This window comes from Gorilla gorilla, chromosome 14 (assembly GCF_029281585.2).
Source record: "Gorilla gorilla gorilla isolate KB3781 chromosome 14, NHGRI_mGorGor1-v2.1_pri, whole genome shotgun sequence".
Lineage (NCBI taxonomy): Eukaryota > Metazoa > Chordata > Mammalia > Primates > Hominidae > Gorilla > Gorilla gorilla.
In genome coordinates this window covers 126,043,607-127,189,347 of record NC_073238.2, presented here as the reverse complement: position 1 = coordinate 127,189,347, position 1,145,741 = coordinate 126,043,607, and the positions used below count along the sequence as shown (strand labels likewise).

Sequence of the window (1,145,741 nt, the reverse complement as noted above, 5' to 3'; positions counted from 1 at the left end):
CACGTGCTCATGTGTGCATGCCTGTCCATCATCACCTTGTCTTGATTGTGAATCCTGCCTTTTGGTTTGTAAGAAAACCAAATTAATTCTCAGGCACAGATCATATCTAACTCCCCTCCCCTCACCTCTCCTCTCCTCCCCTCTCTTCCCCTCTCCTATCCTTCCCTTTCCATTTCTTTCCCCTTTCCTGTCCTTTCCTTCAGTGTCTTGCTCTGTCACCCAGACTGGAGTGCAGTGGCGTGATCTTGGCTCACTGCAACCTCTGCCTCCTGGGTTCAAGTGATTATTGTGGCTCAGCCTCCTGAGTAGCTGGGACTACAGAAGCTGACTACCATGCCTGGCCTAGCTCAGTGTTTTTGATGAATTAAGATCTAAAACATAAATCAGTGGTGTTTCTTTTTTTTGTTTTTTTTTTTTGGAGGGGCTCAGGTTACTTGGGACAAGAACACATTTGCTGGTCCAATGGGTAGAAAGAACAGCCATGTGAGGATTTTGACACAAGTACTGATTGTGTGTGTGAGTGTGCATGTGTGTGTGACAGTGTGCAAGCGTGTGCATGTATTGTGCATGTGGCTGCATGCACATGTATGTGTGTGTGAATGTGTGTATGTGTATGCATGTGTGCAAATGTGTGTGCATGTGCATGAGTGTGTGTATACGGTGTGTGTGTGTCCGTGTGTATGGGAATTGTGTGCGTGTGTGCATTTGTGTGTGTGTATGTGCATTGCATTTGTGTACATGTGTGTGTGTGCATGTGTGTACATGTGCGTGCGTGTGTGTGCATGTGTGTGTGTTGCCTGAGCCTTCGATTGAAAGCAGGCGGGTGGGTGAGTTGAGGCTGGAGGGCCCACATCACCTCTACCCTCTCTGATATGATCTCAGATCTTCACTTTTATTTTGCTACACATTTGTAGGAAAAAAGACCACTTTGGGCCCATGAACATGGAAACACCACAATGTATGTAGAGGCGGCTCCTCAAGACTAGCCTGGACTTTTCAAAGGAATAATGAAATTCCTTTAGATACTTTTTGTTTCTTGAATTTTAATGAAAAGATTGATTTCTAGTCATTATTTATCTATTGTCAAATGTTAACAAACAGCTGTAGTGATAATTGCTGAATCTCTACTCTATGTTTAGAGGAAGCTGTCAATTCACAAACATGGAATTGTGCTATTTCTATGTCTAAGGCATTTTTCTGTAAATATACAGATTTAGTGCTGGTTTTCAATAAATATACAAAGATGCTAATTATCACTAGAACTATTTGTTAACACTCAAAAATACATAAAAATAAATAAAAGAAATGCCATTTTTCCATTAGGAATTCAAAAAATATTTGTCTTGAGGCAGTGTCTTCCATGCTGTTCTAGGAACTGCACTGTCATTATCTTGTGCTCACGTCACCTTTAGTTTTCCAGCCCTGGCTTGCTCACCTCTGCCTCGAGCCCTTACCCGGTGTGTGCTCTCGCTTCCCTGGAGCACTCGGTATGTTGCTTGTGGGCCTTCTTCGAGGCCGCCCACATCGTGGTGGGTTACAGGAGAAGGGAGCCATGTGGGAACCAGGTCTTCAGGTGCCCTTGGATCTGAAGTTCCCCAGGCACCGATGTTGCTGTGGTGTCCGCCTCAGAGCAGCCTTCCCTGCCAAGTTCAGCTCACAGGAACACTGGACTCAGGCTGCACAGGCACATGCCCTGGCAGAAGCTGATGTGGGAGAAGAACTCCAACCACGAAGGGAGGCTGACCAATGGCACCAGCTTCTGAGCTTGGCCCGAAGAGGATTCATGAGCTAAAAAACGTTTTTCTACTAGTTTACAAGTTTTTGATTTTGCCACCATGTTACCAAACCCAGTCAACTGGAGCAAGGGTGCTGTGGGGTTATCTGCATGTTTGATGGCTCCATCTTGAAGGAATGGTCCACGCTTACCTGGCTGCATCCAGGAGAGGGCCATGCTTATCCGACTCCATCCTGAGGAAGTAGTCCATGCTTACTTGGCTCCATCCTGAAGGAATGGTCCATGCTTACTGGACTCCATCCTGAAAAAAAGGTGCATATGTACCTACCTCCATCCAGAAGGAATGGTCCATGCTTACCTGGCTGCATCCTGAAGGAATGGCCCACACTTACCTGGCTGCATTCAGAAGGAATGCTACATGCTTATCTGACTCCATCCTTAAGAAATGACTCATGCTTACCTGGCTGCATCCTGAAGGAATGGTCCATGCTTACCTGGCTCCGTCCTGAAGGAAAGATCCACACCTACCTGGCACTATCATGAAGGAATGGTCTATGTTTACCTGGCTGCATCCTGAAGGAATGGTCCATGCTTGCTTGCTTCTGTACTGAAAGAATGGTTCTTACTTACCTGGCTGCAGCCTGAAGGAATGGTCCATGCTTACCTGGCTCCATCCTGAGGGGATGGTTCATAGTTTCTGACTGCATCCTGAAAAAATGGTCCCTGCTTACCTGGCTCCATTCTTAAGAAATGGTTCACACTTACAGGGCTGCATCCTGATGGAACAGCCCACGTTTACCTGGCTACATCCTGACAGAATGGATCATGCTCACCTGACACCATCTGAAAGAATGGTCCATGCTTACCTGGCTGTATCCTGACAGAATGGTCCACCCTTACCTGGCTGTATCCTGACAGAATGGTTCATGCTTACCTGGCTGCATCCTGATGAAATGGTTCATGCTTACCTGGCTCCATTCTTAAGGAATCGTCCACCCTTACCTGGCTCCATGCTGAGAGAATGGTCCATGCTTACTTGGCTCCATCCTGAGGGAATCGTCCACAGTTACCTGGCTGCATTCTGAAAAAATGGTACATGCTTATCTGACTCCATCCTGAAGAAATGGTTCATGCTTACATGGCTGCATCCTGACAGAATCGTCCATGCTTACCTGGCTCCATCCAGAAGGAATGTTTTGTGCTTACCTGGCTGCATCCTGAATGAGTGATCCATGCTTACCATGCTGCATTAGGAAGGAATGGTTGACACTTACCTGGGTCCATCCTGAAGGAGTGGTCCACTCTTATGAGGCTACACACTAAAAGAAAGGTCCATACTTATCAGGATTCATCCTGAAGGATTGGTTCATGTTTACCTCACTCCATGGTGAAGTAATGGTTCATGCTTACCTGGCTGCATCATGAAGGAATGGTTCATGCCTACCTGGCTCCATCCTGAAGGAATGGTTCATGCTTACCTGACTGCATCCTGAAATAATGGTCCACGCTTACATGGCAGGATCCTGAGGGAATGGTTCATGCTTACCTGACTGCATCCTGAAATAATGGTCCACGCTTACCTGGCAGGATCCTGAAGGAATGGTTCATGCTTACCTGACTGCATTCTGAAAGAATGGCCCATGCTTACCTGGCTCCATCCTAAAGGAATTGCCTATGCTTAACTGGCTTCATCATGGAGGAATGGTTCATGCTTACCTGGCTCCAACCTGAAGGGTTGGTCTCTGCCTACATGGCTGCATTCTGAAGGAATGGTTCATGCTTACCTGGCTTTATCCTGAAAGTATGTATCATATTTATGTGGCTGTATCCTTAAAAAATGGTCCATCCTTTCCTGGCTGTATCCTGAAAGAATGGTCCCTGGTTACCTGGCACCATCCTGAAGAAATGGTCCACACTTACCTGGCTCCATACTGAAGGAATGGTCCACACTTACCTGCCTGCATCCTGAAGTAGTGGTCCATGCCTACCTGCCTCCATCTTGAAGGAATGGTTCATGCTTGCCTGGCTGTATCCAGGAGGAATGGTCCACGCTTACCTGCCTGCATCCTGAAGGAACCGTCCATGCTTACCTCACACCATCCTGAAGGAATGGTCCAGGCTTACCTGGATGAATCCTGAAGGAGTGGTCCATGCTTACCAGGCTCCACCCTAAAGGAAAAGTTCATGCTTACCTGGCCACATTCTGAAAAAATGGTTCATGCTTACCTGGCTCCATCCTGAAGGAAGTGTCCAGACTTACCTGGCTGCATCCCGAGGAATGGTTCATACTTTCCTGCCTGCATCCTGAAAAAAATGGTCCCTGCTTACCTGGCTACATCCTGAAGGAATGCCCACACATACCTGGTTGCATCCTGAAGGAATGATCCATGCTAACCTCACTGCTTTCTGAAGGAATAGTGCATGCTTACCTTGTTCCATCCTGAAAGAATGGTTCCTGCTTACCTGGCTCCTTCCTGAAAGAATGGCCATACTTACCTGGTTGCATCCTGAAGGAATAATTCATACTTACCAGGATGCATCCTGAATGAATGGTCCATTATTACCTAGCTTCATCCTGAAGGAATGGTCCATGCTTACCTGGTTCCATGCTAAAGAATGGTCCATGCTTACCTGGTTCCGTGCTAAAAGAATGGTCCATGCTTACCTGGTTCCATGCTAAAGAATGGTCCATGCTTACCTGGTTCCATGCTAAAAGAATGGTCCATGCTTACCTGGTTCCATGCTAAAAGAATGGTCCATGCTTACCTGGTTCCATGCTAAAAGAATGGTCCATGCTTACCTGGTTCCATGCTAAAAGAATGGTCCATGCTTACCTGGTTCCATGCTAAAAGAATGGTCCATGCTTACCTGGCTACATCCTAAAGGAATGATCCATGCTTAACTGGCTGCATTCTAAAGGAATGGTATGTGCTTACTTGACTCCACTATTAAGAAATGGTTCATGCTTACCCGACTGCATCCTGACAGATTAGTCCATGTTTACCTTGCTGCATCCTGATGGAATGATTCATGCTTATCTGGCTCCATCCTGATGAAATGGTTCGTGCTTACCTGGTGGCATCCTGAAGGAATGGTTCATGCTTACCTGGCTGTATCCTGAGGGTATGTATCATACTTACCTGACTGTATACTTAAAAACTGGTCCATGCTTACCTGGATGCATTCTGAAGGAATGGTTCAGGCTTACCTGACGGCATCCTGAAGGAATGGTCCATGCTTACCTGGCCGCATTATGAAGGAATGGCTGATGCTTACCTGGCAGCATCCTGAAGGAATGGTCCACACTTGGCAGGCTCCATCCTGAAGGAATGGTCCATGCTTACCTGGCTGCATTATGAAGGAATGGCTGATGCTTACCTGGCTGCATCCTGAAGGAATGGTCCACACTTGGCAGGCTCCATCCTGAAGGAATGGTCCATGCTTACCTAGTTGCAACCTGAAGGGATGGTTGACAGTTACCTGGCTCCATCTTGAAGGAATGGGTCATGCTTACCTGGTTGGATCCTGAAGAAATGGTTCCTGATTACCTGGCTGCATCCTCAATAAATGATCTACTCCTACCTGTCTGCATTCTGAAGGAATGGTCCATACTTACCTTGCTGCATCCTTAAAGAATGATTCCTGCTTACCTGGCTTGGTCCTGAAAAAAATGGTCCACGCCTACCTGGCCACATCCTGAAGGAGTGGTCTATGCATACCTGGATACATCCTGAAAAAATGGTTCATGCTTACCTGGCTGCATCCTGAAGGTATGTATCATAATTACCTGGCTGTATCTTTAAAAACTGGTCCTTGCTTTCCTGGCTGCATCCTGAAAGAATAGTCTATGCTTACCTGGCTCCATACTGAAGAAATGGTTCATACTTACTTGGCTGCATCCTGAAGGAAATGTTCATGCTTACCTGGCCACATTTGAAAAATATGGTTCATGCTAACCTGGCTCCATCCTGAAGAAACTGTGCACACTTACCTAGCTGCATCCTGAAGGAATGGTTCATACTTTCTTGCCTGCATCCTGAAAAAATGGTCTCTGCATACCTGGCTGCATTCTGAAGGAATGGTCCACACTTACCTAGCTGCACTCTGAAGGAATGGGGTGTGCTTATCTGACTCCATCCTTAAGAAGTGATTCATGCTTACCAGGCTACATCCTGACAGAATGGTCCAGGCTTACCTGGCTGCATCCTGACAGAATGGTTCACACTTACCTGGCTCCATCCTGAGGGAATAGTCTGCACTTACCTGGCTGCATTCTAAAGGAATGTTACATGCTTATCTGATTCCATCTGAAAGCATGGTCCATGCTTACCTGGCTGCATCCTGAAAGAATGGTCCATGCTTATCTGGCTAGAGTCTGAAAAACATGGTTCATATTTACCTGGCTGCATCCTGAAATAATGGTCCATGCTTACCTGGCTACAGTCTGGAAAACATGGTTCATGCTAACCTGGCTCCATCCTGAAGGAATTGTGCACACTTACCTGGCTGCATCCTAAAGGAATGGTTCATACTTTCCTGCCTGCATCCTGAAAAAAATGGTCCCTGCTTACCTCACTGCATCCTGAAGGAATGGTCCACTCTTACCTGGCTCCATCTTGAAGGAGTGGTCCATGCTTATGTGGCTACATACTGACGGAATGGTCCATGCTTACCTGGCTGCATCCTGAAGAAATGGTCCACGCTTACCTGGCTGCATCATGGAGGAATTTTTCATGCTTACCTGGCTCCATCCTGAAGGAATTGTCCATACTTATCTGGCTGCATCCTGATGGAATGGTCCATGCTTACCACGCTCCATTTGGAAGGAATGGTCCATGCTTACCTGAGTCCATCCTTAAAAAATGGTCCATGCGTTCCTGCCTACACCATGAATGAAAAGTTCATGCTTACCTGGCTGCATCCTGAAGGAATGTTATGTACTCACCTGGCTGCATCCAAAAGCAATGGCTCATGCTTACCTGGTTCCATCCTGAAGGAATGGTCCATGCTTACGAGGCCACATGACGAAAGACAGATCCATACTTACCTGCATTTACCCTGAAAGAATGGTTCATGCTTACCTGACTCCATCCTGAAGGAATGGTCCATGCTTACTTCGCTCCATGGTGAAGAAATGGTTCAGGCTTACCTGGCTGCATTCTGAAGAAATGGTCCATGCTTACATGGTTCCATCATGAAGGAATGGTCCATGCTTACCTGGATTCATCGTGAAGGAATAGTTCTTGTTTACCTGGCTGCAATCTGAAGGAACGGTCCATGCTTTCCAGGCTCCATTCTCAAGAAATGGTCCATGCTTACTTGGCTGCATCCCGAAAGAATGGTTCATACTGACCTGTCTGCATCCTGAAGAAATGGTCTATGCTGACCTGGTTCCATCCTGAAGGAATGGTCCATACTTACCAGGCTCCATCTTGAAGTAATTCTCCATGCTTACCTGCCTTCATCCTGAAGGAACGGTTCATGCTTACCTGGCTCCAACCTGAAGGAATGGTCTCTGCCTACACGGCTGCATCCTGAAGGAATGATTCATGATTACTTGGCTGTATCCTGAAGGCATGTATCATACTTACCTGGCTGTATCCTTGAAAATGGTCCATGCTTTCCTGGCTGCATCCTGAAAGAATGGTCCACGCTTACCTGGCTCCATACTGAAGGAATTGTCCATGCTTACCTTCCTGCATCCTGAAGAAATGGTCCATGCTTACCCGGCTGCATCCTGATAGAATGGTCCATGCTTACCTGAGTCCATCCTGAAGAAATTTTCCCTGCTCACATGGCTGCATCCTGAAAAAATAGCCCCTGCTTACATGGCTGCATCCTGAAGGAACGGCCACGCTTATCTTGCTGCATCCTGAAAAAATGGTCCATGCTTACCTGACTCCATTCTGAAGGAATGGTCCACAATCACACAGCACCATCCGGAAAGAATGGTTCACGCTTACCTAGCTACATCCTGAAGGAATGGTATATGCTTAACTGGATTCATCCTGAGGGAATGGTCTATGCTTACCTGGCTGTATCCTGACAGAATGGTTCATGCTTACCTGGCTGCATCCTGATGAAATGGTTCATGCTTACCTGGCTCCATTCTTAAGGAATCGTCCACGCTTACCTGGCTCCATGCTGAGAGAATGGTCCATGCTTACTTGGCTCCATCCTGAGGGAATCGTCCACAGTTACCTGGCTGCATTCTGAAAAAATGGTACATGCTTATCTGACTCCATCCTGAAGAAATGGTTCATGCTTACATGGCTGCATCCTGACAGAATCGTCCATGCTTACCTGGCTCCATCCAGAAGGAATGTTTTGTGCTTACCTGGCTGCATCCTGAATGAGTGATCCATGCTTACCATGCTGCATTAGGAAGGAATGGTTGACACTTACCTGGGTCCATCCTGAAGGAGTGGTCCACTCTTATGAGGCTACACACTAAAAGAAAGGTCCATACTTATCAGGATTCATCCTGAAGGATTGGTTCATGTTTACCTCACTCCATGGTGAAGTAATGGTTCATGCTTACCTGGCTGCATCATGAAGGAATGGTTCATGCCTACCTGGCTCCATCCTGAAGGAATGGTTCATGCTTACCTGACTGCATCCTGAAATAATGGTCCACGCTTACATGGCAGGATCCTGAGGGAATGGTTCATGCTTACCTGACTGCATCCTGAAATAATGGTCCACGCTTACCTGGCAGGATCCTGAAGGAATGGTTCATGCTTACCTGACTGCATTCTGAAAGAATGGCCCATGCTTACCTGGCTCCATCCTAAAGGAATTGCCTATGCTTAACTGGCTTCATCATGGAGGAATGGTTCATGCTTACCTGGCTCCAACCTGAAGGGTTGGTCTCTGCCTACATGGCTGCATTCTGAAGGAATGGTTCATGCTTACCTGGCTTTATCCTGAAAGTATGTATCATATTTATGTGGCTGTATCCTTAAAAAATGGTCCATCCTTTCCTGGCTGTATCCTGAAAGAATGGTCCCTGGTTACCTGGCACCATCCTGAAGAAATGGTCCACACTTACCTGGCTCCATACTGAAGGAATGGTCCACACTTACCTGCCTGCATCCTGAAGTAGTGGTCCATGCCTACCTGCCTCCATCTTGAAGGAATGGTTCATGCTTGCCTGGCTGTATCCAGGAGGAATGGTCCACGCTTACCTGCCTGCATCCTGAAGGAACCGTCCATGCTTACCTCACACCATCCTGAAGGAATGGTCCAGGCTTACCTGGATGAATCCTGAAGGAGTGGTCCATGCTTACCAGGCTCCACCCTAAAGGAAAAGTTCATGCTTACCTGGCCACATTCTGAAAAAATGGTTCATGCTTACCTGGCTCCATCCTGAAGGAAGTGTCCAGACTTACCTGGCTGCATCCCGAGGAATGGTTCATACTTTCCTGCCTGCATCCTGAAAAAAATGGTCCCTGCTTACCTGGCTACATCCTGAAGGAATGCCCACACATACCTGGTTGCATCCTGAAGGAATGATCCATGCTAACCTCACTGCTTTCTGAAGGAATAGTGCATGCTTACCTTGTTCCATCCTGAAAGAATGGTTCCTGCTTACCTGGCTCCTTCCTGAAAGAATGGCCATACTTACCTGGTTGCATCCTGAAGGAATAATTCATACTTACCAGGATGCATCCTGAATGAATGGTCCATTATTACCTAGCTTCATCCTGAAGGAATGGTCCATGCTTACCTGGTTCCATGCTAAAGAATGGTCCATGCTTACCTGGTTCCGTGCTAAAAGAATGGTCCATGCTTACCTGGTTCCATGCTAAAGAATGGTCCATGCTTACCTGGTTCCATGCTAAAAGAATGGTCCATGCTTACCTGGTTCCATGCTAAAAGAATGGTCCATGCTTACCTGGTTCCATGCTAAAAGAATGGTCCATGCTTACCTGGTTCCATGCTAAAAGAATGGTCCATGCTTACCTGGCTACATCCTAAAGGAATGATCCATGCTTAACTGGCTGCATTCTAAAGGAATGGTATGTGCTTACTTGACTCCACTATTAAGAAATGGTTCATGCTTACCCGACTGCATCCTGACAGATTAGTCCATGTTTACCTTGCTGCATCCTGATGGAATGATTCATGCTTATCTGGCTCCATCCTGATGAAATGGTTCGTGCTTACCTGGTGGCATCCTGAAGGAATGGTTCATGCTTACCTGGCTGTATCCTGAGGGTATGTATCATACTTACCTGACTGTATACTTAAAAACTGGTCCATGCTTACCTGGATGCATTCTGAAGGAATGGTTCAGGCTTACCTGACGGCATCCTGAAGGAATGGTCCATGCTTACCTGGCCGCATTATGAAGGAATGGCTGATGCTTACCTGGCAGCATCCTGAAGGAATGGTCCACACTTGGCAGGCTCCATCCTGAAGGAATGGTCCATGCTTACCTGGCTGCATTATGAAGGAATGGCTGATGCTTACCTGGCTGCATCCTGAAGGAATGGTCCACACTTGGCAGGCTCCATCCTGAAGGAATGGTCCATGCTTACCTAGTTGCAACCTGAAGGGATGGTTGACAGTTACCTGGCTCCATCTTGAAGGAATGGGTCATGCTTACCTGGTTGGATCCTGAAGAAATGGTTCCTGATTACCTGGCTGCATCCTCAATAAATGATCTACTCCTACCTGTCTGCATTCTGAAGGAATGGTCCATACTTACCTTGCTGCATCCTTAAAGAATGATTCCTGCTTACCTGGCTTGGTCCTGAAAAAAATGGTCCACGCCTACCTGGCCACATCCTGAAGGAGTGGTCTATGCATACCTGGATACATCCTGAAAAAATGGTTCATGCTTACCTGGCTGCATCCTGAAGGTATGTATCATAATTACCTGGCTGTATCTTTAAAAACTGGTCCTTGCTTTCCTGGCTGCATCCTGAAAGAATAGTCTATGCTTACCTGGCTCCATACTGAAGAAATGGTTCATACTTACTTGGCTGCATCCTGAAGGAAATGTTCATGCTTACCTGGCCACATTTGAAAAATATGGTTCATGCTAACCTGGCTCCATCCTGAAGAAACTGTGCACACTTACCTAGCTGCATCCTGAAGGAATGGTTCATACTTTCTTGCCTGCATCCTGAAAAAATGGTCTCTGCATACCTGGCTGCATTCTGAAGGAATGGTCCACACTTACCTAGCTGCACTCTGAAGGAATGGGGTGTGCTTATCTGACTCCATCCTTAAGAAGTGATTCATGCTTACCAGGCTACATCCTGACAGAATGGTCCAGGCTTACCTGGCTGCATCCTGACAGAATGGTTCACACTTACCTGGCTCCATCCTGAGGGAATAGTCTGCACTTACCTGGCTGCATTCTAAAGGAATGTTACATGCTTATCTGATTCCATCTGAAAGCATGGTCCATGCTTACCTGGCTGCATCCTGAAAGAATGGTCCATGCTTATCTGGCTAGAGTCTGAAAAACATGGTTCATATTTACCTGGCTGCATCCTGAAATAATGGTCCATGCTTACCTGGCTACAGTCTGGAAAACATGGTTCATGCTAACCTGGCTCCATCCTGAAGGAATTGTGCACACTTACCTGGCTGCATCCTAAAGGAATGGTTCATACTTTCCTGCCTGCATCCTGAAAAAAATGGTCCCTGCTTACCTCACTGCATCCTGAAGGAATGGTCCACTCTTACCTGGCTCCATCTTGAAGGAGTGGTCCATGCTTATGTGGCTACATACTGACGGAATGGTCCATGCTTACCTGGCTGCATCCTGAAGAAATGGTCCACGCTTACCTGGCTGCATCATGGAGGAATTTTTCATGCTTACCTGGCTCCATCCTGAAGGAATTGTCCATACTTATCTGGCTGCATCCTGATGGAATGGTCCATGCTTACCACGCTCCATTTGGAAGGAATGGTCCATGCTTACCTGAGTCCATCCTTAAAAAATGGTCCATGCGTTCCTGCCTACACCATGAATGAAAAGTTCATGCTTACCTGGCTGCATCCTGAAGGAATGTTATGTACTTACCTGGCTGCATCCAAAAGCAATGGCTCATGCTTACCTGGTTCCATCCTGAAGGAATGGTCCATGCTTACGAGGCCACATGACGAAAGACAGATCCATACTTACCTGCATTTACCCTGAAAGAATGGTTCATGCTTACCTGACTCCATCCTGAAGGAATGGTCCATGCTTACTTCGCTCCATGGTGAAGAAATGGTTCAGGCTTACCTGGCTGCATTCTGAAGAAATGGTCCATGCTTACATGGTTCCATCATGAAGGAATGGTCCATGCTTACCTGGATTCATCGTGAAGGAATAGTTCTTGTTTACCTGGCTGCAATCTGAAGGAACGGTCCATGCTTTCCAGGCTCCATTCTCAAGAAATGGTCCATGCTTACTTGGCTGCATCCCGAAAGAATGGTTCATACTGACCTGTCTGCATCCTGAAGAAATGGTCTATGCTGACCTGGTTCCATCCTGAAGGAATGGTCCATACTTACCAGGCTCCATCTTGAAGTAATTCTCCATGCTTACCTGCCTTCATCCTGAAGGAACGGTTCATGCTTACCTGGCTCCAACCTGAAGGAATGGTCTCTGCCTACACGGCTGCATCCTGAAGGAATGATTCATGATTACTTGGCTGTATCCTGAAGGCATGTATCATACTTACCTGGCTGTATCCTTGAAAATGGTCCATGCTTTCCTGGCTGCATCCTGAAAGAATGGTCCACGCTTACCTGGCTCCATACTGAAGGAATTGTCCATGCTTACCTTCCTGCATCCTGAAGAAATGGTCCATGCTTACCCGGCTGCATCCTGATAGAATGGTCCATGCTTACCTGAGTCCATCCTGAAGAAATTTTCCCTGCTCACATGGCTGCATCCTGAAAAAATAGCCCCTGCTTACATGGCTGCATCCTGAAGGAACGGCCACGCTTATCTTGCTGCATCCTGAAAAAATGGTCCATGCTTACCTGACTCCATTCTGAAGGAATGGTCCACAATCACACAGCACCATCCGGAAAGAATGGTTCACGCTTACCTAGCTACATCCTGAAGGAATGGTATATGCTTAACTGGATTCATCCTGAGGGAATGGTCTATGCTTACCTGGCTGTATCCTGAAGATATATATCATACCTACCTGGCCGTATCCTCAAAAAATGGTCCACACATACCTGGCTTCATCCTGAAGGAATCGTTCATGCTTACCTGGCAGCATTCTGAAAAATATTGTTAATGCTTATCTAGCTCCAACCTAAAGGAATTGTTCACAATTACCTGGCTGTATCCTGAAGGAAAAGTCTGTGCTTACCTGGCTGCCTCATGAAGGAATGGTCCATGCTTACCTGGGCCCACCCTGAAGAAACAGTCCATGCTTACCTGACTGTATTCTGAAGGAATGGTCCACACTTACCTGGCTCCATCCTGAAGGAATGGTCCATGCTTACCTGGGCCCATCCTGAAGAAACAGTCCATGCTTACCTGGCTGTATTCTGAAGGAACGGTCCAAACTTACCTGACTCCATCCTGAAGGAATGGTCCATGCTTACCTGGGCCCATCCTGAAGAAAGAGTCCATGCTTACCTCGCTGTATTCTGAAGGAATGGTCCCTGATTACCTGGCTCCATCCTGAAGGAATGGTCCATGCTTACCTGGGCCCATCCTGAAGATACAGTCCATGCTTACCTGGCTGTATTCTGAAGGAACAGTCCAAACTTACCTGACTCCATCCTGAAGGAATGGTCCACGCTTACCTGGGCCCATCCTGAAGAAACAGTCCATGCTTACCTTGCTCCATCCTGAAGGAATGGTCCACACTTACCTGGCTCCATCATGAAGGAATGGTCCATGCTTACCTCGGCCCATCCTGAAGAAACAGTCCATGCTTACCTGGCTGTATTCTGAAGGAATGGTCCAAACTTACCTGACTCCATACTGAAGGAATGGTCCATGCTTACCTGGGCCCATCCTGAAGGAATGGTCCAAACTTACCTGGCTCCATCCTGAAGGAATGGTCCATGCTTACCTGCGCCGATCCTGAAGAAACAGTCCATGCTTACCTGGCTGTATTCTGAAGGAATGGTCCCTGATTAACTGGCTCCATCCTGAAGGAATGGTCCATGCTTACCCTGGGCCCATCCTGAAGAAACAGTCCATGCTTACCTTGCTCCATCCTGAAGGAATGGTCCACACTTACCTGACTCCATCCTGAAGGAATGGTCCACACTTACCTGCCTCCATCCTGAAGGAATGGTCCATGCTTACCTGGGCCCATCCTGAAGAAACAGTCCATGCTTACCTTGCTCCATCCTGAAGGAATGGTCCACACTTACCTGACTCCATCCTGAAGGAATGGTCTATGCTTACCTGGGCCCATCCTGAAGAAACAGTCTAGGCTTACCTGGCTGTATTCTGAAGGAATGGTCCCTGATTACCTGGCTCCATCCTGAAGGAATGGTCCATGCTTACGTGGGCCCATCCTGAAGAAAGAGTCCATGCTTACCTGGCTGTATTCTGAAGGAATGGTCCACACTTACCTGGCTCCATCCTGAAGAATTGGTCCATGCTTACCTGGGCCCATCCTGAAGAAACAGCCCATGCTTACCTGACCGTATTCTGAAGGAATGGTCCACACTTACCTATCTCCATCCTGAAGGCATGGTCCATGCTTACCTGGGCCCATCCTGAAGAAACAGCCCATGCTTACCTGACCGTATTCTAAAGGAATGGTGCACACTTACCTGGCTCCATCCTGAAGGAATGGTAAATGCTTACCTGGGCCCATCCTGAAGAAACAGTCCATGCTTACCTTGCTCCATCCTGAAGGAATGGTCCACACTTACCTGACTCCATCCTGAAGGAATGATCCATGCTTACCTGGGCCCACCCTGAAGAAACAGTCCATGCTTACCTGGCTGTATTCTGAAGCAATGGTCCACACTTACCTGGCTGCATCCAGAAGGAATGGTCCATGCTTACCTAGGCCCATCCTGAAGAAACAGTCCATGCTTACCTGGTTGTATCCTGAAGGAATGGTCCACACTGACCTGGCTCCATCCTGAAGGAATAGTCCATGCTTACCTGGGCCCTTCCTGAAGAAACAGTCCATGCTTACCTGGTTGTATCCTAAAGGGATGGTCCATACTTACCTGGGTCCATCCTGAAGGAATGGTCCATGGATACCTGGGTCCATCCTGAAGAAACAGTCCATGCTTACCTCGCTGTATTCTGAAGGAATGGTCCCTGATTACCTGGCTCCATCCTGAAGGAATGGTCCATGCTTACCTGGGCCCATCCTGAAGAAAGAGTCCATGCTTACCTGGCTGTATTCTGAAGGAATGGTCCACTCTTACCTGGCTCCATCCTGAAGGAATGCTCCATGCTTACCTGGGCCCATCCTGAAGAAAGGGTCCATGCTTACCTGGCTGTATTCTCAAGGAATGGGCCCTGATTACCTGGCTGCATCCTGAGGGAATGACCCACACTGAAGTCACTGAATCTTGAAGGAATGGCCAGTGCTTACCTGGCTCCATTTTGAAGGAATTTTGCATGCGTACATGGCTGCATCCTGAAGGAATGATCCATGCTACCCTGTCAGCATCCTAAAGAAATGGTTTATACTTACCTGCCTGCATCCTGAAGAATGGTCCCTGCTTACCTGGCTGCATCCTGAACAAATGGTCTACACTTACCTGACTCCATTCTGAAGGAATGGTCCACACTTTTATAGCTGCATCCTCAAGGAATGGTTCATGCTTACCTGTCTGCATCCTGAAGAAATGGTCCAGGGTTACCTGGCTCCATCCTGAAAAATTGGTTTATGTTTACCTGGCTGCATCCAGAAGGAATGGTTCATGCTTACCTGACTCTATTCTGAAGGAATGTCCCATGCTTACCTGGCTCCATCCTGAATGAAACATTCACACTTACCTGGCTCCATCCTGAAATAATGGCTCATATTTACCTGTATGTACCCTAAAGGAATGGTCCATGCTTTCCTGGCTCCATGTTGAATGAATGGCCCATACTTATCTCACTCCACCCTGAATGAATGGCCCATGCTTACCTGGCTCCATTTGGAAGGAATGATCCATGCTTACCTGGCTTTATCTTGAAAAAATGGTCCGTGCTTACCTTGCTCCATCTGAAGGAATGTTCCACGCTTACCTGGCCGCATCCTGAAGGATTGATCCGTGCTTACTTGGCTGCATCCTGAAGGAATGTTCCACACTTACCTGGCTGTATCCTGAAAGAATGGTCCTTGGTTACCTGGCTGCATTCTGAGAAAATGGTCCAAGCTTACCTGGCTTTATCCTAAGGGAATGGTCCATGCTTAGCTGGCTCCATCCAGAAGAAATGATCCATTCAGAAGAAAGGTTCATGCTTACCTGGCTGCATCCTGAAGAAATGGTCCACAGTTACCTGGCTGCACCCTAAAGGAAAGGTCTGTGCTTACCTGGCTGCATCCTGAAGGAATTGTCCATGTTTACTTGGCTCCATCCTGAGGGAATGGTCTATGCATACCTGGCTCCATCCTGAAGTAATAATGGCCCTCGCTTCCCTGGCTTTACACTGAAGGAATGGTCCACACTTCTCTGGCTGCATCCTGAAGAAATGATTCACATTTATCCGGCTCCATCCTGAAGAAATGATCCATGTTTACCTAGCTGCATCCTGAAGGAATGTTTCATACTTACCTGGCTGCATCCTGAAGGAATGCTTCCTGCTTACCTGGCTACACCATGGAGGAATGGTTCATACTTACCAGCCTCTATCCTGAAGGAATTGTCCACGCTTACCTGGCTGCATCCTGAAGGAGTGGTCCATGCTTACCTGGAGGCTTCATCTGGGAAAACAACCTGTTCCATCCTCTGGCCATTTCCATCTTGGATTCCTCTGAGCTAATGACCCAGGTGTTAATTTTTTTTGTTGTTTATAGGATTATGATCATGAAAGATAAGGTTTCTGTTCTCCTGGTACTTAGATTCTAATGAGGGATCACAATCTGTGTTCATTGGGGTTCTCCAGAGAAACAGAAACAATAGGATACCAGTTCTTTGTTTTCTTTCTTTCCTCCCTTTTCTTCTTTCTCCTTTTCCATCTATCGATCTATTTATCGTCTATCTTCTATCATTCTTTCTTTTCTGCTTCCTTCTTTCATACATCTATCTATCTAGAGAGAGAGAGAGAGAAAAGAGAAGAGAAAGAGATTTTATTATAAGGCATTGGCTCCTGCAGTTATGGAGGCTGACAAGTTCCGTGATCTGCAGGGTGAATTGGCGAGTGGAGACCTCTGAGAGCTGATGGTGTAGCTCCAGTCCAAAGGCCAGGAGGCTGGAGACCCAGGAAGAGATGCTCCAGTTAGAGTCTGAAGGCAGCAGAAAGCTAATGTCCCAGCTTGAAGGCAGCTGGGCAGGAAGAGCCAGCATTCCAGGTGGGGGCCATCAGCCAGCAGAGTCCCCCGTTTCTCAGAGGAGGGATGGCCCTTTCATTCTATTCCAGGCTTCTCGTGGGTGGATGAGGCCCACCCGCATTAGGGAGGGCAGTCTGCTTTACTCAGTCTGACAATTAAAATGTTAATCTCAACCAGAAACACCCCACAGACACACCCAGAATGTCTGACCAAATATCTGGACACCCTGTGTCCTCATCAAGTTGACACGTAAAATTCACCACCACGTCACCGCTTGTCACCTGGGCACTGATGGGTCTCCTTAAAACCACACTTTATCCTCAAATAAAGAAGATACCAAGGTCACCATTCCACCTAACGTGATACAGCTAATCCCGCATACAACTGAAAACACACAATCTCTTCCCCAGAAAAGGAAATAAAGGCCTTGAGTGAGGTTTACTCTTCTTCTGATATTTTCAACTTAGATTCTATGATGTAAAATTCACAATTCTTGAATACAATCTTATAATCTAAATACATCTTATGTTACATAACAGGATAAGAGAGGGAAGAAAACAAAGATATTTGCTATATAATACGCACACACATTCATAACAAAATTAGGAGGAAATTCTTCTGACTACTGCAGGCCTCACCTCTGTAATTACTCACCTGGAGACAAATGTGGAAGATAATTTGAAGTCGTGATAGGAGCTGTGAAGACACACAGCCAGGCCATACTCACCCAGCAGGGCTGGGCCTCAGGGTGCCCCACAGGTGTCCCCTCAAAGCGTAGAAGCCGGGCTTTTGCCCACCAACTGCCTTCCATAGGGCCGGTATCTCCCCTGCAGGCCCAGCCTCTCAGGCTGCTTCAGGTGTGGGCTGTGCTCATTCTTCTGGCTTGAGAAAATGTCTGGAGGAAAAGTAGTGACTACGAGGTGCACACGTGAGGTGGGATTGTGGCAGCATTCATGGCCATCGTCTCAGCTCTGCAGGCGGAATTCGAGGTGGGATGAGGAGATGTGTATGGGGCAAAAGAGATGATTCCATCCTCATCTCCTGGCAACAGCCAGATTCCATTTCTCTCCCCATTGTACAGGAGGGGCACAGAAGTTCCGTAACTTGCCAGAGGTCACAAAGATCACAATTTGTAGAGGAAGGGTTTGACCCCAGGCAGCCAGCGAAGGATGTATGTGGGGAACTTGACTAAGTCATTAAAGCATATGAGTTTTCTACTTCGTATACTTTAATCATTTGAAAATGTATTAAATAAACATAAAATACCTTAATAATAAAAAATATGTGTATTCAGATATTTTCTTTCAGTGTGGTCTTGGTTGTGATGCACTGATATTTAAATTGATCTATGCTTTTATGTTAAGCATTATTTTCCTTTTCAGTAGAGAATAAACTAACTTCAACTATATTTCAGCAGGAAAAACATGAACTGATATAAGTTCCAATATGTTTTCTCATCGAGAACAAGATGAATACATACACACATATAAAACACATGCACTCTTAAGTAAAAATAGGATTTTTTTTTTCGAGGTTTTGCTCTTGTTGCCCAGGCTGGAGTGCAATGGTGTGATCTCAGCTCACTGCAACCTCCGCCTCCAGGGTGTAGCTGGGATTACAGTTGCCTGCCACCACGTCTGGGTAATTTTTGTATAAAAATAGGACTTTAAAAAAAATCCAAATTTCTGATATTTAGGGACCATGACACAGCAATGTCTCCTGCACTGGACTTTATGTTTTATTAGTAAAGATTTTACCACTTTATTAAAATTATAATTTGGTATAATTATTATAATTTGGATAATATCTGAATGATACCTCTGATATATCTGAGTTATGATCTGGATTGAAGTAGACTTAACAACAGTCAATTTCAGTAAATATAGCCAAGTGACCATGTAGTGTTACAAGTTCCAAAATTTCCACCCCAAGAATGACACGGCCACAGACGTGGGATGTGTGGCCTCTGCTCAGGACAGAGGGGACCCAGTGGGGCGCCGCTGAGAGCTCTGAACTGAGAGAGACAGAAACCGGTTACGACTCATTCAGACCACTGACTTGGGCAGTTGACTGAATCTCTCAGGGCCTGTTTCCCTGTATTGACAATAATAACCTACCATGGAGATGAGGATGAGACTTTACCTACTGCAAACCTCTGTGGAAATACGGGTTGTTAATATTAACCACCATCAGTGAGCCCATGGCTATGGCCACAGCCTAGATAGGCTGTAACGGTTAACTGTGACTAGACACCGGAGGTTGGAGACTTACTTACTTTATGACTGGGTTGACTCATAAATGCCACGTAGACTTGCAAAGGAAGCGGTAAAGAGCTGTACCCCTGCTCTGGGGGGTTTATCATCAGAAGGAGAGAGACCCGAGGGAGCCTCCTGCCCACTCCAGATGAGGTGCTCCGTGGAACACGAGGAGCACACGAAACCCGACCAGCTTTGTGTGACTTCTGCGTGTGGGGTGGCACGCGTGTGCTTGCTATTCACTGTTTCTGCTGGGGGCATTTTTATCTTTTGAAATTCTTTCTTCTGAACCTTTCGTGCCTACCAGAACCAGCCTGTCAGTATGCGCCTGATCTCCACAGCAGCCCCTCCATCCGACTCTGAAGAAGCCGTCAGCTCACAGAAGATTCCTTTTGTTTAATGAGTAACAGCTACTGACTCACTCCATGGCCCACCAGAATGACAGACTCCTGTTCAAAAGCCTGATCTGAAGTTGCTGCCATGACACAAGCAATGCCTGTGAAGTGCCTGCAGCCCACGCCTCTGAGACGGGCCAGGCGTGTGGTGGACACGCAGCTGCAGGCGCTTGCTCTCTGTCATCACGAGAAAAAGTATCCCTGCACCGGACAAGAAAGGACCTGCAGGCACACTCACAATCAACTTCCTGATTTCACAATGATGGTAGGGAGCCCTGTGGGCACTAGAAGCAGCGGGGAGGGGTTCTAGACCTTTGGTGCCCAAGAGACTTCCGTGCATGGAAAATGTTGACTTCTAGCTTCCATCTGCAGCTAACTCTCCATCGGGACGTGGGACCTGGCTGTACGAGTTAATTCAAACTGAGCCACTTTCCATTAGGGTGAGCCACTTTTCATCATCATGCTTATCATAACAATCAGATTTTTTGTGTAAACTGGAGCTTTTTTAAACTTAGCGTCTTTCCCAGATAGAGTGCACTCTTTCTGGTCACAGGATTGCATTCGTGTCCTTATTTTCCTGCTATGAGGAAGTGTTGATCTGGTCCAGGTGTGTTTTGAAGTATACACCCTAGACCATTCCATCATTACAGGGAGCAGAGTGGGGTTATCTGGAGGCCTCATCTGCTAGGAGACGAGGGATGTGTTGGGGGCAACAGGAGGCTGTGCTGTGTCCACACCAACTCCTTTTCAGGAACCGTCCAGAAGCTCAGGGACATGAAACCTAAACTCCGTCCTCCAAGTCTTCTTGCAGCTTATGTACCTGAGGTGGTTTAGGTGACACTAATCTGGGGTCCTGAGGAGGCTCTGACTTTGAAATCCAGTTAAGCGAGAAGGAAGGTGGGGGATGAGGTGCCCATTCTGCTCGTGTCATGAATATTATTTTCACTGCTGTTATCTGATGTTGATTAGCATATATTTTTCATATATATATATATATATCTGTGTGTGTGTATACCATATATGTATTTGTAGAAATACTTTGAGGCCTTATATAATGTTATCTTCCTCCAGAGATAATTTTCTCTTCCTTTTTCCAGGCACCAAACGGAGTTAGCAATCCAAGATTATTTTATTTTCTGGGCTATCCAGATGACTTAAAGCCTCGCTGAAGTTCCCATGAGAAGTGTTTAAACAACCCAAAGAAAGCACGTAAGAGAGGAATAACAACAACAAAACCCAGAAAGAATGGATAGGAAACAAATGCAGTGGTTCCCCTTACCTGTGGCGAAGACGTTCCAAGACCCCCAGTGGATAGTACCAAGACCTAGATATATGATATTTTTTCTGTATACACACACACATATAATGAAGCTTAATTTATAAGTGGGCACAGTAAGAAATTAGCAACAGTAACTAATAATAAAATAGAACACATAACAATATACTATAATAAAAGTGATGTGTGTGTGATTTCTCTCTCTCTCTCAAAATACCTTATTGCAAAATTACTGTATGCACCTATTTTCAGATCATGGTCGACTGCAGGGAACTGAAACTACAGAAATCAACACTTCCAATAAGAGGCAACTACTGTTCTCAAACGGTAGAGTCAAACGTAACCATATTACACCAAATGTTACATCGGTGTTTAACTCACATCATGTTAAACATTGCAATGAAGAGAAGAGATTCTCCAATGAATACAAATGCAACACCCAACTCCATGCTTTTTACAGGAAATCTGACTTTAAATATAAAGTCACAGATGGGTTGATGTGAATAGATTCAAGAAAAGATATACCACACAAGCATAAAGCATAACAGCCTCAAATGGGTATCTTTCTATCAGAAAACAGATATTAAGACAAAAACATTACCAGAGATAAAGAGCACTTTATAGCAAAAGGCTCATTTAGTCAGAAAACACAATAATTATAAATGTGTAGTATCTAATAATAGAGCTTCTAAATACATGAAAAAAAATGGATAGAAATATAGGAGAAATAGAAAATTCCACAATCAGAGTTGGATACTCTAAACCCCATATCAGCAATTTATAGAAGAACTAGACAAAAGATCAGAAAAAAAGAATAACTAAAAAACACTATTGGCCGGGCGCGGTGGCCAGGCGCGGTGGCTCATGCCTGTAATCCCAGCACTTTGGGAGGCCAAGGCAGGTGGATCACATCAGGTCAGGAGTTTGAGACCAGCCTGGCCAACATGGTGAAACCCTGTCCCTACTAAAAATACAAGAACTAACCGGGTGTGGTGGTGCGTGCCTGTAATCCCAGCTACTTGGGTGCCTGAGGCAGGAGAATCGTTTGAACCTGGGAGGCGGAGGTTGCAGTGAGCCGAGATCATGCCGTTGCACTCCAGCCTGGGCAACAAGAGCGAAACTCTATCTCAAAACAAAACAAAACAACCAAAAAAACCCCACTATTGACCTTGAGTTTACTGATATTTGTAGAGCACTATACCTTATGGCAGCAGAATACAAATTCTTTTCACCTGTGTGTGCTACTCCAGCAGGTGCCAGATTCTGTAGCCTAAAACAAGTCTCATCAGATTTAAGAAGATTGATGTCACATAGAGTATGCTCTCGACTACAATAAAGTTAAGAGCTTCACCATAAATATAACTGGGATGCCCCCAGATATTTGGAAATTAAACAACACATTTGTAAATAATCCATGAGTAAAATAAAAAAGAAAATCAGAAAATATTTTTAGCTAAATAATAAAAATACATTTCAATAGTTATGGGATGCAGCTAACATAGTAACTTGAGGGAAATTTGTAGATTTAAATTCACATTTTAGAAAAATAGTCTACATCCAGTAATCTGAGTTACCAACTTAAGATATTAGTAAAAGAAAAGAAAATTAAACAAAAAGTAAGAAGAAAAAAATAATAAAAAGAGGGGTAGAAATTATTAAAATCAAAACTAAAATAAATAAATATCAGTGAAACAAAAACTGGTTCTTTAAGAATTTATGAACCTTCAGTTAGACTAGTCAATGGAGGGGGTAAAAACAGAACAAACTCAAATTACCAATAACAGGAACAAAAGAAAAAACATCTCTATAGATCAGACAGTTAAAAGGCAATAAGCGAATATTATGAGTAACTCTATGCCAATAAATTTTGTAATCTAGATGAAATGAATCACATTTTTCAAAGATACAAATTACCAAAAGTGAAATTGGTAAATTGAATACTTACATATCTCTATGTCAATTATAAATTTGGATTTGTAGTAAGTTATCTCCCCATAGGACCTCTCAATTCTGAAGGAAATGTAGTGTTGATAGTTTTCAAACCAGAATGAGGAAGATGTTGAGATTATCAGGGAAAGAACTGAAAGAACCTACTTTAATCATGTATCCTGAGGTAAAGGCAAACATTCTTGATATGACAGAAAAGCCTCATCAGAGAAATAGAACTATAAAATACAACCAAATGGAAATGTTAGAACTGAAAAATACAATCTCTGAAATTAAAAAAAAAAATCACTGGAGGGGCTCAATAGCACAATGGAGGTCATGGAACTTACAGTCTGTGAACTTGAAGATTAAATCATAGAAATTATTCAATCTAAAAAACAGAGAAAAAAGGATTGAATAGAAAATAAATAGACCTGTGAGGAAATATCAAAAGCTTAACATTTACGACAGTAGAGTCCTAAAGAGACAGAAGAAAGAGATTGGTGTGGAATTTGAAGAAAGTATGGCCAGACATGCTGAACTGAAAGACAGATGAACAGATTGAAGAAGATCAGAGAGCCCCATACAGAATAAACTCAAAGGAAATCACACCAAAGCACATTATAGTCGAAATACTAAAAATAAAAGATAAATAAACATCATGAAAGCAGGCAAAGAAAAGCACTGCATTACATGCAGGAAATAATAATTTGAACAACTTAAATTTCTTATCAGAAACCATGGAACCTGGAAGACAGTGGAACGATATCCTTAAAATGCTGAAAGATGATGGCCAACCAAAAATTCTATACCAGTGAAAATACGCAGAAGAATGGTAGCAAAATAAGGACATTCTCAGATAAATGAAAACTAAAAGAACTCATAAGCAGAACTGCTCTTGAGAAAATAATAAATGAAATTATTGAAGCTGAGGAGAAATGATATCAAAAGTAATCCTGGAACTTCAAAAAGTAAGAAGAGTGAGAGAAGGCAAACATATGAGTAAATATATCAAGCTATTCTTTTTTTCCTCTTAAACATCACTCTGAAAGCAAAAATTGTAATATTTACTCGGTGGTATTCAATAATGATAGATAATATTTATGAAGCTATAAAATAAAAGGGGAGAACAAACAGAGCTACATGTTTGTAAACCTTCCATATTTTGAATAAAGTGGTAAAATATTAAATACAATTAGACTAAAATTTTAGGTAAATGTTAAGTCATGGTGTATTATCATTTTTACATATTGCTAGAGTTGATTTGCTAATGCTTTGTTGAGGACTTTTGCAACTATGTTTATGAGGGATATTTGTCTGTAATCACAAGAGTAAGTAATCACAAGAGCGATTACTAAAAAAACAAAGAAAAACAAACAAAAGACAAACAAGAAGCCATAACAAAAAAGATAACAGAAAAATACAATACTAAAGCAATCCAAATAATTGAGAAGAAAGCAAGAAAATAGGAACAGAGAAATCAAAACTGAGGGAACAAATAAAAAACAAATATTAATATAGTAGACCTAAATACAAACAAATCAATGATTACATGAAATATAAATGGTCTTAACTCGCCTATTAAATAGTGGAGTATGTCAGATTGGGCTAAAAACAAAGACTCAGCTGTATGTTGTTTATAAGAAAACAACTTTAAATATGCTGACATAGGTTAAAAGTAGAAGAATAAAAGTAAATGTACAATGCAAACACTATCGAAAAGAAATTTGATTGCTTGTATTAATATCAGACAATGTAGACTTTAGAACATGGAAAATTACCAGAAATAAAGAGGGGTATTGCATAAAGGTAACAGGGTCAATAACTAGGAGGGCTCCGAAATATATAAAGTGAAAGAAATACAACTGAATACAGAAACAGACAAATTCACAATTATATTTGAAAATGTCATTATTTCTGTCTCTGTAATTGATAGAATGATTCAAGTGAAAATCAGCAAGGAGTTGCTTGTAAATTCTAGATATTAGACCTTTCTCAGATGGGTAGATTGCAAACATTTTCTCCCATTCTGTAGGTTGCCTGTTCACTCTGATAATAGTTTCTTTTGCTGTGCAGAAGCTCTTTATTTTAATCAGATTCCATTTGTCAATTTTGGCTTTTGTTGCCATTGCTTTTGGCTTTTTTGTTATGAAGTCTTTGCCCATGCTATGTCTGAATGGTATTACCTAGGTTTTCTTCTAGGGTTTTCATGGTTTTGGGTTTTACATTTAAGTCTTTAATCCATCTTGAGTTAATATTTGTATAAAGTGTAAGGAAGGGATCCAGTTTCAGTAGTCTGCATATGGCTAGCCAGTTTTCCCAGTGCCATTTGCTGAATAGGAGATCCTTTCCCCATTGCTTGTTTTTGTCAGGTTTGTCGAAGATCAGATGGTTGTAGATGTGTGGTGTATTTTCTGAGGTCTCTGTTCTGCTCCATTGGTCTACATATCTGTTTTGGTAGCAGTACCATGCTGTTTTGGTTACTGTAGCCTTGTATAGTTTGAAATCAGGTAGCGTGATGCCTCCAGCTTTGTTCTTTTTGCTTAAGATTGTCTTGGCTATACGGGGTCTTCTATGATTCCTATGGAATTTAAAATAGTTTTTTTTTCTAATTCTGTGAAGAATGTCAATGGTAGTTTGATGGGAATAGCACTGAATCTATAAATTACTTTGGGCAGTATGGTCATTTTCATGATATTGATTCTTTCTATTCATGAGGGTGTAATATTTTTCCATTTGTTTGTGTCCTCTCTTATTTCCTTGAGCAGTGGTTTGTAGTTCTTCTTGAAGGGGTCTTTCACGTCCCTTGTTAGCTGTATTCCTAGGTATTTTATTCTCTTTGTAGTGATTGGGCATTCATTCATGATTTGGCTCTCTGCTTGTCTATTGTTGGTGTAAAGGAATGCTTGTGATTTTTGCACATTGATTTTGTATCCTGATACTTAGCTGAAGTTGCTTATCGGTTTAAGGAGTTGGGCTAAGATGATGGGGTTTTACTAAATATAAAATCATGTTGTTTGCAGACAGAGACAATTTGACTTCCTCTCTTCCTATTTGAATATGCTTTATTTCTTTCTCTTGCCTGATTGCCCTGGCCAGAACTTCCAATACTATTTTGAATAGGAGTGGAGAAAGAGGGCATCCTTGTCTTGTACTGGTTTTCAAAGGGAATGTTTCCAGCTTTTGCCCATTCATTATGATATTGGCTGTGGATTTGTTATAAATAGCTCTTATTATTTTGAGATATGTTCCATCAATACCTAGTTTATTGAGGTTTTTAACATGAAGGGATGTTGAATTTTATCAAAGTCCTTTTCTGCATCTATTGAGATAATCATGTGGTTTTTATCTTTGGTTCTGTTTATGTGACTGATTACGTTTATTGGTTTGTGTATGTTGAACCTGCCTTGCATCCCAGAGATGAAGCCAATTTGATCATGATGGACAAGTTTTTTGATGTGCTGGTGGATTTGGGTTGCCAGTATTTTATTGAGAATTATTTTCATATCTATGTTCATCAGGGATATTGGCTTGAAGTTTTCTTTTTTTGTTGTGTCTCTTCCTGGTTTTGGTATCAGGATGATGCTGGCTTCATAAAATGAAGGATATAGAAGATGCAAACAACACAAAAAACTTGATCTAATTGTCATATATAGAACTTTCCACCCCAAAAGAGCAAAATACACATTGGTTTTTCAAGTGCACATGGAACATTCTGAAAGATAGGCCATGTTCTGGAGCATAAAGTAAAGCTTAAACTTAAAAAAGAAATCATTCGAAGCATGTTCTCAGTACATAACAAATAAAATAGAAGTCAGTAATGGAATATTATTGGAATGATACACAAATACTTGAAAATTAAACAGCACACTTCTAAAATAACTTATGGATCAACTAATAATTCTCAAGTGAAATTAGTGAAAATATTGTGAACTGAATGAAAATAAAAATTCATCATACTAAACTTTGTAGGATGCAGCTAAAACAGAGCTTAGAAGGAAATTTGTGACATAAAACATTGTGTTAGAAATCTAGAACATGGAATGTTTTATTAGAATATAACAAAACTCCTAAATCAATAATCACATTTTCCCCTATAGAAACTAGTTAAGGAAGAGGAAATTAAACCCAAAGTAAGTAAAAGGAATATAATAATAAAGGTAAGAGACTAAAGCAGTCAAATTAAAAACAGAAAAGCAGTAGAGAAAATCAATGAATCCAAAGGCTGGTTCTCTAACAAGATAATAAAACTGATAAAACTCTAGTGAGAATAACCATGGGAAAAAGAAAGAAGACACAATTTTCCAATGTTAGAAATAAAAGAGTGGGCATCACTGTAGACCCTACAGACATGAAAAGGGTAATAAAGGAACACCACAAATGACTATCTGCCTGTAGGGTTGACAGTTCAGATAAAATGGACTAATTTCTTGATAATCATAAATTACTAATGCCCATTCAAGAAAAACAGGCAACATGAATAGTCCTATACCTACTAAAGAAGTTGACTTTTTAATTACAACCTTCCCAATTAGCAAACTTCAGGCCTTGATTGTTTTACTGGTGAATTCCACCAGCATTTAAGAAAGAAATAATACCAATTCTGCAAAATCTCTTCCAGAAAATAGAAGAAGAGAAAACACTGCTCAATAAATATTACCTTTATACAAAAACTACACAAAGATATTCTAAGAAAAGAGATTCTTACAAATATCCCTCATGAACATAGTTGCAAAAGTTCTCAACAAAGCATTAGCAAATCAACTCTAGCAATTTGTAAAAGTGATCATACACCATGACTTAGTGGGGTTTATCCCAGAAATGCAAGGCTATTTCAACATTAAAAATTAATGTAGAAAAAGCGTGTGACAAGTCTCAATGTCCATTTATAATAAAGATGCTCAAAAACCTTAGAAGACAAGAAAAGTCTCTTATCTCAATAAAGGGCAGCTACAGGAAACTGCACTGGACCCCACACTTGGTGGTGGAAGATAGAGCTTTCTTCCTAAGGTGGGAAGCAAGACAAGAATGTCAGGTTTCACTGCTCCCAGTCCACATGGTGCAGAAAGTCTCAGTGCAATCAGGCAAAAAACAAACAAACAAAAAACCACACACAAATCCCACAAACAAACAAAAAACCCAAAAAACAAAAGGCATATAGGTTGGAAAGAAACACTTGCGACTTACATTATTTTCTATGCAGAATATCTCCAAAGGCACCTCAGTGGCTCCTATAACTAATAAGTGAGTTTGGCAAGTTCACAGGATACATATTTAATATGAAAAAATCAATTGCATTTCTGAATGAACAATTGGAATTGAGATTTTTTAAAGTACTATTTCAATTGCACCAAAAAAGAGAGAAATATTTAGATGTACATACAGCAAAAAATGTGGAAGACATGTGTGCTTAAAACTACGAGATGCTAATGAATGAAACCAATGATAACTTAAAAGAATGGAGAGATATATTGTATTCCTGAATTGGAAGCTTCAATATTACTAAAATAACAGTTCTGCCCAAGTTGAGACAGACGACTAATAGAGAGAACACACATAAAGGGTAGAGAGATAGAGATGGATAGATAGAGATAGATATTGTAGATATTGACAAGTTGGTTCTAAGACTTATATGAAAGGTAGAGGAATGAGAGTATCCAAAACAATTTTGAAAAAGAATAAAGTTGAAGGCTTACACAACCTGGTTTTAATATTTATTATAATACAACAATAATCAAGACAGTATGGTTCTGTGAAAGATCAGACACATAGATCAATTGATTCACACAGTAGGATCAGCTTTTTTTTTTTTAAACAAAGTCATAAAGGCAATTCAGTACAGAAAAGAATAGTTATGTCAAACTGTAGGCTCAAACAATTGAACAAACATGAAAAAAAGAGACAAGAACGCTGACCTACATACCCCATACAAAAATTAACTCAAAATCGATTGTAGAATAGGAATGTCTTAAGGAGCCATCCTATGCTTACCTCACCACTGTATATTGGATGTGGCTGGGGAGTTTAAAGCTGAGCAGATAACTTGTCTCTTTATTAAAGAGCAACACCAGGCCCATCTCCCACAGCCGGACCTAACCTAGGTGCTGAAATTCTGGGCTTTGGGCTGAGCTGCAAAGGGATGAGGCTTACTGGGCTGTGGAAGGGGACACATGTATTCCGTGAGTAGGAAGAACGTGAATCACTAGGGCCTGAGGCCAGACTGTGATGGCTTTCAGGATGGCCCCAGCAATCTTCCCTGACAGTCCTCTTCAGCACTGATAAGACACAGCAGAAGTGATGGTGTGTTACTTCCAAATCTAGGCCCTAAAAGGCACCGAGACTTTCACCTTGTCACGAAGATGCCCAGGGAGCCCATGGAGAGGTCAACATGGCAAGCACTGGAGGTGGAAGGGGTCATGGGGGTCTGGTCCTCCTGCCACAGTCAAGCTTTCAGATGATGCAGCCTGCTGACATTCTGACTGAAGGACATCAAGCTGGAACTACCCATCTAGGCCCCTCTGGACTCTTGGCCCACAGAAGCTAGGTGAGGTAATAGGTGTTTCTTGTCTAAGCTACTGAATTTTGAATTAATTTGTTCTAAACGTTGGATAATGATACCAATTCCACTTGAAAACTCTAATCCTCTTGTTCTACCTTTCTGTCCAGGTCATTTATTTACTATTGTGGTGTGGTTACTGATACAAACAACATGAAGAAAGGACTGTATCAAAGTTCTGAGCCCTCCCTGGGGCCCCAGGACAGCATTGGTAATAAGTGCTGGGATGATTCTGTCTTCATTTCAGGGGTTGTCACAAAGGGAGCTGGGCAGCTAAGGTGCTCACAGCTCCCTGGGTCCTCCCAGACCACCCTTTGATCACTCATTCACTTCTGTTTGCACCTGTGTCCTTCAGCCCTACCCAATCCTTGCATCTCACAGGGAGATGTGGAAGTCTAGGGCTCTGAAGAACCAGAATTTTGACCAAGTGTTAGTGACTCATTTTTCCTCATCTGTTTCTTCTCACCTGGTTTTAGTGTCTTGCACACAGAGTGTCCAATAGATAGATATTGATTAAGTTGATGGCCCAGGAGCCAAGGAGAGCTACCCAAAGGCTATACATTTCCCTTTGAGTCCATTAGAAATCAAATAAGGGGCAAACTTAGAAAAAAGCCAACCCATGTTCTCCCGCCCAGGTGAAGCAGAATCAGAGAAGGCTTGAAGCTCAGCCTCCCCAAGCTACGAATGCATGATTGCACCAGCACAAGACAGGAATCCCCAGTCCCGGCCACAGGGGCCAGGGCAGCTTGGACTCTCCACGGCTCTTCAGCTTGGCTTTCTGGGCATTTCAAGACAGGTAAATACAGGCTGTTTTCATCTGTGCTGACCTCTGTGCTCTGTCCTCATAGGGTCACTTGTTTCTCAGGTGGCCCTCAGGCCTGTGATCTTGTCCTCATGGGGTCCCTTGTTTCCCGGGTGGCCCTCAGGTCATGGAAGGTCCACTGGGAGCTAAGGATGCTGTTCTTGCAGTAAAGGTCTCAGCTTCTGCTATGCCAGTCAATCGGGGTGAAGGAAGTGACTCTTCTTCAGGTAAGACTGACAGCAGACAGGACAGGTGCCAGGCAAGGAAGGAAGCCTCTTGCCTGCACTCTGTGAGTGCTGGTTAAAGCATCGACAATGCATTTCCAATGCAGAGCACTGGGAACCAGGGCAGCAGCTGCAGAATCAGCTCCAGGGACGATGATGGGGTCAAGTCAGTGCCTCCTCAGGGCTGTTTCCAAGCAGGTGCCCATTTAGGGCAGGGTTTGGATTGACTTTAAAAAAATCCAGTCTTCTGGGAGAGCAGTAAGGAAATACAGTGTATTCTAAGAGAAGAGGAGGCAGTCATGAAGATCCTAAGAGAGGTGATATGTGAGTGTTGATTTGCTGGTGTTTGATAGGGGCGGCATGGTGAATCAGCACTCATCTTAATCGCCCATATTGATGGATGAGCAAGGGTGAACAGCAGTGAGAGTCTGCACTCTCTACTCACCTAGGAAAACAGCACAGCTACTGAGCTTGTGCCTGCAGTGCTTCAGTAGTGTCTGCAGTCTGGGGCCATGCTGATTTGCTAATCCTTGATCTCAGCTGGGTGTGATTGCCACCCTGGTCCCTGGCTCATGAGGGGCGGGCACACCACTAATTGGCAGGTGCTGGCCTGCTTTGTAGGGGGCTGGGTGGGGAGCCAGGATGCTCTGCAGTGGAGGCCTGAATGGATGACTCTCTGCACCTGGGGGCTGGGTGGGGAGCCAGGGTGCTCTGCAGTGGAGGGATCTGCATTGATGACTCCCTGGACTTTCTTGCCAGAAAAAAATCTTTATTTTATATTTTGCTGTTTTAAATGTAACGTGCATTTTTCATCACTTGCTATTAAAAATATATTTTTAAAGATTTGAAGCTATAAACACCAGACTTACAAGTACCTGGGGCGTATGGTGAATCACAGTTCTGCCCTCTCATCCAGTGGTTGCAACCTTTGGCCCCATGGGGGAAGAGTCTGGGGTGCTGCTTGCTGAGAGCTCCCAGCCAAGACCTCCCCCGGAGGTGCCTTTGGTTGACAGGTGCTGCTTCACCCAAGTGGCCCTTCCCAGGAGTGGCTTGGAGGACACACAGGCTCGGCTCTCACCCCTCAATTCAGGATGTGCCTACAGGGCCGTCCTGGCATGGGATTCCACATGGTGTTGCCGAAGCCTCTTGCCTTTGCACCCTGGCTTACCTTCCTCTCTTTCAACGCTGCTTCCCTGAATTCTTCCAGATGTTACTCCTGACAGCACTCCCCACTACACCACCTGCACACTCATCTGTCTTGGATCTGCTTTCAAGAACCCACATCTGCTCCACCATCCCACCTGCCGACACTATTTTCAAGTGGGCTTAGACGTGCAGATACGAAGGAGATGAAGTAAGAGCTGCTCCGGCCCTCGGATGATGCAGACTCCACGAGCTCGTGCTTCCCGTGGCTCCTAGGGGAGCCCAGACCACCCTGTGCACCAGCAGTGACGGCTCAGTGCTGGGAGCTGCGCTCTGGAGCCTTTGCTTCTCTGCAGTGTCACGAGTCCCTGTGGCGGGTGGTGGCCGCCTTTTCCTGCAGCAATTCTCTCCCACCTCCTTTCCTCCACCTCAGAGAGATAGCGGGTGTGAAATGGCCCAGAACCGAGGCCCCTGCACTGCTGCAGGCACAGAGGATGGGTAGGATTGTGTGGGAGAGCCCTGGGGGTGAGCCTTTCGCCTACGTCCCTCCTGCCGCCAGCCAGTGCCGGGAGCTTAGTTTTCTTATCTGTAAAATTAGGTCTCATTAGGTTGTGAAAATTAGAGATGATGTATATAAGGTTCCAGTGCAGTGTCCAGCTCATAATGAGATTGGATGAATGCTAACTTCTTTTTAGTGTTATCGTGATTATTGTGATTATTATTATCATCACATGTAGACCTTTGACCAGAAATTAGAGAGGACTCAAAAAGAAAGAGAAAGCTACGGAACCACACAAATGCAGTAGAAGCACGTTCTGTGCTGCAGAATTTATTAGAGGCGAGCAAAGCCTCTTTAGTAATTGATAGAGACGTGGTACTTAATGTGAACTTTGAGTAATTGCAGATGGAGAGGCCAAGAATTTTATGCAGATAGCAACAAGGTCCCTGACACAGGGAAGCAATATCCCTGCACAGACCAGCTTAAGACAAGATTAGTGTGGAGCACAGGAGGATCAAGGGGATCTGCACAGGGTGAGATAAGGAATCTGGACAGACCAGAAAAGAGGCGATTCCCCAGACACCCAGTGAGAAGGTGAGGATGAGGCTGGCGGCTGAAATCTGAGCCTCACAGAGTGGCATTTATAGTTGTCGGTGTATTATTATGCTTGAGTCAACCGGAATGGAAAATATGCATGATTTTTATTACACGGAGTTTGGGTTTTTTGTGGAAAACTCTAGAAAGGGATTTGAACCTCACTTGACTCATTGCAAACGAGGTTTCATGCCCAGAGGAGGACAAACCAAATCCTGCCTTCTCCTGCTTATTCCACCTGCGTGTCCTGGGTGCCCATCCTTTTCACCTGCCTCTCGCCCTGCAGAGGGATGAGCTCTGTGGAGCACCTTCTCTTCCCTCCAGGAGCACCTGCCTCGCCTTCTTCCTTACCACTTGCCTCCATCATAACCATGCTCTCTTCATTCCTTCTTCATCTGTCCCATTTCTAAGTGAGAAATGTTCTTACTGTGGCTAGAAAGCAAAAGATGGCAGGATCATCATGTGTTGAGGAAAAGGGAAACCACAAATTTGGTTGTGATTTTACTTCAAAATGTTCGTAGATTCAACAAACACTTTGGTACCTGTGAGAGTGTATAACTCCTTATGAAAAGCACAGGCTGGCTTCACTCACATATGTGAGTGCATGGCTCAGCAAACGGAACCTAGCAGTCCATCAAATATGTTGGAGAGCCCATCCCAGGTGGGCTGATTTGAAGCTGGTGCAACAGTAGGAAATATCTTAATGTCATTTGCCATCTTTACAGATTAGCGGAGAAGAGCTGTATGATCTGCTCAAAAGAAAGAAATGTGTTTGATAAAATTCAGTATGTATCCTTGATAAAAATCTTAAAATAAGAATGGAAGGAAATTTTTAAAGTCGACAAATCTCTAAGTAACAACAGCAGAAAACCGTAAAAACCAAAGTTACCAAAAAAAAATCACAACAAATTTCACTGTCAATAGTAAGACATATCCAAGTCCAGAATACTAACTACCACTACATCTGTTCAACATTAAATTAGCACAAAAGACAAGTAAATGTGAAAGGTATGAGTATTAAAAAGAAAACATACAAAGCTGTCGTTATTTAGATGACTAGATTATATAAAAAGTACACCCACAAATACTTTAAAACATTTAGGATACATAAGACATGCTTAAATATTGAGTAATATGTACCAATATTTTTTTAATTGCATTTCTGCCTACCAGCAACATTTAGAGAATTTAATTTATAAGAAGACATAGTTGAACTCTACTTCTGGTTAAGACGGAGTAGCAGGGACTGAATTTAGCCTGAACCAACTAAAAAAATCACACAAATTAAATTAAATAACAGTTTTCAGGGCCGGGTACAGTGGCTCACGCCTGTAATCCCAGCACTGTGGGAGACCAAGGCAGGCAGATCACCTGAGATCAGGAGTTCAAGACCAGCTTGGCCAATATGGTTAAAGCCCCTCTCTACTAAAAATACAAAAATTAGCTGGGCGTGATGGTACACACCTATAATCCCAGCTACTCGGGAGGCTGAGGCAGGAGAATCACTTGAATCCAAGAGGCAGAGGTTGCAGTGAGCTGAGATTGTGCCACTGCACTCCAGCCTGGGCAACAGAGCGAGACTCGGTCTCAAAAGAAAAAACAATAAAAGAACAGTTTTCAAAACAATGGGCTTAACCACTGCATTAAGCTTTACAACTGTATCATTAAGCTATTTAGACTTGATTATAAGTTTTACTCTTTATTTAATATCACTTTTTCTATATTTTATGTTAAGTTCTTTATTCTAACTCATTTTTCAGTTGTATGGAGTGTCTCCTTGAGTAATTCTTTCAGAAAAGTTTATTTTTTCTGAGTCCTTGCACTTCCAAATACTCCTTTTATTTGCTCTTACAGTTGAACAATAATTAAATATTCATATAATTCATAATAATTTGACCTTAAAACTCTGTAAAGTTGGCATTATTACTATGTTTCATTTAGTGTTGCAGTTGAAAATCAAATACCAGACCAAATATCTTTCTTTTGTAGATAATTATTAAATTTATAAAATTTTCTTCTTTTTATTTCAGTTTTATGCTTTTTTTTTTTTTCCTTTATCCTGGGAAATTAGCAACTTAACCAGGAAATCTCAGGACATGGCTCTTATCATTGTCATCCCACCCGACTCTCTGGGAGCCACTTTGTCTGAAAACCAAATTTCTTTCCGGAGCCCAGCTTGGGGTCCCCACGGTGAGGCTGGGGGCAAGAGGGGCTGCAGGCAGGCCTTCTCCCCACACCTGCCTCAAGGTGTGGGTGGATTTGGGCTTTGGGTGCTGGGTGTGGTGGGGTTTGGTTTCTCACCCACCCCAGGCCCGGGAGCTGTGTCTGTCTAGGTCTCTCCTTCCTGCGTCCTCTCCGCAAAAATCCACCAGGCAACACACACGTGGTGGGATCTGGTGAGAAAGAACCAGTTTTGATTTGGCCACCACAGTGACATTTGGGAGATGAGGATGGGCCATTTACATACATCTTGAATGGGAATGCCTGTATTGTTCACGTAACTCGCAGGGAAAATGTCAGAAAATTCATCAAAATCTACATTGTACACTTGATGAGGCAGCCGATTGGCTGAGAGGCTTGGGAAAATCAGCCGGGTCTACCCAGAGCTTACATGAGGCTACAAAATCAGCCCTTTAGCAACTTGCGGGTCATCTGTAGCAACTAGGGCGGCTGTCCCCAGGGCCTGGTGTGGGTGCGGGGCATATCCTTCTCTATTAAGTACCTCTTGCTTCCTGACAGGTAGCTCAGATTGCGGGCACATGGCTGTGGGGCACCCTAATTCCTAAGGGTCCCCCCAACATGGGCTGGCAAGGCGGGGATTGCAAAAGTCTCCAGTTACCAGCACCCTGAACACGCACCCTTTGATTAAATCACCCCACACCAAGTAACACCAACCTCTGTGTTGAATTTTTTGAAAATAAACTTAATTTTTATTTATAGAAAGAGAGAGATAATTATTTCAGAATTTCTCTAATCTCTCACTTGTACGAGCCCCAACTCTTTCTCCTGAACACTCCCAGATTTCAAAAGTAATTTGAATTCCCTTAATCAGTCAGGTAACTCCTTCTGTTTTATTCCTTATGATTAGGGTAAAATAATATATTTAGCATGAGATGATCAGGGAAACTACTGTATTTGTTCTTTGGACTAAGCAAAATCATCTCCCCCTGTATTGACACGTTTATGAGAAAGAAAATGGCTCATTTATGGGACAAAGCTTCCACCAGGTCTTTCAGAAGATCTCAAAGTACAGAGGCCCACGCATTCTCTCAGAAAACTCTATTAAGTACATTATAAAGCAATTTTTGATTTTCAACACAATTTTGCTACTGGCTAAACAGCCTGAACCCTATAATTTTTCCGCAGAGGGCGCCCTGTGCTGTTGAGATGACCATCCATTGGTTTGTTTCCAGGCACGGACTGGAGAGAGTTTCCCAAAACAATTTTAATCTTACGGCAGAGGCACCTTTCTCCTTTGCTTTTGAGCAGAGGGTTGTAGGCTGGAGGAGCTGGAATGTCACTTGAGCTCCGGAAACACCGTGTTTCCGGGAAGCAGAGGAAGCGCTGGGATCGCGCATCACAGATGTTCTGCTCCAGGAAGCTCCCAATTTCCCTCGCAGGAAACCTGGAGATGAAAGCCAGTGTTCCAGGGGGCCCTTCCTTCCTGGAGCAGGTGGGCTGTGGACTGGCCCTGGGCGGTGGGTGGGGATGGGTGAGTATGTGGGTCCCGTGGATGGGAACAGGTCATTTGTGGTAGTCCAGCCCGCTAATTCCAGGGACCCTCAGCGTTTTGGCCTCACCTGTGGGCACCTGAGTCCTCTATGGGCACGGGGCTTGTGCTGGGGTGACTCTTCCAGGGTTGGGTGACGGGGACTCAAGGGTGATCAGACGGAGCTGATCCATCCTCCCCCACCTCTGAGCGGTGGGGACAGCTGCCATTTTCCTTCATGATGGAATACCTGTGCCTGTGCGTGGCACTCCGTTCTTTGATCTACTAACATGTGGAAGCACATACGTGGGTTGGTCCTGAGCCTGGAGCCAGAATAAGAGGAGGCTGTGGTCTACACCTCCGACCACAGTCTACACCATGCTGGACGAGAGGTGCCCATTCCTAAATATCACAGACCATTGGTTCAAGGCCACACACCCTGCGGTCACCACCACAGCTCTCGGAGCTGGGCCTCTTCCAGAACTCTGGGCTCACAGAGCTGTCACTCGTGTTCTCTGTGCTTGATGACCAGTAGGCATCTCACTTAATTTGTCCAAAACAGGACCCTTTACTTCCCATCTGTCCATCTGTCCCTGAAACAATCCTCTGCCCCAGCCGTCCTTGCCTCTGCAAATGGCTCCATCGTCATTCTAACTGTTCACGTCCCAAATCTAGAAGTCACCTATGGCAGCGTTCTTTCTTTCTTTCTCCACCACGTTTCACCCAACACATTCAATCAACTCTAGATTCAAGCTGCACCCCAAGCAAGCCCGATGCTCCCCATCTCCCCACCAGTCCCACAGCCCGAGCCTTTGACACTCACTCAGAGTTGGCCTCGGGCTGACCTGCCTCCACCCTTGTGCACGTGCCACTTGTCTGCCACATCAGAACTGTCTCTGTTTTTTTTTTTTTTTTTTTTTTTTTGAGATGGAGTTTTGTTCTTGTTGCCCAGGCTGGAGTACAGTGGCACGATCTCGGCTCACTGTAATCTCTGCCTCCCAGGTTCAAGCGATTCTCCCGCCTCAGCCTCCCGAGTAGCTGGGATTACATGCGGCCACCACCACACCCAGCTAATTTTTATTTTTATTTTTTTTATTTTTAGTAGAGACGGGGTTTCATCATGTTGGCCAGGCTGGTCTTGAACTCCTGACTTCAGGCAATTCGCCTGCCTTGGCCTCTCAAAGTGTTGGGATTACAGGCGTGAGCCACTGCACCCGGCCAGAACCATCTCTTAAATATGGGAATTTTATCATCTGACTCCCCAGCTTAAAACCATTCCGTGCTTCCTGTCTCTCTTGGGCTGAGACCCCACTCGGTGCGAGCTGCTGTGGCGCTCCCACCCGCCCTTCAGCCTGCAAGCTGCAGCCACACCACCGGCTGCGGGTTCCCTTAGCATTCAGCGCCTCCCCTCCGGGGCTGGCCCTGGCTGGAAGGCTCTCAGCTTGAACGTGGTGTTCTCAGGGCACCTGATCTTAAGTAGTCAAGCCAGTACTTTATCCTTCCCCCTTACAACTCTCTGCCAAGTTTTAGCCGTTTTTTTCTTTTTCAGTCTTTATCATCAGACCCTACACTCTGAGCACAGCCACGGGAGACCCCGGGAGGAACTGGCCTGATGAATCCTCCACGCCCCAGTGCCTGAGCCGGTGCCGTGCCCTGGGCTGATCTCCCTCTGTGGAGTGGAGATGGGATGCGTGTGCGTGCATCTCTCAGGCTGGAGGGGCCTTTAGGACGCTCAGAACTGCAGCAGCTTCTTACCCACAGGACCGGGGTGCTGAGGAAATGCCCTCCGGGACGTCTCACAAAATTTCATTCCTTGTGTGTGTATTTCTCTCCCGTCACCTATTTTCAAAAACAAAAAAGCAAATAAACAAAAATTACCAGGATAAGCGTCACTCTCTGGCATCCTTTGCTGTGCTTGGCTGCAGTGGGAGGTCGCCTGGCTGGAGCTGAGCATGTGCTGGGTCTGCGTTTTCACGGCGTCAGTGCAGGCGTGCAGCCTGACCCGACCAGGGCCCCACGGTGCCAGGGTTGCAGAGTCAGACTGTGCGCCTGGCCGTCCTGCCTGCTTCAGCCAGGCCAGTTCTCAGGACGCCTTCACTCTCCCTCATGGGGCCAGTTATATATGATCTGAGTCCAGGGCGTCTCATGTGGCCTGTGGTCGGTTTTGGTATCTACCGAGTGAGTTTAGCTTGAGTCTTCCCGATACTTTCTTTACCTTGGCATGTTTAGAAAGAGACTGTCCAGTTAGAGAAGAACTCCAAGGGACCCAATCACATTCAAAACCCCGACATGGGCTGTGTGTGCCTGAAGGACCTGTCCTGTCCTGTTCAGGAAAGGGCAGTGGACCTGAAGAAAGATCTTGAGACGCTGTTGGTTCCAGAGCTGTAAGACAGGACAATCCCACCAGCTAGCCGTTTCTTTTCCTTTAGACTCTGCCTCTCTGAGACCAGGGACTGGGGTTGGCTCTGCCGATGCTGCAACCACAGGCGCAAGGATTCCATTCACACACCAGGAACACCTGAGGCGCAGCTACAACATGGTTTACGGGGGCAACTTGCACTTGGGAAAAAGTGGAGCACATACCAGGCTGCAGACGCCTGTCAGTCTCCGCAGGAAAGGGACATCAGGGTTCTGCCCCACAGCTGTGCTTCTGCCAAGGGGGGCAACGGCTGGAGCACGCCCACCACGAGAAGTCCTGCCTTCACTGCCGTGCATGCTTATAGATGACTCTAAGAGGGGCTAGGGACCTCCAGTGTCTGAGGAGCAAGAAACATATCAGGATCTTCACGCCAGGAGCACAGGGGCCCTGGGAGGGGCCCTGCCTGCCAGGAATGAGGCCATCAGGCACCGATCTCGCTGTTCTCAATGTCTGGGTGGGAGCACCATGCCGGGTAGTCACAACCCGGGGTCAGCAACAGGGGGCTGCAGGACTCACGACGGGAGGCCAGCCTCGAAGTGGGCAATGAGGGGGCCAGTGGGGACCGGGGACGTGTTGTCGACAAAAGTTCTGGCGGTCAGCACCGAACATGGCTGGCCTGCAGATCTGACTGTATATGGTAAAGCGACTGTGAACCAATGGGGTAATCGACTTTCTAAATGCCGTTTTCTGTGAGAAACATGAACGGGCACTTCACACCTTGTCTTATAGTATTTTCACCTTTTAAACTGTAACTCACAATAAGAAAAGCATTTTTCAGCAGCACCCAGGACCACGCACCCACAGCCCAAACGGAAGATTTCTAAATCAAAACTTCACATGTGATGCACATCAACAGTTTCAACTTTATTCTAATCCTTTCTATTGCATTTTAAAATTATTTTCAATATTTTTAAAGTGAGTTTTTCCTTAAATTCTGCTTGCAACTCACTGGCTGGGTCTGCTCTGCAAAGTGTGGAGAGCCTGGGCCCGTCGCAGCGCCTGTCACTGGAACGAGAGCCCGGGCGGGCCTGGGTCCGTCGCAGCGCCTGTCACTGGAACGAGAGCCCGGGCGGACCTGGGTCCGTCGCAGCGCCTGTCACTGGAACGAGAGCCCGGGCGGACCTGGGTCCGTCGCAGCGCCTGTCACTGGAACGAGAGCCCGGGCGGGCCTGGGTCCGTCGCAGCGCCTGTCACCGGAACGAGAGCCGGGGCAGGCCTGGGTCCGTCGCAGCGCCTGTCACTGGAACGAGAGCAGGGGCGGGCCTGGGTCCGTTGCAGCGCCTGTCACTGGAACGAGAGCCCGGGCGGGCCTGGGTCCGTCGCAGCGCCTGTCACTGGAACGAGAGCCCGGGCCGATGCCCAGCTTGGCAGGCTCCACTTGAGTTAACAGCGAAGTCAGACCCGAAATCCTGGGCTCCTTAATGCCCGGTCTAGTCTCTGTCCACTCTGTGGGTGAGAGTAGCTAACTCACTTCTCTGTGTTGGCTTGCAGAGAGAAAGCAGAAGCTCACTTGATGTTCCATGGTGGCAGGAGCCATGGTGAGGCTCGCACCCGCACGTGCTCCACTGCTCGCACACGCCCCGCCTCCAGCTTGCTGAGTGCACCGACGATGCTAGAGTGTGAAATTCCAAATGCTCTCAGTGTATGCAGGTTTGCAGATCCTGACGCACTGATTGCTTTTTTTCTCCAACGTTGTGGTAGCTCCTTGGGAGCAGTAATGAAGAATGGAAGCTTTTCTGGAAAGTGTTCACTGGGTGCCTATTAGACCTGACACAAAGCTGTGCTTGCTGTGGTTTTGTGTGCAGAGGTCTATAATTTGGTTTTATACTGTATTTTTGCAATATATAGACATTAGAATGCAGAAACTTGGCACCTGAGACCATGTGTCAGGGCGCATGGAGAAGATGCTTCCGACCTCAGGCAGGCAGTGTGGGCCTCTAGTAAGATGCACAGGGCAGCAGCATTCACATTATGAAGCTGTCAGGGGACAGCGCATTTAGTACTCACAGCTTAGCACTGAAATCAGAATCCCACACCCCAGGGTGTGCCATGGAGGATCCTGGAGCTGGTGCAGACGGGGCCATGCAGCGCCTTTCCTACGTAAGTGGGAGGCGAGATCCCCGTTCCACAGGGAAAAGGCACAGTCCACACAGCCCAGTCTGTCTGTAGTCTAACTTTTGAAGAAAGTGCTTTTCGCCAGGCCTTGGCGTATGATTACCTAAATGCGTAAGATGGGACGTACATTTCACTCCCCGTGCAGGCTGGCATGTGTCACCAAAACCGAGAGCTATGTGGGCTGAAGCTCTGGAGCCATCGTATGGGCACAGGAGATAGCATCACGGGCCCCCAAATGCTGCCAGGTGGAGAGGGTTGCACTAGGCGGCTGGCCGAGGGGGCCAGGAAATGGAGGCTGCAGCCCTGTCCCCCAGCGTGGCCTTGGTGGGCTGTGTGTGGGCTGGTGAAGGAGTCAGGGTGAGGGTCGGGAGTAATGATATGTTCTATTTTTGTGGCCCAGTGTGTGCCAGGCACATGGCTGGGGACCTCCCGTGTGAGCACTGATCATCTGCGTCATGTAGATGGGGGAAGCAGGTCAAGCACCTGGCTAAGCCTGCCCAGCGCTGGTGGGAAGTGGCTCGGCTGGGACAAGAAAGCAGAAAGTGGGACTCCTGAGGGACTGGGGAAGCCTCGGGTGCCCCTTCTGTTAGGAGCAGAATGCAACTGAGGGCCGAGCACACAAGTGCACATGCATGTGTGCGTGCACGTTATGTGCAGGCCCTGCATCTGTGTGTGTATATGTGTATGTGTGTAGGTGTGCTCTTGCGTATGCACTGAGCTGACAAGTGTGTGCCTGTATGTATGAGTGTCCACCTATGTGTGTGCCTGTGTTTGTGGGTGTGGGCTGCATGCACGCATACCAGTGTTCATAACTATTAAAAAGTCTCTGACTACAGGGAACTCACGTAAGAATCTCAGGCTCAATGTTCTCAGGTTTAATGAGAGGAAATTGAAATAAGTCATCTCCAGGGTAAATTTCCAGCTTAAAAAGTTCTGTGAGCCGTGCCTGTCCAGAGCCCCATGCCCCTGGGTCCATGCCTTGCTCTTCTCTGTGTTGCTTGGGCGTGCAGAGGAGCTGACCCTTAGGGGCTGGTTTCCAGGTGCCTGACCTTCTGCTTTCTGCCTGGAGGGAGCCTGGGGAGGGAGAAACGAGACGCCAGGTTCCTCTGCACGCTGGGCAGCGTTTTGAGCTGGGCTGCATCTCCTCTGCTGTCCAGATCCCACGCTGGTCCCGCTGCCCCAAATCCAGTCCTGACCGAGCTGCCCGCCGACTCCCCAGCCTCCTGCACCTACCTGAGATGCTCTCTGCGTTAAGGACTTGAAGTGGTTCTGCCTTCCTGCAGGACCATGACAGGACACGACCTTTCATCTGTTGCTCCCTTCACTCACAAGTATCATTCAAGCAAACCTTCCTACGAGCAGACACACGTTCACTGATCAGTGGCCATCCTTGTGTGAGCACGCCCTCTGGTGCAGACACGCTAAGGGCACGACCAGTGCCTCTGACATCACTATTTTGTGCTGGCTCATGTTTGGGAGCAGCAGACCCTCGGATGGAGGTGGGCGATGCAGGCGTCCCCTGGGTGTTGCTGATACGACATCGCCAATAGAGGGCACGAGAATGACGTAAGGACAGCCTTCGTGGCTGGGTCAGGCACTGCTGTGGGCCAGGCACTTTGCATGCATGAGCTCAGTTAACCCCCACAACTCTCTGAGGCAGGCATTCCTGTACCACCAGCTCACAGGTCAAGTAACTGAGTTTCAGCGGGGTGAGTGCAGCGCCCTGAGGTCACATAAGGTAGGATGCAGAACCGGCGAGGCCGGTGACACTCACGGGGCCTCTTGTGCGGGAGCCATGCCCGGACTCCCCAGCACGTTTTCACATCACTTCAGTAGAGCCCGCATTGCAGCATAGTGTGATGTTACACGGTACACGTGAGTGGTGTACACATGTGTGGTGTACGTGTGTGTGTGTGTGTGGTGTACACTTGTGACTCCCACACAGAACAATGAGCTCTGGAGGTGCTGAAGCCAGACCCGAAAGCCAAGCGTTGACGCGGAGCTGTCACTAAATAGGTGCTCAGTAAGTGCCAACTGAATGGGTAAATGAATACATCAACAGACATTTGGCTTGAGTGTGCGTTGTTCACAGATTTCCAAATATAAGTCATTATTCATTTACCCTGGCTGGCCTGACAGATGTGTGCCACCATCCCCATTTTGCAATAAAGAAACAAACACCGCAAAAGTGTGATCCACACAAGGGCTGGCAGACGTGTCCCCACAAAACTGCCATGAGTCTGGGAGCTGCTGCGGCTGGGCCTGCTGTTCAGACCCCTGGTTCCGCCAGCATCCTTCTCCACCAGCAGCCTCTGCGGTAATCAGCGCGATTAGGCAGGAACAAAGGGTCCCATTATGGAGGATTGACATTTTGGGAACATGGACCAAAGCAACAAAAAGTAATATTTCCTAAAACGAGCATTAGCTGCCCCTGACAATCAGCCCAGTGGAACAGTCCAACCAGCAGTTATCGGCGGCACGCTGGCCCCCGGGATGGAAGATTACAGGGTTAGGGACGCCCAACCAATCAAGGCCCCCGATTGGCTGAGCAGCCTTAAGTGCTTTCTAATTGTGCTTCAGAGGACTGCGGTTTAATGCCAGCCAGGGTTCACTGTTTTAAACTGTGTCACACGATTTAAAAGGCCTGCTTTACGTCCTCCTCTTCAACGCTTGCATTATGTAAATTGTTAAGACTGTTATCCTGGGAGTTTGCCTTAGTTGCTGGCTGTTTTAAAATTCCATTTTTCACAAAAAGAAAAAAAAAAGGAGGGGAAGCGAGAAAGAAATGAAAAAGCACTCCTCCTCTCCTACAACAAGCTGGCAACCCCCGGGTTTGTGGAAAGACAGAAGCATGATGGGCGCGCTCGAGAGTGCTCCGCATGGCACATCGTGCTGCTCCTGGTGGAGCCCCTGTCCCTGGCCAGAGAGGGCAGGCCAGTGACCGCCCCGGTGAAGGGCTTGCTCTTGCCTTGTATTTGCATTGGCCCTCAAAAAATCAATATTTGTGGTTGCACTGAAGCCCTAGTGCCCATTCTAGCCTTTTTCTCTAGAGGGGAGATTTGTAGCCAAGTAATTAAGAAACCTGGAACAACCAGCCCTCTATGAAGGCAGAGGGGGCAGCCTCCCTTATTAAGGCCCAGCTCACACCCTCCAGGTGTCCAGATGCAGGCCCGGCTCAGTGCCCTGGGGACTGGGTGGCTGCCCAGCCTGCTGGCTCTGTGTCCAGGCTCCGTTCTGGTGGCTTGTGGGGCCACGTGCTGATCTGGCAGTCCTGACTGTCCCTGGGGGCCTCCTTCCTCCAGTCTTCCTCAGTGAGTTCTGGAGAGGCCGATGCAGCCAGGTGGGAGGGACAGGGCCAGGCAGGGCCTTCCTGGGCAGCTCTGATTGGCCTGGCTACGGTCATGGGACCTCAGGGGCCACTGGAGGTCTTTGCAGCAGCGTCCAGGGGGAAACTCTCTCTTCTCCTGGTGTCCTGGGCAGCCAGACACACAAGCCTGTGCTGCAGGCTCACCTAGACACAGCGAGGGGAGGCTCGATGAATCAGAGGAGACTGAGGGGCGTCCACTCGTGGCTTGGCCACTGGACCCACGCAGCAGTGGCAACGTGTCCCTGGATGGCAACATGCCTCAGCCATCGGGTAGGGCTGCTGTCACCTGCAGCCCAAGTGTTCCTCCCGCTCCCGTGTGGCTCTACGCACGTCCTCCCTGTCAGGGCTGCTGCCACCCCCAGCACCACAGCCCTGCTCTGCCCACCCCCCCAACCCTCGCCTGGGTCAGAAGGAACTAACTTCCTAATTTGCTTTCTAAATACAAAGGAGAACAAAAGAGGGAAATACCAACAGCACCCGGAGAGGTGGTTTGGGAGCTACAGGTGAGTAAAATTTGCAAGTGATGCCAAGGAGCGTCGCGCCTCAGCGTCCACCTCCTCCCCACGCCAAGGCCTGCGGCGAGCGAGCCATGCAGAGGGGGCCGATCCCACCTGGGCCACAGTCCCTGCTGGCCCAGGCTCAGGAGCCGGCTCAGAGCCAGAAGGGAAAAACCCACAACCCTCAGGGACAGAAAGCCGGTGCTTTGAGCCTGCCACGGCACCAAGAGGATGCAGCGGGGTGGGAAATGCGTCCTCAGCCTGGGAAGGCTCTGTCCTCCCTGCCCTCTCCTGCCCCATCGCAGGCCGCTCCTGCTGGCTTTCTCTGCTGAACCAGGCTTCTCCAGGGGAAGCCCCGTGAAAGAGAAAAAGAGGATCCCGTGTGGCCACCGCTGGGACCAGAGCCGTGGGGACACAGCAGAAGGGTCTCGCCGGGAAGGGTGCACCTGCCAAGGCAGGAACACACTGTCTGCAGGTTTTCTGGTCTTATCTCCAGGAGCAGGGCTATCCTCTTCCAGTGCCTCTCCCGTGGATCCCGCTTGTAGCTTTGCAGCCTTCTTTTGGGATTTGCATTCTGCAAATACAGCAGCAACCAGCATTCCATCTTGTATTTGTCTTCCGATATTTAAAATATGTTGGATTTGTTGATGGCTCATAGACTTTCATTCTAATGGCTGCGCAGGGCCCAGACTGTGTGGCTCAAAGCCACGGCATGGGCGGCTCCCACGGGGGTCTCAGGCATCCCCCGCCTGGGTGTCAGTGGGGTTGGAGAGGAGATGTGGGGGTCTCCTGCTGCCCACACTGGCTGTTGCAGATGTGAGGTATGGGAGGGAGGACAGGTGGCTGTGGTCTCCAAGCTGTAGGGGTAGGCCCCGGGCAGGTACCCTGAGGAGCCATGGTCACCCCAGCACAGCCGGCAATGCCCACAGGGCAGACTGCACAGGGGCCCAGGTGAGAAGCTGCTCTTTCTGAGGTTTGGAAGAAGGGCCCAGCCTCAGGTTCTGGCCCCACCCGCCTCAGTCTGGATGATTCTCCAGTTTCCTACCAACGGCACCTGGAACCGTCAAGCCCCGAACAAGGGGAATCTGTAGCTGCTGTCAGCACTGCCCATCTCACCATTTCATCTGCAGTTCCCAATACCCCCAGACACATGCTTTTTAATGCATCCGCAGGCTGGGTGCCGTGGCTCACGCCTGCAATCCCAGCGCTTTGGGAGGCTGAGGCAGGCAGATCACCTGAGGTCAGGAGTTTGAGACCAGCCTGGCCAAGATAGTGAAACCTCGTCTCTACTAAACATACAAAAATTAGCAGGGTGTGGTGGCACATGCCTGTAATCAAAGCTACTTCAGAGGCTGAGGCAGGAGAATCACTTGAACCTGGGAGGCAGAGGTTGCAGTGAACTGAGATTGTGCCACTGTAGTCCAGCCTGGGCAAAAGAGTGAGACTCCATCTCAAAAAAAAAAAAAAAAAAAAATAGCGTCCACTGACTCACATAAGCAGCATTTCCTGAATGCCACGTACCTGGTGCTGTATTTGGGATCTAGAAACGTGTTGTAAAGTATTCCCAGGTCCTAGTCAAAGGTGCATGGCACCTAGTGAACAACAGACCCTGCCCCAGGCCCCTTCGTGTTTGCCTTCTTAACTCTGACAGCTCCATTTTTTAAGGCTTAAGGAAAACTCTACCTTCTTTCACCTTCATGCTCCAGTTATCCCTGGGCTCTGCCTCCACACTCCTCCCTCTCCCCAGCCTCTGTTTCGTGCACTGAGGGAGGGCGTTAAACACACCCCGTCCAGGGTCCTCGGTCTTCAGGATAACATCCTTCCCAGCAGGACTTCACTGAACCGGAGCAGCGGGACTCTGAGGCTGCCACCTGCTCTGTGTCCCTGGGGCTTCCGTACTCTTGAGGCCTCCATGCTCCTGCTCAGGCTGCCGTGTGTTTGCCCCATGTCCTCTCCACCTAGCATCGCTGTTGTGCCGGGGTCCTCACAGGAGGGGCTGCTGATATGTGGCGCCACAGCCCTCTGCCTGTGGAGCAGCTTCCTCCCCATCCTGGGACAGGGTGCAGGACTGGCGAGTTTGCCTCCACAGGCCCCCTCCCCACCCCGGGCAGGAGCGTGTGCCCCAGGGGTGAGACAGGCCTGTCTACCTGGCCCTGTGCCCCTGGTGCCGGGCATGCTCGGGTAGAGCTTTCCCGGTGGGCAGTGTGGCCTCGCTGCAGGGCGCAGTGATCTCACCAGACGCTGGCTGCAGCTGCACAAATGCCATGTAGACATGGCCGACACTGCAGTCATCTCACTTGAGGTGAGCAGGGGACCCCCTCTGGTGTGGATGGGCCTTGTCTGTCAGCTGAAGGCTTTAAGAGCAAAGTGGGGTCCCCAGTGAGGAAGGAATTCTGCCCCATGATGGGAGCACCAGCTCTTGCCTGAGTTTCCAGCCTCCTGCTGCGTGGAAACTGCCAGCCCAACACAATCGCGGGAGCCAATCTCTTTGAACAAACGAAACAACGAATCTCCTACTGGCCTGCTTCTCTGCTTCTCTGGAGAACCTGGCTGATGCTCGATGGAATCTCTCATTTTCCCGTCTGTGGAGTGGTGATAATTTTCCCCTCACGGGGTTGTTCAGTATTAGACGATGCTCCATACACAAAGACCTTGGGGTCTGCGGTCAAAGGAGGGCTGGGGCATAAAATGTGTGGGGTCCCAATGACAGGAGCAAAGAGGGAGCCCGCATGGGCCTGGACACACACACTCCAGGCGCGTCTGGTCCTGTGGCCTCCCGCCGTCAGGTTTACAGTGACATCGTCATGCTCAACAACATCCAATGCAGTCACGTGAGCCACCCACGACAGCAGTGGCCACGCCTGGAGTCCACAGAACCACTAAGACCTGAGAATGGGCTCATGGAGCTCGAGAAACGCATGTGAATTACATAAGATTATAAGTAGTGCTATATAATTTAAATACCTGCAATTGAATAATGCCCTCTAAGCACCTGTGAGCATTCTTATAAAAACGCATTGGAAAATACCACTCATCAGCCTTGATGTTAACTCTCACGCAATGAATTGCAAAATGTAAAAAAAAAAGGAAATTCAAAGACATGTTTTTTTTTTAATCAAGTCTTGAACAAGTACAAAAATATAAAACCAAAGAAAATAAAAATAAGGTATTATCTTTTAAGTTGGCCACACATTGATGTTTAGATGTTTTGATGTCTTTCAATGTGATCGATTGTGGGCCCAATGCTGAGTTGGCCCCACAGGGGATAAAGAGAAATAGGAGCTCTAAGCCTTGTTCTGCATAAACTTAAAATCATCAAAGGGAGATCATAATCACTCCCATGAAGGAAGCCGCAAAGAAGAGATGAGAGCACCTCCAGGGGGCTGACTGGAATGGGATGAGGGTTGCCAGGCAATGCTGGGTCTGAGCTGGCCCCGGAAAAGTGTGTGGGCCCAGACGAGAGGACGTTGGGGATTCCAGAGTGGGGCGAGGGTGTGGGAGGAAGCTGAACGTGGCCGCGGGGTGCACTGAGGGGACTTGAGAGGAGGTGTTGAGGAACAGAGAAGTGACAGCCGCCTGCCAGAGCCCAGCGGGGGGTGGGGGTGGGGGCCATAGGCTGGCCAGGGCGTTGTGTCCTCAGGTCCAGTTGGACGCAGGCCGGGGCTGTCTGTGTCCATGAGCCCAGGTCCATAGCCCTGTTCTCCAGCAGGCACAGCCAACATGCCACCTGTGGTCATCAGAAACACGGGACTATGGATAAATGGAATCCCCAAATGTTCATTCTGAGCACGATTCCCAACTAATTTCCGTTTGGACCTACTATGAATACAGTGCAGACTTAGCTGATGAGTTTCACCTCCTTTCCCTTCCTCTTTCCACTGCCTTGTAGAATTCCTGTTCCATGAAACTGAAGAAATAAGAGGTGGCAGTTGGAGGAGGAAGAAACGTAAAAATTGAGTCTTGCTTCCCTTCCAAACTGTGAACAAAGTGCTCATAATCCTCATCCCGTGTCCAGTACGAGGCCCGGCTGCGTGATCCAGAGCTCACAGGTCCAGGGCAAACGAGGGCTGTGGGAACAGGGAGGCTGCCTGGAGCCGGTGCAAACATAGGCCTTTGTTCCCCAAATGGGCGATGCAGGCTCTGTCCCCACCTTCTGCTTCTCCAGGCAGAACAGTCTTCCTGGGAAATGCCAGTGCCCAGTGCCTGCATGGGTGTGTGCAGCGGTCTCCAGCCCTGCCCAGGGTTTGAGGCCTGTCTGCTCTGTGGTGACCCTTTCCCAAAGGCTCTGGGTCACGGTGGTCGTCGTGGCTGATGTAAGTCACCATCATACTCACGGATCAGTCGTCGTCGTCGTTGTGGCTGATGTAAATCACTATCATACTCACGGATCAGTCAGCGGCCTGGCAGAAGTCTGGACTCCCTCAAATGGTTTGCAAAGAGATTTTAGTGAAAAGATTCCTCCTGACGAGGGCGGGGGTCAGGGGTTGAGCCTATCAAGTATGCCACCTCCTTTACACGCCACTAAAAGGGAGAACATGTGGCAGACCCCAGGTCCAGCGCCTCCTTAGTGCTTAGATGTCCACTCTGCAGCCACAGTGAGCGTCTTGTGCTTACTGAAGCATGGAGGGAAAGAGGCAGGAATGGTTCTGACCAGTGGCCTTGGCAGTCACCGCACGGCTCCTGCCTCTGTCTGCAGTAACTCTGTCATGCCACAGGTTGCAGTGACTTAGTAAAGCCGGTGGAAGACGGCATTTTGAGGGCTATGTCTAAGGACCTTGGGGGACTGGAGGCCAGACCTGGCTGTCCGGTCGGCACTGCTCCCATTGTGGGGAATTGAGTTGTGAATCCCAGCTTGGCCCCCATCTGGCAGCGGTGCTGCTGTCAGGATGTGCCCCACTCCTGGGCTTGTGGAGGAGTCACCTGCATCGTCTACGTGACTGTGGGGAATGGCACCAGGCTCAGCGGATGCCGCCGTGGACATGGCCATAATGACTGATTTTTAATCGATTTCTTCTTCTCTTTTGAATTACCAACTTATTCTATTTGTTCTTTTCCTTCTTTTTTGAAAATAAAAAACTTCTCTTACTCAGTTTCGCTCGAGTGGTCTTACGTTAATTTCCAGAGAAGCAATTAATAGTCTTTAAGAAGGCCAGCAGAAATGCATGTTGGTGGCTGGAAGAGAAATAAATCTTCAGCCCCATCTAGTTGTGCTTCTTCCGCAGAATGAGGAAAGGTGGCGGACCCCGGTCCTGCAAGCCCAGCCCACGCCCGGTGGCCAGCAGGAGACTTCGGTGGGAGAGCTGCGTGCACTGGGTGGTCACTGGCACCCATGGGGTCGAGTTCTTCTCTGACTGAGCACTCTCCTGCTCTGTGACTTCAGCCACAGAGTGTCACTTCCTCGGCCTTCCATGTCAACATCACGGAGCAGGAAATTGCTTTATTATTATGCTAAGCTGCCACCTCGCTTGGATATGAGGAATGGTTAATGAAAATGATTGCACTGTAGCATGCAAAAGATAAAGTGCTAAAAAATGCCGTGATAGTTAACAGCCTACATAATTTGTGCTGTTATTAGGGACAATTTGTGACTTTAAAAGTCTAGTGGGTCCAAATGTCACATGAGGAAAACATCAGTTAAAACATCCAGGAGTAATGAATGATTTAGAGAAAGAAGAAATCCAAATGAGATTTAAACATTTCTGTTTTAATTCCGTTATTTTAAAACATTCATGGTTCTCACCTTGCTCTGAGTGCACAACTTCTGTACCCAGTGGGTGCCTGCCCTGCTCCTTCTCCACAGAAGTAGGAGTCCAGCAACAAGGTATCACACTTTTCACTCCAGCCCTCCACCCAGACCCCGGTTGCCTTTCTGAGCAAAATGGTACTTGAAAACGTTGGGAGGAGTCCCAGAAGAGAAGAAGGTCTCATCTGCAAGTTTAAGACTCAGAAACAAACATTAGGTAGAAGATGAAGGAATATTATCTGAGAACCGTTTATGACATCTTCACGATTTCAACAAAAATGTCAACCGGTGGATTGCAAGGAAGAGCCACGTTACTTCAATGTCTCTAAATTTAAAAGATGGAGGGGGAATCGATGGATGGCTTGACCCCTCCTTCATTAATTCACTGGTTGACTTCACAATGAGCACTTAATATAAGCCAGGCCCTCAGGATTCAAAGACAAAGAAGACTCATTTCTAATCTTTTGGGGTGATGTTAGCAACGCAATAATTTTTTTCATAGTGCTCCAGGCGAAAAGAGGTACTGAAATGTCTGTTTATTAAGTAGTTAGGTCCAAACAATAAGCATACATGAAACTGAAAGACTAAGCCATACTTTGATTTTACTTTCAAATGACCACAGTCACTTAATAGGTGTGTGTCTCCTGGGCACTGACCGGCCTCTTGGGACCTGGGATCAAACCTGGCACTGCCACATTCCCTTCCTGTGCAACCCTGACTTTTGTACAGTACTTGCTTCTTATCACAGCAGTTGCTGAAAGGCCAGCTTTGCAAAACTGTCAGCATTGGGAGGAAGGGAGTCCAATCTGATATCGACAACTGTGAGTACCTCAAGCTGATGCTCAGCCTGTGGCAGAGCAGAGGTAGGCCCGTCTGCGCTTCTCCTGAGCCAGGGAACACCCTGGGCACCCCACACACACTCCACGACTCTCAACTCTAGGCTACACGGCTCGACATGTGGCTTTCAGATGGGTTGGGGCCCGAATTGTTGGTCACTCCACAGCAAGTGCAGAAATTGAGAGAAAGCTTAGACAGCTTTTCAGGGATTTGTCATATTACATTTATTTTGATTAGAGCTTGTATTTTCTGTTTTTCATTTTTCTAGTAATTTATTTTTATTTCATCTTACAATGTAGGGTCGTCAATGGATTGAAGTTAGAAAACAAACTGGCACTTCCCCAGAGATTACTAGAGAAGCATTGTTCTAGGAGGTTCAGTAAAAACAAAAAAACAATCCAAAACCAAAAAATCTAACGCAACAATAGTTGCTTACCTCAAATCTGAAATTAAAAACTATGCAATATTATTTAATTACCACAACTAAACTCAGCAATTTTAAATACTTTAAATGCCCAATTAACAAGAAACTGCTAATTAGTTTTTACAAAGTTATGGGATATTTATGTACTCATAATTGTCTTTTGCAAATATAATAAAAATATTTTTGTTCCATAAAACATCAGTTTTATTGGACAAGATAATTTAAGTTGGTGCTAATCTGCTTTGTAATATCTAATTAGAAAAGTTTCCTTCTCCCTCCCTCCTTCTTCCTCCTTCCCTGTTTTTCCTTCCTTTCCTCCCTCTCCCTTTTTCTTTCCTTCCTTCCCTCTTTCTCTTCCTCTTTCCTTGTTTCTTTCCTTCCTTCCTCCCTCCTTTCCTTCCTCCCTCCTTTCCTTCCTTTCTCTGTCATAGAACCATTGTGGACAGAAGCTCAGTCGTGTCCTTGAGAACACTGAAATTCTGTATTACCACTTTTTGATGCTAAAGGTTTTTCCTTTGGACCCATCTTTAAAAGTCACTTGAATAAGAGATCACTATAATAATTAGTAAGCGATTTTTGTTTGGAACATGGGGAGTGGGCTCTTTTAAATGAGATTTGAAGTGTGTCAAAAGAGAAAGAAAAATTCTGTCTGGATGCTGTAGAACAATTCTTCCTCACTACTTTTGAACAATTCTTCCTCACTACTTTTGCTAATTGGAACATCACAGCTAGAGATACTATTATATGTTAGAAACGGTCACAGCATTTAGAGCTCGCTTTTGCCAAAAGGAATTACACAGAAAGTGTAATTAATTTATCCTCCAGGGTTTTCTGTGACTCATCTCTAATCTTGTCTGGTTAAGTTATCTGGCGACGTGCGGTGGGGCAGAGCGATGCTGAGTAAATACCGCAAGCATCGCGCTGTCGAGTGGTTCTTCTGTGAGATCAGATGCGCCTGGATTGTCACAAAGCCATTTTCTGAAAGTTAAGAGTGTGCTGGGGCCGGGGGTGGTAATCAACGAGCACGCAGGGAATCTTGTGGGTGAGGCCTGGAAGCCTGGGGCTGCTCTGGAGGGAGGTGCTGTTCCCTCGCGCCCCGAGTGCACCTGCAGAGACAGGGACGGTGTGCGCCCGCTTCTCGGCTGCCTACTTCGTTTCTGGGCTGGTTCGCTGAGTTTGATGTTAAAAGTAGATTGGGTAATTTTTGTAATGCCTAAGAACGGACTCTGTCTTCTCGTCAACAGAGCGTTGCGATTTTCAATTTGAAAGTCTCCGGTTAAGAAAGGCTTTCCGGGATGAAGGACAGCACCGGGGCTCTCAGCAGCGGCTTGCGTTGTTGATGGCGCGTGCACGTCCGAGCACGCCCTCGCCGTTTCTGAGCCTTTCAGCTCCAAGCACAGCCCAAATCATGTCCCAAATATTTGATCCATTTTTTAAAAAGAGAACCCAAGTACACGTCAGATAAAATTAAAGGCAGCTCTTCAGTACATCGACTTCATTTACATTCCAGTTTTGGTAAGTACTCCTTGATATTTAGAAAGCTTTCTATCCCCATTTCATAAGCCTCTAAAAATCAGGGCATTGAATCTTGCTGTCAATAGGGAAAATTAAATGTGAAAGATCACGTTCATTTAAAAACAGATTAAAACAATTAGATTCTAAAACTGGCACAATGCATTTTTATACTCAAGATAAACTTTTTTTCTTTTTTTAGATTTGAGAACCTGTATATGTGTGTTTTTCAAATAGCAAAAAAAAAAATGTGCCACAGTGACTCTGTTTTGGAATTGTTTACACAGAGGAGTCAACGTAACGTGCTCAAATTTCAATCCTAAGCACAATATTTTTAAAGTCAGAGGTGATTAATTAAAACTATCATATACAATTTTTCGTACATTAAACATCAGAAAATTAATCCTCTAGTCCAAAACGGAATTATTGTCAATAAAGGTCATTATTATTTATGCAGAAATAATATAATGAACACACTGAGATGTAACTTCCTCATTAAAGAAAAAAATGTAAACATGTACAAGTAGTTTTACGAATCAGAACAGGGGAAAGAAAACTGCTAGGCCTCCTGCCCTTCTAAAAACAAGCAGGCTGGGGCGCTTCACCCATCATAGCCACCCCGTGGAGCGCCCACAGCTAGCCAGTTCCCACACAGGCCCCTTCGTCTGCCGTCCATTGGGTGCCGAGCCTTCAGGATGGAAGGTCCCGTTCCTTAGGAGGCAGACCTCAGAACCCATTCTCCCAGGCTCTTCAGCAACTTTGTTGCCATGGTTTTGGTCTGTGTCCTCACCTGAATCCCATGTTCAATTACAATTCTCAGTGTTGGAGGTGGGGCCTGGTGGTGTTTCCAGAAGTGGTGGGTTCTTGGTCTCACTGACTTAAAGAATGAAGCCGTAAACACTCGTGGTGAGTGTTAACAGTTCTTAAAGATGATGTGTCCAGACCTTGTTCCTTCTGATGTTTGGACGTGTTCGTAGTTTTATTATTCTGGTGGGTTCGTGGTCCTGCTGGCTTCAGCAGTGAAGCTGCAGACCTTCACGATGAGTGTTACAGCTCTTAAGGTGGCGCGTCTGGAGTTGTTCATCCCTCCTGATGGGTTCGTGGTCTCGCCGGCCTCAAAAGTGACGCTGCAAACCTTCTCGGTGAGTATTACAGCTTGTAAAGGTAGTGCAGACCCAAAGAATGATGAACAGCAAGATTAATTTCAAAGAGCAAAACAACAAACCACCCACACCTCCGAAAAGGACCAAGCGGTTTGCAGTTGCTGGCTTGGTCAGCCTGCTTTTATTCCCTTATCTGGCCCCACCCACGTCCTGCTGATTGGTCCATTTTACAGAGAGCTGATTGGTCCATTTTACAGAGAGCTGATTGGTCTGTTTTGACAGGGTGCTGATTGGTGTGTTTACAATCCCTGAGCTAGACACAGACTGCTGATTGGTGCATTTACAATCCTCTAGCTGGACATAAAAATTCTCCAAGTCCCCACTGGATTAGCTAGACACAGAGCACTGATTGGTGCATTTACAAACCTTTAGCTAGACACAGAGTGCTGATGGGTGTGTTTACAATCCCTGAGGTAGACACAGAGAGCTGTTTGGTACATTTAAAATCCTCTAGCTAGACATAAAAGTTCCCCAAGTCCCCACCAGATTAGCTAGATAGAGTGCTTATTGGTGCATCCATGAACCCTGAGCTAGACACAGAGTGCTGATTGGTGCATATACAAGCCTCTAGCTAGACATAAAAGTCCTCCAAGCCCCCACCCCCCTCAGGAGCCCAGCTGGCTTTGCCTGTGCCCCTGCACTTCTCAGCCCTTGGGTGGTCGATGGAACCCTGCGCCACCGGCACCGCAGAGCAGGGGGCGGTGCCTACTGGGGAGGATCGGGCTGCATGGGAGCCCACGGGGGATGGGGGAGTGCAGGGGGGGGCACTGGGGGGGGCGCTGGGGGAGGGTTGTTGGGCATGGTGGGCTGCAGGTCCGGAGCCCTGCCCCACGGGGAGGCGGCTGATGCTCGGTGAGAATTTGAGCACCATGCAGGCGGGCTGGCAGTGCTGGGGGGTGATCCAGTGCACCCTCTGCAGCTGCTGGCCCAGGTGCTAAGCCTGTCACTGCCCTGGGCCGGCGGCGCTGGCCCACGCTCAGAGTGCAGGGCTGCTGAGCCCGCGCCCACGCACCCACCAGGAACTCACACTGCCGCGCGCAGCCCAGGTTCCCACCCGCGCCTCTCCCTCCACACCTCCCCGCAAGCAGAGGGAGCCAGCTCTGGCCTCGGCCAGCCCAGAGAGGGGCTCCCACAGTGCAGCCACAGGCTGAAGGGTTCCTCAAGTGCGGCCAGAGTGGACACCGAGGCCGAGGAGGTGCCGAGAGCAGAGGGAGGGCTGCTAGCACGTTGTCACCTCTCATTACAGTCATTTACAGTGTAGGCTCTGTGGAGAGGATATCTCCTGTCATAGTTGAAGTCTGAATTGACCTTAAGTTCCCTGCCTCCAGACCCTATTTTCCTGCCTCAGTGGGAGGGGATGGCGTCATGGGGGTGGTTTCCCTGGCTTAACACCATCCCCCTTGGTGGTGTCATCATGATAGTGAGCTCTCGTGAGATCTGTTTGTTTAAACTGTGTGGTACCTCCCTTTTCTCACTCTTGCTCCTGCTCTGGCCACGAGAGACACCCCTCCTGCTTTACCTTCTGCCATAATTGGAAGCTTCCTGAGACATCCCCAGACGCTGACACTGCCATGCTTCCTGTACAGCCTGCAGAACCATGAGCCAATTAAACCTCTTTTCTTAGCAATTACCCGGTGTCAGGTATTTCCTTATTTTCTTTTTTCTGAAACGGAGTTTCACTCTTTTTGCCAAGGCTGGAGTGCAGTGGCACAGTCTTGGCTCACTGCAACCTCTGCCTCCTGAATTCAAGCAATTCTCCTACCTCACCCTTCAGAGTAGCTTGGATTACAGGCATCCGCCACCATGACCAGCTAATTTCTTTTTGATAATTTTAGTAGAGTCGGGTTTTCACCATGTTGGCCAGGCTAGTCTCGAACTCCTGACCTCAGGTGATTCACCCACCTCGGCCTCCCAAAGTGCTGGGATTACAGGAATGAGCCATCGCACCTGGCCATCAAGCTGAACAATTTTAAGGTCTGTTTCTTTCCCAATGTAGAGTAAAGGTTGGGACAGGAAAGAGGGCTAGAAACCTGACTTCAGCTCCCTGCCCAGGGCTGAACTCTCCAGTATCCTGATCACTTCTCATTCAACCTTGCTTGTACTCCCCTGTGATCGGTAGCTTATTACCTCAAAACAGAATATTCTAAGTCAACCTTTGACCCTCTTACCAAGTAAGATTTCCCATTTGAACCCCAGCTCCCAGATACTTAAAGGCCTTCTGTGGGCCACGTTCTCAAGGGCCCCTGGCCATCTGCTTGCCTGTTCTAGTTTCTCTCCTCCTCCACCCACATGGTGAAATGTCCCCTCCCACTCCCCAGCAAGGTGGTGTCCTCTGAGACTGAGTAGTCAGCAACTTAACACCAAGGGCCACCAATGATCAAATCCATGAGAGTTGATCTGAGGAGTTATGTATTAGGGATAAGAAACAGTAACCACTCAGTAAATAGTGGCTATTATTATTATATCATCATCATTATTACCCTCATGTTGCTCCAGGAGAACTCCTATTCAACCTCCAAAACCCCATGTGGTTTCACCCATCCTGCAGAGATTGAGCTCAAAATCAGAGAATTGTGATTTTGTGATTATTTGATGAGTTCCCAAACTGGGGTCCTTAGATCAGCTGGGCCATCCCTGAGGTCTCTCAGCATCCAGCTCTGTTCTTTTCCTGGGCATGGGTCTCAGGCCCGGCCAGACCGGATGAGGAGTGTGCAGACGCAGGCAGTGTCAATTCGAATCCATCGCCAGCCCACACGGCCCTGGGCATCAGCGGTCAATGCCCGCACATAGGACTGCTTGGCCTTGCACTCAGATACCCAGTGCCTCCTGTCCACTCCCCGGCAGCCCCGTCCACCTGCCCCCGGGCCACCTTCCTCAGCGTTATCAGCCTTGCAGCGGGTTTCAAAGAAGTACTGGCGGAGGGGACTGCCGCCAGCTGCAGGCACCTTGCCCAACACCTCCACCTCGCGCCCACGCAAGTCCACAGTGGTCCGGCGGTCTGTCACCCAGCCACTGACTGCATCGCACACAGCCAGCTCACCCCGACGACTCGCTGGTGCAGTTTCGCTCACCCCACGCCGGCTGCGGTTGGCCGGGGAACCTGCTGACTCCCGAAAGGCCCCAGCCTCCAGCAGGAAGAGCAGAGGGGGCCCAGCAGGGGCACCCCTAGACAGGACTACTCGGGGGGGAGAGAAGGTCCCACTCAGGGGCCAGAAAAGGGGGCAATGTTGAGGGTGGGGGTTGGGACTCAATTGGCACACTGGGGAGGAGGAAAAGGAGGAGGATGGGGAGGGAGCATGAGGGGAGATGGAGCATCTCTCGGAGCACCTGGAGACAGAGAGAGGGAGGCTGGGATTAGAGAAGGGGGTAAAAACTTCAGTGGGGAAAGAAGTTGGGAACCCCAGGGGAGGCTTGCCTGCCAGGATTGTGGGGAAGCCCTTGTTCTAGAAGTTTGGGGGACCCTATATCTAGGACTTGCATAACACCCAACTTGTAGATTAATAATAAATATTCAACAACTACAGGCCAGGCACTATGCCTCACACCTGTAATCGCAGCACTTTGGGAGGCTGAGGCGGGTGGATGACTTGAGGTCAGGAGTTCGACAGCAGCCTGGCCAACATGGTGAAACAACATCTCTACTGATAATACCAAAATCAGCCAGGCATGGTGCTGCACGCCTGTGATCTCAGCTACTCGGGAGGCTGAGGCAGGAGAATCGCCGGAACCCGGGAGGGCCGAGATTGCAGTGAGCCAAGATCGTCCACTGCACTTCCGCCTGGACAACACAGTGAGACTCTGTCTCAAAAAAAAATAAAAATAAAAATAAAAATAAGGCCGGGCATGGTAGCTCACACTTGTAATCCCAGCATTGTCGGAGGCTGCAGTGGGCGGATCAGCTGAGGTGAGGAGTCCCAGACCAGCCTGACCAACATGGAGAACCCCCATCTCTACTAAAAATACAAAATCTCCTCGGGCATGGTGGTGCATGCCTATAATGCCAGCTACTTGGGAGGCTGAGGCAGGAGAATCGCTTGATCCCAGGAGGTGAAGGTTGCAGTGAGCCAAGATCGTGCCATTGCACTTCAGCTTGGGCAACAAAAACAAAGCTCTATCTTAAAATAATAATAATAATAATAATAATAAAATAAAAATTAAAAATGTTCGGCCGGGCACAGTGGCTCATGCCTGCAATCCCAGCACTTTGGGAGGCCGAGGTGGGTGCATCACGTGAGGTCAGGACTTTGAGACCAGCCTGGCCAACATGGTGAATCCCTGTCTCCACTAAAAAAAATTACAAAAATTAGCTGGGTGTGGTGGTGCACGCCTGTAGTCCCGGCTACTCAGGAGGCTGAGGCAGGAGAATCGCTTGAACCCAGGAAGCAGAGATGCAGTGAGCCAAGGGCGCACCACTGCACTCCAGCCTGGGTGACAGGGCCAGACTCCGTCTCAAAAAAAAAAAATAAAAATAGAAAATAGTCAACTACTATTACTCAATAGCAACAAATGGTAAAATACAGGATCAGAGAAAGTAATGATTTGTGCCCGGTCACACAGCCAACAAATGGCAGAGATGGGACTTCACCTCTGGGCAACTGCACTCTGCCATCCTTCCTGTAGAACTCTGAGGAACCGAGAGTCTTGCATCCTGGAGGATGTTCCAATCAATTTTTTTTTTTGAGGGGGAGTCTCACTTGTTGCACAGGCTGGACTGCAGTGGCTCAATCTCGGCTCACTGCAAGCTCCGCCTCCCCGGTTCACACCACTCTCCTGCCTCAGCGTCCCGAGTAGCTGGGACTACAGGCGCCCGCCACCACGCCTGGCTAATTTGTTGTATTTTTTAGTAGAGATGGGGTTTCCCCGTGTTAGCCAGGATGGTCTTGATCTCCTGACCTTGTGATCTGCCCACCTCGGCCTCCCAAAGTGCTGGGATTACAGGCATGAGCCACTGCACCTGGCCCAATTTTTTTCTTTTTTTTTTTTTTTTGAGATAGAGTCTGAGTCTGTCTGGCCAGGCTGGAGTACAGTGGCACAATCCTGGCTCACTGTAGCGCCTGCCTCCTGGGTTCAAGTGACTCTCCTGCCTCAGCCTTCTGAGTAACTGGAATTACAAGCGCCTGCCACCGTGCCCAGCTAATTTTTGTATTTTTAGAAGAGATGCAGTTTCACGACATTGGCCAGACTGGTCTCAAACTCCCAACCTCCAGTGATACTCCTGCCCTGGCCTCCCAGAGTGCTGGGATTATAGGCGTGAGACACCACGCCTGGCCCCAAACAAATTGCTTTATGACGAGGTCTCCCAATGTTTCCCCACTGCACTTGAACTCCTGGGCTCAAGCAATCCTCCTGCTGTGGCTCCTGAGTAGCTGGGACTACAGACTCAAGCCACCACGCCTGGCCACATTCCACAATTCAGAGAAAGTCCACAAGCTGGAATCCTAGGGAGACCCCGATTCACCTCAAAACTGCCACTAAGGAGGTAAAACGCTGCCCCTCTGAGGCAGGCTTCAGTTTCCCTGTGTGTGAAATTGACCTGGCGCTGGGAGAGGCTGGTGGAGGCGCGGATTTTGCAGTTTCCCTACAACATTCTGGAAGCCTGTGGTTCTGGGAAAGGGTGGCGTGGAGAAGACTGGGAAACAACCAGTGGTCACCAGAGCTGTAGCACCTCCTCCACCTCCGAGCTCTGGGGCTGGGAACCCCAGGCTTCGGGGCCCCTGTGGAGGACGCAGGTGGCCCCTTCTTTCCTGACATCTCAGGAGAGGGAGGGACAACCGGCTAGGGGAAGAAAAGCACAGGAAGGTTATACAGCCAGACGGGGAAGGGGCCAAATCTCTGAACAACCCCTTCCCCGAGTTCCTCTTCAAGTGCAGGGTACCCGAGAGTCAAGGCCCCGCCCCCTTTCCAGAGGCCCCTTTTCTACCCAGGTGACGGGTCCTAGCTGGGATGGGAGGCAGATGGACGGAGGGGAGCGGGGAGGAGGGGAAGGGAGAGGCAGTGGATGAAGGAGGATGGAAGAGATGACATCCCCCTCGGCCCATTCATCCCATTCAGGTCCCCAAGCCGCCCCCCACCCGCACCTGCACTGCCAGTGCCAACGTCAGAGGGAGGAAGAGGGAGCTCGGCTTAGAAGGCTGAGGCCCTGCCCCCTGGGCCACACCGATCATGTGGCCTTCCTTCTCCCCACAGAAGGCCAGACCATGGACACCTCCTGAGCTGGAGGTCATCCTCCATCTCCACCCTGTTTTCTCTTTCTTTCTTTCCTTCCTTCTTTCTTTCTTTCTTTCTTTCTTTCTTTCTTTCTTTCTTTCTTTCTTTCTTTCTTTTTTTTTTGAGATGGAGTCTCGCTCTGTCATGGAGGCTGGCGTGCAGTGGCGCGATCTCTGCTCACTGCAAGCTCCCCCTCCTAGGTTCACTCCATTCTCCTGCCTCAGCCTCCCAAGCAGCTTGGACTACAGGGGCCCGCGAGCAAGCCCAGATAAGTTTTTGTATTTTTAGTAGAGACGGGGTTTCACCGTGTTAGCCAGGAAGGTCTCGATTCCCTGACCACATGATCCACCCGCCTCCGCCTCCCAAAGTGGTGGGATTACAGGAGCGCAGCACCACGCCCAGCTAATTTTGGTATTATCAGTAGAGATGTTATTTCACAGTGTTGGCCAGGCTGCTCTTGAACTCCTGACCTCAAGTCAACCACCCGCCTCAGCCTCCCAAAGTGCTGGGACTACAGGTGTGAGCCATAGTGCCTGACCTGGAGTAGTTGAATATTTATTCTTAATCTACAAGTTGGGTGTGATGCAAGTCCTGTACATGGAGTCGCCCAAACGTCTAGAACAAGGGCTTCCCCATAATCCTGGCAGGCAGGCCTCCCCTGGGGTTCCAAACTTCTGTCCCCACTGAAGTGTTTATCCTCTTCTCTAATCCCAGCCTCCTTTTCCCTGTTTCCATGTCCTCTGAGAGGTGCTCCCGCTCCCCCAGGCTCCCTCTGCATCCCCCTCATTTTCTTCCTCCCCAGTGTGTCATTGGAGTCCTAACCCCCACCCTTGACATTGTCCCCTTTTCCTACTCCAAAGTGGGACCTTCTTTTCCCCCGAGTGGTCCTGTCTAGGGGTGCCGCTGCCGGGCCCCCTCTGGTCTTCCTGCTGGAGACTGGGGCCTTTTGGGAGTCAGCAGGCACCCGGGCCAACCGCAGCCAGTGTGGGGTGAGCGATACTTCACCGGCGAGTCATCAGGGTGAGGCTGGCCGTGTGCGATGCAGTCAGTGTCTGGGTGACAGACCCCCGGACCGCTGTGGACTTGGGTGTGCTCGAGGTGGAGGTGTTGGGCGAGGCGCCTGCAGCTGGCGGCAGTTCCCTCCGCCAGCACTTCTTTGTCACCTGCATCAAGGCCGATAACTCTGAAGAAGGTGGCCCAGGGGTAGGTGGAGGGGCTGCCGCCGGCGTGTGGACCGGGGGGCACTGGGTGTCTGAGTGCAAGGCCAAGCAGTCCTATGTGCGGGCATTGACCGCTGATGCCCAGGGCCGTGTGGACTGGCGATGGATTCAAATTGGCACTGCCTGTGTCTGCACACTCCTCAGCCGGACTGGCCGGGCCTGAGACTTATACCCAGGAACTGGTCAGGCAGAAAAAGAACAGAGCTGGATGCTGAGAGACCTCAGGGTTGGCCCAGCTGCTCTACGGATGGACCCCAGTTGGGGAACTCATCAAATCATTGCAAAATCACAACTCTCTGAATTTGAGCTCAATCTCTGTAGGATGGGTGCAACAACATGGGGTTTTGAAGGTTGAATAGGAGCTCTCCCAGGGAAACTTGAGGGTAATCATGATGATGATGATAATAATAATAATAGCCACTATTTACTGAGTGTTTACTCTTTCTTAGCCCTAATACATAACTCCTCGGATCAACTCTCATGGATTTGATCGTTGGTGACCTTTGGTGTTAAGTTGCTGACTGCTCAGTCACAGAGGACACCACCTTGCTCATCCTGGGGAGTGGGAGGGCACATTTCACGACGTGGATGGGGGAGGAGAGAAACTGGAACATGCAAGCAGATGGCCAGGGGACCTTGAGGACATGGTCTACAGAAGGCCTTTAAGTATCTGGGAGCTGGGGTTCAAATGAGAAATCTTACTTGGTGAGAGCAGGCAGGGGTTGGCTTAGAATATTCTGTTTTGAGATAAAGAGCTACCAATCACGGGGGGAGTATAAGCAAGGTTGAATGAGAAGTGATCAGGATGCTGGAGAGTTCAGCCCTGGGCGGGGAGCTCAAGTCAGGTTTCTAGCCCTCTTCCCTGTGCCAACCTATACCCTACATTGGGAAAGAAACAGACCTTAAAATTGTCCAGCTTGATGGCATCGCGGGAAAGGGACTAAGTCCAGATAATGTTCTCCGAGGCTGCGGCTTCGGGGGCAGGACACACCTCCTGCGGGCCTATTCAATAATCAGTTAAATCACCTGAAGCCCACGCATTTCCGGGGAGCGCTCCGGGCACCCTGGCTTGAGGGTAGAGTGGGCGGAGGTCCCTAAGGGAGAGGTGGGGCTCGGGCTGAATCCCTCGTTGGGGGCACCAGGGTCAAGTGGCTAACCTGGCAGCACAGTCACGGGGAGGCCCTCTCTCATTGGGCAGAAGCTAAGTCCGAAGCCGCGCCCCTCCTGGGCGAGGAGGTTCCACCTCCTAGGTTCCCGTGATTCTCCTGCCTCAGCCCGAGTAGTGGGACATCCCACTTGCTCCCGCCATTCTGTTTACCACAGGTGACAACCGCCATGGCTGAGAGGCAGGGAGGTCCCCCGAGGACCGAGCAAGGCTCGGTCTCCCAAAATAAAAAAAACATACATTGAAGTAATTTAAAAACACGTAGGAAGATGTCATTTCTTCCTATCAAGGCGTCCTCCCTTTATGTATTGTTGTTACATAGGGAACGATAAAAAAAATTTTTTTTTCAACCAATGTGGACCAGGTTGGCCTCGAACTCGTGCACCTCGAACCCTCGCCTCCCTGAGGGCCCGAGGGCAGGCGCAACCGGCCGGAGCCACAATGGCTCCGGGTGTCGGGGCTCTCCTTTATGCCCTTTGAGCTTACGCAGGGTGGTGGAGCCAATCACGAGAGGCTCACCCCTGACGTCACCCAGTCCCCAGGGCCAGTGAGGGCCCTGCGTTCCATGGCGCCCCCTGGAGGGAGGAAGGGGAACTGTATCTGAGAGAGAGCAGCCAATTGGGGCCGCTGACTCGGGCCGGGTTCCCGTGCCGCGTCCAACACCCCTCGCTCCCTGTCTCACTCCCCCACGGAGACTCAATTTACTTTCCATGTCCACATCCCCAGTGCTTGCGGAAGATATCCCGCTAAGAGAGAGACATGTCAAAGGTAGGGTAGATCCACATTTCCAGGCACCAAGGATGGAGATGTTCCAGGTAAGACTGCAGGGCCCCTGGGCACCTTCCACGTCCTTCCAGGCCATCACTGGCATGAGAAGGGGCAGACCCGTGTGAGCTGTGGAAGGAGGCCTCTTTCTGGAGGAGCGTGACCCCCGGTAAGCTTCAGGTGGGGCAGTTCCTGAGGGTGGGGATCTGAAATGTTGGGGTATCTCAGGTCCTCTGGGCTGTGGGGTGGGCTCTGAAAGGCAGGTGTCGGGGTGGTGGGTCCTGAATAGGAGATGCCGGGAAGGGTCTCTGGGTCTTTGTGGGTGGTGTACCACGCGGGATGGGAAGGCCAGGGCTCAGGGCTGTGCTCACAGACCCGGGTGAAGCAGTGTCCTCGCCCCAGGGGCTGCTGCTGAGCATGGGCGGGACATGGGCATCCAGGGAGACGCTTCGGCCACGGTGCCGCCCCATCAATGCCACCTTGGCTGTCGAGAAGGAGGGCTGCCCCGTGTGCATCACCGTCAACACCACCATCTGTGCCGGCTACTGCCCCACCATGGTGAGCTGCCCGGGGCCGGGGCAGGTGCTGCCACCTCAGGGCCAGACCCACAGAGGCAGCCGGGGAGGAAGGGTGGTCTGCCTCTCTGGTCAGGGGCTGCGGAACGGGGTGTGGGAGGGCAGGAACAGAGGGCTTCCTGGACCCCTGAGTCAGACCTGTGGGGGCAGCTGGGGAGCTCAGCCGAGGCGCTGGCCCCAGGCACATGCTCATTCCCCCTCTCACACGGCTTCCAGACCCGCGTGCTGCAGGGGGTCCTGCCGCCCCTGCCCCAGGTGGTGTGCAACTACCGCGATGTGCGCTTCGAGTCCATCCGGCTCCCTGGCTGCCCGCGCGGCGTGAACCCCGTGGTCTCCTACGCCGTGGCTCTCAGCTGTCAATGTGCACTCTGCCGCCGCAGCACCACTGACTGCGGGGGTCCCAAGGACCACCCCTTGACCTGTGATCACCCCCGCTTCCAGGCCTCCTCTTCCTCAAAGGCCCCTCCCCCCAGCCTTCCAAGTCCATCCCGACTCCCGGGGCCCTCAGACACCCCGATCCTCCCACAATAAAGGCTTCTCAATCCGCACTCTGGAGGTGTCTTTCTGTGGGCTCAGGACAACCACACTCACACAGGGTGGGTCCAGCTTCCAAACCATTTTATACAGAGTCACGGTATCAGAACTCTGGTAGAGAACAGGGTGGACGGCTGGGCGCGGTGGCTCACGCCTGTAATCCCACCACTTTGGGAGGCCGAGGCGGGTGGATCATGAGGTCAGGAGATCGAGACCATCCTGGCTAACACGGTGAAACCCCGTCTCTACTAAAAATACGGAAAGTTATCCGGCCTTGGTGGCGGGCGCTTGCAGGGGAATGGAGTGAACCTGGGAGCGGGAGGTTGCGGTGAGCAGAGATCACGCCACTGCACTCCAGCCTGCACGACAGAGCGAGACTCCATCTCAAAAAAAAAAAGAAAGAAAGAAAGAAAAAGAAAAGAGGGTGGAGATGGGGGATGACATCCAGCTCAGGAGGTGTCCATGGTCTGGCCTTCCGTGGGGAGAAGGAAGGCCACACGATTGGTGTGGCCCAGGGGGCAGGGCCTCAGCCTTCTAAGCCGAGCTCCCTCTTCCTCCCTCTGAGGTTGGCACTGGCAGTCCAGGTGGGGGCTTGGGGACCTGAATGGGATGAATGAGCCAAGTGGGATGTCATCTCTTCCATTGTCCTTCATCCACTGCCTCTCCCTTCCCCTCCTCCTCCGCCCCCTCCACCCCCCGGTCCATCTACCTCCCATCCCAGCCAGGAGCCATCACCTAAGTAGAAAAGGGGCCTCTGGAAAGGGGGCGGGGCCTTGACTCTTGGGTACCCTGCGCTTGAAGACGAACTCTGGGAAGGGGTTTTTCAGGGAGTTGGCCCCTTCCCCACCTGGCTGTATAACCTTCCTGTTCTTTTCTTCCCCTAACCGGTTGCCGCTCCCTCTCCTGAGATGTCAGGAAAGAGGGAGCCACCTGCGTCCTCCACAGTGGCCCCGGAAGCCTGGGGTTCCCAGCCCCAGAGCTCAGAGGCGAAGGAGGTGCTACAGCTCTGGTGACCACTGGTTGTTTCCCAGTCTTCTCCATGCCACCCTTTCCCAAAACAACAAAACAAAACAAAACAAACAAAAAAAATTGGGCCTGGCGCAGTGGTTCATGCCTGTAATCCCAGCACTTTGGGAAGCCGAGCGGGCGGATCACAAAGTCAGGAGATCAAGACTATCCTGGCTAACACGGGGAAACCCCGTCTCTACTGAAAAATACAACAAATTAGCCAGGCGTCCTGGTGGGCGCCTGTAGTCCCAGCTACTTGGGAGGCCGAGGCAGGAGAATGGCAGGAACCCGGGAGGCGGATCTTGCAGTGAGCCGAGATCGCGCCACTGCAGTCCAGTCTCAACAACAGAGCGAGACTCCGTCAAAAAAAAAAAAAAAAAAAAAAATTGATTGGAACATCCTCCAACATGCAAGACTCTCAGTTCCTCAGAGTTCTACAGGAAGGATGGCAGAGTGCAGTTGCCCAGAGTTGAAGTCCCATCTCTGCCATTTGTTGGCTGTGTGACCAGGCACAAATCATTAATTTCTCTGAGCCTGTATTTTACCATCTGTTGCTATTGAGTAATAGTAGTGGACTATTTTCTATTTTTATTTTTATTTTATTTTATTTATTTATTTTTTTTGAGACGGAGTCTGGCCCTGTCACCCAGGCTGGAGTGCAGTGGCGTGATCTCGGCTCACTGCACCTATGCTTCCCGGGTTCAAGCGATTCTCCTGCCTCAGCTTCCTGAGTAGCTGGGACTACAGGCGCGCACCACCACACCCAGCTAATTTTTTTTTTTTTTTTTTTTTTAGTAGAGACAGGGTTTCACCATGTTGGCCAGGCTGGTCTCGAAGTCCTGAACTCAGGTGATGCACCCGCCTCGGCCTCCCAAAGTGCTGAGATTGCAGGCATGAGCCACTGCGCCTGGCCGAACATTTTTAATTTTTATTTTATTATTATTATTATTATTATTATTACTTTTTGAGATGGAGCTTTGTTTTTGTTGCCCAGGCTGAAGCACAATGGCGGGATCTTGGCTCACTGCAACCTCCGCCTCCTAGGATCAAGAGATTCTCCTGCCTTAGCCTCCCAAGTACCTGGGAGTATAGGCATGCACCACCACGCCCGACGATATTTTGTATTTTTAGTAGAGATGGGGTTTCTCCATGTTGGTCAGGCTGGTCTGGAACCCCTCACCTCAGCTGATCCACCCACAGCAGCCTCCGACAATTACAGGCGTGAGCCACCGCGCCCAGCCGTCCACCCTGTTCTCTACCAGAGTTCTGATACCGTGACTCTGTATAAAATGGTTTGGAAGCTGGACCCACCCTGTGTGAGTGTGGTTGTCCTGAGCCCACAGAAAGACACCTCCAGAGTGCGGATTGAGAAGCCTTTATTGTGGGAGGATCGGGGTGTCTGAGGGCCCCGGGAGTCGGGATGGACTTGGAAGGCTGGGGGGAGGGGCCTTTGAGGAAGAGGAGGCCTGGAAGCGGGGGTGATCACAGGTCAAGGGGTGGTCCTTGGGACCCCCGCAGTCAGTGGTGCTGCGGCGGCAGAGTGCACATTGACAGCTGAGAGCCACGGCGTAGGAGACCACGGGGTTCACGCCGCGCGGGCAGCCAGGGAGCCGGATGGACTCGAAGCGCACATCGCGGTAGTTGCACACCACCTGGGGCAGGGGCGGCAGGACCCCCTGCAGCACGCGGGTCTGGAAGCCGTGTGAGAGGGGGAATGAGCATGTGCCTGGGGCCAGCGCCTCGGCTGAGCTCCCCAGCTGCCCCCACAGGTCTGACTCAGGGGTCCAGGAAGCCCTCTGTTCCTGCCCTCCCACACCCCATTCCGCAGCCCCTGACCAGAGAGGCAGACCACCCTTCCTCCCCGGCTGCCTCTGTGGGTCTGGCCCTGAGGTGGCAGCACCTGCCCCGGCCCCGGGCAGCTCACCATGGTGGGGCAGTAGCCGGCACAGATGGTGGTGTTGACGGTGATGCACACGGGGCAGCCCTCCTTCTCGACAGCCAAGGTGGCATTGATGGGGCGGCACCGTGGCCGAAGCGTCTCCCTGGATGCCCATGTCCCGCCCATGCTCAGCAGCAGCCCCTGGGGCGAGGACACTGCTTCACCCGGGTCTGTGAGCACAGCCCTGAGCCCTGGCCTTCCCATCCCGCGTGGTACACCACCCACAAAGACCCAGAGACCCTTCCCGGCATCTCCTATTCAGGACCCACCACCCCGACACCTGCCTTTCAGAGCCCACCCCACAGCCCAGAGGACCTGAGATACCCCAACATTTCAGATCCCCACCCTCAGGAACTGCCCCACCTGAAGCTTACCGGGGGTCACGCTCCTCCAGAAAGAGGCCTCCTTCCACAGCTCACACGGGTCTGCCCCTTCTCATGCCAGTGATGGCCTGGAAGGACGTGGAAGGTGCCCAGGGGCCCTGCAGTCTTACCTGGAACATCTCCATCCTTGGTGCCTGGAAATGTGGATCTACCCTACCTTTGACATGTCTCTCTCTTAGCGGGATATCTTCCGCAAGCACTGGGGATGTGGACATGGAAAGTAAATTGAGTCTCCGTGGGGGAGTGAGACAGGGAGCGAGGGGTGTTGGACGCGGCACGGGAACCCGGCCCGAGTCAGCGGCCCCAATTGGCTGCTCTCTCTCAGATACAGTTCCCCTTCCTCCCTCCAGGGGGCGCCATGGAACGCAGGGCCCTCACTGGCCCTGGGGACTGGGTGACGTCAGGGGTGAGCCTCTCGTGATTGGCTCCACCACCCTGCGTAAGCTCAAAGGGCATAAAGGAGAGCCCCGACACCCGGAGCCATTGTGGCTCCGGCCGGTTGCGCCTGCCCTCGGGCCCTCAGGGAGGCGAGGGTTCGAGGTGCACGAGTTCGAGGCCAACCTGGTCCACATTGGTTGAAAAAAAAATTTTTTTTATCGTTCCCTATGTAACAACAATACATAAAGGGAGGACGCCTTGATAGGAAGAAATGACATCTTCCTACGTGTTTTTAAATTACTTCAATGTATGTTTTTTTTATTTTGGGAGACCGAGCCTTGCTCGGTCCTCGGGGGACCTCCCTGCCTCTCAGCCATGGCGGTTGTCACCTGTGGTAAACAGAATGGCGGGAGCAAGTGGGATGTCCCACTACTCGGGCTGAGGCAGGAGAATCACGGGAACCTAGGAGGTGGAACCTCCTCGCCCAGGAGGGGCGCGGCTTCGGACTTAGCTTCTGCCCAATGAGAGAGGGCCTCCCCGTGACTGTGCTGCCAGGTTAGCCACTTGACCCTGGTGCCCCCAACGAGGGATTCAGCCCGAGCCCCACCTCTCCCTTAGGGACCTCCGCCCACTCTACCCTCAAGCCAGGGTGCCCGGAGCGCTCCCCGGAAATGCGTGGGCTTCAGGTGATTTAACTGATTATTGAATAGGCCCGCAGGAGGTGTGTCCTGCCCCCGAAGCCGCAGCCTCGGAGAACATTATCTGGACTTAGTCCCTTTCCCGCGATGCCATCAAGCTGGACAATTTTAAGGTCTGTTTCTTTCCCAATGTAGGGTATAGGTTGGCACAGGGAAGAGGGCTAGAAACCTGACTTGAGCTCCCCGCCCAGGGCTGAACTCTCCAGCATCCTGATCACTTCTCATTCAACCTTGCTTATACTCCCCCCGTGATTGGTAGCTCTTTATCTCAAAACAGAATATTCTAAGCCAACCCCTGCCTGCTCTCACCAAGTAAGATTTCTCATTTGAACCCCAGCTCCCAGATACTTAAAGGCCTTCTGTAGACCATGTCCTCAAGGTCCCCTGGCCATCTGCTTGCATGTTCCAGTTTCTCTCCTCCCCCATCCACGTCGTGAAATGTGCCCTCCCACTCCCCAGGATGAGCAAGGTGGTGTCCTCTGTGACTGAGCAGTCAGCAACTTAACACCAAAGGTCACCAACGATCAAATCCATGAGAGTTGATCCGAGGAGTTATGTATTAGGGCTAAGAAAGAGTAAACACTCAGTAAATAGTGGCTATTATTATTATTATCATCATCATCATGATTACCCTCAAGTTTCCCTGGGAGAGCTCCTATTCAACCTTCAAAACCCCATGTCGTTGCACCCATCCTACAGAGATTGAGCTCAAATTCAGAGAGTTGTGATTTTGCAATGATTTGATGAGTTCCCCAACTGGGGTCCATCCGTAGAGCAGCTGGGCCAACCCTGAGGTCTCTCAGCATCCAGCTCTGTTCTTTTTCTGCCTGACCAGTTCCTGGGTATAAGTCTCAGGCCCGGCCAGTCCGGCTGAGGAGTGTGCAGACACAGGCAGTGCCAATTTGAATCCATCGCCAGTCCACACGGCCCTGGGCATCAGCGGTCAATGCCCGCACATAGGACTGCTTGGCCTTGCACTCAGACACCCAGTGCCCCCCGGTCCACACCCTGGCGGCAGCCCCTCCACCTACCCCTGGGCCACCTTCTTCAGAGTTATCGGCCTCGAAGCGGTGACAAAGAAGTGCTGGCGGAGGGAACTGCCGCCAGCCGCAGGCGCCTCGCCCAACACCTCCACCTCGAGCACACCCAAGTCCACAGCGGTCCGGGGGTCTGTCACCCAGACACTGACTGCATCACACACGGCCAGCCTCACCCTGATGACTCGCCGGTGAAGTATCGCTCACCTCACACTGGCTGCGGTTGGCCCGGGCGCCTGCTGACTCCCAAAAGGCCCCAGTCTCCAGCAGGAAGACCAGAGGGGGCCCGGCAGCGGCACCCCTAGACAGGACCACTCAGGGGGAAAGAAGGTCCTACTTTGGTTCAGGAAAAGGTGACAGTGCCGAGGGTGGGGTTAGGACCCCATTGACACACTGGGGAGGAAGAAAATGAGGGGGATGCAGAGGGAGCCTGGGGGAGCGGGAGCACCTCTCAGAGGACATGGAAACAGGGAAAAGGAGGCTGGGATTAGAGAAGAGGATAAACACTTCGGTGGGGACAGAAGTTTGGAACCCCAGGGGAGGCTTGCCTGCCAGGATTACGGGGAAGCCCTTGCTCTAGAAGTTTGGGGGACTCCATATATAGGACTTGCATCACACCCAACTTGTAGATTAAGAATAAATATTCAACAACTCCAGGTCAGGCACTATGCCTCACACCTGTAATCCCAGCACTTTGGGAGGCTGAGGCGGGTGGATGACTTGAGGTCAGGAGTTCGAGAGCAGCCTGGACAACATTGTGAAACAACATCTCTACTGTTAATACCAAAATCAGCCAGGCGTGGTGCTGCACGCCTGTGATCTCAGCTACTCGGGAGGCTGAGGCAGGAGAATCGCTTGAACCCGGGAGGGCCGAGATTGCAGTGAGCCAAGATCGTGTCACTGCACTTCCGCCTGGACAACACAGTGAGACTCTGTCTCAAAAAAAAAAAAAAAAAAAAAAATAAGGCCGGGCATGGTGGCTCACACTTGTAATCCCAGCATTGTCGGAGGCTGCAGTGGGCGGATCAGCTGAGGTGAGGAGTTCCAGACCAGCCTGACCAACATGGAGAAACCCCATCTCTACTAAAAATACAAAATATCCTCGGGCGTGGTGGTGCATGCTTATAATGCCAGGTACTTGGGAGGCTGAGGCAGGAGAATCGCTTGATCCCAGGAGGCGGAGTTTGCAGTGAGCCAAGATCGCGCCATTGCACTTCAGCTTGGGCAACAAAAACAAAGCTCCATCTTAAAAAAATAATAATAATAATCATAAAAAAGATAAAAATTGTTCGGCCGGGCACAGTGGCTCATGCCTGCAATCCCAGCACTATGGGACGCCGAGGCGGGTGCGTCACCTGAGGTCAGGACTTTGAGACTAGCCTGGCCAACGTGGTGAAACGCTGTGTCTACTAAAAAAATTACAAAAATTAGCTGGGTGTGGTGGTGCACGCCTGTAGTCCCAGCTACTCGGGAGGCTGAGGCAGGTGAATTGCTTGAACCCGGGAAGCATAGGTGCAGTGAGCCAAGATCGCGCCACTGCACTCCAGCCTGGGTGACAGGGTGAGACTCCATCTCAAAAAAAAAAAAAAAAAAAAGATGAAATAAAAATAAAAATAGAAAATAGTCAACTACTATTACTCAATAGCAACAGAGGGTAAAATACAGGCTCAGAGAAATTAATGCTTTGTGCCTGGACACATAGCCAGCAAATGGCAGAGATGGGACTTCACCTCTGGGCAACTGCACTCTGCCATCCTTCCCGTAGAACTCTGAGGAACCGAGAGTCTTGCATCTTGGAGGATGTTCCAACAACTTTTTTTTTTTTTTTTTTTTTTTGAGGTGGGGTCTCACTCTCTCACCCAGACTGGACTGCAGTGGCTCGATCTCGGCTCACTGCAAGCTCTGCCTCCCGGGTTCAAGCCATTCTCCTGCCTCAGCCTCCCGAGTAGCTGGGACTGCAGGCGCCTGCCACCACGCCTGGCTAATTTGTTGTATTTTTTAGTAGAGACGGGGTTTCCCCGTGTTAGCCAGGATGGTATTGATCTGCTGTCCTTGCGATCTGCCCACCTCGGCCACCCAAAGTGCTGGGATTACAGGCATGAGCCACTGCGCCCGGCCCAATTTTTTTTTGTTTGTTTTGTTTTGTTTTGTTTTGTTGTTTTTTTTTTTGAAACAGAGTCTCACTCTGTCTGGCCAGGCTGGAGTACAGTGGCGCAATCCTGGCTCACTGTAACGCCTGTCTCCTGGTTTCAAGCGATTCTCCTGCCTCAGCCTTCTGAGTAACTGGAATTACAAGCGCCTGCCACCGTGCCCAGCTAATTTTTGTATTTTTAGTAGAGATGCAGTTTCACGACATTGGCCAGACTGGTCTCAAACTCCCAACCTCCAGTGATACTCCTGCCCTGGCCTCCCAGAGTGCTGGGATTATAGGCGTGAGACACCACGCCTGGCCCCAAACAAATTGCTTTAAGACGAGGTCTCCCAATGTTTCCCACTGCACTTGAACTCCTGGGCTCAAGCAATCCTCCTGCTGTGGCTCCTGAGTAGCTGGGACTACAGACTCAAGCCACCACGCCTGGCCACATTCCACAATTTAGAGAAAGTCCACAAGCTGGAATCCTAGGGAGACCCCGATTCACCTCAAAACTGCCACTAAGGAGGTAAAACGCTGCCCCTCTGAGGCAGGCTTCAGTTTCCCTGTGTGTGAAATTGACCTGGCGCTGGGAGAGGCTGTTGGAGGCGCGGATTTTGCAGTTTCCCTACAACATTCTGGAAGCCTGTGGTTCTGGGAAAGGGTGGCGTGGAGAAGACTGGGAAACAACCAGTGGTCACCAGAGCTGTAGCACCTCCTCCACCTCCGAGCTCTGGGGCTGGGAACCCCAGGCTTCGGGGCCCCTGTGGAGGACGCAGGTGGCCCCTTCTTTCCTGACATCTCAGGAGAGGGAGGGACAACCGGCTAGGGGAAGAAAAGCACAGGAAGGTTATACAGCCAGACGGGGAAGGGGCCAAATCTCTGAACAACCCCTTCCCCGAGTTCCTCTTCAAGTGCAGGGTACCCGAGAGTCAAGGCCCCGCCCCCTTTCCAGAGGCCCCTTTTCTACCCAGGTGACGGGTCCTAGCTGGGATGGGAGGCAGATGGACGGAGGGGAGCGGGGAGGAGGGGAAGGGAGAGGCAGTGGATGAAGGAGGATGGAAGAGATGACATCCCCCTCGGCCCATTCATCCCATTCAGGTCCCCAAGCCGCCCCCCACCCGCACCTGCACTGCCAGTGCCAACGTCAGAGGGAGGAAGAGGGAGCTCGGCTTAGAAGGCTGAGGCCCTGCCCCCTGGGCCACACCGATCATGTGGCCTTCCTTCTCCCCACAGAAGGCCAGACCATGGACACCTCCTGAGCTGGAGGTCATCCTCCATCTCCACCCTGTTTTCTCTTTCTTTCTTTCCTTCTTTCTTTCTTTCTTTCTTTCTTTCTTTCTTTCTTTCTTTCTTTCTTTTTTTTTTGAGATGGAGTCTCGCTCTGTCATGGAGGCTGGCGTGCAGTGGCGCGATCTCTGCTCACTGCAAGCTCCCCCTCCTAGGTTCACTCCATTCTCCTGCCTCAGCCTCCCAAGCAGCTTGGACTACAGGGGCCCGCGAGCAAGCCCAGATAAGTTTTTGTATTTTTAGTAGAGACGGGGTTTCACCGTGTTAGCCAGGAAGGTCTCGATTCCCTGACCACATGATCCACCCGCCTCCGCCTCCCAAAGTGGTGGGATTACAGGAGCGCAGCACCACGCCCAGCTAATTTTGGTATTATCAGTAGAGATGTTATTTCACAGTGTTGGCCAGGCTGCTCTTGAACTCCTGACCTCAAGTCAACCACCCGCCTCAGCCTCCCAAAGTGCTGGGACTACAGGTGTGAGCCATAGTGCCTGACCTGGAGTTGTTGAATATTTATTCTTAATCTACAAGTTGGGTGTGATGCAAGTCCTGTACATGGAGTCGCCCAAACGTCTAGAACAAGGGCTTCCCCATAATCCTGGCAGGCAGGCCTCCCCTGGGGTTCCAAACTTCTGTCCCCACTGAAGTGTTTATCCTCTTCTCTAATCCCAGCCTCCTTTTCCCTGTTTCCATGTCCTCTGAGAGGTGCTCCCGCTCCCCCAGGCTCCCTCTGCATCCCCCTCATTTTCTTCCTCCCCAGTGTGTCATTGGAGTCCTAACCCCCACCCTTGACATTGTCCCCTTTTCCTACTCCAAAGTGGGACCTTCTTTTCCCCCGAGTGGTCCTGTCTAGGGGTGCCGCTGCCGGGCCCCCTCTGGTCTTCCTGCTGGAGACTGGGGCCTTTTGGGAGTCAGCAGGCACCCGGGCCAACCGCAGCCAGTGTGGGGTGAGCGATACTTCACCGGCGAGTCATCAGGGTGAGGCTGGCCGTGTGCGATGCAGTCAGTGTCTGGGTGACAGACCCCCGGACCGCTGTGGACTTGGGTGTGCTCGAGGTGGAGGTGTTGGGCGAGGCGCCTGCAGCTGGCGGCAGTTCCCTCCGCCAGCACTTCTTTGTCACCTGCATCAAGGCCGATAACTCTGAAGAAGGTGGCCCAGGGGTAGGTGGAGGGGCTGCCGCCGGCGTGTGGACCGGGGGGCACTGGGTGTCTGAGTGCAAGGCCAAGCAGTCCTATGTGCGGGCATTGACCGCTGATGCCCAGGGCCGTGTGGACTGGCGATGGATTCAAATTGGCACTGCCTGTGTCTGCACACTCCTCAGCCGGACTGGCCGGGCCTGAGACTTATACCCAGGAACTGGTCAGGCAGAAAAAGAACAGAGCTGGATGCTGAGAGACCTCAGGGTTGGCCCAGCTGCTCTACGGATGGACCCCAGTTGGGGAACTCATCAAATCATTGCAAAATCACAACTCTCTGAATTTGAGCTCAATCTCTGTAGGATGGGTGCAACAACATGGGGTTTTGAAGGTTGAATAGGAGCTCTCCCAGGGAAACTTGAGGGTAATCATGATGATGATGATAATAATAATAATAGCCACTATTTACTGAGTGTTTACTCTTTCTTAGCCCTAATACATAACTCCTCGGATCAACTCTCATGGATTTGATCGTTGGTGACCTTTGGTGTTAAGTTGCTGACTGCTCAGTCACAGAGGACACCACCTTGCTCATCCTGGGGAGTGGGAGGGCACATTTCACGACGTGGATGGGGGAGGAGAGAAACTGGAACATGCAAGCAGATGGCCAGGGGACCTTGAGGACATGGTCTACAGAAGGCCTTTAAGTATCTGGGAGCTGGGGTTCAAATGAGAAATCTTACTTGGTGAGAGCAGGCAGGGGTTGGCTTAGAATATTCTGTTTTGAGATAAAGAGCTACCAATCACGGGGGGAGTATAAGCAAGGTTGAATGAGAAGTGATCAGGATGCTGGAGAGTTCAGCCCTGGGCGGGGAGCTCAAGTCAGGTTTCTAGCCCTCTTCCCTGTGCCAACCTATACCCTACATTGGGAAAGAAACAGACCTTAAAATTGTCCAGCTTGATGGCATCGCGGGAAAGGGACTAAGTCCAGATAATGTTCTCCGAGGCTGCGGCTTCGGGGGCAGGACACACCTCCTGCGGGCCTATTCAATAATCAGTTAAATCACCTGAAGCCCACGCATTTCCGGGGAGCGCTCCGGGCACCCTGGCTTGAGGGTAGAGTGGGCGGAGGTCCCTAAGGGAGAGGTGGGGCTCGGGCTGAATCCCTCGTTGGGGGCACCAGGGTCAAGTGGCTAACCTGGCAGCACAGTCACGGGGAGGCCCTCTCTCATTGGGCAGAAGCTAAGTCCGAAGCCGCGCCCCTCCTGGGCGAGGAGGTTCCACCTCCTAGGTTCCCGTGATTCTCCTGCCTCAGCCCGAGTAGTGGGACATCCCACTTGCTCCCGCCATTCTGTTTACCACAGGTGACAACCGCCATGGCTGAGAGGCAGGGAGGTCCCCCGAGGACCGAGCAAGGCTCGGTCTCCCAAAATAAAAAAAACATACATTGAAGTAATTTAAAAACACGTAGGAAGATGTCATTTCTTCCTATCAAGGCGTCCTCCCTTTATGTATTGTTGTTACATAGGGAACGATAAAAAAAATTTTTTTTTCAACCAATGTGGACCAGGTTGGCCTCGAACTCGTGCACCTCGAACCCTCGCCTCCCTGAGGGCCCGAGGGCAGGCGCAACCGGCCGGAGCCACAATGGCTCCGGGTGTCGGGGCTCTCCTTTATGCCCTTTGAGCTTACGCAGGGTGGTGGAGCCAATCACGAGAGGCTCACCCCTGACGTCACCCAGTCCCCAGGGCCAGTGAGGGCCCTGCGTTCCATGGCGCCCCCTGGAGGGAGGAAGGGGAACTGTATCTGAGAGAGAGCAGCCAATTGGGGCCGCTGACTCGGGCCGGGTTCCCGTGCCGCGTCCAACACCCCTCGCTCCCTGTCTCACTCCCCCACGGAGACTCAATTTACTTTCCATGTCCACATCCCCAGTGCTTGCGGAAGATATCCCGCTAAGAGAGAGACATGTCAAAGGTAGGGTAGATCCACATTTCCAGGCACCAAGGATGGAGATGTTCCAGGTAAGACTGCAGGGCCCCTGGGCACCTTCCACGTCCTTCCAGGCCATCACTGGCATGAGAAGGGGCAGACCCGTGTGAGCTGTGGAAGGAGGCCTCTTTCTGGAGGAGCGTGACCCCCGGTAAGCTTCAGGTGGGGCAGTTCCTGAGGGTGGGGATCTGAAATGTTGGGGTATCTCAGGTCCTCTGGGCTGTGGGGTGGGCTCTGAAAGGCAGGTGTCGGGGTGGTGGGTCCTGAATAGGAGATGCCGGGAAGGGTCTCTGGGTCTTTGTGGGTGGTGTACCACGCGGGATGGGAAGGCCAGGGCTCAGGGCTGTGCTCACAGACCCGGGTGAAGCAGTGTCCTCGCCCCAGGGGCTGCTGCTGAGCATGGGCGGGACATGGGCATCCAGGGAGACGCTTCGGCCACGGTGCCGCCCCATCAATGCCACCTTGGCTGTCGAGAAGGAGGGCTGCCCCGTGTGCATCACCGTCAACACCACCATCTGTGCCGGCTACTGCCCCACCATGGTGAGCTGCCCGGGGCCGGGGCAGGTGCTGCCACCTCAGGGCCAGACCCACAGAGGCAGCCGGGGAGGAAGGGTGGTCTGCCTCTCTGGTCAGGGGCTGCGGAACGGGGTGTGGGAGGGCAGGAACAGAGGGCTTCCTGGACCCCTGAGTCAGACCTGTGGGGGCAGCTGGGGAGCTCAGCCGAGGCGCTGGCCCCAGGCACATGCTCATTCCCCCTCTCACACGGCTTCCAGACCCGCGTGCTGCAGGGGGTCCTGCCGCCCCTGCCCCAGGTGGTGTGCAACTACCGCGATGTGCGCTTCGAGTCCATCCGGCTCCCTGGCTGCCCGCGCGGCGTGAACCCCGTGGTCTCCTACGCCGTGGCTCTCAGCTGTCAATGTGCACTCTGCCGCCGCAGCACCACTGACTGCGGGGGTCCCAAGGACCACCCCTTGACCTGTGATCACCCCCGCTTCCAGGCCTCCTCTTCCTCAAAGGCCCCTCCCCCCAGCCTTCCAAGTCCATCCCGACTCCCGGGGCCCTCAGACACCCCGATCCTCCCACAATAAAGGCTTCTCAATCCGCACTCTGGAGGTGTCTTTCTGTGGGCTCAGGACAACCACACTCACACAGGGTGGGTCCAGCTTCCAAACCATTTTATACAGAGTCACGGTATCAGAACTCTGGTAGAGAACAGGGTGGACGGCTGGGCGCGGTGGCTCACGCCTGTAATCCCACCACTTTGGGAGGCCGAGGCGGGTGGATCATGAGGTCAGGAGATCGAGACCATCCTGGCTAACACGGTGAAACCCCGTCTCTACTAAAAATACGGAAAGTTATCCGGCCTTGGTGGCGGGCGCTTGCAGGGGAATGGAGTGAACCTGGGAGCGGGAGGTTGCGGTGAGCAGAGATCACGCCACTGCACTCCAGCCTGCACGACAGAGCGAGACTCCATCTCAAAAAAAAAAAAGAAAGAAAGAAAGAAAAAGAAAAGAGGGTGGAGATGGGGGATGACATCCAGCTCAGGAGGTGTCCATGGTCTGGCCTTCCGTGGGGAGAAGGAAGGCCACACGATTGGTGTGGCCCAGGGGGCAGGGCCTCAGCCTTCTAAGCCGAGCTCCCTCTTCCTCCCTCTGAGGTTGGCACTGGCAGTCCAGGTGGGGGCTTGGGGACCTGAATGGGATGAATGAGCCAAGTGGGATGTCATCTCTTCCATTGTCCTTCATCCACTGCCTCTCCCTTCCCCTCCTCCTCCGCCCCCTCCACCCCCCGGTCCATCTACCTCCCATCCCAGCCAGGAGCCATCACCTAAGTAGAAAAGGGGCCTCTGGAAAGGGGGCGGGGCCTTGACTCTTGGGTACCCTGCGCTTGAAGACGAACTCTGGGAAGGGGTTTTTCAGGGAGTTGGCCCCTTCCCCACCTGGCTGTATAACCTTCCTGTTCTTTTCTTCCCCTAACCGGTTGCCGCTCCCTCTCCTGAGATGTCAGGAAAGAGGGAGCCACCTGCGTCCTCCACAGTGGCCCCGGAAGCCTGGGGTTCCCAGCCCCAGAGCTCAGAGGCGAAGGAGGTGCTACAGCTCTGGTGACCACTGGTTGTTTCCCAGTCTTCTCCATGCCACCCTTTCCCAAAACAACAAAACAAAACAAAACAAACAAAAAAAATTGGGCCTGGCGCAGTGGTTCATGCCTGTAATCCCAGCACTTTGGGAAGCCGAGCGGGCGGATCACAAAGTCAGGAGATCAAGACTATCCTGGCTAACACGGGGAAACCCCGTCTCTACTGAAAAATACAACAAATTAGCCAGGCGTCCTGGTGGGCGCCTGTAGTCCCAGCTACTTGGGAGGCCGAGGCAGGAGAATGGCAGGAACCCGGGAGGCGGATCTTGCAGTGAGCCGAGATCGCGCCACTGCAGTCCAGTCTCAACAACAGAGCGAGACTCCGTCAAAAAAAAAAAAAAAAAAAAAATTGATTGGAACATCCTCCAACATGCAAGACTCTCAGTTCCTCAGAGTTCTACAGGAAGGATGGCAGAGTGCAGTTGCCCAGAGTTGAAGTCCCATCTCTGCCATTTGTTGGCTGTGTGACCAGGCACAAATCATTAATTTCTCTGAGCCTGTATTTTACCATCTGTTGCTATTGAGTAATAGTAGTGGACTATTTTCTATTTTTATTTTTATTTTATTTTATTTATTTATTTTTTTTGAGACGGAGTCTGGCCCTGTCACCCAGGCTGGAGTGCAGTGGCGTGATCTCGGCTCACTGCACCTATGCTTCCCGGGTTCAAGCGATTCTCCTGCCTCAGCTTCCTGAGTAGCTGGGACTACAGGCGCGCACCACCACACCCAGCTAATTTTTTTTTTTTTTTTTTTTTTAGTAGAGACAGGGTTTCACCATGTTGGCCAGGCTGGTCTCGAAGTCCTGAACTCAGGTGATGCACCCGCCTCGGCCTCCCAAAGTGCTGAGATTGCAGGCATGAGCCACTGCGCCTGGCCGAACATTTTTAATTTTTATTTTATTATTATTATTATTATTATTATTATTACTTTTTGAGATGGAGCTTTGTTTTTGTTGCCCAGGCTGAAGCACAATGGCGGGATCTTGGCTCACTGCAACCTCCGCCTCCTAGGATCAAGAGATTCTCCTGCCTTAGCCTCCCAAGTACCTGGGAGTATAGGCATGCACCACCACGCCCGACGATATTTTGTATTTTTAGTAGAGATGGGGTTTCTCCATGTTGGTCAGGCTGGTCTGGAACCCCTCACCTCAGCTGATCCACCCACAGCAGCCTCCGACAATTACAGGCGTGAGCCACCGCGCCCAGCCGTCCACCCTGTTCTCTACCAGAGTTCTGATACCGTGACTCTGTATAAAATGGTTTGGAAGCTGGACCCACCCTGTGTGAGTGTGGTTGTCCTGAGCCCACAGAAAGACACCTCCAGAGTGCGGATTGAGAAGCCTTTATTGTGGGAGGATCGGGGTGTCTGAGGGCCCCGGGAGTCGGGATGGACTTGGAAGGCTGGGGGGAGGGGCCTTTGAGGAAGAGGAGGCCTGGAAGCGGGGGTGATCACAGGTCAAGGGGTGGTCCTTGGGACCCCCGCAGTCAGTGGTGCTGCGGCGGCAGAGTGCACATTGACAGCTGAGAGCCACGGCGTAGGAGACCACGGGGTTCACGCCGCGCGGGCAGCCAGGGAGCCGGATGGACTCGAAGCGCACATCGCGGTAGTTGCACACCACCTGGGGCAGGGGCGGCAGGACCCCCTGCAGCACGCGGGTCTGGAAGCCGTGTGAGAGGGGGAATGAGCATGTGCCTGGGGCCAGCGCCTCGGCTGAGCTCCCCAGCTGCCCCCACAGGTCTGACTCAGGGGTCCAGGAAGCCCTCTGTTCCTGCCCTCCCACACCCCATTCCGCAGCCCCTGACCAGAGAGGCAGACCACCCTTCCTCCCCGGCTGCCTCTGTGGGTCTGGCCCTGAGGTGGCAGCACCTGCCCCGGCCCCGGGCAGCTCACCATGGTGGGGCAGTAGCCGGCACAGATGGTGGTGTTGACGGTGATGCACACGGGGCAGCCCTCCTTCTCGACAGCCAAGGTGGCATTGATGGGGCGGCACCGTGGCCGAAGCGTCTCCCTGGATGCCCATGTCCCGCCCATGCTCAGCAGCAGCCCCTGGGGCGAGGACACTGCTTCACCCGGGTCTGTGAGCACAGCCCTGAGCCCTGGCCTTCCCATCCCGCGTGGTACACCACCCACAAAGACCCAGAGACCCTTCCCGGCATCTCCTATTCAGGACCCACCACCCCGACACCTGCCTTTCAGAGCCCACCCCACAGCCCAGAGGACCTGAGATACCCCAACATTTCAGATCCCCACCCTCAGGAACTGCCCCACCTGAAGCTTACCGGGGGTCACGCTCCTCCAGAAAGAGGCCTCCTTCCACAGCTCACACGGGTCTGCCCCTTCTCATGCCAGTGATGGCCTGGAAGGACGTGGAAGGTGCCCAGGGGCCCTGCAGTCTTACCTGGAACATCTCCATCCTTGGTGCCTGGAAATGTGGATCTACCCTACCTTTGACATGTCTCTCTCTTAGCGGGATATCTTCCGCAAGCACTGGGGATGTGGACATGGAAAGTAAATTGAGTCTCCGTGGGGGAGTGAGACAGGGAGCGAGGGGTGTTGGACGCGGCACGGGAACCCGGCCCGAGTCAGCGGCCCCAATTGGCTGCTCTCTCTCAGATACAGTTCCCCTTCCTCCCTCCAGGGGGCGCCATGGAACGCAGGGCCCTCACTGGCCCTGGGGACTGGGTGACGTCAGGGGTGAGCCTCTCGTGATTGGCTCCACCACCCTGCGTAAGCTCAAAGGGCATAAAGGAGAGCCCCGACACCCGGAGCCATTGTGGCTCCGGCCGGTTGCGCCTGCCCTCGGGCCCTCAGGGAGGCGAGGGTTCGAGGTGCACGAGTTCGAGGCCAACCTGGTCCACATTGGTTGAAAAAAAAATTTTTTTTATCGTTCCCTATGTAACAACAATACATAAAGGGAGGACGCCTTGATAGGAAGAAATGACATCTTCCTACGTGTTTTTAAATTACTTCAATGTATGTTTTTTTTATTTTGGGAGACCGAGCCTTGCTCGGTCCTCGGGGGACCTCCCTGCCTCTCAGCCATGGCGGTTGTCACCTGTGGTAAACAGAATGGCGGGAGCAAGTGGGATGTCCCACTACTCGGGCTGAGGCAGGAGAATCACGGGAACCTAGGAGGTGGAACCTCCTCGCCCAGGAGGGGCGCGGCTTCGGACTTAGCTTCTGCCCAATGAGAGAGGGCCTCCCCGTGACTGTGCTGCCAGGTTAGCCACTTGACCCTGGTGCCCCCAACGAGGGATTCAGCCCGAGCCCCACCTCTCCCTTAGGGACCTCCGCCCACTCTACCCTCAAGCCAGGGTGCCCGGAGCGCTCCCCGGAAATGCGTGGGCTTCAGGTGATTTAACTGATTATTGAATAGGCCCGCAGGAGGTGTGTCCTGCCCCCGAAGCCGCAGCCTCGGAGAACATTATCTGGACTTAGTCCCTTTCCCGCGATGCCATCAAGCTGGACAATTTTAAGGTCTGTTTCTTTCCCAATGTAGGGTATAGGTTGGCACAGGGAAGAGGGCTAGAAACCTGACTTGAGCTCCCCGCCCAGGGCTGAACTCTCCAGCATCCTGATCACTTCTCATTCAACCTTGCTTATACTCCCCCCGTGATTGGTAGCTCTTTATCTCAAAACAGAATATTCTAAGCCAACCCCTGCCTGCTCTCACCAAGTAAGATTTCTCATTTGAACCCCAGCTCCCAGATACTTAAAGGCCTTCTGTAGACCATGTCCTCAAGGTCCCCTGGCCATCTGCTTGCATGTTCCAGTTTCTCTCCTCCCCCATCCACGTCGTGAAATGTGCCCTCCCACTCCCCAGGATGAGCAAGGTGGTGTCCTCTGTGACTGAGCAGTCAGCAACTTAACACCAAAGGTCACCAACGATCAAATCCATGAGAGTTGATCCGAGGAGTTATGTATTAGGGCTAAGAAAGAGTAAACACTCAGTAAATAGTGGCTATTATTATTATTATCATCATCATCATGATTACCCTCAAGTTTCCCTGGGAGAGCTCCTATTCAACCTTCAAAACCCCATGTTGTTGCACCCATCCTACAGAGATTGAGCTCAAATTCAGAGAGTTGTGATTTTGCAATGATTTGATGAGTTCCCCAACTGGGGTCCATCCGTAGAGCAGCTGGGCCAACCCTGAGGTCTCTCAGCATCCAGCTCTGTTCTTTTTCTGCCTGACCAGTTCCTGGGTATAAGTCTCAGGCCCGGCCAGTCCGGCTGAGGAGTGTGCAGACACAGGCAGTGCCAATTTGAATCCATCGCCAGTCCACACGGCCCTGGGCATCAGCGGTCAATGCCCGCACATAGGACTGCTTGGCCTTGCACTCAGACACCCAGTGCCCCCCGGTCCACACCCTGGCGGCAGCCCCTCCACCTACCCCTGGGCCACCTTCTTCAGAGTTATCGGCCTCGAAGCGGTGACAAAGAAGTGCTGGCGGAGGGAACTGCCGCCAGCCGCAGGCGCCTCGCCCAACACCTCCACCTCGAGCACACCCAAGTCCACAGCGGTCCGGGGGTCTGTCACCCAGACACTGACTGCATCACACACGGCCAGCCTCACCCTGATGACTCGCCGGTGAAGTATCGCTCACCTCACACTGGCTGCGGTTGGCCCGGGCGCCTGCTGACTCCCAAAAGGCCCCAGTCTCCAGCAGGAAGACCAGAGGGGGCCCGGCAGCGGCACCCCTAGACAGGACCACTCAGGGGGAAAGAAGGTCCTACTTTGGTTCAGGAAAAGGTGACAGTGCCGAGGGTGGGGTTAGGACCCCATTGACACACTGGGGAGGAAGAAAATGAGGGGGATGCAGAGGGAGCCTGGGGGAGCGGGAGCACCTCTCAGAGGACATGGAAACAGGGAAAAGGAGGCTGGGATTAGAGAAGAGGATAAACACTTCGGTGGGGACAGAAGTTTGGAACCCCAGGGGAGGCTTGCCTGCCAGGATTACGGGGAAGCCCTTGCTCTAGAAGTTTGGGGGACTCCATATATAGGACTTGCATCACACCCAACTTGTAGATTAAGAATAAATATTCAACAACTCCAGGTCAGGCACTATGCCTCACACCTGTAATCCCAGCACTTTGGGAGGCTGAGGCGGGTGGATGACTTGAGGTCAGGAGTTCGAGAGCAGCCTGGACAACATTGTGAAACAACATCTCTACTGTTAATACCAAAATCAGCCAGGCGTGGTGCTGCACGCCTGTGATCTCAGCTACTCGGGAGGCTGAGGCAGGAGAATCGCTTGAACCCGGGAGGGCCGAGATTGCAGTGAGCCAAGATCGTGTCACTGCACTTCCGCCTGGACAACACAGTGAGACTCTGTCTCAAAAAAAAAAAAAAAAAAAAAAATAAGGCCGGGCATGGTGGCTCACACTTGTAATCCCAGCATTGTCGGAGGCTGCAGTGGGCGGATCAGCTGAGGTGAGGAGTTCCAGACCAGCCTGACCAACATGGAGAAACCCCATCTCTACTAAAAATACAAAATATCCTCGGGCGTGGTGGTGCATGCTTATAATGCCAGGTACTTGGGAGGCTGAGGCAGGAGAATCGCTTGATCCCAGGAGGCGGAGTTTGCAGTGAGCCAAGATCGCGCCATTGCACTTCAGCTTGGGCAACAAAAACAAAGCTCCATCTTAAAAAAATAATAATAATAATCATAAAAAAGATAAAAATTGTTCGGCCGGGCACAGTGGCTCATGCCTGCAATCCCAGCACTATGGGACGCCGAGGCGGGTGCGTCACCTGAGGTCAGGACTTTGAGACTAGCCTGGCCAACGTGGTGAAACGCTGTGTCTACTAAAAAAATTACAAAAATTAGCTGGGTGTGGTGGTGCACGCCTGTAGTCCCAGCTACTCGGGAGGCTGAGGCAGGTGAATTGCTTGAACCCGGGAAGCATAGGTGCAGTGAGCCAAGATCGCGCCACTGCACTCCAGCCTGGGTGACAGGGTGAGACTCCATCTCAAAAAAAAAAAAAAAAAAAAGATGAAATAAAAATAAAAATAGAAAATAGTCAACTACTATTACTCAATAGCAACAGAGGGTAAAATACAGGCTCAGAGAAATTAATGCTTTGTGCCTGGACACATAGCCAGCAAATGGCAGAGATGGGACTTCACCTCTGGGCAACTGCACTCTGCCATCCTTCCCGTAGAACTCTGAGGAACCGAGAGTCTTGCATCTTGGAGGATGTTCCAACAACTTTTTTTTTTTTTTTTTTTTTTTTGAGGTGGGGTCTCACTCTCTCACCCAGACTGGACTGCAGTGGCTCGATCTCGGCTCACTGCAAGCTCTGCCTCCCGGGTTCAAGCCATTCTCCTGCCTCAGCCTCCCGAGTAGCTGGGACTGCAGGCGCCTGCCACCACGCCTGGCTAATTTGTTGTATTTTTTAGTAGAGACGGGGTTTCCCCGTGTTAGCCAGGATGGTATTGATCTGCTGTCCTTGCGATCTGCCCACCTCGGCCACCCAAAGTGCTGGGATTACAGGCATGAGCCACTGCGCCCGGCCCAATTTTTTTTTGTTTGTTTTGTTTTGTTTTGTTTTGTTGTTTTTTTTTTTGAAACAGAGTCTCACTCTGTCTGGCCAGGCTGGAGTACAGTGGCGCAATCCTGGCTCACTGTAACGCCTGTCTCCTGGTTTCAAGCGATTCTCCTGCCTCAGCCTTCTGAGTAACTGGAATTACAAGCGCCTGCCACCGTGCCCAGCTAATTTTTGTATTTTTAGTAGAGATGCAGTTTCACGACATTGGCCAGACTGGTCTCAAACTCCCAACCTCCAGTGATACTCCTGCCCTGGCCTCCCAGAGTGCTGGGATTATAGGCGTGAGACACCACGCCTGGCCCCAAACAAATTGCTTTAAGACGAGGTCTCCCAATGTTTCCCACTGCACTTGAACTCCTGGGCTCAAGCAATCCTCCTGCTGTGGCTCCTGAGTAGCTGGGACTACAGACTCAAGCCACCACGCCTGGCCACATTCCACAATTTAGAGAAAGTCCACAAGCTGGAATCCTAGGGAGACCCCAATTCACCTCAAAACTGCCACTAAGGAGGTAAAACGCTGCCCCTCTGAGGCAGGCTTCAGTTTCCCTGTGTGTGAAATTGACCTGGCGCTGGGAGAGGCTGTTGGAGGCGCGGATTTTGCAGTTTCCCTACAACATTCTGGAAGCCTGTGGTTCTGGGAAAGGGTGGCGTGGAGAAGACTGGGAAACAACCAGTGGTCACCAGAGCTGTAGCACCTCCTCCACCTCCGAGCTCTGGGGCTGGGAACCCCAGGCTTCGGGGCCCCTGTGGAGGACGCAGGTGGCCCCTTCTTTCCTGACATCTCAGGAGAGGGAGGGACAACCGGCTAGGGGAAGAAAAGCACAGGAAGGTTATACAGCCAGACGGGGAAGGGGCCAAATCTCTGAACAACCCCTTCCCCGAGTTCCTCTTCAAGTGCAGGGTACCCGAGAGTCAAGGCCCCGCCCCCTTTCCAGAGGCCCCTTTTCTACCCAGGTGACGGGTCCTAGCTGGGATGGGAGGCAGATGGACGGAGGGGAGCGGGGAGGAGGGGAAGGGAGAGGCAGTGGATGAAGGAGGATGGAAGAGATGACATCCCCCTCGGCCCATTCATCCCATTCAGGTCCCCAAGCCGCCCCCCACCCGCACCTGCACTGCCAGTGCCAACGTCAGAGGGAGGAAGAGGGAGCTCGGCTTAGAAGGCTGAGGCCCTGCCCCCTGGGCCACACCGATCATGTGGCCTTCCTTCTCCCCACAGAAGGCCAGACCATGGACACCTCCTGAGCTGGAGGTCATCCTCCATCTCCACCCTGTTTTCTCTTTCTTTCTTTCCTTCTTTCTTTCTTTCTTTCTTTCTTTTTTTTTTGAGATGGAGTCTCGCTCTGTCATGGAGGCTGGCGTGCAGTGGCGCGATCTCTGCTCACTGCAAGCTCCCCCTCCTAGGTTCACTCCATTCTCCTGCCTCAGCCTCCCAAGCAGCTTGGACTACAGGGGCCCGCGAGCAAGCCCAGATAAGTTTTTGTATTTTTAGTAGAGACGGGGTTTCACCGTGTTAGCCAGGAAGGTCTCGATTCCCTGACCACATGATCCACCCGCCTCCGCCTCCCAAAGTGGTGGGATTACAGGAGCGCAGCACCACGCCCAGCTAATTTTGGTATTATCAGTAGAGATGTTATTTCACAGTGTTGGCCAGGCTGCTCTTGAACTCCTGACCTCAAGTCAACCACCCGCCTCAGCCTCCCAAAGTGCTGGGACTACAGGTGTGAGCCATAGTGCCTGACCTGGAGTAGTTGAATATTTATTCTTAATCTACAAGTTGGGTGTGATGCAAGTCCTGTACATGGAGTCGCCCAAACGTCTAGAACAAGGGCTTCCCCATAATCCTGGCAGGCAGGCCTCCCCTGGGGTTCCAAACTTCTGTCCCCACTGAAGTGTTTATCCTCTTCTCTAATCCCAGCCTCCTTTTCCCTGTTTCCATGTCCTCTGAGAGGTGCTCCCGCTCCCCCAGGCTCCCTCTGCATCCCCCTCATTTTCTTCCTCCCCAGTGTGTCATTGGAGTCCTAACCCCCACCCTTGACATTGTCCCCTTTTCCTACTCCAAAGTGGGACCTTCTTTTCCCCCGAGTGGTCCTGTCTAGGGGTGCCGCTGCCGGGCCCCCTCTGGTCTTCCTGCTGGAGACTGGGGCCTTTTGGGAGTCAGCAGGCACCCGGGCCAACCGCAGCCAGTGTGGGGTGAGCGATACTTCACCGGCGAGTCATCAGGGTGAGGCTGGCCGTGTGCGATGCAGTCAGTGTCTGGGTGACAGACCCCCGGACCGCTGTGGACTTGGGTGTGCTCGAGGTGGAGGTGTTGGGCGAGGCGCCTGCAGCTGGCGGCAGTTCCCTCCGCCAGCACTTCTTTGTCACCTGCATCAAGGCCGATAACTCTGAAGAAGGTGGCCCAGGGGTAGGTGGAGGGGCTGCCGCCGGCGTGTGGACCGGGGGGCACTGGGTGTCTGAGTGCAAGGCCAAGCAGTCCTATGTGCGGGCATTGACCGCTGATGCCCAGGGCCGTGTGGACTGGCGATGGATTCAAATTGGCACTGCCTGTGTCTGCACACTCCTCAGCCGGACTGGCCGGGCCTGAGACTTATACCCAGGAACTGGTCAGGCAGAAAAAGAACAGAGCTGGATGCTGAGAGACCTCAGGGTTGGCCCAGCTGCTCTACGGATGGACCCCAGTTGGGGAACTCATCAAATCATTGCAAAATCACAACTCTCTGAATTTGAGCTCAATCTCTGTAGGATGGGTGCAACAACATGGGGTTTTGAAGGTTGAATAGGAGCTCTCCCAGGGAAACTTGAGGGTAATCATGATGATGATGATAATAATAATAATAGCCACTATTTACTGAGTGTTTACTCTTTCTTAGCCCTAACACATAACTCCTCGGATCAACTCTCATGGATTTGATCATTGGTGACCTTTGGTGTTAAGTTGCTGACTGCTCAGTCACAGAGGACACCACCTTGCTCATCCTGGGGAGTGGGAGGGCACATTTCACGACGTGGATGGGGGAGGAGAGAAACTGGAACATGCAAGCAGATGGCCAGGGGACCTTGAGGACATGGTCTACAGAAGGCCTTTAAGTATCTGGGAGCTGGGGTTCAAATGAGAAATCTTACTTGGTGAGAGCAGGCAGGGGTTGGCTTAGAATATTCTGTTTTGAGATAAAGAGCTACCAATCACGGGGGGAGTATAAGCAAGGTTGAATGAGAAGTGATCAGGATGCTGGAGAGTTCAGCCCTGGGCGGGGAGCTCAAGTCAGGTTTCTAGCCCTCTTCCCTGTGCCAACCTATACCCTACATTGGGAAAGAAACAGACCTTAAAATTGTCCAGCTTGATGGCATCGCGGGAAAGGGACTAAGTCCAGATAATGTTCTCCGAGGCTGCGGCTTCGGGGGCAGGACACACCTCCTGCGGGCCTATTCAATAATCAGTTAAATCACCTGAAGCCCACGCATTTCCGGGGAGCGCTCCGGGCACCCTGGCTTGAGGGTAGAGTGGGCGGAGGTCCCTAAGGGAGAGGTGGGGCTCGGGCTGAATCCCTCGTTGGGGGCACCAGGGTCAAGTGGCTAACCTGGCAGCACAGTCACGGGGAGGCCCTCTCTCATTGGGCAGAAGCTAAGTCCGAAGCCGCGCCCCTCCTGGGCGAGGAGGTTCCACCTCCTAGGTTCCCGTGATTCTCCTGCCTCAGCCCGAGTAGTGGGACATCCCACTTGCTCCCGCCATTCTGTTTACCACAGGTGACAACCGCCATGGCTGAGAGGCAGGGAGGTCCCCCGAGGACCGAGCAAGGCTCGGTCTCCCAAAATAAAAAAAACATACATTGAAGTAATTTAAAAACACGTAGGAAGATGTCATTTCTTCCTATCAAGGCGTCCTCCCTTTATGTATTGTTGTTACATAGGGAACGATAAAAAAATTTTTTTTTCAACCAATGTGGACCAGGTTGGCCTCGAACTCGTGCACCTCGAACCCTCGCCTCCCTGAGGGCCCGAGGGCAGGCGCAACCGGCCGGAGCCACAATGGCTCCGGGTGTCGGGGCTCTCCTTTATGCCCTTTGAGCTTACGCAGGGTGGTGGAGCCAATCACGAGAGGCTCACCCCTGACGTCACCCAGTCCCCAGGGCCAGTGAGGGCCCTGCGTTCCATGGCGCCCCCTGGAGGGAGGAAGGGGAACTGTATCTGAGAGAGAGCAGCCAATTGGGGCCGCTGACTCGGGCCGGGTTCCCGTGCCGCGTCCAACACCCCTCGCTCCCTGTCTCACTCCCCCACGGAGACTCAATTTACTTTCCATGTCCACATCCCCAGTGCTTGCGGAAGATATCCCGCTAAGAGAGAGACATGTCAAAGGTAGGGTAGATCCACATTTCCAGGCACCAAGGATGGAGATGTTCCAGGTAAGACTGCAGGGCCCCTGGGCACCTTCCACGTCCTTCCAGGCCATCACTGGCATGAGAAGGGGCAGACCCGTGTGAGCTGTGGAAGGAGGCCTCTTTCTGGAGGAGCGTGACCCCCGGTAAGCTTCAGGTGGGGCAGTTCCTGAGGGTGGGGATCTGAAATGTTGGGGTATCTCAGGTCCTCTGGGCTGTGGGGTGGGCTCTGAAAGGCAGGTGTCGGGGTGGTGGGTCCTGAATAGGAGATGCCGGGAAGGGTCTCTGGGTCTTTGTGGGTGGTGTACCACGCGGGATGGGAAGGCCAGGGCTCAGGGCTGTGCTCACAGACCCGGGTGAAGCAGTGTCCTCGCCCCAGGGGCTGCTGCTGAGCATGGGCGGGACATGGGCATCCAGGGAGACGCTTCGGCCACGGTGCCGCCCCATCAATGCCACCTTGGCTGTCGAGAAGGAGGGCTGCCCCGTGTGCATCACCGTCAACACCACCATCTGTGCCGGCTACTGCCCCACCATGGTGAGCTGCCCGGGGCCGGGGCAGGTGCTGCCACCTCAGGGCCAGACCCACAGAGGCAGCCGGGGAGGAAGGGTGGTCTGCCTCTCTGGTCAGGGGCTGCGGAATGGGGTGTGGGAGGGCAGGAACAGAGGGCTTCCTGGACCCCTGAGTCAGACCTGTGGGGGCAGCTGGGGAGCTCAGCCGAGGCGCTGGCCCCAGGCACATGCTCATTCCCCCTCTCACACGGCTTCCAGACCCGCGTGCTGCAGGGGGTCCTGCCGCCCCTGCCCCAGGTGGTGTGCAACTACCGCGATGTGCGCTTCGAGTCCATCCGGCTCCCTGGCTGCCCGCGCGGCGTGAACCCCGTGGTCTCCTACGCCGTGGCTCTCAGCTGTCAATGTGCACTCTGCCGCCGCAGCACCACTGACTGCGGGGGTCCCAAGGACCACCCCTTGACCTGTGATCACCCCCGCTTCCAGGCCTCCTCTTCCTCAAAGGCCCCTCCCCCCAGCCTTCCAAGTCCATCCCGACTCCCGGGGCCCTCAGACACCCCGATCCTCCCACAATAAAGGCTTCTCAATCCGCACTCTGGAGGTGTCTTTCTGTGGGCTCAGGACAACCACACTCACACAGGGTGGGTCCAGCTTCCAAACCATTTTATACAGAGTCACGGTATCAGAACTCTGGTAGAGAACAGGGTGGACGGCTGGGCGCGGTGGCTCACGCCTGTAATTGTCGGAGGCTGCTGTGGGTGGATCAGCTGAGGTGAGGGGTTCCAGACCAGCCTGACCAACATGGAGAAACCCCATCTCTACTAAAAATACAAAATATCGTCGGGCGTGGTGGTGCATGCCTATACTCCCAGGTACTTGGGAGGCTAAGGCAGGAGAATCTCTTGATCCTAGGAGGCGGAGGTTGCAGTGAGCCAAGATCCCGCCATTGTGCTTCAGCCTGGGCAACAAAAACAAAGCTCCATCTCAAAAAGTAATAATAATAATAATAATAATAAAATAAAAATTAAAAATGTTCGGCCAGGCGCAGTGGCTCATGCCTGCAATCTCAGCACTTTGGGAGGCCGAGGCGGGTGCATCACCTGAGTTCAGGACTTCGAGACCAGCCTGGCCAACATGGTGAAACCCTGTCTCTACTAAAAAAAAAAAAAAAAAAAAATTAGCTGGGTGTGGTGGTGCGCGCCTGTAGTCCCAGCTACTCAGGAAGCTGAGGCAGGAGAATCGCTTGAACCCGGGAAGCATAGGTGCAGTGAGCCGAGATCACGCCACTGCACTCCAGCCTGGGTGACAGGGCCAGACTCCGTCTCAAAAAAAATAAATAAATAAAATAAAATAAAAATAAAAATAGAAAATAGTCCACTACTATTACTCAATAGCAACAGATGGTAAAATACAGGCTCAGAGAAATTAATGATTTGTGCCTGGTCACACAGCCAACAAATGGCAGAGATGGGACTTCAACTCTGGGCAACTGCACTCTGCCATCCTTCCTGTAGAACTCTGAGGAACTGAGAGTCTTGCATGTTGGAGGATGTTCCAATCAATTTTTTTTTTTTTTTTTTTTTTGACGGAGTCTCGCTCTGTTGTTGAGACTGGACTGCAGTGGCGCGATCTCGGCTCACTGCAAGATCCGCCTCCCGGGTTCCTGCCATTCTCCTGCCTCGGCCTCCCAAGTAGCTGGGACTACAGGCGCCCACCAGGACGCCTGGCTAATTTGTTGTATTTTTCAGTAGAGACGGGGTTTCCCCGTGTTAGCCAGGATAGTCTTGATCTCCTGACTTTGTGATCCGCCCGCTCGGCTTCCCAAAGTGCTGGGATTACAGGCATGAACCACTGCGCCAGGCCCAATTTTTTTTGTTTGTTTTGTTTTGTTTTGTTGTTTTGGGAAAGGGTGGCATGGAGAAGACTGGGAAACAACCAGTGGTCACCAGAGCTGTAGCACCTCCTTCGCCTCTGAGCTCTGGGGCTGGGAACCCCAGGCTTCCGGGGCCACTGTGGAGGACGCAGGTGGCTCCCTCTTTCCTGACATCTCAGGAGAGGGAGCGGCAACCGGTTAGGGGAAGAAAAGAACAGGAAGGTTATACAGCCAGGTGGGGAAGGGGCCAACTCCCTGAAAAACCCCTTCCCAGAGTTCGTCTTCAAGCGCAGGGTACCCAAGAGTCAAGGCCCCGCCCCCTTTCCAGAGGCCCCTTTTCTACTTAGGTGATGGCTCCTGGCTGGGATGGGAGGTAGATGGACCGGGGGGTGGAGGGGGCGGAGGAGGAGGGGAAGGGAGAGGCAGTGGATGAAGGACAATGGAAGAGATGACATCCCACTTGGCTCATTCATCCCATTCAGGTCCCCAAGCCCCCACCTGGACTGCCAGTGCCAACCTCAGAGGGAGGAAGAGGGAGCTCGGCTTAGAAGGCTGAGGCCCTGCCCCCTGGGCCACACCAATCGTGTGGCCTTCCTTCTCCCCACGGAAGGCCAGACCATGGACACCTCCTGAGCTGGATGTCATCCCCCATCTCCACCCTCTTTTCTTTTTCTTTCTTTCTTTCTTTTTTTTTTTGAGATGGAGTCTCGCTCTGTCGTGCAGGCTGGAGTGCAGTGGCGTGATCTCTGCTCACCGCAACCTCCCGCTCCCAGGTTCACTCCATTCCCCTGCAAGCGCCCGCCACCAAGGCCGGATAACTTTCCGTATTTTTAGTAGAGACGGGGTTTCACCGTGTTAGCCAGGATGGTCTCGATCTCCTGACCTCATGATCCACCCGCCTCGGCCTCCCAAAGTGGTGGGATTACAGGCGTGAGCCACCGCGCCCAGCCGTCCACCCTGTTCTCTACCAGAGTTCTGATACCGTGACTCTGTATAAAATGGTTTGGAAGCTGGACCCACCCTGTGTGAGTGTGGTTGTCCTGAGCCCACAGAAAGACACCTCCAGAGTGCGGATTGAGAAGCCTTTATTGTGGGAGGATCGGGGTGTCTGAGGGCCCCGGGAGTCGGGATGGACTTGGAAGGCTGGGGGGAGGGGCCTTTGAGGAAGAGGAGGCCTGGAAGCGGGGGTGATCACAGGTCAAGGGGTGGTCCTTGGGACCCCCGCAGTCAGTGGTGCTGCGGCGGCAGAGTGCACATTGACAGCTGAGAGCCACGGCGTAGGAGACCACGGGGTTCACGCCGCGCGGGCAGCCAGGGAGCCGGATGGACTCGAAGCGCACATCGCGGTAGTTGCACACCACCTGGGGCAGGGGCGGCAGGACCCCCTGCAGCACGCGGGTCTGGAAGCCGTGTGAGAGGGGGAATGAGCATGTGCCTGGGGCCAGCGCCTCGGCTGAGCTCCCCAGCTGCCCCCACAGGTCTGACTCAGGGGTCCAGGAAGCCCTCTGTTCCTGCCCTCCCACACCCCATTCCGCAGCCCCTGACCAGAGAGGCAGACCACCCTTCCTCCCCGGCTGCCTCTGTGGGTCTGGCCCTGAGGTGGCAGCACCTGCCCCGGCCCCGGGCAGCTCACCATGGTGGGGCAGTAGCCGGCACAGATGGTGGTGTTGACGGTGATGCACACGGGGCAGCCCTCCTTCTCGACAGCCAAGGTGGCATTGATGGGGCGGCACCGTGGCCGAAGCGTCTCCCTGGATGCCCATGTCCCGCCCATGCTCAGCAGCAGCCCCTGGGGCGAGGACACTGCTTCACCCGGGTCTGTGAGCACAGCCCTGAGCCCTGGCCTTCCCATCCCGCGTGGTACACCACCCACAAAGACCCAGAGACCCTTCCCGGCATCTCCTATTCAGGACCCACCACCCCGACACCTGCCTTTCAGAGCCCACCCCACAGCCCAGAGGACCTGAGATACCCCAACATTTCAGATCCCCACCCTCAGGAACTGCCCCACCTGAAGCTTACCGGGGGTCACGCTCCTCCAGAAAGAGGCCTCCTTCCACAGCTCACACGGGTCTGCCCCTTCTCATGCCAGTGATGGCCTGGAAGGACGTGGAAGGTGCCCAGGGGCCCTGCAGTCTTACCTGGAACATCTCCATCCTTGGTGCCTGGAAATGTGGATCTACCCTACCTTTGACATGTCTCTCTCTTAGCGGGATATCTTCCGCAAGCACTGGGGATGTGGACATGGAAAGTAAATTGAGTCTCCGTGGGGGAGTGAGACAGGGAGCGAGGGGTGTTGGACGCGGCACGGGAACCCGGCCCGAGTCAGCGGCCCCAATTGGCTGCTCTCTCTCAGATACAGTTCCCCTTCCTCCCTCCAGGGGGCGCCATGGAACGCAGGGCCCTCACTGGCCCTGGGGACTGGGTGACGTCAGGGGTGAGCCTCTCGTGATTGGCTCCACCACCCTGCGTAAGCTCAAAGGGCATAAAGGAGAGCCCCGACACCCGGAGCCATTGTGGCTCCGGCCGGTTGCGCCTGCCCTCGGGCCCTCAGGGAGGCGAGGGTTCGAGGTGCACGAGTTCGAGGCCAACCTGGTCCACATTGGTTGAAAAAAAAATTTTTTTATCGTTCCCTATGTAACAACAATACATAAAGGGAGGACGCCTTGATAGGAAGAAATGACATCTTCCTACGTGTTTTTAAATTACTTCAATGTATGTTTTTTTTATTTTGGGAGACCGAGCCTTGCTCGGTCCTCGGGGGACCTCCCTGCCTCTCAGCCATGGCGGTTGTCACCTGTGGTAAACAGAATGGCGGGAGCAAGTGGGATGTCCCACTACTCGGGCTGAGGCAGGAGAATCACGGGAACCTAGGAGGTGGAACCTCCTCGCCCAGGAGGGGCGCGGCTTCGGACTTAGCTTCTGCCCAATGAGAGAGGGCCTCCCCGTGACTGTGCTGCCAGGTTAGCCACTTGACCCTGGTGCCCCCAACGAGGGATTCAGCCCGAGCCCCACCTCTCCCTTAGGGACCTCCGCCCACTCTACCCTCAAGCCAGGGTGCCCGGAGCGCTCCCCGGAAATGCGTGGGCTTCAGGTGATTTAACTGATTATTGAATAGGCCCGCAGGAGGTGTGTCCTGCCCCCGAAGCCGCAGCCTCGGAGAACATTATCTGGACTTAGTCCCTTTCCCGCGATGCCATCAAGCTGGACAATTTTAAGGTCTGTTTCTTTCCCAATGTAGGGTATAGGTTGGCACAGGGAAGAGGGCTAGAAACCTGACTTGAGCTCCCCGCCCAGGGCTGAACTCTCCAGCATCCTGATCACTTCTCATTCAACCTTGCTTATACTCCCCCCGTGATTGGTAGCTCTTTATCTCAAAACAGAATATTCTAAGCCAACCCCTGCCTGCTCTCACCAAGTAAGATTTCTCATTTGAACCCCAGCTCCCAGATACTTAAAGGCCTTCTGTAGACCATGTCCTCAAGGTCCCCTGGCCATCTGCTTGCATGTTCCAGTTTCTCTCCTCCCCCATCCACGTCGTGAAATGTGCCCTCCCACTCCCCAGGATGAGCAAGGTGGTGTCCTCTGTGACTGAGCAGTCAGCAACTTAACACCAAAGGTCACCAATGATCAAATCCATGAGAGTTGATCCGAGGAGTTATGTGTTAGGGCTAAGAAAGAGTAAACACTCAGTAAATAGTGGCTATTATTATTATTATCATCATCATCATGATTACCCTCAAGTTTCCCTGGGAGAGCTCCTATTCAACCTTCAAAACCCCATGTTGTTGCACCCATCCTACAGAGATTGAGCTCAAATTCAGAGAGTTGTGATTTTGCAATGATTTGATGAGTTCCCCAACTGGGGTCCATCCGTAGAGCAGCTGGGCCAACCCTGAGGTCTCTCAGCATCCAGCTCTGTTCTTTTTCTGCCTGACCAGTTCCTGGGTATAAGTCTCAGGCCCGGCCAGTCCGGCTGAGGAGTGTGCAGACACAGGCAGTGCCAATTTGAATCCATCGCCAGTCCACACGGCCCTGGGCATCAGCGGTCAATGCCCGCACATAGGACTGCTTGGCCTTGCACTCAGACACCCAGTGCCCCCCGGTCCACACGCCGGCGGCAGCCCCTCCACCTACCCCTGGGCCACCTTCTTCAGAGTTATCGGCCTTGATGCAGGTGACAAAGAAGTGCTGGCGGAGGGAACTGCCGCCAGCTGCAGGCGCCTCGCCCAACACCTCCACCTCGAGCACACCCAAGTCCACAGCGGTCCGGGGGTCTGTCACCCAGACACTGACTGCATCGCACACGGCCAGCCTCACCCTGATGACTCGCCGGTGAAGTATCGCTCACCCCACACTGGCTGCGGTTGGCCCGGGTGCCTGCTGACTCCCAAAAGGCCCCAGTCTCCAGCAGGAAGACCAGAGGGGGCCCGGCAGCGGCACCCCTAGACAGGACCACTCGGGGGAAAAGAAGGTCCCACTTTGGAGTAGGAAAAGGGGACAATGTCAAGGGTGGGGGTTAGGACTCCAATGACACACTGGGGAGGAAGAAAATGAGGGGGATGCAGAGGGAGCCTGGGGGAGCGGGAGCACCTCTCAGAGGACATGGAAACAGGGAAAAGGAGGCTGGGATTAGAGAAGAGGATAAACACTTCAGTGGGGACAGAAGTTTGGAACCCCAGGGGAGGCCTGCCTGCCAGGATTATGGGGAAGCCCTTGTTCTAGACGTTTGGGCGACTCCATGTACAGGACTTGCATCACACCCAACTTGTAGATTAAGAATAAATATTCAACTACTCCAGGTCAGGCACTATGGCTCACACCTGTAGTCCCAGCACTTTGGGAGGCTGAGGCGGGTGGTTGACTTGAGGTCAGGAGTTCAAGAGCAGCCTGGCCAACACTGTGAAATAACATCTCTACTGATAATACCAAAATTAGCTGGGCGTGGTGCTGCGCTCCTGTAATCCCACCACTTTGGGAGGCGGAGGCGGGTGGATCATGTGGTCAGGGAATCGAGACCTTCCTGGCTAACACGGTGAAACCCCGTCTCTACTAAAAATACAAAAACTTATCTGGGCTTGCTCGCGGGCCCCTGTAGTCCAAGCTGCTTGGGAGGCTGAGGCAGGAGAATGGAGTGAACCTAGGAGGGGGAGCTTGCAGTGAGCAGAGATCGCGCCACTGCACGCCAGCCTCCATGACAGAGCGAGACTCCATCTCAAAAAAAAAAGAAAGAAAGAAAGAAAGAAAGAAGGAAAGAAAGAAAGAGAAAACAGGGTGGAGATGGAGGATGACCTCCAGCTCAGGAGGTGTCCATGGTCTGGCCTTCTGTGGGGAGAAGGAAGGCCACATGATCGGTGTGGCCCAGGGGGCAGGGCCTCAGCCTTCTAAGCCGAGCTCCCTCTTCCTCCCTCTGACGTTGGCACTGGCAGTGCAGGTGCGGGTGGGGGGCGGCTTGGGGACCTGAATGGGATGAATGGGCCGAGGGGGATGTCATCTCTTCCATCCTCCTTCATCCACTGCCTCTCCCTTCCCCTCCTCCCCGCTCCCCTCCGTCCATCTGCCTCCCATCCCAGCTAGGACCCGTCACCTGGGTAGAAAAGGGGCCTCTGGAAAGGGGGCGGGGCCTTGACTCTCGGGTACCCTGCACTTGAAGAGGAACTCGGGGAAGGGGTTGTTCAGAGATTTGGCCCCTTCCCCGTCTGGCTGTATAACCTTCCTGTGCTTTTCTTCCCCTAGCCGGTTGTCCCTCCCTCTCCTGAGATGTCAGGAAAGAAGGGGCCACCTGCGTCCTCCACAGGGGCCCCGAAGCCTGGGGTTCCCAGCCCCAGAGCTCGGAGGTGGAGGAGGTGCTACAGCTCTGGTGACCACTGGTTGTTTCCCAGTCTTCTCCACGCCACCCTTTCCCAGAACCACAGGCTTCCAGAATGTTGTAGGGAAACTGCAAAATCCGCGCCTCCAACAGCCTCTCCCAGCGCCAGGTCAATTTCACACACAGGGAAACTGAAGCCTGCCTCAGAGGGGCAGCGTTTTACCTCCTTAGTGGCAGTTTTGAGGTGAATTGGGGTCTCCCTAGGATTCCAGCTTGTGGACTTTCTCTAAATTGTGGAATGTGGCCAGGCGTGGTGGCTTGAGTCTGTAGTCCCAGCTACTCAGGAGCCACAGCAGGAGGATTGCTTGAGCCCAGGAGTTCAAGTGCAGTGGGAAACATTGGGAGACCTCGTCTTAAAGCAATTTGTTTGGGGCCAGGCGTGGTGTCTCACGCCTATAATCCCAGCACTCTGGGAGGCCAGGGCAGGAGTATCACTGGAGGTTGGGAGTTTGAGACCAGTCTGGCCAATGTCGTGAAACTGCATCTCTACTAAAAATACAAAAATTAGCTGGGCACGGTGGCAGGCGCTTGTAATTCCAGTTACTCAGAAGGCTGAGGCAGGAGAATCGCTTGAAACCAGGAGACAGGCGTTACAGTGAGCCAGGATTGCGCCACTGTACTCCAGCCTGGCCAGACAGAGTGAGACTCTGTTTCAAAAAAAAAAACAACAAAACAAAACAAAACAAAACAAACAAAAAAAAATTGGGCCGGGCGCAGTGGCTCATGCCTGTAATCCCAGCACTTTGGGTGGCCGAGGTGGGCAGATCGCAAGGACAGCAGATCAATACCATCCTGGCTAACACGGGGAAACCCCGTCTCTACTAAAAAATACAACAAATTAGCCAGGCGTGGTGGCAGGCGCCTGCAGTCCCAGCTACTCGGGAGGCTGAGGCAGGAGAATGGCTTGAACCCGGGAGGCAGAGCTTGCAGTGAGCCGAGATCGAGCCACTGCAGTCCAGTCTGGGTGAGAGAGTGAGACCCCACCTCAAAAAAAAAAAAAAAAAAAAAAAAGTTGTTGGAACATCCTCCAAGATGCAAGACTCTCGGTTCCTCAGAGTTCTACGGGAAGGATGGCAGAGTGCAGTTGCCCAGAGGTGAAGTCCCATCTCTGCCATTTGCTGGCTATGTGTCCAGGCACAAAGCATTAATTTCTCTGAGCCTGTATTTTACCCTCTGTTGCTATTGAGTAATAGTAGTTGACTATTTTCTATTTTTATTTTTATTTCATCTTTTTTTTTTTTTTTTTTTTGAGATGGAGTCTCACCCTGTCACCCAGGCTGGAGTGCAGTGGCGCGATCTTGGCTCACTGCACCTATGCTTCCCGGGTTCAAGCAATTCACCTGCCTCAGCCTCCCGAGTAGCTGGGACTACAGGCGTGCACCACCACACCCAGCTAATTTTTGTAATTTTTTTAGTAGACACAGCGTTTCACCACGTTGGCCAGGCTAGTCTCAAAGTCCTGACCTCAGGTGACGCACCCGCCTCGGCGTCCCATAGTGCTGGGATTGCAGGCATGAGCCACTGTGCCCGGCCGAACAATTTTTATCTTTTTTATGATTATTATTATTATTTTTTTAAGATGGAGCTTTGTTTTTGTTGCCCAAGCTGAAGTGCAATGGCGCGATCTTGGCTCACTGCAAACTCCGCCTCCTGGGATCAAGCGATTCTCCTGCCTCAGCCTCCCAAGTACCTGGCATTATAAGCATGCACCACCACGCCCGAGGATATTTTGTATTTTTAGTAGAGATGGGGTTTCTCCATGTTGGTCAGGCTGGTCTGGAACTCCTCACCTCAGCTGATCCGCCCACTGCAGCCTCCGACAATGCTGGGATTACAAGTGTGAGCCACCATGCCCGGCCTTATTTTTTTTTTTTTTTTTTTTTTTGAGACAGAGTCTCACTGTGTTGTCCAGGCGGAAGTGCAGTGACACGATCTTGGCTCACTGCAATCTCGGCCCTCCCGGGTTCAAGCGATTCTCCTGCCTCAGCCTCCCGAGTAGCTGAGATCACAGGCGTGCAGCACCACGCCTGGCTGATTTTGGTATTAACAGTAGAGATGTTGTTTCACAATGTTGTCCAGGCTGCTCTCGAACTCCTGACCTCAAGTCATCCACCCGCCTCAGCCTCCCAAAGTGCTGGGATTACAGGTGTGAGGCATAGTGCCTGACCTGGAGTTGTTGAATATTTATTCTTAATCTACAAGTTGGGTGTGATGCAAGTCCTATATATGGAGTCCCCCAAACTTCTAGAGCAAGGGCTTCCCCGTAATCCTGGCAGGCAAGCCTCCCCTGGGGTTCCAAACTTCTGTCCCCACCGAAGTGTTTATCCTCTTCTCTAATCCCAGCCTCCTTTTCCCTGTTTCCATGTCCTCTGAGAGGTGCTCCCGCTCCCCCAGGCTCCCTCTGCATCCCCCTCATTTTCTTCCTCCCCAGTGTGTCAATGGGGTCCTAACCCCACCCTCGGCACTGTCACCTTTTCCTGAACCAAAGTAGGACCTTCTTTCCCCCTGAGTGGTCCTGTCTAGGGGTGCCGCTGCCGGGCCCCCTCTGGTCTTCCTGCTGGAGACTGGGGCCTTTTGGGAGTCAGCAGGCGCCCGGGCCAACCGCAGCCAGTGTGAGGTGAGCGATACTTCACCGGCGAGTCATCAGGGTGAGGCTGGCCGTGTGTGATGCAGTCAGTGTCTGGGTGACAGACCCCCGGACCGCTGTGGACTTGGGTGTGCTCGAGGTGGAGGTGTTGGGCGAGGCGCCTGCGGCTGGCGGCAGTTCCCTCCGCCAGCACTTCTTTGTCACCGCTTCGAGGCCGATAACTCTGAAGAAGGTGGCCCAGGGGTAGGTGGAGGGGCTGCCGCCAGGGTGTGGACCGGGGGGCACTGGGTGTCTGAGTGCAAGGCCAAGCAGTCCTATGTGCGGGCATTGACCGCTGATGCCCAGGGCCGTGTGGACTGGCGATGGATTCAAATTGGCACTGCCTGTGTCTGCACACTCCTCAGCCGGACTGGCCGGGCCTGAGACTTATACCCAGGAACTGGTCAGGCAGAAAAAGAACAGAGCTGGATGCTGAGAGACCTCAGGGTTGGCCCAGCTGCTCTACGGATGGACCCCAGTTGGGGAACTCATCAAATCATTGCAAAATCACAACTCTCTGAATTTGAGCTCAATCTCTGTAGGATGGGTGCAACAACATGGGGTTTTGAAGGTTGAATAGGAGCTCTCCCAGGGAAACTTGAGGGTAATCATGATGATGATGATAATAATAATAATAGCCACTATTTACTGAGTGTTTACTCTTTCTTAGCCCTAATACATAACTCCTCGGATCAACTCTCATGGATTTGATCGTTGGTGACCTTTGGTGTTAAGTTGCTGACTGCTCAGTCACAGAGGACACCACCTTGCTCATCCTGGGGAGTGGGAGGGCACATTTCACGACGTGGATGGGGGAGGAGAGAAACTGGAACATGCAAGCAGATGGCCAGGGGACCTTGAGGACATGGTCTACAGAAGGCCTTTAAGTATCTGGGAGCTGGGGTTCAAATGAGAAATCTTACTTGGTGAGAGCAGGCAGGGGTTGGCTTAGAATATTCTGTTTTGAGATAAAGAGCTACCAATCACGGGGGGAGTATAAGCAAGGTTGAATGAGAAGTGATCAGGATGCTGGAGAGTTCAGCCCTGGGCGGGGAGCTCAAGTCAGGTTTCTAGCCCTCTTCCCTGTGCCAACCTATACCCTACATTGGGAAAGAAACAGACCTTAAAATTGTCCAGCTTGATGGCATCGCGGGAAAGGGACTAAGTCCAGATAATGTTCTCCGAGGCTGCGGCTTCGGGGGCAGGACACACCTCCTGCGGGCCTATTCAATAATCAGTTAAATCACCTGAAGCCCACGCATTTCCGGGGAGCGCTCCGGGCACCCTGGCTTGAGGGTAGAGTGGGCGGAGGTCCCTAAGGGAGAGGTGGGGCTCGGGCTGAATCCCTCGTTGGGGGCACCAGGGTCAAGTGGCTAACCTGGCAGCACAGTCACGGGGAGGCCCTCTCTCATTGGGCAGAAGCTAAGTCCGAAGCCGCGCCCCTCCTGGGCGAGGAGGTTCCACCTCCTAGGTTCCCGTGATTCTCCTGCCTCAGCCCGAGTAGTGGGACATCCCACTTGCTCCCGCCATTCTGTTTACCACAGGTGACAACCGCCATGGCTGAGAGGCAGGGAGGTCCCCCGAGGACCGAGCAAGGCTCGGTCTCCCAAAATAAAAAAAACATACATTGAAGTAATTTAAAAACACGTAGGAAGATGTCATTTCTTCCTATCAAGGCGTCCTCCCTTTATGTATTGTTGTTACATAGGGAACGATAAAAAAAATTTTTTTTTCAACCAATGTGGACCAGGTTGGCCTCGAACTCGTGCACCTCGAACCCTCGCCTCCCTGAGGGCCCGAGGGCAGGCGCAACCGGCCGGAGCCACAATGGCTCCGGGTGTCGGGGCTCTCCTTTATGCCCTTTGAGCTTACGCAGGGTGGTGGAGCCAATCACGAGAGGCTCACCCCTGACGTCACCCAGTCCCCAGGGCCAGTGAGGGCCCTGCGTTCCATGGCGCCCCCTGGAGGGAGGAAGGGGAACTGTATCTGAGAGAGAGCAGCCAATTGGGGCCGCTGACTCGGGCCGGGTTCCCGTGCCGCGTCCAACACCCCTCGCTCCCTGTCTCACTCCCCCACGGAGACTCAATTTACTTTCCATGTCCACATCCCCAGTGCTTGCGGAAGATATCCCGCTAAGAGAGAGACATGTCAAAGGTAGGGTAGATCCACATTTCCAGGCACCAAGGATGGAGATGTTCCAGGTAAGACTGCAGGGCCCCTGGGCACCTTCCACGTCCTTCCAGGCCATCACTGGCATGAGAAGGGGCAGACCCGTGTGAGCTGTGGAAGGAGGCCTCTTTCTGGAGGAGCGTGACCCCCGGTAAGCTTCAGGTGGGGCAGTTCCTGAGGGTGGGGATCTGAAATGTTGGGGTATCTCAGGTCCTCTGGGCTGTGGGGTGGGCTCTGAAAGGCAGGTGTCGGGGTGGTGGGTCCTGAATAGGAGATGCCGGGAAGGGTCTCTGGGTCTTTGTGGGTGGTGTACCACGCGGGATGGGAAGGCCAGGGCTCAGGGCTGTGCTCACAGACCCGGGTGAAGCAGTGTCCTCGCCCCAGGGGCTGCTGCTGAGCATGGGCGGGACATGGGCATCCAGGGAGACGCTTCGGCCACGGTGCCGCCCCATCAATGCCACCTTGGCTGTCGAGAAGGAGGGCTGCCCCGTGTGCATCACCGTCAACACCACCATCTGTGCCGGCTACTGCCCCACCATGGTGAGCTGCCCGGGGCCGGGGCAGGTGCTGCCACCTCAGGGCCAGACCCACAGAGGCAGCCGGGGAGGAAGGGTGGTCTGCCTCTCTGGTCAGGGGCTGCGGAATGGGGTGTGGGAGGGCAGGAACAGAGGGCTTCCTGGACCCCTGAGTCAGACCTGTGGGGGCAGCTGGGGAGCTCAGCCGAGGCGCTGGCCCCAGGCACATGCTCATTCCCCCTCTCACACGGCTTCCAGACCCGCGTGCTGCAGGGGGTCCTGCCGCCCCTGCCCCAGGTGGTGTGCAACTACCGCGATGTGCGCTTCGAGTCCATCCGGCTCCCTGGCTGCCCGCGCGGCGTGAACCCCGTGGTCTCCTACGCCGTGGCTCTCAGCTGTCAATGTGCACTCTGCCGCCGCAGCACCACTGACTGCGGGGGTCCCAAGGACCACCCCTTGACCTGTGATCACCCCCGCTTCCAGGCCTCCTCTTCCTCAAAGGCCCCTCCCCCCAGCCTTCCAAGTCCATCCCGACTCCCGGGGCCCTCAGACACCCCGATCCTCCCACAATAAAGGCTTCTCAATCCGCACTCTGGAGGTGTCTTTCTGTGGGCTCAGGACAACCACACTCACACAGGGTGGGTCCAGCTTCCAAACCATTTTATACAGAGTCACGGTATCAGAACTCTGGTAGAGAACAGGGTGGACGGCTGGGCGCGGTGGCTCACGCCTGTAATTGTCGGAGGCTGCTGTGGGTGGATCAGCTGAGGTGAGGGGTTCCAGACCAGCCTGACCAACATGGAGAAACCCCATCTCTACTAAAAATACAAAATATCGTCGGGCGTGGTGGTGCATGCCTATACTCCCAGGTACTTGGGAGGCTAAGGCAGGAGAATCTCTTGATCCTAGGAGGCGGAGGTTGCAGTGAGCCAAGATCCCGCCATTGTGCTTCAGCCTGGGCAACAAAAACAAAGCTCCATCTCAAAAAGTAATAATAATAATAATAATAATAATAATAAAATAAAAATTAAAAATGTTCGGCCAGGCGCAGTGGCTCATGCCTGCAATCTCAGCACTTTGGGAGGCCGAGGCGGGTGCATCACCTGAGTTCAGGACTTCGAGACCAGCCTGGCCAACATGGTGAAACCCTGTCTCTACTAAAAAAAAAAAAAAAAAAAAAATTAGCTGGGTGTGGTGGTGCGCGCCTGTAGTCCCAGCTACTCAGGAAGCTGAGGCAGGAGAATCGCTTGAACCCGGGAAGCATAGGTGCAGTGAGCCGAGATCACGCCACTGCACTCCAGCCTGGGTGACAGGGCCAGACTCCGTCTCAAAAAAAATAAATAAATAAAATAAAATAAAAATAAAAATAGAAAATAGTCCACTACTATTACTCAATAGCAACAGATGGTAAAATACAGGCTCAGAGAAATTAATGATTTGTGCCTGGTCACACAGCCAACAAATGGCAGAGATGGGACTTCAACTCTGGGCAACTGCACTCTGCCATCCTTCCTGTAGAACTCTGAGGAACTGAGAGTCTTGCATGTTGGAGGATGTTCCAATCAATTTTTTTTTTTTTTTTTTTTTTGACGGAGTCTCGCTCTGTTGTTGAGACTGGACTGCAGTGGCGCGATCTCGGCTCACTGCAAGATCCGCCTCCCGGGTTCCTGCCATTCTCCTGCCTCGGCCTCCCAAGTAGCTGGGACTACAGGCGCCCACCAGGACGCCTGGCTAATTTGTTGTATTTTTCAGTAGAGACGGGGTTTCCCCGTGTTAGCCAGGATAGTCTTGATCTCCTGACTTTGTGATCCGCCCGCTCGGCTTCCCAAAGTGCTGGGATTACAGGCATGAACCACTGCGCCAGGCCCAATTTTTTTTGTTTGTTTTGTTTTGTTTTGTTGTTTTGGGAAAGGGTGGCATGGAGAAGACTGGGAAACAACCAGTGGTCACCAGAGCTGTAGCACCTCCTTCGCCTCTGAGCTCTGGGGCTGGGAACCCCAGGCTTCCGGGGCCACTGTGGAGGACGCAGGTGGCTCCCTCTTTCCTGACATCTCAGGAGAGGGAGCGGCAACCGGTTAGGGGAAGAAAAGAACAGGAAGGTTATACAGCCAGGTGGGGAAGGGGCCAACTCCCTGAAAAACCCCTTCCCAGAGTTCGTCTTCAAGCGCAGGGTACCCAAGAGTCAAGGCCCCGCCCCCTTTCCAGAGGCCCCTTTTCTACTTAGGTGATGGCTCCTGGCTGGGATGGGAGGTAGATGGACCGGGGGGTGGAGGGGGCGGAGGAGGAGGGGAAGGGAGAGGCAGTGGATGAAGGACAATGGAAGAGATGACATCCCACTTGGCTCATTCATCCCATTCAGGTCCCCAAGCCCCCACCTGGACTGCCAGTGCCAACCTCAGAGGGAGGAAGAGGGAGCTCGGCTTAGAAGGCTGAGGCCCTGCCCCCTGGGCCACACCAATCGTGTGGCCTTCCTTCTCCCCACGGAAGGCCAGACCATGGACACCTCCTGAGCTGGATGTCATCCCCCATCTCCACCCTCTTTTCTTTTTCTTTCTTTCTTTCTTTTTTTTTTTGAGATGGAGTCTCGCTCTGTCGTGCAGGCTGGAGTGCAGTGGCGTGATCTCTGCTCACCGCAACCTCCCGCTCCCAGGTTCACTCCATTCCCCTGCAAGCGCCCGCCACCAAGGCCGGATAACTTTCCGTATTTTTAGTAGAGACGGGGTTTCACCGTGTTAGCCAGGATGGTCTCGATCTCCTGACCTCATGATCCACCCGCCTCGGCCTCCCAAAGTGGTGGGATTACAGGCGTGAGCCACCGCGCCCAGCCGTCCACCCTGTTCTCTACCAGAGTTCTGATACCGTGACTCTGTATAAAATGGTTTGGAAGCTGGACCCACCCTGTGTGAGTGTGGTTGTCCTGAGCCCACAGAAAGACACCTCCAGAGTGCGGATTGAGAAGCCTTTATTGTGGGAGGATCGGGGTGTCTGAGGGCCCCGGGAGTCGGGATGGACTTGGAAGGCTGGGGGGAGGGGCCTTTGAGGAAGAGGAGGCCTGGAAGCGGGGGTGATCACAGGTCAAGGGGTGGTCCTTGGGACCCCCGCAGTCAGTGGTGCTGCGGCGGCAGAGTGCACATTGACAGCTGAGAGCCACGGCGTAGGAGACCACGGGGTTCACGCCGCGCGGGCAGCCAGGGAGCCGGATGGACTCGAAGCGCACATCGCGGTAGTTGCACACCACCTGGGGCAGGGGCGGCAGGACCCCCTGCAGCACGCGGGTCTGGAAGCCGTGTGAGAGGGGGAATGAGCATGTGCCTGGGGCCAGCGCCTCGGCTGAGCTCCCCAGCTGCCCCCACAGGTCTGACTCAGGGGTCCAGGAAGCCCTCTGTTCCTGCCCTCCCACACCCCGTTCCGCAGCCCCTGACCAGAGAGGCAGACCACCCTTCCTCCCCGGCTGCCTCTGTGGGTCTGGCCCTGAGGTGGCAGCACCTGCCCCGGCCCCGGGCAGCTCACCATGGTGGGGCAGTAGCCGGCACAGATGGTGGTGTTGACGGTGATGCACACGGGGCAGCCCTCCTTCTCGACAGCCAAGGTGGCATTGATGGGGCGGCACCGTGGCCGAAGCGTCTCCCTGGATGCCCATGTCCCGCCCATGCTCAGCAGCAGCCCCTGGGGCGAGGACACTGCTTCACCCGGGTCTGTGAGCACAGCCCTGAGCCCTGGCCTTCCCATCCCGCGTGGTACACCACCCACAAAGACCCAGAGACCCTTCCCGGCATCTCCTATTCAGGACCCACCACCCCGACACCTGCCTTTCAGAGCCCACCCCACAGCCCAGAGGACCTGAGATACCCCAACATTTCAGATCCCCACCCTCAGGAACTGCCCCACCTGAAGCTTACCGGGGGTCACGCTCCTCCAGAAAGAGGCCTCCTTCCACAGCTCACACGGGTCTGCCCCTTCTCATGCCAGTGATGGCCTGGAAGGACGTGGAAGGTGCCCAGGGGCCCTGCAGTCTTACCTGGAACATCTCCATCCTTGGTGCCTGGAAATGTGGATCTACCCTACCTTTGACATGTCTCTCTCTTAGCGGGATATCTTCCGCAAGCACTGGGGATGTGGACATGGAAAGTAAATTGAGTCTCCGTGGGGGAGTGAGACAGGGAGCGAGGGGTGTTGGACGCGGCACGGGAACCCGGCCCGAGTCAGCGGCCCCAATTGGCTGCTCTCTCTCAGATACAGTTCCCCTTCCTCCCTCCAGGGGGCGCCATGGAACGCAGGGCCCTCACTGGCCCTGGGGACTGGGTGACGTCAGGGGTGAGCCTCTCGTGATTGGCTCCACCACCCTGCGTAAGCTCAAAGGGCATAAAGGAGAGCCCCGACACCCGGAGCCATTGTGGCTCCGGCCGGTTGCGCCTGCCCTCGGGCCCTCAGGGAGGCGAGGGTTCGAGGTGCACGAGTTCGAGGCCAACCTGGTCCACATTGGTTGAAAAAAAAATTTTTTTTATCGTTCCCTATGTAACAACAATACATAAAGGGAGGACGCCTTGATAGGAAGAAATGACATCTTCCTACGTGTTTTTAAATTACTTCAATGTATTTTTTTTTATTTTGGGAGACCGAGCCTTGCTCGGTCCTCGGGGGACCTCCCTGCCTCTCAGCCATGGCGGTTGTCACCTGTGGTAAACAGAATGGCGGGAGCAAGTGGGATGTCCCACTACTCGGGCTGAGGCAGGAGAATCACGGGAACCTAGGAGGTGGAACCTCCTCGCCCAGGAGGGGCGCGGCTTCGGACTTAGCTTCTGCCCAATGAGAGAGGGCCTCCCCGTGACTGTGCTGCCAGGTTAGCCACTTGACCCTGGTGCCCCCAACGAGGGATTCAGCCCGAGCCCCACCTCTCCCTTAGGGACCTCCGCCCACTCTACCCTCAAGCCAGGGTGCCCGGAGCGCTCCCCGGAAATGCGTGGGCTTCAGGTGATTTAACTGATTATTGAATAGGCCCGCAGGAGGTGTGTCCTGCCCCCGAAGCCGCAGCCTCGGAGAACATTATCTGGACTTAGTCCCTTTCCCGCGATGCCATCAAGCTGGACAATTTTAAGGTCTGTTTCTTTCCCAATGTAGGGTATAGGTTGGCACAGGGAAGAGGGCTAGAAACCTGACTTGAGCTCCCCGCCCAGGGCTGAACTCTCCAGCATCCTGATCACTTCTCATTCAACCTTGCTTATACTCCCCCCGTGATTGGTAGCTCTTTATCTCAAAACAGAATATTCTAAGCCAACCCCTGCCTGCTCTCACCAAGTAAGATTTCTCATTTGAACCCCAGCTCCCAGATACTTAAAGGCCTTCTGTAGACCATGTCCTCAAGGTCCCCTGGCCATCTGCTTGCATGTTCCAGTTTCTCTCCTCCCCCATCCACGTCGTGAAATGTGCCCTCCCACTCCCCAGGATGAGCAAGGTGGTGTCCTCTGTGACTGAGCAGTCAGCAACTTAACACCAAAGGTCACCAACGATCAAATCCATGAGAGTTGATCCGAGGAGTTATGTATTAGGGCTAAGAAAGAGTAAACACTCAGTAAATAGTGGCTATTATTATTATTATCATCATCATCATGATTACCCTCAAGTTTCCCTGGGAGAGCTCCTATTCAACCTTCAAAACCCCATGTTGTTGCACCCATCCTACAGAGATTGAGCTCAAATTCAGAGAGTTGTGATTTTGCAATGATTTGATGAGTTCCCCAACTGGGGTCCATCCGTAGAGCAGCTGGGCCAACCCTGAGGTCTCTCAGCATCCAGCTCTGTTCTTTTTCTGCCTGACCAGTTCCTGGGTATAAGTCTCAGGCCCGGCCAGTCCGGCTGAGGAGTGTGCAGACACAGGCAGTGCCAATTTGAATCCATCGCCAGTCCACACGGCCCTGGGCATCAGCGGTCAATGCCCGCACATAGGACTGCTTGGCCTTGCACTCAGACACCCAGTGCCCCCCGGTCCACACGCCGGCGGCAGCCCCTCCACCTACCCCTGGGCCACCTTCTTCAGAGTTATCGGCCTTGATGCAGGTGACAAAGAAGTGCTGGCGGAGGGAACTGCCGCCAGCTGCAGGCGCCTCGCCCAACACCTCCACCTCGAGCACACCCAAGTCCACAGCGGTCCGGGGGTCTGTCACCCAGACACTGACTGCATCGCACACGGCCAGCCTCACCCTGATGACTCGCCGGTGAAGTATCGCTCACCCCACACTGGCTGCGGTTGGCCCGGGTGCCTGCTGACTCCCAAAAGGCCCCAGTCTCCAGCAGGAAGACCAGAGGGGGCCCGGCAGCGGCACCCCTAGACAGGACCACTCGGGGGAAAAGAAGGTCCCACTTTGGAGTAGGAAAAGGGGACAATGTCAAGGGTGGGGGTTAGGACTCCAATGACACACTGGGGAGGAAGAAAATGAGGGGGATGCAGAGGGAGCCTGGGGGAGCGGGAGCACCTCTCAGAGGACATGGAAACAGGGAAAAGGAGGCTGGGATTAGAGAAGAGGATAAACACTTCAGTGGGGACAGAAGTTTGGAACCCCAGGGGAGGCCTGCCTGCCAGGATTATGGGGAAGCCCTTGTTCTAGACGTTTGGGCGACTCCATGTACAGGACTTGCATCACACCCAACTTGTAGATTAAGAATAAATATTCAACAACTCCAGGTCAGGCACTATGGCTCACACCTGTAGTCCCAGCACTTTGGGAGGCTGAGGCGGGTGGTTGACTTGAGGTCAGGAGTTCAAGAGCAGCCTGGCCAACACTGTGAAATAACATCTCTACTGATAATACCAAAATTAGCTGGGCGTGGTGCTGCGCTCCTGTAATCCCACCACTTTGGGAGGCGGAGGCGGGTGGATCATGTGGTCAGGGAATCGAGACCTTCCTGGCTAACACGGTGAAACCCCGTCTCTACTAAAAATACAAAAACTTATCTGGGCTTGCTCGCGGGCCCCTGTAGTCCAAGCTGCTTGGGAGGCTGAGGCAGGAGAATGGAGTGAACCTAGGAGGGGGAGCTTGCAGTGAGCAGAGATCGCGCCACTGCACGCCAGCCTCCATGACAGAGCGAGACTCCATCTCAAAAAAAAAAGAAAGAAAGAAAGAAAGAAAGAAAGAAAGAAAGAAAGAAAGAAAGAAAGAAAGAAAGAAAGAAAGAAGGAAAGAAAGAAAGAGAAAACAGGGTGGAGATGGAGGATGACCTCCAGCTCAGGAGGTGTCCATGGTCTGGCCTTCTGTGGGGAGAAGGAAGGCCACATGATCGGTGTGGCCCAGGGGGCAGGGCCTCAGCCTTCTAAGCCGAGCTCCCTCTTCCTCCCTCTGACGTTGGCACTGGCAGTGCAGGTGCGGGTGGGGGGCGGCTTGGGGACCTGAATGGGATGAATGGGCCGAGGGGGATGTCATCTCTTCCATCCTCCTTCATCCACTGCCTCTCCCTTCCCCTCCTCCCCGCTCCCCTCCGTCCATCTGCCTCCCATCCCAGCTAGGACCCGTCACCTGGGTAGAAAAGGGGCCTCTGGAAAGGGGGCGGGGCCTTGACTCTCGGGTACCCTGCACTTGAAGAGGAACTCGGGGAAGGGGTTGTTCAGAGATTTGGCCCCTTCCCCGTCTGGCTGTATAACCTTCCTGTGCTTTTCTTCCCCTAGCCGGTTGTCCCTCCCTCTCCTGAGATGTCAGGAAAGAAGGGGCCACCTGCGTCCTCCACAGGGGCCCCGAAGCCTGGGGTTCCCAGCCCCAGAGCTCGGAGGTGGAGGAGGTGCTACAGCTCTGGTGACCACTGGTTGTTTCCCAGTCTTCTCCACGCCACCCTTTCCCAGAACCACAGGCTTCCAGAATGTTGTAGGGAAACTGCAAAATCCGCGCCTCCAACAGCCTCTCCCAGCGCCAGGTCAATTTCACACACAGGGAAACTGAAGCCTGCCTCAGAGGGGCAGCGTTTTACCTCCTTAGTGGCAGTTTTGAGGTGAATCGGGGTCTCCCTAGGATTCCAGCTTGTGGACTTTCTCTAAATTGTGGAATGTGGCCAGGCGTGGTGGCTTGAGTCTGTAGTCCCAGCTACTCAGGAGCCACAGCAGGAGGATTGCTTGAGCCCAGGAGTTCAAGTGCAGTGGGAAACATTGGGAGACCTCGTCTTAAAGCAATTTGTTTGGGGCCAGGCGTGGTGTCTCACGCCTATAATCCCAGCACTCTGGGAGGCCAGGGCAGGAGTATCACTGGAGGTTGGGAGTTTGAGACCAGTCTGGCCAATGTCGTGAAACTGCATCTCTACTAAAAATACAAAAATTAGCTGGGCACGGTGGCAGGCGCTTGTAATTCCAGTTACTCAGAAGGCTGAGGCAGGAGAATCGCTTGAAACCAGGAGACAGGCGTTACAGTGAGCCAGGATTGCGCCACTGTACTCCAGCCTGGCCAGACAGAGTGAGACTCTGTTTCAAAAAAAAAAACAACAAAACAAAACAAAACAAAACAAACAAAAAAAAATTGGGCCGGGCGCAGTGGCTCATGCCTGTAATCCCAGCACTTTGGGTGGCCGAGGTGGGCAGATCGCAAGGACAGCAGATCAATACCATCCTGGCTAACACGGGGAAACCCCGTCTCTACTAAAAAATACAACAAATTAGCCAGGCGTGGTGGCAGGCGCCTGCAGTCCCAGCTACTCGGGAGGCTGAGGCAGGAGAATGGCTTGAACCCGGGAGGCAGAGCTTGCAGTGAGCCGAGATCGAGCCACTGCAGTCCAGTCTGGGTGAGAGAGTGAGACCCCACCTCAAAAAAAAAAAAAAAAAAAAAAAGTTGTTGGAACATCCTCCAAGATGCAAGACTCTCGGTTCCTCAGAGTTCTACGGGAAGGATGGCAGAGTGCAGTTGCCCAGAGGTGAAGTCCCATCTCTGCCATTTGCTGGCTATGTGTCCAGGCACAAAGCATTAATTTCTCTGAGCCTGTATTTTACCCTCTGTTGCTATTGAGTAATAGTAGTTGACTATTTTCTATTTTTATTTTTATTTCATCTTTTTTTTTTTTTTTTTTTGAGATGGAGTCTCACCCTGTCACCCAGGCTGGAGTGCAGTGGCGCGATCTTGGCTCACTGCACCTATGCTTCCCGGGTTCAAGCAATTCACCTGCCTCAGCCTCCCGAGTAGCTGGGACTACAGGCGTGCACCACCACACCCAGCTAATTTTTGTAATTTTTTTAGTAGACACAGCGTTTCACCACGTTGGCCAGGCTAGTCTCAAAGTCCTGACCTCAGGTGACGCACCCGCCTCGGCGTCCCATAGTGCTGGGATTGCAGGCATGAGCCACTGTGCCCGGCCGAACAATTTTTATCTTTTTTATGATTATTATTATTATTTTTTTAAGATGGAGCTTTGTTTTTGTTGCCCAAGCTGAAGTGCAATGGCGCGATCTTGGCTCACTGCAAACTCCGCCTCCTGGGATCAAGCGATTCTCCTGCCTCAGCCTCCCAAGTACCTGGCATTATAAGCATGCACCACCACGCCCGAGGATATTTTGTATTTTTAGTAGAGATGGGGTTTCTCCATGTTGGTCAGGCTGGTCTGGAACTCCTCACCTCAGCTGATCCGCCCACTGCAGCCTCCGACAATGCTGGGATTACAAGTGTGAGCCACCATGCCCGGCCTTATTTTTTATTTTTTTTTTTTTTTTGAGACAGAGTCTCACTGTGTTGTCCAGGCGGAAGTGCAGTGACACGATCTTGGCTCACTGCAATCTCGGCCCTCCCGGGTTCAAGCGATTCTCCTGCCTCAGCCTCCCGAGTAGCTGAGATCACAGGCGTGCAGCACCACGCCTGGCTGATTTTGGTATTAACAGTAGAGATGTTGTTTCACAATGTTGTCCAGGCTGCTCTCGAACTCCTGACCTCAAGTCATCCACCCGCCTCAGCCTCCCAAAGTGCTGGGATTACAGGTGTGAGGCATAGTGCCTGACCTGGAGTTGTTGAATATTTATTCTTAATCTACAAGTTGGGTGTGATGCAAGTCCTATATATGGAGTCCCCCAAACTTCTAGAGCAAGGGCTTCCCCGTAATCCTGGCAGGCAAGCCTCCCCTGGGGTTCCAAACTTCTGTCCCCACCGAAGTGTTTATCCTCTTCTCTAATCCCAGCCTCCTTTTCCCTGTTTCCATGTCCTCTGAGAGGTGCTCCCGCTCCCCCAGGCTCCCTCTGCATCCCCCTCATTTTCTTCCTCCCCAGTGTGTCAATGGGGTCCTAACCCCACCCTCGGCACTGTCACCTTTTCCTGAACCAAAGTAGGACCTTCTTTCCCCCTGAGTGGTCCTGTCTAGGGGTGCCGCTGCCGGGCCCCCTCTGGTCTTCCTGCTGGAGACTGGGGCCTTTTGGGAGTCAGCAGGCGCCCGGGCCAACCGCAGCCAGTGTGAGGTGAGCGATACTTCACCGGCGAGTCATCAGGGTGAGGCTGGCCGTGTGTGATGCAGTCAGTGTCTGGGTGACAGACCCCCGGACCGCTGTGGACTTGGGTGTGCTCGAGGTGGAGGTGTTGGGCGAGGCGCCTGCGGCTGGCGGCAGTTCCCTCCGCCAGCACTTCTTTGTCACCGCTTCGAGGCCGATAACTCTGAAGAAGGTGGCCCAGGGGTAGGTGGAGGGGCTGCCGCCAGGGTGTGGACCGGGGGGCACTGGGTGTCTGAGTGCAAGGCCAAGCAGTCCTATGTGCGGGCATTGACCGCTGATGCCCAGGGCCGTGTGGACTGGCGATGGATTCAAATTGGCACTGCCTGTGTCTGCACACTCCTCAGCCGGACTGGCCGGGCCTGAGACTTATACCCAGGAACTGGTCAGGCAGAAAAAGAACAGAGCTGGATGCTGAGAGACCTCAGGGTTGGCCCAGCTGCTCTACGGATGGACCCCAGTTGGGGAACTCATCAAATCATTGCAAAATCACAACTCTCTGAATTTGAGCTCAATCTCTGTAGGATGGGTGCAACGACATGGGGTTTTGAAGGTTGAATAGGAGCTCTCCCAGGGAAACTTGAGGGTAATCATGATGATGATGATAATAATAATAATAGCCACTATTTACTGAGTGTTTACTCTTTCTTAGCCCTAATACATAACTCCTCGGATCAACTCTCATGGATTTGATCGTTGGTGACCTTTGGTGTTAAGTTGCTGACTGCTCAGTCACAGAGGACACCACCTTGCTCATCCTGGGGAGTGGGAGGGCACATTTCACGACGTGGATGGGGGAGGAGAGAAACTGGAACATGCAAGCAGATGGCCAGGGGACCTTGAGGACATGGTCTACAGAAGGCCTTTAAGTATCTGGGAGCTGGGGTTCAAATGAGAAATCTTACTTGGTGAGAGCAGGCAGGGGTTGGCTTAGAATATTCTGTTTTGAGATAAAGAGCTACCAATCACGGGGGGAGTATAAGCAAGGTTGAATGAGAAGTGATCAGGATGCTGGAGAGTTCAGCCCTGGGCGGGGAGCTCAAGTCAGGTTTCTAGCCCTCTTCCCTGTGCCAACCTATACCCTACATTGGGAAAGAAACAGACCTTAAAATTGTCCAGCTTGATGGCATCGCGGGAAAGGGACTAAGTCCAGATAATGTTCTCCGAGGCTGCGGCTTCGGGGGCAGGACACACCTCCTGCGGGCCTATTCAATAATCAGTTAAATCACCTGAAGCCCACGCATTTCCGGGGAGCGCTCCGGGCACCCTGGCTTGAGGGTAGAGTGGGCGGAGGTCCCTAAGGGAGAGGTGGGGCTCGGGCTGAATCCCTCGTTGGGGGCACCAGGGTCAAGTGGCTAACCTGGCAGCACAGTCACGGGGAGGCCCTCTCTCATTGGGCAGAAGCTAAGTCCGAAGCCGCGCCCCTCCTGGGCGAGGAGGTTCCACCTCCTAGGTTCCCGTGATTCTCCTGCCTCAGCCCGAGTAGTGGGACATCCCACTTGCTCCCGCCATTCTGTTTACCACAGGTGACAACCGCCATGGCTGAGAGGCAGGGAGGTCCCCCGAGGACCGAGCAAGGCTCGGTCTCCCAAAATAAAAAAAACATACATTGAAGTAATTTAAAAACACGTAGGAAGATGTCATTTCTTCCTATCAAGGCGTCCTCCCTTTATGTATTGTTGTTACATAGGGAACGATAAAAAAATTTTTTTTTCAACCAATGTGGACCAGGTTGGCCTCGAACTCGTGCACCTCGAACCCTCGCCTCCCTGAGGGCCCGAGGGCAGGCGCAACCGGCCGGAGCCACAATGGCTCCGGGTGTCGGGGCTCTCCTTTATGCCCTTTGAGCTTACGCAGGGTGGTGGAGCCAATCACGAGAGGCTCACCCCTGACGTCACCCAGTCCCCAGGGCCAGTGAGGGCCCTGCGTTCCATGGCGCCCCCTGGAGGGAGGAAGGGGAACTGTATCTGAGAGAGAGCAGCCAATTGGGGCCGCTGACTCGGGCCGGGTTCCCGTGCCGCGTCCAACACCCCTCGCTCCCTGTCTCACTCCCCCACGGAGACTCAATTTACTTTCCATGTCCACATCCCCAGTGCTTGCGGAAGATATCCCGCTAAGAGAGAGACATGTCAAAGGTAGGGTAGATCCACATTTCCAGGCACCAAGGATGGAGATGTTCCAGGTAAGACTGCAGGGCCCCTGGGCACCTTCCACGTCCTTCCAGGCCATCACTGGCATGAGAAGGGGCAGACCCGTGTGAGCTGTGGAAGGAGGCCTCTTTCTGGAGGAGCGTGACCCCCGGTAAGCTTCAGGTGGGGCAGTTCCTGAGGGTGGGGATCTGAAATGTTGGGGTATCTCAGGTCCTCTGGGCTGTGGGGTGGGCTCTGAAAGGCAGGTGTCGGGGTGGTGGGTCCTGAATAGGAGATGCCGGGAAGGGTCTCTGGGTCTTTGTGGGTGGTGTACCACGCGGGATGGGAAGGCCAGGGCTCAGGGCTGTGCTCACAGACCCGGGTGAAGCAGTGTCCTCGCCCCAGGGGCTGCTGCTGAGCATGGGCGGGACATGGGCATCCAGGGAGACGCTTCGGCCACGGTGCCGCCCCATCAATGCCACCTTGGCTGTCGAGAAGGAGGGCTGCCCCGTGTGCATCACCGTCAACACCACCATCTGTGCCGGCTACTGCCCCACCATGGTGAGCTGCCCGGGGCCGGGGCAGGTGCTGCCACCTCAGGGCCAGACCCACAGAGGCAGCCGGGGAGGAAGGGTGGTCTGCCTCTCTGGTCAGGGGCTGCGGAATGGGGTGTGGGAGGGCAGGAACAGAGGGCTTCCTGGACCCCTGAGTCAGACCTGTGGGGGCAGCTGGGGAGCTCAGCCGAGGCGCTGGCCCCAGGCACATGCTCATTCCCCCTCTCACACGGCTTCCAGACCCGCGTGCTGCAGGGGGTCCTGCCGCCCCTGCCCCAGGTGGTGTGCAACTACCGCGATGTGCGCTTCGAGTCCATCCGGCTCCCTGGCTGCCCGCGCGGCGTGAACCCCGTGGTCTCCTACGCCGTGGCTCTCAGCTGTCAATGTGCACTCTGCCGCCGCAGCACCACTGACTGCGGGGGTCCCAAGGACCACCCCTTGACCTGTGATCACCCCCGCTTCCAGGCCTCCTCTTCCTCAAAGGCCCCTCCCCCCAGCCTTCCAAGTCCATCCCGACTCCCGGGGCCCTCAGACACCCCGATCCTCCCACAATAAAGGCTTCTCAATCCGCACTCTGGAGGTGTCTTTCTGTGGGCTCAGGACAACCACACTCACACAGGGTGGGTCCAGCTTCCAAACCATTTTATACAGAGTCACGGTATCAGAACTCTGGTAGAGAACAGGGTGGACGGCTGGGCGCGGTGGCTCACGCCTGTAATTGTCGGAGGCTGCTGTGGGTGGATCAGCTGAGGTGAGGGGTTCCAGACCAGCCTGACCAACATGGAGAAACCCCATCTCTACTAAAAATACAAAATATCGTCGGGCGTGGTGGTGCATGCCTATACTCCCAGGTACTTGGGAGGCTAAGGCAGGAGAATCTCTTGATCCTAGGAGGCGGAGGTTGCAGTGAGCCAAGATCCCGCCATTGTGCTTCAGCCTGGGCAACAAAAACAAAGCTCCATCTCAAAAAGTAATAATAATAATAATAATAATAAAATAAAAATTAAAAATGTTCGGCCAGGCGCAGTGGCTCATGCCTGCAATCTCAGCACTTTGGGAGGCCGAGGCGGGTGCATCACCTGAGTTCAGGACTTCGAGACCAGCCTGGCCAACATGGTGAAACCCTGTCTCTACTAAAAAAAAAAAAAAAAAAAAATTAGCTGGGTGTGGTGGTGCGCGCCTGTAGTCCCAGCTACTCAGGAAGCTGAGGCAGGAGAATCGCTTGAACCCGGGAAGCATAGGTGCAGTGAGCCGAGATCACGCCACTGCACTCCAGCCTGGGTGACAGGGCCAGACTCCGTCTCAAAAAAAATAAATAAATAAAATAAAATAAAAATAAAAATAGAAAATAGTCCACTACTATTACTCAATAGCAACAGATGGTAAAATACAGGCTCAGAGAAATTAATGATTTGTGCCTGGTCACACAGCCAACAAATGGCAGAGATGGGACTTCAACTCTGGGCAACTGCACTCTGCCATCCTTCCTGTAGAACTCTGAGGAACTGAGAGTCTTGCATGTTGGAGGATGTTCCAATCAATTTTTTTTTTTTTTTTTTTTTTGACGGAGTCTCGCTCTGTTGTTGAGACTGGACTGCAGTGGCGCGATCTCGGCTCACTGCAAGATCCGCCTCCCGGGTTCCTGCCATTCTCCTGCCTCGGCCTCCCAAGTAGCTGGGACTACAGGCGCCCACCAGGACGCCTGGCTAATTTGTTGTATTTTTCAGTAGAGACGGGGTTTCCCCGTGTTAGCCAGGATAGTCTTGATCTCCTGACTTTGTGATCCGCCCGCTCGGCTTCCCAAAGTGCTGGGATTACAGGCATGAACCACTGCGCCAGGCCCAATTTTTTTTGTTTGTTTTGTTTTGTTTTGTTGTTTTGGGAAAGGGTGGCATGGAGAAGACTGGGAAACAACCAGTGGTCACCAGAGCTGTAGCACCTCCTTCGCCTCTGAGCTCTGGGGCTGGGAACCCCAGGCTTCCGGGGCCACTGTGGAGGACGCAGGTGGCTCCCTCTTTCCTGACATCTCAGGAGAGGGAGCGGCAACCGGTTAGGGGAAGAAAAGAACAGGAAGGTTATACAGCCAGGTGGGGAAGGGGCCAACTCCCTGAAAAACCCCTTCCCAGAGTTCGTCTTCAAGCGCAGGGTACCCAAGAGTCAAGGCCCCGCCCCCTTTCCAGAGGCCCCTTTTCTACTTAGGTGATGGCTCCTGGCTGGGATGGGAGGTAGATGGACCGGGGGGTGGAGGGGGCGGAGGAGGAGGGGAAGGGAGAGGCAGTGGATGAAGGACAATGGAAGAGATGACATCCCACTTGGCTCATTCATCCCATTCAGGTCCCCAAGCCCCCACCTGGACTGCCAGTGCCAACCTCAGAGGGAGGAAGAGGGAGCTCGGCTTAGAAGGCTGAGGCCCTGCCCCCTGGGCCACACCAATCGTGTGGCCTTCCTTCTCCCCACGGAAGGCCAGACCATGGACACCTCCTGAGCTGGATGTCATCCCCCATCTCCACCCTCTTTTCTTTTTCTTTCTTTCTTTCTTTTTTTTTTTGAGATGGAGTCTCGCTCTGTCGTGCAGGCTGGAGTGCAGTGGCGTGATCTCTGCTCACCGCAACCTCCCGCTCCCAGGTTCACTCCATTCCCCTGCAAGCGCCCGCCACCAAGGCCGGATAACTTTCCGTATTTTTAGTAGAGACGGGGTTTCACCGTGTTAGCCAGGATGGTCTCGATCTCCTGACCTCATGATCCACCCGCCTCGGCCTCCCAAAGTGGTGGGATTACAGGCGTGAGCCACCGCGCCCAGCCGTCCACCCTGTTCTCTACCAGAGTTCTGATACCGTGACTCTGTATAAAATGGTTTGGAAGCTGGACCCACCCTGTGTGAGTGTGGTTGTCCTGAGCCCACAGAAAGACACCTCCAGAGTGCGGATTGAGAAGCCTTTATTGTGGGAGGATCGGGGTGTCTGAGGGCCCCGGGAGTCGGGATGGACTTGGAAGGCTGGGGGGAGGGGCCTTTGAGGAAGAGGAGGCCTGGAAGCGGGGGTGATCACAGGTCAAGGGGTGGTCCTTGGGACCCCCGCAGTCAGTGGTGCTGCGGCGGCAGAGTGCACATTGACAGCTGAGAGCCACGGCGTAGGAGACCACGGGGTTCACGCCGCGCGGGCAGCCAGGGAGCCGGATGGACTCGAAGCGCACATCGCGGTAGTTGCACACCACCTGGGGCAGGGGCGGCAGGACCCCCTGCAGCACGCGGGTCTGGAAGCCGTGTGAGAGGGGGAATGAGCATGTGCCTGGGGCCAGCGCCTCGGCTGAGCTCCCCAGCTGCCCCCACAGGTCTGACTCAGGGGTCCAGGAAGCCCTCTGTTCCTGCCCTCCCACACCCCATTCCGCAGCCCCTGACCAGAGAGGCAGACCACCCTTCCTCCCCGGCTGCCTCTGTGGGTCTGGCCCTGAGGTGGCAGCACCTGCCCCGGCCCCGGGCAGCTCACCATGGTGGGGCAGTAGCCGGCACAGATGGTGGTGTTGACGGTGATGCACACGGGGCAGCCCTCCTTCTCGACAGCCAAGGTGGCATTGATGGGGCGGCACCGTGGCCGAAGCGTCTCCCTGGATGCCCATGTCCCGCCCATGCTCAGCAGCAGCCCCTGGGGCGAGGACACTGCTTCACCCGGGTCTGTGAGCACAGCCCTGAGCCCTGGCCTTCCCATCCCGCGTGGTACACCACCCACAAAGACCCAGAGACCCTTCCCGGCATCTCCTATTCAGGACCCACCACCCCGACACCTGCCTTTCAGAGCCCACCCCACAGCCCAGAGGACCTGAGATACCCCAACATTTCAGATCCCCACCCTCAGGAACTGCCCCACCTGAAGCTTACCGGGGGTCACGCTCCTCCAGAAAGAGGCCTCCTTCCACAGCTCACACGGGTCTGCCCCTTCTCATGCCAGTGATGGCCTGGAAGGACGTGGAAGGTGCCCAGGGGCCCTGCAGTCTTACCTGGAACATCTCCATCCTTGGTGCCTGGAAATGTGGATCTACCCTACCTTTGACATGTCTCTCTCTTAGCGGGATATCTTCCGCAAGCACTGGGGATGTGGACATGGAAAGTAAATTGAGTCTCCGTGGGGGAGTGAGACAGGGAGCGAGGGGTGTTGGACGCGGCACGGGAACCCGGCCCGAGTCAGCGGCCCCAATTGGCTGCTCTCTCTCAGATACAGTTCCCCTTCCTCCCTCCAGGGGGCGCCATGGAACGCAGGGCCCTCACTGGCCCTGGGGACTGGGTGACGTCAGGGGTGAGCCTCTCGTGATTGGCTCCACCACCCTGCGTAAGCTCAAAGGGCATAAAGGAGAGCCCCGACACCCGGAGCCATTGTGGCTCCGGCCGGTTGCGCCTGCCCTCGGGCCCTCAGGGAGGCGAGGGTTCGAGGTGCACGAGTTCGAGGCCAACCTGGTCCACATTGGTTGAAAAAAAAATTTTTTTATCGTTCCCTATGTAACAACAATACATAAAGGGAGGACGCCTTGATAGGAAGAAATGACATCTTCCTACGTGTTTTTAAATTACTTCAATGTATGTTTTTTTTATTTTGGGAGACCGAGCCTTGCTCGGTCCTCGGGGGACCTCCCTGCCTCTCAGCCATGGCGGTTGTCACCTGTGGTAAACAGAATGGCGGGAGCAAGTGGGATGTCCCACTACTCGGGCTGAGGCAGGAGAATCACGGGAACCTAGGAGGTGGAACCTCCTCGCCCAGGAGGGGCGCGGCTTCGGACTTAGCTTCTGCCCAATGAGAGAGGGCCTCCCCGTGACTGTGCTGCCAGGTTAGCCACTTGACCCTGGTGCCCCCAACGAGGGATTCAGCCCGAGCCCCACCTCTCCCTTAGGGACCTCCGCCCACTCTACCCTCAAGCCAGGGTGCCCGGAGCGCTCCCCGGAAATGCGTGGGCTTCAGGTGATTTAACTGATTATTGAATAGGCCCGCAGGAGGTGTGTCCTGCCCCCGAAGCCGCAGCCTCGGAGAACATTATCTGGACTTAGTCCCTTTCCCGCGATGCCATCAAGCTGGACAATTTTAAGGTCTGTTTCTTTCCCAATGTAGGGTATAGGTTGGCACAGGGAAGAGGGCTAGAAACCTGACTTGAGCTCCCCGCCCAGGGCTGAACTCTCCAGCATCCTGATCACTTCTCATTCAACCTTGCTTATACTCCCCCCGTGATTGGTAGCTCTTTATCTCAAAACAGAATATTCTAAGCCAACCCCTGCCTGCTCTCACCAAGTAAGATTTCTCATTTGAACCCCAGCTCCCAGATACTTAAAGGCCTTCTGTAGACCATGTCCTCAAGGTCCCCTGGCCATCTGCTTGCATGTTCCAGTTTCTCTCCTCCCCCATCCACGTCGTGAAATGTGCCCTCCCACTCCCCAGGATGAGCAAGGTGGTGTCCTCTGTGACTGAGCAGTCAGCAACTTAACACCAAAGGTCACCAACGATCAAATCCATGAGAGTTGATCCGAGGAGTTATGTATTAGGGCTAAGAAAGAGTAAACACTCAGTAAATAGTGGCTATTATTATTATTATCATCATCATCATGATTACCCTCAAGTTTCCCTGGGAGAGCTCCTATTCAACCTTCAAAACCCCATGTTGTTGCACCCATCCTACAGAGATTGAGCTCAAATTCAGAGAGTTGTGATTTTGCAATGATTTGATGAGTTCCCCAACTGGGGTCCATCCGTAGAGCAGCTGGGCCAACCCTGAGGTCTCTCAGCATCCAGCTCTGTTCTTTTTCTGCCTGACCAGTTCCTGGGTATAAGTCTCAGGCCCGGCCAGTCCGGCTGAGGAGTGTGCAGACACAGGCAGTGCCAATTTGAATCCATCGCCAGTCCACACGGCCCTGGGCATCAGCGGTCAATGCCCGCACATAGGACTGCTTGGCCTTGCACTCAGACACCCAGTGCCCCCCGGTCCACACCCTGGCGGCAGCCCCTCCACCTACCCCTGGGCCACCTTCTTCAGAGTTATCGGCCTCGAAGCGGTGACAAAGAAGTGCTGGCGGAGGGAACTGCCGCCAGCCGCAGGCGCCTCGCCCAACACCTCCACCTCGAGCACACCCAAGTCCACAGCGGTCCGGGGGTCTGTCACCCAGACACTGACTGCATCACACACGGCCAGCCTCACCCTGATGACTCGCCGGTGAAGTATCGCTCACCTCACACTGGCTGCGGTTGGCCCGGGCGCCTGCTGACTCCCAAAAGGCCCCAGTCTCCAGCAGGAAGACCAGAGGGGGCCCGGCAGCGGCACCCCTAGACAGGACCACTCAGGGGGAAAGAAGGTCCTACTTTGGTTCAGGAAAAGGTGACAGTGCCGAGGGTGGGGTTAGGACCCCATTGACACACTGGGGAGGAAGAAAATGAGGGGGATGCAGAGGGAGCCTGGGGGAGCGGGAGCACCTCTCAGAGGACATGGAAACAGGGAAAAGGAGGCTGGGATTAGAGAAGAGGATAAACACTTCGGTGGGGACAGAAGTTTGGAACCCCAGGGGAGGCTTGCCTGCCAGGATTACGGGGAAGCCCTTGCTCTAGAAGTTTGGGGGACTCCATATATAGGACTTGCATCACACCCAACTTGTAGATTAAGAATAAATATTCAACAACTCCAGGTCAGGCACTATGCCTCACACCTGTAATCCCAGCACTTTGGGAGGCTGAGGCGGGTGGATGACTTGAGGTCAGGAGTTCGAGAGCAGCCTGGACAACATTGTGAAACAACATCTCTACTGTTAATACCAAAATCAGCCAGGCGTGGTGCTGCACGCCTGTGATCTCAGCTACTCGGGAGGCTGAGGCAGGAGAATCGCTTGAACCCGGGAGGGCCGAGATTGCAGTGAGCCAAGATCGTGTCACTGCACTTCCGCCTGGACAACACAGTGAGACTCTGTCTCAAAAAAAAAAAAAAAAAAAAAAATAAGGCCGGGCATGGTGGCTCACACTTGTAATCCCAGCATTGTCGGAGGCTGCAGTGGGCGGATCAGCTGAGGTGAGGAGTTCCAGACCAGCCTGACCAACATGGAGAAACCCCATCTCTACTAAAAATACAAAATATCCTCGGGCGTGGTGGTGCATGCTTATAATGCCAGGTACTTGGGAGGCTGAGGCAGGAGAATCGCTTGATCCCAGGAGGCGGAGTTTGCAGTGAGCCAAGATCGCGCCATTGCACTTCAGCTTGGGCAACAAAAACAAAGCTCCATCTTAAAAAAATAATAATAATAATCATAAAAAAGATAAAAATTGTTCGGCCGGGCACAGTGGCTCATGCCTGCAATCCCAGCACTATGGGACGCCGAGGCGGGTGCGTCACCTGAGGTCAGGACTTTGAGACTAGCCTGGCCAACGTGGTGAAACGCTGTGTCTACTAAAAAAATTACAAAAATTAGCTGGGTGTGGTGGTGCACGCCTGTAGTCCCAGCTACTCGGGAGGCTGAGGCAGGTGAATTGCTTGAACCCGGGAAGCATAGGTGCAGTGAGCCAAGATCGCGCCACTGCACTCCAGCCTGGGTGACAGGGTGAGACTCCATCTCAAAAAAAAAAAAAAAAAAAAGATGAAATAAAAATAAAAATAGAAAATAGTCAACTACTATTACTCAATAGCAACAGAGGGTAAAATACAGGCTCAGAGAAATTAATGCTTTGTGCCTGGACACATAGCCAGCAAATGGCAGAGATGGGACTTCACCTCTGGGCAACTGCACTCTGCCATCCTTCCCGTAGAACTCTGAGGAACCGAGAGTCTTGCATCTTGGAGGATGTTCCAACAACTTTTTTTTTTTTTTTTTTTTTTTTGAGGTGGGGTCTCACTCTCTCACCCAGACTGGACTGCAGTGGCTCGATCTCGGCTCACTGCAAGCTCTGCCTCCCGGGTTCAAGCCATTCTCCTGCCTCAGCCTCCCGAGTAGCTGGGACTGCAGGCGCCTGCCACCACGCCTGGCTAATTTGTTGTATTTTTTAGTAGAGACGGGGTTTCCCCGTGTTAGCCAGGATGGTATTGATCTGCTGTCCTTGCGATCTGCCCACCTCGGCCACCCAAAGTGCTGGGATTACAGGCATGAGCCACTGCGCCCGGCCCAATTTTTGTTTGTTTGTTTTGTTTTGTTTTGTTTTGTTGTTTTTTTTTTTGAAACAGAGTCTCACTCTGTCTGGCCAGGCTGGAGTACAGTGGCGCAATCCTGGCTCACTGTAACGCCTGTCTCCTGGTTTCAAGCGATTCTCCTGCCTCAGCCTTCTGAGTAACTGGAATTACAAGCGCCTGCCACCGTGCCCAGCTAATTTTTGTATTTTTAGTAGAGATGCAGTTTCACGACATTGGCCAGACTGGTCTCAAACTCCCAACCTCCAGTGATACTCCTGCCCTGGCCTCCCAGAGTGCTGGGATTATAGGCGTGAGACACCACGCCTGGCCCCAAACAAATTGCTTTAAGACGAGGTCTCCCAATGTTTCCCACTGCACTTGAACTCCTGGGCTCAAGCAATCCTCCTGCTGTGGCTCCTGAGTAGCTGGGACTACAGACTCAAGCCACCACGCCTGGCCACATTCCACAATTTAGAGAAAGTCCACAAGCTGGAATCCTAGGGAGACCCCAATTCACCTCAAAACTGCCACTAAGGAGGTAAAACGCTGCCCCTCTGAGGCAGGCTTCAGTTTCCCTGTGTGTGAAATTGACCTGGCGCTGGGAGAGGCTGTTGGAGGCGCGGATTTTGCAGTTTCCCTACAACATTCTGGAAGCCTGTGGTTCTGGGAAAGGGTGGCGTGGAGAAGACTGGGAAACAACCAGTGGTCACCAGAGCTGTAGCACCTCCTCCACCTCCGAGCTCTGGGGCTGGGAACCCCAGGCTTCGGGGCCCCTGTGGAGGACGCAGGTGGCCCCTTCTTTCCTGACATCTCAGGAGAGGGAGGGACAACCGGCTAGGGGAAGAAAAGCACAGGAAGGTTATACAGCCAGACGGGGAAGGGGCCAAATCTCTGAACAACCCCTTCCCCGAGTTCCTCTTCAAGTGCAGGGTACCCGAGAGTCAAGGCCCCGCCCCCTTTCCAGAGGCCCCTTTTCTACCCAGGTGACGGGTCCTAGCTGGGATGGGAGGCAGATGGACGGAGGGGAGCGGGGAGGAGGGGAAGGGAGAGGCAGTGGATGAAGGAGGATGGAAGAGATGACATCCCCCTCGGCCCATTCATCCCATTCAGGTCCCCAAGCCGCCCCCCACCCGCACCTGCACTGCCAGTGCCAACGTCAGAGGGAGGAAGAGGGAGCTCGGCTTAGAAGGCTGAGGCCCTGCCCCCTGGGCCACACCGATCATGTGGCCTTCCTTCTCCCCACAGAAGGCCAGACCATGGACACCTCCTGAGCTGGAGGTCATCCTCCATCTCCACCCTGTTTTCTCTTTCTTTCTTTCCTTCTTTCTTTCTTTCTTTCTTTCTTTTTTTTTTGAGATGGAGTCTCGCTCTGTCATGGAGGCTGGCGTGCAGTGGCGCGATCTCTGCTCACTGCAAGCTCCCCCTCCTAGGTTCACTCCATTCTCCTGCCTCAGCCTCCCAAGCAGCTTGGACTACAGGGGCCCGCGAGCAAGCCCAGATAAGTTTTTGTATTTTTAGTAGAGACGGGGTTTCACCGTGTTAGCCAGGAAGGTCTCGATTCCCTGACCACATGATCCACCCGCCTCCGCCTCCCAAAGTGGTGGGATTACAGGAGCGCAGCACCACGCCCAGCTAATTTTGGTATTATCAGTAGAGATGTTATTTCACAGTGTTGGCCAGGCTGCTCTTGAACTCCTGACCTCAAGTCAACCACCCGCCTCAGCCTCCCAAAGTGCTGGGACTACAGGTGTGAGCCATAGTGCCTGACCTGGAGTAGTTGAATATTTATTCTTAATCTACAAGTTGGGTGTGATGCAAGTCCTGTACATGGAGTCGCCCAAACGTCTAGAACAAGGGCTTCCCCATAATCCTGGCAGGCAGGCCTCCCCTGGGGTTCCAAACTTCTGTCCCCACTGAAGTGTTTATCCTCTTCTCTAATCCCAGCCTCCTTTTCCCTGTTTCCATGTCCTCTGAGAGGTGCTCCCGCTCCCCCAGGCTCCCTCTGCATCCCCCTCATTTTCTTCCTCCCCAGTGTGTCATTGGAGTCCTAACCCCCACCCTTGACATTGTCCCCTTTTCCTACTCCAAAGTGGGACCTTCTTTTCCCCCGAGTGGTCCTGTCTAGGGGTGCCGCTGCCGGGCCCCCTCTGGTCTTCCTGCTGGAGACTGGGGCCTTTTGGGAGTCAGCAGGCACCCGGGCCAACCGCAGCCAGTGTGGGGTGAGCGATACTTCACCGGCGAGTCATCAGGGTGAGGCTGGCCGTGTGCGATGCAGTCAGTGTCTGGGTGACAGACCCCCGGACCGCTGTGGACTTGGGTGTGCTCGAGGTGGAGGTGTTGGGCGAGGCGCCTGCAGCTGGCGGCAGTTCCCTCCGCCAGCACTTCTTTGTCACCTGCATCAAGGCCGATAACTCTGAAGAAGGTGGCCCAGGGGTAGGTGGAGGGGCTGCCGCCGGCGTGTGGACCGGGGGGCACTGGGTGTCTGAGTGCAAGGCCAAGCAGTCCTATGTGCGGGCATTGACCGCTGATGCCCAGGGCCGTGTGGACTGGCGATGGATTCAAATTGGCACTGCCTGTGTCTGCACACTCCTCAGCCGGACTGGCCGGGCCTGAGACTTATACCCAGGAACTGGTCAGGCAGAAAAAGAACAGAGCTGGATGCTGAGAGACCTCAGGGTTGGCCCAGCTGCTCTACGGATGGACCCCAGTTGGGGAACTCATCAAATCATTGCAAAATCACAACTCTCTGAATTTGAGCTCAATCTCTGTAGGATGGGTGCAACAACATGGGGTTTTGAAGGTTGAATAGGAGCTCTCCCAGGGAAACTTGAGGGTAATCATGATGATGATGATAATAATAATAATAGCCACTATTTACTGAGTGTTTACTCTTTCTTAGCCCTAACACATAACTCCTCGGATCAACTCTCATGGATTTGATCATTGGTGACCTTTGGTGTTAAGTTGCTGACTGCTCAGTCACAGAGGACACCACCTTGCTCATCCTGGGGAGTGGGAGGGCACATTTCACGACGTGGATGGGGGAGGAGAGAAACTGGAACATGCAAGCAGATGGCCAGGGGACCTTGAGGACATGGTCTACAGAAGGCCTTTAAGTATCTGGGAGCTGGGGTTCAAATGAGAAATCTTACTTGGTGAGAGCAGGCAGGGGTTGGCTTAGAATATTCTGTTTTGAGATAAAGAGCTACCAATCACGGGGGGAGTATAAGCAAGGTTGAATGAGAAGTGATCAGGATGCTGGAGAGTTCAGCCCTGGGCGGGGAGCTCAAGTCAGGTTTCTAGCCCTCTTCCCTGTGCCAACCTATACCCTACATTGGGAAAGAAACAGACCTTAAAATTGTCCAGCTTGATGGCATCGCGGGAAAGGGACTAAGTCCAGATAATGTTCTCCGAGGCTGCGGCTTCGGGGGCAGGACACACCTCCTGCGGGCCTATTCAATAATCAGTTAAATCACCTGAAGCCCACGCATTTCCGGGGAGCGCTCCGGGCACCCTGGCTTGAGGGTAGAGTGGGCGGAGGTCCCTAAGGGAGAGGTGGGGCTCGGGCTGAATCCCTCGTTGGGGGCACCAGGGTCAAGTGGCTAACCTGGCAGCACAGTCACGGGGAGGCCCTCTCTCATTGGGCAGAAGCTAAGTCCGAAGCCGCGCCCCTCCTGGGCGAGGAGGTTCCACCTCCTAGGTTCCCGTGATTCTCCTGCCTCAGCCCGAGTAGTGGGACATCCCACTTGCTCCCGCCATTCTGTTTACCACAGGTGACAACCGCCATGGCTGAGAGGCAGGGAGGTCCCCCGAGGACCGAGCAAGGCTCGGTCTCCCAAAATAAAAAAAACATACATTGAAGTAATTTAAAAACACGTAGGAAGATGTCATTTCTTCCTATCAAGGCGTCCTCCCTTTATGTATTGTTGTTACATAGGGAACGATAAAAAAATTTTTTTTTCAACCAATGTGGACCAGGTTGGCCTCGAACTCGTGCACCTCGAACCCTCGCCTCCCTGAGGGCCCGAGGGCAGGCGCAACCGGCCGGAGCCACAATGGCTCCGGGTGTCGGGGCTCTCCTTTATGCCCTTTGAGCTTACGCAGGGTGGTGGAGCCAATCACGAGAGGCTCACCCCTGACGTCACCCAGTCCCCAGGGCCAGTGAGGGCCCTGCGTTCCATGGCGCCCCCTGGAGGGAGGAAGGGGAACTGTATCTGAGAGAGAGCAGCCAATTGGGGCCGCTGACTCGGGCCGGGTTCCCGTGCCGCGTCCAACACCCCTCGCTCCCTGTCTCACTCCCCCACGGAGACTCAATTTACTTTCCATGTCCACATCCCCAGTGCTTGCGGAAGATATCCCGCTAAGAGAGAGACATGTCAAAGGTAGGGTAGATCCACATTTCCAGGCACCAAGGATGGAGATGTTCCAGGTAAGACTGCAGGGCCCCTGGGCACCTTCCACGTCCTTCCAGGCCATCACTGGCATGAGAAGGGGCAGACCCGTGTGAGCTGTGGAAGGAGGCCTCTTTCTGGAGGAGCGTGACCCCCGGTAAGCTTCAGGTGGGGCAGTTCCTGAGGGTGGGGATCTGAAATGTTGGGGTATCTCAGGTCCTCTGGGCTGTGGGGTGGGCTCTGAAAGGCAGGTGTCGGGGTGGTGGGTCCTGAATAGGAGATGCCGGGAAGGGTCTCTGGGTCTTTGTGGGTGGTGTACCACGCGGGATGGGAAGGCCAGGGCTCAGGGCTGTGCTCACAGACCCGGGTGAAGCAGTGTCCTCGCCCCAGGGGCTGCTGCTGAGCATGGGCGGGACATGGGCATCCAGGGAGACGCTTCGGCCACGGTGCCGCCCCATCAATGCCACCTTGGCTGTCGAGAAGGAGGGCTGCCCCGTGTGCATCACCGTCAACACCACCATCTGTGCCGGCTACTGCCCCACCATGGTGAGCTGCCCGGGGCCGGGGCAGGTGCTGCCACCTCAGGGCCAGACCCACAGAGGCAGCCGGGGAGGAAGGGTGGTCTGCCTCTCTGGTCAGGGGCTGCGGAATGGGGTGTGGGAGGGCAGGAACAGAGGGCTTCCTGGACCCCTGAGTCAGACCTGTGGGGGCAGCTGGGGAGCTCAGCCGAGGCGCTGGCCCCAGGCACATGCTCATTCCCCCTCTCACACGGCTTCCAGACCCGCGTGCTGCAGGGGGTCCTGCCGCCCCTGCCCCAGGTGGTGTGCAACTACCGCGATGTGCGCTTCGAGTCCATCCGGCTCCCTGGCTGCCCGCGCGGCGTGAACCCCGTGGTCTCCTACGCCGTGGCTCTCAGCTGTCAATGTGCACTCTGCCGCCGCAGCACCACTGACTGCGGGGGTCCCAAGGACCACCCCTTGACCTGTGATCACCCCCGCTTCCAGGCCTCCTCTTCCTCAAAGGCCCCTCCCCCCAGCCTTCCAAGTCCATCCCGACTCCCGGGGCCCTCAGACACCCCGATCCTCCCACAATAAAGGCTTCTCAATCCGCACTCTGGAGGTGTCTTTCTGTGGGCTCAGGACAACCACACTCACACAGGGTGGGTCCAGCTTCCAAACCATTTTATACAGAGTCACGGTATCAGAACTCTGGTAGAGAACAGGGTGGACGGCTGGGCGCGGTGGCTCACGCCTGTAATTGTCGGAGGCTGCTGTGGGTGGATCAGCTGAGGTGAGGGGTTCCAGACCAGCCTGACCAACATGGAGAAACCCCATCTCTACTAAAAATACAAAATATCGTCGGGCGTGGTGGTGCATGCCTATACTCCCAGGTACTTGGGAGGCTAAGGCAGGAGAATCTCTTGATCCTAGGAGGCGGAGGTTGCAGTGAGCCAAGATCCCGCCATTGTGCTTCAGCCTGGGCAACAAAAACAAAGCTCCATCTCAAAAAGTAATAATAATAATAATAATAATAAAATAAAAATTAAAAATGTTCGGCCAGGCGCAGTGGCTCATGCCTGCAATCTCAGCACTTTGGGAGGCCGAGGCGGGTGCATCACCTGAGTTCAGGACTTCGAGACCAGCCTGGCCAACATGGTGAAACCCTGTCTCTACTAAAAAAAAAAAAAAAAAAAAATTAGCTGGGTGTGGTGGTGCGCGCCTGTAGTCCCAGCTACTCAGGAAGCTGAGGCAGGAGAATCGCTTGAACCCGGGAAGCATAGGTGCAGTGAGCCGAGATCACGCCACTGCACTCCAGCCTGGGTGACAGGGCCAGACTCCGTCTCAAAAAAAATAAATAAATAAAATAAAATAAAAATAAAAATAGAAAATAGTCCACTACTATTACTCAATAGCAACAGATGGTAAAATACAGGCTCAGAGAAATTAATGATTTGTGCCTGGTCACACAGCCAACAAATGGCAGAGATGGGACTTCAACTCTGGGCAACTGCACTCTGCCATCCTTCCTGTAGAACTCTGAGGAACTGAGAGTCTTGCATGTTGGAGGATGTTCCAATCAATTTTTTTTTTTTTTTTTTTTTTGACGGAGTCTCGCTCTGTTGTTGAGACTGGACTGCAGTGGCGCGATCTCGGCTCACTGCAAGATCCGCCTCCCGGGTTCCTGCCATTCTCCTGCCTCGGCCTCCCAAGTAGCTGGGACTACAGGCGCCCACCAGGACGCCTGGCTAATTTGTTGTATTTTTCAGTAGAGACGGGGTTTCCCCGTGTTAGCCAGGATAGTCTTGATCTCCTGACTTTGTGATCCGCCCGCTCGGCTTCCCAAAGTGCTGGGATTACAGGCATGAACCACTGCGCCAGGCCCAATTTTTTTTGTTTGTTTTGTTTTGTTTTGTTGTTTTGGGAAAGGGTGGCATGGAGAAGACTGGGAAACAACCAGTGGTCACCAGAGCTGTAGCACCTCCTTCGCCTCTGAGCTCTGGGGCTGGGAACCCCAGGCTTCCGGGGCCACTGTGGAGGACGCAGGTGGCTCCCTCTTTCCTGACATCTCAGGAGAGGGAGCGGCAACCGGTTAGGGGAAGAAAAGAACAGGAAGGTTATACAGCCAGGTGGGGAAGGGGCCAACTCCCTGAAAAACCCCTTCCCAGAGTTCGTCTTCAAGCGCAGGGTACCCAAGAGTCAAGGCCCCGCCCCCTTTCCAGAGGCCCCTTTTCTACTTAGGTGATGGCTCCTGGCTGGGATGGGAGGTAGATGGACCGGGGGGTGGAGGGGGCGGAGGAGGAGGGGAAGGGAGAGGCAGTGGATGAAGGACAATGGAAGAGATGACATCCCACTTGGCTCATTCATCCCATTCAGGTCCCCAAGCCCCCACCTGGACTGCCAGTGCCAACCTCAGAGGGAGGAAGAGGGAGCTCGGCTTAGAAGGCTGAGGCCCTGCCCCCTGGGCCACACCAATCGTGTGGCCTTCCTTCTCCCCACGGAAGGCCAGACCATGGACACCTCCTGAGCTGGATGTCATCCCCCATCTCCACCCTCTTTTCTTTTTCTTTCTTTCTTTCTTTTTTTTTTTGAGATGGAGTCTCGCTCTGTCGTGCAGGCTGGAGTGCAGTGGCGTGATCTCTGCTCACCGCAACCTCCCGCTCCCAGGTTCACTCCATTCCCCTGCAAGCGCCCGCCACCAAGGCCGGATAACTTTCCGTATTTTTAGTAGAGACGGGGTTTCACCGTGTTAGCCAGGATGGTCTCGATCTCCTGACCTCATGATCCACCCGCCTCGGCCTCCCAAAGTGGTGGGATTACAGGCGTGAGCCACCGCGCCCAGCCGTCCACCCTGTTCTCTACCAGAGTTCTGATACCGTGACTCTGTATAAAATGGTTTGGAAGCTGGACCCACCCTGTGTGAGTGTGGTTGTCCTGAGCCCACAGAAAGACACCTCCAGAGTGCGGATTGAGAAGCCTTTATTGTGGGAGGATCGGGGTGTCTGAGGGCCCCGGGAGTCGGGATGGACTTGGAAGGCTGGGGGGAGGGGCCTTTGAGGAAGAGGAGGCCTGGAAGCGGGGGTGATCACAGGTCAAGGGGTGGTCCTTGGGACCCCCGCAGTCAGTGGTGCTGCGGCGGCAGAGTGCACATTGACAGCTGAGAGCCACGGCGTAGGAGACCACGGGGTTCACGCCGCGCGGGCAGCCAGGGAGCCGGATGGACTCGAAGCGCACATCGCGGTAGTTGCACACCACCTGGGGCAGGGGCGGCAGGACCCCCTGCAGCACGCGGGTCTGGAAGCCGTGTGAGAGGGGGAATGAGCATGTGCCTGGGGCCAGCGCCTCGGCTGAGCTCCCCAGCTGCCCCCACAGGTCTGACTCAGGGGTCCAGGAAGCCCTCTGTTCCTGCCCTCCCACACCCCATTCCGCAGCCCCTGACCAGAGAGGCAGACCACCCTTCCTCCCCGGCTGCCTCTGTGGGTCTGGCCCTGAGGTGGCAGCACCTGCCCCGGCCCCGGGCAGCTCACCATGGTGGGGCAGTAGCCGGCACAGATGGTGGTGTTGACGGTGATGCACACGGGGCAGCCCTCCTTCTCGACAGCCAAGGTGGCATTGATGGGGCGGCACCGTGGCCGAAGCGTCTCCCTGGATGCCCATGTCCCGCCCATGCTCAGCAGCAGCCCCTGGGGCGAGGACACTGCTTCACCCGGGTCTGTGAGCACAGCCCTGAGCCCTGGCCTTCCCATCCCGCGTGGTACACCACCCACAAAGACCCAGAGACCCTTCCCGGCATCTCCTATTCAGGACCCACCACCCCGACACCTGCCTTTCAGAGCCCACCCCACAGCCCAGAGGACCTGAGATACCCCAACATTTCAGATCCCCACCCTCAGGAACTGCCCCACCTGAAGCTTACCGGGGGTCACGCTCCTCCAGAAAGAGGCCTCCTTCCACAGCTCACACGGGTCTGCCCCTTCTCATGCCAGTGATGGCCTGGAAGGACGTGGAAGGTGCCCAGGGGCCCTGCAGTCTTACCTGGAACATCTCCATCCTTGGTGCCTGGAAATGTGGATCTACCCTACCTTTGACATGTCTCTCTCTTAGCGGGATATCTTCCGCAAGCACTGGGGATGTGGACATGGAAAGTAAATTGAGTCTCCGTGGGGGAGTGAGACAGGGAGCGAGGGGTGTTGGACGCGGCACGGGAACCCGGCCCGAGTCAGCGGCCCCAATTGGCTGCTCTCTCTCAGATACAGTTCCCCTTCCTCCCTCCAGGGGGCGCCATGGAACGCAGGGCCCTCACTGGCCCTGGGGACTGGGTGACGTCAGGGGTGAGCCTCTCGTGATTGGCTCCACCACCCTGCGTAAGCTCAAAGGGCATAAAGGAGAGCCCCGACACCCGGAGCCATTGTGGCTCCGGCCGGTTGCGCCTGCCCTCGGGCCCTCAGGGAGGCGAGGGTTCGAGGTGCACGAGTTCGAGGCCAACCTGGTCCACATTGGTTGAAAAAAAAATTTTTTTTATCGTTCCCTATGTAACAACAATACATAAAGGGAGGACGCCTTGATAGGAAGAAATGACATCTTCCTACGTGTTTTTAAATTACTTCAATGTATGTTTTTTTTATTTTGGGAGACCGAGCCTTGCTCGGTCCTCGGGGGACCTCCCTGCCTCTCAGCCATGGCGGTTGTCACCTGTGGTAAACAGAATGGCGGGAGCAAGTGGGATGTCCCACTACTCGGGCTGAGGCAGGAGAATCACGGGAACCTAGGAGGTGGAACCTCCTCGCCCAGGAGGGGCGCGGCTTCGGACTTAGCTTCTGCCCAATGAGAGAGGGCCTCCCCGTGACTGTGCTGCCAGGTTAGCCACTTGACCCTGGTGCCCCCAACGAGGGATTCAGCCCGAGCCCCACCTCTCCCTTAGGGACCTCCGCCCACTCTACCCTCAAGCCAGGGTGCCCGGAGCGCTCCCCGGAAATGCGTGGGCTTCAGGTGATTTAACTGATTATTGAATAGGCCCGCAGGAGGTGTGTCCTGCCCCCGAAGCCGCAGCCTCGGAGAACATTATCTGGACTTAGTCCCTTTCCCGCGATGCCATCAAGCTGGACAATTTTAAGGTCTGTTTCTTTCCCAATGTAGGGTATAGGTTGGCACAGGGAAGAGGGCTAGAAACCTGACTTGAGCTCCCCGCCCAGGGCTGAACTCTCCAGCATCCTGATCACTTCTCATTCAACCTTGCTTATACTCCCCCCGTGATTGGTAGCTCTTTATCTCAAAACAGAATATTCTAAGCCAACCCCTGCCTGCTCTCACCAAGTAAGATTTCTCATTTGAACCCCAGCTCCCAGATACTTAAAGGCCTTCTGTAGACCATGTCCTCAAGGTCCCCTGGCCATCTGCTTGCATGTTCCAGTTTCTCTCCTCCCCCATCCACGTCGTGAAATGTGCCCTCCCACTCCCCAGGATGAGCAAGGTGGTGTCCTCTGTGACTGAGCAGTCAGCAACTTAACACCAAAGGTCACCAACGATCAAATCCATGAGAGTTGATCCGAGGAGTTATGTATTAGGGCTAAGAAAGAGTAAACACTCAGTAAATAGTGGCTATTATTATTATTATCATCATCATCATGATTACCCTCAAGTTTCCCTGGGAGAGCTCCTATTCAACCTTCAAAACCCCATGTTGTTGCACCCATCCTACAGAGATTGAGCTCAAATTCAGAGAGTTGTGATTTTGCAATGATTTGATGAGTTCCCCAACTGGGGTCCATCCGTAGAGCAGCTGGGCCAACCCTGAGGTCTCTCAGCATCCAGCTCTGTTCTTTTTCTGCCTGACCAGTTCCTGGGTATAAGTCTCAGGCCCGGCCAGTCCGGCTGAGGAGTGTGCAGACACAGGCAGTGCCAATTTGAATCCATCGCCAGTCCACACGGCCCTGGGCATCAGCGGTCAATGCCCGCACATAGGACTGCTTGGCCTTGCACTCAGACACCCAGTGCCCCCCGGTCCACACCCTGGCGGCAGCCCCTCCACCTACCCCTGGGCCACCTTCTTCAGAGTTATCGGCCTCGAAGCGGTGACAAAGAAGTGCTGGCGGAGGGAACTGCCGCCAGCCGCAGGCGCCTCGCCCAACACCTCCACCTCGAGCACACCCAAGTCCACAGCGGTCCGGGGGTCTGTCACCCAGACACTGACTGCATCACACACGGCCAGCCTCACCCTGATGACTCGCCGGTGAAGTATCGCTCACCTCACACTGGCTGCGGTTGGCCCGGGCGCCTGCTGACTCCCAAAAGGCCCCAGTCTCCAGCAGGAAGACCAGAGGGGGCCCGGCAGCGGCACCCCTAGACAGGACCACTCAGGGGGAAAGAAGGTCCTACTTTGGTTCAGGAAAAGGTGACAGTGCCGAGGGTGGGGTTAGGACCCCATTGACACACTGGGGAGGAAGAAAATGAGGGGGATGCAGAGGGAGCCTGGGGGAGCGGGAGCACCTCTCAGAGGACATGGAAACAGGGAAAAGGAGGCTGGGATTAGAGAAGAGGATAAACACTTCGGTGGGGACAGAAGTTTGGAACCCCAGGGGAGGCTTGCCTGCCAGGATTACGGGGAAGCCCTTGCTCTAGAAGTTTGGGGGACTCCATATATAGGACTTGCATCACACCCAACTTGTAGATTAAGAATAAATATTCAACAACTCCAGGTCAGGCACTATGCCTCACACCTGTAATCCCAGCACTTTGGGAGGCTGAGGCGGGTGGATGACTTGAGGTCAGGAGTTCGAGAGCAGCCTGGACAACATTGTGAAACAACATCTCTACTGTTAATACCAAAATCAGCCAGGCGTGGTGCTGCACGCCTGTGATCTCAGCTACTCGGGAGGCTGAGGCAGGAGAATCGCTTGAACCCGGGAGGGCCGAGATTGCAGTGAGCCAAGATCGTGTCACTGCACTTCCGCCTGGACAACACAGTGAGACTCTGTCTCAAAAAAAAAAAAAAAAAAAAAAATAAGGCCGGGCATGGTGGCTCACACTTGTAATCCCAGCATTGTCGGAGGCTGCAGTGGGCGGATCAGCTGAGGTGAGGAGTTCCAGACCAGCCTGACCAACATGGAGAAACCCCATCTCTACTAAAAATACAAAATATCCTCGGGCGTGGTGGTGCATGCTTATAATGCCAGGTACTTGGGAGGCTGAGGCAGGAGAATCGCTTGATCCCAGGAGGCGGAGTTTGCAGTGAGCCAAGATCGCGCCATTGCACTTCAGCTTGGGCAACAAAAACAAAGCTCCATCTTAAAAAAATAATAATAATAATCATAAAAAAGATAAAAATTGTTCGGCCGGGCACAGTGGCTCATGCCTGCAATCCCAGCACTATGGGACGCCGAGGCGGGTGCGTCACCTGAGGTCAGGACTTTGAGACTAGCCTGGCCAACGTGGTGAAACGCTGTGTCTACTAAAAAAATTACAAAAATTAGCTGGGTGTGGTGGTGCACGCCTGTAGTCCCAGCTACTCGGGAGGCTGAGGCAGGTGAATTGCTTGAACCCGGGAAGCATAGGTGCAGTGAGCCAAGATCGCGCCACTGCACTCCAGCCTGGGTGACAGGGTGAGACTCCATCTCAAAAAAAAAAAAAAAAAAAAGATGAAATAAAAATAAAAATAGAAAATAGTCAACTACTATTACTCAATAGCAACAGAGGGTAAAATACAGGCTCAGAGAAATTAATGCTTTGTGCCTGGACACATAGCCAGCAAATGGCAGAGATGGGACTTCACCTCTGGGCAACTGCACTCTGCCATCCTTCCCGTAGAACTCTGAGGAACCGAGAGTCTTGCATCTTGGAGGATGTTCCAACAACTTTTTTTTTTTTTTTTTTTTTTTGAGGTGGGGTCTCACTCTCTCACCCAGACTGGACTGCAGTGGCTCGATCTCGGCTCACTGCAAGCTCTGCCTCCCGGGTTCAAGCCATTCTCCTGCCTCAGCCTCCCGAGTAGCTGGGACTGCAGGCGCCTGCCACCACGCCTGGCTAATTTGTTGTATTTTTTAGTAGAGACGGGGTTTCCCCGTGTTAGCCAGGATGGTATTGATCTGCTGTCCTTGCGATCTGCCCACCTCGGCCACCCAAAGTGCTGGGATTACAGGCATGAGCCACTGCGCCCGGCCCAATTTTTTTTTGTTTGTTTTGTTTTGTTTTGTTTTGTTGTTTTTTTTTTTGAAACAGAGTCTCACTCTGTCTGGCCAGGCTGGAGTACAGTGGCGCAATCCTGGCTCACTGTAACGCCTGTCTCCTGGTTTCAAGCGATTCTCCTGCCTCAGCCTTCTGAGTAACTGGAATTACAAGCGCCTGCCACCGTGCCCAGCTAATTTTTGTATTTTTAGTAGAGATGCAGTTTCACGACATTGGCCAGACTGGTCTCAAACTCCCAACCTCCAGTGATACTCCTGCCCTGGCCTCCCAGAGTGCTGGGATTATAGGCGTGAGACACCACGCCTGGCCCCAAACAAATTGCTTTAAGACGAGGTCTCCCAATGTTTCCCACTGCACTTGAACTCCTGGGCTCAAGCAATCCTCCTGCTGTGGCTCCTGAGTAGCTGGGACTACAGACTCAAGCCACCACGCCTGGCCACATTCCACAATTTAGAGAAAGTCCACAAGCTGGAATCCTAGGGAGACCCCAATTCACCTCAAAACTGCCACTAAGGAGGTAAAACGCTGCCCCTCTGAGGCAGGCTTCAGTTTCCCTGTGTGTGAAATTGACCTGGCGCTGGGAGAGGCTGTTGGAGGCGCGGATTTTGCAGTTTCCCTACAACATTCTGGAAGCCTGTGGTTCTGGGAAAGGGTGGCGTGGAGAAGACTGGGAAACAACCAGTGGTCACCAGAGCTGTAGCACCTCCTCCACCTCCGAGCTCTGGGGCTGGGAACCCCAGGCTTCGGGGCCCCTGTGGAGGACGCAGGTGGCCCCTTCTTTCCTGACATCTCAGGAGAGGGAGGGACAACCGGCTAGGGGAAGAAAAGCACAGGAAGGTTATACAGCCAGACGGGGAAGGGGCCAAATCTCTGAACAACCCCTTCCCCGAGTTCCTCTTCAAGTGCAGGGTACCCGAGAGTCAAGGCCCCGCCCCCTTTCCAGAGGCCCCTTTTCTACCCAGGTGACGGGTCCTAGCTGGGATGGGAGGCAGATGGACGGAGGGGAGCGGGGAGGAGGGGAAGGGAGAGGCAGTGGATGAAGGAGGATGGAAGAGATGACATCCCCCTCGGCCCATTCATCCCATTCAGGTCCCCAAGCCGCCCCCCACCCGCACCTGCACTGCCAGTGCCAACGTCAGAGGGAGGAAGAGGGAGCTCGGCTTAGAAGGCTGAGGCCCTGCCCCCTGGGCCACACCGATCATGTGGCCTTCCTTCTCCCCACAGAAGGCCAGACCATGGACACCTCCTGAGCTGGAGGTCATCCTCCATCTCCACCCTGTTTTCTCTTTCTTTCTTTCCTTCTTTCTTTCTTTCTTTCTTTCTTTCTTTCTTTCTTTCTTTCTTTTTTTTTTGAGATGGAGTCTCGCTCTGTCATGGAGGCTGGCGTGCAGTGGCGCGATCTCTGCTCACTGCAAGCTCCCCCTCCTAGGTTCACTCCATTCTCCTGCCTCAGCCTCCCAAGCAGCTTGGACTACAGGGGCCCGCGAGCAAGCCCAGATAAGTTTTTGTATTTTTAGTAGAGACGGGGTTTCACCGTGTTAGCCAGGAAGGTCTCGATTCCCTGACCACATGATCCACCCGCCTCCGCCTCCCAAAGTGGTGGGATTACAGGAGCGCAGCACCACGCCCAGCTAATTTTGGTATTATCAGTAGAGATGTTATTTCACAGTGTTGGCCAGGCTGCTCTTGAACTCCTGACCTCAAGTCAACCACCCGCCTCAGCCTCCCAAAGTGCTGGGACTACAGGTGTGAGCCATAGTGCCTGACCTGGAGTTGTTGAATATTTATTCTTAATCTACAAGTTGGGTGTGATGCAAGTCCTGTACATGGAGTCGCCCAAACGTCTAGAACAAGGGCTTCCCCATAATCCTGGCAGGCAGGCCTCCCCTGGGGTTCCAAACTTCTGTCCCCACTGAAGTGTTTATCCTCTTCTCTAATCCCAGCCTCCTTTTCCCTGTTTCCATGTCCTCTGAGAGGTGCTCCCGCTCCCCCAGGCTCCCTCTGCATCCCCCTCATTTTCTTCCTCCCCAGTGTGTCATTGGAGTCCTAACCCCCACCCTTGACATTGTCCCCTTTTCCTACTCCAAAGTGGGACCTTCTTTTCCCCCGAGTGGTCCTGTCTAGGGGTGCCGCTGCCGGGCCCCCTCTGGTCTTCCTGCTGGAGACTGGGGCCTTTTGGGAGTCAGCAGGCACCCGGGCCAACCGCAGCCAGTGTGGGGTGAGCGATACTTCACCGGCGAGTCATCAGGGTGAGGCTGGCCGTGTGCGATGCAGTCAGTGTCTGGGTGACAGACCCCCGGACCGCTGTGGACTTGGGTGTGCTCGAGGTGGAGGTGTTGGGCGAGGCGCCTGCAGCTGGCGGCAGTTCCCTCCGCCAGCACTTCTTTGTCACCTGCATCAAGGCCGATAACTCTGAAGAAGGTGGCCCAGGGGTAGGTGGAGGGGCTGCCGCCGGCGTGTGGACCGGGGGGCACTGGGTGTCTGAGTGCAAGGCCAAGCAGTCCTATGTGCGGGCATTGACCGCTGATGCCCAGGGCCGTGTGGACTGGCGATGGATTCAAATTGGCACTGCCTGTGTCTGCACACTCCTCAGCCGGACTGGCCGGGCCTGAGACTTATACCCAGGAACTGGTCAGGCAGAAAAAGAACAGAGCTGGATGCTGAGAGACCTCAGGGTTGGCCCAGCTGCTCTACGGATGGACCCCAGTTGGGGAACTCATCAAATCATTGCAAAATCACAACTCTCTGAATTTGAGCTCAATCTCTGTAGGATGGGTGCAACAACATGGGGTTTTGAAGGTTGAATAGGAGCTCTCCCAGGGAAACTTGAGGGTAATCATGATGATGATGATAATAATAATAATAGCCACTATTTACTGAGTGTTTACTCTTTCTTAGCCCTAATACATAACTCCTCGGATCAACTCTCATGGATTTGATCGTTGGTGACCTTTGGTGTTAAGTTGCTGACTGCTCAGTCACAGAGGACACCACCTTGCTCATCCTGGGGAGTGGGAGGGCACATTTCACGACGTGGATGGGGGAGGAGAGAAACTGGAACATGCAAGCAGATGGCCAGGGGACCTTGAGGACATGGTCTACAGAAGGCCTTTAAGTATCTGGGAGCTGGGGTTCAAATGAGAAATCTTACTTGGTGAGAGCAGGCAGGGGTTGGCTTAGAATATTCTGTTTTGAGATAAAGAGCTACCAATCACGGGGGGAGTATAAGCAAGGTTGAATGAGAAGTGATCAGGATGCTGGAGAGTTCAGCCCTGGGCGGGGAGCTCAAGTCAGGTTTCTAGCCCTCTTCCCTGTGCCAACCTATACCCTACATTGGGAAAGAAACAGACCTTAAAATTGTCCAGCTTGATGGCATCGCGGGAAAGGGACTAAGTCCAGATAATGTTCTCCGAGGCTGCGGCTTCGGGGGCAGGACACACCTCCTGCGGGCCTATTCAATAATCAGTTAAATCACCTGAAGCCCACGCATTTCCGGGGAGCGCTCCGGGCACCCTGGCTTGAGGGTAGAGTGGGCGGAGGTCCCTAAGGGAGAGGTGGGGCTCGGGCTGAATCCCTCGTTGGGGGCACCAGGGTCAAGTGGCTAACCTGGCAGCACAGTCACGGGGAGGCCCTCTCTCATTGGGCAGAAGCTAAGTCCGAAGCCGCGCCCCTCCTGGGCGAGGAGGTTCCACCTCCTAGGTTCCCGTGATTCTCCTGCCTCAGCCCGAGTAGTGGGACATCCCACTTGCTCCCGCCATTCTGTTTACCACAGGTGACAACCGCCATGGCTGAGAGGCAGGGAGGTCCCCCGAGGACCGAGCAAGGCTCGGTCTCCCAAAATAAAAAAAACATACATTGAAGTAATTTAAAAACACGTAGGAAGATGTCATTTCTTCCTATCAAGGCGTCCTCCCTTTATGTATTGTTGTTACATAGGGAACGATAAAAAAAATTTTTTTTTCAACCAATGTGGACCAGGTTGGCCTCGAACTCGTGCACCTCGAACCCTCGCCTCTCTGAGGGCCCGAGGGCAGGCGCAACCGGCCGGAGCCACAATGGCTCCGGGTGTCGGGGCTCTCCTTTATGCCCTTTGAGCTTACGCAGGGTGGTGGAGCCAATCACGAGAGGCTCACCCCTGACGTCACCCAGTCCCCAGGGCCAGTGAGGGCCCTGCGTTCCATGGCGCCCCCTGGAGGGAGGAAGGGGAACTGTATCTGAGAGAGAGCAGCCAATTGGGGCCGCTGACTCGGGCCGGGTTCCCGTGCCGCGTCCAACACCCCTCGCTCCCTGTCTCACTCCCCCACGGAGACTCAATTTACTTTCCATGTCCACATCCCCAGTGCTTGCGGAAGATATCCCGCTAAGAGAGAGACATGTCAAAGGTAGGGTAGATCCACATTTCCAGGCACCAAGGATGGAGATGTTCCAGGTAAGACTGCAGGGCCCCTGGGCACCTTCCACGTCCTTCCAGGCCATCACTGGCATGAGAAGGGGCAGACCCGTGTGAGCTGTGGAAGGAGGCCTCTTTCTGGAGGAGCGTGACCCCCGGTAAGCTTCAGGTGGGGCAGTTCCTGAGGGTGGGGATCTGAAATGTTGGGGTATCTCAGGTCCTCTGGGCTGTGGGGTGGGCTCTGAAAGGCAGGTGTCGGGGTGGTGGGTCCTGAATAGGAGATGCCGGGAAGGGTCTCTGGGTCTTTGTGGGTGGTGTACCACGCGGGATGGGAAGGCCAGGGCTCAGGGCTGTGCTCACAGACCCGGGTGAAGCAGTGTCCTCGCCCCAGGGGCTGCTGCTGAGCATGGGCGGGACATGGGCATCCAGGGAGACGCTTCGGCCACGGTGCCGCCCCATCAATGCCACCTTGGCTGTCGAGAAGGAGGGCTGCCCCGTGTGCATCACCGTCAACACCACCATCTGTGCCGGCTACTGCCCCACCATGGTGAGCTGCCCGGGGCCGGGGCAGGTGCTGCCACCTCAGGGCCAGACCCACAGAGGCAGCCGGGGAGGAAGGGTGGTCTGCCTCTCTGGTCAGGGGCTGCGGAATGGGGTGTGGGAGGGCAGGAACAGAGGGCTTCCTGGACCCCTGAGTCAGACCTGTGGGGGCAGCTGGGGAGCTCAGCCGAGGCGCTGGCCCCAGGCACATGCTCATTCCCCCTCTCACACGGCTTCCAGACCCGCGTGCTGCAGGGGGTCCTGCCGCCCCTGCCCCAGGTGGTGTGCAACTACCGCGATGTGCGCTTCGAGTCCATCCGGCTCCCTGGCTGCCCGCGCGGCGTGAACCCCGTGGTCTCCTACGCCGTGGCTCTCAGCTGTCAATGTGCACTCTGCCGCCGCAGCACCACTGACTGCGGGGGTCCCAAGGACCACCCCTTGACCTGTGATCACCCCCGCTTCCAGGCCTCCTCTTCCTCAAAGGCCCCTCCCCCCAGCCTTCCAAGTCCATCCCGACTCCCGGGGCCCTCAGACACCCCGATCCTCCCACAATAAAGGCTTCTCAATCCGCACTCTGGAGGTGTCTTTCTGTGGGCTCAGGACAACCACACTCACACAGGGTGGGTCCAGCTTCCAAACCATTTTATACAGAGTCACGGTATCAGAACTCTGGTAGAGAACAGGGTGGACGGCTGGGCGCGGTGGCTCACGCCTGTAATTGTCGGAGGCTGCTGTGGGTGGATCAGCTGAGGTGAGGGGTTCCAGACCAGCCTGACCAACATGGAGAAACCCCATCTCTACTAAAAATACAAAATATCGTCGGGCGTGGTGGTGCATGCCTATACTCCCAGGTACTTGGGAGGCTAAGGCAGGAGAATCTCTTGATCCTAGGAGGCGGAGGTTGCAGTGAGCCAAGATCCCGCCATTGTGCTTCAGCCTGGGCAACAAAAACAAAGCTCCATCTCAAAAAGTAATAATAATAATAATAATAATAAAATAAAAATTAAAAATGTTCGGCCAGGCGCAGTGGCTCATGCCTGCAATCTCAGCACTTTGGGAGGCCGAGGCGGGTGCATCACCTGAGTTCAGGACTTCGAGACCAGCCTGGCCAACATGGTGAAACCCTGTCTCTACTAAAAAAAAAAAAAAAAAAAAAATTAGCTGGGTGTGGTGGTGCGCGCCTGTAGTCCCAGCTACTCAGGAAGCTGAGGCAGGAGAATCGCTTGAACCCGGGAAGCATAGGTGCAGTGAGCCGAGATCACGCCACTGCACTCCAGCCTGGGTGACAGGGCCAGACTCCGTCTCAAAAAAAATAAATAAATAAAATAAAATAAAAATAAAAATAGAAAATAGTCCACTACTATTACTCAATAGCAACAGATGGTAAAATACAGGCTCAGAGAAATTAATGATTTGTGCCTGGTCACACAGCCAACAAATGGCAGAGATGGGACTTCAACTCTGGGCAACTGCACTCTGCCATCCTTCCTGTAGAACTCTGAGGAACTGAGAGTCTTGCATGTTGGAGGATGTTCCAATCAATTTTTTTTTTTTTTTTTTTTTTGACGGAGTCTCGCTCTGTTGTTGAGACTGGACTGCAGTGGCGCGATCTCGGCTCACTGCAAGATCCGCCTCCCGGGTTCCTGCCATTCTCCTGCCTCGGCCTCCCAAGTAGCTGGGACTACAGGCGCCCACCAGGACGCCTGGCTAATTTGTTGTATTTTTCAGTAGAGACGGGGTTTCCCCGTGTTAGCCAGGATAGTCTTGATCTCCTGACTTTGTGATCCGCCCGCTCGGCTTCCCAAAGTGCTGGGATTACAGGCATGAACCACTGCGCCAGGCCCAATTTTTTTTGTTTGTTTTGTTTTGTTTTGTTGTTTTGGGAAAGGGTGGCATGGAGAAGACTGGGAAACAACCAGTGGTCACCAGAGCTGTAGCACCTCCTTCGCCTCTGAGCTCTGGGGCTGGGAACCCCAGGCTTCCGGGGCCACTGTGGAGGACGCAGGTGGCTCCCTCTTTCCTGACATCTCAGGAGAGGGAGCGGCAACCGGTTAGGGGAAGAAAAGAACAGGAAGGTTATACAGCCAGGTGGGGAAGGGGCCAACTCCCTGAAAAACCCCTTCCCAGAGTTCGTCTTCAAGCGCAGGGTACCCAAGAGTCAAGGCCCCGCCCCCTTTCCAGAGGCCCCTTTTCTACTTAGGTGATGGCTCCTGGCTGGGATGGGAGGTAGATGGACCGGGGGGTGGAGGGGGCGGAGGAGGAGGGGAAGGGAGAGGCAGTGGATGAAGGACAATGGAAGAGATGACATCCCACTTGGCTCATTCATCCCATTCAGGTCCCCAAGCCCCCACCTGGACTGCCAGTGCCAACCTCAGAGGGAGGAAGAGGGAGCTCGGCTTAGAAGGCTGAGGCCCTGCCCCCTGGGCCACACCAATCGTGTGGCCTTCCTTCTCCCCACGGAAGGCCAGACCATGGACACCTCCTGAGCTGGATGTCATCCCCCATCTCCACCCTCTTTTCTTTTTCTTTCTTTCTTTCTTTTTTTTTTTTGAGATGGAGTCTCGCTCTGTCGTGCAGGCTGGAGTGCAGTGGCGTGATCTCTGCTCACCGCAACCTCCCGCTCCCAGGTTCACTCCATTCCCCTGCAAGCGCCCGCCACCAAGGCCGGATAACTTTCCGTATTTTTAGTAGAGACGGGGTTTCACCGTGTTAGCCAGGATGGTCTCGATCTCCTGACCTCATGATCCACCCGCCTCGGCCTCCCAAAGTGGTGGGATTACAGGCGTGAGCCACCGCGCCCAGCCGTCCACCCTGTTCTCTACCAGAGTTCTGATACCGTGACTCTGTATAAAATGGTTTGGAAGCTGGACCCACCCTGTGTGAGTGTGGTTGTCCTGAGCCCACAGAAAGACACCTCCAGAGTGCGGATTGAGAAGCCTTTATTGTGGGAGGATCGGGGTGTCTGAGGGCCCCGGGAGTCGGGATGGACTTGGAAGGCTGGGGGGAGGGGCCTTTGAGGAAGAGGAGGCCTGGAAGCGGGGGTGATCACAGGTCAAGGGGTGGTCCTTGGGACCCCCGCAGTCAGTGGTGCTGCGGCGGCAGAGTGCACATTGACAGCTGAGAGCCACGGCGTAGGAGACCACGGGGTTCACGCCGCGCGGGCAGCCAGGGAGCCGGATGGACTCGAAGCGCACATCGCGGTAGTTGCACACCACCTGGGGCAGGGGCGGCAGGACCCCCTGCAGCACGCGGGTCTGGAAGCCGTGTGAGAGGGGGAATGAGCATGTGCCTGGGGCCAGCGCCTCGGCTGAGCTCCCCAGCTGCCCCCACAGGTCTGACTCAGGGGTCCAGGAAGCCCTCTGTTCCTGCCCTCCCACACCCCATTCCGCAGCCCCTGACCAGAGAGGCAGACCACCCTTCCTCCCCGGCTGCCTCTGTGGGTCTGGCCCTGAGGTGGCAGCACCTGCCCCGGCCCCGGGCAGCTCACCATGGTGGGGCAGTAGCCGGCACAGATGGTGGTGTTGACGGTGATGCACACGGGGCAGCCCTCCTTCTCGACAGCCAAGGTGGCATTGATGGGGCGGCACCGTGGCCGAAGCGTCTCCCTGGATGCCCATGTCCCGCCCATGCTCAGCAGCAGCCCCTGGGGCGAGGACACTGCTTCACCCGGGTCTGTGAGCACAGCCCTGAGCCCTGGCCTTCCCATCCCGCGTGGTACACCACCCACAAAGACCCAGAGACCCTTCCCGGCATCTCCTATTCAGGACCCACCACCCCGACACCTGCCTTTCAGAGCCCACCCCACAGCCCAGAGGACCTGAGATACCCCAACATTTCAGATCCCCACCCTCAGGAACTGCCCCACCTGAAGCTTACCGGGGGTCACGCTCCTCCAGAAAGAGGCCTCCTTCCACAGCTCACACGGGTCTGCCCCTTCTCATGCCAGTGATGGCCTGGAAGGACGTGGAAGGTGCCCAGGGGCCCTGCAGTCTTACCTGGAACATCTCCATCCTTGGTGCCTGGAAATGTGGATCTACCCTACCTTTGACATGTCTCTCTCTTAGCGGGATATCTTCCGCAAGCACTGGGGATGTGGACATGGAAAGTAAATTGAGTCTCCGTGGGGGAGTGAGACAGGGAGCGAGGGGTGTTGGACGCGGCACGGGAACCCGGCCCGAGTCAGCGGCCCCAATTGGCTGCTCTCTCTCAGATACAGTTCCCCTTCCTCCCTCCAGGGGGCGCCATGGAACGCAGGGCCCTCACTGGCCCTGGGGACTGGGTGACGTCAGGGGTGAGCCTCTCGTGATTGGCTCCACCACCCTGCGTAAGCTCAAAGGGCATAAAGGAGAGCCCCGACACCCGGAGCCATTGTGGCTCCGGCCGGTTGCGCCTGCCCTCGGGCCCTCAGGGAGGCGAGGGTTCGAGGTGCACGAGTTCGAGGCCAACCTGGTCCACATTGGTTGAAAAAAAAATTTTTTTTATCGTTCCCTATGTAACAACAATACATAAAGGGAGGACGCCTTGATAGGAAGAAATGACATCTTCCTACGTGTTTTTAAATTACTTCAATGTATGTTTTTTTTATTTTGGGAGACCGAGCCTTGCTCGGTCCTCGGGGGACCTCCCTGCCTCTCAGCCATGGCGGTTGTCACCTGTGGTAAACAGAATGGCGGGAGCAAGTGGGATGTCCCACTACTCGGGCTGAGGCAGGAGAATCACGGGAACCTAGGAGGTGGAACCTCCTCGCCCAGGAGGGGCGCGGCTTCGGACTTAGCTTCTGCCCAATGAGAGAGGGCCTCCCCGTGACTGTGCTGCCAGGTTAGCCACTTGACCCTGGTGCCCCCAACGAGGGATTCAGCCCGAGCCCCACCTCTCCCTTAGGGACCTCCGCCCACTCTACCCTCAAGCCAGGGTGCCCGGAGCGCTCCCCGGAAATGCGTGGGCTTCAGGTGATTTAACTGATTATTGAATAGGCCCGCAGGAGGTGTGTCCTGCCCCCGAAGCCGCAGCCTCGGAGAACATTATCTGGACTTAGTCCCTTTCCCGCGATGCCATCAAGCTGGACAATTTTAAGGTCTGTTTCTTTCCCAATGTAGGGTATAGGTTGGCACAGGGAAGAGGGCTAGAAACCTGACTTGAGCTCCCCGCCCAGGGCTGAACTCTCCAGCATCCTGATCACTTCTCATTCAACCTTGCTTATACTCCCCCCGTGATTGGTAGCTCTTTATCTCAAAACAGAATATTCTAAGCCAACCCCTGCCTGCTCTCACCAAGTAAGATTTCTCATTTGAACCCCAGCTCCCAGATACTTAAAGGCCTTCTGTAGACCATGTCCTCAAGGTCCCCTGGCCATCTGCTTGCATGTTCCAGTTTCTCTCCTCCCCCATCCACGTCGTGAAATGTGCCCTCCCACTCCCCAGGATGAGCAAGGTGGTGTCCTCTGTGACTGAGCAGTCAGCAACTTAACACCAAAGGTCACCAACGATCAAATCCATGAGAGTTGATCCGAGGAGTTATGTATTAGGGCTAAGAAAGAGTAAACACTCAGTAAATAGTGGCTATTATTATTATTATCATCATCATCATGATTACCCTCAAGTTTCCCTGGGAGAGCTCCTATTCAACCTTCAAAACCCCATGTTGTTGCACCCATCCTACAGAGATTGAGCTCAAATTCAGAGAGTTGTGATTTTGCAATGATTTGATGAGTTCCCCAACTGGGGTCCATCCGTAGAGCAGCTGGGCCAACCCTGAGGTCTCTCAGCATCCAGCTCTGTTCTTTTTCTGCCTGACCAGTTCCTGGGTATAAGTCTCAGGCCCGGCCAGTCCGGCTGAGGAGTGTGCAGACACAGGCAGTGCCAATTTGAATCCATCGCCAGTCCACACGGCCCTGGGCATCAGCGGTCAATGCCCGCACATAGGACTGCTTGGCCTTGCACTCAGACACCCAGTGCCCCCCGGTCCACACCCTGGCGGCAGCCCCTCCACCTACCCCTGGGCCACCTTCTTCAGAGTTATCGGCCTCGAAGCGGTGACAAAGAAGTGCTGGCGGAGGGAACTGCCGCCAGCCGCAGGCGCCTCGCCCAACACCTCCACCTCGAGCACACCCAAGTCCACAGCGGTCCGGGGGTCTGTCACCCAGACACTGACTGCATCACACACGGCCAGCCTCACCCTGATGACTCGCCGGTGAAGTATCGCTCACCTCACACTGGCTGCGGTTGGCCCGGGCGCCTGCTGACTCCCAAAAGGCCCCAGTCTCCAGCAGGAAGACCAGAGGGGGCCCGGCAGCGGCACCCCTAGACAGGACCACTCAGGGGGAAAGAAGGTCCTACTTTGGTTCAGGAAAAGGTGACAGTGCCGAGGGTGGGGTTAGGACCCCATTGACACACTGGGGAGGAAGAAAATGAGGGGGATGCAGAGGGAGCCTGGGGGAGCGGGAGCACCTCTCAGAGGACATGGAAACAGGGAAAAGGAGGCTGGGATTAGAGAAGAGGATAAACACTTCGGTGGGGACAGAAGTTTGGAACCCCAGGGGAGGCTTGCCTGCCAGGATTACGGGGAAGCCCTTGCTCTAGAAGTTTGGGGGACTCCATATATAGGACTTGCATCACACCCAACTTGTAGATTAAGAATAAATATTCAACAACTCCAGGTCAGGCACTATGCCTCACACCTGTAATCCCAGCACTTTGGGAGGCTGAGGCGGGTGGATGACTTGAGGTCAGGAGTTCGAGAGCAGCCTGGACAACATTGTGAAACAACATCTCTACTGTTAATACCAAAATCAGCCAGGCGTGGTGCTGCACGCCTGTGATCTCAGCTACTCGGGAGGCTGAGGCAGGAGAATCGCTTGAACCCGGGAGGGCCGAGATTGCAGTGAGCCAAGATCGTGTCACTGCACTTCCGCCTGGACAACACAGTGAGACTCTGTCTCAAAAAAAAAAAAAAAATAAAAAATAAGGCCGGGCATGGTGGCTCACACTTGTAATCCCAGCATTGTCGGAGGCTGCAGTGGGCGGATCAGCTGAGGTGAGGAGTTCCAGACCAGCCTGACCAACATGGAGAAACCCCATCTCTACTAAAAATACAAAATATCCTCGGGCGTGGTGGTGCATGCTTATAATGCCAGGTACTTGGGAGGCTGAGGCAGGAGAATCGCTTGATCCCAGGAGGCGGAGTTTGCAGTGAGCCAAGATCGCGCCATTGCACTTCAGCTTGGGCAACAAAAACAAAGCTCCATCTTAAAAAAATAATAATAATAATCATAAAAAAGATAAAAATTGTTCGGCCGGGCACAGTGGCTCATGCCTGCAATCCCAGCACTATGGGACGCCGAGGCGGGTGCGTCACCTGAGGTCAGGACTTTGAGACTAGCCTGGCCAACGTGGTGAAACGCTGTGTCTACTAAAAAAATTACAAAAATTAGCTGGGTGTGGTGGTGCACGCCTGTAGTCCCAGCTACTCGGGAGGCTGAGGCAGGTGAATTGCTTGAACCCGGGAAGCATAGGTGCAGTGAGCCAAGATCGCGCCACTGCACTCCAGCCTGGGTGACAGGGTGAGACTCCATCTCAAAAAAAAAAAAAAAAAAAAGATGAAATAAAAATAAAAATAGAAAATAGTCAACTACTATTACTCAATAGCAACAGAGGGTAAAATACAGGCTCAGAGAAATTAATGCTTTGTGCCTGGACACATAGCCAGCAAATGGCAGAGATGGGACTTCACCTCTGGGCAACTGCACTCTGCCATCCTTCCCGTAGAACTCTGAGGAACCGAGAGTCTTGCATCTTGGAGGATGTTCCAACAACTTTTTTTTTTTTTTTTTTTTTTTGAGGTGGGGTCTCACTCTCTCACCCAGACTGGACTGCAGTGGCTCGATCTCGGCTCACTGCAAGCTCTGCCTCCCGGGTTCAAGCCATTCTCCTGCCTCAGCCTCCCGAGTAGCTGGGACTGCAGGCGCCTGCCACCACGCCTGGCTAATTTGTTGTATTTTTTAGTAGAGACGGGGTTTCCCCGTGTTAGCCAGGATGGTATTGATCTGCTGTCCTTGCGATCTGCCCACCTCGGCCACCCAAAGTGCTGGGATTACAGGCATGAGCCACTGCGCCCGGCCCAATTTTTTTTTGTTTGTTTTGTTTTGTTTTGTTTTGTTGTTTTTTTTTTTGAAACAGAGTCTCACTCTGTCTGGCCAGGCTGGAGTACAGTGGCGCAATCCTGGCTCACTGTAACGCCTGTCTCCTGGTTTCAAGCGATTCTCCTGCCTCAGCCTTCTGAGTAACTGGAATTACAAGCGCCTGCCACCGTGCCCAGCTAATTTTTGTATTTTTAGTAGAGATGCAGTTTCACGACATTGGCCAGACTGGTCTCAAACTCCCAACCTCCAGTGATACTCCTGCCCTGGCCTCCCAGAGTGCTGGGATTATAGGCGTGAGACACCACGCCTGGCCCCAAACAAATTGCTTTAAGACGAGGTCTCCCAATGTTTCCCACTGCACTTGAACTCCTGGGCTCAAGCAATCCTCCTGCTGTGGCTCCTGAGTAGCTGGGACTACAGACTCAAGCCACCACGCCTGGCCACATTCCACAATTTAGAGAAAGTCCACAAGCTGGAATCCTAGGGAGACCCCAATTCACCTCAAAACTGCCACTAAGGAGGTAAAACGCTGCCCCTCTGAGGCAGGCTTCAGTTTCCCTGTGTGTGAAATTGACCTGGCGCTGGGAGAGGCTGTTGGAGGCGCGGATTTTGCAGTTTCCCTACAACATTCTGGAAGCCTGTGGTTCTGGGAAAGGGTGGCGTGGAGAAGACTGGGAAACAACCAGTGGTCACCAGAGCTGTAGCACCTCCTCCACCTCCGAGCTCTGGGGCTGGGAACCCCAGGCTTCGGGGCCCCTGTGGAGGACGCAGGTGGCCCCTTCTTTCCTGACATCTCAGGAGAGGGAGGGACAACCGGCTAGGGGAAGAAAAGCACAGGAAGGTTATACAGCCAGACGGGGAAGGGGCCAAATCTCTGAACAACCCCTTCCCCGAGTTCCTCTTCAAGTGCAGGGTACCCGAGAGTCAAGGCCCCGCCCCCTTTCCAGAGGCCCCTTTTCTACCCAGGTGACGGGTCCTAGCTGGGATGGGAGGCAGATGGACGGAGGGGAGCGGGGAGGAGGGGAAGGGAGAGGCAGTGGATGAAGGAGGATGGAAGAGATGACATCCCCCTCGGCCCATTCATCCCATTCAGGTCCCCAAGCCGCCCCCCACCCGCACCTGCACTGCCAGTGCCAACGTCAGAGGGAGGAAGAGGGAGCTCGGCTTAGAAGGCTGAGGCCCTGCCCCCTGGGCCACACCGATCATGTGGCCTTCCTTCTCCCCACAGAAGGCCAGACCATGGACACCTCCTGAGCTGGAGGTCATCCTCCATCTCCACCCTGTTTTCTCTTTCTTTCTTTCCTTCTTTCTTTCTTTCTTTCTTTCTTTCTTTCTTTCTTTCTTTCTTTCTTTTTTTGAGATGGAGTCTCGCTCTGTCATGGAGGCTGGCGTGCAGTGGCGCGATCTCTGCTCACTGCAAGCTCCCCCTCCTAGGTTCACTCCATTCTCCTGCCTCAGCCTCCCAAGCAGCTTGGACTACAGGGGCCCGCGAGCAAGCCCAGATAAGTTTTTGTATTTTTAGTAGAGACGGGGTTTCACCGTGTTAGCCAGGAAGGTCTCGATTCCCTGACCACATGATCCACCCGCCTCCGCCTCCCAAAGTGGTGGGATTACAGGAGCGCAGCACCACGCCCAGCTAATTTTGGTATTATCAGTAGAGATGTTATTTCACAGTGTTGGCCAGGCTGCTCTTGAACTCCTGACCTCAAGTCAACCACCCGCCTCAGCCTCCCAAAGTGCTGGGACTACAGGTGTGAGCCATAGTGCCTGACCTGGAGTTGTTGAATATTTATTCTTAATCTACAAGTTGGGTGTGATGCAAGTCCTGTACATGGAGTCGCCCAAACGTCTAGAACAAGGGCTTCCCCATAATCCTGGCAGGCAGGCCTCCCCTGGGGTTCCAAACTTCTGTCCCCACTGAAGTGTTTATCCTCTTCTCTAATCCCAGCCTCCTTTTCCCTGTTTCCATGTCCTCTGAGAGGTGCTCCCGCTCCCCCAGGCTCCCTCTGCATCCCCCTCATTTTCTTCCTCCCCAGTGTGTCATTGGAGTCCTAACCCCCACCCTTGACATTGTCCCCTTTTCCTACTCCAAAGTGGGACCTTCTTTTCCCCCGAGTGGTCCTGTCTAGGGGTGCCGCTGCCGGGCCCCCTCTGGTCTTCCTGCTGGAGACTGGGGCCTTTTGGGAGTCAGCAGGCACCCGGGCCAACCGCAGCCAGTGTGGGGTGAGCGATACTTCACCGGCGAGTCATCAGGGTGAGGCTGGCCGTGTGCGATGCAGTCAGTGTCTGGGTGACAGACCCCCGGACCGCTGTGGACTTGGGTGTGCTCGAGGTGGAGGTGTTGGGCGAGGCGCCTGCAGCTGGCGGCAGTTCCCTCCGCCAGCACTTCTTTGTCACCTGCATCAAGGCCGATAACTCTGAAGAAGGTGGCCCAGGGGTAGGTGGAGGGGCTGCCGCCGGCGTGTGGACCGGGGGGCACTGGGTGTCTGAGTGCAAGGCCAAGCAGTCCTATGTGCGGGCATTGACCGCTGATGCCCAGGGCCGTGTGGACTGGCGATGGATTCAAATTGGCACTGCCTGTGTCTGCACACTCCTCAGCCGGACTGGCCGGGCCTGAGACTTATACCCAGGAACTGGTCAGGCAGAAAAAGAACAGAGCTGGATGCTGAGAGACCTCAGGGTTGGCCCAGCTGCTCTACGGATGGACCCCAGTTGGGGAACTCATCAAATCATTGCAAAATCACAACTCTCTGAATTTGAGCTCAATCTCTGTAGGATGGGTGCAACAACATGGGGTTTTGAAGGTTGAATAGGAGCTCTCCCAGGGAAACTTGAGGGTAATCATGATGATGATGATAATAATAATAATAGCCACTATTTACTGAGTGTTTACTCTTTCTTAGCCCTAACACATAACTCCTCGGATCAACTCTCATGGATTTGATCATTGGTGACCTTTGGTGTTAAGTTGCTGACTGCTCAGTCACAGAGGACACCACCTTGCTCATCCTGGGGAGTGGGAGGGCACATTTCACGACGTGGATGGGGGAGGAGAGAAACTGGAACATGCAAGCAGATGGCCAGGGGACCTTGAGGACATGGTCTACAGAAGGCCTTTAAGTATCTGGGAGCTGGGGTTCAAATGAGAAATCTTACTTGGTGAGAGCAGGCAGGGGTTGGCTTAGAATATTCTGTTTTGAGATAAAGAGCTACCAATCACGGGGGGAGTATAAGCAAGGTTGAATGAGAAGTGATCAGGATGCTGGAGAGTTCAGCCCTGGGCGGGGAGCTCAAGTCAGGTTTCTAGCCCTCTTCCCTGTGCCAACCTATACCCTACATTGGGAAAGAAACAGACCTTAAAATTGTCCAGCTTGATGGCATCGCGGGAAAGGGACTAAGTCCAGATAATGTTCTCCGAGGCTGCGGCTTCGGGGGCAGGACACACCTCCTGCGGGCCTATTCAATAATCAGTTAAATCACCTGAAGCCCACGCATTTCCGGGGAGCGCTCCGGGCACCCTGGCTTGAGGGTAGAGTGGGCGGAGGTCCCTAAGGGAGAGGTGGGGCTCGGGCTGAATCCCTCGTTGGGGGCACCAGGGTCAAGTGGCTAACCTGGCAGCACAGTCACGGGGAGGCCCTCTCTCATTGGGCAGAAGCTAAGTCCGAAGCCGCGCCCCTCCTGGGCGAGGAGGTTCCACCTCCTAGGTTCCCGTGATTCTCCTGCCTCAGCCCGAGTAGTGGGACATCCCACTTGCTCCCGCCATTCTGTTTACCACAGGTGACAACCGCCATGGCTGAGAGGCAGGGAGGTCCCCCGAGGACCGAGCAAGGCTCGGTCTCCCAAAATAAAAAAAACATACATTGAAGTAATTTAAAAACACGTAGGAAGATGTCATTTCTTCCTATCAAGGCGTCCTCCCTTTATGTATTGTTGTTACATAGGGAACGATAAAAAAAATTTTTTTTTCAACCAATGTGGACCAGGTTGGCCTCGAACTCGTGCACCTCGAACCCTCGCCTCCCTGAGGGCCCGAGGGCAGGCGCAACCGGCCGGAGCCACAATGGCTCCGGGTGCCGGGGCTCTCCTTTATGCCCTTTGAGCTTACGCAGGGTGGTGGAGCCAATCACGAGAGGCTCACCCCTGACGTCACCCAGTCCCCAGGGCCAGTGAGGGCCCTGCGTTCCATGGCGCCCCCTGGAGGGAGGAAGGGGAACTGTATCTGAGAGAGAGCAGCCAATTGGGGCCGCTGACTCGGGCCGGGTTCCCGTGCCGCGTCCAACACCCCTCGCTCCCTGTCTCACTCCCCCACGGAGACTCAATTTACTTTCCATGTCCACATCCCCAGTGCTTGCGGAAGATATCCCGCTAAGAGAGAGACATGTCAAAGGTAGGGTAGATCCACATTTCCAGGCACCAAGGATGGAGATGTTCCAGGTAAGACTGCAGGGCCCCTGGGCACCTTCCACGTCCTTCCAGGCCATCACTGGCATGAGAAGGGGCAGACCCGTGTGAGCTGTGGAAGGAGGCCTCTTTCTGGAGGAGCGTGACCCCCGGTAAGCTTCAGGTGGGGCAGTTCCTGAGGGTGGGGATCTGAAATGTTGGGGTATCTCAGGTCCTCTGGGCTGTGGGGTGGGCTCTGAAAGGCAGGTGTCGGGGTGGTGGGTCCTGAATAGGAGATGCCGGGAAGGGTCTCTGGGTCTTTGTGGGTGGTGTACCACGCGGGATGGGAAGGCCAGGGCTCAGGGCTGTGCTCACAGACCCGGGTGAAGCAGTGTCCTCGCCTCAGGGGCTGCTGCTGAGCATGGGCGGGACATGGGCATCCAGGGAGACGCTTCGGCCACGGTGCCGCCCCATCAATGCCACCTTGGCTGTCGAGAAGGAGGGCTGCCCCGTGTGCATCACCGTCAACACCACCATCTGTGCCGGCTACTGCCCCACCATGGTGAGCTGCCCGGGGCCGGGGCAGGTGCTGCCACCTCAGGGCCAGACCCACAGAGGCAGCCGGGGAGGAAGGGTGGTCTGCCTCTCTGGTCAGGGGCTGCGGAACGGGGTGTGGGAGGGCAGGAACAGAGGGCTTCCTGGACCCCTGAGTCAGACCTGTGGGGGCAGCTGGGGAGCTCAGCCGAGGCGCTGGCCCCAGGCACATGCTCATTCCCCCTCTCACACGGCTTCCAGACCCGCGTGCTGCAGGGGGTCCTGCCGCCCCTGCCCCAGGTGGTGTGCAACTACCGCGATGTGCGCTTCGAGTCCATCCGGCTCCCTGGCTGCCCGCGCGGCGTGAACCCCGTGGTCTCCTACGCCGTGGCTCTCAGCTGTCAATGTGCACTCTGCCGCCGCAGCACCACTGACTGCGGGGGTCCCAAGGACCACCCCTTGACCTGTGATCACCCCCGCTTCCAGGCCTCCTCTTCCTCAAAGGCCCCTCCCCCCAGCCTTCCAAGTCCATCCCGACTCCCGGGGCCCTCAGACACCCCGATCCTCCCACAATAAAGGCTTCTCAATCCGCACTCTGGAGGTGTCTTTCTGTGGGCTCAGGACAACCACACTCACACAGGGTGGGTCCAGCTTCCAAACCATTTTATACAGAGTCACGGTATCAGAACTCTGGTAGAGAACAGGGTGGACGGCTGGGCGCGGTGGCTCACGCCTGTAATCCCACCACTTTGGGAGGCCGAGGCGGGTGGATCATGAGGTCAGGAGATCGAGACCATCCTGGCTAACACGGTGAAACCCCGTCTCTACTAAAAATACGGAAAGTTATCCGGCCTTGGTGGCGGGCGCTTGCAGGGGAATGGAGTGAACCTGGGAGCGGGAGGTTGCGGTGAGCAGAGATCACGCCACTGCACTCCAGCCTGCACGACAGAGCGAGACTCCATCTCAAAAAAAAAAAGAAAGAAAGAAAGAAAAAGAAAAGAGGGTGGAGATGGGGGATGACATCCAGCTCAGGAGGTGTCCATGGTCTGGCCTTCCGTGGGGAGAAGGAAGGCCACACGATTGGTGTGGCCCAGGGGGCAGGGCCTCAGCCTTCTAAGCCGAGCTCCCTCTTCCTCCCTCTGAGGTTGGCACTGGCAGTCCAGGTGGGGGCTTGGGGACCTGAATGGGATGAATGAGCCAAGTGGGATGTCATCTCTTCCATTGTCCTTCATCCACTGCCTCTCCCTTCCCCTCCTCCTCCGCCCCCTCCACCCCCCGGTCCATCTACCTCCCATCCCAGCCAGGAGCCATCACCTAAGTAGAAAAGGGGCCTCTGGAAAGGGGGCGGGGCCTTGACTCTTGGGTACCCTGCGCTTGAAGACGAACTCTGGGAAGGGGTTTTTCAGGGAGTTGGCCCCTTCCCCACCTGGCTGTATAACCTTCCTGTTCTTTTCTTCCCCTAACCGGTTGCCGCTCCCTCTCCTGAGATGTCAGGAAAGAGGGAGCCACCTGCGTCCTCCACAGTGGCCCCGGAAGCCTGGGGTTCCCAGCCCCAGAGCTCAGAGGCGAAGGAGGTGCTACAGCTCTGGTGACCACTGGTTGTTTCCCAGTCTTCTCCATGCCACCCTTTCCCAAAACAACAAAACAAAACAAAACAAACAAAAAAAATTGGGCCTGGCGCAGTGGTTCATGCCTGTAATCCCAGCACTTTGGGAAGCCGAGCGGGCGGATCACAAAGTCAGGAGATCAAGACTATCCTGGCTAACACGGGGAAACCCCGTCTCTACTGAAAAATACAACAAATTAGCCAGGCGTCCTGGTGGGCGCCTGTAGTCCCAGCTACTTGGGAGGCCGAGGCAGGAGAATGGCAGGAACCCGGGAGGCGGATCTTGCAGTGAGCCGAGATCGCGCCACTGCAGTCCAGTCTCAACAACAGAGCGAGACTCCGTCAAAAAAAAAAAAAAAAAAAAAAATTGATTGGAACATCCTCCAACATGCAAGACTCTCAGTTCCTCAGAGTTCTACAGGAAGGATGGCAGAGTGCAGTTGCCCAGAGTTGAAGTCCCATCTCTGCCATTTGTTGGCTGTGTGACCAGGCACAAATCATTAATTTCTCTGAGCCTGTATTTTACCATCTGTTGCTATTGAGTAATAGTAGTGGACTATTTTCTATTTTTATTTTTATTTTATTTTATTTATTTATTTTTTTTGAGACGGAGTCTGGCCCTGTCACCCAGGCTGGAGTGCAGTGGCGTGATCTCGGCTCACTGCACCTATGCTTCCCGGGTTCAAGCGATTCTCCTGCCTCAGCTTCCTGAGTAGCTGGGACTACAGGCGCGCACCACCACACCCAGCTAATTTTTTTTTTTTTTTTTTTTTTAGTAGAGACAGGGTTTCACCATGTTGGCCAGGCTGGTCTCGAAGTCCTGAACTCAGGTGATGCACCCGCCTCGGCCTCCCAAAGTGCTGAGATTGCAGGCATGAGCCACTGCGCCTGGCCGAACATTTTTAATTTTTATTTTATTATTATTATTATTATTATTATTACTTTTTGAGATGGAGCTTTGTTTTTGTTGCCCAGGCTGAAGCACAATGGCGGGATCTTGGCTCACTGCAACCTCCGCCTCCTAGGATCAAGAGATTCTCCTGCCTTAGCCTCCCAAGTACCTGGGAGTATAGGCATGCACCACCACGCCCGACGATATTTTGTATTTTTAGTAGAGATGGGGTTTCTCCATGTTGGTCAGGCTGGTCTGGAACCCCTCACCTCAGCTGATCCACCCACAGCAGCCTCCGACAATTACAGGCGTGAGCCACCGCGCCCAGCCGTCCACCCTGTTCTCTACCAGAGTTCTGATACCGTGACTCTGTATAAAATGGTTTGGAAGCTGGACCCACCCTGTGTGAGTGTGGTTGTCCTGAGCCCACAGAAAGACACCTCCAGAGTGCGGATTGAGAAGCCTTTATTGTGGGAGGATCGGGGTGTCTGAGGGCCCCGGGAGTCGGGATGGACTTGGAAGGCTGGGGGGAGGGGCCTTTGAGGAAGAGGAGGCCTGGAAGCGGGGGTGATCACAGGTCAAGGGGTGGTCCTTGGGACCCCCGCAGTCAGTGGTGCTGCGGCGGCAGAGTGCACATTGACAGCTGAGAGCCACGGCGTAGGAGACCACGGGGTTCACGCCGCGCGGGCAGCCAGGGAGCCGGATGGACTCGAAGCGCACATCGCGGTAGTTGCACACCACCTGGGGCAGGGGCGGCAGGACCCCCTGCAGCACGCGGGTCTGGAAGCCGTGTGAGAGGGGGAATGAGCATGTGCCTGGGGCCAGCGCCTCGGCTGAGCTCCCCAGCTGCCCCCACAGGTCTGACTCAGGGGTCCAGGAAGCCCTCTGTTCCTGCCCTCCCACACCCCATTCCGCAGCCCCTGACCAGAGAGGCAGACCACCCTTCCTCCCCGGCTGCCTCTGTGGGTCTGGCCCTGAGGTGGCAGCACCTGCCCCGGCCCCGGGCAGCTCACCATGGTGGGGCAGTAGCCGGCACAGATGGTGGTGTTGACGGTGATGCACACGGGGCAGCCCTCCTTCTCGACAGCCAAGGTGGCATTGATGGGGCGGCACCGTGGCCGAAGCGTCTCCCTGGATGCCCATGTCCCGCCCATGCTCAGCAGCAGCCCCTGGGGCGAGGACACTGCTTCACCCGGGTCTGTGAGCACAGCCCTGAGCCCTGGCCTTCCCATCCCGCGTGGTACACCACCCACAAAGACCCAGAGACCCTTCCCGGCATCTCCTATTCAGGACCCACCACCCCGACACCTGCCTTTCAGAGCCCACCCCACAGCCCAGAGGACCTGAGATACCCCAACATTTCAGATCCCCACCCTCAGGAACTGCCCCACCTGAAGCTTACCGGGGGTCACGCTCCTCCAGAAAGAGGCCTCCTTCCACAGCTCACACGGGTCTGCCCCTTCTCATGCCAGTGATGGCCTGGAAGGACGTGGAAGGTGCCCAGGGGCCCTGCAGTCTTACCTGGAACATCTCCATCCTTGGTGCCTGGAAATGTGGATCTACCCTACCTTTGACATGTCTCTCTCTTAGCGGGATATCTTCCGCAAGCACTGGGGATGTGGACATGGAAAGTAAATTGAGTCTCCGTGGGGGAGTGAGACAGGGAGCGAGGGGTGTTGGACGCGGCACGGGAACCCGGCCCGAGTCAGCGGCCCCAATTGGCTGCTCTCTCTCAGATACAGTTCCCCTTCCTCCCTCCAGGGGGCGCCATGGAACGCAGGGCCCTCACTGGCCCTGGGGACTGGGTGACGTCAGGGGTGAGCCTCTCGTGATTGGCTCCACCACCCTGCGTAAGCTCAAAGGGCATAAAGGAGAGCCCCGACACCCGGAGCCATTGTGGCTCCGGCCGGTTGCGCCTGCCCTCGGGCCCTCAGGGAGGCGAGGGTTCGAGGTGCACGAGTTCGAGGCCAACCTGGTCCACATTGGTTGAAAAAAAAATTTTTTTTATCGTTCCCTATGTAACAACAATACATAAAGGGAGGACGCCTTGATAGGAAGAAATGACATCTTCCTACGTGTTTTTAAATTACTTCAATGTATGTTTTTTTTATTTTGGGAGACCGAGCCTTGCTCGGTCCTCGGGGGACCTCCCTGCCTCTCAGCCATGGCGGTTGTCACCTGTGGTAAACAGAATGGCGGGAGCAAGTGGGATGTCCCACTACTCGGGCTGAGGCAGGAGAATCACGGGAACCTAGGAGGTGGAACCTCCTCGCCCAGGAGGGGCGCGGCTTCGGACTTAGCTTCTGCCCAATGAGAGAGGGCCTCCCCGTGACTGTGCTGCCAGGTTAGCCACTTGACCCTGGTGCCCCCAACGAGGGATTCAGCCCGAGCCCCACCTCTCCCTTAGGGACCTCCGCCCACTCTACCCTCAAGCCAGGGTGCCCGGAGCGCTCCCCGGAAATGCGTGGGCTTCAGGTGATTTAACTGATTATTGAATAGGCCCGCAGGAGGTGTGTCCTGCCCCCGAAGCCGCAGCCTCGGAGAACATTATCTGGACTTAGTCCCTTTCCCGCGATGCCATCAAGCTGGACAATTTTAAGGTCTGTTTCTTTCCCAATGTAGGGTATAGGTTGGCACAGGGAAGAGGGCTAGAAACCTGACTTGAGCTCCCCGCCCAGGGCTGAACTCTCCAGCATCCTGATCACTTCTCATTCAACCTTGCTTATACTCCCCCCGTGATTGGTAGCTCTTTATCTCAAAACAGAATATTCTAAGCCAACCCCTGCCTGCTCTCACCAAGTAAGATTTCTCATTTGAACCCCAGCTCCCAGATACTTAAAGGCCTTCTGTAGACCATGTCCTCAAGGTCCCCTGGCCATCTGCTTGCATGTTCCAGTTTCTCTCCTCCCCCATCCACGTCGTGAAATGTGCCCTCCCACTCCCCAGGATGAGCAAGGTGGTGTCCTCTGTGACTGAGCAGTCAGCAACTTAACACCAAAGGTCACCAACGATCAAATCCATGAGAGTTGATCCGAGGAGTTATGTATTAGGGCTAAGAAAGAGTAAACACTCAGTAAATAGTGGCTATTATTATTATTATCATCATCATCATGATTACCCTCAAGTTTCCCTGGGAGAGCTCCTATTCAACCTTCAAAACCCCATGTTGTTGCACCCATCCTACAGAGATTGAGCTCAAATTCAGAGAGTTGTGATTTTGCAATGATTTGATGAGTTCCCCAACTGGGGTCCATCCGTAGAGCAGCTGGGCCAACCCTGAGGTCTCTCAGCATCCAGCTCTGTTCTTTTTCTGCCTGACCAGTTCCTGGGTATAAGTCTCAGGCCCGGCCAGTCCGGCTGAGGAGTGTGCAGACACAGGCAGTGCCAATTTGAATCCATCGCCAGTCCACACGGCCCTGGGCATCAGCGGTCAATGCCCGCACATAGGACTGCTTGGCCTTGCACTCAGACACCCAGTGCCCCCCGGTCCACACCCTGGCGGCAGCCCCTCCACCTACCCCTGGGCCACCTTCTTCAGAGTTATCGGCCTCGAAGCGGTGACAAAGAAGTGCTGGCGGAGGGAACTGCCGCCAGCCGCAGGCGCCTCGCCCAACACCTCCACCTCGAGCACACCCAAGTCCACAGCGGTCCGGGGGTCTGTCACCCAGACACTGACTGCATCACACACGGCCAGCCTCACCCTGATGACTCGCCGGTGAAGTATCGCTCACCTCACACTGGCTGCGGTTGGCCCGGGCGCCTGCTGACTCCCAAAAGGCCCCAGTCTCCAGCAGGAAGACCAGAGGGGGCCCGGCAGCGGCACCCCTAGACAGGACCACTCAGGGGGAAAGAAGGTCCTACTTTGGTTCAGGAAAAGGTGACAGTGCCGAGGGTGGGGTTAGGACCCCATTGACACACTGGGGAGGAAGAAAATGAGGGGGATGCAGAGGGAGCCTGGGGGAGCGGGAGCACCTCTCAGAGGACATGGAAACAGGGAAAAGGAGGCTGGGATTAGAGAAGAGGATAAACACTTCGGTGGGGACAGAAGTTTGGAACCCCAGGGGAGGCTTGCCTGCCAGGATTACGGGGAAGCCCTTGCTCTAGAAGTTTGGGGGACTCCATATATAGGACTTGCATCACACCCAACTTGTAGATTAAGAATAAATATTCAACAACTCCAGGTCAGGCACTATGCCTCACACCTGTAATCCCAGCACTTTGGGAGGCTGAGGCGGGTGGATGACTTGAGGTCAGGAGTTCGAGAGCAGCCTGGACAACATTGTGAAACAACATCTCTACTGTTAATACCAAAATCAGCCAGGCGTGGTGCTGCACGCCTGTGATCTCAGCTACTCGGGAGGCTGAGGCAGGAGAATCGCTTGAACCCGGGAGGGCCGAGATTGCAGTGAGCCAAGATCGTGTCACTGCACTTCCGCCTGGACAACACAGTGAGACTCTGTCTCAAAAAAAAAAAAAAAATAAAAAATAAGGCCGGGCATGGTGGCTCACACTTGTAATCCCAGCATTGTCGGAGGCTGCAGTGGGCGGATCAGCTGAGGTGAGGAGTTCCAGACCAGCCTGACCAACATGGAGAAACCCCATCTCTACTAAAAATACAAAATATCCTCGGGCGTGGTGGTGCATGCTTATAATGCCAGGTACTTGGGAGGCTGAGGCAGGAGAATCGCTTGATCCCAGGAGGCGGAGTTTGCAGTGAGCCAAGATCGCGCCATTGCACTTCAGCTTGGGCAACAAAAACAAAGCTCCATCTTAAAAAAATAATAATAATAATCATAAAAAAGATAAAAATTGTTCGGCCGGGCACAGTGGCTCATGCCTGCAATCCCAGCACTATGGGACGCCGAGGCGGGTGCGTCACCTGAGGTCAGGACTTTGAGACTAGCCTGGCCAACGTGGTGAAACGCTGTGTCTACTAAAAAAATTACAAAAATTAGCTGGGTGTGGTGGTGCACGCCTGTAGTCCCAGCTACTCGGGAGGCTGAGGCAGGTGAATTGCTTGAACCCGGGAAGCATAGGTGCAGTGAGCCAAGATCGCGCCACTGCACTCCAGCCTGGGTGACAGGGTGAGACTCCATCTCAAAAAAAAAAAAAAAAAAAAGATGAAATAAAAATAAAAATAGAAAATAGTCAACTACTATTACTCAATAGCAACAGAGGGTAAAATACAGGCTCAGAGAAATTAATGCTTTGTGCCTGGACACATAGCCAGCAAATGGCAGAGATGGGACTTCACCTCTGGGCAACTGCACTCTGCCATCCTTCCCGTAGAACTCTGAGGAACCGAGAGTCTTGCATCTTGGAGGATGTTCCAACAACTTTTTTTTTTTTTTTTTTTTTTTGAGGTGGGGTCTCACTCTCTCACCCAGACTGGACTGCAGTGGCTCGATCTCGGCTCACTGCAAGCTCTGCCTCCCGGGTTCAAGCCATTCTCCTGCCTCAGCCTCCCGAGTAGCTGGGACTGCAGGCGCCTGCCACCACGCCTGGCTAATTTGTTGTATTTTTTAGTAGAGACGGGGTTTCCCCGTGTTAGCCAGGATGGTATTGATCTGCTGTCCTTGCGATCTGCCCACCTCGGCCACCCAAAGTGCTGGGATTACAGGCATGAGCCACTGCGCCCGGCCCAATTTTTTTTTGTTTGTTTTGTTTTGTTTTGTTTTGTTGTTTTTTTTTTTGAAACAGAGTCTCACTCTGTCTGGCCAGGCTGGAGTACAGTGGCGCAATCCTGGCTCACTGTAACGCCTGTCTCCTGGTTTCAAGCGATTCTCCTGCCTCAGCCTTCTGAGTAACTGGAATTACAAGCGCCTGCCACCGTGCCCAGCTAATTTTTGTATTTTTAGTAGAGATGCAGTTTCACGACATTGGCCAGACTGGTCTCAAACTCCCAACCTCCAGTGATACTCCTGCCCTGGCCTCCCAGAGTGCTGGGATTATAGGCGTGAGACACCACGCCTGGCCCCAAACAAATTGCTTTAAGACGAGGTCTCCCAATGTTTCCCACTGCACTTGAACTCCTGGGCTCAAGCAATCCTCCTGCTGTGGCTCCTGAGTAGCTGGGACTACAGACTCAAGCCACCACGCCTGGCCACATTCCACAATTTAGAGAAAGTCCACAAGCTGGAATCCTAGGGAGACCCCAATTCACCTCAAAACTGCCACTAAGGAGGTAAAACGCTGCCCCTCTGAGGCAGGCTTCAGTTTCCCTGTGTGTGAAATTGACCTGGCGCTGGGAGAGGCTGTTGGAGGCGCGGATTTTGCAGTTTCCCTACAACATTCTGGAAGCCTGTGGTTCTGGGAAAGGGTGGCGTGGAGAAGACTGGGAAACAACCAGTGGTCACCAGAGCTGTAGCACCTCCTCCACCTCCGAGCTCTGGGGCTGGGAACCCCAGGCTTCGGGGCCCCTGTGGAGGACGCAGGTGGCCCCTTCTTTCCTGACATCTCAGGAGAGGGAGGGACAACCGGCTAGGGGAAGAAAAGCACAGGAAGGTTATACAGCCAGACGGGGAAGGGGCCAAATCTCTGAACAACCCCTTCCCCGAGTTCCTCTTCAAGTGCAGGGTACCCGAGAGTCAAGGCCCCGCCCCCTTTCCAGAGGCCCCTTTTCTACCCAGGTGACGGGTCCTAGCTGGGATGGGAGGCAGATGGACGGAGGGGAGCGGGGAGGAGGGGAAGGGAGAGGCAGTGGATGAAGGAGGATGGAAGAGATGACATCCCCCTCGGCCCATTCATCCCATTCAGGTCCCCAAGCCGCCCCCCACCCGCACCTGCACTGCCAGTGCCAACGTCAGAGGGAGGAAGAGGGAGCTCGGCTTAGAAGGCTGAGGCCCTGCCCCCTGGGCCACACCGATCATGTGGCCTTCCTTCTCCCCACAGAAGGCCAGACCATGGACACCTCCTGAGCTGGAGGTCATCCTCCATCTCCACCCTGTTTTCTCTTTCTTTCTTTCCTTCTTTCTTTCTTTCTTTCTTTCTTTCTTTCTTTCTTTCTTTCTTTCTTTCTTTCTTTCTTTTTTTGAGATGGAGTCTCGCTCTGTCATGGAGGCTGGCGTGCAGTGGCGCGATCTCTGCTCACTGCAAGCTCCCCCTCCTAGGTTCACTCCATTCTCCTGCCTCAGCCTCCCAAGCAGCTTGGACTACAGGGGCCCGCGAGCAAGCCCAGATAAGTTTTTGTATTTTTAGTAGAGACGGGGTTTCACCGTGTTAGCCAGGAAGGTCTCGATTCCCTGACCACATGATCCACCCGCCTCCGCCTCCCAAAGTGGTGGGATTACAGGAGCGCAGCACCACGCCCAGCTAATTTTGGTATTATCAGTAGAGATGTTATTTCACAGTGTTGGCCAGGCTGCTCTTGAACTCCTGACCTCAAGTCAACCACCCGCCTCAGCCTCCCAAAGTGCTGGGACTACAGGTGTGAGCCATAGTGCCTGACCTGGAGTTGTTGAATATTTATTCTTAATCTACAAGTTGGGTGTGATGCAAGTCCTGTACATGGAGTCGCCCAAACGTCTAGAACAAGGGCTTCCCCATAATCCTGGCAGGCAGGCCTCCCCTGGGGTTCCAAACTTCTGTCCCCACTGAAGTGTTTATCCTCTTCTCTAATCCCAGCCTCCTTTTCCCTGTTTCCATGTCCTCTGAGAGGTGCTCCCGCTCCCCCAGGCTCCCTCTGCATCCCCCTCATTTTCTTCCTCCCCAGTGTGTCATTGGAGTCCTAACCCCCACCCTTGACATTGTCCCCTTTTCCTACTCCAAAGTGGGACCTTCTTTTCCCCCGAGTGGTCCTGTCTAGGGGTGCCGCTGCCGGGCCCCCTCTGGTCTTCCTGCTGGAGACTGGGGCCTTTTGGGAGTCAGCAGGCACCCGGGCCAACCGCAGCCAGTGTGGGGTGAGCGATACTTCACCGGCGAGTCATCAGGGTGAGGCTGGCCGTGTGCGATGCAGTCAGTGTCTGGGTGACAGACCCCCGGACCGCTGTGGACTTGGGTGTGCTCGAGGTGGAGGTGTTGGGCGAGGCGCCTGCAGCTGGCGGCAGTTCCCTCCGCCAGCACTTCTTTGTCACCTGCATCAAGGCCGATAACTCTGAAGAAGGTGGCCCAGGGGTAGGTGGAGGGGCTGCCGCCGGCGTGTGGACCGGGGGGCACTGGGTGTCTGAGTGCAAGGCCAAGCAGTCCTATGTGCGGGCATTGACCGCTGATGCCCAGGGCCGTGTGGACTGGCGATGGATTCAAATTGGCACTGCCTGTGTCTGCACACTCCTCAGCCGGACTGGCCGGGCCTGAGACTTATACCCAGGAACTGGTCAGGCAGAAAAAGAACAGAGCTGGATGCTGAGAGACCTCAGGGTTGGCCCAGCTGCTCTACGGATGGACCCCAGTTGGGGAACTCATCAAATCATTGCAAAATCACAACTCTCTGAATTTGAGCTCAATCTCTGTAGGATGGGTGCAACAACATGGGGTTTTGAAGGTTGAATAGGAGCTCTCCCAGGGAAACTTGAGGGTAATCATGATGATGATGATAATAATAATAATAGCCACTATTTACTGAGTGTTTACTCTTTCTTAGCCCTAACACATAACTCCTCGGATCAACTCTCATGGATTTGATCGTTGGTGACCTTTGGTGTTAAGTTGCTGACTGCTCAGTCACAGAGGACACCACCTTGCTCATCCTGGGGAGTGGGAGGGCACATTTCACGACGTGGATGGGGGAGGAGAGAAACTGGAACATGCAAGCAGATGGCCAGGGGACCTTGAGGACATGGTCTACAGAAGGCCTTTAAGTATCTGGGAGCTGGGGTTCAAATGAGAAATCTTACTTGGTGAGAGCAGGCAGGGGTTGGCTTAGAATATTCTGTTTTGAGATAAAGAGCTACCAATCACGGGGGGAGTATAAGCAAGGTTGAATGAGAAGTGATCAGGATGCTGGAGAGTTCAGCCCTGGGCGGGGAGCTCAAGTCAGGTTTCTAGCCCTCTTCCCTGTGCCAACCTATACCCTACATTGGGAAAGAAACAGACCTTAAAATTGTCCAGCTTGATGGCATCGCGGGAAAGGGACTAAGTCCAGATAATGTTCTCCGAGGCTGCGGCTTCGGGGGCAGGACACACCTCCTGCGGGCCTATTCAATAATCAGTTAAATCACCTGAAGCCCACGCATTTCCGGGGAGCGCTCCGGGCACCCTGGCTTGAGGGTAGAGTGGGCGGAGGTCCCTAAGGGAGAGGTGGGGCTCGGGCTGAATCCCTCGTTGGGGGCACCAGGGTCAAGTGGCTAACCTGGCAGCACAGTCACGGGGAGGCCCTCTCTCATTGGGCAGAAGCTAAGTCCGAAGCCGCGCCCCTCCTGGGCGAGGAGGTTCCACCTCCTAGGTTCCCGTGATTCTCCTGCCTCAGCCCGAGTAGTGGGACATCCCACTTGCTCCCGCCATTCTGTTTACCACAGGTGACAACCGCCATGGCTGAGAGGCAGGGAGGTCCCCCGAGGACCGAGCAAGGCTCGGTCTCCCAAAATAAAAAAAACATACATTGAAGTAATTTAAAAACACGTAGGAAGATGTCATTTCTTCCTATCAAGGCGTCCTCCCTTTATGTATTGTTGTTACATAGGGAACGATAAAAAAAATTTTTTTTTCAACCAATGTGGACCAGGTTGGCCTCGAACTCGTGCACCTCGAACCCTCGCCTCCCTGAGGGCCCGAGGGCAGGCGCAACCGGCCGGAGCCACAATGGCTCCGGGTGCCGGGGCTCTCCTTTATGCCCTTTGAGCTTACGCAGGGTGGTGGAGCCAATCACGAGAGGCTCACCCCTGACGTCACCCAGTCCCCAGGGCCAGTGAGGGCCCTGCGTTCCATGGCGCCCCCTGGAGGGAGGAAGGGGAACTGTATCTGAGAGAGAGCAGCCAATTGGGGCCGCTGACTCGGGCCGGGTTCCCGTGCCGCGTCCAACACCCCTCGCTCCCTGTCTCACTCCCCCACGGAGACTCAATTTACTTTCCATGTCCACATCCCCAGTGCTTGCGGAAGATATCCCGCTAAGAGAGAGACATGTCAAAGGTAGGGTAGATCCACATTTCCAGGCACCAAGGATGGAGATGTTCCAGGTAAGACTGCAGGGCCCCTGGGCACCTTCCACGTCCTTCCAGGCCATCACTGGCATGAGAAGGGGCAGACCCGTGTGAGCTGTGGAAGGAGGCCTCTTTCTGGAGGAGCGTGACCCCCGGTAAGCTTCAGGTGGGGCAGTTCCTGAGGGTGGGGATCTGAAATGTTGGGGTATCTCAGGTCCTCTGGGCTGTGGGGTGGGCTCTGAAAGGCAGGTGTCGGGGTGGTGGGTCCTGAATAGGAGATGCCGGGAAGGGTCTCTGGGTCTTTGTGGGTGGTGTACCACGCGGGATGGGAAGGCCAGGGCTCAGGGCTGTGCTCACAGACCCGGGTGAAGCAGTGTCCTCGCCTCAGGGGCTGCTGCTGAGCATGGGCGGGACATGGGCATCCAGGGAGACGCTTCGGCCACGGTGCCGCCCCATCAATGCCACCTTGGCTGTCGAGAAGGAGGGCTGCCCCGTGTGCATCACCGTCAACACCACCATCTGTGCCGGCTACTGCCCCACCATGGTGAGCTGCCCGGGGCCGGGGCAGGTGCTGCCACCTCAGGGCCAGACCCACAGAGGCAGCCGGGGAGGAAGGGTGGTCTGCCTCTCTGGTCAGGGGCTGCGGAACGGGGTGTGGGAGGGCAGGAACAGAGGGCTTCCTGGACCCCTGAGTCAGACCTGTGGGGGCAGCTGGGGAGCTCAGCCGAGGCGCTGGCCCCAGGCACATGCTCATTCCCCCTCTCACACGGCTTCCAGACCCGCGTGCTGCAGGGGGTCCTGCCGCCCCTGCCCCAGGTGGTGTGCAACTACCGCGATGTGCGCTTCGAGTCCATCCGGCTCCCTGGCTGCCCGCGCGGCGTGAACCCCGTGGTCTCCTACGCCGTGGCTCTCAGCTGTCAATGTGCACTCTGCCGCCGCAGCACCACTGACTGCGGGGGTCCCAAGGACCACCCCTTGACCTGTGATCACCCCCGCTTCCAGGCCTCCTCTTCCTCAAAGGCCCCTCCCCCCAGCCTTCCAAGTCCATCCCGACTCCCGGGGCCCTCAGACACCCCGATCCTCCCACAATAAAGGCTTCTCAATCCGCACTCTGGAGGTGTCTTTCTGTGGGCTCAGGACAACCACACTCACACAGGGTGGGTCCAGCTTCCAAACCATTTTATACAGAGTCACGGTATCAGAACTCTGGTAGAGAACAGGGTGGACGGCTGGGCGCGGTGGCTCACGCCTGTAATCCCACCACTTTGGGAGGCCGAGGCGGGTGGATCATGAGGTCAGGAGATCGAGACCATCCTGGCTAACACGGTGAAACCCCGTCTCTACTAAAAATACGGAAAGTTATCCGGCCTTGGTGGCGGGCGCTTGCAGGGGAATGGAGTGAACCTGGGAGCGGGAGGTTGCGGTGAGCAGAGATCACGCCACTGCACTCCAGCCTGCACGACAGAGCGAGACTCCATCTCAAAAAAAAAAAGAAAGAAAGAAAGAAAAAGAAAAGAGGGTGGAGATGGGGGATGACATCCAGCTCAGGAGGTGTCCATGGTCTGGCCTTCCGTGGGGAGAAGGAAGGCCACACGATTGGTGTGGCCCAGGGGGCAGGGCCTCAGCCTTCTAAGCCGAGCTCCCTCTTCCTCCCTCTGAGGTTGGCACTGGCAGTCCAGGTGGGGGCTTGGGGACCTGAATGGGATGAATGAGCCAAGTGGGATGTCATCTCTTCCATTGTCCTTCATCCACTGCCTCTCCCTTCCCCTCCTCCTCCGCCCCCTCCACCCCCCGGTCCATCTACCTCCCATCCCAGCCAGGAGCCATCACCTAAGTAGAAAAGGGGCCTCTGGAAAGGGGGCGGGGCCTTGACTCTTGGGTACCCTGCGCTTGAAGACGAACTCTGGGAAGGGGTTTTTCAGGGAGTTGGCCCCTTCCCCACCTGGCTGTATAACCTTCCTGTTCTTTTCTTCCCCTAACCGGTTGCCGCTCCCTCTCCTGAGATGTCAGGAAAGAGGGAGCCACCTGCGTCCTCCACAGTGGCCCCGGAAGCCTGGGGTTCCCAGCCCCAGAGCTCAGAGGCGAAGGAGGTGCTACAGCTCTGGTGACCACTGGTTGTTTCCCAGTCTTCTCCATGCCACCCTTTCCCAAAACAACAAAACAAAACAAAACAAACAAAAAAAATTGGGCCTGGCGCAGTGGTTCATGCCTGTAATCCCAGCACTTTGGGAAGCCGAGCGGGCGGATCACAAAGTCAGGAGATCAAGACTATCCTGGCTAACACGGGGAAACCCCGTCTCTACTGAAAAATACAACAAATTAGCCAGGCGTCCTGGTGGGCGCCTGTAGTCCCAGCTACTTGGGAGGCCGAGGCAGGAGAATGGCAGGAACCCGGGAGGCGGATCTTGCAGTGAGCCGAGATCGCGCCACTGCAGTCCAGTCTCAACAACAGAGCGAGACTCCGTCAAAAAAAAAAAAAAAAAAAAAAATTGATTGGAACATCCTCCAACATGCAAGACTCTCAGTTCCTCAGAGTTCTACAGGAAGGATGGCAGAGTGCAGTTGCCCAGAGTTGAAGTCCCATCTCTGCCATTTGTTGGCTGTGTGACCAGGCACAAATCATTAATTTCTCTGAGCCTGTATTTTACCATCTGTTGCTATTGAGTAATAGTAGTGGACTATTTTCTATTTTTATTTTTATTTTATTTTATTTATTTATTTTTTTTGAGACGGAGTCTGGCCCTGTCACCCAGGCTGGAGTGCAGTGGCGTGATCTCGGCTCACTGCACCTATGCTTCCCGGGTTCAAGCGATTCTCCTGCCTCAGCTTCCTGAGTAGCTGGGACTACAGGCGCGCACCACCACACCCAGCTAATTTTTTTTTTTTTTTTTTTTTTAGTAGAGACAGGGTTTCACCATGTTGGCCAGGCTGGTCTCGAAGTCCTGAACTCAGGTGATGCACCCGCCTCGGCCTCCCAAAGTGCTGAGATTGCAGGCATGAGCCACTGCGCCTGGCCGAACATTTTTAATTTTTATTTTATTATTATTATTATTATTATTATTACTTTTTGAGATGGAGCTTTGTTTTTGTTGCCCAGGCTGAAGCACAATGGCGGGATCTTGGCTCACTGCAACCTCCGCCTCCTAGGATCAAGAGATTCTCCTGCCTTAGCCTCCCAAGTACCTGGGAGTATAGGCATGCACCACCACGCCCGACGATATTTTGTATTTTTAGTAGAGATGGGGTTTCTCCATGTTGGTCAGGCTGGTCTGGAACCCCTCACCTCAGCTGATCCACCCACAGCAGCCTCCGACAATTACAGGCGTGAGCCACCGCGCCCAGCCGTCCACCCTGTTCTCTACCAGAGTTCTGATACCGTGACTCTGTATAAAATGGTTTGGAAGCTGGACCCACCCTGTGTGAGTGTGGTTGTCCTGAGCCCACAGAAAGACACCTCCAGAGTGCGGATTGAGAAGCCTTTATTGTGGGAGGATCGGGGTGTCTGAGGGCCCCGGGAGTCGGGATGGACTTGGAAGGCTGGGGGGAGGGGCCTTTGAGGAAGAGGAGGCCTGGAAGCGGGGGTGATCACAGGTCAAGGGGTGGTCCTTGGGACCCCCGCAGTCAGTGGTGCTGCGGCGGCAGAGTGCACATTGACAGCTGAGAGCCACGGCGTAGGAGACCACGGGGTTCACGCCGCGCGGGCAGCCAGGGAGCCGGATGGACTCGAAGCGCACATCGCGGTAGTTGCACACCACCTGGGGCAGGGGCGGCAGGACCCCCTGCAGCACGCGGGTCTGGAAGCCGTGTGAGAGGGGGAATGAGCATGTGCCTGGGGCCAGCGCCTCGGCTGAGCTCCCCAGCTGCCCCCACAGGTCTGACTCAGGGGTCCAGGAAGCCCTCTGTTCCTGCCCTCCCACACCCCATTCCGCAGCCCCTGACCAGAGAGGCAGACCACCCTTCCTCCCCGGCTGCCTCTGTGGGTCTGGCCCTGAGGTGGCAGCACCTGCCCCGGCCCCGGGCAGCTCACCATGGTGGGGCAGTAGCCGGCACAGATGGTGGTGTTGACGGTGATGCACACGGGGCAGCCCTCCTTCTCGACAGCCAAGGTGGCATTGATGGGGCGGCACCGTGGCCGAAGCGTCTCCCTGGATGCCCATGTCCCGCCCATGCTCAGCAGCAGCCCCTGGGGCGAGGACACTGCTTCACCCGGGTCTGTGAGCACAGCCCTGAGCCCTGGCCTTCCCATCCCGCGTGGTACACCACCCACAAAGACCCAGAGACCCTTCCCGGCATCTCCTATTCAGGACCCACCACCCCGACACCTGCCTTTCAGAGCCCACCCCACAGCCCAGAGGACCTGAGATACCCCAACATTTCAGATCCCCACCCTCAGGAACTGCCCCACCTGAAGCTTACCGGGGGTCACGCTCCTCCAGAAAGAGGCCTCCTTCCACAGCTCACACGGGTCTGCCCCTTCTCATGCCAGTGATGGCCTGGAAGGACGTGGAAGGTGCCCAGGGGCCCTGCAGTCTTACCTGGAACATCTCCATCCTTGGTGCCTGGAAATGTGGATCTACCCTACCTTTGACATGTCTCTCTCTTAGCGGGATATCTTCCGCAAGCACTGGGGATGTGGACATGGAAAGTAAATTGAGTCTCCGTGGGGGAGTGAGACAGGGAGCGAGGGGTGTTGGACGCGGCACGGGAACCCGGCCCGAGTCAGCGGCCCCAATTGGCTGCTCTCTCTCAGATACAGTTCCCCTTCCTCCCTCCAGGGGGCGCCATGGAACGCAGGGCCCTCACTGGCCCTGGGGACTGGGTGACGTCAGGGGTGAGCCTCTCGTGATTGGCTCCACCACCCTGCGTAAGCTCAAAGGGCATAAAGGAGAGCCCCGACACCCGGAGCCATTGTGGCTCCGGCCGGTTGCGCCTGCCCTCGGGCCCTCAGGGAGGCGAGGGTTCGAGGTGCACGAGTTCGAGGCCAACCTGGTCCACATTGGTTGAAAAAAAAATTTTTTTTATCGTTCCCTATGTAACAACAATACATAAAGGGAGGACGCCTTGATAGGAAGAAATGACATCTTCCTACGTGTTTTTAAATTACTTCAATGTATGTTTTTTTTATTTTGGGAGACCGAGCCTTGCTCGGTCCTCGGGGGACCTCCCTGCCTCTCAGCCATGGCGGTTGTCACCTGTGGTAAACAGAATGGCGGGAGCAAGTGGGATGTCCCACTACTCGGGCTGAGGCAGGAGAATCACGGGAACCTAGGAGGTGGAACCTCCTCGCCCAGGAGGGGCGCGGCTTCGGACTTAGCTTCTGCCCAATGAGAGAGGGCCTCCCCGTGACTGTGCTGCCAGGTTAGCCACTTGACCCTGGTGCCCCCAACGAGGGATTCAGCCCGAGCCCCACCTCTCCCTTAGGGACCTCCGCCCACTCTACCCTCAAGCCAGGGTGCCCGGAGCGCTCCCCGGAAATGCGTGGGCTTCAGGTGATTTAACTGATTATTGAATAGGCCCGCAGGAGGTGTGTCCTGCCCCCGAAGCCGCAGCCTCGGAGAACATTATCTGGACTTAGTCCCTTTCCCGCGATGCCATCAAGCTGGACAATTTTAAGGTCTGTTTCTTTCCCAATGTAGGGTATAGGTTGGCACAGGGAAGAGGGCTAGAAACCTGACTTGAGCTCCCCGCCCAGGGCTGAACTCTCCAGCATCCTGATCACTTCTCATTCAACCTTGCTTATACTCCCCCCGTGATTGGTAGCTCTTTATCTCAAAACAGAATATTCTAAGCCAACCCCTGCCTGCTCTCACCAAGTAAGATTTCTCATTTGAACCCCAGCTCCCAGATACTTAAAGGCCTTCTGTAGACCATGTCCTCAAGGTCCCCTGGCCATCTGCTTGCATGTTCCAGTTTCTCTCCTCCCCCATCCACGTCGTGAAATGTGCCCTCCCACTCCCCAGGATGAGCAAGGTGGTGTCCTCTGTGACTGAGCAGTCAGCAACTTAACACCAAAGGTCACCAACGATCAAATCCATGAGAGTTGATCCGAGGAGTTATGTATTAGGGCTAAGAAAGAGTAAACACTCAGTAAATAGTGGCTATTATTATTATTATCATCATCATCATGATTACCCTCAAGTTTCCCTGGGAGAGCTCCTATTCAACCTTCAAAACCCCATGTTGTTGCACCCATCCTACAGAGATTGAGCTCAAATTCAGAGAGTTGTGATTTTGCAATGATTTGATGAGTTCCCCAACTGGGGTCCATCCGTAGAGCAGCTGGGCCAACCCTGAGGTCTCTCAGCATCCAGCTCTGTTCTTTTTCTGCCTGACCAGTTCCTGGGTATAAGTCTCAGGCCCGGCCAGTCCGGCTGAGGAGTGTGCAGACACAGGCAGTGCCAATTTGAATCCATCGCCAGTCCACACGGCCCTGGGCATCAGCGGTCAATGCCCGCACATAGGACTGCTTGGCCTTGCACTCAGACACCCAGTGCCCCCCGGTCCACACCCTGGCGGCAGCCCCTCCACCTACCCCTGGGCCACCTTCTTCAGAGTTATCGGCCTCGAAGCGGTGACAAAGAAGTGCTGGCGGAGGGAACTGCCGCCAGCCGCAGGCGCCTCGCCCAACACCTCCACCTCGAGCACACCCAAGTCCACAGCGGTCCGGGGGTCTGTCACCCAGACACTGACTGCATCACACACGGCCAGCCTCACCCTGATGACTCGCCGGTGAAGTATCGCTCACCTCACACTGGCTGCGGTTGGCCCGGGCGCCTGCTGACTCCCAAAAGGCCCCAGTCTCCAGCAGGAAGACCAGAGGGGGCCCGGCAGCGGCACCCCTAGACAGGACCACTCAGGGGGAAAGAAGGTCCTACTTTGGTTCAGGAAAAGGTGACAGTGCCGAGGGTGGGGTTAGGACCCCATTGACACACTGGGGAGGAAGAAAATGAGGGGGATGCAGAGGGAGCCTGGGGGAGCGGGAGCACCTCTCAGAGGACATGGAAACAGGGAAAAGGAGGCTGGGATTAGAGAAGAGGATAAACACTTCGGTGGGGACAGAAGTTTGGAACCCCAGGGGAGGCTTGCCTGCCAGGATTACGGGGAAGCCCTTGCTCTAGAAGTTTGGGGGACTCCATATATAGGACTTGCATCACACCCAACTTGTAGATTAAGAATAAATATTCAACAACTCCAGGTCAGGCACTATGCCTCACACCTGTAATCCCAGCACTTTGGGAGGCTGAGGCGGGTGGATGACTTGAGGTCAGGAGTTCGAGAGCAGCCTGGACAACATTGTGAAACAACATCTCTACTGTTAATACCAAAATCAGCCAGGCGTGGTGCTGCACGCCTGTGATCTCAGCTACTCGGGAGGCTGAGGCAGGAGAATCGCTTGAACCCGGGAGGGCCGAGATTGCAGTGAGCCAAGATCGTGTCACTGCACTTCCGCCTGGACAACACAGTGAGACTCTGTCTCAAAAAAAAAAAATAAATAAAAAATAAGGCCGGGCATGGTGGCTCACACTTGTAATCCCAGCATTGTCGGAGGCTGCAGTGGGCGGATCAGCTGAGGTGAGGAGTTCCAGACCAGCCTGACCAACATGGAGAAACCCCATCTCTACTAAAAATACAAAATATCCTCGGGCGTGGTGGTGCATGCTTATAATGCCAGGTACTTGGGAGGCTGAGGCAGGAGAATCGCTTGATCCCAGGAGGCGGAGTTTGCAGTGAGCCAAGATCGCGCCATTGCACTTCAGCTTGGGCAACAAAAACAAAGCTCCATCTTAAAAAAATAATAATAATAATCATAAAAAAGATAAAAATTGTTCGGCCGGGCACAGTGGCTCATGCCTGCAATCCCAGCACTATGGGACGCCGAGGCGGGTGCGTCACCTGAGGTCAGGACTTTGAGACTAGCCTGGCCAACGTGGTGAAACGCTGTGTCTACTAAAAAAATTACAAAAATTAGCTGGGTGTGGTGGTGCACGCCTGTAGTCCCAGCTACTCGGGAGGCTGAGGCAGGTGAATTGCTTGAACCCGGGAAGCATAGGTGCAGTGAGCCAAGATCGCGCCACTGCACTCCAGCCTGGGTGACAGGGTGAGACTCCATCTCAAAAAAAAAAAAAAAAAAAAGATGAAATAAAAATAAAAATAGAAAATAGTCAACTACTATTACTCAATAGCAACAGAGGGTAAAATACAGGCTCAGAGAAATTAATGCTTTGTGCCTGGACACATAGCCAGCAAATGGCAGAGATGGGACTTCACCTCTGGGCAACTGCACTCTGCCATCCTTCCCGTAGAACTCTGAGGAACCGAGAGTCTTGCATCTTGGAGGATGTTCCAACAACTTTTTTTTTTTTTTTTTTTTTTTGAGGTGGGGTCTCACTCTCTCACCCAGACTGGACTGCAGTGGCTCGATCTCGGCTCACTGCAAGCTCTGCCTCCCGGGTTCAAGCCATTCTCCTGCCTCAGCCTCCCGAGTAGCTGGGACTGCAGGCGCCTGCCACCACGCCTGGCTAATTTTTTGTATTTTTTAGTAGAGACGGGGTTTCCCCGTGTTAGCCAGGATGGTATTGATCTGCTGTCCTTGCGATCTGCCCACCTCGGCCACCCAAAGTGCTGGGATTACAGGCATCAGCCACTGCGCCCGGCCCAATTTTTGTTTGTTTGTTTTGTTTTGTTTTGTTTTGTTGTTTTTTTTTTTGAAACAGAGTCTCACTCTGTCTGGCCAGGCTGGAGTACAGTGGCGCAATCCTGGCTCACTGTAACGCCTGTCTCCTGGTTTCAAGCGATTCTCCTGCCTCAGCCTTCTGAGTAACTGGAATTACAAGCGCCTGCCACCGTGCCCAGCTAATTTTTGTATTTTTAGTAGAGATGCAGTTTCACGACATTGGCCAGACTGGTCTCAAACTCCCAACCTCCAGTGATACTCCTGCCCTGGCCTCCCAGAGTGCTGGGATTATAGGCGTGAGACACCACGCCTGGCCCCAAACAAATTGCTTTAAGACGAGGTCTCCCAATGTTTCCCACTGCACTTGAACTCCTGGGCTCAAGCAATCCTCCTGCTGTGGCTCCTGAGTAGCTGGGACTACAGACTCAAGCCACCACGCCTGGCCACATTCCACAATTTAGAGAAAGTCCACAAGCTGGAATCCTAGGGAGACCCCAATTCACCTCAAAACTGCCACTAAGGAGGTAAAACGCTGCCCCTCTGAGGCAGGCTTCAGTTTCCCTGTGTGTGAAATTGACCTGGCGCTGGGAGAGGCTGTTGGAGGCGCGGATTTTGCAGTTTCCCTACAACATTCTGGAAGCCTGTGGTTCTGGGAAAGGGTGGCGTGGAGAAGACTGGGAAACAACCAGTGGTCACCAGAGCTGTAGCACCTCCTCCACCTCCGAGCTCTGGGGCTGGGAACCCCAGGCTTCGGGGCCCCTGTGGAGGACGCAGGTGGCCCCTTCTTTCCTGACATCTCAGGAGAGGGAGGGACAACCGGCTAGGGGAAGAAAAGCACAGGAAGGTTATACAGCCAGACGGGGAAGGGGCCAAATCTCTGAACAACCCCTTCCCCGAGTTCCTCTTCAAGTGCAGGGTACCCGAGAGTCAAGGCCCCGCCCCCTTTCCAGAGGCCCCTTTTCTACCCAGGTGACGGGTCCTAGCTGGGATGGGAGGCAGATGGACGGAGGGGAGCGGGGAGGAGGGGAAGGGAGAGGCAGTGGATGAAGGAGGATGGAAGAGATGACATCCCCCTCGGCCCATTCATCCCATTCAGGTCCCCAAGCCGCCCCCCACCCGCACCTGCACTGCCAGTGCCAACGTCAGAGGGAGGAAGAGGGAGCTCGGCTTAGAAGGCTGAGGCCCTGCCCCCTGGGCCACACCGATCATGTGGCCTTCCTTCTCCCCACAGAAGGCCAGACCATGGACACCTCCTGAGCTGGAGGTCATCCTCCATCTCCACCCTGTTTTCTCTTTCTTTCTTTCCTTCTTTCTTTCTTTCTTTCTTTCTTTCTTTCTTTCTTTCTTTCTTTCTTTTTTTGAGATGGAGTCTCGCTCTGTCATGGAGGCTGGCGTGCAGTGGCGCGATCTCTGCTCACTGCAAGCTCCCCCTCCTAGGTTCACTCCATTCTCCTGCCTCAGCCTCCCAAGCAGCTTGGACTACAGGGGCCCGCGAGCAAGCCCAGATAAGTTTTTGTATTTTTAGTAGAGACGGGGTTTCACCGTGTTAGCCAGGAAGGTCTCGATTCCCTGACCACATGATCCACCCGCCTCCGCCTCCCAAAGTGGTGGGATTACAGGAGCGCAGCACCACGCCCAGCTAATTTTGGTATTATCAGTAGAGATGTTATTTCACAGTGTTGGCCAGGCTGCTCTTGAACTCCTGACCTCAAGTCAACCACCCGCCTCAGCCTCCCAAAGTGCTGGGACTACAGGTGTGAGCCATAGTGCCTGACCTGGAGTTGTTGAATATTTATTCTTAATCTACAAGTTGGGTGTGATGCAAGTCCTGTACATGGAGTCGCCCAAACGTCTAGAACAAGGGCTTCCCCATAATCCTGGCAGGCAGGCCTCCCCTGGGGTTCCAAACTTCTGTCCCCACTGAAGTGTTTATCCTCTTCTCTAATCCCAGCCTCCTTTTCCCTGTTTCCATGTCCTCTGAGAGGTGCTCCCGCTCCCCCAGGCTCCCTCTGCATCCCCCTCATTTTCTTCCTCCCCAGTGTGTCATTGGAGTCCTAACCCCCACCCTTGACATTGTCCCCTTTTCCTACTCCAAAGTGGGACCTTCTTTTCCCCCGAGTGGTCCTGTCTAGGGGTGCCGCTGCCGGGCCCCCTCTGGTCTTCCTGCTGGAGACTGGGGCCTTTTGGGAGTCAGCAGGCACCCGGGCCAACCGCAGCCAGTGTGGGGTGAGCGATACTTCACCGGCGAGTCATCAGGGTGAGGCTGGCCGTGTGCGATGCAGTCAGTGTCTGGGTGACAGACCCCCGGACCGCTGTGGACTTGGGTGTGCTCGAGGTGGAGGTGTTGGGCGAGGCGCCTGCAGCTGGCGGCAGTTCCCTCCGCCAGCACTTCTTTGTCACCTGCATCAAGGCCGATAACTCTGAAGAAGGTGGCCCAGGGGTAGGTGGAGGGGCTGCCGCCGGCGTGTGGACCGGGGGGCACTGGGTGTCTGAGTGCAAGGCCAAGCAGTCCTATGTGCGGGCATTGACCGCTGATGCCCAGGGCCGTGTGGACTGGCGATGGATTCAAATTGGCACTGCCTGTGTCTGCACACTCCTCAGCCGGACTGGCCGGGCCTGAGACTTATACCCAGGAACTGGTCAGGCAGAAAAAGAACAGAGCTGGATGCTGAGAGACCTCAGGGTTGGCCCAGCTGCTCTACGGATGGACCCCAGTTGGGGAACTCATCAAATCATTGCAAAATCACAACTCTCTGAATTTGAGCTCAATCTCTGTAGGATGGGTGCAACAACATGGGGTTTTGAAGGTTGAATAGGAGCTCTCCCAGGGAAACTTGAGGGTAATCATGATGATGATGATAATAATAATAATAGCCACTATTTACTGAGTGTTTACTCTTTCTTAGCCCTAATACATAACTCCTCGGATCAACTCTCATGGATTTGATCGTTGGTGACCTTTGGTGTTAAGTTGCTGACTGCTCAGTCACAGAGGACACCACCTTGCTCATCCTGGGGAGTGGGAGGGCACATTTCACGACGTGGATGGGGGAGGAGAGAAACTGGAACATGCAAGCAGATGGCCAGGGGACCTTGAGGACATGGTCTACAGAAGGCCTTTAAGTATCTGGGAGCTGGGGTTCAAATGAGAAATCTTACTTGGTGAGAGCAGGCAGGGGTTGGCTTAGAATATTCTGTTTTGAGATAAAGAGCTACCAATCACGGGGGGAGTATAAGCAAGGTTGAATGAGAAGTGATCAGGATGCTGGAGAGTTCAGCCCTGGGCGGGGAGCTCAAGTCAGGTTTCTAGCCCTCTTCCCTGTGCCAACCTATACCCTACATTGGGAAAGAAACAGACCTTAAAATTGTCCAGCTTGATGGCATCGCGGGAAAGGGACTAAGTCCAGATAATGTTCTCCGAGGCTGCGGCTTCGGGGGCAGGACACACCTCCTGCGGGCCTATTCAATAATCAGTTAAATCACCTGAAGCCCACGCATTTCCGGGGAGCGCTCCGGGCACCCTGGCTTGAGGGTAGAGTGGGCGGAGGTCCCTAAGGGAGAGGTGGGGCTCGGGCTGAATCCCTCGTTGGGGGCACCAGGGTCAAGTGGCTAACCTGGCAGCACAGTCACGGGGAGGCCCTCTCTCATTGGGCAGAAGCTAAGTCCGAAGCCGCGCCCCTCCTGGGCGAGGAGGTTCCACCTCCTAGGTTCCCGTGATTCTCCTGCCTCAGCCCGAGTAGTGGGACATCCCACTTGCTCCCGCCATTCTGTTTACCACAGGTGACAACCGCCATGGCTGAGAGGCAGGGAGGTCCCCCGAGGACCGAGCAAGGCTCGGTCTCCCAAAATAAAAAAAACATACATTGAAGTAATTTAAAAACACGTAGGAAGATGTCATTTCTTCCTATCAAGGCGTCCTCCCTTTATGTATTGTTGTTACATAGGGAACGATAAAAAAAATTTTTTTTTCAACCAATGTGGACCAGGTTGGCCTCGAACTCGTGCACCTCGAACCCTCGCCTCCCTGAGGGCCCGAGGGCAGGCGCAACCGGCCGGAGCCACAATGGCTCCGGGTGTCGGGGCTCTCCTTTATGCCCTTTGAGCTTACGCAGGGTGGTGGAGCCAATCACGAGAGGCTCACCCCTGACGTCACCCAGTCCCCAGGGCCAGTGAGGGCCCTGCGTTCCATGGCGCCCCCTGGAGGGAGGAAGGGGAACTGTATCTGAGAGAGAGCAGCCAATTGGGGCCGCTGACTCGGGCCGGGTTCCCGTGCCGCGTCCAACACCCCTCGCTCCCTGTCTCACTCCCCCACGGAGACTCAATTTACTTTCCATGTCCACATCCCCAGTGCTTGCGGAAGATATCCCGCTAAGAGAGAGACATGTCAAAGGTAGGGTAGATCCACATTTCCAGGCACCAAGGATGGAGATGTTCCAGGTAAGACTGCAGGGCCCCTGGGCACCTTCCACGTCCTTCCAGGCCATCACTGGCATGAGAAGGGGCAGACCCGTGTGAGCTGTGGAAGGAGGCCTCTTTCTGGAGGAGCGTGACCCCCGGTAAGCTTCAGGTGGGGCAGTTCCTGAGGGTGGGGATCTGAAATGTTGGGGTATCTCAGGTCCTCTGGGCTGTGGGGTGGGCTCTGAAAGGCAGGTGTCGGGGTGGTGGGTCCTGAATAGGAGATGCCGGGAAGGGTCTCTGGGTCTTTGTGGGTGGTGTACCACGCGGGATGGGAAGGCCAGGGCTCAGGGCTGTGCTCACAGACCCGGGTGAAGCAGTGTCCTCGCCCCAGGGGCTGCTGCTGAGCATGGGCGGGACATGGGCATCCAGGGAGACGCTTCGGCCACGGTGCCGCCCCATCAATGCCACCTTGGCTGTCGAGAAGGAGGGCTGCCCCGTGTGCATCACCGTCAACACCACCATCTGTGCCGGCTACTGCCCCACCATGGTGAGCTGCCCGGGGCCGGGGCAGGTGCTGCCACCTCAGGGCCAGACCCACAGAGGCAGCCGGGGAGGAAGGGTGGTCTGCCTCTCTGGTCAGGGGCTGCGGAATGGGGTGTGGGAGGGCAGGAACAGAGGGCTTCCTGGACCCCTGAGTCAGACCTGTGGGGGCAGCTGGGGAGCTCAGCCGAGGCGCTGGCCCCAGGCACATGCTCATTCCCCCTCTCACACGGCTTCCAGACCCGCGTGCTGCAGGGGGTCCTGCCGCCCCTGCCCCAGGTGGTGTGCAACTACCGCGATGTGCGCTTCGAGTCCATCCGGCTCCCTGGCTGCCCGCGCGGCGTGAACCCCGTGGTCTCCTACGCCGTGGCTCTCAGCTGTCAATGTGCACTCTGCCGCCGCAGCACCACTGACTGCGGGGGTCCCAAGGACCACCCCTTGACCTGTGATCACCCCCGCTTCCAGGCCTCCTCTTCCTCAAAGGCCCCTCCCCCCAGCCTTCCAAGTCCATCCCGACTCCCGGGGCCCTCAGACACCCCGATCCTCCCACAATAAAGGCTTCTCAATCCGCACTCTGGAGGTGTCTTTCTGTGGGCTCAGGACAACCACACTCACACAGGGTGGGTCCAGCTTCCAAACCATTTTATACAGAGTCACGGTATCAGAACTCTGGTAGAGAACAGGGTGGACGGCTGGGCGCGGTGGCTCACGCCTGTAATTGTCGGAGGCTGCTGTGGGTGGATCAGCTGAGGTGAGGGGTTCCAGACCAGCCTGACCAACATGGAGAAACCCCATCTCTACTAAAAATACAAAATATCGTCGGGCGTGGTGGTGCATGCCTATACTCCCAGGTACTTGGGAGGCTAAGGCAGGAGAATCTCTTGATCCTAGGAGGCGGAGGTTGCAGTGAGCCAAGATCCCGCCATTGTGCTTCAGCCTGGGCAACAAAAACAAAGCTCCATCTCAAAAAGTAATAATAATAATAATAATAATAAAATAAAAATTAAAAATGTTCGGCCAGGCGCAGTGGCTCATGCCTGCAATCTCAGCACTTTGGGAGGCCGAGGCGGGTGCATCACCTGAGTTCAGGACTTCGAGACCAGCCTGGCCAACATGGTGAAACCCTGTCTCTACTAAAAAAAAAAAAAAAAAAAAAATTAGCTGGGTGTGGTGGTGCGCGCCTGTAGTCCCAGCTACTCAGGAAGCTGAGGCAGGAGAATCGCTTGAACCCGGGAAGCATAGGTGCAGTGAGCCGAGATCACGCCACTGCACTCCAGCCTGGGTGACAGGGCCAGACTCCGTCTCAAAAAAAATAAATAAATAAAATAAAATAAAAATAAAAATAGAAAATAGTCCACTACTATTACTCAATAGCAACAGATGGTAAAATACAGGCTCAGAGAAATTAATGATTTGTGCCTGGTCACACAGCCAACAAATGGCAGAGATGGGACTTCAACTCTGGGCAACTGCACTCTGCCATCCTTCCTGTAGAACTCTGAGGAACTGAGAGTCTTGCATGTTGGAGGATGTTCCAATCAATTTTTTTTTTTTTTTTTTTTTTGACGGAGTCTCGCTCTGTTGTTGAGACTGGACTGCAGTGGCGCGATCTCGGCTCACTGCAAGATCCGCCTCCCGGGTTCCTGCCATTCTCCTGCCTCGGCCTCCCAAGTAGCTGGGACTACAGGCGCCCACCAGGACGCCTGGCTAATTTGTTGTATTTTTCAGTAGAGACGGGGTTTCCCCGTGTTAGCCAGGATAGTCTTGATCTCCTGACTTTGTGATCCGCCCGCTCGGCTTCCCAAAGTGCTGGGATTACAGGCATGAACCACTGCGCCAGGCCCAATTTTTTTTGTTTGTTTTGTTTTGTTTTGTTGTTTTGGGAAAGGGTGGCATGGAGAAGACTGGGAAACAACCAGTGGTCACCAGAGCTGTAGCACCTCCTTCGCCTCTGAGCTCTGGGGCTGGGAACCCCAGGCTTCCGGGGCCACTGTGGAGGACGCAGGTGGCTCCCTCTTTCCTGACATCTCAGGAGAGGGAGCGGCAACCGGTTAGGGGAAGAAAAGAACAGGAAGGTTATACAGCCAGGTGGGGAAGGGGCCAACTCCCTGAAAAACCCCTTCCCAGAGTTCGTCTTCAAGCGCAGGGTACCCAAGAGTCAAGGCCCCGCCCCCTTTCCAGAGGCCCCTTTTCTACTTAGGTGATGGCTCCTGGCTGGGATGGGAGGTAGATGGACCGGGGGGTGGAGGGGGCGGAGGAGGAGGGGAAGGGAGAGGCAGTGGATGAAGGACAATGGAAGAGATGACATCCCACTTGGCTCATTCATCCCATTCAGGTCCCCAAGCCCCCACCTGGACTGCCAGTGCCAACCTCAGAGGGAGGAAGAGGGAGCTCGGCTTAGAAGGCTGAGGCCCTGCCCCCTGGGCCACACCAATCGTGTGGCCTTCCTTCTCCCCACGGAAGGCCAGACCATGGACACCTCCTGAGCTGGATGTCATCCCCCATCTCCACCCTCTTTTCTTTTTCTTTCTTTCTTTCTTTTTTTTTTTGAGATGGAGTCTCGCTCTGTCGTGCAGGCTGGAGTGCAGTGGCGTGATCTCTGCTCACCGCAACCTCCCGCTCCCAGGTTCACTCCATTCCCCTGCAAGCGCCCGCCACCAAGGCCGGATAACTTTCCGTATTTTTAGTAGAGACGGGGTTTCACCGTGTTAGCCAGGATGGTCTCGATCTCCTGACCTCATGATCCACCCGCCTCGGCCTCCCAAAGTGGTGGGATTACAGGCGTGAGCCACCGCGCCCAGCCGTCCACCCTGTTCTCTACCAGAGTTCTGATACCGTGACTCTGTATAAAATGGTTTGGAAGCTGGACCCACCCTGTGTGAGTGTGGTTGTCCTGAGCCCACAGAAAGACACCTCCAGAGTGCGGATTGAGAAGCCTTTATTGTGGGAGGATCGGGGTGTCTGAGGGCCCCGGGAGTCGGGATGGACTTGGAAGGCTGGGGGGAGGGGCCTTTGAGGAAGAGGAGGCCTGGAAGCGGGGGTGATCACAGGTCAAGGGGTGGTCCTTGGGACCCCCGCAGTCAGTGGTGCTGCGGCGGCAGAGTGCACATTGACAGCTGAGAGCCACGGCGTAGGAGACCACGGGGTTCACGCCGCGCGGGCAGCCAGGGAGCCGGATGGACTCGAAGCGCACATCGCGGTAGTTGCACACCACCTGGGGCAGGGGCGGCAGGACCCCCTGCAGCACGCGGGTCTGGAAGCCGTGTGAGAGGGGGAATGAGCATGTGCCTGGGGCCAGCGCCTCGGCTGAGCTCCCCAGCTGCCCCCACAGGTCTGACTCAGGGGTCCAGGAAGCCCTCTGTTCCTGCCCTCCCACACCCCGTTCCGCAGCCCCTGACCAGAGAGGCAGACCACCCTTCCTCCCCGGCTGCCTCTGTGGGTCTGGCCCTGAGGTGGCAGCACCTGCCCCGGCCCCGGGCAGCTCACCATGGTGGGGCAGTAGCCGGCACAGATGGTGGTGTTGACGGTGATGCACACGGGGCAGCCCTCCTTCTCGACAGCCAAGGTGGCATTGATGGGGCGGCACCGTGGCCGAAGCGTCTCCCTGGATGCCCATGTCCCGCCCATGCTCAGCAGCAGCCCCTGGGGCGAGGACACTGCTTCACCCGGGTCTGTGAGCACAGCCCTGAGCCCTGGCCTTCCCATCCCGCGTGGTACACCACCCACAAAGACCCAGAGACCCTTCCCGGCATCTCCTATTCAGGACCCACCACCCCGACACCTGCCTTTCAGAGCCCACCCCACAGCCCAGAGGACCTGAGATACCCCAACATTTCAGATCCCCACCCTCAGGAACTGCCCCACCTGAAGCTTACCGGGGGTCACGCTCCTCCAGAAAGAGGCCTCCTTCCACAGCTCACACGGGTCTGCCCCTTCTCATGCCAGTGATGGCCTGGAAGGACGTGGAAGGTGCCCAGGTGCCCTGCAGTCTTACCTGGAACATCTCCATCCTTGGTGCCTGGAAATGTGGATCTACCCTACCTTTGACATGTCTCTCTCTTAGCGGGATATCTTCCGCAAGCACTGGGGATGTGGACATGGAAAGTAAATTGAGTCTCCGTGGGGGAGTGAGACAGGGAGCGAGGGGTGTTGGACGCGGCACGGGAACCCGGCCCGAGTCAGCGGCCCCAATTGGCTGCTCTCTCTCAGATACAGTTCCCCTTCCTCCCTCCAGGGGGCGCCATGGAACGCAGGGCCCTCACTGGCCCTGGGGACTGGGTGACGTCAGGGGTGAGCCTCTCGTGATTGGCTCCACCACCCTGCGTAAGCTCAAAGGGCATAAAGGAGAGCCCCGACACCCGGAGCCATTGTGGCTCCGGCCGGTTGCGCCTGCCCTCGGGCCCTCAGGGAGGCGAGGGTTCGAGGTGCACGAGTTCGAGGCCAACCTGGTCCACATTGGTTGAAAAAAGAATTTTTTTTATCGTTCCCTATGTAACAACAATACATAAAGGGAGGACGCCTTGATAGGAAGAAATGACATCTTCCTACGTGTTTTTAAATTACTTCAATGTATGTTTTTTTTATTTTGGGAGACCGAGCCTTGCTCGGTCCTCGGGGGACCTCCCTGCCTCTCAGCCATGGCGGTTGTCACCTGTGGTAAACAGAATGGCGGGAGCAAGTGGGATGTCCCACTACTCGGGCTGAGGCAGGAGAATCACGGGAACCTAGGAGGTGGAACCTCCTCGCCCAGGAGGGGCGCGGCTTCGGACTTAGCTTCTGCCCAATGAGAGAGGGCCTCCCCGTGACTGTGCTGCCAGGTTAGCCACTTGACCCTGGTGCCCCCAACGAGGGATTCAGCCCGAGCCCCACCTCTCCCTTAGGGACCTCCGCCCACTCTACCCTCAAGCCAGGGTGCCCGGAGCGCTCCCCGGAAATGCGTGGGCTTCAGGTGATTTAACTGATTATTGAATAGGCCCGCAGGAGGTGTGTCCTGCCCCCGAAGCCGCAGCCTCGGAGAACATTATCTGGACTTAGTCCCTTTCCCGCGATGCCATCAAGCTGGACAATTTTAAGGTCTGTTTCTTTCCCAATGTAGGGTATAGGTTGGCACAGGGAAGAGGGCTAGAAACCTGACTTGAGCTCCCCGCCCAGGGCTGAACTCTCCAGCATCCTGATCACTTCTCATTCAACCTTGCTTATACTCCCCCCGTGATTGGTAGCTCTTTATCTCAAAACAGAATATTCTAAGCCAACCCCTGCCTGCTCTCACCAAGTAAGATTTCTCATTTGAACCCCAGCTCCCAGATACTTAAAGGCCTTCTGTAGACCATGTCCTCAAGGTCCCCTGGCCATCTGCTTGCATGTTCCAGTTTCTCTCCTCCCCCATCCACGTCGTGAAATGTGCCCTCCCACTCCCCAGGATGAGCAAGGTGGTGTCCTCTGTGACTGAGCAGTCAGCAACTTAACACCAAAGGTCACCAACGATCAAATCCATGAGAGTTGATCCGAGGAGTTATGTATTAGGGCTAAGAAAGAGTAAACACTCAGTAAATAGTGGCTATTATTATTATTATCATCATCATCATGATTACCCTCAAGTTTCCCTGGGAGAGCTCCTATTCAACCTTCAAAACCCCATGTTGTTGCACCCATCCTACAGAGATTGAGCTCAAATTCAGAGAGTTGTGATTTTGCAATGATTTGATGAGTTCCCCAACTGGGGTCCATCCGTAGAGCAGCTGGGCCAACCCTGAGGTCTCTCAGCATCCAGCTCTGTTCTTTTTCTGCCTGACCAGTTCCTGGGTATAAGTCTCAGGCCCGGCCAGTCCGGCTGAGGAGTGTGCAGACACAGGCAGTGCCAATTTGAATCCATCGCCAGTCCACACGGCCCTGGGCATCAGCGGTCAATGCCCGCACATAGGACTGCTTGGCCTTGCACTCAGACACCCAGTGCCCCCCGGTCCACACGCCGGCGGCAGCCCCTCCACCTACCCCTGGGCCACCTTCTTCAGAGTTATCGGCCTTGATGCAGGTGACAAAGAAGTGCTGGCGGAGGGAACTGCCGCCAGCTGCAGGCGCCTCGCCCAACACCTCCACCTCGAGCACACCCAAGTCCACAGCGGTCCGGGGGTCTGTCACCCAGACACTGACTGCATCGCACACGGCCAGCCTCACCCTGATGACTCGCCGGTGAAGTATCGCTCACCCCACACTGGCTGCGGTTGGCCCGGGTGCCTGCTGACTCCCAAAAGGCCCCAGTCTCCAGCAGGAAGACCAGAGGGGGCCCGGCAGCGGCACCCCTAGACAGGACCACTCGGGGGAAAAGAAGGTCCCACTTTGGAGTAGGAAAAGGGGACAATGTCAAGGGTGGGGGTTAGGACTCCAATGACACACTGGGGAGGAAGAAAATGAGGGGGATGCAGAGGGAGCCTGGGGGAGCGGGAGCACCTCTCAGAGGACATGGAAACAGGGAAAAGGAGGCTGGGATTAGAGAAGAGGATAAACACTTCAGTGGGGACAGAAGTTTGGAACCCCAGGGGAGGCCTGCCTGCCAGGATTATGGGGAAGCCCTTGTTCTAGACGTTTGGGCGACTCCATGTACAGGACTTGCATCACACCCAACTTGTAGATTAAGAATAAATATTCAACAACTCCAGGTCAGGCACTATGGCTCACACCTGTAGTCCCAGCACTTTGGGAGGCTGAGGCGGGTGGTTGACTTGAGGTCAGGAGTTCAAGAGCAGCCTGGCCAACACTGTGAAATAACATCTCTACTGATAATACCAAAATTAGCTGGGCGTGGTGCTGCGCTCCTGTAATCCCACCACTTTGGGAGGCGGAGGCGGGTGGATCATGTGGTCAGGGAATCGAGACCTTCCTGGCTAACACGGTGAAACCCCGTCTCTACTAAAAATACAAAAACTTATCTGGGCTTGCTCGCGGGCCCCTGTAGTCCAAGCTGCTTGGGAGGCTGAGGCAGGAGAATGGAGTGAACCTAGGAGGGGGAGCTTGCAGTGAGCAGAGATCGCGCCACTGCACGCCAGCCTCCATGACAGAGCGAGACTCCATCTCAAAAAAAGAAAGAAAGAAAGAAAGAAAGAAAGAAAGAAAGAAAGAAGGAAAGAAAGAAAGAGAAAACAGGGTGGAGATGGAGGATGACCTCCAGCTCAGGAGGTGTCCATGGTCTGGCCTTCTGTGGGGAGAAGGAAGGCCACATGATCGGTGTGGCCCAGGGGGCAGGGCCTCAGCCTTCTAAGCCGAGCTCCCTCTTCCTCCCTCTGACGTTGGCACTGGCAGTGCAGGTGCGGGTGGGGGGCGGCTTGGGGACCTGAATGGGATGAATGGGCCGAGGGGGATGTCATCTCTTCCATCCTCCTTCATCCACTGCCTCTCCCTTCCCCTCCTCCCCGCTCCCCTCCGTCCATCTGCCTCCCATCCCAGCTAGGACCCGTCACCTGGGTAGAAAAGGGGCCTCTGGAAAGGGGGCGGGGCCTTGACTCTCGGGTACCCTGCACTTGAAGAGGAACTCGGGGAAGGGGTTGTTCAGAGATTTGGCCCCTTCCCCGTCTGGCTGTATAACCTTCCTGTGCTTTTCTTCCCCTAGCCGGTTGTCCCTCCCTCTCCTGAGATGTCAGGAAAGAAGGGGCCACCTGCGTCCTCCACAGGGGCCCCGAAGCCTGGGGTTCCCAGCCCCAGAGCTCGGAGGTGGAGGAGGTGCTACAGCTCTGGTGACCACTGGTTGTTTCCCAGTCTTCTCCACGCCACCCTTTCCCAGAACCACAGGCTTCCAGAATGTTGTAGGGAAACTGCAAAATCCGCGCCTCCAACAGCCTCTCCCAGCGCCAGGTCAATTTCACACACAGGGAAACTGAAGCCTGCCTCAGAGGGGCAGCGTTTTACCTCCTTAGTGGCAGTTTTGAGGTGAATTGGGGTCTCCCTAGGATTCCAGCTTGTGGACTTTCTCTAAATTGTGGAATGTGGCCAGGCGTGGTGGCTTGAGTCTGTAGTCCCAGCTACTCAGGAGCCACAGCAGGAGGATTGCTTGAGCCCAGGAGTTCAAGTGCAGTGGGAAACATTGGGAGACCTCGTCTTAAAGCAATTTGTTTGGGGCCAGGCGTGGTGTCTCACGCCTATAATCCCAGCACTCTGGGAGGCCAGGGCAGGAGTATCACTGGAGGTTGGGAGTTTGAGACCAGTCTGGCCAATGTCGTGAAACTGCATCTCTACTAAAAATACAAAAATTAGCTGGGCACGGTGGCAGGCGCTTGTAATTCCAGTTACTCAGAAGGCTGAGGCAGGAGAATCGCTTGAAACCAGGAGACAGGCGTTACAGTGAGCCAGGATTGCGCCACTGTACTCCAGCCTGGCCAGACAGAGTGAGACTCTGTTTCAAAAAAAAAAACAACAAAACAAAACAAAACAAAACAAACAAACAAAAATTGGGCCGGGCGCAGTGGCTCATGCCTGTAATCCCAGCACTTTGGGTGGCCGAGGTGGGCAGATCGCAAGGACAGCAGATCAATACCATCCTGGCTAACACGGGGAAACCCCGTCTCTACTAAAAAATACAAAAAATTAGCCAGGCGTGGTGGCAGGCGCCTGCAGTCCCAGCTACTCGGGAGGCTGAGGCAGGAGAATGGCTTGAACCCGGGAGGCAGAGCTTGCAGTGAGCCGAGATCGAGCCACTGCAGTCCAGTCTGGGTGAGAGAGTGAGACCCCACCTCAAAAAAAAAAAAAAAAAAAAAAGTTGTTGGAACATCCTCCAAGATGCAAGACTCTCGGTTCCTCAGAGTTCTACGGGAAGGATGGCAGAGTGCAGTTGCCCAGAGGTGAAGTCCCATCTCTGCCATTTGCTGGCTATGTGTCCAGGCACAAAGCATTAATTTCTCTGAGCCTGTATTTTACCCTCTGTTGCTATTGAGTAATAGTAGTTGACTATTTTCTATTTTTATTTTTATTTCATCTTTTTTTTTTTTTTTTTTTTGAGATGGAGTCTCACCCTGTCACCCAGGCTGGAGTGCAGTGGCGCGATCTTGGCTCACTGCACCTATGCTTCCCGGGTTCAAGCAATTCACCTGCCTCAGCCTCCCGAGTAGCTGGGACTACAGGCGTGCACCACCACACCCAGCTAATTTTTGTAATTTTTTTAGTAGACACAGCGTTTCACCACGTTGGCCAGGCTAGTCTCAAAGTCCTGACCTCAGGTGACGCACCCGCCTCGGCGTCCCATAGTGCTGGGATTGCAGGCATGAGCCACTGTGCCCGGCCGAACAATTTTTATCTTTTTTATGATTATTATTATTATTTTTTTAAGATGGAGCTTTGTTTTTGTTGCCCAAGCTGAAGTGCAATGGCGCGATCTTGGCTCACTGCAAACTCCGCCTCCTGGGATCAAGCGATTCTCCTGCCTCAGCCTCCCAAGTACCTGGCATTATAAGCATGCACCACCACGCCCGAGGATATTTTGTATTTTTAGTAGAGATGGGGTTTCTCCATGTTGGTCAGGCTGGTCTGGAACTCCTCACCTCAGCTGATCCGCCCACTGCAGCCTCCGACAATGCTGGGATTACAAGTGTGAGCCACCATGCCCGGCCTTATTTTTTATTTATTTTTTTTTTTTGAGACAGAGTCTCACTGTGTTGTCCAGGCGGAAGTGCAGTGACACGATCTTGGCTCACTGCAATCTCGGCCCTCCCGGGTTCAAGCGATTCTCCTGCCTCAGCCTCCCGAGTAGCTGAGATCACAGGCGTGCAGCACCACGCCTGGCTGATTTTGGTATTAACAGTAGAGATGTTGTTTCACAATGTTGTCCAGGCTGCTCTCGAACTCCTGACCTCAAGTCATCCACCCGCCTCAGCCTCCCAAAGTGCTGGGATTACAGGTGTGAGGCATAGTGCCTGACCTGGAGTTGTTGAATATTTATTCTTAATCTACAAGTTGGGTGTGATGCAAGTCCTATATATGGAGTCCCCCAAACTTCTAGAGCAAGGGCTTCCCCGTAATCCTGGCAGGCAAGCCTCCCCTGGGGTTCCAAACTTCTGTCCCCACCGAAGTGTTTATCCTCTTCTCTAATCCCAGCCTCCTTTTCCCTGTTTCCATGTCCTCTGAGAGGTGCTCCCGCTCCCCCAGGCTCCCTCTGCATCCCCCTCATTTTCTTCCTCCCCAGTGTGTCAATGGGGTCCTAACCCCACCCTCGGCACTGTCACCTTTTCCTGAACCAAAGTAGGACCTTCTTTCCCCCTGAGTGGTCCTGTCTAGGGGTGCCGCTGCCGGGCCCCCTCTGGTCTTCCTGCTGGAGACTGGGGCCTTTTGGGAGTCAGCAGGCGCCCGGGCCAACCGCAGCCAGTGTGAGGTGAGCGATACTTCACCGGCGAGTCATCAGGGTGAGGCTGGCCGTGTGTGATGCAGTCAGTGTCTGGGTGACAGACCCCCGGACCGCTGTGGACTTGGGTGTGCTCGAGGTGGAGGTGTTGGGCGAGGCGCCTGCGGCTGGCGGCAGTTCCCTCCGCCAGCACTTCTTTGTCACCGCTTCGAGGCCGATAACTCTGAAGAAGGTGGCCCAGGGGTAGGTGGAGGGGCTGCCGCCAGGGTGTGGACCGGGGGGCACTGGGTGTCTGAGTGCAAGGCCAAGCAGTCCTATGTGCGGGCATTGACCGCTGATGCCCAGGGCCGTGTGGACTGGCGATGGATTCAAATTGGCACTGCCTGTGTCTGCACACTCCTCAGCCGGACTGGCCGGGCCTGAGACTTATACCCAGGAACTGGTCAGGCAGAAAAAGAACAGAGCTGGATGCTGAGAGACCTCAGGGTTGGCCCAGCTGCTCTACGGATGGACCCCAGTTGGGGAACTCATCAAATCATTGCAAAATCACAACTCTCTGAATTTGAGCTCAATCTCTGTAGGATGGGTGCAACAACATGGGGTTTTGAAGGTTGAATAGGAGCTCTCCCAGGGAAACTTGAGGGTAATCATGATGATGATGATAATAATAATAATAGCCACTATTTACTGAGTGTTTACTCTTTCTTAGCCCTAATACATAACTCCTCGGATCAACTCTCATGGATTTGATCGTTGGTGACCTTTGGTGTTAAGTTGCTGACTGCTCAGTCACAGAGGACACCACCTTGCTCATCCTGGGGAGTGGGAGGGCACATTTCACGACGTGGATGGGGGAGGAGAGAAACTGGAACATGCAAGCAGATGGCCAGGGGACCTTGAGGACATGGTCTACAGAAGGCCTTTAAGTATCTGGGAGCTGGGGTTCAAATGAGAAATCTTACTTGGTGAGAGCAGGCAGGGGTTGGCTTAGAATATTCTGTTTTGAGATAAAGAGCTACCAATCACGGGGGGAGTATAAGCAAGGTTGAATGAGAAGTGATCAGGATGCTGGAGAGTTCAGCCCTGGGCGGGGAGCTCAAGTCAGGTTTCTAGCCCTCTTCCCTGTGCCAACCTATACCCTACATTGGGAAAGAAACAGACCTTAAAATTGTCCAGCTTGATGGCATCGCGGGAAAGGGACTAAGTCCAGATAATGTTCTCCGAGGCTGCGGCTTCGGGGGCAGGACACACCTCCTGCGGGCCTATTCAATAATCAGTTAAATCACCTGAAGCCCACGCATTTCCGGGGAGCGCTCCGGGCACCCTGGCTTGAGGGTAGAGTGGGCGGAGGTCCCTAAGGGAGAGGTGGGGCTCGGGCTGAATCCCTCGTTGGGGGCACCAGGGTCAAGTGGCTAACCTGGCAGCACAGTCACGGGGAGGCCCTCTCTCATTGGGCAGAAGCTAAGTCCGAAGCCGCGCCCCTCCTGGGCGAGGAGGTTCCACCTCCTAGGTTCCCGTGATTCTCCTGCCTCAGCCCGAGTAGTGGGACATCCCACTTGCTCCCGCCATTCTGTTTACCACAGGTGACAACCGCCATGGCTGAGAGGCAGGGAGGTCCCCCGAGGACCGAGCAAGGCTCGGTCTCCCAAAATAAAAAAAACATACATTGAAGTAATTTAAAAACACGTAGGAAGATGTCATTTCTTCCTATCAAGGCGTCCTCCCTTTATGTATTGTTGTTACATAGGGAACGATAAAAAAAATTCTTTTTTCAACCAATGTGGACCAGGTTGGCCTCGAACTCGTGCACCTCGAACCCTCGCCTCCCTGAGGGCCCGAGGGCAGGCGCAACCGGCCGGAGCCACAATGGCTCCGGGTGTCGGGGCTCTCCTTTATGCCCTTTGAGCTTACGCAGGGTGGTGGAGCCAATCACGAGAGGCTCACCCCTGACGTCACCCAGTCCCCAGGGCCAGTGAGGGCCCTGCGTTCCATGGCGCCCCCTGGAGGGAGGAAGGGGAACTGTATCTGAGAGAGAGCAGCCAATTGGGGCCGCTGACTCGGGCCGGGTTCCCGTGCCGCGTCCAACACCCCTCGCTCCCTGTCTCACTCCCCCACGGAGACTCAATTTACTTTCCATGTCCACATCCCCAGTGCTTGCGGAAGATATCCCGCTAAGAGAGAGACATGTCAAAGGTAGGGTAGATCCACATTTCCAGGCACCAAGGATGGAGATGTTCCAGGTAAGACTGCAGGGCCCCTGGGCACCTTCCACGTCCTTCCAGGCCATCACTGGCATGAGAAGGGGCAGACCCGTGTGAGCTGTGGAAGGAGGCCTCTTTCTGGAGGAGCGTGACCCCCGGTAAGCTTCAGGTGGGGCAGTTCCTGAGGGTGGGGATCTGAAATGTTGGGGTATCTCAGGTCCTCTGGGCTGTGGGGTGGGCTCTGAAAGGCAGGTGTCGGGGTGGTGGGTCCTGAATAGGAGATGCCGGGAAGGGTCTCTGGGTCTTTGTGGGTGGTGTACCACGCGGGATGGGAAGGCCAGGGCTCAGGGCTGTGCTCACAGACCCGGGTGAAGCAGTGTCCTCGCCCCAGGGGCTGCTGCTGAGCATGGGCGGGACATGGGCATCCAGGGAGACGCTTCGGCCACGGTGCCGCCCCATCAATGCCACCTTGGCTGTCGAGAAGGAGGGCTGCCCCGTGTGCATCACCGTCAACACCACCATCTGTGCCGGCTACTGCCCCACCATGGTGAGCTGCCCGGGGCCGGGGCAGGTGCTGCCACCTCAGGGCCAGACCCACAGAGGCAGCCGGGGAGGAAGGGTGGTCTGCCTCTCTGGTCAGGGGCTGCGGAATGGGGTGTGGGAGGGCAGGAACAGAGGGCTTCCTGGACCCCTGAGTCAGACCTGTGGGGGCAGCTGGGGAGCTCAGCCGAGGCGCTGGCCCCAGGCACATGCTCATTCCCCCTCTCACACGGCTTCCAGACCCGCGTGCTGCAGGGGGTCCTGCCGCCCCTGCCCCAGGTGGTGTGCAACTACCGCGATGTGCGCTTCGAGTCCATCCGGCTCCCTGGCTGCCCGCGCGGCGTGAACCCCGTGGTCTCCTACGCCGTGGCTCTCAGCTGTCAATGTGCACTCTGCCGCCGCAGCACCACTGACTGCGGGGGTCCCAAGGACCACCCCTTGACCTGTGATCACCCCCGCTTCCAGGCCTCCTCTTCCTCAAAGGCCCCTCCCCCCAGCCTTCCAAGTCCATCCCGACTCCCGGGGCCCTCAGACACCCCGATCCTCCCACAATAAAGGCTTCTCAATCCGCACTCTGGAGGTGTCTTTCTGTGGGCTCAGGACAACCACACTCACACAGGGTGGGTCCAGCTTCCAAACCATTTTATACAGAGTCACGGTATCAGAACTCTGGTAGAGAACAGGGTGGACGGCTGGGCGCGGTGGCTCACGCCTGTAATTGTCGGAGGCTGCTGTGGGTGGATCAGCTGAGGTGAGGGGTTCCAGACCAGCCTGACCAACATGGAGAAACCCCATCTCTACTAAAAATACAAAATATCGTCGGGCGTGGTGGTGCATGCCTATACTCCCAGGTACTTGGGAGGCTAAGGCAGGAGAATCTCTTGATCCTAGGAGGCGGAGGTTGCAGTGAGCCAAGATCCCGCCATTGTGCTTCAGCCTGGGCAACAAAAACAAAGCTCCATCTCAAAAAGTAATAATAATAATAATAATAATAAAATAAAAATTAAAAATGTTCGGCCAGGCGCAGTGGCTCATGCCTGCAATCTCAGCACTTTGGGAGGCCGAGGCGGGTGCATCACCTGAGTTCAGGACTTCGAGACCAGCCTGGCCAACATGGTGAAACCCTGTCTCTACTAAAAAAAAAAAAAAAAAAAAAAATTAGCTGGGTGTGGTGGTGCGCGCCTGTAGTCCCAGCTACTCAGGAAGCTGAGGCAGGAGAATCGCTTGAACCCGGGAAGCATAGGTGCAGTGAGCCGAGATCACGCCACTGCACTCCAGCCTGGGTGACAGGGCCAGACTCCGTCTCAAAAAAAATAAATAAATAAAATAAAATAAAAATAAAAATAGAAAATAGTCCACTACTATTACTCAATAGCAACAGATGGTAAAATACAGGCTCAGAGAAATTAATGATTTGTGCCTGGTCACACAGCCAACAAATGGCAGAGATGGGACTTCAACTCTGGGCAACTGCACTCTGCCATCCTTCCTGTAGAACTCTGAGGAACTGAGAGTCTTGCATGTTGGAGGATGTTCCAATCAATTTTTTTTTTTTTTTTTTTTTTGACGGAGTCTCGCTCTGTTGTTGAGACTGGACTGCAGTGGCGCGATCTCGGCTCACTGCAAGATCCGCCTCCCGGGTTCCTGCCATTCTCCTGCCTCGGCCTCCCAAGTAGCTGGGACTACAGGCGCCCACCAGGACGCCTGGCTAATTTGTTGTATTTTTCAGTAGAGACGGGGTTTCCCCGTGTTAGCCAGGATAGTCTTGATCTCCTGACTTTGTGATCCGCCCGCTCGGCTTCCCAAAGTGCTGGGATTACAGGCATGAACCACTGCGCCAGGCCCAATTTTTTTTGTTTGTTTTGTTTTGTTTTGTTGTTTTGGGAAAGGGTGGCATGGAGAAGACTGGGAAACAACCAGTGGTCACCAGAGCTGTAGCACCTCCTTCGCCTCTGAGCTCTGGGGCTGGGAACCCCAGGCTTCCGGGGCCACTGTGGAGGACGCAGGTGGCTCCCTCTTTCCTGACATCTCAGGAGAGGGAGCGGCAACCGGTTAGGGGAAGAAAAGAACAGGAAGGTTATACAGCCAGGTGGGGAAGGGGCCAACTCCCTGAAAAACCCCTTCCCAGAGTTCGTCTTCAAGCGCAGGGTACCCAAGAGTCAAGGCCCCGCCCCCTTTCCAGAGGCCCCTTTTCTACTTAGGTGATGGCTCCTGGCTGGGATGGGAGGTAGATGGACCGGGGGGTGGAGGGGGCGGAGGAGGAGGGGAAGGGAGAGGCAGTGGATGAAGGACAATGGAAGAGATGACATCCCACTTGGCTCATTCATCCCATTCAGGTCCCCAAGCCCCCACCTGGACTGCCAGTGCCAACCTCAGAGGGAGGAAGAGGGAGCTCGGCTTAGAAGGCTGAGGCCCTGCCCCCTGGGCCACACCAATCGTGTGGCCTTCCTTCTCCCCACGGAAGGCCAGACCATGGACACCTCCTGAGCTGGATGTCATCCCCCATCTCCACCCTCTTTTCTTTTTCTTTCTTTCTTTCTTTTTTTTTTTTGAGATGGAGTCTCGCTCTGTCGTGCAGGCTGGAGTGCAGTGGCGTGATCTCTGCTCACCGCAACCTCCCGCTCCCAGGTTCACTCCATTCCCCTGCAAGCGCCCGCCACCAAGGCCGGATAACTTTCCGTATTTTTAGTAGAGACGGGGTTTCACCGTGTTAGCCAGGATGGTCTCGATCTCCTGACCTCATGATCCACCCGCCTCGGCCTCCCAAAGTGGTGGGATTACAGGCGTGAGCCACCGCGCCCAGCCGTCCACCCTGTTCTCTACCAGAGTTCTGATACCGTGACTCTGTATAAAATGGTTTGGAAGCTGGACCCACCCTGTGTGAGTGTGGTTGTCCTGAGCCCACAGAAAGACACCTCCAGAGTGCGGATTGAGAAGCCTTTATTGTGGGAGGATCGGGGTGTCTGAGGGCCCCGGGAGTCGGGATGGACTTGGAAGGCTGGGGGGAGGGGCCTTTGAGGAAGAGGAGGCCTGGAAGCGGGGGTGATCACAGGTCAAGGGGTGGTCCTTGGGACCCCCGCAGTCAGTGGTGCTGCGGCGGCAGAGTGCACATTGACAGCTGAGAGCCACGGCGTAGGAGACCACGGGGTTCACGCCGCGCGGGCAGCCAGGGAGCCGGATGGACTCGAAGCGCACATCGCGGTAGTTGCACACCACCTGGGGCAGGGGCGGCAGGACCCCCTGCAGCACGCGGGTCTGGAAGCCGTGTGAGAGGGGGAATGAGCATGTGCCTGGGGCCAGCGCCTCGGCTGAGCTCCCCAGCTGCCCCCACAGGTCTGACTCAGGGGTCCAGGAAGCCCTCTGTTCCTGCCCTCCCACACCCCATTCCGCAGCCCCTGACCAGAGAGGCAGACCACCCTTCCTCCCCGGCTGCCTCTGTGGGTCTGGCCCTGAGGTGGCAGCACCTGCCCCGGCCCCGGGCAGCTCACCATGGTGGGGCAGTAGCCGGCACAGATGGTGGTGTTGACGGTGATGCACACGGGGCAGCCCTCCTTCTCGACAGCCAAGGTGGCATTGATGGGGCGGCACCGTGGCCGAAGCGTCTCCCTGGATGCCCATGTCCCGCCCATGCTCAGCAGCAGCCCCTGGGGCGAGGACACTGCTTCACCCGGGTCTGTGAGCACAGCCCTGAGCCCTGGCCTTCCCATCCCGCGTGGTACACCACCCACAAAGACCCAGAGACCCTTCCCGGCATCTCCTATTCAGGACCCACCACCCCGACACCTGCCTTTCAGAGCCCACCCCACAGCCCAGAGGACCTGAGATACCCCAACATTTCAGATCCCCACCCTCAGGAACTGCCCCACCTGAAGCTTACCGGGGGTCACGCTCCTCCAGAAAGAGGCCTCCTTCCACAGCTCACACGGGTCTGCCCCTTCTCATGCCAGTGATGGCCTGGAAGGACGTGGAAGGTGCCCAGGGGCCCTGCAGTCTTACCTGGAACATCTCCATCCTTGGTGCCTGGAAATGTGGATCTACCCTACCTTTGACATGTCTCTCTCTTAGCGGGATATCTTCCGCAAGCACTGGGGATGTGGACATGGAAAGTAAATTGAGTCTCCGTGGGGGAGTGAGACAGGGAGCGAGGGGTGTTGGACGCGGCACGGGAACCCGGCCCGAGTCAGCGGCCCCAATTGGCTGCTCTCTCTCAGATACAGTTCCCCTTCCTCCCTCCAGGGGGCGCCATGGAACGCAGGGCCCTCACTGGCCCTGGGGACTGGGTGACGTCAGGGGTGAGCCTCTCGTGATTGGCTCCACCACCCTGCGTAAGCTCAAAGGGCATAAAGGAGAGCCCCGACACCCGGAGCCATTGTGGCTCCGGCCGGTTGCGCCTGCCCTCGGGCCCTCAGGGAGGCGAGGGTTCGAGGTGCACGAGTTCGAGGCCAACCTGGTCCACATTGGTTGAAAAAAGAATTTTTTTTATCGTTCCCTATGTAACAACAATACATAAAGGGAGGACGCCTTGATAGGAAGAAATGACATCTTCCTACGTGTTTTTAAATTACTTCAATGTATGTTTTTTTTATTTTGGGAGACCGAGCCTTGCTCGGTCCTCGGGGGACCTCCCTGCCTCTCAGCCATGGCGGTTGTCACCTGTGGTAAACAGAATGGCGGGAGCAAGTGGGATGTCCCACTACTCGGGCTGAGGCAGGAGAATCACGGGAACCTAGGAGGTGGAACCTCCTCGCCCAGGAGGGGCGCGGCTTCGGACTTAGCTTCTGCCCAATGAGAGAGGGCCTCCCCGTGACTGTGCTGCCAGGTTAGCCACTTGACCCTGGTGCCCCCAACGAGGGATTCAGCCCGAGCCCCACCTCTCCCTTAGGGACCTCCGCCCACTCTACCCTCAAGCCAGGGTGCCCGGAGCGCTCCCCGGAAATGCGTGGGCTTCAGGTGATTTAACTGATTATTGAATAGGCCCGCAGGAGGTGTGTCCTGCCCCCGAAGCCGCAGCCTCGGAGAACATTATCTGGACTTAGTCCCTTTCCCGCGATGCCATCAAGCTGGACAATTTTAAGGTCTGTTTCTTTCCCAATGTAGGGTATAGGTTGGCACAGGGAAGAGGGCTAGAAACCTGACTTGAGCTCCCCGCCCAGGGCTGAACTCTCCAGCATCCTGATCACTTCTCATTCAACCTTGCTTATACTCCCCCCGTGATTGGTAGCTCTTTATCTCAAAACAGAATATTCTAAGCCAACCCCTGCCTGCTCTCACCAAGTAAGATTTCTCATTTGAACCCCAGCTCCCAGATACTTAAAGGCCTTCTGTAGACCATGTCCTCAAGGTCCCCTGGCCATCTGCTTGCATGTTCCAGTTTCTCTCCTCCCCCATCCACGTCGTGAAATGTGCCCTCCCACTCCCCAGGATGAGCAAGGTGGTGTCCTCTGTGACTGAGCAGTCAGCAACTTAACACCAAAGGTCACCAATGATCAAATCCATGAGAGTTGATCCGAGGAGTTATGTATTAGGGCTAAGAAAGAGTAAACACTCAGTAAATAGTGGCTATTATTATTATTATCATCATCATCATGATTACCCTCAAGTTTCCCTGGGAGAGCTCCTATTCAACCTTCAAAACCCCATGTTGTTGCACCCATCCTACAGAGATTGAGCTCAAATTCAGAGAGTTGTGATTTTGCAATGATTTGATGAGTTCCCCAACTGGGGTCCATCCGTAGAGCAGCTGGGCCAACCCTGAGGTCTCTCAGCATCCAGCTCTGTTCTTTTTCTGCCTGACCAGTTCCTGGGTATAAGTCTCAGGCCCGGCCAGTCCGGCTGAGGAGTGTGCAGACACAGGCAGTGCCAATTTGAATCCATCGCCAGTCCACACGGCCCTGGGCATCAGCGGTCAATGCCCGCACATAGGACTGCTTGGCCTTGCACTCAGACACCCAGTGCCCCCCGGTCCACACCCTGGCGGCAGCCCCTCCACCTACCCCTGGGCCACCTTCTTCAGAGTTATCGGCCTCGAAGCGGTGACAAAGAAGTGCTGGCGGAGGGAACTGCCGCCAGCCGCAGGCGCCTCGCCCAACACCTCCACCTCGAGCACACCCAAGTCCACAGCGGTCCGGGGGTCTGTCACCCAGACACTGACTGCATCACACACGGCCAGCCTCACCCTGATGACTCGCCGGTGAAGTATCGCTCACCTCACACTGGCTGCGGTTGGCCCGGGCGCCTGCTGACTCCCAAAAGGCCCCAGTCTCCAGCAGGAAGACCAGAGGGGGCCCGGCAGCGGCACCCCTAGACAGGACCACTCAGGGGGAAAGAAGGTCCTACTTTGGTTCAGGAAAAGGTGACAGTGCCGAGGGTGGGGTTAGGACCCCATTGACACACTGGGGAGGAAGAAAATGAGGGGGATGCAGAGGGAGCCTGGGGGAGCGGGAGCACCTCTCAGAGGACATGGAAACAGGGAAAAGGAGGCTGGGATTAGAGAAGAGGATAAACACTTCGGTGGGGACAGAAGTTTGGAACCCCAGGGGAGGCTTGCCTGCCAGGATTATGGGGAAGCCCTTGCTCTAGAAGTTTGGGGGACTCCATATATAGGACTTGCATCACACCCAACTTGTAGATTAAGAATAAATATTCAACAACTCCAGGTCAGGCACTATGCCTCACACCTGTAATCCCAGCACTTTGGGAGGCTGAGGCGGGTGGATGACTTGAGGTCAGGAGTTCGAGAGCAGCCTGGACAACATTGTGAAACAACATCTCTACTGTTAATACCAAAATCAGCCAGGCGTGGTGCTGCACGCCTGTGATCTCAGCTACTCGGGAGGCTGAGGCAGGAGAATCGCTTGAACCCGGGAGGGCCGAGATTGCAGTGAGCCAAGATCGTGTCACTGCACTTCCGCCTGGACAACACAGTGAGACTCTGTCTCAAAAAAAAAAAAAAAATAAAAAATAAGGCCGGGCATGGTGGCTCACACTTGTAATCCCAGCATTGTCGGAGGCTGCAGTGGGCGGATCAGCTGAGGTGAGGAGTTCCAGACCAGCCTGACCAACATGGAGAAACCCCATCTCTACTAAAAATACAAAATATCCTCGGGCGTGGTGGTGCATGCTTATAATGCCAGGTACTTGGGAGGCTGAGGCAGGAGAATCGCTTGATCCCAGGAGGCGGAGTTTGCAGTGAGCCAAGATCGCACCATTGCACTTCAGCTTGGGCAACAAAAACAAAGCTCCATCTTAAAAAAAAAAAAATAATAATCATAAAAAAGATAAAAATTGTTCGGCCGGGCACAGTGGCTCATGCCTGCAATCCCAGCACTATGGGACGCCGAGGCGGGTGCGTCACCTGAGGTCAGGACTTTGAGACTAGCCTGGCCAACGTGGTGAAACGCTGTGTCTACTAAAAAAATTACAAAAATTAGCTGGGTGTGGTGGTGCACGCCTGTAGTCCCAGCTACTCGGGAGGCTGAGGCAGGTGAATTGCTTGAACCCGGGAAGCATAGGTGCAGTGAGCCAAGATCGCGCCACTGCACTCCAGCCTGGGTGACAGGGTGAGACTCCATCTCAAAAAAAAAAAAAAAAAAAAGATGAAATAAAAATAAAAATAGAAAATAGTCAACTACTATTACTCAATAGCAACAGAGGGTAAAATACAGGCTCAGAGAAATTAATGCTTTGTGCCTGGACACATAGCCAGCAAATGGCAGAGATGGGACTTCACCTCTGGGCAACTGCACTCTGTCATCCTTCCCGTAGAACTCTGAGGAACCGAGAGTCTTGCATCTTGGAGGATGTTCCAACAACTTTTTTTTTTTTTTTTTTTTTTTTTTTGAGGTGGGGTCTCACTCTCTCACCCAGACTGGACTGCAGTGGCTCGATCTCGGCTCACTGCAAGCTCTGCCTCCCGGGTTCAAGCCATTCTCCTGCCTCAGCCTCCCGAGTAGCTGGGACTGCAGGCGCCTGCCACCACGCCTGGCTAATTTTTTGTATTTTTTAGTAGAGACGGGGTTTCCCCGTGTTAGCCAGGATGGTATTGATCTGCTGTCCTTGCGATCTGCCCACCTCGGCCACTCAAAGTGCTGGGATTACAGGCATGAGCCACTGCGCCCGGCCCAATTTTTGTTTGTTTGTTTTGTTTTGTTTTGTTTTGTTGTTTTTTTTTTTGAAACAGAGTCTCACTCTGTCTGGCCAGGCTGGAGTACAGTGGCGCAATCCTGGCTCACTGTAACGCCTGTCTCCTGGTTTCAAGCGATTCTCCTGCCTCAGCCTTCTGAGTAACTGGAATTACAAGCGCCTGCCACCGTGCCCAGCTAATTTTTGTATTTTTAGTAGAGATGCAGTTTCACGACATTGGCCAGACTGGTCTCAAACTCCCAACCTCCAGTGATACTCCTGCCCTGGCCTCCCAGAGTGCTGGGATTATAGGCGTGAGACACCACGCCTGGCCCCAAACAAATTGCTTTAAGACGAGGTCTCCCAATGTTTCCCACTGCACTTGAACTCCTGGGCTCAAGCAATCCTCCTGCTGTGGCTCCTGAGTAGCTGGGACTACAGACTCAAGCCACCACGCCTGGCCACATTCCACAATTTAGAGAAAGTCCACAAGCTGGAATCCTAGGGAGACCCCAATTCACCTCAAAACTGCCACTAAGGAGGTAAAACGCTGCCCCTCTGAGGCAGGCTTCAGTTTCCCTGTGTGTGAAATTGACCTGGCGCTGGGAGAGGCTGTTGGAGGCGCGGATTTTGCAGTTTCCCTACAACATTCTGGAAGCCTGTGGTTCTGGGAAAGGGTGGCGTGGAGAAGACTGGGAAACAACCAGTGGTCACCAGAGCTGTAGCACCTCCTCCACCTCCGAGCTCTGGGGCTGGGAACCCCAGGCTTCGGGGCCCCTGTGGAGGACGCAGGTGGCCCCTTCTTTCCTGACATCTCAGGAGAGGGAGGGACAACCGGCTAGGGGAAGAAAAGCACAGGAAGGTTATACAGCCAGACGGGGAAGGGGCCAAATCTCTGAACAACCCCTTCCCCGAGTTCCTCTTCAAGTGCAGGGTACCCGAGAGTCAAGGCCCCGCCCCCTTTCCAGAGGCCCCTTTTCTACCCAGGTGACGGGTCCTAGCTGGGATGGGAGGCAGATGGACGGAGGGGAGCGGGGAGGAGGGGAAGGGAGAGGCAGTGGATGAAGGAGGATGGAAGAGATGACATCCCCCTCGGCCCATTCATCCCATTCAGGTCCCCAAGCCGCCCCCCACCCGCACCTGCACTGCCAGTGCCAACGTCAGAGGGAGGAAGAGGGAGCTCGGCTTAGAAGGCTGAGGCCCTGCCCCCTGGGCCACACCGATCATGTGGCCTTCCTTCTCCCCACAGAAGGCCAGACCATGGACACCTCCTGAGCTGGAGGTCATCCTCCATCTCCACCCTGTTTTCTCTTTCTTTCTTTCCTTCTTTCTTTCTTTCCTTCTTTCTTTCTTTCTTTCTTTCTTTCTTTCTTTCTTTCTTTCTTTCTTTCTTTTTTTTTTGAGATGGAGTCTCGCTCTGTCATGGAGGCTGGCGTGCAGTGGCGCAATCTCTGCTCACTGCAAGCTCCCCCTCCTAGGTTCACTCCATTCTCCTGCCTCAGCCTCCCAAGCAGCTTGGACTACAGGGGCCCGCGAGCAAGCCCAGATAAGTTTTTGTATTTTTAGTAGAGACGGGGTTTCACCGTGTTAGCCAGGAAGGTCTCGATTCCCTGACCACATGATCCACCCGCCTCCGCCTCCCAAAGTGGTGGGATTACAGGAGCGCAGCACCACGCCCAGCTAATTTTGGTATTATCAGTAGAGATGTTATTTCACAGTGTTGGCCAGGCTGCTCTTGAACTCCTGACCTCAAGTCAACCACCCGCCTCAGCCTCCCAAAGTGCTGGGACTACAGGTGTGAGCCATAGTGCCTGACCTGGAGTTGTTGAATATTTATTCTTAATCTACAAGTTGGGTGTGATGCAAGTCCTGTACATGGAGTCGCCCAAACGTCTAGAACAAGGGCTTCCCCATAATCCTGGCAGGCAGGCCTCCCCTGGGGTTCCAAACTTCTGTCCCCACTGAAGTGTTTATCCTCTTCTCTAATCCCAGCCTCCTTTTCCCTGTTTCCATGTCCTCTGAGAGGTGCTCCCGCTCCCCCAGGCTCCCTCTGCATCCCCCTCATTTTCTTCCTCCCCAGTGTGTCATTGGAGTCCTAACCCCCACCCTTGACATTGTCCCCTTTTCCTACTCCAAAGTGGGACCTTCTTTTCCCCCGAGTGGTCCTGTCTAGGGGTGCCGCTGCCGGGCCCCCTCTGGTCTTCCTGCTGGAGACTGGGGCCTTTTGGGAGTCAGCAGGCACCCGGGCCAACCGCAGCCAGTGTGGGGTGAGTGATACTTCACCGGCGGGTCATCAGGGTGAGGCTGGCCGTGTGCGATGCAGTCAGTGTCTGGGTGACAGACCCCCGGACCGCTGTGGACTTGGTTCTGCTCGAGGTGGAGGTGTTGGGCGAGGTGCCTGCAGCTGGCGGCAGTTCCCTCCGCCAACACTTCTTTGTCACCTGCTTCAAGTTAACACAGAGAAGAACAAAATCGCCTTTATTTTTACCCACAGAAGGAAGAGTGAGGGTTTTAAGTCATATTAGAAGTGCTCTTTGGAGGCCCAGCATGGTGGCTCACGCCTGTATTCCCAGCACTTTGGTAGGCCAAGGTGGGTGGATAACCTGAGGTCAGGAGTTGGAGACCAGCCTGTCCAGCATAGTGAAACCCCATCTCTACTAAAAGTACAAAAATTAGCCGGGCGTAGTGGTGGGAGCCTGTAATTGCAGCTACTTGGGAGGCTGAGACATGAGAAATGCTTGAACCTGGAAGGCAGAGGTTGCAGTGAGCATAGATCACACCACTGTACTGTAGCCTGGGTGACGGAGCAAGACTCCATCTCAAAAAAAAAAGAAAAAAAAAGAAGTGATCTTTGGGTGTAAAACTGATTAGCATGTTAGCATGAGGTGGGCAGAGCCAGACTGAGAGCTGAAGTTTCCATGACTCGAGAGTTCTCTTTAGGAAAAAAAAGCAAAGTGAGACCCAAGTGGGTATGAAAATGGCATTTGTTTAGAGCGAGAAAAGACATCACAGCAATTTATAAATTTTGAAACACTGATAAATACCTCAGACACCATGAAATCAGGGGGATGGTATGAAGTGTCTGGCCCACTCTAACACCCTTTCCCCACTGTTTGGCTGCAGACCCTGATATTTCCTACAGGGAGAAAGAAATACAAATTAGCCTACTCCTTCTGGTGGATCAGAATTTGTGTTTAATGACTGATCCTTTAGAAAACTTTCTTTTAGTTTTACAACCAGCTCTTGGAACATCTCCTAAATTTTTTAAAGATTGTTAGCAAATTTGGGGAGAACCTCTGTCGAGTTTCTTTCCTGTAAAGAGCTGTAAGGTTTCAGGAAAGTTAAGATGTTCCCATTCTGTGAAGAATCCCAATTATTCCTTCAGTTGCCGACTCTCATCACCAATCTGCCATCAATGCATCTCGGAATTTATCGTGGCCCTCACAGAATATCCTACCAATCTAAGTGGTGTGAATCTTCAAAGCCATGTCACCATGGCTGGGCCCCAGATGTGCCAGCAGCCCTGTGGTCCTCACCTGGCACGGGGAAGTGACATGGGGGTGGGGGACTGGGTGGGAACAAACAGACCCTATCCATTGTGGCTGCCACACTTTTGTGCCTTGTGGAATCCCATGGGGCTGTGTGCACACGGCCTCGGCCCGATGGACACGTGGGCTCAAGCTTTCTTAGCTTCCTGCAAATCCGCCCCAGCTTTGGTGACACCAAGCCCACCACGTCCTCTCGGCAGCGTGGCTACTGTGCCCCACTCCCCGGAGCCTCCTGTTGTCTCAGCCCTGATCCTGGCAGTGTTTCCCACGACTTCCTTTGATGTGGGGTCTTTCATTTGGTTCACACATGCAGTCCCATACTGGTAATGTGTCCAGAATTGGTGGGTGCTTGGTCTCACTGACTTCAAGAATGAAGCCACGGACCCTCGCGGTGAGTGTTACAGCTCTTAAGGTGGCGCGTCTGCAGTCTGTCCCTTCTGATGTTCAGATGTGTTCGGAGTTTCTTCCTTCTGGTGGGTTCGTGGTCTCGCTGGCTCAGGAGTGAAGCTGCAGACCTTCGCGGTGAGTGTTACAGCTCTTAAGGCAGCGCGTCTGGAGTTGTTCGTTCCTCCCTGTGGGCTCGTGGTCTCGCTGGGCTCAGGAGTGAAACTGCAGATCTTCGCGGTGAGTCTTACAGCTCATAAAAGAAGCGTGGACCCAAAGAGTGAGCAGTAGCAAGATTTATTGCAAAGAGCGAAAGAACAAAGCTTCCACAGTGTGGAAGGGGACCCGAGCGGGTTGCCAATGCTGGCTCCAGCAGCCTGCTTTTATTCTCGTATCTGGCCCCACCCACATCCTGCTGATTGGTAGAGCCCAGTGGCCTGTTTTGTCAGGGCACTGATTGGTGTGTTTACAATCCCTGAGCTAGACACAAAGGTTCTCTAGTTAGATACAGAGTTTCCACACACAGGTTCTCCAAGGCCCCACCAGAGCAGCTAGATACAGAGTGTCCATAGGTGCACTCACAAACCCTGAGCTAGACACAGGGTGCTGATTGGTGTGTTTACAATCCCTGAGCTAGATATAAAGACTCTCCACGTCCCCACCAGACTCAGGAGCCCAGCTGGCTTCACCTAGTGGATCCTGCACCGGGGCTGCAGGTGGAGCTGCCTGCCAGTCCCGTGCCGTGCACTCGCATTCCTTAGCCCTTGCGTGGTCGATGGGACCGGGCGCCGTGGAGCAGGGGGTGGTGCTTGTCAGGGAGGCTTGGGCCGCACAGGAGCCCATGGAGGGGGTGGGAGGCTCAGGCATGGCGGGCTGCAGGTCCCGAGCCCTGCCCCGCGGGAAGGCAGCTAAGGCTAGGTGAGAAATCGAGCGCAGTGCCGGTGGGCTGGCGCTGCTGGGGGACCCAGTACACCCTCCGCAGCCACTGGCCCGGGTGCTAAGTCCCTCATTGCCCCGGGGCCAGCAGGGCTGGCCGGCTGCTCCGAGTGCGGGGCCCACCAAGCCCACGCCCACCCGGAACTCCAGCTGGCCCGCAAGCGCTGCACGCAGCCCCGGTTCCCGCTTGTGCCTCTCCCTCCACACCTCCCTGCAAGCTGAGGGAGTGGGCTCCAGCCTTGGCCAGCCCAGAAAGGGGCTCCCACAGTGCAGTGGGGGGCTGAAGGGTTCCTCAAATGCCACCAAAGTGGGAGCCCAGGCAGGGCAGGTGCCGAGAGCAAGCGAGGGCTGTGAGGACTGCCAGCACGCTGTCACCTCTCAGTAAGAAGAATGACACAGAAGTTGGAGAACGGAATGTAGGGAAAGGGTTATTTTCCTCTCCCGTGCTCAGTTTAGAAGACGGAGGACAAAGGAGAGAGGAAAGAACACAGGTTGTGGGGTAAAGTGTGCTGTACCCTGTCCCTCTGTCTCTTGTCAGAGAATTTAGGGCTCATAAAATGCCTTGGATTTCAAAGAGCATTGGCTCTAAAGGTAAATTTACCTGTTGCTTTTCTGTAAAATGCCAGGTGGTTTTTCTACTGCTAACTAGTGAACAGGTATAAGGTCATGATCCCTCATGACTGCAAATGCAGCTAAAGGGAACTGCTCCATCAATGAAAAAGACAGGAACATCCACGGAGCGTCATCAGACGGCGTTTTCTAGCGAGACACACGTCACAAGTTCAGAGAGCATCTTCTACCTAGTCCCTGAACCAAGACAGGAACATCCACAGAGCGTCATCAGATGGCGTGCTCTAGCGAGGCACATGTCACAAGTTCAGAGAGCATATTCTACCTAGTCCTTGAACACTGCACAAGGAACATCCACGGAACGTCATCAGATGGCGTGCTCTAGCGAGGCACATGTCACAAGTTCAGAGAGCGTCTTCTACCTAGTCCCTGAACGAAGACAGGAACATCCACGGAGCGTCATCAGACGGCGTGCTCTAGCGAGGCACATGTCACAAGTTCAGAGAGCATCTTCTACCTAGTCCCTGAACGCCGCACAAGGAAGGAAGATTCGTTTTGCAGGAGCTGTGCAAAAGCAAAAAGCAACAAAAGGAAGCCCAATTCTGACGCAGGTTGTTTGATGTGCATGAAGGGGGCAGACGGAAATACAGCAAGTTCTCTTCCACGTTAGCTCCCCTCACATTGGCCCTGGTGCCGTCTTCATGCCTGCTGCAAGCTGAGTGAGGCAGGCCTGCTATCCTCCCTGGGGCGAGCTTCTCCACTGATTTTCCTTATACCTGGGACCCAAAAATAGATTCCAAAACCTACCAGACATTTTATTGGAGCATAAACAGTGCAAAATAACAGAATTCCACGCTATAGAAAACAGCAGCTGGGGGCCTCACAGGCCAGGCATCTACAATGATGGGATTGCTGACCCTACGTATCTGCCACGCTTGCAACTTCTCTGGCCAAGCAAGTCTCGGGAGCTGCGAAACAGATGAGGGCAGGAAGGCCAAACCGTCTGCTGGTTTTCCCGCTGACTTCCAGGGTGGTTTCAATCAACGTGCAGGTGCGGCGTTGAGAATGACAGCTCGTCGGCCTGTACGCCTCTGAATAATAAGATTACATCTCATGACAGTGGTGAATTTGACTTTGACATTATGGAATATGAAGCAACCACTGTAACAGGAATTGTTTTTTTAAAAAGAAAGAGATGCAAAAAGTAATGGTCATTTATATTAATTTCACCACAGAAATGGTGGCTTGGTATAAGAAAAATTGCATCAAAATTATAATTCTAAGCATAAAACAATGATTAGTATTGCAGTCATTGGAGAAGAAGGCATGCAAAAAAAAATACCACGAACATTTCAGGAGACTATTTTCCTCATATGAAGCTTATTCTTATAATATTACTGCATTTCAAAAAATACAATTTTAGAAAAAAAAATGAACTATAGCTCTTTGCAGTGATAGGCGACAGGTCAGAAAAGCATTTCAGAATAATTTTACACCTTTTAACCTTAAAAAATACTTTGCTGACAATTGAGAAAGGGCCTTAAAAGAAGCTCTGATAGGCATTCTCACAGCGGGGTTGCCTGTCCCATCACAGGGCTGGCGTCTGCATAATGCACCCCATAATAAGACGTGCGCTGCAGATCACAAGGCGGAGGAGAGGCTTTAAGAGTCAGCCTTGGCAAGAGCCGCTATTAGTCATGACACTGAAAGTTTGTTGCATAAAACTCTTGGGAAGACATAAAGGAGGTAAACTGTTTAAAATTTTGATTTGAGCTGGGAAAGAACGACTTTGTCACAGGATTTTTGTCTGCATTTAAATATAGATTTAGCATTTCTGGTTTTCATTTCTGCTCATGCTTGGACAGTCTGGTTAAATGGAAACTCCACACTGCTTTGCTAAATGAATGGCACTGTCCTCGGATTCTATTGCTCAAAGCGGTAATTGTTAGAAAACTGTGGTAACAGTTACTGGTGATAATTACGAATGCTAATAACGATGGCTGGTAGTTATATGTTTCCCAGTTGCAAATCCCGGTCAAATTTAGGGGAAACTCAGCAATATTTCATCGTAACAAAAACAAAAAAAAAACATCCATCAAGGAATGATACACCCTGAAGTCATCTTTTAATGCCATTATAAAAGGGATGGATTCTGAGTCAGGTGAAACTTGCCTCCTGGAACTGTAGCGGGAAAAGAGAGGAAAGAGGAAGACAATAGGATTTCTTGTGACTTTCAAGAAAAATCTCACTAAACACAAGGGAGGTGAAAGGAGATGGGAAAGACTTGCTTCTAAGCAAGTTTTCTTTTCCTTACCTAGAGACCAAATTCATGATGTTTTTAGTTGTCCTGGGGATTGCTTTCAGCTGTGCTTTGTTTAAGACGGACACTGTTCCTGTCTCAGGTGAGGTCACTTTAATTAGAACAGCGCTGACCTCGGGACTGGATTTGACTAGCTACTCAAACACAGTGCCTTTTATTGTTTTAGAGATATTCAGAGATGAAAGAAGTAATTGGCTGTCGGGTCTGGATCCTACTTGAATCACGCTTTAGTAGGATGCAGAGAAGTTGCAGCTAATTCTTTCCTTTCTTTCTTTCTTTCTTTCTTTCTTTCTTTCTTTCTTTCTTTCTTTCTCTCTCTCTCTCTCTTTCTTTCTCTTTCTTTCTTCTCTTTCCCTCTCTCCCTCCCTCCCTTCCTTCCTTCCTTCCTTCCTCTCCTCTCCTCTCTCTTTTTTCTTTCTATCATCCTTTATCCTTCTTATTTTTAACTTTTCCAGTTTGGATGACAGTTTCTCTTTCAAGTCATACAAAAGACTTTCCACATTTTCTTATTCTGGCTCCATGTGGCCACTCTCTGAGCAGTCATCCTTGGGAACATGAAGTGAACTTGGTGCCTCTCGGGAAAGGACTTTCTCCTGCTCTGCTGTCTGTGAAGATGATGGAGGTGCCAGGGCCTGGCTGGCAGCATCCATGTCCCATGAGGCGTTTGCTCCAGAACGAGCACTTTGCTTCTCTTTGGCAACTAGTTCAATTAACAGAGGGTTCTGTAAATTTTAAACAGAGAAACAGGGACCCAGCAGGGTGAAAAGGAATCCACTTTTGGTGGGAGAAGACAGTGCTGCTATGGGATTGCCCTGAATGGATTGAGGGGTTTGCCCACGCCACTGGCAGAGGAGGGCCTCTGAACTTTGTGTTGTTTTGCTGCCAAGAGAAGGAAACTGGTGAATAAGATCTGCGATTTTACAAAATGATGGGTTATTGTTCTTTGTTATTTATGTTATATTTAGTAAGTTGTTTTATATGCTGTTCTATAGATTCAGGCAGTTTTCAATGCCTAAAATGGCTCTATCCCACCCCTGAAATATATATTTTGCATATGATTTCATTTTTTATTCTCAAAGTTCAAATTCTACATGTTTTGGTCAAACGTGGAGACGTGAAGTTGACTTGTGGCGTTGACTATTGAGAAATAGTCAACTAAGTGACTGGAACTAGCAATTTTTAACCACATCGTGGAGGCTGTGTGAATGTCACCCTAATCAGATGAAGCGCTGACTGACAAGATTTATGACAATCACAAAAAAGTCCTGGCATCTCAGCTTTCCACAGTGTGCGGACCACGGTGGTTACTGTGGTAATTAGTATTTTCCAGAAAAATTCATCAATTTTCCTCATATTGTCAGGGAGCCCCAGATACCCATGCATATGTGCAAACACACACTAACATGCACGTGCATGCATAGCAACACACACATGCACCACACGTGCACACATGCAAACACACAAATACATATATGCATGCATAGTAACACACACATGCACACACTTGCACACATGCAGACACAAACACATGCATACCAACACACATGCACCCACACGTGCACACATGCAAACACACACAAACACACATGTGCATTCATAGCAACACACATGCACACATTCAGACACAAGTACATGCATACCAACACACACATGCACCCACATGTGCACACATGCAAACATGCACTTGCACACATATCAGCACATGTGTGTACACATGTGTGCACACCTGCAAACACACGTGTGCAAGACACCCTGATAGGCAACCCTCTATGACCTGCCGGGGTCTCCAGCTCAGCTTTCCCTCTTGGAGCAGGTCGGGAGCAGCACACTCACTCACACTTGCTGGAGTGGAGAAACTGCAGCTGCATGCACCAGGTCGTTCTTTGCTAATATCTTTATTTTCCAGAGAAATGAAAATGATGCATTACACTTAGTATCTATTCTCTGAGAATTCGCAGATACTGAACATGCCAGTTTGCTCTGACAGCAGTCTAATCTCGTGAATAGTCTCCGTGTTGTTAGTGAAGACACGAAAGGAAAATCATTGGGGATCAGTCTTTTCTTAGGGCTAAGCTCCGTGCAGGGGCCAATGACCAGAGAAAGAAGGGGCACCTCCAGTTTGCCAGTTCTTCTCCTGTTTGCCCTCCACTTCTAATGTCAAACTCACCCCGTCACTTTCTGACACCTCTCACCATGTCAGAAGTAGACAGAGAATTGGCCGGACTTGTTTCTTAGTAGAAAGTGCAGGATTTGGGGTGCTCATACATGTTTATGAATCATTTTTATTTGCTAACAGCATATAATTTTGACAGAATCACTTGGATGAACAATTAGCTTCAGGAGGCGAAGCTCTGACAAGGGCCCATTGGTCAATGGTTGGTCGTGCGCCCTCATTGTGGGTATTTTCAATGCTCTCCCTGCTCTGTGGCCTCGCCCCTCCTCTTCCCCCTCTAATGCCTGGGGACTTGAGGCAGCTCAAAAGTGACATAAGCATGAGTAACTTTCTTTATGTACTTTTCTGTATTTTTCCTAATATTTTAAAGGATATCCATTACTTTTCTCTCCCAGTAATTTTAATGTAAAAAAATAATAACACAATAAAAAAAAAACAGATTTTTCTCCTACAATCGTTTGTCTCTCCTGCCACTGTGGACCAGACGCTCTCAGTGTGGCCAGCGAGGCCGTGGGTTCAGCAGGAACTTCCCTGCTTGCATTTTCTCTTTCCAGAAATGTCTCCTGCTCCTTTCACGCCGTGTGTTTTCTCAGCCCGTTGCCTCGGCTTGTACCATCCTCTCCCACCTGGAATCCTGTCCTCCACCTGACCAACTCTGCAGAGCCTTCAGGACCCAGCTGAGAAGGGTTCCTCCAGGTCCTGGGGTCCTCCTCTCCCTCATCCCCTGGCCCACAATCCCCTGGGCACCCACACTGGGACGCTGATTCCATCTCGAAGGCACTGTGGTGTCAGCTGTGAAGGCTTGCATTCCCTGACACCTGGGAAGGGGCCTCGTTCTCCCCCAGCAGGGCCCTAGAAATAAGCGGATTCATCACCTTAGCCTCAGCATGAGCTTCGAAGCACACGCTCTGAACAGAACCTCCTGGACACAATGCGTGGGGGAGGCCCATCGCCCGGCCAAGGCGTCCTTGAGACCCCAGGAGGGAGTCAGATTCCTGCTCCGAAGGGCCTGCAGGCCCTGGAGCACCCGGACCTCGGCTCCTGACAGCAAGCAGTGGATGTACCCGTGCAGGGGATCCGCTGCCATTCCAAGGATCCCGCTGGCGTGCCACTCCCGTTTTTCTCTGCAGATAACCTGGAAACTGGGAGATTTGTACAGATTTGAATGTTGACTTCATCAGCCCCGCCTCTCAAAAACTGCATGTACTTGAAATAAGAGTGAAAAACAACGGCACTGGAAGCCAGACTCCAGAAATCAACCAGAACGGACCTGTTAATGGGTTCTGGTGGCGGTGGAGATGAGAACATGCCTTTTTTTCTTCCAACATTGCAATAGGAGAAATGACACATCGGTAAGGAGCTCTTTTTCTCCCGCTCCTGAAAGGAACAAGGCCCACCTGACACTGGTCACTGGTGTTTCCCTATTCACAAAACAGGGATGGAAAAATCAGCCCCACCAGAGAAGAGCTAGGGTGCCTTGAGACTCCAGAGTCAGACACCCAGCAAGGTACAGAGAAGGCAGGAGAGGAGCACAGCTCAGTGCTTCCTGCTCAGCCCTCCCCATCTCCCTCCCCACTCCAGCCCTCACCATCTCCCTCCCTGCCCCCTTCAGCCCTCTCCATTTTCCTCCTCTCCAACCCTGACCATCTCCCTCCCTTCTCCCCTCCAGCCCTCCCCATCTCCCTCCCTCCTCCAGTCCTCCCCACTTCCCTCCTCTCCAGCCCTGACCATCTCCCTTCGCCCCTCCAGCCCTCACCATAACCCACCTCTCCTCCAGCCCTCCCCATCTCCCTCCTCCCCTCCAGGCCTCCCCATCTCCTTCCTCTCTTCATCTCTTCCCATGTCCCTCCTCCCCTCCAGCCCTCACCATCTCTCTCCCCGCCCCCAGTTCTCACCATCTCCCTCCTCCCCTCCAGGTCTCCCCATCTCCCTCCTCCCCTCCAGCCCTCACCATCCCCCTCCTCCCCTCCAGCCCTCACCATCCCCCTCCTCCCCTCCAGCCCTCACCATCTCCCTCCTCTCTTCATCTCTTCCCATGTCCCTCCTCCCCTCCAGCCCTCACCATCTCCCTCCTCCCCTCCAGCCCTCACCATCCCCCTACTCCCCTCCAGCCCTCACCATCTCCCTCCTCTCTTCATCTCTTCCCATGTCCCTCCTCCCCTCCAGCCCTCACCATCTCCCTCCTCCCCTCCAGCCCTCACCATCCCCCTCCTCCCCTCCAGCCCTCACCATCCCCCTCCTCCCCTCCAGCCTTCGCCTTTCCCCTCCTTCCTCTCCTTCAGGATCTGCTGGAACACTGGGCAGGCCAAAAGACAGCTGTATGTAATGGAGAGGTAAGTGCGTATGTCAGGTATCTGAAACCCCCATTGGTAATTGAGTGGAACAGTTCCTTTGAGCTCTGTGCACAGTGCCCTTGGTCCTGTTTCTGGGCTCTCTGATGGCCTCCTACAGGCCTCAGCTCTGCAGAACTTGATTTTATCTTTTCCTTTATTTGTGCAGCTGACTCGGGAACAATGCAATTAAGTTAAACTCTGTGGACACTGGAGAATCTTCGGCACAGAGGGGTTTAAACGGAGTGCTGGTGAAGGTGAGGACTGGGGTTGTATGTCTACATGTTTGGATCAGGTGTGTATTTGGGGAAGGAGCTCAGACCACAGGTGCCTGAGTCAGCCCACCAGGGCTAAGTCCCAGCTCTGCCACTGAGTCCGTGAGCCCATGGGCCCATCTCCCTGTGGAGCTAAGGAAGGCACACCTGTGCCCATCTTTTTATGGGAGCTCAGAAATACCCCCTGGAAGCGCGGAGGTTGCATCCAGAATGTGACAGTGTGGGCGCACGCGGGGCATGAGCCTGGACCCCACCTTGCCCTCATCTGCACGGGGAAAGGAGGCATGGAGAAAGCAATGGCAGGGCCTGCGAGGAGAGCCTGATGGAACCCAGCCCCGCCATCACAGTGGCCCTGAAGCCCCTGGCTGTGGCCAGGCAAGGAAGGCAGGAGCGGCGGTCTTTCGTCCTGCTCTGTGGTCTTTGGGGCCGACTGCAGTCTGTGGCACATGTGGGGCGAGGCGATGGATGATGTGCCATGAGGGAGGCTCCGTCTAGGACATTCCCATCAGACACAGTGGGTGGTGGCAGCCGCAGGGCCCGGCAGGACTGAGGTCATCGTTGGCAGGTGCCCCACACCTGCAGGGGGCAGTGACTGACATGAGGCAGGAGCGCCTTATGTCAACCTTGATGGCGTCATTCATTTGAGATCAAATTCCAGTTAATGCTATTATATTTACACACATCGCACACTGCTGCTGAGGGATGTGTGGGCACCTTTCCCTTGTGCTGTCCAGGAAGGGCTAATGATTGGAAGGAAAATGTCAGCCCTTCTCAAGCAGCAAAATAACAGCACCTTCTGTTTCCCCTGAATCCACATGAGTGTGGTGCTGTGAAAGAGGTCGCTGGCTGGTGTTGAGGGTGCCTCCGTGCCAGGGAGCACTCAAAGCTACAGACATTCACCTGCGAATGGTCATGGACCTGACCGGCTGTTTTCTCTGTATTTCTCTCCTGGCTGAAGATGCATTGCTGGTAAAGTGATTCTCAGACTTGACCTCCTGCTGCCCTGCTCCCACCCTGGAATGGAGCAGGTGCCTGGTGGACACGGCTGCAGGTGCTGTGGGAGGTGAGTCGTGCAGCCACAGGGGAAAACGTTTCAGGATCCAGCGTCCGTCCTTCAAAGTTGCTTCTAACAAGGAAACCGCTGCCTAATCACCGGCACGGGTCAAATTGGAATCTCAGGTATGAAAATTTCCCAAGGACCCACCTAATCCAGGTTCCTTTCCCTAAAGCAAATAGGGGGGCAAATATAGTCAAAGCCTCACACCATTCCCTTAAGTTTTTTAAACCAAGACTCCTCTAATCAGCTCAATATAAAAAGAATGATTTTCAGAAAACTTCCTATTAATTCAAAAGTCAGAGCAGGTAGATCCCCAGTGACTGGCACGAATTAGCTGTCCGTTAACCATTATAGAAATGCAACTGAAAATCATGATTAAAAAGGGGGATTGTGTCACTTAACTCAATGTCCACCAGTTATATCTATGTTGCAAAAAAATAGGATTTCATTCTTTTTTATGGCTGAATACTATTCCACTGGGTATACAGACCACATGTTTTTTGTTCATTCATCTGTTGCATGGTAGGGTGACTATAGTTAATAATATTGTGTTGTACGTTTCAAAATAACTAGAAGAGAGGATTTTGGATATTCACGCCACAAAGATATAATAAATGTTTGAGATGATGCATAAGCTAATTATCCTGATTGATCATTACACAACGTTTGCATGGATTGAAGCATCACACTGTACCCCATAAATAAGTACAATGATTATGTGTCAATTAAAAATAAAATAGAGCTTAAAGAAGAAGAGGGCTGGAGTGCAGTGGTGTGCACAGGTGGTCTGCCCGGGCCACAGTGCTGATGGCATTCCCCGGGCCCTCCCAGACTCTGAGAGTGAATGCCGGCTCATTGGATCTGCAGCCAACACACCGTGGCCCTTACTGATTTTTGTTGCAACACCCATTCAGTCACTGAAGCATTCACTCATTCATTGATTCAAATAGCCATCGTGTATATTAAACTTCCCTTTTTTGTGCAAGTTCAATTTGACTTCTGGCCTCTAGACTAGACCACTGCTCAGCAGCCTGGAGACCCTGTTCCATTCTTTGGAAACGTTTAATGAACGTTTATTTAACAAATATTTGATGAAACCATACCAAGATCTCATTTTTCATCTATCAGATACAAATTTAAACACATGAAACATATTCTGTTTGCTCACACATTGCTTATGGCAAAATGGCACAACCACCGTGGAGTGAATGAGGCAGGTTCTTGGAAAATCCCATGCCCTGTTTCTAAGAATCTGTTCCGAAGATAGACTGGGAAAAACAAAAGTGCCATAGGCATGGCTTATTCGCCACACTGTCTGTAACAGCAAAACACTAAAAGCAGAACAAAAAGCCAAAACAAAGAACCCACACCTGTAAACCACCCTCATATCCATCAGGAGGGGACGTGTGAAGATGCTGTATTTATTCACACATTGGACACAGCGGAGGATGCCCGATCTGCTGCCATTTACACGAGAGGGGAGGCAGCTATGCAGACCGATGCAGATATATTTGTTTTATACTAAAAACCCAGTGAAAAAATTAAACCATAACGTAGAATTTCAAGGTGATTACTTACAGGGGGTGGTGGAAATAGGGTAGAGAGGTCGAAAGCAGAAGCTGGACTTCTCTCAGAACACCCTGCTGTGTAGACAGGGCTGGGAAGGGGCGAGGTTTCCGGAGGCCCCACTCATTCTCAGGCCAGCAGGGACAAAGCCTGTGAGCCCAGCCGCGCCTCCTTAAATCAAAAACCAAATCCATTATTTGACCTTGGAACTATGTAAAGATTTTGCATAATTATCAAACATGATTAAGTTTTAAAAGTCCTAAAAATCAAAAGCAAAATGAAACAGATGAACTTGTGTATGTATTGAGTTAGTCACCACCACACACAGAGAGAAGGCCTTTTCCAGTGACTTTAACAGTCAGTAATTTAACTGTGGCATCCCTACTGGGATACATTCTAAGGACAGAAAGAATTGCAACAGAATCTTAAACAGTGTCTTTAAGTGATCATATTGTTGGTGGTAGTGTAGGTACTACATCTCTGAGGTTCTGTGTGTGTGTGTGTGTGAATGAGTGTTTTACTTTTAGAGATGCGTACCATAACGTTGATGGATGAAACAATACTGTGTGAGGTTTTATTTAAAATAACACAGGAGGCTTTGGAGCAGAATTAGGTAGGAGTAGAGTCGAAGGAGGCGGCTATAAGATGGTAATTATGACGCTGGGTGATGAGTATGCATGAATTTTTTTGTACTTTTCTCTCTACTTTTGGTCATGCCTGCTTTTTCTGTAATAAACATTAAAGACACTTGTTGAGGGTCATCCTGTCCGAGTGCTGGTCTGGGATGCAAGGCTTTTATTTCAACCAGCGTTTCTGACTCTAGACTCTCACACGGCGTAAATGTCTCTGCCTCACACCCATGCCCAGCCGTGCTGTCTGCGTGGTGCCTCTGTGTACACTGGGGGTCCCTGCACTCAACCCCACAGGCTCACGCCCGCCACTGCCCACCTCAGGCACCCAAGAGCCTGCCCAGATCACCCACTGTAAGCAACAGGAACCGAGCTAGTAGCATCACTTTCTTCCTTATCAAGTAACTAGTCACCAGCCGCGGCACTGCTAGGAATTTAGCACAACTTCAAGCCCAGCTGGAGAACTCAGCGAGGCGTGGCCCTGACTGTCTCTGCGTGAGTAAGCAGTGGCCAGGCTCCCAGACCTTCTCCTAGGCCATCCGTGCGCTTCCTTGTAAAATCCAGTTTTACCAAAAATCCCTGCAAAGTCAGTTTAGCAAGGACTCCACCCTCGATGTCTGAGATGTCTCCTGGGCCTCCTCTGCCTCCACCATTCCCGGTGATATCAGCACACCGCCTGCCCCCTGACTGCACCCCAACTGCTCCCCGCCTGCCCCTGACTGCACCCCAACCACCCCCTGCCTGCACCCCGCCTACCCCATGCCTGCACCCCACCTGCCCCCTGCATGCACCCCGCCTGCACCCCGCCTTCCCCCTGCCTGCACCCTGCCTGCCCCCTGCATGCACCCCGCCTGCACCCCACCTTCACCCTGCCTGCCTTCCACAGGAACCCCACTAGGTCTCCTTCATCTCCGACGCTCCCTCTTAGTCATCTTCCAGACACTGCAGGGGCCCCGGCTCTGGGGTCTTCCCACCAATACTGCTTCTCCTCGTGCTGTTCTTTGGAGCCAGCTTAGTGCGTCCCTGTGTTCTCAGACCAGGGCTTCCCGGGTACATCATTCAGCAACTGGCTCAGTTAAAACAAGAAAGGAGAAGCTGCCATGGGCTCCCTCACTCAGGGCCATCCATTCTCATGCACAGACGAGACAGGGGATGCCCCCGGGAGCCCGTGGAAGGTGGCAACACCAGGCCTTGGAGAGGCAGGAGGCCGGACTCGACCCCAGAGGTGGGGACCCGGACTCTGGACTGGACTGAGGTCTGGCTGAAATAGGGAAGAGGCAAGAGCACCTCTCCTCAGGACGTGCCCACCCATCCCATGTCAGTTTACCATCTCCACGGCAACACCAGGACCACTCCCAAGTTACCATTCTTCTTCTAGACATTTCTGCGTAATCTGCCTCTAATTTGCAGTCATTAAAAGCCCCACTTTAGGGTCTGCCTGCCCTGCGCCCCCGCGACCCATATGCACTCTGGACCCTGAAATTTACCCAAAGGTAAATGCTTATGATATCAAAACTGGATGGATCTCCTACACCATGTTCTATATTAGGGGGGACCATAGTGAGTAACCACCACATTTTAGAGGAGAGGAAGCGGAACCTAAATTTAAATAAGTTAAGGAGACGTAGGAGGTGCTGTAACAAACTGAGTGACTTCCACAGCAGCGTTTGATTCTCTCCCAGCTCCGGAGGCCCCCCAAGTGCAAGACCAGGGTGTGGGCACGACCCGCTCCTGTGGGGCCTCCGAGGGTCTGTCCCAGCCTCTCCCAGCTCCTGGCTCCTCCGAGGGTCTGCCCCAGCCTCTCCCAGCTCCCGGCTCCTCCGAGGGTCTGTCCCAGTCTCTCCCAGCTCCCGGCTCCTCCGAGGGTCTGTCCCAGTCTCTCCCAGCTCCCAGCTCCTCCGAGGGTCTGCCCCAGCCTCCCCCAGCTCCCAGCTCCTGTGGGGCCTCCAAGGGTCCACCCCAGCCTCTCCCAGCTCCTGGAGCTGCCTGCTGTCCCTGGTGGTCCCTGGCTCGTAGCTGCACCCCTGCAACCTCTGCCTCCCACATCACATGGTTTTCTCCTCTGTGTCCAATTTCCTCTTTGTATGAATTCACCAGTTATATTGAATTAGGGCCCATCCTACTCCACTATGACCGCATCTCCATGAATCACCTCTGCAGCAATCCTTTGCCCAAATACACTTCCCGCCTTATCCCCAGGTTCTGCATTTGTGGATTCAACCAGCTGCAGATCGAACATACTAACAACAATAAAAACAATACAGATAAAAAATTAACACAACGCAACAACTATTTACACATCATGTACACTGTATTAGGTACTGTAAGTAATCCAGAGCTGATTTAAAGCACACAGGAGGAGGCGCACAGGTTATATGGAAAACCATGCCATTCTGTACAAGGGACTTGGGCATCCATGGGTTTACACCTGAGGAGTTCCTTGAACCAGTCTCCCTCGAGTGCCAGGTAAGAACTGTGAAGCCTCATTCTGAGCTGCCTGGGCTCGGACTTCAACTGTGAATTTTAGAGGGACGCAGTCCAGCCTGGGAAAGGAAGTTACAGATGGAGACACCACCGGGAGGTGGTCGGTGAAGCTGGGATGGGAATTAAGCTGCAGAGTGTAACATTTCTTTGGGTGAGGGCCCCAGACAAGAACCTCTGAATTGGCACGCAGGGCTGTCAGTGTCGGTGAGACTTACACGTTTATAGTGAGAATTCTTCCCAGAAAGGGTGACCAATAACACTGAAAAAAATAACATAACCATGGCTTTCCTTGGAGTATTTAAAAATATTCTTTGTCCATTTACGATGACCCGGAATTTCACACCATCTGCTGGACGTGAAATGAAACCCAGAAAGTGAAAGGGGAAGAGACGACGGTCTGCAGGCTTCAGGGCCCAGCCGCGGGCCCAGGTCCATGTGGCTGCAGCCTTCCCTTTCCGTGCTGTGCGTAGCCTCCTCTTCTCTGACCACTATCCCGCACCCCCCTCTCATTTCCTCCCTACTTTCCATGGGGTCTCACTTTATTTGGATGACTTTCTGGGGAAGTTGGGTGGGTACCCAAAAACAGAGGCATTTTCAGCATGGAAAAAGCCCTTAAAACTAACACTTCAGTTCATTTGAATAAAAAAATCCCCAAAGATATCAAAGGCTCTGAAATGATATCATCTACCTAAATATGATGCTTAGAAAATCTGTGGGGATGATGCCTAGAAGCCCTCTAGAAACGCCGCTGTGGACAAGGGCACCCCAACTGTACTGGTGAAAAGTCAGCACAAAAGTAGATTAACGAGCAAGAGAGTGAGGAATTAATGCCTTTCTTGCTATGTTTCACAGCACACTTAATTGCCCTTCAAATTCTTCCTTCACAGCCATCAGCCTGTAAGCTGGATCTGGGAGGCTTTGTTTCTGGAGACTTCTGCTTTCTTTGGAAGGCAGGCTCAAACCCGATCCTCTATACAACCGTCCCGAGTTAAATCTGGCCAGTCTGAAAAGCCAGCCATGCTGGCGAGTGCATGACAATCCTGCTTCAAAGGCAGAGAGCCGGGCTCCACGCGACATTCCGCACCTTCCTCAGGGCAGCTTCTCCTTCTCCCTGGCCTCGTACCCTAGAACTTAAAGTATAATAAAAAAATAAAAAATAAAAAAGGAAGAAAACATGCATCATCAATGAAAGAAACATCTAGTTTGTCTAATTCTATTGTTTATCTTTTTCTATTTTTCTCTGTCCCTGAATTTTAAAACTTGTTTTCCCGTGTATAGATAGCAGCTCTGAACACTGAAATTCTGAGATTATGTTGAGAAAGATAACCAGTAAAAAAACCAACAAGAAGCTTCAGTAGCAAAATGTTAAGGGTGCATTTTTCGGTTTCATTCAGTATTTCTAGTCTCTTTAACAGTAAGCCTAAGAAATTACCTCCTGCAATAGAAGTAGCATTGATAAAAAAATAATGTTTGCAACTTCTCCTGAGTTTGAAGAAGTACAAGAAAATTTAATGTGGATGAATACAATTCCTGAATCTTTTTTTAAAAAGGAAAACTGTTCATGATGATATATTTGCAAAACCTTCCAAAAATGAGTTTTGTTAGAGAATAATACACTCCTGTACTCTGTATTTTAAGTTTCATAAAACAAGGCATAAACTTTTAAAGATTATTTTAGAGGTTTTCCGGAAAATATGCGAGATAATTGCCTTTCTCCTACGCAAAACTAAGCTCACCGCCTTGTGCTTTTTGTGACAAATTATAAGTAATAGAACAAAGCCTTAAATACTGCCATTGTAGCAGAAGAGCGTTTGGAGCAAGAACATAGACTATGGGTGGGAATAGTGGTTTTAGTTTTAAAACTATTTACACACAGAAATTTTATTAAAACCTGCTTTTTTCTCATACAAAATAAAAGTGTGAACCGGGAATCTGTCAGGTGCGTCCTGCTCCGCCAGCAGTCATCTGGAAGAAATCGCCTCGCCTTTCGTCACTCAGTTTCTCTCTAAATTGTACCTGTAAGCAGACTAGAATTATGCTGTTTATTGGCAACACAAAGAGTGCTCGGCGGAAACAGAACTTGCCCGCAGCAGCAACTTTCCGTAAGGAAGCTCGGCAGATCTTCTAACCACTCCTGGTGCAGAGTGCATGTCGATCACCCATTATCTGTCCCACAGACACGGGAGACATGATTATTCTCCTGAGGAACCCAGGGCCATGGCTGCATTCTTATTTTTAAAGTAAAGTGACTTATAGTTAATTTTTTAAAACACCTTTTTATTTTAAGGGGAGAAAAGGACGTTTTGCTCTCACAACAGTGACCTTTTGTTGTCTTAAAGCTCTGTATTAAATCATCTGAAGCTCCTATTTATTTATTAATTTGGGGATTGTCATTGGTACTGTTCTGCCTTGACAAGGATTTTTTAAAATTAGTATTCCAAATAAATGAACACAAACACACGAATTAGTTATTTGAACTTAAAACATGTGTTCTTATGAAGTAGAAACTTCACAAAATGAATTCACACTGTGTTGCAGTTTCTCTTTTCCAAACCTCAGTGTTACCAAATGTTGTTTTCCTCAGGTTATTTTCGGAAACGCTTTTCATTATTCTAGGAAACTTGATGAGCTTGTGTGTTCCGGCCCTTCCTCGGGGGATGGTGAGGACGGCCTCAAGGTGCTTAGAGGATGAGAGAGACCCCCTTCCCTCTGGGGGTGCCCTTTCTCAGGTTGGACAGATAGTTCATTCATGGCTTTTAATACTTCCTTGAACTTTCTTTATTGCAAATCAGATGAGACTGCTGAACGAATCTCGACTCCCGCTGGAAGGCTTGGTGCCTCATTCCTTTGAAACAACAGGTCACTTCTCAACTATGATTTGGCTTTAACCTGAAATGATCTTTGTGCATTGTGAAGACTTGCTTCCCGCCGGACTTCCAGCTCTGATTTCCCCTCCTCAGAGCAGGGTTCAGCGCATAGCCACTTTCTTCCCACACACACAAGAAAATGAAACACACTTCTGCGCTCAGGAAAAGCACCCTTCCTGCCCTTGTGTGGACGATTCTGGAGCAGAACCTATTGTCTCGGTTTGCAAAGCACAAAGAAGGTCACCGATGGATCGCATCAGGGTGGAGGTGTGCCCCAGATGAGGTCAGAATATTTGCAGCAGAAGAATGGCAGCTATCCCTGGCCAGGAGCGGGCCTGCCGCTTCTGTGCGCCTGACTCCTCCCCACATTCTTCTGGTCCGATTCCCACAGACAGACAGGGCGCGGGAGGTCAGAGTGGACGGAACAAAGGGGACCCCCTGCGGCGAGGCCTTGCTGGGCTGTCAGCACCAGTAATTCATGAGCGCCCCTTTCATCTCCATGAGGATCCATGAGGGGTTAAACAGAGACCCATTTTACAGCTGACAAGATTGAAGGGGCTAAGGAGCGGGAGGGAGGCAAAACACCCTAAAATTTATAGTATTCCAACCACCTGCTAAAAATAGATCCGTGCAGGTTCTCCTTTCATTTCTCCCCACATAATGGGATCTGTGTTTCAGAGGCAGCATAATAAACAGTCAATGCACGGTCCGGGGGTATTTACACATTGTGTGGTTAGAGAAGGAGAGAGGAAGAACCGGTGGAAACAGAAGAAAATGATGCAAAACGGCAGCTCCAGCTCCTGGAGGGCACGGGGCTTTGGACAGCTCATCCACAGCTTGGAGGCCAGCTGCGCATCTGAGCCTCGCCACACCCAAGCAGAAAGGAAGACCTTACAAAGCACGAATGTGGAAATGGAGTGCGCACTGCAACATCTGACAGCGTGCACGTGTGTGCGTGTGTTAGTTGTGTGTGTGCGTGTGCCGTGTCGACAGGAGGAAGAGCAGTACACGGGGAAGGAGCCACATGTGGCTTTTGAGAGATTTCATTTGTAACAGGGCTTCCCCAGCGACTCCTAATGTCTGTTCTGAAACCATCAAATGAATTTAACACACGTTTTAACTGAGGAAGGACATTATATCTCCAAAATAATTCCATCGAATTTTATTTTAATCAAAAGGGCCATCACCTTCTGTGAGGGGGATTTTCTCAGTATTTCTGGGTGGTGTTTTAAAGGAAGTTGAAGAAGGTGGTCTCCCAGTGCAGCAACATTTGTAAAAGAAAGGAAGCCACAGGGCATAGTGTGTGCATGCGTGTTTGTGTGTGCACACATGTGTGCCCATTTGTGCATGTATGTGTATGTGTGCACTAGTGCATGCCCATGTGTGTGCTGTGCATATGCAGGTGTGCACTTATATGTGTGTGTGTTGTGCATGCACATGTATGTTGCCTTATGGGGGCACATGTGATTGTGTGCATACATGCGTGTTTGTGCTTGTGCATATGTGTGTGCACATGTGTATGTCTGTGTGCTTGTGTGTTATGCATGCACATGCATGTTGTATGTATGGGCACACGTGTGTTTGTGTGTATACATGTACATGTGCTTGTGTGTATGTATGCATGTGCATATGTGTGCATGTGCTTATGTACATGTGTCTGTGTTTGTGTGTGTTTTAGCTGTTAGTTTAACCCAGGGCAGGGTGGAGGTCCCCTCACTCACACGTAGATTTGGACTTGCCCTTGGCATGCCCCGCAGGGCTGTGCGGAATCCCAGTCTTTGGTGTGGTGTGTTCAGCAGCTCCGTGGGTGCTGCCTGGGGGCATGGTCCCCTAAGGAAAGTGTGCTCAGGGCCTGACAGCTCTGTTGCTCACGGGGGCGTTTGTCCATCATTGACTCCGAATTTGCTGAGTTTTCAGAGCAGCTGCACAGCCCTGGCAGGCGCTTCCCCAGTACGTCGCGGCTCCCCTGAGCCTTAGGACTTCACTGCACAAAGCCCCTGTTTTCTGCCTGCTACGTCTTCACGTTGGGGACACTGCTGATAAAACGACAGAGGACAAGTATTGGGCTTCCTGTCTTCTTGGCAGAAAGGACCGGACAAGGAGGCCAGCAGGAGGGACCCACTTGCTCTTCCTGCTGGCAGTGATTTCTCTCAAGTGCGCGGATCTTCACCCATTCCGTTCCCAGAGGCCTCTCTGCGATCCCTTCCATGGGAGCCCACTCCTGCTCAGCCTGCATAGATACTTCCATTTCTTCTGGAAGGCCCCACAGCCTTCGCGAAGCGACACTAGGCACACAGTGGGCTTTTTGGTGTGGATACACAGGCATGTGTTAAGGATGCTTGGTCAGCAGGGAAGCTAAGGAAAAAGTTGAGCAGAGATATTTGGGACGGAAGCTCTAGGATGAATGGCGACCCCCACACCCGGCTCTGCCACGGGGTCCTTGGGGCCAGGTGGGCCCGGCTCCAGCAGGGCAGGCTCTTCGGGTCCTTTGTGCTGCAGCAAAGCTCCCGCCTGCAGTGGAGGCTGTGGGAGGTGGCACCTTCTCCACACCGCCCCACCCCTTTGTCATCCATGGAATCCTCGCTGGTTGCTTAGGAGGATTTTTAGGGGTGAGTGCCCAGGGCTCAGATGTGGGAGCTGCGGAGTGAAGATCAAAGGCACCCCTGTGGTCCGCGCGTCCCGTGTGAGTGGCGGCCGGTGGACAGCCAGCCTGTGAGTGGAAGCCCTGCCTCTGCGTCCCTTCGCAGTTCAGAGTCTCGAGGACCGCCCGAGACCCAGGCTAATGCTGCTGAGGCCAGGGAGCTTTGAGGACAGTGTGTTTCCAGCAGCTCAGCTTTCCCTGTGCCAGGTGGGATGGGGGAATGGAGATGTATGGGCTGGGTGGGCGAGGGACAGCAATCCGGACAAGCCCCCACTTCACCCTTCAGTGTCCCCTCCAGGAGCCAAGCCAACTGTCACTAAGACGCCACCACGTCACACGCCCAGCTTGCGGAGGTGCCGCCTAGCTGCGGATTTGAGCAATGTGACGGTCCTCTGGACACTGGAGCATGGCACACCACGGTGGTCTCCGCTTGCCCCTTCCCCTTCATGCCGACGCAAAGAAACGCATCTCTGCACAGACACCCCTCCTTAGAAGCATCCAGAGCTCCTGAGCACCGGCTCACGCTCCCCTGGCCTGGCATCTGTAGCTGATCTCATCCGCCAAGACCCTCAGGGACTCATGGTCTCTTTGGGGCAGCCCCTCCCCAGAAGCCTGCCCTGGGTCTCTTTCATAGCGGCTGTCTGGGACACTTCATTGGTGGCAGAGATTCTCAGGAAGAACATTTGTGACCCAACCACCAAATAAGAGGGGTGCTGGCCACTGCAGACCTGGGAGGAAGGGCTCTGGCTTGCAGAGGTGTCTGTGCCAGTTCACCCCTCAGAGGTGAAGAACTTGGTGCCACCCTGCCTTGGCTGAGAGGGCAGAGAAGGGCCTGAATGATGCCACAGGTCTCCAGTGGGGAGATCATTTCCCTTGCCCCGTGTCCCTCCCGTAGGCCCAAACAAATGACAGGCCCAGCTTCCAATGTGCACACAGGCTGTGGGGTGGCCAACTGCCCCGGGATGGCCTCTGTTTCCCCCTCGGTGTGGTGACAGTGGAGAAGGCCTTTCACTTGCAGGCAGAGCACGGGAGTCAGCAGAGGAGACTGACTTTAAAGGCCCCTTGTGTGTTCCCGGCTGTGTGACTGTGGGCAGTCCCTGAGATGGGGGATTTGTTTGTTCATCTGCACAGTGGGACCCGATTGCCAGTGGAAGCCTGGGCAGGCTGTGGGAAGAGCTCAGTACCTGGTGTTCTGGCATCAATGGACATTGGGTGGCATGAGGTGAACGGACAGGCACTGGATCCTTTCCTGTTAACCTCGTTTCAGAGGGAGGATGAAACGGGACCCGGCATGAAGGCCTTGAAGTCGGAAATGGACATGGAGGGAAACAGCCTGAAGGTAGCCGGAGGCACTTAATAACGCTGCCTGGGACTGGTCCAGCAGCCATCCTGGGTAGGTGGGCCGTTTAAGATGTGGCCAGGGGACAGAATATTAACACCTCATGTTGGTAAGCACTGGGCGCCTTTGTTTTCTGTGTTTTAAAACCCATGACCATTTTGAAACATAGGCTTAGTGGGCAAGTAGCTTGTCCCTGTTTTACAGATGGGGAAACTGAGGCCCCAGGGACCGTGCTTACTGCTACCAGTTAATGGCAGAATAGAATGAGAGCTGGTTTTCTGCTGTGCAACCTTCAGAGCCAGACTCCTCCATCAAACCTAGGGGAAGACACATTCCCCCGGGATAAAAATCAGTACAATAAGTTTTTATTGTATGATATTTAAGGCGAAATAAAGTTGAAATAATGTTGAAGCAAAATTGAGCATGAGTCAATTCTTTTAATTGAAAGACATTTAAAATACATCGCAGTTGTATAGTTCTTTAAGAAACACTGGGATGAATCTTTTGTAAAGTGGCAAACCCTTTTGTCACGCGAACAGTCACTCTTAATGTGTCTCGATGTGTAGATTTCATTTTTTCAAATATCGCGTTGCTTGAAGCAGGTCACGCCTTTACGAAGGGTCTGGAAGGGAGAGGATTTGACCGTGGGGCACCTGCATTTACAGGCTTTGCATCAATTACAAATCTTGCAAATAAAATAAATCTCCTTAAAAAAATAAGAATAACATTTGTAGCAATTTTTCTCTCCAATTTTCTTTCTTGGCATTTCAGTACGTTTATCGCTTGATCTCTATGAATCATAAATCACCCCATAATCACACAAAATGCCCCCAGGATATGTCTCCCTCAGCAGTAACCCTCTCCCTTAATGGCAGCAGCCAATTGTTGATTGTTTATTTGATCCGAGAGACACACCTCACCCAAAGGTTTTCAAAGAGCCAAGACGAAGGGCCAGCCTGGAGGTGGCTTCCTGCCCTGGCTCTGGTGGGCGCCCTGGAGCTGGGGGCTGTGGTGAGGGCGGAGGCATGTGTGGGCCCAGTCAGCCCAGCCTGGCCCCGAAACTGTAGGGTCTCAAGTGCGCTGCGGGCTCCTGCTAACTTAAAACAAATATGGTACTTACTTCCCAGATGACCTTTTACAATGGGATTCGAGAAAGCCAGCGGAGTTTTATTTGAGAATGGTTTTAATCAATTTGGAAATTGATTTTGTTGGTTTGATGTCAAGCTGTCATTTTTCAGAGACCCGAGTCTTATCTATCAGCCTGAGGCTTTGTGGCAAACCCGTTCCACAATAAAAGCAGCATTGGTCACCTGAGGAAGTGGGAGGAAGAATTGTGAGGCTTTATCTTCTCTCTTTTGATGTCGATAAGTAACGCAGGGTCCTAAAGTCCCTCGTGGAGTCTTCGAAACCCAGCTCCTTGTGTTTAAACAAGATCCAGGAGCAGTCCTTAGTGTCCCTCTCCAGTGGTCGCTGCCTCTGCTGCATGAAAGTGACATGATGAGGTCCTAGGATTTCACAGGTAAAGGGAATTCGGGTCAAACATCCCATTTTACAGGTAGAGAAATTGAGGCCTAGATGGGGAATGACATGAATTTCTAAGCTGCTAAATGATGGAGAAAAGGTTAAATGGCCTCAGACTCCTAGAACTACAGTTATGCCCTCTCCTTCCGAGGCATTCCTGCTGGTGACCTTAGACCTTGGGGAGGCTTGACAACAACCAAGCAGCAATGCCGCCCAGTCACCAGCTGCAGACAGCAATGCCACCCTAGTCACCAGCTCCAGACAGCAATGCCACCCTAGTCACCAGCTCCAGACAGCAATGCCACCCAGTCATCAGCTCCAGACAGCAATGCCACCCAGTCACCAGCTCCAGACAGCAATGTCACCCCAGTCACCAGCTCCAGACAGCAATGCCACCCAGTCACCAGCTCCAGACAGCAATGCCACCCAGTCACCAGCTCCAGGCAGCAATGCCACCCTAGTCATCAGTTCTGAGCAGCAATGCCACCCTAGTCATCAGTTCTGAGCAGCAATGCCACCCCAGTCACCAGCTCCAGACAGCAATGCCACCCAGTCATCAGCCCTGAGCAGCAACGCCACCCAGTCATCAGCTCCAGGCAGCAATGCCACCCAGTCATCAGTTCCAGACAGCAATGCCACCCAGTCACCAGCTCCAGACAGCAATGTCACCCAGTCATCAGCTCTGAGCAGCAATGCCACCCAGTCGTCAGCTCTGAGCAGCAATGCCACCCAGTCATCAGCTCCAGGCAGCAATGCCACCCAGTCACCAGCTCCAGGCAGCAATGTCACCCAGTCACCAGCTCCAGGCAGCAATGCCACCCAGTCATCAGCTCTGAGCAGCAATGCCACCCAGTCACCAGCTCCAGACAGCAATGCCACCCAGTCACCAGCTCCAGACAGCAATGCCACCCAGTCACCAGCTCTGAGCAGCAATGCCACCCAGTCATCAGCTCTGAGCAGCAATGCCACCCAGTCACCAGCTCCAGACAGCAATGCCACCCAGTCACCAGCTCCAGACAGCAATGCCACCCAGTCACCAGCTCCAGGCAGCAATACCACCCAGTCACCAGCTCCAGGCAGCAATGTCACCCAGTCACCAGCTCCAGGCAGCAATGTCACCCAGTCATCAGCTCTGAGCAGCAATGCCACCCAGTCACCAGCTCCAGACAGCAATGTCACCCAGTCACCAGCTCCAGGCAGCAATGTCACCCAGTCACCAGCTCCAGGCAGCAATGCCACCCAGTCATCAGCTCTGAGCAGCAATGCCACCCAGTCACCAGCTCCAGACAGCAATGTCACCCAGTCACCAGCTCCAGGCAGCAATGTCACCCAGTCACCAGCTCCAGACAGCAATGTCACCCAGTCATCAGCTCTGAGCAGCAATGCCACCCAGTCATCAGCTCTGAGCAGCAATGCCACCCAGTCACCAGCTCCAGGCAGCAATGCCACCCAGTCACCAGCTCCAGGCAGCAATGCCACCCAGTCATCAGCTCCAGGCAGCAATGTCACCCAGTCACCAGCTCCAGGCAGCAATGTCACCCAGTCACCAGCTCCAGGCAGCAATGTCACCCAGTCATCAGCTCTGAGCAGCAATGCCACCCAGTCACCAGCTCCAGACAGCAATGTCACCCAGTCATCAGCTCTGAGCAGCAATGCCACCCAGTCATCAGCTCTGAGCAGCAATGCCACCCAGTCACCAGCTCCAGACAGCAATGTCACCCAGTCACCAGCTCCAGGCAGCAATGTCACCCAGTCACCAGCTCCAGGCAGCAATGCCACCCAGTCATCAGCTCTGAGCAGCAATGCCACCCAGTCACCAGCTCCAGACAGCAATGCCACCCAGTCACCAGCTCCAGGCAGCAATGTCACCCAGTCACCAGCTCCAGACAGCAATGTCACCCAGTCATCAGCTCTGAGCAGCAATGCCACCCAGTCATCAGCTCTGAGCAGCAATGCCACCCAGTCACCAGCTCCAGGCAGCAATGCCACCCAGTCATCAGCTCCAGGCAGCAATGCCACCCAGTCACCAGCTCCAGGCAGCAATGTCACCCAGTCACCAGCTCCAGGCAGCAATGTCACCCAATCAGCTCTGAGCAGCAATGCCACCCAGTCACCAGCTCCAGACAGCAATGTCACCCAGTCACCAGCTCCAGGCAGCAATGTCACCCAGTCACCAGCTCCAGACAGCAATGTCACCCAGTCATCAGCTCTGAGCAGCAATGCCACCCAGTCATCAGCTCTGAGCAGCAATGCCACCCAGTCACCAGCTCCAGGCAGCAATGCCACCCAGTCACCAGCTCCAGACAGCAATGTCACCCAGTCACCAGCTCCAGGCAGCAATGTCACCCAGTCACCAGCTCCAGGCAGCAATGCCACCCAGTCATCAGCTCTGAAGCAGCAATGCCACCCAGTCACCAGCTCCAGGCAGCAATGCCACCCAGTCACCAGCTCCAGACAGCAATGTCACCCAGTCACCAGCTCCAGGCAGCAATGTCACCCAGTCACCAGCTCCAGGCAGCAATGCCACCCAGTCACCAGCTCTGAAGCAGCAATGCCACCCAGTCACCAGCTCTGAAGCAGCAATGCCACCCAGTCACCAGCTCCAGGCAGCAATGCCACCCAGTCACCAGCTCTGAAGCAGCCCCCCTAGCTACAAACTGTGTCGTTAAACTCTAACTCGTCAGTTCTCTGATGTGACCTGGGTGCCTGGAACTGTAGTATTCATGGTACTATTTACCATATGATACTGGCAGAGGGGTTGACGGACAAGACAGATGGAGCAATGGCTGGGACGGATCGTGGATCTATCACAGTCTCCAACAGGGACACAGTCTCCCAGAGCAGCCATGGGGCGGCTGGGTCTGGGCTGCCCTCCCTGCTTGTTGCCAGTGTGCCCAGGCCCCACACACCTGGCTGACAGGAGCCATCCTGCTGGCGGAACATGGTGGCCGGGGGGCTGCCCCAGCCTCTGGCAGTATGGGAAGCAGTGGGGGGCCAGCCTGTGCTATAGTCTGAATGTAGGTGCCTCTCAAATGCGTACAGTGAAACCTAAGCCCCGTGTGATGTTAACAGGTGGGGCCTCCTGAGAGGAGGCTGAGTGATGCGGGCTCCTCCCTTGTGAACAGGATCCGCGCCTTATAATGGAGGCTGAAGGGCATGCCCAGCCCCTTTTCTTCTCCCACCCCCTCCCCACGTGAGGATGCAGCCCAGAGGTGCCATCTTGGAGGCAGAGGCTGGGTCCTCACCGGCTGGGAACCAGCTGGTGTCTTCATCATGGACTTTCTGGCCTCCAGAATGATAAGAAATAAATTTATATTGTTTATAAATTACCAATTCAAAGGCATTTTGTGATAGAAACATGAATAGACTGGGACACCTGGGCTTCCTTTGTCACACCTGGTCAAAGCTGCCTGGTCAAGCTACGAATGCTGTCTCCAGCTCTCCCTTGAATCTGGAGACTGGCCTGTTTTATGTTTTCATCAGCCTCTGCCTGAATCCCTCATGAGACCTCCATCCAGAACCTTTATGGAGAAAGAATGAGGATGCTTTAAGGATCCTGTGTGACTTCTGGTGAAACAAGTATACTAGTTCACAGTAGGGCTAACAGGTCACTTGATGCTTGGACCTGTGTGGCTTCCTGCTGAAGCAAGTGTACTAGGTCACATCAGAGCTAACAGGCCACTTGCATGCTTGGATGTCTTCCTCAGAACATCCTTGAATGCTCTTTCAAAAGCATCTCCCCCTACCCCTTTGTCTTTCTCTCTGTCTCTGACTTTGCACATGAGTGTCCAAGCTCTCTTGGTGAGTAACAATGCCTGGAGATATTTGAGATCAACCATTTGTGCCTTGACCATGCCTGTAGTCAAGGCGGTGGGGCTGTGTGGGGCTGTGTGTGGCTGCATGACATGAGGGAGCTGGGGCTGGGGCTGGGGCTGGGGCTGGGGCTGGGTCTGAGGGCATTGGGCTGCTGGGATCTTGCCTCTAGATCCTGAGCATGCCAATGTCCATTCTTATTCAGCTCGTGTTAGTCAGGTGAGGACTGGGTAGCATCAAGAAAGTGTAGCCTGGAGTTTGAAACAGAACATGATGAAACTCTTCTCCCTGTTAGGATTTTATTTTATTTTATTTTATTGTACTCGAAGATCTCAAGCCAGGCAGTCACACAGTACATTGTTCGGTTTATTGACGTTTCCTTCATCAGCACCCTGACAGGAAAAAGACGACTTGATTTCCATTTGTTTTCCTTGCCAAAATAATGAAGACTGTGATGAGTGTTTGTTTAATATGCACCCCCCCACTTTTTTTGGAAGAGAAGAGCAAAGAAAGATCAAGGGAGGAGCACCCATTACCTTCATGGAACAGGAGGGGCGCGTGTATAATAGATGCGGCAGCCATGGGAACAGGAACCAGGGCACCAGGGAACCAGGGCACCAGAGAACCAGGGAACCAGGGAACCAAGGAACCAGGGAACCAGGAAACCAGAGAACCAGGGAACCAGGAAACCAGGGAACCAGGAAACCAGGGAACCAGGAAACAGTGAAACAGGAAACCAGGGAACCAGAGAACTAGGGGAACCAGGAAACCAGGGCAACAGGGAACCAGGGCACCAGAGAACCAGGGCACCAGGGTATCAGGGAACCAGAGAACCAGGGGAACCAGGAAACCAGGACACCAGGGAACCAGGGAACCAGAGAACCAGAGAACCAGGGAACCAGGGAACCAGGAAACCAGAAAACCAGGGGAACCAGGAAACCAGGGACCCAGGGAACAAGGGACCCAGAGAACCAGGGAACCAGGGGGACCAGGAAACCGGGAAACAGGGTGCTGAGGAGGCAGGAGCAGGGAGGAGGGAGGGAGAGAAGGAGAGAGGGCGTAAGGGAGGGAGGAGGAAGGATTGAAGAGAGAGAGGAAGGCAGGGAAGAGAGGGAGAGAGGGAGAGAGGGAGACAAGGAAGGAAGAAAGAAAGGAGGGAAGAAAAGTAAAGAAAGAATGAAGGAAGGTAGGGAAAGAGGGAGGGAGGAAGGAAAGAGGGAAAGAAGGAAGGGATGGAGGGAGGGAGGAAGGAAGGAAGGAAAAAAGGAAGGAAGGAAGGGAGGTGAGGGAGGAGGAAGGAATAAAGAGAAAGGAAGCCAGGGAATGAGGGGAGAGGGAGGGAGGGAGAAAGGAAAGAAGAAAGGAAGGAAAAAAGAAGGAAAGGAAAGAGGGAGGGAGAGAGGAAGGAAGGAAGAAAGGAAGGGAGGGATGGAAGGGAGGAGAGAGGAGGAAGGAATGAAGAGAGAGAGGAAGGCAGAGAAGGAGGTGAGAGAGGGAGGGAGGGAGAAAGGAAGAAAGAAGGAAGGGAAAGAGTGAGGGAGAGAGGAAGGAAGGAAGGGAAGAAGGGAAGGAAGGAAGGAAGAGGGGAAGGAGGGGGAGGAGGAAGGAATGAAGAGAGAAAGGAAGGCAGTGAAGGAGGGAGAGAGGGAGGAAGGGAGAAAGGAAAGAAGGAAGGAAGAAGGAAAGAAGAAAGGAAGGAAAAAAGGAAGGGAAAGAGGAAGGGATAGAGGAAGGAAAGAAGGAAGGAAGGAAGGGCAATTGGTACTAAATTCTTGTAGTGCCCAGGCACTCTTCCCCTAGTGGGCAGGACAGAGAGACTGTGAAAGGTGGAGATGAAGGAGAGTCATCATTTCACTCTTGAGAAAGGATGGAGCAGGCTGTGTGGAAGAGATGAGATCTGGGATAAATTGGAAAAGGTATCAAAAAATTAGGAGGGAAGAAATATTTCCAGCAAGTCTGCTACCACACTCCTCAAATTCAACTAAGAGTGGTGATTTAATGTAAGATTTATATTTTTATTAACTGGTGCTTTGTTTTCATGTTGATATTAAAAGTGCCTATCTTCTGAATTACTTTTTATTTTTAGGGAGGATAAATTTATTTTGCATTTTCCAGGCTCTTGGGAGCTGCTTCAGCACTCTAGAGTCTTTATGGATAAGATCCTGGGTCGCTGGCACCTGAGTGAATTAGTAGTGGGTTCCCTGATCTTCCCTCAGGTCAGAAAAGCTCTGCATCCAGCCCTATTAGCAGGGGCAGAAACAGACGCCAGGAGACACTGCCCACCTCCTGGGAATCGGAATCAGCCTTCACAGCACCAGGAGCCTGGGGTGGGCTGCTGTTTCTGTAAGGTTTTAAAAAGTCAGAGAGCACAGAGTTCTTCCGGAGCCTATTCTGACTCCTCCTGAGTTTTGTTCACGTGAGATAATATCCTCCTGGGAAAAAATCTTGATGGAAAGCCAAGGCCCCCCTGCCGGCCGCAAGAAACCAGAATTCGGCCTTTTCGGCGTGCACCCGGACACGGGGCTGGGATGAAGGCGCCCAGTTCATGCCCGGCCAGGGCCTGCAGGGACAATGGGGTGAGCGCAGAAACGCTGGCATGGGTGTGGGCTTGGGGAGGCGGGAGGAGGCTTACTCTGGGGTTCTCTGTATCTGTGCTGGCCACACAGATGCGCTGTGTCCGCTGAGATGTCGTCTCTCGGACAGCGGTCTGGCGCCGCCGAGCACCAACGAGCCAACGAGGAAGGACACGAGTCTCAGGTGCTTCCTTCCGAGTGTGGGTCGCTTTCTTATTTCAGCGAAAACAGAACTTCACGTTGGAAAATAACACTAATTCGGGCTGTATCCAACCGGCACGCGCAGCTAGGAAAGGCTTCCTTCCGCGGGGGCTTCACTGGTTTTCCTGATGTGCAAGCCACCTGCAAATGTGTAGAGCCCGGACTCCGTGCGACGTGTGTGTGGGACTCCACGTGTGCGGCGTGACGTCTCCGTGTAGCTCCTTGTGGCTCGTGGGCTGGCGGGGCACTGCTTATCGCCCCTTCTGTTTCACTCTGGCCATCGTTCCTGTCACGAATCTCCCCCTGCCCTTGCTCACCAGACCCCCCGGGGGACTTTGCCACTGTTCCCCGCCACCGGCCACCTGCAAAGCCTGGGTCGAAGGTGCTATGTCAGCAAGGCTGGGGCTGCGCGTTCAGCTACAAAGCCCTGAACTGGAAACTGGCTGCTCAGGGTGCAGAGGAGGACGGGAAGTGTCCTGCCAGGGACCCAGGGCTCTGGGCTGTGGCTTCCATCCCATCGCTGTGTTCTTTCCTGCTTAACTTTTGTAGGTCTGAGCCTCAGTTAGTTTATCTACAAAATGAGGAAGGTTAGGTCACATTATCTGCTAGGACTTATGGAGCAATGATGGGTGTGTTTACAATTTTAAAGTTCAAGGTGCCTGGACTTTATTTTCAGTAATTCGATGGATTTGCTTTTCAAAAATAACTAGCTTTGGTACACCACACTTAACATGCCAGATAGATGAAAAGAAAAAAAATTCTTTTACTGAATGGCCGAGTTTGAGGAAAAATAACAGAATTTATCAGAGTCAGAAACACGTTGAGAAAATAAAGGTGTGCATTTTAACTGGGACTCTTCCCCGAGGTATCTGCTGGCACCCGTGGTCCTGGTCATCTGACTTTCAGCGGACCTCACTCTCGAAGGAGATGGAGCCTGAGGCCTGTGCGGGGCGGCCAGGGCACAGTACCCGAATCAGTGGAACAGAAACTTCTGCCCACTGATGGTGGCCCCAGCCTTGGCTCTGAGAGCAGTGCAAGTAAAGTCTTCCCTCAGAATTCCCAGCCATAAGCCTGTGCTCACGGGCTTTGAGGTCCAAATGGACACTAAATATATGATTTTTAAGAAAGACAAAAATTTAACTTGAAGCATCTCAGAATTGATAGTACTCCTGAGTTCTTGGAAGAAACAAAATAAAATCCTCCTTGAAGAAACTCACTTTAAGTCCTCAAAGAATTATGAAAGATAAAATACCAAGACACATGGGCTCATAATCAAAACAAAGAAACACACAGGAAATAAGACGTGAGGCAAAAAGTCAACTGCAAAGAACTGAAGATACAGAAAGCATTAGATACAGAACAGAAAAGAAGAATGTTTAACACATTGAAGGAAATACACGAGGATATTAAAAGTCTGAGAAAGCAGCATAAGGTTGTCAAAATTGACCAGGAAGATTTCAAAACCACTCAAAAGCCCTAGAATTTTTTAATATATATATGAAATTAGACTCAACAGAAAGGGTAAGCAGCGCATTTGATACAACTGCAGAGAGAATGAAGGAGCTGGAAGATAAAGTTGAAGAAATTATTCAGAATGCAGTTCTGGAAGAAAAAAGAGAAAAATAGGAAATAAATATTAAGAGGCTTTAAGGATCAAGTGAGGATGATTGCCACATTTATGATGATAATTACAGAATAGTTACAGGAACAAGTGGAGACAGATGGGGAATTTTCCAGAATAGACAAAATATATCCATCCTAAGAGCTGGGAAGCTCCCCAAATTATGGATTTTTTATAGATATAGAGAATCAAATTTTAAAATTTATCTGGAAAGTCAAAGAAAATAGAATGGCCAAATCATGTTTGAAAAAGATGAGTAAAGTTGGAGGAATCACACTACTCAATTTTAAGACATTGTAAAGATGTGGTGATGAAGGAAGTATGCTATCACAGAAAGGATGCCGTCACAGAAAGGATGCCGTCACAGAAAGGATGCCGTCACAGAAAGGATGCCGTCACAGAAAGGATGCCGTCACCGAAAGGATGCCGTCACCGAAAGGATGCCGTCACCGAAAGGATGCCGTCACCGAAAGGATGCCGTCACCGAAAGGATGCCGTCACAGAAAGGATGCCGTCACAGAAAGGATGCCGTCACAGAAAGGATGCCTTCACAGAAAGGATGCCGTCACAGAAAGGATGCTATCACAGAAAGGATATCTATATGTGCCGTCACAGAAAGGATGCCCACCGGAGAGTCTAGAAATAAACTCACACAAACATGACCATTTGGGTTTTTACACTGTTACAAAGGCAATTCAAAGAAGAAAAGATGTCTTTTCGACAAATTGTGTCGGAACAATTGGATAACCATATGCAAAAAGTTAAATTAAAAAGAGCTTTGACTTGACACTCACAGCTTATACAAAATGGAAACAGATCTTAGGACTAAATGTAAAACACAAAACTATAAAATGTTTAGAAAAAAGTGTAGAAGAAATTCTTTGTGACCTGGGATTAGTCAAAGAACTGGTAGATATGACTCCAAAAGCATACTTCATCAATCAAATGAAATAATTATTGGACTTAATCAAAAGTAAAATTTTCTCCTTTGCAAGAGACACTGCTGAGTAGACTTAAAAGGTAACCTATAGACTGAGAGAAAATATTTGCAAGTCACATATCTGATAAAAGACTGTTATCCAGAGTCTATAAAGAACTCTGAAAACTCAACAGTAGGAAATAAGCAACCAGTATAAAAGTAGGCAACAGACGTGTCGCCAAAGAGAATATATGGAAAGCACCTTAGCACGTGAAAAGATATTCAGCATCATTAGTCCTTTTGGAGATGCAACTTAAAGCCACTGCGAGATACAACTGCATGCCTATGAGCAGGCCTGCAATAAAACAGGTTCCAAACACTCAGTGTTGGCAAGGATGGGGAGCATCTGGAGCACTGGTGCGTTACGGATGGAAATAAAAAACGCTACAGATGCCCTGAAGACTGGTCCCTCCTGACAAAGTTAGCCACATGACCTGCAAATCAAAAAGAAATAAACACGATAGAAATGGAAAAAAAACATGAACAAGTGTTTCACAGAAGACATGAATAGAAACATGAATAGCAAAAGGAGAAGAAAAGAAAGAAAGAAAGAAGATAATCTCTTTAGCAATCAGAAAAATATGAATTAACCTTTCTCCTGTTTACAAAGAAAAAAGTGCAGCTTACTGCCAGTGCTCATTTGCTTTTACATAAACACGCTCTTTGAGGCTGAAGCAAATCTGACTGATTTTCAATATGAAAATCAAATAGAAAAACTGTTTTTGGAATTATTTCTAAACAAAACTAACATCAGAATAATCTGAATCATGAGAATCATTTATTTCGGAAGACTTGGATTCATCAAACCAATCTTTGGCCAACAACCGTTTAAGAAGAGTGTTAACATCACATGTAGGAATGCTACATTTTCTAGGATTTGACATTTTCAGCAATCAAGAATTATTATATTTTGCAAAGGGAAATACCACTACTAAAAACATAATGGTGGCAAAAGTGTCTTGGGGTAAATGCTGCAACCGCAAGTACCACCAGCGAGTATTATTGGGGCAAATGGGAAAAGAGAGATAATAATTCATAGGTATCTGATTAACAAAATTAAACAACCTGACAATAAACAATGTGAGGATACAGAGTAAGTGGAATTCTCACAACCTCATGTCATGAGAATTCAGTAGTAAAAGTCGCTTTTGAAAGCCACTTGGTATTATCCACTCTACTGGGTTGAATAATGTCCCTCCAAAAAATACGTGTGTCTTAACCCCTAGTAACTATGAATGTGACCTTATTCACAAAAGATTCACAAAAGGATCTTTGCGGATGAGTCCAGTTAAAGATCTTGAGATGAAATCATCCTGGATTTGGAGTCCTGAATCCAATGACCAGTGCCCTTAGGAGGACAGGACACAGTGACACAAGGGAGAAGCCATGTAAAGATGGAGGCAGAGGTTGCAGTGATGCAGCCACCAGCCAAGGGATGCTTGGAGCCACCAAAAGCTGGAAAAGGCAAGGAAGGATTCTCCTTTGGAGCCTTCAGAGGGAGCACAGCTGCTGACAGCTTAATTTCTGACTCTGTATCTAGAACTGAGAAACAACACATTTCTGTTCTTGGGAGCTACCTACTCTGTGACGATTTGTTATGGCTGCCCCCAGGAAACTACACCTCTACTCACGCTGAAGATTTTTGCATTCCTAATAATACAGTGATTCTACTTTTAGGTAAAGTCCCATTTTGAAGAACACTGACTATTTTTTCTTTTTTTTTTTTTTTAACTGTGTTCCACTGTGTATTGGCTTTGCTATAAAGAACCATCTGAGACTGGGTAATTTATAAAGAAAAGAGGTTTAATTGGCTCATGGCTCTGTGAGCTGTACAGGCTTCGGCTTCTGGGGAGGCCTCAGGAAACTTATAGTCATGGTGGAAGGCAAAGGGGAAGCAGGCATGTCTTCACATGTCTAGCAGCAGAGAGAGAGCAAGCGGGTGGGGAGGTGCTACACCCTTTAAACAAGGAGATCTCGGAAGAACTCACTCACTGTCACAAGAACAGCAAGGGGGACGTCCACCCCATGATCCAGTCACCTCCCACCAGTTCCCTCCTCCAACACTGGGAATTAAATTCAACATGAGATTTGGGTGAGGACACAGATCCAAACCATATCACACCGTAAGAAATCATTTCACATTACAATTCAGTACTGAGATATATACAATGTATTACAAATGCATTGAAGAAAAATTAGAAAACAAATGTCATTCATAATTTTACCATCCAAAGATGACCAGTATTGATGTATTTTCCTATGGTCTTTTGCAGACATGCCCACCTACCCACAGGATGGGTTCCTACATCCCATTCGTGACCTGCCTTTGTCCCCTAATAAATTATCGTAAACATTTTCTTACCAATAACATGTCTATGATTGTATTTCATTGTATGGACATTTTAAAAATTTCTTTCTTCATTTTTGCTCTTAAAAATAACTTTGATAAATATCGCGCCAATATCTTTTTGAGCTTGTCTTTTTATCCTTACCTTTGTTGACAGATGGCCACAGGACGGCTGCCTCAGCTCCAAACAGCAACATCTGAAGGAGAAAGGTAGGAGACAGGTGCAGAAGGAAGCGTTCTCTCTGGGAAGATACTCCTTTTCATCTGGGAAAAAGATTTTCCATAGCATCCCCTGGCCAAGTTTCTCCTGCACTTTATGGCAAGAGTTGGGCACACAGGCACACACGGCCTAACCTACTGGCATGGAAAGGGAGCCCCATGGCTGTTTCTGAGCAACCACGGTTTATCCCCCGGCTTGAGGCAGGAACTGGCCTCCTCTGAGGTTGGGGACTTTTCAGCCAGTATCTGAGCAAAACTGAGGCTGCACTAGCAGAGAAGACCTGAGAGAAATGGCTGCTGGGCAGGCAACAACACTGTCTGGGTAGTGGTGCATGACCTGGCGGCTTGCAAGCTCCTTCCTCCTCACTTAGTGGTCTTCACTCAAAGGAAAACATCTTTCCAAGTTTAAATTGTATTAAAGGTCTCCTTCCTCTCTCCTAGTCAACAGTAATGCTCTTACCCAATCCATTCCAAGTTTAAATTGTATGAAAGGTCTCCTTCCTCTCTCCTAGTCTATAGCAATGCTCTTACCCAATCCATTCCAAGTTTAAATTGTATTAAAGGTCTCCTTCCTCTCTCCTAGGCTACAGTAACGCTCTTACCCAATCCATTCCAAGTTTAAATTGTATGAAAGGTCTCCTTCCTCTCTCCCAGTCTATAGCAACGCTCTTACCCAATCCATTCCAAGTTTAAATTGTATGAAAGGTCTCCTTCCTCTATCCCAGTCTATAGCAACGCTCACACCCAATCCTGAGTCCCAGGTGTTTTACCATTCTCCGGCATGATCAGCCAGTTGCCTGGTAGCCAGCTGGTTACACTGGACCACTTCCATTGTGGACAGGGCAGTGCTTTGTTATTACTGGAATTGACACTTACTCCAGATACGGATTTGCCTTCCCTGCATGCAATGCTTCTGCCAAAACGACTATCCGAGGACTTACAGAATGCCTTTCCCACTGTCATGGTATTCTACACAGCATTGCTTTTGACCAAGGAACTCACCTTGTAGGAAAGAAGGGCTGCAATGGGCCCACGCTCACGGATTCCCCGGTCTTACCATGTTCCCACCGTCCTGGAGTGGCTGGCTTCATGGAACAGAGGAATGGCCTTTTGAAGACTCAGTTACCATGCCAGCCAGGTGGCAGCCCCTTGCAGGGCTGGGGCAAGGTTCTTCCCAAGGTGCTTTAAATCCGCATCGGATTTTATGTGGTGCTCTCCCTCCTGGCCGGGATTCACGGGCCCAGGAATCAACGGGGTGGAAACGAGAGTGGCACCACTCAGTGTTACCCCTAGTGACCCACTGGCAACATTTTTGTTTCCTGTCCCCAAGACCCCTGCTGGCCAACAGGTGTCAGTTCCCAAGGGAGAAATGCTTCCACCAGGAGACACAGCAGTGATTCCATTGAACTGAAAGTGAGGCCTGCCACTTGGCAGCCTTGGACTCCCTGTGCCACAGAACCAGCATGCGAAGATGGGGGTGATTGTACCGGCTGGGGCGACTCTCATGTACAGGCCTCCCTCATTTCTGCTGCAGGACATCCAGGATAAGCCTGGACATCACCCAGACATTCATCTTCTGGGGAAAGGGAGCATGTTTTCAGTTGAGTGCAGCATACTTGTGTTTCGGGCAGCAGTGTGACTTTGCTGCTGTCTTGATCTGGAGACGAGTATAAGACTCAGGCAATGTGGAGGGTGGCAGGTCCAAGAGTAGACTGAGACAGTCAGGCTTGGGAGTCCCCTGGCCAGGCCACCATGCTCGGTTATGCGGTGCTGCCGTGAACGTATTCTGTAAATGAGATGAACACCCCCCATTACCCTGTCGTAGAGGAGATCATCCTGCATAACCTCGTCGGGGTGGGGAGGCTGACTGGTCAGCAGAAAGGTCTGGAGAGGGGAGCCGAGGTCCCCCTGCAGAGGAGGAAACTCCTGGGAAGGGCCTGATCCTGCCTCAGTTTCCAGCTGCCCAGAAAATCAGACTTACCCACTAGGCCCCAAAACTGTGCAGGACGGGTTCTTCACACTCCCCTCCCCTCTCTCTGTCTCCCTTGAGATATATCTGGATATAGACTTGGTTTTATTTCCCTGGGGAAATCTGATCGATACAGGTACTACATTCGGCGTCCAGTCCATGACTCAGGGAGTCAATTCTCCGTCCCTTCTCTCTCCTTCCATCTGAGGCCAAACGCATTCACTTCACGCTCTTGGAATGTTTTCATGTAAAAAGAGTGCCATATCAGGATTAATACTTTTATGTATATAAACTAGTCATATATAGAGAAAATAACACTTCAGGATCAGATACAGCTGCCTGAACTCCGTGGCTAAGTTAAGCCCCACACTGTACGGCATCTGCCATGCCTCACACCACAGGCCACGCTGGACCCCAGGGCTTTGGTATAGGAGGATGTCGTCTGCCTCCACAGTGAGCCGTGGCCCACCCTAGGTTTCAGAGCAGAGAAATCGCCCTGACAACTATGCAGCTTCTGACACCCAATTCTGTGGAAGATCCAATCACAGGGATCCTGCCAATTGAGGAATGATGGGAAGTCTCTGCTCCAGGTTACTCGCGCCTGGTACAAAACAGATGCTCAGTACATGGTGGCCATCACACTAGCAGCAGGTGCTGTAGGGCACCAACACCTCAGAGACAGGGGATGGAAAACATACTATGTATTAAGAGGTCACAGATTTTGCAAGACTCTCCTTATCAAATTTCTGTTGAAACTGTCAGCATGACTGTTTTAGACCATTTGTGCTGCGATAACCAAACACTATAGACTGGGTAATTTATACACAATAGAAACTTATTGTCATAGCTCTGGAGGCTGGGATGTCCAAGATCAAGACACCAGCAGGTTCCAAGTCTGTGAGGACATGGTTTTGTATTTCCAGGATGGCACCTTCAATGCTGTATCCTCACATGACCAAAGGGCTGGATTGGTGGTCCCTCGAAGTTGTCTGTTAAATTTATTTATTTATAGCATCGTGGAGTCACCAAGAGAGTGAGGCTGGAGCTCCACCCTCTCTGTGGGTTTGTTGTCGCGGGGTACAGCTTTCTCACGGACTGGATCAAAGACTCACCACACTTTAAAAAAAAAAGAGGGAAAGGCAAAAATTGGGCAAAAATTCCAGATACGTTGACACCTGGGGGCTGGAGCAGCTCCACCTACATCCTCCACAGCTGGTGGCCTCAGCTTCTCCTGACAAATGCTTCATTCACTCTAGTGGCTGTGGCCCCCCAGGGCTGCCACATGCCTGAAGCTGAGCCATGGAGAGCCCGTCTCTGCAGCAGAACCCGCAGCAGTGGGCGCAGGGGAGCCAGTGACACTCAGACCTGGGGCCACGCAGGAATGGGCCAAGCTAGCTCCCTCCAGCCCTTTTATAAAGTTACTAGTCCCATTCATGAGGGCAGAACCCTCAGGGCCTACCACCTCCTAAAGGCCCCACCTCTTACTACTGCCGCACTGGGGATGAAGTTTCAACGTGAATTTTGGAGGAGACACAAACATTCAAACCATAACAGCAGCTTAGAAAAAAATACTACAACTGGACCTCCGTGCTCAAGAGCCCAAGGCGCTTCTCATAAGTATTGTCATAATAATGTCCAATACTTGTGTATCTCATAATGGTTTACAAAACCTTTTCACATAGTCTCACTTAATTTTCACAAATACCTAAAATAGAAAATTACACTCCAATTGATTATATTTGTTATCCATTTCTGTGGGTCAGGAACAGGGATGGGGTACAGCACAGATGGCTCCACCCTGCTCCCTGAAGTCTGGGCTTCAGCAGGACGACAGGAAGCTTGGGGGCTGGACCCCCCCAAAGGCTCATCCACCCACAGGCCTGGCGGGGGGTGATAGCTGCCAGCTAGGACTGCAGCTGGGGCTGTCACTAGGATGTTACACGTGGCATCCCCCTGTGGTCAAGACTTCCTTACAACATGGTGGCTGAGTTCCAAAGGTGAACGTTGGGAGAGACATGGTGAGACAGAGAGACAGAGACAGAGGGTACGAGGCGGCACTGTGGTCATGGGGAGGGAAAGAGAGAGTGCACGTGCCAGGCAGGGGTCCACACATTTCGTGACCTAGATTGGCAGTCCATTGGTTGGGGCAGTAAGGAGCCCCTCAGTGGGAGGGGAGCCCCTCAGTGGGAGGGGCATTGTGGGAGACCATGTGGTAGCCATCATTGGAAAATGCAACCTGTCACATTCATAAATTAGGAAAATAAAGCTTTTGATGTTAAGTGACTTGCCAGGGTCACGCGGCTGAGACGTGTCAGGATGAGACGGGATTTCCGGCACCAGGACGACCGGTTGTCAGGCTATTCCATGTCCACCGGGCATTGCGCCCTCTGAGAGTGGCTGTTGGCCTCCTTTGGGTGTTTCCCTCCTCTGCCCTTCGACACTACGGCCTGCACCCCATCACCCCATCTCCTTCCTCATCATCAGGGGCTGCCTCTATTGTTGAGTTAAAGGTGCGTGAAAGCCAGGTGGAAGCTGTCACCAGCTGCACAGGCTTCTAATGTGCAGGTCTGAAGCAGGACCTAGGAGCCCACCTGGGTGGAGATCCTGGCTGTCACCTTCCGGTTGGATGACACGGGGCATATTTTTTGAGCCCTCATGGCTCTGGTTCATCACTGAAAACTGGAGAAGATTTCATGAGTTTATTGTGAGAATGAAATGAGTTAATATACGCAGAGTCCTTAGGACAGCGCCTGGTGCGTGGTAAGTGGCATTATTATGATTTTATTACCATTAATTATTACACTCTCTCCTTATACATGTTTCGATCAACTCCCAGGGGCTTCCCTCATGTTCCACAAGCTCTGTGTTGTAACTGCTGAACGAGTTTACAGCCACGGACTTTCAGGGACCTCAACAGCCCAAGCAGGCCTCGTTTACCTCAGTGTTTTCTCTCTCCGGTGAAAGCCCAGGTGGGCAGTGAGTCTGGTGTGGCACAGCAGGGAGAAAAGAAGCCCACCCACTCCTGCAACAGCAAGGCCAGCGCTGGGGTCTCCGGCCTGAGCCTGGGGGCCTGGGCTTCAGTTGTTTCTGTGACCTGAGTGTGCAGGTCACCTGGGCTCTGTGCTCCGTCTCTGCCTGGCGAGGCTGGCGTGGTCCCGGGCCTGAGTGTCACTGGCTCCCCTGTACCCACTGCTGCTGGTTCTGCTGCAGAGATGGGCTCTCCATGCCTCAGTTTCAGGCACGTGGCAGCCCCCGGGGGCACAGCTGCCAGAGTGAATGAAGCATTTTTCAGGAGAAGCCGAGGCCACCAGCTGTGGAGGGCGTCCCGTGGAGCTGCGCCAACCCCCAGGAGTCAACGTATCTGAAATTTTTTGCCCTTCCCCTTCTCCTTCTCCTTCTTCTTCTTCTTTCTTCTTCCTTTTTTTAAGTGTGGTGAGTCTTTGATCCACTCTGTGAGAAAGCTGCGCTCCGTGACGACAAACCTGCAGAGACGGTGGAGCTCCAGCCTCGCTTTCTTGGTGACTCCGCGATGCTAAAAATAAACAAATTTAACAGACGCCTTCGAGGGGCCACCAACCCAGCCGCACACTGAGTCGGCACGAGTGTGTGCCAGGCAACGCGCTCAGCTCTGCGGGGCTGCGTCACCAGCTGCGCTGCGTCTCCCCCACTTTCATATACTGCAGCCCTCATCCCTAGGACCTCCCAATGGGACCGCATTTGGCAGTGGGGTCTTAGAGATCGTTGGGGAAAATGAAGCCCTACGGGCTGGCCCTTATCCGGTAGGACCAGTATCCTTACAGGAAGAAGAGGTCAGGACACAGACACACACAGGGACGGCCGGGCGAGGACACAGGCAGAGGGCAGCGTCCAGAAGCCCAGGAGAGGAGCCTCCGGAGGAACCAGCCCTGCTCACACCTTGGTCTTAGACTTCCGGCCTCCAGAACCACAAGGAAGTAAGCTTCTGTGGTTTAAGCCACCCGGTCGGCAGAATTTTGTTATGGCAGGTTGTAACAAGTCTTTCTGAAAAATACAAGCATTTCAGGCAGAGGCCCTTCACAGCCTGTTACGCAACCACTCAAAGTGCACACCTTGTCTTTTGCAATTTCTTCAGAATTGGCTATGTCACTGGCACTCACGCCTAGGCCGTCCCGAGGGGCCAGCCCCGGGCACGGTCTCCCTTTCCCTGGGTGTGGGAACTGCCGGTGTGGGAACTGGCTGCTGGTGTGGGAACTGGCTGCTGGCGTGGGAAATGGCTGCTGGTGTGGGAATGGCTGCTTGTCCCAGTGGTGCCCACCTGTGGCCACACTTCAAGGCCACCGGGGCCTGGAGATGTCACTAAGGATTGACCCGGAGACGCCGACCTCAGGGACCTGGGAGGCTGCACACTGGCCGTGTTGGAAGTGACCCTCATGTCACCCAGGTCAAGTGCCACGGGCCCCATACATCCTCTTCTTCCCTGTCTCCCAGCTGCAGGCCCAGACTGGACGGCTTTGGCTAAGGAACCAACGCAGGTGGAGAAGGAGGCTGACGATGGAGCCCAGGCACTCCAGCCTTGAAGGAGGAGAACCCGACGCTGAGCCTGCATGGCAGCCGTGCGGGGGGACTTCGGGGGGTTTCCTCTTTGCTTCCATCCAAAGAAAGTGCCCCACGTTTGAAAGCCTCTGTGCTGAATGCTCCCAACGCCCTCTGATTCCATCTAGGTCGTCCCTACCACCAAGGCAGGTGTGTGAATTCACCCGCACAGCTCACCGTCCTGGGAGGGTGACGCTGGAGGAGGGACGTCCCTACCACCAAGGCAGGTGTGTGAATTCACCCGCACGGCTCACCGTCCTGGGAGGGTGACGCTGGAGGAGGGACGTCCCTACCACCAAGGCAGGTGTGTGAATTCACCCGCACAGCTCACCGTCCTGGGAGGGTGACGCTGGAGGAGGGACGTCCCTACCACCAAGGCAGGTGTGTGAATTCACCCGCACAGCTCACCGTCCTGGGAGGGTGACGCTGGAGGAGGGACGTCCCTACCACCAAGGCAGGTGTGTGAATTCACCCGCACAGCTCACCGTCCTGGGAGGGTGACGCTGGAGGAGGGACGTCCCTACCATCAAGGCAGGTGTGTGAATTCACCCGCACAGTTCACCGTCCTGGGAGGGTGACGCTGGAGTAGGGATGTCCCTGCAGGGTCTCTTCAGCATCTGCCCTTCTCCACCACATAAGTTCGTCAGTGAGGGGGAGTCACGCAGCTGGGAGCACGGAGTGCAGGGCGCAGGCCTCTTGCCCGGGGCCAGGCTCCCTCTGCCTCATTGCCACTAAGAGGCTGCCCTTTCTGGCCTGGACATCTCCTGGGACTGTGGGCCCTCCCAGCCCTGGGCAGTCTGGACAGGACGGACTGTGCTTCTCATGGGGCAGCGCTTCCTCCACTGCAGACGCTGCCACCTGCCCCCTCCTTCCCTGCTGGAAGCCTCTGGTCTCCAGGCCTCTCCTGGCTGTCTCTGGCCCTTGCCTCATTCACACCCAGCTGTGAGCATACCTGCTGGCTCAGCCCAGAGCCCCTGTCTTCTCAGCTTTGCACCCCACCTCCTGAATTTGGTTTTCAGCTGGATTTCCTTAGGCTCAGGACTTAGCCAGGACTTGTGGACTCTCCTGCATATTTCTAGTACATGCACCTGCACAGGTTCGGGCCCTCTGCCCACGAAGAGTGAATGAGACCGCGAGGGGTCATTACACGTTGCAAGCAAAGCCATAAACACACACACCAGCCAGGTGCAAAAAGAGTTAAACTAGTTAGCTTATTCCCTTGGGGAGAGTTTAAGCAGAAGTAGGAAAATAACTTAAGTACCAAACTGTCAGACAATGAATGGGTCTGGAATAATGTGAAAATTACTGCAACTGTCTGAGAGGCTGTGTAGTTGGTGTTGTTATTAGTGGGGAGCTTTTTCCTCCACAGAGCAAGATACTAAATGGATGTCATTTCTGGGCACTTACATAATTGGCTAAGGCTGGTCTCAGCAGAAAACAGCCGCTGACCCTGTCCACACACACACGTGGACCCACGGGACCACTTGGAAATCGGACGCTCCTGGCCTGACACTGCATTGTCTCCAGGTGGGACTGTGGAGCCACTTCCCTTGCCTGCCCCCTCTGTGGACAGGTGCTTGCTCATTTCCTGTAGACAGGAGTCTCATTCAGACACTGGGCTCTGCTCCTTACCTCCTCCAAGTGAGCTCAGCCGCTCCACACAGATGGGCAGCACTGTCCTCACCAGAGGGAACAGTTCGAGTCGGGAGGGAGTTCGACACCCACCACACCCCTTGCCCGGGCTTGATGCGAGTGAGGTGGAGAGCCGCCCACTGACCTGGAGTTCACCCCTCTTCTCCCTGAATTTCCTTTTCTTTATTCCCTTCCCAGTTTAACCTCTCCCTCTTGGATTCAGCATCACCTAGGAGAGACTCTGGTGCTCTTTTAAATACCTTTCCTTTCTGCCTTTGCCACTACACAGCAGAACGAGAAACACAGCAGAGAGGGAATGGTCAACCCCAGAGCACCGGCCACTTTGGGAAAATGGACATCTCCTCTCCTCTGGCTGAAGGAAAGGCAAGCAGACTAGCTGCAGTGAGGCTTCCCGGAGGTGCCAGGCAGGTAGGTGTGCCTCTCCAGGGGAGAGACAGAGTGTGGCTCAGCTCTCCCTGAATCAATGATCTCACCCAAGTTCTCCTTCATTTTTCCTGGACACAGTAAGAAGACACGGCGTTGCCCCAGGCTGTGTAGCTCACAACAATTTTCCATCCAAATGCATGAGCCCGGGTTCCCGATGAAGACTTGGCTTCTCCTGAGCCCGGGGGTCCTGGCTGCTCTGGTGCCAACCCCTGGGTGTCTTCGAGCTGCAGAGGGCTTGCCACGTGCATCCTCCTCCCTCTGCCTGAGCCACGAAGACCAGGCTGGACCATGTTCCACAAAGACTGTGTCCCCATCAGGGGCCTCCTCCCAACAACACTTAACCAAGCTTTGTATTCAACAAGGAACACATTCCCCCTCCACCAAACCTCATTGAAAACACAGAGGTGCATGGATAACCATGGCCGAATCATAACTGGTATGCGTGCTCATGGTTTTCTTTGAAAATCTAACTGTCTTTTAAAAATCTTTCCCACATGAAGAGCCACAATAAATGACAAATACAAATTATAAGTTTATAAGGAAAGTATGCTAGTAAGTGTAAGCAAATTAAAAGGATGTCCCATAGGGTGGTAACAACTGATTCAGTGTTGTCAAATGTTTTGGATCCCCGTTGGTGGTAGGAAACATATTTTGTGGCCTGCCTCAGTAGACTCATGCATATGCACAAAGATGAGTGAGGTGAAGCTCACCTTTACTGTGACACGCTTCATTACATCCCGTTCTGTTGAAAAGGAACGGATTGCTGTCAGGATTCTGTCCCGACGCCGACTCATGGCTCGCTCTTCAAACACTGAACCAAGTGGTGGAAAGGGCACGTGGTATGTTTACAACTCACACATGGAGCACAAACACACGCACACCCACATCCACCCACATGCCTGCCGAGCCTCCAGCCACTGGGCTGGATGTTACAGACTCGTGAACAAGCGGCCACTGTTATTCTCCCACTTCATCCTCACTGTCCTCTCAGTTCTGCTCATGGTTCTAGGGGACATGTTCTTTGCTGGTGCTGGCTTTCAGCAGGGCCTCCATGTGGCACCAGGTGCTCCTGCTCTGAGCCAATCAGTGTGTGTCTGGACACGCGGATTCCATCCTGATGGGATCCTTCTGCAAGAGCAGTCCATGCACTAATTCAGACTGAGAAGGGAATACAGGTGATGAAGTAGACAGGCAAGGACTTTTCTACAAATTATCAAACTAGGAGTTCCAGCATCTTTTAAATATATATATAAATTAATAAGAAAATGCCATTCCAGCCTATCAATTCCAGTTACCTATTCACACTGAGGTTCCACCCCATCCTAGGAGGCCATAAGGATACAAAGCGGCCAGTGATGAGTGCGGGAGGAGGCGGATGGGGGATCCCCAGGGCCAGGGCTAGAGGAGGAGGTTGAGGTACCCAGTGGGGACCTCGGAGACCCCGGGTCACCCCCTTCCTTCTGCAGTATCAGCTCCTGTCCTCACACCACCACGTGCAGCTGCACCACAACCAATGCAGCTGCCCAGGATGCAGGGGCACTAGTGACATCGCTCCATGGTGATGGCACAGGCAGCCGTTGTGTGCACGTGAAGTAGACCAGAGCTCTAAATGCTGTGCGGCGAGGCTGGAACCAGGCGGGAAAGAGCAGCAATGCTGTGTTACTGGAAAGACCGTGGAAATCCCCTGTAAGAACCCTGAGCCCCTGTGCCCACTCTGCGGGGCAGAGCACTGGTGTTTTTCCTGAAAAGCTTGTGAGTCCATCTTGCTTTTTAACCATGCTCACTTATAACTGTCACAAAAATGAAACATTTAAAAAAATAAACAAATGCACCCTGAGCAGCCTGTCCCAGGGCGATGGACTCACCCAGTCCCACGAGCAGACCTTTCAGGAGCTTTCCAATGGGGGTGATCAATTACGCAACAAACAGCTACTGAGCACCTACTGTCTACCAGGAACTGGCTCAGATAGGGCCAGGTGCCAGGTGTGAGCAAAAGCACACATGAAACCTGGCCTTGTGATGCCCACAACGCAGCTGGGAAGACAGATGCCAGTTCACGTACACAAATACACGCACAATCTAAGATGCGGGAGCCCACTGCCCCACAGCCTCACAGGGAGGGAGGTCCCTTGGCTGATACCTGGGGAGGAGAGTCCCACCCACCACCCTGATCGTGGTCCTCCTAGGAGGAGGACCTTCTCTGCCCTCCTAGGGAGGAGCCGGTTACTGCTGCCCACGAGGAGGGCAATGATCCCATTACCAGTTGGCCTTAGGGCACTGTGGGCCCAGCCCTGCTCGGGGCAGGTGTGAAAGTGAAGGTCTACCTGATTCTGAACGCTTGGCCACAGCCTCTCCTCAGTGGAGGCCCATAGCCTCCATCCACAAGACAACGTGAGAATGTGAAATCAGGAGAATGGAGAAGTACCTTCTCTCCAGAGGGAATACAGTGAGTGAAATCAGGAGAATGGAGAAGTACCTTCTCTCCAGAGGGAATACAGTGAATGCGTGCATGTGGGGGATCTCCCACTCAGGCTGTGTGACCTCAGGCAAGCACCTTAGCTTCTCTGGGCCTCAGTTTCCTCCTTTATAAAACGAGGACTTAAAAACATCTTGTAGGATAGGATTGTCAAGAGAATTAAATGAGTTTATGTGTGTAAAGTGCTTTAAATAGTGTCTTCCAAAGACGGTCACCCAAATAAACCATGTGAGCCAAGGACACCAGTCACCTGGGGCTGACCCTGCTGAGATGAGATGGACAAGGTGGATGAGCTGGCCAATAACTTGAGACACTTATCCTGATATTCAGCCATAGGATGGTACAGGGGACCCGAGAGCTGTCAGCACCGTGCCCGCTTCCCACCCGTCCCTGCCCGCACTCTACCTGGGAGAGCCTCCTGGGCTGCTTGTCTGCCCCTGCGTCACCAGACCCACACTCTGCAGCCCCACTCTTGAGCCCTTTCATCTATACTCCACGCCTGGTGAACCTCATGGTGACTCTGCTCCTCTTTTTCCCTCTTTCTTCTCTAAAAAAAAATCTCCATCTTGTGGCCAAGGAAGAAATAGTGTGAGTTGCTTGTAGGCAGGAAAAGTGATGAGGACACAGGAAGATCTCCAGTGTTAACACGTGAACGACCATCTCCACACGCCCCCACCTCCTTCCCTGTTGATCGTCTTCCACATTCTCCAGAGCCTGTGCTTTTAATTCTTGTGACTCAATTTGAAATCTATGTATGGAAATTACAATGATCAGTTGTGAGGAAGGCTCATGCCGGACAGTAGAAAGTTCCAGCCACAGCAACTTCATTGTGCAAATCGTTCTGGGCTCTCTCAAGGCAGCTTTCCCTTGGCTGTTGGCCCAGGAAGTTATTTATAATCCAATAAAAATTAAAAGGACTTGTGGGAAGGATTTACTTACAGAGTGGATTGGCTCTTGCATTCAATTCATTGCTAATGTTAATTCCTGTTCATTCTAAAATTTCTGAATATAGAGCCTTTGCCTCTACAGAGAATTTAGCAAGTAAACACCCAAGATGAGAGCCTTACTTTTTATTCAGCACTGGGTGCCCAGCACAGCGTCCAGGACACTTGTAAGGAGCCAGAAAACATTTAACAAATGATAATGATAAAAAATAAAAAGAAACTGGACAGGCACGGCTGTCTCCGCCGCAGGTGACATGTGTCTGTGCCTCCATATGCATGGAATGCACCAAACGCTGAGGCTCCTACAGAAGAAAAACCCAACCAACAATCAGAGTTTCTCGACAGGTGCAATGACCCTAGAGTGTATGGGGCAGCCCTTATGTAAAATATGCTGCCCTCGGTTTCCCCTTTCCCGGCATCCATTTGTTCACTCTTGCTATATTTTCTATCCTAAAGGACTTTAAATGCCCTGTAAAACACATAAAACAAGACTCAGAAAATGGATCCAAGTGGCAACTCAGGTGAGCTGCAAATGGAAGCCTCCAGGTGGCAGGGCGAGTGTTCCTCACAGACACACACAGAGCCATCCATCTGGACAACGCTTCCCGCCTTCTCAGCACCACGGGGCACAGGAGCCGTGAAAGCTGCAGTACATGCTGAGGCTTGTGCAGGCCACTCACAGTCCTCCAAGGGCTCCATCCCCCGAGGTGCTGCCAGTGTCTCGGGCAGGAGGCCACTCAGTCCTCTAAGGGCCCTGTCCCCCCGAGGTGCTGCCGCTGTCCCGGGCAGGAGGCCACTCAGTCCTCCAAGGGCCCCATTCCCCAAGGTGCTGCCACTGTCCTGGGCAGGAGGCCACTCACAGTCCTCCAAGGGCCCTGTCCCCCCGAGGTGCTGCCACTGTCCCGGGCAGGAGGCCACTCAGTCCTCCAAGGGCCCCATACCCCGAGGTGCTGCTGCTATCCCGGGCAGGAGGCCACTCGCGGTCCTCCAAGGGCCCTGTCCCCTCGCGGTGCTGCTGCTGTCCCGGGCAGGAGGCCACTCAGTCCTCCAAGGGCCCTGTCCCCCCGAGGTGCTGCCGCTGTCCTGGGTAGGAGGCCACTCGCGGTCCTCCAAGGGCCCTGTCCCCTCGCGGTGCTGCCGCTGTCCTGGGCAGGAGGCCACTCACGGTCCTCCAAGGGCCCTGTCCCCCCACAGTGCTGCCACTGTCCCGGGCCGTCCAACCCCAAAGATGCAGGGAATCCAGAGCTCAGAACACCTGTGACCCACTCCTGGTGACACATGGGCTGGCAGGAGAGATGAGCGCTTTTCGTGGAACCAGTGTTTACCAATATCCTGTGGTCACTGAGGGATAGAGAGGAATAGGTTCTCAGCTACGTCTCTGGAATGCAAGCATGACTTCCCTATGGCCTGTTTCCCATCATAACCCTCAACGCAGACTGTGTCCATTTCCTAAGGCTGTTGTTATGAGTGTCACAAACTGGGTGGCTTCAAACATCAGAAATTTATTCTCTCACAATCTGGAGGCCAGAATCCAAACGCCCCGTGCTGGCAGGGCTGCTGCTTTCTCTCTGGAGGTTCAGGGGGATCCTTCCTCCTCCTCCAGATTCTGGCCGCATCATTCCAGTCGGCCTCTGTCTTCACGTGACCTCCTTCCTCTGTACCTCTGTCTTCACTTGACCTCCTTCCTCTGTGTCTCTGTCTTCACGTGACCTCCTTCCTCTGTGTCTCTGTCTGCTTATGAGGACCCCTGGCATGTTGGATTAGGGCCCAGCCGACTTCAGGGTGACCTCATCTTAGTCAAATTACATCGTCAATGGCTCCATTTCCAAAGAGGTCACATTCATAGGTACTGGGGGTTAGGACTTCAACATGTATTTTTGAGGGGAGACAATTTAACCCATATCACGGGCCAGTGGAAAATGCAAAGGTAAAACTGAGAAAACCAAGTCTGTGATGACTCAAAATAATGTGGTCCATACACTGAGGCCTCTAATGTGTGGCTTCATCTGAGGACAGCGGCTCCTCTATGACATCGTCACACACACCCAGTCCTTGGTGGGGCCTGGGCAGCTGAGGGCTTGAGGAACATTCTCCATCCATGACTATGGAAGGTCAGTGAAGCAGGGGCAGGAGGAACATCGTTCTGTGAGAATCAGGACTGGTCAGAGGTTCTGCTCTGATCTGTTCCAACTCGTTGACACATGGGCACTTGAGCTCCAACTTCTCTGCCACGGAGCTGGAGCACAAGCGGAAACCACAGAATTGTCCCAGGGATTCCAGTAATTCAGCATCAGAGCTACGCCTCCCACAGAGCATTTAGCTCTGAGAGAGGTTAACAACCACAAAAACCGCAACACACTTCCTTTGTTGGATCATATGTCTGAAATTTAAAAATCAGTCTCCATAGGGCTTGGCTAATCTGCCTCAGTTCCTCACTTTTTATTCCCCCACCCTCATATATATAACTTGGATTACACAGTCACATTTTGTTCAGTTGTATTTTGCATCTACTAGTGTAGCTGCCTTGCCTTGCACACTCTCTGTTCCTTGAGAACAGTCCGTTCTTAGATTCTCGGATCCTCCTCAGTGACTTGTTCATAGAGGCACAAGGATGCCTTACTAGTGCTGTCAAATGAGGATGATTCATAGTAATTCATGGAATACTAGCTCTGAAAATCCTGGCCCATACTAGTCCAGAGTCAGGCCATATAGCTAACTGGGTGCATTTAGATGTCCACATTGTGAAGATTTCCTGAAAATTTTCATCTCAGTTCTTCTGTCCTAGAGATCTAGTTAATATTTTTGGCCATACTTTTCCCAGGACACAAACAGGTTTTGAAATTGTTGGTCAGTATTAAGATGTACATGTGGATTTGTATCTACTTTGTTGAGACCATTTATGCCATTCAATGTAGCAAATAACAGAGTGGGATTTAGTGAGAGTAGAGAGCCATCCGCATTTTCCTAGCCTCCTTGCCATGGTATTCTCATTCCTTCCCATCGCTTCTTCAATCTCAATATCATCATTTCCTTCTGTCTTCAGTTTTTAAATGTGTTTAAGGGGACACATGTTGACATCCCTGCTAGTCTAAATATCCCTGTGAGGGCAATTCCTGTGTTTTCAGAGTCCGTATTGCCAACAGTCACCTTCTGTAGATTCTATGCAGACTCAGGGTTATGGACTTACTTGGGGCGGGTCGGGGGTGGGACAGAGGAAAATGGTTCTTCAGCAGATTTTGTGCCCTTGCTCTGGCAGCCATATTTGTAAGAATGATGCTGGGAAGAATCCTCCCAATTTCAGAAGTCATGGAGCAGATGATTAGAAGTGTTCTTATTTTGTCCTAAATCTGCAGCACAAGGCTCAGTGTGCCTTGTCTTCAGTAAGAAAACTTTCAACACTCTTATAAAATGCAACAATATTAGAAGTACCTCCCCCAAAAGACTAAAATATATTTCCATTTTAAAGAAAATGTATTCCTTGAAACATCCGATTGCTGTGATAGGAGGGTGAAATCCAGCTGTTACCATCAATTCTAAGCCCCTCTTTTCCTCCGAGTTGGTGGAGGCATTTTGTGTAATTATCCTGCTTGTTTTTCTGTGTTTTAACGATTTTCCCGGTAGCTCCTAGGGTATTTTTTCCTGGTTAATTGCTTGCTTTGCATCTCGCTTCACCATGGTTTCAGGCGGTGGTGTGTTCCCAAAAGGACGTGCGGTAGCTGCCCTTCACTTCATCCTGATGCCAAAGACAGTCCTCAGGATGGGAGGAAGGCTGGGGCCGTGCAGCCGCTGACCACAGCTCTGCCTCTGAGTTGTGGGTGGTGGGGTTCTTGGTGGCTTGCTTTCCCCAACACCCTCCCCTGGGTCAGCCCTTGTACATCCACACAAGGACACACTGTTTGCCACCATCACTCAGGCTAAAATACTTCAGCCACCACAGACCTTAAATGAACCCCACGGAGAGGCAACAAAAATAAAGCCAGGCAGCAACGCAGGAGGCAGCTCCGGATTCTTATGTAACCGAGTCAGCTTGCTCTGGAGCTTCTCATTAGCCCAAATTACAGATCTGCGGGGCACTCTTCGGGCTCCATGCCATCTTCTGTCCCATTCCTTTCACCCTTCAGCTATGTTGCCGGGTGAACAGCTTCTCTGGCAGTGTGGGGTGACGGGGTCGAGGGCCATCTGCCTGTGTGGTCCCTGCATTGTCCATCAGCCCGGAACCCTACCCTGCAACTTGAGCCCAGGATGCCCAGCAAAGTCCAGCGCACTGGCTGGCTCGGCTGGCTGAGGAAGAGCGTGCTTTTCACAGAGCCCTACCTGGCCCCCGCAAGGGGACGCAGACGTGGCGGCGCTCTCTCATGGACATCAGGAGCAGGATTTGCAAACCGTGTTCACTCTGAAGTCCTGATGGAAGAAGAATAGAAACTTCATCTTGCTATTAAATAATGTAAAGCTTTAAATCCTAAAAAGCAGTGTTACAGGCTCAATTGTGTTCCCCAAAAAGACATGGTGAAGACCTGACACCCAATACATCAGAATGTGTGTCCTTATTTGGAAATAAGGTCACTGGGTGTCATTAGTTCAGCTCGGAGGTGGTCACCTTGGAGTGGGGTGGGCCTGAATGCTTACGGCCATGTCCTTAGGAAAAGGGGTGATTTGGACACAGACACACACAGGGAGAGGAGCACGTGAAGATGCAGGCAGAGGTCGGGTGGTGCTTCCACACGCTGAGGGGCACCGAGGATGGCCGGCCGCCACCGGAAGCTGGGGAGACGCTGGGACAGAGGCTCCCTTGCAGCCTCGGAAGGAAGCAGTCCTGCCCACCTGGCTCCAGAGCTGGGAGCGAATGTGCTGTGCTGTCTAAGCCACCTGTCTGTGGTCATTTGTCAGGGCAGCATCTGGAGACCAATACGAATAGCATCTGCTGAGCCCACAACCCACCACGTTTCCCTTCCACACCACTCACTCATTTCCTACAAAGCTGCATTGCTGTCCAGACCCCAGGCACTTCCCTGAGCCCTCTCTGCCCTGGCGGTCCTCCCTGGCTCCCGCAAGCTGAGCTCACCCCCACCCGTCTCATTGTGCCATTTCTGCTCTTCTCCCACGCAGAAGCCTCCGAGGGTCCCGTGCTCCCGCCCCTTGCCTCTGATATGGCTCCTTGCACCCAGTCAGTGCTGCTGTCCAGAGCCTGGGCCTGGCCGCCCCTCTTCCTGCCTTGCGTGAGAGAACCCTTTCCCGGGTAAAGCTGCAGCCTCTGGGCCGTCAGGCCTCACCCTCCAGCCTGCATCCACTATCCTCTGTGGCTTCCCCCACCAGCTCACCCCATCCCAGGGTGCACAGCCTTGCAGAGGCTCAGGCTGGTCCTCCCACCTGGCAGAAATGCTCTTCCTGATTTCTCTGCCCGTCCAACTCCCAGCACCCTTCCAGCTCAGCTCAGATGCAACCTGTTCAGAAAGACAGCTTTGACCTCCCTGCAAAGTCAGGATTCACCTGAGCTCTGGATTAGGACTTTCCAGAAGGAAGGGAGCCCACTGGAGGAGCCTCGCCACAGGTAGAGGCCAGTACATGACAGGCCCCAGAGGCTCGGAGTGCCTGCTGCACTGGCTGAGCTGCCACAGACCATGGGTGAGCACAAAGCTGGTGCCCGCTGCTGTGGGGGGAAGCTGTGAGCAGCAAGGAGTTGCATTTTCCCCTCCTTTTTCCCACCCTGGCTCTGGCCTTTCCCCGCCTGCCCTGGCCTGGCCTGGCCTGGCCTGGCCTGATTCCTCCTCACTTAACACCCAGCACCTGGCTTGGGAGGCGGGTGGCCTCCTGCACCTATGTGCTGGGACAGAAAGACCCCTGCACCACTGCAGGAGCTCTAGGCCCTGGCGTTGTCCTCACTGTGGGGTCAGCCAAGCTTCTGAGGGTCCCTCTTCTATTTCTAAAGGTCACCAGTGTCCGTTCCACGCAGGCCACTTCCTTCCTTCTTGTGCACCTGCCAGGGAGAAGTGTGGTGGGCTCCTGGCCAGTGCGCATGGATGAGGAGGGGGCCTGGGCAAGGTGCCGCCAGGGACACGCTGGGCCACCCACCCATGCGCCCAGGCACAGAGGTGCCTGGGAAAAGGCAAAGGAGTTGGACAAGGCAGCCATCAACATAGGAACAGCAGACAAGGAAAGAAAGTCTTCCTCCCTCCCGAGGCCTCCTCTCACCCAGGCTTCCCCTTCTTACAAGGTGTCTCAGTCCTGGGTTGGGGGATGGGGTTGCTGCTGGGACCCCAAGCTCAGGACTGCGGGGACTCCCCAGGCAGTTATGGCTGGGGGAGGGAGGGGTGTGGGGGTCTCAAGGCATGGCTGGAAAAGGGGTCTACAGGGTCCCGGAGCATAGCTGAGTCCGAATGTAGGGGTCCTGGGTGTGGCTGGCGGTTGGATGCTGAGGCTCTGGCAGGGACCTGACCTTGGCTCCAGCTCTGCACTCACCCGTGGGCAAGCCTGGTGCCCCTTGGAGCCTGGCTTCCCCATCTGTGGGGGTGAGGGGTACCCTCCCATGAGGGCCTTGGATGCCCCTGGTCCAGAATTGGGCTCCACGTGGAATCCCAAGGGCGCAGGCTTCTCAGTGGTCCAGGCCTTCGGGTCCCTGCAAGGTGTCCCCACCTCCATCTTCTCGGCCTCTGTGTGTCTCCTTCATCAGGGCCTGTTTTTCAATCCCGGCTGATGAGTCACCAGCGACCACCTTTTCGTGACCTTCCTCTGCCTGTCCCGGTTGTCTGGGCATCTCTTGGGGAAAATCCTGAGCTAAGGGATGTGATGAGCAAGACTCTTTCTAACCCGGCTCAGGTCAGGTGAGGATGTCCTCAAACCCTGCGTCCTGGCAGGGACTGTCGGGGCCACCCTCCCAGAGGGTGCAGGTGGGGTGCTGCCTGGCCCTGGGCCTGCCAGGTCCCTTGTGACGTCAGTCAGCCAAGAAAATTTAAATTTAGTCAACTAAATAAGTAAACCGGCAAATATTATCCAAATTAGCACCTCAGCTTTTAATGGCTGCCCTGTGCATTTGGGGTATTTGCCTCAACTCACACTGCTGGTGCAACTTTCCTCGCGAGTGCGAAGTGCTGAGTGGAGGCCAGCCCTGAGAGGGAGGGAGACGTGAGGGGGCTTTCAACCCAGCCGTCCAGGTTTATGGGTAAATGTGCGGAAGCAATAAACAGAAACCGGGAGGGACTTCATTCCAGTCACGGCTACACTCAGAGATTCTAGCAAAGTCTCTTAAGTGCCAGGCATGCAACAGATACTGGTGAGTTAATTAATTAGTTAATGATTAGCATAACACATCATGAGGAGGGAATAAGAAACAGCGTCAATGAGTGATGCACTCTGGCCTTTTGCTGTTCACATGATTAATGGAGGCCACACACAGAACATGATGGAGGTCACACGCAGCACATGATAGAGGCCACACACAGAACGTGATAGAGGCCACATGCAGCACGTGATAGAGGCCACATGCAGCACGTGATAGAGGCCACACGCAGCACGTGATAGAGGCCACACACAGAACGTGATAGAGGCCACACGCAGCACGTGATAGAGGCCACACGCAGCACGTGATAGAGGCCACACGCAGCACGTGATAGAGGCCACACGCAGCATGTGATAGAGGCCACAGGCAGAACGTGATAGAGGCCACACGCAGCACGTGATAGAGGCCACACGCAGCACGTGATAGAGGCCACACGCAGCACGTGATAGAGGCCACAGGCAGAATGTGATAGAGGCCACAGGCAGCACGTGATAGAGGCCACACGCAGCACGTGATAGAGGCCACACGCAGCACGTGATAGAGGCCACACGCAGAACGTGATAGAGGCCACACGCAGAACGTGATAGAGGCCACACGCAGCACGTGATAGAGGCCACACGCAGCACGTGATAGAGGCCACAGGCAGAATGTGATAGAGGCCACACGCAGCACGTGATAGAGGCCACAGGCAGAACGTGATAGAGGCCACACGCAGCACGTGATAGAGGCCACACGCAGCACGTGATAGAGGCCACACGCAGCATGTGATAGAGGCCACACGCAGAATGTGATAGAGGCCACACACAGCATGTGATAGAGGCCACACGCAGCACGTGATAGAGGCCGCATGCAGAACGTGATAGAGGCCACACGCAGATTGTGATAGAGGCCACACGCAGCACGTGATAGAGGCCACACGCAGAACGTGATAGAGGCCACATGCAGCACGTGATAGAGGCCACATGCAGCACGTGATAGAGGCCACATGCAGCACGTGATAGAGGCCACAGGCAGAATGTGATAGAGGCCACACGCAGCACGTGATAGAGGCCACAGGCAGAACGTGATAGAGGCCACACGCAGCACGTGATAGAGGCCACACGCAGCATGTGATAGAGGCCACACGCAGAATGTGATAGAGGCCACACACAGCATGTGATAGAGGCCACAGGCAGAACGTGATAGAGGCCACACGCAGCACGTGATAGAGGCCGCATGCAGAACGTGATAGAGGCCACACGCAGACTGTGATAGAGGCTACACGCAGAACATGATAGAGGCCGCATGCGGCATGTGATAGAGGCCACACGCAGAGGGTGATAGAGGCCACACGCAGAACGTGATAGAGGCCACACGCAGCACGTGATAGAGGCCACAGGCAGAACGTGATAGAGGCCACATGCAGCACGTGATAGAGGCCACACGCAGCACGTGATAGAGGCCACACGCAGCATGTGATAGAGGCCACACGCAGAATGTGATAGAGGCCACACACAGCATGTGATAGAGGCCACACGCAGCACGTGATAGAGGCCGCATGCAGAACGTGATAGAGGCCACACGCAGATTGTGATAGAGGCCACACGCAGCACGTGATAGAGGCCACAGGCAGAACGTGATAGAGGCCACATGCAGCACGTGATAGAGGCCACATGCAGCACGTGATAGAGGCCACAGGCAGAATGTGATAGAGGCCACACGCAGCACGTGATAGAGGCCACAGGCAGAACGTGATAGAGGCCACATGCAGCACGTGATAGAGGCCACACGCAGCATGTGATAGAGGCCACACGCAGAATGTGATAGAGGCCACACACAGCATGTGATAGAGGCCACAGGCAGAACGTGATAGAGGCCACACGCAGCACGTGATAGAGGCCGCATGCAGAACGTGATAGAGGCCACACGCAGACTGTGATAGAGGCTACACGCAGAACATGATAGAGGCCGCATGCGGCATGTGATAGAGGCCACACGCAGAGGGTGATAGAGGCCACACGCAGAGTGTGATAGAGGCCACGTACAGCACTACTGATAGGTTTTCTGATAGGTTTTGGTGTGGACATTTTAACACCTGTTCACATGGGAGAGCGGAAAGGAAGAAAATGGCGTCTGTCAGTCATAGAGAAAGCCGTGTGACACAGGCTCATGGGGAACGCCTCTTCAGCAGTCAGTGCAACCTCTTAGAGGACTCATTTCAAATAATTATACAAACAGCTCCCGCTTCACCTGGCAACTAAGAGAGATTTGTTCTCTCTCAGTGAACTGTAAATGAACTTTCCACATGTTAGTTATCGAGTAAGATGCATTTGTGTGTTTTCTAGGTCCATGGGGTTTCTGAGAGGATCTTTATCCTTAGGTGGATATTTTTTTTTAAATACCTTATTTCATGTATGGTTCTAATGTTTTGCTGAAATGAATACAGTTGCACATCTTAGGCTGGTTTGGACGATACAAGGCCAGGACCCCAAAGTGACTGGAAGAAACTATTAAGAGACACCTGACAGCTATGGCTCCTCAGTGAGGACCTGAGTCCTCCTCCCAGAACCTCCATTTGCCTATGAGACGGCCTTGCTCAAGGCATCAAATCTCTCCAAGCCTCCGCTTCCTCAGTTATAACATTGGGATACCAGCAGCAGTACCCTCACTGGCCTGACGGTGAGAGGCCTCCCTCTGTCATGTTCTGCATGTGGCCTCTATCACGTGCTTCATGTGGCGTCTATCATGTTCTGTGTGTGGCCTCTATCACATGCTGCATGTGGCCTCTATCACGTGCTTCATGTGGCCTCTATCATGTTCTGTGTGTGGCCTCTATCACATGCTGTGTGTGGCCTCTATCACGTGCTGCGTGTGGCCTCTGTCATGTTCTGCATGTGGCCTCTATCATGTTCTGTGTGTGGCCTCTATCATGTTCTGTGTGTGGCCTCTATCACATGCTGTGTGTGGCCTCTATCACGTGCTGCATGTGGCCTCTATCATGTTCTGCATGTGGCCTCTATCATGTTCTGTGTGTGGCCTCTATCACGTGCTGTGTGTGGCCTCTGTCATGTTCTGCATGTGGCCTCTATCATGTTCTGTGTGTGGCCTCTATCATGTTCTGTGTGTGGCCTCTATCACATGCTGTGTGTGGCCTCTATCACGTGCTGCATGTGGCCTCTATCATGTTCTGCATGTGGCCTCTATCATGTTCTGTGTGTGGCCTCTATCACGTGCTGCGTGTGGCCTCTGTCATGTTCTGCATGTGGCCTCTATCATGTTCTGTGTGTGGCCTCTATCACGTGCTGCGTGTAGCCTCTATCACGTGCTGCATGTGGCCTCTATCATGGTCTGTGTGTGGCCTCTATCACATGCTGCATGTGGCCTCTATCACGTTCTGTGTGTGGCCTCTATCACGTGCTGCGTGTAGCCTCTATCACGTGCTGCATGTGGCCTCTATCATGGTCTGTGTGTGGCCTCTATCACGTGCTTCATGTGGCCTCTATCACATGCTGCATGTGGCCTCTATCATGGTCTGTGTGCGGCCTCTATCACATGCTGCATGTGGCCTCTGTCATGTTCTGCATGTGGCCTCTATCACGTGCTTCATGTGGCCTCTATCATGTTCTGTGTGTGGCCTCTATCATGTTCTGCATGTGGCCTCTATCACATGCTTCATGTGGCCTCTATCATGTTCTGTGTGTGGCCTCTATCACGTGCTGCATGTGGCCTCTATCACGTTCTGTGTGTGGCCTCTATCACGTGCTGCATGTAGCCTCTATCATGTTCTGTGTGTGGCCTCTATCGTGTTCTGCATGTGGCCTCTATCCACTCCAGACCCACGAGAGGTACATATTGGCTGCAGACACTGGTTTTTCTCTGATAGTGCTCACACTGAAGCAGAGACTTTAGAAAGAAAATCCATCTCTACGAATAAAATCTGAGTTATGCTTGGAGAAACGGCTTAATTTTGAGAAAGCCTAAAAGAGAAAGAAACAGAGACCAAAGCTGAGAGACAAAAAGAGAGAGAAGAACAGAGATGATCCTGAAACACCTCAACTCCACACTGATGTCTGCTCTTTCGGCAGATTCTGTAGTCCTGCTTTGTGTCTATACTCATCATTCTCTAAGACCTCTTTCAGCTAAATAAATTAGTGACATATGAAATCAAATTAAAGGGCAATTGATACATTTGCAGCTTTTCACATTATATTTGAATAATGGTCAGTGCACAAGCTGAGTTGTTGGCTGAGGCTTATGTTCCAGCTTCCTGCTTTGGGGTGTGTGGTGTGGTTGCCATCCTCTTCTATCAATGTGCATCCCTGGCTCTTGCTGTCCTGCAGATGTGCTACTTAGCTCCCGGGAAGAAGTTCTGGGCAAAGCAGGGACAAAGACACGCAGTTGTGAGCAAGTTTTGTTTTGTGCGTAAAGGACCCTCAACTTTGGATACCACTCTGTGCATTTGTCCTGAAATTTGCTGTGCAGCTTTTTCCTAGGAAAGATTTCAGAAAACGGTCGCACCTAAGCATGTCCTATAAATAGAATGCTTTGGCTGGATGGAGAAAGTAGGCAAACGAACATTCCCCCTCTGCCTCTCAAAAGCCACTCCATGGCAAAAATACGTGTTTGTTTTCATTTTCTCCATAGGAAGCCTTTTTATTCTCTTGAGCTATTTTAATCTATTTTTTTCTTGTGTGGACATTTTTCATAATAAAAATTGTCACTCATTATACTGTGTGAGGTGCTAAGTGCTATATAGGCATTACCTGAGATATTTTCCATCTATGAGGAAAACACTGTTATTATCCCCATTTTACAGATGATAAAAATGGAGCTAGGTAAAAAACACACAGAGGAAACAAAAAAACCTTTGGTATTTTAACACGATCTGGGTTTCTTGTCAGAATACAGTTATCACTATTTCTTCTCCCCCATTGCACCCCCTGGATAATTCTTCTGAAATTTGGGGGAGGTTTTTCCAGCAGTGAGAGGAGAAAGGGCTCACAGCCCTCCTGTCTTGTTGGGTTTAGCTTGCTGTGTTGTGATGTTGGAAGACCTGGCTCAAAGTTCAGAGTACTGGAAGTCCCAGGGTGGTGAAGCCCCACACTCAGCGACCAGAAAATGCTTCTGAAAATGCTCCTTTCGGTGTGCCGGGGACTAAGGACTTTCTGTGCCCCCCAAATCTCCTGCCCAGCTTTCTAAAGATGCTCTTTCCTGACTGGAAAATGCGGCCCACACTGCCACGGATACTCAGCAGCTCATTTTCCTTAGTGAGTTACAGCCACTCACTTTTGTCTACTCTTAAATCTCAAAATGGCAGGCCGCATCTTGGCACAGTGTAAGTTTCATTATATGTGGATCATACAGTGCAGCCATCAAGGGCTTTCCCCCAGTGGAGGGTTTTCATATAGAGCCCTGCAGACGCCTTAAGAGGCCGTCAGCTGAAACTGCCTTGACCTGTTAACTGGTCAACCCATATGAGGTTGCCCAGAGAAATTGTTCCAGGTAGCATTCTGCATGCAGGGAGTTTGCATCTTGGTTTGGATTTAAAATGCAGTTCTGCCTGTATTGTGTGTATTCGTATCTTCTCGGTGCTGCTTTCTGTAGCTGGCTGTGGATAACCTGCACCCTCCCACCGCCTCCATGATGGGGCTAAGGTCAGACCCTCAGCACCCCAAACCCAAGGGGCAGACCCTCAGTGTGGTGACAGTCCCAGGCACGGAGCTTGGCATACCAAGAGGACTTTGTGACATGATGGAGAGACCGATGAGGCTAAACATCACGTATGCCCTCCTTCATCCTCATGGGGACAGGAGAGGCCCTGCAGTTCAGGAAATCATATGTTTGAAATTTGCCTTAATAGAGTGACAGTCAGAAATAGTGAGGAGCAGGCTTCCAGGAGGAGGCCCCTAAGATTTCACTGGCTGCGGGGCCTGCCTGCGCCCTAGGTGGTGACCCAAGTCATGCTGCTGGGCCACAGGTGCATCCTCGGGGCCCCTCACCACCACCTGGGCAGTGTCCTTTGCTCTGATCTGCAGTGAGGTCCTTCCAGTGGGTGTTCCTTTGCCAACGCACGCTCTGAAGGCGAGAGGTGTGCAAATGGCTGCTGCTGTGAGCACGGGGCAGGGGCACAGAAAGTGCGAGGTGAGGAAGGAGATGGCCAGTCCCACTGGGCTTCACATCAGCTGCTGTGATTGAAGTTTGAGCAAAACAAGAAGGAGGAGGAGGAGGAGAAGGAAGAGGGGGAGGAGGGGGAGGAGGGGGAGGAGGGGGAGGAGGGAGAGGTGGCAGAGGGGAGGGGCAGGTGAGAGGAGCTCCAGGGTGTGCTCAGGAAAAGGACACACGATGAGCTTCCAGTTCCACCTCTGCTCTGTCTCCGGAATCCTGGGCGAGTCTGAGTAGTCTACGCCCTAAAATTCCATGATTTGAACTTCTCAAGACATCAACGAGTTTTAAAATGTCATTGTAGTTCCAAAGTGTTTCCCTTTATAAGATCATAAAAAGGGTTTTCTCATATACAATACAAATTTTTCATAAACGCGTTGTGCCAGCTTGACTGATTTATCTTTTTACTTGAATGAGTTTGAATTGGCAAATGGTTTGGGTGCTATAGACACAATCTGAATTTTCTAAATTAAATCAGGCTCTTGATGTCTGCAGTATTTTTAACAATTACGTGATTTAGCGAAAGCAGTCCTGTCAATTTAGCAATTTACACTGACTAGTTATCCACCGGCCGCCGTCTGACGGCAATAATGATTGTTATTGCCTCCATATTCAAGGAAGAGAGAAGAAAAGTTAAGTGATCAGCCCAAAGCAAGGAGTAACGGGAGAAATAGAATTTAAATCTCAGCCCCAGGCTCCTGGTGCCCAGGCCTGTGTTCAAGGAGAACACTTAGCTGTGAAATCACTTTTGCAAAATTATGACATTAAGAGAAATCTGACATTGTTGGCTCCATCTTGCTCCTAACCTCCAAGCCGTCCTCGGTCACTCCTGGGTGTAGGCTAACCTGACTTCAGGAGGAAGTTAGTTTATAGTTTAACCTTAAAGTAAGGATGATAGTAACCCTTCACAAAACCACCTTTTAAAACTAAATGAAAGGCCACAACGTCAGGATTATGAGAACAGTGGGGTTCTGCTAAGATACCGTTAAATGGCAATCAGCCGTTGTTCCAGAGGCCACAGGATTTGTAACTTCCCCAGGTATGCCGCAGACGACATCACCATGGTAGAGCCCCAGGTTGGCCTTTTGAGATGTCTTTTCAGACTTTGCACTTCTGACCAGCTAACTCCACCTGGACAGGTGAGCCATGATGAGGCTGTCCTGTGGATTCCACTCAGAGGTGGACTCAGAGCAGGAGGAACGTCTTCACTCTCAAAGGTGGACGCAGCGCGGGGGGAACGCCTCCACGCTCGGAGGTGGGCTCAGCGAAGGGGGAACGTCTCCACGCTCGGAGGTGGGCTCAGCGAAGGGGGAACGTCTCCACGCTCGGAGGTGGGCTCAGCGCGGGGGGAACGCCTCCACGCTCGGAGGTGGGCTCAGCGAGGGGGGAACGTCTCCACGCTCGGAGGTGGGCTCAGCGAGGGGGGAACGCCTCCACGCTCGGAGGTGGGCTCAGCGAAGGGGGAACGCCTCCACGCTCGGAGGTGGGCTCAGCGAGGGGGGAACGTCTCCACGCTCGGAGGTGGACTCAGCGCGTGGGGAACGTCTCCAGGCTCCGAGGTGGGCTCAGCGCGGGAGTTACGTTTCCAAGCTCAGAGGTGGGCTCAGCGAGGGGGGAACGTCTCCACGCTCGGAGGTGGGCTCAGCGCGGGAGTTACGTCTCCATGCTCGGAGGTGGGCCCAGCGCGGGGGGGGGGACCGTGTCCACGCTCGGAGGTGGGCTCAGCGCGGGGGGACCCTGTCCACGCTCAGAGGTGGACTCAGCGCGGGGGGAACGTCTCCACCCTGAGAGGTGGGCTCAGCGTGGGGGGACCGTGTCCACGCTCAGAGGTGGGCTCAGCGCGGGGGGAACGTGTCCACCCTGAGAGGTGGGCTCAGCGCGGGGGGAACGTGTCCACGATCAGAGGTGGGCTCAGCGCGGGAGTTACGTCTCCACCCTGAGAGGTGGGCTCAGCGCGGAGGGAACGTCTCCACCCTGAGAGGTGGGCTCAGCGCGGGGGGAACGTGTCCACTCTCAGAGGTGGACTCAGCGCGGGGGGAACGTCTCCACCCTGAGAGGTGGGCTCAGCGTGGGGGGACCGTGTCCACGCTCAGAGGTGGGCTCAGCGCGGGGGGAACGTGTCCACCCTGAGAGGTGGGCTCAGCGCGGGGGGACCGTGTCCACGCTCAGAGGTGGGCTCAGCGCGGGGGAACCGTGTCCACGCTCGGAGGTGGGCTTAGTGCGGGGTGACCGTGTCCACGCTCAGAGGTGGGCTCAGCGCGGGGGGACCGTGTCCACGCTGAGAGGTGGACTCACGTTTTTACGCTCCTACGATTTCATCTGCAACCAATTGGCGGCACCCATTCCCTATCTCCTGACCACGAAACTATCGGCGAAAATCCCTAACCTCCAAGTCTTTGGGAGATGGGTGTGGGTGATAGCTCAGTCTCCTCCGTCAGTTAAACTCTTTCTTTATTGCAATGCCCTGGCCTCAGTGAGTTGGTTTTCTCTGTGCAGTGGACAGCATGAACCCGTCAGATGATTACAGCTTGTTGGAGTAGATGATCATTTTTATTAAGTTGGCTTCAGAAAAGCCAAGAAGGGGCTGGAACATTTATTTTTGAGCACCTTAGAGAGGATAAATGCTCACTTCGCCCTGCACATCTTCTAGTCTTGAAAATAAAAGTTAAAATCTGATGACGATGATCAGCTGGGCAAGTTAGGAAACTCAAGGCGCTCAGAAGCAGCCTGAGGCGAGTCCTCCAGTCCTCCCAGCTGTTTTAACAGTCACACTCCATCCTGCATCTTTTGAGTCTGAGACTCAAAAGTCACATAATCTTCTAACTTGAGAATTTGATATCTCATCTCCTTCCCATTCTTCTATCTTTCGTTGCAAATAATTTAACTTCACATTTGCTCTAATTTTCTTTTGTTATTTGTTTTACTTTGAGCCCTTGTCCCATTCATGTCCCTTACTAATTGGAAGGTCTTTAAAAGAAAAGTCGCTGTCATTTTGTCCCTTGGTTATTTTCTTGTCTTTTTTTTTTTTTTGGAGAAGTTTGGATTCAAATAAAAGTTAAACTTAAAAAAAAAAAAAACCATACCTAAATATGTTGGTATAAAAACTAAATTCTATTAATAATGCTTTTTTAATGCAAAGAATGGCTTTCTGAACAAATAACCTTACTGCTAATTTTAAATGGAAGCACTTTATGATATAAATGCAAAACTCTTCCAAATCATTTTCGGGAAAAAAAATCATGAAAGTCTGAAATTAGCAAATGAAAACATTGTGTCCAGTGATATTGTTTTCTAAATATGCCTGAAATCTGTCATAATCTGTTTTCCTGGAACAATAAGAAAGTGGTTCCAAGCCCCCATCACTATCATTTTCTACACAAAGGTTATCTGTGCATTATATTCAATATAGAATTTTCAAATTTTGAAACATTTTATTATTATAGTAATGGCTATTGCCGTTTCTAACAGACACCCTGTCAGAAGGTTTAAAAAATGTATGCTTCGGTTCATGCAAAAAAAAAAAAACAAAGGTCAAAACTTTTAAAATGTCACTTCTTCTGCGCTTTGCATAGAAATACATTGGATCAGTGGGAGGCTCCCTGCCCACAGAAGGGGCTGCGGGAAGAATGCTGCCTGCTGCTGAGCCTCCACTTTCCTGCAGCTGTGAGCTGAGCAGAAAGGCACTGTGGGAGTCTATTGTTGCCCCAGCTGGGTAATAGTTTTCTTATTTTACAGTCAGCAGCCAAGGGGGGTTGGGGTGTCTCCGTAAAGTGCCTGAAAAAAATACATAACTCCTGCAAATAGATCACTTTCTGCCTCTTCCATGAGAAACAGGAGTCTATAAATTGTGTACTTCGTTTGGACCTACCAGTATAATTAAATATCACAAACAAAAGCCACCCCTAAAACCACAAGAGCTACAGATACGGTGCGTTTTCCCGACAAACCTGGGCTGCGGGGAGCACGGGGAGCGCTGGGGCCTGCAGACTTGGTGACACAATTGTTTCTCCCATCTCCCATCAGCCAATTATTCTTTCCCGTTTACTTTGTTTGAAAGTCACCTGCCATATGCTGAAGGACTAAGGCATGAAACTAAAATTTTAATCTCAAATGTTTTCAGCAAGGCGGGATTGCAGGCGCATGGGTCCTACTGAGCTTCTGAATTCCGCTTTTGTTTACCAGGCAGATCGCTAAGTTTGCATGAACGGTGGTTAGGCTGCCGAGTGTCTTCACGGCTGAAGTTTGAGCAGGGCCCGGACTTCAGGCTTGTTTTGTTTTGTTTTGCACTGTGAATTGTCCATCGTAGTTTTGTTACCATGGAAACTCATTTTTAAAAGGTGAAAAGTCACTGACCTTTTACCATTGCCACTGCAGGAATTAATATTCTAGCAGGTTGGGAGGAAGGAGGCGTCTTGAATGTAGGTGAGGCCGTTTTCTGGTGATGTCCCCACAGAGAACTGTCTGATTTTTAGCCTTAAAGTCACAAGGGGACTAGGCTTACACTTTTTTTTTTTTTTTTTACACAAATCGCCTTCAAATCAGATGTTTCAAAAATAATGAGAATGTTTTGTGCAGAGACTAAAATGAAGCTGTTAGGACTTTGATTTTTCAGAGCAATCGAAAGCGTCAGCTTTCTCATTCCTTAGGAAGCTCCCATGGCTGAGTTTTAAAATGTTCACTCTGATGACCTGACTCTCTGGACACCCAACGAGTGGAATTATTTGTAGAAACTAATAGCACACAGTCCTAGAGTGAGCTGGCGAGTAGAAACCAGCCTGTGACCACATGGAGATTCAGAGAGCTGAAGGAAATGTACTGTGAATGGGTTTTTCTTTTAAGCGCACTGAATAAATGAGATCTAGTGTTTATTCTTTTGATGGATCTGAGGACAATGTAAGTTTCAGGCACTGTTCCTGGAAAGAGAAAGCCACTTCTCGGGGTCACTGAGTGTTGACGCAGCGCCTAGTGTGAGTGGTGATGAGAACGCAGTAACTGCTCAACAAACAGGCGCTGAATGAGTCGCCTGTGATGGTGCTTCCGGAAGCTTCAGCCATATGCTAGTTATGGCAAGTCTGACAGATGGATCGACAGCAGCTGTCTGCCAGGATGCATGTGCTCTGCCTTCCTAGGGGTTGGGCACGTGATCATGGGATGGTGTCAACCCAAGAGAAGGGGTCTTAACATGCAAACCCTTGAATACCAGAAAACGGCAGCTGCAAAGGGAAAAGATAAGAACAAGGGAAAATTTAGTATTTTAACTTTTTGCTTTCTGTATGGGTGAGAACAAAACCCCAAAACAGAGGGCAGGCTAATTGGGTGATCAAAGGCACAGGACAGGGGTTGGAGCACGCCAGGAGCTGACAGTCCTGTTAGCAGAAGCATGTGAGCCGGGGAGCAGCTGTCCCCAGACCCCTGAGGTGCAGGATGTGGGGCATTGCGAACCACACGGGCCCCACCGTCCTCCCCACCCCAGGACGATGACAGTGTGGACTAAGGCTAACATGCTTTTCCTCCATCAATCTTTGAATGAAATGTGGATACTTTGTTCAGAGCCTGTCTTTAAGGCTGGTGTGAGAGCAGGCCTTGGGTGAGATGGCTGGGCAGCGTGCTGCCCGGCAGGCATGTGCTTTTAGGCAGACACTAACTAAAACATCCCAAACAAATGAACATGGAGTGAGGAACATGGCTGAGTCCAGGCCTCAGATCCCAGATATGGCTCTGGGAGAAAGGAGACCCGTTCTGCATCTCAGGAGGGCCAGAGCAAGTTTTGAGCTGCTCTGTGGCCAGGGTGGGCTCATTCATCCCTGCATTCCAACTCCCAGCCCTGTTCAGAAACATCTATTGAATGAGCACATGGATGACAACATGAATGAAATGACAGTATATTGTCCCATTCCTGGGGTATATGAAAAACAGAGGGAAAGGAATTCCAAGATACTCCTTCACCGTTCCAGCCTGCCCTGTTCCACTCCAGGCCTCGCGACTGCACTCGGCCCCGCCCCAGCCCTGCCCCAGCCCTGCCCCCTCTCCAGCAGTTACTAGTATAAAGATGCAAAGTCCAGGCAAAACAACTCTCAGTTCTGAAGGAACAATAAGAAACGGTGATTAAAGGAAATACATGAGTTTGTGGAAAATTACTGTTCTGTCTGTTTCATCTGCCTATTTTATGTAAGTTCCCCTAAAATCAGTGTCTGCATTTCAATTATTCCATTATTTTTATCAGGACAATGGCCTCTTTCAGTGACATTTATTCTTAAAATAGTAACACCCTCAGAGACGATTTTTGGCAAACCAGAAATCCCACTGGTCCTCTCGGGAAACAGCATCTGGAGTGTGGGCTGGGTGCAAATGCACCAAGATGCGATTGTGCTTCAGCTTTCTCATCCATGACCTGGGGCTGGTCCCATCTCCCTTCCTGAATCCACAGGGTCACTGTGAGAAGGATGCATGGACAATGCGTGTGAGTGCTTTGGAAAGACTCAAGTAAAAGGCAGAATGGATTGTTCACCACCCAGGGGAGGGAGGATGGGGAGCTCTCCCCAGGGCAGAGTTCCAATGCTTAGGGCTGGTACGGGTGGGGTCTGAGCTGCGTGGAGAACTTCTTCTACTCTACTGACCAACATGTCCTATCCTGGTTTACCAGGACCTCCCCGGCTTAGCTTCTAAGTCCCATGTGCAGGGAACACCCACCTCCCAGTTGTTTGGACCGTCACAACCCATTCTGCATTTACTGTCCCTCTCCAAGCAATGGCCCACCAAGATGAGATGGTCTCTTCAAGAGGCTTTCCCTGGAAATAGGAGATTGAGGTCAGAAACCCCCAAGGGAAGCTCGGCAGCCTTAGGAGAGACTTCACCCCCGACACATCCTTTCCATGCCCCAAGCTGACATTTCAGGTAAAGTAAATATATATTCAGCAGCTTTTGTATAGGCAAAGCCTGTACTAGGGGTGGCAGAGTTTTCCCCTTAAGAGGTCTATCTCATGGGGTAGGAATTAAAATACCTATGATAGTGTCTTACTAAAATACAGGCAGGATGTGAAAGTATGGCAAGAAAAACACTGAGAAATTGAGAACAAAACTGTAACAGAGTGAGCTAAACAGCCTCCAGTGATCATTTACATAAAGTCCATCTCCACAGCCATTTCCATTTCCCAGATACTCTACTGACCCATGACACATGCGTAAATATGTGCATGCACATTTAGAGCAGTGGGAAGGGGTTTTATAAATGCTCAGAGTAGAATCTGATTAGTAATACAGGGATTAAGATTAAGTTTGAACATAGACTATTAAAAGGTAATTAGTGATCATTATAATTTTTTGTAGTTGGTTAGAGGTAACACAGTGTTGTTTTATTTTGTCTTCATTAATAATGAAATTATACCCATATCTATAGTTAAGAGAATGACAGGGAAAGAACAAACTTGAGTGTCAACATATCTGTTGTCAACTTAAAAACAATCGTATGGTAAATAAGAGAAAAAATACTGGGTAGCCAAGAATTTTGCAGCCTTTAGCATTAATTCCAAATTAATAATAATCAAGATGGAAAATTAGTAGTGAAAGGCTGATTATAGTGCTCAGGGGAAAATTCTAAAAATTTTCTTGAACTAAAAATGCTAAACTATCTTAGCTATAACTAGAAGTTATAAGGAGGGAACAGAGTAAAATAATCCAACTGTTTTATATTATTTACTTTGCCTGAAGTAAAGAGTAATAGAATAGAACACTTTGGTTTCTGGTTTTTATCCAGCAATGAAAAAAAAAAGTATATGAATTATAAGAATGAGGAATGGGAGAATAGTTAGTAGCTGAATAAAAAAGTACAGAAATGCCAAATTAACAGAGGAAAAATGGAAATAAATGGATCAAACTGTCCAAAATGAGGAAAAGAAAAAAAAAGACAGAGCAAAGTATATACGTATCTTAGAAAACATAAAGTAAGATAGAGAATAAAGTCAAGCATATCACTTAGTACACTAAATGTGAATGACATAAACTTCCCTATTAAAGCAGATTGTCAGACTGTGTTTTTAAAAATCCACTACATGTTGTGTAAAAAAAATTTTCCTAACAAAGTGGTAAGAAAAGTTGAAAATAAAGGAATAGGCAAATAGATATTAGGATATAAAAAAGGAAAGAAAAAATAGTGATATTAATGAAAAATAATGAAGATAATGAAGAATTTAGGCCTAATGGCTCTAAATGAGACAAAAGCAGGTATTTTGTAATAGTAAAAGTAACAGTTTATTAAAGTGAGCCATTAGCCCAAATGTGCCCATCAACATAATGACTAAATATAAACAACAACAAAAATAAATAAAATAAGTTAACATGACAACAATTTCTATTATAGTGGAACTAAAATGTCCCAAACAAATGAACATTGACCTATATGATTTGTAAATGTTAAATGAGAACCTTCATATGCATTCAATGGCCAGTAAGTAATAAGAAATTCTGAGTAAAATCCCACCTGCGTCTGGTTTCGATTGTAAGAGTCAATACAAGAACTGATCTCAAGAACTATCTTGGGCTTCTTGGGTATCCCAGAAAGTCTCTAATATTAGCAGGTGCTCCAAACAACTCATCGGCCCTTTGTCAAAGTGGTAGGTTGTAGGTTAGTGGCTGACTTGGTCAAAGTTAAGGGCTGGGGAAGCGCAGTGTTGGAAGCCCTCTAATCACTTACTTAGGGGTAACTAAAACTCGCAGAATGATTTTGCTTGCTTACGAGAACTAGGACCATTCCTAAACATATTTGTAAATAAGTGCAGTTTTCTTTCTCAATAGACACTACTTGGCTTCATGCATAGTCATGTTTGTGAGAAGTTTTATGTAAATCAAATTCTATTTTCCAGTTGACTAACTTACCATTTCAAATTTGTTTTGTTTCTTTCTTGATTGATTCTCCATTGACAGTGACTCTTACATTTCAGCTTTAAGATTTTCTTCCTTCAGTCTTTCCACTGAAGCATTAATGATCACTAAACAAGTGATTAACTGCATTTAGAGACAACTGCTTAAAGAAAGCTTTCAGTGAATCCTCCTCTGAAGTATCCTTTTGTTAAGTGAAGCCTCCCCTGTAATACTAATAGTAACCCCACAATTTGTCTGTTTGGAAAGTGTAGTGGACAACTCTTTTGTTGTGTAGCATCTGCAGCCCTCCTCTGGAGCTACACTATTGGTGGTGGAAGCTCTGTGGAATGGCCCATTCCCAGTCCATGTGGTCCCAGCACAGGGTGCCATTCCCGCCTCCAGGGACATGACACAACCCGGGCCTAGCCAGGGACCCCAGTGCATTCTCCACTGCTCCAGTGGCTCACTCCATGATGGCCACTTGACTCAGCCAGAGCCAAAAAGATGCAATGAGATGTGGTGACTTTTGGAAAAGAGAATCTTGTTTACCATTGGAGCTGAATCCCAAGAGGAGGTTAAAGATCGAATCATTGACTCCATCTCCTTAGCACTCAAATATTAAGACCTAAGCCAACTCAGCAGAAATCAGAGCAAAAATCACCCAGCTCCTGATGACACTGTTTGATATCTGCACTTCTCATGCCAGAAGCTAGTCCTACCACTGAACTTTTCAGCTTAGGTGACCCAATGTATTTGTTTCTCATTTAGCCCAACTTACAATGGGTTTTCTCTCTCACAACCTCAAGCATCCCTTCAGACGTTGAAAGTCTGAATTGTAGTTGCTGGTAGGGGTTAGAAATGACCATTTATCTTGCGTTTTAAAAAGCGCATCCAAAAAATGCTTGGGAAATGTTGGCAAAACAAATTTTTGAAATATGGCTACAGCAAACTATGATCTCTCTGCATAAAGCCTATGTAACCTACGATTGCCAACATGACTTCCTATTTCAAAAAATATCAGTCACAGAAAAACTACATGCTCCTTTTTTGTACTATGGAATTTAATGTAAAAAAATATGCATTTTTGTGGACTGAATTTTCTTATGAAGAACCGTCTACCTTTCTTCCAGGAATAACTGCTGACATCCCTTCAATCACCATTGGCTGCTCCGAGCAGCTTCTCCGAGCTGGTTTTCGATTTTCTTTCACAGTCTTTCTCAGAACTCTGCGATCCCCCGAGGTTACAAATCTGTGTTGGGTGCTTTCTCTGCTAAAGAAGTTTTCTAATGGCACAACTGAGATTTCGAAAAAGTCAGCTTCGAGAATTTTCCTAAGTACTAAATCATGTGCACTGAAAGCATTGGAAAGAAACCACACCTGCACAAGAATTTCAAAGCCAGGGGGCTCTATGACTGGCTGGACGCTAGAGCCCTTCTTTAAAGGATGGAGGCAACTTGGCCAACTGCATATTATTTTCTATGGCAGTGGCCCCCACTGTTCTCAGGCCATGAAACTCGGATTATGGCTGTCACCCAGAATCAAAGAGATGGATTGGCCGTGTTGCTTCAGGACTTAGTCTTCTCAAAGCTTCTGACTCCAGACAGACAGTGCCTCCCCATTCTGCTGGCTGAGACAGGAGGGGTATAAGACCAAAAATCGAAGTGTGTAAGATCCTGAATTCCACTGCCTGCCAAGCAACTGAAAGTGCGTTATCATCAGCTGCTTCTCCCTGATCTATTTTCCCATTAAAAAATAAAGACTTGGATCCTGCAAGAGCTCTGGGATCCCTTCGATGGCAGAGACTCTTGGATGCATATATGTGAGTTGCAAGGTGCCCAGACGAATCCTTCATCTCCAAATATTGCCAGACCTGATGAATGGCCTCTTGGGAGATCCCTGCACCACACCCCCTCCCTCCTGTTGCTGGGCTTCCCCTGGGGGCTCTCCCCACACCCCACACGTTTCTTCCCCAAGTTCCTGTGTCACCCCAGCCCCTTCCCTGCAGCAGCTCTCTCTAGGGGACCACACCCCCTCCCCAGAGCCTGGCAGCGTCCACACCTACATTTCCATTTCCACCCTCTCCTCCTTCCCACTGGTTATTTCAAGATTACGTCTCAGACCCACTTGATTCTACGGGGCTCTTTTTCTGTGCCCTGTGGTGGAGACGCCTTCACTCGTGTAATCTGACTTGGTTTATGCAGCAGCCGTGAGAAGTGAGTGTTCTCTGTATATGACAACGTTGACGCTTAGATGGCCTTTGTGACCTGTGGACACAAGCAGCGGCCAAGCCTGGTGGTGGGCACCTCGCACGGCACGGCACTGCGTGCTGTGGCCCCTCATGGAGAGACCCCTGTAATTCAAGTCAGTGCTGCCTGCACACCCACACCCCATGGCAGTTCCTGTCCTGGTGGCTGGCTCGCTGGTCCTGCCCTGCCAGTGGGGAACACCTCCCTGCTGCTGTCCAGGGGCAGATGCTGCTGTCCTCCTGGCCGGGAGCTGGCAGCAGCCCTTCCTGGAGTCACTCATCTTCGCCTGCCAACTTTAGAGGTTCCCCATCTGGTGGCAGATGAGAAGCCCCTGGCAAACGTTCTTTTATATCAGAAAAAAATCACATCCAGAGGTTCCAGGTGAATTGGTGCGTGGTGGGGCCTAGGCTATCAGTGCTTTCTAGAAGCTCCCAGATGATCCTAAGGACGGCTGTGCTTGGGACCCGCCGGCTGTGTCACGGTTGCATTTGAAACCCTCACTGACCCCCACTGTTTACAGAACACAGCCCTGGCCCCTAGCAGAGCAGCCAAGACCTTCCTTGATTTGGTCCAAATTTACATTGACATCCTCGTCCTTTGTTACACACTTTTCCAGTGTGCGTTTCCCCTGCCCCTTTAATTTACTTGCTCCCAATTGCAGTGTGTGGAGCACCTGTGTCAGGAGTGTGCCCAGGACTTGCTTGGGGCACAGCCCTCCGGGGAAGCACAGAAAGGCCACCAGGCAGAAACACACAGGACACAGAGGAGGGGCGTTGACTCTGTGGGGCAGGGCTGGGTGGCAGGGTTGGAACCCTGAGGCCATGCTTGAGCTGCTTGGAAGGAGGGCAGAAGCTTCTCAGTTGGAGAAAGGGCCCAGCCTCTGGGAAGCAGGGCCAGTGCACAGCTGGAGGGGCTGCTGTGCCTGGACAACCATGAGCAGGTCAGGGTGGATGGAGTGTGAGGTGTGTGTGGGAGGAAACAGGACAGCAGGACAGGCACACAGGGGCCAGCTCGGAAAAGGCCTCCACACTCCACACTCACCCAACCCTCACGCTGCCCTCTAGAGCAGGTGCTGTTGCCCCTGTTTATCTACAAACACACAGAGGCTCAGGAAAGGTAACTCACCTGCCCGAGGTCACTAGCCAAAGACAGCAGAGCCAAGACTTGAACCCATGCTTGTTTGATTCTAAAGCCTCGTAGAAATGTCAGGTGTGAACAGCACTTTTCCTTCTCTTTTCTCCTGGCACAGTGGGCTTCTTCAGCTCTCTCCTCCCCAGGTCTCTGCGCTGCTGCTGGACCCATAGCTGGGAGCTCCTCCACCTGCCCACAGCACACACCCGCACTTTCCCCCTGGACAGGGCCTGCCACTGCTCAGGACTCGGTGTAAGGGTCAGTCCCTCGGAGCAGCCTGCGCTGGGTGACGCCCAGCAGGCTTCAGCCTCCAAGCTGAGGCTCCATCTCTCTTCCTCGCTTTTACTTTTAGGGTTTAAGAAGGCAGAAACTCTGTCTATTCCCCTTATTCCATGCCCCTCGCACCTGCAGGTAGTCTGTCTTTAATAAATGTTAGTGTAACCCATCAATCTACCTCTGAGCTTAACTCAGCGGACCAACCAGTTTATCACCAAACATCTATTGTCTCCCTAGAGAGAGATTGGAAGGAGGATTCCTAGCCCCACCTGGGGCAGACAGAGCATGTACCATGAAGCAGCTTCCAGATTTGAGGGATTCTTCCTGAAATTGGCTTTGGAAGGAACTTCTTCAGCCTTACACTTGGAAGTCTTGATGGACCGTGAGCTCAATAAGCTAAGATGGGCATCCGGGGAAGAAAGCAGGGAGCATGCCTGGAGGCAAACGACGCCCATGGGAAAAGGACAGGTGGTTGGTGTTTCCCTTCATGATTCTAACCCAGCTCCTTAAGAGACAGAAACTGGCTGGGTGCGGTGGCTCATGCCTGTCATCCCAGCACCTTCGGAGGCCGAGGTGGGAGGATTACTTGAGCCCAGGAGGCAGAGGCTGCAGTGAGCTGTGATCATTCCACTGCACCCCAGCCTGGGTGACAAAGTGAAACCCTCTCTCAAAAACAAAAAGAAATTTACCTAGAAACTCTGGGTGTTATGAGTTCAACTGTGTCTCTCAAAAAGACATGCTAAAGTCCTGAAGCACAGCACTAGCGTGCTCTTATCAGGGAGATGAGAGGCCTGAGGCGCAGAGACAGCCTTCCTGCAGATTCATTCGGAATGCAAGTATTACATGTGTGTCTTAAACAGAAGTGGGAGAAAACAGAGTGGCTTTTGCACCAGAGTGGACATTTGGGGTGAATGCTCAGCCCCGGAGCGGACATTTGGGGTGAGTGCTCAGCCCCAGAGCTCACATTTGGGGTGAGTGCTCAGCCCCGGAGCGCACATTTGGGGTGAGTGCTCAGCCCCGGAGCGCACATTTGGGGTGAGTGCTCAGCCCCAGAGCGCACATTTGGGATGAACAGATAGCCCTGCAGTGGACATTTGGCTGGGACATCCCCAGGGCTCCATCGCTTGGTGCCTTAACACGGTGTGGGGGAAAGAGCAGAGCAAGTGAAGTCAAGAAGCCTTAACTTCACAATTTCCTGAAATCCCACCATCCTTTGCATTCCATTTTTTCCTCTTCCTTATCTTCTCATTTAGCGTACAACTGAAAATATGTTAGTGTTGACCCAGAGCATTCCACTGAACTTGTAATTACAGTTATCTTCGGAGGGAGGTATTAGGGAACTGTCCGATTATGCATTATGCAATTGTGAAATGCTTGAATGTTTTTGTAAGTGTGTACAGCTTTCAGAATCAAGGAATAATCGATAAAATATCTAAAAGGAAGTCTAAACAATTTGGGAAGAGCTGGGGCAAGTGTCAGGATCGCCATGTGTTCCCATACCCCAGCAGGGTGGGTGTATCCATCGCCATTATTCATCGAGTTTCTGGTCTTGGTTTCTTCTGGCCCCAACAGGCATGTGTCTAGAAGAAGTCAGGGGTGTGAGGTAAGGGTGCAGCTAAGTGGGGCAGGGGGCGGGGGGTCCTGCAGGATCCTCGGCATCCACTTCAGCTTGCTGTGGGCCTGAGGCAGGCCCCCCTGACTGCACCGCTTAGAAGGGGTGCAGCTTCCAGATCTCCAGGCCAGCAGGGCGTTCGAGGTCACTCTTCTATCAGCCACATGATGACAGAAATCTGAGGCTTGTGCAAAGGCTACTGTCTTTTTGTTCATGCTTCTCTTTAAGATACACATCTAATACTTGCACACTGAATGGATCTGCAGAATGGCTATTTCTGTGCCCTAGGCCTCCCATCTGTCTGATAAGAGCATGCTAGTGCTGTGGCTCAGGACTTTAGTGTATCTTTTTGAAAGACGCAGTTGAAGTCATAACACCCAGAAATTCAAGATGTCGCTGTCAGTAGCATAGCTGGATTCAGCACTCAAGTCTTGGGTGAAATGCATTTGTGTTTGCTTTGAAAGTTTGTTTTCTTGTTACCTTGACCGGAAAGATCATCCTGAGCATGAAATACTGGGCAAATTATTTCACCTGCTCCAGGCCTGGCTGGCTCTTCTCTGTAAACTGGAGTGTTAACACCACCTCCTGCCTGGAGATGCTGTCCAGACAAACCCAGGTGGCAGTGTGCTTGCCGTGGGTGTGTGTGTGTGTGTGCTTGCCGTGGGTGTGTGTGTGTGTGCTTGCTGTGCGTGTGTGTGTGCGCGTGTGTGCATGTGTGCATGCGCGTGTGCGTGTGTGTGTCTGCACGTGTGTGTGCACATGTGTGTGCGTGTGTATCTGTGTGTGTGCTTGCCGTGCGTGTGTGTGGTGTGTGGGTGTTGTGGTGGGTTGGGGCAGGAAGGACTCCATCCCCATCTTCTTAAGGAATGTGAATGTGACCATTGCCTGAAGTAGAAAACGTTTGCAAGTGGTTCCAAGTAATTTTAGACCCAGGAGCACTCAAAGGCGGATGTGGGAGCTGAAGGACTTCACATTTTGTTCTCTAAGTGCCATCGAGCACTCTCTCAGCGGCGGGATGGACACGCAGTGCCGGTGGGGGGAGCCTGACACTGTTCTATTTCTAGTTCTTCCATTACCTTGATGTGTGACCTTGTAAAATCTTCCCTTAAAAAAAGTATCTCTGTGGCTGATTTCTTCTTCATCTTGAAAGTACAGGTGGTAGTCATGAATATTTGTTTCCTGCAGGTTGGTTTTGTAAACCTCTTCTCGAAGGAAAAGTACACACAGCTGTGGAGTATTGTTCTTATTAATAACTTCATCTTGGCATGCACTCGCCGGCTTCTAAGTCTTTATATTAATATTCTACTGCAGAAAATATGCCACAATAGCAACCTGTCTGATTTCTCTGTCTTCTGTTTTAGAAGCTGACCTATACACTAAATAGTTGTCCTAAACAGAACACATTTTTTTTCTTTTTCCACGTCACTGTCTAACCATGGCATCTGGTGGATCCTTGCAGTCCAGCTGTCTGTTGCCAGTTGTGTTGGTCATCTTGGGGCTGCCATGACAAAGGACCATAGACTGTGTGGGTCAACCCACAGGAACTGATTTCTCACTGTTCTGGAGGCTGAAGTCTGGGATCAGGCACCAGCATGGCCACTTCCTGGTGAGGACTCCCTTCCTGGCTTGTAGATAGCTGCTTTCTGATTGTATCCTCACAGGGGGAAGGTGGTGGGGTTGGGGAGACGGAGAGCTGTTGAGTCTTCTTAAGAGGGCACTGGTCCCATGAGGAGGATTCCACCTTATGACCTCTTCTAAATCTAATTATCTCCCAATGGCCCCATCTCCAGATACCATCACACTGGGGGTCAGGGCTTTCAGAGATATCATCAAACCGGAGGCCAGGGCTTCCAAAGATACTGTCACACCAAGGTCAGGGATTCCACAGGTACCATCACACTGGGGGTCAGGGCTTCCACAGGTACCATCACACTGGGGGTCAGGGCTACCACAGATACCATCACACCGGGGCCAGGGCTTCCACAGATACCATCACACCGGGGTCAGGGCTTCCATAGATACCTTCACACCGGGGTCAGGGCTTCCACAGGTACCATCACACTGGGGGCCAGGGCTTCCACAGATACCATCACACAGGGGTCAGGGCTTCCACAGGTACCATCACACAGGGGCCAGGGCTTCCACAGATACCATCACACAGGGGTCAGGGCTTCCACAGATACCTTCACACCGGGGTCAGGGCTTCCACAGGTACCATCACACTGGGGGCCAGGGCTTCCACAGATACCATCACACTGGGGGTCAGGGCTTCCACAGATGCCTTCACACCGGGGCCAGGGCTTCCACAGGTACCATCACACTGGGGGCCAGGGCTTCCACAGATACCATCACACAGGGGTCAGGGCTTCCACAGGTACCATCACACAGGGGTCAGGGCTTCCACAGGTACCATCACACAGGGGTCAGGGCTTCCACAGATACCTTCACACCGGGGTCAGGGTTTCCACAGGTACCATCACACTGGGGGCCAGGGCTTCCACAGGTACCATCACACTGGGGGCCAGGGCTTCCACAGGTACCATCACACTGGGGGCCAGGGCTTCCACAGATACCATCACACAGGGGTCAGGGCTTCCATAGATACCTTCACACCGGGGTCAGGGCTTCCACAAGTAGCATCACACAGGGGTCAGGGCTTCCACAGGTACCATCACACCGGGGCCAGGGCTTCCACAGATACCATCACACCGGGGCCAGGGCTTCCACAGATACCATCACACCGGGGCCAGGGCTTCCACAGATACCATCACACCGGGGCCAGGGCTTCCACAGGTACCATCACACAGGGGTCAGGGCTTCCACAGATACCTTCACACCGGGGTCAGGGTTTCCACAGGTACCATCACACTGGGGGCCAGGGCTTCCACAGGTACCATCACACTGGGGGCCAGGGCTTCCACAGGTACCATCACACTGGGGGCCAGGGCTTCCACAGATACCATCACACAGGGGTCAGGGCTTCCATAGATACCTTCACACCGGGGTCAGGGCTTCCACAAGTAGCATCACACAGGGGTCAGGGCTTCCACAGGTACCATCACACCGGGGCCAGGGCTTCCACAGATACCATCACACCGGGGCCAGGGCTTCCACAGATACCATCACACCGGGGCCAGGGCTTCCACAGATACCATCACACCGGGGCCAGGGCTTCCACAGGTACCATCACACCGGGGCCAGGGCTTCCACAGGTACCATCACACCGGGGCCAGGGCTTCCACAGGTACCATCACACCGGGGCCAGGGCTTCCACAGGTACCATCACACCGGGGTCAGGGCTTCCACAGGTACCATCACACAGGGGCCAGGGCTTCCACAGGTACCATCACACAGGGGTCAGGGCTTCCACAGGTACCATCACACAGGGGTCAGGGCTTCCACAGGTACCATCACACTGGGAGTCAGGGCTTCCACAGATACCATAACACAGGGGTCAGGGCTTCCACAGGTACCATCACACAGGGGCCAGGGCTTCCACAGGTACCATCACACAGGGGTCAGGCCTTCCACAGATACCATCACACAGGGAGTCAGGGCTTCTACAGATACCATCACACAGGGGTCAGGGCTTCCAAAGATACCATCACAGTGGGAGTCAGGGTTTCCACAGGTACCATCACACAGGGGTCAGGGCTTCCACAGATACCATCACACAGGGGTCAGGGTTTCCACAGGTACCATCACACGGGGGCCAGGGCTTCCACAGATACCATCACACAGGGGTCAGGGCTTCCACAGACACCATCACACCGGGGTCAGGGCTACCACAGATACCATCACACCGGCGCCAGGGCTTCCACAGATACCATCACACAGGGGTCAGGGCTTCTATAGATACCATCACACAGGGGTCAGGGCTTCCACAGATACCATCACACCGGGGCCAGGGCTTCCATAGATACCATGACACAGGGGTCAGGGCTTCCACAGGTACCATGACACAGGGTCGGGCTTCCAAAGATACCATCACACTGGGGTCAGGGCTTCCACAGGTACCATCACACAGGGGCCAGGGCTTCCAAAGATACCATCACAGAGGGGTTCAGGGCTTCCACAGGTACCATCACACAGGGGTCAGGGCTTCCACAGATACCATCACACTGGGAGTCAGGGCTTCCACAGATACCATCACACAGTGGTCAGGGTTTCCACAGAAACCATCACACTGGGAGTCAGGGCTTCCACAGGTACCATCACACCGAGGTCAGGGCTTACATAAATATCATCATACAGGGGTCAGGGCTTCCATAAATATCATCACACAGGGGTCAGAGCTTCCACAGGTACCATCACATGGGGGTCGGGGCTTCCACAAATACCATCACACAGGGGTCAGTGCTTCTATAGATACCATCACACAGGGGTCAGGGCTTCCACAGGTACCATCACACTGGGGTCAGGGCTTCCACAGATACCATCACACAGGGGTCAGGGCTTCCACAGGTACCATCACACAGGGGTCAGGGCTTCCACAGATACCATCACACAGGGGGTCAGGGCTTCCACAGGTACCATCACACAGGGGTCAGGGCTTCCACAGATACCATCACACTGGGAGTCAGGGCTTCCACAGATACCATCACACAGTGGTCAGGGTTTCCACAGATACCATCACACTGGGAGTCAGGGCTTCCACAGGTACCATCACACCGAGGTCAGGGCTTCCATAAATATCATCATACAGGGGTCAGGGCGTCCATAAATATCATCACACAGGGGTCAGAGCTTCCACAGGTACCATCACATGGGGGTCGGGGCTTCCACAGATACCATCATACAGGGGTCAGGGCTTCCACAGCTACTGTCACACAGGGGTCAGGACTTCCACAGTTGAACTTTGGGAACCATATTTCAGTCCATAGCACAGTGGTAGACCATTCTCAAATAGGATTGTTTTGTACCCATCTGCTCACAATTGCTGATAGCTCACCCTGTTGGCGTGCCGTGGATCTTTTATGCTGAACTAGGGACATCAGGATGATTGGGTCTTTATGCTCAGACAGGATCGTCTGGGGCTGCCCCAGGACATCCCAGCATGGGTGCAAACCAAGAACTCCTGGACCCTTAGTGCAGGTGCAGGGAAAGGGACCCTACCTGTTGTGGGCACAGCAGGAATTTGGAAGCCTTGAAATTTGTCTAAGTCCAGGTGGCATGACTCACTGAGTGACAGCGTTCTAAACTCATCCAATAGCATAAGATGTCCTGGCCACGTGTACAAAAGGCACTGAGCCCCCGTTCTGGGATCCTCAGAGTTAGAGGGAGGGCATCTCACTGCACCTCAGCTGTCAGGCCCCAGACGTGGTGTGCATCACAGGAAGACATAGAGGAGCCACGCAGAGCTACTCTGCCCACGGGCATGCTTGTCTTACGTTTATCCTCTGTAGGGCTTACTTGTAGCCTTGGGGTAAAGTAAAAGTGATCTCGAATCAAGTCCAAGCTCATGCGCAGCATCCTTGAGCCCAGCCAAAGCCCTCTGTGTTCTCAGAGACAAGTGGACGGTGGTGAGCACAGACAACAGCTCCAGCACTCAGCTCACCTCCCGTTCAAATCAAGGTGGCGCTCCTGTGGGAAGCATCCCGGGGGTCTGGCTATGCACAGCCCTGGCTTTGGTTTCAACGTCAGACCTTTCAGGCAGCACCAACTGTGACGGCACTGCAAGGAAAGCTGTGAAAGCCACGCTTCCCAGGAAATCTTTTTCCCTGGAAAAGGCACTCGTTTCATTAGAAATGAGTCACATTTCTAATAGATGGGTTTTTCCATAACGTGCAATTCATAATTCATCTAGCTTTTGTCAAACTTAACTCTGTTGTCTTTGAACAGAATATAAAATACCCACAAGCATTTGGTGCCATCGTCTTCTAGGTTATGAAAGCAACCGAAAGAACACTTTTAAGAGGCCTGGCTTTGAACGCCTGCCTTTGTGTTGGCTAAAAGGACATAGAACAATTCTAAAAGCCTAGACGCTGAGGAAGAGAGCCGGGGAGGCCTGCTCAGCAGCTCCTGCTCCATCACCACGCTAACAATGATTGAAAAGTAAATTTCTTTTTAATAAGTGTGGTATGCTTGGGGGACGGGGCGAAAGGGTTAATGCGATGCTTGACCCATTAAAACTGTGGGCTCCAGGGAGAACCTTGTCAGCTGATCAGATGATTATTTCTGCAGGAGAAGGGGTTGAAAACTGAGCCTCAGTGGCCAGGTAATCAAGGAAGTCAGCACCAAGGAGGATGCGGCCGAGTAGCGCCAGAGCGGTTACTTGAGATTCTATTACTTGTCATCTTTCAAGCATTATAATGAGATTAGAGTAACCCTAAACTGGCTGAAAACAGAAATCTGGCTGTCTGTCAAGTTTATTGTGTCGGGTTTTACAACAGTGCAGATCTGGTTCCTCTGAACCTGCTGTCATTATGCTGGGAGGGAGGTCCCCGAGAAATCCCTGTAACCTCCAGGCCTGCTCAGACCCCGGCAATTGCACCGTTGTTATTGCTTGAAAAACTTGCTAATGTTTTTGTTTTTTTCTTTTTTTCCACCATGTGATTCAAAAACTGGTAATTCAATGGTGCACAAGTCTTTCCTTCCCCACATCTTTGGCAGGTTTCTTGGGTCCTAAATGGGCACGCAGTGGACCCACAGTCCCCTGGCATGAATCACACCAGGCTCACATACTCACGTGCGTCCATCTTCCGGAACTACCACGTTGACTCTGCCTTTGCGGGAAGAGACAGAAGCCTCCTTTGCTCTTGAGCGAAACCACTGGTTGTGTTGGAAAGTCATCTGGTCTTTTGCTGGGTTACCTGTTTTGATGCTCAGGACACACTTGTTGAAATGCTGCAGCCACACCTTGAGATGTGAGCTGACATTTAGTGAGCACTGAGCACTTGCCGTATGTCAGGCATGGTTCCTGCTGTTTAATATGTAGCATCTCAGTCCTTTTGCAGGTGTGAGCGTTGGCACCTGGTCCAGATCCAGGCAGGGGGTCAAGCAATTTGCCCATTCCTGTAACCAGCAGAAGCAGCAGAACTTGGTCCCGGAGCCCATGTTCCTAGCTCTGTAGGTGTTTGGCCTCCTCAGGAGCAGGGGTGCTGGGCCTTGAAGACTGATTCTTGAGAGACTGATTTGTAAATGCCATGTGTTTTCTTAAGCAGCATAGGATTCCGGAAGAGCAGACAGGAATGATTCACAAATGGCTCATCTTGCAACCACCTTTGCTTTGTAAGAACTGACTCCAGGCAATGTTCTGATCTCTGTTTCTGCAGGTTACTTCTATGAAGGCCGTATTTTATCATTTCAGAGGCTACTGATTAATTAAAACCCAGATGCGTGCCAGCTGGCTGAAGCAGACATGAAGGAGAGCAAAGCCCACTGAATATACCAAAATTCAGCCTAAATCTCCCAGGACGGTAGAGATAATGTGCAGGTCCGAGACTCACTGTCTGCTGAGTCCTGTGGAGCCCACATCCGGGTGATTATTGGTTACCCAATAATGTGAAGCTGATGGCTGAGGCAGCCCAGAACCCAAGGCAGCCTGACGAGGAGGGCTGGGACAGCCTGGGGTTGCGGCAGCCACTTTCCTAGCCTTTTCCCTGGGCTGTAGGCCCGCATGGGGGGCAGGGGTGGCTGGGGACTTGCACTGTGTGAGTAGAGGCTGTGGATTTGCACTGTGGCCAGTGTTCTGGTGCTCTGTGTCTCGTTTTCCCATCAGCAAAGTAGAACCACAGTCCTCACCTCCTCACATCCCATCCCCAGGGCCACAGCCATCTCCCTGCAGTGTCCTGAGCTTTGAATGAGACAGTTTTGGTGAGAGCGCCTTAGGGAGGCCCCATGTGCTCACAGACCCTGGTGATGCTTGGGCATGGGGGACACTCAGGACTCCTGCCCGCCATCCCTGCCGGCTAGGGCTGACTGTGGGACCTGCTTCCCCGCCTGCCACCGGGATGTTGAAGGACTCTCTGAGCACAGGGAAACCCACCACTCCCTGTGTCCCAGCCAGCTCGATGAATGGACCGTAGGCAGGGATGTGGCAATGAACCTAAGTGGGGCCTGGCCTGCTCCGGCTCAGGGGTTCAGTGCAGCCCTTTTGCCCTCGAGGGGCATAACCTTCCCCCATTCCTCACTAAGTGAGGCCACGAGCCAGGGCCACTTAGGGCAGGTTATGCCGGCGTCTCTGTGGCTCCGACCCAATCGTCCTCATCTCCATGTTTGTATTTTCTTCATCCACTTCCAGTTCCCCATCAGCTGACCCCGCAAGGTGTGTGCCTCCCTCAGGGGCTAGCGGAGAGAGCCAGACGCCCTGGACCTGGAGGGGGGTTTCCTCGTCTGCCAGCAGCTCTCCCTCCCTCTCTCTCAGCAGTCTGGGTCACCTCTAGGCCCCCTGGAAACACCTGGTTCTGCGGGGTCAGCCAGTACCCCAGCTAGTGCTCCCCTCCTCCCCTGTGGGTGCAGATGAGTGAGGAGGGGTCCCCATGTACCAGCCCTGAGGCCAGCAGGCCCACTTCCCCACTAGCTGGTGCCCATAATGACCCTGTTGGGACGAATGATGGCCACCACGATGGCAGGAGCCCCTGCTCTGTGTCCTGCCCCAACCCTGCACCTGAATAACCTCCTCTCTAGGAGGAGTAAAGTGGTTCCTCCCGATCCCCCCATGAGGGGCGCAGGACACACCCTAAATGTGTCATCATAACACCGTCGCCACAGCTGCCCAGTGGTAATGCCACAGCTCGCCGAGCATCCCTGTCTCCTTACCTGGCTTGATTTGAATGGCAAGTCTGGGGTTTGTTGGCTGGGTTTTTACTGTTACATATGGATATGTCCAGAGACTCAGAATGGCTACTGCTCCTGCCCAGGGTATTGCTCTTGATTATACTGAGTTAAAATGCAAGTCTCTTTGTCACCCCAAAAAGGCCAGAGAAAAGCCCCATGAGGGCCTCTGTCAGCACTGGGTACAGCTCCGTCCTCCCCAGGGCTAAGGAGAAGCCCCGGGACTCCCCTTTGGAATCTCAACCCATTCCTTCAACCGTGCGTTTCGACGGCCTGCGCAGGGCCATGATGGTGGAGGGTGAAACAGTGACCCCCAGGGGGAAGCGTTTATGAGCCAGCAGCAGAAATCAGGCACCAGCCGATTCCCATGGTGAAAAGTGGAGTCTATCACCGTCGACCTGGGCCATGAGGACTGGACGGAAGGCATGGTCCACTTCTGATTTTCAGGGAAGGGCTTGGAAAGGACATGGGTGGGTGTAGACCAGGAAACCTGGGAAGTATGTTCTGCACAGAGGTAGGAGCGTGAACAGCTGGGCTGTCCGGCGGGGGCTTGGGGGTCCCCTGCATGGAGAATGAAGTAGACAAAGAACATCTGTGAGAGGGAGGCTGGGAGCCTGGGTGGGGACTGTGGCTTGGAGGCTGCAAGACTGGGTGGGAACATGGCTTGGAGGCTGTGAGTCTGAGTGGGGACTGTGGCTTGGAGGCTGGGTGGCTGTGAGGCTGGGTGGGGACTGTGGTTTGGAGGCTGGGTGGCTGGGTGGGGACCATGGCTAGGAGGCCCAGGGGAGCCGTGGCTGGGAGGTTGCATGAGGACTGTGGCTGGGAGGCTGGGTGAGGACCGTGGCTTGGAGAGCATTGAATGCATGAAGAAGATGCTTTGCCTCAAACAGCACCAGGGTTATCAGAGGACTTTCTGTGCCTGAGCCATGAGACCAGAGTGTGCTGGGGCACACGGCTGAGAGCCACAGGACAGCGGGCGTGGCGTGGGTGGCTCCACAGCTTGCTTTCTCTTCTTTCCACCCACTGGTCCTCTTCCCAGAAGTGGCAGATGAAAGCCTGAAATCTTCCCTTCCTGGACAGGGCTTGGCCACCCTGTTGTACTTTCCTTTCAGGGGGCTCTGTTCACCTGGCATGAACATCTTTGTCCCCTAGACCAATTGGTTGAGGTATAACAGAATCCCACACACTTAGAGAAGAAAGGCAAGTGGAGCCCTGAAGTCAGGTACCATTAACCCTTTGAAAAGGCACTGGGAGGCCTCATGTCACCGAAGCCTCGTACTTGGTGTTTTGATGACTACGATTCTGTGACCACGCCTTCATAGTAGACAAGCCTGTGATAGCATCAGATTCAACAGTTTCACCTTCTAACAACCCAATCGCGTTCACCATAGCGTCTGTTTCACGGATTATGAAGAAATCACTCAGATGCTAGAATAAACATTAAGGGACAATTTATGGATGCTGCTTTGTGGTAGCTTTTAATATTAACATGATAGATATTGAGGAAAGGCCAAAGATAGCAAGGTAACTATATACCTGTGTGTGTGTGTGTGTGTGTATGGATGGATGTGCATATATGTATGTATGTATGTAAATCTCAGGGCCAAGACTGTAGTCTCATTTCTCGCTAAAAGGAACCAAAGCTCTCTGGGGAAACAGCTGATCCCAGCCTGGAGTAATACAAGGTGAGCCTGGGATGTTCTGTCCCCGCACATGGTGACAGAGCCAGTGGAAGGAAGCTTCCAATGCCCAAAGATGGGATGCTTGATCATCAAAGTGTAACAACTGCAATAGATTGAGACCCAACACATATGCTCAAATCCATAGGTTCTTCATGAAACTAAAAAAAAAAAATTAATTGGTACCATTGGAGAATGCTAATGAATAATTCATTATTTTGAAAACTCATAAAGGAAAGGTATTAAATATTTATGTCATCTTTCCCATATAAACTACACAACTGGGTAACCAGATATAATATGAGGCAAATGTTCTGTTAATGAAAGTGTTCCAGCTAATAAGTGGAGAAGTGATAGAATTAGAACATGCCCATGGCGCTGCCCTGAGTGTATCGATGTGTCTGGACACGGAGCTGTGATGGCCACTGGCAGTGCAAAGTGAGAGGCATAAGCAGACCCCACGTGCCTCCCGGCAGACACAGCCACCCAGGAAGGAGCTCACCTCTCCCCACCGTGAAACCCAATCTCATCAAATCCCCAGATCTTATTTCAGTTTATGGGAAATTTGGAGGAGCGTGTTAGATTAAACCACTGGAATGCAACCGGGAAAATCCCGCACATGGAAGCCCATTACATCTATGACTGTTTCCTTCAACACTGAAATTGTAAGAAAAGAGGAAAGAAAGAAGAAACGGCAGTGAGACCTATGGGTTGAAAAGGCTCACGAAACCTTTCAACCAGTCACCATTGTAGCACTCTCATTTTCATCTTGGCTCAAACAAATTAAAAAGCAAACAGTACATTTAGGTGTGACATAGATATATGATATTAAATGAGATGCTTGGGAAATTTAAAAACTGACTAGATATTTTATGATGTTAAGGAATTATTGTTAATTTTTTAAGGTGTGACAGTGTATATACTCGTGGCTTTTAAAAAATTCCATATTTTTTAAAGATCTGTGCCTAAATATTTACACATGAAAATATGCAACATTTGGGATTTGTTGGGGGAGGGAAGTGGGAGGTTTGGATTGAACAGGACCTCTGTGAATTGCACAGGGTATGCAGGATTCATTGTACTATTCTCCCCATTTTTATATGTTTTACATAATTTTAAAAAATAAAAGGTATATATGTATGTATAGTCTCAGATTCTTAGAGCATAAAATCATCACTTTTGCTGAGACACTAGAGATCCTCTGCTCCTCTTTGCAGTGTTTACCCATGCACACGCTCATTAACGCACGCATAAGTGCATATTCCTGCTAATGCCCTTAAATATATATTTTCACAGATAACTAGATGTATATTTTAATTGCTTTCCCCAGTGAACAAGATAATGCGTGCTGGAGCCATGGATTAAAAACATGAACTGTAAAATTATGCTGCAAAGTTTAGAAAACTTTCAGAGGTTACATTTTGACATACTAGGATCTTGCCTTTAACAATGACAGGATGCTACACAAAAATACTGCATTTCATCTGGTGTGGGTCTTTATCTCATCTTGACAGATTATTGCTGGTTAAATTGTGGTGCTGACTTAAAGGCAGGACTCTTCAAGGGAGTCAGAAATTAAGGCTTCACCAAATGGTAATAAAGCTATTAAAAATGCAAACAGCAAACAGCTACACTGTACAGGTTAGACAGCTAATCCAAACTAACAGTTTAAAAAGCAGAGCAATTACACTTTTATTTAAATGCAAGGAATATGAGCAAGAATAGAATAAGGAGCCTTGTTTAAATGCATTCTTTTGAATATTTATTAGAAATAATACATGTAGTTAAGCCACTTATCTGATTTCAGTGAATAAGTAAAATGCAAAAGATCAATTTTCATAATTATACCGAAGAAGTCTGTCTTTCATAAAAATCTCATTAATAACACCATTATTACTGAAAAAATATCTCAGTATTATTATTGTTATTCTAATTATCAGCAAAATGCTACTGATAATGTTGTCATAAAATTTCCTTTTAGTATCCTATTAAGAGAGATAGACTAAGTAGTGGTTTAAGTTAAATCTAGACCCTAAGTGGCATTATGAAAATCTTCTTTGTGTATTGGGTAAAATACATTATGTGTATAATTACATAAATTACGATGAGTTTGGCAAACAGGACTCTATGTGCATTTACGTCTGTAGGTTGTATGTAGTCACTGGGCACATATGCAGCCATGCACACCCGTGGTGCAGCTGCCCACGCTATTCAGGCTGTGGGAGGACAGCAGTGGTCATCCTTGGATGTCAGATCACTTGTTATCTTAAAATGAAATGTTCTTGTTATTAACCACCATGAGTTACTGCTTTTTAAAATGTATTCATTTTTACATTCGTTCCTCAGTCATTTACCTGTACTTACTCGCATCCACCTTTAGAAGAAACTGTTTCCTCTGGAAGTCTGACAATTTGCCAAACTCCTGCCTGGGTGGAGGGAAAATTCCTTCAGTTCTCTGGGCCTGGGTTTCCATCTCTGAAAAACTGTGTCCAGAGAAGGAGCCTCCGCAACCATTTCATTCCTGATTGTTTCGCTGAAATAAAACAATGTGTAGCCTGGATCTTTGGCAAATACTGCTGCAACAAAGCAAAACAGAACAGGAAGCATTTTGAGACTTCTCTTTGTGTCATGGGCTCTATTAAGAAAAAAAGAATTTGAAGCAAAATTAACTATGCAATTATTATTGGTACTTTGTTCTTGATTCCAATAAAAAAGCAATTCCACAAACTCCAGTGTCTTTGTTTAGGCAGCGTATCTGCCCCCAGCCCACTCAGCCTGACTCTGGGCACGGGCCTGAGCCGCCCCTGCACGCGGCTGCCTCAGAACCGACGCTGCATTTTCTCCTTCAAACCTGCAGAGAAGGGAGCAACGGTTCCTTTCACCCCTCACTTGGAAATGATAGCGATAACTGAAAAAACAGACAAACAAAAAGCCCATTTAGATTGACTCCTGTTTGTGAGTATCTTTAAAGATCAGTGTGCTCATAGGAATAAAGACATATAAATATCCAAAGCATTTCTTAAATTTTATTTAAGACAGAGTCTTGTTCAGTTGCCCAGGCTGGGGTGCGGTGGTGCAATCTCGGCTCATTTCTACCTCTGCCTCTTGAGTTCAAGTGATTCTCTGCCTCAGCTTCCCAAGTACCTGGGATTATAGGCGCGTGCCACCACACCCGGCTAATTTTTTGTATTTTTAGTAGAGATGGGGTATCATCATGTTGGCCAGGCTGGTCTCAAACTCCTGACCTCAGGTGATCCACCCGCCTTGGCCTCCCAAAGTGCTGGCATTACTGGCCTCAACCACTGCGCCTGGCTTAAAGCATTTTATTTAGTGAGTTAATGCTAAAATATCTCTGAATTGGAAGAAATAATAATTTTTGACAGTGCATATGAATAGAAATCGCCACAAAAAAAGTAAAAGGCTTATTTTTACTTTCAGCTTAAGGCTGAAAACATAAAGACATTTGGGAGTATAAAGTGATGTGGTCACCTCAGGGTCCTACCTTTTTCTTCATTATTCCACACAAGGGGGCTCCAGAAAGAGCCACCCATCCAGGAGGCATGCGCTCTGGGCTCCAGACCTTGAACTATGGCTGTGGCTGCAGAGGCCCCTCCTGTTTGGGGGAGAAGGTCTAGCTGAGCCACCAGAGGGATTCTGGGGCCACCTTCAAGGCAGGAAGCACCTCAGGGTATGGAGCAAAGGTCTCCCACATTTCACAGGAGGTCAGAATTTCAGAGATGGGAGTCCAAACCCCGGAGTGTAACCTTCCACCCAGGCAGCACCTCCCTGCACAACACACAACACAGCTGCGAGGAACCCTCTGCCCTCCAGCGTCTGCTAGGGGAGACCTGCTGACCCACCACTGCTAGACAACTGGACTAGAAAGTTCTCTTTGAAACCAGGCCAGAACTGCATCCAAATCTGTACCTAGTGATCCTAGCTCAGCATGCTGGAGCTGTACAAACTCACCTTGTTTCTATGTCAGAGACCTAAAGCCTCTGAGGATGGTTACTACAATTCTCTAAGCTGTTTCTCTCCTCGCCCAGTTGCAGCTCCCATCCTTCACACGATGTGCACTGTCCTCACCCATGGTCACCACGCGGCTCCTGCAGAGACTCTGCCTGTCACAGTTCCTTTCCGTTCTGTTCCATGAAACTGGGCATCCCCCATGTGCAGGCACCACCTGATGACTGAGGGAAGGGAGGAGGGAGGAAGGGAAGGAAGGAGGGAGGAAGGAAGGCGGGAAGAAGGGAGAGAGGGAGGGAGAGAGAAAGGGAGGGAGGGAAGAAGGAAGGGAGGGAGGGAAGAAAGGGAAGGAAGGAGGAAGGAAAGAATGGAGAGAGGGAGGGAGAGAAGGAAGAAGGAAAGAGGGGGTGGGGGAGGACAGAGAGGAAGAAAGGAAAAAGGGAGGGAGGGAGATGAAAGAAAAAGAAAGAGACAGCAAGTGGGCACAGTAGACCCAGCCCCTGCCAACCTTAGAGCCACAAGAAGGGCTTCACAGTGAGCAGCATTCTGGGTAGAGAAGGATGTCACCCGGAGGAGGGCCCCAGGGGTCAACATGACCCACCTTAGGAGAATTCCCTTGAGCCAAGACCTGGAGGAAGGGTAGGTGGTCACACCTGGGAGGAGGAGCCCTAATGATCCAGGAGCAGGGGGAAAGGTGGGGAGGCTGCCGTTCCAGAACATTCCCTCCTGGTATGTTGGTGAATTTGCCAACTGAGGCAGGGCCAGAGAGAAGGTTGGGCTGGAGTCTGGGGAGCAGGTGCCCTGGAGGTTTTGAGGTGGGGAGCCACGGACTGTGGCCAAGGGCGTGGAGAGTGGATGCGTGGGTGAACCCAGAGGCAGGGGCCTAGGCAGGAGGCTGTGCCCTGGGGATGCAGAGAGACCATCAAGCAGAAGAGGCTTAGAACGTTCCCTAAGTGATTTCTGTACAATGCTGGCTGCGTTACAGGTAGCATGGGTTTGGGTAGGCTTATCTGGGAACCTAATGTCACTTTTTAACATTGTTTCTGTGGGGAATATTCTAAGATCCTATAATTGAACTTGGGTGTGACCTATCTGGAGATGGAGCATGGCGTATACCACAGCTTGGCAGTGCCCAGGGGGAGGCCCAGCTTCCTGGTGGCTCTTAGTGAGAGCTGGGTCTCGGATGCTTCTGGAGGGAGGATCAACTCTTCCAGGGGCTGTGGGTCCCTGGGACCGTCCCCGGCAGGGGCCCTAGGACAGAGTTTTAGGCCATTTGTGAAGGGACCTGAGCCGGCTTCCCTGGTTCCCTCTCAGGTGATAAAAAGAAAGAATAGAAAACCTAACACCTAGAGATATTTCCAAAAAAGTATTTAAAAATAAGCCGTTACATTGAACCCTCTAGGAAGGTAGTTCTTGGCTAATTATTGCTGTGGTTTAATCTTAACAGAGAATTTGTGGGCACTGTCTCTGTGATGAGGTCACCAGCCTGTGGTCAAGGACTAGCATTTTATTTCTAATTCCCAGTCTGTCGTGGAATGATGCTTTTGTAAAATACAGTAAAAAGGAATTATTTTTTAAAAAGTGAAATAAAAGTAATCCATAAAAGTGCCAGGCATGGTGACTCATGCCTGTAATCCCAGCACTTTGGGAGGTCGAGCTAGGTGGATCACCTGAGGTCAGGAGTTCGAGACCAGCCTGGCCAACATGGTGAAACCCCGTCTCTACTAAAAATACAGACATTAGCTGGGCATGGTGGCGGGCACCTGTAGTCCCAGCTACTTGGGAGGCTGAGGTAGGAGACTCGCTTGAACCCAGGAGATGGAGACTGAAATGAGCTGAGATTGCACCACTGCACTCCAGCCTGGGCAACAGAGCAAGACTCCATCTCCAAAAAAAAAATAATCCATCAAAGAAAAGTCAGACTTTTGAAGTGTGAGATTCAATATACATGTGTCAAATTGCTGCAGGAGTTTTAAATTCTCACCGCTCACTTCTGCCCCTACTTCCTCACCTGTGGCGTTCAGTGTGAGGGGTGAGCCGGCCGTGGGCCACATTGGAGTGTGGTGATGGGGTATGTCACTGTTTTCCAGGACAGCTGGCCCGACAGCGCAGCTGTGCTCAGGGCTTAAGGGGCGGTGAGTGTTCAGCCTCCACCCTCCTTGCTGACATGGCATTCCCGGAAATCCAAAGCTGTGTGGTTACTGAGGTCATTTAGATCTTGAATCCAATTCTCTGGTGTTCCTTTTCTTTAGGGGAACATTGTTATTTCTGTGAAAACAGGGACTGGGGCTTTCAGGATAAAGGGGGATGATGATCGTTTCTGAAACTGAAGAAGCGGGAGAGAAATACTAGTGATGGCGGCTGAAGCCTCACGAACCTGGGCTGGTGGCCGTGGAACGCCAGGTCAGCTCCAGCCTAGGAGTGAGTCCTTGAGAGTAAGTCAGGGTCATAATGGTGTCCATACGCAGCAGCAGACTTCCCTGTGTTTCCTAAGGGCCTGACGAAAGAGGCACCATGATGCTCCACCACCCTCCAGTCAGGCCCCATTTCCCTCCTGGGCTCCTCCACAGGCCCCTGCCGTGCCTCCCCTGCATCCAGGCAGAAGCCCTGTAACAGGTCAGCTGATGAAATGACTAAAGCAGAAGCAGTTTCCAGAATGCAGAGGTCATCCGGGCTTCCTCGTGGGACGGAGGTCCGACCGCTCACAGCTCTGCGCATCCATGTCTCTCTCTCGGTGGACAAGGGACAGGGTGTGTTAGTTCGCTGCCACCTCCGGCGGAGAAAGTTCCACGGCAGAATCAGATGGACACGTGGCTGGTTCCCGGTACACACTCGCACCGCTCTCTTCGACGTGATTTTATCTGTGAAGGCATGTGCATAATCAGTGGGGATTCATTTTCAGAGAAAGGACCCGCTAAAAAAAAGTGACCCTAATGAATGTCATTAGGGAGGAAATGCTGCTTTCTCTCTGGCCACTGTTTACACCGGGGCTGTAAACAGTCCAGTGTGTCCATGGTAACCAGCAGCTCCACATTTAACTTTTCAGTCTATAAAGGAGGCAATTACTTTCTTCTTTACATTTGTATGGTTTATAATAGCAATAAGACTGCCCCCGCCCTGGGTCAGACAACTCCTGGTGATTAATGAACAACTGGCCATTTTCATTTAAGTTTTTTTTTCTTAAGGGCTTTCGATTTCACTCCAGGGTCTGAAACTTCCTTGGTCACTTGCTAACTGCCAAAAAATGTCCTCCTTGTGGGTCATGACTGCCCCACACTCTTGGTTCTAAGACAAAGGCAAGCCTGCTGCAGTATCTTCCGCGTGGCCGCGTTAGTCCGTGAGTGGCACTGTTTTACCCTCTTTGTGTATGTACTCATGCAAGTGGCTTCTGTGCATTTGAGGAGGTAGCTGGGAGGATGTTTTGTGATACAGAAGCAATATAATGCATGATGGACAAAGGAACATATTCTGTGTAACGTCACAGCACTAAGGCATTAGAGTTCAGTGCAATTCTCTGCTTTACAAAGTGAAAATGGGAATGCCATCCGGAGGCTTCCTCTACTCATCCAGCTCTGCCTGGAGAAATTCAAGCTTTATTTATCACATGAGAAACACTTATCAGTCACCTCCAGGTGTATGTGCCACATGATGTAGGGTCACAGACATGTATTTGCCCCGTAATCAAAAGATATTGCACATTTATTCTGTATTAACTTCTTGGCTTGACTTGGGCTGTGCACAAGCTGGGATCATAATCTGTGGAAGGGGATGGGTATAGACAGTGAATCCTACCACCCAGCATGCAAATTGGAATCTTCAAGGAGACACTGTGAGCTTGAGGTTGTCGAGATGTTGCTTCATTGTGGTCATCTCCACTGCAGCTGTGGTGGCAGGAAGACGGCACTGCTTCCTGACGTCCACCCATGAAGGACACTTCCTCAGGTGCTCTTTGAACCATTTAAATGGTCAGGGCGATTCACCTGCTCATGGAACCAGCCTGCATGTGGGTTAGAATAGACACCACTTGGCGTATCTATTGAGGATGCAGAGCAGACACACAGGGGACGGCAATTCTCTACGCAGTGTGAATACAGGGTTTGGTGTAGCTGATGGTTTAGCGGTGGAAGATGAATGTCTGACCCTCTGCTGTGGCTCTCGAGAGAAAAGACTTCCTGGATGGCACCAGCTCTGTGCACTGGGGCGATGGGTGCTGAACGTGCTTGGTGGGTCACCTGAGCTTTGGGTGCCTGTGTGGAGCGTTGGCCCAGCACTGGAGGGGCTTGGGTGTCGTGCTCCCTTCTGGAGCTGCTGCTTGGAGATTTTTAACTCAGTCAGTATAAGCCTTTCTTTAGTGGTAATGTTCCTGAGAATCCAAGAGAGTTAAGTTTGGTGAGAACCTAACTGTTATGTGTGTTGCTTTTAGCTTCTAACTTATTCCAGGTATATATCATGAACTATATGTGTAAAGGCAACTTTTAAGTGGCAATCTTAAACATAGATATCCAAATACAACACCAACCTGCGTTTCAAACTGTCTGGGCAGATGTTATTTGGCGTCATTCAGCCCGGAAGACAGTGCAGTCCTACTGTTCAGAACCTCCATGTATATCTGCGGCCGGGCTGGGACGCGCCCGGCTCAGAGTCCACCTTCCTCAGCAGCCGCCGTTGCTACATGGTGGGCAGGTGGCTTCCTGCCCCTCCACTTCATGCTTCCCCAAGTAGCATGGCGGAACATTTTTTAAAAAACAAGGAAGGAGGAGGGAAAAGCTGTTCCACTCTGCAGATTCATTCCCGAGGGAGTGTTATTGCTCTTGGAGTCATCCACGCTGGGCACATGCCTCCGTTTGCCGGGTGCTCTGTGGGCTGCTCCTGCCCATCCTCGGCTTCCTCCGCACCAGGCTCTATCCCTGCCAGCTCCTCACTGCTTGGGTTCGCTGTCATGTCAAGCCCTGCACTTTGCTTGAGGTTAAGTGTTGGGGAATCTCCCTCCTCACCTCCCCGCGTGAGAGCTGCCGGACACCTGTGGGTCTTCCTGTCTCCCTGAGCACAGGACAACCCCCCACGGCCAAACAATCAGCACAGACCCCAACCACAGTCGGACCCCCCTCTGTGGTCTCACAGACAGAGAGGGTCTGTCTGCTTCTTAAGACAATGTGTTTTACTTTTCAACCGTGAACCATTCCCAGCTCCCGGGGAGTGCCAGGCGCGGTGCCAGGTGCTAGATTCCCATGGTGAGTGCCCGAGGCGGCCCCACACCCAGGGCTCAGCCTTCAAGGGCTGCAACAGAGAGCTCAGCCTGCAAGAGCAAAGCCGGGTGCTACGGCTCAGAACACCGAGGGCTCCGGACTAGGTGGCCAGAGAAAGCCTCGGGGAGAGGTGGCCTGGAAGCTGAGTTCTAGTCCTGGGAAGAGTTGGGAAAAGCCTCCCAGGCTGAAGAAAGGGCAAGTCAGAAGCTCTGCTCGGGGCCTGCAGGCCGTGCACAGCCCCAGGGCCTGCCCAGAATCGCTGCGGGCTGGAGCCTGTCCCAGGCAGGCCCTGGAGGCTACGGCGGGATTTGGTTTCCTTCTGTGAAGGGAGCCGCAGAGGAGTTTCCAGCGAGGGAGTCTTGTGATCGGAATGATGGTTTCAGATGTGGTCTCTGACACTGGGGGAGAACAGACGGTACATAGACAAGAGCGGAGGTGAGGAGGCCATGGTCCCTGATGGACCCCGTAGCTGGGGGACCCCGTGGGATCCTCTGGGGAGGCGATACCGTGGGACGGCAGCCTCAGAGCCAGAGCAGCAGCAGTGGGAGAGAAAATCAGATGAACGTGGGGATGTTCGGAGCAGGGGTGAGAGAAAAGGAGAGCTCGAACCAACTCCCAGGCCTCTGGCCTTGGTGATGGGTGAAGATGACACCGCTGGCCCAGCGGGGAAACGCAGCATGGAGACGGCCAGCACCCAGAGAACCCGGGCCCTGTGCTTGACAATAAAGCTCCACTGAGTGCTATTTAACCTGGGTTGTTGGAACGATTCCCTGCGATTGTGAGCGCTCCTGGTTCATTATTATGAATTTCGAGCATTAAGCTGCTACGGAGACACAGGCGTGACAGTTAACGTCGTTGGTGGTGCACCGCAGAAACTGTTTTTTACGCCAATGTTGACCTAACTGGCCAATGCAGACTTTGAAAATGCACGTTGAAGAAACAGTGGTCAGATCTGGGGTCACTGGAACTCAGCAGAGAAGATTCACGCCCCCTCTTCCGAACCCCCTTTCTGCAAAGCTTCAGTGCTCACTCATCAATACTTCTTTGTGAATTTCTAGAAGTCCAAGTTCCAGGAGCCTAATTAATTTAGTTCCTCTGATAGGAGGATGAGCCAAGGGAAAGGAGTGGCTGTTAAAGGAGCTTTTATCTCAGCCCAAATTGCAATCAGCTTTCTAATTAACCGAACAATTTAACTGAAACTAACTATTTTAGTTAGCACCGTCCAGGAATTTCTGATGAGTCTTTGTACCACAGGAACCGGAATGCGTTGGTAGTTTTTACTTGGTTTCTAAATGTTACTTACCTTGTTTCCATCTCTTTTTTATGGATACATAATGATGGTTCACATTTACGGAGTACCTGTGATATTCTGATACATGCAGGCGATGTGCAATGACCACATCAGAGCGTTCAGGGTATCCATCCTCATTCATCATTTCTTTGTGTTGGGAACATTTCAAGTCTCTTTTCTAGCTATGCTGAAATACACGATAATTATTTTGTTTGGTGTTCATCATTGTGCTCCTGCCACGCCAACATCCTCCTGCTGTGTAGTTTTCTGTTGGCTAATAGCCATCATTAACACCTTATTCCCAAAAGCCCTTACCTGTAGCTTAACACCTCATTCACTCCCTTCCCAGATAAAATAAGTGCACTGTGACTTGTATATGCATTCAGGGCATTATTTGTTTAGTTTTTTTTAATCGGCAAATAATAATTGCCTGTATTTCTGGAGTGCAATGTGATGCTTCAATGTGTGGATCTATCGTGAAATGGGCAAATCAGGCTAATTAGCATATCCACCACCTCACATACTCATTGTCCTTTGTGAGGAGGACATTTAAAATCCACTTGTTTAGCAATTTTGAAGTAAACAATGCATCGTTATTAACTATAGTGACCTCACTGTGCATTACACCAGCAGACCTCCTTCCTCTTGTCTGGCTGAAACTTTGCATCTTCTGACCAACGTTTCTCCTTCCCTCGCCCACTCAGCCCCTGGGACCGCCGTTCCATTCTCTGCATCTGAAAGTATGAAATTTCAGACTCCACATAGGAGTGAGATCATGCGGTGTTTGCCTTTCTCTGCCTGGCTTGTTACCTGGTATAATGTCCTCCGTGTTTATCCACGTTGTCACAGATGATAGGCTTTACTTCTTTTCTGTGACTGAACACAATTCCATTGTGTAGATGTACCATGCTTTCTTTTTTTTCTTTTTGTTTTTTTTTTCTTTTTTTTTTGAGATGGGGTCTCACTCTGTCTCCCTGGCTGGAGTGCAATGACGGGATCTTGGCTCACTGCAACCTCCACCTCCCGCGTTCAAGGAATTCTCCTGCCTCAGCCTCTTGAGTAGCTGGGACTACAGGTGCGTGCCACCACGCCCAGCTGGTTTTTTGTATTTTTAGTAGAGATGGGGTTTTGCCATGTTAGCCAGGATGGTCTCGATCTCCTGACCTCGTGATCTGCCTGCCTCGGCCTCCCACTGTGCTGGGATTCCAGGTGTGAGCCGCCGTGCCCAGCCTACCTGCTTTCTTTATCCATTCATCTACTGATGAACATTTAGGTTGATCTGTATGTTGGCTATTGTGATCAGTGCTGTGGTTAACATGGTATTGAATTCAGTATGTGATTTCAATACCTTTGGATGTAGACCCAGAAGTGGGGTTGCTGGATCCTGTGGGACTTCAGTTTTTGATATTTTGAGGGGCCTCCTTACTGTTTTCCATAATGGGTGCGCCAATTCACACTCCCTTTTCTCCATATCTCCGATTCTGCCATGTTGCTAACATCACTCTCTATATCCTGTTTGGTTTTTTAAAGTGTGCTTTTAGGACTTGTAAAATATGTTATTTCATGTAAAAGAAGAAGCCAAAGAGTAACTACACTAAAATAATCTGTATTAGGCAGCTTTGTGACAAAGCAATGGGAAAAAGGAAAGCTTTGGAGAAAAGGAAAAGAGGTGGGGAAAAGGAAGAAAGGAGGGAAGAAGGAAAGAGCAAAGAAGAAAAGACCGAAAGGCAGGAACGCAGAAGGAAAGGATGAAGGGGAAGCTGGGGGCCCAGCTCTGAGGGCGGCTTGACTATGTGTGGAGGCAAACAAGAGCTTCCGGGCAGAGCCCCTCTTCGTCTCAATCCCAGCTGAAGGCCTGGAGGTCTGGCTTAGCACAGCGATTAGTTAGAGGACCACATCCCCATGGGCAGTAAGAGGATTTACCGTTGAGGCTCCTGGAGAAAAACAGGGAAGGAATACATGGATGGAGAGGCTCCTTGCTGTGTGAAGGGTCCCAGCTCCATGTCCTGTTGCCCGGGGCAAGGCTGGAGTGTCGGAGGCCCCTCCTTCCAGGACTGCACTCAGAGAAGGAGCCCGCTGGCCAGCAATCCGGGGGTGCCCTCATCCCTCAGTCCTCTGTCAACACAACACACGCCAGAGACACTCTCAGCGTCACAGCTTCCCGAAGTGCATCTCAGGGAACACACCCAACACTGGAGGACACTTTCCAGGAGGACGGCGAGGTAGGGGCGCCCACGCAGACGCGCTCACAAGGGGCACGGCGAAGGGTGGGCATGTGGGTGATGCTCCCTGTGCTTCTGCAGGGACAAATCGCTGGGAAACCAACAAGACGAGGAGGGCAGGCCAGCCTGGGACCAGAGAACAGGTGGTGTGGCTGCTTCTGAGCGCTGTGATCTCCTACTGATGACAGAGAGAGAGCAGAAGAATCAGAAGGCCTTGCTGGGAGAGGAGAAAAGAGAGAGCTGCTGTGGCCAGCTGGGGTTCTACTAGAGCCAATAAAGAGTCCAGCTCCAAGGACGACCATGGAGACCCACATCCCAGAACACCAATCTGCCTGTCAGCACCACACACCCACGCTCAGAACAAACTTTGCAGCCGTTGTGAACTGACGTGGTGCGGTTCCAGGCATGCAGCTAAGTGAAAAAACAGCACAAAACAGTAAGCAGAGTACATCACCCTCCAAAAAGCAAGAAGTGGGAATGAGAAAGAATACACACACACACACGTGCACACACATGCACACACACACACACACATGCACACACACACACATGCACTTGCACACATACACGCATATGCACACACAAGCACATGAGCACACAGGTACACACATGTGCACACACATGCATGTGCACACATGCACCCATGCACACGTGCACACACAAGTGTCCATATGCACACGCACACACATGTACACACATGAACGCTCATGCACACACACAAGCACATGAGCACACACAAGTACACACATGTGCACACACACACATGCACATTTTGTAAAAAGAAACCCAGGATTATCCAAGCCAACAACAAAAATATTGACCATAGGGCGTGAGTGGAAACTGATGAAAGGGACATGAATGGGCATGAGACTTCTCTGAGAATCTTTGTGTGTGTTTTTAATTTATAAACCATATAAAATAAAAAAACACTTCAAAAAATTCTGAACTTTGCTTCATGGGTTTGTATTGATATAATAATTCTGAATCTATCTTGCACATATTAGAGAGTAGAACGAATAAGTAAATATTTTGACCTTCTTAGGAACCAGGGGCATTGCCATAGGGAAAGGAGAGACCAGTATGTGATAGTGGAAGGTGAGGAAGAAGACATCAGGCCTTGTGTTGTAGGGTTTTAATTGGAGGTATCCGTATAAGCCCGTAATTTCTAATCTTTAACCTGGCCTGCTGGAAGAGTCTAGAAGCACTGCACGCCTCTAGCAATGAGCATACTACCACCCAGATCTGTGCTTCTCAATTATTTGATCAAAGGAAGCAAGACTTCTCGGAGAAAAGGTTGATTTGGGGTGTCGAGCAGGTGAGCTTGGAATAACTTTTTGGGTCAGAAAGCAAGACAAAGCTCAAAATCAAAGAGGGGGGGCATCTGGTGCTGGCTTAGAGGGCATAAGCCCACTGCTGCTTCCAGCTCCCCCTGATTAAACGGAGAACTTGGGTGAAATACAAGCAGTGACCACCTGATGCCACTGAAAGTAAACAGGGGAAGGCAGATCGGGAAAGAGGTCCAAACATGAGGAAAACCAGTATGCCCATGGTAAGTCCTCTGGATTTCTTTCCTCTTTGTATCTGTGAAGTTGCAAGCAAAGGTGAATGTCTTAGTCCACTTTGGACACTACAACAAAATACCATAAACCAGTGTTGTATAAACAACAGGAACTTATTTCTCACAGCTTGGAGGCTGGAAGTCCAGGATTGAGGTGCCGACAGATTCCACGTCCTGTGATGGTTTCCTTGTTCACAGAAGCCACCTTCTGGCTGTGTCCTCACAGGGTGGGACGGCTGGGGGAGCAACTGCGGCTTTTATAAGAATGCTAATCCCACCCTGAGGCTTCACTTTCATGACCTGGTCACTCTCAAAGGCTCCACTCCTCATGCCGTCACGTTTGGAGTTAGGATTTCAACATACGAGTTTTGGGGCCGCAAAAATAGGGTCCATAACAGTGAGCTGACGTGGGACCTCCTCCTCAGGCATGGGCAGCAGAACTTCAAGGGAAGCCCAGCTCTTTTGCCAGAGGCTGGAAAGGCACCCTTGTGAGCCAGAGTACATGGAGATCATCCCTGTTTTTCTTCCCCTCTTTCCTGAAGCCAGCCCCACTTGCATTGCCGCATGAATGGTGCCGTCACCTGAGACCCCGAGAGAAGGCCCATCTCTCTGGTCAGGTGCCATCACCTGAGACCCCAAGAGAAGGCCCATCTCTCTGGTCAGGTGCCGTCACCTGAGACCCCGAGAGAAGGCCCAATCTCTCTGGTCAGAGAACCTGGGAAAGGGCCCTTATGTGTGAAGAATGAAGCCGGTGGCAGGTGTCCTAGTTATTGTTTTCTCTCTTTCTTTTTGTTGAGACGGAGTTTCGCTCTTGTTGCCCAGGCTGGAGTGCAGTGGTGCGATCTCAGCTCAATGCAACCTCCTCCTCCCCAGTTGAAGCGATTCTCCTGCCTCAGCCTCCCAAGTAGCTGGGATTACAGGCATCCACCACCACACCTGGCTAATTTTTTTTTTTTGGTAGAGACAGAGTTTCACTATATTGGCGGGCTAGTCTCAAACTGCTGACCTCAGGTGATCTACCCGCTTTGACCTCCCGAATTGCTGGAATTACAGGCACAAGTCACCACGCTCGTCTTGTTTTCTCTGTTTTTCCTACTGTTCTTGGCTGTGAAGCTGCACAAGAGTGTTGAGGGCAGAACTTCTGAGATAATCCCAATCATCTGGCCACAGACACTGGGAACATGAAACCTTAAATGCTGCAGACTGTGGGGAAATCCAGGAAAGAAGAATATTGGGGAAAGGGATTCCCCAGTTCTGTGTATAAAGCCGTAGATGCATGCGACGAACCGCAGAAGTGTAGTGAAGGCCGTGGAGACCCTATTCCCAGACTAAGCTCCAGGGTACATGTGAGGGCCGGCCCCAGACAGCAAGGCAAAGCCCGTGAGAGCAGCTGGGCCTGGAACCAGCACCCATAGAAGTTTCCATGGCCCTGGAAACCTGCACCCCGAGCCTAGCTGGGCAACCGCCTGTTAACACAAGCCAGTCACAAGCATCAACATCCTCCAGAAGGTTTTCACAAGACCCAGACTTGTCTGGAATCACTCAGCACGACAAACAATCCCTGGCCAAGTTTCAGCACGAAACAGAATCAGAAGATACCAACCCTTATATAGTCCAGTCATCAGTGGACAAAGAGGACAGATAATTACCCATGACAGAGAAGACCGGGCACCACGATGGCCCTGTTGGCCTGATTGGTGTGAAGACGCCACACAGTGAGGGCACCAGAAACACACCCTAGGGTGGACCATGTTGCACACCACTGCGCAAGCCTTTGAACATGCACAAGAACCAAAATTGTATAAACTGTATCGATTAAACATAATGGAATTAAGAAGGAAGTCAATAACAAAAAGATACCCAGAACATCTGCAAACATTTGGAAATTAGATAACATATTTTTAAATAACCCATAAGTCGAGAAAGAAACAAGGGAACTTAGAAAATATTTTTACTTGAATAAATATGAAAACACAGCATATCAAAACTAGAAGGACGCAGCTAGAGCTGTGCTTACACCCAAAATTATAGATTCACATTGTTACATTTGAAAAGAAGTAATGTCTGAAATCAAGAATTTAGCCTTTCACCTTAAGAAGCAAAATAAAAGCAAACTAAATCAGAGCAAACAGAAGGAAGACAATAAAACAGCAGGCAACATTGGAACTGGAGACAGAGCCATGGAGAAAACTAATGGAGGCAAGAGTTGGCTCTTTGAAAATATCAGTAAACTCAATGAGCCTCTATCCAGAATAAGGAAGGAAAAAGACAAGATACAGTTTACCAGCTTATGGAGTAAGAGAGAGGATATCACTACAGGTCTAGAAACATAGAAAAGATAGTAAGGGAATACTATGAACCACACTCTAACCATATTCGATAACAGATTAAATGACCAATTTTTTGAAAGACACAACCAAAACTCACTCAAAAAGAGAGAGATAACTGGAATTACTCCATACTATTGAGGAAATTGAAGCCACACTTAAGAACTTAAAAAAAGAGAAGAAACTCCAAGGCCAGATAGCTTCACTGGAAAATGCTATCAAACATCAGAGCAAGAGATGACAGCTGTGCACACACTCTTCCAGAAAACAGGAGAGGAGGGAACACGTTCCAGTCATTTATGAGATCAACGTTATCCTGATACAAAACACCGACAGACATTACAGGACAACTGCAGAGCCATATCCCTCATGGGCAGAGATACAGAAACCCACAGCCTGATATCAAAACACAGACAGACATTACAGGATGACTACAGAGCCATATACCTCATGGGCAGAGATACAGAAACCCACAGCAAAAAAATAGCAGGAAGAATTTGCCCATGTATAATAAGGATAATATATCATGACCAAGGGGGGTTTATTCCAGGAATGCAAAGTGGGCTCAACATTTGAAAATTAATATGTCATCATATTAAGAAAAGAAGAAAACTCATGTGATCACCTAATTAGACACAGACAAAGAATTTAACAAAAATGTAACATTCATTCTTGATAGAAATTCTCAGCAAACTGAGAATAAAAGGGTATGCCCTTAACTTGTTAAAAGTAATCTACAAAAAACCTATAGCTAACATCATACTTAAGTGGTAAAGACTGACTGCTTATCCCATAAAATTAGGAAAAAGGTAAATTTGTTCAATGTCACTGCTTCTATTTTTTATTCAACGTAATACTGGAAATCTTTGCCAATGAAACTAAGCAAGGAACAAAACAAAGCATACAGGTTGTAAAGGAAGAAATAAAACTGTCTCCATTTACAGATGACATGATCATCTACATGACAAATCCTATGGAATCTACATAGAAAGTCCTGGAACGAACAGTGAAGTCTAGCAGACTCACAGGATACAGTCAATATGCTAAAAAGAAATCAGTTGTGTATCTATATATTAGACATAAACAACTGGAAATCAATTTTTTAAGAACCATTTCCAATGCAGAATAAAAATAAAACATTTAGGTATTCATATGAAAAAATATTGCAGGATATGTATGCTGAAAACTATAAAATGCTGATGAAAGAAATCAAAGAAAATCCATATAAGTGAAAAGATATTTGTGTGCATGAATTGGAAGACTCACTATGGTTGCCATGTACATTCTTCCCAGCTGGATCTATAGGTCCGAGGCCACCCTAACCAAACCTCCCCAGGACTCTTTCAGAATAGCCAAACCCTGATTCTAAAATCTACCCAAAAAGGCAAGTTATTAGAAACACCAGAACAATTTTGAAAAAGAAGAAAATTGAAACTACTTCATTTCAATCCTTATTCTAAAGATACCATAATCAAGACAATGTTATACCAGCAAAAAGATAGACATAGATCAATAGAAGAGAATAGAGTCCAGAGATAGACTTGCACAATTGATTTTCAACAAAAGTACAAAGACAATTCAATGGAGAAGAGACAGTCTTTTTAACAAATGTCACTGAAACCGTTAGACATCTACATGTGAAAATAAAAAGGTCTCCATTAACTAAAAATTGATCACAGACCTAAATGTAAAGCATGAAACTCTAAAAAATTTAGAAGAAAATATAGAAGGAAACCCTTGTGACCTTGGTTTAGCAAAAAATTCTTAGATACACATTGAAAGTAAAAGCCATAAAGGAAAAATTAATAAACTGAACTTCATCAAAATTAAAACCTTTTGCTCTGTCCAGGTCAGTGCTAGAAGAGTAAAAATACAAGATGCAGATTAGAATAAAATATTTTAAAATCATATACGCTGCAAAGGAGTTACATACAGGCCATATATAGAACCCTCAAAACTCAACAATAAGAAACCAAGCAACCCAGGAATGAAATTGGCAAAGCATTTGAACATGTACTTTAACAAAGAAAATACATGAGTGGCAAATAAACACATTTTTTTTTTTTTTTTTTTGAGACGGAGTCTCGCTCTGTCGCCCAGGCTGGAGTGCAGTGGCACGATCTCGGCTCACTGCCAGCTCCGCCTTCCGGGTTCCCGCCATTCTCTTGCCTCAGCCTCCTGGGTAGCTGGGACTACAGGCGCCCGCCACCATGCCTGGCTAATTTTTTGTATTTTTAGTAGAGACGGGGTTTCACCGTGTTAGCCAGGATGGTCTCGATCTCCTGACCTCATGATCTGCCCACCTCGGCTTCCCAAAGTGCTGGGATTGCAGGCATGGGCCACCGCGCCCGGCCATAAACACATTTTTAAAAAGCTCAATATCATTATTCACTGGGGAATGAATGGAAATTAAAAGCATAATGAGATGGCACTGTACTTCATATATTTAGTATGGTTTTTCTTTTTTTTTGAGATGGAGCCTCGCTCTGTTGCCCAGATTGGAGTGCAGTGGCATGGTCTTGGCTCACTGCAACCTCTGCCTCCTGGGTTCAAGCGATTCTCCTGCCTCAGCCTCCCGAGTAGCTGGGGAGTAGCTGGGATTACAGGCACACGCCACCATGCATGGCTTTTTTTTTTTTTTTTTTTTTTTTTTGGTATTTTTAGTAGAGATAAGGTTTCACCATGTTGGCCAGGCTGGTTTCAAAGTCCTGACCTCAGGCGATCCATCTGCCTCGGCCTCCCAAAGTGCTGGGATTACAGGCATGAGCCACCGCGCCTGGCTAGTAAAATCAAACAGATCTTATAAGAGCTCATAAATATGTATTTGTATTTATCCAAATAAAATGAACAAATAAGCCATTTAAATAACCCAAATTGTGGTCATTATCCTCACCTCTCCACGTGCACTGACTGAGCATGACCACATAACAGTTTTATGGGTGTTTCTTTTCAACAACTATTTTCATGAAATTTAAAAATGACTATAATTGGCCAGGTGCAGTGGCCCACGCCTGTAATCCCAGCACTTCGGGAGGCCGAGATGGGCGGATCACCTGAGGTCGGGAGTTCGAGACCAGCCTGACCAAAATGGAGAAACCGTGTCTCTACTAAAAATACAAAGTTAGCTGGGCGTGGTGGCACATGCCTGTAATCCCAGCTACTCGGGAGGTTGAGGCAGGAGAATCGTTTGAACCCGGGAGGCAGAGGTTGCGGTGAGCCGAGATCACGTCATTGCACTCCAGCCTGGGCAACAAGAGTGAAACTCTGTCTCAAAAAAAAAAAAAAAAAAAAAAGAGACTATAATTACTCTTTGCATTTGGGGATTTCTGGAACATGCCTAAGCAGTAGTTTCCTCACTGCTTCTCTTAGAACAGAAGGACGGCTCCGTGTCTGAGTGCAAAAGCGTCTGCAGAAGGAAGCTGATGCAGCTCAACTCCCAGAAAAGGGGCCGTGGGATGAGAGGTATCCCCTCACATTTACCTTGTGAATACCCCATGCCACCCCCACAGAAAGAATCTGCAAGGTTAGAGCTTACATAGCTGTGTACGTTACATCTGTAGTCTTTTGTCAAAGGTAAAATATCTCATTATCCGTGATGGGAAAAGCCGTCTGCACCCAAATTTGGAGCCTCCTAGCTCAAGGCTTTAAACTGAGATTTTATAGCTCTTTGCTTCAGACCACTCCGCTGCAGATGAGCACTGGTGGTTTACACCAGTAAAAAGGCAGAGATCCGTGTGCTCCTTATTAAGGTCAGAGTAAATGTCTTCATCCTTCTAAAAGCATTGGCAGGTCCTGAGACAGGTTGCGACCTTTCCAAGATTGACTAGAAGTACGTCTCACGCTGGTGTCACGCCGCCTGTGTCTATCTGAACGTCACACAATTGTGATGTTTAGAACAGAGCTAGGCCTGTCCTGGAGCAGGCAAGGCCACACTGCATTGTTGGGAGAACCCCTTTTTATCATGTGCCTTCATTTACTTCTACCCCTCCTTAACCTGTCACAAAAGAATGCCTTTTCTTCCTAGATAATGCAAGTAGAGGATGGCAGAAATAAATATAATAAATAAAATACGACTTGTGGCAAGTTGTGCCAGCCGATCGCTAGAACAGACTCCCCCTGTTAGAGCTCGTCTGGGGTCCATTGAGGGCGCCGTGGCATTTGGGGTGGCAGGACCTCAGCTCACCCCTGCTCAGACTCTTGGCTCTCCTGTGCTGTCCCAGAAACACCCCTTTCTTCTTTAGACACCGCAGAAGGAAGGGGATCAGTCCACACTATCTCGAGGGTTTTGGCTTTAATCCTTTCCTGCTCTCTTTGCTTGGCTACACTTCATTCCTTCCTTCCCCGCTCCCTTCGTTCCTCCCCGCCCCTCTTTTTCACCACTTCCTGCTACCCCCCTTCCTCCCTCCCTCCATTCCTCCCACGTTTCCCTCTTCTTTTCTTTCCCTCCTCCCTCCCTGCCTCCCACCCTGCCTCCCACCCTTCCCTCATTCCTCTCTTCCTTCTTTCCGCCCTCCCTTCCTCTCTCCCTCCCTTCCTTCCCTCCTTTTTCCCTTCCTTTCTTCCTCCCTTCCTCTCTCTCTTCATCCTTTACTGCCTCCCTTCCTCTTTTCCTCCCTCCCTTCTTCCCTTCCTGGACAACCGAGTCTAGCAGGTGCCAGGCACTGTCCTAAGAGCTGAGGATCCAAGTCCAATGGAGACAGCCTTCCTTCCTTATAGGAATGACAGGGGCAGGAGAATGGAAGGTGATCACAGGGCATTGTGCCAAGGTGGGGGAGCCTCTCAGTGACACAGGTTGAGGAGGGCAGGGGGGTTTTCGGCAGAGGGGCCTCCTGAACCCAGGAGTGGTCTTCGTGACTTGCAGCAGCCCCATCGGGCAGGTGCCATGAGCAGGGCTGTGTCTCAGCCGTGTGCGTGTCTCAGCCATGTGTGTGTCTCAGCCGTGTGTGTGTCACTGCATGTCTCAGCGCTGTGCGTGTCTCAGACGTGTGCATGTCACTGCATGTCCCAGCCATGCATGTGTCACTGTGTGTCCCAGCCATGCATGTGTTGCTATGTGTCCAAGCCGTGTGCGTGTCAGTGTATCCCAACCATGTGTGTGTTGCTGTGTGTCCCAGCCATGCATGTGTTGCTATGTGTTCCAGCCGTGCATGTGTCACTGTGTATCTCAGGTGTGTGTGTGTCACTGTGTGTCCCAGCCATGCGTGTGTCACTGTGTCCCAGCCATGCGTGTGTCACTGTGTGTCCCAGCCATGTGTGTGTTGCTGTGTGTCCCAGCTGTGTGTCCCAGCTGTGTGTGTGTCACTGTGTGTCCCGGCCGTGCATGTGTCACTGTGTCCCAGCTGTGTGCGTGTCACTGTGTGTCAGCTGTGTGCGTGTCACTGGCACATGCTCCCTAAAGTCACTGATGCCATTTGAGTTTTAATATCCAAATTGCCCGTTTTGAAATGTGTCTACGTGAATCTATTTAAAGTCCTGCCTGCTGCGCAGTGGTGCATTCGATATATGAGGAGTTGTGATTTCATTTCTCATTTATTATTCTTCATATTCAAATTCAGAATGTGTGATTTCTCTCTGAGAGTTCTCAGAGGACTGTAAGTGGAACCGAGACACGCCTCTCGCCTTCTGCAGGTTCCCTGATCCGACTGGTGGCCACATGTCTGAGCCGTCACAGGGCTGGGCTGCTGTGGCTGGCACTGTTGGTGACAACCTCCCAACCTGCCTGTGACGGAGGCCACAGCACACTCAGGGGTCGCCTGCCATGCTCCCCGTGCCTGGGGTTTGCGGTGAAAGCCCCAGGCTGCTGAGCCCATTAGGGGTCCCGAGATGGTCCATCCCCTCCCCAGCCACCTCCAGCAATCTCTTGAAGGGGCAGCCTCGGCGACAGCCCCTTGATTGGGGCTTGGCAGGCCCAGCGGGGATCCGGGGGCTGGAAAACACGCCAGCCCCTCTGCAGCCCGAGAAGCTGGCAGGCTCCCTGAGTGGCAGGGCCTCCGAGACCTAAGTGGCCGTCCTCAGAGCTGCCTCCTTTTAGAATCATCCCAAGGTGGGACCCAGCCACGAAAAGGCCGCTCTGAGTCTAATCTCCTCCAGGACTGATTGGCAATTGCGCTGCCGTGCACAGATGCAATCAGATGGGAAATCACTGCGGCCGACTGTCACGTGCTCAGGCCTCCCTCGTGCACCCCTGATGCAGCATCCACGACGCTCAGGAAGGAGCCATGAGAGCAGGTTCCACACCCAGCCCAAGTCACCCTGAAGGCCCTGGGCCCAGCACAGCAGAGATGACGGAGTGGGAGGGGTGGGACCGAGGACTGACCGCCGGCTCAGTGTGCACGTGGAAAGAAAATGCTAACAGAGACGTCAACCTGAAAATTCAAATTAATTAGAGTGGGACATATTGGGTATTTCTTTATAAACGAAGAGTTTCCCCATCCTCTCTCCTCTACCACACACAGAGTGGGATGTGGCTCAGCCATCGTCCTGTTCCGGTGCAGCGGGACCCAGGATAAGTACTGCATGGAATCCCAGGCCTCAGCGCCTTGCCCCAGCGCCCCTGACACGAGGCTTACAAGCCTGCTTGTGTGGCACCCCCTCCTCCTCGAAGGTAGAGCTGGCTGCACTACTTCTGTTTATGTCCCCCCATCCCCCAGGGCTTCCACCTCGGCACTTGGCTTGGAGGTTCAAGGTTATTGCTGCAGGGACCTCGGTTGCAGGCTTAACCTCTCGCTTCCGGGTAAGGAAGGGGAGACCTTGGAGCCTGCAGATTTTCACCCCTAGGCTGCGTTCTCCCCTGGGCTGTCCCCACCCTCTGCCCTGGAGCTCCATCTGGGTTTGGTGCCAGGACCTCCTGCAGGACTGGAAGCAGGAGAGAGACGGAGGTGGCGGTGGGGTGTCCACTCCTGCTCCTCCCTGGGCCTTGGGCAGGTGGCTTCCTCAGCTGAAGGTTGCTGCTCCCCTCCAGCTGTGGCCCTGAGACACATCTCCCTTCTCCCAGGCTGGGCTGCAGTCTCCTCCATCCCTTTGGGCCTGGGGCTAGAAGACCCCAGGGTACTGCCCCACTGCCCTGGACATTCTAGCTTCCCGGCACACTGCCCCACGGTGGATACCTCCAAGTCCCCTTAGGTATCTTGTTTTAAGTGGGCCACCTGGTCCCAGTGAGCCCCTGGGCTGGTCCAGCGCCCCGGGGACATCTCTCTTTGGTGCAGGCCCAAGAACTGGAAGCTGGGGTGTGTCCATGTGAATCTGTGCCGGGCGTGAAAACCACATGCCCACACTGTTCTGCTCAGGCATTTGGGTGTACAGGGGCCGTGTTTGCTCAGCAAGGCTTGTCTGTCCGTCCCCCGGGGCTGCGGTGACAGAGTGTCCCACACAGGGGAGCTTAAATGTCAGAAATCAGTTTCATCACAGTCCTGGAAGCTGGAAGTCAGAAATCAAGCTGTTTGCAGGGCCGTGCTGTCTCTGAAACTCTAGAGAGGGTCCTTCCTGTCCCTTTCCATCCACCGGAACTTGCCAGCAATTCCTGGTGTTCCCGGCCTTCCAGCTGCATCACTCCCCACTCTGCCTCCATCTTCACGCCCATGTCCCTTTCTTCCCACTGTGTCTCTCCCCGCCTCTAAGGACAAAGTTGTAGCGGACCAGGGCTGGCTCTACTCCGGCTGAAGTAGCCTGTGGACACCTGCAAAGTCTATGAGATGGGCACGCATCTTACCCAGTGTTGACATCTGTAGTGACTCTGTTTCTAATGTGTAGTCCCTTCTCTTCCTTTCTTCCTCTCCCTCTTCATCCTTGGCTCCCTGCTGGCCTCTGTTCCTCCCTCCCTTCTTTCCTTCCTGGACAACCAAGTCCAGCAGGTGCGAGGCACTGTCCTAAGAGCTGATGGTCCAAGTCCAATGGAGACAGCCTTCCTTCCTTACAGGAGGGACAGGGACAGGAGAATGGAAGGTGATCCCAGGGCGCTGTGCTGGGTACATTCTGAGGTGCTGGGGCTTAACACTTCAACCTGTCTCCTGGGGGGCCACAATTCCGCCCACTGCAGGGCTCCATTCAGGTTTCCCCAAGCCCACCCTCCGTCCCTCTACAGCTCTCCCCACATAGCAGGCCTCGGTTTCCCCTGTGTCCTCGCTGTGAGCACAGGACATTCAGGATTGCTGACCCATGTTCCTTCATCGTCTTCCCCTCCACTGGGTTGTCTGCGTATTTGATCATCTGAGCCAGGCATGGTACCTTTCGGTACGAAAGGAGGTGCTAGTGTTTGGGCTGTGCCGACGGGCATGTGCCGGGTGCTGGGCACACAGAGACCATGCCTCATCCCCACCAGCCCACTGCCCACATCGCCTTCCTGGGGCCCTTCCCTCCAGGAGTGAGCTGGAGAGGAAACAAGGACAATAACATTGACTGGGTTTTTTAAATGTGTGAACGTGGATGGCTCACCAGCATCATGCTTTTTTTTCAGATCATCTCTACTCATTTGGGGAGAAGAGGTTCATCTTGTTTAAAAAAAATAGGAAGGTGTCACTATTGTGTTGTTTTGTTAATAATCAGCATTGATGGATGGCAAGCATGTCTCTTTCTGTCTTGTGTTTGTCCTCCAAATGTCTGGGACGCGGCCCAGCAGCATGGCTGAGCCTGAACTCGGGGCCCTGCTGCAGCCGAGATTCCCGCAGTGTCCTCATTATTAAAGTGGTCACAGGGATGCAAACAAAGTTCCTGGGAGGTTGTGTTGAAGGCGGGGTGAGGTGATCCTGTGGGAGACGCAGCATGCATCCTGGTGTGGGGCCGGGGCTGAGGATGGGCTCCGAGCGCTGACCCAGGCCGCCGTGCAGCCGGTGTGTCCGTAGCCGGGCTGCGTGCTGCCTGCAGGGCCTGAGACTGAGATGCCACACAGAGAAGCTGTGCGGAGTGTCTCCACCTCTCTCCAGGCGGGCACATGAACCAGCCCTGCTCTGCCTTCTGTTCTTCCACCAATTAAATCCAAAGAGGAGAAAACATCCTCTGGAAGAAGATACATGGTTTCTGCTTGTACAAATTGGATGTAATAGAATTTTCTCAAGGTATGTGAGCTAACTGCCAAGTCATCAGTATTTCAAAGCTTGTGTTCACAAGGTTTAAAGTGAAAATATTTTTCCAGACCAGAATACAGAATGTACTGAGACGTGTTTTGAAATGCTCTCATTTTATTTTTAATTTCTTTCATTCTTTGAAAAATCAACCAAAAATGTCATCTATAAACACTTAAACATTAAGTATAGATGTATATTTTTATTACGCATCATAATGGGAAAAGGATTTTATATTTGATCAAGATATTAATTTTGGCAATTCAATTTTTTCATCAAAAAAGCTCGGAAAATGATTCTTACCCAATGTAGCAAACCTTCTTCTGTGCATGTGGGCCCCATCTGTGCTTCAGAAAGTGCCTCAGTGAATGGCGTTGTGCTTGGGCTGTCCTACACCCGCCTTTTCCGTCTCTCACCCATGGCCAGCCCTTCCACTCACCTGGCAGGATCCCACAGTGCCAGCTGCCCCAGGACTCACCTGGCAAAACTCACCCCTGACTCACGGCACTCATCAGCCCTCCACTTCCCGCTGCGTGGCTTGAGGAAATCACGCCCTTGCCTCCTTGTTTCACCCGAAAATCATGACCGTCTACTTCCAGGAGGCCAGAGGCTGCTGCCCAAACACGCAGGGTTTCCCCAGGCCATTCACTCCCGGCATCCAAGGACATCGCTCCCTCCGTCTCCAAAGCTGGCCTCCTCCTCATGGCCTTCATCATGTTTCACCCTCAGTCACGTGTTCATTCCTCCTTCCTTCGAAAATATCCAGGACACACCCAGGACACACCCAGCTTGTTCCAGGCACAGAGGCCGAGGATGCAGCATGCGCTGCACAGGCAGGAATCCCTCCCGGGTGAAGCTTGGTTCTGGGTGCAGAGAGCACACAAAGAAAGCCAAGGGGGGATTTGGCTTGGTCCTGGGGTAAGTGCTACAGAGATGAAAGAAGATGAAAAGAGGTTGGGGCCAATTTAAACAGGCGGTCAGGAGGGCCTCACTGACAAGGTGGCCTCTGAGCAAAGGGCCGATGGCAGGAGGTGAGGAGGTGAGGGGCAGAGTCCTCTGGGGAAAGAGAAGCAGCGGTGCCAGAGCCCGTAGTGGGGCAGGAAGCAGTCAAGTGGCTAATGTGGGTTGAGCAGAGGGAAGTGTAAATGGAAAATTCAACCAAAGGCATAACAAGGGGCCAGATAGTGGAGACATTGTGGAGGTTCATACAGGCAGGCCCAGGTGCCATGTGTGCCACACAGGGGCCACTCACCTGTTCCAAGAATCCTGAGTGTGGCCACTCCCCACCTGCTCCAGTGCAGGCATGGATCTCTCTCTCTCCCTGAATGAGTACAGTTGCTAAGACTTTTCTCAAGGGCCGATTCTCGTGGACCAAGAGGTGCTTGAAGACTAGGTTCACAGCGGCTGTCATAGTGAGCTGTCCCCACTTGGACCTTACACTGATACATACACCAAGATGCTGCAGGTCACTCAGTGCAGGAGTACTGCACTGAGCAGTATTCCACTGCTCAGAATCACTCCAGAGGTCCTCACTGCCCAGAGAATCAGGTCAGCATTCATGCACCTGCCATCCAAGGCCCTCCATTGCACAGCCAGATGCTCCTCCTCCAACATGGTTACCCTCTGCTCACATACTCAACAGCGTCTTTGGCTTCAGCCAAGCGAGGCATGCCCACACTGCAAGCATTCAGAAAAGAAGCCAGTGCAGCCTCTCACTTCCTCTGCTGAGGGACTGCTACCTTCCAATCAGGCCCTCCAGGCAGGGGCTTTGCTTGGAGGCCCTGAGCAGATTCCATCTTCCTCTGGGAACTTTCTCTGACTGCCCAGCCCTGAACCATCCTTTCCTCTGCAGAATCATCAAAGCGTCTATTCCTGTAGCTCTGCCCCTTGGTATGGGGCCCACTTTCCCGAAGACGATTTGCTATGTCCTGCCCCGTGCGTCTGTAAATGCTGTTCCCCTGCAAGAAAATCTTTCCCTTCCTCTCCTCTTTCCTCAAGACTGAGATCCTGGGAAGCGTTCTCTCCTCTCCCAGGAGGAGAGTGCCACTCCTTTCTAAGTGCCCCACTGAATTACCTATAATTGCAATTGTCCTGCTGAACAAGTGTTTACTGTCTCTTCGCTACAAGGTTGTAAATTTCATGAGAGCATGATTCATGACCAACATCTTCTTTACTTCCGTATCCTGCACTTTGCAAAGTATCATAAATATGGTAGATACCTGACAAACATCTACTGCATTGAATTCTTACCTTATCATCTTTTCCTGTCTTATCAAAGAATATAAATTACTGTGTTTGCTTATGAATAATCGCCAGTGAAGGTGTCAGTTAATTTTTTTTGGACTAGAAATAAAAGACCACGCCACAGATCTTCAGAAAGATCCTCCCATGAAAGGAGCTTTGAGGGCCCTTCCCACCCTTGCCTCCACCTTTCCTCTTTAACAGAGAAACACATGAAATAGACATTTTTAAAAGCCACAAACCTTAGATTTGCTCCGATCAGAGAGGAACCGGGTGTGATGGGCGTCTCAGATCAGAGAGGAGCCGGGTGTGATGGGCGTCTGACTCATGCTCTGTGGCCTCCATCCAGTCCGTCCTCACAAAATGCACAGCAGGAAAGAAGGAATGGACTTAGTTTTCTTCTGGGGAGAAATGGGCTTCAGTAGAAGCGCTGGAGGGCTTGGAGGAAGGCTCAGTGTGCTGTGTCTGCTTCTGGGATGGTCCTGGGTTTGGTGCATGAGGTGGGCTAGGGTGCTGGCTAGGGTGGTGGGCCAATGTGGTGGGCTAGGGTGGTGGGCCAATGTGGTGGGCTAGGGTAGTGGACTAGGGTGATGGGCTAGGGTGGTGGGCTGGTAAGAGCAGTGAGACGGTGCATGGAAGGCCAAACCAGTGGAGTGCAGTGGGCAGTGAGCCTGCTAACTGAAAGGACAGCTGTGGTGGGTCTTCTGAAGGCTTCTCTGCAACTCCACGTAGGGGTTCATGCTCAAGACCCTGAGGTCAAATCGTGGTGCATCTAGAAGCTTCTAAGAGTCAAGTAAGGAGGGCAAAAGGTCATGGGCCACGTTCAATTCTCGCTGACCCCTCTTTGCACAGATGCAGGTGACCCCATCTCACCTGCCCCAGACAAACACTATAGCAAGGCTGCACTGGCTACAGGACGGAAATGCTGGGTAAGCTAAAGACATGAAGGAGAACACCGACCCCATGGGCATCAGCTCACCCCTGACCTCAACAGGAGACGGGTGAGCAAAGCTCCAACTCTCTTGTTTTTCATGAAGCTTAATGTTTTCCTTTTTTTTTGTTTTAATTCCTCATTCTAGATCTTGGCCTCTGACTTATTTTGCTTTATATAATTCTTGTTTCAGCAGCTGCTTCTCAGAGTCCACACCCACCTGCAGCTGCGGCTCACTGCAGTATTTGAACAACTATGATACTCTCCCTCAAAGTACTCACTTTTGTATTAGAATGCAATCAGAAATTCCAGTTTTAGGCTGTTGGGCTTCCTTCTTCATTTTATTTTGTTAGTTTTTTGCATGCCCAGGCATGCATTAGAAATTTAATTTTGTCCTGAAGATGAAGATGAAGGTTACTGTCATTATTGCCACTCAGAAATATGCTCTAAAGATAGTAATTTTCGAATGGAATGGCATCCTCTGTGGGCAGCAGCCTGCTAGATGTTTCTGTGTCTGTTTCTGAAATATATGTTCTGACAGCCATTCTGTTCATTCTATCAAATTATCAACTTGTTAAATACCTTTTGTGATAATAGATTATAATGGTGACAGGAGCAACAATTCAGTGAACTTTGACTGATAAACGGATGATAATCACAATGATCAAAGAAATCATTTTCTCACCTACAAAATTATTAAAGAGGCTACCCAGTGAAAACAAGCTGAGTTATGCTACTGACTTCAGCAAATGTGGTCTCTGTATGAAAGCCTCAAGGACCTTCTTTTCCAACCCTTGACATTTTAGTTTTGTTATAAGGACTTTGTTATATTAATAGCCGTTTTCGGAAAGAGAGAAACAATGTGTGGAGTAGATGTAAACAATATGTAGATAAGCAGAAAGTAGCCCTCCGACAATGACATTCAGGCGTCCCTCTCTTGGGCTATCTCCATCCTAGAGTGAGCCAAACAGCCCAGCCAGTGTGACCTGAATCTTGATGGTTTTTCTGCCCTTATATGGAATGTATCTTGAGGAAAAGCACAAAGAACCCACCAGCACAGACGATGTGCAAACTCTATAACTGGCTTAGAATTATGGGAACTTTAGGAACGTCTGTTTTCCCGTGCAAGTTGTCTAACTTGCAGAAACATTTGTAATTTGCCTACTGCCATATTAAAATCTAGATAAGGTCCCTCATTTACCAGAAGACTTTGTTGCTTTCTTATCTGCTTTTGAGACATCTTGTAATAAGAGTTGTGTGTGTGTGTGTGTTTTTTTTTTTCCTTTTGGGTCTGTAATGCTTTTTCAATCAATGTAGCTGACGCCAGATAATTTCAGCACAAGGGATATATCACACTGGCCCTGTATGAACATTGACCTAATTTAGTTAATCTTAGATTATTTACCCAGAATATCTCGTCTGTGAATATTTGAAAGTATATAACCATCGTAGTCCTTAGGGGAAAGAAGAAAAACAGAAAGCAAATGAGAGTCTCTCTGGCTTTATAAGGTGATGATGCAAATGAGGCTGTGTAATACATATACTAAATGAACAGACCATCGTACACATCCAAAGTCAGAGTGCTAGAGTTTCCAATGGGATGTTGATGGCTCTTTAACAGGATATGTGCTAATTTTTTAGTTTCTTCTTTGGCAATTTTTTTTAAAAAACAGGTAGTTTGATTAAGGAATAAAGTATTTCTACTAGTTCCTTACTTAAATTTTAACAAGAATGATATTGCCCAAAGAGTTAATACCAAAATTAACCATCTCAATTAGTTTACCTACAAAACTTTGCTCATCCTTCGTATTGCACAACATTTTCTTTTTCCTCTAGTTAAATTTAATTTAGCTAAAAATAGAACAGTAAGTAGACAACATACTAATAATGAGCAACAGGACAGTTCCTTTTATGATAAAAACAAAATTTTAATTGTATTCAAAATTATCTATGAGACACTTCCATTATTGGCAAAGTAGACTTCACGTTTTTGTTGCATTTTTAAAATTAATTATACAACTCTCAAGATAAATGCATAAAATTATAATGTGTGTGTATGAAGCCTGCATGCAGAATTTTTGTGTTGCAGTTATACTGAATTTATTGAAAACATTCTTGGAGCAATCTCTTTTCACTTGCTATCATCAAAAGGCAAAATATAATTTCTAATTTTTATAACTTCTAGAAATCTGTGGCTAATATGTAAAATATTTTTAAATACCTTCTTTAAAATAAAATGTTTGCAGATATGGTTTCTTGCAACTTCCGTGACCAAAGTATGACTTCACAGATTTTTGAAGCTGTGAGTCAATTATAGGAATAAAAAGGAATTCCACTCTTGATGAGTAGAAGCGTTTTCCCAGATGTAAATTCTTGCTCAAGCTTTCTGTTTGTTTGCTTTGGTTTGGGTTGTGGTGATGGTAGGTGGTCGCAGTGAGAGGTGTGTGTGGAAAAATTAAAGCAGAAAAGTTCCAAAATGCTGACCCGAGATTTGAAAGTAACAGGAAAGCGGGCTTTTGAACTGTGCAGACATCACACAGTCGCCTTAGTCCTGCACACCTCCTCATAATCAAACACTTGGAGCAAGAGTCTTCAGAAGTTACTGCAGAGTTCATGCAAGGTTGCTGACTGAGCGCACAGTACAGCAATTAGACGGAATTAAAGTTAAAATGGAAAGAAAATGAATCGAGAAGTAAAATACAAGGTGTAATGCCCCCCCCCCACCCCCAACCTGCCCCATTGAAAGAAAAGGAGCTTTGAGAATAGATTGTGTTACAAAAGCCACTTCAGAACAGCTCTGAGCCGGCCTCCCGCGAGGCCACTTGCTCAGCCTTCTCCACCATTTTTGCTTTTCCTTTGCCATTTCTGAAGGATCTGTGAGAAGGTCTTGCACTGCCCAGCAGGAAGATAACACACAAATAGCCATGTAGGTAATTGCAAAGTTCCTAAGAGCTACACTTTTAGAAAGCAAAAAGAAGGTGAAGTTTCAATAATATATTTTATTTAACCTAAGGTATCTAAAATATAATCATTTCAACCTGTGATCAATATTTTAAGTGATGACTGAGGAGTTTCACGTGCTTTTGAGTACTGCATCTGGAAAATCTCGTGTGTGTTTTACACCGAGCAGCACACCTCACCGCAGAGGGGCCCTGCTCTCCCTGCTCAGTAGCCACTGGGGGCCAGTGGCCACCACCCCGGACAACACAAGTCCAAGGGCAGCCGAGGAAAATGCACTGAGGAAAGCCTGAACCTGGAGGCTGAAAACAGAGAGCACCCAGAACACCTCAGCAGCCTCAGGCAGGAGCCTGTTCCGAAGGTGCAGGAGAAAAGGAACTGTTGACTTTGAGAGATAAAATGTCCTCGTTCTCCATTTTCTGCTATAGTTGTTGAATTTTTATAAGGAGATTATAGTCAATAAGGAAATTATGTCCCTAAGCTAGTAACCTTCCAGCTTTGTGACTTTCCCTCCCATGAGAAGTCCTGCCACCAAGAGCCACCTTGGTGTTCAGCCAGCCTTCGACACTGTGGAGATGCAAGGGGATTGCAGTGCGTGTGTGTGTGTGTGCGTGTGTGTGGGTGCAAGTGTGCAACTGTGTCATATGTAAGCGTGAATGCCTGTGAGTCTGTTGCATCTGTGAATCATGTGAATCTGTGACTCGCATGTAAGAATGAGTGTGTGACTTGGATGTGTGTGTGGGAGATTGATTCTGGGAATTTGTGTGTGTGAGGAGAATTTGTGTGAGTGTGTAGGAATGTGTGTGACACGTGTGCAAGAGAATGCATGTGTGAGAAGGGGAGGAAGGCCAGAACAAGCCAACCGTCACTGGCTCCGGCGCTGGCCAGAACACTGGGCACCCTGGATGGTTCTTTGTGCAGGAAAGAGGTCCAACCTGTGCTCAGAGCTTCCGTGGACCATCAGCTTCACCCCCCCCAATGATGACCTCTGCATCCCCTCAACAGACAGATTTTGAAACCCACAATTAGCCAGGCACTGTCCCCTCGCCCCTGGGGAGACATCAGTGACCCAGACTGGCCATCAGTGACCCAGGCTGGCAAAAACTCCCTCTCTATGCAACTTCCTGGGATTCCCCTCCCACAGCCACATCTCCAAAAAGCCAGCCTCTGGCTTGGAGCCCTGTCCCTAGCCTTTGGCAGCCTTGTCTGCAGGTGGAGTGGCAGGAACGGTGGCAGGAGCTGGGGCCAGAGGATGGGGGCAAGGCTGCCCAGGCCCAGCCAGGGGCTGGCACACATGAAGAACCTCTTGCCGGGTGTGATCTGTGACTTTCCAGAGCCTTCAGGCCACATCATACAATTCTCCAGGAAGAAAACAAAATGGTGTTCCAGTTCAAAATTATCCACATTTACCAAGAGTCCCCCGCTTACCCCGCCCACCCCGTAGCTTTTTCCTGGGTCTAGATGACTCCACTTTCAATCCCGCCCCCCCCCACCAAAAATGACACACCCGATAAATAGATTTCCTCCATGTATTTCCCTGTGGTTCTGTTTACAAAAACATTATTGGTTGCACTAACCCTCCACATCCTACCCCCTCCTTTTGTCAGAAGGAGGGCAGGCATTTCGGGGGCCTGGGCGCTCAAGGAAGGCCTCGCGGGTGCAGCCTTGGGGTGTGCAGGGAAGAACCTGCCCCTCTGCCGTCTTCGACCTTAAAGTTTAGTCCTCGGCTCTGGTCTGGTGGCTTTCTCTTGCCTTCTCCTAGGAAGTTTTTCCAGCCTCAGATGCGGCAGAGAGGGGACAGCAGCTTGGAGTCCTGTGAGGGGGTGGAAGGACACGTTAGTGGAGATCCTGGACCTGAGGAGAACTAGCATTGCTCAGGGGAGGAAAATTGCCTCTGCTGGCGCCTGCGGCCTCCCACGAATCTGAGAAACACTACTCCACCCGCCTCTGGGTCCCTCAGGCCCTAACGGTGGTTTGCGCTCCTGGGTTCTAGCGCCCTTGGGTCTCGTTCGCTGGTGCCCGCCCTGCACCCGGGGCATCAGGAGCACCCCTCCCCACCATCCAGATTCTAGAGGAACGAGACCACTTGGGCAGGTGCGGGTAGGGGACCGGGCGTGGAAAGCGGGAGTGCAAGCAGGTCCTCAAGTCACTGAGACTCTCCTCGCCTTGGGGTGGGGACTGGAAGTTTGTGAGCTGCTTGCAATCCTGCAGTTTGAGGAGCGTGGCCTGATGTTTTAACTGTTTTGCTTTAGGGCGCGCAGCCTCTCTGACATGCATTGTTGTGAGTTCACCCTAAAGGGTATGACTTCAGAAACGATCACTGCCGCGATCATTAAAACAGAAGATGATGTCTATGAAATTCACTCGACTTGGTATCTGGGCCTCTTTCAGTGAATTTAAACTCGCAACATTAAAGCAACACTTGGGAGAAAACGGGAATATGTCCAAATCTCAGGTCATTCGAGTCAGACATCCGCGCTCAGAACCCCAAGGAAGGCTTTTAAAGTTGCGGAATGCACCAGAAGGAGAGCAGGGATCCCCCGAGGCCCCACTTGCGAAAGACCCCCCTCCCTGGGCCCCTCCTCCTCTTCCTACCCCTACGAACGTTGGAGGGGGTCTGGACTTTGAAACTTGTCACGGGGAAAAGAACCTTCGCCGAGAAGGCTGCTAATGAATTCAGACTGCATAGTTCTCAAAATCTGATGTTTTGCAATGATGACATTAGCGTGGCGGCCGAGGGTCCGAGCCCAGAAAGTCTGCGCAGCTGCTCGGCGCTTTGAGCGCCCGGGACAATGGGCGCAGTGTTCGGCCTCGGCCTCTCCAGGCCATTTGCATACCCCGTTCTGCCTGAGTGACCGGCGGAGCTGCGGCAGGGAGCAGCATTGTCCACGGGTCACTTCAAGATGAGCGAGATGACAAGAGCCAGGTGAGCGATGGGGCGGGACATTCCCCAGGTCACGAGAAGAAAACGCGGGGAGAACCTTGGCTAGAGCTTGGGTTTGTTGATTCTCGAGGTGGGATTTGCTCGTTTGCTCTTAAAGCCCTCATCAGATGTTGTAGGGGGAAATTCGAGATTTAAAGATTTTTAACAAGAATTTACAAAGCCTCATTTTGGGAGTAATTTGGGGTCTTCCTTTTTCTGAAAAATCCAGTGATCTTATGGCATTTTATTTCATTGTATTCTTTCACTCTTCGAAGTTTAAGAGTTCCATCGCCAAAGGGAAGCAGTTTCATTCTCTATAGCCAAAAGCTGTCACCAGTTGAGTCTGAATTTGTTATTTTCCAGAAACACCATTTTGAAAAGTTGCAACTGAGGCCCCTTGGCCGGCAAATCTGAGCTGCAGAAGCGCCTGAATTCCGTACGTTAAACCTCCAATCACCAGCCAGGGCAGCTCCGGCTGGGACAGCGCGGGTGCGCGCGGCCCCTCCACCGCCGCCAAACGGAGCGCGCTTGACGCCCCTGTTTTGACTTCAGCTCAGAAAGACAAGTCTTTGTAATGCAAGTTCCTCTTCCCTAGAGAGTTGACGCACCACCTGCCACCATCTCTACCCCTAGCCCTGGAGCGGCCTGCAGAACTGGGACTCTTCTCTTGTGGATTTCAATCGTGGGGCGTGTAACTGTTGCCAATAATTTTCAGAGACCTGGATCCTTAAGGAGGGGATCCTGGGGGAGGGACCTGAGGTGGGAAAGGGTGGGTGGGACGAAGGACGAAGCCAGAAAAACCGAGACAACAGGAGGGAGGCAAGGGACCGAGGGCAACGTTTCTCCCAAGTGAAACACGCTGCGTTCCGGCACCGACGGCTCCTCCGGCGCCTGCGCCCCCCAGGCCCCGCCGCCATGCACCCAGGGCCTCCCGAGGCCGCGCTCCACCCAGGCTGCTCCAGGTCCGCAGCCCCACAGGCCCTCCTCCCCTCAACCCCCCTCCTCCCTCCGTCTCCCGCACCCGCGCACCACCCACTCGAGCGAAAAGCAAGTCAAGCAAGTCCTGGGGAAGGCGCCCCACAGCCCTCGCCCGCGGGCACCAACACATGGGCACACCGCGTCTCAGGCGGTAGCGGAGCTGGCCCACACCGGCCCCGCCAGCGCCCGGGAGGCGTCTCCAGGTCCCTACCCGCGTTCGCTGCGGATTGCAGCGACGCTCATCTCGGGAATATAACGATTAATCCAACCGCAGGTTTCCAGATAAGTGATTGTGATGGAGACTGTTGGCGAGAAAATAGACAATTATCCGCTGTTAGCTTTACATAAAGATCGCATTAACTCAAATTAGTTATCAGACAAAAGAGCGTCGGCGCGCGCGCCCTGCCTGCCCCGCGCCCTGCCCGCGGGGACCCCCCGGCACAACCAGGCCCAGGGCACGGCAGGCAGGGCCGAGGCCTCGGCAGGGCGCGAGGAGAGGGGGCATGCACTAGGGGGCTCCGAGCTCTGGCCCCCGCGGGGACTGCGTGTTGCGCCCTCCTAGACGCAGCGCGGGGCTCCAGACGGGGACAGGGTGGCTGCCCGAGCGCTCCCCGCCCCTCAGCGCTCCCCTCTGCTGCGCCCCTCCCGCCCTCGCGTCCCGCTGCCGCAGTCCCTCTTCCCCCGCGCGCTCCGCGAGGCGCTACCCTTTTCTTTCTGGCGCCCGCAGCACCAAGTTGCTGGTCCCTGAGCACGAGGAGACGAAGTTAATGACTCCGGGAGGGAACTGCCCCTTGACCCCAAACTCGCAGCGAAAGCGTCCTCGGCCATGCGAACACTCTTAGACGACGGTCCTGTGCCCCGCCGTCCCCACTCCACGCGTGCGGTCACTGTCCATCCCGGGGTCGCTCCCTGCGGGGCCGCGCTGCCACTCGGACAGGAGAGGGGACCAATGGGAAAGGTGGGCTGGGGACAAAGGGCGCAGAGCGACCCTGGAGCTGGGTGTCCATGGCCTGGGGGCACCGGCTGAAACGTGGCCGTACAGCCTGGACGCCGACAGAAGTTGCGCACTGCCCACGCGCCGCGTGGCCTACTGGCGTGCTCTTTCTCTCGTGTCCCCACTAGGGTTGACACCGGCCCGCCGGAACACAGATTTGTGCAAACGCACAGCCCAGCGCCCTGAGCCCCGGCCTGGCCGCAGCGCCCAGCGGGGTTCCCCCCGTCGCCGGTGCGCGCTGGCGGCAGTGCTCCCGCCCGGGCTGGCCTCGCTCGGCCCCCAGGGTCCCCGGGCCCCGCTGAATAGGGCGGATAATGACCCCCGGTTCCCAAGGCAGGCTTTCTGCTGCCTGGTGAGCCTTGGATTTGTGTGGTCCAAGCCTTTCCCAGCTTGTCCCATTCTGTCACCGGGATAAGGGGCTCCCTCGGCTCGTTTGCACCTGCGTCGCTTTTGGCTCCTTCAGGAATGCGCTGAAGCTTGTAATCAGCTTTGTGAAGCCATTGAGTGCACGGCTGAGTGAAACTTCCAAAGCTCGAGGAAAACGGGCCGGCTGAATGGGAGCCAGCATGGGGCTTCTCTCCAAGCCTCCGCGCTGCCAAATTCCAGCAGAGCCCCTCACAATCGCTCCGCGCGGGCTTGACTGCTTTCCCCACACTGAGAAAAGTGAGAAAAGAAAAGCGAAAATACCAGTCACCGAGGTTAGCCGCTTGTTCCCAGATTAATGGCAAACGGCCCCCTCCTCCTCCCCGCGCCCCCGCCCCCGCCCCCCTCCTGCATAGCGCACGGATTCAGGAAACACGGCAGAGGGGAGGGGAGGACAGTTATTAATAACTCCCCATCTGATTTCATATTTTCTGTCCCCTGCCCAGGGCGGGGTCTTCGAGCCAAGCGCGCGGTCCCCCTGCCTGCAGGTGCTGAGCTGGGCTGCAAGCCCCAGGTCTGCCGCGGCCCGTGGCCTGGGGAGGTCTAAGCAGGCTTGGCTGCACGCCTTGCTCCAGTAGAGGAGTTAGATGAAGCCAAACCTAAGATTTCCCCAAACTAGCACTGCAAATCCTTCACAGTACTCCTAACAGGAAACAAAAACAACAAACCAGCCCTGGGCCTCCAGTGACCTCCATCCCCACATCCACTCAGCAGGGCTGGCGCCTGAAAACAGGCACCTCTGGATTTCAGGGGCTTGGGAAGGAGGAGGTACAGGGAAGGGAAGACTTCTCTGACACCCAGGGTGTGTGTGTGTGTCCTCTTGCAGATAGTTAGGAGTAGAGGTGCCTGCAGCTGGGAGTACCCCCCACCCCACCCCATTGCACGACTCCCTGTCTGGTTCCGGAAGACAGGCGTTCTTCCAGAGGTTCTTACCAAGGGTCTAGCCCTTCAGACCAGTGCCTCCCAGGGCTGCCTCCCAGGCCTTGGGTCCCTCCCTCCCAATCAAGGTAAATGAGGGTTCCAGGCTGGCTTTCTTTCCAAAAAAGGAGATTCTTGACAGCCAGTAGAAAAGCAACCAGCTTGCAGAAGGCAAGCAGGTGGGCAACAACATCGGGGCGGCTTCCTCCCCATGGTCAGCTCCTCCAGGGCAGGGCTCCTTCCTCCTGCTGTTTCACCCCATGGTCCTGCAACAGTGCCTGGCAGTGTGTGCAGAGGAGATGCTCAATACCTATTCATCAAATGAATGCTGTCCAGTTTTACCTCACAAAATTCAAGGCCTGCAAGCAGGTCTTCTGGAAGGGAAATATGGCAGCTTTTCTCTGGATGGCTCATAGGGCCCTCTCATCAGTGAACCCCCACAGGCATTACTTGTGGGAAAGAAAGTGAAGACAACATTATGATCTACGTGTAAAACTCTTTTTTACAATCGCTGTGCATTTCTTTTGCTAATTAATTCTTGCCACCATGAATTGGACTCCTTTCCTTTTCTGCAAGCACAAATATGAAGCACAAGTTTTAATATGTGAGCTAGATTTCCATTCCTTCTAGTAAACACACGTTCAGGCCTGCCAGGTTTTCTTTCTCCTGCTGTAGAACCTTGCTTTTGTAGGGGCACCACAGTGTCTGACTGCTGCTCTGTGCTATAAATAGTCCCCTGGTGGATCGAAAGGTTTAATGGGCCTCTTTAAATACCTAACTTATTATAAAGCCCTGGGAGAATCACATTAACAGGCAGAGAAGAGCAAGAAGAGAGCTCCCCCTGTAGATGCCCTATTACAGCATTCTTGGAGATCTGGAACAGGCAGGACTTTTCCTATTTATGTACATTAATGTGCATGAGAAGCTGCAGCCCGCTGGTGCCGGGAGGGGCTGTGGCGGGGAAGCGGTGCACCTAAGCTAGGAGGAGGTGGCACTTAAAGAGGTCAAGTGATTTGCGCAGAATTACCCAGAGGCATCGTGACTGTTATCAGTAATAATGAGAAGTCAGAAAAATCAGTGGGTGCTTTGTCCTGTTTTTAAACACATCAGATAGTCCCGTTTAAGAGCAAGGAACACCCCCACCCCCAGCCAGTTCTGAATCCCCAAAGGTGGCACAATGGCAGAATTGGTGAATCTCAAAGAAAAGTTGAATCTCTATGCCAAGACTTTGTGCATCCATTCATCGACGCTAAAATGCTTTAAACATTCCAAATTCATACCGCCCATTTTTGACAGTTAAAGTTTACTTTTTATGATAAAGTTTTACATGTTGTTTTCAGCAATGTTTCTCCTTCCAACCATTCTCAGTAACAAGTCAGGAGGATATGCAGTAATTCAGAAATTAGTGAAATTTCATTCCTGGTGGGGGTGTTGGATTAAGAGGCTGGGAGAGTGTGAAGCAAGTCAACGTGTAATTGCATGATAAGGCTCTCACGAGGAATTTATTGGCCAAGTTGCTATTTCTATTCCTTCCTAATCTCGTTTAGCACATTCATTCTCTGCAATCTGTCTCCATAATCTTCTGTAGCAGAATGGCAGCCAACAGAAGCATGCATGTTTGGAGAGAAGAGAAAATATGCAGAGGCGTGATAAACTGATGCTAATTATCCATATTTAGGACACGGAGTGCAGAAGATCAAGGTTTACAAATCACAAGCCCGAGCCCCTGATGATGGCTTCCGCGTGTGGAATACATTGGAGGAGACCAGATAAGGGTTTCATGGGTAGGAGAGATTTATTGGTCAAAGGGTTCACCTTCCACTTTTCCACTTTTATATAGCAGTAAATTATTTAGGTTAAATTCACCAGAACATTACTCTTTCATCTGGCGCCGTGCCATGGCTTGCTCTTTCTTTGTGTCTTTTCAATGCAAATCCTTGTAGTTTAACATCAGTTGATAAGAAACAAATAATTGAAGTAATAGGTAATTCCCTTTAAATCGTGCATATAGGATGGTCCCAGAAAGAATGAGATGAGGTAGAGAGGAGAGGGCTGAAAGTGAAGAAATATCAACCTCAACCCTTAAATGGCATAGCTGTCAGGAAACAAAATTTAGATATTCACTGCATGTATGTGTGCACATGTCTCTGTAAGCTCCACAGCCAGCATGCTTGTGGTAAGAATAGGTGTTCTAGTGTAGCACTAATATGGCTGATTTTCCTGTCTGGAACCCCGACCATTTAAAATTTAAAGAAATCTAGGCCGGGCACTGTGGCTCACGTCTGTAATCCCAGCACTTTGGGAGGCCGAGGTAGGCAGATCATGAGGTCAGGAGATCGAGACCATCCTGGCTAACACAATGAAACCCTGTATCTACTAAAAATACAAAAAATTAGCTGGGCATGGTGGCAGGCACCTGTAGTCCCAGCTACTCGGGAGGCTGAGGCAGGAGAATGGCATGAACCCAGGAGGCGGAGCTTGCAGTGAGCCGAGATCGCGCCACTGCACTCCAGCCTGGGCGACAGAGGAGACTCCGTCCCCCTCCCCCCCCCAAAAAAAAACACTAAACATAGTTTCTCTTCCCTCCACTATTCCCACATCACCTCCAACTGACTTAATATTTACAATTGCCTCTCAATGCTCTCCAAGACTTCTGGCTCTGAGAAAAGACACAGAAAGAATTCAGACCAGAAATATCTTGTGGCATGGCTGGGAGGTCAGTGGTACAGACTTTTCTGCATTACAGAAATTGCCTTCTAAACTTTCCAGAGAACAAGCACAAATGTAACACAGGATTTTGCTGCAAGTGGGCATGCTTATTTAAAAATTTATAAGATTAGCTAAACCCCATTCAATGGTACTAACTTTGATTTTTTTTTTTTTTTTTGAGGAGTTGAGGGAACTCATTTTTAGCTTTGGTACCAAATGGGAAACTGGTCTCCTAGAGTTTTCATTTGTAGATTTTTTTAGTTGATGGGAGCGGGGGACAAAGCAACAGAAATTCTCTGTCGAATACACACTGCAAACTAGCATGAACCACTCATTATAAGGACAAGAGGTTTTTAGAATAAAAATAGTTATGCAAAAGTTTGGGGTTATAATTTATAATCCCTACATAAAGAAGTATTAGGGAAGAATAGGTGATATTTGACACAAACAATTTTTTTTTACCCCTGAGACCATCTGGACAAGAAATTATCTGTAGGCTACTTCTACACACACACACTTTTTCTATTTCAACAAGCCTAAGATGACATTTATAAGATGCATCTTTATTTTACATGCTGCTATGAAAGAAAAAACCCTGCCAATTGTAATTCTAAGTTGCCACTGATGGTAATGGTGTATTTAGATTCCAGAGATGATAAAAATATTTAAAATGAGTGTCTTAGAACGAAAGAAATACAATATGCATTGTTGAGTTCATTGAATAATGAGTTTGTAACATTTTATCCAAAATATTTTCAAAATTATCCATTGTTCCATAGAAATTAACTTTGTTGTAAATTAATAAATGTGTCAATAATCATATATGAGTAACACATGCAACATGACTCTATAGATATGCAGAGTTTAGAAATGCAGAATTGAAACATTTATCCATTCCAGGCACCTCACCCAAAGGAGAAAGAAAAGTTAGAAACATAAATATTCTCTCATCAGTAATAATCTAGCAATTGAGGCAAAAGATGTAGATTGCTGGTTTTTTTCCAGAAATTATCTAAATTAGAGAAAGAACTCCAATTGTTCACTTTATTTGATACACATATGCATATTTGGTGCCTGCCAAAGTAAAGTGAACAGTTTAGGCTGGTTGGTTTGGTTTTGGTTTTGGCACTGCAGATTGGATATGGTTAATTTGAATAATTTGGTTCCCAGAATCAGCTTCTCCCCCTAAATGACAGGTTTTTCTCTACATGATCTAAACTGTGCCTAAACTCTTTACCTGTAGATGCTCTCATATTCACCTTCGAATACCTCTCCCTCCCCACACTGAGGACCCTATCAATCTAAGAAAACCAACCATAATTTTGAAAATAGGATTAAGTTCAGAGAGAGATCAGCAATTTTCAAGGAACCAGTTAAATCTAATTTAATTAAATTTTAAAATGAAGCTAAAAATTTTACATTAAGTCTAATTTAAAATTTTTAACTTCAATTTAAAATTAAATTTCATGTTTCCTTGTAAGTTAGCTTGTGTTCAGACAGGCAGACACGGAGACTAATTTTTACTGCAATAGAAGTAGGCCTTGGCTGCACGTGGAAAGCATGAGGGGGAAAGGTACCCGCCAGCAGACCCAGGAGTTCTAAACATGCCCCACAGAGGCTGCATGTGCCTGTGCAGGTGTGCGTGTGTGTTCCTGTGTGCTCACACTTGCCCATGCCTCATGAGTGGCATCTGAATCCTAGCAAGTTGCAGCAGGCAGCACTCATGGCTCCTGCCAGAGTTAAGCACTGACCAAGCCCTGGTGCGGGAGAGAGCAGGGAGATGTAGAGAGGCCAGGGAGAGGAGCAAGGGAAGTGGAGAGAAGTACGACTGTGAGTTAATGTCTTTCTGGAAACCAACTTTGCTCTTCCTTACAGTTCATGATGCCAAGCATGTGCGAATGTGAGCCGCGTGCTCAACTCTGCCTGCGGGTCTTTTTCTCACTGAAGGGAATGGTCAGCTGGGCCTGTGTCTGTTCTTTGCTCTTACCCTCCCCTTGGAACCTCTCTCCCAACCCTAGATGAATTAATCCACAAATGTCTACTCAGTGCATGCAAACTGCAGTAAGCATCTCGTTCATAAATACCTAGTATCCACTGAATTTTCAAACCATGCAGAAGATGGTTCTGTGTGTTCGTCTTCCTGGATCACGCTCCTGGGCCACTTGAGTGGAGGCATTTTCACCTCTTCAAAACAATGTCTCAGGTCGTGGTTTCTTAACTGTGGGCAGTGTATACTGAGGTGTCTGAAATAAACACAAAATTCCACTCATCATTCGCCTGTGCACTGGTTAGCAAGATGATTACAAGATACTCTAAATGTGCTCGGCGTGTTGAAACACACTTTCAGCTCCAATGACTTCAAATAGCTTATAAGTAAAACAAATAAACAGAATAATGGTGGGATTTATTTGGATTTATTCATTACGAGACTAACCAAGGCATGACATTTTCAGGCATGTGTTAATTTTTACAGGAGCAGGAAGGGCTTTCCTATCTTGATGTGTTCATCCCCCAAGCCTCAGGCAGTTATCTCTCTGGCCTGTCCCGCGGCTTGAGGAGCCGACAGGGCACCGTGAGGGCTTTCGCAGCTCATGCATGGCTTGCCCCAGCTTCTACACATTAAAAGTGAAATAAATACCCAGGCCGACTCGCCTAGATTATGATCTGTGAGTTGATGTGTTAAATGAGCCCGTCGCCTTAAAGGTTATAAATGACAAGATTTTTACTATTACAAGTAATTTATAGCGATTTCCTGTTTGACGTGACAGATCCTCATGGAGAAGTCCAAATTCGTCTGCTTGACATACGTTTATTTTAACACTTTACCCTTCTCCAAATTCTAGCATGTATTAACTACTGTTTGCCTAGGTGTCAATTTGTACCTGTGGGGTCTCCCTCTTGAGGCCTCAATGGGGTCCCCTGGCCTCTATTCCAGCTGGCTGCCTGCATTTTAGCAGCTAATGTGGGTGATTACTGGCATATTTACTGTAATTTATAAAAATCACAGGAAATGACATTTTTATTAGTCACTGACTCCACCGTCACCAACTGCAGTGGATGTTATGCATACAAATCCATTTTACAAAATTGTTCTTCCAAAATCAGAAGCTCTTTCCAGTCTCTAATTCTGTGGAATGATCACATTTCACTTTCACTTACCATGAACGGGATCGCGGCTGAGCTCAGAACTCGGCTTATTTCTCAGGCCTTGGAACTGTCTGTGTGGGGACTAGAACAGGGTCAGGGAAATGCTCTCAAAGACAGAGAATGATCCGGAAACATCCTGGCCTCAGTCTGAGAGTGAGCACGGCGCCCACGCTTGCTATTGTCTTTACCGTTCTGTATGCCAGGATTTGTGGGACTCGTGCACACTGACACACTCCAGGGCCATGGGCAGAGGTGGCTCCACGCAGGTCAGGTGCGGCTCGGAGAACCTAGTAGAACCCTGCTCTGCCAGTCCCTTGCCGCATGGCTCCAGGAGGCCTTGCTTCTCTGAGAAGGTTGGCAGTGGATTGAGTCTTAAAGGATGAGTAGGAATTTTCTGCTTGAGGGCAGAGAAGGCAGGGAATGTATTATTAGCAAATGCATGGAGTTGTAGGAGAAGATGTTGAGGTTGGGAAATTGCAAGATTTTTTGATATTGCTGGGGAGTAGGGTGCCTATGAAGGAACAGAGAAAATAAGACCAGAACCTTATTTTCCAGGAATCATATCGTGAGCCATGTGAATGCCATGCTAAAGAGTTTAGACGTCATCCTACAGACAGTGAGAAACCATGACAGATGCTAAATGGTTTTGTGTACATTGAGTATAGCTTGCTTGGAGTTACATACCAAGGGAGGAGAGACTTCAAGGAGGAAGAACTATCACTTATCTCAGAGGCCATAGGAAGTCCAGTTGGCGGAAGTTCCCAGCATGTTCATTGTGTGGGGAGAAGTAAAAGGCCTCTGTGAGCCCTCACAGGACGACTCCTGGTGGAGTGGAGAGGCAGGACCGGAAAGGAGGAGGGGCTCGGAGAACGCAGCTCTGCAAGGAGCTCAGCTCGGAGTGGGGAGTGAGGGCAGCTACAGTGCTGTGGGGGCTGCAGGGGTGCAGAGAGGAGGCCGATGGCAGGAGGCACTGAGGACCCAGAGAATGGACAACTGTCGTGACCACAGTGTTTACTAAGAACACAGTGTGCACCAGGAGCCCAGCTGTCTGCACCTTCACAACCTCATCTAATCTTCATAGGAGCCCTGTCTCCTTTTCCTAATTGTAAATCACATAGTAAGTGTCAGCCTTGGGTTTGACCCAAGGAGTGTGACTCCACAGCTGGGCTTTCACCATGGAGCTGTGGGGCACTATTGAGGGTAATGTCAGACCAGGAGGAGTGCCTTCAGACCAAAATAGAGGGAGAGCCTTTCCCTGGACAGAGGAAGAGGGAGGAGGAAAGGGGCTGCTGCCTGTTAAGTTTCTGACGGTTGCTGACACATGCCAGGCATGAGACACTTTAAATCTGTTATTGGCTGGGTGCGGTGGCTCACACCTGTAATCCCAGCAAATTGGGAGGCCAAGGCAGGTGGATCACGAGGTCAGGAGTTTGAGACCAGCCTGGCCAACATGGTGAAACCCCATCTCTACTAAAGATACAAAAAATTAGCTGGATGTGGTGGCGCATGCCTGTAAACCCAGCTACTCAGGAGGCTGAGGCAGGAGAATAGCTTGAACCCAGGAAGCAGAGGTTGCAGTGAGCTGAGATCACGCTATTGTACTCCAGCCTGGGCAACAGGGTGAGATTCCAACTCAAAAAAAAAAAAGAAAAAATCTGTTATTTATCCTTATAACAAGGCTGAGGTGAGTGTTTCTCATGCCCTTGTGACAAATAAGGAAACAGGTTCAGGGAGACACAGGGAATCGGTAGGAACAGGAATATCCAAACCTGCATGGGCACGACTTGGAAGTGTCCCTGGAAGTCCGCCGTCCCACCCTCGGTGTAGCCTGTCCTGAGAGGGGGCTCTGATGATGGAGGGCACACAGGCTGCAGGCTCAGGCCCGGCCTGAGAGCTGCGCTTGCTCGGAAGAAGATGCCAAGCCATCTGGAAGAGAAGAGAATGGCCTGGTGGGTGAATGGCTGGAGGAGGTTGCAGTTCTCAGAAATGGACGTGCGTTCTGACCAGGGAGGGGCACAAAAAAGAATCCTGGGGAGTGCTGAGGACATCACTGGTTTTTCAGACTAACCAAATGGGATGGACCGTGATGGTGTAGGAATGGCTGAGACACAGTACAGAAGCTACTGGATTCGAGGTTAGAGCCCGATGTGGCCATTTCAAGCCAGGGTGGTGAGAAGCCAACTGCATTGAATGTCTTCACTGGGGCAGCGTCGTTGAGCCCAGGGAAGATCAGCCATGCCATGAGTGGAGTGTGACTTGCTCTCAGGAGCATTTCGGAATCACACAGCTCTGACTGTCAGAGCTCAGCCCTGCGCCTCTAGGAGAGAGACACGTATGGGGCGGAGGTAGACAGAGAGACAGAGACACAGAGGAAGAGTCAGAGAGAGAGAAGAAGAAGAACAAGAGAAGGGAAGGGAAGAAGAAGGAAGGAGAGAGAGGAAGGGAGAGAGAGAGTTCGCTGAAATGGATGTGAATGTGTTATCGCTTACAGCCCTAAATCGGAACTATCTCACAGTGCAATAATTTTTTTTTCTTTTACTACGATGGCCAGTACCAAAGATCTAATGAACAAATCCCCTGCATTTGGGAACTGAGAATCAGATTTAACAAATATTTGCTGAGAACCTCTAATGGCTCAATCTTTCAAGAATATTTCCTTCTTTAGTTCTTACAAACAGTCCTTCAAGTTATATATCATTTTTGCCATTTTCCATTTGAAGAAACCAGCTCAAAGACGTGAAGCAATTTGCTTCATGTTTACAAAGCTAGTAAGTAGCATAGTCAACGTTTGAATTAGATCATCTGACTTCAAATCAGTACCCCTACACCACAGCTACCACTGTAGGGTCTACATACGGTGTAGATCACAGTACAACTAAGGTGGAATTTCACCAACCACCAAGATGCAAAGATTGAGTGCTGTGGAGACAAAGGAAGCGATCAGTTGGAATCACTCTGTAGATACACTGGGACTTAGAAGAGAAGAGGTTGAACAGCAGTGGACTCTGGGAGGGTTGACATTGGCAAAAACCCAAGGGCAAATTTGATTTACTTAATCTTAAATCGGGTCATGGCTTAAAATGAACATCTTTGTTGTAAGCCCAAGATGTCAAATTGACCTCTGTGACTCCTGGAATAGTCTAAAATGGGAGTTCCATGGACACTATCAGCCCCTTTGACACTGTGGTGAAGCCTCTGAACCCCTTCTCAGGATAATGTTTCTAAATGCACAAAATACAGTGTATATAAGGAACTGATTCACTATTTTGAAAATGGTAAATAAAGGGAAAGATTGTAGCATGTGCATTCTGGTTTCTGTACTAACTACCACTGGGTAACCTAACAGTCAAGAAGACATATTTTTTCCTTTGTAGAAGTGTTATAGCTAATACATTACAGTAATGATAGAATTTGAAAAAGCATTTCCCATCTCCTAATTAATGAATGGATTCACGCATTAACCCTCAATGGCACCAACTCCCGGAAGTCACGCTGCTTCCCTTTTGCCCTTGAATCAAACCTGAACAGTATCAGGACTCTGAGGCCAACTGTCAGTTCCTAGAAAACTCACGGAAGAGGCAATGATAAAGGATACCACAGATGCAATTGGCAACCCAGACCGTGGGAAACTGTGCACGGTAAATAACCCTCTTTTTTTTTTTTCCAAAGAATTCCAAAAAGAGAGACAGAAGAGTGAGATTGTAATTAAATTCTTTAATAATCATAATTTCTTACTAATGGCATGTGTGTGCCTGCCACTGGAAGGAGATTTTGCAGCTGCCACCTTCGTTTCATGTTCTGCTTTGATTTTTGTGGGGTACTTGCTTTTATACTGCAGCAAATGTCAAAACCCAGATTCACAGAGACAAGGCTGCTGCCATGAGGGTTGTAGCCCTGTCTCATATGGAACCCTGAACCATATTGGGCTACTAGTTTGTGCAGTGTCCACAGACAACAGTTATCACTGTGTTTCCCTTGAACATTGAAAATATCAATGTTGTTGGCACCCCTGTGAGCTCGCTGTGAGGTCCCAGGGTACTTTGGCACATAGGGAGCAAAGTGTCGCCTAAGTTATACAAGCAGGTGCCCTGGATCCAGAAGAACCAATGGTTCTTGCTTTCTAGTCCCATGAACCATATTCATGCAAGGACGAGGTCCTTCTTCTGATTTCATTTATAAATGGACAGTGGACATGTGTCCAGAACTTGATGAAATTATGTAACAAGTTACTGGCCTGTTAAATTCTGAAAACCGTCTCTACTTAAGTATATGTGACTTATCTGGACTGTGTCCTCTTAGGCAAATTTCTTTTAGTGGGAGATGTACTGTTTAAACTGTTTGAAAATTCTCACTGTTCTTTTAGCTGTGACAGTTAATTTCCATGTGCGTTTCTACTTCTGGTCATGATGAAACTGGTATCAAACTAGAACTTCTGCTGTTAAAAATCTATAAAGTTGGACAAAATGTGTGAAACGAGTGTTTTCAGATGCTTGACAATAAGAGTGCAGGCCTGTGCTCCCTGAAAGAAGGGCCATAACAGAGGTGAGCCCCAGGATTGCCCAGTGTCCTGCCACGAGCCTTCCCAAAGCAGGTCCCAGAGGAGCCCGGGCAGGACAAGGCCATCCTGCTAGGTCGAGAAGTGGAGGAGACGCAGTGGAGCTGGAGGGGAGCACAGGCTGAAGGCTCAGAGGAGAAGCTTCAGAAATCCACAGGGAGGCCTGCTGGCATCTTTGAATACTTAGCTCTACCTGCTAAGGCAAGACTCCAAAATAGCAGACAAAGACCAACTACCAGGGAGAGGAGCTGAGTAGAAATTCCAGAACTGGCATGGGGCTGGAAGACAATGAGGACCAACAAACCAGTATGGAGAGACCTCGTTGAACACACCAAGCACTCCAGTTAATATTCAGGAGCAGACGTGATTCAGGAATAAGGTTACTCTAGCCCTAGAGTCAAGACTGCTGCAGGCGTTCACTAACTGAGCTTAAAATCAAGCCTTAAGAGGATCAAGTTGAGCTGCACGTAAATTAACTGCCTGCCACCATTAACTTCAATATTCTTCAAATGAGGACAACGAAACCCAGACATTCAAAAAGGTGGCATCCACTATGTCCAGCATGCAATAAAAACTTGCCAGATATATAAAGAAGCAAGGAAATGTGAGAAAAATGTGAGGAGAAAAATCAGTCAAAAGAAACTGACTGGAAATGACAAAGACGATGGACTTTAACACGACCATTATAAATAGGTTGAAAGATTTAAGTGAAAATGTAAAAATATTGTGGGATCAATAGGAAATATCAATAGAGAAGCAAAAACAGTTGGAAAGAAAACACACGAGAACTCTAGAACTGAAAAATGCAATTGAATATGAACATTTCCGTTTTATCTGTAAACCTTCTGATTACAATGCCTGTCTCGTCCGTAAACACAATGCAGTATACAAAATAGCTTGTCTCGTGTAAATAAAATACAATGTAAGTGAGTAATCCCTCGTTTGACTCAAGCATGTTTCCTGCAAAGAAGCTGAGGGACTTCACACACATATCCAGGCACTCTCAAAATCAGCTGGGCAGCACTGGGCACTGCGGTTTATTGTCTAAGACAAGGCTGTCGATGGGACTTTCTGTGATGATGGAAATGATCAATGTCTGCACTACCTCATAAGCCTGCCACTAGCCCCATGTGGTTATTTACATTTACTTTAATTAAAAACTCAGTTCCTCAATAGCAGTAGCCAAATTTCAAGTGGTCATAACACAGCTCTGAGGTCTTAAAGTCCATTTTGTAAAAATCTTTTTTTTTTTTTTTTGAGATGGATTCTCACTCTGTTGCCCAGGCTGGAGTGCAGTGGTGCAATTTCAGCTCACTGCAACCTCTACCTCTTGGGTTCAAGCGATTCTCCTGTCTCAGCCTCCCGAGTAGCTGGGATTACAGGTGCCTGCCGCCACACCTGGCTAATTTTTTTTTTTTTTTTTTTTTTTTAGTACAGCTGGGTTTTCGCCATGTTGGCCAGTTTGATCTCAAACTCCTGGCCTCAGGTGATCTGTCCACTTTGGCCTCCCAAAGTGCTGGGATTACAGATGGGAGCCACCATGCCTGGCCCAATTTTTTTTTTTTGTATGTTGAAATAATTAACTCAATTTCCAGAGTTTGGAATGACTCAATGACTGCATAAGAAGAAATTTATACACTAGGGAAATTCAGGTGTGAATTTTTTTTTTCATTTCATTAGTTAATATGTTAGGAAAGAAGTGAAGGACTTATCTGAACTCAGTGGTTCTAAAGTTTCATAGGCAAAGCAGTTAGTTGGAGGGTTTGTTATAATAAAGATTTCTGAGATACACCCACCCCCAGATTAAGGGGTATTTAATATGGTTATCTACTACTGGGTGGGACTCAGAAATCCACATTTTTTGGAAACATCCTAGGTAATTCTGATACATGAGTATGCCTTAAGAAAAGCTGAAAAAATATTCAAATATTCAAACCAAATGTTGCCATTTCAATCAGTGTGAGTTTACATGCATGGTGTGGACAATTATCTAATTTTTCTTTTTGTAACTTTTGTTGGTGTTGAACAGCCTGCCTGCCTGCCTGCCTGCCTGCCTTCCTTCCTTCCTTCCTTCCTTCCTTCCTTCCTTCCTTCCTTCCTTCCTTCCTTCTTTCCTTCCTTCCTTCCTTCCTTCCTTCCTTCCTTCCTTCCTTCCTTCCTTCCTTCTTTCCTTCCTTCCTTCCTTCCTTCCTTTCTTCCTTCCTTCTTTTTTTATTTTGAGACAGAGTTTTGCTTAGTCCCCCAGGCTGGAGTGCAGTAGCACAATCTTGGCTCACTGCAACCTCCTCCTCCCGGGTTTAAGCAATTCTCCTGCCTCAGCATCCTGAGTAGCCGGGATTACAGGCGGCTGCCACCATGCCCGGCTAATTTTTGTATTTTAGTAGAGACTGGGTTTCACCATGTTGCCCAGGCTGGTCTCTAACTCCTGAGCTCAGGCAATCTGCCTGCCTCAGTCTCCCAAAGTGCTACCATTACAGGCTTCAGTCATCGTGCCTGGCCTATACTGTTTTTAAATGTAGAAAAAATGTTTTTTATTTTTTCCTTATTCTATTAAAAGCAAACTGCATTTCTCAGATGATTCAAAATGTCATGTTTCTGTGTACTACAGCTTAGGATACAGAGGTCCTATTTACTTGTTGAGTGAGCAAATCCAGGTGAGAGATGTTTTAGGGATGCTGTCTCTGAACACACTTGCTCCACACACATGAGTGAACTGAGTGTGGCCTGAGACCCCTGGTCCAGCTGAGCGCCCTGCTTCTGTGTTGGCAGGACACATTTCACAGGCAAACGTGTGAGTGTGAGCACATTCTGGATCATTCGTCTTTTTCTCTTGGAAATAAATTATAATAAGATTTTCACTCGCAAACTCACCAAAACGTGTGTTCTTCCTTCGAGGTCATGGAAAATTCTCTCACATAATAACATAGGATAAAGACAGATTTGGCTTCCTGAATTCATTTTATGAAAATCAGACTTGGAGGCATTCTAGAAGGAGTCCAAAGAGGAAAATTTGATTTCAGGAACCTTTTGTCATCAACTTTTTCAACGCTGAGTTGGCAAGCTACCTCTTAAGCCTGCCAGAGCCAATGTTTCATCAAATCCATTTCTCATTGAACCACTGGGTTTCTTCTACTTCAAACTAAAAACCCTGCAGGATATTGTGTCTATAAAAATAATTTTAGAAAGATTTTTCCAATCTTATATTTAAAAGGATTTTTTTGTCTGTTTGCTTAATTAAATTCCTCATTTTATTTTAAAAGCCAAACCAAATTGTTTTGTGTTGTAGTGTTTTGTGCTTTTGGTGTAATAGTGGAAGACACATCACACAATGGTGTATTTGTGCCCTATAAATGCTACATCATACACATTTTCCAGATTATATAGGAATCATCTAAATAGTCCCAATACCGGCCATAATTCCATTTTGTCTTTTTTGTATATGTTATGTACCAGTGAGAAGAAGGGCACAGTTATATTTAAGTATAGCTATGTATGTGTATTTTGAGAAGAAAAAAAAATTTCCTTATTATTCTTTATCCAAATTCTGACACTTATACAATGGCCTGCCATAAAATGCCTTTTTTTTTTTTTTTCCAGTATTTGTTTGATTTTTAGGTCCCTGCTCAAAGAACGTCTCTAAGTTTCGGGCCACAACAGTTTCATTGACTTTATTTTGGGGACCTTTGGTTCCAGCAGTAGCCTACTTTTTCTGTGATAGAGAAGAGATTAATGAATTAACCCCTTTATAAATACCACGTGCATTTTCTATTTCTGGACATTTCTGAATAGGGCTCATGAATCACTTAATAATTCTGTGAAAAGCTTTCTGTGGCAATTCTTTGGACATCTCTGGCCACTAGATAAAATTCCATGTTCGTGGACTAGGTGGAATAATCACCCTGTTAGCGCTTATGTAATAGCACTGAGATCATCTCGTCCTCTGTAGGGACTGGCATCCCTCTGTGGCTGTGTTCTCCCTGTCTGCTGGAGTCTGCCTGGTGATTGGCCTCATTGCTGTCTGTAGGGACTGGCATCCCTCTGTGGCTGTGTTCTCCCCGTCTGCTGGAGTCTGCCTGGTGATTGGCCTCATTGCTGTCTGTAGGGACTGGCATCCCTCTGTGGCTGTGTTCTCTCTGTCTGCCGGAGTCTGCCTGGTGATTGGCCTCATTGCTGGGGCTGTAGGTGGTGGTGGTGTTTAGCACTGTGGTTCCTATTTCTAAGAACACCCTTTGCAGAAATGGTTCCACCTCAAGGTTCTACTGCAGCTTCAGTGTGGGGTGGCTCCCGTCACTCCTATGAGAGTTACACTCCTTTCCTTTCCCTATTTCAAATGAAGACAGTCTCTTCAAGATGAAAAGGGAAAGGAGGGGGTCACAGCTAACATTAGACTCTAACACCAAAATCAAAACAATTGCAACTGGCATTGGGGCATTTCATACTTGGACACAGAGCTGCACACCCCACCCCCTGCCAACCAGGCACCTCACAGGGGGTATTCACAGATATCCGAAAGTGCGCATTTAGAGGTGGAGATGTGAGATGGATAGGGATTCAGCAGATACAAACACTATCCATGCCTCAAGGACCTCTAATCGCGTTGTCTTCACACGTCTCCTGAGGAGCCAGGAAAAAGGAGTTTCACCTCCTGTGCTTCGTGTGGAACTCCACTGCAGCCTCTGAACTCTCCTTACTCGTGTCCATGTGACTGTGCAGGACTCAGTGTTCTGTCAGTGGTGGAACTTGGTGTTTAGAGAAGAAAGGCTGAGGAATGGAAGCTGGCTCTGGTTTTCCATAAGGGTCAAGGACACAGGGAGACAAAGGAAAAAAAGGAGAGGATTTTGTGAGACAAAACAGTGAATGTCCAAGACCTAATAAAGGAGAAAATTCCAGTTAGCAATGCAAAACCTTATGATGGACTACAAGCCAGGGAAGCGAGACCTCCTGAGACCTTCTCTAGGTTTCTGGTAAGGGGGCAGCATCGCCAAGGAAAGCCATTTAGGATGATGACTGCAGTGCAGGGGACTCGTGGTTAAACTTGGCGATTTCAACATGTGTTTTATTGATTTTTTCTTTCTTGTAACCCCACTCACATGAAAATTAAATAGTATCAAAAAGGAGAGGAGGCCTTACTGGCTTATGAACAGCAGTAAATTTTTTGGAGATCAGAAATAAAGAGAAAGCAGACCTAAGAAAGCCAACGCAATGCCTAAAGTGAGTGATATGATAAGAACCATGCTAATCTTACTACAGAACCAGAAAGGACCCGGAACCTGAAATTCCAGTGTCTGAAATGATAGAACTAAAAGGAGTCTGAAGTCCACGGGAGAGAGGCCAGACTTGGAAGTCCCCTCCCCTCCCCAGCACACTGGCAGCGACCCCTCCTCCAACGCAGCAGATTCATTTACAGAAAATGGAATGAGAGAGGCAGTAGAGGAGGAGACAGTAAGCGTAGCAGATGGGAGGGGAGAAGGGCTGCCCTGAGAACAGACCTGTTACATGAGAGCTTATGTCCTGAACTGGGGGTCCCTCCGTCCCCTTCTGTGCAGTTGCAAGAATGCCTGTAGGTGATGGCAACATTTTTCTCTAGAGAAACAAAAGGATTCAGGAAGAGGGGAGATCCCCAAAACTACACATAACTGACATCTGGATATTCCTGCAATGAAACATTCAAATTTCAGGCTGCAGTAAACCTACCAGGTATCATACAGCCCCTCCCAAAGCTTCCAATCAGCTTTTTTGTGCCTCATTAAAAAATATTAACAGATAAAAAGAATAAACATACATTAGAGGAAAGCCCCTACATGAAAGGCTGAGTCCAAAATTAACAGGTAAAGGGATTCAGAAGGAGCCAAAGCCATTCGGGACAAGTAGAGGCATTTACATAAAAACTCATAAAGAGGATATTATAATTCATGAAATGAAACCAGCACAGTATTTAAACCAAAAAGATATAAGAAAAACTCAGAGGACAAAATATGTCCTGGAATGTAAAAATATGATTGTTGAACAAAAACAAATCAATGAAATAAGTGAAAGATAAATGTGAGAAACTATCCAAGAAAACAGAGCCAAAAGAGCAAGAGAGAGAGAAAGGAGAGAAACAATATACAAATCAAAAGATGATGCAAAAGATGTGATCTCTAATAGGAATTCCAGAAAGAAAGACCAGAGAAAAATAGAGAAAATTTTAAAGAAACAATTCATGAAATTTCTCAGAATTGAAGGATATGACTTTCAAGATGGAAAAAGTACATCAAATTCCCAGCACAGGAAATCAAAAAAGATATCAATACACACCATCACGCAACTTCAAAAACCAGTAATAAAAAGAGAAAATAAAAACAGACAACAAAATAGTTTGCATAGAAAAACCATAGATCAGATTTTTAAAAAAGCAAACTAAACAAAAAATAGGCTACATATAAAAGGTTAGGAATCAGAAAAGCATAGACTATAGCTAATGCCATTCTTTTTTTTTTTTTTTTTTTTTTGAGACGGAGTCTCCTCTGTCACCCAGCCTGGAGTGCAGTGGTGCGATCTCGGCTCACTGCAAACTCCGCCTCCTGGGTTCACGCCATTCTCCTGCTTCAGCCTCCCAAGTAGCTGGGACTACAGGTGCCCACCACCGCACCTGGCGAATTTTTTTGTATTTTTAGTAGAGACGGGGTTTCACCGTGTTAGCCAGGATGGTCTCGATCTCCTGACCTCGTGATCTGCCCACCTCGGCCTCCCAAAGTGCTGGGATTACAGGTGTGAGCCAGCTAATGCCATTCTTAACATGAAAGACTGAAAGCTTTCCCTAAGATCAAGAATAAGTCAAGAATGCCAGGTCTCACCACTTCACTACAACACTGCACTGGAGGTTCTAGCCCAGGAATCGCAGCTCGCTGCCCAGCCACTGACTGGTACCTGTCCCTGTCTATGGCCTGTTAGGAACAAGGCCACCCAGCAGGAGGTGGGCAGCCAGCGAAGCTTCATCTGTATTTACAGCTGCTCCCCAATGCCCACATCACCGCCTGAGCTCTGCCTCCTGTCAGATCAGTGATGGCATTAGATTCTCATAGGCGTGTGAACCGTGTTGTGAACTGCACACGCGAGGGATCTTGGTTGTGTGCTCCTTATGAGAATCTAATGCCTGATGATCTGTCACTGTCTCCCATCACCCCCAGATGGGACCATCCAGTTGCAGGAAAATGAGCTCAGGGCTCCCACTGATTCTACATTCTGGTGAGTTGTATAATTATTTCATTTATATATTACAATGTACTAATAATAGAAATAAAGTGCACAATAAATGTAATGCACTTGAATCATCCTGAAAGCATCCCCCCGCAACCCCCCATCTGTGGAAAATTTGTCTCCCACGAAACTGGTCCCTGGTGCCAAAACGGTTGGAGACTGCTGTTCTAGCCAGTGCAATAAGATAAGAAAAAAAAAAAAGACATCAGATTAGAAAGGAAGAAATAAAAATGTCTTTATTTGCACATGATGGCATGTCCATGGCAAGAATCCAAAACTAAAATAGTTTGGGATAAATATGACAAAAGATGTATGAGATCTTTGCACTCAAAACTGAAAAACATGACTAAGGGAAACTAAAGAAGATTTAAATAAGTGGAGATTATATAACACGTTGAAGGATTGATGACTCAATGTTGTTAAGATATCGGTTCTCCCAAAATTCATCTATAGATTCCATAAGGCCTCAATTAAAACTGCAGAAGGCTTTTTTTTTTGTAGACGTTGACAAGCTTATTCCAAACTTTATATGGAAGTGCAAAGTACATAAAACAGCCAAAACAACTCTGAAAAAACACTAACAAAGTTGGAGTATTTACACTACCTGTTTTTAGGACTTATACAGTAATTAAGATTGCATGGTATTGACATAAACATAGATCAATAGATCAATGTAAAATAATAAAGAGTCCAGAAGTAAAACCACACATATATGGTCAATTGATTTTTGACAAAGGTGCCACGGCAATTTAATGGGTAAAGAATAATCTTTTCAAAAAATGATACTAGAACAATGAGTAACAATATGCAAAAAAATACTAACACTTACTTCATGTCACGTACAAAAATTAATTCAAAATGCATCACAGACCTAAATGTGAGAGATAAAACTATAGAACGTTAGAGTATTGCTCATTAGAACATTTTGCAGTGATGGCACTACTATTTGTCGTACTGATCAAGATAATTGCCACTAGTCCCCTGTGACGACTCAGCACTGGACATGTGGCTGGTTGACTGAAGGACGTTACTTATGGATAAACAACTGTCTCTCCCTACAGCAGAATACTCACCCATAAAAGGAATCGCCTATGGATGCATGCTATATATGGATTACTCTTAAAATCATTATGCTAAGTGAAAGAAGCCAGACAAGAAAGAGCACACACTATAAAATCCCATGTATACAAAATTCTAATAAATGCAAACCAATCCATACTGACAAAAAGCAGATTCGTGGTTGTTTGCAGGTGGAAAGAGGTAAGAGAGAGGGTTTGCAAAGAAGGGAAGTGAACTTTTGATGGTGATGGATATGTTTGTTATCTTGGTTGTGATGATAATTTCATGGGTATATATATTTGTCAAGCTGTATCAAATTGTATATGGTATATGTGTACAGTTTATTGCATATCAAGTATCCCTCAGTAAGGTGTAAAACACAAATAGTACGGATTGCTCAAAAGCAACATCATGTGTTGGAGATAAAATCACAAGGGAAAATTATTTTTTAATCTAGATTTCTATACCTAGCTAAACTATCACTCTAGGGTTGTACAGCCTATTAGAAGGCATAACTTACCAAAACAAGAAAGGAAATCCAGCAAGAAAAAACATGGGATATGGAAAATGGGAGATCCGTGGCAGAGAGATGACATGAAATGTGACAATAACCACCATGCAGCAAGGGGACAGAGGCCCCCCAGGCCTGGCTGCAAGAAGAAGCTGAGCTGATGAAGTCCCTGATGTATTCAACCTTGCAGGACATACTATTTAAAGGTGTTTACTAATACGGATGCAGAATTTGGAAAGAATTTGTGATAGGACTGTAGAAAACCAAAGGATGAACAACATCAACTCTCACAAAACAAGACCATTAAAAACTTTAGGTAAAAGAACAGTTTCCCAAGAATGGAAATGTCATTGTTTACCACTGGGCTCAGCCATGAACAATACTTCTACATTCAAAATAAGGTAAACACTGGGCATTCACTTAACAAAATCCAATGATGTACCTACTTTGGGAAAGACGGGAGTAGGAAAGAACGTGAAAGAACACCATAGCTTTATAGTCCTGCTAAGGTCTGAATAGATGATGTCTACAATTAATAAATCAAGAATAAGCAATACAAACATATAATCCAGAAATATGGAGGTAAATATGTGAGAAGAATGCCAAAAGAATTCTACGAAGTTGCTGCTGGGGAATGGGTCCAAGGGATGGGCTTGAACAAAGCGTGGGTCTGCTGTTTTCCTTGGAAGCCTATGATACTGTTTGCCTTCTAAAGAAATGTTCACATGGATTATATTATTAGCATTAGAGTCTGTCAGCTCTGGGCTGATCCTGAATCTTCTGTTCATTGATAATATGCCCTTTGGTAGATTACTTAACCCCTGTTAGTCTCCTCACTCTATAAAAAGGGGAATAACTATACATCTCAGAGATGTAGTGGGGATAGTATGAGATTATGTGAACTGCATGGAATTGCATTGCATTCTTCCGAAGGGATGAAGGTGGTTTAGTAAAAATAAAAATAACTCCCAGGTGGCATCTGGGAGTTATTCAGTTTCTTTTCTGCTGTAACGGAGGGACCATGTTGTTTGGAGTAGAATTCACATTAGTGGCCACTATGTGCTGTCTTAACATGGCAACAAGAAGTAAGTCCCCTCTGACCTGCTGTGGCTTCTACAGTGCCATGATGTAGGTGATTAATTCAGGATAGATTCAAGGTCATTGAGAGGGTAACCAGTTGGTAGGAATACGTATTAAAAGCTCCTGTTTGCAAACAGGTCTAGGGGATAGCAAGGGTATTCGAAAGCTCATGAAACACGAAACTACTTCTTTTTTCAGCAGTACCAAGGCCTTTAGAATATGGACTATTTACTAGGCAAGAAAACTCAGTGTCATTATCAATCACCACCCATTATGGCTTGAATGGTGTTTCCCCCAAAAATGTTGAAGTCCTAACCCTAGCACCTTTGAATGTGCCTTTATTTGGAAATAGGGTATTTGCAGATGAACAGGTCAAGACAAGGTCATTAGAGTGGGCCCTAATCCATCGCCTGTTGTCCTTTGAAAGAAGGGGCACTTGAACCAGGCATGCATGCACTCGGGGAGCAAGCCCTGTGAGGGTGAAGGCAGCAATCAGGGTGACGCGTCCCCAAACCAGGGAATGCTGAGGATGCCAGCAACACTGTAAGCTGGAGGGAGCCTGGCACTGACCCCCTCACAACTTCAGAAGGAACCAGCCCTGCCAACACCTTGATTTTGGACTTCTCTACAGAGCTGTGAAAGAATAAATTTCTTTTTTAAAGCCACCTAATTTGTGGTACTATTATGGCAGCCCCCAGAAACTAACACAGTGAGGCCCCATTTAGTACACATGGGAAGGTTAAAGTCTCCTAACTTAATCCTCCTAAAATAATCCTTTGAAAGCATAAGGAGAGGCTGTTAACACTTGCTCTTCATCTTTGATCCACGCTTTCCAGCCCTGATCAACTCTGCGGCAGCATCTCTCTGGATAGGGTGGCCTCATCACCAAAATCTCCTTGTCTTTCTAACATTTGGTCTTTCCAATGTGACCCATCTCTGACCCTGCTTTGGATTCACTTCTAGCTTGTAGGAAATCCCTTGCTCCTAATAACTTCCTTAACGTTCCATGTTTTTCTTGGCCTGAATTATTTATTTCTAATGTCCAGTCATTGTGATGAATACATACAACTAAAATATTTAATCACATCTAATACAAATGCAATTAAATGACTACACTACAGGGTTCTGACTTCAATAGGCATAAGGTTGTCGAAGGTTATTTTTATGCCTTTTCACTGAGCATGGGTAACAACAGGTAAGGAAGCCTGATGTCTTTCATTTTTTGCTCAAATTGGGGTCCAGTGAAATACTGGCTAAAATGTAAATCACCTTCTTGCTCTCGTTCACTTCCTTCTCTCACTGCTGCCCCATATTTTCCTCAGTTTTTCTCAATTTTACTCAACAACAAAAAAATAAGAAAGTAAATTTTAAAATAATAGAATGCCTTTGGCCACGTGCGGTGGTTCACGCCTGTAATCTCAGCACATTTTGAGGCTGAGGTAGCGGGGTCACTTGAGCCCAGGAGTTCAAGACCAGCCTGGGCAACATAGAGAGACATTGTTCTACCAAAAAAAAAAACACAAACAAACAAAAAAACAAACAAACAAAAACAACGAAAAACAGCCACAACAAAAAGAACTTTTTTTTAAAGTTAGCCGGGCATGGTGGTGTGTGCCTGTGGTCCCAGCCACTCAGGACGCTGAGGTGGGAGGACCACTTGGGCCCCAGAGGCTGCAGTGAGCAGTTACGGTGTCACTACACTCCAGCCTGAGCAACAGAGCAACATCCTGTCTCAAAAAAGTAGTTTAACATGCATAACTAAAAGTTATCATTTTCAAAGGGAGCATTTTCCCCAGATAGATATATATTTGATGAACATATAAGATAAAATAATTATTCAAAAAAATAAAAAGGTGAATGAAAAGTTGTGGTTTCAGGGTGCCAGTGATCAATTAGTACTGACCCCTTTACTTTGTAAACTCCTGCCTTTGCACATGGACCGGACTGGTCATTTCTGTCACCGTCATGTACAATTCACAGTCTTGCTGCTGGTGGGACACATCAACTGTCCCTCATAACCGCCCGTGACGTTCGGAACTACAAACACTGTGTAACCTGATGGTTTTCCTAGAGAGAAGAGAACTCTGAACCCAGAAAGAAAGAAAGAATGTACTGGAACAGAATTGTTTCTAGGAGACTTAATGAAATAGAAAGGTAGAATCTAGGGTAACTCTTAGAGCAGTTTTGCTGATGGTCAAAACTATTCGACTAAGCATCTTCTTTAGAAAGTTCGTAGAAATCCCGGCATGGGGAGCATCTGTGACCAAAATAGGCGACAAGCTGATGGACACGGTTTAGAAGTTCCTGAGCACGTGAGTGCACATGCTAGCATTCTGCCGTCTCTAATTCTGTCTGACTTGCATAGATTTAAATTTGGTTATGTTAATCTGAGTAAGATGTTAACGTAAAAGCTTTCTTGCTCATTAAAAAAAAAAACATTTATTTCAGCCTTTAAACTGAGAATACTACTAGAAATGTAGTCTCAATTCTAAAATACCGACTATGAAATATGGATAACAAAGCAAATTATCCACACTAAGAAAAATTATATAAAATTCTTAAAATAATTAAGCCAACACTTTATTATTCAAAAATGAACAAATCACCTGTAGCAACTGTTTGCAAAAAGCTAAAATTGTATTTAAAACCACAGCTTCAATTAAATGGTATAATTGCATAAACACAAAATGTAGGCAAAAATAGATAATTTTACATCAATCTGTTGGCTACAAGTTTGATATCAATTTGAATAGTATAGGTTTTCATAACACCCTTAGCACCCCCAGGGATTTTTTACAGTGCCCCAAGCTGAAATGCCTAACTATTCTGTTTGTTAAATAGTTAACTTCAAACAACTTCATATATATTTCTGTTCTAATAACGTAGCAGCCATTTTTTAAAGTGACACATATAGATTGAAATAAAGAATACTATTTTCACCTCACTTCTTGCACACCAGCCTTGCATACTGGTGGTCTGCACGTGCCTGTCTTGAGCCGCACCGCCTCTCCAGCCTTGCCTCTGGTTCCGCCCAACCCTGCGTTTCCTGGTCTGCATCACTTTTCCCACAGGAATTGCTTTTGACACAGCCACTGCCAAGAGCCCAGTTTCACAAAGATATGATGTCATCCAGGGAGTGTAGCTGCAAGTTCACCCTGGGAGTCTAAAGCTGCCTCCAGCTAGCTGACAGGGCCTGGGAAGAGAAGTCTAAAACTGCCTACAGCTAGCTCACAGGGCCTGGGAAGTGAAGTCTAAAACTGCCTCCAGCTAGCTCACAGGGCCTGGGAAGTGGCCGGCATTGCTGTTTCCCTCAGAATTTAAAGCTAGGCTGAGCTTGTGGGGCTCTGGGGTTCCTTGGCTCACAGTTTGAGAAACCCCAGGCGTCACGGACCAGGTTGAGGTGGGTCCCGAGGCACCACCCTGTCACCAGGGAAGGGTGACATAATTGATATAACATTATCTATTTTTGCTGCTTTTGCACTGTGCTGACACCAATCATTCTGATTATCAAAAATAAATTCCTAGGTTTGTATATTTCAAATATCCAAGCAAGTAACACAGTCAAATCCACACTGCAGCAAGGGTTGGCACAAAGTGGAATCATAACCCGGCCCCGGAGGCAGAGCAGGTGGGACTAGCTGTGGGCCTATTTCTACGTCAAGATTCTGTCCCACGGTGTGCCCCGCAGAGGCCTCCTAATGGCTCCATGACAAAGCCAGAGTGTGGCCCAGCAGGGTCCCTCACAGTTCTGGTTTCAGTCTGGGGCAGGGAGTGGGGCTGCCTGTTCCCTGCCTGGCCTGCTCTTTCTGTGTGCCTGAACTAGCCCTGTGCACCTTATCTTAATATAATAGGACCCAACACAGCACAGCACAGCACAACACAACACAACACACAGTACAACACAACACACAGCACACTACAGCACAATATAACAACACACAACACAGCATAACACAACACACAGTACAACACAACACACAGCACAGCACAACACAAAACAACACCACAACACAGTACAACACAACACACAGCACAACACAGCACAGCACAATATAACACGATGCACAGCACAGCACAATATAACACACAGCACAACACAACACATAGCACACAGCACAACACAGCACAGCACAATATAACACAGCACAACACAACACACAGCACACAGCACAACACAGCACAGCACAATATAACACACAGCACAACACAGCACACATCACAACACACAGCACAACACAATATAACACACAGCACAACACAGCACACATCACAACACAACACAGCACAATATAACACACAGCACAACACAGCACACATCACAACACACAGCACAACACAATATAACACACAGCACAACACAGCACACATCACAACACAACACAGCACAGCACAACACACGGCACAGCACAACACAACACAGTACAACACAACACACAGCACACAGCGCAATACAGCACAACACAACACAACACAACAGAACCAAACAGCATAACACAATACAGCACAGCACAGTACAACGCAACATAGTGTAACAATACAATACAACACAACAGCACAACCTACAAGCATTCCTTGCACCAAACTATGTGGGGAATTATGCAGCAGGTCCCGGGGAATTCAGGGCTGGAAAGCGGGCTCCCTAGCCCGCAGTCCCAGGTCCAGTGTTGACCTCACACAGACCCCCGCCCCGCCCTGTGGCTTCCTCCCGCAGAAGCTCCGGCACCCTCCCCAGCTCTCCTGCACCTGAGCAGGAACCCACGCCCCGCCATGCAGCGGGAGCAGGCTGCTTATCTCCCCCGTTTTTCCAGCCCCTCATCTCTGGGCGCTGGACTGCGCTTTCTGTCTCTTAATAACCACAGCAGCAGCAGCAGCAGCCTCAGCTGGGCAATGACTGATGTTCCTGGTGTTCTGTGACAGAGCCTTTGGGGTCCACGGCCCCCTCATGAGGACGGGCTGGTCCCATGTCCACAGGGACAGAGGGACTCCCTGGGCCGACACGGGCCAGCCTTTCCCTGTGCTGGCTCTGGGATCCCTGCGTCTGCCCTGCTGTACTGAATTAAACTCAGTAAATATTTATTGCCCCTCTGCTATGTGCCCAGGGCTGTGCTGATTCTGGAAATAAAAACTTTAAAAGTCTAGCCAGACACAGTTGCTGTGCCCGGGGAGGCCAGGTGATGAGGGGGGGACCTGCCTCCATGTGCTTCTACCCAGGAGCACCGCTGCCTCAGGACACATTCCACAGGGGGGAAGGCTTCACTCACCCAGCGGAGGACTCGCTGCGGCAGGGGCTGCAGGGGCAGACATGGGGCCTTGGCCCTTCTTTGGTTAAGTTTTGAAAAAAATTCTCAAGTGACGAAATTACCTTAAAATGTTATTGCAAATGTTCTGTTTTTCTCAAACCTAATTTAATATCATCAGAATTGGCTCAAATTAAGTAAAAACATGTTATTCAAATTGGTATTGAGCTTTCAGTTTATAGATTGATTTAAAATGATCCATTTTGCTTTTATTATATCTTAATGCAATTGCATGATTTAATTTGAGCTGTGATTTTAAATATAATTTTATTTTTCTGCAAATAGTTGCTACAGGTGATGTATTCATTTTCAAATAATAAGGTGTTGGTTAAAACATTTCAATAATTTTATATAATTCCCAAGTAAGTCAATAACTTGGTTTGTTATCCAAATTTCACGGTCAGTATTTTCAAATTAAGAACAAATTTAAAGCATTATTCTCAGTTTGAAAAACTAAAATATATCTCTTCTAAATAAACATTTTAAATTTAAAAATATTTGTAAAATTCTTATTTAAAATTTATTTTTCTTACATGCTATTCAAACAGAGAATGAGTTCCTCCACAACCATCCCCTAATCTGTATCTCTATCTAGAAATATAATGAATGCTCTCTTCATTATGAGCAGCAGTATGGTAACATCCATAATGCCAAATTAAATGCTTTGTAGATAAAATACTGTTGATACACAATAATTTATTCTGTTTAGCCCCTTCTATTTGCATAACCCCTTTCTCCCAAAGAAATCTGAAGTACTTATTCTATCAAGCCTCTCTAATAAGATCTTCCCATTTTACAGATGATACTGTCGAGAAATTCAGTAGCTACATACCATATCATCATTATTATTATAGTTATGATCTATTGGACAGAGGCAGTTCAGCCCTGTTGTGGCACTATTACATGGCCCTTCTCTGACATTTCAAAGGTCCTTAAAATAACCCTCCACAACATGAGTGTTTTGGCCTATATTGTATTCATAAGGATTGCACAGAGCCAGTCTACTTACATACAAATTAGTTTGTTACAATTAGAAATTGATAAGACACAATATATGACTGTGTTTAGTCCTTTTAATCAACCTTTCTTTAAATCAAAGATCACATGTGGTTTCTGCTTCCCTTGTTCCACACAGACGGCACTTCAGGAGAGTTAGGATGTATTTACAGGCAGCTAACACAACCCGTAGGAAAATGGAAATAAAATCAGTACATCAGTCTTTTCTATTAGGAAGATTCTAATAATTCAGCTCAAACATTTTTTTTCGTCTTCCACTAATTTAATTTTTTTCAAAAATCATCTCAATTGAACAATTAAGTAAGAGCACTTTATAAATAATAAATAGCTACTCAAATTTAAATGATCTAGTCTTAGTAGCTACTTACCATAAAAAAAAAATAGGCCCATCTCCTAACACAGGTTTCCCAAGTGTCATCCAGGACTGGCCTCAAAATCTCCTCCAAGTGTGTCTAAGAAAGGGCAGATCCTTGAGGCCCGCTGGAGCCCCCGAAGCAGCCTACCAGCGGCACTGGGTCTGAGAACCTGAATTTGGAGCCAGCTCTCCTAGTGATCCCATGCACCTTGATGTTGAAAGACCATTGCCCTTGCAAACCTCTGAGTTTCAATCTTTGACCACCAAGACCAATCTGAAGCAATCATTCAGTAAAAAACAAAGCAACTATCACATACACTCTGTTCAAATTTATATTGCAATCTGTATCTACTGATAAAGAACATCCAACATGCACATCTCATGGGAAGGCCACCTGAGGGAGTATTTATTGGAGCACCAGGAAGTCACAGGCTCCACCGTGGGTGTACCTCCTCTGCAAAACCTTCCTCGGTTCTCACACACTGGGCAAGAGCACCCTACCTGAGCATCTGGCGTGGGCCTGTGTCCCATGTTCATAACCCTCGACATCATACTTGCCTGTGCGATCATCAATCTCACCCACCAGATGGTGAGCCCTGTCGGGTTGATCTTTGCATCCTCAGCACCTGGACACAGGCTGCATACATAGCATGTGTTCATACTCAACTTGAACACGTAACAAACTTGTAATAAATGCTTGTTGAACAGATGAAAGAACGAATGTCGTAACTGTCAAGCAACTTTACAGAGAAATCACTATTAATATGGATACATGGAAAGACTGTGGTTTGTGTCATTTCCATTGTTTCCTGCCGAGGGCAGATCTGGCACTTAATGTCCCAATTGTCCATTGGACATGCCCTGAGCTCACACAGGCTTCCACTCCAGATGATTCTGGAGCGAGTGCTTCCTATTTGCTGGGCACTGCATGCACCTTAGATGATGCATCCCTGGGAAGCTGGTTTTGTAATTTCTGCTTTACATCTGAGGAAATGGACTCAGAGGTAAGGACACTTGCCCAAGGACACAGAGCTAATCTCTGGCTTGCATGACACGGTGAAAACGGCCAGTTTTTACAAGGAAACTTCATTCTTCAGTTCAATTTCTAACATAAAGAGCTGGCTTCTGCTTCTCCATCTACCTGGACACTCTCACCACTGAAGTTCAGGCTTTTCCACTTACTGAAATGTCCCACTAGAGTTTGAATTACCTAAAACATGGGGTTGCTAAATCCTTCCTGAGGTTAAAATATTGCTCACCTGGCTTTCCTTCTATTCTGTTACTTAGAACGAAAATGATATGTTGGCCTCTGCTTTGAATTTTTTCAGGTTGATCTTGACACCACTAGTCTAATGTTTCTAGGTTTTAGGTACCCAGAAGGCACCTCTGCCCTGCAAATTCCAGGGACCCATCCTGACCTGGGAAATCCCAGGTCAGTTCCTTAGCTGCCTGAGACTCGTTTCTGTGTCTTAGGAGTGCATAGGACTAGCGCAGAGTGCTATTGCTGCCATTAAATATCATCTCTCGTTAGCATTTCCGGGGTGCTCAGAGAGAAAACAATGTCTGGGTGATGACTCTTGTCAGTCTCCCCATTGTCAAACCCCATCTCACGTTCCTCCACACTCACAATATTTCCCCATTGGGAACATGCCTGACATTGCAATTTCTCAAAACTGCAGCTCTGCAGTGAATGCCTAATTCCTGAAACTGCAAAATCTAACAAAAGCGGATTTTTTTCCACTGATTTGACTGGCTGACTATTTCAGGGCTTTGCATGTGATGACCTGCTGCTCTCCACAAACAACGTCTTCAATGCACCCACATGGTTGCTCTGAAGTGGCCGAGGGCAATTACAGCCTCGCCAGCTGCCTACTGGGCATTGAGAATTACTTACAAGGTCCAGTGTTTCTGCCGCAGACACGATTTCCCCACAAGTCACACTTAGCAACTTGCCAGGCAGCGTTCTGTGGCTTGATTTTGACCTCAGAACCCATTTTCCATCACAGTGCCCCCATGTCACCCAGGGTAAGCTGTGGACAGGTCATTCACTCAGAGTTGCTTGTTTTGTGTTGTTTTTAAAAACTGCTTTGTCCTTTGTTTTTGTTTGAGTGTTGGTGTTTCATATCGGCAGATGAAAAGTAATTTAGACGAAAATATGTCAATTCTGTTCTTTTTATTTTTACTATCAAAATAGACGATCATTTTCCGTCTTTGGATCTATCACTTGCTCGGGTTCTTCATGTGTTTTTCATGTGAAAACTCTTGCTGTTGTACTTTCAGCACAAATTTCCAGCTTGGCTGCTAGGGAAGATTCATTTATCTGCTTTCTTCCCTTGCCCCCTGACCTCCCTCTCCTCTTCACCCACACTCGGTTTTCACTCCTTTCCCGCGGAGTCGCGGCTTTCCCTCCGTGGTGAAAAACGCCACGCGCAACGCCCGGGAGCCGCAGCTCTGCCCGGGTGGAGAAAGCGGTGTAGTGACAAACAGCATTGATATTTTATACCCCGATTCTGCGTCACACACGCCCCCCAAAAATAGATCCAGGGCTGCGAAGAAGCTCGGATAAGGCGAAGATTCCTGGAGAGCCTGGGGACGCAGTTGTCCGGGAGAGGAACCAGGCCTTCGTTCCTGTGGTTTTTTGTTTCTTATGGAAATTAAGAAACAGTTTCTAAAACAGAGCCTCTGAGGCAGAGAGCGCAGGCAACCTTCTCCCCAGTCTTCCCTCCAGAGGAGCAGCCGAAGCGGCCCCGGGGAATGGAAAAGGCAGGTGTTTATGAAGGAGATGGAGTCCTGGGGGGCAGCCAGTCACGCCCTGCAGGCCCCAGTCCGCACCCGGGTCGCTGGTGCGCGCTCCCCTCGGCGCCCGTCCCCGAGGACGCTGAGGGCCTGGGGCGCTGTGGCCGCGTCCCCTCCCCCTCCCCTCTCTCACGCCGGACCCGGCCGGTACCCGGCCTCCCCTCCCCCTCGCTTCGCGCCCACTTGTTGCCGTCCGGCCCGAGACGTGCTCGTTCCGCCGGCTGAGTGTAAAAGGGTTTGACTTGCGGCTGACCCCGGGTCAGCACTTTCTCTCCACTAATCCTGCTCTCCTTCTACACAAAACCCTCGGCCCCGTCCCTCGCATCACTCATCTTACTCTCCACCCGCCCCCCGCCGGCGGCTGACACCGGCGCGGACCTGAGGGAGATGGGCTCCCAGGGCACCCGGGGACCCCTGCGCCCTCCCGCCCCGAGGCTGCGGGGACGGGGCCGAGGCAATGAGGGGACTAGCAGGGGGAGCGCGGGCCGCCCCGAGACTCCTGCCCCATCCCGCCCCGACCTCCGACTGGGCGCCCAAGGGCCGGAGAGGGACGGAGAGGGGAGCCGCGCGCGGGCCTCGGCGGGGGAGCTTCAAAGACAAAGAGGAGGCCGGGCCGCGCTGAGAGAGGCCGGCGGCGGAGACGCAGCTCGGTGCGGGAGTCAGAGGGCGGTGGAGACGGCACAGGGACTGGAGAGGCGGTGGGAGTGGATGGCGGGGGCGGGGAGGGAACGCAGTGTGCCGGGACCCCAAGGACAGCGGCGCGGTGTGCGGGGCTCAGCCGCGGGCAGAGCCGGAGAAAGGGCGACTTGGAGAGGCGCAGGCACGGGAGGCCCGAGGCCCCGAGGAGGCCCGGCCACCCCCGCCCGGAGGGGACACGTCGGGACCAGCCGCAGACGCCGTTCGGCTCCCGGGGGCGGGAGGAGCGTGGTCCTGGCGGGCGCGCAGCTGGAGAGGAAGGGCCGGGGAGAGAGAGAGGGAGGGAAGAACGGGGGAGGCGGGGAGGAAGAGGGAGGAGGAGAGCTCGCCCTCAGGCAAGGGGAGGTGATCCCGAGGCCTGGCTCGGGCGGGAGCAGAGGACTGGGTGAGGGGCCCCTGCGTCCCCACCTTCCGGCCTGGGCCTCCACGCGAGCCCCCCCGCCGGCCCTCGCTCCGTCCTGACGCCGCCCCACCCCGCCGGATACTGGGGGCCCGCACCCCGCTCACTTCTCCCCATCTGGCCTGGCCTTTCAGTCTCGCCAGATAGTCACGCTGGAAAGAGAGCCGCGCCAAGGCCAAGTCTGCTTTTCACTTGAAGTTTCCAAGGACTCAGACCGGGGGTTAAATTCTGCCGCCGACACCTCTGGAGCCGCTGCCCCCGGGCTCAGGCCGAGCGTGGGTGGGGAGGGGGCGGGAGTCGGCCGGAGCCCGACGGGGTCGAGGGGGCGCTGGAGTCCGGGCTGGCCTGGAGCGAGCCTTGGGGGGGGGGGGGGCACACGTCCCGGGATGGGTTTCTTGAATTAACTGGAATTTTCCGGAGACAGAAATCTGCGGCGCCCAGTCTTTGCCGGGGGGAATGAAACGCGGGAGCATGAGTGCCGTTCTCCCACACGCGTGATTTTAATAGACCTATCAGTCACGCTCCCGACGCGCATCTGGAGATCACGCTGTGCCCGAGTCTTCTTTAAAACTAATCCATCTAGTACTTTACGGGTGGGTTTCTCCGGGGAAGGGGACGTCAAAATCTCAACAACAAAGGGGCGGGTGAGTTGAAAAACAAAACAAGGCAAAAACAGAACAAAACAAAGCAAAAAAACCCTCAAGTAAACCCTCCTACCCTCAGTTTGGAGGGCAGGGCCCGAGCGCAATGGCAGATTTACGAAGTCACACCGTCGCCCCCGCAGAAACTGATGCAAACTTTGCACCAGGCCTCAAAGACTCCTATCCGCCTTCCCTACACGGGTTGCAAACATAATTGGACTAAGCGACAGAAGCACCACCCTGTGATTTGGGAAGTGAATGAAGTCGTCATATAATATAATAACTATCATCATATAGTATTTCACTCCGGGAATACGATGAGTGTTACCTTGGCCAAGCACCGAATTCACAGTCGGCTCAGGGCCTACTGTAATCTTTTCTCCACTAATTTGAATTGGAGCGACACTGCTGGGGGCGGGGAAGGGGGGATAGAATCTCAATCCTGAGATGAATCTCAGCTAATTTCTTTGTCCCCACCCTGTGATATTTTTAAATGGAGTCATTAAAAATTTATATTTGCTTTTTTCCGTGTTGTTCTAATCAACAAAACAAGGAAATAAGGTCGTTGGAGCACCTGGCATTGGCTATTTCAGCTGACTGTGCACGAAGCACCTGCAATAAGATGCCAAACTGTAAAAGCATCCTCCGAGGAGACGACAGGCTGCTTGCCTGGCGTCCCGGGCGCACTAACTCAGCTTTTCATAGTCTGTGCCTCTAAAGTGGGGCCCACATCCTAATCTTGAGCCAAGACCTAGATGCCAACAATTGGACACAGAAACTCCAGGGTACACACAGGGGAGCACAGGGGCCAGACTGAGAGTGGACGTCAGTCAAAGAACCTCAGAGACAGTCCTTTCAGTTTGTATATTTCAGAGAAAACCCTCAAGGTCCCATTGGACCCTCAAGGTCCCGGTGAGTTAACGGAACAAGCATTATAGAATTTCCCAAATCATCTCCCGGAGAGGACTGGGGAGGCCCTTATCCCGGACTAAGTCGTAGTGGTGCTCAGCCATCCATGGGCACACAGACTCTTCCAGAAACAACTGCGTCAGAAAGGATCAAATAGCTAAAAGAAATAAAAATTTAGAAAAAGAAAAGAGGGGGGTTTATTATCTTGTTAGAAAGCAGTGGACATCATTCTTGAACTTTTTTGTAATCACTTTAACGAATGAGTGGTTTAAGCAAAATTATCAAAATGACTTCCCAAAATTACACGTCAATTTGAGTCAGATCAGCATTATACTTAAAGCTATTCTCGAATGCAGGCTGAATTCGGTTCTCATTAAACTTATAGCATAGGCTCACTTTTGGACGGACAGTCCATACTCCAGGACAAGGAAGGGTGTTGAGAAAGCGAGGGGAAACCTAAGGCTGCTGAAATCAACGTATTTCCATCTGGGCTTCAAGTGTTTTTTTTTTTTTTCCAAAAATATAATTTCATCTTAACGTTGTGATTAATTTTTAAATGTATTTGCTCAGTATAATTTTTAAATGCAATATTTAATGCTGTCAGATTACTTGAAGACAAAGTTTTACAGAAAACTTTAAATTTCAAAAAAAAGCTGCAATGTACCAATAAACACCTAGAAAATAATATAATTAAAAAATTTAAAGCATCAAACAACCTCAAGATCTCGTCAGGAATAATGAACAAGGCATTTTGCGTTCACATCGGTTAGCAACTTGCATCCCAGTTCACGCGGGGGAGGGTGATGGTCGATATTTCTGTGTGTGTGTGAGAATCCAGCACAATTATTTTGCCCGTTTTCCCAAGAGAAAGAAGCTAGGGGGAGGGGCAGAGGATGGACGGAGGGGGCTCGGCTGCAGTACGTTTTGGTTCAGCGATTGTGTTTCCTTGAAACACTTTTAGATAAATTCTGCTCGAAATCTTAATTGCTGGGGAATTGGGAAACCCGTGACCTGCCCTGGTCTTTGTCCTTCATCCATGGCCTGGTCCAGGGTCCCACCACTGGGGTCTTCCCTTCCTCCTCCCTCCTCTGGACCAAACTGTGGCGCAGACCCCCAGCCAGGTGGAAGGCGCCCCGCTTGCAGCAAGGTAACGCGCAGCAGCCCCAGCCGTCCGCAGTGAAACAGCCGGAGCAGAAGATACTTTTATTTCTCGGCCCGTATTCACACTCAGCTCTACAAAATAACCTATAGGTTTTAACTTCCTTCTCTTTCATTGAAAAAGGTTCCTTGAAAATCCTGTCCTCCCATTCCCCGGGGTTCCCTTACTTTTCGTTCATGCAGATAATTTCCCTGTCAGATTTCCTCATTGCATTTTGAACTCATAAAACATGCACGTAAAAATAGCATGTTTCAAATTTATGGAGAAAATGGGCTCTGTCTCTTAAATTTGTTGACTCGAAACATTTTGGGTGGGGGGTCTTTTTTCGTTTTTAGAAGAAAGGCTTTTTAGGAAACTATGTACATAATCTGACTTCTCCTCCCCGCATTGCAACGCCGAAAATAAAATTTTCACAATGCATTTACAAGAAATAATACAAAACCAAAAAAAAATGGAAATGCTCAGAGACAGAAAGTTTTACAAAACCCAGAATATAACTCCGCCGTCTGAAGGAGGGGGTGGTGGTGGTAATCTCTTTGTATAAATTAACAAACCAACCCAAAAGAGCGGTAACAACTACAAAAAACTTGTAAGTGCTTGGACCTGCCTTACTACATTTATAACAAATGCGACGAGCTCCGCGTCACTTGGGCTCCGGCGGTCGGCGCCGTCCGGAAGCAACGCGGGGGAAAGTGAGCGCGCCGGCCGGTATACAAAAGTGGGCTTCGCCTCTCGCCTCGTTTTGACTTTTTTGTCCCCTCGAGCAAAGAAAACGCTTTCCGCCTCCTCCGTAGGTGATAAATACTGTACAAAAAGTCTCAAGAAAACACCGAAGTTCAGTCTAAAACCCAAGTCTGGTGTCAGCGCCCGGCGGTCGCCAGGGTCTCCGGGGAAGGTGAGTGGGGGACACCCGTCACCCGGCGTTCGTCTCCAGTATTTTCCTTTTGACAAGAATGTGGGAACGTCTGTACAAAAGCCAGGCCGCGCCGGGGCGGGGTGGGAGCCGGGCGCGGGCCGCGAGCTCGTGGGTCGCCGCCGCAAAGTCCCTGGCGTCCCGAAGGCGCTAGATGTGCGTCAGGGGCACCGTGCCGTTCACGCCCGCGCCCGCGCCCTGGTAGTGCTGCGGCAGCGAGTGCAGCCGGCTCTGCGCCGCGGCCGCTGCTGCCGCCGCCGGGTCGCCCCCCTCGCCGGCGGGCAAGTACATGCTGATCATCTCGCGCAGGTCCCCGGGGCACGGCGCCCGCGAGTGCGCTGGGGCGGGCGGGCTGCCGCTCGGCTCCGACTTCACCAGAGAGCCCAGCGCGCCCAGGGCGCCCGACGACGCGGCCGCCGCCGCCGCCGCCGCCGCCACGGCCGAGTTCTGGTGCGCGCCGCCCGCAGCGGCGGCGGCGGCCGCCGCGGCGCCGTAGGGGAGGCCGCCGTAGCCCGAGGGCGACGCGCTCATGTAGCCCTGCGAGTTGGAGATGGGGCTGTACTGCAGCGCGCCCATGTCGTAGCGGTGCATGGGCTGCGGGTTGTGCGGGTGCGCGTGCGGGTGGTGCGGGTGCGGGTGCGCTGGGTGCGCGTGCGGGTGCGCGCCGCCCGCGCCCGGGTGCTGCCCGTAGGCCAGCTGCGCCTCCTGCATCATGGCCGCGGCCGCCGCCGCCGCCGCCACCGAGCCTGGGTAGGCGCCGTTGGCCCAGCCGTTGACGTGCGCGTAGCCGCCGCCCGCCGCGCCGCCTGGGCTCTCCAGGCGCTGGCCCACGGCCGCCGCGCCCACGCCCACGCCCACGCCCATGGCCACAGCCGCGCCGCCGCCACCCGCGCCGGCCGCCAGGAGCCCGCCGGCCAGCGAGTACTTGTCCTTCTTGAGCAGCGTCTTGGTCTTGCGGCGCGGCCGGTACTTGTAATCCGGGTGCTCCTTCATGTGCAGCGCGCGCAGCCGCTTGGCCTCGTCGATGAACGGCCGCTTCTCGGCCTCGGACATGACCTTCCACTCGGCCCCCAGGCGCTTGCTGATCTCCGAGTTGTGCATCTTGGGGTTCTCCTGGGCCATCTTGCGCCGCTGCCCGCGGGACCACACCATGAAGGCGTTCATGGGCCGCTTGACCCGGTCCTGGTTGGCCTTGGCGCCCCCGCCGCCGCCGCCGCCGCCCCCGCCGCCGCCCCCGCCGCCGCCCGCCCCGGCGGGGCCCGAGAGGTTCGTGGGGGCCTGGGCGCCGCCGGGCGAGTGCAGGTCGGTCTCCATCATCATGCTGTACATCGGGGCGGCTGGCGGGTTCACCGGCACCGCGAGGAGAGGGCCTGGAGCATAGACGGCCGGGGTGGGAGGGAGACGGAGAGGAATTCAGACGGAGTGAGACGAGGGCGGGGGGGTCCTAGCGGAGAGAAGAATGGGGAGGGGTGGAGGCAACGACAACAAAAAGAGGCAGAAACACACGCACTCGGCGCCGGTTCGGCTCGCAGGTGGAAAGTTTCTCCTGATGCACAAACCACTTGCCAAAGAGGCCGACGGTCGGGGTCGCCGTCTTCGCCGCCACCGCAGCCCAGGCGCCCTTGGCGGAGCGGTGCAAACAGGTGCAGTCGTGGCCAAGTTGCAGCTCCGCTTTTGGGGCCGGGAGCGGTGCGCTGGGCCCGGCCCGGGGTGTGCTGTCTCCTCGCCGGCCGCTGCTGCGCGCTGTCTCCTTCCTCCTGCGCTCGGTCCTCAGCGGCCTCCAACTCGGAGGCTGCAACTTCTAGCAGGGCGGCGCGCCGCGTGCGCTGGGCATGTGCTGGTCCCAGGTGCCTGGGGGAAGCCAGGCGCCAGTGGGGGGGGGGAGGCGCAGGGGGGCCTGGAGGGGGCGATTACGGTGCAGCCAGGGAGGGGCCCGGGGACAGCGGGAGGAGCGCGGGCTCGCGGAGAGGGCCGGAGAGCCGGGGCCGCCGAGCCCGGGATGGGCTGCCCGCTGCCTGCCCGGGGCCGTGCGCTCGGAGCGGAGGCGCACGCGGGGCCGGCGGCGCGCGGGGCCCAGCAGCCATACGCCGGGCCCGGGCTGCCATTAAATGAGCGCGCCGCGGCCAATGGGAGCCGGCGGCGGCGGTGATTTGCATGGCGCGCTGGCGAGTGACGTGGGGAGGGAGTAGATACACTGGGCGCGGGCGGCGGAGCGGGGAGGAGGGGAGGAAGGAGGGGGAGCAAAGCAGGAAGGAGGGGGGAGGAGGCCCGGGAGGGGGTGACAGCCACACCGCTTCCTGAGCGCGCGCGCGGCGGCGGCGGCGGCGGCGGCGAACCCCGAGCTCGCCCTCCTCGCCGCTCCCCGCCCGCGCGTTCCGAATGATTAACGATTGGGTTGAAAAGCGAAGACTAAGAAAGGATCGTGGTGGGGTGGGGGGAGGAAACGCAGCCCCTGGCCAGGTTTAAACGGGCGCAGTGGAGACCCAGCTCCTCCTCTGCCCCCGCCGGCCAACTCTATGCCTGCAGGGAAGGGGAAAGTTGAGTGCGGGGCTGGCACGTCGCCCTCAGTTCCCCCGAGTGCTGAAAAGGAGGGGCGCTCCCTTGGACGCAGGGGATACCCTCCGAGGGCCCCTGCAGGTTCTCTGCAAGGATCAGCCGGCTCAGCCATCCCCCGCCCCGCATCCATTCTCGGCCGCGGCGTGCACTGAAGTTCGCCAGTGCCCGCTCTTGCAGCGAAGGCCTTCACAGTCCAGGCCCCACAATTCGGGTAAAGGGGGAGTATTTGTGTGGGCATGGCTCCATAGCTTCGTTTAGTATCAGCCCTAAACTTTTGTGGGGAGGAGTCTTTCAATGAGCCCGGGGCCATGGTCACGCACTCTTCCCAACCCGGATCTTCTTCCTCTGGAAAAGGAATTTCTAGGAAGGCCGAACACAACAAGATCTATCTGGAATCTAGTTCCTGAACAACAGTTGAAAAAGTTTGTTGAATCGCAAAATAATGATGTGGCGCTCGCTTTTCTGGAGTGAATTTCCCACGAGCTGGTTGCCTAAGAACGGAGAAAACTGCGTGAACTGCGCGGGGCCACAAAAACCGAATGAAAGGCGGGGCCTCAGGACCGGGTCTCAGCCGCTGGTCTGCGTCATGCAAAGGAAAGGCCTGGCTCATGGAAAGAGTAAGGCATTCACCTGTGGTTATCATTCTTAAACCTCAAAGTGGCTTTCCTTTGGGAACGTGAAAGAGATTTTCAAACCCAGTTTCAAGTAGCATAGCGCTCACACTACCGTTTCCACCAGACTGATCTGAAAGTGGTCCAAAGACTTCTTTTGAGCCCAAGTATTCCTCCTCTGTCCTCACTGAGGCACCCTGAGATGAGAGTGCTTATGGAGATTTGTGGTGGGTAAAGTAGAACCTTCACCGCATGTCACGTGTCTGCCTGTCTTGTAGTAGGAATATTCAGTAAAGATGATGATAACGGTAATAGGAGTAATAGGATGTTTGAGTCTGTTGGGCAGCGAACACATGACACCTTTTTTTTCTCTTGAAAAAAACTTCTGAGGTTGTGAATTTCTTGACCCTGTTGCTTGTCCAGGGTAAAAGAATAATGCTTTATTTCCTCTCAATTGCTATGATTATTACTGTAGGGTTTGTTTTATTATTGCAGGGTTGCTACAGTGTGAAGAGCAACAGCAAATTGATCTCTCTGCAGATTAAACTGCTTTCATTCCAGGCCGTTCAGCATTTAATAGTAAATCCATCAAGGAATATATAATTATATTAGAAAGGGAACATCATTTTATATTTATTTTTTCACTAAATGTCTAGGTTATAAACTGGGCTTCCAACTACCTTCTTATTTCACCAGTCGAGTTTGTTAAATCTTTTGATTTGTTACATGCACTACCTACAAATATCAGTTACATTGTGAATGAACAAAAAAGGAGCAATAATATTGTTTGGGAATGCTATAGCCCCATTTTTTTCTTTGATAATTTAGGAGGCAATGGGTGTGCAGTGAGATCCAGTGTGTTATGGAAAGTCAGCAAGACTGAAATAAAGGAAATGGTTTACAAATTATAAACTATATTATCCACTTAGCAGTTGAAAGATTTCTTTCCTCTGCTTTTCAATTTAGAGTTTAAACTAAATAGCTTAAGACTCCCTGAAAATGCTTTGTATGAATCAGGCTTGGCACATTATTTTCCATATCAATGGAGCAATTTATTTTATAAACACCCTGCACTCCAGTGTGCTTTGCAGGAATGCTTTATGCTTTGGGGAACTTGGATAGCTGACTTTGAAATGGTCTACTTTTTTTCCACCATAGTCCCGAAAATTGTTTCCAAATGCGACGTTACCCTTGTTTTTCAGAGCATCTAAATAGGAGGAAAATGGTTTAGCATCCTGTGAGCTCACACTAGTGCTCAACGTTCAGGGTGCTCTCCATAAGCCCTCTTCAGTGACGAGATGTTCCCTAGGCCCAAGCGGCTGCACGCACTATGTGTGGCCACCTGCATAAGTATTAAACCAAAGCTGCAGGTGTAACTTGTTGCCAAGCGATAAATGATTGGCAGCAGCAGGCAGTGCCAATTAGGCAGCACAGGGCACTGCATGCTAGACCTCTGTGCCTTCATTCCTGGCATGAGGATTGACGAGCATAATATTAACTCCTGCTGGTGATCGCTGGCTTCTGGAAGCCTCAATTTCTTGCTCCTTCTAAACTCTTTCCTCAGTGACTCTTTAAGAAGAGGGAAGACAGTCCAAAACCAGTTTGAAAAGTACCTCTTTCTCCCTTCTACCTCCAGCCAAGTTGGCAGTTACCTCCTTCAAACCCAGTACTTTCCCAAAGGCTGGACTCCTGGAGATTTGAACACTGACTTCCCTATTCCCAAGTAATGTCATAGGAAGTCTAGACCCCCAGGCACAGGGTTACTGTCACTGTTGATTGACCAAACTTGCTTTTTTGGCAGCTCAGAAACTTCATTGTGCCACTTTGCTCAAAATGCCAAAGCGAAGATCAACTTAGAAATGTGGATAAAGACACTTTCTATTGTTGTATGTAACCTGTGGTCATAATCTTCAAAGCCAATCCAGAACCAAGCCATCCCTAGAAGTTACGCGCACACATATATGCCTGTATGTATGTGATAGGTTAAGCCATTATGCAAGAAACCTCAACTTTCAAGTAAATTGAGTGCTGGACTTTAACACCATTAGCTTAAACTGTCTGTATGGAATAATTAGCACTTTTAGCTTTTGTCCCCCTTCCCCGCTCCCGCCCCCCCCCCCCAACAGCGTGAAAGCGAGCTTTGAGGCATCTAGAGGTGGATTTTCTGTGCCCAGTGTCAGTCCCGAGTCCCAAGCAAGGAGCACGATGGACAAGCTAGGAGTTCTGCAGGACAGTGAAAGACGATAGAAACTCTGCCCTGTCTTTCGTGGTCCTGGTGAAGTCGACCCGTCTTGCTGACACTCTCCAGGGACATGTGGCCGCACCACAACCGGTCGCCCTCCTGGGTTCAGCTCCTACGGCTTCTGGGGCCGGTTGGAGGATTGAGGCCATGTGTAGGTGCCTCCCCGGATCTCCGAGGGGCTCAGGCTTCCGCGCTCTGGTGTCGCCCCAGAGGGTCGAGGCCACAGTTAAAGGAGGCAGATGAAGAGGAAGCCGCCAGTTTCCAGGCGGAGCTTTTGAAAGAGAAAAGAGTAGTCAGAAGGAGAGGAGGAGAAGGCGGAAAAGAAAGCGCGGGAGAGAGAAGAAGAAAGAGCCATTCAAGTTGGAAGAGGCCTTCGAGGCCATCTCTGCCAACAGGAGGCGCGGAGCGAGGGCGAGGAGGGAGGGGAGCGCGACGGGTGGGGACCGCGCGGGGGCGGGGCGGGGGTGCTGGGGACACCGCAGCGAGAGGGCGGGCGGAGAAGGCCCGGTTTCCTCCCGCGCGGAGCCATGAGGGGCAAAGAGGCAGCGGGCCCGGCTGCACCGCTCCGGCCTGAGACCTCGCGGCGCGTCTGCGCTGGCCGTGCCGTGGCGCGCGCCTCGATCGCCGTCTGCTGGCCGCCGCCGCCCTCGCGGAGACTCCGGGGCTCTCCGCTCTCTGCCGCCTCTGCGCCCCTCACTCGCTCTGGCAGCCAGAGGCCTTGTTCGAGGGCCTGGAGCGCGCATTCGGGTGATGGCGCTCCAGGGCGCGCGGGTGATGGCCAGGGGGCTCTTGAGGAGTGCTCCTCTCTCTAGGGTCCCTGGGCGCTCTGAGTCCATCATCTGCGCCCTGGCCCGGGCTAACTTGGTTCCACTGTTCCCAAACAAAACCAGAGAAGCCAGAGTAGCACAGAAGTTTTTGTTGGTGGTGGTTTGGTTTGGTTTGGTTTTGAAGGAGGAAAAAAAAATAATAACAGCCCAGGGAAAGGGGGTATGTGGAAGGAGAACGGAAAGAGAGCCCTGGCCATCAGGGATAGCAGCAGAGCTGTCAGCGTGCCGGCGCACCGCTCTCTCCTTTGCCTGACTAGGCGTCCTAGTTTGGAGGCCGTTCCAGTAGCGTTTGCGGGGAAGGGTCAAGAAACAACTTCTCCTCAAAAGCGACCCAGGCTTTCTTTCGGGCGATTCGTGTGGAGAGCCGCACATTCACAATCGAAGAACAAACAACTGTGTGTGTGTGTATGTGTGTGTGTGCGCGCGCGCGCGCACGCGCGCGTGCTGTGTGCCTCCGAGCTCTCTGGGTGAAAGCATTTGGAGAAGCTCTGGGAGCTTTGGAGTAGGGGCTCACCCTGTGAGCAGTACTCACACATATAATTCAAATTTCACAGCTGACCTGCTCTGAAAACCTCAATCAGCTTCTAATTGAAGGGAAAACAAAATATTGCTTCCCTACAGCAGAGCTAACGATTTAATCATTATATCAGACATTATAGCTTTTAATTAGGCTAATGCTGATACTGTATGGAAAGAGATAATTCAACACAGTTCTTGATGAATTCTGTAATTGGGTTAACGGCAGAGCAGTTGGGGGAGAGACGTCAATATTCAAGCTGCGTCTGTAGCCACCAGGTTTATGAATGAAAGAGGAGACAAGGGGAGGAAAAAGGCTGGAACCAGAGCGGGGCATTGCGCCCTCCGCCCCACGGAGCTACGGGCGGCTCTGGAGAGAGGCGGCGGGAGACCCGAGCAAAGCTGGGAGGCCGCCGGATGCCAGACCTCTCGGGCCTCGCCGCTGAGCACCGGCTTTTCCTGCCGCTCGGCCTGCCCGGCCCTTCTTTTATGGGAAACTTTCCGAGAAGACTCTCGGCTGGGCCTACCTGCCCTGTACGCCCCGGCACGGGAGTATTTCTGCGCTGTTCCCACCCAGCCCAGCTGGCGCAGATGTAGCGCGCAGTTCTGTCGGGTGGCTCTTAAAGACGCGAGCTCTACCTGGGCTTCCACCCCTCGCCAGGTCCGAGTGCCACTCAAACGGGCACAGTGCCCCTGGCCGAGGGCAGCCCTAGTTGGTCCTCAGCGCTGTGGGCGCGGCGGATGCGCCGAGCGCCCGGCGCCTCTGGGCACCACAGGCTGCCCACACTCTCGAGCTCACAGTGATGATTGCGGGATCGGCGGGAAAGGGTGCTTCGAGGGGGCGCCGGGCCTATTGCCTAGAGGCCTGGACCCGGTGGCCTAGGCTGAGCCGCTGCTGGGCCCTGTGGCTGCATCAGGAAATTGGCAATTAAACCGCCGGGCCGCTTCTCTTCCTCTCCTGTTGCTACGGATCCTGGAAAAGAAGGAGGAAGCAAAAGGCCGTTCGCACTCGCCTGCGGGAAGTCTATTGTGCGAGAGAGCAAGAGTGACCCCTCCTCTCACTCCCCAATCTCTTCTTGCCAAGTAGGGCCTGAGCCACAGGCGGTTTCGGGGTCCCCCGGGAGCCGCGCCTGGCCGGCTGCGTCGTCCAACCTCTGGCTTCGCGTGGCGGGTGCACGCCCAGAGCGGCTGCCGGCTGGGAGCGTTCCCCTCCCTCTTCTGCTGCCCAGATTTCTAGGACCCGCAAAAGTTATGCCCAAGTGGATGAAGAGGCAAGAGGCAGAGCTGAGACTGGACCCTGCCAGAGGAGATGGTTCTCGAGCCTCGGATTTTGAGGAGAAAATGCCTGTGCCTTTCAAATTTGGTTGAGTTCTTTAGAGAAGTCGCCTAAGCTAAGTCTTCCGCGGTTTTAACCCAAATGGTTTCAGGGTGTGATTTTTTGCACTTTTTATACTTTTGCACCTCCCTTTTAAATTTTTGCTCTTACTCTTTGGTTTAACCACGTCAGCGCAATATTCTCCTTCAAGATAAATATACCGTATTGTGATTCAGCCTTGTCTTATTTTGTCAGTAATTACGGCAAAATTAAATGGGTCACTGCTAAAGTTTCATTTACACAAACCCCCGTAATTAAGAGCTTGAATACACCTTTTTACGTTGTACAAAAGTTGTAATTTTCTAACGCATGTTGTTTTTTATTGACGGAGAATGCTTGTGTTCGATGCCATCCTGAGCACACAAAGCACCTCCTCTGAGCACTAGGTGTGTTTTGTTTCTGTAATAGTGTAAAGAGCCGGTACGAGATCAGACTTTTCTGAATCTGGGGTAGCTTCATAACCACTCCCGTTAAAAACTGCCGATTATAAACGTCCAAGAGTGCAGGACATCTGACTAAACTGGGAAAGCCGAAATTCTGGGGAGAAACAAACTGGTCTGGCCTGTTACACCCCCACTCCTGCTCCCCGGAGTGTGGAAGAGCAGGTGGGATTTGACATTCTAGGGCTGCTGTAGTGTTCACTCTGCAGGATGAAAAACAGCGTTTTAGGCCAGTGCAGCGACCAGCTTAGTCTCAGCGAGCCAGTGACCAGGGGCTGCCTGCAAGCCAGTGCGGCAGCTATGAGTCAACAGGCCCTTCCTCCATCCTCTCTCATTAGCCCTCAAATGGAAAAGGCATCACTCACAAGAGGAGACAAGTCATAGGGAATTTCTATATGAAAAGAAATAAAGTGAAATCAGAGATGCTTTTTCTTACAGGCCATCCCTGTTATTGCAAATTAGATTAGCTACACAGGCTTCACTATAAACATGACACGAGGTTCACACGAGTGAAAGAACCATCCACTCCAATCTCTGCTTTCATCGAAGCATCTCACATAAATTACATCTTGTCCTTTAATACACTTTCCAGTGAGATTAAAACATCACTTTGACACAATTTCAAGCCCTTTCAGTCGCATGGGTTGCTTACTTCAGAAAACAGCAAATGGGGAAAGTGGTTCTGTTTAAGTCTTCAGGCTGTGGGATGGGGTTTTAATGCAGCGCCAGTGCCCTGCACGCTGAGCTAATAGAGGGCCTCTTGGCCCCATTTGAATGCCATTTATCTTACCTCGAAGAGACAGAAACCAGCTGTCCTGTGAGCAGAAATCAGATTTCCCTCAGGTTGGGTGGAGGCCTGTGACTACCTGGGCACAGGGCCTCTTTGGAAAGCACATTTGTATTAGACAGAGCAGCATCCTTCATACAGGGGGAATGGGAATGGCCTGCGCTGACCCTGAAAGGGTTGGATACCCCACAGGACAGACACTAGCTTTAGGGAGAGAGTGCCACCTAAATGAGATAGGGGAGGTTTGGCAGATCAGGCAGAGAAAGAGCCCTGTTTTGGATGGTGCTTGACCCTAAATCTCAACTTAGAGGCAGTGAGAAGAAGTGGGCAAACATAGGTGAGTTTTCTGCTAAACCAGCTAAAGGGAGATTTGCACCTCTTCTTGCCAGCAGAAACATGCCACTTTGACTCCCCAGGGGCCACCTGTCCCTTCATGGACTGACTCCTTCTGGACCGGCTCCCATGGCTCTGGGGAGTGGAGGAGCCCCACCCAGACAAAGGACCCCATCGGGCAGCAGTGGAGGGGTGTGTGGGTTTCAGGGTAGGGGTTCTATGCATTTTCATTATTTTCAGCTGTTTACAATTATGCTCAGCGCTCAGAACACACAGGCAGATTTGCTTCTGGAGTAGAGGCTGGTTACAGCCCGCCTTCTCAGGTGGTGTATCCTCTGCCATCAGGCAGGTAGGCACAGGAAGGCTCGCCACTTGGAGCCTCTTCCCTCAGACCCAGCACAGCCAAGGCAAGGTTCTCGGGGCCTCCTCTTCCTTGCGGGGAGGGAGACTAGGACCAGCAAGTCCAGCCGCCCAGGTGCCAGCCCCTTCCCTTCCCCAACCCCTTTCCCTCTGCCTCCGTGGCAGCCTCCCCACAGGGCTCCATCCGTTTCCATGACATTGATAACAAGATCCTAGCACTAGGCCATCTGAAGGCTCTCTGTTCATCCTTACAGGTACGCATGCCATCTCCTGTGTGCCTGCCTGCTTCAGCCCTGCCACCTGGCCTGCGTCGCATCCGGGAGAGGCGCTAGCAGGGGAAGAAGCCTGGTAGGGCCCAGGGGATGTGGGTGGCAACGGAATTGCTTTCCTCCTGGATCCGGGTTTAACCACCCTTCCAAACCAAGCGGAGCTCCTCGGGGGACACCTGCCAGTTGTTGGAGACTTCCCCCTCTGCTGCGGGCGCTCTCTGCATGCCAGGCCCTAGGTGCAGGGGAGGAGGCCGGGGTAACAAGACCATTGTCCTGGGTGGGGAACGGAGCAGGACTCCTCTTTCCACCCCAGCGGGAGGGAAAAGCTGCCCTCCCAGCCGCCTGGGCAGCCCCGCTGTCCGCCGCTGCGGTGACAGGGACTTTTGGGGATCTTCTGTGCCAACTGGGGTACCATCAGGGCAATTCCCCCAACCCCGCCTTTCACAAAGGAGCTTCCAGAACGCAGGCCCCACCGCACTCCAGGAAATCGATGTTATAAAGCGAGCTTTTAATGCGTTAGTTGACTGGCGGCCGCTATCGCGTTCAAACACCTGTTTCCTGCAAGGGGAGGCGGCCAGCCGAGTCCCTGCTCGGGTCGATGACTGCCAGGCTTGCCCCGCCCTGCCCATTGACTCCCGCACCAGCCACCGCCGAAAATCCATTTCACCTTTGAAACTTCGTGACCTTTCCTGTCCGCGGGAGGCTCAAACCCGCGGAAAGAGGGGGCGGAAACGGGCGGCTCCGCGGCGCTGGTGGGGGAGACTCCCAGCTGCGCAGACCGAGAACCTAGGCACGCGCGGTGCTGCAAGAGGAGGCAAAGCGGGTGCGATTTCGCTGGAGGAGGGAGGACACGCGCATGGAGCTGTGCGCCCGGGCGGGGTTCACTCCTCCTAGGGCGGCCCGCTCGGATCCCACCTTGGGGCGCCCTCCTTTGGGCGTCGGATCCCACCTTGGGGCGGCGAGACTGAGGCGTGAGCCGCGCAGGTGGGGCTCTCGGACAGGCACCGGGAGCTCTGCGAGTCCAAGGCTTGCGGCTCATTGATTTTTTTTTTTTCGGTAGCAGAATTAATACAGTCAAGCCCGTCGGTCAGTCACAGTTAAATTGATTCTTTGCCCAAAACACCTCTCACTAAATGGCACACGCTTCAACATGTTAATTTTTAAAACGTAATTTCAGCCCGCGGATTTAGTTCTCGGCGCGGCCGGGTGTGCACCGCGGAGAGCGCAGCCTGGCGCTGCCGAACGCGAGGGTGGGGGAGCCGCGAGGGGCGGGGAGGGGGCGCGGAGCTGTGGCGGACACGAACCTCTCCCCCAAATCCACAGACTCGACCTCCCTCCCCCCTCCCCAAAAATGGCGACCCAGAGAGAAACAGTCTGGGTCCATTGGGCGGCGGCCAATCCCAAAAGCCGAGGATGGGGGAGGAGTGAACGCACAGATAAGAAAATGACAAATGTGCCCCGCGGCGAGTCCGCTAGCCGTGGCCACCACATCTACCCACCTGTTCTTTCCTGGGGCCCCAAAGCTGCGGAGACACCCCATCCTCCTTCACGGAAAGTCACCGTGGAGACACCGCGCCCCTCTCCCGAGAGCCTTTACAGCCCAGCTCCGCAGCCCCGGGCGGGCTGAAGCCCCCGCGCAAGTTCGAGACACACTTACAGTTAGTTCCTCCTCCAGCTCCAGCGGGTCCCCAGGGCGGGTCCGGCACGGCCGCGCCCCTAACGCTCTGCCCACGGGCACCTCCCGGAGCCCCGACTCATTCCGGACCGGGTGGCCAGCGTGCCCAGCGCGACGCAGATCTCGGACCCCGGTCCGGCCCGGCTCCGGCAGCGCCAGCCCCGTAGCCGCGGGCGCCGGTGCCACGCGCACGCACACACACGCGCACACTCACACGCGCACCCCCGCTAGCACACTCACTCGCACACGCGCCTCTCTCCTCGCCTCGCGCGCGCGCACACACACTGCAGGCGAGAGAGACAAGAAAATGAAATTTATTATTGATAGAAAAGACTTTAAAGACAATTTCAAGTTATTGTTTCTCTCTGGAAAAAGGAGATCCCTCCACATAATGAAACGCCTTTTGTGTGGCGCGGAACAATACCAAACAAGTATTCTAATAAATAGCCACTTTTTTGTTCCTACTCGACAGTGAATAGAATCGAGCAGTTGGTTTGCGAGCAGCTGGGACGCCGTTTTGAGCTGGGAGGTGGAGCCGCGTCTCCCGTCCTCCTCTCGCCGCTCCCCAGTCCCCTCTCCCCTGCGTCCCCTCCTGCTCCCCGCTCCTCTCCCCATTCGCTCGCTCTCGCCTCCCGCTGCGGGTCCCCCTCCCGCGCCCCCGCCCCCGCGTTCCGGCCTGGCCTGCGGGATTCGGGCCGAGGCAACTGCAGGAACGGGGCACCCCTCCTGCTCCCCTGCGCCTCCGTCCCGAGGGACTCGGAAGTCCAACCCCCGCCCCCCCCAAAAATAGTTGTCAATTCTGTCATCACAGAGGGCTGCCTATTTTCGCCTGGAACTACCACCCGGGCCTTTTCTAACCCCCGGGTGGGAGGATGTCACCCCCCTCCCGTCCCATGTCCACCCGGTCCTTCCCTGGGGTTTTCCGCGCCGCGCCCCCACTCCCACCCGCGCCGGTCCCCGCGCTGGGCTCTCTCCTCCCACGGACAGCGCCTCAGCTTTGTTGGCTCGCAGCAGGGACACCGTGGCCGTGGGCGCCGCCGCGCGAGGCCTCCCCTGGGAGCAGCTCCTGCTTCCCCCCCCCTTTTTAAATATTGCTCTGCGACGGGCTCCTGAATTCGCCCCCTTCCCCACACTAGTGCCCTCACGACTGACGGCAGCTGCTGAACGAAGCAGTGTCTAAGGATTAGTGTTGTGGACACAAAGCTCTCCAGGTAAACGTCCCTCGGCCAGGCGGCCCCGCGTTCCAGGCACGCACTGCGGGAGGGGAGGCCTGCGGGGCTGTGCGGCGCTCCGGGGTGGTGCGGCCACCCCTGCCTGGGTCGCGGACCCTCGCGGCGCGCTGTCACTCCCTCTGCAGGCGGAGCCCCAGCCTCGCCTCGGAGGACCTAGTTGCCTGCCCTCCCTAGCGCGGGGCTAGCCCACGCAGAGCCGAAGGCGGAGGAGGAAATGTGTTCTGTTTCTCGGGGTCTGGGTCTCTGTCTCCACACTCCCTCTCTGCCTCCTCCCCACAGTTGAGTGAGGCTGTCAGCACTTCGGACTTAAGACCACCACCCTTGAGACTCCTTGCAAATGTATCACAAGCAAACTCACTGCTTTTTTGAAAATGACGACCCCACGTTTGCCCAGAGGATTTGTGACCCCCTCACACCCAAGGCAATATGTTTACCAACATAAAAAAAAAAAAAAAAAAAAAGGACGCACAAGTCCAGCACAGTTGAAAGACAGTAAGGGCGTGCCAGCCCTCAGTGTCGGTGCGGGGCGCGCGGACCCACGCACACATCTCCCCCGGACAAACGCAGGGTAATTTTTTTTCCATTGTCGGCAGCTGCAGTTTGCAGGAGATCCTTGTCTGTCTGGCTCTAATCTCGGAGACAAAAACCCCACATGACTTCACTCGATGGATCTTAATCTAGAGAAACACTATGTCATTTGCAAATTATTTCTTAATCGGACTAAGCTATTTAGAAGTGCGAGTGGAGGAGTGAGTGTTTTGGAAGCCGCCAGAGCTCAGATGTTGACTAGGAACACTCTTCCTAGCAGCCTCGCTTTCCCCCAAAGGCACGTTGGTCTAAGTGTCAAAAGCAAAATTAAGCAGGTACGTTTCTTTACTTGGGGATTTTTTTTTTTTTGAATTTACTTTTGAGAAAGTGTATTCCCTTGGAGTTTAAGGCAATTTAGTTCAGTCCTCCAAGATGCTGGTAACAAGAGGAAGTTGGTCCTTGACATCTTTAAAAAACCGGGTTTGTGCAGGAATTTCGTGGCGGGAAACGCGGAGACACGTTGGAATTGGACCCATTCCAGCAGGCTCCTTGAAAGCTGTTTCCTTTTGTATGGAAAATGGAAACATTTTGGAATCCAGATTTAAAACTTTGACTTATATTTTACATGTTAAGTCGCTGAAAGATTGGGTACAACACTGCATAAACCTTCAAAACCTGCAAATATTTGAATGGTTTTTGTAAGCGGAGCAGCTGCCAGTCAGCTGGCTTTGACAGGCTGCCACAATTTTGTCACTTAATAGCGGGTGTTAGGCTAAGTGCAAAACACTCTGGCAAACAGATGTCAAACCCGTATCAATGGGGGTTGTGAAGTGGAGTTTTAACCCGCATCGGGGTCTCGCGCACGGAGCCAGTGTGTACACGGTACACAGCGCAGCGAAGGCGAGCGCTCCTAAACGTAGTGGCCTCGCCCGGGGCGCTGGAGACGCGACCCTGAAATTCTGTAAAACCGAGGCTGCTCCTCTCCCGCCGAGACAGAGGAGAAGCAGGGCCAAGGAGCCTTGCAGGGCATGGGGGTGTGGACCCACGTAGCCGCCTCCAGCCCCGCTGCCGTCCTGCGTCCCGACCCGCTTCGCCCGCAGAAGGTGGCAGCTCTTTGCCCAGGCTGGCGTGCAGCAGCAGGCCCCAAGCGCGGCCCCGCGCCTCCCTCTTTCAGGCTTGCTGTGGGCGCTGCCCCCTTATCCACCGAACTCGGCCCCGGGCAGCGAGGCTGTCCTGCGGCCTCAGTGGTGAGAAGGCGGAGGCGACAAATAAAAAGACTCTCTGTCCGAGCAGAGCCGGCAACCACGGCCGAGGTCACCCAGGTGTCTGCGGCCGCGCCAGACCCCCGCCAGGCCCAGAGCCAAGTGCAGAGCGTGGCGGCACCGGCGCTTTATTCCCTTTGCTCACAGCCGGCCGTCTGGGTGGAAACTGGCTTTTCCTCGTGGTTTGCAAGAGGAAGTGGCCCAGGAGCGCGGGGTCCTTGCGCGGCGAGGCGGGGAGGGCGGACGCTCAGAAGACCGTCTTCTTTGTTTAGGCACTGGAGGCGGCCCCTGGGGCACTGCCCTCCCTCTCCCAGGCAAGGGTCCTCGCCGAAGGCCTGATCTGCCCCTTTCGCCCGAAGGACTGGAACTCTTAAGGGCGGCGGCGTCAAAAAAATGACCCCCACCCCCTGCGGCTCGCGGGATCCTGCGGCCTTTGTGTTTCTCGTGCTGAGAACGATTTACGCCCGCGCGTGGCTGCTGGGTGAGGTCTCAAACATTCTGCTCTGCCGGCAAACCAGTGCCACGGGGGATTATTCTGCACGAAGAATATCTGTTCACTCACTCAGAGCTTCCGTCATCCTTGAAATGTCTTCCCAAATTTTCACCTCTTGATGATGTCTAACTCTGACACCAACCGCACATGGGAACAGGAGGCATCCCATGACTGACCCCACATCACAGCAGATCACTGGTTTTCCGATTTTTACAACGTGGATTGCATTTGACTTCGTGCTTAACTCACACTTCTCCTTTTCTTTGAATAACCATCATACCAACTCTTCATTTTGGGAACTTAAACTTGTGGCTGGAAGGCCAAAATGAAGCTTTGGATTTTACTACAAAATGTGATGAAAGGCAAATTTGTCCTTATGTAGATTAAAAGAATTCTCAGAGCTTTCTCTTGAGGACAGCTATTTCATTCGGCATTGCATATTCCTTCATGATAGGTATTTGGGAACTGATTAGGAATCTTTAGGCTAGTATCTACTTTATAATGAACAAAAGTCAAAACACTAATTTTAATTTGCTTTACTATAAGCTCAGCCTGAGACCATTTCTGTGTCCCATGAATGCACACACAGTTAATAAGTGCTTATTTGTTTCTTATAATAATGTTTGTGTCTTATATTTTCATTGATGGAATACAATCAAAGCATAATTTAATGCCCCCCAAACCCTCTTAAAAATATACAGAACAAATATTCTCCTGCCGAGGGCGGGGGGGGGGGGCGCCGTTGTGAAAATAACTAAAGCTTCTCTGTGCCATTAATTTTAATTATATTTTAATGGAAAATCAGATGTTTAAAAGCAGTTTCCACAGGTCTATAGGATTCATTAATTCTAAATGTACAGAAAAGAATGTATTTTCACCTTCCGGCTAAAGTTCACTATTTTCCCACGTAAAAGTATCTAACCACAGAATTTTGCTTCGTCTCCTACCGAGGTGCATGTGCCGTTCAGGAAGGTGGGGGTTGACTGGAACAGATGTCAACTCCAGCAAGCATCCCTGCCCGGGCGCATGCAGTGCACTGGATGTCTAATTTCAGCTGTGAGGTGGAACTGGGCCTAGGTCTTTTGAGGGAGGGGCAGGGAACAATTGCTCAGGGCAGATGTGCTGTGCGGATGTGGCGGAGGAACCCCGAGATTTCAGTGTGGAATTGTGGGGTGCAGCTGTGCAACCCCGGGAGGGTCGGGCCTCATGGTGGGGGAGCTTGAAGGATAACGAGGATGCAGCTAGAAGGATCATGCTCTCATCACAGGTGATTCCAGGGGTGAGATAACTTTCCGAAATCATCATTTGTGGTGGAGGGTTTTTGTTTTTTGTTTTTGTTTATTTGCTTGAAATCAGCTAAAGCCGAGTATGACCTTCACATTCAGGCATCATTTGCTTATCATCACCCAGGGCAGTGGCTTTCACGTTGTTGGAATTGACTTCATCAAAAAAATTATATAACTTGAGATTCTGCTTACCCATTCTTTATTAGAGGCAGTAATTTCACTAAAGCGGTAATATTTTTCTATGCAGTTTATCCAAGGACTTAAGCTGAACCAACTGATGAGCCATAAAATAATGAATTTCACAGGTTTGTTGAATTTCTGTACTTATGTTTGACTGAACACAAGCTTCCCTCTCATCTTCTCCTGCCCCATTCTTTTTTCTCAACACTCAACCTCTGTAGTAAGCCAGATGCAATTAGAATGGAATGTACAAATTGTTGAATAGGAATACAATTGGTATATCAAAATCTTCTCTGAATCGGAGCTGACGAGGGTCAATATTTCACTTTATTCCAGTCCTTGAATATAGAAGCACAGCTGCAATTATTGAAAGACTTCACCGAAGAGTTAGATATTGTCAATGGGGTGAGTTTGAGTAATTGTCATTCAAAAGAGGAAGAGTCTGCTGATACGTGTGTGTATAATATTGTAATAATATTAGGTGCTATAAAAATAAAAATAACAAATGTTATATAGGAAGAAAGGGCCTTCTCAGTGATTAATTAATTCACAATAAAAACAAATTTCATTTGGAAAGTTAAAACAACTGTAACATTTCTAGTATTTATTGACTATGCTAATTCATAGGTGATATGCACACGAGTAGGTTTAGCCAGACTTTCCAGCCTTTAGTCAGCAGTCTTTGGAGGCAAGTCACAGCTTCGTGACCTGCAGTTGCCTGGAGCACTGGTTGGTGACTTCTCTAATCCTCAATTTTCTAATCCATAAAGTGGAGATATTAAATCCTACATGGTAGGATTATTGTGACAACTGAACGATGTCATGAATGTAAAAGCACCTGGACCTGGCACTCAAGACATCACTGGAAGACTCTCATTTTTTTCACTTGGTCTTCCTGGCAGATCCACTCACATGGATTCCCTGGCTCAAGGGGTGATGGAGAGAGTGAGGTCAGGCCAAGAAACACCTTACTTTCTTACGGAAAACCCCAGAGGTGTGTCCAGTGTGGTGTGTGCTGTGCATCCAGCATCGCCTCCTAGCCAGAGGTCTTTGTCTGCAGCACCTTAGACCCTGACCTACGTTGACATTTCAATGTTCTCTTCCTAGTGCTTCTTTCTCAGAAGTCCTTAAACATCTCCAGTCACTAACTAAACTTCGACACTCTGTCATGTTCTGTCACATGGAACCCAACTGCCCTTTGTGGGAACAGTGGGCATATCTAAAAGTCTTACTGCTTTTGCTCAGAAAGGCTTATTTATGGACCAGAATTAAAGTGCAATTGGAATACACATTTCCTATTTCATAAACTACAGGATTTGGAGGCCTTACCTCTCACTTGCTTGGGGAGTTTTTAAAATTTCGGACCTTCATTCATTTCTTCATTCATTCATTCCTCCCTTCATTCATTCATTCATTTCAGAAACATTTCCCAGTCCCCTCCTATGTGCCAGGCACTGTACTGGGCCTGGGGATGTAAAGGTGATGAAAAGTAGGTTCCGTCTTTGTCCTCACAGAACGTGGGGCAAAGCCTCGCTGGTGGTATTTGGCTGGTTATTTTTCTGGGCTGGCCCCTCTCTGCCTTTCTCTGATGCTCTTTCTTTCCATCTGTCATGCACTTCTTAAAGCTTTTTTTGCTTTTTGTTTTTATTTTTATTTCTGATGAGGACTTTTTCCCCTTCTTTCCTGTTGGGTCTGTGATCCTGGAGCTACAATAAAGATTCCTTGGTAGAAAAAGTTGATGAAGTTTTTTTTTTTTTTTTTTTTTTTTTTCCTGGCTTTGATTCTGCATGATGCTAAAGCCTCTGAATAAGTCAGTCTACATTTCACTACACTGGTGCTTGTTGAGCTTGATGTAGGCAAATGTCTGGGCATGACCCTGGGCAGGTGCTTTGTTCTTCCAGGACCTCAATTTTCCAAGCTTGAATATAAGGCAGCCAAACTCAATGGGTTCTGAATCCACCTTTCGAATCTAATGCTTCATGGTTCTAAAATTAAATAATGGAATATTTCATCATGGTTTAGACCCCCAGGATCTGATTTCTTGATCTGTGAGGTGGGTACAAAAATGTATTAGCCTCCCAGGAACATTAGTCTTCTGAGAGGAATCCAGAAGCTTCTAAACATGTCAAATGCTTATTATTATAGACAAGTTTTATTCTTTCCCATGTCAATGGGGCAATAAGGCACAAGATGAGAGGGAGCCCAGTGATAGTCCTGTTAAGACAAGTGCTTCCTGCTATTTACATTTTGCAGCTCTGGCAGAGTACTGGGTATTAGGAACTCAAAGAGTGATTTCATAAAGAAAAAAAAAGTGTAGTTTATACCAAAATGGAATAAACCCCCTTTTGAGTAACAACAATCTGCATAAATGCTTTAAGAAAGCCTATAATTATGATAAAAATGTTGCTCAAAGTTAAAATTATGAAGCAATCAAGATTTATAAACAGTCTCTCATCGACTTTTAATCATTCTTTCTTTTTTATATACAAACTGTACACAATATATGCTTGTAATATATCATGCTATACATTTTATTTTCAGTAATTTAGCCGAGCAAAATATATATGAGGTGACATTGAGAAACTAGGTTATATATGCACGTGACTATGGGCATGTAGCTGCTTCCAGTGTGCACGCACACACGCACACACACACACACACACACAGTGATAGCTATGCATCTTTTTTGGTATCTTACACAGAAAAGATGCATGCTTTTACTGTATCAGAATCTCTTTAAAACTTTAGTATAGCTCCTTTTGCAATATTTTGGAAAAGTATGACATGCATATGAGTATTAATACCCTTTTGCCAAAAAATTTTAATTACTGGATGACTAAGGGCAAAATTGACCAGATTGATCAATATTTGTCTATATTGGGCAAAAATTGCCTCAGTTGAGTAGCAGGAAATAAACAATATGGTGACCATGTGAAGGGCTGACCTAGAATATGAGTTTGTAAGTGCTGTGTTTGGAACTTTGCGTTGAATGACTTTAAAATGTTTAAGCTTACATTGAAGAGGTTAACATAAGGAGACCCTGATAGCAATAGACACTTGTTAATTGGCAGGTTTATGTCAGGGATCAAAAAACAATTCTAGAAAGTTTCAGTAATTGCATGAGTGTGGTGCCTGGCACCTAGAACTCCTTCCCTGTAGGCCATCCTTTTCTGCTAATGTCAACTTCACGTTTGTTATAATTCCCTCTAGCATACTAGCCCAATCCACCTAATTCTAGCTTCTTCACTCAGTTGGTCCTAGCTACATAAAATGAAACATATTAGAGTGCAAAGAACTAACTCGTAGGTTTAAAATGACTTTTTAGGTAAGATTTTATCATCCGAAGATTTGAAAGAGAAAGATTAACTATTGAAACTCTATTGCCTCAACAAATAGTGAGCTAGGATACATTGATTCTTCCCAGGCAAAGATCCTCAGCTGGCTCTGTGTTCTCTCAAAGGCGTATTATTCCTTCTCTCCTGAAGGCTCACCCATGAGAGCCATATCAGCACCTGCTGGAATTTTGGCTCCTACTTGTAAGAATACATTTCTGAACTTGATCTTGTTGCTGGAAATGTCTCCGTGGAATTCCATTTCACCGCAGGTATAACCTGAGATCTTCCAAGGTCTGCTGGTTTTCCAACCTCATCCTCAGCTTCTGTTTCCAGCCCAAGGACACTCAGTTCGCTCCTGCTTCGGGGCCTCCTCGCCATCTGCTCTTTGTGCAGGTCCCCTCTGCGCACTCACATATCCAAAGTCTCCCCTCAGCCTTTCATCCGGCCCACTCATCTCCCAAGCCATGTGTTTAAAGAGGCTTCCCCCCCCTCCATCTACATTAGGGTGCTCAGTTTTATTTTCTCACTGCACTCTGTACTTTCAGCACACAATATCTATCATAATTTAACTACAAACTTAGATTTGTGGTTATTTGTTTCATGTCTATTTTTTACCATGGACTGTCTACTCCATAAGGGCAGGGCTCATCACATTTGGCCCATACTGTGCCTAGTGCCCAGCACATTGAATATGCTCAATAAATACTTGTTCGATGCACGCAGATCAGCAATGATGGGTGGCTGTCTATGGTGGAGAAACTGGTATTGAAGTAGTGCCCAGCAATAAGCAACTGTAAAACCTGACAAAATATATGAGGTAACTGTTTTCCAGTGGTGGGCAACAGGTGTTCCCTAAGGACCTGTGAATGAAGGAAAATTCTGGAAATGAGCCCCTGCCCTGGTCTCTGCCTGTGAACAATTTCCCGGCCATGGCCAGGGGGGCTGGAACCCAGGGAGAGTATGGTGGTCTCTCTGAGTTGGGAAAGCAGAGGTCAAAGTTTGAAGTACCTGAAGCAGCTGGAATCCATAGGGTCTAAGAGTAGAGAGCAGAGAGCCAAGTAACAAGATGGTCTGTGGCTGAGGGCTGGGCTTCCCATGAACAAGGCAGAAATAACCAAGGCTTATTGATAGAAGCTGGCAGGGGATTGAGAGTTAAGCAGAAAAACGGGAGGTTGAGCAGTGGAGTGCTGCCAGAGTTCCAGTCCTGCCAAGGTGGAGAGATCTTAATGCCACTTTAACACCTGTGGTGTCCAGATGAGATGCCAGATAGACTGCCACAGGTGGTGGGATCAAATGCTAGTGTAAGACCACTCTAGTCCTGCCCTAACAAAACCTAATATCAAGCTCTGCAAAGACACACAAAGGATATAGAGGTTGAAAGGTAAGTCTGGCAAAGTTGGAGGGGCTTGGGAAGCACTTTGGACTTCCAGAGATTTGCTCACATTCACAGAGATCATTCAGTGATTGAACTACCTGCTGTCATAAGAGTCAATAACGGAAAAAGGAAGGTACCAAAATCCAGAGTCTCTACAGCATTTTATCCACAAAGTCAGTATCAGTGGAAAAAAATCACCAGACAACTAAGAAACAGGAAAATGAGATTCATAGTCAAGAGAAAAAGCAGTCAAAAGAAACCAGTCCTGGGATGGCTCAGATGTTGCACTTGGCAAAGATCTTAAAGCAGCTTTTACAACATGGTCAAAGAATTGAAGGAAAATACAGTCTTAACAAGAGAACAGATTGAGAATCTTAGCGACAAAATGTAAATGATAAAGAACCAAATGGAACTTAAGAATCTTAAAAGTATAATAACTGCAATGAAAAATTCACTAGATAGGCTTGACGGCAGGTAAGGAATATCAGGAGGAAGAGTTGTTAATTTGAAGACATCAGCAGATATCATCCAGTAAGAAGAACAGAGAGAAAGCTGGAAGGAAAAGGGGTGGAGCCTCAGGGACCTATGGATAATATTAAACCGCCTAACACACATGGAATTGGAGGCCCAGCGGAGAAGCAAGTGATATTGGGCATCACCTTTTTGGTTTTTTTTTTTTGGCTGGATATGCCAAATAATGACCGGATACTTGCCTAAGTTGATGAAAAACATAACTTTCATATTCAAGAATCTAATCAAACTCCAAGCAGGAGTATGCAGAATAAAAAGACAACCATACCTAGGCACATTGTAGTTAAACAGATTAAAAAAAAGATAAGAGAAAAATCCACACATACAGGGCTCTAAGTGGACCCCTGTACAAAATACAAGGAGGCCAGAAACAACGGAAGGGCATTTTTACAGTGATGAAAGAAAAACCCCACAAACCTGTCAAGCCACAGCAATTCTGTATGAAACAAAAACCTCCTTCAAAGAAAAGCTGAAAAAAGATCTTTTAACATCAGTGAAGGCTGACGGTATTCCTAGCAGAGGCCTGCGTTACCAAAATTCTGAAGGAAGCCCTTCAGGATTATGGGTACTGGGGAAGAAATGAAGAGCAGCAGACGTGGAGGAAGGTTGTTCTTCTTCCTGTAATTTACTTGAAAGAAAATTAAGTGTTTAAAACGTAAGGCTCCCCTTTGGAATTAGTGTCGGCTTATCAGATGCCCGAGGATGTCAAATGCCACCACGTCCTTGGCTTCACTAATTCCAGCAAACTGAATGTTTATTTACAGGCGAAGCAAAAATGAAAGACAGGATGTGAACCAACACAAGGTTGAGAATGATGTTTTATCACAAAGCAAAGGGAAGCTCTGGGAGTCAGTGAACTTTCAGGATACCTTGCCAACCATGAGTTGTTAATCCAATCTTCTCAAATTTCTTGAAGATGAAATGCCTGTTATCTTCCAGTCAGAAACTAGGTTATGTAGAGGAATTATTGAGTTCTTCAAAAATACAATAAACATGCTGACTTCTCTGTATTATTAGGTTGTTTCTGTGCCTATTTCTCAATCTTCCCAAGAGTCCTTGAATGCATTAAAGACAAGGGACAGAAATGTAGAGGGAGGAATCTGGCTCATTTTTAAAATGGAGATTTGTTTGCAACATAACCTGAGTATTATCTTTCATATTGCTGCCCAAGGGCATTTGAAATAATTTCTTCTTAAAAGAGGTTCAGGGGAAAGTCTTTAGAGCTGAAGAGTTACTTGACTCTGGGCCTCTCTGTATAATGATAAAATAAAGATGCATTTCCTTTGAGAATTAGGAAAAATAGTAGCCAGACATTCACTCTAAGACTTATGTGGTTTTTCTTCCTCCCTTCCCCTGTTTTCCCTTCTCTTCTCGAGATAATTTACTATTTGTAGTTATGAGTCCTCCATTTTAAATGAATTACAGTCTGGAATGAAAGAAAGCATGTTTCATCCTGAAATTTAATACTTGAAAAAAAGAAGTACTTATGTCATTCGAATAAATGTAGTATTGCCTGTGAAGACATCTAGTTTCTCTTTCTATATATATATATATATACACACACACACACACACACATTTTTGCTACTTAACATTGGAGCACATTTTTGTTTTACCATCCTCATAGCCTTGGAGGTACAGCACGTGCACACACACACACGTACACACGTGCACACACGAATACACAAGTACACACATGCACACAGGCACACACATGCATGCACAGATGTTCACACGTGCACACACATGAACACACACAAACACGTAATGCATCATGCATGTACACACGCACACATATGTACACACATGCACACATGTACACACACACATACACATGCATACACATACACACCCAGAACTCTTTCATCCTCTTTTAATGAGATCGACACTTACCAAGGTCTTTTACTTGAAGCCGTGTTCTCTACCTTTCTTCCTGCACTCTATAAAATGCTCTCTCAAAAACTGAAATTCTTCGCATCAATAAAAGCATCTGAAAAAACGTGTTTTATGTGCCAGCTGGATAGTAATTTGCAGGGATAGAAAATATTGTTAAAAGGGCAATGCTGAACAAAACGTACATCTTATCTAACTTATGTAGACTTATGTTTGCTTATATTTAAAGAGATGATTGGCATATGGTTGGGCGTTCTTTTTTATTTGCACCATTACTGGATTTTTCTCATGTCTCCTTGATGTTATTCAAGGGCTGTCCATCAGAGCTTTGTATCTTGAAGATGAAATACTCCAAGACCTGTAGTGTGGTCCCCACCAGGAGCTCCTGAGAAACGCTGAATCTTGGGCCCCACCCCATGCCCACGAGTCTGCATTCTAAAGGAATCCTGGGAGGTGCTCCCCCAAAGCATAGGTCGACAGATTTTTCTACTAGGTTGATGTTTACTCAGATAGCTTTAGAGAAAAACAATATTTGTACTTCTTTGTGGCAGGCTTATGCAATGAATCCCCAGAGAAGTGAATAAGGATTTGTAATTATTGTTTTGATACTTTTCTGGAATGTGTGTTTATATGCAGTGTTTCACACAAAAAAGATTGTTTTATATTTTACAGTAACGATAAAAATGCATTATGGTGTTTCTCCAAGTCCACTATCTAAGACAATTCATGAGATATTTTAGGGTCACACTACTTTAAATGCTAGTTTAGCATGTAAGTACTTATTTAATGTCTGGTTACTGATTACCATCCCATGCTGCTTTGTCCTTGCTAAAATATAAGCTAGTTTTACTGATTTTAAAAAATGTAAACTTGCTCTCAATCCTATGTACTTCCTAAAATAATTGGACATTTGGGTTATAACTCTTCTGTCATTTTAACATTGAGGAAAGTGAAGGAGAATTGAAATAAATATCCATGAAATGCTGGTATGGGTTGGGAAGCAGGGACTTGAGGGTACAGCTGAAATTAATTTTACCTCTCTCCTCTCTGGATTTCTTAGGCCATTATTTACAAGCTGTCAAATTTTATGGTTGAAGTAATTTGTATGAACTATGCACTGAAAGCACATTTTATCCATTGATTTCCTGGCAGTTCATGGTTGCCACTCATCTCCTGAAGAACACTTTCTGCTTTCACAAAGCATAGATTAAAATATCAGTCTTCAATCCTGTCTCTAATGCAGAGATAGAGAGAGTAGGTTTTGAGGTTTCGTACTGCTACTCCTCCCAGAGAGCTACAAAAGCAAATAAAAATCTTCCCTACAGGAAGATGATGATATCCCAGGCCTCAAATTATATGTTCAAAAATTTAAAAAATTACTGTGCCAGTAGATAGTGGAAGATGGCCAGACACAAGGAGATCAAACACCATTAAATGAGATGAAACAGAAATAAGAGACTCCAAAAACAGAACTACAGTGACTCCAGACACTGAAGCCAATAGATGAGGTATGCATTATATTTAGTATGCAACAAGAGATTAAGCAAAGCTCTGAAAAAATGGTCAGGGAATTGGAAATCCCAAAAGTAAAGCAGAAATTTTTAAAAACTCTGAAGAAAAAAATAATTAAGAAGTCACTGGATAGATTTAAGATCAGATTAGATACAGCTAAAGAGAGAATTTGTGAACTGGGAGATTGTTCAAGAGTAAACCTAAAAATCATCATGGAGAGATGAAAAAGGAAAACCTCAGAAGTAAAAGTAAGAGACATAGAATATACAGTGCGAAAGTTCAACACATGCTTGAGTCTTAAAAAGAGAAGAGAACAAGAATGGAGAAGGAAACATAGTTGAAAAGATAATGGCTGATAATTTTCTAGAACTAATACAGAAAATTGAAATACAGATTCAAGAAACCTGGTATGTCCCAAGTGGGATAAATGAAAGGAAATTCATAGCTGGGTACATTAGAGTGAAACTGCAGAAACCCAAAGGCAGATGAGACTTATAAGCAGCCAGTGATGGCAGGCAGAGTACCTTTAGGAACAGTGTCTTCCCCAGCTGGCTTTCAAACAAAAGTAGACACAAGAAAATCATGGAGTGATGCTTTCAGGCAGGGCTGGGGCGAGGGCAAGGAGATGAGGAGCCTGCCTCTGGTGCACAATTTAAGGAGATGCCACAACACTGAGTCATCAGGATGAGGAGTAGCTCTCGACTGTGCTGGAAGAGCCTGCAGATGTCGCCTTTACTCCCAGCGTCAGGGGAAGTAGCTGTTTCAGGAGTTTTGAAGCAATAATATGGTTAATCAAATATGAAAGCCCTTTTAGCCTAGGAATTTTGCATGTTTTTTAACCAACCTTAACAAAAATTTGTGAAAGAGCAGAGAAAAGAAAAAAAAACCCAACTCTACCACCTTAAATAATCATTTTTATATGACCCTCCTGATCTTTGTTTGTATGGATGTGGTTTTCCATAGTTGTACAGTTGGGCCTGGAAAGCTCCATCCATGTGTCCCTGTCCAGCTGGGAGGTGGGACAGCTCCTTTCCCTGCTCCTGGGAGGGACTATGACAGCATGGGGTGTCAGTTTCCCAGGGCTGCTATCGCAAAGTCCCACAACTGCTGGCTTCAAACAACAGAAATTTGTTGTCTCACAGTCTGGAGGCCAGACGTCTGAAATAAGGTGTCCATAGGGCTGTGCCTCTCTGGGACTCTGGGCAGGATCCTCCCTTGACCTTCCCAGCCTCTGGCAGCAGCGGTCCAGCCTCTGTGTTTCGTGGCTGCGCTCCGGCCTCAGCCTCTGTCTGCACATGGCATCCCCTTGTGTGTCTCTGTCTTCATCTCCTTTTGGGTCTTCTCTTCTTACAAGGACTCGGGCATATTGGATGTAGGGCCCTTCCTACTCCAGCATGACCTCATTTTAACTAACTCCATCTGCAAAGGCCCTATTCCCAGTAAGCTCTCATTCTGAGGGGCTGGGGGCTAGACTTCCAAATGGCTTTTGGGGGACCCAGTGTGACCCATAGCAGACAGCAAAGCAGAAAAGGCAGCAGTTGACAGCCCTCAGCCTTCTCTAATCCTTGCAGACTCCAAGTGAGACCACTGGGGAGTCTTTCTCTACTCACTTCAATATAACACCTTGTTGGGCTGGAGATTCTTTTTCACTGTTAAGCTGGATTCCAGTGGTTCATCTTCCTAGTAAATAAAAAAGTGTGCTAACTTCACAGAAAACAGTCCCAATCTCACATGTTAATTCAATTCTTTGTTTTTCCAACAGAAAGTATTCTTCCCCCCAGCCCCCGGCATCAGCCTAAATTAACTACTTATGCTGTCTTAAGATATCTAAGGATTCTGGGGACTCTGAGTCCGAGGAGGAGTCTTAACATGTTCTCAAGTAAATACCATAGATCTTTCTGAGAATGCAACTAGGAAAATCAGTGGTTTCACTGGTCTTAAAATAATTTGGTCTTTTAAAAAAGGTTTTAAAGGTGTTAACATAGCCAAACGTCAAGCTTCATTTCAATGAATAGTTGAGCCTCTTAGTGAGACAAAGCATGCTGTATGTTTCCATGCATATGCTATAGTTTGTTTGAGATTTACCTTTTTTTGCATGAAAAAGTGAGCACTTGTCAATTACCCACTAGGAAAGTGTTGTGATAGAGAGGTTATTTTTCAATAATTGCCTGAATAAAAACCATTTATGCAACATGCCATTTCTGCTGCATGTGTGCCAACAGGCAGCACAGCTTGGTGAGGGACCTCCCCTCACTCCTGTCCCACCCGAAAACAGTGCAGTGCAGCATGGATTTGAATTCTCTAGGAAAGAAAATGCTACTAAAGTTACAGTTGCTAACCTTCACCATATTCAGTCTCTACAAGGAATGCGATATTGCTTGCTTTTGCCCTATGAGATTTTAGGTGTATAAAGATGAAAGAATCAATCAATTCTACTTTCAGTTTTCCTCCTCTGGGTAAATGTCACTACTGTGCACTGTGCTGAGACTTCTTTCTCTTCCTGCCCACCTCCCACCCCTCAACAGGACCTGGCAGCTCGATTCCTAGTTGAAGGAGCACAGGGCTGTGGGTGACTGGTGCCGGCCAGAGGCTTAAGCCCAACCTCTGGGCCAGGGCCACAATAAAATATGAGGGTGGGGCCACCAGCAAGTCCTTCTGTCTTGGAAATCACGGAGGTGTGAGAATCATGGAACTGCAGCTTCCCATACATTTTGGAAGGGAAGAAACACATGCACCCAAACCTACTTTTGGTGACTTCGTTCTGCACCATAATTTTGTGATTGCCGTGGGTGCTGACGCAGTTTGTAGCTCCACATTCTCATGCTGATGCTGATACAGTTTCACCACTGCCCACAGCTGGAAAGCAGGGACTTCTGGCACCAAGTGCTGTGGGAATGATTTCACACAAGCACCAAATGTTGATGCCTAAGATTCATCTTGCTCAGTTTTATCCCTGTTTCTCTTCCATGAACACATTCACGTGGAATCCACCCAGATGGCATGAGGGTTTACTGAAAAATTTTTTATGAATCTGCTCATTTTTATCACCATGGAACTGTATTTAAAGAAGATAAATTATTTTTCTTTGCATTCAACAACCCCAGTTTATCCCCCAAGTAATCAGAGAGTAATTCAAGGTGATCGAGGGTTCAGCCCTGAGCTTTCTTGATGAAGGAAATGTTCTGTGTCTGGTCTGTCCCCTGCTGTGGTCACTGGCCACACATGGCTGCAAAGCACTTGAGGTATGGTGAATGCAACAGAGGAAGTGCATTTTTAATTGTATTCAATTTACAGAGCTGCTGCCTTGAACTTCGCAGGTGTAGATGCATTGAGGCTGGTGTGGTTGCTTATCTTCCTAACAGAGCTCCTTAGCAGGGAAAAATATATTTTAGATTTCCTTCAAATCAGTGTTTGAAACACTTGTAATAATTGTCATTCTCATGAAGGAAATTCATCCTATTTTACAGCAGAAACACAGGAAACAAGGAGTTATGGAGACTGGCTTAGGATGTAGGAGGATTAATTTTTTATTTGGTCGATGATTATAGATGTAAAAGTGACTCAGTTTCTTAATTCCCCAGGTAGCTTTTACTGAGACCCTTGCTTGAAGTAGGAGATCCAGGCTCTGGAGATGGAGCCGGGAGAAATTATAGCCTCATGCACACAGAGCTTGCTCCATGCTCCCTCCAACTGGCTCCCGACTCCTGACGCCCACCCCGTCTAGAAAGCTCTTCCCTCTGACACACAACGTGCGTGTGGCTCTTCCCTTTGCTCCTTGCCTGTCTGCTGGAATGCCCCTCATCTCAGAACTGTCCCTGCCTAACCCCCGCTCTCACTCCCTTCACCCGCTGTGATTTTCTACAAAGCACAGATCACCATTGGACATTGGCACGAGGTGGCCTTACTTGCTACTGGTATGTGGGGGTACATTTTGGCCAAGTAAAGCCCAAGACCCCTGCTCTGCAGCCAAGCAGAAGTGTTGAAGAGCTGCTATACGAGACATCTAAGGAAAGGGAGACAAGTGGGAGGTGAAGCTGTCCTGCGGCTGAGAGAGACCACTGGGAGAGTTGAGGGCCGCTGGAGGAGGAGCAGTGAGGGGCACTGCATAGGTGTGCCCAGGATTTGGAGGTCAGGGAAGTGAGGGAGAACCTGCAAAGGAGACTGAGAAGGCAGAGAAGCAAGAGAGGGCAGGATCCTGGAAGCTGGTGAAGAAATAAGGATAACTTTGCCCACTCCTGACAGAGAAGTTGGATGGAGACAGAATTGGCCCTGGACTCAACTGTGTGGAGTCAATTCTGGGGACCTTGGAAAGTGCTGCTCAAGTGAGTGCTGGTATGATCAGCAGAGAGCAGGAGGAGGTGAAGTGGAGACCTGGCACAGGCCAGCCTGGAGGGCTTCGCTTAGATAGGGAGGCGGGAACTCCATTATTTATCAAAGCAGATGGCCAGCATGCGCGACGCCATTTGCAACTGGGATATCCATGATGACAGTGTGATTTACTCACATGTGATAAGAATGTAGTTGACCCAGTGTATGTATGTAGATTCATCCTAAATGATTGGATTAGGAGTTCCAAGATTTTTGCCTTATTTAAAATATATGCTAATCACTGCTCAATATGCATCTTTTCAAATCAATCTATTTGAACATAACAAAAAAACTTAGGACGGGAAAATTGCGTCAATAAGCCCAAATCTGAGTGATGCAGAGTGTGAGGGGGGCTGGAGAGACATTCCCATTTTTTTCTCCCAAAGTTACATTTAGATCCAGAAAGAATTTTGCTTACTAAAAAAAGAAATCCCAGAATCCTCTTTCAGAAAATTTTGAAATATGAGGATTAATTTAATCTTTCTAGAAGACTTCAGGACATTTCAAGATGGACATTTTTGTGCCAGTAGAGAAGTTCCTGCTGTCTCTGATACTAGGAAAGAAAACCTTCTCTGCCTCAAATTTGCCTTAGAAAACGCCAGGCAAGCACTACACTTTGATGCCTAAGATCCGTCTTACTCAGTTATCAGTTTCTCTTCCATGGACATATTCATGTGGAATCCAGCCAGATGGCAACAGGGTTTATTGCAACGATTTTTCAAATTTGAAGTCATTTTATTTTTCAAATTTTTCAAATTCTAAGCCATTGTATTCGAGCCATTCAAAATGGCTTCAAAAATACCAAGGGCTGTTGCTGTAGTCCTGACCACTGAAGACCGTCCATCCACCCAGAAAGGCGTTCTGGAGGTCGGAGACAGAACTGGGCAATGAAGACTCCACAGAGAGATAGGAGCTGTGCTCATCCCTGCCTTCGACTGCTGTAAACAGAATGGCCCCCTTCATCGTTGACCAGCTATTGCTGGGTCTTTCCAAATGGCTCAAGTCATGCACACAGCTCCACGGCTCACGGGTAGCAGCAGTTCCTTTGCCGCGGGTGCCCTGGTAGACGCAGTCAAGCAATGGTTCTCATCCCGTGTTTGCTTGTTTGACCAAACAACATAAGGTGGAAGAAACGATAGGACGCCTTGCCCACAGCCGGAGAGAACACGGTCCGGCCCCTCTCTGTAGAGCAGCCATGGATCCGGGAGACGGAGGTTTCTGAGACACCCTCAACTCATGAAAGAGCCCAGCACGTGTGCCAAGTGATTCCCAGACAGAAACGACGACGGGGAAATAATACCGAGGTATAAACTTACGCATTTTCATTGTAGGTATATTTCAACTTTTGGTTTTCAAAGAGCCTTTTGGATCCCAGCAGAGGCAAAAAGACTTAGAGAAATAGTTTTCAATGCCATGGTTGAAGCCGTTATCAGTAGGTTTGGGAAGAACGCCCTCCTTATATTTGATATGGACTCGCCTGGTCAGACAGGAGCAGAGGCACACTCGCAGGGGGAAGGGAGAAGGGTTTAAATAAAGGAAATATTTACAAATATGTGGGTAGAATTAGGGAGAACCAAGAGCAACTAGGAAGCCTCCTGGGGCTGGTGTCAGCGGGTGGGCACCGTTGTCTCCCCTCAGCAGCAGGGAAGGGGAGCTGACCTGGAGACGCTGAGAGAGCTGCGTCTAAGAGGGCTGTGCACCATGGCCACCGGTGGAGACGCGAAGGGAGCTGGGCCTGAGGAAGGGCTGTGCGCCGTGGCCACCGGTGGAGACGCGGAGGGAGCTGGGCCTGAGGAAGGGCTGTGCGCCGTGGCCACCGGTGGAGACGCGGAGGGTGCTGGGCCTGAGGAAGGGCTGTGCGCCGTGGCCACCGGTGGAGACGCGGAGGGTGCTGGGCCTGAGGAAGGGCTGTGCGCCGTGGCCACCGGTGGAGACGCGGAGGGAGCTGGGCCTGAGGAAGGGCTGTGCGCCGTGGCCACCGGTGGAGACGCGGAGGGAGCTGGGCCTGAGGAAGGGCTGTGCGCCGTGGCCACTGGTGGAGACGCGGAGCTGCTGATATGCAGCCCCAGGAGAGACTAGGGGATACGGGTCCCAACTCCCCACTTTTCCTGCCCTCCAGGCCCCTGCCATCCTTCCCAGTGATCAAATCCACCCACAGGCCAGGGTCCACTGGAAATCAGCTTCCGGGACTCAGAAGAGGGTGGAGGACAGGGGAGGGTGGAGAGGGGGCTGCAGGGCCGAGTGCAGAGTGCTCAGTCCGGCCCTACAAGGGGAGCTGGACTCCCCTTCCCTCCCTTGGCGCTGAGTGGGGTGGGGTTGGGGACATGATGTACACCCTAGGATTCAAGAACACGTGCACACATGGCCTGCGCAGGTGCAACTCTGGGGATGTGACGGCCACACGGAAGCATGTCCGGCTCTCAGGCCTGCTGTCCAGGCAGGCAGGGCTGGAGGCAGGCCTCTGAGTGGGCATCTCCGGGTGGCCCTGGAGAGCACTCTGTGTCGATCTTTCCCTGAGAAGGGTGCGTCGGTGCGGAGCCGTCACGGTGGGCCTGGCCCTGCTGCTGAGGAAGATGCAGGGCTCCAGGCTATGTGTGTGTAGTTGCAGAGCTCAACTCTCATTTGACAAATTTCAGAGAGATCTCGTGCACTCGGAGCCGTTTGCATCACTGGGGCCGTTTCTAAGGCAGGAGAGGCAGTGCGACCCCCACGCAGCCACCTTGGGAAAGGCAGAACTACCTGCCCCATTGGCTCTCAGCAAGGGCCTCAGATCCTCAACACGTGGGCCGAACGCCCCTGCCACTCGGTAACTGGGTGACCCAAGGCAAGCTACTTAACTTCTCAGCTTCAGCTTTTCATCTGAATAAATGGATAATCTTATGGTGAGAATCAGCACTGTCTCTGATCCATGCTAAGCATCAAGAAATAGCCTCTATTTTGCTGTTGGTTCAACAGGAACAAGTCTGTCTTCCAATAATAAATGCAGTGACTGGCACGTTGTTTGAAGACATAAACCTGGTATCATTAATATGCTAGATTTCTGACCTTGGGAAAATCTCTGGTTCTCAGATGGTTTTATCAGTGGAATAAAGTATTTGGACAGGACGAGATAATCTGTAGGCTCCAGTTCTGATATGCTCTGCATTACAGGGAAGGACAATAGGACCACTTGGCCAGAGGACACTGGACAGGTCCCTTTAGGTCTCTAAGACATGAGGGAGAACCACCGGGGTATGAAGGAGATGGGAGATGGGGCAGAAAAGATGAGTCCCAGATAAGAAGCCCAAGGAACAAGAGACCCCTGAAATGGGGACAGGAGGGCAGTGGCTCATCCTCTAGGTTGGGGACAGGAGGGCAGTGGCTCATCCTCTAGGTTGGGGACAGGAGGGCTCTGGGTCACCCTCTGTGTTGGGGACAGGAGGGCTCTGGGTCACCCTCTGTGTTGGGGGCAGGAGGGCTCTGGGTCACCCTTTGGGTTGGGGACAGGAGGGCAGTGGCTCATCCCTCTAGGTTGGGGACAGGAGGGCTCTGGGTCACCCTCTGGGTGGGGGACAGGAGGGCAGTGGCTTATCCTCTAGGTTGGGGACAGGAGGGCAGTGGGTCATCCCTGTAGGTTGGGGACAGGAGGGCAGTGGTTCATCCTCTAGGTTGGGGACAGGAGGGCTCTGGATCACCCTCTGGGTGGGGGACAGGAGGGCAGTGGCTCACCCATTAGATTGGGGAGAACTTTTCTCTTGGTTCTTGTCATGGTGCTGGAAGCAAGTATGTTTCCCTGTTCCTGGGACCCAGACTCTCACACACACACGGGTGAACAGGGCCATGCTCCAATGTGCTTCTGCTCCCCTGCGACCCTGTGACCCTGCGAGGAAGGAAATGTGGAGCCCTCATCAGACAGGCCTTAAGGGTCACTGCTTCCCGCTTCTCCTGGCAGATGCCCTGAGGGTACATGGGTCATTCTGACCGTCTGCAGGTTCCAGGAACTAGGCCTCCTTCCACAGGGAGAAGGACATTCCACCAGCAAGGGTGGGGCCGCCAGGGCAGCAGAGACCCTGGGCCTGTCCTGGAGAGAGCTCCTGTGGCCTTGCTTACCACAGGATCCCAGACCTTCACACACTAGCGGCCAAGGTACAAGTAACTCACTCATCCCTGAAACTTTATGCAATGAGAAGTCAGTCACTGCTCAGATTCCAAACATAACACTAAGGCCTAGATTAAAATAGCCTTATCCAGCTGTTAGATTTCCATCTAAGGCCAACGGACTTCTGTAGGCAATGAGTAGTGACCAAAAAAAAAAAAGGGCAAAAAATTAATATTTACTTTTACAGTCTCAGATTCCATAGGGACATTGTTCAGGGGAAATCCCAGGAGTCTGCTGGAGAGGGTCAATGAGTGAGTTTGGGTCTGGGTCACCTAGGAGTAGTGGAACCTGAAACCAGATGGTGTGCCAGAGGCTGCTTCCAGGCGGAGCAGCACCACAAAGCTGCCCCTAGGTAAGAGCCTGGGATTCCCGTGGGATTTGGAGAGCGCAGGCATGAGGCACGGGCTGAGATTCACCCTGCGAGCCAAGTTATTTCCTCTGCACAGCAGTACTGAATGTGCAAAAGCTGGCCTGTCTCCATTTGGAATCAGAATGTCAGAAATGATTCCTGGTGTTGCTTTTTTATTTTAATGGGTCATGAGGAGAATTCCACAGAAGAGGCTACAGCAGGAGAGCCTGAAGCGGGGGAGAGGTGACGGTCACGGGGGATTCTGGCCATTGTGCCAATGCGCTGTGAGTGACGGGTGACCCTGGGCGGTGAGTGCAGACGGGTGTGGGACTGCTGCTTCCAGACACAAAATAGCTACTCCCGTTGCGGCCCAAACTGGAGTCGGTATCTACTGGGCCTGCGGGAATGAACGCCTTACTAATGACCATGAATTCAGAGTGTGAGGAAGAACCAGGCCTGTTTAGTATTGGGGACATTCCAGATTTAGGGATATGGAGGGCTCTGCTTATTAGGTCATGGGCTTTGTCCGTGTGGACACACATTGGGTTGGAAATGGCCCTTTTCACAAAGCGTGCCTTCTTTGCTCATCTGGTGTGTCTTCCTTGACCGCAGAAGCTGGAGAACTTGCAGGAGCCACGGTTCCTGACCCCTCTGCAGCTCGGATTCTGCACGCCACTTCCATTTCCTCACTAGCTTCTCTTACCTATGGAGATGTCAAAGCAGAGGCTAAGTGGGTGCCATCTCCTTGCTGCAGGTGGCCATCTCCTGCTACCTGGAGAGGCTGCACCGTCGGACACTCCCACAGCACCGCCCCTGCACCAGCTGTCCTGTGTTGAGGAGCGGGTTTGTGTGGAAAGGTGGAACACCCAGCTGAACGGCTGAGTGGCATTTGCAGCTCCCTGATCCTGGTTGTATGTCTTTGACCTGAATCTGGTGGTTTTGGTGCACCTGATTCCCCATTTTCAACTTGTGGCAAAGGCTGTCAGTGGGTCAGGTCTTTGGGGTTCTAAGAGCCAATCCTGGAGGTCCCACCAAAGCCCTGTCTGCCAGCCCTGCTCCAGGGGGCCCTCAGCTTGCCCTGGAGCCCCCGTGGTGGTTTCTGTTTCTTTTGCTGAGCCATCAATGGTACAACTCACTGTTCCCCGAGGAGGTGGAATATCTTTGTTCAATTTATTTATTCCTTCATTTGTTGATTCATTAGTTCTTTTATTTAACTATACTATAGTTATATATATAACTATAGTATATTAGTTTTTATTTAACTATAATATAAAGAGTTAAATAACTATATTATAGTTAAATAAAAGAACTATTTAATAGTAATAACTTTTATTAGTAACGCTGAACACCTATGACTTGTTGATGCTTTCCCAAGCTCTGGAGACATAGAATTAAATAAGACTTAATCGTTGATGAGATGACAACCTAGTGGGGGACCCCAGAAGACAGCCCTTCCATTGAACATATCCCAGGCAGTGGTGGAGCCTGGTCCTGCTGGGCGCAGAAGGTGGCTGCCAGGAAAGGTTTCTGGGAACTATCCCAGGGGGATAATATCAGGACATTTACACAGAAGCACACGGATAAGTGAGAGGCTCTGTTAGGGGCAGAGTGGAATCTTGGAAGGGCAAGGCTGACTTTCAAAGGCTTCATGAAGGTCATGCTTGAGCAGAGAACTGGTGGGAGGAAGAGCTGCAGGTTGGTGGAGAAAAAGGAAATGAGAGCCATGGCCATGACTCACTGTGCTCAAGAGACCTTTTTAACTCTTCCCTCATCATGGGGCTCAAGGGCGAAGCCATCAGAAGCAGCTGATTCTTATGCCAGGCTCTGGTCTTCCCTGCAGCCATCGTCTTCCATCTCCGCAGGCCTCCTGGGTTGCAGCCCGGGATCGGATTCCAGGCCACAGGAGGGGCTGCAGCGGCGCCTCTGAGGTCCTTTCCGCATTTTCCTCCACCTCTCTTCTCTCCACCAAGTTCAAATCCTCTTTCCACTTTCACGAAGCTCCCATGGGCTCTTGTGAACCAGGTCACACCTGGGAATTCCTTTCCAAATTCCTCATGGCAAGCCCAGGCAGACACCTGGCTCTGGGCCCACTGCTGTGGCTGTCATTGCTCTGTGTGTTCTCACTCGGCCCTTGATGGCCAGCCCTGCAGAGAACCCCTGTCTGTCACGATTTCATCCTGCCTGGCACGTCCACACTGTGTGGGATGACCACATACCTGATTACTCAGCATAAGCCACTCACTTCACAGGCATTTGCTGAGGCCCTGCCACGCACCAGCATGGATGTTACATTGAGTAAGAGGGAGGCCCTCTTTTCTGTTCGCGTGGACTTGGGGAATCCAGGTAATTACCCAGGAGGGTGGTCGTCCGGTGCACATAGCAGAAGGGTGAGCAATTTAATCCAGGTGACGAGAGCTGGCATGGGGCTCTTTCCTCAGTGTGATGAGAGACCAAGGGCCTCTGACACCAACAGCAGCAGTAGGTTGCTGGTGTCAAGGAGGCTCTAGGGGCACTGTCTCTGCTGACACTCACGGAGGGTGTCCCTGTATCTCACGGATGAGGAAACAGAGGCACACACAGGCTCAGGAAGTCACTCAGGTGTGCAGGTAGGAAACAGAGGAGCGAGGATTTGACCAAGAGCTCCGTCCAAGTCGCGAGGCAGGAAGAGCTCCCAGGTGGGCTATGGGGAAGGGAGAGGGAAGAGCAGGTGCAAAGTGAGGAGGCATGGGACACAGGAAACCAATGCAAGTTGCAGGAGGATGGCTTCCCATGCCTTGCAGAGTGCAGGGTGCATGGCAGGCACCCAGCAACGCTGATGCCCTGACAGCCACAGTGGCTCCGGGGTGTCTGCCACAGGTTCTGAGAGGAGCCATGGGTGAGAGCAGAAGGCTCGCGGGCTGGGCGTGTCTCACACCTGTCCAGATAATCGTGCTGCCGCTTGTGGTGTTGAAACCTTTGGCAAAACGTAACACCCCAAGCCTCAGTTTCCCCAGCTGCAAATCAGGAGTAATATATGTACTTTGTGGCATTATTTTGTGTGTAGGAGACAGTATGTATGGAGCAGTAGCACGGTGCCAGGTAAACAGTGGGTGCTCAACAAATGTGTACGGTTAACATCCCGCACTCAGCACACAGCTCCCCAGGGCCCAGAGAAGCCCTCTGGTGGGGTGAGAGCCACTCCCGCAGGACCAGTCTCTACCGTAGGCGAGCATCCCCAAGCCGGCGCTGCTGTAAAGGACTCGCACTGTGGATTTCATTATTGGCATCTTACATCTTTCTGGTAAGTGATAATGCTGTTTGTTATAACTCATTAAAGTTAATAATCAGCAAAGATCACAAAACAAGAACAAAATTTACCCACACATGGTTCTCTCTCTATGGGTTCATCTCTCCCTGTGGGAGCCCTAAGGGAATTTACTGAATTGAGTGTTTGTTTCCTGCTTTCTGAGCTCCATAAACCTTGAGTTAACGTGGACCTGCGGGAAGGGCAGGTGGAAAACAGCCCCCATTTCTCGAGGATGCTGGAGTCCATGGCTGCGTGTCTCCAGCAAGCTCATGGGCCTGTGCACAAGCTTCTCATGTGTATTGACGGCTTTTTTTTTTTCCCACATGCAAAGGGGTCCCCTCCTCTTGTACTGACCTCCTGCTCTCTCCAGCCAGGCCTGTGAGCAGAGGAGGAGTTGCAGTTTGCAAGATGCAGACAACAGTCTTCTCAGGGCCCAGCCCAGCATGGCTTTGGGACACATAACCCTTACTCTCCCAGGGAGCAGTAACAACAAAGCGCACACACACAGCCCGGTGAGTCCACCACACGCAGAGCTGTGCTGAAGCTCCCCGTTGATTTTAGCTCGTGGGGTTTGGCAGTTGTGGCATTTTGCTCGGACTTTGACTTCCTTTGAAACTCCATGGTGGGAAAATATGTCAATCAGATTGTTTTCTTGAGAATGAGGCCTTTGCTAACAGGCATAGAAATCTAACCTGCGTGATGAAATAAGGCAGTTTCTGCTGGACAGATGGGGTGAAGTTTGGATCTTTAGAAACTCTGGGAAAATTTGAACAATAGTAAACTCCGAGAATCTGCTGAGAATTCATCTCTGTCGCCTTCTTGCTGGCAGTTCCAGTTTTGGGGGAAAGAGTCAACAATTCTGTGTGTGGCAGTGAGTGTTTTCAGAAGGTAGCCATCCACCTGGACCCTTCTCCCCCAGCCTGTTCCATTCCCCATGGCTCCAGCCACACCCTCAGGTGAGAGCCAGCATTGCTACCATCTGGGCCTATGTAGGGACTGGTGCCCTCTCAGGCACGATTCATGAGTTTGCTTCTTGAAATTCACCTGCTCTTTTAAATGACGTCCAACTCACACCAAGTCTTAATGGAGGTCCTTGTCATTTACCAGATGTTTTGGGCAACCTTGATGCCCAGCACCAGGGTTTCTGGGCTTCTCTCTATGTCGTTATCAGGACAGGCGTCTTCGGTCTCTGTTCCAAATTACTGGCAGTTTTCTAGGGACCTGGTGTGGCAGAGAGAAACTGAACACTGTTGTAGGGCTGACTTAAGTCCTGCAGAACGGGCAGAATACAGAGGCAATGGGTTTGCTGGGTCGGATGTAGACCAAAGGTTTCAAGCGTAGGGGACATTGGTTTTTGGCCCTCGCCCCCCCATCACCACCACTCTGATCCATGCCAATAACTCAGTTTGGGTGCAGAAGCTGTTTTTATTGGGCGGTTCGTATGTAATTTGCTGTCTCATATTTGCATCCACATATTTCCCCCCTAGACAGTTCTAGCCTTCAAAAAAGAGACTCTTCTTGTCCATCTGATAACATCACTTCTTAAAAGCATCAGTTTCTTTGTATGGTTTTGAGGGAGCTGAACTACCTGCTCTGTGAGGCATCCCCCAGTCAGCAGCCTGTGTCGAGGGACGGGTAAGACCCTGTGAATGGCCTTCGCTGGTCATGAAACATCTCGTCATGGTTGATTTACTGGGGGCAGCGTGTGACTTTGGGGTTAAATTTTCCTGGGATATTTGGCCAGCTCTGCTCCAACTGGGAAGTGTCTGCTGGTGCCTGCTAGTCTCTGGTGCACAGGACTTTGTCACCCTCTGAGTTGGCCCCACACAGCTGACCCTCATGGCTTCCAACGCTCTGACCATGCCAGCCCCCGCTTTCCTTCCCAACCATGCTGGTTTCCCTGACGTCTCTCTTCACCCGGTTGGCCCCGACTTCAACAAGGCCCTCTCCTGGACACCACCCCCGCCCCCACTCCAGCCCAGGTCCTGCTCACTGGGCAGCTCGGAAACCGCTGGATGGAATCTCTGAAGAAAAGGACACTTGGGCCAGTGTGAGCACAGCAGAGCTGTGTAGATGAGACCCAAACAACTGGCCATTCATCCATGCGTGAAAATAATGTAGACATGGCCCTTGAGACAGAAAAGGATTAATCCACAAACAAACAAAACCAGTTAATTTTATCCTATAAGCAATGCCAAAAGTTTCAGGAGATCTTAAATCTTGCAGAATAACTTGTAAGGTCAGTTTGTCGTTTCCTTCCTGAGATACTGCTCCTTGTGTTTGAGAACCTACCCATCCTTCCAAATCTTCTGCCAAGCTCCCACCAGGCAGCTGGGTGGAAACGCTTCTGCATACAGAGGCAAAGGTTCCGGTGCCTGTGAAGGATCCACTGAACCCGCAGGTCCCTGACAGTGTCGATGGTGGGGATTCAACACCCAGCGTCCCATGGAGAGACTCCTTCCTTAGGGCCTCTGTAGACACTCACGGCATTTCCTGAGTGTAGCTCAGTTCTCAGGAATTTCTCCCCCCGTTTTCGGGAGAGCACCAGACCCGATGGCGCAGCGGTGCTCCTGCCTCGGCCAGTGGACAATGCTGGCTGCTTTGCTTGCACTGGCCCATGGTGCCTGGGCTGTCCTCCCTCCTGCTGTGCCGTCCTCTCTCCGAGTTGTCCTCCCTCCCTCTGGGCTGTTCTCCTTCCCTCTGGGCTGTCCTCCCTCCCACTGGGCCGTTCTTCCTCCCTCTGGTCCGTCCTTCCTCCTGGTTGGGCTGTCCTCCCTCCCTCTGGGCCATCCTCCCTCCTGGCTGGGCTGTCCTCCCACTCACTGGGCTATCCTCCCTCCTGCTGTGCCGTTCTCCCTCCTTCTGAGTTATCCTCCCTCCCTCTGGGCCATCCTCCCTCCTGGCTGGGCCATCCTCCCTCCTGGCTGGACTGTCCTCTCTCCTGGCTGGACTGTCCTCTCTCCTGGCTGGGCTGTCCTCTCTCCTGGTTGGGCCGTCCACCCTCCCTCCCTTCTGGCTGGGCCGTCCTCTCACCCTCTGTGCCATCCTCTGTTCTGGCTAGGTTGTCCTCCCTCCTGGCTGGGCTGTCCTCCCTCCTGGCGGGGCTGTCCTCCCACCCACTGTACCATCCTCCCTCCTGGCTTGGCTGTCCTCTCTCCTGGCTGGGCTGTCCTCCCTCCTGGCTGGGCCATCCTCCTTCCTGGCGGGGCTGTCCTCCCACCCACCGTACCATCCTCCCTCCTGGCTCAGCTGTTCTCTCTCCTGGTTGGGCTGTCCTCCCTCCTGGCTGGGCTGTCCTCCCACCCACTGTGCCATCCTCCCTTCTGGCTAGGCTGTCCTCCCTCTCTCTGGGTCGTCCTCCCTCCCAGCTGGTTCATCCTCCTGCCTGCTGGGCCATCCTCCCTCCTGGCTGGGTCCATGCCCCTGTGCCTTCAGGAGACACCCCTGTGCCATGGGGCTGGCCCTGTGCACGTTAGAGCCACCTGCACCCCACATCCTCCTGCACGGGTCCCTAACTTCCCACTTAGACTTCAGCTGTGTTTTGGGTGGGCTGCGAGCAGCTTTGATGCCTTTGTGCCACGCATTTCTCGCTGCTGTTCAGGATGGACCCACATGTCCCTGGCATTTCACCTTCTCGCCCTCATCCCCTCTCTCCCAGCTTGGGGTTCTGCAGGCTTTTTTGCAAGAAGGACACAGTGCAAGCCTTCCCATGTCCATTTGCTGTCACCCACCTCTCCTGCCGAGGTCAGTGCTAGGTCCCTCCAGTGCTGGCCACACATCTATGGGGGCCATCTGTCCCTGACACGACTCTTGGGACCCCAGGTCTCGGCCTGCCCTCACCCAACTTCTGGGACCCCGGGTCTCAGCCTGTCCCCATCCTGCTCCTGGGACCCCAGGTCCCCAGCCTGTCCCCACCCGACTCCTGGGATCCTGGGTCTCAGCCTGTGCCCACCCGACTCCTGGGACCGTGGCTCTCAGCCTGTGCCCACCCGACTCCTGGGATCCTGGGTCTCAGCCTGTCCCCACCCGACTCCTGGGATCCTGGGTCTCAGCCTGTCCCCATCCTGCTCCTGGGACCCCAGGTCCCCAGCCTGTCCCCACCCGACTCCTGGGACCGTGGCTCTCAGCCTGTGCCCACCCGACTCCTGGGATCCTGGGTCTCAGCCTGTGCCCACCTGACTCCTGGGATCCTGGGTCTCAGCCTGTCCCCACCCGACTCCTGGGATCCTGGGTCTCAGCCTGTCCCCATCCTGCTCCTGGGACCCCAGGTCCCCAGCCTGTCCCCACCCGACTCCTGGGACCGTGGCTCTCAGCCTGTCCCCACCTGACTCCTGGGATCCTGGGTCTCAGCCTGTCCCCACCCGACTCCTGGGATCCTGGGTCTCAGCCTGTCCCCATCCTGCTCCTGGGATCCTGGCTCTCAGCCTGTCCCCACCCGACTCCTGGGATCCTGGGTCTCAGCCTGTCCCCACCCGACTCCTGGGATCCTGGGTCTCAGCCTGTCCCCAGCCCTGCTGATCTGGGCTGTTGCCGGAATGCTCTTTCTACGTGCCGATCTTTCTAAGTACAGATGGGCCAGTGCGGCCCAGCCTCACACTTCTCCATGGCTCCCCATCCATTTCTCCAGGATAAGGCCCAGACAGCATGGCTCATGGCCCTTCCATCTGCCCCTACTGAGTTCTGCTTTTCTCTGTGGCTGAATTGCCCATTTGAAGATTCCGTAGAGCAGCTGGGAGTGGGTTCCACCTGGGCTGTCCTTCCCCTGCTCTTAGATGTGGACCCCGCAGGGAACTGGCGGCCTCTGGGATGGGACAACCACACCCTCTGTTTCCTTTCTGCAAACCATGGGCTGACTCCTGTCACACTCCCAAAATGGCTGTGGTTTCTCTTTCTCACTCAGACTGTAAGTTCTTGAGGACAGATGTCAGGCCTTATTGCTCACCCCCCCTCACCTCAAATCAAGTCCGAGGGTCTCTGTGGGAACATTTGGAAGATTTGCAACTCGTTCTGTAAGCCTGCAGCTCAGGGATGCAGGCACCCGTGGAGACCCTGGGAGGGAGGGTCTGTCTGCAGCCACCTGCTTTTCTGTGGAGCCCAAGAGGTGGCCCCACCAGCCCCACCTGTCCTCCTGGGGGTGTCCTCCCAATGGTCCCCACCTGTCCTCCTTCAGCAGAGGGGCCCCTCAGATCCGCTCCATGTGATGGGTGCCTTCCTCCAGCAGGGCTGACGTCTAAAGCTGGCTCCTGTGGGAAGCTTCTGGAGGTTCCAGCCCCCAGGGGCCTGGCCCTTGCTCAAGGGGTTCCTTGGATTCAGGGGTCTTGTTCCCCTCACCCTCCTTCTTCAGGCAGCCCCCTCTGCTCCTGGGCGAAGGGCAGACGCCTCCCGCCCCTTGTGCTGAGGCTTCCTTGTGCCTTCAGTTGACGGAGCTTCTCTCTTGCTCTGTGGCACAGGGTTTCCACATGGCCTTGCCTGACACACTTGACAGCGCAGGTGGCGATGGTGGGGCCGCTTCTCTGGGCCCCACAGGAAAGCAGGGAGGGAAGAGCTGAGGACAGAAGAAATAGGGGAGGGGCTGGCCACAGCCCCCCACTTCCAGGCTTCCAGGCTGGATACGTGAGGTGCAGCGGGGAGGGACGCTTCAATGGTGGATGAATTTTAGAAGGTAGTGGGCCAGGACATTTTAAGTACAGAAGTGATTCTTGTGGCTGGGAGTGACCAGAGGACTTTACATTATCCCTTAGGGTTGAGAGGTACTCCGAGGCTGCAGGTCTCCTTCCCGGAGGAAGAGCGAGCCCCACCTACTTTGGGCTGCCGGAGCAGGGGCAGCAGGTGCACACAGACACTTACAATTACAACCCTCAGCCTTCTGCCCAGGATTCTCGGCCTCCCTGGGCATGTGAACCCACAAAACAGTGATCACCATGGATGTGCTACATGCCTAGCATTCTACTTAGATTCTTTTTTACCCCAGTGTCTTCTTTTGAAAAATTTCAAACTTACAGAAAGCTGAGATAATAATGTAACGAGCACTCTAAAGTCACCAGTTGCTAACGTGTTTCCTCATCTGTATTCTCTCGCTCTCTATATGTGCGTGTATGTACATGCATGAAGTTTCGTTTTGGATCCACTGCTTGCTAACCCGTCTGAGAGCAAACCATGGAATCAGAGCCCCTTGCCCCAGCACTTTTGCCGGTGTCATCCAAGAACATGGACCTTCTCTGAAATAACCACAATGACACGCCAAGCCAAGCAGCTCAGCGTTGATTCAGTGTTGATGTCGCATCAGCTGTCAGCACTGTTGACTCAGCGCTGTACCTCTGGTTATACAGTCTCTCTCCAAATGTCCCCAGCCATCCCAAAAACGTCCTTGGTAGGTTTTTAAGAAGACAGATCCACAGGAGAATCTCACACGCCCCTGCTTGCTGAAGCTCTTTTGTTTCTTTTTAATCGAGAGCACCCCCGCCTCCTGCCCCATCTCTTTTGCTTTTGTATTTTTGTGTTTTTGTTTTGGTTTTCATGACATTGTTGGTTTTGAAGCGTTCAGGTCAGCTGCCTTATATATGTGTCTTAAAACCAGTAGCCCTCATAGATACAAACAACAAATTAGAACATTTAAGGAAGAAAAGACCCCCATTTATCACAGCAAAAAGAACAGCAGCAGCAAAAATAACAGCAAGAACCAGAAGTAAATTCAATGAGGAATTGGCAAGATCTATGAGGAAAGTTTTCAGATACCACGGAGGTGCACGAAAGACCTGAACACATAGAAAGACACACTTTTCTTGATGAAGAAGTCTCAACACCATAATGCTATACATTCTCTTTAGGTTATGCTAAAAACATAATATGATCCCAATAAAATTACCAACAGTGATTTTTTTTTTGAACCAAGCAAGCTAATTTCAAAGTTCATGAGGAAAAATAAGTAACAGTAAAGAAACTCTGAAAAGGAAGAGCAGTGCAGGGCCCTCGCCTGCTGGATACGAATCACGAAGACCCAGCCACGAAAGCGGCCCGGTGCCGGCTGCTGGATACGAATCACGAAGACCCAGCAATGAAAGCGGCCCGGTGCCGGCTCGCACACGTGGAGGCAGGTGGGACAGAGGAGAGTTCAGGCACAGAAACTAGCGTTGTGGGAATGCACAGGTGAATAAAGGTGGCAGCTCGAGTGAGAGGAAAAGGTGTGATTTTCAATACAACGTCGAATACCTGGATTTTTCTGCCACTGGGCGGGGGGAAAACACCTTTGGATCCCCATAGCACAGCACACTGGGGTGGACTGCAAATGGGTCAAACAAAAAATGCAAGTGAGAGAAACCGTGATGATACTAGATAAAGCACAGGAAAATCCCTTATAACCCGGATTGGAGAAACTAAGACTCAAAAATTCAACTGGAGTTAAAAGAAATGCAGCTCATATCACAAAAGACGAATACCTCTCACTTATAAAGGGCCTTACAAATCAATAAGAAAAAAACAAGCCAGAAAAAAATGGGCAGTGGAAATGAACAAACTGGCCCAGAGAAGGGCAAAGGCAAATGGCTCTTAAATACAAGAGAAGACGCTCAGCTGACTGAGATACCGTTTCTTTCACTTAGAAGCTCAACCGAAATGAAAAATTTGGACAATATGCCCTGCGGTGTGGGAAGACAATATGTACATTGTGGATGAGAGTGCACGCTGAAGGGTGATTCAGCGATATCTATTTAACTACAGATGCAAGCCTACCTCTGGGGATGTATCCTAACGATACCATGGGTGTAAAGGTATTCATTGTGGCATTGTGTGAATAAGCAAATCATTAGAAACAGCCCTAGTGATACGGTTTGGCTGTGTCCCCACCCAAATCTCATTTTGAATTGTAGCTCCCATAATTCCCACGTGTTGTGGGAGGGACCCAGTGGGAGGTAATTGAATCATGGGAGCAGTTTCCCCCATACTGTTCTCGTAGTGAATAAATCTCATGGGATCTGATGGTTTTATAAGGGAAACCTCCTTTACTTGATTCTCATTTCTCTCTTGCCTGCTGCCATGTCAGATGTGCCTTTCGCCTTCCACCATGATTGTGAGTCTTCACCAGCCACGTGGAACTGTGAGTCCATTAAACCTCTTTTCTAAAATTAGCTGGGTGTTGTGGCCGGCTCCTGTAATCCCAGCTACCTGGGAGGCTGAGGCAGGCAGATCACAAGGTCAGGAGATCAAGACTACCCTGGCTAACATGGTGAAACCCCGTTTCTACTAAAAATACAAAAAATTAGCCAGGCGTGGTGGCGGGCACCTGTAGTCCCAGCTACTTGGGAGGCTGAGGCAGGAGAATGGCGTGAACGCAGAAGGCAGAGCTTGCAGTGAGCCAAGATCGCGCCATTGCACTCCAGCCTTGGCAACAGAGCAAGATTCTGTCTCAAAAAAAAAAAAAAGAAAAAGAAAAAGAAAAAAAAAGAAAAATGCCATAAACCTCTTTTCTTTATACCCAGTCTCAGGTATATCTTTATCAGCAGCATGAAAACAGACTAATACACCTAGTGTCATTAATAAAAGATAAAAGATGATTGAATAGTATATTTTATTATAAACAAAATATGAAGCTGTAAAAATGAATGAGAAAGCTCTCTGCTGGAAATAAGAATGAATCTCCAGAATATAATATTTAGTGGAATAGGATGGTACAGAAAGGTGTGGAAGGAAGTGGGGAAAATAAGAATAAGAATAAATGCTTATGTTTCCTCCTGTTTACACCAAGAAACTCAGGAAGGATACATAAGAAACTGAGTGGTAACCTGAGGGCAGGGGCAGGGGTGGATGTGAGCATGGGGAAAATTACAACATTTTTCACCTATACCTATTGACATTGTTTTGATATTGAACCATGTGAAAACATAACCTATTCTGAAACACACACGCACGCGTACAGACCACAGTGTAAGCTGGGACAATCGCCTTGACAGCCTGTTTGGCAGGTCAGGCAGACCCTAGAGATTCCAGGTTTAGTTCCAGACCACCACGATAAAGCAAATATCACAGTAAAAGGAGTCACTTGAATGTTTTGGTTTCCCATTGCATATTAAAGCTATGTTTACACTATACTGTAGTTTACTAAGTGTGTAATTGCATTGTGTCTAAAAAACAATGTATATACCTCAGTTAAAAATACTTTTATTGCTAAAAAATGGTAATGATCATCTTAGCTTGTAGCAAATTGTAATCTTCTTTTCTGGTCTTGCCTGAATGTTGATGGCTGCTGACTGATCAGGGTGGTAATTGCTGAAGGTTGAGGTGGTTGTGGCCTCACAAATATTCCTAATATAAGAAAATGAAATTTGCTGCATTAATTGACTCTTCTTTTTATGAAAGATTTCTCTGTAGCATGTGATGTTGTTTGGTAGCATTTTACCAACATAGAACTTCTTTCACAATTGGAGTCAGTCTTCTCCAACCCTGCTGCTGCTTTATCAACTAAATTTGTAGAATATTCTAAATCCTTTGTTGTAATTTCAGCAATGTTCATAGCATCTTCATCAGGAGTAGATTCCATCTCAGGAGGCCACTTTCCTTGCTCATCCATAAGGAGCAACTCTTCACCATTCAAGTTTTATCATGAGAGTGCAGCAGTTCAGTCACATCTTCAAGCCCCTCTTCTAATTCTACTTCTCTTGCTATTTCCACCCCATCTGTAGTTCCTTTGTCTACTGAAGTCCTGAACCCTCAAAATCATCCATAAAAGTTGGAATCACCTTCTTCCAAACTCCTGTTAATGCTGACATTTTGACTTCCTTCCATGAATCACAAATGTTCTTAATGGAATCTAGAATGATGAATCCTTTCTAGAAGGTTTTCAATGTACTTTGCTCAGATCCACCTAAAGAATCATTATCTATGGCAGCTATAGTCTTATACAATGTATTTCTTAAATACTAAGACCAAAAAATTAAAATGACCCTTTGATTCATGGGCTTCAGAATTGATGTTATGTTAGCAGGCATGAATACGACATGAATCTCCTTGTACATCTCCATCAGAGCTCTTGAGTAACTTAGATGCATTGTCAATGAGCACTAATATTTTGAAAAAAATCTTTTTTCTGAGCAGTAGGTCTTAACAATGGACTTAAAATATTCAGTAAACCATGCTGTAAACAGACACGCCATTATCTATTCTTTGTTGTTCAACATATACACCACAGAGTAGACTTAGCATAATTCGTAAGGGCCCTAGGATTTTTGGAATGGTAAATCAGAATTGGCCTCAACGTGAAGTCACCAGCTGCATTAGCCTCAGGGAAGAGAGTCAGCCTGGCCTTTGAAGCTTGAAGACAGGCATTGATTTCTCCTCTCTAGTTATGAAAGTCCTAGATAGCATCTTCTTCCAATATAAGGTTGCTTCATCTACATTGAAAATCTGTTGTTAGTCTAACCACCTTCATCAATGATCTTAGCTGGATCTTCTGAATGGCTTGCTGCAGCTTCTCCATCAGCACCTGCTGATTCACCTTGCACTTTTATGTTATGGAGATGGCTTCTTTCCTTCAGCCTCATGAACTAAACCCCTGCTAGCTTCCAACTTTTCTTCTGCAGCTTCCTCACCTCTCTCAACCTTCATAGAGCTGAAGAGACTTGGGCCTTGCTCTGGATTAGGCTTTGGCTTCAGGGAATGCTGTGGCTGTGGGTCTTCTCTCTAGACCACTCAGACTTTCTCCATATCAGCAGTAAGTGTGTTTTGAACGATAAGCGTTCCTGTGTTCGCTGACTCGCACTTTTCATTTCCTTCGAGAACCTTTCCTTTGCACTTACCACTTGGTTAGCAGTTTGGTGCCACAGACCTAGTTTTTGGCCTATCTCGGCTTTTGACGTTAGCTAAATTATTTAAGCTTATGTCAAACTTCACTAAGCTCAATGATTTTTAGCTTTTAGTTTAAAGTGAAAGATGTACAATGCTTCCTTTCACTTGAACACTTAGAGGCCATTGTTGGGCTATTAAGTAACTTCACTTTTAAATATTGTTTTGCTCTAGGGAATTTGGAGGCCTGAGTAGAGGGAGAGAGACTGGGAACAGCCTGTTGTAGAGGAGTCAGAATACACACATTTATTAAGTTTGCTCCTATATGGGCATGGTTTATGGTGCCCCAAAATAGTTAACAGTGGTAACGTCAAAGATCATTGATCACAGATCATTGTTACTGATATAATAATAATAATAAAGCTTGAAATATTGCAAGAAATATCAAAATGTGACATGGAGACACAAAGTGAGCACATACTGTTGGAAAAATGGAGCCAAAAGACCTATTCGATGCAGGGCTGCCACAAAACTTCAATTTTTAAAACATGTAATATTTGCAAAGTGCAATAAAATGAGATATCCCTGTATTTACTACAAAGCTAAGATAATCCCTCCTAAACCCGGGGATTTATGTAAGAGAAATGAGCAGAAACAACTGAAAATAACACAAATAACGTGTTGACAAGAGAATGGCTAAGTAAATTGTGGTATGTTCTTAGAATGGAACACAAGTGAGGAATAAAAAAGAACAAATGATTATTACATTCAACCAACGGATGAGTCTCCAACATGCTGAGTTGAAGAAGCCAGGCATGGGTGAGCCTGATTCTGCACACTCTGATTCTGCATGTATGAAGTTCAAGATCAGGGAAAACGAATCATTAGCCATGGAGTGAGCACAGTGGGTTTTTTTTGAGGGGAGTGACAATGAGGGGGAGGGGCAGGAGGGAAGCTTTGTAAAGTGCCAGTGGCTACTGGGGTCTCATCCCGTGCAGACATTTCCAGCAATCATCTACAATTCATGCACTTTGAGACTCTACAGGATGTATAGTATGTTTGGCCTCAGTGAAAACATAAAAGAATATGATAGTCTTCCTGAGATGAAACCCTCTCATACTTTATGTCCTGGAAGAGCCCTCTCTCTGTCTTCATCACTCTTTTTTGATATTTTATTTTGGAATCATTACTGATTCACAGAAAGTTGCAAAGAAATGCAAAGGGAGGTCCCCTGCGTAACTACAGTATAGTATCAATACCAGGAAGTTGAACGTGATAAATCCACAGGGCTTTTTCAGTTTTTGCCAGTTATATAGGCTCTCATGGATGTATGTGTGTGTTTGCACACATGTGCATGTCTACATAGCTCTATGCAATTTTATTTTGTGTGTATCTTTGTGTCACCACAACCACAATCCAGATAGAGAACTTGGTTTCTCAGGCTTCTCCCTTATCCCACACAGATTCCTCCTCCTTTCTCTAACCCCTGGAAACTGCGAATCTGTTCTCCATCTCTGTGATTTTGTCATTTCAATCATCTTATGTAAATGGAAGTCCCTTTCTATTGTATTTGAGGCTTTATGCATATCTGAGTCTATTTATTGGGTATAAGCACTATGAACTATTATTTCTAATTTGTACAGAGTGGCAATCCATGGGAACTTGGGAAGTTCATGGGATTAACAAGGAGCTGGCATTCATGGCATTCTCCTCCTGTGGCTAGAGTGGGGCTCCTTATGTAGGATGGCGAGCTGTGTGAGCTAGAGAGAGAATATCTTCATGCATTGATCTAGGTGATTCTAAAGCCTGACAGAACCAATTTAAGAAGACTGGAGTTGTATCTAGTGTTGTTTCTGACCACAGTGGTGTAAAACTAGAAATCAGTAAGAGGAGGACTCTCAGAAAATTCATAAACATGTAAAGATTAAACAACATGCTCCTGAACAACCAGTGGGTCCAAGAAGAAATTGAAAGTGAAATTTAAAAATACCTTGAGACAACTGACAGTAGAAACTTAACATATCAAATCCTCTGGGGCGCAGCAAAAGCAAGAGGGAAGTTTATAGCAACAATGCCTACATTAAAAAGAAGAAAGATCCCAAATAAATAGGCTAATATTATGCCTCGAAAAACTAGAAAAAGATGAAAAACTGAACCCAAAGTTAGCAGAAGGCAGGACATATAAAGATCAGAACAAAAATAAATCACATAGAAAACAGAAAACCCATAGAAAAAGTTAATGTAATCAAGAGTTGGTTCTGTGAAACAACAAAATTAGCAAACCATAAGCTAGATGAGAGAGAGAGAAAGAGAGAGAGAGAGAGAGAACTCAAATAACATCAGAAAATAAAATGGAGTCATTATAACAGACACCGCAAAAATAAATAACAGACACCGCAAAAATAAAAAAAAAACCATAAGGGACTATTATGAACAATTATATGCCAAAAATTAGGTAACCTAGAGAAAATGGGTAAATTTCTAGAAGAAAATTACCTACCAAAATTGAATCATGAAGAAATAGAAAGCTTGGCCAATAACAAAGAGATTGAAAAAGTAATTACAAACCTTCCAACATACAAAAACTCAGGACCACATGGCTTCATGGCTGACGTCCCTCAAACATCCAAGGAAGGATTATTACTAACACATCTCAAAGTCTTCCAAACACAGATCTGAAAGGCATAATTCCCAATATCTTTTATGAGGCCAGCCCCACCTTAATACCTAAGTCAAGGACAATATAACAAAAAGGAGCTGCAGGTCAGTATCTCTGATGGACATTGATGCAGAAATCCTCAATATAATATTAGTAAACCAAATCCAACGTGACACCACAAAGGTTACATATCATGAGCAAGTGGGATTTATCTCTGGCATGCAAGGCTGGTTTAACACATACAAATCAATCAATGTGATACGTCGTGATATGTCACATTAACAGAATGAAAGATAAAAAACCACAGGATCATTTCAAGTGACACAGAAAAAGCATTTGATGAAGTTTAGCATCTTTTCTTGATAAAAACTCTCAACGGTTTAAGTACAGAAGGAAAGGTCCTTAAACCTGTAGTTAACATCATAATCAACAGGGAACAACTGAAAGCACTTCCACTAAGATCTGTTACAAGGCATAGATGCCCACTCTTGCCACTTCTATTCAACATAGTACTGGAAGAGCAATCAGACACGCTGACTGCAGGAGTAATCAGACAAGAAAAAAGAAAAAAGTTTTACGGTTTCCTACATATAGGGTCATGTCATCCGCAAGTAAAGATAACTTGACTTCTTCATTTCCAATGTGGATGCCTTTCATTTCTTTTTCTTGTCTGATTGCTCCTGCAGTCAGCATCTGATACAAAATCAGCATACAAAAATCAGTTGTATTTATGTACACAAATAACAACCTAGCTCAAAAAGAAATCAAGAAAACAATCCAATTTATGACAGCATCAAAAAGTAAAATACTTAGGAATAAACTTAGTCAAGGAGGTCAAAGATTTATACTGAAAACTATAAAACACTGATGAAAAAAATTGAAGAAGACACAAATAAATGGAAAGATATCTCCTGTTTGTGGATCAGAAGAGTTAATATTGTTAAGATGTCCATGCTACTAAGCAATATACAGATTTAGCACAATCCCTATCAAAATTCCAATGGCATTCGTCACAGAAACAAAAAACAATCCTGCAGTTTGTGTGGAACCACAAAAAAACCTGAACCACCAAAGCAATACTGAGAAATAAAAACAAATTTGGAGGTGTCATGCTTTCTGATTTTATTTTATTTTTATTTTTATTTATTTATTTTTTTGAGATGGAGTCTCACTCTGCCACCCAGGCTGGGGTGCAGTGGCACGATCTCGGCTCACTGCAAGCTCCACCTCCCAGGTTCATGCCATTCTCTTGCCTCAGCCTCCAGAGTAGCTGGGAGTATAGGTGCCCACCACCAGGCCCGGCTAATTTTTCTGATTTTAAATTATATTACAAAGCTATAGTAATCATACTGGAATAAAAACAGAAACATAGACCAATGGAACAGAATGAAGGGCCCCAAAATAAATCCAAATATAATATGGTTAGTGAATTTTCGACAAGAGCACCAAGAGGATGCAAAGGGGAAAGGAAAGTCTTGTCAATCAGTGATGCTGGAAACACTGGCTTTCCAGTGGGTTTTTTTTTACCACACACACACACACACACACACACAAAAGGAAAAAAAAAAGAAATTGCATCCTTATCTTACATAGTTAACAAAAATCAACTTATAATGCATGAAAGACTTAAATGTAAGACCAGAAACCATAAAGTTCCCAAAAGAGAGCATAGAGAAAAACCTCCTGGATATTGGCATTGCCATTATTTTTTTGGGCATTGCACCAAAAGCTCAGGCTACAAAAGCAAAAAGAAATAAATAGGACTACATAAAACTAAAAAACCTCAGCACAGCAAAGGGATCAATCAACAAAATGAAAAGGCAGCCTACTGACTAGGAAAAAACATTTGGTAATCACATACCTAAACAAGGGTTAATTTATACAAAACTTATAAATACTCATACAATTCAACAGTTGAAAAACAAGTACCCAATTTAAAAAACAGGCAAAGAACCTGAACAGACATTTCTCTAAAAAAGACAGAAAAATGGCCAACAGGTATATGAAAAGGTGCTCAATCTCACTAATCAACAGAAGCAAGCAACTTAAAATCACTATGAGATACCACCTGGCATCCATCAGGATGGTTATTTTGAAAAAGACAAGAGGTAACAAATGTTGGCGAGAGTGTAAAGGGAACCCAGGTACACACTGGGTGGGAATGTGGATTGGTATAGCCCTTATGGGAAGCGGTATGGAGGTTCCTAAATGAATTACAAAATTGCACTAGCATATGACCCAGCAGTCCATGTTCTGTGTGCTCCGCTCACCCTCCTGTGCCCCTAAATTGGCCCGGAAGTCAGGATCATGTGCCACAGGCTGAAGAAACATGCTTTTCTGCAAGTGGGTGATAGACCCAAAGAAGATGAAATCACCACCTCTTACAGCCTGCACTTCCGTGACCACCGCAGCATTACTCCCAGTAGGCACTTCCGTGACCGCCGCAGCATTACTCCCAGTAGGCTCTTCTGTGACCGCCGCAGCATTACTCCCAGTAGGCTCTTCCGTGACCGCCGCAGCATTACTCCCAGTAGGCTCTTCCGTGACCACCGCAGCGTTACTCCCAGTAGGCACTTCCGTGACCCTTGCAGCATTACTCCCAGTAGGCACTTCCGTGACCGCCGCAGCATTACTCCCAGTAGGCACTTCCGTGACCACCTCAGCATTGCGCAGCATTGCTCCCAGTAGGCGCTTCCGTGACCACCGCAGCATTACTCCCAGTGGGTGCTTCCATGACCGCCACAGCATTACTCCCAGTAGGCGCTTCCGTGACCCTTGCAGCATTACTCCCAGTGGGCGCTTCCGTGACCGCCGCAGCATTACTCCCAGTGGGCGCTTCCGTGACCGCCGCAGCGTTACTCCCAGTGGGCGCTTCCGTGACCGCCGCAGCGTTGCTCCCCGTGGGCGCTTCCGTGACCGCCGCAGCGTTGCTCCCCGTGGGCGCTTCCGTGACCGCCGCAGCGTTGCTCCCCGTGGGCGCTTCCGTGACCGCCGCAGCGTTGCTCCCCGTGGGCGCTTCCGTGACCGCCGCAGCGTTGCTCCCCGTGGGCGCTTCCGTGACCGCCGCAGCGTTGCTCCCCGTGGGCGCTTCCGTGACCGCCGCAGCGTTGCTCCCCGTGGGCGCTTCCGTGACCGCCGCAGCGTTGCTCCCCGTGGGCGCTTCCGTGACCGCCGCAGCGTTGCTCCCCGTGGGCGCTTCCGTGACCGCCGCAGCGTTGCTCCCCGTGGGCGCTTCCGTGACCGCCGCAGCGTTGCTCCCCGTGGGCGCTTCCGTGACCGCCGCAGCGTTGCTCCCCGTGGGCGCTTCCGTGACCGCCGCAGCGTTGCTCCCCGTGGGCGCTTCCGTGACCGCCGCAGCGTTGCTCCCCGTGGGCGCTTCCGTGACCCTTGCAGCGTTGCTCCCCGTGGGCGCTTCCGTGACCGCCGCAGCGTTGCTCCCCGTGGGCGCTTCCGTGACCGCCGCAGCGTTGCTCCCAGTGGGCGCTTCCGTGACCGCCGCAGCGTTGCTCCCAGTGGGCGCTTCCGTGACCGCCGCAGCGTTGCTCCCAGTGGGCGCTTCCGTGACCGCCGCAGCGTTGCTCCCAGTGGGCGCTTCCGTGACCGCCGCAGCGTTGCTCCCAGTGGGCGCTTCCGTGACCGCCGCAGCGTTACTCCCAGTGGGCGCTTCCTTGACCCTTGCAGCGTTACTCCCAGTGGGCACTTCCGTGACCGCCGCAGCGTTGCTCCCCGTGGGCACTTCCGTGACCACCGCAGTGTTGCTCCTAGTGGGCACTTCCGTGACCACCGCAGCATTACTCCCATTAGGCAGGATACCGAAATAGCATAAGTGTCTGTCAACACTGAGGGTGCCAGGGATAAGGAAACCCTGGTCTATATACACAATGGAACAGTATTTAGCTTTAGAAAAGGAGGTTGTGCCATTTGCCACAACCTGAATAGACCTGGAGGACCTGATGCTAAGCAAAGTAAGCTAGAGACAGAAAAGTAATGCATGATCTCACTTACATGTGGAACCCTTAAAAAATTAAAGTTCAAATATTCAGAGATAGAGAATACAACAGTGGTTTCCAGTGCCAGGGCGGACGGGGAGAAGTGAGTCAATGAATTCAAAGTGGAAGATTGACAGGAAGAGTAAGTCTAGAGACCTAACGTCTGCATGAGGGCTATAGTCAGTAAAGTCATATTCTATTGCAACAAAGAAAGCGGCAAAGTGTTTGATGCTCAGGAAGCATGTGTGGCCTTAAATAGGTGGAAATAACCGCCTCTTCCAGGGTAGGTCAATGACCACGATAATCAACTTCTGATTAGAATGTATAAATGCAGACATTTGGTTTGCACATAAGTTGATGCATTTGATGTAATTTTAAAACTTCATTCTTCCTTAAGAATATTTGAAAGGCCTTTTACTTTTTTCTTTAAAGCAAGCACAAGACGCGAAAGGCTATGGATCTGAGGTTTCCTCAGTGGAATGATGATGTGGGGCGCTGGATTGAAGCCGGGGCTCCTGGCGAGTGCGTGAGATGAAGTGGAAGCAGAAGAATCAGGTGGTGGTTTAGGAACTCGCAACAACCCCACTTCCGGGGAAAGGAAGAACAGTCATTTCCACTTAGCCTTAGTTTTGCTTTCCAAGCTCTCAACTACCTGTGGTCACAACCTCAGTCAGAAAATATTAAATTAAAAAAAAATTCCAGAAATAAACAATTCCCAAGTTTTAACTTGTGCACCCTTCTGGGGAGCGTGGTGAAATCTGGCACCGCCCGCTCGGTCCCTCCCGGGACTGAACCCTCCCTTCGTCCAGCGTCTCCAGGCTTCGGACGCTCCCCGCCTCTCTTATGGCCTCTCGGTTATCAGATCCACGGTCCAGGGGTCGCAGTGCTCGTGTTCAGGGAACCCTCATTTGACTTCATCATGGCCCCAAAGCACAAGAGCAGTGAGGCGGGCAATGCGGGTACACCTAAGAGAAGCCAGAAGGTGCCCCTTTAAGTGAAGAGTGAAAGTTCTCGACTTAATAAAAAAAAAAAAGGTAAGCTCAGGTTGCCATGATGTCCAGTCAGATGGAATCTTCTGTCTGTGAAACTGGGAACAGCATATTGTTATAATTGTTCTATTTTATTACTAGTTATTGCTAATCTCTTACTGTGCCTAATTTATAAATTAAACTGTATCGGGGGTGTGTGTGCATAGTGGAAACATCGTGTTCGTAGGGCTTGGTACTATCCACCATTTCAGGTGTCCCCTGGGGGTCTTGGAACGTCACCCCCAGGGTAAGGGGGATGGCTGCACTTGCTGTGGTGACCATGCGTTCCCGGACTCCTGTCCTGTCCGTACACCGTCTCCCAGGAAAGCCACAATCTTTTCTTGTGAATCTTCAGAAGAGAGACAGTTTCACACTCACTTCATGGGAGGCTGGGTCGATTTGTTCTGGAAAACCCCTTTGCTCGATAACATAGATCCTACATAAGGCATTAGGACCCCTTTCTTTTAAGAAGCTCTTCGTTAGGTAACTGCCACTCTGAGGAAATATCTTGGATGTGTTCTCCAAGCTCTTGCCTGTCCGCACAAGTGGAACCTTCTACAACCTTCTAGAGGACATTCCGATGTACTGTAGTGAGCGTTTTGAGGCACAGCGTCTCTGTAGGATCACATACCCTCTGACAGGGGAATCCCCCTGAGGTTCATCGTTGGAACTGGAGGGGGGCAGGAGGAGGAAGACTCTGGTGAGCCACCTTCTGAGCGCCGCACAGCCCTGGACCTTGGGGAACGAGGTGCCCTCTTGCAAATTAGGTGAGGCCTGTGGGTCCTCACTGCGGGAGGAGGGCAGGCATCACCTCTGGGACAGGCCCGCACTCAGCACAGGAGTTATCTGGGCCCAAACCCAAGGAAACCAAACGTGGGAGGCACGGTGTTTAAAGGGGCTATGCTTCCGAAATCACGAATGCACCCCACACAAAAATCACTAAAACCAACGCTGATCCAGGCTAATTCACCCTCCTCAGGAGAACTAAAGGTGCTGAAATTCTCCCCGCATGGAGGCTCGCGTTTCAGTCTTCACCTGTGTCTTGGCTCTGACAGTGTCCCACTTTGGATGGTCAAGGAACAACTGTCCATAGGCGCACGTCATTAGGGACTCAGATGGGGCATTTTCCACCGCTGCATGAAGACACGGCACAGACCGTTCTGAGCCCCCAGAGTGGCATGGACGTCAAGATCACATGCCACAGGCTGAAGAAAATCATGCTTCTGCACAAATGGGAGATGCTTCCCTGCCTGAGGGGCTCCTGTTACAGTCTCGCTCCACTTGGCACCAGCACCGAGCTCCCTCAACCTCAGACTCTAGATCTGACCGAGAGCCACGAGCTCTGATCTGTGAACACTCCAGGGAATGCAGGGAGGCAGTGGGCAAACCTCGGGCTGAGGAGGAGGGTGATGGGTGGGGGAAGCTGGGGCCTGGCTGCTTCGCAGGGGGACGTATTCCACACAGGACCTCTGCAGGGAGGCAAAGCGCCGGGACCAGCCGCATTCCAGCCACACCTCGCTGGCCACTAGGCACGGCCAGTTCTGCCTGGAGTGCCAGGGCTTTGCAAGGTAAACATCTGACCAGCAAGGTAAACATCAATATAAGTGTTTCTGAGGCCCCTGCTTTATAGGGCACCGAAGGAAAATAAGACACAGTCTTGTTACCTGGGAGTCTCTAATATTCTTTCTTTTTTTTTTTTTTTTTGAGATAGCATCTCACTCTGTCACCCAGGCTGGAGTGCAGTGGCGTGATCTTGGTTCACTGCAACCTCCACCTCCCAGGTTCAAGCAATTCTCCTTCCTCAGCCTCCCGAGTACATGCGACTACAGGCGCCTGCCACAACGCCCGGCTGATTTTTGAATTTTTAGTAGAGATGGGGTTTTACCATATTGGCCAGGCTGGTCTTGAACTCCTGACCTTGTGATCTGCCCCCCTCGGCCTCCCAAAGTGCTGGGATTACAGGCGTAAGCTACCATGCTAAGTTGGCGAGTCTCTAATATTCTTTAAGGCAAAAAGAAGGAGAAGAGGCCGGGCGCGGTGGTTCACACCAGCACTTTGGGAGGCCAAGGTGGGTGAATCACGAGGTTAGGAGTTTGAGACCAGCCTGGCCAACATGGTGAAACCCTGTCTCTACTAAAAATACCAAAAATTGGGCGTGGTGGTGGGTGCCTGTAATCCCAGCTACTTGGGAGGCTGAGGAAGGAGAATCTCTTGAACCCGGGAGGCAGAGGTCGCAGTGAGCTGAGATCATGCCACTGCTCTCCAGCCCAGAAAAAAAATGAAGGAAACAAAGATGGAAGGAGAGAAAAATGTATAAGGGTGATTTGAGTGACATGGTGGGCAAAGAGAAAGTTAGGCTGGGGACTCCATCCAGGGGTGACCTGGGCTGTGGGACTTGTGCCTGGAGGCCCCAGACTTGAGCAGGCTGGGCCCACTCCCATGGATTTGTCCGTGAGGCCTCCTCCAGCAGATGCTGGTGGGCCATGTTTCTAGCGGGTGCATTCACTCACTGTGGGCTTTGCTCGCTCCTGGGGCTGGGGCCAGGCCTGGGCAGAGGGGCTGTCCAAGGCTCAGCAGTCCTCAGGGCTGTGAGTCCAGGGCCAGCAGGGGGCTGCCATGTGCACTGGGCCCCAGGGACTGCAGTGCAGCTGGGCCCCAGGAACCACCCAGGCTGTGCCAATCTTGGGGCTCTGGAAGAAGGACTAGTGCTGGCTGCCAGCTGCACAGGGTGGGGAGGAAGTGGACAGGCTGAGCCACAGGTCTTGGGACCCAGGGGTATCGGCAGAGCAGGGGTGGCAGAGGCTGTGCCTGAGGCCAGGCAGGGGGTGGGGGGCAAGAGCAGCAACCCGATCTCCGAAAGTTTTTTATGCAGTCTGCTCTCTCAGGTCTGACTTGTGTTCTAAGCCAGGCGTCCTGTCTGGTTTGGCCACCGTAAGCTCCCTGGGGCCACTGTAACAAAGTGCCACAGACTGCATGGCTTCAACAGCAGACTTGATTGTCACTCAGTGCTGGGGGCTGGAAGTCCAGGACCAAGGTGTCTGCAGGGTGTTGCTGCGGAGACCTCTCCTTGGCTGCAAGTAGCTGTCCCCAGGTTCAAGAGACCTTCTCCCCGCGTGCACCTGCCCACACTTCCTCTTCTGAGAAGGACTTTAGTCTTATTAACTTAGGCCCACCCTAACAATCTCATTTTATTTATTTAATTTCCTCCATCTTTCTTAAGGTATAACTGACAAATAAAAATTGTATATATTCACAGTGTATAATTTGATATCTTAATATACATTGTGAAATCATCACCACAATCAAGCTAATTAACACATCCATTTCCTTACACAGTTACCATTTTCTTTCTTTTTTTGGTGGTGAGAACACTGAAGAAGTTCTCTTGGGCGAATTTCCAGTGTGTGACATGGCACTGTGAACTGTTTAGGCACCGCGATGAGCTCACTCGCCCGGCGTCTCCCCATCTCCGTCATCCTGGACCCGGTGGCCACTGTGCTGCTGTCTGCTCCTGTGGGTTGGACTGTTTTAAATGTGTCATAGAGGCAGCGTCATGCAGGACCCGTCCCTGCGTGCCTGGCTTATTCACATAGCATGATGTCTTCCGGCTTCATCCACATTGTTGCGAGTGACAACATGGCCTTCTATCCATATTTAAGGCTGAATAATATCCTGTTGCATGTGATGCCACGTTTTCTTTATCCATGTATCTGTTCACGGATACTTAGTTTGCTTCCATGTTGTCTGCGTCTATTTAGGCTGCTATGACAAAATACCTGAGATGGGGTCATTTATTAATATAAACAGTAGAAATTTATTTCACATAGTTCTGGATGCTGGGAAGGTCAAGACCAAGGCACCTACAGGTGTGGAGTCTGCTGAGGGCTGCTCTCTGCTCTGTGACTGGAGCCCCGTGGCTGTATCCTCACGTGGCTGGAGGGCAAGGCAGCTGCCTTCTGCCTCTTTTATGAGGCACAGATCCCATTCCTGAGCTCAGAGCCTTCATGACTTAATCACTTCCCAGAAGGCCCCACCTCTTCACACAGATACACTGGTGTTAGGTTCCAGTGCGTGGCTTTTGGAGGGACACAGGCGTTCAGACCACAGCACACGCCTTGGCTATTGTGAGCCATGCCACAACAAACTCGATGGTGCAGATATGTCCCTGAGCTACTGATTTCATTTTCTTTGGCTGCCACCCAGTAGTGGGACAGCTGGATCATATCAGTTCTATTTTTGATGTTTTCAGGAACCTCCACACTGTTTCCATAAATGCTGCGTGTCCTGATTCACCTTCCCAGCCACAGTGTATGAGCTTCCCCTTCCCCACATTCTCACCAGCACCTGCTATGTCTTGTCCTTTTGATAATGGTCATGATAACGGGTGTGAGGTGGGATCTCATTGTGGTTTTGATTTACACTTTTCTGATCACTCATGTTGAGCACATTTTCCATGCTTTCGGCCATTTGTATGTCTTCTTTTGAGGAATGCTTTGAAATGATCTCATTTTACCTGGACTACCTCTGTAGAGATCCTATCTCCAAACAAGTCCACACTCGGAGATACTGGGGGTTAAAAATTCTGCACAGGAATTTTAGGGGCAGAGTCAGCCCGTGACACCATGAGGTTCTCCCACTGCAAAGATACCTGCTGCATGGCAGCCTAGATTCTTCCGTGCTGACAGCCCCCTGCTCCTGACGTGGAGATGGGGACCACCCTGAGTTGCCTCCTTGCTGTGCCATCAGCCCTACCTGACCCTCTGCACAGGAGAACATTTCCTTTGATGAAACCACTTGAGCTAGTTATTGCTGGACAGGCCTTTCTGTTTGCTTCAGTAACATTCTTCTTCTGCAGAATCAAGCCTGTCATCTCCTCTCACCTACAGACAGTCTCTGTCCTTCCTGGGATGCAGCATTATAAACACTGCAGTGTGGCACATGATACCCACTTGTCAGGTGAGAAAGCCGAGGTTCAGGAAGCAGACATGACTTGCCCGAGGTCACAGTGTTAGGACAGCACCGTGCCAGGGCTTGAATGTACTTCTGAGGGACATGGTGCCACATGGCTACTGCTCATGAAAAGAAGGGCCTGCTTTTTGCTTTCTGAACATGTACAGGTGAGAGCTAAAGCTCATGTGAAGCCATTTTGCCTTTTGCACCAAATGTCAAGTCTCCAGGGAGACGGTTGTGAGCCCTCACATGCAGCCCGTCTGTTTGCTGATGCTGTGCACATGCTCAGCTGGGGTTTGCAAAGCAGCACATTGCCCAAGAACAGTGGACTGGTGGCAGCAGTCTAGCAGCTTACCTCATTTGCACGAGCGCTAGCTAATTTTTTTCATGATTGTCAGTTCCCTCATTTAAAAGAAAGCAAAATGACTAGAAAAGAAAATCAATCAATCCACTTATGCCTATAAGAAAATCTTGAGGAGTTGGTTTTCTTTTTAACAGAACAGATGGCTGGTAACAATAAAGTCAATGTTAACATATATCAGAATTTTAGTCCAACAGCAGGCTGGGGAAATGGGTAGATGTGGAGAGAAAGAGGGAAGAGGCATTTTTAAGACTTTTGTTTACTACCAAACTTCAGGAAATTACGAGACTGACATAAATGATGATAAGGCAAGAAGACCCTGGTTTTGCTGGTGGGCCACCGAAGATAAGCACTTTGGGAGGAAACCAGATTAAACCAGGCAGGAGAGCAGGGGCTGAGAGCATGGGGCTGGAGTGAGACAGCCTGGGTTGATGCTGTCGCCAGCACTGATTGGCATGTGCGTTTCAATGTCTTGTACCTCTGCTTTCCAACCGTGCAATGGAGACTTTACAACCAGATGCCCAGAGATGGGCTGTGAGCATGAACAGGACACACAAATGGCCAGCGACCGTGCCTCCCACCCAGGAGGGACTCCAGCATCAGCTCGTAGCCTAGCGTCATCGGGAGGCAGATCTGATGTCACCAGAGGAAATGACGCATCACAATGCTTCTTGGATGGAAAAAGGCAGAGCTAGAGTCCCATTATGCCTCTAGGCCTGCGCTGCCCTGGAACTGGCTTTTCAAAGGTATTTAAAATCAAATCCCTTATAATTAGATTACATTAAAACTCAGTCCCTCAGCTGCAGCAGCCACATTTCGAGGGCTCAATGGCCATATGTGGCTGTTGGCTACTGCATGGACAGAGATGCGGGATGTTCCCATCCCTGCAGAAATCCTACAGGGCAGCCTTGCTCGAGAAACAGGGATGGGTGTGCAGAGAGCACCCAGGATGGTGGGTGGGGATGTGATTAGCAAAATGCAGAGGATGGAAACCTGTGCAGGCAAATGACTTCATTTCTTCTACAAACGAGCGACAGGGGCAAGGAGAATCGTCAGGGACACACCAGCCGCGTGAGACGTGTGTGCCTTGCTGCATCTCGATTTGAACAAACCAGTGGGGACAAAAAGGCATTTATAAGACAATTGGGAAATTGTAAACATTGGCTGGATATTTGATACTATTATTGCATTTTATAAATTTTTTATTTTAAAACTTGTGGCAACATGTAACATAAATTTAGCATTTAAGCATTTTCAGTGTACGGTTCAGTGGCATTAAGTGCAATCCCATTGTGGTTTGTCACCACCCATCTCCAGAACTTTGCAGTTCACCAAACTGGAACTCTGTCCCAACCAAGCACTGACTCCCCCTCCCCCTCCCCGCCAGCCCCTGGCAGCTCCCTCTCCCTCCCTCCTTCTCTCTCTCTCTCTCTTTCTTTCTTTCTTTCTCAGAGTTTCCCTCTTGTTGCCCAGGCTGGAGTGAAATGGCACAATCTCTGCTCACTGCAACCTCCGCCTCCTGCTTCAAGCAATTCTCCCACCTTAGCCTCCTGAGTAGCTGGGATTACAGGCACCTGCCACCATGCTTGGCTAGTTTTTTGTATTTTTAGTAGAGATGGGGTTTCACCATGTTGGCCAGGCTGGTCTCAAACTCCTGATCTGAGGTGATCCTCCTGCCTCGGCCTCCCAAAATGCATGGATCACGGGCGTGAGCCCCTGCACCCAGCCTTGTTCTACTTTCTGTCTCTCGGAATGTGACTATTTGAGGGATGCCATGTGAGTGGACTCAAACACTCGTTTAGTGTTTGTCATTTGTGGCTGGCCTGTTTCACTTAGCACAATGTCCTCATGAGTCATCAGTGTTATGGCACGTGTCAGAATTTTCTTCCTTTTGGGGGCTGAATAATATTGTATGGATACACCACATCGTTCACCCACTGAGGGCCACTGGGTAATGTCTGTCTTTAGGCTACTGGGAATAATGATGTGGTGAACATGGGTACAGCTGTTGCTTCAAGATCCTACTTACAGTTCTTTTGAGTGTGCACCTAAAAGTAAAATTGCTGGATCGTATGGTAATTCTATTTTCAAGTTTTTGAGGAATGCTGAACTATTTTCTGTAGTAGTGCCACCATTTTACATCCCCACCAACAGTTACGAGTCCTCCAGTTTCTCCACCTCCTCATCAGCACTTCTTGTCTTCTTTTTTTTTCTTGATAATTGTCATCCTAGTGGATGTGAGGTTGTGTCTCATCGTGGTTTTGATTTGCACTTCCCTAATGACTAATGGTGTTGAGCATCTTTTCATGTGCTTATTGGAAATTTGTACATCTTCTTTGGAGAAATGTCTATTCACATCCTTTGACCATATTTTAATCAGTTGTGGTTTTTTGTTGTTTTTGTTGTTGAACTGTAGAAGTTCTTTATATATTCTGGTTACTAATCCCTTATTAGTTATATGAGTTATAAATACTTTCTCCTATTCCATATGTTGCCCTTTCACTCTGCTGATAATATCCTTTGATGCCTAAAACTTTCTAAATTTGGTGTAGTCCAGTTTATCAATTTTTTCTTTTGTTTATGTTTTTGGTATCATATCCAAGAAATCACTAATGAATTCTGTTAATTTTTAGGTACAATAGTCATACCGCTTATGCTTTCTGAAAGCCCTGATCTTTTAGGGAGAAACACTGAAGTGTTACTGCTGATGAACGATGAGGCCAGGGATCAGCTTCACAACTTGGCAGGGGTAAAACGTGAAAGGGGCCATGTTGGAGTGAGACTGGCCAATTGTTAACAATTGTGTTGGCTGATGGGCTCAGGGGAGGTCATTATGTGAGTCTTTCTCCTTTAGCATATGTTTGAAATGTTTCACAGTAAAGAAACTTAAAAGAAAAATTGGAAGCATACATTCTTCTTTCCAGGGCTGAGACAGATTTCTGCCCACAGGTGAACACATGCCTCACACTGGCGCCCACGGTGATGGAGCTCAGGCTCTCTCCTTGGGTGCCTGCTGCCAGCCCTCCAGAACATGCTACAGAGCACAGGGGCCAGTGGCCCCTTCCTCAGCAGCCCATATTGATGGTTTTCTGATAAAATACTGTGTTTAGAGACCCAAAGGAGAGAGGACAACATGGTGATCTCTGGGAAGTGCTGCGCTGTCAGACTCTTTTTCCTCTGCGCTGGTCCTGCCACTGTGATGTAGGAATTTTGGAAGCCCTCTGTCAGACGGTGTTTGTCTCCAGGCTGTGCAGTGAGTGGAGGGAGTGGGGCAGCCATGGCCTGCCGGACCAGCGGGGTCTGAGAGGCAGCAGGGCTCCCTGCCCTGCCCTGAGCGCCGGGACGTCAGCTGGCCCTGCTTGCCTCAGTAGTACTTCGCCGCATAGTGAGGACAAGGGGAAAGTTAGGATTCACATGTTATGGTCTCCAAAGGCGGCAAGGAGACCTATTGCTGCCATTTATTGATCATTGATTATTGACCAGGCACAGTCAGTTGGTGATCAGTAAAGCTAAGCTCTCTTCCCAGGCACACCATTCCATTCATCCTCATAAAAGCCTATGAGCATCATGGTCCTCATTTTACAGACGAGGAAGCAAGGGCTCAGAGAGGTTATATAATTTCCCCAGGATCACACAGCTCCTACGTGGCAGAGCTGAGATGCACGCGCAGGTTGCCCTGTCTCTTCCTGACTACGGATGTATGTGATGAATCATTCTCTTGCATTTGTCTAGTTTTGAAGAGACCCTTAAATCTTTAGCTATAACAATAGTATAGGTTTTGGGGGTTCTCCTCGTTTTTCCACCTATAATACTCATTTTCTTTGGTGGTGATTCACACCACATCCACCGTGAGATGCAGACATGAATGGTGAGACCGGCCTTCCAAGACGTACAACACTAGGAAGGGTCTCTTCAGGAAGCCCACTGGGCCCCTGAGCTTCTCAAAAATTATCATGGTGAGCCTGGCGGCCCATGCATGTGCACGGCTGGTGCAGGAGAGCACAGCAGGGCACCAACTCATGGGGTCAGTGCCCAGGGCAGGGGTACACGGATTCTTCTCACCAGCTGCTTCCCAGGGAAAATAGTCTGGTTTTGGTCCTGAGTCTGGCACCCAATCTTCTGCCCTAACATTGATCCTGTCTCCTTTGGAATAAAATCGGGCAACAAATGGCTGGTGGGTGGGGCTTTGTGCTGGTGGTTGGTTTTCTTGGCGATGTACACATAGAATACATTCTAATTAGATTTAGCACATTTCTAAAATAACCACCCTTATGGATAAAATGTGAAACCACCATACGTACAATTTGCCATGCATCAGTGACATAAAAAAACACATGGTAAATACATTATAATTATTGGTTAAGATAAAGCCAAGACAGTTCTCTCTTTCTAAGTGCTCATTTCATTGTGAAAGGTTTAATAAATAATTATATCGCAGTTCTGTAGTCCCCTTAATGGCTTATTAAACAGAAATAAAGCGATCAACAACCAGTCTAAACAGGACTTGAAAATACCTTGCAAATAATTTGTAAGGCATTTCTGAATAAACTAGTTATGAAATGTCAATATTCTTAAAATATCAATACACATTAGTGTTGCATTTACTTTCTGTTTTCAAACCTACTCTATTCTGTTCCAAAAAAAAGCTTATAAAGATACGTATAATCAGATGCACAACCTTTAAAACAAATGAGCTGAGAGTCGCTGTAGCTGGCACGAATCTGAGGGTCTCATAACACTGTACATTTCCAGCCTTGTTTTGCTTTTGCCTGAATTGAAGCCAAAAAGCTTTCAAAAACCTGCGTTCACCAAAAACAGCACAAACTGCCAAGGCATAAATTGAATTCTAAACATTAACTGCAGCTCTAGCCATTGTTACCTTTTATTGTCTTTGCTTAAAAAAATGGATTTATGGTCTGAAATGTGTATTGCCTGCATACTAACGTTTTAGAAATTTTACTCATTTTTAGCCACATGACATTTATCTTACTCTCTAAAATTCTAATTAAACTATTTTGTTTTCTGTAGGATGCAAGCTATATTCCTCATGTTTTGAATTGAGTAATGGTTTTTATTAAAATTACCTACAATTCCAAATGTACTGAGATGCATGCACTCTTTCCCACTCACTACCAGTGGGGCCAAAGACATTGAATGTAGAAGGTACAGGTCCAGCCCTTTAAGTCAAGCAAACACATTGCTTCACTCCCACCAGAAGGACACCAGTGTCAGATTAGACACCAGGCTCTTATTCTGGTTTGACTTGCAATTTGGTAGATACACTCCCTCAAACTGCAGATGCTGCTAAACCCTTTATAAGTTAATATACCAGTTATTTCTAGGCCAAGCTTGCAAAGTACATCACACATTTTAGCCGCTTCAGTAGCTAAAAGATCTCCCCAACATCACTGGGCTTGTGCCTGAGTTATTTTTATTTTTCTTGAAGTTCTGAAAGAGTTTTAGTAATGCAACTGCTTATTTTCCCTCTCACCCATGACCAGCAATTCTTTGACTGGGAGGCCCCAGCACATTTACAAAGGGTCCCAAGATCAAAACCGTTTCATAATAATGCCAGGATGCCCATTGCCCTTCTAATAGTGTTGATGTCTGCACCAGTGGTGCAAAGCCGGTGGTGAGTGCAATGCACCTGAGCCCACATCAAGGCAGCAGCCCTCATCCGGGCCGGCAATCACAGTCTGTTCACAGTGAAAAGAATCCAAAAGGCAGTTTCCCTTGAAAATGGACTTGGTGATGCATGAAAAGTGGTTAATTTTGTGGCCCCTCCCCCTTGAGCACACACCTTCTAAGATTCTTTGTGGTTGCACGGGGCATCTACACAGAGGGCAGGGGTGTCTCCACAAGAACACTTGTAAGGCCTTCTGAGTTAGAAACCAAACTAGCCCGTTCCTTTTCCATGGAATGCCATCTTCCCTGGAAAGGACACCTGACAAACCATGGCTGTCGAGATGAGGGTACATGGCAAAGGTTTCCTTGAAAGTGAAAGACAGCTGGGAGTGGAGGCTCACGCCTGTAATCCCAGCACTTTGGGAGGCCAAGGCGGGTGGGTTAACTGAGGTCAGGAGTTCAAGACCAGCTTGGCCAACATGGCGAAACCCTGTCCCTACTAAAAAATACAAAAATTAGCTGGGTGTGGTGGTGGGCACCTGTAATCCCAGCTACTTGGGAGGCTGAGGCAGGAGAATCACTTGAGCCTGGGAGGTGGAGGTTGCAGTGAGCTGAAATCGTGCCACTGCACTCCAGCCTGGGTGACAGAGTGAGACTTTTTCTCAAAAACAAACAAACAAGAAAATGAAAGACGTGGCTTCTTGCTTCAAGGAAAAACTGGACGATTTGTTGCCAATGACATTTGATTTTTCCAGTAAAAATGTGAATTTTTGAAATTTCTATCTATCACAATCGGCTTAAGACCTTTCCGGTTCTTAAAGGCCTTTCAGACAGAACTGGTGGTGATACTGATGAATGCAACGATGGAATATGGTATAATGAGATGTGTCCGCTGCAGGGCTCAGAACCAGTATTTTCCAGATGACCCATGCATGACATTACAAAATCATCACTGATGGGTGAAAGGCTTATTCCAAGTGCAAGAGAAACCAAGAGACCACAGAATGTTTGTTGACATGGTTTTGGATTTCACACTGTGTGTAAGTAACCTTTAAGATGCGAACACTTGTTGTGTTTTCGTGTCGTATCAAAGGGGGATATTCACAACTATCTGAAAAGGCAATTGATATACTTCTCTTTTTTCCAACCACGTGGCTGTGTAAGTCCTTGTTTTCTTCATATATTTCAGTTGGAACAACAGACAGCATGAGATTTTATACTGCAGGACTGTGAGGACCCAGCTGTCTCCCCAGAAGCAAGGTCCAAAGGAACACGTCTCTTCTCACTGAAAAGTTTTTTTAAAAATATAGTGATTTCTCACGGAGAGCTTAAAAAGTAATAATTTATCATTGTTATTCTTAAGTGGATTAACACATATTCTAAGATTGTATCGGCTTTACCTTTAATACAGTAAATATTTATAGGTATAACCCATACAGACAAAAGCTCATAGGGTCTTCAACATATTTTAAAAGAAGTATATTGTGGCCTAAAGACAAAAACATTTCTTTTTTTTTTTTTGATACTGAGGTTGGTGAAGAACTTAATTAGAAACCAATTTCAATTTCCCTTATTTCCAGAACAGAAAAAAGTATGTAAAAGACACCATATCGTTACGTCATAAAACCTTCTCAGGACAATGGCTGTTTTGCTGTGGTCTCAGATTGGCCCCAGCAGCACCACTGAGCATCCCTCACTGGATAGGAGTGTGTGCAGGATTACAGCACACTGATTCTAATAGTTTTTTTTTTTTTTAAATCAGCTGGGAGAGTGGAAGCTGTTGGCATTTTAAAAATCAGATTCAGAAGTTGACTGTTGGGAGAGTGGAGTCTCTGTGGGCTTCCGGCGTCGTTCATGTGAACCGTTGGGAAGTGAGAAAGAAATGGCTGCATGGAAAAGGCCATCTCTTTCCTGCTCTTTCCTCTTTGCACTGGCATTGGGCTTCTAGAACCGGCCTGAGGTCACCGAACGTCTCCTGATTCATGACATTCGGTGCCCACAGCCTCATCTCGACTCCCTTTACAGAAAAAGCTGAAAGTTGAGTCTCAGTACAGTCTCATTTAAACAATGATCCTGGAGACGCTCCAACCTTAAAAACCCAAACAGAGCAAGACAGACAACCTACAGCAGCTGAAAACTCTTTGCTGGGGATTGAAGTCGTGTCTTCTTGAACTAAATTATAATTCGGTTGTGCATACAAGCACGCTCGTGTGTACCGCAGACACACCTGGTATCTCACGGGCAGTTTGAAATTATGACAGGGGTGTACAGTTCTGCATGAGTCAGTTTTGTTGTAGTAAGTCTTGAACTCACGACTTACTAGTAAGAAAGAAAAAACAATTTAAAAAGCTGAAGAAATCCCTCCTGAGGGTATGAATGCCTTTGCTCAATTTCAGTTTTATTCACAGTAAGGTCCTGAGTTCTGTGCATGTTTTCAGAGTGTGTTTCTGATAATGCTCTTAAAAATGAAAATGTTGTAGTGTTTCTGCCAAGTTCATAATTTTCAAACATTAATAATCTCACTCATTTTAGCTCAAAAATTCTTTACACTTCATAGGATTTCCTTTTTCACCAAGGTCTTCCCACGTTTTCCAAGTTAATTCTCTGATGTTTTACAGTGATTAAAAATGACTCAATGATTTCATCCGGAGACATTAGAAGCAAACAGAGGAGAAAACATATCAGGAAGTGCATAGGCTTCTTACGCCAGGCCAGGCAAAGGCACAGCTTTTGGGTCTAAGGAGCTATGCCCTTGATGACGTGAAAAACATTGAGGAAACGAACCTGAGTTTTCAAACACAGGTGTGCTAGGCCATGCCATGCAGGAGATGTGGGGATTCAGTGTGGAGTCAGCACATGCCCCGTCCTGTGCCACCTGCAGGCCAGGGGGCCCTGCTAGGCCTATGTGAATGTATATGTAAAGTTGTGTCTTTGATAATAAAGAATTGCTAATGGTTACAGATCCCTCCCTCATGTGTAAAATCATCCCGAAGGCTCACAAGGGGGTGAAATGTTGCCGTGTCCTGCAGGCAAAGAATGCAAAGCAAGGAGATGATTTCTGCATCTCACATAGTTAGGGTTAGGGTTAGGGTAGGGTTAGGATTAGGTTAGGGTTAGGGTAGGGTTAGGTTAGGGTTAGGGTTAGGATTAGGATTAAGGTTAGGGTAGGGTTAGGGGTGGGGTAGGGCTAGAGTAGGGTTAGATTTAGGGTAGGGTAAGGTTAGAGGTAGGGTTAGACTTATTGTAGGTTGGTTTTATGTGTTGGGGAATCGGGCAAGTTTCTTTAGCCTTTGTTCATTTTCGGAAATCCCTATGATCTTCACTGAATCTGATATGTGGTGTTTGTGTTTTCCGTGTTTGTGGTGTTTTATATTTAATGCTTTGTCTTGTAGATTATTAGGTGCCTGGAGTTGAGAAATGTAGTCATGTTACTTCTCTGCAGGCTGTCACCTCCACACTGCTCTGCATCCCTGAACAGATGGCCTGGTATGGCCTCTCTGTTCATCTCTCTGCAAACCTGTGTTTGATCAGTCAAATCAGCACCTGCAGTGGCCTGTGCTGGGCTGCCAGTCACAGAAAATGCCCACCTAACCATCTTTGACAATATGTGAAATTATTTGTTTTAATCTGAAGTAAGAAAAAATCCCAAAGAGGTCTGTTTCCCAGGCTTTGAAGTCAGTGGGCACAGAGCCCAGCTTTTTTCCTCTCTCCTTCCTGCATCCCCCCGGGCGCTGCCTTGGCCTCAGGCTGGCACTTCTCAGGCCTGCACCCACCCCAGGCACCTCATTCAAGCACAGCCAGGCTCTCCCTTGACAAAATCCATGGAAAAGGTGGAAAGATCTTTCTCCGTGTCCCACCTTATCAGCAAAGAAATCAGAATCAAAAACCTCTCCTCAGTTCCCGCCTGCTGGAGTTAACGCTCACGCTTATGTCTATATCTGTGCCTGCCAGGAACGGAGTCCGTGGCAATTTGGACTTCTTTGGAGTTGGGATGGGCTGCTAACCTTGAAGCTTAAGGTCACAGGGAGGAGCGTGAACACCTTAGGAAGACTGCATTTCATTAGAAAGGGAAAGAGGTGTGCCACTTGGTCAGGAACTGACTGTGTCTGCTACAGAGAGAGAGAACAACCTCTATCAGCGTTCCTACTTTTTCCAGTTTCCGAAGGGGATCCAGAGACCTTTGGGGAGGCTCCCCTGCTGGGGACGTGGGCTACAGACGTGGTCGTCTTATGTGAATCTTTAGACCCTGGAACACCAGTGCATCCCAATCTCCGCAACAGGTCTCTGTTCTCCTTCATAATTACTTCTCGGGGCTTCCACGGGTATCACGGCATCAGTTATTAGTAAAGGAAGGGACTTCGCAGGCACAGCATTCCACATCGTCTTTCCTTCAGCACGAATTAAAACACGAGGCCGAAGGCAGGTTCCACGCTCCTTCTACCTCTTTATAGATCCCCCCCAGGGCTGGTGTGGCCAACCCGAACACTTTGAAGGACTGACTTCAGGATCCAGCCCAGCGCCCCTGCATGGATGGAGAGTCTGTGACTGCGGACGTAGAGGTGAAAGAGCACCTTGAAAGAGGACTGGGGAGCGGCCCAGGCTGTGGCGAGGGGAGATAAAGGAGGGGAGGCCTCCTCTCAGGAAGTTCCCTTTGGTTCTCAATATCTGGTGCAAGCGGGGATCAACGGAAAGCTAGCGTGAGATAGGAGAGGAGGATGAAGGGCATCACTGATTTTAAGAATAAAGAGAAATCATAACAACGACCTTAATGCAGTGGCAATGGCAAAGGGAGAAAGCTGATATTAGAGGAACGGAATGTCATTTTCAATATTCACAAATTATATGTGGTATAAGGAAAAAGTAGATGATTTTCAAATGAAAGATGATTCATAAAAGAAAAAGCAAAGCTGTCAATAAAGGCAACTGGAAATACTGTCCTTTCTGGAAGGCTAATTCTTAAAAAAGTACCTCATTTAACATCATAATCAAATATGGCTTATAATAAATAAGTACATTTTACCAGACCTTGAATAAAAATTGATTTGGATTTCATGATAAATTATTCTAGAAAATCAAGATATAATGAATGATATGTACAATATGAAATTTATTACTTTGGTCACAAAAAATTAATGATATATTAATTATTTGAGGACTTCTTTATAATTTATATGATCAGAATAAATTGGTCCTACAAAAGATAGAAAAGTCCAATGTTTAAATGTTTATATGTGCCAGAGGAAGAGGAATCTAAATGGATGTACAAATGAAAGGTCTCTCAGTTTCACTTTAACCAGGTTTGGGTGAGTATACTAGAAATATGAAGAAACAAATCAGGAAAAGAAAGAACAAAAATGTTTGTGCATAGAATGCACATAACTATGTCAAGGTCAGGATTTTCTTTTCAGCTACATACTGTATACAGTAAAGTGGAAGAAAGCTAAATGGCAATACTGGAGTCATCCCTGTGAAAACAGTACTTACAGCGGTTACACAGTAGTTACTATACATTCATCCTCTTGCCCATCAGTTAATTACATCACCCTTTAAGATAGACGTATAATGTAATTAGAGATTTGAACAGTTCACAGCCAGATCACTTAAAGTAACATTGTTAATGGGCTCTAGAACTTCTCTCTTTAATATTGTCAGTGTTATAACTTCTAATTACCTTAATAATTAGGGCTCTGTCACTCATGATTGAGGTAACAGGCCCTAACACTAATGGGTATTAGAGATCTTGGACAAGGCATGTTTTGATGTTCTCATCGAGTTGCTTAGGGTCGAAAGGAGCTATTTGCCCTTGGAAACCTAGCAGTTGCTGTGCGGTGGCTGGGGCATCCTCACCAACACCTCCGGGGCTGCCTTGGTGGCTGCTGTGTCCTCTCAAGAGGGAGGGTGTACACTCTTCACTGGGGACTGTGCAGGAAATGCATGTGGGGCACCTATGGATGAAATTTTCTGAAATTAAATTGTCTCTGTTGCTTGTACTACAAAATAACAGTACAAACCCAGGTGTCAAATCGACTGGAATTTAAATGGAAAGGCACCAAAATTTCCTGCATGTACAGCTACGATCTGCTACTAATTGACGAGGTGAGAGATTTGGAAGGAAATGGGAGGAGAGGAGAAAAATTGCTGCTCTGTGGAGAGTTATATGGGAGTCTGCAGAATGGGGAAATAGAGTCATGAGGAAGAATGAGGAGTGGAAGAAGAAAAGCTATGGGGGAGCATGGGGCAACGCCACGTGGGAGTGTGGAAAACAGGGAGAGTCATGTGGGAATGTGGGGAATGGAGAGAGTCCTGTGGGAATGTGGGGAATGGAGAGAGTCCTGTGGGATTATGGAGAGTGGGGAGAGTCACGTGGGAGTTGGGGAATCGAGGAATGTCATGTGGAAATTTGGGAATGGGGGAGAGTCCTGTGGGAGCCTGGGGAGTGGGGGGAGTCACGTGGGAGTTGGGGAATCGAGGAATGTCATGTGGAAATTTGGGAATGGGGGAGAGTCCTGTGGGAGTCTGGGGAGTGGGGGGAGTCATGTGGGAGTTGGGGAATCGAGGAATGTCATGTGGAAATTTGGGAATGGGGGAGAGTCCTGTGGGAGCCTGGGGAGTGGGGGGAGTCACGTGGGAGTTGCGGAATCGAGGAATGTCATGTGGAAATTTGGGAATGGGGGAGAGTCCTGTAGGAGTATGGGGAATTTTTGGGGTGATCTGCCTAGTAAATTTAAATAAATCTCTTTGTATATAACAGAAAAAACGTGCAGAAGAAACATTTTAGGGATAATACTTGTAGTTATAATCGTGATTAAACCCCAGTGGGTTTAGTCACAGTCCTACGATGAAATCGGCCACTTCCGGACAGCATCTGGAGTGACAGCTCAACAAGGAGTATGTGCCTGCCGACCCCTTTTAACCCCAGGAACCAACGTGGCCTCTCCTTCCCCAGAGCCACTTTCTGGTCTCTTTAACTTTGTCATCTCATATTACTGTCATTTTTATTTTGATATGTTCTCTTCTGATTTTAAGTTCCTGGAAAATAAGTTGCATAAATTAGTCATCTGTGTTTCCATAGTGTTGAGCTTGTACTTTTCACAGAAATAGATACAACATAAGTATATGTTGAATTAACGCATGAATGAATAGTTGTATAATTTAACAAAAAGGAAAATCTGTGATAAGCTGGATGTAAATGTAACACCAATTTTTCCTTTGAAGCAATGGATTTTGGATTTATTCACATACTTTATTAGGGTATTTCCTGATATTTAAAAGCTGACTAGTAGAAATTAAGTTAATTCATTATAGAACAACTCATTTGCTGTATAACCAGACTTCTGAGCTGACCTCAAAGGTATATAGTCAAACTCTAAAAATACATACAACGGAAAAAACAAGTTTGCTTTTGCAACAGTCACCCTCATAATGATTACAGCTTAGTCTTCCTACATCTTCCCAACTGAAGACAGCCTCCAGCCCAGATTTCTGCAAACATTGTTCAAGACATAGTGCCCTGGCTAGGCAGGTGGCTCCTTCCAGCAGAGGACAGAGTCTCTCTGAGTGTGGAAGACCAACAAATGCCTGCAGCACTGTATGTCAGATCCTGGGTTAGACACTGCTGTGCCTTTGGATTTCATCTCACAGTATCCTACAAGACAGCCATACCATTGCCATATTCCAGCCACGCAAAATGATGGTTGAACCAGATCTGGTTTACCCTGAATGCTGTAATGTGGCACATGTGTGTCTAAAACCCATGGTGCTGTGCAAAGCCATGCGATGAAAACCACAGTACTTTATGGAGAAGGAGGTTCAGAAAACAATACTCAGAAACTTCAACGCTGGCACATTAAAAAAGGTGGAAGCTTAATGAAACGTTAACACGGTTCTTCCCATGTTACGTGGTTAACAAATACATAAATGCTACAATTAACACGGGACTTCTTCACCTTAAGAAAGCCCTGATGCTTGTCTATGAAAGGGGGCAGTGGAATGTTGCAGCTCCCGCATCATCCTGACTTGTGGAAGGGATTGAAATCGATCAGAAACCTGTGACGTCAAGCGGGGTGGGGGTGAGCTCACAGCAACACGTGATGAGGGAGAGGCCGGTGGGCCTGGGGTGTGTGTGTGGTCTGTGTGCTCCTATGTGGCTCTTTTAGCTGGATGTGGTTTTCCTTGGGGGGGTGTGTGTGTGCTCCTATGTGGCTCTTTCAGCTGGATATGGTTTTTCACATCCATCTAATGTTTCCTGCAGAGGAAATCACACAGAAGCAAACACCACATTTACCTTCTGCTTAACTATCAATTGCCCTGGAACAAGTTCCTGGGTTCAAAACCAGCATTACAGGAACACCCACTGCACTCACTCTTCTGCTGGCCCCCCTGCGTGTTGTGTCTGAGCAGTGCTTCATCCTGCCTGTGTGAACATCTCCTTGGATCCTCACGATAACTCTGGGAGGCAGAGCGTAAACCCTCACCACAGAACAAGGACATTGAGGATCAGAAGCATTCACAGACTTGTCTCAGATTCCCCATCTGGCAAGTGGCAGAGTCAGCACTAGAACCCGTGGCTCCAGCTTCAAGGTTATGGAGTCTTCAGCAAATACGATCTGAGTATTTGTAGCCAATGTAAGATGAAAGCTTAGAGAACAGAGGCCCATGAAACAAGAAAAAAAAAAAAAAAAAAGGAAGAAAGAAGACAAGCTGGTGCACTCAGCTTATTCAGCAGAAACCTGGGCTTTCCACTGGGTCTGTATGTGTTTTTTGTTCATTCCCTTGGTTTTCTGCTATTGCTCACAGGTATGAAAGGCTTAAGGAAATATGTAGAAAAAAAGCCATTCGTCCCCTGGCAAGTTTGGAGAAGAAAACCATTACGCTGCTGTAGCAGTGGGCTCCTTATTCCCTTTCTGAGTCCCAGGGAGCAGGGCTGGAGAGTGTTTGCCCTGCAACAGGAAGAAGGGAAGAAAGACTTGGATGAGCTCCCAGAATTAAACCCAAGATGGAGAGTTGGCTTTAGACATGCCATATTTACAGATGGTGAAACATTAACGTGGAAATGACCAGCTGATCATTAGAAAGGTGGGCATCTTAAGAGACCTGCATTTAAAGAGTTGAAATATAACGAAAGTTAGTGAAGGAGAAGAGAGAGCCCAGAAGAGCCACCCTCTGCCTCTGGTGGGATTCAGTGGGTCAAATATCTCCCCTTCCAGCAACACTCCATCCTATGTCATCGTTGTCTCCATCATCCCCATTAGCAAATAATGACTGTGTACCTCCTGAGTACAGGTCATGGTGCTGAGTGCTATGGGACGTATACAGCTATGTTAGACATGTCCTTCCTCTCAAGACCTTACAACAGAGCTGGGAGAGAAGACACAGCTCCAGGAAAAGGTAACGAAATCAAAGCAATAGGACAAGAGCTAGCTATGTGATGCAGGTGCAGAATGTTTCAGGATTCCACGGAGGGAGACGGTCTTCTGTGGGACAGGCCCTGAAGGCTTCCTGGAGGAAGCAGAAATTGATTTCGAAAGCCAGAGAATGGAAAGACCTAACTGCAGGGGATAGGAAAAGGATGAGTTTGAAATACGAGGAAAAGTGAAAAGCAAGAATATTTAGTAGATTAGCAATTGATATTGAGCAGAGAAAAGCTCGAAAGAGAGAACAAAGTACCATTAATAGCAGTTGGAATGGCTGAGATGATTTCAGGACAGAGTGCCTTTTGTTGAGACATGTTAAATCTATGGTGACAGAAGAACATTTCTGGGGAAATGCTCTGAAAATTATTGGGAATGTAGTTCCTGAGTTTGGGTTGTAGGGAGTGTTATGGGTTCAATTTTGTGCCCTCCCCTTAAATTCCCATGTTGAAGTCCTAACCTTCAGCACTTCAGAATGTGGCTTTATTTGGAAATAGGGCCAGTGCAGATGTAATTAGTTAAGATGAAGTCATACCGGAGTAGGGTGGGCCCCTGGTCCACCATGACTGGTGTCCTTCTCAAAAGAGAAGATTGGGATGCAAAAGCAGACAACATAGAGAAAAGACAATGTGAAGAGAGACAGGAAATGACAGCCATGCACAAGCCAAGTGCAGATGCCTGGAACAGGTTCTTTCCTCACAGCCTTCAGGGGGAACCAACCCTGCAGACATCCTGGTCCTGCACTTTTAGCTTATAAACTTGTAATACAATAACTTTCTGCCATCTAAGCTGTCAGGTCTGTGGTATTCCATTACAGCAACTCTGGCAAACTCCTATGGGTGGGAAGTGGGCCCAACAGCAAGTGTTTAGGAGCCCCTCCTCTTCACATTTAAAGGAGGAGGTGAAAGGAGGGTTAGTAACAGAGAGCAGCCATTTACAAGAGGAAGGCTCTCATGGCCTCACAAAGCCCACCCAAGAGAAAGCAGAGAGAGGGAAGATATTGGCAGCCTCAGTGTTCAGAGAGGCCAAAGAGATAACTTTTTGAAAAAGTGGCCCAGGTTGTGCCCGGGTGTGAAAAAAATTTGAGCTTTATTCTGTAAGCAATGTGGAGTCCTGGAAGTTGTGTGAAGAAGGAGCTAACACAACAAAAGTAGTGATTTAGGAAGATGAGTGTGCCAGGGGTGTGGAGGATGACCAGAGCAGACATCACTAGGGGCAGGCTGGACGGGAACAGATGAAGCTGAGGTGATGCAGTTGACAGCCTGGACGGAGAACAGGACTGCTTGGCAGAGACCAGTGAACCTGGATCCTTTGAGTAAGAATATCATGACACAGACAGTGGAATCAGTTAACAGTCATGCCCTTATGTGGGGTGTGTTTCTTCTAACCCACTTAACATGGGGGTGCTTCAGTGTGTAAGTAAATAATAAAACACATGGAAGGATGGAAATATTGACTATAAGGAAAGAAAAGAGAACTCTGTAGTATGGAATGGCATTTTCAAATGTAAAGTGACTTTCTAGAGAGTATGGTTTTTATTGACAGACAAAAAATTAGAAATATATTTTCCATGGGCAAAAAAAAATCCTACCTATATTAGTCTGTTCTTACACTGCTGTAGAGATACTACCTGAGACTGGGTAATTTATAAACAATAGAAGTTTAATTGACTCACTGTTCTGCATGGCTGGGGAGGCCTCAGGAAATTTACAATCTTGGTGGAAGGCTAAGGAGACGCAAGCTTGGACCTTCTCACATGACAGCAGGAGAGAGTGAGTACATGAATGAGGAAGTGCCACACTTTAAAACCATCAGCTCCTCTGAGAACTCGCTCACTATCATGAGAAAAGCATGGGGGAAACTTCCCCCATGATCAAATCACTTCCCTCCTTCTACATATGGGGATTATAATTGGAGATGGGATTTGGATGGGGACAAAGAGCCAAACCATATCATTCTGTCCCTGGCCTCTCCTAAATCTCATGTCCTTTATAAATTTCAAAACCAATCATGCCTTCCCAACAGTCCCCCAAAGTCTTATCTCATTCTGGCATTAACTCAAAAGTCCAAGTCCAAAGTCTCATCTGAGACAAGGCAAGTCCCTTCCACCTATGAGCCTGTAAAATCCAAAGCAAGTTAGTTACTTCCAAGATACAGTGGGAGTACAGGCATTGGATAAATGCTCCCATTCTAAATCGGAGAAATTGGCTAAAACAAAGGGGCTACAGGCCCCATGCAAATCCAAAATCCAGTGGGGAAGTCATCAAATCTTAAAGTTCCTTTGACTCCATGTCTCACATCCAGGTCACACTGATGCAAGAAGTGGGCTCCCACAGCCATGGACAGCTCCACCCCTGTGGCTTTGCAGCCCCCCTCCTGGCTGCTTTCATGGGCTGGTGTTGAGCATCTGTGGCTTTTCCAAGCACATGGTGCAAGCTGTCAGTGGATCTGCCATTCTGGGGTCTGGAGGATGATGGCCCTCTTCTCAGAGCCCCACTAGGCAGTGCCCCAGTGGGAATTCTGTGTGGATGCTCTAGCCCCACATTTCCCTTCCTCACTGCCCTAGCAGAGGTTCTCCATGAGGGCTCTGCCATTGCAGCAGGATTCTGCCTAGACATCCAGGTATTTCTGTATATCCTCTGAAATCTAGGTGGAGGTTCCCAAACCTCAATTCTTGACTTCTGTGCACGTACAGGCCCAACACCACATGGAAGACACCAAGACTTGGGACTTGCACCCTCTGAAGCAGCACCCAAGCTGTACCTTGGCCCTTTTTAGTCACGGCTGGGGTTGGAGCAGCTGGAAGATAGGGCACCAAGTCCCAAGGCTGCATACTGCAGGGGGGCCCTGGGCCCAGCCCACAAAACCATTTTTTCCTCCTAGTCCTCTGGGCCTGTGATGGGATGGGAGGGGCTGCTATCAAGATCTCTGACATGCCCTGGAGACATTTTCCTCATTGTCTTGGTAATTAACATTCAGGTCCTTGTAACTTATGCAAATTTCTGCAGCTGGCTTGAATTTCTCCCCAGAAAATGATTTTTTCTTTTCTACCACATCATCAAGCTGCAAATTTTTCAAACTTTCATGCCCTGCTTCCTTTTTAAACAAAAGTCCCAGTTTCAGACGATCTCTCTCAAGTTCAAAGTTCAACAGATCTCTAGGGCAGGGGCAAAATGTTGCCTGTCTCTTTGCTAAAGCAAGAGTGACCTTTGATCCAGTTCCCAATAAGTTTCTCATCTCCATCTGAGACCACCTTAGCCTGGACTTCATTGTCCATATCACTAATAACAATTTGGTCAAAAACATTCAACAAATCTCTAAGAAGTTCCAAACTTTCTCACAACCCCCTGTCTTCTTCTGAGCTGTCCAAACTGTTCCAACCAGTTCCAAAGTCACTTCCACATTTTTGGGTATCTTTATACCAGTACCAACCTACTGGTACCAGTTTAGTGTATTTTTCCATTTTCACACTGCTATAAAGAAATAACTGAGACTGGGTAATTTATAAAGGAAAGAGGTCTGATTGACTTACAGTTTTACATGGCTGGGGAGGCCTCAGGAAACTTATGATCATGGCAGAAGGTGAAGGGGAAGCAAGCACCTTCTTCACAAGGTGGCAGGAGAGAGAAGGACAATGTAGGAACTTCTAGACACTTATAAAACCATCAGATCTTGTGAGAATTTACTCACTATCACAGCATGGGGGGAACTTCCCCCATGATCCAACCACCTCCTTCCCACGTGGGGATTACAATTCAAGATGAGATTTGGGTGGGGACACAAAGCCAAACCATACCACCACCAAATTCTGAATTTCTAATAATGAAAGTCTATAGGATCTTAAAGAGTTTTTGCCGCACTTTCAGAAGTTTGTCCATGTTTCAAACCCAAAGTCTCAGTCCGTTTTGGTTTACTATAATAGAATACCTGAGATTGAGTAATTTGTATAAAGAAGGAAGTTATTTCTTACAGTTCTGGAGGCTGGGAAGTCCAGGAACATGGTGCTAGAATCTGATGAGGAACTTCTTCCTGCATGATCTCAGGCAGAAGGCAGAAGGGCAAGAGTGCACAACAGCAGGAGAACAAGAGGTGGCTGAACCTACTTTATGACAAACCCACTCTTATGATAACTCACCCTCTCCTGACAAAACAGCATTAACCCACTCATGAGGGCAGAGGCTTTATGACCTAATGACTTATCAGGCTCCACCTCTCAACACTGTTGCATTGGGGATGAAGTTTCTGACACATGCTTTTTGGGAGACACATTCGAACTATAGCATTCTTCCCCTGGCCCCCAACATTCATGTCTTTCTCACAATGCTAAAGCCATTTATTCCACCCCAGTACTCCCAAAAAAGTCTTAACTCATTTCAGCATCAACTCAAAAGTCTGAAGCAAGTCTCACCTAAAGCAGATATGGGTGAGACTCAAGGCACAATTCATTCTGAGGCAAATTTCTCTCTGGCTGTGAGCCTGTCAAGTTAACAAATTCTGTATCTCTAAAATACAATGGTGGAGGCTGGGCACCATTGCTCACACTTGTAATCCTAACACTTTGGAAGGCTGAAGTGGGAGGATTGCTTGAGCCCAGGAGTTCGAAACCAGCCTGGGCAACATAGTGAGATCCTGTCTCTACGAAAAAAAAATAGTTGAGTGTGATGGCATACACCTGTAGTTCCAGCTGCTTGGGAGGCTGAGGTAGGAGGATTGCTTGAGCCTGAGAGTTTGAGGCTGCAGTGAGCCATGATTGTGCCAATGCACTCCAGCCTGGATGACAGAGTAAGAGCCTGTTAGACCCTGACTAACAAACAAAAAACAAAAAATCCCCCCAAACCCCAAAATACAATAGTTAGACAGGCATGGGATAGATATTTCCATTCCAAAATGGAGGAATAGGCAAGAAGAAAGGAGTAACTGGTCCCAAATAAGTCCAAAACCCAATAAGGCAACATTAAGTCTTAATGTTCCAGAATAACGTCCTGGACTTCATGTCCCATATCCTAAGCACACTGGGTCAGGGATTGGGTTCCCAAGGCCTCCAGAAGCTTTCATGAGCTAGAGTCTTGTGCCTGCAGCTCTCCCAGGCTGGAGTTGCATACTGGTAGCTCTACAGTTATAGGGTTTTGGGGGCTGCTCTACTCCAACAGTTCCATGAGGCATTGTCCTAGTGGGGACTCTGTGGTGACTGTTCCCCTGCCATGAGTCTCTACCTGAGTGACCAGGCTGTCTGTGACATCCTTTGGGGCTTTGGTTTATAGCCATCAGGTCCTCATGTGCCTTTGTGTCATACTTAAAACATTTTTTTTGAGATGGAGGTCTTGCTATATTGTCCAGTTGGCCTGTAACTCCTGCAATCAAGCGATCCTCCTGCCTCAGCCTCTCAAGTAGCTGGGACTACAGACACAGGCCCCTGCAACTGGATGTCTGTGTTATGCTTAATATGTGTAAGCCCAAACTCCCCACTTTCTTATTGTCTTTAGGGCAGCACTGTTCTCATGCTTTTTCATTTTCTTGATCTCTCCGAGTCAAAGGTGCTCTATCAGTCCTTGCTGCTTGGCTCATCCATTTGTATTGAAAGACAAAGTGGAAGCAAGGCCTATGGACATGACAGAGATCCTTTAGGCCACACAAGCCTTCAGATGGATAGGCCAGAAGCCACATCTGGACAGCCAGTCTGCCATTCAGACTCACAACTGACCCAACATTTCTCCTCCAAAGACTCCTATGTCCATTCCCCCAGTCACTGCACTCCAGGCTGCAACACTCTACTTCAGTTTCTCAGGACTCTCCAGTTTTGCTATATTAAACACGTGACAGAGCACAATTATAATCACCCACTGCACTTCCATCTCCATCGCTCCCTGTGTGTGTTGGTGAAGGTGATGAATGTGACCTCGAAGCTGCTGTGACTTTCCAGGATCTTTTGGGTGGTGATTTTTTTCCATTGTCATTTAGTAGTGTCCAGAGGGTTTTAGAGGTGAAGGTAAAAAGTGCATTGAGAGCTGGGGGCACATATCTGCTTCTGAGATGCCTGCTTGTGAACCCTCTGCTTGGCACCTAATGCAGGAATGGGCCATCTAGGGACTCATTAACTCAAAAACAACCAACTGTTCAATCCTGGAGTTTACTGATGTGGGGCAGCCAACTTTGCTTCTAGTACCTGCTAGAATCTAGGTTTGTTAATGATTTCAAATGCTTTTGTAGGTTCAGTCAATTCAGGGTACGGGATAAAGACAGGCATTTAATTTTCTTGTAGTTTGGATATGAAGAAAATAAAATATTGGCTGTACTGGTAGCTGCTATGTGAACCTGAATTGTCAAGCTTGTTTGCCTATGAGACAAGTGTAGTGCTTATTAGGTCACACAGTCTGAGCCTCCCTTTTCCATGAAAAATTTACATTGAGAATACCTAGAATAAGTGTATATGCTGTCATCATTCTTGAATATTTGTATGGAGAACAGCAGGGAAACCTAAGTTTTATTCTTAGAAACTTGCTTTGATTACAATGACTAATTTTTAAAAAAAAACTATTTGACAATAAGTCTCAGTGACCATCCATCAACCTCTTTTTTTTTTTGAGGTGGTGTCTCGCTCTGTCGCCCAGGCTGGAGTGCAGTGGCACAACCTGGGCTCACTGCAACCTCCACCTCCCGGGTTCAAGTGATCCTCCGGACTCAGCCTCCTGAGTAGCTGAGATTACAGGCATGCACCACCACATCTGGCTAATTTGTACTTTTAGTAGAAACAGGGTTTCACCATGTTGGTCAGGCTGTTGTCAGCCTCTTTTTACTCTTTCTAGTCATGTCTCCTGGTCATAGTGAGACCAGCATAGGGAAGCCCCAGGGTATGTGCCAGGGCACCTGAGTTTCTCTCCAGGTGCATTTGGCCAGCTGGTCTGCAAATAACTGTTATGGAGACTGGGTCAGGACACTGGGGCTGAATTGCTGTCTTGCAGAGCAGTGACATTATGCAGTCCACAGCTGGAAAAAAATGATTGGATTCCTTTAAACTTTTTTTTAATTCAACCTGTGGAGGCTCTCCTTCTTTTAATAGAAAAAGAAGGTGTTTTTCTTCTGACTATTCTTATGCTTAACTTTTACTTAGTTTGGGTACTAGTTGGCCATTGATATAAGCTGCTTCAATAATGCCCACAGCTCCCATTTCTTGAGTATTTGCTATGTGAAGGCCCTGTGCTAAGTTCATCAGGTGCATCTCATTGGTTCCTCTCAAAGCCCTGTGACACAGGTACAGTTTTATCCCCTCTTATCATGAGAAAAACAGGATGTAGGGTGGTTAAGTAACTTGCCTGAGGCCACAAGACCGGGAAACGCAAGAACTGGAATTCCAGGCTGCATCATGGAAGATAACATTGACTCTTCTGTGGCACAAACTGTTTTTTGCAAAGATGCTTCTATACTTACTTATTTTTCTCTTTAATTTGATCATAAGTCCTATACATGTAGTCTTCACATACGTATCATATAGATAGGTGTTTTAATTAATGAATAAATTGGTTGAATCCCCAAATGACCCTATTTGACCTGCTATTGAACCGGTTTCTTTCCTATGTAAATAAAAATAAAATTAAAGATTATAAATCTAGTTTCGGTTTCATCACAGAGTAGTAGTGTGAACACGAGTAGGAATGTGAGAGTGTGTGACTTCGCCTTAGCATACTTAGTATCTGCAGACCACTGAGAGTGAACATCGTTCATCATCCTTCTCAATTCGAGATGGAGGAAACAATTACCATTATTATGGAAGCCTGTAGATATCTATAAAATGATTAAAACTCAACAAGCTAAGAATAAATCAAAGCCCACTGTGGCATTAGGTATTTTCATCTACATTTATTTTTAAGACAGGATAACCCAGAAGTGAGCTTGGGCTCTAGAAGATAATAATAAATGTCCATTGCAGTGGGCTCAACTTAATTACTCTATCCTGAAGGCATTTGGCTCTGTGAGATCTGAGAGGAGAAACAGTGAAGAGTTGAGCTGTTCACTGAGAATGCTTTGCCTCCAGCATTCTAACCTTGGGACAAAATTCAAGGGAATACGCGGTTATCATTAATGCTAAGGAAGATAATCCTAGAAGCATTGACACTTTCTAGTATTATCTATAGCTTCCTGGAATTGTATCCTTAAGTAGCTTTATAGAGAGCATCACAGTGAGACACAATCCTGAGGCACAGATATTATCCCAAACTGGCGACCACCAAAGAACAGAGTGGTAGAAGATTCTGGAGGCAGCACGTATTTTAATGGGAAGCATATCAGGCTCAGATGAATGAACACGTAATACTCCTTAGGGCTTTTGGAGTAAATGCAGACTTAATAATTACTCTAATTGCTTCTGTTGTGATTCTACCTTTGAGTCTACATCAAACAAACATATAGCAAGTATTACACTTGCATTTAATCTACTCATTCTAGAAAAACTAACTCTTATTTCCTTCTTACATGCTTTCATTTGTCAAACAAGGCTAGAGATAAAAATGTTTATATTTAGTGATAAACATGTATTTAGTACGTAATAATGCAATTTTCTTCTATGCAGAATTTTAGTGCACTGACTATTCTGGAAGCCACAGCAATGCTGTCTGCCTTGAAGTTTATAATACAACCCATGAATCCCACAGGTAACAGTGATGAGAAATTTCCCATAATTCAGCACTTCTTTTGTCTTATGCATGAAGTTATGACAGCTGCCTTGTGATCTGGCACACTTTCAGATATTTTTCCAGAAAAATAAGGTTGCTCTTAACTAGGGCTGCAAAATGAGGGACATATGTATGTATGAATACAAACCAAAAGAATAGAGACGCTGAACCTCCCCTGCCCCACAATCATCTCTTCCATTTGCCCTGCCACTATGTCTAAAATGGCTGCCATGGTGTCTAAAATGGCCTCCATAGCTTACTAGCTCTATGACAAGTTACTCTTCCAAGCCAAGTTTCTTCATCAGTAACCAAGAGTAATAGTAATACCTCCTTCAGAGTGTTGTGGTGGGAATTAAAAGACAGAATATGGCACTTCTTAAACTTGCTAAATTGCTGCAAATAACAAAGACGCTTTTGAAAAAAATATATTTTCCAGCTCTTCCATAAGGATTTCAACTCAGAGAGTCTTAGAGAGTGCAGAAAGGGTGAGAATCTGTATGTTTAACAAGCAATACATAACAATTCTAGGACATAAGAGAGAAGTAAAGTGCTCCCCTCAGTAAGTTCTCAATAGATAGAGTTAGGAGTCTCCTAAAATGACATACACTTGGCCCACTAGTCCCAGTGAGAGCTAGATAACCCAGCCATTCATCTGTTCATCTGCTTGTAGGGAATATATTCCTGAGGGAATAAACTCAAGCTAGGCTAAACTTTTTTCAACATTATTTTTTTCCTTAGATCCCTAACTTTCACTATATACAAAAATGAGCTCAAAAAGGATTAAAGACTTAAATGTAAGATCTAAAACTATGAAACTACAAGAGAAAATACAGGGGAAGGAAAATGCTTCAACATCCTTTTTCATTTGATTTTTTTGACATACAAAGAGCTGTACGTAATTGATGTATAAAAATTGGTGAGATTAGAGATAGGTATAGACCTGGGAAACCATGACCACAATCCATGCCATAAACCATCCAGCACATCCCAAAGTTTCCTCTGATCTTTTATTTTTATCATCATTCATTATTATTATTTTGATAAAAACACTTAACGTAAGATCTATTCTCTTAGCAAATGTTTAAGTATACAATACAGTATTGTTAATTATAGGAACTACAATACAGTAGGTCTTTAGAATTTATATTACTGGTATAACTAAAATTTTGTACCCTTTAACGAATTCTTCCCCACTTCTCTCATACCAAGCCCCTGGCCACCACCATGCCCCTCTCTGCTTTGATGAATTTGACTATTTCAGATTTATCATAGAAGTGGTATCATGTTGCAAATGACAGGATTTCCTTCTTTTTAAGGCTAACTGGTATTCCCTTGTGTATACTACATCTTTCTCATTAATTTATCCATTGATGGACATTTAGGTTGTTTCCATGGCTTTGCCATTGTGAATAAAGCTGCTATGAGGATGGGGGTGCAGATATCTCTTTGAGATGCTTATTTCAATTCCTTTGAATTTATACCCAGAAGTGCGATTGCTGGATCATATGGTATTTCTATTTTTAAATTTCTGAAGAGCCTCCATACTGTTTTCTATAATGGCTGTACTAATTTACATCCCACTAGCAGTGTACAAGGCTCCCTTTCCCCCACATCCTCACCAACACTTGCTACCTTTTGACTTTTTTTTCTTTTTTTGAGATGGAGTCTTGCTGTGTTGCCCAGGCTGGAGTGTAGTGGTGCGATCTCGGCTCACTGCAACCTCCTCCTCCTGGGTTCAAGCGATTATCCTGCCTCCTGAGTAACTGGGATTATAGGCATCCACCATCCTGTCTGGCTAATTTTTGTATTTTTGCAGAGATAGGGTTTCACCATATTGGCCAGGCTGGTCTTGAACTCCTGACCTCAGGTGATCCACCCACCTTGGCCTTCCAAAGTGCTGGGATTACAGGTGTGAGCCACTGTGCCTGGCCACCTTTTGACTTTTTGATATTAGCTGTTCTAACAGGTGTGACATGATATCTCATTGCATTTTTAAGAAATAAAAATTGTATATATTTAAAATGTACAAGGTGAGGTTTTGATATACATATACATTGTAAAATCGAAATTCTTAGTTGATTTTTCTATTGGGTTTCTATCTCTATGTCATTTATTTCTGCTCTAATCTTTATTATTTTCTTCCTTCTGACTTTGGGCTTTGTTTATTCTTCTTTTTCTGGTTCCTTGGGATGTAATGTTAGGTTGTTTATTTGGGGTCTTCCTTTTTTATGTGAACTTTTATTGCTATAAACTGCCCTCTTAGAAATGCTTTTGCTGCATCCCATGAGTTTGTGATGTTGTGGCTAGGTGAAGTTTTGATGAAGGAAAGGTGCTAGGAAATTTTAGATAATGGGGCTGCCAGTGAAGGAAGGGAGGTAAAACAAGATGGGGATGTGGAGGCCCTGAAGTGTCAGGTGGGTCCTGATCTTTAGTTGCTGCCAGAGGGCAGGCAGACCCTTCCCTGAGAAGCCTCACTCACCTCCTGAATTCTGTCGTTTGGAGCCAGGCATGTATGGGCACCTGCCCTCTACCCCACAGCGGTGATTCTCACCTTGGATGTGGGTTAGAAGCCCTTGGAAAGGGCTCTGGCTTCCTGGGTGAGGCCAGCCCTGCATCTGAGACTGCGGGAAAGCTGCCTTGAGGATTCCCTGGGGTGGGGGATCCCAGCTCGAGCATCTACACTAGATGCAGACTTCGAAGTCACTGACCAAGTTTTCAAGCTCTGCCCTGTTCTCTGGGTGACCTGGGGTCTGTGTGGCTACTGCTGCCTCATTCCTACTTTTGTCCAATTGTCCTTTTCTACTGAGACCACACACAAAGCTGATTCCCTTAGTCAGAAATAGAGCAAGTGTACCAGTTCATTTCAGAGGAAACGTGGCGACAAACCACCAGATATTTCATGATAAAGCAGAAAGTCGGAGCCCTACTCGCTGCCAGCAAGCGTCAGGGACAAGTCCTGGGCTCCACCCACTTTGCTCAGGGCTGCTCAAAGGTGCTGGAGAGCCTAGGATGTGGCGATTCTTTCCGGTACCTTTGTTTGTGAAATTCATCATTTATGTACAAAGCGTTTTCTGCGTTTTTATAGGCTGAATTGTGTGTCCCCCCAAAATTAGTGAATGTAACCACATTCCTTAGTGCAAATCAGTCTTCACAGATGTAATTCGTTAAGATGAGGTCACAGTGGAGTAGGTGGCCCAATCCCATAAAACCATGTCCTTATGGAGGGTAAAAATCGGGACCCACACACCACGCAGGGAGAACGCCAGGAGAAGACCAAGGCTGAAGCTGCGATCATGCATGGGCCAGGCAAGGAGAACATCTCCGGTTGCAGCAAACCACAGAAGCAGGAGAGAGGTTGGAACCGAGTCCCCCACAGCCTCAGGAGGAGCTGGCTCTGCCCACACCTGGACCTTGGGCTGCAGCCTCCAGAGCTGAGAGGGGACACATTTCTGCTGTTCAAGCCTCCTGGGCTGTGGCACTTTGTTACGGCAGCCCCAGGACACAAATACTGGCTCCTACCCATGGCCTGTCCTTCTCTCTTTTTTTTGACCAAATCTTTCCTCTTTGGCCAAAACAAAAGAGTAGAGAGATGGATGCTGTAGATCCACACATGGATGAGCTTGACTGGATTAGGTTAAAAGTAACGTGGCCTATGAGATTTTTTTTTTTTGGTATAAATATGAAGAGAAAAAATGAGTCCGAAGATGGAGTTGTTGATTCTGAGTCCGTGCAGGAGTAGCGAGAGGACCACAGCAGAGCCAGCGGAAGAAAGCCCAGCAGGGTGGGACGGCGTGCAGGGGTGTGACACAGACATGCTGGGGATCTGTGTCCACGTGTGCACGCATGTGCCTCACGTGCTCTGTATCCTGTGACTGTGCAACTTGGCATGTGCAAGTCTGTCCCCCAGCACCACCATGAAACCCTAGCCATGCCCAGGAACAAGGTGTTACTGCGACCTCATTTTACCAGTGAGCAAAACACAGCAGAGACACTGAGTGCCTTAGCCCAGGTACCACAAGCAGTATTCTGTGGTAGAAGAAATCTGAGTAAGGAAGAGGCTCAGTCATTTCTTCTCTTGTCATGAGCTTGGGGAGGCAGGGAGGGCTCTGGGGCTGGACATCAGCTCCATCCCCTGGGCATTACTGCCCAGAGCTCAGGGACCTGACCTAACAGCTGGCTCCGGGCCAGACTCAGGCCACCCTCTTCCCTAGGCTCTTGTGGAGTGATTGGGGACATCTCTGCTGCTCTGGGTGCCTCTGTGCACCTGGAGAAGCCTCATTTTTGAGGCTGGATGGAAAAACAGAGAACACACACCCATCCAGGAGATAGCTAAGTGAGGATTCTGTAGATGAGTGGCTAGGCATTGCTCAGAAAGCTGCCCGTTCATGCTTCTCTCCCGTTACACTCGTGTCTATCCCAGTCCCTTCTCTGTCCCTGTTCTCAGCATCACAGCAGCTGGATCTGGCCCCTTGTCCTCTAATGCTTCTACGGGGCATTTGTCCATGTGCCCCTGACTATTCTACCTTGATAGCAACCTCCATTAACCTCCATGGAACACCTTGGAGTCAGCAAGTTATTTATAGTCAAAACCGAGGGTCAGGAGGGCCGTGGACGGCTCCACTCTCCTCCCTTCCTCTCCCCTCCCCTCCCCTTCCCTCCCCTTCCCTCCCCTTCCCTCCCCTTCCCTCCCCTTCCCTCCCCTCCCCTCATGTCCCCCTGCTGTCACAGATGGCCTCTGGTTTGTGATCCTGGGATTGGGATCCTGGTCCGTGTGTTAGAGTAGAGTATCAAAAAAATACACATCTACACTGGAAGCATTTTAACGTAAAACATATACATATTTTGCTGTAAGTCCAATGTCTTTTGATGGGTTCTTTATCTCCCATGCTGGAGTACAGTAGTGTGATCATAGCTCACTGCAGCTTCGAACTCCTGGACTCAAGTGATTTTCTCACGTCAGCCTCCCTAGTAGCTGGGACTACAAGCACACTACCATGTCTGGCTAATTAAAAAAATGATTTGTAGAGATGAGGCCTCATTATGTTGACCAGGCTGGAATCGAACTCCTGGCCTGAAATGATCCTCTTGCCTCAGCCTCTCAAGGCCAAAGTCTTTTCTTTGAGTTTCGGGCTGCTGACTGGCTTATGGGGTCTTCTTTCTTGTATAAACACCACCTATCTAAGATGCATCTTCTAAGGTTCCTCAAAGTGAAACAATGAACTAAAACCATGTGTCAAACAATCTGAATGTCGTCTTAGGCTTCAATGATTTTCCTCAATAATTTACGCTCGTGTATTTTTAAAAGCAATTTGATTTTGTCTGGTCATTCCAAAATACCCAATTTAATTTTCACAGAAAAAAACAATTCATTCTTTTTTTGTTGTTGTTGTTGCATTCATATTTCAGTGGCTTATGTAACATTTAAATTACAAATTACAACAGTGATTGCAAATGGTATTTAAAAAAAAGCATTGGGGCACATAGCAATCCACCTGGTAGGAGAGAAGTGTGTTTGTGAGCCTTGCTGTTGGGGTTCAGAGGCCATTTATGGAGGGTTGGTGGAGATGGGGTGGCTGTGGAAGGCCTGCCCTGGCTGCTGCCGTCCTCGGCCACTGCGTCTCTCCTTTCCTTGGTGTCTACACTGTGCCTTGGGGTCTGGACTCCCCTGCCGTGCCTCCCATTCTAAGGTGGCAGCTGGCAGGACTGCTGGCTACCTTCTCCTCAGGGCCATCGAAAAAGTAAAACGTCACTGGAACAGTTTGGGTGTTTCTTGGCTTCATTCATCTCTTATTCATCCAGTCGCTCGCTGAATATTAATGCTTGGCCAGAGTCAGCTGATTTTAATTCCGGCTGCAAATTATGCTGCCAAGAATTCCCTCCAAGGCCAAGCAAGTTCTTTGCTATGTACCATTTTGGGGAAAGAACCCATGTCTTCACCAGAGTTCCATATATTTGAATAGGTGGGAATTGCTATAATCGAGCTGGCAGGAATGAATGAACAGGTCCCCAAATCAAGACTGAAATGAAGTCTAAGAAGCTCTCCCCATGGTCCATAAACCCACAGGTGGCAGCCACTGACCGCCATGCATCCCGTAATCTGGAGCTCATGCTGACGGCTCTCACACAGGCCCAGACTCCCTTGTTCCTTTCTATTTTACTGGGATAAAATATGTAGAGCACAAAATTTTCCGTTTTAGCCATTTTCAGTGTACAGTTCAGCAGCATTAATCACACTCACAATGTGGTACAAACATCACCATTATCTGTTGCCAAGACTTTTCCATTACCCCAAAGGAAAACTCTGTGGCCATTAAACAAGTAGCCCCCAGACCCTGCCAGCTCCTTCTTAGCTTTGGGTTTTGGTGAGCCAGCATAGGTATGCCTTTTTACATATCTCGATTTGATCACATATTTAACTAAGAAAGAAATACTCCTGGTTTTGGGTAAGTGAACACCAAAACACAATCACTTTACATGTGGGACTTGCATTATGCAATAGATGAGTTCATGAAAGTAATCTACTTAGATTCTCTGAAATCCAGTAAGGTTATAAATGATCTGGTAAAAATGGAGTGAGGGTGACATAAAAAATAATTCATAGTTTGAGAAATTGCATGTGTTCTGCAAATGTATATTTTACATCTTGGATTTTTCCTAAAGCGAGATTTATATATCATTCCAAAACCTTTGTATCCAGGAAAAATCATGATCATTTTCCTTATGTATAAAAATACTATGTTTTATAACCAATAAATACATTTGGCCAATTTTAGCTCAGTGAAATATACTGTCACCCTAAATTCTATGTCAAGAGGCTTCCTCAGATCATACCTGCCCTTTGTCCTGGCTCCACACTGTTCAGAACTGACGTATTTTGGGTTGGAGAAAGTTCTTGTCCTCGACAAATATTAGAAATTTGAGCATATCAAATAAATACCAATAAAAAAACATGTTTCTGGACTTGTGCTAGCAGTTATCAAAACAGTAACAGCAGTGATAAACGTTTTAGAGATTGAGCACTAGGAACTTTTAAGACTTTCATTATATGCCAGTCTCAGTAAGCGACGTCTAATAAATGCAAACATCTTTAAAAGCAAATAAATACTTTTAAAAGAACAATTTTTTCAGCCTGCACACTGATTTTTCAAAAACATTTCTTAAAAAAAAAAAAAAAAGAAATCTCATTTCAAGACGTATGTATTCCAGCAGACTTGGAGAAGGAAAGGGATTCCCAGGTCCTTATCATGCGGAAGACACCACGGCGGCCATAATCCTAAACGCACACAGGGCAACAACAGTTCAGTCTCGAGGCGCGGAGCAATGGCTCGGAGGCTGGGAGCAGAAAGTGTGTTTCCAGAGCATAATCCGGCGGATACACTGTGTTCTTTGCAAAAGGTTGCGAGGCCTTGGCCTAATAAGCATAATCTCATTACACTGCAAATAAAAGTTTCCTATTTATCTCCAGATTTCAAATGAATCTAATAAGGCTTATGATACAGTCACCCAATACCCTAATCATATTTCTGCCTATCTAAAAGCAATCAGTAATTGTGTTACAGCAGAACGTGCTGACAATACCTCTGACACAGAAAGGAGAATGAGAGCCCAGCTGTACTAATTAAATTAAATGCTAGGCTGATGGAATACATTTGCTGAAGCCGGGAGAGTATGGGTGCAGAATTAATAAGCATTACAGCCTAGAGCGGGAGATGATATCATAATGGATGCAGGGTTTTGATGTTGAGAGCCTCATTCAGATTCAATGTACCATAATGTACAGATCTGACAGCTGCTTAGAGAGGTGCAGAGCCTCGGACAAATTGCCCAGGAACTTTCTGGTTTCTGTGCTCCTCGGTGAGGAACATCATATTTTGCATCGCCCTTGCAGCCTAAAACCCACCCAGGCCGCGCCCTGGGCGGCCACTGTCCCCTCCGAGGTGAGCTCCTCCCCAGCGAGCTCCATCCTTCCCCCACCTCCGCTTCTCCGGCTCCGAAACGCTCCTGTCCATTCTGAAAAGATGGGTATTGAGGCACCCCAACAGGCCAGGAAAAGATCCCTGTAGGATTATTTTCTACAAGGCCTTTTCCTGATTTTCCTAAAAAAAGCAAAACCCAGGGCCCGCGGGATCCAGCCACGCAGTGGTCCTCTGGGCTGCGGCCAGGCCGCTCTGGAGGTGGCTGTAAGACCCCAGCGAGCCCCCAGCGAGCTCCCTGGCACCGCGGGCCGCCCCCGCCCCCCGCCCGCCCACCCACCCGCTTTGGTGCCAGCGCAGCGCGATCCCTGCTCATCAATCAGCCGCGCTATCTCGCCGGCTGCAGAGCTGAAGCCGCGGGGCCGGCCCGGCCAGCCAGGGCTCATTATCACGGGAATTTTGACAGGATATTAAATTTACTAATCCTGAACTTTCCGGACTGACCCTCACGGGGAACAGACAATGCTGCTGTCTGCTGGGGAAGCACTTTCTACGTTTCCTTTCTTCCTTCAACGACCTCACCCGGTTCCCTCCTGCCCGGTGTCCCTCATGGGAACAAGCCTCCCCCGCCCAGGCCTCCAGTCCCCCTGGAGCGCAGGCGCCCACGGAAGGGCGGCCACATACCCACTCCAAGGACCCAGAGATCCGGCCAGGCACGGCCCGGAGGAGCTGCGGTCACTGATGGGCTTGGGGGGCAAACGGGCTGAAATGCGGCAGTTCCAGGGGGCCTACCTCCATGCACACAGGCTGTCACGGAGAGACACGCCAGCACACTTGTCAAAGATCACACCCCATCCTGCACACATGCATGCCCACATGCACCTCACACAGGCACACTCCCTCCACACGTGTGGTGCACACACTCTCCACACGTGTACACAACACCCACATCTGTGTACACACACATGCATACCCACATACATGTACAGGACACCCACATCTGTGTACACACACGTGCATGCATACCCACACAGTACACATGTGCACACACACCCATACTCTACACACATGTACATGACACCCACATGTTGCATACACACTGGCACGCATACCCACACACGTACACGACACCCACATCTGTGTACACTCACATGCATACCTGCACACATGTACATGACACCCACATCTATGTACATTCACACACATACCAGCACACACGTACACGACACCCACATCTGTGTACACACACTTGCATACTCGCACACATGTATACATGTGCACACACTACACACGTGTACACAACACCCACATCTGTATACACCCACAGGCATACCCACACATGTACACATGTGCACACACACTCTACACACATCTGTGTACACACACACCCACACACGTACATGACACCCACATCTGTGTACACATAGGCACACATACCCACACACATACACATGTGCACACAGTCATACTCTACACACATTACACACATGCCTGCACACATGTACACGACACATCTGTGTACACACTCATATATAACTGCACACATGTACACAACACCCACATCTATGTACGCACACATATCTGCACATATGTACACATGTGCACACACTACACACGTGTACATGACATCCACATCTGTGTACATACTCTTGCATGCATACCTGCACACATGTACAAGACACCCACATCTGTGTACATACACACATACCCGCACACATGTACATATGTGCACACACACATACTTTACACGTGTACACAACACCCACATCTGTCTACACACATGCATACCTGCACACATGTACTTGACACCCACATCTGTGTATGCACTTTCACACATACATGTACACGACACCCACATCTGTGTACACACACATACCACACACGTGTACACATGTGCATATACAATCATACTTTACACATGTGTACACGACACCTGCATCTGTGTACACACACTTTCATACATACTCCCACACATGTACACGACACTCACATCTGTGTACACACACATGCATACCCACACACGTATACACATGTGCACACACACTTTACACATGTGTACACGACACCCATATCTGTGTACACACACTCACATGGATACCCACTCACGTGTACACATGTGCACACATCCATGAACACTTGTGCACACATCCAGCGCACAAACAGGCGTGCACCCGTGTATGCCTTACGCACACACACAAGCAGGCACCGTCAGTCCTGTGTAGTGTGGGGTCACCTGTGAGTCACCCCGGGAACACGCAGCTCCACAGGCGGCGTCCATCTGTTAAAATTTTGAAAAGACGGCCCACACTGGCTCTGCTGAGAGTGGCTGCCTCTGCGTTCTTGCTGCCCCCTCACGAATCAGACACTGCACATATGTTGTGATAGCAACTGTTACTCTTTGTTTATTCCCTCTATAAATAAACTAGGAGCTGCATCAGATCCTGTGAATATTTTTGGAAAGTTTCGGGCATCACCGCGGAATTCAGCATCTTGCCCATTCATAAGCTTTCTGTGCTTCAGAAAACCAAACACGCGACAGATTCCCACTGACATTCTGCCAGTTTGATCTCTAAATAATTCAGCATTAAAATCTGGTCAGCTCTCCTACCTCCCCGAAAAACTCCTGCAAACACTGTGCCAATTAAGTTGCTGAAAACAGCAGATTTGCACTGATACCATCCAGATAAAGCTGACCATTAAATCGCAATTTAACATCCCCGGGCAGCAGTGGCTGCTGACAGCCTCCAAAGCTTGTAATCTCATTTAACCCCCTCCTGTCAGGAGCAGGCCCGCCCTCTCAGCATAATGCCGCCAAATTAGACCTGACAGGGCAACAAGAGAAAGAAAAACCTCTTTAGCTTAAAAGTCAGGCCACAGTGGGCAACCCTGACCTTCAGCGTCCCCTGCTCAGCCCCCTGGGTTCTCCAGGGACCCCGGAGACATTTACGCAGAGAGAGGAGGAGAGAGATGGACAGAGGGGAGTGGGGCGGGGGCCCCGGCCACAAGGCACTTGGATTTCCCAGGGGGCAAATTACAGAGAATTTTCCTAGACAATGGAAGAAAATTTCACCTGGGCTTTTTCAAGTCTTTCTTTGGTAATAAAAGATGAACCCTGATGGTTCTGTTCAAACTACAGTGGCTCAATATTTCCCTGTGCCTGTAGTGCCCTCTGACTCCGAAGCCAGGGGACGCCTCTGTTGGAACACAGAGCCCCCTCCATGCCGCAGACGCCTGCATTTTAGATGAGGCCATCTTAGCTGGTGGCTGCAGCCTTCAAAGCCCTCCCCGTAACTGGCATTTACCAGAGCTCTGTTTTCATAAGGAAATCAGGCTGCCTCCGAGACCCCTGACCACACGCGCTCTCGACGCTGTCCTTTCCACCCGCTCCACCTGTTCTGCTAAGAGAGGGTGCGGGAAAAGGAATGGAAGGACGGGGGGGGGGGGGGGGGGGTCCCGGCACAGCCGATGGGAGACGATTTTCACAACAGTCAGGAGGATTTCTCCAAATCCAGACGGAGCTACTCTCAGAGAAACGGCTACCCCACGTTTCACACCCGACAAACGAGGACAGAGGCAGTTGTAGCTAAAATGACTTCCATGTATATTCTAGTTCAAATCAGTCATTAATTTAACAGAGATTCCTTTGCAAACACACACTTTTTGTTTTTTCTCCTGTACAAAGAAAAATGCTTTAAGGCCAAAAGTTAGAAGGGTGTCACCCATCAGTTTTGTAACACATCCTGGACCTTAAGAAAACCGACGGCAATACCCCACTCTAAAATCCTGTCCGTCTCTTCTTCTTCCTCCTCTTCAGTCCTCTCCTTGCCTGAATTTCATAAATAGACTGTGATTGCACAATTCAAAAACTTCTCAAAGTCGAGCTTAAAAGAGACAGAGAGTCAGAGACAGACAGAGAGAGAGAAGTCCTCCTCCTCCTGGAGTCACTCCCTCTTTAGGAAGCGGTTCAACACCTGTAAGAAGGCCTTTTTAAAAAGGAGAGAAGAGCCAAGCTGCTTGCAGGAACAGAGCCCCAGGCGTCAGCGCAGTCTGCTGCCCACCTCTGCGGTGCCCCAACCTCCTGTGACTTACCGTCCGGGCTCCCGGGGACACACCGCAGGAATGACTTCCTAGCGCTCCTGGAAACAGCTGCCCTCCACGCCGTGGCCGCGACCTGCTGCAGAGGCCGGCTCTCGGGGGCTACTGACCCACTCAAGTTCCGAAGTCTCCCCCCTCCATTTTTTCCCTTCCTTAAGTTAGATGAAATGGCTATAGCAGAACCCACCTCAATGTTTATTTCGACTTCCCGGGGCTGCAGTGGAGTGAAGTCCTGCCTGCCCACGCTTTTCTGCAATGGAGTGGTTTATTTAATTTGTCAGAATAATGGGAGCGGCTGAATGAGAGACAGAGAATGCAGTGTGGTATAAAAGAAACAAAGGCTAAAAGTACCACTATTTTGATTCCCTTTTTAAAATTACTTCCAAAGTGTGGTATCTATTGTGAAGAATAATGCTGAACAAAGCAGTGTCTTGGCAAGATTCACAGAGCTTATTCACCCACAGCCAGTTCTGCCTGCGCATTCAGAGGTAGGACACACTTATAAATGATGTATTGGAAGGACTATAGCTCCTATTGTGTTCTCAGTGTAAACAAAAAGGCAGACAGGGGCTGAATGGTGTATAGGCAGTGAGGCCACGCTGCAGCCAGCCATCCCCGGTTCTGGAGAGGGAAAACCGAAGTCAGCGGAAGCCCCAGCAGAGTCAGTTTGGTGAAGGCTCATCCCCCACTTTCTCCTCTTTGTCCATCAACCCTAGTCAGGGGCTGGAAAGGCTTCTAGAAGCTTCTCCTGGGAAGCACTGCCTGGAACATCCCTGCCACTCACGCTCCAGGTGGACGGTGCGTCCTAAACCTGACGATTTCCAGAATCTTTCAGTGAGAGGACACTAGTCTCCCCCGATAACAGCAGCTTCCACGAGTTTCAGCAAACTTCATGACGGCCTCTGTGCACCGTGCACAGGAGCTGGGGGTGGGTTCCTGCAGCCTCCCAGGCCAGCCCCTGACAGCTGGAGGAAGTTCTGTTGTTACCGAGGCAGGCATGAGGCTTTCTCTCTGGCCCTAGACTCTCTCATTCTGAGGGTCCTGCAGTGGATCCACCTGGGGCAGCTGGACTCTGCATTCCCCTGCAGGTGGGCAATGCTTTCTGGTTTAATCTTTCAGTTCAGAGCCTAAGTTTTTTTGTTTTTGTTTTTGTTTTTTTTTGAGACAGTTTCGCTCTTGTTGCCTAGGCTGGGGTGCGATGGCGCAATCTCGGCTTACCACAACCTCTGCCTCCTGGGTTCAAGCCATTCTCCTGCCTCAGTCTCCCAAGTAGCTGGGATTACAGGTGCATACCACCACGCCTGGCTAAGTGTTTCTTTAGTGAAACAACTTCACTGCATTTGTCAAAAAAGGGCCCTGCTGTTTATAAACTGTAAACTTCAACTTCCCTTGTCCATTTGATGTAAAAGCACATTTTGAATATTGGTTTTCTTCTGGTAAAACATTTTTAGACACTCTTGCCAACGGGCAGAAACAGTTTAGTTCTGCAACTCTGATTCTTGTCCTGTTGTGGGGACACACAGAGACTGCTGTCTCTCACCCACGTGTCTGCTCACATTCCTGGGGTGAGACCTCAAACCATCCCCACCCCCGTAACAGCACTCCCACGGCGGGGATGGACTACACCTAAAATGGAACTGTTTGCCTGCTTAGTCAGGAAATATACCGAAGAAGGGTGTGGGGTTTTTTGCAATGCAAGTTGCTGTTTGACTGCACGGAGTGTTTTGGTTACGGGAGGGAAGCGGCCAGCATGGGGCTGTGTCTGTGGTGCAGGATATAACTCCAGTGCTCCTGGTGGCTTGCAAGGATGCACCAAGGCCTCGCTGTGTCCCAAGTGGAGGCTCGCCCAGGCCCCGTGGTGCAGAAGGTCCCACAGTAGCCCACGTTTGACCGATGAGCAGAGGCTTCCCGAGGCCACACGGCCCAGCTTAGCAGGGATTGTGGAGCACCTGGCCCCAGCACTGTAACAGCCTGTGTTTACTTTATCTAGACACCTGGCACCACGTTTTCATTTTCCATTCCAACTTAGCAAATTAATATTTCTTATCTTAAGCTGAAAAACCCAACAGCCCATACCTCTTGCGGTGTTTCTGCCATGGCAGCACATGTGGCTCTAATGTTTTAGGGGTCTGTGTACCCTTCGCCCACTAGTGTGCTCCCCGCCTGCTGCCAGTGAGTCTCGGTGCGACTGAGTGGAGAATGAGGCCACCGGAGTTTCTTCAGCTCGGGACGCACCTTCCATCACGTGCACGTCTCACAGGACCTTCCTGTGCAGCTCCAGGAAACCACACCAATTCCATAAAATACGGACACAGTCACCTTGCTGCTGAATTTTTGTGTCTTAGATTTTGTCACGGGACATTTGTAAAAATCCCTTTTAAAATTATTTATTTCCCATGACGGAAAGAGAAATCAATACCAGTGTATAGATTTTAAAGTTGGGATTCTTCAAACAGCTCTAAAGGCAACATTTTGACACCTTCTGGAGAGTTCTGCGAGTGTAAAGTTTACAAGACTGACATTGCAGTGAAATACTCTAAACATCTACTCAGGAAAAAATGAACAAGTGATACAATGTGTTGACACAGTGAAAGTAAACAATACAATACAACCACAGGTCAGGTGTGCTGAGCCCTGCACTCCAGGCCTGGCTGTGCCGGGAACCTGTGGCCAGCCGGAGAGAGCCTCAGCTTCCTCTTTAGAAATGGGGACCGGAGTGTTGCCACTCAAAAGAATGAGGGCCGTGTGGTAGAGCTGGATCAGGGGTGTACCACATTGTACCTGCGTGAGCAACCCCAGGACTCTGCACTTGGAAAGGAGAGCATGAGCCCCGCCAGGCTGGCACTGAGGCAGCAGGTGCAGTGGTGGCTCACCTCCACTCTTCCACAGCCTTCATCCAGGCCTCCTGCGCTGGGGTCACCCCTCTGGTCACTGGCAGTGCAAAGGCTGATGAAGCCCCATCTGCCGCGTGAAGAGAGACCATATTTCGAGTACTTGACTGAAGCTTGGACATTTCTAGTTTTTGTAAGAATTGCTGCGATGGGGTCCCTATGACTAAAGAAAGGAGTTGATTAAACCCACACCATTGGCTTTCCCTGGGAGCCCTGGGGCCTCAGGGGCCATCGGGTTCAACCACGTCACTCCACAGACGGAGAGACTGAGCCTCAGGAGAGTGAGGGCTATGGGGGCACAGGCAACAGCGGAATCCAGCAGGAGTATCCGAAGCCCGTTGGTCTAACATGCCCATCTCACAGAGGGAGAAGCTGAGACCCAAAGAAATCTGGTTGCTCAAGATTAGCTAGCAGGTAATCTGGGGCCAGGTCTCAGATCTCCTGGCCACACAGGTACTTTAAAAAATTTTAAACACAGTGGTCCGTGAAGAGCGGTAGTAAAAGATATGGATATAATTACTTTTGGGAAATGTTAAACACAGTGGTCTGTAAAAAGCAATTGTAAAAGATATTAATATAATTACTTTTGCTGTAAAGACTTTCCAGTCAACACCTGTGATTACATACATGAGTTTTCCCCTGGTACACAGGTTCTCAGAGAGTGAATGACGCGGCTGACTATTGTCCAGTTATTGAGGACTCAGAGACTCCCCAGTTTGATGAATCTTCCATTTCTGTGTTCTGTTTCACAGTGAAGTAGCACATACCATTTGCTAAGTGGTGTACACTGCTGGTCACATGCTCAGGGCATCTCAGCTTCCTCTCACCAAGTTCTCCCATCTAGCTTTCCTCAGGCTGCTGATGGCGGAGGAGGCACCTGGGCTAACGGGCAGGCGAGGAAGACGAGGTTGGCTGTTGTGTTACCTTCTCACCCTTCCATAGAGGTGTATTCCCTAAGCCACTGGAGTGGCCCACAGAATGCACAGTTTCTACTTTTTCATTACTCAGTAAATCATAAGTGGGTCAGTCCAAAATTCTGCGGAGTGAATCTTGGCCGGGGACTAGGAAGTGAGTCTAGATTTCACTCCAGGTTCTGGGCCCCTGAGGGGAGTTATGTTACCTCTTGATCTCCTGATTTGGCAGCTTTGAAATGGCCATGGCGGCTTAGGGACCTGGACTTAATACAACGTCAACATGCCCACATATTTCCTGGAGATGGGAATGTCCCTGAAATCTATTTAACCTGCAGAAACCTTAAAGACGAGAAATTCGCACTCATTGCAGGCTCTCAGGAAGAAAGGTTCCGTGTACATTCTAGGTAATCCTAGTCTATGTTGGAAGGGGAGTTGCCCAGGGTTGAAATGCTGTCATTAAGTGTGAATGACCATCCAGTTACCACATGTGATCTTCAACATTTAGAGTCTCTGACTGAACAACTTTACGCTAGAGTCCCAACTGGGCATTGCACGTTAGGAGTCTATTTCACCCTGGGTTTTTCCACATATGTCCAAGAATCTGAATTTTCACAACAAAGGCACAGGAAGTGGAATTGAGCTATCGTCACTCTGACTTTGAAAGTCCTTCAAGAGCTTAAGTAGCATGATTGTTTCATGCTGTATTTCTTGAATTTTATTTCACATGATTGGGTCCTGATATGTTTCGATTTTCAAACCAGGATTTGTTTCCAAAGGAGGAGAAATTCACATTATTAGCAGAGTACTGCCTGCTTCACTGAATTAAACAGCAAACCCGTTTTAAATAATCAGTTCTCCAGTCTTTAATTTTTTCAGCTTTTCTTTATCCTTTTTTTTTTCATAAGCTTTAACATTCTTTGCAGCCTTCCTTCCTAACTGCACCATATCAAAAGCTCTCTGTTCTGATCCTCTCCGGCTGCCTCAATTAATCACTTCTTTATTACAGAACTTGGCGTCTTGCCCTCTCCCGCGCCCGCTGGCATTTCCCCTTGCTTCCACGAAGCTGGGCTTCTTTTCTCCTTTGCCGTCTACTCCTCCTCATCCTTGGGCATTCTCATGTTCTTTCTTCATTAAAAAAAAATTCTGCATTTCATTTTCATTATTTTCTCTCAACTCCCTAAATATAAACCCATTCTTTCTCTTCCTCACCCTGTTGCTGGCACCAGCTCCGTGCTGGTGCCCACAGCTAGGGTGAGCTCCCAGCACCAAAGGTGCAGTGAGAACACGTCCTGAGGACTGGCCGTGTGTGATGCTGCATGCATCTCTGTGAACTTTCTCTCAGAAGCCTCAAGAACACGAAGCAGAAATGTTGTTACTAGCTCCATGCTATGCAGGAGGAAAAACTTGACTTTAGCCTCTCTAGTAACCCATTGAACTGGGAGTCTACTCCCAAGGTGGCTGGAGGGAGGCTCCAGTGACCACTGCCCCGTGCTGCCCCCCAGCATGGCTCCCACCTTGCTGATCCGAGTCCGCAATTTCACCACGGCCTTCCCAGGATGGTGGAGAGAGTTCCCTTGGGACCTTCATCTCTGGACCCCAGTGCTACCCAGCCCACCACTCAGGGTCGACCAGATGGCCTGTGATGTGCAAACCCCTGCCACCCCCACACTTGTCACACGGGTTGCCCTGAGGGCTGGGGAGCTGCAGGGTGAGGACGGGATTTATACCATCAGAGGCTTGTGGAGTGTGAGCTTTGGGGTTAGCGTGAATATTGCTCATCACAGAGTGACTACATTGGAGCTATGTCAGATTTATTCATTAGGAACAAGCTTAATTTTCAGCAGAGCAGTTGATGGTTAAAATGGTTAAAATGCTTCATAAAAGGCTTTTAGATGTAAAGCAGTCTATTCTAACATAAAATAATTGATGTTTTATGATTTGTATTTTTTCTAAAAATCTATTTTAAAACTAACTTCCTTTTATTATATAGTAAAGTAAGAAAATTTCTGATGCCTATTTATGTAATTGCCTAAAACACAGGCTTTTTTTAAAAAAAAAAAAAGTTATCCACTCCGTTCAGCAAATATGTACAAAACATATGCCAGCCACCACCACTCCAGCACAGACTCTATGATGAAACAAAGCTGAGGAACATACTCTAAGTATCATAGAGCATAAGATTTGAACACCCAAACATAAATGGTTTGCCTGCTGGTGTGTTTAAGAAAGAAAAGGTGAAATCGAGAAAAAACACTTGGCTTTATTGACTTATTTCTGCCTTAACAGGGAGTTGGGGTGTTTTATAGCTCATCCATTCAATGCTGTTATTTTACAGACATTATGAACACATTTTTATTTATTTATTTTGAGACAGGGTCTCACTGTGTTGCCAAGGCTGGAGTGCAGTGGTGTGACCACGGCTCACTGCAGCCTTGATCTCGTGGGCTCAATCAGTCCTCCCACCTCAGCCTCCTGAGTAGATGGGACCACAGGTGCACACCACTGTTTTTCTGTATTTCTCTGTATTTTTTGTAGAGATGGGGTCTCACCATGTTGCCCAGGCTAATCTCAAACTTCTGGGCTCAACAGAGCCTCTCACCTCAGCCTCCCCCAGTGTTAGGATTACAAGCCTGAGCCACCATGCGCAGCTGAAATATCAAAGTGACTGGGTGAGCTCGCTGCCGCACAGGAGGTGGTGCTGAGGATGGAGACACACTACTTCAGGCCTTTACGCTCTTTCTTTCCCTCGGTCCCCTTTCCAGCAGGTAATCGCCGTGTGGGCCACAGAGCAGGGCGGGGCTGGGTGCAGAGCCGGAACCCCGTGGGGCAGAGCCCGGGCCCCAGAGGCTCCTACGCCCTTGAAATCCAGCTCCCCTGAATGGAGGTGTGCGGAGGCTGTAAAGTACACACCGGATTTTGAAGTTTTATTATGGAAAAAAGAATGTGGCTTTTTAAACTTTAATTAATAGACTTTATATTTTTATAGTAGTTTAAGGCTCACAGCAAAATTATGGGGAAGGTGCCATGAGACCACGAGGCAGGGTAAGAAGCCACGTCTGTGGGTTTCTGCTTGTGGTGTGACTTCACCAGCCCGGCTCTGTGCTGATGGGCCGCCCTCTGAAGACGCTCTGAGGACAAAGTGAGAGGGTGCACGCCACTCCCGGGGCTCCTGCTCGAGTCACTGTCTCCTTAAGAGATATGGCCATCATTCTCAGCAAACTGACACAGGAACAGAAAACCAAACACAGCATGTTCTCATTCATAAGTGGGAGTTGAACAACGAGAACACATGGATACAGGCAGGGGAACATCACACACAGAGGCCTGTCGAGAGGTGGGGAACAAGGGGAGGGAGAGCATTAGGACAAACACCTAATGCATGCAGGGCTTAAAGCCTAGATGACGGGCTGATAAGTGGAGCTGCCAGGTGTGGTGGCTCACGCCTGTAATCCCAGTACTTTGGGAGGCCAAGGTGGGTGGATCACCTGAGGTCAGGAGTTCGAGACTAGCCTGCCCAACATGGCGAAACCCCATCTCTACTAAAAATATGAAAAATTAGCCGGGCGTGGTGGCAAGTGCCTGTAATCCCAGCTACTCGGGAGGCTGAGGCAGGAGAATTGCTTGAACCCGGGAGGCAGAGGTTGCGGTGAGCCAAGATCGTGCCATTATACTCTAGTCTGGGTGATAAGAGTGAAACTCCATCTCAAAAAAAAAAATGGTGCAGCAAACCACCATGGCACATGTATACCTATGTAACAAACCTGCACATTCTGCACATGTATCCCAGAACTTAAAGTAAAATAAAAAATACAAATAAAAAAATGAAGATACAGGACCCGGGTCCTTTCCTTTTCCTGCATGAGGTAACGCCTGACAGGGTTAGTGGTTCGGTCTCTGTGATCTGTAACCAGATGCACTCTTCCACCCAAACCCTGATGTGGTTCTGATCACTGCAGCTTCTGAGCCGGCTGGATGTGGTTCTGCCCGTACGGCAGCTCTGCCACACGTGTATGAGCTGTGGGTGGAAACGATGTGCCAGAGCGCTCAGGCAGAGCCTCTCCGCGGTGCTGCTCTCAGGCCGCAGGCCCTGGGCTATGGTCCGCGGTAAGACTTCTGAATAAAACTAACTTTGCACTTTGGGAGGCTGAGGCGGGCGAATCATTTGAGGTCAGGAGTTCAAGACCAGCCTGGCCAACATGGTAAAACCCTGTCTCTAAAAAAAATTCAAGAAAATTAGCCAGGTGTGGTGGCGGGCGCCTGTAATCCCAGCTACTGGGAGGCTGAAGCAGGAGAATCACTTGGACCCAGGAGGTGGAGGTTGCAGTGAGCCAAGATTGCACCACTGCACTCCAGCCTAGGTGACTGGGCGAGACTCTGTCTCAAAACAAAACAAAACAAAACAAAACAAAACTAAAACTAAAACTAAAACAAAGAACTAACTTTGGTGGACTGAAACGAATATATTTTTAATATATTGTGTTAAACAAAACATATTATTAAACTTACTTTTACTTACTTATTTCCTCTTATCATCTTTTAAAAATATAGCTACTAGAAAATTTAAACTCACATTGGCTTGCATTATATTTCTACCTGACAGTACTGGGCTGGCAACCCCAGGCAACCCCTTAGAAAGAGATTGGTGACAGTCAATTGTGGTGGCTCACGCCTGTAATTCCAGCACTTTGGGAGGCTGAGGCAGGTGGATCACCTGAGGTTGGGAGTTCGAGACCAGCCTGGCCAACGTGGCAAAACCCCGTCTCTACTAAAAATACAAAAAATTAAGCAGGGCATGGTGGTACATGCCTGTAGTCTCAGCTGCTTGGGAGGCTGAGGCAGGAGAATCGCTTGAACCCAGGAGGTGGAGATTGCATTGAGCTGAGATTGTGCCACTGCAACCTGGATGACAAAGTGAGACTCTGTCTCAAAAAAAAAAAAAAAAAAAAAGGAAGAGACTAGTGACAGAATCCTAGCACCCGAGCCAGGCAGACAGACCTACAGCCTCCTACCCCCAACAAACCCTGCCCCTGCCCCAAAAGAGAATAAAGCTTTACAGACGATTCTAGAATGGCCCATATTCAGCAGACTGAGGAGAATCACAATAAGACTTTGGTTTAAGTTGTCATCAATAGGAAGCGAGGTTGGGGTCTTAAAATAAAGATGAATTAGATGAGATCAAAGATTGCTAAACCCTGCCCAGGTGAGCTTGTTGATGACGATTGCTACCAAAATACGCCCAGGCCTGGACACACCAGGCCCAAGTGTTTCTTTCCCCGCTCACTCTGGCTGCTGTCCTGCCCTGCTTCTCTGTGATGGGACACGTTTATAGTAGCACAGGACCCACAGCACTGTCCCCCTTGATGTGTTAGCTCAATGTAGGCAAAGAACCCTGCCGTCCTCACGGGCTGGTTAGCAGAGCTGGCTGCAGCCCCCGCGACCCCCTGAACATCTCTCGTGGTGCAGCCTCCTGGGGGAAGCCTCCTTCTCGCAGGCAGGCAGGCAGGACCATCGTGAGCTCTCACTGTGTTACCCCAGAGGAGATGCTGGTCCAGGAACCCATGGAGCGCGCACCACAGGAGTGCCCGGGACAAAGACCTAGATCCCTAGCCGACGGCCGGGGATGCTGCCATGCTCCAAATTCTGAACCTTGTCCGACAGCAGGATTTCAGTTCGTATTTCAGCTGCCATTTCCAATAGACCACGCTGCATGACTGACACCTAATCAGAGTGAAAGCAGCTTAGAAGAGAGGGACTTGCTGCAGCCGGCAAAGGGAGAGTCCAGGGGGTTCCCGGATGGAAGAAGCACTTTGTGGTCTTTAGCCAGGCTGGCCCAGGCCTCATCAGCTTCCTAGTGCGCACCCTGTCTGTGCACTCTGTGTGTGTGGATGGTGAGTAAACTGTTGAGGAAGCGCTCCACTGGGTTTCGACATCGCCTGTCGTGGTCACCAGTGTGAACTCTGGAGCCAGCCTCCTCCTCCTTCAAGTCATCACTCTGCTCCTTCACAGCTGTGGGACCTAAGTCACTTACCGCCTCTTGCCTCAGTTTCCTCCTCTATCATGAGAGGCACACCCTCCCGCATAGGGCTGCTGTTAGGCTCATGGGAGCCAATGTCTGTGAAGATGCAGGGGCAGTGCTGGGCTCGCAGCAGGTGCTAGGGAAACGCGCCATTGCTGCTGACTTCCTGAGGTCCAATTGACTTGGGGCGGAGGGTGCACTGTGGCTGAGACCCAGGAATCCATGTGGGTAGAGCCACTGAGTGGGGTTTTCACAGAGCAGCAAACAAGGCCCGTGCCGTGTGTAGAGCCTACTCTGCACAGGGCAACCTTTGGGAGCGCTTTTCTCCTATCATTTTCTGTGTGTCTCCTATTTCCCATGATTACCTAACAGGGTATGAAAGACATTTCATTTAGCTCCCTTGCAGGGATGAGAATGATGGCTGCAAAACAACAGCAACGAAGCACACCTCCTAAGTTGAGAAGGCTTGTCTGGCATTACACGCCAAAGCCTGTGAATACTGAGTGTTTCCATTTCAGGTAGTATTTTAAGGCCATACAGTTACAGCCAAAGCAACGAGGAGCTGAGAAATGGTGATTTACCCTGCAGACGGTTTTGAGCGGCGTGGTTGAGATTCGTGAGGCTTTAGGTTATTTCCCTGAGTTCAGAATCAGGAGTCCTTGTTTCGTGTCTGACTCCCCAGCCCTGATTTCCTGGGCGTCTCTGTCCACCCGCTTTGGTGGCGTCACGCTCAGGACTGATGTAAGGCATAAACATGTTGGCTTTGATATAATTACCAAAAGCAGAGTGTGTGGTGTGTTGCCAATGAAGAACTGAGATTTTGAAAGGCAGATTTAGTGCCTGGTAGCTGGCAGCCAGTCACCCACCAGCAGGCAGGTGCTCCTGACAGCCTGTTTGTTAAGGCACAGAAACATCTTCTGTTATCAACACATAAGTCAAACAATTCGCTCCTCTGCACAGAAATGTGGTGCTCCCCGACGTACTCGCTGGACACCCCTAGAGGACAGTGGGGCCTAAGGTATGTTATTTTGCTGTCTCCCTGTGAGTGTCGGTATTTTCTGGCTTGCATGATTGGACTGGGGTGGAGTCTGTCCTGGCATAAGGGAGCAGCAATGTGCAGGGTAATGTGTACAATTTCCCTTCGGGGCCCAGAAAGATTGAGGTGAATGCGGGGACTCACACGGAGGTGGGAGGGCAACCGGACAGTGGCTCCCTTTGCGTATCTCACGAAAGCTTCCTATGTTCTGCGTCCATGGACGCCCAGCTCAGGAGGAAGATCAGGGCTGGCAGAAGCACACTGGCCACTGGCAGAGAGAAAGCAGGAAAGGCCAGGACCAGACACAGGGTAACAAGCACAAAGAGCAAAGACAGAGCACGGCCAGAGGTGCAGGAGAAAAACACTGTTTCAGAGAGACCAGTGGGGTGCAGGATGGGAGGTAGGGATAGGCCTCAGATGAGGAGGACGTGTATCCACTGAGTTCATCCAAAATGAGGCAAGAGGACAAATCATAGTACACAGCAGGGAGCTCCCAGAGGGACCCATATCTTAAAGTGCAGTCATTAAAAAATATAGAAAGTACAAAGAGGAAAACAACCAGCCCATTATCTCACCAACCAGATAACCCCAATTATATAAAAATAAGTTATACACATAGCAAGGAAATGCAAACATTATAGGAAAGTACAGAATGAAAAGTGAAAATCTTTTAAAGCCATGCTAATACTCCACAAATTCTCAGCTCCTTTGCTAATAGCTAACCACTGATGACAGTTTTCTGTGTTCTTTTTTAGGAGAAAATAACAGAGAAAAAGTAGAATCTTTACACTGTGTTTTATCCATCCATCCATCCATCCATCGGTCCACCCATCCATCTATTCATTCACCCATCTACTCATCCATCCAACCATCCATCCATTTCTCCATCCATCCATCCATCTCTCTATCCATCTGCCAATTTATCAGTCTATTTATCTATCTATCCATCCCCATCTCTATTTATCCATCCATCCTCTCTATCAATTCATCTCTATCTATCCATTCATCTCTATCTATTCATCCATCCATCCATCCATCTATTCATTCATCTATCCATCCATCTCTGTATTCATCCATCTATCCCTCTATCCACCCATTCATTCATTCATTCATTCATTCATCTCTCTATCAATCTATCCCTCCATCCATCTATTCATTCATCTGTCCATCTATCCACTCATCCATCCACCTATCTATTTATCCATCTATCTCTCTATCCATCTATCTCTATATTTATTCATCCATCCATCCATCCTTCCATCTCCCTATCCACCCATTCATTCATCCATCCATCTCTCTATTTATCCATCTATTCCTCTATCCATCTATCTCTATATCCATCCATCTCTCTATCTACCCATTCATTCATCCATTCATCTATTTACCTATCCATTCATCTATTCATCCATCCATCTATTCATTCATCTATCCATCCATCTCTCCATCCATCCCTCTATTCACCCATCCTTTCATCCACCCATCCATTCATCTCTCCATCCATCCATCTCTTTATCTATTCATCTATCCATCCATCCATTCATCTATTTATCCACACATCCATCCATCTCTCCATCCATCCATCCATCCATCCATCCATCCATCCATCTCTATCCATCCATTCATCCATCTATCCATTTCTGTAGCTATTTTTCTATCCATCTGTCTCTCTACTTATCCATCCATTCATCCATCATCCACCCATCTGTCCATTTATCTTCCCCTCCACCCATCATCCATTCATCCATCTATCCATCCAGCAGAATACATACATATATTAAGAAATAAGAAGATGTTGGCAGGCACTGGGATTATTTCTCAAATAATTTTTAATCTGAAGGTAGCTTCATAAATAAACATAAGAATTTTCTGAGCCAGGCGCGGTGGCTCACGCCTGTAATCCCAGCACTTTGGGAGGCCGAGGTGGGCAGATCACGAGGTCAGGAGATCGAGACCACGGTGAAACCCCATCTCTACTAAAAATACAAAAAATTAGCCGGGCGCAGTGGCGGGCGCCTGTAGTCCCAGCTACTCGGGAGGCTGAGGCAGGAGAATGGCGTGAACCCGGGAGGCGGAGCTTGCAGTGAGCCGAGATTGCACTACTGCACTCCAGCCTGGGCGACAGAGCGAGACTCCGTCTCAAAAAAAAAAAAAAAAAAAAGAATTTTCTGTTGGCAACCTGTATTTTTGTGAAATCCTTACGAGCATGAAGACAGGAACCTGTCACTCCCTTTGCTGCAAAAGTTTGAGCCCACCCTGGAATCCTCTGAACACAAGGGTTGATGTTAGGAGGTGGCCTTGACTCTTTTGCTCAAAACTTCATGGGTTCCATGAAGGCAGGCATGTTTTGCCCAGTGTAAGGGCAGCCAGTTAGTGCAGATTAACTGAAGGTTTAAGCAAACTAACCAAAATGAGGAGGGGTAGGAGGCCATTTTGGACAGAGTTTGGTTCAGAAAAGTAAGTTAATGAATAACAATCGTGTTGAGACCCAGGTGCAGGTCCAGATTTTATGGGGCCTGAACTTCTAGAGTTTTGGGTGCCTTCTTTAATAAAGACGTAAAAGTTGCAAATATGAAATATAAATACAAAATTAAGTACAGAGCCTTGGAAGTGGCCCAGGCCCAGATGTTTTGTTGGCTTCATGGTCGTTCTCTCGTCCCCTGCCAAGGTCCTAGCACAATGCTTCTGTGCTCATGCGCTGTTGCAGGTAACGGTGGCAGCTCTCAGTTGGAGGCTGTTCTTCCCCCAGGGGACATTTGGAAATGTCTGAAGACACTTTTGACTGTCCTGACCACAGGACAGAGGGAATGCTACTGGCATCTAGTGGGTAGAGGCCAGGGATGCTGCTAAACATATGATAATGCTCTGGACAGGCCCCAAGAACAAAGACCTTCCCAGCCCAAAGTGTCAATATTACTGAGGCTGAGAAGCCCGGAGTTATAGCTAGAGATGTGTTCTCACACAACACCCAGCCACGGATCAATTGCTTCCAGCTGGAGGGCTCAAAATATAGTTTATGAGCTGCATTTGCAAACCCAGACTCATCTAGGTGTGTGTGAAACGTGGGCTGGGTTCCGTGGGTGCCCACCACCCACTGGTGCATGGAGCCCCTCAAACTCTTAGCGTGACCCTCAATCAGCCAGCACCACTGGTTGAGGGCATTGTTTATACCTCTATGCCATTGTGCATGCTTTTTGTTCAGCAACGAAGTTACATTTAAATCTGCTGCCTTCATGCTAAATTAATATATTTTAATGCTTATACCCATAAATCATTCATTTCAAAATTCTCATCTCTTATGAATAAGTTCATCATTTTCATTCATATTTTGTCACAGAAATTAGGAGTTTAGCTTTTCGAAAATTTCATTTTCCACTTCTCTTTTATGTGCGGCGAGATAGTAAACCAGCAGATTAGCTTTTCTTCCATCACAGCAGAGGAGGACGAGCTAGAAAGTAACACAATCAAAACAAATTGCTTAGGAAAATAATTCCTTTATTTAAAGGAATTACCAATAAGCAGGCTCCTTTCACAAGAAACATAAACTGTCATGGAGCTAGCCAGGGTCGGAGTATGTGCAGTGTGAATTATACTCTCTTCTCCAGAGCCACTGTTCCAAATTATAGCAATACTCACATCTTGTGAATGACATCTTAAAGCAGAGTAAGTTAAACACCACGTAAAGACTGACTGCTTCTAATGTTATTTTACAAGCGTGAATCTAGAAGAAGACACTGTTTCCCTCGTGTCTGGCTGAGTGCAAACGCCTCTGGCCCCGGCGTTTCCTGAGTCAGCCTCACACGACTTGACCAAGGTTGTACCCGGTGACGCCATTTCTCAGGGATTTTTTTTTTTTCGTGGGAAGTGTACAATTATTTTCTCCAAAAATGATCACACCAGCCAGGGAGTTATGAAAATGATGGCTTTAATCCTAGAGGCATTGCCTAAGTAAAATGTTCTCATCTTGATTATACAACAACCAGGAGTACCTACTGCAAAATAAAGACATCCGAGTGGCAGCTGCTGCATTTAGAACACCTGCATTCAAATAAAAAGGTGATGCCAGTTGAGAGTCGATTTAATTTTTTAAAAACCCATTTAAAATAAATGCAAGCAAAGGCTCGAAATCCATTGATATGTTTGCTGTCTTTGGGTCATTTTCACTGTATGACTAAAGGAAAGAGGTGAATTAAAGTTATCTCAGGATATTACTCGTAAGAGGTTAAAGTATGTTCTAATGGGCAGATTAATTCTGTGGGGAAATAACATTAAGTCTTTCTGAAGCCTTGAAATTTCTCAAAAGCATTCTTGCTGCTTTCTTGCATTGCCCCAAATGCAATCATCTGGCTAATCTTAAATAACTTTGCACTTAAGCCCTGTCAATTTGATCTTCCAAGGTTAATTGATTATTTCAACAAGCATTCTTGCCAGAAAAGATCTGAGTGCTCACATCTTTTCATTAATTCATGCTGTTTGGTGAGAAGGTGAAAAATACGAAGGGGTTGTTTGATTTAACCCTTTCATTGCCCAGCCTTCAAGGAAGATGGAGAAACAGGTCTGCGGCTTGCCCTGCCCGATGAAACCACAGCCTCATGGGCAGAAGCAAAATGAATTAGCACACGTCTTCACAGGCCCAGGCTGAGTTACGGGAGGACTCAGGTAGGTGTTCGTGCTGCGGTGAAAACAACTGACTTCATTTCGAGTCTTGCTAAGCCTGACGTTCGGCACCTCTGCGGCAGCAGACAGTTCACGTTGGACAAAGCCTGACCAGGGCTGCCTGGGTGCTGAGGACGAGGTCTACCAGCAATGCATAACCATGACGGGCACGACCAGGACAGGGGGTGTCCCCGCTCACACAGACCTGCGCCACGGCTCATGGGTTGAACGGTAGAGCTTGGTCGGAGCCACGGTTTTTGGAACAAGCGTTAAGATTATGCAGGCATTATTACGTTTCCTAAAGAGACTGGAAGAAGCCCCAGCCTTCTGTGGCATGAGGAGGACCGTGAGCCTGCCTGGTGCGCCTGTGGTACAGCACGATTGTCTCTGAAGACAACCATTTCCGACCCCAAATGCAGGCGCGACGAGTTCCTGCTGTTCTCATCCCCCAAACCGCCCCAAACGCACACACAGCCCCCGCACCCCTCCACGGCCTCCACTTCTTCCCCCGCAGGCTTAAACAGCACAGACACTACTTTCGCGAGTGGTCGGGGCCTGCGGCCTCCACGCCTTTCCCAGCTTCCCGCCCGCCTTTAGCAGGAATGCTGCATTTTGGGGGGTGATTCCTATTTTTCTGAATTAGGCACAGCGGAGAGCAGAGGGAGGAAGAAGAGAGAAGCCGAGGGGGCTCCCTGGCTCCCCCACGGTGCCCGCCCCCTGGCCTGTGACTCCGGGGTGGGCACAGCCGAACGGGGCTCAGAGGCACCCGCGTCCCCGAGTGCACGCGGCCGGCTGGCAGGGCCCTCCCAGCCCTCCCTCCGCTCACTTCCAAATGGAAGCAGCCCCACCGCCCAGGAACGGGAAGGAGAAGGCCACAGCTTTATTTACATAACACAAGAGATATCACAATAAACAAGCATTAATCATGATCATTACACCAAATCATGCAAAATGATGCTGCTGACCGCTTCCGCGGCACATCGGTTATTTTTTGTTCCTTTTCTTTTCCTCTTGGAAAAAGGGAAAATCGACAGAATCATTAGGAGCCATCCAGGGTCTCCCCAATTAAAATGTGTGTAAATGAAACACACATGAAGTGCCCGATATGTGGCAAATTAGTACAGAAAATACGGAGGCCTGTGCATCTCTCGATGCCTCCTGCGCACCGCGCATGACAGGTATGATTGCCCTCTGTGGAATTATTTAAGCCCTGCAGGAATTCCCAGCATCAGGGAGTGTCAGGGCACTGTTATTAGACAAGTTTAATTAGGATCTACCCTGCTGCTTCCAGCAAGTATTTAATTAACTTCCAGGCAGGGTAATTAGCTTGAGATTGCGGCTGATTTTCTTCCTCACCTTCTGTTGACACTTGGCCTATGCGCGGCCCCCCGCTTTGCTGACAGTGTAATGGATAGCATCGTCGGGAAGCCCAACGTCAAGGCTGCGAGTCTAAGAAACAGCCCGGCGATGAAGATAAAGACGAAGCAATGTCCGCCGGCGTGTCCAGGGTGGTGCACAGGGCTGGTTTCCACAGAGACACAACACGCCGCCTGAGCGGAGGGGACAGCCCGGCCCTGATGACTTCAGGCAAAGAGCAATGAAGAGGAAGATGCCCCGGGACAGCCAGCCGGCCCTCCCGCCCCAGCTGCACCTGCCCAGCGACCGTGGGCTCCCTCCCCTCCAGCAGGCACCGCAGGGGGGTTCTCACCTTCTCCTCCAAACACATGCTGGTGCCTGGTGGAGGCTTGGGCCTGACACCTGCTCATGAAGACACAAACAACTAAGGGGCATTGCCCAAGCCATTGGCAGCCCCAGGAACCTCACTGGTTCTTGGAGGCAGCATCTCCACCATAGCCAGGGAGTTTATTATCCTTCCTATCACCACCTGCAACACCCCTATGCCAACATCTGTGGTAAAGATAACAGGACTTGAAGCTGTAACACCACGAGGAACATTCGGGGACTGGGGAAGGGGTGGATGCAGAGGTCAGCATCCCTCCTTTGCAAGATGATGCAAGGTTGAATCATTCACACCTGGCTACAAAGTCCACGAGTCTTACAAGGAAATCGGTTCATATATGCACACCACCTTCACACCCGCATCGTTCGCAGTAACCAAAAGACAGAGGCCACCCAAGCGTGCAGCCATGGATGAGTGGAGAAGCCAAATGTGGCCACCCATCCCACGGAACGTTATCAGCCCTAAAAAGAAGGGAGTCATGCCACGTGCCCCAGCAGGGAGGAATCTTGAGGACTACTGTACCAAGTGAAATAGGCCAGCCACAAAATGACAAATACTGTCTGACTCACTCATGTGAGGGACCCAGGGTGGCCACATTCCTAGAGGCAGAGAGCGAAGGCGAGACAGCTGGGAGGCCTAGGGGGAGGGGCGATGGGGAGTAGTTGTTGAACGGGGGCAGTTTCCATTTTGCAAACTGGGAAGTCTTGGAGGAAATCCGTGGTGGCGACTGTGCTGTGACAGCTGCGGATGATGTGAGTCTACTTAACGCCACTCAACTGTCCACTTAAAAGTGGTAAAGATGATACATTTTATGTTATGTGTATTTTGCACAATTAAAAAAAGGGAGCTGGTTCTTAACTTTTTGGCAGATGTGTTTGTATTTGGGAGCTGAGGGTCGCTCTCTGGAACTTTTCCTCACAAAAGCCTTCAGTGTTCCACAGACCCGGGCCAAACCCTGTGGCCCCAGAGTTGTCGAACAGCTTGGATCTGAAATCCTACCTTTCAGAATTTGAAATGTTCTTTGTTCTAGGTAATTACGGGATAGGGGGCTTGTTTTGACATCTTGGGAACTGTGCATGGGCATTGGCCCAGGAGCAGCCTGAAGATGCCACACACACCTCTGCTCATCTGAAGCTGGTAGCAGGCCTTGGAGAAGGGGTTGCCCTTCATTCTGCACCCAAGGGTGCTGAGGCCAGTGTTCACAGTGCATTCATGGCAGGTTGACCGGGTTGGAGCACACTGGCATTCCTGGCAGCTTCTGCTCCTACCATAAGGATCTTTTTTTTTTGAGACGGAGTCTTGCTTTGTCGCCCAGGCTGGAGTGCAGTGGCGCGATCTTGGCTCACTGCAAGCTCCACCTCCCGGGTTCACGCCATTCTCCTGCCTCAGCCTCCCGAGTAGCTGGGACTACAGGCGCCCACTAGCTAAGAATCTTTAACGTGGCCCTGGGATGCACTCTTGAGCCACAGACAAGGCCCAGCGCCCCCGGGGCGTCCATCCTGCTGAAGGGGGCGCATGCCGATGAACAGATGAGGTGTGTAATTTGTGGTGGTGAGAAGGAACACATTGCAAAACCAGGGGGAGGAGTTCCTGCAGCTGCAAAGACCCTGGGGTGAGACGCCTGCCACAGGTGAGAAGTGACGGAATCAGGTCGACCCCAGTGCCTCTGCTCCTCCCATGGCAACACAGGAGGCCCCATCCCCTTGTTAGTGAGCCATAGACACAGTGCAGCCACCGGATGGTGCGGAAGCCCGAGGCCTGCCCTCTGACCCCCTCCCACTGACGGCCATGAGGACCCTGTCCCTGGAGCATCTCCTTGGGGTAAGGCTTCGATCCTTATGCAGAACCATGTGAGGGTGCAGAGTGTCTCATCTGTCACCTGTGCCTTAGTGAGAAAGAGGAACAGCAAGTCAGGGAACCTACTCGGCCAAGGCCGGACACGGCACAGGCCTCAGTGCTCAAGGCCTGGATGGACCATCCCCGGCTTGTCTGAACTGTAGTCCTGTGTGTTTCCAGGAACGCATGCTTTCTAATGGCTCCTGTAATCCATTCTTATTATTTGGAAAGACCTGGAAGGAGAGACTGGTGAGCTGCATGTGTGTTCAGAGCCTGGGTGCCCACTATGTGTCCTCCCTCTCCACGTCCTGTGATTGGCGGCTCAGGGTGTCCCCAAGGCTACAGAGCCTCACTCGCAGCTGCAGTGCTGCTTTCAGGCTGCCCAGGACCCCAGCCACCTCACCCCAGTCGGAAAGCCAGACACACGCGGTCAGCTCTTGTACACAGGAGTGCGATGCCTGGAGACTGTGATTAAGCAGACATTTTCTCCTCCTCTTGACTTTTGGAGAAAAAGTCAAAACACTGAGAGAACAAAATAAAGCACTAAAAACATCCAGGAGTGGCTGCGGCAGCTTCTTGTGGTCCTTGCTCTCCCTCTTGCTGGATGCTCCCAGGTTGGCCAGGCCCATCTCTCCTCCCTCCTGAGTCTGCTCAACTCACCATTCGGGCAAAGCCCTCACTGCCCCCGCTGCCCCTCGCACCCCTCGCACCCCTCGCACCCCTTGCGCCCCATCCTCCTACCCCGTTGTGGTTTCTTCACGGGGCTTACTCCTGTCCCGCCCTTTCCGCCTGTGCTTGGCCTCTGGCTTTTCCCTAGGGGAGGGTGAGGTGTCTGGTTTGTTTTCTGTTTTTTTTCTCCAGCTCCTAGGCACTGTCAACCAATATCTATTAAATGAGTAAGGGATGAATAACTCCCCACAGTAATGTCAGGAACTTGGAAAAATAAACAAATAAAAACTAGGACCCTCCTAAGTATGTCCTGAGTGCCGTATTAATCCAGCCAACCTACTCCTTTCTTGTCCATTGTATTTTCCAATGTTCAGAGGAATGCGCCTGAGCCTCGGAAACAATTTAATTGGTTAATTGGCTCAGCACATATTTATGGGGTGCAGCATGCGAGGGGCAGGGACATAGCCATTGAGTGGGAGCAGGTGAGCCCCCACCTCTCCCGGGCCTTGCTGTCCACCGTAGGTGACACACATTCATCCAGCCCTGTCCCAGCAGGCAGAAGCTGAGGCAAGGCTTTGAAGGACCTGGCTTCTAAGCCACCAGGGATGCTCAGCTATCTTTGACAATTAATGCAGGAAAGAGGGACAGGAGCTTTCAGGGCTGATGTTTCCATGGCTGGGACTAAAACGGAGTTGCTGGCTCAGCCTTCTGATGGCGATTGCATCTGCTAACCAATTAATTTGCGTGCCTGCATCACACTGACCAGCTGCTCACAGGAGGCTCCTCCAACTCAGCGCCTCTGACTTCCTTGGCTTCCTTCCTGCTGGTCCCTCCACCGTCCTGCTGCAGCTCAGCTGGCCACACACCTGACCCTCATCCTTCATGGGTGTGTGGGCTGCTCCTGGGCTCCTTGGCTCCCGACAGTTCCTGGGTGGACCTGTCCTACCTGTTCCTAAGGAAGTACTAACCTAACAATGCAGCATTGAACGAGGATGCGCGTGAGCCCACAAGAGGAATGGAATAGTTATGAATGTGGAAGCGCTCTACCAAGAATGTTCTGTGCATCTCAAAAAAAAAAAAAAAAAAATAGCAGCAATGCCTGCCCTTGTTAAGTGAAAAGGAGAAAAATCACAGAATATTTTCACCAAAATGTGTGTAAAAATGGACTTGGACCAAATAAGAAAAAGAAAGGGCCTTCTTCTCATTTCCTAACCTAGCCTTCCACAGGTGGACTTCCCATCCTTCTTCACAACACATACCTACAAAAGAAAGAGCTTTCAGGTCCCACCTGGCTTCCTGCTTTCTAATCCAAGGCCCCCGCACACTCAAAAGCAAGTGAAGCCCCCCCAGCAGAGACACAGTGCCTGATTTATCTTGTTTCTGGTTGCTCTGGGATCTCAGATGGTCTCAGGGAGTGGTTCCTCTTCAGAGGTGGGAAGAGAGCCAGATGCCTCTCTTAGCTGAATCCTGCTGCTTCTCCATGGGGAGAGGGCACAGGGCTGCTCTGGAGCCAGCACTGGGACTGGCACAATTGGAAGGGAACTTCTAGCTCCAAGGACAGGCCAGGCATTTCTATGGCCTCATTTGCCCCAGCTGCTGGTTCAGCAGGAGACACCAGGGATCCCAGGCATCAGCAAACAGCACTGTAGAAGCTCACCCAGAATGGCTCAGAGACCACACCCGAGGGCCTCATGGCCCAGGGTCATGCTGGCCAGAAACATGGTGCATTTGTTTTGGGGTCTTCCACTCTGTCCCATGCCTTTGGCTCTCCAGGTGCTGATTAGCTATCTTAGTTCAGTCCTGAGGTTCACAGGTTCTAATGAAACAGGAGCCATGTGGGGTGGAACAAGGGAACATTCTGTGCCTTGTAATGGGAGGTTCCATTCACTGTCATTTGGCCCAGGTGACCATGCTCAGCCAAGCACCACACCCAGCCTCACATACACATTTGAACATAGCTATAAAAAATCAATCACATGAAGCCTCTCATGACGTTTCCTGTTTCTGCTGATGATCTCTGGGGTCCTAAGGAGGCATCCAGGCACACAATGTGCATTTTCCCAACCTTCTCCAATTGACCATCCACTGTTCCTGCTCCACCACCCCTCCTTGCACTTTGCCATGTGTTGTATCTTTTCTGCTACCCTGAGGAACTGGAAGCATCTCACCCCTTTATTAAGTAGAGCAGTTTAGCAATGTGACTTCAATCCTTGGGCTTTCCCTTGGTGCCTCATCCTCTACCCTGAGTGATTTAGCAAATCATGTCTTCCAACGGATGCCCTGTTATCCCCAAGCAGAATTTTGGGGAAGACAATTTTCTCTATTTTATTTCAAGTATAAAATAAAAGGTTGTTGAATGAACTTGAGATTATTTGTTGTAACTATCTTTCAGTAGTTACAAAGAACAGAAAATGTAGAATCTGGCTAATTTTATTTTGGAAAATACTTTAAACGTTGGGATTAGCTACCAGAACACAATCTCGATAAGACTACTTTATACATTCGAATTTGTATTTTCAGAAGCATGTTGGTTCAAAGCTTTGTCTCAAAGTTGAAGACAGATAACTAGAGATCGCCTACTTTAGCCTAACCAGATATTTAATTAAATTTCATATAAATGGATTAAAGCACACTATATGCAAAGAGTTGTGTTCTGTCTAAACACCACTCTTCCCTGGGGCCTCCACCAAGGTGTCAGACCTGCCTGTCAGAATTCCTAAAAAGCCAGGAAGCTCTGCAGGCAGCTTTCTATGCTGCTTTCCAGGACCGTGCTGCCCTCTCCACCAGCTCCCCTGTGCACAGCAACTGGAGTTCTGATGCAGCAGGGTAGGGCAGCTGCCTGTCAGGGACTTCACTGACTGCTCACTGATCCACAGTGGCCTCAAGGCCAGGGCTGCCTTGTCTCAAACACAGTGGGACTCCTGGGCATGTATACCTCCCGCTGGTTTTGGAGACACTGGTAGGAGAGCTTTCTGGTTCCCTTCACCTCCCTGCATGCTCTCTCTCCGTTTCTTTCTTCCATAAACTCCAGTATTCCCCAGGTGCCATCCCCAGCCTTGTCTTTCCAGCTGCTCATGCTCTCGCTGGGTCACAGTTGCTGTTGGGCCTCCCACCTCCTGGCTCATCCTTCTTCCCCATGGCCAGCAAGCACCATCTTTCTAAAGCCTTGTTCCTGGCCTGTCACTGGCTTGCCTTATCATCTTTGACCCCCTCGTCTCCAAAGTCAAGTCCATGCTGTTTCAGGTTGGACTCTTCCAGGAGCCAATCAAAGTCAGTTTTGAGTGCAGGTGGCCTCTTTGGGAAGCGATCCCAGGAAGCACAAGGAAGCAGATTCGGAGAATGGAAAGAAGTAGATTCAGGGTGTCTTCACGAGTGGTTGCTGCTGTGACCACTGGGGTTCCAGTCCACTGGGGACCTCAGGGAGATGGCAGACCCTGCCTTGGGTGTCCCCTTGAAGGCTGGGTCTGTTGTGGGGTCCATCATCCACTCCCATGCAGCATGGCTGGAGGGTGGCATGGGGACTGCTCTGGTGTGAATGGGTGCTCCATGCAGTGGACACCCTCTTACTGCCAGAGAAGCCCTCAGGCCGGGTTTTAGGACCTTGCAGTAGGAAGGCTTTGGTTGGTAAGGAAAGTTGGAGGAACTGGACAGGCATTAGAGCACCACACCCTTCACCACAGCACTGGAGACCCTCCCCACTATGCCATCAGCCTCCCGCCCCATAGGACCAGCCTCATTCCGTGTCCTCCTCATGCTCTTTGATGACTGGCAGCCTTTGTTCTGCCTTTCCCATTCCCCACCTGGTGAGCCACTGACCACAGTAAGGTTAGGCTTGGATGGTACTTTCTCTGCAAAACTTGGTGCCAATTTCAGGAGGATTCCCACCCCTCCTCTGTGATCTCACAGCACATCTTCCAAACCCCTACTGTGGCACACATCGTGCCATTCATCATGGCTGTCCCCCGTGGTCCCAGCGGCATGGCATGGCCACTGCTCGAGGGATCACACTCTGTGCATCACACTGGGCCCTCAAGGCACGAACGATAGTTTTGCACAATGGGACAGTTTCCTTAGCTCGCAGGGAAGAGTTGATTGCAGGCACATATAGGCAGATGACAATTCACACGGAAATGTATATACATATGTTTCTATCAGGTTTTTTTGAAGTCCTATTTTCAATTCACAGGGGGAACTTACTTTTTAAGGAAAAGTGGTGAGAAACATTTATGTATGAAAAACAGTAACTTGACTCCTTCCCCATTTAACCATTTTGCATATTTGGATTTCCGAATGCCGAGTTAGTTTAAAGCAGACACGTCTGCCCATCACTGGAGACACGGAATGATCAGGCGGGACATGGCTGTGATATTCTCCAGTGAAATGCAATGATTATGACTATCACACAGCAAAATGGATTATGACTATCACACAGCAAAATGGATTATCACTATCACACAGCAAAACGTGGATTATCACTATCACACAGCAAAACGTGGATTATCACTATCACACAGCAAAACGTGGATTATCACTATCACACAGCAAAATGGGAGTGATTCTGCCTTGGGGGCCTGTGCCCCTTCATAGCATCAGAAAGGATCTTTCATCGCAGGGGTAGACGATGTACATCCAGGTATGGCGCCTCCCCGTACCCCACCCGCCAGTACGTCAGAAGCACGTGGCCATGCAGTGCCTCAGAAACCATAGGCGATATGATAATTGCTAGGACTTGATTTTAGATGTGGTGTTTAGCCTATTCAGGTGTTTCAGATCATGTCAGTGGAGGCCACAGGATTGCTGCACATGTCAAAAGCTGAGAAGCAATGGTTGTGTGGTGGAAGTTCCACGATGGTTCTGTTAACTTTCCCCTGTTCACCTTTTTCCAATAAGAATGCTGGAGGCGGGGCTGAAGTGGAAACAGACTGACGACCCGGAAAACAGCTGTAAAGCGTGTCGGGGAGAACGCGTTCTCAGTCAGCGGCTCTTGCTGAGGCTGCTGGTTGTGGGTCGGTCGGGGCTCCCCACTCTCGCACAGCTCCTCTCCCTCACTTGGGACTGGATGTTTGTAAACTGCACACATGGACGAACATGGCTACAGACACATTCACACCTGCCAGGCCTTGCGGGGATTGCAAACTAATGTTAACCAAAAAGATGCTGATAATATCATCCCTCTTACACATATACACACGCTGGCAGATGCTCAAACACGAAACAACATCCTGCAGTAAAGAAAACCTTTTAGATGCCAGTTATCTCTCTCTCTCTCTCTCTCTCACACACACACCTCTCTTACAGTATTTTGTGCTGTGATGCACTTTGACGGTGAATTAATTCGTCATTCAATGATCTAGAGCATCGCGCGTCTCCATGACTGTGGAGTGGATAGTAAGGGCTTTCCTCCTGGGTTCTCTGAAGATGCCGCCAGGGGAGAGGCTGCGGCAGGTGCCAGGGGAGAGGTTGTGGCAGGTGCCAGGGGACACGCTGCGGCAGGTGCCAGGGGAGAGGCTGTGGCAGGTGGACATTGCTTCCCTGCCCCCCACCACTATGATCTGTTTTTCATGTTGGGTTCAAAGTGCTTTTTCTCTCGCAATCCCTTTTCTACCCATCTCTTCTTTTCTACAGATAATGAAAATTAGACCAAAGCCTTGTGTGACTGATGCAGGCTCTAGGTCTACCGCAGGGGTGGGCGGCGCAGGAATGGCGGCTTCCTAACTGGGTGGCTTAATAACAGGTATTTATTGTCTCAGCTTTGGAGGCTGGAAGCCTGAGATGCAGGTGTCTGTGGAGTTGGTTCCTTCTGAGGCTGTGGGAGTATCTGTTCCTGGCCTCCCTCCAGTTTCCGCTGGCCACCGGCAATCGCCGGCATGCCTCAGCTTGTAGACGCATCGCCCCAGTCTCTGCCAGCACCCTCCAAGGGCCGGTTCCTTGTGTGTGTAACTGTATCCAAATTTTCTCTATTTACAAGGCTAACATCACAATGGATGAAGGCCAACCCCAAGAACCTCTTCTTAGCTTGATCATCTGCTTTGACCCTGTTTCTGCCTAGGGTCACGTTTGCAGGCACTGGGGTTAGGGTTTCAGCGTCTTTCTGGGGACACAGTTCCACCTGCAGCAGAGGCTTCTGCCTCTGCATCCATTTCCCAGAAGGCTGCCGTGACATGCTTTCAAGAGGCTGCAGTTCTTCATATTATTCCAAAATACCTTACAATAATCGTACATTTATTTATTTATTTATTTATTTATTGAGACAGAGTTTCACTCTGTCACCCAGGCTGGAGTGCGGTGGTGTGATCTTGGCTCACTGCAACCTCCGCCTCCCAGGTTCAAGCGATTCTCCTGCCTCAGCCTCCTGAGTAGCTGGAATTACAGGCTTGTGCCACCACGCTCAGCTAATTTTTGTATTTTTAGTAGAGATGGGGCTTCACCATGTTGGCCAGGCTGGTCTTGAACTCCCGACCTCAGATGATCTGTCTACCTTGGCTTCCCAAAATGCTGGGATTACAGGTGTGAGCCACCGCACCTGGCCTGCACTTTTATTTTTGATATTTAATTTCTCCAGATTCTGTACTCTCAAAACGCTGAGATCCCTGGAGCTTGCAGGTTCCTGGGGACGGAGAGGCAGTGGGAGGTGTCATAGGGAGGCTGTGTGTGGCTGTGGTTGTGGCCCCTGCAGTGCTGGCCCACAGAACCCCTCTAGGGAGGCCCCGGTAGAAGCTTAGAACGATGGGTGGGAAATGGCTCCAAAATCTGGCCGCAAGCTGACCCCAGTGTGTGTTGGCTGGAGGGAAACAGAAGCTCCATGTGCTCACCTTGCAGGAGCAGCTGCGGGTTCCCAGTGCATGGGAATGGTCCTCTGAGACCACGCGGGAGAGAATTAATTACACATTGGCTTTGAACAAGCTCAACAGTGGGAAGACAGCTTTCATTCTCTCCCTTCTTTCATCTTCTCTCAGAAAAGCTGAGCATCACAGACCGTCCCAACCACCTCCTTTCTGGTACTGACCAAAACCCAGTAATGATCGCGTGGAGGGTGGATGCTGGGTTTGGCAATTGCTGAATGGGAGCTTAAATGAGGGAGCCTTGGGATGTGACTCATTCACGTCCTCTTTGCTTTGCTCTTTGAATCCAAGCAACTTTATTACATTTTCCCTCACATCAGTCCACTTAAAAAACTCCTCATGTGGAGTGAGTGGGGTTAGAAACAGGCTGCAGTCGTCACTGGAGATGGGGCCCTTGTGAGGGAAGCAGATGGCACCATCAGGAGAAAGAACGTTCAAATTTAAACAGCGGAAGATAACAGGGAAATGCTTTTAAAAACGCTGGGATGATTGTGGGGTCTTTAATTCTCGATTCTCTGGGCATCACTGGACACCCGACATCTGAGAATGCTGCTGGGCTCCTGAGAAGTCACAATTGCTGCCCAACATTAGTTGTTTTCTCTGAGCTCAGGCCAGAGAGGTTTCTCTTCCCACATTATCCTCAGCTTGCAGCCATGATTCTCTAAGCAATGAACAGCCTTAATTTTTTTTAAAAAAAGCAAAGAAAAATGCACGTGATGCCATGCGCATTGGTCACCTGCGTGGGGGCTTGTTGGGGGCTGAGGGGACCTTGCTGTCATTTTTGTTACATGAGAAGCCCCAGTGCAGTGGGCACGGCCAGTGAGAATGAGTGGAAACGTAAGAGGACCCTGCACATGAGCTTCTATCAGGCCAGCAAACGGCCGCTCGCTTGGGGCTGGGTAACAGGTCAGCCTCGAAAGTAGCAGGCAGGATAAATAGATTCTGTGTCAGTGAGTGGACAGGGGGCTGCTCAGGTGAGGACTGGCCGGGCCTTCATGGGCCGCATTCACCTGTGAGCCCAGTCACACGTGGGCTGCGTTTCAGTAAACTCTGTGTGCCCTTCAGTGACTCGTGGGTTAGCAGGTGGCGTTGAAAAAAAATTGTGATGTTAGGACATCGTGGAGCTCACCTGACTGCAGCAAATCACCTTTCATGTATTTTTGCGAGTGGCATAGCACAAACACTGGCTGTCCTGGGAGAGGCGCCCGCCAAGGGCAGGCTGGAAGGGGTTTACCATTGTGTACCCTGTGCCCTAAAAATGTGTGCTAGGTGCAAACGCTACCTGCCTAAAAATAAGTCAACAAAATATAAAACAACAGTGGAGGCCACATTCCGTGTAGGTGGCCTCGGAGGAGGCAGGATGGGCTCAGAACCACCTGTGTAGTAACTTGCATAATTAACTTGCTGGGCAGCTGGTGTGAGTCCAGGTAGAGCAAACTAGGGAAAGCCTCGCACGGGAGTGTTTTCTCCAGCATGTGTACTGGATGCGTCCTTTCTAGGCTAACCTGATGTCACTGTTGGGCCAAGTGCCCCATCCAGGAATGCGGGCAGGCGGCTGAGCTGGCCAGGGCACACCAGATGGCAGGTAGGGCCAATGACCTGTGTCTTGTTTGGAATATAAATGCTGTTTTGTGTTGTAACTGCCTAAAAATAAGGCCCAGTCTTACGTGCTGCCTTGACATCTGGTGAGACTGGGAAGGCCTCCAGGGGCTCACCTGCAAGCTCCTCTCTCCACCCTGCAACTGTGGATGAGGGGCCAGCCAGCCACCTCCTCCCCAGGGACGGGCACAGGGCCTGCTGGTCCCAGAGAAGCCGCCTCCATGCTGTCAGCCCCAGAATGACTCAAACAAGCCCGTCACACCTTCGGCAAGGACCAGGGACCCCACCCTCTCGTTCCTATGGAGCCTACCACCCGTGGTGCCTGAGGCTGTGTCTGTCCTGCGTGGAGCCTGGTGTGGCCTGCATGGGGGTGTGGGTCCTCCTCCCTGAGGCTCTGTTGGTGAGTAATAACCCGTGCTGACCATGGGTGACTAGTAACCAGTGCTGACCATGGGTGACTAGTAACCGGTGCTGACCTTTGGTGAGTAATAACCTGCGCTGATCTTGTCTGTCCAGCGTGTGGTGTTGGGTGTTTGTCTCCATCATCCTAGGTTGGGAATCCTTCCCCCACCAATGGGGTGAACAGGAAGTGGACAAAACGAATCCAAATGAAGTCCTTTAATTGCAACATCAGAAACAAAAAAGATGATTTGAGAATAACCCAGTGTATTCCATGGATACATAAAAAAGATGATTTGAGAATAACCCAGTGTATTCCGTGGATACATAAAAAAGATGATTTGAGAATAATCCAGTGTATTCCGTGGATACATTTGTAGTGAAGTTTGGTGGCTTGCTTAGAATCCCAGCTCAGCGTGGCCACCCGGTTTGTGAAGCGTTGAGCTCCCTGGCTCAGGACACGCTCCTTCACCTCAGACCCACTCACGTCTGTTTCTTCTGCCCCTTTTTCTCCGTCCCATAGATGGTGGCATTTCTCAGGGCTTTGTCTTCGACCCCCTTCCCTTGCCACTCAACCTGCCTCCCTGGGGCCCTCACCCAGGCACATGGTTTCTGCTTCTTCCAGCGCTGACAGTGCCCTTCCCGGGAGTGCTGGCTGTGGGCAGAGCCTGTGCACCCGTGCGTTCATGCCTCGCCTGTTTGGTCCTCAGGCAGTGTGGCGGGCAGGGCATGAAACAGCCCCTGGTATGCAAGTGGAGACAGAGGCTGGGAGAGAGCCGGTGCCCTGCCTAAACTCACGCAAGCAGGAAGAGGTAAGACCAGGATTTGAACCCGGGTGGGTGAGATGCCATGTCTGAGCTCTTTTTGGAATTTTGTCTTCCTGGATGTTCTGCACAGGCACAGCCCGTGTGGGGAGAACCCCGCCCTAGACCCCTCCCTGACTTCCCTCCCAACGCCCACTTCCCTCTTGGACTCAACCACCAGCGTCTCCACATGCATACAATCACCGTGACCAAAACTCCGTTTCTCCTTCTCCCCTGCAGACCGAGCACCCTCTGGGCCCTGTTCTGTTTCCCCCCAAGGTACTCCTGTCATCTGTGGATTTTTCTGTTTTTTTGATAAAGCATTCTGAAATAAATCAAAGCCACCATAGAATTTCAGATACCATCATCACACTTTTCAATACAAACAATAATTCATCTAATACTCTGCTTCACATTCCTCCAATTATCCTAGAAATACTGTTTTTCCTGTTCATTTGCTCTGTTTTTCTGGAATGGCTTTTTGTGCCCCTGTGACTATTTGAGTCTGTGACACCAGGTGACCCCACCCTAATGTGTGCTAAGAATTTGATGTAGAAAATAAAATAATATTCAAAGCAAAGGGATATAACCTTATACCAGTGGTTCTCAGTTGGGGACAATTTTGTCTCTGGGAATACTTGGCAATGTCTGGAGACATCTTACATTGTCACGGTGCAAGGGAGCTCCTGGTATTTAATTGTAGAGGCTGTGAGGTGCTGCCAAACATGCCACAAAGTACAGGGCATGCCTCGCAAAGCAAAGACTCATCCAGCCCACGATGTCAATTGTGCAGAGGCTGGGAAACTGGCCTAGAAGTGTCACAGGACACTGGCCACAAGCCCACACAAAGGAGGACCTCTCTCTACTTTTGTTGTTTCTACTGTTTGTTGAACATTTACTAAATGCCAGTCAGTATCCTACACACTCTGGATACAACACCTCATTTAATCCCAAAACAACTCTGAGAGCCATGTATTCCATACCATTACCCCCATTTTATAGATGAGAAAATTGGAGCCCAGAGAGGGTAAGCCCATCGTCCAGGGTCACCAAGCTCAGGACAAGAGATTACAACACTGGCCTCTGAAAAGACTCACTACCACCTTAGGAACAAGTGTTAGAGGAAGGCGAGGAGGAGGGTGAGGAAGAACACGAGCTGACTGCAGGAGGGGTCAGGCTGAGCTCCTGCCTGGACGGGGGCACTGCAGCCTGGGCAGCAGCAGGAGCTGGTGCTGTGTGTGTATGAGTGTGTGTGTGATTGTGAGTGTGTGATTGTGTGTGATTTTGTGATTGTGTGTGTCTGTGTGTATATGTGTGATTGTGTGAGTGTGTGACTGTGTGTGATTGTGTGCGAGTGTGATTGTGTGTGTCTGTGTGTATATGTGTGATTGTGTGTGTGACCGTGTGTGATTGTGTGCGAGTGTGATTCTGTGTGTGTGATTTTGTGATTGTGTGTGTGTGGTTGTGTGTGTGATTGTGTGACTGTGTGTGGGTGTGCACATGCACACTCACAGGCACGTGTGCTCTTCTGTGGTAGTCTGTAATAGTAAAAAGCAAATTAAAAATGGGGCTTCCTGAACTCCATCGAGAAAGGTTTGTCCAATAAAGAACGGCAACCCTATGGAATCCAGTCAGTTCCTACAAAACAACGGAAAAGAACAAGGTATGCCTATGGGCACTGGCACAGAAAAAAGGTACCATGTGTTGTGAGAAGAACTAAATGCAGAATAGTTCCATTCTGAATACACAGGCAGTCCTCACTCTGCACAGTGGGGCCAGAGCCTAACACTGGCCATGCCAGCTGAAGCCGGGCAGAGTGATCTTTGTCATCAATGGGGACATTCCAGGTGTTCAGGGATCACTGAAGGTTGTTGTTAAACCATTAAAAACTCTCTTACTCTCAGTTATCCTGTATAGACAGTGAAAAATAATTATATATTTGTAATATTTAATATTGATTTAGTGCACTGTAGTTTAAAACAATGGAAATGCTGGGAAATAATGTTTTGTTTCTTTGTTAAAAATTACCAAGAGCACGGCTTGCTTTTTGTCTGTCTGTGTAACTTACAGTCTAGAGTGAGCCTGTTTTCTATGCCCTGGAGAATTCGGATTCCTTTCTCAGTGTTTTGCTCTTTGCACCCTTAGGGCCAGGAAACACGAGTGTTCCTTTCGCGTGAAGTGTCTTGCCAGCCTCATTTCCCCGGGATGCCTCCATCCTGTGACAGCCACTGCCCTCATCACACTGACACGATTCCTCCGAGCTGCCCAAGGGCAGTGTCCCTCGTATCACAGTTGCGCTTTATTCTTAAACCTTGTTTCTGTTCAGTTTGAATTTCCTTTTCCTTGTTACCAGTTTCCAGTTCTTTGGTGCACTCTGCCTTTGCCAGCCAATCCCCTCTGTTGAGAATGCATCTCTGCACAATGCCGTAGGGGTGTCCCTGGGAGATGAGGAGGTGGTACAACTGCATGCTTTGCTGTCTGTGCAGGAACTCAGTGACAGACACAGCTGTGACTTATGACTCAGGAGCTAGCACTGAAGTTTGTAGTCCATGCAATTATTTGTAGCTCATATACCATGGTAAGTGAAATTTGGGAAACTGGTCTTATTTAACTAAGCTGAGATAACTGAAATTTCTACACGGGACAATTGTGCAAGGAAGGTGCTACAGAGGCACACGATTACACAGTCCACAAATGTGTGCATGTGTGTGTGTGCAACGAGAGAGACTGGAATTAAGTTTCATTTCCTAGGATGCAGTTGCTATGTTTTTTTGGATTGCTTTGGTTTTTTTTTAATCATATACATTCTTTCTGTTTGCACTTTTTTTTTAAAACAACAAGCATGAGTTAGTTCTATAGTTTAAAAAAATCTTGTAAATAAGCATATGTAGATGATGAAAAATTTTTTCAAAATTTTTAAACTGAATTATTGAAATAAAAAAGAGATCAAAGTTAACTCTCAGTTAACCAGAAAATTTAAATAAGCAGATGATTCTATGTGTCATTCTGTATCTATTCAATGAGAAATAGAAAAGATGTTTGTGTGTGTGTGTGTCTCTGAGTGTGTATGTCTGTGTATGTGTGTGTCTCTGTGTGTGTGTCTCTGTGTATGTCTGTGTGTGTGTCTCTGTATGTGTGTGTCTCTGTGTGTGTGTCTCTGTGTATGTCTGTGTGTGTGTCTCTGTGTGAGTGTGTATGTGTGTGTCTCTGTGTGAGTATATGTGTGTGTGTCTCTGTGTGTATGTCTGTATCTGTGTCTCTGTGTGAGTGTGTATGTGTGTGAGTGTGTATGTCTGTCTCTGAGTGTGTATATCTGAGTGTGTCTCTGTGTGAGTGTGTATGTCTGTGTGTGTATGTGTGTCTCTGAGTGTGTATGTCTGTGTCTCTGTGTGAGTATGTGTGTGTGTGTGTCTCTGTGTGACTGTGTATGTCTCTGAGTGTGTGTGTTTCTGTGAGTGTGTATGTCTGTGTGTGTGTCTCTGTGAGTATGTCTGTGTGTGTCTCTGTGTGTATGTCTGTGTGTGTGTCTCTGTGTGAGTGTGTATGTCTGTGTGTGTGTGTGTGTGAGTGAGCACACATGCATGTCCAGGAAACTAAGTGCTGAGAGAGCAGAGATGTCCTTACTCGGGCAGGCTGGAGTGCAGTGACCTCCCTCACGTGCAGACGATGGGGGGGTGGTAGCCTCTTGGGGTCCTGCCATCAATGACCAGCCCACAACTCTCACCACAGCCCCAACCACCTTTACTGCTATTTACTTAATATTTTTTTAGGTTGACTTCAAATTGGCTCATTTTTTTTTGTACTTAGCAATAATACTTGGGAAATTATCACTTTGAAGTGCTAGTTTTAGGGGTTTTTCCCCCCTAATAGAGATTAGAATAAATTTATAACCATTAAAATAAAAAATGTTCCTTTGGGGACCAGCTAAAATCCCTGCCATGGGAGGAAATAAATGCAGATGCCGTGGAGACACACCTGTAGGAGAAGTGAAGCCAGGTGAGTGGCAGAGCCGGCTTCCCCACAGGCGGGGACACTAACGGATGCTGGAGCCCCAGCCCAGGGCTGTGCCTGCCAGAGCTCTGGCTCTGAGACGCCACCCAGCAGGAAAATCCAATGAATGGGAATGCTCAGAAAATAAGGCATTTGGGTAGATCTTGTATTTTTTTCCTGCATAGCACAATTAACCCAGATCTTACATTTTTTTCTTGCTTAGCACAATGAACCCAGATATGATTCTTGTTTTTGAGAGGTGCTATTAGAAATCTTTGTACAGTATGTGAGGATATTTTTTTTTCTGCCTTTGTGAATATGGAAAACACATTTACTCTGTTTGGCTTGTTCTAAATCTCACAGTCCTGTGAGTCATCACGCTGGATGCCCATTCTTGTTATAAAATGCTGAGATGTGTGTGCCGGAGGTGGAGGACACTAGTTTGAATTTATTTCTTTATTTTCTTTTATACTTAAAAAAGTACCTGGTGTCAGCAATTGATCTGATGGCCGTGTTTTGCCTTAAAATCTGGCCAGTGCAGTCTGCGCCACCTGGGAGTGGGCTCAGGAGCCTGTTAGAAACGCCGAGTCTCAGGTCTCTCCCAGGTCTGCTAACACAGAACCTGCACTTCGGCACCATGCCCGGGTGTTGCAGAGGCAGAGGAAAGTTTGAAAGGCACTCCTCTGACATGATCTAGAAAAAACGAAGTCAAATTGGGAGGGGAAACTGCTAAAACATGATGGTAAAATATTGATAATTGCCAGATGGAAGGTTGCATGAGTTTTCTTGTATTGTTCTCTCTTCTAATTGTGTAAAGGATAGGAGTTAAAAATAAACCCCTAGTATTACCTTGTTTGGTTCTTATTTACCTATTACTGCCAATAGTCAATTTCCCTAATAAAAAAGTAAATTCTTCTCTTGCATGTGAAATCACAGTTTATTCAGGTATGAATCCTCTCTGGTAAATCCGAATTTTATTGTATGTTTAACCTGATAAATGAAGGATTTGTTAAACACTCAATGAATTGACTAGGGGAAAAATGAAGAATTCAGCCCACTTTAAAAAACTGATAAAGATCTAGTGTTTATGTTATAATAATAATAATAATGCAAGAAGGCTTTCCTCCTGTTTTACTTCTTCATTCTGAAAATACTTCTTTAGTGCTTACCTTGCAAGGTGCTTTTTACACAGTTTACAAACATTAGTCCATAGGATTCATTCACTCCTCAAACTTACCCTGTGAGTCAGGCCACCTAGAAACACACAGGTCCGAGGAGAGCACAGCATGTCTGAGCTTGCTCCCAGATTTCCTCTGCCTGCTCATTGCACAGAGACCTGAAGCCAGGGAGCCTGCAGCCCTGAACGGGCCACTCAGTGGGTACAAAGCCCTTCCCACCTCCAGGCCCTCGGGAGCTGATGGCCGCCTGGCAGGTGCCCGCACTCAGCAGATGGAAACAGGGGAGCCCTGGGCACCAGCTGGCTTGGAACGCGCAGCTAAACCCTGTAAGTGCACAGCTAGGGGAAAGCTAGAGTCAACCGACGGAATTCGGGAAAGCTTTTAATTTAGTCATCAGCCTTTCACCAAGGAAACAAAATAAACAAAACACACACACACACGCGCACACACACACACACACACACACACACACAGAGAGAGAGAGAGAGACAAGTACAGATGAGCTTTGGAGCTGAGGAACCAGAGCTCCCATTGCAACATCTGCAAGGCAGCCTGGGCCTGGAGGAAGTTGCACTGGGGAAAAACACCCATTTTTTTCCCCAAACTTATGGATTATGTTGACACTGGGGGATTGTTTTTAGGTTGGGAAATGAAAAGGTTTGGTGTTTGTGAGGGCTCCCTGGTCATGCTTGCAAGATGGTAGAAATGGGAACGGACCCTAATTGATGAGCACTAAGATGAGAGTGGCAAAAACTGGGCAGGCAGCACCACTGGCAGCAGTGTTAACATTTCATTGCTCTCAGCGGTTCACATTTCCACTCCTAGGAATTCACGCTACAGAAACACTCCCGAAGTGTAACACCTGGGAGATAACGCTCATCACAGCATTGTTTGGAAGCATTGGGAATGATTATCGGAGAAAAAAAATTGGAAGTAAATCTAATGACCCTCACTTACAGAGTGGTTAAAAAATAAATTACAGGGACTTTGGAGGGATCATAGCGGACAGGAGGCATGACTAGATTGCAGCTCCCACTCAGATGGACAGAGCGACATGTGTTGACTCGTATCATGAACTTTTGCTCCAGAACTACTGCAGGAATAATTCAGGAAAGCCGAGAGAACCCACAGACCCTCTGAAGGAAGTGGATTGCTCCTGCAGGACCCAGGAGACGCCCCAAATACTGTGAGTGCCCAAACTGTGGAAGCAGGAAAGGAAGATCATCCACCTCCAAACACACACCCTCACGGGGGAACCTGAAGGTTTAGATCACGGGAGAAGATTCTGACTTTACCTGGAGCTGAGTCAATTTAGAGAGCTGAACGAAATACAGGGGTAGAGGAAGCAGCAGGAAAAGCCTTCTGGAGTTGCTGGGTTACCAGGGAAGCCGTTTCTGACTTGTCTCACAGGGCTACTTGGGGAGGGCTGCCAGTGGAACTGGGAAAAGCCACAGGGAGAAGGAAACCTCCATCTGAACTTTGCAACAATTCCAACCGAACAAGAAGCCTCCTGGCCAGAACTTAGGGGAGAGTGTGAATCCAGTGAGCAGACTCCACAGGTGGGGAAGCATGAAAGCCTTACTTGCTTTTGCGGCTGGGAGGATGGGAGGCTGGTAGCCTGGGGTGAGTTCTCAGCCCTGCTTGCCCACTGCCTGGAAATAGACTTGGTGCTGTTGTGGAGGGCATGGTAGGAGTGAGACCAGCCTTCTGGGTTTCATAAGAGCTGGGTGAGGCCTGTGACAGCCAGCTTTCCTCCACTTCCCTGACAACCTGCATGACACAGCAAAGGCAGCCATAATTCTCCTAGGAACATAACTCCATTGACCTGGGAACCACACCCCTATCTTCTACAGCAGCCACAGCAAGACCTGCCCAAGGAGAGTCTGAGCTCAGACACACCTAGCCCTGACCCCACCCGATGGCCTTTTCTTACCCATGCCGGTAGCTGAAGACCAAGGGCATATACTCTTGGGAGTTCTAGGGCCCTGCCCACCACTTGATCCTCTCTATACTACCACAGCTGATGCTGTCTTGAAAATGTCACCTCCCAGCAGGAGGCCACCCAGCACACACAAAAAAACTAAGGACCCTCACAGAGTCTATTTCACCCCACTGCTACCTCCACTGGAGCAGGTACTGGTATCCACAACTGAGAGACACACAGATGGCTCACATCACAGGACTCTTTGCAGACACCTCTCAGTACCAGCCCAGAGAATGGTAGACCTGCTGGGTGGCTAGATCCAGAAGAGAGATAACAATTGCTACATCTCGGCTCTCAGGAAGCCACATCCCTAGGAAAAGGGGGAGAGTACTACATCAAGGGAACCCCCCATGAGACAAAAGAATCTGAACAACAGTCTTGAGCCCTACACTTTCCCTCTGACAGAGCCTACTCAAATGAGAAGGAACAAGAAAACCAACTCTGGTAATATGACAAAACGAGGTTCTTTAACACCCCCCCCCAAAATAAAACCCACACTAGCTCATCAGCAGTGGATCCAAACCAAGAAGAAATCTCTGACCTACCTGAAAAAGAATTCAGAAGGTCAGTTATTAAGTGAATCAAGGAGGCACCAGAAAAGGTGAAGCCCAATTTAAGGAAATAAATTTAAAAAAGATACATGAAATGAGGGGAGAAATCTTCAATGAAATAGATAGCATAAATAAAAAACAAAACTTCAGGAAACAATGGACACACTTATAGAAATGCAAAATGCTCTAGAAAGTCTCAGCAGTAGAATCGAAGCAGAAGAAAAAATTTCAGAGCTTGAAGACAAGGTTTTCTAATTAATCCAATCCAACAAAGACGAAGAAGGAAGAATAAGAAAATATGAACAAAGCCTCCAAGAAATCTGGGATTATGTTAAACAATAAACCTAAGAATAATCAGCGTTCCTGAGGAAAAAGAGAAATCTGAAAGTTGGGAAAACATATTTGGGGGAATAATTGAGGAAAACTTCCATGGTCTCGCTAGAGACCTAGACATCCAAATACAAGAAGCTCAAAGAACACCTGGGAAATGCATCACGAAAAGATTATCTCCTAGGCGCATTGTCATCAGGTTATGTAAAGTTAAGACAAAGGAAAGAATCTTAAGAGCTGTGAGGCAAAAGCACCAGGTAACCTATAAAGGAAAACCTATGAGACTAACAGCAAATTTCTCAGCAGAAACCTTACAAGCTAGAAGGGATAGGGGCCCTATCTTCAGCCTCCTTAAACAAAACACTTATTGGCCAAGAATTTTGTATCCAGTGAAACTAAGCTTCATAACCGAAGGAAAGATACAGTCTTCTTCAGGCAAACAAATGCTGAGAGAATTTGCCACTACCAAGCCATCACTATAAGAACTGCTAAAAGGAGCTGTAAATCTTGAAACAAATCCTGGAGACACATCAAAACAAAACCTTTTTAAAGCATAAATCTCATAGGACCTATAAAACAAAAATACGAATGCAAAAAAAGCACACACACACAAAAACCAAGGTATACAGGCAACAAATAACATGATGAATGGAATGGCACCTCACATCTCAATACTAACATTGAATGTAAATAGCCTAAATACTCCACTTAAAAGATGCAGAATCACAGAATGGATAAGAATTTACCAGCCAACTATCTGCAGTCTTCTAGAGACTCACATAACACATGAGGACTCATATAAACTTAGGGTAAAGGGATAGAAAAAGATATTCCATGCAAATAGACACCAAAAGCAAGCAGGATTAGCTATTCTCATATCAGACAAAACAAATTCTAAAGCAACGGCAGTTAAAAAAGACAAAGAGGGACATTATATAATGATAGAAGGCCTTAGTCCAACAGGAAAATATCACAATCCTAAACATATATCCACCTAACACTGAGTTCCCAAATTTATAAAACAGTTACTGCTAGACCTAAGAAATGATATAGACAGCAACACAGTAACAGTGGGGGACTTCAACACTCCACTGACAGCACTAGACAGGTCATCAAGACAGAAAGTCAACAAAGAAACAATGGATTTAAACTATACCCTGGGACGAATGGACTTAACAGATATTTACAGAACATTCTACCCAACAACCACAGAATATACTTTCTATTTATCAGCACATGGAACTTTCTCCAAGATAGACCATATGACAGGCCACAGGACAAGCCTCAATAAATTTAAGAAAATGGAAATTATACCAAGCACTGTCTAAGACCACAGTGGAATAAAACTGGAAATTAACTCCAAAAAGAACTTTCAAAACTATGCGAATATATGGAAATTAAATAAACTGCCCTTAAATGATCATTGGGTCAACAGTAAAATCAAGATGAAAATTTAAAAAATTGTTCAAACTGAATGACAATAGTGACACAACCTGTTGAAACCTCTGGAATGCAGCAAAGGTGTTGCTAAGAGGAAAGTTCATAGCCCTAAATTTCTACATCAAAAAGTCTGAAAGAGCAAAAGCAGACAATCTAAGGTCACACCACAAGGAACTAGAGAAACAAGAACAAACCAAACCCAAACCTAGCAGAAGAAAGGAAGTAACCAAGATCAGAGCAGAACTAAATGAAATTGAAACAAACAAAAAAATTACAAAAGATGAATAAAAGAGAAAGCTGATTCTTTTAAAAGATAAATAAAATGGATAGACCATTAACAAGATTAACCAAGAAAAGAAGAGAGAAAATCCAAATAAGCTCAATTAGAAACAAAATGGGAGATATTACAACTGATACCACAGAAAGACAAAAGATCATTCAAGGCTACTACTGACACCTTTACATGCATAAACTAGAGAACCTAGAGGAGATGGATAAATTCCTGGAAAGATACAATCCTCCTAGCTTAAATAAGGAAGAATTAGATACCCTAATCAATAACAAGCGCGAGATTGAAATGGTAATACAAAAATTACCAACAAAAAAAAGTCCAGGACCAGATGGATTCACAGCTGAATTCTACCAGACATTCAAAGAAGAATTGGCACCAATCCTATCGACACTATTCCACAAGATAGAGAAAGAGGAAATCCTCCATAAATCTTTCTATTAGGCCAGTATTGCCCTAATGCCAAAGCCAGGAAAGGAAATAACCAAAAAAGAAAACTACAGACCAATATCCCTGATGAACATAGATGCAAACATCCCTAACAAAATACTAGCCAACCGAATCCAACAACATATCAAAAAGATAATCCATCAAGATCAAGTGGGCTTCATACCAGGGATGCAGGGATGGTTCAAGATACGCAAGTCAATAAATGTGATACACCACACAAACAGAATTAGAAACAAAAATCAAAAACAAAAATCACATGATCATCTCAATAAATGCAGGGAAAACATTTGACAAAATTCAGCATCGCTTTATGGTTAAAACTATCAGCAAAATCAGCATACGAGGGACATACCTCAATGTAATATAAAGCCATCTGTGACAAACCCACAGCCAACATAATACCAAGTGGGGAAACATTGAAAGATTTCCTTCTGAGAACTACAACAGGACAAGGATGCCCACTTCCACCACTTCTCTTCAACATAGTACTGGAAGTCCCAGCCAGAGCAATCAGAAAAGAGAAAGAAATAAAGGGCGTCCAAATCGGTAATGAAGAAGTCAAACTGTCACTGTTTTCTGATGATGTGATTGTATACCTAGAAAACCCTAAAGCCTCCTCCAGAAAGCTCCTAGAACTGATAAAAGAATTCAGCAAACTTTCCGGGTACAAAATTAATGTACACAGATCAGTAGCTCTCCTATACACCAACATCAGCCAAGCTGAGAATCAAATCAAGAACTTAACCCCCTTTACAATAGCTGTAAAAAAAATAAAATACTTAGAAATATACCTAACCAAGGAGATGAAAGACCTCTACAAGGAAAAGTACAAAACACTGCTGAAAGAAATTACAGATGACACAAACAAATGGAAATACATCCTATACTCATGGATGGGTAGAATCAATATTGTAAAAATGACTATACTGCCAAAAACAATCTACAGATTCAATGCAATTCACATCAAAATACCACCATCATTCTTTACAGAACTAGAAAAAACAATCCTAAAATTCATATGGAATCGAAAAAGAGCCTGCATAGCCAAAGCAAGACTAAGCAAAAAGAACAAATCTGGAGGCATCACATTACCCGATTTCAAACTATGCTATAAAGCCATAGTCACCAACAGCATGGTACTGGTGTAAAAATAGGCACATAGACCAGTGGAACAGAATAAATAACCCAGAAATAAACCCAAATACTTACAGCCAGCTGATCTTTGACAAAGCAAACAAAAACATAAAGTGGGGAAAAGACACCCTATTCAACAAATGGTGCTGGGATAATTGGCAAGCCACATGTAGGAAAATGAAACTGGATCCTATCTCTCACCTTATACAAAAATCAACTCAAGATGGATCAATAACTTAAATCTAAGACCGGAAACTACAAAAATTCTAGAAGATAACTTTGGAAAAACCCTTCTAGACATTAACTTAGGCAAGGAATTCATGACCAAGAACCCAAAAGCAAATTCAATAAAAACAAAGATAAATAGCTGGGACCTAATTAAACTAAAGGGCTTTTGCACAGCAAAATGAATAATCAGCAGAGTAAACAGACAACCCACAGAGTGGGAGAAAATCTTCCAATCCATACATCTGACAAAGGACTAATATCCAGAATCTACAAGGAACAAATATATATACATATGATGGAATACTGTAATATATATGTATATGTATATGTATGTGTGTGTGTATATGTATATATAGTGCTATACTACTCAACTATAAAAAGAAATGAATTAATGGCATTTGCAGCAACCTGGATGAAATTAGAGACTATTATTCTCAGTGAAGTAACTCAGGATTGGAAAATCAAACATCGTATGTTCTCATTCATAAGTGGGTGCTAAGCTGTGAGGATGCAAAGGCATAAGAATGACACAATGGACTTTGGGGACTCAAGGGGAAAGGGTGGGAGCGGGGTGAGGGATAAAAGACTACAAATCGGGTGCCGTGTATACTGCTTGGGTGATGGGTGCACCAAAATCTCACAAATCACCACTAAAGAACTTACTCATGTAACAAAACACCACCTGTTCCCCAATAACCTATGGAAATAAAAAAATTTAAAAATGTAAAACTAACTTTGAGTTCATAGGTCATTTAAAAAGAGATGGTGGATACATCTGTACAATGGAATACTACTCAGCAATAAAAAGAAACGAACTCCTGATACCAGCAAAAACTTGGACAGAGACCCCAAGGACATTAAGCTAAGTCAAAAAAGCCAGTCTCAAAGGGCGCGTGCTGTTAGATTCCATTTGCATAACATTCTCAAAATGACAAGATCATAGAGACGGAGAACAGATGAGTGGTTAGGGGTTAGGCATGGCTGGATATAGTGACATGCCTATGAAGAGCTAGCATGAGGGAGATTTTGTGACAATGGAATCATTCTGTATCTTGATTGAAGTAGGGGCTGCACGAATCTACACATGGGATAAAATGGTATAGACACAAACATGGACTGTGCCCATATGAATTTCCTGGCTTTGATACTGTACCATCATTACGTAAAATGTAACCATTGGGGGAAACTCAGTGAAGGGTACATGGCACCTTTCTGTATTATCTTTGCAACTTCGTGTGATTCTATAACCATTTCAAAACAAAAAGGTAAAAACAAAACAAAAAATTACAAAATCATTCAGACAAGAAATATGATGCAGCCATTAAAAATCAAAAGAGTAAAATGGATCAACGTGCTGATGTGGAAGGACCGCCACAATGTATGACGAAGCAAAAAATCAAGCTGTGAAGCTGTGTGGAGGATGCAATGCCATTTTTGTTTAGAAACTGGTAAGATACCTTTGGGAGGCCGAGGCGGGCAGATCATGAGGTCAGGAGATCAAGACCATCCTGGCTAACATGGTGAAACCCCGTCTCTACTAAAAATACAAAGAATTAGTCGGGCGTGGTGACTTGGGCCTGTAGTCCCAGCTACTCAGGAGGCTGAGGCAGGAAAATGGTGTGAACCCGGGGGGCAGAGGTTGCAGTGAGCCAAGATTGTACCACTGCACTCCAGCCTGGGCGACACAGTGAGACTCTGTCTCAAAAAAAAAAAAAATAAATAAAATAAAATAAAGTCATATAATAGGATAGCAAACAAACAGGAAAAAGATTTGAAGGAAGCACATGAGATTGCTCCCCACAAGGACCCTAGGATAAAAGTCCACAGTGGGCATCCACAGTATAAAAGTCCATGGCAGGCATCCACAGGTGGGGCCACAAAATGCTTACTGAATTTTAATTCTGTAACTCATCTGAGGGATCTTATGACCCATGTTTACTCTACTTGTAAAAAATTGGATGGTGTTCACCTCAGGGAAATAAATCAATGTCTACAAGGAACATGTAGGTTTAAAGGAAAAAATCAGAGAAGAAGCAAAGGAAAGGCTGGGTGTTTACAGCTACCTTAACCACTTAGGGTTGCAATTTATAACAAAAGTCAGAAATAATGGGAAAATTAGAAGCATAGTTATTAAGTATTTTAATTTGTGTGTCTTATTTAATGTGACTTTCTTTATTATTTTAAAGACTAAAATAATCAATGAAAATTAACTCTCCCTTTCTCTCTTTTCCCTTCTTCTCTTCCTTCCTCCCTCCATGCCTCCCTTTTTCTTCCTTCCAACTTTCCTGTCGTTCCTTCCTGCTTCCCCCTTCCCCATTTATGTGTTTGTTTCTTTCTAAGATAAAGCCTTCTATGCATGTTTTTCTCCTGTTGGTTCAAAAATGGCAGTGAAGGAGGAAATGGAAAAGAAATTGGCCCTGGAGTCCACTCCTGTGATTGCATCCAGGGTCACACTGCCTGGTGGCAGTGGCCGTGTGGAGCACTGCACCTGAGATGAGACAGTAAGCTGCGGAGGTAGCAGGGGCAGGGCCCCCGCCTCTGGCCCCCCTTCACAGTTGTCCACAGGTGGATGCTGTGATGCCAGAGAGACAGATGGCAAAGTGCCTTCCCGGCCTAGGAGGGCTGACTTCCGACCTGTGGCCATTGGGATGAGACTCAAGCTCCCACTTCACACTGGGCTGGAGAGGCCAGGAATAGCCCAGAGCTCAGGACCCTCCCGCCCTCCCTGAGACAGTCCCTCTGTCTCTGCCGTTCCGCCAGGGAGCACCCCTCCTTGCCTCCCCTGATGATGATGTCTTGGCTGCAGCTTTCTTGACCACATGAATGAAGGCCCATCTTTTTATCTGTGAGCTGAGTGAACTCGGTGGCCACAGCCATTGCATTTGCCAGGGGCACTTCCGTGGAGGGCTGTGATGCTGAACCAAATCCTCCCCTCTGAGCTGGGCACAGTTTCAAGGCAGGCAGGCAAAGTCCACAGAACTGTGGCCTCTGAGCTCAAGAGAGGTGGGACAGATGCTACAATCTAGGGATCTTCCCACTGTTTTGTTGGCATGGAAGTTTAGTTAAGCAGAAATCAGTAAAAAGGGAGTGAGAGCATAAATACAAATCCATTCTGAAAGGCCCTAAGCAGCAGCATGAAGCAACCAGGCAGGTGGTTCAGAAGACCCAAGGCCCCCAGAGTGTTTTCCACATTAAAACAGGGAGCAGGAATGGCGTGTCCTACAGACCCCAGTTCTCAGAGCACCGGGTGATGATTTCCGGAGAGAGAAATCTGAACAGGAGCCTGTCACCCCTAGGCTGGGATTTGGATATTGCAGCCCCTGGGAAATTATACTACAATAAAACAGATCACATTCTATAACCAGCAATTTCAAACTGTGCATTCCAAATTGATATATTCTACACACATAAAAGGATCTGATTTGGGCTCCGGAATCCGCCGTGCGCCTTCTGTTTGCTGCACAATGCCACCTGACTCCCTAAAAAGCGGCTGAGCCTTTTTTTTCCCTCCTGCACCTGCTTAGCTTCAGAAATGTCAGACACACGTCTCAGACAGTTTGGTCTAATGCTGGAGCTGCAATCAACTGACAATGTGGTGCACCAGGAGAAAGTAAGGTGCGGGAGAAGGGAAGGCTGGGGCGGTGCAGATGGGCCTCGGGCAGAAAGCACAGCAGATCCAACAACCTGGGGCCTTGGTGCCTGCACCAAGGAAATAGCCCCATTCTCCACCATCATCCCAGCTCACCGAGAGCCAAAGCATTAAGAATGTGCTTTGAGACTGGAAGATTAAGGGAGCTTTAAGAATAGTAATGGATCCAGATTGAGAAGAGGACCTGGATTCCAAGTAGGATGAGAATTCCTTCTATTGATGCAAAGTGCTCCCCAGGATGAGTTAATACTTAAAGTTAGTATCACAGAGGAGGGAATGTAGTTTTCACACATATTCAAGCCACACAGTGAAAATACCACTCAGATCTTTAGTCCGTGTGATCTTGGGAAAGTTGCTGCAGTTTGACGACCCTAAATTTCCCCGTCTGTAAAATGGGGTCATTTTCAGTCTCTTCCACATGGGGTTGCGGTGAGGGTTAATGATGAAGCGCTCACAAACAGTGCCCGGAACCAACAGTAGCTGCTGCTGCTACAGCTCTGAGCACAATTGTGGCGTCAGCAGCCATCTTTCCTTACGGATCTGATACTTCAGAGAAAATAATGCTGCCATGCATGTTCCGCTCAAGGCCAAGGCCCCCAACATGAATATCATTCCCATTTACCTAAAGAGAAACAAGAAAACTTTCTCTAAAGGGCCCTGAGCTACTCACAGGCTATAATAACAAATAAGAAACCTACTGGAGTTTTAATTTTTCTTTTTCCTAAATAGAAATATAAAAGGATCAAATTGCTTACTTTTAAAACCATTGATAAGAACAGAAGCCCTATGCGCGGAACCCAGAATGGCAGTCATGCTCTTGCAGTTTGGGATATGCAGCAGGTGGGGAGGGGGAACAAAAGGGCATGAACTGGGAGACTAAGGTAGGGGCTGGAGATTGGGGCGCTGACGGGGTGCAGGAGTGCGCCCCAAGGAGAGGCCGGCTCCTTCTATTGAGCCTTGCCGAAAGGCCTGGGAGCAGATGGGCAGCGGGGCTGTGCCGGTCCGGAGGGAGCCCTGGTACCACACCTGCCTGCCTGCAGAGGTACGGTCTTCCAACACTTTCCCTGACCTCCCCGTTTCACAGTTGTCCTTTATGCCTGATTTCCTCTTTAGATTGCAAACCTATTCTAGAAATTCAGGGTTATTTGTTTTCTCATGGAACTTGCAAGATTTTGCTCAAATTATTTTCTCGGGAACCTCAGAGATGTCAGTCAACCGCACCCCTTCCACCCCTGCTGGGACCCTGCTCCGCTCTATACCCAGGGATGTGCTCCCGAAGCTCGGGTGGCCTCGTGCATCCCCAGCCTCCTCCTGGCTGCCCGTCCTTTCCCTTTCTCCACACAGGAGGTGGCGGCTCCGTAGGCTCTGTTGCTGGTGTTTATATATTTATGTTATGTGCATGATATTACCTCCCTTGAGGGTGGAAGCCTCATGTCACCCCTGGAGTCTCACCCCTCTTTCCTTTGCCTGTTGGGTATAATACATGCGCTGAGCTTGCCTGAAAATACTGTAAAAATCAATCAATAGATACACATGGGACCTGTTTGTGACATCTGGTGACCCCAAGAGGTGTCAGCCACAGCTATTTGATAGGAAGGGGCACCCACGGGGGTCTCCCCTTCCCTCTCTGTGGCAGGGAACAGTCAGGGAGAGCAAATTGCAGTTCGTGAGCCATGAGCACTGAGGCCAGGCGCAGACGCGCAGGTGCCACACCACAGGGAGTTTCTCTGCACACTCGGAGCAGCCGTGCACTCCAGAGTGAGTAGGGTGGAAAGTGAACATGATGTTCCCGTGTTTGCAGACTAGCGGTTATTTGTGAGTCTACTGCATTGTCAGAAATCACTCAGTTTTGAAATAATATCCTTGCATGCGTTACTCTGCACCTCTTTCCAACAATGCTGAAAAGGTAAAATGGCACTTAGGAGTCTATATGGGAGTTCTACGTAACACCTGCCACCCTCTTCTGCTTCCAGAAATAGCGCTTATTTTGATGGTGGCGTCTTTTTGCTTATTTATTTTTGAGACAGAGTCTCGCTCTGCCACCCAGGCTGGAGTGCTGCGGTACGATCTTGGCTCACTGAAACCTCTGCCTCCTGGATTCAAGCAATTCTCCCACCTCAGCCTCCTGAGTAGCTGGGATTACAGGCTCGCGCCACTGTAGCCTGCTTATTTTTGTATTTTTAGTATAGACGGGGTTTCACCATATTGGCCAGACTGGTCTTGAACTCCTGACCTCGTGATCTGCCTGCCTTGGCCTCCCAAAGTGCTGGGATTACAGGCGTGAGCCACTGCGCCCAGCCTGCTTATTTTTAATACTGACAGAGTGTCTTCAATTTCAAGAGAATCTTGCATACTGAGTTAAGAAACAAACCATCCACTTGCATTATTAAAACCAAATGTGAGGAAGATGTAATTGCTCACTTTCGTGCTATACTTGTGATGGAGTTAGGTGAGAAATGCACACTTTAAAATATGACTCCCAAAGTGGACATCTTTACTAGGCAAGAACATTCTTTGGACCTGGAATTGGTCCTAGAAATCTTGAATGCATGGGTTCCTTGAGGACTCCAAGTCTTTAGTGTGCCCCTTCCACTCCCGCTGTGACTCTGCCCAGCTCTATGCCCACGGACACCCACTGGAGACCTGGTGGCCTCATTTGTCCCAGGCCTCCTCCTGGGCACAGTGTAACACGCCCGCAATAAGTGTTCACGGGACTGGCTCTATTGAACAGGATCCCACAGTCTGGTGATATCTGCTTCTGTTCCATAAATTGGTTTCTGGGAGGAATGTGGCTCAGAGAGGACATTTACTTTCTCTTTCCAGGTGAATGCTTGGCCACAAAGCTCTCTCTAAACCAGAGCTACCAATCCTGGTGTGGGGGGCACAGATAGAATGGGCATTCTCTCCTGCCCACCATTCCCCAGAGCCCTCTTCTTTGGAAGGTACAGAGGTGCGGGCAGGCACAGCCCAGGTGGTGAGCTCAGCCTGCACACTCCGAGGCCGCATAGTGGTCCAGAGAGGAGCCAGGGGCCGTGTGGTCCAAGTGGACAATCTGCGATTCAGATCCAGTGCTGTTCCTGAGATCAACGGGACTCTGTATTGGGAGTCGCTTAAGATGTGTAGATACTGTGATTGAGAGGAGGCTTCACCCAGGCGGGAGGTTCACGAAGTGTGGTTCCTGGGCCAGCAGCAGCAGCTTCCCTGGGAGCTTGTGAGACATGCAAGTTCTCAGGCCCACCTAGACCTCCTGAATCAGCAGCTCCGGGGAAATGGCCCAGCAATCTGGGTTTTCACAAAGCCTGCTGGGTAATTCTGATGCATAGCTAAGGTTGGGCACCACAAGTCTACCCCCATCCCCTCCTTCAGGAAGAGCGATTTGCATTTTGCTTTGTTTGTTTGGAGAGTGACCCCAATCAGAACCGAAGAGGTCATTCCAGGCCTCCTGTGAGCAGCCGGCCCCAGGGTGAAGCCTGCTTTCAGGCTGCTGGACGGGAAGGTCTGCCCTCTCTCATCTCCAGGCGTGCTGCCTCTCCCTCCACTCTTCCATCGTTAGCATTCAAGACATCGGTGGTTTTGGTTTTTCCTGATCTTTCCACACGAGACACAGGGGAGGACTCAGACACCATCTTCAGTACCAAGGTGTCAAGGGAAGCCAAGAGCCACTGAGAAACCTTTCGCTGCATGAGCTTGGCTGCTGACCTGTCACGTGATGCCAAACATTCACAAGGAGAAGATAAAATTAGTCATTCAAGGCCAAATTCAGGGCTAAGACTCCTCCGAGTTGATCTGATAATGTCCCCAGGCTTGCCATAAGACGTAGTTGCTATGGTGATGGTGGGAGATAGAATTTGGAAAAAGACTGTAGGTTGTTGCAAATGAAGAAAGGATTCTTACGACTTAAAAATCCTTGGTTAGAATATAGTCAGGTGACTTCCACTGCCTGCTTCCCATAACATAACTGTCATAACACAGATCAAAATTTTCTAATTTGTAAGCCAAAGCAGCATCTTACTACATTAGCCCAAGACCCCAAAAGACCAAAGCTGCAGAAACAAGAATCTTGTTTCCAACACCACCTTCACAATAAGTTAACTGTGATGCGTGATCTTGCTGTCTGCAGAGTCTTTAAGCGACCGCGATTTAATGGATGTGAATCGCTAATTGCTTTTGCAGACATCGCAGGTCAGGGCTGCTCTTGGTTTCACACATTGCGATGGAGAGGACGATCGCAATGTTTCAAAAGGATTTTCACTCAATAAGCATGAAATTACATTTAATTACAAATTTAATGTAAATGAATGTAATCAGGTAATTAGAATGTGTAATGGCGTGATATTTACAACATGTAGCAATGCACTTATGATGTTGTATAAAATTATGTTAGAAATTCTTATTGAACTTTGTAAAAAAAGACACTGTTCAGCGAAAGCAGATGATTTTAAAGTTCAACATCTTGATCACTTCAACATTTCATTTATGAAATGCTGTGTTTAGCCAATACTTTTAACAATTTGCTAAATATGTTTTGTAAAAATCAAACAATTTCATAGTTAGTGGAGTGCTAAAAAAGCCCTAGGATCTATTCTCTTGGCTGCATATAGCTCAAACAGCTGAAACCATTTTAAAAAGATGCTTCATTATAAATCATTGAAAATAGGAATTCAGAACAGAAATGCTGACACAATCCTTTATTGCAAATGAGGGACTTAAGTACCGCCAGATTCCTGAATGTGACCAAATGACAGTATTCGGCGTGTCTACTTGGGCAGAAATGCTGCAGACGGTTCTCTTGGAGGAGGGCCTGTCTACATGGCTGCAATCCAGTTGCTTCTGTGTGAAGTGACCGGGCTGAAGGGACCCCTGCTCTTCCCAGTGAACCCCTGTAATCACCCTGATGTCGTGTGGGGGTTCTCAGAAGGTGCCTCCCAGGACTCCCAGGTCAGCAGAATTGCCTCAGGGGCTGCTCTGGGTGCCTCGTGCAGCCTGTGGGTGGGGACTGGGTCCCTGGCATCCTGGCCCTTCCTCAGCCAGACCAGCTTCACCCTTCTCAGTCTTGTAATGGGCTTCCTGTATGATTTCATTAGAAAAAAGGGTATGGATGGTGAAAATGTTCAAACATTGCTGTTATTTGAAGGAATCATCATTGGATTACACCAGGGTTTGGGGCTCAAATTGGGCCAAGGAGGGTAGGAACAAGGGCTGCCCTGGAGAAAATGCAACTAAGCATGTCCGGAAGGTTAGGGAGGACGTGGGTCAAACCCAGAAAGGTTGATCAATACAGTCAGGAACAAGTAGGTGTTGCAGTGTGGACCACAGCCGAGATCTCTAAGCTACCTGGTGCAAGCAAAGGCCAGTGATTTTCCTAAAATAAAGTTCTGGATCTTCAATTTCCTCGTGCTTCTTTTCTAAGACCAATGTGCTTGGAAAGGTGCCTGCTGTCTGCCCATTCTCCCTTCTCTCACACTAAAAAGAAAGGCAAACTTCTCACCTGCCCTTAGTTCACCAAGGTGCATCATTGTGGGGAGCAGAACCTCTGGGAGGGTGATTGGAGAATACATCGGTCCTGAGGGAAAGACCGTGGAACAGAGCAAAAATACTGGAGGTGGGAAGGCTGTGACCGTTCTGTCTGTCCATCCATCATCTATTTTTCTATGTCTGTCTGTCTATCTATCATCTACTTACCTACCTACCCAACTACCTGTCCATCCACCCATCTGTCTGTCTATATCTCAGAGTCAGAATTCAAAGAAGACTGCGCAGGGTCATGTATTAATACACATTAACTAAAAATGAAGGCAGACTGTAATTGTTACGGCTGTTTTCAAACAATTGGGCCCTTCTTCTGGGCACTGAGGACATTTTACTTTCTTGCCTCTCTGAATCCAGGGCTGGTCGTATGACCGGTCTTGGGCACTACAAAGCCATGAGCAGAAGTGACGCGTGTTACTTCCAGCATGAGCGTTCCACTCCTTCTCGTGAACGTGGTGATCATAGCCACGTGTTGAGAAGCCTCCCTCAGCCGAGCTCTCTGTGTCCCTGGGGGAGCTGGGCCAACCTCTGCCAACCCAGGCACCCAGGCTGAGCTGCCTTGAACCTGGAGGCCTCGTGTGATATTGTGGAGGTTTGGGGTTATTACGTAGTATAACGCAGCATGCCCTGACTAATGAGGAAATTACATCTGATTGGCATGTTGATTTGAAAATGAGGATTGCATTTTCTAATTAATGTATAAGGTGAACATTTTCTACAAAACAAATAAGCCAAATGATGTTGCTTCAACATATATTAGAAAACATATCCAGTGCAACTGTAGAAAAGTATGCTACAAAACTTTAAATGTCATCCTAAGGATGTGTGAGCTGGTACACAGTTTTACAGAAGTATTAGGGGCTCATAAATGAATACGGTTAAAGCCTGGAGATGCCAGGTCTAGGGAAGCCAGGACCAGGAACACAGGCTAAAGGCTGCTGTGGTCAAACTGTGCTTCCGAATTCATGTTTTGGGGTCCTCACTCCCGTGCCTCTGAATGTGGCCCTATTTGGAATAGAGTCTTGTCTAAGCCACTCAGTGAGGTGCTTTGCTGTGGAAGCTTCAGGGAACGGATACAGAAGCCAAGGGAACAGAGGGCGCACCCAGCACACAGAGGGAAAAGACGTGGGGGCAACCCGGCCAGGAGGGCGCCGGTGGCTGCAGAAGCTGTTGTCCCAACAAAGCCTTCCCAGCGTGTTCTCTGCAGGGAACGCGCGGTGACCCTAAAGGAAGCAGGAACGCACGGTGACCCTAAAGGAAGCAGGAACGGGAGGGCTGGGGGCGGGAACTCTATTCACCCCCCTCAGAGAACGCCCCACCTGGCTCTCCACTGGCAGGTTCGGGGTCCCCAAGGGCGGCTGCGGCAGCTCCTGCCTCGGTGTCTGGCGCCGAAACTATGGCTCTTGCTCCCCAGACACACCCTTTCTGTGTCCTCAGGAACCGGCCCCTGTCCCCTGGGGATCATGATTCCTTTGTGATGAACATTTCTGTTTCTATATTTTATTTCTATAAAAAGAAACAGAGAAAGGGAAAGAAAAGCTGACCCTTTTGATGAAATATTCTCTCAGTGAAGGAAGCAGTCATTTGCTAAAACCTGTGGGTGACGTATGGTGTCCTTCTCTGAGAACCTTTCTGTGTTTGGGATGCCTGTCCACCAGCTCCGGTGGGCGTCTGCTTCTGAGAGAGCTGAGGCTTGTTTGTCTGATTGGATTTCACACTGGATTATCACCACCGCGCACACAACACCAGGAAGCTCTTTCTTTTTCCTCCCTCTCCTCTTCCTCTCTCTCTTCACATCCCCTTTCCTGTGTCCAAGAGTAGGCAGGGCCTTGGAGGCTCCGACACGCTGGGGCTTGCACTTCAGCTGTTTGTGTCATATCCAGGCCCATAAAGGGCCGGAGGCACAGAGGTCTCCACAGTGTTTCTGAGCGGTGGCCACTTTACCATCCTGCACCTATTGCGGCCACTGTTACTGAGTGGCGCCCTACCAAGGGTTTTATCCTCAGCACCTGGGGACTCTGCAAAGCGGTGTCTGTTCCATCACGCCTGGGTAGAGAACAGGTAGACCGGCACCTGTGCCCCAAGCCCCCATCTCGGCACGATGCCACACTGTCTGTCCGTGAACACAGTGGGACATCTCGGACAAAAATGAGAATCCTATTGAGGAAAGGCAAACTGGACAGAGTGAGGAATTGCCTGGCCCCACTGCCTCAACAGACGGGGCTCCACGCAGGGGAGCCGAGTCCCAGGAGGAGGGGCCGTGGGCTTGGGGGCTTCTGGAGGCGTCTGTGCAGCCATGGCGCGTCCCCAGCCTGGGCGAGTGGGGCCAGGGCAGACAGCTTTGTTCCCACTGCCTTTCTTTAGCTGCGGGGCTGTGCCCTGTGCCCAGGTCTAGTTTCAGCAGGTGCCAGGGCCTCGGGGGGCCGGGACAGAAAGGTGCATTCATTCCTGAATTGCTGCTGTCTCCTGGCACTGCTCATCACAGCACCCCACGCCTCTTCCCAGGGCAGGCTGCGCATAAATAAGTCTCCTGTTGGGCACAATGATTTATTCATTTCTCCTCCAAGATGAGTATCATATGGGACTCATTATATGATGGATTTCAGCTCATCTGAATGATTATGCTGCCCATGTGGGACCTGACAGAGCCTAGGCCCTGGGAACTGGACACCTAACACCAGAGTCTCCGTGGGAACCCTGTCCCCAGCTGGGCCCAGCTCCACGGCTCAGAGGCGCCTCAGCACAGGCTCACGGTGGGCTCTGCTAGGGATCTGGGGCACGGACATCGACTTCAGGTGGAATCAACTGTCCAGGACTCACGTTACGCAGCTCTAGCGGCAGATGAGACGGGGCTGGTGCAAAGACCAGGTGGTGGGGACGCCAAGTGGCCCCTGAGAATGCGGACTGGAGCTGTGCAGAGCACACTGTCAGCTGCACTAAGTCTCAGCATTTTGCTGACATCCTAAGAGCAAAGGAGAGACGCCCTTTGGGTTGAAAGGGGAGAGCTGGAGAGAACGGGATGTGTTAAATGCCTTGGGCCGTCCCACTCCGGGTGGGAGAAAGACCAGGAAGTTGTAACTCTTGAGTTTTTACATTTTTAATTAATAGGACATGAAACATTTAGTGTTTTAAAATCCCTCAAATTCAGATGCACTTTTCTGACCCAGTGGGCATCCCAGGTGTGAGTGACTCCAGGCTCTGTGTAATGGGAGGATGCCTGGCTGCTGGGAGCTTTGCTTTGCCTGGGTGCCGCGTGTGAGGACATTTTTGCTCTAGAAACAGATGTGTCTGACAGAACCCCATGGGAGACCCCCACGGCAGCGTAGAGAAGCATTCCTGACGCACGCAAGGAAGGGCCGGGTCTTTGCAATCAGACGGCCGAATCGCCTCCTTCTTACAACGGGGACAGTAGCCCCCACCCTGCTGGGCCACTGTGGGGGCTCTCACGCAGTCCCCGGCATGGGCAGGTGTTCAGCCGTGTGGTCGTTATGAGGCTCAACGTGCTTTCTGTGCACAGGCTTTGGGAAGAAGCTTGATGTCTGGGTACTAGGTACCACTTATCATTCCTTGTAGGAAAAGCATCTCTCCCTGCTCCTGAACGAAGTCCTTCGTGCCATGGCCAGGCAGGTGAGTAAAAACTTGGGGGTCTACCTGGCAAGTAGCTTTCAAAAACCACCGGACGCCACAGAAATTCTACCTGGCCCGCAAAATGCTCAGAAATTCTACCTGGCCCACAAAATGCGCAGTTATCCTATCTCCATGTATTTGTGTATTTTTTCCAATGGGATGAAACGAAGGGCTAAGAAACCTCTCTGCAGCAAGTGTACTAGGATTGGCTCCAGGCGCAGGTCCATGTGGACATCAAATAGACAAAGTGTAGAGTCAGTGTGCACTGGGTTGAAATATTTATGACATCTGATTTCTTCTGGGTCTAGACGTCTTTCCTGGTTTTCTGTTAAATTCCCTGTGGTTTTTTGTTTTATTTTGGTCTATCATGAGTATTGATTTTATTTCTCTGTTCTGATTTATTTTTAAGGAGCCCCCTCTTATCAAAAAGGTGATGGCCTTGGTGTTAGATAAAAGTTGATGTCCCCAGTGGTATATAAGTTCACAAATTCATAAACGTCTTGTCTGAACTGTCCCCAGAGGTATATAAGTTCACAAATTCATAAACGTCTGGTCTGAACACTATCTATGATTCAGGACAAGCTGCTACCATAAGGGTGCTGGACGATCTTGGAGTCCTGAGCTACGTGGGCTGGCCAGTTTCCCGACACTGGGTGGAGGAGGAGTATGACATAGAATCAGATCCACCAGTGAAGGGAACCCTCCGGCCCAGCAGGTCCCAGAACCACATGGGGCGGGCTGGGGACACAGAGAGACTCCCACAGCCTGCCACACAGGAACGCTGAGGCCCAGGCGGCCCATATGCACGTGAGGTCCTCCCATCTGCACCCACCCATCTCTCATTCCTTATGGCTGCCTTCTGGCGCTACCTCCACGTGGGAGTAGTGCAGCCCCCTGGTCCCCCCAGCACATGAAGAGGACTTCCAAGGCTAACTCCACCTGTGACAGCACTGGAACTCCAGAAACCAGGCTGAATTGTTTCCTACTCAATGGAGTGTACATTCATCCTTTCACACCCTCCATCTTATTCTAAGAAAAAGCATTTACGATTGGAATTGATGATGGCTTACATAAATACAGCAAAACAAAGAAAAATGAGGAAAGCAGTCCAAAGGGAGTTTGGGAAGAAATGACGACCCTGAGAAGTCCAGGACAAGTACACAGAGCCCTATGGTGAGGACTGGTACCCTTGCTAGAAGCTGGCCACGCATTTAGTTCCGAACTTTCTAGCAACTACTGCAAAAAGCGCAGTGTGATCAGATAGGTGATTAAACATCAGTAACATAAAAATAAACTATTTGTCTAGGAGAAAACCCTAAAATTCTGGTGCTAAATCCAGAAATACGTCCCCTGAAGGTGCCTATGTGGGAGACACACACACGGTAAGGAGCAGTGTCTCCACCGACAGCTCTAAGGTAAACAGAGGAACACGCTTGTGGGGCCGTGTCACGTTTCTGCCCCCAGAGTAAGACAGTGGAAAACAGCAAAGAGAAATTCAAGAAAGCAACGCTTTGCAGGAGCTGAAATAACACAGCCCAGGTAAGAAGTGGATCCAAGACCCCGTGGAAGGGCTGTCCTTGGTAAACAGGGCTGCTCTTGATCCTGCCTCCGATGACGGCCGGTCAGGAGGGATCTGCAGTGTCAGAACACAGTTGTCTCCTGGGAATGGTGAAGGGTCCAGCCACACTGTGACTGTCAGCCTGGCAGGCTGACCCCAGGGAAGAGCTGATGAGAGCAGTGTGAGCTGGACTTCCTTTCCGCTGGGAGTGGCCGAGGAGGACACCCCTGGACCAAGTCTATTCCATGCAGTTTGGGGTCTGCTCCAGAACTCGGTAGAGGAGCCCCCCAGTTCCTCAAGATGGAATTGACCGAGGAAAATCTCAAAGTGGGTGTAACTCGACATTCGTCTTGGCCACAAACGCTTGTAGGGAGACCCAGTAGGAAGGGGTGGAGTGCCTGTTCCTCCAAGTCACATGGATTTCAAAAGAGAGGCCAGGCTTAGGTGGGAGTGGTGGCCAAAAATATGGACGTGGTCCTAGAGCGTGGCCAGTGGCAGTTTGGGGCAGTTATAAGATCTGGGGGCCGGTTGTTTAGGCCGATTTCCTCTTGACAATGGAACAGCACATAGACACTGACAGCAGGCATCTTTTTTTCCTGGGGCCGCATGAAACCCACTTACAACCCATATGAAGTCATTAGAATATAAATCAAATAGGGAGGAACATAGTGAAAAAAAAATTTCCTGTTTTAAAAATGTCCACAGGAAACTTTATGATTTATCATTCGTGGACCTCAGCTCTAGAGTGACATTAGCGGTGATTCTGCCCTGGCATCAGGGACCGTGGGGAGTGCTCGGTCTCCACCTCTAGGTCTAGGCTGGCCTTTCCCTGCCTCCTGTGGATCCAGCCCCACACTGAGGCTGGTGGAAGCCAGAGCCAGGCCTCCGTTGTTCTTCCCACATTCCTGATTTTTCAAATTATACATTATGAGGGGCCGTGTCTGGGGCCCACTGGGTGGTGCCCAGGGGTACCCAGGGTCTGGATCTTGTGGCAGAACCTGACAATCCCACACGTCAGCACTGATGTCCTAAAATGGAGGCATCCACCAGCTCTGCAGGATACACTCAGATCTTTCTATGTGGACATTAGATTTGTACTTTCCCCAAGACACTTAGTGGACTGATGAGATTTAAATATAATAAAGCCAGGTGTCTCTCCTAATGTTCATTTCTCATGTCCTCATGCCCACCTGGTTGGATTGTTTTTTAGTTTCTGGTTCTCCTCAGATCAGATAAGCATCACCCAGTGAGGCTGAAATTAGTTATAAACTATGGGCAACCTGTTAACAGTAAACAGAGGGAGAAATAACCTGGCTGTTTCAGAAGTCTTTGCAGTAGGGTTAAAAAGCAAAAGCAAACCAAAAACTCAGAGAGCAAGAGGCGATCCACAGAACTATTCATAGAAGGATTTTCCCTCAAACTCACTCTTCCTCTCCGTCCAAACCCCAAATAACCTATAGAGAGGATTTCCCGACATAACAGGGCTCTGAATAGGACCTACACTGTTTCCGAATGAGAATGCCAACACTCCTGACTTAATCATAGCGAAGTTTAACAATCCAGAGGAAACACCCGCTGGATTAATCCTAATAATGCTTAGCTATCACTTGCCACGCACCAGGTCTATGTTTCACTATCTGCAGACATTATCTTGCTGAACCCTCAGAACACCCCAGCAAGGGGTAAACATTTCTTCATACTCGATGTGTAGATGAAATCGCTGTAGGAGGGGCTGGGCCACTGGCTGAGCCAACAAAGAAGCATTGCAAGATTGGTAACTGGAGGTGCACCTGGATTCCCAGACAGGGCCATCGGAGGCCAGGCAGGAACATTGCTGGAATGTGATGGATCCAGAGGGGCAGCTGCGGTCTTTGCCAGTGCTTAGGAGCCCTGAAAACACTCGTGGCCGTGTGGCCGACTGAGAGGTGTGCACGCGTCACTCACTGGCCTGAGAGGGAAGATGAGAGAGCAGCAGTTTCTGGATGCAACAGCCCCAGAGGCCTCCCCAGGTCCCATCTCTCCCACTCTGGGGTCCAACTACTGGCGAGTCACTCCAACAGGTTGACTTCCTGGGCCCAGGGCGGCCAGCAGATGCTGAGATCTGCAGGCAGGTAGAGGTGGCAGGGGAAGAAGGCCTGCGAAGAGGCAGCAGGGCTGGAGGGCTGGGAGGGCACTGGCAGGTGGGGGCTAAACCACGGTCTCTTGAGTCACCACCTGAATCTTACAGCTCATTAAAATCTCCCTTCCAGGAGAAAATTGTCTTTCTGGTTGGGGAAGGTCAGCGGATGGGAGAAGGCAGCCCCAGCTCCCACGTGCACCTCCCAGACAGGAGACCTTGGCCTGCGGCTGGAGGGGCCTGTTTCTTAGTACTATGCTTGGTGGGCTTGGGTGGCCCCAAATGAGTTCCCCAAAATCAAGAGGGTGTCCAGTGGGCTCAGAGCTGTTTCTATTTGTCTTAAGGCCCTGTGTGGGGCGAACCATGATCCAGCCACCTTCCCCTTCAAGTCAGCAGAGGGGGCTGACCTCAGAAGGCCAGAGGAGGTGCACACCAGGACCGCAGACCTGCTGCAAAGGGCAGGCCTCCCCGGAAACACCCACAGTTAGCCAGTGAGTCCAATGGACACAATATTATAAAGAAGCCTTTTTAAAAGAAAAGAAAACCATTTGTTTGAAGATGAGAAAGGAGACAGAACAAGCTAGACAAAGAATGAGAGGACAGAATGTGGGGTGGGCGTCCACACACCTGGAGGTGGTCCAGTGTCTCCTCAGTGGGACACAGAGAGGCCCTCAGGGGATGAGCGCCAGGGGCAGAAAGAAATGCACCCGGCCCAGTCCTTTCCCCCTGGTCCTACAGGGAGGCCCCACCTCCCACCCTTTGTCAGGATGTGTTATGAGGACAGTGTCACTGTGACCCACGGCCGTTCGCTCACACTTAGGCATGGCGGGGAGAGGCTGCGACACACAACGGCTTCCAGCCTGTTCTAGAGGCCAGTGCCAGGGACACTTTCCCACCCCATCTTCGATTTGATCAGATAGAGCAGATAATTTGTTTTCTAGCTTTTTCTAAATGGATTCACTCTAATTCCAATCTTACAGACTGCATATTCCACCATGTGTGACTCCAGTAACTGAAGCACTGGCAAATAGTCCTAGGCAGGTGTTCACTTCTGGCCTTAATCAACTAACAAGTTCATATCAGAGCCCGTCTGCAGTTTCCGTGGTCACTCGGTGAAGCCACAGTGCCACCTCCAGAAGCGCCAGCGTCTTCCTCTCCAAAGCTGAGATAGTGACTCGCTAGGTCCCTCCCAGGTGGCTGAGCGGCCCTGGATGCTTTGTGTAAGAGTCTGTGTTTAGTTGTGAGAAGTCCCAACAATCGGGTAATGTCATCGCTGCTGAGGCAGCAGCTGTCCTGACGCAGAGCTTCCAGGAAAGGGCATACGAGAGGGAGAAAGATGGCCTGAGGCTTTCATTGAGAAAAAGAGCATTTTATTCTCAAATTGCTCTTGTTGGCAGCAAGAAGGGTGCATATACATTACGGTTCAATTTCCCAGGCCGCTTTCCCACCACGCCTTGTTGGGTCACTCACTGTGGCACTGAGCCGGGCAGGTTAAACGCGTGTCACAGCCTGACCCCCAGAGCCTCACGCTGAGGAACTGCAGTGCTGGCTGAGCCTGGGGCCAGAGGCTCACTCCAAGCTCTGCACTTAGTGGAACTACAAGGAGAGGAGGCTGAGCAGGGCAGGGTGGCGAAAGAGAGGCAGCATGGGAGGCAGAAAAGGAGCAAGGCGTGCGAACCTCACATAATGAGCCGGACAGCTGGTCAGCGCGGTCTCTGGAAGCCTTTAGATGTGGGAACCTGAGGAACTGGTAACCTCTAAGGTGACAGAGAGGGAGGAGGAGAAGCCCGGACCCCTGGCCCTGTGCACTCTTCCCAGGGCCCCCCACCTCCTGAATACCTCTCCCTCCTCAAGCTCCATGCTCAGCAGGTGCTGCTTTGGTAGAAGCTGAGTCTGAGATCTAAGATGAGTTTCAGCATGGGGAGCTCCACGGTGCCACTGCAGCAGGGCTGGGGAGAGGGAGAAAGCGGCTTGTGATGTGCAAAGAAGAAATAGGAAATCTCACTGCCCTTGGGCATGGCTGCAGGGTCCAAAAGTCCTGCCACTGCACACAGAGGCTCCGCCTACTGGAGTTGGAGCGAAGCATCCCCATTCTTCGCGAGGATTCCAAGCCTTGCCATTTGTGGGTGATCTCATTTTGGTCATGATTTTTCTCCATGTCTTTCCTCGTACCAGACCCTTCCTTAGAGATATTGACAAAATAGACCTATTTGAAGTGTATTGTATTTTACTTAAGTAGTATTTCTTGACGCCCACCCATACCTGCTTCCTAGGTGGTCTCAGTGTGTGTTCCTCCAGGAGGGGACCCTAGACAAGGACTTGAGGGCAAGAGGCTTAAGTGGAAAGTGATCCCAGGAGAGGCGCAGTGGCTCGCTCGCACGGAGGGGTGTGGGGTGGGGTAAGAAATGGTGCCCACCAGGCAAGTGACAGCTGCAGTCCACTGCAGCCTAACCCCATGGCAGGACCCCTGGAGGCAGTATGGAACCCACCCCAGAACTGCCCTTGTGAAGGGGCAAGGAGGCTGGAGCTCATCCCCAGCTCCCCATCAATTCTGGCCAGAGCTGCTTGCAAGGCTACTTCCAGCCTGCCCCACAGGCCAGCTGTTCACCCCTGCAACCTCGAGACACGCCCCAGGTAGTCACAGGCATTGGCGGTGATCAACCACACAGGTGAACGCCAAGAGGATTCAGGCACGGATCGCACCTCATATATGGGTGTTCATGGTTCAGGGAGGAAAAATGGACAATGGCAAAGTGCTTTGGGGCTGGATGCAGTGGTGCACATCTAAAAATCCCAATTCTTTGAGAGGTTGAGTTGGGAGGATGGCTTGAACCTAGGAGTTGGAGGCTGAGCGAGCCGGGATCACACCACCACACTCCAGCCTCACCACAGAGTGAGACCCTGTCTAAAAAAAGTGCTTTGGTGAAGAGGAGCAAGGGCTATGAACACACTGAGGGGCTACCTAAACCAGACTGGGATGCTGCGCGGGGGATCCATCTGTAAGAAGGTACCTGCCAAGTTCATCAGGGAAAGGCAGGGTTAGTTGGGTGAAGGATGTGGAACAGTGTGGGGAGGAAGAGCATTTAGGGAAATGGTGTGCAGGGGCCTGGAGATATAAAGTGAGTGGAATGGGAGGACTCTGCGTGGAAGAAGAGTCTAGGGATGCCTGCAGGGGCCAGGTGCTGCCGGGCTTTGTAGGTCCAGTGGATAATTTCTTGGCAACGGGACGCTGGAGAAGAGGTTCAAGCTAGGAACCCACAGTCAGGCCGGCCTGTAGTAAGTGGACTGTGATGTCTCAGCAGGCATGCGCTGGGCCCGTGGGAGACCCTGGGCAGGCTGACCTGCTAGAAGAAGGTCATGCAAATTCAGGCAGGGCATGATGCACACTGAACTAAGGACCCAAATATGGATGCAGCAGATTTAGCATGAACGCACTGTTGTGAATTCTTTAATTCTTTCCAGCAGCAAATGCTGAGCTCCCAATTCCGCTCTCAGTGGCAGAATTAATCCAAGAACCTCTTCAATCAGACCCTAATGTATGTGGACGCAAGGCCATCAGAAATGAGGGCTCCTGTTCCAGGAAACTTGCTGTTAGGAAGCCGTGACAGTTTCAAAGCAGTTGGTACTGCAGGTCATGACAATATTGTACCCAGAACGACCTTGAAGAAAGTATCCTAATAGCAGCTCATTGACGCTCAGAGAGTACGCACAATGCCTGGCGGCATACTTCACCGGTACATAAAAGACAGCACCTTCAAGACAAGAGAGAAAGCAAGAGTTCTGCCCCATTCGATGCCAGCCTTCCAAGGCAGTCACCCTCCCTCCAGAGAAAGCGTCAGGACCAGTGTCTGCAGGTGATTTGCTGCAATTTCTTCCTAACAGTCCTGATTCCTGCTGAGCGATGCTGGTGTCCTCTGCTCCTTGGGGTGTGATGGTGCCATTTTGCTGGGCCCCTGGCCAGTTTCTGCAGGATGAGAGTGAAACCCCCATATCTGAAAAGAGTGCTTCTGCAGCCTCTCCTTGATTTGTTCAGGCATTTCGGAGTTTGAGGAGTCTGGTCCTACAGAGTAAGAATCAGGCTGGGCTCTCTTCAGGAGAGACTCAAGGACACCAACTCTTTCTCTCCAGAGGCACTGCAGTGTCAGATCTGCCTACAGAACCCTGAGACTTTTGGACAAAATAAAATATTCATGCATTTGGAGAACTTTTAGGACTCAGAGTCAGGAGCAAGATGAAACCTTAGAAATTTAAACCTGGAGCATTGCAGGTATTGAGGAGGTGAGTGGCTGCAGCCACCATATCAGTTCAACAAGGGGAATGAAATAAACACCACGTGCCAGTCTTGTAGGTGACAGGGATGGAGTTATTGTGACTCTGGGAGGATCAGCCCCTAGACACACGTGTGGAGCCCATGAAGCTTGCAGGAACAACAGCAGGCTTGTGTTGTTGGAGCCTCCATTCTTCCTCCATAAAATAAGGAGTGTGAGGCTGCCTGGGCCCCTGCAGGAGCAGGAGCAACCACAGCATTGGAGAAGGTGGGGATGGGGGCTGTGGGTCCCCCCACCAGCTCTCCCTCCCTGGGTGGCCCCTCAGCAGTGTCAAGAGCTCCTAGAGGTTGACTGTGCACATCAGAACCGGCGTGAGATCCCCCTGGCCGGGCTGGCTCCTCGCTGATGGGGTCGGGAGCTCTTTCTCATGTTGCCCTCTCTGGTGTGTGGTCCTAGGTCTGGCTCTTCCTCCTCCTGATGGTTTTGGCCACCGACGTTCATCAGGTTCACTTAGCAGGTGCACCATTTATCTTGGTGTCCTGGTCTCCGTGAGATGCTGGCCTGCAGGCGTCTGGCTGGCTGGCTCACAGATGGCTCTTCTCCAAGGCAGGAGCAATGGCTGTGGGTACACCCATGTCCTTGGGAGACAATGGAGGCTGTGGGGCTCATGGCCTCTGTGGAGGTAAAGGAGCACCTGGGCCAGCTCCCAGCCTCCCAAAGGTACTATGGGTCCCATCGTCAGGTAGACAGGTCCCTGCGTTCTGGGTACCTGGACCTGAGGAAGGAGCCCTCGGTCTGGGGTGGATGGAGCCAGTCTCTGGGGATCCATTGGCTGAGATTCCCACCCCATTTTGATGGTAATTTCAATGGGGGTCCCATCATCCTTTTGGTGAGGGGCAGTATTGAAGCCCAGATACTGAGGAGCAGTAAGGGGGCATAAACGGGGCTGTCTCAGCACACATCCACCCAGAGGCCAGGAGCTGGAGGTTTGTGAGAAAAGCAGGAATTCCCCACTTTCCCATTTGCCAAAAGGACTAGAGAAAGAATGAAAGGCAAGACGTGGGGTAAGTATCTGGAGGCCAAGGCACAAGGAAGAGAAGGCTCCATGCCCACCGAGTCACAGCCATGAGCTCCACAGGGACAGGGAGTCCGTCCATCCAGGATCTGGAACCCTAAGAACCTTGTGGCCTGAGTGACATTCCCCCAGGCCAGCACGGCACCTGCCCAGCACCTCCTAGCACCGCCAGCACCACTCACGGCGGGATACGACTTCCCTTCACCAACCCCACCCTGTCCACTCGTCATCCTAGGACATGCGGCCCCTACTCACCCCCAGGCCCCTCTGTGTCCAGGGCCCACAATGCTAGAGAGACCTTCGGGTGGGGGGGGCATCACCTTATTGGCTGAAGGAAAAGGTGTACCAGGGTCTCACCCTCAAATCCAGTGGACTGAGATCCGACCTCAGATGACAGAGAGTCTTATTCTGAATCAGATGGAAACAGAACCCTATGCAGGTAGAAGATAAAATGTGGATGCAAAACCGAGAGGCTGCAGTTAGAAATCAAGCGAGGTCAACCACAGGCAAGCATAGAACACGAATTAGAGTGTCCAGACTCTCTCCCGGCCACCACAGCCACCGCCTGGCTGCTGCTCTGCCAGGGGTTCACCCACAGCCTTTTCCCATTAGGAGCGAGATAACGGCCCCCTGCCCCGGCTGCTGCGGGTCTAGCTGTGCCCACCCGCCTTGCCTCGCCTCCGGTGGTTGGAGAGGAGCAGGGGTGGACAGTGTCAGGGATGCCAGCACAGCCTTGGCCTGGAAGCCAATGGACTTCTTGATCCTTCATCTGGGAAAAGACAGGTTGATTAACCACTGTGTTTTAATAGGTTTTGTTATTATTATTATTATTTTGAGATAGAGTTGTGCTCTGCTGCCCAGGCTGGAGTGCGGTGGTACAATTTCCGCTCACTCCAACTCTGCCTCCCCAGGTTCAAGTGATTCGGGAGGGAGACGGGCTGTGGCAGGAGCCTCTATCTACCAGCCTTTATGGCCGTTTCCGGGGCAGGGAAGGCAGGCTTAGGATTGACTGGTTTGAATAATTCTGGCAGGCCCTGTGGCACCGGGGCTGTCTCTAGCTGTCTGGCACCTGCCCCAGTGTGATCAGCTCAGACAGATAGTGGCCCGGAGGGTGACCCAATAAGCAGGCGGTCAGGGAGTGGGCTGAAGAAGGGGACCTGACCACCTCGGTCAGGGTGTGGGCTGAATAAGGGGACCTGGCTACCTCTAGCCAGGACCTCCAAACTGGGTCAAGACAGCATTTTCCAAACCACATTCTATGCTGCTCCAGAGGAATCAGAAGACGCTATTCATTCACTCCTTGGAGGGAATGTGTGTGTATATGTGTAATGCCCATGTACAAAAGTAACTAATGCACACATTTTATATTTTACAGAATGTATTTTACATCTTATGGTGTATGTCTGCAACATTTTATATCTTGCCAAGAGAAGGTATGAATGTTTGCTACTTTTTAATTCCTCTTTTTGAGATCAAAGAAATCTCCACTCTTAGTGCACAGAGAAGAAAGAATCTGTTGCCAGATGCCATCTTGGACATCTACTTATGCTTAAAAAGGAATCAGTCCCTTTGCTCCATGAAGACAGCGGCCAGGTTGAATACGCGAGCTTCGTCCACTGTCCTACCATGCAGGGAGCGTCTTCACTTCTCAAACTCTCCCCACTTGCGCTTCTCACCCATCAAGCCATCAACACCCCTGGGCCCCAGGAGCCTCTCCCTCTTATATCTCCAGATCAAGCAAGGTTCAGACCCCTGGACTTCCCAGAGCTCCCAGGAGGTCAGGCTGTTGTGTTCACATGACTTCCCTGCAGGCTCAGGGTGACAGAACTTCAGAGAAGAGACACCAGCCACGACTCCTCAGATGTGACCTTCCTGGAGGCACCTGGTGCCAGCCCCCTTCCACTGGGTAGGCCCCTGTCCTGGAGTAGAAGCCTCTCCTTCTGCACCACCAGGGTCCCTGTAGCCTTGGGGTTAAGCCTCCAAGAGCACAGCCAGGCAGAGGAAGGGGCTCTCTTTCCCTGGGCTGAGGCTTCCGCCCCGCTCCACGCTTTCTGTCCCTGGAGCCTCTGCCCGTTCCTCAGTGCCTGACATTAGCCCTGTCCTTTCAGGGAAGAATTATGCTCCCTAATAACAGCCCCAAGAGAACAGAAGCTCATTTGTCCATTAGAAAAGAGACATGATTATTACACGTTATATGCCTGTATCAAAATATCTCATGTACCCACAAACATTAAACATGAAAAAGAAAAAAGGAAAAGAGACACAGGCAGAATTTGAAGAACTGTTTTCTCAAAAATTGAGAAATATGCGAACTAGGGTTAAGAACCGAGCCCCTCTCCATTTCCTTGGTAATGACCCCTCTGACAGAAGCCACGAGGCACAGGCAGCATTTCAGGTCTCCAGTCCCATTCTGTGTAGCTGTATTGGAGGCCGTGACCTGGGTCCATTTCATAGGCATCGACTGAGCACCAACGGTGTACACGGTGCTTGCTCCAAGTGCAGACAGGGCAGCCACGGTCCCGAGGGCGCGCGTTGTGGGAAGAGAAACATCAGGGACAGCACAGCCCAGATCTGGGATCCATGGGGATTCGCAGGTCATTAGGAAAATGTGGGAACCCAGACACTGAGCTTGAGGAAAGCAAGAAAAGAGCTGGGGAGGCTTCAGAGGGAAGTAACATGAGAGCTAAGTCTCAAAGTTAAGTACAATGTTGCCCTGGGACCAGGATCAAAACTGGAAATCTCATTGCAGATTTTTATGATTCTGATTTTAGGGAATATCTTCCATTTCAATCCGCTCAACATGGCCACAAAGAGATCATAAAGTGTGCAGCAGCGTCGGTGCCTGGAAGTGCTCCAGGTGCATAGCGGCCAGGCACTGCCTGCTCCCAACTGATTATGAGGTGGTAGATTTGGAGTCTTTAAAATTTAAACCACTGCTTCCCATCCCAAATAAGAATGTGGACTATGGGCCTGGCATGGGGGCTCATGTCTGTAATCCCAACACTGTGGGAGGCCAAGGCAGGTGGTTCACCTGAGGTCAGGAGTTTGAGACCAGCCTGGCCAACACAGCAAATCCCCATCTCTACTAAAAATACAGAAATTAGCCAGGTGTGGCGGCACGCGCCTGTAATCCCAGCTACTCTGGAGGCTGAGGCAGGAGAACCACCTGAACCTGGGAGGTGGTGGTTGCAGTGGGCCAAGATCACACCACTGCACTCCAGCTTGGGTGACAAGACTGAGACTCTGTCTCAAAAACAAACAAACAAAAAATAATACAAATAAAAAATAAAATAAAAGGTTTTTAGAATGTGGACTGTGAAGCAACTGCATTTTTCTTTGTAAGTCTCAGGAGAGTCAGAGGCTGGCTTGATACTCCAGCTTGGGTGACAAGACTGAGACTCTGTCTCAAAAACAAACAAACAAAAAATAATACAAATAAAAAATTAAGGTTTTTAGAACGTGGACTGTGAAGCAATTGCATTTTTCTTCGTAAGTCTCAGGAGAGTCAGAGGCTGGCTTGATGCTCATGACACGCATCCACCATCTTCCTGGCCCACCGGTGACTTCACGTGCCTAAGCCACCATCAGTGCAGCTATGAGGCTGAGTTCCAGCCAACAGTCTCTGAACCACGGAACGGAGTAGGGTCTGTCTTCCACCCCAAAAACCAACATAGGGCACTGCGAAGTAAGGACAAATAAAACTTGTGTCACGTGAAGCCACTGAAGTGTCAGAGCTGTGAGCAGAGCTCTGACCCTGCCTTCACTGGCACACAGGAGTGAGAGGGCAGCTTGAGAGAGAAAGTGACAGTCACTGAGGGTGGAGGGGGCAGGGACGCAGAAGGGGGCGGGGATGCAGAAGGGGGCGGGGACACAGAAGGGGGCGGGGACGCGGGGGCCACACTCCAAACACGTGCTCCTCCCGCCTTGCTAGTCCACTGTTTTAAGTCTGCGAAACCACGGTGAGCTAGAACACAGACAGACAGGGACAGAGGCTCGGTTCTAACCTGAGCCACAGAAGCCACATCCCCTGCCGGGAACTCTCTGTGAACATAGGAAGGTACATGGACTGCTTATTTGTCATGTCACGATGGGCTTCACAAGAAAAATGCTTTAAAAGGCAGGAAGCTTCTTGGAGCCCAGCGGCACCGCATTATCTAGATACGATCAGGTTTCCAATGGAACCAAGGCCGGTAAGAGTGGACACCACCCCACCCAGCAGCTGCGAGCGGCTGACCTGCAACGCGTCCTGTCCCTGGGCTTTGTCACTGTATTCAACCACGCAGTCCTGCTCCCGGGTCTGCATAAGTGCGAAGGCTATTAAACAGCAGAATATCTAAACTGCTCCTGCAGGTGAATGCATGTGGCACGCCTGTGAGTTGGGCTGGCAGAGAAAAGATGCTAAAATACTGATGGAGGAAGTGGGGGGCAGTGGTGGCCACATTGCTCCTGACTTCTGGCAGCACCAGCGGCAGCCAATTAGCCGTGGGGTGGCATGGGTGGCCTCCAGGGCCTGCCGGGAGGTGCTGAGCTGGCGCTGGGCTGTAGCGGGCTCTGCGGGCTTCTGGCAGGAAAATGATGGAAGGCCTGGCCTGGATTTTGCTGCCACACAGATACATGCGGGTGGCATCATTGCCAAATGCACAGACAGCACACCAGATGAAAACAAGGTGAAATTCCCGCAGAAACCTTCAAACGCAGGGCTGGGAAAGCCTGTGGTCTCCTGGTTGTTGCATAAAAGATTCTCTTTTTTGAAACAACAGTCTTTTGTAGATTTCCCCCATGGCATCCTGGTCTTATGATATTTTACGATGCGCTTTGGGTTAGTTGGAGCCTCTGCTAGGTTTTTACCACACGCTTCCCACAGGCTGCTTCTTCCTCTGCCTTCACCCCAAGGGTGATGAAGAGGCTGATGGCAGCCCTTGGCTCTCCACGGCTGCCTTGTTGGGCGCTGCTTTCTTGTTGCTTACTGTGGATCATGACCTCCAGCCTGGTCTCACCAGGTTCCCCGCTCCCAGGCTCTAGGTCTGGGGTCCTTTCCGACACTCCACTCCCCCTCCATGCCCTCCCTCTAAAGCCCAGTCACATCTTGCTATTTTCCCTCAGCAACATCTTTCAGACCCTCTCATGCCTTTATTCACACACCTCAATATCCTCCACCAAAGTTCTGCTTCTCCAAAGTTCTATTAACCTGGTTTTTGTAACTCAGTCAGCACAAACTTTTATTCTCCATGCATTGCTATAAAGCTAGCCCCGCCCTTCCTAAACTTGGGAACACAACATTTGGCCACATCAAATTTGGCTACAGGGCATTCTTACACATCTGCAGAAGACCCAAGCTGTGAGAGAGATAGATGAGACCAGTGTCAGAATGAAATGGAGGTTTGCTGACTGGAAAATGCCCGAAGCGTAATTATTTATTTTTTATTTAACATTGAAAGTAGAGAAATATGATTTAGGTAAGAATATAGGTAGGGAGACTTACATTGAGCAAAGAATTTTGCTCAAAGTAGATAAGGTGACATGTGCCCAGGAGGGCCCTACAGGGTGCCCTAAGACTGCCTTCAGTCTGCCCACTCACCATCCTATCCATAGGGCACCCTCACAACACTAAAGGTGACTTGGGCAGGTAACTAACATAAACATGATTGATGACAAAATCAAGATTCAAAATCGTCGTGAGGGGTAGGAGCCCCAAACTGAAACCAGTGGTGTGCTGAGCGTCTTGCAAGGACTGACGTGCACGTCTTTTCCCAAGTCTGCATTCAGCAACGTTGCATAGGGGGGCTGGAATCTGCCACGGTGAGGGGATTGCACCAGGGACATTGGCACGCTGCAAGGCAGCTCTCTTTCTGCTTTCTGGAATCTGCCACGGTGAGGGTATTTGCACCATGGACATTGGCATGCTGTGAGTCAGCTCTGCTTTCTGGAATCTGCTACGGTGAGGGTATTTGCACCATGGACATTGGCATGCTGTGAGTCAGCTCTGCTTTCTGGAATCTGCCATGGTAAGGGCATTTACACCATGGGCATTGTCATGCTGTGAGTCAGCTCCTTCTGCTTTCTGGAATCTGCCACGGTAAGTGCATTTACACCATGGGCACTGGCACACTGTAAGGAAGCTCTCTTTCTGCTTTCTGGAGAGCCGGTTGCAAGATATTTATCAAGCACACCACCTAGTGAAACTGTATAGCCTTAATGCAAGTGAATCATTTCACTAGTTCTTGACCACCTAATGTGAAATTTCTACAGAATTTCAGTCTGTCCCCTGATCTGCTTTGGTACCTGAAATGAGTCTTGGTACCTCGCCTTACCCGTGTAAGTGCTGGAGCAACAGAACACGCACCCCCACACCCCGCTCTGGAGCAGGGCAAGCCTCGTGCTGGATGGGAGGTGACACTGATTCTCCCCCACCCGAGGACAGCGCTGGATACCTCGAACCAGAGGCCACCACGTATACTTCTTCCTATTCAATAACTCTGTGGTTTTGCTGAAATGTTTCATCGCTGACCAGCTTTATGAACTTGGGTAGTCACATCCCCTCTCTGAGGCTCATCAGAATCATTACTTAGAAACTGTGGACAAGAATGCTAATTTCAAAGTAGCACTGGCAGGATAAAATTACAGATGAGTGTAAAAATGATTTGCATTTATTCGTTTGCCTGTGAGTCTTTAGTGCTAATCAATCTTCCATAAAATACACCAGAATACCACATTATTTGTGTGTGATTAAGTAAAATACAGTTTAAGATTCTGACCTACTATTTTTCTGAGAAGCAGTGAAAATTTTAAACATTGACAAAAATTGTTTGCCTATGTCTTAGCTCATACAGAAATGATAATTTATGGATAGGTTTATAGAGAATTTATCAAATGGACCCTGTCGTGTAAGTTTGCTGGAACCTTAACTGAAGGTGTTGTTGGGCTTGGACTGGCTTGGGTTTGGACTCAGGAGCGTGATGATGTAGCGATGGTGCTGACGACACTAGCTAACGTTTATTAAGCACTCACTCAGTACACAAAGCATGGATCACAGGCCCCGCCACTCATGCTTGACCTGCATCTTCCCACTTCATCCTCATGACACTCCTGCCATAGCTTACCATTATTGTTGCATAGTAAGAAATGTGCCTGGTCTTTGTCCTGGGTTCCTAGGAGGTAACATCTAAGCCTGCGGAATTTCCCGAGTGATGGGAATTTGTTACTCAAGGAGGTCCCTAGGCATCTTAGGGTCTGCATGGGGCTGGCCACACCAGAAAGGCCAACTATGCAATTACAGGGTGGGGCCGCATGGTATAGCCGACCTTTGACCTCCCAAAAGGGAGGACGCTTGAGAAGGCGCTCATCACCTGGGCAGTGATCCCTACAGAAGGAGGCCCCGGTGAGAACTCGCAGACGTGCGGGAGGGGAAGTGCCCCCTGCCCCCTTCCACAGGGAGAGGGCCCGGGAACCCCATGTTGGGACCCTCCCAGTCTCGACCGGCCCTGGATGCGTCTCCGCTGGCGAGTCCTCAGCGTGGCCTCGGTGGTAGAGCTGCAGTGGTGAGGACAGAGCTTTTCTGAGTTCTGCGAGTCGTTCTAGTGAACTACGGACCCCAGAGAGGCTGTGGGAGCCTTGAACTTGTGGTCAGAAGTGAGAGTGGCCTGGGGAGCCGCAGACTTGGTGCTGGCATGGAAGTAAGTGCGATGTTGGCGACTATGCCCAAACCTCCGACTCCAATGCCAACGCTGGGGGGTTCGTGCTGGGAATGTATCACAGCCCACCCAAGTATTCCCTCCAATCCTCTGGTGGGGAAACTGAGACTGCAGATGGGAAATAGCCAGCACCCTCCTCCCCTCTAGTTTGCGACATGGATGAGCCAAACCCTGGTGTGGGCCCTCCAAGCCACGTTGCAGGAATGTGTCCTGTGAACACGGACTTTCCTCCAGATCGTCTTGTTAGAGAACACCATCAAAAATAATGAGAAAAGAGGGTTTCCCCATGAGGGCGCATCTCTAGAGAACGGGGAGGAGCGTCTCCTGTGCCGTGATCCAGGGCTTCTTTTTGGTTTAATGAACAAGAGCACACAGGCCACATTAAATGGTGTTTTTTAAATCTCATCCCAAAACAATAAAAACAGGAGATCCCCGTAGACACAGGAGTGTTCGAGAAAAAAAAAACATTACATAATGGGCTAAGAAAAGCGCTGCATTTGACATACAAGTGAGCTTTGCTGGCAGCCACACAATGCTGGCCTCTTCTCCCTGTATGCTCTCGTGAGCCGGCTTTCCTCAGCTACTGGGGAACAGGATGTGATTTTTCTTACGCTGCGTTGAATGCAAGGAATTTGTTTGTTTATTTTCATTCATTTCCTATGGATACAGGCAGATGTGTAAGTTGAGCTTTAACTCACAAAAGTGCCCACGGATGCATTGATGTGTTTTAAGCCAGGGGCTGCACAGAGGCCTTGCTGCGGCTGTGTCTGCTCCATCCTGAACTGATGATTACAGCCCCAGAGAACCTGATATTAAGCTGCTCTTTGAGTCTTATCCAGGCATAATGTGCTGCTCTGTTGAAAGGCTGGCGCTGGGAGAAGACGCAGAGGGCGTCACCACAGCCATTACGAGGCCATCATGCAGCCAAACCCACACTTTCCGCAGCCAGCGGCAGGCAGCCCGGTGAAGGGGGCGATTAGAAACCGGGCCCAGCCCTCCACGGTAACAAGCTCAGAGAAAGCCTATTCGGGGACAGCTTCTGCAGACAGGGGCAGCCCGTCACACTCTGAAGAGCAGAGACTTCGCGCTCGTTTAAAAACGTCAACTGCTTTGGGTGAACTGGCAGCAGGGGCATGGGCACAGCGTCCCTCGGGCGAGGCAGGCACCTTCCACCCTCACAAGACCCATCGTACATCCCTCTCGGCCACCCAGGGAATGGAGTCAGGCTGGCTGAGCCAGCATTTGTCTCCCCGCCTGTCATTCTTTTGGGGTGCAACCTTGCTCTTTTCTCTATGTGCTCTGAACCTTTTCCTACGCGGGGCAGGGTGCTTTGAGCCTCGCCTGGGGGGCCTTAATGAAGTTTTATGGCAAGACCCTAAAACTCAAGCAGCGGAGAGAGAGGTGCCCTAAAGATGGGCTTCTGGTGACAAAGGCAGATGCGGCAGAGGCCAGCTCTTGCTGTGTCTTCCTTACCCAGGAACCCTGGGAGTTTCTCGTGAGCCTACGCGAAGCAGTGCTGCCCCAGGGAAGCCCCTGGTGGCTCAGGCTTCCATGGAGTCCATGTCCACCTGAAAGGTACAAAAGGCAGTTGAGCAAGAGTGACGTAGCACCTTGCAGCGCCATGCCGCATGCCGCCAGTCAGGGTTGGCTTTGGAGGAACATGCCACATTCTAGTCATTTTTCTCCCATACACAGTGCACCTGTCGCTGTTCAGGGACAAAAAGCATTTCTGATTGCCAGGCTGACATGGAGGTCACAGAAGGTGTGCTCCAAAGTACATCAGTGAGGGCAATTAAAAACTAAGCCCCTCTGGCCACTCTAGATTTAACCAACCAAGAAAGGAACCCGATGATAACAATGGCCGACCACTTGGATAGATAAATCAGCATGAACATAAGAGTGCATTCCAGTGACATCAACCCTTTGCTGTGATTAGCCCAGGCAGGGACGGTGGCAGTGGGGGGGGCCCGGATTGCCTCTGGGATATGCCAACCCTTGTCGTGATTAGCCCAGGCAGGGATGGCGGTAGTTGGGGGGGGTCAGGTTGCCACTGGGATACGCCAGCCCTTGTTGTGATTAGCCTGGGCAGGGACGGTGGCAGTGGAGGGGCCCGGGTTGCCACTGGGATATGCCAACCCTTGTCGTGATCAGCCCGGGCAAGGACGGCGGCAGTGGGGCGGGGGGGGGGGGGGGGCCGGGTTGCCACTGGGATACGCCAACCCTTTGCTGTGATTAGCCTGGGCAGGGACAGCAGCATGGGGAGGCCCGGGTTGCCACTGGGATGTGGGTGGGCTGTGTTTTGTGTGTGATGTTGATTCACTTAGCAACTGTCCTTGACCCCAAACTAAATACCACATATGCCACTTTGTATTCTTTCCCCATCTTTTCCGGCGTAGGATGAGACCCGAGCTTTGGTGTGCCTGCGTCTGCATTCTGTCCAAGGATGCCAAAGCAGATGTTTACACTCTGAGATTTATCCGTGGAATATGCAGTGTGACTCACGGTGAAATTGCAGAATGAGATAAATTGGCTGAAACCTGGCTCAAAGGTGGGTTCTAAGGTTCAGATGGAGTTTTTCAGTGTTACTATTTATAGTGGTGAATCTGAACTCTCGGCCATGTCCCAGAGCAAGGAGCAGTCCCCTGTGAGCCCGCAACTGTGTGATCACGGCAGCAGGACATGCTCAGAGGGAATTTGTCCAACCTAACGCCCTCATGGGAGCCAGTTCCCTCCTGTCTTAAACTGTTCAATTTTTGTTTTTTAGATCCAGCTATCTTATTATGCAGAGCATCTTTTTTATACGCCTATTTGACTTTTGTGATACACTTTTAATGTCATTTAAAAATTGGGCTTCAGGGTTGCTTTTGGCCAGGTGGGGTGGCTTATGCCTGTAATCCTAGCACTTTTGGGAGGATGAGGCGGGCAGATCACCTGGGGTCAGGAGTTCGAGACCAGCATGGCCAACATGGTGAAACCCCATCTCTATTAAAAATACAAAAATTAGCCAGGTGTGGTGGTACATGCCTGTAATTCCCAGCTACTTAGGAGGCTGAGGCAGAAGAATCAAAGAATCACTTGAACTGGGAGGCGCAGGTTGCAGTGAGCTGAGATAGCACCATTGCACTCCAGCCTGGGTGACAGAGCGAGACTGTCTCAAAAAAATAAAAATAAAATAAGAATAATAAAAATTGGGCTTCAGAAGGGAAAATCTCAACATTTTAGAATCAGTTTCTGGTGCAGCTGAAGGAAGCACAGAGTTGCTGTCTCAAAGCATGGATGTCCCCACTGGGTTCCTGCTGGAGCTCCCAGGCATCTCAGAGCTGCCGTCCCAAATCACTCCAGAGCTTCCTGCTGCCTGAGGTCTGTCCCTGCTCCTCCCGAAGTCACTCCCCTTCTCTGTGGCTCAGCACCTAGCTGTCCGTCCCCTCGACCTCCTTCTCAAGCCGCCACTAGATCCTGGAGCAGCGAGGGTGCCATCCTGTCTCGCTGACCCTTACAAAATTCCCCAATCTGTCTATGGAGATGGCCTACCCACAGCCCTCCTCCACGTCTTCCACAGAAGTTGTTTAAAAACGTGATGAGTTTCCTTGTGAAACACGCCCAGAGGCCAAATCAGAGCAGAGTCCCCTGCATGGCCCTCCCCTGGCTGTTGTGTTCCCTCTTGTACTGTACCCCGTTTTCTGGGCCCAACCGTGGGGACCCCTCTCACTCTCTCCAGCACGGGACTTGCTATCTGGCCTGAGGGCTTTTGGACACACGTCCTCCACCCACCTCCTAATTCACCACTAACCACATCTTAGGTTTCTCTTTCCTGAGGGGATGGCCCTCCCCTGAAGGAGGCTCCCACTGTAACTCAGGCCTCCCTCTACCCCAGGGAGGTGGGGGCCTGACCTGGTGCATCTGGGAGGAACGCTGGGCATGTCTATCCTGGCCCTCCTTCTTTCTCCTGGGAGTGAGGAGCCCAGGAAGCATAATCTCCCCAACTCCATCACGCCACAGGGGCTGAGGCCACGTGGGCACAGCTGCCACGGCTACACTCTGGGGCTCAGGGAGCAGGCACCTGGCTCGTACAGAGGGCATCCTGCAGCCTGGGCTTGCTAGTGACTACCTTACTTTGCTGAAGCTGCAATAACAAAACATCTCAGACTGAGTGATTGTTAAACACCAGAAACGTGTTGCTCACCATTCTAGAAGCTGAGAAGTCCAAGATCAAGGTGCTGGCAGATTCCGTGTCTGATAAGGGCTTTTTCTGCTTTGTGAGTGGTGCCTCTTTTATAAGTCATTAATCCCATTTATGCAGGCTCTGTCCTCCTGACCTAATCCCCTCCCAAAGCTCCACCTCTCAATACTACGGCATTGGAGGCTAGATTTCAGCACAGAAACTGGGTAGAGCTGGAACCTTGGCCTCCATCCTTATAAAGGTGCTCAGATTCTGGGTGTGACTTCCTCAGAGAGCCTGGACATGTTCAAATGGCTCCTCCGTTTGGGGGTGGTTTCCCCCATGCTGTCCTTGTGATAGTGAGTTCTCATCAGATCCGATGGTTTTATACAGTTCCTCCTTCACATGCTCTCTCTCACCTGCCACAGGGTGAGATGTGCCTGCTTCCCCTTGTGCCATCATTGTAAGTTCCCTGAGGCCTCCCCAGCCATGCGGAACTGTGTCGATTAAACCTCCTTTGTTTATAAATTACCCAGTCTCGGACCGTTCTTTCCAGCAGTGTGAGAATGGACTAAAGCAGACAGGGAGCATGTCTCCTCTGTTCAGGACTGACACAGGGTGCCCAAGCTGGCACCAGCCGCAACACCCAGAGGCCTCCACGTGAACTCCGCTAGCCGTCTGCCCTTTCCTAGCTCAGAGCCTTTGTGTGTGTGGCTCCTCCCACCCTAGATGCCTTTCCCACCTCTGTGCCCATTCACACGTGCAGGACCCACCTGGCCCTGTACCCAGCACAAGCCTTCCCAGCCTCCTGCTCTCGGAGCTGAGGGCCCACTGGGAACGGGGCCTGCCCACTGTGTGGGGCCTGGAGTCTGCTTTTGTAATGCTGCCTTCCTCTGTTCCATTAGGGTTCCAAAGACAGATCATGGCTAAGGAAGAGATCCTGGAGAAGGCAGAGCTGTTCCCCTTATGGTGATGGCGATGATGATGAGGTGACGATGACGGTGATAATGATGACGGAGATGGTGTGAACCATCCCGTAGTGAGCACCTGTCTGTTTTGGGTGCAGGATAAGTGCCTTACACATGTGTTCTCTCTTTGCTCTGCTCGTCTGTAGCTGTAGAAGGATGACTGATGTGTGGGGAAGTTAGACGGCTACGTGCGAGACCAGCAGCTGGAATGCGGCAGGATGCCATGGCAACCGACCTCTGAACCCAACCCACGTTTCCGACGGGCCCCGGCTCTGTTGGGAAATGCCAAGTGTCCGTGCAGAGGGTGGACCGTGAAGGATGCACAGGCCTTTTTGATGTGCACTGGGCAGGGACCACCTGTTGACTTGTTCAAGTAGAAGTGTGAGTTGGCAAAAGCCCAGATTCACTTTTCTGTGTCCTCTTTCACTTTCATCTGCGTGTGTTGGGTTTATACATATGCATGCACGTGTGTGTACATGTATGTGTGGATAAATGCACATGTGTGTATTCATGTGCATATGTATACATATGTATATGCTCCCATGTGGGTGTACACACAGTACACATATGCATTTGTGCATTCATGTGCATGTACATCTGTATACACTCCCACATGGGTGTACACACATGTATTTGTGCATACGTGTGCATGTACATGTTAGGGTTTATGTATACGCTCCCATGCGGGTGTACACCCATGTATTTTTGCATGTACATATGTATATGCTCCCACGTGGGTGTACACAGATGCATTTGTGCATGTACATCTGTATATACTCCCACATGGTGTACACACATGCATTTGTGCATGTACATATGTATATGCTCTCATGCGGGTGCACACACATGCATTTGTGCATGTACATATGTATATGCTCCCACGCAGGTGTACACACACACATGCATTTGTGCATGTACATATATATACACTCCCACGTGGGTGTACACACATGCATTTGTGCGTACATGTGCATGTACATCTGTATACGCTCCCACGTGGGTGTACACACATGTATTTGTGCATGTACATATGTATATGCTCCCACGTGGGTGTACACAGATGCATTTGTGCATGTACATCTGTATATACTCCCACATGGTGTACACACATGCATTTGTGCATGTACATATGTATATGCTCTCATGCGGGTGCACACACATGCATTTGTGCATGTACATATGTATATGCTCCCACGCAGGTGTACACACACACATGCATTTGTGCATGTACATATATATACACTCCCACGCGGGTGTACACACATGCATTTGTGCGTACATGTGCATGTACATCTGTATACGTTCCCACGTGGGTGTACACACATGTATTTGTGCATGTACATATGTATATGCTCCCACGTGGGTGTACACAGATGCATTTGTGCATGTACATCTGTATATACTCCCACATGGTGTACACACATGCATTTGTGCATGTACATATGTATATGCTCCCACGCAGGTGTACACACACACATGCATTTGTGCATGTACATATATATACACTCCCACGCGGGTGTACACACATGCATTTGTGCGTACATGTGCATGTACATCTGTATACGCTCCCACGTGGGTGTACACACATGTATTTGTGCATGTACATATGTATATGCTCCCACACAGGTGTACACACATGCATTTGTGTGTACATGTGTATGTACTTATGTATATGCTCCTACGTGGGTGTACACACATGCATTTGTGCATACATGTTCATGTACATGTGTATACGCTCCCACGTGGGTGTACACACATGCATTTGTGCATATGTGTGCATGTACATGTGTATGCATGTGTGTGCACATTCACAGATTCATGTTCATACGTGCACATGTGTATAGACATATCGTTCATATTTCCCCATGAAAAAGACACATTCTGCTTACAGAAGCCTTTCCTCGTCTGTCACATATTTCCTCTAGCCCTTAGTTTCTAACTCTTTTTTTTTTTCTCCTTTTCCTTTTTTAGAGTGAGGTCCAGTGAGCGTGTATTGAACTGGTCAGATCTCAAGTGCTACCATTCAATGAGTTCTGACCAGTGCTCGTTTGTGAGTACCCCACATCCTGAGCAAGCTACAGAGCATTCCATCACCCCAGAAGGCAGCTTGTGCCCTCCTGTCACCCCCACCTGGTGCCCCATCACATGTCTGTGCTCTTCTGTCGAGTTGATTTAACTTCGCCTGGGGTTCTCCGGCATTCATCTCCTTTGGAGTTTCTGCCATTCTCCAGGGTCTGATTTTGTTTTTGCTCCCAAGACTTACTTCTAAATTCACATTAAAAAGTCTTCATTTCACACAAGAGGGGCCAGAAACATCTCTCTGTTGTTCTCCTGCCCTTAAGACCCACGGCCACAGGCCACTCCTGTCCTCCTAGAAGCTGGTCGCAGGTTGAGCAGGGATCAGAAAGCTGCATCAAGTGGACCCAGTCACTCACATTTAATATTAGGTTGGTGGAAAAGTAATTGCGGGTTTTGCTACTTTTTTTTAGTGACAAAAACGCAATTTATTTTGCAACAGCCTATTAGTATTTACTGTCCTAAGCTTTTTGTACGTGTCAAACCTCAGGATACACCTGCGGATCCACACGGCCAGCACCCTCATTTAGAGATGAAGAGACTGATGTTCAGAGTCAGATGATCTGCCCGGAGTGGCCCACGGGCGAGTGCCGGAGGCCGGCTAGGCAGCAGGACGGAGTCACCCTGGAGTGCTGCTCTCTAGCCAGATCATTCCCTTCGCTTCCGGAGCGTGGGAGAGGCCGCCTCTGGCTGCTTTTGTGCAGCGTAGAATGATGTCTTTTGTCACGGTGTCTGGGAAGCTGGAGAAGGTGCACGCCCTTCAGGAGCCCCACCGAGTCCCAGGCCTCCGGATTTCCTCTTCCTAAGTCTCCCCTGGGGTGTTCTGTAAAGTCTTTTCCTGCTCCTAAGACCCTCCTGCTACCACCCCCTCTCCCCGACTTCTCACTTTTCCTGCTCTTCCAGTCACCCAGGTCTGCTTCCTCTCCCTGCCCGTGAGCCAGCCTTGCCCGGAACCCGCGGTGATGACTCCCAGTGGGTGCTACTCAGTCCCTCAGGCCCCCGGCAGATGGTTCTCCTGCGCCCATGGCTCCAGGGCTGGGGTCCCCGGCCCCCCAACTCCCTCCCTGGCCTTCTCTGTGGTCCCCTCCCTTCCCACTCCCTCACTGTCACTGCTCCCAGCCCCTGGGGCGGAACCAGACCCTTCTCCCTCCACAGCACGGCCACCCCCCAACAGCTCGGGCTGCCCCTCCAGACTCGTGGTGTCCGTGAACTACCTGACGGCCGACTGCTCCCAGACCTACACCCCAGGCCGGCGTCCCCGTGCTCCAGCCTCGAGGGGTTCCAGCCGCTCTCTGGGCATTTGCACCGAGACGCCAGGGAGACACCGCATCTCCCCCAAGGTTCCTGTCTCAGTGAACGTCTCCGGCCCAGAACCCTACTCGGCTTTCTTACCTCCCCTTCTTCCTAACCTACTTCTAACCACTCGCTGTGGCTTATTCATCTCAATCCCAAACGGCTCTCAAAAGAGGCTTCTGGTTTGCCTGCCCTTCGTCACGGGAGTGGGGAGCCACCGTCCCTCCCACAGCCCTCCAGCGGCCTCCGGGCGCCCACCGGGCCCGTCACCCGAGGCTTCTCGATGGGACAGGCTGTGCTGCGCTCCGAGAAACGGACATTCTCTGGCTGTCACGAGGGTCGTTAGAAAACAAGTCACTTCCGCCAGCAGCGCAACTGTGCAGGAATCTGATCCCCTCCCTGACGCGGCTAAGAATAACGTGCCTCGTTAGCACATTCAAAACAGCCGCACGAAATTACACGGGGCGCGCTAACAACCACGTTGGCAGCTCAGCGTGGGGTCGCTTTCCTCCCATGCAACTCCATGGGAATTCTTAAACACGCTTTCTCCCAGAGCAGCAGAGGCGCGGGGCGGGCCCCTCTGGAGTGAGCAACATGTTCTTATTCTAATTATGCTGGTAATTAGAGCGCAGATCTTTGAACCTCAACCAGCCACGTTCCCGCCTCCAGGACTCAACGCAGGATGAGAAGCGGGTCTGAAGGTTTCCTGCTGCCCAAGGCTGTTTGCTGCTGTTGTGAAGGGACTTTAAAAAATAAACCCACCTGTGGATTTGTGTTTGTTGTTTGTTTGTTTCCTTGCCTCGTCATAAATTGCTGGTGTCCAAATCACTGTTTTGTGTTCTGTATATATTGAAGCAAACGGCAAAGAGCCTTTCCCTCTTTTTCATTGTGATTTGAATTTTGTGGCATGCGAGGGCTGACATTTCATTATTTCCTCTAAAGCTTGGAATCGGAGACCAGTGATCTAAAGGAACAGTATAGGGAGTGCATTTGTTTCGTTTTCTGAGGTCTGCATTTGTCTGTGCATTTGAATAGGGCGTATGTCTTTGGTTGGGCAATGAATTCCTCCATATCAAAATTTTCAAATATAAACTGAGCCAAATAATCAAGCTGATTTACAAAGCGATTTCTGCAGAATGAATGATAGCCTTAAGTAATTGCCAGAATAAGTCCCGCAAACCTTACGTTTATGACAAGAATGAATTGGTCCATTTTGAGGAGTGAGGGTAAATAAATACTCCAGGCTCTGAACAAACCAGGGAAAGACCTGGGTGTGGAAATCCAATCTTTTGCCATCACTGTCAAAAAATGTATTGAGAGTGTCCTATAAGCATGGTGCTGAGCCACATACTTTGGGTGATAAGAGATGTAAAAGGCCTCTGTGCTCTGTGATCCCCTAGCCAGTGAAACACAAGTGCACATACCTGTATATTGAATGTCAGGATGCCTGTGCCAACTGTGGTAGGTAACCAACGTATAGCCCAGGGCTCACAGGGTGACAGAGGAAGGGGTCTCTTTCCAGCCCCAGGAAGATCTTGCTTGTCTATCTTGCTCTACCTGACTTTTTTTTTAAACGTCCTTATTAAAAAATAATAATTCTTAAGATTATCCCATTATGTCTATTTTCTGTTATATCTAAGCTATATAAAATTCTCTAGCCAAATATTTGAAAAAAAAAAAGCTTCTAAAATGCTTCTTTATTGAAGGAACAAATAGAAAACCCAGGGTTGGAAAAATTAACCCTAAAATCAGAAACAGTTCAGAACTGCAATCAACCAAATGTAGGTTAAAGGCAGGATCTTTAAGAACAGTGAGAACACTCAGCCTGGACCCTCAGCAAAAATGGGAGACTTCTTGGTTCCAGACATTTAAGACCTTAGACATTTTTGTCTAATCATTAGTTGACCACTAAGATAACTGAGCAGAGACTTCATTGGCCACACATGATTTTAAAAATTATAGACTTTATAAAATTTGTTTAGGAAATTTACTAAACAAATAACAACCAGCCTGGAGGAAGGGGAAGAATCTGATTTCCAGAGCTGGCGCATTATATTACATAAAATGTCCAGCTCTCAACAAAAAGCTATGGGACAAGGAAAGAGACAAGAAAGTGTGACCCACACACAAAGTAAAAAATATTTGATACAAATTATCCCCGGGGAAGCCCAGACATTGAACTTTTTAGACAAAGCCTTTAAATCTTCTATTGTTAATATGCTCAAAGAACCAATGGAAAGTATGAAAACAATGTCTCACCAAATCAAAAATATCAATACAGAGGCAGAAATTATAAGAAAATAACCAAATAGAAAGTCTGGAGCTAAAAACTACAGTAACTGAAATTAAAAATTCACCAGAAGGAACCAATAGCAGATTTTAGTAAGGTTAAAGAATCGGCAAACTTAGAGATACATCAACTGAGATTATTCATTCTGAGAAACAGAAGAAAGAAAATGAAGAGAAATAAAGAGAGCCTCAGAAACCTGTGGGAAATGATCAAATAAATAAACATATGTGTAATGGGAGTCTCAGAATGAAAGGAAAGACAAAAAGGGAAAGAAAGACTATTTGAAGAAATAATGGCAAAAAACTTCCCAAATTGAATAAAAAACATTAATCTATATAACCAAGGAGCTCTCTGAATTCCAAGTAGTGTATCTTTTGACAAAGACAAATTTTCAAAGAAACTCTTGAAAGCAGCAACAGGGAAGTGCTTCATGACATACGAGGGATTCTCGGTAAGATCCACAGCTGGTTTTACATTAGAAACTATAAAGGCAAGAAGGCAGTGGAGTAACATTTACAAAATGCTGAAAGAAAAGAAAGTCAAGTAAGAGTTCCGTATCCAGCAAAACTGTTCTTCAAAAATGAAGGAGAAATTAAGACATTTCCAAATAAACAAAAACCTGAGAGACTTTCACTATCAGATCTGCCCCACAAGAAATACTAGAATCTTTCAGGCTGGAATGAAAGAACATTAGACTGTAACTCACATCCAAATAAAGAATTTTTTTCTAAAGTACCACCAGTAAATGTAATATAGCTAAATATAAAACACAGCATAAAAGTATTTTTTGTTTGTACCTTTCTTCTCCTATCTGATGTAAAAGGAAATAGCATAAAGCAACAATTATAGATCTGTGATGATAGACATGCATTCTGTAAAGATGCCAATTATATGATAATAACAGCATAAATGGGGGAGGATAAAGCTACAGAGGAGTAAAGTTTTGTGTACAATTAGAATTAAATTGGTATTAATCCAAACTAGACGATTTTAAGATACTAATGGTAATCCTCAGTCAACTACTAAGAAAATAACTCAATAACTCAAACAATATACTAAAAGAAACAAGGGACTTAAAATTGTACACTAGAAAATATACATTTAGCACAAAGGGAAACAGTAATGATAAGATATGGGAACCCAAAAGACATAAGGCGTATAGAAAACAATTAGCAAAATGGCAGATGTAAACCAGACCTTATAAATAACTACATAAAATATGAACGAATTAAATGCTCTAGTCAAAAGATAGATATTGGCAGGATGAATAAAAATGGCATGATTCAACTATATGCTGTCTGCAGTGATATACTTTATTTCAAAAGACATAAGTAGGTTGAAAGTGAAGGGATGGATAAAGATATACTGTGCAAACAATAACCAAAAATGAGCTGGCATAGCTATACTAAAATAAACTTTGAGACAAAGCTGCTACTAAAGACAAAGTAGGACAATTTTAATGATAAAAGATCAATCTATCAAGAAGATATAACAACTATAAACAATATGCATTTAAAAACAGAGGCTAAAATACACGAAGCAATGACTGACAGAATTGAGGTAGAAATAGTTAATAATAATACTCAAATACTTCAATATCTGACTTTTAATAATGAAAGGAACGATTACACTTAAGATCAATGGATAAATAGAAAGTCTACAAAACACTATATATTAACTAAACCTAACCAATATATACGTAACATTTTATCCAACAGTAGAATACATACTCTTCTCAAGTAAACATGGAACATTCTCCAGAATAGACTAAATGTTAGGCCATAGTGTATTCAGTAATTCTAAATTTATTGATTAAAAATTTTTTAAAGGATTTAAATTTAAATTTAAAATTCAATAAATTTAAAATGATTAAGATAATAAAGAGTATGATTTCTGATCACAATGCAATGAAACTAGAAATCAATAATGGAAGGAAATCTCGGAAAATTAAAAGGTGGAAATAAATTTACATCCTCCTAAATAACCCATGAGTCAAAGAAGAAATCACAAAGGAAATTAGGAAGTACATTGAGATGATTAAAAACAAGGACACAGCATAACAAAACTTATGGGATGCAACTAAGCCAGTGCTTTTCAGAGTATTTATAGCTGTATGTACGTTTCTAAAAAAATAAAAATTTCAAATCAGTAAGCTAACACTCTTAAGACATTGAAAAACGAAGAGCAAAATAAATCTAAAGCAAGCAAAAGGAAGAAAATAGTAAAGATGAGAGTAGATAGAAACAAGTAAAATCAGGAATTAAAACCAATAGAGAAAATCAACAAAAGCAAAAGCTTTTCTCTTTTCAAAGATCAATAATATTGATACACTTTAGACTGCGAAGAAAAAGAAGATTCAAATCACTAAAATCAGGAATGAAGAAAGGAATAATACTCCTAACAGAAATAAAAAGGATTACAAGTGAATGCTATGAACAGTTACATGCCAATGAATTAGATAACTTAGATAAAAGGTGCAAATGCCTAGAAAGAAACAAGCTACTGAAACTGACTCAAGAAAAAATTAAAAATCTGAATAGACCTGTAACAAGAGATTTAATTGATAATCAAATAATTTCCCACAAAGACCAAATAATTTCAATGGTAAATATTACCAAATATTTAAAGAATAATGAATACTTTTTCTTTATAAACTCTTCAAAAAACAGAAGAGAAGGGAATAATTCTTAACTCTTTACATTAAGCTAGTATTACTGTGATCCCAAAGCCAGGCAAAGACATCACAAGAAAAGAAAAGTGAATACATATGAAAATTGATCATGCTAATAAAATAAGGAATAAATGCCACATGGTTAACTCACAAGATAAATCATTTGACAAATCCCAACATCCTTTGCTGATAAAAAACAATCAACAAATTATGAATAGAAAGGAACTTTCTCAACCTCAGAGAAGACATATATAAAAATCCATAGTTAATATCATGTATAATAATGACATACTGAAATATTTTCTACTAAAATCAGGAACAAGACAAAAAAAGAAGTGCTTTTAAGAATTTTATTCAACATTGTACTGGATATTCTAGCCAGAGCAATTAGGTAAGGGGAGAAAAGCATTCAGATTGTAAAGAAAGAAGTAAAACCATCTCTATTCACAAATGACCTAAGTGTGCATATATGATATCCCCAAAATCCACACACACAAAAATTAGTATAAACAAGTTCTGCCCTGTTTCAAGATACAAGCAAATATCAATTTTATTTCGATATACTACTAATGACCTGTCTAAAAATAAAATTCAAAACCAATTACATTTATAATAGCATAAAAATTTAACAAAATAAATGCAAAACTTGTACACTAAGAACTATAAAATGTTACTGAAAACAATTAAAGAAGACCTAAAAAAATACAAAGACATTCACTGTTTACAGAACAAGGACTGAATAGTATTAAGATGGGAATATGCCCCAGATTTGATGCTATCAAAATCCCAGCTGGCTTTTTTGTAGACATTTTAAGGTAAGCCTAAAATGTATATGGAAATGCAAGAGACCCAAAACTGCCAAGACAATCCTGTAAAAGAAGTTGGACGATTCATTTCTTGATTTCAAAACTTACTAAAAAGCTAAAATAAACAAGGCAGTGTTGTCTGAGCATAAGAATAGACTCATAGATCAATGGAGGAGAAGAACTGAGAGTCCAAAAATCAACCATCACACTTAGAGTCAATCAATTTTCAATCAAGGTGCCAAGACAATTCAATGGGCAAAGGGTTGTCTTTTCAACAAATCGTGCTGGGACGATTGGATACCCAATGCAAACAAATAAAGTTGGACCTTTACCTGATACCCTATACAAAGTTTAACTGAAAATGGATCAAAGACTTAAACGTAAGTGCTAAAACTGCAAAACTCTTGGAAGAAAACTTAGGCACAGAACTTCATGACCTTGAAGTAGGCAATGGTTCTTAAATATGGCACCAAAAACACAAGCAACAAAATAAAAAAAAAATAGATAAACTGGATATTATTGAAATTATAACCTTTTGTCCTTCACAGAGACAACACCAAGAAAGTGAAAAGATAAATCTACAGGATGGGAGATTTTCAAATTATATACCTGACATAGGTCTAGTAACCAGAATATGAAAAGTACTCTTACAACTCAACAATAAAAAGACCAGTCACCTAATTTATAAAATGGTCAAAGGATTTGAATAGAACGTCCTCAAAGACAATATACAAATGGCCAATAAATGTAGGCAGACGTATTCAACATCATAAGTCATCGGGGAAATGCATATCAAATCCACAATGAGATATTGCTTCATACGTGCCAGCTTACTATGATCAAAAAGATAATAAGTGTTGATGAGGGTATGGAAAGTTGGAACTCCAATTCTTGTCTGGTGGAAATACAGAATGTGGCAGCTGCTATGGAAAGCAGTGTGAAACTTCCCCAAAACTTAAACATGGAGTCACCATATGACCCAGAAATGTTACTTATATACTCAAGAGGATTAGAAACAGACACAAAAATTTGTACACATATATTTACAGGAGCATTATTCATAACCAAAAAGTAAAAACAATCCAAAGCTCTATCAATTGATGAGTGAATAAACCATCTTCCAATGTGAATTCACCATTTTGCATTCCCACCAGCAGTGTGTTCCCGTTGCTCTCATCCCCACCAACATGTGCTGTGGTCAGTTTGCTTCTTTTCTAGACATTCTGAAGGGTGCCTATTGGTTTGTTGTTGTGGTTTTATTTTGCATTTCTGTGATGACTAATGATGCTGAACTTTTGAGACGGAGTCTCACCTTTGTTGCCCAGGCTGGAGTGCAATGGTGCAATCTCGGCTCACTGCAACCTCCACCTCCTGGGTTCAAGCAATTCTCTTGCCTCAGCCTCGCAAGTAGCGGGGATTATAGATGCCCACCTGGCTAATTTTTTTTTGTATATTTAGTAGAGACGGGTTTCACCATGTTGGGCAGGCTGGTCCCAAACTCCTGACCTCAGGTGTTGCGCCTTGGCCTCCCAAAGTGCTAGGATTACAAGTGTGAGCCACTGTGCCCCTGGCCCGATGTTGAGCATTTTATGTGCTTATTTGCCATAGTAAAATATGTTTAGTTTTTGCCCATTTTTTAATTGGTTGTTTACTACTTATTGTTGAGTTTTGACTGTTCTTTAGGTATTCTGAATATAAGTCCTTTGTCAGATAAATAATTTTCAAATATTTTCTCCTAGCCTTTGGCTTTTCTTTTAACAGAATCTTCCATACAGCAAAATCTTTTAGTCTGGATAAAGTCTAATTTATATTCTTTGTTTAAAACATCTTGTTTCGGGTGCTATTGCTAAGACTTATTTCTTTGCCTAAGATCATGAATATTTTCTCCTATCTTTTCTTCTAATAGGTGTGCCCTTACCATACAAGACAGCAATCCCACTCCTGATATTTATCCAAGTGAAATGAAAACTTGTTTGCACAAAGACCTATACATGAATGTGTACAGTAGCTCTTGCCATAATTACCAAAAGTCAGTCACCAGCCAAATGTTCCTCAGTTGGGGAATGTGTATTTCACCGCACCACGGAATGCCGAGCAGCATGTAAGCACCAACATGGTGACCCTCAAGTGTTTTATGATGAGAGAAGGTAGGCTGGGCATGGTGGCTCTCACCTGTCATCCCAGTACTTTGGGAGGCTGAGGTCGGTGGATGGCTTGAGCTCAGGCATTTGAGACCAGCCTGGACAACATGGTGAGACCCTGTCTGTATGGAAAATACAAAAAGTAGCCAGTCATGGTGGTGCGTGCCTATGGTCCCAGCTACTCGGGAGGCTGAGGTGGGAGGATGGCTTGAGTCTGGGAGGTCAAGGCTGCAGTGAGCCGAGATCATGCCACCACACTCCAGCCCGGGTGACAGAGCAAGACCCTGCCTCAAAAAAAAAAAAAAAAGTCTCCAAATGTTACATATTGTACTATTCCATTCATATGTCATTCTGGAAAAGAAGTGATCTATGGTTATCAGGGATTCAGGGTAAAGGGAGGTGTGGCACGAAGCTGCACTGGGGAGGTGGCTTCGAGGTGTGGTGAAAGGGTTCTGCATCTTGGTGTGGTGGTGGGTACATGACCATACATATGGGCCAAAACTCACATAACTGTATACCAAAAAGGGTGAATTTTATTATATGTAAATTGAAAATAAAATTTTAAAAAACTAAGGAAGGAAAAGTATTCAGAGATGAACAGTGATGTGTTGATCAATGGATTGCTATAAACATTGAAATACTTCCCTTAGGTTATTTCACTTATTAAGATGCTAACTCTTCAATGGCAGCAATGAACTATTACTAATCTCTGTGTGCTTGAACCTCATTTATTGCCTGGCCCATAGTAGCTACTCAAGTGTGCTGAATGAATCTTACTACTCTTCTTATTTTCAACCTGCACTGTTTCTTGGTGGCTGTAGTGATTATGTTTGATCTCTATGAACTTCTATGTGTGAGAAAGTTTGTATGCATTTTGAAACTAGCGAGGATAATGTTGATGTGGTTTTATATTTTTTCTACTGCTTAGTCAACCTTGCTTTCCACTGATTCATATTGTTGTTATTATTACATATAATATGAGGAGGTTATTTTTCAAGACCTGATACTATCTTTATTAAATTTGTTCTTATTTGAACAGTAGTACTTTTGATTATTGCCTGAATTCCGGGGTTTCTGTAAGCTATGTTACTTTTGTTTTGTTAGCACTACTTAGACACCGCGTATTATCAGTGCTTTCATATTGGCAGTGCAATATGCTGCATTTCAAAAATCTATGAATACATGAGCTGAGCTCAGGGATATTTTAGATATTAGCATGAACAAGGAAGCGTCATTGGTTTTCTATCTCCACTGATGCGGTGTCACTCTGCACATAACTCATTTACCATTCCTCAGCAGCAGCAACATTTTATCCCATGAAGATCTCCAGCCTCTCTGGATGACAGACTCGGGTAGCAGGAAGAACTCTGTGTGGGGGCTGCACGTCCCACCATCAGGCCCAGAGCGTATTTCTATACCACTCTCTGCATGGGTGGTATAGAATGAATATTTTTGATGAATTGGAATCCAGGTCCCATTCTCATGAATTTCAAGGAAGGAGTACTTCATGGAACAGTTAGCGCACCCAGAATTGTAACTGTGGGCACGACACCATCCTCAAGACCAGTGCTTCTCAATGGTAGGTGAGTGTGGATGCCTTTCAGACCCTCCGGGGCCCTTCACTAACTCCAGATTCCACCTGTTCCCAGGGACCCTGGGACCCACTGCCAGAGCCTGCAGCAGCTCCTCAGCTCACTTCCACTGTCTCCCATGAGGGCAGATGGGGTAGGCAAGTAGTCCAGGCGTCTCCAAAGGGGTTGGGTGGTTTAATTTAAAAACGAATGATCTTTGTGCTAAATCCATGTCCTCTGCTCAGTGCTCTTCTCGCCCTGGCACCTGACTCTCCCATCGCTCTCTGCTCCGAGCACGCCCTTCCATCCTGAGTCTGAGATGCTGCTCTATGCAGGTGCTTCCACTTCTCCTGCCTGCCTCCCATGGTCTGGCATGGTCCTTACCCGCTTCCCAGGAGTGTTGAGGCCACACAGGCATGTCCCAAACACTTCCTGTGTTAGTGATGCCTGGTTTCTGTTTTCAGAGCCCAGTTCTCTCCTGGGCCTCAGATGGGGAGGGACAGCTGCCTCCTGGGCATGGATGAGCCACACAGGGTCCACCCGAAACCTTCACCTTCCGGAGACCCCGCCCTTCCATGTGCCCCGGGACAGCGAGCCCCCTTGTCTCCACTTAATCCATCAATTTGGAAAACTCAGCAATTCTTGATTTTTCCCTTTTCCTAATCTCATACGCTCAATTGATCAACCATCCTATGGATTCTGCTTCATAAATACCTTTTTTTTATAGTACTGCAGCCCACAAACTCCTTAAAATTATGGGTTCTGTAATCGTGTGTTATGCATTACGAGTTCTGTAGTCATGTGTTATGCTACGCTATTGAAGGCTTTGGAAGTCTGTCTCGTGTGTGTCCATGCACGTTTTTTGAGAGTAATTTTTTCTAGATTACATAGATCACCAAAGGCATGCATGCCCAAGCGTTAATATTTGGAATGTGTATCAGCTGAGTTAGGCTTGGTTAAGCTGAAGTCATTATCATTTATCACCAATTATCATTGTCTCTGAATTTGCTCATGTTTTTCCCTTGGCCAGGAATTCCTGTTTCAAAGCTCATCCATCTTCACTGGCAAAGCCATGCTCTTCCCTCCAAAGGGCCCTGCCACGTCTTCTTTGTGCCCCCTTTCTCCACCCGACGTCCCCATGCAGATGTAATTGTTGAGTTCTCGTGGCAGCAGCATCCAACATTATCTACCTGAAATAGTCATAAATGCAGAGAGGAGAGGGAATGTGTGCTCATTGTCACGTTTTTACAATGGCAAAACCTCTAAAAGTATACCCCCTGTTTGTCGACACATGTAGGATTGCCTGAATGGAAAAACATCTACAAAATATCTTCATGGTCACATGAGATTCTTTTTGACTAAATAACTGGATACTACAGCCTCGCCAACATGACACACGAAAGCAGGCAGTGAGCATGATGGACATCAAGGCTGTCAAATGAGAATTCTGTGCTCCTCTCCAGTGGCGCCTTGGTGGGGTTTTTAGAGAAAACCATACCTCTGCGGGAGCTTTGAGTGTGTCTTTGACTTGCTGGAACTAATTCTCTCTGGTCCAGGATATGTAAGAAGCAACTGGGAGATGTGTCTGTTGGGGTCCCTGGGTCTCCGGCCTCACTTGGCTGAGGAGCTGAGATAGAGTGAACTGTTGCCACGCTCCTCCACCCTTCCTTTGTCTCCTGTCTTTGCTGAGTGACTTTATAGTTCTTCCCACCACAAGTGGAGGGAACTTCTCTGCCCCATACTGTGGGCTCCATCCTGCATTGGCCAATGAGATGTTGGCCAACTTGAAACCAGCGAGGAATATGCTCAAAGGATGAAGCCACAGGCCGGGCACGGTGGCTCATGCCTGTAACCCCAGCACTCTGGGAGGCTGAGGCGGACAGATCACCTAAGGTTAGGAGTTCAAGACCAGCCTGGCCAACATGGTGAAACCCCATCTCTACTAAAAATACAAACATTAGCCGGGTGTGTTGGCATGCACCTATAATCCCAGCTACTTGGGAGGCTGAGGCAGGAGAATAGCTTGAACCCAGGAGGTGGAGTGGAGGCTGCAGTGAGCAGAGATCATGCCATTGCACTCTAGCATGGGTGACAAGAGCAAGACTCCATCTCAAAAAAAAAAAAAAAAAAAAAGACGAGGCTAGCCCTCCTGCTTCTTTGCTGCTGCTCACAGGAAGAGCATGTCTTGGAAGCCTTCTTGCTCAAGGAGGAGGAGAGGTGCAAGCACAGAGGTGGACACAACCTGCAGTGGAGAGCCTGCCCCAGCCGAGCCCACAGGAGACCAGCCCGTCTCCACAGAACCTGCGCATGTGCGAGGGGGCGCTGGCAAGTCCAGGATCAAGGGGTAGGCTGCAGGCTGGAAACACAGGCAGGAGCTAACACTGCAGTCCTCCTTCTCTGGGAAACCTCGGTCTTTGCTCTTAAGAATGTCAGCTGATTGGATGAGGCCCACCCACATTAGGGAGAGTCGTCTACTTGACTCAAGAGTCTCCCGATTGTAGGGAGATCTACAATCTTCTACGAGAAAGGAGATTTCAAACATGATTCATATTTGGATCATGATGTTAACATCTACAAAGTATCTTCATGGTCACACTAGATTCTTATTTGACTGAATAACTGGATACCACAGTGTCACCAATGTGACACGTGAAACCAACCATCACAGTGAGCATGAACAATGGTTATTTTAGCCACTGCGTTTTGGTGTGGTTTGTTACCCAGCATAACAGGACCAATAGCTAACTGATACAGAAGATAAAGTAAATTGGCATGGAAGGCTGTAGAGTTTTGTGTCTCAGTGCAGGATATGCTAATGTGGGAAGGGGATGCTTGGCCTATGTGTTTTGCGCACCTGATCAGCTCTCAGCACACAAAGCCAGATAAAATAAGCTCCACGATATGAAGTGGAACCAAAACTAGGGATCAGTCATTCACCGGTGGTGATGATAAACAGCCCTTCCTAACAATTATCTAGTTAAAACACCATTAACAATTAATGACATACATCACAGAACTTATTGAACCCATTAAAGACTAATTTACTGGCTATAAAATTATGGCATTAGGAATTTACGGATCATTACCTTTTATTCTGGAATGAAATATTGCTGACTGAAACTCTTAGAAACTGTTGAAAACAATTACTCATTAAAGCCACATGAAATTAAATGATATGGCTTAGCAAAGAGGAAGAAAAGAACCCAAGCAAAGTTTGAAAATTTTTTTTGAGGAGAAGCACTAACTTTGCACAACACTGAATGGATAAAGATTATATTTTCAAACAAGATTAAGATCTACAATTAAAGAATATGAACTAAGTAATTTTAATGTGCAATGAAATCTTCTTTTTGGGAAAACGTATTAGATCATGACTGATAAAAATTCCGATCATGATTAATCACTGCTAGCTATTTTGGAACACTATTAAAGAGAGTTTAACAATGCTAAAATTAATTAACTAATTCCTCTAAAAGGGTTTAAAATATAATACGATGCAACAGCTGTTGCAGCTTTAAATACGATTATTTCCTTTCCACCCTGAAACCAAAATTTGCCAGTCAGAAATCAACCTCATTTGATTGCAATTTCCAATTTATTGCTTGGTAATGAGATCAACTTAACCGTGATGAATGCCTTGTTTTCTAAGCGACCATATGCACAAGAGCACATCCCAAAGTATGTGGGATGTGGGATGTCCCCTCCTCCATCTGCCTGCGGGAGCAGCCCTGGATAACAAGCCCACAGAGCTCAGGGGCCCCGCTCCATCTGCCTGCAGGAGCAGTCCTGGGTGGCAGGTACACGGAGCTCAGGGGCTCTGCTCCATCTGCCCGTGGGAGCAGTCCTGGGTAACAGGCAGGCACAGGGAGCTCAGGGGCCCTGCTCAATCTGCCTGTGGGAGCAGACCTGGGTGGCAGGTGCACAGAGCTCAGGGGCCCTGCTCCAGCTGACTGCGGGAACAGCCCTGGGTAGCAGGAGCACAGAGCTCAGGGGCTCTGGTGGGAAGAGGACATGCACACACAGGCTGCTCTAATTTTTGGATTCTGGTTCTAGAGAGTGATTGAGCAAAATGAGCCCGAATTTCTGTCAGAAAAACATTGAGCTTAGAATACATTTTTATAACAATAAAACATAGAATTGCAAAACTTGAGAGCTAGAAAAGATCAAGTCCAAACTTGTTTTGAAAATAAAGGAACCAAGGCCTGAAGAAGTCAAGCAACTGGCCCAGGGTTATGCAGTCGCCAAGGTTATGCAGAATTAAACCCCGCGTCTCCTGAATCCCCCAGCAGGGTTTCTGCAGCAAGCACTGTTTCCAGGTGGCCCTCTGGAGGGGCTATTTGCTTATACAGAGTGGACGTGAGCTTTCCCTATGGCAGACAGACCACGGGTCATCAGGTAAGCACAGAGTTACCTCTGAGACACTCCTAAAAGAGAAAACATTACCAAACAAAACTCCAGGTCTCTCCAGAGAGTCTTTGGATGCCATGTACCTGCTGTGCTGGGTTCTCCTCCTGCTACTTATATTAAACAACAGCAACGTTTTTATTCAGGCAAGAAAGTGAAATGGTTTCCTCAGCACAGAGGGGCAAAAAGAATCCCTCGCCCCCTGCAAGCACCATTATATTACGGTCGCCATACAAGCTCTATGGGGGCTTCCAGGGAGCTGCTGTGTTCCATGCTTGCTGAACCAGAGAGGCCTGCTTCAGGTTGACTTTAATTCTTTCCAAGAGGCAGAAAACTGCCAGTGTCGCAATAAACATACGTGTTCATGTGTCTTTATAGCAGCATGATTTATAATCCTTGGGGTATATACCCTATAATGGGATGGCTGGGTCAAATGGTATTTCTAGTTCTAGATCCTTGAGGAATCACCACACTGCAAAGACTTGGAACCAACCCAAATGCCCATCAATGATAGACTGAATTAAGAAAATGTGGCACATATACACCATGGAATACTATGCAGCCATAAAAAAGGATGAGTTCATGTCCTTTGTAGGGACATGGATGAAGCTGGAAACCACCATTGTCAGCAAACTATCGCAAGGACAAAAAACCAAACACAGCATGTTCTCACTCATAGGTGTGAATTGAACATTGAGAACACTTGGACACAGGAAGGGGAACATCACACACTGGGGTCTGTCATGGGGTGGGGGTAGCGGGGAGGGACAGCATTAGGAGAAATACCTAATGTAAATGATGAGTTAATGGGTGCAGCACACCAACATGGCACATGTATACAGATGTAACAAACCTGCAAGTTGTACACGTGTACCCTAGAACTTAAAATATAATTTAAAAAAGGAAAAAATAAAATAAAATGAAAATAAAAAAAAAGAAAAAAAAGAAAATTGCCAGTGTCTCAGGGGATTGCTTTCTCTGGGGCTTCCAGACCATCTTATAATGTGTTAAAATTGCCAGTTTGCCTGCTCCTGACTGCACCCCAGAGGATCTGTAAGACCAGCACTATCAGTCAACAGGATAATACCAAAGAAAGTCACAAATTTCAATGCACCAACTTTAGGTCCGTACCAATTGGCTTTAAATATGCTTGGACTTGAGGCACCAAACACAAAACGAACATTCAAGTCGCCTCATATGAACAGATGTGCAGAGGAGCTGCTCGTATTCTTTGCTCCTGCATTCCCTACTACATAAATAAGAGTGGGTTGTAAGCCATCTACAATTCTTAACGCCTCAGTGCTAACTTGACAACAAAGCAGCAATTTTCTTCTAGAGAGGGAGCCATTTATTTTCACTTGGTTTTAATTTTTCCGAAACCTAATTATGAATATACATTCTTGCCTTGAAGCTTATATTCTAATTGCTGAACTAAATAGTTGACAAATAATAAAAACAACCCAGTAAATAAAAGACTAATACATTCACTGTTGTTCTGAGAAGAATGATTGGTGCACACATAATGTATATTATAATATTCTTACAAACCAATTTCTACGCGGAGGATCATTAACTGTATTTTCTATAAAACCAAGATTCTGATTCTGTATCCGTCCTGTTCCTGGGGCAGCCTTCAGCAAGTTCATACCTGGGAGCTGATGGACATGAAGAAAATGTACATCAAACGCGCTTCTCCACGTTGGAAGGGCCACTCAGCCTCTAATCGTCCAACCGACAGGCAGGCAGGAGCAACAGTCTCCAGATGGGAGACTACAGTGAGTCGGCTTGCTAGCTAAGTTGCAGCAACTCAAGTTGGGGGGTTCTTTTTCTTCCCTTTTTTACTCTCCATAAAAAAATGACGGTATGTCCCAACACTTGTAATGGGCATATCCTAAGAGTGTCCCTCCCCAAATTCTCAAACAACACTGTATTCCCAATAGCATGCAATAAATGATACATTTCAAAAATTGAAATAGCTCATTCAGACTTTAAATGTATAAACATGGGATCAAAATTGTTCACGAAGCTGTTGTCTGGTAGAGAGTTACTCTCCTAGATCACTTCTGTCACCAACACAAGCAGGTGGCATGCTTTGAAGATGCCCCTCATGAAGAAGCACAGCATTCATCAGTTCACCTGGGTCAACGGAGCTGCTACAGATGGGGTGGGGGGTGGCTGGGGGGATGGTTTACGCACTCAGGCCTCATCTCTGCTCTCACCAGCCATGCGGTACAGGAAGTTCACCGCCACGCCCTGATGAAAGGAAAAGTTGGATCCTGCAGTAGCTTCCCAGTATTCAGAACTGTGTGCTTGCCTCTAAGGAGGACCTTCCTTCCAAATAGAAGCTTCTCCCTGGCAAGTTTGTCTGGTTCCTTCCCTGGAGACCCTGGTGTGAAGTAAGTCCCAAAGATGTACATCTATAAGCAAATTGTAGCTACCCTGGGTGCTGCTGCTTCTTGCCTACCTGCCCCTCCTTCGGAAGATATTTCCATCCACCCCTAGAATTTTGCACTTCTCCTAACACACTGTGCTTACTTCATGTCTTAGAAACAGAAACATCCCCGGAGTCCTCTTTCCTTCACCAAACCCCCATTCCATAGTGACTTCCAAAGGGCTGGAACAAAAGTTTTCAGGAATGAGGAAAACATCCAAAGAACAAGTTAGTGGGTAAAACATCAGAGATCAATGTAGCATGCAGGACCCATGATGGATAAGGATGTGGTAAGGTTTTAGAGAAAACTTCTTCATCTTACTAATGTTTTTCCCTCTTTTCTTAACCCTGTTGCATTGTCCTTAATTCTAGCAGAGTTTAATCACCTTTGATGCTTTTGCCCAGAAAGATATTTACCGGCATTCATCTCTGTCACCAATCTTTGAGCAATTAGTCACTGTACGATTAAGGTAAATCCTATCTAGCTCTTTCTATTTCTACCCATAAGCCATAAATCAAGTAGTCCTATACCCCCTTAATCATTCCCTTCCCTTTTCCCTGCAACTCCTCCCCTTCTCCTGCCTCTTTCTAACTCGGTGGCTTTTCTTAAGAAATTACAAAGACCCGGAGCTAAAGCCACCCAGGTTCCTGGGCTCCCAACAGCCCTGCTGGGACAGAAGGAGCTGTGGCTCACCCAGGTACCCTCACCTGGGCTCTCAATAGCCGCCAGCGGTCTTGCATGGGAGACACAAATAGAGCCTTCCATGCCCTCTGAGCCTTGACACTCAGGGTTGCCAGAGGTAGCAAGTAAAAATACAGGATGCCTGTGCACAATGAGGGTCACACTTATACTAGAAAAGCCTTCATTGCTTATCCAAAATTCAAATTCCATTGGGCATCCTTTATGTCATACAGCAGCCCATGAACTCACCCCACTGCCCTCTGTGTGCACCGCAGTGTCCTCTGGAGGCTGCCAGGGGAGCCTCCTTCCCATGCAGCGGCACTCACTGGAGCCACTTTCAGGGGGCAGTGCCGCTCTTCCTAGAGGTCCATGCCCTGCACAGACCAGTGCCCACCTTATCAGGCTGTTTTTACAGTTTTTCTCCTTCCAGGGCGTTGAAATGTCACCATCCTCCTCAGCGTCATCGATTTGTCACATGCCTTGCATCAAGGACGCCTCTGTTGATGCTGCCACTGTCCAAGCAGGAATGCCACACGAGAAGGAGGAGGATTCACTGCGGTCTGATGAACAGCTTCCCTGCACTGGGCAGTGAGGTTGCCAGGCGGACGGGGCGGCCTCCTGTGCACGTGAATGTCACTTCCTGGTACATGTGGCCAGCATTCACCCATCTCACTCTGTTCTCATTTGGTAACATGGTCTGCCGTGTCTGAAATTCTGTCTAGCAGCACTTGGGTTTCCCAAGCTCAAAAGCAGGAAGGCATCTGTCCCTAATAACAGAATGGTAAGTGGGTCTCTCTGTTGCTGTTACTTCTAAAATTTGGAGCAATGTTGCATTGCTTGATTTGTATTACATTATGTCCTCACATACAATGGATTTTTAACTACACATTTTCCCTTGCATCAGGGCTCAGCTGAGAAGCTGGCTTTGGAATGCATAAAGTAAAGAGAGGAGTGTTTGGAGGAGGAAGAGACCCAGCATTCTGTTAGGGTCTTCAGGACACTGCGGGCAGGACCAGGCTCAGGCCAGACAGTCACTTGGGTGCAAAATGGCATTGAGAGAAAGAATATTTTAATGCAGTGTTTACACACATCAATGTAAAAATCTGTGAAAAACAAAATATCAAAATTGGGAATAAAGACAGCATCAGAATTACTGACTTTTCCTTTTCCCTCGAGCTCCCGTGTGGCTCAGCATAGCACTGACTAAGAGCCTCTATGTCCACCCCAAGAGGGCTGTGGTGCTGCTCAAAAGGCACCAGAGAGAGGCTGAGGATGATGGCCTGAGGGCCGAGCTCCCACAGGGAACCCTGGATCAAAACCTCCTTGGGGTAGGACCTGTCTGGTCTGAATGCCCGTAAATGGTTTTATCCATCTGCCCCCTCAGGCAACGCAAACTCACAGAGGACCGGCAGCCCATGTGTGCGCTTTCGGTAATAGAGATATTCCTGTCCATGCTCTCCAGGGCACACCCTTGCCAAAATTCAGTCACCTGAAAATCAAGCCATGGCCTGAGTCAAAGTGTGCTTGGACATGACAGGGTCCGTGCGGTGGGCGCTGGGCAGTCTCGGGTGTTCTTTCATCTTCCCCCGCACTCTGGCTCCGTCACCCGAAAGCCTCAAGCCTGGACTTTCGTCCCCCAGGGTCTAGGCCCCCCCAGACCTCTGCCTCTTTGTTATGGGATCACGTATAACCCACTAGAGTGCGTGTCCTTTACACGAGAGCGGAATATCATCCTGCTCTCCCTGTTTGGATGAGCAGAATATCATCCCGCGCTCCCTGTTTGGATTCAAGTGTTTTTTTCATCCTAAAAAGATGTTTAGGATATTTTAATGAGCCGACTGAATTGGGCACGATCTTGATTTCCCTAAAGTTTTGGGAAAGACCTTGGTCTCATTGCCTATATTTAAAAACTGAGAGACTAAATATACCAATGGACAATAGCTGGGTCGTCCAGAAAGATGGAAATCCAACCCACGACCTGCAGCAACCTTCCCAGGAAACCAATCCATGATCTACAGCAATTGACCCAGGTCCCAGGAAACCAACCCATGATCTACAGCAACTGACCCGGGTCCCAGGAAACCAACCCATGATCTACAGCAACTGACCCGAGTCCCAGGAAACCAACCCATGATCTATAGCAACTGACCCAGGTCCCAGAAAACCAACCCATGATCTACAGCAACTGACCCAGGTCCCAGGAAACCAACCCATGATCTATAGCAACTGACCCAGGTCCCAGGAAACCAACATGATCTACAGCAACTGACCCAGGAAGTCAGCCTGCTGTCAATCTCTAGTAACCATGCAGGAAATCAAACAACCACCCTCATAACACTCAGCCCCTAGTGGCCAGCACTTGATTAATAGTCGGCCTTTGTAACTTTTGTCCCTACTTCTAACTCAGAACTAATAGAGAAAGCCAAGTATGCACCCCTCGCCAACCACACGGGATCCCTGTCTCTAGTCTGCCGCTGCCACCATCCTCAGGCCAACAGCCTCCCATGCGGGCACACCTGAGCCCTCCCCTCTTCCATTATGAAGCTTTCCTGGTCTTCTGCCTGTGTGTGAGTCTCTTCCAAACACAGTGATGATGGCTGGGCTCTATGCTACAGCAAGTCAGGGGGCTTGGGTGGGCTTCCTCTATTTCTACAAAACCATGGATTGGACTAGGTTAGTCTTTAGGAGGTGGTGGAGCTGACCACTAGAGACAGCTGGGCCTGGAGCCCAGCAGCAGCTCTGCCCACCCCCCACCCTGGACCTAACTTGACGTCAGCAAAATTCAGAGTGAATTCATGCATGTTCCTGTCTCAGTCGCCTTCTTGGAGGTAAGCAATTTTTTCACCTCTTAAATTGTACCATGGCTGAGGCTACCTTCATTCTGCACTTGAAATTAATGTGATTACTTCACCAATTTCACTAAATATACGGACTTTTCCTAAGTATTTAATGGCTGATGAGGCATTTTGGGGATTTGGAGGTTCAAGGAAACAACAATCATCCCAACTTCACAATTTTGGCTGTGCGACACCCTCCTCTGCACGGCGAGGCTGTATGATGCCCTGCTCCGCCTGGCAAGCAGACCCTGGACCATGACACTGCAGGCCCACAACTGGCATGAATACAATTCTGACATTTCAGATTCCCTGGGAACAGCAGTGAGGCATGAATATGCAAAACCGCCACATCTGGATATCATTTATACTAGCCCAATGCCTTAACTGTCCAGCCTCATATCAAGCTTAACGATGGCATCACTCTATATGCATAGCAATGAAGCATAATTCAACTGCCATCCCCAGCACCCCAATTCAGAGCCAAATGGAGCTCCAGAGAGAACTGTTCAGCCCACTCCCTTCAGACAAGAAAGCCGAGGCACTAAAGGAACAAAGCTGCCTGGTGGCAGAGCTGGGATCAAACCCCAACCACAGCCTCTCCACACAAGAGCGTCCCCACCAGCAGAGTCAAAGCATTTGTGACATTTCCCACCACGCCTGTTTGCTTCTAATTCCCATTGCAAGATTATTGGCATCCAAAAACCATCAGCCCTTAGAGGAGCTTTGCAGAACAGAGGTGTCAGCTTAGAAGGTGACTCTACTTTGGACATGGGAGTGGCCCTCGGGGACACTTGTCCTCTTGGCTGTCCCAGCTTTGTGCAGCTGGCTTACTAGATGGGAACACCTGTGTACAAGGTTGGGGGATCTTCTTCAGCCCCTGCACCCCCGCTCCCGATCTCCTGAGTAAAACATTGATCTGGAGTAGTCCGGAGTGCTTTCCTAATTCCTCTTCAATGGGCCCTGGACTCTAACTTTTATATCCCAAGCACTCCAAGACCACCGGGCTCTTTGCCATGGCTGGATCCCTTGCCTTGAATGGCGAGGATTCAGCAACACCTCCAGCTGAAAGACCACCCACACTTATGCGTCTGCCCCTTTTGTCTGGGCTCCGAGTTCCTCCAGCCACAACTACCTTTGTAACCTGAGCACCACTTTTAGTCTCGCCAGCTCCGTGAAGCTTCTAGAAGTTCTCCTCTTAGCTCTCCCTTAGCGCCCTTAGCTCCTCAGAGGTCTGAGAGGTCTGAGCTCTGCAGAGAGTTTCCATTTCTTGGCCTGTGGTGTTTATACATCAGCCAAGGCCCAGAAGCAAGAGCTGTACAGAACAAGGGGATCCCCTCAGCAAGTTCCCATCCCCTGGGCTTGGCCCTGCACCTCTAGCTGGCCTAGTGGCTCTCCAGTGCCCTCACAGATATTCCGAAGGAATCCTGTGATGCTCTTCTACAGGCTCTTGATGGGAAGGCTGGTCTGCTCCATGCTAAGGTGTTGCCGTAAGAAATGGAAGTCCTGAAACCCTTTTAGCGATCACAGTGCGTCTGGTACCCAGTGGAACACCAAGCTGATTTTCTCGAGAAAATATGCAATGTCATGGAATGCAAGCAGAAACCATTTCGGCTTCAACTATACAAAAAGTCTCCTTGTTAGAGGGAGAGACACTGAACTCCTATTTGGAACAGTTCATGGCTATGTGGCAGAGTGTCTGAAACCCCTCAGTCAGAAGACCCAAGAACAAGCATGGGTGGTGAGAGTTTTTCCTGCTTCTATTCTTTCTGATGCACAGGCATCCTCCTAGGAAATATGGCAATCCTGCTGGATGTCAGGGGTGGTGGCATCAGTAACAAACTCAGATCCAACCACATTCTGTAGACAGAATGGAAGCCACACAACCTCACATCCATACTGAAAAAACAAGGCTACTAATATGCAGGTTTGCCCACCTGCCCAGCACCTCTGCCTGGCCGTGCTGTTAGATTATCAAACAAATGATATACATATCTTCAAGTGATTTATTAGTTTAAAAGCAAATAACAGAATTTTAAGAGCACGCAGGTGAACAGTGAACAAACTAAGAGACAACACTCAAGGGAAATACCAGGCTGACCTAAACCTCCCCTGATCCAAAGGCAAGTTTACAGAAAGCACAACAAAATCTTCATACAACATCTATGGAAATAGTTTTCTATACAAAAGGGATAAACCTAATATTTGAGGGAGAAGACTAGCACAGTTTTGAAAAAGGTTAACTACAGGAAAAAGAAGGAAGTTTTATATACCTGCTTTGCACTCTCCATAAAGTATAATGACAACGTGAAGTCTACGAACTTGAGCTAAAGGATGTGATAACTGGTTAGTTTTATCTGGTAGCTGGAACAATTATGGAAAGAATGTAATAAAAGAAAGACTATCGCAGCAAAATTTCTAAGTGTTGGAAAAGAAAAATCCCAGATGAAGTTGCAGAACATTGGCTCAATGATATAGAGGATGAAAGTAAAGAAAATGAACAAAGAAGCAAACGCTGTGAGAAGGAGGCAGTAGGTTCAGGGGACATACGGCAAACATTAAACATACAAGGAACTGGCATTTCTGAAGAAGAGGCTGGAATAAGTGAAAGAGACACAAGAGTCAAAGTTATAATTTAAGAAAACATTTCTAAGCTGAAGACCTGAATCTTTAGTTTGAAATGACATGCCATGCTCCAAGTAAAATAAACAATAAAAGGAAGACTTATAAGCAGACACAGCCCAGGTAAATCTTTCCTTTCCAAGCATAAAAATGATGACATGCAACCAAGTAGATGCTTATAAAATATTAAACGGAAAAAACATCAGGCTGGTTTTGATGTGAGGCTACAATAGAGCAAGGACTACGGGATTCTGAGGGTAAAAAATTGGGGCCAGGAATTGTCTAGCCACATTATTGTTCATGGGTGAAGGCAAGAGAAAGATATTCTTACTTAAAAATTCAGAAAACAAACCTCCACATATTGTTCCTTAAAAAATACTCAAATATATAGATGAACTAATTAAAGAATCTAAGCAGTGACTCCAGAATGGGAGTGCCATGGTAGATAGGATTCGTGGTAAATATTTAATCCATTTATGCATAGGATTAAACACCAGCAACTTATGTAACTAAAGTTTTCCTGAAACAAATTCACAAATTAAATGCAATACTAATTTTAATTTTGATTACATTTTTCAAGGGGAAAACAAAATGCTTCATGACTAAAAGATGTTTTTAAGAAACTAGGAATAGAAATTTTCTTCTGGTAAATACTGACCCCATCAAACCAAAAGCCAACCCCCAGTTAATTGAGAGTAGTAAAGGATTTCTGGTAAAGTCAAGGGGAAAACAGGAATGCCAACACTTCCCAATATTATTTAAAGGAGAATACAATTTTAGCCTTATTCGAGGAAAATATCTACACAGAAACCCAGAAGAAACAACTGAAACAGAAGAAAGACCAACACATGAATTGTAAGTGGTTTAAAATATGAATATTTAGTTAATAGACAAGAATGTAACTAGCTTTTTACTGTAGTAAAAAACTCATAAAACTTCACTATTTTTAAGTGTACAGTTCAATGCGAATAGCTTTAAAATGAAAGGAAGCTGAACCACATTTTAATAAGAGAAAAGTGAATTAAAACTATATAGAAACAATTTTTTCATTTCTTAGGCAGGTAAAGATTAAAAAAAAAAAAACATGGTAAGGGTGGGAGCTGTGTGTCGGGAGCCCCTACAACCTTTGCAGAGAGCAACATGGCAATTCGTGTCAATACTACAGAGGCGGCAGCTCTTCAACTCAACGACTCCACTTCTAGGCATTTATTCGGGCATATTCACAGGTGTGAGAAATAATGTTATTTTTCACAGAGATGTTTGAAATAGCAAAGGATTGGGGGGAAAATGGAGTGCGCTCAGAGGGAACTGGTTCAAGGTATCATAGTGAGCAGTTGCTGGAAGTTGAACAGCAGATCCAGGCAGCTGGGAAGGACAGTCGCTTATGCCTGGCCACACGACAAAGCTGATGATCTATCCTCATGCCTTCCCTTGGACCTCAGAGAGCTGAGGGTGCAGGTCATCCAACTAGACTGAAATCTAGAGAGAAACAGGTGCCTGCAAGAAGAGATGGGGCAAGAGTGTTGTCTCACCTGGCTTGGGGCACAGGAAGAGGATGGGGCTGCCCATTGGTTAGAGACAGGTGAGAGGAATTTAGCTGAGAGCGTGGGTTAATGTGAGATCATGAAACCTGCAAGAGTCACAGGCATGAGTGGGATGGCAGAAAGCCTCACCTGGACCCTTTTCCAACAAAACCTGTCACTCCCCCTGAAAGTACAGATGAAAACCCGATGTGGCTGGAGGAAGGGAAAAGAAAAACCCTCTACCCCTGGGTGAGGGGCAGGAAACCATCTTGGGTCTGAATCATTACAGATTTCCTATTGCCCAGAGACAGAAAGAATGACTGAGAAAAGTCTCCCCTTCCAAGACCAGGGAGGCCATGCCTGCCTGAGACTGAGTCTGTACCAGGACAACAGAGAAGGCCCTTTGGCATCCACCAAGGCCAGCAGGAGCCATGTGGGAAACACACAGTCTACCATGGGACAGACAAACACATGGGGCACGGTGAGAATGAAAAGCCCAAAACTGACAATGAAGCAAACCTCAAGAAAAGTTCTCTGGCGAAGCAGTTCCTTCCCTCTGGTGAAGCTTGAGGAGTTGAAGCTGGTGGTGCCTGGAAGGCAACAAGATATCCCAAACTCAGCTCAACTCCCAGCTAGACCGACTCAGCCTTCAATAGCCAAGCAGAAAGGACCTGCAGCCTCCCAGGCATGAATATTTACTCAGTATTGCCCCCACACATTGTGTCATTTTCAACCAAAACATGTAAGAGAAATAAAGAAAAGCAGAGAGAGAAGCGGAGGGGCGGTGGGGGAAAGGAGGAAGGCAGAGGGTCAGAGGAGGGCGGCTCACTGTTAAAAAATAAAGCGATCAATAGAACTAGATTCAGATACGACCCGAGAGTCAGAACTACTGCACACAGAAACTTCAAATAACTATGATTAATACTTTAATGGCACTAGTGGAAATGATGAACACTATTCATGAACAGATGGGAAATTTCAGCAAAGAGATGAAAACTTTAAAAGAGAATAAAAAAGATGGCAGGAGCTGAAGATGTTAAATATGACACACAGGAAAGTCTGTTTAATATGTTTAAATAAAGATCTAAAATAGGGGTAAAGGGACAGGTGTCATGAAAACTGGAAACCAAAAACAATTTTTTAAGAGAATATACCAATTTAAAAACTTAATTGACAAGGTTAAAAGCAGATTAGCTCAGCTGAAGAAAAAGTTAATGAACTGGAAGAGATAGATGTGAAGACGTTATAGAGAAGGCAGCACAGAGAAATAAAGAGACAGAAAATATGGAGGAAGACTTAAAAACCAGAGAGAGTATTATTTGGTTGTGACATATATCCATCCCGAATCTCAAAAGAAAAGTGAAAGAGTAAGACTGGGCCAGAGACAATATTTGAAGAAACGGTAGCTGAGATTTTCCATAATTCATGGAAGATAAGACTGTGCAGATTGAAGAATGCCCATGATTCATAAACATCATAATAAAGAAAAATGCATACCTAGATACAGCACAGTAAAAGAACATGAGCAATGAGAGGAAGAATATGTCTTCAAAGCACCCAGTGAGAAAGGATAAACTACTTTTAACAAGGAGAAACCAACAGCTGACTCATGAGTAATGGAAGCCAGAAAAGGTAGAGTTATATCCTCAACAAATGGACAGAAAATGACTGCTTCAAATCCTATACCCAGCTAAATTGTCCTTCAGATGCAGAGGAGGATGAAAGGCACCTGCAGAAAGCGAGAAATGGGGAGTGTGATGTTAAGCAGAAGGGTGTGATCCCAGCTGTGTGGTCTGAAGTGAAAGATGGTGTGGAGATGCAAAGCATGGTAAGTCCATGGGGGAACCCACGTAAACACTGGCTGTATAAAGCAGTAATAATCACGTCCAGTAAATTAAAAGGAAAATAACCAACGCTGGATTCCAATAAGTGGCAGCAATAGTATAAAAGTCAGGATGGAGGAGATGAACGGAATTGTTCTCTTTCTAAAGTCACCTACAGATGCTAAATCTATTGACTACCTTCAGACTCTGATATGTTAATTTTTTGTGTTAATAACCACAGCTACTAAAGGAACAGAAATACAATTGATAACTACTATACCAGTAGAGGGAGAAAGAAAAAATCCGAGAAAAAACCCAACAAATCTAAAACAATTCAAGATAAAACAAAGAACTGTGAACCAGGTGTGTATGGTGTCGTGTGCTGTGATACTGCGTGACGAATCATTACAAACTCAGTGCCTTTAAACAGCACACACACACACGTCATCTCACTGTCTCAGTGGGCCACGGGTCTGGAGGCGGGTGGGCTGGGTCCTCCGGTCAGGGTCTCGCCAGGCCGAAAGCACAGCAGCCGGGGCTGTGATGGCATCTGAAGCTCAGGACCTTTCCCAAGCTCACTGGTTGCGGGGAGAACTGAGTTCCCTGAGGTTCCAGTACTGAAGTCTAATTTTCTTCTGGCTGTTGGGTGGGGGTTGCTCTTAGCTCTGGAAGCTCCCCAGGTCCTGGCCTCTCAGACAAGGCAGCAGGTAGGCCATAAGACGGGTCCTGGGTGATGTGGCCTAATCAAAGTGACCACTGACGCACCTGTTCACAGTCCCGCCCACACTCCAGGGGAGGGGCCTCCATGATGGAGAGGGAACTGGAGGACATTTGGAATTCTGCCTAACACAGGTGGAATAAGTAGAAAGTATAAGAGGCTAAATACAAATTCAAATATATCCAAAATTACTACAAAATAGCTAAAACGCCTTATCACCAGATTAAAAAAAGACCGCTCATTTCTTTCCGGCTTTCCTTTTTGTGTGAATTTTTCTTGTCTGTGTAATCCATGTGAACTATACACATCCATATCTGCCTTGGTCATTTTTCATTGTCATTCACAATTTCCATATGGTTAAATAATTTCAAAACAAAATTCCAACAGAGCTAACACCATTGTTTACAAATGCCTCCCTCATCACTTTTTTCTTACCAATTATTGTCTATTATATTATTATGTATCTTTTCGTGTACATTATTTAGCTTTGTTTCCTTAGGAGAAATTTCTGAGGCTGGAATTAGAGGGTCAAAGTTATCATCATTTTGGTGACTCTGGAAACAGCAAGATTCCCTTCTAGAGTGTCCACTCCCTCAGTTCCGTGTGGAAGTACTGAGTGTGCTGAGTATGGCCACTTTTACTCGAAAATAATTGCTTTATACTTTCGAACGTGATTTCATCAACTGAACAAGAATGCACATAACTAGAAAAATAATAAATAGCCAGTTCTGGAGACATGGGAGGTTCTGCTTCTCACCTTTGGCTCTGGAAAAGTTTGCCATTGTGAAAGCTTAGCAGAACCCACCCTCAGCCCCACTGGCCCTCTCCTGAAGTCTGAGGGCTGTACTGTGGGCATCTCACCCTCACCCTCACCCCCTGCCCAAGGAAGCTGAGCAGGAGACCGGGGGATGCCTGCGGCAGGACAACCAGCCAGCACACCGGGAGCCAAGGGGAACACTAGGGGAAACTCCCCTCACGCAGCCGTCTTCTGTTTCAGGTGAAACTTGTAAGGTTTGCTAAATCCACAGCCCTTTCCCTCATCATTTCAGATACTCTGTTTTCCCAAGGAGGCTGTGGCTGTTCATGGGGATCCTGCACCTCCTGGACCTCATTCTTTCCCTGATCCAGGAAAAGCCAGTTTATTTAAGCTGCGTACTCTAAATTGAAATGCTTTCTAACACGAATTGGATCCCATTTATAACATTTTCCATTAAATGTCATTTATAACATTTAATGTGTCCTAATACTGTTGGTTTATTTCCCAGAGCCCCCCACTTTTTAAATCATGAAACAAACAGATGAGATTCTCCTCTATCAATGAGAGCCATGAACCCAAGTGAATTCATGATGCATCCAGGACTCCTCACCTGAGCAATTAAGAGAGTGGAAGGAACAGAAAATGGCAGCAACATTCTGTGAGTCCTAGAGATGAAACCCCAATCCCTCAGGAACACAAGACAATTGTCCTCACAGAAGCGAGTGCTCCACAGACCTGTCCATCTGGCTGCATCCTGGAGAAGCCCTTTCCGCAGCCAACCCAGGAAGCACGAAAGGTAAAGCACGCCTTACCTTTCGAAGATCCTTGCAGGGCGGGCTTGTGGATGCCTGCTAATCCTTAGCTGCAGAGAAACATTCTTCTCAGATTCCCTCTCCTCTTCTCTGAGGTGATGGCAATTTGTAATCCAAACCCAAATGACCTTTGCTGGTGTGTTGATCCTGGCTAATTGTTCTTGGGCTGAGAGTTTGATAAGAAGTTGGCAAGGTTCAGCTGTGTGGCCGATGGGACTTCAGGAAACAGGCTCATTGCCCCATGCTGTCTGGGAGAGCCTTGTTTATTTACCTCTCGTTTTTCTGGATTTTAGTAGGAGAGGAAAGGCAGCTCCAGGTTCAAACAGCCTCAGAGGCAATCATAGCACTGGCCTGCTCTCCAGGAGGGCAGTTCAGTGGCCTGGGGAATAAAGCTTTCCAGGCCTCAGACCTGAGAAATTAGTCTAGATTGAGGAAGAAAAAAATGGATTTAAAAATTTGGTAAATAATTCTTCCCCCCAAAATCACGGGCTATGTGAAGAGTTGGCAGAAGAAAGGAAAGGGAATGGCTGGGGTGGGAGTGCAGGAGTGTCTGGCTGACGGGAGGCACCCAGCACAGGCCACACGCCCCTTTCCTACATCCTCCAGGAGCGCAGGTGCATCTGGCTGATGGGAGGCGCCCAGCACAGGCCACACGCCCCTTTCCTACATCCTCCAGGAGCGCAGGTGCATCTGGCTGACGGGAGGCGCCCAGCACAGGCCACACGTCCCTTTCCTACATCCTCCAGGCTTCCATGTCCTCGCATTGTGCATTCACCTTAGAAACGTCACACTGGGCGACAGTGCGTGCATTTGGTGACATTTGTTGCTTGGAACAACTGTGTTATGCAAGTAGGCCTCAATGTTTGTGATATAGTGAGTTCCAGCTCAGTGTGTTTTTCTTTTTCTTTTTTTTTTTCTTTTTGAGACAGAGTCTTACTCTGTAGCCCAGGCTGGAGAGCAGTGGCACGATTTCTGCTCACTGCAACCTCCTCCGCCTCCTGGGTTCAAGTGATTCTCCTGCCTCAGCCTCCCAAGTTCAAGTGATTCTCCTGCTTCAGCCTCCCAAGTAGCTGGGACTACAGGTGTGCACCATCAAGCCCAGCTAATATTTGTATTTTTAGTAGATACGGGGTTTCATCATGCTGGCCAAGCTGGTCTCAAACTCCTAGCCTCATGTGATCCACCCGTCTTGGCCTCCCAAAATGCTAGGATGACAGGCATGAGCCACTGCACCCGGCCCCAACTCAGCATATTTCTCATGCCCTCCTGGTCTCTCCCCGTGGACAGTCCAGATCCTAGAAATGTCAAAGCGTTCCAGCAGGACCCTCTCTGCAGGGTGTGTCTGTGCCCAGAAGCCTCCTATGGGCCCTGACTCAGGGCAGCACCCGCTGCCTCCAGGTGAGGGCTTCTGGCCCAGGGCGGTGAGCTCCCCCGCCTGCACAAGCCCTGGTATTTTCCACACAGCCTCTTGCTCTTCAGGATGTTTTGTAATTTCTCTTCTACCTGCTGCTCCTGGGTCGGTGACAGGTCTTGCTCTTCAGGAGGTTAGAAATCAGACTGGTGAGAGAACAACTTGTTGAGAAAAGGTGCATCTGATATCTAATCAGCTCACTATAAATATATTGTTCTCAAAACTTAGGCATTTGCTGTGATGAATGTCAATCTGGCGTTCGTCGTGAAAGAGGTCCCACCTCAATCAACCAAACAGGCAGGCCTGCGGGCCCATCCCTTCCCCATGGACGGCCCATCAGATGAGCTAGAATCACTGACCCACAGGCCTGGGGATGGGTGCTGGTGTCTGGGGAAACTCATGGCTGCATGATGCTTCGCAGCCCTCAGGAAATGTGGACGGCAGGGCCTTGTGAGTCCTGGGCTGTGTCCTCCCCGCCCTCATCTGTTCCTCCTCCCCAACAGGGGAAGGGCGTCAGCCCCTTGCCTGGATGAACCCTTTGATTTGCTTTTGTTCTTTGCCCATGAAACCCTTTCAAGGCAGTGTCTTGATCAGTCTTCATTGACTCTTCATTCCTCAATAAACAAGTAAAGACAAAAGAAAAACTCCTGGACACCGAAAGGTAGAAATGGCGAGCTGGCCATCTGGTCTTGTGAGCGCGGCCTCGGGACTGTCTGTGGTGCGGGATCCAGCATGGTGAGCTTGGAGTGGGAAAGAAAGGGGTCAGGATGCCTGCTGTGAGGGTGCAGAGCCCAGTCAGAGACAACCAGCCTCACTCCAGCAGCGGCGGGGACCAGAGTGCATTGGATAAATAAGACCAGAAATCCCCGCAAAATCAGTACAAGATGCAGTCAGTCGACTCCAGCCTTCAAGGAGGAGGCGTCCTCAGGTATCTCAGGCACTGACTCCCGGCACCTGCAGCAGGTGTGTGCTTAGGAGGTGCAGAGGCTGACGTGGAGGAAACACCTTCAGTTCCCGGGGCCTGGGCCTGGCGGATGCTGCCCAGCCCCACACACCCTTGAAGACTGTGTAGCACCGGACATGTGGCCAGAGGGACAGCCAGCTCAGTCACACGCCAGCCGCAATCGGGCTGCGCTGTGGTGATAGCAGTGCCTGCAGAGAGAAGACCGAAGGCAGTGAGAGTCAAAAAGTCATTTTGGCAACAAGTTCATGTATCTCTTCGTTAACAAGAGGTTAAGTTACAAATGACACTTTAATGCTGTGGAGAAGAGGGCTCACCCGTGGAGTAAGAATGTCATTTCTTCAGACATAACGATACATAAGTTAACACACATTTATAAGGCACCAATGAACAGGTATTTCTGAAGCTGTCAGAGCAGCCAAGCCTCTCATCAGAACTTCGCCATTATTAAAAATAAAGATCAAGCCATACAACCTTACATTAAATAAATGGTGTTTTTTTAAAAAAGGGTAACATTCAGAAAGCATCACCTCCTGATTATATTAGAGCACTTTACTGCGATCTGTGGTCTTGAGGTTATTTATTTTTTTTGAGACAGGGTCTCACTCTGCTGCCCAGGCTGGAGGGCGGTGGCAAAATCTCAGCTCAGTGCCACCTCTGCCTCCCAGGCTCCAGCGATCCTCCCAAGGAGCTGGGACTACAGGCATGTGCTACCACGCCTGGCTAATTTCTGTGTTCTTTGTAGAGACAGGGTTTCACCAGGTTGCCTGGGCTGGTATTGAGGATATTTTGAATCATGCTGTCTGGAAGGCTGAACTGCTGCACCATGGCGGCTACTGTGTGACTCTTTTCAGCTCTGAGTTCAGTGACGTCACACTGGCTGCGGGAAATCTGCCTCCAGGGAGCATTTACACCACAGAAATTGGCCAACGCTGCAAATCAGCAACCCCACTCCCTGGGCTGGATTTTAAATATTTCCCAGCATAGCACTAGTCTAAGCCCAACTAGGAGGGCAGTGAGAGCAGAGGAAAGCGGCAGAGGAAGCCTGAGGGCTTGGTGCACCAGAAGGCTGTGCGTTCCTGCCTTTGGAGGGTGTCGCTCCTGCATCTTGCTGATGCCCTCTTCCTGCGTCTGCGTGTCCTGCCCCCGTATCCTTCTTTCCCTCCACTTCCATCGTTCTCCCCACAGAGCTTGAACACTGTAGGAAATCTTGATTGTGCTTTTTCTGGTAATCTCTATGTCTTCTCTCTCAGGTCATTTTTAACGCTGATGGAAGCACATGGTGGATCGCGCCTGGACGCTGAGGCAGTGCAACCCTCCTCTACGCGTGCAGTGCGCACCTGTGTAAGACGGGCTGTCCTTCGGGGCTCAGGTCCACTGAGCAAGTGTAAGGATGGCCTCTCTTTTGAAAGCAGCCTCTCTAGGCAGCACACTAATTACTCCTGGGGAGCAATTTTCCCATGACCAATTCCATAACAGGTCAACCCCTCCCTCATCCTTCTTTTAACCAATACGATAATTCAATATCCTGTTAGGAAGGCCAATGCCCTCCCCACTGCATGGTGCCATTGTGGTCACTGATTTACCTAGAGGGTGTCACTGCAGATATTTTCTGACAGCCACATTCCTAGTTTTTCTCCTGTAACTCCCACGAAGACTCGACTGCGGATGATTCTAAGGCAGTTGTCATATTCCTTCTCAGAGGGTTGTGAATGCTTACCTAGTTACGTATTCATTCTGGGGAATGCCTGATGTACCATTCCAAATATCCATGTCCCTTCTTTCTTTTTTTTTTTTTTTTTTTTTTGAGACGGAGTCTCGCTTTGTCACCCAGGCTGGAGTGCAGTGGCGCAATCTCGGCTCACTGCAAGCTCCTCCTCCCAGGTTCACGCCATTCTCCTGCCCTTCTTTCTAAACATCCATTTACCTTCCAAATATCCATGTCCCTTCTTTCTAAACATCCATTTACCTTCCAAATATCCATGTCCCTTCTTTCTAAACATCCATTTACCTTCCAAATATCCTTTTCTGTTTTTTCCAAAATTAACTAAACCATGATTTTTCACTGAGCACATTGCCACACTATTTCCTGGTCTTCTCTGCAATTATATGTGACCATGTGACCAAGTTTTTTCCAATGAGGTGTAAGCAGAAGTTGTGTGTTCCATGAGATCTCAGAGTAGTCTCTTGAAAAGGGAAGGAGTACACCATTTTTCTTATCCCCTCCATCCTGCTGCTGGGAACATGACTTGATGGTTGGAGCATCAGCAGCCATTCTGGACCATGAGAGTAAGGACCACCCTGCCCCCGAAAGAATTATAAAGCAGAAATCAGGGAAGGTTTTGGATTCTTGTAGACCATATGTCTATCACACCAGCTCTAGTTCCGTTCTTTCATTTTTTTTTTAGGTGCTAATCCTAATTATAACTGGTAAGTACTTTTCCCAATGAGTGCGTGATTAGTTCCCTTCCCAAAGGCTAATTGTTTGCCTCAGCCTGTTACTAAATTCATGCCAATTTCCATGTCTCTCCAGGACAAATCAGAGTTGTTCTAGCCCATGTCACCTTCTCACCAAATATGCATCATTATTTTTGATTCTTTCGTTATTGCCCTTTTTCCCACCGTGGTTCACATGACCTTTCCTCTGGGAGAAACCAGGTAGAGTCAAATACCAGGTAGGAGAGCTCCTCCCTTGTGACTTCGTCTCTCCCTGTCCTCTCTGCAGAGGGTCTCAGGGCCTTTTCCCTCCCCTCCTGTTCCCAGACTGCAGCCCTGATAGAGGGCACTTTCTCTCAGCTCACATCAAAGGCCTGCATCATTAAACCTCCGTGGGGAGTGCTGGTTGGTGACAGTGAAAAGCTCCAGAATTGAACAGAGAGATTCATCGTACTAAATTTAGAAACAGGCTCTCTATATTTAGTTCAGATCTCAAATAGGAAAATGTGCAGCCTGAAGATGTACAGATTAAATAAGAAGAGGAGCAATTTGCTTTGTCCTTGAATTCAGGCTTCAGAAACATCAGATACTTCATCTTCAGTAAGCGCCTGCCTAGGCCTGGAAGCACCCCGGACACTGCAGTCAGCAAGTCCTCTCCCTTAGGTGAGCCTGAGGTTCTGCAGGGGGTGACGATAACAAAACAGCACAATAACAGCAATTAACATTGGCAGAAGTGAAACTGCTTCAGGCACCAGGCACGCTTTGTAGGCATGATGCCACTCAGACCTCACTTTGACGCTGTGTCCTGGAGTTACGTAAATCACTCCATCTTACAGACAGGGACAGTGGAGTGCTGAGAGGTTAATAACCTTAGCAAGGCCACATAGCCACAGGGCAGGGCCAGGGCGTGAACCGGAGCCTCCTCTCCAAGACCTGCTGCTCGGCTGCCTGCCTTTGGAGAAGTCTCTGATCTCCTAGGACGTGTATTTAGTGGATCCCCAGTATTCACGGGTTCTGTATTTGTGAATTCACCTGCCCACTAAAATGACTCGTGGCCATCTGCAGAGGTGGGCAGAGTGGAGGAGAACCTGAGCCATGCGTGTGCCCCTCCCGCTGACAGCCAGGGCATGCTGCCCCCCAATTTCAGCGCTTACTGTAAACAGGGCCGAGGCCTCCGTAGTGCCCAGCTTTCCACACTTGGTGCTCTTCGCCGGTGACTTTGCTGTTTGGAATGGCCCTGTGCCTGGTGCTGTCTTGTGTCCTGAGCAGGAGAGGCTGGGGGGCCTTAGGGGAGCTTCATTCAGGCGGCAGCCGTGGTGCTGCTGGGTTCAGTGTTAATGAATCAACAGTACGTTGAATAAGGTGTCTTTAAGCAGACACATGCAAGTCAGGTTATATATTGATTGGCTCACCAGAGGCCCACAGGAACCTAACCCCGCATTTCCCCTGGAGAAATGGCTTGGGATCTGCTAATGCAGTGTCTGCGGGGTCCTTATAGACCATAACTATACTACGAACGACGAATCGGCTGTGCCTGCAGGCTGCCTCCCAGGCAGCTGTAACCTCCAGTCCCGTACTTTCTTTCTTTCTTTCTTTCTTTCTTTCTTTTTTTTTTTTTTTGAGACAGAGTCTTTCTCTCTCTCCCAGGCTGGAATGCAGTGGTGCGATCTCGGCTCACTGCAACCTCCGCCTCCTGGGTTTAAGCAATTCTCCTGCCTCAGCCTCCTGAGTAGCTGGGATTACAGGCACCTGCCACTGTGCCTGGCTAATTTTTGTATTTTTAGTAGAGGCAAGGTTTCACCATCTTGGCCAGGCTGGTCTTGAACTCCTGACCTCATGATCCACCTGCCTTGGCCTCCCAAAGTGCTGGGATTACAGGCGTGAGCCCCTACACCAGGCCCAGTCCCCTACTTTCGAGCTTCTCGCCAGCTCTGCCCCCAGCATGGAGCGGTCACGGGGATGCAGCAGCTCTTTCTACAGGGAGCGTGAGGACGGGGACCTGCCCTTGCCCTCCAGCCACACTGGGAGCTGGGACGCGGAGGCCCCAGATCTTTCCTGCGTGTCCCTCCCAGGGCAGGGAATACAGAGGCCTCTGACAGCCAAGCAGGGTGAAGAGTCTGGCAGCCACGGTTCCCAGGGTGGCCTTGTGATTCCGATAGATTTGGGGACTTCCTGAGATTGGAGGGGGTAAATCAGGAAATAAATTTTCAAGCCAATGGAGAGCAAAGCCTCCTCCCCAGAGCAAGACGGAGGAAGGAGGAATCGAGGTGAGCTCCATGCAGCGCTGCTCAAGAGCTTCTCAGGACGTGGCGTGTGACCCGCCCGTTTCTGAGGACGTAGGAGACAGGGGTGCCGGAAGCACCAAGGCGATGACGTGCAAAGTGTCCCAGTGAACAAGGCCCCACAAAGGCTGCTTCTCCAAGCCCCGTGTCCACCCGTTCCGTGGCACTAGACACTGTCACAGCTGAATCACGTCTCCCACAATTAACACGCCGAAGCCCTAGGCCCCACACTTCAGAATGTAATGGTTTGGAGATAGGGCCTTAAAGAGGTAATTAATGAAAAATGAGGGCATGGAGGTGGGCCCTAATCCAGCCGGACTCGTTTCCTTTACAAGAGAAGAAGATTGGGACACAGACACGCACACAGGGACGGCGGGTGGAGGCACCCGGAAGAAGACGGCGTCCACACACCGAGGAGAAAGGCCTCAGGAAAACTCGTTCTGCCCACACCCGGCCTCAGACTCCCAGCCTCAGACTCCCAGCCTCCGACTCCCAGCCTCAGACTCCCAGCCTCCAGAATCAGGAGAAAATGCATTTCTGTGGTTAAGACCCCACTCTGTGTGCTACGGCAGCCTAGAGGCTTTCCCGGACTGATGACTCCCAGATCAACATCTCAAGCTACGCCTGCTGTGATGTCTTTCTAATGACCACTAGATAGGTCCTCCCTCCCCTAACGACCGCCAGATACATCCCCCCATCCCCCAACACCTGCCATAGACATCCCCCATCCCCTAACGACTACCAGAGACGTCCCCTGTTCCCTGCCCCCTAACGCCCGCCAGAGATGTCCCCCCATCCCCTAAGGACCACCAGAGACATCCCCCCGCCTCCTAATGACCACCAGAGACGTTCCCCGTTCCCCATCCCTAACCACCACTGGAAACTCCCCTAACGACGGCTGGAAATGCCCCCGGGATGCCCAGTGGCACCTTCACCACAGCACAGCCAGAGCAGAGTTCCAGATTCCAGAGGACTCCCGATTCCCTCAGGAAACGTGCTCCTCCACTCCGTGTCCTATGCATCACTAGAAATGCATGTAACATGTATGAACAGTCCCACGCCCTGTCCTATGCATCACTAGAAATGCATGTATGTAACATGTATGAACAGTCCCACGCCCTGTCCTATGCATCACTAGAAATGCATGTATGTAACATGTATGAACAGTCATACGCCCTGTCCATCACTAGAAATGCATGTAGGCCGGGCGCGGTGGCTCACGCCTGTAATCCCAGCACTTTGGGAGGCCGAGGCGGGCGGATCACGAGGTCAGGAGATCGAGACCAAGGTGAAACCTCGTCTCTACTAAAAATACAAAAAGTTAGCCGGGCGTAGTGGCGGGCGCCTGTAGTCCCAGCTACTCGGGAGGCTGAGGCAGGAGAATGGCGTGAACCCGGGAGGCGGAGCTTGCAGTGAGCCGAGATCGCGCCACTGCAGTCCAGCCTGGGTGACAGAGCGAGACTCCGTCTCAAAAAAAAAAAAAAAAAAAAAAAAAAAAAAAAAGAAATGCATGTAACATGTATGAACAGTCCCACGCCCTGTCCTATGCATCACTGGAAATGCATGTATGTAACATGTATGAACAGTCACACTCCATCCTATGCATCACTAGAAATGCATGTAACATGTATGAACAGTCAAGTTGTATAACAAAGTGAAACTGAAGGCTCATCCTTGTGTTGTTCCCAACACTCAGAGCCACTTATCTTCCTGCCCTTCCTCCTGGTCTGGCGTGGATTTCCCGGGACTGGCAGGCGATGCCCTGAGTGGGCAGCTGGGGAAGGAAGAGGAGAGAGACTGCAGGAGGAGGTGACGGGGGGCTCAGCCAGGATGAATTGCCACTGGGGCCGGCCTGGCTGTGGCCCTGTGCATCCCCTGACTCCCCAGGCAGCACTGGGCGTGCACATTAGCCTCAGATGTGGTCCCACTTTGTCTTGGCACCACAGACCCCCGGAAGGATAGGGGGTCTCATCTGGCTCCAAACAGCAGGATGCCCTCGGCTTCTGCCGGGTGCACTCAGGGCCTCGGGCAGCTGAGAGCCTCCGCTTGGATCAGCCCCGTGGCCTCCATACCTGGGCCTCCAGGGCAGCAGCCTCCACACCAGGGCCTCCACACTGGGGCCTTCACACCGGGGCCTCCACACTGGGGCCTCCACACCAGGGCCTCCAGGGCAGCAGCCTCCACACCGGGTCCTCCACACTGGGGCCTCCACACCGGGGCCTCCACACTGGGACCTCCACACCAGGGCCTCCAGGGCAGCAGCAGGGCTGTGTCCCCCGACTTTCCTCCAGCCACAGCTCATCGCTGACAGTTGACACAGCGTAGTTCCACCTGCACAGCCTTTAGAGAACCCCAGAGAAGAAGCACCCCAGGAACCCCATTTCTAGACTTTCCACCAAAACTCATGGGAGTGCCCTGGGGGGCTCCTGCTGCAGAAGACACACTGAGCACCCTCCCCACCACCAAGGTGGAGACCAAGGGAGTCTGCAGCCTGTGACCGTATCGCCTGTGCTTTGTAATGCGTTCAATGTCTCGCCTACAAATAGAAATAGCATACATAATGTACAGGTCGGGTAGCCATAAATATATACATAGTGTAAGTTATAGAAATCTAGAACTAACAATACCTCATACCCCCTATACATTCCATGGGAAGAGGAACTGGGGTTGTCATCACTATCCCCCCGTCCATGGCTCTTGCTGCGAGGCTGTGATGCTCTGCAGCACCTGCTCTCTGGCAGGAGCACTGCCCAGCCCCATGTCCCATCCAATGCAGGAAGTGGCCAGCACCTTGCCCACCTCACCTTCCATCCCCCTTGGCCATCCCGTTCCTGCCTTGCAAGTGGATGGCATGGAGATGGTGGCAACGCTGCAGCCCTCTTGTAGCCATGAGGAGGCTCAGAAGATTTGCAGGGTCAGGGCCCCCAGGCTGTCTAGATGCCAGTGCCGCAGCCTCAGGACCTCTGGTGCTGTGAGAAAAACTCACTGGTGTGTGTGCACCCACGTTCAGCTTTGCTGTTCCTTGTGGCTGAGTCAGTACTGACTGGCACGGCGGGCACTCAGGTTTCTCCTAGCACTTTTCACTATTAACAGGATGAGTGAAAACACTAATTACATGAAGCCTTCACTGTAGACGAATCAGCACATTCATAGATTTTTTTTTTTTTAAATATCCAAGGGGGATACACTAGGCCATATTTCCTGATCATGTTTGATCACATAATTTACCACCACAACTCCCCTGTCCCAATGCTTCTGGTGGTTTAGGAAATTGCTGCCTTACTTTAAAAACAAGCCTGGGCTGTGAGCAAACACCGAGGCAGGAAGAGCTTCTTTGAAGTGTGTCTGCCCTGGTGAAAGGAGCAGGGACTTTAGATCCACACTCTGCCCTTCGCTGCTGTGTGATGCGGTGAAATTAGCTACATCTCCAGCCTCAGTTCTGTGACTAATATGGGGGTGGTAAGACCCCCTCACAAGATACGTGGTGGCCGGGCGCGGTGGCTCACACCTGTAATGCCAGCACTTTGGGAGGTGAGGCAGGAGGATCGCTTGATCCCAGGAGTTTGAGACCAGCCTGGGCAACATAGGGAGACCCTATCTCTACAATAAAAACAAAAAATTATCCAGGCATGGTGTCACGTGTCCGTGGTCCCAGCTACCTGGGAGGCTGAGGTGGGAGAGTCCCTGGAGCTCAGGAGGTCAAGGCTGCGGTGAGCTGTGATCGCGCCACTGCATTCCAGCCTGGGTAACAGAGCGAGACTCTGTCTCAAAAATGCCCCAAATAACAACAATGAATCAGGTGTGTGGGCTCAGGACCCTGCGTTTGCAGGGTGTGAGCCGCAGCCCCTCTCCATCTGGGTGCCCTCGTGCCCTCCGTCTGCTCTCCAAAGCTGCTGTCTTTCTGGATCTTCACTGTACTTCCCCGAGCCTCAGTTTCTCCCATGTAAAATACAGAGGTTTGCTCCTGGTTTGCTCAGCTGGCATTTTGGCCAGGGTTGGCCCCAGATCACAGGCCCTTCAGCATCCTGATTCTATCCACCGTGTCCAGGAGCCCTAGTCCACCGCCAGTCACAAATGCCCTCCACCCCCAGTCCCAAATGCCCGCAGGAGGCAGAGTCACCCACACAGGAAACCTCTGGCCAAGATGGTCTCTGTGGCCCCTCTCCATCAAAGCTGCTCCGTCCCCACGCCCCACCGTGCTAGATGTCGAGTGTCTGACACGGGGTGCAGCGGAGCCATGAGCAGCTGCAGCCCACACAGCTCCACAAAGCCATGGAAGCATTTGGCACCCCCACCAGGCCGCTGTTTTTATTCCCGTGGTCAAATAAGGAGCCCGAGGCTTTGGGATGGTTTGCTGTTGAGCTGCGAGTTGTGCCGAGCTGGTGCTTTTCTTCGATGACATTGACCTATTTGTGTGGGGTCATTGTGTCTACCTGACTCATCCCAGCGGTGGGGAGGCCGATGCCCCCTCTCTGATACTAACCCCCCATGCCTGCTGTCCATGGCTTCACCCGGGAGCAAGAGTGAGGCCATTTCAAGGACAAGATAATTACAGGAACAGAAGGAGCTTCTCACTGAACAGGAGACTGGAGAGACGGCCTTCATCCCAGAGCAAGTTGGAGTCTCTGGGCCCTCCCTGCAGCCTGAACCCACATGTAAATGGAAGGCCTTGTACCTTGCTGATTCCCAGAAATCCTCCCTCTCCACCACCTTCCTGGGCTAAGTTCAACACGGCCGACGTCTGAGCTCCATCTGCTCTCTGCTAATGGAAAATGGAGTGTGGGAAGTGAAGATGTTTTTGAAAACACGTTTTCCAGGTGGGGTTGCTATTGATTAACCTCTCGTGGCGTCTCAGCCTTTCTCCTGTAGACCCGAGTTGTGTGACTAATACCTGGATGTATTGTGTGCCCTCGTTCGTGACGGCTCAAGTGCTGTTTGTGGGATGGGACCTGCACTCCCGCGCTCTGAGGCGGGGACACGGGAGGCTGTGCGTCCACCAGGCTATTTATCAAGATAATAGTTGCCTGCAAGGGTTCTAGACATCCACTTGTCCACACCCCAGGGAGGAGCGGGGCTCTTTATCATGTCTGGACTTAATAAAGAAGAAATAATGCAGCTGTACTGCTGGCTACAATGTCTCTTCTCCAGTAATCCTGGGTTTCAATTTTCTGCTTAGCATTGTGTACACAGCAAACAGCCTCACGAATTTAACCATGCTCCAGTTTCCCCTGGTGACGACAGGAGAAAGGTTCACAAAAGACCCCTTTTGGATTTAATAGGATGCAGAACAGCACAGTGTCACATGGTCTTCACGGCCCTGAGGGCCCAACTCTCTTTTGTGAAAAATTGTAATTTCACTAACACAGGAAATATGTTTCCAGTGGTTTTCTTCCAGTGTTTAGACTGTCATGACCAGGAAGGGTTGCAAAGGGCTGCCCAGCCCCAGAAACAGAAACAGTGGCACTCCTCCACACTGTGAGGAAACCGAGGCACAGCAGGCCCACAATCAGGCCCACAGCCCCAGCCCGCTCCAGGATGCGCCTGCAATTGCCTGTGAATTGCTGGGAGGGGGCAATTCACACCCACGCTTGCCCCGTCTTCTCTGCAGACGTGGATTACGTCAGGTGCTCCACCATGCTGTCAGACTGAAGGCCAGCGGGTTGATGTCACCACATCCACATTCTAAATCAGCAGCCCCCAACCTTTTTGGTACCAGGGACCAATTTTGTGGAAGACAATTTCTCCACAGATGGTGGGTGGGGTGGTGGGGGGATGGTGTTGGGATGTTCCACCTCAGAGGATGAGGCATTAGATTCTCATAAGGAGCCCACAACCTAGAGCCCTCCATGTGCTGTTCACAGTAGGGTTTGCACTCCTGTGAGAATCTAATGCTGCTGCTCATCTGACAGGAGGCGGAGCTTAGGTGGTCATGAGAGTGATGGGAGCAGCTGTAAATACAGACGAAGCTTCACTCGCTCGCCCACCGCCCACCTCCTGACATGCGGCCCAGTTCCTAACAGCTCACAGGTGGGAACCCAGGGACTGGAGACCCCTGCTCTAAATCGTCCTGAACCTCACACTTCTGAATTCAAAGCACAGCTTTACCCTGCAAGTTGCTTTTTTCAGGTAACTTTGCATTTTAAACATCCAAGGTGTGGAGAAATTGGTTTTTAGGGTCCCATGAAGAGAACACTCTCGTATCTTTCAAATTCACTGGATTTGGAGCCCGTTTCCTATTGAGGTACTTTTTTTTTTTTTTTTTTTTTTTTGTCACAGCAGGAATTTCTGTTCCTCCCTGTGTTGTGTTTCAGGGGGAGAGAAAACGCAGCTACCCCCCAGGGGTAAGCCTTCCTCAGTCCCCTAGTCCATGAGTTTAGCATCTCCCGGACTTGGCACTGTTACCTGGAAACCAGCAGCCCTTCCCTTCAAGGGCAGTGTGGTCTGCACCAAGGCCTGAGCTGGAGCAGCAGCACGTGCCCATCCTTGGTGGCTTCATGGGCAATACATTCGAGGTCACGTGAGCCCTGTGGGCCGTAGCATTTCCAAAGGAACCATGAGCCGGCCCTGTTTGGCAACCGAGAACACACTGGGCAGTAACCTCCCTGCAGAGGACACGCCCAACATCATGGCCTTTTTTCTTTTTTTTTTGAAACAGGGTCTTACTCCATCACCCAGGCTGGAGTGCAGTGGTGTGATCACAGCTCACTGCAGCCTCGACCTCCCAAGGTCAATCCTCCTGCCTCAGCCTCCATAGAGCTGGAATCACAGGTGCACACCACTGTGCCTGGCTAATTTTTTGTTTTTGTAGAGATAGGGTCTAATTTTGTTGCCCAGGCTGTTTTCAAACTCCTGGTCTTAAGTGACCCCCTGCCTCAGCTTCCCAAAGTGCTGGGACTCAACACTGCGGTCTTGATCAAGAGCGGAGAGGGAGGTACTGGTGCAGGCAGCGAAGTTAGGGAGACCCCCTGGTGCCGGTGCCTGAAGGTGCTCCCTCTCCACCTGGGTCCAAGGGAATTTAACGAACTTTAGCTTCCAAAAGTTTTCACATATGGGAATGTTTCTCCATGAAAAGATATCTTTGGTAAGTGCAGGCAAGTAGAATCAATATTGGTTTTTGGACCAGGAAACCAAATCCTCTCTACAACATTGGCTGTGCTTCCAACATTGTTAAAGATGTTTAGCAATTAATTCAACCAATTTTTAACCATGTTTTTATCCTGTTATACTTTTATTTTTAAGGGGAGATGTACTAGCCGACCAGTGCTAGGGTAATTAGCAGTCACTCTGTAAATGTTTGGGAATTTGAAAGTGGAATGGGATTGGTTTTATGGTAATCTGACCCCACAAATGCTGTTTCTGTGTCTGTTACACAGAGGGATGCTTTTCCTCCAGTTAGAGATCTTCTGCATACAAATAAATGATATTTTGGGGTGTAAAGTCTGATAATCTGAGACAGGTCTCAGTTAATTTAGAAAGTTTATTTTGCCAAGGTTGAGGATGCACCTATGACAGTCTCAGAAAGTCGTGATGACAGGTGTGCAAGGTGGTCGGGGCACAGCTTGATTTTATACACTTTAGGGAGACATGAGACAGCAATCAATACATGTAAGAAGTACATTGGTTCCATCCGGAAAGGGGGGGACAACTCAAAGCAGGGAGGGGGCTTCCAGGTCACAGGAAGGTGAGAGACAAACAGTTACATTCTTTTGAGTTTCTGATTAGCCTTTCCAAAGCAGACAATCAGATATGCATCTATCTCAGTGAGCAGAGGGATGACTTTGAATAGAATGGAAGGCAGGTTTGCCCTGAACAGTTCCCAGCTGGACTTTTTCCTTTGGCTTAGTAATTTTGGTGCCCCAAGATTTTCCTTTCACAGAGAGGAGGGTGTCTATTTTTTTCTTCAAGGTGCCTTGAAATTAAGGCAAGAAGAATGGGGTGAAGCTGACTTCCCATCACCTTGGTTTTTTCCTCGGAAGGAAAACACGTTTCATGGTTGTGGCAGAGCAGAGGCAGCGCGAATCCTGCAGTGACTGGCTGCATCCCTTAAAGATTGTTTTTTTAAAAGATTTTGTAGAATATATTTGTTTTCCTTCCAAGAACTATTGGAATGTTTTCATGCACCCTTGGAACAGCCCTTGGAGACAACCCTGGGGAGGCAACAGTGTCGCTGGAGGCCAGCCTCCCGGGCACCCACACTCCCCTCGCCTGCCTAGGGGCCTACCCAGGTTCTCTGGACACGGGCACCACAGGGCAGGAGGGTGGGGAAGGGTACACTTTCTCCTTGTTCCTAGCACATGGTAATGCACCCCAAAGCAATACTCGCCCAGAAAGCAGTTACTAAGCACATAGAAAGCTGAGGTAATTTTGTGAAGAAGAACACTGAAACAATAAAAGCTCAGCATTTGGAAGCAAGTTATGACAGCATTCAGCATAGGGGTAACATATTCACTCGGGCTACAGTAGAAAATGTGCTTTTTATAGTAATATACAGTTTTATGTCCATATGTATTTTAACATTTTTCTTTTTCTTTTTTTCTTTTGAAACAGGGTCTCTCTTTGTCACCCATGCTGGAGTGCAGGGGCATGATTTTGGCTCACTGCAGCCTTGACCTCCCAGGCTCAAGCGATCCTCCTGTCTTAGCTCCTCATGTAGCTGGGACTATAGGCCCCTACGCCTGGCTAATTTTTTGTGGAGATGGGATTTTTCCATGTTGTCCAGGCTGGTCTTGAACTCCTGAGCTCAAGCAATCTGCCTGCCTTAGCCTCCCAAAGTACTAGTGTAACAGGCATGAGCCACCATGCCCAGCCTATTTTAACATTTTTCTTGGTAATAAAAGTAACCATATTTTTATCAGATGCTTTTTTAAAGCCAGTCGACGTCTGGAAGGCTGACTTGTTTCATGGATACAGTGATGGGCAAACACCAGGTCAGAGCCAGTAGGGCGAGGCCAGGCTTCCCACTCAGGGTCCCCTGAGCAAGTTGCTTCCTGTCTCAAGTTGCACTGCCCTAACTGGTCAGTACAAAGAGCAGTACTTTGGGATGCTTTGTAGTTAAATAGAAATGGAAAAGCACTGTTGCCTCTTGAGATCAAGGCCATACATTTAAAATATAATGTGAAGTCAGTGTGATGGATCATACCTATAGTCCCAGCTACTTAGGAGACTGAAGCAAGAGGATTGCTTGAGGTCAGGAATTCAAGACCAACCTGGGCAACATAGCAAAATCCCACCTCTCTCTCTCTCATTTCTCTCTCTATAATATCTGCTACTATTATACACAATAATATATACTAGTGTATATACATATACACATATACATATACACGCAAGTAGATGTACATATGTGTGTGTGTGTGTATATATGTGTATATATACACACACATATATATATATATACACACACACACACATAGAGAAAATGTGAGCCTTACATTATTTTGAATTTTCCAGTGGTGCCTAAACCTGTGTGTACATCTACTGCCCTCATGCTTGTTGATTCGCTAGTGTCCATCTTCCCCTTTTAATACAACAGGACACAGTTCACTGCTGTATGTTCTGCACCTAGAAGGGTGCCTGGCATGCAGTAGAATCTTAAATAGGTATTGAATAAGTAAAATGTTGGTAATGTGGTGTTAAATGAAATAGTCAATATATATAGGAAACTCACTAGTACATATTATTGTGTATAATAGTAGCAGATAGTATATATTATCATTAAGAAGCTAATAGTTTATAAGTTTTGACAGTATCACAGCCCCTTCCACTTCCAGCTTGATAATCAGGAGCCTGCTATTAGCAGAAGATAGCTGGGGAAGAATGCCTTCTGGAACCCACCTCTTCCCTCCATCTCCCCAAGAAGAGGAGATGTATGAATAATCTACAAATGGTAGGAAGGCTTATGTTTTTAAGCAGCACTTAGGTATTTTAAGATTTCTCTTTATATTAAACTGTAGTAAGTAGCAAAGGGGAAGATAATTTAAAGCAGTCCATTGGTCTGAGAGCTAAGTTTCAGTATTTTTGGCAAAACAGTTATGGAGCTTACATGGAATAAGAATATATGTCATGGTATTGGGATAACTGAATATCTACATGCAGAAGAATGAAATTGCATCCTTACCTCACACCATATATAAATATCAACTTGAATGGATTAAGCATTTCAACATAAGATCTGAAGCTGTGAAACTCTAAAAGAAAACCTAGAGGAAAAAGCTCCATGATATTAATCTGGGCAACGATTTTTTGGATATGACCCCAAAAGCACAGGAAGCAAATTCAACAAAGACAAATGAGATTTCATCAAAATATTAATAAAAAGCTTCTTCATGGCAAAGGAAACAATCAGCAGAGTGAAGAGACAGCCTACAGATGGGAAATGTACCTGCAAACCACACATCTGATAAGTGGCTAGTACCAAGATATGTAAGAACTTCAAACAACTCAACAGTAAGAAAATAAATAGCCCAATTAGAAAGTGATCAAAAGAGCTGAATAGACATTTCTCAAAAGAAGACAGACAAATGTCCAACAGGTATATGAAAAATGCTCAAAATCACTTATCATCAGAGAAATGTACATTAAAACCACAATGCCACATCACCTCCCACCTGTTAGAATGCCATTGTCAAAGATGAAAGATAAAAAGTGTTGGTGAGGATGCAGAGAAAAGGGAACTCTTGTACCCTGTCGGTGGGAATGTAAATTACTATAGCCATGATGGAGAACAGTATGGAGATTCCTCAAAAACTGAAAATACAACCACCATATGATTCAGCAGTCCCAAAGGCAGGCATATACCCAGAGGAATTGGAGTCAGTAAGTCTAAGAGCTGTCTGCACCCCCACATTCCCTGCAGCACTTGAATAGTGCCAATATAGCAAATATAGAATCAACCTATGTGTCCTTCAAGGGATGAATGGATAAAGAAAATGTGGCACATACACAATGGAATATTATTCAGCCTTAAAGAAGGAGATCCTCTCACTTGAGACAGCATGGATGAACCAGAAGGACATTATATTAAGTGAAATAAGCCAACTGCACAAAGACCAACACTGCACAGTCTCACTTGTTGAAGCTAAAAGAGCTAAAAGAGTTGAAGTCACAGAAGCAGAGGATAGAATGGTGGTTACCAGGGACTGGGGTGGAGGGATTGTGGGGTGGGGCGGTGGGTAGGGGGGGTGAGGTGCTGGAGAGATCTTAGTCAAAGGGTGCAAACTTTCAGCTAGACAGGAAGAACAAGTTCAAGAGATCTATTGTACAACGGTGGTGACTACATTGTTAGTAACAATGTATTATATTCTTGAAAATTACTAAGAGTAGATTTTAAGTGTTCTCCTACACAAAATGGTATGTGAGACCATGCATATAATTAGCCTATTTAAACATTTCACAATATATGTATATTTCAAAACAACATGTTGTATACAACATATGCAATTTTGTCAATTAAAAAATTAAAAAATTAAAAAGAAAGCATTCGATTAATCAAAAGTCACATAGCAAAAGTAAAACATGACCTCTTCTATTTTTTTCAAATATTGACTTGACACTAAAACACTGAAAACAAAAAAGAATGAGTTGCCGGTGGTGTGGTGTGACCCCTTTCCTTCCAGGTGTGCAGAGCCGTCAGTGTGATGCGACCGCCTCAGATCTGGGTTTGGGTTGGGTGAAGGGGAGGGGCTCTGCTTCCCACTCAGGGTCCCCTGGGCAAGCTGCTTCCTGTCTCAAGTTGCACCGCTCTAACTGGTCAGTAAAAGGAACAATATCTACCCCCTAGAGACAAGAGTCAAGTGCTTATTAAAATGCCAAGCGCGTAACAATCAACATTAGATCCCTGCCTCCATAGGGCAGTTATAAAACAGAGAACTTGCCAGGAATACTCCAGGACAGCAGATCCAGGTTCTATAATCGGTGTTGTCATCATAAAATACAGGTATTATGTCCCATGCATTTGCGTATGAAGTCAGGCTTGAAGGCCGACTGCATAATATGAGCCTGTTATTAGGGACTTGCGAATCATGCGAGCAACACTGGCGTGCAAAACGTATCCAGGGAGGAAACAAAGAGGAAATGTGTATGAACCCAACCCAAGATTAAATATGGGTCATTCCTTGCTGAAAGCATGGAAGCTTCTGGGTGTATGGAGAAAGAAAACCCTTCTGGGCACCCTCGTAAAGTTACTCACAAAGGAAATCACAGGAATGTGCTTGAAGCTCATTTTATTCTTGGCATTCCCAAGATATCAGAAATATCATTAACGCTGTTTGAGAAATTAGAGAACTGTAAGGAAGCCAAAGAGCGGTGTGGATTTTGCTCTTATCAACCCCTCCCTCACTGAGCAGACGGCTCCCTCACTGTCCTTCCTGGGGCCGGCCCTTCCGGCCGAAGGCCCCCAGGGAGGCCAGCCCAGTTCGCCACTGACAGTATCAGGCACTTAGGATTGAATTTTCAAATTGCCCTCCCGTTTGCATCTGCATTGATGTTTTGCATTTGTTTGAGGCTTGCATCTGCTTCCAAACAATGAGCTGTAATTTTAAACCTGTTTAGCACGCATTTAACCCAGATACTTCTTTTGTGACCATTTCACTTGCATCTGGGTTTCAGCGCAAAGAGGTTGTAAGGAACAAAACAAGAGCAGAATGGTAGCAGCCAGCAGCTGCGTGCAGGCAGCACACCCCGTGCACACCCACGCGGGGCACGCAGCCCGTGGCACACCCTGTGCACACCCACGCAGGGTACACGGCCCGTGGCACACTCCAAGAACACCCACACAGGGCACACACGCAGTCTGGTGTAAAAGTCACCACTGCACAAAGCATGTGCCCATTCTGCAGCATGGAGGCTGTGTCCTGCGCCTGTGATTTTCATAATTCAAGGCTGTGGGTCCCACCGGGGCTTGCTGCAGCTGGAAGCCTGACCGCAGACAGCACTAGGAAGTGCAGGCAACCTCCGCCCCATCCATCGGAAATGGTCTGGACCCCGCGGCGAGAGCGGGCACCTCCTCCTAGTACTCACGAATCACTCCCTTGGCAGTGCAGGTAAATGCCCCGGGAGATGCCAACGCGCCCTGACTCTGAGACCTGACAGCTTCAACAGAGGACTTTTAGGTCCAGAAGGGAGGTGGGCAGCTGTTGGCTGAAACAGATCTTCCTTTCTTACTGGGCAGCGATTCCAGGTCAGCTTATTTGTTCTGACCCTGGCATTTCCTAAAGGAAGGGACTCCTGCTTTTGGTTCCATGTCCTGTTTTAGCAAGGCCATACCATGTCCACCCAGAACCTGTGGAATCTTTGTGGAGCCCATGGGTTTTGACTCATCTGCATGGCAGTGGTGTTTGGTTCCTAAGTCAGTTGTCACACTAGAGCTGGAGATGGAGACACGTGGAGATGGGATCCGTCCAGCTCCGCCCCACAGACACTGTGTGGGACCACCCTTGTACCCTGGGACACAGCTGCAGGGTCTTAGGGATCTCCTAACAGTTCGCGGGGTCTGAGTCAGCGAACTTCTCAAAACCATATTTGAACACATATTTATATAAAGTCTGAGTAATTTTCTCTGAAGGCATCAAACCTGACACAATGTTTATAATCTCAAAAATGGCATTTGACACAAGAGGATGCTTCTGACACACAATGGCTGGCTAGATGAAGGGCCAGAGATGCGTTCCAGACCTGATGCTGCTGCCGGATGACAACTGAAAGCACAGAGACCCACCCAGGATGGCTCTGTACCCCAAATGGCGCTGTATCCAGGATAGTCCTGTACCCATGAAGGCTCTGTACCCAGGATGGCTCTGTATCCGGGATGGCTCTGTATCCGGGATGGCTCTGTACGCAGGATGGTGTTGTACCCGGGACGGCTCTGTACCCGGGACGGCTCTGTACCCAGGACGGCTCTGTACCCGGGACGGCTCTGTATCCAGGACAGTTCTGTACCCATGAAGGCTCTGTGCTCAGGACGTCTCTGTATCCAGGACAGTTCTGTACCCATGAAGACTCTGTACCCAGGATGGCTCTGTATCCGGGATGGCTCTGTACGCAGGATGGTGTTGTACCCGGGACAGCTCTGCACCCAGGACGGCTCTGTACCCGGGACGGCTCTGTGTCCAGGACAGTTCTGTACCCGTGAAGGCTCTGCACCCAGGACGGCTCTGTATCCAGGATGGCTCTGTATCTGGGACGGCTCTGTACGCAGGACGGCTCTGTACCCGGGATGCCTCTGTGTCTGGGACAGCTCTGTATGAGGGATGGCTCTGTACCCAGGACGGCTCTGTACCTGGAATGGCGCTGTACCCAGGACAGTTCTGTACCCAGGAAGGCTCTGTGCCCGGGATGACTCTGTATCCAGGATGGCGCTGTACCCTGGACACCTCTGTGTCCGGGATGGCTCTGTGTCCGGGATGACTCTGTATCCGGGATGGCGCTGTACCCGGGACACCTCTGTGTCCGGGATGGCTCTGTATCTGGGACGGCTCTGTAGCCAGGATGGTGTTGTACCCAGGATGGCTCTGTCGAGAGGCCTTTATGTGACGACAGAAACGCCGTACATCTACCCCGTGCACGACGGTGGCCACCAACCACACAGGGCTGTTGAGCACCTGAAACGTGGCCAGCGAGGAAGAAGAATTGGGTTTTTAATTGTATTTGATTTTGAATAAGTTAAATTCAAATTTAAATTTAAAAAGCCACATGTGGCTAGTGGCTACCATGTTGGAAAGTGCTGATAAGGTTCTTTTCTGTATGTTTATTGCTACCTAATCCCACCTCCCCACCATACGCCTAAACAGTTATGTAAAAATAAACACTCACATTGTGGCACTGACTCTCAGGAAAATAATTTTTATAACCTGAAATGTTAATTTTCTTTTTTTTCATTATCATTGATATAGCATGAAAAATATCCCTAGAAACTTGAGATGAGAGAAACGAAATTCATCACTATCAATTTATTGCTTCTGCTGATGTCCTCAGGGGATAGATTTTAATTTACATGTTGTCATTTCTTTTAAAATGCTTTTATGGGACAATTACACATGCCATTTTTTTTTTCAGAAACCACAGATCAATATAAAGGCAATTAGCAATATTTTTATCCTTTAAAAATAAAATGTCAGGTTTTTGAAAAATGATTTTTAAAACATAAACATTACAAAATAAATTTTATTTGGATTTTGGCATATGATGTTAAAACAACCTCTTGCTGTCGTGAAATATGTCATTAAAAAGTCAGTGTTTGTGCTCCCAGTGTTACCCACAGCTCTAGGCATGGAAAGAATTCAACGAATACTTGCTGTAATCCTACAGCATTATTGACGTGCCAATATTGGTACTCTGATCTATTGTAATTGTCTATGTGCCAAATTCTGCATCTGTAAAATAAAATTATATTTGGACTTTCTGATGCAGTGGTGGTAAAATTACATCAGCTAATGGACACAAAGTACACTGATGCTGTTGGTATGGTTGATGCTGTTAGTATGGTTGATGCTGTTGGTATGGTTGATGCTGTTGGTATAGTTGATGCTGTTAGTATGGCTGATGTTTTTGGTATGGTTGATGCTGTTGGTGTTGGTATGGCTGATGTTGTTGGTACGGTTGATGCTGTTGGTGTTGGTATGGCTGATGTTGTTGGTATGGTTGATGCTGTTGGTATGGCTGATGTTGTTGGTATGGTTGATGTTGGTATGGTTGATGCTGTTGGTATGGTTGATGCTGTTGGTGTTGGTATGGTTGATGTTGTTGGTGTTGGTATGGTTGATGCTGTTGGTGTTGGTATGGTTGATGCTGTTGGTGTTGGTATGGTTGATGCTGTTGGTATGGTTGATGCTGTTGGTGTTGGTATGGTTGATGCTGTTGGTGTTGGTAAGGTCGATGCTGTTGGTATTGGTATGGTTGATGCTGTTGGTGTTGGTATGGTTGATGCTGTTGGTGTTGGTATGGTTGATGATGTTGGTATGGTTGATGCTGTTGGTGTTGGTATGGTTGATGCTGTTGGTGTTGGTATGGTTGATGTTGTTGGTATAGTTGATGCTGTTAGTATGGCTGATGTTGGTATGGTTGATGATGTTAGTATGTGATGCCATTGGTGTTGGTAAGGTCGATGCTGTTGGTGTTGGTATGGTTGATGCTGTTGGTGTTGGTATGGTTGATGCTGTTGGTGTTGGTATGGTTGATGCTGTTGGTATAGTTGATGCTGTTAGTATGGCTGATGTTGTTGGTATGGTTGATGATGTTGGTATGTGATGCTGTTGGTGTTGGTAAGGTCGATGCTGTTGGTGTTGGTATGGTTGATACTGTTGGTGTTGGTATGGTTGATGCTGTTGGTGTTGGTATGGTTGATGCTGTTAGTATGGTTGATGTTGTTGGTATGGTTGATGCTGTTGGTATGGTTGATGTTGTTGGTATGGTTGATTCTGTTGGTGTTGGTTTGGTTGATGCTGTTGGTATGGTTGATGCTGTTAGTATGGTTGATGCTGTTGGTGTTGGTTTGGTTGATGTTGTTGGTATGGTTGATGTTGTTGGTATGGTTGATGCTGTGGTGTTGGTATGGTTGATGCAGTTGGTGTTGGTATGGTTGATGTTGTTAGTATAGTTGATGCTATTGGTATGGCTGATGTTGTTGGTATGGTTGATGATGTTGGTATGGTTGATGTTGTCAGTTTGGTTGATGCTGTTGGAATAGTTGATGTTGTTGGTATGGTTGATGCCGGCTTCTTCTCTAGACTATGGGACCCTCTATGGGGCCACAACATACTCACATCTGTAGCATTTCGGCTACTCAAATGGCTACTCAAGATATGTCTGCAAATGACCAAATGACAACAGGAACAAATGAATCAATAATGGGGCAGATGGGGAGGGAGGCATGAGTGGCACATTATAGAGAAGGTGAGGTTTTGTTGGGTCCTTCGGGAGGGAAGACAGGCTGGGTTTCTCTGTCTCTGCATGGTGGACGATGGGCACTTTTCAAGGGCTGCCCTGTGCACTGTGGGGCATTTAGCAGCATCCCTGCTGTCCACCCACCCATCCCTGCTCTCCACCCAGGCATAATTCCCCAGCTGTGACAACTGAAAATGTATCCAGACATTGCCAAATGTCCCCTGGAGAGACATTTGCATTCTGTGGTTTGGGTTAGGGCTCTAGTTACAAAGTTCCATAGATTTTGAGGGTCTGTCCCAACCCTATTTTGCCATAGAAATTTTGCAGAACTGAGGACTTTCAGGAACTGTAGGATGTTTACGGTAGAAATGCCTCAAGGAAGGGCCATACCATTAACATTGATTTCTCTCTGGGATTGAGGTTAGGAATGGTGTTTTCTTCTTCTTTAGGATTTTTCATAAATTCAAAATGTTCTACACACATACCAAAAAAGCCTGCATAAAGTTTTATTATAATAATACATTATAGGTGTACAAAATGTACTTAATTTATTAAATTCCATTGAGATAGAATTCTCTTCGCCCTCCCGATCAAACCCTTTAGATATCTTCCAGCCCGACCCAGTTCTTTGGGTCCTCAGGGCATCATTATGAAGTGGCAATAATTAGCTATAAATGTAAATAAGGAAAGCTGAAGCGGACGCCCCTCCACCTGAACCGACGCGGTTCCCTGGGTTCTGCACTGACAGGGCCACTCCGCTGTGACCCTGCACTGGCTGAAGTGCTCTTCGGGGCTGAATGCCTCATTCTACCATCCACAGGGCCTTTGAACAACTGCTTTTAAATGTGGTTGTTGAATTAATGCTTGTACCAGGTACCAGAGTGCAGAGAGCTGCCGCTGACACAGTGCTGGTCACTCTGCACCCACTTGAGTGTTGGTAGGTATGTGTCAGTGTGAGATCAAAGGCCCAGCTCTTCCCCACCCCTTTAATTTGAATATGAAACACGGCACCGGCAGTCAAAATCCCGAGGACAACCAGCACATGCCTGCTCCTGCGATGGGTTGGCCGCCCGTGGCAGCCAGAGGACACGTTCCGGGTTTGACCCCCTTCCCTGTCCCTGTTGGCTCAGGAGGGTTATTTTAAAAGGTACGAGAATGGAACCCACTAAATATCAGGGACTAATCACAGCACAGAAAGCTGGGGAGGAGCCCAGCGGAGAGGCAAAGGGGGCAAAGCTGGAGTGAGCTCTTCATAGACCACATTCAGATCAACCACTTTTAGAATCCACACGATACCATCTTTTCCTCAGGCTCTTAGACAACAGTTATTCCTTAAAACTGAAGAATAGGTTTCCTAAGAATAGCAAAAGAGACAAAGAGGCCCTTGCTGGAGACGCTGTTCAATAATAAGATAATAAAATGTTTGAATGCTGGTGTCATCTAAGGCTGCTAATAACATAGCATGCATTCCTCTTTATTTTATTTTTATAGGCCAGATAAATTAAATTAAACTAGCTCCTTGCTCAACAGCTTGACACGCATTTTTAATAATAGCTCACTGCTCTCCTTCAGTAGCATGCCTGGCTCAAGGGTGCCTGGGTATGGAGGTCCCCCTTCCAAAGTTGGGTGTGCATGGCTGGCAGAAGGCTGCGTAGACAAGGGCTGGAGAAAAGGGGAGGAGCTATTCACGTCCGACCCAATGCTAGGAATGCTGGCGGTGCCTGGGCAGTATGCCATGGCTACGTTCGAGGCTGAGTCCATATGGCCTAGGGCACTCCCTGGGACATGTGGGCTTGAGTGGTGTGGCCAACACCCTGCCGGCCTTGGGGAGACCCCCGCCCTCAATTCTAACACAAGCTAGAGAACAGGCGCATGCAGCCTGGCCGAGACTTTGAGTTAACAAACTCTGTTTAAAAACATCTTCACTTCTCATTGGTAAACACCGTGTCTCCTAATATATATTGAGAAAATTAGTGTTTTCATGCCATGTTTTCTGGTACATTACCTAAACTCAATGCACAACTCACACTTGGCGTCTCGTTACTAGATAGCTGTGGATCACAATGTTTCCCCACCAAGTATGGGCGTCACAGTAATAATTTGACAGGTGATAAAAAAAGAATAAGCGCTTTGCTGCAGTTTTGAGAGTCTGTTCTCCACAGTCTCAGTCACTGGAGTGGAAGGAATGAAGACGCACAATTTAAACAGTATGCTTACATGCATCCAACAGAAATTTTCCTGTGGAGATTAATTGAATTACACCTATAAAATATTTATATGGTATACTTATCAGTCCAGAGATGATTTTGAACAACTAGGAGAATGTTTTCACTACTAATAAACGATCACCACCACAGCTGGGCAACACTGAATGATATCCTATGAGCCGAACACTCTAATAATTTTTGCAACTGTACTCTTTGAGACACTCCATATAAAGTGCAGCTTCACGGAAGTACATTAACTCCACAATCTCAGATTCTAAGCGTAAAGTGATATTGACGTGAGACCTGTCACATCAGGCACTCCCGTGGTAGCACAGCGATAAACGGTCTGGGTCCGTCTTCCCTTAGCTTTGCGGTGGTCAGTTGTGTTATCTCGGGCAAGCTTCTGGTCTCTCTCAACCTCAGTTTCTTCCTCTGTGGACTGGGATGCTAGGCTCAGAGACAGACTGGAACTGAGCAGGAAAACCCCACAGAAAGCAGTACTTGGATGTGAGGATGGTTTAGGCCAGATGCAGGCCTGTGTCAGCCCTGGCTCACAGCAGAAAGGTGTAATGTCATAGAACCACACGTCATGCATGGCACACACAGAAATAATCCGTGCTGATGATCATAACACATCACTGGCACATTCAGCCTGAGAGTTGAAGCACCATGGTGGAGGGTGATGGTAAATTTGTTCAGAAAGGCCTGGTTATCGAGATCCCTGTGTGGCACCGAGTTTGTGCTGGTGAGAGGATAGACAGCAGGGAGAGCCATGCCAGGTCTGCGTGTAGAATGTCCACAGTGAGCCAGAGGGCAGGGGGTGCTGACTGGGGGCATTGGATTCATGGAGAGACCAGGGAGGACTCTTCATGGGAGGACCCTGGAGCCCAGGCTCGTGGGCAGGAGGGAGTGAGTCTGAGGTGGGCTGGCCTTGACTGGGGCACGGATGGGTGGCCAGAGCCACTTGGCGAAGAGGAGACGGCAGGAGATAAGCCAGGAGGGAAGCCGACCGTGCAGACTGCGTGGGTCACAAGCCAGTGCTGGGGATTTTGCTTTTAATCCGAGTGGAATGTGATGTCGCTGCACGATTTTGAATCAAGGGAAGTGCAACGTGTGCAGGGAGGGGGTGACTCGAGCCTCTGCGAGGGGCCGGCAGCTCTGCGAAGTCCAAACCACGGACCCCACAGAACACACGGGTGGATCAAGGTGGGCAGACAGCAAGGCCGGGCACTGTGAAGAGGGGAAGGCGCAGGAGAGCAGTGGGAGCGGGGCTCACTCAGGCGGGAGCAGGGCTCTGTTTTTGTTTTGCAGACACAGCACAGCCTCTGCCTTCAGGCAATTCGGGGAGAGGCAGACAAACGCGCTGCCCGGGACCCAAGGATGGGCCAGGGCCTGGGTGGGCAGGCGCGGGCGGAACGGGGAGCCGAGGCTTGTGGCACGCACCCAGCAGGCATGGGGGCAGTGGAGGCTTAGGGGGTCGCACTCAAAGTGGTATCTGGCACTTTCTAAGAGAGGGGGCCCAGCGAGCAGGGGATACAGAGAGTGTTCCAGGCCTGAGTGAGCGCGTCCCATGAGCAGTGTGGATGCAGCAGGCACAACCACGTGGGTAGAGGCCGCCTGTAGGGCCAGGTGGTGGCCAAGTGCCCGCTCTCCTCTGAGTGATCTGGAAACTTCCCTCACTCCCATTGGTGGATGGGACAGGGATGGCAGGGATGTTGGATTCAGAAAAATGTGGGGTCCGGCCCCAAGCGTAACTGGCAGCCACAGCCAGTTTTTGTGGCAAATCTAAGGTGGCAAATCTGAGGTGGCGAGCGATGCCGGAGTCCCTCCCGGGAGGCCACCGAATGAGTCCATGCAACTCCTGCCTGGGCCTGCCCTGTCCTGGGTGCAGCCCCCTCTGCATCCCACCCCCTAAATCTGGGAAAACCTGGCCCCTCCTCTATGTCCCCTCCTGTCCATGGGGGTCCTTCGAGGGGTATGGGAAGAAACCCCTGAACTCTTACTGCTCTCCCCTTCCGATGGCCGCTACCCCAGATTCCACCATGAGAGTGGTGGCCGTCACGCCCTCAGCATCTGTCCCCACTCACACCACAGCCCACTTAACAGACAAGAGTCCGGTTCGGGGCGGGAAGGATAGGATAGCAGAGCCCACTGGGCAGAGGTGGCACAGCGGTGACCGGGCAGCACAAGGCAAGCAGCTCAGAGCAAACACGCCTCGGGGGGCCTGAAATGGGGCAAGAACCCAAATGGTGCGCAGGACGCTGTGTGGCTGCTAATGGGTCAGCCCTTGGCAGGTATTGTGCTGAACTGTGAACCCAGGGGCACGTCTGGGTCAGAGGGCATGCACCACCCCTCGGGCTGGGCCGTCCTTCCCCGGGGGCCCCAGGGACTGGCCCTGAGTGGGGAGGGGCTGAGTCTGCTGCTGTCCTTCTGTCCAGCTGGACGGCTCGGGCCTGGCTTCCTGCCTTCTTCCACCTCAGGTTCAGGAGTGGTGGGGAAACTCTGGGCATGGGTGCCAGTGCCCTGGGCCCAGCATGGAGAGGAGTCTGTGTGGGGAGAGGCCCAACTGTCTGCTCACCAGCGCGTGTCTGTGCTGACCCACATGCCCCAGAAACTCTTCTGCCTTCCTGGTCGGTCAGAGGCTGGGCCGTGGGCCATGTGCTCTGCCGAGATGGCAAATGTCTCACAGGTTACGTCCCAGGTCCCCCGGAGGATGATGGGCCAGAGGAGACCTTCCAGGCACATGTGACTGGAGGGGGGCTGGGGTATGAAGAGGGACAGGGGCTGGTGCTAAGGGGACAGGGAGGGCCCAGGGGTTCCCCCTCCTGCCTACCTCACTCCCTCTGTGGGGTCTCCAGGGTCACATCTCTGACCCTGACAGCTCCCGTGAGCTTCCTCGTGCGCCCTCGGGTCTGAGACGCCTGCCTCAGGCCATGCTCCTGCCTCTCCCTTTAAGTTTGTCTTACAAGTAAACAGTAGAGGCAGACTTGGAGGATGAGGCCAGGGGTTCCTCTCACACAAATTCTATGTTGCAACCACTGAAATCTGAGTTTTAGTAAGCAAAACAAAAGTGTATGCTTTTGGGATTTACTAAAGCTATTTTTTTAAAAAGTGCTCCGAAGACTATAAACACACCTGCCTCTGAGGCCCACCCCTCACTCCCCCGCCCCAGGGAAGGCTGGGACCTCAGGGCAGCAGAAGGAAGGGTGCCTGGGGATTTGGATCCCGGCTCTGCCCTTCCAGGAACACTGTCTCTCCCTCTGCCTCTTCTCTTTTCTCTCTTCTCTCCTCTTACCTCTCTCCTCTCTCCTCTTCTCTTTCCTTCCCCCCTCCCTCCCTCCTTCCCTCCCTCCATTTTACAGAGTCTCACTCTGTAGTCCAGGTTGAAGTGCAGTGGTGCGATCTCAGCTCACTGCAACCTCTGCCTCCCGGGTTCAAGTGATTCTCCTGCCTCAGCCTCCTGAGTAGCTGGGATTACAGATGTACACCACCACAACCAGTCAATTTTTGTATTTTTAGTACAGACCTGGTTTCACCATGTTGGCCAGGCTGGTCTTGAATCACTGACCTCAGGTGATCCACCCGCCTTGGCCTCACAAAGTGCTGGGATTGCAGGCGTGAGCCTCTGCACCCAACCATGCCTCACATTTCTTATTCTTGGGTGACTCCGAAAGTCAATTCTGCAGAGATGCTGTAGACTTATATTTTGTGGTCACATATTTCTAGACACAAACCCTAGAAAAGCCTTCTATTTTTCTATTCATTTTTCTGCCCTGTTTACAATCACTTTTACAGCATGTCCCATTGCAGCAGCCCTGGGCCTGTGCTGGGTGCCTGGTGACCAGACTTGCAGGATAGTGGAGGCTCCCACCCTCCAGAGGACCCAGACACATCTACGGCCTCCCTGCACCCAACAGTGAGCGCCAGAAGGAAGGCCTGCCTGAAGAGGCATGATCTGCTGAAATGATGCCCGCTTTTCCTGGGTTTTTATCATCAGCACTGGACCTGCGCTCCCTCCTTCCCCCAGAACGGTGGTCTGGAGAGTGAGGGGTAATTGGCTCCCTGAGTCTCTCAGTTAGGACCTGGCCAGCGGGGAAGCATAACGCTGTTTGCACTGCAACACATATGCTACCTCCAAGACGTGGGCGCTGCCACGGCCGCGGGACTGCGCTGACATCTGGACAAGGGTGCTTCACCGTGGCCCTTGAGAGATGGGCCTCTCGTACGGCCGCCTGGGTGAGTGCCCTGGGCGCGCAGACAGCACAGGCTCTAATTGAAAACTGCTTTCTTTACAAAGGTCCAGATGAGACGGCATTGAGGCCGCACGTGGGCAGAGGACAGCACCTGGGGGCCAAGCGGGGCTCAGACACGCCTTTCTGTGGTAGAGGGGGGAGGCGTCGGGGTTCCAACCCTGTTTACCAGGAGGGAAAAGATCAAGCTGAATGCTGGCGGAATTTGAGGCTATTTATGGACCACTGCGACCCCTTGTGCCATCTCCTACTGTTCGATCTCTCTAAGAGCCTGGCCCGTGGTTCTCAGAGGAGGCCTTCCAGACCTGCAGCATCAGCATCACCTGGGAACTCATAAGCTCAGCGAGTTCTTCTGTTGCACCTGCATCTTCTGGATGGCGACTCAGGGACAGGACCCAGCCCCTGTGTCTCAGCAAACCATGCTGGGTGTTCTAACAGGCGCTGCAGTTTGAGAAGCCCTGATCTGTGGGTGGAGGCGGTGGTGGGTGAGGAGAAGACATGCTCTCTGGAGGGAACAGGAGTGATGTTTTAATCAGAACAGTCTGTCTACACCAACAGACATGGGGCCATAGGGCAGACAGTGTGCAGGTCTCTGAAGCCACAGAACAGGAAGCACAGCCTCATTTTGAGCATATTTTCCTGGTGACCAGAGCCATGGGCTCTCTCTAGGGCCTGGGAACAGAACCTGCTGTGGGCTGCTTGGGGAACCAAAATGCTCACAGAAACCCTGCTGGAAACTGGTGTGCTGGGGGGAAGGAAGGTGGCAGCCACCTGGCAGCCTGGCCTGCTCCGGGGGCTCCGGGACCCTCCCTAGCACCTGTTCTAACCGCTTGCGCACCTTGCTGTGCGCCTAGGAGGGTCCTGTCCCTCTGGGCTCATGTCCTTGTCCTTACACTCAGGCCTGGACTCACTTTCTGGTGTTCTCCGGGATCCTAGGGCCCATCCAGCATGGGAGAGGCCTGGACTCAATTTTTGCTCCAGGATCCCAGGGCCTGTCCAGCGTGGGGGAGGCCTGGACTCATTTTCTGGTGCTCTGGGGTCCCAGGCCCCATCCAGCATGGGGGAGGCAGATCCTGCCCTACTCATGACTTGAGCACAGCTGTTTCCTCAGTTTACCCATCAGATCCCCACTAGCCTTGGCTTAAACAAAGATGCTCCCCCACACAGAGGCTGGCTGAGTTCGAGGGTGCCTTCCCCCCTCACATCCATGATGCCCAGGTGGGGCTCCCTGCTCTGTCACCCCCAGAGTGTAGCTGGGGTCACCCAGCAGCAGTGAGGCTGCCCTGAGCCGGTGGGAGGGACAGGACCTGGACAGCAGCCCCAGCCACCCCTCACATTCAGGACCTGCCAGCGTCCCGGGTACCTGGCAGAGCCTGGGGTGGGCGAAGCTCCTGGTGTGGGGCTCCTGTAACCCTCGCACAGTCAGGGACGCCTGTCCTGTCCCTTCAAGGCTGGGGCAATGGAGCCAGCACAGAAAGAGAAGTTGGTCCTCGTCTGACAAGTGTGACCCAGTGTTCCTGGGCCGATGCCGGTCCTCATCATGGACTGGGATTGGCCACTGAGCACACTGAGGATGAGGGGGACACGCCAAGGGTCACATGAACACGGGCCCCTGCTGCACCTGGCCCGCAGCCCTGCTCCCCGGGAACTGTGCACAGCGGTGACTGTGGGTGAGGGGACCCGGGAAAGAAAGAGCACCCAGCCGCATCTGAGATCCAGACCCCAGTAATTCCTGCAGAGCTCCTATGTTGTCCTCGGTTGGACCAAGGCAGGAACTCAAGGGGGCAGGACTCAACACTATAACTCTCTTTTCAGGCAAGAAGCAGAGATAAAGGAGGCGGCGAAATTACCTTTCTGGTTAAATATATATTCCAAACAGCATTACATGGAGCATGAATGCATTGAAACTATCCGAGTGGAATTTTCACTCAGACACCTACATACAGAATACAGCTTAGAGGGGCCGACGCCCTGCTCAGGGAAAGACAGTTTTCCTTGTTGCCCATTTAAGACCAGGAATAGCACTACAGCCCATTACACATACATCTTGACTTCTTTTCTACCTCATCTTTTACCATTTCCAATTATTGCAAAGTCCACACAGATAATTAGGGAATAGGGAATAATTAGATAATGAGGTGAAAATCAGTTAATTTTTTTTTTTACCTAATTGCAAAAAAAATACCAGTTTCTGGTCTTGAATTATTCATACTCATCAATTGTATGAATGCTGGAAAATGCCAGAAAGTGCCAGAAACTCAGCATATCCTTTCATTGTTTTTTTAAATTGCCAAATTTTTTTTAATCAGTTAAACATTTAATGTACATAGGTTAAAAGCCCAGGCTGGGTGCAGTGGTACATGCCTGTTGTTCGAGCTACTTGGAGGCTGAAGTAGGAGGACTGCTTGAAGCCAGGAGTTTGAGGCTGTTGTGATCCATGATCTCGCCACTGCACTCCAGCCTAGGCAACAGAGTGAGACCCTGTATCTAAAAAAGTAAAAAACAGGAAAATAAACCTCCATTAGGTTCTACTCTTTCTGCCCTTCTCACTACTGCACTTGACTAGTCTCAAACACAGGCTGGGCGTGGTGGCTCATGCCTGTAATCCCAATACTTTGGGAGGCCAAGGTGGGTGGATCACTTGAGGTCAGGAGTTTGAGACCAGCCTGGCCAACATGGCGAAAACTGTCTCTACTAAAAATACAAAAAGTAGCTGGTATGGTGGCACATGTCTGTAATCCCAGCTATTCGGAAGGCTGAGGCAAGAGAATCACTTGGACCCAGAGACAGAGATTGCAGTGAGCTGAGATTGTGCCACTGCATTCAACCCTGGGTGACAGAGCAAGACTCCATCTTACACACACACACACACACACACACACACACACACACACACACACACACAACACAAAAACCCACCAACAGATCTGCAGGGCAGTGTCGATACCAGTCCCCAGAGGCAATCCACTTAAAAGCTAAAACTGCACCTGTTTATCCCCACATTTCTAAATAGCATGCTTATATTTCTATTTGCCGACTTTCTTTTGTTCAGTTTTGGCTACTGACTTCATGTAATGAAAAATAAGAATTCAGCATCTCTGTACCATGTCCCTACTTGTTATGAAGGTCTTTCCTCCCCCACACACCCACTGCTGTTTGTAACGTCTGAACAGATCAGTATTCCAGTAGATCAATTAAATGTCATGACATTGTATAAATATCACTCACAGCTGAGACCTGTAGTGTACTATAAATACAGTTTCCTCCTTAAATAATTTTTTTTTTAGTTTGTTTTTCCTGGACTTAATTGCTTTTTCATTGGATTCGTTTTTCGTATACATATCACTAACTCAGCCCTAAACTCTCTGTGAGAATTGTAAATCTCCTCTCAAAATGCAAAAGGCCCTTTGTGTTTTCATCTTCCCTGGGAGATGCCCCTCCTGCAGCCTCCCTTCCTCTTCAGCACCGGATTCCTTAGCTTCCCTTCCCATTCACTCTGGGGATTCCCATTGCCTCTTTCCTTTTGGATTCTTGGTTTCTTGAATCCCAAGTCTTTGTCTCTCGTTTTGTGGGGTACATCTCCCAGAGCCTCACTGAAAGAGTGAGAGATGTGTTTATTGAACAATTGTGTGTCTGAATTGTCTCGATTGATAGTTTGTTCATTTGGGTTAAAATTCTAGTAGAAAACTATTTTTCCCATAAAATTTTGAAGACAATTTTCCATTACCTCCTGGCTTCAAATATTGCTGTTGAGAAGACTAATAAACCTTGATTCTAGTCCTTTACTTGTTTTTAAATCTCTGGAAGTGTTTAGAATCTTTTTTTTTCTTTGAGTCCATAAGTCTCCCTAAAAAGGAATCCTTCATCATCCTGCCAGGGGTCTGATGTGCTTTCAGCCAGTGACCTGGGAAACCACCCAAAAAAAGAGGCAGCCCCCGCATCCTGTGACAACAAAGAAACCCTGAATCCTCTTGCCCTTGGCTCTGCCCAGTGCCCTCAGTCTGGAGTCTCTTCCCCATCCTCCAGACTCCACCTGAGGTGGGCGTGGCAGGCTACCTGGGAGTGGAGGAACACCTGGCCACGCACCTGCTTCTGAAATAGTCTTGCCACTCCCAGTCCCGCTATCCACCTGGTACCCTGGGAGCCCTGTCCCTTACCCTCCTTGAGAGCCCAGGATAAATGCACATCCTCGGTCGTGATGGCCTCTGCAGCTCAGCTCTCAGCAGCTCGCCTCGGCTAATTCAGTCCCTCCTCATGCATCTGCTGTGCAGCTTCCAAAATGTGTTCCTATTGCCTCTTTCCCACAGCTGTCTGTCCTGCATTTGTGTCCTTTAAAAAAACCCTCCTTACTATTATTTTATTGAGGCCTCAGGAGACAGTAGCAGGTGAATCAGGAAGTCAGCCTCTGCTGCGCTGAGGACTTCCTGGGTTTGGATATGACCTTGATGTGGCCGTTCTGCCACCTGCACCGACATTACAAAGGAGGGAAACACAGGGGCCATTCATGCCCACTGGCGATAGGTATGTGCCTCAGGGTGGCATGGAGCAGCAGCCGGGACTCCAGGTGCCTGAGGTTACACAAGGAAAACCCTAGGATGTCACCTGCCACTCCCAAAGATGATGCCTGCGGCTTCTCTGGGGGATGGCTGAGGAAACCAAAGGGTCTCCTGTGAGCTGTGAGGACATTCCTTCCAGCATCCTCTGGGGGTGCTTCCTGCCTGGCTAAGCACCGCCCCCATACAGTGTGGTGGATGCCGTCAGGGGTCAGCGGCCAGCCTGAGGTCTCAGCCCCCAGGAGCACCCAGCCTGCAGGATGCAGCACCACCCATAGAACAGGCTGCTGCAGGGATACGGGCCCTGAGCCATTGCCGGAATTCAACTCAAACTCAAGCAAGGGAGCTGACACCGGAGACTTGAGACCAACAGAACGTTCTCCAGAAGCGCCTTCCACTCAGGCCTGGGGGCGGGGGGGCGGGGGGGCAGTGGTCCCCAAGCATGGGAGGAAGGTGACGGGCTGGGCCCGGATTCTGTCCTAGCCATCAAGGGAGGGCCCGCACCTCTTGCAGGGGTGAGGCTGACACATTGTAAGTGGGGCTTCAACTGAGGGGAGCTGCTGCTTCTTACTGGCTCCACAGAGGCACCGGCCAGGTGACCACCGGATGCTTGTAGGAACATGGACATGAGATTTTACTAGAAAAGGAGGCCCAAGCTCTGCGGCCATCAGATGTTCTTTTTGTCCAGACATTACAGCGGCTGCTCAGGGCATGTTTGCTGCCTGTGGCTGTGTCTGGCAGGCAGAGAGGGCTCTGGATACATGATGTGTGCAAGGCTGACACACCAGAGCCGTGGGAAACAGGCATGGCTGGAGGGCAGGTGGAACGTGGGTTGACAGTGTGTCCCGTCAAAACTGCAGGCCGCTTTAAAAACCACTTTGTAGGTGGATGTGCAAAGATTTCACAAAACACTGCTATCCGATGGACGCTAAGAAGGCCTGGGGATCGCCTCCCCTACATGGCCCCAAAGGGCTGCCTCAGTTCAGTGAGCATCTTTCCACTTAACACTTCAGGGTTTAATGACCCAAAGAATAGAAATTGATGAGGAAAGACGTGCCAGCCCTCATCTTAAGATACATTTGTCATCACAATCATTACTCTTTCCAAACGTTCTCCCTCAGGGAGGAAAAGTACAATTGGAAAATAGAACGTTTTCACCCCCATCTTTCAATGCACGCGCCTTCCTTCACCTATGAACTCACTTCACCGGCAGTGTGTGCCAGGTGGGGGATGAGAGTTGCAGAGCGCAGCCCCTCCTGGGCGGCCCTTGGCCAGGGTGGGTCTGCTGGAAGCCCCCATGGACACAGATGGATGCCCCGGGGGTGGAGGGAGTGTGCAAAGAGCCGTGCAAGGCCCCGGTGCCTTATGGTTACCTTTGCTCAGCACACCCTGACGTCCTCACACAGGCTCCAAGGGCTCAGCCTGCAGAGTGGGCTTGGGCTGGGCCCCCTTTGCTCTGCCCAGCTGCCCTGGCTTGTGTTCCTCCTGCCATCACACCTGCTGGCTCCTGTCAGCACAACGACCCTTTCTGCACTCTGGGGTCTGCAGATCCCGCCTTCGAAAGCCCCAGGACGTGTCTGCATTCCAATTCAGTGTCCCAGGGCTGAGCTGGGGCTTCTGCTGAAGCCACTCATGGGAGGGCCGGCCTGGTGGCTGAGCCAGCTCTCCGAGCTCCTGCCCTGAACTCAGCCCACCCCTGTTTCCTCTGCCCCATGAGACCCAGGGTCCATGATACCCAAGCCAGCATCATCCTCAGAGCACTCGCTAATCCCCCACGTCTCCACGCCTCCCTCTGCTCATCCCATGTTCATGGGTGAAGCCCGCAAGTGGCCAGAGGTCATGAAGAAGAACGCCCTGGTCATTAGAGGATGGAAGAGAAGCTCTTCTGTGGGTTGGCTGGTTTGCTCATTCACTAGTGTTTGCAGAGGGCCCTGGGCCGGCCGTGTCAGGGCCATGTGGTGAAGAAAACACACAGGACGTCTGTCCTCCTGGGCCTCACAGTCCAGGGGACAGGCAGCTGTCAGGTAGAGAGCTGCAAAGCATGTATATGCCACGAAGACCCAGCAGGCTTTGGAACCGCCAGACCTGGGCTCCCATGCCACTATGGCCACTCACCTCCTGAGAGTCTTGGGGCAATCTGTGCAGCTTCTTGAGGCATTTATTTTCCCATCTGAAAAAGAAAAACAATAATGCCATGTTTACCAATGTTATGAAGATTAAGGGGGAGAATGCAGTTAAAACGTACGGTTACTTAGCACACAGCCCAGACAGGGCAAGCACGTGAAAATGGTACCAATGTCAGGAGCAGTGATTGTTACTCATCAAGCGTGTATCTGCCACTCTGTGCATCCTAATTCCACGAGGGATTATGAAAATAAATGAACATTCGGAGCTGTAACTGACTACTTCCGAAAGGCCTTGGCAGGAACTCCCTTAATGTGATTGTCCTTATTAATACCAGCAGTGCCGGGCTCCTGTGGAATGAGCCGTGCAACAGGCTTCTGGAAGCCAGGAGGGCTGGGCATGTCTCCTCTCCTTCCAGCTTCAGCCGGCGCTTCTCTGAGCCCAGCAGCTCCTGTGGGCAGGACGGTGGGTGGGCCTGGGAGGGAGTGGGCTGGAGGGTGGGGTGGGCCTGGAGGAGGGAGTAGGATGGAGGGTGGGGTGGGCCTGGGAGGGAGTGGGCTGGAGGGTGGGGTGAGCCTGGAGGAGGGTAGGCTTCAACTCTGCTGGAGTCCTAGAAGTGAATGAAGGACTTTCGTGCCTCCCACTCTGGACCTGACGGGAGGCTGGGATGGGCACTGGGGGATTCTTGGAACAGTTGCAGCCTAGAGGAGCTGGACAGAGACCCCTGGATGGAGGCCACGGTGCCTGTGGCCTGGGTCTCCTGGGCCCAGGAGATGAGGGAGGTGGTAGTAGCTGTGCTCTCTACTACTACTGAGCCTTGGGGCAAGGAGACCTCAAACAGACTGGATCTGGGCAGGGGCTGCCAAGGCCAGACTCCCCCAACCAGGGCTGCCCATGCAGCATATCCACAGCTGCACAGCAGGCAGGCATTGGGAATGGGCATCCAAAGACAGCAGTTGGAGGCAGAGGCTGAGGCAAGTGGCTTGAACAAGGACAGGGAGAATAGAGATTTGAGTCCCACACGTGCCTTGCTTTATAGCCAATGCCTGATTTCTTACTGGAAAAAATCTTAGATAAACACAAGTAGAGCATGGTTTCTGTTGAGACCTAAATGAGCACTGTAGTGGATCAGAGAGAAAAGATGCTCAGAGCGCGTGATGGGAAGCAGTGGGAGAGGAGAGGACAGGGCCTGCCCTGCAGGACGGCAGCTCTAGAGGGAGGGGCTGCCTATGAGCACCTCTCAGGAGAGCCCAAGGCCGAGGCTGGACGGAGCACGCAGAGCTGGAGGAACTGAGGAGAAAAGCCTCCTAGCAGGGTGTTCAGGGAAATCTCCCAGGTGGAAGAGGAAGATAACAATTCTATTTTTTTATTTTTTATTTTTATTTTTATTTCTTTTTGAGATGGAGTCTCGCTCTGTCGCCCAGGCTGGAGTGCAGTGGCGTGATCTCAGCTCACTGCAAGCCCCGCCTTGTGGGTTCACACCATTCTCCTGCCTCAGCCTCCTGAGTAGCTCGGACTACAGGCACGCGACACCACACCTGGCTAATTTATTTTTGTATTTTTAGTAGAGATGGGGTTTTACCGTGTTAGCCAGAAGAGAACAATTCTAAAAGCTGCAGCAGTAAAGAACAAATAAACGGCAAAAAAAAAAAAAGAGCAGATGGAAACAGCAGTGCCTAGACAACCCAAAACATACAGAGAAAAGAAAACTCAATAATCAACTTGAAAATGACAGCAAGAAAGTCATTAGCCATGTCATGAAATCCAGCAGGCTGACTTGTCTCTGTGGCACAGAGAGCCAGCAACATGGCACCTGGGGACTGGGCAAGGACGCGCACAGCCCATGAGCCCCACCCTCAGGGTGCCACAGTGGTCGAAGGGAGGGGAAAGCATTGTGGGATGCTTTCTTGGGAAAGTGTTTGAGGAGGCAGCGGCGAGCCATGAAATCCGCAAACCCTGCACGCCCAGGTGAGCACACGCGGCAGTGATGGCTTATCTGGGAGGGAGAATACAGGTGCGACATAAATAATCCAGAAATGGAAATATTTCTGAATTGAATCATAAGCAAAGTCTAAAATAATGGCCCCGAAATGAAAGTATTTATTCTGCAAAATCTAAGAGTTAGCATGACATGGGTGGGGCAGGGGTGAGTCAAAGTCACACAAGTCACTGGAAGAGGCTGGGAATGGGTGGGAAGGAGAGAACAGGTGTGATGTAAAGCCCACTTCTCATGGGACTGAGGCTGGCCAGGGTCGGGGAAGTCCCCGGTCCGAAGTTTCCATAAAACGGTACAGAACCTTACGATGGACACTGACGATTGCGAAGGGCAGGCACCATTACCAACCCCACAAAGAAACTGAAATCCAGCAGGAACAGCAGAAGGAAACAGCAGTGCCTAGACAACCCAGAAAATAGAGAGAAAAGAAAACTCAGTAATCCACTTGAAAATGACAGCAATAAAGTCATTAGCCATGTCACGAAATCCAGCAGGCCGACTTGTTTTGTTCAAAGAAGAAACTGTCTAGATGGACAGGCAATCCCTAGGCTCTGTTCTGTGGACAAGAAACATACTAAAAATAATAGAATAAAAAGCCTGAAAATAAAGGAAAGAGTAAAGTGATACTGGGTAAATGAAAGCCCAAAAGGCAAAAAGAACAGAAAGAGGCCGGGCACGGTAGCTCACACCTGTAATCCCAGCACTTTGGGAGGCAGAGGCGGGAGGCGTGGTTGAAGCCAGGAGTTTGTAACCAGCCTGGGCAATGTAGCAAGACCCCCATCTCTACAAAAAAATTAAAAATTTCGGCAGGCGTGGTGGCACACGCCTATGTTCTCAGCTACTCGGGAGTCAAGGTGGTGAGCACTAAGACAGGCTGAAAAATATACCCTAAAAGGCACTGTTTACAAAGAAGGCATCAAAATTAAATCCTGGCACCTCTGCTCATGCCCAAGGGTGCAGCCTGGAGGAAAGGGCAGGTGGGCAGCCAGGACCTCAGCTGCTCTCTGATCTCACAGCAGGAGATGAGGCGGCAGGAGGATTTTCTGACCAGTATGAATAAGTAAATTATTGTAGACAAAGATGATTAATGCTTCTGGTACTTTTCTACCAAGATTCAAGCAGATTGAAGGGTGCCATTGATCTTCCATGGGAGGGAAAAGGGGACCTTGGCTCATGTGTAGAGAATTTCCTGAGGAGTCAGTAATGACCTTGCTTGTGTGTGCAGGGCACCAAACCAGCAGCCATCTCACGTAAGCCAGTGGAAAAAGTTCCCCACACCAGGGGCTTCTCTGTGTATGTGGCACAGTTGCCGATTGGTTGGTTGATTCAGTTTTCACCTTTTCACCAGTATTTCTGGGATAAGATGTGTCTCATTTCCTGCCATGCTCCCCCTCGGCAGCACCAGGCCTTGCAGCTGGGTGCCTGGGAGCACATGCTCGCCAGCAGGGGAACCCAGGCAGGTTACTGCACTTCTTAATCTATAAAATGGGAAGTGTAATAGTACCCCCTCCTCAGGCAGGTGGAAGAATTTCTGAGTGAATGACTGGGAAAACTAGCATGTGGCAGGTGACAGGGAGTGTGGCTCTCAGCAGCACCCCAGCAGGTGAGCTGGAATAAAGGCTGCAGCCGCCTTGTGGCCACGGGCCTGTGTGTGCCAATGTTTTCCCAGCTGTAGGCCAGCCTTTAAAGATGAACAATTAGTGGATGGAATTATCTCGTTGACTCACACCCTCAGATCAGAAGGCCCTGTGTGTTTGCAGAAGCTCAGCCAACCTGCATCCTAGCTGGGCTCCATGGTCCACAGGGAAAGAACAAAGAATTCTATTCCAAACATGAGTTTTTCTAAGAGAAACGCGAGCCTTCTGATTCACCTGCTTTTTGAATTAAGGGTGGTATCAATTAATAAATATTAAAGGATGCTTTTCTGTGGGGTTGTCATCAACAAAGAGCCTAGGAAGACCCACAAAAAGTGGAGAATTGGGGGTAGGAGGGATGGAGAGGCGAGAGACGGAGGGGTATGGGGGGCAGGTGGGCTTCCCTGGAGGAAGACTGCATGCAACATTTCCTGATGCAGGCTGACCCGAGTCTGCAGTTGGCTCTAGAAATCTGTGTGGTCCCAGGAGAGTTACTTCAAGGTTCTGAGTTTCAATTCTCTGTAGTAAAATAAGGCTGACACTACCTGCTTCCTGGCTGGGGTGAGGATCAGCTGTGCTTAGCACACGCATCGCTCGGCAGATGATGATGATGGTGAGGACAATGGCGATGGTCATTACTAATCTTAATGAAGAGCACGTGGCTGGGCTCCCACCCTTTGCACTGGGCAAAGTCTTCTCTTTTGTGAGAGAACAGGACAGACGGGCTGGGGGGCGGGGGTGGTCAGGGCAGGCTCAGAGGTGAGGGCAACCTGGTGTGTGGCGCTGGTTCCACCTGCCCTCAGCAGTGGGTACATCATGGCATTTCTGAACACCACCCTGACCCTGCAGGCGCCCCCAGGACCCCTGCCACCCCCTCTACCCGTGAAATAGCACAGCTGCTCCAGACTGTGTCCTGGGGTCAAATGGTCTTTCCCTTCCATGGAGGAAAGAGGTCAACTTGCTCGTTGAAAAAATTTGGCTCCTGCACAGAAATCTCTATTTCCTTCAAGGTAAATGATGAGAGATCAAGCCTCTTCCATTATTCCCCACTCTCTTTAGTGTTACATCGGCTCGAAGGGGTAGAAAAAGCCCATTTCTGCACAGTTCCTGAGAGCTCCCTTTTAACAACAGATTTCTCCAAAGGCACCAGCCGGTCCCCTACTGCACAGAAAGTGCCCATGAACTCACGGCCCCTCCCAGAAGAGCGCGCTTCACAGAGAACGAGGTGCAATATTTATAAGTTTCACAGCAGTTTGCCTGGTGGGCAGGCGGAGTTGCCTCCATCTTTTCTGACCTCTGATTTTTCCTTCTTTCTACATTCATCTTCAAAACAAACCAAAACTGAACCCAGAAATTCTCCATCCAAGACAAAGCAGACAGAAATAAAACACACGAATGCCCCCTTTATCCGCAGAGCACTGGCCGGGACAGCGGAGTGGCCACAGTCCTCTGTCTTGGTCTGCTCCGCCGTGCCATGCGCAGGCTTCTGTGGTCAGCCCGGCCGCCCCAGGAGTGAAAGCTCTTTTCAAAAATAACGAGCCTGGCAACTATTCCCCAGTCCCTCCACCATGCGCCTAGAGACATCTGAGTGTCAGGCTGGGCTGGTGGCATTTTCCAGAGAGGCCAAGGGGATAAGACCAGACACACATGGAGAAGAAACGCAGAGGAATGGAGCCTGCTGGGCCAGTCTGGAGAAAGCACAGCAGGTGTGGGCAGGGTGGGGGCGGGGGACAGTGGGGAACTGAATCTTGCTGACAGCTCAGAGGTGACCGCTGGCCCGAAGGCTATTTTTTGCAAACTGTTTTCCATCCTTTGGACAGAAGTGCCTGGGCTGTGAAGCTATTGTAAACATCACTTTTTACCAAGAATCTGCCTCCCTTCCCCCAGCTCTCTGGCAGAGCAGGGCAGCCCCTCTGTAATTCCGAGCCCCTGCACCATACCCTCCCTGGACCCACCCCACATGTCCTGCCCTTCAGCCCCCAGGGCGTGTGCACTGACTGCTGTGGCCCCAGCTTGGACATTCTCCTGGTTCTGTTTCTCTCTGTCTGGGATGGAAGCATCCTGAGCATATTCTCTCACACACAGTCAGCGCCACCACCATGACAGGCCTGCAGCAAGGCAGATGATCAGAGGTCACAGCCCATGGACCCCGTGATTTCTACTCATGCCTCCTAGAACATCAGTCTTCTCAACCTACCTCAGGTGTGTGAATGAATGATTTCTAAGAAACCAGTCGGCCCGGCGAGGTGGCTCACACCTGTAATCCCAGCACTTTGGGAGGCCGACGCGGGTGGATCACCTGAGGTCAGGATTTTGAGACCAGCCCGGCCAACACGGTGAAACCCGTCTCTACTAAAAATGCAAAAATTAGCTGGGCCTGGTGGCACATGCCTGTAATCACAGCTACTTGGGAGACTGAGGCAGGAGAATGGCTTGAACCCGGGAGGCAGAGGTTGCAGTGAGCCGAGATCATGCCACTGCACTCCAGCCTGTGTGACAGAACAAGACTCCTTCTCAAAAAAAAAAAAAAACCAAAAAAACAAAAAACAAAAAGCAAAACAACAACAACAACAAAGAAACCAGTCTCACTTCTGCCCTTCTTGTCTCTGAATACAACTTCATGAAAATATCCCCCATGAGTGCAGAGACTGGGCAACACAGCACTTCACCTCTCTTCCAGAGGTTCCAGCCACTGCTGGAGAGGAGGCCACGGTGGATGCCCAAGGCTAGGCCCAGCTCACCCCACCCCATAACCAGGCTGGCTGGGTGCCAGGGGATGCGGAAGAGGGTGCCAGGGAACCTCAAGGTGGGCTTGGCCCTGGCGCCGGCCTCATGGTTTCTTCTGGTGTGCTTGCTGGCAGAAGGGTAGCCTTGACCCAGTGGGACCCATTCTTTAGTTGCCTCTGCTCTGCTGAGCCTGAAACCCGGGGAGCTCATTAGTGCCTGCCAACCAGGGTGCCGGTGAGGGTGCTCATTCCGGGGAGGCTCCATCCACCTGGCAAGGACTTTTTCTTTCTTTTCTCTGAGAGAATTCAGCAGTATGACAATGAGAAGCACTGAAATAAAGAGGCTAACATAATGGTGCTGACCCACCAGCATTGGATTATGGGCCCATTGTTGGTGGGTCGGGAGTGTGGGGCTGACCCAGCGCCCGCCACATGGAGTTCTCTGGTCAATATTGACACAGGGGAGCTGGCTGAGCTGTCAGTGCCTGCAGCAGGGGAGAATCCTGTCCACACCTGGGCACCCAGAGTGGGCACTGAGAGGGGGTGCAGCCAGGGGCTCGATTCTTCACCCACACACGCTCCAAACCTCTTGGAGATTTTAAGTCGTAGCTTTTGTCAGATGATTTTGAAGGTCTTCAGAAACTGCTGTTATCATATGTCATCAAGAAAATGAAAAGTAAAGCCAGAACGAGATATTGCCACACACCCTCTAGAATGTCTAAAATTAAAAAGACTGAAAGCACCAAGTATCCGAAGAGATGTGGAGGGGCCAAAACCTTCCAGTTGGAGCACCAGTGGGCAACCCCTTGGGTGGTTTTGCACAAAGTCAACACGCGCCTGGCCTTGGACAACAATTCTGTTCTTGGGTGTCATCTGAGGGAAGGAAAATACTGGTCTATATGAAGGTCTATAAAATGCTTGTGCACGAAGAGGCATAGCTGCTTTCTGAACAATAACTCTAGTCCCCAAACAACCAAATTGTCCATTAACAGGAGGCTGAGGCAGGAGAATCTCTTGAACCTGGGAGGCGGAGGTTACAGTGAGCTGAGATTGTGCCACTGCACTCCAGCCTGGGCGACAGAGCGAGACTCTGTCTCAAAAAAACAAAACAAAGCAAAACAAAACAAAACAGGAGGACGGCAAACAGAAGGTGGTGTGTGGGAGCAAGAGGACGGCACTCAGCAGTAAAACAGCTCAAGCCACTGCTCCGCTAACCACCGGAGTGAATTCACACTCAGAGCGGCACACGGAGCGTCAGGACCCAGCCGCGGGCGCAGGCAGGGCAGGTCCCATTCCCATGACAGTCTAGCGGGGCCGAACTCTTCTGAGGGAACAAAATCACAACAGAGCCTTTCTGGGGGCGGCCGGGACCCCTGGGTGGAAATAAAAAGCGTTTCCTGGGCAATGGAACTGTTCTGTGTCACAATGGGACACACATTGCAGGAGTGTCTCTGCCAAACCTTTAAAGCTAAGATTTATTTCAATATGTGTACATTTTAACTTGAAGAGAAAAAGAAAGAACAAGAAAGAAGATAGTGTTTTGGGCGCCTATTAAGGAAAACAGAAACCTCAGTGGAACGGGCCCATGATCCAATCACACATGGGCGTGTGGTAGAGGTGGCGGGTGGGGAGGTGTGGAAATTAAATAAAAATTTAAAGGGTTGGGGGAGAAGAAAGGGGGCTGTGGACATGGACCCGCGAGTCACCAATGGGCACGGTGAAGCGTAGTGCCCCGGGGTGATGGAAAATGCTGGTGGTGACGTGGTCATCAGAGACTGAGGTTGGACGCTGGCTACATCTCTGCTGTGAAGGGCTGCATGGGAGCAGGTGACCAGTGGGGCTGGAGAGCTTATGCGGGGAGCTCAGTCTGAGAGCAGGTGCCGAGGGGCCACCTGGTGTGCAGAGCCCCAGGCACAAGGAAGGCGCCTGCTCAAGACCCCTGCAGTAATGCAGTCAACACACAGCCAAGAGGTCAGCAACGCTGGTATCCAGTCAGGACTTCCAGAGGGAAATCGGGAAGGTGACCTCCAGCTCCTGTGCTCCCTGTGGCCTTGGCCACACTGGGCACCACGTTCACGCTCACACGGGGGCCTCTGCTCCCTCGTTCATGCTGAGGTCCAGGGCAGCACCGAGTGGTGTTCATGGAAACGACAGCTGTGAGTGTTCAGTGAGTCCCACTGCGAGCCCCGTGATTCATGGGACGTGATCTCATGCTCCCAGCAACCCCGAGGGAGTCAGGCCCTGTTTCACAGACAAGGAGACCGAAGTTTAAGAGGACAGTAGCTTGCTTAGAGTGCGGCTGGAGGCTTCTTACTACAGGAAGAAACAGAAGAGGCACCATCCTTCCTCTACTTTCCTGGCGCCCCCCCCCAGCCCTCCCAGGACACTCTCATGCCTTCCTTCCCAGCTCAGCTCAAGCCCCAGGAGGCAGGACTCCAGGGGGCCCACGAGGAGCCCCCCACTGTGCAGAACTGTGAGAACTGCAGGCAGATGTGACTCTTGAGATCAGGCCTGAGTGTGCACCGAGCTGGGCGGCCACCATGTAACATGAGGAGAGACTACTGGGTAGTGGGGAGGCTGCCCGGCTGTGGCAGCCACGTGCCCGGCCTCCAGCTGCTGAGGGTGACCCTGGCTGGCAGTCAGCGAGGAGAAGCGGCAACCTCAGTCCTGCAACCCCAGGGAGCTGGCTTCTGAGGACGATGAATCCCCCGGAGCCCGGACAAGACCAGGACTCACACCAGACCGCAGCCGGCTGCTACCCTCGGCCTGATTCCGGGCCTCATCCTGGGCTGCCCACTCACCCTGACCAAGGAAAGGACGGGCGCCAGGAGGATTTTCAGGGTCATGGATTTATCCTTGACTTCCTCCCGGATCCCAGGAGATAGTTCAGCAGGGGCTTAAACACGGGAAGGCCAGGGCATGGCCACCAAGCCCCCTTCCTGGAGCCCAGGCTCCGAATCTTATGGCGGGGAAGGGAGGGCAGGGAGGAAGCGCAGGCCCAGACCAGCTGGTGTGGACCTCGAAGCAACCCCTCCTCTCTGTGCAATGCTGTGGGTGGGGCATGGGCAGGGAAGGCGAGGAAGGCTTAGGGGCCAGTGGAGGTGCGGGTTGGGGAGGAGAGGAAGGCTCAGGGGGCCAGTGGGGGTGCAGGTGGGGGAGGCAAGGAGGGATTAGGGGCCAGTGGTGTGTTGGGGTGAACTGTAATCTCTGCCACCTGAAAATACGCCCATATTTGGTGATGTGGTGGCTGCCGATATCATTAGTAAAGTGAAGACGAGGTCATCCTGAAGTAGGAGAGCCCCAGCCCCACAGGACTGGTGTCATGGGAGGAGGAGGTGGAGACACAGAGATGGGCACCCAGGGACAGGCCACTCACGGGATGACAGAGGCGGAGAGGGGGTGACCCTTCTACAAGCCAAGGACCACTGGGAAAGTCAGCACCTCCAGAGGCTGGAGCAGGTTCCTGGCAGGACTTCAGAAGGAACCAGGACTGTCTACCCCTGGAGTTTGGACTTCTGGCCTCTAGAACTGCAGGGAGTCCGTGTCTGCTGCCTCGGCCTCCTGGCCTGTGGAGCCTTGGGGCGGCCACCCTAGGAAGCCCCTGCGGCAGCCGTGCAGCTCTGGCCCAGGACGCAGCCTCGGCTCACGTGAAATGCTCGGCCCATGCGCAGGGTGCCAGGTGAGGGCTTGGGCCCGGGAGTCACGTGCAGTGTGGGATCCTGAGCACGTTCCCAACCTACTCTTTGTCCTTTTATTTTTTTATTGGCACAAAGGAACAACAATACTAACTTCCACAGGGCCCTACAAGGCCTGGGCGCTTCCTCAGTTTAGAGGGAGTCTCGTACGTGCTGTGTGGGCAGCACGTTCTCCGGGGGCTCCCGAACAGCAGCCTGGGCCTCTGTCGGGCGGTCACTGGAGCTGCAGACCCTACGCCTGGCCTCTCCAGACCTCCCCAGTCAGAAACTCCCAGGAGGGCACAGTAATTGTGTCTGAACCCGGCCACAGGACAGTGCTCACACAGCCAGTTCACAGCCTGGATTGGAGTAAGGTCTCAGTGTGTGTTGGTCACTACAGCCAGTGCTAGTCAGAGAATCATTGTTTCAAGACCTCCTAGGGAGTAAGAGAAGCAAATGTCAGGTCTTTATGTCGTAGGACAGATCCCACCTGTCCTGCTTGGGCCGGAGGGAGGCAGGGGTCTGGGCACTAACTCCCCTTCTGCTTTCTGGGGCTGCTCCAGAGGGGCTTGGAGACCCCTCCTCACCCGCGCAGGTGGGCTCTATGCACTTTCAGAACTCAGAATTCTGACCCATGCAATTTGCAGAAGGACAGAGGCAAAGGTTGCCAGGCAGGTGTCCAGCCCCGATCTTTGCAGGGACCATCCAGAGATGATATTTAGAGGATCTTTGCAGCATCCAAGGCCGGAACTTCAAAAACCAGAGTCAGCACGAGATACTGCTCTCAGACACTTCTGCGGCGCAAAGAAATTCTCAAATGTCACCCGCCCAGAGTCCAGTGCATAGCCGAGTGATGTATTTATATACATCATGTTTTAGATGAAAGTATTTGATGCACACAACTCACCGTAGTGCAATCAAAGCAGGAAGCACTCATTCTGAATTAGCCATTTTGGTGTATTATCCTAATAGAGTATTATTTTTAAACTACCACAACATTTTAATTACATTCTCAGCATGAATCATTATGTACCTTGGTGAAAAGCACTTCTGACTGTAATTGCACACTGGAGTCCCCTGATGGAGTCGATGAACTTGAACCCTGAAATGGGCTGACACGCAGGGCGCTGATGCGTAGCTGCTCCCACGAGCCCCCTGTGTGTGGTGCCACCGGCCTGGCCCCTGAGATGCTGGCCTCTGCTCCCTCCTCCTCCCTCCTCTCTCCTCTCCTCCCTCCCTCTCTTCTCTTCTTCCTCCTCCCCCCTCTCCTCCCTCCCTCCCTCTTCCTTCCCTCCTTTCTTCCTCCCTCCCTTTTCTCCTCTTCCCTCCTCTCCACCCTCCTCCCTTCCTTCCTCCCTCCTCTCTTCTCTTCTCCCTCCTCTCCTCCCGCCTCTTTGTCCCTCCCTCCTTCCTCCCTCCGTCCTCCCTCCTCCCTCCCTCCTCTTCTTCCTTCTCTCTTCTGCCTCTCATTCCTGCCTCCATCTTTTTCTTTAACAATCTTTATCAGGCACCTGCAGATACCAGTGGTCCTGTCACTTCCAGGGACACCAGCAGAACTCCCTGCCCTCTTAGAGCTTATGTTCTGCCCAGGAAATGCATCCTTCCCTGTAGAGAAGTCACAGGCATGTTTACCTGTGGGGATGGGTACTCCACGGGGAAGGAAAGCAGAGAGGGGCAAGGACACACCGGTCGTGGGGGTTGGGGGAGCTGACTGAGGAGGGGTCGCCGGAGCAGACGTGTGAGCACAGACGCTTCCACGCTGACATTTCACCCACGAAAGCCACCAGGGCCACTGATGATATAGCTTGGATGTTGTCCCCTCTAAAGCCTGGGTTGAAATATAATCCCCAGTGTTGGAGGCGTGGCCTGGCGGGAGGTGATTGGATTATGGGCTGGATTTCTCATGAACGGTTTAGTGCCATCCCCCTGGTTCTGTCCGTGAAATTGTGAGTGAATTCTCGTGAGATCTGGGGAGACGCAGGAGCTCTCCCAGGAAACTTCAGTACACGCCTCTGGCAAAAGACAGGGAGCTTGCCTTGGCCTCATTTGGAACCTTCTGGTTTATGGAGTGTTTTCGCCCACCCCAGCCTGGTGGAAGCTCCCATGACTTGCAGAGAAAAGCAGGGTGGATGGGATGAAGCCTTTCCACAGAAGAATCAGCTTAAAGAAGTGAAGCCATACAGGCAGCGGTCATGGCCAATGCCTTTGTCCTCCCAGCCAGTGATGTCTTTGTGGAGCACTCTCGATGAACAAGACTTGATGGGCTGGAAGGAATAGCAACAGCGCCCAGGAGCTGGTGGGAGGAGTGGACAGCACCCGGTGCAGCACAGCCTGGAGGTTCTGTGGGTTCCCTCTGCTCCAGGCAACAAGAGGCGGTGCCTAAGGACTTCCCAAGGTCTCTGTGAGCCTCTAACCTCTATCTTCCTGTGGTTCTCACCCATGGAGGAGAACCTGGGATCCACGACTTGGTAGCTCACAAAAGACAGACACTGCATCCACTTAATTCACTCCCTTCATTCCTCCGGGTAAGGGATAGAGACATAATGGAGTGGGTGTGCTGCAGAGAGTGTCGGGGACAGAGGGAAGGAGGGCTGGACCATCTAGAAAGCCCCACTTCATCAGATTCTGCAGCTTTCAAAGCAAACATTCCCAGAGCAAGGCAGGAGGGTGCCAGCCCCTGGAGAAGCCATGCTGTGCCTCCGTGATGCCGAGTGCGGCTGCAGGGAGCATCTGCGTTCTATGGGTGATAAGGCCAGGGTACGAAAATGGAGCTTTTCACCTCTCCTCCTCTTCTTACTCTAAGAGCTTTATATAACCAGGGTTTTCATAGCGTGGGGCAAGATTAGTGCTACTAGAAATGATGTGTAATGCCTTATTAATTAGAACTGTGCCTGGTGAGACCTTCTGAGACGTTTCAGCAATTCTGAGAATTAGAAGGGTGTGGTTTTGCTCTGGTCCAATTCTTTTCTTTTCCTTTCTTTCTTTTTAGCTTTTGTATTCAGGAAGACCACTTCTTAGAATAGGCAAAGCCCTGGCAAAGGTGAATGGGGCCTCTTTGTCTCCCTGGCTATAGTCTCCCCACCCTATCCTGCTCGCCCATCCCAGGCTGGGTCCACACGGTACAGCACGCAGGGAAATCAAGCTGGTCCCCATCCACTCCTGTCTGGCTTCTGCACCCTTTCCCTCTACCCCATAGAATCCCCATTTGCAGCAAATAGCTGGCTCTTTTCGTTGGTCATGACTTTGCTGACCAGATCCACTCCCAGGTCAATTCCTGGAGCGTTGGAAAAATAAATCCATAAACGGAAGAAGGATACAGGGACACAGAGGCTGCCATGAGCCTTGCAGAGCCACAGCACCGGACCACTGTAGTTGTGAGGGGCAGGCCACCTGCTGCTGCTTCCCCCACCTCCCCCAGAAAGGCCGCCTCCGAGACTCTAAGCACCAAGCACATTCGCCGCCATGCTCATCTGCTCCTGGTCAGCCTCAGAACCTTTCCTTCTGTTACTTTAAATGGTGATAATGGATCAAAAAGCTTTCTGATGAGTGGATCCTTGGGCTAAAATGCTTGAGTTCAAATCCAAGTCAACTACTGGCCACTTCACCTCCCTGTGTCTCAGTTTCCTCATCTATAAAATGGGGACAGCGGTCGTGCCCGCCTCACAAACTTGCCGAGATACCGAATGAGCTGAACAGAATGACTCACATATAGTCAGGTGTGGATAAATGCTGGCTGTTATTGTAAGCACAGAAGAATGCCCTGGGATTTGTCTTTCTGGCCCAGTGGAAGTCACCTCCAACTGCCCTTACTGTGAGGCTTTCCATCAGTGGGTGTGGACAGTGCCCCAGGGAGTCAACAACAGAAAAACAACACACAAATGGTGGAAGGAGGGGGTGTCGTGGAGGGAGGGGGGCGTGGTGGAGGGAGGGAACCGTGGTGGAGGAAGCGGGGGATGACCCGGCCGAGGATGAGGCCAGTTTGCTTTGAAGCTCCTCCAGAGCCCAGACACTGGAGGGGTCGACGGATGCCTGCCCACCACTGTCCCCTACAGCCCAGGCCCTCCGCCCAGCCCTGTCTTAGATGGAACCACTTGAGGTCAGGATCTCTTTTCCCCTGGTTCTCCTTCTTTTTGATTCTGGAAGACGCAGGTCTCTTCCAGCTCCAACATTCTGAGCATCCAGGGCCTCCTCTACAGCCACTTTCTACCGCTCCTCACGCCACGAGGCCCCTGGAAAGCAAGAGCTGCCCTTGGGATCTGAGGTTCCAGGCGACACAGAGCGGAGAGGTGGAGGAAGGTGTGACAGAGGCTGCTGGATGGGGATGAAGTCGCAGTTGTGTGGGGGCGGTGAGTCCTGAGGATCTGTGGGATGTTAGGGTGACGCTTAACAATGACGCACCGCACACTTCAAAACAGCCAGAAGAGAGGACTTTGAATCTTCTCACCACAAACAAGATGACGAAGCTGTCCATTTTCTGTGAGATCATCTACACCATTTAATGCACTCAATGCAATATGACCTTTCAAGAAAGCCAGTGAGGAGCTTCTGACTAAAATATGTTGCTTCTGAATTTCACATAGAAAAGTAAGTCAGCAAAAATAGAGATTCTGAAAATTAAAAGTAGTAAAAATGATTTTCCCTTGGCATATTAAACATTGGAGCATATATATATATATAATTTCTATTTTTATTTATTTTTGATTTTTTGAGACAGAATCTCACTCTATTGCCCAGGCTGGAGTGCAGTGGTGCAATCTCAGCTCACTGCAAACTCCACCTCCTGGATTCAAGCGATTCTCCTGTCTCAGCCTCCCGAGTAGCTGGGATTACAGGCGCCCGCCACCAGGGCTGGCTAATTATTGTACTTTTAGTAGAGATGGGGTTTCACCATGTTGGCCAGGCTGGTCTCGAACTCCTGACCTCAGGTGATCCACCCTCCTCGGCCTCCCAAAGTGCTGGGATTATAGGGATAAACCACTGCACCTAGCCAGAGCATATTTTAAAAGCTACAATAATTAAAACAATGTGGTATTGGAAGAAAAATAGACAAAAGTATAAAAAAAGTCAAGAAACAGCAGCAAATATACACAAGAATTTACTATCTGATAAAGATGACATTTTAAATAAGTGAAGAAAAGATCAATGTTTTTAAGCAGTGATGTCAGCCCAACTGGAAGAAAATAAGCTGGATTTCTAGTTTACACTGTATACCCAAATAAGTTTTAGAGGAAACAATTATACATGTGAACAATGAAATAATCTTAGATGTCATACCTAAGAAATCTTTGCCTAGCCTTACAGAAAACACTAGAAGAAAAAAGGGTAGAATTTTTTTCATAATTGGAATGAGAAAAAAATCACAAAATCTAGCATCCATAGAACAAAGGATTGCTACTTCATATATATATTTCTCATTTTTTGAACAGCTTTATTGAGGTGTATTTGCTATACAGTAACCCTTACATATATAAAGCAAATGATTTGATAGTTTTTACATATGTATACAGTTGTAAAACTACCATTGCAATCAAGATAACAAACACATCTGCCACTCTCCATGGCTCTTGCCCTTTGTAACCTGTCCCTCCAACCCCGCCCCACCCTGCTCCCCCATCCCAGGTGCACTCTGGTCTGCTTTCTGTCACTACTGACTAGTTTGCTTTCTCTAGAATGTTCTGTAAACAGAATCACACAGGGTATACTCTATCTTGTCGTATTTCTTTCACTCAGTAGAACTATTTGGAGATGTATCCATGTTGTTGCGAGTATCATTAGTATGTTCCTTTTTATTCCTGAGTAGGATTCTACTGTACAGATATACCTCCATTTGTTTATCCAGTTATCTGTTGATAGACATTTGGGTGCTTTGCAATTTGGGCTGCTGTGAACATTATGCATGTATCACTGTATGGACATGTGTCTTCATTCCTCTTGGTCTGTCTGAGCTCCACACCTAGGGAGCCTTTGGAATTGCTGGGCCATGTGATAAGTTCTATTCAACATGTTAGAGAAATTGCTGAGGTGTTTTGCAAGTGGCTGCCCCATTTTCCATCTCCACCATCAGCTTGTGATGGTTCTAATTTCTTCACGTCCTCACCAACACTGTTACTGTCTGTTGTATGTTTATTATTATCATTGTGGCCATGCTGGTGGGTGCAGTGGTATCTTGCTGTGGTTTTTATCTGCATCTCCCTAGTGACTAACGATGCCGAGCATCCTTTGAAGGCCATGTTACCATGATGACATCTTCTTTGGTGAACTGTCTACTGAAATCTCTTGCCCATTTTTTGTTGGCTCATTTGTCTTTTTATCATTCAGTTTAAGAGTTTTTAACATACTCTAGATGCAAGTCTTTTTTATCAGATACACGATTTGCAAATATTTTCTCCCAGGCTGTGGCTTGTCTTTATATTGTCTGAACAGCATCTTTTGAAGGCCAGAAGTTCTTAATTTTGATGACATTCAATTTATCATTTTTTTCTTTTGGTGTCATGTCTAAGAAATCTTGCCTAACTTAACATAAAAATTTGAAATTTTTGAATTATGAAAAGGAATAGAGACAAAGAGAAAAGATAAATGAATAGATCAAAATATTTGAATTCATAGTATAAAGTGCTAATTTGTCTAATAGATAAACAGCTTTCACAAATCAATAAGCAAAAGGCCAGCCATCTAACAGAATGCATTGCCAAGGAATACAAGCAGACAGTTCACAGAAAAGGAAATACAAATGTCTCCTCCACAGAAAACTCAACTTTACTAATAAAAAGAGAAACTCAAATTAAAACTACAGCAAGATTTCATTGACTTAACCCTCAAGTGGGCAGAGATCAAAAAGTTGGGTGGCCACTGGGTTGGTAAGGAGGTTGGGGGTAGGAGATGGACTTTCTTACAGTGTCTGACAGAGCATGTATTAGAACAGAATCTACAGAGAGCCATTTGTCAATTACCTGTTAATGCAACATTCCTTTTCATCCAAAATTGCACTTCAGGAAATTTATCTTTTGCATATACTGACTCATGTGCAAGATGTACGTGTTCAAAGATACCCATTGCAGCATTGGGTAAATGTGCAATATTGAAAGAAATCTATCAGCAGGAGACTGATCAGATAGCGTATGGCTGATTCATACAATCAGACAATGGGACATTGCTGGGGGAGTGTCCTCCCCTACCCAGGTTCAGGTTTCAATGTACAGTAAGCCCCCTGCCTGGCTTTCTGTCCCAACCCCCAATTAAAAAACAGAAAGGGGCTCAGCTTCACAAATGGACAAATTAGAAGACACATTTCCAGGAGGTTCCCTCCTGTACCTTTTGAGTTTTATGCATATACTGTCATTCAAAACAAAGCAAAACTGGCTGGGTGCGGTGGTTCATGCCTAAAATCCCAGCAGTTTGGGAGGCCGAGGTGGCAGGATTGCCCAGGAGTTTGAGGTATCAGTGAGCTATGATTGTGCCACGGCATTCCAGCTTGGGTGACAGAGCAAGACCCTGTCTTAAAAAAAAAAAAAAAAAAAAAAAAAGGGAGAGGGAAGAAATAAAATGGAAATCAGCATTTAGGCAGCGCTTTCAGACTGTGAGCACGCTGAAAGAAGAATGCACAATCATTAAAGAAAATGCACAATTATTCATCACGTACTTTGCGCTAGGCACTTTCTTCTAAGCCTCCCAACAACCCTGCAATAAGTGCTTATTATTCTTTACCATTGGGAGCCCAGGTTCAGAGCGGCAGAGCCCTTGCTTGAGGTGGCTGAGTTCTGCCTCCACTGACACCTGCCTAAGAAGCTTTACTTCCAACCTCCTGAACACACAAAAACACACTTTATTAGTACTTGTTTCCTTAATGCCTGCTGCAGGGTCTGGCCCTAATAATCATGCAGTAAGTTCTTGTAGGGTCACACAGAGGAGGTCAATGTTGGTGAGTCTCTCATCCCATCACATTGAGGCCGTTGTCCCCTGCTGCGCCCCAGCCAAAGGCTCTGCACATTACTCTGGGCAGAGATTGGAGATGCTGCCTGGGCCCTGATTTTGGACACCCAGCCCGGCACCATGTCGGGGCCATCCTACTCCAAAGTCCACCCCCTTCCTTCCCTGGGCAGTACCAGGAGCTCCATCTCTGTGGCCTGGGCTGGGGTGGGGGTCACCAGGCCCCTCACCCAGGCTTCCCTCTCAAGCACCAACATCCTAAGCCAAAGAAAACTATCCAAGGCTCTATTGTGGGGCTTCAGCTCTTAGGGGAAGTGCAGATGAGGCACTGGGCTACATAAATCTTCTCCAGTGTCCTATAAAGCAGCTCACTTGGCCTCCACAGCTAGAACATTCCATCCCTGTCTCCCAGGCAGCCTCCCTTCCCCAGGATGCCCGGACACCCCTGCAGACACAGGCAGGCACACTCGCTCTCTCATGGCACTGTTACCACTGGTAGATAAGCTCTTCACGAGGAAAGGGACGCACCTGCCTTGTTACTACCGTGTGCAGGGCACCCGGCACCGTGTCTACAGTGAAGTGATGTAGGAGCTGGCTGAGGGATCACGAGTTTCCATTGCTGGAGGTTGAGGGCCCCCACCTGCCAGTCACACCAAGGCTGGTGAAGCTGTGCTGTGGCCAGCACCTGCCCAGCAAGGGCGGTGAGGCGCAGATCACCGACGGCCTATTTCGGAGCTGTTGGGTATTTGGTGGAACATTCCAAAAAGCAGAAGCTACCAGTAGTCTAAGCCTTGAAACTTACTTTCGTTTTTGGATAAGATGGAGTCACCTTATCATGCAGGTTGCTACCTAAGAAAGACGCCCCTTCCATAATCCCCACTTCTGTAAAACACACCTGAGGTTTCACGACAAAGCTCCCAAACACATTCGTTCCAAATTGCTTAACTACACGATCTGCCAGAATCAGCCTGAAGCCCCGCAGTGGCGAAGGAAACGCCGACCGAGTCACCAGGAGGAGCACGTGCGGCCCTAGCAGGCGCGTCCGCTCCCGACTGCTGTGCACGCCGCGTGGGGCACGGGCTTTGGCGTCAGCGTTGCTCGTTTTGATGGGAATCGTTATCATGAAATCTTGTGACACCCACGCCTTGTGCCCTGGTTCATGCAGAGATTAAGAAAAAGCTCCTTACTGTTCATTATTTAAATTAGCAGGTCGGCAACGGCTGGAAGACACCGTGCCCGCCAGTGAAGAACAATGCCAGCCCGGCCGCCCTCACGCCTTCCCACTAGAGGTGGGCCTGGGGGCAGGGCGGGCCTGGGGGGCTGCTCACAGCCCTGGGGGCCCCTCTCGGTGGAGGACCCATTTCCTGTTGTGGAGATTCTTCCCTTTCCAGCCAGGAGAGGGGTCCGGGAGGGCAGATGTGTGCACAGCTCCAACTTCTTGTTTCTCCTTTTCCACGGAGAACATCGACGGAGCGGAAATGTTTGCCGCACGCAGAAGCCTGCAGCTGCCTCTCCTCTCCGCCCGCTCCTCGCCCATCAAGCCTTATCGATCTGCAACTGCATTTCGCGCTGAGGTGAAAGTGTTGCGCGCTGATGTGGAATTCTAATCTTCACCGCCCGCTCCCCGCCTGGCCACGGGCGCCCCTCGCACCCCTTCCTCCCCACCCAGCCGGTCCGGCGTGCCTCATTGCAAGTAATTATGCTGCACATGAGTCATTTTTTAATGTTTGGTTTGATACATACAGATTCTTTAAACAATAAAAAAAAAATCAGCAAACAGCATCACAATCTGGAAATCTCCTTCTTAACATGGAAAACGGTTTCTTAATGGCACAGGGGGGAACTCAACAGCAAGCTTGACAACATAATGAGGAGATTGTTCCTGGGAAGGGAAGCGCGTTCTTCATGCAGCTCTTACTACTCTCAATAAGATTATTCTCCCTGAATAGCTAATCAGCTTTCTCCAGCTCCCCAAATCCGCGTGCTGGAGGCTGCTCACACGGCTCTCCTTACGCACTAAGTGGCACACAGTGACACCTCGGAGGGCGAAGTCTAAAGTGTTAACAGTATGTGAGCAAACAGCGCAATGGAGGTTGCGGAGAGAGAGGCCTTTGGCAGATAAGCAGCAATTTAGGAAGACGGCTCTGTCACACCTGGGTTGACAACGCTGACAGGGTTTGTTGATCTCTGCTCCCATCTCGAATTTGAGTGTCACGTTTCAACAGAAACGAGAGAAATTAAAAAAAAAAAAAAAGCTTTCAGGAGTCAGCGTTGTTTGCACGGTGTTTGTGACGCCGAAACACAAGAGCATGGGGTGGGAGCTGCGCTGACCCCGCCTGCAGCTACCCCCACCCTGCCAGAGCCCGCAGAACTGGGTGCAGGGTGAGGCCCGTGGGTCCGGAACAGGGCAGGTGCCCACGGCTGCCCGGGCCCCTCCGGAGCATGTGGTCCTGGACAGTGACACACTTCAAGCCCTGAGCTCACTTAGGAATAAAAGGGCTGATCACAGCCTTGCCTCTGGTCCCGTCGTGGCCCCCACGTTGTTGTCTCAGGGCTTCCGTAGAGGTTGCTCTTCAGGACAGATGACAGGGACCCCAGAGGAGGGCCTGGCCAAGCATGGGTGTCACCAGACTGCAGGGTGTGAGAAGAGCTGCTGGGGACTGCCCGGCAAGCTTGCCTGGTGCCACAGCCCAGCACATGCCCCGCTTTCAAGCAGGCGGCGTCAGACTGTCTGTAGGGCGTGAGAGCGTCCTGGCTCTGCAGGGGTGGCTGAAGCCATTGCGGGCATGTGGAGCCTCATGGAGACGGTAGCCATTTGGGTCCTGAAGCAGCTTCCAGCCTGTCTGGAGCTCTCAGAGTGCCACGAGCACAGATGCAGGGCGTTCTTGACAGCTCACTGAAGACGTGCGTGTGCATCACCCCACGGGTCCCTGGGGCTCCGGGCGTCCCATCTCCATGTCCAGGGCCAGAGGGAGAGGAGGCAGAGCCAAGCCCAGGTGTACTCTAGTGACCCACAGCCCTGAAACACCATAGCCTCATCCAAAGAAAAGCAAGGACACTTGGCGCCTGCAGAACTGAACTGCGCTGGATCCCACCTCAGAGGCTGGAGAAGAAGGCACACCGGTGGGGCCAGCATGGGGGCCAGATAGCCCTGTCCTTGCCCCTCACTCCGCCTGATTGAGCGCCTCTCAGTCCACGCAGCAGGAAGCCTCTTCTCCTTGGGAAGCCACTGGCAGTCAGGCTGGCTGTGTGGGGACTTGGCTTCATGCTCCAATGTTTGGAAGCTTGACAGAGAGCTTTCACCCTCGACTTGCTTTCTTCCACGTGAGCCCCGTTTTCCCCGGGTGAGAATGCGCTTTGCCGTATTCAGGGTCTGAGCAGCATGTGCCCATATCCTCTCTCCCAACATCCCCATGTCGGGCCCAGAGAGTGCCAGGGCCGGTGGGCTGGGAAGCTGTCACGCCCGGGCGCATTCTGCCCATGCGGCTAGTGCCGTCTGAGAGAATGCACGAGGCGGCCTGCGTTGTGGGCCTTCTGGTCCCAGAGCCACAGTGTGAGTCATGTGCTGCCTCATTGTGAAATGCCCCTGCCCTCTGCCCGATGCAAGGCCCTGGGTGCACGCATGACTCATGGTGGAGGCAGGAGGAAATATGCAAGTTTCTCCACGAACCGGGTGCAGGTGGTCGTGACCTTAATGCCGTTTCCACAGGGGGCCACAGAGACATTCTTTGCAGATTTTTGTGAACACCGTACTCTGGGAGGCCTCCAGTCTCAGGCTGGTCCCCAGATGGGCCCGGTAGAAACTCACAGCAAACATGTCTTCCCCAAAGGAAGAATGACAATAGGTGTCTTATTTTGGTGAGGGTAGTTTACAGGGTAGTTTTGGTTATGTTGCAGTGACCCCAAGGTCAGACCCTCAGAGCCGAGATAACCGTCGGAGCTGTGCTCCCCTCGCTGGCTCAGCCCCTGGAAGCCTTGGTCTCATGGCTGCCCCGTGTCAGCCGATGGTTCCCAGATCATCAAGACGGTAAGCAAAGCGATGTGGGCACTCCAACCCGCCAGGTCCTCAACATGTCCATGCAGGAGGTACACATGTCCACATCCCACAGTCACCAGCCCAGCCTGGCTTAGCTGAGAAATGCAGCTCTTCTCTGCATGCAGGAGACAAGGCCCAGCAATGAGTCTGAGCAGCGCCAAGGTCCGTCCTGTGCGTCAGCTCCCAGGTCTCGGCTCACTGTGCAGGAACCGGAGCTTGATATTTATGACATCTCCTAGGTCATGCACTGTTCATTCATCCGAGGACTAGTTATTGGGGGCTTGTGTTCCTGGAGCTGTGCTCTGCCCTTGCCAGCCTCAGCTCCTCTTCCACCCCAACCTGTGCCCACCACCCCCACACCAGAGGGAAGAAACAACCCCGACCTCAGGTATAGAGTGAAGTCTGGCTGATGCTGGGCTGAAAGAGTAGCTGGATTCTTATTAGGACACAGTAAATGGACCGCACTCAGGAACACGCTCACATCCCAGTCTCTGGATATGGAGGACTTGTGTGTACTGATTCCCCCAGAAACTCATGGACCATGAAAAAGACTAAATATCTCATCTGGCAGGATTTTCATTTGCTCATTGGTATTAGGACAAACAAATGGAAACATCTCCTCTTATTATTCACAGCAAATATGTGGCCACTGCTTTCCTCCCTAACTTCTCAGGCTTAACTGTAAATGCGAATCTCCTGGTGTTTCCTGGAGCTTTCCCCTTCCTTTGCACCACAGGCCCCACATGTCACGTTCCTCTGGCACCTCTTTTCCTGCCTTACAGTTACTATCGGCCCTTGTCATCCCCACATCAGGACGCTGAGCTGCGCATGCTGTGTCTGGGCCATGGTCCCCGTGAAAATCCTTCCCCTGGTGTTCTGGGTGCCACCCTCCGGCTGTGCCCTTCCATCCTGGGAAGGTCTGACTGGGGTCCCACGTCACCACGTGGCGGGCCCCACATGCCAGTTCACTGCCGGCTTCCCAGCGCCTCTCTTCCTGCTGCCCTCACCTGCTCTTCTGAGGCTCCTGCAAGGCCCAAGATCGGTCTTTGATGACATTTTTCCTTCTCTCATTCCTGGCTACAGACTGTTGCCATTTTCCAGCAATGGTTTGAAATAGCATTAGAAAGTTTCATCGAGAACAGAATTCTCTGCCCTACTTCAACATTACGTGTAATCCTATTCTCTGTGAAGCCTCCCCAGCATCACCAGTGGCCATGAAAGTCCCCATCCATGAAACTCCCATGTGGAAACTCCGTAGAGAGACCTCCCATCCCGCTGTGAAGTTCCTGCTTGTCAATGAGAGGCCGGGTTGGGGTAAGATGATCTGCATTGATTTTGAGTCACTGGATGGGAAGACACCAGGGCTGAGATCATTAAGGAAGCTTATTGCTCCGGAAATACACCTGGGCAGAGGCATGTTGTTGACCTCAGAAGCCACGCTGCCTTCCCACACCCTGGTTATTTAATTTTCTTTTGTACTAACTAAAATCAGATTTCTCATTGAGGGTAGAATTTACTGACTTTTCGGATGATACGGAAAGCACACGGGAGGGCTCATCTCATCGTCTGCAATGAGGTGTGCGCGGCATCAGGGTCTGTCTAACCAGGGTCCCCACGGCCAAGCCAAATGAGAGGAGTGCAGACTTCAACTCACAGCAAACCAGCTGAACCCAAGCCTCAAGAGCTTAAAGATTTTGTTAACCAAGATCCACAGACTAAGGACAAGGCAGTTATGCGCTTGAGCTGGCAATAGCCACCGAGCTCAGCGCTCAGCCTGGATCACAGACGGCAGCACCACCATGCTCGGACGTACGGGGTGCCAGGCAGGTTTGATGTTTCTGTTGATTTTGGCTTCAGCAGTTGAACTCTGGCCTCCATAAGAGGCCCTCTGAGGCCGGAGGGGCCCACACCCTGTATTCCTGCACTTAGTGTCATCCCCGGGCTGGTTAGAGGCTGTCGAAGGTTGGTGAAGCCCTTTGAGCCATCAGGCTGAATCAACCCTGCAGTGACTTTGTCATCTGTGAAGGATCCATTCACGGTGAACAAAACTTCAGCTCATCCCCAGACAGACAGACAACATGCTCCTGAGCAGATACGGCATCCTCTGTGGCTCTCCACGCACATCGGAAACATTTTCCTTCAAGCGAGATGAAAATGTGGCAGCTACGCCAACAGCCAGTGCTGAATTCTGTCTCCAGCAAAACGAGGATGGGTGGCTGAAATGGACAGATAATCTAAAAAGGCAAACTTTAGAACACAGAGTATCAGTGTGTTCCAAAGCAAACACTTCTTAAGTACCTGGATTACAGGGCTTGAATTTCATTTTCTTGTCTTTAGTGCAGAGGAAGCAGACAAGAGAAATGTCTGTGTTAACCTCAAAGATGAGAATTTGGGGTCAGTTCTCAGGGGACAACCTGTGGCCTGTGTAAACCTCGGCAGTTTCCCTAATTTCTCCCAGCCCCTGTTACCCACACGGCCACCCTGGAAGGGAGATGGGAGAGGTTGTTGGATAGAGAGTTCGCAGTGCGTTAATGAAGCACTCTTGGAGCACACGGGAAGGAGGGATTAGCTCTCACATTGAAGGTGGCGTGAAGGCAGGCGCCAGCATGAGGAGGAACGGGAACCCCAGGTAATCCTCCAGTGGCGTCACCTGCCCTCTGGATAGCTGAGAGGTGACTAATCTTCTGTAAGTTAATTGTCAGGTGTGGAAAGATTTTGCCCACTATGAGAGTAGCTCCCGTACGGCACAAAAGGACGGCGTGATTTCCTGCACTTAACATGAGTCACTAGGAGAATCATCTCATCCACCAGCTTCTCCAGTTTTATCAATTATTTATTATTTCCCCCATGCCAAGTTACTTCCATGCATTCCACCCTGTGACAATCACGGAACGCCTGGCTCCGTGTGGCCTGGCAGCACATGGGGCGGCTAGCCCGGACCCTGTGCACACCACCTGGCACGGGACCTGGGGTGGGTGTCTCCCCAGAACCCAGCCCTGACCGGTGGCAGCATGAGGGCCGGTGACCTCTGCGAGAAGCTCGGGGAGGGCCTCACGGTCAGGTCATGTGAGCATGGTTAGCCAAGTGGAGAAGAGCAAACTTCTGGATTGCTAATCAATTCACCTGCTCTGAAATAGAGATGGAGGGTCCCATGGTGAGCACACAGGAGGGGTGGGCATGGCCCTGCTCAGTGCACGTGGCCGGCCTTGGACTCACACTGGGTGGCCCTCCTGTTCTCCTCTGGGTTCCGCTTCCCAGGCTGTTTCTGTCATTCTGCACCAAAGATCTTCATTCCAGGACTTACCCACTTAGGCTAAATTGTGAGAATAAAGTGGAGAAGGTAAAATTTCCCAGGAGCTGTGCATATCTTGGGGAAGCGTTTCTTCTCCCGGCCTGTGTCCAGTGTGGGTGGGCTGCGTGGCTTTGTGGATGGAAAAAAGCCCCTTCCCATGAAACGGGAGCCCCTCCCCTTCCAGGTTGCTGCAGTCTGTCCTCAGAGAGCCATGCCTTTGACTCACTTTAAATGAGATTTTCTCTTCTCCTGAGGAGAATCATTAACAGATTAATCTAAAAGATTTTCAGAATCTTGCTTGAAAGGCAGATTTTCTTAGGAGAAGAAAAGGAAAAAATAGAAAATTCTGGGTTCCCAAGGTTGGGGGTTGGGAGGAGGGGGCACGGCATCCCCAAAAAGTCAAAGAGTAGAAAAAGAGATGCCGGTGCACCTCCAGGGAAACACACCTTAACTAGGATGCTCCTTGGTATGTATCCATGACGAGAACGGTGAAGCGCTTGACGGTGGGCCAGTCCTACATGCCTGCAGGCCACACCCCCACCCACTGTCAGCAGATCCCCTCTGAGATCTCCTGATGCCGCTCAGAGCAGGGCGGACTCTGTCAGTTCTTCTCTCAGTTCCTGGCATCCTGCACCTGAGGCTTTGAGCACAGCTCAAGTCCCCTCTCCCATTCGGGTTTCCTGCTTGCTCCAACCAGACCCGTTTGCCGAATCCCCTGGGCCTCACATCTGTGTTTCTGTCTTGGCAGTCACCTTCTCTGTCTGGCCGCCCCTCCCCTCTTCCCCTGTGCAGTGGGAACTCTAGATGCCTGTTGAATTGCATTATCATATTCAATGATGAAATTGATGGACAGCAACAACACTCAATGATCAGCAGTAAAATGAAGAGTTACTAACTTTATGGTTAGGTACTTGGCCAATACGATTAAATAATAATTTCCTCCTTTGTATGTGCATCACAATTAAAGGATAAACTCTGCATCAGCAAATGGAGTGTTTTTAGCCAACGTCAGTCTTAGTCCTGTGACACCATGGAGCTGGGGCAGACCACCCCCACCTTCCTGGGAGGCTGCACAGGGAAATAGAGAAATCACGGAGATTGGCATAGAGATTCCTTCTCATCCTCAGGTTCCTGACATGCAGGCTGGATAGGACACCACCTTTCCTGTCCATCCTGGAGGGCGGAAAGCGGTAACTGGAGTGGAGTGCTCAGTGACTCATGGGCATAGGTACCCATCGCACGTGCAGTGGAGATTTCATTCCCCGGGCTGTCCTATCAAAGCGCAGACTGGGTAGCTTAGTACAGAAATTTATTGTCTTACAGTTCTGGAGGCTGGAAGTCCAAAATTAAGGTGTCGACAGGGCCCTGCCCTCTCTGAACCCCCTGAGGAGAATTTTGTCTTGCCTCTTCCAGCTTCCCGTGTTGGCTGGCGAGCCTTGGCGTTGCTCAGCTGGTAGACGGTGTCTTCTCCCTGTGTCTTTGCATTGTCTTCTTTGTGTTCCTGTGTCCAGATTCCCCTCTTTCTAAGACACCAGTCACATGGAATTAGCACTTGCCGTAGTGACCACCTCTCAACTTGATGATCTCTGTAAAGTCTCTATTTCAAATAAGGCCACAGGCACAGGTTCTGTGGGTTAGGACTTCAACATAACTTTTTGGGAGGGGATGCAGTTCAACAAATAACAATTGGCTCCCTGACCAACCTTAATGTATTCCTCTCCCCACCTACCCCAAACACTGTGCGCTATGAGGTCAGGTGAGGTCAGTGGTTCTCAAACTTTTTTGTCTGAAGAACCTTTTACACTATTAACAATCACTGAGAAACAAAATGCTTGCTGCAGGATATATCTATTGATATTTACCAGGGTAGAAATTAAAAATAGGAAAAATTTTAAATATTCATTTTTAATTAATTTAAAAATAATAATAATAAACCCATTACAGATGCCCCTTGACTTTTCATGGGGTTATGTCCTAATAAAACTATTGTGAATTGAAATTATAAGCTGAAAATGCATTTAATACACCTAGACTACCGAACATCACAGCTTAGCTCAGCCTACCTTAAAGGTGGTCAGAACACCCATGTTAGCCTCCAGTTGGGCAAAATCATCTCATACAAAGTCTATTTTATAATAAAGTGTTGAATAGTTCAAATAATTTGTCGAATACTGAGCTGCAAGTAAAAAAGCAGAATGGTCCTAAGGGTGCACCTGCTATGGTCTCTACTGAGCGCGTGTCACTTGAAACCATCCTAAAGTTGAAAAATCTTAAGTGGAACTACTGTGAAGTTGGTGAACATCTGTGTGGAAGTAACTGTATTGTTTGAAAAGGAGTGAGAAGAGCAGCATGGCATCACATTTTTAGAAATCTCTAATATCTGGCTTAATAGAAGTTGGCTGAATTATGATAATGGCTTCTTTCAATCTCTTGCAAAACATTGTTTTGGGGGAAGTATAGGAAGAAAACCAGCTTCTGGCAGATGTGTGTGGAAAGGGAATGTGTATTTTTATAGCCTTTTCCAATCATTATGGATATTCCTTGTGGCTACAACAAAACTTGAAAAATGGCAGTGCTATAAGATTAGTTGTGGAATCTAAAGCCACACCAGTTCCCTTTTTCACTCTGTTACATCACAAGTCATCAGTCTGTTTGCATGCATGATTTTGTACTTGGACACTATCATTAAAAAGTATTGGTTCAGTAAATTTTATACACGCACACACACTCACACATATATATAGAGAGAGACAGAGAGTGCGTGCACGAGAGAGATGGGATTTTTCTCTGTCGCTGAGGCTAGGGTACACTGGTACAATTGTGTGATCATAGCTCACTGCAGCCTTGAACTCCTGGGCTCAAGTGATCCTACTGCCTCTGGCTCTCAGAGCACTGGGATTATGGGTGTAAGCCACCGCATCCAGCCTAGACAATATTTTGAAAATTACATTTGTTAATACCACACATCTCATCAGAAAAGTCTTTAGTTCGAGAGCATTTCAAGCTCATCGTGGCAGGTATGTTTTCCAAAACTCTAATTTTCACTTGAATGCTGAAATTTATTATTGGCAACAAATACTGTCAGTTATTTTCTTTGAAGTGATGTTTTGGAGAAAATAAGTAGTGTGTGTTCGTTAAGCATTCTTTCAGACAAAGATGGGGTTTCACGGAGAGTGGACAGTGCAGGATCCAGCTGGAACAATCACACATGTGCCTCCATCCCTCAGTTTGCAACAGCTTGCACTCCCCGTCTTCACATGGGATGTGGGATAGACAAATACACAAGGGCCAAGGTCTAATACGTTAAAAGCTTTCAGTGCTTCATCCAGAACACCCTATGTGAAAGTGGCTTTTTTCCTGCAAGCGCGTGGTAGGGACCCATGTAGTGGCTCCTGGTGTGGTTGGGCGCAACCACGTTGGCGGATGCTGAGCTGCCATCAGTGTGAACATCAGTTCGATGAGAGGGTGCATGTTGAAGTAACATTGCTGCACAGCAAATTACCACAAATGTAGCGGCTACAAACAACCCACAGGTGCCATCTCAGAGCTTCTGTGTGGGTGGCCCAGGCTTAGCCACACCCTCGGCAGGTCTCCCCCGGCTGCAATCGAAATGTCATTTGGGGCTGTAATTCTCATCAGGTCTCAGGTGTGCTTCCAAGATCACGTGGACAGTTGGCAGATCTCAGCTTATTGGGGTGATGGCTGAGGACCCTGTCCTCTTGAGAGCTGTGGGCTGGGGCCCACTCCCAGCTCTGAGATGCCCCTCCCTGTAGATGGCTCACACCATGGCTATTTACCTTCTCCTTCCAAGAGAATCCGAAGAAAAGCTCTGCTTTCAAAGGGCTCACCCGATGAGGCTAGGCCCATACCAAATCATCTCTCTTGATTAATTTAAAGCCGACTGATCTGGGGCCTTGATTACATTTGCAACATTTTGCCACTTAAGATGATCATAGGAGTGACAGCTCATCATTCCAACCCTGACTCTTCCCTTTGAGTCAGGGGACTCTACAGGGAGCCTACAGCAGGGTGAGGCTGGAGGAATCGCAGGGCTCTCCTAGAACCCTCCCAAGTTTTAAGTCAATACTACCATCGGGACTGGCTACGTAATTTCCAGGGCTCAGTGCAAAATGAAAATGTGGGGGCTCTTCTTCAAAAATTATTAAGAATTTGAAGGCTAACAGCTGAGCATTAAAACAAGCAGAGCACCTTCTATGCCAGGATCCTGGATGTCTGCCCAGGTCACAGGCTCATGAACCTGGCCCTGACTTATTCGCCAACAGTTTTGGTCTTGCAGACACCTCAAAAGGTCCCAAAGACCCTGGGGGATTTGTGGGCCATCTTGGAGAACTGCTGAGTCAAAGCAGCTCAATAATTGTCTGTGGGGACATTTGTCTGACCTTAGTCATGTAGGAAGTCTAAGAAGTTCCTAGCAGCAGTGAGACATCACTGGCCCTTCTCTTTTCAGAAGTCCCTTCTTATTTTCCCTATAGCACAGGACAATTTCCCCCAAGACCGGACTTGTGCCAGTGACTCGATCACACAGGTGCCCAAGTTTAGATCTTTTGTGATGGATCCCAGGTCTCAGAAGCCGGGGTCTGTGTGAGCATCCCCATCCTCAGGACGGCTCCCAACGTTGGCCCTGCAGCTTCCAGAGATGGGGGTGACGGCAGCTGCTGTGCTGGTGGGAATTTTAATTTTTTTAAATTTTAAGTTCTCTTTTGATTTTAATTTTTTAAGAAGTTAAAGTTGTGTATATTTACTGTGTATGACATGATGTTTTGAAACACATATACATGGCAAAATGGTGATGGCATTCAGGCTAATTACCCATCCATGACTCCTGGAGGGGATTTTAATGTGAAACTGTCCCAGAAAACCTCCCTGGCTTCTGGAGAAGATGCCTTCTTAGAGAAAGCACATCCTAAGAAAGTCTTCCAGAACTAGAAGCGGATTCTTCTTCCAGCACCTCAACAAGGCTTCCTATCCTTCCCTTTATGCTGGGAGCAGGTGGCAGAGCCTTGGGGACACCTCGTGCCTCCTCCCAGGAAGAGGCTCTGGGCACATTCCTCATCCAGCAGTTTTTCCTGGTGATGCATGGGCCCCTCTGCTGACTCCGGTCTCGGAAGCCGGAGACTGCGTGAGTGCGGGCTCCAGTAACACTCACGGTCCTCAACTTCTGCTTTCCAGGGCTTGCTTCACCAGGAGGGACTCCATGTTGAATGCATGGCCTCTCCTTGTGAAAAGCTGCACTTTCGGAAGCTGGTCCACACCAGCCAATGGGGCCAGGACCTCCTGCTGTGATTCTGGGCCTTCTTTCCCAGAGTTCACCTAATTTATCACAAGTTATTTTTGCGGAAGCCTGAGAAATCCTTTTACAGTGATAATTTCACTATGGCCACCTCTATCTCTGCAGCCTCCAGGCCTGCCTGGTCATCTAAGCCCACCTCATTGCAGACCCAAAGCCTCCACCTCATTGCAGATGGTGAACTTTGTCATGATGCAAATTTTGCCACGTTCCTCTCCTGCCTAAAATCCTGCAGTGGTTCTCCACAGCATTAGGTCAACAAATATTTACTGGAGACCATGACTGTTCTAGCCAGCAGGGATACATTGGTGGACAAAGCAGAGAAGCATCCCTGCCTTGTAGAGACGACATTTTCAGGGAAGTCAGACACCAAACAAGGCAAAAGAAAACCGCAGGGCGTGTTGGAAGACTCATGTAGTGGGAGGGTGGACCTGGACACGGGAACCGGGAGGCCTAGGGGATGGGCACTGCAGAGTGGAGACCCCCCTGAGAGGTGGCGTTTGGACAAGGACAGAGAGTGAGGGAATGGGCCCATGTGTGTCTGGGGAGATGGTAGGTGAAAACCAAGGTGGCACCCACGTGGCTCCTGGAGGATGTTGAGCCAGGTCAGGGCAGTGAGAGGAGATGTGGTTGGAGGGGAAGCAGGGAGCCAGCCACACGGGGCCTGCACTTGGAATGAGGGGTGTGGCCTCCAGCTCCAGGTCCTGCCATTTTCTTCTCCTTTTTATGTTTCACCATCTTGGCCCTTTAGTTTCTTAAAGGTGAAAAGCCTTCCCAAAGGGGTTCCCACTTCCTGGAATTTTCTTGCTCTCCTGTCTGGCTCACACCCAGCATCCCTTTTTCCTGAAGGCCTTTCCTATCTCCCCCTCAGGGTGGTCCTCCTGCTTTACACAGCCTCAGTCAGGATGCCTCCTTCTCAGCTCTCTATCTGTATGCTAAATAGATGGATGGATGAATGGATGAGTGAACTGATGGATGGGTGGACAAATGGATGGGTGGACAAATGGATGGGTGGACAAATGGATGGGTGGACAGGTGGACGGGTGGACGGGGGATGGGTGGATAGAGGACAGGTGGATGGGTGGATGGGTGGATGGGTGAACAGGTGGATGGGTGGACAAATAGATGGGTGGATTGGTGGACAAGTGGACAAATGGATGGGTGGACAGGTAGACAGGTGGACAAATGGATGAGTGGACAGGTGGACAGGTGGACAAATGAATGGGTGGACCAGTGGACAGGTGGACAGGTGGATGGGTGGGTGGCTGGATGGACAGGTAGAAAAAATGGATGGGGGGATGGCTGGACAGGTGGGTGGGTAGGTGGGTGAACAGGTGGACAAATGGGTGGGTGGATGGGTGGTCAGGTGGACAAGTGGATGTGTATATGGGTGGATGAATGGATAGGTGAACAGGCAGATGAATAGACAGGTGGATGGGCAAATGAATGGGTGGACAGGGGGATCATTTACTTGATTTCTGCCTTCCTGACTGGACTGGAAGCTCTGTGAGGGGAGGGGCCCTTCTAGTCCATCTCTGCATCTCCAGAGCTTGAAATTGGTGGGCTGATTTCTGCTGATGGACTGACTGGTGCTGTTGATGGCGTGACTCAAGGAACAAAGGTTCTCAGGTTAGTGCTAGGATCCCAGACTGGACAACAGTCGGGTGAACGCTTCCCCAGGGTCAGTGAAGGAGGAAGCATGATAACGTGTATAAGATCTGTGACTAGTTCTATAGTTCTATAAACTCTACAAAGCTGCTAATTATTATATAACTGGAAAATATCTATAGCACTTATGCTATACCAACAAATTATGTGCATTTCTACAATTGTCACTATAAAGAAATTATATATTAATACCTGCTCCTGGGACTGAATAGTATGATGGCTTTGAAATTAACACAACAGCACAAATATCTCCTCAGAAAGACCTTTCCTTGCCCTCATCAAAATCGTCCTTCCCACAGTGACATCTCATTACTGTTTTGCTTTCTCTCTGGCAATTACTCCTGCTAAAAATGACCATATTTACTTCTTTGCTCGTGAGTTCCGGGATGGCCAGTCCGCCTGGCCTGGAGTGCGGCTTCCCAGGTAGACACAGGAAGGAGTCACCTGGATTGCTCCTTCCTGAATTCCATCATCGAGAACGCGTTACCGTGGGTGGGAGTCAGGGACTGACAAAGTCAAGTCTTGCCAGTTTATTTCTAATTTATATAAGTGTCAAGAGCCAACATGAGCAACTGAATTATGGGTCAGAAAAAGATAATATCAAGAAAATATCCCCAAGATTAGTTTTAATGGTGCGAGTGAATAAATTAGTGAGCAGAGTAAAATGAAATTATGGGAAGGGACTGGGCACGGTGGCTCACGCTTGTAATCCTAGCACTGTGGGAAGCTGAGGCAGGAGGATCATTTGAGCCCAGGAGTTTGAGACCAGCCTAGACAGCACAGCAAGATCCCATGTCACAAAAGCAACAATTAAATTAAAAATATAAAAAGAAAAGAAATGATGGAAGGGGCTATGTGGCATTAACTACATATTGTTTCATTCTAAAGAACTTAATACAATCAATGTATACCTATATTTAGGAGACATTTCTCACACTCATGCCGTGTTTCAGTGAACGAAAGATGATTTTAAAGTGTATGTTACACACCTCATAGGGAGTATTTATGGATAATTGTTTTAAGATATGAAATCACAAGCAAACGACCCTAGGTCCATAAGTCTGGCTGGGTATAAAGAAGTGACTGCATAAATTAATAAACTGGAGAAGAGGCAAATGTCTTGTGCAGAATTCCAAACAGTTTGTGCAGCTACTTCACCTTCAAGGAGAGGAGCAGAATCCTCCACCTTGAGTGTGGGCTGTGCACAGCAGCTTCCTTCAGAAGAGTGGAGGATGGTGGAGGATGGAAGCAGGGAGAAAGGGGGCCTGATAACCCCCTCGGCCGGGGGACAGATGCCAGCATCCACAGGGATGAGTCCGGCTGCTGTGTGCATCCCCAGTGCAACCAAGGAATCCAAGGATTCACTTTCTTTGCTTTACTTTTTTTTCTTTACTCCAGCCTGCACCCAGGCTGGAGTGCAGTGGTGTGATCTCAGCTCACTGCAACCTCTGCGCCCTGGGTTTGATCGATTCTCCTGCCTCAGCCTCTTGAGTAGCTGGGATCACAGGCACCCACCACCACCCCGGTTAATGTTTGTATTTTTAGTAGAGACGGAGTTTCACCATGTTGACCAGGATGGTCTTGAACTCCTGGCCACAAGTCATCCACCTGTCTCATCCTCCCAAGGTGCTGGGATTACAGGGGTGATCTACTGCACCGGCCCAAGGATTCACTTTCTTAAGGATTAAATAAAGCTGGAATTTAGGAGAAGCCCTCAGGTTCAACTGCGTGGACTGGGGGCCAGCCTTGGCTTCTGTCCCATTCAGCGTCCTCGCCCTGACGACACACGTCTGTCATTTGAAGTTTAATCTTATCAATGATGCAGGCGGCAAGATAAGACCTAATCTATTTAAACCAGAAAAAAAACAAAACAAAATATGTTTTCTTACATTCTGGATAATTTACCTTAAAAAATTACACAGTGAGATAATAATAAAAGCAAGAGTTGTTTTATATCTCAGGTGGAGGTGTGTGAACTGATCTGTTGTGTATAACTGTATATGTATGTGTGAAACGATCTGTTATGAATAATTGGCTCCAAATTGTCCCTCTCTCATGACAAGCTTTAAGAAAAAAAAGTCTCATAATAGCCTGAATGTATCCGGATCCAGCATAAACAGAAAAGGCGGAACAGTGATCAGGTTGTCTCTGAATGAGATGGGGCCTTTCCCAGCTTCTGCATGGACGTGAAGCCCAATATACACCAAATTAAGAAAACAGGAATGTGCCCTGGAGACGCAGGGAACACCACCACCCTCACCCTCACCCTCACCCTCACCCTCACAGCGGAGACACGGGGAACAATACCACCCTCACCCTCACCCCAGAGACGGGGGGAACAAAGCCGCCCTCGCCCTTACCCTCACCCCAGAGACGCGGGGAACAACACCACCTGCACCCTCATGCCTCAGCTAACCCTAAATTAAGAGCTTGCTGTGGAGACTTCAGAATCATTTCACTGTATACAGATTCAATGCTCAGGGGTTTAAATGGCATTATTTTTTCCACATACTGGACCTTACCTATTAATATTCAGGCCAGGAACAGCTTAAAATTGCAGAGAGCAAGCACACTAGCCAATAGCTCAGTGGGGAGCTGCGGGTAAGTAGCTGCCAGTCACCAGACCCAGGCCATTGTGAGCACGAGGGCCCTCACAGCACCCCGACAGAGCCCCCGTCACTCGCAGAGCTCTGCAGGCTTGGGGGGCTGCGGTGAGGGAGGGGGAGGCTGGACCCAGCACAGGAAGAGGGGAGGTGAGGCGAGGCCGGGATGCCCTGGGCCACGCCAGCAGCAGGGACAAGCCCAGGGCAGGCAGGAGGCCCCGGAAATGCCCTGGGAAGGTACCACCTCCCTTCTCCTCCCCCCAGACCCCACTGCGGAGACCCAGCTTTCTGGGGATGCAAGCAGGGTGGCCCATCACAGACAGCGTGCTAGGACAGTCAGCATAGCTGTGCCTGTTTATCCCGCTCCGTGGGCCAGGTGTTCTTGTCAGGGCGGCCGGTGGACACGTGGGCCGGGCTGGTTGATGTGAGGGTGCGCCAAGCCCGCCTTCTCACCCAGGCATCCCCGACATGGGATCTGCCCAGCCTGCCTGGCAGTTTTCACTGGGAACACAGTGTCCCCATCGTCGCTTAACTACGACTGGCGGGACCATGGGGCTCTGCCGGCCCAGCCCTTCCAGTGATGACGATGCTCCAATGGCCGTTCTCCGTGTCAAGCACCGGACGGCCCACCCTGCGACTCCGTCTCTGCGAGGCACATGCCATCTCCCGCCGCTCCCACTAGGCAGGGAGGGCCGAGCTGCTCCGGACGTATCTGCTGCCTGAGCTCCCTTGGGGCACAGTGGCCAAAAACAACCCTACACACAGGTGACGTCTTATCACAAAGGATAACCAATACCATGTTTTTTCTTACGACAGCAATGACAATGACAGTGTACGTTCTCCCCACAATGACAGATGTCAGCTGGGCTGCCACGTCTTAAGCAGATGTCATAAAATCAGAAAAGCATGGAGTGGCTGAAAGGGCGAGGGTGTCAGAGATGCTTGGGGCCTTTCTCTGAGTGAAAGATGTGGTCTCGTCCTGGAGAGGTGGGAGGGGAGGAGGCAGGTGTATGGAAAGCAGCCAACCGGCAAGAACAGGGTGGCTGCGGTCCTGGCCAGCAGATCCCGGCCACCAGGAGACTCTGAGCACAGAGCAGACACCGTGCGCAGGATGCCATCTCTCCTGCTGGTGAACATCCGGAGGACCTCTTGGCCCCCAGGGGCTGCACAGATAGGAAATACGCATAGATCTGAAAGGCTTTGGGACACGTGTGAGGGACAGGGTCATCATCTGCTACCACAAGCAACAACAATATTCCTTGCCATTGAGTCGGTCTCTTTCTCTAGAAAGTAAATTCTCAATACGGGAAAGATTCCCTCCAGGGTGTTTACGGATGGTTGTGAGGGGACAGCTTCGGGACTTCTTACAGTTGCTCTAGCCTTTGTCCTTTGATTTCTTCATTTATTATAAATATGTCTTGAAAGCCCTGGGCTGGATGAAGAGAGGGGAGGGAAACACAGTCCCATCCTCACAGGATCCTTTTAGAGTCAGGCAGACAGTGTGGCAGTCAGCAGCCTGAGGTGATCATTTTCGCTGAAATCTGAATTAAAATTTCACTCGATTAAACATGCATTCTTCATTTTGAGTAGCCACATTTGAAGTACTAAAGACCCACCCGGGGCCCGTGGGTGTGGTATTAACCAGGACGGACACGGAACAGGAATATTCCCACCGTCACAGGACGTTCCATCAGACGGCACGATTCCGAGTGTATGTGTGTTTTCAGCCACCAGGAAAACAGGCAGAGAAACCACCATGCACTGTGGATGCTCCCCCAGCCCCCACCCCCAAGGCCCCTACGGACCCTCTTTGGGATCACTCTTTACTGCTATGTCCCAACTGAACACACACCTCAACACCTCCCAAATCCACACACCCACATGCGCAGACACACACATTGCCACAGGAAAAGCATGATGTGGTTTATGTAAACCACCTTCTCATGGCGTTATACCTCACATGTGACTCTGGGAAAATGCACCTGCACTAACAGGACACAGTGATTCTATCGGGGATGAGATGGCCCGCACGGGCTTGAGGGGTTCGGCGCCATATTCCCCTCCTTCCTCCCCCACCCCTGGTACCACTGGTCCTCTTGCTCTGGGGTTGAGTGGGCATCTATGATGTGGTGTGTCTTGTCCTCCTGCAGGATCTGGGTGTGGTGTCAGTGCTAATGTCCTGGTAAGGATCATGTTCATTCTGGAGGCAGAGGCTTCACTTCGGATCCTGGGTCATCTACCATCTATGTGACCTTGGAAAACTATTTAGCCTCTGTGAACCTCGGTTTCCTTATCTGCTCATCAGGGCTTGTTATTATTTTTATACACACCCCTTAGAGTTCTGATGAGGATTAAGTGAGCTAATATGTACCCGGCAATAGAAGAGCTCCTGGCAAATAGGAGTCATGGAATGCATTTTACTTATTGCTATTTGGGACAAAGACTCAATCCCATATTTTTTATATTCTTCATGTCGCTTGGCAGTTTTACTGAGTCGATGTCAGATTACTTAAAAATAATTTTTACTTAGCCTTAGATATGTTTTATATTTTTATCTAATTTTGTCTCCAATCTGTGTATTAAACTAGCTACCTCCAGCTACTGTCTCTATGTACCTGCCACGCTTCAAACATCCACACTGGTTTCAAATCTTTCTACATGTTTTTCTCTCTACTTGGAAAGACTTTTCAACCCTTACCTGACTTGCAAACTCCTGTACAAGCCTTAAAGCCCAGTTCTAAAATGACTTCCTTGAGAAAGTATCACTGATTACCTAGGGCAGAAGGGATAGCTCCTTCTGGAATATTCCTATAGCATCTGTTCAAGCTGCTTTTAAATTATGTGCATCATTAGTATCAATTTACATGCAGTTCTCCCCCTCCACTGGGAATCCCTGAACTAAGAATAGTATCCATCCCGCCGTGGCCACTCAGGAGATGTTTAGAATGATTGATATTGAATATCGAAGTTCAGAGATGGTGTGGCAGAGACCCATGGGTGGCACTGTCATCAGTGAGGTCTGCGAAAGACCAGAAGGCATCGAGCTCCTTGCTGCTGGGTCTCCCAGCTCCTTCTCTAGCCCTGGATTGTCTGCCCTGCTTTCCCATGCAACATCCCATGCAGTTTGTTCATTTTGTGGCTGTCTGCAGACATTTAGGGATGTGCAGAGGGGGCTTTAAGCCCTCAGCAAGGAAGAGAATATAGGTCCAACTGACAAGGGTCATTTGCTGAAAGTGAAGTTAATAAAAATCGGCCTCAGACAGGAGAGACTGACCCCCTGCAGAAGGAGCTCCCTCCAGGCAAAGCCGAGCTGGTTCATTCCTCCAAGCTTCTGTTGGGCGTTTCTGCCTCAGACACTCTGCTTAGCACTGAGGAGACGCTGGAACTAGGACGCAGCCAGCCTCTGCCTTCAAGGAGCTGACAGTCTGTTTCGGAAATCTCCAAAGGTCCTAACCCTCTATCTGCATTTCTGAGGCCCGGAGGTCCTGAGAACAAAGGCCTTGCTGTTCATTCGGTGGCTGGTGATGGGGTGTCGCGTGTCTGGGGTCCGCGCCAGCTGACCACTCACTAGGCAGCAGAACCTCGCTGAACTGTGGAGGCTATTTCTAGTCTATACCCCAGTAAATGTGCACACCCAACATTTTAACATGGAAATATTGGTGTGTTTGATTTTGAAGGGTCGTTCAGGTCCTGTGCAATATTTGTAGCCAATGTATGCATTCTTCTGAAACCTGACAAATTCTGAACACATCTGCCTACGGGGGTTTTGGCCAAAGCCTGTTGGACTTGGAATCAGGTTAAGTTTTAGGAATATCTGTCAAGGACACCAGAGTGTGTCCTGAAACCAGTCAAGATGAGAGAGGTGGGCCGGGAGCAATGGCTCACTCCAGTAATCCCAGCACTTTGGGAGGCCGAGGTGGGCAGATTACCTGAGATCAGGAGTTAGCCTGGCCAACATGGTGAAACCTAGTTTCTACTAATAATACAAAAATTAGCCAGGCATGGTGGTGCATGCCTGTAATCCCAGCAACTTAGGAGGCTGAGGCGGGAGAATTGCTTGAACCTGGGAGGTGGTGGTTGCAGTGAGCTGGGATCGTGCCACTGCCCTCTACCCCAGGTGACAAGAGCAAAACTCCATCTCAAAAACAAACAAACAAACAAACAAAACCAACCAACCAACCAACCAAACAAACAAACAAACAAAAAAACGAGAGGCAAGATGGCCCCAGGAAACCAAAGGTCACGGTATCATGTAAATAACACAACCACCTGAAGATGGCTGCAGCCCAAGGGACTGTGTTTTCAGACACCATGGCTGCGAGAAGAACAGAGTGGGACAGGAGGGAGACACCACAACACCCACTCCCCTCCAGGATGCTCCAGCGTCTGGCTTCTGGACGTGTCCACTGCTGAGTGTACACAGGCCTCAGCTCCCACCTGGGCAAACATCGCCTGGGCAGTCGTCCCCTGTGCCATTCCCAGGACCCAGGGCCCTGTGTGCTGCTCCTCACAGGTGACCTTCTGCCTACCGCCTGTGAACAGCCAAACCAGCTGGCTGGAGGCTGGGAGAACAGGGCCCCGAGGCTGAGTCAGCCTGGGGTCCCCCAAACCAGCTGGTTGGAGGCTGGGAGAACAGGGCCCCGAGGCTGAGTCAGCCTGGGGTCCCAGCCAAGATGCAGATGCGGAGAGACCCAGGCCCCCCGCAGCTGACCAGACACGTGAGAGGGGCAGCCGGGCCCAGCGGACCCTGAGCCCATCCCAGGCCACACTGCCCACGAACAGAGTGTGGAGCTACATAAATAGGTGTTGCTTAAGCCCCTAAGGTGTGGAGCAGCAGTGCAGTTGGAGGCACCCTGTGTGTGCTCACAGATACAGGCGGAATCAGGCAACGGCTGCTGGGAAGGAATGGCAGGGCCACATCGGCCTCTGCGGGACAAGGACGCCAGCTCCCGATGCCTGAAAGTGCCTGCACCAGCCTCACTGTGCACTCTGCCTCCAAGAGCAGAGAGTGTCTCGCAACCACATCGCTTCCTGGCTACTCCGTTCTGCAGGCTGAAATGGCTTCCATTCACCCAAGCACAATTCCTGGAGAATCCTGAGAGACACGAGGCTCACGTTTTCTCTATGTATCTAATTACCAGGAATAATGAGGCGGGGAAACCTGAACGGTTGTGAATTATCCCGCAAGAAGACGTCCACGGGCAGAGGCCACCTGTCGCAGGGGAAGGCAGGCAGCTGTCCCTGGGAGTGATACACAGCCCACCTTCTTTCCCTCAGCTCCTCGGCGTGTTAATCTGATGTGTCTGTTTCCCTCGAAAGGTTTTGTTCTTTTCACACTGCAGATGGATGTGCAATGTGCCGCTTTTGCACTAGAGGCAAGAGAATCAGGTGGAATCTCACAGCACTTCTCCTGGACTCCTGGGCCGTCTGCACCATGTCCAAGTCAAGGGCCCTGGACTGAGGCACACGCCCACTTCCTGTGTCTTTGCGATAAAGTGAGCATGTGGTTCACACTCACTTCCTGCATCCCTGAGGTGAGGCTGTGGTGGTGAGACCGTGGGGGTGAGGCCGTGTGGTTGAGGCCGTGGGGGTGAGGCTGTGGGGTGAGGCTGTGGGGGTGAGGCTGTGGGGTGAGGCTGTGGGGTGAGAACGTGGGGTGAGGCCATGGGGGTGAGGCTGGGGGGTGAGGCTGTGGGGGGTGAGGCTGGGGGGGTGAGGCCGTGGGGTTGAGGCCATGGGGGTGAGGCTGTGGGGGGTGAGGCTGGGGGGGTGAGGCCGTGGGGTGAGGCCATGGGGGTGAGACCATGGTGGTGAGGCTGTGGGGTGAGGCCGTGGGGTTGAGGCCATGGGGTGAGGCCGTGGGGTGAGACCATGGGGTTGAGGCCATGGGGGTGAGGCTGTGTGGTGAGGCCGGGGGGGTGAGGCCATGGGGGTGAGGCTGTGGGGTGAGGCTGGGGGGGTGAGGCCATGGGGTGAGGCCGTGGGGTTGAGGCCGTGGGGGTGAGGCTGTGGGGTTGAGGCTGGGGGGGGTGAGGCCATGGGGTTGAGCCATGGGGTTGAGTCCAGAGGGTGAGGCCGTGGGGGTGAGGCCGTGGGGTGAGGCCGTGGGGTGAGGCCGTGGGGTGAGGCCGTGGGGGGTGAGGCCATGGGGTTGAGCCATGGGGTTGAGTCCAGAGGGTGAGGCCGTGGGGGTGAGGCCGTGGGGTTGAGGCCGTGGGGGTGAGGCTGTGGGGTTGAGGCTGGGGGGGGTGAGGCCATGGGGTTGAGCCATGGGGTTGAGTCCAGAGGGTGAGGCCGTGGGGGTGAGGCCGTGGGGGTGAGGCCGTGGGGTGAGGCCGTGGGGGGTGAGGCCGTGGGGTGAGGCCATGGGGGTGAGGCCGTGGGGGTGAGGCCGTGGGGTGAGGCCGTGGGGGTGAGGCCATGGGGTGAGGCCGTGGGGGGTGAGGCCGTGGGGTGAGGCCGTGGGGTGAGGCCGTGGGGTGAGGCCATGGGGGTGAGGCCGTGTGGTGAGGCCGTGGGGGTGAGGCCGTGGGGGTGAAGCCGTGGGGTGAGGCCGTGGGGTGAGGCCGTGGGGGTGAGGCCGTGGGGTGAGGCCGTGGGGGTGAGGCCGTGGGGTGAGGCCGTGGGGGTGAGGCCGTGTGGTGAGGCCGTGGGGGGTGAGGCCGTGGGGGGTGAGGCCGTGGGGTGAGGCCGTGGGGTGAGGCCATGGGGGTGAGGCCGTGTGGTGAGGCCGTGGGGGTGAGGCCGTGGGGTGAGGTGGTGGGGTGAGGTCGTGGGGGTGAGGCTGAGGGGTGAGGCCATGGGGTAGTGCATTTTCACTCTCGTGTCCCTTGGGGTAGTCCCCATCTCCCGTGGGGGTGAGGCTGGGCTGGAGGGTGGCCAGGAGTCCCACGTCCTCTCCGCGTGTGGATGCAGCTACCCTGAGGCCCTGAAAGTAACTTCCACTCACAGCCTCGTCGCCCCGGCGCTGGGAGGGACCCCGGTACATGACTTGCTGGTAAAGTGGCCAGTTAGTAAATGCATGACTTTGAGCACATTCCTTAACGTCTCCAGATCCGTGTTTTTGTCTGTAAAATAATAGTAACTCTACTATTATTTTTGATAATAGTATTAAATAATTGCTATTATTTATTTTTCAATTCTATTACTATTACTATAATTTGACAGATGAAAACTCTATCTGGGATAGGAACAGTAACTCTTTGCCGGAGTGTTGTGAGGCTTGAAGGGAGGGAAGCTCTGGGACCACAGAGATTTTACCGGTTCTGTTCGCTGCTCCCTCCCCGCGTCCTGAGGCAGGGCCTGCGCTTAGCAGGTACTGGACAATTTGTTGAATGATAATTTATTAATTCGCTTGATATATTTATTATAGCTACTATACCTAAAACTTATTAATGAACAGAAAATATCCCTTGCCTCGGGCATGCGCGTGGCCTGGCCGTGGTCGTACGCTCAGCAAATGCTGAGTGCCCTCATTCCTCCTATTACCGTTATTAGCCACTTTCCCGGCGGGCTTGTGGTGAGGATGTGTAAAGCATGCTCATTCTTTCATCCGACAGTGAGAAAATTCTTAGGTCAAGGAGGAAAAGTAGTCACAAATACACATTATTATCGTCAGTCTCAATTCCATATTTCAAAATCCTATTTCCAAGCACATTATTTACTCAGTCATGGAAGGGCGCTTTCCTCTTAGGCGGAACGCTGCCAGTGAGTACCTGACCGGATCCAGCTGACGGATTACGCACTCGGTGACTGCAGCAGTCACCTGATCCCCCAGGACGTCTTAGGTGTGTATTTAGTGGGTGTCAGGCATTTTGCTGGCACAGTTGTTGCTCTCTGGCAGGGGAAAAAATGTTCAATAGATTCACTCAAGTCTTTCTGCAATCAGATGAGTATCAAGAAGCTTTTAAAAGCCGAGCAGACAGTGGCCTCGTTACCGATCTTCCAACACCTGGAGCTGGCTGCTGCCGCGGGACGTTTGACTTGCTGGGGCTTCTACCCCGTGCTGTCACCTCAGCTGCTGTCTGCGCCCAGCACTCCTCATGGCTCCAGTCTCAGATCACACGCTAGTGCTCAGGGCGCCCTCCGGGCTCACTCCACCCAGAGCTTCGCTCTGCTCCTCCTGAGCTGCTGGGGGCTGCACTACCCTTCTTAGCTCCACCGCACGCATCTGAAGCTCTGATCATCTTTTGTTTACTGGTTGGTCTCTCTAGAGAAGAACTCCTCTGTTTTGGGAATCCCAGCAGCACCTGCATCCAGAGTGGGACCTGGCGCACAGTAGATCCCTGATGGCTGTTTAACTTACGGGTGGATCGAATAGGAAGTAAACAACCTGGGGAATCTTTCAATAAGATCTCCAGGACTTGAGCTTGGGATTAAATAAAAAGCATTCATCTCAAAGGGATGCTGATCTTCTCTCTTCCAAGGCACTTTTTTGCAGGCCACAGACACAGAAAAATGACCATATTTTCCCCGCACACTGGAGTGAGCTGTAGAAGCTTCCAGCTAACTAGTGGGGCTAGTGGCTGCTTGAGGTCCTGTCCAGCATGTCGGGGAAGGGAAGGGAAGGACACGGCTTCAGCACACCTGTACCTGTCTCAGCCACTGTGGCCCCAGCTCAAAAGCTCTGTGCTTTTCCGGTTCCCTCATTTCCTGGCTTGTAAAACTCACATGCACACAGGTGGCATCTCTTCGCCAGGCAGATGGCGATGAAGCTTGTGCACTAATTGCTGTGAATTTTGATTAAAGAATGAGATCTAGGAGGTTCAGGATGGACAAGAAATAGGTAGAAGCACCTGACGGCGAAGATGCTGGACTCCGGAGCTCCAGTTCCCCACATTGCTGGTGATTTTGAGCCTTATTCCTGCAGCTGATGAACCCTGTCATTGAACTGTCCTCCTGGTTACCATACCCATCACTCCCTGGGCAAATGAGCTAACCACAGATGCCTTATGGAGACAGACGCCTCCTGGAGACACTCTGATCTAATGGGGAGGTGTGCAGATGCACCTGCAGGTTCTGTGGAAGGAGAAGGACACAGGAAGTCACGTCGTGGACATGTCTGCCTTTGCCAGGGCAGGTCACAGGCATTACAGCACCGGTTACATCTCTGGGCAGGGAACAGTTATCAACCCACCACCGAAAACAGAATTTAAGCCACCTGGAGCTGTTATTATAGGTTGTGTAGCCAGGAGGACCACGATAGGTTCAGGGAGGGACGTCCGATGCTGATTTTTTAAATTCTCCTAGCAGTAGGTGCATGGCAGTGGGCCACTGAGATACGGCTGCCCATGGTTCTCACGAGTTCACAGTAGCGAAGCTTGCTCTGAAGGAAGCTCCTATACGCATTTGTGAGGTCACACGGGAGGGCATCTGTGGTCAAGTCACGGTAATGAGTCACCTTGGGGATGGGCGACAAATCCACGTGTGGACGCCAGGTCCTCAGTTGTCACAGAACAGAGCCTTGTAGCCAGTGCTGAGGAAGAAAATTAAGTCTGGACCTTAGTTAGTTGTGAGCTCTTCAAGGACAAGGGCCTGTTTCCTCTTCTCACGTTTGCCTAGAGCAACTCAGTCAAGATCACCCAGTAAAGGGTCCCCATTCCAGGATCTGCTCCCTGAATTCCAGCAGCAGAAAGCCAGCTGTCGTGGGTGGAACTGTGTCTCCCCAAAATACGCACTGAAGTCCCACTCCCCAGTAGCTCACTTGGAAACAGGGTCTTTGTGGATGCAGTTGGTCAGGCTGGGTCATACCAGAGTAGTTGGGTTCTTAATCCAGTATGACTGTGTCCTTAGAAGAAGAGGAGAGAGGCACACAGAGCAGGAAGATGGTCATGGGACAGCAGACAAACATCGGGGTGATGCTTCCTCCATGAGCGGGGGAAGACCACGGGGCTCCGCTGCACCAGCAGCCAGAGGGAGGCCTCCAGCAGCCTGGCTCAGAGCCTCAGAAGGACCCAGCTCTGTGGGACTTCCAGCCTCAGAATCACGGAGAGTTCGTTTCTGTTGTTTAAGCTGTTTCTGTTGTTTGTGTGTCGTTTCTGTTGTTTAAGCTGCCCAGTGTGCGGTGCTCGTGACAGTCACCCATAGACACCGGCCAAAAAGTCCTCTAGGGATCAAAGTAAGGATGGGAAAGTGCACATCACCAAGCTGCGATGGCCCCTCCTAGCCGCTCCTCATTCCTTCGCCTCCACAGAGGGTTCCGGTCACCAGGTTTTCTGGTCTCCAAGGGTGCAGCTCCTTTTAGAAACGGGGAATCTGAGGAGGTTGGTGAGAAGCTGCTCCCACAACAAGCCCATGCACGGGTGACAACCGGCTGGAGACGAGGTTATGGGAAAAGCAGACTTGGGCAATAGGGCCAAAACGGCTCTGTCCCTCGGACACAGACACGAGACACCAGTGGGCTTCTGTGTGGCACTTGTCCCCCTTTAACGGATTCATCAGTGGGACCAGGCATGCTGAATGGGCTGCTTTTCACTCTACTTTTAAAGGTTCCCCTTACGACTCCTGTCCTCCTAAATGTGTGTGTATAAGCAGCTGCTGTCACCGTCCCCATCTGTCCTGCTTACTGACCCATGGTGACCCTGACACATGCGAGTCTGATCCCGCTGACTGGGCCATGTAGGTGCTTCCGGAGACATCCATCCACTCTGTCAAGCCCTTCACATGGCCTCCATGCCCTGCCTTCCGTGGCCCTGCCCTGCCCAGTGGGTGCAGTGCTCACCCCTGCCGTCCTTCTGGCCCCTGCTGCTCTGACCCCAGGGCTGGAACCAGGGCTCTCCCCCAGAGCCTTGTGCCTGCTCAGCCTTCAGCCTGATCGTACCCCACCTGCTGCACACCCACACGCATGCACACACCCGACTCACACAACACACGCACACACACATGCACACACCCGACTCAAGCAACGCACACACACACACATGCACACACCCGACTCACACAATGCACACATACACACAAGCACTCACACAATGCACACATACACACAAGCACACACACAAGCACACACCTGACTCACACAATGCACGCACACACACATATGCACACAAATGTGTGCAAGCACACCACAGCACACAAAGACAAACACACGCACCTCACCTGCCAAACACACACGCAAACACACACCTGCCAAACACACATGCCAAACACATACACACACATTCCAAACACACATTCCAAACACACACCCACATACACATAACTGCAAAACACACACACACATCTGCCAAACACACACACATACACACATGCCAAACCCACACCCACAGACACACCTGCCAAACACACACACACACCTGCCAAACACACACACATACACACACAAACACACAAAACACACCACCCCACACACCTGTCAAACACACACACCTGCCAAGAACACACACAAAAACACAAACACATGCCAAACACACAACCACATACACCTGCCAAACACACACATACACACCTGCCAAACACACACACACAAACATAAACATGCCACATCCCCACACACATACCTGCCAAACACACACACCTGCAAAACACACACACGCCAAATACACACCCCACACACATCTAACAGACACCTGCCAAACACACACACACATGCCAAACACACATACCTGCCAAACGCTCACATACATAAACACCCACACCTGCTAAACACGCAAACACATGTCAAACACACACAGAAACACCTGCCAAACACATGCCAAACACACACACCTGCCAAATGCAGACAAACACACACATCTGCCAAACACACACACACACATATGCCAAAAACACACAAACACACACACAAACACCCACACCTGCCAAACACACACACACACACACAAATGGGCAAACACACACATGCACATGAGCAAGAATGAGTCCACACATGTGCACATGCTCACCCCACAGATACACAAAGACATGCATGCACACTCACACACGTGGACACACACTTCGCAGGTCTCCACTGTTACCCTGTTGCCTCCTGTTGATTCTTTGTGATCCCAGGTCAAGGTGCACATCCTCTGGAAAGCCCGTCCTGACCTGAGTTCCTTTGTCACGCAGCTCACAAGACTCTCTTCCTTTAATTCAGGGGCCTCATGTCAGCAGCTTCCAGCATACTCATTGTAGAATTATTCAGTGTTTTGCACTAACTCCATTGGGGTGGGGCTATGTATTGGTAACTAAACTATATTTCTGCTTTTCCATCCCTCCAAAGATAGCTATTTTCTGTCTCTTCTTTCTGCTTAGGAGAAATCATAAACGAGCTTGTGAACTGCCTTCCTGACTTACCCTCATACCAACAACACACACCTGTACACGCGCACACACACTCCTTAGAGTAGCACCCCCATGAGGACATGAAGATTGGACAGTGTCTGCATTTTCCCTTAAGTGAAACCTCAGTGCTTGGGCGTTCAATATTATCTGAGAGTTTGAATGAGACTAAAATTTGAGAACATTTCGTCACAAATATTTGTAGTTCTGGAGATAAATCTTTACGAAAAGATGATCCTATTCCAATCAAGATTCACTGGGAAAGAACATCTCAACATCATTACCTGTGTGGCCAACAAGTTAATAGGATCAGTCAGTATCTTAAAGAAAAGTTTAGCAAATTCGTTTTGGGAGAGAAAGCCCATTTGCTTTTCTCATTGCCTCTTCTGGGAAGAATTATCTAATCCCATTTGAGAGTCACAAGGTCAAGATAATTATTATTTTCTGAGAAATCAATAAACTTTGCAATGCACTTATAGTCTTTGCAAGCAATTTAATCACAGGTCATATGCAATGATTCATCTGATTGTTGTGTCCTGCAAACTAGGTGACCTTCCAGGGCCACAAAACCATTAGGACATGCAGATCTGATTATCTTAGTATCAGCAGTAACTCCTGAGCCCTACGTATTCCCATTTTATCACAGTTTCCCTGGAATAGCCACATACTTTGTATAAATACATAGTCAAGTAAGAAGAGCATGATGCCATTTATTTTTCAAGTGTATACAGTGAGCTCACATAGTAGGGTAGGCATACAAGTAACTTTGGTTAATAAGCTTGTCATAGCTATACTACAAATGAATTGTTAATTTCCAAGTTGTTAGAATAAAGATACAGTTAGCAACAAAATCTGTCTAAATATAATTTACTGTTTCTTTAATGATTCTGATGTCTCTTCAGAACTTGCCATGCCTCGGAGTTATCAATATGTTTGTCAATATCATCGTACTCTACAAAGGAATGAATGGTCCCTGGTGGATTGAGGTTTCAGCTGATGGATTATTAAATAAACGTTTATTATTATTATTATTGAGACAGAATCTCACTCTGTTGCCCAGGCTGGAGGGCAGTGGCCCAATCTTGGCTCACTGCAGCCTCCACCTCCCAGGCACAACTAATCCTCCCACCTCAGCCTCCCAAGTAGCTAGGACTACAGGTGGGTGCACCACACCTGGCTAATTTTTTGTATTTTTAGTAGAGATGGGGTTTCGCCATATTGCCCAGGCTGGTCTTGAGCTCCTGGGTTTAAGTGATCCTCAGCCACCCAAAGTGCTGGGATTATAGGTGTGAGTCGTCGCACCTGGCCAAACCTTGTTTTTAATGTAGCTCAAGAGGTGTCATAGAATTAGCCACTAGAAATGGTTTTCTGGGAAGCTGGGTTGTATGTTTTTACTTATTTTCAAGGCCTAAAAATTAAATTTAGAAATAGAGAAGAAGGGCCTGGTGCGGTGGCTCATGCCTGTAATCCCAGCACTTTGGGAGGCCGAGGCAGGCGGATCATGAGGTCAGGAGATCGAGACCATCCTGGCTAACACAGTGAAACCCCGTCTCTACTAAAAATACAAAAAATTAGCCGGGTGTGGTGGCACGCACCTCTAGTCCCAGCTGCTTGGGAAGCTGAGGCAGGAGAATCGCCTGAACCCGGGAGGCGGAGGTTGCAGTGAGCCAAGACTGTGCCACTGCACTCCAGCCTGGCGACAGAGCAAGCCTCCGTCTCAAAAAAAGAAAAAAAGGAGGCCATGCGCGGTGGCTCACGCCTGTAATCCCAGCACTTTGGGAGGCTGAGGCGGGTGGATCACGAGGTCAGGAGATCGAGACCATTCCTGGCTAACACAGTGAAACCCCGTCTCTAATAAAAATACAAAAAAATTAGCTGGGTGTGGTGGCGGGCGCCTGTAGTCCCCGCTACTCAGGAGGCTGAGGCAGGAGAATGGCGTGAACCTGGGAGGCGGAGCTTTCAGTGAGCCGAGATTGCACCACTGCACTCCAGCCTGGGTGACAGAGCCAGACTCCGTCTCAAAAAAAAAAAAAAAAAAAAAAAAAAGAAGTAGAGATAAGGATGAAATATAAGGAACATGGTCCTTAGAGGCTGGGAAAGACAGTCCTAGGGTGGAAGGTATCAGAAGATTCCAGAAAGAGGACATGCAATTTATTAGAAATAAAACTACCCTAGGGAAAGCGTAAGTTGAAGCAGTCCAAAACAACAATCTGTTCTTAATTGTCCATCTCTAGCTGTGATGTTGCCCTGAATTTTTATAAGAAAAGTTATTCAGTGACTCTCAGCAGCTTCATCTACAGCGACTCTAACGAGATTCACAAGGTTGTCAGACATCGCACCCCAGTGCTACCACATAAAAGATCATTTTTAACTGTTAAATTGGTCGCTGCATAAAACAGCATCTTGCCCCCAGTCATTGTTGCCCGGTATTTCTAGGAAGCCCGTTTTCCCCATGGGCCTGATTGGTCACAGGAAGCAAGCCGGATGCTCAACACAGCCTCCCTGTTTTCCGCCTTCTTCTGTGTGAAGTGTGCCACGCTTCCCACTAACAGCACTGGCGTGTGGGGTTTAGGAATCGATTATAGTTTTAATGGGGTGAAATGCATAAGTTGTGCTGCCATCAGCCTCTGGAGGACACGGCTGTCCTCATTCCCTCCCGGAGAAGGCCCCTGCATGTAGAATTAGACAGGAGGTCAGCAAGACGCGGGGACTGTCCTCCCTGAGCCTCTGGGGCTGCATCTGGGCCTCGGGTGGCTGATCCGGTGGTGCCTGAAAGGGCAAGACAATTAAACCTCCCCAAGTTTGTGGAGCATTTGAAGATGAACAGCACATATAAATGCTAAGCATTATCATCTACAAGTAGTCAGGGTAGAAATGATGAATCCTAAGGAAGGGGCACCTGTAAGTACAAAGCGCCGGGACAGAGTGGAATGAGAAAAGCATCTCAGATTGAAGTTTAAACAGTTTTTTTTTTAAATAAAAAAAAAAGGTGAGAAAGTCATGCTTGGAAATGAAAAGAAGGCCTCATGAAGTAAAGTTACACAATTTAATGCAACTTTATAAAGCCAGAGGTCACCCAGGGAGACAATGAGGATTCTGAAACATGGCAACGATAATTAATTTCTTTTAAAAAATCAATTAATATTTTCTCTGATCCTTCACAAAGCAGGCTGGAGCAGACGAGGGCAATGCATGCATTTCCCAGAGGAAGAGCAAGGGTGGGGAAGGAAGCCAGGAATGTGTCAATACGGGGGACTGGGAAATCAGCACATTCGGCAGCCGATGAACCCGTGAACGGAGGCAATACCCATCCCAGACCCTGCAGGAAACACCAGGGAAGCTGAAATGTGCAGCTTTCAGGAGTCATCAGCAAATGCCTTCCATATGTACGGCTTACAGAAAAGATAAGGATCATGGGCTCATTTATTTCAACTGGATGAGGCGTATTTCCTGGTGGATAGAAATGCATGTCCACATTCTATTGCATAAAGATAGTGTACCCAGAGGAAGACACACACACACACACACACACACACACACACACACACACACGTGAGCACATCACCCACAGGCACGGCAGACACACATGCAGTGACATGTGGGGCCAAGCTCCTGCAGCCTCTGCCCGGAGAAATCTCTCGCTGTAGTTAATAGCATCTCAGGGAAACAGACCAGCCCAGGTTAATAAAAACAAGGGGCAATTGAGATCAGCTCAGAGAGTGAAAGGCTTTGCAGTGCTTTATGACACAGACTATGGCTTAATAAATGTGGTTTTCTCCCTTTGGTTTGTTTTGAAGACATGAAAGATAAAAATAGAAGTAACTACCCTTGGGATCCCCATTCCACAGCTTTATAAAATGTTCAACTGGAAATAGCGCCAGGTGCCCAGATGTGGACAGGGGAGAGAGGAGGCGCTGCAGACCTGGAGAGAGAAATGGAGCCTGGAAATGGGTGCTGAGCGCTGCTGGAGGCTGCAAGGGGGTAAGGATAGCAAAGGACCTGTTTAGTCCTAAGAGAAAAGACACCCAGGACAGCGAGGACCTCCGATAATGACAGTCGCTCGTCAGGGCCAGCCAACAAAGACAGAGGTGAGACAGTGTCACTCAGAGGGATGAGACGCAAGTGGGGTAAGTGCTGAATGCAATTAAGCAGAGAAAAAGGGAAGATAATGAGATTAGGGATAAGAAATGGGAAAGGACATGTGGCCAAAATAATGACAGGCGAGTGGTCCCCTTGAATGAGACTCAGAGGTGGGAGATAATGATCAAGCCTCGCACCAGAACCATTGTCCATGTTTAAAGAAGCAGAGTCCAGTTGCACGGGGATCAGTAACTGAAAATGCACCTGAGATCATTCTGGCGCTTTCTCACGAGGCGGCGGTGGCCTGGAGGAGATCCCGTCCAAAACTGTGTGCTTAGCTCCAATGGGTCTGTTCCCAAAGGCCTGCCGAGGAAGTGAAGGGAGGAGAGACAGAGCGTGTACAGGCAGAGATCCCTGGCCAAGAGCTTAATTATTGCAGAAGGTCAGGGTCAGGCCGGGAGCCTGTGCTCAGAGGAAGAGGGAAGACAGAGACAGCCTCATCAGGAGAGTGATGAATCTCAGATTCATATTTCATTTGCACACGAGGAAGAGGGGAGACCGAGAGCCTCATCAGGAGAGTGATGAACCTCAGATTCGTATTTCATTTGTACACAAATCGTGCCCATTTCAAGATACTGATACTGGATGGAGCTGGGCCTTGCTGAGGGTGTCGGAGAGACCAGAATGCCAATTTTGTCCTATTTGTCTTTGGACACATGGCCCGTGTGCTTTGTCCTGGTTCTGTCTGCAAGGGCCAGCATCCCAGCGGACTTTCTCCCACAGAGGGAGGGGCTCCAGGCTCCCCCAGCGGGGGCTGGTGTGAGGTCCTGGGCCACCACTGCCCAGGTGGATGCGGACGGAATGCAGGAGGGAGGCACCTCCATGCGGGGCATGGTGGGGTCAGCTGTGTGTGGCCATCCATGGCCTGTTGAGTCCCAGCTGGTTGAGGCCCCTCCCTCCCGGCACATCCAGCCCCCAGGTCTCCGAGGGGCTCTTTTAGACAAGAGCCAGGCCTGGCCCCCTGGCTTCCTTGATGCTTTGGGGCAGTGCAAAGTCAGGCGGCACAAACACACACCTTTCTGTGCTTACTAGCCCCGTGGGAACCTTTCATCCTGACGCACCGTCACCAACAGGGCTGCTGGGTGGTCGCTTCTCTCTAAGATGATGAGGATCTGCGGTGTGTTTGCCGCCAGACCCATTGGCGCCCATCCTCTCAGAATCTTCGCACTAAACCATACCTGTGTTTGCTGTGATTGTCATTGTGCTTCCGTCAGCTTTGTCATTATTAGGTCATCACTGGGTTTTTCATAGCTCACTTTTCTCCTTCCCTTTCCCTCCTTACTTTGTGCTTTCTAGACTGTGTAGACCAGAAGGGAAAGTCCACCAGATTCACACTTCCAGTGGCATCAACCCACTGTGAAACACACAGAAGTGCACCAGATTCACATCAACCCGTTGGGAAACACACGCATGGGCTATCTGGAAAGAGCCGTCTTGCAAAATGACATCTCACCCAAAGATCCAGCCCCACGCTTCCCGTGGTGCTTCCGGGATGAGGCCGTGGTGCGCTTCCCTCCCCACACAGCCCCTCTGCTCTGGCCCTGGGAAGAAAACTCGGAACTGGCCATGGTACATTTAAAGAGCTATTCTGTTGATGATGCCAGCAACTTCTGGATATTCCTAGTCTTACATGTTGAGGCATCCAAGGCTACTTGGAGAACCAGGTTCCACTTAAGCTGGCGTGATATCCAAGGGGTCCAAGCCATGGGGAGACCCTCTCAGTCCCGAGGGCTGAGTCCCTGGTCAGCAGGGTGTGGTCGCAGAAGGGATGGCCTGAGACAGGAGAGGTGGCCAGGGTCCTGGGCTGGGGGGCTGAGATTGAGGGCCAAGGATCAAACTCAGTCATCCTCCGTGGCATACCTGTGGTCTGCAAACCACGAAATATGGGTCATAACCCAGGCTTGCAACAGATTGTCCTGGGACTGGGGAGCAGGTGGATGTCAAGAACTGACCCTGACTCCAGGCCCTAATTTAGCACTTTGTTTCTGAAGGCCTTTTCTACATTTCATCCTAGGGCTAATACTGTCTGAGTCTTGGCTGCTGCCAGTCCTGCAGGTGAGGGTAAAGCACCTCCCCACTTTCTCTAAACCAAGCCCTGCACCCCGTAGATCAGCACCGTGGCCCCATCCCCATCGCTAGACTGCCTTCGTTTCCACCATCTCAGAACCTCCAGTGTCCTGGGCTCACCTGTGGGAAAGCCCTGTGCCCTGACATCTGCCTCACAGACCCTGCCTGGACCTCCATCTGCCACTCTTTGGAATGTGGGTGCCACCTGCCACCTGCACGTGTGGTTGGGTCTCTACCTGAAGTCATGCCCACCCTCCAAGCCTGTGCAAGATGCAAAGCCAAGCACCTGAACTTTGCCTTGTGAGAACCTTCTATGGAATAAGCTAAGCAGGCATAGTCCCTGGGCCTAGAGCCATCCAAAATTAAAAGGAGCCCAGCCTCATGTCTACAGAGTCCTCTCGCCCAGGAAATTTCCTCCTCTGGGCCCTCTGGGCCATCCCTTCCTCTTGTTTCTACACATAAAAGCCATCCCCACATCCATGCACACCCAGAATTTTCCCTTTGGAAAAGTTGTAGGGGCATAATTCCAGTAAAAATGTGTGTCCAATCCAGTTGTCCACATGAGCCTAAGCAAGTGAGCCCAAGGCTTTGGCTCGCTGGGCCAGTGAGACCTTGGGTGGAAAAACCTGGGTTCTCACTCATTCAAGAAAACCAGACTGACTTGACTTGCAATGCCCAAGATTACTCTAGAATAACCCGGGCACTTGCCTTTGCAATGTGGCCCAATTTTGAATGCAGCTATTTATTCTGCAGTCATTCTGAGCCTGGAATGGTTACATTTTGGTGTTAAAACTGCTAGCGATTTCAACTCTCCCGACTATCATTTTCGAGCTTGAGACAAGTTGCTGATTGACATGTGGATATGGGAAAAAAACATATTTGGAGATGGAACAACTCTAACAGAATACCCATGACGGAAAAAACATTACTCTTAATGAGACAGCACTTACAGAGCCATGTCAGAGAAGGGGGAGGCGGAACGCTAAGCAGTGTTCCAACCCACATCACTGCAGAAGAAGGCAGCAAACTTTCCATGAACCATGGAACTTTCAAGTGACTAGAGCCTCAACGTTCAACAACATCATTCAAAGGAGAGGGGCCAGGCAGCTGGGGAGAAATTCAAATGCTTCCATGGAGACAAGTGTCCTTGGGTTTGGAGACCCCTGATGCTGCAGGAGCAAAACTCCAGAGACCACAACTCTGGCGGAAGGTAACATTTCAGTCGGAGTTCAGGTGCCTGCGGAAGCTGGAAGGCATTGAGGCCAGAATGTGTGTCTGCCTGCGTGTTCATGTGTGTGTACATGTGTGTGCACCATGAGGCAACATAGCTGAAAAAACACATAAAGTGAGTGAGGCCATGCACGGCAGTCATCGGTCCCTATTTCCCGGATGTTTTCCTCCCTGATGGGCTGTGCGATGTGTCTTTTGATGAGAGGGAGAGCCCAGAGTTGTGTGATTGATGTAACCATCATCACTTGGCTTTCTTGCTACCAAATATTTGATGGTTTCTCTTCCAAAACAAGTTGGGCAACATGAATTCCACAGATGCTATTCATAACAGATAATTAAACCTCAACAGAGAGACAGAATGGCATTTCAAAACAATCACAGCCATGCCTGAAAGATAAAACCTTTTTCAGTTTCATAGTGTGATTAAAAGAAATTTTATAGACTAACACTTGGTCAGAAGGCAACACGGAAAGATGTGTAGCAAATTAGTGAAGGCTTGAGTCCTACAGGCTGCACAGGTACTTGTTTTAAATCCCAGAATTCAGTAACTTACATCCTACAACCCATCCATTTCCTCACACCTGGCTTCACTCCCTCAGTCACCCAGATGACCACGGGACACCAGGCATCCTGAGGAACTCGTGGGGGACCATGCTTGCCCCCAGGGACCACCCAGTCACCCCATGCTTCCTGCATACCTGCTAAGGATGCAACATGGTCAAATCTGATCATTTTCATGAAACGAAGAGAAGAAAATGTATTTAGAAGAAACCAGGATATTAACACATCAAAACAATATCGTCAATTCTTTACTTAAAGCATGAAAAAAAAAAAGACGGAAGTCCCCCACCCGCATATCAGTGCAAGTGACTTTCTAAAGTTTTCCTTTCTAGCTCAATAGGAAGTCAGACAATCTGAACAGACGCTGACCAAAAGGGCTTTGAAAGAAATCCTAGAGGGCTCCGACTTGCTGCTCTAAGGCACCATTTGCTGCTGTAAAATGTTGATGTGTTAAATGATTCCAGGAGGCAGTTGATGGCTTCCACTAATGCGTCCAGCTGCTCCCAAAACAAAGCTATGCATTGGGAAACGTTTACCTAATAAATATGAGGCAAGACAACCAGCATTTGTTCCTTTGAATTTGAAGTTCAATTTGACGTGACCAGAGACCCTGCTGGTGTGCAGGCCCACAGCAGGCTTCAGCGTCCCTCCCTCAGGCTGCCCCACCTGTGCACACTCAGTCAGCAGCAGAATCCAAACTCTCTCCCCATTCGTCATTCATTCATTCCACAAACATGGGTGGAGCCCCTACTATGTGGTAGGGCCTGTTTTAAGCACCGGGATCCCATCAGTGTACAAGACAAAGGATCCATCCCTCCTGCACCCTGTACTCTGACTGGTGGTGTGGTGACCAGCGGTAACCAGGCATACAGTGAGCAGGGCATCCTGCAGCTCACCACAGGTGGAGGGACCTCAGGGAGACAGGGCAGCAGGGATGGTGAAGACTTCACGTGGAGTGGCCAAGGGAGGCCTCGTGTGGGTGAATTGAGTTCCTGTGTGGGATGCTACGAAGATCCTTCTTTGTTTAGGTCCATAAGTGTTTGTGGGATGAATGAATGACACTAACCCCAGGTTCACATCTGTGAGTGGAGTGGCCCAGAACATCTTCCCAGACTAGGAAGCCGATGGAGCACCTCTCCCCCATTTTCTTTGAGAAGAATGACTTGACTCCCTGCCATACATCACCCAGGAGGCCAGCAAAATTACTGATGGAGTCCACTTCATCCAGCACACCCCACGAGGCCACCATGTGCAGCCGTCCTGCACTGGCCCCGAGTCAAGGGGACCTGGACACCCCCACCCCGGTCACTCTCCCGGCTCCCTCTTTGTGTGAGTTGTGATTGTCCTTGTCTCCCACCCTCATGAGCCTTTTCTCATGAAATTTCATAACCAGATGATAGAAAATTCTTCCAGATCTCCTCACATGGGTCCTAGTCCTTCTCAGTTAAAGGTGGTGAACAGTGTGCCAGGCCATCTTCCTAATCCTGCAGTCCCTCCACTTCTTCCCCCAGAACACCTGCTCACCTGGCTATGTCACCTCCCCAAAGCCCCTGGGGCTGTGGCATCTCCTTGCTTGGGAGATGGAGCAAGAGACATGCTTAGGAGGTCATGCCTCACCGTGTGGCCCCCAGCAGGGCTCACGTCCACTCCCCTAGGTGTAGATGGTCTGCTTTGTGACTTGCTTCTTCCTTCTCTCCACATGTCCTGGAGTGTGGGCATTCCAGGACACACAGCGGGTGTCACTTGTACATCTGTTGTCTCTCTTCCCTGAGAGCTCAGTCATGCTGAAACTCTGAAACACCCCCAACACCTGATGGTGTGCACTCCAGAGAGCAGACACTCAGTAAATATGCAGCTGGAAGATTTGGCAGCACCAAATGGGCACATGCACATGGCAAGGAACAAATTCGGAAAGATTTTAAGAACTAAAAGATAATTGATTTAGATCTAACAGCGATCCCAGCCCTTGGCCTCTCAGGCACAGCCCTGGTAGATTCTTAGGCTCTCCTTAGTTCACTTTCCTGTCAGCCCGTAGTGTATCAGCTACACAGCACTCAACTGTTTCTGCCAAGGCAATAATACATTAAGTTGCCTTTGAAATCTTTATCCTGCTACTATCTGCATGCATTACCATATTTTATGATTTAAATCTAATTATCAGGGCTTTCCAAGACATGTAACTGAAAGTGATCCTGGTTGAGCGCTTTAACAAAGCCAGAATAAAGGCAGAAAAATAGCCAGATTTGATGAAAAGCTATCACATAGGAGATATTTAAACTGATGAGAGATCAGAAATTTAAAGGCATGGAGAAGCTTGCCCTGTCACCACCCACAGGAAGCTCCTGGAGAAGCTGGCCCTGTCACTACCCATGGGAAGGTCCTGGAGAAGCCAACCCTGTCACTGCCCATGGGAAGGTCCTGGAGAAGCCAGCCCTGTCACTGCCCATGGGAAGGTCCTGGAGAAGCCGGCCCTGTCACCACCCATGGGAAGGTCCTGGAGAAGCCAGCCCTGTCACCGCCCATGGGAAGCTCCAGCTTCCACCCTGTGCTGTCCCTGCTAGATGCTGATTGGCTGACGAGGGGATCACAATTGTATGTGGTCATTTTCTCTAAGAGGCTGCAGCAATGCGTTCTGAACATAGGGAGCTTCTTTCCTTTAGGAGGTTTCTTAAATGGAAACATTACAGAGATACATTCACAAAGCACTGACAAAATGTTCTTCTAAGTGACCAAAGGAGTCAGTTGGCTCTGAGCCAACCTGGCTTGTATCACTGAACTTAAGTCAGTGTATTCTTTCCAGGGGCCACCATAACAAAATGCCACAATCCGGGTAGCTCAAAACAACACAAATGTATTGTCTCAGGGTTCTGGAGGCCAGAAGTCCAAGATGCAGGTGTTGGCAGGGCTGGGTCCTAGGAGGGCCGTGAGGGAGTGTCTGTTTCTGCCTCTTCCCCGGCTCCTGTCTGTGTCCCAATTCCTCTCTGCATGAGAATAGCAGTCCTATTGGATCAGGGCCACCCCAGTGGCCTCAACTTAACCTGATTATCTGTAAAGACCTTATTTCCAAACAAGGCCACAGTCACAGGCACTGGGAGTTAGAACTTTGGCTTTTTTTAAAGAGGGAAACAATCCAACCTGTACCCGTCAATTAACTTCACATGGTTGGCTGCACGGGCCAAGTTTCAACCCAGAAGTCCATTAAGACGGTTGTTATAAAAGATTCAACAAAATCCCTTTGTAGGGAATTTTGACGAGACAGAAATGTCTTTTCATATATTCCTAACTTGAAATTATCTTATGAGGAAGAAGAGCAGTCGACTGCCATGTGATAGCGTTTAGGAAACAAAAGAAAGGACTTTGCCATTTTACCGTGAAATGAAGAGGAAATGTGGTTTCCAGAGAGTGGGTTCTTGCAGTTAGCAAACGCTCCAGGGTTAAAACATGAAAGTATAAAGTACAGATAATTATGTAGCATTAGGGGAACAAGTCCACAAAACCTTCCTCCAAAAGCTGGTGAAGAACATGACTAGCTTCCCACGAGGGAACACGGAGGGTCGTAGAGTCCAAGGTCATTTGCAAGGCATGACTTCAAGGCAGAGCCCTGGATCACAGGGCGTGGGCACAGCCTGGAAGCCCCAGCTTGGCCAATTCAGAAGGAGGCTCCCCAGTCTGTAAAACCTTCCTCCAAAAGCTAGTGAAGAACATGACTAGCTTTCCATGAGGGAATATGGAGGGCTGCAGAGTCCAAGGTCATCTGCAAGGTGTGATGTCATGGCAGAGGCTTGGATCGCAGGGCGTGGGCGCAACCTGACAAGTCCCAGCTTGGCCAACTCAGAATGAGGTTCCCTTCCTTCCCAGCACAGTGTAAGCCCCTAGATCCTGCCAGTGCTGCTGCGTGGGCTGCCCTCATATGCCCTCGACTCACAGAGGAGGACATTGGTCAAACGGGGGTCTGTACCACCACACAGCAGCTGGGGATACCCACCTGCCAGCCACATCACCCAGAATCCACCAAAACTATGGGTCTGAAATGGTTTGTAAACCATAAAGAACTATGAAGTAGAATTTGCCTAGAGACCGGCCTTCTCACCTGAGAGAACTAAACTGTGAATTTCCATGAGTGCACATAGTATGCAGAAAGACATTGCTGTGTGTAATGTTAACCGCTAATCTATTGCTGGAAACACATCCACATGACAGGAAGAATATTTGATGATTGAATTCCCACACATAAAACACTAAAAAAGCTTTGGTCAGTGACATCCCTGAATACAATCTTCCTTGGCTCCACATTGCCTAGAACCAAGCCCACACTAGGGCCTCCCATGACCCCCAACCTAGCTCCACCATTATTTGCATCTTCAGCACCTGGCAGGGAGAGCTCTTTAATTGTTTGCTGAAAGGCGCACCCCGAGGTGGGGCATGGAGGCTGCTGTGATGCCCTGATGTCCCAGGAGGCTACCCACTCACTCCATAGCAATTTCTGCTTGCCAAAGTCTTGTTCGGTTTCTCAGGCCCAACCCAGCCCAGCCAGGAGCACTCCCTCTATGAAGCCATGTGGAATCCCTCCCTGGCCCTCTAACACATTTGCAGCCGCTCTGCCAGTTACTCGGCATATTTCATCCTGACTCAGCCATGGCTTCCTGTGAGGCTCGATTCAGATGACCTGCTGTCTGCTTGAGGACGGGGGCTGTCTTCTTCATTCTGTTCCCCCCCGGCCCAGCACAGCGTCTGGCCTCTTGGCCAACCCTACATGCATGTGGACGGTGTGGGAATCCAGGTACCCAGGTTCTGAGCAGGTCCTAAGTGACACCAGGCTGGGGTTGCCAGGCCTGGGTCGCTCTCCCTCTTCAAAGGGCACACCCACCGCCCCTGCACCCTAAGGCCTGAAAGGCAGCCTTCTGGGGTGCCCAGTGGGGAGGAGGGAGTCAGTGTTCTGCTTTTAGTTTGTTCCCTGAAGAACATAACTGTGAAGTCAGCAAGGGCACACTCCCCCACCCCCGGGTTCTGTTTTTAGCCTCATGCCTGCAGGATCTTGGATACCATGGTGATAGAAGCCATAGAAATAGAGACAGGAGATCAGTTGCCAAAAAGGCCCTGCGTTCTGTGCTCCCTGCATGGCGGGAGGGGCCCCCGCAGGAGGCTGCAAAGTGTTCTCCAGTTATTTGCCATTTGCTTTCAGATGAGTCTGAACAGAGAGCAAAGTGAGGTGGGAGCAGAGCCTAAGCTAGCCCACAGGTCAGACAGGCTTTCCTGCAGCTCTCAGGCCTCCTAAGAAGGCAGCGCAAAGGTTGAAGATGGCAATTGCTGCTGATGAATTCATTGCCCTTAACCTCCAGAAAGGCCTCGAGGGTCTTTCCCTGGAAGCCAGTGTGGGCTGCAGGGTGGTGACGAGACTCAGGGTGGAGGGGTGGACAGGCTCTCAGGAAGGCAGGTGTTTATGTAAAGGAAGTAGTTGCAGATGCTCTGGGGGTGTCGGTGGTGTCTACAAACATGCTCGTGCTCTGTGACAAAGGCCTCTAGCGATCACCATCCCAGCAGGCCAAGCTGTGAGATGACAGACTGTCAATGCGCTAGCAGCTTCCTCCTCGGGGCTGCTTCCCCAGCCCTCAGGCAGACAGTGACTCCTGAACCCACAAGGGTGATTCCAAGACCACACGAGGGTCAACGTCAAAGAACCAGACTCAGCTCCTCCCACTTAACCCACTTTGATTGCACACTTCTGCTGTACCCTAGTTGGAAATTGGACTTCCAAATTTCAAAACCTGAGGAAGAAAGTTGCAGTCAATATTATAAATATTAATAACGATTCCTGGTATTGGCGTGGTTGTTTTGAGAGCTGACTGCTTTGCTGGAGGTATCTGGAACCCTCACAGGAAGCATGCATGGTGGGTAGCCTGGGCTTCTCTCTGCAGATGGAGACATGAGGAGGGCTTAGATACCTTGCTGGTATCCAGAGCCTGGAGGGCCTCCCCAGAGGGAGTGTGTGCGAGCGGCCACAAGAGCACTAAGCCAGGGTCTGGCTGCTCTGACACCTGGCGCCTTTCACCGCAGGACAGTCCCATTTCAGGTCCTCTGCTGGGTGAACAGTTGGCTTGAGTCCCAGGTAAAACGGTCAAGGTGTCACGAGCCGAGCAATGTCTCTGGAGCCAGGGGGACCAGGGCCTCCACCTGCTAGAGCCTAGCCTCCACCCAGGCAGGGTTCAGTGGCTGCGCTGCTGAGACCCAGACAAGCCTGTACCGCGGACCTTCACCGCGAGTCCAGAAAGCCCCTCCTGTGATTCTGGGGAGTTCAACCCAGTTGTGCTCCAATTCCCAGGGCACTGATTGACAGGGAGGGTAGGGGTAGAAGAAGCAGAATGTGTTTTTCTTAAATGACTCTTCACTTGAAAGTTTCTTTTAGAACAAATAATTCCAGTGGGTACAGTTGAAATAATCCTTGTACAATAAATGCAGTAATTTAGGGACAATGGCCTGGGGTTTTATAAGGTTACAGGCCCCCAGTGGCATGGGCTTCCACGCTACTTGTGGGAGGCACTTTGTTGTACATTCAAACCTGATTATCACATTTATTAACACAATCAAATGCTGTACTTGGACACAACCCACTTTTACCTCCTTTTAAAAACCCCATGAATAGAAATACAAATCTGGTCAATTATCACCCAGGGAGCGACTCCAGCTTTATAGATTGGTAATGCAATTGCTTTCAGTCATCGAGCAATGTGACAGATAGCAATGATAGATTAAACAGTTCAACTATAGGCTGCATATTATAATGGCATTTCACTTAATCTTTACATCAATATCCACTCTTCTGGATTTCCTTCCAACAGTTAGGACCATCAGCTCAGCCAGAGCAAGTAATGGGGAGACATGGATGCCACACATTCAGGAGGGCCAGGAAGGGAACTGATCTTGTCCTCCCTGTTGGCTCTGGCCCCATGTCCCTCACAGGAGGCCCAACTGTATCCCTGACCTTATTCTAGCCCTGGAGTTCCCATGCCTGTATTGACTCTGTAACAGTATCATGTAGCTGGAGTCCAAACACATGGGTGGCCTTATTTGGGAAAATAATGTCTTTGAGCCTCAGTATCTTTGTCTACAGAATGGTGCCTGATCCACCTCAGAGGTGTGCCTGTGGGAACCCTCCAGGTAGATTAACACATGGACTGGAGAGAACAGTTATCAATGGAGCAATAAATAAAGTGACACACCAGGAGGATCAACTGCTGTGTCACCCAAAGAACCAGTTCCGGTTCCAGCTAAACATTTTTTGATCAGTGATTAGATAATGAAATAATGCAGACGGATATTAACCCTGGAAAGAACAATCTGCAGGTTGTCAGCGACCTGCGTTCTCCCCAGTCTGTAAGCCAGATGTCTGTTGGCTGTACTGTCCAGCGGAAGGTGGATCCCAATGGAAAGGCCGACTGTGCTGTGATTCTAGTGTCTGACTGCCTCTGAAGGTTAGGAGGCCTCTGGAATTGAAGATAAAAGTGGCACATTTGGTATATTCTAGAAGTGTTCTAGTGCGGCAGAATACCAGTCCAATTTTATTGTAATAACTGCATCAAATATGCAGTGACTCCATTCTTTTTAAAACTGACAAAGCCTTTCTAGAAGCCAGGGTTCTGTTGCAAGGTACACAGCAAAAGGGGAACAGGTGGACATGGGAGGGTACCAAAAGGTCACATGGGGGGCTCCAAAGGAACCCAGGCTCACACAGGAGGGCTCCAGAGAACACCGCACTATGAGAAAAGATGCCTGGAAGGAAGCAGGAAGGAAAGAGGGGAGGGGAAGGCAGTGAGGTGAGCTTTGGTCTCTCATCTTGTAGATACACATGCCTGGAGCTCTCCCTGACCATGGGGTTGGAGGAGAAGATGGAAATCAACAGAGCTGTGCCTGCCCCTCCTGGGCCTGTGAGTGATGAGGAAGATGTTGCTTCATTTGCCCTGGGCCTCCGTCTGCCCAGGAGAGAGCGTGGTCAAGGCAGGTCCTCTGCAGATGCTCTTTTGAACAGAGTGACTGTTGGAGGAGCTATAAAGAACATTCTCCTGTCAATGAAAAGCTTACAATTGAAATGGGTAAGAAGAGATCTTTTTCCTAAGAAGAATAAATTCTCTTCCACCTGGGGTAATTGAAGTGATATGGTATCTGCAGACTGAAGGAGATGTAGCATGACCTCCTAGGGTTCCTTCCAACCCAAGATTCTATCACATTTTTATATAATTTCCATACCAAAAGCAATAATCCATGTCTGAGGCAACTCTTAGGATATCTTAGAAAAAAATCTGAGCAAAATAACCTGAGAATCTTCTCCATCCTATGTTTTCCTGCTTTTCTATTTTTAATAAGAGATGAAGTGCAATCACCCAAGAAAAAGCCCTGTAGTGGCAAGATATGGGTGTCTTATTTTGAGAAGGCATGCCCAATAGCCAGCAGCATCAAGATATTTTATTAAATTGCGGTAAAATACACATAACATTCACCATCTGACCCACGTTTAAGTGCACAGGCAGAGGCATTAAGCACACTCACATTGTTGTGTTGCCATCACCACCACCATCTCCAGAACTTTCTCATCTTCCCAACCTGAAACTCTGTCTCCGTTCAACACTCACTCCCCATTCCCTCCCCCAGCCCCTGGCAGCCCCCCGTCTACTCTCCATCGCTATGAATTTGCCGACTCTAGGTCTGTCATGTAAGTGAAATCATGCAGTTTCTGTCCTTTCATCGCTGGCTTATTTCATGTTATGTAACATCCTCCGGGTTCCTCCATGCTGTCGCGTGTGTCCGAATCTCCTGCCATTGCACGGACATTTCACCCTTAGTTTATCTGTTCATTTGGGTTGTTTCTATGTTTTGGCGATTCTGAATAGTGCTCCTAGGAACAAATATTAGCCTGAGATCCTGCTTTTATGTTTTTTGGACATGTACTCAGTACGGGAATTTCTGGGTCGTGTGCTAATTCTATGCTTTTTTTTTTTTTCTTTTTTTTTCTCACTGTGTCACCCAGGCTGGAGCGCAGTGGTGCAACCTCAGCTCACTGCAACCTACGTGTCCCAGGTTCAAGCAATTCCCCTGGCTCAGCCTCCTGAGTCACTGGGACTACGGCGTGTGCCACTACGCCTGGCTAATTTTTTGTATTTTTAGTAGAGACGGTTTCATCCTGTTAGCCAGGATGGTCTCCATCTCCTGACCTCGTGATCTGCCCACTTCAGCCTCTCAAAGTGTTGGGATTACAGGCGTGAGCCACTGCGCCTGGCCTATGCTTGATCTTCTAGGGAGCCACCATACTGCCTTCCATAACAATGGCACCATTTTATATCCCAACTGACAGTGCACAGGGGTCCTGTTTCTCCCTATGCTCCCAACACTTGTTATTTTCTTTTGAGGCAGAATAGGGTCTGGAGGCAGGGAACCTAAGGCCGATTCACACTGAGTTCCTAGAACAGAATCAAAAGAAAAACTGCACCTCTCCAAACCCAAAGTGGCCAAAGGATCAGAGGCTACTCCCTTTGCAACACCCCCCCACCCTTTTTCTGCATTGCAGATGAAAAATGAAAGTACCTCTGATTGGTCCCCTCCTGAAACTGATCAGACTGGTCACAGGCCAAGTCTTCATGTATAACTTTGTAACTCTACTTCAGCCTCTGATTGGTCACCTTCTGCAGCCAATCAGACAGGCTGTGGGCCACTACCTCATTTGCATAGGGTGTAAACCAAGTAACCAATGGGAAACTTCTAGAGGGTATTTAAATCCCAGAAAATTCTGTAACTGGTGCTCTTAAGCTGCTTGCTAGAGCCTATTCACACTCTGTGGAGTGTACTTTCATTTCAATAAATATATGCTGTTGCTTTGTTGCTTTGTGTGTTTTGTCCAATTCTTTGTTCAAAACACCAAGAACCTGGACACCCTCCATTGGTAACACTTTGTTTTGTTTCGTTTTATAATTGCCATCCCTGCAGGTGTGAGGTGGCATCTCATGGGGCTCTGGTCTGCACTTCCCCAGGGCGGGGTGCTGTAGGGTAACTTGTCCTGTGCTTACTGGCCATTTATGTATCTTCTTCGGATAAATGTCTGTTCACATTCTGTGCCCCTTCTGTAGTTGAGTTGTGTTTTGTTGTTGAGTTGTAGTTCTTTACATATTCTAGATATTAACCCCAATCAGGTATATGATTTGCACATATTTCCTCCCCTCCCTGGGTTGCCTCTGTTGACTCTGTCTTACTGTGTTTGTTGTGTCCTTGATGCATAGCAGGTTTTGATTTTGATGAAGTCTCACTTATCTATTTTGCAGCTGTTGCCTATGAATAATGGCATTTTAAGAGCAGGAGTCTGGGTGCAGTGGCTCATGCCTGTAATCCCAACACTTTGGGAGGCTGAGGTGCAGGGATGGCTTGAGCGCAGGAGTTTGAGACCAGCTTGGGCAACATGGCAAGACGCCATCTCTACAAACAATTTTTCAAAAATTAGCCAGGTGTGGTGGCACCTGCATGTGGTCCCAGCTACTTGGGAGGCTGAGGCAAGAGGATCATGTGATCTTGGGAGGTCAGGGCTGCCATGAGCCATGATCACACCATTGCACTCCAGCTTGGGTGACAGAGTGAGACCCTGTCTCCAAAAAAAAAAAAAAAAATAGTGACATGTGGTTGCTTCTCTCCCAGAAGGTGCATTGAGTGGGCCCTCCTGTCACTGCTGTGGGCTCTGAGACACCCTGGACATCTTCCTATGCCTGAACACCCTGTGAACCATGCCGGCAGCAGCACCAGATCCTGCTTCTTCTCAGAGCTAGCAAAGCCCCTGAGTGCCCTGTTCACAGGATGGCCCAGGAGGGGGCCAGGGCAGGGCACAAAGACCAATGTCTGGGCAGGCAGCAGCCATTCTCCTGCTGCTCCCAAGCATTTGCTCTGCCAGTGACTTACTGTTACTAACAACCGTATGACCTTGAGAAGCTCACACCACCTTCTGCAACAGCTGCCCCCATAGGAGCTTCATAAGGTAGATGTGAGGAACCATTCCCCCTCTCTGAGCCAGATTTCCAGCCCATGCAATGCAGGGGTTAGGGACTGCCTAACTCAAGGGTGTCTTAAAATCCAAAGACGTTATTTCTGTGACTGCATTTGGCAAACTAAGCTGTAAGCACTGTTTTTGGGGAAGACGTTAAATAAGGCGACCAGGGACCGTTCCCAAACCTGTCACCTCCAGGGGCCATGTTCTCTCCCACCACAGCTCCAACAATGGGGACATCTGAATGGTAGGATGTAGGAGAAGTCCTCATGGCGTTTATTTTGTCACTATTGGACTCTTTCTTGGAACTTAACTTGTTCTGGAAAAATGCCACATTAGTTAAAGCAATGCATGTATTCAGTACTTGGCTCGGGTACTATAAAAGGTAACAACAGGCTGGGAGCGGTGGCTCACGCCTGTAATCACAGCACTTTGGGAGGCCAAGGTGGGCAGATCACAAGATCAGGAGTTCGAGACCAGTCTGGCCAACATAGTGAAACCCTGTCTCTACTAAAAATACAAAAAATTACAGGTGGCAGGCACCTGTAATCCCAGCTACTCAGGAGGCTGAGGCAGGAGAATCAGGTCAACCTGGGAGGCAGAGGTTGCAGTGAACCGAGATCACACCATTGCACTCCAGCCTGGGCAACAGTGAGAGACTCCATCTCAAAAAAAAAAAAAAAAAAAAAAGTTACAACAACAATAATAAAAGAAATACAAAATAACAGCAGATTTCTTGTCCGCTGGAATCATCCTACCAAAGCTAAATAAGCCCTCTATACATGTGCACAGGGATGTGGATGAAGCACACGTGAAAATGCAAAGAGGTAAACACCACATCAGCACTGGTGCAAGCAAAGCCATGTAGTCGATTTGATTTGAGGGGTTTGTGCATTTTGCGGCAATGAGAGGAGGAAATTTCTAGGTCCTGCATGCTTAGATGGAAAGCTACCCAATTATACCACTAACTCATCAATTTCCTGGCATTAAAATCTAATGAAAATATAACAGCAAAAGAACACTATAGGCCAAACTGGATTATGGACATAGACCTGACAATTGTAAATGAAACACCATTGAATTAAATTCCAGTATAGCAAAGGCCACATAGGATTGTCCTGGTATATAAATGAGTCAACACAAGGACGAGAGAGTGCCACACAGCACACAAGTAGACCAGAAGAGCAGAGCTATGATCATCTCAGAACATGACATCCTTTGCCCTCCCCTGTATGATTAGAACTTTATCCCCATTCGACTAAAGGCAGCCTTCTCCCAGAAGGGATGGGATGCCTCAACAGTCATGGCTTGCTTGCACCTTCCAAACGCTTTTGGTCCATCTGCTCGCTCCCTTCTCTCACTCCCAAACTACTTCATTTAGATCTTGGGTCACATATGAGCAGTGTTTGTGGATCCCAACAGATCGCAAGTCATTAGCAGAAGAGATGACACTGCAATCATCATTGAATAGCCTCATTTGTCTCAGAGCCTTGTACATCCATGTGTGCTTGGTGAGGTTGGCTGAATGGGTAAGTCAGGAGATGAAGTGGGTTAGTACACATTATGCTCTTTTTATTGGAGGGTCACAATATTCTCAGAGGGTGACTTTATGCTCACAGTTCTGAAATCAAGTAGATTACCAAGTTCCATTGAAAAAAACATTAAGGGAAATATCAAGGGTCAGTGAATGGAGGTCAGTATTCCCTAGACTGTTCTATCAAGTAGGAGATCAGAACAGTATAATCTACTTATTTTCCCATTTTAGTGAATACCCAAAAATACTGTAGTAGTAGGAGAAGAGAGTTAGTGAAAGCATACAAATATGGTTTTCTTGGTGTTATGAATCGTGAGCACAGCCACATGAGATGTAGAAGGTGAGGTCCCACTGGGCATCTCTGGGAGGGTGTGGCAGGGCCAGATCAGGAAAGGCCAAGAGCACTGCCAAGCCCATCCTGGCCCTCCCACAAAGATTCACCAGGACTGTCCCCGGGGTTTGGCTGGGAAATGAGAGAGCTGAATACACACAAGAACCAAGAGATACCCACAAGAAGAGCCGCGCAGAGGCTCCGTGGTGTGGCTGACTCTATGCCGGGGGCTCCCACACTTTGAGAGGTCTTCAGGCAGGGAGTATTTAGCCGCTGAGAAATATCAGGCCATCCTAGCAAGGTGTGGCAGACACTGTCCCAGCCCCTGTGGGCAAATCTGTCCTCTGTTATTTGGGTGGATACAGGGGGCTGGGTCAGGAGAGAAAATGGAAGGAAGAAGGATGAAACGATAGTGCCGCTGTCTTCCTGCGTTCCACACAGAGCATCTGCAGTGCTCAGGATTGCCTGGTGCGCCGTGTGGAGCTCGCCAACTCGTAGTGATGGTTTCCTGCTTACAAAGTAACCAGGAAAGAAGTGGGATTTCATTGCGCAGGTTGAGGTCGTGCCTACCTTCTCAGCTCATCTCTCTCTTTCCATCCTAGTTGTTCACAGACTCATTAACTGAAAATATTGAGCTTCTGTTCCAGGCCCTGTCCAGGCTGGTGGGCTGGGCTCCTGCCCTCGTGGCACTGCAGGGAAATCCTTGGGCTAAGGTCAGGAGAGCATATTGGATGACACTAACTTGAAACTTATAAACTGAGCTAGTGCCTTTTATTAAAAAATGAAGAGATAAACAATTCTAGAAAATAATAAAATGTGGTTTTGTGCATTTCATTCAGCTCCTCTAGAGCCTTATATTTAAAGTGTGGCCCAGGGAGAAGCAGCAGCAGCAGCACCCAGGAGCTTGTGTGGAGTGCGGGATCCAGACCCCATCAATCACCCACGAGCTTGTATGGAGTGCAGGATCCAGGCCCCATCAATCACCCAGGAGCTTGTATGGAGTGCAGGATCCAGGCCCCCTCAATCACCCAGGAGCTTGTATGGAGTGCAGGATCCAGGCCCCATCAATCACCCAGGAGCTTGTATGGAGTGCAGGATCCAGGCCCCCTCAGTCACCCAGGAGCTTGTATGGAGTGCAGGATCCAGGCCCCATCAATCACCCAGGAGCTTGTATGGAGTGCAGGATCCAGGCCCCCTCAATCATCCAGGAGCTTGTATGGAGTGCGGGATCCAGGCCCCCTCAATCACCCAGGAGCTTGTATAGAGTGCAGGATCCAGACCTGCTCAATCAGCCTGCAGTTCAACAGACTCCAGAGTGAACAGGACACACATCAGAGTTGCAGAAGCTCTGTTCTAGAACACAACATGAGGTTTCACATATTCCTTCAGGGGGTGCAAGACCAGGAAGACAATCTGGAGAAAACACAAACTGTCCTTGTTCCTGATCAGACATGCACAAAGGAGCAGAACTAGAGAAGCTACTCCTGGGGAGGAGCAGGGTGAAGCTCTCCATCCACAACTGCTACTGGGGGGAGTGTCAGGAGCCCTGAGAGGCCAAATCCAGGGAGATGGGTCACCAGGAATGAGTGTAATCACAGCAGAAACCACCTCCACCCTACCACTCACAGCTTCCAGTTACAAACAACAGTGCAATACTGAGAACCCTGCTTGGAGGGGGCAGGAAGGGGCTGTGCTGCCAGGCACCAGCCCTGGGGCAGAGCCAAGGGGAGGAAGTGCTTGAACCTGAACCCAGGCAGACATCCTCTGCCCACCATCCTTCCCCACCAGCGCCTCCCCAAGTGACCTCGTGGGAACATGAATCCCAGGTGTGCTGAGAGTAGGTGCAGCGACAGTAAATTACAACCCCCTGGTCCTCAGCAGGCTGATGCAGGCCTCACACTGCAGGCCTGGCAGGAAGAAGTCAGGCCCATGTCCAGGCCTGAAGCCTTCTCATCCTCTGCTGACCTCCAGGCATGAGGCTTGGAAAAAAAACAAACAAAACAAAAAAACAAAAAAACATGAGATGCATAAAAAGACAAGGAAAGCCAGCACATTCCAGAGGGAGCAATCATCAGAACTCGACTCTGATATGAAGCGGTTGTTGGAACTATCTGTCACGGAATTTAAAATAACTATAATTAGTATGTTAAAGGCTTAAACAGAAAAAATGGGTCACATGCAATATCAAATGGGAATTTCAGTGAAGAGATGGAAAGTATGAGAAAAAATCAAATGGAAATGCTAGAAATAAAACAAACACTGTAACAGCGATGAAGAGTGTGCTTGAAAGACGCATCTGTGGATTTGACACAGGCATGGAAGAGTCAGCAAACCCGATCATGGGTCAGAGAAATTACCTAAGTTAAAATACAAAAGTAAAAAGAATAAGAAAAAGCAAAACAAACAAACAAAAAAGCCCCAACCAGAACAGAACATCCAAGAGCTGGGGGCCACATCGAGCATCCCAAGTGTGCACAACTGGAAAACCAGAAGGAGAAGCGAGAACAGCGCAGAAGAAATGCTGGATGTGATAATGGCCAAGACTTCGTAGAAATTTGGGGCAAACACCAAACACAGATCCAATAAACTCAGAGAACATCAAGTAAGATAGTACACACACACACAAAAGAGCAAAAAACACAAAAAACCCAGTGCAGATATCATATTAAACTGCTGAAGACAAACGACACAGAGAACATCTTCAAGGCAGCCGGAGAAAGAAGATACCTTAGACAAGGAGAACCCAGAGGCCAGAAGGAAAAAGACAGTGGGCGATGCCTGGAAACTGCAGGAGAAAGAAAAATGCTTTATCCAGAATTCTGTACTCAGAGAAATACTTCACGTTTCAAAAATGAAGGAGAAACACGTTCTCAAACACAAAAAACAAACAAAAAAACTGGAGGAAATTCAATATCAGCAGATGTACTCTACAAAAAAAAAGTTAAAAATTTTTGAGTCAGAACGAATATATCAGACTAAAACTTGGATCTGCAAAAAGAAATGAAGAACGCTAGAAACAGATGAAGTGAAGGTGAATTTAAATTCGTTTTACCTTGTCTAAAAGATAAAGTCTAAAGCAGGGGCCTGCTGGTCGAATCTGGCCCACCTGTCTCTGGAAACGAAACTTTACTAGAAAGCAGTCACACCCACTCACATCCACGCTCACCCACTCACACCCACACACACCCGCTCACACCCACTCTCACCCATTCACACCCGCTCACACCCACTCACACCCAGTCTGACGACCGCTCACAACCCTCCACACCCGCTCACACCCTCTCACAGCCACACACCGACTCACACCCACTTGCACCCACTCACACCTGCTCACACCCAGTTTCACACCCACACACCTACTCACACCCACATACCGACCTGCTCACACCCACTCTCACACCCACTCATGCCCACACACCCATTCACACCCACTCATACCCACTCACACACTGTCACACCCACTCACACCCACTCACACACCCACTCACACCTGCTCACACCCACTCACACCCACTCGCTTCCATATGACCCATGCTTGTTTCCATTCACAACAAAATTGAGTAGTTGCAAGAGATGCTATATGGCCTGGAAAGCCTAAAATATTTAATGTCTGATCCTTTAATAAAAATGCTGCTGATCCCTGGTCTAAAGAAAAAAATAGCAATGTGTCATGTGTTTATAGCATCTGTAAAAGCCAATGTTATAACAAAATAGCACATAGGAGGGAAGGGAGGAATTAGTAATATTTTGTTGAAAGGCCCTGGTATGCTACAAAAATGGGTATACAATTATGTAAAAGTAGATTGATAGATATTTTAAGCCCTAGGACAACTGCTAAAAAATTTTTAAAAGAGGTATAAGTAACTCGTCAATAAAGGAGGTTAAATGAACTCATAAAAATATGCCAAATTAACACAAGAGAATATGGAATGAAGGAAACAAGAAATAAATTCGGATGTGAAAAACAGAAAACAGGCAATGGAAACTAGCAATATATAAGAAGGATAGTGGAACACAACTCACTGTGGTCCATTCCAGGAATTCAAGGCTAGTCCAACATTGGAAAATCCTTCCATATAATTTACCATATGAACAGACCATGAAAGAAAAACAATATGATCATCTTAATCCATGCAGAAAAAGCAATCAATAAAATGGAATACTCATGACCTAGACTCACAGTAAAGACGCAGTAGAAGGGAGCTTCTGTCATCTTAATAAAGGGCACCTTCTGTAACCTACACCTAACATCACAGAGATGATGCAGCCCTCGATTCTTTCCCTTAAGATGGGGACCAGGTTAAGCTCTTTACCCTCATCACTCCTATTCAATATCACGTTGTTTTACACAGTGTAATGGGGCAAGAAAAAGAAACACAAGGCCTACAGATTGGAAAGGAAGAAATAACATTGCTTCTATTTGCAGATGCCATGAATTATCCATGTATAATTTTTTTTATCTGTAAAATCTACTAAGAGCAAAAACTACTAAGAACTAAGAGGTGAGTGGAGCAAAGTCACAGGACCCAATGCAGCATGCAAAGCCAATCGTCTTCCTACCAGCGGAGGTGTCCAGTTCCCAGCCAAACTCCTCTGTGTAATCCCTCAGGGGCAGCCATGGGCAGTGGCAAAGGCTCCACCTGGCAGGCCCAGGGAGACTCTGCCCTCCACACAGTGGGCTCAGTGCACAGCCAGCCAGTGCTGCAGGTTCTCGGGGAAGTTGCCTTTAATGTCTCAGCCCCCCGCCAGCCACCCTCATGAAGATTTGCATTTGCAGCCCAGGTAGCCCTATCTGGAGGGAGGAGGGGGGAACCTGGAAGATGCTTTTCCCCACTCTCAGCAATCAATCTTTTCCACTCTGAGCCCTTCCTTCCCCTTTCTCCTTCTCTCCGAGTCCTCAGGTACATAAACAACAGGAACATGTTGTTTAGGGTCCCTCGGCTGGGAGGTGACCTCCACATCTGCATTATCTGACCCTCTCCTTATGCCATTCTACAGGCAAAGCTAGAACCCAGGGAGCCAGGACTTCTCACATTTAGCCTCTTGCTCAACTATGTGTGTGGTTACAGGCTTGACTCTGTCCTGCCTTCATAACGTGGCTTGCTGTCTTAGGAGGCTACTCTATGCCTGGTGGCTGAGGTCTCTCCAGCTCAGCTGAGCTCTTGATACCACCAATAAACAATTAGAATTTGAAATTAAAAAAAAACTATTTAAAAATAACATCCCAAAAGGAAGTACATAAGTATACATCTAATAAAATATGTTCGGGATCTGTATGTTACAAATAACTTAAAACACCAATGAAAGAAATCAAGGTCATTTCCTTTATAAATAAATGAAAAGACATACTATGTTCGTGGAGCAGAAAACTGACTGTTAAGATGTTAGTTCTCTCCAATTTGATCTATAGATTAAACACAACCTCTGCAAGTTTTTTTGTAGATATTGACAAGTTGATTCTAAAATTTATGTACAAAGGCAAAGCAGCTAGAATAGCCAAGATGATTCTGACAAAGAAGACCTCACATTACCCAATTTCAATGCTTCCCATCATGGTATAGTAATCATGATAGTGTGGTATTAACAAAAGAATAGACACATAGATCAATGGACCAGGATACGGTCCAGAAATAGACCCATAAAAATATAGCCAACTGATTTTGTGCAAAGTGGCAGCAACAGTGAAGAAAATATCATTTTAAAAATGTTTGAAATATTGAACATTCCTATGCAAATAAATACACCTTCACATACACTTTATACTTTATCCAAAAATGTATCTCAAAGCAGATCATATCCCTAAATGTAAAATGTAAAATGATAAAACTTCTAGAAGAAAACCTGTCTGACCCACAGTTTATGACGTGTTTCAAGATATGACACCAAAAGCATGATCCATAAAAAAGAAATGGGTAAATTGTATTTCATCAAAATTAAAAATTTATCTTCTGTGAAAAATACTTATTAAGAGAATAAAAATACAAGCTACAGGCCTGATAGAATATATGTATAAGTCACATATCTGTTGAATAAATTATATCCAGAATATATAAAGAATACTTGAAACTCAACCATAAAAAAACAACCCAACAAAAAATAGACAAAAGATCTCATCAGATACTTTACTAAAGAAGATATATCAATGGCAAATACATTTATAAAAAGATGCCCAACATCAGCTGTCATTAAGGAAATGCAAATCCAAACCACAATGAGATACTGCTAACTACACATCAATTGGAATAATTAAAATAAAAAGAAATGAATAAAAATTTAAAAGCTAACAACAGCAATTGCTGACAAGGATGCAGAGAAATGGAAATTCTCATTCATTGCTCATGAGAATGTTTACAGCCACTTTCTAAAACAGTTTGATAGTTTCTTATGCAGTTCAATATACATGAGCAATACAACCAGCAATCCCAGTTCTAGGTATTTGCCCAGGTGAATCTCAAAACTTTTATTTTCACAAAAAAGACGGAATTTGATAGTAGTTTTACATGAATGTTGATAGTAGTTATAAAAAGGCACAAAGTTGACTCATGCTACAAATGGATAAATCTTGAACTCATTTTGCTAAGTGAAAGAACCTAATTTCAAAAGGCTGCAATGCTGCAAGATTCTATTTATAGGATGTTTTGGAAAAGGGAAAACTGTAGGGTTGAGAACAGATCCGTGGTTAGCAGGGGACGGTGGAGTGAGGAGGGAACCCGTGGGCAGGTTCTCCTGAATCCCACTGTGTGGCTGTCTCCTAGTTGGCCCTGGATGTGTGACCATTTCTACAGCACAGCACAGGTGGCACCTCTAGGCCCCTCAGATGTTCCACCATTCCTCGTACGGGAAATAGGGTCATACACAGACACAGGGCATTGCAGGCTGAGGACATCCACTTCTCAGGGAGAGCCTGTACAGTTCACCACAGTTACTGGGCAGAAGAAGAAATGAGGGCGATTTATGAGTCAGAACACAGCAGTGTGTCAGGTCAGGGAGAGGATGGGGTTGTAGCCAAGTGCACGTTCTGTGGCAGCGGCAGGAGGAGACCTCAGGCGGGATGTGGATGCTGTCACTCAGAGCTCCTCCCTCCCGCCTTCTCCCCACATGCTCTTGGGGAGATGGGAGGCAGCGAGCTGAGAGCCAGGGGTGGGAGGGGTAAGGAACAGGAAACCCCAAGCTCCAGTAGAGTCCGAAGAAGGGGAATTTATGTGGCCACCCCGAGCGGACAGGGTCTTCCCTTTCATTTAAAGGCAGCTGTTGTTTTTGGAAGAACCTACTTACGTATTTCTTTCTCATACTCCTTTTCTATATCATCTCTATTCTTCTCCTGGACAAATGCGGGATCTCACCACCCCATGTCCACCACTGTCCCTCTGCAGATCCTCTGAGGCTCAGCCTCTAGCTGGCCAGCACACTCCACGCCCCACACCTTCACAGGCCATTTTGGCCACTGCTGGGGCAGACAGGAGGTTGCAGGGATCCACCTGGAGGGCTCCCAATCTTCTCCCTCAGAGACAGGATCATGAGTGGGATCTCTTCTCAGAGATAACTGCCGTAAGAGAGGGGCAGCTGTCGGCAGCAGTAGCTTCAATTAGAGCTGGTATTGATTTCTTGGCATTACCCCTCCCAGTATGAGAGTTGTTGTTCCTAAAATAGCAGCATTTCCATGTGTACAGAAGTAGCCGTCTAGAAAAGAGAGGGTCCCACTGCGCCTCCATTACTGTCCTGACAATGTCCGCCTTGGCCAGATTCTTTACTTGCTGTGTACGTTTTTAGTAATAGCAATCCTGACTGTCATCTTTGTTATCATAGTCAACATTTTACTAATTTCTGCATCTCACTTGCTGCATACCTGCAAATTACACACCCAACACAGTAAAGCAACATCCAGAGAGTACTTTCAGTGTGAAGATGAGGACGAGTGTGGACGCCGTTCATCACCTCTACTCAGCGGCACAGATGTGCACGACACAGGCTTCCGTAACGCTGAGCTCCGTGGGGTCTTTCCTAGGGAGTCATGGTTCCTTGCACAACGGGGGGTCTGTACAGTTCATGTCCCCCAAATCTAATTTCTTACTCTCTCAAATCTAAGAGAGGATTCTGTTTAGCTTTCATGAGCCATTGTTTCTTTCACTTTTAGCAACCTCTTGGATTTCTACCATGCCCAGTATGAATAGCCAAAAACCAAGTGCACATGATTTGAAGCAGGACCACTTGTTGATAACATAACTGAAAGCAGAAATGAAGCATGAAGGATAGAGCTACTAAAGAGAAAAAGAGGCAAGAGGTAACCACGGTTCTTTTGTTTTTGTTTTTGTTTTTTGAGATGGAGTCTTGCTGTGTCACCCAGGCTGGAATGCTTGGGTCCACGATCTCGGCTCACTGCAACCTCTGCCTCTCGGGTTCAAACGATTCTCCTGCCTCAGCCCCCAGAGTAGCTGGGATTACAGGTGTCCACCACCATTCCTGGCTAATTTTTGTGGTTTTAATAGAGATGGGGTGTCACCACGTTGTCTAGGCTGGCCTTGAACTCCTGATCTCAGGTGATCCTCCCAAAGTGCTGGGATTACAGGCGTGAGCCACCATGCCTGGCCTCACATGTATTTTTTAAATATAGACAACACACTCCATGTCCTAAGACGCATGTTCACTCTGTGCGTCTGGATGGAGTGCAGGTCTGTTTAAGTCTACATTTTCTCTTTCAGCACCATGGACTTGGCTGAGCTGAGGGAACGTCTACCACCAGGCAAAGGCACCCTTCGGGCAGAGGAAGAATCAGAGGTTGGGAGGTGCTGGCTCCACAACTCAGCCTCCTTCCCAAGAAGCCGCATTTCCGGGAGCTCACACCTGCTGCTTCCTCCATAATCAGCTTCCCTGGGAGGAGGCTCCATGATTTCCAGAAGAGAGCACCACCCGAAGCAACCCCCGAAGGCCCCGTGCATGTAGACAAAGGCAGCCCACCATGACTGAAGCTGAGACCCGCTCCCATGCGTGTCCCTCACAGAGGGCCCTGTCCATGGTTCTTGGTTCAGGATGCCACCGGATCCGCCCCTGCTTCCCAGACACCACTGCCCAGGTGAGTTCCCGCGTGTTCCCAGGCCCAGAGGCGAATTCCTGGAGAATTAGCCTGGATGTTGTGACTCTCCAATCAAGGCAGTGCCCCTCCTTTGTATCTTTTATCCGGACTGATCTAGGAATCCATACCCACTCTTAGGCAATCCTTATTCCAGCAAAACTGTGCCCTCAGAATGTCAGGGACTTATTTAATGAATGCCTTCTTAACATAAAGATTATTAATAGCATCTGCATACCAAATCCTTTCCTTTAATTATTCACTAGGTATGTTCTTCTCCAATAGAACGGCATAATTTTGAGAGGAGAGCAAGCACAAGGCAAGGCTTTGTTATTGCACGAACTCATTTTTGTGCTTGCAAATCCAGTCCCTATCCTATAGATGCCGATTCACACTCACAAGGGCTGCTATTATGCTATCAGTTTGACCACTACTGTAAAGATGATTTATTTGTGGTGATTTTTTTAAAATCAAGGTTTCAGAAGCCAAACGTGTGAGGGAAATGACTCGTTTGCCTCAATAAGTCCTACTCATCTCTCAGGACTCAGTCAGGACAGCACTTTCCAAGGCTATGGTTTCTGACTGCCCAGATGACACTGGGGGTCTCGGCTGCAGGGGCCCCCAGCCCCTCCTCCCCAGGAAACACGTGCCTCATTTGTATTTCGGTTCTATGATTGTTTCTCCTCATATGTGGTAAACTCCTTAGGGAGAGGGACCAGATCACAGCTGGACACGAAGACCCCCCACTCAGGGCCTAGACCAGGCTAAGCCAGTCAGAGGCTGCTGTCCAGAGAGCCTGTGCCCTCCTGCATCCGACTAACACAAAGGACCTCAAGGAGGGCACCTTCTGGGTGTGGGAACCACATGGCTCCCTTGCTGTCTGTCCTCCTTCTGGTCCTCTCCAAAGCCACCTGGACATCCCAGCATGAGGGGGCAACCCCTCCCCAGGTACCCCACCCCCCACGCTGTCTTGTGCTCATGACCTTGTGACCCCCTGGAGCGTGGCTCTCACATCTGCCCATTGCCTGTCAATTTCCCTGCCCCCACGTCAGACAAGTCCAGGAAGGCACCGTCTTGTCTGTTTCCTCCACTGTTGAGTTCCCAGTGCCTGGAAGCATGCCTGGCATACAGCAAGTGCTCAATAAGTGTCTGTTGAGTGAGGATTGGATGAGTGGGAATCAGGTGGGTGGTGCCTTATGTTCTAGGGCCCTGTGCCCTGTGACTGAGAGGAGCGGCAATGCCTTCGGGGAGGGGTGGGCTCCTGAGCCTCCCGCAGAAACGACAGGACGGAGGAGCTGAAGCCAAGACCTGCTCCCACACGTGTCCCACACGGAAGGCCCTGACCACAGCCCTCGGGCACAGGACACCATCGGATCTGTCCTGGCTTTCCAGGCACCGCCTCTCAGGTCAGTTCCCGTGTCCTGTGTTCTCACATCCAGAAGGAGAACCACCCGCCGGGTAGTCTTGTGGCCTCCATTTCTAAGAAACAAATGACCTGTTTACAATGTTGGCACTAAACCATGAGTTTTTAGGTTTTCAAACTTACTGTTTCCATTAAGAGCAAGAATTAATCATTATATATTAAGCAAAAAAGGAAACAAACCAATGAGCTCGACGTGTCCAAAACCAAACTCTCTCTTCCATCCCAAACCACTGCTTGGTCTCTGGCCTGTTGACACACTGCTCTTCATCCAGCAGCCAAGACGGGGGGTAATTCCAGAATCTTCTCTCCCGTACACTGTGCACTTCCCAGCTTCCATCTGTCCCCAAGTCTCCTGCGTCGGCGCCCTGCTTCCGTCCCCCGCCCCTCTGCACACTGCCGCATACACCTTCCCCTCTGGATTTCCACAAGGTCCGCTCCTCTGACCTCAGCTTTTTCCTGAAACAGATCTGCACGTGGCACCCAGCGTAAAGCTTAGAAAACGCAGCTTGGGCCAGTTCTCATCTGGTTTAAAGTGCTCTCATGGCTTCTCCTGGACAGGAAGAGACCCCAGAGCCCTGGACGTCCCCGCAGCTTCCTCGTCAACTGCAGGGCATTCCTGAAACACAGGCCAGGCTAGGCTTCTTGGTATTTTCTGAGCATGCAGTTGACTTAATTGAACATCAGCGCCTTTGTAGAGGTTGTTCCTTCTCCCTGGAATACTGATCCCCAATCCCACCAACTTCTAAACACCTGAAGAAAGTCATCTTCCTTCTCTAAGATCCAGCTCAAATTTCTCTCCTGCGAAGCCTTCCACGGTCCAAATGAATTCTAATAACTCCATGTAGTATCTCTCCATCAAGCTGTGGTTATTTGTTGACATGTTGCCTTCCTTTTCAGAATTCACGCTATTAGAAATCAGCTTTTATGCTCACTTGTTTGAACGCCTGTCCAGCTATGGCTGAGGGTCCAATGCATAACAGATGCTCAATAAAGTTTGTTAAATAAAAGAATATATGAGTGATGGGGCGAATAGATAAACGAATGCATTATTTTATTTTAATGATTAGTTTTTTGAGATAGAGTCATGGTCTATCACCCAGGCTGGAGCGCAGTGCTGCCATCATAGCTATTATAACCTTTAACTCCTGGACTTGAGTGATCCTCTAGCCTCAGCCTCCCTCCCAAGTAGCTGGGACTACAGGCATGAGCCGCTATATCCAGCTATATTTAATTTAATTTTTTTATTATTTTTTATTTTATTTTGAGATGTCTCACTTGAACTCTTAGCCTCAAGTGATCCTCCTGCCTCAGCCTCCCAAAGTGCTGGGATTACAGGCATAGGCCACCATGCCCAGCTGGATGTATATTTTTAAATTACTGAGTAAATATGCCCCTCTGAGAAGAATCTACTTCCTGCATGTTTGATCCTGTGGTCGTCTGTCTAATGCCCCCTCACTGGGAATTCATGTGGATTCACCCAGCTAAGTCAGAAAGGTTAACCATGTGATTATAATACTATCAGGCAGAAATAATCTTCCCTGGGCCCCTACCCTAGGAAACAAAAGTGAGAATATTGAACAACAAAACAATTTTCATCAGACAATGAAGAACAATTGCTTAGGTGGTAGGAAGCCACTAAAAGAAATCTCTAACCCTCATTCTAATATATGGGCAAGAACTCTATGCCTTTTAGCTCCAGAGAAATATAGCCCAGCCAGAAAATGACCCAGCTCCTTTTCTCAACGTGCTGCTCAGGTGTTTCTGTGCAGAAGGGGGAGGCAGAGCTGTGCTGTGGCCCTTTGTCTCTGCCACCTGGGTCCGCATGAGCCCCTGGGCAGGAATGTGCTGTCTCCGAGGACTGCTAATGCTGCTCCCCAGCTGTAATTGTGTGAGTGGAGACCACTCTCGTACATTTCAATCTTAGAGATATATAGGCATATAAAGCCCTGTAGTATATAAATATGCTTCTCTTAGATATGTCTCGATATATTTAAGAAAGGCATACTTAAAATACACACACACACACACATATATACACATATATATATACACATATATACACATATATATATACATATATATACACATATATATGTATATGTGTGTGTGTATATATATATATATATATGTATTCCTACTGTTTGTTGTCAACCAACTAACTAAATATTACATTTTGGGATTTCTTTCAATGCGTTGGTTTGACAGGAATGTTTTGCTAGAATGTACCACAACTGTGCCTGCCTGGTCCCCTAAAGCCCGTTTCTCTGCATTTCACTCAGTTGTAAATGTGTCAGCAGGAAACCATGACCAAAGACAAGGAGCTGCTGTAGGACCGTGGATGAATCACATGGATGTGGGGTTTTTGTTATCCTCCAGGAAATCTTATGTTGCTCCATTCAAAAGGGAAGAAAATGCATGAAAAGTATGAAAGTGATATTAAGCAGATGTTAGACTGGAGTTGTCAATCTTGTCTAAGCAGGTGCTAATGTGTTATAATTACCCTTCTGGCAGTTGATGTTTAGGATTTTGGTTCCCACCTAGTCAATCACAGCTGTAATTGTTAAGCTACTTACATAGCTAATACGCTGGGTAATAACCAGATAGGATTTAATATTTGACATTTACCGTCAATTACCTTTCTTCTGACAAACATCTCCCCTACACTAGTATCTGCAGAGTGGGCTATCTAGTGACTTCTGGATGAAATAAATAGAATTGCATGGCAAAAAAGGAAATAAAAGCAAAGCACAGCTCTGTGTGTCTGCAGCTCTTGATGGTGCTACCCCTGGTTTCCTAAGAAGGAACAATGCCCTGGGCACCATGGAATCTCTATGCCAATGCCTATTTCGCACGTACCAGAGGACTGATGTTCAAAGATGCTGCTCTTATTTACCCTCACTGTGGGGGTGGGAATAATCTTTGTCCCCCTCCCTGCACACGGAGGGCTGGGATGAAGGTTTAAGTGCACGGCCACGACACGGCGAGCCAGTCAGCGAAGTGTGGATCGGCAAAGAACGTCACTCAAGTTTTGTCTGGGTCAACAATGAGATTCCCCCAAGAATCTTACTTTTCCACATCTGCACTAAATTTTCAACAACAAATGGAGAGGGAACGTGGTCACAAGTGATGCCAGGCTGTGATGTCACTGGCCTCAGTTTGAATCCATGTTCTGCCACTTTCTAGCTAATTAAGGAAATCACTTAAACTGCTAGAACTTCCATTTCTTTTTCTGTGAAATAGGCTTGCTGTGGGAATGGAGCGAGGCAACCCACAGCCAGCTTCAGCGTCATACCCGGCACAGAGGAAGGGCACGAGGAACGCCAGCTCTCCCGAGATGTAGCAGCCGGTTCTGCGGCTGACAGTGGAACCACCCGGTGCATCCAGCACCTCAGAGCTCAGCCGCAGAGGAGACGCCCTGCTGCTCGAGCAGTTCCTGGGCCGGGGCCACCCTTGTGTCTGGATCCCACTGACCCAGGCAAATAAAGACCGTTCAGTACGGGTTGGATGAATGGAACGGACCCCAGAGGGCTGTCGTTACCCAGAGAGGGGTCTGTGGGGTGGACTCGGAGACTACCACCAGGATATCAAGGCTCCAGAAAGCCCCCAGATCCTCTGCTGCCCCAGGAGCTCAGCGTGGCTTCAAACATTGCAGCTCCAATTAGAGTCAAATTTTACCCACAGGCGCCACTGCAAATATCAAGAAAGAGTCCTCACTGTGGAGCCGGGAGCTCATTTCCTTGATATTTGGTTTTTTAAGCGGGACTGCTGAGCCACACAGCTCCAGGGAGTGCCAGCCACATGGTGAGGGTGGATGTACCCCAGGAAAGTCCCAGGTATTAGAGAAATGCTCATTGGTGGCTATTCCTACAGCACCCAGCTGAAGACCCAGGGAGCTTCTCTAGAAAATGTGACATGGGAGATGATGTACATTAATCTAATCCTGAAGTACACACATGCACACATCACACACATATGTGTACACACAGAAGCACAAACGTGCACATACACATGCCACATGCACACACAATCACACACATCCTTATATGCACATGGACACTACATGCACATGGACACACACATCCATATACACAACTGGACACCACATGCACACAATCACACACATCCATATACACAACTGGACACCACGTGCACACACACAATCACACACATCCATATACACAGCTGGACACCACGTGCACACACACAATCACACACATCCATATACACAGCTGGACACCACGTGCACACACACAATCACACACATTCATATACACAGCTGGACACATGCACACAGTCACACACATCCATATACACAGCTGGATGCCACGTGCACACAATCACACATCCATATACACAGTTGGACACCAAGTGCACACACACAATTACACACATCCATATACACGGCTGGATGCCACGTGCACACACACAATCACACACATCCATATACACAGCTGGACGCCACGTGCACACAATCACACACATCCATATACACAGCTGGACACCATGTGCACACACACAATCACACACATTCATATACACAGCTGGACATCACATGCACATACACACATAATCACACACATCCATAAACACACATGGACACCACATGCACACAATCACACACATCCATATATGCGCATGGACACCACATGCACACACACAATTACACACAACCATATGCACACATGGATACCACATGCACACACACATGCATCCATAAACACACATGGACATCACATGCACACACATAATCACACACATCCATATATGCACATGGACACCACACATGCACACACACACATCCATATACACACATGGACACCACATGCACACACACACAATTACACACATATACATACACAGACAACACATGCACACACAACCACACACATTTACATATGCACATGGACACCACATACACAAACATATATGCATGTGGTCATTACATGCACATGGACAAATACACACAGACACCACATATACACACAGTCACATACATATATGTACATGGACACCACATGCACACACACACAAACATGCACATCCATATGTGCACACGGTCACCACATGCACACACACAATTACACACATCCATATAAGTGCACAGACACCACATGCACACACACACATTCATATACACACATGGATACCACATGCACAGACACACACATATACACACAGTACACACACACATACACAAATACACACATGCACACCCATACGTGTGTGCACATGTGCACGCACGCACACACACACACACACACACTCCTTGACTTTCTCAGACCAACCAGTTCAACTTTTGGTCTGTAACCCAATCTGAAAGACCTTCCTTTACGTGTTCCTCACTACCTCTGCTCTGTGATCACGGGTGTTTTCTGTCTACACACGCACAGTATGACCGGGCAACTCTGCAGAGGCCAGGCCAGGCTAACCCTCACTGTCAGCTCTGCTTCCTGGACACCTGTGTCAGGTTCTGGTCCTACGGTTAAAGGTGCCAACAGTAGGTGGGCTGTTCCTCCACTACCCTTCCCTCCCTCCGGGCTGTGTCTGCCCCGAGCCCTGCACACACTCCTCAGGCTGGAACTCTGCTTGAAGCTGTGCCAACATTGGGATGCAGTTTTTGTTTTTTAATGAATGAATGTATTGATTACTCCAAGAAAGTTGCAATTTTCCAACATCTTTCCTGTGCATGCATATATGTCAGGGTAGAGGGTAGGCAATGGGAAATGTTTTTCTTTTAAATAATTAGCAGAAAATGAGTATCTATCAATATTGTCAGATATACTCCCTGAATTAGAAACGCATCATCAAACTGGTTATTGCCTTTCTCTGACTGATTGGCAATACACCAACTAGTGAGCTGCACCACACTGGTGATGGCCACTTTACTGTCTTGGGAACAATATTTTCACAAGTTGTTAACTGGTCCTCACTCCTTGCAGAAGAAAGAGTCTTGTTTCAAGGGGATCCTGCTTAAAGTTTAAACTAGAAAAGACACGGCCCTGACAGCCAGGCAGCATTAAGACTTCAAAGCCAAGGAAAAGAAGTGAGACCTCGTCATTTTGCAATAAAATGTGAAGCCGTGTAATAATGCCCTTTTAAGCCACTTGGGACTTTTCAGACTTCAAATAAAATGCTATTAGCCCAAGCAGATAAACAATCTAAGCCGCTATGTGCCTGGGGTGATACCCTTGTGATTTACAATGGGCAAGGGAAATCCAGCAGCCTAGGTGTTCGGGGAGAATGGCAGGAATCCCACAATCTCCGCCTCCGTGGCAGGCCTTTGCATCCCACGCCTGATGCATGTCTCACTCGTGCCACAAACATTTCATTGGGGTGACTCCGAAACCAGCTCCAAGTTGCCATTTTGTGGCATACACGAATTTGAGGAGGAAGTTATTTAATGAGAGAAACACCATGTTTTTAGTAGAGCAAGAAGAGAATACGGTTTCATTTTTGCCTCTGCCTTGGTTTGTAAGGGACACGGCCGCTGGCGGCAAGAACTTGGAGCTGTGGAAGTTCTGATCGCTCCTGGAAGGCTCCTTCTGACCTTGTGGGAGGTAAAGGAGGATGCTGCCCCTGGGTATGCCTCTCAACCTAAAGGGTTGCTAATCATGGCGGCAAGCACTAAACATCCAAAACCCAGCTTCTGACCTCTGTGGGAGCGAGCCACCCAGCCCCTGGCCTCGCTTCAGTCCAAGCAGAGGCCCTCCTGCTGGGGCAAGAGGCCACCAGGCCCAGCGCAGCTTCTCTGCCATGGAACGCGCCTGTCAAACCTGTCCCCGCTCCCTGCCCACATGGTCTCCAAGGCCTCCGCACGTGGCTCAGCGGAAGAAACACCAACCCAAATTAACCTCTGTAGCCAAGAGAGGCCAAGGCATGAGTCTCAACGAAACCCCAGACAACATCCTCCGTTTCCACAAGAGCGGTGCCTCTCCTGGTCACCGCTGCGACCCCTGCTTCCAGCTGGCACGAGCCACACACACTGCTCATTTTTCTCAGCGCCTGATCGTCTGTCTCACACTTCTGCCCCGGCCACCCCCGCACTGCACGCAGACTGAATAAAATATGCCAGATAACCCTGGCAGGGACACCGGCCACCAATGAATTTAACTTTCCTACACATAATCCGCCAAGGATGTTGCGAGGCTATTTAGAAGGTTTTGTTGTTCTCGCTGTGCATGTCTCCTTGCTTTAGCCTGAGAGATAAAGGGACTTCTCACAGAAAAACTAAGTCATCATCGCTGAAATGCAGGGGACTTTCTACTTCCAAATCAATTGAACACTTTTCTGAAGTCTAAGAAGTGAAATCTGTGTTCACTGTTACCTTCCAAATAATCAACAGTCAAATAAAAATAAAATGCAATAGCAGCAACTCTTTAGGATTAAGCTAGTAAAGCTATTGTCCCTTTAAATTGGGAAAAAAAGGGAAAATAGTCTGCAAGTTCTGCAAGGAAAAAAAATGTCACATTTGTATAGACCCCAAATCCCCTCTGTTTAAACAGGGTGATTAATATCAGTTCCTGTAGGAAATTAAATTCGGAGAAGAACAGCCATATGCAGATATGCAGATTTCTGGGCAGAATGGCCATCTCTGGGTAAGGGAGCCGGCTGATTAATCTGCGTCCTTAGAATGCAAAATGAAACATTGGGCTCTCCTGGGCGAGCATAAGAAATGGCTTTTCCTCCCCATAAGAGAGGAAAAAAGGGCCAAACACAACGAGGAGGAGGGTCGCAGCACCACGTGCCAGTGTCTGTGAATGGTGAGGCTCTGATATTTAAAACAGCTTGTCGTGTTTGCAAAACATAGCTTCTTCGCTTTAGGCCTGGCTTATCCTGACCTTTAGAAAGTTCTCCCTTCCTCATTTCTGAAGTCATGGAATAGCTATCAGGCGTCTGCACTTATTAATATCAACACTCCTTCTCTTTAATCTCCCCCTCCCCAGGCATATATTGAAGTAAACTGTTCCCCCCATAAACCTCCACATGAGCTCAGAGGGGACAGGATGTGGTTTGTTTTATAATTTAGTTTTTTTTTTATTTTCTGAAAGACTAAATGCAGTAGACTTTTTTTTTTTACTTAAAATTATGACTCTGGAAATTTAATTTGCAAATATAAATTACCCCTTATAATCTAACCCTTTCGTCACTCCAAAAAGTCACTGTGACCATAGTGTCCGGTCACAAGTGAGTATAAGATTTTTGATGATCAAATAATGCTTTTTTTTTTTGGAAAAAATATTTACAGCAAGAAGCAAAATGTCATTTTTAGTGGGGGGTTTTTTGGTAGTTACTAGAAACCTAAGCCTGTTATTCTGAACCATTCAGGGTCTCTCCAATAATTGTATAGAAGTAGGCATTATACTATATTATTAAAGCTGTAATTTCCTGCTGAATCTGTCTGGATGTTTCTTTTTATCACTTGGCAATTTCTATCTAGTTATAGCATAATTAAGTTTCCTGACCCTTGCTCACTCTTTTAACAGGACGCTTAGAAATATCCTAGAATTGCAGATCTTCAGGCTGATGTCCTGTCTCCCCACACAGTAATGGAATAAAATTATTAATCCAGTAATTGTACAGAACACATTACTTTGCATTGAATTTTCCTCGTTCTCATTTTCTGTTAGTGACAATCAGCCAGAGGTACAAATCATTTCTGCAGGGAGCAGGGCCCTTGGAAAAGCCTCTCATTCACTCTCTGGGAGCTACCTGTACAGCTGTGATTATTCACAGGCTAATACAGTGCTAGGCTCAAGCGAACAAAACAAAGTTAATAAAATGGACTAAGGAGCAAGATATTTTCCTGCCTGCGGCTTATGTGCCAAAATTAGAACCGACCGCCAAATGATAACCGCACATCCGAGTGCCAGACTATAAACGGATTGAGAGAGCTCTCTGAGCCTCTGGGAGCCAGAAGGCGGCCGCCGGGCTCGCGTCCGCATCCTGGCTGTTTTGAAGGCACCTGAAACTCATCTACGACTCCTTTCACCAGGAATAAGGAGGCTGTTTTGGTTTTCATTGTGCAGGACCCTAAATCTTAAGTCCTTCGTAAATTATGTTCTACCATTTGCATGCGTGCAGATGGTGGTGGAGATGACCTCGAAATACCCATGACAGGGAGGGCTGCTACCCAGACAGAGAACTCTGCTCCACCAAAATGCCCCAAAAGAGAGCCGAGCTCACATTCCAGATTCTCTGTCTCCAGCCCCCACCAGGCACACCCCGTGTCTTGGGAGAAAGATGCCATCTCAAAATATCTTAAGTCCAGACGATGACTGCCCTGTCCTCCCCAGACTGAGCCCTTGGCGTGCACTCGATCTGCTAGGAGCCCCAGGGAAGGCCGTGGAGCACGAAGCCAGACAGCTCCGCCTGTTTAATAAAAGCCTCGTGCAAGCCTGATCACAGGGAGGATAAATGGCCGAGCACAACCCCCATCTTCATAAAGACCGTGGATGCGATTCTGAAGCAATAAGCCTTCCAGGGAAGGCGGCAAAGTGATCTTTGACCATGCATGCTTACGTGTAAAATGTGCAACTTCATGATGAAAATTTGATACACACGGCATGTGAGTAGATGGTCCTAGATCGCAATTAACAGATATACAGGAAATGCCTTTTACCCAAATGCTGGAACGTGTCCTTGGCCCTTCTTTGAGTCCTCAGAACTACCTTCTTGGTGCTACCTAAGGGTAAATTTCAGTGCCGGACCGTGGGATTGACTTAAGTGTTGTTGACCGACTGACAGGTTTATAAAGCATGCCTGGCAACTTCGTTTCACATCTAGATAAATACGGAGACTTTTCATTCCGCTACTAAATAGTGGAAATCAGGTAGTAACTATGCTGCTTTGAAGTGCACTGGCCATAGGTTCGTTGACAGCCACGTGCTGGAGCCCGTTTTTCCTGTGCCACACCATGGAAGGGCAACCCCTGACCTCACTGGGAAGATGTCCCAGAGCAACAGATAATAATGTCCGTTTAGCTATATGCTAACTGCATTGGCTGAAATCAATGTTCTCAACTGGAGATGCCCCCCCCGCCCTTTCAGTTGTCAGGCTGTGAGGGCACGGAGTGCTACCGGCATCTGGTGAACACAGAGCCCAGGGATGCTGCCAAATGCCCGACTATGGTCAGGATGGACAGCTCCCTGCATCAACTAAGAATTACTTGTCAGCCGTGCCGAGGTTGAGAAACCCTGGTTAAATGGCAAAAATTAGTTGCAAAAAAATATATATATCCAACCTGAGATCTCACCTGGGCACCCATGAATATCAGATGCAGCTGAAAGAACCACTAACTTTTTATTCTTCCAACGTCCTAGCTTCTGAAATTTAAAAACAAGAAAAGGGCAAAGTGGAATATTTTCAACTCTAATTGTTTTTTTCCTTTTCCAGCTAAAAGACAAATTTTCAAAGGAAATGAATGAGAATTAAGGGGCTTCTTTTTCCTCCACCCCTGATTTTACTAGAAAATTGAAAACAAGATCAAGAACCCAAGTTGTCCTTTCGGTGGATGCAAATTGAACTGTGGAATTCCTAATATATCATCTGTTGGCCTGCCCATATGAACAGGAACATAATAATGCACAGGTATTGCCTAAGTCTTGTGAAAATCATATGCTGTTTGTGGATAACAGTGGCAGTCTTTGTACGTGTAGTAAGCTTAAAGGTTAGAAACGACGAGATTCAACATGTGAGTTTGTAGAGGAACATATGACCCCATTTTTCCATTTTTTTCCACGCAGAGCTATCAAAATCTCTTTTAGGTTTCAAAGCTTACAGTCTCTATACCTAAAGAAATGTATTAGTAAAAGCAATTTAATAATCTGTTTAGCTGCATTGGTATTTTACGCCTTAATTTTTGAAAGCAGAGTAAATGGTGACTCACTTTTGTTTTAGCGTAAGCCTATGAAAAGTCACACGCAGGAACTATTTGGTTGATTTTAGCTGCCTTTATTTCAAAATTCAACAGGGAAGGAGACATTCACAGAGCTCCCTTTGCAGTCTTTGAATCAGCTACTAATAAACATACACTTTCGGAGAGAAGGCATGATGGGAGGAACTATCACTTAACTTCCTATTGTTTCATTGATAAAAATGATCTTGGAAGCAGAAGAATATATTAACTGTTTCCTTTGGTTTTCCATCTAGAAGGCTGAAAGACATTTCTAAAATAGATCTATTTTCTTTTCATTCTACAGAATAATGCATGAATGATTATAACATATGCTCTATCTCCCGTTTTTTTCTCAACCAGTGGAAAAGTGCCTGACATTGTAATCACAACTTGTTGGGTTTTCAATCTGATGCTGTCCCATTTTATCATGGTAGTTAAACGTCCATTCTTGTTCGGTGTGATAAATGTTATGGCCATTTAACAGTAACGAAAAAGAGAGACATGTTAAACCAAATATTGCTTCAGATTGTGTCTTTTATTCTCCTTTATCATCATATCTTAATTTATAGTATAATCATCATTATCACAACTGTCAGCCTCATTTAACCTTCCCTGATCTCCCATGATTCTTTGCTGTCAGGTCTGATTGCCTGCCTTCTGCTGACTGGTTGATAATGGCTGACTGATTAGCCCTCCCCAAGAGGAAGACAATGATATATAGAACAGTGCGGCTTGCTCTATATATTAATGAGGAGCTGGCAAAGCTTTGATAAGGCTGCGGAATAATCCATCAGTGCGAGAAGGAGCTTGTAAAACTGGAGGAACATTGCATGGGAAAGACACCTGGGAAGGATGTAATGACCCAGCAGCTAAATGCCCGTCAGCTGTCTTCCCTCTGTTGTAATTAACATCAGATAGCAGGCGTGTGGATAACCTAAGAAGTTTATCAACCCCCAAATCCAGTTAAATTCTCCCCATGTTGCATCCACCGCTCACCGTCTTTTACAACATATTTAGCAAGCCAGCAATTAATAGCTCATTTTCCTTGGCATTAGGAACTGTTTATCTTCTAAACTAGCTCTTATCGGAGGCTGTTACCTGTGAAAGGCAAGAGGCACTGGCGCTTTGTGCTCTAGTTGTTACACTTACTCAGCGGAGGCCTGCTTCACCATTACATGCAATGCTTCAGATGGCTACTTGAGTTGAATGTGCCGTTATTACAGGTATTATATGAAATTGCTTGTGTTATGTGAAGGGGATTATAGAGGTTCTGGATCAATAACTTTAGTGGATGTTGGGAGTGATTACAGTGCTCTGTCAATTTTCCCCATTTGGCTGTCAGTGTTGATTTACAACACACCACCTCTTTTATTCACATCAAATCACTCATTTCATTGGTAAATTCTATATATCTCAATTTACTTTAAGTAGCTGATTTGTGTAAAATAAAATGACTTTCTCTTCTGTGTGTGCAACAGACCTAATCTTATATAGTAATAAAAAGTGTAAACATGAAGAAAACTCTTTGTCCTTTTCAAAGCGTTGCGTGCAGTGCTGTGGCTGCCAGCTACGTAAAACAGCTGTCACCGAAACTCCCCCTTACCTAGGCTTTGTTTAGAATCGACCTAGCCTCCTCTTCTAGCTTTCTTGTTTAATTGTGGGAAAGAGCTGCAGACCTGTGCATCTCTTCAAGTGCTAGTTATGTGGAGTCAAAGGGCGGGTGTGTCCTCTTGCACCTGCCCCCGCCTCTGCTTTCCAGTGGGTCGGTGGGGGACACAGAGCCCAGCTCCTCCGTGGTGGTGCAGATACAGCCCCTGCCTTCAAAACTCCGGGGCCATAAATGCAGTCTCAGAACGTTCACCTTGAATGTGCTGGCCGGCTCCTGCTCGGAGCAAGCTGCCTGAGCATCCCTTTTGCTGTTTTTGTTTTTTGCATGTGGGTGCATGCCTGTGTGTGTGTGTGTGTGAGCGCATGATGAGGGACACTGTCAGAAATCAGGGGAAAGGGGCCCAAAAGCATTCGGTGAAGTGACAAGTCAGAGAGACCCAGAAAGTGTTTGGGGGCAAAGGTCTAGACTTTTGTGTACTAACAGCAATTCTCTAGAAAGTATTCAGACCAGGTAAGATATTGGGCAAATTCCATTCTATCATTCCACACATGTGCATGTTCCTGGGATAACATTTCATTTGGGAATTGACTTCGGAGCCTTAAATTGACCTTCTCTTCTCGTATCTGACGCTTCTTTTCTAGTATTTCTGACCTAAAAGAGGCTTTTGGAAAACTGTGTACTTTCCCACAAATAAATAAAACTTACATAAACAAAGTATTTACAAAATCATCAAAGGCAATCTCCCTACAGAGCCTCCCCCCAACAATTGTCTATGGCTCAAACAGACAAATGAATAAACCACTAGATCAACCAACCTATTAATGCACACAATTTCTGGGTACTGAAGCTATTCAAATAATAGACTGGAGAGGAGGGAAAAGGATGTGTTTATTGTCTGTCCTGGCATAAAATGGCCTTTGCATAAAAATATACAGATTAATCCTGCACATCTGTGGCTTTCAGGGTTTTTCATTCACTTTGTATATTTTTTGATATATTTTGCACAAGTTATAAAGCCAGGAGGAAATACGGGATTCTATTTAAAATATAATTTTAAAAATCTTCATAAACTGTGTTTGTATTTTCTGAAAAGCCCTACTGTCCCAGAGAGCATCATATTATTTAATATGCAACTGAAATCAAAGACCTGCAGAATCTGCCACTTCTTCCCCCATTACGAATCAACCCTTTAATGCGAGGTGCTGGGTTTCTGACGTGTTGGGGGTCTGCACCATAAAGGACCAGGTTAGACGGATGAAGCCCAAAGTTCCGCTTAGCGTGAGTGTCAGCATAGCAGGAAAATGGGAGTGGAGAAAGGGAAGGGGAGCAAACAGCAACCCCAAAGGAAACGCTCACACAGTGGATGAGTCCCATGCTCCAGGACAGATCCCCGGCCAACCTGGCCATTCCTGGCTCCCTGCACTGCAAGACTTTGGGCCACAGTATTTCTGGGTCTGTCCTAGGCACATTCTCCTACAAGTCTTCTCGAGTGCCAGTTAGTCATCTGTCACCCACAGACATGGTAGACCAGAAGCAGCATCCGTGTGATTGCTTTCACGCCTCTGTGGGGAGGGCTGGGCTACAGCGCCAACCTGTTGTCCTCTAAAATTAGAAGTGATTTCAATTCAGGCATGCACGTCAGCTAGTATTGATGAGTCAACCTCAACAACAACAAGAAATATTTTGAGCAGGGCAGAACACCACGTACTGGGGATGGAGATGGGGATAGGGGTGGAAGGAGGCACAGACATGCTTAGAATAGGAGCCTTGCCCTCAAGGAGTTAACGTCTAGTTAGGAAGATGAGACATAAAATAATGAGAACTGAAATTACAATAAAATCTAAAGATTATTTATTTATTTATTTATTTATTTTGAGACCGAGTCTCACTCTGTCGTGCAGGCTAGAGTGCAGTGGTGCAATCTCAGCTCACTGCAACCTCTGCCTCCCAGGTTCAAGCTATTCTCCTGCCTCAGCCTCTCAAGTAGCTGGGATGACAGGTGCCTGCCACCATGCCTGGCTAATCTTTTGTATTTCTAGTAAAGATGGGGTTTTGCCATATTGGCCAGGCTGGTCTCGAACTTCTGACCTCAAGTGATCCTCCTGCCTCAGCCTCCCAAAGTGCTGGGATTACAGGTGTGAGCCACTGCACCCAACCTAAAGACTATTTTAGTGTCTACTATAGACACAATAGCCTTAGCTGTCAAATTAGGTTTACAGGAAGTAATTGCTAAGAATCAGATAGAAAAAGTTCACTTTTAGCTGGGGTAACCAGGAACAACATAACAGAGTAAGTGGGATTCTACTGGAACTTGGCATTCGCGGCATAGGAGGTTGACTACTCAGTCTGAGGCATTCCTCAACACACACAAGTCCATGGAATTCCTCTTAATGGAAGGTTGAACTTGATAGAGAATTACAGCATGAATCTGGCATTTGGGATGATAGATGACAAGCTATAGCATTTGGAAAACTCTACTTTCAAAGGAGCAACAATTCACTTTTAAATAGCAATTTATAAAAGATGGCAGCCTTTAATATATAAACCCCTAGAGTTATGTCTGACATTACACAAAGGACATACATATTGCATAACCATTTTCAAACAATAGTAAAAAATTCAAATTAAGAATTTATGTGCCTCTCTGAAGCAGCCACCAAATTCACTTAGGGAAACAATGTACTTTGACAAAGTTACAGAAAATACTAATTTACTTATAGTTGACTAAAATTCAATTACAATTTTAATAATGAGGCCAAAACAAAAGGAATATTTAGAAGGCTGGTGTCTGGCATGATATCAAGGTGAAAACGTGTACAGTGAGCCATAAGCCTCAAGCCAAAGTTCACCCAAAACATAGCATCGTCATCAGGGCAAAAACAGCTACACAGGCATCGCAACTTCATGTGGGACTGAGAAAACGCAGCCTCTACACAGGGTGGGATTTTCTCATCCTGATGGATCAGAGACAACTGGAAGAGAAAAGGAATATGTAACAAGTGCAATCTTCCTGGGTCAATCTAATTTTCACTACATCACGATGAGAGGTTAGTTAATCAAGGGGAACTTCTCCCTGCCTTTGCTCCTTCAGGACACATGGAGACGGCCGTGCAGCCCCTGCGCAGCATCTGAAAAGAGCCCTCCCCAAACACGTCCTGAGTTTGCTCATGACATCTTTCCAGCACCAGTAAAAGGGTCTAACACATAGCAGGCACTGAATCACTATCGCGAGAATAACTGAATGAATGAATGAATGAATGAATGGCATTATCCAAAAGACAAACAACATAAATTGGGGTGGCGGGCAATGGACCGTTTTGTTAGTCTCCTTATACTTATTCCAGATCCAAAGCTACTTTTATGATGGTTAGAAATTCTTAATGGCACCCATTTGGGATCAGAAATCTCTTTAAATATACGTTTAATGAGGGCCAGTAGCCTTTCATGCACTTCTCATAGAATTTTCATTCGGAGAGAAATCAACAGGATTTAGTCTGAGGATGGACCAGGACTATTGGAAATTGCACCGGCTTTCTGTGCAGCGCTGCTGCCATCTTGAATCCTTTGTTTTCCACCGCTGAGAATCCGAATCCTGCGAGGATAGGGCCACTCGGAAGACATTGCCACCCCAGAGCATCACCGACGGGGCCGGTGACGGCCTCCCAGGGGGACGGGCTTTGCGATTTTTACTTCACTGCAAAGTTTCTGTTATTGCAGTTTTCCATGTGCCAGAACTGAGAGGGCAGAGCGGCTCCTGGTGCGTGAGGTGCCCTCCTGCCCGGCCAAACGCCAGCTGTTCTGTGGGAGCCGCCTGGCACGGGAGCTCTCCGTTGTGCCCAAGGCGGACGGGGAGGGAGGGGTGCGGCCTGCTGGCCATTTCACTGCTCTGCATTTCCATCTGAAATAACTAAAACCTCTGCACAGCAGTGAGCAGGCGAAAAAGAGTTCTTTCTCCCCCTCTTTTTCTTAACGCTGCTTCTCGTTAACAACTATCAACTGTTATTAATTTGCTTGCTCCTTTTAAGACCAAGTGTTTTAGTTTTAACTCTGCTGACAGGCCGGACCCTTGGTACTGGGCAGATGGACGGAAAACAGTTGTGGGGATTTTGGGTGACGCATTTAATTGTTCAAATGGAAGATAACTGAATACTTTGCTGACTGAGACTAGTTTAGTTTATCGCCATGGGGCCCGCGCAGTGTTTAGCTTTACTCAGTGTGACCCCGGCAAGGGCAGGATGGACCACTCTGTTGGGAAGCGTATTATCTGGGGACTAGTTCGTGAGCTGTTTCTTCCAGGGAGAATTCCTTTCCCTGGAGAGAACGCTTTAACCAAAAGGCGAGATGAACATAAATGCTGGCAACAATAAACAATTACCTAACGTGAAAAAGCGTTCCTATTTGGAAGAAAAAGAAACAAACAAACAAACAAACAAACAAAAAAAAAAAAAAAAAAAAGAGAGGAACCCATCTAGCTTGCCCATAACCCAGGATTCTGTTTATAACTTCATATTCCAAATTACTTTTTCCACTTTTCTGTAAAATACTTGACAACTCAATGTCTTTCATCTTTTTAGGTTATTATTGGATCCATTCGTATAACAGAGATATTAATGATTTTTGGCTCCAATTTCTTAAAACAAAGCAAAATAAAATGCACACAGTCTCTCCACGTGCCAATGTGCATTGTAAAAACATCACATTGTTTTCGGGGATCCGAAACTTGTGCTCTCGAGGCGGCTAAGCCCCGCGTTTGTGCTGAAAGGTGCTGGGCTTGTATCTGTACAGCCAGAAGGAACTTTGGATGCTGGGAGTGGTGAGGTCTTGGGCGCCGCGCGAGGCTCCACTTCTGGGGGCGTCAGCCACAGCGGGCGCACGTTTCATCTTTTGGGGAGGGAAGGACCGAGGAGGAGGGAGGGGCAGCGCCGCCCTAACCTGGTTCCAGATTCTAAGGTTCAAAGGCAGTCCCAGAGAGTGCAGGACGGCCACCTCCCTGAGAAAAACGCCAGACCCACAGACACCGCTTTTCTCTCTCATCCTGAGTTTTGCTGTTCTTAGGCCCAGAGGTTTTCTCTCCGAGGAAGTGTCTGCATACCTCCTTCCTTTTGTCTCAACCGGAGGGTTTAATAGCTGAAGTAACTGAAAAGGACGAACAACAGAAAGCCTCCGGTTTCCAGAGTAACCGTAAAAACAGGCCCCAGTCTCCATGGCAAAGAGAAAAGCTATTTGCTGCAGCCTTTTCAGACCGTGAGCAGACACTGACAGTTTTCCTATAATCACCCCCGATTATTTGTAGCAACTAACTATATTATAATGTTAACTATAGGAGGTCTTTGAAAATATGCAGGCTGAAAAAAAAGGAATAAAAAATGCACCGGGTTTTCCTCTGCTTTAGCTATGAATACATTATCAGTTTAAAATGTATAAAATAGTCTGCTCTAATAATTGAACCTAAAGGGGGTAGGCAGTGTCCGTCCCTCAGGTTTCTTTCTTGAATTCTCTTAGGGTGTCTACCCCTATTTGGAAGTCTGCAGACAGTGTCAGTGTCTCCAACGCATTCATTTCTACCGAAGAGCAAAGGAAGAATGAATATACAATGTTTATACATTTTATTTCGCCTACTATGTATCGAGTGTACTTTATCCGGTACTTAGTAGCTGCCTTTCTCCCAGGCATCTGCAGGAATTATGCTACTTGTGTATGCGTGTGTGTGCATGTCCTTCATTCCTGAGCCTACAAGACCTGCAGTCCTATGACCTAAATTGCCCGTGTGCGTGGTACCTGCAGCTTGTGGCTGCCATCCGGCTGGGGGAACTGGGGGCTTTGCCAACGCTCTCTTCCCTCCTGCGTGCTGAGGTAGGGTGCGGCCCCCCGGACTGCCTGCCTGCCTTCCTCTACTGTTCTTCCCTCGAGCATGGCATGACCTTGAATTTCAGGCTCCATCTTTTATTTACAAATAAACATCTACCTATATGACAAAGTTGGACCCATTATGTGTTTGACTATTAATAGCATTAATATCATTCCAATAATGTCTATACAAGTTAACTTCCAGATGAAAAAGCACAATATTATTAACTATTCTTTTCTAAATTTCTCTCTCTCTCTCCTCCCCCCTCTCTCTGTCTCTCTCTCACACACACAAATACAGACAAATATGCAGCTCTGGGTTTACATATTATGTGGCATATTTCAATTTCCTATATATGTCTAAAAAGATTACTAATAAAATGTGAAGTAACACTACATGAATAGAGAAATTATAACTTTTGTATTCGATTTCTGGGGGGATGTAAATATCTTCTTTTTGAGGAATACAGCTAAAAAAAGATAATCACAATCCAAATAAAAATAATAATTCTTATTCCATATGTAAGTGCTCTCAAAAGAATTGAAAGTTTCCGTCTTGTCTTTAATGGTTAAAGAGAATAGTTTGGAGAAGAAAATTTTGGAAATAAATATCTTATGTCACTCAGAAATCATCTCATTTTAAAATAACACAAAAAACATGAAAAATAAAATAAACCTGCCTCAATAATTTTGATGTGTTTATATAGCTAGACATTAATCAAGGTCTAAATTTAATTTCCTCAATCACTTATTAAAAACAAACATACCTATACTTTGTCTTAACATTCAGGATGTATCTGTGCAGAGCTTCATTTAATTGCTGGTCTTTTTGTTTTGTTTTGTTTTGTTTTCTGCCAAAAGAAAAGCATTCCAAATGACTAAGGCAGAAGACATTCTTCCAAAGATGCCGAGTTGTGTTTTTCTCATGTGTTAGATTCACAAACAGGACCACTCAACGCAAAAAGAAATCAGCTTAATAGCTAGAAATACCTCTTCTCTTTTCTGATTTTGTTTTTCTTCCTCAAATCTATGTGAAACAATTCTATGTTCTTCAAAGTGAGGGCCCGTGAGCAGCCAGCTGGCCCCGCAGAGGTGGGTTGAGTGTTCATTTTCCGAGGGAGGGCACGTCACTCCAGCTCACTCACAGGCCAGCCCGGGCGTCTGCCCAGCTGTGGAAGGAGGGCACTGGGGGGCTGAGGGTGGAGAGTTTGGATAAACGCTCCACGCCGATCTCGGGAGACGTGAGTAAACAATCTGTAACCTCCACCGAGATCACAAGGAAAAACTTCCAAAGTACAAAGCTATTACCTTAAATCCAAGGATATCACATCTTCCGTCTGTCTCCAAAGTGTGTATTTATCTATCAGACTCATCTCTCCCTGCACGACTCACTCCCATTACCTGCTGGGTTTTATAAATTGCTTAAAGATAAAAGGCTTACCCCGCTGTAAAAAGAAGTAAGATATAATATTGAATTTGCACTAAAATGAAAAGTTTCCTGGTGCCCCTTATATATTTAAAATTGCTGTTTTCTTGTAATGAATATAATTCACTCTGTCTTTTCCGAAGTATAATCCCATAAGGGTTTGACCAAACAAAAATGCTCTAATGATTGCAAATGGCTCAAATATTCTGTCCAGTGAGTTAAGTGATAAAAGTTTCTATGTTAAAAGAAATAATAAGTGAAATTTCACACATATTATAGTAATTGTGAAGCATCCAATTTACATAGAAATAATGTGAGAGAATCCTGGCCACCGTGTTTTAAGTGAATCATTACATGCGTCTAGAAGCTGCAGTGCGCCAGGTATGTTTCTTTTCGCATAATCAGTCTTGTAATGGAGCCTTTAAAAGCTTAAAATGCAGAGTTAGATTAACCTTTCTGTTTTAAGGGGTTTTCCCCCCTCAGGAAAAAAAAAAAGGCAGAAGACAGAAATAGGGAATCATTAAAGAGCCAATTAAAGCCATACCCGGTTTCTCTCACCTGTCCGAGAGTCCCTTGGAAACCCTCCTTGTACCACTTAACATTTTATTACCTACTTTAGATTTTTGGTAAAATATGGTCATTCCCCACCCCCTCCCTGTTTAAAATCCAAGCATTTTACTCCAGTCCTTGGACAGTGAGTTAATTACAGTAATGATTCTCAAAGGAAGTTATCAACGGACAGTAAGGCAGATTTCTCTAACTAGAAAGGCAAGTTTAATCAGACAACTCCAGACACCCAAAGTGTGCGACGGCTGCAGCAGAATGACTTGGCGTTTCCTCTTCAAGGAGGCCACCAGCAACATGGCTCTTGATTTTTTCTTCCCCAAATAGCCTTCTGTGAACTTGATATTTTGCTCCAGCAAGAGGGCATTTCTATTTAGTCTTATTCGATTGCAGGATTTAGCAGTAAGTCAGTCCCTAAGAGAAATGAAGGAGCGGCAGTCCCAGACATGTTGTTCCATTCATCTGGGGTTACCCAAGGAGAGGGGGCAGATTACTCGTTGGCGATCCTTAAAAGTTCGGTGTGCTACGTGTCACTTTCTCACTAAAATCTTCCTTTCTTTTCTGTGACTCACGATCCTCTGAGGCCCTTGGCTGTTTCTACTGCCTCTGGACCAGGGTTTCTCTGCACCTGCTCTAGTGATATTTTGGACCAGACAATTCTGCGTGTGTGTATTTGGGGTGGAGGGAGGGCGAAATCTCATGCATGTGAAATGCTTCGGAACATTCCTGCCTTTGGCACACCAGACACCAAACACCCCCGCGTCCCAGCAGTGACAATCAAACATTTATTCACATATTGTCAAATTCCCCTGGGGTGAACCAGCCCCACCCCGGTTGAGAACCACGGAGAACCACTGGTCTAGAGGTCAAGGATGCAGAAGACTGCACAGCTCTCCACTCCCCTCCTTTGGCCAGGGACTCGGTGTGGTTAATCCAGCCTATCGTTTAAACACTCAAAATTGCCTAGTGTTCCTAAGGATTTCCTTTCTTTCAGACAAGATGAATTTTGGAGTTAAGATTAGCTGAAAATATCAGACATATAATAAGATAAAGAATAAAATAGAAATGATTAATAAATAAAACTCTGATTTTTCTGCAGTTCTCTCTTTCTGAGGACACTTCGGTGCTGTGGGATGAAGGGTGAGTGGAGTGTTGGCCCGTTTTCCCACTGCATGTTCTTGGGGTCCAGACAAAACAGAAGAGGGCAGATGGTGGACAGGGATCACCAGCCCATTTTGTCCATGTTGACGGGTCAGACCCACCAGAATCAAAATCCACTGGAACGAAGACCTCACAGGAGCCTCAGAATGTTTTCAAGAAGAGGTGAAGTATAAAGAATATAAATCTCACAGGAATAATTTACGCACATAATTTTAGGGTTTACCAAATGTATCCTAGGACATCATGTTGCTTAATTTTCATAAAGCTGCCCCTACTTCAAGATCTTTAGTTCAAATTCGAAGTCTATCTGTCCATCATCCATCACTCACCCACCCATGTAGCATCTATTCACCCATCCATCCATCCATCCATCCATCCATCCATCCATACATCCATCCATTTATCCATGTATTCAATATTTATTCAATGTTTAGCACGTATTGTCCATGGGGAGAAAATTATGTGCTTGGTGTGGAGAGGGAAAAGGGTGAATCAGACCTGATTCCTACATGCAGCATGGAATTTAATCAACAAAGAAATAACTTTGGCTACACAACTTTGCTTCACCTTTGTTTCTGTCTTCTCAAAAGGTACAGACAACTCTGGACCAGGGTTTCTCTGCACCTGCTCTAGTGATATTTTGGACCAGACAATTCTGCGTGTGTGTATTTGGGGTGGAGGGAGGGCGAAATCTCATGCATGTGAAATGCTTCGGAACATTCCTGCCTTTGGCACACCAGACACCAAACACCCCCGCGTCCCAGCAGTGACAATCAAACATTTATTCACATATTGTCAAATTCCCCTGGGGTGAACCAGCCCCACCCCGGTTGAGAACCACGGAGAACCACTGGTCTAGAGGTCAAGGATGCAGAAGACTGCACAGCTCTCCACTCCCCTCCTTTGGCCAGGGACTCGGTGTGGTTAATCCAGCCTATCGTTTAAACACTCAAAATACATATATATTTCACATATGACATTGTTACACTGTGTAACAGGATGGTAACTATGACAAGGGAGCAAAGGTCCTACTCATTAGCCGCTTATGCTTCTGGAAGCGGGGTCAGTATTCAAACGACTGTATCAGTTGTTAGACAAAGTTTATTGACTGTTATATGTTTCAACATGTATATGTGCATACAAATAGACACATGTATATTCACATACACATATGTTATTTGAATGATATGTTTCACATATGTTTTTACCCACAACCTTGCAATGCTGAAGCAAACCTTTCAATATCAGGAACCATGTCTCATTTCTCTCTGAATTCCCAATATGTTCACATATATAACATGCATTACATAACGTTTGATGAGTGAGTGATGGATTGAATGCCAAGCACTGTACTGGTGCTGGGGATAAATAAATCGACTCTGTCTCTGCCTTCAAGGAGCATTTTGTCTAGTTGGGGATAGAACCTAGACAGCGTGATTAAAGTCAGAGGTGACAATAAAAGGATGAAGCGGTTGATTTTGCCAGGTGATTGGGAGATATCTAAGGAGGGTGAGGCTGTGCTTTGTTCCTGTAGGGTTGGCAGATTGAACGGGGCTCTGAACCCCCACCAAGATAGTACAGGGCTTCTTTTAAAGGTACAAACCCACCAGCATAAAAAGAAAAGGGAAGGAAAGAGCAATAACAAAATTTTGGAAGCTGGAGAGTAGACAGATGATTGACAATGAATTTGGAAGACCAGCGAAGGCTGCAGCTGGGCCAGCAGTGGGGAGAGCTGTTGTAGCTGACAACACAGGACAGGCTCCCAAAGGCCAGTGACGCCAGTGCCAGGGACCTTTGAGAGCTGTAAATCAAATTGAAATAAAAGCAGGCAGATGGATCAAAAATCTCTTTAGAAGTGGTCAGATTCCTAGATCTCCATTTCCAATGCATGCAGGTGGGAGGATGCTCTCCTCGCCACCCAGCAGGAGGCCAGAGATGTGACCTCTGCAGGGTAAAGCAGGGGACTGCAGTGCAGTTGCACATAGGGGCACGGCCATGGAAACGGGAAACGGTCAGTGAGCGTTGATGTCTTCAGCTCTTTGCCTTGCTTGGTCCTCATAACAAAGCTGTCAGGGTTATGCAATCCAGATGAAAGCATGTAGCATCTGAATTGATAAAGAAAAATGACCTAAAATTACTGACATTGAAGTCCCTCAACTTAAAGGAGTAGTTGACTTCCCCACAGTAAATCTCACAATCATCAAAACCTGGCCTGGAGTGTCCAGTTGACCTTTTAGTGCTTCTTTCTTAAATATGAGCAAAGAACCAAATGGCATCAGACACAGGAGCAAAAGCTCAAATATGAACTGCAGAGATAGAAACCAACAAACAGAAACACATTTTCTTAGATAAATCAGAGACCAGGCAGGGTGCAGTGGCTCATGCCTATAATCCCAGCACTTTGGGAGGCCGAGGTGGGCGGATCACTTGAGGTCAGGAGTTCAAGACCAGCATGACCAACATAGTGAAACCCTGTCTCTACTAAAAATACAAAAAAAAAAAAAAAAACAAAAAAAAAAAAACAAAAAAAACAAAAATTAGCTGGCCATGGTGGTGTGCACCTGTAATTCCAGCTACTCAGGAGGCTGAAGCAGGAGAATCACTTGAACCTGGGAGGTGGAGGTTGCAGTGAGCTGAGATCATGCCATTGCACTCCAGCCTGGGCAACAGAGCAAGACTCTGTCTCAAATAAATAAATAAATAAATAAATAAAAATAAAAAAATAAATCAGAGACCACATAGGAAGAAGCAAACTTTATAGAAACTACCATTAATTCTTTAGAGAGATAAGAGACAATATTATATCAAAGAAACAAGAACAGAAAGCTATAAAAAGGACCATTTGGACTGAAATTAAATATATGATGGCAGAAATGAAAATCTCAAAAGTGAAAGTGGAAAATAAAGTGAAATGAACCTCTGAAAATGTAGAGCAAATAAACAAAGAAATAGAAAATAGAAATAGGAGTATAGAAATAGAAAATAGGAAAGGAAGATGATAACATCACAGCATTAGTACAGGAAGTCCAATGACCAAATGACAGGAGTTCTAGAGGTAACAGTGAAAACAAAGAGGAGGAAATAATCAATAGAATAATTCCAGCAAATTTCTAGGACATGGTTTTCCAAATTAAAGAAGCCCATCAATTGCCCAGAACAATGGATGAATACAGATCTGCATCAGAGTGTTGCTTAGTGGAGTTCCTAAACATAGGAAACAATAAATAAGATCACATACAAAGGATCAGAACCACATCATCCTTTTCAACAGTAATTAAGGAAACTGGAGGACAGTAGAGAAATGCCTTCACAACCCTGGATGAAAACTGTTTTCTGCTGGGCCTTCTATATCTATCCCAAATCTCAAATTTAAAAGAAGATAGAGATTACCTTCAGACATAAAAGTTCTCAAAAAATTTACCTCTTATGTACATCTTATCAGAAAGCTACAGAAGGACGTGCTCCATCAAAAAGAGGGAGTGAATCAGAAATGGGAGAAATACACATTCCAGGAAACAAGTGATACAATACAAGAGAAAGGCAAAGGGAGTCACCAGATAGTGTGGTGTGAGATCCCAGGAAGCCATATGTGCCAAAGGAGAAACTGGAAACAACTCTAGATGAGAAAAGCTTAGAGGCTCAAGGAGGGGTTCTTCAAGAAGATGAAAATGATAAAATATCGGGTCTACATGAAAGTATTGAAGAATTAGATAATAGAGAAGAGTTTGGATTGTAATTAGTTATAAGTACATAGAAAACAAAGCAATTAAAAAAACAATGATCAATTCCGGGATATTTGTGCAGGAAGGAAATGCAATCATGGCACAGTGCATGTACTAACTGTGAATTACATTACATAGATACAGCCATGTAAACATTTCTAAAATAAGGTAGCACTGTAATACTGGGAGGATGGTGGTGGATGGTGGAAGAATGCTAACTCACTTTTCCACAGTATGAACTCAACAAATAAATGCCTAAAACAGAACTCCAAGGAATAGCAATCTAAACACCTTTACTAAGAAATGTGGAGGTAATACCAAAAGAATCAGAGAGAAAAGTTCAAAGTGCTTGTGTCTAAGGAGGGATAAACGAGAGTAGGGGAGGCAAGGGATTTTTATGATTTGTACAAATGCTAGAGAATGACTTAACTCTTTAACTACATGCATGCTTACTATTTGATAAAGATAAAAAGTAGGCCGGGTGCAGTGGCTCACACCTGTAATCCTAGCTCTTTGGGAGGTCAAGGTGGGCAGATTGCTTGAGCTCAGGAGTTCAAGACCAGCCTGGGCAACATGGTGAAACCCTGTATCTACCAAAATACAAAAAATTAGACGAGTGTGGCAGTGTGCATCTGTAGTCCCAGGTACTCGGGAGGCTGAGGCAGGAGAATTGCTTGAACCTGGGAGGCGGAGGTTGCAGTGAGCCAAGATCACACCACTGCACTCTAGCCTAGGTGACAGTGAGACTCCATCTTCAAAAATAAATAAATAAATAAATAAATAAATTAATTAATTAATTAATTAAATAAAAACTAAAACAAAACTAAAGGCATAATTGGAGTTCACCAAGAAGGTAAGACAGAGGGACCATATTCCATTTGAGGGCACAGAGAGAACGAGCAAGGTGGTGCATCCAAGAGTGTTTTGTGGGAATGGGGGTGGTGTGTACAGGGCTGGAAGGAGAGAGGTGAGAGGGGGTGTTGAGGGACAAGGATGTAGATGTTGACAGAGGCCCGCCTCCAGAGGATCTTGGATTCTATTCTAAGGCATTTGGACCTTATCTGGTAAGAACCAGGAAAATCATTGTATAGGAAACCAGAGCCCAATCTGCTTTACAGTTTATTAGTGTGGCTGTGCTGGTGAGATGGGGCAGAGTTGAAAACAGTCAATAAAAGAGGCAAGATTAGCTTGGAGGTTGCTGTAGTCATTCTGGTGGCAACAAGAAAATGGATTGAAGAGACATTGAGAGAAAGAATATGTTGAACTTCATGCTATTGTGATGAAGATTTTTGGCTGGATATTTGAAATTCCAGCTACAAACTAGATTGAGAAAAAATGAGAGAAAACTGGCATTCATGGAATTTTGACTTGAGCAATTGAACTAATTGTGACACTAATCCAGCAAGACTGTAAGCTCCATGAGGACAGGGTAAGATCTATCTTGTTCAACACCACCTCTCCTGGTGTATAGGGCCTTCCATAGCAGGTACAATGGAACATAAAAATAGGTGACTTTCACCTTCCACATGTCCTCCTCCATGATCTTCCCCCTTTCCATTTGACTGGAATAGAGGCAACATCTTGGTGCCCTTAGGAACAACCTATAGAGGATGATAGATCATAGGACAGAAGAGGTTTGGATCCCTGAGTCACCACCTGGAGAAGAACTGTCCCACCTGGAACACCTCCAGCCATCTGTTATGGGACTGGGAATAAGTCATGATAGCCACAACTTATTTGGGGGTTTATAGGAATTAGTTGCCTTAACTACCGTTGCTGCAAATTTGGGGGATAGATATTACCTACATAAGATGTAGATTTGGGGAGTTAATTTCTCTCTCGCTGCATACCCGTGCCCTAACTCGTTGACTAATTCATCTCAGCAGAAGATGCTGATCAGTCAGAAAATACTTCATTTGATCCAGACAATAAGGCCAGGGTAGCAATAGAAAGCTGGAAGGAATGTATGTGCAGGTACAGGGCTGAAACAATCGGGGGAACTGTGGAAAGGCAGAGCAAAGCAGTGCTGGTGGTGAGGGGAGCACTGGGAAGGAGGGAGAGCCAAACAGTGTGGACTCATCCCCCACTCCGCTGCCCAAAGCATCATCCATCCCCCACACCCCAGTCACACGAAGGAAGACTAAGTGCACAGCTGACCTAAAGCCACAGCCTGAAGAGATGGATTAACATGTGCCCTGGACGGAGTCATGTCCTCCCACACCCACGTCCTTCCTGGTTCCCTTGAATGTGACTGCTATGGTTTGAGTGTGTCTCCTCCGCCTCCATGCAGGTGTTGGCAATGTGATGGGATTGAGAGGCAGGCCCTTTCAGAGTCAATTTGGCCCAGAGGGCTTTTTCCTCCTGGAGGGATCAGGTGTCCTTATGAATGGGCTTTACCAGGAGCTCATCTCCATTCCTCATTGACACATGAGGACGCAGCAAGAGGGCCCCCACCGGACACCAGGTGCCCACACCTGGATCTTGGACTTCCAGCCTCCAGAACTGTGTGAAAGAAGTGTCTGTTCTTTATCAATTACCCAGTCCATGGCATTCTGTGACAGCAGCACAAACGCCCTAAGACAGTGACATTATCTGGAAATGGAGTATTTGCAGATGTAATTAGTTGAGGTGAGGTCACACTGGAGTGGGGGCCTTGCATCCAGCGTGGCCTCTCCTTATAAGAAGAGAAGGAGGCTGAGTGCAGTGGCTCACGCCTGTAATCCCAGCACTTTGGGAGGTCGAGGTGGGTGGATCACGAGGTCAGGAGATCGAGACCATCCTGGCTAACACAGTGAAAACCCATCTCTACTAAATACACACACAAAAAATTAGCTGGGCATGGTGGCGGGCACCTGTAGTCCCAGCTACTAGGGAGGCTGAGGCAGGAGAATGGTGTGAACCCGGGAGGCGGAGCTTGCAGTGAGCTAAGATCGTGCCACTGCACTCCAGCCTGGGCAACAGAGTGAGACTCCATCTCAAAAAAAAAAAAAAAAAAAAAAAAAAGAATGCCCGTGAAGATGGAGGTGGATGCCGGGGCAATGATTCTGCAAGGCAGGGAATTCTAAGACCTGCCAGCAGCACGGAGACTGGAAGGCACAAGAAGGGTCCTCTCCTGCATGTCCACGTGGGAGCACAGCCGTGCTAAGCCCCTGGTCTGGGACTTCTGGCCTCCAGAACTACCGAAGACTGCAGAGCACTGCCCAGTCTGTGGTGGTGACGCAGCCCCAGGAAATGGACACAACAAGGAATTTTAAAAAGATGAATGAAAACACACATGCAGTCAGCCACCAGAGGAAGCAGGAAGCCTGGTGGGCGGGAGTCCCAGTGCAGCGATGCCTGCGACACTGACAGACACCGCGGGAATGCCTCCAGGAGGAGGCCAGCCACCTGCCACCCCGCCTCACCTGCTGGAAGAGGTGACTAGACAGTGGCCGGGGCAGAGGCCAGCAGGACCTGCACCTGAGTGTGCGGACCGGCCAGGCGCCTCATGATGCAGCTGGGGGGAAAGCGCTCACGCCCCCACCCCGATCAAGTTTTCCAAATTTAATTGTCTTTTCCAACCTGAATAACTTCCTCGTGGGGCTGTGGACACAAGGGCCAAGTCACTGGCTGCCCTTTGGTTCTCCAGCCACAGGGTGGGATCTGGATGGATCTGCCTCCGGACGGCCAGTGCAGGGGTTCACCCTGGAGCACCTCAGCTTTTCAGAGCACGGGGTTCAGATCCAGCAGTGCATAGAAACACAAAATGTCTTTGTTGCTATGCTAAGAAGACAAATCAGCAACCCTATACCCCACATCTGCCTCAACTGCTGCCATTCTGAGGCTGGACTTTCCCTGCCCTCGAGTCCCAGGTCAGTATAATGTCATGTGGCCTGTGACCTGCTTAGGTAGCTCATCACACTGAACAAGCTTAGCACAGACTCAAACCTTAGGTTCCAGAGCTGGGTGCAGCCTTGGGTCAAAATTTAAAACTCTTCTGGAAAAGGCCAATCTAAGCAAGGCCTTCCTTCTCCAGTGTAATATGCTTAGGTAGCTTTTAAACGTGCATGTATTTATTACCTTTCTAATGCAAAGAGACTAACTGAGCATAACAAATTAACTCTCCCCATTAGGGCTTGAACTCCCCAGAGGCCTCATTCATCCTCTGGGCTGCGGAGCTGAACACTATTCCTGATGTAAGGTTTATGGAATGGAAATGGACCTTCAGGTCCTTTGCAGGCACTTTCATCTCATCAGTTATTAGTTGGCTTTAAAAGTGTGAATTGCTTCTGAGAGTAGAGAACCCACTGCTCCCCCAGGACCCGCCTGAACCCAGCTCAGGCAGCGCCTTCTCTAGGAGGGGTAGAAAGAGCTGGATACAGCACACACCTTCCCCTTCCCACTCTTCAAGGCTGAAGATGTCGCCTGCTGTGCCAGGGTTCCCACAGCCTTCAACCTGGAGAATAAGGATGGTCCAGGCTGGGGTGCTACAGCATCCCAGCGCCAGCACCTCTGCACAGTACCTGGCTGCTGCAAAGCTTTGCAGTCCAGTCCCATTTAGATTGCAGAGTGAGATGCTTATGACAGAGTCACAGAGTGCGCCTGGTACTCCACCAGCAAGGTCAGCACCATCATCATTACCACCCTGCTTAATGTCTCACCTGTAGCCCCGCACGCACCCTGAGAGACACCTGGCTGCCAAGCCATGTGTTTCTGATTCATTTGTGCTTCTGATGGAGCCTTGGGGATCAGCTAGTGGGAGAAAACCCGCCAGAAAGTCAATGATGTCATCTTGCCACAATTCCAACAGCTGAGACCACCCCAGTCATCAGCTTATCCGCGTCGTTCTCTCCCCAGAGTTGAGACCATGGTGTCGGTTAGGATTTGCTCCCTAACAACCCGTCCCCAAAACAGAGCAGCTGAGAAGGATCTGTCAATTCTTACAAAGATGTGGGCTGACTGGGTGGCCCGTTGGCTGGCCTTGCCTAGCCCACTTGGTGGCTGTGTCCAGCTGCAGGCCTGGCTGGACCCCTCATGCAGCTGGGATGGCAGGGAAGGCTTCCTGGGAGGAACGGTGCAGAATCAGAGCTCAGTGTTATGCTGGGCTTGCCCTAGGGAGGGAACAGCATTCCAGGCAGAGGGGTCCACAGAAGCTGCAGCAGGAAGGCAGTGGGGGCCACCGATCTGCAAGCAGTGAGCGCATACCCCAGCATGAGGCTTGGCACAGAGAGCGAGGCAACTCCGTCAGCACCGTCCATTCATCTGTCCTATAGGAAAGGGCTTAAGGGCTGCAGGCTCAACTGTGATTTCACCTAAACAGGGTGGGTATGTCGGAGCAGTCCAGCGACATCAGAGCACAGAGAGGAGGCAGCATTTGCCATTGGGTGGATCAGGGACCCCTCATGGGAGAGAAAAATGTCCCCAGCAGAAGTCAGTGGAGCTTCTCTTGCCACCATGCCTCACTTGGGCAGAGTCTGCCCATGGCCAGAACACCTTCTTCCCCCTCTGTTGATTGCAATATTTTCTCTAAGTCTAGCCCTCTGGCAGTTTCTCTAAAGACACAGCCTAAATGGGTGCCTGATCCTCGTCTGGGCTCTAGGTCCTTCTAACATCAGTGACCCAGACAAGGTGGACCCAAGAAAATGATCTCCTAGGTTGATGTGTCTGGGGTGAGAGTGTTTAGTGTGAAAGTGAGTGCTCGGAGGGAAGGGGTGATGATTCCCTGCATCCTGCTGGCCGCCACCTGCTGCCCTGCTGCCATCTCTCCTGCCAGGACAGGTGGCGGTTTTGCTCGTCCTGCTCCTCCGCTGCTACCACTGGACCCTGAACCCTGGCCCTACCCTGGGCTCCGCAGTCCCCTCCCAGCCAGTCTTTCCATCTGCAACGCCCCCTCCATCTGCCGCACAGCTGTGAAAACTGTCTCCTCGAGAAAGAAAACCTAACGGTGGCCTCCCTGCCTCTCAGCTCTAAAGTACTGGACTCTAAAGGACAACGACGTGCGTCACGGAGATCAGCGCGCTGACGGGAGTCGGCTTTTGTTTTCTGTGGGTGCTGTTGCAGATTCCCACAAACGGTGCCTTAGAGCGAGGCAGATTGCTCACCGCATGCTTCTAGTGGTGGAAAGTCTGATGGCTCAGATGGTCTCCCTGCTCTGGGTCCCCCAGGTGGAAATAGAGACCTGGTGGGCAGGCTGTGACCCGGAACCTCAAGGGGGGAATTCGCTTCCAGGCTCACTGGGGTGGCTGGCAGAGCGTAGCCACTGCAGATATGGGTTTGACATCCTGTTTCCTTGCTGGCCCCTCACTGGGGCCATGCACAGCACCACCTGCAGCTGCCCACTCCCCTGGCCTACAGCCTCCTGCAGCCTCCAAGCCAGGAACAATGGGTGCAGTCCCGACCCTCCTGTCTCTGAGCTTCCCTTCTGCCTCCGGTCTCCAGGTGATTGTTAGAGCTCCCATGCTTCTCTTGGGTCCACTGCAGCATCCAAGGGAATGCCCCTATCTTGTACTCCTAACCTTAATCACATCTGCAAAGCCGCATTTGCCAGGTAACACATTTTCACACGTTCCAGGAACCAGGGCAAAGACATCTTTGGGGGACCCTTCTGTCTACCTCGCTGACAAAGCCATGGGAGCTCTTCCTCCCAGAAGGTGAATCAGGGCTTCCCTGGATTGGGGCTTTCATGGATTTGGTTAAAATCTCCGATACAACCTCATGCCTCAGTCAGATAGGCAGCTGGCTGCCACCACGACGGATGGTCAGCATCCCAGAGAGGACCACAGGAAGCCTTGGCTTTGCCCACGGCATGTGTCCACAGGAGCTCATCGGGGTGGGGTAGAGAGGGGGGCCCCTTACCCCAGGCCTGTGAAGCAGCAGCATTCCAAGCACAGCCAGCTTCTCCCAGAGGAGAGCAGAGTCCTAGAGGGCCTTGGGCCAAAAAGCAAGCCTTCCACGTGGCAGCAACATCTGCCACCCGGCCTGCCTCACCTAAAGTGGGCCAGCACTGCAGTCCCACCGCGTACCTGGAAGGCAGCAAGCGCTGGAGAGAGGCCACCCCACAGCCAGGAGCTATGGGCCACCTGCAATGTGCCAGGCATCAGGGACGGTGCTTCACACAGAGTTGCCAATGTAGGAAAAACAATTGATTTAGGTGCCCAGGCTCAAGGTCAGTGCTCAAATCCACCTGCCTTAAAACTCTGCTTTAACACTATTAGGAGGTTTTCAATTAACACCGACAACTTTCGGCTCAAAACCAGAAGATAAACACATGCTCCGAGCATGTCGATGCCTTGGAGACTAAAGAAAACCCAACAGTCTTCACCTTTGCTTTCGGAAAGGCTGTGCTGTGTGCACTGCAGATCTGACTTACTGCAGAGTTCTCCACGAACAGGACAATAAGGACCCATCTGACTTACTGCACAGAGTTCTCCATGAACAGGACAATAAGGATCCATCTGACTTACTGCACAGAGTTCTCCATGAACAGGACAATAAGGATCCATCTGACTTACTGCACAGAGTTCTCCATGAACAGGACAATAAGGACCCATCTGACTTACTGCAGAGTTCTCCACGAACAGGACAATAAGGACCCATCTGACTTACTGCACAGAGTTCTCCACGAACAGGACAATAAGGACCCATCTGACTTACTGCACAGAGTTCTCCACGAACAGGACAATAAGGACCCATCTGACTTACTGCACAGAGTTCTCCACGAACAGGACAATAAGGATCCATCTGACTTACTGCACAGAGTTCTCCATGAACAGGACAATAAGGACCCATCTGACTTACTGCAGAGTTCTCCACGAACAGGACAATAAGGACCCATCTGACTTACTGCACAGAGTTCTCCACGAACAGGACAATAAGGACCCATCTGACTTACTGCACAGAGTTCTCCACGAACAGGACAATAAGGACCCATCTGACTTACTGCACAGAGTTCTCCACGAACAGGACAATAAGGACCCATCTGACTTACTGCACAGAGTTCTCCACGAACAGGACAATAACGACCCATCTGACTTACTGCACAGAGTTCTCCACGAACAGGATAATAAGGACCCATCTGATTTACTGCAGAGTTCTCCACAAACAGGACAATAAGGACCCATCTCTGTTACTCCCCTTTCCCCTAAAAAACAGTAACATTAAATAAATGTATCCAGCTCCTCTCTCCCTCTCTCCCTCCTTTCTCCCCCTCTCTCTCTCATTCCCCCTTCAAGGTAAGGTCACATTCCACACAAGAATATCAGAACAAGCATCTGAGTGAACGGGAAATACAGATAACAAAAATTCACCCCAAGGACGCAACAGGCTTTAAAGGATGTCCTGTGTATGGTGGAGTCCATGAAACATCCTTTAATATTACTTTTCCTTTTGCATTAATTATGATGACTTGATCCCAAGCATTTCAAGGAGATAAGTAAAATCTAAAACTTTGTAAGGCGAAATTATCATTATTTTTAATAGTAAGATTTTTCTCCTCTACCTCTCTCTCAATAAATAACTTGCAAAGTAAGGTTAACTATTGTGTCAATCTAGATGCACTTAGCAGAATACATATACAAAAATTGATATAATTCTTATATATCATCAATGAAAAAGTTGTTCAGAATAACCATATCACATGAAGATATATTGAAATAAATGTTATGAAAAATATATCTTTATCAAGCAAATATTTACGAAGGAAGCAGATATAAAGTAAATAAGCATATCATAATCCTAGATAGTAAAGTCATTGTGTATATTGCAAAGATGTCAATTCACCCTAAATTATTTAATACATTGAATGAAATTCCAGTAAAAAGTCAACATAATTTTGCAAACTAAGTTATATTAAACTGGATATGGAAGTACAAATGAGTAAGAAAAATAATGAAGGGATATCCTTCTGCTTCATTTGAAAACAAGCTGTATCAGGCCATACCGACTCAGACTTGTGGCGCTGACAGGTGATGAGATAGGAGTTCAATGGCAGAGACAGAGAAGCAGAAATAGAACTAAACTATGCATTATTCTTTAATGTAAAAATGTATTTTAAATCAGTGGAGAAAGACTGAATTATTCAATAAAGTCTGCTGGAATAGTTATTTAATTATAAACAATAAATAAATACATGTTGGCACTTGTACTCATACCATACATCTAAATATACTCCAGATGAAGAACAAGGAAATCTTAAACAACTATAGAAAGAAAATGTCACATGTGTAGAGATCCGACGTGAAGACAGATTTTGTAAACATGACATCAAAGATAAAACACTAAGGAAAAGTTTGATGGACTTGACAACCTAAAATTTTTATACTTTTTAATATTAAAAAATAGAGGCAAATGACAAATTGGGGAAAACATTTAAAATACATGCAGTACTCAAAGGCTATTAAATATCTCAATATGTAAAGAGCACTTATAAATCAATAATAAAAAACATCTCTATGGAAGAATGGTCTATGGATACAAATAGTTCAGAAAGGCAGACCAATACACAGCCAGTTCCCTCAAGAAAGCAGTGTACCCTCACTCACAGGCAAACAAACACAACCTGATACCAGCTACCATTGTTTTAATGGCCAAAAAGGGAAAGACTTCAGAAATTCACAATACTCCAATTGTCAAGTGGAGATAAGCATCAAGAATCACACATACCTTGTCCATGAGTGTGCCCATTTGTGTATAATTTCCAGAGTGCAGACTTCCAACGTGTCTCAGATGCCTCAGAAATGGTTACCTCCTTTGGATCTGCAATTCTGCTTTATCATTCTTCCCTCTATGGAAATAATCAGAAACAGATATGAAGGATTTTACTAAGATATAAATTACAATTAAAAAAAAATTAAGCCTGGGGGAAAACATTCAACATTCATCAAGAGAATAGTTTAAAATAAATCAACTCAAAATTAATAACCATGCATATTTTTCAAGGACCATTGGATAATATTCAAAATCATTTTAGAGAAGCGCTTAATGATATGGAAAAATTCTCACAATGTAATGCTAAGTGAAAAATGCAGAACACAAGATTTTACATACATTATGATTGTTTTTCCTTAAAATATGCACTTTCCTATAATCCACATGCATTTACTTTTCCAATTAGAATGATCATATTTAACTTTTTTTTTCTTTTAAACTATGAGGAAATCTCTCCAAACGCATTTTGGGTTAGGACACAGCATATTGAGACATGACTTAGACTGTGAATTTGAACATAGAGGGTTGAACTGGAAGCCCTTTCCCTCTCAGCTTAATTCCAGGGTGCGGTGGTGGTGGTCCCTTGGGCTCTAGCTCAGCTGATGGGTCACCTCTATCTCCATGAAATATCTCAGTTACTCAGGGATATGGTCTGGATCTGTGTCCCTGTCCAAATCTCATGTCTAATTGTAATCCCCTGTGTTGAAGGAGGGGCCTGGTGGGAGGTGATAGGATCATGGAGGTGGAGTTTCCCCTTGCAGTTCTTGTGATCCTGAGTGAGTTCTCATGACATTTGGTTGTTTAAAAGTGTGTGGCACCTCCCCTTTCTCTCTCTTCCTCCTGCTTTGGCTATGTGAAGACGTGCCTTCTCCCTCTTCACCTTCTGCCATGCTTAAAGTTTCCTGAGACCTCCCCAGTCACGCTTCCGGTACAGCCTGCAGAACCGTGAGTCAGTTAAACCTCTTTTCTTTATAAATCACCCAGTTTCAGGTATTCCTTTAGAGCAGTGTGAGAATGGACAAGTACACTCAGAGTTCCCTCTCATTGCAGTGGTGCATGTAATGGTGCCCAGCAAAGTGGCCCATGGTGGGGGACCAGTGATGCCCTGCCCTGACATGCCATGCATTACAGTTGAGTTAGAATGAGAAGCTTTGGGCACAGAGGAGCAGACAAATAATTGAAGGTGAAACATTTGGGAAACTTGGTGCCAGCCCATTGTTACACTATCCCGGCTGCTTTTGATGCAAATGTCAACCTTCCTAGGCTGCTCCATCCCCTTCCTTCAGCTGAGAGAGGCAGCTGGTCAGCATGGGCAGCCTCCCCTGGGCGTGGTGTTCATGGCAGAACTCATTTTCTCCTGGGAGAGGGAGGAGGAGACCGGCTCCTTCACTCACCTCTTTTGTTTCTAATTCTCTCCCTCCGGGTTCAACTCTGCCTACTGAAGTCCTGTTCCCATCCTGCCCTGATCATTCCAGAATCTAGCACTTAACAAATACTGAGTCAGGTCTGCTCTGCACCAGGCTGGGGCCGGGCACTGGGCTTCAACACAGAACAGAGTGAGCCTCCCTGCCCCCCAGCAGTCCCCTTCCAGTGAGGGGGCCAGTGGCTCCCTACGCCTTGTCCTGGGCCTGCACCGGGGGTTTGGACCTGGAGTCCCCCCGTGCCACTTTCCTGAGTGGAACCTCCACGCACAGACCCTCCTCCAGGCTTGGCCCCCACTTCACTCCTCAGGTGCTTCAGAGGGACTCAGGCCAGCACGGGCTCCACCCGACACTGGGAAAAAGCCCCGTTTTCATGTTTAGATAGGGTAAAAACAGTACAGCCAAACTTCTATCATGTTTAGAAAACTGGTGGAACAAATACCCTTGTGTTATACTTTTTAGAAGAATCTGGCATTTGTGGCTGGCCACGCTCCCCACATTGATGGGGACTGTGCATGTGTGAAGCCTGCTCCATCGCTGTCATTGATGGGGACTGGGCGTGTGTGAAGCCTGCTCCATCGCTGTCATTGATGGGGACTGGGCGTGTGTGAAGCCTGCTCCATCGCTGCCATTGATGGGGACTATGTGTGAAGCCTGCTCCATCGCTGCCATTGATGGGGACTGTGTGTGAAGCCTGCTCCGTCACTGCCATTGATGGGGACTGTGTGTGTGTGAAGCCTGCTCCATCACTGCCATTGATGGGGACTGTGTGTGAAGCCTGCTCCGTCACTGCCATTGATGGGGACTGTGTGTGAAGCCTGCTCCATCACTGCCATTGATGGGAACTGTGTGTGAAGCCTGCTCCGCCACTGCCATTGATGGGGACTGTGCGTGTGAAGCCTGCTCCGTCACTGCCATTGATGGGGACTGTGTGTGAAGCCTGCTCCGTCACTGCCATTGATGGGGACTGTGCGTGTGAAGCCTGCTCCATCACTGCCATTGATGGGGACTGTGTGTGAAGCCTGCTCCGTCACTGCCATTGATGGGGACTGTGCGTGTGAAGCCTGCTCCATCACTGCCATCGATGGGGACTGTGCGTGTGAAGCCTGCTCCGTCACTGCCATCGATGGGGACTGTGCGTGTGAAGCCTGCTCCATCGCTGCCATTGATGGGGACCTGTGTGTGATGCCTGCTCCATCGCTGCCATTGATGGGGACTGTGTGTGTGAAGCCTGCTCCATCACTGCCATCGATGGGGACTGTGCGTGTGAAGCCTGCTCCATCGCTGCCATTGATGGGGACTGTGTGTGTGTGAAGCCTGCTCCATCACTGCCATTGTTGGGGACTGTGTGTGTGAAGCCTGCTCCATCGTTGCCATTGATGGGGACTGTGTGTGTGTGAAGCCTGCTCCATCACTGCCATTGTTGGGGACTGTGTGTGTGAAGCCTCCTCCGTCACTTCCTTTCTCCTGTTTCCCTTCCTGCCCTTTTCACTCTTTTTAAAATAATGACAAGACAGTGCAACAAATATGCAGAAAGGGAGAAGAGAAAACAGAGGAAAATACTTATGGAAGCAGAATAAATACGGAAGTGACTTTGGGGAGTGTCACTGCCTGTTTCTTCTTCCCTGCAGAAGTGTGGCCTCTCCCCCCCACCCCCGCTCAAGACCGTCTGTTTCCTAATTATCAACAGGTGGGCTTACAGCTATATTCAGAAAACAACACCTCTTACAACTGCAATCTTCTCCCAAGAATGCTAAAACCTATTGTATTTTCCCTGGGAAGAAAAAAAAATGTCTATTTCTCGCAGACTGTGCTAAACCTGCCCTGGTGAATTCAGCTGATGTACCCACTGCGGACCAGGAGCAGGATGCAGTGTAGATGGCAGAGCGCTGCAGGATCTCTCGTAGCCCTCACGGAAAGAGAAGCCCCAGAAGGACAGGCCCGCGCAGCTGCCCAAAGCAACTCTGAGCGCACTTGGGCAGGGTGACACCTAGTCATCCCAGGTCTTCATGAAGACCCTCAAGCTGAAACCTCAGACCTCTCGCACATGTGCCCCCTTCTAAGCAACCAGGAAGAGTCCTGGCTATTTTATATTAATATTTCATTATTTTTTTCTTAATGGGGACTAGATTGTATAAGCTTCAGCCCTCCCCAGAAACTTTGATTCACCTCTAGTTGTGAGATTCAAGGAATAATGGAATAAACATAAGTTGGGATTTAGGCAAGAACTCGAGACCTGCCCTTCATAAATTTCCTCACCCAGCCATGAGTCCAGTTCATGGTTTTGTCCTCCCATACACCTGAGTGGGCCATAGTGCAGTTCAATACCAGGAAAAGTTATAGAGAAAATGACTACTATTTAAACACATTTTTAAATTTCTATACTACGGTGTCTATAAACCACATCTCATAAGTTATGGAGAAGTAACAGGGCCCTGGTGCCAGACAAGACCGTGACATCGTGCTCTCACCATCCTCCTTCCTACGCAGGAGACAAGGGGCTGAGTGGGCTCCTTGACTTAACTGATGCCTCGATATCCCTAAAAGGTATCCTTTATCCCTCATCCTGTGATTACGGAATGAAAGCATACGTCAATGAGCAGCATGGAATTACTTTCATCCTAACACCAAGTGGCCAAAGACAAACCAGTCTGAAAATGGATGAAGGTACCAACGGGAAGCAATGAGCTCTGGTCATAGCTTTACAGGTTTTCACAAGCTAAGGTACAAAACTGTTTGTACTATATTCTCTCTCTCTCTCTCTCCCTCCCTACCTATCATTTCTTCATTTTATTCTGAAGAAAATAGAAAAAGAGCCCATGAGGCAGGGCTCAAGGACTCAATTCTGTGCTTCATTTCAGTAACTTGCCCAGTCTGGGGAAGCCAAGCAGTACAGACACGGGGCAGGGATGCAGAAGTGGCACGCACCCCCACCGTCAGCCCCCAGAAGGAGCCATGCTCAGGAATGGGAACCCTTGAGGCAGAGCACCTAACTGTAGACAGCCCCATGAGAAGGTGTTTCCATACACTGAGAACTGTGTTGCTTCTCGTGTTTCTAAATGACAGCAGCCATGCCTGCTGGGTGATAGGTGTGAACGGCTCACCATGCCTGCTGGGTGATAGGTGTGAACGGCTCACCATGCCTGCTGGGTGATAGGTGTGAACTGCTCGCCATGCCTGCTGGGTGATAGGTGTGAACGGCTCGCCATGCCTGCTGGGTGATAGGTGTGAACGGCTCGCCATGCCTGCTGGGTGATAGGTGTGAACGGCTCGCCATGCCTGCTGGGTGATAGGTGTGAACGGCTCGCCATGCCTGCTGGGTGATAGGTGTGAACGGCTCGCCATGCCTGCTGGGTGATAGGTGTGAACGGCTCGCCATGCCTGCTGGGTGATAGGTGTGAACGGCTCGCCATGCCTGCTGGGTGACAGGTGTGAATGGCTCACTCACGCTTGTACCAGAGCTAACAGCTCTGTTCCTGTGAACACCTGTGTGGTCTCAGGCATTTGGTTGAGATCCTCGCATTGTTTCACTTCATCCCACAACAGCCAGTCAATACACACGGTCCATTCCAAATGAGGAAACTGAGGTTTGGAGAGGTTAGAAAGCCATTTGGCAGCAGTGAGCAGTAGAATTAGAACTCAGATCCACCCGACACCAGAAACCTGTGCTCTTAACCCCATGCATCTCCACAGCAGAAAATCATTCCACATAGGTGAGACAGTAAGGGAGTAGGAGGACACACAAGTATTTAATTCACAAATGATCAGAATGTTCTAATACTGTGTCCTGAATGCCACCATCTGTCCAAATGCAGCCTGGTTTCCCTAATTGCAGGAAGGCTGAGGCAGTGTCTCTGCGGAGACAGTGCAGACTCTGCATCCGGGCGGGGTGCATTTTCAATGGTCACACTCCTGCAGGTGCCTTTCCTGGATGCCAAGGCCCACGCACTCCCTCCACCGGCATTCCCTTGGACTTTCCAAACCAGGGTGTGTTTGGTTGTTGCTTGTCACAACTCTGCCCTACAGCCCTGCACAGTGGCTGGGCCCCCACCATCGTCACCCCCCACCCCAGTCTGGCTGCGGCCTGCTTTTGCTGCAACACTTTCATTGTGGACTCTACTTTGTCCACATCTGACTTTTTTCTTATTGCTGCTTTTTTAATTAAGAAGTTAATTCATTATCATAATGTAAAATACAAAACCAGAGAGAGGATTTTAAAAAAATTGTAATCTGATTATTATACACACACACACACACACACACACCATAAATATTATTTAGCTCTTTCTTCCATTATTTTTCTATGAATGTGTGTTTTACGTAGTTCTGAGAACATGCATTACATAAAATGTTGTATCCTCCTTTTCACTTAACATTTTATCACCAGCATGTTCCACGTAGTTAAAAAAAATGCTTCACAAGCATTATTTTTGGATGGCTTTGTAATAGTCCATAAATCAGATATACTATGACTTAACCTTTCCATCATGAAAAAGTATTTACCAGCTTGTCTCTATTACGTCTTACAGGGTGGTAATGAACAGCTTCCTGCATAATATTTTTTTCATTTTGCATTATTTCTTTGGAACTAAATTATAGAAGTGGAGAAAGTAGGTTAAAGGGTGCTGACATTCTTCAGAGTGTTGATAAATATTGCCAAATTGCTTAGGAATAACAAAGGGCTATTTTTCAGTTCCTCAAACCTGACAGCTTTTAGTATAATCTTTGAAGATGTTTGCCCATTTGATTAAGAAAAAAAAAAACCCTGCCCTATTACCTCCTGCTTAGTCCCTTAGATTCAGTCCTCCTGCTAGAAAGCTATGAGCCCACTCTGCCTCAGTCATCTTCAACACAGTTCTCACCTCCCTGGATGGAGTGTGATTGCCTGAGGAATTGTTTTACGTTCCTATTGCCTTCCCTCCCCACCAAGTAATTCAGATCTAAGTTCTCAGTCCTGCTGGCTCTAAACCTACATTGCTGCCTAACAAGCTTTCAATGTGTCCTTCTAGCTTTCACCCTAAACATGTGGAAGATAAAACATCATATACATATGAAAGTGTCCAATCCATATTTTCTGTCTCTTTGTCCCCAAAACCACTTTATGAAGTACAATAATCGGGAAACATCTGAATAGACTCAACAACAACTGTAATTATGATTTATTCAGAGTTTACTATGTGCCAAACACATTATATTAAGAACTATGCCATATTTTATTTAATCCTTTCCAGAACACAATGACATAAGAATTACAGGACCACAAATTCTTATCTGAAATCCCCAGACCCAGTTTTTTTTCAGAATTCATAACCTCCAGATTTTAGAACTTGTTTTTCAGAATTTATAAATTCCAGATTTTAGAACAGTCTACTGTAGTTTTGTAAAATGCCATATATTATATTATATTATATGCCAAGGGATCTTAGGCAGGAGACTGTCATTGAACATTAATATTTCCACAGTAAAGTGTATGAATATCAAATGGAATAGGGATTATAAATAGCTTCACATCAGTTGAGGTCAGGGTTTGTTAGAAAATGCTACCAGATGAAAGACAATGAGAGAATATTTGTATTTCTATTCTCTCTGTCACGGAGGTAATCACCTAACTCATATAAAACCAGTGTCTAGTTATTAACTAATAATTTGAGAAGGGATCTATAACACAGTTTTGTTTTTGACCACTGGAATTCTTACCTAAATTGACAAACTGGCCACAATTCAAAGTAGTGTTAGTGCACAAGGTGGGTTTAAGCATAAATATCTACGAATTCACATCAAGCTAGTGTAACACATGCCTTGATCAACTTCTGCCCGAAAAGTCAAGGATCAAGGAAAGGTAAATAATATATTAAACAGCCACTTTATACTCTTCCTAACATATTTTTTCACAGGCAATAATGAATACAATGACGAATGAAGTGGACAAATACTAGCTTGAATATTGTTTGACCATATGTAGAGCAGTGACCTAGAATCAAAGAGATTTTTAAAAGAATGAAAAATATTACTAATCGAAAATAGAAACTTTAAAAGAAAGGCTAAGCAGCCAACTAGATACAGCTGAAGAGAGAATTATATGATTGGAAGATACACTTCAATTCCCAATAACTTATGCAGAATGGAGAAAATAGAAAAAAAGCAGAAAATATAAAATACAGTTTAAGAGATGTAGAATAATATGAGAAAATATCAGAAAAATGTAAGAAAATAAAAGTTAAATATATAAATTAATATAATATTAAATATATTTTCTATCAGAATTCTAGGAGGAAAAATAGATTGAGAGACAATATTTGAAAAGATAATGATGGAAGGTTTTATTACTTTTAAAAGACATAAATTTTCATATTAGGGAGACCAATAAATCCCAAGAAGGGAAATTTAAAATCCACTGAATTTAGCTACAACCTAGTAATACTGCCAAATATAAATGATAAAAAAGATATTTAAAAATGATTATCAAGGAAAAAGTAGATTTCCTAAAATTAAATAATAATTAGAAAGGTAGCTGGCTTCTCAATAGTTATAGGAGAAGCTGGAAGGCAGAGGAATAATATCTTCAAAAAAAATAGAAAAAAAGATGTTGACTTGAAATTGTCTATCAGCTAATTGTATTTTTGAAAATGATGATGAACTAAAGACATTTTTAAAACTATGATTGATCTTTATTAAACGAACTTTTATAGGGCACACACTATAAAGAGAGAAAGGATTCCAGAAAAAAAGGTCTGAGATGCAAGAAGAAATGTTTAGCACACAAAATGGTAAACGTGTGAATAAGTCTAAACAAGCATTAGCCATGGAAATAATAACACATAATTTGTGTGGTTAAAAATAACAAGATAGAACTAAGTTATATATACAACACATAATTTATACTGAAAGAACACTACATTTCCTGCATTATTTGTGAAGAGGGTAAATATTAGCAGTAGACTTTGTTAAGTGGCCATAGCTTCTTAATATTTCTAGGATAATCAATAATATCATAGAAATAGAATATATTACTTCCAAATTGAATTGCAAAATAAGATAGGGAGGAAAAAAGTCTCAATCAATTTAAAAGAAGGTAAGAACAGAAGGGGAAGAAAACCTGGAAAATACAGGACAAATAGAATGCATGAAATAAAATAGTAGAAAGGAGTCCAAATACACCAGTACTCATGATAAATATAAATGAATAAACTTCCTAATTTAAATATTATGGTTATTAGTCTGGATTTTAAAAGTTCCAGCTGTATGCCATTTAGAAGAGCTCTATCTAAAACAGAAAGGCATAGACAGGTAAAATGCAAAAAAATGGAAAATACATTTCAAACAAATAACTTAAAAAGCTGGTACAGATGATAAATATATTAGTATCAGTTGGAAGAAAAAAAAAAAAGACAAAAGGCCCTACTGGAGATTTTTTTGTTTTAAAAGAGATTACTATATATTGACAGAAGGCTCAATTCACTAGGAAAGTGTAATAATTCTAAACATTTTTATTCTTATTAACATAGCTTCAACATATATAAAACAAAAATAGATAAAATTATAAAAATATTGGTAAATCTAGTATCATATGGTAGATTTTAAAAACACCTCTGTAAATATTTGAAAGACCAAGCAGACAAAAATCAGTCAGGATATAAAATATCTGAATACTACTATTAAAGAGGTTGATGTAGTAGAAATATATAGAAGTAGAGAATAAAATGTGATTTTTTTCCACTCAAGAAATATTTACAAATACTGACCCTATACTAGAATATAAGGCCAATTGCAACATGTCTTAGCAAATTACTATAACAGACACATAGTTTCTAACTGCACCCAAATTTTTTAGATTCTAAGATCCAATTTTCTTTTTCTATTTTTAGTGTCTTTAAGTTGTGATATGTCTTAAAATCAGTGACTTCTTATACTTGCTGTTGCCATTTTTTATCCACATTTTAGGATTTCTGAAATCAAAATACTTTTTAGAATCAGTAGCACTCTAAACTCAATATAATGCATGAAGCTCAAAATTAACAAAATAATTTTAAAACAAATCTATATATTTGTGAAGTACAAAATACATTTCCAAAAATCTCAGAAGTCAAAACAGCATTTACAGTGAAAACCGGTAAATACTTAGGGCTGAGCAAGAAAATTACTAGGTATCAAGAATTACAGGATGCAGCCAAAGTCATAATACAAGGCAAATTTATAGTCTTAAATTATTATATTAGAAAAGAAAAAATCTAGAAGTTAATGAACTACAAGATTAAGAGAATAGACTCAACAAAGTAAAAGAGAGAAAATTAGAACAAAATATTATGTAGTTGAAAATAAAGAAATGGGAGAAAGAATCAACAAAGCCAAAATTTGGTTATTTGACAAAGACTAATAAAATTAATAAATATCTGGCATATAACCAAGGTTAAAAAGGATAAAAGTCAAATATACATTACACACATTAAAAAGCTGGCAATAATGAACATACAACAAAAATTTTTAAATATCCTAGGGTTATCAGAAACAAATTTAAGCCAACCAATGTGAAAAAATATGAAAATGACAAATTCCTACATAGCACAAGTTATCTAAACTAATGCAAAAAGAACCAAATGGTCCTATAATCGTTAAATAATTTGAATCAATATTTAAAATCTACCTTCAGAGAAAATAACAGATGATTTTACAGTTGAGTTTTACCAAGCATTGTACAATTTCACCACAACACTGTTCCAGAGAAGATAGAGTAAATATTTCTCAAATTCATGTATTGTATTGGTTATCAAAATCAAGAATAATTTAAGATGACAAGCCAGTCTCACACATGAACAAAAGCACTCATAAACACAAATGCAAAAATACTCACAACATTTGAAGCAAATGGAATCTAGGTCCAAATTGAGTTTATTATAGGACTTTAATGTTTCCCTTGCATTAAAAATGACATTATTATATTAACAGCCCCAAATAGAAAAAAACATATGCCAGATGTTGAGACTTTTTATACAGTTCTGGTAATCCAGACGGCATGGTATTGGCACTGGACTGACAAACAAATGGAACAGAATATAGAATTTAGAAACAGACCCACACATATATAGAAACTTAATTTCTAACAGAGCTGGCATTGCGGGTGACTGAAGAAAGAAAGGGACAACTAGTAGCCTAACGAAGCCAAGAATTGGGCCTCCCTACTTCACACCATTACACCATATATAAAACAATGCACTAGTAGTTTATATGTGAAATAATTTTTTTTAATTTAGGAGAAAATATAGGATACCAACTTTGTATATTTTAGGTAAAGAAAGTTTATTTTTTAAATAAAGACATGAAATCTACAAAACAGCAGAAAAGATGGATAATTCAACTGCGTTAATACTTAGAACTTCTGTTCACCACAAAGATACTGCCACACATAACCATCAAAGAAATAATATCCAGACTCTAGGAAGAACTCTGAAGCAATCAATCAGAAGAAGACCATCAATGTCTTAGAAAAATAAATAAAAGATCAGAGCCAACACTGAACAGGAAGAAAAATATGAGGTACCAGTGAATATAGGACACATTGTCTCCTATACTAACCTGGTAAATGCAAAGCTAAGCCACAGTGAAATCCCATTCATACTTACTGGATGAATTAAAATATAAAGTCTGATGATATTCAATATTCACAGAGGCAGAGCAGCTGCATCTCTTTTACACCATCAGAGCGGGAGGAAATTTGACACACCATTCGTCATGGCCTACCATTGTTGCACAGGCTCATGCTGAGGAACTGGCCACACCACTCTGAAGGAACCACCACACATGTGCAATAACACAAGCACAGGAAAGTCCTGAAAGCCCTGTTTATGATCAGGAAACCAAAACCAACAGCACTGCACGAAACCCACATATCTATGGCCTCCAAAGGGATGAAAGAACAGTGTTAAATAGCAGTGAAGGAATGACTCTCAAAAATACAATGTTGACTGAACAAAATGGGGCACAGAATTATAGAGAATAATTATATATATGGTTGAAGTCAGTCATATTGAGGTCAGCAAACAATCAATGCTATTTAGTGTGTTGTTAAGAATGCATCATCTGCTGAAACTCTAAAGACAAGCGGGCGAAGCGGGCGGCTGCACACAGAAGATAGCAGTGGCTCCCTCTGCAGGAGGGGAGGAGCTATATAATGTGGGAGACTGGGTGAGCTGTGTAGACACTGTTGACATTCTGTGATTTCAAGCTGAGTGGTGAATCAATAATTTCTAGTTTTATTTTTTTAATTTGTGTATTTATTTTATGGTATTTTTTATGATCTATTTTGTAATGATATTTTAATAAGATTAAGTTTAGCAATTAAAAAAGCAGAAATTAAAAGCAAAAGTATCAAAATCCCAAAATGATGATGACAAAAATTACAACCTTAACAATGCATAACAATTTTTAAGCGCTCACCATGGAAAGATGCATGATGTTCCTTATGATAGCATCTCCATGATACAAGTGCTGTTCATGTGTCCATCTTACAGATGCACGCAGCCAGACCCCGGTGAGGAAACAGCTTCCCCAGCTTCCAGTTTGAACTGTCTGATTCCAAACCCTTGCCATCAACCCATGTGGGGTAAAATCCTTTAAAAAGAAGTAAGTGTTGAAAAGAAGATATACTTGATGAGATTTAAATAAAAGTTAAATCTGAAAACCACTGAAGTAAAAAGCTCGAAAGGTGAAGGAGAGGGAAGATTAAGATAAAAGTCTAAAACCCACTAGTTGTAAAGTGAAAAAGAATAAGAACAAGTGAGATTAGGATTTAGGAACAGAAAATAAATGCTAAACCAACAAAAAAAAAATTAGAAAGACAGGTAAGATTGACGAAGATATTTTTGAAAGGAAGAAGGCAGACTTTGAACACTACAGCAGATGAGGACAGAGGCTGCTCCTGGGAGCCCTGCCCATGCACATTACCCCGAAGGGCTGTGCAGCCCCTGGCAGCAGAGGCAGGGAGCCCGGGCAGGACCTGCCCTGGTCAGGTTCCTTTTTCACCTCTGCTTCTCCCTCTGACTCACCAGCAAGCTCCAAGCACATGCTGTCTGCAAGGTGGGGAGCCCGCTGCAGGTACAAGAGAGGCTGGGTGTTCTCAAAGGTCTTCCCAACCAGGGGCTGCTTAGAAGAAATGGGATTGGGGGTGGTTGTAGGGAGAAGCACCTTGAAACTGAGGAAACTGTGTGCACCGAAGTTTACTGCAATGAAAATAAGAGAAGAAAGAAAGACAGAGGAGAAGATGTATCACCATCCCATGGCCTATATTCGCCTTCTTTCAGGAAGGAACCAAAAAGCCAGCAAGTCCCATCACACACCTCTCACGTTTAAGAAGAGAGACAGCGGGCGTAGGAAGAGGTACCCTTTGTTTGTGGAAGATGGAAGGCAGTGAGAAGCAGCTTGTGAGAATCGTAAATAGAAATAATATGCACTTCCTCCCATCAATCATAACGGAGGTGTCTAATTGATGCATCTTTATTATAGGCTTTTCCAAGTACAAAATAGCATCAGTTAATTCCGTTTTTTTAAGCAAGTTTTTTTCTATACTAATTCCTTTGTTTTACAAATCAGTTTTGTACTTCTCCACTCCTTGCACCTGGAAATTTGCTCTTTCTGAGGGTAGAATAGATATGAGAAGAGTTTGTTTATAAGTTGAGGCTGGGAGTGAAGGAAAGAAAAAGTTTCTCACATATTTCCAAAGACACTTTTTTTTCCTACTATGTAACACACCTTTCTCCTACCTTGTCATGATTTATACAGTTCACTTTGAACTCACATATGTTTGAATCACTTTTCACTTTTACCTACAAAGCCCCTATGAGAGAGACCTGGGAATTTGATTGTAGTGAACTCCTAAGATTTACTAAGACAAGCAGAAAAGTTCCATTGCTGGTTACCTCAAATAAAATTCACAGTTTAAGAGCTGTAATCTTCCTGTTGTTTACCAAATATGCAGGAACCCCTGTGCTGATATAAGAAGACCCGTAAAAATATTGCATTGTTTAGTTAGGATCTCTGAAAAATATTGATTTGGACAAAATACTCATTGTGCCATTGAGTAGCACGAGTGCGTCAGGTGACAGGCCAGCAGCAGGGACACTTTGCCATGGCTTATGACATCAGCTTGCTGGTTCAGGAAAAATGGGTGATCTAGAAAGATCTGACAGGCTGCATAATCTACTTTTCCTGTCAAGAGAGCAAAAGCTAATGGGATTTTTCTCCTTCAAACTTGTGGGTTGTGAATGTCAAATCATATATTTCGGTTTCACCATTTTTAAAGCAAATAAGATTCTCTAATTTTATTTATGTATGTATGTATTTTGAGAGAGGGTCTTGCTCTGTCACCCAGGCTGGAGTGCAGTGGTGCAATCAGAGCTCACTGCAGCCTTGGACCCCAGGACCCAAGTGATCCTCCCACCTCAGCCTCCTGAGTGGCTGGGACTGCTGGCTTGAGCCACCGTGCCCAGCCCTGATTCTCACTCTTAGATTGACACCATTCAACCAGATCACCTAGAGCAAGTAAGCATCACTTAAATCCTAAGTAGCTTAAACTCCACCCAGTTATGAAAACTAATTCCCCATGGAATGTAGACCACAGATATTTAAATCATCGTGGGTCAAATAAGGCAACCTGGGGAGACGCCTGGCTCTGCATGGAGGCTGATGGCAGAAACCTCCATCCAGGATGGAGACATCGCCTTGCAGGGTGGGGCTGCACAAACCTGCCTTGCATCCCAAGGTGTTCCCATCTTCTCAGAACAACACACCAGATGTGCCTGCCCCTGACACAGACACACACAAACAGACACACATGGACACACACACACAGACACACATGGACACACACACAGAAACAGACAGAAACACACAGACACACATACAGAAACAGACAGACACACAAACACACAGACACACACACAGAAACAGACAGACACAGACACACAAACACACAGACACACACACAGAAACAGAGAGACACACAAACACACAGACACACACACAGAAACAGACACACAAACACACAGACACACGAGGACATACACATACAGAAACAGACACACAGACACACATGGAGACACACACACGGACACACACACACAGAAACAGATGCAGACAGACACACAGAGACACATACACAGAAACATACACAGACAGACATGGACACACAAACACAGACACAGACACACACAGACACACATGGACATATACACAGAAACAGACATAGACACAGACACACAGACAGACACACAGACACACACAGAAACATAGACTCAGACACACAGAAACAGACACTGAAACACACACGGACACATACACAGACACACATGGACACACACACACAGACACCCATGGAGACACACACAGACACACAGGGACACACATACAGAAACAGACACACACACAGAAACATAGACAGACAGACATGGACATACACACACAAACACAGATACAGATAGACACACACAGACACACACACAGAAATCACAGAAATAGACACAGACAGATGCACACAGACACACACACAGAAACAGACACAGACAGAAACATACACAGACAGACACGGACAGACATGGACACACACAAACAGACACAGACACACATAGACACACATAGACTCATACACATCCAGAAACACAGACACACATGGAGACACACACAGACACACAGGGACTCACAAACAGACACACAGACTGACACACACAGACACACAAAGAGATGTACACACCGACACACATGGACACAGACACACAGAGATACACAGAAACACATAGACACACACGTACACACACAGACACACACACGTAGTGGCTACGTAGAATTTGGAGATCCATTCCACTGGACGATTTTGAGACTTGTGGATGGAAACAAACCCTTCTATTTATTAGCCGTGTGGCCTTGTGCAATTGAAACCCTTTTCCACGTCAAAGTGTCCACCTGTATGAGGAAGATAATCACGGCTGCATCACTCAGCTGTGTGAAGGTTTAATGAGATATTTGAGAAGAGCCCAGCTCAGTACCTGATACTTAGTAAGAAATTAATAGATGGGGTTCATTTCTATAAATCATTCCTATTCAAATGCCTCCTATAATACATGTCTATTAAATTTCTTTCTAATACATCATACAACTTATATAATGAGTATAGTATAATAAAATCGATCATAAGTCGCTGTCATTTTGTTACTATTTTGGCTGGAGAGAGGGTGACTGCATGGCCCAGGTTTGAGGAGGCAGGACCAGGTTCCATAGCGTATAAGCCACTGAGGGCCTCCAACTTTATCCCAAGGGCAGGGAGAATACACTGGAGCTTCTGCACAGAAGAGTGATAAGTTCACGTTTTCGGGTGGTCACTCTGGTGGTGGGGGGAGGAGAGATGGGCAGAGGTCAGTTAGGAAATGCACAGGGGTCAGGGGAGGGTGGCGGTGCCCGGAGCAGCTGTGGTGAGGGCTCCGAGAAGTAGCAGCCGGGGGCTCCTTAGGAGTAGAATTGAGGCTGAGTGGACATGTTTAGTGAAAGAAAGCATTTTCTGACTTGGACGTCTGGGCAGCTGGCGATTCTCCTCACTCAGGAGCACAGGAGGGTGACAGGCTCAGCGCTCGTGCCTTTAACCTGCCCTCCCGGAGGAGCCCACACTCAAGTCCTGTCTCCGGTCAGCTTCTAGGGAATCCTAAGTGAAGACAAGGGCTGCAGAGTCACTAAAGCAGAGACCACAGACTTCAGCCTCAGCGCTGTGGGATCCTAGCACCAGATGGGATGCATCCCTTAGGGGCTGCCGGTGACTCCCCAACACAACGCACCCAACAGAGAGCCAGAGGCCCTGCAGGGGTCAAGAATAGAGGTGTTGCCCAGTTGGCCAAGGGTCAACATTGGACTCGAGCCACTAAGATGCTCCAGCTGCACACCAGTGGGCAAGCCTCAGACCCGCCAGGGAGAGGGCAGCATCTTCAGGGAGGATGGGTCACACCCAGGCGGCGGCTCTGATAACCAGGCTCCTCCTCTGCAGCAGGCAGAGGACATCAGTGACTGCCACCAGAGCTCTCTCGCTAATAGGCACAGAGCCTTGCTACTCAAAGTGTGGCCCACGAACTAGCAGCTCAACATCTCCCGGGAGCTTGCTGGAAACACAGAATGTCACGCCCCTCCAAGCCCCTTGAATCAGAATCTGCATTCTACCCAGGTGCCTGGGGACTTGCACACACACTCAGGCTTGAGCGGCAGTGACCTACGGAATATTGACTCCAGATTACAGCTAAATATGGACAACTTATTATCAGAGGCTCTCTACTAACTCCAGATCATAGCTGTACAAACGTCTAGATGCATGTGTACATGTGTTACGTGTGCACATGTGTGCATGCGTGTGACAAGTTCATTCAAAATGTTTGCATTTATTTGCATGCTGAGCACACCCAGGCCAGTGCACTAGCACTGGGCGACTCAGCCATGGCTCTCGCCCCCGCACCAATGCAGCTTTGTGCACCCTTTCTTATACAGATGCGCGTGTGTAACTGACCAGAGCTAGAGCTTCTGTGATTATAGGGCGTCTCCCACCCTCAATCCTCGTATCCGATGAACGTTAAGCAATAAGGAAACAGCCAAACACCACAGAGAAAACCTTATTTTAAACAAGAAACAGACATCTTGGCAGTCCCACTTTGCCTGTCTGCTTAGAAAGCCAAGGCCAGGAGGCAAGCGATGGCCAGTGAGCCTGTTTCCCAAACCCTTGCCCTGCTCTCCCACCTGGGCTGTGCTCGGCGCTGTCCCCATTCGGAACTTCCCACCGCCCCACACTCACCCAGTCTCTCCCAAAAGGCCAGTTCAAATCCCACATCCTCTAAGAAACTTCCCCAGTTGGTCAAATAGCTACATTTGGAAGCCAAAATTCAAGGTACGAGCTAACAAATTTAACTAGGTTGATATGTTTATACACAAGATCCCTCAAACAGAAACACCATTCCCGTTTTAAATTGAGACCCGATGGCCTGGTTAATACAATCCTGCCTGACACTTAATTGTCTTCAGTGATTCCAAACATTTTCGCTGCACTTTTTGCAGTGGAAACCCACGCCCCTGGGTCTCTCGCTTTTCAGGACCTCTGCTTTCTTCAGGGTCAGTGGCAATTGAAAATTAAAAGTTTAAAGGAACAGAACAATTGGAAAGATACTTTTCAAAATGCTTGCCAGAACCTCAAACTAGGCAAGCAGCACCCTCATCTCTAGGGAGGAAGGCTCCTCAAAAATGGATCGCCAAGGAGGCCTGGAGGAGCTGCAGCTGGAAACGCGGGGCAGGAAGTGCCACCGGGGAAGAGCCAGGTTTGGGTAATGAGGACGAAGGGGCTGACCAGGAGATGCTCTGTTATCACTGGAGTTAGAACAGCGGCAGCCCTGGAGGTGCCACCTTCATCCCTCCCACGTCCTCCTCATGCTGTCATGGAGGCTGTGCAGGTGCAGCCAGTGATGGCTGGGATGGGGACACCCAAGGTGCAGTGGGAAAGAGAGAGAGTGCTAGAACCTCCTAGCCAGCTTCCTTAAGACAGGGCACAGACTCATTAGTGTATCTTGAGTTCCTAGTGTCCCCTGGTGGACAGGTGTGGGCAGCATACACCAATGATCTTAAAGAGTTTAACTAAAAAAAACTCCAAAACAGGTCAACTTGACATTTCCTGACTCCTTCAGGGTTCGGTCATGAGGTGGCCAAGCAGCCCCATTAAGCTGTTGTTATGTGCTGGGCCGATTCCAGCTAGACCAACTGCTGTGACGTGTCCAAGCCACGCCTCCGTGGCTTGGACAATGGTGATTCACGCAAGGTATACGGTGATTCATTCTCCACCCTGTCAAAGTGGACCTTCAGCCATTGCTGGCGTCACTGTGCCTCAGGTAGAGGGAGCATGCAGACATTTAGAGGGATGGGGTGTAGTTTAATACCAACGTCTGCAGACGTCGATGTCTGGGTGGGCCTGCTGGGAGCTGGGTAATAAATGGAGTCCCACCCCATCTGGCCCCACAGACCTGGATGATGGCTGTCTTCTCAGTTCCTAGCTGTACACCTGGAGTGGAAATGTTCTGTGAGATTGGAATGGCCCATGGGGTAAGAGCCCTCAGAATGAAGAGAGTCGGATAGAAGCCTCAAAGTTGCCCTCTTGCCAAATGGATGAGCAAGCCACAGATGAATTCCAGAAGAGCCTAAAGGGTGCACGGGCCATCCTGCCACATCTCCAAGTAGCTCACCAGGAAGCCTGGAGCAATAACCAACCCAACAGTGCATGCCTGGGTGCTGCCTGCGCCTGCCCTGGCATCTGTGCTGGAAGGGTCCCGTGGCGTCGGGGATGTGGGACCAGCGTTGACCTGAAAAGCACGTGGGTTCCCATCTCTCACAGGAAGTAGGACCAGAAACAGTGACACTGATGGGAGATGTGGGATGCCTCTGTGGTCTCGCTGCAGGGGTGTGTGAACCCCCTGCCTTCCGTCCTCAGGGACCCTCATGTCCCAGCTCTCCACAGAGCATCCCCTTGGCCCCCTGTGCTGGTGGGTCAAGGTCATCAGACTTCAAGGGCCAGACGTGAGAGGCGTGCTAGATGCAAGCTCTCCAAGGGCGGGAGGTCAGCCCCAGTAGGGTCAGGGGCCACCACATTAGTGCAGCTATGCTGGGATGGCCTCCAAAACAAAGACGAAGTCATCATCCTCCACCTCCACCTCCTCCAGTGGAACCACAGGGGTCGTCTTTGGGCCATAGAGGCCTCATGCTGCAGCCTCGGGAATGTGGTTTCAACATATACCCAGTGACAGGAGAAGCTCCCAGCTGTGGTCGGGACCCAGAGAAGGACAAGGGCATGCAGGGGGCCTGGGGGCAGTGTAAGTGGCCCTCTCCTTGCCCTCTGGCCTGGAAGACACTGCAGACCTAAAGGAACACCTGGTGGGAAAATGTCATGTTGAGTTTTCAGCCAGCCAGAGGGCGGCTCCCCCTAGGCCTTGAGGGTCCCACAGCAAGGCCATGCTGGCCGCTACTTTAAAGAACCACGTGCCACTCGCAAAAGGCCTGGGACACGCTGCAGGGCCTCGGCAGAGACTGAGCACTTGTCAGCGGACAACGAGTGACAGCGTCATCAGAACGGCACGAGTTGGGGACAGGCAGGGGCACGGGGTCCAGACACTCTAGCAGGACGTTCATGCGTGGACATGGGACAGGAGCGTGTGAGCGGCTAGGCAGGTGGTCCTAACCCCAAGACAGCCCCACAGTGGCACTAATGCCTCTCCCTCAGCCCACCCTAGGGGGAGGGTCCCTCAGGACCAGCTGATGGTGTAGGACCAAGGGTGACCCCACTGTAGGGTGCCCCTGCCCCAGGGTTCCTCGTGGGGCTGGCGAGGACCTCAGTCTTCCCAGCCTGCCATTCAACAGCTCCTGTGCCCAGTTCTGCCCTCCTCTCTCCCATGCAGAGGAGAATCCCCAATAAACTTCCTACATCTCAATCTGTGTCTCAGAATCTGTATTCCTGGAACCCAGCCCTGGCAAGCCATTTAAAGAAAAGGTCCCAAAATATCACCCTTAGGAGAAAAAAAAGAGTCCGTACATCCAGAGTTAGTCAGTTTGCCTGGTACACAGAGGCACTTTTGGCCGGTCCAGGCTTCTTTCTGAAACAGCTATTTGTAAAGCCATAGAAGCCGAGGGCTGTCCAGCTGGATCCGTGCTCAGTTCAGGAGGAGGGTGTGACGGAAGGAGAACGCGTGTGGCAGTGAATCCCACATGCACCACTCACAGCCTGTCCAGCCCTGGGCACTTACTAAAGCTCTGCGTCTAGAAAATCCTCTGCAAGGTGCAGCAGGTGGTAAAGGGGAAAGGAGATGGCACACGCGGAAGCCCAGGCGGAAGAAGACGTTCGTACAAACCAGCCCCTCCCTTTCAAGGTAGTCACGTGATCATGTCCTAAAAGTGGGAAGGAGGCCAGAGGAGAGATGCATATTTGACGTATTTCAATTGTCATTTAGCTCTGCGCACCAGCTGTGAGACATTGAAGCCAGCTCAGCCTCCGTCTTAGTAGTTACCACCAAAAAGGACCAAAGTCAACAAATTCTGCTTCACGGATTATCTTTAGAAGCCCCGAGTCATTACAAGGAGAATCCACAGGGCCTTCTTCTTCATCATATGCATCAGAACAAGGCATTTTCCAGAAGATGCTCCAAGATAGAAGGGGGATGATGTCACATGAAAACACCAGCAACCATGTGTCATGTGTGACGATTCCCTGGCCGTGACCATCATCCCCAGCTGCCCATGGGGAGCTGCCTTCTGCAGCCGGGAACCCACCTGTTGGGCAGAAAGAATCCTGACGTGGCTTTTCCTTCATCCCCAACATGTGACAACCTCAACCAACCACCAACAAAGGCAATTTCAAGGCCTCAGCAAAGGCTTGGAAATCAATTATGCCGTCATCTCTGATCAGGTAGCAGGTACAGAACAGGGAAGGAAGGTGGAAAACAGGCAACCGGCCTCGCCCAGGCCGGGAAAAGTGAGCGGGAATTAGATTTCAATCAACAGCTGGATTATAGTGCCACATCCCTGACAAGATCACACAAAGCAGATTGATCCTCTCGGCGCACTTTAATTGTGGGAAAGGTTTCCCCGCCGATATCCGTGGAAGGTGGATGACAGGAAGGGGTCAGAAGGAGGCACAGGAACTGGAAGACGTCCACCAGGAGAGCCTGCCTCCTAAACACAGCCCCGGGAAAGGCGTACGTAGAGGGATTTAAAATGACCGAGGCTCCAAATTCCTCAGGACAATTTTCTGATTTTGAAAACATTTAATGATTTAAGCTTCTTATAATTTTAAGTTATGAAAAATATATAGAAAGCCTAAAAAGAAAATAACATGGAGGCTATTTTTAGACATTTGAAAATAGAAAGTGATGTTCTTATTCATAAGATGTGGTTGATCAAGATGACCAAAGTCACGAGGATGAAGCCACAATTTCTGATGGTATTGACTTGCAGCCTCAGGGCAAAATGCAGCCCCCTCTTGGGTTCCAAAACACCCCTTTTCCTGCTATCACTTGTCGGGGCCAGGACAGGGAAGGCTGCTGTGCTGGGCTAGACTGTATTCCCTTGAAATTCATGTGTTGAAGTCCTAAGCCACAACACCTAAGAATGCGACTGTATTTGGAGATCGGGTCATTACTGAGGTGATGAAGGTAAAATGATGTCATTGGGGTGGACCTTGATCCAGTTCTGAGAGGCGGGCATCCTAACGGGAGGAGATTAGGACACAGACACATGGTGGGAGACCATATGTGGACACAGAGAAGACAGCCGTCTGTAGGCACTGGGGGTCCCGCATTTGGGGCCCTACACTGGGGGATATGCACTGGGGCTCTGCATTGGGGGTTCTGCACTGGGGTCCCACATTTGGGGCCCTGCACTAGGGGTCCTATATTGGGGTTCTGCATTGGGGTCCTGCATTTGGGGTCCTGCACTGGGGTCCCACATTTGGGATTCTGCACTGTGGGTTCTGCATTTGGGTCTTACATTGGGTGTTCTGCACTGGGGGTCCCGCATTTGGGTCTCTGCACTGGGGATCCTGCATTGGGGGTCCTGCATTGGGGATTCTGCATTGGGGGTCCTGCATTGGGGGATCCTGCATTGGGGGTCCTGCATCGGGGGTCCTGCATCGGGGATCCTGCATTGGGGATCCTGCATTGGGGGTCCCGCATTGGGGGTTCTGCACTGGGAGCACCATCAACACCACAGCCTCCCTGGTCACCTCTGCACCCTCCCAAGAAGAAGCAGCAGCACAGTACTAAGAATGTGCGCCCTGGACCAAGACAAATGTGGGCTTCGCATTCAGCTCTGAGGCATATCAGGGTTCATCTTTGAGCAAGTCACTAATGTTCCCAAGTCAGGGCCTTGAAGGCATAAAGTTTTTAAACATGCATGTGAAGCATTTAGCATAGTGCCTGGCAACTCAGCAATTGCAACGTTTTAAGAAAAAGTGGACGGCATCCTGAAATAGAAAAAGGACATTTACATCAAAAAGAAGGAAAGTAGAAAAGTGTGAATTTTAGTTAATAACAAAGTATCAACAATGGTCCCTTAGTTAAGTCAAATGTATCATCCTAATGTAAGAGCTTAACAGCTTGGAAATGGTGTGGATTACACAGGAACTGACTGTAGCATCTTGGCAACTTCTCTGTAAATCTCCATGGACTTTTGAAGTGTAAGGCATCCTTTCCGGGTTGGCCCTGAGTTCCATGCCATCTCTGTTTCTCTTACCCCTGTGCTCTGGCCCAGCAGGGACTTGGTACATCTCAGCTCTACATCTCCATCACCTAAAAGAGTTCTGGGCACACAGAAGGCCCTGTTGGTTGAAGAGATATGTGTTTACAACTAATTTCTCAGCCAGAAACAAAGCCAGTCCTGTAGTTTATACACATCAGCCTCCCCATCTCACAGCCAGCCAGGAGGGAGACCTTGGAGCTGGGAGGTCGGCTGGCCAGGCTCTGGAGGCAGGGAGAGGAAGGGAGGCAGAGAGGCCTTCTGCAGGACTGGGCGGTAACAGATTTGGCTCTGGAGGGAGGGAGAGGAAGGGAGGCAGAGAGGCCTTCTGCAGTGCTGGGAGGTGGCGGATTTGGCTCTGTGGAGGAAGGGAGAGGAAGGGAGGCAGAGAGGCCTTCTGCAGGGCTGGGAGGTTGCAGGGAGGCAGAGAGGCCTTCTGCAGTGCTGGGAGGTGGCGGATTTGGCTCTGTGGAGGAAGGGAGAGGAAGGGAGGCAGAGAGGCCTTCTGCAGGGCTGGGAGGTTGCAGGGAGGCAGAGAGGCCTTCGGCGGGGCTGGGAGGTAGCGGATTTGGCTCTATGGAGGGAGGGAGAGGAAGGGAGGCAGAGAGGCCTTCTGCAGGGCTGGGAGGTGGCGGATTTGGCTCCGGACACCTGCCTTCCAGCCAGGCCCCTCAGTAACTACATGGCCTGGAACAAATCCGTGCATCTCAGCTAGACTTGATCTCTTCATCAGCGGAGACCATGAGTTCCCCTGAGACTCACTTGAGGGTACTTTCATGGGGCTTTTAGTCTAGTGCAGTTTCACCGGACTTTTAGTCTGCAGTGGTTTTCCTTGTTTGAATCTGAGATGCCTGGGGGGCTTGATAAAAACGAGGTGCCCAGGTTCTTGCCAGACATCAGGAATCAGAATCTCCAGGCAGGTACCTGGGCACCGCTATTTGGAGCAAGTTCCACAGCTGATTCAGATGCAAACGCCCCCAGCGGAGACGGAGCTGTGGAGAGAGCCCTGGCGTACCCACTCTACGACACGGGCCTGTAGACACCCCTGGCCAGAAACAGCCTTCCTTGACTAGCGGGTCCCAAACGTTAGTGTGCAGCAGCATCACCGGGGAGTTTGTGGAAATGCAGGTTCCTCGGCACCACCTCCAAGGCTCTGACTTAGCCAGTCTGAGGCAGGGGTCAGGCGTCTGCATTATGAGATGTTTCCAGGGGACCCTGACGTAGGTGGCCCATGGGCAACACTGTCAGAAAATGAGCTTGCTGGAGATTCCGGGAAAGCAGGGACATAAGCCAGGCCTGGCATGCTGCAACTCTCCGATGCACGCACACACACAGGAAGGAATGGGTGAAGCGCAAATGGATGAAATCCTCGAGGAAGTAAACCTAGTTTACTCTCCCCGAAGCACAAAGCTCCGGCCATTCCCTGCCCTGTAAAATCACATGAAGGCTGACATGGTACGAAGGTTTGCCTCTGTCGTCATTCATTATTTATGCAGCTGCAAATATTCACAGGATTTTTCACACTTCTTTCCGCTAATCGTCTTGTAATGATACTTCGCTGCACAGATGGGAACATTGAGGCCCCATGGGTGTGTCTGGGGCTTTGACAAGGACCACGGTCAGCAGCGCAGAGAGAACACAGCTCCAACAGCCCCTAAGTGCCCAGGACTCTGACCTCCCAGCACCTTGTGGCCCCCTGAAAATCTCCGTCCTTGCTCCCAATGCCACCTGCCCTCTGATGCCCAGACTGGAGGCACAGCCCTGCAGGCCTGGCTGGCTACCCTGTTTTGTTCTGTTTTCTGCAACACATTGCCCGGCAGGAGGTGTGAGACGAGGGGGACCCCGTTTCCTCCCGACAGAAGCAGTAGCTTCTGTTTTGTGTTCTGGGCCTGTAGCCACAAAGGAGGGAGAGGGCCTGGGGCTGGGCGGGCATTGCCCTGTGTTCTCCCAGGACCACTGGCAGCCATGTGGGCACCAGCAGTGGGGCAGGATGGCCCCTTCTCCTTTGGGGGCCCCTGTGGTAGAGAAGAGTCTGTGACTTCCAGAGGCAGGATTGCTGCCTGGATAATGGGGCTCCCCTCTCCTCCTGGCTTCCTGCCTTCGTTATTGGGAGAGAAAGGGAAAACCAAAACTCCCTGGGACTCAGTCCTAACCTCTGTCCTTCTAGAATGTTCTTCCATCCACTGGGGCTGATTTCTGCCTTCTGCTGTTAGTCCATTTTGTGTTGCTGTAAAGGAATACCCAAGGCTGGGTACTTGATAATTAAAAGAGGTTTATTTGGCTTACGGTTCTACAGGCTGTATAAGAAGCATGGCACCAGCATCTGCTTCTGGGGAGGCCTCAGGAAGGTTTCGCCCATGGCAGACAAGGAAAAGGAGCCGATGCCCCACATGAGAGCAAGAGAGAGCTATGGGGAGGTGCCAGGCTCTTTCAAACCCCCAGCACTTATGTGAACTATCAGAGTGAGGACTCACTCATGACCACAGAAGGACACCAAGCCCACAGAGGGACTTGCTCTGTGACCCCAACACCTCCCACTGGGCCCATCCAGCACTGAGGTGACATCACAACATGGGATTTGAAGGGGGCAAACATCCCCAACCATATCACTCTGTTCTACTTTCTCCTCTCCATGGTGTGGCGGGGGGGACGGGTGACAGAGAGCGGAGAGAGTGGAGGGAGAGCGGCCACCAGTCTGCGACTGAGGTGTTCTGAGGAGACAGAGAGCAGAGAGAGGAGAGGGAGGGCGGCCACCATTCTGTGACTGAGGTGTTCTGGGGAGACAGTGGAGAGAGGAGAGGGAGGGTGGCCACCACTCTGCGACTGAGGTGTTCTGAGGAGACAGTGGAGAGAGGAGAGGGAGGGCGGCCACCACTCTGCGACTGAGGTGTTCTGGGGAGACACTGCCTATTAGCATTCCTTAACATTCTCCTGTTACTCCTGTGTTATTTTGGTTCTTGAAGGCAGCCCCTATAAAGATAAAGCTGTGGTCTAGGCTTTTGTGGAGTTCTTTGAGCAGTTCCAGCTGAGCCTTGGGCAGCACAGGTTTGAAGGGCCCACTTGTACTGGATTTTCTCCCCTCTTTGCCGCCCCAAGACAGTGCAGGGACCCCGCTGTGCCTCCTCCTCCTCAGCCCACTCCATGTGGAGACGGCAGGAAGGAGGCCCGCAGGATGACCCACTTCCACTTAATGCATAGTATATGTATTTTCCCTTCCTTAAGATTTTTTAAATAACACTTTTCCCCTCTGGCTCACTTTGTTGTAAGAATATGATACGTAATACATACAACATAATAAATATATGGTGACCAACTGTCTACATTACTGGTAAGCCTTCCAGTCAGCAGTAGGCTATTAGTCAAGTTTTGGGGGAGTCAAAAGTTATGTGTGGATTTTTGACCCTTGTTCAAGGGTCAGCGGTGCCCAGTGACATTCTCTTGATGTTTAGAAACTGCTCAAGCTGCTTCTGCAGGCATTAGTGCCCCTAGAAGTGGAGTTTCTGTGGGACCATGGCAGACACTCAGGTGTCCAGGACTGGTTTGGTGCAGGGGGGAACCCCAGGCAGGCTGGCAGTCAGGCATTGCCAGGGGTCCCAGTGACAGTGGCTGGGAGAGGACCTGAGGACTCTAGGGCTTCTGGGAAAGCCGCATCCTCCGGGGAATAGCAGAGGACACGGTGGTCTAGCTGGTCTCCTCCCTAGGCCTCCCCCAGACCCCAGGCTGACTCCTGACGGAGCAGCCGCCCTTCCACCGGGACCACCTAGGGAATTTAGAGAGAGGCAGGGGGTGGACAGCATCTCCGGCCGAGGCTGCAGCCTGCAGCTCCTCCCACAGCCCCTCTCCTGTGAAACTGTGGCAGGCTTCTGGCATAGGCAGTGAACTGGAACTAGAGAGGTTGTGAAAGGGCCTCTGTGAGCACCTGTGCTCTGCAAGGACAGACCCAAACGTCCACAGCTTGGCATACTCCAGGAGAACATGGTGTTTGCAGCTAGCAGGTAAACCTGGCCAGTGTTCATGCTGGTTAGGGCAGCGACTGGCCCTGCACAGCCAGACAGGGGTTATGTGAAGTGTGGAAGGAACCTTACCCAATTACTTAGATGTGTAAGTGTTGGAATGTTATTTCCTCTTGGATGAAAAATGTGAAATTTTTACCCTGTCACAGAACAAAGGGAACTGTGACTTCTGTTTCACCATTTGCATAGCTGATTTCGCCTACTTTTGACAGTTCTATCATGCTTCCGACAGCGACGATGTCCCCCCTAAGGGAAGGTGAGGGGGGAATTCCCTCGCTAATCCACACGAGCTCATCCCTTCATGCAGCCTAAAGAATGAGGTTGGAAGAACGTTTGGCCTTTGGTTTGGAAAATAGCTCCATAAATCTCTAATAAGACAATTTTTTAAGATAAAACAAAAACATCCTCATAAGTCATCTGCTTCACAATGTAAAACATTCAGGATTGGGTTCCCTCACAGAACATTCTAGCATCGGCCCAGGGGTCCCAGGGAATGCTGCTGAAAGGCAACAGTGCTGAGCCACACGGCAGCACCTGACGTCCCTCTTGGGGCAGGTGTTTGTGGCCAGGCACTGCGTTATCCTGGGGACATCATGACACGCAGGGCATGGTCCCTGTTCTCACCAAGCTTGCCATCTATAGGAGAGCCAGACCACGTATGGCATCCAAGCACAGTCACACTCGGTAAAGTTCCGGAGAATCAGAGACAGGCAAGGGTGGAGGGAATCCGGAGGTCTCCTCTTTGGTCCCCACACCCTGGGGGAGTCAGCCCGAGCTCCCCTCGAGGCCGCCTCTCCAGCATTCTGCCCTTTGTTTACCTACAGCCTTTCTGTTCATCGCTCACCAGCTCTGGGCCCACCCTACTAATGAACTGAGTGCTGAGACTGGGAGGCACGCCGTGACCCCAGTCATTGCCCTCTGGGTCCAAGACTTCCCACACCCCCCTGGCTCCTGTAAGGGTTTGTCCAGGCCAGGCACAGCCAGCCAGCGTCTAAATCAAAAAGAGTGAACAACAGGGCAGGAGGCAGAAGAACGAAAGAGTCATACATCGCTTCTCCCAGGCCCCTTGCATTTTATACAATTCTGAGCAGCGTGCAAAAATCTACAGCCAAAACTAAAGGACAGGCTTTCTTGAAAGAGGAAAGGATGAAGAGTGTTCCAACATCAGGCTGCAGACTTATGCCACCTCTGTCTCCAGCGGGCAGTCTGGCAGCTCAGGGCAGCATCTCCAGCAATCAGGCTCTAAAATGAGTCATTTCAAGTTTCATCTCCTTTAGAAACAAGAAGACAATAAAGAGATGTGACCACTATTACAGAAGTCTGTCCCTTCAGGAGAAAGTTCAACATGCTACCGCACACATTTCTGCCTCTCAGTGCAGACTGCCTTCTGCAAGCTGTGGTTTTAAGTTTCATGAGATTCACACAGGTTTGTCACGGTCTAAGATCAAACCAACCATCCAAATTCTCTAAACAGCTTTCCTTGCCAAAATTTTGATGTGAGCGGAAAGCCAGCAGCTTGCTGCCTTATGCTGTTTGAGAAATGTCTGCATATGGCTGTCCAAACAGAATCAGCTCGTGCCCAGGCAGTCACATGTGCAGGCAGATGCCGCCCCCTCAGTGGCTTGAGTCTCCATTTCCCAGAGAGATGCTGTAGTAGGCCAACGTGCCCATTCATAGATGCTCTAGATGGTGACGGGCCGCTGGAGACAGGAGAGGATTTCATTTGTCCAGCTCATAACTTGCAGCCCAAATTTAATCAAATGCACAAGGACAGTGCCCCTTGAACAGGAGTGCAGAGGGTCATTCTGCTAAAATGATCACACCGTTAGATTGTAAAATGAGGTCCTTCAAAGCACTGTCATGGGCATTTTAGTGCCTCAAGAGTAAAAATACGGTACTTTCCGGAGAAAAATTATAGCTGCCATTCCCAGGTTTTCTGTGGTAATTAACCTGGGTGCCGAGGTGACAGAGGGTTCCCTAATGACTCTATTGGTTCAGAAGGCAACATTTCCCCCATCTCTCCTGACAGTATCATCGGGATGTTGTCAATGCAAACAATACCGTTATCTAGCTTCTTTTTAAGTCACCTGATTAACTGGAGAAAATAGAAACAGAGAGAAAAGAGTGTGTCCTTGCACAGAGGCGGTAATGTCACTGAAAGGCCACAGGAATGTCCTGCCTTTGCCGGCAGCCTTGGGTCTCCCCCAGGCCACTTGGAGCCTCCTCAGCCTGCAGGTGGCTGGCTGCCTGCTCAGCTCAGTCTCTGCCTGGCCACCGCCCAGGGACCCTTCCAGGCCTGGGACAGAAGCCACCTCCCCTAGGAAGCCCTGGCCAAGCTGTCCCAGGGGAAGGGCTGTTCACACGGTGCTGTGAGCTCAGGATCACACCCAGAAGTTGCCCAGGGAAAATCCCAGTGAAGCAACGGAAGGCAGGCAAGAGACCCTGGGATAGGTGTTTCTTCTGCCCACATCCAGCCTGCACTCCACGGCGGAAATGAGAGCATCTCACTGGAGCTGGGACCAGATCCTCTTACCTCAAGCAGGGCCTCTGGAGTATTTTTCTTAAAAAATGAATTCTGGACCACCACAGGGGTTAAAGTGCAGGGCATAGTAAATGCTTGTTAATGAAACAGTTGATGGTAATGGTGATGATGACTGATGTTCCTTCTGGGGCTCTGCGTGCCCGAGTTTGTGCTAAACGCTTCACCTGGACACCACTCAAGGCTTCAGCACGGCCTCCTTGGGGACCTAAGGGGGAAAGGGAATGCCAGACTCCAAGATGGAAGCCTGGGAAAAATTTGAATTTTAAATCCTAAGGATTTTTTTTTCTCATAAAATATAGGGGAGGATATTATGTTTGTAAGTGTGTGCATGTGTGTTTGCATGTAGGAGTGTGTATGTGTGTGTGTAAGCACACGTGTTTCTGTTTGTATGTGTGTGTGTGCATGTGTGTTTTTATTTACATGCATTTAACAGTGTGTGTGAGCGTATGTGTTTCTGTGTGTGTACATGTGTGTATGTGTGTGAGCATGTGTGTGTGTGCATTTGTGTGTGTGAGCATATGTGTTTCTGTGTGTGTGCATGTGTTTGTATATCTATGCATGTAGAACTATATTTGTGTGTAAGTGTATGTGTTTCTGTGTGTGTGTGTGTGTGTATGCACAAGTGTTTGTGTGTGTGCACATGCATGTAAGTATGTGCGCTATTTCTTTTGTTTCCCTGGCTTTCTGCTGCCTCAGTTTTGGAAAGGCAAGGCTAGAAGACAGCTTTTGGGAGAGTCAGGTATGCCTGCCCCAGGGCCGCCTCTGGGCTAGCCTGTGGGGGATGGGTTCTGAGCCCCTGCAGGTGCTGCTGTAGATGACCAGGCCTTGGGCGGTAGCTTTATGTAGGACCCACTTGTTCCCCAAAGTCTCCAAGCAGGGCACTGCCAGTCCAGCACATAAAACATCCCAGTGTGGCCCCGGACAATCAATACCATCTGGTCCCCTCCCTTATCCCCAGGGGCAGGCTTGAGCTGGGGGTGTACAAGGTTTGAAAAGCAAACTGTTCTTCTGAACCCTCTGGGCTCATTATTCAATAGAACAGTGGTAACATAATGCATTTTCATTTACTTAGCCTTAAATATATGTAAATTAAAGGGTTTTCTTTTATTAAAAATAACACTGAAACTTACCACTGATGTGTTTTTGTTATTCTAAAAAGAAGCAGTACTAGAGGAAGGAGGCTCTAATGACATTTCACATTCAGATTTGTGTCTTGCTGGAGAAAGAGGGGCCTCCCGCCCCAGGGCTGAGCGCCCGCATAAAGCCCTGCCCAACAGCGCTGCCATCGGTGACTTTCATCCGAATGCATTCTCATTGTCTTAAGTTGTGATGGAGGCAACGGCGGGAATGGTGCACCATGGTTGGAAGCCTAATTGTAGCCAAGAAAGAAAAATAAATTGCTACTCTCCCCTAGGGGTCGTGGATTATTGGAGAAGCAGTGTTCAGTGTGGGGGAGGGGGTGGTGCCCAAACTTCATTGCTTCAGGATCGCAGCAGCCTCCCCAGTGTCTTCTGGAAGAAAGGAGTGGATTCTAAGGGGAGCCCAGCGCCCCGTTCCAGAGACTCACAAAGCCCCTCTGCCAGCCTCCCTCGCTGAGTCTTTCCAATTCATCCCACACTCCTCCACCTGGCAATTCTTGCTCATACTCCCTCTGCGAACATCTTGGCATCCAGGCCCCTTTGCCCACCCACCAAGGCCCTCCAAACCTGACCCCACACCATTTCTTAGGAAACTCCTGCTCCCTTTCAATAAGACTCCTTCATTCTAGGCACCTGAGACCAGGCTGAGCACTCTGGATTTGTGTGCTGAGGCTGCTGTGAGGAACTACTGCAAACTGGGTGGCTTAAAGTAGCAAATATTTAGAATCCCACAGTTCTGGAAGCCAGAGTCTGAAGTCAAGGTGCTGGCAGAGCCAGGCTGTCTCCAGAGCCTCACAGCTCCATAGTCCATGATATTTTCTGGCTTGCAGCTAAAAAAACCCCATTCTGCCTCCATCATCACATGCTGTCTTCCTTCCATGCATCTCTCCCGCCTCTTTATAAGGACACCAAGATCCAGCACTGTACGGAGGCTTCTCAGATAAATTCACTTTCTGTGGGCCCCCTCTTTCTGAACTGCGCTAACTCTTGCAGCTCTCACTCCTGTAAGGTTCAGGAATAAGTCTTGTGAGGCCCACTGCCAATGAATAACCCCTACATTGTTGCTGAGTTTCTTAGAAGAAACTGTCACATCTTCAGTTAGATCACAGCTCTTCAGAGATCATAGCTCTACATAGATCATAGGTCTTCATGGATCATAGCTCTACATAGACCATAGCCCTTCATGGATCATAGCTCTACATAGATCATAGCCCTTCATGGATCATAGCTCTACATAGATCACAGGTCTTCATGGATCATAGCTCTACATAGACCATAGCCCTTCATGGATCATAGCTCTACATAGATCATAGCCCTTCATGGATCATAGCTCTGCATAGACCATAGCCCTTCATGGATCATAGTTCCACATAGATCATAGCCATTCATGGATCACAGCTCTATGTAGACCATAGCCCTTCATGGATCATAGTTCTACACAGACCATAGCCCTTCATGGATCATAGCTCTACATAGATCATAGCCTTTCATGGATCACAGCTCTACATAGACCATAGCCCTTCATGGATCACAGCTCTATGTAGACCATAGCCCTTCATGGGTCATAGCTCTACATAGATCATAGCCCTTCATAGATCATAGCTCTACATAGATCATAGCCTTTCATGGATCATAGCTCTTACATAGACCATAGCCCTTCATGGATCACAGCTCTATGTAGACCATAGCCCTTCATGGATCATAGCTCTGCATAGACCATAGCCCTTCATGGATCATAGCTCTACATAGATCTAGCCTTTCATGGATCATAGCTCTTACATAGACCATAGCCCTTCATGGATCATAGCTCTGCATAGACCATAGCCCTTCATGGATCATAGCTCTACATAGATCACAGGTCTTCATGGATCATAGCTCTACATAGACCATAGCCCTTCATGGATCATAGCTCTACATAGACCATAGCCCTTCATGGATCATAGCTCTACATAGACCATAGTCCTTCATGGATCAGAGTTCTACATAGATCATAGGTCTTCAGAGATCATAGCTCTACATAGACCATAGCCCTTCATGGATCATAGTTCTACATAGATCATAGCCCTTCATGGATGATAGCCCTTCATGGATCACGGCTCTTCAGAGGTCATAGCTCTACATACATCATAGGTCTTCATGGATCACGGCTCTTCAGAGGTCATAGCTCTTCATGGATCATAGCTCTTCAGAGATCATAGCTCTTCATGTATCACGGCTCCTCATGGATCATAGTTCTTCATAGATCATAGTTCTTCAGAGATCATGGCTTTTCATAGGTCATAACTCTATATAGACCATAGCTCTTCACAGATCATGGCTCTTCATGGATCACAGCTCTTCATAGATCACAGTTCTTCAGAGATCATGGCTTTTCATAGGTCATAACTCTACATAGATCATAGCTCTTCATGGATCATGGCTCTTCAGAGATCACAGCTCTTCATGGATCATGGCTCTTCAGAGGTCATAGCTCTTCATGGATCATAGCTCTTCAGAGATCATAGCTCTTCATGTATCACGGCTCCTCATGGATCATAGTTCTTCATAGATCATAGTTCTTCAGAGATCATGGCTTTTCATAGGTCATAACTCTATATAGACCATAGCTCTTCACGGATCATGGCTCTTCATGGATCACAGCTCTTCATAGATCACAGTTCTTCAGAGATCATGGCTTTTCATAGGTCATAACTCTACATAGATCATAGCTCTTCATGGATCATGGCTCTTCAGAGATCACAGCTCTTCATGGATCATGGCTCTTCAGAGGTCATAGCTCTTCATGGATCATAGCTCTTCAGAGATCATAGCTCTTCATGTATCACGGCTCCTCATGGATCATAGTTCTTCATAGATCATAGTTCTTCAGAGATCATGGCTTTTCATAGGTCATAACTCTATATAGACCATAGCTCTTCATGGATCATGGCTCTTCATGGATCACAGCTCTTCATAGATCACAGTTCTTCAGAGATCATGGCTTTTCATAGGTCATAACTCTACATAGATCATAGCTCTTCATGGATCATGGCTCTTCAGAGGTCATAGCTCTACATAGATCATAGGTCTTCATGGATCATGGCTCTTCAAGGATCATAGCTCTACATAGATCATAGCTCTTCATAGATCATAGTTCTTCAGAGATCATGGCTCTTCATAGGTCATAACTCTACATAGATCATAGCTCTTCATGGATCACGGCTCTTCATGGATCATAGCTCTTTAGATATCGTAGCTCTTCATGGGTGATAACTCTTCATAAATCCTGGCTCTTCATGGATGATAGCTATTCATAGATCATGCCTCTTCATGGATCATAGCTCTTTATGGATCATGGCTCTTCATGGATCATGGCTCTTCCTGGATCATACCTCTATGTGTCTTACTTTTCTGTCTTCACTCTGGCATCATGCAAAGGTCCACAGTAATTAGGAGAAATTTAGAGGGACGAGGGGGTTCCTATATTTTAGTGCCATCCCAATCAGAGACTGTAGGACAAACTCAGGATGTTGCCTCTTGAGTTCAAAATAATCTCAGATGATCAAAAATCATCTCCAACCCCCCACATCATCTTGCCAATGAAGCAGCAAGCTCTGTGTATATGATGGGCCCAGAGGTGTCTGCATCCTTGGACCTTCACGGCTCTTGGTGCCTGCCTCTTGTCAGAGAGGGTGTCCGAGGAGACAAGAGCAGAGAGCAGTGTCATTCCCACCTACAGGGCTCTCTAGCACCTCAGCGGCATTGCAGCCACCTCTCCCTGGCCTTGAGCTCAGTGACAGGGGTGGCCACCGGGCGGCCCTCTTGACAGGTTGGTGGGTGAGAGGTCACTGCCCCACAACACTATAGCTACTGTCAGATCCTGCCGTGACTTTCCAACCACAAAGCCACTCAACATCCACAGCTGTGACTCTTCCATTCCAGAACTGGCTGCAGATCCCGCTCAGACCCCAAGACACTGTGCTATTTCTTTCAGGATTGCATGTTTCTGGAGTCACTGATTCAGGGATGACCTTGGGGTCAGTCGTCTCAGGAATGCGTACATCTCTGCCACAGCCTTATATGCCTTGAGTTCTGGCTTGGCCAAAGAGAACCGCAAAAGAGATTCCGCAGTGGTTATGTTGCCTCTGACAGTGGAGAGAGGCACTGCACTGTAAGCTACGCCCTCTGGGGTCTTTTCCCAAGCAGAGTACCCTATAGGGAGCTGAGGCGGCTGAACAAAGAGGAACAGGCCTGATCCTGAGGGCCAGGGAGACCCCAAGAGACCCCATGCACTTATTCTGTCCTCTCCCACACACCAACTGTGGAAAGGCCGATTTTTTTTTTTTTTTGACGGAGTCTCGCTTTGTCACCTAGGCTGGTGTGCAGTGGCATGATCTCGGCTCACTGCAAGCACTGCAAGCGTGAACTCCGGGGTTCACGCCATTCTTCTGCCTCAGTCTCCCGAGTAGCTGAGACTACAGGCACTTGCTACCATGCTCAAAAAGACCGATTTTCATGCCTTAAGCAATACATTGAAGATCAGGGCTGGACCATACAATCAGGTTGAGAACCAGCGTGGGCCTAAGCAGCTTCCTGCCCCATAGGATCAAGATGGTGAAGTGAGCAGTTCTGACACTTCCTGAAACACCTGCCCTGTGCGTTCCAGCCCTGGTTCCTAATCTGTGGGAAGTGCCGACAGGGAAACACCCCAGCTCCGGTAAGAAGTGTGGCTTCGTGGAGCCGGGCAGCCCGGGCAAACAGCACTCCAGCTGGCTCCTTCCTACCGACTCCTCTCCATGCTTCGATTTGTTGTGTGTGCTAGGGACTATCTCACAATGAGATTTGGAAGATAAAGAATGATGGATAAAAATGAGAAAGATTGCTAGGGACACATCCAGCATCTGCCCGCCCCACCAACGATGCTCCATGCGCGGGCCTCACCCTAATCTTTGATTCGCCATATGCTTTATAAGAATTGGATTCCTAGGTTATTTGGTATAATGTGTATGTGTGTCTCTCAGTGGTGAGAACTGAAGGAAACAGCGTGGGCTCTAATGCCTCCGCTCACACCTGTGGTCCCGGCGGGTGAGTCCACTCCAGGAACAAATCTCCAAGCGCTCCCTTCCCAGGTAGAGCCTGTGCCTGTGCCACTCGCTGCTGCTCCAACTCCAGCCCCCAGCCAGTCCATCCTAGATCTGCCGGTGCTGAGCTGGGACCCTCTCTCCTGCCATGTTTCTTCCAACCTAAGGGAAAAAAAGGTGGCAGCTGCCGGACAGGCTGGTGGGAGTGCAGGTGGAGGTCTGGAGGAGGGAGAGGCCGGCACTGAGAGGAAGCAGAGGGACGAGGTGACAGAGAGGGCATTTGGGGCAGGAGACAGGGTCAGAGCCGGAGGAGACAGCCAGCAGAGACTGTGAGCAGGGCAGGCCATGCATGGACAGGGCGACAGTGGGCAAAGCAACAGCCCAACGTCACCATCGCCATGTGCAAGCATCTCGGGTGCTTCCACCCTTTCTGACTCTGCCCTTCGTGGAGCCCGTGTGAGAGCTCTTCAGCTCCAGATGAATGGCCATCAGCACGAGGACGAGAAGTGCACCTGCTGTGAAGGTGGTGCTTGGACACCGGGCGCGACGCCCAGGTCCCTCCCCCAGGACCAACACCCTCAGGCCCTGCTCAGGGAGGGCCAGTGCGGGGCTGCCTTCATTCCAGGTTGAGCAGTGACCTCCCAACTTCCATGTCCACCTGCAGCCTCAGAATGGGACCTTGGAGACAGGGTCTTTGCAGATGTGACCAGCTCAGTTAGGAGAAGGTCACACAGGAGTGGGGCAGGAGGAGGCCATGTAAGGGCACAGATGCAGTGAGAGGACTGCAGGGAAGAAGGCAGAGCCTGGAGCGAGCAGCTCCCAGAAAAGGAACCCCAGAGATGTCAGGCAGGACAAGGAGGGGACCCCCCAGGGACGCCAGAGAGCCCCTGTCCCTGCCCACACTTTGATCTCAGATTCTAGGCCCCCAGAACGATGAAGGAATAAATTTCTGCTGTTTCAGGCCACCTGGTTTGCAGTATTTTGCGACAGCAGCCCCCGGACATAAATACATCCTCCGAAGGTTACCTCTCTCCCTGCTGGCCCTTCCGTGGCCTCATTCTGAGGCACCCCTGGGGGGCCTTCCCGCTGCCAGAGCTCCCCAGACTACCCATCACACCCACATTGCAGCGAACCTACATCTCAGAACCCAAAACAGATCACAGTAACTGGGGGTGGCAGGAAGAAGGAGGGCTTTCTTCACTTTATAAGAAGTTATATTACTGTGACTTTGCTGTGTCTGTGATCAAGACGTCCCAGAAGAGCTTTCGTCCTTGCTTTGACTGACACAGGCACACACACAGGCCCACATACACAAGCACATGTGCACGCACAGACCAGCCCGGTGCCATCACTGTCATGGTCACAGGTTGGTCAGTGAAGGGATGACGCCCAGGCAGGTGCTGGCTTTTTAGATAAAATTCTTGATGCTGCCGGAGTCTTCAAACTCCTTCTCTGCTCTACCAAACTGCTAAACTGGTAGCAAAGTTGGGTGACTGGTGCCGCCTAGCCTATTGTTTCCCTGGCCACTTTGTAGTGGAATTGTCAGCACATCCGAAGATGGAAGGGTTTGACTCTCGACGACTGGGCGCTCCTTCCAAGCACGGGCGAGGGTGACCTCCCTGCAGGATGATGGCTGCTGGCCGTGCTGGCTGGGCCCCACCAGGCATGGCTGCCACGCTGCCTGGGCCACTGCAATCAAGCAGACTGGTTGTTGAGCCACAGTGGATGGGAACATTTTTAATGATTTAATGAGATCTACAGCAGCCAAACATTATCTCTTAAGCAGGTCCCTACCCAGAGCTGAGAGCAAGACTGAAGTTATCCCCCAGGCAGAAGGAGTTGTTATCAAGCTTCAGTCACCAGAGAACAGCACGACGGTGACCAGGGGACACAGCCTGTCACCAGAGAACAGCACGACGGTGACCAGGGGACACAGCCTGTCACCAGAGAACAGCACGACGGTGACCAGGGGCCACAGCCTCGCTGTCACCAGAGAACAGGACGACGGTGACCAGGGGACACAGCCTCACTGTCACCAGAGAACAGCACGACGGTGACCAGGGGCCACAGCCTCACTGTCACCAGAGAACAGCACGACGGTGACCAGGGGCCACAGCCTCACTGTCACCAGAGAACAGCACGACGGTGACCAGGGGCCACAGCCTCACTGTCACCAGAGAACAGCACGACGGTGACCAGGGGCCACAGCCTCACTGTCACCAGAGAACAGCACGACGGTGACCAGGGGCCACAGCCTCACTGTCACCAGAGAACAGCACGACGGTGACCAGCGGACACAGCCTCGCTGTCACCAGAGAACAGCACGACGGTGACCAGCGGACACAGCCTCACTGTGGATCGCTCCTGGGGGGCCTGTGGCTTCCCAGGCTGATTTTCCACACGTGTTCACCTCCAACGGATAAAAGCATGACCCCAGAATGCGTTTCTGGATTTCGTTTGTGACTCAGTTGATTCCAAGCAGAATCTTCCAGTGGATGGACACAGACTGTCACCCGGCCCACTGGGGAGAGCCACACACTCACCGGAAACCCACGGCCAACAAGCCGCATGGAAAGCTTTCTCATCCAAGTGTCAGAAATTTCTAGAATCCATTAATAAGTGTGGTATTAGGAGGATTCTGTCCAGACGAGGATGCGGAAAACTGTTAAAGGGGAAGCCAGAAGAGGAAAAAGCCACAAAGCCTGAGGTAAAGTCATTAAGTGGCAGCTGAGAGGCCCTGGAGCAGAGAATGCCACTGACTTTCGTGGCTAAGCAGAACCTGGTCCTGTGGAAAGAACAAGGTCTGAAGCACAGCCCAGCTGAAGGTGTTTGGCCTCAACAGATCCAAGAAGGAGATGATTTTGTTCTACAAATTATTTTCTTTTTTTGTTGGTGAGATGGAGTCGCGCTCTGTCACCCAGGCTGGAGTGCAATGGTGCAATCTTGGCTTACTGCAACCTCTGCTTCCCAGGTTCAAGTGATTCTCCTGCCTCAGCCTCCCAAGCAGCTGGGATTACAGGTGCCCACCATCATGCCTAACTAATTTTTGTATTTTTATAGAGATAGGATTTCGCCATATTGGTCAGGCTGGTCTAGAACTCCTGACCTCAGGTGATCCACCTGCCTTGGCCTAACAAAGTGCTGGGATTACAGGTGTAAGCCACTGTTCCCGGCCTACAAATTATCTTCTAGACCCCCAGAGACAAGGAATGACCAGATGACTGAACACCTCTATGGCCATATTTTTTCTGGACACCTAAGGTCTCAAGTTTGACACGTTACCAGACCTGAGAAATGGACAACACCCATCAGTCCGAGCCTTTTAAGAAGTTGAAGCAACTCTCCTCTCAATTCCCGTGTTGCCAAAAGATGGCCAGTTGACCAAAACTAGTAAAATATCATAGCAAAACCCAGATCTATAACTCTTTGTAATCCTTCACGGAGACCCAGGAGACCTGTGAAAGGACCGCTTACTCCTTTCTTGAAACAGCATCTTTTGGGATTGCAGGGCCTCGAATCCTTCTCTTAAGGATCCTACCACAAAACAAACAGCCATTTTTCCTTTAGAACTTCTTATTAAGGCAGAGAGGAGAAAAACAACCAAATGTGAAAGTCAATCAGTTCTATCGCCAAAGATAGAGTCTTACGATGTGAAGAGAGAACGTTGTTTAATTATCATAAACTACAAACTTCTGTTGTCCCACAAACTGCCTTAATTCAGCCACATTTGCGCTCGGTCAGCATCCTCAGCATCCCCTCCAAGTCTGGGCTTGGGAATGAGAAGGAACGCAGAGCAGAGAAAGCAAATATCTAGAACCAGACGTTGGTCACCAGGCAAGAAACGTTTCTACAGGGGACGGCCCTTGGTTCCTGTTAGGGCGCAAGGGACCTGAGTGTACCCGATGTCCCTACATGGTTCGGTATGGCTGCCTGCGCACTGTCGGTGTGTGCCCAGCCTCGTCACTCTTTTTTAAGCAAGAGAAATGCACTCATGACAAGATTCTCGAGGAAGCGTTCTAACCCTGTGCAGAGTAACGCTGTGCAGTGTGGGAGTGTTCAGGCCTCCTGAGCGCCCTGATCCCGGCAGGCTCTCTCAGGTACCTGTGAGCATTTGCTTGTGTGCCTTTCAACCTGGCTTGTTTGGTAAAATTTCCAAAAAGGCACCCATGGACAGGACAGCAGGCCAGGCTGCAGGGCAGCGTCAGGGATGAGGGTGAGAAAACATGAACCTGGGCTCCCATGGTCCCAGGGGCTGCAGAAACCCTCCTCTGCCCTGGGTAGCCGGCTGCCTTCTTCCACACAGCAACCGAGCTCCCACCTGTGTTGCTTCAGAAGGGGCCTGCTGGCTGTCACTTCCACATTCCCGTGGGGAGCCCACGTGCTCTGCACGGACATCCCATCAGAAGCAGACACTTCCCATGCCTTTTTTGTGAATCAGTTCTTTGGCTGAAGGAGGAAAAACCCCATAAATATGAATAACCTTCTCCCTTCACACTTAAAATTGCTGCATGTTGCCTTGAGGGTTCAAAGGGCTGTACTTTGCCACATTTGGGCTCCATGGCAGAGCACGTGAGGCACGTAGCAATGGGCCGCAATCGCATGGTGAAGCCGCGGCCCGCATCCCAGCCCCGGCCACTTCTCAGCATGTTGAGGAGGTGCAGGGCAGCCCTGCTCACACAAACATGGCCACGTGACGCGAACACACCACCCCGATGAAGTCCAAGTTAGAACCGAACCCCCCCGCCCCCCAACCCAGTGTTGTCCTGACTTCAACACTCTGCCCCTCCTGTGGCCCAAATGCCCTCCGGGGCCACTGGGCAGGGGCTGGCCAGCCCACCCGCCTCAGGGAGCATCGAGCGCAGCCAGGATCCTGCCTGCCACATGGAACAGGCTGCCGAGTCACCAAGGAGAACAGGTCCGAGTAGGAGGATCCCACGAGCAGTTTGGCAAGCCCTTTGCCGGCCTTACGTGTGTGCCTCATTCCCAGCGTAACACATAAATCCCACCTCTGGGAAGATGTCTAGGGCCCCACGGTACAGGACGTGGCACTGTTGGGGTGTGGCAGAGTGATAACACCCGGCTGACTACACGGGAATACAATGTGAGTGTTGCGGTGTGTGCAGAAAAGGGGTCGTGACATAGCACTTCAGGAGGGCAGTGCATCCCCTGGTAAACTGAGGCACAGGAAGCTGCTGCCTGTGGTGTAGTCTGGCAGCACTGTGAGCGCCTGGCCCTCTGTTTACTTGTCTGCACCTGAGTGTGGCTGCCTGGTGAGCCCTGCCACCGTCCCCCGAAAAAAAGGACTCTATCCAACAGACAGGCTCATGCCCTGGGAAAATAACCAATCCGCACCGAGTCAAAGGCTGGACGGCAGCTTCCCGCCCTGCTGTTCTCCCCTGTGCTGCCCGCCGTGGACGGGGCAGGGATGATGCTTCTGCTTATGATTATTGTTTTGAACCTGCCACTGAATCGTTCTGAGTTTTCACCCAGCGGCAAATGTCCCTCGTTCAGAGACAGTGTTCAGCTGAGGCCGCTGAGAAAGGGAGGGTGTTGTTTTTGTGAATGACTCATTAGCACCTCTAGTGACTGGCAAGGCCTTCTTGGAGCAAAGGAGACTCACAGGAGAGAAATCGCCCCTGTGTCCTTTTCAGGGAAGGGGAAGAAAGGAAACAAGTTGCACTGACAAACGCGGGTTCCTTTTCCCTGCAGTCCCGCTGGAGGGGACATGAAGCCCCACACCTGTCTCAGTTTGTAAATTGAAAATATATTGGTCCTATTGCTGCTGATTTTCTCTTTTCTTTTTCTTCTTTTCTTTACTTTCTTTTTTTTTTTTTTTTGAATGGGTGGGAATCATTCCACTTTGCCATGAGGAATGCTGAAGAAATGAATAATTAAAAATGAAAAAAGAAAGTCTTTTCAAGGCTGTTTACTTGGGTGACACAAATGTTTCTTTCTCCTCGTAGGGCCCACCCACAGAAAGGAGCCGAACAATGCCGCACGGGGCTTTGCCGGCCAGGCCTCGAGAGCCCAACGTCGCAGAGCCCTGCTGGGCCCTTTCAGCTGACGCCGCGCCTGACGGGCCAGCCCAGACGCCGGCCTGCCCGCTGCTAATTACGAGGGCATTGTTGCTCGAGTGCTTTCTGTGTTTACATAGTTGGACAAGTCTCCCTTAATTGTCCAAAAAAAAAAAAAAAAAGGAAAAAGAAAAAGAAAATTACTAATATTTCAGAAAAAGGGCAGGCTGATCGGGGAGAAAGGATTTACCCTTCACATGTATCAATATTGAGCACAAAAACCAGAGCTCTTCTTTGATAGCCCCCTCGGCCTTGGGCGAACTTGGACAGACTCCTCCACGAACTTCCAGAGCAGGTGCCCAAAGGCTTTTGCGATCTGCAGACACGCAGATGAGTGTCAGTAGCTTGCGGCTCTGGTTACAGAGGGTTTAAGTTATCCTAGCAAGTAAATAACCAAAGTTACATCATTTTAATCAACATTCATCATTTTAATTGCCTGAATCTCCACCAGAACAAAGTAACGCTATAGTTTTATGGTATTTGATTAATGAGGGCAGGAAAATTGAAGTTTTTGCAATAAAACTAAAAAAAAAAAAAATCAACAGACTTTTATCGTTTTTTCCCTTGTGATTTTAATTTAATGGCTCGTGTTTTCATTACTGCAGAGGCTGTGCACTTCGGCGTGCAATTATGTCCCATCTGTGAAGCTCTGTGTTACTGTGTTATTACAGTTTATTCCAGCAGCTTTTCAATCACTTTTGAGTTGGGCTTTACAAGTATTCTTGCAGCAGGTGGGCTTCCTGGCACGGGCCCAGGAACACACAAAGCGCAAAGCTGGAGTCTAATGGCAGCATATGCATGTGGCACGGAGCAGCAGCCTTCCCCCATATGCTGCGGGCAGCCCTTGAGCCTGCCAGTCACTCTTCTTACTGACTACAGTCTCTAAGTAGTTTTCTGCCAGGGAAAAATATACCAAGGCAGCAAATTTCTCCAGTGCACCATCCTTATTACTGAGACAACCCTGTCATTAGCAGGAGCACAATGAACGTGAACCAGGGATGCATACCAATTAGGCTGCACGGAGCACTTTCGCTTCTTATCTCCATGGAGACGCGCCCCCCGGCTGCAGTGGACAGGCAGGAATGTCCCCCCACCCATATGCCACCTAGTTAACACTGCACACTTTCATGTGAACCCAAATCCGCTCCAGCCCTCTCCGCTGCGGAGAGAAAGGAAAGAAAACAACGGAAGTCTCCGTCCACGGGGAGGCAGAGCCTTTCGAATTCCGGGTCTCGTGCAGCCACAGCTCCCAGCCACAGACGGGAGTCGCTGCATTATCACCCGTACGGCGTCTAAATCTAGAAATAATACCCACCGCCCCATTCAATCTAGTGGGGAGAGTTTAAACAATCTAAAAGAAATTGCCTTATCCCGTTCAGAAAAAAATGGAAACCCAATATTTGTTTTTAAATCGACAACGTGTCTCGCTTCCGAGAGCCTAGGACAACTCCATCTGCCGCTCCAGAGCCCTTCTCCCTGGTACTTTCTGCCCGCACCCCCGCCCCCCAGTACAGAATGCACCTAAGGAAACAAAGACTCGGTGTGTGTGGAAAGGATCTCCCCGCTGGCATTCTGTGAACTTTGCAAAGACCTGCTAACGAAGTCTTTTGTTTTCTTTGAGTGTGTGTGTGCATGTGTTGAGAGAGAGAGAGAGGGAGATGGTTTTTATTTCAGTGGCCCAGTATGTAGGCAACTGAGACATTCTGACTTCCAGAGTTTCACATTGTGGGTTGGGGTTCTCATTTTAATTTACAGTGTTAACTACCAGCAAAAGATACACCACGGCTTTATTTTCCTCTAAATTCCAGCAGCAAGTTGACAACAGGGCAACCCCTTGCATGCTGATGTCAGCCCTTCCTGAGCCATGTCACCCCCTCCTGGGCCGGCTGCGTCCCCATCTTTGTGAACCAGCAGCCCCCTAGCAACCCTCTTCTGAACCTTCATCATCTTCCTACCAAGGATGATGCAGGCTCTGTCTCTTACTTTCTTCATGCAGGGTATTTTTTCCAACATTGGCTCTAAACCGTCACTCACCTTGCAATAGAAAGAAATTCTCTCAAGCTGATGGTAGCAAACCACTGCGGCCAAAATGAGGGGTAACCGGCCCTTGCACTCCCAAAACTGCTGTGGCCACAGCCTCTTTCTGTTGTGTATATGTGCCGGGGCTTTTGAGGAAGCACAAGTTCTGCGGTGAGCTGGTGCAGACTTAGCTTCCCACCGAGCCACAGCCTGAGCTCGACAGGAACCTAAGTCAGTCCCATTGAAGGCACAAATAAGTGTTGTTTGAAAAACACACACACACACACACGCACACAAAATATAAGATGCTGTGAAATAAAGTCACATAATTAGTGATGGTGAAGCAGGAAGATGAAAGGTACAGGGGGCTGGGAAACCTGACTTCTGAGCACAAAATCGACTGATGTAGGACGAGTGATTTCCCCAGGTACCGTCACTTATAGAACATTTATTTTTTATTATAAGAGCAATTCTAGATATACATGAAATTCACTGGATTCTGATGGGAATAATTTCCTCCTGCCTAATGCGTCCCTATGGAAATCGCACAACTCTTTGATTTGTGTTTTTAAGTTCAAGTCATCAAGGGAAAAGAAAACTTCTTTACTAAAGACAGAGTAATCATCAGCCCACCTCAAGCACAGCCGAGAAGGCGGAGGGAGGCCAAGTCACAGGAGGTTTAATTCGGTGCTCAGGGCTTGGCCTTCCTCCCAAAATACAACGGGGTCCAGATGAAATAAGAGATGGAACTTGAACGATTCAGCAACTTCACCTCCCAGCCACGTTGGAGACATCCTGTGCAACATGTGAATAACTACCAAGACCCTGCATTCCCTGACCCAAATGCTACAGTCCAGAGTTAGAACCACAGCCCAAGAGAATGAAAGCAATTTGTATTTATACTTATTTATGCTTTGTTCTTTCCCAGAGAAGATCTGGAAAGCCTGCTGTGGCCCTACCTGGCACATCAGGCTCTACAGAGAGCGGCTGTTTTCTTCATTCCTTGAAGAAGGTCGGCTAATCTCCCCCACCCCGACATTTACAGGTTCCGATGCAGCTGGGGAGATGTGAGCTCCTCAGACTAAAATCCAGCGTCCTGTGCTCCACCCACCCCAAGAAAGGCAGGGGCTTCTCGTCAGGGGGCTGCCCAGAGGGTCCGACACCTCCTATTCCAGTCACGATGCTCGATGACCCTCTCTTATTTTCGTTCTCACACTCTCTAGGCAGCAGGCAGTGACACAGCCACACACTAGGCAATGAGGGGTCAGCCATGCCAAAGCCCACCAGGCCTCTCTGTCTGTCCACTTACCGCAAAGCAGTGCCCAACTGCTGGTTGGGCTATGCTGAACTTCTTAAGGCAAAAGCTGCACCCACAGAGCCACTGTTTCCTTCTTCCTCTCAGACCTGGGTTGCCCTTCAGCCGTGTTCAGTCTGGCCAGGGGTTGAAGGTGCCACCCGGCCGGACTGATGGGATCTCTGTTGGGTTGGGCAGACAGTCACGAATGGGCACCCCCCGCCTGCTGGCTGAGTGTCCAGGCTAGTGAGTCACTGTCCGTTCTGATCTATTGAGTGGCCTGCTAGAGTTTGGATGTTTTCCCCACCCAAATCTCATGTTGGAACCTAATCCTCAATGTTGGAGTTGGGCCTGGTGGGAGGTGATGGGGTCATGGGGGACGGATCCTGGGGACATCCTCTTGGTGATGAGTGAGCTCTTGCTCTGAGTTTACATGAGATCTGGTTATTTAAAGTGTGTGGCACCTCCCTCCCTCTCTCTCTTGCTCTCTTTCTCTCTCGTTCCTGCTCTCACTATGTGATGTGCCTGCTCTCCCTCCACCTTCCACCATGACTGGAAGCTTCCCGAGGCCTTCTCAGAAGCTGAGCAGATGCCAGCACCATGCTTCTACAGCCTGCAGAACCATGAGCCAATTAAACCTCTTTTCTTTATAAACAACCCAGTCTCCAGTATTTATTTACAGCAATGCAAGAACAGCATAGTTCACAGCCATTGCAGGGCCAGCACCTCTGTTCTTCTTAGTCAGAGCCTATACTGAAGAATTTTTACAGACGTCTCAGCCCACCCTCTCTGGGGCCATGCTTTTTCTTCGTGGGTGCTGTTACAGGTTGAACTGTGTCCCTACAAAAGATATGCTGAGGCTCTCTCCCCTAGAACTTCACAATGTGACTTTTTTGGAAATAAGGTCATTGCAGATGTAATTAGATAAGAGGAGGTCATCCAGGAGTTGGGTAGACCCTAATCCAACAGGGCTGGTATCCTCATAAGGAGAGCGGGTTGGACACAGAGAGGAGACCCACAGGAAGAAGGCATGAGGATGGAGGCAGAGATCGGACTGAAGCATCTACAAGCCATGGGGGCACTGGGGCTATGGGGCCACCAGACAGTGGAAGAGATGGGAAAGGATCTCTCCCCAGGGGCTTCCGAGGGAGCACAGCCCTTTGGATGCCCTAATTCCAGACTTCCGGCTTCCAGGACCGTGAGAGGGTTCATCTCCGTGGTTTGGAGCCACCCCGTTTGTGGCACTTTGTTACAGTAACCCTATATAACCAACACGGGTGCCCGTTAGACAGTGACTCCCCAGGTTCATAGAATAAGGGAAGAAACAGGACATTTCAATGAAAAAGCCATTAGTTTAGGTTCCCAGGGGTATAGAGAATGTTCAAGGGCTCAGGAGCCACATGGCCTGCATTCTACTCAGTCCTCACAAAGGGCGGCAGAGTGTGTCCGTAACTACAAGGACTCTGGATCCAGTCGGTCTCAGTCCAAATCTCAGCCCTGCCAGGTGGTGGATATGCTGCCTTGGAGAAGTTACTTAACCTCTCTGAAACTCAGGTTTTTCATCTGGGAACCGAAGACAAAAGCAGCCTCTGAGTCATAAATTTATATCAGGCAGAGTAAGCCAACCCATGTAAAAAATCATGTCTAGTATATAGTGTATAGTTAATGCCGGGGACTCATGTATAGTAAGACTTACAGGAATAAACGTTATCTTTTTTCTCTTTACAAAAGCTATATTTAATTTTGTGTCATCACTGCCCAAAGTCGTTTTCCAATTCCAAGTCAGTCATACATCCAACACAGGTTTCTTTTCACATACAAAATAAAACTACAGACTTGTCTGAAGTGGGCAAGAAAACTCTGCTTTCTAGAATTGATGTGCAACCAAGGCTGTTCTTGGCTGCCCTGTGGGACAGCTCCTGACTGTCCCCACTGAGCTCCTGGCCCCCAAGTCTGTGTCACTCTTTCCATCAGCAGCACCCTACCCCAGGGTATATGATGGGCCTTCTTTTTGTTAATGTTCTCATATTTATTTTCTATCTCCTCAAATAAATATGAATAATAAGTACCTTAAAAATAGGGATTGCATGTAATAATTCCTCATATCTATAGCCCTCAAACATTATTTTCAACATGAAACGAGCTTAAAATATTAAATAAGATAAAAAGCAAAATAGCAGATGAAAGTCAGGTGGTTATGGTGACCGCGTGTGTTTACGCAGCACTTTAGAGCCCATAGGACACCCTCCGTGTGCTTTCCTGTCTGGTCCAGCCTCAGGGGCTGCAGCGCTTTTTTTTTTTTTCTTCTTGCAAATGAAGACATGAGGCCATTATTATTATTAGCATCTTCATATGCAGATGAAGGACATGGAGCATAAAGATGTTTAGGAGCTTATTCAAGGTCCACAGCTAGTGAGGACCACACCCCCAAGCAGGTCGACCCAGAATCTGTGCCGTTAACTGCAAAGCTATCGTTCCCTCTTCATGGTGTGGGGAAGATTACCATAGGTAACACGTGCCCATCACTCACAATGGTGCCTGTTCTTCAGGACTCAGTAGATGCCAGCTCTAAGTAGGGTGATCACATAAAAGCTCACTCTCATGTTTGGAAATGAACAATGGCACACGTATCAATTACATCACAACAACAGGTGAAAAAGCAGGGCCCTCTCAGGCAAACTGACTCACACAGTCTTCTCAGTGGTAATGATGGTCCCTGATTATCAGCTCCCAGGGAGAAGAGCACATCTTGCCACAGGCACTTTGTGTGGAGACTCATGAATATTTAGGACCAGGGCGTTTTCCTCCGGAGGCCGGATCTGGGGCAGCAGAGGGGAGAGTGAGGCTGCATCCAGGACTCTGAGGCAGGCAGGGTACCGGTCGCACCGAGACCCCGGTATAAGCAAGGTTTTAAAATCCCCCAGTGGGAAATCTAATAAAGTAACTTGGATTATTTTGAATCCACCCACTTATCAGTATGCCCTTCCATGTGGGAGACTCAGATGAGCATCATTAAACCTCTGCTTCTATAAAATCCACACACTATTCATGTCATACATATGGTCAAAATACAAGTGAGATATGGGTACGTATGTTGCAAATTATGCTTATGGCTTTTAATAGTTATATGATTGCAATATGTTGGAATAAGCCTTAAATATGCAATATGTTGGAATAATCCGAAAATCTTAATTATGGTGGAAGCCACTGGGTGGGTGCGTCTGAGTGGGGTGGGAAGGATGCGCCTCAGGGTCAGAGAATCCCAAGGTCAAGGGGCAGCTGTGATGCCCACCCACTTGGGCAAATCACTTTTCATCTTCAGCATCCTCAGGTGTAAACCTGGGGCCCACGCAGGCTCCCTGTTCAATATTTAAAAAAATAGAAAAGTAAAATGAAGATCCTGTTTGCCCTTTCTCACTTTTGCAGGATGATTGGGAAAATCAAATAAAATAATGCAAATATAGTTGCTCAATTATTCAACATTTATTGCACACCTCCTGTGTTTCACACCTGCATGAAGCACTTGGCTTGCAGACAGGGAGAAGGACAAATAAACTGACGGCTGTCCTGTAATGTGCCGAGCGTGCAGGTGAACCTGGCCCTTGGGCTAGCAGGGACAGGCACTCCCTAATTTACCCATCCTCATGGAAACTGTTCTAGAGCTCTGCATTTTAGCCAGCAAGCCCAGGTCTGTGCTCAAAATGAACAATACTAATGTCAAAATTTATAGCAAGATATTAACATGATAAAGCCAATTTTTACACTGTCTTATAGGTGTTAAAATAGGTACTAGTGAACAACTGATTTTATCTTTGTCCCATTTGCGGAAATTTCTAACCTGGATAATCTTTAAAGTCTATAGAAATAGACCTGGTCATTTTTTTCCATTTGGAACCATCGATTTATTTCACTTAAGTTATCAAAGTGCAAATCATAGCTCCCGGTTTCTTCCAGTCTCGGCTCGTTTTGAGCTGATGTCGCACAGATGAAATTTCAGCTCCTGCCCCTTGTAATTATGCGAGCTGAGGCCTTGAAAGCTGTGAGTGCATCAGAACACTTTTCTAACTGACTCTGTTTAGTCCACACCAGGCTGGGAGAGTAAACAAATGCAGTATGTGAAAGGGTAGCTTTGAGTAGGTACTGTCCAGTTTGAAATTGCAAAAGATTGATTTTTCCATGAAAACCCCTGGATGTGTATCTGCCCTTGTCCTGACCTCTGAGCTGCCTGCCCCTCCCTTTTTGAAGCCCTCTCCTCGCCCACATTCTGTGACCTCACCTCACCCAGGAAAGCCCTGCACCTCCTATCCCCCAACTGCCCTTGGGTAATAGGGCCCACTCTTGGGTATGGCAAGGACAGGCAGGACATCCACCAAATCCATGCCTCTTCCCCACACAGGATACTACTGCACCCTAACCCCCTTGCAGCTGGGCTGGGACCTGTGACTGAGTTTTGACCCAAATGTTCCTGAACAATTCTCAAGACTTTGATGATGTTTGGCTGGAAGGCATCTAAGGAGGAGGCCAGAAGAAATGCAGCACCATGAGACAGAAGATCCTGGCAGACCCTGGCCTGCGCCTGGTAAGGTTGCAGGAAGCCTGTGAGGTGCAGGGGCGGCCGGCTCGGGCCAGCATCAGCGAGGCTGCCGTGGCTTCAGTACTAGCTGAGTGCCACTGGCCCAGCTCTGTGCTCTCAGCCCCTGCCTCTCTCCGGAGCTTCCACCTGCAGATCCACCACTGGACATCTCCATGTCTTAAGACAAACTCCCCTCCTCCTGCCAAACCCCCATCTGCTCCTCTGCCTCTGGGGACGCTTCCATCCACAGCACTGAGGATGGGCGATGACTCCCCAACCTCCCTGTGCCTGCCATCACCTGCACCCCAAAGTCCTCCTCCCCACTCCTGGGGGTCTCTCTGCTCCAGGTCTACACCACCTGAACCCCTGGCCTGGCCATTGGAAGAGCCTCTGTGACCTGCCCCGGTCCCGGGCCTTCTTCCAGACCCACTTCCCCCTGAACGTAAAGGAACACACATTTGATTCGGATGCCATCCTGCTAACGCCGCCACCCCCCTACCCCCACTCCACAACAGCACTTTTCCGTGGGATTCCAGGACCAGTTGGGCTGAGGCCTCTGGACGTCCCTGCCAGCCTCGCCTCTCCCAGCCGCCCTCCTTCCCACTGCAGACCGCCACTGCCCTGCCTCTGCTGCCCCATCCCACAGGCAATCCTGCCTCCTGCCAGCTCTTGGCCTGGGCTCTGGGCTGCCTCACGCCCTGCCCCGCCATCCTTTCACAGTCCGGCCTCGCCTATCAGCTTCCTGTCTCCCCTGCCCTGTGGGGATGGCTCCCGCACTCCCCGTCACATGTGCAGCCACGCGTGTAAGACGGAAGAGCGAGGGAGGGAGGAAGGAAAGATGGAAAGGAAGGAGGAAGGGAGGGGAAAAGGGAGGAGGGGACAGGGGACGGGCAGATGTAGTGTTTCCAGCTCATCCCTCAAACCAACATCTTACCCCCTTTACAGAATTGTATCCCTTGATCTGGCCTTGCCAGCATAGGCGGGACCCCCGCTGAATCCAGTCCCAGCTGTAGGGAGCTGGTACTGTGCAGAGCATCTGCGGGCCCCCGGGCCTGTCCCCAGCTTCGCCGCCACCCCCTCCACACAGACCCCAGGGGCAGAGCCTTGCTGCATGAAATGTGGGGCCCCTGTGGGCCCCCGGGCCTGTCCCCAGCTTTGCGGCCGCCCCCTCCGCACTGACCCCTGCGGCAGAGCCTTGCTGCGTGGAGTGTCACGTGTGCCACTGCGTGGACGCCCTTTGAGAGTCCACAGGGAATGCTGGCGGGAGTCATCCTGTGGTGAGCCGTGCTCCACATCTGGATCCATCTCATCTTGTAAAATGAATTTCTTAAAGGTATTAAACCTTCCTTCACCTCAAACACAGTCTTTCTGATGGGTCTGCAATGGTGACAAGTTCTTATGGGCAGACGCGAAGGAGAGGAAGGCCTGGGCGGTGCAGCTGTGGGAAGCAGGCCGCTCTTCCTACAGCCTTGCCACACCATGACCTGCCAGCGAGCAGGGAGCGTCCAGACCGTGTCCCTCCCCTCCTCCCTTCCCTGCTGGGTGTCGCACCAGATAGACAAGGGCAGATGTGAACAGATACAAACTGCCTCAAGCCAGAGGCCGGCACCCAGCTGGCTCCCGATGGGTCCTCAGTTATTCATTGCTTGGTTGAAAGTGAGTTTAAGAAAGCAGCTGAGCCAGGCGCTCCTCATACAGCAAGGTCGGATGGTGATCGCTAGAGGGCCGCGGCCTCCGGAGCTGGCGAGGAACCTTGGAGCTGCCTGCTGTCACCCAGGGGTCCCTGCTGTGTGCTCGCCTGTGTCTCTCTCCACTGGGGACATTGCTGGGGCCACACAGCAGGTGCTTTCAGAAAACGCCCCCCAAGCCTGTGGAAAGTCGCTGCCCATGCCACCCTGAAGTGCCTCGCACTAAAAGAACATTTGAAGACGCCCAGGTTCACCCACAATTCCACCATAGCCGTGGCGGGGGGCGGGGGTGTGTGTCTCAAGCCCGTGGTGACAGACTCAGACTGACCCTCTCCCCTGAGGCCCACGGTGTCACTGAAAGCATTTTTTAAAGACTCACATTTTACTTAAAAAGACTAATGTTTTTAAAGAACAACTAACCCTAACCCTAACTCTACCTCTAGCCGTAAGCCTAACTGGATGAGTATGATTCTAAGATGTGAGAAACAAACCAGAAAAAGCATTTCCTTGCTCCTTAGAAAGTATTTTCCGAGCGTTAAGCGTAAATTATTATAAACATCTTAGCGCCTGTGCCAGCACCCTTCAGCCTAGAGGAAAGTCCCGAGGGGGCCGGGGGCAGGGGGCAGGGGGGCGGGGGCCGGAGGAAACGGCGGTCCTTGTGAGCGCCTGGAAACCGCCCCACACACTGTGAGCCCACATTAGACCTTGCGAAGGTCACTGGGCCTTCTGGAGCCTCGCCAGGCCTCAGAGCAGCTCCGAAATGCTCAGGGAGGAACGGGACTATTTCTTCTGAAGACATTGCGGGTGCAACTGTGACCCCTTTGGTAATCGGCTCCACCTCCAGCATTTTCCTGGAGCTGACGCGCCGGAGGAGGCTCAGTCCTACTCATCCCGCACGTCTCAGACCCCCATTCAATTTCTATCCTGCATGGGAGTTAAAAAAGAAAGACGCTGATTGGGCCTAGGAAAATAGAGGTAATTTTCTGTAATTTGGTTTTATGTAACCAAATGTATATACTTAAAATATGCTCACGTTAATATCCACAGGTGGAAACAAACAGAAGTGATCTTGTTAACCACAGGGCGGCATCCAGCCCCGGAATGATTACGTGGGAGCCTGTGCAGCGTCCAGGCAGGGCCACACACAGACCTTTCCAGATGAGGGTGGGAAGCAGCTGCGTCTTATCTGTAGAGGAAATCCCAGGGTCCCTTCCCAGTTCTCCGGGGATGAGCGTCTTCACTGTGGGGACTTCCGCTGGCTCGTATTAGACGCCTCCCTCGACCCTCTATAGTTGGAGCCGGGGGTCCCGTTCACAACCTCCCTGAGCCAATGGCCCCTTTGCATGAAAGAGGCCGTCAGTCCCCTCAAATTCGCCCAAATAGCCACAAGGTCACCGCATTCGGTGTGCAGGGGCGGGCCTGGGCTGGAGCCCGCGGGGGTGGCCTGTGAGGCTGGGAGAGCCGCGGGCCCTGTGGGGGTCTCCGCGCCTGCACGGTGAGAGCTGAGGCACCCCCTCACAGGAAGCACAAAATCTGATGGGAAATAGCGTCCGCAGGCGCTTTACCCCTCAGCGGATGCTCGGTCAAGGGTCTGGGTGAATCTCATCAGCGAGGTGGCGTGGCCTTCCACGGAGAACCGGCCACCACCGCACCCCTCGGCCTTTGTCCTGCCCTCACGGTGCAGGCTGACCTTTGCCCTCAGCCCAGGTGGCCCAGTCCCCAGCTCCCAGGCTGATTTTCAGTTCCAGGTTAACGACAGGGGTTGTCTGCAATTCAGACTTTTAGACACCAAGGGACTTCCCAGCCTCTGTTCTCTCCCGCAAAGCTCAGCCCCTCAGAGGGAGCCTCTGAGTTCCCTGTAGATGCCACGAGTGATTGCAGCAGGGAGTGGACCTCGGCCAACATGGAACAACCACTGCGGTCCCAAGACACGTGTGTTTTCGGTGGACTTTGTCATAAGATTATATCATCTTCATATTTTTTGCAACGAGGAACGCACAGGATGTAATATGATGAGTGTCAGTCAAATACCAGAAAAGGAAGAGGCAGTACTGTCAAGATTTTTCAACATTTAGATTCGGGAAAACTCGTGGCACTCTTGGCTAATAAGGAAGCATCTGGTTATCAACCAATAGATCCAAAATGCCGCTGAGGGAGACACCAGCCGGCTCTGCATGGCCTCAGAGGTAGCGCGTGCACTGGCAGCCAACTCACATTCGGGCCCTTTTACTTCTTAGTGACAGTGAATCGAGATGTAGAAATGAACGTAAGATCCTATGAAAGAAAATATAAAAGATGTGGAAAATATAAAATACAAATTATTTTAACCTGAGGTGGAACTAAGGCCTCAAGCTCCAGCAAGACTCGCAGGTGAGTGGTGAGGTCACAGCATCTCAACACACGGCCGAGGCTCCTCGCAAGGGCGGCGAATCTTAGCAGATTTTATATTTATACTTTTCTTTCAAAAGTAAGATGAAAGTTTATTTTAAATGTATATCTTTTCAGAATTTGCTGGTAAAATGCTAACAGATTTTCCCATGAGGGAGAGGATAGCTTTTTCCATCTATAATATGCTAATATTCAGAGATTCGGAGGCAGCCCTTGCCACTGGCTTAGTGGTACATGCAGTTTTCATACATTGTTATATTATGAATGTTTATTGTTGTAGGAGATTTTCCATGTTTTCCATAAAATGAAATAAGCAACATTTTAAAAACTATATATGCATAGATACATATATATTTTTTGCTCCCCTGTGAACACCCAGGTGAGACAATATATTTTATAAATAGTAAAATTCTGAATATGAATTTTATTAAATAGCTATAATAGTGTGCTCACCAAGATTCCTTATTTAATTATTTTACAAGGTAGAGTGACAGAAAATGTCTCTTTTCTTCACTAATACGGGTAAACGATCCTTGGTTGCCAATGAGCAGTTTTTAAGTAGCAAGCTCTATTTCTCGGCAAGGCTAACGAAAAAGCGTGCTGATGTACACACGCTTTCTTTGTCACCCTGTAATAAAATTTTGAAGTTGCCCTAACTACCACTTTATGTTTATTCTAACATGCTAAAATTAGGAGACAGTGAAATGTCAGACTGTGCAAATTAAGATGAGGACCAAGAAATGTCCTGTACAATTCCAAATCCCAGAATGTGAAAAGGTAGTGAGGTTTCCTGAAATGGTTCTTCTGTGGTTCTTCTGACTCTTTGTTATAATCTCCAAGGACATCTTGATTAATAATAAAAATATTTTTATTCGCAACTATTTTTCCCTGCCAGGTCAGTTTTGTCCTGCAGCTCAGTTATTTACAACACACATGTACACACACGCACATGTACACACACACACGCACATGTACACACACGCACATGCACACACACGCACACGTACACACATGCACACACGGACATGTGCACACATGTACACATGCACACGCACTTACACATGCACACACACATGCACACGCACACATGCACACATGCACATGCACACGTACACACATGCACACACGTACATGCACATGTACATGTGCACACCTAATGCACACACATGCACATACACGCACATCCACACACACATGCACACACATGCACACACACATATGCACACACACACATGCACACACACGCAGGCATATGCCTCTCCTCTCCTGCAGAACCATCGCCTCCATACAGAATGCACGCTTGCATTTACTGGGAGTGAGGGGCCTCTGGGTGGGGAGACCTCAGGCACTGGCTCTGCAGCTGCTCCTGGGACGCTTTGGAGGCCAGAGCACATGGTCAGGTGGCAACCCTCGCTAACTGGCCCCTCCCAGCCATCATTCTTATTCCAGGAATGACTTTCTGATGCGCATAAAGTGGATCAACGAGGATTTTCACCCTCTTAGAACAAATTCTATAAACAAAAATAGAGATGACACTTTTACATAATTTCCTTTTAATGGAAAAAGGAGGGTTTTGCTGGGACCCAGAACACTGTAGGCAGCAGCAAGTGCAGCCGCATCGCTGTTTTGTTTAAACCACCCTAAGCCCCAGGTTCAGGCTTTAGCCTGCTGTGCAGGACCCAGCTCTGCGAGCGTCTGGGACCCCCTCCTCTACGAAGGACAAAGCGGGGCCACCACCTGGGTGTGCAGCAGCCGCCCTGTGCCTGTAAAGGTGTGCATGTCCCCCAGGAACTACTCAGACTTAAAGGTCAACTATGGTGTCAGACGTGGGGGTGGGGGCCCCAGCTAGATCTGCATGAACTCTCAGGCCCGGCCGCCCCCACCACCTGCCGGCTCACCTTTAGGCTGGGGCATCAGACACAGAAACCAGTGATCCCACGCGTGTGTGGGAAGAAGGAAAAGGCCTGTTTCACTTTTTAGCTCCTGACAGGTTTGCTACCTTTCAGGTGAGCACTTGCATCAAGGAAAGTGACAACAGAAGGGTGGCCCAAGGCAGAGAGGGTGACACTCGGCATGGCCCAGCCCCTTCCCGCATGTCCGCAGAGGGGCCCAGCCCCTTCCCTCAGGTCCTCGGAGGGGCCCAGCCCCTTCGCCCAGGTCCGCAGAGGGACCCAGCCCCTTCCCCAGCCCCTCAGAGGGGCCCAGCCGCTTCCCCAGACCTCAGAGAGGCCCAGCCCTGGCAGCACCAAGCTCGGCATTATGCAGGACGGCAGCCCTTCTAGGATGGCAGAGGGAAGCGTGTGGATTAATCAACTTGATATTACCCGTCCTGATTAAACAATGAGGCGTCCTGGGGTTCTGCTTCCGTCCCAGCGAGTGCTCATCATAACTAATGTGCAAACCCCAGCGCAGCTCCCTCGGGAGCAAACTACCTTTTAATTTTTTCCTCTAAAGATTAATTCCATTGTTATGGAACCTGTATTATAAGAACTATAAACTAATCATTAGTCATTTTCAAACAATCTGACCTTTTCTGCCACGAATCGTGGAGTGTTTTCTCAAGAAGTCTTTTTGGGTTCTGGGAATTTGCATCATGCAAGATCAGAAAGAGGGGTTGGAAAATAAACAGTAACGTGTGTGCTGTGAAACTTTGCAAAGAGAGGAAAATCCTGTGATGGCCTCTTGTTGTTGTGCATGACTTTTTGTGTTTTCACAGCTAAGGATGATGCTTCCACCCCAGCCCAGCACCACCTGGGCAGGAGAAGGAGCTGCTCCAGGCTAAGCGCACCCATGAGCCAGGTGCCCTACACATGGGCACACCAGTGTGTGTGAAAATCCTGGCTGCTGTGGCAAAGCACCACACGCTGGGAGGTAAGCAACAGAAAGTTATTCTCTTCGTTTTGGAGCCTGGAGCCCAAACTCAAGGTGCCAGCTGGGCCATGCTATCCCCAGGGCTCTAGGGAAGGGTCTGCCCAGGCCTCTTTCCTGGCAGAGAGTGGTTCCTGGGTGTGGAGCCGCATGACTCCAGTCCTGACACTGTGCAGGTTCACAATCTCTTCTCTGTGTCCAAACTCCCTCTTTTTATAAGGACACCTGTCATATTGGGTTAGGGGCCACTGCACCGCAAGACAACATTGTCTCAACTAGGCACATATTTCCAGTTAAGGTCACACCTTGAAACACTGGGGGTAGGACTTCACTGTATGAATTGAGGGTGCATTTTCAACCCACAGAAGTAGGATTAGCAGAGAAGGTGATTAAAGTCCAGAGAGGCCAGTCACATCCGCCAGGCCCTAGAGCCGCCAGTGCTGGAGTCCACCTCTGACACGGGCTGGGCTCACCTGCAAGATTAGACCCTGTCCAAAACCTCAACATCTCTAAATGCTAAACGTTGTCTTGGAGATGGTCCAGAAAACATAAACGTCTGCAGCCTCCGTCTCCTCCACACTGTGGGCTCCGTCACGCAGCACGGGGGTGGGAGTGAGCTGGGTTCAGATGGGGTAGTGCTCAGCAGCAGGACAGGCACCCCCGCCATGGGCCGCAGTGCAAACAGGAGGAGGCCGAGTCCGTGAGCTGCCAAGGCCTTTCTGCTTTCAACCAAACATAGCTCTTCTTTTTCTGGAACCGTCACATCTTACAGGACATCATACATCTGGAGGATTGAAACTGTGTGTGCACATGTGCTTTATTTAACACCCACGCTCCCTCCCCAGAAGACTATAGACAGCCCCAGAGCTTAAGATTCTCCTGCAGTCCCACATGTAGTGAAACCTAGACAACAAGACCAAGCAATGCCCTAACCCAGTGAAAATTCCCAGCAGTCAGGGTTAGGTCTTTAGTAACCAACGCTCCCGCTACTGAGAAAAGAAAAGCAAGAAATTCAGTCTCAAAGCTGATTGGTGTTTTTGAAAATTATTAAGCTAAAAACGCCTTCCACTCCCGTAGATGAAAGAGATTAAAATTCTATTAAGAACAACAGTTTATAGGCCGCTGGCCAGTTAGACACGCAGGCACACACACAGAGACACGGGCCTTTACCTCTGGCTCAGGGGAACTTTGCAATTGAGCCCTGAGCCTGGCGGGGGGTGCTCTGTGCTTCGGTCTCAACTCCCGCTCCACCCACATTTCTCAGGACCTCACACAGGGGTCTGTGTGCTCTGCCCCTGAGCACCCAGGCATCCTTCTCTTCTGCCTCTGTGCTGTTCCCTTTCTTCTGGTCGGCCCCAGTGACACCCATTAGCAAACATGTTTTCAGCATTGAAGACAAAGACTCATATTCTTTACTCATATACTAAAAACACTAGGAGACTGGGACCAAAAGTGTGAACAGACAATTCCATGGAGAAGAGGAGGAGGAGGAGGAAGAAGGCAAGGAAGAAGGATGAGGGGAAGAGGAAGAAGACAAGGAGGAAGGAGGAGGGGAAGGGGAAGAGGAGGAGAAAGAAGCAAAGGAAGAAGAAGGAGAAGAGGAAGAAGGTGAGGAAGGAGGAGGAGGGGAAGGGGAACGGGAAGGGGAACAGGAAGAGGAAGAAGGCCAAACAGTGGGTAGCCCCAGACCCTGGCAGCACATCACGTAAGTACACAGGTGGTGAATTTTCTCCCATCACATTGGCAAAATATTCTTGGTAAGCACTTGGGAAGACAGACATGATAAGATCCTACTGAAGGGGCTAAGACAGTGCATTTGAGGAAGCCAACTTAATACTATGCTGGAAAAAAACCTTAAAGTACACAGTCTCACTGCTGTAATGACTCTGAGAGTTTATCCAACAGAGATAACTGAGAACGTGAAAAATGGTTAGTACCAGGGTATTCATCACAGTCCAATTATACCAGCAAAACGTGAAAACCCTGAAGACCCAAAAATGAGGAGATGTGTAAGTAATTGTTATGTAGCTTCCTAAAAAGCAATTTTTATGCAAAAAAGTAAAAAAATGCTGTTATAAAAAAGATAGTTTTGGCATTTAGAATATTTTCAGTGTTGTGTAACTGCCACTTCTATCAAATTCCAAAACATATTCATCACCCTAAAAGAAAACCCTGCACCCATTAAGCAATCACTCCCCATCCCCACACCCACCCCTGCCCCCGGCACGCACTCATCTGCCTTCTGTTTTCTGGCTTGCCTATTCTGGAGTATCCTATGAGGGGAATCGTACAGCATTGGTCCTTCGGGGTCTGGCTTCCTCTGTGTAGCACAATGTCTTCAAGGCCCATCCATGTTGTGGCATGGATCAGAATGTCATTCATTTTTCATGGCTGAGTAATATTCTGTTGCAGGGGCATAGCATACCTTGTCTATACCACATACCGCAAGGGCCCGTGGGCTGTTTCCCCTTCTGGCTCTTGTCAGTAATGCTGCTATGAACACAGTTTTGCGTGTATTCTGCATATGTGCTTGAGGCCTCAGTTTTGGTTATTTTGTGTATATCCCTAGGAGTGCAATTGCTGGGTCATGTAAGTCTATGTTTAGCTTTCTGAGAAACATAGTGTGTCTCTTATGTCACAGATCACTATTAAACAAAACCATCGAGTAAGATGCCCTTTTATCTGCTGGGACCATTCCTCTCAATTTCAAGCTGCTCTCCTGATGGAAAGGCAGCTTCCTTGCCTGTATCTCATTGCTTCCTATGAAGGTTTAGATAAAAGTGCTGACATCCTGTTGAAGTTTGCTCTTTAAGAATCTCCCTGACCCTGAGGCTCACTCATAGCAGATATGGAAATGGGACCCGTGTGGGGCAGGGGAGGCACGTCAGGCACCTGTCACTTCCCACTGGAGCTCCAGCTCCCCTCTCTCAACTCTCAACTCCAGGAGGATTCTTCCTCCTCCACTAAGGGGGCTTATCTCCAAGATGCACCTGTGGGAGGCAGGAGACGGGCAGTGGGCATGAGTGGGAGGTGTGGGGTGGGCATCTGCAGCATCCAGGCCCCAATGTTGTAGGAGCCGGGTGCCAGCTCCTGAAACCACTCTGGGAAACTCTAAGGGTGCCCTCACCCCCACCCCCGCGGGGTGCTTCCAGCCCAGAGCCATGTGGCCTACGAGTGCCCTGACATGGGGACACCCTGCCACCAGCTCTAGGCCACATAGAGTTACTCTTCAGACACTGCTAATTGCAGCAAATTGGCTTTGGAGAGGGTTAGTGCAGTAATTATCTCTGAGTCTAAAGTGCACAAACCTCTGACCCACTCTTAGCAATTCCATCTTCCATGCACACGGGCACAAAGATAGTCATGGCAGCCTCCCATGGAGGCAGCAGTGCTATAGACAAGGGACACAGTGGAATCCACTCACAGCATAACTGTGTAATGGATGCAATAGAGACATGATAAACATGAGGTAGCCCCGAGTGGAGCCACCTCTGCGCGAGGTGGTGAGAGGATTCCACCGATGCCACCCTCAGCAGACGGCCCCCATTAGGGATGTGGGGAACTCAGGGTGGGCTGGCCTCCTCCGTATGCTGCCTCACGCCAGCCCTGACCTTTCTGTATCTGCCCTGGCCAGGGGCACAGGAAAAAGGAGTCAGGCTGCAGGAATACAGTGCACTGGGTGCAAGTGCCGAGATGCGTGGGGATGCACCCTGCCCTCCGAGGCCAAGGCAGCAGGAGCAGGTGTCAGGGCTGCCCAGGAGTCTGGGAGCAGTGGCTACTCAGACATCATAGGAAAACCCAGAAAGCACAGGCCAGTGCCAAGCAGGTGCGGGAGTGCCAGGTGCCCCAGACTCACCTCGGCCACTCATAAAGCAAGGTCATGTGCTCGCATGCCGGTGAGAAGCTATCTCCAAGAGATCTTATTCCACAAGGTGCAGAACAGCGTGTGAGATTTATCTTTAAAATTCCTACATAGACACAGACATAGAGAACTGAATATATGCATCATATATGTCCAACATCACATGTATAACATAGGTACACACAAGTCTAGATTGGCAGATACACATGCTTGCAGATGTGCAGGTCATCATTGGAAAGAGATGGGGAGACAGTAGTCATAGTCAGCTTAGGGGACAAACCTACTCTTCATGCTATGCTGTTTTTGTACTGGTTTAATTTTTTTAACTACAAGCATGTACTTCTCTTTTCCAACTTTCTTTTAATTACCAAAAATAAAATAAAATAGAATGTACATTCACAAGGAAGATAAGATGTATTACTTGTTCTTTCCACCAAATGCCACATGCCTTATTAATTGATGTGGCATTTTAAAGCATGCCTGTCTTATTCAAAGGCCTCTCTGCTCAAATCAGATGCATCAATAAGACGTTATCTCATGGTAGAGGATTCACAACGCAAGAGTCCTCACCACTGGCAGCCAAAGAAATGGAAGCTTGGGGTGGTTCTGAGGCTCCACCAAAGTTGACAGGGAGTCCCAGCCTGCCCTGGCCGCATGCCCTGGGCCAGTTACCTCTGACTGACTCTGATTATGGCAGGATATTTGTGGGCATCGCTAGTCAGGGGCATTGAACAGAGAGAGAGAGCTCTGCTGTTTCCCTTTTAAAAAAAAAACCCACATAATCGCTCCCTCATTTTCACCACAAATTGCTTCATAAATTCTTCTAATTGCTTTTTAGGGCAAAATGTTGCCCTAGATTATATGGACTGTCTCATCAGGGCCAGCTACTTGTACAAGCAGAAAAAATCAGACTGAACCTTAGTAAGAGCTCTCTGCAGATTTTTTTTAAGAAATTAAATGCTGTTTTCTGCTCTATTAAAAATCCAACTTCCCTGTGTTGATCTCCACTTCAATTGGCTGCGTGCCCCTGTCCTGCCGTGACCTCATCAGGAGGATTCTAGACAGCTCGATGATCAGATCCTTAACACAGAAAAACCAACAGGGTCATACGTTTGACAGGGACTGGGTGGGACGTCAGAAGAGCCCTTTGCTGGCATGAAGACCGACCCCTTTCTGTGGAGCACACCCCTCCACTTGCATGGAGGAAATGAGAGATGGTATGCCAGGGAGAAGAGGAAAACTAGCTTCTCCACCGACATGGCACCTGCCTCAGACAGGCCAACAGCTCTGCCCTTTATCCTAAAGTAAGCCACATCTCCTCTTAAGTAGGCTGTCTGCCAGCCAAGTTTCTTTCTTTGAGTCTGGACTTCCGTTGAGCCCACTAGGCTTCCTTCTATCCCTCCTCTTCATTGGCCACCAATCCCTGGAGTTACCAAGGCCAATCCTTGCAGCAGGTGGAAATCCCCGTTGCCATTGAGTGTGATAGTTACGCATACAGATGACACCATCAGACAGGCCTGATTTCCACCTGCTTTCCAATCTGTGTGATGTTTAGCAAGACAGTGACCCTCTCTGAGGCTCAGCTCCTTCATCGGTTCAGCGGAGATGCTCAGGACACTTCCCTCAGATCGTTAGGGAATGAGCGAAGAGGCGGATGCAAACGCCCACTCAGCACAGATTCCAGCCCTCAGCAAATGCCTAACAAACAGCAGCCCCAACCACCATCCGTGAGCCAGTCTCTGCTGACTTTGAATGTCACATACCTAGCATGTTTCTGCCGGTCATTGGTAGTGTTATCAATAAACGTCAGAATTAGAACCTAAGCTTCTTTTCCTTGAAATTAATTCACGTTAATTGAAAGTGTGAGCTAGAAGTGAAACTCTCATAGGCAATGGACATTTCAGGTGCTTTCAATTCTGGCTTTTCTGCTGGATGTACTTCTTCCTAATAGTGAGAAACGCAGAGGGAAGACATGAGAAGGAGATGGAATTCACATGCCCCGGTAGTATTTATTTTAGGTCACTGGCGCCCCTCAGTAATGAAGGTCATGGAAGAGCCCAAATGTCAACAAGAAGGTCTTCAGGTGGCAGATTCCTGCTTTGGTTCCAGCCCCCTCCTTGCTGGAGTCAGACATCAGGAAAAGAGATACAGTCCTCAACTGAAGTGTTGACAAAGCCGGTTGGCATCCCAGTGGAGATTAGGTTGCTGATCTTGTAAGGATCAGCTACTTACTCCGGGATGTTTACACTGGCATTGATGTAGTGACATACTGATCTAATTACATGTCAATAAACCAAAGTCCTGATTCACTGAGGAGACCACAGAGGATTAGAGGGCTCCACTGGCAATTCTTAAAGAACAAGGACTCAACCTTCAGACTCAATTACAGCAAAGTTAGCCAACTGTAAAGCCGTGGCTTGGAGGGAGAGAGAGAGAGGGAGAGAGGTCAAGCTCCATTTCATAACCTCCCTTGGACCTGCCTTTCTTGTTGTTGTTGCTGTTAAGCTTTCTGTTTTTCTGAAGCTTGTTTTCACCCAGCTATTGGCTCTTGTTACATAATCTATATAACTGATAGATTCCAGAGACTTAGTGCAGAGCAGGAGAAAAACAATGCTCATCCGATTGCAAATCAGCACCGGCCTGCCCACACTTCCCCTGCCTGCCTCCTGCACCACGCACTGGAAACGCAGCTGCCTGCACAAAGGAAGCTGGATTCCCGGGAGACCTTAACAAAGAGGTATCAGAAGAGAGAGGCGGAATGCATTGAGCCTTCCCGGGCCTGCTGCCTGGGCCCTGTGGCCGCCGTGCCTGGAGCAAGCAGGGATCCTCAATCTTTGCTGAAATGCATCATGTTTGGGGAGAACGATTTGAAATGGGGACTGGTTTTGTTGGCCTGCTGTGCCTGGGTCTTTAATGTCAAACAGTCAACAATTGTGCAGTTTTATTTATTAATCAGAGTTTTGCTTTGTTGCATTTTAAAGTTCCCCACACTGTGCGTTGAGAGCAGATTGGAAATGTTTCAGAAGTGCAGTTCCATGTCCCTAACAGAACTTAGCAGATCATATAGATGAGACAAAGCAAGGGAAGTGCCAGGCATAACCTCTAGTGCAGGCGTCAGCAAACTTCTTCTCTGAAAAAAGAAATAATAAATAGTTTTGGCTTCTCAGGCCATACAGTCTCCATTGTGGCTACTCAGTGCTGCCAGTGCAGCTCAAAAGCAGCCCCAGATATGCAAATGCTTGGGTGTGGGGTTGTTCCAGTCAAACTTTATTTAGGAACATTGAAATTTGAATTTTATATAAATTTCATGTGTCATGAGATACCATGCTTCTTGTAATTTGTTTTCCAACCACTTAAAAATGGAGAGACCATTCTGAGATCACCAGCCGTACAAAGCCAGGTGTGGGCTACCATGAGTTGGCCCCTGCTCTGATGGTTAGCAGGGCTTTGACAAACTGGAGCTTCCTGGTTCTAAGGTAAGGATGCTATGCCGATGACCTGGAAGTGGTACCTGTGCTTAGAAAAAAGCTAGATGTGGGTTTTCTACTCCCCAAAACTCACCTAGCCTAATCTTTTCATGGTTGATGGAAATTGGAGCACACATCTTACAGGATGTCTGGCTCCCTGCTGGACATCATGAGACGATCTTTTCTAGTCCTCAAAGAGGCTGCTAACAAGTCCATGCAACTAGGGCAGACAGTAAAAGCAGAAATGAGAGTGAAGAGGTTGCTAGTCTTTTGTGAAGATCTGGTTGCTGGCATAAACTCCCAGTGTCTTTCGGCATTCAGCTTTCTGCTGCATGTTTGCATTCCAGGAGCCAGGAGACTCTCCAGGTATTTTGGACAGACCACGCCTCATCTCTGATGATGCCCTCAGGCTTCACAGGTGCGCTCTCATGGACATAGCAAGGCTGAGGCATGACTGCTGGGCAGAGGTGAAACTATGAGGAAGGAGGAGGCTCAGAGGAGACACTTCAAGACAAAAAGAAGTCTTTCTTGGTGCTGCTGAGGGACAGAGGTGAGAGGAAGAGGTAAAGTGGTGATGGTGAAGTTTCTGGAGCATCCTTCCTGGGCACGGAGTGAGGCTGCAGGTTCTACTCCTGGGCAGCTGCGGTGGCTGCCAGTGGTGATGGTGAAGTCTCTGGAGCCCCCTTCGTGGGCATGGGGTGAAGCTGCAGGTTCTACTCCTGGGCGGCCGCAGTGGCTGCCAGTGGTGATGGTGACGTTTCTGGAGCCCCCTTCCTGGGCACGGGGTGAGGCTGCAGGTTCTACTCCTGGGCGGCCGCGGTGGCTGCCAGTGGTGATGGTGAGATTTCTGGAGCGCCCTTCAAGGGCATGGGGTGAGGCTGCAGGTTCTACTGGGTGGCCGCGGCGGCCACGGTGGCCGCTGCACCCTTGAGTTGCTTCCTCATTGGATGAGAGGCATGGTCTTCCATATTTTTCTTCAAACTGTTGATGCAAGTCAGTGCTTTGCAACTGAAAGGTCAAGTTTGTGCTGATATACCACCTCCCTGTTTCATTTTCAAGGTGTTTTACTGTCAGCAAGAAGGAATTATAAAAGTACCTGTAGCAGAGTGCTTCAGACAAGCAGAAAGTGCACACACACACCAATCCCAAAATTTCATCAGGTCACTTTCACTGGCTGAAAAATCGTTCCTGCTCACATTTGATATTTGTATAGAAAACATAGAAGACTTAGAACAATTCTCTTGACTCCCAACCCTACAAAAGAGAGAGCAATCACAAGAGCTCCGAGCTGGGAAAAAAACCTGCACAAGCTCAGCTCTGCATCGCCCCTCAGTTGGGGCTGAGCTCCCTCCTGGGAGCCTCCCGAGCACATCTCAGGAAGGTGTGGGACTGAACAGCTTCTGGGGAGAACACTGGGAATAGGAGAAGATACTGGGGACTGGGGCTTAGGACAGAAAATACTCAAATCAAGGACACTGAGTTAGTTAATTTATATTTTTTAAGTATAGGAAAAATGTTTAGAAGCACAAATGATTATGAAAGTTTTAAACTGCGGTAAGAATCACCGTCATCATAACCTGCTGGTAGCCACAGCATCACCTTGTCTTGTCTCTAATAAACTTGCTCCTCGGTCTCCTACACTATCCTCTTTCTGTTACCCTCAGGGGATACTGAACCCCCTTCCTGCAGTGGAGCTGCTCACTTTTATGTAAACCAGGCCACAGCAAATTAGGCTCTCAGGCCAACTCTGGCCCACTGCCTGTTTTGTAAATAAAGTTTTATTGGTGCACAGCTATGACCATTCATTTACATATGCCTGCAGCTCCTTTGGGGCTACATAAACAGGGTTAAGAAGCTGTTAAGAGAGATTATGAGACTAGCAAAGCTCAAAAGCATGACTACCTAGCTCTGTACAGAAAACATTTGCCACCTCTGATGCAGACCATATTCTGTGCAATGGCAAGGCCAGTGGGCAGGCGGGACAGATCCGGCTATGAATTCTGCCCCTGTCCCTTAGCAGCTGTGCGACGCTGGAAACTCCATTCTTTGAGACGTGGTTTCCTCACTGTAAAGTCTGGACCATAATATCCACCTCATGGGCTTGTTGGGGAGGCCATGAGACTCCATATGTGAGGTACTCAGCATGGTGCCTGGTATTTAATATGTTCTCAATAAAGGGAAGCTATGACAAAGCAGCTGTGATTTCAGCCCCGCTGCCTGTTCTGGCTCTAATGCCCTTCCTCCATCTTCACTCCCCATCTCTCCTCTCCAATCCACCTTTCCTACACCTTGCTGCTTTTCATGTCCTGGTCCTCTGAGGTTTTTGTTCTCCTTTTTTCCTCCTTTGTGTTACCCCTCTCCCCCTTTGCCTTAACCATGAAGCTCATTCACGTCTCTGAAGACCCTCATTATTCCCACCAGCATCTACACACTGGGGATCCAGTACCCTATTTTTCTGGGGAGCTGTTCCCTGCTTCTCATGCTTCCCAGTAACAGCTGCCATCATCAGAAAATGGTAAATCTAGAGGAACCGAAATCCAAACCTTGGGCTCTGTCCTGCCCCTTGAGAGGTCCTCTTCTTGCTCACGGCTGAGGGCAGCAGCCTGCACAACCCGCACCAGTCTCATCAGAAGCTGGCCCCATTGCATCAGCTCAGCACCTGGCTGCCACACTCAGGTGCGACTGCCGACATCGCATCAGCAGCCTGCAAAGCATGGGGTCATTGGCTATCGACCCAATTCCACGTATTGAGAAATGAGAGCCCTCCAGAGTTAAGTGACTCAAGGAAGCAAACTGAAAGCATGATCACAAATATCCAGTCAAGTGGATTTGCAGGCACTCTGTCTTTTTTGGAAACTCTGGCAACCTGCAACAGGTCTGTGTGTGGAAGAATGTAGGTGTCTCAGCATTAATACAGGGGCTGATGTACAACAGTAGATTAGAGGGGAGAGAGATGGAATGAACTAGGTGCTCCAAGGGCCCATGCCACCTGCTGCAAGTCCACACAAGAATTTTCATACAATTACCCAAGGGCAGGGATGGTGCTGCTAAGCTGCACCCATCTTTGATGAGCCCCCAGTTTACCTGAGGAGACACACACACAAGCAAAGAGAAGACACAGCTTCCTCATCCCGTGCTGTCTTAGTCCAGAAGGGAGTGCAACTCCCTTTTGGGGCAAGATTATTGTTTCTGATTTAAATCCATCACCCGACTGGAGAGAAAGGGACTGAATTCATCTTCGAGTCTCTGAAGTCTTATAATTGCCTAATATTTGACTCCCTGATTGCAGTATTTATCTTCTAAAGACCTGGGTAAACAGACACAGGTGAAACTGAACCGCCGTGCACCACTTTCTTATCTCCGTCCTGTAAGAAACACTATGAAAGGGTTCCACTGAATTTAACGGAAGTGTTATGTAGCTGATAAATGTTTGTTGATCTCTTTACCCAGAGGTGGCCGTGTTCTAGGAGTGGATTAGTGGCCTCCGCAAATCAATGGTGGGTTATCTTCATTTGCTAGATTTCTAAACGCTTGGGGGTTCTGGAAGATGAAAGGTGCCTTGGAGGGGATGTGTACAGGATTTCAAAACCCAGAGTCAGAAATATGTTAATGGACAGGATGTTTAATAAACTACAAAATGCTTTTGCTTTTTCCCCATAGTCATAGGAACAGAGAAGGGTGTAATTCTTAAACACCCATGCTGTGCTGAGGTCTGAAGTGCACGCTTTACATGGATTTATACACATGATTTCATTTAATCCTCATAATCCAGGTGAGGTGGCATTATCCCATTTCACAGATATGGAGCCTAAAGCTAAGAGATTAAATCACAGGTTACACCCTCTCAGGTTACACAGCCACGAAGCGGTGAAGTCAGAGGGCTCCCACACAACTTATTTAATACTGTTTGCCATCGAACGTGTGGCTTCTGAAGATATCAACGTCTTTAGTAAAACTCATTTCACCTCCTGCCACACGTTGAACAATGCTTCCTAAAACCGAAGCCATTTCGCCAGATGAACTTTCTAACTGAGCGATTTGTATATTAAAATAATAGATCTCCTGATATTTATGTCTTTAATTACTTTTAGTTTGCAAGAGGCATTGAGCCCTTGAATTATTTTGGAATTCCTATGTTCTACTGGAATTCTCATCATCTCCCACACTATAATTGTTGCATGCTTGTAAAGGAGCTGAAGTTAATCAGGAAGGATTGGGGCCAACATTGCTCTCTGGAACATAGATACAGAGTCATGGTTGAATCTCATCCCTGTCATCTGGGACCCTGGGAGAGAACAGGGAGGGGAAACCCAGGCAGAGCTGGGAAGACGATAGACTTTGTGAGTGCTGTGCACACGGCTACAATGAGGACCTCCATCTTCCTGGATACACAGGGAACAGCAATGCCTGCAGCAGGTGCCGTTTCAGGGTCTCCGCCCAGCAGACCCAGTTCTACCCAGGCCATATCAACATCTGTCCCTCAATAGCTTCACCTGTCAGATGGGAAAATAAAATCATCATGGGATACCATAAAGGTGCCATTGCACAGTAAGGTCCTTCACCTGCCAGGCATGTGGCCACAGCTCCCAAGAGTTGACCAGCTTGTGATGTGAAATACCTAGAGTGTTCATTACAGCCCTCGAGGTAGGCATTTTTTACATCCATTTTGCAAATAAAGAATGTCAAGCACAAAGACACCAAGTGAGCAGACCAAACCAAACAGTGGGTAAGTGCTGGCTCCAGACATGTTCAGAAAGCCATTGCCAATATTCAATATGTTCTGTGGGATATGGAATCTTTTATGTTGTTTGCGCCATGAATACACCTGCAAACAAATGGTCACCGTCACTTAATGAGCACATACTATGTGCTGGGGTTGTCTGCGTCCTCTCCAGTCCATGTGAAGTTGACACTGTTGTCCACATTTTAAAACCTAGGTAATAGACTCAAGGAGCTAAAATAGATCCCCCAGAGTACAACAGCTAGAAGCAGTAGAACTGGGGCCGAATCCCAAGGCCAGGTGGCTGAGAAGGCCATCATCTTAAACTACTATTTTTTTTGGTTTCTTTTGTTTTTGTTTTTTTGGGGATGGAGTCTTGCTCTGTCACCCAGGCTGGAGTGCAGTGGCACGATCTCAGTTCACTGCAACCTCTGCTCCTGGGTTCAAGTGATTCTCCTGCTTCAGCCTCCCCAATAGCTGGGATTACAGGTGTGTGCCACCACCACGCCTGGCTAATTTTTGTGCATATATATATATATATATATATATTAGTAGAGATGGGGTTTCACCATGTGGCCAGGCTGGTCTTGAACTCCTGATCTCAAGCAATGCACCTGCCTTGGCCTCCCACAGTAATGAGATTACAGGTGTGAGCCACCACACCCAGCCATTAAAACTATTAATGTTAACCCCGTAAAAAGAGAGTCTAGAGTCAGCCAGCAGGTAGAACAAACGCTTAGAGCCGTGACACCACCAAAGATGGTGGTGGCCCCTTTTCCCATAGTCTTCAGTGTTGGATCTGTATTTCAGCCCTAGGTGTAACATGACCACAGGCTGCTCTGAGCTCCCAGCTCCAGCACATTCTTCCAGGTGAGGGGCTGTTAGGGCAGCATCCCGCAAGAGGCCTCAAGACCGGCCACTCGGGAAGTCATCTCCTTCCAGCTGCCCTAGAAAAGCTTGAGTATTAAGAAATTATATAAAAAATCATCATTAATTATGCTAATGCTGCGTATGATGTTTAAGGGTGCTTATTGCTATGGAAAATCTCAAGTCATGTTTCCACTGAGGGGAGGAACTGGGCACCTGCTTTCTTCATCTCCAGAAAAATTGCAAAAGCAGATATTTCGCTTTGATAAGCTAATTTAAATAGAAAATAGCCGTGTGTGTACTAAAGCATGAGTTATTTTTGAATAGACCTTTAAATTGAAAACTACAAGTACAAAGCCATAAATCTAATTATTTCCTCCCTTCAGCCCCGTAGTTTAACACAGGAAGCGCTAACATGCAAACAATACAAAACATCAATGGAAATGACATCTAATGGGGATAGAGAATATATCAAATAAAGAAATGCCATTTAATAGGCTAATATCACACATTAAGCTTGAAAAACAGAAACCTGATCTGAAGTCTGGGCTGAACACATCCATTTGTCTAATTCTTTTGCTTTAAAAATTAAGCATTATTTAAATGTCTCTTAAGGCTGCAATTGCTCATCCCCTAAGAAATAAAAAGATCAGCAGCATTTCACAGATTCTGAAGGTAAAATAAATAGCAGTCCAAAGAGAAATCATCGATAAAATCTGAATTTGCTCTTACACAGAGGCTGCTTTCAGGGACACGTGATCTGCTTTAGGATGTGAGTGATTAATGCCATATCCTTCTCCCTTAACATTAAAAACACCGAGATGAGGGCATTTTATTTACTGACAATAATGCACTTCTAAATAATGGGAGGCTTTCTTGTCAGATTATTCCATATGGTGAAGCCAGCAGTGCCCGCTTTTGCCTTTGGCTCTGCAGGGTGGGTGAGGCACCCTATCAGGATCTGGACAGTCTCTTGCTCCTACAAACAGCAAGCCAAGCCACAGTGGCCCCTGACTCTACGTTCTCCTGTGTGTGCACCCCACACCTCCACAATAACCACCCAACTTCACCATCATGGCCAATCAAACGAGGTTCTGTGGGGTATCTGTTTCTCATGAAAAATGTAAAATACATTAGGAACATTTGCAAGGTATATTTGATAAAGACAAATTATCTTACCATGGGTCTTGATGACATAATTTGTATCTCTCTCCGAGCTAAATAGAAAAACATATTCTTGAAATAATGCACACAAAAGCCCTTTATAAACGTTACCTGGTGGCAAGTATGTTTCTAGATCCCAGAGGGAAAGGAATTGTCAAGTGCCACATACCAGTAGCCAGCGTACCAGGTACAGAGAGTATCCGTGTAGCCTTCTATTTCCCACAGATGTTTTTAAGCAGCCTTAGAAAGGAGACATTACGCTCCAGAAGCATTACACTTTCTAACTCGGGCTCCCTTGACTGACATTGCTATAGGTCATGGGGGATCTTGAGATTCATTTGCTGCTGTAACGTGGATGGTTTAAAACTTTACTTCACACAAATAGGGACGTTGCTGGGAATCGATTTTCAGCTTCCATTAGTTACTGGGGCAGATGCTTGCTTTGTGTAACAAACTCAAGCAAAGAAATCAACTTTGGAAACACTTCTAAATATAATAGAGGGAGGAAAAAAGAGAGAGAGTGGAAACTAGGTTAAAACCACAAGTATTTCTATCCTGAAAGGGTTCAAGATTTTTAAAAGAGTAAGAGAAATAAGAAATGATGGAGTTTATCCAAATAATATCAAAAATGTCTTAAGAATATAATATATAAGGAGAAAGGTGAACTTCTGCGTCAATGCTGCATTCAATAAATGGACCGTTTTGTAAGTGAGGAATGTCAGGATCATGGCAGCACTGGTCCACGTCATCTACATCTCTCATTCCTTCACCCCGCCACAAACCTGTGCTTCTTACTGAAGAAGCTCTCATAGAGTCTGCCTCTGGCATTTCAAAGATGAAAACATGTGTAGTATTATACCTTTTAAAGAACTGAATTTGTAATTTTAAAACTCTAGAAAAAGAAATAACCATGCCCAGATGGTTTCACTGAAGGATCTTACAAAGATTTAAAGGAGAATTAAAACCAATTTTACACAATCTTCTCCAGAAAATAGAACAGGAAGGAACAACTCATTTTATGAGGCCAGTAGTACTGTGATACCCAAATCAGCCAAACATAAAACTACAAACCAATGTTTCTAATGAACTTGGATATCATATATATATATATGATATCCATATTTATATATATATGTATTTATATATATGCCAACCAAATCCAGAATTGCACAAAAATAATAATACACCATGGCCAAGTGGGATTTATTTTAAGTATGCAAAGTATTTTTGGATATCAATATCCAAAAATATATCAGTGTCATCCACCACATCAACAGGCTACAGAAAAATCACATGCTCATACTAATTGATGCAGAAAAAGGACTTGATAAAATCTAATACCTACTTATGATAAGAATTCTGAGCAAACAATGGATACAGAGGAACTTCATAAACTGTGTAGACAGTACCTACAAAAAAATCCGCAGCTAATATCATACTTAATGGTAAAAGACTGAATGCTTTCTTTTTGAGTTTAGCAAAAGGCAAAAATGTCTGCTTTCACTGCTCTTATTCAGCCTAGTAGTAGAAGTTCTAGTCAGGACAATAAGGCAAGAAAGGAAAATGAAAGGCATATAGATTGAAAGGAAAAAAGAAAACTGTCTATATTTGCAGATGACTTTCCATACAGAAAATTCCAGGAATCTGCAAAAACTCTTAGCACTAATAAATGAGTTCAACATGGTTTTAGGATATAATACAAAAATCAGTTGCATTTTTATAAACTAACAATAAACAAGTGGAAACCAAAAGCAGAAATTTAATACCACTTATAATTGCTCCAAAGGAAGAAAGATATACAGAATACGTATGAAGAAATGAATTTTAAAAGACCTAAATAATTGGAGAGACATACTACATTTACGGATTAGAAGACTTAACATAGTGAAAATGTCAAATATTTCCAAGTGGATGTATAGGTTTAATATAATTGCTATTTAAATCCTAGCACTTTTTTTTTGTAAACATAGATGAGCCTATTCTAATATATATATATATATATATATATATATATGAAAATAGGAATGTCCTAGAATAGCCAAAAGAATTTTGAAAAAGAAGAATAAAGTAGAAGGAAAGAGTCTACCAGATTTGGAGACACACCATATCCATAGTAATCAAGTGTGGTGTTGGCAGAGGGGCAGACACATGGATCAGTGGAGCAGGGCACAGAATCCAGATATAGACACACACAAATACACCCAACAGATTTTTGATAAAAGTGTGGAAGCAACTTAATGAAGGAGGGACAGCCTTTTCAACAAATGGTGCTGGAACCATTGGACATTCATAGGCACAAAAAATGGACCTTGATCCAAACTTCACATCTTACACACAAATTAACTCAAAATAGATCACAGGCTTAAGGTAAAATATAAAACTCTAAAACTTTTAGGAAAAACTAATTACAAGAGAAAATCTTCAGGACTTAGGGCTGGTCAAAGAATGCTTAGACTTGATATCAAAAGCAAGGAAAAAATTGAAAAATTAGAACTCATCAACTTTTTTTTAAATGTCAAGAGGATGAGAAAAGACCAAGATAAAATATTTGCAAATGATATACCTGGCAAAGAGCTTGCATCTAAACTATAGAAAGAAATCTCAAAATTCAACGTAATGAGCAAATGGGCAAAAGACATGAATAGATATTTCACCAGGAGGACATTCAAATAAGTACCTGAATAGAAGTTCAACATTATCAGCTATTAGGAAAATGAAAATTAAAACCACAATGAGATATCACTGTATATTTATCACAGTACTGAAAACAAAAATAATAACACCAAATGTTGGTGAGGATGAGGTAAAACTGGGTCACTTATACATTAATGGCCGGAATGTAAAATGGTACAGCTACTCTGGAAAATGGTTGGATAGTTTCTTTAAAAACTGAAATCAACTTCCCATATAACCCAGCAACTGTGCTTCTAGGCATGTATTCCAAAGAAACTTAGGTACATACAAAACCTAGACATGAATGGCCATAGCAGCTTTATACAAGAGAAGCCCAAACTGAAAACAATCCAAGCAGCTTCCAGTGGGTGAATGGTCACCAACATGTATCCACAGCATAGATTACTACTTAGCAATGCAAAGGAACAAATCATTCATACATACAAAAACTGGGTGAACCTCAAGAAGATTGTGTGACATGGCTCAACCTCAAAAAGCACATACTGTGTGATATGGGGTGATTCATCTGCCAGGGATGGTGCCATGAAATAGCTTGATTGAGGCTCACGTGATGCAATGGCATAGAATTGTGTTCACACCAGAAATGTGTCGTGCACAACTGGTGAAATTGAAATGAGGCCTTGAAGGGTGCCCTTGTCAGTGTCCTGGTTTCAATATTGTCCTACGGGCATGCAAAAGCCTCCATTGAGGAAGGCAGGGTTTGGGCATCTGCCGCCTCCCTGTACATGTCTTTGCAACTTCCTGTGAATTTATCCTTATTTCAGAATAGAATGAAAAATTACTTTAAGGCAACTTAATTACAGTACAGAACAAAGAGAAGGAAAAGGAAAAAGAGGAAGAGGAGGAGGAGAAAGGGAAGAGGAGGGGGAGGTGGACAGAGGTGGAAAGGGGTGGGGGAGGGGAGGAGAGGCAGGAGAGGATGAAGGAGAGGAGGAGTGTGCTTGAGCGTACAACTCAGAAATGTAAAACTGAGAAAGACCCAAAGAACAGAGCCAACTGAGGCCGTTTTTTCCAGGGAGATACTGACAACTTGTCACTGGTGAGTGAATGCTCAAGTCTGAATTGGTCTTACATGTGTCATTTATAGGAGAGAGGAATCCATTCCATTTTACTTTACTACTTCCCCCAAAGGCTACCAGCTTAGAACAGGGTGCGGAATAGGGCAGCGTCAGGGAAGAAGGAAAGGAGAGGCACCAGGAGGCCACCGCCCTAGGCAGGTCCCCTGGAAGGCCATGGCTGCCATGATGCATCTGTCCTGAGTCCTAACAATTGACCGCCTGGGATGCAGACTCTATCCCTCCCCGTCGCACAGTTCTCCTGCCTCAGTTTCCTCATCTGGGAGGTGCGGATGGTAAAGACTCCACATGCTGATGCGTGTTAACGGTGTGGGTTTCACAGAGCAGGGTGTAAGCCTTATCATTATAGTTAGGAACGTGTGCTGATGCAAGGGAACAAGAAATCAGAAAGTAGGGGGCCCTGGGTTCAAGTCCCAGCTCTGCCACGGCTGGGAGAAATGACACAGTGACCGTAACAGAGTGGGCCCCTGACAGAGACGCTGGCACAGTGGAAGGAACGCCCGCCATCAGCCCCGTGGGCATCATCTCACTTAAGTCTCGTCTTGTTCTGCGAGGGAGATTCTGATCCCGCCCCCACTTGGCAGAATCCGGATCCTGAGCAGTGATGTGATGGGTCAGCTCAGCTTGGTGGAGTGTGGATGTGAACAGCCAGCTCACCTGGAGTCAAGGAGGTTCCAAAGGGCAGGCATTGGCGGGGTCCCACCAGCACACCCCAACCAGCCTTCTCTCGCTGGACCACAACAGAGGCTCCACAGGCCTCTCTGTGGTCCCGCACCCCGCCGGCCCCAGCCACAGGGCCAGCCTCTGTTGGGGGGTTCAGGCTTTTTTCTCCCAGCTGCCGGGCAGCGTCCACCGTTTGTGTCCTCTTCAGCCCTTTCCACTTCACCTATTGCAGCCTCACCTATGGCTGTGAGCAGTCATGCTAACCGGAGGGGCCTGTGACCCGCGAAGGGGCTGGGTGGGGATCCCACAGGGCATCCATGCCACAGGGATGACAGTGCTGCGTGAAAGCACCACCAAAGGCAGTTGTTCCCACCTCTCCCCCACCCCGCCTCCTGGCCTCTCCCACTGCTCCTCCATCAATTAGGATGTGCACGGTCACCCATCAGCCCCCTGCTCAGCCTGCAGGATTCATCCCACATCTGAGAGTCACCACAAATGTGAGGGGAGCCCCCCAATCCCACTAGTCCTGTGCTCTTTCTAGAATATAAGCCACACCTCTCGTGTCCCAGGTTGGAGTGAAATCGCCTATACACATGGGACTCGCTGCCTGCTTTCCAGAGACCTCGATTTCAGGTTCCTGGGGCTGGGCTGGAGCCACTGTGAGAACCACAAGCCTACTGAAGTGTCCCCGCCCTGCCATGCCCAGCCTGGTCCTGGAACCCTGGCAGCCCTGGCTCTGTACCTCTCTCCCAGGGTGAGTGTCTGGTGAGGGCACCGTGTGCCTGAGGCCACCAGGCTCGCCCGGCTGAGAGCCAGGGCAGCCTCTATGCTGCAGGGCCCGATGCCACACCGGAGCGGCTGGCTCCCCACAAGGCCTGAGCCCACAGCCAGCCGTGTCACAGACACACCGGAGACGCTGCTGGCAGAAAGGAAAGAGCACGGCTTCCCACACTTACACTCATGTCCCGCAGGGCCCAGGAACCCACCTGCCACCACGTTCAGCTCCTCAACATTTCTCCAGAGATCTGCGTGAGGCACACCTGAGTGGGGCATGAGAGAGGTAATTATCCTTGAAGTGAGGAGGATGGGAAGGGCAGCGAGAGAAGTGGGTGACACAGCGCTGGCCCCAGTAGGGGACGACGGCCGGCCCCTGCCAGGCGCACTCGAGGTGCTGCCTCCATGAGTGTCAAAGACACCCTGTGCTGGGCCCAGTTCCCTGGGGCGTGGATGGAGATGAGAAACAGGCCCAAAGAGGGAACCCGGCACATCAAGGATGCCAGGCAGCCTGGGGCCGCCCCTCCCGGTGCACACTTGGGAGCTAAGGGTCTCCTTTCCACCCGGCGCTGCCCCAGGCAGGAGAGAGAGGCACCTGCACAGAAAAGCAGTGCACACAGCGCTTTGAAGGCCAGCCCCGGCCATGGGGGGCTGAAACGCACAATGATGATGAGAAGAAACAGGTGGGGACACAAATGGATAAGCACCCACCCCCCATAGCCCAGCCCCTCCTCAGGCAGCCCAGGATTTCACTACCAAAGTTTCATTGCAACATACAAAGGGAGAGGGTAGTCCAAGGCCCTGGTAGCGGGCTGGCTACAAAGTGAGGGTCAGAAAGTGTGAGCCCGGTTCATCCTCTCCCTCGATTCATCTCCGTGTGATCAGTTCTCTGGAGTGACGGAACGGAAGTGCATCTTTCCTCCCACGTCGAGGAATTCTGTTTACATGGTTTTTATCCTCAGCCGTCTGTGCTTACAATTGTATACCTTTCTTATGGTTCAATATTTACCAAAGAACTGCAAAATTAAAAGCAATCCCATGGCTGCAGAAGACAACATAATTATAAGGGTCAACTTGATAAGACATATAATCTTCAGAAACCTGCAGGTTTGCCTAATAAAATATTTATATCAGTCACGGTTGGACACCCAGAGAGAGCAAAGTAAATGAGTCCTCAACCTCAACTTTCCAGCGTGTGCAGAAATGTCACATGCATGCCATATGCATGGGGAAATGCCTGCTTAACAAGAAGGGTCCTTGTTTTCTTGTAGTCTGTTGACACTAGATATTGCGAAGGAATAACGACTGCTCTATCAGGCAATTCAATTGAAATTGAATTCAGTTTCTTTCATAAATTTGAAAGAAGCTAATATTTTTTAGTTATATTTCATTAAAAAGAAGCAAACTGAAGACACCTGCCTCCTCCCCTTTCCGGTGTTCCTTGGCCTGAATTCCATTCAGGAGAATTAAACAAGGTTTATTTGGCACCATAGTTTTTATTCTCATATATTTTAATATTCTTTAATATGGCATCAATGTTTCCTTTTGAATGTAGTTATAATCAAACATTTGGAAATAATAAAATCATATTAACAAATAAAAAGGGATCATTTTATTGTTTCTCCCTGTTGAGTTTAAAATGTGAATTTCCATCAGCCATTTATTGCAGGTCTTTCTGGCTCTGAGGTGTTTTTATGCGGATTGTCTCTGCCTGCACAGGACTTAGCACTCAGAGAGGGTGAGCTCCTTGGAAATCACCCACTGGACACTTGGCATTCCAGAATGGAGACAACCAGGGTGTTGGAAGTTGAGGAACTTGCTGGGGGGTACCCCACAAGCTTCAGAGCCCAAGGGGTCTCAAGTCCCAGCTCATCCTCCTGAGAGTCGTGGGGCCTGGAACCAACTCTTACACCTCAGCACCTCCCTTCCTCTTCCTATCAAACGGGGCTCATCTAACAGCTTAGGAACCTATTGCAAGTGCTAGAAGTTCTTATTCTACAGTAGAGATGTAAAGAGATGGCCGCTCTCTGAGTAAAAAATGTTCCTATGAGTAGTACTGTGTCTATAATGCTAATATCAGACAAGGGAGAAAATCGGGTGTTTTGTTCTCTCAAACCTAAAGATAAATTTGCAACAAACAAGACAACTCTCTCCCCATCCAAAAATAAAATAAAATAGAGTCAGCCACAAGAATTTTTAGAAACAAATACATTAGACGTTTTCTTCAGCTGATGATTTTATTTCATTTATGTTATTCATCATCTTCTGGAGGCCACTTGAGCATTGGGGGGCTGGTTGTAAAGGTATCATTAACTTAGATTTGTGAAAATATGGAAACGCTTCCATATGTGGAACTCATAAGAAGCTAACTAAAAATGAAGCTTTAAGAAAGAAGTAACAATAAATATTTTTTCTCTAAAAATAAGGGATGAGAAAAATACACATGCATTTTCAATTCCTGGACACAATCTGGCCTGTTCTGCCGCCTGGCACCTCTTCTTCCCAGGCTGCCGCTGGTCTATGCAGTCAGCACAGTGAGGATGTAGGAGCCTGGCCCCCAGACCCCACGTGTCTCACCACCACCGTGCCGAATGCCTCACTTCACAGATCTGTAAAAGTGGAGGCAGAAAGGGAAAACACAGGGCTCACGCACATGTGCACACCTGGATTAGAAAAAGAAATATTACTTGGTCTGTTTAAATATTTTGCTTTGAGTTTAAATGAAACAATTGATTCAAAGGAAGGTAGGAACGGTGTGCCCCTGTGGCCTGGGCCCAGGGCTCTGTGTGCGGGCATCTCCCAGCTGGGCTTTGACAATTACTTGAGAAGTGGCCAAAATAGACATTAATGGTCATTCTTGGATGGGAGCAGGTTGTGAGCGATTTCCCACTCATGCATGGCGGTCCTGCCAGCAGAGATGCTGGGGACATGGTGTTCCAAGGCTGCCCTGGAAGGTCGTCTCCCAGAGCTGCGTCCTTGGCCTCTTTTCCCAGCTCCACCTGAGGAAAGGGCTGGCCCAGAGAAGATGGGAGAAATCTGGGCAAGGATCCAGAGCATTCCCTATGAGCAGAATTTACAGAGTAAAGCCCAAAGCAAAGCATTCACTTCTCCCCTCAGTTGCCATGGCCCCAGGGAGCGGGTCACAGTGCCACATGGCCTAGAGGGAGGGAGCCAGGCTCCTGGGTCAGCCAGCATCAGCGATGAAGTCAGGATGAAAACCAGCCCTGGAGGGCCTGCTGCAAACCACATCCAACCCTGCCTCAGAGTGGGCACCAAGACACGGGATGCTGGACAGTGGCGGGGTTCAGTGGAAGGCTAACCTTGCGCTTGGTTTTTAAAGGTTTATTTATTTATTTTTTAGAGACAAGGTCTTGCTCTGTCACCCAGGTTGGAGTGCAGTGGTACAATCATAGCTAGCTGCAGCGTCCAACTCCTGGGCCTCAAGCGATCCTCCTGCCCCAGCCTCCCTAGTGTTTTCTTTTAAAAACAGTTCTTAACCCCCAGAATTGTTCACTATCTTCCCAAGAAGCTGCCCTGGAGGTGAGCAGCTGTCCAGGCTTTCTGATTGCTTCATCACGTCATCTGTTTAATGAGAGTCCAGGTAGCAGATGCAGACACGGGTCCCAAATCTTCCCCCACAGATGTTTTTTTCTCAGCCTGAGAAACTGCCAACAGAGAGAAAAGGGTTTTGCATTCTGTGCATGACCAGTCGTGTTTATTAAGAGTTACTAGGAGGGGCTACAGCAATTAGCAGGATACGCGCTGAGGATTCTGTGCGACCCCTCTACTCATGAGAACAGGGCTTTGCCCTTCCCCAAAGCCGGAATTAGGCCCACAAATCTGCCAGCAGCACCTCCAGCAGGCCCCATCCATGCGACATGGTGGTCCTCATAGCCGGGACACTCTTACTCACAGCAGGCACATTGCGGGCAACCTCCCTGACCTTTTTAAGTCCTGGTGGCAATGTCAAAAGGGAGAAGGACAGAGACATTGAGGAGAGCCTTGGTACCCAAGACAGGAGGGGAGAAACAAATATTGGCAAACACTGTTAAGAGGAGAAAGCACCTGCGACAATTCGTGCTCTGAAAGCCTGAAGTCCATGAGGCGTTCACTCCATTTCTCTCTATGTGCAGAAGACATTCCCATTCTGTTCCCACCACTGAAGTGATACACATGACAGGGTAAAGTCACTTTTAAGCTGAAAATTTGCTAATGTGATCTCTAAAGTAATTCTGAACCATCTTAGAGTGAATGAATTTACAACTATAAAAATTACTTTTGTAATGCTGGCTGAGCTTGGAGATATGATCAGATGATCGTATTGCTAAAATAAAACATGTTAAATTTAACATTATGGCAATTCTGTCATTTCATTCAAGACACCATAAATTGCCACAGCATTCTGGGTGAGCCATTAGCTCACTCTTTTTACTTATGTTCCTTCTTTCTTCTCTTTTTAATCCCAAAGAAATGGCTGTAATGAGTTGCTAATAAAATGACAAATAGGAACAATCTGATTTCATTCAAAGATTGCACATTCAGACAAGACTGACTCTCATTCTGAGAAGGGCTAAAGAAGGCAGCCCTGACCAGGCAGCACCCTTATCCGTCCCTCTCGTCCAGCTGGGTCTGGTGGGTGTAGACAGACAAAAGGCAAAGGGCCGTCATGGCTGGTGAACACGCTGGGCTCAAGGCCACGGGGAATGTGGCCGTCATTTTCCAGGCTGGGCTCTGCAGCAAAGCCTCTAGTGCAACCCTGGGAGCCAATTTGATTGATCCATGCGGTTTCCATTCCTGATCACCGTCAAGGTCTCCGGAGGTGCTGAGAACTCCAAGCACCCTTGACTGCACTGAAAGGCACTGCTGCACATCATTTGAAACAAACAAGTGCCCACATACCTCACATTTAAACTGATTTTTGCTTTAAAGCTTTGGAAGGACTTTATAATTGTTCTTTTGAGAGACAGCATGGGACGGTGCTGAAGTGCCGTGTGGAAAGCCCAGCTCCGCCTTTCCAAGCTGTAGGATCTGGAAAAAAGTTACTTAAAATCTCTCTGCCTCGTCTATAGGATGGAAATAGCAATAGCACTCATCCCATGGGTGATTATGACCAGGAAGTAAATTAACGTAATAGGGACTTGGAGGGAGCCGAGCGCCTCCCAGGCGCTGCTGCGTGCTCCTCTGCACTGCCATTTGGCAGCCGCGAACTCACGTGACTTGCAGCTGGTGAGGCTGCCTTGGCACTCTCTCTGCACACTCAGGGGTGCTTGATGAGTAAGGAAAGCTGACTTATAAGCCATTTCCAAAGGCGGTGCAATTGCGATGGAAACTCAGTGTAACCTTCGCAAACTTGACCTGATATTGTTTTAAAAACATTTAATTAGAAAGTTTAGGGGCCAGGCACAGTAGTTCGTGCCTGAAATCCCAGCACTTTGGGTGGTTGTGGCAGGAGGATCACTTAAGCCCAGGAGTTCGAGACCACCCTGGGCAACATAACAAGACTCCATCTCTATGGAAAAATAAAAAATGAATTAGCCAGTGTGGTAGGCACGTGCTGGTGGTCCCAGCTACTTGGGGGACTGAGGCGGGAGGATCACTTAAGCTTAGGGGTTCAAGGCTGTGAGCGTGAATGCACCACTGCACTCCAGCCTGGGCAACACAGCAAGACCCTGTCTCAGAAAAAAATAAATTTTAAATTTAAAAAAAAGTATGAATTACAGTTTTGTAGTTTTCTCATCCTCAATTCTGAAAAAATCTCACATATCTTCATGGATTGATAAAGAGCCTACGGCCCCCCCAAGTCCTTGGCCAAAGGCTTCTGCACTGATCACCTGCTGAGCCGAGCAATGCTAGCTACAATTCAGGCGTGCGGGAGGTGCAGGTTAGTGGGATGCCACAGGCCTGGGCTCTGAGGGCTGGGACATCACCTGTGACTGTCACCTCTGTCACTAAACGTCCCCTCTGCGCGTTGCACTCTTTCCACGTCCCTGCTTCCCAAGCCCTCCCTCGAGGCCGGCAGCTAGGTCAGTGGCCCCTCCACCCAAACTACCACATGCAGGAGGGGTTTCTTCCTCTTTCATCATGGGCAGGAGGGGCCTATAGTTCATGCCACCCCCGTGGCTCAGTCTTTGTTGAACTGTCCAGGCTTTGGAATTCCATTGTTTTGAGCTCAGGGCTCTCCTGGGTGGCTGTGGCTTCTTGATGCTGACTGCATCTCTATCAGGTTTTCTTCTAAACATAATCAATCACTCCACATATATTATCTCTTCTAACCAGATATAAAACTTCAAAAAACTAAAAATTGGAGGCCGGGTGTGCTGGCTCATGCCTGTAATCCCAGCACTTTGGGAGGCTGAGATGGGTGGATCACCTGAGGTCAGGAGCTTGAGACCAGCCTGGCCAACATAGTGAAACCATGTCTCTACTAAAAATACAAAAATTAGCCAGGCGTGGTGGCGCTTGCCAGTAGTCCCAGCTACTGAGGAGGCTGAGGCAGGAGAATCACTTGAACCTGGGAGGCAGAGGTTGCAGTGAGCCGAGATCATGCCACTGCACCCCAGCCTGGGTGACAGAGTGAGACTCTGTCTCAAATAAATAAATTAAATAAATAAATATTATTTATATTTATGAAATAGCTTATCAAATATAGTCTACATCTAACACTTAATATATAATTTTTAATATATAACCCATACTTTATTAATACTTAATATACAATACTTAACATAAATCATAACATATATATAACATGAAATATAAATCCTTCTATAAAAAGTCCTCTCCTAAAAAAAACCTCTGTCATAATCAATATTGCCTGCCAGTTTAATTATGAGACATTAAATGTCACTTTCCCTCCTGTTGGCCGTAAATGCTATTTGCAGTGGTCAAAAAGGTATTTAGTACTATGTGGCTTGGGATGGTCCAGTGATAAGCAATTGCTGGGAAGAAGTGGTGAGCTGAATTAATTGGTGGCTGACATTCTGACACTGATAGACACCCATTACCTTATAATGGACACTAATGCACAAAAAAGCACCAAAGCAAATTGGCCCTTCAGCTCCCACTGGCAGCGGAGTATATTAAATGCAAGTCAATGAGAGTCTTAACAGAAATGCCAATGGCTTTGCTATTAGCCCTTTATATCAATGACCATCCGACAGGTATCCAAACTCACCTTTGGTGGTACACCACAGGCTTGCTTTCCCCATGGTGGCTAATCACCATGTAGCCCCCTACCCACCCAAAACCCACCCCCCTGAGAAGTTGCACGTCAGTATCAATGACTTCCCCCCCCCACCCAAAACCTGCCCTCCTGAGAAGTTGCAGGTCAGTATCAATGACTTCCCCCTCCCCACCCAAAACCTGCCCTCCTGAGAAGTTGCAGGTCAGTATCAATGACTTCCCCCCTCCCCACCCAAAACCTGCCCTCCTGAAAAGTTGCACATCAGTATCAATGACTTCCCCCTCCCCACCCAAAACCCTCCCTCCTGAGAAGTTGCACATCAGTATCAATGACTTCCCCCTCCCCACCCAAAACCCGCCCTCCTGAGAAGTTGCATGTCAGTATCAATGACTTCCCCCTCCCCACCCAAACCCCCTCCTCCTGAGAAGTTGCATGTCAGTATCAATGACTTCCTATCCAGTGTCGCCATCCTCACCCAAGTAGCGGACGATCTCAAGGTTCCCTAGAGCCAGGAAGCATTTACAGCACGAAGAGATTTCTCAGCTCACCCCTGAAGAGTGATTTCTCATGACTTGGTTCATTCACTGAATGGAACTCTCACGCATTAGCCTCCTTCCCCTGAGATATCTGAGTTCTCAAAGCACAACAGTATCCTTTATTCCTTCCGCGTTTTCAAAGGTGGAAACGTGTGTCTGCATGTGTGAGTGTGCACCCATCCCTGAACCCAAGACGCATGGTAGACTCTGTGACCTCTTCCTGTGAACAGACCGAGAAGCTCTGATGCAGAAGCTGGTCAGAATCAACAAGGTCTTCCCTTGCAGAGAACGGCCCAACATGGAAATACAGCAGAACATCACTGAGCATCGCAGCGCTACCACGGGTGTTTTTATGAGATGGTTAAGGTAGGAGGCATATCATATACATGCATCTCTCTGCCTCTCTATCTGTCATCTATCTATCTATCTATCTATCTATCTATCTATTTATCTATCTGTAATTACAAAATATTCAGAAGTGTGCCTCCTTTAATCTTTCAGGAGCCCTACTATTTATGGTCACTTTGCATTCTCAAAGGCGAGGTCATAGACCTGGGAGACAGAACAAAGAGAAGGAAAGCCCAGACTGTCGGCCATTAGTGGGAGGATGAGCGGGGAAGCTCAGTATATTTACGGCCAGGAATCCCAAGCATCCTCTGGACTGCAGGCAGCAGGAGCTTTCCTTCCTGGGGTGTTGATGCCATGGCATGGCTGTGGCAGCCAGGGGAGACAGCAGAGGTTGCCTCAGTTGTCCTCCAGAACAAGGTCAGTCCTGCATCTGACAATACTGTGTAAGGCGCCATAAATACTGCCGTCCACTAAAGCACAGTGTTGGCAGATGCTGTGTGGGGCAACACTGAGCAAATGGGCCATCACGGGAATCTTCAGCTGTCTGTGCGTGTGTGTGCACGTATGTATGTGTGCACGTATGTATGTGTGCACGTACGTATGTGTGCATGTGTGTGAGGGTGCATGTGTGTGTGCACAATGCAAAGAGAGATGAAGAGAGAAAGAAGCAGGGATGGGGCGGATGAGGGGAGGGGCATTGAGATGAGGACTCCATCGTGGAAAAGTTAAGGGAACTGTTGACGTTGATGCCATTCATCGGGATCAATAAAATAAAGACAGAAAGTGGGGTCAAGGCATTCGGCTTTGTAGTAGCATACCAGTTACTGCCGTTTACCAGAGCTGCTTACCATTGATGGCTAATGACCATGTGCAGAATGACTGTTGTGCATGTCACTAATATGTGGTGGATTAAGTTTTCTTTGATTACAGCACACACTCGGATCCTGGATGCCTGGTCCTTGGTTGTCATGTAGCTGGTGTCGCCATCCACTCAGCTCCAAGGCATTAAATAAGGTTTTTGCAAGACTCAGGGCTGGGAGTGGAGTTGCATCAATGACATGGCCTCCACCGCAGGAATCGCAAGACAAGTGACATGCAGGACTCAGAAAGAAGCTGCTCCTCAGGGACCTGTCTATGCAGGACTCAGGAAGAAGCTGCTCCTCTGGGACCTGGCTGTGCTGGGAAGAAGCCGCTCCTCTGGGACCTGGCTGTGCTGGGAAGAAGCCGCTCCTCTGGGACCTGGCTGTGCTGGACTCTCAATGGGGTGTCTGAGTTTAAATCGATGTTTAGAGAATGAAACAGGTTAGGGAAGATGGACATGCTGTGACACTCTGCTGCCCAAACAGACTCTGGCAGACAAGAGTGTGGGCCCCACGCCTGCCACTGCTCATTCACTCAGTGGGGTAAAAAATTTAACCTCTGTGCATCTCACTTCCCCCATTTTTAAAAATATGAATATTATTTGCCTGGGAGGGTTTTTCTGAGGATTTTATAAGATACTGACTTAGAGAAACTGACGCAGTTTCCGGAATCTCCCAGGTGCCTATTAAAAATATGTATAATATCTTTACTTATCATATACTTTATATCACAGTATATTTTATATGTTACATATCACATGTATTCAAAATTCTTCTCAAAACAGAGAAAGAAAATATGCTATGCTAGGACATTTTGAAGGGATTAGGGTGCTGATCAGGCAGAGTGGCTTATTTATGTGAATGGTTTCTTATGGAGAAGGTTTATCTGTCTACACAAATCTCAAATTAGAGGGGTCCCCATTCGGCCATGACCTCTCTTACAGTCGTCCTGAGCAAGGGGTGTCACCTCTTCAGGACACCAGTTACTCACAAAATGAAGGCATTGCACGTATTGTTCCTAACGTTCTGGCCAGCCCTGCAATTCCAGAATGGCTGAAACGGGATCTTGGTTAACCAGGAGGAAGACCGTGTTGGCTGTGATGACGCTCCGCATGAACGCACAGCCATGGCTGCTTGCAGGGTCTCTAGCCTTGTGCTGCCTGGGATCCTGGGTTCACATGTGGTCTCCACCTTCTGGGTGCAGCTGCTGTCGCTCAGCTCTTTTCCTAAGTGAGCTTGGGCGGCTCCTGCGATTGGTTCTCTTGCACCAAATCTGCTCGTACCAGTTGCTTCTTCATTTGTTTTTTGTTTTTGTTTTTGTTTTTTTCTTTTCTTTTTAATTTGCTAAGGAATGGAAAAAGAGAAGGACAAATCTGTAGGTTCTTTCAGTAGCTGAAAGGCGTCGCGGTGAATGTGTCATGGCTGAATTTCTCATAGCGGGGCATCTTTGACTAAATTCATCATCCTTCCGAGGATTTTAGGGCAGATTTGAACTTGAGTGTTTTACTTTTAACTCATCCAGGGGTAGATAGGAAATTGTGCTGGATTAAACAGAGGGTAGAAAACCAAATGAAATGAGTTAAACAGCTAGAGATGCGGGAGGTTTGTCCTGGACGGGCCATTTGTCTGAAAGCAGCTCTGACCGATCCCCAAGTCAGTGCCGCACACCTCCCACGCTGAGAGACGCCGCCTCGTAGAAACTTTTCACTCCTGTGTCTCACCTCTCTTTTCAGAGACCACCCTTGACGTGCATAAAATAACACACGTGTTTTATGTGTGCTTAATAATTACACAGTTAACCTCAGCCTGTTTGTTCTATCTGTAGCCTGGATTTCAAAGCACATAAAGATCACAAATTGTTTTGTTTCAAGTACTTTATACGGTGCCCACAGAGGAACCACAGGCAATAAATGCTTTCAATAATAATGGAATTATCTTAGTGCTCAAGGTATTACCCCAGTTCTTCAGGCCCCTGAGTGCGTGTGACTTCTGCAGGCCCCCTGTAGTCAATCCATTCACGATACCATCGTACCCCGCATGGCCCAAAGTCATCTCTCTTTGTTATGCATATTATGGATTCTCAAAACTATACAGAGAGTTTAAATATTAATTTGCCTTTCTGTATATTCTAATTTCAGAACACCAAGGAAAAACTAGGCGATTGGTGATTGTTATCACATTATTTAAATATAGCATGTATTTACTTGATAATACACAGTCATTTTTCTGTTGTATATGAAATAAATACACTCCCAATCCATAATGCACTATGATATTTATCTGAGTGATATAAACATTCCTTTGAATAATAATGCTTTGTGTAACCTCCCATGACAGTTTGTCTATTAAAAAGGAAATTAAATATACAAAGGTATGGGAAAAATCACTATAAGGCAATAATGAACTAGTAAATTCAAGAAGCAAAATGAAATAAGACTGATTTGAAGCCTAAACTTCCGTTGTTGTTTCTCATGATTCATCACTTATCACCAGAAATTCGGCTGGAGGGCCCTCACACCCATGAACGCACAGATCCCGGTGATTATGTGCCGGACGCTGGGCCGGAAGAAGCCACAGTAACTGCGGCTGGACTCACTGATCAGTGAAGAGCTGAGGTCTGTACTTCTGTGGGATGCATCTGCTCTAACTTCTCCAAGTTCCCGATTATTTACTTAGAAATGCTCCCAAATTAATTTTCAATTCACAACCCAGTTCCTGATTTGATATCATTCAGCCAAGGGTCTGATGATTGTATTTTCTCAAACAGTAAAAATCCTCTGGATTCCAGAGTATCACCCAATCTCCACCAGCCTTTTTCTTATTTAAACTGCACAAATCTGTGTAAAAGGGAAGTATTTGGTGTGGATATTCAAATGTATGCTTAGTGATATACGCTTACTTTAAAACTAGCCAAGTGCAGGTATTCAAACATTGGAAAACTTTTTAAATATTTTTGGAGGACAATTGGGGAATGGCACCTTTACGTGTCAATGATAACTATGAGTATGAGCAACAGTTATACATGATACCTGTTGTTTTTCTTTTACTGCCCAATTATTTCTGGCAGCAAATCTGCCTAAAATTGTCACTTAATTGAAATCAAGCATGTATGGCCACAGTGACTTATGATTTCTTTTAAAAGGAAAAAACATTTTAAGTTGGGGTGGAAATCTTATCTCCTCAAACAAAGTGTAATTTGGCTTTCTACGAGCAATAACAAAAAGCTAGACCCAACTACAAAAAGTCATACCCTCCACAGAACTAGAATTGCCCCTCCCTGCAGTAAGCCAAGCTCTGCTCCTGAGGCTCGGCAGCTGTGGGTGCACTGGGCTCCTACTTGGGTCAGCGATGTGTTTAGCTGAAGGCATGAAAAGACAGTACAGTGCATATTGTGTTGCAGCTATAAAGTAAAAGTCATCCTTGTAAAAGCCTTCCTGGTAACGCCTTTAAAATCAGCAGTCAGAAAACCATTAGAGTGATTACCAGTGCCCAGGAGGCCTGGAGCCACCCTGGGAGCAGCCCCGGCTGCTCCTGAGGTGGGGCTGAGCCGCCCTCCAGGGCCAGAGCAGCCGAGACAGGAGGGCAGGTTTGCTCAGCTTCGCTAGGTGCTTGCTGCGAGTGGGGAATCCTGTTTTCTGCGTAGAGGGAGGAGGTGCTCTTTCCTCAGTGCCCTTCAGATCCAGTTCCTCCCCACAGCCCAGGAGGGAGTGGCTTCCCTCTGACTTGGAGTTAGGAACTCGAAGCCCAGGGCATTGAAGCTCTGCAGAAAGCTCTGGAAGTTGAGAACTTGGAAGTCTGGCCTTTTGGCCCCCAAAGCCTGTATCCTCTCTATTCCCCCTTCAGCCTCTCATGTTATTATTACCATTAACACTGGAAACCAAAAATGAAATATGAAGGCCCCCCAACCATCAGAATGGACTTCCTCCTCAACAAGGGCTCTTTAAAAATTTAACCCGAGAGACTGGTTCAGGCCATGACGGGCAGTGAGGGTTAGACATGCCTCATTCTACCTCTCCGCCATTAACATCAACGCAGACTTTCAGTCTGACAAGAAACATTATACAACCGATTCCCTCTGAAGTCTGCTACCTGAAGGCCTCCTTGCAAATAAGAACTTGGGTCTCCACCGTCCTTTATCTTCACCCAGACATTCCTTTCTCTTGATGCCAGGTCTTTAAATAAACCCAGTCAATTGTCAATGAGAAAACGTTGAAATTTACCTATAAGCTGGAAGCCCCCGTTTGGAGTTATCCCGCCTTTCTGGACGAAATCAATGTATTTGATTTTTCTTAAATGTGTTTGGTTGAAGTCTTATGTCTCCCTAAAATATATAAAACCAAGCCGCACCCCAACCGCCTGGGACATACGTTCTCAGGATCCCCTGAGGGCTGGGTCATGGCCATGGTCATACATATTTGGCTCAGAATAAATCTCCTTAAACATTTTAGAGTTTGGCTCTTTTCATCAATAACAACCACTATTGATAAACTTACCCAGGATCTGACTCTTGTGGTACACATTTTACATTCTAGAAGCAGTGTTTTCAATAAAGCCAGGAAAATGAGAATTTCACTCCAAATAAAGTAAAGAGTTCTGCATATGTGCTTGTTTGCTTATTGTTGTTTTTTTCTATAGCGATAGACACCGGATAACAGAAATTAAATTCACAACTCCTGATCATACTGTATAAAAGGACTAAAGAAAAAAGACAAATTACACCACATGCGAAAGTTGACCCCATATGACAATAGAGAGGGGAAACATTTGAAGTTTGCCTCCTGATAAGTTCTTGTCGTTCCTGCCTTTTTTCCCTTTACCTCCTCTTTTGAAGCCTGAGACTTCACTGGGCCTGCAGGGGCCCCATGCTTATGCTGTCCCAGGCTAGACAGCCCATGCCCCAGGTCTCTGCAGCTGTCCCAGGCTAGACCAGCCCATGCCCCGGGTCTCTGCAGCTGTCCCAGGCTAGACCAGCCCATGCCCCGGGTCTCTGCAGCTGTCCCAGGCTAGACCAGCCCATGCCCCGGGGTCTCTGCAGCTGTCCCAGGCTAGACCAGCCCATGCCCCGGGGTCTCTGCAGCTGTCCCAGGCTAGACCAGCCCATGCCCCGGGTCTCTGCAGCTATCTCAGGCTAGACCAGCCCATGTCCCGGGTCTCTGCAGCTGTCCCAGGCTAGACCAGCCCATGCCCCGGGTCTCTGCAGCTGTCCCAGGCTAGACCAGCCCATGCCCCAGGTCTCTGCAGCTGTCCCAGGCTAGACCAGCCCATGCCCCAGGTCTCTGCAGCTGTCCCAGGCTACACCAGCCCATGTCCCGGGTCTCTGCAGCTGTCCCAGGCTAGACCATCCCACACCTGAGTCTCTGCATCCTCCTGTCCCTTGGGGTGTGGGCCTGCCCCGGGCTCTTGCCTCACAGCCTGCGACTGACTTCCCAGTTTGGCAAATAAATATCTGCCAAGGCATTAATGGGCAAAAAATGGCTTCATTTACCTCATTCCTGAATGTCTAGAATTAAAGAAAAAGGGAATGTCATGGAAGGTGGCTGGAGACCAGCTCTCATGCTTGACTCAGTGCTTGCCAACTCCCTTCCAGGTGACACTGGCCAGGCTAACCCAATTTCCACAGCTGGTGATGGTTTTAAAATGGGACCATGCAAATATATGCTTGCATTCCTCCCTCCAACCTCCCAAGTGTAAGTGTTTAACCTTGTAATCTAACCCATGGGCCCAGATAGGACCTTCATCAGAAGCAGAGTGTCACAAAAAACCTGGGCTTCCGTTTCTTTATTTAGATGGATGAGAAAGCTCTAGTTTCATGTCCTTAACTCCTAGGATTTTCATCTTGGTGGGAAAATCAACTAGGATTCCAAGTTCATAATTTGTTCCTATAGGGGAGCCCTGGGAAGCAGAGAAACTGGCAAGGCAGGGGTGATGGCACACGATACCCTTACGAGCTACATGCTGGAGCATGTCCTGATCCCATGCTTCAGAGGGCAAGGAGAGCCAGGCGGCCCACAGGCCCACGCGCTCAGCGCCACCTCCGTGATGTTTGGGTAAATGCAGACAGGTCACCGAAGGCTGCTGCCCTCGTTAACCAAGCACGAGCATGTGACAGAGCTGTGGAGGGGCTCCGATTCAGAGCCGTGATGAAGAAGGCAGACATAAGTGAAGTTTTAAAATAAAACATTATATTGCCAGTGTTTCCAGCCTGTCAGAAGGGAAGCTGCTTCCCCACAACTGCAAGTCAACACGGAGCGGCACAACGTAAGTGTCTCTGCACTTTCCCCATTTCACGCGAGGTCAGCCTGATGGCTGAGTGTGCTTAAGTCAACGCGGCAGGCCGTTTCATAGGACAGGTGCTCTGAACGTATAGGCAAGGCCATCCCTATTATTTCAATTAACAACACAAGCTACAAAAACACAGGCGGGTGAATTAATTTAGAGCTTCCATTTAGTGCTGCTTGTGAGGACATCGTTGGGCCCTTGGTTGTCGTGGCAACTTAAGCAACCCCAGCCGGCAGAAGCAGGCGGCTGCTGCTCGCGTCCCCCGCACACACACGGTTCAGATAGTACATTAGCAAAGAATACGATGTCCATGTAAATGTTGAGATATTTTCGTTGCCATAGAGATAAGAAGAATGGCAAAAATACAGGAGTGCTTGACATACTCCAAGGCAGACTTTTAATTAAAAAAAAATCTCCCCTGACAATGCCAAGATGGCTGAAGGCACCAGGAGCTTCTGGGCTCATGGAGGACTGGCATGGCCCCCACCCAAATGCCATGGACAGGGCCCGAGAATTCTGCTGAGTGGCCCAGAAGGAAGCACAGGGGCACCGGGAGGTGTGGGGCCACGATGATCTTTTCCACGGAGCACAGAAAAAGAAAGGAGCAGAGACAGTGGAGCCCACGTGCCAAGTTAGCGCGTCCTTCTTCAGAGGGGGGAGGCCTCGGCATGGACAGGTCTCATCTGTCCCAGCCCAGAGCTTGGAGCCTGCACGAGGACGACCTCGCACGTGCCCCCGGGCAATGTGCTTCCTCCTCGGCCTCCCTGTCCTTGGAGCAGGCTGCACGGCTTCGTTGTGTGGGTAGCGTGTGGGTCAATGTGAAGCGTGTGTTCCATCAAAGCAGGGGGCAGTGGGCAAAGAAGGAGCGTTTGCACGTCTTGTTGTCAAAGTTGGGGTTGGCTCTTCTCAAAACTTGCCATTCCAAAGCATTATGGGAGGGAGGGACTTTACTTTTCTCTAAAATTAAGATTTCGTTTTTTACAAAATGGTAGAAATTTCCATGAGCTTCCACCAAAGGAACCTGCTATAAGTATTTCCCACAGAGGCTACAGCCAAGGCCCAAGGACTGACAGTGGCCACGTCCAGGAAGGTCCCTGAACAGGCTGTGCATAAGGAGAGGCCAGAGTGGTGAGGGTACCTGGCAGAGGCTGGCCTGCAGGCTCAGCAGCGGCACCAGCGACCTCCCCTGCCTCCTGGGCACCCTCCAGCCTTGACGGCCAGCTGTTTGTCCTCATCCGAGCGATCGCTGAGAGTCAGAGTTCCCCACGCCGTCCTATCCCACCCTGCCCACTTTCCTGTGTGCCCTTAGCCGTTTTCTCATCGGCAGCTCCCATCTCCTGCAATTCCCGCACGTCTCTCCCAGCCCTGAGCTCACTCTGTGCTCTCTGCTGATGGCTAACTGGCTTCTCCACCCTGACGACCCACCCCAAACTTCACATGTCAGAGGGCAGTTCATTATCTTCCCTTCCTCTCTTTCATCTCCCTAAATGCAGCAACCTGAGACTAGAATCTCAGGTTTTCCAAGCTCCTCCATCTTCCACACCATGGGCTCCAGACTCACTGAGTCCCCAGAAACCAGGGCCCAGTGACCAAAGGGATGCCTCTCCCCAAGCCAGGGTGGACACTTTTCAAAGCCACATCAGACACCCCTTTCCATGGCTTTGAGCTTTGAGCGAGGCATGCAAGATGGAAACACCAGCAGTGAGGAAGGGGTGGGAGCCTCTCCATTCCCCAGCAGCACACGGAGTGTTCACCTTTCCTTCTCCTGAGTCGCTGCAGAGCTGCCCTGACTGCTGCCTTTTTCAGAACCCGCTTCTTGATTCTCCCATTTAATTCAGTCCAAATAAAAATCCTTTTCTGCTTAAATAGCTGGATTCATCTTCTGTTATCCGCAATATCAGAACCCTAACTGCTGAAATGAGCCGGACTTGGTTTCTGTTATTTGTGATGTTAGAACCCTACCCAATACAGACCACTGATGGTAGAAATGTTTCAGGAGAAATTTGATGGGATGGAAAAAAGGATGAGACAGAATCTTCCTAAACTATGTCAGACAATCATTCTAAGCTTGAGCTCGCCAGTATCCTTCAAGGTGGAGTTTCCCTGCAGAAGACATTTGTGGATGACCCCTCTGGACTGGAAGGTTGGATTGAGACTTACTCACTGGGTACCCCACATTCATAAGAGTGAGGTCAATCACAAACAACTCTGGCCGCTGCAGACACACCTGGGCCCCTCTGCTTCTCGTCCTGTCCTAAGAGCACACTCTGTTCCAAGCTACCTGCTGAGAGAGTGACTTCCAGGGAAGGAACTCCTTATGGTCAGTGCCCACTCACAGCTTCCAATCTACTCCTTTTGAAAATAGGAATTTCTCATGCGAAACCCAACCTCTTTCCCAAAGTATGCAGCTGTGTGGAGGGGAGCCACTCCTAAAGTTTGTCAGGGGAGCTACTGATCACAGGGGAGAAGCCCAGGGGTCCGGGGTCTTCATGCCGTCACAGGGGCTGGCCATGCAGGTACGGCCCTGCCTCGGTCCTGCCATCACGGGGGCTGGCCACGCATGCATATCCCTCTATTGTCCGCCATTGCAGCGTCCGTCGGGACCTTTCTATGAGCAGCCGTGCCAGTGCCCAGCACTGCAAAGACATAAGATCCAGTCATAAACCTCAGCGATCATACAGGCGGGGGGTGGTGACCCGAGAGACACTGTCAACCGTCCTGGGACAGGAGCACAGCGACAGCATCCTGCCACGGGAACGGGAGAAGATAAGCTGCTTGCAGCTCAAGTGGCAGAGAAGGCTTGAGGAAGCATCTCAAAGTGTAGGTTTCAAAAGATGAAGAGAACATTCCTGGGATAGGGCTGGGGTGGGGTGCAAGGGGTCCTGTGATCCAAGCTGTGAACCGGGGCGCGCCAATGCCCCACTCGGCAAAGCAGACCAATTTGGAGCAAAAGTTTTTGGGAGAAGTCAGAGACAGGGCTGTTGCTGTGGGCTGCAGGCAGACGGTGAAGGATGAAAGCTGGACCACTGTTAGCACCTCTCCAGTTTTCATGACACTTTTTCTCTGGTGACCAAAGAGAAGCATGTCGCAAGGTGGTTGTCGGCATTGAGCAAGGCGTCATAGCAAAGACCCACCCCCAGGCCTGGTGCCCACAGAGACTTGACATTCCCAACAACTGCCAGTTCCCTGGGTGGCATCTCTCCACTCCACCCCATGTCCCCTGCTTTTATGCTCCTGGCCTCCCTCCTGAAGGGGCCACACAGCCATCTCCTACAGATCTTGGCATTCAGGGACAACTTGAGTGTGAGCTGCTCATCTTTGAAAATCTAAACCTCATGGTGTTGCTCACACATGTCCCTCCTCTGACAAGATAAAGTACGCAGCCCTGCAAAGCCACCCAGGAATGTCAAATCCAGAGCTGAGGACAGTCCTGAAGCCAACTGCAGCTGCCAACCCTGCTATCACTGTCCCAGGGTTTCCGAGATGATGGCTGAGAATGACGGGGAGGGAGCCTGGCCCTGCACGTCCGGGAGGGGTGGCCGCCCGCCAGAAAGCTGCGAGGTCAGGGGTGGGAGTCCCCTCTTCCCCTCCTGCCTTTGCAGTGGCTCCATTCCTCCCCATGCTGTTCCAGGCATAATTGGATGATGACAGGAGTGCCAGGCTCAAGTGTGTGGTCAATGTGGGTGAGGAGTGCTGGAGCTGTCTGCTTGAGAGAAGAGGAGAGCGAGGTGCCCTCACCTCCCCATGGGGTTTGGGCTCTGCCAAGTCCTTTGGCTGGGAAAGAGAACTCAGTGTCCCGGTGGGAATAATTGCACGGCTGAGCTTATGCCAAGTCAAATCTGAGCCTTTCACAAGCCTGAGCTGCCATGCACTGTGTCCAGCAAAGCCCGGTGGGGTCGCGAGGCTCTCCTGGAAGCGCTCCCTCCTGCCAGGGCCCAGGTGGGAGGGAATCTGAGCAGCCTCCCAAAGCGGGGGCAGACATGAGTCACCCAGGAGATGGGGTCCTGGAGGCTCCCCGAGTTAGATCAAGCTCGCTCGTCTTCACTTTTGGAAGGGGCTGCGTAGACAAGAAAGCTTGAAATGGAGCTAGGGAAGGGCTAAGAAGGGAGTGCATGCTGCCACAGTGTGGGAGCTGTGGATGCAGTGATGCTTCCAAAGGGCCAAATTCTACCCTAACGAAGACAACCAGCACTGCACAGAAGTTCAGGCAAGTGGTCCACTCCCTAACACGCTAGCGATCACAAGGAAAGAAGACACAGGCTCAAACTCACCCCGTCCTCTTCCTTCCCCAGAATCCACCAGAGGCTCTAGGCACAGGAGGCGTTTCCAGTTCTCTTCCCCGCCACCACTTCCTGCTGGATACCTCTTGGGCCATGGCCCACCTCATACTGTTATTCCGAGAAAAAAATAGTGTGTGTAACATAATTAGAGCTTAGTAATAGCTAAATAAATATTAATAAGAAAAACGAGACCATGTATTAGAGTTCTCCCAAGAAACACAACCAATAGACCTGTATCTATTCTCTATAGAGCTACATCTTTGTTTGTCTACCTCAAGGTTTATGTTAAGGAATTGGCTCACCGTGACTACGAGTGCTGGCAAGTCCACAGTCTGCAGGGCAGGAGGCAGGCTGGGGACCCAGGGAAGAGCCGATGCTGCAGCTCAGCGTCTGTCTGCAGGCCGAGCTCCTTCTCGGGGAGTTCTCAGTCTTTTGTTCTTAAGGCCTTTAACAGATTGGATGAGACCCGCCCACATTCCGGAAAGCCATCTGCTTTACCCAAAGTCCACTGATTTGAGATTAATCTCCTCTAAAAACACCTTCACAGCAACATCCAGACTGATAACTGATCCAATATCTGGGCACTGGGGCTTGGCCAAGTTGACACACAGAATTAACAACACAGATCAGCCCAGGTATCTCCTCCTTTCTGACCACCACCTCTCCTGTCTCTAGAGTGCTTTGCCCTAGACCTCGGGGTCCCAGGTTTGGAGCCACGTGGACTCATGGAACACCTTCCATGTGGGCCTGCTCTGTATTCATCTCAGAGAGGACTTGGACCACCAAAGCATGTTCTGAACATTTGGGGGTCTGAGAAGCTCCTTGAGGAATCAGGTACTAGCTTTGGATTTTTGCCCCAGAAAATTTACATATGCATAAAATTGCATGACATTTCAGGGTTCCCATGGCCTGACCTCCTAAGTTTGTCTACATGTTGAATTTCAGAATCCTACATCTAAAAGTATTGCAGTTGCCTCAGCTTCAGCGGAAACTGTTCAGAAGGGAATGGGCTTTGTTAGGATCTGGAGATGTTTCCACTCCGAGAAATGACGAGGGACAGGGAAGGAGTGCTGTTTGCGGGGCTGTGGAGATCGAGAGGCACCATTGAAGGCGTAGACCATGTTCTGTCTCAGCTCGACCCACCAGAGCCTCGCCAGGTAGGCCCCACCAGGTAGGCCACCACTAGAAAGGAGGCCACTGGCCCAGGTAAGAACAACCAGATGCCACAGATGCCGCCCAGCTGGGACCTGTGCGCCTCAGGGCCCATGTCCTCCCTGCCCCTTCCTGCATCCAGGCTGAGGGCTGAGACGGTGGCCCTGGTTCTATGGGGCAACCTTGTTCCCACACTCAGAAAGTATCCCCTGCCTGTGGGTCTGTGAGCAGGCAGTAAATACTGTTAGGAAAACAACAGAATATTCCATGAAAACTGCTTTGATTTATTATTAACACAAGTGTTTCAATGGTGAACTCACTCCACTTCAGAGAGTGCCTGTCTCACCCCTTCTTACTCACTTCACGTCTCAGTGTTCTGTCTTTGCAATGACAATTATTCATCGTGGTTGTTTTTCCTGAACTCTTCACTATTGAAACCAGACTTTTGCAAGCCGTCTCTCAGCTCTTGGGAGTCAAATTTTACAGCCCCCAGAGTGAACTTCTGGGCCAATGGTATTTCTCTCACGGACGCATGTGTGCCGTAAGCCTCACGGGACCAGAGCACCACTAAGAGAGGAGGCTGCAGACCAAGGCTGGTCTGAAGCCTTCAAAGCAATGAGGGACCTGGTGGGGAGAGCAGGGGCGCAGAGCAGACGGGAACTTACCAAGGAGGGGCTTTGCAGGGAAACAGGAGGGGTCTGCAGAGAGGATGGTGCAGACGATGCTCTCAGGGAGGCCAAGCTAGGATGAACTAAGGCGTTTCCAAAGCAGCACAAACACAGAGACTTCTTAGTATAACAGAGTCCACCTGACTTCAACCAGGAAAGGGATTGCAACACTATTTGGGGATAACAGCGCACTCGGATCCGGACCCCGTGGACTGGATTTGAGGATAACAGAGCACTCGGATCTGGACCCCGTGGACTGGTGTCCCTGAGAACGTTTACTGAAATTCCTCACAGGGGAAAGTTGGAGTGGCTTCCTGTCCTTGCACGCGGAGAGAAATGGTGGTAGGGAGAAGCAGCAGTGCAGGGCACGGATTGGATCAGGACATACTCAGTGGACACCTGCTATGGGTCAAGTCAAGGATCACCCCCGCCTCCATCGGACTACACAACCCATGACAGCCTCGCTCCCATTCATACTTCCTGGGCTTCTTAGGACAAGCTCGTGAAGGAGGTGGACGTTATCACCCCTCTACTAAAAACAGGGAAATTGGGAATGAGAAAGATTATCCCGGGCCACATGGTTGTAAAGTGTCAGAGCCAGAACAGACCCTGGCTCTGCCTAGGGTGGGCCGGTGCTCCTGCTGCTGCTGCTCAGAGGCAAGCCTTGGGGTCGTGCTGATATAAAATATCTCCCTGCTGCCCTCGGAGCTGGCCACAGGGCAGAGCCAGGAAAGGGTGCGAGAGTCACAGGCTCTCAGGGTTGCTGACTCATTCCTCCAACAAATGTAACAGAAGTCGTTTCAAATACCGCAGGGGAATGCGCTAGCGTGGCGCCTTCTAACGTGCGCTCAACAGTCAGAGCTGTTCAGGGCAACGTTCCCTGCTGGAAAGCGTTGCTGGGCGGTTGTACCTTGACTCAGCTGTGACGGTGGCTGGGGGCAGCAGAGGTGGCACTGCGGAGGCGAGGCGGCTTCTGCGGGCAGGAACAAACTCATCGTAACTTAGGGAACACAGAGTCTCTGCAACCATTTTCTGAGCATTGTTTTAAATCAATGGCTTAATTAGACCCCAGTGGCGTTTTCTTCTCCATGAAGTGAAATGGTCTTGGCGTTAATACACATCAACATGTTGTCTCAATGATGCCCAAAAAGTCAAGACAGCAACAAATGCTTCGCAGGGAAGAAAAGGAACTTGTGTGGCTCCCGAGGTCCTGCGAGCTCAGCTGTAGTGCAGGGCCAGGAGCTGCGTTGGTTTCTTTTTTTTTTTTTGAGACGGAGTCTCGCTCTGTCGCCCAGGCTGGAGTGCAGTGGCTCAGTCTCGGTTCACTGCAAGCTCCACCTCCTGGGTTCACGCCATTGTCCTGCCTCAGCCTCCCAAGTAGCTGGGACTACAGGCGCCCGCCACCGCGCCTGGCTAATTTTTTGTATTTTTAGTAGAGACGGGGTTTCACCGTGTTAGCCAGGATGGTCTCGATCTCCTGACCTCGTGATCCGCCCGTCTCGGCCTCCCGAAGTGCTGGGATTACAGGCTTGAGCCACCGCGCCCGGCCTGTGTTGGTTTCTTGTAAGACACGTTGCATGATGTGTGAATTTAAGGAGGATGGAGGTCAAGTGTTTAAAATTTGAATCCCAGGTGGAAGCAAGCAAAACATGCCAGGAATTCAGCAGCTCGGCTGTGGCCTGAGAACAGGTGAAGGCTGGGCCGCAGAACCGGGAGAACCTGGGAGGCACAGCGGCCTCCTCTCGCGGGTCCTCCTCACTGAGCCAAACTGGTGCGAGGCCCACACTGGTGAGGGGTGGATGGCAGCGCCCGGGCAGCACCCAGGAGGCCAGGCCCCAAGGGACCGTTTCTGTCTGATTGACAGGGACCTTCTGGGCAGCAGCACCTGATGCCTGGGCCACCAAGTGGGGATCGAGGCCCATGTGGCTTGGGGCAGAGGCTCCCAGTCCGCATTGGCCCCGCAGGTCCCAGGGGCTGGGACCACCTCAGGAGCCATATGAGACATGTCAGGGGCTTCTGCCTGAGCTTCCAGCAAGGGCCATGGCCGCGAATAAGGAAGAATGGAAGGCGCCCTGGCCGGGAGGGAAGCCACCTTGGGAGCCCCCAGAGCCGCCTGCACACGCGGGCTGGGTGCTGTCCCCTGTGCGGCCCCAAGACCCAGTTTCCTGATGGATGAGGCGCCGGACCTCAGAGGGCAACGTGGACAGTCGGATGCGGCCTAGGGACGAGGGGGACACGTGGGGCTGATGGAGACATGGGCAGAGGGCACCAGAGGGAGAGCTGGGACTGTGCACTCCACACACCACAGAGAGATGCACACACATCACACGCACACCACGGACACACACACACCACAGACATACACACACCACACACACCACACAGACACGTGCACACACCACACACACACCACACAGACACACACACCCCACACACACACCACGAATAAACACACACCACACACACACCACGGACACACACACCACACACCACACATACACCACACACACACCACACAGATACACGCACCACACACACACACACCACAGACACCAAAGACACACCACACAGACACACACACACCACACACACCCACACCACACATACATACCACAGACACACACCACACACCCCACACACACCACAGACACACACCACACACATACCACAGAAACACACCACACACACATACCACAGACACACACCACACACCCCACACACACACCACAGACACACCCCACACACACTACAGAAACACACCACACACACACCACACAGACACACGCACCACACACACACCACAGACACACCACACAGACTCACACACAACACACAGACACACACACCAAACACACCACACACACACCACACACATGCACCATGCATACGCTTACCACACAGACACATACCACATACCACACACACACACCACACACACCACTGACACACCCACACAACACACACACCACATACACCAGACACACACACCACAGACACACACCAGCACACCACACACACCACACACACACTTACCACACAGACACATACCACACACACACCACAGACACACCCACACACACCACACACACACCACACAGACACACACGCAGCAGACACCACACACACCAAACACACCATACACACACCATACACATGCACCACATGTACACTTACCACACACATACCACACACACCCCACACAAACCACAGACACCACACACCACACAGACACATACACAACACAGACACACACACCACACACCACACAGACACACACACACCACAGACACACACCACACACACCACAGAAACACACCACACACACACCACACACATGCACCACACATACACTTACCACAGACACATACCACACACCACAGACACACCCACACACCACACACACACCCACAAACACACACACATACCACAGACACACACCACACACACACCACAGACACACACCACACACACACCACACACACACCACACACACACCACACACATATACCACACATACACATACCATACAGACACATACCACACACACCACAGACACAGACACCACAAACACACCCACACACACCACAGACACACCACAGACACCACACACACACACCACAGACACACAACACAGACACACACCCACACACACACCACACCAATACACACACCACAGACACACCACACACACACGCCCGCCTACACCCCAAGTACATATACCACACACACACACCACAGAGACACACACCACACAGACACACACACACCACACATACCACAGACACCCACCACACACACAAGCCCCACACACACGCCCCACACCCCACATACATATACCATACAGACACACACACACCACACAGACACACACCACACAGACACACACACTACAGGCACCCACCACACACACCACACACACACCCCAGACACACACCCACACACCAGACACACGCACCACATGCATACCACACACACACCACACACACAGACACACACATACCACAGACACCCACCACAAACACACACCACAGACATACCACACAAACCACAGACACACACCATACACATCACAGACAAACCATGTGCACACATGCACACCACAGACACACACACACAACACACACTACACACACCAGACACAAAAACACACCACAGATACACATACCAGACACACACACACACCACACACACCAGACACACACCACACACACACCACACACACCAGACACACACCACAGACACACGCCCACACACATCACACACACATCAGATACACATATGACAGACAGATGCACACATACACCACACACACACAGCCTCCCCTAGACACACCTCACACCACCCACAAGAGACACATATGCCCCACAAACACGTAAACACACACTCACCATACACCTACAGACACACACACCTCAGACACACACACACATCCTGGTTCCCCACTGGCACGCACAGATGTCCTCTCACATATTCACACAGGTATGGGTGTCCCCATGAGCTCACACTGGGCCAGTGGCAAAGCTCCTCCGTGGGCTGACCCGCAGCCAGGCATTCCCACAGCCCCCCAGGAGAGGGCCCTGCCGCCGGGGCCCTTCACAGCCCTGCGGAGGACAGGGATGCAGGCAGAAGCCAGCCTGGCCATTCCAGACGTTGGTCTCACCATGTTCTACCCAACCACATTATTAGACGCCATGACACGTGATATGCCACCTCCACAGACACACACCACATCACTCTGCCACTTTATGGAAGTTAGAGCTCTCGCCTTTCTGAGCCGTCTGCCTCCTCCCATGATAAGTCAGTTTTCTGTGATCAGAGAGTGTGGACATTCTTGCCTCTATCTGAAATCCCACAGCCAGTGAAAAAACCACCGTATCTCCCATTAAGTGTGGGGCTAACATTTCCTTTCTGCTGCATTCAAAATACACCCACGGCTTCCATCATGATGTCCTTTCTGTTTGTTCATCCTGGTGTAAAGAATTGCTTCTCCAGGCCTGGTGCTTGTCAGTACCCATCAGTATCAGTAGTCCATCAGCAGCATCCCCCTGCAGGAGAAGCTCCCTTCAGATTGGAATCCTGCAGTTGGTTCAACGTGCACCACGCTAAGTCCACCACCAGCTCCCAGAGGGCTCTCATTTAATATGTCTCTGCAGGGACACCTTGCAACACAGGAGAAAGGGAATAATCATCTAAGATTCAGTGGAAAACCGTACCCTTGGAAATTATCTACTAAAGGAGGTGAAAAGCACTTTTAGAGAGTTTTACTTGACACTTCTCAACAGGAAAGAGCGTCATAGGGAAAGCAACAGGAGCAGGGTTAAAATATGCACTGAAGGCAGCAAAAAGCAGAGTGGACCGGGTAGAAAACGGAATCAATGCTGCTGGGGAGAGACAGAAGACTTTCTTCCAGAGAGCCAAGGGAAGGTCGAAGCAAGTGCAGTTGAAAATGATAACACGGAAAATGAAAATCAAACCGATAAACATTATCATCAGAATGTTAGTTCTCCAAATTAATCCAATCCAATCCACATCCAAATCCCAAAGGAAATTTTACAGACTTTGACTAGCTAATTTCAAGATTCATCTAGGAAAGAAAATCTACAGGAAAAACCAATAATTAGCAGTGTAAAATATCAAAGAATATTTGATAACTGTAGTGCTCAAAACATTGTGGTGTTGGCTGAGAAACATAAAAAAATCAATAAATGGAACAAGAGGAAGAGCCTAGAAGTAGGAAATGCATGTATGCATCTTGGTGTATACGGTAGAGGTGACATTTTTATATCAAGGAAAAATTTGTCAATTCAACAAGTGGTTTTGAACTACTCCTTTCAAAAATATTAAATATTCTACACAGAAATAAATTTCAGATGTGATAAACACAAAATACTATAAAAGTACTAAAAGATATCACAGAACACTTTTTAAAAAATTAACCCTTTGCCCATTTAGAAAAATAAAGTGCAGCTCACTGCTAGTGCTCATTTACTTTTACATAAACACGCTCTTTGAGGTTGAAGCAAATCTGACTGATTTTCAAGGTAAAAGTAAAATATAAAAACTGTTCTTGGAGTTATTTCTAAACAGAGCTAACATCAGAATCGTCTGAATCGTCTGAATCATCAGAATTGTCAGTTTCGGAAAAATCAGATTCATCAAATGAATCTTCGGCCAACAACTGTTTGAGAATGATGTTCGTATCACATGTGAGAATGCCATGTTTTCTAGGATTTGACATTTTCAGCGATTTTGTAAATGGAAAGTATCGTTACTAAAAACAGAATGCTATAAATAGAATGTCTTTTGTTTCCAAAGTTGATATACTACAGTGATGCAAAAATAACAAAAGCGAGGTATTTCATGACAAAGTTATCTCGGGGTAAACACTGCAGCCGCAAGTGCCACCGCTGCGTCCTCTCCAAGCAAACGGAAAAGGGTTAATCATGGAATGGGGATAAAAAAGGCCTTCTGTGTCTCTAGACAAAAAGGCAGAGCGGGTTGAGGACAAGCAGCCCAGGACACAGCCCCTTGGCCTTTGAGGAAACAGCAGAAGCAGGAAAGCTCCTCTCACCTCTCTCCACCCTGCTCCGCTGAAGCTGGTCCTGAGACCCTCATGGGAGAGGTGTGCTCCCTATGCCCAGAGGAAAGGAACATTTTTATCTCTAAAGACAAGGACACGGAGAAGAATCAGAACACACAGGCCCTGCTAAGCCTCCCTGCTCCCTGGTTTGTTACTGCTAGGCCATCCACCTCATTGTCCAATCATACGTCCACATGACTGTTCATCAAACCTAAGCATAAAACACACAGGTTTCTCTGTTTCTTCATTTCTAAAAGTTCCTGTGGCATGTTAAACTGACATTAAATAGACATGTCTGCTCTTCTCCTGTTAATCTGCCTTTTGTTACAAGGGCCTCAGCCATGAACCTAGCAATGGGTAAGGAAAATTAAATTTTTCCTCCCCTACGACTGTCATCAATGTCTATGTAATGATGTCAAAGTCAAAATGAGAGACAAATGGAAGACTAGGAAAAAATAACTTCAACATAACAGAAATAACTTCAAAATAAAAGACAACGGTTCACTCTCGAGACATAAAGATCATGTTATTATATATACTCTACAATCCAGTAGAAAAATGGGAAAAATTTGTAAGTAGAGAATTAAAAGAAAAAGGAAGACTAATATGTCATCAATGTGAACGTTTGTCCAATCTCACTAATAACCCATGAAATACATTATTTTCCCCATAAGTTCAGTTAGACATTTTTCAATGATAACACTCAGTGTTTCTGTGCATATGGTGAAGGGCTATGTTCTGTGGGGATGAAGTGAATGGCAAACAGACATTGTGAGGGTCCCACGTATCCATACGTACACACTCTACAATAGTCTCTCTACCTCAGGAACGATGCGGCCTATCAGGGCCTTCCAATAATTACACGCACAAATTAGCAATTAACATTGGTTACCCCTCTAGTCAGAGGTCTCACAATTTCATGGTTTTTTTAATGCTATATATTCATGAAGCACCAGAGGAAAAAAAGCCAAATCTCAAATCAAAATTTTCCTCTTCCAGGAAGACTTTCCTGGTTCACTCTTTGTGCTGTACCTTCTCTCTCCAACTGCTACTCCTGCTGGATTTTCTCAATTTCTATGGCATGAGATGAACCTTGGTTGTTCTTTTTATCTGTGTAAGATTTTTCAGTCCCTTGACCCTTGTCTAGATTCTCTGAGAGCAGGGCTAGTGCTGACTGGCTTGTAATGCTGTGCTGACCACATGCACATTTTGTATATGCCTTGCAGATAAAAACAGAAATGACTTTTATGTATCCTTAGACTTTGATCAGCTTTCAGATAAACTTAGGAGGGCACTTTCTTTCTCTACCAGTTAGATTAAAGACATCACTCTAGGGAGTAAACACGGGAACGCCAAGTGGAAGAATCTTGTGAAGCTGGAAGAAAGAAGGATGTTTAAGTCCTAGAAACCAGACTCCTCCACTTAGCAGCAGGTGCCCTCCAGCAAATTACACCCCCTGAACCTCACTTTTGTTATCCATAAAATGGAAACAGGACAACCTTTCTCCCTGAGCTAGGACTGGATAACGTGACAGTCACACAATGCCTGACACAGTACCTGGCCCATAGTATATGCTCAATTAATATGAATTCCCTCCTAGTATACATTCAACGTGAATGCCCTCCTAGAACATGCTCAGTTAACATGAATTCCTTCCCAGTATACATTCAATTAACACAAATTCCCTCCTAGTATACACTCAATTAATATGAATTCCCTTCTAGTATATGCTCAATTAACACGAATTCCCCCTTAGTATATGCTCGATTAACATGAATTCCCGGCTACTATACACTTAGCTAACATGAATTCCCTCTTAGTATATGCTTGATTAACATGGATTCCCTCCTACTACACACTCAGTTAACCTGAATTCTCTCCTCTCCCTCGGTCCCTTGTCCATTCCAACCCTGTCACGTTCAGCTCTCCTGGGACCTCTGCAGCTGTTACTGCTGGAAGATAGTTTATACTGTGAAGAGGTAAACGGCTGCTCAGCGTGATGTCTAAGCAACCTGTCCCTGCTCCAGAGCCTGTGAGCAGCAGGAGGAGCACTAGGAAGCATAGGTGAAGGGCAGAGGGTCAGACAGGCTTCCCAGGGGGCGTTGGCACTTTCACTTGGGGCCCCCTCACCCTCTGACCAGCCTCGCCTCTCACGAACTGCACCCACGGAGAGCTTGCTGCCTGCTCTTCTTCCCTTCACCCCAAGTTCCCACACACGTTTGCTCTTGAGTCTCATATAAGCCTTATTAACCTCTCTGGCTCCTCTATAAAGGGTCTCCCCATTTCTAGAGCTCTAGAAGGTAAAGCAGCATCATAACCACTTAATCCTTCCAAAAATACTTTCTGCAAGATGTTTACGAATATGGCACCCACTCAAAAATAAAACAAGAGTGAATCTAAACTATAAACTTCATCTGGATGCCTGCTTTTCCTTCTCAGAGATTGTCTGTGATATCTGACAGCAAAATCAGAAAAGAATCAAAGCTGGTTAACATGACAAGACCAAGTCACAATAGCTCTTTTGGCTGTCTGTGATTTGTAGGCAAATATCATTAAAAATCTTAGCGTGAAATTTGCAAGCTGAATGTGCTCCTGTTTTGGTGTTGGGAACACGTGTAGCTTTCAGGCACCAGCCTGGAACCCGGCGAACCCTGGTCTGTTCTGGGAAGGGGCTGGGTAGGAAAGAACACAGCCCCAGCCATCTGCACTGTGTGCCTCCATCCTTATGCCTGGGCTGATGCAGAGACAGAGTGGCGTATTGTGCCCCCCATTCCTGAAGACCTGTCTGATGAGGTGGGTGATATTAATGAATGTGACTTTTCAATATTGTATGATGAAATCTGTGAGCATTTGGAAGATCTGCATAACTGAGCGAATCACCGTTTTCCAAGTGACCAGTGCATGATTTTGCAAAATCATGCTTGGGTAAAAAAGACGCGTTCAAAGGGTAATGGATTTTAGTATGACAGGGCATGCAAAGCTCATTGGTGTGGTTGCAGAATCCACACGGCCACTAACTTTTAACAGACTACCACTTGTTGAGTTTGGTGTTGTAACAAGGAAGAACACTAAAAATTATTCTGCAAAGGCTATTAACTACTCCTTTTTTGATTACATATTTATGCAAGACTGAATTTTCTTCATTTACTTCAACCAAAATGACACATTGCAACAGAGTGAAGGCAGAAGAAGGATGGGAGTCCAACTGTCTTTATTAAGCCAGACACAGAATAAATTTGCAAAAATGTAAAGCAATGCCACTCTCCACACTCCTCACTCTTTGTTTGAGGAAATACAGTTATCTTTTAGAAAAAAAGGTTAATTATATTACCATAAAATGGGCTTATTATTATAATTTGTAAATGAATTAATACTTTAATATTCAAATATTTTGTTTTAATTTCTAACATGGTCAGTATCAATGGAAGTAACCCACAGAAACAAAATCTCTTTGGGGTGCTCAATAATTTTTAAGAGTATAAAGGACTCCTGAAATGAAATCAATGGAGAACTGCTAACATAAGTTATTTCACTCTTTGGACCAGATTCATGCTGAAAATGAACTCTGTTATAATCCAGCAAAATCTTTCAGAAAAGCTCAACTTGCCTGACTTAAGCCTCTGCTGAAAGCATTGAGCCCTGAATTCCTAATGGAGTCTTGTATATCCAATGTTGCTGACAATTATATCCACAATGAAGGACACGTACACAAGGTAGATGCTTGATAAATACTTCATGTATGTATTAAGGATGCTGGAACACACTGCCTTGGTGTGAATCCCAGATCTGCTACTTACTAGCTGTGTGACCTTAGCAAGTTACTAACCCTCTCTGAGTACCAGGGTGCTCACCTGTAACATAAAAGTGTATCTCCCTCATAGGGCTGCTGTGAGCCCCAATGAGTTAGTATGCATTGTTAAGGGAAAAAGCAAACTCTGTACAATACTTTAAAGAGGTTTATTCTGAGCCACTGTGAATTACCACAGCCAGGGAAAACACAAACCCAAGAAGCCTTGAGTAAGTTGCCCCAAGGTGGTCTGGTTAGTTTGATTTTATACGTTTCAGGGAGGCAGGAGTTACAGGCAAAGGCATAAATCCATATGTGGATGTATACATTGGCTTGGCCCAAAAAGGCAGGATATCTTGAGGCAGTGGCTTATAAGCCACAGTTAGATTCTGAGATTCTCTAATTTGCAGTTGGTTAAAGGAATAAGACTTTGTCCAAAAACTTGGAGTTAGCAGAAAGGAATGTTTAAGTTAAGAAAGTCTAGCTTGGTGATGTGGCTCATGCCCGTAATCTCAGCACTTTGGGAGGCTGAGGTGAGTGAATCTGATGGGCCCAGGAGTTTGAGATCAGCTTGGGCAACACAGCTAAACCCCATCTCTACAAAAAATACAAAAAAATTAGCCCAGCGGTGTGGTGCATGCCTGCAGTTCCAGAGACTCAGAAAAGTGAGATGGGAGGATAATCCGAGCTTGGGAGGTTAAGGCTGCAGTGACCCATGATCTTACCACTGCACTCCAACCTGGGTGACACAGTGAGACCCTGTCTCAAAAAAGAAAAAGATAAGAAGGTCTGCGAATCATAGAGCCAGCCACAGCACACTGGGTGAAAGTGATCTCTCGGGTAGAACTGATGGCCTGCGGGTGCAACTTCACCCTTGTCTTGCATGGCCTTGGGTCCTGATTATAATTTGGCATCTTAGTGCCACAAACAGTGTGTTCTGTCAGCCTTATGGTCTCTGTGTTAGCATTAATGCTAGTCAGTCATGCCTAAATTCCAAAACAGAGGGGGCAAAATGAGGTGCATCCAACCTCCCTTCCCATCATGGCTGAGAACTCAGGTTTTAAAGTTTCTCTGGGGTCCCCTTGGCCAAGATGGAGTCTGTTCAGTTGGGAGTTGGGGGCTAGGGCATTATAGTTCTAGGGCACAGTGTAAAGACTCTGGCATGCCTCCTAAGTACTAGGAAGGCGTTTGCTGAGGCTCTTCTGACGCAAAGGAGCACAGGGCTGCTTGTTGCAGTGTCTCAAGCCCTGAAATCCTATTAGCCTCACATTGAGTACTACGTCTCCTGGGCATTTACTCCCCTCCAGGCCATGTGCTAAGAAGCTTCATTTGAAGCATCTCATTTAATTATTGTAATAATAAACACGAGCTGGGACTGGAGCTCGGTCTGGCTGCTCTCACCTGTCCTCTGCCCAGGATTCAGAGAAGGATCCAGGGTTGAATTTGCTGATGGACAGAGCAGGTTTGGAATGAATGCATAGCTCTGTGAACATAGAACCAGTTCTCCTTCATTCTCTTTAAGCCTCCCTCCTAGTTAAATGACATTAGTAATCATTACTTAGTTACTTGTCTCATTCCTGTATTTATTCATTGAACAAATATTTGTAGCACCCACAACCAGGTGCTGGGTTCAAAGGATGAGTAAGACAGAGCTCCTGCCCTCAAGATAGTTACCATGGGCCAGTGTGCAGGTGGATTAACTTGGGATGTTAAATACTATCATAGAAATAGGAATACAGTACTCTAAGAGCAGAGAGGACAGGGAAACTCACCCAACCTCATAGAAATCCAGGAAGGGCTCACCAAAGAAGGGCAATATGAAATGGGTCTTGAGGGATGAGTAGGAGTTTGGTGGTTTAGAAAGGGAGCTGCCATATTGGCTGCCAGGAAATAGGCGACCAACATGGAAAGGAACAGGGGGTAGGTTGCAGGATGAATGGAGCTGAGTCATTGACTTGCGACATTTCTGGCAGCCTCCCTCTTCCCAAAGCAGTGACTATATCTTAGCTATAGACAACACCTTATGTTATTACAACAGGCAATAAATTAATACCACTGACTTCATTTACATCATGCTCTCTATGGAGACACCAGCAATTTGCAAATTCACAATCACAGGTTGTTCTATTTTTTTACAATTGTTCTTTTTTAGCTTTTACTCAACCACAAACTAAATACAAGGGTTTTAATATTAGGTTTCTCTAGGCCTAATACCACAATGTTCTCAAGAACTTCCTCTCATTCTACCTACGTCCCAGCTGTACACATCTAGGAGACCTTCGGCTTCAGGAGGGGTCTTTCCCCTCCATAAAGGCAAGTTTGTCTTCCTTCACAGGGCCAACGGTGTCCTAGGATTACCAGCCAAAGGCCAGGGACAACAGTGCCTCATTGTCTTTTCAAACTCCTGTCACTCTTTGTTCAACATAAATTTGTATGTGCATTAATACAGAGGCAGGGGCCAGGGGCAGAAAATGGAGATCAGGGGGAAAAAAAAACAAAAAACCTTTGCAAAATGATTTGAATTTTATTCCTACAGTTTTTGCTTTGATCACAAATGTTCCCACATAAAGATATAGAACAAATTCTCTTGTGAAACAAAAGATTTAGAAAAATAGAACACAAAACCTGGAAATGTAAACAACTTTTACATGCTCGGAAACTTCCTCAGGGTACAACTTCTCACTTTTCTTGAAAAGATGTATAAATAGAAACATCATTCCTGAATTAATTATTCTTTCCAGGGAAGAAATTGGCTGGTTTTCAAGTTTGGTCTTTCCCAGTGATTCACCAGATGATGTGTAATTGTACTATACGATTTGATGGCTTTTTTTTTTTTTTAACGTATCAAAACATGTAACATTCTATAGTTAACTATCTTTGTTTCCTGTGATTAAGCCAAGAAGTAGTGATTGCAGATGAAGCTCAGGATAGGAAGGAGGTCGGTTCGGGAGAGATCGGCCACCGACTGCGTTCCCGGCATTAAGTTATGGACATCGAGATGATAAATGCTTCTCGGCTGTTGTTTTAGTGCCTTCCTTTGGTAAACCCCATTTGATTGGCATGAACAGTATTAGGTAAAACAGACTGAAGCTGCAGTGCCAATATTTTCGTGACTATTTTGCGATCGGCGTTAATCAATGAGATGGGACTGTAATTGCTGCAATTTCCCGTGTCTCTTCCTGGCTCCAGAATCACAGATATAATAGCGCTCCTAAGAGTTTCTGACAATCTGCTATTCACAAATGCTGTATTAAATATACCACATGAAACTGTATCCCAGCACTCCATCTTTTTTTCAAACTCCTCCTGGAATGCTGAAGTCCTGGGGTGGCAGGGCCCCAGGAGGAAGCCGTCTCTCCACAGTCCTCCCCAAGCTCCCTGGTGGAACGTCTCCTTGAAAGCCATGTTGGGATTTTGGCCTCATGGCCTCATCACATTTCATGAATTCAACTTCATTTTGGAAATTTTTCAATCACTTTGGTGACATTGACAATTTTCCATTTCATTATAATGCTACAAAATTCAAGCACCTGCTTTGCTTTTCAAAATGTAAATCTACTGAAAAATCAGAGAAAAAGCAGGTGTTCTACCTTAATTGACAGAATTGAATCTCCTATCAGAAAACAAGCCTCCAAATCAAAACAGAGACTCCAAAGTACCCGCCGAGGCTGGGGGAATGAGGCTCAAGCCCATCGCTGAAGTCAATTTGGGGCACCATAGAGATGCCTTCCCGGATGGGTTTTAAGCCTAAGGAACAACAGGGTGTTAGATCAGAAATGAAACAGAAGCGACTCCTCCACACCTAAAAGAAGAATTCAGTGAAGCATGGACACCAATAACTCACAGGCTGCCTCTTCAGGGTGTTTGCGTCTGAGATGCGGGGCTGTCAGTGGCCTTCAAGCACACTGAGCTTGGAATCAGGTGCAGAAATTCTATTCCACGGAGAAAAATGCTTCCTGGAAAACTTAATTCTGCTTTTAAGTTTTTTCACCCCTTAAATTCACAGAAGACTCTGTACAACTTTAAGAACATTTTTCCCATCCTAATTCCCTGGCAATCTCCTCTTGCAAATGTCAGTGTTATTCAGCCTGATTAACTCCAGCAATTTCATCTTTCAGTGATGTTCTGCTCTCAAACTGCCAAACAAAGATTCTTCTACTTCATTATTCAAAATATTAAGTGAAGCTCAAAAGCCACAATGATAGACTTTGGGGTAAAGAAATATTGCTCTGTCTGTCAAAAAAGCTGCAAGTTATTTCATTACATAAAATAGTACTTAGGGCATCTAAACCATCAATTCTCAAAGAACAGAAAGGGTATGGCTAAATCAAATCCCAATCATCCATTTTCATCAAATGCATGCTTCATCACCCATCAACCATTTTACCAGAACTTAAAAAAATAATGTAATTAACTACTCTAATTTTATTTCTCCAGCTGCTGTTCTTATTTGGGTAAAGTTGCTAACGAATAAACTTGGTGAAAATACTGACAAGTCAGAAAGGAATGGAAATCGATGTGCAATTCACAACTGTATAATTTCTACCTGAATAATTTAAAGTGTAACTTTTTCCCACACAAAGCATTTGTATTCCTAGCCTTGTCAGAGCAGAATATTTTTATGTTTGTTAAGGACAAGAAAGGAGTCAGAAAATGCTGCAACATGGCTGGTACCATGCAGGAGCTGAACTCAGAGTTTATTCACCCTGAGCTGGTAAATATTTAACTTCTGTGTTTCAGTTTCAACTGGGAGAAAAAGATGATATCATACTCACCTTGACAGTTTATGGTAAATATCAGGACATCGCCCAAGGGATGTACATTATGTGTTGGGGACCCAGGAAGGACACATCCCCGCTTCCTACCCAAACCATAGCTGTGACAAATGTATATGTATTGAAAATTGTCCCTACCAAAAATGGGCTTTGCAAGTGTCAATTTAAAACTAAGGTCAGTAAACCTAAACCTATATATGCCAACATCCCAAATTCCATAATAACAGCTGCTGACGCCCTGTCTACAAGAGGCAGTGGCAGGGCACCTCCAGGGTGTCACCATGCCCTGGGCTTACCCCCTTTAGAAATAGGAAATCACCACCCCTCATCTGACAAGCAGAACCACCAAGAGACTTTGAAGCTGGACCCCTAATAAAGAAATCATTTGTCAATGCTTATGTAATTTGCACCAAGCAGACTGTGTAATTTCCAGTCCTACAGTATCTCATCCCGGTGCCGTTGACAACACCTGATCGACGGTCCTTGCAAAGCTGGCACGTGCCCTAGGGGGCATTTAAAAATGAGCTGGTCTGCTTTGGACTGTCCCAACAGCTGGGCTCACTCTGGCACTTGACCACAGGGACCCAGGATATTAAAAGTCCCTCAGTGTCCGCAGAGTCACATGAGCAAGACCTGCCCTTATTCTTGCGTGACTTCCAAATAGTCTATGAGACGTTCATGTAAGTGCAGATCTAGGCAGAATTCTTCATTTCAATGTGCACCAAATTTTTCATAAAATCAAACTACCAGGAGAGGTAAGGGGAAATTGCATTTGGCTTTGATTGAAACCGACAGTGGGTTGCTTACCGTCTCAGGAAAATCAGCAGCAATTCTGTGTGCTGTTTGGGTCCACAGGGAGGTGCCCCTCCATGGGTCCCCTAGATCCTCACAGGGAACTGACTCAAAGCCTGGTGTTGCACTGACCTCTCATTCCAACCACACCTTCTGCAGAGCCACGTCAAGCATTTATGTGGGAAAATACATATTATTCTGTGCTAAATTACCTTCCTTTTATTTCTCTTTTATAATAGAGTTAGGGCATTATGTTGTTGTTGTTGTTGTTTTGAAATTCTATGTGCAGGTTTATTATTTAAATTTATTTTTAATTGAAAAATAAAAATGGTATGTATTTATCATGTACAACATGCAGTTTTGAAGTACATATAGATTGTGGAATGGCTAAATTGAGCTAATTAGCATATGCATGCCCTCACATACTCGTCTTTTTTATGATAAAAACGGCATAGATAAAATCTATTCTCTTAGCAATTTTCAAGAAAACAATATGTTGTTATTTACTATGCAATAGACCTCTTAAGCTTGTTCTTTCTTTTTAACTGAAATTTTGTATTCTTTGATCAACCTCTCCCCATGCCTCCCCTCACAATAACTCATATAATAACACACATAGGTCAATGCTATGATCATCCCCGTTTTACACATGTGAAAAGGGAGACGCAGTTAAGCTTTGGTTCCCAGAAAGGCAGCTTCATCTGGGACTGGGGAAGGTTCAGTTTTGGCCATGCAGGAAAAGCAGGGCTTAGCACAGTGACGGCCCCCACGTGGGCTAAGGCAGTGGTACCACGGAGCCACGCGTTGCTCACTGTGTGTCCTGTGGCTGGTGGTACAGCCGCTCTCTGGCTTTAGTTTTCCCACCTATAAATAGGAATGGAGACAGCTACGCAGCAAACATAAACTGAGTAGAGCAAGCCGCACACAGGCGCCGCCACCCTGTGCTTTTCTCTATCGACTGAGCTAAGCCTCACAAGCACCCTGGGAGGTAGGCAGTAAGAAGTTCCTGATTTTACAAATCTGGAAACTGAGAGGGAGAGAAGTAAATGAGTCCACGGGGTAGCTGTGCAGATAACCTTGTAAAACGCATGAAGCAGTGCTTAGTGCAGGGCTGGCTCGCCCATTACAATGCGTCTTATCCTAGCTTTGACGGCATCACTGCCTCCCATTCTGAGCCCTGGCTTACCCTGTTCCACACAGGCCGGACGTATCACTTCATTTTCAAGCCTGAATTTTTCACCTGGGATTTTGGAATTGCCTTGTTTACCTCTCAGGGCAGGGCAAGGATCCACTCACTGAAAGCCCACAGCAATGTGCCTGGCACCCACCAGAAACTCGATGAGTTGGAATCACAGTGACTGTTGTAGCTTCCATGGCGGTGCTCGTCTTGGAGCAGGTGCTAACCCCCAGCACTGGCCAAGCAGAAATATGCAAACCCCACGGCTTGCTTTCCAGCCTTCAAGACAGCCCGGGGAGGAAAGAGGCCAGCACTCTGCATTCTGATGTTGGCTAAAACAAGCCTCGATTTTCAATGATACCCATTGTTTACTAAGTGCCTCCTATGTGCAGTGTCAGGAGAGGCTTGGAAAACAAATGACGTTATTAATATTTGTCTTTATGCAAAAAAATCACTTTTAGAAAAAACAGCAGCATAGACTGAACATGTTTTGACTTGAGAATGTGAAGGCACACCGGGCAAGTTCATCACGTTTCTGTTCTTGCTATGATTTACTATGAGCCCTAATTTACGTCATCATTCAGAGAGAATCCCTATTTTACACAAACATATGAATGCCCCTGCTCCCATGGCCCTGCTACAAAACCCATCCAGACACACCCAGGCAAGGATGAACAACTGCACGTTAACTCTGCTGTGGAAGGACTGCTGCTGTTTTCCATTGGCACTAAAAAGAGGAAGGTGCAGAAACAGTGTCCTGTGAATTCCGTCCAGAATTCACTTTGCTTCCTTGAGGGCGATGATTCAATCCATGGATTAAAGACCGCTAGGCTGCTTTTGAGAATCATTTTTAGCTCATTCTGTATATCATTGTATTTCCCAATCTGGCACCGTGAACCATAAATAATCCTATCATTTATTAATTACATTTTCTAACCTAGTCAAGAAGAACCCTGCAGTGTGGAGCAGTGAATCATGAATGAATGGTTCATTGAAAAGCAACTCTTATTGCCAAGTAGTTGTAAATTAGGGTGTGATAATTACCCACTTTAACCTTTTTAAACAGGTTCCTCTAAAAAGCTCCAAGATGGATGTTTTATTATAGCAACTTTGACCTCCAACACACAACAACACAATTAGTTTTGCACCCTGACAAAGGGATGCTTTGATTAAAATCTGGTATACCACATTATTATAAGGTATTATCTGCATAGGTATTGAATGTGGGTGGATACACACGCACACATTATACATACACAATATTCACATATTATGTCCCACATCTATTTGAAGTATAGATCTAGCTAAGTCAAAAATAATGAATAAGTGAGGACTGTAATTACATAAAAAGCAGCCAGCTCCATCATCATAAACCATTATGAGCGGTGCTCCTGTGGAGTGTGCTGTCCCCTGCATCCTAACCCCACTGAACACCTCAGCTAATGTCACACAAAATGCAGAGACACCGCAAGGCAATGGGATCTGCTCAGCCCACGCATCACAACCAGGACCCAACACTGCCTTCCAGAGGCCCAGAGTCCCATGGTCCAGTGTAGACGGGACCGCAGACACAGCCCTCCGGAAGCCCAAAGTCCCATCATCCAGTGTAGACAGGATTGAAGTCACAGCCTTCCAGAGGCCCAGAGTCCCATCATCCAGTGTAGACAGGACTGCAGTCACCGCCTTCTGGAGGCCCAGAGTCCCATCGTCCAGTGTAGACAGGACCACAGTCCTGAGACCCCATGGCACTCAATCTCGATGCTTTTGTGAATCCTCCCTCTGCCTTCGCCGGGTTGCCTGGTCCTTGACAAAGTGTTATGCTCACTTCCAAGCCCAGGGCAGGAGAGCTAGAGCCTCCATTCCTTCAGCAGCCTTGGTTCCCCAACCATACTCCCCACACCACACTCTGCCCCAGCATCTACTTACATCTTGCTTAAAAAACCCTCCCCCAAGGCCTACTATTTATTTTATGAAACAATGAAACCAAAGCAGAACATGCTAAAGCCCTGTGGAATAGGAGTGAGAGGAAATCAGAGTCTATGGAGGGCCCCAGGAGGAGAGGCTTCCAGGGAAGGAGGACTGAGATGAGAACCTCTGGGAGCTGAGGGCCACCCTGAGCTCTTCCAGGAGCAGTACCTGGCTTCAGGGTAGGTCCCGCTCAGCCAGCCCCAGAACCACTTGAGACCTCCGGTCTGGTCTGCTCTTACTAAGAGGGGATGACTGGGTGTGTTTTGTTTTGTTTGTTTGTTTTTAGGAAGTCAAAGAGGGGCTTGAGTTTCATAGCTGGGTCAATTTGCAATGGAATAAAGGCTGAATGATAGGAGTATTCACCTGTTTTCACATTGCTATGAAGAACTACCTGAGACCGGGCAATTTATAATGCAAAGAGGTTTAATTGACTCACAGTTCCACAGCCTGTACAGGAAGCATGGCTGAGAGGCCTCAGGAAATTTACAATCGTGGTAGAAGGTGAAGGGGAAGCAGCTGCATCTTACATGGCCAGAGCAGGAGGAAGAGAGCAAAGGGGGAGGTGCCACACACTTGTAAACAAGCAGATCTCCGGAGAACTCACTCACTAGTACAGGAGAACCTGCACTAGTCCTGTACAGGTTGATACAGTCTACTATCACAAGAATAGCAAGGAGGAAATCTGCCCTCATGAGCCAGTCAGCTCCCACCAAGCCCCTCCTCCAACATTGGGGATTACAATTCCAGTTGAGATTTGGGTGAGGATGCTGAGCCAAACCATATCAATAGGGAAAAAAAATCCAAAAACTGAACAAATGTAGTAGGAGCATGAGTTGAAAACCAGACATGATACAAGAAAGTAAGCACCCAGGGAGCCCCAGCTTTCGCTGGGCACAGAGGGCAGCAGGCTGAGAAAAATCGCACCTAGCTCTCTGGGGGCTTGAAAGAGGTACTAACACCCTCACATAGGAAAGTGCCCTCCTGACACCTCATCCACGAACAAACCTGGGTCAGGAGAAACCGAGGCCGGCCCTTGCATGCGAACGCTGGGGCTGAGGCAGCTGGAGTCCCGCAAGTGCAGGAAGAGCACACGCACACAGGGCCAACCCAGGCACCCCCCAGACTTCGCTGTTCGGGAAAGCAACTTGGTAAAGTATTAGGAGCCTTGAACGTGCTCATATCTCCTGTCACAGCAGCTTCACTTCTGAAGATCCACTCTTAGAAAATAATCCTTGATTCAAAGAGGTTCGCTGTAAGATGATTATAGTACCACAAACCACGTTAAGCGACTGAGTGCCCAGTCATAAAGGTGGGATAAGGGAATTCCACTGCAACGACATCCAGAAAGTTCTCCAGTCACTGAAACATTGTTGACCGAGAGCTTTAGTGACATGGGAAGACGTCTCCTGGAATGCGCTCATTCCATAACGCTCTAAGAAGAAACCAGGACACCAAAGTGAGGATCTCAGCACTGCAGAGTGACAATCACAGAAAGAGAAATAGACCTTTACTCTAGCTGGATGCTGCAGCTGTGTCCACCATCACCGAGGAGTGCTCCTGCCAAGCTATACTTCATTTGTAACATAACCAGAATTACATTTAATATAAGAAAATAAGTTTTATTTTAAAAAGGGATCACGTACGTTTACAAGTGAAAGACCCAGAATCAGCCGTTGTATACATTTTTACCCTTCATCTTTTGAAGTTAACAAAGGGCACAGTTGTGAGGCATATTTATTAACAGGACCATTCACAAGAATTCTAGCAGCAACAGCTATGCAGATAATACCTTATAATAATGTGATATGCCAGATTTTAATCAAAGCATTGCCTTGTGAGGGTGCAAAACTAATTGTGTTGTTGTGTGTTGGAGGCCAAAGTTGCTGTAATAAAACGTGTGGTGGCACAGCTATGAGGCGCACTGAGTTGACTGCTCTGCAGTCTCTATATGACTGTGGATGTGCTTCTACGCATGTTTGTGTATATGCATACTTCTGTATGTTTATCTCTGCTAACGTTTATCTCTGTATATATACACTGTATATATATGTTAATATACGTATGTGTATATGTTTATGTGTGTGCATTCCAGATTCTTCCCTCAGCTTCCAGCTACATAATTTCAGAAACTAAGCTTTCCATCTAAATTTGTGATTTCATTGCCTGGGTAATTGATATGGTTTGGATTTGTGTCGCCACTCAAATCTCATCTCGAATTATAATCCCCAATGTTAGAGGAGGGACCTGGTGAGAGGTGATTGGATCATGGAGGTAGGTTTCCTCTTCCTGTTCTGGTGATAGTGAGTTCTCACGAGATCTGGTTGTTTCACAGTGTGTAGCACTTCCCCCTTCACTCTCTTCCTCCTGCTGTGGCCATGTGGAATATGCACCTGCTTCCCCTTTGCCTTCTGCCATGATTGTAAGTTTTCTGAGGCCTCCCCAGCCACGCGGAATGTTCATCTATGGAACTATGAGTCAATTAAACCTCTTTTCTTTATAAATTACCCAGTTTCAGGTAGTTCTTTACAACAATATGAGAACAGACTAGTATAGTAATGGTATTTACTACTGAATGAATGGGAATTTAAAAAAACACAAAAAGTTAAAACCTAAATAGTTGTGCTAGTCCTGTACAGGTTGATACAGTCTACTCAATTTTTTCAATTTTGAAATAATTTTTATACCTACAGCTTAAAAATGCATTACTGAGGATTTGGAAGTTTATTCTGTTGATATTTTGATATGATGGTCAAATTAACTAACATGTAAGGAATTCTTTGTCTCCATGTCTAGAAGCAGGGCACTGAAGGGAATGCCTTCTGGTGTAAAAATCCACTGGAACTTTGATTAAATTTTTTTCAATATTATTACTTTTGACCTAATTGAAGCATAGAATCTCCAGTCTAAAGGAACATTTTGAGAAAGTTTAAAAACAACAAAATAGAAGAATTTGCAATGGAATAAATATATTTTTAGCCTAAACAGCAGTCGACATTTCAGACAACACTATTATATCATCAGTAGCTTTCTTCTTTACCCATCGGGGGGTCTATAATTATGTCATAATTCATATTTAATTGTTTCATCTGAAGACTATTATCTCATTTCTTCATGATTGTCTTATTCTGGCTGTTTATATTTTTTCCTATTCACAATGTCATAATTTTCAGACTAAAATATTGAGCATAGAAAATATAGTTTTGTTATAGTTGATATATGTATATGATTTAATTTTTAACTTTTTAAGAAAATCAAAATATAATAAAAAAATGTCTTATGTCTTAACTATAGATTCCATCTGAATGCTTTAAAATGTCATCTTGCAGTGGGTATGTACAGCTATAGTTCCTTGTATAACAAATATTAAACACTTTTTTACAGGGTATGCTGTCAACTATTATTATAAATATTTCCAAATAAAAGAATAGAAGAAATTAAAAGACACTCTACAGAAACTATAGTTTCTTGTGCACAGCGAAGAACTAAAACCCAACATTTCCCCTGAGAAGTCAAAGCTCAATTGAAATAGCCTTCTTCTTTGGTAAGTAGTCATTTCAAAATTGTAACATGAATAGTTTTATACAATCATTTTGTGAAATGCAGAAGGACCATTAGCCCACAGTTTGGCCTTTGTTTAGACCTAACACTGGAGGAAAGTGAGTTTCAGTGAGGGAGAGAATTGCTGCCTTCTTGGTGAGAAAGTTTGATGAAGAGGGAGTGTCTCTTTTCCGGTTCTGGAACAGCGGCTGAGGCTGAGGTCATGGGATTGATCCATGCAAATCCATTTCTACATTTGGAAAACAACTTGAAATGATTCTTATTGATAAGTGAGTGCCAGTTCTCATTGAAAGAAGAGGGTTACCGAGGCTTCATTCTAGTAAATGTTTCTGCAATGGGGGACAGAGGGTCAAGAGAGCCCTATGGGACAGTGTGTGACAATTTCCAGGGTGCAAATACTCCCAGAGTGGTTGATTTCAAGCCAGCATTGTGACATTCTTAAATGCCAAGGAGAGGAAAGGAGAGGGAAGGGGAGGGCAGGGGAGAGGAGGGGAGGGGAGGAGTGCAAGAGCATGCCGTTATGCATGCAGCAGAGGTGCCACATGACACATCTAATCACCCCAGGAGCACGAACAGCAGTAAGGTGTAGCACACACACTAGCATAAGTTTTAAGAATGTGTTGTCTTTGTTTTTCATATAAGTGTGCATTTAGAAAATTTTAATAATAACTGTGTACAACGAGGGGCTCATAGAAGTCCTGGAAACCCAGCAGTCAGTTCTCACGAGCTTTTGGAGCCCCCCAGCACTGCCATTTGGTGCCTCTCACTCTTAAACATGCCTGGCAGTCAAAAGGCACCAGGAATTTGAGGAAACATTGCTAGTAAGAAAGAGGCCAAAACAAACAAACAAAAAAAAGAATAAACAGCAGAAAGAAACCTAGGCAGAGATCAGAAAAAATTTAAGCAAATTTTAAATAATGAAACATTAATAATGTCAGAGAGAGAAAAGAGAAGATGCTGCACCTTGGTAACAAGAATACCCAAAAGTTACATTAAAAAAAAAAAAAATGGGCAAGGACTTCATCACTAAAACACCAAAAGCAATGGCAACAAAAGTCAAAACTGACAAATGAGATCTAATTAAACTAAAGAGCCTCTGCACAGCAAAAGAAACTACCATCAGAGTGAACAGGCAACCTACAGAATGGGAAAAAATGTTTGCAATTTACTCATCCGACAAAGGGCTAATATCCAGAATCAACAAAGAAGTCAAACAAATTTACAAGAAAAAAACAACCTCATCAAAAAGTGGGCAAAGGATATGAACAGACACTTCTCAAAAGAAGACATTTATGCAGCCAGCAGACACATGAAAAAATGCTCATCATCACTGGCCATCAGAGAAATGCAAATCAAAACCACAATGAGATACCATCTCACACCAGTTAGAATGGCGATCATTAAAAAGTCAGGAAACAACAGGTGCTGGAGAGGATGTGGAGAAATAGGAATACTTTTACACTGTTGGTGGGACTGTAAACTAGTTCAACCATTGTGGAAGACAGTGTGGCAATTCCTCAAGGATCTAGAACTAGAAATACCATTTGACCCAGCCATCCCATTACTGGGTATATACCCAAAGGATTATAAATCATGCTGCTATAAAGACACATGCACACGTATGTTCATTGTGGCACTATTCACAATAGCAAAGACTTGGAACCATCCCAAATGTCTATCAATGATAGACTGGATTAAGAAAATGTGGCACATATACACCATGGAATACTATGCAGCCATAAAAAAGGATGAGTTCATGTCCTTTGTAGGGACATGGATGAAGCTGGAAACCATCATTCTCAGCAAACTATCACAAGGACAGAAAACCAAACACTGCATGTTCTCACTCATAGGTAGGAATTGAACAATGAGAACACTTGGACACAGGATGGGAACATCACACACTGGGGCCTGTCGTGGGGTGGTGGGAGTGGGGAGGGATAGCATTAGGAGATACACCTAATGTAAATGACGAGTTAACGGGTGCAGCACACCAACATGGCACATGTATACATATGTAACTAACCTGCACGTTGTGCACATGTACACTAGAACTTTAAGTATAATTTTAAAAAAAGGAAAAAAATGAGTTCTTAGAAATAAATAACTGAAATTAAAAATATATGACTGAAATTAAAATTTTAATAGAAAAATTATTATCCTATTATACAGAAATTAGAGCAAAAGTCAACAAGAGGCAAAACAGAGACAAAATTTTAAACATTAAATGATCTATACAAGAGAGATACTATTTGATTAGTACAAGTTTCAGAGAGAAGGAATAAATAAAATGTCGATGAGGAATTTATAGAAGAATTCAGGAAAATTTTCCAGACTGAAGAATGTGAGTGCCTAGGCTGCAAAGGTTCACCCACATATAAATAATAGAAATAAGAAAGACCAGAGTTTTACAGCTTCTAGACACTGAGAGCAAAAGAAAACCCTTTTCAAAAGCTTCCAAGGGAAGTGGGGAGAGGAAGAGTCCATCACAAAGGACCAGGAGTCACAATGGCATGACATCGCCCCACTCTGGAGCCTCAACAATGAGGACCACACCTTCAAAACCTGAGGGGAACTATTCCTGATTTAACTGTCTATCCCCAGCCAAACCCCCCAATTCAGCATGAAAGTAGGAAGTAAGATCATGATTTAAATTGCCATTTTCCACACACGCCTTCTTCAGAAAGTTAGTGAAGTCTCTAATTCACCAAAAGGCAGGCAAAACTATGAGTGGGTGAGACGGGGTCTGCTTGGTTTTATCTAAAAGTTACCCGACACGCTTCCAGTGACAACTACAGCCTCAGTCCCATCGCCCGAACAAAGGTAGATCAAGGAAATGAGGTCGAGGGCATCGAGTGGCTCAGCCATCCCGGGATGCTCCGGGAAGGTGCGTCCACAGTGACAGGGCCGGTCCAGAAGAGGCAGCATCAGTCCAGGAGGACACGGTGGCATCACTGAGAAGGGATGAGAGGGTGAGTTGATCTAATATTTTATATTTAAATTCCAAGAATTTAAGGATGAATTTGTAAAAAATATGCAGGAACTTAAGCAAATTGAATGAAACAATTATTAACTCCAGGGAAAATAAAAAGTTGTATAAGGAAAAACCTCAATCATTGGCTGTTACACGACCTGGCATAAATGGGAGGTAGAAGTAAAGACTATACATAATATAAAGACAGTGTTATCAATGTGACAAGTCACCAACAATCCACATGGTGTGGCCCAGGGTCATAGCTTCATCTAAAAGTTATCAGGGACACCTCAATGACACCTGCAGCCTCGGACCAGTCACCCTAACAAAGGTCTTTACCGTCAGGCACTGCTGCCCTCTTTAAAGGATCTGGTATTAGCCTTTTCGCCCAAATCACACAGAGTTATGAACCTCAATCTAAAGGAGTTAGTTTGTTTTGGTGACACACAAGCTACTGTGACAGTCCTTTGAGGGGATTTTTGAAAAGGGCAGAGGAATTTGAGAGCTCCTCAGATGCCGCCAGGAATTCTTCTCTGTGAAACCCATGTTCCTGATGTTCAAATTAGCACCCATCTGGAATGTCACATCCGCCTCTGCTTAGACGAGGAATAGTGAAACCTATAGTCATGATAAAGATCATTCTTGCTTTTCCTCGTGTAGAAAAGAAGGAATGCTACCAGCTGAACTCCCACACAAAGCCATGTGCCAGGGCCAACAGATGATACTTCAACAGCATCCAAAGAAGGTTGTAAAATTAGCAACCCTACAAATGAAATGTTGACTCCAGGGACCTAATGTTTTAGCTGGGGAAATAAATCCCTGTGAAGCTAGCTTTCCAAAACAAGATTTTAAAAGGCCCACAAAATTACCACATCCCTCTCTGAACAGATTCCCAGGGAGCCCCAGCCCCTCAACAACCTCCCCTCCATTGTGACATTTCCTTTGTGAGGCTGTGTCGCTGCTACGCGTCATCACGTGTCGATGGAGGCATCGCAATGCAACAGCCAAGTATCGGATCCGGCCTTCTTCAGCTCTCTGTTGTCTCCATCACCTCCCCTGGGGGCACTGTGACATTTCCGCTGTGAGGCTGTGTCGCCGCTGCGCGTCATCACGTGTCGATGGAGGCATCACAATGCAACAGCCAAGTATGGGGTCTGGCCTTCTTTGGCTCTCCGTTGTCTCCGTCACCTCCCCTGTGGATGCATGGGATGGGCTGTGAAGGGCTGTCTCCGTGTGCGGCAGGGAGTCAGGGCATCCAAAGGTCCAAGGGGACTTATTGAGTGACCTTGACCAAGGCCATGGAGCCCACTGCCTTGGGTTTTTCACTTGCCTGGGCAGGTAGACACACTCGGGAGGAGGTAGCAAAAATGATTCCTGAGCTTAAGTCAGCTATTACAAGGCTGTGTCTGGTTCTCCAGCTCTAGAGATGCCCAATGCACAAGACTCCCGATTGAAAGAGAATGCCAATGGAGTTGGGCTACCAGGCCTTTTCTCCTAGGTTGCAGCGCTGGTGGAGAGGAGAGGCATCTGGAGGAGGGGAGCCGATGTCAAGCGCGTATGAGCACACACCTTCTCTCTCGGGTCCTGGGTTCCTTTCTGAGCCGTGGATGAGAAAATGAGAGGCATAAACAGGACTGATTTCAAACGTTCTTCCTAACTATCATGGCAAAGAGAAGGAAGTCGTCCCCTAGAGTGATGACCTAGCTTCTTCAGAACTTTCTTGGAATGAGAAGAAAATTTAATTAATCCATGGTTATTAAATGGATTATTACTAATTATATTATTAAAATAGAAGAGTCAGTCTTTATTGCAATTTTTTCCTGGGAGACAGGTGCAGCATCTTCCAGTGAAGAAGACGTGGCAGCCGCAGGGGCACAGGCGTCTCTGTACCTGTAGGACTTGGCTCTGTAGCCAGCAGTCACAGCCCTGGCAGAGCAAATGGGGTATCCGAGGCCACAGAGGTCCCAGTCAACATTTGTCATGGTTGGTGAGACTCACAAAAGAAGAAATCTGAGTAGATGATGTGTGGTTATAGGAACGATTCGGGGAGCCACCGTTAATGATTGAGACCACTGACTTTTAAATTACATTCAACTCTAGTTTAAATTTATGTGACCCCAACACAACATGATTTTGCTCTGGAGACAGTGTTGAGGCCAGAAATTAATTCTCCCTAGTGGACTGTCAAAGTGAGTGTATAAAAGATGGAGTAAGTCAGTCAGCCCAACAGTGAATGCTGCTTTACTCAACCTGTTGAGTCATTTTTCATTGCCATTATATATTATCTGATCTCTGCAAGCACCTAACATAGATGTAACTTTAAACATAATTCATTTATCAAATATATTCAAAATAATAGAACAGTCATTGTTTTCAAATAGTATACTAATAGTAGTTCATTGAAATGATCAACATTTGAACCACGTTCAAATTAAAAGAGCCTTTGCAGACGTCTCCAAGAGTGTCTGTAATGAAAGAGAGGCAGGGCTTTTCCCAGGGAGGAAGATGAAAGCTCAGACTAATGAGGAATCTTTGTTTGTCTCCCCATGACGAGTTTCATTTTTATGGTGACAAAAGGGAAAGCCTGCCTGTGATACCAGGATAAACAACCTGTAAATACGACAGTCCATTTGCTTTCACGGTTTCCAGATTTCTTTCCCAAAACGTGTGTGGCTGAGATGATGTGATTTAATGCTGTTAGCAATTTCAGAGCAAAAAGAAAGGTTTCCACGTAAGGCAGGTGTTGCCGCACAGTCTTGTGGGCAGGACGGGAGCATGTCTCTCCCCAGCATCTCAGCACCTGCTGTACGCAGAGATTGTGACTTTCTGTGAGACGTGCACTCACCTGCACTGGTACATCTAAGCATCTCAGCACCTGCCGTATGCAGGGATTGTGAGTTTCCGATGAGACGTGCACTCACCTGCACTGGTACATCTAGACTTATTGCACTGAAAAGTCTAGAGTTTCTTTTAAACTATCAGCAAAGAGTTAAACGTGGAAATCCAGGAGAAGCCCTTTACAGAAAGACATCAGCCTGAATGCCATGGCCTGATAACTTATAAATCATTAACTTAATGCTAAAGGTGTTAAGTTATTAATGCCTTATTAAAAGATGACTCCGTTTTCACTGGCCATGAACTCTTTTTTACTTTTATTTTTTTGAGATTGTCTCACTCTATCACCCCCAGGCTGGAGTGCAGTGGTGCGATCTCGGCTCACTGCAACCTCTGCCCCCAGGGTTCAAGTGGTTCTCCTGCCTCAGCCTCTTGAGTAGCTGAGATTACAGGTGTGTGTCACCTCGCCCAGCTAATTTCTGTATTTTTAGTAGGGATGGGGTTTCACCATGTTGCCCAGGCTAGTCTCAAACCCCTGCCTCGGCCTCCAAAAGTGCTGGGATTACAGGCGTGAGCCACCACTCCTGGCCTGCCATGAATAGTTAAGGCTATCCCCAAACATATTAATCACACTGCCACAAATCTAGAATGTTCCAGGCGTGGTTTCTGCCAAATGAACTTCCTCTTTTTGAATCTGCCTGTTGACCAATGAATGCATCAGGTCATCAGTCATTCAAGCCCCTCTGTACTTTGTGTAAGCAGAGTGCATTTCCAGGGGCCATGCCACACATAATTTCTTATGCCAGTGTCCTCATCCTCTATTCACATTTCTAAGGTGTTTCCCACACAGGGAAGGGTCCTTTCCTGATCCTCCCAGGCTTCCTCCGGGCGACTTTCAAATGCATCCCACCTAAGGAGGATCAGCAGCACCCCACCTGCTGACTGGGGCCACGGAAGCGCAAGATGTGGGAGACATGAGGGAGGCAGGCCTCCTCGCCACTGCTGTTATCCTCTCTCTTCCTCACCCTCTCTCTGCCTCTCTCTCTCTCCCCCTCCTCTTCCTCCCTCTCCCCCAGCCCCTTGTCTTTACCTCCTGCATCCTGCCACATGAAGCCCTGCTCCTGCGTCTTGGTCAGTCGCTGCAATGGCTTCCAGGCCTGTGTTCTCAGCTCTGGACACTTCCCCTGAGCCCCTCCCCATGTGCCACCATCACTGAAGCAATTTTCCTGGAAATAGGATTCGGATGCCTGAAAGTCGACTGCAGGTCCTCCTGGCTCTTCCAGCCGACCCCTGCTGGGCTTCCTCCCACCCACTCCACTTTGCCACAGAGTCACCCTCCATCCCACTGGCCCTGCCCATCACTCACACAGCTCCCTGTTTCTTCCCCACCACAGAACTTACTTGTATTCCTGGACACACCACATTCACTCCCGACCCCCAGGAGGTTGTCTCTCCGCTAGGAAGTCCATTCCACACCCGCCAGGAACAGACCCAGCCTGCCACCCCCGAGCCCTCCCAAGGCCACGCCTGCCCCTTCTCCCTCACACCCCTGTAGTCGTGCTGTGACCTTGGCATTCCTTCTGGCCTCTAAGCTTGTCCTTTCTGTCACTGGCTGCACACCATGCCATGTCCCTGATGGATGTACAGAGTCATGGGACACCGCCCCCGCTGGGTGGCCAAGTCCACGCCAGGAACGCAGATGGGCTCTGCTAATGTGGGCAGCAAGAAGGGACCAGCAGAGGCTGATACTGAGCCTGGATCTGTTCTGGGGGTGTCCATCTGAGCGTGCATGGAAGGAAAGCATTCATGCTAGGAATGGATTCCCAAAGGGACCATTTTCTCACCTTTCCGGCTGGTTTGAAATGTTTTGAATATTTTGAAAGATGCTTGTAGGCCACACCTTGCTGACTGGCAACAAATGTGTGGTGTCCTCGGTGAAGATCGATGATTCAAAAGCAGCTGTTGTGACATGGCACTCCTCCCCACCAACACACCGATTAAATAAACATAATTCCCTACCATCTATTTCATTATGTTATTAGGAGGGACTTGGATGGAGCCCTGAGTGTTTGGCTGTCTTTTAACTTGGATGGAGGCCTCACAGCCTGAATTTTGACCAAGCCATGGGCACATTTTCCTTGCAAAATAAGTAATACTTAAGTCCAGTTAACATGCTACACATTAAATATGCGGTGTGATATCGGGGCCCTGTGTGTTCTAAGCGTAAGAAGGGCCAGCCCTGGATTGCTTTTGGAGCTGTGCCCACGCCTTCACATTCATTATTCATTTGATATCACAACATTCGTTTTCCACATAAAGAACGGAGGTCCAGAGAAGGTAGTGCCCCTACAGGCTCATACAGCTGTGGAGAGCAAAGCTGGAGGTCCCCCACCTTCTGCTCACAGACTCACGCCCTCTCCACCATCCCATAGCCCCTACACAATATCAAGCCCCGCTGCAGGAAATGCAGCTTTTTCTAGTCCACGGTTGACCGAGCCACTCCTGTTTCCAAGCCCTTCTGCCCACCCTGTTCTAGGAAGCGCCTCCTACACGATGCCCAGACAGGAAATTACCAGGCGGAGATGCTTCAGCTTCAGAGCTCCAGGTTGGAGGGAGGGAAACTCAGCCACAGGCAGCCATGAGCATGTGAATGACAAAGTCACCAGCTCACCCACCTGGGCCGTCTGAGTGTCAACTGAGCTGGGCAGGTAAGCATTTAGAAAATGCACCCTTAGGCAAAAATCCACAGGTGTACTTATTAAGAGGATGTCCTCAGACCAAGAAAACAGTATCAACCTCACCCAGTCTGCATGTCCTTTGCCACCAGGGACAAGAAGGAATGAAATACCTGACCTTAGGGGCTTCATCATCCCATGCCAAAAGCACTCAAGTGGGGAGAAAACCCATCAACACTGGTTGTGACAAGATGTGAGTGTCCGGGCCCTCCTGCCAAGGGAAGCGGGTCAACTGGGACCCAGGGCGGGTCCAGGTCCATGCTGTGCTCAGCCTGCTGCTGACCTATCACAGCCTGTGTGATGGGGTGAGCCCCCCAGGTGCATGGTTAACGTGGAATATTGATCCCATCCATTTGCATGCATCTGGCAGCAGTGAATGGGTAAATTGACAACTCTGTTATTTGACTCCGGGAAGAATGTAACAGGAGCATCTTCAGGAGCACATCAGAAATATTTGAAGCCAACATGCCTGCCCCTGAGAACAGGGCCGTATGTCAGGATGTTTTCAGGGTATATGAAGTTTGGAGCTGCTGCTTGTAAGTGCATTGACCCCTTCTCACCATTAGACACTAACGGGGACCAGGCTTTTGTCAACAATAATTCTAGGAGGGACTGGAGAGCAAGAGCAGGAGAGAAAGGAAAAAGAATGGAGAGCACACGTGTGGAAGAAAGAGCGAAGAGGAAAACAGAAGGGAGAGGAGGGTGGGAGCTCAGGGTTGTCGGTGACAGGAAAGGAAACGCGCCACCCTCCCTGCAGGAAGCCACCCTAGTGCCTGGAGGAATCTGGAGAGCCAGCCCAGAATGTGGAGGGTGCAGGGCCTCAGGGTCACACAGCTGATGCCTCCCGCAGGGTCACATCGGGGGCCACTCGGAGGACGGCGTTTGGGGTGATGGCAGCATCACTAGCTCCTGCTCCAGGAACTGTTCCCAGTGGCCTCATGTTACCAGACAACTGCTCGAGGCCCAACTTCCCGCCATGGGGGCATCACTGACACCTGCTCCGTCAGCCTACATCCACAGTCGCTGGTGACTGCAATCAAAATTAATCATAAAACCCTTTAAATGGCTGAATCTCGTTCCTCCCAGGCTGGATGAGAGTGAACAGGGGACTGGGACCAGCACCAGGGCCAGTCCACCTCCTGGAAATCACTAATTGATAAGGAGCCGGGTGCCCCTTGACAGACCTCTGTGAAGCAAAAGCTTCTATTCCCAGATTCAATGCAAACCAAGCCTGAGGTCAGGGATTCTGGACAGGCAGTGGAGCATGTAGCCAGGGCGGTTTATTCTGGGGGCCGGCGGAGGGCCAGCCTGCTCCGCCTTCATTCTGGGTTCATGTGGCCATTCCCCTTCGGTTCTGGGAGCATCCACAGATTGCATATCTGTGACATCGCCACAAATGTAATGAGCAGAGGAAATTGACGGCAGCTCCAAGTAAATTACAGTTTAAAAGACAAGGGAGGTCCCCAGAGATGGCCAACAAAGGGGAACTCAGCTGACCAGGCCCAGGTAAAATTGAATTGGAAATGTTCCCTGCCTGATTAGCATGACAACAGTTCCAGTGTTTAAAGAAAAAAAAAAAAAAAGTCATTCTCTTTAAATGAAAAGGAGGGGGCAGAAGCCCATCTTCCCACAAACACAGTTATCTTTAAAAATGTCCAGTCTAAGACAGGTCAGAACTGCGCTATAAACAACATTCTGCAGAGAATGGGCTCTTAAATAATCCCCTCTCAATCCATATATTTTCCCTTTTTATTTGGACAGGAACTGACCTGTTTATATATGTGTGCAGACACAAACAGATACACACACATGCACATCTAAAATTTTCGCTTTAGGGAGGACTGAAGGTGAGCTTGGCCTGTAGCTACTAAGAATTGAATTCTCTTTCCATTTCTTGCTTCCACAGGGAGCCTGGGGTCTCCCTCCCATCAGTGTGGGTCACGCTTTCCCTTCACAGACATATTTCTTCCAGTTTGGTGTGATGGGAACAGCTCTGGTTGTAAATATTAGCTGGGAGTAGGTTTAGCTGGAAGTAACAGCAGCAAAACCCTGAGGGACAAGTGACTTCAACCCAACAAGAGCTTATTTCTCCTCCCAGGAAGGAGCGCAGAGCAGGAGGGCCAGGGAGGTCCTGGGGCATCAGAGACCAGGCTGCACCCTCAAGGGATGCCTCACGACCTGTAATGGCATCCGTCACGCTGGTGCTCCCAATGGCTGGTAGGCACAGCTGAGGGATGAAGAAGAGCACATTTCATGCCTTTCCAGAGCTGTTCAGGTTTGATCTTATGAGCTAGAAAGTAGGCACGTGGTTCGACAGCCACTGCTGCGGAGGCTGGGAAATGCAACCTTTATCGTGGACAGCTCAGCTTGAATTTGGGGTTCTGTGACCCAGGGAGACAGGGAAGTGGACATGGTGGCACTGCCAGCACACTCTCCTGCAGTGTGAGAACTAGAGAACATTCTCTCATGCTCGCCGAGTGACTTCTGGGATGGTGACACGTTCCACCAAAGCGTCTTCATACGAAAAGGGGAAGACCGTCTGCATGGTCCTGATGCATTCCCCAGAACCCCTTTCTCAACCAGTGTCCACCCGACCACAGCCACATCCATGGCACTCATCCACAGATTATCCCCCACCACGGAGCTCCACACCCTCTCCTGCCCTACATCCCTGGGCAAGCCCTGTTTCTTCCACCTTAGAGACAGCCCCTCACTGCCATCATCCTCCATACGCTGCCACCACAGCCTGGCTCCTGCTTCCTAAAGGTTCATCACCACTGCTCCCCACAGGCAGGCCAGAGGGTGGCCCTGACCTGGGTTTCTATGACACTTCATCTCCCGCTTGTTTAGTCAATAGTTATGGTCCTGTGACATGCACTCAGCTCCACCTGGGTGCTAATAAATAAACCTGTGTGATGCCAGTGCAGAAAGCAGGTCATGCGGCAGGCCTGGAGCTGAAACCCGCAGGAAGGCCTGCAAGGGTGGCCCTGCGCTGGCATCTGGGAACCTGGGTTTTGGAAGGGTTTCCACCATTCTCTGCTAAGAGGGGCTCTTTGTGCAAACAGTGTGGTTGACGCGGAATACCTGCTTTCCTTCTGGGAGTCTGGAATCTTGGGGTGTGCTGAGCAGACAGTGCCTGTGTGGCAAGCCCCCAGTAAAAACCCTGGACATGCAGCCTCTAAGGAGCTCCCCTGGTGGAAGACACTTCATATCACACTCACTTCAATGCTGTCACGCCCACTCCAGTGCTGTCACAGTGCAGTGCTGTCACAGTCCAGTGCTGTCACTCACTGCAGGAAAACCCTTCACATGCTGTCAACCCCCTCCAGTGCTGTCACTCACTCCAGTGCTGTCACACCCCTTCCAGTGCTGTCACACCCCCTCCAGTGCTGTCACTCACTCCAGTGCTGTCACACCCCTTCCAGTGCTGTCACACCCCCTCCAGTGCTGTCATTCACTCCAGTGCTGTCACACCCCCTCCAGTGCTGTCACTCACTCCAGTGCTGTCACACCCCCTCCAGTGCTGTCACACCCCCTCCAGTGCTGTCACTCACTCCAGTGCTGTCACACTCACTCCAGTGCTGTCACACCCCCTCCAGTGCTGTCACACCCCCTCCAGTGCTGTCACACTCACTCCAGTGCTGTCACACCCCCTCCAGTGCTGTCACACCCCCTCCAGTGCTGTCACACCCCCTCCAGTGCTGTCACTCACTCCAGTGCTGTCACACCCCTTCCAGTGCTGTCACACCCCCTCCAGTGCTGTCATTCACTCCAGTGCTGTCACACCCCCTCCAGTGCTGTCACTCACTCCAGTGCTGTCACACCCCCTCCAGTGCTGTCACACCCCCTCCAGTGCTGTCACTCACTCCAGTGCTGTCACACTCACTCCAGTGCTGTCACACCCCCTCCAGTGCTGTCACACCCCCTCCAGCACTGTCACACTCACTCCAGTGCTGTCACACCCCCTCCAGTGCTGTCACACTCACTCCAGTGCTGTCACACCCCCTCCAGTGCTGTCACTCACTCCAGTGCTGTCACACCCCCTCCAGTGCTGTCACACCCCCTCCAGTGCTGTCACACCCCCTCCAGTGCTGTCACACTCCCTCCAGTGCTGTCACACCCACTCCAGTGCTGTCACACCCCCTCCAGTGCTGTCACACCCCCTCCAGTGCTGTCACTCACTCCACTGCTGTCACACCCCCTCCAGTGTTGTCACACCCCCTCCAGTGCTGTCACTCACTCCAGTGGTGTCACATCCCCTCCAGTGCTGTCACACCCCCTCCAGTGCTGTCACATTCACTGCAGGGGAAACAAAGCACATCCATGTGACTACACTAGGAGGGGGACCTGGAAGCCTGTGCCTGTCTCCCCCACGCACCTTCCCTCTTTGCTGAGTGTGCCCTGCATCCTTTTGCTGTAAAAAGCCACAGTCGTGAGTGCGATGGAACCCTGGGTTCTCTGAGTCCTCTTGGAGAATCATAGAACCTGGGGTGGCCTGAGGGACTCCCAACAGTCCCTATCCTCAGAGAATTCACAGGGGAGAGTGTAGGGTGACAGACACCACAACACAGTGACCTAAGTGTGAGTCGTGAGCTCAGTGTTGTTGGAAGGTGAGATGGAGACTCGCTGGGGATAGCGAGTTTGCAGGTTGGGAGGGGGTGGTCTGGAGAGTGGATGGGATGGAGGGGAGACTTAGGCCAGAGGAGCAGCAGGCCCAAATGTACCATGTTCAAACACAAGGTGCATGGGAGCCAAGCCTGATGGAGGCCTGCAAACATTTAGAGTATCTAGAGGGTGGGGCACATGAGAGCCGTGGCAGGATGAAGGAGATGGTAAGTGGGGCAGTCCTGCCGCCCATCCCTCACCAAGCTGAGGCACCCAGGTTGCACACAGGGTTCAGATGGTGGCACCAAGCATTGTACTCCAAGGTGGGTGGGCAGGAGGGCGCACATGGTGGGAAGGACCACCAGCCCCTGTCCTGTCCCCAAGTTCCTCCCATCTCTAGCTCCTCCTCACCCATCTTAACCCCTTCGAGGAGATGGCTCTGCTTTACGGCTGTAGCCTTCCTCACTGAATATAAAGGTAAAAAGTGGATTCTGTTCTTTCTGTTGAGTGTCATCAATGTGAGTGGTCCAGGACATCCAGTCAGAGACCACGGACTGGCTCTCAGATTTCAAATGTAAGCTCAGGTCACTCGTTAGTAGTCAAATAAAACTACTCTCACCAGAAACTTAAAGAGCTTTTACTTCTCTAATTATTTATATCAATTCTTTGTTTCAAAGGCTAGTGAATTTTGGCTTGCCTTCAAATGCCTCACTAATAGTAAAAGAAAGTTGCATGAAAAAATGCTCATCATCACTGGTCACCAGAGAAATGCAAATCAAAACCACAATGAGATACCATCTCACACCAGGTAGAATGGCTATCATTAAAAAGCCAGGAAACAACAGGTGCTGGAGAGGATGTAGAGAAATAGGAATACTTTTACACTGCTGGTGGGAGTATAAACTAGTTCAACCATTGTGGAAGACAGTGTGGTGATTCCTCAAGGATCTAGAACTAGAAATATCATTTGACCCAGCGATCCCTTTACTGGGTATTACCCAAAGGATTATAAATCATGCTACTATAAAGACACATGCACACATATGTTTATTGCAGCACTATTCACAATAGCAGAAACTTGGAACCAACCCAAATGTCCATCAATGATATACTAGATTAAGAAAATGTGGCACATATACACCATGGAATACTATGCAGCCATGAAAAAGGATGAGTTCATGTCCTTTGCAGGGATATGGATGCAGCTGGAAATCATCATTCTGAGCAAACTATCACAAGGACAAAAAACCAAACACCGCATGTTCCCACTCATAGCTGGGAGTTGAAAAATGAGAACACTTGGACACAGGAAGGGGAACATCACACACTGGGGCCTGTCATGGGGTGGGGGGCTGGGGGAGGGATAGCACTTGGAGAAATACCTAACGTAAATGACGAGTTAATGGGTGCAGCACACCAACATGGCATATGTATACCTATGTAACAACCTGCACATTGTGCACATGTACCCTAGAACTTAAAGTATAATAAAAAAATTTAAAAAAAAAGAAAGTTGCTTTGAGGCACACTCAATTCTGAGCCTGCCTCAGTAGCCCCCATGATCTGATCTTGAACACAGATGTTTAAAAATGTGTCCTTGTGTCAGACACCAGTTCCCAGCACACAGCAACCAACGACTCTGAGAGCAAATCCTTGCTTCTGCCTTAGGGCACACTGGTCCTGGGCTTAGCCATCCCCAGGTTAACCATCTAATCCGCACAGGAGCCCGATCTGACAGATGACTCATCGGCTCCTTATTGAAAACACTGAGGATCAGAGATGCTAAGTCGGCTCCTTGAGGTCACACATCTTAAAAGTCACAGGGCTAAAATGGTAGCCCACATTATTTTAGCTCCTGAGCCTGTAGCCGCTGTAGCATTACAAATTTTTGATAAATATTCAAAGACTCCAAAAATGAATGAGTCCCCAAATATCTTTAAACACGTACTTTACTCTAAAAGTAATTAAGATTATTTTTGTTTTCAGTTATATTTAAAACTTAGCTTTGATTACAATATATAACTTGCTGCAATGAGGTAACAGAACCAACAACTTGAAACTCTATTTTTGCTGTCTCTATTTTGCTATTTTTGCTGTCTTCACACATTCTACAGTTTGCCAGTTGTAACTTTATTTCTGTTTAACAGTTCAAAGTTCCACTTTGACCTTTTTGTATCTAAAGAGTCAAAATAGACTCTTTAAAAATCTAATCTGAAGTTTTTCTATCTAAAATAGATAAAAAATTGATTTTTTCTATCTAGAGTCAAAATAGAGAAAAAAGAAAGGAACTATAGCTGAAGGCCAGTTGGTTTCATTTCATGACACAATCAATTAACGAGAACCCATGATCTGGAACAGTGTTTCTGGATCGCTGGCACACACAGGTCACCCTCTGGAGTGGCACTGTCCGCTAAAACTTTGTGGTGGTGACAATGTCCACATCCGCTCTATCCAATATGGCAGCTCCCAGTCCCCACTCTGGATCACTGCTACACACAGGTCACCCTCTAGAGCAGCACTGTCCACTAAAAGCTTCTGTGATGGTGACAATGTCCATACCCACTCTATACAATATGACGGCTCCCAGTCCCCACCGTGGATCACTGGCACACACATGTCACCCTCTAGAGCAGCACTGTCCACTAAAAGCTTCTGTGACGGTGATAATGTCCATACATGCTCTATCCAATGTGGTGGCTCCCAGTCCCCACCGTGGCATTTTGAGCACTTAAAATGTGGCTAACAAGAATTAGGAACTAAAATTTTAATTAATTTAAATTAACAGCCACAGGCAATGAGGTGCTAGCATATTGGATACTACAGCTCTGCAGGAATAATCCAGATTAAAAGATTTGTATGAGTAAATACTGATTTGCAATAACATCTTTACCCAACCACATGGCTGCAATTGTCCATGTCCTTAAAACTGAATCTTAAATGATAGATATAACCAATGCCTGTGAACATTGATTTATCCTTCTGCTTAACAGTGGGCCCTTGTTCCCGTCGTGAGGCAGTCCCAACCCATCAGCAGGGCAAGTGTGGAGTTGGAGACGATGAAAGGGTGGGAAATGAAGAAAAATCAAGAACTGAGAAGTCAGCAAAAAAGCAAAAATAGAAAAATAACGAAGACATAAAAGAACAAGAGGGAAAGAGAAACAAAAGGAAAGAGGAGATGGTCAGTGGTGTTGCCAACTGCCCCAGCAGTTGCCAGGCTGAACCACGCGGCACGGGCGGAGCAGCCAGGTGCTGATCCTGGGCGGGCTCTTCGTCAGCAGCTGGGAAGGGAGGACGAACAAGAGACGGCCAGCCCAAGGGCACACAGCCTCGGAACTGCAGATGTGCAAGCCATTATCAAAATGCCATGCAGTGAGGGTCCTGTCTTTGGAGCAGAGAGACAGGGCAAGGAGCTGAGCACACGGACAGAGGTCAATGGAAGGCCTCGGAAGTGTAGTCAGAGATGTGGAGTGAACACTCGCCTTTCAGCCTGAATCTCTCACAGAGCACAAATGTGATTTTCTCAGTTGGCTGTCCTCACTGTCCTTTCAAAGGTCACACACCCAAACATCACCTCCCTGGAACTTGCTTCCACCACCTACCTATCCACTCCACCACCTACCCATCCACTCCACCACCTGTCCGTCCACTCCACCACCTGTCCATCCTCTCCAACATCTATCCGTCCTCTCCAACAGTTGTCTGTCCACTCCACCACCTGTCCGTCTACTCCACCACCTGTCCATCCACTCCACCACCTGTCCATCCACTCCACCACCTGTCCGTCCACTCCACCACCTGTCCATCCACTCCACCACCTGTCCGTCCACTCCACCACCTGTCCGTCCACTCCACCACCTGTCCATCCACTCCACCACCTTTCCATCCACTCCACCGCCTGTCCATCCACTCCACCACCTATCCATTCACTCCACTGTCTATTCATCCACTCCAGTAACTATCTGTCCCTCCATCGCCTATCTATCCCTCTATTACTGTTCATCCATCCACTCCACTGCCTGATCATCTCTCCATAACCTATTTGTCTGCTTTGTAGCCCATTCTTCTGTTCTGTCACCTATCCATTCATCCACTCCATCAACTGTCCATCCATCCACTCCATTGCCTATCCATTCACTCTGTCACCTATCCATCCACTCCATCACATATCCATCCCTCCATCGCCTATCCATCCATCCAGTCCATCATCTATCATTCCACATCATTCGCTCCATTGCTTACCCAACCATTCCGTTGCCTATCCATCCCTCCATCGCCATTCATCTGCTCTGTCATCTATCCATCCATCCCTTTTGTCGCCTATCCATCCATCTACTCCATTGCTTATTCATTGGCTCTTAACCCTTTACAGCTATCCAAATTGTACATTTAACATTTTCTACAAGGAATCCTTTACATATGCATTTAAAGGTGACTAAAAATATCATTCAACTTGGCACATTAATAAATTCCCAGACCTAAAGAGTTGTCAGACCATGTGTCCTGTGAGATGTTTCAGGAGAAGCTTTGAGCTGTGTTTTCTACCTCCTCTGTTTCAGGCTTAGTCTCACCAATTGCCCCAGAACCAGCTCCCCTCCTGACAGTCACATTCTCCATACATGAGGTACAGTGATGTGCCTGCCCTGCGCTCAGGGACAGGTGTACCTGCCAGCCTCTGCAGGGTATTGGCTAGAGTCAGCATCTGGGTGTCCAGTGCTGCCCAAAGTTGTCACATCCAGCTGAATGCACAAGACCTTCTGACCTCACTCAGGGTCCAGGCAGCCCACTTGCTGCTGGTTTCCAGCTGCTCCCATTTCTCAGGCACTGGGCTTCACTTCACTGGAGCTGTGCTCCCAGCTGACCTGATCCTGAAGGTCAGCTTTGGTCACTCTGCACCTGCTGGTGCTGGGTGTCTACCACAGGCTGTGCTCCTAGGCCTGGCGGGGTCTTCCCAGGTCAGTCTGTCCCCACACTCGCTCACTGTGGTGGGGGTGTGACTGTCTTTCAAGGCTCAAAGCTTCTCTGGTCTGCATTCTCCAGTACTTAGGTTAACTGATCTACACTAAACCAAAATAGATGGCAGAATACAAGATCTGACAACTTTTTTTCAGGTTTGTGAATTTATCCACATGCAAAGTTGCATGATGTTTTCTCTATCTTAAATGCATATGCAATGGATTCGTTACAGAAAATACTAAATGGTGTAAATTAAGATAGCTGTAAATAAACTAGGATGCACCAATGACCATCCTTTACAGCCAATCTGTTTCTGATTTAATGTCTTCTATTGAACACTGTTCTTTCCTCTTCATCTGTCCTGCGAAGCTCATCACTTTGCACCTGTATTATTGCCACTGTCCTTTTGCTTCACCCTCACCAGACCCACCCCAGACATCCTGTCCCCTCTCTGCCATTGTTAACTCGTCCTTCTGAAATTTTTATTGTGGTTTTGGTGGGGAGACTTTATAGCACTGTGGCTGACAGTAGCTCTCAGGGCCCCAGACTGATGATCAACACCTGGTACTTGGCTAAGATGCTTGGAGTAAATTACTCAAACTGCTTTAGGCCTTGGTGTCCTTATCCGGCAATGAGATTAGGAGTTCTCCATAAGAGGACTAAACTCCACGAAGAACACAGCACCTGGTGCAAGGTGAGAATATGAGGGCACCTCCTTCCCTACAGAGTTGTATGGTCAAACTCTCACCTCTCAGGCTCACTCACTTCCACTAGGCCCAGAACAAAACATGGTGCGTGGAAAGCACAGGCGTCGGCTGTGAGCGTTTGTATTTGAGCTGGAGTACCACCTGCAGTGTGGCAGAAGTCAAGCCTTCCTCAGTCAACAGGTTCTACTCTGATTCAGCAGATGTCACAGACTTAACCACCCAAAGGCACATTCCCTCCCAGATATGCTGAGATGTCTGGAACTCCTCATCCACGCCACAGACCTGTGTCTCCTCCCAGCTGTGAGGTGTGGCTTATTCCACAAAGTGGCGACGGGGCCAGTCCACATACCTTCTCTTCTCTTGCACTCACAAAAGTTCAGGAACATGACATCAACCAGGTGACCACAGGGTACAGCCAGACACACAAATATAACTAGCACCAGTCAGTGCTCTGGGCTGAATGGTGTCCCGCAAATTCACAGGTTGAAGCCTTAACCCCCAGTACCTCAGATTGCCCTTATTTGGAAATAAGGTCATTGTGATGTAATTAAGGTACGCTGCGGTCATTCTCACATAGGGTGTGGGTCCTAGTCCAATATGGCTGGACACAGAGAAGAGGCCCTGGGGAGTGACTACGTGAGGACTGCAGTGGTGCTGCCCAGCCAGGGAACCCCAGAAGCCTTAGAGACATGGGGATAGATCCTCCCTGGTGCCCTCAGAGAGACCATGACCCTGCCAGCACCTTGATCTCAGGCTTCTGGCTTCCAGAACTGTAAGAGGACACATTTCTGTTGTTCTAACCAACCCAGTATGCAGTACTTTGTTATGGCAGCAGTAGGACATGAAAGCAGCAAAGAGCCTTAAGGCTATCTATGGTCTGCCATCTACATAGGATCTGTCCTGTGGAATAAAGTACGGAGCTTTACCTCTGATCATTTTATTCCCATCTGGTTTTTGTCTGAATCACAGCCTGACCTACCTTTGCATCTTCCAGGGTAATTAGCCCAGGAATGGTCAAGTTAGAGTTGTTCATAAATATTTGTAGTTTTTTTTTTTAAGCAGGATGCTTTATCTAAATAATTTATCATAAATCTCTTTTAAGAGCAAGTTCCCTGGGACATTTGGAAACGTGATTTGATGTCCAAGCATCCGTGAATAGCAATTCTCCATGAAGCTGTGTTCGCTGCACCCACTCTGCGGGAGGAGGAAGCAGCTGGGTGCCGCCCCGTCCCACGGGCTTTTAGGAGGGGTGCATGCGGATGACAGCGGCAGTGGTGCGTTCAGCCAGCTGTTGTTGCCGCCGGCAGATTGTGGCATATCACTGCCGTAATTAATCCCGTATTTTTGTAGCTGAAGCCACAATACTCATTTCAGGATAGAGTGAGAGCAAGGCGAGCCTATCTGTACCTGTAAATGAATGATATCATTATTTTGGGAAATGAAAGTTTAAGCTCTGTGAAACACACAATCCCATGGCGATCTCAGCAGAGGAACTTGTGCGCACAGGTGTTCAACGTGATAAGGTGCGTTGCCATTAATCTGTGTACTTGCAGACAAATATTAACATAGTCATGAATTAAGCTTTTAATCCCTTTTATTATAAATTGAATATCTTTATTTTAACAAACATCAACAATGCACGATTGTCCTCCACGCTATTCATTGCTATTCCCCGCAGCATGCCAGTACACGATACGCCGAAATACACGTGTTTCCAGAATGGCCAGCACCTGCCTGAGTGTTCCGTAGCATGATTCATTCTTTCTTCCCCTTCTGAACAAAGACGCTTTCTCACAAAGACACTGTTCATACAGGGAAAGAGGACCGCGGCTCTGTTTTGTGTCCTGGAAGTCTGGGAACACGTTTCATGTTAGAGACATTTGTCACAGACCGAGTTTTTACTTCTTTGAAACTTGAAAGGAATTTGATTCAGGTGCTGGGGTCAGAATGGCAAACCTAGGCTTGGTGAGCGGGTGCCCAGCCAGGGCTTCTGTTTGGGGGCAAAGTCTGGTTCTCGTCCCCATTTGCTGGAGCTTCCTGGGCCAAGTTCTACAGCGGCATGGCGGGGTCATATGGAGATCAGAGGCAGAAGGAGGGACAGACAGGCCTCCCCAAGGCCCCTTAGTCACAGGGACCAGGTCACTACAACCAGCATCCCCAGGGCATCGGCGTGTGCAAGGGACCCGGCTGGAGCCTGCAAAGTGCAAACGTGCACGAGAGAAACTCCGACTTCAAGGAGGGACGCGAGCGCGGAGGGAGAGGACGGGATCCGAATGGTTCCGGCAAAGCGCAGGGCACGAGGAAGAACGTAATGCAGGCATGAAGGATCAGGATGGGAGAAGCCAACCCTGATGTCAGGGATGCAGGCAGGTCTTAGGTCTAGAAAACAGTGTCTTGAGGCCAGTGAACATGCCAACACGTCAACAGGAAAGGAGGCGCCCACAGCATGTTTGTCCCAGAAGGGACTTTGTGGAACTGATCTTTACATTTCAATTAATTAATTAATTAATTAATTAATTAATTTATTTCTTGAGACAGAGTCTTGCTCTTGTCGCCCAGGCTGGAGTGCAATGGCACGATCTCAGCTCACAGCAACCTCCACCTCCCAGGTTCAAGTGATTCTCCTTCCTCAGCCTCCCAAGTAGCTGGGATTACAGGTGTGCACCACCACACCTGGCTAATTTTTGTATTTTTAGTAGATATGTAGTTTCACCATGTTGGCCAGGCTGGTCTTGAACTCCTGATCTCAGGTGATCTGCCTGCCTCGGCTTCCTAAAGTGCTGGGATTACAGGCATGAGCCACCGCATGTGGCCTACATTTGAATTTTTAACCTGATGTTTCAGAGAGGACAGGCGGATATACTCTTCCCTCTCCCCCACGCACAGCCCCTGAGGTGACGCGGAAGGGAAGTCCCTGGGCACAGCACCTGTCAGCCTCTCACCTCGCTTTACAGTTGCTTTACTGCCATGTCCATGATGACACAGGGCGAGAAAGTGGATGGCTCGTGACGGAGCCAACCTTCCCAGAAAACAGCACAGCACCTGCAAGCACCAGCCGACTGTGTAAAGAAGGTGTAGGTGGGCGCAACAGCTCATGCCTGTGATCCCAGCACTTTGGGAGGCTGAGGCAGGAGGATCGCTGGAGCCCAGGGGTTCAAGACCAGGTTTGGCAACACAACCAGACCCCTTCTCTATAAAAAGTACAAAAAATAGCCAGCTGTGGTGGTTCCAGCTACTCGGAGGTGGTCCCAGCTACTTGGAGTCTGAGGTGGGAGGATCACTTACATCCAGGAGATAGAGGCTGAAGTGAGCCATAATCACGCCACTGGACTCCAGCCTGGGTGACAGAGCAAGACCCTGTCTCAATAAACAGATGGTGTTTGCCAGCAAAGCCTCGAGCACTTTCAGATGATGTTGCTTTTGAAGGGCAGTGGCTGCTCAGAAGGCACACTAGCTGTTCAAATGGTTCTATTCCTCATGGCCCTGGTGAGGCTTGGATTTATAAATGATATGTCGGGCTTTGCCATTTTAAAGGGACTTTATTAAAACGTGTGAGATGTGTACGTGCTGTACACGGTGAGTATGGAGAGGAAGATAGATTTCCTGTCATTATTCCAGCCACGGGCCTGAGGCACAGCGCTGTGAAATGATGCTCCAGAAGGGGAAACATTGGAAAGGAGAACAAGAAGAGCGACCACCCGATATAGCAGCTCCAGTCTGAAGTTCCCTTCTTCTATTTTAAACACTTTTTCCTTCTCTGCGCTCGAAAGAATGTTATTCCTCCAGTTAATATGATTCATCAGAAGCTTCATGTTTGCCATATGAAATGGAAAGGATGTTTCTCCAACAATGTTACCTAGAGATCTAGTTTAATCTATAAAAAGACAAATGCTGAAAATAAATTCTGATGGCATGAATAAGGTGTAGCTAAAGAGGGACGTGGAGGATGCCATGAGCATGCAGTTTGTTTAAAAGCTTATATCTTGTTTAAACAATTCAGAGTAATTTTCATTATCCCCAAAAGCCTTCTGATTGTTTTATTCCTTCAAATGCTACCTATTTAAATAATTTTTCTTGCTTTACATATGGCGCGACATTATTAGCTCCAAAAAGTGTTTGCGTGACGTCTCGCATGCAATCCTCCAGGCTCGGCAATCTGCTGAGAGGCTAACATTGTCATAACAACGTCTTTCTCCTACAACACATCAGCGATCCAGGCAGCGTGCTAGGAAAAACAAATCCCACCAAGGCAAACACAGCCCCAGGCTCCAGGAGAGGAGCGCGCAGCCCGCCAGTGTCTGGCTCTATCGCGGGACTGGGGCGGTGGCAGCGGGGTGGAATCACGGGCTGACGTCTCCCATAAACGTCCCACCCACAGGCCCTGGACAGTGACAAATGGCCCTCAGGGTGGGGCGGGTGCTGGAGAAAGCTGTGGGGTGTTGTCACGGGGTTCACATTACTCACTGCAGGAAAGGGCTGTGGTTCTAAACAGGACTACCAAGAAATAAAAGAATGTCGATCTTGCTCAGAGTAGTGATTTTATTGTCACTTCATGTGTGGGGTTTGAAAAGCTCAGCACTGGGAAGGCCCTTATTTTGAGCGCTCTGCTGAACTGGGAGAGGACGGAGCAGCGGGGCCTTGAACGTCCTCTGCACCTGAGCCACGTGGCCTTGGGCCCAAACAGCTTCTCTGTGCAAAGGTCACCCCTGCCCCATTCTATAAAAAACAGAATTCTGTGTTAAATGCACGCCTCACACTTTACTAATAGGTTCTATCTTGAAACTAACCCACGAACAGAGCAAGCCTCTACATTATAAATCTTATGTACAACCTGGTGCTTTTTCATTACTTACTTACATATGATGGAGTACACATTTGCTCTTGCCTCGATTTTGTCCTTGCGTTCATGACCACAAAATCACGCTTAGTTCTTCCCCTACACTCAGATCTGCATTGGTGCGAAAAATTCAGGCATCAAGACTGTTTCCTGCGTTTCTGCCTCAACTCTCTAACTGTGTGGAATGCAAACGTTATTTTATTTATTTACTTGGGTTGACTCTGGTACTTCAAGTTAAAAAAAAATCATATCCTCTTTCTATTTTCTCTCCTGCTCTCCTACTAAAGTAATTTCTCAAAGTTGTCAGATGCTTCTTCTTAGAAAATTCCTGTTTTTCCCAGTTCTATGGACCAAACACTGAAGGAAAACAGAAGAGTCTTGGAGGCCAGTGGTCCGTGTAACTCCTCGATAGTTCCATAACTCTAAGCTTCCCCTCTTCCAGTGATAAAAAATTTATTACAATTGTTCTCTTTGCGTAATAACTCACCTCTCATACAAATCTTAAAGCTACAAAAATCTCACCATGTACCTAAAACTGTTTATCCTGAGATCTGTCTCTCCTTCAGAACCCACCCTCCTGGGACACCCAGAACACTTCCAGGAAGGACAGGGGTGTGGTATAAGGCGTGGAATCTCCTGCTTCTCTTCATAGAACCGAGTAAACATTTTACAAAAAAAAAAAGCCACAAAGAAAACATCGTCAACATGACGGCACCAAGAACGCATCTCACGTATTGAGAAATGTTGGTCAAACAATGCAACTGGTGAATCTGAGTGAAAATTCAGAAATCAGGCTCACCTGCCGACCTTTCCAGGAGAGCCATTTGCTGAAGCAGATGGTGAAGAAATCTTGGGCAACCCCCTGATCCCTGACTCTGTAGGCGCTAAGATCCCAGATGCAGAAGAACAGAGGAAGGCGTGTCAGTCCCCACCCCAGGGAAAGCACAGCAGCTGGGGGGCCTGGGCTACACCAGGGGTCTCTTGAGTTGTGCACAGTGAGAGAAGTGACATTGTCATAGTGACGCAGGACAAACGGTGGATATCAGGTTATCTTGCTAAAGGAGATGTGCCCCCAACTTTGAGAACTCACCCCAGCACTGATGGTTGAGCAACTAGGGAAGCACCCCAGATGCCAGGCTTCTGCCCCCTCTACACTCCTGGGACACAGGACGTGCGTCAGGGACTGGAACTCCATGGAGGGGCTGCAGAAAGGATGAGATGGGGCCTCTGAGGACAGGAATGGGGCCACGGAGAATCACCCACTTCAACACTGGGGCCAACAGCAATCTTGGACCTCTCCAATTCAAAGGTAAGAGAAGGAGAAAAAGATTATTGTGAACATATGCAAAAATTTTACTGCCGAAAAAAACAAAGATTATAGCATGCAAAAGAGACGATGCACGTACCATGAAATACCATTCACTCCACAAACCAAATTTCATAAAACAGCTTTATACTCAAGGGAACTAGGAAAATAATGAATTTTTAAGACAAGAGATATCATGTGAGATGATATGCAGAGAAAATGAGGAGAAAAGCAAGCTGAAATGCTAAAGCAAGCTTGTCCAACCCATGGCCCACTGGCCACATGCAGCCCAGGATGGCTTTAAATGTGGCCCAACACAGATGCATAGACTTTCTTAAAACAAGATGGGATTGTTTTGTGATTTTTTTCTTTTTTTTTTTGCTCATCAGCTATTGTTAGTGTATTTTACGTGTGGCCCTAGGCAATTCTTCTTCCAATGTGGCTCAGAGAAGCCAAAAGATTGGACACCACTGTGCTGAAGGAAGAAATTAGAGAGCTAGATATGCTCAGTAGCCTACGATAGGAACCACAGAGAGCAGAACAGGGGTTGCCGAAAGCTGCGTCTCTGGCGGTGACGCCAGCCCAAGGCAGATGCACGGCAAATACAAAGGAAAGGCGAAGAGAAAAACCAGTTCGAGGAAAGGTGAGGCATACGGGGAAAGACAGAGGAATGCCACAACCACATAGTTTTCACAAAAAAGGATCCAAAAACGAAAGGAAAACTGGCCAGGTGCAGTGGCTCACGCCTGTAATCCCTACACTTTGGGAGGCCAAAGCAGGTGGATCACCTGAGGTCAGGAGTTTGAGACCAGCCCAGCCAACATGGTGAAACCCTGTCTCTACTAAAAACATACAAAAAAATTAGCTGGGTGTGGTGGTGTGCACCTGTAATCCCAGCTACTTGGGAGGCTGAGGCAGGAGAATTGCTTAAACCTGGGAGGAAGAGGTTGCAGTGAGCCAAGATTGTATCACTGTGCTCCAGGCTGGGTGACAGAGCGAGACTCTCTCTCAAAAAAAAAAAAAAAAGAAAGAAAGAAAGAAAAAGGAAAAGAAAAGAAAACTACTCAGTTATTTGTAGAAACTAATGAACTAAGTAAGACCTGCAATTTCCAATAATGTTCCCTGCACCAGAGAAAAATATGTTTTTAATCAACACAATTTGTATCAAGTGGATCTACAGGTAGAATTAGACACCTTACCAAAGAAAACAAATGCACCTCGTGCATGTTAAAGAGAAGAGGCTGACACACAGGAGTATTTCTCATCCCCACGTCTTGCCAAAATGAGGACAACACAAGCAAGCAAACCAATCCCTACCACCACAAACCCCACATGGGCAGGAGCGGTGGGTGAAGCATGACTGCTTGCAGAGTCCGGAAGCCCCAGGCCAGATGCACACAAACGGTAGGTGTGCAAGGCAGCTTGTGTTGTGTGTGGAGCTGTGCTGGCCATGGTAGGGGCCATTAAGCATATATGCCCATTGAAAGAGAAGTTTCGATTAATTAACATTAAATAAAACTTAAAATATAGTTCCTAAGCTGCATCAGCCCCAGACTGTGGAGTGGCCCCCATGTTGGGGGTGCAGACAGGCCAGCTGTCCCCTGCAAGTTGGTCTATGGACAGATCAGCCAGGGGGTGGGCAGATGCCCCTCACTGCCCCACTCCCTCCCTGCAAGTCTGCACACTCCCCTTTTCCGCCACCCTCACCTCTGGGCTTTATCCTCCAAATGGGAGCAGAATGGAATTTCAGACATTATTTCCAGGGACAACTTCCAAAAAGAAAGGTAAAGGAGGGAAGTGTCCTGATTGCACCCTGTTTAGAAATGTAGACTCTTTCTCTGGCAAATCCTGCTTGTGTTCTTGGGCCTGAATTTGGTCCCATAAATATTCCTAAAGCAATCAGTGGCAAGAAAATAGGATTATTACTAATGGCTTGGATGCTAGAAGGTAATGGGTCAGTACCTTCAAAATCATGATAAAAATTTATCTCTATTCTATACCTTATTAATAAATGATTAATCAAAGTAGAGACAGACAAAGATATTTAAGACTCATGAGCATTCAGGAAATTTATTCCCATGCCTTCTTTCTGAGGAAGCCACTGCAGGATGTGCTCCCACAAAACAAGAGAGCAAAGCTCCAAAGGAAATAACATGGGGTCGCAGAAGCTTCATTATCTTAAGCAAAATGTAAGATCCAAAAGTGGTTTAATTCTCAAACTCTTAATGCCTGAGTAAAATTGTAACTTTTCTCTGCCTGGGTGTACAGCATAGTTCCTTAAACAGCCAATATCCTAAATAGTCTGAGGCCGTCTGTGTGCCCTTCCACCAGGGCAGTTCTAGGGCTGCTCAGGCCACAGCTCCTTTCAGCAACTCCCCCTCCGTCCTTCAGGGTCACTGCAATGGGGACATTTTTTCATTCAAAAGGGCTAGCAGAGCGCTTTGCACATTGTTGGTCTTAACTTTTTTTTAATTCAAGTAACAAGAATAGGTGTTACTTTTCTGATGAAAAAAATAACTTTCAAGTCAAAGCAGTGTCGAGTTATATATCCCCAAAAATGGAAAGCAGGGACCCCAACAGATACTTGTCTGCCCACGTTCACAGCAGCATTATTCCCAACAGCCAAGAGACAGAAACAATCCATGTTCATCACAGATGAACAGATGGACAAAACGTGGCATGTACATACCTTAGAATAAACACTCAGTCTTAAAAAGGGAATGAAATTCTGATTCACGCTACAGTGTGGATGAACTTTGAGGGCATTATGCTATGTGAAGTAAGCCAGTCACAAAAGGACAGATACGGTACGATCCCACTCATATGAGGTCCCTCGAGTTGCCCCATTCATGGAGACAGAAGGTAGAATGGGGGCTGCCAGGGGCTGGGGGCCAGGGAAGGGAATGAATGTTTAATGGGTGCAGAGCTTCAGTCTGAGATAGTGAAAAGTTCTGGAGATCGATGGAAGTGATGGTTGGACAATGTAAATATACTTAATGCCACTGAACTGTATGCTTAAAAATGGTTAAAGTGGTTAATTTTATTTTGTGTATATTTACCACAGTAAAAATCACTAAAAAAAAAAAATCAAAGCAATGAGTCTGCTCTGACAGTAGTTTCAAATGTAGCCTTAAGAAGTCACTTAACTTCTTTGGGCCCCAGATAGCAAAAAGCTAGTTTGAGACAAGCCTATTTGTATTATATATGTTAAAGCAGCAGAACCAATTTTGTGTGTGGGTGTGTGTGGGTGTGTGTGGGTGTGTGAAATCTGATGCACAAACCCTAAAACACCAGGCTGCTGTTGCTGTGGCCGGCTGCAGCAGTTCCATGTGGACCATGAGGCCAGGTCAGAGCTTCTCTGATCACATCAGCCCCCCTGACACACCCAGGAGATTCACTGAATACAGTTTAAAAGCCACGGAAAAGTGTTATCAGTCCAGACTCCTTCACTTCCAAATATTTATGACTTCATCATTTATTCCATGCTAAGAATGAAAAACATCTAATAAAGAACCTACTCATGGCTGGGCATGGTGGCTCATGCTTGTAATGCCAACACTTTGGAAGGCCGAGGTGGGCAGATCACCTGAGGTCAGGAGTTCAAGACCAGACTGGCCAACAGGATGAAACCCTGTCTCTACTAAAAATACAAAATATTAGCTGGGCGTGGTGGTGGACACCTGTAATCCCAACTACTCGGGAGGCTGAGGCGGGAGAATCGCTTGAACCCGGGAAGCGGAGGTTGCAGTGAGCCGAGATCACATCATTTCACTCATACCTGGACGACAAGAGCGAAACTCCATCTCGAAACGAAACAAAACAAAACCAAAAACAAACTGAAAAAAGAGAAACTACTCATGAATAGACAGCAACACCCAAGGACAGCACCCTGGCACCTTGTGCTACCCACAGCACCTACCAGGAAGATAATCAATCAACCCTGTCCTCGCCTGTTTAATGTCTGGCTGCCCAGGGAAAATGCATGCACCACAGTATCGGATCTCGCCTGCACCTGTCTTTCCAGCACAGCATAGCCCTTAGCTCTGCCCCCAGGCACATGGTGGAACCACACTTCCTGACTCCCTTGTGTGCGGGGGACACATGTATAATTCAAGCCAACGGACCGCGAGTGAAAATAACCCCCGTCAATTGCAGCCCACAGCACTGAACTGCTGCTGGAGGGAGGTCTTCCAGAACTCCCATTCTCTCATTCCACAACCAGCAATTTCCAGACAGTGTGTTGTGGGGTACGGGTGGAGGACAGGGCCCAGCCAAAACTCGGGGTCTGCATTGTGTGTGTGAGCGATGACTGCTGTGTCAGGCCGCTGAGACCGGGGCTGCGGTGGCCTCACCTAGCTGAGTTTTCCCTGACCACTCTGTCCCCAGTGCCTGGGACACAGCGTGCACCCTGATGTGTGCCCAGTGAATGAATGGATGTATATGAGTATGTTGTAATAACATGAAGTCTAGAATGGGGCTATCCTATCCAAACATACCTGATGAGCTAATTATTACCATCTGGATGATGTGCAGCATCCATTAGCAATTCAAGAGTCTATACTCCTGAGAGTCCAGCTATTGTGATCTCACCCATCCCTAGGACCGACCACCACGGGTGAGAGCCACCTGACTGACATCCTTGCCTTTGTCAAAAGCCTAGGTAGGGAGAGATCTGAAACCAGGGGCCCTCAGAGAGAAGCAATAGGGTAGGTGATAGCAGGAGTGAGGGCCCGATTCGCATGAGCCTGGGAGCCTCCCTACACACATGCTCTTATTAAACTGGGCCTTCCCTAAGTCAGGTCTGTTACTATTTAGTTTCAGCGTCCACACCAGTGGAGGGGGATGGGGAGCAGCTGCCATGAGCAGAGTCCACAGTGTAAGGACACAGCCCAGCAGCTTCCAGAGATCATTTTCCTCTCTATTTAAAGTGTCTGTTCCACTCCACTCTGCTGACTCCAGAGGTCGGCAGCCAAATGTGGTCGAGACTACATGAAAGTATTTTATGCCACATGTGTGCCGGGGCAGCATCTACTAAAATGAAGATAACAGCCCTGAGATCACGGGCGCAGGCTTATCCCTGAAGCATTCCCTGATGGAGCAGAATTAATTAAAAATCACAGGCTAAATAAACCACCCCGGGAAGATTATCTCCCTTCATAATTGAATTGTGAACTCTGACGCTGGCAAGTTCAACTGTCTTAAATTAATGAACCCTGTCTGGTGGGATCACGGGCCCTTTTTAAAAGGGAAATAAGTCCCCTCCTCAATGGTGAGCTTCATGCTCCTACTCATATTATTTGCTGTGTTTCACCATTTGCTTTTTTACAATTAAAAGTCTGTACCTCCCAGGATGATATTCTCCATGAAAAGTGTGCAAGAGCGTAGGTACAACTCTAGATGGCTGTTATATTCCTGATCATTCTGAGAACTCAGACTGGAATAAAACATAGATATGTGGGCCTGATGCAGTGGCTCACATCTGTAATCACAACACTTTGGGAGGCTGAGGCAGGCGGATCGCTTGAGCCCAGAAGTTTGAGACCAACCCAGGCAACATGGCAAGACCCATCTCTACAAAAAAAATACAAAAAAAAAAAAAAAAAGCCGGGCATGGTGGCATGGACCTGTAGTCTCAGCTATTCAGGAGGCCGAGGTGGGAGGATTGCTTGAGCCTGGGAGGTCGAGGCTGCAGTGAGCCATGATCGTGCCACTGCACTCCAGCCTGGGTGACAGTGTGAGCCCCCATCTCAAAAAAAAAAAACAAAAACAGAAAAAAAACTCAAAACATATTTACAGTCTTTATTGGTTTATCCACAATTTTTGCATATGTGGCAATAATTCAATGTGGGCTAAATTATATGTATTCAATGTTAAAACACTAGTCGTGATTGCATTCAAAATCTGCTCCTGGATACACATCAAGCGGCAACATGGCAGCGCCATTCTTTTGCTGAATCACATGATAATTTCTACGGGGTGAACACGGGAACATTTTTAACGTCGTACACTTTCGGATGCCCAGCCCATGTGTGTTCTCCTCATTCTGTCTGCTAGAGACTGGTAGGGCAAGTATTTCCTATTGCAGATAATTTGGTTACCTTGTCACAAACAAGGACTTGATTTATTCAAAAATTGAGTACGACATTATTGATAGCTCATCAGCATGATGCAGTTGGCTTAGAATTAATGATCTTCTACAGCAAGTTAACTCATTCTGTCACCATTTGTCTCAGAAGCTCCACAAGACGTAGCATTTTTCGAAGCTGCTATACAAGAAATTTACCTTCCTTTTTCTCCTAATAGCTGAGGTGAGCACTTGTTTTAAAAGTTGCTGGGTTTTTGTTTTCCCCTCAAGCTCCAATAATTGCAGCCATGCTGAACTGCACTAGAATTTCAAAGCCTTCATCAGTGGCTGGTCAGCAATAGAACCCAGTGCAAACAGAGACATGCCCCACAGCCTCCATTAGGACCTGAGTGTACCTCCCTAACGCTCAGCCGAAGCCCTAATCTCCAGTGTGATTTGAAGATGGGGCCTCTGGGAGGTAATTATGGTTGGATGAGGTCATGCTGCTGAAGCCCTCATGACAGGATTAGTGCTTCTACAAGCAGAGACATCAAAGAGCTCTCTCTCTCCTCCCCCTACCCCCTTTTGAGGACACAGTGAGAAGGTGGCCATCTGCAGTCCTGAAGCAGGGCCGTCACCAGAACCTGGCATGCTGGGACTCAGGCTTCCAGAATGGCGAGAAGTCAGTTTCCGGTGTTCAAGCCCCATCTCCAGTGTTCTTCAATGGCAGCTCAAGCTAAGGCCACGTTTACAGGCAGCTCCCACTGCCCCGCTATTCCAGGTCCCCGTTTTGACCTGGGGACCAGAGAGAAGATGGGAACTGGAGTTGAAGAGGTATTGCAGCAGTAACAGGGTGCCAACCGCATGGTGTTGCTGAGGAACGGGGCCTCATGGTTGGCAGAGCTTCCCAGCAGCTCTGGGCTCTTTCGCCGAGTAGTCCATGCGGTAGCCAGCAGTGAGCCTGGGGTGGGAGCCTGTCCCACCCCTTCTTGGGGGTCTTGTTTGAAGCGCTTCTTGACTTGAGCCTCTGTGGTCATGATGGTGGACCATGATGGCTAGAAACTCAGACCCCAGACCCCAGGCCTTGGACTCTGCCTATGGTTGGGGTCCTGTAATTCTGGTCCACAGGGGCTGAGCCACACTCATCTCTATATTCTGGGCTCCTTCCTTACGGATGATTGTTAACTCACATTAGAAAGTAATTTTTCTATCTCATCCACCATCCGCTGTGCATTTTTAGGTAATACCATCTCAGATAGCATCTTTGCTAGTGCACAAGTGGGTTTGTATTTATATTTACATACTTATCACATACTGATGCTCATATCATGCCTATGTATGTGTGTATATAAAGATGCATGTATGTCTACATTCACATGCATATAACTTATCAGTGTAATGGGCTGTGGGGCCAGGTTCAACTCACCTATTCCAGGTCTTCATCACATCCCAAGGATGATTGTAAACCATGTCTAGTTGTGACATTCTATATTGATATAATCCAATTATAATCAGTTATCTCCTCAGTTTACTTCTAAAGATGCTTTTATCGTTTCTTGGAGAAGCAGTTATTGAGTCCCTACATGTAGGAAATACTGTGTTACACTATGGGGGATTAAAGGAAGACCCAGATATGGAGTGGGACGCACATCACAGAGAAACGGGTCAACAAACAGGCACTCACTGTCACATGCGGTCAAATCCCATCATCCAAACGTAAAAGCAGACTGGAAGTTCAATTTATTCCTGGTATGAAGACTTAAGAGCAAATTCTCCTGTGGGTCCTCATAAAAAGAGGGTGGCCAGGATGCCAAGAGTCATCCTCACAGTGGTGATGAGGACAGCTTTCAAGAGCTGCTCCTCGTGGTGCCCTTTAACATGGGGGCACTGCTAAACCTACAACACTGCAATGAAGGCTACACGAAAGGGTTTCCAAAATAATTTTCCACGTTTCTGGTCTGGCTGAGGGCCAGATGTACACGTCCTTCAACAAGCTTTGTGATTTGTTTCAGCAACGTGTTGGTAAGCATCAGGCAGCAGCATTTTCGGGCAGTGGGTTGAGAGTTCCCACTGCCCGAACAGCGCCTGCCAGGAAGCAACTTCAGGTTGCTATGAGGGGAAAGCCAGTCTTAAAACTTGAAAAAGTTACATTTGTCTTATCTGAGTTCCTTTTTCAGGCAACCAAGCATCAGACCTCCCAGGTAGTATCAAGGAGCTGAAACTCCCCAGACCATCTCATCTGGACAATGAGATGCCAGACCCCTCACCATCATGATCGCCTAAGGAAACACCTACTTCCTGTCGACCACTCCTCTTCCTTACCCCTCCCTAATTCCTCTTTGGTTACATTTCTTTCCTGCTATATAAACCCCTAGTCAGTCAGGGAGATGGATTTGAGACTGAGCTCCCGTCTCCTCAGCTGCAGCACCCGATGAAAGCCTTCTTCCCTGGCAGGGCTCATTGTCTCCGTCATCGGCTTTCTGTGCAGTGAGCAGGAGGGCCTAGACCGAACCCCTGGTGTTCCCATATCATTTCCTTAACAAGAGTGTCTTCCCAGCATGCAGGGCAGAGTGAGGCCCACCAGCTCAGGAGACCACCCAGATCAGGGCACTTTGCTCCTTTACCACTCCAAGCACCTAACGAGGGCTGCCAGATTAGAAAGATAATTTTCAGGATGCCTGGGTCTGTGTGAATGTCAGATTTAAGTACGTCCTGTGGGGACACAACTGCTAAAATGTCCTTTGTTGTTTATCCAGTCTCAAGTTTATCAGTGTTTCCTGTACGTTTGCAGGCAGCCCCACATCTAATGTCTGACTGTACACCACAGGCACCACTTTTAAGAGCCCGGTTACTGCCTGTGTCTGTCACATGAGCCTCCTGCTGAGGCCACTTTCCCCAGCAATGACAGGGCCAAGAAATAAGCCACCCACAAGGCTTACTTCAAAAGGAAAAAAAAATAGGGGCTTCAGGCTATGTTCACATTAAACCTACAACTGTGCCATCAGCAAATTAAAATCAATTGAAATCAATTTAGCCGGGATACAGTCTCCCTCCCTGGCTGGGGCTCATCTGCGGCACTAACAGCTCGCAGCAATGAAACAGGTGCTTGTAAATTAATTAGCCTACTGAAACACACCTTAAAATGAATTTCCCAGAACTCCCTGGCAGGGAGCCATCCCGGCCCCATGAGCTGATCAGCGTCTGTAAATATTGAGATTTGATAAAGTACGGCTGCTCTGGCAGCAGATGGCTGGGGACGGTCTGTTGACACGGCTGCGATTACTTGTGTATGAAGACTTCACTCCACAGGCCTCCTCTGGGAGCTGGGGAGGACCCGAGCCCCTCTGCAGCCATTTGCCTCCTAATTGAAAATCCTTATTCCCAGATGGAGCCGAACGCGCTTCTGCCGGCACTGCGCGCCGAGCCGCTTGACTGTTGATACACGGGTAATTGCTTTCAGTAATGCAGGTTAAATGTGACATTTAGTGCTTAATAAAAATTATCAAGGCCAAAGCCGTTTATCATTCTTACACTTTGGGCTGTCACTTCTAAGGGGATTCTCAATTCATTTGAATTATTGAGAAGGAGTCGGGTGACTTCACTGCAAAGCCACTGCAGCCACAACTTAACTTGAAGATTTCTTCCTTTCTTTTTTTTTTCTTTTTTTGTACTTTTACAAGATTTGTTGTTAGCAAAAAAGGATTCCAAATTAACCTATGGAGTGCTGCAACCCTCTTCCTTTGTGTTCAGTGGGCTGGTAAGACAGAATCAGTGCCACCAGGTCCACAGAGCGTTCACAGCAGATGTGAGGCTCTGCTCCTTCTGTGCGGGGTGTGGAGTCACCCCTACAAACAGCATGAAGAAGTGAACTCAGGGAGAAAGAGACGGTGGGTTGGTGTCAGTTGATATCAACCACACACATTTTAAATAAATTGTCATTTAGATCAAGGGCTTGAGGTTCCTCACTGTAATTCTTTTGTGCCAACAATGAAAGCAACTTGATAACTGGCCTTTAAGAGAAGCCGCTTTCTAGATAAAAAGGGACCCCAGAAAAGAGCACCTGAGCCCTTATGAGCTTTCCCGGCAGAGCTTCCAGAACATACCAGTGATCCTGATGGGCCACAAAAGCGGCAGAGCTCTGGGCTGCTTTGGAGGAGCAGGAATCCCGGGGGAAGCAGCTACACTGGGACTCGTGGCTGCCAGGCCAACTTGAGTGTCCAGTCCTCCTCCAGCTCCTTCCTGATATACGCCACAACGTTGAAGTCGAGTAGACCTAGTTTGGCCCTAATACATTTGTTCTACCCCTTGAGGCCCCAGGAAGGGATGTGACAGAAGGCAAAGGCCAGGACTCTCTGAGACAGGTTTGAAAATCAGGGCTAAGCTACACAGGGCATTCAGCAATGCATAACTACAATTGTCTAGTTTTTCAAGCAGCACTTTTCAGCTTAGATGTTTTTAGGTGGTGCATGTTTACTAGGGAAAACTTGAAACATTTTAAAAAGTACAAAGAAGAAAATGAACTTACTGAGAATCTCGTCATCTGTGTAGACTTTGCCGTGCCTGCCTTCTGCACCCACTCTGGGCAGGTAGATAGTTGGAGGGTTGAGGTGGATGTCCATTTGGAATGTAGCGTAACTCATTTAGTCACCGCCAGTTTCACAGTTGTTGTTTTTGTTTTTGCTTGAATTTGTTGTACACGTCTTTTCATGCCTTGCTATAGTCTAAACAATAATTTTTAATGGCTAAACAATATATGGTACTTTATGCATTTGTTCTAATTTACATGTTTTAAAGTGAACAGTTAGGCTGTATTTATTTATTTATTTATTTTAGATGGAGCCTCCCTCTGTCACCCAGGCTAGAGTGCAGTGGCGCAATATCGATCTCCTGACCTCGTAATCCACCCGCCTCAGCCTCCCAAAGTGCTGGGATTACAGGTGTGAGCCACCACGCACTGCCAGCTGTTTTAATTTTTAACCATTATAAATAACGCTGACTGTATCGCTTTATAAATTTGTGCATATTCTTGCTTCTCTTTTTACAGTGTATTTTCTTCTTACAATATAAGACAAGAAATTGCTACATCCAAAGGGAACAAATATTTACATTTTGTAAGACACTTAAAGCCAAATTTCACTCCAAAATATTCAAACCAGCCATGATTCCTGTTGCTAATGTGGCATTGTACCCATTTCCTCTGCCTCCCCAGCACTGGCAATGGTCAGATTTTTTTCCTTGACAATTTAGTGGATAATAAATGGCGTCTCATTTTAGTCAGTGATTAACTACTAGAGAGGCCGAGTGTCCTGGATTTACTAGCAATCTCTATTTCTGCTTTTCTGCATTGTTTCTGTATTGGGTCATACATGCCATAGCTGACATCTCTGTTGCAAATGTTTTCACCTAGTTTGTCATTTTAGGTTAATTTGTATCTACCTTGAGAAGACACAGAAATATTTCTTTGTTGTTGTTGTTGTCGAATCTGCCAAACCTGCTTTATGTTTACTCCTTTTTTATTAATAAAAGCCTCCACACCCCAATATTATATAAATAGCCATCTGTATTTTTTCTCACTGTATAATTTTTTTTAACATTTATTCTTTCAATCTGTCATAGTTTATATATATATACATATATATATATATATATATATATATATATGGTAAATGAAAGTTCATGACCTAACTTTCGTATATATTTATATGGAGTTAGGTCATGAACTTTCGTTTACCTTATATTTAACCAACTATACCTGCATTCTATATTGAATAATTCTCTTCCTCAATGATTGAAATATTGCATTTGTCATATCGTAACTATACATTTGGGTCCACTTGGGGATTTTCTTTTATGGCCTGTTGCTATGTCCATCTGCTGTCTTAGTTATTATAGCTTATAGTATGTTTGCATATCTGCTGTTGTAAATATTTAATGGGTTTTTATATGTTTCTTTTTTATTATCAATGTATTACATATAAAATTTAGAATAATTTTATCATGTTCCAAGAAAAGCCCCATTGCTATTTTGATAGGAATTGGCTTACACCTCCTATAAATTGCTTGAGAGAGGTGGGATCTTTACAGTATTGAACTTTGCCCACAGAGGCAGGGCGTGTCCCTCCAACCATTCACATCTTTTTTCTTTCTCCTTACAGTAGAGTTTCATTATTTTCTTTAGTTGGATCCTATGCAGCTCTTGTCACATTAATTTTTAGGTAAACGTTTGCAGCTGTAGCTCTGAGAGGAAGACTTTCCCCATTATGATTTCTAACTACCATTGCTGTATAATAAAATGATCCATCTTTGAACATTCATTTTGTGACTAGCCACCTCTACTCTGTGATTATTCTAACAGCTTTTCAGTTGACTCTCTTGGGTTTTCTAGGTGGGCAATCTCAATCTGAAAATAATGATGTTTCCTCCTCTCTTCTCAAATGTTTGCTGCTTTCCTTTTTCTGTCCTGTTTCCTCAGCTGGAACCTCCAGGACAAAACCCCCAGGATCGTGGTGTAGCAGGCTCCCAGGCACGTTACCCACAGAAAGGGGGCATTTCTAGGATTTCAACCACAAAATGTTGCTGGCTGGGCTTTAAAATGACAAAACTTTTCATGTTGATGGATTATTCTTCTATTCCAAGTGTATTAGGAGGTGTTTGTCTTGCCTTGTCAAACATTCCATTTTCTTTACTTGGCTACATTTTATTTATTTTAAAAAATCTGCTCTAGTTTCATGATCTTCCAGAAACATTCCCTGTCCCAATCCTGAGCCTCTCTTTTCCCAGCACAGCCTATGCGCCCTCCAAAGATTCTGCTCATCACACTGGGCAGCAGCTTGTTTCCAAAGAGGGCCCCAAGGTAGATGCCTCCTGCTGTGACCCCTCCCACATTGAATCTGGGCTGGACCTGTGAGTCCTGGGAACCAGAGGAACCTGGCAGAATGACACGGGACCAAGTTCAGGCCTCACCACTGAGAGGTCTTGTGCCTTCTCCCACCTTCTTAAGATGCTACTTTCAGAAGTTCTGAACCACCACATACACAGTCGGATCTTTTACTGGAAGGACCACAAAGAGTGACCACTGAGGCTCCCTCATGCCAGCATCCAAGTCCAGCCTGCAGATAAATCCAGCACCAGTCACCTTATGATTGCAGCCACATGAGATACTCTGAGCAAGACCTGCAGAAGAACCGCCCACTGAGCCCAGTCAACCTGCAGAACCCTGAGAGGTTCACCGCACAGCAAGAGATAACCAAAACCCTTTGTAATTTGTAGATTAATTCCTCTGTCCCTTCAAGTAAGCTGAAAAGTCCTTGGGGACCTGAGCCAATTTTGTGTGGGACTAGCACAGGCAATGTGCTGACCAACGTTTTGCAGGAAATCATGAGAGTGCCAACCCTACAGAAGACACTGTGCTATCTGCCTGTCATGTGACAGAGAAGGCAGAACCTGGGCCCACCTGCATCTCATGGGTGCATGTCGAACACACCTGTGGGAAACTGATGACACAGCTGAGACGGAAATGTAATAGAAGGGGCTCTGAAAACATGGGTGGGGGTTAACTCTCCTTTACGAGTCAGGGAGGACCCTGGAGGAGCTGACATTAGGTGGAACTTTCGAGGTGGACAGAAGAGGACAGCCTCAGAGACTGTCCCTGTGCCTGCACCAGGAGGAACAGGCAGGATCTGTCTCAGAAAGGGTGTGGTTCTGGGTCAGGGTGGGGTTGGGGCCAGGGCTGTGGTGGCTGAAAAGACTCCTGGATGATTCTAATTTATCCACAGGGTTGAAAAGCACCCCGTGGAGAAAGGGCCCAGAAACGTTGACTGTGGTCAGATATTAAAGGGCCTTTTTGCCAACCTGCGAGTGTCATTTTTCACACTGGCCTCCGGGAACCAGGGGAAAAGTTGAAACAAGCTGGCGACAAGGTTCAATGTATCAAAAGATACTCCAAGGGCAGCGTGGGGGTGACAAAGTCCAGTGTGTTGAAAGATACTCTGAGGGCAGCGTGCGGGTGACAAGGTCCAGTGTGTTGAAAGATACTCCGAGGACAGTATGGGGGGTGACAAGGTCCAATGTGTTGAAAGAGACTCCAAGGACAGTGTGGGGGTGACAAGGTCCAGTGTGTTGAAAGATACTCCGAGGACAGTATGGGGGGTGACAAGGTCCAATGTGTTGAAAGATACTCCGAGGACAGCGTGGGGGTGACAAGGTCCAGTGTGTTGAAAGATACTCCGAGGACAGCGTGGGGGGTGACAAGGTCCAGTGTGTGTTGAAAGATACTCCGAGGGCAGCGTGGGGGCGACAAGGTCCAGTGTGTTGAAAGATACTACGAGGGCAGCATTGGGGGTGTTGAAAGATACTCCGAGGGCAGCGTTGGGGGTGACAAGGTCCAGTGTGTATTGAAAGATACTCCAAGGACAGCATGGGGGGTGACAAGGTCCAATGTGTTGAAAGATACTCCAAGGACAGCGTGGGGGTGACAAGGTCCAATGTGTTGAAAGATACTCCGAGGACAGCGTGGGGGGTGACAAGGTCCAGTGTATTGAAAGATACTCCGAGGACAGCGTGGGGGTGACAAGGTCCAGTGTGTATTGAAAGATACTCCAAGGACAGCATGGGGGGTGACAAGGTCCAGTGTGTTGAAAGAGACTCCGAGGACAGTGTGGGGGTGACAAGGTCCAGTGTGTTGAAAGATACTCCAAGGACAGCATGGGGGGTGACAAGGTCCAGTGTGTATTGAAAGATACTCCAAGGACAGCATGGGGGGTGACAAGGTCCAATGTGTTGAAAGATACTCCGAGGACACCGTGGGGGTGACAAGGTCCAATGTGTTGAAAGATACTCCGAGGACAGCGTGGGGGGTGACAAGGTCCAGTGTATTGAAAGATACTCCGAGGACAGCGTGGGGGTGACAAGGTCCAGTGTGTATTGAAAGATACTCCGAGGACAGCATGGGGGGTGACAAGGTCCAGTGTGTTGAAAGATACTCCGAGGACAGCGTGGGGGTGACAAGGTCCAGTGTGTTGAAAGATACTCCGAGGACAGCGTGGGGGTGACAAGGTCCAATGTGTTGAAAGATACTCCAAGGACAGCGTGGGGGTGACAAGGTCCAATGTGTTGAAAGATACTCCGAGGACACCGTGGGGGTGACAAGGTCCAATGTGTTGAAAGATACTCCGAGGACAGTGTGGGGGTGACAAGGTCCAGTGTGTTGAAAGATACTCTGAGGACAGCATGGGGGGTGACAAGGTCCAGTGTGTATTGAAAGATACTCCGAGGACAGTGTGGGGGTGACAAGGTCCAATGTGTTGAAAGATACTCCGAGGACAGCGTGGGGGTGACAAGGTCCAGTGTGTATTGAAAGATACTCCGAGGACAGTGTGGGGGGTGACAAGGTCCAGTGTGTTGAAAGGTACTCCGAGGACAGCGTGGGGGGTGACAAGGTCCAGTGTGTGTTGAAAGACACTCCGAGGGCAGCGTGGGGGGCAACAGAGCATCTTGGAGGTATGCCAAAGCGCGTTTGGTTGTGACAATGATTCAAGCAGAAGCCAGGGAAGCCCCAAGCCGGAGTCGCTGAACGGAAGAGCAGAGGCAGGTGCGACTCATACATCCAGTGGGGACCCAGGAAGCGTGGTAAGCCTTGTGCGAGGCAGAGAGGGGAGGAGGTGTGTGGGGTCCGCTTTCTGCCCTCTTCCTCCACTACCTTCCTCTCTCTTCTCCTTCCTCTCTCAGTCTTTTCTTCCCCATTTTGTTCCTTTCTCTCACCAAGGCTGAGGGAATGGGCCCAGAAAAGTTGAATATGGATAGAACTGAGCCCAAATTTGATAAAAGCAGATGACAGTTCTATGGCACAGCTGTGGGGACACCAGAGCTCCTTGTGGAGAGACACAGACACAAACCGAGCTCAGCCCATGTGGAGCTATTTACCTAGGACCATGCTGAAGTATGAGTTCATCTCACCATTTATCTAAGTAAAGCCAAGGCCAGAGCTGACATGAGTCTTCAGACTCATCAGGGATCCAGTGAGCCATCGACAACCACTCCTTCCATCCAAGGCTGTGACGTCTTCCTCCAGGCTACACAGTTTATGCAATTTACCCAATATATAAACCTGGGAATCGGCTGCTGTACTTAGCTCCCAAGATGGTCGTAAGGGTCAAGTGAACTCATGAATGATTTTCCAAATGTGGGGAAATCCTCCACCCCCTACAAATGGAGGAGTGATCGCCGGCTGGCGCCGCCCCTGGTTGATGATGGTATGAGACATCTTTCCATTATCAGAGGCACCCAGGAATACTGTGATCTGTGCAAAGGTGTTTGGCTCAGAGAACACACAGTACAGTCATAGAGGATAGGTTGTGCAGAGACGTAGCCGTCACCCATCGTGGGGAGTTGGCCAGCCCACGGGAGAGAAGTCAGTGAGGACAAGAGGTGAAGCGGGCAGAGGTGAGAAAGGGGACATTTAAACTGGCCTGAAAGCAGCAGTAGCACCAGAATACGGGGAGATGGTAGAGCAGCATTCTATGTGGAGGGAACGCCGGTGCGCCCTGGACACGGACAAGCGACTGCAGCTGCTGAGCGGCCACCCGGTCCTCAGAGGCATCTCCCCCTCCAACGACAGCCTTTGGGGTCCCAGGGGGAATGCCCACTCCCGAGGACCCAGGGCCCCAGGACTTTGCAGGCCCTGTGTCTGGGGCTTGCATGGTGACCCAGTGGCTCTGTCTCCTTGAACCCGTGGGGAGAGTTGTCAGATTCAGAATTTTGAGTAATAAGTGATATTTATCAGAAAGCGATATGAAGCTGGGAAGTGTGTGGAGAAAAGGAAGTTGAACGGTGGCAGATGACCTTTCAGCCATGATCTTCCTGGAACCTGTTGCAGGAGTGTCCCAGGCCCTTTCTGCTCTCCAGGCCCGGATCAGAGAAGAGGTGGTCATGGAATTCTACAATGTCAGAGTGGGGGGCCCATGAACGACCAGCATTGTGAGCTGATATTAGTAAGCTGTGGGTACAGCCGCTGAAATACTGAAGTACTCCCCTGTGCTTTGGTCAATAGCCACGGCTTGATCCCTGGGCACCCTCCATTCCAACAAGGCCTGCAGGAAAGTTGAGCACAGGCCGGCAAGAGGCCTTGTGGACGTGCCCTGTGTAGTGGCTGCCATTTATTTGGCCTGGTTGGTGTTTGTGTTGTACCAGCTGTTAAATATTTTGAATCTCACCCCTGAAAACAGCCCTATGTTCGAGGGGTCCGAGGGAGCGGCCTACAAAACACTTAAACTTTTAGAGATACACCACAGGGTCTGCGATGATCAGCATCCAGGGAATTTTCCCGGCCTGGCTGTAAGGAGGTACCTGGACCCTGCTGGTGGGTGTATTGGCAGACATGGGGCTGGAGGAAGAAGCAAAGGACAAACAATTCTAATTGACTTTGAGAATCCACCTTGACATTTGATCTCACTGAAAGGAATTCAAAGTATTCTTTCTACCTCATTGCAATGCCTCCTCCAAACCACATACATCCACTACAATCCACAGCAGAGTAAGGGGACCGCAGAGGCACACATGCAGGTGACAGGACCCTTCCCTGTCCTAGGACTCCATCCAACCCTGACCAGGGCATCCTAGGACACACCGGCCTCTTCTCTTCCACACGGGACCCTTGGCCTTCCAGGGAAGACCACTGACAGACATGTTGACGACAGGCAACAGGTGAATATTCTGAATGCTGCTGAGACTCAGTTTCCAGCTTGGTCTGGGAGGGAGTTTGCTGGTGAGGGCTTCTCTGCTGGCAATGAACCAAGTACTACCCAGCATCTGCCCCTGTCAGCCATGTTTCCTTTCTGCCCAGCCTGGCGGGCCAGTCGCTTGATTAAAGGTTTGTTGGGGCCAGGCACGGTGGCTCACACCTGTAATCCCAGCACTGTGGGAGGCCAAGGTGGGTGGATCACTTGAGGTCAGGAGTTCAAGACCAGTCTGGCCAACATGGTGAAACCTCATCTCTACCAAAAATTACAAAAATTAGCTGGGTGTGGTGGTCCACACCTGTAATCCCAGCGACTTGGGAGGCTGAAGCATGAGAATCGCTTGAATCCAGGAGGCAGAGGTTGCAGTGAGCTGAGGTCGCACCACTGCACTCCAGACTGGGCAACAGAGTAAGACTCCATCTCAAAAAAAAAAAAAAAAATCTGTTGGGGTGACTCACAGCTTTTCCTGTAAACCTTACCAGACGCTGCTGGGGACTTTGAATGCTCCGGGGCCATCCCGCCCCCATTTATGGTGGCCGTTAACCTTTTTGAGAATCTGATAAACGTTAGATCCTTGCCTCACCAAAATAAAAAGTCTATAAGGACACGGCTATTTTGCATGTAGCTTTTAGGCTGTTTGGAGAATTTCTGGAAATGATGCTTCCCAAGAGCCTCTGCTATTGGAGCATTTGACGTGACTGATGACAAGGTCTCCAGGCCCCAGTGGCAAGGGGCCTGCCTGCCGTTGGGGGCTCTGAGCCACTTTCCCTGTGCCCATTGTCTCCTCGGCCAGACAGTGGCTCCCACCAGGGAAGAGGCTGCCTCTTCTTTCTGACCTGCGTTTGTGCCTAATACAGCGTTACTCTGCCCTGTTCAGCATGGGACATCATTGTAATTTGTGACTGCTTTTGCCATAGATAGAAACAACTATGGCAGCAAAGCAAAGCATTCTCACTGAGCGGCACCAAACACAGCTCCGAGCTGACAATGGCTTCTAAAGACTTCCTTTTTGACTTTTTGTCTCAGATTTGATGTCTGCATTGCCCCTAAATGATAAAGCAAATACAATGAGAGACTGCTTGCAGGATACTCTCTTTTCAACAATGTTTCCCCTCTCTTCCTGCCACCCTTTCTGCAAGAATACTGTATATCAGCAACCCTCTGGGGAAAGTAACTTTGAAAAATTGTGTAGTGGATGCTAAATGACTTAATGGATAATAAAATGGCTTGTGCTTCTGAGACTGCTATTTAAAGACCAACTTGACATTTTATGTAAAATGAACACTAGTTTTTATATAATCATGGGACCTCACCCAGCTTTCTGCCAAATTTGCTATTTATGGAGGGTGCACGTCTTCAAAGCAAGTTAGATGCCACTCCTAAAACTCGTTAAGAAGACTCAGGAGGACAAAGGATCTCTTTCGACACCCCAACTCGTAGGTTAAGAAAGAGAAAATTTCAAACCTCAAAAGGTAACCAAAACTTTAAGATGAAATTGTAGAAGAGAATCCCTGTGTGTTTTTGTGCGTTGCAAAGCGAGGCTGGAACTTTAAGTTGAGGGAACACGTGGGAATTCACCTGCATCCCCCGGCACAGTCCTAGGTGCCAGCCTGAGCTCCACTGTGGACACCTCCCAGACAGGCACCATCATGTCCCCAGCACCACCTCCTACCCAGCTCACATATCTGTCCTTTTCTTGCTGTGGTCCCCAATTCCAGAAGCCTGACCCTGGTAACCTTGACCACAGGTGAAGTCAGGGTTTCTCAATCTCAGCACTATTGTCATTTACAACCAGATAGTTCTTTATTGTTGGGGGCTGTGGGTGCACATCAGGGTGCTTCGTGACATCCCTGGACTCCACCAACCAGATGCCACTAGCACCTCCAACCTGACAACAACGTCTCCAGGCGTTGTAAATCTCTCTTGAGGATCAAATATCACACCCCGAGTGAGATCCACTAGATTAAGTAATTGGTAGAGCCAGATTCAACACAGGCAGTCTGTCTCAGGCCCATTTTCTTAACCACATATATTAAGTGCTAAAGAAATTCGAAGTTAGTGAAATAAGGGATGGAGGATGGGAGGGAGGGAAACAAGAGGTGAGGGGAGGGAGGGAAACAGGAGGTGAGGGGAGAGAGGGAAAGAGGAGGTGAGGGGAGGGAGGGAAAGAGGAGGTGAGGGGAGGGAAGGAAAGAGGAGGTGAGAGGAGGGAGGGGAAAAGGAGAGAATGCACAAGATCAGATCACACAGAGATAGGCAAGCTGTGTTGAGCCACCTCTAGCTTTTTCTGGGGTCAACAGAGAACCTCCAGAGAGGTTTCCAGAAAGAAAGGAATGTGATGGGACGGTCTGCAAGCTCATCCATCCACCAGCATGTGAACAGTAAGAGACAGCCAGGCTGCTGGAGCCTGAGTGAAGACTCGCGCCTGCACCCTCCTCCCCCAGGGCTGCAGCCACGGCCCCTGCAGCTGCTTTCGCCCCCTTCTCCTATCTTCTCCACAGCAACTGGGGATCTTTCCAAACAGCAGATGGGATGATCTGTGTCCTCCTATATAAAACTTCACAATTATGTATTCACTATTGTTTAAAAAAAAAATGCCATACACTGTGTGGCTTAAAACAACGGAGGCCTACTCGCTCACAGTCCTGGAGATCCAAAGTTCAAAGTCAAGGACTCAGCAGAGCCACTCTCCTTCTGAAGACTCTAGCGAGGGTCCTTCCTGCCTCTTCCGGATTCTGGTGTCCCCCACGATCTTTGGGTGCCCTTGGCTTGTAGACATATCGCTGCAATCGCTGCCTCTGCCGTCACTTGGCTGTCTTCCTTGTGTGTCTGCATTTGAACTTCCCTCTTTTTTCTCGAGGACCATGGGCAGAGGGGACGAGGACCTGGGCTACTCCAGGATGACTCCATGTTCATTTGTCGACGTCCACAAAGTTTTGTAAAACTGTGATTGTGTGTGTGCAGGTGTGCATGCGTGTGCTGAGTGCGAATTTAAAACTCACTTCTGGCCGGGCTGGTGGCTCACGCCTGTCATCCCAGCACTTTGGGAGGCCAAGGCAGGTGGATCGCCTGAGGTCAGAGTTTGAGACCAGTCTGGCCAACATGGCAAAACCCCATCTTTACTAAAAATACAAAAATTAGCCGGGCGTAGTGGTGGGAGACTGTAATCTCAGCTACTCGGGAGGCTGAGGCAGGAGAATCGCTTGAACCCGGGAGGCGGAGGTTGCAGTGAGCTGAGATCAAGCCACTTCACAGCAGCCTGGGTGACAGAGTGAGACTCCATCTCAAAAAAACAAACAAACAAACAAAAAAAAAACTCACTTCTCCCTGGGGTTCGGTCACAAAGCATTCTAGTGGGATGGGCGTTGAGGTATGTTTATCCCATGACAAGGAAGTCTTCAGCCTCTCCTACCAGCTGATAGGAACCTGAGATAGGATTTAGAGCTCCAGCATTCTTGTACCCTGGGAGCTAGTCCTGGGTGACTACATGCTGCTCTGTGAAGGCTGAGCTAGGGGAGTCAACAATTATCCATGGAGCACGTGCCCAGCATTGTGGGAAATGCCAAGGTAAGAACTTGGTTCCCAACGTGATCACGTGGTTAGGAAAACTAAGTCAATTCCATTAAAGCAATCAGAGAAGAAGTAAGAGCTCTGTCGACAGCAGAAGCTCCAGGGGCAGGGAGAGAAGTGCTTAGACAGTCACGGGATCACCCTGCAGGAGAGACTGGGCTGGAGCAGGCTGGGGAGGTGAGTGAGGCTTGGGTGAGCCCTTCCCACCCCCGGTGCTGCTGGACTGGGAGGGGAGTGCATGCAAGGCTGTGGTCCTCAGTATTGCTTGGTCTTTTGTTCCCAGCTTTGGGCCACACAGCGGTGGCCATAAAAGTATAATGAGTGAATAAATGAAAACACACACAAAGGAGATAAAACTCAGGAAAAGGATCTAGGTTTGCAAAAGCCAGATAGAAGGGGCAGAGAGAAACAGCAGAGGCACTGAACCATGCAGACAGCAGCATGTGGGGCCTTGGTGCAGGTGGAGGACAGGCCAGTGATGATGCAGAGGAGACAAAGGCCAGGCTGAAGCTCAGGATCTGCAAACCACCCCGCGTGTGGGCGATGGTCTCGTAGGGCATCAGGAAGCAGGCCTGAATGACACTTGGCCGACTCAGTGCTCCCGCCTCCTCCAGCCTTCTTAAAAACCAACAGTCTGAAGGCATTCTGCATTTCTAAATATGGACATCTGTCAACTGCTCCCCGAGCCATCTCATGGTGGGAAGCTCAGAAGGAACACTCCCAGGAGAAGATGGAGCTGGGAACTCACGTTCAGAATTGGCCAAGCCAAGAGTTATTGCCAACATGACCCTAAAAATAAATAAAGGGGTGTTGGCCAATGTGGATGTTAATACATATCACATGAGAAAGGGGGTTCTGTGGACCGTGAATTTGGAAGTCACTAGGCTTCACAGAGCCAGTAGATCCTCATGACGGAACTTCCTGGAATCGTGTGACTGGGCAGGAGAAAGGCCGGCTGTGCACCACTGAACAGATCCACTTGTCCTTGAAACCCTTTTCTATAGAACTCTAATTAACTGAACAAGTATGTTCCTCAGAATGCGGTCTTGAAAATGCTGACATCAAGAAACCACAAAAAACCTTTGAAATTGAATTAGGTTCATCAGGAATGAGAATGACTGGGAACAAGTATTTTTGCCTTATTGTCCAGATTGTCCCAAGATGAGGTTAAATCTACAAATTATTTTACTACTAAAACATAAAAACAAAAGTCAACCAGAAAAACATCCCCCATGCCCCTTTCTTCCAGATTTTCTAATTCTTCTGAACAAATAATTTTTGCATTTCACGTGGAGGAGATGTTTCTCTCTGGTCACAGAACCATGGCAAAGTTGGTAACAGCATCCGAGGCACTTCTCTTTCAGGAGAAAGGAGAAAAGAGAGGAAGATTGGCTTCTAGGGCCCTGACAGTGTGGACCCCACAATAAACTAGTGACAGGGGCGGAATACGAAATTTGTGACTATTTGGGCCAGACTGAGACGTAGGTGCTGAGGGCAGGACTGTGTCCTTGACAGAGAGGTGGCACTTTTCTTCTTGCCACACAGCTCCCCACAGCTAAAGCTGCTCCCTGCAAGCACTGCTGTTGACATTCACGTTTAGGGGATGCTTTCAAAGGGAGACTGCCAAAAATATCCCATTGCAGCTGCCCTCTGAAGGAAGGAGGGACAGGAATCCCGTGGGAGAGTGTGGGGAGCAGTGAACAAGCCTCCAGGACCTCCTCCAGGGGCCTGGTGCTGTCTCAGATCAGCTGTGTCTGCCTCAGCAAAGTCAAGTCGCCAGCCCTCAAATTTCCTCCCAGAGGAAACAGAAGTGCTAAATCTGCCCCACACCCCTGTGCGGGTCGGGTTAGAGGAAGTGGTGAGGCCGCATGTGTAAGAGCCATCTGAACACTGCTTAGCACTCTAGGAGTGAAAGTCAGCTGCCCACATTAACCCACCGTGGTGATGGGGCAGTGCAGGAACACGAGGCCCAGCCGCCCGGGGACCCCCACGGTGCAGGAACGCAGGGCCCGACCTCCCGGGGACCCCCACGGTGCAGGAACACGGGGCCCAGCGGCCCGGGGACCCCCACGGTGCAGGAACGCAGGGCCCGACCGCCCAGGGACCCCCACAGTGAAGGAACATGGGGCCTGACTGCCCTGGGAACCCCAAGGTGGAGGAAGAAGGCTGGGAACCAGACGGCCTGGGTTCAAACTCTGGCTGTCCCATCCTTTGTCTCGTGGGGCCTCTGTTTTCTCATCTGTAAAATGGGATTATGATGATGAAACAACTGGATACGTGTAAAGTACTTAGAAAACTCCAGGGACACAGCGAACGCCTGAGAGATACGAAGTCGGATGTTTGTTTTACACAGTTGTACCTCACATGCACTTGGCAGTTTCATTTTGAGATTAAATGACTTATTTAAATCTTTAAACTTATATTTAAATTTTAGGAAAATCTAAATTATTTGGGTTAAATCTTTACTTTGATGTAACTTCAAACTTACAGAAAAAAAAAATTCAAGAATTACATGAAAAAGTCTTGTATCCCCTCAGACCCAGATTTGAAAATTGTCCTCACTGTGGCCACGTGTGCTCATGCCCTCCCTCCTTTCCCCTCTCTACATTTCCATCCTCTTTGGAGCCCCTGGAGTCTGGGCCACATACACCCATGCCTTGTGCGCTTCTGACTTCTAAGTAGTACCTATTTCCTAAGGGCAAGAATATTCTCTTACAAATTCGTCACATCCACAGACAAGTTTCCATATTAAAGCCCTCCACATGCACTTTTAAACCTAGTAGTCCGCAATAAAGTGTGTGAGGGAACAAAAAGCAGCGTGGGAGACTGAGAAGAACCTAAAACTTAGGGTGGGACAACGTGTGCCCGCTCTTGTTCCGGGTCCCTAACTGGCTGGGCGACCTTCACCGAGTCCCTCGGGCCTCTATCTGTTTATCCACACAGTGAGCAAATCAGATCGCTCCGCAGGTGCCGCCGTCGCTAAACACAGCTGCTGGCCTCTGCAGCGGTCGTGGCGGTACTTTTTTGACAATCTAGTATTTTTTAAAGCCCACGGGATTGCTTTTGCCCTGCGGAGAGTTAATTTGCTGACACTGTCTACTCCTAATGTCCCGTGCTCCCAGTGTTCCAGATCCAGTATTAGCAGACCCCACGGAGAGCCTACCCTCCTGTGATCTGAGCAAGGGAGTCGCCGCTGATCGATAATCCATTTGCTACTGAGTCACACATGTGGGGCTTTAGAAACCAAACTCAACCAGGACCCGGACATGGTTAAAAGGCCCCATACACCTGCTGATGTCTGGGAGAAAATTCACCCCACTGCTCGCACCATGCTGTGGCCTCACACCTCACCTTGGCGAGCGGGGCAGAAATCTGGAAAATACGCCCACGTTCTCCCTGCCCTGTCTCGCTTTCCTTCTCCCTCGAGCCTCTGGTTTTTACCCTGTGGATTCCTTGCACAATGTATCGCCGAATCCCTCTCCCTCTCCCCGCTCTCCCACCATTCTGGAAAACTCCAGCATCCTCACAATGTTCCCACGGCAGCCCCCACTCACCCTCCCAGGAGAAAAGGATAGGTCTGAACAGGCTCCTGCTGGAAGGGGCCTCCACTGCCACCAGCTGCCCCAAGACGTCTACACTGAGGAAGGCTGATGCGCCAGCCTTCCTCCAGCAGGGTCAACCCACCTCTGGATCTGCTCCCACCACTCCCAGCACACTGAGGCCTCACACCTCCCTCAGACAGCACTTGCCTCTGGGGACCCCAGGCCTGGGCACGGCCTGACCCTCTTCAGCCTCACTTTCCCCACACCCTCAGCTCTGCCTGAAGAGCCTGGCTGAGCCCTCAAAATCTAGAACCCAGGAGCCTGCAGGCACAGGCAGTTCCTGACTTCCCCACAGACCGATCCTTTCTCCTGGGCTTCTGAACACTTTTTTGGTGCCTCTCCTGAAGCTCTCACCTGCTGGCCATACTGTGCAACCTAGGCTGGCAGCTTGCAGGGAAGAATGACTGGATTCCCTTCTGTGTGCTGGGTGCTGCGTGTGGGTGCAGGGACACAGAGGCCCTCTGTATCATTTGCTGCTCCTGAGGAGTGGCCCAGAGAGAAACCACCCAGCACCTCAGGCATGGACAGATGCCACCCTTAAACCAATGTGCCCAGATCTCCCATCTTCTGTTCCTCATCTGTAATCACCTCTATCCTAGGAAAAGGCGGGGAATGAGCCAGAGTTTCTTCTCTGTTGGAATGATAGAAGGAAGTGATAGGAATTGAATTATCCAGCGGTAGAGCGGCGGGCCGCACATTCTCCTCTCTCTCTTGGCTTCACGCTCCTATGCGCGCGTTTCCATTCCATTTTCCTGTTTTATTTACAGTGCCATTTTCTCTCCATCACCACTCAAACATGAAAATGCAGACTTTGGAGGCTAAAGCGAGCACGATTTACTGACAACTGGAATTCACAGAACCAAAACAGCCCACTGTCTCGGTAATTACAGGAGATATATTATAAAGACCTTATACGCTTTGGAAAAAAAAGTGAATCAAAAGAAGCATTTTTAAGTTAAAAATATCCACCGCTACATGTAAGAGTAAAATCAAAAGCAATTTTATAATGAATCAGACAGCATACATTTTTGCTACTTTATTGTGAAGTGGCATTTAAAATACTGATTTAGGTCATAAACTAAATACTTGCTTATGTATTGCTTAGAACAGACAAAATTTGAATGATAGGGTCAATGAGAACAGATACTTCAAACTATAAATAAAACCAAGAGGAAAATGATAGACGCACATTATATAATAGCATATGCAACTACAGTTGTGTGTTGTTTAACAACAAGGAAATGATCTGAGAAACGCGTCTTTAGGTGATACCGTCATCATGCGAGCATCACAGAATGATTTACAGAAGCCTCAATAGCACAGCCTACAGCTCCTGAGCTGTGAACCTCTGCATCGCACGACTGTATTGAATTCTGTAGGCAACTGTGACACAAGGGTGTTTGTGTATCTGAACAGAGAAAAGCTAACGCATTGCATGATGGTCCTGTGGTGACTCTGGCATCACTAGGCGATAGGAATTTTTCAGCTCAATTTTCATCTTATGGGACCACCGTGGCACAGACGTTCCATCGTTGACTGCAACGGCGTTCCACGGCCCATGACTACCACGCAGACATAAGGGGAAGGTGGTACAACTGTTATGTGATGCAACAATATACAGCATAATATTAAATTTAGTTTGGGCCGGGCACTGTGACTCACACCTGTAATCCCAGCACTATGGGAGGCCGAGGGGGTGGATCACTTGAGGTCAGGAGTTCAACACCAGCCTGGCCAACATGGTGAAATCCCATGTCCATTAAAAATACAAAAACTAGCTGGGTGTGGTGGCGCACAGCCGTAGTCTCAGCTATTTGGGAGGCTGAGGCAGGAGAATTGCTTGAACCCAGGAGGCAGGAGTTGCAGTGAGCCAAGACTGTGCCACTGCACTCCAGCCTGGGTGACAGAGTGAGACTCTGTCTCAGAAAAAAAAAAGAAAAGAAAAAAAATTAGTTCATGCAGATATTGGAATGAGACAGTGAAGGTAAAAGGTGCATGGAAGCGTTGAGCACCGTGATGAGGAAGCCCTAAAAATGAGTCAAGGCCCAGGAGTGCTGTGCTGCCAGCCCAGAGTGCTGGAGACTGTGGGCTCTGGACAGAGGTGGGCAAAGCGTGCGCTGTCAGGACAGGGATCGGAACCGCCCAGTACATACTCCACGGCACATCCCGTCAGTGGATCTCAGCCCCGTCAGATCGAATGCTCCTTTTTATAGCATCATTTTTATCATCTCCTCTGCTATCTTGAAAAAAATAATAAAATCTACCCATAGACATAATCTTAAAAATTCAACATAATGCCCTAACAGAATTTAAAGGAAGATAATTGTAATAGAAATAATATGGATTTCAATGCATTTCCACATGTAAATTCCTGGAAGTAGCCGCACCCGAAGGCACAACATGGTCGCCGAATGCTGCACTGATGCTTCAATTGCCATGAGGACGACAGTCCTGAGGGTGGGGGCCGGACGTGCCCTGCAGCAGCTCAGCGAGGCGGCTTTCTGAAACAAACGGTGACCAGCTCTAGGTAAAGTGCCAACGAAGAACAACTTTCCCTCATTTTAAGCATGTGTGCACTTCTGGGAATTTTAATGTATGTTAAAGCTATGCAAAAATGCTCTGGAAAACGCTATGGAAAAGGCAGTCAGTCCTAGGCTGAGGTTCCTGGCAACAGGGTTTTCACCTCTGTGAAGGAGCAGGGAAACTGCAGGTGCCGGACACACCACCTCGTTGTAGGGGACAGCCCAGGTAGGATGTCTAGGACCTCCAGGAACTCTGCCAACAGTGCCCCCAAAGGCCTAAAGTGCTCCCCAGGGGCAGTGCCCTCTGCTGAGACAGGGTGCTGCGGGATTACTGCCCTTTGGTCCTGGTGGGAAAGCTGGAGTTGAAAAAGGCAAACTGGAGGGATGATTCTCAAATGAAGAGAGCGGAGACGCAGGAGGCAACCATCAGAAGGGGGCTGAGCCCAGGCAAGAGAGGTGCTCCCTCGCGGCTCACAGCCTGGCAGCTGCCGCACCCCCTGAAGACGGTAAGTCCCTCTGCCCTGACAGGCACTCAGGCCACCTCCACTAGAGCCCTGGCTGCATCTGCAATGCGTCATCAAGAGCCTGCCACCTGCACATGCCCCCTGCAAAGTCCCCCAACACAGTGTGGCTGCCAGGGAGGACTCCACGGGCCACCACCCACCACCTCTTCCTCCCACCCAGCCTCCCTGGGCACTAGGCCTGGCCCATCCTGGCTTCACAGGCACTGGTGCCATCTACACTGCTGAGTCCTAGCTTGAGTGATATTTTAATGTGATTCAGATGATTCGTGTTACCTATTTGTTCCTCAAATACTTGAGTATCCACCCAAGGGGGCTGAGTTAGCTGGCTCATCCCAGCTCTACTATAACCTGGGCCTATTTTCTGAAAATAAAAAGTATAGGGCTCCTTCCTGCAGTGATTTGCATAGTGTAGGGACCAAGGGAAAACCTCCCCTCTGCCCTCTGGAGGTTTGCAGAAAAATCAACTCACGAAGGCGGATTAATGGGAGAAAAAGGCACATGAGGGTGTGAACGTGTGTGGGGAGGACCGCAGCGCCACTGCCTCAAGCCCCCAGTGATGTGCAGAAGCTCAGGGGCCATCTTTGGTTATGACAGAATGGGGGCCCAGAACACAGCCAAACACAGAGATGGCAGGAAATCAGGTTACGGAGGCCAGACAGGAGGGAGGAGAGGAGGCCAGATGGGAGGGAGGAGAGGAGGCCTGGCTGGCCATGGTGCCTCTCTATGTAGGAGAAGCCTCAGAGGCACAGTGCTGGACGACAGTGGACGGCAAATGTCTCAGATCCTTAAAGGTGTCAGATTCCATTCACCTTCCCTCTACGAGACACGGGAGGCCTGGATGCATCCACCAGGATTCTCTGCAGAAGCAAATCTCCCCACAAAACACAGCTTTGCAGGGCTGGCTCTCTAAATAGCTGCCTCAGAATATGTCAAAGAAGGTTGGGCGCAGTGGCTCATGCCTGTAATCCCAGCACTTTGGAAGGTCGAGGTGGGCAGATCACTGAAAGTTGGGAATTCAAGACCAGCCTGGCCAATGTGGTGAAACCCTGTTTGTACTAAAAATACAAAAAAAAATTAGCCAGACTTAGTGGTGCATGTCTGTAATCCCAGCTATATGGGAGGCTGAGGCAGGAGAATTGTTTGAACCTGGGAGGTGGAAGTTGCAGTGAGCCGACATCATGCCAGTGCCCTCTAGCCTGGGCAACAGAGCAAGGCTCTGTCTAAAAACAAACAAACAAACAAAAAAATGAATATGTCAAAGAAATACATTTTACAGTAAAATATTTCTATTTCCTTCCATTGCAAATGTGGGCAGCGTATTCACCCAGCCCAGAGAGCACACATTTCATCGTGGAGGGTCAGAGGAGAATGAGCAGGAATCTCTTCCTTGGGGTATTTAAGGACAAAAGTGACAGCTCACACCGTGGGCTCCAAAACATGCAAACAATTTCTCAGGGATCGCTAATGAAGACAGTCAAAATGTGTAGAAAAATACGTATTTCTGCAAACCATCAAAGTGCGTTGTCCTTCAAGGTGAAATATTGACCGCCTTGGTCAGCACTTACTTTTCAGGTCAATACGTCTGATGGGTGTTCTCAACAGAAGTCAATAATGCTTTATTACTCAAGATCTCATTCCACTGGCTGAGAGCTTGGCTGCAGCAAATCACTGACAAGCACCTTGGCCGACAGCAGAAGAACACAGCCTGGCCGCGTGGGGGCCATCAGCGAGCGCTTCAGGAGGTTAGAGGCCCGGCCAGTCGGCCGGGCAGCTCATCAGGACACAACTTAGGAATCATTAGTGCTGCTCCAGAAAGGGGAGTGGGTGCTGGAGAGCAGGAGAGCAGGTGAGCAGGTGAAAGGGGAATGGAGTTGGAAACAACAGAAAATGTATCAGAGCTGGTAATGGAGAAAACTGTGGCTGCAAAGCCTCAAAGGCCATCCACTCCCTCCCTCTCACATTCATCCAGTAAATGTTGCTGAGGTCCGGTCATGCGGAGATGCAGAGCCTAGTGCTGAGGATATAGAGATGGGTTTGCCGTGGGGTACAGTGTGATGAGGGCCTCTGTGTTACAGGGCAAGGCAGAGGCACTCCCACAGCCCAGGCAAGCCTCAGGGATCGGGGCATCCTCTTGGCAGGCAGAGGTGTGGGCAGCTCAGGGCTGTGTTCCAGGGCCACACCAGGATGGTGGTCCAGACAGAAGAGGTGCAATGGACCAGCTATGAGAAAGCACCAGTGCATCTAGGAATCCAGAGTAATTTGGCCCACCTGGAGCAGAGGGGACATGGCCGAGAGTTTTAAGACATGAAGCAGAAAAGAGAGAAAGAGACTAGATCAATAATATCTTTATGCCACAGTAAGATATGTGGCCATTGTCCTGAAGAGGAAGAAAGAGGTATGACTTTAAGGGAGAGTGGTGAGTGATAATTACATTTTTGAAAGCCCACTGGGATAGTACTGCCGAGGTTGGACTTGGAAGGGACAGGAATACAGGGAGGTAGGGCAGGAGGCTGGACGCAGCCACAAACCCATCAGGAAAGAAGGAGTCAGGAGGCAGAGAGGAGAAACAGCTGAATGACATTTCTCTTACAGAAACAGATGAATGGAAAAGAGTTCCTCATAGTGAAAAAAAGACTGGAAGGAAACAGGATGCGGACAATAAGCAGTGGGATGTTCACCTGCTTCGTTATAATGTTACATTATGTAACTGCTCAACAATAAACATGCTACATTTATAATGGGGGAAACTAGTGCAGATGAATGGAAAAGGGTTCCTCATAGTGAAAAAAAGACTGGAAGGAAACAGGATGCGGACAATAAGCACGGGATGTTCACCTGCTTCGTCATAATGTTACATTATGTAACCGCTCAACAATAAACATGCTACATTTATAATGGGGGAACTAGTGCATGATAACATGATTTTTTAAATTTCCATATATATGTAGATAGTATAATTGACAAGAGTTGGCAATGAATGTTTTGGTAGGTTAATGCAAGGGAAGAGACAGTGTTTAAGATCCCTTCTAGAGCCTGCCTGCAATAGAAATGCCACCTAGTGCAACTGGGAATAGAGGAGGCAGAGTTTTGCAGTAGAAAGTTATGAACTTGCCTCGAATTGATTTGGGGGTCATGGTAAGTCACTAACTCACTATGTACAACATCACGTAAACAGAAACGTGAGTCTGAAATCCAGGAATAAGGTCTGGAATGAAGATTCAAATAAAGTGTGTTCAGTGAAAAGAGAAGTTCAATTTGCTGGGTTTTTAGTTGGTGATTTTGGTTTGTTTTTTACTTAATAAATTGATTTACTTATTGGTAAAAATAAAATGTCACTACATTCACATCTTCACATCAAAAATTGCCTCTCCTCATTTCCTGTACCTCTTCTGGAAACACAGGTGAGCCAAAGGCCAGGCAAAACTCAGTAGATGAAGAGATGAATGGGGGCAGGGTGATGGGAAAAGCAACTTGTCCCAGCTGGCACAGGTGTGCCCTGGGTTCTGAGAAGGTGAGGGGGGTCACCACCACTGGTGTGCACATTTGGCAGCACGGCCAAATGAACCCAGGACAGGAACATTCGGTGGATGAGTTTCAACATCACCCTACAGAAAGGATGCCAAGTAACGTGCCCTGTCACACACCACTGCTCAGCAAAGCCCCACTGCCCTCTAATTAAATTTGCTTCTGTATGAAGCCTGCAGAGGCCCAAGTAGAGGTAGCTGAGAGCACTGCAGCCCAAAGCAAGGGCTGGTTTGCAGGAATGATGTCACAGATCAGCACAGCCTGCAGAGCATGCCGCAAGGGCTCCTTAGAAACCAGCATCACAGCCTGGAGGCATGGGGGCTGAGAAGGCTTCACCCTGAGATATGTGGAGACATGATTGCCAAAGAGCAATGTCTCTTTCCTTCAGGATATCTTCCTTGTTGAGATTAAGGCAGGAGATGCCATTTGCTTATGTATTATTCACACCATTTTTCATCAGAACTGAGCTCCAGGTCTGCTTATAAAATGTTGCTGCTGCTTTTTAATGTTTAAGTCCAGATTGCTAAATAGAATACACTACAGAAGCTCCTTAGCTTTCTGGTATTACATAATGCGTTAAGAAAGACACTGGGGAAGTATTGAGAATGCTCACTTTGAAGACAAACTTTGAAGACAAAACAGGGTTCTCATATCAGAATTCTACAAGCACTGTGTTTAATAGGTACAGCTGGAAGTGAGGGGAAGTATGCATCATAGAGTGTAAAGCAGGCTTCAGCTGTAACATGCAAGCGAACCCCAAAGAGCTTGTGAAAATGCAGATTCTGATGCAGGAGGCGCTGGGTGCAGCCTGAGTGTCCGCATTTCTAACAACCTCCCAGGTGAGGTTGATGCTGCTGGATCAAGGAACAGCTTGGCAAGGATAAAAATACATTCTCTTTGCCCAAATTAACACCCATGTTATCCTTTAAGATGAAGAAGACCTTTCCTAACCTACCTCCTACTCCACACAGGCTGGAGAAGTAGCCCCCCCACCCGCCCCCACCTTTCACTGGGATTCTGTGTACCTGTATCAGTGTAATTCCCACATGGCGTTACATTGCCAATTAATATGCTCCCATCCCACTAAGACAAGAGAATCCTGAACATAGGAACTGAGTTTTTTTAATCTATGAATCATCAGTGACAATAGCTGGTACCTAGTGAATGTTTAATAAATGTTTGCTGGAAAGATAAATAGATAGATGGATAAATGGATGAGTAGGTGGGTGGGTGGGTTGATGAATAAATAGATGAATGGATGGATGAAAATATGGGTGGATAGATGGATGGATGGACAGACGGATGGAAATATGGATGAATGGATGGATAGATGAATGGAAAAATGGATGGATGGGTGGAAATGATGGATGGATTGATGGATGGACAGATGAGTAGAAGGATGGATGGATGGATGGACAGATGGATGGAAATATGGATAAATGGACGAATGGATGGAAATCATGGATGGATGGATGGATGGATAGAAATATGAATGGATGGGTGGGTGGGTGGATGGATGGATGGATGGATGGAAATATGGATGGATGGATGGATGGATGGATGGATGGAAAGATGGATGGATGGATGGATGGATGGATAGAAATATGAATGGGTGGGTGGGTGGGTGGATGGATGGATGGATGGAAATATGGATGGATGGATGAGTGGATGGACAGATAAGTAGATAGATAAATGGGTGAAGTCAAAGCACGGTCTTAGCTTTGCTACTAATTACTTATAAACTGTGAGCCAGTTTCTTAATCTTATTTTCTTTTATAAAATTCAGGGACATGATGGTTTCAAAAGGCTTTTCCAATTTGAAAATTGTAGCACTAACAACTAAAATTGATTGAAGGCATACTTGGTGGCACTCTGCTGGGTACTTGGGTGCATTATCTCAGTTCATCGTTACAGAAATGTATGAGGCAGGTGCTATTATTGACTACATTTCACAGAGGAAGGAACTGAGCCTGAGAGAGATTAGGTGACTTGCTTGTGTTCACTTAGTGAATGATCAAGCCAAGACTCACCCCAGCTCACGGTAGCCTGGCACTGAGCCCTATCACCAGAACAGTGGGCAGCCCCTTAAAACAAACAGACCAAAGCAACCAAGAGAAAGTCTAGCCACACTGATAAAGCCTGGCTTTTCCAGGATGAATTGCAGCAGGTTGTTAGCTGCTAAGGTAAATGGTTTCCCTGCTGAAATGGTGAGCCATCTCTTTAGCTACATTCAATGCTCTCCAGGGCCATGTGTGCAATTCTGTGCATAATTCTCAGTGACTCTCTCCACAGGGTGATCCTGGCTCCCCAGCCTTGCTGCCCCACTAGGAGTTGGCAGTGATACGAGAGAAAGTAGGGGAAGGGGGGCTCAGAGGAGGGTTCTCTATACAGCAATCAAGAGCTTTCCAGGTACTGGGCAAAGGAGAAGAAGGGAAGAAGTGGGAAGTTACTCAGAGTGTAGACGCTCTCAGAAAAGTCTGGAAAGTGATGGGCAGTTGCTCCTTGATATTTAGGGAGTAAACGAGGAAAATGCCAGCTTCTTAGAGAAACCTGCACATCCAGCAACCTGCGTAGCTGGGACAGTCCTGGAAGAGCTGAAACAGAGCACCCAGGCGCCTGCATCCCAGAGAATGTCCAGGGCTCACGGGGGGCCCTCTGAAGGCGCCAAGGGGGCCCATGAGCCCTGCCATGGGACTCAGAGGTGTGAGAGGAGCTCTGGGCTGGGAAAGGATGGAGTCGGGGGGAGGGGGCGTGAAGAACCCAGAGACCAGAGACCCAGGCCAGGGCCACAGCGACTTTCATGGGCTCTAGGCACTCTCTGCCTTTATGGGGCTCTGCCTCAGTTAGTAACTATTGAAAGTCCTATTTCATGACTATGTTGGTATGAAGATAAATATATTAATATTAAATATTAAAATAGTTTCTTTGACCTAAAGTTTTTTTTTCCTGGTTTTAAAAGAAAGGCATCTCCAAGGGCTCCTGAAAGTACTGTGGTCATGAGGAGTCGAGCCTGTCTGCCTGCCGGGAAGTCAGCCCCAGCTGCAGCTTCAGGAGCCAACCCAGAAGCCAGCCAGGAACAGGGGCCCAGCGCCCGCAGCAAACGCCAAGGCTGGGTGCTCCATGGCCAAGGGCCCACTCAGGAGACATCAGGACCCACAGGAGCAAGCGCAGCCAGCGATGGCGTGGGAAATACGCGCCTCCCGTGGGCTCAGCCACAACCCGGGAGGGCGGCAGGGAGCAGCGGCCCGCCAGCGATGCACGCCGAATTCCCGCAGTGTTGCCTGAACGAGACTGTGAAGCAGAAGAGACTGCCTTGCTGCGAACAGATGAAGAAACTGCTGTCCCACCTCTCTCACTGCTGGCTTTCAGCAGGAGTGGGGGTCCCAGGGCAAGCCCCCTGGCCGGCAGCGAGTTTGACGTCCACACCCACTGTGTGCCCCATTACATTTCGGCTTTAACAAATGGTTTCATCCATTTTCTTCTCGAAATACATCTCTCCAGGAACAATATATGAGGACGTTTTCAGTTTTATCCATCCCTGACCTCACCTCACCCTCGGGCCCAGCAACCTGGGCTCCACAAGCCGGGCAGGGGTCTCTCCGGCACACTCACGTTTGAGAATCGACTCCAGACCACACTCCCCCTGGCTTCCCGTCTATAGGAGTCGCCCTGGGTCCCGCGCAGTCGCGTGCTGTCTGGTTTAATAGACCAGGGGGGCCTGACAGTCCCACAGGCGCCCAGGCGATTCCGGTGCCACCGGTCCCCGGACCCCGGTCTGAGGAGCGAGGCTCCGTGGAGTCCTCCCCTGACGTGTGCAAGGAAGCCGGAGTCTCCAACGCATTGCGGAGCTAAGGAGCCTTGGAAGCTTGCTCAGAACATAAGGCGCAGGGTTCCTTCTTCATCCCCAGCACCTCCGCCCACTCCCCGAGGACAGGGCCCTGTCGCCTTCTCCTGCGCCGAAGAAAACCACAGGTCCCAGGAGGCCGTCATTCCTCTATCACGGCCTCAAGAAAAAGTTCGCTTTGGTTCACACTTGGAGCTTTGCGTTGCTGCCGCTCAAGGACTGAAGTCCCCAGCATGGCTCTCTCCAAACCTCCGCCGCTCATTGCCAACGATATTATAAGATTTTACTGTGTCAGAGATGTGTTGGGGTTTAGAAAAATGGGAGCTGGGGAGCCTTGGATCCTGGGTACTAAGAGGGGTGTCTGTGGGGAGCCGTGTGGGCCCACACCCCACCACCTGGGGAGGGGTCTGGCCAATCATGGGATGGCCAACTCCCCACCTTCAGCCGGTTCCTGTGGGTGAACTCCTATCCATCTGGCCACCCACAAGACAAGCTCCTAGAGTGAGACACCTTCTCCACCTCTAGATAGGGAAGTAGAGGTGTGTGAAATGATCGATAGGGGATTTGTACACATGCTGTAAAGGGCTGCTGTGTGAAAAACCACCCTACAATTTGGTGGCTTAAAACAACAGCAATGTCCTTTGCTGATGACCTTATCGTTTGGGCAGGAGTGGCGGAAATGACATATCTGGACTCTGTGTGGTGTTAGCTGCGACGACTCAGGTGGAGGCTGGAGGGGTCCCCCTAAAGTCTCTTAACCGCATGGCTGGCAAGGTGGTACAGGCTGCAGGCCACGGGCCTCAGGGGTTCCCCACGTGGCCCCCACATCCACACTTCCTGTGGGCTTCCTCCAAGCATCCCAAAAAAGCAACATGAAAACATAGACCATGCTACGGCAAATTCTAGGAAATCCAGAGCATTACAGTAGCCCCCTTGTCCACAATTGCACTTTCCATGGTTTCAGTGACCTGCGGTCAATCTTGGTCCAAAAATATTAAGTGGAAAGTTCTAGAAACAAATCAATTTTAAGTTTTAAGTTGTGGTCAGTTCTGAGCAGTGTTATGAAATCTGGGCTGTGCCTCTGTATCCTGAGACACAAATCATCCCTTCATCCAGTGTAACCAGACTCTGTGCGCTGTCTCGCCTGTCACTCTATAGGAAAAACACAGCATACGTAGGGGTCAGGTACTATGTGATTTCAGGCATCTGCTGGGGGTCTTGGGATGTATCCCCATGGATAAGGTGGGGGCTACTCTAGGTCCACCACGCTCAGTAGTCCTAGGAAGTTGCAAAGGCCCACCCCGGATGGAGGGAGGGGCCACGGACCTCACCACCTGCTCTGCGTGCAGCATCCGTGGAAGCAAACACTTAATGGCTTCATCCAAAAGGTCAATGTCAGACTGGAAACCACAGATATCACCTCTCCTTCCCCTATATGCAATCATTCTCATTTACAACCTTCCAAAACATGCCCTCCACTCCAGGCTAGCCAGTTTCCCAGCCCTGCCTCAGCTTCCCCATCCATCCCCCATGGCAGTGGGTTCTTTCCTCCTCCCAGGAAGCCTGCGGCACTCGGTGGACACAGCTCAGACAGCAAAGCCCTGGCAGCTCAGCTCCCTCCAGTCCCTGCCTTTCTGTTCCCTGGGGACAAATGGCCTCTGGACAACATTAGCAAATAGTCCTTTAAATCCTCTAAGGGTCTTGCTCCTCTCCCAACTGGAGCTGAGGGTCCTTCACGGTGTTTACCACAGCTTCACCCAAAGGAAGTCAGGCATACAGAAAGTGCTCAGTTAACAGTCACGGAAAAGAAGCCAGGCCTACAGAAAGTGCTCAGTTAACAGTCACGGAAAAGAAGCCAGGCCTACAGAAAGTGCTCAGTTAACACTCACGGAAAGGAAGCCAGGCATACAGAAAGTGCTCAGTTAACACTCACAGAAAGGAAGCCAGACATACAGAAAGTGCTCAGTTAACACTCACAGAAAGGAAGCCAGGCCTACAGAAAGTGCTCAGTTAACACTCAGGGAAAGGAAGCCAGGTATAAAGAAAGTGTTCAGTTAACACTCACGGAAAGGAAGCCAGGCCTACAGAAAGTGCTCAGTTAACACTCAGGGAAAGGAAGCCAGGCCTACAGAAAGTGCTCAGTTAACACTCACAGAAAGGAAGCCAGACATACAGAAAGTGCTCAGTTAACACTCACAGAAAGGAAGCCAGGCCTACAGAAAGTGCTCAGTTAACGCTCACGGAAAGGAAGCCAGGTATACAGAAAATGCTCAGTTAACACTCATGGAAAGGAAGCCAGACATACAGAAAGTGCTCAGTTAACACTCAGGGAAAGGAAGCCAGGCATACAGAAAGTGCTCAGTTAACACTCACGGAAAGGAAGCCAGGCCTACAGAAAGTGCTCAGTTAACACTCACGGAATGGAAGCCAGGCATACAGAAAGTGCTCAGTTAACACTCACGGAAAGGAAGCCAGGCCTACAGAAAGTGTTCAGTTAACACTCACGGAAAGGAAGCCAGGCCTACAGAAAGTGCTCAGTTAACACTTACGGAATGGAAGCCAGGCCTACAGAAAGTGCTCAGTTAACACTCACGGAAAGGAAGCCAGGCATACAAAAAGTGCTCAGTTAACACTCACGGAAAGGAAGCCAGGTATACAGAAAGTGCTCAGTTAACAGTCACGGAAAGGAAGCCAGGTATACAGAAAGTGCTCAGTTAACAGTCACGGAAAGGAAGCCAGGCATACAGAAAGTGCTCAGTTAACACTCAGGGAAAGGAAGCCAGGCCTACAGAAAGTGCTCAGTTAACACTCACAGAAAGGAAGCCAGACATACAGAAAGTGCTCAGTTAACACTCACAGAAAGGAAGCCAGGCCTACAGAAAGTGCTCAGTTAACACTCACGGAAAGGAAGCCAGGTATACAGAAAATGCTCAGTTAACACTCATGGAAAGGAAGCCAGACATACAGAAAGTGCTCAGTTAACACTCAGGGAAAGGACGCCAGGCATACAGAAAGTGTTCAGTTAACACTCACGGAAAGGAAGCCAGGCCTACAGAAAGTGCTCAGTTAACACTCACGGAATGGAAGCCAGGCATACAGAAAGTGCTCAGTTAACACTCAGGGAAAGGAAGCCAGGCCTACAGAAAGTGTTCAGTTAACAGTCACGGAAAGGAAGCCAGGCCTACAGAAAGTGTTCAGTTAACAGTCACGGAAAGGAAGCCAGGCCTACAGAAAGTGCTCAGTTAACACTCAGGGAAAGGAAGCCAGGCCTACAGAAAGTGCTCAGTTAACACTCACAGAAAGGAAGCCAGACATACAGAAAGTGCTCAGTTAACACTCACAGAAAGGAAGCCAGGCCTACAGAAAGTGCTCAGTTAACACTCACGGAAAGGAAGCCAGGTATACAGAAAATGCTCAGTTAACACTCATGGAAAGGAAACCAGACATACAGAAAGTGCTCAGTTAACACTCAGGGAAAGGAAGCCAGGCATACAGAAAGTGCTCAGTTAACACTCACGGAAAGGAAGCCAGGCCTACAGAAAGTGCTCAGTTAACACTCACGGAATGGAAGCCAGGCATACAGAAAGTGCTCAGTTAACACTCAGGGAAAGGAAGCCAGGCCTACAGAAAGTGCTCAGTTAACACTTACGGAATGGAAGCCAGGCCTACAGAAAGTGCTCAGTTAACACTCACGGAAAGGAAGCCAGGTATACAGAAAATGCTCAGTTAACACTCATGGAAAGGAAGCCAGACATACAGAAAGTGCTCAGTTAACACTCAGGGAAAGGACGCCAGGCATACAGAAAGTGTTCAGTTAACACTCACGGAAAGGAAGCCAGGCCTACAGAAAGTGCTCAGTTAACACTCACGGAATGGAAGCCAGGCATACAGAAAGTGCTCAGTTAACACTCAGGGAAAGGAAGCCAGGCCTACAGAAAGTGTTCAGTTAACACTCACGGAAAGGAAGCCAGGCCTACAGAAAGTGTTCAGTTAACAGTCACGGAAAGGAAGCCAGGCCTACAGAAAGTGCTCAGTTAACACTCAGGGAAAGGAAGCCAGGCCTACAGAAAGTGCTCAGTTAACACTCACAGAAAGGAAGCCAGACATACAGAAAGTGCTCAGTTAACACTCACAGAAAGGAAGCCAGGCCTACAGAAAGTGCTCAGTTAACACTCACGGAAAGGAAGCCAGGTATACAGAAAATGCTCAGTTAACACTCATGGAAAGGAAACCAGACATACAGAAAGTGCTCAGTTAACACTCAGGGAAAGGAAGCCAGGCATACAGAAAGTGCTCAGTTAACACTCACGGAAAGGAAGCCAGGCCTACAGAAAGTGCTCAGTTAACACTCACGGAATGGAAGCCAGGCATACAGAAAGTGCTCAGTTAACACTCAGGGAAAGGAAGCCAGGCCTACAGAAAGTGTTCAGTTAACACTCACGGAAAGGAAGCCAGGCCTACAGAAAGTGCTCAGTTAACACTTACGGAATGGAAGCCAGGCCTACAGAAAGTGCTCAGTTAACACTCACGGAAAGGAAGCCAGGCATACAAAAAGTGCTCAGTTAACACTCACGGAAAGGAAGCCAGGCATACAGAAAGTGCTCAGTTAACAGTCACGGAAAGGAAGCCAGGTATAAAGAAAGTGCTCAGTTAACACTCAGGGAAAGGAAGCCAGGCCTACAGAAAGTGCTCAGTTAACACTCATGGAAAGGAAGCCAGGCATACAGAAAGTGCTCAGTTAACACTCACAGAAAGGAAGCCAGGCCTACAGAAAGTGCTCAGTTAACACTCACGGAAAGGAAGCCAGGTATACAGAAAATGCTCAGTTAACACTCATGGAAAGGAAACCAGACATACAGAAAGTGCTCAGTTAACACTCAGGGAAAGGAAGCCAGGCCTACAGAAAGTGCTCAGTTAACACTCACGGAATGGAAGCCAGGCATACAGAAAGTGCTCAGTTAACACTCAGGGAAAGGAAGCCAGGCCTACAGAAAGTGTTCAGTTAACACTCACGGAAAGGAAGCCAGGCCTACAGAAAGTGCTCAGTTAACACTTACGGAATGGAAGCCAGGCCTACAGAAAGTGCTCAGTTAACACTCACGGAAAGGAAGCCAGGCATACAAAAAGTGCTCAGTTAACACTCACGGAAAGGAAGCCAGGCATACAGAAAGTGCTCAGTTAACAGTCACGGAAAGGAAGCCAGGTATAAAGAAAGTGCTCAGTTAACACTCAGGGAAAGGAAGCCAGGCCTACAGAAAGTGCTCAGTTAACACTCATGGAAAGGAAGCCAGGCATACAGAAAGTGCTCAGTTAACACTCACAGAAAGGAAGCCAGACATACAGAAAGTGCTCAGTTAACACTCACAGAAAGGAAGCCAGGCCTACAGAAAGTGCTCAGTTAACACTCACGGAAAGGAAGCCAGGTATACAGAAAATGCTCAGTTAACACTCATGGAAAGGAAGCCAGACATACAGAAAGTGCTCAGTTAACACTCAGGGAAAGGAAGCCAGGCATACAGAAAGTGCTCAGTTAACACTCACGGAAAGGAAGCCAGGCCTACAGAAAGTGCTCAGTTAACACTCACGGAAAGGAAGCCAGGCCTACAGAAAGTGCTCAGTTAACACTTACGGAATGGAAGCCAGGCCTACAGAAAGTGCTCAGTTAACACTCATGGAAAGGAAGCCAGGCATACAGAAAGTGCTCAGTTAACATTCACGGATATCACTTGGATTCTGCATGGAAAGCTTTATAAAAAAGCAGTTTGTTAATTTGAGGGATGAGACTTGAGGATGGGAGAGGATTGTAAAAAGCAACCTGAAAATCTAACCCCAACGTCAGCCCTATTTTATGGCTCTTTTTAAATCCTCTCCCTGTTTATGAATCTTTTAGTTGATGCTGCTTGTAAAACTGTGTTTTTAAGATTATCTCATGATGCTACATTATCAGAGAGGCACTTTTATGTGGCTAGAATATTGATCTTACTATACAGCATTTGACCACTCAATACTTTCTGTATTTATAGAAAAATGTTATCAACGAGGGGATGGTGCTGGTATGGAACCCCTTTTAGCAGGATTAATGTCAACATCCCCAGAGAGAATGTGACTGTGTTTAGAAATATTTATAATGGAGATAGTTATTTTTTACTAGGATGTTTCTATAGACGATTATAAGTTTGAAGTGATTATTTTCCTAATTTTCTTATTGTACTCCATTTCTTCCCATTTGAACCATTTTGGAACAGAGAATGAAGTGGCAATATGGCCCAGGATCTTGTATTGTGTTGAAAATTATGTTTGTTATCAAGTTGGGATTTTCTTACATGAGCCATGCATCCATCGGTGCTTATCTGGAATGTGGTGATTGGTGTCTACAGTTGAGCCATGTGTCCATTGCTGCTGATTGGAAATGTGGTGTGTGGTGTCTACAGATGAGCTATGCGTCTGTCGGTGCTGATAGGGAATGTAGTGCTTGGTGTCTACAGTTGAGCCATGCGTCCGTTGGTGCTGATCAGGAATGTGGTGTGTGTTGTCTACAGATGAGCCATGCATCTGTCAGTGCTGATCTGGAATGTGGTGTGTGTTGTCTACAGTTGAGCGATGCATCCATCGGTGCTGATTGGGAATGTGGTGTGTGGTGTCTACAGATGAGCCATGCATCTGTCGGTGCTGATAGGGAATGTGGTGCTTGGTATGTACAGTTGAGCCATGTGTCCGTCGGTGCTGATAGGGAGTGTGGTGTGTGTTGTCTACAGATGAGCCATGCGTCCGTCGGTGCTGATAGGGAATGTGGTGTGTGGTGTCTACAGCTGAGCCATGCGTCCATCGGTGCTGATCAGGAATATGGTGTGTGGTGTGTACAGTTGAGCCATGCATCTGTCGGTGCTGATTGGGAATGCGGTGTATGGTGTCTACAGATGAGCCATGCATCCGTCGGTGCTGATTGGGAATGTGGCGTTTGGTGTCTACTCCTGCCTATGGCCAGCACTTCTACTATTTCATTTGACGATAAAAAGTGTAGAAAGCTGTGGCAAGGATGTAAAATAAGTTCTACAGTAAGAGCTGAAGTTCATTTGATGATTTAAAGAGCAACTAACAACAGTGGAACAATTAAACAACATATTCTAAGACCTTACAATTTTTCTTGTACTTTTTGATACCCAGAGAAACGCATTTGTGCATGTGCCCACAGAAACACACACAAAGCTAATCACTGTAGTACTGTTGAATGGAGCAATTCAGTGTAAGATACCTATATATTCATCAGGAAGACCAGGGGTATGTAAGTTGTTGCACATTCATAAGCTAGAATACTATGCAACAGTGAAAAATGAGTGAGCGATGAAACATCGTGAATAAGTCTTTAAAACATAAAGTTGAGACACCCCCACCAAGAAACACAAAAATATGTAGACAACAGGCTGGTATTTACATAACATTTCCCAGCTCTGACTGATATGTAGTGTGTAGTATGAATTTGTATATATGTACATGCATGAATGTGTGTGCATGTCTTTGTGTATGCACATGCATGTCTGTGCACATGTGTTGTGTGTGTATATACTAATATTTACTAATATGTAGCAAATTTATGCTACATATTAGTCTTCAAAACAACCAATGCATCACAGCACTCACCTCTGGGAGGGAGGGTGGGCGTGGCGAGAGGGGTCTGTTGCGGCTTCCCTGTTAAGCTCTGTGATGGGGACAGGGGTATTTGTAACACGATGTCTTCTTTTTTGTATATCTGCCCAAAATATTTCATCATGAAATTCTACACGTGTTATTTACCAGAAGAAGACTTAATTCTGATCCACATTCCAGAGAAAAAAGAGCAGTTGTTTTTCATGAATCTAGCACTTCCTGTTGCTCAAACTCACATCTCTCCCCTGACTGAAGCCCTCCCCAGCCCCACGCTTTCGGAGGAACTTTCCTGATGTTCCAAGCACGTGACTTCCACCACCCCTCCCCAGAAGGCCTGCGTCTGCCCTGAGCCTGCCCCTTGTCTATCCCACTGCTCGGAGGCAGGAGCAGCTCACATGGCACCTATGTGGGCACCATATCTCAACAAGCTCCATTTGGCCACTGGTGAGCAGGCAGCAGTTAGCTACCTTTAGACTAGCAAGTCTGCAGACACTGTTCTTCCAAATGGGCAATGTCACAGAGCAGAGGTCACACCGCTGGCCAGGCAGAAGGCCTCTGCAGACAGGCCTGGAGCAGACGGGGCTGGCCATCCCCATGCTGAGCTGGCCTTGCACCTTGCCCCCATGCAGGCCACTCAGCCTTGCCAGGACATTCTACCTGCCAAGATGATGACAGCACTTGGCAACAAACTGTCTCAGCATGTAAGAGTACATCACCAGGGCAGGGGGCTTCCCTGCACGGTGGACTCCAAACAATGATTCACATGCCAATGTAACCCAGACATGGATTCCACTGTTATTCCTTCATCCATACACACACGCACACACACACACACACACACGTGTACCCATACATGCACGTGCATATAAACATACACACACGTACACAGAAACAAATGCACACATACACACATGCATACATGTAGATTCCACTCTCAAACCAAATCTACCCTCTCAATATATCACTAAAAATCTCATAAACATAACAGGATGAGTTCATTTTGAACAGTGAGTACTAATTCTCCAGATTATGTCACACTTCATTTAATCTTGCTCATTTCTTATGATTAATACTGGTTTGCTCCTTTAAAAAAAACTTAGTCAACAGGGAACTAGGAAAGAGGACTGACCTTCCTAAATGTCTTATAGAAGCAGAGCAGAGAAAAAGACCATTTTCTGAGCTTAGGGTCTTTCTACTTCAAGAGAACGATGCAGTGTCATGAGCCAGAAACAGCGACCAGCAGATGTCACGTCCTGCTTTCCACCAGGACAGATGACACAGGCCTTGTCAGGTGAAGCAACAGTCAGACACAGAATCCTGAAGCTTCTGCCAGGAACCTTGAAGGAAACTGAGTAAACGTCTTTTACCAACACTCCGCAGCATGGAGAAACCACGCACAAGAAAACATTTGATTACAGAGCAACTCCATTTCCACGGGGTTTATAATCAAACTCTGAGACTAAGGGCTGACGAGTTAGGGAAGAAACAACCAGCACCCTGATGAAGTGCTCCATCTTCATGTTAGAACCCCCTGGGAGTTTGCAAAGTGCAGACTGCCTGGCCCCCTGTTCCCTTCGTGGTTCCAACGAACTCTGCTAGAAACAGCTCGGGCTCCGGGGCACTGTGGCAAGAGCTAGAACAAGCCCTGTTCATGCTTAGTGAGGACAGCCAGCATCAGTGTCACGTGGGAGCTCGTTAGAAATGCAGGGTCCCAGGCCCCACCCCAACCCCTAGATCAGTATCTGCATTTCAACAAGATGTGCAGGGAATTGCAATGTTCATTAAAGCTTAGAAGCAGACTGGCTTCTCCAGAGACTCATCCTGCGGATGCAGGTGTCAGTAATGTGAGTCTCAACTTTGAGCCACAAGTCAGAGATCACGGCCGGAGAAAGACTTAGTGCGTAGCCAGCAGAGGATGGCTTTTGCCTGAAGAGATTCGAGGAAGCTGCTTCACAGCCGAAAAAGCCTGGGCTGGGGCGAGTCTGTGCCGCCACTCAGCTGCCTTGGGTTCAGGCAAGAAGCTGAATCCTGCAGGGTATTCCGGGATGCCATTGCAGCCTGACCAGAAGGGGCTTTGATGGGGTAGCCCTGTTTGTTTCCTCTGAATATCTTTTTCTTTTCCTTTCCAGTTTAGCCAGCTCTTCACTGAGTGCTGATCACACCCCCGCAGGGTCTGTGCAGTCCTTCGGTTTAATAATCTTTGAGTACATTATTTTACATCTGTTCTTGCTCTATAAAAGAAACAGACTTTTCATTCCACTGTCCACTTCGTGCCTGTTAAAAATTCAGGGACACAATTCCATTTCAGTGGAATGCACCAGGACACCCAATCTTTTATTAATGCAAATTGTGTTCATTTTTGGCTAGTGAGGCAATTAAATTTTCCACGGCAATTAAGAAGTCACCAGCACTGAACCTCCTTCCACGTCCAGGTGTGGACTGGCCAGCAGGTGAAGACACTGAGAAAAGAGAGGATTCCACACAAACCCCGTGGCCTCAGAGCTCTCCCACCCGGGGTTCTTGCCAGGGACAGACTGGCCAAAAGACTTGATGCAAGTGTTCGAAATGTTCGTCTTTCAGTATTACATTCATTTTAATTAAATAGTCATCAAAATTATAATTAAAGTTTCTAAAGGAGTTAAGCCTGTAGCCCCCTCCCTGTCCAGTAGGGTTTAGGCAAATGTCTGCTTTTCACGGCACCAATCTCTGTTGCTCTTCCTTACATTGCTTTCCCTCCAGTTTCTAAATTACCTTTTCTTCATCCCAATAACGACCAAGAAAGGGTTGCTTCTCCAGCTCCTTTCCCCACCCCTCCCCAAGGGCAGCCCCAGCCTGGTCCCACTGCCCATCATTTGGAGCATCTGCCCCGCCTCGCCCGACTCCATCAGACGAAGTCCTGCGCCCTCCGTGCCCCCGCCACTCCCCACCCAGCTCAAAGGTCCTGCAGTGGATGCATTTCATCCCCGGCCCCATGCCCCCTCCATTTGTGTTGGTTAGCATTTTTACTTTAAAGATTATATGTAATTAATAAACAACTGTGAGTCTCTCCACTGTCACAAAGAATGGTGTACCTTGAATACAGACGCTCCTTCAGGGGCTCAAGTCAATGCATACCCAGGGAAGGAAGGTGGCTGGGTCCCGTTGCCACGACTGCCTGCTGTCGCCCTGTACAGAAGACTCCCGCAAAGGCAGCTGGGCAGGTGGACAGAGCCAGAGAGGGAGGGAACCTCTCCTGGGCACGAGCATCGGAGGAGAGGAAGGAGAGCCTCCGGGCACCATGCTCAGGCCCAGGACCCAGTGGCCATAGAGGAGCACTGTCCAGAGCCCTGGGAAAAAGGAGCCCGGACCTTGGGGAGGGGGGACAGGGCAAAAGAAGCAGAGAAAGGAGCAAATGGGAGGCTTGCAGCAGCTCCGACCCTGAACAAAGGCATAGAGCATGGGCCCTGGGAGACAAGACGCAGCGAGGGAGAGTGTTCCCCCTGCAGCTGTGAGGGCAGCGGTGCCCTGGGGGTGCTGGGGACAGGAGTGGTGCCCATGAATGGCCGCTGGGATGGTGAGGGTGGAGGGGACAGAGTGGAGCAACCAGGGAGCCGGGGTCCCGAATCTAGCAGTTTGGGTGGGACACTATTGGTGAGAGACGCGGGTACCAAGGACGGGGGCCCCTGCCAGGCCTGACTTCACTCAATCCTCATCTTCTCTCCACCTCCAGCCTTGTTTGTGGAACGGGAATGATAGCAACAGCCCCAAGGACACATCCATGCTCAGCAAACCCCAGCAGGGCCCCTGAATCCCATAGGCAGGAATCGCAGCCGCCCACCGGGGAGAGAAACTACAGGTGCGTGCCTGGCACTGCAGGTGCCAACAGGAATCATCTTTCCTCAACACCTTGCCAGTCTGACCAACTGAAAGAAGGGAAAGAACTGAAGAATCACATAAGGAAGTTAAACATTTCCCACAAAGGGGAAGAGCAGTGGGCCTGGTAGACTCTATGACTGAACTGGGGCTTGTCCTACTCAGGCGCCATGGGCCTCCTGGGTAGATCATTGTGGGGCGGTGCATCCTGCACGAGGGGGTGTGAGCAGCGTCCCGGCCTCCACCCTCTGATACCAGGCACACCCCCTCCGGTGACAACTGGAAATGTCACCGTGGGACATTTCCCAAGGCCGCAGGGGGTGGCCCGAGTTGTGCACCCTTGAATAAGGCACGTTTGTATGGTTCCTGGTGCCTCAAGCACAACTGCGGGGCCCCACGCCTGCTTTACCGGTGGAAATGGTGCGGCCGCTTGGGAAAATGGTTAGGTATTTTCATATTTTCTTATAAAGTTAAATGTGCAATCCTACTCCTAGAGAAATGAAAACTTATGTTCATCAAAAAGCTACATACCAATGTTTAGAACAGCTTGATTTGTGAAAGCAAAAGTTGGAAATAATCCAGATGTCCTACAACGGGTAAATGAGTAAACAATTTACTTGGCATGACATTTCCACACTGAGAAACCCTCCCCAGCATCAGAAGGAATCACCTGTCCATAGACACAGCTACCTGTTGGCCCTCACAGACACTGTGCTGAGCCGGAGAAGCCTCTCAAAGGTGGCCGGAGGTTTCAAGTCATCTGACATCTCAAAGACTCTAATGACGGAAAACAGACCAGGTTCCTGGTGAGGGCTGATGTGGTAGGGTAACAACCTGTCTTGGTTTCCCTCGGACACCCCATGTTTCAGCACTGAAAGTCCCCCATCCACATGAAACCCCTCAGTCCCAGGAAACCCAGGCCGGTGGGTGGCCACAGGTGTGACAACAGGGAGCTTGAAGGTGAAGGCATATTCTATATTCTGATTACGGCAGTGGTTATACAAATCTACACGTGTAGAAATTCGTAAAGCTGCAGACCAAAAGGAAAAAATAGCTAACTTTACTACATGATAATTTTCAAGACAAAAGAAAGCAAATGCGCCTATAGAATCACTTTCAGGGGCGGGAATGCAGCGCAGGGCTCAAGACCTTCCCAGTCTCCCAAGGGGCTGGGGTAGCATGGGAAGAGAGGGTAGAAAAGGTTCACTTTGTAAGCAGCAGCCTGCATTTGAGTCCGAGTTGCTCTTTTCAGGTGTAATCCACACAAACGGACCCTCACTCCTCCTTCATTCCTACCAACCTGTGGAAGAGCGAGTAAGTCCCTGGATTAACACAAGCCCTGAATCAAAATCATTCCAGCTAATCCCCATTCTGACACCCGACTCTCCGCCTGCAACCTTGCCCGTCCTGTTGGCGCTGTTTTTGCTGTAGTCCTCACGAACACCCCTGGAGGCGCGTACCGTCAATCTCCAAGTCTTTTTTTAATTAGAGAACAGAGGCAGAGAGGCCACACCTGAGGCTGAGGCTCAGTCCTTTCTTGGCAGCTCACCTGAGCGCAGGTTTGTGGGCCCTGGGAGCTTCTGAGGCTTGGGACCTCCAGCCTCAGGCCATCAATCTTGTTGCTCTTCAGCTACTGATTTTGGAGTGGGACCGGGCTTCCTGGCCCCCAGACACTTTCCTCTCCTGCCTGGAAGAGGAGCCTCTGCCCACACGACCAGGTGTCAGAGATGCTGTGCCAGGCGGTGAACACTCGCCAAGGAAGACCCAGGCATGAGACTCAGCACCAAGAAGAGTGGGAAGGGCCGCGGGAATCTCCCACACCCTTTGGAATCCAGCCTGGAACCAGATCTTGGTGTGGAGGGCCTGGTAGCACGCAGCCAAGACAGTGAAGAATAAGGGAGAGAGGCAGGCAGGCCGTAGCTCTGGCCTGGCTGAGCAGAGACTGAGCAATTCAGCAGGAGGCGCGAGGACATCTAGCATCAGCCTGGATCCCTTGGTGAACCTTTGTCTATTAATGGGTCACTTGGTTCCCTTCCAGTGAAAGCGTCATCCCCTGCGTGTTTGCAGAGGCTCTGGGGCTCAGAAGCAGCTCTTCAGTCGCCTGTATGGTCCCCACGTGCCCTCATCTCTCCCATCCCCCCCATGCTGGGCATGGAGGCAGCGAGAGGAAGACACCTCCAGCGCCTGGAGATTCTGTGCACAAAGATGCAATGCTCAGGGCAGTGATGTGGTCCCTGTGAGGGGCCTGGACTGAAACCCACCCCGGACAAGAGGTCAGACGCTGCAATTCCCTACCCCGTCCCCCACCAAAATCTGCCCTAAGCCTTCCAGACCCTGCCTCTGCAAAGCAGTTACTGCTGCCACAGGTCATGGCTGGCAGGGGATGGAAAGTGCAGGCCAAAGAGGGAGGAACTTGGAGTCAGGACCCTGAGATGCAGGCCGCTCTGGCCCTGACCTTGCCCACGGCAGCCTCAGCGCAGAAACAAGGAGACACCTTCCGTCACCACGGAGCAAGCCCTTCACCATGTTTTCAAAAACCTGCCATCCTCAGGATGGAGGAGGAGGAGGATGACCGAGGCAGGAAGGAGTTCAAGGGCAGGAGGCACTGAGGGGCGCAGAGGGAAGGGAGGGAGAACCTGGAAGCGCCCCGAGCTCAGGTCCGGGCCCTGCTGGAGCCTCCGTGGAGCATTTGACAGATGAGTCACGGAAGCCCCCAAGGCTCTGCTTCCTGCATTTTGAAAGGGAAATAATATGAGTGGGAATAAGATCAAATGAGATAAAACATATGATTATTTTAATAACCTATTGCTATGCCCCACTTGAGCACATTTTAAGTTTCAATTCTGGGGCTAGAACAGCTTCCAAACGGGTTGTACTGCAGATGGTGGGTGACCTCAGTGGATCTGAGGAACCAGTCCCCAAACTGTTCCTTGTCAAAGCAACGACCTTCCATAAAGACCCTGCAGTGGCATCAAAACACCCACTTGGCTTGACTGGGAATTCAAGCCTGTCCCCACAAACGTGTACCCAACACAGAGTTCTCAACGTCCTCCTGGAAGGGGAGGGTTGATATGCTGTTTCCCCTGGTAGATATTCCATCCTGTGTATAACCGACATTTCTTCTGATAAGAAAAGATCCATCTACCCTAGTTTCAGTTTGGAAACACAAACTGTGATTAAACCGAGAAAATTCATTTCACAGTTTTATTCATCGCCGCCAGTCCCTCCTTCCTAATGATTGTTGGGCTGAGCAAAAGAGACGCCACTTCCCTCTAAAGGTAGAAAATCTAACAGCATATATAAAGCCAACTATGCAAATACGACCGCGCTATAATTGCTGTGAGAACTGGAACACTGAATTTTATGACTTTTGTGCATTTAAATTTCCTCCCATCATGTTGCATTAACGAAGGGCGTCTTTTTTTTTGCATTGAATTTATACCTAATGTGATTCCATTCTGCAGTCTTTACAGATGCAGATGAGGCAGCTATAGTGTTCCTGATGCAAAAACTGTTTTCGCTAAATCATATCAAAATGTTTCGTGGATCACACCAAAAAGTGTTGAAATATGGAAATTGGTCTTTTTCAAAAACTGTCCTTAAAATCCAAATGGTGTGTTTTGAATTTCTTTTCTCTACACCACACCCTTCCCAGTATTTGTGGAAAATTGGAGAAAATAAGTAATGTATTAATTCCGTGCTGCCAGGAACAGGAGAGAACGGTCAGACTGAAGCTTATTTTAACTCCCCTCTAAATAAAGCAGGTTGTTCAGAGCTCGGGCGTTACCCTGGCACATGAAATAGCAAAAGTTAACATTTAGAAGGTCAGAAATGTTTTCTTACCTCACTTCTAAATAAGGGAACAACTAAATAATAATCTTTCTCAATTAGTGACACAAGATTTATATTTTTATATGCAAAAGAAGGCTGTGTACCTCTGTCTTAATGTGCTGTGTATGCACATATATTCAGTGGGATCAAACAAAACTGAAAACTGAAAATTAAAGCACTGTGAAGCTCTACAGGGCACAGTAGCTTCATGCTGCAGTGAGATGCACTCTTTGGCTACCCTGGCAGGCAAAAATGCGTGAGAAATACTGTCTGTTTCGTATAATCGTTTCCCCGGTTCTTTAAGTAGACTGAAAACCACAACAAAATCTGCTGTGTGGAGAGAATTAACTGTTTGGGGTCTCATGCAAAGAATAATTAAAATGAATGTGAGTACAATTACGTAGATTAATGTAATTAGAAGGAGGTACAGTAGCCAGATATCAAAGACGCATTCTAAGAACCTCCAGGAGAATCAAGGTGGAGTGGAGAACAATACTCTTGAGAAGGCTGGGTGGTCTCCTCAGCAATTAATGGAGCTGAGTCAAAGAGGAGACCTTGAAAGGCTGCAGGAAGGGTGGATAAAGAAGGTGGGCGGGGGGGGAGGTTTATAAAAAAAAAAGACACTACAACAAAAGCAAGACTTCCTGCAGTTGACAGCATTCTTTCGGATGGGAGTGCACATCAGCCTGCAGCTATTTATTTTTCTCCCCGAGATGAAGAAAACGTGCAAATTAAATTAAATGATGCTAACGTACTGGCTACAACTATTATGGGTAGCTCTGCACATTCAGCCAAAATGGCGTTAATATGTCCCAGGACGGGTGAAAACGCGCCCAGGTTCGTCCTCTCCTGAAGGCGGCTGGCTGGGGCTCTGCGAAAAGTGCGCATAGGAGGGGAAGAGAGAGACGAACAAGGAACAGGCAGGGCTCAGCATCCTCCCTCCGGGTGATGGGTAATTATTTTCTTAAGTAGAGAATATTAAGCAGCCGTTGGCTTTTCTATGCAACCGCACACCCTACCAGGACCTGGACACATCAGGCTGTCTCAGGGTGCTGGGTGAGCGCTCTCCTTACGCAGCGGCTGCTGCAAGCGGTTGGTTTCCTTTGCTTTGGCTTTAACTGGGGCAGGAGGGAGTCAGTAAGCAGAGCAGACTTGGAAACTACTTAATAATGCTGCTCCAGCGGTATACTTACCAGTTCAATCACTTCACCCTGGTAGAACACCATACCTGGATTTCTCATCAACGTTAAGTGTGTTTTTTAATATATATAATGGTATTTGAATGACATTTATTTAACAGATTCAAATCATACACTGGGTATCTCTGTTACTGAATTGATTCTCCTTAACATCACTGAACACGTCACGGTCTGTCCCAGCATAATGCCAGGTGGGAAGTTTACACAAAACCACGCTTACTGGATCTATGCCTGGCTCTCACGAATGAAGGAAAATCCCTACAGAATCGCTGGAAATTTTCCTCTACCCAGCACCACGACCGCAACATTTATTATTATCCCCATTTATTGCTTTCAATCTTTCATTAATAATTTAATGTTTAGAAAAAAACTAGCTCTTCAAAGCATAAAAAAATCCATTCCAAGCTAAATAAACTGTTTTTTTTTTTTTTGTCAGAGTTAAATGTCTTTGCATTCTGAAATGCCAGTTCCGTCACGAAGTCTTCATTAAAACCACTGATTTAGAGAGAAGGAAGTTTCGCTGTGAGCAAACCTCTCTGGGCTGCATCTGTTTGCACAGAGTTGAGAATTCCCTCCTAAGGACCAAGTGTATGTGTACACAGTATCATATTTTGAACCTAATCTTGTTTTGGTCTCACACAAGCAGTAGATGTGTTTATTTATATGGATTTAATCAATAACAAGGGCTGCTCTCTACACAGCTCAAATACATCGCTTGAAAGCAAACTGTTATTATGGCATTTCTGAAGTTAGAGCTTCGAGCCCAGACTCTAGCAGAGTCCTTGTCATTCAGAAAGTGCCCTTTTGACTTAATTATCAACCCTTTGCTTGTTGAGTGGAATTATTATCTGAGGCACAGATACAAAATTATTTTTCCTCTGCCAACAGAACATGCAGCAATCCAAGTTAGAAGTGCACATGTACCCTAGAACTTAAAGTATTAAAAAAAAAAAAAGAAAGAAATTGCATTTCATCACATTTGAGGCCTGAAGGCGGCTGTGGCAATTGCAGATGAGCTCACAGGTGAAGGTGGACGGTCTCCTGTGCTCCTGGGCCTGACTTCAGGGGTGGATTCACATTTCTGCAGGGCACAGCCCCAGAGGCAAGTGAGTTTTCTTGGTATAGAGAAAGGAACCAAGGTTCAGAGGAACTTCACGGACCTGGGCTGTTGATGCCATGGGATTGACTCGCCTTCCTGTAGCCTTCCCTGGATGCCCATCTTCCAATGCTCATATCTTTTTGCACACGGTCTCCCACTTAGGAGGGTGAAGTCTCTGCCCCATTGACCCCGCACCATCTGACCTTTGATCTAGACGGCTTGCTCCAAATTCAGTTCCGAATGACTCCTGTTCTCTCAGGCACAATCTACATAATCCACTGTCAAAAACTGTCAAACAAATGCTTGATTTCCTACACCCCATTTCAGCAGCCTGATCAAAACACCGAAAGAGAAGCAAGGAAGGGAGAAAGAAATCTCATCTAGGCTGGAGAGAATGTGGCCCCATAATGAAAAGCCACTGCAAGGAAGGACCCTGTGGGAAGGTAAAAATCGTATGTTTTTGTGAGTGTGCAGATGCCAAGTGCTGAATGTGATCTCCACGAAATTCACGACATAAATTATAGCAAATGGGAGCATCTTGCATTTTCTTTTGCCTCCTGGACATGTAGACCCAGATTCTGACAGCTGCCTCAGAGAACAGTGGGGAAAAGTTTGCTAAGTGTTTTGAGAAAGTGTGCAGTTGCTTCTTCTTTGCAGACTTTGGGAGAACGAAGCAGAGTGAGGAGGAAGGGGATGTGTGACAAGTTCCTTTCATATTAGACTATTTTGTTTATACTGTTTTGAAAATAATTTAGACTTTGACTCATAGTAGAAGCATTATAACCTCCAGGATGAATAAATGAATATGACAATTTCTTCTTACGTATAACCTGATTTTAAACTATTCTGATCTTTATAAATTTGACTATTTGATGATAAAACACACAACAGCATATTCAATATGCTAATATTCTATATAATTCAGTTTCTTATCATAGCAAAACTTTAAAAACTAAACAACAAATATATTTTCCTTGAGCCCAGATTAATTTAAATAAGTTCTGTTTTCATATTCCATTTTCAAAATTACACAGGAAAAGTTTTTTCCTGCATTTTTTATTTCTAATGACTGAATGGTTAAAAATTTAGTTATGTTATTAGATTCAAAGATCATACCTTCTCTTAAAGGTAATGTGCTATTCTGCCTGATTATAATAAACGCCAATGTTTCTACAACGGCAACAGTTCACTGCTGCATTAGCATATTTGGGCTGAGGTATTGTTTTACTATGACCTGTATAATAAGTGTCACATTAGCAACACAACAAATCAAACGTTTGTTAATTTCCCTCGCTTTCCCACACAGCTGGTGGTGTTATCATGTCACCAGATTTTAATTAATATGATAAGTAACACTTGCAAGACAACAGCCTGATTTTTTTCCCCTCTGTGTGCGTGAGGGTCCAAGTGCCTCCTCTGTGCACGTGTGTGCGTGTGCATGGCTGTACGCGTGTGTGCTGAAGAGAGAAAAGGGGGAGGAAAATATATTCGCAAGGGCTTTTCACAGCAAAGTACAGATACTAAAAACACACACAGACCCATGCGATCCTATTTCCGAATAAAACTTTCTTTACACCATTTTCTTTTGCTCTTCCAGATCAAAGCCTGCAATGCTGTACAATAAACATTTTTTAAAACATTACATAAAATGCACACATTTTATACTTGGGCTGGTTGTGTGTGTTTAAGGTTTTAGCATTTAAGAGAGAGATGCAATACTCTGTCTCCCGAGAGGCTTAATTTTAATTTTTCTGGCCTTCATGTGAATAGTAACTAATACATTTCTGACTTAGACACAGAGATCATTTTAAGTATTTTTCTTGTGCTACGGTCTGATCAGCAATATTCTAGGGTAAGTCAAAAGTGCCATCTATTTGCAAAAGCTAGAAATGCAACTAAGTCCAAAGTGGAACATCTCTCAACCCGTGCCAGCTGCCACGGCCTCTAGTTGCTGATGACAGACCCATAACGTGGCTCAGCCAGACAGACTGGAAGAAGAACGATAGCACTAAAATACACAACATGAAATCACAGTCCGGTATTTGTTACATTGTCAATAAAATATTTTGCAATGCCTGCACCCAGATTTTATTTAAAACTGTTTCAATGCATTTTTTTTTTTAGCAAAACCTAAGACGGTGTCTAAATTCAAATAACCAGCATCTTGTAAAATATTGCCTGAGAATGAATGTATTTTAACTTTAGATTTTAAAAAATTCATTTAATAAATGACACAGTAGAAACGAAGTCTGTGACAACAGTAGAAACCCTTAAACCATCTCTGGAAAGAAAATTTCAATAAGAAAAATGGTGCAAAATTAGAACTCTCTGTAATGCTTTCTGACTTTAAATATTCTAAAGAGAAAGGAAACCTCTTTCTTCTGGAAATAGAAAGCAGAGATCCTTTTAAAAAGATGAAATTCTTCCCAATCTCCTTATTGTTATTAACATATTTCCTTCTGTTGCAAAATACAAGACTTCCTCCCACGAGTCCCAGCTCCAATATTCCACCTACACGAAGGGGCCGCAGCAATAGAATGCCTCTGATAGACCGAAGCATGGCCCAGTCCCTGGGCAGAGAGAAGCAGGGTGGCAACATGCACACACCCGCAGGTCTGCGGAGAGGCCAGGCCACCAAATCCAACACTAACTGTGAAGCAATGTGAGCTCCACCCTCTGTCCTAAAGCTGCTTCACAAAAACCTTGGGTTGCATAGAAGCAGACTTTACCGCCTTCAGCTCACAGTGTAAAAACAAGCTCCAACTGTATGTCTGCCTGTAGACAGCCGGTGGTTGTGCTGAAGGGAAACCTGGGTGCATGGCACCTCTTCAGAGCCTTCTTCTCTCCAGGTGTGTATGGGCAGACTGTACCCGTCCACCACATGGAGGGCGTGGAGGAAAACTGCGCCAACGGGCTGATCTGTCAGACACAGTTCCAGGATAATTCCCTCAACAAATGAAGCACCTGAGCGTCTCCTGCCCAGTCGGGGCCAGGATCTGGAGACCACCCCACCACACACAGATGGAGGAATCTTCCTTCTGTGTCATTTACCTGCTTTGATGGCAGCCTTTGAGGGATGTCTGGGGTCCCCTTGGTGAGCAAAGCTGGTAGAGCCAGCCAGCAGGACAGCAGCCTGAAGCCCCACCCCCGGGAATTGTGGTCCTGAGCTCTGACTGCAAAGGCCCGAGGGGAGCACCTCAGCCAAGGAAGAGTCACCTAGACTGCCAACACCAGGCACGGGGCAAAGACTCCAGAGGACTCAACGGGAAATTATTCCACTGCCCAGCCGGGGCTATTCTGTTATACAGCAAAGCTCTGCCTCCTGGCTTAGCAGAAACAGGGCCTTTCTGCCTCCACTCCCACCCCCGGTGAGGCAGCAGCTTTAGTGCTGGGCATGAGCGGGTAGGAACTTCCAGCAGACTGGGAGATGTTCATCTTCCCCTAAGAGAATCGGCAGCCCAAGAATGTTGCCGAGGGATCCTCAAAAGAACTGGGACTTAAATCACCTTTGTAAGTAGGAGACACGTGCCCAAGAAGCCAAGGGACCTTGCGTGGCCGTGAGCGTGACAAGAAAGAGGCTAGAGGTCAAGACACCTCCAGCCCATCTCAGAAGGCTGCACGCAGACAGCCCTGGCTGTGAAGGAAAGCAGCTGTGAGCTGAGAAACCAGGCTTCCAAATTAAAAAACAAGAAAATATGCATTTCATGCTGACCAAATAGGGGCAGAAGAGACCTGTTATGGATGAAGAACTGATGAGCTGAGTGGCTGAGAGAGGCAAAGAGGGGAGGCTACGTGAATACGGCACAGGCGGCCGCAGGGCCAGGCCAGCAGAAGCCCAGCTCTAGAAAGGAAACAGGGAGGGAGGAGGAGGGGGAGGGGGGAGGAGCGGGGACGGAAGGAGAGAGCACGCGTCTAATCCACAGAGCCGAGAATTGCCAGAATCCAGTCAAAGTGGCAAACAGATGATAGAAAGATAAATAAATCTGTTCATCTTCCAAAAAACAATTTGGAATCAGTAAAGCATCCTACTCAATCACCGTCAACGCCTAAAATCACAGGCACACACATGCACACACGTTCCCTCTGGAGTAATACTGAACCCCAGCAACTCAGGCCTGGCGGGGGTTAGGGTCAATGTAGTGACCACTAAGCATTGGTGTTCTGTGCTATTGCTCTGCCCCATGGAGGGCAGCCCCAAGAGCTCATGGGAGACCCCCTGTGCTTCCCCAGAATGGAGCAGCAGAAACCAAGCCTGTCTTCAGGAACATGGGACAGCAGAACCATAATATTTTTAATTACATGTAAGACTTTGCCAGTACAAGACACACCATTACCTTGCATACCAGTAAGAAAGAAACATGTGGTCGGTTATCACTGTAAGTTGTGATGGATGGTGAAATGCACCTGATTCTAAAATTATTAAATGTAAAAACTATCTTAGCATAAATGAAGAATATTAGCTAACAAATATTTAGAAATCAAGTAGAAGTGAGATGCCATTGCCCCAGTCAGCTGTGTTACTAAGATTGGAGAGAATTCAAAGAAAAGTTAAAGCACCGCTGTGATATCCTACCAATTAACTTTCTGTGGCTTTAGAAGGTAATTCCAAAAAGTAAAATTTAATTTTAAAAATCTCCCATTCCATAAAGCAAATTTCAAGTTTCATCCCAAGTTTTGCACTTATGCTCACGTTGGCCCTCCTGAGAGGCCAGGCAGACAGCAGGTGTCAGTAGGTCATGAGTTGTCCAGAAGCCAGTTGGACAGCAGCCATCAGTAGGTCATGAGCTGTCCAGAGGCCAGGTGGACAGCAGGCATCAGTAGGTCATGGGCTGTCCAGAGGCCAGGGGGACAGCAGGCATCAGTAGATAATGGGCTGTCCAGAGGCCAGGTGGACAGCAGGCATCAGTAGATAATGGGCTGTCCAGAGGCCAGGTGGACAGCAGGCATCAGTAGTAGATAATGAGCTGTCCAGGGCCAGGTGGACAGCAGACGTCAGTAGGTCCTGGACTGTCCAGAGGCCAGGTGGACAGCAGACATCAGTACATCATGGGCTGTCCAGGCGCCAGTTGGACAGCAGGCATCAGTAGGTCCTGGGCTGTCCAGAGGCCAGGTGGACAGCAGGCATCATGTAGGTCAAGAGCTGCTCAGAGGCTAGAAGGACAGGCATCAATAGGTCATAGGCTGTCCAGAAGCCCACTGGACAGCAGGCCTTAGTAGGTGATAAGCTGTCCAGAGGCTAGGTGGACAGCAGGCCTCAGTAGGTCATGAACTATTCAGAGGCCAGATGGACGTAGACTCAGTAGGTTACAGACTGTCAACACTGGTTGCTGCCACCACCACTCTGCCCCCACATCATGTATGGGAACAGGAACAAACAGGGGGAGGGGGAAAGGCAGGTAGTAACACATACAACAAAGCCCACGCCCCGGGTTTGAGACTCCATTGCAGTTTTCCAGCAACCAAGAACACGAGAAGGGAGGAAAAGAGAGGTAGACCCTGAAACCCTTTCCACGGAATACAACGAAATGCACCCCCATGTGGTGGCAGGGGCACAGATGCAGCTATGGGGGATGATCGCCTGTTTGGAAGACAGCCTGCAGACTGCACCATGCAGTACTGAGAGGGCCGATGAATCGCGTGAGACAGTAAATGACGCAGGAAAATTGTGTTCTTAGTTAGGGTTTTTTTTGTTTTTGTTTTTTTGTTAAATTCCTGCAAAATTGTATGTGTAATGCAACAATCATCTGCTATAAATAGAGTCTCTGTCATTTGTTAGCTGAGCCATTTGGGTGCTGCAAAAATCAAAAAGGAATTGATTTTGATGTTCTGACATGCAAGTGAAGGGGAGCACATCCTGCTGAAGAACCAAACACAGGCTCCAGGGCTGGTGTGCAGATCAATCTCGTACCTATGTCAGGTGTCTGTGGCAATACTGAGGAGAAAAAGCCACACATCCCTTGAATGCATGGCCTTTGCTGTATGATGCCTTCTCCGAGGAGCATTACTATTCTTACCTTCCGTTGAGAGTTATGTTTTTCCTAATCCCCCTGACCCTGAGCGCTATTTATAAAATGCACAATCAACAAGCAAAGAGAGAGGAAGGAGGAGAAAGAGAAAGGGAGAGGCAGAGAGCACAGATTCTCACATTTAACCCCAAACACCATTCAAGCGGGAGTAGCAGATAATAGCAAGGAAGCCCAGCAGCCTCCTGTTAAGCATTCTTGTTCTCATTAGCAGGGCTGGCATTCTTCATTACCCAAACCATTCAGTTCAGCTCAGGAGCACCAGAAAGAAGAACTTTCACCATTTCCATTATGCAACTTGCCTCTGCTAATTTTAGTGATTACACTGGGTCTGGACATATCATTAATCTCACTTCTTGTGCCTAGTTTATTTCAAACAAACAGGAGGTGTATTATTATCCCTGGGAGGCTCAGGAAGTGCCCGCCTTCCTCACGCTTCCTCACAGCCACACTGCCAGGACAGTCTTTGGAAGAGGGATGTCAGCCCTGCCCATGAGCCAACAAGCCCGTCGGTCAGCTCCACGTGAGGGCAGAGCCGGTTTCTGTCCAGGCCCACCGCTGACACCCTGCATCTACACTGCTGGCTTAATTTTGCTCCCATCATCTGGGGAGTTATATTTTATATAGACACACTCATAAATTCCCACTCATTTTTGGAAAAATGCCCCCAAATAGTATAGAAATATATATAGAAGTCTGGGTAAAAATCAGTTCCCAAAGTGATTTGCAAAGTAAAAATGGCTCATTAAAGATGCTGGAAATAACACTACTTTTTGTGATTAGACCACAGAGGGAACAGGCATCATGCACACAGCTTCTCAGCTCACACTGAATTCCTGGAGGGGCTTTTGGAACAGTGTGAAGAAGGGCTCTCTAAATCCATTCTCCAGTGATTGGCCTCAGAGAAGAAGCAAGGGACAGACACATTCAAAGTGTTCTAGGAACAGGGGAGAATGTTCTAGTGAGACACACAGAGCCTCCAGCTAGCCTTCAGCATCACGCAAGAGCACAGACATGTATGTTCCTGCCTAGGAAGAAGTGCAGGTGTGCATCTGCCTGCAGGCACTGTCCAGCCACTGCCACATCTGCTGTGTCAGTATCTGGCACCTCCACTCACATCAGGCTCTGTGAGATCGGACATGGTTGTGAATGGAAGGTGTGTGGTCAGAAGCCCATGAGTGACCTTGGGTAAGTCACACTCAGCCTCAGGTTTTTCATCTGTGAAATGGAGAGAGTACAACCTTTATACACCTGTGAGAATTGTGTGAAACAATGCTCATAAAAATGCAGAAGTCAGATAGAGGCTCATTCAGGGTCTCAAAGAAGGCCTCTGAGAACCTGTTATGTTTGAATTGCATACAGGAAGAGAATTATATTAGTGAGATACTGAGAACATCTCTGTGGGATGCTGTCTCCTTTCCATTCATTTTCAGTCATCCACTCCTCCACCCACCCATTCATCCATCCATCCAATCATCCATTCATTTGTCCATCCATCCATCTACCCATCCATCTGATCATCCATCTGATATCCATCCATTCATCCATCCATCAGATCATCCATACATCCCTCTATCTGATCATTCATCCATTCATCTTACCGTCCATCCATCTATCCATCCATTAATCAATCTTATCATTCATCCATCCTTCTATCTGATCATCCATCCATCCATCTGGCCATCCATCCATTCATCCATCCATCTGATTATTCATCTGATTATTCATCCATTTGGTCCACCAGTTCATCTGGTCATCCATCCATCTATCCATCTGATCATCCACCCATCTGATCATGCATCCATCCATTCATTCATCTAATAATCCATCCATGCATCTGATCATTCATCCATCTGATCATCCATACATTTGGTCACCCATTCATCCATTCAACCATCCATCTGATTATCCATCCATCTGATCATTTGTTCATTCATTCATCTGATCATCCATCCATCTATCCAACTGATCATCCATCCATCCATTCATCCATCTATTTAATCATCCATCCATCCATCCATTCATCTAAGCATCCATCCATGCATCTGATCATTCTTCCATCTGATCATCCACCTGGTCACTCATCCATCCATCCATCTGATCATCCATCCATCTGTCTATCAGATCATCCATCCATTCATCTGACCATCCATCCATTCATCTGACCATCCATCCATTCATTCATCCATCTGATTATCCATCCATCCATCCATCGATCTGACCATCTATCCATTAAGCCATCTGATCATCAATCCATCTATTTATCATCCATCTGATCATCCATACATCTATCTATCCATCCTTCTATCTGATCATCCATACATCTATCTATCCATCCTTCTATCTGATCATCCATCCATTCATCTAATCATCCATACATGCATCTGATCATCCATCCTTCTGGTCACCCATCCATCCACCCATCTGATTATCCATCCATCTGATCATCCATTCATTCATTAATCTAATTATCCATCCATCTTTCTATCTGATCATCCCTCCATCCATCCATCTATTCATCTAATCATTCATCCATGCATCTGGTCATTCATCCAACTGATCATCCAGCCATCCTGTCACCCATCCATCCAGCCATTAATCTGATTATCCATGCCTCTGATCATCCATTCATTCATTCATCTGATCATCTATCCATCTGATCATCCATTCATTCACCCAATCATCCATTCATTCATCCGATCATCCATGCATTCATCCAGCAAACATTTACTGAGCTACTCCCTAGTTCCAGGCTCTATGGGAAATACTGGGACACAACAGTTAGCAAAGTAGACAGCATCCTTATATTCCTGGAATTTTCTCTCCAGGGGGAGGGCCATAAAATAATCAAATTTGAATCAATAAGTGCAGAATGACACCTGTGGTGCGTGCACTGAAGGAAAGGAATGGGGCAAAATGAAAACAAAGTGATGGCTTGGCCAGGCCTTTTCCAGGGAAGTCTGAGAAGTGTTCTCAGAGATAGAGGCCAGAGCTGAGAGGGGCTGGGAGGATGGCATGGCTGGATAAAGGAGTGAGAGGGAACACTCAAGAAGTGGAAAGGAACCCCATGAAGGCTGCAGTGTTAGTTTTCTGTGGCTGTTGTGACAAAGTATCACCAGCTGGGCAGCTCAAAACCACAGAGATGGATTCTCTTATATTTCTGGAGGCTGAGAATCTGAGATCAAGGTCTTGGCAGCCTTGGGTCCTTCTGAGGGCTCTAGGGGAAGATTCTCCCTGGCTTCTCTCCCAGCATCTGGTGATGCAGTGCTTGGTGCTCCTCAGCCTGTATCACTTGGATGCATCGCTCCAACCTCTACTTCATCATCACATGGCATCTTCTCTGTGTGTCTCTGTGCCCAAATTTCCCTCCTGATGTGTGGACCCCAGACGCTGTATATAAGTCCACCCTAATCCAGTAGGATCTCATTTTAACTTGACTACATCTATGAAGACCTTATTTCCAAATAAAGTCACATTCATAGGTTCTAGGGCTTAGGACTTCAACATATCTTTTTAGGGGACACAGTCCCCTAAATGGTCCTACAATAGCTGAAGAGTGAAGGTGAAGTAGCCACAGATGAAGCTAGGGGAGGAGGCAGGACATGCTAGGCCTGGCAGGCCTGGGACGGGACCTGGGAAGAGAAGATGGAAGGGTGATAACATCTGGAAGGTAGGAAATGCATTGGCAGTTCTTGTGGTGCTGACGGTGGCTTCTCAAATTCACTGCTGCAAGGATTTCTTGAGGACCTGTATCTGCAGGCCTATGCCCCACACTGAGATGTATGGTTAGCAAAGCTGACAACAGCCCCAAAGTAACTTAGGAAGTTGTGGGGAGAGATGCTGCTTCTGTGGACCAGGCAATGATCCTGGGAGGGGAGAAGGATGCTCAGGAGGTGAAGACAGCAGGATGCGTTGGGTCCAGGATGAGGGGGAGCCACGTCCAGTCCAGGCTTCAAGGCGCTGGCCTGCCCACCAGACAACTGGGGTGTTCATGCCATATTCTGTCCTCCCTGCAGCCAGCCCCACCAAAGACCCTCTAGGATGTGCTGGCATTCTAATAGTTTCTTATAAGACTGACTTTTTACATCATTGCACAATGTGTCTGTAAAATAATATCTATTCTTACTCATGTGTAGGGCATCTCCCCAACTGGATTCCCACACACAGATACATCTCTTCTCCTGTGCATGAAGCCTGCTGACTTTCTTCATTTGAGCAAATACAGCCTAGTCTTAACCACCCATGGCAATACCCTACATAGATAACATATCTACCCTATGTAGACAACATTAAACTACATTTTCACCTATACATATGCCAGCTGTTGATTTTTCTAAGGGGCATTTATGTTTCCAAAAGGATCACATTTTACACTAAATAGACAAATCCTTTAGAATGGCAGAGCCAGGCATAACACACAGCAGTCGTTTGCGCATGGTGCAGCAGCCAGACAGCACCTAAACCATGCCACGGACAGGGCTGACACTACCTTCTGTAATATTTCTTATCATCATTCTCTAAGTGCTTTTAAGACACTTCTTATGACCCACTTTTTACAAGAAAATCTTCATTTAAGTTCAGGCTCTGCCTCCTATCGGCTACATGTGCACTCAGGCAAGTCACTGAGCTTTTCTCAATTTCCATCCCCAGGCTCCCAAAGCCAAGGAGATCAAAGGGAAAATGCCTTTGAACAGTACCTGGTTTTCTTTATTTTGCCATCCCAGCTTTTCTGTTTTCTCATTTGCCCTGAGCCTGTCTGTGCTCACAGCTTGCTGCTAGCAACATGCCTGCCTCTCAAAGTGCTCTCCCGCCTTCTCTAATGAGAGATGTCCAACCTCAAGGGGGCTGAGAAATCAGATAAGTGGCCTCCTCTGTTATGCATGAGGGAGAGGAAAGTAGCATACATGAAACTTGGAGGGCTCCCCAGGTACAAAGTAAACACATTTTAGTATTTTGTCATCTTAATTTAAATGAACGTTTTTGCTTATTTTGCTCTGGGATGGTGTTCTAGATGGTACAGGTTGTCGGCTAAGTGATCTCTAGGTAAAGGAGGAGTCGTGAACTAAGTATCAACCCCAATTCTACACCTGTATCTACATCTTTCCATGGCCTCACTGCAAGCAAAGGCCACAGGGTCCTTCCTGTGATGTTATGCTTGGAGTGCTCCCTGCTTCAGCTACAGAAGGAGGCGAAGGAGAATGTGTTGGCTCCAGGTCTCAGGAAGCCTCTCCTGCCAACAGGAGGCTCTTGTGCCTCTACCCAGCCTCAAGAAGAGCCAGTGGGCCAGGGAGGATGGGAGATGTGGCCCAGGCAACCACAGATCCACTCTGAGAGGCAGAGTTGCTCAGCCAGGCCCAACACACAGCAGCCAAGCCCCAGCCAACCTGCAGATCCATGAGAGCAAGGGGATGCCATGCACACCACTGGATTTGCTGTGGTTTGTTCTGTAGCATGATCACGGGAATAGCTCACCAGGATAAAAGATGACACTGTATTCTTAAAGCACAGATCTGTTCACTTGATTACTCTGAGATGCACATCTTCTAGACTATAATCCAAAAGGCTCTGTCCATCCTACCCCACTGGCCGCACTGAGGCCCACGAATACCGCGTCCTGGGTATGTTGCATCCAACACACTAACAACTCGGTGCCGACGCCCCTGAGCCAGAGATCAGCCGTTTCTGGCCTAAGCCATCCTCCTCAGTTCAACTATGCTCTTCCCACCTGGGTCCAGCCTCAAGCACGGGGTAGGTGCTCACTGATATTTGCTCAGTGAAAACCTCCAATGCCTCCTCCCAGTTCCCAGTGCCGACCACGGCTCTGTCCCCTCCCTTGTCCCACACAGAAGGCCATTAAAGCCACAGGCATTTCGGAAGGCCTCTGCTTGTTGTCCCCAGTTCCTCCTAATAATTCTTTCTACCGGGTACCACATCAGACAGAACTAAGCACATTCGCCGCTTCAGGAAATTCCAGTGTCAGTTTTTCACAGTAGCCCCCTCTCACTCCCTCCAACTCCGGGAGCTGTTACCTTCCCACCCGGGACATTCCTGTCCGGCTTTCTGCTGACCTGGGTCTTTCTCCTCCTCCAGTTTCCTCCCTGACCATCCCTTCAAAGGACACCTTTCTGGGACTCTTCCTAGATGCCCAGATCTCCAGAGCCCCAAGCAAGTTCATGAGGATTTGTCTTTTAGCATCCGCCCCGTATCTGCCCCTCCCTACAAACACCCAGGAGATTACCTACCTGGGAACAGGCATGTGTCTCTTTGGCCCTGCCACCTGCCAGTCAGAAGCGCTGGGCATGACTGTACAGCTTGCTCAAGGTACCAGAGTATCCACCAAGGGGGAGGGAGGGGCTGAGATCCTGCCAGAGATGTGTCTGCCAAGCCACCCCACCAGGCACGCAGGGGCCTAGCCTGCTCCAATCCCCACCGCGGGTGCTCTGTGGCCAGGTCTGTCCTGTCCCATCTATGCCGAGCCCCAGCATGGGGTCTAATTCACCGTGGTCATCAACAATGATGCGTTGGGAAGGTTTCATTCTGCATACCTGGCTGGGGTCAGTACACACTCCCCACCAGCTTCCCCCAGGTGTGACTGTAAGGGCCCACCCCTGCCGAGACCCCCACACACCTCCCCTCTTTGACACACCCTGATCTGTTGCCAGAACCGCTCACTTGCCTGGTGAAGAAAAGAAAGCAGGGAGAAGCTAGCTCCTGCTAGTGAGTATCTTGCCCGCCCCCACCCCCCGAGATCTAAGCCCCTCTAAAAGCAGAGCTACCTCCAGTGCCTTGTAACCTCCACTTCACTGCGTTCAGGAGGACAGTGCGAGCTGCTCCCGGGGTCCTGGACCCCATTCAGTAAGCTCAGAAGTGGACCTGCAGGCACAGAGGTGGCCGGGGAAGGCCAAGCCGGGCAGGGTCTGAAGCTGAGGAAGACCTGTGTGTGAGTGGGACACACCCCTCCACCCTCTGGGTGAATCTGAGCCTCAGTTTCCTCATTTGCACATTACCATCTGAATGCCAATCCTGCATGAGTTTAAGAAAAAAGCAACAGGAATGTGCATTTGGGTGGGGAACCTCATGCGCTGCATGGTAACATCTCGCCACGGCTGTGGCTGGGGGTGGCTGTCAGCCCTCTTGGCTCTGGGTGGTGCTCATCCATGTAGGTGGCTTGGGAACAAATCCCACATACGCCGTGTCTCTTGTTCTCCTGGTCCCCTACTGACACTGACTTCTTTTTGGTGATGGGAGGCTAGGAATTTATGAGCAAACCTTGACCAGTCTAGAAGTTGCAAGGTTGCTTGGCTAAGGCCAGAGCCTCTTGCTGTTAGAATTCAGAGGGGAGCTCTCGAAGTGGGGTATGCACGTGAGCCACCTGGGCCATTCATTAGAAAGGTCAATGCTGGGCCTCCTCAGACCTACTCTCTCTGCATCTGCCAGGGCTACAAATGGATTCCATGTAATGAACAGTCAAAACCCTGCAGTCACTGAAGGAGAGCAAAGGAGACCCTGGCCCTGGAGTAAAATGCCGCTAGCTCTGGACAGAAGCCAGGAGACACAGGTGGGAAACTGGCCGGCAGACGTTCCTCCATCCTGAAACGTTCAGTACTCGTCTAAGTGAAACATGAGAGGTCATCACTCGCTCACTGTGGACATGCCGCCAGCTCTGAGCTGGGCAGGGTGAGGGGCAACACGCGGTTGACTGTGCAGCTGATGCACGTGGGTGACACGCAGAGGCATGCTGGATGCCACGCCGAGGCTGCAATGCACCAAGTCCATTTTCATTAAACTGCTTTGGAAAAGTTTTTATTCAGACTCCTCCAAATCTTCATTTATAGTGTCATATCTCCTCTGATCTCCCTAATTACATACGGTATTTCATGCAAGGCCTCTGGAGCTGGCTTCACCCCACGTCTTTAAGCCACTACTCTCCTTATCTGGCTGTTCCCACCCCAGGAACGGCTCCAGAGGAGGCCCTCGTCTGGGCCATGGCTGCTCCTCCATTTTGCAGAGAGGCCAGTGCAGCCACATGAACCCCATCATAGCTGCCACAGAACAGCTGTGGGAGGAGCTTTTCAAAGAGCCCCAGCCGATTCAATGCAAGAAACTGTTCTAAGCAGACTGACCGGAGCGTGTCGACCACCAACTCCTGGAAGCGAGGGGAAGCTCACAGAGCAGCCTGTGTCCCAGGCTGCCACAGGAAGGAACAGGGCCACGATCCATTGGCCCTGCGAGATGCCTCAGGGAGCACAGGATGCTGTCCCCATACCAAGCTCCAGGAAAGCACCACCCTTGCCACCTCACTGCCTCCTCAGCCTCCTGCCCCTCCTCCCCATTCCCACCTGGAGTCAGCAGCCACTGCTTCACCAGATGCAGGAGGAGAAGCCGGAAGGTGAGTCCAGAGGCAGCCGGGGGTCTAAGGACCATGATGCCCAGACCCAGAACCTCCGTGCTGCAGAGGGACAGAAAGGCCTGGCAGGGACCCAAGACCATGACCCCGTCAGGGACCCCGGGGACTTCCAGCAGGTAATGGCCCTGCGGCCTGTTCTCCAAACAGCTTTGCAGGCAGCAGACGTGGGTCCTCTCAGTGAGACCATGTGCTTCTGATACTTAAAAAACCTCAGTTGTTCAACTGCCCTACACTGGACTAAACTTTTAATAAAGAAACTTAAAATCCATTGGATTTGTTTTTAAATCTTATTAACTATGAGACATACCTGACATTATGGTTGAAGGTGGTAACTGGATAAAACATATAAAATCTTTTAAAAGTAATTCAAATTAATAGTCTTATATAGTGTCACAAAAGAAGGAGTCTGCCAGCTGTCAGCAGAAACTGAATATGAGTGTCACCTGGGGACCCTATGCACACACAGTCACTCAGCACAAAGGGAAAATGTATCGTGAAAAAGTATGGTATTACCACGGATGGGACAACGGGGTCTCATTGATGGTGATGCTGTACTTTTTCACTGTACCTTTTCAATGTTGAGGTACACCAACACTGCCCACGTGTTACAGCTGCCTGCCATGCTCAGTGCAGCCACGTGCTGCACAGGTGTGTAGCCCAGGAGCAACAGGCTCCACCACACGGCCTAGGTTTGTAAGTGCACTCTGCGAAGGTCACACAACAACAAAATCACCTGACCGCGCATTTCTCAGAACGCATCCCTGTCATTAAGTGACGTGTGACTGTTGACACATTCGTGTATCATTACCAAATCCATCACCACACTCCCAAGTCACTGGGGTCCTCCGCTTGAGGCCACCCTGGTCGAGACGGCCCTAGCACGTCTACGTCTCACCCCGCTTCCAGTACCACAGGGAGCAGGAAGCCGGGGGGCCCAGGTGAGGAAGCCGGGGGGCCCAGGTGAGGAAGCCGGGGGGCAGGTGAGGGAGCCGGGGGGGCAGGTGAGGGAGCCGGGGGGCAGGTGAGGGAGCCGGGAGGGGGGGCAGTTGAGGGAGCCGCGGGGGGCAGGTGAGGGAGCCGGGGGGGCAGGTGAGGGAGCCGGGGGGGCAGGTGAGGGAGCCGGGGGGGCAGGTGAGGGAGCCGGGGGCCCAGGTGAGGGAGCCGGAGGCCCAGGTGAGGAAGCCAGGGGGGCTAGATGAGGAAGCCCGGGGGCCAGGTGAGGGAGCCAGCAAAGGCCCACGTGGGTGGGAAGCAGGGCAGTGGGCGGGCCCAGCAGGCCTCCTCATGCAGTCCTGGACAGACAACCATGAGGGGTTTTATGTGTGAATGACAACTGTGCGGACCCTGCATGTTATATGTGTGACAACCTCACGATTCTGGCAGTGTTGGAATCCTCAGCGCACACAGGAGTAGTCAGGGATGGGAGAGGGTAAGTCACTAAGCCAAGACCCCAGCAGGGAGGGAACGCTGAGGGTCACCCCCAGGTGCTGGAGACCGCAGCCCTCGCTTTCTGCTGTTTTTCCGTGTGGTTTGCATCAGCACAACAGGCTGCTGAGTGTGAGCTGGCAGAGCTGTGGGTCTCAGCCTGGCATGCTGGGGTGTCCCCTCCACAGGGAGGGTGACAGTGCCCACCACCCACTCCTCGTCCTCCGTGGCCAAATGAGGAGCCCCAAGAGACCTTCCTCACTGGGAAAAAGAGGCCATGGCCAGGCACAGATGGCGGGGCGGAGGCACCCGCCTCCCTCTCCTTGTCACAGCAAGGTCGCAGGAGTGGCTGGCGAGTCCAGCGAACGGGTGGAGGACACAAGGCCTGAGCTGCCTGGGTGCTTTCCCCCCGGGTAAGAGGGACTAAGGTCCACAGGATGCCCCGCCCCATGCCCCACAGCCAGCCACGGTTAACCGGGAAGCTCGGCTCATCTCCAACAGCAGACTGAGGCCAGACGCCAGCGAAGCGAAAGCACAAAAGCCTTTGCCTTTTTTGCCTCATTCCTGTTGCTCCCCAGGAAAGAAGCTGGAGCTGCTTTTTCTCCCAACTCACAGAGCTCAGCTGCACTAGACCCGGGGAGGGGCCAGCAAGTGGGAGAGAAGACTGAAGTGTCCACACAGATCCTATGCAGCCGTGAGAAGGAATGAAACCAGGTTCTTTGCAGCAACACGGGTGCAGCTGGAGGCCGTGATCCTACACCGACTCACACAGGAACAGAAAACCAAAGACCTCATGGTGTCACTGCAGTGCCAGCTGAACACTGGGCACTCACGGACACAAAGATGGCACCAGCAGAAACTGGGGACTACTAGATGGGGGAGGGAGGGAAGGAGGTGGCAAGGCCTGACATATGAACTGTTGGGGACTATGTTCACACCTTGGTGATGGGATCAGTCGTACCCCAAACCTCAGTCTCACACAATATACCCAAGCCTGCACATGTACCCCTGATACTTAAGAAAAATTCCCAAGTGTTCAACTGGACTATGCTGGACTAAATTTTTAATAATGGAAAGTCACTTAAAACCCATGAGATTTGTTTTTAAATGTTATTAGGAGATACACCTGGTAGAAGGTGGTAATTGGAAAAAACATATACAATCTTTTAAAAGTAATTCAAATCAATAGTCTTAAATAGTGGCACAAAAGAATGATTGTACCAGTTGTAAACAGCTACTGAATATGAGCATCACTGAAAGTGCCGGATTTTGTGGTTTTGTTGTTCCAAAATATAATCTATACATTTCCTCCAAGAAAAGCAGAAAAACAGAGAAAACAAAATATTGACTTCCTGTTAAAAGTTATCCCTAGAAACAACGGCATTATATTATACCTGTTTACGTGTGTGTGGAAAAATAGAGATGCTTCTCTTAAGCAGGGGAAAATGACAGAGATGGGAAAATACCTTTTCTTTCAGTAAGAAATGTCTGAAAACTGCCATTTCCTGCCTTTGTGAGTTCCGCCTGGGCTGTTAACACTAGAAATTGAACTGCATACTTGAGTCCGGGAGGCTCTTCACAGCATCCCTTAGTGGAGGCAAGCCGTTCTCTAGTCCCAGGTTTAGGAGGCATTTTTACATTCTTCCACTCACCGTGAACAACTTCCTCTCCAAACTCACGCAGAAGTGGGCATCCGCGTGAAAAGAGCAGGTGCGGAGGCTGGCCGGCCTGGGGCCCACACCGTTGCTAAGTTGTTGATCACGGAATGGCTTATGGGCCAAGCTGTGCAGGGGTGCAGAACCAAACCTCACTCCCCTCATCAGAGCAGGGACTGAATCTGGGGCTCCCGCTGCACATATGGCACATGGGAGACGCTTTCGAGGGACAGCCGGGCCAGCAGCAGGTCTGTCTTCCCAGCCTGGAGGGCGAGTCCAGCACGGCAGCACCCAGAGGGTCCCGCAGGATCCCAGCCCAGTGCCCGGGGAGAGGAGGGCTGTCAGCTGTGGCGGGGAGGTCCACTGTCCAGTTTCCCGAAAGCAAAGGAGTCCCTCAGGCTGGGACGTTTCACATGACTGCTCCTTCTCCTATTACCTCATGCTAGCCCTCCCCACTCTAAGACCCTCATGCCAGGACCCTCCACCCTCAGACCCTCACACCAGGACCCTCCACCCTCAGACTCTCACACCAGGACCCTCCACCCTCAGACCCTCATGCCAGGACCCTCCACCCTCAGACCCTCACGCCAGGACCCTCCACCCTCAGACTCTCACACCAGGACCCTCCACCCTCAGACCCTCACACCAGGACCCTCCACCCTCAGACTCTCACACCAGGACCCTCCACCCTCAGACCCTCACGCCAGGACCCTCCACCCTCAGACCCTCACGCCAGGACCCTCCACCCTCAGACTCTCACACCAGGACCCTCCTCCCTCAGACTCTCACACCAGGACCCTCCTCCCTCAGACCCTCACGCCAGGACCCTCCTCCCTCAGACTCTCACACCAGGACCCTCCTCCCTCAGACTCTCACACCAGGACCCTCCACCCTCAGACCCTCACACCAGGACCCTCCTCCCTCAGACCCTCACACCAGGACCCTCCTCCCTCAGACTCTCACACCAGGTCCTTTCCACCCTCAGATCCTCACCTCAGGACGCTGCGTCTACACAGGACGGCACCCAGCCCCGTGTGACACATACAGACGTGCTCCCCAGACTCAGGGAATGATCCAGAGGTGACCAAGACGGGCACAAGGAAGGGCGAACAGTCCTGCCTCGGGAGGAGAGGCATGCATGGAATTAGAGGAGGGAGGGCTCCAGAGAGGAGTGGCTGTATTTCTGGGATTGTGAAGATCCTCCACTGAGTCTCCTCGCCACTCCTCTCTGGAGCCCCCCCCTCCTCTAATCCCACGCGTGCCCCTCCTCGTGCCCATCTTGGTCGCTTCCGGACCGTGGTTCACACGAAGCCCCCGCGTGCTGCACCTGTGCTGGTGCCTGGCTCTGGGGAGCAGGTCTGTGTGCGTCACACGGGGCCCAGCGTCATCCTATGCACACGCAGGGTCCTGAGGGGTAGGAGTCGGTGAAGCTTCCCCACTGGGGCATCTTAGGCCAAATCCCCAGCCACGGACTGCTCTTGGCTTCCTATGCCTCCCACGGCTGGTAGGAGAGTGGGAGGGTCCCAGCGGGAGGGAGGGAGGCGCCTGCTTCTTGACCTCTGGTTTCCTCCTCCATCTTCAAAGCCAGTGACGCTGCGCCTTGCAGACTCTTTTCTTCCATTTCACATCTTTCTGACCAAAGCCGGCGAAGGGTCTGCGCTGTTAAGACCCCCCCCACACACCATCCCGGATTATCTCCCGCCTCACAGCTTGGGCTCTTAATCATACCCGCCACATTTCTGTGCCATGGCAGGTGATACGGCCGTAGGTTCTGGGAATCAGGGCATGGACATGTCAGGGTCAGGGCTCTGTTGACCATGCGGAGCAAGTAAAACATACACAGCTCGTTGCCACGGCTAAAACTCCCCCCATTCAGCAGCCAGCTACAGCCGAGACCCGGGTGGTGCATGGGCTTTGTCCCTGGACACCCTGTGAAGTGGAAGAGCTGAGGACTCCAGGGTGAGCCGGAGTCCCCTTCCCCAGTTGGGAGGGAAGACTGTCCCAAGGAAAAGGATGCTCTGAGTGGAGAGGAGGTGGCTCCGGGGGCCTCGATTTTCAGGACGCACCGGCAGCAGGGCTCATGCCAGCGCAAGAGATAACGGGTGGGCAGGCACTTGGACTTGAACTGGGGCTGCCATTGCAGCAGACACAGAAGAGCAAACCCAGGTCAAGAATAGGACTGAGCACCTGGCAGGCTTGGCAAGGACAGGCCAGCGGCGCTGCCTTGCACACCTGTGGGCCTCCAGCAGCAGGACTCAGCCGCCCTGCCTAGGGAGGATGTGGACTGCAGCCCAGTGTACTCCCGGGTCCCCACCGCAGCCCTCCGACCCGAACCTGCCTTGTGAAGACGCCAGGTGACTCGTGTGCACAGCCCAGTTTAAAACACCCCCTTGCAGGTCACCATGAGCCTAAAGGTCAGGTGCTCAGGAAGGAACGAAGGTGTCAAAGGACCCAGAAGGAGAAGCCAAGACCAGCAAGTGGGATAGAGCAGTTCCCCGTATGACAAGGCCCAGGTGCCTCTTGGGGTGCAGGAGACAATCCTGTCTCATTATTGATATTTTCTGATTATTATCTATGTAATAGATAATATGTATTATAAATATAATAGCTATTATCTATATTATCATATTATAGAGAATAATTAGAAAATAATAACTGCTGTCTGTAGCTATCATGGGACATGTAACAAGGCACAGTGGTTCCCACCTGTAATCCCAACACTTTGGGAGGCTGAGTTAGGAGGATTCACAGAGCCCAGGAGTTCGAGACCAGCCTGGGCAATGTGGCAAGACCCCATCTGTTAAACAACAACAACAAGAAAACAAGATGTAAAAAATCAAAATTTTATCTGAGTTACCCAAATATAACATAGAAATCCCAGAGCTAGAAAGTGCAGTGCTTGCAGCTGCACCCCTGGCCTGGCCAGGAGAGTACAGCGCGGTTTCGGTAGTGAGAGCTGTTCCAAGTCCCTTCTGCCCTCAGAGGCAAGAGGTGGGGATGGCAGCTCCTTCCCCTCTACCCTGCTTGGGGGCTCCTATAAGACCGGGAGCCAGAAAGGCCTTCCCCACATTTGGGAGGCGCAGGACACAGTGCTGCCCTGGAGCCTGAGACTACGGGAGTCGGCCGTACAGCGGAGGCAGGTGAGGGCAGCCTTTCCACAGAGTCTGTGGGCTGCTGACATGGGTGTGCCCCTGGCTGGTCGAAGACCGGGTGGAGGGAGTGCCAGTGTGGGGTCACCTCAGCCGTGTCCAATGGGCTACTAGAGGACAGAGACCTTATGAGCAATGTGCAGACAAGTACAATAGGCTTGGACTGCGGACGCAACATCCCCCGGGAGAGAAATGCATATTCCCAGGTCCGGGGGACTTGGAGATTGGGACGTGCAGTGGTGGGGCCCTGAAGGGTCATGAACATGCCCCATGGGAGCAAGCCTCAGCCCTACCCACTGCCGGACCCAGGAGGGAGGAGCCCCTGGCTGGGGGAAGCCACCTTGGCCCCGAATCCCACCCCTCCTCCTCCTGGGACCCAGGATTCCTGGACAGCAGCCAGGAGGGCCAGGAGGAGAGCGTGGCAGCCTCTGGTGGGCGTCCCAGCTATCGGCTGGGCAGGGGGAGGGCAACGTTTAGTGAATATGCTCAACCGACGTGTGCTAATTACAAAACTGAGGGCGACATTCTGACTGCGTGAGAGTCAGAGTCCCAGGAACGCAGGAGTTTCCATCCTGGGCCAGCGAAAGAGCTTGGCCCTGTATAGGTTTTACAGGGGCAGCAGGAGAGTAAGATAACTGATGAACCAGGTGCTGTCGGCACACCCAGGCAGGCCCTGTCTGCGAGACAGGCTGGCTGCATGCCACCTCTGCAAACAGCACAGCCACCCTAGAATGGGCGAAGACGTGCCCGCTTTATAACGAGGGCCAGAGAGGGTGAGAAACGGCCCCGGGTCACGGAGCTGGAGGGGAGGCTGTGTGGATCCCATCCCCTGGGGCTGACTCAGCCTGGTGCTCAGAGAGGCTCAGCGATTAAGTCACTGGGTTCCCAGGCCCTTTTTGTCCAGAGCCTCACCTCTGCTCAGATCACGAAAGGAGCTGGGAGAGGAGCAGGGTAGAGAACGGGACCCTCAGGCTACAGCAGCAGGAACAGGGTGCATGGCCACACAGGGGGGCTTGAGAAAAGAAGCTCTCCACCCAACCAAGGCAGACGGCACTGCCCGGGCTTGGGAGACCATAACCGGAGTAGCTTGGTTCCAGGGCAGCTAGAGTCGAGTTAGGGCTGAGAGGGCGGCTCCTGCTGGAATGCCCTGGGCAGGGGGCGGCTGAGGATGGAGCTCACAGGTTGGGCAGGCTGGCAGCCAGGGCAGGCAGCGGAGGCAGGCATGTGCGGGTGAGTGCGAGGGCCAGAGTGTGCACACATATGTGAGAGTGTGCACATACGCGTGGGGAAGAACCAGGCTTGCCTCTCCCCGTCAGGGGTCAGGGTGAGATGGGACTCAGGGGCAGGGCTCAGAAGAGGAGCCTGTGTCCCTGGTGGACCTAGCAAACCATGTGGGAGTGAGGACATGATTTCTGCAGAAGCACACACACCCTCACACGCACACACACACCCTCATACCACAGACACACATAGACACACACTTATACACCCACTCCACACACTCATACCACACACACACACACACTCATACCACTCACATACACACTCACTCACATACACACACTCCACACACTCATACCCCACACACACTCACACACACTCATACCACTCACATACACACTCACTCACATACACACACTCCACACACTCATACCCCACACACACTCACACAAACACCACACATTCATACCACACACTCACATACACACATCACACACACTCATACACACTCATATCACATGCATTCACATTCACACACCACATGCACATACACATACATTCACATGGTCACACCACATACACATTCACATCCACACACACACATACACTGCATATGTCACACACACCACACACATTTTGTTAGTCTGGACACCTGTTATCATTGACAGAGGTGGTTTGCGTTCATTTACATTCCAGGGATGATTTTAAGGATGGGATGAAAGCTAGGATTTTCTCCCAAAGTTGCAGAGACTCATATAGGCTCACGTGCAGCTGCAGGAGGCGCATGTGTGTTAGAGTTTCATTGCACGAATGCTTGTAACTACCAACTCCACGATCAGGGGCTATGACCACAGGGGCTTGGCTCTTGCTCGTGGGTCTAGGGCCACCTGCATTGCTCCGGGATGCATTAGGCGGGGTTCCAGGCTGAGGACGGGGTGGAGCCGGCTCCATGCCTCCTCACTCTGGACCCAGCAGCTGCCTGCGGCGTGTTCTTTCCAAGGAGCATGGGAAAGCAGCAGTCCAGGCCAGAAGAAACAAGCACATTAAACTCATTTCTCGCATTATGGCACTCCCATTCCACCAGCCAGAGCTAGTCCCAGGATCAAGCCCAAATCCAGCCATCTAGATACCGGTGGACTCCTCCTGGAGTGCTGGAAGACAGGGCAAGTTCCATGGCAGAGGGAGGGCATGGGAAGCAGGAACAAGCCAGTCTACCACCATGGACAACATGCCTGGTGCCCTCCCACGGGTCCCTGGGGTCTCTGGAGCCCAGATCTGGGCCTCTCTCTCTCCTTGGACAGGAGCGCAAGCCAGCACTTCAGAGGCCATTGCCTGCATCTTCCTTACTTTTCATAGCACAACGTATGCTGTCACCAGGTGAGGGGTTCCTCAGACCTGTGGCAGATCACAGCTGAGGTCTTGCTCCCGGGAGTGTCTGGCACACCCAGTAGAGGCTCAACAAATCCTTGATTGGGTGAACGGACGAACCAAGAAGAGAACTCTAACATCACCATGCCATGTCTTCTTCCAAGCACGCACGAAGGGCTAGATTCAGTGTGATTCAAATGCCTCTTGGCTAATATGACATAAAACCCTCTGAGGGCCTCCCAGATCCACAGCAGATATGTCACTAAAAATTCCACCCGAAGTCTGACTGTAGCAACTACTTTGGCTTCTAAGCAGCAAATTTTTTAAATGCTCTCTGAATATAATTATTTTCCTCTGACATCACCCAGCATCCCTCCACACAGCACACACCCCTTGGTTTTCATTCGCCTTACAGAGTCACCCAGCTCCTGGGTTTTCCTCCCCGCTGAGTTGAACAATGAGAGGGGCTTTTTTCTTTATTATTTCAAATGTTTTTCACAAGCTTGATTTAAAAAGGGAAAATTCCCCACCATATTTTCGGTCTGATTATCAGATGATGATGGACAATAGACTGATAAGAGTCACTCAAGGAGATACAGGCTCTTGTGTATAACAGCTACTCCAATTATCAGGCACTACTAAACTATTATTGATCCTGTTCACGTTGGGTGATAACTGAGCATTTTCCACTTCTTTAAAGTGCTGTTAGCTAGAAACTCCCATCGTTGACAAAGCGGCAGACTTTTCCCTCAACATAGCTCAATACCGTAAATAGCACCCACTGAAAGTGCAGAGTGCTTTAATCCCATTGAAACAAACAACTGCCCAGCACAAACACACAGACTTTCTAGTTGAGAGACAGGACTAGCTGGATTTCCTAGGCCAACTAAGAATTCCTAAGCCTAGCTGGGGAAGGTGACTGCACCCACATTTACACAGGGGCTTGTAACTCAGCGCACTAAAACACCAATTAGGCTAAAAGCAGGAGGTAAAGAAATAGTCAGATCATCTGTCGCCTGAGAGCACAGGGGGAGGGACAATGATCAGGAAATAAACCCAGGCATTCGAGCTGGATCGGGCAGCATCCTTTGGGTCCCTTCCCGTTGTTCGGGAGCTCTGTTTTCACTCTATTAAATCTTGCAACTGCTCACTCTTCTGGTCTGTGTTTGTTCCGGCTCAAGCTGAGCTTTCACTTGCCGTCTACCACTGCTGATCGCCGCCGTCACAGGCCCGCCAGTAACTTCCATCCCTCTGGATCCGGCAGAGTGTCCACTGAGCTTCTGACTGAGCTAGACTTTGCCGCTCCGGATCGGCTAGAGGCTCGCCATTGTTCCTGCATGGCTAAGTGCCCGGGTTCATCCTAATTGAGCTGAACACTAGTCACTGGGTTCCACGGTTCTCTTCCATGACCCACGGCTTCTGATAGAGCTATAACACTCACTGCATGGCCCAACGTTCCATTCCTTGGAGTCTGTGAGGCCAAGAACCCCAGGTCAGAGAACAAAAGGCTCGCCGCCATCTTGGGAGCTCTAAGAACAAAGACCCACCGGTAACATAATCTTTAAATGGCTTATTGCAAAACCAGTGCCCAAGGAGGTCATGTAATATGTCACCTTAGCGACCACAGATAGACACACTGAAGGAAGGCGCAACTCACTCCATTTGCTTTCAGTGGTTTAAAGATAGAGATGTGGGTGGGAGGGAGTAGCCAGAGGGATGGTCGTCAACCGTCAAGGGCGGGTTTCTTACCACCTTTCGCAATGTCTGGCCAGCTTCGGGGCAGCAGATGCTGTTTTTGTATGGGATTTTGGTAGGAGGTGGGACTCGACTCTGTAGGCAGGACTCAGACACCGGACCCAACTGAAGACTAGATAAAACAGGGAAGGTGTGGAAGCAGTTTTCCATCAGACACGCCCCCAGTGCACCTGTCAGTTTACTGTTGCCACTGGGCGTTACCACCCCTTTCCGCGGCAGACTCAATGAACCAGAAGTTACTACCCTTTCCTAGAAATTTCTGCATAAACTGCCACTTAATCTGCATGTGATTAAAAGTAGGTATAAATATGACAACAAAACCACCTTAAGCAGCAACTCTCAGCCTATGGGGTAGCCCAGCTCCACGGGGGCAGTCACAGAGCTGTAACACCTCCAGAGCCGCGGCACTGTGGCTTCAGAAAAGGTGTTTTCTTCTACCGCTGGCTCACCTTTGCATTCTTTCCTGGGCAAAGCAAAGCCCCCCGCCCCCACCCCCCGGCTAAGCCCTGCTGTGAGGCTCACCCGCCCTGCATCCGGGTCACAGTATTTGCAGGAGGACAGGGGACTCCGGGCAAGTGCTGGTCACATAAATATTTCTGTTAGTCTGGGTCAAAAAGCCACCATCCCAAAAGATGCTGATGTGTGGCTGGTTCTCTCCTGGGATCTGGTTTGGCTGGTGATGAATAGATGTTATTCTCTTGATGGACCAAGCTTTTGTTGTGGGTCGGGGCAAACTAAGAACATAAAATGAGCAAAATTGACGAATAAGGAATTCAGCCCCCGAAGGTGCAGTGAATCTCTTGATACCATCGGTAGTTAACCAGAGGCCTGAGCACCGAGGCTGGGGGGCAGGTCAAATGACCGGGGAAGTCAATGAAAAGTGGTTTCCGTTATTTATTTTGCCATATTTTTTCCCATTGTGAATAATGTCACCTTGTATTATATGAAAATAAAAGCACAGAATTTCCTCAAACAAAGGCTGCTGGTGGTCTTTCCAGGAGGAGGGATCCACGCTGTGGAGCCTACGCCCCCATTCACTCACCCAGCCACCAGCACCCCCGTCCACTCACCCAGCCACCAGCACCCCCGTCCACTCACCCAGCCACCAGCACCCCCGTCCACTCACCCGGCCACCAGCACCCCCGTCCACTCACCCGGCCGCCAGCACCCCCGTCCACTCACCCGGCCGCCAGCACCCCCGTCCACTCACCCGGCCGCCAGCACCCCCGTCCACTCACCCGGCCGCCAGCACCCCCGTCCACTCACCCGGCCGCCAGCACCCCCGTCCACTCACCCGGACGCCAGCACCCCCGTCCACTCACCCGGCCGCCAGCACCCCCGTCCACTCACCCGGCCGCCAGCACCCCCGTCCACTCACCCGGCCGCCAGCACCCCCGTTCACTCACCCGGCCGCCAGCACCCCCGTTCACTCACCCGGCCGCCAGCACCCCCGTTCACTCACCCGGCCGCCAGCACCCCCGTTCACTCACCCGGCCGCCAGCACCCCCGTTCACTCACCCGGCCGCCAGCACCCCCGTTCACTCACCCGGCCGCCAGCACCCCCGTTCACTCATCCGGCCGCCAGCACCCCCGTTCACTCACCCGGCCACCAGCACCCCTGTTCACTCACCCAGCCACCAGCATGGGGTTGTTCATGGTTTCAGCATCTGCAGAAAGGGGCTGTGCTCAGGGAGATGAGGAGCCCCACAGTCCATCCCGAACAAAGGCCTAGGACATTAGGCTCAGAGGAGAAGTGAGGGTGAGGGTGGAGGCTGAGGCTGGAGGGATGAGGTGAAACTGGCAGTTAAAATGGGTTTACAGATGGGTTGTCCCTAAGCCACCCATGCTGCCTGATTTTCTTGCCATGAATCCAGCCAACACATATTTATTTGTTGGGGTCACAGAAGTTCAGGCCTCATTTTTGTCTCTAAGTGTCTTGCAGTTGAGCAGGGAAGCTGACCAAGTATAGCAGCTATGGCAGCGCAAAAAGTAAGAGATTCTGGGACCGAGGTACAGGATGTGACGGAAACTTGGACAAAGTGCACACGCACAGTGCAGGCTGTCCCTGGGGGGACATTCGCATGGAGGCTTGGGTGAAGGGCACACATGCAGCCTGGGCTGTCCCTAAGGGGACACTTGCTTGAAGGCTTGGGAGGGCAAGCAGAGGCCGTCAGGTTAGTGGGGCTGCTGCTGGCACCTGATGGCAGGGCAGCACCTGTGAAGGCTTGGAGAAGAGGCAGACAGTGCCCTCAGGGGCCCACTGGGCACTCAGACATCCATCCACTCTTGCTCACAGCAGTGATGCTCACAGCTGCCCAGAGAAGGATACAACGCAACCATCCGTGGAGGAGGGGATGGGCAAAACATGCTCCATCCACACACTGGAGTCTTCCTCAGCCCCAAAAAGGAAGGGGGAGGGGAAACACGTGCTCCATCAACACACTGGAGTGGCTGAGACCGAGTTGAGAAGGTCGCAGAGCTCCTTCCTTGTGTTTGAAATGAGCGTTACTTGCCAAGGGTAGGTGGGACGGGGAGCAACATGGCCACATTTGTGTTTTCACGGAGTGGCTCTGACTCCTGGTGGAGGACTTACTGCAGCGGCCCAGCCTCCCAGGTGCTGTCAGAGATGGGGATCCCCCGAATTGTGCAGTGGGGTCCTTGAGGAGGGCAATGGTGCAGGGATGGAGGGGTCACCCGGACTCCAAATACAAATACAACACTCTCATCAAGAGCTGCCTATGTGCCGGGCACTGCATCCTCCCCAGACAGCATGTGTGCCCTAGAGACAGATGAGGACAAGGGTTCCGTGCAGGTCACAGCTGCATGTGCTCGTGGAGGCAGCACCAGCGGCCACCTACACCCCCAGGCAGCAGATGCCCTGAGGCCTTCAGCTCTCCAGATGCAAAGGCAGGAGGGGATCCGCCCTCCAGGGCCACAGCTCCACGCCCTGAGCTCAGAGACTACAGAGGCATGGTTTATTTCTGATTGCGTATTTTGTTTTCATTGACCTCTGTAATATATATATATATATATATATATATATATATATATATATTTTTTTTTTTTTTTTTTCCTGAGACAGAGTCTCGCTCTGTTGCCCAGGCTGGAGTGCAGTGGCACAATCTCCACTCACTGCAACCTCCACCTCCTGGGTTCCAGCGATTCTCTTGCCTCAGCCTGCTGAGTGGCTGTGATTACAGGAGCATGCCACCATACCTGGCTAATTTTTGGATTTTTTAGTAGAGACAGGGTTTTGCCATGTTGGCCAGCCTGGTCTCGAACTCCTGGCCTCAAGTGACCTGCCTGCTTTGGCCTCCCAAAGTTCTGGGATTACAGGTGTGAGCCCGGCACCCAGACCTCTGTAATATTTTTCAAAGTAATCTGAGCGCCTATAGGCCAATGATGCATTCTAGTTCACCATAGTCTTCAATAGTTTCTGTTGGCATTCATTAAGAATAAAAACCGGCCGGGCGCGGTGGCTCACGCTTGTAATCCCAGCACTTTGGGAGGCCGAGGCGGGCGGATCACGAGGTCAGGAGATCGAGACCATCCTAGCTAACACAGTGAAACCCCGTCTCTACTAAAAAATACAAAAAATTAGCCGGGCGTGGTGGCGGGCGCCTGTAGTCCCAGCTACGCGGGAGGCTGAGGCAGGAGAATGGCGTGAACCCGGGAGGCGGGGCTTGCAGTGAGCCGAGATCGCGCCACTGCACTCCAGCCTGGGCGACAGAGCGAGACTCCGTCTCAAAAAAAAAAAAAAAAAAAAAGAATAAAAACCTAGGAGAGGCAATGATCTGATGTTTTAATCCCAACGGTCTATAGGGGAGGGGAACAAGACAGGAAGATGAGCTGACGAGAAGCTCCCTAGGGGCGTGCAGTGCTGGGAGGCCACGACATCGGTGTGCATGTCCTCAGCGTTCTCAATTATCCTCTTCTCCACAAAGGCAAAGAAGAAACAGGACAGCCTCCCCACCACTGCCCAAACACAGAAGGCTTCATGGGTGTCTGCGTGGACTTTGCAAGGTGCCAGGAGAGCCACACCCAAAGATAAAAGAGTCCGACTTCTGACGTCTCCCAGATGTAGGGACCCTCAAGAAGAACAAATGCGGCTCAAAGAAAAGCGTGTGGTGTCTGCGGATGTGAGGAAGGGGGCAGCACGGTTTGGAGCTGGACAGCTCGGGATCCAGCGCCTCCCTGTGGTCTTCCACCTGCAGGACCATGGACGAGCTCTCAGCTTCTATGAGCTTTGCTTTCTGTTTCTGAAAAGCGGAGCTATTGGTGGTGCTTCTCCCTCGGGATTGTTGGAGGAGATCACTTACAGCAACCTAACATGTATGCCTAATATTATCAATAACTCGCGACTGTTTCAAATGCCCAAGAGGTGTTTATCCTCTCAAATTCTTTTTTTTCCTCTTTTTTTTTTTCTTTTTTTTTTGAGACATTGTCTTGCTCTATCACCCAGGCTGGAGTGCAGTGGCACTATCTTGGCTCACTGCAACCTCCAACTCCCAGGTTCAAGCAGTTCTCCTGTCTCAGCCTCCGGAGTAGCTAGGATTATAGGCGCCCACCACCATGCCCGGCTAATTTTTGTATTTTTAGTAGAGATGAGGTTTCGCCATGTTGGCCAGGATGGTCTCGAACTCCTGACCTCGTGATCTGCCCACCTCGGCCTCCCAAAGTGCTAGGATTACAGATATGAGCCACCGCACCCAGCCTATCCTCTTAAGTTCTAACATAAAGGAAATCTTTTTTGGCATTATCACTCATTTTCATTCATAATCAAGATTGCCATTTGGGACCTTCAGAGCGTGGAACTTAAGTTCTCTGGTATTTCAAAGCCAAAACTCAAGGCAGCTCCAGAAGGTGGAACCCACAGATGCAGCAGCACCACTGCTGAACTCCTAACACAGAAGAACAACTCGGGCAGGTGTTGGCATGAGGCTGTACCTCATTCTCACATTTCTCATATTCCAGGTGCTCTTGGCAAGTCAGGGCCTCAGCAGGTTTGTCAATTGGGAGAGGAAGTAAGAGACGCCATGCCTCAAGGTTCTCTTACTTCTCCTACCAGAACCCATGGAGTATGTGTTCTGGCAGGAGGGAGTGCCAGCGCTTTGGTCTATCTGCATGCTAAGATGCATTGAGTATTTTGGTGCAAGCACACCTACTATTAAAAAGCAAATTGGTGAATGGTGATAATTTTTGAATTTTAGCATTTTCTGGAAAAACTATACACCTCCTGCACTTCTAAACATATTGAACTCTTGGGGATTAATTGAAGTGAAATTTAAAGAAAGTACATCTCACTATAAAGGAGTTTGTGCCCGTGGGAGTGTAGAGCTGAGTGGGCGCAGGAAGAGAAGTGACTAATGGAGCTTAAAAATGACTGATCTGTATCTGTGCCTACTCGGACAGAAATAGGTGCAGTGTTGCTAAGCGCACCCTCCCAGGGGGCGGTGGAGGGCAAACAAAAGCTGCAAGCTCGGGAAAGAGACAAGCCTTCTCCAGCAAAGCCACAGAGTTTCTTTGCTGGCCAGAGGGAGGGGCTGCAAAGGAAATAGGTTCTAAGAATGGAGGGTTTTGGAATGACTTTGATAGACCCATCTCAGAGCTGGAAGTCAAAAACAGGCCCTGCTGCTAAATGGCTCTTCAGTGAGGCTGAAGTTGCTGTCCTCCTTGAACTTCTGTTCCCTCCCTCCCTAACAACACTGGGAAATCAGGGAGCAGTTTCCCCAGAGTCGAGTCTCCCACCCTAATGAATCTCCATGCCTGTTCACCTTTACAGTCTGAAAATTGCCTGAAGACCAGTTCCCTCTGAGGCAGGGCCAGCCCACATGTTCTGAGGATGTCTCAGGCACTTGCCAATTATGTAGGGAGAGCCAGGCAAGGCTACCACGCTCTCCTCCATCATCTATGGCCAGAAGCCATAGCCCACGCTTCCACAAGTGACGTGGCATAGACAGACGTGGAGGCAGTGCAGAAGAGTCGCTCCTGATGACCCCAGCCAAGTGGCCCAGGCACTCAAATCATCCTACTTTATGCAGAAACTGCTGGGAGAACCTCTGAGTGCCCTTCCACCTTGGCTTGCGCACACTCCATCCCCAAAGGCTCCCATGGTGGCCTCACCAGCCTTCATCCATCCAAGGGCCTTCCTCAGCCTCCCTGCCTCCCTGTGCCCACTCATCAAGCTCGGCTCCCACACCTCCCACTGAGCTTTCTCTGCTCAGAGTCATGGAGTGCTGGAATGAGAAGGGAAATCAGAGGCACTCAGTCATGCTCCAATCTTATAATCCCTTAGGGAGATGCTGCGGACACCCTGTGCTCCATGCTGTTCAGAGAGCTCCACACGGGACAGCACATGGGACCCTCGTGACACCCAAGGGGAGGGCACTAGTGTGGGCCTCATTCAGTCAAAGAGGAAACAAGGCTCTGAAAGGTTAAGGAGGGAGACTTAGCTGAGGCTGTGCGTCCAGGACACGGAAAAGATGGGATTCCAGCCAGAGTCACTTCCACAATCCATGCTTTTAACCCCAGGACAACCCCCTCCCCAAACCAGATGCAGGTCCCAAGACCACCACTCCCCACCCTGCCTGAGTCAGGCCTCCCACAGCATCCAGCTCCATCTCTTCAGCAAACTCTGGCTTCCATGATGGTACATCCCCTTGCAGTTCACCGCGTGGTGTCACTATTTTATCTTACATTGTTAAGCATGTTATTGCTACATAACTGACATTGTAGACCTCATCTCCCTATCATTATTCGAAATCACCTGGAGGGCAAGGAAAGAGAAAATGCCATGTATTCCCATAATTATGGTGACCCTGGCTCTAACCCACACTGTACCAGGAACAGATGATCCAATAGAGGATGCTCACACCATTTCTGAATACAAGAACCAGTCTTGGAGGTGTAACGTGAATGTACAATATTGATTAAGGGAACATTCCAAAGGTTTAGGAGCAGGAGCATCCTCTTTATGGAAGTATTCCAGCCACAAAAAGGAAACAGTATGGACAGACTCAGAACATCACCATTTCATAACCCCTAACGGATCTAGGCATTGGGAAGAAATGAATGCAATACACAAATACAGAGACAGTCAGATAGTATGCACCCAGTGCCAGAAAAATACCTCACCACTTACAAACCCGTCCTGCCAAAAGTTATGACCTAACTGATCAGGCTTTCAGGGTTTCTCAACCTTGGCACCGCTGACATTTTGGGTTAATAATTCTTTGTGGGGGGAGGGGGGGCAGTTCCAAGATGGCCAAATAGGAACAGCTCCAGTCTACAGCTCCCAGCGTGAGCAACGCAGAAGATGGGTGATTTCTGCATTTCCAGCTGAGGTACCAGGTTCATCTCACTGGGGCTTGTCGGACAGTGGGTGCAGGACAGTGGGTGCAGTGCACTGAGTGTGAGCCGAAGCAGGGTGAGGCATCCCCTCACCAGGGAAGCACAAGGGGTCAGGGAATTCCCTTTCCTAGCCAAGCGAAGCTGTGACAGACAGTACCTGGAAAATCAGGACACTCCCACCCTAATACTACACTTTTCCAATGGTCTTAGCAAACGGCACACCAGGAGATTATATCCTGTGCATGGCTCAGTGGGTCCCACACCTACGGAGCCTCGCTCATTGCTAGCACAGCAGTCTGAGATGAACTGCAAGGTGGCAGCGAGGCTGGGGGAGGGGCACCCGCCATTGCTGAGGCTTGAGTAGGTAAACAAAGTGGCCAGGAAGCTCGAACTGGGTGGAGCCCACCACAGCTCAAGGAGGCCTGCCTGCCTCTGTAGACTCCACCTCTGGGGACAGGGCATAGCCGAACAAAAGGCATCAGAAACCTCTGCAGATTTAAATATCCCTGTCTGATAGCTTTGAAGAGAGTAGTGGTTCTCCTAGCATGGAGTTTGAGATCTCAGAACGGACAGACTGCCTCCTCAAGTCGATCCCTGACCCCTGAGTAGCCTAACTGGGATGCACCCCCCAATAGGGGCAGACTGACACCTCACATGGCCGGGTACCCCTCTGAGACAAAACTTCCAGAGGAAGGATCGGGCAGCAATATTTGCTGTTCAGCAATATTCGCTGTTCTGCAGCCTCTGCTGCTGATACCTAGGCAAACAGGGTCTGGAGTGGACCTCCAGCAAACTCCAACAGACCTGCAGCTGAGGGTCCTGACTGTTAGAAGGAAAACTAACAAACAGAAAGGACATCCACACCAAAACCCCATCTGTATGTCACCATCAACAAAGACCAAAGGTAGATAAAACCACAAAGATGGGGAAAAAATAGAGCAGAAAAGGTGAAAATTCTAAAAATCAGGGCGCTTCTCCCCCTCCAAAGGAACACAACTCCTCAGCAGCAATGGAACAAAGCTGGACAGAGAATGACTTTGATGAGTTGAGAGAAGAAGTCTTCAGATGATCAAATTTCTCCAAGCTAAAGGAGGAAGTTCGAACCCATCACAAAGAAGATAAAAACTGTGAAAAAAGATTAGACAAATGGCTAACTAGAATAACCAGTGTGGAGGAGTCCTTAAATGACCTGATGAAGCTGAAAACCATGGCATGAGAACTATGTGATGAGTGCACAAGCTTCAGTAGCCGATTCGATCAACTGGAGGAAAGGGTATCAGTGATTGAAGATCAAATGAATGAAATAAAGTGAGAAGAGAAGCTTAGAGAAAAAGGAGTAAAAAGAAATGAACAAAGCCTCCAAGAAATATGGGAATATGTGAAAAGACCAAATCTATGTCTGATTGGTGTACCTGAAAGTAACGGGGAGAATGGAACCAAGTTGGAAAACACTCTGCAGGATATTATCCAGGAGAACTTCCCCAACCTAGCAAGGCAGGCCAACATTCAAATTCAGGAAATACACAGAACACTACAAAGATACTCCTCAAGAAGAGCAACTCCAAGACACGTAATTGTCAGATTCACCAAAGTTGAAATGAAGGAAAAAATGTTAAGGGCAGCCAGAGAGAAAGCTCAGGTTACCCACAAAGGGAAGCCCATCAGACTAACAGCGGATCTGTCGGCAGAAACTCTACAAGCCAGAAGAGAGTGGGGGCCAATATTCAACATTCTTAAAGAAAAGAATTTTCAACCCAGAATTTCATATCCAGCCAAACTAAGCTTAATAAGTGAAGGAGAAATAAAATCCTTTACAGACAAGCAAATGCTGAGAGATTTTGTCACCACCAGGCCTGCCCTACAAGAGCTCCTGAAGGAAGCACTACACATGGAAAGGAACAACCGGTACCAGCCACTGCAAAAACATGCCAAATTGTAAAGACTTTCGATGCTAGGAAGAAACTGCAAAAACTAACGAGCAAAATAACCAGCTAACATCATAATGACAGGATCAAATTCACACATAACAATGTTAACCTTAAATGTAAATGGGCTAAATGCTCCAATTAAAAGACACAGACTGGCAAACTGGATAAAGAGTCAAGACCCATCAGTGTGCTGTATTCAGGAAACCCATCTCATGTGCAGAGACACACATGGGCTCAAAATAAAGGGATGGAGAAAGATCTACCAAGCAAATGGAAAACAAACAAAGGCAGGGGTTGCAATCTCTGATAAAACAGACTTTAAACCAACAAAGATCAAAAGAGACAAAGAAGGCCGTTACATAATGGTAAAGGGATCAATTCAACAAGAAGAGCTAACTATCCTAAATATATATGCACCCAATACAGGAGCACCCAGATTCATAAAGCAAGTCGTTAGAGACCTACAAAGAGACTTAGACTCCCACACAATAATAATGGGAGACTTTAACATCCCACTGTCAACATTAGACAGATCAACGAGACAGAAAGTTAAAGAGGATATCCAGGAATTGAACTCAGCTCTGCACCGAGAGGACCTAATAGACATCTACAGAACTCTCCACCCCAAATCAACAGAATGTACATTCTTCTCAGAACATCGCACTTATTCCAAAATTGACCACATAGTTGGAAGTAAAGCACTCCTCAGCAAATGTAAAAGAACAGAAATTATAACAAACTGTCTCTCAGACCACAGTGCAATCAAACTAGAACTCAGGATTAAGAAACTCACTCAGAACAGCTCAACTACATGGAAACTGAACAACCTGTTCCTGAATGACTACTGGGTACATAATGAAATGAAGGCAGAAATAAAGATGTTCTTTGAAACCAATGAGAACAAAGACACAACATACCAGAATCTCTGGGACACATTTAAAGCAGTGTGTAGAGGGAAACTTATAGCACTAAATGCCCACAAGAGAAAGCAGGAAAGATCTAAAATTGTCACCCTAATATCACAATTAAAAGAACTAGAGAAGCAAGAGCAAACACACTCAAAAGCTAGCAGAAGGCGAGAAATAACTAAGATCAGAGCAGAACTGAAGTAGATAGAGACACAAAAAACCCTTCAAAAAATCAATGAATCCAGGAGCTGGTTTTTTGAAAAGATCAACAAAATTGATAGACTGCTAGCAAGACTAATAAAGAAGAAAAGAGAGAAGAATCAAATAGACACAACAAAAAATGATAAAGGGGATATCACCACCGATCCCACAGAAATACAAACTACCATCAGAGAATACTCTAAACACCTCTATGCAAATAAACTAGAAAATCTAGAAGAAATGGATAAATTCCTCGACACATACACCCTCCCAAGACTAAACCAGGAAGAAGTTGAATCTCTAAATAGACCAATAACAGGCTCTGAAATTGAGGCAATAATTAACAGCTTACCAACCAAGAAAAGTCCAGGACCAGATGGATTCACAGCCGAATTCTACCAGAGGTACAAGGAGGGGCTGCTACCATTCCTCCTGAACCTATTCCAATCAATAGAAAAAGAGGGAATCCTCCCTAACTCATTTTATGAGGCCAGCATCATCCTGATACCAAAACCTGGCAGACACACAACAAAAAAAGAGAATTTTAGGCCAATATCCCTGATGAACATCGATGCAAAATTCCTCAATAAAATACTGGAAAACCGAATCCAGGAGCACATCAAAAAGCTTATCCACCATGATCAAGTGGGCTTCATCCCTGGGATGCAAGGCTGGTTCAACATACGAAAATCAATAAATGTAATCCAGCATATAAACAGAACTAAAGACAAAAACCACATGATTATCTCAATAGATGCAGAAAAGGCCTTTGACAAAATCCAACAGCCCTTCATGCTAAAAATTATCAATAAATTAGGTATTGATGGGACATATCTCAAAATAATAAGAGCTGTTTATGACAAACTCACAGCCAATATCATACTGAATGGGCAAAAACTGGAAGCATTCCCTTGGAAAACTGGCACAAGACAGGGATGCCCTCTCTCACCACTCCTATTCAACATAGTGTTGGAAGTTCCGGCCAGGGCAATCAGGAAGGAGAAAGAAATAAAGGGTATTCAATTAGGAAAAGGAAAAGAGGAAGTCAAATTGTCCCTGTTTGTAGATGACATGATTGTATATCTACAAAACCCCATTGTCTCAGCCCCAAATCTCCTTAAGCTGATAAGCAACTACAGCAAAGTCTCAGGATACAAAATCAATGTGCAAAAATCACAAGCATTGTTATGCACCAATAACAGACAAACAGAGAGCCAAATCATGAGTGAATGCCCATTCACAATTGCTTCAAAGAGAATAAAATAACTAGGAATCCAACTTACAAGGGATGGGAAGGACCTCTTCAAGGAGAACTACAAACCACTGCTCAACGAAATAAAAGAGGACACAAACAAATGGAAGAACATTCCATGCTCATGGATAGGAAGAATCAATATCATGAAAATAGCCATACTGCCCAAGGTAATTTATAGATTCAATGCCATCCCCATCAAGCTACCAATGACTTTCTTCACAGAATTGGAAAAAACTACTTTAAAGTTCATATGGAACCAAAAAAGAGCACGCATTGCCAAGTCAATCCTAAGCCAAAAGAACAAAGCTGGAGGCATCACACTACCTGACTTCAAACTATACTACAAGGCTACAGTAACCAAAACAGCATGGTACTGGTACCAAAACAGAGATATAGACCAATGGAACAGAACAGAGCCCTCAGAAATAATACCACACATCTACAACTATCTGATCTTTGACAAACCTGACAAAAACAAGAAATGGGGAAAGGATTCCCTACTTAATAAATGGTGCTGGGAAAACTGGCTAGCCATATATAGAAAGCTGAAACTGGATCCCTTCCTTACACCTTATACAAAAATTAATTCAAGATGGATTAAATACTTACATGTTAGACCTAAAACCATAAAAACCCTAGAAGAAAACCTAGGCAATACCATTCAGGACATAGGCATGGGCAAGGACTTCATGTCTAAAACACCAAAAGCAATGGTAACAAAAGCCAAAATTGACAAATGGGATCTAATTAAACTAAAGAGCTTCTGCACAGCAAAAGAAACTACCATCAGAGTGAACAGGCAACCTACAGAATGGGAAAAAATGTTTGCAATCTACTCATCCGACAAAGGGCTAATATCCAGAATCTACAAAGAAGTCAAACAAATTTACAAGAAAAAAACAACCCCATCAAAAAGTGGGCAAAGGATATGAACAGACACTTCTCAAAAGAAGACATTTATGCAGCCAGCAGACACATGAAAAAATGCTCATCATCACTGGCCATCAGAGAAATGCAAATCAAAACCACAATGAGATACCATCTCACACCAGTTAGAATGGTGATCATTAAAAAGTCAGGAAACAACAGGTGCTGGAGAGGATGTGGAGAAATAGGAATACTTTTACACTGTTGGTGGGACTGTAAACTAGTTCAACCATTGTGGAAGACAGTGTGGTGATTCCCCAAGGATCTAGAACTAGAAATACCATTTGACCCAGCCGTCCCATTACTGGGTATATACCCAAAGGATTATAAATCATGCTGCTATAAAGACACATGCACACGTATGTTCATTGTGGCACTATTCACAATAGCAAAGACTTGGAACCATCCCAAATGTCCATCAATGATAGACTGAATTAAGAAAATGTGGCACATATACACCATGGAATACTATGCAGCCATAAAAAAGGATGAGTTCATGTCCTTTGTAGGGACATGGATGAAGCTGGAAACCATCATTCTCAGCAAACTATCACAAGGACAAAAAACCAAACACCGCATGTTCTCACTCATAGGTGGGAATTGAACAATGAGAACACTTGGACACAGGAAGGGGAACATCACACACCGGGGCCTGTTGTGGGGTGGGGGAGGGGGGAAGGATAGCATTAGGAGATATACCTAATGTAAATGACAAGTTAACGGGTGCAGCACACCAACATGGCACATGTATACATATGTAACAAACCTGCACACTGTGCACATGTACCCTAGAACTTAAAGTATAATAAAAATAAAAAATAAAAATAATTCTTTGTAGTGGGGGCTCTCCTGCACATTGTACGGTGTGGAGTAGCATCCCTGCCCTCTACCCACCAGACTAACCCATTGTGACAACTGAAAATATCTCCAGACATTGCCAAGCATCCCCTGAACAGTGGTTACCTTCCTCATTGAGAATCTTGGCATCCAGCTACCAATCTGGAGGAAATACAGGGGATAGAAGAACAAGTTAGACACAACACAGAGATGCAATCAATAAAATCCAAACTGTGGGAAACTATGCAACAAACAACTTGATTTCTCCAATCCAACACATGAATTGCAAAGGGAAGAAACCAAGATGGTGGAGGAATTCTACAGATAAAAAGACATGTAAGAGACAGCCATTTATTGCAGTCTACAGATCTTATGTGGGTCTTGATTCAAAGAAAAACTGTTGATCGTCTGAAGCTGTTGGAAATTTGGACATTGGATATTTGATGATATTAAGGGGAAAATGATAGTTTTTAGGTGTTAAAATGTCATTGTTATTATATTTTAAATTGTCTTTGTCTTTTAGAGATGCATGCTGAAATATTTACAGATTAAATGATCTGACATCTTGGGTTTGTTTTAAAAATATAAGATGAGGTGAGCTGGGAGGGTTATGGATGAGTCAAGATTGGCCACAAATGGCTAATGACTGCAAGTGGGTGATGGGCATGTACAGGTTCATTACACTCAGGTCCTCTTTTATATACATTTAAATTTTTCTGTAAGAAAAATTTTTTTAAAAAAATTAGGAGGGTTTTAACAATAAGAACTGTCATGGGAAATCTGCTCTGAGGGGCACTCAGACTTGGTGCCAACACCCACATGTGCCGTGGACGATGATTGTTTAATAGATGGAAAGCCTGGAGTTGCCCATTTATGGACTTCTGTTAGACACTCAAGAATGATTGCTATAACCCATCCAGGCATGGACCTCCCAAGAGAAAAACCAGCGATGTACATGAGCAGACTGCATGGATATATGTTAGAACAACATCAAAAGGCTCTCAACTCAGGATCCACTGGGCATTGTTCTGCTACTATGCAAGGCAGCCCTGAAAAGAAAGAGAAGGAGAGGCCAGAAGACCACAAGGCAAAGCATCTTGAGAGGAAACAAGACCTGGGGATTTTCCCCGCCAAGTGCCTCCTCACCCTGCGGGTAAGCGCCTCTGTTACGTGCCCACAGCCCCTTGCCACAGTGACCTCTTCATCGTCCCTCTGCCCCACGGGACCGTGGTGCTCCCTGAGAGCAGGAGCTGTGGCGGGCATGTGCAGCACTTTACCTCCAGAGCCTAGCCCAGAGCAGGTGCTCAGCAAGCATTGTGAATGTGTGGGTGAGAGAAGCCAGGCACAGGCTTCTCATCAGACATAGCGTGAACCCAGGTATAGCACACACTCCACCAAAAGCTTCTGGCTTCAAGAAGAGAGCCGACCCAATGTAAGTGCTCCAGCCAAAGTTTGAAATGCTTAACTGTTATTCATGTTTATTTCTTCAGGAGCATTACATTGGGCCTAAGCAATTATATTCCATTTATATCTTGCTATAGTTTACACTTCAGAGTTTAATGATGCCTCATAAAGTTCAGCCAATGCAGATTTTTATTGGAAATTTCTTAGAAGAAAGATTTCTTAACAAAGGCTTCCTCTCTCTTCCATCCTTTGGAGTTGAGTTCTCTGTCCTCCATCCCTCCATGCCCTGCCATCCACTGGCGGCACCCGGCACATTTAGATGCAGAAACAGGGAGGAGCTGACCAACTCCAGCAACGTCTAACCAAATCCAGTCTTTGAACAAGGCCCTAGCTGGGTGCGGTGGCTCATGCCTGTAATCCCAGCACTTTGGGAGGCCAAGGTGGGCGGATCACCTGAGGTCAGGAGTTTAAGACCAGCCTAGCCAACTTGATGAAACCTCATCTCTACTAAAAATACAAAAATTAGCTGGCCGTGGTGGCACATGCCTGTAGTCCCAGCTATTCTGGAGGCTGAGGCAGGAGAATCACTTGACACCAGGAGGCGGAGGTTGCAGTGAGCCGAGATCATGCCACTACACTCCAGCCTGGGTGACAGAGCGAGATTCCATCTCAAACAACAACAGAAAAAAAAAAAAAGGCCCATAAGCAGTCATGCGCTATCTCACACTTCCAGGGGCAAATCCTAGTATGGAGATGGCCCTGAGTTAGGGGACTAGAAACCTAATGTGAGTTTTGGTTGGACCACTAACCATCTCTTGACTTCAGGTTTTTCTGGCCCCATAGATTCATTGGGAGAAAGGAAGGGCTGAGAAGATCACCGTGGCCCTTCCCAATGTTCAAGCTCCATGATTCTAAGTTTGCCCGGACCCCACTGATACCATAACACAGGTTGGGCACTGGGCCCTGAACATAACGAAGCAGCTTCAGCCTCCATCCCACGCTGGGATACACAATGGGACTATTTGTCTTTTTGGCAATGTGCCATTATCCAGGGCTCCCTTTGAGGAGCAAGCTTGGAAAGCACATTTTCAGGGGGGTCTGCGAACCTGGAGATGCAGGTGGCCAAGAAAAACTGCATGTGCAGCTATCAGGTTGTATATCACCAAGGGCAGGAAGAGACTCTGAATTTGAGTGTAGATGACAATGATGTAACCCCACCAGTTCGCCCATTGGAAATAGCAAATAAAGCAGGTTGAACGGCATTGGAAACTCAACACGCAACGGCCTTGGCATTCATGAGAGACTGTGTTTGTGACGACCCCAGCACAGCACTGAAAAGGGAGTGAATTGTTGGACAAAGAGCATCTTGACACCCTTTGCCTCTCAATACAGCCTCAGGAAAGCTGCATCCCACAATTATGTGCTTCATTCATTAGTACCACATCACTGACGACACCATGAAAGAAATGACAAATTAGCAATTTCGCAGCAACAGCATAATACTATCGTTTGTATCACAAAGTCAGCAAAATCCAGCCTCTAATAACTCAGCTCACCATTCTAACCCAAGACTGGCCATCAGTATGGTTTTATGTGCCTTTTACTAATCACTAAAGTCAGATAATATGCAAGGTTAATGGCTGCAGACAGTCTGGGGAAATATCTAGGATCTGATAAGACCACCCCTCCTGATTGCAGTTTCTGCATATAAATCCCAACCAAGAATCAACGAAGGAAAGAAATCAATGCTTAAGGCAGCCATAATACATCTCCCGGCACAACATATAAATGGGCCCTTCATTTGCCCATTCACGTTTCAGTTAATAAATAGTTCAGACACGGCCACCCTGATGCCACAGGAGTGTGGCCATTGTGCGCCTGTCACCCTCCGGAGATTTATGCTGCACAGGACAAGGGACCCAGCCCGGCCTTTCCAATCACCTTGCTGGTCTCTTAAAGGAGACAGAAACAGTGTCGCAGAGTTACGATGAGGACTTTAAAATCTCCCTATATATCAAGGCCTCGAAACTAGGAGCTGCACTTGCGTCTTCTTCTGCAGCTCTTTTCTTGAACTCTGACTAGACAAAGCCCAGCCAGGGGCCCCTTTGTCCTGGTATCGACTATGGGGGTAAATGCAGAGCCTCAGAACAACTGCATGAACTCACACATTTCCTCTGCCACTGACTCGGAGACGCACAATGGCTTCCCCAGCAAGACCTGGAGAAACTTCTGTCGTTTCCAACATTTCATGATGGTTTTAACGTTCCCCATCATCCTTCAGATGCTCTGGGAAGACTTGCTAGCAAGAAAGCATTGGTTAATTTTGGCTTGTTCACCTTGAGAAAGGGAGCACCCATTTGCAAATATAGCTCGTTCGGTGCAATGCACATATGCCAAGTCATCCCTAAATGACAGATTCAAGCCTTGGCAATGTGTTTCTCCTCAAATTTAAGTATGCATTCCTGTGTCCCAATATAATTACTACAATTTACCTTCCCAAACCAAAATAAAGCATGCTGGCAACGTGTTTAATTTGTAGCTAAACTACTAATGCAAATGTGGAGTTGGCAGCTTGGCTGTGGTAGCATTTGGGGAAGTTTATCTCACCCATGACAGTGGGAAAGACACTCTCCGAGGACCGTGAGTTTTGACAGTACCTCCAGCAAATGAAAAATCATCTCCACACAGCTGCCACTGTGAGGTTTATGTTCATCTCTGGTGAGTCCACTCCGGCACTTGAAGCCGTGCTTTTGCAAGCAAGATGTGAGCAGCTTATCTTCCCGAAGCCCAGAGCTATCGCAGCCCTGTGATTCCAGGAGTGATGACTATGTCCACTCTCTAGGTTTTATATGACATAGAAACTTTGGCAAAAGGGGCTAGGTGCGGTGGCTCACACCTGTAATCCTAGCACTTTGGAAGGCCGAAGCGGGCTAATCACTTGAGGTCAGGAGTTCGAAACCAGCCTGGCCAACATGGTGAAACTCCATCTCTACTAAAAATATAAAAGAAAAGTAGCCAGGCATGGTGGTAGGCTCCTGTAATCCCAACCATTCAGGAGGCTGACGCAGGAGAATCGCTTGAACCCAGGAGGCAGAGGTTGCAGTGAACCGAGATCGTGCCATTGCACTCCAGCCTGGGCAACAAGAGTGAAACTCCATCACAAAAAAAAAAAAAAAAAAAAAAAAGAGAGAGAGAGATGGGGAGAGAGATGGGGAGAGGGAGAAAGGGAGGGAGGGAAACTTTGGCAAAACGCACCCTTCAGCTGAAAACATGAGAGAAGCAAAAAGAATAAATGAATGAGCCACTCACAAGGCCTGACTCTCCTGCTGGAGTAGAGTAATGTGCACCTGCTCATAGCTTTCAAGCCCAGAGCCCGGGGTGTCTGCTGTGTGCCGGGTGCCAGGCTAAGCTGGGGCCTTCTGCCGTCAGCTTCTGAGGCACTCCCAGTCCCAAGCTGGATGGAGCAGGTATCTCGGCAGGACGTGACCCACATTCCAGCTCCTTCCCAGGGGACAGAGAAGGGGGAAATGAATGCAGCTGGTGTGAGGGAAGGGAGAGGGCAGTGAGGAAGGCTTTCCCAGAGAAACCAGGGATATACTCGGGAAGGGGGCCCAGAGGGAAAAGTTGCTTCGCAGCACCGTGCCATGAGCAAGCCAGGAAGTCACACCACAGACTGGAGAAAGCTGGTTCTAATAAACACTGCCTGAGCCCAGATCCACAGAACGGAGCCAGCCTTACACCTTAGTCCACAGCCTAGCGTGTCTTTAGGATGACACCTGTCAGGTGTGTTCGCAGTCCCTGTTTAATAGAGTGACCGCCGCCATCATGACACTCGGCGGGGACAGTCCTGTTTTCTCGCCGTGCATATGAGTGAACTGCTCAGCAGGCCATGGTGTACCTGCAAATCAGGTAAGAGCTGAAAACCCACTTACTGGCCAAGGTGCTTTTTGATTCCTAGAAAGAGGAGACTTACCAGGTGTGTCCTCGAGAGAACAAGAGAAAAAAAGGAAATTTTATTTTCTCTTTTGTTATAGACTTATAGAATTCTTTATTTATATGTAATTTTATGAGGACTCCCTGTCAAACTTCCACCAGGAGAATTTCAGGGCACCCCTTGCCATACCTGCTGGGACATTGCAAATCTCTGATCTGCCTCAGGCTCACCTGGCTGGTTCCCTCAGTTACACGTCTATGTTCGGCCTGCTCTTATCTGGATAAAAGAGTTCTCCATTCCCACCCTCCCAAATGCTCCGACTTTACTTTCTAGAAAATAGTTTTATTGAGATAGCATTGACATCTAAAAACTGTATATATTTAAGATGTACAACCTGATGTTTTGATGTACGTATCCATATGAAATGACACTGCATTCCAGCTAATTAACATGTCTATCGCCTCTGTGTAGTTATCCTGTTTGTGTCCACGCTGAGAAGATTTAAGATCTTTTTTTTTTTTTGAGATGAAGTCTCACTCTGTCGCCCAGGCTGGAGTGCAGGGGAGGAATCTTGGCTCACTGCAACTTCTGTCTCCTGGGTTCAAGCGATTCTCCCGCCTCAGCCTCTCAAGGAGCTGGGATTACAGGCACCCACCACCACACCCAGCCAAATTTTTGTATTTTTAGTAGAGATGGGGTTTCATAATGTTGGCCAGGCTGGTCTTGAACTCCTGGCCTCAAGTTATCCTCCCACCTTGGCCTCCCAAAGTGCTGGGATTAAGAGCTATCCTTTTAGCAAATTTCAAGTGTACACTACAAATTTCCTAAGGTTTGCTCTCACTGGCCCGCACAATGCAATATTTCTGCTCAGACCACATCATCGATTCCATTCAATTTTTGCCCCCTCCAAAAAAAAAGGAAAATTGAGTTTCCCAATGGAGCTGAGCAGTAATTCCAACCTAAGAAGACATCACCAATATCTATCTACAGGTGGCCCTTTGTAGCTGGAAGCAAGCCTCATGGAACATTCTTTCTCAGATTAACAATAAAAAGGCCCTTCTGTACAGGAGGCACACAGGTTTTCCCCAGCGGGGAGCAGCCCTGGTATTTCACTTTCTTCCTGTTGTGACTGATGCCTTGAGCACCCCCGGTTGCTCAGTCCTAACTGTTGCACCTGGCCCACTTCCAGGACCTTCTCTGGTGAGGCATGGCCTATGAGCAGGGGGCTGGCGGTGAGGCCCATGCTCACCCTCGGCAGCCCCTTGGGCAGGTGCTTGCTGCCTGCAGGCTGCACTGAGCCCTCCTCCTCCTCCTCTCCCCTGGCCTCCTTGCTCTTTCACAGCTCACCTAGGGCAGATGCAAGAAACAGAGGGTCTCCAATGCCACACTTGTGCTGCACAAAGTTTGTCCTGGCTGCCAGCTGATACCAGCCACACACATTTCACAGAAGGGATGTTTTGGCTGCCCCAGTAACTCAGAAACGCCAGAAAGAGCAGCAAGTGCAGCCATGGGCAGCTGTCTCCTCCTTTCTCCTGACACTTAGTGAAGGGACAGAGATGTGTCTGCTTCTCCTCTCCCCTCATGGCCTGTATGGCAGGAGAAATGCACCCAAAGTCCTTTTGTCCTTTAAACCAAGTCACCCATGGCCCACCGTGAGTCTCTTTCCAGGGCAGCTGCTTGGGGAAGGCCCAGGTGCCCCTGGGGCAGCTGAGGACTAGCCGGGTTAAGGGAGGGCTGAGCACAGGACAGACACCCCCCATGCTATAGGAAAAGAAGTTCGGGGCTCTGGCCCACACCTGGTAGCAGCTGGCTGTCAACAGAAACTCGTGAGCTCTGGGAGGTCCACCAAAGCCCAGCCCTGGAGTTGACCTCAGCATATTCAGGGAGGGTTTCTCCCCGCAGGTTGTGCAGAGACAGCGAGAACCACTTCACATGCAGAGTGAGGAAAGGGGCCGCTGCGGGCCAGGCGGGAGGCTTCCTGAGTCCCCGCCCTGCCCTCGTGTGCAGAGGAAGCTGTATTTCTGCATCCTTGTCACATCTTTGCACAGGAATGGTTAGAAAGCTAGAGCAATGGCCACTGAGCTTCAGCGTGCATTCGAACACCTGGGAAGCGTGTTAGAACATGGAGAGCTGTGCCCAGCCCACCTGCTGATGCTGCTGCCTGGGGACCTCACTTGCAGACCAGTGCCCTCAAGAAGTGGCTGTGTTTCCTTACATGCAAAGATGTGAAGGGACACAAATGCACAGCCCAGGAGAGAAAGCCGGAGGAGCTGAGGGGTTTTACTCTGAAGAAGACTTGAAATGGACAGGGTAGCTGCCTTCAAATGCCTGAAGACATGCTGTTATCGAGTCAGGATCCAATGTTTCTGAGCTGGGGCCAAGACCAACAGTCAGGGGACTACAGGGCGATGGAGCCCTGCTTCATCTAAGAAACCATTCACTTATAGATTTCGCCATTGAAAGATGGCAGGAGCTCTCAGGAGGTGGAGGGAATGGACCATCACAGAGGTGCTAACAGGAAGAAGAACCTCAGCAAGGGGCTGGCAGCAGGAGAGTCTGAGTCCGATGGCCTTTAAGGCTCAGTTCAACCTGAGGTCCCTGGAGTTTCTAAAATGTGTCTCTGCTCTTTCGTTCCTGCACCATTTTCTAAAGCATGTTGGCACATCGAGTTCCTCCGTCAACCTCAAGTAAGGGTCAGCTCCAGTGCCTCCAGGTTCCTGAGTGGGTGTGGGAGCAGCCACCCAGAAGGGCGAGTCCCTCCAGACCCAGGCACATCCCTGAAGCCAGTCCTGGGGTTTTCAATGCATGACATTTGAGTTTTTAAATAATAGGTTCAGAAGCAGTGATGAATCACTCCCGCTATGGGAAGACATTGCCGGTATTAACTCTAATGTGTCTTTAATTGGTGTCATTCCTGAAAAAGAGAGATTTTTTTTTCAGCGTGCCTCAGCAATAAGAAAGCTTTCAAGAAACATCCCAAATTTTCATACCTCAACCCCTTTCAGCTCTAATTTGTGTTAATTCAATTAAGGGCATGTAATTTGGCTGTCACCAAAATTAAATATAAAGAAAAATGTATATTAATGCAAAGGTTGAAGAGTTAGGCACACACAATCCAAGAAGTTTTTAAAAAGTTCTATTTCCTCTTATAGCAAGAACTTAGTAGGAAAGAGAGGGAGAGAAGAAAGGAAAAGGAAAAAGCAGTGAGCAAACCCTACACAGCCCTGCTTGAAAATTGCTTTATTGTACAAGAAGATGGAAAATCAGACATGCTACAAAATTTAAACAGGCAAATTGCAGTCAGAACCGGTTGTCTCTAACTTCCTAATTTATACATGTAATTCCTATTCTGTGTATCTACAACACCGCCATGCTCTTGTATGATGAGCCTTCTTATTAAGCACCACACCATATTCCAAATGTGGACCCAGGGATGACTGGGCTTTGCTCTCGCTGAGCACACGCTCATGCAGGACCAAAACAGGGACTGCCACAAACATCGCCACAAGGACGCCATCCTAGGCTCTTACAGGATGTGCTTCTCGTTAAAAGAGATGCAGTAAAAGGCGAGGCTCACATAGCACAGCTCCTGGAGATGTCACTTCTAGTAAAGTGGCCTTCTGAAAATGCAAGGCGCCTCTGAGTTTCACCCAGGCAGTTGCGGGGGTCCTGGTCCCCCAGTTCAGGCCCAGTGGGGTGGATGCAGCAATGGGATGTGAATCCCCTCAGGGAGGGTGCTTGCGGTGGTTTCCAGGGTTACCTTCCTGAGTTCACTTCGTTAGTTCACAGTGGATCCCCAACACCAAGAGTCGTGCCTGGGGCGCAGCAGGCGCTCTGTAAACTCCAACTGCTAACTGTAGTTTTTATTTATAAAAATAAGTTTAACTTTTACTTTATTCCCACGAGAATTCCCTGACAGCCAGCAGTCCTCTCTCTTACTGAGGAGGAAACTGAGCTTTAGGAAGTGGCCGAGCTGAGGGACTGGCCCCACAGGGATCTGGCAGAGACAGGGTGTGAGCTGTTGTGAGTGGTGTGTTAGGAAACCGGGTTTCCTAGCAGAAGCAGGCTGGGAGCTGGACTGGGAGGAGGGACAGTGCTGGGGGCAGGAGGAAGCCAGGCCAGATGCTCAGGGCTCACAGAGCCCAGCTGTGGGCAGTAGCTTCTGGAGGCCAAGACTGACACGGGTCTCCCTGGGAGGCCTCGAAGTTTGACTTGGCCCTGGCGAAGCAAGCCAGGCACGGGCCTGGGCGGAGGCACAGCGGAGACGTTGTTCTCGGTGACCTCGCAGAAAAGGCTGGACAGAAGCAGGGCGACTATGAGGAGAGCTCTTCAGCAACTCCTGAAAAAGGCACTTGGGGCTGGGATAAGGCAAGTCATACCCCAGAAACACACAAACATACACTTCTATAATTAGCAAAACTTGGTGGCAGATCAACTAAGATCAGGGGCCACTCTCTGCACTAAGAGGACTCATCCTGTAAACTCAAGTCGCCCACTGTAAACCTGGAGTGTCCTTGGTACCCAAGCCCAACCTTGAAGGGGTGCAGAGGGAGCATCTCAGGGTGGGTGTCCCCTTATGCTGTCTGCTCCCAGCATGGACCCCCAGACACCCCATGTCGGGTGATCATATGGCCGTCTTGTGTCCTCTGAGATGCCCCTCATGGTCCATGATAAGCCGCCCGTCCCGCACTTGACTCCCCCAGCGAATGCCGGCAGGCTCCGCTCGGTATCCATCCAGGCTGTGTTTAGCTCCCCACGCCTGTCCCTTGTCACTTGCCAAAGGCAGCAGGACACTTTAATTTGGAGCCCACCTGGATGACTTTAAAACATGACTCTCGAGAATGCTGTCTCTTCCCTATCTTTTGGGCATAGGAATGTGGAAAGAATGAAAATTAAATTCAAAAATCCATTTTCCTATGATAGAGCATTTACTAATTTCAACACGAAGCAGAGTCAGGCAATGAGAAGCTGAGCACTCTACACTCATTATCTCCCCTACACTGCGAGGAGTGCCTATGAAGCCATCATTTCAAATAGTTTAACTTGTGATCGGAATGCCACGAGCCATGAGGATGAATTCTGTTTCTATGAAAGCTTCCATTTCCTAACTCTAGTGTTCACTCATTCTGAAACTTCTTGCATTGTATATATGTATTTTTGGATTCTGAAAATAACTACTACCTTTTGGTACAATGTCCATGGGGCTTGAGGAGAAGTTGACATTGAAATAAATACCCAACCTGCTAAAAACCTGAACTTTGAAATCAGATAAATCAGGAGATAAGGATTCATTACATAAAAAGAATTATTACTGGTTCCTTTGTAAATAACAAATTCCCAATGCTAACTTATTTACAAAAAGAAATAACCTTTAACACAATCCAACCACACGGTAGGGCTTCAAAAATATTTAAAGAGCAAATTCAGAGACAATGAGATGGGACAGTGGGCTTGTGGACATCTTGTTGCGTGGTGTCTTTGCCAGGACATTGTTACCCACAAACATAACACACGTGCCCGCTCCTGCACATGCTCCCCGGCGAGGTCAGCCCCTGCCTTCTTCTTTGTCAGCGGGATTTGTATTCTGAAGTGGGAGCCCCATGAACATGCCACCATCTCTGTCCCCACCAGACCCCAACACAGAAAATAAATGCCTACTGGCAATACACATGCTCCATCCCCCCAACACTGGGATCTTTGAAACATCAGGTTTTTTTCCCCAAGATTTCAATTAACATGCTTACCTATCACTTATCAGCTGACCATGAAAATAGCCCGCAGCCTAGTAACAAGGCAGGTGGTAAACTGATGGGATAATAGTTCAGGGAAAAATACCCCATTAGCCCTGTCGGACTGCTCATGGCAAGCAGCCCCTTTCACCCTGCGGCCGTGAATAGCTCTCCAGCCAGCCGGGTACTGCCTGCTCGGGAACGGTTGGATGCCTCCCCTGAGACAAAGCCCTTCTCAGGCCCACAGACAGCCCCCAGCCAGGGCCAGGCAGAGCAGTTTCAAAGTAACAACTATGGAAGCAGAGACATGCTGCGGGGGGTGAGGAGGGCAGAAAGGCCACCAAAGCAACGCCCTGGGGAGCCGGGTGAGCAGATCTCAGGTCTGCTTGCTCATGGGAAGGTGGCCATGAGCAGGAAGAGCAGGAGCTTCTGCTGAGCTGCTGGAGACGAGGAATATGTGTCCGCAGTGCAGCTGCCGCCTGTGTGTCCATTTCCGCACAGCAGGTGTCACATGAAGCTCATGCATTTGGCAAACGTCTCCTGGGTGTGCTCCACACTCCAGGCACCAGCTCCTGAGCACCAGGAGTCGGAGGGCAGCTTCTGATCACCACTGCTCCTGGTCTCATGTCTGGACAAAACACAGAGTATCTCCCAAACAATTCCTTTGCCCAGACCTGGGCAGCCATCGTGCACAAGGCCTCTTAGGCCGGGCACGGGCCCTGCGGGCCTCCTACTCTCAGCAGCTGAACAAGGACCACTGCAGTCAGGTGCTAGCCAGCCCTCCCCCACCGACAGCCTCAACAAGACACTGCCCGTCCTCCTCTACACCCGCCCCAAGCCTGTTCACTTCCTACCTCCAGATTTCCCAGCAGAAGTAATCCCTTCCTTCTGTCAACCCTTCTAGCTTCAAATATCTATAGACGTGTGACCTTTGCAACTTGATCCTAAGCTCCCAGAGCAGGAGGTGGGTTTATGGCTTCTCTGTGCCTCACACAGAAGCATTCATGGGAAATGTGTCTAACGGTCCACATGTCCATGGGGTCGGGGGCTGAATATTTAATTATCCCGGACTCCGTGGATCGTGAATGCCTGTGAAGTCATTGAGCCCTTAGCAGCTGGGTTGGGCTTTGCACTGGGTAGGGCTGCACAGTCTAATAGGGTGACCACTTGACCCACATGGCCAGGAGCACGTGTGTGTGGCCAGGCCACGTGTGCAATATACTTATATGGAGAAAAGAGAACATAAAATAACTCAGGAGTTTCTTCATCGGTGACATACGGCCTGCAGGTGGCCCAGTGCTGTGACATTCTTCATGTGGAGACCTACTATGTGCTGGGCACATTGCATGCAACATAACAAAGCTTCCTGAAGAGACGCAGAAAGCCAAGAGCTGAGCAAGTCCTATGCACACCTGGGACCTGCTCCGGGAGACCACACCCCAAGCCTTCCCCAGGCCAGTGCCCCAAGCCTTTCCCGGGCCACTCCTGTCAGGGCTCAGAGAGGAAGCAGGACCCCAGCAGCTGTGCCCAGAGCAGAGCAGGTCCTCCCATTAGTCTCCCGGGGCTGCTGTCACAAAGGCCACAGGCCAGGTGGCTCGCAGCAACAGACGTGTGTTCCCTCCCAGTTCTGGACAAAGAAGGCCAACATCCAGGTGGGCTGGCTTCTTCTGGGGTGCAAGGGAGACTCTGGTCCCTTCCTCTCCCCAGCTCCAGGGGCCCCACGTGCTCCTCATCTTCCCTGTGTTTCTGTGGACACAATCCACCTCCTAATGCTCCCTGAGTAACAGACCTGTGGGTGTCTCCAGCCCCCTTTCATCCTCTCCGTAGCAGTCACCAAAACCCACCTTTCTTCAGCTCCTTCACCCACTACTCTGGGCTTCCCCCCTGGAAGCTTCTCCTGAAAATAAAGTCCCAAAGCAATGCACTCCTGCCGAGTCACACACCCCCTGCACTGAGCGAGGTGCATAGCGGCTGAGCCTGGCCCCAGGAGCTGCAGACTCACACCTGCTCAGCCAGCTCCTTGCCCCAAGGTCCACACACAGCCCCCGACCCAACTCTCATGATGGTGGGGGCATGTGTCCCTCCCCTCTTACAGGCTTAGAGAAGGTCTGTGATGGGTGCGAACTTGTGCAGCCTGGCCCAGGGTTCCAGGATGGTGTCTCCATAGGGAAAGGCCAGCGTGCCAGGGAGCAGCGTGGTGGATGAAGGCCATGCTGGATGATAGCAACCTCTACGTCATCATGCTGGCCTTTGTTTAGGAAGTCTACTCTCCACTTCTGGCCTTCAATGTGCATTGAATGGTTACCGTCTTTTCCCTAACAAGGACATAAGGGTTCAGGTGCTACCCATCTGAAATGACCTCCTCACTCCCCTGTTACATATCAGGCAGTGATAACCCAAGGGTCTGAGTCTAGATCCTAAATCTTATGATTTCCTAGTGCCAATCCATTACTAATTAATTGCTAAGATTTATTGCCCAATTTCAAGGGGATCTTAGCAGGCACAGCTCTTGGAGTATCTTATTTACTTCTCCTACAACACCCTGCCATGGGTAACAGGAAGGTGAGTCTGTGGCAAGTCATGACATTTGGATGTGGCTCCTCATGGGCATGGTTCTGGGGAACCCAAGCTGAGAGCTGGCCTCCAGCACCAGCATCACCACCCCGCCCTGGCCGAGGTAGGAGTCACTGTTGCAACCTAAGAGCCAGTGATGTGCTGCCAGCCCCAGTGCCACAGGAAACACAAAGCATTACAGATTTCTGATTAAAATCTTGTACATTTTCTGTAACATTTGATTGACACAAAAAGAAGGACTAATGTGGCCAGGCACGGTGGCTCACATCTGCAATCCCAGCACTTTGGGAGGCTGAGGCGGGTGGATCACTTGAGGTCAGGAGTTCAAGACCAGCCTGGCCAACATGGTGAAACCCCATCTTTACTAAAAATATAAAAATTAGCCGGGCATGGTGGCAGGCGCCTGTAATCTCAGCTACTTGGGAGGCTGAGGCAGGAGAACTGCTTGAACCTGGGAGGCAAAAGGTTGCAGTTAGCCAAGATCCCACCACTGCATTCCAGCCTGGGCGGCAAGAGCGAAATTCTGTCTCAGAAAAAAAAAAAAAATTACTAACCGCCTAACTGCAGGAGATTTTAGAAAGGGTATTTCAAGTTTTTAGAAATGAAGTCCCGGTTTATAATAAGCATTTTACAGAACTCAAATTTCCACACATCTAAACAAAAGGAAAAATGCAAAATAGTTCCTCATGGAAGCACTCAAGTCGTGCTGATCTGGGCACAGAAAGTCAAGGTTTGAAATATGCAAAGATTTAATTATGACACGAGATAACTGACATCCTGGGAGAGGTCCTTTGGAAAGTTTCTCTCTTCAGCTGTAATTGCTTCGGGCTGGTATAAAACGGCTGCCCTGGAAAGTGTTCATAAAATAGAACCCATAGCTACTCACTCCCACCGGGACAGATTCTAATTTGTTTCCAAGCCTGCACCTGAAACTCCGTGCAGACAAAGCTTCAAAAGCAACCTGAGAACGTTGCTACCAACAGTCACCATCTCTATTTCCAGACACCACTCGGGGATGCTGAAGCGTAATCCTAAATGATGATGTGACTTCATATTTTAATAACTGACCATGATGTTTACTCTGGTTCCTCCTGGGGTTTCAGCACCAGCAACGTCCCCAGTGGGTGTTTGCTCAGCTGGGAAGGGCCTCCAGATCTGCCTTACAATGAGCCAAGCCGGCCCTCTCCTGCGACCGTGTTTACAGACGCTATCACTCATCCCCACCTAGCTGGCCGGCGCCCACCCTCACCACATGCGCATGTTCCCCGGCAGCTGGGCAACGGGGGCCGTCTGTGAGTGAAGCCAGCTCCTTTCTCCCCAGGGTGCAGTTCACACAGTCCCTGTGAACCTCATCCCGGGAGAGCCCCCCCGGAAGACTTTCCTACATCCACTTCCTGCCGTCTGGGCTTCTCTCCCTGGCGGTCCCATTCTAATCCAAAGGTACTTTCAGAGAATGCTTTCTCCTCCTGGTTGAGTCTCATAAACCAGGCTGTAAAAGGCCGAGGAAGGAATGGGGAGCCAGAAGAAGGAGGGGGCAAAATACCAGAAAGGTGCCCACAGGATGGGAGCAGGATGCTGTGCTGCCGGACAGGGCAGCAGGACGGACACCGCCCGGAATGGCCACCACCGTCACTGTCTTCACTTCTGACGACAAGCACCAACTGCCCCTGCTGACATGTTATTACATCATTTTGTGCAAATCCTCTAAAAGTGATGCATCTGAGTAATCTCTTTATCAAACACAAGTCAGTCGCCTCCTTTTCCCATGGTGCAGGCTCTGCCCACACCAGCCTGTTGGTTTGGAAGGAGAAGAGCAGAGGTGCTCCTGGCCTTCAAAAGGGGTTGGGGGGCCTCCTAGGAGGCTTCTCAGATGTCAGCCCCTGCAATGAGGTTTCGCTGCTGTTTCACAGACAGGGGTCTGGTCTCCTGATGGGAGCACCGGACCTCAGAAGCTCCAAACTGGGCACGTGTGGCTCACCCTGCCCACCCAGGGTACCCCCAGCATCTCCCTGAGCCTCACGTGCTGCCGCGTGTGCAGGGTAAGGGACACACATGGGGACATGGGGACATGGGGACACGGCGCCCTGGCCTGCAGGTCTGTAGCCACCCTTCCTAGTTCCCATCTCCACCAGGCTTCTCTGCACCATGAGCAATTTCTTCAAATGCCAGCAGATTCTCCCTTCAGCTAGACGCAATTCCCCTCTAACCCCGTCACTTATGTTTTGATTGAAGTCGTGTTTCTAGTTGCTGGAAGCTCTGCCTGGTTCTTCTTCAAAGCTTCCCGTACCTTCTTCCCAGTGGTATTCATGGACCTCTGTTTCAGTTTCCTCTCGGGAAGCTTTGGGTCTTGTTGCCTCTCTCTGGGCTCTGTTACGTGACGATCCTGCATCCTCCTCCTATTTGACGCACCTGACAAGAGTTCCCCTCAGAGCTGAAAATGGGCAATCTCTGCGTCAGGACATGGAAGACTTGGCAGAAAATTTAGAAGCCACTAGTTTACCCAGCACTTCTGGAATTTCTCAGAAATGAAGAGAACCGGCACGCCAGCTTCCTCAGCAAATTCTGGGTGAGTTGGTTCCTCTTGGGCTTCACATCTGGGGAGGATGAGCTCCTCTTCAGCAGGATTCGATCTGCGGGAAACCTGTGAGGTGCGGCCTCCAGGCATGTGTAGGGCCTGAGTCTGCAGGGCCTCAGAGGGGGATGCCCCGTCCTGGGACAGCCTGGGTGACTTCTCTTCCGGGGGTCCGCAGGCTGTGCTGGCAGCACGGTCCAGCCAGGGCAGGAGCGGAGCTGGGGCTGGAATCCAAACGCCACCATCCTCTCCTGCGGTCCAGCCTCCTGGCCACCAAGCACCAGTGCAGAGATGATTTCTAGAATGTGCTTTTACCAAGAATGGAACTTTTAGCAAGGATCCTGGCTTTATGTTGGGGGGAAAGTGACATTGCTTTCAATATTCCACTTGTTTATTTGGGGAGGATCAAAACACAGGTCTCTGGGTGACTGAGACCATGAGACCTACAATGCCGCCTGCCCCACCCTGGCTGCCAAAATACCACTTCTTTATAGACCACTCCGATTTTCATTTTCTTCTTCGTCTCAGAGCCCTTGGAGATTTCTCCTACTTTCTTGCGAATTGAACTACCCACTTAAAATGTCTGCTGCATTTTGTGCAATATTTCTCCTTGTTTAGTAACGGGTTTGGGGCTCTCTAATACATCACATGGTCAAATACAGAGGTTCCCAGCTACACAGTTGCTAAAATCCTTTCACATTCCCAAGTCTAGGGTTCTTCACATTTCTTCTCTAACAGCTTAACTGGAATGTAACTCACATACCATTAATTCTCTCATTAAAAGTGTACAATTTAATGGTTTTTAAATATATTCACAGGTATGTGCAACCTTCACCACAGTGCATTTTCGAACATTTCCATCACCACAAAGAGGAATTCTGTGCCTTCAGCTGTCACCCTCTAGCCCGCTTCTGCCCTTGCCCTCAGGTTCAAAGCCATCACTAATCTGTCTTATAGATTTTTGTCTCTATGGATTTCTCCATTCTGGATTTTCTTTTTCTTTTTTGAGACAGAGTCTTGCTCTGTCACACAGGCTACAGTGCAGAGGCACAATCTCGGCTCACTGCAACCTCCACCTCCCGGGTTCAAGTGATTCTCCTGCCTCAACCTTCTGAGTAGCTGAGATTTACAGGCACACATCACCATGCCCGGCTAATTTTTATATTTTTAGTAGAGACAAGGTTTCGCCATGTTGGCCAGCCTGGTCTTGAACTCCTGACCTGAAGTGATCTGCCTGCCTCAGCCTCCTAAGGTGTTGGGATTACAGGCACGAGCCACCATGCCCGGCCTGGAAATTCTATAGAAACAGAATCATATACTAGGTAGTGTTTTGTGACTCACATCTTTCACTTACTATATAACGTTTTCAAGCTTCCTCCATGCAGCCTGTACCAGCACTTTATTCCTTTTTGAGGCCAAATAGCGTTCCACCACGTGGAACACACGTTGTCTACCCATCCTCAGGAGGTGGACACTCGGGTTGTTCTCGTCTTTCGGCAACTGAGTGATGCGGCTGTGAACATTTATGCACATGCTGATGTGTGGACGTGCATTTTTATTTCTCTTGAGTTTCCAGTTCACATGTGCCTAGGGATGGACTTGCTGGTCCTATGGTAACTCCATGTTGAATCATTTGAAGAACGGCCACTTAGTTCTATGTGATTTTAGTCTATTTCCATTTACTTTTTATAAAAAACAAAAAAACCTGTATGTAGAATTTGCTAAATTTTTCTCATTGTACACCATTATCCCTGCATTTAAAAAATAATGACAAGTATATCACTACTGAAAAAAAATACGCACATAGAAAAAAGTCTTAAAAGATGGCCCACAAAAGCAGTTATCACCAGGAAAAATGAATTTTTATTTTTGTGTTTTACCTCATATGTGTAGTCTAAATTTTTAATAATGAAAATAAATAACATTTGTCATAAGGAAATAAATTAAGAATGCAGAAGATAACTTTCCAGAAAATGGCAGGCAAGTGAGGTTTTGTTTTGTTTCAGGTTTTGTTTTTCTTAATCAGAATCTAAAATAAATCCTTCTGTAAGACAATTCGAATGGCGCACACAGAGCCTCCCTCTCTGAAATGGAAGTGGTCTCAGTTAGTTGGGAATTGCAACCCAGCCTGAGGCCTAAGAGACATACACACTCCCATGGAACCAAAAATGGGCAATCTCTATGTCAGGAAATAGAATACGAGAGAAATTTCTAGAAGCAGCTGGTTTTTCCAACACTTCCTGAACTTTTCAAAGATGAAGACAGCTAGCACATCAGCTTCCTGGTGAATCGTGCTCTGAAATGTCAGTCAATCTTCCTGCCCTTTGGCTCGCCCTGGCAGGTGGATGTCCAGCTTCTCCCATGGCCCCTTTCTAGGGAATGTGGTCCCATTGGCCAGGTGTGTCAGGTGCTTGAGCCCAGAGCCTGGCTGTCACCCAACCCCAGCCACCCCAGGTGCACCTGTGAACCTCAAGCCCAGACCCCAGCAAGTCTCACACAGCCAGGGCTGGAAAAAAAGATCCTATGTATGAGTCCATGCCCACATTGCTGTAAAGAAACACCTGAGACTGGGTCATTGAAAAGAGGTTCAATCGGCTCTCGGTTCCACAGGGCGTACAGGAGGCATGGTTGGGGAGGCCTCAAGAAACTTTCAATCATGGCGGGAGGCGAAGGGGAAACTGGCAGGTCCTACGTGGCCGGAGCAAGAGGAATAGAGTGAAGGGGGAGGTGCCGTACACTTTTAAACAACCAGATCTCCTGAGAAATCACTCACTATCACCAGAACAGCAAGGGTGAAATCTGGCCCCAGGATCCCATCACCTCCCACCAGGTCCTGCCCCCAACACCGGAATCACAGCTCTGAGATTTGGGAGGGGACACAGAGCCAAACCACATGACCCAGGAGCAGGAGTCCCAGACTCAACAACCCCAGAAGGGAAGATTGCTTCTTATCTTAGAGGAATGCCCCACCACCACCACCGAACGGAAGAAAAGAAAGCATCCATCTGGGTTTTAATGTAACTTTAGGAAAAAATAGCAGAGGTACAAAGATTTTCTTTCCCCTAAAATAACAAAAAAACAAAAAACACTCTGAAAATCTGAAATAGTAAAGCAAGAGGCAGGAGGAACGAGCATTTGAATTTTTTTGGTGTGGTTATATTATCCCTAAAATAACCCTCCAGTTCCAGGACTATTTCAGGGTTTGATTTGACCTTCAAATTAGGCAGCTAGTTTTCTTATTTCAGGGAGATGAGGCAGGGTGTCACTAAGCCTCTCTTCTTTGTGAAGCTAATCTGATGCCTGGGAGAGGCCTCCTAGGTGAGCAGGCCCCTGGCACCAGGAAGCGGCCATGCTCCTGGAATTCCTGGAATTCCTGTCCATAGCCCTGGCTGCTAGGCCACCATGCCCAGGCCTGCCAGCAGCATCCGTGCCTTCTCACGCTCTGCAAAGGTGAATGCCACCTGATAGCCACTGGGCCAGGTGCAGGGGCCTCAGGAAAGGCCTTGGCAGTCCCACCTTCTCTCTGTGTCCACATTCCGTGAAGCCTTGGTTCAAGGCGGTCCACTTCCTGGCGAATCTGCTCTTTATTCATGTAAAGATACCCCAGTCAGTTCATCTTCACACAAGCAGATTCATCTGTCCACTAAGACGGGGCCCCACCAAACCTCCAGCCAGCTCATCATCACCCAAGCAATTCATCTGTCCACTAAGACAAGGGCCCTCCAAGCCCGTGGGAGGCCTACAGGGCTGGCTCGGCCCTTTCTTAGCTCCTCTCCCTCCTCACTCTTCTGCAGAGCTCACCATGACTTCTTGCTCTTACAGCTCAGGTAGTATCTGTTTAAACTTCAAAATATTGATGGCAGAGGCATTGCTGCTTCCATCCTAGAGATGCAGGAGCAAGATGGACGATCAGGACACTTCCCAGGGTGATCCAGGAATCACGAGTGTGGCTGGGACTTAAGCACAGCTCTACCTAAAGCCTGCACATCCAGTCACCTCGCCGCCCTCCCAGCCCCCAGCAGCACAGCTCGGCCCACCCTGGGCCACTCTCAGCCCAGAGCTTCTGGAATCAGTGTCAACCCAGTAAATAAGATGACAACACGTTAATGGAATCAGTGCCACCCACAAGCTTCTGCTGGAACAAGTGGAAAAGAGGCGTGAAACTGTTTCATGAGCAATAAATACAATCCAGAGACGGTCCCTATTTCTAAGGCAAAGCGGCAAAGCATGGGAATTATAGGGATTGCACCCAGGGCCCTCTGCTACCTCCGTCAGCACCATCCCTCCCCTGTCTCCTGGGGTCCTCTCCACCCTATGGAGAGTCACCCCGACAGCATCCCTGGTGTGGATGCAATGTGGCTCTGCAGTTATATTAACAAATGTTGGCTGGGAGTGGTGGCTCACACCTGTAATCCCAGCACTTTGAGATGCTGAGGCGGGCAGATCACAAGGTCAGGAGTTCGAGACCAGCCTGACCAACATGGTGAAACCCTGTCTCTACTAAAAATACAAAAATTAGCTGGGCGTGGTGGCACGCGTCTGTAATCCCAGCTACTCAGGAGGCTGAGGCAGGAAAATCACTTGAACCCAGGAGGCGGAGGTTGCAGTGAGCTGAGATCGCACCACTGTACTCCAGCCTGTGCAACAGAGCGAGACTCCGTGTCAAAAAAATAAATAAAAATAAATAAAAATGTCATCGCCCTCAGGCAGAACCACGCTGAACAAAGCCCTGTAAAGCCTCCCCTGTTCCTGCAATAAATCCTGCACAGATGGAGCCCGAGGTGTTGCCGGAAGCAGAGGAACCTGAGTGCTGAGCCCCCAGCGTGGGGCCCCTCCCCGGTCCCTCAGCAGCAGCTCCGCGTCCCACGCCTGCACTGCAGTGGCCTCCTGCACAAGCGAGGGTGCCAGCAGAGTTGGGATTGCAAGGCAGGCAAGTTGGGGGAGCTTTCAGAGTCAGGCCTCCCCAAGGAGCCTGGGGACCAGAGCTGCCCATATCAGCACACAGGACCACAGCCTTCTCTGGCACCTCAGCCAAGCCTCAAATCCTAGACAGGACTCCCTTCTCTGGATCCACCTGCCCAGCAGCACATTTATTTTAAGAGGGATTTTACTGACATCTGGTGGCAAGACAAGAAACCTCACTCTTTAGAAATACCAGATCCAGGGATTTAATCAGCCTCCATCAGAGACCATGATCTCTAGAATGAAAAGGAAGCCAAGAGAAGAAATGCAGGGTTCCAGGACACTCACAGCTCCCGCCTCCCTAACAGGCACCAAGAAAGTGGGTGAAGCCAGAACTCACTTGTATCCCCTGACACACCTGCGTCCCAGTCTGGCAGCAACGTCACTTCCATCCACGACAACGAACACCTTTAAAAAACTCCCCAGCCTGGGACAGTGACTCCCTGGAGCCTTGTTCCTGAGCACTCAGGGTTTCCTGACCCCTCACTGGGGCTGCAGCTTCCCTCTGGCGGAGGGGGACCTCGACACTCCCCGAATTGGCCCCCGTCCCATAGCAGGAGGTCTCCTACCAGCCCCACATCAAAGTCGCAGGGAACAAGCACAGGTGACCTTGTGGTCCAAGTGTGAATGGATAGAGCCTTGTTTCACCCCACGATAACATCAAGATGCAAACACTGGTGTGATTATAAGAAATTTTCATACCCCCATAGCTTATCAATGAAACACTTTAAAAACATGACCAGGCCTCAGTACCAAGTGCAAATCGACACTCACTAATTAGAATCTCCCCTAAAAAAGACTAGGTCTTGTCTGGACAAAAGGGTAAAAAGTTGGACTTCCAGGCCGGGCGTGGTGGCTCACACCTGTAATCCCAGTACTTTGGGAGGCCAAGGCAGACGGATCACTTGAGGTCAGAAGTTTAAGACGAGCTTGGCTGACACTGTGAAACCCCATCTCTACTAAAAAGTACAAAAAAAATTAGCCAGGCATGGTGGTGGGTGCCCGTAATCCCAGCTACTCTGGAGGCCGAGGCAGGAAAATCAATTACTTGAACCTGGGAGGTGGAAGTTGCCGTCAGCCGAGACTGCGCCACCGCCCTCCAGCCTGGGCAACAGAGCAAGACTCTGCCTCAAAAAAAAAAAAAAAAAAAAAAGTTGGACTTCCAGTCCAAAGTGAAGGACTTACTTTTCATTGACAAATGGGACAATACAAACAGTATGCAGTCTGAACACAGCCATTCACACCCACTTAGACACACTCCTAGAAAATGGGCCCAATGTGAACAGCTGTGCTTGGCTGGGGCTGTTGTAGGTAATCACATTCTTCATGTACTTTCTACATGTGTACTTTTTCCAGGTTGGCACAGCCCCCTGGCCTCCGCTTCATGCCTGCCTGGCCCCGTCTCATTGCAGCAGGCAGAAATCCTGGTGGAAAGCCCCTGCTCTCAGTCCCTGCCCTGCCCGCATGCGGCCTGCAGTGGGCTCAGCACTGGAAGCTCCTTGGGGTTCCCAAAGTGACTGGAAGCCCTGCAGCAGTGAGTCCTGCCTGATTCTCCCCACGTCCCTCAGGTCTGCCCAGTCTGCAGACAAAGGGCAGTTTGACCTGTTCCACTTCTGCCGCTGCCCATCCAGTGACTATGGAGGGCTGTGCCAAGTCTGCACCCCCACGTGCACAGCACGTACACAGACATCGGCACCTGCACTCTTGGGGGCAGGAAAGGCATCTCCATGCAAACTGCTCATGGGAAAACACCTGCCTGTCCGCAGCCCTGCTTCCTGACCAGATGCTGATCCAGAAGAGCCAGGCCTCCTTCCTGCCCACCCCAAGACTCACCCCCAACCCTGGATCTTCCCTACCCAACACTCTCTTCCCAGAATGCCATGGGCCACCTTCCAGGAGCTCATTCTCTGCAGGGAGGATCGCTAGAAAATAAATGCATCGTCACAGGTCTCCTGGATGAGCCTTAGACCAGGGTCTGCATCCCAGCTCCTGCGAGACCTAATGTTGGAGTGGGACAGTGGGAACCCACAAAGCCAACAGCCCTAGGAATGCCTCCCTTCCCATTCCCAACAGGGAGACACACAGGAGCACATGGAAAATTGTTTGCCAACCTCCTTGCAAAGTGTAGCAGATACAAGTATCAGAGCCGCAGTATCTGAAATCGGTGGGATGCACTGATTTTCTTTCTCCGTCGTAACTGAAAAATCACATATTCCACTGACCCACATTTGCGCAAATAGCACGAAACTTCATCTCACCCATCAAAGGTCACTTGGTCCTCTCCAGACTTCAAGGTGGTCGCTGGAACTCATCTCCTTCTCCCAGGAGGCTATCCAGGCTTCAGAATCTTCCACGTTGTCCTTCCAGTTGTCTACAGCCAGTCCTGAGCTGGCCCGGGTCTTCCACTGGCGTTTGCCCCGGGATGCCCCTCACCCTTGCTGACAGCCCTCACCCCATCCCTGCCTAAGGCCAGTGGTCGGTGCCTATGCCCCTTAGCCTATCTCGGAATCCTTGGTTCTGTGGCCCATGTGGCTCTTCCACAACCCCCTTGGGGCTCCAGAATCCTGTGTGTCAAGGCAGGTCAGCAGCTGCCCTGGGGACTTCTTTGGTCACCATCCTTCACTGCCCCTCCAGGGCTGGGCCACTGTGGGCTTCTCGGTGAGGCTGCACCCACCCCAGGAGACCGGACCCTTCTCTGCAGCCCTGAGCCCTTACCCAGGGCCTCCATGGGTTCACTCCGCCTGGGCTCAAGCCAAGACCGGACCCTTCTCTGCAGCCCTGAGCCCTTACCCAGGGCCTCCATGGGCTTACTCCATCTGGGCTTGGGCCAATCCCCTCCTGTCACCTTTCTCCTTCCAGGCCCTCTTTGATCTTTGTTGGAGCCAGGGAGTCACCAGGGATTCCCTAAGCTGTAGTCAGGGTGTGATTCTGTCCTGGACCCACATTCTCTGACCTTCCGCAGGCAAAGCCACGTCCATAGAATTCTTTCCAAATCTTTTCTCTCTCAAACTCTGGCTTTTGAAAATCAGATGTTTTTAGATATCAGTCTTTAGATATTGCCTGTGCAGCAGCATTTAATGACCACAGTTTAAAATTTAACAGTGAACAGTGATCTCTTTGCTGTGAGCTAGACTCACCTGAGAATCACGTAGACTGGGATGAGGAAATGGAGGCACCCTGAGAGCAAAGCGCAAAGAAGTGCCTGTGCTCAGGGGCCCACGAGGGCTCTGCCGCTGCACTCGCATGGTCCCGAGGGTAAACGCCTCTAACCTGTGCGCGCCAGGCACCTCCCTCACCTTATGCTGTGCCAGCCGTGCCCCCAGGGCCAAATGCCTGTGACTGGAGGAATGGAGTCTCCAGGGAGCAGAGCAAGAATGACTGGGGTGTGGGGCACGCCAGCTGGCATCTGAGGAGCAGACTCTGCTGCCAGAGGCTTCCAGCACCACAGGGACATCGTACCCATGTACAGACAGGGTCTGGAACATGCAGAGATGCATAGATACGTAGACATGGATCTGACACGCATGTGGATCTATAGATGCAGAGACAGGCCAGGACCTGGTCCGTGTACACGCGGTATTGATTCATGTGCGCCCCACACTCCCCTCTGAACTCCTCACTGTGATTTGGGGTGAGTGGGAGGGAAGTGATTGGCCAGTGCACCCTAGCAGGCACATGCGTCCTCTGCTCCAGTCAGCACAGATACTGGGTGGGGGGCTTCACCCGCTTCTGGACAAACCGTGGCATCCAACACTGACTGATGTCCGCACCAGGCTTCTCTGGGTAGACCGGAAGCGATGCGGTTTGGGGACAGTGAGGGAGGTGATGACAAGCTTCTGCCATCATTCTCAGGGGACACCTCATCTGAGCCACAGAACCCAGAAAATGACTGCAGGGACTCACCTTTCAATCCCCCCAGGGATGGTGCATTACAAGTACCATGACAGGTGCTCAGGAGAGAGGCAGATTCTGGCCCCATGTGGATGGAGTGGGCGCTTAGGGCCCCTGTTGGGAACACTTGTTTGGGCACCTTCTGGAAGCCTAGGAGTGACCCAGGAAGAAATCCCACCTACTTCATCCCGAAGGAAGTCCCATGAATGGGGACTTTCACAGACCCCATGGGTATTGAGAGATCACATTTGCAGATCCAAACCTCCAGTTCTGTAAAATTTAGTAGAGTTTTTGTTTCAGCAACTTTTTTTGCCATAGAAACCATAAAAATTCAAAAGTCATTTTTCAAATATTTCAGATGACAGAGTTCACATACTCTTAAGAGCAGTATATTTATTATTTTATATGTGACCTTCGATGAAAGGACAAGAAAATGTGCTTTGGAGTGAGTGAAGGGTGGGGATTAGCCGCATGTGTGAGGAGATATGTATATTTTCTCACCAAAGATGTGAAATTAAACTTCTCCTAAACTGTAAAAAGGGACTGAAGAAAAGGCAGGAGAATCAAATCTGGGTGTTCCAGCTGGAGTCAAACAGGTGGACGGACGCAGGCTCTTGGCCAGGAGCCATGGTTCAAGGCTCACGGTGCGGGGTTGTGTTCAATCCACCAGGCCCTGTCCTGACCTTGGGCAAGTTGCTTCCCCTCTCTGAGTCCTGCTTCCCTGACTGTAAAAATGAGATCAGCCCCCATTGCTCCACTGTTGCTTGTCTCAAGCACTGAGACAGACAGGCGGCCTGTGCTTTGCACGGGGGCCAGCACGAGTGGGCCTTAAATAAACGGACACTACGCCGCCGGCAGCACGCTGTGACGGGCAGGAAGCTTGCTGGCTGCAAGGGCGGAGGCAACGTCTCCATGGATTCCCAAACGTCACCGAAGCAGAGCCCAAGTCGCAGGCGACACCCCTCAGTGTTCCACGAGGCTTCACCAACCCCCTGGAGCAGGAATCCTACATTCGGGTGGCACAGAATGAAGGCAGCCAACCTGTTCCAGTCCCAATCTGCTCACAACTGGCCCTGCTACTGTCTTCCCCACTTAAAGGAGGGAGAAACTGAGGCTCAAATGGCAGAACTGGAATCAGAATAAGAAGCCAGTTCTAGTCTCCTTGTGGGGATGCCTGCCATAACCAGGTGTGGGCCAGTGGTCAGGACGAGCCTGGAAGGAGGTGTCCTGGTTTCTGGCTCCTTCAAGAGGTGAGCGTCAGAAGAGCCGAGCCCCGGACCTCACGGGACCTCTGACTGGCCATGCAGCTGGGGGAAGTGGCCCTTGCTCTAAGCATCAGTGCCCTCCTTAACAGCAGCAGCCCTGGCTCAGAGGCAGCTGGGGTACCCAAAAGACCAAGCTCTGGGATCCCCTCCTAATCTCTTACCTCTAAAGAAACCATAAACCGGCGAGGCACAGTGGCTCACGCCTGTAATCCCAGCACTTTGGGAGGCTGAAGCGGGTGGATCACGAGGTCAGGAGTTCAAGACCAGCCTAACCAATATGATAAAACCCTGTCTCTACTAAAAAAAAAAAATACAAAAATTAGCCAGGCATGGTGGCGTGTGCCTGTAATCCTAGCCACTCTGGAGGCTGAGGCAGGAGAATCACTTGTATGCTCATTTCAGACAATATAGTGGGAGGAGTCACACCAGCAGTGGGTAGAAGATGGATTTGCACCCAGGCAGCCGGGCTTCAAAGTCCTCAGGGAAGATGAGGTTTCTATCCATAGGACATCAACTCAGAAAGTTGGGAGCTTTGATTTAACACACTGCCACACACTAGGGGTGGACAGCAGCCCTAGCTGGACTTTCCGTCCACCCAGCCAGCAGAGCCTTAGGCAATGGGCTTGATGGACAACGGGGTCAAGGGTGGACAGCGGACTAAACGAAAGGGGAAACATCGAGGCCTTCACTGCTCTTCCTCCTCCTCAAAAGCCCTTCCCAAGAGACGTCATCTGTAATAGTGCACAAACACGCTATTTAATTTTTAAAAGAGAGAAAAAAGTAAAGCCTCTCAAAATGGAAAACAGACATACACATAGAACAGTGGGAGGCCCGGCCAGCCCGTTAGAAAGCACGAGTGCATCTCGCAGGCACTGTGGTCACTCGCCTTCACCTGCACCTCGCAGCCCACACCAGCCACGGGATGGCCAGCACTTCAGTGCTTCATTAAATGATTAAGTGCTTTACACGCGAATGCACCTCTGGAGTAGGGACGCTGCCGGATCTGTGCACACTGCAAACACAATAAGCCTGAAGCAGATAACAGCCAGGAACACCCAACAGAGCACAGTTGGTGGTATCTGAACTGGAACTTCCAAGAAGAGCAGAAAATGGCTCAGCATGCCCATGGATTTGGACCGGCCCACAGCCGGGCCAGTGAGGGTCCTGGGAACATGAGTCCCCCTCCTGGCTGGCAGCACCAAGCTCTGGGTCTCTGAGCACCTGGGCCAAGAAGTGATGCGGAGGCTGCTCATGTGGTTGTGGTGGGACCCCCACAGCACCCCAAAGGGAGCCAAGGAGGACCTGGGCACAGAGTAGCTGTCTCAGCCACACACAGGCCACAGAGAAAATGCCACAGGGTCCCAGGATCCAGAGACCCCGCCTGTGCTCCCAAGCGTGCCTCCCCATCATGTCTGCCACTGCATGCCCACCACACAGGCCCTCTGCACACCCTTGACTCCTCTCCCACCTCAACTCTTCCAATGTCTTACCTGCTTCCTTCCTTCCCACGCCACCCCTGGTCCAGACGTTGGTCCCAGCCACCACCCATCACTTCCTACTACGCGTCCTCCCTACCCCCGTGGGGCCCACCACTCACTTGTTCATCATCCACACTGCAGGCAAAGCAATGCCTACAACATAGACCATGTCCCATCTCTCTCATGCTCGTGCTCTCTCTCTCTCTCACACACACACACACACACACACACACACATACACACATTGCTTATCAACTGTGTCCCTATGGTCATAGGATCAAGTCTAGACCCCATCACTTGGTCCACAGCTTGGTCTTTGTGTCTCTCCAGCCTCACACCAGGCCACTGCCCTCTCCCTTTCCTGCAGCCACCTAGGACACCTGCTGGGAAAGGTCTGACCTGCCCCAGCCCTCATGGGGGCCACTGTCCTTAACATAGGATGTCCCCGTCCCACAGCCAGCCTCATGCCCGCCCCTAACCAGTACTCACAGAGCAAACCATGGAGCTCCTGTCAGGCACTGGCTGGACCCTCCCTCCCCCAGCAATGTCCCCTGAACGGCCTTGCAGTGGTTCTCCTGTTGGGACATCTCATATTCTAGCTCCTGTTCAGCACCCCAGGGCAGGCGCCCGCTCACCCCACTTACAACACACATTCCAGCCACGTCCCTGGAGGAGAAAGACGGTATTATCACTCAGTAAGTGTTTACTGCATGAAAGGAGGAAGGAGGAAAGGATCATACTTCAAGCAAGGCCCTTTCCTCTTGAGAGGGCACTGATACTGTTCCTGACCACATTGGGTCCAGTCTGAGCTAGAAAGGACATAGAGCATGATACTCCCCGTGTGAGAAAAGAGAAGCACACGTGTGTTTATGTGCATGCATGTGTGTTGCCCATCTGTATCCACATCTAGATCTGCATCTACGCTCAAGTCTTCATTCAGACATGTTGGAAGGATTTCGAATAAGTCACAAGGATTAGTTAGCCCTGGGGAAGGAGTACATATGAGGAATTAGGTTGGGGAAAGACTTTTAGTTCTCATGTTTCATTACTTGCAACTATTCTGTGTTTTAAAAGCGTGATGTTTAACTGGAAATCCTTGCCGGAGAAATTAGGCAAGAGAAAAAAATAAAAGGCATCCAAGTAGGAAAAGAAAAGTCAAACTAACTCTCTTTGCTGATGATGAGATTCTATGCCTAGTAAACCCTAAAGATGCTACCAAAGGCTCCTGGAACTAATAAACAACTACAGTGAAGTTTAAGGATACAAAATCAATGTACAAAAATCAGCAGCATTTCTGTACACCAGTAACATTCAAGCTGAGAGCCAAATCAAGAATGCAATCCCATTTACAATAGCCACACACAAAAATACAATGCCTAGGAATACATCTAATCAAGGAGGTGAAAGATCTCTACAAGGAGAAACACAAAACACTGCTAAAAGCAATTATAGATGACACACACAAATGAAAAAAATTCCCATGCTCATGGACCAAAAGAATCAATGTCATTAATATGGCTATACTGCCCAGTGCAATCTGCAGATTCAATGCTTCCTATCAAGCTACAAATCTCATTTTTCAAAGAATTAGGAAAAATTATTCTAAAATTTATATGGAACCAAAAAAAAGCCTGAACAGCCAAAGCAATTCTAAGCAAAAAGAACAAAGCTGGAAACATCACATTATCACAAACTATGCTATAAGGCTACAGTAAACAAAACAGCATGGTACTGGTACAAAAACAGATATATCGACCAATAGAACAGAACAGAGAACCCTGAAATAAAGCTGCACACCTACAGCCATATCATCTTTGACAAAGTCAACAAAAATAAGCAATGAGAAAAGGGAACCCCATTCAATAAATGGTGCCGGGCTAGCTGGCTAGCCATATGCAGAAGAATGAAACTGAATCTCTACCTTTTACCATATAGAAAAATTGACTCAAAATGAATTAAAGATTTAAATGTAAGACCTCAAACCATAAGAATCCTAGAGGAAAACCTAGGAAACACCATTCTGGATCTCAACCTTGGGAAAGAATTTATGACTAAGTCCTCAAAGCAACTGCAACAAAAACAAAAATTGTTAAGTGGGACCTAATTAAACTAGAAAGCTTCGGCACAGCAAAAGAAACTATCAACAGAGTAAATAGACAACCTACAGAGTGGGAGAAAATATTCACAAACTATGCATCCAACAAAGCTCTAATATCTAGAATCTATAAGGAACTTAAACAATTGAACAAGCAAAAAACAAATAACTGCATTAAAAAATGGGGAAAAGACATGAATAGACACTTCCTAAAAGATGACATATGAGGTAGGTGGACTCCTTGAGGTCAGGAGTTTGAGGTAATTCTGGCCAACATAGTGAAACCCTGTCTCTACTAAAATACAAAAGAAAATTAGCTGGGCAAGGTGGCGGGTGCCTGTAATCCCAGCTACTCGGGAGACTGAGGCAGGAGAATCACTTGAGCCTGGGAGGCAGAGGTTGCCTTGAGCCAAGATCGCGCCATTGCACTCCAGCCTGGGTGACAGAGTGAGACTCCATCTCAAAAAAAAAAAAAAAAAAGACATACATGCAGCCAACAAACAAATGAAAAAATGCTCAACATCATATCACTAATCATTAGAGAAATGCAAATCAAAACCACAATGAGATACCATCTCACTCCAGTCAGAATGGCTATTATTAAAAAGTAAAAAGTAAATAAAAAATAAAAAATAAGCGCTAAAGAGGCTGTGGAGAAAGGGAATGCTTATACATTGTTGATGGGAATGTAAATTAGTTCAGCCACTGTGGAAAGCAGTTTGGAGGTTTCTGAAATAACTTAAAACAGAATGACCATTCAACCCAGCAATTCCATTACTGGGTATATATCCAAAAGAAAATAAATCGTTCTACCAAAAAGACATATGCACATGTGTATTCACTGCAGCCCTATTAACAGTAGCAAAGATATGGAATCAACTTCAGTGCCCATCAACAGTAGACTGAATAAAGAAAACGTGGCACATATACACCACGGAATACTGTGCGGCCATAAGAAAAGAATGAAATCATGTCCTTTGCAGCAATATAAATGCAGCTGGGGGCCATCATCCTAAGAGGAGAACAGGAACAGAAAACCAAATGCCACATGTTCTCACTTGTAATAGGGAGCTGAATGATGGGCACTCATGGTCATAAAGATGGCAACAGCAGACACTGGGGACCACTAAATGGGGGAGGGAAGGTCTGGAACACTAGTTATTGTGTGCTCTGCCTAGTGCTTGGGTGACAGGTGACAGGATCGTCTTGTAAACCTCAGTATCACACAATGTACCCAGGTAACAAACCTGTACAGATGCCTCCTGAATCCAAAACAAAAGTTAAAGTTATTAAAAATAAGTAAATAAAGAAAAACATGCTTTTACAGGGACAAGACAATCTAGATAAAACTTCTCTCATTTGAGCGTATATATTCATACATTAAAGCCTGGTTAAAATACACACACCCCACATACACCATTCACCATTACCGGGCCTTGAATACTAGGAAAATCTAGAGGCAGCAGAGATAAGATAACAAATAAATTCACTAAAAATCATTAAAACCACAGTTTTTACAAGTCGACTGGACAGGTGAATATTTTGCCTGCACACCAGCAGCTAAATTATTGTATTTTACCAATCAGAGAAAAATGCGGCCACATTTCAGACAACAGTAAATCTGCCAGAATTACTTTCAAGTTTCTTCCTTCCTAAAAAATTTTATCTAAAATCTAATCTTTTCTGATAATTTTACTGGTAAAGTCTCTACAAGGTTTTAAGTTGTAATAAACTGAAAAATGTGAGATTAAGAAGTAGGAATTATAACTCTTAAAATGTCCATGACATTTAGTCTCAAATATGACACAAGCAAAACAGTTTTGTTGAGCATGATGGTGGGACGCAGAATATTCCTAAGACCACGTATCCAGCCTCTGTCTAGAAAGTCGGTGCTGTGTTGGGCTGGAGGAGAGACTCAGCTTGGTCCTTGGCAAGCCGGCATGCAGTTCCAGAGGGGCCCATGTGTGTCCTTAGACATGGGACAGTTTTGAAATAAAGTAAATAACCTGATCAGTCCTGCTCTGTCCCTAGATCATTTTACAGAGCAAGTTACAAATCTGAATAAATATACATATAAGCATATAACTAAATAAATTTATAATTCTAAATAAAGTGTAAGGCTTTAAGTTAGGAAAGCAAAGAAATGTTTGGGGTGAAATTCACCTAGGTGCAGAATAGAAATAGAGGGAGAAATTCAAAGAGAGGCAGACAGAAATAAAACTCTGGGAGGGGAATATTCCAAAAGGCTTGAGGGGTCTGACGAAGAGCAGCCCCTGCATAAGACATGCCAAAAAGTTGGCGAGCTGGAGGAGGGCAGAGAGCTGCTGGCTATGAAGGAGACTCCATGTGCAAAAACTTCTCGAGGCTCTTCCACTGGGAGGACATGGGTGCAAAGTGCAGCCAGTGTGGAAGAAAATGACACACAGCCGTGTCCATCTAGCCATCCCTAACTACAAGGGTTCAGCCTCGCTCATTTAAATATCTATCCACTTCAATTCAGTTTTGGTAAACAAAAGGCTAAAAGCATCACCTTACCGATACACTGGGAAGCAATGAAGAAGGAAAAATTCGAGACTCTGTAACAATTAGTTTTCTTTGTTTGTTTGTTTGTTTGCTTTTTTCTCTTAAATTGAGATGGAGTCTCGCTCTGTTGCCCAAGCTGGAGTGCAGTGGCACGATCTTGGCTCACTGCAACCTCCACCGCCTGGGTTCAAGTGATTCTCCTGCCTCAGCCTCCCAAGTAGCTGGGACTACAGGTACCCGCCACTGTGTCTGGCTAATTCTTTTTATATTTTAGTAGAGACGGGGTTTCAGCATGTTGGCCACGCTGGTCTTGAACTCCTAACCTATCCACCCGCCTTGGCCTCCCAAAGTGCTGGGATTACAGGCATGAGCCACTACGCCTGGACTATAATAATTAGCTTAGTTTGCACATTCTAAAAACACAGAAGAAAGCAGAATTTAATCATTTTATTCCACATTCTTCAAAATGACAGCAAGTAAACAGACTGTATTGCAGAGCCTGGGCCATGTAGCATAAGTGGTCTTAGCTCTTTCAGGGCTTCAAAGCTGTAATGGGCAGGATCATAAAGGAATCCAGACAGTTCCCAAAGGTGGCATCAGTCTAGGAAAGTCAGGAGAAAATGTCACATGAAAGAAAGATGCAGGCTGCTTCCTCCGGCCAAGCAGGCACTCTTTTGAAGAGACCCTACCCCAGAAGGGGTCCTCCCGCCAGGTGAGGAAGCCGCTTATAAATAAATAGCTATTTATTTGGCCCCAGCCTCAGTAGCTCCCAGGAGCACACAGCAATGCTCAAAGATGCCCTGCAATGCTCTGGTGAAGCCATTCGTTCTGATGATGGCCACGTTTCTCCCAGAACGCTGCGGCTTCTCAGTTTGAGTTGTGCTGCTGTCCTTCCACCTGGAATTTGATTCAAAGTGTAGACACAACACAGGCTCAACCAGAACTTTTCTAGACTAGATTTCACAGACTCCAAATTCTCGAAGATGCCGCATTGTGCTTACCTGATTGACATCTCTAGGCTGGCAGAGAAGACGGGGGTGTGGAAAGGCAAGGAACAAGCCCGGGAGCGAACCCCTCAGACAAGAGTCAGAAAGCAGCCCGTCCTCTGTCCACACCTGGAGTCTGTATCCTGCTCCAAACAGAGAGTGTGCCCCTCCCATCAGTGTCCAGCCCATGCCACTGGCTCCGAGGTGCTTGGGACAGAACTTTGATACCCACTTTCTAGGTGGGAAAACTGAGCCCAGGTATGTGAACTGCAATTGATATCGGGGCAATTTTAGTGTGCAAGGCAAGCAGGCTTCCCCATTCCATCCCAGTCCAATGTGTGCCTTTTAAAAATGCTGGTGAAAGCCACATATACAATTGACCACATTCACCAGGTGTAGGGTCACAGTCCCCTTGTGCTAACCGCTTCTTACTGGGCGGCAGTCCTCCAGCACTGACCGGAAGAGGTGGGGCCGGCCTGCCCTCCCCCTCCTCCCCCAACCCTCCCCTTCCAGCTGTTGTGCAGGGCCTGGTGGGGAGCGAGTCCCCAGCCTCTGTGCCCTGACTCACTGGGGCACCGGCGCAGAACCTCTGCTCTGCAGCTCCTTGGGAATGTACCTGCTTCACCACTCAGGACACACCTGCAGCCTTGGGGGGCTCCTTTATCTGAGAGGAAGCCCTTTCCAGGGCAGGGTTTCCTCTAAAGAGCCTACGCTCAGCCCAGAGGAAACAGCCTGTGTCTTTCTTTGATGTGACATTTTCCCCCGGCTTTCCTCCTCTGGGTGTCACTACCTTCTCTGACAATGATGTGATGCATGCTTGATGCTTCCTCTCCTCCACTATTGCTCAAGGTCCACAGTTTACCAGTCCCAGGCAAGCGTGCAGGAGGACCAAGTCCAGGTTCTGAGCACCCAGGAACAGCGCTCGCCCACCCAGGCACTTGGCTTACCCAGGCACAGTGCTCACCCCCACAGACACAGTGCTCGCCCACACATAGTCCTCACCCAGGCACAGTACTCACCCAGACATAGTGCTTGCCCGCCCAGGCACAGTACTCACCCAGGCACAGCGCTCACCCAGGCACAGTGCTTACCCAGGCACAGTGCTCACCCAGGCACAGTACTCACCTAGGCACAGTGCTCACCCAGGCACAGCGCTCACCCAGGCACAGTGCTCACTCAGGCACAGTACTCACCCAGGCACAGTACTCACCCAGGCACAGTACTCACCCAGACATAGTGCTTGCCCTCCCAGGCACAGTGCTAACCCAGGCACAGCGCTCACCCAGGCACAGTGCTTACCCAGGCACAGTGCTCACCCAGGCACAGTACTCACCTAGGCACAGTGCTCACCCAGGCACAGCGCTCACCCAGGCACAGTGCTCACTCAGGCACAGTACTCACCCAGGCACAGTACTCACCCAGGCACAGTACTCACCCAGACATAGTGCTTGCCCGCCCAGGCACAGTACTCACCCAGGCACAGCACTCACCCAGGCACAATACACACCCAGGCACAGTGCTCACTCAGGCACAGTACTCACCCAGGCACAGTACTCACCCAGACATAGTGCTTGCCCGCCCAGGCACAGTACTCACCCAGGCACAGCACTCACCCAGGCACAGTGCTTACCCAGGCACAGTGCTCACCCAGGCACAGTACTCACCTAGGCACAGTGCTCACCCAGGCACAGTGCTCACCTAGGCACAGTGCTCACCCAGGCACAGTGCTCACCCAGGCACAGTGCTCACTCAGGCACAGTACTCACCCAGGCACAGTACTCACCCAGGCACAGTACTCACCCAGACATAGTGCTTGCCCACCCAGGCACAGTACTCACCCAGGCACAGCACTCACCCAGGCACAATACACACCCAGGCACAGTGCTCACTCAGGCACAGTACTCACCCAGGCACAGTACTCACCCAGACATAGTGCTTGCCCGCCCAGGCACAGTACTCACCCAGGCACAGCGCTCACCCAGGCACAGTGCTTACCCAGGCACAGTGCTCACCCAGGCACAGTACTCACCTAGGCACAGTGCTCACCCATGTAGGTACAGTGTTCACCTGCCCAAGCACAGTGCTTGCCTGCCCAGGCACAGTGCTCACCCAGGCACAGTACTTGCCCAGGCACGGTGCTTGCCTCCCCAGGCACAGTGCTCACCCACCTAGGCAGTGCTCGCCAGGCCCGTGCCAGGCTCCACAATGCCGCTCAGCGCTGTGTTCTTCAGAACTGATTCCACGACCACGTGCCCCATCAATCGCCAGTGCCTTCTTGGCATTGCCTTCCTCAAAGGTGTTTGCGTGTTCCTTTTTAAAAAAGCGAGGAGCTACCTGGAGAGACCTGCCTGGTGAGCCTCAAAGCACACATTCTTAGAAGGATGACAATAACTCATCCTAGCTCTTCATCTCTGCCGTGGTGAAGGGCGTGAGACAAACGCAGCACCGGCTTCGTGGCTCAGTGAGTCGGCCACAGCAGCCCACCGGGACATTCCAGCATCTCCTCACTAGATGGCGACGACCTCACAAGTTCCTAATCCATTGAGCCAGCACCTGTCCCAAGGCCAGCAATTGCTTCCAGCAGTTTCTTTAGGAAAAATATCCTGAGCAGTGCCTTGCCTTGTGGCTGAAACCATTCCTGCACCGGTCCTCACAGGAGAGGCCGAAGCTTGAGCCTGAGCTCGGGGCACGCTGACCAGAGGGGCCTCACCCTGCCTGGCCCTGAGCTGCGGTTCACACTCCTGCATTATCTGCCAAGCAGAGGGAAAGGCGCAACTGCAAACCGCCTTCACTTGCAACGCAGGAAAGCAAATCTGCTACAGGCAGGAGCCCCCAGATCCCTCACCGGGACCCACCCCACCCTGAGCAGCATGGGCCTCAGGAGGCAACCAGGCCCTGAGACAAGGCCTTACAGCAACACCAGTCCAGTGTGGCCAGCAACCAGGTCTCCTCCCTAATACGGAACCCCATCTCATAAGTCAGCTTTATTATGTCCCTCCTCCTCCTCGCCCCTTTCCCCTTCTCTCTTCACTCTGTCTTCCCGCTTTCTTCCCTCTTGCCCACTCTCTCTTCTCCCTCTCTCCTGCTCTTCCTCTCCTTCTCCCTCTTTCCCCTTCTCCCCCTCTCTCCCTCCTCCTCTTTCCCTCTCCCTCCCCCCTCTGTCTCTCTCCCTCCCCCTTTCCTTCTTTCTCTGTCTCCTCCTCTCCACTCCTCTCCTTCTTCCCCTCTTCTTTCCCTCTTCCCCCTTCTCTCTCTCCCTCTCTTCCTCTCCTTCTCCCTCTCTCTCTCCTTCCCCCTTTCCTTCTCTCTCCCTCCTTCTCTCTTCCCCTCTCCCCGCTCTCTCCTGCTCTTCCTCTCTTCTCCTTCCCCCTCCCTACCCTTCTCTCTTCCTCTCCCTCTCTTCTCTCCCTTCTCCTCTTCCCCTCTCCCCCACTCCCTGCCGCTCTTTCCCTCTCTCTCTCTCCCCTTCTCTCTTCCCCTCTCCCCCTCTCTCTCTCCCTCTTCCCCTCTCCCCCTCTCCTTCTCTCTCTCCCCTTCTCTTTCTCTCTCTCCCTCCTCCTCCCCTCTCTCTCTCACACACACCCCTCCTCCACTCCTCCTTTCCCTCTAAAGCCTTCATGAGTTATTTCACAAGGAACACAAGGTGAAAACAGAAAACATGCTCTTCCCTTTTTCTTGTTCCCTGTAACGTTTTTGTCAATCACTTCTTATATGAACCTAAGCTTTTTTACCCGTGAAATTTGAAAATCTTATTTTTTTGCGCCACATATGTGCACAGGATGTGTAAATCTGGACTATAAAATATAAATAACTTTTACAGTTTGTTGATAACTTTCAGTATCAAGTAAATAACATGAATCCCAGGAGGTCACGCCTCCAAAGGTTCCCTGCATCTGCAGCCTCAGGCTGGCTGCGGCCCTGGCATTTCCACCTGTGTCCTTCCTAGTTCCTATTGGATCCCTGAAATCCCACTCCTCCCATTCGGGACCCTCATGGGATTCACTGGCCATTCTGGGTCTTCACAGGGGAAACTGAGAAAGGGGCCGCAGCCTAAATCGAGTCTGTTCATTACAGCTTTATCCACAGAAGCAAAACACACCCACACTCCCAGGAAGGAGGCAGCAAAGGACAGCTGCCAACAGCGGAACACGGAGGCTGGCCCAGCGCGGTGTCACCCATGAACCAATGGGGCCAACAGGTGCCTTGCCCCTCCTGGGAGGCGCACCCACATCCTGTACAGACTTTCCATCCAGACCTCCCCCTGTGGCCCAGTCAACACAGGGAGGGTCTTCGCTGTGCAGACCCCAGCAAGGCAGACACACGGCCTCCGTGGAGCCGGCTTCCCGTTCTCTGTGCACCTGGTACAGCCGGGTTTCCCTATGCACCAGGTACTGCAAGTCGCCTAGAGGCAGCTCTGGCTGTGCCAATGGGGAGTCAAGAACTAGCGAGGGAGACTAAAGGGTGCTAACCGCCCCCAACCCTGAGGTTCTGAGATTTCATAGGTTCTCAATGCTGGGTGCTAGGAAGACAGGCACCAAAAAAGACCCTCCACATTTAAAGGCCATTCAGGATCCTGGATCCCAGGTACCAGAGTCAAATGCAGGAGCCAGAAAATCCCCGCTGACTGTGTCTTACACAGACCTCAGGCCCTACACTAAACAGGAACGCTTAGAAAGAGATGCCGGCAACCTGTAGTCCTGAAAGCGTCCCAGGTGACCAGCACCACCGGCCCCTCAGAGCAGCCTGGGCAAAGGCAGGCGCTGGGGCCAGGCCTGGAACCTGGGGCAGGAACCTTCCTCGTGGGAAGGTTGGGTGGGGTGGGACAAGCTCAGGACTGGCTGCTATCAGTCCTAGTTACTGAGTGATTTCAGTGGGCTCTGGGGAATTGGGGCTGCCCCTAAGTGTCTGATACCTGTCCTGGAGTGACCATGGCAGGGGGACGGTGGCCACTGCAGTGTGAGCCATGTGAGTGCCCAGAGGAGGAGATGGTGGGGCGTGGGCTCCAGACTGTGGGTTTGCATGCAATAGGCACGTGCATAGGTGAGGTGCTCACTATCGAGGGATTGGCCAACCCTGTGATGGGCTGTCCTTCCAGGCTCAGCAAAGTCAAAGACTCCGAAATAGAGAAAAGAGAAAGACCTGGTTACTGCACCCCAGGCCACACAGCTGGGGAGCAGCAGAGCTTGCTTGGGGAGCAGCGGAGCTAGGGCTGCCCGTGCTGTGGGCCCGTGCCTCCGACCCCCAGCACCCCACCTCCATCAGGAGATAGCCAGCCTTGGTGCTGCTCCCCTGCATTCTGAGCCATGAGCACCAAAGGACCCCTGAAGGTCACCAATGCCCCATGGACCTTGTCTTGAGAACTGCCAAAAACATGCAACGGAGGAAAATTCAAAAGCTCCCACTGTGAGTATTTAGATAAGGAATGGCAGTCACTACAGCAGCCAGGGAGTTCCCTGAGAAAGAACAGCACAGCACCCTACCTCCCCGCACACGCTGCATGGAGGCTTTACAATGCCAGACAATCGGGAAAGGGCGGTGAGTGAAGGCACTATTTAGAAGTCGTTAACCCAAGAGACAAGAGTGTAATTAGAATCAGTTTCGAGGAATATTAGGAGGGTACACTCAGAGTTAAATTGCTGTCTTCAGTACACATACATAATCCCAAAAACACTAATTCAGGGTCTCTGCAAGTGGTGTAGATGCTTCAAAGAAAAGAATGAGAGGAAGTCTAACAAAAATGTTATGGAATAAGCTCTCCATCTCTCCACTTTCCCTGGAGTTAAGAGCTTCCTGGGAACTCATACAACTGTAGATTTAACTCCATGTATCAGTGGAGAATTGTCCTGATACTGACTTTGATTGATAGCATCTATCTCTGATAAAGGGTGCACTTCAAGGTACAGTCAGCAGTTACACAGAGACAGAGGCAAGAGCCCTTTCTGCCCCATGAAACCAGGGTCACTGGGGGTAGACAAGCGGGACATCAACTGCGGCTTAAATTGTTGACTTTTCATTTGTGAGTTCAGGGGACAATATCCCCTCGTTTATCATTTGGTGGAATCCACGATGCATTTGTAAGTTGCATGCAGTCATTTGCTGCATCCCAGCGCCAGGCTGGTGGAAATGAGGGAATGGCAGCACGTGCCAGACATCCCAGGCCAGCGTCCGGGATGAAGCCTGCTCTCAGGGAGCATGGCTCCCTCCTGTGGGTCCCCCTCACCGTATGGCAGAAGCTTCCTGGGCGGCTTCTTCCACACTCGCTGGAAGTTCTGCAAGGGAGGCTTTGCCCACATTGTGGTCACCATTGAAAGAAGGCCTCCAGGCACAAGTCTCATCAAAGGCTTCCATACACAAAGGTCTCCATTTTGCATCCTGTATTCCCCTCTTGAGAGGAAATCAAATTATTTCACCGTTTCTTGCATGTAGGTTCAAAGGCTGGTGCCTGACGTTCCAGAGCCTCCCTTGGTGCAACTCAGCTGCAGGCACGTGGTGCCTCTTGGCACCGAAAATGAAGGAAGCCTCCACAGAAATGGGTGGAAGTGGAGATGTCACAACACACTTAGGCACGACACTGCTGAGACAGGCACACAGTGACAGCGATAAAGGGAAAGACACCAACATAAAAGAGTGTATATGGCAGCGGCTCACCCAGAGCCCACCAGGAAGGAGGCGGCAAAGAACAGAACTGCCAACGGCTGAACAAGGAGGTGTCGGCCGTGCTGGGTCGTTTCTGTAACTCATTTAACAGCTTTTTCTACGCATCAGGAACACCTCGGAGGGCCCTCAGTAAATGCTTCCTGGATGAAGATGGCCTCCATGCAAAAGCTCAATCATGCAACTACATTTTTAAAACCCAGATGCATTTCAAAAAAATGAAATTTCAACACTGAACTACATGTGCTTCTGGTAATCATGTCTTGTTCCAAATACTGTGAAAGCATTGAAAAGTTTCAGCCTCAAACAAATAGTATTGAATGACCTTTGAGGATCAAAACATGAGTGCCTTTCTGCTCCACCATAATCTGTACAGGAGAAACTACAAGTTTCTGTACTGGGTGTAGAGTAATCTAAATATTTTGATGGGGTGGGGAAGGAAAGTGAAAGAAAAGTACCCTTTATTGAGTGCACCTGATACATCAGGCCCTGCTCTAGATGCATGAAATACATTGTCTCACTAAGGTTCTGCCTGAGGCATTTCTCTAGCGTTTTTTTGGGGAAATGGAAGAATATATTTTTATTGAAATATAATTGGCATACAGTAAATGGCATTTACTTAAATTGTGTGATTTGAGGTTTGACGTAAACATATGCCTACGAAACCATCACCACAATCAAGATAGTGAACACATCCATCAGCCCAAAGCTTCCTCATGCTCCTTCATCATCCTTCCCTCTCTCCCTCCCATTGGCCCTTGCCCTACTTTGTCACTGTAGATTAGTTTACATTTTCTAGAATTTTATATAAATGAAAGAATAAAGGATGCATCCTTTTGCCTGACTTCTTTTGCTCAGCATGATTATTTTGAAATTCATCCATGTTGTTGTAAGTATCAATATTTATTCCTTTACATTCCTAAGTAGTATTCTATTGTACATGTATTAGTCTGCTTTGTGTTGCTATAAAGGAATACCTGAGGCTGGGTAATTTATAAAGAAAACAGGTGTAATTGGTTCACAGTACTGCAGGCTGCACAAGCTTGGCACCAGCATCTTCCAGGCTTCTTGAGGAAGTCTTAGGAAGCTTCCAATCATGGCAGAAGGCAAAGAGGGAGCAGGTGTGTCACATGGCAAAAGAAGGAGCATGAGAGACAGGGGAGGTGGTGACAGACTCCTTTTAACAGCCAGGTCTCCTATGAACTAATAGAGTGAGAACTCACTCATTATCATGGGAACGGCATCAAGCCACTCATAAGTGATCCACAACCATAACCCAAACACTTCCCACTAGGACCCACCTCCAACATTGAAGATTACATTTCAACATGAGGGGTGCTTGAATTGTTTCACTTTGGGCTATTACAAATGCTGAGCATTTGGCTGGGTGTGGTTGCCCACATCTGTAATCCCAGCACTTTGGGAGGCCAAGGTGGGTAGATCACCTGAGGACAGGAGTTCAAGACCAGCCTGGTCAACACGGTGAAACCCCCACCTCTACTAAAAATATAAAAATTAACCAGGCGTGGTGGTGGGCACCTGTAATCTCAGCTACTCAGGAGGCTGAGGCAGGAGAATTGCTTGAACCCGGGAGGTAGAAGTTGCAGTTAGCAGAGATCACGCCATTGCACTCCAGCCTGGGTGACAAGAGTGAAACTCCATCACAAATAAAGAAAAAGAATGCTAAGCATCCATGTACAAGTCTTTGTTTGGACATACAAGGTTTTTGTTGTTGTTGTTGTTTTGTTTTTGAGTAAATACCCATAGGTGGAATGGCAACCTTATGGTAGGTGTATGTCTAACCACTTAGGAAACCACCAGCTTCTCATCTGCATATCTTCTTTAAGAGTCCCTTTGATTTTCTAAATACATGTTCTTTATTAGACACATGGTTTTCTCCTAGTCTGTGCCCTGACTTTTCATTCTCCAAAAAACATCTTTTGAAAAACTGATGATCTTAATTTTTGTGAAGCCTAATTTGTCAATTATTTTCTTTTATAATTGTGTTTTTTATAATGTGCCTGATAAATCTTACCTAATCCAAGGTCGTAAAGATTTTATCTTGTGTTTACTTCTTGAAGTTTTATAGTTTTAGGTTTTACATTTATAAGTGTAATCTATTTTGAGTTCACCTTTGCTTGTGGTGTGAGGTATGAATTAAAGTTCCCTTTTGTAAATGGATACCCAATTTTTCTGGAATGATTTATTGAAAAGACTATTCTTTCTCTACTCCATTGCCTTTGTATCTTTATCAAAAATCAATTATCTATATATGTGTGATTCTATGTATGTGCTCTCTATTCTCTTCCTTTAATTGTCTGTCTCTCTCTGTACACCAAAATCACATTGTTTTGATCTCCGTAACTTTATAATAAATCATAAAATAGAAAGTGTAAGTCTTTCAAACTTGTTTCTCTTTCTCAAAATTGTTTTGGCTACTTTAGGTCCTTGGCAGTTCCGTATAATTTTCATAAGCATCTCATCAATTTATACCAAAAAAGCCTGCTAGAATTTTAATTGGTATCATGTTGAATCTTCAGATAAATGTGGGGAGAACTGACATCTTAAGACTATTAAATCCTCTGATCCATGAACATGGTATATCTCTACATTTATTTAGAGCTTCTTTAATTTCTCTCAGCAATATTTTATAGTTTGCAGTGAACTTTCTACATATTTTTGTTGGATGTATTTCTAAATAGTTTATATTATTTGCTACTTTCATAAATAGTAGTTTTTGTTTCTATATGTTAGTTTCTAGTACCTAGAAATTTGATATATTTTTGCATATTGACCTTATATCTTGCAACCTTGTTAAACTCACTGATCAGTTCCAGTAGCTGTTTTTGAGAATCCCACTGGACTCTGAATGAAAGAACCTGACTAAAAGGACCACATACTATATTATTCCACTTTATAAAGCTCTAGAAAATATAAACTAATCTAGAGTATTTGATGGGACAAGGGAGTGAGAGAGGAAGTTACAAAATGAAATAAGAAAACTTTTAAGAGTGAGAAATTCATTTGTTATTTTCATTGTGTTGATGGTTTCTCATTTCTATACATTTATCAAAACTTATCAAATTATACCCTTTAAAGATGAACAGTTTATTGTGTGTCAATTAAGCCTCAAAAAAGCTGTCTTTTAAAAAAATACTTTTGACAAGTTAGAACTAAACATCTTACTTTTCTGATATTATTGGTCCTAAAGAATTTATATCAAAGGTCATAGATTGCAGATCTGATCTTATTATAAATCATGTCACTTATATTCCACAAAGAGACTTCACTGTGGCTTTTCCACAACTATAAATGGGTTCACCAAATGTAGCAGCATGTTCCTGGAGAGTTATTCCCAGATAGAGAGTTGGTCTGAAATGGCATCTTCTAATAGAAACACCAGCCTGTCATTTACATCCAGAGAAAACACTCATGCACATTAATTTCTATTCCATGCCTGGACAGAAAACAGCAGAGAAACTCTACATTCTGAGTTTGTTTTTCTTTTTAATGTAAAGTTAAGGACATTACTTTCTTCATTGTAGGAATCTTAAAAAATGTTAGAGTGAATGTTGACATTGGAATAAGGTTTAAAAGGATGGAGAATGGGGAGGTGTATTAGTCTGATCTTGAATTGCTATAAAGAACTATCTGAGACTGCATAATTTATGATACAAAGAAATTTAATTGACTCACAGTTCCACAAACTGTACAGGAAGCATGACTAGGAAGCCTCGGGAAACTTACGATCATGGCGGAAGGCGAAGAGGAAGTGAGCATTCTTCACAAGGTGCAGCAGGAGAGAGAGAGAAGGGAGAGGTGCTGCACACTTTCAAACAACCAGATCTCCTGAGAACTTCATCACAAGAACAGCAAGGGGGAAATCCATCCCCCAGTCTAATCACCCCCTACCAGGTCCCTCCATCCACACTGGAAATTACAATTCAACATGAGATTCGAGTGGGGACACAAAGCCAAACCATATCAGGAGGGAACTGTACTGGGATCCAGCCATGTGTCGGTGGCTGCCAGCTGGGGTGTGGGCTTCACCCCGTCTTACCCCTGAGGAAGCAGCCACACACTGTGAGAGCCTCTTGCACTCACACTCTGTTAGGCAGCAGTGCCCATTGTAGGACCAAGTCTGAAAGTATCACCTGTACCCTCCTCCTACCTGCTTGTCCTGACATAGAAATGGCTTTAATGAAAGGCCTTAGAAGGAGTCTGGCACAGCATGTGGATCCTTGAACGCAAGCTTGCATGTGTTCCCAGGCACAGCGCTTTCTTCCTCAGGCCTCCCAGCTCCCTATGGTGTATGACACAACACACTTCCCTAAAAATTATCTGCTAGTTCTGTGTGGTGTACAAGGCCTATGTTCAATTAATATTTGACTGCCAATTTTATTTAACACACTGTGGGAGATGCCAGCTAAGAGAAGATCCCTTTTCTTTTGGAATTTATAAGTAGGAGGTTGGAAATCAGAGAACAAGCTCTGGGACAATGAAAGGGAAGAGAGAAATCACTGAAATATTTTGTGTGCAATAATTATAACAATACCACTTTTGGGAGCGTTTGGTATCCTCTAGGAACGATGCTAAGCACTTGACATATCTGTTTTTCTATCCTGACGTGGTTTGAAAAAATAATCGCACAGTATCAGCATTAGACCTTAGAAGCCAGCTTATGTAACCTCCCATCAAAAGCAAGATTCTGTCCTCTTTATAGGACACTTGGCAGTAGGTTGTCCAGCCTCTGATGAGGCATCTCCAGCAGTCACGTATGGAATAGTGAGACATGACCTGTGAAATCTGACCACAGTCTTCATGCTGAGAGAGAGGGCAGCGACAGCAGTTATTAGATCACGGAACTCGTAACAGTGTCCCAAAAAGCGAAGTGGACAAAACGGGAGGGAGTAGGCAGCTGTGGTGCCACGCGTGGACAGCACTTGCTTTACCTATCACTTCATTCTGTTGCTCCCTTGCAGAGCCTTAAGTTCCCAAACCCAGTGCAGTGCCTGGTACACGGCTGCTCAGGAAAGATTCACTCACTGAATCAGTGAAACCCGGGCAGTGCCATTTGGAGGAGGGCGCATAGGAGGAGGGTCGGAGACGAAAGATTGCTTCTCTCGATGTTGTCCTAAGATATGTCCCCAGGAAAAACCAGTCCCAAATTCTTCAAGGTCAGAGCCCTATCATTTTTTGGCCACTGCACAAGGCAACTAATGTCAGATACTGATCTTTGGAAAACTACTGCACATTAAAAAAAAATCAAAGATGGAATAACAGATTGGCAACATGGCTAATGGACTGCTGAATGCCCGATTGTTGCTGAGACATAAAACATTCTGGAAATGAAGCACAGAGAACAAAGCCCGAGTGTGTGGCGTTGGGTTTTGTGCCAGAAAACACAGAATCCAAGTGACTTCTGGGTCTATTGCTGGCTGGCTGCTGACGGAGACCTTTGTTGTTTCTGATGCAACAATAGGAAGGGTTCTTTCTGTTTGCATACGGGTTAGTTAGCGTCTGGGATGCAGGTGGAATGTACAAAAGGAGCTTGCTGGCTTCTGTCCTTTCTAGACAAATGACCGGGATATTACCCATGCCTGTTAAGTAGACACACAGAGAAATTAAATTAGTTCTTCTGGGCCATGGAGAGCCATCCCATCTCTTTCAAATCCAATTCACAGATTAACACAGAATAAAAAGGCTGAGTAGGTTTGTGACGACAGTCACACCTTCACAAAGAGCCTCCCACACTCAACTGTCCACCTCCAGCCAATTCTGAGCAAACACTTGGCCACGGTGTCCAGTACGGCCACACAACAGGGTCTCTCCTGCCATCTCCATATCTCACTTCCGAGTAATCATAAAAATTACAAAGGGGCCATTTTTGAGCATTTGCTATCAGTTACTGTGTGGTGTGTGTGTGTGTGCATGTGTGTGTGTGTGAGAGAGAGAGAGAGAAAGAACTTAATTGGAGATTTTGAAACACAGTTTTTTCTTTGTAGAAAAGTTACAAGAATAAAATGTTTCAGGAATGGAGAAATTCTGTACAGACAGTGAAGGCTTGAGGCACAAAGACAAATTTTCCTTTTTAGCCACCCTGAGCTGAGATGTTTCTGCATGGTTGAGTTCATTCATTATTAAATCCATCTCTTCTGAGGCCTCTCCCGCTCACATGTTAATGTCATTTTCTCATTTGACAGATGATAGAACAGATATATGTCTATAATAAATTGTCCAGAATGATGCAAATATTCCATAAATATCCAGGTTTTTGTCTGGCCAGGATCCACCAAAGATTCCCAACTATTTCCTTCTTAAAGGGCCAGACACCAAATGCAAGCCTCAAACTGAGCCACGGAGCAAGAATGCCTTCCAGTGTCCTTGGCCTATGACAACGTTCAGCATTTGCACTAGCTGTAGCCAGGGTGGAGTCCCGAGAAGCCACATTTCACAATAGCCCATCAAACCCAACTGGCCAGGAACATCTGCTATGTGCAGGAATATGGAACAGACAAGATGAGAAGGACGTCCCTGGACTCATGGAATTAATTAGCTGGGAGGTCAAGAAAGCATGATCATTTCAGTAATAGGAGAGACATATACTGTGACATGGGATGTGCGTGCTTCGCTGGGAGCAGCGTGAAAGTTGAGACAGTTAAAGTTGGGAGATGGGAGAAGAGTGAAAGTTGCTGTGGAATAGAGAGGGGAGGGCCTTCCTATCAGTGTGGGGAGGGGGCCAAGGATACACGTAGGAGGAATCTGGAACACCCTGAGCTGGGAGGAAAGAGGAGACTGAGAGCACTGAGGCTGGTGTCAGCATACTGAGGGGGGCACACCTGCACTTGCCCTGTGGCAGGAATGCAGGAAGCCATGCAGGGGCAACAGGAGCCACTCATGTCTGATGAGCAAGGGAGGGACCGGATGTTCCAAGAACAAGGGACTCTTCCTGATGGACAGGAGCACACCCAGTAATTATCAAAGAGTAACCACCTGGGTGGAGGGCAAAAGACACCCCTCACACCAGTCCCTGCCACCTGTGGGTCAGCTTCATGAATCACCATCACTCAGAGTTTCTTAAGTGACAGTTAAACCCAAGATACCATGCTAAGCATTAGAAGGATTTTTTAAAAAGTATAAAGGCCTTACTTCATTGTTCTCAGAGAACTTACTATTCAACTGGGGAGAGTACAGTGGAAACAACCATCATGCCACAACCCAGAGACAATGCAGCCCTTGTGATGCATTCTGTGCTGGCAACTGCAGAACACGTCACAGGGCCAGGAGGGCCGGGGAGTCTCCCGTGCACTCCTCCTCCTGTGCATAAGGCCTGGAGGAGCAAGTAGCGCCTGGTGGGTGGACCTCAGGTGCCTTCTGAGGCTGCACAGGGGAAGGGAGGGAGTGGGAAGGAGGCCTCTTCGAGCCATTGGAACAGCCACAGGTCACTCCAGCCCCAGCCAGCAGAGCACCACCCAAGTGCGAGAGGCTGTGGTAGTGCCAGGCGTTCCAGGTGACCACACCCACCCGGAAAGCCTTGTCATGGCCCTGTTCCCATCATTAATTTGGAGACTGGTGTCAATCCTTCCACAGTTAGAATTTCTCACGAGGCGATACAAGGTTTGGTTTCAGAGATAGAAACTGGAATACGATCAGATATGAACGATGATCAGAGACTTCCCCATAATCTCAAACAGCAGAGACAAGGTCAGGCTGTGGGGCTGGCACCCACCTGGCCCCCAGCCACGCCCTCTCTGTAAATCGAGCTGCTTCTCCTTCTCTCCCCTCTGGTTGTGGCAGAATCCCACATGGGGAGGTCGAGCCACATGTGGCCAAGAGTGTGAGCTGGGGCATCAGGGCTCCTGGTCTCCATGGGACCTGTTGCACACCACATCATTCCCTCTGGGCCTCAGTTTTGCCATCAGGCAAATGGGGTTGTCAGTTCTGCTCTGAGCCCAAGAGACCATGCAAGACCCCCAGTGCTTTGCCTCCCACACTTCGGTCCCCTGGACATCAAGACACCACATCCCACATCCCACCCGTTCCCTGAAAGTCAGGCTTCCTGCCCACATCACACAAAACCCTGAGCAGTCAAGACAGATGTGTGATCCCAGGATGCTGGTGGCAGTGTCTGCTGTCCTCTAGGAGACATATCTTCACCTGAGTAGATGAGGCCCACATTATGGAAGGCAGTCCCCTTTACTCTAAGTCAATTGATTTAAATGTTAATCTCATCTAAAAAATACCATCTCAGCCACACCTAGGCTGGTGTGTGACCAGATACCTGGATGCTGTGACCACGCCCAGCAGACACTGAATTATCTGCCATGTCCATCGACTTCACCAGCCCTCTGCTGTCTAGGGCACCATCCTTCCAGCCTTGGCCCTTGACACACCCCTTCTTCTCACATCAATGCCCCAGACACGCTGCAATTCCTCCATTCGTCTTTGTGCTGATGCCTTCCCTTGTCTTTGAGCCTCTGCACATGCTTTTCCCTCTGCCTGGACATTGTCCTTCTGCTGAGCTATTCTCCAGATCCCCCTTAAACACCACTCCTTCAGTGAGCCGTCCTCCTCCCTGTGCCCCTGGACAACTTTCAGTCTCCTTGCCACAGGCCCTCATGAGCCTCTATAACCTCCCATAGTCACGCACAATGCAGTGATTCTTATCTGTATTATTACCTCTCTTCCCCACTCAACTCCACACTCTGCAGGCAAAAACCACATCCTTTCCAATGACTGCTGTATCCGCAAGTTGAGCACAGAGGTGAGACGTAAACATTTATTGCACTTATCAATTGTCCCAAACTAAAGATTGAAAGAGACTTCTGGAATTCAGGATGCCTATATTGTTACCTAACTTCTCCAGCTCAGGCAGTTTTCTGGAAAGGGATATGCAAGAGTTACCCCTGGAAGTGGTTCCTCTTCAGGTCTCTGACCCCAGTAAATCAGGCTGGCTACATGGGAGGCACACATTTTCTTTTGCTTCTGTGGTTTAGAGACTAAAATCAGGCAGCAGCCTTCTTAGTCTGCATCTTCCAGGATTTTATCATATCTCAGTCCTCTAGAGCATGTTGCTCAACCTCAGCACCATCAACATTCAGGACCAGAGAGTTCTTGGTTAGTTTTGTGTATCTTAGCAGCATCACTGGCTATACATCAATAACACACCCCCCAAGCCCTGACACATACACACAGTGTGACAATCAAAACTGTCTCTAGATATTGCTAGGAATCCCCTGGGCAATTCTAGCAATTGCCCCAATTGAAAACCTAGATTTCTAGATTTTTAAGATTTTGCCACTCTGGTGATAAGAACAGAGAAGAAACAGAAAAGTAGACCAAGGAAGAGAATACATCCCCCAACACATGAAGCAACAGGAGTAAGCCAAGTACTCTGATCATCTCTTCTCCAGGGTGCCACGTTGGTGGTCCAAGAGTGAGGAGAGAGCAGGAAGGATTCCTCCAAGCTGCATCCTCCAAATAGACCCAGAAAGAAAGACTAGACAAAATGGGGAGAAAATAATCCAAGATATAATACAAGAAAACATCTCATAACCACAGAATATTCTGCCAACAAGTGCCAGCAGAATGAGAAAGAAATCTCAGAATATCAAAGATAAAGAAAAGGTCCTAAAAACTTTCAGGAAAAACTAACAGAATTTCTACAATTTCCTGCTGGTGCCACTTTCTTATCTCAGTTGCTGTAAAGGCTTTAAGTAAAGGCTTAAAGATATACTTCCAAGCATACAAATACAAAGAAACTTGACTTAGGGTGTACTGTTTTAATAGAACAAAAACAAGAATGTATTCCAGAAAAACAAAGGAGTAAATCAACGACAGAAATTCTGGTTATGCTCATTTGTTTAAATCATCCACCCTCTCCCTTCCAAGAATCTTCTTGCATTGTTACGCTAGGTTTTTTGGGGGAGGTAGGGGATGATATATGTAACACCAAATCAAAGGAAAACAGAAAAGGACAAGAGATATAAAGGTTAGGAATGGGAATATAAATTTTTAAAGAATTTAAAGAAAGTATTGGAGAAGCTGATGGATAGAAGAAAGTAGATAAGAGGGAAAATAAGGTTTTTTAGAATATTTGTCATAATCTCCACAGCCCCAGTGTGGTGTTTGAGATGGATACATAAAAAATGTGGTTATTTTTAAATTGACTCCTCTTTGGTGGGATATCTTCTTGTGACCTAAAGCTTTTGAGACTAGACCACTTGCATGTTTTAATAGGACTACAGCAACAATAATCTCAGTTTCAAACCACAGATTACATCATCAAAGGCTAAGAAATATGATGGATAAGCCAGTGAAGAAGGGCATCTGACATAGATGAAATCAAAAACCTTTCATTCTTTTAACCAGAAAAATGTAGTTTACAGGAGGAGGTTTAGAAAAACTTAGAGGTAAAAATAACTGCAGAAATATACATGCTAAAATAGTGAAAATGAAATGATCAAAAGATTAAAAGAGTAACAGAAAGCATAAAAGAATCCATAAAACAAGACAGGAATTAAAAATGTTCCATATTTTTCTACTCCTAGAATAGTTTTTACGGTATCAAATTGAACCGTTTTTGAAATAGGATCTCTTCTCAGCAAGCTCTCCAGGTGACTATCACACTCCCTGAAGCCATTCTTCCATCCAATGCAATACTACTTGAAACTGAAATAAGAAGTGTCCATTCTAGATAGTGAAAATTATATCACTATTTGCAGATAGTAACATAATTGTATGCTTAAAACAGTCACCAAAATCAACAATAACTGCCAACTAGCACAACAAAACTATTTTAATAAGGAATCAGTGAAGTAAATGAAGTACCCAGATTCAAAATAAACATACCAAAATTAATTAGGCAGTACCCAAGGCCACTTTGCCTCACATTTTTGATTGTCCACTGTTCTCATATTCTCTTATTTACCTCTTTTCAATCTCCTAATCAGCCGTACAAGATTATGATTATGATAACACCACCACCTACCACTTATCAAGTACATACTATGTTCCAGGACCTGAGTGAGGTGATTTATATCATTTATCACATAGAATCATAACAACTCTCCATAAGGCATTCTCTTCAGTGTGTAGATTAGAGTACTAATGTGTGCAAGGCTAAATGTGTCACACAACATTGCACTTATAGTGAATGGAAAACCTGGATTTTCAGTCCGTGCTTCCCTGGATACAAAGTCTGTACCTGCCACGGCCATAACTGTACAGCCTCTCCTAGGTAGATGACATTTAAATGCTGGTATTAGTGAGAGCTGGGGGCTTCAGTCCAGCCTTCTCACCCTTAGAGTAATAATTTTGTTGGCAGGGGGTGTATCTGTGAGAAGGCACAATCTTAAAAAAGTGATGGCATCTAGACAAAAAGACTCAGCCCCAGCACCCCACAGCAGACCTGTGAATCTGGCACACAGATCTGTGAAGCTCAGTCCCATTCGTGGTGATGTCTTCCCTCCAAGAATAGACTTTTCCAGCACCTGGGCTACAGTTTCAAAAGATTAAAATGCACATGCTGCCTCAGTGATCTCCAATTCAATGGCTTTCTGACGACAATCAGCAGTATTTACTTGGAATATTTTTCTAGTCATTTTATTTTTGTCCTCATCCAGCTGACATTCTATTTTTCACACATTTTTATTTAGTTTCTTTCACATTTTGTATTGTTTTCGGGTTCTTATTTTCGTTCTAATTTTTATACTCACTTTAGCGAGCAAGAGATGCTCAGCCCTTTGCTCCTTTTAGCATCAGTCCCCTGTCCTCATGCGGGGCTTGAAGATTCAGCTCAGTGTCCACCGTCACCACCAACTGTGCAAATGACAGCAAAGGGCTGCCAGGGTCTAGGGCTGGTCCTCTATGTGCCATGGCAGGGGCTAATGTGGAGGGGAGAGCTCACGGGCACAGGGAGAAGGCATGAGGACAGGAAGTCCAATGGGCAGTGCTTGGCAACCAGGGCCTTCACTTTTCTCTACATTTAATAAAGGGAAGCAATGAGTAGGGAAAAGATGAACAGAAAAGCCTCTAAATTCCCTCCAGCAGGTCACCTCCACAGACAGCTGAGCATTTTCGTAGCTGCTTTTGAAATACTGACACTAACAAAGCTATATCCATCCCCACCCACCAAATAAAAGGTAAATTTATATTCTTAAAAAGGGACTGTACACATGAAAAGATGCTCAGCATCACTAATCATTATGGAAATGCAATAAAAACACAACGAGATACTACCTCATACCCACTGGGATAACTATTATAAAAAAAAAGAAAAAGAAAAAAATAGCAAGTGTTGGTGAGGATGTGGAGAAATGGGAACCCTTGTGCACTGCTGGTGGAAATGTAAAGTGGTGCAGCTGCTATGGAAAACAGTTTAGTGGTTTCTCAAAAGATTAAAAAAGGGAACGACCACAGGATCCAACAATTCTGCTTCTGGGTATGTGTTCAAACGAAGAGAAAGCAGAGGCTTGAACAGATGTCTGTATGCTCAAGTTCACAGCAGCATTTTTTGCAATAGCCAAAAGGCAGAAGCAACCCAGGTATTCAACAACAGATGGCTACGTAAACAAAATGTGATATGTACATATAATGGAATATAATTCAGCCTTAAAAAGAAATGAAATTGACACGTGCTACAACATGGACAAACCTTGAAGACATTATGCTGAGTGAAAGAAGTTAGACACAAAAGAACAAATATTATGTGATTCCCCTTGTATTAGCTCCCTAGAGTAGTCAAATTTCTAGAGACAGAACATAGAATGGTAGGTGCAGGGATTGGGGGAAAGAGTTTCCATTTAGGATATGAAGAGTTCTGGAGCTGTGTGTTGCTGATGGTTGAGCAGCAATGTGAGTGTGCTTAATGCCACGGAACTGTAGGCTCAAAAATGTTCAAAATGGCAAATGTTTATGTTATATCTATTTTACTACAATTTAAAAACTTAAAATTTATAAAGGGGGCATTAATTTATTCTGGTGGCCTCCAAACACAAATTCCATGCAGACAGCATCACTAGGTATTAGAGTCATGCAGGCAAGTGAAGAGACCGGGAGAGGCAGAGCTTAACCTGAGTGAGGCCTTGTGAGGTCACTCTGAAGTGAGTTGGGCTACAGGGATGCAAGAAAAGGCACTAGAGGCAAAAGACATGAAGATGGAGGGTGTGAAGGTGAATGAGGCAAGCCACTGTGTGTCCAGGCCTGCCTCCTGCCACCTCCAACAGCACTGACGTCTCAGACTATGTGAAACGATCATAACCAAGCTGGGATGTGGGAGGAAAACATGAGCATGGTGCGCGCGTGCGCACACACACACACACACACACACACTCAGGCACAGCCTTACAAGTTCATGTGGTCAGCAACATCCTACTTTGAGTTGTCTGTGTCACAAATGGGATCAAAAAGCAGGCTGACCTGCACTAGGGATTTCATCCTAAGATGGTGCTTTGTGGATGTAGAGTTCAGTGGAAACTTCAAAAATAGCCTTGCCTTTCACCCACCTTAATCATATCTACCTCCCATCTTGTCCCCCCAGTCCAGACCTTTCCCTAATTCCAAATAAAGAGAGTGGAGGATAAAAGGAAAGAGGCTCACTGGCATTCAAACTGCCAACATCACCGTGACCTACTCAGTGTCACATGCAGGGCCAGGTCATCTAAAAATTAAGAGTCACTTTACAGTGGAGAAACCTGGCAGACACCACCTCAATCAATTTACCAAGCTAACATCACCAATATTGGAACAAATAGATATTTTGTGCCTCCTGATAGGGCGCACTGAGAAGAACACAACATCACTTCTTTGATGTTCGGCAATCTGCAAAATAACTGGCCTGACCTCTTCAAAATTATCAAGAAAGGCCAAAAAAAAAAAATGTGAAGCATTATTCCAAATCTAGGAGATGATTCTGGACTAGGAAAAGAATGCCTACAGACGACATGATTGTAACAACAGACAAAATTTGGACACAAACTTAAAAGGAATTGAATTAAAGCTAAATGCATTGATTTTGGTGATGATATCATCACCATAATGTGTAAGACACAGAGAGGAGCCCCATGTGAAGGCAGACACACAGGAAGTTGGCCATGTGAAGATAGAGGCAGAGATGGAGCAATATGTCTACAAACCAAGAGATGCCCAGGACAGCCAGCTGTCACCAGATGCCAGGGACAAGGTCTGGAACAGACTCTTGCCCAGAGCCTCCAGGAGGAACCAACCCAGCTGACACCTTGGTCCCAAACTTTCAGCTTCAGGCTGAGATGATAAATTTCTGTTGTTTAAGCCATCTTGTTTGCAGGCCTTCGTTGTTGTGGCTGCCCCAGGACACCAGTACTCACCCCATGCTCAATTCCACTGGTGTGCATAGCTTCCCCAATCCCTGAAACCTTACAGGATGCCACTACCACACTGAGCCACGTGACTTGGCTCAAACTATCAAGCATATTTTCCTGAACCTCATTCAAGATGAGATCTTGAGAACTTGGGAGCTGAAAAGTAAGACCCACATATGGAACAATTTTCATATTCCTTCCTTTAGTTGACAGATGCCTACTACACACATGGCAGGCACTGTGTAGTTGCTTAGGATGGACACATCTGAAAGCAAGGGAGATGAAAGGCCTGCCCGTGTAGAGATTAGAGTCTAGTGTCAGGAACAGATGCGTAATAAACACTATCAGTAAATAAATTACACAGTCTGCTAGAAGGCAATAAAGGCTCCAGGGAAAATTTAGCAAGGTGAGGACTAAGGGAGAGTGAAGGTTGGACACTGGCATCACTTTTTTTTTTTTTTTTTTTTTTTTTTGAGACAGTCTGGCTCTGTAGCCCAGGCTGGAGTGCAGTGGCACAGTCTCAGCTCACTGCAACCTCCGCCTCCCGGGTTCAAGTGATTCTCCTGCCTCAGCCTCCTGAGTAGCTGGGATCATAGGCATGTGCCACCATGCCTAGCTAATTTTTGTATTTTCAGTAGAGACAGGTTTTCACCATGTTGGCCAGGCTGGTCGCAAACTCCTGACCTCAGGTGATGCACCCACTTTGGCCTCCCAAAGTGCTGGGATTACAGGCGTGAGCCACCCACCACACCCAGCCTACTTCTAAGGAGAGTGGTTGAGGTGCCTCCTTGAGAAGGCAATGTTTGAGCAGACTTGGAAGAGGTGAGGGGCACGTGTGTGGATGTACCAGGACGTGGTAAGGGGCACGTGTGTGGATGTGCCGGGAGGAGGTGAGGGGCACATGTGCGGATGTACTGGGAGGAGGTGAGGGTCATGCGTGTGGATGTACTGGGAGGAGATGAGGGGTCATGCGTGTGGATGTACTGGGAGGAGGTGAGGGTCATGCGTGTGGATGTACTGGGAGGAGGTGAGGGGTCATGCGTGTGGATGTACTGGGAGGAGGTGAGGCGTCATGCGTGTGGATGTACTGGGAGGAGATGAGGGGTCATGCGTGTGGATGTACTGGGAGGAGGTGAGGGGTCATGCGTGTGGATGTACTGGGAGGAGGTGAGGGGTCATGCGTGTGGATGTACTGGGAGGAGGTGAGGCGTCATACGTGTGGATGTACTGGGAGGAGATGAGGGGTCATGCGTGTGGATGTACTGGGAGGAGGTGAGGGGTCATGCGTGTGGATGTACTGGGAGGAGGTGAGGGGTCATGCGTGTGGATGTACTGGGAGGAGGTGAGGGGTCATGCGTGTGGATGTACTGGGAGGAGGTGAGGGTCATGCGTGTGGATGTACTGGGAGGAGATGAGGGGTCATGCGTGTGGATGTACTGGGAGGAGGTGAGGGTCATGCGTGTGGATGTACTGGGAGGAGGTGAGGGTCATGCGTGTGGATGTACTGGGAGGAGGTGAGGGTCATGCGTGTGGATGTACTCGGAGGAGGTGAGGGAGAAGGTGAGGGGTACACATGTGGATGTACCAGGAGAAGGTGAGGGGCACGTGTGTGGATGTACCAGGAGGAGGTGAGGGGTACATGTGTGAATGTGCTGGGAGGAGTTGAGGGGGCATGTGTGTGGATGTCTGCAGAAGGATGCTCTCAGCAAAGCAGGCAGCCAGGGCAAAGGCCCCAGAGTAGGGGCATTCCTGGAAGGTCTGGGGAGCTGCAGAGAGACCAGAGGCTGGAGATGAGAGAGCCTGGAGAAAGTAGTAGATGAGGGAAAAGAGGTGGCCTAGGCAGAGTGAAAACACATGGAGTCTTGTTGGCCACGGTAAGGGCTTTGGGCTTTGCTCTCAATGACATGGGGTGGAGGCATTGGCAAGTTTTGAGCAGGGCAGGGCCCGGAGTGACATTTTAATTGGATCTCCCTAGCTTCCGTGTTACTAAGAGGCTATAGGAGGAAGAGGCAAGGGAGAAGACAGAGACCAGGTAGCAGGCTGGTCATTTAGGCAAGAGAGGGTGTGGTTAGGGGCTTAGAGCGGGGTGGCGGGGATGGGGAGGTGGGAAGGGGCGGGTTCTGAGTATATTCTGAAGGCAGAACCAACAAGACCTTTGGATGGAGTAAAGTGGGGTCTGCTGAAAGGTTTGGTCTGAGCAACTGAAAGGATGCAGTGACCTTCAGCACAGGCAGGGGGAGCGGCAGGGGAGCTGCAGGGGGAGCTGCAGGGGGAGCTGCAGGGGGGGCTGCAGGGGGGGCTGCAGGGGAGCTGCAGGGGAGCGGCAGGGGGAGCTGCAGGGCGAGCTGCAGGGGAGCGGCAGGGGGAGCTGCAGGGGAGCGGCAGGGGAGCGGCAGGGGGAGCGGCAGGGGAGCGGCAGGGGGAGCGGCAGGGGGAGCGGCAGGGGGAGCGGCAGGGGAGCGGCAGGGGAGCGGCAGGGGGAGCGGCAGGGGGAGCTGCAGGGGGCAGGTATGGAAAGGAAAGCAAGAATCTCTGCTTTGGACAAGAAGAGCTGAGATATCCGTGAACATTCAAACGGAGCTGAGCAGTCAAGGTTTCTTTCACTTACGCTACGCGGGCTGTGGAATTTCTCCGCACTTCTGGTCCGGGGGCTCCACAGTTGCAGAAACTGCCTCCCTGCTTCCATGCATTGAGATGCTTCCCAGCATATCCATGTTCTCCAAGGGCAACTGGTAGTGTGCAGGCGTCAGTGGGATGGGGCTGTGAAGGCCGTTCCCTTCCTCCTCACCCCTTGGGCCACCTGAATCCCTGCCACCTCCCTGCCCTCTGCACCCAAGAGGCACCCACATCTCTCAAAAGGGTCTTGCCAGCCTTGGAAGTGTCCCACCCCTGCTTTGCGGTTCCAAAGAAAACAGGAAGGGAGGAAGGGAAACACCATCCACCTCCCTCTGACCCCTCCCCGACAAAAAGCTCCACTGGTGTCTCCATTATGCCACAGGAAGGTCTGTGAATGCCTAATTCACCCATCTCTATAGAGGCTGGAAGGAAAGTGGGAAACAGCATGGGGCACCCAGCCGACTGCACGTATCACATAGCACTTTCTTCCAGGGTGCCCAGGGCATTGGGCTGATGAGCCTCGACAGCGTGCAGGGAATGCTGGGCTCCTCATGCTCAGGAAAACAGCAGGAGAAGGAACAAGAGGCTCAAAAAGCCCAGTCCTCACACAAACCAACCACTGTGCCACACACAGAAATTGTGCCCAAGAAAATGTCATTTTCATAACATAAGCCCTAGCTAAGACATGCGTCCCTCCCAGTGACCTATTGCTAAGTGCCAAAACTTCAAAAACACAGAATTGTAGAATCTCTAAGCACAGGAAAAGAATCAGACATCCAGCAATGTGCCTTTCCCCAGGTGGGAAGTAGATTGAATATTGGAAGAAACAGGAAAATGTATTTCTGTGTAGAGGGAACTGTTCTGGAGAAAACTTGTCATCAACAGGGGAAGTGCAATTTAGAGAAATATGAATCCACGGAGAATGTGTTTATAATTGGCGACTCATACAGGCTCATTATGCTAATCCAAGAGTTAGGGGGAGGCCAGGATTGCCTGTAATGACTTCTAATTGGGTTAATTGGAGGCCGTAGGCTCCTTTCCCTCAGAGAAGGACTGCACCAGAGTCATGTTACATAAGCCACATTCAGGTGGGGGGATGTTTATGGGGGGAGAGGAGGATGGGCCCCCACTCCTGACTCCAGCCAGCCATCCCAGACCTCCTGAGTCTGCAGCTCAGCCCAGAGCAGAGGACCACAGAGGAGGCTATGACTTGGCCAGGCAGCAGCTCACGGAGCCCCAAACAATGAGGCCTGGATTAGCAGGGCTGCGAGTCGAAGAGCTGGTAGAAACAGGACCCTCTGCAGGCCCCTGCCCCCACCCAGGTCCCGAATGCAAGAAACACTTAAGTCTGCCAGTGAGCGCAGTCCTTCTCCAGAAACCACCTCTTGTATAACCAGCTTTACTAAAATCACTGGTTCAACTAAGACATGTGGGTCTCCCAGACACACTGTTACAGGTGGCCAAGCCAGCCATTCACACGGGCTGCCACAACCACAGCCCGGGCTAGTGCTGGCCCTGGGCAGGGACTCTGCTAACTGCTCGCATACCCAGCTGATGTCATCCCTGCAACAGCCCTCTAGAAGTTTCCACAGTTATTACCATTTGAAAGAAGAGTGAGTGAGGTGGGCCTAAGTCACGGACTGGGTCAGTGCCCAGCCGAGGTGGGGAACCCACGTGGGTGACCTCAGGGCCATGCTCCTGGCTGCTCAGCCTCCTCCTGCCCACGAGGCCAAGCGCTCTAGCCACCTTGCCTTCCGACGTATTGACCCAGTTACTCTTCAAAGAGCTGCCTGGCCCCAAGCCCCTCCCCTATCAGGGCAGGAAGGTGGTGGGCTGCCCGGTGCCCTCGAGAGCTGTCCCCAGAGGGGCGATGACTGCAGCAGTGACAGCAGTGAGATTGCTAAAAGCCGGACACCGGGGAGCCCCGGGGAGCATCAGCCCTTAAAGGGAAGGAGCCCGTGAAAAGTTGGAGGAGGCTGGGAGCCCAACAGGCACAGGCCTCAGCCGCGAAATCACCAGAGTGGAGGAATAAATGACTGGTGCAAAGGAAACCAGTTCTCTGGCCTGAGTGCGTGTCAGAACCCCCGGAGGCCTGTGAAGACCCTCCCAGGATTCTGACTCGCGGGGTGTCGGCTGTCTATGGCAGTGCACCGATTGCCCCAAAGCCTAGAAACTGAAACCACCACTGACCCCGAGCATCTGTGGGTCTGAATTCAGGAGCGGCTTTGCAGGGTGGGTCGGGGGCAGGTTCCACAAGGCTGCCGTGGAGCTCGGCCAGAATCTTGTGCCCCAGTCTCAGCTGCCATGCCCTCGGCCGCCATGCCCTCAGCTCAGCTGTCATGGGGCTTCCCCAGTTCCTTATGTGAGCCTCTTCCCAGGGCACCCACAAGGTACCGGCCACTGTCCCCACAGTGAAGAATGCAGAAGATAAAGAGCCAAGACAGAGCCTGTGCTGGAAGCAGGGCCTTTTCCCGATCCCAGGGGTGACACCTTCTCATGGTGTGGATTTTCTGAGTCCCACAGACTGGTCTTGATAGATGAGGGGGGTCTCCCCAGGGCGGAAGCAGGAGGCAGCAGTCCCTGGGCCGATGTGGGACCTGTCCTCCCATGTCCACACAGCTCCAGGGGAGGCAGGCAAGGCTGGTCTGGGACCACACTTTGGGAACTTGTGGACCTCTCTTCCCTGGGGGTGCGGGAAGTTGACGGAAGGCCGAGGCCTCCTGTGCGCTGGTTCCAAGCAGAGACTTGAAGTGAACCCAGCAGCCTGGGGGTCAGGGGTAGCAACCAGAGCCTCCGGCTGGATGGCCCCGGCAGGTGGGGTCCCTGGTGCCCTGGGAGCTCCATCTGGGCTGGGAAGTGTCCGGGACACCCCTGCGGCAGCTGTGGCTCCCCCATCCTGCAAATGGCGAGCTCAGTTCCAGCTGGGACATAAAGGGGCCCCAGCTGAGGGACAGTATCTTGGCGTCAGCACTTGCTACTTCACTGGCCTTCAGAATGCTGCATGCTGCTCAGTCTCTGGGCAATGGAGTCTCCCCATCTGTGAAATGGGGATAACGAGATGACCTGGAGGGAATTCCACAGGAGTGGGTGGGTACAAAGGGCCTCTGTAGGTGCTCAGTATTTAAGGACACATTTGTCATCCTCAGAAGCTCCCAGGCTTGTAGGAGAATCACAAGTTAGTTAAACATCCTATAGCCAGGCCTGGAGGGGAGGGGCTGGGCCTCCTACCCCATGCACAGGGCAGAAGGAGAAGAAGACCTTTCAGAGGAGGTAAAGGGGCCTGTGTTCCGAGGCGTCTGGGCAGCTCCACGTCCTGCATAAAGTGTATGTGTGTGCTCAGTCATGGGAGGGCAGGGAGAGGGAGAGAGAAGCAACTAGGTAGGTTGAGGTCAGGCTCTGAAATGACTTAGTCTTCTGAAAGGAAATGTTTTTATATAGGGAAGGGAGGTGTCCAGCTTCCTGCTTCAAGTAGTGCCTCTAGAAGAGAGGACATCCGTGCACCAGACCAGAGACAGTGAGGACTTGCATTGACACCACAGCAGCAAAGAGGAAGAGGAAGGATCCAGAAGGCAGAGTATGCTACAGAAGAGCTTTCCTTCCTCACTAGTGCGCTGAGCATGAGGCCAGCCCCTGTCCCTCTCAGTATGGAGCAGCCTCCCTAGCACAGGAGGCCGAGGCTGCTCTGTCTCCGTGCACAGGTCAGGGCTCTGGACTCAGGAATCACAAAGCTTGCTCAAGATCTCACAGGTTGCAAGCGGCTCAGATTCACCCTGCACTCTCGGAGTCCACACCGAGACATCAGCTGGAGGGCGATGCCCTGGACTGGAGGTGGGGGAGCGAGGCAGTGAGGAGCAGGGGTGCCAAGTGGGATGGGCAGGAGTGCGCAGGGGCGTCCAGCCACGTTCTCCAGTGAACCAATGCACCAACGAAATGAACACCCGTTTGGACACACTTAGTGTAGACTGCCTAAATTTTAGAACCTTCAGCAGAATACACCCAATAGGTAGTAGGAATCAAGGTCTAAACTCTGGTCTCTGTGCCAAACATCTGGAGGGAGTGAGGGTTCAGATTATAGGGGAAGGTATGGGGAGGTGAAGCAAGAAATTCAGAGGGTCCAGCTGGACCCGAGTGGGGAGCATTTCAACTTTGCTGTAAATCAGCCCCAGAGGCCAAGGAGTCCCTGAATAACCTCGGCTTTGCATTCGTTTCCATTAATAATGTATATCTTTATGTTGCATTAATACGTAAGTGATCTTTTCCCTAATCAAATCCCAGATTTTCAAGGACTATTAATGGGAACAAGGAAAATTGCTATCTTTAAAACAGAACTTTCAGAATATTGGGACTACATTAAATAAAAAGTCTTTGGTATTTAGTGATTATAATATCCCCTCTCAAATCCCAGAAAAGACAAAATGAAGACTTCCAAATGACTAGAGAGCAAATCAGGACAGAAGTGGCATCACAGCTCCACTCCCTTGAGCAGAAACCATCACCTAAGCCAGCATCTCCATGCTGGACGGCCAGTTACCTTGTGTGGACTCAGGAAAGAGCCTGAGTTTGGAATCTGAAGCAGCATCAACTCTTCGGTATTTAAGGAAAAGGGAGAACTCTGACCTGTTCACTCCATGCCTCTAATACTAAAAGATGTTTCATAAAAATTGTGGCCAGGAGCCTCCGCACTGCTCCATCCACAGCCTCTGTGCAGACCTCCCCGACCCCCATGGTGTTTCCATGTCAAAAGTTCACTCCTTTAACTCTTCAGTCAGTTCATTTCTTCCACCATGGCCTCCCAGTCACTGTCCTCAGGGATCTGTTTTAAATTTTTCTGCCCTCTTTGGTGGCAGAGTCACTCCTGGCTCTTCCCTTAATCTCCTCACACTCAACCAATCACCAAATCCCATTAATTTGGTTTCTAAGTATTTCTAAATTCTGATCACTTCATTCCACCCCAATTGTTTTCCCCATGTAAGACCGCTGATCTGTCCCACCTGTTCTTACAGTAGCCTTTTCACCTATCTTCTGCCTTCGGCCTCCTGGCTCTGTTCCCAACCTCCCCTCTCACATCTACCCACCTGTCCATCTATTCACCTATCCATTCATCCATCCATCCACACACACACTCACCCATCCATCCACACGTCCACTCACCCACCCACCCACCACCCATCCATTCATCTACACAGCCACCCGCTCACCCACCCATGCATCCATTCATCTATCCATCCATCCATTCATCTTCCCACTCACCCATCCATCCACACATCCACTCACCCACCCACCCACCACCCATCCATTCATCTACACAGCCACCCACTCACCCACGCATCCATACATCCACCCACCTACCCACTCATCCATCTATCCGTCTACTCATCCACTCATCCATGCACCCACTCACACATCCATCCATCCATCCATCCATCCACCCACCCACCGACTTACCCATCCATCCATTCATTCACACATCCACCCACCTATTCATCCATCCATCCACACATCCACCTACCCACCCAATGCATTCCTACATCCACACATCCACCCACCTACCCACTCATCCATCTATCCATCTATTCATCCACTCATCCATGCACCCATTCACACATCCATCCATCCATCCATCCATCCATCCACCCACCCACCCATCCATCCATTCATTCACACATCCACCCATCTATTCATCCATCCATCCACACATCCACCTACCCACCCATGCATTCCTACATCCACCCACCTACCCACTCACTCATCCATTCATCCACCCATCCATCTCTCCACTCATCAATCCATACATGCATACATACATTCACCCACCCATCCATCTATCCACTCATCAATGCATCCGTCTATACACACATCCACCTACCACTCATCCATCCATACATACATACGTCTACCCACTCATCCATCCACCCACCTATCTATCCATCCATCCATCCATTTACCCACATCTCCATCCATCTGTTTCACCCGCCCACTTACCCATTCATCCACATATCCACCCACCCATCCATCCATTCATCCATACACCCACCTACTCATTCATCCATCTACACATTCACCCATTCATCCATCTATCTACCTATCCATCCATCCACACATCCTCACACCACCCATCTATCCACCCATTCATCTGCCCATCCATCCACCCACACATCCACCATTTATCCATCCATCCACACACTCATCCTTCTGCCTACCCACACACCCATCCATTCATCCACCAATCTAGTAGCCACACCATAGCCATTGTGCTCCATCTAGTGGGAAGGCATGTAGGTTTTCCTGCAATGGCTTACTTTTCAAGCAATAGATGAGGTCCTTCATGGTCTGATCCTTGCTTACTTACTGTCCTTATCTCATGTCCTGCTCTCCTTCCACCCTTTTCCCTCCAATCTCCACACAAGGAACTCATCCCATTCTCGAGCAGGTCATGCTTCAAGTTCCTCACTCCATCTAGGTCTCAGCACAACCTGTTATGAGATACTGTCTCATAGAACAGAGTCAACCACCGAGCCCTTTCAGCCTTCAGGTCTTAGCTTAGTTGTGACTTCCTTCAGAAGGATTCCCAAAACACCCCCACACCCCAAATCTGAGGGGATAACAAGAATCTACCTCAGAGGAGTTTTGTGGGCACTAAGTGAAATTATACATGTAAAACACGGAGCATAACACCTAGTACATAAATGTTTAAAACCTGCCAGCTCTCATGATCATCCTGAGTCCCCTCCATGAAACCAATACTCCCTTAACAAAGCCTTTCCCAACCCTACAGATGGTCATCCACAGCCTGTGTACCTGACCTGCCATGGGTTTTCACTGTAGATGCTGTTTTTAATGTGTGTTCTTCTCCACTTCTTTCCACTTACCTAAGCCCTTCAAGAACAAAGGCTGGCACAATTCCTCCCTGGAACACAGGCACTCATGAATGTGATGCATATCCATGTGCATATTATTATCATTGCCATCTTAAAGATGAGGAAAATGAGCCTTGGGAAAGTTAAGGAACTCACATCCGAACTTACCTTCTTAGTAAGTGATTAAACATTTGCTCACTGACAAATTCCAGTGCAAAAAGAAGTACATCTTATGGGTAAAAGTCTGCCAAAATAAGAAATAATAAAGGGGTATTACTGGCCCAAGGAACATATGTGAAAATTTCAGAACCATGAAAGGACAAGGTGATGTGGGGGCTTGAAAAGTTTGTATGGCTGGGGTGAAGGATATATGGGCTGGGGCAGAGGGAGGTAAGACCAGGAGTAGGATGGGGTCCACTTGAAAGGGACATTGTCCACCAGTATAAGGCAGAATAAAGGGGTCTGAGATTTATTGTATACACAACTGGTAGCCAGTAGAGAAATGTAGGGCCATGAAGAAAGTAGACTGGAGGGAGGAGGGTTGTGGGGAGACCCCTGGCCTAGAATGAGTTACCATGGTGAAGGCATAGGGCAAGTCTGGTGCAAGGTCAGACTTAAGAGTCACACAAAGGACTTGGGAACATGGGGTGAAGGGGAAGTTGAAGGAATCCAGGAGGATGGTGATGCCATCAGGTGGGAAGACACAGAACAGCTTATCAGAGACATCAATATCAGGGTAAGGTGGAAGGGAGATGACAAGTCCATCTTGGAGCATATTGAGTTCGAGGTGCCAGTGAAACATTTAATTGGAGATTTATAGTAGGTTTTCAGGGATCTGGCCCTCAGGAAACATGTCTAGGCTTGACATACAGTCTTGGGGGTCAAAAGTGTGTGGAAAATACCTGGAAAATGGATGAAAAGTTTGAAGAGTTTGCAGAGCAGGAAGAAGAAAAGAACATGATCCAAATGCTACACGGGAGGTGGAGCTTTTGTGGGAAACATAAGCAGCATAAAGAGATGGTCAGTAAAGAGGGAGGGAGGGGCCAGGCGTGGTGGCTCACACCTGTAATCCCAACACTTCGGGAGGCTGAGGAGGGCAGATCACGAGGTCAGGAGATCAAGACCATCCTGGCTAACAGTGAAAACTTGTCTCTACTAAAAATACAAAAAATTAGCCAAGTGTGGTAGCACATGCCTGTAGTCCCAGCTACTCAGGAGGTTGAGGCAGGAGAATCGCTTGAACCTGGGAGGTGGAGGTTGCAGTGAGCTGAGATCGCACCACTGCACTCCAGCCTGGGTGACAGAGTGAGATGCCATCTCCAAAAAAAAAAAAAGGGGGGGAGGGAGGAAGAAAAGCAGGAAGAAAATTTAAGGTCAGATGGAGGATGTCCTTGAATGTAAACTAAGGAAGTTGGATCACTTTTAAGTGAACTACCTAAACCTTATTTCTGTGATTCTATACGTCTAAACTCTGTTTCTCCTAAGAATCAGTAGTGTTCTAGAGTAAATGCCTACACAAAACACCTTCGACAACACAGCTGTGGTGTTAAGGCACACATTTGTGGAGCATACCACATATGCAATGATGGGAGTTTAATAAATGTGTCTCCACTTGTTTTTTTTACTAACTTTAGAAGCTTCTGATTGTGATGCAAGTCACCATCCAAAGAGAAGAGAGCGTGGGACTGATCAAAGCAGTTCCTTCTATACCAGATGCTCTTCCACATAAAATGTCCTTGTCTGCTTACTGCCATTCAGGGCACACTGTAAAGAGAACACCTGCACGGACGTCTGGACGCTTCCAAAGCACAGCCCACGTGCACAACTCGACCCTGTTGCAGTGCAGTGTGTGGTGCTTGCTGATGTGTGAATGATCTCTTTCCTGAAACTTCCTTTGGCTCTATTTGCACCCACCCAAGAAAGACCCTTGGCCCTCTACCCTGTGCTGAAGATGCCCTCCAAGGCTTTTGGTCTTCCTTCTTGCCTTCCTTTTAAGATCTTTTCATATTCTTCCTGCTGGTTCTGTTTGCTTCTTTTTATGCATTTTACTGTGATGTCCGGAAAACCTTATTTTCATTCCTAACTTCACATCTTTCTTCAAGACCCACTTCAAATTGAGCACTTTCAATGGTTTATTTTAGTCATTAATGGGGCCAAAAATTGCTAACTCATTGAAAACATCATTTCCATCTACAGTAGACTTTTCATGGGGGGCCAATCTCATGGCCAATTTCATGGCCAATCCCCAATCATGGGGTGCCAAACATGACTCCGGAAAGAGATTGCCTAAAGGCTTACAGACATATTTCAGATTCAAACTGTAGCAAATTTTCCATGAAAAACCAACAAAACGGCAACAATGGGGTCAAGTTTAGTGGTGGTGGTAATTATAAACTATTTAAAAGTACCTTAATCATAAAAACAAATCACAGAACACCTTCTCCTCTAGTGGAGGCAGTCTATTCAGGTGAGGCCCTCCGTGAAGGGAGGGAATGGATGTTTTAGAGTCTATTTAAAGTAGCTGCTTTCCTAGCAGCTGTCATTAGGTGACACTCTTCTGTGTTCAATTCTGTTATGTAACCTGTTTCCGTCATGCTAGGGAATCATTAAGTTCTCATCCAGCAGAGCCTTGTTGAACATCTGCTGTGTGCCAGGTAGTAATCTAGGTGGGAAAAGATAATTAAAAGACAGAGACAATCTCTCAAGTTGCTAACAGCCTACTAGGAAATAGTTAATGTAAACAAGTAATTAAAGTCTGGTTGGATGCATGACGTAACAGAGGTGGGTGTCAAAAAGCAGTCAAATGCTTTGAGAGAGGGCAGAGAAGGACACCATCAGTAGCTGCTTGAGAGCTTGGCTTGGCCTGCAGGTGGTCATGTCGGACAACGGGCATTCACCAGGCCGAAAAGGGGTGACCTGAACAGAACCAAAGAGGAAGGAGTCGGAAGGGGCACGCTGTGCTGGGCAGCTATGAGCAGTTCAGCGTGGACAAAACAGCGGGTACGCTGGAAAGAGACACACAACGAGGCTATGGAGCCCAGCGCAGTCCTCGCTGTCAACCCAAGCAACCTGCCTTGTTCTATCTGGGGAGACACGAAGAGCTCTCAACAGAGGGGCAAAGCAAGCAGAGACCTGCATTCCACAGAGGCCACCCGAGGCAGAGGGAGGTCGTCGGGGGCGGGATGAGTGCAGCACACCCAGTCCAGAGAGACTGATTAGGGGACCAGTGGAATGGCCACAGCTAGAGAAGAAAAAAAAATAAAACAGCAGCTGTGGGAAGAGAAAAGATGTGAAAAGTACTAAGAAGATGGAGGGATTATAGGATGAAGCCAATCTTGAATTTGCATGTATTTTTTAAGGAAACAAATCAGCAAAAGCCACAAGGTTTATTACACACATGTCCATAAGGAGTCCTGAGGCTGCCTAACCATGGAGGAAACAGGCAGCAGAGGAGGAAGAAACAAACCTCCTGGGGCCAAGGATACTGAGTTAATCATCACACAGTTGATCAGTAAAACCTGCCTCTGATGACAAACACAAGTTTAAATTTAAATTAACTCTATTTTCTACAACAAACACTTTATGAAAAATAGATTTCTAACACACACATTTACTGCTCAAAGTTACCCTTCAACAAATCTTGGAAATAGTAAAACAAGACTTTCAATAAGTGCAGAAAAGGGCTTTGCTTCTCTTCATAAACAGATTTAGACACTCAACTTCATGATTATAAGATACAAAATGCATAGAGTTTTAACTTGAATTGTTAAGACAATTCAAGTTAACAATTCAGCTGCTACGTAGCACTCACCAGCATCTAACAAGATACAAGTACTATCCCAAGATTTGCACTCGTAACACTCACCAGCATCTAACAAGACACAAGGACTATCCCAAGATTTGCACTCGTAACACTCACCAGCATCTAACAAGACACAAGGACTATCCCAAGATTTGCACTCGTAACACTCACCAGCATCTAACAAGACACAAGGACTATCCCAAGATTTGTACTCGTAACACTCACCAGCATCTAACAAGACACAAGGACTATCCCAAGATTTGCACTCGTAACACTCACCAGCATCTAACAAGACACAAGGACTATCCCAAGATTTGCACTCGTAACACTCACCAGCATCTAACAAGACACAAGGACTATCCCAAGATTTGCACTCGTAACACTCACCAGCATCTAACAAGACACAAGGACTATCCCAAGATTTGCACTCGTAACACTCACCAGCATCTAACAAGACACAAGGACTATCCCAAGATTTGCACTCGTAACACTCACCAGCATCTAACAAGACACAAGGACTATCCCAAGATTTGTACTCGTAACACTCACCAGCATCTAACAAGACACAAGGACTATCCCAAGATTTGCACTCGGGGCACAACAGCTTTCCACTGTTGCAATGACCTCCGTTAGACTTCACGCAGAATTACCATTTCTAGCCAGAGCTGAATTAACGCTTCCAGGACTTTGAATATCACGTGCCTCATAACATATGAAGTTTGAACACGAGGAAAGAGTCTAGAATGAGTCCAGGGTTCTAGCTTGGGCACCTGGGTACACCATTAGCTGAGCTAGTTCATGGAAGAGGAACATCAGGCTGGGAAGGGAGCAATACCTAATTCAAGTTGCTGCTTGCGGACATTCAAGTGGAGAAGGCACTCCTCTGGAGTGGAGCAGCTCTATGGATGGAGCCACTGGGAAGAGCCAGGGGCAGCAACCAGAGGGCAGGGGCAGCCCTGGAGTGGGCGGAGCCACCGAGGGGTCGGGGAATGCTCTGGAGAGGGGCACGGTTGTGGGAACTGGGAAGGCACCGTCAGAGAGCAGATTCGAGGGCATTGAAGATGCGCTGCACTCCCAGCTTCATTAGCCAGAACGTCTTTTTCTAAGGTCAAGGTCCAGGTTTTTCAGAACTGTACACTCTTAGCTCCAATTGCTGGCTGCCTATGACCTGGGGCCACAGGCTTATCGGATAATGTCCTATGCCACAATGTCCCATCAGCTCCCTCAGCGGCCAAATCTGGAACAATGTAGGCATCAAAATGAAAGATAATTCTACTGGATTACATATAACCCATTGAATAAAATGAGAATGAAAAAGACTGGGCCGGGCACAGTGGCTCACACCTGTAATCCTAGCACTTGGGGAGGCCACTTGAGGTCAGGAGTTCAAGACCATCCTGGCCAACATGGTGAAACCCCATCTCTACTAAAAATACAAAAAATTAGCTGGGCAAGTTGGTGGGCACCTGTAACCCCAAGTACTCAGGAGGCTGAGGCAGGAGAATTGCTTGAACCCAGGCGGCTGGGGTTGCAGTGACTTGAGATCATGCCACTGCACTCCAGCCTGGGCGACAGAGTGAAACTCCATCTCAAAAAAAAAAAAAAAAAAGGCTATATAGATATAAATAAATAAATAAATGAGGGAGAAGAGAAAGGTCTCCCTTATAAAAGAATGCCTATGTCTGTCTCTATATTATATGTTATATTTCATGTTGTTATATCTTATATATCAATAATACTTATTATAATATCTAATAATATAGAAGAAATGATGAAGTTAGGGAACCACCAGTAGATGCTAAAATGAGGAATAGGATATTTCCATAGTCTCAGTGTATGTCCCCACAAATTACTAATTAGAATAAAATTTTCAAACAAATAAACATAACAGACACCACACTAATCACAGGATCAAAGCTGATGTCACCAATGCTGGAGCAACCAACGTCAGGTGGCCCCTGAAGTGCAGCCCAGAAGGAATGCGGTGTGGCTTCAGTGACAGTCCCACCCCGGGTGCATGGCTCGAATCCCATCATACACAACACCAGACAAATCCAAATTAAGGAGCAGTCTGCGGAAGGATGGGCCTGTCTTCTTCAAAAACTTCAAGATTAAGAAAGACCCAGAAAAGCTGAAGAACTGTCCCAGATTGAAGATAATTAAAGAGCCATGAAAACTAAGTGCTATGTGGATTCCTGGATTTAATTCTGGACAGGAAAAAAAAAAACCTAGGGCTGATGTTATTGAGTCGGTTGATTACATTAGCAATTCCACAACCCTAGCTGTGTCAGAATTACCTGGAGGCATGTAGAGGGAAGGCTGTCGGGCCCCATCACCAAGGCTTCCATCCACAAGGGGTTTCCATGGCCCACAAGGTCCCAAGAGATGCTGCCACAGATCTGGGGACCTCACTTTGAGAACCACTGGATTAGAAAACATAACTGAGCCAAATATTAACATTCCCAGTTTTGATAGTTAAGTTGCATAAATGTATAAGAATATTTTGATCTTAGCAAATGCACACTTAAAGGGGTTTGACTTAATCTCGGATGGCTTGAAAAGTGTGTGTGTGTGTGTGTGTGTGTGTGTGTGTGTGTATACAGATAGAGTGATAGGCAAATGGTGTAAAAGGTCAATAATAATTAAACCTAGCTAAAGGACATATGGAAATGTATTAGGCTGTTCTTGCTGTTTATTAGCTTTTCCTTAAGATTGAAACACCATCAAAATTGAAAGTTACTAAAAATATTGAAATAAAATATGACCCCTTTCCTGCAGTTCTTACGAATGGTGAAAGGTCCTTGTTCTCTGGGACTCCACCCATATGGATGCTAGTGCCTGCAAAGGGGGGCTAGGACTTGGTTTTGTGGATCTCCCACTTCAGAGAAAGTGCTCTTTGATACTGAGAGCTTCAACGAATCTAGGAGCCCTTTCATTTGCAAGCAAAATGGAGCGTGTGCGTACCTTTCTCCTGGGAATGGGTCCTTAACTTTTGAACCACTGGGGAAAAAATAAGCATCACTGCACTACAGAAAATACCGTGAACTCCAAACAAAACTTAAGCTTTCCCTGCCATCTTCAGTAGGGTCAGGGAGCCCCAGGCAGGAAGGCTGCTGCGAGCTTCATACCCCTGGGCGCTCACTGCAGTCACCCTTCCTGGCTGGTGGGTCCTGGGCCTGCTGGTCATTAAATATTTAGAACATCACCCAGTATGTAGGCTGCCAAATGTATGCCCAAGGCAAAGAACAAAGGAACCTTTTTCCATAAACAGAAGTCCAAATAGCTAAGCAAAGACTTTGTTAGCTTCAAGTGCACAACACAGACCAGATGTGAGGCAGCTCAACCTGAATGGAGGCTGGTAGGGTCCCAGGATAGAAAAGACAGTGATTCCTAAAGTCCTCCCTTTGAGGCGAGGCCATTCCTGAACCACACAGGAAAGGATAAAACCTGCCATTACCACCTCTGCATCCATCCAGACCTGGGTTCTGCAATTACCTGGGGAAAGGAAGGACATCAGACCAGTCTGAAGGACTCAGTACCTTCAATACCAGCTCAATACAATATAAAAGTGCTTGCAAAACACAGCATTTCTACAATGATTAAAGAATTACCCATCACAATAGCTGCCTTTTCTGATCCAGAAACTCTGGAGCCAGGCAGGGAGAGGGGCTGAGAGGGGCTCTGTCCTCCCTCCTGAGGGCCACGGCTACACAGCTTGGCCATTTTCCACAGTTGGAGCAGACACTTGGAGAAACAGGTTCTTAGTCTACACAGGTTTCCACTTTATCCCCCTCCAAAAAATAACTGTGTAACTCTATTCATTACCAGCCCTGTTCTTTTGTTGGCAATAAATGAGGAGAAATCCTGCTAATTAAATATGGGAAAACAACCTGGTCCCCGTTTCCTGTGGTGGATTCCACCACCTTGTCTCTGCTACTGATGTCACAGAGGCAGTGAGGAGGCTGAGATGGACCTTTTAGGAAACAGAGAGGGAGATCAGTAGCAGGAACAGTGGCGTGTCAAAACCTGGTATCAATGCTGGATGGAAATCCGAGGCTACAGAGCCTCGGCTGGAAGATCCAAACAGTTCTCTCGGGTGTCACTGAACGTCACGGGAGAGGTGTGTGCCAGAAGCCCGAGCGTCTTACTGTACCTGGGGAAGCCTGAGGGCTGCTCAGGACGCTCACCTCCCTTCAGGGAGAAAGCCCTCTGGGCCCAAGACCTGGACCTGACACCATGACTTCCTGATGAGGGGACGGTGGGCAGGTTGCGGGATCTGCCTCAGCCACTCTTTCACAAGGTGGAGGTGGCCGCAGTGGTTCCTTCCCAGTCAGCTGCACTGGTTAAATGAGACAGTGTGTGGCAAAATGCCAGGTGCATGTTAAACACGCCATCAAGTTCAGCTATTATTTTTTTTTTAACTGGGAAAGCCTGACCACCTATCTCTGACTTCAGTCTCCTTCCACAGCCATGCGGGCAGAGCATCCCACAGCCGCCAGAGGCCTGTCCACCCCCGAGCACCCACAACACTCCACTTTCCTTGGTCAAAAGTCTAAAAACCTCTCAAGCGAGCTTTCATTTGGGATAAAAGAGTCCTTTTTCAAATGCTCTACCAGCAAGCGGAGGACAGAAGCCCTGCAGGAGAGGCCGAGAGTGAGAGATGGGAGAGGCTCACTTTAGAGAAGGAGGCACTTCTGGGTGGGTCAGTGGTCGTCTTAGGGCAGAAAGTGCCAGGGAGGGGCCAGTTCCCAGAGAGCAGGACCCAACCAGGGCTGCAGAACTTGCAGGAGGGGCCTGGCAGAAAATGCCTGCCCACCTGGGCACTGCGGACTCCATGCCTCAGGGTCCTTGGAATCAGATGAAGGAGCTCCAGGGATCAGGAGAAGCAAGGACACAAAGGATGGGAAGCATCCCCGGCAAACAGCCCTGCCTGGCTCCCCTCTGCGCCAGACCGGCAGCTCCCGTGTCCAGCCTGAGCCCGCGGCACCTCCTCATATGAGCCACACTTTCCTGGGAGAGCTGGGACAAGCCAGCTGAGTCCACAGCTCACCCCAATCACAGACCATTCACCAGGGACCAGTCGTAGAAATCCACACTGTCCAAAACAGCAGCCACCAGCCAACCATGGCAAATTAGATTTAAATACATCAAAATTAAGTAAAATTTAAAATATAGTTCATTAGACACATAAGCCACATGGTAAGTGCTCAGTGGCCACACGTGGCCAGCGGCTGTAGTAGTGGACAGCCCACAGAAGAACATTTCCACCACCACAGAAACCTCCGTCAGATGGCACTTCCATAAAATTACAGAAACAAGATGTGACACGATGCCCAGCTGGAGGGACAGGGCAACTGCTGGAAGGAGAAGGTGACTCGCGTGGTGTCAGGAGGGACAGCAGCTGTGTAAATGCTTCTTCGTCTTCCAACTCTTCTCCCCTCAGGATTTAATTACTTTTGTTTGTTTGTTTTTTTGAGACATAGTCTCGCTCTGTCGCCCAGGCTGGAGTGCAGTGGCGTGATCTCGGCTCACTGCAAGCTCCGCCTCCCGGGTTCACGCCATTCTTCTGCCTCAGCCTCCGGAGTAGCTAGGACTACAGGCACCCACCACGAGGCCCTGCTAATTTTTGTATTTTTAGTAGAGATGGGGTTTCACTGTGTTAGCCAGGATGATCTCAATCTCATGACTTCGTGATCCGCCTGCCTCGACCTCCCAAAGTGCTGGGATTACAGGCGTGAGCCACAGCGCCTGGCCTTAATTAGATTTTTATGTGTACATTTTTTTCTGGAGGGTCAGAAAAATAATAGGGCATCAGGGAATCTTCTGAGGGGCTGTCTTTAGCCAGACATTCCCACATACAGTGGCTTCTCATTACTCACAGCAGGTATATTTGAGGAAGTTAACACAAATGATGAATTAGTGAATCCTGAACCACCGCTACTCAGGAGACACAGGGCTAGGTTCCCGTGAGCCTCTGGTCACATTTTTGTCAATGGACCAAGGCGTAGCCTCGTTTTGTGCGTGGTCCTGTTGAAAGGCACCTGATTCAAGAGGCACTGACTGTGGGCTGGCAGCATCATCACTCACACCTGAGTGAAGCTCAGCTCACGCGTGTGTTCTCGCGAGAGGGCCTCCCCTCCCCTTGTGCTTAGGACATCAGATAGCACGTCAGCACTGTGCGTGGCCTGTTTTAAACACAAGACGTGCGACCATGAAAAGGATACTTGTTCACAGCCTGAGCCCTGAAGCAAGAACGCAGTGTGGCCTTGTTCAATCTCAGCTGGGAACATGTGTAGGAAAAACACACACACGTCTGGCGACTCAATTTTTTTCTCCCCTCTGTGCACGTCCTCAAAAGCTCTGCAAGTACTGACTTTGGAATTATAAATAAATTTTAGTGAGCAGGCAAATTTGCAAGTGCAGATTCCACCAGCGGTAAGGATCGACCATTTACCATCCACCCCTCCTAAAACGCAGCGCCTAGAAGCAGCCAACTCTAAGCCCCGGGCTCCTGGAATCCACACTCATGCTATTTCCACCAACCACACCTGCTCCAGAGAGGGCTCTTGGGTTTCAAAGCACTTTTCTTGGATCCTCCAAGCAAACTATGAAATATGCAAAGCAGATGTTGTTATTCAAATTTTTTAAATGAAAAAAACAAAATCCATATCTTTCCCCAGATACAAAGTGGCAGAGCTGAGGAAATAACTCAGATGTTATCTTCACTCTACCCAGATTCTTCCTTTCAAAATACGCCAGGGCCACGATGATTCATCCGTGCATTCAACAAGACTTCCGAGCCCCTGTGCCCAGCAGCGAGAGCCTCACCTGAGACAGACCTTGTCCCTCCCCTCGCTCCATGTCATAACTCTCTGAGTCATGGGGAAATCAGCGAGTGAGCAGGAAATTACAATTCATGGTGAAGAGTTCTGCATGAAAAGGCTCTAGGAGGACACAGGGACCTCAGATCTGACTGCCGAAATCATCACTGGAAAACATCAGACAGAGCGGGAGGGCTCTCCTGAACTCAACCATGTTGTACGGAATGTCTGGAAATGCCTGACACCCATTTGGGAGGGTCAGCCATTGGGAGGGACAGGCATGGGAGGGGAAGCCCTGTGGTGGTGTGATCCTGTGGTCATCGCAGCAATGGGATGAGACGCAGAGCCTCGCTCACCCTGAGACAGTGCAGAAGTTAAAATCTCTACCAGGTTTTAGGATCCCTTCATTCTCACAACCACAAGGTCCTGGTGTATGTATGCATTCCTTGTGAAAGGAGTAAGATGAAAAGTGAAAAGTGAGGCAGAGACACCTGCCCTCCCCCCTGCCCTCCGGGGCCTGGCGACAGGGACATTGGCTCTCTTCACAGCCAGCCTGGAGGCCTTTGGGTCGTTTCCATCCCTGTGGCCAGTCTGCAACATGATTTTTAATAATGCATTTATTTAACCACATTTTAATGTTGTAGGAAAAAATTCTGTTTGGGGACATTTTGCTCAGATTACTTTGTTTCTGTCCCTCAAGAATTTCATGGTCACTCCATCCATGGAAAATCCAGAATTTTCCTCAATGCCTCAATTGTACATTTCTTCTCAATGCCTCAATTGTACATTTCTCTTGCTGACATGAACCCAAAAAAGTATGCATCACAGTACTGAAGAGGGATATGCATCTCTTGAAAAGCCTCGTGATGACAGAGCCTTGGGTACATCAGGCTCAAAGGTCTGGCGGCTCAGCCATGGTACGAAATGGTTATTTCTAGAGTGAACACCCAGTTATGGCTATAGCCCCTCTCTCTCTCTCTGACATCCACCTCCTCTATTGGAAATCTCTGGTCTCGTGTGTCCCGAATCTTTACCGCGTTTCCCCTTAGACAGCCCCAAGCAAGAATGCAAACAAGGAAGCATTTATCAAGCGCCTGCTGAGGCGGGCACTGAGCCAACCTAACACGGGCAGATGGCAACGTCGTCCCTCCCAAACGCCTCACTGCTGCCCGAGTGCCAGCTTCTGCATTTGAAGGGAATTCCTGCCACCCTCTCAAGCCTGTTGCTCATGGTGGCATTTTCAGAACTTGTCACTAGTGGCAACTTCTGATCGTTTCATTCAATGAAGGGTCATTGTTGCAAACCTGGTGAGTTGCAAAGGTTCACGCAACCACCGAGTCAGGCTCAGAGGGTCCATGTTGACCTCATCCTGCCCTTTCCCTTTTGCAGGGATGTCACTCTGGGTGAGTGAACGCATGCCTCCCGGCCTTGGTTTCTTTGTCTGTATGATAAAGAAATCAAGTTGGCTTCCTAGGGCCTGCGTGAAGATTACACGAAGTAGGAATGTACAACAGAGGACACCAGCTGCTATCAGAGGCTGTTCGGGAGAGTGGGGCCTGTGGATACAAGGCACTATTTGGTGCTACTGAGCATTGGAGGGTTCCCCTGCCGGGTCCATGTGCTCCAGGTCTGGGACAAAACAAGAGAGACCCCCAGGGTCACAGGACAGACAACCACAGGGCCAAGAGCCCACGAGCAGAGTCTCAAGGGGGGATGGGCCAGGACACTGAATCTAGGTCTGAGGAGCAGAGGCCCATGCTGGCCCCACGTGCCAGGCCATCATGCATGGCACGTTCCTGGTGCACGGGAGAGATGCAGCATATCTTACTTGGGTTGGCTTAGCTAAAGCAAGCTCTTGGAAGACCTTCACTGCCTGCAGGGCACACATCACACCCGGCCTGTGCTCTGTGCTGATTCCCACATAGCTGGCTCTATCACCAGCTCACTCCTACGCCCCCAGTCCTGGAAGCTGCCGATATTTGAAATATCAGGGAAGTATGTTTGCCTAGAAGATATATGACAAAATTTAATCCATCTCTTGAAAACAGGCCTTTGATGCATACGAGAGAGAGGAACCCAAATGCACAGCCCTCCAAGGCAGGTCCCACCCGTGGAACCACACCCACCTCACCCCTGCTCCTGCCAGGCAGCCCTGACCCCTCCATGCACTTACTCCAGGGTAAGCCCCTCCCACGCACGGCACCCTGGAAGGGCCTGAGAAGCCATGCACCGCTTTCCCAAGCCTGCACCTCAACCCTCTTCCTGCTGGAGCAGCCCTGGCCTGAGCACGAGGACGACAGGTCCCTGGTCCCCCGTCACATCCCCTGCACCCTTGGCCCCAGCTTCTCACAGCCCTTTCCCTGACAGGTTCCCGTCGTAGTTCATCCCTGAACTGCACACCCATTAAAGAAGACCAAGGCCAATCAGAATGTCCCAAAATAAAAGAGGAAATGGCCAGAACTGGGTCCCAACCACCCGATCGGATTCTTCCCTTCCTTCTACCGATGTAGCTTCAGCCCCCAGGCCAGGGGCCAGCTGTCCTTTCACAGTCTTTGATGGAAAGTTCCCACTATCAAAAAAAAAAAAAAAGGCACACACCAGGGCCAAGGGAACACCCAGTACAAGTGCAGAGAATCGAAGGGGTGTTTTCATCAGTACTCCCAGGGGAGGGAGCCACCAGCCACCCCAGCACCCCATGTGGCCACTGCTGCCCCCCACCCAGCGCCCCTGTCGGCCTGAGCCCTCCCTACACAGCTGATCTCCTGAGAAGAGAGAGCTAGGCAGGGCTCCTTCAGTCCCTTCAGACATTGCAGAGTTCCAGCTTCCAAAGCTGAGTTGTGACTATAAATTGGACATTTTATACACATCCCAGCGAATCTCATGAGTGGACCGTGGGTTCAAGGAAGCATTCGGGCCACAGTTGGTGGTGGCGGTGGTGTTCTCTAGCCTTCAGCGTGGTGGCCACACAAGCGGAGCAGCCATGCTCAGGGGAGGGAGGCCCAGGCCCGGGAAGAAGGCAGCCTGCCTTCTTTCTAGGGGACTTCAGGGCATGGGGACTGAGCACCTGAGAAGTTCACAGCCCCTTTGACCACAGTACAAGTAAAGCACGGGACGTGGCATCGCTCACTCACCCCAGCCATGCTGGCTCCACGCTCTGTGACACGAATACACGAATGCACGGTACACGGAGGACAGAGAGGCGAGCAGCTCTGCTCACATTCCCCTGAGGACTAGAAATTTAAATGGAGCTGACTGTGAGTAGGCAAAGCCTGTGTCCAGCCTCTCGACTCAGGGCGGCACAGGGTCCCGCAGTATAGGGTCCCGTGGCGGAGGTTGCCCAGAGGCACAGGCAGGTTCCAGACACAGCTAGGCCCATGGGCTGCCCAGGCTGGTCCTGCTCCAGCTCCTTTCCTGTGCCCCTCCCCTCCTTTTATGTCCACAACTTCCCCATACACAAAGGTGGTTCTTCCTACAAAGACCCAGCGACGTGCTTGCTCCTTCAGAGCCCTAAAGGCTGGGGACGCTGGCGCCTGTGTGCTGCTCCAGAGGAATGAGGTGCTCAGGGTGGGGCTGCCCCTCTTAGCACAAAGGTTCAGGGACACTTTTCCTCCGGCTCAGGAGGCATCCTGCTCATACAGGTAAAGCTCCAAATCATTCCAGAGATCACCAACAGTTGTCTGGGTGGTGTGTATTATTTTTCTGCTTGCCTAGTCTTAAATTGACTAGAATGAACTTTTATTACTTTTATAAAGAAAAATAAAGTTCTGAAATTAAGTGATGACCCGGTGAATTTTATATGGGTAGCAAGTTTTAACGGTAATTTCAAAACACGTAAAAACCATAAGGTCCCATCTCACTTTAAAAAAATAAAAAGCCTACCTCAGTGAGACTGCACTGCCCTTCCTCTTGTCCCTCAGGTGGTAATTCTATCATTTTTTCATACCACATGGCTAATTCTATTGGAACACATTTGGCCATATCAGTGAATACCCTACACAGAGAGAAGACCGTCAACGTTGTGTTTGAGAAGATCCTAGGGGTCTTTTCGGACCACTGCAGCTCCAGGGGCTGCCGGTGACCAGGGCCCGGTCCTCAGGCTGCAGGATCTCTGTGGCCCAATTCAAGTTTGCAGACACCTTCCCTGGGCCTCTCTTGGCATCTCTTCTGCTCCCACCACAGCAGCAGAAACGAGTGAGTGGGGCCCTTCTCTCTCTTGTTGGACTGACATTAGAGACAAGTTCTAGGACGCCCGAAGTCTGTTCTGTTGGAGTTCGTCTTTGCAATCACCTGTTTTGAAGGGATGGCTGTTACTAAACCCCTGCTGGGCCATCTGGGCTTGTCCTTCCCCAGGCTGGGATGCTGTCATCTGTCACCAGCCCCACCCCAGGTTGATTTGGGCCAATGGCAGAAGCTTGTACAAAATTAGAGTATTTCAGAAAAGAGAGCTCGGTCACATGTTTATCAAGCCAGGCTGTGGGCTAGCAGTGTCTACATGCCCTACTAAGCCCACGGTTTCAGGAGGGCCACCTCGGACACCCAGGCCTCCCCATCCTGGTCGGCTCCCCAGCCCTGCCCACCTCTCTACAGATGCTTCTGTTCCCTTAGCCTCTCAATCCTTCCTTCTGAATATTCCATGGTTTTCCTGCCGGGACCCGGTCTAATAAATGCACATAGAGTCTAGAACAGTGATTCCCAAACTGTGTAAAAGAATGAACATGCATGGATTGGGAGTGTCTGCAAATTCTCCTGCATGCAGGGGCTTAACAAGGTTTCAAGACTGCCACCCAAGACCATGTCTTCTCCACAGCTCGAGGTCAATGTAAGGACTCTTCTGAATGGGTTCCTTCCTGTTCGGGGAACTTTTAAAGTTTTTTAAATATTTAACTATAAAAATTTACAGAAGAGTCCACATAGACAATCTGGATGGCAGGACATGTTCAAACAGGAGACTCAGCCTTCTCCATCCCCTCCCATTGCCCTCTTCAGCGTTCAAGACGCCTGAGTCTCCCCCGTGAAGATGAGCCCCGAGGATCCGGCCAGCTCCCGGAGCCACCACGTACAGTCTTGCCCCGAATCAACAAGGGACACCATGTTCTTGTCTTGGGTACTGGTCATAAAGCACTCATTTGCTTTATTCTGCAGAAGCCGTTGTTTAGAGCATCTTCGGGGCTCCTCAGGAACAGAGCCCCAGAGCTCCTTTGAGGGAAGTTCCCAGGCTCACGAGCAGGCAGCGGCATCTGCCCAGACCAGACAAGCTTGGTGAAGCTTGAGTGCTGCATTTCTGGTGGGAGATGGAAAGAATGCAGATCCCGGGACCCCCATCCTCGGAGGGTTTGGCACTGGGGTGAGTGAAATCAGCAGCACTGAAGGGCACTCACCTGAAAACAAGACGAGGCCCAGGCGCGGGCTTCCCCGGAAGCCTGGAGCGTGTGTGGAAGCTGAGATGAGAGGGCTTTCACAAACCAATGGGAAGCATAGTGATTCTGAGAAAACTTTTGGTTTTGCATTTATTCCTAGAGCCTGAATATAGTTGATCTCTTTTCAAGGGGAAAATGAAGATCTCAACTAAATTGCCTTCTTTTTGTAAAGTCTGTTTGTGCCCAGGATAAAAGAGAATATTTTGTCCCTTTCAAAATGGAGCACTTTGTGTCTTTCTGAGCATCAGGTGTTCAGTGCGATGATTGTGCGGCTGATTGATTGTGCGGCTGATCGCCTCGAGATTCTGTTTGTTTCACACCTGTTTTAAAGCGTGGACCATTATAAATCTAAATGTTACCTCCACGGTTCCCTTCTACCTACATATCTCAGGGAAATGGATCCTGCGTGATAGATTTTCCCACAATAATCAATTCAGATATTCTTTCCCTCTCAGAAATTCTCAAATTAAAGAATCCTTTTATTGTTGAAGAGTCACGCAGATTGATTACCACCTTCCACCAAATCCAAGCTATGAAAATGGAAAGAAACATCCTGATTTAAAGATATTGACATGGAGAAAAGCACATGCTAGAATTGATGAGATACAGTGTGACAAGAGCTAACACTTACTGAGAGCTTATCCCGAGCTGTCATTCCAAGCCTGAGCTGTACCAGCTCACATCAGCCTCACCTCAGCCCCATGAGCTAGACCTGACCATCTCCCCAGCTTCATCTGAGAAGGTGAAGGCTTGGAGAGATGCGGGAACTTGCTCAAGGTGGTCTAGCCAGGTGCCTGTCCAGACAGCTGGACTCCGGAGTCTCACGCTCCCCATTTTTCTCCAATCATTTTCTCCCACCACCAACTGAACAGGTGTCCGCTCTCTCTGGGCAGCATTATGCTTACATTTCAGCATCCAGTTCAGGCTCCACAATGTCCAATTATTTGTGAACTTAAACACGTGCCATTTATAATACTAATAACCTTTCATAAGAGAAGTCCTTGCCATGAGATGAGAAAATAAACCATCATATTAAGACCACATTGCCCAACAGAGATGCAGTCCACACATTCTATAACCTCAGCCATTTTCTGGAGAAGTGCCCAATCCGGGAAGCCAGATGACTCTGACCTTAGACCAGGGCAAAGAGACACCTGCACTGAAAGCCGCACCTCAGAGCTTCCCTCTCTCACCCTCCCCGGGACACGGCATCCCTCAGGGACCCTGACCCAGGAGAAACACCCACTCAGATTGGGCCTCCCCATGACATACCATGGGTGCCAGGACCTCGGAATTCCCCAGACACCCACAAGGCCCCTTCCTGAGCCTGCAGGGAACTTCTCCCAGACATGCCTTCCCAAAGAAGACGCAAGAGGCTCTCTGGGGGGCGTGTGGACGGAGCTGAGATGCACGGGGCAGGAAGGGGGCAGCTCACCATGGCACTGAAGCTGGTTGGCCTGAATCCACCCAGCTCCTGTGCAGATGCCCTGGAAGGTGAGGATTCTGCGTTTAAATTAGACTTTTAGGTTCACGAACGTGAAGGCACATTCGTGCAGGTAGGAGAGACCCTGCTTGTGCAACCTGATTTATAACTGAAATGCTTAGACATGAAACATAAGAGCTACTCTTGCACTCGTGCTCTGGACGACACAAACATCAGGGAGGAGAAGCCAGCTCTTCGTGTTTTGGAGTTTGGTGGTTTGCTTGCTGGAAGCCTGCTTTTGTGGAGTTCAGTGGCTTGTTGGCTGGAAGCCTGCTTTCGTGGATGACGGTACCACAAAAGACAGAATGTGAGGATTCAGATAGGCCCAGGGGTCAGCGCTTTGATTTTGGCTAAAGGAAATAAGGCCTAGAGTCAGGATTGGAAATGACGGGTGGTTTCATATAATTAACAAAATCCAAAAGAAGGGAAACTCCTATGTTTATATGCAAAAGTAAGAAGCCACTTCTAAAGAATTAAAATGACCAGGGTAAGACACAGTCACCCTGCCAGACACCGCACACTGCACTAGACTTTTGCTGAATGCTCGGTGTTGCTGAGTGTGGCGCTGTGCGGATTTTCTTGGTTAATTCCTTTCCCTTTAAGTGTATGATTTCACAATCTTTGCTGCAAACCTAAAAATGATGGCATAAATGTCTATAGCAGAACTCAATTACAGCCATTTCAGTAAAACCAGTTAGATAGGTGATTTGTGTTATAAAATGTATCGCTATTATATACTTTCTTTAAAATTAAAGATAGCTGCAGTATAAGGTGATATTGATACAATAAAAATTAACTCTCATTAATTAACCATTGTCTCCAGAAATAAGTACAATCGTAAGTCCTTAAACATCAATTCTGCACAGTCATGGTATAGGAAATAAATATGTTCTTCATGTTGAAAATACATACCAGATATTTCTAGAATGATTAACAAATTCTCTACTGAACACTTTCTCCAAAGGGCCAGGAACTTTGATATAATAATTGTTTCCTAAAACACTTTAACTTTTCAAAAAGAAAAGAAATGATATTTTAAGAATGTATTTAATACTTTGCAGAAAGGACTGGAGCCTTTTTTTTTTTTTTTCGTTTTTGAGATAACACATCCTTGGTATATGGCATCCTTAATAATATACATAAGGCAAAACTAAAACTGATGTAAAATATATAATTGGATATTTTCAGGTTTTTCTGTCAGTAACCTGTATTTTTCAGAAATCTCCGGAGGAAGCTTCAGCCGTAGGTTTCTGAATCATGTGCTGAGGAGAGCACAGGGAGAATGAGATTGGCAAACCTTCTGTGTCGGCAGTGTACAAGAAGCACTCATCTGTAAATAAGCTCCTAATTCTCAATAGCACAAGGAAAGAAAGGAAATCTTCCAAGTAGTGACAGGCTTTGTACCAGATCTTTGAACTTTGGAGGTGCAATTTGCATAGAGCAGTAAAAAAGCACTTAACCCACGCCCCCAAAGTTTCAGAAAGGAGAAGGTCGAGTAGAGCAGGATTAAAACAGAAAAAAGAAATGGACGTGCTGTGGTGCAGTTTTTGACAGATAATTATCACCATAATGTCCTTAGAAATTGCTGACATTAGCTGCAACATGAAAATGCACCTGCTGATTTGGTCCCAGATTTCCCTCTCTAATATTTTTCTAATGACCAAAACTCATCACTTTTCATCTACATTCTTATTCCCTTACAAATAAAATATATGTATTCCAACACCTCTATTCCATATGTGTAGACTTTCTTATCTTGTAGATAATCTAGTCCAGCCAAGGTAAATACAAATTATTTGATGATTAAGGATTAAAAGGCTTAAATGAAGTTAATGGGAAAACAGAGGATCAGTAACAATAATGAAAAGACTTTGACTTTATTTACATTCACCTTAATGTAAGTTCATTGTATTTGCCTCTAATTTAAAAGATCAGCTTCCCCATATTAGGAAATGTTAGCCGGAGGAGAAAAGTCACAGGGAACAAATCGGTGCTGCACTGTGGATCTTATTCCCCATTTCTCTCTGTCTCCCTCCTCCACCTTGATAGCTAGTCCTACAGTTTAAGAAAGAAATCATCAGAGCCAGGTGAGTCCGTGGCCCTCATACCCATCAGGAACAGCCACTGACCCAGCTGAGTCTTTTTCCAGACCAGAACAGCACTGGCGCTGTCCCAGTGTGTCCGAGGAGATGTGAGCAGCCAGCCATGGTCAGAGGGGGCAGGTGGTCACACTCCCATGGGTCACCTCCTCATGGGGTCTCCTTACAGAACCAAAGAAACTGCCACTACCCACTATGGTCATGACAGCAGGTGGCCCCAGGGCACTAGATGGGAGCCTGGAGGTGGGTGGTAGATGTTTGACCCTTGTGGGTCTTCAGACTGGATGCAGAGGACCTGCCATCCGGGTATAGCAAGCCTCGGCCAGACACCAGGCAAGGGCAGATGAGTGGGCTGGGGGGCACTCACCTGGAAAAGTTCCAGATCACCAGTGATCCCCCCCACCCCCAAGTCCCTGCCTCATCTAACCCTATCCTGTCCCTGGGCCCCCTTGTTCCCACACATATGCCCCACATTGGTCCCCTGGGAGATCAAGCCTTTCAAAAAGAAAGGAGCAGCTCTTTCCCCAACAAGAGGGACTTGTGGCTGGCACATGGGCTGCTAGGGCCCTGAGTCAGGAGGAAGAAGTCTCTCCTCAGGGTCAGCCCTAGGCTTTAGCCGGAATAAGGGCAGAGTGGGCTCGGGGCACGAGCAGGGGATGGGAGGGGACCTTGGCATCCAGTGTAGCTGGGAAGAGGGCCTGGGTGAAGAGCTGCACGCACAACGACGTCCCGGCCCTCTGTCTGCTGAGGTCCCCTGCCCCCAGTGTGTCGGCACTCGGTCCTGGCTCCCCTCTGAAGGCCTGCTCTGGCCATATGCCCACCACACACCCAGATGCCACCTGGCTCAGCTCTGGGGCTGTACAGTGCCCAGTGGTGTGTGTGAGCCACCGTCTGTAACCAGCCCTCCCCATGGAACTGTTCCTCTGCCGAGAGTAGGGCTACCCTGAGCAGTGCAGGGAAAACATGTGCTTGGCCGTGGAAAATAGGGGACAGTCAGCATAAGTGGCTTTTATCTCTTCAAATAACCGGAGAGAACATCAGACTCAAGACCAGAGTCCAACAGGCCAAAGCCGTCCTTTCCGACACCTGCCCACTGAGTGGGCTTCCCCTTTCGGGGCCAGATGCCCAGACCCACCCGACAGAACCCCTCCTTCCCTCCCCTCTCCTCTCTGCACACTTCTGCAGCAAGGTTTGCACAGCTCAGAATCAGCAGCCTGCACACCCTCAGGCAAAAAAAAAAGCCAAGTTATCACCTGTTAAAACATGTACTGTTAAAGGAAGAACTTTGCATCAACACTACCAAAGAGTTAAAATGAAGAAAATTATCATTTTCAGGCTGAACTGTGCTGTGACATATGATCCACGATTTGCATCCAGACGAAATCTATTTATCATTTCTTCCACAGTAAAAATGCTCCAGGAGCGTTCCTCCACAGTTTCCTTTACCTTGAGTTGAAGGGTAATTCTTTGACAATTAGCAATCTTTTCTTTCACATTGATTCAGCGATTCAACTTCAGCATAAGAATAAAGCCCCCATGAGCTGCAGCTCTGTCAGCAGGAGAAAGTCAGAAGGAACCTGTCACTTGCAGGGGGTTTTTGACAAAGTGTACAATGGGAGCCAAAAGAATCCTGGGTTTTTTCCCCCCAAATAAATGTGAAATAGATTTAAAAATCAGAATGTATTAAGGTGCTCATGATATTGAAAAGCACAGAACACTTACTGAGGCAGAGTAAAATATATACAATTAGAATCCTCATTTTGAAAGACTTCAATGAAGTAATATTTGCTAGAGCTGAAACGCATGGAGGCATTTCAGGAAGGCATAAAAACATGCACTTGCATCAACTAATTAGATAATGACATATGTTACCACAACTGTCAGCTTCTACTGCGCCTTTAAAAAGTTCCTTTTGTTAAGCATGTAATTTCATTCTTAAAACACCAAAACAACACACAAATACCTGATAGCCGGCATTAACCCTGGCACACATCTCTGACATAGCTGTGTGCACGCAAGCACTCCTGCGCTTCTGTCCATTTCCATTTTGCTCTCATTTCCATGAGGGCAGGCTCACCATGCACTGATTCAGTTTCTCCAGACACTGTCAAAGTTTAGTCGTTTAAAATTGCACATCGTGGTACTCATTTCAATTTCTCCATTCTTGAGTTCTGGACCAAGTGCAGAGTTTGTAGAGCCCTTAGGCTAAGCCAGGAAGATACCCATTATCCCTTAGGAGTCTCACAGGAAAGGTAACCCGGAGAGAAGCCACCAGGGACGCAGAAAGCACCAGTGTCCCCCCTGACAATCGCAGTCCAGCCAGACTGACGCTTCCCTTCCTGCTGCTGTCATTGCCCACCTCATTCTGGACACTTCTCTGCTTTCAAAGGTGTGTTTTCTTTTCTTTCTATTTTTGTCCACTGAACTGTGTCTAGAGCCAAGCAAATGGAACTTAAAACAGCAACCAAAAATCATTCCCAAAAGAGCAAGTAGAGTATTCCATGAGGAGCCTCATCTCATGTTTACAATCTCCGTAGACATGCTAAGCTGAATCATTCCTACAGCACTGTGTTGCATGGTAACAACAAATGACCTCATGAAAAAGTCCCCTTTTATCTGACTGGCCCGGACCCCGGCCCAGGGCTGTGGATCTGGGAAGACGGAGGCTATTTCCACATGCCGACATAAAGATGGGGATGGCACACGTTTTTGCAATCACCAGAACACAACTTTTCACCAACTTGAGATAGAGAACAAAAGTCTCTGTTGCCCAAGGAGCAGCGTCCAGTGAGCTGTCTGCAGGCAGCAGTTCCAGCACCCCCGCCGGATGCCAGCAGCCTGCTGCAACTGCACAGCCAACTTCCAAGCTAAGTTCAGCAAACACAGATTTCACCAGAAGAAGCCATCGTTCCGCCTCCAGGCCACACTATGCCCGGCACCGGCAGGTACCACTGGGTCTCCAAGGACCCCAGACACGGCCATGAGGGCCAGGACAGCTCCTGTGACCAGCAGACATGACCACAAGGCTCCCTCGAAAGGTCCCGCGCGGCCGAGAGGCGCAGCGGCCGTCAGATCCACCTGTGAGCCAGGTCGAAGCCGCCGCAGTCCAGACGCCGCTTCCCTCCACGCACCGTGTCCTGCTCTCTCCCTCTCCACCCTGCCCCCCACCCCCACAGACTTAGCAGAAAATCCACAGCAAGTTGTCCCCCCCAACACTTTACCTGGTCCCAGCTGAGCCCGCGACGCCGCCCCGCTCCTCCGGGGGGCCCGGCCTGCTCACCTCCCGAGCGCCGCGTCCCGTCGCCTGCTGGTGCCAGGCTGCGGAGCTGGTGGGTCCCGGAGAAACGAGCCTGCTCCTGTGAACACCGTGCAGCCGCGGCAGCCTTCGCAGTGATGAGCACAGCTTGAGCCCGTCCACAATTAACCGAATATTGTACAGCGGCAACAAATCAACAACGAAACCGGCGCGCAAATAAAGCCGGCTGCCGTTTCCGAGGGATGCAGAAGGGCAGAGCCACCGAGTGCTTCATTTCTTCTTCAAGATCATTCCAGCCAGCTCCTTCTGCTATTTTTACTGTACCATAATGCACTAGGTCTGGCTTTTACCCTATTGAAAGAACATGAATATATTATTATCCACACAAAAGAGCAGGTTATTGTTTATGAATTACCAGCCTTCCCAGCAACAAAGGCTATTTTCATAAGAAAACTCAATTTCATTTTAGCTCCAATTTGATTACCAGCTGAAGAAAAGAAGCTCTGCTCCTAACCCTCAAAGGATTTTTATTCATACCATTGAATGGGCTTTATTGCTTCCTTTTCAAAACTGACGTAGAAAGCTTTTAGAGTAAAACATTGACAAAAAATTATTGCGCTGCTATTTTGTGCAATAACAGAGCTGAAGAGGGGCAATGATTTCTCAGTCATCCTTCACTGTACTCCAGAATAGCGGAGGCTGGAATTAATGACAGACCAGGGAGAGGAGGCACGCTAAGGTCTCACAATGCACGTCAAATCTAAATGATCACTATACATTGAAAGGCCCCCAAAAAAGCCCACAGCTGATTGATTCATGGCTTTCACAAGAAAGACAGGCTTGAAGAGTTTATTGCACCACAATTTACTCGGAATTATCATAAAAATGAATGTAGAGGCTGAATGTCACCCCGGCACGCTCCAAAACCACACGCCCAGGGACAAAGTTCACCCAGGAGGCGCCGCTGCACACCCCACGCTGCGCGCCAAGAGCTGTCAGGGTGGTCGTCGTTGGACTTGACTCGGGCTCTGTGGAGAATCTTTACCCCACGCCAGAATAGGTTTTCATCTTCACAATTTTAAAGTGGAAAAAAAGTCTGTACCAGCAAACAATAGCCCAGGGGCCCGGAGGCGGATGTGCCTGCCCCGCACCTGCGCGGTGCTGGGGAGGGCCCTGGCGGGCATGTGCCCCTCGGCCTGTTTGTTCTCATTCCCCAAAGAAGTGAGAAGTTTGCGAGGACCGGAGTGCTCACAAGAGTGGTTTAGGGCTACATGTTTAAATGATACAGGTAGTTCTTGTTTAAATGACTTTCTCCACATGCACGGCACTTTTCCTTTCATTAAAATTTGAGCAATAATGGCTAAGCTAGTGGGGTTGCCAAAGAAACCTGCACTTGCGGTTATGCAAATACAGCCTGCAGTGTAATAACTTGGTGTTCTCAAGGCCCCCAGCCAACGGCCTGTTCACGTAGAAGCCTCAGGTGAGATCCAATGACTTTGGCCAACCAGCACTGAAAGGTGCCTTAAAACCTGTCATCAGCCTGGGGACCCTCTCCTCTCCTGCCTTACTCGTCCAGCACAGTCAGGATTTATAAGCGAAGAATTTGTGATCTTCAATGTTTTGTTTGGTAAGCAATGCTCATATTTTAAAACATGCCAGAGAAAAGGTAAAACTCCCCCCGTTGGCCATTGCATTTTCAAAAGACCTGTTGAATTCAAACAGCATCAATGTTTTCTCAGTTCTCTGTCAGAGTCAAGCAATCTGTCATCTCTCTCTCTCTCTCAGACAGGTTCTCAAGCACAGAGATTATGCTGGCTGTCTTCCGGGGAGGAGCTGGGTTGATACAGGAGCCACGCGTCCTTCCCAGGTGATCGCACACACCAGGAGAGGCTGGCCCGGCTCAACCCTGCCGCCTCGAACTCATCCCCAACCACCCGCCCCATGGGGCTCCACCTGAAATCTGGGGCTTCTTACAGGAGATCCTCTGGGGTCTCGGGGTTGCCACATGTGCCCTGAAGGTTCTCAGAATCATTGCTCTAAACTGAATGATTTAAAGGCACCTGAACATGACTGTTTGGTAGAACACAGGAAGATGTCAGCTGTAATAAATCCTTTTCCATGGCTCCCCTCGTCCTGGCCCCAGAGTGGCTACAATCTCGTAACCACTAGCACTGTATTTCCACAACGTCAAGGCTGATCATTTGCAAAGGCAAACTTCCATCAAGCATTCATGTGCTTACAGATATCTCAGTGCTGGGCATTGGGCTGACAACAAAAGACAAGTAACCCATGCATATTTTGCCTTTCTTAGGGCTTCGGTTTCTGCACATGCAGCCTGTTCATTAACAATATACAGTCAGTTCTAAAGTGAAACGTTGATGGTGGTGACGTCCTAAAGCTACTGTGAATACTGAATTTGCAAGTACTGAGCCTTGGCTCCCAGAGAAGTACATCTGGTCACAACAGTTTTGTCAATCAATTCATACATGACCTTGTTTAATGTTTGTCTCTATTTAATAACACATTATTCAATATGGATTGTGGCGTCATTAACATTGAACTCACAGCCAGCAGCATGCCTGAGTGGCTTCTTGAACACACGTGTTATCTCCATGAGGCACAGCACAACCTTCTTGCACTTAGGAACCCTAGACAGCACTTCAGCCCTGTTCTCGTGGGTCATCTTACATAGTGAAATCACCAGCAAAAGCACAGAAATTTGAAAAACATGGCACTCGAGAGACTGCAAAAAGGACACTGTGCCCAGGATGAGAGGAAGTCTCAGTATCTCCTTGCTTGCTATCATCTGGGGATACGCACGTCTGGTGACAGTTTTTTTTTTTTTTTTTTTTTTGAGACAGAGTCTCACTCTGTTACCCAGGCTGGAGTGTAGTGGCGCGATCTCGACTCACTGTAACTTCCACCTCCCAGGTTCGAGCGATTCTCCTGCCTCAGCCTCCCTAGTAGCTGGGACAACAGGCATGCACCACCACGCCTGGCTAATTTTTGTATTTTTTTGGTAGAGACGGGTTTCATCAAGTTGGCCAGGCTAATCTCAAACTCCTGACCTCAAGTGATCCACCGGCCTCAGCCTCCCAAAGTGCTGGGATGACAGGCATGAGCCACCATGCCTGGCCCAGTGACACATGTTTTACCATTTTACCATTCTAAGCATGCCTGCAAACGACCGCAAAATCTCCAAGATTATTCATTTTGCGGGGGTTACAAATTCTAACAAGTAGCAAAGCTGCTGTGGACTGAACTGCATCTTCCCCAAACTCATGTGTTGAAGCCCTAAACCCAGCGTGACTAGATTCAGAGATGGGGTCTTGGGAGGTAACTGGGGTTAGATAAGGTCATGAGGGTGGGGTCCTGATCAATAGATCTGTGGCCCTGTAAGACAAGGAAAAGAGAGAGGGCTCTTTCTCCCTCTCTCCACCATGTGAGGACATCTGTGAGCCAGGAGGAGGCCCTCACCAGGAAGGAAACAGCTGGCACCCTGACCTTGGACTTCCAGCCTCCGCCACAGTGAGAAATAAATGTCAGCTGTTAAAGCCACCCAGTCTGCAGTACTGTGTTGTAACAACCCAAGCTGATGAAGATAAAAGCTAGAAGCGGAACATCCATGAGGCACGCTCTACGACCAGCCAACACTCGTTGAGCACCTCCTGTTTACCAACTGCTGTCTGCATGAGCCGGACCAGAGCTGACTGGAGAGTCCCAGAGTGTGGGCGGGACTCAAAGAGTGAGACCGGAGGAGCGCCCTGGAAGATGCTGGGCCCGCGTTTGGAGGAGCGGTGACATTCGAGGCTACAGAATGAAGCGACAGCCAGAGGGAGAGAAGGGCAGCTCCTCGGCAGGGGCACAGGGCCGGGCCCAGCCTGAGCCCATCTGGGGGAGCTGGGAGATGAGGCTGCAGCCTGCGTGACCACCTGGTGGCGGGACCATTTCTCCAAATGTGGGTCTCGCACCCCTACCAGCACAGTCACCTGGCGGATGATGAGAAATAGAAGCTTCCGGGCCTGTCCTGCGTGGTCAGCTTGGCATCCCTGTTGTGGGGCCCTGGCAACCTGCTTTTCTGATTCACCACCCAGTGACCCCTACAAAGTGTAGGTGCTCTCAACCCTTAAGAGCCCTAAATCTGAGGGGCAAAATCATGTACAAAATAGATGCACACTCCCCAGTCAGTGATTTTATGTTCAAAATAAATACAAAGGGCGCACTGACCATGGAAGGGCATTTATCCTCCCAGCTGTGGCACTGTCCAGAAAGCCAAAAAGGATATCAAAAGCAGACTGGGTGTTCCTGTCAGACAGACCTGCAATTTGCTCATGGGACAACCCAGCCTTTTTGTCAAACTGTGAACACCTCAAAGGCAGGTGCACCTTTATTCAAGTGGACACCTGCCACATCAGTAGCTGCTCAATAAAATACCACTGTGAAATGGCTTAGACTAGATATACTGGCTGGAGAACTCGGAAAGAGGAAATCCTGAGTGTCATATTATACGCTGACTGCAGCTGAATGCCAAGAAGCAAGGCAATTACGGAAAACCATGGATTCAAATACTATAGGAGTTTGTTTACTTAAAGGAAAAAAGGAAAAGATCTTTGGAATTGTGAGCCCTCACTCACGTTTCCAAACAATGTAGAGCTTCTATCCACCACAGTGAGTTGGTTCTCTTCCTGCCGCCTCATCCATAAGCACATAAACTCCCTTTCAACCGAAGACTTCCCTGGCTTCCAGAATTTGGAAGCAAAGAAATAAAACCACTGTGCCAACAAGAAAATACCTTCTCCTGTAGGCAGCTTCCTTATCCCATAAGCAGAACTATATAATTTGAGTTCCAGAAAGTTACATCTGATCTTCCAGAGTTTCAGGATATCCTGCCAATCTTTGTCCTGTAGGAAGAGTTGAGACCTCTGAAAATCAGAGCTTTGCAACAGATTATAACCAAGGAGGCCAAGGAAATGAAATAACCATGTGATCACAAGCAACCAAAGTTCCCCCTGTTCCATCCTGAGTGGCCGCATCCCCCCTTGCTGACAAGCAGTGACATGCGTGAGTGCCTTGATCAGAACATGACATAACAAACGTCACTGTTTCCTCAGAGCCTCTAAGCTAGCTTAGGAAGATACTTTCTATAAGTCTGATGGTATCATAGGAGACGTTCAAGATTCACTAGACATTTCAAGAAGCAGGTGAAACTGTCATTCACTTCTCAAGAAGAAAATCTAAAAATTATGCTAGGATTAAATCCCACTCCATTTTTTTATTCATTGTCCAGCTTTTATCTTATTCTACTTCATGCTTCAAAATTATAGCCTAGACATGTTAAATCAGTGCTTGCATTGTGTACTCACCCCTTCGTTCCCCCCTTCTCCAATTCTCAAAAGATGGAGAATCTGGCCCTATCTTTGTAGTAGTCGGCTCCTAGCTTATGACAGTGAATGCATATTCAGAATTAGAATCAGGGTTGGTATGAGCTACTTTACCCTCTATTCCTGCATATGTAACAGTAAGAAAGTGAGCCAGGTTCAACCCAGAGTTAGGAAGTTTCTATTTTAAATCCTTCCGTATTAACAAGAATTTTCTGAATTTGGTCCAGCAACATTGCTCCCGTGATAGGCATCTTAGGCTCCAAAGTCATAGGCGGTCCCCGGGGATGGGCATGGCCGTCCCATGCCTTATCAGAGAGTGCAAAGCCCAGCCACACCCACCTGCACCCAGAGGGAGAACTGGGCCCCCAAATGCACGGGACCTTTCCTCACTCAACCTTCCCCCAGGACATACTTCCACACATCTAGAAAATGCTCCCTAATTCTGAAGAAGGAAATGTGCGCTCACCCCCCAACCTCTGCTCACACCCTACAGCCTTCCTGCTTCCAGTCAGAGGTGACCTGCTGCCTCCAGGGAGGCTTCCGGGAAGTGTATTTTACTATGAAGAGCACACGCGGCTGTGGGGCTGGGAGAGCGGCATGAACGAGCTTGGAGCGTCAGATGTTCACCCAGTGTGTCCTGGCCTCCTCTCTCTGACACCACCTGGGTGTCCAATGGTTCAACTCAATCCTGACACTGGCTACCTGGGGTCAGCACAGACCTCACAGGCTAAGGGGCTCATCCCACAAGGCTGCCCCCGTTCAGATGCCAGCCACAAGCTCCTGGCTCCCAGACCACCCGTACTTCTGTCAGCTATAAACTCCGGGGTTCCCATGCTCCCCCTTTAGGTTTTGTCATTGCTAGAATGACTTACGGAACTTGAAAAATACCACATGAGTGGTCTAAGGGGCTGGTGAATCCAGCAGCCCTGACACCCTGCAGTGGGCTGTGTTCCTGTCACCTGAGGCCTTGCGAGATGGGCAGCTTACCCAGAACTCGGCGGTCACCTCGGTGCCTTGGAGGGATTTCCCTGCAAAGCACGTGGAGCTTTTGGGAGGCGGGCACATTAAGTGACAGGTTTATTTTGAAGAATACAAATACGTGGCCAGATAAGAGATGCGTAGGCCAGCAAGGTTTGGGGCTGCAGGAGTGGAGGGTGGCACGGAGCTTCCACGCCTCTCCAGACACTGCCCTCCCACCAGCCAGGAGCTCTCCAGCCCTGTCTTTCCAGGGTTTCCATGCAGAGTTTCATCACAAAGGCATGACTGACGGGGCTCAACCCCAATGCTTCTTCCCTCCCTGGAGGTCGGAGGTTGAGGCCAAAAGTTCTCACCCCTGTGGCTGGTTTTTGGGGGGAGATGAGGTCACTGGACGTCAGAGGGTGAGACTGAAAGTTCTCACCCTGTGGCTGGTGGGGAGAGGAGGACACACATCACCTCATTAGCATAGACCCAACATCAAAGGGGTTCCTCAGGAATAAGGAAAGGCCAGGCACAGTGGCTCATGCCCATAATCCCAGCACTTTGGGAGGCCAAGGTGGGCGGATCACTTGAGGTCAGGAGTTCAAGACCAGCCTAGGCAACATGGTAAAACCCTGTTTCTATTAAAAATACATTTAAAAAATTAGCTGGGTGTGGTGGCGGTTGCCTGTAGTCCCAGCTACTTGGGAGGCTGAGGTGGGAGAATCGTTTGAACCGAGGAGGCGGAGGTTGCAGTGAGCTGAGATCACGCCACTGCACTCCAGCCTGGGCAACAGAGCGAGACTCCTTCTTGAAAATATAGAAAAGGAAGAAGGAAAGGCACTACCTCCTACCACTCAGGGAATTCCAAGTGTTTTAGGAGTTCTTTGCCAGGAGAGAGGAGCAAGGACCAGGTATGTGTTTTTATCACGCACCGCCCCCCCCCCCCCCACCGCAAGGTGGCGTTGGAGCCCCTTGGTGTCCCCAGGTGAGCTGTCGATGTGCGACCCTCTTGGCATTTCAGCAAGGCCTGCCTAGGCTTGGGGTTTTTCCTAAGGTCGAGGACAAAAGGAAACAGCTCAAGTGGAGGAGTCAGTCCACACGCCAAGGGGCCTCTTGCTGCCATGGGTCCTCAGCTCTTCCTGCCCCTGGGGCTGGTCACCTGTATCCATCCTGCACTGCCCCCGCTTGGCTCACACTTGGTTCCTGAAGACAGGGAATGGGGACGTGAGACCCAGTCAAGCCCCTCCAAACACATGTGTCGGCTAACACTCGCTCATCTCGTCACCACCGTTGTCAGGGGCTGCTCAGGAGGAATGGCACTGGCGGCCCTCAGGAACAGCAAGACTGGCCAGCACCGGGGGGGCCCTGTCTGTCACCCGCATCCTCAGCACTCAGGGGCATCTTAACTCAGTAAATCCAACAACTCCACGAGGCCAGCGCCATTATCACCCCCACTTCACTGAAAGGACTTAGGTACAGAGGGGTTACGTCATGTGGCTAAAAAGTGGCAGGTGTGGCAGATTCACAACACACCAACCCCATAACCCACTCGGCTTCAGACTCTGGCTTGGAAGTGGCTCCCTGATGCTGGTTCTCCTGCGGCCCATGTGACCGCAGAGGGGAGGACCCCGGCTCCCCCAGCCGGGTCACCGGAGCTCCGGCACACACCTGCGTTCAGCAGCAGCATCTCCCAGATGCTCCAGGTGTTTTGCAGGGAACTCCCTCCAAGGCAACGAGATGACTGCTGAGTTCGGGGTAAGCTGCCCATCTCTCAAGTCCTCTGGTGATGGAAACACAGAGCCTGCTTCAGGGTACGAGGGCTGCTGGACTCACCAGTCATGCAGGGGCCACGGCCCCAGAACACATTCCTTCCTCATCCACACACTCGCCAACCAATGAAAATCCATTTCCAACATCCCTAGGCTGCCTAACACACCACCAGGACAAGTCACGTAGGGGTGCAGGGGCCTCAGAGAACTCCTCACGGCTGCCTTAGCCATGTGGATGCTGAGTTAGGTCCCTGGAGTCTCTGATTAGAGCACGTGAGACACTGACCCACAATCCCCGGGGCATGGGCTGAGCCTGACTCCGCAGAGTGAGCAGAAGTGGAGATAAAAGGAAGCGTGCTGTGCTGGGCATCACTGCCTGCTTCCTAAGCAACCACGCCCCGGTCACTAAGAACACGCGACTTTGGTTCCGTTCCCCACTCCTGTGATATGCAGCACCCCACCCAGGGGGTTAGCGAGCTCCACACCAGCTCTGGGGTAAATGGGTTGGCCCATCCCATATGAGGCCAGGATTGTTGGTTTGGGAACATGAAAGTGGCCCTGGGCTTGCTGAGGGGGCTGGAGCAGGTGTGCTCTGGCTACTGGGGGCACACTTCAAGAAGGTAGTGTGAGGAGAACCAGTGCAGGCCGAGGCGGATGCCAGCACAGGCACAGCAATGCCACCGCGGGGGAGACCGGAGACCTCACAGAGCCACTCCCTGGGCATGCCCCATCTGGACACGGAGTTCAGGCCCATCATACATTCACACCCGTTTTAATCATGCAGACCTGAGCCCCAGCTGAAGCCCTATATTTTTCTGAGCTGAGGGGCACTGAGAGAGGAGCTCTCGGCCTCTCACACTTTTGCCACCATCTTCCCTGGCGTATGCCAACAAAGTCCCACAAGGATCTGGGGCCAGCATCTTCCCTGGCATGTGCACACAGAATCCTCCCAGGATCCGGGGCCAGCATCTTCCCTGGCGTGTGCAGACAGAGTCTCCCCAGGATCCGGGACCAGCTTCTTCCCTGGCGTGTGCACACAGAGTCTCCCCAGGATCCAGGGCCAGCATCTTCCCTGGCGTGTGCACATGGAGTCTCCCCAGGATCCGGGACCAGCGTCTTCCCTGGCGTGTGCACACAGAGTCTTCCCAGGATCCGGGACCAGCTTCTTCCCTGGCGTGTGCACACAGAATTATCCCAGGATCCGGGGCCAGCATCTTCCCTGGCGTGTGCACACAGAGTCTCCCCAGGATCCGGGACCAGCGTCTTCCCTGGCGTGTGCACACAGAGTCTCCCTAGGATCCGGGACCAGTGTCTTCCGTGGCGTGTGCAGACAGAGTCTCCCCAGGATCCAGGACCAGCGCCTTCCCTGGCGTGTGCAGACAGAGTCTCCCCAGGATCTGGGGCCACATCTTCCCTGGCATGTGCACACAGAGTCTCCCCAGGATCCGGGGCCAGCGTCTTCCCTGACGTGTGCACACAGAGTCTCCCCAGGATCCGGGACCAGCGTCTTCCCTGGCGTGTGCACACAGAGTCTCCCCAGGATCCGGGACCAGCGTCTTCCCTGGCGTGTGCACACAGAGTCTTCCCAGGATCCGGGACCAGCTTCTTCCCTGGCGTGTGCACACAGAATTATCCCAGGATCTGGGGCCAGCATCTTCCCTGGCGTGTGCACACAGAGTCTCCCCAGGATCCGGGACCAGCGTCTTCCCTGGCGTGTGCACACAGAGTCTCCCTAGGATCCGGGACCAGTGTCTTCCGTGGCGTGTGCAGACAGAGTCTCCCCAGGATCCAGGACCAGCGCCTTCCCTGGCATGTGCAGACAGAGTCTCCCCAGGATCTGGGGCCACATCTTCCCTGGCATGTGCACACAGAGTCTCCCCAGGATCCGGGGCCAGCGTCTTCCCTGGCGTGTGCACACAGAGTCTCCCCAGGATCCGGGACCAGCGTCTTCCCTGGCGTGTGCACACAGAGTCTCCCCGGGATCCGGGACCAGCGTCTTCCCTGGCGTGTGCACACAGAGTCTCCCCAGGATCTGGGACCAGCGTCTTCCCTGGCGGGTGCACACAGAGTCTTCCCAGGATCCGGGACCAGCTTCTTTCCTGGTGTGTGCACACAGAGTCTTCCCAGGATCCGTGACCAGCTTCTTCCCTGGCGTGTGCACAGAGTCTCCCCAGGATCCAGGGCCTCCCTCAGCCTACACCTCTATCCAGCCTGGACATAGCTCAGGCAGCCGATGATGCCTGAAGGAAGGTGTTCTATAGAGCATGTCAGGAGGGCCACGTCCAGGTGGGAGAGCACTGCTCTAGGTGGTCAGCGGGCCTGCTGGGGTGGACACACAGGTCGGGGGAGGAGCTCTGGCCACATCCGGGAGGAAAACGGGCAGTTGCTGGAGACGGAAATGAGGTTGTTACGTCAGGGAGAACCCAGGGAGCCGTCTGAGGTGAGCTAAGATCAGGTTGAGATGTTCCAAAGAAGTCCACAGGCCTCATGAAGTGAACACAGAAGTGCCTTTGATAAGTGACCTCTGGTTTGTGCGTTAGGATAGAGTCTGCTTTGACCATTTAACCAGCCTGGTCTGGTCAGTGCTTCCTAGTGCGAGCTGGAGAAGAGCAGAGGCATCGGTGCAGAGGGAGCTGGCCTCGAACCTGGGCTCTGTGGCTAATGTAGCCTTTAGGACATCTCTGAGGCCAGGCACCCTCAAGAGTGAAATTACCTACCGTGGGCTTTGCACACAGCAAACGTGGAATGGATTCCAGATCTGTTATTTAACGGCTTTCTGTTTTTCTCGTCTATTTCAACTAGAGTACTTTAGGTGCGGGTTCTGCTCATGCCAGGTCCTGCCCCATGGGGGAGGCAGTCGCAGGCGTGGGGTTTGCAATTGTCGGTGGAGCTTCCCAGGTCTCTGGGACTGCAGGTGTGCTGGCACGACCTCAGTCACACGCATCTGCTCTCACATGCCACACTGGAGCTTCAGAATCTCCTCATAGCTGAATGTACGTCAATTCAGAAATGATCAGTGAATATATCAGAAAAACCTCTGGTATTTTCTTTTTACTAAAAAAAGGTTAAGATAGAAAAAAATCTAAATAAGATATCTGAAGACGATGAAAAGAAACAGTGAAACAGAAGAGATGAGGATTTGGAAACAGAGAGAGGTGAAGGGAAATAAAATCCAGCTAGAAGGAAATCCTGGCATGAGGCAGAGAGGGAGAGCAGGAATGGTGTGAGAGCCAAGGGTGGGCGTGGTGAGAGAGGTGAGGCGGTGAACACGTGCAGTGATCACTTAACACAAGTAGTACGTGTCCATTCCCCCAAGCACAGGATGCAGCTGCCACCACAAAAACACCTTTTATCTTACAGAGAGAAAGTGTTACCCAAAATATTGGAATATTACCCTGAAAGTCAAAATCACCCTTGAAAGCTGGGCTTGCAGTAAAAAGAACCACGAATGAATGATTCCCTGGTATAGAAATGGCTGAAATAATGTGTCGATGCTGTGTCCATCTTCATCACACACACAGCTTAGAAAAAAAGGACTAGAATTGCTTCTGTGTCCAAATCAAAGCAAGGAAATAAATACTCCGGAAGTTTGTAAACGTTCTAAATGGGAGGCAACGCTTTCTGTGAGAGTTGAATGGCAGAAGCACAAAGTCCCTTCACAATGTGGAGAAAGAGGCACTGTCAGCAGGAGGAATACACTGGTGGAGAGAGAGGAGGGAAGAGGGAGAAGGGAAAGGCAAGGGAAAGGTTGGTAAAGGGGCAGTGGTGAGTGATGGCCTGGGATGGACATGCACCGTGGGTGTCTGGAGCATGAGGGCGGAAAGACTCCGTCTGCAGAGCACCCTGAGCCAGGCGGAGCAGACACCGCAGAGTCCCAGTAAACGCCGCTCCCAGATCACTTGGACAAGACTGTGGTCGTCGCAACCGGATCCCAGGGCAACTGGAAAATTACACAAATTTCACCTACTGATTCACTCCATCTTGTGACCTTATCCACCAGCGGAGTCAAAAACAGTCCACAGGCCCAGCCTGTTCAGAGTTGGGCCTCATCTGTTCCATGGGAGCTAAGCCACGACACCCTGAGGCCAGCGCTTCATCTTCCAAGCTGTCCCCACTTTAGCAGCCAGGAACCCAAGGCTCATTCCTGCAATTCACCCGGGTGCTTCCAGCTTAGAGATCCACACCAGGTTGGGCACAGAAGCTCCCCTACAGGAGCCCTGTGCTCACCCCTGGTCCAGTTCTGCAGACAGAGGCTCAGAATAGGCTGTCTGGGCCTGTCCTCCACACCAGTCCCACTCCCAGATCAGGTTTGAGCCTGGGATGCTCCACTAGCCCAGGAGGGAATTTCAGATAGAGCCAAGCACCCCTGGCATTCCCAGCCAGTAAGATTCAGACCCATGCAGCAGGGTAGCTTAGGGCTGGATTTTGGAGACGGCTGAGACAAATCCTGAGCTGTGCAACCATGGGAAGTTTCGGAACCGTCCAGTTCCTTAAGGTTCTCACTGGAAAACGGGGTGACTGCTGCATCTGTCTCGGGGTTGTGGTGGGTACCGTGCCTGCACAGAGGAAGCAGGGGATGGGAGCTGGTCGCCAGCCGGGCTCACTCCACTTCCCGCCTGACCCACTCCTCCTGAGCACATACGCACTCAAGGGGACACAGGGCCCTGCTGCGCTCAGCTCCAGGCTTCTGCTCCTCTCTCCTCCTCTCTCTCGAGTCTCGTCTTTGCATTCATTAGGGCCCATCCTGCCCTGTTCCGTCTCTCCCGGGGACAGTAGTTGACAGGTCTGCCCACCCAGATTCCAGACACCCCACTCCACTTTTGATTCTGCCAGAGAGATGAGCTGAATGCATCCTCACTTCTTTATGTCCCAAATTTTCCATCCGTGAGAGAAAGAGACATCATTCCTGCCAAGTACCTGTCCTCCCAGAGATGGGGCCAGGATGAAGCATGTTCACGGAACAGCCTGACATTGGGGAAGGAGAGGAACCACACAATTGTTGTTTTCATGTATGATGGGTTCGGGCTCTTTGTTTTTTAACAGGATGGATGTCACCTGCAGAAACAATGAAATGGCAGCCTTTTCACACTCGTCCCGTCCCGTAGGAGTACCCGGCCTGATCTAGCCTCTCTCCTCCAGAACCTCCCATGGTCTAGGTTCGGTTCCAGCTTGGCCACGAGAAGATACTCATGAAGCTGAGATGGTTGGAAGTGCCTGTCTTGCTTCCAGTGACCAGCCCTGTCATCTGCACACACATCCGCACACTGAGAGCACACGCACCCGCACGCTGTAGAGAGCACACGCACCCGCGCGCTGTAGAGACAAGATCCCTGTGTTGTAACATGTCTCACACAGAAGAGGCTGCCCTGAACATTCTGAAATTCCAAAACCACCAATCTCTTCTGTTACAAATTCAGTGCAAATCATATTGCCGTTTCTATTCGCACATCCAAGAGGTAGGACATCTGGGACTCCGGAGCTGGGAAAGCAGGCTGGGCCACATCGTAAACATCTGGCATCACTTTCTCTGAAGTAGGAATTTCATTCATTCATCTACCACCTATTCTGGGGTTGATGAAGAACCATTTAAACACTACCAATCTTTTTACCAATAAGATATTGGCTGACCTGTTCGACCAGTTGCCGCCCTAAACTCCTCTCCCTGAAGTCCTCTCTCAGACATCACCCGCCTCTTGTGTTTTCAGACTGAACCCAATCAGGAAAAATGGGACGCCGTGGTGCACGTTACAAGAACACATTTTTGTTACTTGGAGGAACAGATCCAGCCCAGGTTGGGGGAAGCCCCGCTTGTCCCCTCAGACTTTGGTGGAGCATGCAATGGTGCCACTTGGTAAATGGCTGTTGTCACACTGAAGAGTTAATCCGATATGCATTAAAAAAGCAGGCAAGAGGCCAGGCACAGTGGCTCACACCTGTAATCCTAGCACTTTGGGAAACCAAGGTGGGTGGTTCACTTGAGGCCAGGAGTTCAAGACCAGCCTGGCCAATGTGGTGAAACCTGTCTCTACTAAAAATACAAAAATTAGCTGGGCATGGTGGCACATGCCTGTAGTCCCAGCTACTCGGGAGGCTGAAACACAAGAATCCTTTAACCGGGAAGGTGGAGGTTGTGGTGAGCCAAGATAGTGCCATTGCACTCCAGCCTGGGCAACAGAGTGAGACTCCTTCTCAAAAAAAAAAAAAAAAAAAGGTAGGCATGCTACACTTACCCACTGGGCGTGTCTAGACCATGGGACCTCTGCTTCTGAGGGTGAGGCCCTCTGGCTTGAAGGGGCAGGAGTGAGCAGAAGCTCTGTGATCGCAGTGATTTTAGAAATCATTTTGAAAGGAGCTGGTTTGGCGCGTGCGGGTAACAATGGAAGGGTTTGTTCCCCGCACGCTGTTCTCAGTCTGGGCCTGAGCAGCCCCTCATTCGAGGTGAGGTGAGGCTTACCCTCCCACAGAGTCCTGCCCGGGGTCTCCGGATGCTCGCTGCCCAGACTCTAATTACAGAATGGAGATGGCTTCACTCAAACAAGTGCCTGCCAGTGACAGCACCTGACAAAGGCAGCATGGAACCCTTGGGAGGAAATTAAACAACCGATATGAGAAAGGGAGAGAGAGAAAGGAGAAGCAGGGGCTGAGGAGTGGGAGGTGGGGATGGGAAGCGTGTGTCCCTCTGTTACAGCTTCTGAAGTTCATTCCTTCTGGGCACCTGAATGCAGGGCTCATGTGAGACCGTGAGAAGGGTCCCGACTGTGTGAACAGCAAATCAGGACTGCTCCCACGGCAGGACGCTCCGCACACAGCTCCTTCGTGCTCCTTCACGGAGCCCCATCGCCCCTCGTTCCTCTGTTCAGAACAGGCAATGTGCGGGTCAAGGCGGGAAATAACTCTGTCCATGGACTAAGAACTCAAGGTCTGTTTTGTTCTAACCCCTAAACCTCCCCACAGGAATACAGTGATGTTTACTAACAGAGTTCACGGCGTATTCAAGTATCTGAATTTTGGGCTTTGTGCTGAGTCAGAAGCCTTGGGTTTTATGTGACCTCTGGCTTGGTTTTCTTACCTGCAAATTTGAAATTTAGGCTTTTGTTTTTCACTTACGGGATGAAAAAGGGAACAAACCATCATTCTTGAGCCCAACCAGCTAAGAGATTAGAAGTGTGAAAATTTGTATCTAGGGCATGATTTTTCACATGGAATATGAATACATATAAATTAAGCGAACAGTGGGGTGCTGCTCTGCCAGAACAGGGTGGGCAGGGTGGCCCCTCCATCTCTCAGTCTCTGGGGTCTCTAAAAACCCTTAGCGTTCCTAGGAGCACAGTTTGCAAACCCCTCTGTGGAAAGGGATTCATCTTCCAGCAGGCCCACAGATATTCCCAGGTGCCTCTCACTGGCCAGGTGGATCCTTCCCAGACCTCACAGCCCAGGGACTCATCCACTCAGTTGGTGGTTCCTCAGTGTTGAGTGAAGGACAGTGGTTCCCACGTGCAAGACGGGGCCCTGTGCGAGACGCCTAGGGCGGCCATAACAGCACTGCAAGACAGAAGTTGAAAACAAAAGCAACTCGAAGCCTGCAGTCAGAGTGTCAGGACCCTAAAACCGTGCCCCTCAGCCTCTTCCAGTCCCCACCTGCTCTGGACCTCAGTCCTTAGCTTTGGGCTGCAGTGCCCACCCCGCCTCCGCCCCCACAGGGCTCCTCCCTGTGGTCTTCCTCTGCGTCTCTTCCTATGATGCCAGTTTGACTGGATCAGGGCCCATCCCACTGTGACCTCACCTTAGCTAATTACACCAGCAACAATGTGATTTTCAAATAAGGTCACATTCTAAAGTACTGGGGGTTGGGACTTCCACATACTTCTTAACCCACAAAGGTGTCAATGCCAAAGACGAGGAGGGGGACTGAGTAGGCAGAGAGGTGTCTGAATGCACCCTGCCCGGCCCTGACCCCATGGTCCCAAGAGCCCCTCCTCCCTCGGTGCATGCTGGGGGAAGAGGAGTCAGATGCAAGGGACAGAGCCCAGCCCAGTGGCCACAGCTCAGGCCAGCAAGGCACTTGGCAGCTAGGACAGCTCACCCCAGCAGATGCATGGCCTCAGAACTCCCAGGAGGGGGTCCATCACCCCTGAAAGCCCTACTAATGCCCTGATGCCCATGGGCCTCTGGGAGTATGTCCCTCCTTCAGCCGCCATAACCCTGTGTGACTCCACCCATGTCCTCAGAAAATGCTACCATCCTCTCACCACCCTAGGGAAAGCAGCAGGGCCTGCGCTTCAATCAATCCTCAGGGAACTTTCCATCTAGTTGGGGAAATGAGATGGTACATAGACACTGAGAAGGATGCCAGGAGGACAGAGGAGAGGGTGGGCAAACTCCCTCAGCACCAAGCTGCAGGAAAGCCACAGGGTAGGCTTAGTGAAGGAACGGCCTCAAGGCCGGCACAGACGGCACAGATGAGGTCTCTGGGGCTTAGCTGTCACTCTAGGCAGGGTCTTGGAGAGCTCTTCATGCCCCATCACATCTGCACAGCGACGCCTGAGTCCTGCCAGTGGGCAGAGCAAGCAAGGCTTTATCATGGCTGTGTTAGTCTGTTTTCATGCTGCTGATAAAGGCATACCCGAGACTGGGAAACTTACAAAAGAAAGAGGTTTATTGGACTTACAGTTCCATATGGCTGGGGAGGCCTCACAATCATGGTGGAAGGTGAAAGGCACATCTCACATGGTGGCAGACAAGAGAGAGTTGTGCAGGGAAACTTCCATTTTTAAAACCATCATGAGATCTCATGAGACTCATTCTCTATCACAAGAACAGCGCAGGAAATACCCGGCCCCATAATTCAATTACCTCCCACCGGGTTCCTCCCAACATATGGGAATTGTGGGGGGTTACAATTCAAGATGATATTTGGGTGGGGACACAGCCAAACCATATCAATGTCCAAGAAGCATTTTTATGGCCAGTGACATATCACAGTGGGTTCAAACTTTACCTGAGAATCCAAACCCCGACCTTCAAGATGAATCACTCAGCATGTTATTGTTAGTCTAGAGCCAGACCTGGAACCCAACACTATTTAGTGATAGCAGTCACTTGCCCTCTCTTCCTAAGTCCCCCATGACACAATGGGATTTTCCTTGAGTTGTGTTTTCGAACAGGAATCTACTCCCAGTTCAAGAAAGTCAAGATTCAGACCAAAAGGAAGGTCTTCTCCTCCAACCATATGAGTGACTCTGACTTTTTAAAAATGGTCTTTATTTTTTTAGAGCATTTAGGAAAACTGATCAGAAGTTTCAGAGAGTTCCCGTATTCCCTGCCCCCAATTCCCACAGCCTCCCCCAAGATCAACACCCCCAGCAGAGTGGCCCATTGGCTGCAACGGAGGAGCCCTGCATGGTCCACAGTCCCCAAATGGGGGCACACACTTGGTGCTGGGCACTCCATGGGTTTGGACAAATGCCGGCGACTTGTCCCCAGCATCATCGTATCACACAGCGTGGTTTCACTGCCCAGGAAGTCCTCTGTGCTCTGCCTATTCACCCTCCTCCCCAGTCCCCAACCCTGCAAACCACTGGTCCTTCTACTGTCTCCACAGGTGCCTTTTCCAGAATGACAAACAGCTGGAATCATATACTCTGTGGCCTTTCAGACCAGCTTCTCTCACTTGGAATATGCAGGAAAGCTCCTGCACATCTTTTCGTGGCTTGAGAGCTCGTTTCTGTTCAGTGCTAGGAAGCATTCTGCTGTCGGGTTAGGGAGCGACAATTCATTCACCCACCCACTGACACACATCGTGGTGGCTCCAGGTTTCAGCCACACGAATAAAACCGCTGTGAACATCCCTGGGCAGGGGTCTGTGTGGACAGTTCCCAACCCCTTGGATAAATCCCAAGGAGCCCAGTTGCTGGATCATGCAGGAAGAACAGGTTTCATTTCAGTGTTTTTTCCTGTTTTGTTTGCTCTGTTTCAGCCAGCACCATCTTTAGATTATTTGTTGTGGTTTTTGAGATGGAGTCTCTCTGTAGCCCTGGCTGGAGTGCAGTGGCATGATCTCAGCTCACTGCAACCTCCACCTCCTGGGCTCAATCAATTCTCTTGCCTTAGCCTCCCAAGTAGCTGGGATTACAGGCACGTGCCACCAAACCCAGCTAATGTTTCTATTTTTAGTAGAGATGAGGTTTCACCATGTTGGCCAGGATGGTCTCAATCTCCTGACCTCATGATCCACCTGCCTCGGCCTCCCAAAGTGCTGGGATTACAGGCGTGAGCCACTGAGCCTGGCCTTTGTTGTAGTTTTTAAATGAGCATGGGTAGGAGTGGAAGCTGGAGGGACCTTGTGAGTCCTTTCCAATGGATGGCAGAGACCGTGGAGAGCTGTATTAAGGAGTCGCTCCATCATTGGCACATCTGTTTCCAATGATGCTGATAAATCCCCACGCTCTTGCAGTGTCTCAGATGTGTGTCACTCTGCGGTGCTAACACTGGACACGGGGAACTTTCAAAGAGTCAGTCCAGGGGGAAGTGACTGGAGGGGCTGGGTGTGTGTCCCTGTAGGCCTCTCCTGATCTCAGTGGCCTGAGTGCAGCTCCCAGCAACACACAGCCTCCAGAGACCAGCACCCAGCCATTCCTTCTCCCCAGGACACAGCATTTGGCTGGCTATGAAGGACTCAGGGGCCTGCAGTTGGAAGATAATGCAATCAGAAGACATTTGGCCATTTCAGGAAGACAAGTCCCTGCATTCATGACAGGCCCAAAGAAGGTGTGAACTCAGGCAAGGACCTCCCAAATGGTGGCAGATGGTCAGTGCACAGGCATCCTCAGTGAGGGAAGCAGACGGCCCGTGGGCCTTTGCAGACAGCTAGTACACAGACATCCTCAGTTATCAAAGCAGACGGCCTGCAGGCCTTCATAGATGGCCAGTGCAGAGACATCCTCAGTGGAGGAAGCAGATGGCCTGCAGACCTTCCCTGTCCCAGGGCAGAGCAGACACCAGAAAGTCAAGTCTGTAGTTCATAAGGAGAGAGGGAAAAAACAAATGCCAAAGCTAGGAAGAAGAAAGAACCAATAGGCGGTCAGAGAGATGACAAGTGCTAATCCCACAGAAACAAAGCTGAAGAAGCCCGCGTGACCAGTCTCAAAATGGCCAGCACGATTCTCTTGCATTTCTCTCGAAGTGTTGTTGTTGAAGGTTCCTCAACGTGGTCTGTATCTGCAGCATGGAACAGTGAATTTGCTCTCCCAAAAACACGCATAGGGTTATAAACAGAGAAGTTCTACATAGCAGAAGGCCATAATCATCTCAGGCCCTGGTCAGGCATAGCTGGCGCGTCTTCACTCACCCTATTTCCCTCTCTCATCCCCTCCAGTAGCCAAACCCTGACCCCTTCCTCAGAGCCAGGATGTCTGAACCCCCCTTTCCCTCCTTGGCCTCTCACTCTCCCTCTGAACCACCAGGAAGGGATCTGGGATAAACATTCATCAAATACTGCATGTTGCAAACACTTTCCATATGTCGCAAGAAATCTACACGCAACATATTAGGTTGGTCATTTCAGAAAGATACGCCCCTGCATTCGTGACAGGACCCAGGAAGGCGTGAACTCAGGCAAGAACTTTTGCCATTAATTTTAAAGGCAAAAACCGCAATTACTTTTGCACCGACCAAATATCATCATGTTTCACACTTGTGGAAACAGCATGGAAAATCTTTCCTAAGAACGAGCCTTATTTGTACACCATTTACATGTTTCATAGTATATCTGGGGGTCAGTTCCAGATCTTCTTCACTTCATTAAATTCCATGGTGTCCAGGACAGGACTGAAGAATGAATAAATTCTCAGCAAACCTTTTTTTTTTTTTTTTTTTCTGAGACGGAGTTTTGCTCTTGTTGCCCAGGCTGGAGTGCAATGACATGATCTCGGCGTACTGCAACCTCCGCCTCCCGGGTTCAAACAATTCTCCTGCCTCAGCCTCCCAAGTAGCTGGGATTACAGGCACCCGCCACCACACCTGACTGATTTTTGTATTTTTAGTAGAAAGGGGTTTCACCATGTTGGCCAGGCTGGTCTCGAACTCCTGACCTCAGGTGATCCACCTGCCTCGGCCTCCCAAAGTGCTGGGATTACAGGCGTGAGCCACTGCGCCTGGCCTCAGCAAACCCTTTTTGTTGACTGGTATATAGAGCTTTGGTGTTTGCCTCAAAGGATTAATGGACTGAGGCCACATGGTAGGATATCAATATATAAGCAATTATTAGAAGAAGAGAAATAGGACAGTGGCCCTTTATCCATGGCTTCACTTTCCACAGTTTCCCAAGGTCTGAAAATATTAAATGGAAAATTCCAGAAATAAACAATTCATAAGTTTTCAATTGTGCACCATTCCGAGCAGTATGATAAAATCTCAGCTGCCCCCTCCACCCTGCCCCGGACGTGAACCCTCTCTTTGTCCAGCTGCCGACTCCCCTTAAGCCCCTGCTGGTCACCTAGGGGCCCTCTCAGTTATCAGATCAACAGTCACAGGGGTGCGGTGCTCGTGTTCAAGGAACTCTCATTTGACTTCATCATGGCCCCAAAGCACAGGAGCAGTGAGGCTGGCAATGTGGATACACCTAAGAGAAACCTTAAGGTGCTCCTTTAAGTGAAAGTGAAAGTTCTCGGCTTAAGAAAGAAATAGTACGCTGAGGTTGCTAAGATCTCCAGTATGAATGAATCTTCTTTTTGTAAAATTGAGACTATATTGTTATAATTGTTCAATTTTACTAGTTATTGTCAATCTCTTACTGTGCCTGATTTATAAATTAAACTTTATCCCAGGTGTGGATGGATAGGAAAAACATAGTGTACATGGGGCTCGGTACTATCTGTGGTTTCAGGCATCCTCTGGGGGTCTTGGAATGTACCCCCTGAGGATAGAGGGATGACTGTATTGAATTAATAGGAAACCCTTTGGCCAGTCACACCGACTGTGTGCATATGTGTCACTTAAGGAGACTAGGTGATGGCAAGGTGAGAAGCAAAAATCTTGGTGGCTTAAAATAAAGCTCTTTCTCTCGTATTCTATGCCCACAGCTGACCGGCCCGTCCTGCTGACCCCAGCCCCAGGTGAATGGAGCAGCTGGAGCCTGGACGGTGCTGGTCACTGCAGCAGGAAGCCACTTTCTCTGATGGCCGCCTCCCAGGCACCAGTGCCCCAGCCTGGAAACTGCCACATTCCACCACAGCATGGTCTTGAAACACAAGTTCATTTCAGGGCGAGCACGCTAGATGCTGGGATACAATCAGCATCACAGGAGCGCTGCGTCCTGGAGGACAGGGTGCGGTGACAGAGGCACCCATCTCTCAGCACAGAGCAGGCCTGTGCAACGCAGCCATTGCAGACACAGCTCCAGGCTCAGCGGCTGCCCTCCCTGTTTCAGATGACCCAACCCTCACACCTCCTCAGACAAAGAGCCAATTCACTGTCGTATCTTGCATTTCTTCTCCACTTAGCCTGTGTCAAGCAGCCTGCCCTTGTGCTAGGTCCCTGCCAATGCTATGTGTGACATGTGAGCTGCACCAAGCCCCACTTTTCCCAAGCCATGGCCTCACTGCCTGACTGCCCAGTACAGTGAATTTTGAACTGACTACACTCACATCTTTCTTACCCACCACATGGCCGGAACTTTCCATGTGGCCCACTCCTGAGAGGTCCAGGGAGCTCAGTGTCTAGCCTGAAAAGAGGGGCATGCTAGATGTTGAGAATGGCCCCAATGCCAGCCCCGTCTGCAGCACAGACTCCTGGGGCAAGCCTCCCAGCCCCTCGCACTGGTCTCCTGCCCAGATCAGATGGAGGAGATGCAACCCCACCTGAAGGGACCAGCCAGAAACTGCTCCAAAGTCAAAGTGAGGATCCACATGGCACCAACGGGTGATTGTCTCTGGGGGTGCAGGGCTCAGAAGGGGGGTGTCAAGACATCCTCGGCCCAGGTGGACGGTGGGTTTGTGGGTGTTTGTCACATGACTGAAACGATTAACAAGCAGGTGACTGAGCATGGGCCATGTGCACCCTCATGTTGACAGTGCCTAAAGCACAGAGCACGATCTCTTCAGTTCTGGCAGAGAAAGGTAAGGGTGGGAGTGGCAGGGGAGCAGAAGGGCTGTGGGGCAGGTACCCCCAAAGCTTTCTCTCTGCAGTCCTCCTGCCTCCTCCAGGGGCCACTCCCGTAGATAAACTTTTCTCTCTTAGTTTCTACACATTCGCCTGTTCCCTGCTACCTGGAGTGTGACCCGCAGGCCTCTGTGCTCTACGCACTTCCTCAGCACTGGCTCCCAGCAACTTCGAGCTCCAGCCAGAGTCTCTCAGCCACAGCCTTGGCCTCCACCCGGGAATGATCTCCAGTCTGCAGCGAGCCAGGCACAGCTTCCTGATGGGCCTAGACTGAGAAATGTGTGCCATCTGTTCATGTTCGTGTGTGTGTGCGAGTACACAGTTGCATGTGTATATCATGTGTGCATGTGTGCATATTGTGCAGGCAAGTACACACATGTACATGTGCATGGGACTGTCTTCATGTGCATGCATGTACATGTGTGTGTTGTGTGTACATGTGTGTGTTGTGTATACACATGTGTGTGCATGTGTGATCATGTCCCCAAACACCTGGGCTCACACACGGCTGCCTGCCTCTCTCCTTCTACTTCCCTGCTGCCAAGTAGGACAGCCAGCTCCATTCTCTCTCATGAGGCTGTCGCCCTATCAAGCAGCAGCTCTGACTTCAGTGCTGCCTGCATTTCCTCCTCGCTGGTGCCCGCCCACCACCTCCTGTGTGGACGGGCACTGGGTGCTGATCTCCCTGCATGAGGGCCTCCTGCACCATCTCCTTCTGGTCTGGATGGCGCCAGTCCAGGTCTTGGACCATAACTCCAGCCCAGGGCACGGGAGCTGGGTGGGAGACACCCCCAGCAGAGGACACGGCCCCACATGTGGTTACTTTGGCGTTGCTTGGTTCTCTCATTCGGAAAAACTGCTCTTGACGGCAGAGTCAAGCAGAAAGGGCAGGACTCACTGGGGACCAGTGAACACCTGATGGATGCTCTGCTCCCTGCCCTCTGGGCGCCTACCACCCCCTGCGTCCTTCCCCTGGCATCCTGCTGCTCCCAGGGCCAGGCAAGGGGCAGAGCCTGGTCCTCTAGAGTGAATGCCAGCCCTTCACAGCTACTCACACTGCTCCCCCACACACGCCCACTCACACATGCACACACTCAGGCACAGACACGCGGACTTTTACACACACATTTAATGTGCACTTACGTGCACACACACGTGCACACTATTGCATGCAGTGACACATACATGCCCACTCACACATACATTTACACACTCAAATACAAACCCACATACACTCTCTCACACACCTGTTCTCACATACTGAATAGTAAAAATAAAAGTTTCATGACGGAAAGGCTGGTCTTCCGAAGGAGAGAAAGGACATGGTGCCTCTTAGTCTGGGCTATCAGGACAATGAGGAGAGGGAGGAGGGAAGTGAGGAGGGGCAGCCGTCCTGTGACGTCTGTTTAAGCAGGATCCAGCCCCTAAGCGAGCGCTATAGTGGCTGAAAGAGGAGTGAGGAGTGGTACTTTAGAGTCAGCGTCCCTTCCATTTCTGCATAAAGAGCGAGGCAGGCCCAGGACTGGACGCAGGGCTGGACTGAGGCCCAGCAGAGGGACACGACAGCACCAATCAGGTGGTCACAAGTAGTGATGTGCCCGCAGCCTTTCATCCGGCTAGGAAGGAAAACTGAAGACAGCCACCTAACCTTGGCATCAACATTGTGCCCCATGACTAAGCGAGCAGCTCTTTGTCCTATGATCAGTGCAACGTTGTTGAGGCTGCAGGCCAAGGGGGTGAGCAGAGAGATGCTTCCATGAGCGGCTCCGCACTGCCGAGAGAGGCCTCCGTGAGCAGCTCCGCACTGCCGAGGGAGGCCTCCAATCACTCACCCTCTGGAGACTGGAGTCAGCCAGGAGGTTATTTCAATAATCCGGCAAGTGATGGGGCCGCTGGGGCAGGTGCCCAGAGCAGAGGTGGAGAAACAGGTGGGCTCAGAGTTGTCTGGGGGTCATCTCCTTCCTTCCCCATTGCAAACCCGGACTAAGGAGAGTCAGATACACACATGGGAGAGCACAGATGAGGGCACCTCATCTGCTGTGACACAGGGTTGGGATGCTATGGATGCCGAGTGCCACCTCGCAGTGCTGCCTCATCCAGTTGACCAAAGTCCACTGTTCACGATGAGTGCTTTGTAACAGCCTCTTTATACCATCCTGAAAATAGTTACAGACTCCATGATCTTCCTACATCTGTTATTTCAAGCAATATGTAATATTGCAACTATAATAAGCAAAAGTCATTTCTATTAAGGTAATATCCTCAATATGCAAACGCACAGGCGTTCTAAGGACATGCTGATGTCGTGGTGGATCTGTGTGAGTCACCTGAGCCTGGAGCGTGCACACACAGCTGCCAACTGAGCCACAGGCACTGAGGCTCTGCCACGACGCACAGCCCCAGCAACTTCCAAACAGCACAAAGTGCAGCGTCTCCTCAGTTTCCATCGCAGCTGCATCTTAGAAAACAAGAGTGTGCATTGAAGCAGGGCAACCGCACTGCATGTGCACGTGTGCATCTGTGGATGGAAAACTGGGTGAGGGCTCAGCCCAGCCGATCCCAGCAGTTTCTCACCTGCGTGGATGCCCAGCAGGATACTGAAGGGCGAGTGGGATGCTGACCAGCTCTGTGCTCTGGCACTGTCCCACGTATGAGCAGAGAGAGTTGTGGCATCTCTAAACCCTTGCTAAGTGTCTCTCTCCCTACTCCCAATCACAGGACACCGGGAAATGCCCCTTCCTGTCAGAGCTACTCACGTGGCCCTAGCAGGCATGTCATCGACATGCGAGGACAGAGACGCCCCAAGAATCAAGGTGCTTTCGCAGGGGTACACAGCTGCTCAGTGGCTGCTCTGAGGCCAGAACCCAGATCTACCTCCCCTCCCAGGACCGGCCGCACCACCATCGCTGTGGACACCCTGGGAGGGAGGGGCTCCTTCGCTGCAGGAGAAAAGTGTCAAGTGCTCAGATATGTCGCCCTTGACCACGGTCCTGGAAATGCCAAGATTCAGGTGGATTGCACACAACAGATTTGAGTCTCAAGATATTTTTTAAATATATCTCATTGTATTGTTTCTTGTTGCAAAAATAAAACACATTTGTTGCAAAAGCAATGAGAAAATGCAAATATACAGAAAAGAACAATTGTCCAGAGACAAGTATTGTCAACATTTTGATGTGTTTTCTTTTAATAAGACACATACACACACACATTGGGATGGTGGAATTTTATGTGTCAATTTGGCTAAGCCCTGATGCCAACATGTTTGGTCAAACATCAGTCTAGATGTTGTTCTGAAGGTATTTTTAGGTGAAATTAATCTTTGACCACTGGGCTTCGAGTGAAACAGATGCTTCTTCCTAAGGCGGGCGGGCCTCATCCAGTCAGTTGAAGGCCTAAGGAGAAAGACACTGACTTCCCCGAGGAAGTAGGAATTGGCCTCCAGACCGTCTTCAGGCTCAGGACTATCGCATCCATTTTTCCCTGGGCTTCCAGCCTGCCGGCCCACTATGCAAATTTCAGACCTGCCAGCTTCCACAATCGTGTAAGCAAATTCCTTAAAATCAATCAATCTCTCTCTCTACACACACACACACACACACACCCTATTGGCTCTGTTTCTCTGGAGAACCCTAATACATACACCATATAGATATATATATAAACATATAAATATATATATACACACTATATACACTATATATATACACTATATACACACTATATATGTACACTATATATATACACACTATATATGTACACTATATATACACACTATATATGTACACACTATATATATACACACTATATATATACACACTATATATATACATACACACTATATATACACTCTATATATCCACTATATATAGTGTATGTATATATATACATACATATGTGTATATATACATATGTATGTACATATATATACATATACATACACACACATTTGTAATAAAAATAGAATCTTACTGAATCTTACTGAAGCATGCTTTATTCATTTGAGAATATGAAGATAGTAATTTGCTCATAAAATATTCTTCTCCCTGTTCCTTCATTTCCAATAGCGACATAGAATTCCATGGTATGGATATGCTAGGGTTATTTTAGCCAGGGATTTGCTGAATTGTCAGATGAACATGCTTTCTTATTCTCCTATGTTTCCTACAAACTTCCTTTCAAAGGTGACAAACAGAAAATGATCCAGGGGCCTTGGAGGCCCCCAGGCCCAGTGTGAATCTGCTTCTACTGAAGTTGCCCTCCTCCCTCTGTTGAGGAGCTAGAAGGGTCCCAGCCCCTGGCCTTCCCTGGCTGGGGTTTGCAGGATGTAGAGGAGTCTGAGGAGACCAGGGCCCCAGCTCCCCTTCATGGAGAGCCTGGGGCCTGCTTCCGTACGGGGCTGTGGGTTAGTGGGTGTGTGCACACAACCACGGTCTACACCTGGGCTGCTCCCTAATTGATAATGTAATTATCAGGAGAGTCATATTGCTGCACACACAGCATTTTCAACCATTTATCACAATGTTGATCTTTATTTTAAATATAAATCAGGCAATCATTTATGTCTTTTATGTTCTTTGTATTTATTCAAGAATATTTAACTGTAGACAAAAGGTGACTTATTCATTATTCATCCTGAACAAGGCAAGTATGGCGATTTGAAAAGGCTGACATTTGAGCTTTTTGCCAACACTAGCAAAATTATATCCTTCCCATTGTAAATCAATGAAGTAGAATCATTGTGCACAAAGGAATTAAATTGCCTTGTCACTTTAATAAGGCCACCTTATATACAACCTTCAACCATCGCCATTGTGCAGAGGCACGGTGGCTCCTCACCCCGCTCTGCTCAGCCCTCAGTCGCTTTCCAATTAAACCAACATCCTCCGAATCTTTCACGCCACTCTTCCTCTTTCTTGAGAGAGAGTGTCAGAATGTCATACACATAACTTGCTATCAGCGGCATGCACACATCGGAGGGAATTAGCAACCCCAGCCTCAGCCTCAGCTGTGCTTCTGGCATCTTTTAAACTTGTTCATCAGGTCTTCCTCTGCCAGTACCCTTCCCCCAACATCCTGCCACACCACTTCCTCGCCCTGCTTCACGGGTATGTACATACACACACACACACACAGATACACACACACAAACACACATGCAGATACACATATATGCACACAAACATGCACAGATACATAAAGATACACACATGCACACACACATGCATACACACACACATGCTCACACATGTAGATACATGCAGATATACACACATGCACAGACACACATACGCACATGCTGATACGTGCAGATATACACACAGGCAAGATGCAGAGATGCACACGGACACATGCTCACACATGGAGATACACAGATACACATGCACAGACACACACATGCTCACACATGCAGATACATAGAGATACACATGCACACACATGCACACATGCAGATACACACATGCACGCTTATACACATGCTCACACATGCAGATACACACGCACACATGCATGCTCACATAAGCAGATACCTACACATGCAGATACACACACATGCACAAATAAACTCACACCTTGAGAGATAATACTATTAATTTTGTTTTCATTTAGAAACGTTCAAATTTTCCAGGCAGGAATCATTTTCGTAACAACAAATGAGAAACTCTCAGATGTCAACATCTCAGGCAGACAGTTGAAAGGAAGAAGGTGTGCTGGGAAGCGAGGCAAGGTGTGGCTAGACAGCAGCAGAAAGCGCCTCCTGCTTACAGCAGGGGAAGCATCCTCCATCTCTACTCCCTACACATTAATCACACTAGAGAGGAAAGATGCAAACTGCAAGGACAAATGGAAAGGAGAGGGGGCTGGCAGCTGGCGGGAGGTATGGATGCACCCCTGGATGATGAGGACAGACAGGTACCAGCCACTGACGCAGACAGAGCTCCAGGAAATGGGTGCCTCCAGATGAGAGGAGCCCTGAGAAGCCAGCAGAAACACCCAGGGCCACGGAGCAGCTCAGGAACCAGGGGCACCTGTGTCTCTTGAGGCAAGACGTGAGGGGTGTGGAGGACACGGAGTCGTCGAATTCCAATGAGACACTATTTAGAGCCCCAAGTCCCTTCTCCCAGCCCCACAGCCAGGAAATGGAGCCCCTCTGCTCTAGCAGAAGGGGGCAGGTCAGTCTCTGAGTGGGAGGCGTCCATAATCTTGGCATTAAGCAAAGCGGAACAGCCACAGGTGAAGAAGATGTGGTGCCACCTGGACATAGACTGAGGCCTGTATCCCTGGGAGCCCAGCGTCTGGGCCACCTGCTGCCTGGCCTGTGCCACCATCAGCAGTAGGAGGGCCGTCTGATGCCCACAAGGAAAGACAAGAGAGGTTAGGGGTCTTCTGACAAAATAGTGAAGTCCCTACACAGTCACCCACCAGCCAGCAAACCTCACCCACAGAAACCAAGCATCAGACGTGGACTCAATATCAGAAATCCCAGGCGTTTGGTAAAAGTTCCTCCTATAACAAACCGAGAAGGAAAGGCTGAAAATCGAGAGTGAACTCAGAGCGAGTACGTGTCATCAAGGTGACCGGGAAGACTTTTCTGAAAGGGATAACTAACAATACCAAAGATATGAGAGGTTGATTCTATGAAACGGGGAGAGGATTCCATAAAAGAAATATCACTCAGGAAACAAAAAAGACAACATGAGAAAAATACTTTTTAATTTAATTGGGGAATAGAGATGGAGAAAACAACCCAGATAATAGAAAACAAAACAAAGAAAAGGAAGGCAGAGATGGAAAGAGAGAAACAATTTAAGGATTAGTCTAGGAATTTTATTATCTATTTTCAATAGAAATGTCATGCAAAACAAAAGAGCTGAGAACCAGCTGGTGAGGTGGCCTCGTCCCAGTGCAGTGGCCCAAGTCTCCTCCAGCCCACGGCCTCCCCGTCTCCAGCCCAAGGGACCTAGTGGATGAGCAGCAGCTTCCAAACACAAGAGTCTCCTATGGGGACAGTGGGAGGACCCAGAGGAGTTTTCTCCCAGAAGGGGAATTTCACTTTGTGACCAGACACAAAAGGACCTGCCCTGGTAACCCAGTAGGCAAGGAAAGAGCTGGATGATTCATCCCCAGGGGTGCCTGGCCCTGAGCCCAAACTCTGTCTCCTATCACAGCCCTGGAACATCCTCCATCATCTCTGCAGGGCTGCCACAACCACCACAGCCCTGAAACAGCCCCCACCATCTCCATAACCCCACCCTGTCTCTATCATCACAGCCTGAAACAACCCCACCATCTCCACAGACCCCACCCCCCAGCCATCACAACCCTGAAACAGGCCCCACCATCTCCACAACCCAACCCCCCTGCCACCCATCACCACAGCCCTGGAATATCTTCCATCATCTCCACAACCCCATCCCCCCATTGCCACACCCTGGAACATCCTCCATCATCTCTGCAGACCCCACCCCCACAACCACCACAGCCCTGGAACAGGCCCCAACATCTCTATAGAGCCAAGTCCTCAGTCACTGCAGCCCTGGAACAGCACCCACCATCCCTATAGAGCCCATCCCCCATTACCACAGCCCTGAAACAGCCCCCCAACCATCTCCACAGACCCCACCCCCTACTCCATCAGCACAGCCCTGGAACAACCCTCTACCATCTCTACAGACCCCACCCCCCAGTCACCACAGCCCTGGAACAGCCACTCCCTCCACCATCTCTCTAGTGTCCATCCCCCATCACCACAGCCCTAAAACAACCACCCATCATCTCTATAGACCCCACCCCCAAGCCACCACGGCCCTGGAACAGCACCCCCTACCATCTCTACAGAGCAGAGCCCAGCCCCGAATTACCACAGCCCTGGAACAGCCCCACCATCCCCATAGAGCCCACACCCCCATCACCACAGCCCTGGAACAGGCCCCCACCATCTCTGCAACCCCACCCCACCCCCAGTCACCACAGCCCTGGAATAGCCCCCACCATCTCTATAGAGCCAAGTCCTCAGTCACCACAGGCCTGGAACAGCCCCCCACCATCTCCATAGACCCCACCCCCCAGTCAGCACAGCCCTGGAACAGCCACTCCCTCCACCATCTCTGCAGACCCCACCCCCGAGTCACCACAGCCCTGGAACAGCCACTCCCTCCACCATCTCTGCAGACCCCACCTCCCAGTCACCACAGCCCTGTAACAGCCACTCCCTCCACCATGTCTGCAGAGCTCTCCCTGCCCCAGCTTCTACTGTAGAGTTTGCATCTGCATCAGAACACACATCCTTGACTTCAGAATGACTATCTCACCATCTGAAAGGGGCAGGAGGCCCTGGGAGCTCCCTCACTCACCAGTGTCCTCCCTTATTCCTTCAACCAATAAATGTGCATTGAGTTGACGCCTACTGTGTCCAGAGGTGCAGAGCACAGCCAGACTCCTGGGACCAGCTGCCTCCACACACACCTTCATCTGCATCAGTGCTGCTCTGCTGGTCACTTTACAGGGATTTTACATCCATAATCATACTCCAGTAAGGAGACACAGCAGAACAGATGAGGAGAAAGTGGAGAAAGTGTCTGCAGACAGTGGGAGACCCTCGCAGACTTTCTTCCTAAGGACCCCAGTGCTCTCAGTCATTAAGCAGACATCCCTGGGACTGCTCACCCACCACATCAGTGCATCCAACATAACCTTCCAGTTTGGAAAAACAACCAATGACCCAAAAGACCGTTAAAATCTCTCCACTAATTTCTTTTGCCAAGAGATGCTGGCGGGGAAAAAATAAGATGAATAAAATATGATCCAAAGAATCTACAATCAACTTCCACGGCAGCTAAATTCACTTATGTATGTTGTATTAAAGTTCCTTTTTTGAAAAGTTATTTGAATCTTCCAATAAGGGTTATTTATTAAATTCATATCTAAGTGGAAAAAAGGAAAGTAATAAATTATTTTAAAAAGCAAAAAACTAAAAATTTCCAGAATCAAAGGATGATATGACTTTCCAGGTTAATAGCTTTAACAAATTGGTTATCCTGACCAATGCAAAAAAAAAAAAAAAAAAACAAGAACAAAACAAAACAAAAAAATGACACCAAGTTCCTCCACTGTGAAGCCTGGGAACAACATGTCTACATTTCTGTCCAACTTGGAGACCGAGAACAAGCAGCAAATAAAGCGCCATGCCAGGAGCCTGAACCAGGGCAGCTTTACACGGAGCCTTCAGGGAGAGGGGCCAGTGGGAGACGGCCGAGGACAGCCATGCCAGGATGCAGACTGACCTGAACAGAAGGTCCCAGTGCATGCCCAGAAATCCAGTGAGCAGAGAAAGGGAAGTGCTGAGAGGGACTGGAGGCTGTGACGCCCCAGAAGTGGTGAGCACATCCCATGCCCAGATGGTGGTTTCTAACACCATCCTCTAGTCAGGAAGCTCCTTAGAGAAATGGCTGATTCCAGGGAAGGCAGGGAAATTACAGGATGTATATATATGGTATCTTTCAGAGCCAGAAAGCAAGGAAGTGCTCAAGCAAACAAGATGAAGCTGTGTCAGAAAGACCCAGAAGCAACCTGAGGGTAGTCATGAGGGCTAAAACTGAAGCAATGTGAGGAACAACAGAATAAATGATGATAGCACTGGATTATAACCCCTAAAATAAAACAAACATGCACGAGTCCACACTGACATAAATGACTGAGTTTATAAATAAATGTGGAAGAAGAGACAAATCTTCCTTATGGAAAAATTCTCATTAATGCATGTAGAAAGAACAAGGGAAATAGAAAATCACCACTAACACACCAGAGGAGTAATTGCTACAATAAAGATGCATTGATAAGTGCTAAAATTAATGTGCAAAACTTAAAGCAGAATATTTACATGACCTCAAAATATCTCCCCTAAAATGTGATAATTACCATCATGTTTTTAATGTGAGTCCCACAGATCCTCAGATACCCACTTCCAGGACGTGGGGCTTACTTTCCCTCCACCTGAGTGTGGGCTGGACCTACTTACTCACTATGAAGAAGTATGAATAAGACAATGATCAAAGAGTGCAAAAGAAAAAACAGTTAATTTAACAATGAAGGAATCTGGCAAACACCACCTTAACTGAGTGATTAAAATAAATATTAGCAGTAATAAGTCATATTGATATCATGTGCATCCAATATGATTTGATGAGAAGGATACATCATCTCTGTAGTATTCTTACCCAGAATCCACAACCTTGGCCTAATCATGAGAAACATTAAGCAAAGTCAGATTGAGGATGTTCTACAAAATATTAGACCTTGATTCTTCAAAAGTGCCAAGGTCATGAAAGGCAAAGGGCAACCAAGAAACTGCCATAGGCTGGGGAGGCTAAAGAGACCTAACAAATACTTGTAGTATCCTGGACTGGATCCTAGAACAGAAAAATGGTATTAGTGGAAAAACTGGGGTGAGCCTAACAAAGTCCACAGTTTAGTAGGCAGTCTTGTAGCAAAGTTAACTTCTTAGTTTTGATAAATATTCCATGTTTAAGATATCATTAGAGAAATCTAAGTGAAAGTACATATGAGAACACTTTGTACTGTCTTTTCATCTCTTCTAAAGATCTAAAATTATTTTAAAATCAAAAGTCCTAAAAAGAAAGTGGCAAGAAAATGTGTGGGACTGGAGGTAGCAGTCTTAGCAGGCACCGTGTTTGGGGAGGGTGAGGCATCACTTGTAGACTTTTGGTGAAGGAAAAGGAGGAAGCAAGTGGTGCAAATTAAAAATCCTACAGGAAAGGCTGGGTGTGGTGACTCACGCCTGTAACTACAGCACTCCAGGAGGCCAAGGTGGGCAGATCACCTGAGGTCGGGAGTTTGAGACCAGCCTGGCCCAACATGGTGAGACCCCATTTCTACTAAAAATATGAAAATTAGTCAGGCATGGTGGCATGTGCTTGTGATCCCAGCTACTCAGGAGGCTGAGGCAGGAGAATAACTTAGGCCCGGGAGGCAGAGGTTGCAGTGAGCTGAGATTGTGCCAGTGCACTCTGGCCTGGGCAACAGAGCAAGACTCTGTCTCAAAAAAACAAATCCTGCAAGAAAGAAAAAGGACTCACACCCCGCAAAGGCACCATCTGTAAGAGTGTGTTCTTGAACTGAACCAAACTCCTCACTACTGCCCACATAGCATCACTCATTGTTGCTAGTCTAGAAAAATAGAAGACATTTCAAAATGAACAGAAAGTAGAAGGCACTTCAGCTGGTGAAAATTCTCCACCCAAAAGAAAATATGGAGCAGTGGAGAACTGTAACAAACACTCCAAACCAAATTAAATATTATTAAACAATCATAGATTTAAAAAAAACTTTACATCAAAAATTCAACAGCTAAAAACAAAACATGGCTTTTTAAAAAATACTGAAATATATAAAATGAGAATTTGCTAAATTTAAGAAAAATGGAATAAAAGGAAATAAAATTAAACTATTGAGTGGTCAGGAGAAAAATGAATGCAACTGAATATATAAAAGGAATATTGAGGATACAATATAAAGAAGAGAATAAAAAAGAAAGATTTTTAAAGGATCAAATAAAACAGTACATAAAGAAGACAGACAAAGAAGATCTAACATGCATATAATTGGAACTCAAAAAAACAGTACAACAATGAAAAATAACTTTTATAACTAGATTTCAATAAAATGATAATCCAGGACAATTCAGAATCTGTGGGATAGAACTAAACTACCCATCAGGGGAAATTTTACAGCTTTAAATAATTATACAAATATATTTAAAAACAAAAATAAAGGAATTAAGTTCTCAACTTAAAAGAACTAGAAAAATAACAATAAACCAAAAGAAAGCAGGAGAAAATAAATAAGGATGAAAACAGAAAAATCGCATGACAGAAAATTTTTTTTAAAAAGTAGAACCATTACATAATTCAAAATGCTGTTTCTTTCCAAAGAAATGAACAAATGACTCTCCTATACTAGGCCTAATTAAGAAAGTTAAAAAAAATAATAATAACAACCAGGGAGGTTCACTGGGTGTGGTGGCTCATGCCTGTAATCCCAGCACTTTGGGAGGCTGAGGCAGGCAGATCACCAGAGGTCAGGGGTTCAAGACCAGCCTGGACCATATGGTGAAACCCCATCTCTACTAAAAATACAACAATTAGCCAGGTGTGGTGGCACACCCCTCTAATCCCAGCTACTTGGGAGGCTGAGGCACGAGGATCACTTGAACCTTGGAGGCAGAGATTGCAGTGAGCTGAGATCATGCCGTTGCACTCTAGCCTGGGCAACAGAATGAGACTGTCTTGAAAAAAAAAAAAAAGAAATAACCAGGGGAAAATAGCCATGAAAAAACAACATAAAAAACTCATAAGAACATGTTGTACAACTCTATGCAAATTAAAAATTTAGATAAAATAAATGACTTCTTAAGAAAATATGATTTGCTAAAATTGATCCAAATAAATATAGAAAGCTTAAACAGTCCTACTTCCACAGACAGAATACAGAAAGTTATCGAAGAACTGTCCCATAAAAAAGGACAAGACCTGGATGGTTTCACAGAGGGTCTACTAAGAAAATACAAGATAATCTCAACATCAAATAATTTGTCCCAGAATATAGAAAGAAGAAAACTTCCAAATTTTTTAAAAACAAATATAACATTAATCTCTAAGCCAATAGAGATAGCCCCAGAAAGACAACTATAGCTTCATATTTCTTACAAATACCAATGCCAAAAAATTCTAAATAAAATGATAGCAAAAAGAATAGAAAAACATGCTTAAAAATAGTACATTACGTCCAAGTAAAACTTATTCTAGGAATGTGAGGGTAGATCTATATTAGAAAATCCATATAATTTGCCCTATTAATAGTAGACATAAGGAAAAAGTGCATAATTTTATTCATACTAAGAAGATACACACACATCAATAGATATATGAATACACATATGTATATAGATATATATGTATATGTGTATATAAACATGTGTATAGATATATATCTATGAGTGTGTCTATACACATGTATGTATCCACATGTCTTTATGTACACCCACGTGTATATGTACATATATATGTATGTATGTGTAGATGTATAAAATCAACCTTAAAGTCATCATCCTTCTTAATAGGGAAACAAAGCATTTCCTACTAACGTCAGAAATAAAACAAGGACACTCACTATCTGCATTATTATTTAACACTGTATTGGAAATATAATGTGTATAATTAGAGAAGAAAAAACATTGAAAGAATAAACATTTTGAAAATAAACATAATTTATAGATGATTGAATAATATACTTGGAAACCCAAAAGATTTAATAATGAAAATAAAAGAATTCAAAATTAGCAGAATATGTTATACAATGAAAATCAATATCATTTACCAAACAAAATCATGTGTGTGCACATAAATAATATACAATGGAAGAGAAACTATTACAACAAATGCAATGAAAAAGATAAAGTACTTACAAATTAATTTAACAAGAAATATGCAAAACCAATATGAAAACTATTTTAAACCACTTCTAAGAAACACAGAAAAGACTTGAACAAATGACAAAAAAAAAATCCCTTGTTCTTGGATAATTCCGTCTTATAAAAACATCAGTCCTCCTAGAGATAATACATAAACTTATCAAAATTGAAATAAAATTCCCAACAAGTTTTTATCCTGGACTGAGTCAAATTGAATCTAAAGTTTAAATGAAAAATTAGACATACTAGAAAAGCTAGAAAAACTCTACAAGAAGAACAATGGCAGGGGGATTACCCTCTGAAATTGTAAAGTATTCTAAAAGCCTTACTAGTTAAAACTGCACTGTTGACAGATGAGCAAACTGACTAATGGTACAGAGTTAAGGGTCCAGGAACAGATGCAAGTATTTATAGAAATACAGTCTATGATAAAGGTGACATTTCAAACTCTGGAGAACAGATAGACTTAATAAAATATGTTAACTGGATAACCATTTGAAAAAATGTAGAAATGGATCCATACCTCCCACCATGTATCAGAATAAACACCAAATGGATCAGTGTTCTAAATGGAAAAAGTTCTAGAAGAAAACACAAGAGTTTTTTTTATATATAATCTGGAGATGAAGGATGTGAAGAAAGCCTTTTAAATAATTCATAAGCAATAAAAGCAACAACTGGATTAATTTGATTATAAATTCTTTTGGCTTCTGAAAAACACCATAAACAAAGTCAAATAACAAGAGATAAAATGATAGAAAATACATACAATATCTCTCAGAGTTAAAGGACTAATCTCCCTAATACATAAAATGCTGTTAAAAGTAGGAAAAAAAGATCAAAAATCTACAGAAAAATGGACAGATCACAAAAACGGTTCACAGAAAACAATATACACAAAGCCCTAACGGTATGAAAAGATGCTCAACTTCACATATAAATACAGATTAAAACTACTCTGGGACTCCATATCACACACATCATGTTGGCAGAAATTCAAAGGCTTGACCACACACCCTGTTGGCAAACCTTCTAGGGAAAGTGTACGCTTTTATAACTCACTGGTGGGAATGTGAAATGATTCAACATCTATGGAGGGGAATCTGGCAATAGCCAAGAAAACCATGCATTTACCCTTTGACCCAGAAATCCCACCTCTAGGAATTAGCCCTGAAAAAGACGTTTTCACAAAGATATGTCCAAGGTTATTCATTGCAGCATTATTTGTAATAGCAAAATATAGAACTACCCAAGTGCTCTTTGAAAAGCGACTAGTTATATACATGATAGTACAGCTGCATAGAGTGTCATGCAGCTATAAAAATGAATACATCTGTATATTGATATACAATGATTTCCAGGATATATTTTAAGTTAAAAAGCAAAATACAAAAGATTATATGTAGTATTATATGTTTCGCATACACAAGGAGGTTAAATGAGAAATATGCATATACTGTCTTATGTTAAAAAACCATTGCTTATGCATAAGCATGCCTAATACATATATACATACACACTCATACAGGAGGATGCACCAGAAACAAAAAAGTATTATTATCCTAGGGGCTGGTGAGAGATAAATGAAAGTGTTGTGGATGGGAGTAAGAATTATCTGACTATGCTTTTTTTCATATAGTGTTGTCTTTTGAGCATATAGAAACTTAACATATTCAAAAATGTCAAATATATTGATAAAAAGCATACCCTAAAATTGAAAACAGACAAATGAACTTAATGCCATATCAAATTGATACCACAACCACATAGAAAGGAGAATCAATGCAAGTAAATTTTGAACCTAGTTCTCTGGCTGTACACACCTGGTGTGATATACTCTAAAGACAAAAATTATGACAAAGAAATCTTGAATTTTTCTTAACACTCTGTTGGTGGAGGTGTCAGCGTAGTAATTCCGAGATAATTCTGTACATGTCATGGCAGAAAGCCAACAGGTAAATATATTACATCTGGGGAAACCAAGATTCTCACCATAATAGAAGTGAAATATCAATGTGGAATAAGGAGGAGCTGTTGTGTTTGGCTCGGTTTGGAGAAGTTAGTAAGAATATAAAACTTCTGCTCTGTTCATTCCTAGGACCAGGAGCAATGACACCCCAGAAGTAATGAACACACCATTACCCAGGGTTTTGTTCACAAATACCACTCTCCACTGAAAGTAACCAAGACTCCTTAGAAAATCAGCTCTTCCAGGTCTTAGGCAGGGAAAGGCCAAAGTGAGCCTGGACCAGGTTTTGTGTTGGGAAGCAGGGAAACGCTCGAGGACTAACAGGGCACAACAGAGATCGGAGCCTGACTGCAGAGGCTCTCGCTAGCCACACGTGAAACAACTCCATCATCAAAAAGAACAATGAGGGCCGTGGATTATAATACACCAGATTAAAAGAATATGTGAGTCTATAATTGTTTAAAAAAAACAGGGAACGGGGGAGAGGGACAGTTATTCATTACAGGAAAACGCCAGTTAATAAATGCGGGAGGAAGGATAGAATTAGAACACCATTCCGCATCTATAATTAAGCAAAATCACCAGGTAAAAAGTTATTGGAGAACAGGATATTCACACAATCACAGTCACATTGGCAGCCACCTTAACCAAATGATCAAATTTAACAAGGGTCACATGTCCCTAATGCAATTAAACAGGAAATGTATCACATCACCGGTGGAGAGGTCTTGCTGAAATTTGTGACCTGAGCTAATCACGAGGAAATAACCAGACAAACCAGAGTGAGGGCGTGCTGCAGGAGAGCGCACCTGCACTCCAGGACGTTGACTGCGGTCTTAAAATGAAAGTAGAGGGAGTGGGCACACTCTGGATTAAAGGCAATTAGGGAGACATTGGAAACAAATGTAACCCGCGAGCCTTAACTGTTCCTGTTCCCCCAACAACAGGTGCGTTTGACCACAGGGTGGGCGATGGTCTAATGACCACAACCCAGAGGGGTTTTACTACTTGCAACAACTAAGGAGAGCACTCGGGTAGTTCCGAAAGCAGTCCCTCCCCCAAAAAAGTGAAATCGGGGCTTTTATTGGGCTGGTGCGCTGCGTCATGGCATGTGGCTGGGAGTCAAGGCAGCGCAGCACAGGTTCCGATCTTGCTTCTACGCCACATGCATAGGAAATGGTGAATGAGCTCCTCCCTGGGTGGGGATTTTAGGATGGTAATGAGGAGGGTTCACCCAAGTTCACCTCCCCCCGGGGCCTGAGCTTCTTCCTGGAAGCTTCTGAAACAGTAGGAACTCAAGGTGCAACAGGTACAAGTAGGTACTCAAAAATCCAACGGCCCTGGGTTACATCCCGAGATTTTAAAAATACATAAAGACACCGTGGGGACATGGGATGTACTAGTCCATTCTTGCACTGCTATGAAGAACCACTGGAGGCCGGGTAATTTATAAAGAAAAGAGGTTTAATTGACTCACAGTTCTGCAGGCTGTACAGGAAGCATTGCTGGGAGGCCTCAGAAAACTTTCAGTCGTGGTGGGAGGTGAAAGGGGAAGCAGGTGCGTTCTACGTGGCTGTAGGAGGAGGAAGAGCGTGAAGGGGGAGGTGCCGCACACTTTTAAATAACCACACTCTCATGAGCACTCACCACTATCACGAGAACAGGGCCAAGAGGAAACCCACCGCCATAATCCAATCACCGCCCACTGGGCCCCACCTCTAACACTGGGGATCACAATTTGACATCAGATTTGGGGGGCGACACAGACCCAAACCATATCATGGGGTGTGTACGATTTATTGAGGAGACAATAGAACTGTAGTTAAACAGGAGGCTCTCTTTGTTCCTGGAGACACAGGTGGGGGTCCTTGCAAATGATTCAAGAAGTGTGTGTGTGTGTGTGTGTGTGTGTGTGTGTAAAACAGAAACAGACAGAGGCAGAAAGAGACAGAGATAGAGGCACAGGGTCAGAGAAACAGAGCGAGACAGCACGTGCGGACACTGGTTAGCGATGCAGATGGGAAGATGGGAAAGGAATTATGAGAATTGGTGGATATGGGGCGTCCATCTTCATCTTCCATGGAATTAACTCCACGCATAACATGCAAAGCTGATAAACCATGAACGCCGCAGGCACAGTGCTGGGTTCCAATCCCACTTCTGTCTCTCACTCCCTGTTTTGGGGCCGCCTACATCTCTTCCCAGGACCTCTGCTTCCTCGTGGGGTGAACAATAATACCTTCCTCGCTGGGCAGAGAGAAGTAAGAGTTGAAACATGTAAAGCCCCCCCCCCTCCCACAGGAGAGCCTGGCAGAGTGCGTGCTGGAGAAATAGCTATTCAGTAGATCCAAGGGGCTATTAAGGAGATTGTTTAGAAGTTAGGAGGAAAATACCCAAACACGTGGCGGTGGCCACTTCAGGGAGCGGTAGGTGTGGAGGGAGGGCTGCTGCTTTTCATTGTGAACTACATGGATTACTTGCTCATTACACTGTGCTCATGGGTGACCTCGAGTGAGTAATTTTTAAGAAAGCAGCAGCACAGGATCAGAAGGTGGAACGTCTGGTACCATCTGGACAAAAGTTAGTGGTGAGATTCAGGGGCCTCTGTGCTTCTGTCTCCTCCCCTGGAAGATGAAAGAGGTGAGAGAGTTGCCGTTTATTTCTGGGAAATAAAACCCCACCAGCAATGGAATATTCTATCAAAACCCTGAGGTTTCATGAGAAACAACAAAAATGTTCATGGCCTGAGCCTGCCTGGGTGCAGCGCTTCCAATGCCGGGGGCAGCTGTCCCATCCACCCGGCCCACGGCTGCCCTGCTCTAAGGGTCAGCCTGAGGTCTGAGCAGGGCAGGCACCCTCAATCTCAACCCACACTCAGAACAGGGCAGCAGCAAAATGGAACCCAGAGCCAACAAGCCTTGCCCTGTAAGCACAAGAACTAAACTGAGTGTGGCTTTTAGATTTGCACACACACACACACACACACACACACACACTACACAGTGCAGCATTAGAGCACATTCCACTCTCAATCTTTAGTCCTGTTTTGAGAGTTTCCTGAAATTACGCAACCAAAGCCAAGCACTCGGAAGCACAGTGCGTGGTGACAATGCTCCAGCACTGCTCACGCTGCTGGTTTAGCTGGAACATGTTAATACCGAATGACCTTTTTCTGAAGGGTATTTTAAGGAGACGCAGTAATTTTCTGTAATATGGTTACCATAGTGACTGGCCCTTTAAAAAGGCTGGGGGAGAAATGATGTACATCTGTAATCAACAGCCACTGCAACTACAAATGGTTTGATAAAGCAACATTTGGGGATTAATTTGAAGCCGAATAGATAAGCGGGTTTTTAAAAAATCAACCAAAAAAAAAAAAAAAAAAGAAGAAGAAGAAAAGAAGAGAACTCCACTGAGCCGCATGAGCAGGGCCCTGGTAACGGGCGCAGAGCTCCTGCTCAGAGGAGGGAGGCGGGGAAGACAGGGCCACCGGGAAGGGCTTGTTTCCATGCTGGGCCTCGGCTTCCCCAGAGGTGTGGAAACAAAGGTGGCCCAGATGGAGGTGGCCTTACAGCCGCCTCCTCCCCCAAAAAACAAGGAAAAATCCCCTCCCGGATCCTGACCCCCTTGCTTGGCCGGAGCCAGCGTCTCAAATTTGGGGATAAAGGAGGCACCACTGACAGGAACCAGGGCTCCCTGCAGGGACGGAGAACCCCAGGGCTGGGCAGGACGTGGGATGTTGCGTGGTGTCACAAAACAGGAACGTCCTCGGAGAATGATGGCGACGTGCCCGAGAGACTCGGGAACCAGCCTGCACGGCTTCTCCTGGCCAAACACGAGAGACTTTAAGCATCAAAATGAAGAATGATGGTAACCTAGTGTATGCACCGTCTCAAAGCCCAACACACAAAACACTAACCGAGCAGGAATTGTGCCACCAATAAGCCTGGCAGATGCCACCTTGATCAAACACGAAAGTGACTGTCACCAGCCACAGGGCTGCTCAGAGGGACAGGCAGCCAGGAGACATCACCCTCTCCAGTTCCTCATCCCAGAGGAGCGGAGCCTGAGTCTATACTGAGGAAACACCAGACAAACCCACACAGGGGACATTGCACTAAGTCACTGGCCTGCAATCCTCAGAGTGACCTTCCCATGAAGGGAGGTGTGAGGAATGTTCCCAGCTGAGGAAGCCTGGTGGTCCCGGAGTGCTGTCAGTGTGCACTTCTCACCAGGCCTTTTCTGAGGGTCCTGGAGCCGCATTAGGGTGAACTTCTCACCCAGGTCCTTTCTGAGGGTCCTGGAGCCACCTCGGAGTGCACTTCTTACCCAGGCCCTGTGGACACATGGGCATCCTTGGTTGAACTGGAAACATGGGGTCTGTCTTGAACTTGAATGGGGTCAATCTTAGTCTGCTTTCTGTTGCTTATAAAATAATGCTCAAAAATGGATAATTTCTAAGGAAAAGAATTTTTTTTTTTTTGGACGGAGTTTCACCCTGTCGCCCAGGCTGGAGTGCAATGGCATAATCTCAGCTCACTGCAACCTCTGCCTCCCAGGTTCAAGTGGTTCTCCTGCCTCAGCCTCCCGAGTAGCTGGGATTACAGGCGTGTGCCACCACACCCAGCTAAGTTTTTGTATCTTTAGTAGAGACAGGGTTTCACCATGTTGGCCAGGCTCGTCTCAAACTCCTGACCTCGTGATCCACCCGCCTCGGCCTCCCAAAGTGCTGGGATTACAGGCGTGAACCACTGTACCCGGCCAGAAGCTTATTTCTTAAGGAGGCTGAGAATTCCAAGGACAAGGGTCAAGTCTGGTGAGGGCCTTCTTGCTGGTAGGGACTCTCTGGGGAGTCCTGAGACCATGCCGGGCATCACCTAACGAGGGGGCTGGGCGTGCTGGCTCTGGTGTCTCTCTCTCTCTTCTTACAGGACTACCAGGCCCACTCCTGTGATAACCCATTAATCTATGAATGGATTAATCCATTCAGGGAGGCTATAATCCAGTCACCTCTTAGAGCCCCCACCTCTCAATATTACCACATTGCAGACTAAGCTTACAACATGTGAAATTTGAGGAGCCTGTTCAAATCACAGCAGGGGCTAAGGATTAGATGGTAATACATATCAATGCTAATTTCCTGATTGATATGATTTGGCTCTGTCCCCACCCAAATCTAATCTTGAATTGCACTCCCATAATTCCCACGTGTTGTGGGAGGGACCCGGTGGGAGATAATTTGAATCATGGTGGTGGTTTCCCCCCATACTGTTCTCGTGGTAGTGAATAAGTCCCACAAGATCTGATGGTTTATCAGTGGTTTCCATGTTTGCATCTTTTTCATTTTTCTCTTGCCACCACCGTGTAAGAAGTGCCTTTCACCTCCTGCCATGATTCTGAGGCCTCCCCAGCCATGTGGAACTGTAAGTCCAATTAAACCTCTTTTTCTTCCCAATCTCGGGTATGTCTTTATCAGCAGTGTGAAAATGGATTAATACACTGATATTGATAGTGGGGTTGTGGTTATATGAGAGAATGTCCTGCTTTATTGGAAATACGCTAGAATATTTGGGAAAGGCATTATGTCAGCAGCTTATTCTGAAATGGTTCAGTGGGGAAAAACTTTTGTAGCTGAAGGCACTGCCTTTTTGGATGAGACTTCCTAAGATTGCCCACTTTATCGCTATCCCAAGCATTACATGGAACACCATCCCAAGTATACTCTTTGTCTTCCTTTAGAAGTTCATTTTAGAGTCAGGATCCAAACTTATCAAAACTTGCGATGTTTCTATAAGTTTGAAAGTGGTTCAAGAAATAGATTTAAGAGAGGAAGACAGGTGCTCAAATGAACCACCCAACTTTGGAATGGTCAGTAAAGAAAGAGCCTTTCTTTATTACAGTGTTTCTAATTCTGATCCCTTCTGTACAAATAAGACACTGGTCTTCTATCTCCTATCGGCTAAGGACATGGCTTTGGCAAAGCAAAGACAAGGTGTTTAGGTGAGAAAATTGATAACAAAAGGGCTGAGTCGTCCCCGTCCCCCCACCCCACACACTTGGTACTGAGAGCTAGTTACCAAAAAACAGAAGTCAGCCCCTCGTTGCCATCTGTAAGATAGATTCATAGCCCGGGTTTGGACACCAGCATCCAAGCCTTCCTCAAGAAGGCAGGCCTTCTCAATCCAGAGGACCTGGAGAGGTGGAGAGAGGTGAACACATCTGCTGGGTGACTGGCAGAGAGCAGCAAGGTGAGTGAGCCTCTGTGCACTGCACTCAGGGAGAAAAGCCGGCATCGGCAGTCCTTGAAATGAATCACCATATACTGGGCATAGCTTCTTGAGTGTTTAAATGAGCAATTCTGAAATCTCCCATCCAAAAAATGGGTTGCTTCAGCTGCAGCGGACACACCTTGACTTAATTCCTATATTTCTACCCAAAAATCTTCATTGCCCAAAACCAAACTTGACTTTGAGGAACATAGAAGTAAGTGGACAGTAGGTAACATCTCTCTCTCTTTTTTTTTTTTTTTTTTACTTTAAAAACACTTTATTACTTTTGAGATACCAACATTTTTATCTAAGGAAGTTAAAAGACTTATTTTTAAATACTTCATTGTTTTGAAACACAAAAACTTTCCTCTTGAGAAACCTGAACAGTAGAGATGGATTGTACTAATTGATATACAGTTATGGCTGAATAATTTTTTTAGGCTAATTATTATTCACAATCTGCACATTTCATCACATTCTTTTTTTATTATTATTATACTTTAAGTTTTAGGGTACATGTGCACCATGTGCAGGCCAGCTACATATGTATACATGAAAAAATGCTCACCATCGCTGGCCATCACAGAAATGCAAATCAAAACCACAATGGGGTAACATCTCTTATAGGCTCTCTCACCAAAACTTCTGCCTCCACATCTAAGCACCTGTCCAAATGCTTAGCACAGTCAGATGCCTTTGGAGGAGAAAGTAGTTCATACCCACGGGTGCTGGCTAGCCCTCCACTCAGGCCATGTGTTGGTTCCCTTCAGTCCACACCAGTCAGGCTCACAAACTTCACAGCAGAGCTCAGCCCTCTGGGTTGCACCTCTGATGTGATGCAATGTCGAACAAAGAGCCCTACCCATGGGAAGAACATTTCTGGTTGTTTTTGCATGAATTGAAGTCATGCCTCTTGGGTAAAAGTCCACAGAGTAAGTTATACCTTGAAAGCAAGGCAGGAAAACATGAGTCTCTCAAGATGAATTTGTTTGATGCCACTAATCACTGTATAAGGACCCTACATTTTCTTCTTTTCTTTGACTACCAGGAAGCTCAGTGTTAGGTGGAGCCTTTGACTGGCCCCTCCACCCCCACACCAAGGCCACTGTCCTCTAACCTTTCAAGCGGCTCCTGTTCTGTTATCACACACTGGCGTGGACTGGCTGGGCCACCATGGTGGAGTTCTGATCCATCCCTTTCATTCTTGGGTTGCTGGCACCTACTTTATAACTTACATTTCTATTTTGTCGAAGTGTATTATAATTATTTGTGCTCTTGTACCTCAAATGCCTGACAACGGTAGGCATAAACAAGTATAAAAAGTTTGGAAAATACATAAGAAAATTAATATTTCCGGCAATCCTCCCACCCAAGGATAAACATGGACAAGAGTTTTGTGTGTTATCTCCCTGTGTTTTCATTCCCTGCATTTATTTTGTGTAAATGCAACAAAGGTGAAACATTTATATAGTCCTGCATCCACCCCGCTTTTTACTTGAGGTATTATAAGCAGTTTCCCATTAAACTTTTTGAAAGTATGATTTGCAATAGCTGGCAGGCATTTCATTGTATGGCTGTAACAAATATTATTTTTCTACTGTGGATGCTGTTGGACATTACGGCCGCGTCTAGATTTTTGCCATTGGAAATAGCGCTTCAAGGAACATCCTTGCACGCACACCTGATTCTGCTTCTGTTTTGGGCCTTATGAACATGTCCCAAGGATAGAGTTCACCTTCCTTTAAAAGCTCACTGTAGAATCAGGATGCAAAGGCCAGGGTTCCTTCATTACAAGGACAGGAGAGGCTCTGAACTTGAAGCTTCATTAAGTTACAAACAATTACCTGGTATTACTACATAAGCATGATCTCGTTAGATTGCCCAGATACATCAGGAGTCTGATGGTAACTCCCAATGGCTCCTTACAGAAAACGCTGAACCTGTTAACCTGTAGCTGCTGAAACTGGCTCAGTGCTCCCTGGCAATTTCCACACGCCTCTCTTCCTCCCCTGCTGTCTGGTTCCTATTCATCCTCTTCCCTGAGTTCCAAGTCATTTTGGCCCTCTTGCCAGTCTCCACTGGAAACAGTCTAGAGGCAAATGCAGAGTGGTTTTTTCCCACTGGGTTTATAAGTTTCCGAGTTCAAATTTCAAATAGAATAGTCCCATAAAAGAAGCCTCAATATACTCTAGACATAATCACAGTCGGTGAACCCCAGGGAGGGAAGAAGGCGTCCAGGAAAAGGGAAGCCAGCTGGACGCACTGAAATTCACACCTAGGGGAAGAGGCTAGGACTGCCCGTGACCACCATACCTGGCCATGGAGGTCTGGGCATCCTCCGGGTGTAGCTCAGCACATCAGAGCGAGAAAGCAAGGAACTGACCACGAGCAGATTGGGCGGTCAGAAATTGGGGTGGACCATGCTCTGCTCTTTCACGTGCCTTGGTTGCAAAGGAAGTGAGAAGGAGAGGGCACTCCCTTGAGAAGTTAGGGAGAAATAAGGCTTTGGGTTGTCATGGCCAGGGCACTTGCATTAGGTACCTAGTGCTGTGTACTCACCCACCACGAGATGTAGTCACTGACAACGACAACGTTTATTCTGTTCACAAACCTGCAGTCTGGGCAGGGCTCGGTGCGGACCCCTCATGTCTGCAACCTCACTGGGCAGGGTCGTCTGGAGCCCCACACTCACACGCCTGCCCTGGGCTGGGAGGGCACAACAGCTGCGGGAATCAGCTGGGCTCCTCCAACGTCCCCCAGCCTCCCCGGAGTCTTGACATAAGGCCTTTGCAACAGGGAGGCAGCCCCCACCCCCCATGCTGGCTTAGCGCTCTTGGAAGAGAGCCAGGGGAAGAGGCAGCCTCTCCTGTGACCTAGCCTCAGAAGACATGCAGCATGGCTTCCAGAGAATCCTGTCACCACGTAAGCCCAAAGGCTCACCTGCCTCCAGGAGGAGAGCAAATACATGTCACCTCTTGCTAGGGGAGTGAGAAGGTTCTGGAAGAGATGCAAACCAGAAACATGGCTGTGAAAACATCTGGAAAACAATCTGCTACAGAGGTGTGTTTCACAGTTTATTGAGAGAATTCTTAGAACATCCACAGCACCTGTTTTAAGTGCATAATTAATAGTTTTTCATAAATTCACAGAGTTGGGCAGCCACACCACCATTTTATTCTAGAACATTGTTGTCACTTCAAAATAAATTCCATAGGCTGGGCTCGGTGGCTCATACCTGCAATCCCAGCACTTTGGGAGGCCAAGGCAGGTGGATCACCTGAGATCAGGAGTTCGAGACCAGCCTGGCCAACATGGTGAAACCCCGTCTCTACTAAAAATACAAAAATTAACCGGCGTGGTGGTGAGCACCTGTAACTTCAGCTACTCGGGCAGCTGAGGCAGGAGAATGGCTTGAACCTGGGAGGCGGAGTTTGCAGAGAGCCGAGATCATACCTCTGTACTCCAGCCTGGGTAACAGAGTGAGACTCTGCCAAAAAAAAATATATATATATATATATATATATTCCATACCCATTAGTACTCATTCTCACTCTGTCCATTCACTTATTTCTTAAAAAAAAAAACTCTACTTAGATCCTTTGTCAATTTTTAAATTTGGTTATATGTCCTTTTACTTTTGAGTTGTAAGATTTCTTTAAGTATTCTAGATACAAGTCTCTTATCAGAAATGTGATTTGCAAATATTTTCTGCCATTCTGTGAGTTTTCTTTCCACTTTCTTGATGATATAATTTGCAGCATGAAAGTTTTTCATTTTGGTGAAGTCCAGCGTATTATTTTTTTCTTTGTCATTTGTGACTTTTGTGCTGTGTCTAAGAAGAAACCGTCATCTGACACAACCTCATGAAGTGTCATTCCCATGTTTTCTTGTAGTGTTGTTTAGTGTTAACACCTGCATCCAGGTCTATGGTCCATTCTGGGTGAGTTTTGGGGACAGTGTGTTGAAGTCCACTGCTTTCTTTTGCATATGTGCCTCCAGCGTTCACAGTTCTCATTGTTGAAAAGATTCTTCTCTCCTCATCTTATTGTCTTTCTACCTCAGAGTTTTAGGAGAAGGGATACTCAAGCATGTTTGGAAAGAGATTTAAGGAACAAGAGAGAAGATTATTCATAGAGCAACGAACTGCAGCAGGAAAGAAGACTAGATTGAAGACCAGGCTCCCCTCTAACGTGTGCAGGATCCAAGACAGCCGGGCTGCCCTTCCCGGCCCATCCCTGACTCCATGCTGCACTAGGAGGAGCTACGTGTGCAGGTGTGTGGATACCCAGCCTGCATGACCAGCCTTCCCATAGCTGCCCATCAGCCTGAGGACTGCACATGCCCAGGAGAACAGCCCAGGGAAGAAACCCCCACAGACCAGCACAAGCTTGGGGCCACTTGTGCAGGGAACTCTGGGGCAGGTACCTGGAGCCTGGGCTGGAGGCAGGGTGTGGGCTCACAAGCCTGTCTGCCGAGCATCGTAGCTTCCGTGTCTCATGGAGAGGATCGTGGCCAGAGGGCCAGACAGGAGCTCTTTTGAGTCCAAAGCACAGGGCAGTCGAGTAAATACTGGAGGCTTTCTTAGCCAAGTGGTCCCTGTCTCAGTTACTTAGCTCTGCAGCTGACCAGTGAAAGAAGCCATGGAAGTACATGGACAGGGGTGTCTGTGTCCCCATAAAACGCCGTCTACAAAAGTAGGCGGTGGGCCAAATTTGGCAAGCACCATCTATGCACAGAGTGGAGGTGTGGGCCCCAGTTGCCTGCATCCTCAGTGCTGCCCGTGGACTTGACCAGAGAAGCTGGGAAGGAAACCTGCCCTCCTCCTCATAGGGGGAAAGGCATGAGACGAAGGGCAGGTACAGGGAAGTCCTGACATGGGGGATGGAGGCTCAAGGGAACCCATCACCGTGCTGACCTCAGGAACAAGATGAGTTCCCCTCCTGGGACCTTCACTCTTAACTTCTGGGGACGGCAACATAACTCAGTCCACCACCTGACACGGAATCACCCAGAGCTTCCACGCTTTGCAGCCCTGAATGGAAGATGCAAGGAAGGCACCTTGTCCCACGGGAGAGAGGAATTCAACTAACTTGGGCACGTGGCTGCTGACAACCAGAATCACTCGGATTATGTCCTGTGGCTGGAGGGTAATTTTTAGGAATGCCAACACAGAGTTTTCTCCCGTTCTTCTTGTCTTCCCCCCCACCTCCCTTGTCTTCATTCTTTACGTCGTTCTATTTCTTGTCCACTTTGCTGGAGGATTTTCATCTTACTCATGGATCCCAGGGGATGAGGGTGGCAGGTTCCACCTCAGTTCAGCCACATCCCATCTGTGTGACTCTGGTGACATTACTTAGCCCCTCTGAACTTGTGTTTCCTTGTTTGTAAAAATGGGTATGATCATACTTCAAGGTATTATTTTGTGGATGGAATTAAATTAAACCACAAGGGTCCAGTTAGAGGCTACACAATCAGACACAGTTGCCCACATATGTTTAAGTAGTGACATCCTTGATCACAGCAGTGGGGTCAGACTTAATCGTGCCCTCAGGAAGTTTCTGCAGTAAAGGAAGCCTGTCTTCACCTTAAACTCAAACAGGCAGCTGGTTCTGGTTCTCAACCTTGTCATAACCAATAACCTCAACTTCCCCATAATTTCCATTGCACATGCCCTCTGCCCTGCAGCCCCAGCCACTTACAGCTCCTCTCCGTAGGACCTACCTCCTCCCAGGTTCCTCGCCCATGCTGTGGCCTCCTGTCCTCTGCACCCAGGTTATTTTCATGTTCCTTTTATTAGAATGTCCTGACATGCACCCCTCACCCCCACCCCACCTCCCAGCATCACACTCGACTGGCTAACCTACGGCCCAGGTTCAACCAAGCTCCCCACCTGGCCACGCCTGCACCCATGCAGCAGCACTGGGCAACAGAACATGCAGCTGCCGAGATCAGTTGCATTTTAAATTCACAGCCACGTCCTCATGGGCACCTAGGGCTCTACTCTCCTAGATCTGAGCGGGCAAGCACCTGAGGACACTGCTAGCATAGAGCATTGACTGAGTCCGTCAGGGGAGGCACAGGTCACTGCACCTCTCACAAGCTCCCAAGGCCACACCTGGCACTCTGAGCTCCTGGAGGGAGGTCCTGGAGGGAGGTCCCACATGGGCTCCTCTCCTCAAACCTTCCATGCCACTGCCTCAGCTTCCTGCTGTGGCGATAGAAAGTCACAAACTTAACGGCACCACGACAGCACAGAGGGGTACCTTACAGTTCTGCAGTCCCAAGTCCAACCCAGGGCCCACCGTGCTAAAATCACGGTGCCTGCGGGGCTGTATTTCCTTCCAGGCACTCTAGGGCATAATTCATTCTGTGCCATTTTCAGCATCTAGAGCTTCATTCGCTGCTTTCGGCCCCTTCCCTGTCTCCAAAGCCACCATTGCTGCATCCCTCTGCATTTCCTCCACAGTCACATCCCTCTGAGTGCCACCAGAAGGGGCTGTGATTAGGTTGGTGCCACCTGGAGGATCCAGGATAATCTCTCCATTAAGACCCTGTCCCTCAGTCACAGCTGTAAGGTGACTGACATGTTCACCGGTCCTGGGGATTCGGATGCAGATGTCTTTGGGGGCCTTTATTCTGTTGTAACAGCCTCTTTCCCATCCTCTCTTCCAGTGGATGACCTTGGCTCACCTGCAGGATTTTGGCAATCTCGCCCTCACCTGCACACTTGGGTGTGCCCTGTGCATCACGCACATCTTACCAAGTCCCAGGCACATAGCCAGCACTGCATGGATGCTGGTTCACTTTTTCATCCAAAAGGGCGGACTAGGTGCTGCTTGCAGACAGCATGAAGTAGGCTGCTTTCCACGGGCCAGATAAAAGGCTGCGCCCCCACCTCCCAGCTGTGGCCATATGGCCTTGCCCACTCCCTTCTACAATGCCAACAACATCCCATGGCCAGGAGAATCTTCACCAAGCAGCACTTGGAGCCACCATTCCCCTCCCACCCTGGTCCCATACTTGGTCCACTTGTCCAGGTCGTTCTTTCTATTTAGATATATGTCAACCCAAAGATATAAATGGCACTTTGTCCACTTCCCACCCACTATCTGGAGGAAAAAAGCCCCCATGTGATGCAGAAGACGGACCCTCCCCAGCAGAGGGACTCCAGCTCCTGGTGGCCTTTATTCTAAGCACCCATATTTAACATCTCAAATCACTCTATGAAAGCAAAAGATCAAGAATCATTTCTAAAAATCTATTTGCTTGAAACCTAGAAACAAGAAAAAAAAGAAAACACTTGAAATCGTCATGGGAGGGAAGGCAGAGTTTTGAGCCCCCAAAAATGTTCTGACTTTACTGTTCCTCGTGAGACTCAAAGCAAACTCCTGGGTGGGTTCAGGAGGGTGTGGCACCCACAGGCAACATCAGTCCCTGTGGACCCTTGGAAGGGGGAAGGGGCTGCGCTGCCTCAGGGCGGAGTCAAACACGCTGGGTCCAAATTAAGGCTTATCAGCAAGTTCATTATCTAAAAATAAATCAGCTTTTCTTTGCTTCATCAAAAGATCAGATTATAGTGTACGCCGCCTCACTTTCAGAAGAAAATGTTTTTATTCTTAGACAAGTGAGGACAATGAAAATTATTACATAATCTGTCAGGTACTGTATAGCCCCATTGTGAAAGGGTATTGTTCCCCTGCAATGAGGGGTATGGAGTAGTTTCTGCCATTGTAAAAGCACAACAGGCTTCAGCAAGGAAGAAGAAAAACAAGTCAGAAACACAGTCTGTAAAAGAGAAAACATTTGCTGCCAGTGTGTGTTTCAGACGGGATACTCTTGGCCAGAGCACAGGCTTCCTTCAGGAGCAGAGCAGCCTGGCTCCCCAACACAAGAACCTCATCCTCCCCCACCTCGGCATGACCTTGGCCAAGACACTTACTTCTTCTGTGAATTTACAAACCAGAGGTGATTACACCTGGGCCTGTCCCCTCACAGCATGGTGAGGGCCGCGGAAAAAGTGGATTCCATTCTCCCCATTGTGGACACCAGAGCTGGTCTTCACAAGAGCCTGTAACTCTCTCTCCCACCCCAGCTAGCAGGTGAGGCCAGGGAGCAAAAACCCCTCCATGGGAGGGGGCTGCAAACTGTGCCTGTGGGAACGGTGCGTATGAGACTGCCCTCACTTCAGAGAGAGGCCATGAATTTGGGATTCCCAGACTAGATTGTAAGTCATTAGAGTGACTTACAGAACTCAGAAAAGCACCTCATTTACAGTCACACTTTTACTCTAACAAATGCATGAAGGCTAGAACTAACCCATGAAGAGACACACAGGGCAAGGTCTGGGAAGGTTCCAAATATGAAGCTTCTGTGTCCTCAGAGTGTGTCACCCCACAGGGCACGTCACCCCGCAACACATCAGTGTGTGTTGCCAACCGGGAAAGCACCCCTGAGTCTCTGTGTCCAGAGTTTGTAGTGAGGCTGCATTACAGAGGCATGGCTGGGGGAGCACTGCCCATGTGGTTGAACTCGAGCTCCAGCCCTGTGCCCTCCTCAGAGGTCAGAGTTTGGACTGACAGACGTCCAATCCCCAGCCCTCTACCGGTCTTTCTGGCCTGGCTTGTTCCCATCCTGAGTCATTAGCATAGCCACTGGGGGCCCACCACGAGTCACCTCATTAGCAGAAACCATCAGGACCTACCACGAATAACAAACACATTCCTGCCATCTGGGAAGTTCCAAGGCCTTAGAGGTTCTCTCCCAGGAACTGGGGACAAAGGCCAGATCTCTCTTTGGGCTGAGACCAAATTTCTTACTACACAGGGCGCAAAGCAGAAGTGTCTGTTGTCCCACAGGACAGGCTGGACTCCAAATGCTGTGTAGTTAGGAGAGGATGGAAAAGAAATGCCGCCACCCGCCACATAAAATAGTGGCCATTTGGATTGTGGGAGCACAACTTATTTTTCTGTTCTTTTCTGAATTTTTTACATTTTCTTTTTTTTTTTCTAATATGTGAAAGATTCATTTTATTATTTAATCTGTGCATAATTTCAAGGGCACTGATGGACAAAGATGCTCTTTCAGGACAGCCAAGAAGTATCAAGTTAGGCCAGTAGTTGCCCTGAGCATGCTTGTTTAAGAAAGGAGATCTGACAGGAGCAAGGGTCATTTTCAACTTTTTTAAAAAAATTAATTAATTAATTATTATTATTATACTTTAAGTTTTAGGGTACATGTGCACAATGTGCAGGTTAGTTACATATGTATACATGTGCCATGCTGGTGTGCTGCACCCATTAACTCGCCATTTAGCATTAGGTATATCTCCTAATGCTATCCCTCCCCCCTCCCCCTACCCCACAACAGTCCCCAGAGTGTGATGTTCCCCTTCCTGTGTCCATGTGTTCTCATCGTTCAATTCCCATCTATGAGTGAGAACATGCGGTGTTTGGTTTTTTGTCCTTGCGATAGTTTACTGAGAATGATGATTTCCAATTTCATCCGTGTCCCTACAAAGGACATGAACTCATCATTTTTTATAGCATAGAGGATTTTTAGAAGGAGATAAAACCTAAGGAGCCTCACAGTCTCATAAGCTGACATCTGTGGCTCGGTTTTGATTGGCTGATCCACCTTCCCAACAAAGCGAGAGTTTAAGTTGTCTTTTCTACAAAAGGGGGGGCAATAAGGACAGAGACGTGCTCCTCCAAAAGGGGGTCTGAGTCAGCCCAGTGACTGTCCTGTGAGGTCCACGGTCACCCGCTGCACACACTGCTGGGTCCTTACAAAGACCCCCTATTCTCCACCACACACACACACACACACAACACACACAGCACACAACATACATGCACACACAGACAGGATACATGCATGCATGACACACAGAACACACAACGCACACCACACACACCATGCACACAACCCAACACACCCACACAATATCACAAGCACATACAACATGCATAAAGTACACACAACACGCACAACACAAAGAACACATATGCATATCACTCATGCAACACACAACATACAACATACCCAGAACACACAACACTTACAACAAGCACAGAACACATAGACACAACACACAAAACAATGCAACACATAGAGCACATGTGCAACACACACCACACACACTCATCCACCGGGACTTTCCTGCACCCACAAGTATAATAGATATTCCAATTCACTAAGAAGCAAAACTGAGGAAAGCCAGTTGAACGCCGAGCTCCGGCTCCTCTAGAGAGGACTGTGAGAGTTGCTGGGTGCAGGGAGAGGACCAGGTTTGTGGGACCAAAAACTTTACAATATGGGAGCCCTCTCTGAGAAGCAGAATACAAAATTATGAGTACGAAATGTCTAGGGCCACTCTCAAATCTAACAAAGAACCCTGGTGCTTAAGCTTCCTTAGGGAACCTCCCTCTGGATAAAAGTCTGAGACGATTGCTTGAGCCCAGGAGTGGAAGGCTGAGGTGCCTGGAATGACAGAGCAAGGCCCCGTCTCCAAAAACAAGAAGAAGGAGAAGGAGAAGATCAAGCTTCACATATTGCCAGTAGATGACCATCGGAATTATTGCTTTATCTTCCCCAAACCATATCTCATCCACACCTTTATTACAGTATTTATCAGGTTTTAATTATGAATCTCTTGTTTACTTTTCTGCCTTCTTCCCTAGGTTATGAGTTCAAAAACGGTAAGAACTTTGTCTTAATTTTATCCAGTCCCCATTGCATTATCAATTCACTCCATTCCACCTCCTACTGCCAATATGAATATAAACTTGTTCAAATTTACATAGCCATAGTAATAATCTAAGTTAATTAGAAAATCAAATGTTTTTAAAATCATGGAAAATATTTCAAAGCAGACATTGCTTTCTTCATGTATCAAGGAACATCTTTCCTACTGAGCTTATTCTGGCCACACATTATTTTGTAATCATTCTTTCTAGCTTGTGTGATGTGTGATATTGCTTTATGGATTTGGGGTTTGCAAGGCCAACGATGCAATTCAATCTTGACACCTCTAGAGCTTCTGGTGTTTGTGTTATGAAAAGGGCATATTAAGGTCCTGGAGGTGAGCTGTAAGAGCTCACATCACACTCTAGGATCAAATCCATCTTGTTTTCATTCCTTGCATCAGAGAAAGCTGAGGGGGCTAGGCGACATTTTGCATAAGCCTCCCGCTCTTCTGTCGAATGAATAAAGTGGCTTACTGGCCACTCCATCCTTCAAATAGCTGAACTCTCTCTTGGCTTTGAGTAAGCGCCAGTCAAAGCAAGGTGGGAAATGAAACACTGCAAGACATTTCCAACCTTTGGGAGGAATTGCTGTCCTTCCTAATCCTACAGGTGATCTAACATGACCCTCAGGGCTACTGTTGACGTTCCACCATCCAGAATCAAATGCCAGCATGACCAGTGGACCTGGACACCTAGGAAGTCAACCTTCAGAGCCACATTGCTGCCCAGGAAATGTTATCCAGCCAACTTTTGCTCTCATTCTAAAAATTTACAAAACTCTTCATCGTCTCACTCCCCAAACACTCAGAAATTCGGTCACATACGGTATTTTGTGGCTATAGTTTCCTTCTCCAACCATCGGATACCCCTTTGAGCACAATGAGGTTCTAGCTCTTTGTCTCCACTCCCCTAGTCTTCTGGGATGACAAGTTGAAGTGGCTGCTGTCCTCTCTACCCACCTTTCCAGTCGCCCACAAGGAAGTCTGCATGTTTCCTTGTTAGTGATTCTTTTATCCTTATTACATAAATTTCCATGTTGCAAACTTCTATATCAAAGTGTGTCCACCCATATAAAATGGCTTTGCAAAATCTCTTGTCTCCATCTTTATTGATACTTTTTTCATACGTGGTGTCGTTTTACAGACTACTTTTTTTGGATAAGCAACTACGGTTTTGCCATCATTTTGCAGATATTAGTTTGCAAAGTTAATGCTTCATTAGTAAACTACCTAAAGCAATTTGTTTCAGAAAAAAGAAGAAAGAAAAGTCCACTTATTCTGAAATATTTGGAAATAATTTTGGAAGCTGGGAAAGATAAACCACCTGAGTTGGGCTTAGAGTGAATCTGAATCAAGCCATAGGGGAAGGGTGGATCAACAAGTTGGGGGAACTTCTGTGTCATGAACCCACAATTCACAGCCCAAGAAAGAAAAAAGAAAGAGCAGCCAACCTTCAGCACACCCTGCAGAGGTTGATATTTTCATCACAAATTTAGTGAAAGCAGAGGCAAGGTAAGGACATACATGTCCATTGTTACGTAGGTGATATGGAAGAAACTAAAGAGGACTTGAAAAAAGGGATATGCAAGATTTTTCTATCCTTGGGCATGAAGATATCATCTGTGTTAATGAGCATGTGGGAGAGAAAAGGCCATAGGACAAAGGAACTTTTACACAAGAGGTCCTCAGTCTTTGATATAAGAGTCTTTTTAAATTCTTCTATTTTTATCCACCTCATCAATATGAAAAGATAGCGCAAATATAATTGGCACAATAGTCAGAGTCATAAACGTGGAAACGCTTTCCTTTTTTCTTTTTGCAAAATTGGATCATACTGAAAAGAAAACACAAAAGAAAAGATGCAGGATAACTAAGAAACCTTAAACTATTGAAGAAAGCCCAGTGTCTTGTTAAAGATTTTCATTGTTGATTAAAAGAAATTCGAGGGTTGTGTGGGCAGAGAGAAAATCAGAACTCCACTCCAGAAAGCATGGAAACATGGAATAGCTACCAAGTGCGTTTATGTAACTTATTGGAATTATGGTGCTGGTCTGTATTTTATCATAGTACAATTATTCTCCTCAAACCAGCATCTCTCAGACTGCACAGTAACTAGAACTTTCATTTATGCTCAAGAGGAACATCACACTCACAGTTGCAAGATCTACACACCAGGCTTGTGCTCGCTGACTTTTTGGAGTAGGATGGGCATTTCATTGGCTCTGTTTTACATCAGAAAGCCTTTTTTTTTTTTAAACACTTTTTAACTTTTTATTTTGCAGCAACCTTAGTTCACAGGAAGTTTCACACGTGGTGCAGCAGGGTCTTCCCAACAGTGACAGCTCCCGTGACTGCAGCTCATACCGAAGCCAAGAGACTGCCCATCGTGTGTGCTGAGTTCCGTACTGTTCATCACCCATGCAGATTCCACAACCTCTCCAAGATCAAGACGCAGACCCTCCGTCACCATGGACACCTCCCTTTGCCACCCTTCAGAGATGCCCCACCCATTTCACCCCCAGTACTCCTCACCCGGCAACCACTGATTTTTCCCCTCTCCACAATTTTGTCATTTCGAGAATCTTACCTTATGTATGTGACTTGAAATTGGTTTTCTCATTCAGTTCGATGACTTTGAGATCTGTCTAAACTATCGCATGCATAGATAGCTTTTTCCTTTTTATTGCTCGGTGGTGTTTCTTGGCATGGATGTACCACACATTATTTCACTATTCGCTATTGTAGGGCTGTGTTTCCAAGTTTTGGCTATTACTAATACAAAGAAAGTTGACACGAGCATTTATGTGCATGTTTTTGTGCAAACATAAGTTTTCATTTCCATGCAATACATGTCGGGGGTACAATTGTTAATTATATAATAACTGTATGTTTAAAATTTTAAGAAATTGCCAAACTGTTTTTCCAGGGCAGCTGTACCTGTGTGAGGGAAGTGTAGAAATCTTACCTCCTTTTTGTATCCTTATTCTCCCCGCATTTATAATACGATGGTGTTAATGATTTTCTTCAACCACATTATAACACTTACTTTTTTTTTTTTTTTAAGAGATGAGGTTTCACCGTGTTGCCCAGGCTGGTCTCAAACGCCTGGACTCAAGCAATCTGCCCAACTTGGCCTCCCAAAGTGCTGGAATTATAGGCATGAGTTACCGCACCCAGGCTGCATATGTTGAATTGTCCCTGCATCCTTGGGATGAAGCCTGCTTGATCATGGTGAATGCTCTTTTTAATGTGTTGTTGAATTTGTTTTGCTAGTATTGTGTTGTGAATTTTTGCATCTTTGTTCAACAGTGATCCTGGCCTGCAGTTTTCTTCTTTTGTTGTGTTCTTGTTTGGTTTTGCTATCAGGCAAATGCTGACCTAGTATAATGAGTTAAAAGTATTCCTTCCTTCTCAATTTTTTGGAAGAGTTTGAAAAAAATTGACATTAGTTCTTCTTTAAATGTTTAGTAGAATTCAGGCCAGGCATGATGGCTCATGCCTGTAATCCCAGCACCTTGGGAGAACAAGGTGGGCAGATCACTTGAGCCCAGGAGTTTGAGACCAGCCTGAGCAACATGACGAAACCCCATCTGTACTAAAAACACAAAAAATTAGCCAGGCATGGTGCCATTTGCCTGTAGTCCCAGCTACCCAGGAGGCTAAGGTATGAGGAGCAGCTGAGCCCAGGAGGATGAGGCTGCAGTGAGCTGTGGTTGCTCCACTGCACTCCAGTCTGGGTGACAGAGTAAGACCCTGTTTTTAAAAAAAAAAAAAAAAAAAAAAAATCAGCAGTGAAGCCTTCAAAAAAATCAGCAGTGAAGCCTTCAGGCCCTGGGCTTTTCTCTGATGGGAGACTTTTTAAAACTGTATCAATCTCATTACTCATTATTAGTATATCAAGGTTTTCTATTTCTTTACGATTCCATCTTATTAGGCTCTATGTATTCAGTCATTTATCTATTTCTTATAAATATTTCAATTTGTTGGCTTATAGTTGTCCATAACAGTCCTTTGTATCTCTGTGGTATCTGTTTTAATGTCTCATTTTTCATCTTTGATTTATTTTAATCTTCTCTCATCTTAGTCTAGCCAAGGTTTATCAATTTTATCTTTTAAAATAAAACTCATCATTTTCTTGATCTTTTATATTTTTAAAAATTCTCCATTTTATTTCTGATCTGATCTTTATTATTTCTTTTCTTCTACTAATTTTGGATTTAGTTTGTTCTTGCTTTCTAATTTCTTAAGATGTAACATTAGGTTGTTTACTTGAGATCTTTCCACTTTTTTGAAGTAGATGTTTACAGCTATTAACTTCCTGCTCAGAATGCTATATCTCATAGGTTTGGGTGTGTTGTATTTCCATTTTCATTTGTCTCAAAGAATTTTTAAATTTTCTTTTAAATTTCTTCATTGACCCATTTGTTATTCAGTAGTGTGTCATTTAATTTCCATGTATTTGTAGAGTTTCCAATATTCTTTCTGGTATTGATTTCTAGTGTCATTCCATTGTGGTCAGAAAAAATACTTGATATCATTTTGATTTTTTAATTTGTTAAGACTTGTTTTGTGACCTAATGTATGGTCTATCCTGGAAAATATTCTATGTGCTGTTGAAAAGAATATGTGTTCTGTAGCTGTTGAATGGAATACTCCATAGATGTCTGTTATGTCCATTTGGTCTAGAGTGCAGTTTAACTCTAATGTTTCTTCATTGATTTTCTGTCTGAATAACCTGTCCATTGTGGGAAGTGGGCTGTTGAAGTCCCCTACTATTATTACATTGCAGCTGATCTCTTCCTTTAAGTCTATTAATAGTTGCTTGTATGTTTGGGTGCTCTAGTGTTGGGTACATATATATTTACAATTGATATGCCCTCTTGCTGTGTTGACCCCTATATCATTATATAATGGCCTTGTCTTTTTTTACTGTTCTTGATTTAAAGTCTATTTTATCTGATATAAGTAGAGCCACTCCTACCCTTTTTTGATTTCCGTTTGAATTTCTTCTGTCCCTTTACTTTCAGTCTATGTCTATCTTTATAGTTGACGTGAGTTTCCTGTAGGCAGCATATAGTTGGGTTTCTTTTTTTTTTATTCAGTCACTCTATGTCTTTTAATTGGAGAATTTAATCTGTTTACATTCTAGGTTATTATTGGTAGGTAAGGATTTATTACTTCCATTTTGTTATTTGTCTTCTGATTGCTTTTTAAAGCCTTTCTCCTTTTTTTTTTTTTCCCTTACCATCTTCCTTTGTGGTTATTTTCTGTAGTAATATGTTCTGATTCTGTGCTATTTATTTTTAGTGTATCTATTATAGGTTTTTGCTTTGTGGTTACTATGAGGCTTACAAAAACCATCTTATAGTTACAAAAAGTTATTTCAAACTGATAATTTTGATTGCAAAGAAAAGAAAAGAAACAAACTCTACAATTTAACACCATTCCCCTCCCACATTTTAATTTTATAATGTCTCCATTTATATCTTTTTATATTGCCAATCTATTAACCCATTATTGTAGTTATGTTTGTCTTTAATAGTTTTGCCTTTTAGTCTTTATACTAAAGATATAAGTGATTTACACACTACAATGACAGTATTAGAGTATTCTGAATTTGCCTGTATACTCACTTTACCATTCAGTTTTTTTCCTCGTTATGCTCTTTCAGATTGCCAACATCTATTTCTGACATAAATACTCAGTAAACTAGGAATAGAAACATTCTTACCCTGATAAAGAGCAACTATTAGTTTACTTAATGATTAAAGACTGAATGATTTTCCACTAACATCAAGAACAAGGCAAAATGCCCACTCTCACCATTTCATTCAATACTTTACTGGAAGGTCCAGCCAGTACATTAAGGCATAAACAAGAAATAAGAGACACCCATATTGGTGTCTTTATGTAGATAACATGAATCTGTATTTATTCAGATGACATGATTGTCTCTGTAGAAAATTCAACAAAATCTACAAGAAAAAGCTACTAGAACTAATAAATGAGCTTAGCAGTTGTGAGTTCAAAATCACTACACAAAAATCAATTTTTATACATTAGCAATAATCAGAAAAATTTAAAAACAATACAATTTATAATAGCATCAAAATATAAAATGTATGTACAAATAAATGTTCAAGATATATACACTGAAAGCTATAAAACATTGCTGAGACAAGTTAAAGAGAATCTAAATAAATGGGCTGTGTTGTATTCATAGATTGGAAGACTTGGTATTGTTGAGATGCCATTTCTCCCCAAATCAATGCACAATGCAATCAATTAAATGCAAACTGAATCAAAATCTCAGCAGGCTTTTTGTCAAGACAGACAAACTGATTCTAAATTTCATATGAAAATGCAAAAACCTTGAGTAGCCAAAAGCCCTTTGAAAAACATTCACAAAGACTTATACTACCTGACTTTGAGATTTATCACGAAGCTACAGTAATAAGGAGAATGCAAGATGGCATCATCAAGATAGAGACAAAATAATGAAACATAACAGCGTCCAGAAATAAACCCACATATATATGGTCAAGTGATTTCCAACACAGGTGCAGAAGGAATTCAGTGAAGAAAGAATGGACTTCTCAATAGTGTCAGAACAACTGGATATCCACATGCAAAATTTGTATTTCAATCCACACCTTGTAGCTGATGGACAAATTAACTCAAGATGAATCATAGACCTAAATATAAAATGCAAAACTATAAAATATCTAGAATTAAACAAAGCACATCTTTATGACCTCGGATTCAGAAAAAACCTCTTAGACTATGAGAGAGTGAGACAGAAAATCATGATCTATAAAATGAAAAATGAGTATATTGGATTTCATCCAAATTTTGAACATCTCTTTGAAAAACACTGTTAAGACAATGAAAACACAAGGTACATACTGAGAAAAAAAATACTTGCAAGTCGTTTGCCTGAAAAAAAAATGACTTGTACTTAAATATGTACAGAATTCTCAAAACTCAATAATAAGAAAACAGCTCAATAAAAAATAGGCAAAAGATTTTAATAGACACTTTACTAATAAAAACAAACAAGCGGCCGGGCACGGTGGCTCACGCCTGTAATCCCAGCAATTTGGGAGGCCGAGGTGGGTGGATCACGAGGTCAGGAGATTGAGACCATCCTGGCTAACACAGTGAAACCCCATCTCTACTAAAAATACAAAAAATTATCTGGGTGTGGTGGCGGGTGCCTGTAGTCCCAGCTACTCGGGAGGCTGAGGCAGGAGAATGGCATGAACCTGGGAGGCAGAGCTTGCAGTGAGCCGAGATAGTGCCACTGCACTCACACTGGGCAAAAGAGCGAGACTCCATCTCAAAAAAAAAAAAAAAGCAAACAAACTATATCCACATAATAAGTTTGATATATCCACACAATAAGTTTGATATCATTAGTAATTAGGGAACTTCAAATTAAAATCACAATGTGATGACAGCGCACACCTGTTAAAATAATTAACATTAAAAAGACTGACAAGACCAAATCTCAGCAAGGATGTGGAGCAACTGGAACTCTCAGCTGCTGGTAGGAATTGAAAATGGAAAACAGGTTGTCAGTTTCTTCAAAAGTTAAATATACGACCAGGCATGGTGGCTCATGCCTGTAATCCCACCACTTTGGGAAGCTGAGGTGGGTGGATCACGAGGTCAGGAGATCGAGACCATCCTGGCCGATATGGTGAAACCCCGTCTCTACTAAAAATACAAAAATTAGCTGGGCATGGTGGTGCACACCTGTAGCCCCAGCTACTTGGGAGGCTAAGGCAGGAGAATCGCTTGAAACCGGGAGGTGGAGGTTACAGTGAGCTGAGCTCACACCACTGCACTCCAGCCTGGTGACAGAGCGAGACTCCATCTCAAATAAAATAAAATAAAATAAAATAAAATAAAAATACATCTACCATGTGGACCAGCCATTTCACTAAGTATTTACCCAAAACAAATGAAAGCATATGTCCACACAAAACTTGTATGTGAATATTCATGGAAGATTTATCTGTAATAAGCAAAAACTGGAAATAATCTAAATGTCAATCACCAAGTGACTGAATAAACAAATGTGGTATATGCATGAAGGAATACTACTCAGCAGTAAAAAGCAATGCACCATTGATAAACACATCAACATGGCTGAATGTCAAAATACCTATCCTAAGTGAAAGAAATCAGACAAAAAAGAATACATACTGTATGATTCAATTTATAGAAAATAAAAACTAATCTCTGGTGTCAATGAGCAGATCCATGGTTGCTGGGCACGACAGGAAGGGTGAAGAAAGATCACAAAGGAGCCTGACTCAACTTTTGAGTGATGGATGTGTTCATTAACTTGATTGTAGTGATGATTTCATGGGTGTATTCATACGCCAAAACTTACAGAATTGTACACTTTAGATATGTGCGCTTTGGTATAGGCCCATAACACCTCAATAAAGTTGTTAAGAAGAAAAAGTGGTATCCTATCCCAAGGAGACTTCAAATATTAGTGCCTCCACTAAAGACCTGGTGCCTGGGTGATTGATACAGTTTGGATTTGTGTCCCCACCCAAATCTCATGTCAAAATGGAGGAGGGTCCTGGTGGGAGGTGACTGGATTATGGGGGCAGATTTTCCCCTTGCTGTTCTTGTGACAGTGAGTTCTCACAAGATCTGATGGTTTAAAAGTGTGTGGCATTTCCCCCTTCTCTCTCTCACTCTCTTTTTCTCTCGCTGTCTCTCCTGCCACCATGTAAAGAAGGTCTTTGCTTCCCCTTCACCTTCCTCCATGATTGTAAGTTTCCTGAGGCCTCCCAGTCATGCATCCCATTAAGCCTGTGGAACTATGAGTCAGTTAAATCCTTTTCTTCATAAATTACCCAGTCTCAGGTAGTTCTTTATAGCAGTGTGAAAATGGATGAATATAGTGATGATTCCTGCCACACTCTTCATCTAACTCACCTGTTTAGCAAGTACAACAGCCACATGGGTCTTGGAGAGCAACATTAAATCGCGCAGATTTAGTGAGGTGTTGATGACAATGGCAGGTGCAATTACACATTTACCTTTACTAGAATAAATCAGCTGGTATGAAACCAGTTTGCAGCTGTCAATTTGAAAAATATTTTATTCCAGTGCATCCATAAAGAAAAATAAGAAACTGCCTTCATGTAGCAGCAACAGCAATATGCCTTTGATGAGTTGCTTCGTTGCCAAGGCCCAGGTACACCTGTTGTTCTGGCAGAATTATCAGTAGCACTTCCTTTCACTTTCAAAATCCAGGTTTGGATTGTAAATTATACAATCACCTTATTCAGGACAATTCCAAGTCTTTTGCATTGTCCTGCATTGTCCTGGAGGCCTAAGACCTCGAGAATAGTCTGAATCATACTGAGAAACTGTAGGGACCCATCTGGCAAGTTCTAATAGGAGAATCATTGCACAAATCTCTGAAGATTTGAGTTAGGTTATCCCCTCTTCTGTTGGCAAATCTCCTTTCCAAAAGCAGCTCTGGGCTTGCTATTAGGGTCCGGTAGAAACCAGTTCTTGCAAGTGTAGGTTTGTGGGTGGACCCGCACAGTACCCCAGCACTGCGGCAAGTAGGCAGACCCTGTGCTGTGGCCTCACACAAAACCCAGTAATGAAAGGAGACCCTCCCAGTGAGCAAACTGTGTGGCATGATCCACCATCCACTTTCTATGGAATAAGACACGCCCTGGGGTGCTGATTCACATCAACTTGTGGGCAGTGGCTCATGGGTTGACCAGCTGGCCATGGGCTTGAAGAGAATAAGACTGGGAAATTAATGTCAAGGGGGTTGTATTAGGCTGTTCTTGCACTGCTACAAAGAATTCCTGAGACTGGTAACATAAGGAAAAGAAGTTCAGTTGGTTCACGGTTCTGCAGGCTGCAAAGGGATGGTACCAGCATCTGCTCAGCTTCCTGAGGTGAGGCCTCAGGAAGCTTCCAATCATGGCAGAAGGAGAAGCGGGAGCAGGCACATCACACGATGAAAGCAGAAGCAGGAGGGAGGGTGTTGGGGGAGGCGCCTCAGACTTTTAAACGACCAGATTTCTTGTGAGCTCAGAGAGAGAGCTCACTTGTCACCAAGAGGATGGCTCAAGCTGCTCATGAGGGATCTGCCGCCATGATCCACCCACCACCCAGCAGGTCCCACAACTCCAACGCTGGGAATCACATTTCAACATGAGATTTGGGTGAGAACAAGGATCCAAACTCTATCAGGGGTCAAAGTGAGAAACATGTGTGGGAACTTCTCAGAACCTATGTCCACCACAAGGTGTCCACTGCAGGCAGGCATGTAATAATTATATGGACAATCTGATATCCCGTGAATGTCAACTAGCCCTTCCTCGGCTACCCTGAGGCTTGCTGGAAGGGCTCACGCACAGAGCAGCTGCAGCAGCAGGGATAAAGGCTGTGCATGGGCTCAATGGCCCCACCTTCCTCTGACCAGGGCTGATCAGTCAACTGCCTACCTTTCCCAACAACAGAGACCAATGTGGCACCACTTTTCAGGGTAGGCAGATACCACCCGTTAGCAGGTTGAGTACATTGGGCCCTTCCATCATGAAAGGAACAACACTGAATCTTCGCAGCCATAGACAATATCCCAGGTGTGTATTTGCCTTCCCTGCTCACAGTACTTCTGCTGACACCAGCGAAGTCACCTCTAACCAAGAGACATATTTTATGGCTATGGCAGCCTATCTGCTGACCGCAACAAACCATGCCTGCTTGTTTGTGTCTTTGGGTTGTCATCTCCCAAACTGACTCTGAGCTTGGCCACGACTAGCTGTGCCCGTGGCTGCCGGCCAGGGGTTCTGTGAGAAGCCACTGCCTGGGAAGCGCTTCCTTGGCAGCTCTGTCTGGCCTTTGCCTCGCTCAACAGGGCACCAATTGCGCAAGGGCAGAGGCCCTGGCCTGTGCAGGGTTGTCACACATCCAGGCCATGGCTGGCTGTCCCTGATGGGGCCACGTGCCCACCAGCCTCACTTGTACTTAGGAGCTCCAGCCCTTCTCCTGGGGGGCCCTGGCAGGAGCAGTCCCCGGGGCCTGGTCCTCTTCCCAGCTGCACACTGAACTGCTTCCCTTCCTTCATTCCCTACCCCACTGCCCTTAGCAAGGCCAGTCCCCAAACCACACATGGGGAAGCCCTTCCCCCGACCCACACCCTAGTGAGTCACAGGGGCTTCCCAAACTGGAGACCCCAGGTGACCCCTAACGTCTCTGACGAGCATCCAGTCCACCAATAACCTGGCACTTTTTTCAGGCTGGATCTTGATTGTTTTCAGGGAAGGAGGCAGGGTTGAGGGCTTCAGCAAAGGGGCCCACAAAGGTGGACGTGTTCCACCAGTAACTTGCTCTCTAGTGACTCAGGAGTCATCAAAGGAGCCACAGGCAGCAAAGACCCAACTGCCCAGGAAGCGTGGCTGCTGGGAGGCCGCTCTGTGTGCCGCTTCCTCCTGAGGATGAAAGCTAAGAAGTAAGCGTGCCTCCAGCCAAACCTGGCTTTTAGTGTTATTTTGTGGGGGCATCCATTCTGCCTCACCTCTGCAAGGGATGGTCCGGGCCACGCTGGAAACATTGTGCAAAGAGACTCTGCCAGTTAGGGCCGCTGAGCCCCATCTGCACAGCTCTAGGTTCTTGCCAAAACCCATTCCCAGTCATTGGCCAAGGCTTTATTTGAAGACAGTCTAAGGAGTGCTCAGATCCCAGGTGACTGACTTCCAAAACACATTTTTTTCTTTTCCTTTCTTTTTTTTTTTTCTTTCTCTCTTTTTTTTTTTTTTCTGATGGACTCTCGCCCAGGCTGGAGTGAAGTGGCATGATCTCAGCTCACTGCAACCTCCGCCCCCCAGGTTCAAGCAATTCACCTGCCTCAGCTTCTTGTGTAGCTAGGATTACAGGCACGTGCCACCATGCCCAGCTAATTTTTGTATTTTTAGGAGAGACGGGGTTTCGCCATATTGGCCAGGCTGGTCCCAAACTCCTGACCTCAGGTGATCCACCCGCCTCAGCCTCCCAAAGTGCTAGGATCACAGGTACGAGCCACCACGCCTGGCCCCAAAACATATTTCTAACATCTCTAGCCTGGGGGTTTACCGACTACAGCTTGCAGGCAGCATCCAGCCCGTCACCGGCTTCCATAAGAAAGTCTTTTTGGAGCAAGGCCACGTCCTTCATGGAGGCATCGTCGGTGTCTGCCTTCACGCTACAGCCGCAGAGCCAAGCAGCGGAGGGACCTTACGGAACTGAAAGCCTGAAATACCAGCTCTCTGGCTCTTTACAAAAAGTGTGTTGACACCTGATCTACACCAATACAAGAGCCCGATTGGCCTAAGGCCAGCCAGTCAGTGCCCGTGAGAAGAAAGAGGCTAACAGCAGGCCCATAACTTCCCCCTGCAGGAAGCCCTAGAGCAGTGCAGACGCTGGGCCAAGCCCATGAGCAGCTGACAAGGTTTACCAGCCAGAAAGCAGACGAGGGGCTTCCAGAGGCTCACGCAAACTGATTTCTCATCTAAATAATCCTTGGAGCAGGACGCGTCTGGTCTATCCGGATTGTTTATTATCCTTTTTTAAAGCTGCAATGCGTGGACATAAGGGCCACAGTTCCTGTGTAGAATGCATATTTTTGAGGTGAGAAAATGGAGCCTCCAAGATCCTTGGGCTGCCCTGGGCCGGCCTAGGCGTACCTGTGAGCATCTGTCGGCCACTCTGGGACTGAGCGCACTGCCTTGCATGAGGGGCTCTCAGGCAGCTAAGGCCTATGCTTTGGGGCCTCTCAGATCCAGATCCAGACGCTGCTGCTCCCTCGCAGCATGGCTAAGTCCTAGCAAAGCCAAATGCCAGAGTCTTGAACCGCCTGTGTCCGTGTGGCAGCCCACTCTTGGTGAAAGTGCAGCCTGCCTTCTGAAAAGGAGACCTCGATGACACCACCTTGAGCCCATGCTGTGAACCCCCATAGTGTTAATATTAGTGACAAGCAGTGCCATTAAAAACTGAAAGTTCAGGTTCCCACTCTCCTACCCCACAGGCTTTCTCTCTCCTAAGATAAAAATATAGCAATGAATAAGCAACATCGGACGAGAAGCAATTTTCAAAATACCTTTATTTTTTTCTCTTTGGGTGGTCATTCCATCACACTGTTAACAGTGCACCTGCTGTACCATTTCATTTGGATAATTCTGACAATCTCCACTTCTTCATGCATCTCAGTCAGTCCTCAGTTTCTTCGGCTTCTGTTATTGTCACTGTTACTAGATTTTTAGAAAAGAAGAATTGTTTTTTCAAATGGAATATTCAGCAGTCCCGAAAAGATTTCATCAGGGTTTTTGAACCCATCTACATGGTGTCTGACTGGCAATGATTGATTCAAAAGCCAGTTTTGGGGATGGCCGTATCCTCCTATGTTTCTCATTGCATTCTAGGGGACAGTAAAACACTCTTCCTCCCACATCATCTCACTACACAGGAGGCTCCCTTAACCAGGCAAACATCTGTCCTGCAGGAAAGCCTCATTTGCACAGACGCAGCCTCAGTTAGGGGCCAGGCATTCCAGATCTGAAATCAAGTGTGGGTTGCCCTCTTACCCTGCCTCCTGATTTTCCTGATGGTCCCTGTAAAGCCAAGTCTATTTGGTAACAATGGGTAAGGCCAGGCCGTTTGTATCCTGTACAAACATCTCTGAAGATAAGGATTACCATTTGAGATGTTTCTTTCTCTAACCTGGCAAGGTGCTGATCTAGGAAAAGCAACCGGCAACCTCCAAGGGCCCCCAAAGCAGGTAAACCAACATATGAGCAACTTTCCTTCCTGGAAACCAAAGCAGGCACAGAGTGATTGTCCACCTCTCCAACCATGACCACCACGCGGCCAGGGCACCACAAAGAGTACCCACAGCAGCCCTGCAGCCTCCCCGCACATCCACGACCACCAGGCGGCCAGGGCACCACAGAGAATACCCACAGCAGCCTGGCAGCCTCCCTGCACAACCAAGACCACCACGTGGCCAGGGCGCCACAGAGAGTACCCATGGCAGCCCTGCAGCCTCCCCACAGGAAGTCACCTGATCAAATGTGCAGGTTCTGCAGGACTCTTGCCCCCTCCCCAGGAGCTTCCCACACTAACACTGAGGGCCCCGCCAGAGGGTGAAATGACAGGGAGGCAAAAGGGGATGGGAAGGGGGAGGACAAGACTCACAGAAGGAAACTCACACTGATGGCCACATCCACCCTGCAAACCTGAACCTCCAATGTTGGGTACATTAGAATTTTGAACAAACTGCAACACTGATCACTGAGGTTGAAGGGCCTGTGTAGATGTTGAGCCCCTTCCCAGGGAAGGTCTCCCGAGGGAACAGAGCCACGCCCTTGACCTTAGGCTGAGGATCATTCCAGAAGCTTCTCACCATCATCCTTATCCTCGTCACTCTTCATTGAGGGCCCAGCACTTGGAGGCCCAGGACTCGCAGGCTTCAGCCCTAACTTGCTGCTGGATGAGGCCAACTCCGCCTTTTCGCTGGACTTCTGTGGCAGCGTGACATCCATAGGGATGGCCTTTTCCTTCCTGCTCTCCTGAATGACTCTGATGGGAAGAGGGTTTTATCACAGTCAGGGAAGTTACAGATGGAAAACTCTCCAGTTCCTCCCTCCCACCCACCAGGACATCCCTCTGAAAACATAGGTTCCTGATCATGCATACTTATTTTCTAAGGTAAATGCTTTGATGTAATAGTTCTCATTTTCGTTTCTTTCTCTCTCTTTTTTTTTTTTTTTTTTTGTTTGAGACAATTTTGCTGTGTCATCCAGGCTGGAGTGCAATGGCACAAACACGGCTCACTGCAGCCTCCAACTCCTGGGCTCAAGTGATCCTCCCACCTCAGCCTCCCAAAGTGCTGGGAGATTACAAGTATGAGCCACCACATCCAGCCTCATTTTAGTTTCTTGTGCAGGCTCCAAACAGATGGCTGTATGAGGCAGCTAGACTCCCAAAGACAGCTCCAGGCAGGGGGAAGGTGTGTGTTGCACTGCAGGCTACTGCCGGCTCATCTTCATGATTAACACACATAAGACAGCATATAGCACCACTCATGGTAGGAAAATGGCTTTACTCATTCCTGGCAAAGAGACTCGAATAATCTCAGGGGCTTGTATGCAAACAGAGTGGGCTCATGGTGAAGGTGGTGGCCGGGGAGTGAGATGCTGGATTCCAGCCCTGCCCTGGGAATAGCCACCTGCTGCCTTAGCCCCCCAGGTCTGCATTTCCTCACCATTAAAATGAGAGGGAGTAGACTCATCTCTGAGACACCTCCAAACCCTGACACCCTGCAATGAGGACACAGGCCACAGGCCAAGAGGTGCAGGCAGCCTTGGGTTCAGGGACTCTGAGACAACTGGGAGCCTGAGTTAGAGCCTCGCTGCCCCATCCATCAGCCTTGGGACCCCCTCGATGCTGCGTCAATCATCCCAGTCCGGGGACAGTAAGTTCACTTACATCGTCAGTGGCTGCGAGGGCTGAAAAGGCTGAGCAGAGCACTTAAGAGTCTTAGGAGCTCACTAAATGTGGGTTATGATTTTCATCAACAAGCACTCTGGAGAAAATCAGTGGGGCCCTCCGTGAGCCTGGCCAGTTCCCTTTCCCAGGCTCACGGAGAGCTGTTCTCAGTCACCCCAGCAGCACCAAGCCCGAAGGAGCCCAGGCAGGCAGGAGGCTGCGGCCAGGAGAGGCGAGTCCCCTCCTCCCCACCCTCCCAGTAAAGAACAAAGGGACCGACCTGTAGATGATGGTGATGACGAAGGCCCCAGCGATGATCACAATCAAGGCGGAGAACACGTGGATGTAAACTGAAAAATGGTGGGATTCAAAGTCATTTCGATCCAGGTAAATAGAAAAGGAAGAAGATGAAGAAAAGGCAACCCTCCCAGAGTCGGGTGCGGGCCCTCCCGGCGCGGCTGCCCATGGTCAGCACTCCTCACCCAACCTCCCCAGTGTCTCCTGGAGACTCAGCTCTGTGGACATCTCCAAAGGCCCCCACAGGGAGACGAGGGCTCCCTGTGAAAGGCAGCTCCAGGTGGTAGTCAGTGCCACCCAGAGGACACCTTGTGACCACCCTGACCCCCGGGAGTGCATGGAGAGACGGCACTGGCTCCTGACCCCCGGGGTTGTGCGGAGAGATGGTGCTGGCTCATGACCCCCAGGGGTGCGTGGAGAGATGATGCTGGCTCCTGACCCCTGGGGGTGCATGGAGGAGAGATGGTGCCGGCTCCTGACCCCCGGGGGTGCGTGGAGAGATGGCGCTGGCTCCTGACCCCCGGGGGTGCGTGGAGAGATGGCGCTGGCCCCTCTGTTCCTGCTGTGCTCCCCAGCTCCCTGGAAATGGCTCCTCAATGCCCAGGTCAATTCCTCCCCTAAACTGAATACAAGGAAAACACTTATTGGATCATAGACAAATCCTTGACTGGGCTTCCTTGTATTAAAAGGGGCTCCTGCAATCCCCAAGTTTCCCATGCCTTCTCCAACCCAGCCTCAGCAAAAGTCGAGCCTCCCCAGGTGGCCATGAGGGGCAGCCCCGCCACCCTGGGTTTCCCTGCGTGAGTGCATTCCCAGCCTCTCCAAGACGGGGGTAACTGGGAGCAGGAACTGCTCAGCCCCCTTCTAAGCCTCTTTCTGAGAGACTGCCCACTGCTCAGCAGGCAGGGCCCTGTCTGTGCAAGAGGCCTGAGGGGCGCAGCACCGCCCAGCACCGAGGGCTGATATCTGGATATCCGTCGGCTCATTGGTTCAGGACTTGGACCCCTCAAGTCCTAACATTTGTACACAAGCATCACTCCTCTCAGAGTCCTTGGTCAAATAATATCCTCATCTACTGTTTGTTCTTCTATGTTCCTTCCATCAGGTTGATGTAAGGAATTTTTTAATGAATGCAAGTAAAGTTCTTAAGTGGTTGGCTAATCACATATACACAGTAATTCTTATTGTTGTTATTATTATCAATATTAGTCTCTTCTCTAATTGCTTTCTTACTCTCTCAAAGAAACTGGCTGACTTGCAAATATCAAGTGCAGGTGACACGATTTGCTTCAATTCCCGTACCTCCCCTCCTGCTAAACCACTTCCAAGTCGTGAAGCAGTAACAACACCATCAGATGTAATTTCCCTGGATGGTGTGTCAGTTTGCCAGGGATGCCGTAAGAAAGTACCATGCACTGGGGGACTTAAAACAATAGAAATTGATCATCTCATGGTTCTGGAGGCCAGAAGTTCAAGAACAAACTGTCAGCAGGGCCGTGTTCTTTTCAAAGGCTCCCGGGAAGGGTCCTCCCTGGCTTCTTCCTAGCATCACAGCAGTCTCTGCCCCTATTGTCACGTGGCTGTCTTTCCTCTGTCTCTGTGTCTCTTCTCTTTTTACAAGGACACCAGCCATTTTGGATGGAGGGCTCACTCCACTCCACTGTGATCTCATCTTACCTAATTACACCTGCAAAGACGCTTTTTCTAAATTAGGTCACATTCACAGGTACCAGGGATCTGAACCTCAACATATGCATTGGGTGTACACAATTCAACCCACCCCAGAAGCGAGGCCGCAGGTGCAGAGAAAGTGGCCTCCTGGGCACACGAGCCAGCTTCCGAAGGGATCCGCACTCCCTGGACTCATCACAGGGCCACCAGCAATGGATGAGGTGCCCAGGATTCTTTCCATGGGGACTGAAGTCAGAAAACTCAGAAGGGATTGAAGCCAGCTCGTGAGGGTAACCCACATCCAAGATTTTCCTCCTACCGAGGTGACCTCAGTAAGGAATGGTGAAGTACACAATGGGCGCTCGATAAGAGTTCCTCACGGAGAGGCTGGAGGAAGGGAGTGAGGCTTGGGGTTGCAAGCTGTCAGATAACAGGAATGTGCATGTACCGAGGAGCACACTGGGAAACTGCTTGTCAAAGGTTCTTCCAATCAGCTGCCTTATTTCTTTAAGTGAGGACTGTCCCGTGGAAACTTGCTTACCTGAGGAGGGGAAACAGTGGGGCAGACTCACCTCCAAATATCCGGGGCTACCATAACCAGCTTCCAGGATGGCCTCCCGATTCTCACCTCCTGGTATTTACACCCTAGATAGATGTTCCCACACTGAACAATGCTGATCCCTGGAGCCAAAGGAGATGCCAGAGTCTAACCCCCGAGGCCAGGTAAAAAAGACATTGCAGCTTCTGCCCTGATCTCTCTTGGGCCACTTGCTCTGGGAAAGACTGCAGCCCTCATGGCGAGGAGAAGAGGCCTCCTATAACATCTGGTACCAACTTCCCAGCAAAGTGAGTCATCTTCCTATAACATCTGGTATCAACTTCCCAGCAAAGCGAATCATCTAGGACGCCAAGATTTCAGGTGACTGCAGCCTCACTTGGCATCTTGACCACAATCTCATGAGACACCCAAACCCAACCCACCCAGCAAATCCTCTAAGTTGCTTTAAGCCACTAAGTTTTGGGGTAATTTGTCACACAGCAATAGAGGATGGATCTGAGAGGTAGCCTAGAGCTTGCCCAGAGAATCTGCACTTAAATGCTGTTCAACAAACAGAATCGATTGAATTGAAATGCACAAATAAAGTGAAAGGGTGAATTAAGAGCATTCATGAGGCAAGAAGGTAACCCTGAAATTCTTGAACTCCAGGAAATGTTTTATTCCTTAGTATGAATTTGTGTCTTAGCTCGTGGAATAAATTCAAAATTATGTGAGTGAAGTCCTGTTAAAGAGACACACATATTAGCGTCTTAGTATTCTACCGTCAGTATATCTCCCGTATCTTCCTACGTGCTCACGTTCTTTGTCGTTGATGCCAAGCTCCTAAAGATGGAGACTCAATCTCAATGATGTGCTCCGTACAGTGTCTGTCTAGCAACACTATTGATTACAGACCATATCTTTGGCTTATCATAAACCACAAAGTCTGGTTTATCTTTCAGAACAGCAGCAATTGAAGAAAGGATTATTTTCTTTAAGAAACGTCTTGGTAAATGTTCCCAAAATATAGTTAAACAAAAGTTTTGAAATCATCTCAGCAAGTCCCATGAAGAAACTGAAGTCAGATACTTAGAAGAAATGACATGTTAAATAACATACCCTAAATCAAGACTGAAGAATGAAGGCAAGTCTTTCTCTTTGAATTCCCAATTCTTTCTGAAAGATCTAATGCTAATTCCCCAATTCATATTCTTAATAATACAGATTATGCCATAACACAATGTGCACTTCAAACCAGCCAATTTAAGAAGTTGGTGAAAGGTTTTCATAACATGGAATTATGTGCACAAAGAGCTCATAATACCCTGTCACTGAATACTACAACTTGCACAGCACAAAGGTTCATTCGTCGTTTTGAATGAGAAAGATGTCAAAGAAATGAAAAGTAATGTGAGGGCACAGTGAGAGCCCCAAGGCAGGGCCCACTGCCCAGGCTCTTCCTACAGGCCCAAAAGAAGTCAGGAGTCAAGAAAAGCACAGTCACACAACCCAGCTGTTAAAGTTAGAATGATGGAAAGAACTTAATGGTTGCTTCCACGCAAAAATGATATACCCCCTTGCAAAACAGTGAGCCCTCTCCAAGTCAAAAACATTCTTGAGAGCCTGTGTTCTCTTCTGGGTTCCTTATAACACCAGTCACGAAGCTGCTATAGGGATTAAGGCTCACTTTTAAAATGGATGACAGGCATGCGGCGATTGTTCTAACTTAAGCCATGTTCGACATACATGCCAACACTTACAAACAGGCCAGCACCTGCACGGTACAGATAAAAAGGTGCTCAGGGGATGGGAGAGGTGGCAAAAGCAGCGGCAGTAGCAGCTTGGACGTGAGTTCCCTTCCTAGCTGTGATCTTCCTGGAGTGATGCATTTACAGCACTTTACACGGTTGGATCTCTGCTTCATTGGGATGTGAGGAAATTGGGATCACTAATCATTATATGGAGAAGATTGAAAGAATAAACTTAAATACCTTTTGGATGCTAATGATTGCCACTTTCAGAAGCCTTAAATGGTACACTTCTCAGAAAAACTAAGTGGTATAAGTGCCTTGGAAACTGGAGTTCTGTAAGAAGTCCAACTCTATGATGGAAATGAACTGAGCACGACTGTGAGCATCTGCTGCTCTCTGCATATGCAACATGAGCAGCAAACCCCAATTTCACACAACAAAAACAAAATGATGACAAGTGCCAATGCAGCAAACCATGGCCAAGTCAGCACCCACTGCCATGAGCTTGGCTTCAGGAGTACTGCCACATGCCTCAGAGGACGAGCTGCTGGAATGAAGCCATATGAGAGGCCGTTCAACACTGGAACCCAAAAAGATCTCTCAAGTAAGATTCTGGCTAAAGGGCATGGGTTTTACGATGAGACAGGTGAGTCAGGTGAAGGATAATGGACTCCTTTGGGAAAAAGCACTACATCTTGTAACTCTCACTAACTGATTATGTACAACCGGACTAGGGCTTCAGTAAAGCCCATAATTAACTTTCAGGGTGATATCAGCAAAAACAGCAGAGCGAGAACCCCCCTGCCAATTTCTTCCTCCATAAAAACAATGAGAACACTGGCAAAAATCATCAGAGGAAAGTTTTTCAGAAGTCTGGAAATTAACCAAAAGCTTGCAGAAATCTGTTTGTTTGAGGCAAACAGCTGAATCTCAGTAAAAGAGCAAGCTTGGACCTTTTATCTAGCCCTGTTCCCATCTCTCCTGCCCACCCTCCAGCTCCATGGTAGCTTGAAAATCAACAGCCTGTAATCATGGTAAAGCCAGCAGCCTGGCAGCCACTGCAGGGGGCAGAACAGGGTGGGACCTCCTTCAAAGCCCCATCGTCGGAGAGTTGTCATTATTTGATCTGTCTGGTGCTTCCTTGGAATATCAGCTTTATTTGATCTGAGCTCATTCGGTGAGAACAGCTTTTTCCCCAGGCATTTATTATAAATAATCAGAAGCAACTGAAAATTGTTTTACTGGCTAAAGTGTTGGTTAGCAGTTGAGGGAAAACAAGAGGCTAACTTACAAGCTTAACATGAAAATCTGGGAAATGAGATGTGCATAGAGAGCTCTGAAATGCTCTGACACATTCCTGGGAATCTAGAGGGCCATGGACATGTCCAGTGCTGTGGGCTTTGCAAGGAAAGACCTATGGTGGCCCTGGGACCTCACTTCTGGCTGACTTAAGGATCTGCATAAGCAGGAAGTGAAAGCTAAGGCAGAGCTAGAAATATTCTGACTTTGTTGAAGGTGTGCCTCAGCATGCACACAGAACCCCTATGCAAAGTCTGAGAGGCTTGTGTTTCCAGGCATCTAAGGAATTTTTGTCTAGTAGCTACCCAAGAAGAGTTTTTAGTGGTCACACACCACAAAGAATAAAGACTTTACTGAGTTAGTTCGGGAAAGTCATCAAACAACCACAACAACAAACAGCAGCAACAATAAAACCTGGGGAGGTGAAAGAACCCGATTCTCAGAGGTGCTATATTATCTTACCTAAAATGTCCAATTTTCAAGAAAGAAAAATGTTAAACATACAAAGAAATGAGAAAGTATGGCCATATACATAAAAAATGCCATTAATAGAAATCATCACTGAGGAAGCACAGACATTGGACTTACTTGACAAAGACTTTAAATCAACTATTTTAAGCATATTCAAAGAACTAGAAGAAATCATGTCTAAGGAACTAAATAAAAGTAAAAGGATAATATTTTATTGATATGATTTGGCTCTGTGACCCACTCAAATCTCATCTCGAATTGTAATCCTCACATGTCAAGGGAGGGACCTGGTGGGAGGTGGTTGGCTCATGGGGGCAGTTTACTCCATGATAGTCTCATGATACTGAGTTCTCACAAGATCCGATGGTTTAAAAGTGTTTGGCAGTTCCCTTCCCACAACCTTGCTGCCACGTAAGACATGTCTTGCTTCCCCTTTGCCTTCTGGCATGATTGTAAGTTTCCTGAGGCCTCCCCAGCCATGCAGAACTGTGAGTCAATTAAACTTCTTTCCTTTATAAATTACCCAGTCTTAGGTAGTTCTTTATAGCAGTGTAAAAAATGACTAATACATTCATCAAATAGAAAATATCAATAGAAATATAGACATTATTAAGACCAAAAAGAAATTCTGAAGTTGAGAGTACAATAATAGAAATGAAAATTCACTGGAGATGCTCAACAGCAGATTTGAGCAGGCAAAACAATCAGTAAACTTGAAGATAGGTCAATGAGGTTATCCAGTTTAAGTAACAGAAAGAAAATATAACCAAGAAAAATTAATACAGCCTTAGAGGTCTGTGGGATACCATAAAGTCTATCAAATATACATAATGAAAGTCCAGAGGGAGAGGAGAAAGATAAAAGAACAGAAAGAATATTTGAAGAAATAACGGTAAAAACTTCCTAAGTTTGGTTAACATTAATCTATACATCCAAGAAGCTCAGTGAACTCTGAGTAGGATAAACTCAGAGAGATCCACACCCAGACACCTGGCAAACTGCAAAAGACAAAGAGAGAATCTTGAAAGCAGCATAAGAGAAGTGACACATTATATACAAAGGAGCCTTAAGATTTACAGCAGTTTCTCATCAGAAACCATGCAGGCCAGAAGGCAATGAGATAAAACATTCAAAGGGCTGTCAGGAAGACTATCAACCAGCAATTTTATATACAGCAACTCTATGCTTCAAAATTGAAGGGTAAATTAAGACATTCCAGATAAACAGTCAGGATATTCATCTCTGGCAAAGCTTCTTTATAAGAAATACCAAAGGGAGTCCCTTAGGATGAAATGAAAGAAGAGTAGACAGTAAGTCAAATCCACATGAAGTAATAAACACCACCATTAAGGTACTCAATAGATGCAGAAAAAGAATTTGAAAAAAAATCCAACACCCTTTCATGATAAAAACACTCAACAAAGCAGGAAGAGAAGGGAGCTTTCTCAACTCGTGTGCTTCCAAGTTGTATCTTGCATTTACTATTAATAGATACACGGCATCTAGTCAAACCCACAGGTGCCACCGTATTTAATGGTGAAACACTGCAAGTTTCTTCTTAAGATCAGGAACAAGACAAAGCTTCTGCTCTTCCTAGTTCTATTCATCATTGTACTGGAGGTTTTAGTAAGAAACCAGGCAAGAAAATGAACTAAAAGGCATTCAGATTAGGAAAAAAGAAGTAAAACTGTATTTTCAGATGCCATGGTCTTGTATGCAAAAAATCCTAAGGAATCAACTAGAAAACTAATAGAATGAGCAAGTTCAACAAGGTTGCCAGATACAAGATCAGCATACAAAAATCAATTATATTTCTATATGCTGGCAATAGACAATCTGAAAATGAAGAAAACAATTCCATTTATAATAACATTAAAAACAGTAAAATACTTTGGAATAAATTTAATTTAAAAAGCTCAAGATCAGTACACTGAAAACTATAAAATATTGAAAAAAATTAAAGACCGAAATAAATAGAAAGACTACCCCTGTTCATGGACCAGAACACTTAATATTGTGTTAAGATGGCAATACTTCCCAAATTATATACAGATTCAACACAACCCCAATCAAATTGCCAAAGGACCTCTTTTCTGCAGAAATTGACAAGCTAAATTTGATCTGGAAATGCAAGGGACCCATAACAGCCAAAATAATCTTGAAAAAGAAGAACAAAGTTGAAGCACTCACACATTCTGATTTCAAAATTTACTGCAAAGCTACAGTAATCAAAACTGTGGCACTGGCTAAGGATAGACATATAGATGAACAGAATAGAATTGAGAATCTAGAAATAAACTCTCACTTTTATGGGCAACTGATTCTCAACAAGGGTGTCAATTTAATCAGGGAAAAAGAATCTTTTCAACAAATGATGCTGGGACAACTGAATATCCATATGCAAAATAATGAAGTTGGAAACCTTCCTTGCACCAGATACAAAAGTTAACTCAAAAAGGATAAAAAGACCAAAATGTAAGAGTTATAAGTATAAAACTCTTAGAAGATATTACAGGTATAAATATTTGCAACCTTGGATTAGGCAATGGTTTCTTAGATGTGACACCAAAGCACAAGCAACAAAAGGAAAAATGGATAAAATGGACTTCATAAAAATTAAAAATATTTGTGCTTCAAAGGACACTATCAAGAAAAAGAAAAGACATGTAAGAGAATAATAGAAAGTATTTGCAAGTCACATTTCTAATAAGAGTTTAATATCTAGAATATATAAACAACCCATACAACTCCATAATAAAAAGACAATTAACCCAATTTAAAACCGGGCAAAGGACTTGAATAGACTTTTCTTCCAGAGAAGATATCCAAATAGCCACAAAAAAAAAAACGCAACAATGGTGAACATCATTATTCATTAGAATAATATGAATCAAAACCACAATGAGATACAACTTCACACCCATTACAATGGCTGTAAACAAAAGGACCACAACAAGTGTTGGCAAGAATGTGGAGAAATTGGAACTCACATACGCTGCTGATTGGACTGGAAAATGATCTAGCCACCTTGCAAAACAGTTGGGAAGTTCCCTAAAAATTTAAGCATAGAGTTAATATATGATCCAGCAATTCCACCCCTAGGAATATACCCAAGAGAATAAAAAACATGTTTGCACAAAAACCTATATACAAATGTTCAGAGCAGCATCATTTATAACAGCCAAAAAGTGGAAACAACCCGCATGCCTATAAACTGATAGATGGGTCAACAAAATGCGGCATACCTATACAGTGGACAATTACTCCACAATAAAGAGAAAGGAAGTACTTATAGCTGCTACGACATGAACGAACCTTGAGAACTATGTGAGTGAAAGAACCACAAATCACTTGGTTCCATTTATATGAAATGTCCATAATACGGAAGTCCACAGACAGATGAGTGGCTGCCAGGGGCCAGAGAGAGAGGGAAGGACAGGACATGACTGCTAATGGGCGTGAGGGTTCTTTCTGGAGTGGTACAAGTATTCTGGAGTTAGTGGTGATGACTGTAGAACTGTGAATATACTAAAAGCCACTGAATTGTATACTTTAAAAGGTGAATTTTATGGTATAGTATCTTGGTAAAAATAATAGCTGAAGCAATTTCCAACTGATTTTATCTGTAGTCAGAGGAAGGCGTGAGATCCTGGGAATCCCAGAGGCTCCTGGAAGTGGAGGCTGGGACAGCGAGGGGTCTGGTCCCGAGTCTCTAAAGCCAGGATCTGCAGGAGCCGTCGTCATCAGAAAACCTTCCCAACTATCAGTGGTGTCCATTGTGACCTCTCATTTGTCTCTGAGGAGCAAAAATTCATCTTCTTTTGATGAGGTGCCAAATCTTCACCACGAAGCAGGACAAACACCCTCTCTGGAGCAAGCCAGAATCCCATCAGCGCTTTCTTTCTTGACTGATTTTGTGCCCAGAATATCCCTTTCATCTCAGAGGAGCTGGCTTAAGGCTTTACGTCTGTAGGACTGGGCAGTCCCCATGTAATCAAACAGTCTAGCCTGAAAATGAGTTTTAAAACTTTTTTTTTCCTTTTTCTCTTCTTCCCCTAGTCTCACGATGCAGAAAGCTTACTGCAAAAAACTTGTTCTCCTTAGTCTTAAAATATAGCCTCGAAATGTACTTTCTTTGCAACACCATGGTCTCCCTTTCTCACCACGCGCCCCCTAGCCCCATGCACATTTATCTAACTGTGTGCTGGTATTTAATTATGGGCTTACTTACAAGTTCTAGGGGCTCATCTTGAGATAGACCAAGCATAGAGACCCAGCTGCAAAATGCCAGAGATCACCTGAAGGCAGTGAGTCTGCAACCAGCCATCAAGATGACGACACCTCCCGCTCCAGGTGGGCTGTGGCTTGCGACAGCCACTGGAACGAGACCCTCAGACCTTGTAGAAGCACCCCTCCCATGTGCCTCCCATTCTGAGTTCCTCTTTTTAAGCCCCTCTTCCCAGCCTAAAGTTGGAAGCACAAGTCAGCCACTTCCCCACTGCTAGCTTTGGAAATAAAGTCACTTTCCCTTCATTTGTTATGGGCTTTGCAAGCGGTGAGCAGCCGAGCTTGTGCTAGGTTCCACCAGCAGGTCACTACTTGGAAATTTCCATCAGTCACTCATTCCCATCAGTCACTAACGTTTCCCGACTTTCTAAGCCCTACTAGATACAGGGAATGAAGAGGACCTGGTGCCTGGTCTCTGAAGGCTCAGTCTAGCAGGAAATGCAGAAGAAAGAGGTAAAAGGAAGAAGAAATGGCCCTGAGCTGCACAAAGCCAGGGGCCTTTACTCACTTTGGGGTGCTGGGGGTGGAGAAAAGAGTGGCCTAGGACAGGGAGGGTTTGGAACTCATCTTCAAGGAAGCCTAGAGCTGTGAGAGCTCATCAGCCACGTCCATCATCTCCACCATTAAGGGCTGCACTGTTCCCTCCCGAGGGCGTGCTATGCAGGCCGCTCCCCTCCGTGCTGCTGTCCACCCATCCCCACGCAGCACAAAGAGCCACTTTACCCTCATTTCCAAAAGGGGCCTCCACAGGACAAGGAAACACATGAAGCTTCACGTGGACCTTGATGAGGGTTTGGAAATGAGAAGACCTCAGCGGCGCAGGCCGGTGCACTCACAGGCGAGAATATGCTGAGGAGGTGGGAGCCCAACGCCCTTCACGCGCACGCCATCCTGGCTTCTTAACCTTCTCCCACCTCCCTTCGAACACATTTTACAACTAGCCATGGTCCTCTGAAGGGCGCGCCTCCTTCCGGAAGCCTTCACGGGGATGGGGAGTGGCAACGCCTCCAGCTCCCTTACCCACCCACTGGGTGCCTGTTGTCCTCACTTCACCCCCGTGCTGCTTGAGGGGCTTGAGGGGCTACCAGCAGATCCTCACGTCTGGTCTGGCTTCTAGTCTGACGTTGAAGCAGCCCACGGAGTCCCCAGTCAGGGCCAAGCTCACAGAGCCCCTGGTGGACAAGGTCCGCTCCACCCTGATGGGCTCACCCCACACCCGGCCACTGGCCCGGGCCCTGCCAGCGCCCCATGTTTCTGCAGCACTATTTCCCCAAATCCAGCCTCTGCAACCACCCAGAATGGCCAAATTCCTCCATGAAGGGGGCCTCCATTTGTCCCCGTCCATGCCCTGCTCAGCCCATCTGGGAATGGAACCCCTATGGTGGCTTACGTCACATTCACAGGCCCTCCAGCTCAAACCCCACTCAGAGTCTACTGTCCCCACTAAGACGGAGCAGAAGAGTTGGCCAGAGAACAATACAAAGGTGTTTCCAGCAAACAGAGACCCTGAGGAACGGAGACAGGCAGGGCAGTGGTCGGCATGGTCACCAGCTACCTCGGCTTCCGCCGCGGGGTGGCCGGGGCGTCTACTCACTGGGAACCTCTTTCTTGTAGCAGACGCCTTCGTAGAAGCAGCACCCGAGCTCCTGGCATCGGTCCCTGGAGACGTTGTAGTCACAAATGTCATACAGAGGAACGTCACACACTGCAAAAGCACAGACATACACAAGTGTCACCCCCGAAAACAAAGCCACTCCGCTCTCCGCTAAAGAACCTGGGAACCGGTGTGGGGAGCAGCTGTGGGTTTGTGTTGTGGTTTTGTTATTTTCTCAATTATGCATCATGCAAATCTTTATTTGAAACTAAGATCCAGAATGAATTAAATTTCTGAGCAAAATAATGTCAAGTTAATTACACAGAATAATGCAGGGGCCTCTAACGATTAGGAGATAATACATTTCCGCGCAGCAGCGCCAGGCACGGCGCACGACAGAGCCCACAGAAGTGCGGGGCTCACACAATGGCTGCTTGGGAGTTCGGGAGGGAACGTGTAATTATTTCACACTTAAGCATACAGGAGTCAGAATTAGCAGCATGGGCTGAAGATTATTTCAGAATTTTAAAACTTGAATCAAAAGGACAGAAAGTTTAACGCCAGTTTTGACCCAAAGGGAGAAGAAGGGAAGACAATGAGTGTGCGGCGCGCCGTGGGAGGTAAAGGAAGCAGGGCGGGGAGAGCTCCTGGCAGACGACCCTTTCCAGAGGAGTTCAGCAGCCTCACACACGTTCAGCCCCGAGGGATGTGGCTGCCTTGATCGGCCATGGGCCACCGAGAGACTGGGCTGGATGATGAAGGGGGTTCCTGCAGGTGAGGGCCCAGGGTGCCCGCAGAGACCTTTGCTGGGTGGACTGCAGTCCCACAAAGCCAGGCTCCATGCCCCAGGCCAAGGCTGCACCCAAGCCACTGGGGGTCTTCCCTGGCCCCTCTGTAAGTTGTTCCACTGGGACAGGGGCCGGGAGGGGAGCTGCCCGGCCTTCTTGACCCTTGAGGAGCCCCATTTGTGTTCCTTAGGGTTGATTTAGTCTTTCAGGTTCCCCTTCTCAAGACACCCCCATTCCAGGTGTGCAAATGCTGCGGCTGCAGCCCTCATCCGCTGTCAGAAGCATCATGGACACGGGAGCCCTGCCGAGGCGATGCCCCACCTGCCAAGGCAGAGTGCACAGGGCAGGCTGAAGTCACCGGCTGCTGCCACCCTCTCCTCCCTCAGTTGCATGGGGTGGCTGTGTGTGATTTGAGCTGACCTACCATGTAGGGAGAGGTCGCAGGAGGCCGGGAGAGGCCCCACAGCAGCAGGCAGGTACTGCACAGCCAGGCTCAGAGGGGCCAGGGGTGGGTGGCTGGTCTCGGGCTGTGGCTGGCCAGATGGTCCCCACGTTCTATGCAGCAGCCCATGTGTCTACAGTGGGTGACTAGGAGGGCTTTGCTCCCAGGGCATCCAGGCACCACGGCCTTTTTCCTGGAGTGCAATTCCGGGGTGGACACAGCGCCAGAACTTCACAAACACTACCCACAGGCAGCTCCCCGAGAATTCAGAGTCCGCCACTGCCTCCACTTTCTGACGCAGGTGATGACAGCAGCTGCACAGCAAACACCCGCCAGCGCCAGGCTCACACTGCCCGCAGTCTCCTCCACCCCACCAGACACCCGCCAATGCCAGGCTCTCACTGCCCGCAGACTCCGCCACCCCACTAGACAGGCTCGCGCTGCCCGCAGTCTCCTCCACCCCACCAGACAGGCTCGCGCTGCCCGCAGTCTCCTCCACCCCACCAGACAGGCTCGCACTGCCCACGGTCTCCTCCACCCCACCAGACACCCACTAGCGCCAGGCTCGCGTTGTCTGCAGTCTCCACCCTACCAGACAGGCTCGCACTGCCTGCAGTCTCTTCCACCCCACCAGACACCCGCCACCGCCACGCTCGCGTTGCCCGCAGTCTCCACCCCACCAGACAGGCTCGCGCTGCCCGCAGTCTCCTCCACCCCACCAGACAGGCTCGCGCTGCCCGCAGTCTCCTCCACCCCACCAGACAGGCTCGCGTTGCCTGCAGTCTCCTCCACCCCACCAGACAGGCTCGCGTTGCCTGCAGTCTCCTCCACCCCACCAGACAGGCTCGCACTGCCCGCAGTCTCTTCCACCCCACCAGACACCCGCCAGCGCCAGGCTCGCGTTGCCCGCAGTCTCCACCCCACCAGACAGGCTCACACTGCCCGCAGTCTCCTCCACCCCACCAGACAGGCTAGCGTTGCCCACAGTCTCCTCCACCCCACCAGACACCCACCAGCACCCGGCTCAGGATACTGCAGGCTCCTCCACCCAATCAGACACCAGCCAGCACCCAGCTCATGATGCCCTAAGGCTCTTCCACCCCATCTGGGAAGATCCAGACGAAACCCAAGATCCCACCAGCTTGGACGCAGCAGAGCCGGGATCCACAGAGACCTCTGGCTTCAGGGTCCTGCTGTCTTCACGGTGCCAGGCGCCCTCCCCGCCATCCCCAGACACGGGAGGAGAAGCCCCAGCAGCACAGAGGCGTCTGCTCACAGAGCCAAGAGAACAAAGGTTTCTGAAGACTTGCTCCGGGTGACAGCGGATGTTTAATTTCAGCAAACAGACTGGGCAGGAAATATTTCACTGAATGAAGTATTATTTTTATTCATAAAGTGATTTGTTCTCTTCAATATCACTACACAAACGTTCATACATTCTTTCTCATTTTAAAAGTTCAGTCCCCATCACACCTGACCGCCCAGCCGTCGAATCCCGTCAGTCCTCCCGCGCCTCCTCCGGTGTCCCATTTTCCCTGCACACCCACCGTTATTTTCCTGCACGCACCTCCACAATGTCGCCATGCATTTTAAAAATCCAGTAGACCCTGAGAAGTCTCTCACGCATTTCCATTCCTAGCCCGGCCCTCCACCCTCCTCCACAACCCGTAACAGGCTTTGAGGTTGGAGTAAGCTGAGGCTTTCTGGGCAGGCACCAGGTCGCAGCTGCCAAGGGGGCCGAGGTGGGCTTCCTACATGGTGGGGGATCGGCACGGCTGATGCAGCTCCCTGCTCCCTCTAGAAACATCACTGGCAGCTCGCCCACTGCACAGGTACTGGACTCCCGGCCACTGGCACCAGCAGTGGTACCTCCAGTAGGCCCTCCACACCCCCCGCACCACAGCCAGGGTGGCTCGAGTGCAGGGCTGACTGCCTGGGTCTCTCCCTGTGCTCTCCCAGAGTCATGACGGCGTGGCTGGGAAGGGGGAGAGGAGCCATCGGCTGGGCCAGGCTAGGGGAACGGGGAGGCGCTGCCTCAGGATGGCGGGGCAACCACGTTCTTCCTGATCTACTGAAACGAGACTGGGGTTAAATCAATCAATCTAAAATGAGCCGAGTGCTTCCTGGGAGAAGCCACCCTGGCTGAGGGGTGCCAGGTGAGATGGGGGCCCGTGGAGTGAGGTTTCAAAGCTCATCCCACGAATCTGTCCCATCACCCCATCTGCGTGGATAGCAAGCCCAGGGAAGCCACCGCTCCCCAGGGACAGTGGGGCTGCCATTCATTCCCTAGCTCATCCCACTTCCCGCCGGCCACCTCCTGGGGCTTCTAACACGCCCACGCCAGCACGGTGGTAAATGTTCTGTTATTTTTCTCCAAGGCCACGGAAAGTCTCTTCACTCTGCATTTTGCTGCTTCTGCAGCAGGAGAGGAAAGGTTCAGGAGGGGCATGGTGCCCAGAGAGGTGCAGATCTGAGGCCAGGGCTTTCCGACCCAGGCAGCGAGGCATCGTCGTTTTAAACCTGGCTGATGATCCAGGTGGGGAGGCGTCACCATTTTAAGTGTGGCTGACGATTCCCTGGCGTTTCTCCTTCCTGTGCTCCATCCACCTCCCTTCCCCTCTCTCTGTGAAACGCACACTTGCAGGAATTCTTCCTAGGGGAGGAGTCAAGCCCAGAGACTCTCTGAGGGCAGCGCCGGGTCCTCAGTGTGACTCCCCATCCAAGTCCCTCTGCCACCTCGTTTCCCGACGAAGCAGTCAATTAGCAGGGGACAGACCATGGCCGCCTCCTGGAGAAGCAGCCGGCAGACTGAGCAGCCATGACCTCACAGCACCGTGGAGGCTTCCAGCACTTCTGAGGCTAGAAAGGCAGGCATCGGGCTGGCCTCCAGGGGACACCTCCAAGCCACACTGCCCGGCGGCCCACTAGAATGTCCCAGCTGAGGGTTCCTGGCAGCGTGGCCACAGACAGCAAGACCCGACCACAGACAGGTTTCCAAAGATGGTCCAGGCGGGAAGAGAAGACAAGATTGAGTACAGTGGTGACAGGAAATGTGGTGTGGGAACTCCAGAGACGTGCCTGCGGTCACGATTGCCACCAGCACCCCCAGGACCTTCAGAGGGCCCAGAATGCACACCCCTTTCTGTCCGTGAGCTGTGACACCACCTGGAATCCGGCTGAATGTGTCTTCACAGCAGATGTCATAAACAACGTAAAAATCTCTGAAACTGGAGACCCATTTTCTTGACACTGAGCTTGAAGTTGCATGTCAAGTTATCTTAGGACAGAAGACACCAGTTCTCCCGGAGTTTGAGCATGAGAACACGGAAGGAGAGGTGAGAAGGAGGAGGAGGAGGAAGCTGGGCAGGGATCACAGCAGGTTCAGGGAGCTGGCATGGTGTGTGCAGAGGCTCGTGTGTGTGGCCTTCCTGCCTGGAGCGCGTGTGAACCACGGATGGGGATCTGGGGCGTGCAGGGTCACGGATCCCTGTGTGTGCAGAGGCTCATGTGTGTGGCCTTCCTGCCTGGAGCACGTGTGAACCACGGATGGGGATCTGGGGCGTGCAGGACCACAGATCCCTGGGATTCGGACACAGAGAGTCCAAATATGTCCACAGACCCCCGAGCCTGTGGAGAAGAAGCAGTGGCTTCGAGTCCCCACTCTTTCATACAAGCCACTCAGAGAAGAACTCACACCGGTGTGGAAAGTGTGTCACAGTTTAAAAGCACTTTTGCAGAAACTATTTTATTTAGGGAGGGAGTTGACATTAATCTTTAGGCAGCAGCTGACAGGCAGCAGCTGAGGCTGTATCCCCGCAGTAAGGCAGAGCCTCCAGCCAGGGCTGAGCGGCCCCACACACGCCTCTTCCCCAGGGGCCACCTGTCATCCTCCCATCCTCATTTCCGCTCCTTCACCCCCAGGTCACCCGCCATCCAGGGCCATGTGAACATGGTGCCCTGGGAGCCAGCCTCAGGCCATCACCCGCTAGGGGGCTGTCTGGAGGCCCAGCTGCCTCCTGTCCCGGATGAGTGAGTGTGGACATGGGGAAGCCCAGCAGGGCTGCGTGGAAGGGGAGGTGTGCAGGGCTCTGCACCCACATGGGAAGAGGCTGCAGAGCGGTTGGGCTTGGAGGCCAGAGTCTGCACTGCACCCGGCCACAGAGTCTCTTCCACATCTGCAAAGTTGCGCAGAGAAGGACAGGAGGAATTCCTCTAGGCTGCTTCTTGGGTTCAGACCCAGGGGTGAGCGGCAGAGAGGGCCTGAGCTGCAGGGCCAGGGCCAGCCACTGTGGCTAAAGGTTCCAGCTCCCCACCTGCCCGCTGGGGCCACCAGTGGTGCTGACACCTGAGCCAGCTCCAAGCCAGGAAGACCCTGGCCTTGTCATTTCACAGCTTCCCTACACCCCTAAAGGAATAGAAACAGTCGCAAAACAGCCACGCCACAGTCTGCAAAGAATGATAAAGACAATGCTGACCCCCCTGCATGTGTTCTTCAGTTCACGAGGACAGGCTGTGTGGGGAGCACACAGGAGTGTCGCCTGCAGACACCAGGAGCTGGGTCCTGGGCATGGCCATGGCAAGGTGAGACGACTGCAGCCCAGGGTCAGCTTGGGCAGTGCCTTGGGTGACCTGGCACACCTGAGATGACCCCCACCAGTCCCATGCACCCTGAGAAGTGGCACCAGCCTCCAGCAGCCCCTGACAGCCCCTCACAGACGGGGTGGCCAGGCCCAGCAGCAGCAGCTTGTACACACAACAGCTACACTGCTTGCAGCCCTGAAGCAGAAACCAGGAGGGTGGCCCCCAAGGGCCTGGAAGAGGGAGCGCTTTCTCCCCCGTGCTTGCCCTGGCTACAGGCCATCTTGCCAGAATATGAGGGGCCACCCCAGCTGGCCACAAGAGCGGCCCGTTCCCTCAGGGCCCCAGGCGCAGGCCTCCCACTCCGCCCTGGGTGCATCTGGATAGGGAACTGCAAAGACCCCTCTTGTGGACACCCCTCTTCCTGTCCAAAGAGGTAGCTGCCCGCCTGGTGTGACAAAGCCTGGTGGCCTTGGAAGGCCTCGCAGTCTGGCAGATGCCACACATTCCTGGCACCTGGGCCGCCCTGTCCCGCTGCGAGAGCTGCAGGACCAGGTGCTGCTGTGGGCAGGTGCTCAGTGGCTGCCAGCATCTTGGCCAGCCTGAGAGGCGCTCCCTAGCCTACCTTCCCAACAAAGGTAACAACCCAAAACAATCTAATTTGTTTTCTTTTTCTCCCATTTTCTTGGTTTGTTTGTTTGTTTTTGAGGCAGAGTCTCGCTTTGTCGCCCAGGCTGGAGTGGAGTGGCACAATCTCAGCTCACTGCAACCTCTGCCTCCCGGGTTCAAGTGATTCTCCTGTCTCAGCCTTCCAAGTAGCTGGGATTACAGGCAACCCGCCACCACGCTCGGCTAATTTTTATATTTTTAGTAGAGATGGGGTTTCGCCATGTTGGCCAGGCTGGTCTGGAACTCCTGACCTCAGGTGATCCACCCGCCTTGGCTTCTCAAAGTGCTGGGATTACAGGCCACCACGCCCATCCGATTTTCTTGTTTTTTTTTGTTTTTGTTGTTGTTGTTTTATAAAAGCATTGCATGAACACAAGATCCATTGAGAAAAAAACATTCAAGTAGCAGGTAAACCTGAGCCATGGAAGGTGGCATCTCCTGCCTCCCGGGGGAGGTGCAAACTTCCAGAATCTTCCTTTTCCTGACCATAAGTCACTGTCATCCCCCATCTATGCACATTAGCAGCACCTGTGGGAGAAGTCACATCCCACACCGGTGGTTCCTTCCAGTCCCAGTGGTGAGTGTCTGCCTCCGGGTCAGTTGCCTGGGTGGGGAAAGGGAAGGGGGAACTTCTTCATTGCTGATAAATATTTTTCCTTAATAAAAAAAGTCACTCCTGCAATAAAAGTTATGAAGTAGTTGAAGTGGATCTTCAGCACCTCATGGACAAAATGCCTTTGACCTGTTAAACCCCTGGAAATAGTTAAATGTATTTCTTCATCTAGAAAACCTCAGGTTCGGGTGTATTTTGTAATAAAATTTTCAAAAATGAAGACTTCACAGCGTTTTCCCAGGTTATTTCCTGAACACACATTTTGCTGTCTTGCCCTCCTAGCCAGGTCTGGGACGAGGACCCCCTGTCCGCGCCAGGGGCTCAAACATCTCCTCCTTGCGCCCCCGCAACTGCTCCCCCGCCCCACCCGCCCCCCTGGCGCCTTGCCTCCATACCTGTGAATTGCTTCAGGAGGTGCCACGGAGACTTCTTCACTTCCAGCACGTATTCCATTGCTGCAGCTGACAGATGAAGGGGCCAAGCACGCCTGGAAAACAGGAGAGGTCAGCACGGGCGGGGCCCTGGGGACGTCGTTTGGGGAGTGGGCGGCTCACACCAGGAGGGGGCGTTCATCGACTCACCTGCGCCTCACGTCCCAGGCGGGTCCCCTCAGCCACCCGTGCCTCTCAGTCCTACTCCACGTGGAAAACACCTTTTAGGTAAAACAACAAACTGGCCACCCCTGTCTGCCGCTGACTGTGGACTGTGGGACCAAGCTGGGCACACACCACCCCGCCTGCTGTGACATCACACAGCCCCATGAGGTCACGTGTGCGTGTCCACCTTAACACTGGCTGCATTGAGGACGAAGGCCACTCAGATGAACAGATGTAGGGAGGGAGTTCCAGGGGCAAGACGCTGCTGGGGACACCACGGGCTGAGTCCCACCTTCCCTGCAGGATACCCCCGCCCCTTGCCCACCAAGCATGTGGGCACAGGTGCTTGAGTCCTGTCCCTCCCTTCCTTTGTGTCCCGGTCCTTCCTGGGACACCCCTCTCTGCCAGCCAGCACTGGGTGCAGCAGAGAACAAAACCAAATCCCTTCCCCCCTGGGGAGAGGACAGAGTGACGTAGCTGCCTCGGACCAGACCCGGGCCGTGGGGAGAAGGCAAACTCAGGGCGTGGGCCAGGCTGGATCAGGGCAGGGGTTGCCCCTTGCCACAAGGTGGGCAGGCGGCCTCCAGGGAGGAAGGTGTGTCTGGGGCTGACGAGGGAGCATGCAGAGGTCCTGGGGGGAGGCTGGTGTGGCGACTTGAGAGACACAAGGAGCCGAGATGCCGCAGGAGGGCAGGGCATGAAACCACATGGGTCATGGTGAGGATGGTGGCCTTTATTCTGAGCAAAGTAGGGAGTTACTAGCAGATTTTGTGCGAGAAATGGAATCATTTTCACAGCATCACTCTGCTGTTCTGGAAATGGCTGTCGGGAGGTTTGTGAGCAGGAAGGATGGGATACTCATGAGGAAGAAGGCAGGCAACTGCCGGAGGGGGCTGCTGCTTTTTGTGGTTTGAGTTGAAGGAGTGGGCCTTGCATAATGGTGCGCACCTGTAATCGCAGAATCTTGGTAGGGCAAGGCGGGAGGATCGCTTGAGACTGGGAGGTCAAGGTTGTGGTGAGCTGTGATTGCACCACTGCACCCCAGCCAGGACAACAGAGGGAGACACTGTGTCAATCAACCAATCAATTAATAAGAGTGGCGGACGGCTTGGATGTGGAGAGCAAGAGAAGAAAAAGTCAATGGTGAGCCGAGGATGCTGTTGGGGGGCTGGAGGCTGGTGCTGTGGGCATCAGGTGGACAGAGGAGGCATCCAGGGGACACGCCCAGGAGGCATACACATACACGCGATGTGGGTTGATGTGTCTGAATTTTTCATGTTGCAGAAGGTTCACCTGCTATGTAGCACGTGTCAGAGCTTCATTCCTTCTCACGACTGAATAATATCCCACTGCAGGGACATGCCACATTTCGCTTAGTCATTCGTCTGTGGATGGGCACTGGGTTGGGCCAACATTTTGGCTTTTATGAATAATGCTGTTGGGAACACTCAATGTAAGTTTCTGTGTGGACGTAGATTTTCACTTATCCTTGGTATATCCCTAGGAGTGGAATTGCCGGGTCACACACTGGGAAGAACCCAATGTTTGTGTCCTCCCAAAATGCACAAGTCAGAATCCCAACCCTCAAGATGATGGGATTAGGAGGCGAGGCCTTGGGAGGTGAGGAGGTCGTGAGGGTGAAGCCTCATGAATGGGAATCGTGCCCCCATTAAAGAGGCCTCAGAGAGCTCCCTCGCCCCCTCTTCCACATGACGACCCAGTGAGAAGGCGCCGGATATGAGCCAGGAAGGGGACTTCGGAGGACAGCAAATCTGCCACACCTCCATCTAGAACTTCCAGCCCCCAGAAGTGTGAGCAAAAAGTGTCCGCTGTTTATAAGCCACCCAGGCTGTGGCATTTTTGTTACAGCAGTCCAGATGGGCTATGACATACAGGAATTCTGTTTCACCCTCTGAGGACCTGCCAGGCTATTTTACAAAGTGGCTGCACCATTTCACGTTCCCACCAGCATTGCGTGCAGGCTCCCAGGCAGAGACACTGTGCTTCTCTCTCCTGGGAACTGTCACCTACAGCAGGCACCAACCTGGGCAGCAGTCGGCTGGAGAACCACGTCATCAATGAGCTTCCGGGGAAGGAGTGGAGACAGATGAGCCTGCAGTGTGGTCATTGCCAGGACTGAGCCAGCACCGGGAAGCTGCGGGAGCCACTGGCTGGGGGCGGCAGGGACTGCCCCGGACTCACAGGGAGAGGGGTGTTCACCAAGGGCTTCTAGGGAGAGGCCACGCCGTGGAAGAGTGAAACCCAGCAGGCCACAGGACGGAGCAGCCAGCATGGACTCAGCTCTGTCTATATGGGTCCTGAGTCCCGTTCCCACGTGATAACCAGTGACTACACTGACAGACACAATTTTAGCTAAGAGCAAGATGTTTGCAGGGGTAGACTGTGCAGTCTTCCCATGGGAATGTGTGGAGCTGCCGTGGGGTTCTTTGGAAATAGGACAAGTGCCACGGGGACCCATTACCTCTGAGGACCCCTAACTATGAAGCTATTAACCCTGTAACGGACTTGGCTAACAACTTGAGCAAAGCACTCAGACCTGACTCCCGGCAGAGCAGCTCAGCCAGGCTGCAAGCAGGGGATTCGGGGGGCTCCTAGACAGGGGTGTGAGTCCAGTTTCCCCATCACCACAGGCTGAACTGTGTTCCCTCAAAAAAGAGATGTTGAAGTCCTAACTCCTATGACCTAAGGATGAGGGCTTATTTGGAAATAGGGTCTTTGCCGATGTAATCGAGCTGAGGTTGTAAGCGTGGCCCTGTCCAATAGGACCGGTGTCCTATTAAGATGAGAAGATAGAGACACCGGGAGGGTGTCAAGTGCAGGCGAAGAGGCCCGGGGAGGGGACGGACGGCTGTGCAGCGACAGAGGTGAAGAAGGAGCAAGGCGCCTGCGAGCCCCGGAACACGGAGGACTGCCAGCAGCCCTGGGGTGGGAGGGGCAGGAGGGCCCTCCCCAGAACCCTCGGCCCACGTCCTGACTTCAGATTGTGGCCGCAGAGCCAGCGAGAAGAAAGCTCTGCTGTTGGCGCCATGTCGGTGCTGCTGTGTGAAAGCAGCCGCAGGAAGCAAACACGCCCGTGTTGACGACTTCGCTGGGACAATAAACTGAGCAAAGATACTTCCAAATCTTCAACACCTGTCCAGTATTCCCATTAGAAAACAACCCCAAATAAAACAACACGAAGGCCGGAGGAGCACGCCAGGTCTGTCACACTGTAGACTGGAGGTGGGCCTGGGGTCACACCAGAGCCTGTGGCCCCCACCCTGAGCACCAGGGCACCACAGGGCAATGCCATCTCAGGCCTGGCTTTCCTGCATTCCCTACATGCTGCTGCCAACCACACAAGACAGCTGATTCCATTTACACCCAAATCCTTCGCCACAGCATGGGGTGACAGCAGGCCACCAACTTCACAGGCAGACCCTCATCCCTACGGCCTCAGAGTGGACGGCTCCCTGGATGATTCCTCACTCCGTGAAGCTGTTGGCGGAGAATGTTACACGGCAGCGTCACCACCCACAGGCCTCCTCCCAGCTACTAGATGCCAGCCACCTTTCTTTACGAATAAAATACGTTAATTAAATATTGCATCTAAATAAGTGATCTGGGTTGGCTCTGTGTCCCCACCCAAATCTCATCTCGAATTGTAATCCCCACATGTCAAGAGAGGGACCTGGTGGGGGGTGATTGGACCGTGGGGGTGGTTTCCCCCAGGCTGTTCTCACGATAGTGAGTTCTCATGATAGAGAGCTGATGGTTTTAAAGTGTGGCACTTCCTTACCTTCTCACCACCTTGTGAAGGTGCCTTGCCCCCCCTTCCGCCATGATTGTAAGTTTCCTGAGGCCTCCTCAGCCATGTGGAACTGTGAGTCAATTAAACCTCTTTCCTTTGTAAATTACCCAGTCTCAGGTAGTATCTTTATAGCAGTGTGAAACAGACTCATACAGTAAGAAAGAAATTAAAACAGCATCAATTTCAGCCCAGCCAGAGCCCAGACAATTTGCATCCGGTATTTGGAAAAGGGAAAAGCGAGGGTCCTTGAAGGATTCTGTGTGCGGCAGCACTGGTTTCACTCTGTTCTCAGCCACTGTGGACAGCACTTTTTGATGCCCGGGCCCAGCGTTACACTCCCTGGCCCTTGCCCTTTGGTCATGGAATTCCAGCAATGTCTGGAAAACATTGGAAATAACTGGCACTTTCTAACTCAGAAGTCCCAGGAAATGCCACCATCTTGCAGCAACAGCACAGCCCACAGTGCACAGAACTCCTTCCAGGAAGCATCTGAGGAGCTGCGCATGGGAGAGCCTCAGGGCAGACAGCGGGGGCTCCACGAGGCAGCAGAGGGTGGTGTGGGTGGCGGGAGGCATGTGCATGCCCCACACCTTCCTCAGGTTGTAGGATGTCATCCCTAATTTCCTTTATTCATCCAACAGATACTTACTGAGCCTGCACTGTTACTTCCTGTCTTCCTTGACAGATGGCTGGCATCAGGTTCTTCTTCCAGGAGAACTCAGCTGTAAAATTGAGCAAATGTATGAGGCTGGTGTTATTGGTTATGTCTGCCCCCAACAAAAATATGCTGGAACTTTGACCCCTGTACCTCAGCATGGCCTTGTCTAGAAAGAGGGTCTTGCAGATGTGCTGCATTAAGGTGAGGTCAGATGGCGGACCCCTAATCCCATGTGACTGGTGTCCTTATGAAGGGGGCGATTTGGGCCAGCCTCACAGGGTGCAGAGCGCTGAGGCGTCTACAGGCCAAGGAACCCCAAAGACGGCAGCGAACCAAGGAGCTGGAGGAGAGGCCTGGGCGGATTCTCCTGCACAGCCTCGGAGGGAGCCATCCCTGCCGACACCCTGAGCTTGGGCCCTGGGCTCCAGGCCAGGAGATGACACATTTCTGCAGTTTAGGCCATGCAGTCTGCGGGGCTTTGCTGGGGCCACCCAGGGAAGGAGCATGGTTCTTGCTTCTAGGCACTGAAGAGAAGACAGCACAGCCGAGGACTCTGAGGGGTGGAAACACAGTGGAGCCCAGCTCTCCACTGGAGGTGCTTCCCTGCGGGGTGTCCAAAAGCGGGGCTGGTGAAGCACGGGGGCCCTGCAGGACTCAGCAGGGCGGGGCCAGGGAGGAGGGGCTGGGGGAGGCCGCAGGTGGGTGCACTGGAGGGCCCAAGCCTGCCTCCCTGGCCAGATGCTGCTGGGACATGCCCAGAGGGCACACTCAGAGAGCTGGAGGAAGAGGTGCATGTGCTCCCAGCCCACCCACAGAGCCCTAGCAGAGTGGAGGCCATGCTGTGTAGGGAGCACCAGCTCCAACCAAGCCTCAGCCCAGTCTCCAGCTCAATCTTGCAGGCAAAGAGCAAAACCCACCAAAACTCAGAATTAAAACAATCCCCCCTCCACCCCCAGCAAAAATTGAGTGCCGACATGTGTGCCCCACACTGACGGGGAGCAGACATCACAGATTTTGTCCAGACATGTTATTTAACAAACAAAACTCCAATAACTGCCCTCTGGAATCCAGAGTTGATGTAAAGTGTCCAGTATTCAACAAAAATCATGAGACACACCAGGGAACAAGAGTAACCCATTTTCATTCTTAGGGGCAAATATAGGATACTTGGCATGTATGTGGGGCCCTTTCTAACCACAAGGATGTGACAACTCAGGCAGACTCAGACGTTCTGATGATGCAGTGTCATCAACACGCAGACACCACATATCCTAATATGAACTCTTTCTTGATGAACTTTTGGGAAAATTAATGTCTGCAAGTTAAATCTCCCTGCTTTTGCAAGCCAAGGCCCAAAGAAATAAAATTAAATTCAAATCTGAGTTTGGGCCGGGCGTGGTGTCTCACACCTGTAATTTCAGCAATTTGGGAGGCCGAGGCAGGTGGATCACCTGAGGTCAGGAGTTCAAGACCAGCCTGGCCAACATGGTGAAACCCCGCCTCTACTAAAAATACAAAAATTAGCCAGGCGTGGTGGCGAGTGCCTGTAGTCCCAGCTACTCAGGAGGTTGAGGCAAGAGAATTGCTTGAACCCGGGAGGCGGAGGTTGCAGTGAGCCGAGATCACACCATTGCACTCCAGCCTGGAGTGCAGAGCAAGACTCCATCTCAAAAAACAACCAAAAAAACAAATCTGAGATTGTTCTCCCCATTTCTTGTTCTGCTGTCTCAGTCAGAGGGGCCCCAGTGTCCTCTCCACCCTTCCATGGATGCGTGTGGCTCCTCTGGGGCCCCAGTGTCCTCTCCACCCTTCCACAGATGCGTGTGGCTCCTCTGGGGCCCCAGTGTCCTCTCCACCCTTCCACGGATGCGTGTGGCTCCTCTGGGGCCATGGATGCTCCAGGAGACTCTCATGTACACAGTTTCAGAGCCCAGCACTCTCTCCAAATCCGTAAACAAAAGCAACGCTCTTGCGCCTTGGCAGCCTCATTCCCAGAATCAAGGTTCCCATGAGTCAGCACTCACGGTGGTTGAGGCCCTGAGCAGGTCAGTGCCATGGAGGGGCAAAGCGAGCCCTTGCCTGGGAGCTGACGCTCCTCCCAGAGGGACTTCCCATCAGGAGGTCCATTTCGACCCCTGCCTTGATCATATCTGGACAACCCACTTCTGTCAACGTGTTCCTCACTCAGAGAACGGCACCGGAGATGCGCCCGCCTTCTTGAAAAGCTTAAAGGATCCTAACTGTGGCAGCCCTTTGGGGTGGGAGGTCCCCCCGTGACACAGGGAAGGCCCATGAGCCCCGAGTCTGCCATGTCCCCTCACCTCTCCAAGTCGGAAAACTCCATCCCAAGGGCATTTTCCACCCGGTCAAAACAGGCCTGGTGTTTAGGGGAATCACATTCTTTTCTTTACACTTTTGCCACCTAAGCTTGCATCACTATATGCTATGGTTCAACTTTTTTTTAAAACTTTACATAAACTGAATAATTTAGTGTATTTCTACACCTGGCCTCTTTCATTTAATGTTATGTTCAGAGCATCACCCACGTTGAGGAGCAGAGCTTTGGTTTGACATGTGCATTTTCACCACTTATCCATTCAAACTATCTGGGTCATTTCTGTGGGGCATACTCCTAGGAGTGACACTACATGGTATGGTGGGCAGAATTCAAAGACGCCGCAGGATTCCTGCCCCCGGTGTCTGCCCCCGACCCTGTGAGGTCCAGGCAGGATCAGGATGGTCACCCCCAGGATCTGTGAACAGGACACGGTCACCCCTGGGATCCGTGACTAGGACGGGGTTGCCCTCAAGACCAGTGAGTAGGATGGGGTTATCCCCAGGATCTGTGAATAGGGCAGGGTCACCCTTGGGCTTCGTGAATAGGATGGGGTTGCCCCTGGGATCCGTGACTAGGACTGAGTCACCCCTGGGACACGCGACTAGGATGTGGTTGCCCCCGGGGTCCATGACTAGGACAGGGTCACCCCGGGATCTGTGAATAGGATGGGGTCACCCCCAAGACCAGTGAATAGGATGGGGTCACCACCAGGATTTGTGACTAGGACGCAGTCACCCCTGGGATCTGTGAATAGGGCGGGGTCACCCCCAGGATCAGGCTGCATCGTAAGGCAAAGTTGGTGTGATCCTGGCTCCTGTGATTATGGCATGAAATTCGGAGCTCTGTCCTGGCTGAAGTCAGAGATTCTCCTGCTGGCTTTGGAGTGTGTGAGGGGCCAGGGGGCAGGAACCAGAGAGAATGACTAGCAGCCAAGGAGCAAAAGCAACCTCTGGCCAATGGGCAGCAAGAAAACGGGCCTCCATCCCTCCACCACAAGGAGCGAATGCTGCCAGCCACCTGTGTGAGTGCCTGGAAAAGGCCCCGAGCTCAGAGAACCTGGTCCCTCTGAGACCTTAATGTCAGCCTGGGAGGACCCAAGCAGGACCTGCAGCTCTGCCATGCCCGGACTCCTGACCCACAGAGACAGAGACACACTCGGGATGCTGGGTGAGGCACGCAGTCGGTCACAGCAGCAGCACTAGCAAATGAATGCATGTGGGAGCAGAGTATCTGTGGCAGATGATGCCCGGCTCTTTTCTAAAGTGCTTATACGAAGTCACTCTGCAACCAACAGTATCCACACCTTCGAAAATACTTGACAGTATTCATCATTTTAGTGGTATTTTAATAGTATAATTTTTACCTTTAACTTGCATTTCCCCAATTATAAATGAGATCAAAGACCTTTTATGTTGACTGGCCATTTTGGATATTCTTTGTGAAATGTCTTTCAAATCTTTTGCCTTGTCTCAATTGTCTTTTTCTTATTGATTTGCTACATAGGCTGGGTGTGGCCCTTGGTGTGTGGTGCTCTAACTCAGCCACTGAGAAGATGGCGCGGCTGCATCTTCTCTGTGGTTTAAGCAGTTTATCATTGGTTACATTCATTTTAGTCAAAGTTATTAATCTTTTTTTGTGATCGGAGCTTTGTGTGTCCTGTTAAAAAGTCTTTCCTAACTCTCAGGTCATGAAGATGTTCTCCTACATTATTTTCTAAAGGGTTCTCGCTTCCCCTGCACATTTTTGTTTTTGAGACAGGGTCTGGCTCTGTCGCCCAGGCTGGAGTGCAGTGGTGTGATCTCAGCGCACTGCAACCTCTGCCCCTAGGGCTCAAGCAATCCTCTCACCTCAGCCTCCCAAGCAGCTGAGGCCACAGGCACCCATGACCATGCCTGGCATTTTTGGCATGTATTTTTAGTAGAGATGGGGTCTTTAACCTGAGCTCAAGCGATCCGCCTGCCTCAGCTTCCTGAAGTGTTGGGATTACAGGCATGAGCCACCACACTCAGCCTCGCCTGCACATTTACATTTAACATCCACCTAAGATTAATGGGCACAGTGTGAGGGAGGAGTCAAGGTTCACATTCACCCCCGTGGAAAAACTGCTGGCTAAAAAGAACTACTGACTGAAAACGCTGTCCTTTCCCCACTGCTCTGCCGCAAGACCCCTGGTGTAATCTCCAGCGGTCCCTCCCTGGGCACCACCCCTGGGTTGGCTGCCTAAACCTCGTCATCCTGCACGGCATGTCTTCCCGCCTTGCTCTGCGTTTGCACGAGGCTCTCAGCTGTTCTTGGCACTTTGCATTTCTACATAAATTGTTTTTCAAGATCCAGAAAAGGGGTAAAAAACTCACAGGAATTGAATGGCTGGCACGGAATCCACCAAGCAATTAATTGAACTGATGCCTTTCCATGAAGTCCTCTAACCATCAACACGGAGAACTGATGCCTTTCCATGCAGTCCTCTAACCATCAACATGGAGAACTGACGCCTTTCCATGCAGTCCTCTAACCATCAATGCGGAGGACTCATGCCTTTCCATGCAGTCCTTTAACCATCAACACAGAAAAATGATGCCTTTCCATGCAGTCCTTTAACCATCAACACGGAGAACTGACCTTTCCATGCAGTCCTCTAACCATCAACATGGAGGGGAACTGATGCCTTTCCATGCAGTCCTCTAACCATTAACACGGAGGAGAACTGATGTCTTTCCATGCAGTCCTCTAACCATCAACACAGAGAACTGATGCCTTTCCACACAGTCCTCTAACCATCAACACGGAGGAAAACTGACGCCTTTCCATGCAGTCCACTAACCATCAACACGGAGAACTGACGCCTTTCCATGCAGTCCTCCAACCATCAACATGGAGGACTGACACCTTTCCATGCAGTTCTCTAACTATCAAGATGGAGGACTGACGCCTTTCCACGCAGTCCTCTAACCATCAACACAGAGGAGGACTGACGCCTTTCCATGCAGTCTTCCATCAACACGGAGAACTGACGCCTTTCCATGCAGTCCTCTCACCATCAACACGGAGGACTGACACCTTTCCATGCAGTCTTCCAACCATCAACACAGAGGAGAACTGATGCCTTTCTACGCAGTCCTCTAACCATAAACACAGAGGAGAACTGACGCCTTTCCATGGAGTCCTCTAACCATCAACACAGAGGACTGACACCTTTCCATGCAGTCCTCTAACCATTAACACGGAGAACTGACGCCTTTCCATGCAGTCTTCCAACCATCAACACAGAGGAGAACTGACACCTTTCCATGCAGTCTTCCAACCATCAACACAGAGAACTGACACCTTTCCATGCAGTCCTCTAACCATCAACATGGAGAACTGATGTCTTTCCATGCAGTCCTTTAACCATCAACACGGAGAACTGACACCTTTCCATGCAGTCCTCTAACCATCAACACGGAGAACTGATGCCTTTCCATGCAGTCCTTTAACCATCAACACGGAGAACTGACACCTTTCCATGCAGTCCTCTAACCATCAACACGGAGAACTGATGCCTTTCCATGCAGTCCTTTAACCATCAACACAGAGAACTAATGCCTTTCCATGCAGTCCTCCAACCACCAACATGGAGAACTGAGGCCTTTCCATGCAGTCCTTTAACCATCAACACATCGCTCTGTTAACTTAGACCTTCCCTAAATTCTTTCAACAGTGTTTTGTAGTTTTCTACATGAAGGTCTTGCATATTTTTCATTTTATTCCTATTTGATATCTTTGCTACTGAAAAGATATTTTATATTTTCCATTTGTTCCTGATTTAGAGAAAATTGCTACATCTTGTATCTGGCAGCATTATTAATTCTATTTAATTGCAGATACTTTTGTATTTTCTACATAAACAACAGTATAGTTGGGAAGTCGTGGCAATTGTAGTTGTTTCTTTACAACCTCTGTTCCCCTCCCCCTTTTCCTTGCCTTGCTCCACCAGCAAGCCTGGGGAATAGCCGGTGAGCGTTACTAGCCTTCTTATATGTATATTGATAGGTTTTTTGGTAACTGTTCTCAATAAGACTGAAGAAATTCCCTTTTATTCCTGGTCTGCAATTGGTTTCATCTCCACAAACGGATACTGAACTGTAACTAAATGTATTAATATAATCATATGATCATAGTATTTTTCTCCTGGGACTGCACAGCCATTTTCCTTCATTCTAGAACAGACCAGCAGTCACAGGGCCTGGAATACTCATAAATCTCAGAGAGCAATCATCACTCATTATCCTACTTCTATACAAGCTTGACATTTTCCATAAGAAACAAACACAACAGACATAGTGGCCAAGAGAAGGGTCTGGCTTTCAGGAAGGCAGGAGAAGAGACACAGGCTCCCAGGCCTGCAAGGAAGCCATGGGGCTGGGGACTCGGGCAAATTCTTCCACCGAAACAAGACAGAGTAGCGGGACAGATGGTGACAGGTTTTTAAGTGTGGTGAGAGGTGGAGGCAGTTCCCTCGCAGCAGGTTGCACCTTTTTGTAAGCAATCCAACATCCTCTGAGGGCCAAGGAGGAGGAAGTGGGGTTGCACTTGTGAGACCCCATGTAGCCACTGTGGAGAGCTGGAGACAGGACTGACCCCCAATGCCATAGTTCATCTCAACTCCCCCGGTTCTCAAAGCACTTTAACAGCTGTAAAACCTGAACATGTTTTAGAATGGATGACCCTCTCCAATTACGACACGCAGCAACTGCTCTTAGTGATATGGCAAAGAAGGTGTGGCCTCCAGACTAACTAGGATGTGGCAGTGCTGGGGGTGCCGGACTTATTCCTGCACACAGGCTGGTCACACGCCCTTCTCCTTTGGCTGCCCAGACACTAAGTAACCATCATGCACAGAAATGCAGAAGACCTCCACTGAGCAGCCCACCTAAATGGGCATCAGTACATTGTTACTACAGGCACTAACAGCACTGGGGTGCGTCAAAAAGGCAGACTCCTGGATCCCACCCTCAGAAATCAGCTCCTTAGGTGGGGGGTGGGGGTGGGGGGCGCAGGAACTGACATTTTCTAAAAGCACCCAGGAGTTAGCAGGAAGGCCCTGCCCACTCGCCACATGTTTTAGAGCAGCGTGGAGTGGAAGGGGCCAGGTTAGGCAGGAAGTCATGACCCTAGACAAGGGCGAGTTTGATATGCCTTAGAAAGATGAGCAAGGAGCCTGGCACAGGAAAGAACCACCCACCCCAATCTTCCCCACTTTCAAAGCCATGCTCATGTGGGGGCAGCGGCTTCCAAGGGAAGGCATCAGCAATGGAGAGCATGTTTCGGAGTCAACGGCTTCCATGAGAAAGCATCACAATGAAGAGCATGTTTCGGAGTCAATGGCTTCCATGAGAAGGCATCACAATGAAGAGCATGTTTCAGAGTCAACGGCTTCCATGGGAAAGCATCACAATGAAGAGCATGTTTCGGAGTCAACGGCTTCCATGGGAAAGCATCACAATGAAGAGCATGTTTCGGAGTCAATGGCTTCCATGAGAAGGCATCACAATGAAGAGCATGTTTCGGAGTCAACGGCTTCCATGAGAAGGCATCACAATGAAGAGCATGTTTCGGAGTCAACGGCTTCCATGAGAAAGCATCACAATAAAGAGCATGTTTCGGAGTCAATGGCTTCCATGAGAAAGCATCACAATGAAGAACATGTTTTGGAATCAATGGCTTCCATGGGAAAGCATCACAATGAAGACCATGTTTTGGAATCAATGGCTTCCATGGGAAAGCATCACAATGAAGAGCATGTTTCGGAGTCAATGGCTTCCATGAGAAAGCATCACAATGAAGACCATGTTTCGGAGTCAATGGCTTCCATGAGAAAGCATCACAATGAAGACCATGTTTCGGAATCAATGGCTTCCATGAGAAAGCATCACAATGAAGAGCATGTTTTGGAATCAATGGCTTCCATGGGAAAGCATCACAATGAAGAGCATGTTTTGGAATCAATGGCTTCCATGGGAAAGCATCACAATGAAGAGCATGTTTCGGAGTCAATGGCTTCCATGAGAAGGCATCACAATGAAGAGCATGCTTCCCATGCCATCATGGCCCCATTCCTTCTTTGAGAAACTAGAACTGTACAATTGCCAAGGCTGTCATTTCCAAAACACCTCGTAAAAATATGGCAAATTCTATCAAAGTTAAAAATGCACAGACGTTCCCAGAAGTTAATCATTTAGCTGTATGTGCACAGTTGCACAGCTGTATACATAAGGATATTCAGTAGAGCATTTCTGCAATAGCGACTGCCCCCTCCCAAATATCCACTCATAGGTGACAAACTGCAGGGCACTCAATCAGGGGAATATTTATGCAGTGGTCAAAAATGATGAATGGTTCGAACTACATATACCCATATGGAAAGATAAGGTTCAAAGAGGCAAGTTAGGAAAGAATATACTTAATGCAATCTCACTTGCTGGGAAAAAAGTTAAAACACAGACACCACACACTGGCATTTGCTCAGAAGAATGAACAGAAGAACCTAAACGCAGAACAGGAGCTACTTCTGGGGAACAGGGTCAGGGCGCTGGGAGGCAGAATACACGCTTTTTACTTTGTATCCTGGTATACTGTTTCTATTTTCCGTATCAACAGGTATTATTTTAACAATTAAAAACTCTGGTACATGCTAGTTTTTAATTAGGAAAATAATACCTGCTTATGGGAAAAATATAAATAGTTCTGCAAGAAAATGAAGTATACATGGCCCAGTATACCTTTAAAAAGTGTACAGTTAAAAAAAAAAGGTATACATGGCTCAGGTACATCCTAGTTTTTAATTACTGGTGAGGTATCAAGTACAAATGCCTACCTACTCCACCAATAAGATGAACAATTCACATTAGGTGTCTTATGCATCGCACGTTCTTGTCACAATGCAAATCAACAGAAATGGATTTTTGAATGCCTGTTTTAGCCTGAAATGACTAAAGTCCTTGAAAGTGTAGATCCTGACTTCTTTTGAGCTCCTACAATAAGCCAGTTGGCTGGGCACTGCGTGTGGCTACCTGACCTCTGGCTGGCTGAAATGACATGCAGCGGAGCTGTAGACACACCTGAGCCAGGTACACGGACCATGGACAGGAGACCCCGCTTGGTCCTCCCGGCCACCCTTCCGGAAGACACCCTCGTTTGCACCACCGCCACACAGGGACACACACGAGCAATTTCCTTTTGTCTTATGACAGCTCCTAAAAGGGACCCCACAGATATCTTCAAGAAAGTTTCGCTTACTTGATCCCACAAAACGGTGTC

General features: G+C 49.2%; 25 protein-coding genes, 4 long non-coding RNA genes, 1 other non-coding gene and 12 pseudogenes across 92 annotated transcripts in view; 20 read left to right on the top strand and 22 right to left on the bottom strand.

The window, feature by feature from the left end:
* The window catches only part of LOC129526167 (uncharacterized), a 3,165-nt gene extending 520 nt beyond the window's left edge, over positions 1 to 2,645 (bottom strand). Inside the window, exons 1-3 of the long non-coding RNA XR_008670778.2 lie at positions 1,927 to 2,645; positions 1,455 to 1,788; positions 1 to 58 (exon numbers count right to left, since the gene is read on the bottom strand). The exon at positions 1 to 58 is cut by the window's left edge and continues 520 nt beyond it. This is a non-coding gene — a long non-coding RNA (uncharacterized lncRNA). The remainder of the gene's footprint in view (positions 59 to 1,454; positions 1,789 to 1,926) is intronic.
* Positions 2,646 to 57,306: 54,661 nt separating this feature from the next.
* Positions 57,307 to 57,940, bottom strand: LOC115933181 (neurotrophin-4-like; annotated as a pseudogene).
* A 3,474-nt stretch (positions 57,941 to 61,414) lies between these two features.
* Positions 61,415 to 62,467, top strand: LOC134756995 (neurotrophin-4-like; annotated as a pseudogene).
* Positions 61,891 to 65,105, top strand: LOC129526210 (choriogonadotropin subunit beta 7-like). 2 transcript variants are annotated; one of them, XM_055359783.2, is made up of 5 exons: positions 61,891 to 62,035; positions 63,944 to 63,985; positions 64,075 to 64,151; positions 64,385 to 64,540; positions 64,774 to 65,105. In XM_055359783.2, the coding sequence occupies exons 4-5, from the start codon at positions 64,400 to 64,402 to the stop codon at positions 65,086 to 65,088; spliced, it is 456 nt and encodes a 151-aa protein (XP_055215758.1). In that variant the 5' UTR covers positions 61,891 to 62,035; positions 63,944 to 63,985; positions 64,075 to 64,151; positions 64,385 to 64,399; the 3' UTR covers positions 65,089 to 65,105. The 2 variants fall into 2 exon arrangements, with proteins under 2 accessions (XP_055215758.1, XP_063553644.1); XM_063697574.1 differs by lacking the exon at positions 61,891 to 62,035 and adding an exon at positions 62,631 to 62,757.
* Positions 65,106 to 67,458: 2,353 nt separating this feature from the next.
* On the bottom strand, positions 67,459 to 70,691 carry LOC129526101 (choriogonadotropin subunit beta 7-like). 4 transcript variants are annotated; one of them, XM_055359474.2, is made up of 5 exons: positions 70,529 to 70,691; positions 68,579 to 68,620; positions 68,413 to 68,489; positions 68,024 to 68,179; positions 67,459 to 67,790 (listed from the first exon to the last, which is right to left on the bottom strand). In XM_055359474.2, exons 4-5 carry the CDS (start codon positions 68,162 to 68,164, stop codon positions 67,476 to 67,478), a joined length of 456 nt encoding a protein of 151 aa, XP_055215449.1. In that variant the 5' UTR covers positions 68,165 to 68,179; positions 68,413 to 68,489; positions 68,579 to 68,620; positions 70,529 to 70,691; the 3' UTR covers positions 67,459 to 67,475. The 4 variants fall into 4 exon arrangements, with proteins under 4 accessions (XP_055215449.1, XP_063553643.1, XP_055215448.1 ...); XM_063697573.1 differs by lacking the exon at positions 70,529 to 70,691 and adding an exon at positions 69,807 to 69,933; XM_055359473.2 differs by having other exon boundaries at positions 68,413 to 68,620; positions 70,529 to 70,690.
* LOC134756994 (neurotrophin-4-like) lies at positions 69,471 to 75,545 on the top strand (annotated as a pseudogene).
* Positions 74,969 to 78,183, top strand: LOC134757024 (choriogonadotropin subunit beta 7-like). Of its 2 annotated transcripts, none has more exons than XM_063697571.1 (5): positions 74,969 to 75,113; positions 77,022 to 77,063; positions 77,153 to 77,229; positions 77,463 to 77,618; positions 77,852 to 78,183. In XM_063697571.1, the coding sequence occupies exons 4-5, from the start codon at positions 77,478 to 77,480 to the stop codon at positions 78,164 to 78,166; spliced, it is 456 nt and encodes a 151-aa protein (XP_063553641.1). In that variant the 5' UTR covers positions 74,969 to 75,113; positions 77,022 to 77,063; positions 77,153 to 77,229; positions 77,463 to 77,477; the 3' UTR covers positions 78,167 to 78,183. The 2 variants fall into 2 exon arrangements, with proteins under 2 accessions (XP_063553641.1, XP_063553642.1); XM_063697572.1 differs by lacking the exon at positions 74,969 to 75,113 and adding an exon at positions 75,710 to 75,835.
* A 2,356-nt stretch (positions 78,184 to 80,539) lies between these two features.
* On the bottom strand, positions 80,540 to 83,772 carry LOC129526104 (choriogonadotropin subunit beta 7-like). Of its 3 annotated transcripts, none has more exons than XM_055359489.2 (5): positions 83,610 to 83,772; positions 81,660 to 81,701; positions 81,494 to 81,570; positions 81,105 to 81,260; positions 80,540 to 80,871 (listed from the first exon to the last, which is right to left on the bottom strand). In XM_055359489.2, the coding sequence occupies exons 4-5, from the start codon at positions 81,243 to 81,245 to the stop codon at positions 80,557 to 80,559; spliced, it is 456 nt and encodes a 151-aa protein (XP_055215464.1). In that variant the 5' UTR covers positions 81,246 to 81,260; positions 81,494 to 81,570; positions 81,660 to 81,701; positions 83,610 to 83,772; the 3' UTR covers positions 80,540 to 80,556. The 3 variants fall into 3 exon arrangements, with proteins under 3 accessions (XP_055215464.1, XP_063553640.1, XP_055215463.1); XM_063697570.1 differs by lacking the exon at positions 83,610 to 83,772 and adding an exon at positions 82,888 to 83,013; XM_055359488.2 differs by having other exon boundaries at positions 81,494 to 81,701; positions 83,610 to 83,771.
* On the top strand, positions 82,552 to 88,595 carry LOC134756993 (neurotrophin-4-like; annotated as a pseudogene).
* On the top strand, positions 88,027 to 91,240 carry LOC129526152 (choriogonadotropin subunit beta 7-like). Of its 2 annotated transcripts, none has more exons than XM_055359633.2 (5): positions 88,027 to 88,171; positions 90,079 to 90,120; positions 90,210 to 90,286; positions 90,520 to 90,675; positions 90,909 to 91,240. In XM_055359633.2, the coding sequence occupies exons 4-5, from the start codon at positions 90,535 to 90,537 to the stop codon at positions 91,221 to 91,223; spliced, it is 456 nt and encodes a 151-aa protein (XP_055215608.1). In that variant the 5' UTR covers positions 88,027 to 88,171; positions 90,079 to 90,120; positions 90,210 to 90,286; positions 90,520 to 90,534; the 3' UTR covers positions 91,224 to 91,240. The 2 variants fall into 2 exon arrangements, with proteins under 2 accessions (XP_055215608.1, XP_063553639.1); XM_063697569.1 differs by lacking the exon at positions 88,027 to 88,171 and adding an exon at positions 88,768 to 88,893.
* Positions 91,241 to 93,588: 2,348 nt separating this feature from the next.
* On the bottom strand, positions 93,589 to 96,802 carry LOC129526208 (choriogonadotropin subunit beta 7-like). Of its 2 annotated transcripts, none has more exons than XM_055359777.2 (5): positions 96,658 to 96,802; positions 94,709 to 94,750; positions 94,543 to 94,619; positions 94,154 to 94,309; positions 93,589 to 93,920 (listed from the first exon to the last, which is right to left on the bottom strand). In XM_055359777.2, exons 4-5 carry the CDS (start codon positions 94,292 to 94,294, stop codon positions 93,606 to 93,608), a joined length of 456 nt encoding a protein of 151 aa, XP_055215752.1. In that variant the 5' UTR covers positions 94,295 to 94,309; positions 94,543 to 94,619; positions 94,709 to 94,750; positions 96,658 to 96,802; the 3' UTR covers positions 93,589 to 93,605. The 2 variants fall into 2 exon arrangements, with proteins under 2 accessions (XP_055215752.1, XP_063553638.1); XM_063697568.1 differs by lacking the exon at positions 96,658 to 96,802 and adding an exon at positions 95,936 to 96,061.
* On the bottom strand, positions 96,234 to 102,277 carry LOC134756992 (neurotrophin-4-like; annotated as a pseudogene).
* LOC129526113 (choriogonadotropin subunit beta 7-like) lies at positions 101,063 to 104,289 on the top strand. Of its 4 annotated transcripts, none has more exons than XM_055359510.2 (5): positions 101,063 to 101,219; positions 103,128 to 103,169; positions 103,259 to 103,335; positions 103,569 to 103,724; positions 103,958 to 104,289. In XM_055359510.2, exons 4-5 carry the CDS (start codon positions 103,584 to 103,586, stop codon positions 104,270 to 104,272), a joined length of 456 nt encoding a protein of 151 aa, XP_055215485.1. In that variant the 5' UTR covers positions 101,063 to 101,219; positions 103,128 to 103,169; positions 103,259 to 103,335; positions 103,569 to 103,583; the 3' UTR covers positions 104,273 to 104,289. The 4 variants fall into 4 exon arrangements, with proteins under 4 accessions (XP_055215485.1, XP_055215484.1, XP_063553637.1 ...); XM_063697567.1 differs by lacking the exon at positions 101,063 to 101,219 and adding an exon at positions 101,816 to 101,941; XM_055359509.2 differs by having other exon boundaries at positions 103,128 to 103,335.
* Positions 104,290 to 106,644: 2,355 nt separating this feature from the next.
* Positions 106,645 to 109,858, bottom strand: LOC129526121 (choriogonadotropin subunit beta 7-like). 2 transcript variants are annotated; one of them, XM_055359547.2, is made up of 5 exons: positions 109,714 to 109,858; positions 107,765 to 107,806; positions 107,599 to 107,675; positions 107,210 to 107,365; positions 106,645 to 106,976 (listed from the first exon to the last, which is right to left on the bottom strand). In XM_055359547.2, the coding sequence occupies exons 4-5, from the start codon at positions 107,348 to 107,350 to the stop codon at positions 106,662 to 106,664; spliced, it is 456 nt and encodes a 151-aa protein (XP_055215522.1). In that variant the 5' UTR covers positions 107,351 to 107,365; positions 107,599 to 107,675; positions 107,765 to 107,806; positions 109,714 to 109,858; the 3' UTR covers positions 106,645 to 106,661. The 2 variants fall into 2 exon arrangements, with proteins under 2 accessions (XP_055215522.1, XP_063553636.1); XM_063697566.1 differs by lacking the exon at positions 109,714 to 109,858 and adding an exon at positions 108,992 to 109,117.
* LOC134756991 (neurotrophin-4-like) lies at positions 109,282 to 115,375 on the bottom strand (annotated as a pseudogene).
* Positions 114,161 to 117,386, top strand: LOC129526155 (choriogonadotropin subunit beta 7-like). 4 transcript variants are annotated; one of them, XM_063697564.1, is made up of 5 exons: positions 114,161 to 114,317; positions 116,225 to 116,266; positions 116,356 to 116,432; positions 116,666 to 116,821; positions 117,055 to 117,386. In XM_063697564.1, exons 4-5 carry the CDS (start codon positions 116,681 to 116,683, stop codon positions 117,367 to 117,369), a joined length of 456 nt encoding a protein of 151 aa, XP_063553634.1. In that variant the 5' UTR covers positions 114,161 to 114,317; positions 116,225 to 116,266; positions 116,356 to 116,432; positions 116,666 to 116,680; the 3' UTR covers positions 117,370 to 117,386. The 4 variants fall into 4 exon arrangements, with proteins under 4 accessions (XP_063553634.1, XP_055215612.2, XP_063553635.1 ...); XM_063697565.1 differs by lacking the exon at positions 114,161 to 114,317 and adding an exon at positions 114,914 to 115,039; XM_055359637.2 differs by having other exon boundaries at positions 116,225 to 116,432.
* A 2,348-nt stretch (positions 117,387 to 119,734) lies between these two features.
* LOC129526131 (choriogonadotropin subunit beta 7-like) lies at positions 119,735 to 122,966 on the bottom strand. 3 transcript variants are annotated; one of them, XM_055359566.2, is made up of 5 exons: positions 122,804 to 122,966; positions 120,855 to 120,896; positions 120,689 to 120,765; positions 120,300 to 120,455; positions 119,735 to 120,066 (listed from the first exon to the last, which is right to left on the bottom strand). In XM_055359566.2, the coding sequence occupies exons 4-5, from the start codon at positions 120,438 to 120,440 to the stop codon at positions 119,752 to 119,754; spliced, it is 456 nt and encodes a 151-aa protein (XP_055215541.1). In that variant the 5' UTR covers positions 120,441 to 120,455; positions 120,689 to 120,765; positions 120,855 to 120,896; positions 122,804 to 122,966; the 3' UTR covers positions 119,735 to 119,751. The 3 variants fall into 3 exon arrangements, with proteins under 3 accessions (XP_055215541.1, XP_063553633.1, XP_055215539.1); XM_063697563.1 differs by lacking the exon at positions 122,804 to 122,966 and adding an exon at positions 122,082 to 122,207; XM_055359564.2 differs by having other exon boundaries at positions 120,689 to 120,896; positions 122,804 to 122,965.
* LOC134756990 (neurotrophin-4-like) lies at positions 121,746 to 127,789 on the top strand (annotated as a pseudogene).
* On the top strand, positions 127,221 to 130,434 carry LOC129526207 (choriogonadotropin subunit beta 7-like). Of its 6 annotated transcripts, none has more exons than XM_063697561.1 (5): positions 127,221 to 127,365; positions 129,273 to 129,314; positions 129,404 to 129,480; positions 129,714 to 129,869; positions 130,103 to 130,434. In XM_063697561.1, the coding sequence occupies exons 4-5, from the start codon at positions 129,729 to 129,731 to the stop codon at positions 130,415 to 130,417; spliced, it is 456 nt and encodes a 151-aa protein (XP_063553631.1). In that variant the 5' UTR covers positions 127,221 to 127,365; positions 129,273 to 129,314; positions 129,404 to 129,480; positions 129,714 to 129,728; the 3' UTR covers positions 130,418 to 130,434. The 6 variants fall into 6 exon arrangements, with proteins under 6 accessions (XP_063553631.1, XP_063553629.1, XP_063553632.1 ...); XM_063697562.1 differs by lacking the exon at positions 127,221 to 127,365 and adding an exon at positions 127,962 to 128,087; XM_063697559.1 differs by having other exon boundaries at positions 129,273 to 129,480.
* A 2,348-nt stretch (positions 130,435 to 132,782) lies between these two features.
* LOC129526157 (choriogonadotropin subunit beta 7-like) lies at positions 132,783 to 136,015 on the bottom strand. Of its 5 annotated transcripts, none has more exons than XM_055359642.2 (5): positions 135,853 to 136,015; positions 133,903 to 133,944; positions 133,737 to 133,813; positions 133,348 to 133,503; positions 132,783 to 133,114 (listed from the first exon to the last, which is right to left on the bottom strand). In XM_055359642.2, exons 4-5 carry the CDS (start codon positions 133,486 to 133,488, stop codon positions 132,800 to 132,802), a joined length of 456 nt encoding a protein of 151 aa, XP_055215617.1. In that variant the 5' UTR covers positions 133,489 to 133,503; positions 133,737 to 133,813; positions 133,903 to 133,944; positions 135,853 to 136,015; the 3' UTR covers positions 132,783 to 132,799. The 5 variants fall into 5 exon arrangements, with proteins under 5 accessions (XP_055215617.1, XP_063553627.1, XP_063553625.1 ...); XM_063697557.1 differs by lacking the exon at positions 135,853 to 136,015 and adding an exon at positions 135,131 to 135,256; XM_063697555.1 differs by having other exon boundaries at positions 133,737 to 133,944.
* On the top strand, positions 134,795 to 140,865 carry LOC134756989 (neurotrophin-4-like; annotated as a pseudogene).
* On the top strand, positions 140,289 to 143,503 carry LOC129526203 (choriogonadotropin subunit beta 7-like). 2 transcript variants are annotated; one of them, XM_055359771.2, is made up of 5 exons: positions 140,289 to 140,433; positions 142,342 to 142,383; positions 142,473 to 142,549; positions 142,783 to 142,938; positions 143,172 to 143,503. In XM_055359771.2, exons 4-5 carry the CDS (start codon positions 142,798 to 142,800, stop codon positions 143,484 to 143,486), a joined length of 456 nt encoding a protein of 151 aa, XP_055215746.1. In that variant the 5' UTR covers positions 140,289 to 140,433; positions 142,342 to 142,383; positions 142,473 to 142,549; positions 142,783 to 142,797; the 3' UTR covers positions 143,487 to 143,503. The 2 variants fall into 2 exon arrangements, with proteins under 2 accessions (XP_055215746.1, XP_063553623.1); XM_063697553.1 differs by lacking the exon at positions 140,289 to 140,433 and adding an exon at positions 141,030 to 141,155.
* Positions 143,504 to 145,853: 2,350 nt separating this feature from the next.
* LOC129526102 (choriogonadotropin subunit beta 7-like) lies at positions 145,854 to 149,086 on the bottom strand. 3 transcript variants are annotated; one of them, XM_055359479.2, is made up of 5 exons: positions 148,924 to 149,086; positions 146,974 to 147,015; positions 146,808 to 146,884; positions 146,419 to 146,574; positions 145,854 to 146,185 (listed from the first exon to the last, which is right to left on the bottom strand). In XM_055359479.2, exons 4-5 carry the CDS (start codon positions 146,557 to 146,559, stop codon positions 145,871 to 145,873), a joined length of 456 nt encoding a protein of 151 aa, XP_055215454.1. In that variant the 5' UTR covers positions 146,560 to 146,574; positions 146,808 to 146,884; positions 146,974 to 147,015; positions 148,924 to 149,086; the 3' UTR covers positions 145,854 to 145,870. The 3 variants fall into 3 exon arrangements, with proteins under 3 accessions (XP_055215454.1, XP_063553622.1, XP_055215453.1); XM_063697552.1 differs by lacking the exon at positions 148,924 to 149,086 and adding an exon at positions 148,202 to 148,327; XM_055359478.2 differs by having other exon boundaries at positions 146,808 to 147,015.
* Positions 147,866 to 153,929, top strand: LOC134756988 (neurotrophin-4-like; annotated as a pseudogene).
* Positions 153,361 to 156,575, top strand: LOC129526120 (choriogonadotropin subunit beta 7-like). 6 transcript variants are annotated; one of them, XM_063697550.1, is made up of 5 exons: positions 153,361 to 153,505; positions 155,414 to 155,455; positions 155,545 to 155,621; positions 155,855 to 156,010; positions 156,244 to 156,575. In XM_063697550.1, exons 4-5 carry the CDS (start codon positions 155,870 to 155,872, stop codon positions 156,556 to 156,558), a joined length of 456 nt encoding a protein of 151 aa, XP_063553620.1. In that variant the 5' UTR covers positions 153,361 to 153,505; positions 155,414 to 155,455; positions 155,545 to 155,621; positions 155,855 to 155,869; the 3' UTR covers positions 156,559 to 156,575. The 6 variants fall into 6 exon arrangements, with proteins under 6 accessions (XP_063553620.1, XP_063553618.1, XP_063553621.1 ...); XM_063697551.1 differs by lacking the exon at positions 153,361 to 153,505 and adding an exon at positions 154,101 to 154,227; XM_063697548.1 differs by having other exon boundaries at positions 155,414 to 155,621.
* Positions 156,576 to 158,928: 2,353 nt separating this feature from the next.
* Positions 158,929 to 162,161, bottom strand: LOC129526156 (choriogonadotropin subunit beta 7-like). Of its 5 annotated transcripts, none has more exons than XM_055359640.2 (5): positions 161,999 to 162,161; positions 160,049 to 160,090; positions 159,883 to 159,959; positions 159,494 to 159,649; positions 158,929 to 159,260 (listed from the first exon to the last, which is right to left on the bottom strand). In XM_055359640.2, exons 4-5 carry the CDS (start codon positions 159,632 to 159,634, stop codon positions 158,946 to 158,948), a joined length of 456 nt encoding a protein of 151 aa, XP_055215615.1. In that variant the 5' UTR covers positions 159,635 to 159,649; positions 159,883 to 159,959; positions 160,049 to 160,090; positions 161,999 to 162,161; the 3' UTR covers positions 158,929 to 158,945. The 5 variants fall into 5 exon arrangements, with proteins under 5 accessions (XP_055215615.1, XP_063553617.1, XP_063553615.1 ...); XM_063697547.1 differs by lacking the exon at positions 161,999 to 162,161 and adding an exon at positions 161,277 to 161,402; XM_063697545.1 differs by having other exon boundaries at positions 159,883 to 160,090.
* Positions 160,941 to 167,016, top strand: LOC134756987 (neurotrophin-4-like; annotated as a pseudogene).
* On the top strand, positions 166,448 to 169,662 carry LOC134757023 (choriogonadotropin subunit beta 7-like). Of its 2 annotated transcripts, none has more exons than XM_063697542.1 (5): positions 166,448 to 166,592; positions 168,501 to 168,542; positions 168,632 to 168,708; positions 168,942 to 169,097; positions 169,331 to 169,662. In XM_063697542.1, the coding sequence occupies exons 4-5, from the start codon at positions 168,957 to 168,959 to the stop codon at positions 169,643 to 169,645; spliced, it is 456 nt and encodes a 151-aa protein (XP_063553612.1). In that variant the 5' UTR covers positions 166,448 to 166,592; positions 168,501 to 168,542; positions 168,632 to 168,708; positions 168,942 to 168,956; the 3' UTR covers positions 169,646 to 169,662. The 2 variants fall into 2 exon arrangements, with proteins under 2 accessions (XP_063553612.1, XP_063553613.1); XM_063697543.1 differs by lacking the exon at positions 166,448 to 166,592 and adding an exon at positions 167,188 to 167,314.
* A 2,353-nt stretch (positions 169,663 to 172,015) lies between these two features.
* LOC129526103 (choriogonadotropin subunit beta 7-like) lies at positions 172,016 to 175,255 on the bottom strand. 5 transcript variants are annotated; one of them, XM_055359484.2, is made up of 5 exons: positions 175,086 to 175,248; positions 173,136 to 173,177; positions 172,970 to 173,046; positions 172,581 to 172,736; positions 172,016 to 172,347 (listed from the first exon to the last, which is right to left on the bottom strand). In XM_055359484.2, the coding sequence occupies exons 4-5, from the start codon at positions 172,719 to 172,721 to the stop codon at positions 172,033 to 172,035; spliced, it is 456 nt and encodes a 151-aa protein (XP_055215459.1). In that variant the 5' UTR covers positions 172,722 to 172,736; positions 172,970 to 173,046; positions 173,136 to 173,177; positions 175,086 to 175,248; the 3' UTR covers positions 172,016 to 172,032. The 5 variants fall into 5 exon arrangements, 4 of the variants coding, with proteins under 4 accessions (XP_055215459.1, XP_063553611.1, XP_055215457.1 ...); XM_063697541.1 differs by lacking the exon at positions 175,086 to 175,248 and adding an exon at positions 174,364 to 174,489; XM_055359482.2 differs by having other exon boundaries at positions 172,970 to 173,177; positions 175,086 to 175,247.
* Positions 175,256 to 179,046: 3,791 nt separating this feature from the next.
* On the top strand, positions 179,047 to 180,099 carry LOC134756986 (neurotrophin-4-like; annotated as a pseudogene).
* LOC129526209 (choriogonadotropin subunit beta 7-like) lies at positions 179,523 to 182,737 on the top strand. 4 transcript variants are annotated; one of them, XM_063697539.1, is made up of 5 exons: positions 179,523 to 179,667; positions 181,576 to 181,617; positions 181,707 to 181,783; positions 182,017 to 182,172; positions 182,406 to 182,737. In XM_063697539.1, the coding sequence occupies exons 4-5, from the start codon at positions 182,032 to 182,034 to the stop codon at positions 182,718 to 182,720; spliced, it is 456 nt and encodes a 151-aa protein (XP_063553609.1). In that variant the 5' UTR covers positions 179,523 to 179,667; positions 181,576 to 181,617; positions 181,707 to 181,783; positions 182,017 to 182,031; the 3' UTR covers positions 182,721 to 182,737. The 4 variants fall into 4 exon arrangements, with proteins under 4 accessions (XP_063553609.1, XP_063553610.1, XP_055215753.2 ...); XM_063697540.1 differs by lacking the exon at positions 179,523 to 179,667 and adding an exon at positions 180,264 to 180,389; XM_055359780.2 differs by lacking the exon at positions 179,523 to 179,667 and having other exon boundaries at positions 181,379 to 181,617.
* Positions 182,738 to 185,086: 2,349 nt separating this feature from the next.
* On the bottom strand, positions 185,087 to 188,301 carry LOC129526127 (choriogonadotropin subunit beta 7-like). 4 transcript variants are annotated; one of them, XM_063697536.1, is made up of 5 exons: positions 188,157 to 188,301; positions 186,207 to 186,248; positions 186,041 to 186,117; positions 185,652 to 185,807; positions 185,087 to 185,418 (listed from the first exon to the last, which is right to left on the bottom strand). In XM_063697536.1, exons 4-5 carry the CDS (start codon positions 185,790 to 185,792, stop codon positions 185,104 to 185,106), a joined length of 456 nt encoding a protein of 151 aa, XP_063553606.1. In that variant the 5' UTR covers positions 185,793 to 185,807; positions 186,041 to 186,117; positions 186,207 to 186,248; positions 188,157 to 188,301; the 3' UTR covers positions 185,087 to 185,103. The 4 variants fall into 4 exon arrangements, with proteins under 4 accessions (XP_063553606.1, XP_063553607.1, XP_055215533.1 ...); XM_063697537.1 differs by lacking the exon at positions 188,157 to 188,301 and adding an exon at positions 187,435 to 187,560; XM_055359558.2 differs by lacking the exon at positions 188,157 to 188,301 and having other exon boundaries at positions 186,207 to 186,448.
* On the bottom strand, positions 187,725 to 188,777 carry LOC134756985 (neurotrophin-4-like; annotated as a pseudogene).
* A 3,785-nt stretch (positions 188,778 to 192,562) lies between these two features.
* LOC134756380 (choriogonadotropin subunit beta 7-like) lies at positions 192,563 to 195,799 on the top strand. Of its 6 annotated transcripts, none has more exons than XM_063697533.1 (5): positions 192,574 to 192,729; positions 194,638 to 194,679; positions 194,769 to 194,845; positions 195,079 to 195,234; positions 195,468 to 195,799. In XM_063697533.1, the coding sequence occupies exons 4-5, from the start codon at positions 195,094 to 195,096 to the stop codon at positions 195,780 to 195,782; spliced, it is 456 nt and encodes a 151-aa protein (XP_063553603.1). In that variant the 5' UTR covers positions 192,574 to 192,729; positions 194,638 to 194,679; positions 194,769 to 194,845; positions 195,079 to 195,093; the 3' UTR covers positions 195,783 to 195,799. The 6 variants fall into 6 exon arrangements, 5 of the variants coding, with proteins under 5 accessions (XP_063553603.1, XP_063553601.1, XP_063553604.1 ...); XM_063697534.1 differs by lacking the exon at positions 192,574 to 192,729 and adding an exon at positions 193,326 to 193,451; XR_010130630.1 differs by lacking the exon at positions 195,468 to 195,799 and having other exon boundaries at positions 192,563 to 192,729; positions 195,117 to 195,234.
* A 2,351-nt stretch (positions 195,800 to 198,150) lies between these two features.
* On the bottom strand, positions 198,151 to 201,390 carry LOC129526109 (choriogonadotropin subunit beta 7-like). 5 transcript variants are annotated; one of them, XM_055359506.2, is made up of 5 exons: positions 201,221 to 201,382; positions 199,271 to 199,312; positions 199,105 to 199,181; positions 198,716 to 198,871; positions 198,151 to 198,482 (listed from the first exon to the last, which is right to left on the bottom strand). In XM_055359506.2, exons 4-5 carry the CDS (start codon positions 198,854 to 198,856, stop codon positions 198,168 to 198,170), a joined length of 456 nt encoding a protein of 151 aa, XP_055215481.1. In that variant the 5' UTR covers positions 198,857 to 198,871; positions 199,105 to 199,181; positions 199,271 to 199,312; positions 201,221 to 201,382; the 3' UTR covers positions 198,151 to 198,167. The 5 variants fall into 5 exon arrangements, 4 of the variants coding, with proteins under 4 accessions (XP_055215481.1, XP_063553600.1, XP_055215480.1 ...); XM_063697530.1 differs by lacking the exon at positions 201,221 to 201,382 and adding an exon at positions 200,499 to 200,628; XM_055359505.2 differs by having other exon boundaries at positions 199,105 to 199,312; positions 201,221 to 201,381.
* A 27,494-nt stretch (positions 201,391 to 228,884) lies between these two features.
* LOC109029380 (uncharacterized) lies at positions 228,885 to 234,413 on the bottom strand. The gene is made up of 3 exons (XR_002008440.4): positions 234,338 to 234,413; positions 233,385 to 233,509; positions 228,885 to 229,972 (listed from the first exon to the last, which is right to left on the bottom strand). It is a non-coding gene; the product is annotated as an uncharacterized lncRNA (long non-coding RNA).
* Positions 234,414 to 249,658: 15,245 nt separating this feature from the next.
* LOC129526355 (uncharacterized) lies at positions 249,659 to 250,860 on the top strand. Its single transcript, XR_008671026.2, has 3 exons — positions 249,659 to 249,809; positions 250,204 to 250,343; positions 250,440 to 250,860. It is a non-coding gene; the product is annotated as an uncharacterized lncRNA (long non-coding RNA).
* A 71,679-nt stretch (positions 250,861 to 322,539) lies between these two features.
* On the bottom strand, positions 322,540 to 1,042,142 carry LOC101129018 (collagen, type I, alpha 1b-like). 4 transcript variants are annotated; one of them, XM_019039477.4, is made up of 9 exons: positions 1,041,756 to 1,042,140; positions 719,032 to 719,152; positions 605,673 to 605,727; positions 568,580 to 571,142; positions 337,428 to 337,584; positions 334,596 to 334,754; positions 328,172 to 329,115; positions 327,679 to 327,769; positions 322,540 to 325,379 (listed from the first exon to the last, which is right to left on the bottom strand). In XM_019039477.4, exons 6-9 carry the CDS (start codon positions 334,685 to 334,687, stop codon positions 325,325 to 325,327), a joined length of 1,182 nt encoding a protein of 393 aa, XP_018895022.2. In that variant the 5' UTR covers positions 334,688 to 334,754; positions 337,428 to 337,584; positions 568,580 to 571,142; positions 605,673 to 605,727; positions 719,032 to 719,152; positions 1,041,756 to 1,042,140; the 3' UTR covers positions 322,540 to 325,324. The 4 variants fall into 4 exon arrangements, 3 of the variants coding, with proteins under 3 accessions (XP_018895022.2, XP_030857310.2, XP_055216719.2); XR_010130628.1 differs by having other exon boundaries at positions 325,290 to 325,379; positions 326,162 to 327,769; positions 1,041,756 to 1,042,141; XM_055360744.2 differs by lacking the exon at positions 322,540 to 325,379 and having other exon boundaries at positions 327,688 to 329,115; positions 1,041,756 to 1,042,142.
* SOX1 (SRY-box transcription factor 1) lies at positions 362,387 to 366,349 on the bottom strand. The gene has a single exon (XM_031001451.3). It carries the CDS (start codon positions 365,612 to 365,614, stop codon positions 364,436 to 364,438), a length of 1,179 nt encoding a protein of 392 aa, XP_030857311.3. The 5' UTR covers positions 365,615 to 366,349; the 3' UTR covers positions 362,387 to 364,435.
* LOC115930472 (small nucleolar RNA SNORD44) lies at positions 381,142 to 381,202 on the bottom strand. The gene has a single exon (XR_004067108.1). It is a non-coding gene; the product is annotated as a small nucleolar RNA SNORD44 (small nucleolar RNA).
* On the bottom strand, positions 532,377 to 540,949 carry LOC134757093 (uncharacterized). Its single transcript, XR_010130704.1, has 3 exons — positions 540,765 to 540,949; positions 533,472 to 533,566; positions 532,377 to 532,655 (listed from the first exon to the last, which is right to left on the bottom strand). It is a non-coding gene; the product is annotated as an uncharacterized lncRNA (long non-coding RNA).
* Positions 1,042,143 to 1,109,642: 67,500 nt separating the features above from the next.
* On the bottom strand, positions 1,109,643 to 1,133,542 carry TEX29 (testis expressed 29). The gene is made up of 6 exons (XM_004054748.5): positions 1,131,624 to 1,133,542; positions 1,131,438 to 1,131,529; positions 1,123,953 to 1,124,063; positions 1,112,325 to 1,112,394; positions 1,110,960 to 1,111,135; positions 1,109,643 to 1,109,808 (listed from the first exon to the last, which is right to left on the bottom strand). Exons 2-6 carry the CDS (start codon positions 1,131,493 to 1,131,495, stop codon positions 1,109,768 to 1,109,770), a joined length of 456 nt encoding a protein of 151 aa, XP_004054796.1. The 5' UTR covers positions 1,131,496 to 1,131,529; positions 1,131,624 to 1,133,542; the 3' UTR covers positions 1,109,643 to 1,109,767.
* Positions 1,133,543 to 1,145,741: the final 12,199 nt, after the last annotated feature.

Excerpts from the sequence above, each read along its gene's own strand:
- LOC129526210 (XM_055359783.2), top strand. The coding sequence starts at position 64,400 with ATGGGCGGGACATGGGCATCCAGGGAGACGCTTCGGCCACGGTGCCGC. Across the intron at positions 64,541-64,773 it reads CCGGCTACTGCCCCACCATG|ACCCGCGTGCTGCAGGGGGT; the intron begins GTGAGCTGCCCG and ends CACGGCTTCCAG.
- LOC129526101 (XM_055359474.2), bottom strand. The coding sequence starts at position 68,164 with ATGGGCGGGACATGGGCATCCAGGGAGACGCTTCGGCCACGGTGCCGC. Across the intron at positions 67,791-68,023 it reads CCGGCTACTGCCCCACCATG|ACCCGCGTGCTGCAGGGGGT; the intron begins GTGAGCTGCCCG and ends CACGGCTTCCAG.
- LOC134757024 (XM_063697571.1), top strand. The coding sequence starts at position 77,478 with ATGGGCGGGACATGGGCATCCAGGGAGACGCTTCGGCCACGGTGCCGC. Across the intron at positions 77,619-77,851 it reads CCGGCTACTGCCCCACCATG|ACCCGCGTGCTGCAGGGGGT; the intron begins GTGAGCTGCCCG and ends CACGGCTTCCAG.
- LOC129526104 (XM_055359489.2), bottom strand. The coding sequence starts at position 81,245 with ATGGGCGGGACATGGGCATCCAGGGAGACGCTTCGGCCACGGTGCCGC. Across the intron at positions 80,872-81,104 it reads CCGGCTACTGCCCCACCATG|ACCCGCGTGCTGCAGGGGGT; the intron begins GTGAGCTGCCCG and ends CACGGCTTCCAG.
- LOC129526152 (XM_055359633.2), top strand. The coding sequence starts at position 90,535 with ATGGGCGGGACATGGGCATCCAGGGAGACGCTTCGGCCACGGTGCCGC. Across the intron at positions 90,676-90,908 it reads CCGGCTACTGCCCCACCATG|ACCCGCGTGCTGCAGGGGGT; the intron begins GTGAGCTGCCCG and ends CACGGCTTCCAG.
- LOC129526208 (XM_055359777.2), bottom strand. The coding sequence starts at position 94,294 with ATGGGCGGGACATGGGCATCCAGGGAGACGCTTCGGCCACGGTGCCGC. Across the intron at positions 93,921-94,153 it reads CCGGCTACTGCCCCACCATG|ACCCGCGTGCTGCAGGGGGT; the intron begins GTGAGCTGCCCG and ends CACGGCTTCCAG.
- LOC129526113 (XM_055359510.2), top strand. The coding sequence starts at position 103,584 with ATGGGCGGGACATGGGCATCCAGGGAGACGCTTCGGCCACGGTGCCGC. Across the intron at positions 103,725-103,957 it reads CCGGCTACTGCCCCACCATG|ACCCGCGTGCTGCAGGGGGT; the intron begins GTGAGCTGCCCG and ends CACGGCTTCCAG.
- LOC129526121 (XM_055359547.2), bottom strand. The coding sequence starts at position 107,350 with ATGGGCGGGACATGGGCATCCAGGGAGACGCTTCGGCCACGGTGCCGC. Across the intron at positions 106,977-107,209 it reads CCGGCTACTGCCCCACCATG|ACCCGCGTGCTGCAGGGGGT; the intron begins GTGAGCTGCCCG and ends CACGGCTTCCAG.
- LOC129526155 (XM_063697564.1), top strand. The coding sequence starts at position 116,681 with ATGGGCGGGACATGGGCATCCAGGGAGACGCTTCGGCCACGGTGCCGC. Across the intron at positions 116,822-117,054 it reads CCGGCTACTGCCCCACCATG|ACCCGCGTGCTGCAGGGGGT; the intron begins GTGAGCTGCCCG and ends CACGGCTTCCAG.
- LOC129526131 (XM_055359566.2), bottom strand. The coding sequence starts at position 120,440 with ATGGGCGGGACATGGGCATCCAGGGAGACGCTTCGGCCACGGTGCCGC. Across the intron at positions 120,067-120,299 it reads CCGGCTACTGCCCCACCATG|ACCCGCGTGCTGCAGGGGGT; the intron begins GTGAGCTGCCCG and ends CACGGCTTCCAG.
- LOC129526207 (XM_063697561.1), top strand. The coding sequence starts at position 129,729 with ATGGGCGGGACATGGGCATCCAGGGAGACGCTTCGGCCACGGTGCCGC. Across the intron at positions 129,870-130,102 it reads CCGGCTACTGCCCCACCATG|ACCCGCGTGCTGCAGGGGGT; the intron begins GTGAGCTGCCCG and ends CACGGCTTCCAG.
- LOC129526157 (XM_063697555.1), bottom strand. The coding sequence starts at position 133,488 with ATGGGCGGGACATGGGCATCCAGGGAGACGCTTCGGCCACGGTGCCGC. Across the intron at positions 133,115-133,347 it reads CCGGCTACTGCCCCACCATG|ACCCGCGTGCTGCAGGGGGT; the intron begins GTGAGCTGCCCG and ends CACGGCTTCCAG.
- LOC129526203 (XM_055359771.2), top strand. The coding sequence starts at position 142,798 with ATGGGCGGGACATGGGCATCCAGGGAGACGCTTCGGCCACGGTGCCGC. Across the intron at positions 142,939-143,171 it reads CCGGCTACTGCCCCACCATG|ACCCGCGTGCTGCAGGGGGT; the intron begins GTGAGCTGCCCG and ends CACGGCTTCCAG.
- LOC129526102 (XM_055359478.2), bottom strand. The coding sequence starts at position 146,559 with ATGGGCGGGACATGGGCATCCAGGGAGACGCTTCGGCCACGGTGCCGC. Across the intron at positions 146,186-146,418 it reads CCGGCTACTGCCCCACCATG|ACCCGCGTGCTGCAGGGGGT; the intron begins GTGAGCTGCCCG and ends CACGGCTTCCAG.
- LOC129526120 (XM_063697550.1), top strand. The coding sequence starts at position 155,870 with ATGGGCGGGACATGGGCATCCAGGGAGACGCTTCGGCCACGGTGCCGC. Across the intron at positions 156,011-156,243 it reads CCGGCTACTGCCCCACCATG|ACCCGCGTGCTGCAGGGGGT; the intron begins GTGAGCTGCCCG and ends CACGGCTTCCAG.
- LOC129526156 (XM_063697545.1), bottom strand. The coding sequence starts at position 159,634 with ATGGGCGGGACATGGGCATCCAGGGAGACGCTTCGGCCACGGTGCCGC. Across the intron at positions 159,261-159,493 it reads CCGGCTACTGCCCCACCATG|ACCCGCGTGCTGCAGGGGGT; the intron begins GTGAGCTGCCCG and ends CACGGCTTCCAG.
- LOC134757023 (XM_063697542.1), top strand. The coding sequence starts at position 168,957 with ATGGGCGGGACATGGGCATCCAGGGAGACGCTTCGGCCACGGTGCCGC. Across the intron at positions 169,098-169,330 it reads CCGGCTACTGCCCCACCATG|ACCCGCGTGCTGCAGGGGGT; the intron begins GTGAGCTGCCCG and ends CACGGCTTCCAG.
- LOC129526103 (XM_055359480.2), bottom strand. The coding sequence starts at position 173,193 with ATGTCCACATCCCCAGTGCTTGCGGAAGATATCCCGCTAAGAGAGAGA. Across the intron at positions 172,737-173,088 it reads CAAGGATGGAGATGTTCCAG|GGGCTGCTGCTGAGCATGGG; the intron begins GTAAGACTGCAG and ends TCCTCGCCCCAG. Across the intron at positions 172,348-172,580 it reads CCGGCTACTGCCCCACCATG|ACCCGCGTGCTGCAGGGGGT; the intron begins GTGAGCTGCCCG and ends CACGGCTTCCAG.
- LOC129526209 (XM_055359778.2), top strand. The coding sequence starts at position 181,560 with ATGTCCACATCCCCAGTGCTTGCGGAAGATATCCCGCTAAGAGAGAGA. Across the intron at positions 181,665-182,016 it reads CAAGGATGGAGATGTTCCAG|GGGCTGCTGCTGAGCATGGG; the intron begins GTAAGACTGCAG and ends TCCTCGCCCCAG. Across the intron at positions 182,173-182,405 it reads CCGGCTACTGCCCCACCATG|ACCCGCGTGCTGCAGGGGGT; the intron begins GTGAGCTGCCCG and ends CACGGCTTCCAG.
- LOC129526127 (XM_055359556.2), bottom strand. The coding sequence starts at position 186,264 with ATGTCCACATCCCCAGTGCTTGCGGAAGATATCCCGCTAAGAGAGAGA. Across the intron at positions 185,808-186,159 it reads CAAGGATGGAGATGTTCCAG|GGGCTGCTGCTGAGCATGGG; the intron begins GTAAGACTGCAG and ends TCCTCGCCCCAG. Across the intron at positions 185,419-185,651 it reads CCGGCTACTGCCCCACCATG|ACCCGCGTGCTGCAGGGGGT; the intron begins GTGAGCTGCCCG and ends CACGGCTTCCAG.
- LOC134756380 (XM_063697535.1), top strand. The coding sequence starts at position 194,622 with ATGTCCACATCCCCAGTGCTTGCGGAAGATATCCCGCTAAGAGAGAGA. Across the intron at positions 194,727-195,078 it reads CAAGGATGGAGATGTTCCAG|GGGCTGCTGCTGAGCATGGG; the intron begins GTAAGACTGCAG and ends TCCTCGCCCCAG. Across the intron at positions 195,235-195,467 it reads CCGGCTACTGCCCCACCATG|ACCCGCGTGCTGCAGGGGGT; the intron begins GTGAGCTGCCCG and ends CACGGCTTCCAG.
- LOC129526109 (XM_055359502.2), bottom strand. The coding sequence starts at position 199,328 with ATGTCCACATCCCCAGTGCTTGCGGAAGATATCCCGCTAAGAGAGAGA. Across the intron at positions 198,872-199,223 it reads CAAGGATGGAGATGTTCCAG|GGGCTGCTGCTGAGCATGGG; the intron begins GTAAGACTGCAG and ends TCCTCGCCCCAG. Across the intron at positions 198,483-198,715 it reads CCGGCTACTGCCCCACCATG|ACCCGCGTGCTGCAGGGGGT; the intron begins GTGAGCTGCCCG and ends CACGGCTTCCAG.
- LOC101129018 (XM_019039477.4), bottom strand. The coding sequence starts at position 334,687 with ATGCCTCCACTCAAGTGGCCCAGGAGCGTGATCCAGGAAGACGAACAC. Across the intron at positions 329,116-334,595 it reads GAAAATTCAGTGGATACTAG|TGTGGGGAAAGCAGTCAAGC; the intron begins GTATTTATGAAC and ends CACTTTTCTCAG. Across the intron at positions 325,380-327,678 it reads GCAATCCGCAGCGAACGCGG|GACTCCAAGCTGCTGTCCCC; the intron begins GTAGGGACCTGG and ends ACCCCCTCACAG.
- SOX1 (XM_031001451.3), bottom strand. The coding sequence starts at position 365,614 with ATGTACAGCATGATGATGGAGACCGACCTGCACTCGCCCGGCGGCGCC.
- TEX29 (XM_004054748.5), bottom strand. The coding sequence starts at position 1,131,495 with ATGGAATACGTGCTGGAAGTGAAGAAGTCTCCGTGGCACCTCCTGAAG. Across the intron at positions 1,111,136-1,112,324 it reads GTCATCACCATCATCTACAG|AGTCATTCAGGAGAGCAGGA; the intron begins GTCGGTCCCTTT and ends TCTTCCCATCAG. Across the intron at positions 1,109,809-1,110,959 it reads TGACGAGGATAAGGATGATG|TAACAGTGACAATAACAGAA; the intron begins GTGAGAAGCTTC and ends CTAAAAATCTAG.